Source organism: Colletotrichum jinshuiense, chromosome 8 (genome assembly GCF_051148585.1).
Source record: "Colletotrichum jinshuiense chromosome 8, complete sequence".
NCBI classification, from domain to species: domain Eukaryota; kingdom Fungi; phylum Ascomycota; class Sordariomycetes; order Glomerellales; family Glomerellaceae; genus Colletotrichum; species Colletotrichum jinshuiense.
The window spans coordinates 34,106-1,089,216 of NC_139315.1; the positions used below are offsets into that span (position 1 = coordinate 34,106).

Consider the following 1,055,111-nt stretch of genomic DNA (forward strand, 5'->3'; position numbering starts at 1 on the left):
TCAAGTTAACGTTGGTAACCCACTTCTGGGCCACCCCCACATCTGGGCCACCCAAAAAAGCAGGGATCCAACTACTAACTGTATCACAACAGCAGATCCAAGTGCTGAAGCAACAGGTTGAGGTTGGGCAGGCAAGGAAGAGGAAGAAGGTCCAGCAGAGCCCGAATTCGAAGTTCGCCAACATTAAAGCTGTATATAGGGCGCAAGTGGAAGCTGGCGAAATTGAGGCTATCACAGATGGATCAGACGCATCCGATATATCTAGTGATGATGGCAGCTGTATTGTGGTTGTAGCAGAAGCAATAGATCAATAGGTTGAAATAAATGGTGGTTGTTGGAATGCTGCATTTTTTGGGTGGCCTACACGTGGGGGTGGCCTGGAAGTGGGTGCCCGACGTTACCATCAATTTCAACCTATTGATCTATTTCTTCCTCTGCAACTACAATGCAGCTGCGACTGTCACTAGATAAATCAGACCTAGTTGATTCATCTGTTTAATCGTCAACTTCACCTGCTTCCACTTGCACCTTATATATAGCCTGGATGCTGGCAAACTTCAAATTAGGACTTTACTAGACCTTCCTCCTCTTCCTTGCCTGCCCAACTTCAACCTGTTGCTTCAGCACTTGGATCTGCTGTTGTGATACAGCCAGCTTATAGTCCTTTTCCTTAAAGGCCTGTTTAACCTTCTAGAAGAGCAGCTGTTGTATATTACTACCTTGTTGTAACTGGTTGAATTAGTCAAGTTGGCTCTATAAGTCAACTGTCTTCCTTAGTGTTGACTAAGCTAATGCAGATATATCTACAGCCCAGTTGGGAATAAGCTTGCTATTAGTGGCTATTAGTATGGTAGTATTGACTGTTCTAGTTGGTGTAGAGATATTCTTAAGTAGTAACAGGCTTAATAGAGGGTGGGCAATAGAGATAGGCTACAACCCTATTGCTTTCTAACCACAACAGTACAATACAAACAGCGGGTCGTTTCTACGACTATACTCAGATAAGGACACTCGAATTTGATATGAACTACTATCTAAAATTGCCAGGACAGACAATGGCTCATGATTGGCGGCGGTGGCTTGTTTGTAACCGGGCACCATTCTACATTGATCAACTGTGTATCTCTTCATCATACACTGTCTATCAAGATAAAGATTATAAACAGACTGAGAATCACCGGATCCCTAAGTTCATTGCATTTTTATATATTAGGGCCACTCACGGCGTTATTTGTTTACCACCAGAAGGTAGAGGGGAGTAAACTACAATCGAGCTGCGTATCCTTAGCAAACTTGCAGTCCAGCTACAAGATGACTTTGATGATGCAGCTGTTTTACTTTCACTAGGCCCGAGATGTGTGACTCTTACTCTATCACCTTGTACTAATTCCAACTTCCAACTCACTAAGATGCAGATTGTCCACGGTGACGCATATTGGGAGCCATCGCAGGTAAACAATTGGGACCCCGAGAAAGTTTTAAGGGTGACATTCCTCGTCACCACAGGAAGCTTGACAGGTTTCACTATCATTATGCGAGCTCTGATATATATTGCAGACCTTTTCAGGTCGTAGATGGTGAGCTCGAGATAAATAATTAGATTTTGGAACTCTAGATCATAGAGCATGAGTATCAACTCAGGCGATTGTGGAGGAAACTTGAGATCCAAAAAGGAAGACTAAAAGAGATCAATATCACCCTGAGCAATGAGAACAATATAGCAGAAAGCGTCTAACTCAAGCCTGAAGACATACGAGATCCTGAAGCAGGGGCTGATGATTATTAGAGCACTTACCGAATTAGACAACTGATTTGCCTTGTATAAAGTATCTTAATACATCTTACCCCCGCCTTGTACTCCTTTTATTTGCAGATTGTGGACCTGTAAATCCAGCGAAAAATGAAGCGTTGACGACATATCATCGAGGGGGAGTCACGACTTATCCTATTACAGCAGGAGTTAAAGTGTTGCTCTCTAATGCAGGGATAACATAGGATGCAAGCCAAGGTACAAGGCATATATAAATCAATCAGGCATTAACAGGCCGGAGGTACTTGAACGAATTACAGCAGGATCAATTGTCTACAATTCCGGGATTACTAAAAATAATACTTGTGGATGGGATCAAGGAGGCGTTGCCAGAGCGTATTGCTTGCAACATCAGCGTGTTACTATATCATGGTTGTACAGACTATGTCAACAATTGGACCACACCGAGGCTGTTGCCAACTGAGTAGGTTCAGAGCTATTTGGCCGTACAGAAGTTACTAGCCCCTCTGTGACCTCTATAAGTTTAGACAGATACAACAAGACGGCAAACTAATATATAACTATCAATTTGTTCCCTAAAGTCTAAGCACTTTAATTACGACATTCTTCGCCAAGGGAAAGTGAATTAAATAGACATACGCACCTCCGCCTATCTTTATCTGGCTCCTGTATCTTTTTTAGCCTCGTTTACACTATGTTTCGCTGCATCTTTATCGTTTGCTTCACCTCTTCTGTTGTTCTTTCGCGCTGCTTTATATTCCCTTTGTCTCACTACATTTACATACTATTCGACTGCCTTCTTACTGCAGTTCCTATCCCTTGCTAGAGCCGGAACCAGAAACCGGAGAGGATTATGTCATGTGTATATCCTTCCTGCCGAGAGTCTCCCTTTTGCCTATCCTTACCGACTTACAGGTATAGATTTAGTGGTGCCAGGTCTAGGAATCACAACTCTTCCTTCTGTTTGTAGCTTGCTTTATATCTAATCTGATATATAGAATCCTCAAAATGCATAGCTGCACCCCTTTCTCCTCCTCACGTTTGTATGTTGTTCTTCAATATTGACCACATCTAATCATTGCTTAATCGCTACCCAACTTGACGGTTCCATCCTAACACCAGCTACCCGCCAACAAAGTAGATAGAAGCTCTCAAGCGAGATGCGCTTTTAGAAAACTTAACATACCCGGCGCCAGGTCAACTAGTATTATGGTATTTTCGATATCTCATCGATTCTGATACATTCCACAGCTAAATACCTATTTTAACCCACGAAATTTCTGTTCATTTTTGTCTTACAAATGATACTCTTTTGGGTCTGCAACCTTAACTCCCCGACGTTCCCAGACACCGTTGATATTCATATCCTCTGTACCACTACACATTAAATCAGTAAGAAATCTCCAGTCATCCATTTATGACGACTTACTCGTTTCGCATAATGACAGTAGGCTCTGTCTCTCCAGCTGTGACGTTGGGGTTTCTAAAAACCATGTTTTTTGTCTGAACAATCAGAGTCAGCATCGCTCAATTGAAAGTCTGCATGAATCATACCAGTCCCAAGGAGAGATGAATTGCCGGAGGGCTGACTGAAAGTTTCTCAGCGGGTTCCCGGCCCTCAATCATGGCGATAATGTTCCGGGCCACCACCTGTGCCTGTGCCGCGCCGGGCCGTGCAGCCTTGTGTGCTCCGGTATCGGCAATGTCGCCAGCAGCAAACAATTTAGGGTACGCCAAATCCTTGAACTGAAGCGTAGGCCGTACTTTGATGAATCCGTTGGATGGGTTCAACATAGGAGCATCGTCACTCGGCTTAAGAGTTTGAATAAACGTATTGTTTGGTGTTTGTCCCGTTGCGGGAATAGCCAGGTTTGCCACGAGTTCACGGCCGTCTGTAAGCTTCAGACTGACAGGCTCATCACCTACGAGGCTGCCAGAAGGAAACACGGCGCGCGTTCCGGTGATAAGTCTGTAATCTCAGAGGTCAGCAATGCACCACAAACAACATGAAGTTCACTGACCTGACGCCCAACTCGCTGAATCGAGACTTGACAATTTCATCCAGCTTTGTGTGATACAGAGGCATCAGATGCTTGCGAGAATGCACAACGGTGATCTCCTTGTCGGGGTAAAACTCCTTTAGGTCAGTCGCCATCTGAACACCAACGGCTCCGCCTCCAACTATGACAATAGACGAGGCTTTGGTGACTGATTCCTGATACGAACGAAGATAGTTGACTGAAGAAGGTTTGTCGTCATGTTGCATAGTGCCGGGCGCCGGCAGTCGAGTACCCGTGGTCACAACAAGGTAATCAAATGTAATTTCAGCCGACCCTTGCCAGTCCCGATCAAGAACGACGCTATCCTGGCGAAGGGACTTGGCGCTGGCCTGTATAACTTGGTGCTGTGACGAGTTGGGCGACCCCGCGAACGCGGCAGTGTATGGGATAAAGGCCTTGTGCTCATGTTTTGGTACGACGGAGAAGCGAGGCTAATGAAGATTCAGTCGGCATTGAAATTTAGCGCAGGGATTTCTTACAACGACTTACAAATGCAAAAAGATGATGAAAATGACTGTGCGGTTCAACGAGTAAGATCTATGGTGTGGGCGGCGATGCGTTAACAACGTAATATCTATTTTATTTTCTTCACGGCATGCTTACCCGATGAGATGCTGGCAGTGTAGCTGCAAGCTCTTTGGCGGTAGCCTACAGCTAGATTAGCGACAGTGCTGATCGCAACAGTTGGTCGTAACACGTACAAGCCCGACGTAGGAGCCGCCAAGAATGACAACGTTTTTGAGTGGTTGAAGCATGATATCCAATGACCGAGCAGCTAAGTATGATGCAAGTGTCAACATTAAGATCGTTCTAAGACGAGGGCGATGGAACACGTGTAAGTAAACTGTCCGGTCGGAGGTATCGGACATACGGACACACCGAACGGAAAACGGAGTCTGTGCTCGGGACTAAAAAGTGGTGATAATCCACTGCGTCGGACATGTCTGAGGCACTACTTTCCTAACTGCATCCTGGCGCGGATCCGACAGTCACCGTTCTATCGCATCACATCGCTGCTAAACCCAAGTTTTTAGCAGTTTGCTTACTTCTAACATTCTTTTAGGCACACAGATTGCCTGAGATAAGGAAGGTTATAACTACAGCAGAAATATCTCAAGGCTAGGTATTGTAGCTAGTGGTGTAACTCTGATCGCCGACGTCGGCGTCAAACACCTTCGTATGTGGTTGATCCACCGAGCTCGGAGTTAACCCGTTTTAAATTACGCCGATTGGCTGGCAATGGTCTAGTCGTTGGATCAGATTCGCTCAACCATCAAAACTACCGACAAGCCACATTCTAGACATGAGCTGACAAACCTGGAAGAAAACACGAGACCCTACCTTTCCGCTGGAAATCAAAAGCCCACTTCTTAGCACGTATGAAGCAATCACTTCATAAACATGCCTGATTATGCCGGTATAGGACAAGCTCAGGAAGGCGTTAGACTGATTACTTCCATCTTATCGAGTGCTAAAAGACTACATTGACTGCAGCACAAAGAAAACCCGTTAACACTCGTCTTTTCCCTGAATTGCCAGACTATTAAAGTTTGAATCGGATCAAAAGCCGCACTGTCAACCGACTGGTGGCTACAGACCTTCATGTAGTGTATTGCAGTCTATTGGCGCTCAACGAGTTGGTTCTAACGCAATCAACTTGTGAATAACCCTTCGGTAATTTGCGTCCTTTGGAAGGTAGTATTGTTTTATCCAGTATGGGCCTGGTTGTCTTGTCCCTTGAAGCCTACGATTACGCCAGCCGGATACAAAGCCTTTGCAGGCCTGCTACTGATATTTATCTCTGCATTTCGTCAGCAAAAATCAACACTATTGAATATCTAACCGTGACAAATGGCCACTGTTACTGTAGTCAGCGGTAAAAGCGGCACTATTGCTGACGTGCTCTGGGCTGCTTATGTTGAACCCGCCGCAGATTAATACTTTTGCCAACAATCCAAAAGTGGTCGTGTGCACGTTGGCATCGAGAATATAGATATTGCCTTATGGGAAGTCTCACAATGCCTACAATAGTTTATTATTTTTTAAGAGAATGTCTAATTTTCAAGGCGCAAAGCTCCACGGAATCGCATGTTATAGATTCCCAGGCAAGTTTTCTTTGGAAATTTGAGTATAACTAGGTTAAAACACGAACTATTATGGCAAAGGTCACAGGATTTGTCAAGGTAGTAGATTTCACATGGAAAAGAGACTGAGTCAATTGCTGAAGGGCTATAAGAAATTTCACGTCGCAAATTCAAGCGTGGTTTATGCAAAGCACATTTTGGCTGGTTTCTTTAATATCTAGCCCGCCGTACTACGTCATAACAGTGTCTTGCGATTCTGAGCAAGTGATCAGTCCTGGGGGTTGAAAATCGCCGCGCATAACAGAAAGATCCAAGGCAGGTGGCGTCTAATTGAGTGTCTTAGATGTTGCACAGGAAGGAAGAAACATCGTCGTTCATAGTGCCGAACTGGAGGTTGCTCCGGATATCTGACACTTCTCCAGTAGTAGCAATTTGCCCCCCACCGTTGCGGCATCCTGTGTCGCTGTTTCCAACCGTGTAAGTATATAGATTTATGCGAGAAACATTCAGACCCCTTAACTCACTTATAGAATATACAGTTGTAACCGTTAGCGTTTAGAGAGCTGACTTTGTCATTCAGTCTTCCGATACCAGAGACTATAGCAGGATATTAGTTTCGAAGATAGGTTTTTGCTCAGGGAGAGTATGAACGAACCGCAGAAGCCAAAGTTGAAGTTTATTGAATCGCAGTCAGCCATGCCCTTGTCGCTACAGACGGTGACGCTCTAGCTGATCTGTCTGCTCTCGACCTCCTTAGTCGAAAGCTCGACGGAGACCGCAAAGTCTGCGGTAGAAACGAAGAGAACGGCGATGATAGTCTTGGAGAACATTCTAATAAGTCTTTCAGCTGAAATTCAGTGAAACGTGGTTAGGTGAATGAAGAGAAGTTGTCTGTAAAGAGTGGAAGTGCTGGTGTAAGCTGAAAGATTGTGGTAGTTCTAGAAGCTAAAATTTTGATAGAGAGATGAAATTTCGTGAAGAAGAACACCACCTTTAATAGATTTAAGAAGCACTGCAAAAATTACTTTAGAGTCTTAGACACAAATATAGGAGACTCATCCTCGGAAAATCCATATACATCCAGACTAATGCAGACACAAAACAACATTTATACTCATAACATGTATATTTCTTTCAAAAATTACAGGAGTCTAAAATAATTACAATAATTATAAAGAATACATTAAATCCCATGTAGAAATATCCTGAAAGAGCTCTAGGGCTAAGTTTACGTTCTTAGCGGTTATGCATTGGACCTAGATAGTATAGTGCTAAGAGAGCTAGGTATGTTGGCTGTAGGGCTAGATTGGATGAAAATGGTTTAATTTTAGACTTTGTACATGTAGTTGACGGTAAAGCTTAATGCAGAATTCAGATAAAACGTCTCAATTATGACTCTTATTTATACGCTAAACCATATTAACATTAGTTGTTACAGGTAGGACCCGACAGCTGAACCCGACAGACTGGACTCCAGGAGGTCGAGATTTCGGATCTCCCCGCATCAACAGTTTATCAGTTTCCATACAGGCCACAGGTTGGTTTCCGTCATTAACAGATGATGTGTAGTCTTTTCTCCGTGTCCGACATATTTCAAGAAGGTGTGCTGGTGTTCTACAAGCTACGTGCTAAGCCCTTTAGATGAGAAGGGCTTTAAGTTAACAGTCCTTTGCAAAAGATTCACCCGATCATAGCTCAACTCGCTTTCGCATAACACCCAGGTCTCAATCCGAACCGGTTCATGCTGTAACTGGAAATGATTCAGGCAATATCGATGTCATCATCTTAGAACTTGAGAGGTTGGGGGTTTTTGGCTGTAACCCTAGATCGCATTTCTCAACCATGATACAGATCGTTGTCGGAAATCATCCCACTGCTCAACTCCCTGGGCCCCTGGAGAAACTGGAATAGATTTAGTTAATCTAAATTTATCTATTATAGAAGATATCAGGAGTTCCTGCGACAGGATTTCACGAAATCTGTCACTTCTGCAAAGTTGTATAAGTATCAGGCTACTTCTTATAAGGCCGCAACAGGAATTGTAACTGGACCTACAGGCCCTGAACTAGCCCCAATTCTTGCCTAGTGTATCGTCCGCCGTCTTAGAATGTCAGGATAGTCAACAGCTGTGTGGAAAGTTTGGTAGTTTGCCCACATGACGACATCTCCTTTCTCGACTTTTGGCAACGTACTCCGGCTTAAGCACGCGGTCTTGCATTGGGCTTAGCCACTTCCAGATTTGAATAAAATTATCAGCAATTCCAGGTTTCTCGTCTTTGTTTGATCACAGGAACATCTTCCTGACGCAAATGCCATACACCATGAAGGCTTCCTCGTCGGTGACGGGATTAACCTATAGCATTGGATAAACTTCGATGGATGCCTGTTCATACGATCCCAATTTCCTAAGGCTCAAATCCTCAGTCTTGATTAACCAGGCCAAGACCATTCGCATTGCCTTTGCATTCACCCATCCACTTGTAGGCATAGGGCGCACACTCCACCCTATGAATGATCCACAATATTCTTTTAGTCATCAGTAATGAGGTCGTACATCTGAACGCAGCTCAAAAAAGCAGTCAGACTGGGCTCTGTGACATGGTATACACGCTGCCGTCGTCCAAATGGATTACAATCTTGGGTGGCGCAGGACGCTTCACACAACGCAACGTTGTGAACCAGACTGGATCCTGACCGTACAAAGAAAGGCACGCCAATATGCCAGTGCTGGAATCGGTTATGACCAGCTTCAAACTCACCATTCGAGATTATAGAATTGTGCCAGTCGTAAGAGAGCAGTTTCTTGATGGTTTTGTTGATTATTCCATAATGATCTTCTCACTGATCCACTTTGCTGATGACACGAGCGGTTTCAACTCCTCGACTGCGAGCACATCGCGACATTTCTTTGTGGGAACTGACCGCTGTTGGATTGCATCCAACCAATTGTAAGGGGCTTGCCGCCAAAGACCAGTTTTCGCGTTGAAAGTCGCTAGATCGCCATGCGAATGCACCAACAGCGCTCTTGGATCGAAACGGGTAACAAATTCCCAATGTTTCCTTGGGCGTATGTGCTTCTGGCCCTTGACGACGATAATCTTGTGTGTCCAAATAGCATCTGATAATGATGTGACGTTCGGATCTGTGGGTATCAATCAGCCTGTCTCTATTAATTTGCTCCTATAGGACACTTCCCGCTGATATTGTCTTAGTTTAAATTTTCCAACAACGGCACCAAAGTTGTGATTCTCCTCTCAAGCTTCGCCACCGGGATGACCTCAAAATTGGAATTGGTGTTGATTACTATCGGAGACATCGTGGAGAAAACTCTGAGGAGCTTGTTGACAGGCAGCCCGTACTAAACTAGTAATGCTTTTGCATTGAAGTGGATGCTATTTATTGAATGTCTGGTGAACAAGGTAGCTTTCGTATTGACAGTAACAATTCCTAACTCTGCTCTCCTCTGTTTCTGTTATCTACCTTATACACGATTTCGATATCTCAGCCAGAATTTGGCGCGTTGCCTTGAGCTAACTAAACAATTACTCACCTTCACTGGCAGCGTACCAGTCTCCCCGGTCGAGGTCCTCCATTTTCAGCAACTGTGGATAGATGTGCTCGGCAGACAACTGCAGTGAATATATGCACTTCGGTCGTTGCTTTACGATTAATTGATTATACTAAACCTTAAGAATTTGCCATATGGTCATCGAGTGAGAAAGGTAGCCGTTTCTAATACCGAAACACGATTAGTTGGGGAACAATCATTGTCCCGCTGCTATAATGTCACCGAATATTAACAATGAACGATACAGCCTTTTACGACTTCGCTTAAACAGTGTGCTATTAGATACCATTCAAAATCTTTCATGAAAAACACACTCGTAACCACCGGACCTATTTCTGGTACTAATTTTCGAAAGAACTTTTGTAAACTATTCTTATCCTTAAGACTTATTCGTTGACGGTCCCATATTCATTTGTTGGTCATCTATGTCTTCTTTGGCAGCCATCTTCGCTTGCAAAGCCGCATACATCCGGTTCATCGCATTTCGGTTGAACTCCTCCCCCGTAACCATGGGATACTTCTTCTTCGGGCCTTGTATAATGGCGTCCCTGCACGGTTGGTTGAAGAAGGCCATGCTGAATCGTTCCCCGTAGTAATCACCTTCTTCACATGGCGCTTTGACCCGGTGATAGGTGCTCTTGAACCGGTCGTCACTCCAGCTCATTAGCAAATCCCCGATATTGCACACGATAACACCCGGTCTGATCTCAACCTTGGTCCACTCATCACCGAGGGCATGCTCTGTGACGGTCTCTCGACCTGGGCAAATCTCCAAACCAGACTGCCCAGTTCGTTGAAAAAGCAGCGTCAGAAAGCCCCAGTCTGCATGAGCACCAGCTCGATGATATGTTTTCCCATCGTTGACTTGGGGTGTCTCGTAGTAGTGTAAAAGACGGAGAACAGACTGGGCATCGGGACGGCTGGCATCATGATACTTGATAAAGTAATCGTCCTGGAAGCCGAGACCGCGGGCCAGGCATAGCATCAACTTTTCAGAAATTTCCTGCACACGATGCATAAAATCCAGAGAGCGTCCCTTGAAGTCAGGCAGCAAGTTGTCGTCCATCCACTTCCCATCCATGTTTTCTCCAAATTGAAGCTGGTATGACTCCTTAGTATCCGGGGCGCCAGTAGACGGTCTGACTTGTGACATCTTCTCCCAGCCAACATTACGAGGACTCCATGGCACGGTCGCTTTAACTTTATCGGATAATCGGAAAAAGGACTCGGACACTGAAAACATCTCCTCAATTTCGGCCTCAGTGAGGCCATGTTCCCTTATGGCAAAAAACCCTACGTTTTCAGCAGCCATACAAAGCTGGAAGGTAATCTCCTCGACTCGACTTTCGAAATTGGAAAGAGAAATCTGGTTCACGACCACGTCAGGCTATCTCGATTACAGGAAAAATTAACGAATAGCCGCGGCATACCTCTGGAATATCCCGCTCAATGTATTTCGTCTTCCCCGCCATGATGACGAAATGATGGCGATAATATCAAGCACAGTTTTGTTTGCAGAATTGAACCAAGTATCCAGGAGGCTAATGTTGGGAGCACGTAGACAAATTGTGGGTGCCGTCACTGCAATGGTTTGAAGAACAAAATGTTTGATCAGGTAGTCGACGGGTATGGGTAAGGCTGCGGCCAACATTTCCCCAGTTCCGATATTTCAACCACGGAATTATCCTTATCAATCAACAACTAAGTTTCGGAGGCAATGATGACATCAATGCATTTGAATGTTACATGTAAACTCGGTGAGGGGCTAGGATTGGTGAGTCCCCGCAACTTCTGCCGAGCTTATCTTTTGGCATGGCTGGTCTCATGGAACACCTCTTGTTAGTCAGCATCGTTATTTGTCAAGAGTCATCGGTTATCTCTCTTATCTCTGCACAACTGTATATCTATCTTAGTGGGCTTCCTTGAGCCTTTTAGGCCGTCCGCATTGTAAGACCGAGTAGTATGTATTGAGAAACTAGTGTCTATATTGTAAAATAAAACATAGGCTCTTTTTACGCTATAGTTATACATCTATATCAGTTTTAATATATTTTTGCACTGCATTATTAAGAAGATATTAGCGGGCTGGTTTTGAGCTAATAGGTGTAAAAGGGTGGCCCAGAAGTGGGGGTGGCCCTATGTTCAACTTCTTGAGGAACGTGGGTTTCTTTACAGTACGCTTACAAGGGACGCTTGTAGAACTAGGGTGTCCAACTCACTGCTAAGTCTCAGACATCTGCTTTCGCAATTATTCCCTCCCAAGCAGACCAGCCCCCCCTAAATTCCTCAAGATTATTCACACATGATCTATTCAGTGACCAAACCTTGCTCCACGATACTATTCATGCCAGCGCCGTTTCACATAAACCCGGAACAATACATATAAGCTATCGTAGCAATGCCTCTTAGATTGACAGCTGTAATTATATAACAGTCAACCGTACCCCGTCACGGGTGACTATGGGGACACTGATCGTCTCAAAATGTTATTATTTCCTAAATTTAGCGTTTTCAATCATATATTTAGTGTGCATGCAAGATGTCATATACAAAAAGAATAAGACGACTTCAGCCCAATGCGACCTTACCGTCATAAAAATCCCAGATTCTTCGTTGGGTTGTTTTCACAGACTACCTTAGTATCGTTGATCAAAATATGGAGGTCAACTATTCTGGGTATCATATCCACCAACGCCCTGGTACGCGAGTGTGTTAAACATTCTCACAGGATATGATCCTTCGACGTCGGCGACATGAGCAACATTGGCATCGCTGCCAAGATAGCTGCTTTCTATTGCCCACTTCTGAACAAGAAAAAGTATGCAAAAGATGGACTGTCGCGGTTGCATGACCTTCATAACGCTTTTCTGTGGTCCTTCTCTTGTACCTGCCCCAGAACATGTCTAGAAGCTTTTCTCGTAAGAGTTCATGATACCAAAAACTGCCGATGTACCAAACTCCACTATATGCAGACCCTACAGGTGAACGCACCAAGAGGCAGGATAGCTTTTGATGCCATCGTTAGTTATACATGATCAGTTAGCTCAGTCCTGCTGCTAGACTTTCCAGTCGAAGGTTGAAATGACGATTGACCCCCATTAGAGCTGTAATCAAATGTAGTACCGCCCTTTGTGGATCGATAATCCTGAATTTTGGTCTGCCACCTCCGTAAATATGGCCGGAGGGAGGGTAGAATTCCAACGATCAATCCAATATGTCCGTCTGAAACTGCAAGTGCTTCTATAGAATATAACGAAATTAGTTTAAAAACAACAGTAAAAGAATAAAGTCTTCTTACCCCCTGTATTAAGAGCCGGCTCTGCCGTAAATACTGCCTGGACGACAAACCACCTTGCGAGGGTGATGGAGATGTTGATAAAGCCGATACAAAAAGTAATGCTGGCACTGATTTTCTGGGCCTTTGACATGTTCAATTTGCTGATACAGACAAGTGGAAGGACAAAAACTGTGTTTGTAAGTAAACGATACTTTTATTTCGGATGTTACTTACTAAAGATGTCAGAACTAAAATGGAAAGCCCAGCCAAGATTATCATTGACAACAGTGCAACGAGCGGGGCACGGTTCGGTGTATGACCTGCAATAAGATTTTAGCAATACAATAATAGGCAAGCAAGGGGAAGACAATACCAGTAGCAACCCCACTTGCAAGAGAAAAAAATCATACACATCGTCGTAATAAAACCAGCAACACAATAGAAGACAATGCAGGCTAATGCAATCCTAATCTTGCGTGATCCTTGGCCAAAGACTTCATAGTATAAAGCCAGAAGTGTGCCTTTGTTGAAATATTGTTGAAGGTAAAATGGAATGTATAGGAAATAGAGGGTCTGAAATTTTAACATGTTAGTTTGATGTAAATCGCCTCCAAAAGTCATAGGCACAATGACTGTGGGTGATTCAATTACCTTAAAGACATGGACTGACTCCTCTTCTGTAGCCACCCATTGCTTCATTTCGAAGTCAACATCTGATTCATAGACCCCACGTTGGTATAAAGTAATGTCTACAGCGTTTATCGCGAGACCAGAAGCGAAAGCCGCAAGAATGAATGCATCGCTAAGAACAAAGCCTGCTTTGAGGTGGTTAAGTCGCAAATTGAGCCGGGCGATCATGAGACAGAGAGCGATGCCAATCAGTAGCCACTCGATGGCCTAGAGATAAATTTCAGTTAGTCAAGCCGTTATTTCGAAGTTAAAAAGATGTATATACATACAATAAGTGCCTCTGACTGTATGCCTCTCATCCTCACTTGTAGCCAAAAAGACGGCCAGCCGAAATCGTGGTGACGTGATATCAACTTGGGTTGCCACCTGTGAAATGTGACGAAATGGACGGAAAATACTAGAGGGGGGTGCTTTGCGGAGTGGAATTTTACACTTTTAAACATTTCCATGATGCCAGGCTTAGTTCGCATTGTTCGGTACTTGCCATCCTGTGGCTTTCTTTCAGGCCCCGAGGCTTGAGTTTACGATAAGACTAATATGAATGCATAAAAATATGATTAATCACATTCAAGTTTGGGACGATCAAAAGCCCGTGAACGCATAGATAGACAAAGGAAAGTATTGGTAGGGCTGCTAAGGTGGCGCCTCCACAGCTAACGATAGGCTCAACGCTATTTTGAACCCTTCAATCTCTAAGCCAGTTTTGGAACTTGTTTCAAAACGCAGGTCGCCCAGACTGCAAATAGGGAGGTAGGCACCTCTCAGTCAGACAGGAGGCTATGAGCTATAGTGCCAAGCTAGCTGGCTTAGTATGAAGCGGCGCTCCAAAATTTCATTCAGATGGAATGTAAGCGTCCCCACAAGGCGTTAGTGCAATCGATCACGGCCTGCCCAAGTCGTCATCGTCAGGTTTCCGATGCTAAAAGCATCTGTGTTATCCATTTGCCAAGTTTTGTCTGGTTTGCGTCGCCTCTATATTGTGCCCCTCCTTGATGGCAGATTTTCTACTTCCTTCTAAAATCCACGTCGTTGCGAAACGTTTAAGACAGTGAACCATGGCTCCAAGCAGTACAATGTTTACTAAAGAGCATCCAAGTCGCCATTGCTTTGTTACTTGTTTCCGGTAAGGATCTTGGGGAATGCGGGGTCTTGGGTACGGCAACGATGCATGCATCCCGCGGGGTCTAGCCCTCCGGTCGGAATTAAAAGTGTTTACGCATTCGTCAATGTGCACTAGCCGGCCTTTTCCCAAAATCTGGGAAGATTGACAGGTGATTCATAAAACTCGGTGTTTATTTCGCAGTAACAATAGCGTTCCTGCTCCATTATTTTAGTTTCTGGCACCAACCTGTCGAGTTGGGAATTGCCTCAATGTTGCGTTTCTTAGGAATGCCGTTCTTGATATTAAGATTTACAATGAATGGTGTCTCCTAATTAAAAGCCTAGTTACACTTTTTAATTTACGACGAGAGCCACGGGTTAGGATAACCAGGGTCGGTAATGTTAACACTGATAATCGGGCTGAGCCAACTATCATAGTCATTTTGATCGTTCAGGTCTCCCCCCCATCGTAGTGCTCGAATCAGCACACGGTAATCAGCATTGGGAAGCTGGTAAATAGTACCGTTTGCTAGTTCCACAATACCCCAAGTCCACTCGGTACTGTAGACACTGTATCCACGAAAGTTGATTGATGTCAGCCCATGCGGCATGTCGCCACCATACATTGAGCCAACTAGACCATAACTTTTGACTCCAGCGATATTGTCGAGTGTGTCCAGATCCAATGGGGGTTGGATTGTAGTTTCGTTGGAGAATTTTGTAGTGTTAGAAAAGGCTCCCGGAATGTATCCAAATGATGAAGGAGTGAAATTGTAAGCAGCATTGGAAGCCAGATCAACGGGCACCACCTCAAGGCGAACAAGAGCTGACGGTTGATCGATAAAGACAGAAATAACAGGGTCGTTGTCGGGTGTTTGGGTTTCATTTTCTGCGACTTTCTTTGCGGGAAAAGTAAATACCATCCTGTCGTTGTTGCGTACGCCAGTGTCAGATGAACTTATGAGCGGAAGAACAGGTACGCCTGCCGGGGGCTTTGGATTGGCATCAAGGTTGTTGACATCGCCGGTATAAATATTAGGAAGGTCGCCGCGGGAGTAAGGAATACCAAGATATGGGATGACGAATTCGTCGTCGCCTTCGGTGATCGAGATGAAGCCACTGTAGGTGGGCAACAGCGCAGGGTCGACAAATGGAGGTGTGACAGTGAATTCTACTGTTGCTTGACCGCCAGCAGGTACGGTGACTGAATCAGTTGAGAATGAAACATCAGCATATATGGCGTTGTAGTTGGGAGTCCAATAGAACATCTCGTTGATGTCCCCGCTCTTCGCTTGGGGCAGTGCATTAACCTCTGCAGCTGCTCTATGGCTGAGTGAATAGGTCTTTGGCTCGGACGACTGGTTTTCAATGGTGAAATTTTTTTCAACTGGACCAGCTGTGTCGCGCAAGTTGAATTCTGTGGCTGAAAACACCGTCTCAGATGTCATTGCTCGCAAGATGTTGACCAAGCCAGAACCCTGTTGTGCAGTTGTTGTCAAAATATCATCGCCTTCGTATTGTTTCAGAGGGGTCGCTGACGACTGTAGACGCCTTGCGATTTCCTGGGGCTTGAGATTGGGAAACTTCTGTTTCAGCAGAGCATAGCATCCAGCGAGACTATGGCAGGTCAGTTAGTTCTCTGTCGATTTGGCGAATGTTAAAGAAGAGTTGATGGTGACACTTACTGGGGAGTTGCCATTGATGTGCCAGAGATGACTGCGTAACCCCAGCCATTGGAGGTGACCCAGGTACTGAGAATAGTTCCTCCTGGTGCAGACACTTGGGGTTTGAGAGACATCTCCATGGTCGGCCCAAACGTCGAAAACCACGAGGTGGTACCACCAGTTGGCTGGTCAATCTGGTGTACAGCCTGATCCTGAAAACCCAGGGTGAAGTTTTTCCCTTGCTTAGCAATGCCAGCCAAAATCTTGTCTGCGGCAGACTTCTTTAACACAACAGTGTCAATATCTCCGTTGGAGCCTGGCTGCTCGATAGACATATCGCTGCTGTCGGGGATCCATGACCAAACGTTCTTGAACCCAGAAGAGGTGCCTCGTTCGTCAAGGGCCTCATAAAAGCAGCTACTGCTTCCAGTAACCAAAACGATGACGTTTTCCTTGTCTGGGAAACTAGCAATTGCTTCAGTCCATGCCTGATCCACACATTCACCATTTTCGTCGTCTGCGACAAAAACAGTAAAATGTGCGGAAGCGTTCTGAGGAACCACACGACCATATTCGATGATCGACTCGTCCGAACCGGCAGCGTTGTACATCGTGGCAAAATGAATGTCGCTCACGGAACCAACGGAAATGGCACTGGTATCTTGTGCCGGCGCCGAAGAGACGTACATACCCGAATCACCTTCGTTGCCGGCAGCAATGATGATGCCAATCCCTTGTGATTGGATTTTGGCCAAGAGTGGGGTGTATGGCGAGCCCGTCTCCCAGATAGCTGTCTCACCAATAGACATGCTGATGAGATCCACACCATCACTCGCAGCCTTTTCAAAGCCTTGCATCAGAATGTCATCTGTCACTCCGCCGATGCAACCAAGTACGCGGTATGCATACAAAGTTGCGTCGGGGGCAACACCGACGATTCCAAATCCAACATCTTCAGGGTCCCTAGCCGCAATTATACCTGTAACAATCAGTCAGCTATTATCAATTATACATTTATGGGGTTCAACGCACCAGCAACATGAGTTCCATGACCCCCATCAAGACACGTGGTCAGTGGGTCATTATCGGGCACCGGGTCATTCCAGCCTTCGAAGGCGTCACCAACGAAATCGTGACCCCCTGCAACCTTGAACCCGTCACCGAAGCCACCTCCAAGCGCTGGGTGGCGCCAGTCAACTCCAGTGTCCAGAAATCCAATCTTGATGCCTTTTCCGGTGAAACCTTGAGCATGGACCTGATCAGCACCGGTCATCTTCAAGCTGGATAAGACGTCGCTAGTGCCGTTGATGGTGGCAACCTGCGCTGCATCTCTCAGTTGAATCGGATGAACCCCCACTGGATCAAAGGGATTGGGAGCTTTCGGGGCCCGTCCAGTAGAACCAACAGGAACAGGCCGGTCATAATATCTGTTGGGCCAAACTTTCTTTACCTGAGGCAGTGCCAACAGAGTATTGATATCAGTGTCGTTATTCGCGCTGATCGACAAGCCGTAGAAATACTCCGGATTCTTAAACTCGTGTCTGACAGAGTAATCCAATACATCTTGAGCTCGTCGGTGAAACGTAGAGTGCGCATCCTCGTTCACCCTTTCAGTCCCACGGCCGTTGATGGATGAAGCTGGTTCCAGTTCTATGATAAATCCGACGCTGGATGGCGGGCTGATTTTGATCGAGGTGCCTGTCTTGGCCACAGCAAGGCTGGGGGAGACAAGCGCTGCCGCAACCGCAAGTTCACGGAGGCCGAACTTCATGGTGGTTTAGTGAAATGAGCGTGAGTGTAAAGAATGTAAGGGGCGCAAGACAAAGTCCAAAGCGCATGAGGATTTGAAGGAATAGGCGTCAGACGGCTCATGATAAATACTTCAGGCAGATTCAACAATAATGCAGCTTCACACAATATCCCACTTTCGGCAGGGAGCCAAGAGCGCGTGAAAGACGTACTTCGCGATAAGAATTGCGACATAAATGAATCATTTACCAGCCTAATCTCAGAAGTCCCCATGTTGCAACCTCAATTTGAAGGTAGCCACCTATCTAGGTAGCATCGGGTAGGTGTTGTAGATATGCGATCGCCCGGCAATCTCTAAGGTTGAGGCTTGAAAGCTTGATCAAGCCCACCAGCCCATATGTGGTAGAAAAGTCGTGTCATTTTTAAGCCCTCCAATAGCCATTGTGCAAGAAATTTCTCGTATTCCTCAGGTTCGGTGAACATTGGGGGGGCAACCTTGCAATTATGTTCGAAAGAGGAAGGTCGTGTAGTGGAGACATGTGAAATGAATGCAGGCAGTTGTTCTGAAACGTTAATATTGGTATCACCAATTATCGATCTCGGTCACAGCGCCCCTCAACACCGAGCCGAACCGATTATATAAAAGGCATCAAACCTGGCCTCAAAACATTCCTTTTCTAGCAAAAAAGTATGGGATACAAAAACTGTTGGAAGCAATCCTGTTCACTACTACCCCAGCTCTTGCCTAAAGACTCATCCTGTCAATCAAAGGGCGACGGTAGATCGTACTGTAAGGTACCTGTTTCAAAACAGTGGAGGGCTCAGGTCTTTTGATAAGCGCGAGTTAAGCACGCAACTTGTCACAATGCTAACTTACGCGTCTTGTTAAAATGGATTGGTTTCGCCGCTGCGCATGTAGAATCCACGAATCATATCAGCGTTTTCAGTGTAATCCTTCAATTTGTTCGACATTGGATATCGATGGATTCATCCTTCAGCGCTCCCCGTGGCTCCATTTTCGGACGGTACTTGGCCAATCACGTAGACTCCGTTGCTCCGGAGGCGCTGATGATACGGCTGACTAACTAACTTGAAGCTTAGTGCTACTGCAAGTCAGCATCTAGCTACCCCCACAAGCCAACTGTTGAGCAACATTGATGATGCCGTGGCCCGAAAAAGGATTACTTCTACTAGGGCAACAGCCTTTTGTCATCATCGAGAACTCTTCATCCCGCAAGCCTTGATCAGATGCTTATTGTGCAGGCTTCAATAAGGACAATATCGCATCGTTTCCGCTACTAAGACCCTCGATCCCTCGGCTACTAAAATGGCTGATTCTGTTACGTCGTCTCCTCAATCGCCGGAGCCCCAGCCCCGACCTAGCCTCAGGCAGAAGCGGAAGCAAGTAGGCAGAGCTTGCGATGCATGCCGACTACGTCGCATCAAATGTGACGACGGCTCCCCCTGCCTCAGCTGCCGAAATCGGGGCCAGCGATGCAGCAATACCAATACAACCAGGGCTTCCACACTTACCCAGGCTCACGAGGAAATTGATCGACTGAGGCTGAGGGTCTCAGAGCTTGAACAACAGCTAAAGTGGGAGCGGGAAGACAAGTTCTCCGGTTCGATAAATAGTCATCAGGTTCCGCCGCCGCCAACACCGGATTCTATCTTAACGCCAACTCCGCACGTTGGGGGCGAGTGTGGGAACTCGAAGATCAAAGTTTGGGAGGGCACTCAACTTCGACCTGCGCGGTCTCCTCATGAGGCGTGGTTCGGACCTTCGTCGCTCTATTTTTTTATCCATCGCTTTGGCGTGTTCCTTGGCAATAGTAGTGCTGGGCTCTCCCAGCCTTGCCACATGCTTCTTCGTTCAGCAACCAGCGCCAAGCTTCTTGACCGGCCAACTACCAATTTCCAGGATGCGTCCCGCCTCCTTACACCCCTCGCAGTTGCGAGCAACCAAGGAATCTATCTGAGTCCCATTCAGGAAGAGTACTTCATCAACCTCTTCTGGCAGACCTACCACACCTCCTTATTTGCCATTATCGACGAGACCGAGTTCAAAAAGCAGTACCAAACATTGTACATTGATGTACCGCCAGGCCACCCCCGAAAGGCATCAGCACTTGTTGACATTATTGTTGCCATGTGTATGCAATATGGCGCATCAACTCTGCCATGTGGCCGCCAAGGAAATATCGTGGAAAACAACGATGCCACGATCGCGGGCCGGTGGCATTACCGACGTGCGCAAACATTGCTAGCCGGTGAAATGGAAAGCCCTACAATATCAACATTGCAGTGTCATTTGCTGTCGGCTATCTACGTTTGCGGTGCGTCGTTTCACAACATGGCGGATAGCATCTGCGGTCTTGCTGTACGCACAGCCTATATGCTTGGTCTTCACATAGACCCATCGCTGAGTTTGGCGGAGAGAGAACGTCAAATGAGAAAACGTCTATGGTGGGCTGTCTACGTCTTGGACAGCAAAGTTGGCATGAAACTGGGTCGCCCATTTCTGATACATGATTCCTTCGCCATGCCAGATCTACCAGACGACCAGCTCGGAGCTTCAGTGTTGTCAGGCTCTTCTTTCGCCCCAATCGCAGACAATGCCACCTGGCTGAGTTTTAATCTCCACCAGCTCAAGCTATTCAGAATAGTTCGAGCTGCCCATACATCATTTTACAATCAAGACTTTAGGATTCAAGATGAAAAGACAATATGGGATGATATTTCATCCTTGGAAGAAATGGCAAACAGCCAATCTCACTACACTCGAACTCTAGAGGGGTGGGTGCAAGGCGTGCCTGATGCGCTTAAGACCAGTCGGGGAACAAAAAACAGCGCTCTCTCTACTGATGGCTCTCCCTTGGTGATAGAGCAATTTGCACCGCTTTGGCTCCAGAGGCAACGGTTACTTTTGGAACTGGAGTACCATCATATGTGCATCAATCTCTATCGGCCCTTCATATCTTTTGTTTCGATTCCGTTAAGAGGCAGCCAGGCTGAGGCGATGGCAGCCAAAAGCGCCGATCACGCCATTGAGTTATCGAAAATTACTCATCAAACGCTTTCTTCGACTTCCATTTTGGATGGATGGCATGAGGCATTCCAATGGCAGTGGAATGCTGCAATAACCCTCGCGGGGTTCATTCTAGCTTCTCCGCATTCTCCCTCTGTGCCAGCAGCCAGAAATGCCATCGAGCTTGCTCTATCTGTATTTGATACCTTTGGGGCAAACTTCGAGACCGGGGTCAATGCTGCTGCTGTGGTTCGTATGTTATGCTCAAAGATTGACACTTCCACGACCTTTCCCGTATCGAAATCCGTTTCCGATCTAGCTTCTGGGTTGGGTGACTTGTATGCTACGAGTCAAGAAGCATCCTCAACAGAAGACCACTTTTCCATGAGTCTTATGAGTAGCGCGATACCTGAAAATCCCCTGGCTCAAGGAAATAATTTTGACTTCCTTGAAATGGCTGTTGGCGTAGACTTTTGGGCCGATATCGATATGCTTGGGCTAGGTGATTTGGGTGCATTGGGTGAGGTATATGTACAGTAGCGTAGAATCAATAATTGAAATTGATTTATGACTAGGTTCTGTCTCGGGGGCAAGAATATAGTCCCCGATGTTATGAGGTTTTCGCAAATGTTTGAGACTGTCTTCCAGAAAGTGTTACTTTGAATGCTCGAACTTACTTGGGTACATACCTACACTAATTAGTGTGGTGACAGGTTTCCGGAGATGCGCTGCTACTGCCAATACACATCCCACTCCACCCCACTTTGATTGCTTGGCCGTATATCAACCAATGGGAACGACTCCAAATAGCAGGCATGCTGGTCCAATAGGAACGACTCCTGACAAATGGCATATTGGCCCAATAGGAACGACTCCCAACAGCGTGGTGTATTGGCCCAATAGGACTAACTCCTTCCACCTGGCACGTCTTATCCAAACGGAAACCAATCTCGGGATGCACATTGAACAGGCTCCTTGGAGATTATAAGAAGAAGCTTAAGTCCCATGCTTTAGAAAATTCACAGACATCATTCCTCACTCTACAAGCTCAAAGCATCTTACCATCAACTATCTCGACTTTCGACGTTTTAGAACAACATTGAACGCCTCTCAGTACCCCTTTTGACCAATCATCAACTTCAACCTCAACCTCAAAAATGTCTTTGCCTCGTCGCGCTCTCATCAGCATTACTTCGGCTCATGCCAAGCTCTTCCAGGGCACCGAAACTACTGGACTCTTCATCAGCGAAGCTTTACACCCCTACAACGTCCTAAAGGCTGCCGGCTTTGAGGTTGATTTGACTTCTGAAACTGGCACATACACTGCGGATTGGCTTTCACAACAACCTGACTTCCTCAATGGTGAAGACCTTGCCGTCTGGGAAAATGTTGAGAGCGAGTTTCGGAAGAAGCTTGACAACATGCCCAAAGCTGCCGATCTCGATGGCTCCAACTACGGTATCTTTTATGCATCGGCCGGCCATGCTGCCCTTATCGATTATCCCACGGCCACTTCGCTTCAGAAAATTGCTGCTCAGGTCTGGGCCAATGGCGGGGTGGTCTCGTCCGTCTGCCATGGCCCTGCTATCTTCGCCAACCTAGTTGATCCAGCCACCAACGAGCCTCTCATCAAAGGCAAGAAGATCACTGGGTTCACAACTGAGGCTGAATACTCAATGAAGATTATGGATGATCTCAGAAGCTGGGGGGCTGAGATGGTCGAGGAAGTAGCCGCTCGCCTGGGTGCGACATGTGAGTGTTACCCCATATCCTATTTTGCAAGTCAATCAAGCTAACCTATCATGCAGACGAACGGGCTCCAGGGATCTGGGACGATTTCTACGTTGTTGATGGCCGCCTTGTTACGGGCCAGAATCCCGCCAGCGCTGCATCCACAGCAAAGGCAGCAGTTGCTGTTTTTGAGAAGTTGTAGTGGTTCAGAAGGGCATGGCTAGACCTACGGAATTTGGAGTCCTGATTTTTGTAGTGATCCTCTCCGATAGTACCAGGACATGGCGGTAGCAGGCAATGGAAGGCAGATTGCGGTGTATTCTTTAGACTATTTACGCCAGGACTTTTCGATTATCTTGAAGAGTCCTGTTCTTTAGAGGAAATTTTAAAAATATGCATCCAATGATTTATCAGCTAGTGCCGCATTAACCCGGCCATCTTAAATTTCCTAGGTAAAACCTTCAAAGACTAAGTGTTTCCGTGCTTGATGGCCACTGACGAAACACATCATACTAGCGTGAATATTGTTCAATTAACTAATCTACGATTTGTTCATCATGCTGATACCCCAAAATCTGCGGAAGGAGATAATCTGCAAATCGATAGGATACAACTCACTCGCTTCAATTGTTGTTTATTTTATCTAAAAGGTGGATCCCCTACTAAACCAGTCTTGGAGTGTTGTAAAAGGCACAAGACGATGTTCAGTTGTGAGGGATTATCAAATAATGCGTAAAATATAGAGGGAAGTGCTTCGAGCCGATGCGTTAGAGCCAAATCGAAAAGAAAAAATTTAGATTACAAAGCGGTGAGTCTGACTAATTCCGAGGCTTCAGTCAGAATTGATTATCTGCAGGGGTATGTACATTACATACATGCTACTTACCCAGAGCCGGTAGCGGAATCGCGGAATATGTCCTCGCCAAAATAAAACTGCCAAGCCGGAGTTGCGGGGTTGGCCCCAACGTGAATTAGTCAGTTTACTGACTCGGCGGCGGCGGGAAGCGCCTAAAACAAGGAATTGAACCAATACCAGCAGTACATAATGACGAAATATCCTCGTTTTCGGGTTTCTGAAATATAAAAACGGTTGTATGACACCCTCACCGCTATTGAAAACAATCCTAGAGACCCAAGAAAACTCTTGCTTGTATCATTACTGGTATATTCCTCTTTCTCGGAACAGATTTCAAACAACTCTTTGAGCCCGGCACAAGAATCCAGTCCACAACACTACCGACCCATCACCAATCGGGTTCTCACCATGACTTCAGCAAACATCTCGGAGAGCAAGCTTTTCAAGCCGCTTAGAGTTGGAAATGCCCAACTCAACCACCGCATAGTTATGGCGCCATTGACGCGATACCGCAATGACAAAAACCACGTTGCCATGCCTTTCGTACCAAGGTATTATGGTGAACGCGCCTCAGCCCCAGGCACACTGATCATTTCCGAAGCCACCGGTACTTCAATGCAGGAGACTGGCGTCCGTCAAGGCCCAGCTTTTGTAACCGACGAGCAAGTAGAGGCCTGGCGAAAGGTCATCGCCGCAGTCCATGCTCATAAATCTGTATGGTTTCAACAGATTTGGGCGCAGGGTCGAGCTGCCGACCCTGAATACCAAAAGGCGCGTGGGTTCAAGTTTCGATCTTCCAGCGCCGTCCCCATGGAGCCTGGTGCTGCTATACCGGAAGAGATGACGGAAGAAGAAATTTTGAATGTTATCCAGGACTTCTCGGACACTGCCAAGAGAGTTGTCGCAGCTGGTGGTGATGGTGTCGAGATTCACGGAGCCCATGGGTATCTCCTGGACCAGTTTCTCTCGGATTCTGTCAACAAACGCACAGACAAATGGGGAGGTTCGATTGAAAACAGATCTCGACTGCTTCTTGAGGTTGTAAAAGCAGTCGTTGCGGCTATTGGGGCTGAAAAAGTAGCACTGCGACTCTCCCCATACGCTTCTTTCCAGGGTGCAGAATCATCTGATATCCATGGACAATACACCTATATCATCAAGGAACTAAAGAAAATGGACGTTTCCTTCGCCTATCTATCCCTCGTCGAAGCCCGAGGCGACCCTGCGAAGCTTTTGAATACGACTCAAGACCCAGCGACTGCTCAACAAACCCTCGACTTCATCCTCGACATCTGGGACAATCTATCTCCTGTCATTGTGGCTGGCGGTTACAGTCCCGAGACCGCTGCTCAGGCATTGGAGGAGCACTACGCGAAGTGGGATGTTATTGTTGCTTTTGGAAGGAGCTTTCTTGCAAACCCTGACCTTGTCTGGCGCATCAAGAATGGTGTGCCTCTTTCCAAGTACCACCGAAATTCGTTTTACATCAAGGGTTCTGAGATTGGGTACAACGACTACAATTTTAGCCAGGAATACATCGATGCACAGAGGGAGTGGGCAGCATCACATTTGGAATCGGCCTCCAAGTAATTTGGTCGGAGTTTAAAGGTACAATCCACAGTTTGCAATTTGAGTAGAACACTAGAACACTCGGTCACAAACATAAATCTAGAGATACACTTTAATAGATCCGGAAGGTCTTAGATATGCTTTTGAGTTACCAATGAGTTGTATTTAAACTTATTTCACTAAATGTTTATTTCAGCTACGCCTTACTGACTTCTATAATGGTTTTCATAATGGCATGGTCATTGTCGAATAAAAATAGGGTTCCTGTGCCTACCTTTGTAGCGATGCATAGCGTCCGCAGACTCCACACTGCCTTCTCTTTTACATCTCAAGCAAATGTAATTGACAAAATTTGCAACTATCAGAAGCAACATGGCATCAGTAAAAAGGACGATCAGGCATTTATGTACAACGTTGTGGATTTTCCATGGCGTTTCAGTGCTGTTCGATAATAAACCCTCTTACCAAGTTGTTATAAATACGTACTAGCCATTACTTGCAAACCGAATGACCTCAAAATTTGGTTTACAACTCATTCTTTTTCGGGAATCAATGGAATGGACTGTATCTGAAAGGGAATCGGACTTTTCTCCAAGTGCAGTTCCAGTTCACTCTTGGGGCCAATTAGCTTTGTCCTAGTCACACCATTCCCTGGCAGATCCTACATTTAGCGCCTTCAAGCAATGAAATAGCATCAGGCACACTTCGCCCAATCAGAATCCACTAGGTGCTACAGAACCCACGTTGTAGGTAGTACATGTAGACGTGAATAAATCAGCATACACAACTGCAAAATATGGTGCTTGACCTAAGTACCCCAGCACCAAAGATAACAAAACGCCAAGAAGATTGTGTCTCAGTGATTTTAATGACATTCCATCGCCAAAAGTAAGACATAACGAGCAAGCTGTAATGGGATTTCGGACTTTTCGGTGTGTAAAATGTCCGCTAGGTCCCCTTCTAACGGGTGGGATAGGTCCGGCGGTCATAGATTGGGTCCATCGCCGATGGTAGACGCAGATCACGCTGCATGGCCAGTCAGCACCATCGCATGGCTTCTGTAGATCTATGACGAAAGCGTAACTTCAATTTTCCAGATGAGGCTCCTAGATCAAAATCGTATGCCCGTGTCCCCACTTGGCACCCAACGCCAACGTCGCGCTGACGCGATCGATGCGATTTGTTGGTAGGAAGCTACACGTCGTCATAGATATTGACTCGGCCACCGGTCGGTGGAATCAGAAGACTGGCGCCGATTGCTGTAATCCTGTTTTTTTTATTTGTGTCGCCTAAGAAGAAAGGACCCAGAGCTCTGTAGCTCTTTTAGTTTGTATTTCTGTGAACACAAACCTTATAGAACCACGTCGTCGTCACATGCATTTGTAAATTTGTTCCATCAATATTGCTACCAGTACCTCTCCCTGCATCAATCTCACCAATATTAACACCCCATGCTGCGCCCTGTTGTCATATCCAAGCTTCGTCTCTTGCAACAGTTCTCTTCAGCATCGAATCGTACAACGGCAAAGCAAAACCACAATGGACGAGAAGCCTACACCTCGGGATAGTGATATTCCTGGCGGCTTCCCTGAGACACCCAGTCTCGCTCCAACCAGTAGCCTCTCAACGCCTTTGGGAGTTCGAAGTCACTATCAGAGCACATCCAGCCTTCCAGATGGCGATTTGGGGTTGAGCCAGCGACCTCAAGACCATGCGACCTACTTCACCTCTACTTCATCTGTTCGCGACGACGTCTCGTCTTCTACTGTCACACTCTCCGGCAATGGCATTACAGCATCCAGCAATGTAGAAGCTCCCGATGGAGAAGATGGCCTGATTGAGGGGCAGAATCATGTGGATGAGGATCCGGCTGTTCCCCCGGCTGCTTCAAATGCATTCCCCCCAATCGAAAGCGCCCAGTTCGCACCCTTGAAGACCAATACTAGCAACGCCCAAAGACCTAAGGCTAGCAGACAAGGCAGCAACCTTACAGAAGAGGATATTTTTCGCGTTTTGTCACGGCGCCGCACCAGCGGGACACATCAATCCGGCCCAGAACAAGAAGAGGAACAGCAAGAGGTCGAGCGGCTCATGTCTCGAATTTTCGGTCGAGCGCGACAAGAGCAGAGTGAGGAAGAAAAGACAAGACATAGTGGTGTTGTGTTTCGCGATCTCACCGTCAAGGGTGTTGGTCTGGGCGCTAGCCTTCAGCCAACTGTTGGAGATATCTTTCTCGGCTTCCCTAGGAAGCTCAAAATGCTTTTCACCCGTGGGCCTAAGGCCGCACTTGCAAAACCCCCGGTTCGGGAACTTATCAGCCACTTCGACGGCTGTGTACGTCCTGGAGAGCTTCTCTTGGTACTTGGCCGCCCAGGTTCCGGATGCAGTACTTTCCTCAAAACGTTTTGTAATCAAAGGGCGGGATTTGAGGCTATCGAGGGAAAGGTCACGTACGGTGGCGCAACTGCTGAGGAGATGAGCAAGAAGTTTCGAGGAGAAATTATCTACAATCCAGAAGATGACCTCCACTATCCAACACTAACCGTGAAGAAAACCCTCAATTTCGCTCTTCAGACACGGACCCCAGGCAAGGAATCAAGGCTTGACGGAGAGAGTAGAAAAGATTACATCGGCGAATTTATGCGAGTGGCCACAAAGCTGTTTTGGATTGAGCATACTCTCGGTACAAAAGTTGGTAATGAGTTTGTCCGGGGTGTTTCTGGAGGCGAAAGAAAGCGCGTCAGCATTGCCGAGGCTATGATCACTCGCGCGTCCGTTCAAGGATGGGACAATTCCAGCAAGGGTCTTGATGCAAGCACCGCCGTGGAATACGTTCGATCTATTCGAGCTATGACAAACATGGCAGAGACATCAACAGCTGTGTCGCTGTACCAAGCCGGCGAATCACTCTACGATCTTGTTGACAAGGTGCTCCTGATTGACTCGGGAAAATGCCTCTACTACGGACCCGCCGATGCTGCGAAGCAGTATTTCATTGATCTTGGCTTTGAGTGTCCAGATCGGTGGACGACGGCCGACTTTTTGACGTCGGTGACAGACGAGCATGAGCGCCAGATTCGTGAGGGGTGGGATAACCGCATTCCTAGAACCCCTGAAGCGTTCGATTTCGCGTACAGGAACAGCGATGCTTTCAGACGAAATCTTCAGGACGTGGAAGATTATGAGTCGCAACATTCGCAACAAACAGAAGAGCGTCGCCAACATGAATCTAAAAAGACAGAGACAAAGAACTACGAAATTCCCTTCCACAAGCAAGTCGTGTATTGCACGAACCGCCAGTTTATGGTCATGGCAGGTGATAAGGCATCCCTCTTTGGCAAATGGGGTGGCTTGGTTTTCCAAGGTCTCATTGTCGGGAGTCTATTCTACAACCTCCCTAATACTGCGGCCGGAGCCTTCCCACGTGGAGGAACCCTGTTCTTTCTTCTCTTGTTTAATGCTTTACTTGCTCTTGCGGAGCAGACGTCAGCATTCGAGTCCAAGCCCATTCTTCTCAAGCACAAATCCTTCTCATTTTATCGCCCAGGCGCTTTTGCTATAGCTCAAACTGTGGTGGATGTACCACTGGTCTTCATCCAGGTCATGCTATTTAATGTCATCATCTACTGGATGGCTAATTTGGCAAGAACTGCATCCCAATTCTTCATCGCCACACTCATTCTCTGGTTGGTCACCATGGTCACTTACGCCTTCTTCCGCGCTATTTCAGCTTGGTGCAAAACCCTGGATGACGCTACGCGGTTCACTGGTGTGGCTATCCAGATTTTGATTGTCTACACTGGGTATTTGATTCCACCTGATTCGATGCACCCCTGGTTTGGATGGTTACGATGGATCAACTGGATTCAGTATGGCTTCGAGTGCCTGATGGCCAACGAGTTCTACGATCGCGAGCTACAATGCAGTCCGCCTTACTTGGTCCCGCAAGGGCCCAATGCCTCACCAGAATACCAAGGTTGTGCTCTTGCAGGTAGTCCACCAGGCCAGACAATTGTCCCGGGTTCAAATTACATCGAAGCTTCGTTTACGTATACACGTTCTCACCTTTGGCGGAATTTTGGCTTCCTATGGGCCTTTTTCTTTTTCTTTGTCATTCTCACTGCCTTAGGCATGGAGCACATGAAGCCTAACACGGGTGGCGGTGCCATCACAATCTTTAAACGCGGCCAAGTCCCCAAGAATGTTGAGAAAAGTATCGCTGCTGGCGGGCGAGAAAAGAAAAACGACGAGGAATCCGGCGCAACCAGTCATGGTGCTCACACTGTGACAGATAACACTACCATGGAGAAGAGCAACGACAATACTCTGAAGCAAGTCGCTCGAAATGAGACGGTTTTCACATTCCGCAACGTAAATTACGTCATTCCGTACGAGAAGGGTCAGCGCAAACTATTGAATGAAGTGCAAGGATATGTTCGACCAGGCAAGCTCACTGCACTTATGGGCGCTTCTGGTGAGCTTCTTTCTGATACTACCTACAATATACCATTAGTTAGCTAACAAAACCACAGGCGCAGGAAAGACGACACTACTGAATGCTTTGGCTCAACGTCTCAACTTTGGGACAATCACGGGCGAATTTCAGGTTGATGGACGCCCCCTACCAAAGTCCTTCCAGAGGGCGACGGGCTTTGCAGAACAGATGGATATTCACGAACCCACGGCAACTGTACGAGAGGCTCTCCAGTTTTCCGCTCTGCTCCGCCAGCCACGGGAAGTGTCAAAGAGTGAAAAGTTCGACTATTGCGAGACAATCATCGACCTTCTTGAAATGCGCGACATCGCCGGGGCCACGATCGGCAAGGTTGGCGAAGGCCTAAACGCTGAGCAACGCAAGAGACTTACTATCGGAGTGGAGTTGGCTTCGAAGCCTGAGCTTCTTATGTTCTTGGACGAGCCGACATCAGGCCTTGATTCTGGTGCTGCATTTAACATCGTTCGCTTCCTTCGCAAGCTAGCTGACGCGGGCCAAGCTGTGCTGTGCACCATCCACCAGCCATCTGCCGTCCTGTTCGAAAATTTTGACGAGCTACTGCTTCTCAAGGCGGGTGGTCGAGTCGCTTATCACGGCCCCTTGGGGCATGACAGCCAGGAACTTATCCAATACTTCGAATCGAATGGCGCCGACAAGTGCCCCCCAAATAGCAACCCCGCTGAGTATATGCTTGAGGCCATTGGTGCAGGTGATCCGAACTACAAAGGCAAGGATTGGGGCGATGTTTGGGCACAATCGAAGCATAAGGATGCACGGTCTCGGGAAATAGACGAGATGTTGTCGAAGAGAAGAAATGTCGAACCACCCAAGAGCCTCAAGGACGACCGCGAATACGCCATGCCATTGTCTACCCAAACCATGGCAGTAGTCAAGCGATCGTTTATTGCCTACTGGCGGACACCAAATTACATACTCGGCAAGTTTATGTTGCACATAATGACGGGTCTTTTCAACTGTTTCACGTTCTACAAGATCGGCTACGCATCTATCGATTACCAGAACCGACTATTCTCCATTTTCATGACACTTACCATCAGTCCTCCGCTCATCCAACAACTTCAGCCAGTATTCTTACAATCGCGACAGATTTTTCAGTGGCGTGAGAATAACGCCAAGATATACAGCTGGTTCGCCTGGACCACGGCTGCCGTGCTTGTTGAGATTCCTTACGCCATCGTCGCTGGTGCGGTTTACTTCAACTGTTGGTGGTGGGGTGTTTTCGGATGGCGTCTTCCCAGCTTCAACTCGGGTTTTGCCTTCCTCCTCGTTATTCTCTTCGAGCTATACTATGTCAGCTTTGGCCAGGGCATTGCAGCTTTCGCCCCTAACGAGCTTCTCGCCTCCCTGCTGGTCCCCATCTTCTTCCTCTTTGTTGTCAGTTTCTGCGGTGTGGTTGTTCCACCAATGCAGCTCCCGGCTTTCTGGCGAGATTGGATGTATTGGCTTACGCCCTTTCACTATCTGCTTGAAGCATTCCTCGGAGTCGCTATCCACGACCAGCCAGTTCGATGTGAGCCAGGAGAATTCGCTAGATACCAGCCACCCCCGAATCAGTCCTGTGAGGAATATACGCAGCCGTATATTCAACAAGCAGGTGGCTATGTCCAAACGGGAGAAGGTGGTATTTGCGAGTTTTGCCAGTACACAACAGGCGATGAGTTTGGCGCAGGATTTAGTGTGTATTACAGCAACATTTGGCGTGATTTTGGCATCTTCTGTGGTTTCATCGTCTTCAACTACTTCGTTGTTTATGTTGGAACATGGTTGAAGTTTAAAGGGAAGAACCCTTTCAAGAAATTAATGGCGAAGAGGAAGGGTAACAGTGGGGAATAGGGACAGCAGATTATGCTGCTCCAATGGAATGTCTTCATCCAACTGCTCACGCAGTTGTTATTACATAATCACTAGTTGAAAATGTTCGTTTTTGGTGTGTTTTTTGGTCCCAGGTTAATCTACGATTACAGCTAAATCCACCGAGTAATTTATGAAAGCCACTTTCAAGGCCGAGGGGGTATCCTTGTTCCTATGTTGAACATACACACTGCCACCTAGCTGTCTTACCCTACTAAATGCTTTTATTGTTATTTTTATATATCTAGTTTGCATATATATAAAAGCCTCATATATTATAAAGCTAGATTAATAGATCTACTTGTGAAGTAGTAGCTGAGATGCCATGAATTTTGGACCTAGCAAAACACATCTTAACAAGCCTTTTAATTACCATTTTTCCTCAGACTCTAGGACGTTCAAGCTCCTTTTGATCCTTCACCCACCCATTGTATTTAACGTCACTCCAGCTTCCAAGTGTTCCCAGCGAGCATTCTTTTGAACTCCAGTAGATCATGATCACGGTAGACATCGAGCTGGCTAGACCCTCCGCACTTCTGGCCTAAATTTTTCCACCGCAGATGTCAACATACAGAGCTTAGAAGAAAGTCAGTTACACTCCCAGATCAACTCGAGTTGCATAGGAAGCTACGCAAAATATTGGTGTGATAAAGAGCGCCTTTTTCAACAGTTGGCAGGAGTGAAGTATAACGCATTGGGTATTTGCCTCACCTCTAGGGAATATTAAATACGGCAGCAAAAGCCAGAGCAAGCACGAAACCCATACCAAATTCCATACTCCGCAACGATGCTGTGCTCTCCTCCTTCCTTGGACAGGGCGCCGTATTGTTCTGCCACGTGCCCTCGTCGCACCCCATGTTGCTCAGCATCAGGGCAGAAACATTTGCTGCAAGTTCTGCAGCAACTGGCTTATAGGCGCACTTGTTCAAAGTGATGTTATTCGTTTCAAACACTGGGCAGGGTCTACCCTCATCAATTGTCTTTCTCACTTCAGCGATGCGAACTGCCACTGTGTTCTCCTCGGGCTCTATACAGGAGTTGATGGTGGCCTCGACGTCAGGGAGCTGAGCCCCAGATGCTATGCTGAACTTATGAGTCTGTTTGTAGTATCGCGAGCGCCAAGCCCACCCCTTTTGATCAAGTAGCGGATCGGTATTGTTCGCGAAGCACCTATTCTTGACTTCGACCTCCCATTGGATTGTGTAACTGCCTGTTGGACGGTTGGTCATATTGATTGCGGGGATATAGAAGAGCTGGTTGCTTGGTGTCGGCCCGGCAAGGTCGGCGAATTTGTCGTAAGTAAGGGAAAAGATTTCGAGGAAGTCATCATGCTTCGGGTCTGTGCTACCGATCGCCCCATTAAGATGAATATCCAGTGGCCAAATAGCGTCAAGGTTCTGTACACCGAAGACGATGGGAAACCATTGTGTCGGTGCGTACGTCTCGCTATGCGGAAAGATGAGGTCGACTTGAAGGTTGGCGGGGAGCTTTCGTTCTGCATTCACGAACCATGTTAAAGGCTGAAGGAGCGTAAGATAGATTGAAAATCGCATTGCTGCAGTATGTTTGGGTGTTGTGACAGATCACCGGTGATGTGACGGCTGTTGGGGTTTAAAAAGTTGAGAACATGCCCCATCGAGCTGATGGGGACTGGCCAGATGCAGATAGCGCGCCAGGTACCACCTAGCCGAACCCCGGTTGCCAAGTGCTTGTGCCACAAGTGATGGAGTCGCGACCAGATATTTTCGAATCATGTGTCGCTAAAGCCTGCAAGACGGAGATTAGGTCTCAATTTAGAGAGCTGACGATGCGGCGTTCTATCTGTACTAGGCAGCATTTTGTATTTTCTACAATTGCGAGCTAGTTTCTTACTTTGGTGACACTTTAGTCCTCTCCGCCGAGTAATGCGACAAGCTGATACTACTCCCCCCATTTTAAACTGGAGTAGGATCAGCATGCGTGTATGCTTAAATCAAACAACTTACCAAACGTATTAAGATATTCGTCGAGCTCCTACCTACACAGGTATCACCCTGGAATACTAACAACCACTCTAGCAAATCACTGCTTACCTTGTTATGCAGCTACCCTAACCCCCGCAGCAGATATCCTGTCGAATATTAGAAGGGCATAAAGGGTATCAAGTGCCCGAAGTGCTTGCTAGGCGCACGAAGTGCGTGGCAGATACCTGCATCATATAGCAAGTAGAGCGCCTACGGAACACACCGGGGGCATACACGAAGAAGGGCCAAAAGGGCTGCACGCATGGCAGTGCAATTTATAAGAGCTGAAGAAACAACATACACATGCCTTACAGCAAGCTACAATCCCACAGTATGAATAATATTTACTACCTAGCCGCAATATCTTTCTTCGTAACACGCACCCCCTACCCTGCTCGCCCTACTCACCCTGCTCCACCCCGCTCACCTGGGTCGCGCGACCTTAGGGTGATGCAAAAGCTTATCAATGTATGAGAACACCAGGTAAGCGAAGGTGTTAGTCTTCTTACACTGTACATAATATTATAATCGCAACGTCAGGCTTCAAGCATGAATAGGCGATGCTAGTGCCTTGATGGTGCCCAGAATATGACAGTTCTGCGAAAGTGGTTTCGGCTTCACAAGCTTTACATTGGGCAGGCTAGCTGGAAAAATACAGAGGAGCCATGGACGATTTGCGATCGTTTGCCGTTGTGGATTTCTGCCTCCGATTTACCCCTCATTTTTCGGAGTTGGTGCGATGAACGGAGACCGCGCTTGTATTAAACTTGACCCAACGTAGTAGTTACGGGACCTAGGAGATGGCTGCAAAGGACAGGCTGTTGAGGTGAAGCAGAAAAGATATCATAAGCTCGACACATGCCGCGGAAATCTATCCACAAAGTAATGGCGGCGTCTAACCAATGCAGATTTAATATAACCAGATTCATCCAATTGTTTAGTTCTTGAAGTCGCCCTTGGTCAATTCATCCTCCAGATCGTAGTATACCTGGAACTCGCAGTAGCAAATCTCCGGGTCACTCTCGACGTCAAAGTTGAACTGCGCCTCCTCGTCCGTGATAGGTACCTTGGCCAACCCATTAGCCGCCGCCGCCTCAGCCAGTAGTTGTACGCGGCAACTGCGCTCCATGGAGGTATACAGGAAAGCAGCCTCATCAACAGTCTGTCCGACCGTCAACAGGCCGTGATTCCGCAGAATACAGCCCTTGCCATTGGGGCCCAAGGCCTGGGCAATAAGATCACCCTCTTCGGGTCCAAGAACGACACCACCGTAGCTGTTGTAAACGCTGTGGGCGTCGCCACGGAACTTGCAAGCGTCCTGGGTAAGCATCTCCAGCCTGCGTCCGAAGACAGACCAGGCCTTGCCGTAGAGGCTGTGGCTGTGGCACACGGCGTGCACGTCGGGGCGAGCCTTGTGTACGGCCGCATGAATCAAAAAGCCGGCTGTGTTGGGCGGCTTGGTGCGGTTACCGCCGATGACAGCGCCGTCAAGGTTGACAAGAATCATGTCGCTAGCCTTGAGCAGTCCAAAGTGTCGACCAAGGGGGTTCGTCCAAAAGGCATCGGGGTATTCTGGGTCCCTAACGGAAATGTGTCCGCTCATACCCTCGATGTAGTCCTCGCGGTACCAGTGGCGGAAGGCCGCGGCCATGTGCTCGAGTTGCCACTGGCGCTTGGAGGCGAAGTCTGGGAACTTGGGGATGCCGGCGAGCGCGACATCGCCGTGGGACATGGCCTGCAGGGGCGTCTTGTTCACGAGTTCGTGTCCGTGCTTATTGTGCGATGCCTCCTTGGCCGCGACGGAGGCGACGCGGGCCTCTGGGGCCGCGGTCTCGGTGTCGTTGAGGATAGCAGACGGAGCCATGGTGGGTCTTATGAGCGGTTGCGCCGATGTTCGGACTCTGGTAAAAATCGGGCACGGCAGGACGTCTGGTGGTTCCGAGGGTTTCGTTTTCGAGCACCGATGGATCGAATTGATGAATCTAGTAAAAATCGATGGGGTCGTTCAAACGTAAGACTAGACGAAGTTGAGTCTGGGGAATCGATGGAGATGGGATATTGATAACGCGCCACTTGCGAAAGGCGTAAATGTCATACAGATACTAGTATCAACCAGCGTCTGACTTGCCGGAGCGGGGTTGCGGGTCAAGATAAGGTGCGACCGGGATCGCTCTCCCAAAGGCGACCGGAAACCGGAAACCGGCCCGGTCCAAAGTTCGGACGGCCGGATAAGGACTTCCATGGGTACGAGCGGCCCCGGCCATGCTACGGTTCCCGGACTGCATTAAACGTCTTTTACCATTGATCCATGGAAAAGCAAGGTCGTCACGAATGGCCAGACGATAAAAGGACGACAAGCCGCCAATCTGGGAGGGAAAAAGGCAACGCAGTTCCAGTATACTAGTGACATTGTGGCAACCATGCTGTGATACACCGATTGGGATAGAGCAGGTTATGCGGCCCTTCCATATCGATATAGGCATCATGCAGCTGCTATGAACAAGATTTGACACCGACGAAATGAAGAGTGAGACGTAGTATGATGAAAGAATCCGTCGCGAGAGGGTATTTTACAATAGCGTGCCCATGCATATTCCATCCGCCCGTCGTAAACCAAGAAAATCACTTGTACAGCGACCGTCGTTGTCATTACGCAAATACTTTTGTTTAGCCATGCTGCGCAGCCCCCGACTGCCCGACATCAAAATCCCGTTCATTCGCTTTTCCTGAAGAATCGAGATTGGCGCCGCGTGTTTTGACTCGAGTCAGCACATGTACCGGACTTCGCATTAGTTTGTCATTAGATAGCAGTAACCTGCTTGTGCTCCACAGCTCCAAATCGCCCGTAGGATATCCTTCACCGCTTAGCCTGCAAAGCCTTGTCCAAGCATTGAATGATCTGGCAAAAGGTCAGCACACGTTACTCCGGCAGGATAGTTAAGAGTTCACAAACCTCGTCTCCCCAAACGCCTTGATTGCTGAGATAGCGGCCCATGCCTCTTACCAACTCCAGTTGCTCTTCAACTGTCAAGCCCGTAACGGCCAACTCCATGACGCTGCCAAGGCCGACCTTGTTGATGGCGATGAAGGAGTGGTAGTACATGTAGGTGAAGAATCCCATGATAAACTGACAATCCATGCGATCCGTCATGCCGCCGTGGCCCGGGATGGAGTCGCCAAAGTCCTTGATCTTGAACGTGCGCTTCAATCCGGAGGCAAAGAAACCACCGAAAGGAGCGATCAGAGAGGCGAAGGTCGCAAGAACCAAAGTGTGGAGCTGCATAGGGGCCACGGTGAAGGAGAGGCTCCTTTGCATGCTGGGAGGCAGGAAAAACAGGGGGGGCAGGCTGAAGGTCTTGGGGTTGAAGACGGGGTTGCGCGTGCACTCGAGGCCGGTAAAAATGTTTGCACCCAGATCCTGCAGAGGTCAGCGGGCGGGTACGTGTCTAGCAACATCCACGAGTACTTACAGTGACAGGGCAGAGGAAGAAGTCGGAGCGCATCAGCACGCTGTTGAGAAGTATGCCAAAGATGATGGTCATGGCCCAGGCGCCAACAAAACCCTCGACAGTCTTCTTGGGGGACAGCGCAATCAACTGTGTACGACCAAAGGTGATTCCGCACAAGTAGGCCCAAATATCATTGGTGATGACCATGGCAGCCGGAAGGAAGAACCAGATCATACCCTCAAAGACGTTGTTCATGATGAAGTGGGCTTGGACAACAATGAGGTACAATGCCATATGCGTCCAGGCGAACTGGGTGAACTGAAACTTGTAGTGTCCATTTTGGAGCGAGGTGACGAAGAAGACGAAACCTAGACGAAGTCAGTCAGCGCGTGCCCAAGAAATCGAGTTGGGCGAGGGGGTTGCAGCGCGCAGCAACGACGTACCGAAAATATACAAGATGAAGCTGATGAAGCGGTGGTGAGTTGCCAAGGGCAGCAAGACCTTGCCGACCAAGACGATGTGCTTGAAGTAGTAGATGACAGTTTCACCGTACAGGAAGTACATGGTGGTGGCCAGCCAGTACCAGTTGAGGCTCTTGGCGGATCGCAGTTGACGGGCGCGGCTGGGGACGCTGGCGATGGCAATGACCTCCTTGAAAGAAATGATCTGGATGGCGGTCATGATGCAGATGATGTAGATGTGACCCATGAAGAGGGCCGTGAGGAAGCCAGCAAACATGACAAAGGTCCAAAAGGTACGGGTCAGGAAGTTTGCCTTCTTCTTCTCGTAGGCGGCTCGTTTTTCCTCCTCGGGAGATTGAGGCTGCTGTTATGGGAGGCACGAGTCGTTAGCAATGGCGGGACTGTGGTTGATGGCATTGTGAGCGCGGGGGCGAGCGCAGCAAGGGCTTACCTCTGCGATATTGTCCAAGGCTGCCCCCGACTTGAGCTTCGTGGGCGAGCCGTCTTCGCTGACGTCGCTGAAGCTGGAGCGGCGAACCTCGCCATGGCCGTTGGCCTTGTGAGGGAACTTGACGCCCCTCCGTGTGCGTGCCATCATGTCTCTCTGTGCGGATTCGAGGGGTTTTGGGGGAAGCGAAGAGTGGTCGCCTGCGATTTTTCCCGTTTGAGAGGAGATTCGACCGACGCGACAAGAGCTTCTTCGAGGGCGACTCGTGGGGTTATGTCGCTTCTGGTCGCAGAACGGGTGGTTCGGATGCGGGAAAGATGAGAAGCGGAGGGTCGGCGCAAATTGGGCCGTTCGGTCGCTGGGGCGGTAGCAAGGAGTGACGGGTCGGTGGGAAAGATGCACCCGCAGCTGATGGGGGGGCAGGGCGTTTCCGGTGAATGAGCAAGCGGTCCTGATGTCAGTGATGTTCTGAACGAGGCGTAAGCGGGTGCGGATTCTGGATGGCGACGGGCCAAGAGGAGGTATGACGGGTTAACGATTTGTCGAAGCGTAGCGAAGCAGCAGAGGAGGCGGAAAGCGGGAAGCACAGGACGCGCAGCTGGCGCAGGATCCGAGTGGATACAAATATCACCTGGGAGGTACCTACCTAGTGTACCTTGTATGCCCGTCCAGTCCTTGGGTCGTGGGGGATTTGGCGCCAAAAGGATCAAGGGTGAATGGGAAACGGTTTTTTTTTTCTGGATCTACTTTTATTTTTATTTATTTTTCCCACTCCCAAGCCGCCATGCTGGCAGAAGAAAGGACAAATTAAAAACCCTTCTGCTCCCAAGTGCCTGCTTGGCCCACTTAGCTCTCAGCCATGTGTATCCTCTTCCTGTTCCTAGGGCCGTCCCCAGCTGCTCATCAAGCACCAGGGCAGCTGGTCTCGGCGGATGATGACGGTGCAATTAGCGCAGCAAAGCTACGTCAGGCCTTGGGGGCTTGGCGGGGAGTCCCCGGGCTGGAGCTGATGTCCGCTGCTGTGCTGCATGGAGTGTGCTGGCGGCGGAGATTAGGTAAGCCTGGAAGAAGAGGGAATGAGGGTGGAAGGGTAGTAATGCACATGTTCGATTGGCGCCTTTCGATCCGGGGCACTCTGAGGGTGCCCCTCAAATCCGCTCAGAGGACAATCACTCGACCGATGCGTACCTGGTTTTTTTCTCCTGCTCTCTACGAATGCAAGGAGTTGTCATACCAACAGGCCGGCTTCCTCAGTTTGGTGTCTCCCAAAAGCACAGAGGCACTCCAGGTACGTGGCCAGAGAACGAGCGGTGCACAGCTTGTTCCCGTACCCGAGAGCGCACGTTAAGTTACGCGTATCTTACAGGGCCCAACCCCCCCTGTCTCCCTCCGTTGTGGGAAAGCGTCCCTTGCCTACCCTGCCGAAATCTGTTGAGGTGGTCAACCTCGATAATCTCCAGGCTCGGAGGACCCCTAAATAAACAATGCCGTAAATTAAAATAAAACTGGTACCCAAAAATAAATAAAGACGCAGAAGAGAGAGAGAGAGAAAGACAAAAAGAGAGAGAACGCGAGAAAAACACAGGGCCCCCACCCCTCCCCGACCCAAACGGCACCGAGCCTCCTACTGACTGACTGTACATAATAGTAGATGCTCGTGGTCAACGGGCCGCCAGAGATTGGACACTGAAAAATCAATCAATCATTTGCAAGGCTCGTCGCCGAACAAGCCGAAAAAATGCTTCTAACGCAGGTTGACATCATCACAGGCCGCCATATGCCAACCCGCCTGACCAACCGCCACTGGTTTGACCAATCCTTTGTCTGGCGAGGCGCGAGCTCTCATTCGTCTCGTTTCTCGCTGAGCTGAGCTAAAGCCAGAGTGTGGCAGGAGACAAAACGAAGCGACCACTTTCACATGGCAGCAGCCAACCGCCACATCATATGAACCGTGCACATGACCAGCTGGTCCGGCCTTCTGTGGCTTGACAGGCGGCCGTGTGGCTGGTGACAATTCCGAACCCTCCTTCGAGCTGGAGTCGAGTCGCGTCGCCGCGTTTTGTCCCGCGGGCATCGTTGCCGATAAGATAAGGAACCCCCTGCCTGCCCGTACCTAGCGCTGCCTGGCCCGGTCTGCCGCTATTCAGACAAAAAGCATACCAACTTCCGAATCAAGAGCCAATGGATACATGCATTGCGCCAATTGACGCTCCGTGGCGATCATGGATGACTTCTCCGATGTTGACTTTGACGACTTAAATGACACCACTCTCCAAGAGCTCGAGAACAACGCCATTCAGTTCACACAGGCGCAGCAAAAGCCCGACTCTCAAGCTCTCGGCTATGAACAGCCTGACATCTACGATGGTCTCGAGTTCGAAGACGAAGACCTCGATGACACCGAGGTGACCAACGAACTCTTTCCTCCCGTCGCCCGCGCTGTCACCGAAAAAACATTCCCTCAGCACCAGCCTCGTGTCGCTAGACATCCTTCCCACCCACCCCAACAACAGCAGCGATGGAACCCGCCGCCGCCACCCTCGAATCCCCCCGCCCTGTCGTCTCGTCCGCGATACCCCCCGCCTGTCCCAGGACCGTCATATGTCCCTCCGATTGCCTCCCAACGCTTTCAAAGCTCCGTCGCCGCTCCGTACCGACCACAGGCCAGCCAGTACAACCGACCTCCTCCTCCCTCCATACGTTACAACCCTCCACAGTCCCAGCCTCATGCCCCCACTGGCGCTGGCAATGACATATTCGCCGCTCTGCAGCTTCGTGTCAAGGCCCTCGAGTCTGAGCTCAATTCTGCCCGCGGCGAGGTCTCCATCATACGCTCCAACTCGACAAAGGCTGAGGAAGAGCACGCTGCCGAGGTCGCTCGACTCCAGAAGCAGAATGCCGAGCAAGCTGCCAGGCAGGAAAGGGCCGTCGAGGCCGCCCTCGCTGCCGAGCGACAGGCCACCACAGAGTTGCAGTTTCTCCAAAGGGACATGAAAGAGGTCTCTGCACGTCCTCGCCGGAGGGAAACTGCACCACTAGCAGCTGCGCCAGGAACCACTACGCCCAAGAAGACAACCAAGTCCTGGGGTATGGCCGATGGGTTCGACGAGATGGATATTGCACCCAGTCCCAGCAAGACAAGGGGGAAACCCCGAGATGCCGGGTCAGTCGCTCTGCCATTGTCGGAGAGGACACCCACCAAGGGCAAACGGAAGCGCCCCACGGTTGACAGCCCCGTCATGGCTTTGGAGACCCATGCCGGGGATGTGGTAATGGTTGACAATGTGGCGACCCCGGCCTCTGCTGTCCGATATTCAGGTCCGGGGCCCAACGCGCTGCCTTTCGAAGTATGCCCAACAGCCCTATTGTGTCCTGGACCCTCTAGCTAATCCTCCCGCAGTTCCTCCAAGTGATACTGGACCATGGCTCCCTACATGGAGAGCCGCCAACATTTGACATCTTATCGCGTTATTATTACCCGTCCGATCCGACGACATCCTTCGCCTCTCTCGTCTTTCAGCAATTACCTCTAATGGGCAATCCCTTAAATCCAGTCCAGTTACTAGTGGACTTTGCGCGCCTCATCATCCGTATGTGGAGCCAGTGTTTAGATGAGGACTTCATGCGGCCCATCTGGGATCTGGCCTCGCTCCTCTCCTTCACTCTCCAGCTACAGACTATTTCCGTGGTACCGCAGATCATCAGTGAGCTAGTTCCTACCGTGCAGCAGTCCATCTACATGCTCGCCGAAGCACGGTTCAAAAGCATGGATGGTGACATCTCATCCGATCCTGCCTCGGAAGCACTGCAACAACAGGTCGATACAACATACATCCTGTCTCTGCTCTATACCTCCGCTGCAGCCTGCGCTACCACCCTAATCGATACAGACAATGGTTCCCAAACGAGACAGTCCGAATTTTGGCGACTGATAACACTCGATTTGGTTCTCATCTTACTCACGCCCAAACAACAGTTGGATGACATAATTGGCATGCTTGACATGCTTTGCACTTCGGCGCTTTCCAGCTCTATTGGTCCCATCATTCCAGGCAAAGATCCTGACTTGGTTGCCCGAATGGTCATTGACAAGGTATCTCTCAACCTCGTCGACCTGCCTCGGGCGGCCTTGTCCACAACCCAGAAGCATGCAGTTAGATGCGCGGTTTTGCGGACAATCATGTCATTTTCTCGGACTTCATACGGAGCACGACAGATCGCGGGCCACGTCAGTGTCATACCGCGCCTGGTCACAGCGCTGAGCGAGCTTGTTGATGTTCTGTACGACCTTTCGGACCCTGTGGCGGATACCAGCCGTGGTGGGTCTCCCTCCTCGCGCAAGGACGGGGCCGTGAGTACTACCCCAGACAACCGCTGCGATGGTGCCGATGGCTGGGATGATGGTCGTAGTGGCCCCTCTCTGCTGATATCGCAAATCATTCTGGTCCTCCACACCTTGGCGACAGACCCAGACACAGCCAACATCGCCAACATTCTTTCAAAACTCTCCGTATCGCATGGTGGCTCACAGCGGTACATTCTATCCCTTTCGCGAATCAACTTTGCCGAGGAGGACTTGGTTTATGAAGCGGCTATTGATGCAGACACAGTCGACAGGGCTCATGAGCTGTTGGAGCTTGCCGTGACTCCGGACGAAGGAGACAGTATAGCAGAGTCGTTTGGGATTTGATCGGCCAGCATCCACCCCACCCGAAAGCTTAACCGTGCCGACAGACGTAACGGGCAGTCCCCTGACTGGTTATTCGTCTGCTCCAAGTGGCTACAACACCAAAGAGTTTACCTAGCACCAGCTGTGATGCCATGGACTTGCCAAAACAACGGATGCGGATGTGCCAAGGGCGCCTCGGTATCCATGAGCTTCTTCGTGTGTGACGAGGGTTGTCAAAAGGATTTCTAGTTCTTGTCGTCACATCAAACCAATGCAAACATCAAGCAAATTGGAGAGTTTTGGACAAGGTCCGAAGCCACTGATTCGTACCGTGGCTTTCCCAGCAGGTATTCCTGGGTGGAACTATGGCCGTTCTCAACAGCCATTCCGCCAGCCTTCATATTCTTGTTTGCCTGTCTACACCATGGTGTCATAGTCGCCATCCGGATTGGAATTCCAGCAAGGCGATGTGGATGGTGGGGACTCGGCCGAAGGATTCCATGTTTTGCGCGGAATCCACGGGGACTTGTTGAACCCGCGTCTGCTCGCCGACCAGAGAGGTCTCATTTGCAATATCGCTCTGACCCCATGCACTAAAGATCGCTCCAGTTGACTCTGCTCATTCCCAAGCTCCACGACGCCTCAAGACACGCTGCCTAGCTTTGTTCGTATGGACAGTGCTGACTAGAGACGGTAATCGGACGCGCTAGTTAGGTGAACCTTTTGGTCTACGACTTAGCGCCCACGAGTGATCACCCCATCCAACACGCGCCCCTGAGTCAAGAGACTACCCCTTATCCGAAAGCACAGCCACTTCCGGCCGTTCGTCCCAACGATGCCAGTTGTGATAGGGCCTGCTAGGTCTGAGCCTAGTTCTCCGGCGTCGGTTGCAAGGGCGTGCGTCCGGGTCAAAGCTAGGACGACATAAACACCACGTTGACTTTGTTGGAGCCGAGCGGATTGAAGTCAAAAGCCGCCAGTCTGCAAGCGGGGTGCATTGAAGATGGCATGTTTTTTATGGCAAGCGCCAGAGTTGGCCGTTGACCATTCGGGTCGCACATGGTCGGTCAGGAACGAGGGGAAGCCACTTGATGCATCCTAAGAGCTGAGATGTCCGTCCGATGGACAAACACCCCCACCCCACCCCCCTGCCTTCCCCTTCATAAACCGCATATATGATTCGAGGCCATCGCCCATTCTCTTGAGAAAATATTGAAGGGAAACTCTCCCCATTCAGCGTATCCCCGAGTTCTAGTTTCATTGTTGACAACGTCGTCACCATGGACATCCTCTTCCTTTGCACTGCGCACAACTCCCTGTCACAGCGTCTGTACTTGGCGTTGTCCAAGTCGCATACTGTCACCGTCGAATATGCCCTCTCAGACGAAGTCATGATCGAGGCGGCCAGGCTGGCTAAGCCCAACCTCATCATCTGCCCGTTCCTCACAGCTCGGGTGCCCAGCGAAATCTACGAAAACTACCTAACACTCATCATTCATCCTGGTCCCCCAGGCGACGCCGGCCCAAGCGCTTTGGACTGGGTGATCATGGGTGACGACGGTACTGAAGCTGATGCTGAGGCTTTGGTCCGGAACAGCTCTTGGAGCGAGTTCGGTCGACCATACTGGGGCGTCACCGTTCTTCAAGCCGTCGAGGAGTTCGACGCCGGACCCGTGTGGGCTTTCGAACAGTTCCCTATACAGATTGATTCACCGCACATCACGAAGTCCAGCCTTTATCGTGGCCCCGTCACGCGGGCCGCGCTCACAGCCACTCTCGCAGCCATTGAAAGAATCAAAGTAGCCTCTGTCCAGGCTGCTTCACCATACACCCCTCCCCCCTCGCCAGGTTGCGATAAGTTCGCCCCGCACCAAGTCAATCCCCTCATCCAAACAAACCCCGCCTACCGCGACGCCTCCGTAACACTGCAGAAGGCCTTTCTTGGCGGTGTAACACGTCATCGGCCGCTTCTCAAGGCCGCCCAACGCGACTTCGACATTCAGTCACACACGGCTCGGGAAATATCCCGCAGAATTCGATCCTCAGATTCTCAGCCCGGTTGTCTGACGAAGTTGTTTGGCCCCAGCATGTATGTTTACGGGGGCACTGTCGAGGAGGGAGAAGAGCTCACTACTCAAACACGTCCCGGGCATATCGTCGCCTGCCGAGATGACGCCGTTTGTATCGCGACTTGCGACGAGAAAGCCATTTGGATCACACACGTCCGCCGAGTGAAGCGAAAGGTCGACTCGATGCTATGGCCAAAGGTCCCAGCCGTCTTCGGTCTAAGAGAGGTGGGCATTCTCAACGCCGAAGGCGTCGCAGCCAACCATATATCTCGAGCAACAATTGATTGGTCCCAAGCCCCCCACAACACCCAACAGGACATCTGGGTCGACTTTCAAACCTTTGCCGGCGCCAGGCGGGTTGCCTTTCTCTACTTCAACTTTTACAATGGCGCCATGAGCACGGAACAGTGCTCCCGCATGATTGACGCTATGGACTTCATCGCATCCACCCATGTTGTGGAACGACCCCTCGGCGCCGTTGTGTTAATGGGAGGCGACTCCTACTTCAGCAACGGTATTGCGTTAAACGTTATCGAGGCTGCTGCGGACCCGGCGCTCGAATCCTGGCTGAACATCAACCGCATTGATGACGTGGTGCACTATCTCCTGCACGAGCTTCCATCGCGCAACATCCTTACCGTCGCCGCTATCAGAGGCAACTGCGCAGCAGGCGGCGTTGCCATGGCCGCCGCATGCGACGTTGTCATTGCTGGTTCCGAGGTGGTGCTCAACCCAGCCTACCGCGCCATTGGTCTACATGGTTCCGAATTCCACTCATTGTCCTACCCCGGACGGTGTGGCTCAGTAGGTGCCACCAAGCTTCTGCGTGACATGGCGCCACTATCACCGGCTGAGGCGCTGACAATGGGCTTGGTCGACCACACAATCCCCGGCACCGGAGCTTTACTTGACATCCGCATTCGGAAATACGTAAAGTCGATCCTCTTTTCTGACAAGAAGCCAGCTCTGGGGGCTTGGAAGAGCAACGTTAATGTCACTCCTGCAGGCTTGGCCTGTGCCCGCGCTCAAGAGCTCGGCGAAATGTCCAAAGATTTTTGGAGTGCAAGATCGCAGCGATATCACCTTCGCCGTCGGGACTTTGTGCGCAAGGTGAAGGCTGTCCAAACGCCTCTGCGGTTTGCGGCACATCGCCGAGGCGCCGGTGAGCTAGACGAGGAGGAATCCGACGATTTCGATGATGTCGTATCTTTTGAGCGCAAGGCGAGGGCGGCTATTCTGGCTGACAAGTTGAAAGAGTACGTTGAGAGCATGACATCAACGCCTAGTCTCCGCCAGGAGCTGGGCCATGGCAATGCCTCGCATCATTCCAGGGCGTCAAGCGAAACCGTAAGCAAGCGGGACCTGAGACCAATCTTCTCATGTTACTACGACGTTGCGGCATCTTGAAGGGATTATGATGTATGACGGGTATGGTTTCTTTTCCTCTACGACTGGCTACATTCGTTCAAACCCTGTCTCCTTATTTCTTGAGGACACTGATTCACTTGGTAGCATATTATCTGGCGGGTCTCGGCGTTTCTACTAGTTTGAACAATACCAATGATTTACGTTGATGAGCATAAACAACATTACCTCAAAGTTTCCCTCTGTGCATCTGAAAGTCTTATTGATTGAATCCAGTGAAATGCGAAGTAGTGTCAAATGCAATCAAATGGCGCGGTGAGTGTCTGATCAGGCATGGTCAAGAAATTCCATCCACTCTCCTCTGTCCCTCCCTCATCCACCCTATAACCAGTAATAGAACAATAGCACACGCGCCCCCTTCATGTCAACCATCGTTTTCGGGTCTGCCCAGCCTTAGCCATGTGCCCAGCCTAAATTAGCGGCCATTTCCTGCCTGCCGGTTCACGCTCATGGCCAGCGGCTAGCTCAACAACTTCATTTGTCGAAATGCGTGCAACCCCAGGCCGCCAGCAGCCAGATGATACCGTGTGATTTTTCCTGTGGAACGGCCCAGACCTTAGCTCTGGTGCACCTCTTCGCTTTCAGCAAATGGCCCTAAAGCAAGCTTTGGACTAAGCACCGGTCAGCAAGGCAGGCCGACCGAGTGGGGCCTTTTTTTCCGGAAGCTGGAAACCCAAAATATCGGACCTGAGCGAGGTATGATGCCGAAAAGTAGCAGGAATGGACGCAATCCTACATCTAAGCGTCGCCGCCTGCTCGGATTCAGTTGTGACACGCCCGTCTCTTAGAATCCCGAGCTTGGGGAGAATGGATAGACCAAACACCCGGTATAATAACACATGCAGGAGATTAGAGGACCCGCCTGCAGCGTGGCCGCACTGACACACCGAAAGCGCCACTGAAGCCCCAAATGTGAGACGCCGAACGACTAAGCCGGGGACACTAACACAAAGCCGTTTATGTTTTTTGCTTAACGGAAAAGAAATAAAAATAAAAATACAGTGCCTGGTCGGGTAATGACATCACAAAGAGGGAGCTTCGACCCTGGATGAACCGCCTGCCGCCAGTCACGTCGCGGTCCGCTATCTTGGACTTGTAGATCATGACGCCAAGCTTTGCGGAGATCCCAACCCTGCCCGCGCAATAAGTGCGGCACCTGCTTCCGGGCTTGGGGGATGGGAGGGCGAGGCCAATTGAGGGCCAACGTCTTATCGTGATGGTTAACTCGGGTGTCTTTCAATAGGGTTGATCTCAGGCTTCACGGGGGCATAAGTATGGACCTGCTTCTCTTGGTTTTCGCGAATCGCATCCTTTAGAAGGAAATTATTCTCCACTCGTACGATTAATTCACTTATTCACCACGATGAATGCAATGATTATCAAAAGTGGCCGCGGCGTGTCGACTGGAAGAGGAGGGGCGGGTAACATCCGTAAGTCTTCGATTACTAGTGCCGAAAGTGCCAACGGTCCTAAAATTTGACGTCAACTAGGCCACTACGCAGACGCGAGAATCTTCGATGATGGCCCAGCCCCTGAAGGACGCCGACGAAGCAGTGTATGGAGTTCAGGCTCAGCCGAATCACCAAAGAGGAGATCGAGTCTTATCCACGGCATGCGAGACATATTCAGGAGCAAATCAATAGACAACACATCTGAGGAGCCTCTCCCAGCAGAAATAAAAGGAAAGGGTGTAGAGTGATGAGTTGTTTACGATCAAAGAATGCGGCAAATAGGATTGGAAGGGTTTTCAAAAAACGGAGAAACTACTGTTCAAGGCAGCAGAATGGATGGATGTGTTCTGGTAAGACTAATTCGTGGTATTCTACCAGGGGCGGATGCTAGAATGACTATCTTCATGATGACGATTAGGAAATAGGTTGGCGAGTATGAATCATTTGTAACAATAATGAACGTGAGTTGTGTACAACCACTATTGATAGCACATCTGTAGCAGTTAGGTAAAAAAAAAAAATGGACATGCGAGATAACCAAACGGGTAAGTAGTTAAGCGTATAACGCGGGAAATCCTTAATGATTAGTCTTCTGGGGCAAACATATTACCCTGCTTCGACGAATGCGATGTTTCCTTAATGATTCAGTCCCTACCAGCTACTCCTGGGGAAACTAAATCTATTCGAACATGGCCTGCTACCTTTCCCCCATTTCAGCTCAAGTATATTACCAGCCCTGCATCGAGTGGATGCAACCTCCATTCCCATCAAACTTGAACAACCATCAAATACCAGTAATCATGGAAAGTTTGATTTCACCTGAAATCTAATCTAATGATGTAAAGCAATAGTGAACCAAATTGTATACAAAGCTAGAACCAGTTGGCAACATTTCCCCAAGGCCCAAGAGAATGCTTCATCAATTCAGTGTGTTAAGTGACCAACGAATATAGTGTTTTCGGAACTGAACCTTAACTCTTACAACCTTTGTAAACACCATGCTCACCGCCTACTTGCACCGTGGACAGGTGGACAATTACATATGAATAGCCATGCCATTCTACAATAACCCCAAAAGACAGTGCCATTCATTAGTCTGTAGTATTAATAGTGCCTATTTGAAGCCTGAAGATCTGAAAGCATGTGAGTGCCACCGCAAGTTGTGTCATAACTGATAGGTTGACAAGTAGCCCAAGGCCCAAAGCGGCTCCTCATATTGGTATACTGGGATTGGCTGAAAAAACACCAAAATTCTGTAGTAACTATGTTGAAGATTCAGACCAGCATGCATTGCATATATCTGAGACCTTTCACCCAGTATCCAATAATCGTCCCATGGTGTTTTACTTAGCGGAAGCCGCGGGAGCCGCCTTTGAGACCCGCATGGTAGAACCACCGAAAGACGCAATCGACGGCCCGGGCATCAAGTGGGTACTCTTTGAAGACAACCAGTAGTAAATTTTATATATTCGATAGAGGATGCGAAACCGAGGTTACGATAATTGTTCTGGGCGGAAAAACTTCCATTTTGAATTTGGCCATAGCCCAATGAAAATGATTATAATAAAAAAGATTTCATGCCAAAAGTACATTACAAATCGTCCGAAATAAATTAATTTGTCTATAAAGAGCGATTTTTTCCCGGTTTAATAGCCAGTGCTATATGTTCAAAAAACACGTCAATTACATCTCGGCTTGTTTAATATATAAACTGATTCTTGTCTTTTATCACTATGCTACATCTAGTACCAGCGTCTCTGGAAAACGTCACATGTACCTACCTACAACTGCTCTCCCTTTTGTTCGTAGGCTACACTGCCTATTTCTTCCTCATGGCCAGACGATCTCCGTTCCCAGGGCCATTTTTGGCGAAGACCACAGATCTCTGGATGGCAAGATTTGACATTAAAGGTAATCTTACACTCCTTATTGGTCCCAGTGTCGACTATTGACATTGTACCATAGGACAACGTACCTCGACGATTCAGTCGCTCCACGCCAAGTATGGACCGGTGGTCCAAATTGGGCCATCTTCTCTCTCCTTCAGCTCCGCCAACTCCTTGCGCGACATTTTCAACCATAACCCCAAGTTATCTCGTCCTCGAGGAGATGCTGAGTTTCTGGAACACTACGGACAAGTCAACATGGCAAGTACCCGGTGCGGCCACCTCCACTTCCAGAGGCGAAAGGCTATCGCGGGAAGCTACGCAGCTCCAGTGATTATAAGCCAGCCTTATCAAGACATGATGAATGACTTGGTCGATAAATTCATGGAGAATTTGCAAGAAGCTGCTCAATCAGACGGATGGGTGGATGTTTGGCCTCAACTTAGATGGTTGGCTGCTGATACCATGGCAAGATTGGTTTATGGCAATAATAGTAGATTGGATCTCTTGGGGGACAAAGAGGGCCATCGAGAGATGATGGAAGACCTTTTAGGCTCGAAACTGACAGAAGCCGAAATATTTACCCCTGCGGTACTGCTGTCATCCTGGTTTCCTCGTGAGTAATCTTTCAATACACAAAGACTCCCCTAGCTGACATTCTCACGACAGGCACAAGAAAGATTCTAGAGAGACTGGCCCCTACGTGCTTTATCACTACTTCTACGATGCATTCGTGGGGTTTAGAAGCAACAAACAGTGCTATAGAAGCTAAAACTCAGCCGGATGGTGTTGTTCCGGTAGCCCAGAAACTCGCCGAGTACTTTAGATCAAACGGTAGCTCGGAGGTTGTTCCAGGCATCAAGTACATTCAAAGCGACAATCTTGACAACTTTCAAGCAGGTACTACCGCCCAAATTAGCCATTGTCACTAGACTGAAAACTATGACGCCTAAAACTGACCACTTACTGTGTAGGCTCACTCACTACACCGGATACACTTGCATGGCTTATTTATGAACTTTCTCTGCCCCACAACCATCACCGTCAATCACGTCTCCGCCGCGAACTTCAGCTAGCAGGTGTCAAGCCGACTACACGAACGGATCTTCATGACCTGATCAAGCTGCCGTACTTGGATTGTGTTCTCCGCGAGACACTCCGACGTTATCCCCCGATCCCAGGGTCGTTGACCCGAGTTGCGCCAGCGGGTGGAATTGAAATCGATAGTCATTTTGTTTCGGGTGGAGTAAGTTGACCAAGCCAAGGCTAAATATATTACATCGGGGACAGTAGATAGCCGAGCCTGACACTAACACATGCCAGATGCTAGTTTCTGCTCAACCAGCAAGTGTCCACATGGAGCCCTCAGTTTATGACGATCCACACGATTGGAATCCGGAGCGATGGGATATTCCAAAGAACAGCCCAGAGTACAGAAAAATGCAAAGGAGTTTTTGGCCTTTTGGCAGTGGGCCAAGAATGTGTGTTGGCATGAAGTAGGTTCTGCACATCGAAAACCGCATGGTGGCACAAATGACAAGAAAACGGATGCTAATTTGTTATGACTCTTGCAGCGTCGCCTGGGCAGAATTGCGAATTGTCACTGCAAGAATTTTCAGCACGTATGAGACGATGCTTGGACAAGATTATTTCGTCACAGACGAGGCAGGAAACGAGACACCGAAAGAAATTGACGAGGATCAAGAGGAAGATCTGTTCCCAGCGGGATGGTTCGAGCCAATTTGTCTCAAGAAGGTCCAGTTTGTACCACAGTAAATCGGTGAGGGTTTTACATATTGCCAGGTGATGGTTGCGTTGCGATGGTCTTTCGTAGTTTAAGGAGTAGTCAAGGCAAGTGTGTCGTTTTGCGGCTCGCCAATTTTAAAGAATATGTTCAACCACTAAAAATTCTTACAGCCTGAACTGCATAAAAGCTTCAGACTGTTTTCATCTATCAGTGAAAACAGTGGTCATCTCGCTATCCCGAAGATGCCCGTCTAGTGTGATGTGATGTTCCTTACCACACATTTGCCGCTCATTGCAACCAAGAATGACCCCCTTTTACTTCTTCCAATCTGCTGTGCGTTAACTACTGCGATATGATTGAAAATCAGAAGACAAAACAAGGCATAGCCAGGTGTTGGCTAATGTTTCGCCGTTGGCGGTGGCTTTCGTGATGGTCCTGGGAGGATATTCTGTATCTTTGTGTAGACTCTAAAGTATACAAACCCAGTAGGGATAATGCGAGCTGGTATATGTTATTGAATTGCTTGAAACCCCACACTTTGAATTGGCTGGGAGTTTCTGATCATTGCATTTGAATTACTCAGTACGCTCGGACCCTGCTATATTTCTTTGGGGCTGAATGATTTTATACTTTTAAGCTATTTGTTCCCAGCCAGAGCGTGCCATGTATCACGCGGGGTAACTAAGCTGACACAGCAAAGCCAAAGGTTTGATACCCTTTGAGTTTGACTTCAACAGAGGAGCTTACCCAAGATTGACTGTAAACCACGTATAGCAATTCTCCCTGTCAATTTCAAGTAAACTAACTATTGCAACCAGTCACTTTTACGAACGATGTCTAGCCTCAATGAGATTGATCCAGACGGAGATCTCATTCTTATACTCAGCCGCAATGGTCTGGACGATGCTGAGGTAGATCACAAGAACCCTCCGAACGACGAGTTGAGAGTATCATCAAAGGTTCTCATGTTAAACTCACCAGTATTCAAAGCAATGCTGAGCGGAAACTTCAAAGAGGGCATCGAACTTGCCGCAAATTCGGGGCACTCGGACCCATACAGTCTTGAATTCCCGGATGACGATGTCGAAGCCATGACTATTTTGTGTCAGATCCTTCACAACGTCTACGTCCCTGAACGGCCGAAACCTCTAGGGCTTTCAAAATTGGCTTTTGTCAGCGACAAATATGGATGTACCAAGGCCCTGAAATACTGCGGAACTGTATGGATCAGGGACTGGCTCCAGGAGTTCGACGAGAATGTTCCACCTATGAGTGACTTTTGTCATCTATTGGTGTTTTCATATGTGATACATCTTCCTCTCGAGTTTTCAGACGTGTCCTGGAGAATGTTTCTTTTCCACGAGGGCCCTTTTTCATCGGCATCAGATCAAGTTAAAATGTTGGCAGACCACCCTCTGCTGCGGCACGACCTTATCAGTAAGTCTACCTGTACATCTTCAAATTAGATCGCAGACTTATTTGGCAAGGCGTCCTTGAATCAAAACGCCATGAGTGCTGCAACCAGTTTTACAAGGGTCTTATATGCCCTATGACTTGGACATGGGATATCTCGGAAAATCCCTGCGTCAGGCCAGCGAAAGCTCTGGGTGCCTACGTTGAGGCCCTTCGCAAATCCAACACTCTACCAAATGATGTCGACTTTTCGGCACACAAATTCTGTGACCTTCTTGAAACGGCAGCCAAACTACCGGCGATCACTATGTCCAACTTTCCTTGTATAAGAGAAATAGGAGTCTGCGGTTGTCGGACCAACAAGTACATCCGACGCAATTTATCGAATGAGGTTGAAAATGCAGCAAATAAAATCGCTCAGCAAAGGCGGGTTTTCAATTGTCTCGATTGTTTGACAAGCGAGGGTGTGTCTGGGAACCAAAGGTCTTGCCGCTTACCGCACCTCTAATGGGGCGTACTTGATATTTGATAAAACGAAGCATTGAGTCAAATCGAGAATTTTGGGGCGCCGAATAAAAACTTTCAATGTTAAAGATTGCAGTTTACTGCTCGCAGTATGAGCTGCCTTGTCTACCATGAATACTTGTGTGTGACCGCGAGTTTCTCTACATTGAACCTTGGGGCCGCTATCTTAGCTGTGAATCAATCCCCAATTGACAAATATCATCTTTTCGCTGTTATAGCACTGAACGATCCCTTGCAAGCCCAACTTCCCATCTTTCCCCAGGACTTCATATCTTGTTATATAGAAGCGGATATCGTTCGTACCAATTCTCATTGGGCCGGCAGCACTAGTACTGCCCGTGTCGGCATACGTGACCGCAAAACTGCACGTTCCTGAGCTTACAACACGAGCCCAGCCGTCTGATGCGAAATCGCTGGGTTGCAATGTCCAGAAGCCGTTCTGGTTATCCAGGGAGTTGGCGAGCGTCCGGCAGTCAGCGGCTGATGGGGCTGAAGCCGAAAAGTCTGTCGCGGGGTCTTCAGCCATCTCACCGCACCACTCGTCTCTGCCGGCCGAGAAGGGGAAGCGTTTGGTCAGTCGGACTGGTCGTGTGCCCTCCGATCCCCTTGTGAAACGGAGCTTGCGATTTATTTGGGTTGTTGGGACAATGCCGTCAGCATTTGCAAGGGTTCGAGAAATCATATTTGCAAGACTGTCATCAGTTGCAAACACAAATACGGCGGATTGCAAGATGGTGATCCAAAGAAGGATTTTGGCGAAGCTATACATGTTGGTGGTGGCTAACTGAATTATGGTGCCGCGGCGTGTTATAAGCGTAGAGCTGTTGTGACCTTAAGCAAGAAGGACTGAAAAATTTCGGTGTCTCAGCAAATATTAGATCAGGGGGATACTGGAGCTTGACTGATGGCTGATTTAGTGATATTGTGATGGTGTTGGAGGCAGAGAGAGAGACACAGGCAACCCCTCTCCTATTTAACCACCAGAACAAGTGCCACCACACCGTGGGTATAAAAGAAGTAAAGGACAGGGTCACGAAGGTGCACGATTCAATGCGCGCGACATTCTGTCGCACCTTTACTGCATGGCCGCGCCGTATGCAATCCTTCACTTGGGCTGACGAAGTCCCAACTCCGTCACAAACACGCTATGCAAGGTGAACGAAGTGATTCGCCAGAAGCAGCCACGGCCCCCGATATTTGACGAATGGCCATGCATGCCAGGAACTTGATGAAGTTGACTGGGGTGCTTTCGCTGGGGCACTCTCGCGATGTTGTTGTGCCCCAAAGTTAAGTGACTGCCAGAATGTGATGTGACAGGAAACGGCCCCCGCAAGAGCGGGGATTGGCACCGGAAGCGCCCAGCTTGGGCGTGACATCAATGCAGCACCCGGTGCGCCGTGAGCAGTGTCCAATCAAAGTGTCATACCGACATGTTGGTTTGGTTTGGGATCTGCAAGTTTACACAGCTGGGGTGACCAATGCTTGTATTGTGCAGGAAATCTTCGTGGTCTCATTGGGCCTGTGGATCGAGGATGTGCTTTTGTGGTTGGAACGAATGTTTGATTGTGTTGAGATGCCTGGGATTGAAGGGGCCGAAAAAAATGAACTTCCAATATTACGGCCACAATAATCACCTGCAGCTGGGGGCGCTGCGGGATTATCCAGGGGTTAAAACGCATCCAACGATGTCTTATGGATTGGACGTTACCGATATTTTCCCCGGAATCTCCATTGACACCATCGATACAGTGCAATGAGCGCTTGGTGTCTATGAATGAGCAACAATAGGTCGCAATCACCGCCTAACTACACATTGTTGTCTGCCAGGCAATCCTAGATGAACATTTGTCTCATAGTACTTTATACGAAAACCAGTTCAAGAGCAAGGGTGCGGGAATAGTTTTTATGTACGAGAAGACAGCAATCAACAAAAGGTCATCAGATGTTGGTGTTAACGGCTATGCGCCTACCCGACCCTCCTTGTTGGAACCGCGCCTCGACAATGCATTATGGTTCGGGTCGGCTTCGCCCGAGCTAAATGACACAGTACAGGCCATTTACGCCATATGAGCAACATCACCTTCCAGATTGTCAACGGCTTGCCTGACCGCATCCATCCCAGCAACGTCGTCCTCAAGAAACCTTGTCGCTTCGTATCGATGCGGTTGGTTCTTCGCGAGAAAGAGTTTGACTTTTCTCTCTCCAAGACATTCAACCATGTGGGTGCTCACGGCGAGGTCGACGTGCTCATCTGCATCACCTTGTATGATGGTCGTTGGTGGCCAAGCTGCAGCCTTTGTTTGGCCTGACTCAAGCTTAGCCCACTCATAGCCTGGGTCGATATCGCCCACGAGATTGGGGAACTCGTTCTTGTGGAGATAATAGTTGTACAAGCATCCACGGGGGAACCTTTCACTATTATTATCTTCGGAGGTTTTCACTGGAAGGAAATCAGACGTAGTGTCCCTGGCGCCAGTGGGAAGGATCTTGTCAAGGCGGAAGACCTGTGGGTCGCTGGCAGATACAGTGCCCACTGACAGCGGCGCAGAGAGATGGTGTGCAATCTGCTCTTCTGTGAAGGGTTCCGGAGGTATTAGGATAGAGGAGTTGAAGAAACGATGCTGGAATGTCGTGATGCCAGTTACTGAAAGCAGTGCTACAGGAGGTGGTTTGAGATGGTGAGCGGTCAGAGATGCCATGAAAAACCCTGATAGGTGTTCAGTATTCCACATTCAATACCAACCACAGGATGTCGTGCTTACCTGCACTTCCGCCGCCAACAATAACCCTACGCTCCGGAACAGCTCTTTTAGATGTCTCCCATCCCCTCGCGAATTTGTAGGCCGCTCGCGCATCCTCAAGTAAGCCTGAGGCTTTAGCCTGCGGAAGCAGTCGATAGCTGGCACTGATGAGAGGCCATTGATTCTTGAAACAAACCTATGGTTCATCTGTCAGCTACTCCATCTCTTGTGTAGGCTAAGATAAGGCGATGGGCGTGATGAACTCACCTGCGCAAGCCATGGCGGTACACAGGCTCTGGAACCAGTAACAAGGCCACCTGAGTGGAAGTATAAGAAAACAGGAGAGGTGTCAGGATAGTCATCGGCTGCATAGACGTCACACTCAAGTGGAATTGAATGCCGAGCGAAGACATGTGTCGTCTTCGTTAGCCGATGTACGCTACGCAGTCCCAGTGATGACATTATATATACAAGTAATAGTTGTTGAAGGTCATCTAGTGCAGATGACGAGTTGTGGGCGAGACTAGGATTCTAGTCCAGTTTTTTTTGTTGCAAAATGCTCTCAAGAACAGAAGTGAGAAACGACCGGATATTAAATCTGCCGGGTTGGAAGGCGCAATATCGCGATCCTCATCATGAAATAAAATGGGTAGACTTGTGAAGGATAGAGCCATTCAAGTACCTTTTTTTCTGTACTTTTTATCCTTTTACATTGCATTCTTTCCTTCCGACCCTTTTGATACGCCCTATTGAAATGATAAGCACATTTCGGTACGCCCTTCCTGTGACATCTGCCAGAGAACTCGCACAATCAAGTGCTGTTGTATCAGAGAAAGCATATGTACGATTTTAGTCATCATCTTAATTTCGAGCATATGACTCAATCATATTCGTACATTTTCCTCCATGTTTGCATCTCTGTACCTATCCTGATTTAAGCACGAGCGGAGCACGACATCACGTGACTGGATTTTACCGATCGGCTGGACAGACAGACTGACTGGGAGCACTGATAGCCGGCTGCAGATGAGGGGCCGGAAGCGGGGTAAGAGTGGATCACGTGCATTCTCAAAGGCGGTGTATCAAGTCGAGACTAGCGGTCCAGTTCGCCGCGGAACGGTTTTGCCGGTATCCCCGTCGTATCTTTTACATTCCTAACCCGGAATGGGCATGGCAATCAGTACGTAACGCCAGACAAAGATCCTGGTTGCTCCCACCATCGTATCGTCGAATCGAGTTCCGCTGACACATAACTCAAAGCCCAACGCATTGATGTCACTCCGATCCCTGGGCGCCTGCGGAATGATAATCCTTGCAGAAAACAATCGCCGACCGCCTGGGCCTAGCAGCTCCCAGTCCCTCGCCTTCTCGGATGCCACAAGGGCTTCGATTTCTTGCGCAATTACCTATAGAACGAGTCAGCCGTGAGTTGTGACAAATTCTCTTACCATGGTCCTGCCTGGAGCTGCCGCAACAAACTGATACCGGTAGTCGTTGTCTCCACCGTCTTTTCCGTCCCGGTCCTCGCTCCGTCTCTACCCGTCAACGTTTGCGACTTTGTACTCAAGACGACTGCAACCCTCCAAGAACAACAACGTTCTTTGTCACAGAGTCCAAGATATCTCCGACTTGACCTGGGTCTTGAGATTCAGCCTCGCTTAACCCCGCCAACTCGACCCGGGCCTTTCTTTGGTGCCCCTCGCATGTCTCTATTGATTTGACAATCTTGACGCGTTTTGTTTGGGGCACGAAAATGACAGGAGGCCGACCTCAGCCGACCTTCAACCCTTCATCGCAATCACAACATATTCCAGCGAACCCCAGCGGATTGCGCCAGAGCTACACCATGGGCTCACCTCTTCAATCTCCTAGCTCTGTGGGCGGTGAATCGGAGTACCTGAGCACTCGCGAAGATGCTACTCCGTTAGCTACCCCACTGCCCACCGACTCCGACTCCCGAGATCCTCCTCGCTCTGGTCCTAGCCTCGCCCGACCGCATACCTTCCCGCCGACCGAGTCGACAAGCCTCCTACAGAACGTCATCATCGACAATCCGCCAGCTAACAACTATTCTAACGGCACCTTTTCGCCGCGACCTGTGAGCCCAGCAGCCAGCGAGAATGCGGAGTTTGATAGGGCATCGTCCTCCGCGTCCGAGATACCCATTCTCGACTCTGTGCTTACCACCATCACCGGCGACGATCACTGGAGGAAGCGATTCGTAAGGAGCATTAAAAGCAAGAAGATGCACAGCTCAAGGACCTTAGCAGAACAGGCTGGATTCAAGGACAACGTCTGGATGTTAGTTGCCCTCGTCATTTTGTTCTCGTCGCTCCAGCTTACTGACCAACTTTTGTTTTTGCAGGTACCTTTCCTACTACATTCCACTCTTGACCTGGTTGCCGCAATACAAGTGGTCGTATCTGAAGGGAGACCTGGTCGCAGCTTTGACGCTTGCGTCGCTCTACCTGCCAATGGCTCTTTCACTTGCAGACAACCTCGCACACGTACCTCCGATCAACGGACTGTACGCCTTCGTCTTCAACCCGTTCATCTACGCCATATTCGGTAGCGCACCACAGATGGTTGTCGGGCCGGAAGCTGCTGGCTCTCTGTTGGTCGGATCCGTGGTAAGAGGCAGCATTGACCACGACAGGGACGACGAGTACAACGCCGAGGTGCAGGCCAAGATCTGCGGTGTTGTAGCGGGCATGGCCGGTGCTACAGTCTTCCTTGCTGGTCTGGCTCGATTAGGATTTCTTGACAGCGTCCTCAGCAAGCCCTTCCTTCGCGGCTTTATCTCTGCCATCGGCTTCGTGATTGCTGTTGACCAATCGATTCCAGAGCTTGGTCTTGCCAAGTACGCCGCGGAAATGGGCGTTGGCCATGGTAGTAGCATGGACAAGCTAGAGTTCATCTTCAGCTCCTTCGACCATGTCCACAAGCTTACGTTCATCGTTGCTGGTGTTAGCTTCGTAATCATGATGACCATGAGAGAGCTCAAGAAACATCTCCAGCCAAAGTACCCTGGAGTTGCCTACATCCCCGACCGTTTCTTCGTTGTCGTCATCTCTGCTATTCTCTCCTGGCATTTCGATTGGGAGAGCAAGGGTGTTGAGATCCTAGGCCCGGTCAAAGCAGCGTCGGAAGGTCTCTTCACTTTCCGTTGGCCATTCCAGACCTCTCACATGGAACACATTCGCGAAGCCATGGGAACGTCGTTCTTGATCGCGCTGTTGGGCTTTTTCGAATCGTCCGTCGCGGCCAAGAGCCTGAGCAGCTCTGACAGCGTGCAAGGAATCCAGCTAAGTCCCAACAGAGAGCTTGTCGCGCTGGGCGCTGCCAACATAGTTGGCGCCTGTTTCATGAGCTTGCCTGCGTTCGGCGGCTACGGAAGAAGCAAGCTAAACAAGCAGACTGGCGGAAAGACACCTATGAGCTCCATCTTTCTCAGTCTGATTACGTTGCTTGCTGTGTTCTTCTTGTTGCCATACTTTTACTATCTTCCCGTAAGTCATTACTCCTGGAATCTTTGATCTAGCTAACATTGGCAGAAACCGGTACTTTCATCAATGATCACGGTTGTGGCCTGGTCGTTGCTCGAAGAGGCTCCTCACGACATTGCATTTTTCCTGCGCATCCGAGGCTGGACCGAGCTGGGTCTGATGGCCATCATCTTTGTTTCCACCATTTTCTACTCGCTCACCCTTGGCATGGCTATCGGAGTCGGCCTGTCTCTGCTTCAGGTCATCAAGCACTCGACTCGTCCTCGAATCCAGATCTTGGGCCGCATCCCCGGCACGCAACGCTTCGAGAACGCCGAGTTGAACCCCGATCGCCTGGAGTTTGTCGAGGGTTGCCTCATCGTCAAGATCCCCGAGCCCTTGACGTTTGCCAACACGGGCGAACTCAAGGCTCGTCTTCGAAGGCTGGAGCTGTACGGCACGAGCATGGCCCACCCCGCGCTGCCAAGACTGCGGGGCGAGCACCACAACAAGAATGTCATCTTTGACATCCACGGCGTTACTTCACTAGACGGATCCGGTACACAGGTGCTGGAGGAGATTGTGCGCAGCTACAGGGAGCGAGGCGTCAGAGTGTTCTTCAGTCGGGGTCCCACCAATCCGCGCCACCACATCTGGAGACTCATGCGACAAGCTGGCATCATCGACCTGGTCGGCGGAGCGTCCCACTTCGTCTCGGATGTCCAGGAGGCGTTGAAGCTTACTGAATATGAGCACAGCATTAACGAAACCACGAACCCCTGAACAAAGAATGGGTGCGTTTTGCTACTACCTACTGCATGTTAGATTGGATGCATTAAAGAGGAGGGGGCGTTTGGTTTCCAGCATTCGGAGCGAGTAAAGGCGTTCCAACTTTTCAGTTCTAACAGAATACTTTTTCGTCTCCACGAACGGTATGTCTAATGAGTTTGCGACGAGCGCCATGAATACGTACGTACATAGTCAGTAAATATAAAAGCGGTGCATTTGGTTTTGTAAAAAAACTTTCGGCCTTCCTTGCTTGGTCTGCATCGGCGGCCCTCCCTCATTGTGTGAAGCGTTCGTTGCACCTCTTTTGTTGGCTCACGTCTCCCCTTTACTCTTGTTGTATCGCCAGTCACCAACAAATCTCGGTAAACGTGACATCGATGTGAAATTGGATAAGACCTGTCGCCTGGCACAGTGATCATACATTCATTTTCATTCTCTGGTCCTTGATTCTGGTACATTATCAACCGCAAAACCAGTTTTGCTTACACAACCTCGTTGACAAACAAACCGGCCATGCCCTGTCCCGTGCCGATACACATGCTCGTCAACAGGATCTTCTTCTTCGTCCTGCGCAGCTCGCTCAGTCCTGTGACGATCTGTCTCGCGCCCGTGGCGCCCAGGGGGTGTCCCAGCGCAACGGCGCCACCGCGCGGGTTCATCTTGGCCCAGTCCAGGCCCAGCTTGTCGCGGCAGTAGACAGCCATGCTGGAGAAGGCCTCGTTGACCTCGACGACATCGATGTCGGCCAGCGAGATGTTGTATTGCGCCAGGAGCTTAGGGATGGCGATCGATGGGCCGATGCCCATGATGCGCGGGGCCAGGCCGGCGACGGTCGAGCCGACGTACTTGGCCAAGATGGGTTGGCCGAGCTTGACGGCGGTCGAACGCTTCATGAGAAGTACGGCGGCAGCTGTTCCCCACTCATGTCAGTACAAGTTGTGTATGATTGCAAAGGAAACACATCGAGGGACTCACCTCCGTCAGTGACCTGACTAGCGTTACCACCCGTGGTCGTGGGTCCCCACTGCGGGAACGCAGCCCGGATCTTGCCAAGGCTCTCCGCCGTCGTCCCCGGTCGGATGCCCTCGTCCTGGGTGAGCGTGACCTCCTTCACGTCGCCGTCGGGCCCGATAATCTTGGTCTTGATCGGCACGATCTCGTCGGCGAAGTACCCAGCCTTCTGCGCCCTCTCGGCCCTCTGGAAACTCTCGGCCGCGTACTTGTCCAGCTCCTCGCGGCTGAGGTTGAAGTCGCTCGACACGTTCTCCGAAGTCCAACCCATGGGCTGCATGCAGTCGGCGGCCTCCTGGCTCTGCGAGACGACAGCCTCGTCGAACGGCTTGTCGAGGGCGTCGCCGCCAATCGTCATCTGCTCGGCGCCCAGCGCAATGCCGACCTCAATGGAGCCGTTGGAGATGGAGTGTGCGATATCGGCCGTGGCTTTGAGGCCCGAGGAGCAGAAGCGGTTCACCGAGGAGGCGCCGGCGGTGTTGGGGAAGCCCGCGGCGAGGGCGGCGGCGCGGAGCTTGTAGGCGGCTTTGCTGTCGGAGACCTATTTCCACAAAGAAGAGTCAGCGAGGGGTGGAGAGTTTGTGGCGGGGTGGGAGGAAGTTCAAATGGGGGCCGGACGGGTGGGTTTGTTACGCACATTTCCCATGCAGATGTCCTCCACCACAGCAGGGTCGATCTTGGAGCGTTCGCGGACCTCCTTGAGGAGGGCGTAGACCATGTACTCGAGACTCGTGTCCTTGAAGCCGCCCTTCTTGGCCTTGGCCAGTGGGGTTCGGATGGCTAATGTGATGACGATGTCATCGGGGTTCTTGGACTGGCTGTGCGGAGCAGAACGTCAGTCTGGTGTCGGGAGAGAAGCCGACCAAATAAGAAGGGGGAAGAGAAACGGTGGCTCCTTGCTTGCTGTTGCTGCAGCAATCACATGCGCGGACGTACATTTGGTTGATGGCGCTACCTGGGGCCAGGTGCTTCACAATGGAACCGATTCTTTCGAGAGCCATGATTGCTGGGTGGCGGCGCGATGATGCAATGCGGCAATGGTGGGATGGAGTGAAGAGTGTTGGGAGAAAGAGGGAGGGAGGACTGAGGACAAAATGTGAGTTTGAGAGTTTCGTCGTCTATGGTCATGAGAGGAGGGCGGGGGAATGTAAAGTAGACATGGTTCATGACGGCTTAGCTGCCGGCAATCATTCGGGCTCGGGTCTTTCCCCAGGCGTGTGCTCCCCCAGCCCCAGAACCCAGACCTCCGTGGCCCGCGCAGTGGCTGTGGGGGAAGCAATTGGGCCGAGGCATCTCGGCCACAGAGCAACCAGTAGAAGCGCAGTGCGCCGAGAAATGGGGACGCTATGGAGTCTGGGGTGCAGTAGCGCGGCAGATTACCTGTGTTAGTCAATAGTATGAGGCTGGCTCCTGAACACTAACAGTTCATATCAACACTCAACAAGGCCATCCTCCCCTTAGGTGCCGTTCGCCGGTCCATCTGCCGCATCGACTTCCGGTCTTACCGGCTGTCCCTTATCATGAGAAGGATTGCTGACCAGCATGGATTTCATCGAGTAAGATTTGGGTTGGCTTTAACTTTGCGGCTAGCCTCATGATCAGAAATCAAGCTAACATGCCGACTTGGGCCCGAGGTGACATACTGTTGGTTCACGAGCAGCAGAGTCGATCAGTTATAGCTGTCGGCAGCACAGTGCCCTGCAGTAACCGTTGTTTTGATTCTATAGTTCATATTCATATTCTAGGCATGTATCAAAAATTCGTCGAGATACTATCCCAGACCGGGGCGTTTACTCTCCCAATCGCCTATTTTACATGTCATTGCCCCATTACACAAGACATTTTTGATGGAAGAAAAAGAAAACATTAAAAAAAAATTGAATCATGTCGCAGATGTAGTCCATCCACTCGTCTATATGATTAAACATTTCGCCAATGTCGGTACTGATCCCCGATGCATGTCGTGATGGTTAAAGTGTTGTTGTTCTTTGCGAATGCTTTTTAGAACTGTGTATATCGACTGTCATCATCAAAATGTTGAGGCGATGACGGCACCAAGAAGGGCCGTCGCCAGAACCGCTCGCACGGGTGCCGCTCCTCGCACGGCGGCGCTCTTGTCACCGGAAGTAGGATTCACTCCGGTGGCACTGAGACCCAAGTACCACGAACCAATGTCGGTCAATTTGCCGTCGTTATTGAGGAAAGAGGCGTTGACGCCTACATTGCTCGTCTTGGAACGGAATGCGCCGAAATACGTGTAGCGCTCGATGTAGTCGATGCGATCAAAGTACTCGGCGCTCATGTTGTAGAATTCCTGGGTGGTTGCGAGGTCCTGGTGGGCGTAGGCATACTCGGTGATCCAGATCTTGGTATCGGGGAAACTGGAGTCATGTCAGCAAGATGAATGGCATGGGTTCTCTGATTGCGGGTAAACATACTTGGCAACACGCTCGCCAATGTGGCTCGCCAGGCCTCCAAAGTTGTCGTACCAATGCACGGGAAGGAAGTCGTAGGTGCAGTTCTTCGTTTCCCCGTCGGTGCTGATGAGCTCGGAGCAGTTTCCCAAGAATTGCTTCAGCCACGGCAGTCCGCCGGTGCCACCAGTGCAGGCGGGCAGGCCGACCTTGACGCCCAGCTCCTGCAGAGGAATGAAGTTGGCGACCCAGGCCTTGGCGGCGATGGAGGGAGCGACATCGCTTCCACCGTACTCGGAAGGGCCATCGGGCTCGTTGAAGCCCAGGGCGTGGGTGATGTTGATGCCACTGTCCTTGATCAGGCTCGTCACCTTCTTCAAGAAGGTGGTGTCCTCGGGGTTTGACGAGACACCCCACATCATGGGGACGAACTCGAATTCGGCCTGTGTTTTGGAGGAGAAGGCCGGGCTAGGAACCTCCTGATAGTTGTAGTACCATGTCAGGTCGGAGCCCGACTGAACCCATATTTGGTTGTCCGCCGGCCATTTGGAATTGGGAGTGAAGACGAGACCACGTTTCGAGGACGACGTTGCTGCCACGAGGGGCAATAGTGCGAGCAGGAATGTGGAGAGCATGATGGGCGGGTGAAGTGGGTGAGACCCGGTTCGGCGACTGGGGGGGCAGATCGGATCGGATCGAGTGGATTGCGCGGTGACGCTCGAGTCAAAAGTGACGACGAGTCGCCGGTTAATGACGGATGGCGGATGGTCCGCAGGCAGGATCGCGACGTGCTGCTGTGCGAGACTCGAAGGGAGGTCGGCGCGGTTTCGCAAGGCTGGCAATGGAGGCGGCCGTGGTTACCTACCTAGGCAGGGTGCTGGGTCTCTGGTAGTCGAGATTGCAGGCTCGTCGAACGCAACGACCAACTGAACGAGTGTGTGGGGTGTAATCAAGGTAGGGATGTTTTGTTGCGGTCGTGGAAGCAGAACAGCAGCCAGTAGATGTATATATGTATGTACGACGGACGGTCAAAGAGAAAACAACGAGGGACAAAGGATGAGAATCCTCAAAGGACGACGCAAACACAGGATGCGAAAGGCAAGAAACTGCGGGAGCGGGATGGAAAGGGCTGGGGGTAGGGGAGAGGGGAGGGGAGGAGAAAACACAATCGATGTTTCTTGCTCCGGTGTCTTAATTACGGGCAGAGGCAAAAAAAGGTTGAGAGTAGAGAGGGTCCATACTGTCGGTGCTGGGCTGGCGTTGGCGTTGGCGTTGGTGTTGGCGTCTGGTGCAGGTAATGGCGCAGGCAGGCACTGGGTGTCTGCACCGAAGTAGCGTGCCTTGGGTGTCTTTGGTTTGCGATAAGGAGAGGAGAAGCCATGCCATGCCATGCCATGCCGGTTTGGGGCGGGCTGCATGTCAGCTCGCGTCTTCATTCGACGTGCTAATGGATAGGGGATTCGAAATGCCAATAATTCCAATAATACCACCCACCCGCCAAGCTGGGCTGTCGCTGCGCCTGGACCGAGCTCGTTCCGATGATGCCTTTGTCCACTGGTCTTGGCAGTGACACCGAGACGAGACGCGTCTTGTGTTCAGCCGGTGAGCGTGGTTCGGTTCGCCCCTGGGTTTGGATTTTCGTTTTGGGTTTCTACTTTGCATCTTGTCTTTTCTTTATTGTCTGGCCGACATGGCAATGCTGTGTCCGTATCAATGAATGAATGAATGAATTCCGGCGTGGCCAGCGAGCCTTCAACGGGCCCTGTACGGAGGCCCACATTCCAGCGCGCGCCCATTTGGGCACCACCTGGTACTACATACACTCACTACCTACACCACTACAGATGATGCTGATTACCTAGGTACCCTACCTAGGGAGTCGACAAAGGCATGAGCTTTTCCATGTGGCATGTGGTGAATGGAGGGAGCAAAAGCAAACAAAGAAGTAGCCACGATGCTATGCTATGCTATGCGATGCAGTAAGGAAGAAAAGTCCCAATGCTCCTGCCTCGCTACCCGGGCGTGCCTGGCCTTGTGGAATACGACGTGGGATCGCAGGAGCCACTGCGCGCCAAGCGCCACTCATTAAACCAGAATTGGAGCGTGTGGTGGGGCGCGTACCCATATATTTAACTCGATCAAGCATGGTCTTCCCTTGCCCTCCCGGATCCGGCCCTGTCGGCTGTAAACTTCCTTCCCTCTCATCCCTCCCCTCCTGCTCGTCCCTCTCCTACCTACCTACGCTACTCAACATGGCAGTGCACCAAATATTGACGGCTGCTTCAGGAACACCCGCATGCTAGTGTCTGTGCACCTACCTAGCTACATCGACTTTTGCCCTCTCACATACGGATGGACACACTACCCAGGCAATCATCACTTATCAACCTCCCGAACATCCCAAGATCCGTCCGAACAATCGGCAAACCGGCCGCTGCCTGCACCCCTGTTGCCCGTTATCGTCCCGCATAAACACCCGACGATACACCTTCACCTTACCTGCCAAGACCGAATCAGCCAGCACCACTTCCACGTCTTTCATATGACGACGTCTCAACTCTTGACCAACTCCGACCCTCTGCAAGCCTTAACATGACCCCGTCCGCCATTTTTTCTGTCTTTCCCTCTCCATCCTGCATCCTGATACGCCTCGCGTTCCTTGAATGCCCCCTAAGGCACACTCGTCCACTCACAGACCTTTTCCCGCCTCTTCAAATGGCTGACGCATCATCATCGTCATCATCCACCATGTCTTCCGCCTGCTCAAGTTGACAGGAATAGCTCCCTCAACCCCAGCCACTACCCTCTTTTTGATGGCTCGGTGGACATGCTTTGTTATTCCATGGCATTATTTGTCCCTGACAATGAGAACCGCCCATTAATTTCCTTGCTCAATGAGTTTTCGCTTGTGAATGCTTTCTTTAGCCCTTTACCCTCCCAACAATACTCGACACCTGTCACAAGAATGAGTCGAGTCGCCTTGCCCGTCAAATGCGTCTTCGGCGGCTCGTTGAAGTTCCTCCCGTCTGTTGATTCATGCCCGTTCAAACCCCAAGGCCCGTCGCCCATCGCCTCCGTGTCAAGGAAAAAAACTTTTGATACCCTCCTTGTTTTCTCATTGATGCCTTCAGTCTAAGGCTTCGAGTCTGCCCGTCCCGTTTGCTTTCCTTTACCCCGAAGCCTGATTTGACACACTTCTTGCTCCATTCTCGCCGAGCACCATGCAACATCAGTCTAATGATGCACTACATGCAACCCCTGGTTTGCCTCCCGAATGGATTACACATCTGCTGCCCGCATTCATGGACCGATCTTACAAGTCGCCGTCCTGGCTACCCGGAGCAGGACGCTTTTCCGCTGACCCAAACCATCCCTACAAACATAATAACGTAGAGGAGATGTTTCAAGCTCTTGGCTTTCCGCATGATGCGCCTAGGATACTTGACGAGGATGCGGCAGCCAACTTGACGAAAGAAGCCACCACAGAGTTGGAACTCGCCTGGAGAGATGTTGGAGGGCTAAAGAACACGGTCAACGTGGACTCCATCATCAGCCTCTTGAAGAAGCAGCCAGCCTTGGACAGCGTGGAGTTAGGGGCCATCGTCGACGAGGCGTGGTCCGAGGTCAGTCGTTTATCAATGTACCAACAACACTTTGGCAGGCATGACGATCTTCCTCCCTTCCGAAGCAACGACTTATGGGCGTACTTCATTTGGATGGAACGTAAGTTCATGGGGGAACAAGGCGACGACGAAAAAGAAAATACCGAGAATCTCCGCAGAATATATATGCTGCCCTTCCTCAACAAGCAAGACCTTAGCAACCCAAGGCTCTTGGGGTGCCTCATTTTGAACCGCACTACGAACCATCCTCGGGAATTCGCGCGGGCTGATTGGGAAGGCTGTCAGGTTGGCCGAGCCAGCCGTATTTGCTTTCCATGGTTCTGCGATGCCTGGTTCATGGGATTTCCGAGCGAAGATCAGAGCCTCCTCACAGCAAATAGTTCCGCAAGATGCCAGTCGCATCACAACTATGCCGTCGTCTTCCAAAATCCCAACGTCGAGGATACGCAAAGCCCTTTGTTTACAAACCTACAAATGACTGGACTCCTATTTGGCTGGGGAGAAGGCGTAATGGTACTCCTTGTCCAGACCGTCACTCTCCGCTTCGTCCATGCCGTGACCAACAAGATTGTGAAGAGAATGGGGCAAACCCTGGCACATGATATTTCCATCGGCCAACTGTGCCTTTCCGAAAAGGTCACCAGTAACCTTTCCGGCGCATGGGAAACGATTGGTCGCAACTTCTTGTCCTTTGACGTCGAAAACAGCGGCTTGGTTGAGTACGGCCAGTTCTTCCCGCCCTCTGCCAATCTATCAACTTGGGACGATCAGTTTACAAATATTTTTCAACGCCGTCTGGAGCTGGCAAAGACGCACTTGCGAAAACTCTGGCACGACCCCTTCTATTTTCAGGCTTGCATATTGGAACAATACCATCAACACTATGGCCATGTCTTGGAGCGGCACCAAGATCCGCGGGATCAAGCATCTACCATCAGCGCCGCCGTCGCCTCTTTCAGGGGTCGAAGTCACCGTCTTCCCCACATCGAAAGCCCCGACATAGACGCCAAGAAGAGCCTTGTGAATGATCTGATTAGGCGAGTCATTCGATGGGCTATCTATCTCGTTGAAATGTGGCAATGTCTCGTCACCAAGCTTGCGGCACTACGTGAAGTGGCCCAGACACACGGGGTTGTTCTGGATCCACGGGATGGGAGACCCTTACTTCCGGGGCAAGTGAGGGATGCCTGGGTAGATCTAGGGTTCCATGCACGTTGGTTTGCCTCACAGCATGCTAAAAATTTGAACTACCACTGTGGTGTTGTCGCCTCTGAGCGGACGCGGCGATATTTTATCCGCAGAAGCACTTGGCAAGACTTGATGACGCCTCATCAGCTGGGAGATGAGTGGGCACTCCCGAAGAGCTTCTACAGCTCCGTGGCTGGCGCAACTCAAAGCATCTTCATCGACCCGGTCAACTCTAAAACCCCGGAATTCGAAAAATCGTTGTGGATGTTGCTCCAGCCCATTCTGTTTATAACGTGCGAAAATGAGTTGGGCCACATTGGGTTGCCCAAGATGATCCAGTGGATGCGTACCGACCAACGAGAGCGGCATCTACCACTGAGAATCCAATCGATGACGGCTGATGACTACGAATCGATCTTCTTGAACGGGCTGCTCATCCAAAAAATGGAAGCCATCCAGCCTATCAGCGACGATATGACGGATACGGAAAAACGCGATATCTTCTACGAAGGAAGCCCTGTCGGGGCATTTTTCTACGAGTCGGAATGCTTTCCTTTCGAGGATCATGTCGGCGCAGAGACTCTGAGAAGAGTTCAGTGGCTGCTTGGGGTGAATTACAGCCCGCATTCTCAGTTGGCCCAGAGTCGGCCTGCCAAACTGGCCCAGCAATGGCTGAAGTCGTTTTGGACCGAAGTCTCACGCTGGCTCACGTTGTCGCCGATTGAAGACGAGCCAGATGCGGCCGATGTAGGCGGTTCCGACTGGTACAAAAAGGACATGGGAGGGGATATGGAGATGAACAAGGTGAACAAATACAATAAGAGTCGGAAAAGGGCCCGGCAGAAGTACAAGGTGAGCAAACCCAGCACTACGCAACAAGACCACCGGCCACCCGCCCTTTTGAGGCATCTCGACAGACTCAGAAATGACCACATCTTTATGCACGCCAATGAATTCGCCGTCGACAGGATATGCGGCGACATCACGACCTTGGCGCCCGAAGGCCACCAGGAACCCCCGACAGAGTACCAGCCGCCGTTCGGCTCGCGGAACCTGCCCGTTCTGCCGGAGAGGAATAAAGAGGCGACCATGGCCCTGTTCAAGAACCAGACGCAAGGGAACTACGACTCGTGGTACAAGAAGGCCGACAAGGAGGCCAACGGCGAGCGTCCGCCGGAAAAGCTGAAGAAGGACGATTGGCGCACCATGGAGATCATCTTTGGGAGCCGCCGGGGCGAGGTCACCTGGAAGGACGTCATATCGCTCGTCACCGGCCTCGGCTTCGCGTGGGACGGGAGCAAGAGCGGCTCGCGCGAGCTCATGGAGTGGACGCGGGCCTCTCTGTTCCCCAAACCGCCCAAGACCCAGATCACCGTCCACGCGCCGCATGCAATGAATGACAAGCTGTGGGATGACATTCGCGCCAGCTTGAGGGACTCGTTTGACGAGTCTTTTGGTGTCAACGAGGACACTATCCGGAAATACTACCATTGCCAGCGCGACGCTTGATGGAGATGCGGACACGATAACAGCAGCAGGGTGGGAGGAGGAGATGGGCCACTTAAGAAGGGCGATGTTGCAATACGCCTGCCAGGAAGGCGCATGAGACAGTTTATTTGTGAGATTTGTTTTCGTCTGAGGGAGTTTCAAGGGGAGCTTGTACGCCGCACTACATGTTTTGTTTCCGTCTTCTTCGACCGAGACACGATCCATCTCCTAGACTCTGGTGATATTCTCCCTCATTTCTATCTGTCTCGCGTCGTTCAGCCTCACACCCTTTTCTGTTGCCCTGTATTCGTTACCCAACTGTTTCGAGGCGCCCTTGCTGGAGGTTAGCCTAGTCGATGAATGTCGAGGTGACAGCGGCAGTTTGATAGACATTCAGCGTACAGCACTACGCCATCGGAATCCACCCCGTTCAACCGAGGAAGAGGACCTGCAATCGAAATAGAGCATCGTCACCGTTGCTTAAGCCATGTGTTAAATATGTCAAGACGATTATGATTATCAGGAGACTATCCCATATGTAACAAACCGAAACCCAGATCCCGAAGCCATGAAAAGCAAAGCGAAGGGTATAATGCTATGTGCAGCCCACCAAGATGTTGTTGTATTCCCCGTTGCCCTGATCCCCGGAACCGTCTGGTCCGTACCGTGCCCTTGACCCTGTAACCCCCTTCCCCGTAGCCAGTACCCCGATTCCCCGTCCCGCCTCGACTAGTTCCCGAGACCTTACATGGCCCTGTCCAAGCCGCCCAGCCCACCGCCTTTCTATCACCTAAAAATGCAGAATAGTATGAGATGTATCAGAGACAAGAGATAAAGAGAGAGATAGAGAGAGAGAGATGTATGAGAAAATTGCCCTGTAGGAGGAAGTGCTTAGTGTGTCCTGTGGGAGGAAGGAGGGAAGGCAGTGTATAGCCAGTGTAGTGATGTTGGGGTGATTATCGTGTGTTTGCGAGATTGCCGAGGTGTAGTGTCGATAAGCGATGTTAAACCGCGACGAAATGCCATGGGCAGTTCGATAGCGGCACGCCACGGTGTTGGCGAGACCGAAAGGCCGTAGCGACGGTGTCGAGCCGGCACTGAGGTGGTATCGAGCGTCGTGTAAGGGAAGATCCGCGAGAAATGCAGCCAAGTCTATCGTAAATAGTCTGAAGAGAAACGCTAATGTATCCCTCTATGTAGCGGTGAAAGCTCAAGCTGCAGAATCCTGAAACGAGGATCAATAGGCCTAGAGCGGAGGAGCGATGGTGTAGGAGATCAACGCCAAGAATAACGAGCAAGGCCCAATCCATGGCAGCACGCGTCACTGGCGGCGTGGTTGTCCGGGGCGCACGAGTCGGCGCGCTGGTTGGCCAAACTCGGGCGGTCGAGAGCGTCGCTGAAAATGGAGGGTCGGAACGGCTGTGTGAGAATAATGCCAAACGCGCCACCCGCATTCGTGAGGCAGCGTTGTGCCAAGGCAGACTCGGACACCTCGAGATGAGTGGGGGCCTTTTTTCCCTTGTCGTCTTGGCTCATGGATTCGGCCTTCTGGCCAGGCCAGGCCACCCCTCGATACTCTTCTCCGTGGCGGGAAATCTTGAATACGACTTGGGTGGCCAGATTAGGTCGGTCTGAAAAGGCGTTGAAGGAACGCGGGGCCATGTGAGTGGCCCGGGTGAGCCCTTCAATCCATGTAGGGAAACACGGGTACGCCAATGCACGGCCGAAGAAGCATGGCGGCAAGGCAAGCGAGTGGTCGGAAACAAGTCGACATGAAGACGCGTTAGAGTGGTCACTGCTGGTATTGGGCCAGGCGGATATGGCGCGGTGTCGTTCGGCAGCTCCTTGTCGCAGATGATGTACGTCATGCAGGCCGGACGGGTGCAGGCGGCCCCCTCCAAGATACGATCACCAGATACACCCCCAAACCATCATGCACCTAGGCTGCAGCCAATGACTGGCCGCGACGAGGCTCGGGGGTCGAATCCGTTATCGACGTGCGGGCGGAAGAGGTCATTCGTGATAAGCCTAGTCCAGTCGTCATGGACGGGATGGGCGGGAGTGCGAACTCCCACTCCCACGTTGTTTTTCTGTTGTTAAACGAGGCGGCAAATGTCCATGGGAGGGAGGGGTTTATCCATGCTGAGGGCAGCATCGAGTTCCCCCGCCTCGTGGATGCTGCGTCGGAGAAAGTGGCTCGTCCAAAGGTAAACTGTCGGAAAGGTGGAGACGGCGGTGCGGCCGGGCTAAAGCGGGGCTGATACGCCGTCTATATCGGGAAAGGTGGGTATCATTCGGAAGCGTCCATTGGTCTGCGCCACAACAGCTGACAGCCCCTCCGAGTCCACCCATCCACACCGAAGAGAAGTAGCGACCGGGGGGAACCCGTGGCCCCTACACCACCACCCCTCCCTCACGCTCTTGCATCCCGTCCCAAGGTGCAGTCTGCCCTCCCCAATCAAGTAAACGATGGACGACCTCGTTCGACAACGTCTGTTGATACCTCCTCATGGCTGTTCGCGTCCATTCCGCCCTCCTCTTGTCCGCCTGCTTCGTTCACGGGGTTTCCCTGTGTCTCCCCCCTACCCCTAGGCCCTGGCAGCATTAGTGACTCACTCCCGTCACTATGACCAGACTTTGGCATCAGGAATATCACGTTTGCGCCTCACCAGACGCGAAGCACGTCACCCCCCCTCGTCCCCAACTCGCGTTCGCCTGGCCCACAGCCATGCGCCCTCACTACCGCCTGGGGGCCTCACGGCTTCATGCCCGTTGCGCCCCGTCCCCGTATCCGCCACCGCCGTACACTTGATGGCTAGGGGCATGGTGCGCAGTCATGGACTGGTACTGCTCTGCATATGTCGTTGGCGCGTGCATGGCTGGTATCGTAGGGTCCCATCGCCCAGGTGCTGGTGGCGGTGAGTGCTGGTTTCCCAGCGGCGTGTGTAGCCCGCTTCCGTACGAATGTGTCGGCATTGAACGACTATCGTAGCCTGTAACCGCCGGTAAAGGTGCAGCCAGACGAAGTCCAGACTGCCTTGGGGATACCGATGTGAGCGCCGGCGAAAGGTGGCGTGGCGGTCCGGTCGAGTAGGCTGGCCAGCTGTGTGTGCTTCCCGAAATGGACCTTGGTGAGGTCAGCCCCTCTTGGTGCATTTGCGATGGAACACCATAGGCGCTGACATGGTCCGATGCCACAGTTGGGGCTGGTGGTGTTGGCAATGAAGGAGGGTAGGCTCCGACAGGTGTGGGCGTCAAAAGGTGCGAGGCCGGGAGGGTCGACGAGGGGCTGGCGCTGTATTTTCCAATGATCTTCTTCAGCGCCGACTCCAAGATCTTCCATGGGAACACCTTGACGTCCTTCTCAATGTTCCTGGGCTTGGGGTTCGGGAATGCCATGATGATCTTGAAGAATTCCTCCGAGTCCGCCTTGGCCTTGCTGACTGTCAACGGGCGGAAGCCTTCGAGGTTGCGTCGGATGCGGTTCTTCTCCTCAACCGTGAATCTGGCCGGCGCGACGACAAGTTGTTCAAGCAGGGAGATGGTGTCTACAGATGTGACGTAGCACTCGTTCTTCTCGGCCCACCAGATGCAACTGATGCAAATGCTGTTCGGAGGTCGCTCATTGACGTTGACCGGTCGGAATGTTGCAGTGAGGGTCGATCCCGTTTGCTTCTTGCTGAACATGACAATACGTCGGCGATTCGACCATTCTTCCGGTGACCAGTCCACCGCCATGGTATCGAGCTTACCCATGATCTTCAGGACGGCCTTGTTCGAGTAAGATCCCCAGTGGTTGTATCCTGGTTGTTGCCCGCCTCCTGGTGAGCTGGGAATGGAGCTCGTCCGCACAAGTTGAGGAGTAGTGGCGGACGGCATGGGCAATGGGGTAAGGCTTGGGCGGGATATCTGCGTATGCGTGATGGCAGGGCCGGGCGGCCGCCCGTATGCCTGCCAACTAGCCATCGGCGGCCGCAGCGGCGGCGGCACCACGCGCGAGTAATGCTGCTCCGGGAAGGAGTTGGTTCGGTAGGCACTGAGCATGTTGTTGTTATTGTTATCTTGAGTGAAGTTGCTTCCATAGGGAGACTGTGCTGGCTGCTGCGGAGCAGTCGCGAAGTCGTACGTATTTGTATTGGCTTCGTTACCGAGCTGGGTGCTTGCTGACCTGGGGGACTGATGTTGTTGCTCAGGTGACTTCGACACCTTCCTCGTGATGTCGTCTGAGCTAGCACCTGGGCCTCCCAAGGGTGCTTCGTGATATACAAATTGGCCCGCCGCCGTCCTCGAGACTTCGTCGCCGTTCTCAGTCTCAATCAGGAGCGATACTGGCACGTTCTCGTTGGGGCAGCTGGTGACCACAAATGGTGGTGCCTCAGCGGAGACGGTCAGCATGTAGCCGTTGCTGTCCTGAGGGTCCTTGATGGGCTGCGCGAGCACCTTGTTCGCGCCGAAAATGAGATAAAAGTAAGGTGCCATGGTGAGGAGATCATATGGTGACGAGACCTTGACCAGCACCTTTGTACCGGCCATGCCGGAGCTTGGCTGACATGATACCACCGACGGGCCTACAGGCATATACGATCCAACTGCACTGTTAGCCGCAAAGGCGTCCTGGTTCATCTGCGCCGCGGTAAGTTGAGCCGCACCGCCGTGCTGAGCAGGATATGTTTGCGCGCCATATTGCTGGTATGTGGCATCCTGATACCCACGGGTTGAATCATACCCTGGAGGAAGCATGCCCTGTCAGCAAATTCGGTCCGAAGGACACGCCAATTCCTTGGCCATTTCGAGCTAATACTCGGCATCGTTGCGCGAGGAGTTGAAAACTAGTATTTCCAACTCGCGGCAAGAGGAACAACATACCGTGGATTGGGCCTGGCTGCTGTTTCCCGTAATGGGACATGGGGAGGAGACCACCTGGCGGGGAATCACCCCGAAGGTCTCCGTTTGCCCTTGCAACTGCCTCTTCGTACTTGAGAGTCACCGTCTCGGGCGAGTCTAGGCCTTCTTCGCCGATGATGATTGGCCTCTGGGGATGGAAGTCGGGCTGTTTTCGGTGAGGCACAGCTCGTCAGCTTTCCAACGATTTTCAACCCAACACGGGACGAGCCATCAACAACGTCTCGGGAGTGGCTCAGCTCGGCGCTTCGAAGATGGATTGACTCACCTCGAAATGCTTGTAGGAAGCACACTCAAACTTCGCAGCAGACATTCAAGCTGTAGAAAAGGGTGGACTTGGGAAAGGATGTGTCTGGTCTGGTGCCGGGAAAATGCAAACCACTGTTTCGGGAGCGGTGTTGCAACGACAGGAAGAGACTATGGCCTTGTGGGACCGTCGAGGGACAAAGGGAGAAAGGGAGAGATATGTCTTGAGACTGAGGTGATTAGAGCCAGGTCCAGTGTTGTTGACGGGGCCAAAAGCAAATGTAGGGGAAGGGAGGGTCCCTAATAGAGGAGCGTCAGTCTCAGGAGATTCTCCCGGCAGGAACTGGTTTGAGACACCGTACTCAGATATGTGGATGGCGTCTCCGAGGTGGCTAGTGGCGCTGGAAATTTGAGAATACCGGTTTGGATGAGTTGCCGTGGGCTGAGGCGACTGAAAATCGGAGAGCTGGAAGGCCGGGGTGGCTGATATTTCCAGTTCAACCAGGATTTGACAAGTTTGAAGAAATGGATGGTTTGGGGAGGCTGAGGGAATACTCAGGGGAGGCGATCTTAAACCAAGACTCAACCCTTTGAGAGCGGACGTCGCGCGAGGATTCAGACTGATGCACCTGTCATTGGTCGCTGGGTTGCTGGCAAACCGAACCTTGAGATCAAGTTTCGGGAGGACCCAAGAATTCCAACGCGCTGGTTGCCAACTGAAAGACAACGTGCCTATCCTGTCCCTTGGAATGCAAGTCAGTCAGGATACTCCAGTGGTCGAGCGTCGACGATGGTTGGTAAGAACTGCTGGCTAGACGGCAAGTTGCAGCGAGAACACCATCGGCTTCTTGCTGGAGTTCGTGGCCATGCACCACTCGCAGGCAGAGGAAGGGGATCACGTACTCAACCGTTGGGACCGGGGTGTTCGTGAGAACCGTGCCCAATCACGCTTCGGGGTTTGGTCGACAAACGGACTGATGCGGTTCGCGATGCCGAACGTGTGGAGCCGAGCCGTGCTTCGTCCGTTCGTACTGCAGGCCGATGGCGAACCTGTTCGTGAGACCAACAAGCGAAAGTTAGAAACAGGCCTCAAAGGAAGCAAGTCCAAGGTTCCGTAGCAATTATGCGTTCCCTTTGGCACGAAAGGAAACAGATATGCGAGGCCTACCAGAGCCGCGAGACGTCAAGTGCGGAGAGGCTAAACGAGAATGAATAGGGTGGACGAGCTTAGAAATGGGGAAACCTGAAAGAGAGGAAGAGATGGAGAGCGAGAGGGAGAGACGAGACGTGGACTCAGAAAGTCAGACTCTGTCGCTGATTTTGTTGCGGGGGTGAAGGAGGTAGATGAGGAATGTTGACGAGGTACGGGGAAGTGGTGTTGCATTTCTCGCAAAGGTTCGATAGACAGATAGCAAGGCAGTCAGTCAGTCTCCCTGCAGGCCCGAGTACGTGTTATGAACGTAAAGGAACGACGAAGAGTCTGTCTGTGGCGACACCAAGGTCCGGCCGGGCAGATCCACACGGAAGGGAACAGGGCCCTTGGGAAGATGAATATTGCTTTTCCTCTGCTTGCCGCACTAACAGAGAGCTCACGCACCAATAGCTCCGTCCTGGGGATCCCGACAACCCTCCCTTACAGTAGCACCCCTCGTCGTTTCTTTTTGGAGAGGGCTCTGTTTTCTTCCCTGGCCAGTGCAGGTAGCCTGGGCTGCGGGTGACTTTTGGTGCAGGAAGAAGCGGCCAAGCAGAGACTCAAGGCCGGGTGACATTTGTGGGGATGAGGGGAGGGGGGTATGGGTATGGAACACTCTGAGGGTAGCGTGTAGGACTGGCAGGGCCGGGCAGGGATAGGGGCGCCGTTGGGATGCGAGATTCCAGTTGTCTTATGAGCTGCAAGGTTCCATTGATCTGAAGAGGAAGGGTGGGGGAGCGGGAGTCAGTCGTTCATTGGAGGTGTATTGCGCGTGTCTGAGTGGCTGTAGTTGTGGGCGATGATGAAAAAACGCTTCAGCTGGCAGAGGAGGTATGTGGTCGGGGGAAACTTGGGGGGGTGGCCGGGGGGGTGGCAAGGGAATAGGGCTGTCACCATGTTCATGTGTTCTTCTGGTATGCTACTCGGACACCGCGAAAGAGCTTGGCCATTCCGTATCCTTTGGTGGGCAAGACACGGAGTTGTGGTCCCAAAGGCAAGAGAAGCAAAGGAGGAGGCTCCCATGCAAGGAGACCGAAGGAGGAGAACAGGTCGTTTGTAACAAGAAAAGAAGGAAACGGCTGGCGCAGGAAAGAAGAAGAATAAGAAGGGAAATGACAAATGACGAGGAACATAAGGTGCCAGGAAGAGGGTTAGGGAGCCGTAGACGGATGAGAAAGAGGGCAGAAAAAAGAGAGAAAGGGTGAGATTGAGAGGAGGAAAAAGGAATAATGGAGGGGACTCACTCGTCAAGATCGGCCGTGATGAGCAGACGCGCAGGAGAAGCAGTGCCGGGGTACTACTGGGTACGTACAGATGTACAAAGGTACAGGCACGACCACAGGCACACTCACAGGGCGTTGCTGGTTGCAAGATTTCCCGTGTAAGTCGGTCTGCGTAGGAACGAAAGAGGGTGGGCGTGGTTCTTTGCTTGCCGTCCGTCGTCTTCGTTGCTTAGCACCACGACTCAAACCGAGCTAGACACAGCGGGAGAGCTTGAGCTTGAGTTGAGCTTGCCTGAACAGAGGGATAGAGATAGATAGTGGATGAGAGCGACTGAGGAAAAAAAGAGAGAGAGGGGAGGGGGGGTGTTGCAGAGCGAGTTCTGGGGCGTGTTATTAAATTATGCTGGAGTAGTTGATGTCGACGTCTGTAAAGCACGGATTAGCGGGATTGGCCATAGCTCTGTGAACAGGTGCAGCAAGCCCAATGAGCGGAAAGGATGAGATGAACGAGAGGAATGGCTGTAGACCGACTGTGGCATGTGGCCAGGATTAGGATGGACTGGGGCCCATCTAACGGCAGGGAGGGAGCGGCAGTAGCCTGTGCAATCGGGACACGAAGCGGCACGCTCCAGTGTCACTGGATCTGGCTTGGATACTACCGACCGGCTGAACCCTTGCATGCGTCCGTCCGCTTCCTAAAACCTTGCACAAGACCTGTCAAGCAATGTACAAGTGCAAATGTACAGGACCGATATCCTAGCTAAGGCGTCCTATCATCCAATGCCAACCCCCGTGTGCTCGTGCCATTTAAGATGGGGGGATGTGAGGGGAAAGGGCACAGAGGAGTAAGGTTAGTGGCCCCATGCCAAAGGTAGCTGAAGGAGGGTACCTTGACAACTTGGAAAGACAAGGGAACCAGTGGGAAACCAGGCGGGAAGAAAAAGGAGAGAGACCGGGAGACCCGCGCGAAGGGATGCAAAGGTCAAAAGGTAGAGTGGATAGGCGAGACTTACATCTGATCCAACCCATGAGATGCTGGGTATGGCGTGAACCTAAACTTCTCTCGCATTCGTCCTTGTATCTCCTGGATATCACGTCTTCTACTTTTGGTTGTGCTCCGAAGCCGAAAATTCAAGTGCACCTATCGGTCGTACAACGACCAACAACAGTGGCAGAGTCCGGAGGACGAGGGAGGAGAGCGTTGGGCTGGGCCGGCGTCGTCCGTGGCCGAGATGAACGCTGATGGAGATCTATGGAGATCTTTCTAGCCGGAATTCATCCAAGCAGAAGATCCTTTTGGGTCAAATTATTCGTCGGTGTCGCCTCGGTTCCTTGGACTTCCGGGGGCGCATCTGCCAAATGACGATCTCTGATGCCGGTGTGGAGTGGCCGCAAATTGTCCCGACGGGGAAGCCTGTCAAGGCGTGATGAAAGGTACTCGGTACTGTAGAGAGGTGGGCGACAACGCCTGTGCCGCTGTGAAGTACCACCCCGACTCTCTGCTTATTTCTTCCTCACCTCTGTTCCGGGGGGCAGACCAACAAGGTGCTATCCGCTCCGTCCCGCAGAAAGAAAGAAAGAGATTCGATAGAGAGAAGCACAAGCGATTTTGGCGCCGTTTCTGCCAGGGTTCTCCCGTCCCTCTCTCTCCCTCTCTCTTCTCTGTCTCTCTCCCTCCCTACTTCTCCCTGTCTGCACGCGTCCTGTCTGCTTCTGTGCCTCGCCGGGGTTGATCTCGGAGCTTTCCTGGCCTCCCCTGGCTTTGCTGCCCTACCCTGTTGCGATTGTGATGTTTCCTGTCACCAGTAATTGGTCAGCTCAAAATACTAATAGTGCAGGTGAGGCACTCGGCCCCGGGGGCGATCAGTGGATTCATCCTCCCGCTGGAGAATAGCGCGAGTGCAACCTCAGTGGTGGAAGAGAGTGTTGTCGGGTCAGATCGACGAGAGGGACACGAGCATGAAGACGAATAGAGATTGCAGACAACGACAGACGACACACAGACACACAGACAGCTCTTGAAGTGATGTCGCTACTGCCTCTGTCACTTGTTTCCATCCCCCTCCCGCAGCCCAGCGCAGCCTAGGCAAGCCAAGCATGCGCGTGGAGCCAAGCCGGTCTTTCGCTGCCTCCAGTGGTCTGTTGGCATTTTGGTGCGCTCCCCATTCTGACGACCACACACCCCCTTGCAGCCAGCAGCAGGAGGAAGCAAGTAGCTGCACCTAGAGACGGGATGATCGACGACGGGAAGCAAGCCAGACGGCGACGCCTGTTGGGCGGCCCAATAAAGCTTGGCGACCTTCCAGACCCGGGAAATTGAACGAGATCAAATCCCCGTCATTTCTGCCCGAACTGGCCCCGTCCCCCCTCCCCTCCCCCTTCCCCCCCCAGCGAAGCTGAACGCCCTGCCCTGGTCGGTCCTTATCCCGAGTTGTGCGGGGCGGCATGTTGGGGGTCGGACATGGCGTCGTCACCGAGGCAAGGCAAGCAATAAAAAATTACAAAAAAATTAAAAGCCCCCAATGCCGAGGCCACTTTGCCGCCGACGCCGATGATGCTCACGGCTCAAGGGTCAAGCTGAAGCTTAGTCTGCAGCTGCATCGTTGATCATATCCTTGGGTCGGCAAACTTGTCCCTCTCTAGCTGCCGCAACGTTGTTTGCCAGAAGATTTGGCCCTCTCTCTAATGGTGTCTTTCCACTTAGGGTGGATTACTACAGTAGTCGAAGCTGAACGGGTACAATCCACTGGTTCAACAGGGGAACGTGGAGTTTGTCCAGGAAAGAAACAAAAATTAAGATATAAAAAAGAGTTCAAGACTTACGGATTTGGCAAGGTCTGGTGCGCGGCCGTGAGCGGGCTTTGCCTTGCACGGGAATGGGCGGATCTGTGCTTGTCTACCTGTGCATGTCAACTTCACGTTTACACGTAGCGTCCGTGTCTCGCTGTCATGTCAGGCACGGACATACTGTTCGTGGTCCCCGTTGGGTGAGCCTTCTTCACGGCAAGTCTAGTGGACTGACGCGTTGGACTCGCCGGCGCCGGCCGGTTCCTAGTGGTGGGTGTCGGAGAGGCAACAAGCGTGAGACTCGTGTCTGAGACGGCTGCACCTAAATTTTGTTGACGGCGATGGCTTTGGATTGATTTGAGATAGCTGGCGGAAGGCTGCAAAGTAAGATGCGATGGGTCGATGGCGGCCACCAAGGGAAAGGGGGCGTTTCGAACGGCCAGTATCAGACAAGCATAGGAGAAGAAGGGCTCGGATTCCAGCAAGTCGATTTCGATCTGGCTGGCCACTAGTGCCGGAGGGTGATGGGCTTAGTGTGGACGGGCGGGCAATGGATGGCTCAACGTCGACGATAGCCAGGGAACGGTTGCGGTCTTATATTCAACGTGGGTGGTTTAGGAAAGGCCGGTGGCTTTATGTCGCGTCTTGGTCCATGTTGAACTTGGCTTAACATGGCAGTGATGCAAGCCCTCTGTTCGCGAAAACGTTGAGGTATCCCAGTGAAGGGAGTACAAGTGAGTACCACAAATCGCTTTGGAAGCGATGAGTAGAAATCCGGCGGTACTGCTGCGGCTTGTACCTGTCTTGGGTTCAAGGTGACAAGCCATGTGTGTTTTCGGTGAAAAGGGCCAAGTAATGGCGCAATGCGTTCAGTCGTTGCAGGTACTTTCACTCGCCGCGCTGTGTTCCCGGACAGAACAACGCCAGGAGATGGAGGGAAGGAATAGGCAGTCGGTATCCACGACGCCAAGGGGCACAGTTGATGGAAGGTTCGGTTTCCCGAGGACCAGAACGCGAGAGGCGGGTGTGGGTGGGACTATCTTGGACATGGAGAGCGGGAGGGCAGAGAAGCCCGGGTTGGAGTTTTTTTCATTTTCGGTTTGACAGCAGCGGTGGAGGCTATCGTCACACCCTTACGAGGAAGGCTTAGATTCCCTGCAATGGCCAGGATGACGGCTGGCTGGTGATTGGCTATTGTAAGGCGCGAGGAATGCGACTTGGAGGATGAAAGTGGGTGCGGGAATGCCAGTGCGGGCAAGGCTCAGGCTCCGGCTCGTGTTCAGGCTCGAGCTCGAAGCTGCGTGTTGTAAGCATAAGCTGTCGTCAAGTCGACGGTGGCGGCGTTCCTGGCCCATGATACCCGGGTTCTTGAGAGTGGACAAGCAAGTCGGGGCGAGACTCAAGATGGGGATTCAGCACCGGGCGGGTGGACAGTAGCGCGGCGGCAGGGAGTGAGAGCGAGGGCGGGCACTGGCGAGGGTGTGAGGACATGTGCATGGCCTTGTGTTCCCCACGCAAAGCCCAGCTCGCTTTTCGAAGCTCGAGTTTTTGACGAGTGCGGCACAGACCATCTGGGGGCGGAGAGGGGGGGAGGGGGGAAGGGGGGAAGGGGGGTTCTCGGTCCGAACTGTCACGGCCGCTTGATGCTATGTGGTTGACATCGCCAATGGACCGTCTGAAGAGAGCCCGTTCATGTGGGACCAGAGACTAGATGGCAGGGCATGCCCGGCGGGAGGTCTTGTGCGCCCTCTGTCGTGGATAGCTAGACACCAAGAATAGCAGCCAAATGGCACGGGCATCGAATGTCAATTCTCGAGTTGGCATACACGGGTGGTTGCCAGGTTCAGCCACCGTCTATCATTCTGATGACAAAAAAAACAAGGGAAGACTGGATCGACGGCTAGAGGAGGATTACAGGGGCGGCCCTTGCTGCAGATCGAGCAAGATGGCCAGGCATCCAATCTCAGGCCGGGTGGGGTCTCCGTCCCGTAACAGCGCGCCCAGACTGCTAGCGGGAGGCAGGGCAGCGGCAGCAGGAGCAGAGGCGGCAGCAGGTGGCAGAGCGATGATAATTGACCAAGATACGGCCGTTATGGCGGGTGCAATTGCAGTGCTATGCCGCTGGCTGGCTGTTGGAGGCCGTGTTTTTATGCATGGTGTGTGTACCAGGTGGCTGTGGCAGGATTGGGCATGGCCGTGTTGTTGTCTGTTATTGTTGTTGCTGCTGCTGCTGCGGCTTCTGTTCCTACTTCTTCTGCTACCACTGTTATTGTTATTGTTGTTGGTGGTGTGTTGTTGTTGTTGTTGTTGTCGTCGTCGTTGTCGAGGACGGTGCAGTATAAGGCGAGGTTCCGGTTGCGACTGGGGAGCAGGGACGATGTGATGTGCCATTGACCAAGAAAGAGCAAAAGAAGGCTGCATGACGAAATAAAGAGCCGGGCGAACAGATGCTGCCAATGCGATGGGGGTAAAGCGGTGCCTTGAGGCATGCGGTGTGAGGTGTGAGAGGAGGCTTGCTTGAGGAGGTGTATGTATGCGGTGTGCGGTGTGAGGTGTGCGGCTTGAGAGGTGCTGTGCTAGTGGGCGCGGGAGAGGGACGGCGGCGGACGGCAACGACCTCGATGCCTTGCCTGCCTCCAGCAATGGAGTGGAATGGGCGCGGGAAGGGAAGGCAGCAGGGGACCAACCGTCTCACACCAGAAGAGGTACTCCGTTTGGAGCAAGTACCTACGGGCAACTAAACTCGGGTATGCAGAGATACGTACCGGAGATACCTGTGGTACGGAGCATTACCTAAAGTGGGGTGAGGTGAGGTAAGGTGAGGTGAGGTGGATGGGGGAGGCTTGGGGGGCCATTGCGGCTGTTGCCTCACAGACTGCCTACCTACTACCGTATCTTATCATGAGGTACGTACCCTGCTCGGTGTAGTGGATGGACGGTATGGAAGGGGGAGAAGGGAAGAGGGAGGGGGAGAGGGAAGGGGAAGGGGAGGGGAAGGCCACTATCAACCCAGCAGATATCAGGCCAGTTTCAGTGGACGCTGTGGACTAAAGAGCCGCCATGGCGATTGTAGCGTTGGGCGAACCCCCTAGAAAGCAAGGAAGGAAGCGCACAAGGCAAGGAAGGCAGTGAAGTTGCTCTTTCCCCCACCCCAACCATCGGCCGCACCAAGCAGGCAGGGCAGCCACGCCATGCAACGCACAAAGGTAAGTAAGGAAGGCACGCCCCAAGTAGGGACAGCAGGAGGCAGTAGGCGGTGGGTGCCTTGGCTAGTGCTAGTACCTGCTCTGTTCTGTTCTTTCCCTTGCCTTCTTGTTCCCTTTCACTCCCACTCCGTATCTTACTTGCTCTGCACACTCAGCACCTTACTTACCCAGTCCTTACCTTACCACTCACCTCGCCTTGCCTTACCTCATCTCACGTCGCCTCATCTACCACACCACCACACCATATCACACCACGCCACGCCACGCCACACCACACCATCCACCTGCCTACAACCTCCCTGTAGGCTGTGCCTCCCTCGCAATGGCATCACCGCCACCACCCATCAGCAACTGATGATTCTCCCCACTCATGATTTCCTTTTCCCCCATCAAGTCCCTGTCCTGCAGGTCCCGGAGAGTAGGGTTCCCCTGGACATTTCCGCCTTGAATTCACTCTCTCCACTACCGGTACTCGTCCCGCGCCTCGTCCTCGCCCTCGCCCTCGCAAAGCTGCTCGCTCAGAAGTCGCTCGCTCTCCTCCCTCTCCTCTCGGCTGCTGGCAGGGAGACAGGCGCGTCTGCAGCCCACCGTTTCAACTTGGCTTCGACTCCCCATCCTCGTTGCCTTTTGTTTCTTGCTTTTCTACCTGTCCCCGGCGACACCTGCACATCGCACCGCGTCGCATCGCCGCCGACCAAGTACGGGCCTGCACACACACACACACACACACACACACAGAGAGAGAGAGGGAGAGAGAGAGAGAGAGAGACAGAGGTAGGTACTTGCGGTACTCCCGACATACAGTGTACTCGTACTCGCCGTTGCCAGTGGCCGTTGATTGTCATCGTCATGGACACCACCCTCTCGAGTCCAAGCGGCTACTCCCCCCGCTGCCATATTTCGCCTCGGCACATTGGAACCTGCCACTGCATGCGTACTCTGCGTGCGTGCGCACACACCTTGCCATCGATCGCTACGGCACTGCTTTGTCTGCGCTGCTAAAATCTTTCCCTTGCCCTGACCTGACTGCCCCCAGTCAGTCGGCCGACCGCCTCTCCAAAGACTCTAGCATCGGGTATCGCCCCCTTTTGCGTCCCTCTCGTACTCGTACGGCCGTATCGACCCTCACCCTCACCACTACCAAGAGCCAGCTCAAGCCCGCAAGGACGCCGTTCGATCCTTCACCCGCTCCCGTCCCCGGCCCTCCTCTCACGCCCTTGCGCAGTGGATGGTTGCGGGTGCCCATGCGGATGCGGGGTGTGGTGTACTTGGGTTGAGACGTCGGCTCCGACGTTGACTCTCTTTTCTTTCTGTTTCGCCATTTTACTTACCATGGTCCTGGAAAGCGTGGGCGTGCGCCCCGGCAATCTTGCGCGGCACACGCCCGTCCAGTGAGTACCATCTTTCACCGGCAATCTCTCGCTTCGTACCGTTTTACAACTACAACCTTTGGTGCAACACTTCCCAGCTCGCTCTGCCCTTGCACAATTCCACCGCGGGCCTAACCCGCTGCATTGAGTGACATTGTCGTTTGCAGACCTCTGACATCAAGAGATAAATGTACCTGCCACCTAACTGGCCCGGCTTTGTCTCCCATATGCAAGTCATCCCGGCAGCGGAACAAGAATTCGGCCCATTGCCTTGCCTCCGGGCCCGCATGTTGCAGATTCACTGCCGAATACCTACTAGGTATCCCGTATCGTCCATGTTTTGCATTCCCTACGAGACATATCTCCTTTTAGGCCCACCTCGTGGCGGGAAGCCCAGGACCACGGCTTCAGGTCCTCAACGCCAACCCTGTTCCGCTCGGCAATGACCATGTCTGATGTCTGCTGCAACGCTGAGAAATGGGCACGGCAACTCCCATATACGGGCACCATGGCCAGCTATGCGACTGCGTAGCAACCAGAGCCACATACCACCGGCGAACCTAACCTCAAGGACGTACTGCCAGTTTGGGCATCTGCAAGCTTGCTGTCTTCAAATCAACATCGTATTATCAACACTGCCCGCCACGCATTATGCCGCCTCCGCCTCGGGCCGCTCAGCAATCGGCGGTTCAGCCGTCCTCCTTTGATCCCATCCATGAGCAACCATTGACGAGAGAGGAATGCTGCAACCTCTCCATTTCCGATGCCAAAATGGACGGCTTGGCGTTGAACCGACGACAGGAGCAGGATATTGTCCTTTGCAGACCCCTCACTTTTCGCTAACGTTCATTCCTTGCCATGGCTTCGGCAAAGTGGCCTGACTTTTTGCCAGCCCAGATTCCGATGGCTTGGGTTAACTCTCTCAGCCCAACGCATCTACACCGAACCCCAGAGAGGGCTCGAGAGTATCCTTGCCGATTCGGCGTTTGTAGCCTCATCAAGCATTGACTCTCATGGTTGCGATTGCGGAGGCGGTCACCTGTAGTGGTGTGGGTTTACGCTTTCAAGGTGGCATGTTCCCCCGTACCACACATCGCCAACCACCTGTGATTTGCATAATGAAAGTTGTACCGGGCGTTAAGGATGCCTGGACGACGTACCGCCATATCCTTGGGGCAGGCTCTTGTGTGCATGCAACTGTTCAGCGTTAGGAACATGCGCGAGGACTGGCAGGAGGCACAGTGTTGGTCTCACTTACCGAGATCATGCACGTCGGCATTGCCCTAGAAGCAGATCTTGCGTGTTCCCTCCCGGCCCTGCCATATGACCCCTCGGTCGCTGCCTTCAAATTCTACTATTATTAATGGTCGTACAACATTGTAGTTATGTTGAGGACGTTTCATTGCAAAGTTCGTGCTCGAGACATCGTGGTTGGGTTGCGGTCCGGGGAAGCCGAGCACGCAACGCAGTCTTGGGTGTGACTTTCATGTCGTTTGGGCGACTCCTGCCCGGCTCCCGGCCCTCGTTCAGTTACACTAGCTCTCAGCTTGGCCGGTACCTACAGGCAAGCCTTCCTTTGCATGCGGATAGCCGCTGCTACGGTGCCTTCGCCTTCGCTAATCTGCTCCAGTTACGGGTCTTGTGGCCGGCCAGACAGCCACACTCACCACCCAGACCACGGCTTCGGGGCTCAAAGCGGGCCTTCAGCACCCTGGCAGTTAATGTTGTTTGCTGCCACTGTGCAATGAGTTATGCTTCATTGCATTTGCAGCGATTCGAACCCGAAGCTCGCACTCTTCACATCCGGAAAGCCCAAGTACCTGTCCGTTGTCGTCTCCTATCCGCTCCCGGGAACTCCTCACTAATACAGCGTTTATTATCTCTAGAAGACTTCATAACGGGCTATGATAGTATCCAATAAAGAGAGGGGAGGCAGAACAAGCCGAGTAAGACCCAAAAAGCGCATCTCGATGAAGGCACAGTATTCCAAATTATCAGGATTCCCAGTGCCAACCAGTGTCAATGACTTCATGCGACTCGGCAAGAGCGTTATACTGCGTATGCCCTTAGTGGCCAGTACGACGTTGGCACGCATATTCAGCCAGTCTCCTCCTTATCCACGACCCAGAGCTCCGGTTTTTGGCCCGTGGATCGAAGGACAGCAGGCTCAATTGGCCTGTTCCAACTCTTCGCGCCCGGCTGCTGGATCTTGAAGGATCCGGCTCGGAGGTCGTGCCACCGCCCGTCAGATGAGGCGGACACTGCAGCACCAGTCTCGAGAAAGCCAAGAAACAAGCGGCAATTGTTGTCAGCGACGCGAAATCCCAGATGTGAGGAGCTTGGGGCACCAGGCGTCTGTCTGCACGTTGCCGTCCGTTTGGGACCGTTGTTCTGGCTGGGCGTGCGACAACATTTCGGGTTCGACAGGAGGATGAAGATGCTTGTCCGCCATGCTGATCACCCAAAATTCTCCACAGTACGAGTGCTGCGTTATGTCCAGCTTCGTGTCGAAGCTGCCTGTTGGGTGTTCAAAGCGCTGGACAGCAAGTTTGAAGCCTTGCGACGTGTCTGCGCCATCGCCTTCAGCCGCACAGCTCAGTCGTTCATCATCTCCACGAAAGCGCTTCCACCGTTGGTGATTGTAAAATTCCAGTGAAGTTCTAGCGGGTGCCAGGGCTGTAACACGGCCGTGTGGCATACGAGTGACTTTCATTGCACAACTTGAGTATGAGAAAGCTCTGCAAGCAGCCGTCACCATGCCTCATCTCGGTTCTTTCCACGATCCTGCAGCAAGGCGTGTGCTACTGATCAGAAATAAGTAAATTGTACAGAAGCGGCACTCAGAGGATGTCTAGTGAGTCGCGTTGGGTGCGTGCCTCAGCCTCAGCCAAGGCTGGCCGGTCACACCGTCAATGTTTCTTTTACACGGGATAACCATGCCCAGCATGCTGGACTCGACCCCTTCGTACCATGCCAATCTGCCAAGAAAAACCTTCCAAATAGTTTTGGAAGGTGGGGAGTTGTTGGAATAAGAAAAGAGGGCGTTTCGTGGCGCTGGACGGTGTTGGCCTAGATGTCTTGCAAAAAGCCAATCCAGGCATGGAGAGGGCCGGGATTTGGGAGATATTACGAAACGTTGAAACTATTCCGTGGCCGCGTTATGGCCAAGGACGACCGACCTCTTCTCGAGCCGACAACTGTGTCGGCTCCCGGACGTCATACTTCGGGCCACTTGTTGAGCCTTCGGTATTAACAAGTGAATTGTGTACACGGGCGGTGACCCGGATAGCCGCAGCGCTATCCCGGAATAGCTTGTGGGTGGCACTGGACGCAGTGGGCCACGGTGCAACTCATTGCGATATCTTGGACGACATAGGACGAACCTGTTGTGGTCCCAGATCTTTCAGAATCCTGGTCGCTTCACTCCTCGTGTGTATGGGGCCTACGAACCCAATGGCTTGGCTTGGCCACGAAGCTGTTGCTGTCGGTCGCAATCTCGACTGGTGTTTTCCCATCCCAATTATTGGCCGTTTCCTTCGGTCGCTCTATCATTGGGCCCTGGTCAATAACAACTTGTCAAACTCACCGGTTTTCGTTTAATTTGCAACCACGTGGGAAGAGTAATGATCGCTCGGGCTAGCCCCTCGACGTAGTTTTTTTTGCGTTTCCGTTTCATTCGGTAGGCTTCAGTGTATGCCCTTGAATTTGCATCAAACTGGACTCGGGAGCCTCCTACATGGTTTGTTTTTCGCACACGCATTCCTGCAGCAGGTTCGGATGAACGACGACGCCCCTGCCCTGAGGGTACTGCGGTACTGTTCGTAGACGTGGCCAGCGATGAGGGATCGACTGCAAGCATAGGCTTGCCTTGCTGCTCCCATCCGATCGGCCTGGAGCCGCGAGCGCCAGGATTACGGGGAGAAAATCTCCCGCTGACCGTTGCACTTGAGGTGGGTGAACCACTCACAAGCCCGGGCGCAAGAAAATGGTTTCCACCGCGGCCACTCTCTAATGGCATATGCATGCTCCCGTCTATCAACAAGGATGGTAGAGAGAGAGCGGTGGGAATCTGCATCATCTTGAGCACGAATACTCGCCGGATGCAGAGAGCGCTTCAGCATGCGGTCATTCCTTGGTGCGCTTCCCTCCCGCTCGATCTCTGTCCCCTGCCGACCTGGCTTTCGGCCGTCTCCAGCTGCCCACTTCCAGTCCGGATGGCGAGAGAATCTGGTTGGCTCAATGGGCCCCAAATGATCCCCAACACCGCTTTGGAATAATCCCGCCAGAGCTGCTGGCGAGGCGTAATATGCAGATAGGCGTCAACCAACCAAGTGCTTCCCCTCGGCAGTGAGCTTGAGGCGACTCAAATGAGGCGCAAACCAAGCTAGGTAACTCCGTTTACCAGGGGTGGGGGAGCCGATGACACCAAACGCACAGCGGGATCTACGCGCTACTGCTTCCTACTTTGACGCGTCTTACGAACAGAGGCCGGGTAACCTTGCAAAGCCAATGCAGGACTCCGATGTTGTTGTTTTTGCTCTTTCCTTCTGCTGCTGCATGCGCTTGATGGGGACTCTGCACAGCGCACCCAGATGGGCGATATTCTCCAGAAAGATACGAGTCTGACGACATTGGTGCATGGCATACCACTTAATCCCAAACCGCACGACCTTTGCAACTCAACATCAACGCCCCCCTCTCACACTACTAGACATTGGGGAAGGGGGGTACCACCGTCCTCTGTAGCGCAATCGTTCCTTGGCGGGTCGAAGAACAAGCATGGGTTACCGTGGCTCTCCCTGGGCGCTCTGCCACCAATCTCTCGGCCAGACATGCCACCAACACCATGCAGGTCTCTCGATCAGGGTCAGTCTCGCTCGAAAGAATCCTCTATTGGCCCAGCCTCTTCTCGCTGTTCAAGCCCCGAGGGAGTGAGGCGTCTGCTGTGTAGTGGCAGCAGCGGTCTGACCCTGGTTTCTTCTCTCCTTCTCTCTCTTACGGATCCACCCGTCAGGTTGTCCCAGGGGGGGATCTTAGACAATCTCTAGGTGTGTGTTTTGTGAAGCTCAGGGGAGGGGGGGTGTATACGGCGAGTGTCTAGCTGCAACGCCTTCGGACCTTCTCCTTCGGCGCCTCTTGCCTTGCTTGGCTTGCCATCAGGTTAATCGCTTCCAACTTGGAAGCCATGGGAAGAAGCAATCTTTGGAGGCGAGGTTCAATATGCCACAAGAGGAAACTAACTTGCGACGGGGACGTAACCGGCACGGGACTTTCGCGGCGGGCCTTTAATCAAGTTTGGCGACCTCCGTGTCGGCCACAACGCGCCTCCCAACGAGGCGCTCTCGCGGCGTCAGGATTGCTTCGCACGTAGCTCATGGCAAAAGATACGTACGGGAATTTTGAACCCATAATCCTGGCCGCGGGGAGGGGGCGCGCCCTGAGCAGCACCAACCCCAGGGCTCCTCTTTGCCCCGTTTCATGACCATTGTGTTCTTGCCCTTGCGACGGCGTCGATCTGACTTCGCCGCCCCGCCTGCCGCGATCTCTGGTTGATCGTCTTTGGTCCACATCCGGCGGCCGAGAGACGCCCTCAGCTGCATGAAGGCGAGCGCTCATCTCGGCCTCCTCCCAGGCCCAGACAGCAGGGCTATCCGGTCCCGGAGTACGAGGTCCAACGGATGCCATGCATTCATTGGGAGAGAAGGGGAAAGGGGAGCTATTGGGACCGAGGCACGACATGCTCTGAATAGGCGAGTCCGGATGCTCGGGCTGGTCAGGAGCTCGGCTCCCGTCCCACGATGAACCTAGCCGCCGAACATGGTCAAGGATGAGGAGAGACAAATCCCACGGGGATCTGAGCAGAGTTTCGTGTCTCTCTTTGTGTCTGCCGTTCTACCACATGCCGCCTGTACTCTCCTCGAACACAGGATCGGGCCGCGAGGAGGTTGCAGGCGAAGTTTTGGCATCGTGATCTGGGTCAGCCGGGAGGGTTTGAGCCAGGCTTTTTGGGGGGGCGACGGGTGTCGTATCCTCTCCCGCGGTCTTGGTCTCTGACGGGAAGAGCTCCTCAGAGGCTTCCGGCTTGGGCTGTACCTGTGGGTAGGACATGCCGTGGTCTTTGTTGATTCGATTCGCGGCAGCGCAGCCGTGGTGTCTGGGTTGACGCAACGTGCGCCGACCCAAACGCGGCACCAATGTCTCCTGGCCAGGTCATTTTGAAAGTCATTGGGGGTTTAACGTCAGACCCTTTGTTCTCGACGCTAGTTGAACGATAACTCTAGAAATACCAGTAAGAGATATCTTTTGTTGTTAATAAGATGCCAATAATGCAATGTAGTTGAAGCAGTTGTTCTATTGTAATCCATCTCTCACAATATTGTCTAGTGATACTCGAGCTCGTGTACTTTTCATACTTGTAAATTTAACCTCAAATGTTGTCCACAATAGCATGCATGGTTACAGGAAATATACGTATGATGTTCTATCACAATATTATTTAGAACCTTAATGCATTGTATGTCCTTCCATGTTGACTAGAACCGGCACTTGCAAAAGCATCATTGCCGCAAAAGTCGCCGAGCAAATCGACACACGTCCCGGCTTTCATCCCACTCAGTCATAAGCCGTAATAAACAAATACATCGAGTTTTCGCGATATTCTATACCTTGCCATTTTGCCCCCCGTGCCCGATAGTTCTCAGTTATTCCAAGCCTGCCGAACCATCATTCTATATCAGTCATTGAAACAGTGATGCTTCATGCCCGATCACAACTCGTCCTTGACTGCCCTCTGCGTCCGGTCGTGGCTCTTAGCTTTGAACCCATCCCCGGGCTGCGCGATTCTCCTCAACCGGAACACCTTGGCCGCGTGGCTAGGCACCGTAGCCTTCAGAATACCCTTCGCCTCCACCTCTCCAATCTTCTTACCGAACAGCCTGGGGTCCTCATTCTCCAAGCCAACAGCATACGGAATCTCCGTAGAGTTGTACCAGTCGGCGCCCTTCAGGATCTTCGCTCTCACATCGTCATTCTTGGCTTCGAGCAGCGCCTCCGCCACCTCCGTCGGCATCCTATCGGCCCAAAGATCGTGAACAGCCCACTTGGACTTCACCTGCGGCGCCGAGCCACCCGGGCCGTCCGACACGAAGATCTCCGCCAGAGAGGACTCCATCTCGATCTCGGCGCCGGCAGCGTTGAGAAGGATGACGACCTGGTCCCCGTTCTCCAGACGACCGCTCCAGACCTGGGCCTCGGCGACGCCAAACTCGTCGGCGACCAAGTCACCGCCCACGTCCCTCCTCACCCTCAACGCGCTCCTCCCGTGCGGGTCCTGGCTGATGGCGATGATGGCGGGGTTGTTCACGATGCTCAGCGCCTCGGCGGGCATATCCCGCAGGTCGTTGCCCAGCATCAGCGGCGACTTCAACGCGGCCCAGAGGGCGAAGTGCGCCTTGTACTCCTCGTCCGTCATGCCGCCCTGGCCGACCTCGAGCATGTCCAGGTCGTTCCAGCCGCCGGGGATGCTCCGGTCCGCGAAGGTGGCGACGCGGTTGATGATGAAGAGGACGGAGCAGTGGGTTCCCGGGGCGATGCAAAAGGGGTCCGCGGCCGTGTTGCAGCTGCAGAGGTCGTCGGGGCGGGTGAAGGAGTCGTAGATGTCGCCCGACATGCGCCAGGCGTTGGAGATGGACATTCCCCACTTTGTCAAATTGTCAGTTATCGATGACCACACAAGCAAAGGCTAAGATGGAATGAGATTCCAGCGTACCGTGTGAACGTAGTCCTCGCCCCAGTTGCACAGACTCAGGGCGATGGGTCGGCCAGTCGCGTTGAGGGCATCGGACATGACCTTGAATCGGTTGAAGGAGATCTGGGGCGTTCCCATGCGGCCCATGTGGTAGCAGTTGTCGTACTTGAGGAAATCGACACCCCAAGACGCGAAGCTCTGCGCGTCATCCTTTTCGTGGTCAAGGGAACCGGCTTCGGGAGGCGTCAGTATCATAATCCCTACTCTATTCGCACGGGTCCTTGGGGGGAACTGAAGGCCACTCACCGAATCTTGCGCACGTCATCTCGCCGGCGCTGGAGTACATGCCGTACCGGAGTCCCAGATCGTGCAAGCGATCCGAAACGTGGTTCAGGCCGTTGGGGAACTTTTCGAGGTTCGGCTGGAGCTTGCCCTGCGCATCGCGGCCGTTCACGTCTTGCCAGCAGTCGTCCAGCACGACGTGGTTGTAGCCAAGGTCGCGCAGACCCAGGCTCACGACGCGTTCCGACGTGCTCAGGAGGAGATGCTCCGATACGTCGCACGCGAAGGCATTCCAATTGTTCTGGTTCTCGTCAGTCTGGTGTGCTCACGACTCAAGACTCAAGGTCCGTGGGATAGCTCAATGCGACTTACCCAGCCCATGGGGGGTGTATCGGCCAGTCCATTGCTGAGAGCCGCTACCCGTCCTGCGGATGCGATTGCAGCCACGAGGCCCAACGATCTGTAGACCATTTTGGAAGTTGTTCAATTTGAGCTGCGACAATGATTTCTGCCCTCGTTCTCTCGGTAGTTGTCGAAGTATGTTCAGACTTGATGGCGCTCGCTCTTATACCGACCAGAACGCCAGGAAAAGTGGCATCACGGATCCGTTCTGCCCCGCCATCGTGACTTCCAACATCATGCTTCCTCTTCTCAGACTTACATGCCGCCCACCGGCGCCAAGAGAGGGGCAGAGGGGTATTAGACCAGACGGTGAGGTCGTGCCAAACGGGGATGGACAGGGGGCGGAGAACTCGTCGAGTTTCCCGCCTCTTTCTCCGCACGCCAACCCCCGAGTCATGCATCGGGTCCGCAGTCGACCGGCATGAGCAGTGCGGCGAGAATCACCAACTACGGGAGAGGAAAGTCGCTGCATCGGCCGTGCCAAGAACACCCCGCCAGGTGCGAGACAGCCGTTGGTTCGCCGGTGTAATTCTCGGAGCAAGGACCTGACTTGGCCCCCATGTCACGAATATGAGCCGCGTCGCAGCGAGCATGTGAGAGGAGGGAGGGAAACAAAATAATTCCTATACTGGAACTGTCTCCATACGCTGGGCCGGGCCAAGAGTCCATAATAGGTTCCCCAGCTTTCACCACACAACCCACCCCCTCACCTAAGCCCCTCCATCGTCCAAAGCGACTCCATCTCATCCCCGCGCCGGCCTATTCCGGCCTCCTTCTCCTCCATGGGCTCCGCAAACTCCACCAAAAACCTGAGCATCCAGCGGTCCATAACGAAGCTCGTGTCAATACTCGTGCGCGCCGTCTCGTGGAAGACCCTCAGGCGGCCGATGGACCGGTCAACCGCCGGCCAGTAACACCGCAATTGTAGAAGCAACTCAAAGTTCCGCTCGAGACGCCTCCGAGCCACGCCGATGTCCGCCTCGTCGCCGCTGAACAAGAGCGTGTGGATCTGCACTGTCGAGGCAATCACCAACACGTGCGCCGCCATCGTGTACCGGACGTCGGCCCCGGCGGCCGTCTGGGCTCGGTACACCATGTCACACAGCCGGGCTGCGTGCTCTTTGCACCGCTTCGCATACAAGTCCCGGCGCGCCACGGACGCCGATGCCGTGGGGTTGATGGCCGTCGTGGCCGCCGCGCCGTACAGAAACTGGTAGTACAAAAGCTGCCCAAAGTGATAATAGCCCAGGTACACGGCCGCAAACGTCCGGCCGAGACCCCGGGACGCGAACCAGGCAAAGTTCTCGGGCGTGTCCCGCATGTTATCGGGCAGTGCGGCGAGCCAGTCCTCCATGCGCGCGCTCAGTGTCTCGACGCCCTGCTCCAGAGAGTCCCAGTCCGGGTTCTCGGCCACGCACCGCTGGTTGAAGTCGTTGACCTCGAGCAGGATCCTGTTCAGCCTCACCATCTGCGACAGGTGCTGCGAGCTCTGGCTGGACAACGTCGCATTGGCGACCCCCTGACCACTGCGGCTCAGCGAGAGGAAAGGCAGATCGTCCATCGGCAGGGGGATGTCGGATCTCGCCGGCAGCAACTTGGGCAGCTTCACTGCGGTGGATGACCAGACGTCGATCATGCAGAGTGACCACCAGACTGGGGACCTGTCAGTTTGGGTTTCGTGCCTTGCAGATAAACTTGGCGAACGACGGGGGCCATACCCCGTATGTTGACCTCCCGTTCCAGGAGACTGGTTACCGGCCGGTTTGGCAGGTCAAGCAGCTGCGCCATGCGGCATGCGACGCCGTAGTAGATGTTCTCGGCCTCTCCATCTCCATTGGCGGTAGAGGCTGCTCCTATTAGCACACACAGTTGTATCGTTGTCAATGAGACGTCGCGGAGGTTTAGTGACTCCTCGGCAGCTTGTAAGTATCCTTGCCCTCTGTCTCGGGGATCAATGTCTGCGAAAACCGGATCTGTCGAGAATCTGGAAGTATGTCAGAGACCGGTGATCTCTTCCTCAGCACGCCCGTGTTGGCTTGGCAATGGGGTGGGACGCACCTTGCAGACAGGGCGCAGATGCCGTAAAGGATCCCCTGAGGCACTCGGTCGCCGAGCGCATCCTCGATAAAGCTCGGCCGGTGGAAGAGGGAGTGGAACTGGTCATGGATGTAGTCAAAGTATAGTCTCACCAGATCCAGCCGGACCGGCAGGCTGGGCAGCGTGGCATGCGGAGTGGTCTCACATCGGGTACACCAGCCACTGGCGCGAGATCCAAGCGATGCACTTTCGCGTGCCTGGTTTCGCTGCGGCTGCCGTTCCTGCTCTCTCTGGCGCTGTTTACGTTGATTCTCTCTCTGTTCGTAGTAGCCTCCTTCGGGGGGTCTCTGGTCGCACACAATTCCCCTTTCGCTGCAATAGTTGCAGTCGACCAGGCCCTCACGGGTCTGGCATTTGCGCCGGCGGGCCCTGTGGGATCGTGTCAGGTCACGACCGACTCATAACGTCATTGAAAACCACAAGGGGACGAGGATGTACCGGCAGGCAGCACAAGCCGATGGTTTCCGCATGCCGCGGGACTGTTCTCGGACTGAAGGCCGCGGTGATTGTATGGATTCTGGATGAAAGTTGGGATAGATGGGGCATATGCAAGCAGCAGAGAGCTGCAAGAAGCAAACACCCCCGGCATTGTATTTCACCTCACCACGCGGTGCCCGGCCGAGTTGTCTTGACCAGGGTCATCGCCTACCCACCATCTACGACCGATCGGGAAAAAGCGGCGGGGAACAGGCGGAAAACGCCCTCAACCCCAGTCCTGGACCACTGTCCCTGTCACCCACAGTGGTTCGAGCGAATCACCGCATCTCGTTGCTCCCCCAAAAGTCTCGACCGACCATCGCCCCCAGCCGCGGAGAATTCCCCATGGGACCCTCGCAGCATAGACCTCATGAGCGGCATACGTCCTCAAAACGTGCGATGCCAATGTTGCCTCGATCATGGGTTCTCCGCACAGCCTCGGCAAGATCAGGAGATTGGATTGGTCTCTGCTTGCTCCCCGAGGGCGGCCATGCCAATGCATTGGTAGTCGCAAGGTGGGATGAACCCCCGCCCTCCCTTGCTATAAATGCAACGCTGTGTCCCACTGCCATTCAGGAAATATGGGAATAACCTCGTTCGCAGCTGGTTGATCGTTTTTGGCAAAATCTCTCTCGCATCTCCATCATGGCTCAGGACAAGGCTGTGGGCGCCGAAGCGGTGCCAACCGTGAGTCACCATCATGACAACCAAGGCGAGGCCATCACGGCCATGCAGATCGAGCGGCAGATGAGCGTACGAGACTCGCTTCGTTTCTGGCCAAAGGCTATCATGTTCTCTTTTGTCATCTCACTCGCCATCATTATGGAGGTAAGTCGGACAGATCTTTGTAGTTCCAAGCCGTTACTAATATCAGTCCAGGGCTATGATACCAACTTGATGAGCAACTTTTACGCCTTCCCGGCGTTCAAGAACCGCTACGGAGATCAGGTTGACTCCAAGGGAGTTGCCGTGGTCTCGTCCCGATGGCAGACCATCATCAACAACGGTGTGCAGGTGGGATCCATCATCGGCCTCATCATCAACGGCTTCATTACCGAGCGGATTGGCTACAAGAAGACAATGGTGGTCTCCATGGTTGCCATGATTGGAGCTGTCTTCATCCCGTTCTTCTCTAATGGTCTCCCCATGTTCTTGGCTGGTGCCCTGATTCAGGGCATCCCGTGGGGTATCTTCCAGACCCTTGCGGTTACCTATGCGGCTGATATCTGCCCCATGTCTCTGAGAGGTGAGTTTCCGTCCCAGAAACCTTTCCCAAACCCGAGGTACTAATAAGGTTCGTAGGTTACATGACATCCTGGGTGTAAGTTCGCCATAGCATGGATCAAGAGTTTCGAATGTCACGAGAAAAATGCTAACGGTCACAGAAACATGTGCTGGGTCATCGGAGGGTTGATCAGCAGTGGCATGCTCCGTGGTCTTCTTAAAATTGACAACCAGTGGGGATACCGTATCCGTGAGTAATATCGTGACCATCATGGCCGACAAATTAGTTGACATTAATTGAACCTAGCCTTCGCAATTCAATGGGTCTGGCCTATACCTATCATCATCGGCACGCTGTTCGCCCCCGAGAGTCCCTGGTGGCTAGTGCGCCAGAACCGCCTCGAAGAGGCCAAGGAAGCCGTGCGCCGTTTGACTTCCCCCCAGAGTGGCGTCCATTTTGATCTCGACGCTCATATCGAGATGATGCGACTTACCAACCAGTTCGAGATCGAAGTCAGCTCCGGCTCCCATTACTGGGACTGCTTCCGCGGCACTGACCTCCGACGCACCGAGATCGCGTGTATGGTCTGGCTGACCCAGTCATTCTGCGGAGTCCCCTTCATGGGTTACGGTGTGCAATTCATGATCAACGCAGGTCTGAACGACGAAAACGGGTTCACCATGGGTCTGGTGCAGAACTGCATTGGCCTCATCGGCTGCATCATCGCTTGGTACATCATGACCCACATCGGTCGTCGGACGCTGTACTTGGCTGGTCTGGGTGCCATGGTTGTGATTCTGATTATTATCGGCGGTATTGGTATTCCTCAGGGTGGTGATGGAGCGTCTGGTAGGTCGTGGGCTGTGGGAGCCCTCATCATCGTTATGCTCTTCCTGTTCCAGCTGAGTGTTGGCCCCGCCTGCTACACCCTCGTCGCGGAGATGCCATCCACCCGACTTCGCGTGAAGACGGTAGCCCTCGCCCGCGCATTTTACAACTCGGGAGGTTTCATTGTCAACGCACTTCAGCCTAAGATCGTCGGAGTCAACGACTGGAACTGGGGAGCTAGAGGTGGCTTCTTCTGGGCCGGTATCGCCATGTTGTTCCTTCTCTGGACCTTCTTCCGGCTGCCAGAACCCTTTGGTCTCACATACTCCGAGATCGATCTGCTATTTGAGCACCGCGTCGGTGCTCGACACTTCTCGCAAGAGGCTGCCGACTCTCTGCGACCGCAACTGGAGGAGGTTGCCAATCGTCAAGAAAAGGTGACTGCCGTTGTTAGCCACCAGGAGGCTTAATCGTTGGGGACATTGCATGAGAAGCCCCCCCACCACTCTGTGTCGGCAGATACTCATTTTGGTTGACGGAACAAGTCAGAGTCTAAATGAAAACGAGAAAAAAAATTAGTCGAACCAGCGAAGATAATCTTAATGATATGAATATCACACTAAAGTCAGTTCATGCTGTGACCGCTGCAATTCACTGAAAGAATGGCATCGTTTTCTTATCCACAACTGTCTGAAGTATTTGCTTTGGGGTGGAAGGGGGGGGACGTTGGCTCTTTTGGACTGAAGGAGCCAAGTCTCCGGTGCTGCCAAGAACGTTTGGTACCGGTGTATAGCCACAATCTGATGTGAGGTGAGGATACGCATGACTATGCCCCGTTCGTTGCTGGTAGTTTCATTCCGTCTACCGGCTGAATAGGGGAGCATATGTGTGCAATGCACGATGACATCTCGCTTCCAGAAACAAAAACTAGTTGTGTTATATGAGAAGCTTGTCGCTTTCGTGTCCTCTAGCCCGGATTCCGGTGGGAAAATTGATGTGTCTGCTGATACGATGGGTAGGCAGGACGACTATACATCTAGCATATCAGCTTTCGCTCAAACTCATTCTTTTCCATAGTAGATATCCCAGCCAACTCAGGTGAAATTCTTTTCTCATAGGCACTTTAGGAGCCACATGTTTCTGTCTCCGTTAATATATTCCTACTCTATTGCTTCTTTCAACGATTTATCCCCATAGGCGCCATGCAACTCAACTGTTTTACACTCTGGTTGTTTTTAGGCCTAGCGACCCTCTCGGTCCGAGCTGCTAGTGTCATCGTTGAGAAAGTAGAGACTCTCCCAGACGGTTGGATACTTCACAGGTTACCCAACGGCACAGAACAAATCTCCCTTTCAATCGCCCTCAAGCACCCGGAAATACAAGCTTTGAAGGCCCGCCTCGATACAATCAGCAATCCTCACCATCTCAACTATGGCAAACATATGTCCAAAGGAGAAGTACACGCTCATCGTGGACCAACTCAAAGATCTGTGGATTCTGCTCTTTCGTGGCTTGCGGCTCATGGAATTGTCGATACCGTTGTGGCTCACGATTGGATCATCTTCAATGCTACTGTCGCCGAAGCCCAGGCCCTCCTAGCTGCAGAATTGGCCTATTACAGTTTCGATGGGGCGGCACCAGTACTCAGGGCTCAGTCCTACGCTATCCCTGATGAGATGATGTCTGCCATCGACTTCGTTCATCCCGTCGCCAATTTCATGCCGCCTCACCGCTCGCGACTGCAGCCAGCTCCGATTTCCAAAAGGACTAGGCCAAGATGTGGCCAGCCGGAGCAACCCTGCAACAGCGGCACCGACCCATCCTGCATCAGGGCTTTGTACAACCTCAACCATACTGCACCAACAGGGAACTCGCCCGTGAGGTTTGGCATCGCTGGGTTTCTGGAACAATACATCAACTACCAGGACACATCGACATTCCTAGAGGAGCATGCATCGAACATACAAGATACAGACTACAACTTCACCGTAGAGCTGATCAATGGAGGCCGGAACCCCCAGATTCTCAGCAGCGCCGGCATGGAAGCTTCACTTGATGTCCAATACGCCATGGCCCTGGGCTACCCGACCAATGTGGTGTACTATTCCACCGGTGGCCGTGGCGTCAAGCTTGATATAAATGGGGAGCCAGTCCACATGTCTCTATCCGACAACGAGCCCTATATCGAGTTCTTGGAGCACCTCCTCAGCCAGCCCGACGGAAACCTGCCCCACGTCCTATCCATCTCGTACGCAGACGACGAAATGAGCGTGCCCAAACCCTACGCGATCCGCACTTGCAACCTCTTTGCCGCGCTGACTGCCCGCGGCGTCTCGATCCTCGCAGCCTCAGGAGACGGCGGCGCTCGCGGTACGGGCCAGAGACTATGTTACAGCAACGACGGCAAGGCGGCACCGATGACGATCCCCACCTTTCCGGCATCTTGCCCGTACGTGACCGCCGTCGGCGCAACGGCAAACTCCGGGCCCCCGGTCGCCGGAGCTAGCTTCAGCACCGGCGGTTTCAGTAATTACTTCCCGCAACCGGAATGGCAAGTCGATGCGGTCGCGGAGTACGCGGCGGCACTCAACGGCACTCTCGACGGCCTTTACAACGCCTCCGGTCGCGCTTTCCCCGACATCAGCGCAATTGGCTCCGGTTTCGCCATTCAGTGGGCGGGAGTTTCAAGCAGTGTGCTGGGGACCAGCGCCAGCTGTCCGGTCGTGGCTGCCATGGTTGCGCTGGTCAACGACGTGCGTCTGGGGGCGGGAAAGCCGCCGACTGGATGGCTGAATCCGCTTCTGTATTCGGAGAAGATGCGCGCGGTGCTTCAGGATGTTGTGGATGGGCAGAGTTACTCGTGTAGTTGGAACGGGGACGCGCCGGGCGGATGGCCTGCGAAGCCGGGCTTCGACACCATCACGGGACTGGGGGTGCCAAGCGATTTTGAGAAGTTTTTGCAGGTGTTCATGGACACTGCTTGAGGGGAGGGGGGGGGGGCGAAAATTTCTATTCTTATAGTCGAGTTGTCCACACAAGACCGGCTGACACTCATGATTTGAAAATGATTTATAATTGTCAGAATTAACTATGTCTCCCATGCCAATTTTGGCAAAGGGTAGAGGCCTTCGCCCCGCGAGGGTCTCAATCTATCATAGTACTACATTATGGTTGTACACGTCTCAGTTACGGAGACAAGCTGACGCAGCCGTTGGCGCTGTCCTCCTGGAAGATACCGCTGTAAATCACACCCTCACTGATGCCAGCTGGCTGAAATCCGTTCTTTGTGATGTCTCCCTGGCCCCCGACTGGCTTCTTCAACAGCCCGAAATGGTACTGGCCCTGGCCGCTGACGTCGTTGGGCTGGGCGTCACCCTGGGGCTTAAGGGCGTTCTTGTCGGTGGAGTAGAAGACCTGTGTGGTACTGCCATGTGTATTAGTGCCTTGCTAGTTAAGCCAGGCGCCATTGTGGAAACTTACTTGGCGTTGAAATCCAGTGTAACGGCGAAGTTGTGGACGACGCCTTCGGTGAAGGGAGTGCTGAAGAGAACCGGGGGCGCAGGCTTGGTGTTGACGTTCCCGAAGAGTTGGAGGGTGTCCGGGTCGGCAGTGGCGTTGCCGCCAAGGATGGTGCCGGTCTTGAGAACCACCTGGTTCGTGCTGAAGTCATTGCTTTCAAGGAAGGCCATTTGGTACTCGTGGGAAAGGTTGAGGGGCTTTTGGGCGTCCTTCTGGATACTGAAATGAAGTGTCTTGACGCCAACAGTGGAGTCGTCTGTGCCCGAGTTACTGGAGGGGAGAAGCTCGGCGCGGCGAAAGCCGGTCTGATTATTGAAGATGGACTTGTCACTAGAGAGAGTGTGTGTAAGTTGAACGAGCTGGGCAAGGAAAGGGCGGGACCCACACTCACCTGACCGTGACCTCGACAGGCACGTTTCCCTTGCCATCAAAGGGCGATCCGGCTTGCTTGGGCAACTGGAGGACTTTGCTGAGACTCAGGCCAGCGCCGAAGACGTTTTGAGGATTGAAAAAGTTGTTCTTTGCATCGAAAGCCTTCAGAGCGGTCCCGGACGGGATTCGGCCGTCGAACTGAAGGGTGCACTGTTGCGCCAGTGCCGCAGGGGCGAGCAATAGGAGAGCGAATGACACGGAGTGCTGCATGATGAAGTTGGACCTGCCTGGGTGTACGAAATGAATGAAATTCAGTAGGAATTATGAAAGAAAGACGCTAATACACAGAATCCAGCAAACAGTGATGATGTGGGACTTGCATATCGAGAGGGAAAGAGAAAAGGACCGTAATGGACCCTTATGTAGTCCGTCCTCTTGACGGCTCGGTAGACCACATATTCCCGCGCGCAGCGGGATCATGAGATGCATCGGCCAACATCGATTCATGCGCTCTTGGTAACAGCCTGGGGTGGATTCGTCTAACCTTCAGGTTCAAATTCGGAACCAAACTGTCGAGTACGGTAGCATCAGAGCCGGCGAAAAACGAGCAGGGCGACAAAAGACGGAGCTGGCAGCTGAGGAAGGTTTCCCTCAGGCTGGGGTGTTCGTGGGCCGGGGTACCAGCCTTAAGGTTGACATGGGATGCAACTGGCCAACCGGCGGCGGTAGATATGTCCGTCGCGGCTGTCACAAGGGTGTGGGGGCGATGGAGATCAAACGACATCGTCTCAGGGACGACACTGTGGCCTCGGCCGTAAGTCCCGCGAGGCACAAATAGGTAGGTCAGATGGACCAGGCCGACAGAAGGGACAGAGAGACAGTATCGACAAGCTGGGATGGACGGTGGGCGAATCCTTGCGTCATTGTCGCTGTTCTGTCAAGAATGCGTCCCAAGTTGCTGTCGGCATCGTCTCATCTGTTTTGGCGCTACTTCCACCTTGACAGATTTGCGCACCGGCGATGAGTTCTCGCCGCTGACTCGCATCTCGGTCGTTCAAGAGTCAGCTTCTAGAAGAAGACAGACTCGGAGCATTGCGGTGCCAAGCCATCGGATCTGTTACGATGAGCAATCCGGGGGGGGGTTCGAAGTGAAACCTTTTGACAGCCGGTGGTTACGGGCGACAATGGCCGTTTTATGTGGGTTGGCCGGAGAAGTAAGTTGCTTTGGTTCATCGGCGAGCTGAGATGCCAACCACTTGACGGCATCTGCTTCACGACGCCTCCAGCGCGAGTGAGCCTGTTGGTTACATCAATAATTATTCCTCAGGTCAGGGAATATATTAGAAGTTGTACAAACGCCCGTCAAACCCAAGAGATAGTCAGATCATCATTTCTCGAAGTGGTTATGTAACTATCTTCTTCCTAGTTGTGTAGTAAGCTGAGGTAAACTATATTTTCGGGCGGGCATCGTTGGAGAGCCACGGATGCCAAATCCGTTGGCTCTTCGTTTAGAGATGGGGCGCCAGACTCGACTCATCTCCCGCCTTGGACAACCAACGAGATGAGATGTTATGAGGGATTCAAGACAACGAGAGCACCTGCCATCGCTCAACATGTTTTTGAAGAGGTCATGAGTGAAGATTATGTAATATCTGTGGAGCGAGTAGCCAAAAGGCAGAGTGAATGACCACGGTGATGGGCACAAACAAGATGAGCAGGAAACGCGTTGAAGAAAGAATCGCGTTTGACCAAGGGGTCTAGCTGGAAATGTTCCGAGAGGCACAAAGTCACTAATTTAAGTCAGTAGTGCACCCGCACACCCGCACACTAGGAACAGGGTGGTACGTTTCTCTGACACTGTGTTTCCTAGGGCGCTTTCCTTGAATTCGAACATGCAAGTGGGATAAAAGCGGTGAGTGCAAGGGTCACGAAGGGTGTCGAGGGTGTCGAGGAGGTAGTGTAGCCATGTGCAAATACACACCGGTTCAAACGGTGCGACACGGCGCCCCCTGTCGGCCGGCTCCTTATCGGGGCGGGCTATCGTTATCGTTATCTTTATCGCGAATCAGTGGATCTCGACGATCTCGCCATGTAGGTGATTAATGTACCCTCTGTAGTGTAGCGAGCGATCTGGGCCGCTAACGCTAAGCTGTCAGCGCCTGCTCGTTCTGGGTCCTCGGGGCAGTCGCGGTTCACAACAACATCCGATTTGGCAGGAACCTCGAACAACCACCCGTCGACATTGTCAATTGCTCTATTTTGTCCTTGGCCGCTTTCCCTCACCTGGGCAGCTCGTCTGCCCTTTTGTTGCCCTCATCTTACCGCTAGCGCAGCCACGGATTTGCACCTTGGCCTAGAAGCCTCCGAGCTTTGGTCCTTCCGAGCACCGTCCGAGACGCGTTCTGCTTGTTCGAGGCCAGGGCCTTGACCTTCGTCTTGCTTCGACTTCAGAACCACAAAGTTCGACCTTCTCGAGAACGCATATTCTCCCGAGACGTTATTCAGGAGTGACCAGCAGCCCAGGGAGCTCCTCTCGTCATTTCCTACCGTCAATCGCGAAGCTCGACAAAAGAACCTGGCATCGCGAACCCCGGTCTGCCAGCTCCGGCCCACCGCGTCTGTACCTACCTTGCCGCATCCTGCCACCTCGCTCACCGTCGCGTCGCAAACCAACCACTACCTCGAAAACACACGCGACCTTTCTGTTTTCACTCTCTCCTCGAACCAGGGAATATTCTGCCATCACCCTTGAGCCAGCCTTCGACATTTTGGGAGAAGTTGGAGGACTCGCGCCTTAGCTGATCAAAAACCCCATCCGTTGCAGGCACAGTCCTTTCGAAGGAAGCACGAGTGCAGAAGAGAGGCTCGAAACGCCTCCAATCCAGATCGAACAAATCCTACTCGACGTTTCTTTCCCGGGTTGGGTTTCGAGAACCATCAAACGATTGGGCCATCTCGGATACGCGCCTTCAATACATATTCGAGGGACAAAGGATTAGCAGCTGGCAGTCAGAACTCCACTCCCAACAGTCCAATGGGCCGAACTTGAGGACGCCCTCAGCATGCCTACCACCCAGGTAACCCCCGCAGCAGATTTGCTTTTGCAGGGGATTGCCGATGCTCTCTTTAAAGCCCGGAAGGTCGTGGTCATAACGGGGGCCGGCATCAGCACCAATTCTGGCATTCCTGTAAGAGCGATTGCCATGGTTGCGTCTCGATTCTAGCTAATGAGACCTTAGGACTTTCGAAGTGAGAATGGCCTTTACTCCCTAATTCAAGCCCAATTCGATGCTGCCAACCGGGAGGACCCTGTTGAATTGAGATGCCCTGCGTCAACTGATACCAGTTGCGACGAGCAGGAACCACCTACCAAACGGCGAAGGCTTTCATTTGAGGATTCTGGCATTTGCCTATCTGGCGATGATTCACAACTCACTGAAGACACGGAGACATTTAGTATAACTGAAGACAAGACTCCCTCGTCTGAAGAAGACGCCCCACAGCCCTGCGGCTCTGATGCGACCAAATCCAACGGCCCAACCACAAGAGCGAGGTCGAGAGAATTGACGGCCGATGGAAAGGGGGTGCAACAGGATGCCAAGTCTGGGAAGGCTCTTGATCGTTCACGCAGAGGCATTATGACGAGGTCATCTCGAGAGACCCGAAGAGCTCAGTCACTGCCCCCCGCCGAGAGCCCGCGAAAAGGTTCAGGCAGTACTAGGCGGGAGGACTTGACGGAAGCCCTAAACAATTCGACAGAGGAGGAAACTTCTGCTCTCAGGCCCTTGCCCAGACGAGGACGGTCGACAAGTCCAGGCGTCCGGCGGAGAGCCAACGCTTATCAGGCGCGCTCCGCCGTGTTGCGACAGAGGTCTTTGGCGACATCTTCCTTGACTTCCACACAGGCAACGGGAACAAGCGAGAACCCCAACTCGACTTCGAGCCCCTTCAACTCAAGCCAGCCGCATTGCAATGCCGGGTCACAACATGAAGAGAAACCCGATGAGGCTCGCCAAGCACTTGACTCCGTTCCGAAAACTGCCATTCAAGCCGCGTGCCATGTAACACCCAAAACATCGAGGTTCTTTTTCAGCTCGTCGCCTCTTTCGTCGCCACCCAGTGTTTTCCCACAAACACCGACATTCCACAGAGAAAGCGATTGTTTTGCCCAGTCGAGCCTTGGACGACCTGCGCTGGCTTTCAGCTCATCACCTTTGTCGTCGCCTCCCCCTGTATTGTTTGACCCCTTCGAAGAGCGATCGTCGTCAACAAGCAGACAGGCATCCAGTGTGGCGAGCAGCGCAGCTGATTCAGACACTGATGAATCACCTCCATCTTCCCAACCCAACAAGTCAACTTTGCCCAACATCAAAGGCAGAGACCTATTTGACGCCTCTATCTGGTCCGACCCGCTGAGAACATCAGTCTTTTATACCTTTGCTACAACCCTCCGGCAGAAAGTGAAAGATGTTGAGCCCACAGAGTCGCACCACTTCATCGGCCATCTCCGCAACCGTGGGAAGCTGGTACGGTGTTATACGCAAAATATCGACCAGATTGAGGAAAAGGTCGGCCTCTCTACCTCACTTCAAGAAGGACCAGGGCATCGCGGTCGCTTCTCAAGGAAGTCTATTGGAGCAACGTTGGTACCGACACCCCCGGAAAATCCCTCATCTAGCGGCGAGTCGGCCTTGACAGGGCAAGAATCAGGAGAAGAGAAGAGGACGCTGAGCGATCCAGAAAGAGCATGTGGCGCCGAAGGAGTCGAATTGGCCACCCCTCCTTCCTCTGCCGAGGCGCTAACTCAACGAACTGAACGAAGGTCCAATGGTGTGGAGTGTGTTTTCTTGCATGGTTCTTTGGAATCTCTCCGGTGTTTCCTCTGCGGGAAGGTCTGTGCCTGGGAGGAGGATGGACGAGCATACGAAACCCTCTCTGGCCGACAGCCAGAATGTCCTTACTGCGCTGGAGCAACGGCGGCAAGACAGGAGAGGGGGAAACGGGCATTAGGCGTCGGGAAGCTGAGACCGGATATCGTCCTTTACGGCGAAGAGCATCCGAATGCCCATCTCATCTCCCCCATCGTCACCCACGACCTTGGACTTTCCCCAGACCTTCTCCTCATCCTCGGCACGTCACTGAAAGTCCATGGTCTCAAGGTCCTTGTCAGGGAGTTTGCCAAAACCATCCACAGTAGAGGCGGCAAGGTCGTTTTCGTCAACTTCACCAAGCCTCCAGAGAGTTCATGGGGAGACATTATCGACTATTGGGTGCAGTGGGACTGCGACGCATGGGTATCGAATTTGAAGACAAGAATACCCTTGCTTTGGCTACCCCCAGGCACCAAGTTACCCAAGAAGAAGAAAGAGACTGGCGAAAAGCTCAAGAAACGGCAGAACACAGCAGACGAAAAGCCAAAGCCGAAACCAGAGACAGCAAAACCATGCGACAGCCCTGAAGAGGTCTCGCCGCCGAATGCGACGGTGGGGCCTGACGAATATTCAAAGGCCACGGAGCCAGAAACTCTGGAGCGTACCGCGCCTCCTCAACTAGAGGTGACCCTGGCGACGACAGACAAAGCAGTCAAGATCGAGCCAGCATGCAAGGAAACAGCGAGGCCAAGACCCGCCGCTGCCAAGCCTACACCTCAACGGCCGATGGCCGTTCGTGATGATAAGACGAATGCTGCGTGGGCGACATGGAAGGTCGTGACCGAGCTTCGTCGCATCGTTAGCCACGACCAGGTTCCGCCTTCACCTTCTGCCGCGGCGTTCCGGGTCGAGAAGCTGAAGACCAAACGAGCCAGGAAATCTGCACCGGCCGCATTGCCACAACCATCGCACGACACCAGCCCTTTCCAGCTGAGGCCGGCCTCGCCGCACGTGAAGGAAGAGTTGCGAGAGCCAGAGCCGGCACAGGACGGGAAAGCTGGCACGGCGGATGTTGTCATGTCAGGAACCGAAGAAAACTCCATCCTCGCGGCTGTTAAGCTTAATCCTCGGAGACGGAAGCGGAAAACAATTGACGGCGTTGAGGTGTGTTTGCCCGGATTGCCTCGACTAAACGCCGCTGCCAATGCTCTCCCTCAGCCGACTCCGCAAAACGTTAAAACGCGGCAACCCAAGAACAGACCAGTTCTTGTCTCGCCCGTCTCGCCCAAGATTCTCTCCGACATCCGTCGAGCACCTATGGATTCGCTCAAACTGCCGCCTCTTCAAACGAACGAGGCCCCTATCGCAGTACCATCGAAACCAGAGCCATTGGAGCCAGTCCATTCTCCTACAGGGCCTCTTTCAACTATGTCGCCTAACGTGCAGACAGGCATCGACCTGAGGATAGCCAACCCGTTCTATCTCTCTGATCCACTCCTGTACCGTTTGGCAAACGCGCCCGACTGGACTCCTCTTCGGAACCTTGGGTTTATGCGGCCGAGGGGTAGGAAGCAGTTCGAGCAGGAGGCAGACGCTGTCATGGCATTGCAGGGGCTCAAGAAAGGATAAGCCGTTATACAACAGGGTACGACCGGCCAGTCCTTTTTTTTTCTTTTTTGGAAAGAAGGCATCCTTATTCGGGTAGATGAAGTGTTGAATTATACCCCGGTGGTGGAAATCTTACAGCTGCGCCTCGGAGACGCAAATTTATTATTACGAATGATGATTCTTCACAGACCCCACCTTTGTTTACCTTTCGTGATGCCTCAACATTCCTGGCTGACGCTTGATTTCCCGCAAGCCGTCGTAGGTGCCGCGGCCTGGCAGGGCTAAACAGACTAATCAATGCGGTCTCGAAACCCTGCATAACAGCTCCATTTCCCAAGGTAAACAGACTGTGCGTGCGTCGTGGGTGTGGTAGGTCCCAGCATCTCAGACGAGGAGGAGGAAGACGCACAAACCGGCTCTTGTAGTCGTGCAGACACGCATGGGAACACGGCCGACGAGTCAGCACCTGCTCGAGCCTTGGTTTTGCTCAGGTCAGGTGTGCATCGTTTTGCTGACCGTGGGAGAGGTCCAGCCCAGGGCTGCATGCATGTCAATGTCGCGCAACACGTGGAATAGCTGGCTGGCCAGACGCCAATTCACCTTGAGCCTTTGGGTTGTCACTTCTTTGTCACTTGATTCTCCCACCAAACAGAATTTTGGGTTTGCCTGCCGCCCCCCCATCCTCTTGAGAGAAATCACGCTAAATGGGCTTCAGCCTAGTTGTCAATAGTTTGTGAGGCGGCCGGGTGCCAGCCATTTTGCCACACAAACGCAGTTGGACGAAACCCAACCAGTCGGCGACCATTGGCGGGACCCTTGACTGACAATTCAAGTTCGGGTATTTTGGAGTTCAATGAAGTCCAGCCTGTTGTTGGACCTCTGGATCCACTGAACCCAGGGTGCGTGTTCGTAGGTGAGACGGCGGGCTAACATCGTTGGAATCAAATAGCTGTACACGGGGGTCATGGGCAGAACGGCAGCCCATGAGTTTGCAAGTCCCAAGACGCATTGGCGGCGACTATTTCGCCAACACACAACAACGTCTGTGTGATTGCGATGCGTCTGAAGGTTGTCATGGAAGCATGGGGTGTTCTGGAGTCGGAGAGACGAACCATGGACCGAGTGTGCAGTAGTCTTGACCGGCGCACGTACATACCGGTACTGACAGTTTTCAGCTCCGCTCACTACGGCCCGGGGGCAAGCCAGAATGGTGTGGGAATTTCGAAACGCAGACACAGCTCCAGTCACCGGGGAGGTACCCCGCGAGGGGTCTCGGCCAGACATTCTAGGCCTCGCAACTCATTGAGTAGTTGCAGCTCCTTCATCCTCTCTTAGGCTTTCAGCTCTGCCCGTGCGGATTGCCGAGTCTTGCAGGTGTTTTGGAAGGAGCAACGAGTCACTGGACCATCATCAATAGTTGAGATGGTCACCTCTAACCTTTTCGCAAAAAAATGATATGCATGGCTCTCAGAGGCTGACACATGACACCAACTCCGAATGCTGCGGGTGTCTCCTTGGCGGTGTTCTCGTCATCAACAGGTTGAAGCCAAGTTATACGCACGATTAGAATGCCAAGTTGGGCCAGAGACGTTTTGCTCACGGCACATGGGCACCCCTTTTGGACGGCAGGGTGAATGATAGACAGACCAAGAACGCATCAGCCACTGAACAGCATGATGGCTTTCTGCCGTCAGAAATGGCGACAGAATGGAGGATGGCGCATAATTCTCAAAATGTCCGGGTTGGATGCTGGCGTTTGTGGCCCGCTGTGTGGGTGGTCTTACACCCTCATCATCGCGAGCTGCAGGGTATGTGTGGTTCGTCCACCCGAGTAAGGCGCCGAGCAGCCTGCTTTCAGCTGCATGTTGATTGATAAGCCGTGCCTTGCAGCCAGAAATACTTTCCGTGTCCTTGTCCCTATGGTACCTTGCTCATGGTGGGCTGTATTCGACGCAGGTCGACCTTTTTTGATTCTTGTTTCCCTCAGGTGCATTGCTTGAAGTAACGAGGCTGCAGGGAGTGTAAACCATGGGCAATCGCCGATGCTCTGGTAGCAAAGATCTGGACAAGAAGTTAGAGACAGTGATGTTCCTTAGGCAGCTTGGCAGGGTTCAAGCGGCCATCTGATAGAACATCGAGGTTTGGGCGAGCAAGATGGATGTTGGGGCCGGCTGCCGCTTCTCCAAGTGCTGCCGCTTCGGGCGCGCGCAGCCAGGTAAAAAGCTGCTAGGTGCACGAGTGGTCTCTGTAGCCAAATTGAAGTCGGCTCGTAAGAGGGTGGTCCTGGCGATATCGCTTTTGTTGTTTTTTTGTTTTTGTTTTTTGATACCTAGATATTCTCGGTGATTCGTGTTGGTGCTCTGCTCTTTCGAGTGTGGAGTAGGTGGCAGTCTACCACAGCTATTACTAGACGTACTGCGAACTTGTTCCAACCCCCGGGGTGGCAGATGTGGGACCCCTAGGGAAATTGCCACCGCAAACCGCACCACCCCAGCGCAACTTCCGTCCGAGTCGTTTTGGTAAGTGCAACCCTCCACACCTCCTCACACGTCCCACCTCGCGGTCAGTGTTCCCCGTCAGGTCCTTCACCGATCTGTTGCCCGATCTCACCGTGGGTTGGCTCTTTCCACCCCGCTCCGTTCCATCTGAGCCGGGAAGGGACGACCTTTGATGAAATCACCATTCCTGCCTGCCGCTCGTTGTACTGCAGCCAGCTGCGAGATCTTCACGGCCACGGACCAAGTTGTCGCTTACCTTATTCAAACCTCGTCTTCTCCTCAGCTTCCAACTCTTCCCCCCAAATCAAACCATTTCTTGGATTCCCAACGCGTCTCATCCAACCTCCTACCTCCTCATCATCCGTTCCCCCGGTCCCCATCTACCGCGTCGCCCCTTGGTCACAGTCCTTTTATACTCTATTCCCCTTCGAGCGTCTCAGCTTGCTCTTTTGGGAAGCCCCAATCGAGACAGACATCCAGTTGGCCACACGCTTACCACCCTATGCCATGGCTGAATGCTGCAAAATTCGACATGTGTCCCCATTAGGCCTTTCAGCCACTCACTTGGGACCACGAGACCTGCAAGGATGCAGTCACGTACTTGCACAGGTTACAGAGGCTGAGATGCTCCCGGACCAACTCTGACCGCCACAGAGATCCAAGCCGCAACAATTGCAAGCATGTCATTAAAGAACCCTTGGTGCTAAATGATTCTGCATTTCTTCCAGGAACCACCAGGTACAAGCTTCATGAAACAATGACGGCGTCCTAATTACCGTCCCGTTGCCCCAACGGTCGGTGTCAGTGCCAGTCAGTGCTGGTTGCCTCGTCTTCCGGGCGATAATGGAATCGATGCACACCCCCAGTCGTCGGGTGCCGCCTGTCGAATCTCGCACGCGTGTCGCGTTGTCCGACCAAAAAAGTTAAAGCTGCATTTTCCAAGTTTGTCTTCTAAGCCATCGACAGGCTGATTGGGTTCTGCTTCAAAATTGTGTCTTGGAACGAAACAACAACGTCGCCGACACCGTGTTCCACAACCACCACCAATACCGGCCGGGGCTTGCTGGTAAACGCCACTGTTTAATAGCACGGGTGAAGAACACCACAACGCTTGCTATACTCCTTGATGAATTCACCGAATAAGCATTCTGGTGAGTCTCTTCATCTCACATGCAGAGCCCACATAGTCGTGTTTCTGCCCATCCGTGCGTGCTGCCGGTAAACATATAGGCACTCCTTTTTTTATAGGCATCCTCATGACGTACTGGCACATGTTCTCCTACACATTCCTTGCACTTATTGCGCTGGTAAAGTACTGCAAACATTCGCAGATGGGCCGCCCTCTCTAAGGCTCTCCTGAAGACGCTAAGTACCACTTTGACTCAGGGCTGTGACCGTTAGCTCTCTGTCTCTGCCCGCGCGGAGTGGCGCTTTGGCTGCTGGTAAGCATTGGTGGGAGTGCATCGCCTGCCTTAGCTCCATGGCCCCCAAGTTACCGAAACTCTCCGCCTGGACGATTCAGGAGAAACGTCTGGTCGATCGGGTATTTCTGTTGCGCTTCAGACATTATGTCAAAGCTTAAGCAACACGAGACCCGTGTCTCCATGCTCGTCGAGATGGTTGTTTTGCATCACCAAGTATCAGCAAAGTTACTGTGACGGCACCAGAAAGCACTGGTGCCCACCGGCGAACCATCAGGCTAGAGTAGTGTAAGTGATGGCAAGCGGCTTACATGGTGGATGCCGTATGTACTTCTCGAGTACTTGTTGACCACAGGAAATAACAACACCCATGGTCTCCGCGCCGCTTCAAGGCCTCAAGCGCGCCTGAAGAGCCTCTTTATTTTTGGATTGTGTAGGCTTAATTTCGTTCATATCATCCCTTCTGGCCCCCTCTGGACCACATGCATTCTCGTTCGGTCTCTCCTCTCAATCGATACATCCCGGCTTGCCAGGTTGCTGCTGACACGCCTCGTCCTCTCCCCGATTCGTTGCCCCCGGCCCTGGTCTCCGGACCCCAGCTGCTGATCGGCAAGCCGTGTCTTCGGATCTGCCGCTCCCCCAACCTGGGAAGGATTACCCTCTGCGCCGAGCTGACTATCTCTTGGTGGTGCACCTCCCTCAAGGATTGGATGCTGCGAACAGGCTTGAAGGATTGTCATATTCTAGGAATTCGAGCGAGGAGGAATTCCACGGCGTGAGAGCCGAGTTATAAAATGGTTAACCCCAATCGCTGGTCGTGGTCCGGAGGCCCACGGAAAACTCATACCCGTGAGGATGCGGTGACGAGCAATCAGCCTTTGGTCCCCCCCTCCAACAAACCCGATTCGTGCGAGGTCAGCAGCCCAAACGGTCAAAACCTGCAGCCTGGCGTTGCCAGAGTCTCATCGCGCCGGTTGTCTAACAATCGGTGGAGTTGGCGGCCAAATGCAGCCATATCGGTGACCCTGGAAGACCAGCGAGAAAATGAACAAGGCGAGAAGGAAGACATGGAACAAGACCAAAGTCAAGCAGAGAAACCGGCAAACAGCCCCCGCCAGATCAAAAAGCCCGACACTCCTCTTCCTCCCCCTCGACAAAAACCAAGACCATCATCGATGATAGCGCCCGTAAGCTCGTCCTTCGGAGCATCACCTTCCTATTCGCATCTCAAGTCGCATGAGCAACGGCAGCAGCAGCAGCAGCAGGAGGAGGAAGCCCAATCCTCCCAGCCAACCAATTCCCCAACTCAGCCTGCCGCAGGAGTCAAGAACGCGTTTAACCGGCTCCTTAATCGACGGGTTAGCATATCCGCACTGCAAAACAAAAAGTCCCAGCCGGAGCAACATATCGATCAGCAGGGACAAGCAGAACCAACCCCGCCGCCCTCTCGGCAGCAGCAAACTCCAAGACCCATGCAGCCCTCAATGCGACATCGTCCCCAACTCCACAATCCCCAGAACAACCTCCGAGGGTCGTCTGCCCCTGTCGCCCACAACCAGGACCAGGGTCACATTGACCGCGGTCGCATCACTGCGCCGCTGCCAGGGCTCGACGAAAACTCCCAGTTGCAGCTGCCACCAGCAACAAGCCGTCCCACGACTGCCACAGATGCAGCAGCGCGAAGTCTTGGGCCCGGTACGACGTCATTGCCTGCTGCACCTGCGGCAGAAGAGACAGGGTTGCTGGGCCGCTTAGTCCGACGGCGATTGGCTTCCAAAGAGAAGCACGGCGAGGATGTTAAGAAGCGGTGGATTTCCACCGCCGTCGACAATACGAGCCTACCTTCTGGGGCCGAGCAGCTCGAAAGCGCGCCTGAGCCGATTTCCGCGATTAGTGAGACCACGGGGCACGAGACGCAGACGCAGTTCCCACCGTTGAACCCGTCGTACACAACCTTTTATAAGTCAAACTATGCTCAGCCCAGTGAGACTGTCTCGGACACGCAAACCTCTTCAAAGTCGTCTGTCCCACGGTTTCTACGACAAATATCAAAGCCCCAGCAAACATCTACAAGTATGGCCCAGACTACGGACCCTGCCAACCGGCCCAAGTCCAAGTCCCAGCACAAGGCTCAGCAAACATTACCCTCGGCCGCGGCAGTGCAATCCAAGTTGCGCACAAAAGCCAGTTTTGGAAAGCGCTTTTGGTCGAGAACCGGCGCCAATGATTTCCGCACCGACGATGTGGCCAACACCGAGACACCGGCACCACCACCGGCGCCCCGAACGGTTTATGTACCTAAACACGCCGCATCGGACTTTTCACGCACAACTTACACCCCGCGCCACTATCGCCAGAGTGTTTTCCTTGGCAACAATCACAACAGCGGTGTGCGCCCCCTTACCGCAATAACAGCTGATGCTAGAGAAGACAAGCCGGAGCCTCTGCAAAGAAAGCGGACAACATCCGCCGAGAAAGCCGAGAAAGCCGAGAAGCGTAGATCACGGGACCTGTCATCTTCAAAGTACGAGGCGCCATCTCCACAGGAACTGTACCGGCGTCTTGAAATTGTCAAGAGCAGTGAGGTCGAAGTAGTGACCACCAAGGAGCTGGCGACCAGCGACGTGTGGCAGGAGCACCACGTCCCGTTGCACCATGACCCAAGTGCATCATCAAACGGCAAGGCACCCGCCTCAAGAAATCAGTCCCGCCCAAGGTCATCAAGACGGCACAGCTTCAACCTTGTAACCGACCCATACGAAAGAGAACTTACACCTGCCAAGTCAGCCTCGCCGGTGGAAATGGAAGCACCATTTGATGCCCCGAGCAAGCCGCCAAAGCAGACACCGCAAGTGGCACCGCCGCGTCCCAAGTCATCCAACGCCCAGTCTTACACTCAGCCTCGGACGCAACCTGAAGAACCAGACAGGCAAATGTCCGATTACGAGCGCTTTGTAGCAGATGCCGAAGTTGCCGAGCGTGAGTACAACGCGCAAATGTGGCGGAACCTCGCCCGGCGTTCCGGTCATTACGGCTATGGCGACAACTTTTACGGCTCGTCCAGGCCCGGGACTGCCGACGCGACCACGCATCGGGGCAACAAACGGGACAGCGCGTACTTCTCGGCCGGTAATCGTGCGAGTTACATGGCTACGACTACCGCCGATGACGCGCGAAACTTGATCTCGTCGGGCTTTTACGGCCAACCAGGCGCCGCATACACCACCAACACAGGCGCAGATGAACAAGGGGCGCTATCACGCCAGGGCAGCGTCTCAAAGCGCATTTCGCACTACATCAAGCCGCCGAAGCCGGCTCATGAGCCCATCTACGAGGATTGGCTGGCGCCGCCAGGACGGACTAACAGAGCAAGTATCATCTCGGGGATCGCGAGGTAGTGAGCAGAGACGCATGCATGCACGGACGGAGCCAAAACAGTCACTACGACCATTGACAAATGTTTGATGATTGACGATGGATGGAGATGACAAAAGGCGTACAGGACAGTACAAAACACTAAGGGGGGTTATTGATGATATCCATGCGGATGTATTGACTACATCAGAATGATGCACCCCTCTACCTCTCTCTACATAGACGGTTTTCCTTTATATACAGAGGCTACGCCTCACAAACAGACATAATCTACAGCCTTGTTGCAATTGAGATTGTTGCAGGACTAGCCCGGATTTTGGGAGGCCATTTTCGGTGACGAACGGCGGGGGGGGGCATATTTGGATTCATTACCTAAGCCATGGCCCGATCGACACTTTCGGCACGGAACAACCTCTGCAAATTCCCCGCTCCGCCCCTTGCTCACCGAACTCCGATTCCAGGCGTGGAAGGTGCCTCTTATCCAAGGTTTAAGGCCGCCGCGGCCCAGAAGGTAGCAAGGCCCACGTACCCCACGGGCCACTGAAAGTTGACGGTGACTGGCCACATCAGGCCAACAGGGCCCTGTCGCCAGCCGTGAGTGGCCTCCCAATTCGCCATCGCGAAAAAGTACAGATAACCACCTTTTGCCGTCTCGAAATCCTTCGGCCTGCTTCTGCCTCTCCTCTCCGCCAGCAACGGGACCCCACTGCAGCCCTCTTTCTTCCACGGACAGGGCACATCAACTTGCACTCCATCTCTTCTTGTTTTCATCTGCATCATCACAACACACCGTCGATGCAAAGAGAGACATAGACAACCCCCCTGTCTCCTTTCATTGTTCCCGCCGCACGTCGCCCGGTCCCGCGCTGCGCTCGCCCACCATGGCGCCCCTCGTGGACAACCCCCAGATCAAGGTGGCCGAGCTGTGGAAGCCTCTGTCGACGCATTTCCACGCATACATCTGGCCCTTTGCCATCGTCTGGCCCATCTTTCTGCGTTACTACTTGACCACGGAGCTGTACGAGAAGCACATCGCATCCGAGGAATGGACCTTTGTGTGGATCGGCTCCATCGTCACCGTCCAGTCTCTCGTGTGGTTGAGCACCCACTGGAGCGTCAACCTCCAAGCCCTCTTCACTGCTACTCGCGCCGCATCAATTGACGATGCCGAGCTGGTCAAGGTCATTCCTGTTGCCAACGCTGGCTCTGCCGAGATCTGCAAAATTGTTCGCGACAAGGTAAGTCCGCCGCTGCGCGAATACGCCGTTCAGCGCCGTCCGTCTCTAACATATATCCCTAGGTTGGCGGCAAGATCAACACCTCGTTCCTGTTCCAAAAGCGCCGTTTCATCTACTACCCCGAGGACAAGGCCTTCCGTACCCTCGTCTACGATATCGACACCGAGCCGAAGCCCAAGATCGGACGCTACCAACAGTCCAAGGGTATCGCGACTCAGGAGGAGCTGACGAGGATCGAAGAGCATTATGGCACCAACACCTTTGACATCCCCGTTCCCACCTTCACCGAGCTCTTCAAGGAGCACGCTGTCGCGCCCTTCTTCGTCTTCCAGATCTTCTGTGTCGGCCTGTGGATGCTCGACGAGTACTGGTACTATTCGCTCTTCACCCTCTTCATGCTCGTCGCCTTCGAGAGCACCGTCGTGTGGCAACGCCAGCGTACCCTTAACGAGTTCCGCGGCATGAGCATCAAGCCTTACGATGTCTATGTCTACCGTCTGGGCAAGTGGACCGAGGTCTTGAGCGACAAGCTCTTGCCCGGTGATCTTGTTTCTGTTGGGCGCACCAAGGAGGACAGCGGCGTCGCCTGCGATATGCTGCTCGTCGAGGGAACTGCCATTGTCAACGAGGCTATGCTTTCTGGTGAGAGTACCCCTCTTCTGAAGGACTCCGTCCAGCTTCGTCCCGCCGATGCCGCCATCGAGCCCGAGGGTCTTGACAAGAACGCTTTCCTCTGGGGTGGAACCAAGGTCCTGCAGATCACTCACGGAAACCCTGACGAGGAGAAGCCCAAGCTGGCCTCCGGTGTCCCGCCCCCTCCCGACAACGGCGCCATGGCTATCGTGCAAAAGACCGGTTTTGAGACTTCCCAGGGCAGCCTTGTCCGCACCATGATCTACTCCACCGAGCGCGTCTCCGCGAACAACGTCGAGGCTCTGCTCTTTATCTTGTTCCTCCTCATCTTCGCGATCGCTGCCTCGTGGTACGTCTGGGACGAGGGTGTCAAGAAGGACCGCAAGCGTTCCAAGCTTCTGCTGGACTGTGTCTTGATTGTCACCAGTGTCGTACCCCCCGAGCTACCCATGGAGCTCAGTCTCGCAGTCAACACGAGTCTGGCAGCTCTTGCCAAGTACGCCATTTTCTGCACTGAGCCCTTCCGCATTCCCTTTGCTGGTCGCATTGACATTGCCTGCTTCGACAAGACTGGTACTCTCACTGGAGAGGATTTGGTTGTTGAGGGTATTGCTGGTTTGGGACTTGGCCACGCCGGCACGGACACTCCTCGCGAGGAAGATGGCGCGCACTCGCACATGACCCCGGTCGACAAGATTGGCCTGGACACGACCTTGGTTCTTGCCACTGCCCACGCACTCGTCAAGCTCGACGAGGGCGAAGTCGTTGGTGACCCTATGGAGAAGGCTACTCTGACATCTCTCGGTTGGACTCTTGGTAGAAACGACACCCTCGTCAGCAAGCCCACCACGGCGGCCACCACTGGTATCAGCGGAACCGTTCAGATCAAGCGCCGCTTCCAGTTCTCCTCCGCCCTCAAGAGACAGAGCTCCGTGGCCACTGTCAACGGCGCAGACAAGCTTGGTAACAGGATTCGCGGCACCTTTGTCGGTGTCAAGGGTGCTCCCGAGACTATCATGAAGAGACTGGCCACCATTCCCGCCGACTACGAGGAGACCTACAAGTACTTCACCCGACGTGGATCTCGTGTCCTGGCACTCGCCTACAAGCAGCTCACCGTGGACAACGAACTCGGAGCCAGCAAGATCAACGACCTGAAGCGAGAGAACATCGAGGCTGGGCTCACCTTTGCTGGATTTCTGGTTCTGTCGTGTCCCCTGAAGGAGGATGCCAAGGAAGCCGTGCAGATGCTCAACGAGAGCAGCCACCGTGTTGTCATGATTACCGGAGACAACCCTCTTACTGCCGTATACGTCGCCAGAGACGTCGAGATCGTTGATCGTGATGTCTTGATTCTTGACGCGCCCGAGGACAACGAGAACGGCGACAAGCTCGTCTGGCGCAGTGTCGATGATAAGGTTAGCATCCCGGTCGACCCATCCAAGCCCATCGACCCCAAGATTCTTGAGTCCAAGGACCTCTGCGTTACCGGCTACGCTCTGGCCAAGTTCAAGGACCAGGCCGGCTGGCAATCAATTCTTCGCCACACCTGGGTTTACGCGCGTGTTTCCCCGAAGCAGAAGGAGGATATCCTTGTTGGTCTCCGCGACATGGGCTACTACACTCTGATGGCTGGTGACGGAACCAATGACGTTGGCGCTCTCAAGCAAGCTCACATCGGCATCGCTCTTCTCAACGGAACTCAGGACGACCTCACTCGTATCGCCGAGCACTCTCGCAACACCAAGATGAAGGAAATCTACCAGAAGCAGGTCGACCTGATGAAGCGGTTCAACCAGCCCGCACCTCCCGTCCCCGTCATGATCGCTCACCTGTACCCTCCCGGTCCTAGCAACCCCCACTTCACTAAGGCTGTCGAGCGAGAGGCTGAGAAGAAGAAGATCACTCCCGAGGAATGGATGAAGCTCAACGGTGTCAGTGCCATTGAGACCGTCACTTCCCCTCGTGCCCAGCAGCTCCTCAACCAAGACCCCAAGGCTGCTCGTCAGGCCCAGGCCGCCGCGAACGCGGCTAGCTTCGCCGATAAGATGACGAGCAGCATGATGGAGAATGAGATGGGCGACGACGAGCCTCCCACGCTGAAGCTTGGTGACGCCTCCGTCGCTGCTCCCTTCACCAGCAAGCTACGCAACGTCATCGCCGTTCCCAACATTATCCGCCAGGGCCGTTGCACTCTCGTCGCGACCATTCAGACGTACAAGATCCTCGCACTCAACTGCCTCATCAGCGCCTACAGTCTCAGTGTTTTGTACCTCGAGGGTATCAAGTTCGGCGATGGTCAGTACACTATCAGCGGTATCCTGATGAGCGTCTGCTTCCTGTCCATCTCGCGTGCCCGCGTCGTTGAGGGTCTGTCCAAGGAGCGACCCCAGCCCAACATCTTCAACTTTTACATCATTGGTTCGATCCTGGGCCAGTTTGCTGTTCACGTCGTCACTCTGATCTACATCGCCCGGTTCTGCGATAGACTCGAGCCGTAAGTTCTCTCCTCCCGCACTACTCTGAAACATCTGCTAACAAGCATGTAGTCGCTCCGGTGACGTCGACCTGGAGGCCGAGTTTGCCCCTAGTCTGTTGAACAGCGCCGTCTACCTGCTCCAGCTCATCCAGCAAATCAGCACTTTCGCCATCAACTACCAGGGACGGCCGTTCCGCGAGTCTCTCCGCGAGAACAAGGGCATGTTCTACGGCATCGTCGGTGTCTCCGCCCTGGCATTCTCCTGCTCGATGGAATTCATCCCCGAGATCAACGAGCAGATGAAGCTGGTGCCCTTTAGCGACGAGTTCAAGACGACGATGACAGGTGTCATGGTTCTGGACTATGCTGCCTGCTGGGTGATCGAGATTGTCCTCAAGCACCTCTTCTCGGACTACCGCCCCCGCGACATTGCCGCCCGGAGACCCGAGCAGCTGGAGCGGGAGAGAGTGCGCAAGGAGGCTGTGCAGAAGAAGAAGGAGGAGGAGGAGGACCAGAAGCGCCTGGAGAAGGTGGCCGAGTTTGAGCGCAAGGTCGAGGAGCGCCGTCAGCAGCTCGAGGCGTGGAGACAGGGCCGGCGACAGTAGATGCTGGTGATAGACTAATCATGAATGTTTCAAAAGAAGAAGCTTGAGAAGTTAGACAAGACGAAAGGGGAAGAAGCAATGTATGATACGAGGTTATAAACATGAACGGCATGTTGCACATAGCCCCGGTTTCGGACCAGAGTGGAAAAAATAACCACAGAAGAAAAAAAAAGACTCATGGTACAAGGCAAATAATTGCGCAGCGAAGCATCACGCAAAATTGTTCAAAGTCAGCATGACGGTGCGATCAATGGTGAAGTCAAGCATGTTTGAAATTTATGGTACAGTAGGCAGACCTAAAGTCGATGCCACGAGTAGGAAAGCACGACTATTGCGCCTCCGTGTGTCTACCCTGATTGCCCCCCCAGCCGTACACCCAACGCAATTGGAATTTCGTCAAGATGGCCGAGAGAGTGTTTCGTTAATTTGTTTTTTCAACCCTACTCAACCATGTCGGTCCATCTACTACAACACGTTCCCGCCCTTTTTTTGGTTTAAAATAATCTAGTCCTCATTGGAAGGGGCGCTAGACATTTATTTGGGGGGGTTCTGGGCGACGAAAGCGACACCCTTGGCGATGTTCTTCTTGAGGTCGGCGAAGCAGGCCTCGAGGAGCTTCTCCTCGGCGGCGTCGACCTTGCCGATGGGCAGGATCTTCTCAACACCGTTGGGGCCGAGCTCGACCTTGGAGGAGAAGAACTCGATGCCCTGGTCCTTGTAGAGAGGAGAGTCGACGAAGGTGGGCTCGACAATGCCCTTCTCGCCCTGGGCGGCGCGGAGGAGGGACTCGGCCATGCGGGCACCGGCGAAAGCCATGGACAGGGTGGCGGAGCCGGCACCGTCCTTGGCCTTGACGACCTCGTCACCGCCGAACTGGACGCGGTTGACGAGCTCGGCGTTGGAGCTCAGGTCGGGGTGGTTGCTCTGGGAGAAGAGGGGGACGATGGTGACGCCGGAGTGGCCGCCAACGACGGTGATGTTCTCGTCCTTGGGGTCGGTGCTCTTGATCTCGGAGACGAAGCGGGAAGCGCGGACGACGTCGAGGGTGGTGACACCGAAGAGGCGCTTGGGGTTGTAGACGCCCTGGGCCTTGAAGACCTCGGAGACGATGGGGACGGTGGAGTTGACGGGGTTGGAGATGACCAGGATGTTGGCATCGGGGCAGGACTCGGCGCAGGCCTTGGCGAGGTCGCGGACGATGGAGGCGTTGGTGTTGAAGAGATCGTCACGGGTCATGCCGGGCTTGCGGGGGACACCGGCGGGGATGAGGACGACCTCGGCGCCCTTGAGGGCGCTGGCCAGGCCAGTGGGGGTAGGGTCGAAGCCCTTGACGGTGGACTTGGTGTTGACGTGGGAGATGTCGGCGGCGACACCTGATGGGGGGAAGGCAGTCAGTCAATTGAATTCAAAACGGAGGGGAAGGCGCCTCTTCCTCCGAGATGGGAAGAGAGGGTGAGAGAGAAGATCAAAACGTACCAGGGCCTCCGCGGATGTCGTAGAGGGCGAGCTCAGTCACTCTGGGGTTGAGCTTCATGAGGAGGGAGAGGGGCTGGCCAATGCCACCGGCGGCACCGAGGACGGTAACCTTGGAGAGCTACAGGATGCATCATGTCAGTTGGGCGGTGCTCTCTGTCGGTGTTGACGTTGATTGTTGCCGAAGCTCGAGCTCGTCCATCCCCCAATCCCCGAGGTCGGCTTTTCGGAGCTTAGGGGAAGGAGAGCTGGCTTGAAGCTACAGGCAAAGCTATCAGAACAGCCATGTGGGAGTACGTACGCTTCTCGCCGAGGCGGAGAACATGCGGCGCTGGACGAAAGACATGATTGCGACAGGAGGGAGGTGTGTGTGGTAGATGGTACACAGTTGGAGGGTGGTGGAGTGGGAAGGAAGAGAAGGAGGTTTAAAAATTTAAAGCAGCGCGCGCGAAATAAGTTGGAAGGACAGCAGGCCGGCCCGGGAATGGAGTGGAAGATGCGGCCCTGTGAGGGTGAGGGAAAAGATGGGACGGGGCGGCTGGGCAGCCAGTTGCTGTGGAGGAATGGGGACGCCAGGGGTGGAGCGCTGGAACCTCGCTGGCCGCCCAACACAAGACACACACACACCCACATAGACACATACACGTCCATCGCACCCGGTGCGAGTGATCACGACTGAGAGTACCTCCCAGCACACCAAGTAAACAGATACTAGTCCCGATTGGGATCTAGCTCCACGGGGTGCCGGAAGACCACGGGGAAACGCCGGAGACGGTACGTACCGCAAGCAGCAGCTCCTGTCTGGTGGTGCATTCGTTCCGTTGCACCATTTTTTTTTCTCTTCTATCCCCGAACTTGGTCGCCGAGCTTGTTCCCAAGAAACGTCGACATAGCCCGCCGGGAAGCCTCGGATGGAGACATAATCTAATTGTAGCACGTGATTATCTGCTGCAGCTTGCACGACGCCAGCTATGCTCTAGCCAATGTTTTGTTCGACCCGAGGTTATGGTAGTGAACGTCACTTCGGCGATGCTGCTACTACTGTTGTTACTGCTACTCTGTCTGCAATGGGTGGACGGGATCTACGCAGCCTGACCTCACGCCTGGATTCCGTCTCCGGGATGCCCCAGCATTCGGCGGGGAACATGTTACATAGCACACCGCACCGTCGACGAGAATCGGCCTGCTTCATGTAACGCCGTCTCAGACGGGGGGCTCGCTTTCGAGTCGCGCGCCGTGCCCAATCACAATCATCAACCAACCCTGAGAGGCGAGTCGTATGCTGAAGAAAACCCAGCAGTCGTGTGTGTCTCACTCACACTCATGCATTCCGACCCGGTCTGTTTCTGGCCAGGTCGCGAGAACGACGATCTGAATCTCCGCTACCGGCGCCGTCTTGCATGGCCCCATGGCCGCCCGTCTGTCCGGCCCGCCCCTTGTAGCCGGTTTCCGTCCGCCTCCGACTGGCACCACCCGGTATGGCATGTAACATCTCCAGACTGGCAAGACACGGACATTTTGTCACGACCATCACCCCATCTCAGGACGACACTGCCGCAAGAGACTTCGCTGCGTTCAGGCTGTCTGTCCCCAGTTATCTGAAACCCGCCATCCTCTACTTGAGAGAAGTGATCGGTGACTTCATTGGCAAATAATTACTTGCCTCTTGTCAATGTCTCCCCGCTATGAGCTTCAACCATTACCAACATCATTTCAAAGCATATTAATGAATGGCAATGACATGGATCCATTTGCAACTGCCCTCTCCTTCATCCAACTACCGTAAACTTCATGACATTGGTATCAACCAATCATTGCCTGTGTTCTGTAAACTTTACTGATGACCTAAATTGAATGCGCACAATAATTGTCAATTATCGGACAGTTTGAGAGTTTCCACTGCTCAGAAGAAGATTCGATGAAATAAAGTAGCCACTATGACATCAAATCGCCCAGGAAAGAAAAGACTGAACCCCCAACAACGAATCTGAATTCATGGATGACAACTCACCTACTACGAATGTGAGATCCGGCACGCCGAGTGACTCTTCGGCGGGCGGGCGACAGCGGGGTTTCGCACAGACGCAGTTAGCCACAGCGGCAACCCCCCACTAGTACAACGCTGGTCCTCGCGGGGAGCTGTGGCGCTAGCTCTGGGAACCTCAGCTAAAAAGATCCCCGCCACAATATTCATTTCGATTTCATCATCATCACTCCGCCACGACAACGATTTCCTTCTCCCTCACCGAACCCGAACGGCCAGCTATCGCAACACGACGATATAGCAGCCGAGAATGTCGCTGGTACAACTATCCCGCCTTCTGCCTCTGCCCGAGGAGGAGCTGAAGCAGGTGCTCGATTACGCTACTACCCTGTCCAAGACCGAGGCCGCTGAGCACTTCAACAACCTGCTTGGTGACTCACCGCAGGCCGTCGAATTCATATCCTCGTTCAATTCGAGACGGAAAGACACAAAGGCCGCGGCACCGGCACCGGCGCCCACGTCGAGCAGCGCTGTTCCTGCGGAGCCGGTACCGAAGGCATCGCGCGGCCCGAAGAAGAAGAAGCAGTCGAACCTCCATACCCCAGTCGCAAGGAGGGTCGAAGCGTCAGCGCCTCCCCCGGGAGCAACCTACTCTAAGAAGGACCTACAAGATGACTACTACGCCGGCAAGAGGCCCGGTCAAGGCTCAGAGAGCAGCGGGAGCGCATCGGCAAGCGTCAAACAACCGCCCAAGACCGCAACTCCTCCCCCGCAACCACAGCAGAGGACGGCCGGGGGCTACCTGATATCCGATACGAAGGCCAAGCCCAAGTCAAACCCCGTATCACGATCATCTACACCGAAGCCGAGTACAAAACCCACGACTACAAAGGTCTCGATTGCCGGCGGCACGCCCATGGCCGGCGCTTCTACGGCCTTGGCGGACCTGAACGCGGCGATCCGGTCTCTGGAACTGACGACAAATCCATCCATGAGCAGCGACCCAAAGACTAGAAGATGCAACTGCGTGGCCACGCGACACCCGCTGCAGACGGCGGCGCCAAACTGCCAGTCCTGTGGCAAGATCATATGCGTCAAGGAGGGCCTCGGCCCCTGCACTTTTTGCGGCACCCCTCTCTTGACATCGGAAGATGTGCAGGGGATGATCAAGGAGTTGAAGGCAGAGAGAGGACTGGAGCTCATGGCTGCAGACCGGGAGGCTCACAAGCGCGCCGAGGTCAGCAAGAAGCCGGCGGCGTTCAGCCAGAACAAGATGTCCGAGGCGGAGACCAAGGCACGGGAGCACCGCGACAAGCTGCTCAACTTCCAAGCGCAAAACGCAAGGCGGACGACGGTCAGGGACGAAGCGGCGGACTTTGACGTGGGCGGTGCCATGGCCGGCAGCGCAGGCAACATCTGGTCGACGCCAGAGGAGAGGGCTCGAGAGCTCAAGCGGCAGCAAAAGATTCTCCGAGAGATTGAGTGGAACGCGCGGCCCGAGTACGAGAAGCGACGGCAAGTGGTCAGCATCGACGTGGTTGGCGGGCGCGTCGTCAGGAAGATGGCGGCTGTGGAGCGGCCCACGACACCGGAAGAAGAAGAAGAGGTGGTCGTGCATGAGGACGCTGACGAGAATGGACAGCAGCAGCGCAGCAGCGGTGGCGGCGGCGGTGGTGCGTTCAGCCACAACCCCTTACTGGGGGCGCTGATCAAGCCGGTATGGGATGCCAAGGGGAAGGGGAGCCAGCTCGAGGGAAGGAAGGACAGAAAGACGCAGTGGAGGAGAGTCCAGGACGACTTCAAGGACAACGAAGCGGTGATCCTGGACGGCGGGGCCCATGGGCATTCCATAACAGCCGACGAACCGGCGTGTGGCTGACGCCGAGAGGGGTCTCGAGTGGTTCGGCACGAGAGAGGAACGTCGGGCATGGATATGGGTTGATGAGATATGATATCCGGGCTGAACAGCCTGGTAGATGAGACATTGTCAAGCCGCTAATGAGGCAACATGCCAACGGCAAAACTAGCAAGACTCAAGAACAAGGCATTGTTGAGACCAAAGTGCCCCATCCATGTGTTGGCCGCATACGCAAAACGCACGGCTCGGGAAATCCTGCGCGGGGACAAGAAGCAGAGACGCAAGCACGGCACTGAAGCGAGACACGGGAGTTTTATGGCGGGGGTGCACGATGCTTCAGGTGTGTGCGATGTTGAAGGAGCGACTGGAGGAGAAGACGCGGCCAGTTCTGATGCCCGGCTCACCTCACAGGACTTGACTTGGGCAGCAACGAACGACACTTTTGCTCGGCGAGTCTCTGCCATCTAGGTATACTACAATATGCAAGGCACGCGGCCCGTATCAGGGGTCCTTGGAAGGCTGGTCCAATCATGGGTGAAGGTAGAACCAGGAAGAGCAATTTTGAGCAGCGGAAAAGCAAACATGGCCGTTGCGAGGTGTGACTTTGAACGAGTGTGTGTGTTGTTCTACCCCAATCCGATACAGAAGAGTCGCAGTGTACGGAGTAGTCAGCAAGGGTTCTCTTCCCAAGGACAAGGGCACCAGGGTACCTAGGAAAAGGAAGAAAAAAAAAGGTACAGAGGTACATTGGATACGGAGTAGGTACGTACTCGGGGACGAAGCACGCAATTGCAAGTCATGTGACTTCGTGTCTGTGACCTGCTGAGTCAGGCGGCGGTAGGAAGCAGAGGCGGGAAACAGGGCGTGTCGCACTCGGTCTGGCCTGGACTGGACACGGTCAGCTGTCCGTCTTTTTTCTTCTCAATTTTTCAATTGGCCTGGTGCAGAAACTGGATTTGATCATTTGGGGGGCTCTGACATCAGCGTCCGCGTCCCCCTCTCGAGACCTTCACCACCACGGCCAAGTGCACCTCCTCTCACGCTTGGTTGAACTGCTCACTTCACCTTGCAGTCTTGCTCCTCTTTTTCCGACCGAGAGTTCGCTGCGGATCCATCGGCGTGGCTGGGGCTCCTCCCGCCATTTCCCCTTAGCGAGCCCATCCCTAAAGGGCGTTAGTTACAGCGGGAAATACACGGCGAGTTTTTACATTGTAGGGGTCGCCCTCACTTATTCTGTACTGCGTGCAGGGGGGGGAGGGGACTCAGTCGCCATTGTTACAGTGGAGAACCCGCTGCAAGACACGGCAGCCGAGACATTAGATACCTACCTGCCCTCCAGCAAAGGCATAGCGAACGACGGGCAGAAAAAAAAACGCGACGCAAACCGCGTAAACCGCACATACCACCACCCCCTGCTAACGCTGTTGCTGCTGCTGCTACTGCTGCGCCCGAGGCCACCTAGAAACTCCCCCGCGTCCCCCCCCAGTCATTCACTGAGGTGACTGACTCCTCCACCCGCCCGCGATTAATTATCTAGAAGCCTGGACAGTCCTCACCGCGCCCAGTGTGTGCCTGTGTGACCTGCTAGTGTCGTCCGCGTATGCAACCACAACCCACCGCACCACACTTCCACACATCGCACGCCCTCACCTCGTCGCAACTCTCACCTCGCCTCAACCTTTCCCACCTTACACCTCGTCCTCCTCACCTCTCCTCCGGCCTCGTTGCCGTTCACCCCTTCTCATCGGCGTCCCAGCACGCCCCCCTCAGCACCTCCCTCGTCCTCCTTCGCCTCTGTTGTTGCACATCATTCCCGCCCATGTTCAATCTGTCCGCCATGGACTCTGCCTCGATCCCACCTCGGCTGGGCCACATGCACGATTCCGACCGAGAACATTTCAAAATGCACTCGCCTGCAACCCTCCAAGAGGCGAGACTACTGCCGGATAAGGTCGCTCGACGTGCCCTGTCAGACTCGACCACCCGCCCGCAGACCTTGGCCCCGACCTCGACAGACGCGCTCCCCAACGAAGCAGCCGCATCAACCTCGGGCGACGCGACGCCGAACAACCACCAAAGCCATCACCACCACCACCACCTCCACAACAACAACCACTCTCAACACAGTTATCACCAACATCTCCAACCCATCGCCCAAATTAACCCCAATCCCCGCACATTAGATGTCCAGCCCACGACAAGATCGCCAATTGCACCGCCCCCGTCCTCGCAAGACCGCTCCTCCGCCCTCCAGCGACCGATCCCCTCCATCGATTCGCAGGATTCGAGCCTGTCCGCCGAGTCCGCCAACGTCTTCACCCCGCCAGCCAGCCAGGCCGACATGCCAGGACCGAGCACCAACGGCTACGATTCCAGCCAAGAGTCGCAATTACTCCAGCTGTCACACATTGCCGCCGCCCAGGACAAGCTGGCCGAGGGCGACATCATGGCGACAGCACGCAAGCGCATGGCCGATGGTGCGCTCAAGGAAAACACCTCCCCGGTCCGCATAGGACACTCGAGGAACACGAGTACCGTGAGCATGGCATCCACGACCGCCAGCAGTATCGGCGATGTAAGTCACGCTTCGTATCCTGCACATCGCTCCTTCATTGGCTTACCCGGCATGTAGTGGTCGAGCGACCTTAAGACGCGCCTCTCGTATGCAATGCTCAAGGTGAACCACGGCTGGCAGTCACATTCAATAGACGAAGTCGAGTCCATGGCGTCCCGTGCCCCTTCTCCCACCTCAAGCCACTCCACATTACACGGCCGCCAAGACTTGTCAGCAAGTCCGCGGGCGAACATGGCTCGCTACGCCACTGCCAGTGCTGCCACGACGGCGAGCTCAAATCCCAGCCCTGCTACTTACGAGTCGTTCTGGAAGGAGGGCCAAAGATCCGTTCACACCTCGGCCTCCCCGCCGGCCCCTGTCCAGAATGTTCCCACTCTCGCACCTCCAGCTTCCATACAGCCGTCGAGGCCAATGGGCTCGCACAACTCTCGCCGGAACTCAAATCCCCGCTACACACCGACCCTACTTTCACATTCACACAGCGCGTCGCCGCAGACTCCCGGACAGTCCAATGCGAATGCGACACCAAATCAGAGGTTAGGCCGGACCCCGCTCATCGACCCTATCCTCTTCTCACCACATCAAAACGTCAGGGAGCAGGACGCCATCGAGTCGCTCATCTTCATGAGCAGCCCTGGAAACTCGGCCAACATGAAACACAACTACTCGTCTTCCATGGCCTCCAACCTTCCGGGCCGCCACGCTCTGCCAAACTCCCAGCCCCGTAAAAGCCTGCCCTCGCAGCGGCCCATGCCACAGAAACGCGTGGGCTTCGAGAAGAGTCCCGGAGGCATGACGGCCGTGAGCGACATGGACATCGACATGGACTCCCCCCAGTCGCGGGCCCCGGTGAGGAGACGCATCAACGGCAGCGCCAGCTTCTCGGCTGGGGGCGGTGGCAGCAGCTTGCGTCCACAGCTCTCCCTCCCAGCGGCACTTGGCAGTACCTCACGGCCGCGGCCACGCTTAGCCGACGCCGATATCGAGCGGATGATCGACCAGGCTGCTCAAGCAGGGGACAGCTCAGACGACGATGGCGAGATCCAAATCCCGGCAAGGAATAGGCCAGAAGGTGCCGTGGGCGTTTGATTGGCGTGTTTGATTCCCGTTTTTGTTTTTTTGGTCTGGGTTCTGGATACCTTTTGGCTTATTTGCATGGACTTGCGTACTGGCTCGCAAAGCCCGTTCTTGGGCGGCCACTCGATGGAATAAGCGATGATGATGACGACTTTTCTTTTGGACACGTATATAGCTGCGCAGATTGGGCCAAGTTCATCTAGGGGAGGCGGCTTGTTTGTCTTGCAAAGGCATTTTCATACTGTGTGTGTGCCCTGCCTCACATGGGAAACGGGCCCATTTCGGATGCATGAGAGGCCACACACGCCTCGGATGGTGTTGAACGTTTTTGGAGTTTTATCTAGGATTCAATTGCATTGCATGGCCGAGGCCACGAGTAGTAGCATCAGGTTATCGCACGTGTTGTGATGAAGACCCATTTCCATTGGAATGCGGAATATTGGTTTTTTTTAAAATACAAAGTTTGATTTACATGGCGTCTTGAAAAGACGCTCTCTCATAAAGTTGGTTCTCCAAAGTAGAGCCTCAAACTGGGGGGGGACCAGCCAATAATACAAAAAACCACCCAGATAGATATAGATATCAAAGCCCCCCAAATAAATACAATAACCTTGCAGGTATATAGTAACAAAAACAAAACAAAAGTGACATCTAAATCATTGCACGTGGCGTATCAAAACCAGCCCCGTCCCAAACGCCGGTACCATTATTTAGTATTGTTTCTTAGAAGCCAGAGAGTCTTCACCATCCGCCATGGTGGCCATGGTGGCCGTGATGACCGTGGTGGCCGTGGTGAGGGGGTTCATGGTGGTCATGCCCGCGGTGCTTGCCCATCAACGAGCCAACCAGACCCCCGAAGCCACCGGATCCGGATCCGTGGTGGCTTCCGTGGTGGCTTCCGTGGTGCGAAGGGCCGTGGTGAGGGGGCCCGTAGTGAGGCGGGGGCGGGCCGTAGTGGTGGTGGCCGCCGTAGTGGGGCGGCGGCGGCGGCGGCGGGGGAGCGTGGTGCCCGTGATGATGGTGGCCGCCGTGGTGGCCGTGGCCGCCGTGGCTGCTGAGCTTCCCGTGGCTGCCGCTCAGCCTGTGCTCCAGCTTGTTGGCGACGACGGCGCCGCCCAGGGCGCCCGCCACGGCGCCGAGCTTGCCGCCCAGGAACTTCTTGCCGGCGTACCCGCCCGCGGCGCCGCCGCCGATGGTGGAGATCAGCCCGCGCTCGCCGTCCTGGCCGAACTGGGCGTCGGAGCCGGGGGGACCCGAACTGCGGCTTCTGTAGTGGCTGCCGGAGGAGAAGGAGGAGCCGGAGCGGGGGCGTTCGGTGCTTGCGGAGCGCGGGCGGTAGCCGGCCTGGTCGATCAGGGGCGCGGAGAGGTACTTTGACGAGGAGGAGGGGCCGCCGACGTTTTTCGGGGTGTGGGTGTTTTGGCGGGTGCCGCCGTAGTAGTCTTGAGCTGACATTTGTCTGTCTGTGTTGCTGTTCTGTTCTGTTCTGTTGTGTTGTTTGTTTGTAGGTGGTTTGTTTGGTGTAAGTGTTTCTTTATGTACTTCTTCTGGTGAAGCTATTCGTAGTCTACTTGGATGCAAAATATGTCGAAGTCGATGGGAGAGCGAGATGATAAAACCACGAGAAAAGCAGAAGGAGAAAACACCGGGCACGAGACTAACTTTAAGTAATGGAGGGGGAGGGGTTGCGTTTGGCCTTCTCCTCGACGCAGGAGCCCAGGCATGGCATGATTAGAAAGAAAGCTTCGAACATGATGGACCCCGGGCGCGCGCTGGGGCGGAGCGCCGGGGCTTATTGCGTAGGGCCAAGGCAGCTTTCCACCTCGACCTCCCGCGTCCATCCCTCCACGCCTCCCCCACATTTGGTTTACACCCGCAACTGCACGCAAGCACGCGTACAGTCAGACAAGGCCGTCGCAGCTTTTGCTGTGCAGAGATTCGCCCACGGGAAACTGTCGACGCACACCTGTTCGTCCTGGCCGGGCCTAACCCGACGGCGCTAGCAACCCAGACAGACGGTCATGATCCCAAGTCTCCGGGTCGAGTCACGGGTCTCTTGGGGACATTTGTCTCGCTCTCGCTCCACGCGTATGGTCGGCATGTCTGATGTGCTCCGTCATTTCTTTTGCAACATGCACGTACAATACAGTAACCTTGTCACCTCTCCCACCCCCCTCCCCTCACTCCCCTCCCTCCCCAAATCAGGCGGTCCATCGTATGCAAACGTACCTTATTTCTTTTTTGCTTATTTTGCGTCGCAGACGGGAGTGCCGCTGCCTAGCGTAGCAGCAATCTCACAAAGTCGCCCCGGTGCCGATGTGACGAATCGCTTGGGCGAACTCGGCGGGGGTGATGCGAGATTGGCTAGCGACCGGGGGGGGCAAGCCAACAGGGCCCGGCAGCAGCAGAGTCCCCAGCACGGGAGTTGGGAGCCTGGTGGGGTCTTCGGGGGAGGCGGTGCGCTAAGCCCCGCCCACGTGACCCCACTCCATCAGCGAACCTTCGGCTCCTCGGCGTTACGGTGGGGACGGCGAGTCCGGCACGGGCCACGGCTTGCGTGTTCACACGTCTCTTTTGTGGCCTTGACTGCTCTAGTCCAACTAACACTACAGTACAGACGCGGCTGGCGAGAAGCCCACAATGGGAGTTGCCCTGGCGGTTGTCGTCACTGGTTGAGGCTCTGTTGCGAGTAGCCTGAGCCGCACTCTAAAAAGAAGAAGAGAAAAAGTATCCTCAATTGCAGTTCATCGCTGGGTTCGGCTAGCATCGCCGATCCTTCGTCCCAACTCGCCGTCGCTGACTCCTCCAGGCCGCGGCTCTGCCTCGCAACCACCGCAAAAGCCAACTGCCCGTTTTACTCTTCGGGTCACGTCATGTTTTAAACCAACAATGCTCTTCTGGTGCTTTTTTCCCTTCCTCGGCTCGCGCTTCGGTGTTTTGTCCAGGCGCGCTTCTCTGCGGCTTTGGGAGCCAAGACGGTTGACACGGCTTTACCATGACCAAGCTTATCGACGGCTGGCACTGGGAGAGAGTCATGGCAAGCATAGGCCGGCCTGTTCCCAAATGAGGGCCCCCACTTTCTTCTAGAAAACATCGAAACATTCCCGGGAATCTGGGATCTTTCGCCCTTGGGCCCAAGGCCCAAGGCCGATTACATGGTATTGCAAATGGAGCACAGGGATGATCAGCATCACGGGAGCTCGGTTGCGACGAAAGGTGTTTCCCCCCCAGCCACCACCACCCGGCGTCTCGGACGGTTCGCCCACATTCCCGAAAATCGGGCGAGTTGGCACCCGGGATCACGGCGTTTTTTTTTTCTCTTCTCTTTCGGCTGCCCGGGAATCCGGTCCAGTGCGCACCAGCTTCCGCCAAGCCACCCAGACCGTGGTCATTCGGACCGGGTGTGGGACCGCGACATGACGAACTCGCGAGTGGCAACGCCTGGAATGACAGTGTACAGCTCGCGCGGGCCTCATTTTCTGTAGATTCCGTGTATTCTGTATGCTCACGTGCTAGATTCCACTACATCCCCCCTCCGACATTCAATGTGCGTAGCGTGGCCGACTGGACGCAACACCGCCTACGACACAACCAAGCGCCCCTCCAACGGGAGGTTCCTGCTCGACGCCCCGACCCTCACGGTAAAGGTACCGCTGGGCACCACCCAGTTCTGACCGATGACGTCCCAGTAGCTGAGGTCCTTGCGCCGGAGGTTGAACGTCGCCGTCCGCGACTCCCCCGGCGCGAGCCGCAGCTTCTCGAACCCGCGCAGCTGCTTCGGCGGCGACTCCGGCGCGCCGGCCGGCAGGGTGACGTACAGCTGCGCAACCTCGGCGCCGGCGACGGCCCCGCTGTTCTTCACCGTCGCCGTCACCGTCGCCACCACCTCGAAGAGGTCCGCGCGGCCGCCGGGCACGACGGCGCCGACTGCCGGGCCTGACCTCGCCGTCGAGGTCACGCTGATGCCGGAGTAGGTGTAGTTGGTGTAGGCTGTGCATGCATGTCTCGTTAGAGCGACTTCAAGTGAAGAACCACGTTTTGGGGGCGGGAGGGGTCACTTACACAATCCAAAGCCGAACTCGTAGCGCGGCTCAATGTTGGCGCGGTCAAAGTGGCGGTAGTCGATGAAGATGCCCTCGGAGAAGCTGTCGGAGCTGCCCCTGGACACGGCGGTGCCGTAGTCCTCGGCGCGCTTGCCGATGGTGTAGGGCAGCTTTCCGTTGGGGTTCGTGGCGCCCCAGAGGACGTCGACGAGGGCGTTGCCCGTCTCCTGCGACCCCAGGCCGGCCCACACGACGGCCTTGACGCCGGGCTGCGCGAGGATCGTCTCGAGGACGATGGGCCCCGTGCTGTGCACGACGACGACGACGTTCTGGTTCACGGCCGCCACCGCGCGCACCAGCTCGTTGCCGCCGTGCCACGGGTCCAGGTTGTTGCGGTCGCCCACGTTGCCGTCCACCGTGATGTAGCCCTCGCCCGAGTCGGCCGTGATGAAGACGAAGGCCGCGTCGGCGCCGCCGGCCGCCGACGCGCCCTGCTGCGCGTTGTCGGTGCTGCTGGCCGTCACCTGCGTGCCGTCCTGCTGCGCCCGCGCCCTCATGGCGTCGAGCGGCGCCACCAGGTACGGGTAGTCGACCGTCCCCGAGCCCCACCCCATCCCCAGGGTGCCGACGTTGCAGCTGCGGTCGTAGCAGGCGTTGATGCCCTGCGGGTTGTTCGCGGACGACGAACCGATGACGGCGATCTTCTTGGGCTTCTTCAGGGGCAGGACCCCGCCGCTGTTCTTGAGCAGCACGATGCCGTCCCTGGCCGTGGCGCGCACGTTGTCCTTGTGGTTGCCCTGGACGTTGAGGCCGAGGTTGACGGGCGGGTACGACCCCTGGTCCTGGCCGAGGAGGTACCACGCGGCGAGGATCCGGCGGACCTTGTCGTCCAGCGTCGCCTGCGAGACCTGGCCGCCCTGCACGGCCGCCTTGAGCTGCGGGCCCCAGAGCACCGACGACGGGTCGTTGTTGTAGTTTGCGCCGGGCATCATCATGTCGAGCCCCGCGTTGGCGCCCGAGACGGTGCCCGTGGTCGCGGCCCAGTCCGTCATGACGTAGCCCGGGAACCCCAGCTCCTGCTTCAGCAGGCGGTCCATGACGCCGCCGTTCTCGCACGCCCACGTGCCGTTGACCTTGTTGTACGAGCACATGACGGAGGCGACGTTGGCCCGGACGGCGTCGGCGAACGGCCACAGGTACAGCTCGTGCATGGCCCGGTCGCCGACGTTGCTGCTGATGGTCTCGCGGTTGAGCTCCTGCTCGTTGGCGATGTAGTGCTTCGCCGTCGCCTGCACGCCGGCCGACTGCATCCCCTGCACCGTCTCCCGCGTCGCCACGCCCATGAGGTACGGGTCCGGGCCGAAGCCCTCCCAGTTGCGCCCGGCCGCCGGCGTCTTGCCCAGCGCGCCGCACGCCGGGCCGAGCATGACGTGCACGCCGACGCCCCTCGCCTCGGCCGCCTTGAGCGCCCCGCGCTGCCGGATCAGCTCGACGTCCCACGTCGCCGCCGCCTGGATCCCCGGCACGAAGGCCGTCACGCTGCTGGCGTAGCGCACGCCGAGGGGCCCGTCCTGCAGGCAGAGCGACGGGTAGTTGATGGAGGCCGCCGCGTGCGTGTTGCCGACGCAGAGGCCCTTGCCCCAGCCCACGCCCGAGACGATGCCGATCTTGTCGTCCAGCGAGAGGCGCGCGAGCGCCGCGTTGGACTTGACGTAGGCCGCGTCCCATTCCGGGGAGCGCCGGGGGGCCGTGCCGTTCTGCGCGCTGGCGAGCGTCGCCGCGGCTAGGAACGCGATCTTGGAGAGATGCATCTTTTCTGTTTCCTTCTCTTGGAGTCGGGCGTCGCGGTGCGTTGCGGTGCCGTCGTGAAGGATGCCGTGGGGGGGGGGGGGGGGGGGGAGCAAGTGGTGTGTTTCCACGGGGCTTTGGATGTTGCTGTGCCTTTTGTATTTATACGCCCGGCTCGAGGACTCAAGCTCCGAAGCCTCTCTTCCCTCCCTCCTTCCTCCCTCCCCTCCCTCCGCCCCGCTTGCGAGGGCGATGATCTGTACCGTTTAGTTTTCTTGAGCCCCGCTGAGTTGGTAGCCAAGGTGCCGAGGGGGAGGGAGGCCCTTCATCCGGCAGAGTCGAGCTGGGCCGGTTGGGCCCCGTCTTATGATCTCATGCCCCGTGGCAAGGGCATCTCTGGTTCCGCGGGCCACTGGCCGGCTCGAGATAAATTACCAATTGGCCCTACTCGTCTTGGCTCCGTCATCGAGGGGACGACGGTTAAGTAAAGTTGCCCGGTGCTGGAAAGCTCGGCAACATCATCCAGGCGTATTTGTAATGGCCGCCCTCCCTATTCATGATTAGTATTCGCCCGCTTGTAAGTTCACCACTGCAAGAAGCAACCCGGGAACCATCCCTCCCCCTCCTCGCGGCAGCAGCTCGCTCCGGCTCGGAAATGGGTATGCGATCGTCTCGCGCCACGTTGAATTGCGTTTGCGGGCGGTTTCTCGTGTGACATTGGCACTGCCGTTGGGTTACATTCGATCTCTTGGTAACCGGGGGGTCGAGGGCGATGGGCACATATAGTGTAAATGAGGGGGGAACACATTGCAGGAGCTAATTCCCGCGAATGGGTCTTCCGTTCGGGGACGACGGGAACTCGCTCGCCGTGTCCAATTGCAAATGGGCGGTTGTAGCAGTGCGAGTTTTGCAGAGCGAATCCCCCGGAGCTGTGCCGGTTGAATTGGGTGCCCCTGAAGGCAGCTTAGATGATGTTGCGAATCTTAACATATTAAGTACGGGCCCGCTGTAACCCCGCGTTTGGATGCCGTTCGGGTTCGCTCCGGGGACGGGGGTTGCCAGTGCGAAGCCACCCCCCTCCCCTCTTCTTCGCCTTGAACGGATGAACATCGAGAAAGAATAGTAATAAGGAATGCCTCGTTAGATTAAGGATATATGGAGGATGTCCTAAACTAAGCCGTCCGATGTGTGTGTTGCCCGTTGCTGGTACCATACTCTGGACCAGATAAAACAGCTTGTGATGCCTAAGCAGGGAGTCTTTATAACTGGACTGACTTCGTTTGTTCCATGCGGCCATGCCGTGGATTTAAAGATATATTTGTCGACAAATTCTGGCTGGGTCGGGTACGTTCTCTTAGGACGTGCAATCTGAACCATAACTTGGACTCAATATTTGCCCCCCTCGCGTAAAAGGCCGTTTATTAAAGAAAAGCAGGAAACGCACATATGCAATAATGAAAGAAATGTAAGAGCTTATCCCACAACACTCATGATGAACTCTTGCAGATGAACGGTTTGGTTTCGAGGTCCAAACGGCATCTTTCACTTGGGCTTCAACCTAAACCCAGACCCAACAGCACAGAGAATTTTCTTTTTCAGAAAACAGAAAAAAGAAGGAGAGCAAGACTAAGTGGGTGAAGCAATCGACTAACTGCTTGCTGTGCTGGACGAGAAAAAGTCAAAAAGTTATGAAGATGCGGCCAGTGTGGATTGAACACACGACCTTCAGATTAAGTGATTGAAGTTAACTTCAGTCTGACGCTCTCCCAACTGAGCTATGTCCGCCACGATCTTCGTTGCAGAATTGAACGAACCCACAATCTAAGTACCCCTTGCAAGCCCCGCATGTGGAATTACTCGATATCCCCATAACTGCAACAATTCTTGACTAGAAAAGCCTATATTTGTGAAGTAAACTTATACAGTAATATCAAGGTATAAACTTGGAACCACGCTGTTGTACTAGATCCCCGTTGCGGTGTAAGCTTGGCAGTTAAAATGGGCACACAGTACCTCGACCGATGTGTCACCCATTTGTCGAATCATCTTCTAACCACAACCACCTCGGGCTGCGCGAGTGTGACGAAATTAGTACCACTTGAATACTTCGTCGGCCTTTATAGTTGTATTCTACGGATACAAACGTACAAGCACGGTTTATTGTGCTGAGTGCACCGAGAACTCTGTACTAAAACATCATTGTCGTCTTATCACACTTCACAAGTAACTGGTTGAGGGTGCAGACGATTGGCACTTCCACTGCTCTGCGCGTCTCATGGACATGTCGTAAACCCAACAATCCCAACCGCATTAGCATATCGCAATGACTCAGCCGGGACTCGTCGGCTAGGCTCGGCGGCTCGACTACATACGGCCTTCACTAAGCTGGAATATCAATAGGCCCCGGCCCGCGCCCTATTCTGGACATGCAGAAGCTAGTCGCAGCGGGGTCTCAGCGGGCCCCCGAGCGAGGCTAATGGCCGGGGCGGAGGTCGACTCGGTTCCTACAAATCTCCCCGTCGACATATGACTGCGATACCAGTTGTGACTCAAAAAAACCGACAAGCTTAAAACGCACGGCGCTGTAAGTGTGGCATTATAAATACTTTTGGATAGTACACCTAGACAGCGAATTGAATCTGGAACATCTCCATCACAAATCGATTGGTTCCCAACAATCCTGGCCCGGCTTATAATTCAGATCCATCTCAAGTTCACCATCGCCAACTTCATCGTCGCTTTGCAATCGTTGACACCATGGGCGACATCATCAAAGACGCGGGCAAGCCTCAGCCCTCACCCACACCCTTTGGCAAACCCATGTTGGAGGAATTCCTCATTGACCCTGCTTATCACAACATGAACCATGGTATGATACCGAGCCGGGCTCACGCAACGCTCCTTTCACCGGGCTTATGCCAATGACCTTCTCTGACACCTCCAGGCTCCTTCGGCACCTTCCCTCGCCATGTCAAAAATGCCCTCCGTTCCTATCAGGACAAGCACGAGGCCCGCCCCGACACCTTCATCCGCTACGACACACCCGGCCTCCTCAAGGAGTCCCGCCAGGCCGCCGCGGACCTCATCAACGCCCCGCTCTCCACCGTCGTCTTCGTCCCCAACGCAACCGTGGGCGTCAACACCGTCTTCCGCAACCTCGCCTGGTCTCCCGACGGGGCCGACGAGATCCTCTGCTTCTCCACAATCTACGGCGGCTGCGGCAAGACCATCGACTACATCGTCGACACCCGCCTCGGCCTCGTCTCCTCCCGCGTCGTCCCCCTGACCTACCCCATGGAGGACGACGAGATCGTCTCCCGCTTCCGCGACACCGTATCCCAGAGCCGCGCCGAGGGCAAGCGCCCCAAGATCTGCATCTTCGACACCGTGTCCAGCCTCCCCGGCGTCCGCTTCCCCTTCGAGGCCGTGGCCGCCGCGTGCCGTGAGCTCGGCGTCATGAGCCTCATCGACGGCGCCCAGGGCATCGGCATGATCCCCCTGGACCTCAGCGCCGTCGACCCGGACTTCTTCGTCTCCAACTGCCACAAGTGGCTCCATGTCCCGCGCCCGTGCGCCGTCTTCTACGTCCCCGAGCGGAACCAGCACCTCATGGCCTCCACGGTGCCGACGTCCCACGGCTACGTGCCGCGCTCCGGCCGCACGTACCGCAACCCCCTCCCGCCAAGCGGCGAGTCGCACTTTGTCGAGAGCTTCGGCTTCGTGGGGTCGCTCGACAACAGCCCGAACATGACCGTCAAGGACGCCATCGAGTGGCGCCAGAGCATCGGCGGCGAAGACAAGATTGTCGACTACCTCTGGACGCTGGCCAGGGTCGGCGGCAAGAAGGCGGCCGACATCCTCGGCACCTACGTCCTGGACAACAAGGCCGGGACGCTGACAAAGTGCGCCATGGTCAACGTTGCGCTGCCGATGGTCATGGACGCCGACGCGGAGGCCCCCTCGACCGCGCCGGACGGCACGGTAACCGTGCCGGAAAAGGAGGCATATGAGATTGTGGCCTGGATGGACCGCATTCTGACCAAGGAATACCAGACCTTCCTCGCCTTGTTTTGGCACGCGGGCCGTTGGTACATGAGGGTGAGCGCCCAGGTCTACCTTGACGAGACGGACTTTGAGTGGGTTGGCGTCACGATGAAGGAGCTCTGCCAGCGGGTTGCGAAACAAGAGTACAAAGCTACGGTTGAGTAAGCGGGAATTTAGAGCACACTTAGAGATGCAAGTTTTTAGTGTTTTTTTTTTATAAATATCACAATGCCATTCATTTACTATGCCGGCTAGAGAGCTCAGATTTCCCCTGAGCTTGAATGAGGTTCACCATATGGGCCCATATGTCGTTTGAAATAAAAGAAAAAGATCTGAAAAGTCGTCTCAGACGCTCATGACCATAGCGATTAACACGGCTTGGAGGACGATCATTAACCCTCCCTGTGCCGCCCTCGACCTCTCACCCCCGGACGTGGGGTCGGTGTTGATGTTGTTGCCCCTGGACACCACGAGTGAATCCTAATGCCAAAAGAAATGAAGTAGTCCCACACTGTGTTAATGCTTACGCCGGTGCGCCGGGTGCGCCGGCGGGTTGGCTGTTGACGACGTGCTCCGCCATGCCAATGGACATGTTGCCGCCGTTGAAGGCAACAAACTGGGACTTGAACATGATGTCTCCGTAGATCTGGAGCTTGGAAGTGGTTGCCTGGAGACCACCGAAGCAAGCTGGGCAGTGTTAGCGTTTGTGTCGGAGAAAGAGAGGCATAGGGCAGACCGAGGACTTACTCTGAGCGTCAACCTGGGCAAAGTTGATATCGGCACCCTTAACACGGGCCATGTAGACACCACCGATGTCCATCATGAGGTCGGGAAGCTGGGCGTTGCAGGGGAAGGTAACACCGCCAACAGTCTGGTCGTTCTTGGCGCCCTGGACCTGCTGGTAGTAGGCCTGGACCATGGGGGGGTTGGCCAGGATGAGGGTGGTACCGGTGTCAGCGATGGCCTGAGCACCAGGGGTACCCATCTGGACCTGGCCGCCGGCGACAGCGAACTTCTCACTGGGGAACTGCCAGAAACCGGTGGTGGTGTTGACGGGAATCCAGGTCATCTGGCCAGTGAACTTGGTGTTGTCAATGCGGCCAAACTCGTAGGCACCAACGCTCTTCTTGCGGAGATCAGCAGTGAAGACGGGCTCGGCAAGGCTGGGCATGACGTTGTCGAAGAAGGTCTTCTGGGCCTGGGGCTTGACGGTGTTGAGCTTGGAGAAGGCAAGGCCGAGGAGACCGTTGTTGGAGGTGTCCTCAACGAACTGCTGGGAGACGGCGGTGGCCATCTCGATGGCCTGCTCCTGGACAACGGCGCCTCCAATGTCGACAACGTCGGTTCCGACAACGCCCTGGGCGCCGGAGCCGTCACCGTAACGGATGCTGAAGCTGTTGCCCTGGAGCATCTTGGCGCTGGTGCTCTTGGTGGGGTCGTACAGCTGGTGGCCCGTCTGCGACTGGGCGTCGAGCATGGAGGTGAAAACCCAGAGATCGGAAGAACCGCTGTCAAAGTCGACGTTGACCTCCTGGCCACCGATCTTGATGGGCGAAACGTACTCGACGTCGTTGCGGATCGGCGTCGCGGTGACGAGACCGGTTCCGGGTGCCCCAGCAGCGGCGCTCTGGTTGGTGACGCCGGCGGCGAGGGACTTGACGCCCTCGGCCTTGACAGGCTCGGGGTTCTTGGCAGCCTGGGCGGCCATGGCGTCCAGCAGGCCCTGGGGGATGGGCATGCTGAACTTGCGGTACGCCTTGATCAGTTGTCTCGGTCCATCGTGGCCCTTGAAGTTCTCGTTGGGCACTCTGGGAACGAGGAAGTGTCCACGCTTCTGGATGTTAGCGCGCTTCTCGACGGGAGAGGCGTTGGCGAAGGTCGCCAGCAGGGCGAAAAAGAGGACCAGCGTCCGCAATGTAGTCGACTCCATTGTGAATGTCCGTCACCAGATTGACAACTCTAGAAATAAAGGGATGAAACAGGCCACACCAGGCGGCTCGTGTTGTTAATGAAGGGCGGAAGGCTATCACCAGGGAGCCTTCAGGTATAAGAAATTAAGAAGAAAGAGTCGTGAATGAACGGAATTGGTGACGGAGAAAGGAATAGAGGATGGCCAAGAGGAAGAGAGTAACCCAGGACTGAAGTAGAAAGCAGAAAGAGAGGAGGAAAGCTCGACTTAATGTTCAATGTAGGAAACCCAATAGACAACAAGTGACCGGCATTGGAAGCAAGGGTCATACATGTTGCAAAAAATGGGACGACGACAGTGTGTACTCGTTGCTTGGAGGCTGCAAGCGGGCCAAGTCTCAAGTTGTGATGCCCTGGTCACAGATTGTCCTGCTCAGCAAGGAGCGTGCGTGTCCATGTCAAGCCGGGCAAACCCCAAGCTGTCGTTGGACGGGTCGAGCCACTGCAGGTCCTGGCTGGGGGCGAGTGCGAGAGGGCGAGGGGTGTGCGTGGGATCAGAGGTCCCTCCCGCCAGGCGGGATCCAAGACGTGAGTTGCGGCAACGAGGTGGATCGGGTAGCATGTTTGGCATGGTGCGAATACGTCGAGGAGCAGATCGGCCACAAGCAGGGGGGTCCCCTTACCCCACAGTCACCATGGCCGTGATCCAGAACAGGGATACCAGTCGATCGGTGCCGGGAGACTAGCGCAGGGGCTGTGAGTGAGTGGGTGTGTGGGTGGCCAGCTGCGAGGCGGTTCTGGCTCTCTTGCCTTGCCTCCTGTCTGTTGTACGCGGACCCATTGAGGTCTGAGGAGAGCCAAGGAATATTGTTCTTCGGATGCAAGGTCTCATGGACTATGGAAGAGGGCAAACAAGTCATTGTCCTGAGGTTTTGTTTTCCTTAATTTGAATTACTTAGCCATGGTTGATTTGGCAGGTCGATTCGTGACAAGATCCCGGGCCCTCGGAAGTGGACGATGCGGCGGTTTAGATTGGCGCCCGGTGAGAAGCAGTGGTCCGACCAGAGCGCTGTCAACCACCTTTAGTGTGTCAAGACCTTTCACGGCCACTAGGCTAAATTGCCGTGGGCTACTGCTTGGGTGACATGCGATCGCCGCAGCCAAGAAGAACCAGCATTCGGGAGTGGCTAGCCGGACCGTTACATTTTCTCTAGTTCTGCCGCAGATGGCCAGACATGTTGCTCATCACTTCCCCACCGAACGGCGTCGGTGAGCCGAAGGGGTTCCGTTGATCCAGAAGACTAGGCCAAGTAAGCGTGGCTAAGCATTTAGACGACGTAGCAGGTAGATATTGGCCCACGTATATCTCCACAAGTCTTATTCCAATTATCGAGCTGAATGCTGGATGTCGCTGAATTTGAGTTGGGGCAGCCTTCATCAGACAAAACACTGACAAAGGGGATGGCGATTATCCGACGACGAACAACAACAAATGGCCATGATGCTATTCTTGGCCGCAGGCATCGAACGCGACACCGACCCCCTTCCATTCATCGACAATGTCGGGGTGTCCCACCATCGCCAGCCCCCAGTCGGTTGGAAACAAGAGGCAAGAGGGAGTTTTTCCGTGTTGGAAAGGACGGCATTCTAGGTCTGTGGGACATGGGGGCTAGCAGGGAAGGGGGGATCGAGCGCGGGAGAGCGGCGAAGGATGAGCCTTCGATGGCGCGTTCGAGGGAGAATGGCATCCCGGATTAATACCGTCATTGGACCCCTTTGGTAGTCAGCGTTCGCAGTCGTTTCCACTTGGCGTTTCAGCGATCCCCATGGTTGTTCTCCCGTCGCTAGCTATGCTTCGCAGCTCCTTGGCTGGGCAGAGGAAGACTTTGCCAAGGGCGATCAGTCCGCGCCTCCATATGCTAGGCGTGCTAAGCTTTGGGTGTTGCGGAAGAGGATTACCGAACATAATTAGGTCGAGATATCGGACGAAGAGGAAACGAGTGCCACTGCTGAAGCCAAAACCGTCATTGTTTGCGGATCTCGGACTCACAAGCCTGGCGGGCATCGGTTTCGCGAGTGGCAGACAGCTGACGGGCGCCTCCCGCGGCGTAGCTTGGAAACGAGTTCCTTTGCGGACTCCCTCATCTCAACTGATTGGGTTCTCATCACTTTCCGGCCGCCGTCTCGTCAAGAAACCCCCTTGAGCCAGACCCGTTCGGGCGACTTGATAGGATTGGAAGGGCAACTCGGCAAACTTGCTGACGTATTTCCGGATAAACGGCGAGTCCACGTCGTTTGGAGCCAACGTATTGTCCAAGTCAGTGCTGGCAAGAGACGCAACGAGAACCAATCGGTCGATGGTGGCCAGAGGCGTCCAGGTAGGCCCAAGTCTGTTGGCGGCTGTTGAAGCTTGTAGCCCAAGATGATGGGGGAACCCACCTGCTCCTGTGTGTGGCCCAGGTGGACAGGCTGACAGGCCCTGAAACGGTCCACTGAACATTCTGAGACACAGCTGTGCGGCGGGATCCCAGCAGCAAACTCCGAGCCGGCGAAATGTTCCGAGCGGCACATGTGTCCCGGGCGCAATAAGCAGCGTAGCGTGGACGCGTCCCGTCCTAGTGCGGTGCATGTATGAACGTCCATTCAAATAACTAGGATGTGTCTTAACCTGGGCTCCTAGCAGAGGAGAGAGTACGGTGTCTTGTCTGGTCCGAGTTGAGGCGTCAGAGACGGTATGGCTTTGCAACACGATTTGCAATACTGTTTGCCCTGCGAATACACGTGGAATGTTGAGCATCGACAAGACTCGCCTCCATTTCATCTTTGTGACGACGCGTGCTGCACTCAGCCCCAAAACCCGGCCTTGTACCGAGCAGATCAGCGCCCCATCTCAAGGAGGCGACATATGCATTCCGAGACCAAAGCGAGGATGCTTCTTCCAGTCAAGGGTGGACTATGACATGTGCCGGACATCTGCTCAAACGGCAATGTTGAACCATAGGGCAAGACAGACAAGTAAGGCCGGACCGTCACGTTGCAAAGAAAACCGGACCATGCGGCAAGCAGAAGATGGGATTAACTGTAAACCAAGTGCTTCCCAGTTGAAAGTGGACTCGCCTGCCGCCATCATCTGAACCGACGCATGCGCCGGGGGTGGGTGGGAGGACAAAGAAGAAAGTTGTCATGTCAGAGAAAGCAACTCTAGAGGCCGACCGAAAACGTTGAAGAACAAAGGTAGGCCAAAATTGGATTTAGACTCGGTGCAAAGGTTGAGCAATGATGTCGTTGAGAGTGTTGCCGGTGGTGCGGACTTGTTTGCCAAGGACACCTCAAACGGCAGCTTCTGCATCATAGAGTAGGGATAGTAAACGTTGTTAGCTAGGCCTTGGTGCTCGCGACTCGGGCATTGTTCTTGGCTGCTTGGCGGCCAAGTCACTCGATGCAGCCCAAAGGACTGTGTCTGGAGGTGCCGATGGAAGAGGTGAAGAATCAGCAAATCGTAGCGTTGGTTGCCCGAGTCGCCACCACCTTTTGCCATCGTCTCTCGTTTTCGGGACCCAAGCCCAAGAATGGCAAATTTGAGTCAGAAGGAAGACGGCTATTGGAATTAACCCGAGTAAGCATCCTGTGAAGTCAGTGTCATTCCTTTTTTAAGGCTTTCTCGGTGTTTGTGTTCTGTTCCACTTGGCCTGGGCGTGCAAACGAAAAAAAAGCTTGATTGTCGTGCATGTTCGTCAAATAAAGTGGAAAAGAAGAGGAACCAGGTCGGCAAGACGCCCACGTTTAAAAACACACAAGAAGGAATGCACACCGTACTGTGCATGTAATATGAACAGGCACAGACGCCACAAGAGACGGGTGGGTGATGAACTGGCCGAGTCTTGGTGTTTCTGCCAAGCCGGATATTTTAGAAGGCGAGCAGCGATGAAAGTCTGGATCCGGGGGAAAAGAGACAATTCCTCGGTCCGAGCCCCCCTTCGCTTTCGCCCACCGGTACGTAGTCTTCTGTATCTTGGCCTGAGGCACACTGACACCCAAGACAGGTATGATGACAAAGCTTAGGTAGCCGGGGACCTCAAAAAGGAAGGAAGGGAAGCTCCCGTGACTCCACGTGATCTGGACCGTGCACCAGCTGAAGGCCGGTTTACTCGGGGAAAGATCGGCAGCCAATGAGAGCCGTCCCTCATCGAGCTAACGAGATAACTGACCACTCGCGGGCACCTGCCTAGACTCGGCTCTGACCGACCAATGGAACCCTCCGCGCCCCCCCCTCGCCCCAAACACAACAGAGTCCAGTCTAGAACCCAACACTCACTCGCTCTAGCGTACTTGGTCCTGGGATTGAGAGAGAACGTGACTGCGCCGAGTCGCTCCAGTCGTTGGTGCCCCGCCCTACGTCCAGACTCAGCTCCAGCCGCCAGCCTCGCTGATTTGCCGCAGTGAGCGCACCCGCTCTCCCGACTCGCAGCCAACACCTGGGAGAAAGCAAAAGCAGTCAGGCCCGTCGTTTGCTGCCTTCCCCACGCGCACCGCACCGCTTGCTCGCTAGGTACCCGCGCAAACTCGACGAACTTCGGTCGGGTCACACGCCCGCCACGCCCACACCCACGCCCCCCCAACCCATCAGGACCACGTCCTGAGGTGTCTTTGCCAGTGTCAAACATCACCGGCCCTTTCCCGTTCCATCTCCGAACCCGGCCATATCGCGAGCTCCGTAACGGCCCAGGACATTCCACATACATCCCATCAGTCCCGCCACCGAGCATCGATATCAGTCCCACTCTCCCGTAGACGCCTGGGGGATACCCTTATCCTCCTCCGTCCGGCCGGCCACCTGCTCTCTTCTCCCTCCCGTCGCCTTCCCGAAAGGACTCGATGTCAGACGATGAGTTCACCGGCCCCGACGGCCCACCCGGCAGCGCCGGCGGCGACCGCGACAAGCGCGCGCCGCGCTTCAGCTGGACGCCGGCCTACGAGGCCACCTTTTTCCGATCCCTCTGCGACTCTGTCCAGCTGGGCCTGCGCGAGAACCACTCCTTCAAGGCCGATGCCTGGGACCGCGCCGCCACCGCCTTGCGCGAGAAGCACGGCGCATATCCCACAAAGAGCCACCTCGTAAACAAGTCGGATAATGCGCGCAAAAAGTTTCGCCTCTGGCGTGGCCTGCGCGAGGACCCCGAGTTCCTCTACAACCCGTCCACCCGTTCCGTGACCGCCTCCGAGGAGGCTTGGAAGTCGCATATCGAGGTTCGTTGACGCGCGCGCGTCCGTCCCCCCTGCTTCTGTGGACTTATCGCTGATGCTTTTTGCAGAAAGAGCCGTTATCGCGCGCGTTACGTGGGCGGCCGTTCGACCATGAGCAGTACATGGAGATTCTCTATCCGGACGTCGTCGGTTCTGGCGGTGCTCCAAAGCGCATTATGAAGCCGAAGCGTAAAGGACCGGACGTGATCCAGGGATCTGAAGACCCGGATATGCCGGGCACCGCCGTGCTCGATCTTCAGGTCGAGCCGCCATATCGACCCCCATCGCAATCAGGTATTAACCAACAGTCGCAGCCTCGTGGCTCAGTCAGCCAATCTCCCGTAGCCGTCCAACAACCTATGATACCCCAACAACAGCAACAGCAACAACAGCAACAGCAACAGCAGCAGCCCCAACAACAAAGACCCACATCCACCGCGATCCCGCCGAGAACGCACATCGCCGGTACTAGTGCACTGACGCCGCCCGAAGAGACGGCTACAGGACGTAAGAGATTCCCGCAGCAAGCTCCGGCACCCGACGGAGGCAAGGCCCCGACGGCGCCGATGGGGCCGCCGACGCAACCCGCGGAGAAGCGGCGTCGGATATCGGGCTACGCGAACCCCGCGCAGGCGTCAGGATCCGGAGCGTCGTCCAACCACAACAACGACGCGACGACGGCCTCCATGGTGTCCGCCGGGAAGCAGCTCATGGAGGATGGCCTCATCAAGATCGCCGACGCCCTCCGCGGCCGCAGCCCACCACGATGGCCGGAGCAGGCAATCGACATCTTCTTCCGCGACTTTTCCGACGAGGACATGGACCTCCAGCTCAAGATTGCCGAGAAGGCCCTCGCCGACGACAACAAGGCCATGATCTTTTGCAAGATGTCCCCGGCGCTGCGCAAACACTGGGTCAAGCGGCTTAGAGAGTTGCACAACAACAGCCGCAATGCGTAGACTCGCCACGAAGGGCGGGGCGGACTCGGGAGAGACGATGTAGGATTTGCAGCAACGGCGTTTCGATGGAAGAGGGTTTATCGAGTGAGGGCAAGCGGGCAACGTCCCAAGGCAGACCGCCAGGCCTGCAAAAGAATTCGAGGGTGGCCTAAGGTTGTTGAATTGAAGGCTGGATAAGCGTAGTGCGTGGGCGTTTTAGGTGTCCGGTCTGGAGGGGTTCACATGGGGGCTAGGGGAGTTAGCAACCACAAGGCATAGCGACTGGGATGTTGAGCTTTGGCGAAAACCTACTTTTTTTTTTTTCAACCTGTACGATTCTACGATACTACTACTACTAACAGGAAGGTCAGCGTAGGCGATACTGGAAGCGGCCGGTTCTCCTTTTTAGTATATTCAATACTTATTGTCGATATCGCAGTGGTGGGGTGTCTTAGTCCAGGTCCTGTTGTGCTCTACGACTTGGTTGAGACGTGTTTGCGTGGTAAGCCTAGAAGCAGTCATTCAAGCACATGGTGTGGAGAGCAATTGTATGGAGGAGATTGATATCCGTATTCGCCCCGAACGCCAAGTACATACATACAGCGGAGAGCCGTTGCCCACGTCATGTTCGTCAAGACGCTATTCGCCCCATGCCAGTATCCGTGCAACACGCCAAAGAGAAAAGAGTTCTAAGCCACTAGCAAAATTCCAAGCCGTCATCGCCCGACGCGCTTGTCTCTTATTTCTTGCCCTTGGTCTTGTAGAGGTAGCTGCGAGAGGGTCAGTATCATATTCGCCGCATGCACAGGAGCTGGCCGGATAATGCCTACCTTCCAAAGATACCCTCGCCGAGACCAACAACGCCCAGGATGCCCAGTCCCAGGCCAACGTTCTGCCACGACAGGCGGCCGCGCTCGTACAGACCCCAGGCCTTGTAGCCCAGGAAGCCGCTGAGGCCGACGATGCCGACGAGGTTTGAGATAACGAGAGCGCTGGCGCTGCCGTCGCTGAGGGAGGAGAACTGGCGCTTCAACCAGCTGTCGGCCTTGCGGGCCTTTCCAGCAGCCTTCTTCTTCGCCAGGTCGGCCTCGGCCCGGGCCTTCTCTTCCCGCTCGATGCGGTCGGCCTGGGTGTCCGTCTGGATCTCCTGCTCGAGGAAGTCGTTGGGGACAGTGTGGACGCTCGGCATATCAACGTCGACGAGGGAGGAGGTAGAGGCGACGGACTCGACCGAGATTTCGGGGGGCTGGGGGGCGGCAGCCTGGGAAGGAAGACAAAGAACAGACGTCAGCAAGGATGTCATGCCATAGCCGAGCCAAGAAGGACTACATGAGGGTGTTGCGCGCAGCGGGAAAGAAGGATCACGCGATCTACAGACGTACCTCCTCGGGAGTTTGCTTGGGGCCCTTGGCCGCCATGTCTGCGTAGGAAGCCACTGTGCGGATGGTTAGCGACGCATGCACGCCGAATATGACGCGGTTGCTGGCTGGTGCTTACTTATGAGATGGGGTTGGAAGGCTTGGGGGAAGGGAGGTTCAAAAGCGACGATGCAAAGCAAGAGCTTCAAAGTGGTGTGTGTGTGAGAGAATGCGTGGAAGGTGTGGCAGATCGACAGATGACGCGGGTAGGATGACGGGAGCTTCCTTTTAAGAGGTGGTTGTCATGTGAAGGAGAAAACCGGGAGAAGGGGAAATTTTAGCAAGAGGGCGCACGAGGAACGTCGTCAGGTGGTTTGACCATCCTCCCCCCCTTCCCCCTCGAGCTTTCCTTGATCTTGGTTGGCGCGACTGGCCTAGAGACCAATGACGTATGACGTATGCGGCTCGGGAGCTTGGGACACTAGAGCTAATGGCCAATCAGCGGCGATGGTATCCACTGACTGTGGAGGTCCTCGGTCGCTAAGAACCGGGGGGAGAACCCGGGCATTGCCAGGCAGGATGGGGCCATATGCGTGTCACCGACCGAATTGATGATGATGTTCATGCCCAGGACCCATAGTCGGGTTTATCCTGGCGTCACTGGGTAATTTGAGGCTATTCCCACTATTTGCTAACCCCAGAAGGAAATGGAACTTTACCACGGGAAAATGTGCAGACCCCCTCAGAGAAGTGTATGTCTATTGTTTTGCTTGTTGGTACTGGTACACTTTGTACACGATTATGGTACATGGAATTCGCCCGAATTTTCCAGTCATGGTGTCATTAGCCCGCGCCTTCACAATGCGCTTCCCACCCTCCCTTCTCCTCCATACAAAGGAATTCTATACTGGTAGGAAGTGCATAGGCCTTTTCTTTTACTTTAGATGTTGTTCGCCGCAGTGGCATCAGTCGCCTTGGTGTTGGACTTGGTGAGGTCGACAACCTCGGGCTCGGGGGCCTTCTTAATCTCCTTCTCCTGCTTGTCCGCTTCGGGCTTCGCCGCGGGCTTTGCCAGTTCCGACTCGCTCTTGATTTCGGCTCTGGGTGCTTGATCGGGGGAGTCGGCCTTGGTCTCCTTCTTCTCCTCCGTCTTATCCTGGACGGCGGGCGTAGAAGGCGCAACGGAGGCATCGGCGTTGGCATCAAGGGTAGGTTGAGCGCCCTCGGGGGCCTCGTCGTCGTCGGCCAGCTCGGCGCCGTAGATCTCGGGGTATTTACGGAAGCACTCTTGCATTCCCCTGCAAACAATTAGCATGTAAAACAACCCATAGTGCCATACGAATCCACGTACTGGAACTTCTCGATGCAGTCCATGCCCTTGGGCTCCTCGGTGGAATAGACGAAGCAGCTGAACGCAGCCTTGAACTCCTCGCCGCAAGGGCCGTCCGCCATGCCGCCGAGGCACGGGCAGTCCCAGTTGATCTCGCCCGTCTCGGGGTTGAAAGCGCCCTGCTGGCCGGCCTCAGCCTCCAAAGCCTCGGGGGAGCCAGGGATCGGTGCATCCTCGGCCTCGACTGCTTCGGTCTTATCGCTCGACTCCTCCTGGACCGGGGCAGCAGACGGAGCAGCGGCGGGGGCGGGCTTGGGCGCCTCGGCCTTCACAATAGCTCGTTTGCGCTTCTCTTCGACAATGGCATCGACAGTGGTGAGGTCAGTGTCGGAAAACTGGGACGGGGCCGGGATTGTGCGGGCTGTCGCAAAGTAGAGTTAACAGGTGTTCTTTGCCATCTTCTCTCGGGGGTTACATACGGAGAGGCTCCTCGGCAAAAACAGGACTCGTGTTGTACCAGTAGATGGCGCCACCAGCGAGACCCCATCTCAATGCCGCGCCCTTCCATGTCCGGGGCTTGTCGGTGGGTGATGTCGAGGCGAACCGGCGAGGGGCTGCACGAATTGCCGACTGGCGGGCGGCGCTCAGGGCGCGGGGCGTCGACCGAACGGCGCTGCGATACATTGCGTGTGTGTGAAGCTGAACCAAAAGAAAGACAAGACGGTGAACGAAGACAAAGGGGAATCTGGACGTGGACTTTGGTCGCGGAGGGCGCGGGCTTTGGGGGAGACGGAGCTGGTTGGTAATCCCGGAGCGAAAAGAAAATTGAAGCTTCGATTGCGGGTTCTGCCGAGGTTTTAGCGGCGCATTGCTGCTGCAGGTCCGGCCGATCGGACGGTCAAAAAATTGGGCTGGCTCGGCGCTTCATTGGTCGCCAATCAAGTTGCACCACTTCTGCGAGATATTCCATTTTTGGCTGATGACAACTACACATCATGGGCAAGATAGCTGATAGAGGTTGATTATACCGCAGGAACAAGATTCTACTCAAACTCTGGCACATCCCTTTCCCGGAGTTGATTGGCTGTGTTTTATCCAAAGGGACCTGTTTTAGGCTAGATACTTGACTAGATCGGTATTTGACGTGGCTACGAGTTGAGTTGCTCAAGATGTCGTCAAGTTTTGAGTGGCGTCCTATAGCCCTCCTCCGAGAACAAAGCCCAGAAGCTGCGGGTCCTGCTGACTTTGCGCTCATTGTGCTCAACCAGCCTGTGAAGCAAACTCCAGTCTTCGACCTGCTGTGGACTAATGGTATGGCCTTGAACCTTCAACCTCACTCACCTACTAACACCCCAACGCAGCTCTTGCGCGAGTCGCGGCGGATGGCGGAGCGAACCGACTGCACGACCTAAGCAAGTCAGCCGAAGCGCAGTCCCATCCCCCTTATGTTTGTCCCAGCCGTCCACCATGACTGGTGACCTTATCTAACTGCCATAGACCAATCTTGATGTTATCATCGGCGACTTGGACTCGCTTCTCCCTTCCGTCAAGGACTACTACACGAGGTTGGACAAGCCCGCCCAGGTCATACACGATTCCGATCAGTACTCCACCGATTTTGGCAAGGCAGTCTCATGGATTCGCTCGAACCATGATTCAAAAGTTGACATCGTGGCTATTGGAGGACTCGGCGGTCGCGTCGACCAGGGGCTCAGCCAGGTGCACCACCTGTACCTCTTCCAGCCAGGGCCTGGCTACGCCGAAGGCAAACTGTACCTCGTCTCGGGCCAGAGCTTGACGTTCCTTCTCAAGCCCGGTCGCCACAGCATCTGGGTCCGAGAGGGTGGCGAAGACGTCTTCGGCAAGTATGTCGGTATCATCCCCATCGGAGGAACCAGCCACATCACCACCAAGGGCCTGGAATGGGATGTGGAAAACTGGAAGACCGAATTTGGAGGCCACATGAGCACCAGCAACCACGTGCTGCCTGAAACAAAGGTGGTCGAGATCGAGACGACGAATACCGTGCTTTTTACCATTGCCCTCGCGGGAATTGAATAGACCAAGTCGACTGTCGCTTGTTGTACATGGTACTCATGATGCTTGATAAATGCATGGTGCATACTGCAGCTGCCGACTCCAAACGCCATGCCCTGAAAGTTCCCAACTCGTATTTTCCTCAACCCGATTTCGACCGCACCAAAATCATCGCAGGTAGTGTATGCAAAGCCAGCAGAAGAGGAAGAAGACGATGGCCCCGGCGAAGAAAATCCACTTGTCCTCCTTCGCTCTCCGTTCGATCATGCGGATGGTGTCACCGGAGATTCCCAGCGTGTTGCCAACGGAGTATAATCTCTTCTGGGTGTTCTTGAGCATCTCGCGCTGCGTGCCCAAATCGCCGAGCACGGCCTGTCCCCGTGCAATGTACTCGTCCAGGGCCGAGTTCGTCTGGGAAAAGAAGTTCTGCTCTCGCAGCGCATGCTGCTCCCTCGTGACATCGTTCCCACCCATGCTCAGGCCACTTCCAGGCTGGCCTGTCGATGCTCCGCGACTATGGAACGACGACGACGAGTTGTTGACGTTGGCGTAAGGGTTCTCGGGCGTCGATGTAACGAAAGCTCGCCGACCCAGCAGCTCGCCTCGATTGTTGCTGTGGACGGCATCCTCGCGTGCTTTCTTGAGAGAGTCGACTTGCGATCGGAAATCGGACAGATCATCACGGAATCGTTTGACACGTTCAAAGGCCTCCTCTTGCTTCTTGGGAACAAGCTCTTGACGAGCTAGATGGTTGTATTCGTCGACGGTCTTCGAGAAGGATGCGAGGGAGGCGGACACGTTGCCAATCTCGGCGGGGGTCAAGGCAGCTGGTTGGGCGGCTGATGTCGACAGCTTCTCAAGATCGTTGCGAATGGCCTTGCTCTGGCGCAGGGCAGAGTTGTATTGGACATTCTGCGGCTGTTAGCACGGCGCAACTTGGCGAGGGAGCGTGGGCGGTCACTGACCATGCTGGCGGGGTATGGAGCGAGACTCTGGTGTGGAAGACAGTTGGGAACCAGAATACGTGGACTCTGAAGTCGTCAAGTGTAGGTAATGAAGAGGGCACTGGGCACTGCACCTCACACAAATGCAGGGTCCCAAGGTCTAGGGAGCTCAGGACATGCTGGAGCTCTACAGGTGGCTTCTCGAAGAAACCACGTCACCGCCTTCCCAATTGGCGGTGGGGAAGAGCACTGTGCCTGAGGACAGTCCGGAGTCCCTCCGGGGACTGTGTACGTACCTGGGTCCCTGACTGTCCATCTCAGCAGAACAGTCATTGTTGCGGGTGTTATTGATTCCTTCATTTTTCATCTGAACAGCGTCTGCAATGCATTGTCACGATAGCTTTTCATTTTGACTTACATTATTTTTTGCCGCAAATGCAAAACACCAGAGTGGACAAAGAAACAGCCGCCCGTTTTGAGAATACAACTTGCCGATAGCGGGCCGCCGGTAGGCAGCTTCGCAAGACTCGGTCGACGTCCGGTGTGAACTACGCCGGGACTGCTACGACTGATTTACGGACTCAACGCTGTTGTCGAGCGGGATAAAGCATCCCGGACCCGTGTGCATCAGTCCAGGCTTGTCGAACCCATTTTTTTCGGCCGACATGATAGCGTCATGGGGACCAGCACCACCAATATGCCTAAAGGCGGCTGCAGCTTTACGGAACTGCCGACTCGGCACCGACATGCGCTGTAGTAGTGACGCCGTATTTCCGACCAAATAGGCGATGATCAATTATCTCATCGTCCTCACTGGCTAGCGACATGGCTAGCCCTGAACGAGTGGTTCTTTAAAACGCTTATCCCCGGTTTCAAAATGACTATATCTGGACGCCGTCCCGTGGTTGGCGTGCGGCTATTGAATCCAGTTCACAGCGCTCCTGGGCGACGTTAAACAAGTTGCGATTCGAGAGGCATGCCCGCCATGTCTCGACCACGGAGTCCCGCACTTTCGGAAAACTCGAGTCCTCCAGTAGAATCCACCAAGTCGACGATAGTAGACGAAGAAGCAGCAGGATCGGTCGAACAACCAGAACAGCCGCCACGATACTCCACTTACACGACATGGGAGAAACGACTTATTGTCCTAGGTGCCTCCCTGGCTGCCTTCTTTTCGCCATTCACGGCCCAAATCTATCTGCCGGCCCTGACAGTTCTGGCCCAAGAGTTCAGGGTGTCCGACTCCGAGATGAACTTAACTCTGACAACCTACATGATCTTCCAAGGCATCATTCCCATGTTCATCGGTTCGCTAGCCGATAACAGTGGCAGACGCCCGTCCTACGTCATCTGCTTTGTCGTCTACATCGCAGCCAACATCGGCCTTGCACTCTCGCAGAACTTCGCCTCATTGCTTGTTGTCCGTTGTCTGCAGTCGGCAGGCTCCAGCAGCACCGTCGCTCTGGCCTCGGCGGTCGTGGCTGATGTTGTCACATCAGCAGAGCGAGGACAATACATTGGAATCACTGTTATACCTATTGTCTTGGCACCTGCTCTGGGCCCGGTGCTCGGCGGCGTTCTGGCCCAGTTTCTTGGCTGGAGATCCATCTTTTGGTTCCTCACAATCTTGTCCGGTGCATTCTTCATTTTACTGCTCCTTTTCTTCCCAGAAACTTGCCGGAAAATCGTTGACGATGGTTCTGTTCGACCTCCGAGGCTGTATCGAACCGGTTTCCAGCTGCTGAAGGACTATTGGAGATCTCGAAAGAGCAATGGGGCCACTATGACGAGGTCAACGACGAGCGCTTCGAGCGTTTCTAAGCCGACACTCAAGTTCAAGCTGAATCCGTTCGCATCACTTATTCTGCTATTCGAACGAGAACTTGGGTTACTTCTCGGCTTCAGCGCGATTGTCTTCGCCGGTTTCTATGCTATTGCAGCATCAATGCCGACGCAGTTCGAGGAGATATACGGATTTGACAGTTTGAAAGTCGGTCTCATGTACCTCCCACTGGCGGGTGGCTCTGTTGTTGCCGCCTTTTTTGTAGGACCCCTAATCAACTGGAACTATCGCCGTCACTGCAAGCGACTGGGCATTCCCTACGACAAGTCGCGCCAACAAGATCTATCTGGATTCCCTATCGAGAAGGCCCGTCTTGAGATCGGCCTACCACTTCTATATCTCAGTTCAATCCTGCTCTTGATTTGGGGATGGGTCCTCCACCTCCGTACTCACGTGGCTGTTCCATGCGTGCTGCTCTTTCTATTCGGAGTAGGCATGATCGGGTTCAACAACACAACCAACACTCTTATCATTGATATCCACCCTGGGCGAGCTGGAACTGCGACGGCGGCAAACAACTTGACTAGATGCTTACTTGGTGCCGGTGCAACGGCTGCAATCATTCCAATGATTGACGGGATGGGCGTGGGCTGGGCCTTTACTCTCCTGGCACTGTTGTATGTTGTGTTCAGTCCGGCTTTACTGGCTATCATGTATTGGGGTGTGGAGTGGCGCCAGGCCGCCAAGCAGAAAGAAAATGAAAAATGATTCAAAGAAATTCAATAGAGTAATACAGATTCACTAATGCCACCAAATCCTGAGGAGAGTGTCTGCGTCCTGAATATTGTGCTGTAAGGCCTGAAACCAATGCTCTGCTTGCTCTTCAACTACATACAGTTAGTATGAGTAAATCGATCAGACTGTAAGCAGAGACGAGAATATGTCAAGTCGCAAAAGTGAAAACCATTAAGCCATTGTTAAGCTCAACTTTAAGTAAAATGCATGTAATTCAAGATAATAAAAGTATTTTTAAGCTGTGGTCTACGTGCTGTCGCCAGGCTCTCCTCCCCATTACCTATGGTGTTGTTAGACAATTGGAAGCATGGGAGCGTAGGCCTACGCAAGCTGCCCATATGTTTCTTTGACCTTTTCCTTCTCCCGTTGCAGATATCCGTCAAGGGTACCCAAAGGAACCCCCCAGCTCCGAGTCTTCTCATGATTGGCGAACTGTTCCATATCACGCATTGCCAACTGGCCCGCAAGAAACGGGTTTCCGGCCTTCTGTGCCTCAACCTCCTCGTCCGACAGGTACACGGCCTTGAATTCCCTCCCAGTAACCTTGGCAAGCTTGGTCATAATTTCATCCGCAGTCAGGGACTCGGACGTAATCGCAATCTCCTGGCCGTTGAACTTGACGGGGTTCTGGTAGGACGCCAGTGCAAATCTTCCAATGTCATTGGGATCCACAGTCGGCAACCTGGTATCGGGCCTCAGTGCCGTGATGAAGCGCCCGTGCTTGGGGAGGTCGGGGAACACGGCCACGGGCGGGAGGATGTAGTTCGAAGCAAAGTTTCCAGGACGAAGGATGGTCCAGTTATCGAAGCCGGCATTTTGGACCTCCTTCTCAATGGACTGCTTTGACATGAGCACCATGGCTACGAAACCGTTTGGGTCCCAGTTCTTGAGTTTCTCGGGCGCGTCGACAGTCAGGCCACTGCTGTAGATGAAGTGCGTTGCCCCAGCCTCCTTGGCGGCGGCCATTATGCGTTTCGCGGTCTTGAGTTCCCAAGTGTGGTCGACAAAGTCCGGGTACAAGTTGAGAAAGGCTCCCGTAACTCCATCCATCGCCTTGTTAAGCGCAGCGTCGTTGTCGTAGTCTCCCGGGGTGAGCTTCGCACCGAGGGCTAAAAGAGCTTTGGCAGCCGGAGATTCGGGAGTCCGGACGAGGGCGTGGACGTCGATGCCGTTCTCGAGAAGGTTTTTGGCGACTGCGCCACCGACTGTGCCCGTGGCTCCACTGACAAAGATTGCTCGCTGCGACATGGCGATGGCGTTTTGAACTGGTGTGATGGCCTTGAGTGAGGTGTAAGTGAGATGAAGGTAGACGGTGAATCTCGCTTCAGACTTGAGAGAGTTAGATGTTGATGAGTTGGTTGTTAGATCTGCATGAAGTAGAGAGAACCAGCTTTTATATACCCATAATCTGTCAAGTAATGGCGACTTCATATATATACGTGATCCGCAACGTCCTGGTCAGCAAAGCCGCCGGAGCGGACTGCGCAGCATTGGGGGCTCATGTCGAGGTTGCGGAAGAGCAGGGTTGTTGCGCTCGACACTTTTGTCCTGAAGATGTTGTCACACCTACACGACGACAAGAACAAAACATTCAAAGCAACTGAATCGTCGAAACAATCAACCGGCGGCTCCTGGGTGCGCGTGCGGGTGCGGGCGCAGGCGCGGGTGCGGCATAGGAATGACAAAGGACAAGAGCGTGTCTGGGTTGTGGAAACTGGTGGCGGAATCCCGCCAGGTGCGGATTAAGTAAGCCTAGGCAGCGCTAACAGTGCCTGAATGAGAGCATCCCTCTCGCTGACCTTTGGCACTGTCGCTAATCCGCCAACCATCTCACCTTTCCGCAAGAGAGATATCATCAAGTTTGTTGCATCAGACCCGGCATCAAGGTCTGAAATCAGGAAACGTACTCCACCCGACAGAAATTCCAAATCAGGGTTGTCGATGTCCAATTCGTTCTTCGAGCGGGCCAACCCGCCCCCACGGCGGAAGACGTGCATAGCTTGCACCAAGGCCAAGCGTCGATGCGACCACAATCAGCCCGCATGCCTGCGGTGCTCGCGGCGGAAGATCGACTGCATCTACCCAGGACCGCCGACATACAGATCGAATAGCCGGGCCACCTGCAATTCACCACAGGGCTCACCGCAAAACGATCCTGCAAGCCCGACTGAGACCCCTGCTGCCATTCCTGTGGAGGGGCCATATTCCAATACGACTCTCGTGCTAGGGTCACAAGGCCCCGATCTTCTACCAATCGAACTAGGAGACCTGGAAGATATCAGTTTAGATATTGGATTTGACGAACTCCTAACCCCGGATGCCTTTCTAGATGCATCTTTGTCGTTTTCTCCAATCATCCCCAAACCAGATCAGATGCTGGTTCCATTACAGGATTGCCAACAGCCAGGCTCGTTGGATGATATGATAGCTAGTCGTATCCAGTACGCCCTCGACGTAATGAAGAAAGCCCCCGCTTCTATGGTGATGGAAAACCAGGTCCCATGGAGCCATGCCCATTTGTACCGAGCTTCCATGCCGCGTGAGATGCAAGGTGTGTCCTTCCTTCAGGCCATGCTATTACCCCCTTAACCATGATAAACCCTAGATGCACAAGCTTGTTGTGCCCTGTACGTGGCAAAGAACTCCAGCAACTCTCCCTTCGTCTTGCGGACTATCCAAGCTAGAGCCCATGAGCTGCTCTCCTCGCCCATGCCAAAGGGACGCCTCGAGGTGCTGGCCCGAATCCACGCCATCCTCCTCTACCAAATCATCCGCCTCTTCGACGGCGACATATCCATGCGGGCATATGCTCAGCAGACACTTTGTAACCTTGAGCCCGCCGTTCATTCCCTCCTGCCATTCGTGAAATGGGATACCAGGCATGTCGAAATCGGGCCGGCCGAGGATCATTCCCTCTGTCCTACCAAGGATTTCTGGCAAGAGTGGATCTTTCAAGAATCGGCCCGTCGCACCATTTTCTTCACTTACTTCTTCCTCATCACCTACCAGGTACTCATCGGTCAAGCCTCCTCACGGTGCGACGAAAAGTACTTATTTTGCGAATCCTGGACCCTGTCCGCGCACCTGTGGAATGCCCACAGCGTGGTCGACTTCGCCATCGCATGGAAAGAGAAGAAGCACTTTGTTGTCACGAAGCATGGCTTCAACGAAGTGTTGAGGGACGCTGCTGCTGATGACATTGACTTGTTTGGAAAGATGCTGGTGGTTGGTGCATTGGGTATTGATGAAGCGAGGTTATGGTTCTACAACAAGGGCGGTTCCTTGTGATGACCTTGCCTGGGGATGTCTTACTTGTAGCTTCCAGTCTCTACTTGTTATTTGTCCATGTTACATCACTACAATCATTCTATGTACTGAGAAATAGATCTTGGAACAAAAACACTGCGCTCAGTCCAAGCTTGTCTCCGTAGATCACATAAAGACGAAGAAAACAACACAGAAAAGGGCATTAATATATTTAATGATTGGCAAAATGACAGCAGCGAATGAGACCAGGGGCGGCAATCCTCAATGATTACAATTGTATGCATTTACGCATATTTTGTGGGAGAACATAAGCAACTTGGAAAGGAGTCAGAATGATGGGCAATGAGCAAGTTTCTTTTTTACCCTGACATGATACAAAGACGTGCCTCAAGCCGTCGATCTTCTCTGATAGCGTCTCTCCACTCCGAATTTTGAGTCTGTCTTCCGTCGATGGTATCTCGCACTTTCCTTTCTCAACCAAGAAACTTCCTTCCTCGGCAAGGTTTTTTCATTCCTTCTCTCTCATTTCAAATGCAAATGTGGTCATAGCCGAGCTCTCTTTCCCGTCCCGAACCCGGAGACAGCCGTCGCTCAACTCTCTCCAGTGACGGTTTGCCTCCTAGAACTCGTGGACAGAGACTTTTCTCGGCCAATCCACTTGCCAGTGTTCCTCACCCGTCCAGAAAAAGAAAAAGAAAAACAAAAGAAAAAAGGTCGATTCGTATCAAATCCCACTTGGTGCCTCATCCTCCAGTTGCAAAGCTGATGTCCCTCCTCGGCTCTTCTTTAGTACCGGTCCTTGATCTTGGCGAACATGCTCTTCTGTTCGGCCGTCGGAATTTCTCTCAATTCATTCAGAGATTTCTGACCGGGAATGCGCTCGAGCTTGAACTGCTCAAACGAGCCGCCTTTGCTGTTGGTGGGCAGAAGCTTGTCGGTGATCTTGTAGAGGCCATCGTAGCGGAGGCCGTGAGAGGGCGACCACTTGGATCGCTTGTTCGCCTTGCGGAGAACGCGGACGGGGGTATCGCTTATGTAGGCATCGGAAAGGGATTTCGTGGCGTCGGTGCTGGGCGCGATCTCGTCCGGGATGTCGTTGTTGTGCGCGTTCGATCCCGAATAGTAGACGATGTCGCCCTGATCGATATCGAGACCTTCGTAGGCTCTAGCAACGATGACCGAGTACGAGCCTTCCTCTTTACTATAGTAGATGCCCGCATTCGAGTGTCCGTGGGCGCCGTTGAACAAGGCTGACAGCTGGTTGGGGAACCAGCTGCCCACGGCGAGACCATTATCGCCGAGACGCGCAGCGGATCGCTTCTCGCCCAGGTAATCCGGGTTGATCACCACAGTGAAGCGAGAGCCACCCTTGAGGGCAAGACCGTGCATGATTCCATCAACGCCCCAGATGGGATGATTGCGAGGCGGCTTGAGAATGACGTCTCTGCCAGTCTGCTTAGCATCGACGACCGGAGCAGGGGTCGGGACAAGAGGTGGCTGGGCACGGCTGGGGTTTGGAGCGACGCTGGCCTTGTCGATCCACTCGTAAAGAGCCTGAGCTCTTTTCTTGTCTTTGGTCGAGAAGTAGCGCTGCTTGTTGAGATACTTTGTGTTGCAAATCAAGTTGAGGCAATCCTTAATAGGAAGCTTCAAGTTGAAGATTTCGCGAGACACGGTGGCCGGGTATACCTGGCTGTATTTTTCCAGGTAGTTCAAGAAGAAACCGAATTCCTCCATCTTTTCAACGACGCGGCTATCTCCCGGCGCCGCGGAGCCCATAGACAGCTGAGCAAGGCGAAGGATCACCTTACCCTTGACCAGGGAGATGTAAGCGCCTGGCGAGTTGCCCCAAGGCTGTCGAGGGACACCGGTCGCGCCACCGGCTGCCGCCGCCGACTGGCCTCCTCCCTGCTGCTTGGAAGCCATTATTCTTTGTTGTCGGTCGACTTTGTTTGTCAGGAGTGAGGGTAAATTTGAGTGAGACAAGGACATTCACTGTTATTTGGATGGAATTGTTAGTTGAAAGTGAATGAGAAACCACCTTGCTTTGTTGTGATGTGTGGTGGTTTGTTGGTTGTTAGGTGGGAAGAAAATGAGAAGAAAGGGAAAGAAACAGAAGGAGAAGGAGTCGGGTGCTTTCTGGGAAAGAAACAACCAGGCAGCGAGGCACCCGCTTAGTCGTTGTGAGGCCAAGATACTCAACTCAGTCCAGTCGGCACGGCGATGATCGGAACCGGAGCTGCGATGTTGTGAACCACAGGACTCGGGGCGGAGGTGTGGAGCACGGCCCCGCCGATGGACTCGGGTGGCTTCCCGAAACGAAACGCCCACAATGTCGACACCACCTACCTGCAGATTCTGGTGTAAACTGAGCAGTACAAATACAACACCAAGCTACTGTCGGGGACGTGGAAGAATTCCGGCTAGCGTTACGTCCTATAGGGTTTGGCCGGCAGTGCATGAGGTAATCCACCTGCTTATGGTGCTTTGCACGAGGATTTTAAGCAAGTCTTATCAAATGTCTTGTATCCGATCAAGTGATGTCAAGTGTTTGCTTTCTTCTAATTGGATATTATATCGACGTCGGATTATTGCTGCGTAGGGGGCTCTTTCAGCGTCAGGTTGGTAATGCCCCTTTCAGGAAGCAAGGTGCATTGAAGTAGCGGACATGACAAGCCTGAAATATAGTTCTAAGTGCTTTATGCAGAGAAACAACGATATGACACAAGAACATATGACTATGATAGCTCTGTGTAATTTTATGGCTTGTCTGAGGTATACGCAGTTTCTTCACATGCGTGAAGAGCATACAATGGAGTATCATTTTTCTATATATACATTCGGTAGATGTCAGAACAGGCGTCAGGGTGAATAGGTGTGCTGTTCAGCTGTATAACAGTACTGTTCAGTTGTATGGAACATAAGCAACCTGGAATTTATTTCAAGAATTCCGTGTGATTCTAGGCGTTGCTGCAACTTGACTGATCCAAAACAAGAAGAACCCATAGGTTTGAACTACTAAAAAGTGCTACCGGTAGCTGAAAACTCAAGATTTTAAATAGTTTTAGACAAAAACCCATTTGATCTTTCAACTCACAATGAATTTGACACCGTCACTTGGGACCTGACATAATAGTTTTAGTCCTTGTAGTTTCGAAGATGCCGCGACCTCCCTATTGGACATGAAGTTGAATGAAAACCACATAATTCTAGCTCTTGTCCTACCCTGTCAGGACATTATATAACCCCTTACTGGGAGTTGGTTGGAAAATGTTTCCAGCGGCTAATAAAATGAATTTTCACACAAGTGGTGGTTGACTGGGCTCAAGAACATGTTGGGTGTGCGCACCCACATTGGCACACCTGCATCCAACCAGAAAGGTCAAACGATCATCGCTGTAACCCCCTGGAAGGGTTCAGCCTTTTACATTCGCCTTCTATATAGAGCCGATCAGCACTCCTGTTACTACCTCAGTCGCCGGAATCTTTGAAGCATTTAATTGATTTCTTTAGTAGCAGGCTGCCCATGGCTACAGACTCAACCTCCTGGACAAGAGTTCAGGATTTTATTCGGAACAGTGATCACCAAGCTATCGCTCGTTTCAACCAGGTCAACTGGGATCATCTGTGCCGAATAGCCTCGGATGCCAACCGCAGCTTGGAGTGTATAGCGCTAGACCAGATAGCTAGCGGACTCAACAACGTCGTCCGTCAACTTAAGTTTTCCGACAAATCTCGTTGGGCAGCCCGAATTCCCATCATACAAAGCAAGTCGGCATGTTCCTACGGCAAAAATCTACAAAATGAAATTGCAACAATGCAGTTCATTCAAGAGAATTCTAGCTTACGGGTACCCCGAGTCTTTGTCTACAACACAGACATGAACAATGCTGTAGGGACTGCCTTCATGCTCATCGAAATGCTCCCCGGTATTGTTGCCATGGATGCTCTTGGCGGTCACAAAGTACACGGCGGTGTGATACCTGTAGAGTACCGAAAGACTTTCTATCGATCTGTCGCTAAATGTTATGTTCGTTCCTGGTAACCCACCATTTTAACCTGACTGTATAGCAACTTACTGTACTAGGTCCAGTTGACGTCACTACGACTCCCAAAAATTGGAGCTATCGTCCGTAGGGAGGACGGCGGATACCAGACGGGTCCTATTCCAGGGATCGGCGGTCCGTTCGATACAGCGGCTGCCTTTTTTGAGGCATGGGCCGACAAGATCAAGTTCAAGCTCGACAAGGAAACAATCACCCAAATGATGCAGAGAGGTCCGGTTTCAGCGGAAGAGGTGATCAAAATTACCGACGAATTCCCTTCGCAGATCAAAAGTATAGCCAAACTACTCCCCTTTCGCAACGAGGGACCATTTCCTCTATGCCACGATGATTTTCTTCACAGTAACATCATGGTCGACGAAGCCAGCTTTAACGTGACAGGAATCATTGATTGGGAGGGGGCATGCACGGTTCCTTGGGGGCTCGTTTCCTACCCCGAGTTCATTTAAGTCATGCCCCGGTCATTTGACTTGCCCCAACATTACGACCGAGATGGGCAACCCCTAAGGGAAAGCGTGAGAGAAAAATGGCGCGAGCAGCGAGACTATGTTGAGATGGTGAAGGCAGTGGAGGGCGAAGATAACTTGCTTTCAACCTCTCTCAGTAGCAACTTAAACCAGGCTTTGGCCTACTCATACGGAGCGTTTACTAATGGAAAATTAGGGTTCTATGATAGAGTCGTAACAGAGTTGAAAAAAGGCACTCGAGTGTAGTAACACCTGATCTCGCTTCAAATCAGTCAAGGTCGAGTTTTCTAAACATCAATCAAAGTAAACATGTTACTTGAAGCAGAGTTTGGCATCCATGATCATGCCTAGAATCTTTACGCGGTCCTCGGGGCGGCCGATGGCCCCCTTGATACTGACAGTGAATGAATCCTCCGGCTGTCCCCAATTCCGCGCGAAGAGCATGATAGCTCTCTTGTCTGCTTCAAAACTCGCCCTGTCTCTTCGTTCCCAGTCAAGTGCTTAGTCAATGATAGCCTGAAACCCCATTGTCGATCTGTGGAAGAAGTATACGTCCACTACTAGTAACATAAGTATAGGTATATCTTTAATTCTATAGCGATTAATGGTCCCACGTTAATTACCTTTTTTGTTCAATTCTACAGCACTTGACGGCCCTATGTCAACTGCCTATCATTCCCTTCTTGTACGGCATATTCTGGCAGCGCTGGCGCAAAGTAGAAGACTGCTAGTGTTGGATTACCCAGCTAAAATACAGGCAAGCAGCTAGCAGCAGCCAGCAGGCGGTCGCGGCAGCGGAACCCAGAGATCCAACCTCCAGGCTGCCAACAGCAATTTCTTCACTGCTGCTGCTGCTGCCAACCTACCTACTTTTTCTTGCGCAGACACGCCGGAATACAACACCAGTTTTGACCTTTTAATACGCTTGAATTACCACCCGTAGGGGTGTCCTCTGATACCAACAAAAAGCCATTTGATCGTTTAACTTGGAATGAATTTGACACCATTACTTGGGGCCTGACATGATAGTACTTAGTCTCCGTAGTTCCGAACATGCCACGACCTCCCTATTGAACACCTCATATCCATGATAGGATGCTCCTGCACACGCACGATGGTCACGATGGTCGTCTGATGACTACAACCAGGCAACCTTCTCGAATTCAAATGAGCCCATCGGGTCTCTGCAAGCCTTTATTGAACCCAAGCGAATCAAAACCATCGTGGTATCAATTGCGTGGCACCTGACCCTCGCTACAGGCAGGCTGCTGCGCCGCACCAGCCCCTCCAACGCAAGAGGCAATAAAGACGCCCGGCTACAAAGCTAGAAGGGAACCTGTGTAGGCTGCACGAATGAAGACTGCAGCTCTCATCCTTGTCCCGCGCCATGAAATATGGCGGCTGATCATGCCGCTTGCCGAGGCGAATTATAAGTGTGATTTGTTGGCCCTTGGCAACACATCAATCAGCCTTGAGTCGGGAAATTAAGACTGCGGGACAGCGCCACATGTAACAACCCAAACACAACCGCGACCCATTGCCTGCATTATAAAATGTCCGGCAATCCAGTCTTTCAAGAGCGATTTATCAAACATCGGGCACGATATTTGCTATATCTCTCTTGTTCGGCCATAAGAATTTCGCACAACTGACTAAACATTGCGTAGAAGAGCCACCTGATCGACAGTAGAGCCACCATGAGCAACAGCAACACAAGCCAACCGGAGGGCAGCGGAAAGGAGTACGACCCCTCCGTCTTCAGCCAAGACACCCTCGTCGGCTCCGACACAAACTCCCTCCACCCCCTCGTCCGCAACAACGATGGCGCCAGCACTTCGGCCGACGCCAGCCCTGGGGCGGCCGGCAACTTCTACTACGTCTCCACGAGGGTCGTCAAGGAGATACCCCGCTCCGCGACGCCGACGGACCCGAGCTCTACCCTAGGGAAGCTCAAGAAGATGCTCAAGCCCCCGGCCGTCAAGGCTGCCGAGGGCGTCCCCAGCCGGGTGGGCAAGACATACCACGTGGACGAGCAGGGGCAGATTATCGAGACCACGACCACAAAAGCAGGTTAGTTTACACCGGTCTTGACAGCCAAAAGTGATCGCGGCATTAATGTGTGACGATTGCAGGTGTGGGGATTCCCAGAGCAGCAGCATACGATGGAATGGTGCCGAGTGGAAAATAGGACCCTTCACGTTCACTGTAGAGCCAATAATTGTACGGTCATGTTTTCCAAGAAATTGGATTCGGGGTTTCAACTTTTAAACTGTATAATATAATATATCCAATCGCATGCTATCTCTCTCTCATCCGCTTCCAGAAGAAGCCTAAGCAAGCCAGAACCAGAACTTTTGCAACATGTTCTTCGGGATCGGCTCCTCGTCAAGCTCCGCCATGGCCTCCATCTCGCTGACGCCAGTCGTCACGTCCACGTCGGCAAGCTTGCGCGCCAGCGGTGTGCGGAACCAAATCTTGTGCCCGGCATAGAGCACGAAGAAGATGGGCAGCGTGATGTAGGCCGCCAGGAAATCCGAGACGCTCCATTCGCCGGGGAAGAAGACCTGGAAGCCGTTTGTGAGGGTCAGGATGATGAGCAGCCCGAGGACGAACCACGTGAAGTAGGGCTGCAGGGGCGTCTTGAAGGGCAGCCTGTGCATCATGTTGTGGTAGATCATGGCCTTGCGGAACTGCAGGTAGGTGATCATGACGACGATCCAGGCGATGAAGCCACTGATTGTGCTGATGTTCATGAACCAAGTGAAGACGGTCGAGGTTCCGCTGCTGACCGTCAGGTAGGAAAGCAGAGCGATGGACCAGGTGCCGAGAACCGCCGTGTAGGGCACGCCGCGCTTCGTCGTCTTGGTGAAGAACCGAGGGGCCTGCTTGTTCAGGGCCAGACTGTACAGGATACGGCTGCCGGAGTACAGGAAGGCGTTGCCAGCTGACCATGCTGAGGTGAGAATGGCGGCGTTGATGACGTGGTTCAAGCCACCGATGCCAGCGCGCTGGATGCCAATGACCCACGGGGAGGCGGCAGCATTGGAGCTGGGGCTGAGGAGTCTGTCGTCGTTGGAGGGAGTGATGGCGCCAATCATGAGGGATCCGAGGCCGTAGAAGATGGCCAGACGCCAAACGAAGCGGCGGGCAGCCTTGGGGATGTTTCGGCGGGGTGCAATGGTCTCACCGGCCGCGAGGGCGATGAGCTCGGGGGAGGTGATGAAGGCGAATCCGGCGCGGACAAAGGCGGTCCAGTAGGCCAAGAATTTGCCCGTGTGACCTTCGACAAGGTATGGTGTGATTGCGCCGGGGTCGTACCAGTAGAGAAAGCCGATGCGGCCCTCGTCGGGCGCACCGCCGAGGATGATGACGAAGCTCACGAGGATCAGGCCCAGAATGGTGATGAGCTTAATACTGGCGAACCAAAACTCGGCCTCACCAAAGATTTCGACAGCAAAAATATTGAGGGCCAGGGTGACAAGCAGAATGATGGTGATCCAGACGGCCGAGGGCACGGGGGTCTGCCAGTAGTCGAGGAGGATGGCGCCGGCCGAGGCCTCGGCGCCGACGAGCATGGCGTAGGCGTACCAGTAGTTCCAGCCGGCGGCGAAGGCCAGACTGGGCTCGACAAAGCGTTCGACGAAGTAGGGGATCGAGATACCCTTGAGCGGGAGGTAGGTGGCCATCTCGCCGAGGTTGTTCATGATGTTCCACACGACCATCATCATGGACAGGTATCCCATGAAGAGCGGCGCCGGACCGACTGTAGAGAGAATGCTGCCCGAACCGACGAAGAGACCAGTTCCAATGCTGCATTGAATGATTAGATTGAGCTCAAATCGCCTCAATTGGAAAAACAAATGATGCAGGGAGAAACTCACGCGCCACCCAATGCCAGGAACTGAATGTGTCGACTTTTGAGGCCGCGCTGCAGCTGGTCGTGCTGGTTGACCAGATCGGCCGGCTCGCCTAGCGCCGCAAAGTTGACATCGCGAGGGTACGACTCTCCGGCATGTTTCGACTCGACGTCGGCCAGCGGACCGCCGCCTCTGTAATCTTTCTCCATTGTCGTGCGGTTGCGATCGACTCGGGTCGACTCAGGCCAGTCTGAAGAGATGAACAGAGGTGAGGCCGGGTGTGGGCGGGCGGGAGCGACGAAGAAAAAAGTACTAGAAATTTTTCGTCGCAGAAAGGTTTGTCGGTGGGCGTCCCCGGCGCAACCACGGAATGATTCTAGAAGGCGAAGAACAAGGCGAACAAAAGGCCAAGCTCCGACCGAGGGGAATGGCTGCAGTATTATGGAGTCTGGGCAAGCATGGCAAAAGCTTCCCATCTGCTGCGAGAAGGAGCTTACACTTGTAGCTGGAGCCAAGCAACGGAACGAGCATCCGTACGTACCCCTTCTAATCCATTGTGTCTCAATTCCTCCCGCTCGTCAGAGACACCCTGTTGGTGTGTCGCCGGGCGCCGACGTGACGTATTGATGGAACACAAAAACCCTTGAAAGGCGTACACTAGAGTAGCAGTCTGTGATTCCTCGGCACTGACTGGTGCAGAAGGCAGGCAAGCTCTGCCATGGGGAAGGGCTAAGCCCAGAGCGGTAACCCAGCAGCCCATCAGTGTTTCTGTATCGTAACGTTTTCATGGCGAGCCCATGGGGTAAAGACTCGGACAGAAGGCTTATCTGCTTGGCGACCCAGCTTGAGTGGCGCCGAGATCCACGGCATCCACATTCGGCCACACATTCGGACAAACCGTGCGATAAGAAGGTGAAGAATGCGCGGGATGGAGCGGCAGACGGGCGGCGTTCTGGAGAGGAGGCTGGCAAGCCGCGCCGCGATGGATGAAGGGCTGTTGTTGCATTCTGACCGAGAACATGCATAGAGATAGGCGAAGGGGAAATGGGAGGAATCGGCGGGAATTGGAGGTCACCACAATAGGCTACCGGTAGTACATCACGCATGTTACTTACCTAGTGGACGGAGCTGTCCGTGTCCGTACCTGACTGACGCTAATTACGGCATCTGGAGGCTGCAACCAGTGAGTGCGCGTGCACTAGCTTAGCTAGCGGCTTACATAAGTTATTTAATATTTTATTTTCCGCGCTTCCACCCCGTCCATCAGCGTAAGGGCAAGTGGCTTTCCCACATCCATCACGTGGCTTTGTCAGCCCCGGTGAACGCGGGGTTCACTCAGGACGGAGAAAACACCGATGGTACCCGTTTCTGTGCCGAACTATCACGTAAAGTTTTCGACTTTTTCTCCAGAGTCCCTTGAACTTGGCAGCATGCGCACGCATCAAATCGCGCACTCTGCGACTCGTTAACCCTCGGCCTGGGCTCGCGGGCCTGGGGAAGCCTGTCAGGCATCTGATTGGTCGTAGCTGGCTTAGTCCGAACGACGCTTCCAAACACCGATGCTGCTGGCCGTCACACCATCTATCGCCGCATCCTCCTGTTTGTAGCAGCGCTGCCGAGCCGCGTTCTCGATAAGAATCGCATGATGAGCACGCAGTTTTTTCGCATCCACTTTTTATTTTAAATGAGAAAACTCCCGACATGTTGGTGGTTACGGCGACGCCGCCGCCGGTTTGATACGAGGCCTGGAAGGCATGGGGATAAACCTGCTGTCGCAATACCAACTCTGCAAATCATCTCCCAGAACAAGGGAACCACAAAGCTTATCAGATGAGACCGGGGAACCCGTAAGGATGTTGATACTGCCCGTCTTGATATCAGACCCCCCGTTGTTTGGCTGCCTGGCTGCGGGCCGGTAGAGCGCCAGAGTTCCCGTCCCCCGCATCAAGGGCGCCGGTCAGGGAGACGGAATCCCCCTCCGACGTGCGCCCCCAATTGATTAGTGTGTCGTCGGTGAACCCTTCCGATCCCGATCCCGATTTTATAGTACCCCTTGGCATCGACGCGGCTCAACTACGTCCCCTTGCTGCCCAGAGATACGAAAGTCTTTCGAGAGTCGCCTTGACTCGAGCGTTTTAGTCTTGTTCATATTCTTGTGTCACACGCAAGATAACAATGAGACGAACCTAGTCATGCTCCCACCATTACACATCGTTCGCGCCTAGCACCGCCGCACCTTTACGCCCTGCCCCACGACGAAGCACGAGAGCCTGGGGTTTAGGTCGGAAGCCCCGGATTCTGGAACTTAGCACGATACTGTGTTCTACCCAACGACTGTCTGGCGTATCCTCCTTCGGCACAGTTTACATTCAGACGTGTTTGTCCAAGCGCCCACACGTTTCGGAAGACAACGAACTGCACGGCAAAAGCAACAACATTATTTCGTTTTGATTACAGGCTACCTAAGCTGGCCATCGACCCGACGCCCAATATTTACCCGCACCAGAGCTACGGTTTCTCCAACAAACTGTCACGAACCGACGAAGACCCGCAGCATGTCACACAATCCGCCCTTTCCGTTACGCCTATATCAAATCACAAACAGAGCCATCGCGGCCGCGGCGATCCCCTGAAGCAATGAGGGCCTCTGAATCTTTGCGGCGTTGACCGTGGCTGGAGGCGTTCCAGTTGTGGTACTGCTCGGCGTAGTTGTCGGGGAGGCGACGATTGTCCTTCTGGTGGTGGTGGTAGACACAGATTTTGTGGTTGTCTCGGGTTCGAACAGAATTGTCGAGGTGCTCTCAATCTCGGTCTCAATCTCAGAGGTAAAGACGAATGTCGACGTGGATGTGGTTGTGGGTTCGAAGAAGAACGTGGACGTCTCCACATCGGGCACCGTCTCGGTAAAAGCGATGGTGGACGTCACCGTGACTCCCGGAAGAGTGTTGACGCCGCCGGGGCCGGTGCAGCGCCGACCAATGGGACAGCATCCGTACTGGCCATTGGTGCCGAGCCAGCAGGTTGAGGTCACGGGGCACCCGCCCTGCGCGTCCGGGCAGCATGTGTAGGTCAGAGGGATGCAGCCGTCGCCGCAATCCTTGCGGCCGGCCTGGCCGCACGTTGATTGCCGCTTGAAGAGAACGGGGAGGGCGTCGGCTGCAAGGGCGGAGGCCGAGAGGCCAAGAACGAGGAGTGTCTTGAGCATGTTGGCTAGGGAGCAAGCGAGCGTGCTGGAGCGAGAGTGAAGGTTTGTTGACTGTTGCTTGGCTTATTCAACAGTCGTTTCCCCCCTCTGCCGTGGAAACTCCCTTTCTTAAGTACATGGCGCCTGCGCGCAACGCACACCACAAGGCTGCATCGTCGGGCTTTTTTCCCCCCCTCTTGCCTCGTTATTGTTTTTTTAGGCAACTCAGCTCGCATATTGAGCGGAGATGAACTTACAGCACAGCTCCATGGTGGCGTCCAATCGAAGGTGTCACCAGTGTGCCCACGCAGCGACAGCGGTTTTTGTTCCTGCAGCGAAAACTTGGCCACGATACCTCGGGGCTTTGGCTAAGTGGCTGCTGAACATGTGTAGGGGTGGCAGTGGCGTCAGAAGCCGGGGTCCGGGGCTGGGCGATTGATTGTCTGGGGGCTCAGCCCCTCCCCCCGCAGGTAATCACGGAGTTGAATCTCGCCGTGTTACCACACTGTTTCCCAACGAGCCGCAGGGCTGATTCGAGGAACTGGGGAGCAAGGGGCGGAAGGATGTTTTGTTTAATCAAAATCTGCCCGTCTTACGGCTAGTTGGGTTTGCTTGATGCTGCAGCTAGAGTTAGCACATGTTGATCATGCAATATAGAGGTAGGCTGTGACCATGGTGTTGGATACCGGGTCACCATCTTTTTTTCGACTGCTGGCGACGGAATGCGTTTGCCTGCCGGGTGATTAATGGTAGCCGCAAGCCCTGCCTTCAATTAAGACTCCCCACGGTGAGTCTTTTACCACTCAATCTAGTATATAGAAGGAGTGAGGAACAGGCAAATGTACTAGTCTGGCTTGAGAATCTGCACCTAAACAGTATTTTTTATAGCCCCCGAACCACTCTGCATTGACAGTTCTGCCATTGAAGCCTGCGTTGTCACCTGTTGGATCCTTCAAGAGGTGTCGGCAGCTACCTGTTTGTCTACATGGCTGCAGACTGTCATCCCATTTTCAGACCACGACACCATGTCCATCAGCCTTTCCAGAATGTGGGTGGTGTGGTGGACATGCATCCCCGGCCAAAAACGCCCTTTAGTTTTCAGCCCATCTGCACCTTAACATCCCAGCGGCCAATAAGAAGGCAAGGCCGCCAGCAATGTGAACGAGACCCTCGCTGTACAGGTTCACCGCATTGTTGAATGCGCCAAGTGGCTTTCCGTTCACGATGCACCGCTGGAGGCAGGGTGCCCAAGCCTTACGTTGGTTGGCGTCGAAAAACAGTCTGCCTTGCTCCGCGGCGCAGTTAGAAGACGACCTTATTTGAAGGGGGTATTTGGATCGTTTACTCCAACGGCGGCAGGTTTTCATCGAACCTTGCCGCCGAGTGACATCACCCTTTATACTCGAGGAGACGTGTATTGCCGCAGCCTACAATGAACTTCACAATCGCGAAGTGTTTGAAAATTCCAATGTGGCAGTAGTGCACGTGGCTGAGACAAGCGCGCCGATGTCACCAAGCCTCAGCCCTCCGCTGTGTTGCGAATAGCCAACACCATTCTCCGCCTCAATGGGCTACATATTTTTCCTAGATATGGATAGCAGTCAAGGTTCCTCCGCAGCACTAGGTCGAACACGATCTCAGAGCCCAGTTTGAGGGTATTGGAGGAACAGCGGTGACAACAGGGACAATGCCAGGGTGCGAACACTTTTATCTCGCTGATCTGCGCAAAAATGCGTTGCGGGACGGCAAAGGCGAATGATAGCAGGAGCGAAGTTTAACGTATACCGCTTCAGCACCCAGTTCAGTCCCAGTGCAAGGCACCACGTTGAATCGCTGGCGATGTTAGACACACTGACATAGAGTTTTTGGCGTATATACTAGTCAAGAATTCCCCGAGACAGTTGGGCTTGAACATTGTCCGAGCTCTCAACCCCGCATTCCCTGTATAAGGTATAAAAATGCAACAAATGTAATACATTGAAAACGCCATTGTTTTCACTCTCAAGCCAATCGTTAGCGCCACCACCAAAGCAGGAGAAACAACTTTCAAGGCCAATAGCAAGCACGAAAAAGGTATTCTCTCAGACAAGGGGTAGTCAGACAGATCTCTCGCGTATACCATTACCGCAACATTAGCGCCTGTCTCGTAGAAAATTGGAGTTACTCATAAGTACGGAATTGACAGCAGCAGCTGTTGGACCGTAGCAGCTGTTTCTGCGTAGTAAATCTTATCCTGAATAAACCCGCAGCCCTAGTTTTCAACCATCTTTTCTCAATCACGGAGTTAACGACATACCCAATTCTCTGATCTTTTGAAGCATCGTTGCTAGGCCCGCCTAATTGAAGTAGTTCAAGACGTCAACAAGCTCCGATTCACAATGCATGTGGCCTGCTTCGAAAGTACAGACGCGAATACCAGCGGCTAGCCTCGGATGTGGGTCTCCGGCATGTTTGACGTCGGCGCCGGTTCTAGAAGCCGAAGGCCTCGGGAGTTCGGCACGGTCCGCCCTATTGTGTAGCCAAATGCAAAAAAGATGACGTCTTGATGTCTTTTCCAAACTTCCCCCCCCAAACTTCTCTCTCGAATACACCGGCAGGAACGCTAGTAAAGGAAACCCGCCAACAGGACACTGCAACTGCCAGCAAACTCTTCTTAACCAGCCACTCACTTGAAAGCGCCATTTTTTGCCCGCTGCAGAGTCGCACCTGCCACAATGTCGGGAGCCAGGGCCGTGGTCAAGACCTTGGACCACCTCGTTCTCACCTGCGCGAGCGTTCCCAAGACGGTCCAATGGTACACCAAGTACCTGGGCATGAAGGCGGAAACCTTCACGTCGCCCTTGGACCCGTCCATCCAGAGGCACGCTCTCAAGTTCGGCCCGCACAAGATCAATCTGCACCAACAAGGGAAGGAGTTCGAGCCTAAAGCAAAGACCGCGCTCCCGGGTACTGCAGACCTCTGTTTCCTGGTGCAGGATGGCACGAACCTCGAGGATCTCATCAAGGGGTTCCAAGGAGACGGCATCCAAGTCCTCGAGGGCGAAAAAGTGGTGGCGCGAACGGGTGCCCAAGGACCTATTCAGAGCGTTTATGTTAGGGATCCTGATGGAAATCTGATCGAGTGAGTCCTTCAAGCCGCCAGCCATAGTGTGCCGTTTCATGTGCGTATAGTTGTTACCCCACTGATGCTAATGTCCTGCGTGTACAGGCTCTCTCATTATTCTTCATGAACGGTGTCGTAGGGGAGCGTTTCGGCTGTTTAGGGGATTTGGAACAGTGTATTCAGCAATACATTGGATTTCCTTTCGAGTAATGGGTGTTGCAGCGTGATGTCTGTCATCAGTGTTAGTAATCACATTGGCCGGCTATCTGTGTGGTAAAGCCTTCAAGTTTTTTACCAGACGACAGTATACTGCATCCATTACGCATATAGTGAAATATTTCATTAGCAAAGGAAGAGTATACTTACCAAATTCAAGATTGACTATCGATACGAGCCAACGATTGATTGAGTTTGCAAACAGATATGAAAGCTACGACCCTGGAACCTCAGCGACTAAGACCTGATCAAGAGTTTGTAAATTCCAATAACAAATTTTCGTTCTTCTATATTATTATACAAAACATGGATCGCTCATGACTTGCAGATATGAGCGCACGTGTAGGGTTACAGCAATGAGACACCATAAACATTCATATACGACTGATAACAAACCGCAATATGTTCCATCGATAAGGGTAACCAGCAAACTTCAAGATATAGCTCGAACAAACGGCTACCGTGATCATTTCAACCAAGTTGATGCTGCAATGCGGATAGTTGAAACCAAGAAGGGCAATAGGGTGTCAGGGCTAACAGCTGGACTTGGCCAGATCTACCATCTTATCTCGAATACCTCCTTGTGAGCTACAGAAAACCCGCGACCAGCAACATTTCAGTAGTTTGGGACTGGCCAAAGGAGAACCAACTTGGCCATTGGGTGGCTAGTTGAGGCAGATGGATTGGTCTGATTATCAAATTGCTCAGCACAATGACTTTAAAAATAGTCATAGCAGTCTCGCCAAGGTGTAGATTAAGGTTTAAACGCTGAACTCATTCAATCTTCCTTTTTATCCCTTAGGTTCCGCGATTGTAATACACCATGTTGTCGAGGCCAAGACTCTGCCGACTCGTAAGTCACCAACCGGGAGATTCAGAAGAAAGAGAGGAGCGACGATATCCAGATGATAGTATTGAAAACAGGTGCACAGAAGACACAGGAACCAGTTGATAGGTAAACTCGAGTACACACCAAAACCCAGACCTTCCTGCCCATCTTCGCTGAAGTTTATCGCATCGCCAGATCTAGCAATAATGCAATATTCATGAACCTGAAACAAACAGGAAATCACCTATAGAGTGGTGAGTTGGAAAATGTTGGAGGATAAGTAGCCTCTTAATCCCAAAGTTCCGTTGAAAGGTAGAATTGCCACTGATACTCAAGCCAAGCAACGTCGTTTTCCGCTCCAGATAACTGCATAGCAGAGCTACAGACGGAAAACACCTGTCAAGTGTGACAATGTGGGCCTAAAGAAATAAAATGAGGCAGAAAAAGTAGTTCTGGCGTAGGATTAACCGGATTGGTTTTTTGAGGCCGGTCAAAGGATGGTGAGAGTTGGAAAAGATCTTTTGTTCACGAGAAAACCCATGCATCTGTGCAGGGCATGCTAAAAATCACCTCATGCCAAGATCCACTAGGATCAATTAAGAAGGTCGAGAGGGTTGCTACTGATATATGCGATCAAAGAAAAGAACTTCCGTTGAATACGCGTTGGTTCAGTTGCGTGGGACTTTCCAATGTACAGCACATTGTCCCTTGTGCACACAGCCACCCCAATAAGCAAATGCTGTGGACGGTGGGGCTCGATAAGCAAATCGTTCTTCAAGCTTTTTCGTCCCCATGATAGCCGAGGGATTCTACCCGTCCGTATTAAGCTTAATTACCTTGGGGTAAACTAATCGGTGTCGGGTCAATGCAGTTGCGAAACGAAGGCATGGATTGATTTCCGAGGTCGACGTCAGCGCAGCCTACAATATCCAGCCTATGGTTCCGGCGTGGGATATCGATATGCAGCTGGTCAGCCGCTGGGTCGAATCAAAGTGGCCGGGAAGCTTTGGCTTATATTCAGACCCGATTTCTGGTATTGCATCAGCACGACAATTATAGAGACCGTCAATGCCACGATTTCACTTCTTCAGGGTAACAAACATTGTAATTTTACCCCAACAGTAGAAGAGAGGACGCTGCATGTTGCTGCCCACCATGACATTCACCGTGAGCAGTTTAACATTCAATCTCGGTGGGTATTTCCCCGGAGCCGATCTTCCCCGGCAATTTCTTTGAACTACATGCATCACTGAAGTTCTGAACCACTAAGTCACGCAGAGCAGTGGATTCGGGGATCAAACTTCTTGCAGCTAGCGTAATCTGGTATAATTGATTGATTTGGGGTAATTTAGCTCTTGAAGGATTTCTTTGCATAAAACAAGTCCGAATATTCCACCATGGAGTGACGATGAAAGCAAGCTGACGAAAAAATAATATTGCTCTTTCTGACCGAGACTTCGAAAAGGGTTCTGAAAAGGGACTTTGGACCCTTGAAAGAATCGGCGCTAATTTTGCATCCTTCGGTCGAGAGCTATCGCTGTAGCTAAGACTGCAGAAGAGGCAAGACGGCAAGTCTCCAAACAACTCGAGCTCTCGTGAAGGACGGCCAAGATGTATAAAGTCTCATTAAACCTCCTTCATTTTTTGAATCCCGAATCTCTAGTTACTCATACAGTTTACTCCTAAACCTCCACAAAAAAATTCCCACTTCGATCGTTGCCGGAAGTACAATGAAAATGAAGGCCATTATCCCCACTATCTTCGCTGTCTGGGCGGGCATTACCTCGGTATGTGCCTTTTCGTTTTACTCGACTTTTCAAGCTCATGGCGCTTTTTTTGGGCCCTGCTTTTACAATCTCGTTCGAAGTGCTGACAATTTGCACAGGCAGCTGCCATCGATACCAAATCAGCCGAACTCGCCGCACCTCCTCACCCTGTAGGCCGTCTGGGATGGTACGGAGCTGTGGTTGAGGGCGGCCCTGCCGTCTACTATGAGGGAGATGATCTGAACGATATCGACTCCCAGATCAACACAGACCACCCTCATCTGTCGCTTTTCGATGGTACCATGAGTTTCTCCGACAACGGCACCGCTGTTGGAGTTCCCGATGGCGCCTCCTTCATCACGTCCGAAGTGGTTCGACTTGATGAGAGAGCTTTGGAAGCTCGCGATGACACTGTTAGTTTCAATTACTTTGCAGAGATTCTCCGTGAACGCATAGAAAGTCAAAACTGACCTAGATTCCACACCTTACAGTACAGGACTGAGTGCGAAAAGCCATGGGGAGGTATCGCGCTTTGGGATTTGAACACGGGAGTCAGCTACCTTAAGACGGTTAGCAGATGTGTGGTCCAGGCACGACAGTGTATCCGATTGACCTGCAATGGCAATTCGGCTGCAGTCTTCTGCAATGACAACACGTACGCCCTGGACATGGCTTGCAGCCACCTTGCGAACATGATCCAGGATGCCGTGGCCAACTGCTTCTTCACCATTATTGAAGCCATCTTCCAGCCCTCTGTTCAGCGCTTCAACGAAAACCAGAGGTATAACGTCATCACATCTATGTGCCCTCTCTTCAGCCCGAGCGGTCAGCCAGTTTAGGTACAAACGCGCGAGCCTCGAGGGTCCGTTGCATTGTTTTCTTCACAGATTTTTCGGACTGCATAGTATGGGAAATACTATGGAGTGTGAAATTGCAGACTTGGCGGCCGGAGGACACAGGGTTTCTGTGCAGTAGTATGGAAGGGTAGCTAGTTAGACCGGTCGCGAGATAGAGGGGTACCACGGGTTAGAGAAGGCAAACTTGATTGAGATTTAGAACTCAACTTCAAATGGGATTGTTAACCTCTTTACTCAGTACTGCACCACTTGGCAAAACTCATGTCTTACCTGTACTGGGTACTACCCCGCCTGTAGGATTAATACAGATCTAAAGAATAGAGGAACAATGGCCAGGTACTGGGTTGGCCAAAGTAAAACTCTGGCTCTGTCCCGACTTTTTTTCGGTGCTCTCAAAAATGAGATCATGAATACCCTATGGGCAAGTCTTTTACTTCCATTGTCGACGAATGGACCAAATTCGATGTCTCTTCTTAGTCTTCTACGGGATAAGTATCGTATTTGAACCGACTTCCCACGTGGTCATCGCGTAAACGCGTTTGACCAGGACCATAGATTCTCTCACGCGTCGTTCCGCTCTCGCCAGTAGGCGCATATATGCCCCTCCGACGGAGCTCAGGAACAAGAATATCCACCACATCTTCGAAGCTACCAGGGCTGGTGATATAACCAATATTGAAGCCATCAAGGTCTGCGGTTCTGACCCAACTCTCAAGGAAGTCAGCAACACGGGCTGCTGATCCGACAGGAACTGGACCATTTCCGCCTATTGCCATGGCTTTCCCGATGTTTCGTGGTGTCCACGCAGGGATGTCATCACCGCGGTATTTAAGGCTGTTAACTAATGAGTGCACTCTGCCATCAACCGTGGCATCGCCTGGCTTGATTTCCGCGTCAAGGTCGTACTTGGACAGGTCAATTCCTGCGTTACCAGAGAAGAAAATAAGGCCAGGCTCAAAACTTGCGTATTCCAATGCTTGTTGATACTTGTCATTGGCTTCTTCATCCGTTCGACCAATCACGGGCGTCACCACTGCAAAGACCTTCACGCTGCGAGGATCCCGCCCAAACTCCGCTGCTTTTGCACGAATCGCGGCAACGCGAGGTGCCAATATGTGAGGAGACAATCCCGAAATCATGATGGCTTCAGCATGCTTTGCCGCAAAATCTATCCCGGCTCTGTAACCGTATCAGCGAGCAGTCTTACGGATAAAACTATGTAATACTCACGGTGAGGTACCTGCTTGAAGTAGGAATGGTGTTCTTTGTGGCGAAGGATGTAGGATATGGGGGGCATCCACGTTGAACCTTGACGTATGGTGTTTAATCCAGCGAATTCGGCTTGGGTCCGCGTATATCTCATTCGTTGCATCCTTTTTCAAAGCGTCGTCCGCCCAAGAACCCTCCCATATTCTGGCTTGTTAGTTTCGGGGTTCTTTTCCAATTCTTTTTTTATGTTATCAAGGGGTGTGTGCTTACTTGTAGAGCAACTCAACGTATTCATCAGAAATAGCGTATCGCTCGTCATGTTCAACGTACGATACACCCACCTGATAACGATTAGTGAAACTTGGAATCAACATATTATTGGATCAAGCGCACCGCCTTGGCAGCAGACTCTTTGAAAGAAGTCACAATATTCCAGCCAAAGCGCCCCTTGGTGAGATGGTCAAGAGTCGAGAACCTTTTGGCAATGACAAAAGGGGCCTCGTAGCTTGTACTTGTAGTAACAATGAACCCGAGATTCTTTGTCACTGCTGCCATCGCTGTCACCGGCTGTGTCTACAGTCAATGCTGGACCCACGCTGAATGATTCTTGGCACTCACCACAGCCGGGTCACCCATCGGGTACTGACAGCAGGTTCGTATCGTTGGCTCTGCACTTCCTTTATAGACATCATGCTGGCCAAAGGTATCGGCAAGGATCAATGCGTTGATGTCACCGCGCTCGAGTATCTGCGCAAGATTGGTCCAGTACGTGAGATCTCGAAACTTGTCAGGAGCTTCGGCTTCATTCCTGCGCCACTGGCCAAAGCACAAATGGCTCGGTGTGAACATGTCAAACGCATTCAGGATAATTCGTCGATTGTCGGAGGTATCCATCTTTTCGGTGGAGCAAGTTGCGCGAGGTCGATGAGTTTAACCTGGATAAGAAAAACCCTCCGACATGGGCTACGAAATGGAGGTTGCCGAGGTAGCCTCTATTTCTAGACGAGATTTAAAGTGCTGCCTCATTTTTGGACAGTACGCAATCGCGATGTACCCGATTTCGGCGTCATAATTGGTGGACGTGCGTGTTGTGCGCTTTTCAGACCACCGGAAACGGGGGCTAGCAAATTCGCAAAGTGAGTTAAGTATGGCGTATCGGAAGTTGATCCATATCGGTTGCATGCTCGCTGATAACAGCCAACAAATTATATCAGGCCCGAGCCAGATTCCGAAGAACGCATCTCCATACTACTCCCATCCGCCAATTTGGATTCTGCTTCCCCCTCACTGCCGACGCAGTGAGGTGGGGAAGCCAATTGTTCACTGGTCCTGAACGCTTCACTTATAAACACAGCCGGTTGTGCCGTCGCTATCACGCCAACGCTTTTCGAATCAATGTGCCTGCAAATCCCATGCATGCGCAATCCCATCAACGACAGGGGTTATTTGCAAGAGGTGACAATGGTTGCGTGATTCGAAGATAAACAGCTCGAATGCCCATATCATTCAACACTCAGCGAGTTATGAAATAGTATTCAAATGATCAACTAGAACCGCATTTCTCATGAAGCGTAAACAGCTCCATTCCACCATCTCTCAGGTTTTTGAAAATGGCCCCAGGAGCGATAATAGATTCGAACCACAGCACTTCGGATTTGCAAGTCAAGTCAGAAGGAGTAAACCTCCGAACTGTTGATCCTCCATTCGAAATTGAAGAACATCCCATCGATGAATACCCCCCAGTCAGAGCGATTGTTGTTGGAGCCGGCATTGCAGGCATTACCGCTGCTGTATTGCTGCCCGCGAAAGTCCCAAACCTAGACCTTGTCATTTACGAGAGAAACAATGATATTGTACGTCTGGAAAATTCCATTCTAAATTTACTTGCTCGTTAACTAGCCTGTAGGGAGGAGTTTGGCACACCAACACATATCCTGGGGTTCGCTGTGATGTGCCAGCTCACGCTTATCAAGCCACGTTTGCCCCTTCAACAACTTGGACAGAAGCATACGCAACTGGACCAGAGATTTACGCCTATTGGCAACGTATAGCCGATAAATATGAAGTACGCAAGTACATTCGTACAAGTCACCGAGTGATATCGGCAGAGTGGTCCGAGGAGAAAGCCAAGTGGATCGTCAAAATCCAGTCAAAGGATGGAGAGTTTGTCGACGAGGCCAATTTCCTGATTACTGCCACTGGCCACTTTAGTGATCCGAAACTTCCGGACTATCCAGGCATCGATAGTTTCAAGGGGCATTTACGCCACACTTCCAACTGGGACCCCGAGTTTGATCCCAAAGGCAAGCGCATTGCCGTCATCGGCAACGGTGCTTCGGGGATACAGGTGCTTCCCCAGCTACAGAAACAAGCCTCAAAGATTGATCATTACGCTCGAAATAAAACTTGGGTTGCAGCACCAATAGGAGGAGAGGACCTTGCAGATTTTGTCTCAAAGAACATTGAGGATGCACGATCCGACCCTGAAAAATACTTGATATTTCGCAAGGCGCTTGAAACCAAGCTGTTCAGCCGATTCGGGAGCATTTTCAAGGACGGGCCACAAAATGCGGCTGCCGAGGAGTCGATCAGAAAGCTGATGAGGGCTCGGCTTGTTGGTAACCCTGAGCTGGCAGACGAGATCATACCGGAGTTCCCTGTGGGCTGCCGTCGGCTTACACCGGGCCCGGGCTACCTGGAGGCTTTGACAGCCGAGAACGTCACCTATGTGACCGACAGAATCTTGGAGTTCACAGAGACAGGCATTCGAACCGTTGATGGTGAGTCTTGGAGACTAGTGACCAATGGTATGTAACTGACGCATCAGTCAGGTACTCATCGTGAGGTCGACGCTATAATTTGCAGTACTGGGCATGACATCACGTTCAGTACACAATTCCCAGTTATATGCAACAAAATCGACATACAGAAGGCATGGAGACCAGGTGGCAACCCTGGATTTCCCGACACATATCTTGGAATGCTTGCACCTCAAGTCCCAAACTTCATTACAGTGCTTGGACCGAACGCCACAGGACTAGCAGGAACCTTGTGCCATGCGGTTGAGAATCAAATCACGTACGTCGCCAAGATACTCCGCAAGTCTGTCACCCAAGGAATACGAAGCATAGCTCCCACGACTGCTGCGACCCGAGACTTCCGGGCTTACCTCGAAGCATTTTTTCCTCGTACTGTCATGAGCGAGCATTGTAGTTCTTGGTATAACGGCGGGATAGTAGGGGGAAGAATCCACGGGCTGTGGCCTGGGAGTGCCGCCCATGTTGACCTGGTGCGGAAGGATCCAAGATGGGAGGACTTCGAGTACACCTATCAAAATCCACAAGGAAACAGATTCGGATGGCTAGGAAATGGCTGGACCAAGAAGGATGTGCTGGCGGCATATGGTGAGGCGGATGCGGATGTGGACCTTACCCCCTGGCTGGAGAAAGACGCCTTCAGTAATCAGGTGGATTTGCGAAGTTATCACGAGAGGTGGTGGATCAGTTAAAGTAGTCTATGGTTGGAACTCTGTTATATAATTTGACGGGACGTGACATAGTAAACTTTGCCTTGGCTGTTGTGCCAATGCCTTTTCGAGTAGGTTGACGCTAGGCAGCCAGCAAAGGAAACGTAGAAACACATTCCCAAGGATATACCAGAGTTTTCAAAATAAATGTCATTACTAGCACGGGAGTTTGCAATTAACTGCAAGTATTAGATGACAAGGAGGATGTTCTTTTGAACGCAACCTCAGCAGGGTTGTCTCCGCCCAACTTGATGTCAAAGCTCGTGCTCCAACTCGACTCTTCCAGGCTTCCACTGGCCTTATAGACGGACCACTGGCCGATTACCTCCCCCGTACTTTCAAAGTTGATTGTTTCAACCTCCAGCTTGGGAACAATGACTCCCTGTCTGTCGATCTCGTGGACGAGATCCAGCGTCAAGCCATCGGCTGCAGCGGGCACGCGGTCGTTCCGCACCAGAGCCTTAACGGTAAGCGGGAACTTCCCGTCGGCGAAATCACCGAGGCAAGATTGCGACTCCTGGTACAAGATCGCATCGGTCATGGGGTATCCGTTACCAGCATTGTCGTAGGTGATGGTCTCGTTGGTCGACGGCTTCGTTACGTGAATATAGAACTTGCTGATACCTGTTTCGGGGCTGATAGTAGTATCGAACTCCCACCAGTAGAATGACTCTCCCCAGAGACCACTGGCAGAACCGCCTTGGAAGGTTGCTCTTCGCGTGGTAATAACGGTCGAGCCATTGCCGTTGCGATCAGCGAAAGTCAACTGGACAGAGAGATCGTTCGGGTTGCGACCGGTTACAGCGGTAGTGCGAATTCGAATGCGGCCTCCGAATGATAGGTTGCCGTCAGCCTTGAGGAACAGCCCACTGATGTAGGGCTTGATGTCCGTTGCTTCAATTGGGTCAGTGAGCTTAACGTTGTCAGGCACAGTGTCGATCATGCGAGCGAAAATATCAGCGCAGGTAGCCTGGAAGACGTCGGGATCGGCCATGGCTTGCATCGTCTTGTTCCCGTCTGCGCCGAAAATGCGCTTGTCTGAGTTGAGCGTGTCGTTGGTGCCGGCCGCCAATGGGTTCTTTGTGGTGCCGTCCAGATATTCAGTCACGACGACATTGTCGAATTTGGTGGGCACGCTATCGAAGTGCGCCACCGTATCGTTGTTGGGGTCTGCCTCGACGCCGACGATCTCGGGGAAGTCGACACTGTGCACGCCGCCCAAGGTGTGACCGCATGCAACCATGGCAATCATGTCACTTGTGTTGAAGCCCGCCTTGGTGAAGGCGTCCTGTGTTGTCTTGAGGTCGGTTTGAGGCTCCGGAACACCTGCAGGCCCGGCCTCCTGGGCATCAATTCGGCCGGCGCGGAAAGGAATCTTGATGCCGCCGCAAGCAAAGCTGGAAATGACGACACTCATGGCCAGCAAGTCAGAGGCAGAGGCGCGGACTGAGTAGAAACCGCTAAAGAAGCCAAACGTGTTGTTGAAAGCGCTACCAAGGTTCTCCGGGCGATCCAACTCGAAGAAGATGGACGCGTCGAGACCGCCAGTGCCGGCAACGACATCCTTTGTTGCCATGTCGTGGAAGGCCGTCCGAATCCACTCGGCCGAGTTCTGGCGACCTTGGATGTTGGTGCCAAATCCACACGTGATTACACCTGTTCAGAATTAGTTTGGATTTGAGTCATCCCGGTATCAACACCACTGACCATCGATGAAACCTCTGCGTAGGTAGCCAGCCTGTAGGGAGAGATGATCTTCGATCTCATCGTAAGGCGAGGGCCAGACGTACTCTGTCGCGGCAAAGGACGCCAGAGCGAGAGTGGACAGGATGCTCTGCTTCATGATGGCGCAGGCTGCTGGTGAAAGACTTGACGAGTGACAGGTGCGTTGCCGAACTCGTCGTTCATCCCATAATGGTGCCGTCCTTCGCCCACTTTATGGTTTCCGAGCAGATCCCTTAGCACGACGGCAATGCAACGTTGGACGGGGCGACCCTTGGACCCTGCGGCAATGGGACGGAGACATCTACGTGCCCAGAGTTGAGCATCTCGTATTCCTTGCGACTATTCTATTCTAGTCGCCCGCAATTGCCGAAACGGAGGGCGGCCGTCCAGTCGGTTCCCACCGTCGTGGACCATGCCCTGTTATGCTTCTTAACAAGTGCCTATTTAGCTCATTTCCGAGACAAGGCCTCCCTGGCTCAACCCCAATGCACCGTGGAGAACTGCCTCCTGCCCAATAAGGCAGCTGTAATTACCCATCAAGTAGCCTAAAATACGGGCGATCAGCGAACATACAGGTGGGTGCTGTGTGTTGTTGATTGACGAGGCCTTAATGGACGGATGCGGCACTGGAGCGGGTGGGTATGCAGGACTTCTCCAGGAGGAATCCGAGGGAGTCCACCTAATACGGGAATCCAGGTGAAGTTTCTGACAATTGGCGATGCTAGCAGTATGTGCATTTCGGTGGCTTTCCTGCGGCAAAAAATGGAGCCATTGCTTAGGTAGTAGAGAACTGGGCCTGCATTATGCAAGTAACTGGGTCTCGTTCGTGCGGCAGTCGTGCCGTTTGCTTAAATGTCTTGACGGTAACACTGAAATATTGCCAGTCAATAGCCCTGTGGCCTGTTATACGAAGCATGCAGTTGCGGAGAAGTTGCCACGAGAAAATTGCAGACCCGCTTGCTGGTGTTGCAGTGTACGAGCTTAGATTGGACTGGTGACCTTGAGGAGCTTGAAAATCTTGATGGATATGAGAAGGGATTTCAGTGGGATCATCCCAAGATAAAGAATGGTGCAGCAAGGCAACGATTCGGGCACATATTGATGTGATTGATGGGACGCCAAGTTGCATGCATATGTGCCCTTGTAAACTTAGTAGGGAAGGTAACGCCCGCTAAGGAAATGGGGACTCCCCAACTCACAGAGCGCATTGATAGGGGACGGAAAAATGGCCACCCGAAGTTCTTGGCCGGACTCATGATTCTTCCGTTCCAGAGCTTGTTGGGATTATGCCGTCAACGAAGTCAATCAATCCATCAGGTCACTGGCGGCTGGCACCTTTCAGTGCATCGTCTGAGCTTGGGTTCCCACAGAATCAATCATAGTGTGATACCCAAGATAAGCCTATTGAATAGACAAGCAATCATGGGCGACGCATCCATCCTTCATATGCCAACCACCCTCATCTTTGGGGGCAATGGCAAAACCGCTCGTCAACTGACCAAGATCCTGCGGGACGCCGAAACCCCGCACACCATCTTCAGCGTCATCCGCAACCCGGAGCAGATCCCGGACTTGGTGGCCATCGGCGCAAAGCCAATTGTCCAGGACATCGCCACAAGCTCCGAGGCCGACTTTATCAAAATCATTGAGGGCACCCGGCCCGATGTAGTCGTTTGGGCGGCGGGCGGCAAGGACCCCAAGTCTGCAGAGGCCGTCGACCGGGATGGGGCCATCCGCGCCATGGATGCCCTGGCCAAGGCCAGTGTGGCCGCTAAGCGCTACATTGTCGTCAGTGCCCTAGACGTCCGCGACCGAGACAACAAACCCGTTCCGGACTGGTACACCGAGACCGATGAGAAGCTCAGCGACCGCATGTGGGGTATCATCGGTCCCATCCTGCGAGCTAAATTAGCGGCCGACACCGAGTTGAGAGTGGGGAATGCGACGCGCAAACTCGACTACACCATCGTGAGGCCCGGTGGCTTGAGCGAGGGACCTAGTACGGGAAAGCTGCGTGCAGGCAAGGTGGGCACTGTCGGTATGATTCCTCGGGAAGATGTTGCCAAGGTCATCTACGCGACAATTCAAAATGAGAAGACTTACGGGCTTGCGTTCGACATCCTGGGACCCGATGATGACAGCTCGACAATCAAGAAGGCTGTTTCACGGGTGGCACTAGACCATGAAGACACATTTGAAGGCTACTACTAGGTAAAACATTGGATTACTCCAACATGCAATAGGAAAATAATCGAGGCTTTTTCTCATCTTCAAATTCAAGGCGATGGGAAGTGCTTGCGCCCGTAACCTAGTCATCATCATCAGGAATCTAACCGAGTACCGGGGGAAAGGGTATATATAACCTGGGTCTGGCACCTATAATTTCTCAAATAACTGCAAAAGAAGAATCGCCACATAGGTGACGAATCAATATGGAAATCCGTATTCAGCAATCAACGATTATTGTTAGTATCACAGGATGCCCGTGCGGGTGGTAAATCGATCGAAGAACAAAACTGGTACTGTATTCTGTTGTCTGTAGATGGAAGAAATTAGAGTTAGGCAGCGGAAGCAGCAGTTGTGAAGATATCGCCGTTGGCAGCCCGGAGGTAGAATCTCCGGGCCCGACTGCTGCCGCTTCCCGGGACCTGGCCGCCTGCCCGAATTCTTGCTGGGTAATCCAACGATTACTCTGTATTACGCTCATACTAATGCGACTGCGACTATCCCCTGTGGTGTCAAAACCCTTATTCCAGAATTGTAGTGAGGTGTTTCCTCCCCATCAGCAACAACGACACAATTTCCTTCAGTTATCCGGCGTTGCTTCCTTCTCGGGTTTTCTTCCGTAGATGGACCACCTAAGCGAAGTTAGCTACAATCCGAATTTCAAGGGAATCGATACATTTAACTTACAGTGAGAAGTAGGCATGGATACTTCTGTCCCCAAGGTCCTTGCGTACTTCCATCACATGTAAAAGTACTTCTTCTCTTGTCCAATCAAAGGCTCTTGTCAAGGGGGCCATGGTAAAGCCTTCCCAGTTCGGTGCAAAATTTTCGTAATTCCATATGCCAATTTCCCTATATTCTGGTAGTTTTGGCCAAGGATTGGTAGGCCATTTGAAACGTTGGATGTGGACATCTTCGAAACCAGCTTCAATCATCTTTGTCTTGAGGCCTTGAATATCTTCGAAAGGGCGCCCGAAGATAATTGCAGCTCTCTCCATCAATCGGATACTTTTCATGAGTGTTGAGTCTTCCTTCAAAGTACCATCATCAGAGAGAGGGACTATGTCCATCTCGTTCAGCTCAAGGTACCCGCCGGGGGAAAGGTTACTAAGAATCACAATTTAGACAGGAATTCATAGTATTAGTGTCATGATAAAATACTAACTCGTAGGCTCTCCGAATGTATTCATCCCAGTTAGCGATGCTTGAAGTCATCATTCGGCTGTGAATATAGTCGAACGGGCGTGAGTACGTCCAAGGTTCTTCCACATCATCTACTTCGAATCGTACATTCGGTGGTGTACTAAAACGCATATTAGTGTCTGATTCCTAGACGCTAACAACTTCATCAATCAACTGAGACTCTTACAATTCTGGCTGAGAGGCGGATAGGTCGACGCCAAGCACCTGAGACGTGGTGAGCATGTAGAAATATGGGAAGACGAGCAAATTCGCCACTGACATCAGCTTCAGGATGTTCATCCCCAAAGTCAATAGCCCAGATACCAGATCCTGTACCAAGGTCCAGGACCCGTCCAACCTTGGAGCCTGGATCATTGGGTGGAGCCGTTCCCAACCTATCGCCAAATGACCTGAGGATCAAATTATGTTGCAAATCTGCCTTCATGGTTTAGCGACAGTGTTGAGTAGGTACAAAGACTACTACAATTTGGAAATCTTGAGGGAGCCGTACCAAGCCGATCATTTTCCCTGTCATCGTTGGGAAGTGAGTATTCTATTCTGATTAGGGCTTATTTTATGTCATCGAGATAATATCAATATCTTACTGCCATCTTTGTATCTATGGTACGTTCGTCCGTTTTCCAATCGGTAGTCGAGGATCGAGCTAGTAACACTCGTGCTAGACGAGGCAAGGCTTCGCTAGATATCATGCATGTGAGGACAAGGCGCAAATAATTAGCACAAAACGTGCAGAGATGGAATACTCACATTCGTCACTGAAGAGTTATCATCGGTGAACTTTGCGAAACACGTAGTTAGAGCTCTTGAACAATGGAAAACTTCTTAGAGAAACACAATACCTCTTCAGCATCAATGAAGTCATTGTCGGTTGCAGCGTTTGGTTGAACAGGAGTGTCAGCGGGGGTTGAGTTAACCGTTGCAGCAGCAGCCGGCACAACAACTGGTGCGTCGTTCGCTGGGTTGTTGCTTTCAGACATGATTCCAGACGATCAACTGTCCCTTATTTTTGTATCTCGCCACTGAAGTCGTAGGTGGACAAAGGAGTGTTTTTGGTCGCGAAGTCACCTCGAACTCATCCACCAAGAAGCCATGGGCGAAGTTTGGATGGCACACACACCAATTTAATAATTTGCTGGAAGTGCGTATTCATGTTACCCCTCTTCTTGGCTGGAGACAATTATGCAGGTCTGCAGCGAACATGCCATCGCCAACGTTCTCTGTTGGAGCGCTTTCCCAAACAAGAAGGCAACGCGCGTATCGTTGCAAGGCGGCTGGCCGGGAAGTGGCCCGTTTGTTGGATAACAACTCTTCCGCGATATGTAACTGGTAACCATTCCCTTGGGACTATTATGATTGGCTCCATATGATATCCACTGACAAGGTTCTGCGGCGTCACCAAGGGCAAATATGCTGCTTTCATAATCTGTATGCTGCTTGTGCTAATGAGCTGCCTTTCAATCACAATTCCATGCAAGACCAAGCAAGGATCAGTTCGCTAAAAAAAAAAATTGACATTTCCCTAGCTGTGCGTAAGGCAGCTCCTGTGACTACCAAGCTCCTGCCTTCCATGCACCAGCTGTCGCTTGCTACAAGTACGTCAAGAGTTTTGAGTGTTTGAATAATAGTCGAAGAGAGTTACGGCGCGTGGAAAACTAGCAAACAGTTTCAAACAAAACTTCATTGAAAATGATGATATTTGTGCCCAGTGAGATATGAAGGCCGCCTGCACTGCTGCTTGTGAAGGGTTGCCATTCTCTCAGTTGGCCTCCAATTCCGCCTCCGAGGGTTTCCTCGCATAAATTGACCAACTAAACAGCGTGAGCGACGGTAACATCAGGAGGTACAACGATAACTTACATATGAGAATAAGAATGGATGCTCGGGTCTTTCATCTCGTTCCGAACCTGCATGGCAAACACGGTAACCTCTTCCTTGGTCCACTCATGAACCCTAGTAAAAGGCGCCATCATAAAACCTTCAAGCCCGGCCACAGAATTGTCGTAATTCCAGAACCCAAGCTCCTTGTGCTTTCTATCTTTGGGCCATGGGTTCGAGGGCCACTTGAACGTCTGTGCGTGGATATCCACGAATCCGATTTCGGCCAGCATATCCAACAACGCCCTATTGTCCTGAAAAGGACGACCAAAGAATGCGGCAGCTTCACCCCACAATCGACTCATCTTCACAAGTGCATGGTCCTCTTTGAGTGTTCCGTCGTCACAACCGGGTTTGAGGTCGATTTCGTTCAGCTCGAGGTATCCATTGGGGGTCAAATTACTAACGCCAACGTGAGATAAATAAACAAAAATAAGACCAAATGGGACCCACTCGTAGCATTTTTGAAGGTATTCCCTCCAGTTGGCGATGCTTGACGTCATCATTCGACTATGAATGTAATCGAAAGGTTGTGAATACGTCCAATCCTCGTCAATATCATCGATTTCGAACTTGACGTTCGAATAAGTGCTGTGCATACATTAGCCACAAGTCCGGCTAAGAAATGAAATAGGCCGAAGTGATATTGCGTACAATTCTGGCTGCGTCGGTGAAAGATCGACACCGAGAACCTAAAATGAGCAGATTAGTTAGTAGGGGTACACATCTGAGTTGAGCAATAGCTGTTCCCACGTACCTCAGATTCCGGGTGTTCCTCCCCAAACTCCATAGCCCAAATGCCGGTTCCCGTACCGACATCAAGAACACGGCCAACCTTGACGTTGGAGTCTTTCATATTCGGTGGAGCAGTTCCTAACTTGTTGTCGAAAGTCAGGAGGAACATGTTGTGCTGGATGTCTGTGCGCATGGTTAATTTTCGTACATGTCAAAATCAGAAAAAGTAGTCAAGTATACGCACCAAGCCGCTCATTTTCCCTCTCGTCATTGGGATACGAATATTCTGCGGTTGTCAGAATTCGCTCTGCGTTAGTGTCAAACAACAAAAAACTCACTGCCATCCTTATATTTATGATAGGTTCGTCCATTCTCAATTCGAAATTGAAGCACAGAGCTGGACACGCTGGTACTTGAGGACGCGATGCTCTAGATCATTTCCCGGTTAGGATTTGTCATTTTGTCGATGAATTGTTATTTGAGCTGGCACTTACTTCACCCCTTGTAGAAGAATCATACTCAGACTGTGAAATAAGGATACTATGTGTTAGATAACTTAAACAAAACCAGTCATCTCGCTGACAATCGCACCTCTTCTGCATCCAGTGCGGGTGTGATAGTCGTCGTAAGATTGGACTGTCCGGCTTGGGCAGGTGCAGAGGATGGCGTAGTAGCCGAAGCTGTGTTGACACTTTCGGGCGTGGTGGTAGGCAGGATTGATGGAACTGCAGACGGCGAAGCCGTTGAACTGTTGTTCACCGTAGCGTCGGTGACGTCCCTGGTTTCAGACATGATGGAAATAGAATCGTGTGTTGTGTTTAAAAACTCCAGGCCACTGGCAGAGGCTGTTTGGGACAACTCACGTTTTTTGAATAGCGAGAAACATAGCAGTTTATTTATCCAGAAGAAATATCTACCTATGGAGCTAAAGATGTTACCCCTCTCCTTGGCCAAACAGAATTATGCACATTTGCTGCGACCACGCCGTGTAGAATGATTGCTTGTGGGGTTTGTTCCTAGGAAAGGGGGCAACCGCGGCTGTGCCTATCACATTGAAGCGGAAGACCGGCAAGTGGTTCTCTTACAGTAGTCGAATGCGAATCGTGGCATGCTTTCACTGGTAACCGCTCCCTCGGAATGAATAGCTATTTCGCCAACTATTTCCAGTTGGTCCAATCAAATTTCAGGTCTTCATAGGTCCAGGTTTTGTTGTAGCAGTGTTAAAAATGGAATGATCCGAGTATGAACGTTTTCACGCGCAGCATGTTAAACGAGCGCAGGGTTTGCAGCCATTTCGGGGAATAAAGACCGAAAGATATCCCAACGAAATTCTTTGATAGGTATGGTCTCAAAACAATGTTGCATTTCGGTGAAGAGATCCTGCATCCGTCCTGCATCTTTCGTATCCAATTATGATGTATCTTCAAAACAACCCTGCTCAACCCCGGTTCCAACAGATCATGAAGCGAAAACCCCAAAGCCCCAACCCCTCTAATTGTAGCTCACATGCACATGGTCCCTGAAGAACAGTCAGATTGATCACTTCTCTCAATCCATGAATGAAATAACTTACCAATGGTTTGCAGTGAAATCACCACGGTCATCCATAGTCCGCCAACTTGACCAGGACTTCACAGAATCCGAGGACGGATTCCAGATCTTCTGACCCCAAATAACATACTTCAAGTTCAGCGTTGCGCGGTTGTTCATAACCCACTCAGCAATCTCTTTGCCCGATACGGTGGGTACCTGTATCTCCAGTCAGCTCCACAATCCTGCAGGACAGAAAGCAAACAGCCAAGAAAGCAAACAGCCAAGAAAGCAAACAGCAAAGCTTGAAGCACTTACGCCACCTCCATCGGAGCACATCATATCCGTGGCTTTTCCGCAGCAATGGTCCGAGTCGCCGGGGCAGGCACAGGCACGCGTGCAGAACACCTGTCTGACCCTGCCAGGGAACGCAGCGACAATCTTTTTCGCGCCGTTGACTGCGACCTGCTTGCAAGCACCGACGGACGGGATCGAAGGGGCTCCATAGCCGCCAAAGCCAGTCGCGGTTGATGAACAGCATTTGAAGCCGCTGGGTCCGGGACACTGGTTTGAGGCGGACGAACCGGCGCAGTCGCTCGTCCAGCGACAGTTACCGCCGCTGCCACATGCCGCTTTGGTGCAGCATTTTATGTTGGATGCGTCGGCGGGGCAGGCGCCATCAATAGTGGTGCCGCCGCTAGATGAGCAGCTGCTCGTCGTAACACAAACGCCTATATGTAACCCGTTAGAAAGGAGTCACGAGAATGAGGAGTGAGACGACGAACCCGCTCTACCACCAGAGCCGTAACATGGCTCATTAAGAGCTGCAAGTACTGATGCAGCCGAGACGGCGACGGCGATAAGAAAAGATTGCATATGCATGTTGAAGCTTCTGATATGATTTGTCTGGCTGAGTGTCTGTCTGCGATGGGGTTGTGTCTTGTTGAATCCCTTTCCGACACGGTTCCATGACCGGTATTTATATTATTCAAAATACATCGAGTGTCAAGGGTGGTGATCTTTGCCTTATCACTAATTCATCCGATCTTACACGGCACGGAAGCGTCAGCTTCCTGGCCTCAGCTGAAGATGCTCCTTGGAGTAACATCGTAGGGGCATTTCAAGGCTTGGCTCGCGTCACAGGACCTCAGGTAAGGCTGCCTCTGGCGATTATCATGACGCCGAGCTATATTAGGAAGATGGTGTTGAGCCGGTCTTGTCAAAGCTAGGCATGGGGTTCACAGCAGCCACCGACATCGAAGTTTCGGATGATCAGCCACTACCGTTGCCTAACTGACAGGGGTGCATCGGGATGAACCTAACCCACGAGTTTAGCGGCCGAGACTAAGCCACCAGGAGGGTTACACTGGCCTATGAAGATCCAGCAAAGATGGAGATTGGACGAACTAAACGTCGATCAACCCCAGCCAGCTGAACCTGTTCCCCGCGGTGTCAGATTTGGAAGCTAAACTTACGAATTTTTCCAGTTCGGGTTGCAAGTCTCATCATAATGGTCGCGAAGGCTGCGCGACTGCTTGCTATAGAAGAAAGTAGAGGTCAGGTGGATAGACTCTTAACTGCTTCCATCGGTCATTTTGAGGTCAACAAGAAATTAACGACCAAAAAATGTTGACATGCTAGTCATCGTGAATCATAGTCGGGTGTCGCGACTGATCGCAGAGGAAACAAGCATGCAGTTCCCCTTGATGATCATGCAGATCGCAAGCCCTACAGAATGGCGTCATCTGTGAATCAGCCGCAAAATTAAACCTGAATTTCCAAGACACTCTTGAAGACACGTGCACTCAACGTTGTGTAATACCCCAGTCGAGAGACCAGCTAGGCGACAATCCATCTCGGCGGGTAAGACCGGTAGAACATCATCCCGTCACGGCGGCGTCTGCCTTAGGCCTTTTCCTCCCAGCTAAGAGCTGAAGGGGCAAGGTGTGACGTTAAGCACTAAAGTTTACTTATGCGTCAGTCGGACCGTGTGTGAGTCGCACGACGATCTAGGGAGACCAGGTCTATGAAAACGCCTAGTACCCCGCAGCTAAATTACACAGTCAGCGGCCATCCGATGATATAACGTTACGCCGTTCTGACCTCCTTGTATAGGCTAGCTCGAACAGGCCGGTCTGGGAACCCAAGGGTTGATAGAATTTGTGAATAATGGTACAACGGCGTGCAGGGGCTCGATCAATCGGAATATATCGATAATGTTTTCCTCACCAACAACGAATCATGTGGTTGACCATACGTGGAGAGGACTGAAGGCTTTTACAGGTCCCCGGTAGTGTAGTCCACCCACACCCGGTGGGATAACCCCTTACAAGGAGTGTTGACCGCAGCGTAAGCATGTTTGCCTGCACTTTTGATTGATTGCTATCCCATCGCGCCCGACTGCACTCATTTTGCCGAGACCATAATAACCCATTCTTACTCCAAAACGCCAATACATAAGCATTTGATTTGGCAAACCGTTGTAGACATTTTCAGGCAGTGAATCTAATCGGCTCTATTCCGCCCCTTGTAGTCACAAGAACCGAGTAAGGCGCGAAGCTACGAGATAATAAATTTACTCGAGATAAATGAGGATGAAATCAGATGGTTAGAGGTGCATCAAGTGTGTTTTGACCGCTTAAACACACACCCATGCCCGTGCTTGGCGATCACAACTCCAGAGTTTCACATGGTGTTTGATGATCTTAGGCAGTTACGGTGTTGTAACGACGTTCTTAAAGAGCGAGGATTTATGAGAACTGTTTTCCCTTAATTCTACTTGTCATGATTTAATTACTCCCTGGTCCTATTGACGTGGCTAACAAACCCCCTTTGAGACTGCATGATAGAGAAAAACGTACTGAGCGTTGCGTCATGAGTCAGATTGTTAGCCAACATAAAGGTTCCTAGCGGGGTTACAGCGGTAGGGAAACCAGCTGGGGTTTGAAGTGGAGCAGACATGTTATCAGGGGATGTACAAATAGGACAACTGTCTCCTTGGGGCAACCTAACTTTTGAGCACATGTATTCTTGACAGCATGTATATTAAGAGGACTTCGCCGCAGGTACAGTCTTTCATCATTTGATCGTGAACATTACCATACACATATTTTCACACACACGCTCAGAATCATGGACAGTGTGTCAGTTCCTCCATCATTCGAGTCACTTCCCACTGAGGTCGTTATCAATGTCCTTTCCTTGGTCCCAGACCTTCCAAGCCTTCACCATCTCCTTGTTTCATCGCCCAAAGCATTCCGTACCTTCCACGCATTTGGACCGGGTATTTTCGAAAATGTTGTTCAACAGTCCGTCATTGGCGATAGCCTATTTATCATGAGTCGTATCGCACTTGTCAGGCGGTCAACGGCTGCCAACTGTTCCGAGACCGATCTGCAGTCCTTTATAGAGTCCTATGTTCAGCACAGAGTAAATTCCCGAGATGAGGGAGTAAATTACGAAACTCAACAGTCCGACCCGATTTTGGCGACAAAACTCTCCTTCAACAATCTTCTTAAACCCGAATCTGAAGCCTCATCTGGGTTTTCAGCACGGGAGTTTCTAATTCTCGTCAGAAGAGTCGCGACTTTGGCACATGAATGCCTGAGTGACGCCTACGAACACTGCCTGGCTGCCAAACCATCACAGCCTGGGAAGGAAATCGAGGACTGCGGGATATATACCTGGTGCGACCGATTTGAGAGTGTTCCGTTCAGCCCCAAAGACCACGGGCCTCCTTCTTGGATCGAGATGCAGAGAATGATGCGGGGCTTTTGGCGGTTGCAGCTATTAAATGAGATAAAAAGCGCGTTATGTTCTGGTCGTCTCGGCTGGCCTAACGGCAACCCCGACGCAAATACCATCGAAGAGCGGTACATCGAACACCTGGGTGAGGTCTGGGGCGATGGAAAAGAAGAATTATTAATGGCGATGGATTTTGTCAAAGGCAGGACTGTTGAAGCTAAAGACATGGTTGACGGCAATGGTGAAAGGCTGTCGTCGGAGGTGAAGCGCCATTGCACGCGTCTGCCTACGCCTCGTGTTTCCACTGGCAAAGATTCAAGACTTTGGCCCAATGGCACAGAACAACCACCAACATCCGGCCTCTGGAAAGAGCATATGAACTACGATGCACCCGGCTACCGTGTCGCCAGGGAGATCACTTGGTCTCGCGAGGAACCATACCATGGCGTTCCAATGAGAGAGTATCGCAGACTGGGCTTCACAATTTGGGATTGGGAAAGGCTCCGTGCTCTAGGACTCGTGAAAGAGCCCGGAACCCCACAGCAAGGCCCGATCTTTGACGCCTTCGGCCTAGCTCTCTTGATCCATACTTGGAGAAGCTTTCTCGATGACGATGCATTGGAAAGAGCAAACGAAAATGCAAAGCGTGAATTCCGTAACTTCCAAACGGTATTCAACGAGAGAACTGATTCTAATGAACAGGCCAGACTGCCGGAGGAGGAAATATGGGGATGGTGGTTCACGCACTTAAGAATGGGATGACTTCTTTAGATTTCTTGGGGCCAATAAATCCGTTCTTCGCCACTGTTGGAGGGGGGTGGGAATGCAAAAGGGGGCCCTTTGGAGCAATTCTGGCTGCCAACCAATCTAGTGATATCCAACTTATTAAATAACCCCTTATTAATAGGCGCGCAGCTACCGGCTTCTCACTGCCAGCTCAGCTGCCTACTGCGAACCTATTTAACTGTCTGCTACCAACAACCACCAAGCTGATCCGAAGGAACCCATTAACGTCGTTCTCGGCAACATCTTGAGGGCTAGAGGTCCTTGCTATTCCTCGGGCCAACATGCACCGAGCTAATGCCTTTCTAAGGGCTACTGCTTAGATAACAAGTAGGCTTTCGTTCGTTAATTTATTTTTTGACGCTACTTTGTACCGGCCCAATGGCAACAGAGTACCGCACGCAATTCTCTAGAGACATGTTAAAAGGTGTTTTTAAAGGGAGTAAACTTACATCCAGGGCAATTGTATGCATACCTCTCGTTTTAGATCTAGCGTGAAACACTAATCATGAATTCAGACAAGTGGTTGTCATGGTGGGGATCAAACACAGCTGGAGCTGTTCTTACGTGCTATGCCGATTTCTCAGCGGTCAGAGCCTAGATCTCGTTATCACTAATAAACAAAGCATTGTGGCATTATTCCCAGGACACAGTTACGATTCACTTTAATACTCGAGAATTTTGACAACACTTTTCCTCACTTACCCGAAGGGACAGACGGGACAGAATCTCAACAATTTAGAGACGTTAAGACCATTTAAGTCGCAATTTAGGGTCGGGGGAGCTTCATCATTTCCTTCCGGAGGATCCGGCGGCAACGGTGCGCCACATCCCGGGGATTGCTTGAAAGTGTGAGCTTCAAAACGTAGAACACCCTTTGCCTCGGTGTGAATCGGCTATGGCGATGCCACGCACAAGAATTCATAACGTAACAAGGCAGTCAACTTACAAAATAAAAAATGAGATGACTGAGTGATGGCGGCATTGACTTATGGCATTGGTAAAACCGGCTTCGTATAACTCCAGCAGTAGCGTAGATTAACCCTTGATAGAAAGACTCCGCCGGGCCATTTGCAATGGGTCTCAGCAAATTTCGATTTCAACTGACTAGCCAGTCGTGATACGCTGCCATGAACGAGGTAATTTCCGGTCGATAACCGGTCGAAGCGCACTATGTAGAGTTTAAACATATATTATAACCCGGCAACCATCCCGTCGGCGCTCGTGTTGTAGCTTAATGATTAGGCACAATAAGGTTAAAGTTTTAGCGTGTGATTTGCTCGTGTGTTTGGGATGAGATGAAAATCGTCCAAAGTAGGCTTAGTTTGGCCGGGGACTGGAGACATACGACTCATGGTGCATTAGCCGTATAGTGGACGGACATGGAATTTTCGGGTTCGCTTGTCGCAACTGAAAGTCCGGCAGCGCCGACTGTAATTGAGAGAAGAAGTGATCATCAGGCAAATGAAGACTAGTAAAGGCTGGATAGGGACCTCTTTTATGGTTAAATAGCCGCCTCTGCCCTTGTCAATCACGATGGTTTGCTTTTAGAATTCAACCGCTCTCGTTTTCCAGTCACTCTTTATCTATCTACAGGACAACTCATCATCACTTTCGCTTAGAAAACTTAAATTTACTCAACAATAACAAAAATGCAGTTCTCCACCGTTGCCATCCTGCTTGCGAGCGTCCACTCTGCGACTGCCGTCTTCTACTGCAAGCGACCTGGCTTCTCCCACGGCTCCAAGGTACGCCGATATTGGCATGACGTTATTCGAAGGCGCTGAAGTCGACTAACACTGTATAGGGCTATGGTGGAAACTGCTTGTCCAGCGAGCTTGCTAGCTGCAGGAGCAAAACGGCTGCGGGAGTGTGGCCCGCGGTGAGCTTGATATGATACCTACTGCGAGGGTTGCAAACAGACACTAACAACGTCCTAGTGTGCCAACGGAATGCCCAACGTTCAGTGCTGGGTTGACATCTACACCTCTGAGTAAGCCGCTCTACTTTATTGAACCGAAAACTTTACTTACACATTATTAGAGGCGTCCAAAAGCGCGGCACCGACTGCTACTACTGGTCTGGCGCCTTTTAAGATGTGAATCGGGAATGCTCAGGACTGTGCATGCGGATGATTTGCAGATGCATAAAAGCATATCAGTAGACTTGTTGAGCGTCTTTACAACACGATTATTTTTCCAAAGAACTGTGCCCTTTGTCTGCCTGAGAGGAAGCATGGTTACTTTCTAGTCCATGGCCCTCTTGTTGTCTTTCAACTTGGGTATACGCCAAGTACAATGGTCTCGAACACATACATCTCGCACATCTCAGGTGCGGATGAAAATTCCGCAGCAGTGAGATGTCATGAAAGCCAATTTGCCCGGCCTGACTACATCCCCTGAGGACCCTGGCCACGCACTGTCGTGGCTATTTTGTCTTGGCTCTTTTGCCCTCTGGCGTGCTTTGTGTCACAGTGCTTTGCTCGAGTTCCCACCTCTCTTGCAACTCAGCATTGTATAGTGTCCTATATCGAACATGGCGTTTCAATTAGGTGTCATTGACTTACCTAATCTGCACGGGGGTAGAAACACTGTAGAACATCTATGTCATCCTCGGCAGTCAATCAGCTTGCAATCAATACTTGCAAGCCCCTGACTGGTATCTCAAATGAATACCACTCTAGTGGTTTTTATTTTTAAGTACCCTCTCTAACCAACTATTTTGATGCGCCCCTCGAGCACGGGCGCAATGACCCGTGTCCAGTCCACCGTGAACTCGCCCTCCCGCAGAGGGTCACACACCTCGGCCTTGACGCCCGCCTTTTTGGCCCATCTGGCGAAGAACTTACGCATAATGAGCATCTCCATATCAATCTGCGCCACACTGTCCACCTCGTCTTCGGGCTCGGATTCCTCGTCCGATTCGTCCGTGGGAGGCTTGTTATTCAGCGCGTGCCGCTTGATCATCCACTCGGCCCAAGATTTGGACTCGACGTCCGGTTTGGGATCCGAGGTGCCCGTCTCGGCGGGCGTATCCCACATCTTGCGCGGCTCGACTGGGCTGTGGCACTTCTCGGCGACCTTGAACCAGTGCTCGCTGAGGTTCTTCCACTGGCCGACGGTGCGGAGACTCATGAAGTATTGGCGCAGCATGGCGGAGATGAGGATACCGTTCTCTTCGCAGACGATCTCCTCGGCAGTACCACCCTCCGGCTCGACAAGCAGACTGGTGTAGCCATCTGAAGCTGTTAGCCATTTTCTGGATTCGTGAAGTGGGGTGAGTGCATACCCTTTCCTCTACCCATGTAGCCTCGAGTTGCAAGGGTGTACTTCTTTTCGCTCTGTATGGGCTCACCGCCGACACTGGCCGATACAATCCGGGAACTAGGCGGCTTGCTAGGGTCGAACGTGTACTCAATGTTGGACACTTGCGGGAAGCGGCCTGCTCCGTCAGTATGCACCACATCTACTTGGGTTTTGTTATAACACTCACCTTCCTGCGCGGGGTACTGAGAAACGCCGTTTTCCAGGGCGTCCCACAGCTGCTGACCGGTTACCCTGATGAAGATGACAGGGTCCTCAAACGGGAAGCAGTTGGTAATGTCCCTGACCCTGATGACACCAGGCGGGTAGATCTGGTCGCCTCGAATCGTGCCGGCAGCCATCAGGGCACAGTCGGCGTTGTGGTAGTGTCTCATGACATCGCAGACAAAGTTACCCATATTGCTCTCCTTCATTCTGACAGTGGTAAACCGTGCGTCCAGGGGGGAGGCCGTCCAGCCTACCGACTTGGCCAAGCTGTGTTTGAGCTTCGAGGTCAAGTCCCCGGTGAGCTTCAGGGTCTCCTGGTCCTCCGCAATAGAGGAAACAATGTCGCGCCGCAGGATGTCAAAGTCCCACTTGCCCGAGCCATCCTCCTTTTTCCGGACTTCAATGTAGCTTAGCTGCTTGAAGTCGGAGCCGGAACGGAGCACGTGGGTGCCGTTGATGAGGCTGTGTGCGTAGTAGTGGTCGTGGCCACCAAGAATGATGTCAATGAGACCGTCCGTCTTCTCGGCAAGTTTGTTGTCGTTTGGCTCGCGCTGGTGGCTGAGACAGATGATAATATCAGCGCCCTGGGCCCGAAGCTGCGGTACCAGCTCCTTGGCGGTCTCGCTGGCCGACTTGTAGATGATGTCGGGCGGCAAGCTGTTAATGGTCTCGAGCCACTCCCTCTCGCCCAGACCGATGAGGCCGATCTTGATGCCGTTGGACGATGTGATCATGTGCGTGTGCTTGGCATGTCCGAGAGGGACATTGTCACCCAGGGCTGGGTCTAGGACATTGGCGAGCAGCCAGGGGAAGTTGCACTTGGCGGTCAAGGTTTCGAATTGCTTCACTCCAAAATCGAAGTCATGGTTCTGGACGTGTTAGACCAAGGACCCGAACGGAGGGTGGCAGCGGGTGAGGGAGGGCCACTTACACCGGCGCATGTGCAGTCGACGCCGATCTTGTTGAGAACGGGCACCATGTGCTCACCTAATCCACTTTAGCATCATGACAAGTCACAAGTGGCCGAGGGGTGAGGTCGTACCCTTTGTGACGGAGCTTTCGAGGCTGGGGTTGAAGACATCGCCCGAAAATAGAGTCAGAAGCTCGGGCTGGCCCGAGAAGCGTTCATGGCTGCGATACTCGTTGACGGCGGTAACGAAGCGAGCGACACCGCCTACCGGCTCAGCACTGGAAGGCTCCAAGTGGTAGACGTCGTTGAGGTGGAGAATACGCAGGGCGACAGGGGCCGAGGAGCCCGAGGAGAAGGTGACGGCCGGCTCATCGGGAGCTGGGGTGTTCTTGGGCATGATGAGAGGAGGGAGGAGGAGGAGGAGGGTGGTCTAGGAATAGAAATGCAATCGGGACGGGTCGGGTGACGATGGATAAGGTGTGAGCGAGCGGAAGCGCCCCTGAGGTTAGGTTAGGTTAGGTTTGGTGCCGTACGGTGCGGTGCGGTGCGGTGCAGGGGCGGGGGCGGGGGCGGGGGCAGAGACGGACGGGACACACACACATCATCTCTCTTGGGACTGGACTGGACACTGGCACACTGGACATTGGACGAGGGGGTTCACTGACAGCAGTGGCAGTGCAGGCACCAACCAGATACGGCCGATTACCAAATACCGCAGTGAGGCACGTGACGATAAGCTTCGGTGTGTGGGGGGGCGATTGATGCTATTCTTGGCTCGTGCTTTCGTCTGATAACGCCGATACCACACCTCGGTGACCACCGGGCTATGCCGCCTGCCGGACAAGGGTACATGACTTCACACCGAGCCGCAATGTCTATCCATCTTCAAACCCGACAGACGGGCCACTAACACACCACTAGCCACCCAAACCACCCGCGACCAGCTATCTCGCTCTTGCACGAGCCTTCGCCCTGCATTCAATGGCAACATTGGACTGGGCAGCCAGCCCTGAACTCACGGTCTGCATCGCCACGCCAAGCGTCTTGGCTCGCGCCTTCTTCTGCCAGTCATGTTGTCATGTTTCCGTTTCACCAAACAAATTCCTGATTCATGCCAAGTTTATTTCTCTCATTCAAGGGCTGCTAGCGGTCATTCCTCTTGTTCTCATGTCGCTTACTCCACATCCTGTCCCTGTCCATCCACCTTGTTTCTGCTAGCCACGAACACATTTAGCTCCCAACTTTGGGGTCTTGGCTCATGGCGAGATTTACAGCAGCCAGCCCGAAACAACTCTAAACCAAAGTCGACGCTGGCGGCTGCGCCATTGGAAAGGACTTCTTGGACCCCAACATCCGTCCCACGACAACCATCCGCATGACGCTCTCGGCGCTCTCCCTCGTCAGCTTCTCCGCCTCCAGGATGGCCTCGGCCAGCGTCGACGGGCGTTGCAGGATACAAGTGTAGGCATCGATACCGGCATCGTAGTTGACTCGCGCCCCCGGTCCGATGGTCCCCGCGATGGCAATCACAGGTAGCCCGTGTTTCTTTGCTCGCATGCCGATCTCTGCTGGAATCTTGCCCCGCGGCGTCTGGTCGTCGATGCCCCCTTCCGCCGTGAGGACCAAGTCGCAGTCGGTGAACAGCCCGTCAAAGTCGACATACTCCGCCACCACCTCATATCTTGGCCGGAGCTTGGCACCGACCAACCGCAAGCCGGCTCCCAACCCCCCAGACGCCCCTCCCCCGGGCGAGAGGCCCACCCTATTGTCGCAGAGAAGGCGGCCGGCAACCACCGCGAAAACCTCCATGGCTGCAGACAGCCGCTCCGTCTGCATGGTCGACGCCCCCTTTTGCGCGCCAAAAACCCTGGCAACCCCTTCCGGCCCAGACAGCACGTTGTTCCAGTTGACTGCCACCTCGATAGCGACGTTCTTGATGCGCTTGTCTACGCCGCCGAGGTCAATGTTGGCCAGATGGAGGAGAGACTCGCCACCCGCCGCGATGGGCAGCAGATGCCCGTCTTGATCTATAAGCCGAGCGCCAAGAGCCTGCAGCATTCCAGCGCCGCCATCGCATGTGCCCGAGTCACCACACCCGACAACGATCCGCTGAGCGCCAGCTCCAACAGCGGCGGCGAGCAGCTCGCCGACGCCAAACGTTGTGGTAGCGCCAGGGTTGCGCATATGAACGGGCACGAGACTCAGGCCCGCCGCCGCTGCCATTTCGATGACGGCCGTCACCGGCGCATCGGGGTCGTTACTACCCAAAATGCCAAAAAAAGATGCAATCGGGGTGCCAACTGGGCCGGTTACTGTGACGGGGTGAAGTGTCCCTCCAGTCGCTGACACAAGGGCGCTAGTGAACCCCTCGCCTCCGTCAACAAGGGGGACCTTGCGGACAGAAGCCTCTGGCATCACAGACAGAATTCCGGCCTCGATGCAGTCAGCAGCAACGTCGGGCTGTAAGCTTCCCTTGAAGCCAGAAGGGCAAACGAGGACTTTCATGCCCTGAGGAGCCGGGAGGGGAAGGGAACCCATCATCTTGTGTCTGCTCTGTAGACTGTGCTGGGAGTAATGCAGGGCTGAAGATGTGATGGCTGGTCTTCTTGCGGTGGGCTTATGCGAATAGATTCAAGCGAATGTTGTCTTGAGCAACGAGTGCGGTTTGTATAAAGCGAATGTGAATGATGTAAGTAAGTGGTGGCAGAAAGCGAAGGTGAATGTGGGTTTGTTCGTCGGAAGATGGAACGCCGCGAACGGACCACTTTATACCGCTCAAGTTGAGGATTTACCCAAACCTTGGTAAAGTCATCTAGCTTGCAATGACTTTTCTCGTTTGCGGCTCGACATTACGTCTATGGCGGTGAGGCTTCACTTCACCAGTACGGGATGTGAGACTCAAGATACGGAGCCCAGCTGCCCAGGAGGGGCGATGAAATGCTCCGCCGGCCTCTATCTCACCAGTAGGAATTCGCTCGTCTGTTCGTTTGTTGCTAGAGTTCACGGGCCGTGACATCTCCCCATCCCTTCGGCATCTTCTGTCTCATTGGGCTGTCGACTGCAAGCAACTAACTGCAACTGACCCGGAGATGTCAACTGCCCACAATGTAACAACGGCAGATCCGCAAGCCCCAGTGCGTTGTCTAGCACAGCCCTCATATTCAGTAGATGAATAGTCTAAATTTATTAATCAGGATTTACTAGCACGGCTGGTTTCGTTGGCATCACGACTTCATTCCCCGGCCTCGGCGCCAGATAAAGTGAGCACACGACCAAGTTTGTTCGGATCTCGTATCTCGACAGGTCAGACACATCTACCAAGGTGCCGTCTCGAAGGCAGCCTTCCAATCACGTACGGCGGTACCTGAGCTATAAATAAGAATCGCTGCTCTGATACAGGGTTGACCCAGGATGTTCGCCTTTCACCCCCCATGGGCGGAGTCTAGAAAAATGTTACTCCAACACGCACCTCCAGCCACAGTTGACGTAGCGACCAAGGCCCCGCCGATCGACCCGCCAAGGAAAAGCTTCCGCTGCTTTCTCACCCCGGCTCACGAAAAAGCATCATATCCACAAGGCTAGCAACAATTTCCGTTTCTTGGCAGAGTCACTTTGCTGAATCTAGGGATGCGGTCACGCAACCACTCGGGCAGAGCAGGCAGGACCGGCTGCTGGCTCAGAGATGGCGTTCTCGTTCCCCCAACCCGGCCGCATTACACGAAGGGCGATGCCATGATGGACGCATGAGGCGGTGTTGCTCTGCCCGGTGCCCAGCCCGGCGCCCAGAGACGGAAGAAAGAGTTGCGGAATTCTCTCGTGTTATAAGAAACCGATGCGTTGTCTTGAACGCAGGATTGTGCCACCGCTCAAAGAGTGTTGGGATCGTCCACTTTCGTTCATCATTTACCCGTATCCACCCGCTCTGCAAGAGCCCGTCGTTCGTTTCTTTTCTCTCTCGTCATGTCTAAACCACATGCATACTGCCCCATTCCTCGCAAGCCGGTTCCTGACCCGGCGGAGGGTTTCTGTCTCCATCAGAGCCTGACTCGATCTCGGTCCAGCCTGTGGCGCGGATGGAGTCCCGGGCTCCCTTCATTTTCCGAATATGAACGGACGGCGTACAAATTCCCCTGGCTCCGGGACCCCGAGGACCTTGGTTCCAGACATTCCGGTATTATCTCTGACCATCCCGCCACCAGCGATCGTTCACACCTGCTTTCTCGCAACAGCACACAACCCGGGCCGCCGATGATTCCTCCGCCAGAAAAACCCGAACATGTCATCATGTCTGATGACCCCAAGGATCCGGACCTGGTATGCCCAATCTTGCACTATCCTGCTTTGGCCAGGCGCTAATCAGACGACAGGTAACATGGTCTGGGCCCGAGGACCCAACCAACCCCAAGAACTGGCCAAAGCACAAGAAATGGACGGCCACAGTCTTGGTCTCGTGCTTCACCTTCATATCGCCAGTTTCCTCGACCATGTTGGCGCCGGCATTGGACACCCTCGCCGACGAATTCAACGTCAAGTCCGACATCCAGACCTACCTCCTTATGTCCATCTTCCTGCTGGCGTATGCCGTGGGTCCCTTTGTCCTCGCGCCGTTGTCGGAGATGTATGGCCGCGTCGTGGTTCTCCAGTCTGCCAACATGGTCTACCTGTTGTTCAACACAGTCTGCGGCTTCTCTACGTCCAAGGAGCAGATGCTGGCGTTCCGGTTCCTGAGCGGTCTTGGCGGAAGTGCTCCTCAAGCCGTATGACCCTTCAACCATCTCTTTTACTCACATGTATGCTAACTTACACGTCAGCTTGGTGGAGGCGTGTTGAGCGACTGCTGGAGAGCTGAGGAGAGGGGCACAGCAACCGCCATCTACAGCCTGGCACCCTTCCTAGGTCCTGCGGTGGGGCCAATCGGTCAGTAACAGCCGCTCCCTACCACCAAGTCCACTTTGTAAACTGACCAGAGACAGCGGCCGGGTATCTGACGCAGTACTTGTCGTGGCGCTGGATATTCTGGACCGTCTCAATCGCCGACGCAGTCGTCCAGATCCTCGCCTTCCTTTTCCTCTCGGAGACGTACGCACCAAAGATCCTAGCCATCAAAGCGAAGAAGCTACGCAAGGCGACTGGCAATGAGAACCTCCACACGGAGCACGACCGGCCGGACCGGACGTTTGGGCAGACGCTGCGGAAGAATCTTGTCAGGCCCTTCAGGATGCTCTTCACCCAGCCGGCGTTGCAGATCACGGCCGTCTACAGGGCCTACCTGTACGGTCTGATGTATCTTGTGTAAGTGGTATTCCAGGGACTTCGGGCGGTGGGATGAGCTGATATTTCACTAGGTTTGCTTCATTCCCCTATGTGTGGAGCAAGCAGTACAACCAGGAACCTGGGCCCGCCAGTCTGAACTACATCTCACTCGGCGTCGGCTTCGTGATTGGCCTACAGATATCCGGTCCTCTGATTGACAAGGTAAGCGGCAGGTGCCCCTTCGATGGCCTACACGATGTACTAACTGCGTCGAGGTGTACTGCGCGCTCAAAGCGAGAAACAACAGCACCGGCCGCCCCGAGTTCAGAATCCCCCTCATGTTCCCCACCGCCGTCGTCACCCCCGCCGGCCTCCTCCTCTACGGCATCGCCGCGCACTTCAAGGTCCACTGGATCGTGCCGAACATTGGCGCGGCGATCCTGGCCGCGGGGCTCATCCTCTCCTTCCAGTGCGTACAGACGTACGTCATCGACTCGTACGAGCAGTACGCGGCCAGCGCGGCCGGCGCGGCGGCCTTTGTGCGGACGATGGCCGGGTTCAGCTTCCCGCTGTTCGCCCCCCAGCTGTACGATGCCCTGGGCATTGCCTGGGGCAACGTGCTGCTTTCTGGCATCGTCTTCGTCATGGGCGTGGTTGTGCCTTTTGTCATGTGGAGGTGGGGTGCTTGGCTCAGGAGCAAGAGCCAGTACTGCTCTGGCTAGCGACGAGGTTCCTCGGGGGCGATTCGTGGCGCTTTATTTGTCTTCTATCAAAGGATATGCGTTCTCATGTGTATATAATAATGAACGAGATCACGTTAGGTACAAACTCTGTTAACGCCCTGCCTCTATTAGGCATCGAGTTCTACCACTGTTGGCGGTCGCTGCTGTATTTCGTTGTAGAATTCCAAGTTGGAAGTAAGCTGTTGGAACGACCTATTCCCAGCGGCTACTCTGTTGATCTCCTTGCTGGTCTAACAGTAGAAGGTTACAAGTTGAAAGGCGTTATATACCTTCTTAGCGATCCAGCCACCATCCGTAGCGATGTAGACGCTATTAGTGAGGAGGTATTCTCATAGATATTTAACGATTTATAACGACGCTGCTGCCCAAGTGGATTCAGGCCACTCGTCTACATATTGGTGGATCTCTTCCTACAGCCTTCTACCTGTAAGGTTGTCGCTCTTACACCATTCCATTGTAAAGACAATTGCAGAGTTGACCTGCTGCTCTATATTATCCTCTACTGGGAGTTTAAACATTGCTATATTGCCCCAGGTCGACTGCTTAATATAGCTCTATAAGTTAGGTGGAATAGGTATAGTTGTGCTGCTGTTAGATGATGTGGAAGGGGCAGCAGAAGGCGCAGTAGACAGCGCAGTAGAAGGGGTAGGTGATGCTATCCTGGGTGAAGTGGTGGATCTTCCAGGCAGGTAGGCCGACAACACCTCGATCACGGGCGTTTCTCTTCGGCTGCAGCGTCAGAGGTGTATACGTTCGTTAGGCGGATTACTGCTGGTTGTCTGGAAGACCTTATCGCATAGGCTGGGCAGTAGGTTAAACAGCAGGTTGAACAGTAGGTTGAAGTGGAAGAAGTAGTAGGTTGAAGTTGAAGCCGTTATTATAGAAGTGGAAGTGGAAGGAGTGGAAGAGCTGCCGCCACCTGTCTTGTAGAGCTGGCTGGTGGTGGCGGCTGGGTGGAAGATCTACTGCTGCTTCCAACTGTATGGAAGAGCTGGCTGCTGCTGGCAGTAGTGTGCAGAAGAGCTGCTGCCAGCGGCTGTATGGAAGAGCCGCCGTTGCCGCTGTTGGCCCTGTTGAAGTCGCGTTTTCTCGGCGTAGCTGGCTGGGCCGCGTTATTGCCGAAGTCGCGCAATTACTGTAGGCTGTAATTATTGGTGGTAAAAGTGAGGTTGTTGATAACGATCCTTGTCGTTAAGGGTAGTGTGGATAATGGTGTAGGAAAAAGAAAGTATAGCTGACGTGGAAGAAGAAGTAGGTAGGTGGGTAAGTTGGAAGGTAGGTAGGCGAAGTAGGCAGTGAATAGGGGGACTGCATGATAGACGCTCTGCCAGCTAGTTGGAATTAAAGCCCGTTTCTTCTGGAGATTCAAAGGTATCGCAAGATCCCTAGGCAGGCTGGTTGGAACAGACTAAATAGGACTCGCAATAACTTCATTAGCATAGTACTGTTGGTTCTGCCTGGACCGGTCGGAACGGATAGGGGGATCCAACAGCGCTGTCTCTTCTGCTTAACCCTGCTGATCTGCAGTATTACGGTGGTAGCAGTGAAGCTATCCACAAATCGTAGTGGTTACTATAAGGTTAACCACTAATCAGTATTGGAATCACAGGGTATCTATTTTATACAACAGGACTGCCCGCATGGGCTGGAGCTCGCCGGATACCAATATGGTATATTCGGAAGCTGTAAATCGGTATGTAGAAGAGAAAGCAGAAGGTTGGCAGCGGCAGCGGCAGCAGCGGAAGTATAGATATAGCTGTTGGCAGCCCGGAGACGTAATCTCCGGGCTCCGCTGCTGCGGCCGCTGCCGCGGCCGGCGGCCGGCAGCTGCTGCTGACCGCCTGCCCGTATTCTGGTCACGTAATCCAACAGTACCCTAAGTTCCGTTTACTATAGAGTAACTTCCCGTTTGTAAAATACGGTGGGCGGGTGGGGTATACAAGATGCCCGAAACATCATCTCCTACTTAAGCGCCGAAAGCTGCCAATCAATCAACATCTCGGGGCTGTTGTGGCTTGTTCGGCAAAAGAGCTGCAGGCCTGGGCTGCAGTTATAGGAAAATCTTCGTGCTTCCTGATTCAACAGCCTCAGCACTCGACTTTTTCTCTTTGACCCTCCCCCCGCTTGGCCTTGTCTTGCAATATTCAACATAGCTCGTCGTAATGGATGTCGATGTTGAGAAGAGCGCCGGAACACATGATGGCTTCAAATCTGTTATTTCTATCCCCGCATATTTCTGGAGCGCAATTGACGAGGAAGACTACCATAATGGCGCAGAAGAGGGGAATACTCGTGGCCTAACGCAAACCGCATCCAGCATCTCAGAGGCGAGTGGTTCTGTCGAAAGGCCCGCCAATTCCAGTGATTCAGGTTCCTCCATCAGATCAACAATCACACAGACCAAAAAAACCAGAGAGTCAACGCCTTCCGGAGACTCGACACGCTCGACATCCAGGATTTCACAGATGACGAGTGGTTCCTACCACAGCTCCACCGAACCCAACGAGGGATCTAACCCTCCCGGATCGATACGCAGTGAAACCAGAAATTCCGAAGACTCAACAGTCAGAGACCCTACTCGTGACCCTACTCGTGAACGGCACCGCAGGGGGCCATTGCGTGGGATTGATGAGGGTAAGTAGACGCCAAAGCTACGTGGATTCCAGAAAGATCATCTACTCATAAGCAGGTGTAAGCGGTCAAATCAAGACAGTCTGAACAACAACATCCCCCCACATCGTCTGCACACCAGGAAGCGGAAGTACACCATACCACGCCATCTGTGACTCCAGATTCACCACATTCAGAGACTTACGAGGGAAGAGAGCCAGGTGTGCCTGCTACCCCAGGTTCCAGCGGTATGTTCAACTTCATTCAACGACTGCGGGAAAAGTACGGTAAGGGGGTGTTATTCATCTGGCCCAATGGCGGGCGTATTGACGTGAATCTGGCCACTTTTCAGCGCGTGCAGCTGGAGACTATCCAGCGACGACTGCTCGAAACCGTACTTGACTTTCAGTATCTTGACTGGAGCAGCACCGACTGGGATGGTGACAGCAGTATCGCCTCTCCAAATGGCTTGGCTATGCGACTCGATGAAAAGATTTACGCGTCGCAACAGCTGATGAATGACTACGGTAATGGACCGCCGCAGACATCGCTGCCTTACCACACTATCTCAGTTCATCTGTGTTAATTCTGTCTGTCCAAAATAGTTACAGCCTGCAAAAACCTGGATTTCATGACGGAGACTCGCAAAAACCATGGCTACGATCCCTTCGTTGTCCGGACCGACAGTTTCATGCGGCGAGAGAGTCTGCGCGACGCTTATCAGCACTGGCGTAGACCAGTAGATCGCGGCCTGAAAACAGTCGATGCGGCGCAGAACTTCACGCAGTTCGAGCAAGCCATGGAGCTGCTCCAATCAGACCAAGGACTAAAAGACAAGGATGACCCCGTGCACATGGGCGGGGGAACGAGGTCGATGAGGATCAAAGACGACGGATTCCAGGCGTACACCGAGAAGGTGGGCATGGCGCTCGTCGGTGGCGTGTTCCTCATTGCGCCGATGCTCATCATGGTGTTGCACCCGGGCCTGGTCACCTCGCTTGTCACGACTTCGGTCTGCGTCTTTGCTTTTAGTCTGGTTATGTCGTTGCCGGTGTTCTTGAAGGCGCCGTTTGACGTGCTTTCGGCGACGGCGGCGTATGCTGCTGTCCTGGTGGTGTTTATTGGCACTGGTGGTGGAGGAGAATGAACACTGAAAGTTCTGAATGAATTGGTCTCTCTGTAAATTGGGAACGACGGCAGTAACCTGTGGGACAGTGTCATTGTTGAGATCAGGAGTTTTCAAAACCCTTCAACTTTGGGTTCCGGTCGATAGAGAGAACAGGTGCCGACTGGGCAAATATAAGGGCAAGTGACGACATGTTAGTGTACATACTCCGGATGTTTTTCGGGTTTAAACCCTCGTGAGATGCTTGGCGCGGCGAGAAAAGGCGTTCATTGTTGAAGTGGGCAATCTGGGCGAATGTCGGATACCTTTGGGGCGGATTTCGCCACTAAAACAAAATATCGAATTCTCTGTAGTCCTTTTGTTAAGCTCATGGACTTATAAACGGACCGGCTATTACGCAGAAATAACAAACGTTAGCGAGTCTTGCTAGAAAGTTGCCGTCAGATACTTTGCTGCTCAGCTTAAATACGTTGTCGCGGTTGACAGAGACGGAGCGGGGCCCAGAGTCAACCCGGGGGAACACTCTCAGCACAGCTGGGATGAACCAAGAAACCCTCAGAGACATCTCTACTGCTGCCAAGGAGACGGAGGATTTGGTATTCCGCGGATTCACGTGGGCGGAAAAACAATCTCGAAACAGAAATGGGTGGTGGCTTGTCCGCGCAGGATGATTCTTGTAGGCTTGGCACCGATGGGACAAAACACCACCGTTGGCGGTTCTTCAACCAAATCTTCAACCCCAGGGTGAAAAGCTTGGCCTTGATTGTAACCAGACCTGTCAACTTGATCGTTCGCGACGTCCAGATGGAAGCCCAGCCGGCTGTTCTTTCAGGGTCAACGCTGGGCTGTCACCAAAAGACATGTTGCAATCCAATTCAAAATCACGCAGCGCAGATAAAACAGTTTAGACAGTGTCAATAGTATGTTATTAGGGTATAGGACCAATAATTACAACCTTTGTGTGCTCGCGCACACTTATGAGTAAACCAACGACTTAATTCGCAACCCCGGGATATCAAAGCTGAAGCAAGGCACGTCATCACAACCCCAACTCGTTCACGGTCGTACCGCCACGGAACGCGCGGCTCTTAGATGGACGCCCGCGCAATGTTCTTGCCGGCGACCAGGCCGGGGCCCTTCTCGGTGAAGAAGGTCTTGGCCTTGGCGGCGCTGACGATGAAGCCGGGCAGCTTCATGGTGTTGAACTGGCCGGTGCCCTTCTTCTTGCCGATGGTGACGAAGACCTGGGGCTTCAGGGTGAGCTTGAGGTCCTTGACCTTGGCCTCGTTGCCGGTGAGGATGGCGTCGAGGTTGTCGGCGAGGTGCAGGGCCTGGCCCTCGGCGCGCATGAGCTGCTTGGCCTCGAGGTTGCCGACGTCGCCGACGCCCCAGACGTTGACGAGGCCCTCGACGCGCAGGTCGTGCTTGAGCTTGATGTTGCCCTTTGCGTCGAGCAGGTGCTCGGGCACGAAGGAGGTGTTGGGGCGGACGCCGAAGAGGGGCAGGTACAGGTCGGCGGTGAGGGTCTCGCCGTTGGACAGCTTGACGGACTTGAGGGCGGCCGAGGTGTCGGCCTCGGTGACGCGGGCGTTGGTGACGAGCTTGACCTTGAGCTGCTGCAGGTTCTTGGCGGCGATCTTGCCGAGCTGGGGCAGGAGGCCGGGGAGGGGCGCGTCGCCCTCGACGACGAGGGTGATCTGCTTGGTGGAGCCGTAGGCGAAGCCGAGCTCGCCGGCCGTCTCGACGCCCGTGGTGCCGGCGCCGGAGACGATGATGGAGCTGGCGGCCTTGACCTCGGCCTGCAGGCCGTGCCAGGCGGTCAGGGTCTCCTCGTGGGAGCCGACCGTCTTGAACGGGAGGCCGCTGGCGAGCGAGGAGCCGGTGGCGACGATGAGGTGGGCGTACTCGATCGTCTTGAGGCCCTCGTTGGTCTCGACCTGGACCGTGTTGGTGGCCGTGTCGAAGCCGGTGGCCTTGCCGAGGACGAACTCGAAGGCGTCCTGGGGGTACTTCTCGAAGCCGGGCTTGATCTCGTTGAAGAGGGTGTCGTCGGAGAACTCGCCGGGGATGAGGCCGCGGACGGCGGCGCAGTTCCAGTACAGGTGCGTCGAGGGGGAGACGATGGTGACCTTGAGGTCCTTGACCTTGGGCTGCGTGTACTTGAGGAGCTTGTGGGCGATGCCGAGGCCGGCGTAGCCCGCGCCGAGAATCACGACCTGCTGGACCATTTTGGGGGCTGGATTATTACTGTGTAGGAGGTTTTTTTTTTGTTGGGCAATGATTTTGTTGGTGACGGCGGGCGGTGGTGGCCGGACGACTTTCTCCAATCAAGGGAGAGTATGTGAAGGACGTCGCGCTTTTGGGGGGAGGGGGATGCGGTGGTTGAAGGAGCGGGACGGGGATGCCGTGGGGGAGTGCGGGAGGGCGAGATGTGGCGAGGGAGAGGAAACACCAGGCGAGGCAGCAAGAATAAAAGAGATTATGGAGAGGACTGAAAGCCAAGAGCCTCAAGGGGGGAGGGGGAAGGTTATGAATGTTTTTTTGTATCTACACTAAAAGACAAAGGATTCGGGGACAGGACATAATTAGCTGACGCCGCGGACTTCGGCCGATGATCAATGACGGGCACCTCACTTGCACCTGGGCTGTCTGCTCTGCCCGTTCGGGCTTTTTTTTCTTGGCCTGGGGACCGGCTCCATTCGGCCGTTGGGAGCCAATCCAATGTTTCACAGGAGAGGAGCGCTCGGATTATTCAGCTTGACGGTGACAAGCGAGATTGGGCTAGGGACTCGATCTTCTTGCTTTTTTGGATTGGGATCAGACATTCGGGTAGGAATCCGTCGAGTGCCGTGCAAGGGGGGGGAGGATGATGTGCGCTGCGGTACTGCGACTGCAACGCGAAAAAAAGCATAGAGCAAACGAGCCCACATCGAACGAGTGTCCGAAGCGCGTACGACGAACATGGTAAGGTTGGATGTGGTACGGCAGGGGTCCGACTGGCCGAGTCAAGACAACGGCGCAGCGGGTGCCACGGCTTTAGCGTAGCGCACGTTGCCCGGTGAGTATTCGATGAGATGAAGGGTGCCGTCTCCCGGTCCTGTCTTGCCTCCCATTCTTGTCTTGCCTCACAGTCTTGTCTTGGCCTTTGGTGTGTGCCTGATCGTGACAAGTTGCGCAGTTCATAGCGAGAGAGAGAGAGAGAGAGAGAGAGAGAGAAGCTCTGCGAGAACTCGTCAACGCATAGAGAGTGAGTGTCCATGGGTGCAGAGTACCGTATACCGCATACCGCATCGGCCACCCATCGCATGTGATTTTCGCGACCCAATTAATAGCCTTCACAGTGTGTTGATCTTGAAAAGCCCAACGGGTCTAGGCCGTCCCCAGCGGTGCCCCTAGAAGGGAAGATCATAAACGGGGCTGGACGGCCCTGTCCCATGCGGTAGTGTGTTGTACTATGGGACGTGGTAGATTGCCTTAGTCAGGGGGAGGGCGCGCCGCATTGGTAATACTCGCGCGCGCGCCAGCTTAGAAAAGCAGAGAGTCGTACCGCGCAGTCGTGTTTGTGTGTCCAAGCCATCATCTTATTGAACAAAGCTGCGTCGGCCAACACTGAGCCCGTTCGCCGCGCATTTTTGGCCTGGGCGGGTGGGGCGTCGGTCCCGGCAGGTGAAGACCATCGGGGACCGAGTGGGACGCGCCATGCTCAATGCGGATACTGTGCGGCGCTAACCGCCACACGGACACTCGCTGCTCACACTCACACACTCACACACACTCTCTCTCCGTCTCACTCTCACTCACTCACTCATGCTCGCACACCCTTACACTCTCGGTCGCTCTTACGCTTGCATTCTTCTCGTTCCTGAATAAGCTCATTCGTCATCTCATCCATTACTGGTTGGTCACATAAAACGGCGACCCATTCCGCAAGCGTTCTGTAGAAAGATTCCGCCGCCGGACTTTGATTTATAACCAACAAAGTAGGGTGTGAAAATGGCTCTACTCTAGCCCGCTGGCTTGGCTTAATTAATCACAGTTCATTCATTACCAACTCTCCAACTTTGCGAAGCCAGAGCCCGACAGCATAGATCCGACATGTGCCGGGTTTCCCGCGCGTCTCCCGTGCAGACTGTCCCACCTCAAACGCTCGCATGCCAAAGTTCGGCCAAAGCTTGATTGGAAGCTCTGGCCAATAGGCTCCCCGTGTGTCGGCCGTCATACCACCTCGACCCGGATACCCTTGCTTCCACTCTTCGGCATGGGAACCGCAAGATCGTAGTCGTACTCTACGTCGACTTCCGTCGTCTCGTATAGTCGCAGCTGCGGCATCACGCGCAGCGCCATGGCAGCAAGCGCAACGTGAAGTTCGCAATACGCGAGTCTGCGAGCCAGAGGTCACATTTGTCAGCCCAAGTTCAGATGATTCATCCATCAGATGAGCGGATTAGAAAGTCAGGAGGGACAAAGGAGAAAAATAGGTTGGACCGGGACCAAGAAAACGTACTGCATGCCCAAGCACTGCCGGCTCCCTTTGGAGAATGTGAGCAGGTACTTCTCCAACCCCCGCGTTCTCTGCCCGTTCTCGTCGAGCCAGCGCTCGGGAAGAAACCTTATCGGGTCGGGGAAGATCCTCTCGTCGCTGTGCATGATGTACGCCGACATGCCGCTGGCGTAGCCCCGCGGGATTACACACGAGACGTCGACCGGCGCCGGCGCCCCCGGAGGAGTCCACGTCCCCTGGTACACCAAGTCCTCGTCGGTCGCGATCCGGGGAAGCCTTGACGGAGAACCGTAATTCAAACGCAGCGCCTCCATTATCGATGCGCTGAGGTAGGGGAGCTTCTCCAACGTCGCCCAGCTCGGGAGCTGTTTAGGATCGGTGGTGACCTCCGAGAGCTCGGCCCGGATCTTTTCCAATATGTGCGGGTGGCGCAGCAGGTAAAAGGTGCAAACGCTGAGTGCCAGGGAAGTCGTCTCGGTGCCGGCGGCAAGGAAAGTCACCGCCTCGCCGGCGAGCCGTTCGTTGGTCTTCTGTTCCGGCGGGAGGTCCGAATCCAGAATCGAGAGGATCACCGTCGTACGGTCTCGCTTGATCCCGGCCTCATGCGCCGCCTTGGCCCGCGTGACCATGTCCGGCAGTTTGACCTACAATCGTCAGGACTGAGGAGCCTCGGTGCCGTCCCTCGACACTCACCTTGGACTGCTCCACGAGCAGCCCTACGTTTGACGACAACCTCTTGACTACCCCCCTACTCATCGTCAGCATTCTACCGCGCCGACGTGAAGGACAGAGACGCTTACACAGGAACAGAATCCATCAACCACTGCGTCCAAGGGAAGTGTCTCATGATGTGGACGAGATGGGACATGGCATAGACTGCCGGCCTCAGGTTGGGCTCCCAATCAGGTTGTTCAATAAACCCAAGAGTTTCCCCAAAGCAGTAGTCGCTGACAATGTCGGATGTGAAGCAACTGTATGCCGAGCCTAAGCTGAACGGCCCTCGTCCCTGGTACCGAAGGAACTTGTCGCAAAGCCGTTGAGCTTCTTGCTGCAGCAGCCACTCGAGCTTGGCGATCTGGCTTCGGGAGAAGAACTTATTGGCTGCCGATCTGCGAACCCGGTGAAGGGCGTGGTCCTGGGTGCCGAAGCCCGCCTGCGTGACCGATTAGCCAACCCGAGAAATTTGCAGTGCCGGTCAACCTCTACGCACAACTCTCATGCTGCGACAACGAAAGTTAGCCCGGGCAACAACAGAAATCAAAGGGCCTTGCGATGTAGGGGAAACACGGCACGAGAGAGAGCTACTGACCCTGGAGGGAAGGCGTCGACGAACAATGCCGACTTGTTGCGCTTCCTCGCCCCGGTCGCGTAGATGACATCCACGAACTCGGGGTCGTTGCAATGCACTTCATCGGGGTTGATCCGGATGACGGGGCCTGAAGGACATGAATTTCAGCCAAACGCGACTTCGTCTCCGAGTTGAGCGACTCTAATACCGTAGACCTCGTGGAGGCGTTTAATCTCATGCGTGAACTTTCCCCAGCGCACCACGTCGAACCAGATTTCGTACCAATACGTCGCTCCGGCAAGCCTCGGCCCGGGAATCTTGGCCAATGGGTGAAGTGTTACTCGGTAGATGGCGAGCAAAGCTCCGTACAGTAGCCAAAGTGCGAGCCCGGCGGCAAGGAGCTGGGGCCATCGGATGCCCGCTAACGAGAAATCGTTCAAAAAGGAAAGGTCACGATCGTTTATTTTCATCGTGACGATGACTAAGTGTCAAAAGGCGACGATGCTTTATGTCAAGCAGACTAAGGATGACAGCAAGTGCTGAGGGTATCCTCTCGGGTAAGATGGGAGGTTTCGCAGGGTTGGATTTATTCCAACTGTCTAGGAAGGCCGCCTTTAAGAAGATGAGAGATTGGAAGTACTCGACCTTTTGAGGGGTGGCACATCCTAGGCATGTTCTTCACTTGTGACATCAGCAACCAACAGGAACTGACAACTCCTGAGATCTCCTGCCGCAAAACCTATTCCGAGACTCGACCCATTTCACACCTGATAGGGCATAGATTAAGACTCGCAGTATGCAACAGCAACTTCGATAGGCCTAGCTCAATATCTGTGTTTTAGCTTCATGCTGGTGATTAGTAGGGCCCGGCATTCTGATGTTTCGAGAAAGCTGGCACTTGCATGATTGGGGCGATTGTAAGCAGCCATGGATCGAAGGCGCGCGGGGATGCACATGCGCCGTCCCTCCCGCCCTGGTTTCCAGAATTGTTCGCATTGTTGCTTATATCGTTGCTTCTGTGATTGGAATGGCACGCATGCAGAAGACCCCGGGAGCAAATGTCTCGGCCCCCCGAGTCGATCTCGCAGCAGGTCAAAAGCGGGCTAGGTCCTGACTGGAGGAATGGCTGATTTTCAATATTTTTCTTTTTTTGCGGCCGCGTCTTATCATACCTGGCTTATTTGGGCCCTTTCATTATGTTATTGCGTGACATGCGCGGCATGCCTGCATTTGCACATGCACCTGGACTACTCGGGCAAGCACAATCAGGCTTTGCGCATTGATCCGGAGAGCAGACCAACTCGATACGAAAGAAAATTGCGCAGTTCAATGTAAAGCAATCATGATGGAGATGAAGTTCAAGATGGTGGATTATATATGCGTAAGCTACCTTGTCGTCGCCGTTACCCTATGTTTCACTAAATACATTAAACGCCTCATTTGACCCGCGCCAGGGCCGAAGCGGACACGGCTGCATGAATTTCGTCCTCGGCTCCGTCTTCCAATGGCAGCAAGGGTGACCGCACGGTTGCATGCTCGAGAATACCACGCGCAACCAACGCGTGCTTCAACGCCACGGTGCCCTCCATATGCGATCCCCGGTGATAGACGGCCTTGGTAACCGGTAGTAGCCGGTCGTGGATCTCCCTCGCCTTGGGGTAGTCCTTGGCCTTGCCCGCCTTGATCATCTCAATCAGCGCCTCGGGCGCGATATTGCCATAGCCCACCAGCATGCCGTCAACGTCGAAGACGGTGTGCAGGAGGTACTCGTCGTGGCAGGTGAGGACCTGCAAATCGGGCCTCTCCTTGCGGATGACGGGGATCTCGGTGTCCCACCGCCTCATGTTGCGGACGCCATTCTTCATGGCGAACACGCCCGGCTGCGCCGAGATGTCGAGCAGCGTCTGCAGGTTGTACGTCGCCTTGGTGACGTCCGGGTACTGGAACAGGATCAGGGGCAGGCCGCTGACCTCGTAGACGGTCTTGTACCGGTCCTGCGGGGCGCCGGGCTGGTAGCCGAAGCGGAGCCAGCCGTGTGAGGGGTACAGCAGGCCGGCCGAGGCGCCGGCCTCGCGGGCGCGCTTGGCCTCGAGCGCGGCGACTTCGGTGCCCTCGCTCGTGATGCCGGCGATGATGGGGATGCGGTTGTCCACCGACTTGACGAAGGCCTTGATGACGGCGATCTGCTCGTCTTGTGTGAGGAAGGTGCCCTCGCCGGCGTGGCCCAGAACGACGAGACCCTTGACGCCGGTGATGCTGCCGAGCCAGGAGCCGAGGCGGTGGATTGCGTCGTAGTCTACTTTGCCGTCCTTGGTGAAGGGGGTGACGGGGGCGGGGGTGAGACCGCGGAGGTCAAGGCCGACAACGTTGGAGCCCATGTTTAAGTGTGGAATATTGTAGGATAGTTACGAAAGTCTCTGGTGTCTTTGGGGTATCTGAGGTGTGCTGTGGTCGTTGTGATTGTGATTGTTGCTGTGAAGATGAGAGCCATTATCTCGTCTCATGATGGTGGTTTTATATTACAATGAACCTCACAAACTCCCCCGCATTGCGATGATCTCGCGCTTATTGAAAAGCCGAAGTCGCGTCTAGTGGAACTGAAGCGCCTGCTCGGTTTCCATCTTTTCCATCGTTTCCATTAGAGGCGGCATCATCTGTTGCGTGTGCTCGTGGCAAGTGTAATCCCCACTTCCTCGGCTGCCAAGGGTGCTTTCTCCTTTTCCGGTCAGAATCCGGATTCGCAAGTCCGAGGTATTCCGGAACAACGACGCATATCCAGAAAAGCCGACAATACCACTAATGCGCACCCCAAGATAAAGGAGCCAAAAAAAAAAGAGGAGAAATCTAGCAAAAGCAGGTCCATGATCGGGATTGGAGAATTGTCACCCCATCTACATGCAACGCTCTTGTCATAGTTGCCGCACCCCCGCAAGCATGATGCAGAGTTGTGCAACCACGACAGTGATGCGGCTCCTCGAGAGGATCAACAGCTGACTCACTCTGCGACTTGGTGCTGTGTTCTTTCGGACTTTATTCAAATTATCGTGTAGTTATCCATAGGTCAATGATTATCCGACTGTGCTCCGCTAACCCAGCAAAACGAATCCGAAAACACCACTGGTTAGCTTCGCGCTAAGTAACTAGACTAAAGGCCCTCTTGTAATCCGAGCCCTTTCCACGGGTACCCCAGCGCCAAGAGCGCTACCCCAGATTCATCGACGTTTGCCCCCCGCAACTCCAGACTCAGCTGGAACACTGGCTGGCGGATCATGTCACTTCCCCAGAAAACGTAGCATGATCATCTGCCGAGACGTCTCTCCCGCGTTCATCTATAAAGCCGAGCCGCGACAAGTCTTCAACTCTGGAGTTGTGTTCCTTTGCAACACATAGGACTTTGCTTTGTCTGCATAATTTATCCAAAGCCCCCTGGGAAAAGATACTTCAGAGTTATCCTTCACAACTTCACGACAACGTCGAGATGGCCGTCGCGCGGGCCTCGTCTGACCGCTCCGATGTCGAGCAAGTCTCCAACGAAAAGGACTCCGTCTCTCATGCCGAGTTCCAACGCAACGGCGGCATGAACCCTGACGATGTCGCCTTCCTCGCCAACTTCCCAGAAGACAGGAAGAAAAAGGCCGTCCGAAAAGTTGACGTATGTTCTCAACCTAACCAAACCACTTAACTCCCCGTCAACTTTGCATAACTAATGGCCGTGTTGTTTTCAGTTCCGTCTCATCCCGATGCTCGTACTGCTCTACCTGATGGCATACCTTGACAAAACCAACATCGGCAACGCCAAGATCGAAGGACTGCTAGTCAGCCTCGACATGACGGGCGTGGAATATAACGTTGCCGTCTCTGTCTTCTTCATCCCTTATGTCCTGGCTGAGGTTCCGAGCAACATGGTACTCCACCTGTTCAAAAGGCCCTCTCTATATATCGGCGGTATTGTCCTGTGCTGGGGCATCGTCATGACTTGCAATGGCGTCGTCCAGAGTTATGGTGGACTGATCGCAGTTCGGATCTTCCTTGGATTGTTCGAGTAAGTTGCAAGGCCTGAAATGGCGCGGTCTTTAGAAGGATGCTAACTTTTTACAGAGCAGGTTTCCTCCCCGGCGCAATTTTGATCATCTCCAAATGGTACCTTCCAAACGAGACGCAAACTAGGATTGCACTTCTATACACTTCCGCTGCGTCGGGAGGGGGTTTCTCCGGCCTGCTCGCCTTCGTCATTGCCAAGATGGACGGCGTGGGCGGCTACGAGGGTTGGAGATGGGTAAGTCCGCAATTTTCCAGTGGCCTGAGACAGTCTGCTAACTTTCCAAGATCTTCATCATTGAGGGCTTGGCAACAGTATGCATCGGCGTCATGTGCTTCTTCTTCCTCGTCGACTCTCCCGCTCTATCAAAGTGGCTCGACGCCGACGAGATCCGATTCCTCGAGCTTCGACAACAAGTCCGTCGCGTGGTACGGCCAGACGAGTTCCGAGACAGCCACTTCGACAAGCACGCATTCATCTCGGTCCTGACAGACTGGAAGATTTACCTCCTGATCTTTGCGAGCTGGTCCAACGCCGTGCCCAATTACGCCATGAAGTTCGCCATGCCCCAGATCATCAAGAACATGGGGTACACATCGGCCAATGCGCAGCTCTTGACAATTCCGCCGTACGCTGTCGGTGCAATCTCAGCATATGTCTTCTCTGTGTTTGCCGATCGGCACTCGTGGCGAATGCCGTTCATCGTCGGCCCGCAGCTATGCTTAGTGGTTGCCTTTAGCATCCTGTTTGCCAAGAGTGGCGATATCAAGGACAACATAGCATTGTGCTACTTTGCTGTGTGCTTGGCTTGCTTTGGGTGAGTTGCTTCATGTTCAAAACCCAATGCCTACCAGAGGAACACACAACTGACCCTTCGGCGACTAGCATGTATCCCATTCTCCCAGGAGTAAACGCCTGGAACCTTGCAAACACCCCAAGTCCTACGAAGCGAGCCATCAGCATCGGCTTCTTGGTTTGCGTCGGTAACATTGGCGGCCTCATCGGAAGCTACATTTACCTTGACAAAGAAGCGCCGAGATACCCCACGGGTTATGGTACATCGCTCGGGTTCGCATCGGCAGGCATAGTCGCAGCTATTACACTGGAGTTCATGTTGCAGAGGCTGAACAAGAAGAAGGCTCTGATGAGTGAGGATGAAGTAAGGCAGAGATACACTGATGAAGAGCTTGACCGTATGGGAGAGAAGAGCCCTCTGTTCAAGTATGCCCTCTAGAGGGGCCTACGTGATGGGCGAACATAGTAGAATAGCGTAGAGTCATTTCTTGTCTTTTGTTCTTGCAGTAACCAGAATTTGCAGTAGTATTACGCCATATTTACCTGTTCTGAAAGAGTGAGTTGCTGACATGCAGTGCTTGACTGCCGTGACAACGTTTACACTCAACCAACAGCTTGAATAACAGTGAGCCCATGCCAAATTGCACCTCACAACTCAATTCTCACAAAGTAGTCCTGGATTCTCAAGTCAGTTCTGGGAAGCGAACACCAGCATCCACCACAGTGGAGTACCAACTCAATTAACACGGCCGGTTGGCCCAATGGCAAGGCGTCTGACTACGACTTATCGTGCAATCAGGAGATTCTGGGTTCGACCCCCAGGCTGGTCAATTGAGTATTCTTTTTTGTGGTTCCCGCGGTCGGTTTGACCGTGCATGGTGTCTCAAAACAACATGCATTCATCGTTTTTATTTCCATGCTTCAAATGTGCAGCGAACCAGATGTCACCGGACTTTTAGGCAAACTTGTGGCCTGCATGCATGACTTGGCAGATTACACCTGCTTAGTCCCAGCCTTTTCTTCCCGTGAAAACTTGATCCTTGGAGAGCCGCCCAGTAAGTAGAATATCAACGCACAAAGAAAAGACTTGCAAGCAGGGGCAGCCAGCAAGCTAATCAATCGAGCGGCTCCTGTCAATATATACTTAATTCCTTCCGACCTGCAGCTGTGATCACCCCTGTATCTGTCTCGGTGCACGATCTGCTTAAACGCGGTGTAGTGAGCGACCCCAGTCAGCGCTTCGTGGCCGATTCCATCGTAACCTGACCACTCAACGGAATCATTGGTCCGAGAAGTGTTGCCAATGCATGCAGCTGTGCCCCTCACGCCAGCCACCATGTTTACTCAGGGCATCAGGCTGCGCCTAACTGGGGTCATCAAGTTCCATCATGCGTGGGCGACTAAGTTCGTCACCTTCATCCTTTCTTCGTGTTGCAACCTTGGCCAATTAACAGTTATAAGGCATTCATCACGGCTCGTGATATTGAAATTGGGTATTCAACCGCCAGCTAGTCTTTTTATTTTACTTCACTCGCCCGCAAGCTAGAACATGGCCAGGGAGAATCTCAGTCAAGTCGGCTTGCTGTCGATCCTCGTGATACTGAGTGTTGTAGTGTATCGCCGATTTCAGATCACCTTACGGGAAGCGTCAATCACTCCACCGCTAAGCGACCCAGAACTGCGAAATGGCAAAACCTATCGTATTCGGGGCGTGCCTATCGAGTGGCAGAAAGACCGGCTGCAGTCTTTCCTAGCAGGACACGACGGCTGTAACGATCCAGTCATCAAGTCGCTTGCCCTCGAAGTCCATGGTCGTTCAAAGACGGGGACAGCCACCTTTCGGGACGGGACAAACCCCCCAAAGAGACTACGAAGGAACTTACAGCCCGGCGACGGCGATCTAACGCTCGAAATTGATGACTGTTTTCCTGGGCTTACCACGCTGTTTGCTCCTTCGCCGGAGGACCATCAAGTAGAGTAAGTATTCTTAAGGTAGAGATTCCACACGACACTAACCAGGGCAGCATCGTGGCGATATCCGGTCTAGGCGGCCACGCATTTGGATCGTTCAAAGAAAGAGATGGCCAACACATGTGGCTACGGGATGCTCTGCCCTACCATCTGCTTTGGGAGCACACCGACCGTCCGATGGCCCGCATCATGACATATGGTTACGAGTCTAGAGTTGCCCAGAGCAGTAGTATGCAAAACCTAGAGGACCTCGCCACGTCGTTTCGAGAAGACATCAACGCGGTTACATCTTCTCGGAGAGCTAGACCGTTGATCTTGGTTGCTCATAGCCTTGGAGGGTTAATTGTAAAACAGGTTAGTAAACAGACACCGGATTACTAGTAGCGTACTAACTTGCAAGCAAGACCCTGATTACACTAGCGAATTCAAAAAAGGAAGATCACGAGAAAATCATTCGAGCTGTCTACGGAATCGTCTTCTTCGGCGTTCCTCATGATGGTATGGATATTAGTTCACTTATCCCGATGGTTGGGGACGGGCCAAACCGCGAGCTTATTGGGTCCATCGACCGGATCAACTCGCAGATCCTCAGCATACAACAGCGGGACTTCCATCGAGCGCTGGGACCTGAGGGTTGCACTGAGGTTTTTTGCTTCTACGAAACTGTTGCTTCACCAACAGCGCAGCAGGTATTCGAACCACAAATGCTTCAGGTTACGACTGCTAACTCGCGATAGGATGAGAGTGGCAGGTGGCGCATGAATGGACCAAATGCGGTACTCGTTGCAAAGTCCTCGGCTACTCATTGTCGACCTTGGGAGGACGGGCCAGAGCATATGTGTGCTATCAACCGGACACATTCGAACATGGTCAAGTTTGGGCAGGAGGACCATGAATATGAACGGACGCTTCAGAGACTTGGAGGCCTTGCAAAACGGGCTCTTGATGTGCGAAGTCGGCTCCAAGACCAAAACACAAAATGTATGTGACGTGTCGCATGCTACGGCTTTCTGATTTATGCTGACTAGTCTAGTTCTTGTACCGTACACCCAAAACCCTGGTTATGTTGGCCGATCTACTATATTAGCCACAATCAAAGAAAGATTTGGTTACAACAAGAGCCAGATTGCTCGGCAGCCGCGAGTCTCGCTTTTCGGCCTCGGTGGAGTCGGGTAAGCTACGTTCCTGGCCTGCAATGCATTACATGTTAACAATTAGCATAGGAAAACTCAGATCGCACTCGCATTTGCTTACTGGATTAAAGACAATACCTTGGATGTATCCGTTTTCTGGGTCCACGCCAGCAACGTAGATCGTTTTTATGAGGCATTCATTTCCATCGCGGAAGAGTACAGCATTCCCGGGCGTAACGACCCTCAACGCGACGTTCTGATGCTTACTCGGAAATGGTTGGAGAAAAAAGAGCGAGGGCGATGGGTCATGATCATTGACAACGCCGACGATGCAGAGCTCTTCTTCCCATCAAGCCGGGAACAGGAAAATGCACCTGCCGGCCACGACGCCAAAAGAGCAAACCGATTAGCGCGATATATCCCCGAGTGCAGCCATGGATCAATCGTCGTCACGACCAGAAGCATGCAGATAGGCGTGAAATTTGCGCCTGGAAAGCCACCCATTGAGGTCAGCAAGATGGACACCAACGAAGCATATGAATTGCTTCGTGCTACACTTGAGGTTGAAAGAATCACAACCAAGGAAACGTCTGAACTTTCGTCCCGGCTTGAATATTTACCACTGGCACTGGTACAAGCGGCTGCATTTATTCAAGAAAACTTCATCTCGATTGCAGAGTACATTCGGCTTCTAGACGAGAGCGACTCTACGTTGGTCAGCCAGCTGAGTGTACCGTTTGAAGCGGTTGGGAGAGACTCAGAGACACCGCACGCCGTTGCAGCGACATGGATCATTTCGTTTGAACAGATCAGTCGGCAACACAGGTTCTCTAGTGAAGTACTCTCACTTATCTGTCATTTTGATAGACAGGCAATTCCTGAAACCTTTGTGGCTGATTACTACCGTGCTAGCCAGCCGAAAGAATCAGGACTAAGTGAGGCAGCAGAGGTGATAAAGGCATTAGGTATACTGAAAGCATTTTCCTTTATCACAAGAGCAGGAGACCATACTATAGACATGCACCGTCTTGTGCAGCTTGTGACGCGTAAATGGCTGATTAGCAAGGACCAGCGCGCTAGTTTTGCATTGCAAGCACTAAAAATTGTGTCGTATAACTTTCCATATGGAAAATACGAGACACTAGATATATGTACAAAGTATCTTCCTCATGCAAAAGCTGTTTTAAAGGGCGGAGTAGTTTCCTTAGAAGACGAAATTATTGCAAGAGCGTCAATTTTGAGCCGTATGGGAGGCTATTTTAACTATCAAGGGCAGTGGAAAGATGCTGAGGAAACCTGTCTTCAAGCTGTAGACTTATACAAGAGGGTAGCTGGGGAGGAACATCACTCAACAGTCAACAGCATGGCCAACCTAGCGTCAATATACCGGAAACGAGGGCGGTGGAAGGAAGCAGAAGAACTAGGGGTACAGGTGATAGAGATAAGGAAAAGGGTGCTTGGGGAGGAGTATCCTAATACGCTCAACAGCATGGCCAACCTGGCATTGACATACTTATATCAAGGGCGGTGGAAGGAAGCAGAAGAGCTAGGGGTACAGTTGATAGAGATAAGGAAAAGGGTGCTTAGGGAGGAGCATCCCTCAACACTCAACAGCATGGCTAATCTAGCATTAACATACTCATATCAAGGGCGGTGGAAGGAAGCAGAGGAGCTAGGGGTACAGGTGATAGAGATAAGGAAAAGGGTGCTTGGGGAGGAGCATCCCTATACGCTTAATAGCATAGCCAACCTGGCATTGACATACTTATACCAGGGGCGGTGGAAGGAAGCGGAAGAGCTAGGGGTACAGGTGATAGAGATAAGGAAAAGGGTGCTTGGGGAGGAGCATCCTGATATGCTTAGCAGCATGGCGAACCTAGCAGCAACATACTGTAATCAAGGGCGGTTGAAGGAAGCGGAAGAGCTAGAGGTACAGGTGGTGAAGATGAAGAAAAGGGTGCTTGGGGAGGAGCATCCTAATACGCTCACCAGCATGGCGAACCTAGCATTAACATACTGTTATCAAGGGCGGTGGAATGAAGCGGAAGAGCTAGAGGTACAAGTGATGCAGATCAGAAAAAGGGTGCTTGGAGAGGAGCATCCTAATACTCTCACCAGCATGGCGAGCCTAGCGTCAATATACCGGAAACGAGGGCGGTGGAATGAAGCGGAAGAGCTAGGGGTACAGGTGATAGAGATAATGAAAAAGGTGCTTGGGGAGGAGCATCCCAACACGCTCATCAGCATGGCCAACCTAGCATTAACATACTTGGACCAAGGGCGGTGGAAGGAAGCGGAAGAGCTAGGGGTACAGGTGATAGACATAAGGAAAAAGTTGCTTGGGGAGGAGCATCCCGACACGCTCACCAGCATGAACAACCTAGCTTACACCTGGAAGCACCAAGGTCGACTGGGGGCTGCAATGGAATTAATGCGTGACTGTCTTAGGCTTCAGCAGCGCTGCCTCGGAGTCAATCATCACTACACCAGGTCCTCCCTTTCAGCGCTCAAGCAGTGGAGGAAGGAACTGACGCAAGATCGAGAGACGAAGAAGCGAGTTAGCTTCAAGGTTCCAGTGCAGAAGAAGCGAGTCAGATTTAGGCACGATTTTCGTAGACGACGAGCGCTTGGATAGAAATTCATGAATTCAAGGGATCACTGTATGCAGCTACAGCAACCGCATTTTTGGTCGAGGTAGCCCCCGTAACGGGATTACTAGTGAGGTGGACAACGGCCAGTTCTGGCCATGTTGGGGATTGCTCACTTATATATTTCCTTACTATAACGATGTGCTGATTGAAACGATTCAATTTTTTCTCCTTTAGAGATTTCAAACAGAGGCGCCGCCCGTATTTCCCACTCCTTTGGCAAGGGATAACCTGCCCATTGAAAGGGCCACTAAGGCCGCACCGCCCTAGATACGAAGCTATAACTTAGCATTATACACTGGGCGGGAGGGATACAACAATGTAACCAATGCATTTTTTTTCTTTACATTTTTATGCTTAAGTCGAGATTTGACTATGATACTCCCTCCTCACGTGTCACTTCCTTAGCACCCTAAGGCTTTCAATGTGGCGCCAAATGACTCAAACTGTGTGAACCCCCCAACCTTGGGCCCATTCATGGGCTCCATTCCTTTGTCCGCCTTCCTGAGCGCCTCGCGGTAAGCCGGGCGCTCCGCAACATCCTTTAGGTATCTGAGAATGTTGGTGTGCTGCGAGAGATCCAGGAAGGGGTAGAAGCCGCGCATGGTGGTGAGACTGAAGACGGTCATGATGTCCGCGGCGCTCAGATCGCGGCCGGCCAGCCACTTGTTGTCGGCCAGGCGGTCGTCAATCAGCTTGAGCAAGCTGTGGATCTTGTCGTGGGTCCGCTTCCCCACGCCGCCCTCGCCAACGCCGGCGAAGACGAGCGTCATGGCGCGGCCGATGGCGGGCTGGAGGGTGCCGTTGGCGAAGTGGAACCATTCGAGGTAGGCGGCGTAGTCGGCGTCGTCGGGGGTCCGGCGCAGCCTCGGGGCGCCGGAGCCGACCTTGGCTCCGTGGACGGTCAGGATGTACTCGACGGTGGCGCCGGATTCCGAAATCTCGACTGGTGGCGAGACGGTGCTGTCGCGGAAGTAGGGCGCGGTGCCGGCGGGGTTCTGGGTTTTGGTCAGTTGGCGTGGTGGCAGTTGTCTCGGGAAAACTCACAATGTCCTTCAGCCCCTGCGGCGCGAGGCCGGATTTGGGATCTCTCTCGAAAACATGCAGCTTGTACGGGACTTGCAGCTCCTGTCGGAACGTCAGCGGCTGCAGGTGGGAGGGCTAGAGCTCAATGACTTACCTCCAGGAGCCACACGATTCTCTCGGATTGAGAGAGATGCAAGTGGAAGACCTCGATGGACATGGTTGCTGGCGGTTGTGTTTGGGTAATGACTCGCGCGCGATGTGGCCGTGTTGTGATGTTGGTTGTGAGTTACGGGACGGGTTGTGCGCAGCGGAAGGGTTGACCCATCTGATATATATCCTCTGAACGGTTGCTCCAAAATCAACGAGCTAGACCCGTCTCGCGTGTCGCCATCTTGACGTCAGGGCCCCAGGAACAGAGTTCGCCAGGGCGGACAGTTGGGACGAAGCGAACGGGACTCTAGCGGGTCGAATTCTGGAGAGTCGGTGCAACTCTAGAAGCCGCCGTCCGCGCCTAGCGGCAGTGGACAGGGCCCGGCTCGGGCCACCCGGAGGAGAAGCGGGGAGTTGGTGGGGCAGACGGTCGGATTTAAGGATGAGAGGTGTGGGAGCGACCGTCTGACCGTCCGATGCGCCGATTCTGGAGCACACTACGTGCATGTCTTGGATTTTTATTCTGACGCATGCTGATTTGGCAATGGGCGGTGGGAGTTGACTCCGTGGTAGGGAGCTGTGTGGTCAAACTTTGATGGTTGCTTGTGCATGCATGTACTCGGTAGTGTACACTATGTAGGGTGGGTTCTTTGTCTTTGTCACGTTGTTCGGCTGCTAGTATACATCTTTGTGTCTTTAGCGCTGGTCTGTCCCAAGGGCGATGCGCAACAGGGATTAGAGCCCGGAAGTTGGGATATTTGTCATGGCAGCGAGGGGCCGAGGTCCAGTTCGGTCGCAAGTCCGAGGCTGGGCGGGTGTGGACGTTAAAGGGTTGAAGCCGCGACTGTTCTTCGTATACGCTATATCTATATGCAACACTATTTTGTATTTTATACAAAATGTGCAGCTTTCCATACTACAGGTTCTCGTTGGTTGCATTCAACTCCTCCGAGGACTAACTAGGTGTGCATCGCAGCAAAGCGGCTGCTGCAGGCTCCAGGACGGACCTGGGGAATCTGATGGCAAGCAACTCAACACGTGGCTCAGACATGCATATGCGTCCGGAACCGCTTCCAATTGGATCAACACTGTCAATGTGAACTGAGACTACATATTCTTCAATACGACATGTGAAGCGAGGGGTTCGAATTGGAATTCATTCGGCCAAAGAGACTAGTGAAGCTGGATTCGTTGAAAGAGCGGGAGAGTCTTAAGACTGCGCAAGTCTTCGCCATTGCCCCGCATTTGAGCAGCCGAGCTGAGTGTGCAGTGCGTGCAGGCAAGGGCAGTTAGTTGGGTTGGGGCAGTGTACAGTGCCGTAGTTCGCTTTACTCCTCCCTATTCCCCCCTCCCTTAATAATCAGGACCGTGCTGGCTTGCTTTTCCGAGCCATCTCTGTTCATTCAACAGTCTGCGTGCAATCCCACTTACACCCTCCTCCGGGCGTCTGCATTCTTCGGCATAAGCCACGTACGGATACGCCATCCCCGTTAAAGGACTGCTCCGAAAAGAACCTGCATTTTAATTGCATCGACTAGCACGGGGCGATAGCAGCCATTGGTCTTGTGCCGTGTTCTGTTGGCCGTGGATCGTCGCAGCGGCCCGGAGAAACGGATTTGACTCGGTGGGACCGCCTGGAAAACGACTTCGGAGGGTCGGATTTTGCCCGTTCAAGTCCATGGCATAATGGCAGACACGTCCGCGGCCACAACGGCGACTCCCGATGTTGGTCTCCGAGACGATGCCCCTGCTGCACACACCCCTGCATCAAACGTATCCCATCCTTCGCCGTCGAGCCTCACATCTGCCGCTTCGGATCGGAGGAAGCGCAGCTTGCCCGACGCTTCTCCCGACCCAGGCCGCTCGTCGTCCGCCGCCGCCGCCGCCAATCGACGAAGGAGCCACAAAGTCAGCCGCGCGTGCGACTTTTGCAAGGCCAAGAAGCTGAAATGCTCCGGCACCATTCCCTGCGATGGATGCACCAGGAAACGACTGGCCTGCATCTATGATGCCAGCTATCGCCGTGGCAGGCCGCCCACGCCACCCCCTGCAGCGGCATCGGGGCATACGATGGCTGAGGTCGGGATGGCCCCCTCAATCCCCTCCTCCGAACTGCAAAGGCATGTCACTACAGCACCGAGGCACCTTGGAGAGATATTGGAGTTAACCAGACACAGAAGACCGCTTCCCACTGAAACATCTTTCCAGTCACAGCCCGCTCCCCAGGCCGCTGATTCCGGCCAAACTGTCGGGAGCGTGTACCGGCCAATGTCCCTCGAGTCATCGCTCCCCGAACCAGATGTCAGAGCCAGCGCCCAACCAATATCACGAGCGTCACCCGAGGTCGAGATCGCCGAGATCGAAGGGCAGTACTTTGACACGACTTCGAGCCTGACCTTTCTTCACCGGGCACGGAAGCGCCTTTCTTCCCAGAGATCAAACGGCCGCGACGTTTCGGGACATGTGTCTAGCAGCGCAGAACAGCACCAGCACCTGACGAGGGCAGGAGATAAACCCTTTGAGTCGCAAGTCTTGGACGCCTCTACCATACCTGACCGATCCGTCGGCTTGGGCATGCTGCGCTTCTACTTCGACGTCTGCGTGGTGACCTACCGTTGCTTGCACCAGGGCTATGTCACTGAATGGTTCGAAGCACTGCTTGCAAATGTCCAAGGAAATCAGCCTCTGCATCACGGGATCGGCTATGCCAAGGCCTCCATCGTCATGACGATTCTTGCAATCGTGACTCTACGCCAGAGCAAGGTCCGAGACGCGGCGCCTGCTGGTTCGGAAGAGGGTTCCGATCTTCGACGCAGCGACGCCTACTTCTGTCAGGCCACGTCCTTGACCGACATGGAAATCGGGCTACCGAAGCTGGAGTCTGCACAGGCTCGCATCTTGCAAGTCCTATACCTCCTCCAAACGTCTCGAATGAACCAAGCGTGGTATGTTTTCGGAAGCATCCTCCCCATCGTCTCGGCCTTGGGTCTGCACCGGAAATCCGGGCGCAAGAGGGGCAGCAACGACAAAGGCCCCCAGTCCGACTACATCGTGTCGCAATGCAAAAAGAGGACCTTCTGGGTCGCCTACACGATCGACAAATACCTCGCCGTTGTCTTTGGCCGTCCAAGGATGTACCACGACGACAACATTGACCAGGACTTCCCGGATTGCGTCAACGACGAGGACATGACGCCCCAAGGAAGATCCGGCGGCGAGCCCGACATGGATTGCCACGTCGAGAGCCTCATCTTCCACGCGAAGCTCGCCCAAGTCATCGACGGCATCTCTCGGGACGTGTACTCGATCAAGCCCATTCCCAAGCACGACCGCCTCATGGCGGCCCATCGATACGGCGAGACCCTCCACCACTGGCGCGAGTCTCTGCCGCATCACCTGGGCACCGTCCGGCCCATGTCGCTGATCCCGTCCTTCAGACGGCAAAACACGGCTCTCAAGCTTGCGTATTGCCATGCCATCATGCACGCCAACCGGCCCTTCCTCCTCGGAACGGCGGCCGCGAGGGACGACCAGCGGTCGCCTCTGGGGGACAGCGTGGAAGAATGCATCAACGCCGCCAAAGTTGCGCTCGACACGGTCGACGGCATGGCCAGCGACGGGACGCTGTTCCACGCGTTCTGGTGGACGCCGTACGTCACGTTCTGTGCCTTGGCGGTCGTTTACGTGTGGGAGATCCAGAGAGGAAGAAAGGACGGAGAAAAGGGACTGTTTGAACTCGCAGATCGCTGTCAGAACCACCTGGCGAAAGCGACAACTGCCGAGAGTCCAAGCCGGAGGTACAGTGTCATACTGGAGGAGCTCCGGCAAGAAGCCAAATACCATTCCATTGGGCCTCCAGGCCGCGACCAGAGGCCGGCAGCTGAGCAAGCCGACCGCGGACGAGACACCGAGCCGATGCAGCTGGACGACAACTCAGGGGCCGCGGCACCCCCAGCCGACATGGGAGAGGCTTTCCCGCAGCAGGGCTTCGAGGGGATCACGAACCTATGGAGTAGCTGGGAAACTACGGACTGGCTGGACCTGGACTCTTCGGTATGTCGCTCTCTCCAAGAGTTCTGACTGCACAAACTGACCGACTCGCAGGCCTTTGCTACATTCCCAAACTTTGAAGGCTCCCCTGTGTACTGGATGCCAGACGTGCAATGATTTTCAGCTCGTCCCCATGGATATTAGGCAAGCTGTATAACGTAATGTGGAAGGTCCCTCGAGCTATGTTCCCGGGCGGCGATGTATAGTACATGAACGGATGAACCAAAACATGGATAGGGAGTGGTTGAAGGGATGGGCGGGCGCATTGATTGGCCTCGCAGCAGAGGAGCACGCCGGACCATCGGATCGCCAGACTCCGCAGAGCAACAACGCATGCCCTTCATCCAAATTGCCATGACATGTGCTTATAAAGCTGGGATCAGGTGGGTTGTCAATGCCAGCCCGCCCCTCCTTTCAAGCTTCATCTATCCGTAATAAATACTCCACACCATGCCCCCTACAAGCGCCCCGACCTGGGATCCCGGCCGAAACCCGCGCAGGGCCTGCCAAGATCGGGAGCATCTGCCGTTTGCGGCGTCGGCGGGAAATATACAGCCCCCAATTCTGCCTGCGAGATCTTCGGCGCCACCCTCGCATTTCGCACCACCTCCGTAATGCAAGGCATTTTCCGGGGGGGAGGGAGGGAGGGAGGGGGGAGATATCCTGCCCGGGACGCCGCACATGAGCCCATGCCAAGGAGCGGGTGTCGGCAACTAGCGTAGAGTTCCAACGAGTTTCTACACGTGTGGATTTGCGTCCAGAGGCTGCCGCAAGTGCCGAGGAAGATTGGACAAAGTCCAGACGAACCCGTTTCCGTGTTTCGTTCCACTTCGGACGAGGATCGACTCGACCTGCCTACCCGGCTAAAATCGACAATACGACCATGATTGAACCTAGTTCCATTGCCCCCCCTTTCCAAAACGACCCTGGATGTGGGGTAACGAGATGATCGGGTTTTACACATAGAGCTAGCAGCCCCTGACGTCGTTTATGGGCGGCGGAAGGGGTAACTGCAAAGGCTGCGGAGAAAAAGAAAAAGAAGGAAAAAAATCCTGTCAAACGGCCTGGCCGAGAACGACTGTTGATACTTAATAGTCAAGTCGACCCCCCCGACGACGAGTGGGAACGATCAGCAACTCAGCCCAGCACGCACCCGAACCTCCCCCCCGTCCGTCGCAGCCATGAAGTTCAGCACGATCCTCTCCGCCTTTGGCATGGCCGCCGCCGCCAGCGCCGCCTCGCTGCAGCAGGTCACCAGCTTCGGCTCCAACCCGAGCGGCGTCAAGATGTACATCTACGTCCCCGACAAGCTGGCCACCAACCCGCCCGTCGTCGTGGCGATCCACTACTGCACCGGCACCGCCCAGGCCTACTACAACAACAGCCCGTACAAGGGCCTCGCCGACCAGAAGGGCTTCATCGTCATCTACCCCGAGTCCCCCTACTCCGGCACCTGCTGGGACGTGTCGTCCAAGGCGACCCTCACCCACGACGGGGGCGCCAACAGCAACTCCATCGCCAACATGGTCAAGTACACCCTCGACAAGTACAAGGGCGACAAGACCAAGGTCTTCGTCACGGGCTCCTCCTCCGGCGCCATGATGACGGTAAGAGAAATCTCCCCAGGTCCCCCTCCGCCACCCGCAACAGGTGGGGGACCACCCCGGTTCCCGACTAACAAACCCCGCAGAACGTCCTCGCCGCGACCTACCCGGACGTCTTCGCCGCCGGCATCGTCTACAACGGCGTCCCGGCCGGCTGCTTCTACACCAACTCGGTCAACGGCTGGAACAGCACCTGCGCCCAGGGCCAGTCCAAGGCCACGCCCCAGCGCTGGGCCCAATGGGTCACCGACGCCTACCCGGGCTACACCGGGTCCCGCCCCCGCATGCAGATCTACCACGGCAGCGTCGACACCACGCTCAACGCCGCGAACTACCAGGAGACCATCAAGCAGTGGTCCGGCGTCTTCGGCTACAACCCGGACAAGCCCGTCACCTCGTCGCAGAACACCCCGCAGGCCAACTACCGCACCGACGTCTTCGGCCCCAGCCTCACCGGCGTCTGGGCCGTCGGCGTCGGCCACACCGTCCCCATCCGGGGCGCCGACGACATGAAGTTTTTTGGCTTGTAAGGGGCCGATCGGTCATAGGGGGCTGGCCGGTTGTAGGCGGCTCCGATTGCATTTCTGGATTTCTCTTGGACATATTCTTTTCGAGTGTAACTCGGTCAGTTCCTGACAGTAAATACAATCATCGAAACACTTTTTTGAACTCCCGAGTGCTTGATCAAGATGTTAGCCTATAACGTGTATCTTTCTCATGAATTGACAGTGATTTCAAGTCAATGGTTGGTTAGGCGGGTTCAAACCCAGAACCGGGTCGGCTGGGCGAGGACGTCGAGATGAGGACTAGGGACTTGACTGGGTAAGAAACTGCTCAGCCCCAACGCGGGCTACTTTTTGTCAAGGGTTATAATGGGTAATAATCAGCCAACTCAAAGCCGGTTCGGTTAGACTGGGTATTTCGTAGTACCCTACGATTCCTACAAAACCATTGCCTGTATTGCTTTCCCAATCAGTGGTTTTCAACCATGTGTCTCTGAAACTTGACGCAATATATTCAACTAAGCTTCCATCTAAAATTCGTAGTTGTGCATGTGGATGTGGATGAAATGCCAACTAACGGTAGTTACATAGCCATTATTGCGGTTCATATATGACTGCGTGCATGAACGGGCTTCTAGCAAATCCGGTCCTTTAGTACAACAACGGCACCGTGCCGACTTGATGACGCCGTTCGGCCGGTTTTTGTACAGCTCACACCTGACATCTCGATTATGCTTGGTGGAATCCGCCTTCCCTCAGCGAACCCCTAGCCGCATTACACTAAATCCAGGCCGGCTAATTAGAAAATATTACCCTGGACTATAGCTGCTATAATCGGCACGTCGTATTGTCCCTCCCGGACGATCAGACTACGACCCTGACGTGCATTTCCACGTCGACAGCCTCATATTCCATGCAGACGACCTTAATCTTGTAACTGGCTCGGGTGATTGGCCGGCTCAACGAATCGAACAACGACCTGGATGCCTGATTCGGACCCGAATTCTCTGAGAGAGTGCCGAAGGCCGAAGTCTGCGTCTTTACAGCGGACAACCTCGGCACCTCCTCTTCATGACCGCAGACGACCGGCCCAGGCTAAACCGCTGCTTCCCGCCTATTTCGAATGGCGCGGCAGAGGCATACGGCCGGCAGACCCGTAAGAACATCAGGCCATTTCTTCATGGCAGTAATTACTTACTAATATCTGCCCAGTTTAGCACCCCGCATGTTTATGTGAGATGGGTGAGAGGAGCCGAGCCGACCTGTAAGACCTACGAGTAACCAATGTTTGCCGACAGCACGGTAAAATCGAGTGGTATGGGCACCAGGTGGCAGTACGGATTGTGTTATTACTCGAAGAAGCGGTTATTCGAGACCCAAGGATTGTTGAGTATTATTCCGTACGGCAAGGCTTCTGGAACGGTAAGAGTGGTGTTTCGGTCTTGAGCGAGTCGGCTCTGAGGCGCAGAATTAGATTTATCCTTTTACAAGGCTGTGTAAACGGGCGACAAGCCGTTGGTGAATGACGGAGCGGTATCCGTTGTTACAGTCTTACCTAAGGTGGTTGCTCGTTGCTGTTATGGAGCAAAAGACGACGAGGTGCGGCGTGGGATGCTTGAAACAGACTTTTACAAGCGAAGGCTACAGCCCAGAAGTTCGAGGCGTAGCCGCATATTCTAGTTCACGCAAAAAGGAGGCCTCAATCAGATATTCAAAAACCCACAGTCCGTATTCGTAACGACCGTTGATCTGACGGAAATCTGGAGTCATCAAGCTGTGAACTTACACATGAGAACCACTAATACATTTGATGAACCACAGCATCGTGAAGACTTCACTTGTCAAGCACTGCTCTTCTTCAGTGCAGTAGCGACGGGGCAAACCAATGTGAGAAACAGGCATGGCGCCGTTTTTTATGTCCTATGTATGCAAGGGCCACGGGGACCCAACAACCTAATTTGTACACGAAAGAAACATGTTCGCACGAGAGAACCCCGCTCCCGAGACCGCACCAGCACCGAACCCCTACTGCAGAGCCTGCACGATGGCGGTGTACGCCGGCTTGGGGTTGAAGTTGGCGTCGAAGAGCAGCGGGTTGTTCTGGGCCCTCCAGCTGTCCGGGTCGCGGACGCCCCAGACGGTGATGCCGACGCACTGCGGGACCTGCAGGCAGGCGCGGGTGACGGCGGTGTAGTCGTTGGCGCTGGCGTTGACGATGTCGAGCTCGGTGATGGCGACCTCCTTGACGCCGCTGCCGGCGAGGGTCTGGAGGGCGCCGAGGGCGTTGCCGCCCTGGTTGGCCTGGAGGTGGGCCTGGGAGCCTGTGTTCTTGTTAGCGCCGCCGCTCTCCTTCTGCGGGAAAGGGGATGCTGGTTGGAACCACGACGTACCGATGCCGTCGATGGGGATGCCCTTGCCGATCCACTCCTTGACCTTGCGGGCCATGGCCTGCGTCTTGGCGTAGCTCGCCTGGTCCAGGTTGTAGTCGTTGATGTACAGCTTGGCGTTGGGGTCGGCGGCCCTGGCGGCGCGGAAGGCGATGCCGACAAAGTCCTCGCCCAGAACCTGCGAGAAGACGGACGAGCGGAGGGAGCCGTCCTCGTTGAAGATCTCGTTGACGACGTCCTGATGGAAACAACAAAAAATCAGCCAACACGCACCGAGGGAGAGGGGGACAAGCAGGACGACGAACCCAGTGGTAAATCTTGCCCTTGTAGCGGCCGACGACGGCGTTGATGTGGTCCTCAATGACCTTCGTCAGGCCGGCCTTGTCGCGGACGTTGTTCACCCAGCCCGCTAGCTGCGAGTGCCAGACCAGCGTGTGGCCGCGGACGAGCTTGCCGTTCTGCTGGGCAAAGTTGACGAGGTAGTCGGCGTTGGCCCAGTTGAACTGGCCGCGGTTGGGCTCGATCTGGTCCCATTTCATCGAGTTCTCGGGCGTCACCTGGCCAAAGTTGGCCTGGATGATGGCGGCGCTCTTGCCGGTGGTCAGGCGGTTCTGGTCGCTGCAGGTCCCAAAGTACTGCTTGCCCTTGGCCTTGATCAGGTTGTGGATGCTCTGCGCGGCCTGTCTCTCCTCGAGGGGAGCGGCGAGGGCGGAGATGGGCGCCAGGAGGCAGACAAGGCTGGAGGAGAACTTCATGATGCCGATGGAAAGAAAGGGCACGTTGGTAAGGACGGGTCAAGCAAGAAGAGACGGCGTTGCACTGCTGGAGTGGAATAGAACAAGTGTAAATTTCTGCTCCAAAGAGCGAGCCGACTTTATATAGTCGCCAAAGCCTTCGGTGATGAGACGAGGGCTCTCTCACCCATTCACGAACCTGGCACTGACATCATGGGACCATCCCTGTGTGGTTCGTCCGTACACTCTCAAGATTTCTTATTTCCGCATTGATGGCAAGGCCCACTGGAAAGGCTCTCTCGCTAGCAAAGATCTAGATCGCGGTCCCATTGCGGAAGGCCAAGTTCGGGTCTGACAGACCGTGATGGCAGGGCAGGCAGGTGACATCGATCGTCCCAGGGGCACGGGGATCAGAAATAGCCGGAACTCTCTTGGTGTGGGGAAGAGAGGCGGAAAGAGATGAAGTTGCGGCTAAATGAGCCTCCTTCTGGGGTGCGTCTGGCGGGGAAATTAACGGAGAAATACCCCCAAACATAATAGGCATAGACTCCATGGTTTATGACAACGTGCCGGTCAGATGGTAGTATCGTGGTTTCTCGGGTAGATTGCCAACCATTACCAAGGCTGCTGGTTAACGCTAGGATCTCGCGAACCCGAGCTTTTACGAGGTGCTCGGCGCTGATGTTCCACAGACCGCCCTTGTCTATCTGATACGACGCCAGAAAACGCCGGCGAACACCCTAACAGAATGTTTACAGCTGGAGCGCTTATTCTGAGGCCATTCATCCATATTTCTGACGACTAAGGATCGGAGGGAGGGGCAAGGGCGTTCGCCTTGTACATTGCTTTTTATTGCCCCGCTGTATTGGCGGCGTGTGCTTGATGAGAGTTGGCCATTGCTTCTTCGGGCACGGTTGCATCGTCATAGGCCGTGTATTAAGACGGCAAATAAGACGGCAGGCAAGTAATTGCCGGGATGGAAGTGTGCCTGAGCACCCGTGGAAGCGGCCCAATCGAAGTAAACATGTGGTTGCGGTGCCGAATAATAACTTCCATCGTCCACATCAAGCAATTTCCGGGAATAGGTTGGAAGTCTCATGAAGCTGTTGTTGGGGATGAAATGTTGTATTCCGCTCAGCCGAGATGTTATTCCTGAGGGCCTGACCTAGAGCAGCGAGATGGGCCACGGCAGCCTCATTTTTCATGATCGCTGTCCATGTTTTGTTCGGGTATAACGAGCTCCGCGTGGGCGACAATGAAAACGCCGTACTGTGTAATTCAGCCATACTGTCGTGGTGATCTGCCTTACTTCTGGGGTTCTTTCAAGAGGCAGCGCTTGTAACGAGGTCGCCGAGGAGATTCCTGACCGGCTCAGACACCTCATCATCCCCTGGCGGCACAAATATCTTGACTCGTCCTTCAGAGAGCACAAAGCCGCCGCAAGCAATCTTGGTAACCCTTACCCCAGGGTGGAAGAGGTTGAGCGCGAGGTGCTTGTCCAAGTAGGCACCCAGAGCGTTGAGGAAGGGCTGCTGCCCCTGGCCGTTGGCATCGTCGACCCATCCCCATCCTTCATCGGCCTTCCCGCCTGCCAATCTCTTCCTCTTTCTCTGATCGTCCTCGTAGCCTTGAGTCACTGCCTTCCGCTTACCAGCTCTCGTCTTGTCCTTGCTAGCGTTTGCGAGTGCCCTTCCTTCTTTCGTGAATCGCCGCAGCTCTTCCGCCGGAATGATGATGTCGATGGACTTGATTCCAAGCCCCTCGGAAGGCTGCTCGTCGTCCCCGTCGGCAACCTCGGGCGGCGGAACGTAGAAACCCAGAGTCAAGACCATGTCTTTGGCGAGAGGGCCTCGCGTCGGAAGGCCAGAGTCTCGAATCCATCTCTCCCATGCCGCAGTGAGACTCCTCGTGCCCAGGCGCATAGAGCTGATGCGGCAGTCGAACGTGCTGGATAAAAAGTCGGCGATGACGGACTTAAGAGGTGCCGGCATGCGCAATAGCAAGAGGGGTAGGTGTAGGAATTGTGCGTCCTCTTTGGAGCCGCCCTCAGCAAGCAGTCCAGGTATTTCAAACTTGTTGGCCGACTTGATCCCGGTCTCTGGCGCATCCGGGGCCTTTTCGGACAATGCTGGCATCAGCACTGCTGTGCACAGCGCGTTCTCGTACCTCATCTCAAACACCAACGCCTTCTTATTGCCTTCGCTCCCACCACCCGCCACATCGTTGGCTAGGTCCTGGCTGAGATCGGCATCTGCATCATCGGCGCCGCCAAGGAGCGCATCGACACCCACCCAGCGTATACCGACCTTCTCCAAGGGGCCGGCGCGTCCTAACGAGCTATCACTGCCCTCCAACCCAACTTGTACGCCTCTGACGACGTCTCCAACAAGGGTGTCGCGTAATCGTTGTGATAATGTTTGCAGTCGCGAAAAGTTGAGGGCATTCGCGCCAACGTATAGGGGCGAAGCGCGGTGGGTAGAGAAGGTGGTGTTGAAGAAGGGCGGCGGGGGCTCGCGGTCCTCGAGGGACGCGAGAGAGGTTCTGTCAGGCCGCGCTTGGGGTTCGGGTTCAGGAGCACGTTTGCGACCGCGTGGAGGCATGGCGAACTCCGGTACAATAAGGCGAGCAGTCAAAATACGGAGTTGGCGATGCTCGGTTTTCGGGCGCCGGCGGTTTGCTACGCGGGGTTCTTGATGTGGGAATTTCGACGCGTTGAGGGTTCGGTATTATCGGATATTTCCAGGATCAAATATGACTGTTTCGGGAAGAACGGGAAAAAAGACGCGTCAGGCAGCAGATTCCAACGCAAAATGTCGCGGCGGGTTGGAGAATAACGCTGCTTCTTCTAGGCAATTAGATGCGCGATGGAGGTGAAGGAGGGAGATGCGCTGCCCATAATTGGAGTGGCACCAGGTGGCGCCAGCCCGGTCGGCCTGTGGATATTGATGATTGAGAGCAACTTGGAGGTACAAACTTGGACGCCAATCAGTTGTGTATACTGTGCATCAAGTGTCATGAGAAGAGAGAATTCCTTGAATTATTTTCTCTTTATCCACAGAGTAGACTACTTCCTTTCTCAAATAGCATTAATTCAACCCGGGCATGTTGTTTCCCAACACTACAGCGCAGCGCAGCAAAGTACTCGCCGGACACGTCCCGGAGCGGCACCGAGAATGGATCCGGACCGCTTCCGCAATCGCAATCTGCTGCAACCTCGCCGTAAAGAGAACTAGAGGCCCTGTCAAAGTCCTTACCACAATGACGTCAAATTTCTGCCGACTGGCATGTCAAATACATGGGTTATAGCCAGGTAGTTTTACACCGCTGCCATCTAGCATGGTGCCACCTCCGAATGCGGACCCATTGCTGAACAGTCACATCACCGCCATGAACGAAGAATGGGAATAGGTCGATCCACGGCAGCGTTTAACATTCGCCAAACAATGTAAGAAGAGGTTCGATGGTATGCCGCTTATGCCGTGTTGCGCCAGACTTTTGTTACACAAAAACCATTTCCTTGTCGTGAGATGCCGCCAATGAAGCATTCTAGGTAAACCCAATGAAATGACGCCAAGAACCGCTTAAACACCCATATCCTTTTGAATATATACACACGCAGGATGCTCATCAAGCTCCTACACAGAAGCCAAAGGACCCGTCGAATACGTCCGACACGTTGAAGCCGGGGTTTTCTCTCATGGCCATGAGATCTTCGATGGCAGGCACGTTGTTGGTCGAGTAGTATTTGAGGAGGTTCTCCATGTCTTCGTCGGTGAGATCGCAGAATTCCTCCCAGTCGTATGCGTTGCTGACCTTGATCATCCTATAGCCAGTAAGCATTTTCCCGGAGCTTGGAAGCACCGCCCACGAGGACCACACGTACCAACCCATCCGCTTGGGGCTCTCCTCCGGGTTCGGAGCAATCTTGCGCAGCTTCGCTCTGAGGGTGCCGATGGCCTCAATGGCGTTGCCTGCGTTCTTGGGGAGCGTCTTGGCGATATGCCGGCGGATAATGGCAGCTAATCTCGGCCCCTTGCCGTTGGTGCTGACCATGATCTGCAGTGGGCCGTCGCGGTGGACGCTGCCAAAGTAAAAGTCGCATTCTGGAGGCACGTCGGCGATGTTGGCGGCTATCCTACGCTCCTTGCACAGCTTCCAGATTGTTGTAGAGGCGACCGGGTCGTCAATGGCAACCAGGACCATGTCTGCGCCGTCGAGGTCGGAGGGTTCGAAGAGACGATCGACGTGGGTGACTTGCGCCTGGGCAACTCGGTGTGCTACCTCAGGGTTGAGGCCCGACGCAGGGCAGACGACGGTGACGACGGCATCGGCATTGAGGCAGTTGAGGATGCGGCCAGCAGCGACCTGTCGAGGAGAGGCAAGCCAAAGTCAGCGTCGGTTAAGAAGGAGGGAGAGGGAGGGAGGGAGATGACATGGCGAGGGCCGTTTCTCGCGCACGTGTGTTGGGCCGCGCAGTTGGGGTAGAGCAAGCCACATACCTCGCCGCCTCCAACGACCAAAACCTTCTTGCCCTTAATCTGCCAGGCTAGAATGAGACTGCCGCCGCCCTCGACTTCTGGAAACTTTTTCGACGTCGACTTGGCGGTCATTGTGTGGTGGTGGAATGCGGAGCTTGTCGAATGCACGTTCGACTTGATGACGGAGTCAATTTTCGGGCAGCTTTTTTGGAGTTGCTTGCTTGCTGTACGGTGGCAGACCGAGAAAGATCGGAGCGATAAGGCTCAAAGGCCGCCGATAAGGCGGGACCCCACCATCAGGGACACACGGACGATTCAAAGGCGGTCTGCACGATAAAGAGGTACCTGGGACACCTGCAGAACTGAGTGAGGCACCACGTACTCACGTATCTGTCGGCACGTCGCAGCCCCGCATCTCCCCTGTCTATGGGCCTAGTCTGTTCGTCGCTCGCTAGCGCTCCTCTAGCGCACTTGATTAGCGTTCCCAGGCTGCAACTCCGGCCGAATGCGTTGCCTCCCAACCCCTGTTTGCTCATGATCCCACCGCCGCCCTGCTGGCTGCATAGTACACTTCACTACAATCCTGGCAGGGACTGGGCCTGACGAGCTGCGCTGCACGGGAACCTGGAACAGCTGGAACTGGAACCAACTCGTCGAGGACGAACCACTCACCACTCATCACTCGCTGCTCGCCGCCTGCACTGGCACCTGCACCTACCATCTGCAACTGTCTGCACACTACACTCACTCTCTTGTATGCATCTCGGGACCCCTCTCCGTCCCTCGTCCTCCCACCTCTCTTCTGCTGCTGCCGCCATATCTCCCCAACCTCGTCCCGCCGCCTTCGCCCGATTGCTGCCCTATTTGATGGTCTCGTAACTATCTCCCTCTTCCGCGATGTCCGGCCGCAAGCTGGGAGGCGGCCGCATCTTGGGCAACGGGAAAGGCCTTACGCCTCCCCGAGTCCACGGCCACCAACGCACACCGAGTCCCTTTGCTCCCTCGGAGAGCACCCTTTCGCTCAACTCGTCTTCGGCCGCCTCTCCGCCCGTCTCGAGTCCTCTACCCGGCTTTGGCCAGGACCTTACGTCGAGCATCAGCGTCGGCGGGCCCTCGAGGTCCGCCACCACGAGCTCCAAGCTCGTCTGCCCAATATGCGAGGAGGAAATGGTCAGCCACACCCCCGGCGATGCTCATGAACTACTGCTGACGCCTCTTCTTCAAGATGACGTTGCTTCAACTAAACAGGTGACCGATGCCGTTCGTGCGACACTGAACTGTAGTCTCTGACCCCTCTCAGACATATCGACGACATCCACCAAGAGCTGGCCGAGGTCGAACAAGACGAAGTCAGGACCTGGTTCGACAAGCAGGTCCTCAAAGCCAAGCGCTTCCAGCCGCTATCTATAATCAACCAAAAGCTTCGCGGCCTGGACGTGTTCGAGTCCAACGAGTCCTTGCCAATTGCCCCGCCGACTGCGGCGAAGCTCATCGAGGGCCCGATCGATCCAGACGAGCTGATCACCCGATCGCATTGGCAACGCCAGACGAGTAACGACCGATGCACCGACCCGACATGCGCCAAGGGGCTTGGGGCCGTCAATGGAAGCATCAACTGTCGCAATTGCGGCAGGCTGTTTTGCGAGGAGCACACCATGTACCAGATGAAGCTGACGAGGTCGGCACAGCATGACCCTGTGCGGGGATATTGGGTCAGAGTGTGCGAGACGTGCTACAAGTCGAGGGACGGCTACAACGACCACAACGGTGTGCTGATTGACCATACGTCGGCTTTTGCGGAGATGCGACGGAAGAGGGTGGAGAGGCAGAACCTGGAAGTGGCTAGGCTGGAAAAGCGCCTAACCAAGCTGACGCAACTGCTTGCGAATGCGCCAGAGGATGTCACGACCAACGGCGGGAATCTGCTGTCGCCGGTCGCAACATTGACGGGACAGAAGAGCCAACGGAAGCTGTTGGAGCAATCCATCGTAACTTGGGAGGATGACGCCTCTGTCGCACAATGTCCCTTTTGCCAGCAAGAGTTCGGCTCCTGGACGTTTAGACGACACCATTGCCGGATATGCGGCCGGGTGGTTTGCGCCGATCCACTAACAGGCTGCTCGAGTGAGGTGGGCTTGAGCATAGCCAGTCGTGAGTCCCAATCCTCTGCATCGTCACCGCGAGAACCGCGCCTAACAGTCTCAGCTACGAGCCCTGCGACGGAGAAGCCCCCGACGACGGCACAGCCTGGTCAGTTGAGCATCGATGTCCGCATGTGCCGCGAGTGCAACCACACGATATTCTCAAAGCGAGACTTTGCCGCCACCATTTCGCACAAGCCGCCAGACCAGCGGGCCTACGAGACACTCCGCCAATTCGAACGTGGCATTCGGCAGCTCATGCCCATTTTCCAACGGACCTTGCTTGCATTGCAGCCGGAGAGCGAGGATGGAGTCGAGAGCTCGAAACCGCCGCCGACCCATGCCCAGATTCAGGAGGCGTCCAAGATACGCAAACGTCTCACCGACGCATTCACAAAGTACGACACGGCCGCGCGCCGGCTGCGCGACATGAAGACAAAGTCCAAATCCCAACTTCGCCTCCAGCAAGCCGTCTATGCAGCCGCATCATCCTTCCTGCACACGCACATGTTGACCCTCAAATCGGTGCCGCAAATCCTGCGGTCTCGCTCTTCGCAATCGTCGCGCCTCCGCGCTCTTCAGTCGAGCAGCGTCAACGGCTCGTCGTCATCCTTGCACCTGTCGCCTCTGAGAAACGGGGAGCTCGCCGAATCCGAAACGGCAAGCCAGGCCAGCGAGGCCAGCACCGCCGTATCGGCGCTCGAGACAGAGGAGAAGGAGGCCCGCGAGCGTTTGGTCGTGCTCGAGGAGCAGCGGTTCATGGTACAGCAGATGGTGGACTCCGCGCGGGACGCTCGGCGGTTCGAGGAGGTCACCGCGTTGACGCGAAACGTGGAAGAGCTGGATAGGGAGATTGAAAAGGCAAAGATGATGGTGGGCGGGGTCGAGGAGCGGTGGGAGGGCCTGTACGCGTCCGGCCTGGCGCGATGAGGGAAGCCAATGTTGCGGCGGACGGACACGAGCGATCATTATCAGAATCTCAAAGCAGCATTGCAAGGCGTTGGGGCAAACTAAACGGCGCGGGGGGGGGGATGCGGGTGGACGACGGGGCAAAGGGGGGGGAGACAAAGAGAGAAAGAAGAATTCACATGGGCACGCGTTGTTGGAAACGCGCCAGCCAGCTGGCAGTTTGAAACCCGGAAGAATTTTTGATTCATATTTTTTATAATAAAGTCTTCTTTTTTTTGGTGAACCAAACAAATAATTGGGATGGATATCCTAACCCGCGCATCCCATATGCTGCTATAAAAGGCCGTTCCAAACGCCGACTGCGAAGAAAATTCAACACAGCGATCTGATAAAGTGCCTCCCTCCTCTCCTCTCCCTCTCTGAATATATAATAGTACTTGCTTGGCCTGACGGCGCGCCAAAAAAAGGTCATGTCATGAATGAGTCCGTACATCTCTTTCTTTGTCTCTCGCTCTCTCTCGCTCTCCCTCTCTCTGTCCAACAAAGGTGGCGGGGGTATGACAACACCGAATAAAATAAAAAGGGTTTCCTCCTGGACGACCAAACCTGGTTGGTGTCTTCCTTCTTCCATTGATTATCGAAACAGAGCGCGTATATGGGGTGGAGACCTCAGTGTACCACGCCCTCGACGCCGCCGAGGAACCGCCTCACGCGCTCGACCTCTAGCTCGCCCTTCTCGCTCTCCACCGCCCGCAGAAGCCCGTCGACGACGGCGTCGACCTGGTCCTCGGGCACGCCTGTGCACATGGCCACCACGCGCCGGTACTTGACCTCGACGTCCTTGCTCCGACCCTTCAGGGCGCCCGCCATCTTGCGGGTGACGTCCCTTCTCGCCGACACGGCGTTTAACCTCGCCTTGAGGACGGCCGCGGCGGGCAGCAGGCCGCCTTCGTCGTTGCTGCCGGCCGTTTCCAGCGCGGCGCTCAGCTCCGTCTCCCACGAGGATGAGAGGGCGTCTGTGCGCCCGGCGCGCTTTTGCTCCTGCATGAGCCGGATTTGCTCCTCTTCACGGGCGTGGCTGAGATTCGACACCTTTTGCCGGGCGAGTTGCTGTTTCCTCAGCGTCGCTTGCATGGCCTCGAGGTTCCTCTTCGCCTCGCCCAGCTGCGCCGAAGTTGTGCGTAGCGTGGAATGCAGGGATTCGATCACGGCCTGTTTTGTCTTGACCTCGCCCTGGAAGGTGGAGCTGGCCTCGTTGAGAAGATGTGTGATGGCTGAGAACTGTCAGGCAATGTTCCAGGAAAGGGATTGGGGGTTGGGGGTAAGACTCACAAGAGATAATGTCATCGCTGCTTTCCTTTGTGCGTTGACTGCTGACGACTCCATTCTTGTCCTTCTCACCATCTCCGTTCATATCGTTGGCGTTGACTCCGTTAGGGACACCGGCGGCCTTGGTCCCCTCGTCTGCCGCGTCGCCTCCGATACCAAAGTCCACAGGCCGAAGCCCGGCCCGGTTGGCAATGTTGGGATCGGCGCCAACCTCCAGCAACTGAGAGATGATGCTTCTGTTGCCTATCCTTGCCGCGATGTTTAGGGCCGTGTCACCGGCGTGGTCTTGTGCGTTGACGATTTCAGTCATGAAGCGCGCGATGCCCATCTTGGGTTGCGACTGCGGCTGAGACTGTGAGCTGTTCGGCACGCTGTTGCCGTTCCCGTTGGCCGCGGCCTGGCCATTGGGGTTGCTGCCTTGCCGTACCACCCACTCCAAGAGGCTCTCAAGGTAGTACCGACTGGCCGCGTTCCTACCCTTGACGGCGCTAGTCATGGCGATGTGGTGCAGCACGGTACGTCCCTTGCTGTCGCGGACCTCGATGGTGCCTCCAAGAACGTCGAGAAGATCGGGGAAGGATCCGAGGTCCATGGAGTTCGTCACGACACACGCCCTTACGAGCGCGGTCTCCCCCGAGGCGTTGACACGGAAAGGGCTGGCGCCCGCCGCAATCAGGGCGCGCAAAAGCGCCATACGCGATAACGTCGCGGCCCAATGCAGGGCGGTGTGGCTCTGTTGGTCGATGGGCATGTCCAGCTCTATGGGAACCAATGTCCGGAGCATCTCATGCTTGGACTGATCGGAAGTGGCCGAGTCCATGAAAAGGCTCATCAGCATGCTCCGCTTCGCTTCGGCGTCTGGTGACATTTCGAAGGGCAGGGGGCTCAGGGGGCTGTGGCCATCGTGGGCGGGTGCGTTGGCTTGGGAGTAGATAAAGGACTCGTTCGGTTCCGTAGGCGAGCCGGGGAAAGTGCCCTGGTACATCTCCATCGAGTTGTTGTATCCAAAGCTTTCCGCCGGCGTCATCGTCACCCGCTGGCGCTTGCGAGGTGGTTCTGGGCCGTCGGGGAACTGCTGGCTTGTTTGCTGCGTCGAGTACGCCGAATCGACCTGCTGGCCATAATCCGAGGCGAAGCTTTGTTGCGAGTTGCCGGGGAAGTCGTCGCCGTTCTGCATGGAGCTCTGGCGGCTGAAGCTGGGGGCCTTTGTCGGACCGTTGCGACTCCGCGGGCCGGGAGAGTCGAACCGTGCCTTGCTGATGGCAGCGACGGCGTGCGACGCAGTGGTCGAGATGTTTTTGAAAAAGGTGCCGTTTAGGCCGGCAAGGCCGTTCGTCCTCGCCTCGTTGCCGGCGTTGTACAGGCGTTTCCTCTGGGCGGCCATGGCCTGTTCCTTGGTCGGCGTGTTGAAATCTCCCCGGCCTGCGACTCCGCCGTCCTGGCCCATGTCGTACGTCAGCAGCGGACGCAGGACCTCCTCGACGCCGTATTGGCGGCAGACTTCGACGCCCCGCTCGAACTTAATCCAGGTGCCCTGGTATTTTCCGTAGCCTCCTTGGACCTTTTCGTGCTCGCCGGTCTGGATTTCCTTTTCGAGAATCTTGGTGCGCTTTCCCTTGTCGACGCCGGCCACCTTAAGAATCTGGGTGGCATTGAGCCAGCTGTCTTGCCGTCTGCGCATGACGGCAACGCCGTTCACCTCCATTTCGTAGACATCGACTCCGGAATAGACGGCCTATGGATGCACTGTCAATGCGACTGCCGGCGGGCGCGCGCGATGGCAGGAGGGGTCGGTACTTACGCTGTAGATCTGCGGCGCCTCATTGGCGAGCCTCGAGTCGGCGCCATAGGGGCGGTAGCCGCCCTGGGACTGCTGGCTCATTGTGAAGGATTGCTGCGAGGAAGGCTGAGATTGCGATGCGGAGGGCATCATATCGGTGGAGGGACGGTTTTCTTGCGGCGGTCGTGCGGTTGCGCGGCGGCAGACGAGGAGTTGCGGCGGGAATGGAGGGAGTGGGCGGGTTGGCTAGCCGTGACGATGGTCGAAGACATGTGCCAGCGCTAGAACATTGGAGGCGAGAACTCGAGGGCGGGCGATGCGAAAGAGGGGATGGTTGGGGGGGGAAGGTTCGTAAGGGAGACAGACTATCGAGTAGCGAGCGAGTGACGGCAGATGCTCAATCGGCGCTGGCGGGTTTCCCTGGGTGCGGAGGAGTCGACGGTGGGTTCGGCGGTTGAGTTGAGTGGGAATGCGTGCAGCCGCCGCCTTTTTTTCGGTGGCCGCTGGTTGGGGGCGGTTGCGTTTCGTTGCGTTGTGGTTGCGTTGCGCCACGCTGGTGCGATGGAACAGTTCTGGGTTGCTTTGTGCGTGCGGTGCGCCGGTGCAGCAGAGTGAGTCGAGCCCAGCAGCAGAGACGTCAGCAGATATCGGGGGTGGAAGGATGCGTAGGCGAGGTTTAGGTTAGGGGGGGAAGCGGCGGGCTGGCGAGTATATCCGGACAAGTCTCTTTCGGAGGTCTGGAGAGAGAGTTTGGCTTGGGAATGGCGGCAGCAGAGGTTTGCGGTCCTGGGCAATTGGACTTGGGAGTGGATATCGGACAGAAGTAGAAGTTCACAGTCTCGTCGCCTGGTTGCCGGGCCCGAAATTGAAAAGGTCCGCAACGCTGAGCCCGAACGGGAATTTCAATTAACGTTGTCGGAGACGTGTCTGTTTCGCGAGATCGTGTTCGGAGCGTGTCGCGTCTCAATTACCGGGGACGTGAAGCGTCAAGGTGAGAGGAGAGGGGCGTTGAGTGTGCGTGCAAGAAAAGGGACAGCAAAGGGGGCCGAGATTGGTGGCTTCCCATTTGCTAAGCGAGGCGCACGGGCCGCATTGTCCTCGGTAACGGTGGCTGACCTTGATTATTGGAGGTGGGTACGTACCTTTCTGGCCCCTCACCTTGACACGCTCGGTAGAGAGGAGCGTCGGCGACGCGTCGGAGCGTGTGTGTGCTCTGCTGGTGCTGCTTCCTGGCCGACCTTATCAGACCCAGACCTGGCTTATCAGCTTCCATCGTCCACACACCCCGAGCTCACAGCACGGCTTTTCAGCAATGATGCCTGCAGATGCATGATGTACATATGTTTATGATGATCACGTTTGATTGAATATCTGTTTCGATCTGGTTCCCCTCATGGCCCTGCTGTTCCTCGGTTCCAGACGTGTGTGTTTCCAACCTTGACCAACACTCTCTTATTCTCTTGCTCACTCACTCACTTTTCATATTGAGCATCTATCAACAGAGATGAGAGATGAGCACTCAATTACACCTCAGTATTATCGTGACATCATCACTCACCTGCTATTTCTTTTATATGAGGCCAAGGCCAAGAGCTCCCATGCTACTTTAACCTACCTAAGCCACCACTCACTCACTCACTCCATGGCGCGCCGCGTAAAGACGTCTCGTGAATCCTGGCCCAGTAGCCAGCTCCACTAAATCGACCGAAGCTTTGGCCAGTCAGCCCCCGTAACGCAGGACCCCGACTGCGCTAGACGCTGAGCTTGCAGCTCCCAGGGCACTCTCTGCAGCCGATTCCCCAATCCCCAATTCCCCAATCTCTGCATCGTACATACATCTATCCATCTGCATGCATGCATCCTGCTCGACATCGCACATGCGCCTCTGCCCAACCCCCGAGAAAACAACCATGATAAAGAAACGGCTGTCGCTTCTTCCCTTGTTCTGATCCTCGCTCTCGACCCTTCCCTCCCCTCCCGGCTGCCGTCTCGACAAACACCGCCCCCGGTTCCCGATCCGCCGCGATGCATACCCGAATCCCTCTTCCACGCCCCGTGCAGCCCTTGCATGTCTACCGCCATCTGCTTCGTGCAGCCTCCTACTTCCCGAGGACCATGCGACCATTCCTAGACGACCGCATCCAGTCCGGTTTTCGACAAGAGCGGGAAAGGGCAGCCAAAGGCGAGCGAAGCATTGCCGCATCCCCCCGACCGCTAGAGGCCCGCCAAGAGGAGGAATACAGACGGAAGAAGGCTCTTGCGGATGCCAGAGCCCGCCTGCCCTCTCTCCAAGCGGCGACTGCAGGCGACCAAAAGTCTATGCGTCGTACCATGTGGCATGTCTTTGGACGATCGGGCAAGAAACGGCGGGAGCTCATGGCATCATTCGTCGCAAAGGACCCCGACCCCCCGCTCGATTCCCAGGAGCTCGAGAAACGGATGAGGCAGTGGGAAACGAAAAGAGAGAAGAATGAGGAGCGCGCCCAAATACACCCCTGGAAACGTCCTTATGAACGAGACGACCCTACACCTTGGCTGAGGCAACATCTGAGCCCCATCGAAGCCAACTGGGATTTGCCCAAGCTACAGAACTACATCAAGGCGCAAAAGGATCACCAGCAAATTCTACCGGGCGCCTCCTTCCCGCGGTCCCCCATCGTGCGAAATCCCAACCCCTTGAACAAGGCCCCCAAGGTCGACATCTGGGGCCGGCCGGTAGCCCCGAGAAGGGTGACAAAATATGTCAGGAAATGGTGGAAGCGGACTGCAGAGAAAATCCTGCCCCCGGTCGACCAGGACGATTGGAAATTTCTGCATTCGCTGGCGTCGGGCGATGCGCCTGCCGACATGTACAGAACGCGGCGGCGGAGGACCATTGCCGGGCCCCTCGACAGGAATCACGAGGCCCAGGAGGGGTGGCAATGGGCTTCTCACGCCAGTGTTGCCGCCCGCAATGCCGAACGGCCCCGGGCCCGAGATCTCACGCTGCTGACGGGGCAGACGGACGAGGGCCCTTATTCGCGAACGGTAGACAAGACACGCAACGGCCGGCCGTTCCGCAGGCGAGAGCTCCGGCGCGAATATCTAAAGATGTGGGAGGCGAGCTCGTACATGGAACCGGGCCACGCGGCGAATGGTGAGCAAAAAGAGCGGCCAGCGACAGCCGTCTGGGGCAAAGTGGGATTGGCGCTGCCCGAGGCATCCCCCGCACAGCGACGAATCTTTGAGGGGGTCGGTCCCAAGGGTCAAAAGCTCGGGAAGTAATGTTTACAATTTTTTTTTTCTTGTTCTTCTTTTTTTTCCCCTGCTATAGCTGGTTTCCATCAGTCAAGCAGAGCTGCGAGCTTTGGCAGGGCGTCGCCGTCGACGCGCATGCCAACCCAGTCGTCCATGGCCTTGGCGCCGATGGACTCGTAGAACTTGATGCTCGGCTCGTTCCACTTGAGGACAACCCACTCCAGACGGGCGCCGCCCATGGCGACGACCTCCTTGGCCAGCTCGGCGAGGAGCAGCTTGCCGTAGCCCTTCTTCCTCTCGGACGGGCTCACGTAGAGATCCTCCAGGTAGATGCCGGGCTTGGAGCGCCAGGTGCTGTAGTTGTAGAAGTACAGGGCCATGCCGACGGCGTCGCCGGCGTCGTTGAAGACGAGCAGGCAGCGCGCGGGCCTGCCGGGGGCGGTAGGTTCCGTCTGGGGCTGGCCCGATGTGTAGGTGGTCTGGTCTGAGGGGGCGAATGCGATGGTGTTTCCGAGCGTCTCCTCGGTGGCCAGGACGCTGTCGAGCTCGCGCTCGTAATCCGCGAGCTCTCTGATCAGGGCCAGGATGGCGGGGACGTCTGGGAGTAGGGTGTTAGTTTCTGGACAGGCAACCCGTTTAACCCCCCCGTCCTGATGAACGCTCGAGAAGAGGGGGACGGGAAACGGGGGTGTGGTTGTGGGTGCTTCTGCTCACCTTCGCGACGCGCATGTCGGATAATTGGAGCTGAGGAGGCCATCTTGGAGCAGAGGACAGGGTTGGAATCGTGTCTAAGACGAGAGAGACGGGAAATATTTGTTCGAGCAGAGCCTCAATGACCGGGCCTGTAACCCATATATATACACATATATATATACCCATATACACCAAAGTTCTTTTCTCAATTACTCGAAGGGCGCGCCTCATGTCGCTAGGTGGAGAATGATCCCCGCCCGCGTCCTCGCTAACTCACAGTTTCGGCACGATGGCATGGCGGGCGCATCTCACCGCCTTCTCGAGACTGTTTCAGCTCTCGTTCTAGTCAGGAGTATGTGTGTAGGTGTCACGTTGTGTGTTTGTGTGTGAGTGTGTGTGTGTGTGGGCGCGGTTTAGAAATCCAATGCGGTTGCTGGCAACCTCGGCGATGGCATCAATGGACATGTCACGACGAGAACGAAGGCCAAGAGAATTCGGAGGTGGGGGAGGGGGAGGGGTCATGAACGAAGCAAGCATCAAAGGTGGGGATGCCGAATTGGCTAGGGAAGAAGCTGGCCATATCGGACCTTTTTTCGTTTCTTTTTTTCCTTTTTTATTTTTATTTTTTAAATCGTCGATTACGCAACGATAAGAGTCCCCCCTCCAGGAATGCCCCGGCCACATGGAATTGACAAGACAAGAAGAAGAGGTGGTGTGGCATCCCGTACGTACCAGAGCAGCTCAGTCTACTATGTAAGCTGGCTGAGCTAAGCATGATGAGAGAGTCCGGCGTTTTCGGCGGGCGACCTCACCGAGATACGGCGACCCTCACCCTGGGCGGCCGACACCGGGCCGGAACGACGTAGCCCTGGTCATCCCTGTCATGGACGCTTCGGTTGGCCCATGAGCTATCCATAGTGTACACTAATTGCAACAGCCAGCTACCTATTCGTATGCAGCTTAGCTGATCGCTGCCCATGGCGGCCGCGGCATAGACGAGTCGAGCGAGCCGGCACGCCATTGCACCCTCCATCTGAACCCCCCACACTTCGCATCGGCGGCTGTCCGACCTTCCTGTTGCGCAATCCGACCCTGCGATGCGCAAAGCGTCGCCCCCCCCCGCATCAGGGAAGGGATTCAATCCCATAGCTACCTATAGGGCGCCCAAGCTCGAGCTCGGCTTGGCTGCTGCTACTGCTTCGATTTGTGATCCGACCAGCTGAAACCCCATCCAATCCGTCCGCGCTCAAACTCTTGACTTACTTGCTCACTTGCTTGTCCGTCACTGTTTAGCATTTCATATTTATATATATAGACGTACTTCGTTTCATCCGCTTTTTATTCTAGTTTCCCGCTGAGAGTCTTCCTCTCGGCCTTCAACCTCCCGCACTCAATGATCATGCTGCTGCCGCCCCCGAACAAGACCCTCGAGGGCCACAAGCTCCTCGTGCTGTCGCAGTGGACGCCGTCCGACGAGCTGCTCGAGCGGCTGCGCTCCCGCTTCCCCGGCCTCAAGGTCGTGCACCACGAGCTGGGCTGGGCCGACAAGAAGCCCAAGGACGGCTTCAACCAGGACGAGTGGAAGGACGTCACCATCCTGCTGACCGGCAGCGCCCTGCCCGCCCCCGACGTCGCCCCGAACCTGCACTACGTCCAGCTCCAGAGCGCCGGCGCCAACCACATCCTCCAGGACCCCTTGTTCAAGGACACGGATGTGAACTTTTGCACGGCGAACGGCGTCCACGGGTGAGCTCTTCTTCTCCTCATCCGTCATTTGCGTATGTCGTCCGTCATCAATTGCTAACGGCTTGCGCAGACCCCAGATCTCTGAATGGATCATCACAACCTTCCTCTCATTCCAGCACCAACGTGAGAGACCATACGAATCCCCCCGTCATCAGACCTCAGCTCATTGCTAATGCTGGCCTCTAGTCCCCAAGTACATTGACAACTACCGCGCCGGCCGCTGGCAACGCGGAAACGACTTTGTTGAGGATGCCGTCGGCCGCACAATGTAAGTCCCGGCCCAATCTCTCTGCGCATCAAACACGAGAAAGAAGAAGATGATGAAGAAGAGTACATTTGCCCTCCGTCTCTAACCCGCCACAGAGGAATCCTCGGCTACGGCAGCATCGGCAGGCAGACCGCCCGCGTGGCCACCGCCCTGGGCTTCAAGGTGCACGCCTACACCCTGCACCCGCGCACCACCCCCGAGTCCAAGCGCGACTACTCGTACACGCCGCCGGGCCTCGGCGACCCGGAGGGCAAGTTCCCGTCAAAGTGGTTCTCGGGCGCCTCCAAGGCCGACCTGCACGCCTTCCTCGGCTCCGGCCTGGACCTGCTCGTCGTCGCCACCCCGCTCACCGACAAGACGAGCCACCTGCTCTCCGCCGAGGAGTTCCGCATCCTGTCCGAGAAGAAGACCTTCATCTCCAACATCGCCCGCGGGCCCATCATCAACACCGACGACCTCATCGAGGCCCTCGACAAGGGCCTCATCCGCGGCGCCGCCCTCGACGTCACCGACCCCGAGCCCCTGCCCGAGGGCCACCCGCTCTGGAAGGCCAATAACCTCCTCATCACGCCGCACATCAGCGGCCTGTCGACGAGCTACAGCGACCGCGTGTGGGGCATTCTCGAGCTCAACCTGCAGCGCCTCAGCGAGGGCAAGAAGCTCACGAACCTCGTCAACAAGAGGGAGGGCTACTAGATGGAGGTGACAGAGGGCCGTATCCGGTCCGCGGGGCTGGTTCAGGAGATGGAGGGAGGGAGACAGGAAAGGGAAAGGGGTGGTATCTTTTTTTGGGTAGAAACTAGCGAGTCTGGCAGCACTTGTTATTAATGGAGAGGACCTTCGTCTCATCCCAGAGTAATCTCCTCGTACGTCGGCTCCGCGTCCATAAACGCCGCCACATGAATCCTCCCGACGGCCACCCGGTACGCCACGCCGCCCACCCGCTCAATCATCATGACGTTGAACAGCCCCCACGGCGTGGCCCCGTCGTACAGCCGCGTGTCAAAGTGCGCCGCCTCGTCCACGTCGCCACCGCCGCCGCCGGCCTCGTCCCCCTCTCCGTCCGACGGCCGCAGCCTGCCCAAGGCCCCCATCATGTACGACATGGAGTACACGCTGTGCAGCTCCGCGATGGGCGTCTCGTGCAGCAGCTCCCGCCCCATGCTGGGGTCCGCGTTGCCGCTCGCCCGCGACAGCACGACGAACTCCCTGGGGCCGCCCCCCATGAACACGGACGTCTCCTCCGCCGACAGCGTCTCCGGGTCCGGGACGTAGATGTACCCGGCCGCGAACCCGCGCCCGTCCAGCACCCGCACCAGGTGCACCCTGTGCAGGTAGTCGTGGTTCTCCTTGCGCACGCGGACCCGCGCGTCGAGCCGCAGGCCGGCCGACAGCGTCCGGAAGCGCAGGGCGAGGGGCGGCGCGTTTCCGTCCCCGGCCCGGCCCCCGCCGAAGAAGCGGTACGGCCGCGCGCCCCCCTCCACCACCGGGTTCAGCCAGCGGTGCGACTCGGAGTGGGCGTCGACAAAGGTCCACGGGTCGTCCTCGTCCGCCGCCCACCGGTCCGGCTGGCCGCGCCGGCGCTCGAGGAAGTTGGGGGGCACGCCGCCCATGCGGTACTCGTCGCCCGTGAACCACTCGTCGTCCCCGCCGGCCGCGCCGGCCAGTGCGTTCCGCCACTCCAGCGGCGACCCGTGCTCGGCCATCGGCAGCGTCCGCTCGATCAGCCACGGGTACGCGACGTGGCCGACCCAGCCCAGCCAGCTCCAGCTCGGGAACAGCGCGGCGCCCGTGGCCGGGTCGGCGCGGCGGCGGTGGGCGCCGATCGGGCACCACAGCAGCGCGGCGGCGAGCTCCGTGTCGGGCAGGCCGGCGACGAAGGCGCCGCGGAACAGGCCGTCGATGGCCGAGAGCACGCCCGTGACGGCGCGCTCGGCGTCGGCCTGGTGCGTGAGGTTGCGCGCCGTGTAGTCGGACACGATGAAGGCGTAGATGTCCATGTTGGCGTTGCGCCGGATCTTGGACACGACGAGGTCGTGCTCCGTCTTGAAGAAGTACATGCCGCGGTGCCGCGTCCCGGGCTCCCAGCCCACGTGCCGGCAGTTCTCGTCCTCGGGCGTGATGGTGTGCCAACACCACCACCGCACACAGCTGTCGTACACCTGCAGCTTGCGCTGCGACAGCACCTTCTCCTGCAGCGTCCACCCGCGCGTGTCCCACGTGCCGCCGCCGCCGGCCTCCCCGGTGGCCGCGTCCGGCTCCGAGTCCGGGAGCGCGTTGCCGAGGACGAAGTCGCCCACGATCTCGGCCGCCTGCCGTGTCGTGCGCGTGCCGGGCTCGATGCCCGGCAGCCCGTAATCGACATCGTCGCCGCAGCACGCGCAGACGGTGAGGATGCTGTTGCGGTAGATCTCGCCCATCTCGGCGATCTGCGCGTCCATGTCGGCCCGGTCGTCCTGGAAGATGCACAGCGCGTCGACCCAGAGGAACCGCTCGCCGATCTCGCGCACGAGCTTGATGGCGTCGCGGATGGTCTTGGGGATGGCGGCCAGCCGCGTGTCGAGGTAGCCGTCGGCGCGGAAGCGGGCCTCGGCGTCGCGCGTGAGGAGCAGCTGCGCGACCTTGCCCCAGGTGTAGCTCAGCGTCACGTAGCGCACGCCGTGGTCCAGGTCGACGATGCACATGCGGCGCACGTCGATGGCGCGCACGGCGACGCCGTGGCGGTACGCGAGCTTGCCGACGTCGCGCTCGTCGCAGAGCCGCATGCGCTCGCGCACCCAGTCGAAGTCGATGCGGTCGGGCGCGAGGAGGATGCGGCCCGTGTTGGGCTCGGACCGGTGCAGCGGCCGGACGGCCATGCTGCGCCGCGGGCGCACCGCCGCGCTCTGCTTGGCGGCCTCGTTGACGTCCCTGCCGGAGCAGATGTACAGCGCCGGCACGTTGAAGGTCGTCTCGAACCGGACGGGGCAGAGGTGGTACACCTCGTCCGTCAGCGCGTTGACCCGCTCCGTCTGGATCGTCAGCCGCTCCGCGTGGGGCATGGCGCGCGGCAGGTCGGTGCCCGTGTCGAGCACGATGATGCGCGCCACGAGCCGGCAGAAGCCGCAGCCCTCGCGCTCGAGGATGCTGCCGAACGACCCGAGCGCGATGTAGTCCCGCGGCTTGGGCATGACGTCCGTCTCCGGCTGCCGGAAGAGGGCGATGATGTTGATGCGCCGGCACGTCGCGCAGAGGTGCTTCCTGTCGCCCTCGGGCACGTAGACGGGGTTCTTGATGTACCAGGCCGGCACCATGGACTCGGGGAGGTAGTCGTACCGGCGGTTGAGGTTCGGGTGGCGCGGGTCGTCCGGTGGCGGCGGTTCTGCGGCGGTCGTCGACGAGCTCGGGGACGCTGCCGCGTAGCGGCTTTCGTCCTCCACGAAGCCGGGCTGGGGGATGCCTCTCCTGATGCCCGGGCCCATCCGCGCCCGATTTGGAGGAGGCACGAAGAGGTCATCGTCAGAGTCGGAGTCCACGTACACTAGCTCTCTCCTCGACGGGCTCGGCGCCCTGCCATCTCGTCCGTCGTGGAGCACCTGTACTGGAAGGAACCGATCGGGCCCTTGACCTGACGTGACTGCATATAGCTGTGGCGGTTCGTCCGAATCCGGGTCTTGGACGAGGATGAAGCGAGGTTGCTGCTGGAAGCCCTCCGCGGGGGCGAAGCCTTGTGGCGGAAGTGTATGTGGCAGTCGGACAAGTGACCCGTTGCCGACGTGCTGATCGTTCCATCCCGATGTTGGAGGTGGACGGAATCTGCCAAAGTCTCCTGGGGGCTCGTACGTAAATTGCGGTTGCGCCAGATCCGTCTTCTTGGGCCTCGAAAAAATGCTCCTCAGCTTCTTGCCGAACGACGGGCTTGTACCCCCTCCATCGCGCTTGTCCTTCTTCGAGAGCGGCATTTCTTATGCCCAAGGGCCAACAACAGCAAAATTAGGGGGCCGTTGTTGAAGTTCGAACTTCGTTCAAAGAAAACGTAAAAGTTCAAAACCAATGTGAGATGAGATGATGTGTGCTGGAAACGGGAACGCCTTTTTGCCCCATTTTCCCAAGATTTATCACATTTAATCTACACTACACATACAGCGAACATCGGTGCCTACGCAAGGAACCCTTACACTCAGATTTCACGAGACAACTTTATGACTGCATGATGGGTAGTGTACAGTTGGCTCACGCCGTCCAATCAATTTGGCAGAAGTCGTGTACGCCGGCGCGTCTTGGCGCTGCAAGGTCTCGGCATTCCCCCCAACGAGGTTCAGCTCAAAGGGCTGAGTCTATCAGCTCATCCATTGGTATTTTCAATAGGCCCTCCCTTGTGACACACTCCCGGGGACTACAGGGGCCTAGACCCTTTATCTGGTATGTAGTGTACATGGATGAAGAAGAAGAAACCTGTCTACTCAGTCTCGGACACTTTTCTTAAGCTTTTGCCAAGAGGCACTTTATCGGTCTACACAATGCGGACCCCCCTGTCCTATGAGTATTTTCTTCTCCGTACTACTCTCGCAATTTTCTAGTCTCCAATCAAACAGCAGCAATACGCGAAGGAGGCCCCTTCTGATCAGTCGCTGCGTAGTTAGTGGGTGATTGGCTTTCGACTGAGTCGGCGGTGCCGTCGTTATCGTCGATTATAGGCGCGCTTTGAGGCTTACGCACACGCTTTTCCCTAGTCAAACGGTCAGCATTCATTGTTCAGTAGTACGCTCAATGTCAAAAAGCCATACCCGTGAGACCCCAACAATACCCTAACGATCTGTGTCGTGATGACCAGGAGCACAACCATGACGGCGGAGTAGACGTAGCCCTTTGGAAACCTCGGTGCCTCGACGGTCGGATACACGAACAGTGGAATCCACGCATTCGTCGAGGTGGCGATGGCCGTCATCAGGATCAGTGTCAGGGCCCGCTCCTCGATGTTGTGCTTCAAGATGATGTTGGCCCAGCCGTAAAGCACCGACGACACCGCCACGGCCGAGTACGTGGTGCTGAAGGCATACCACTTGGCCGCCTCGGGCACGTCCCACACCGCCAAGATGACGAGGCCCGAGAAATTGACCGCCGACGCCACGGTGATGGCGGTCGGGCGGCCGATCCAGAGATCCGCGCTGAAGTTGATGAACAGCACGAAGAATATCCCGAGCCCGGGGCTGATCGCGGCCAGGTTGTTCATCTCGGCGGTGGTGTACCTCCCCAGGCTCTTGATCCAGAGGAGGAAGGCGGCGCTGTTCGCGCTCGTGTTGAAGAAGAAGATGTCCCAGATGATCAGCAGGTAGAACCTCCAGTTGGTGAAGATGCGCTTGAGCAGGCCCAGCGAAAACGGCGTGCTCTTGACGGAGGCGCCCGCCTTCTCGAGGCGCGAGCGGGCGAGCTCCAGCTCCGACTCCTTCATCAGCAGCCTGTTCGGCTTTGCCGGGGTCCCGGGCCAGACGAAGTAGCCGATAAAGGCAAGCGGGAGCGTGATGATGGCGTTGATGATGAAGAGCCAGCGCCAGCCGGCCAGGCCGTGCGTCCCGTCAAGGTAGGTCACCGCCGCCGCCTGGAGAAGCGACGCCGTGAGGGTGCCGAGGGTGAGACCAATGTAGAAAATCCCGCCTCGACGGCCGATCTCGTCGCTTCGGTACCATGAGCCAAGCACGAAATGTACGCCGGGGAAGTAGGACGCCTTGGCGGCTGTTAGTATCACTTGCGACCGGAACTTAGGGGTAGACTCACCTCGAAAATAGCAACCATGAACCGGTAGGCCATGATTTCCGCATAGCTTTGCGCTCGGTACTGGAGAAGAGTGAAGATGCCCCAGCCAAGATCTAATGTCGGGACGAGAACGTGCATGGGGACTCTCGGAAACAGGTAGATGAAGGGAAGAAGGCCGACTACATTTCCGACAACGAAGATTGTCTGAAATTGAACCAACTCATTCCCATGAAAACCGAGCTCATCTGCCATTCCCGAAACGTAGGCATTGTCTTTAATGCGTTAGCACTGGCTAAGTCATAAATCCATTCCTCGACGACTTACTGATGTTGATTTGATCAATATACTTGACCCAGTAGATAATGCTATGTGGTTGTTAGCTCCGCTTGAAGAACCAAAAACCACATGTTAACAGTAACTGTTACTCACAAAGCGTAGGGTACGATGAGAAAATCGAGCTTCAGAATCAGCTTTCTTTCTTCTGGGCCATCGGTAGGCGCAAACCAATGGTACCACCGGCGAACTGTCTGGGTTGACATGACAGGCAAGCGTATCAGGTGGTCTACGGCTATTCAAACAAAGCTACCTGCTAGATGCAAATCTTTCTGGCAGCACTAGCAGATTCCTTTTAGAGGCGCCGCGAACGAAGTCGTCACCGCCGTATCGGAGCACATCACCGGCCAGCGGGGATCGGAACCCCCACAGCCACCTCCGGCAGTGGCCTAGGCCCCGGTCGAGATGTCGGCAACAGCAAAAACGTGGAAATATTGCCGATGTCTTATCTCGCATCTCATTCGAAACTTTCTGACTGGCCGGCACTTCTCCATCGTGACGTGCGTCGGCTATACCACCAGGGGTGTTCATGATGATGCCATTCCTCGCGTCATTGCGCCAGCGGGTGCCGGCAGCCGGCTTTAAGCCGCAGACAACAGCCCCAAGGACTTTCTTAAGTCCGCTCATGCAGATATAAAGAACGATTTGAACTCACCTGCGTAGTTCCATGACCTACTTGGTCAGACATGGCCAATTAAGTTTTAGTTGCAACTCGAGTTATACGAGCCAAAGTGCTCTTACCTTCGAAACATCTGCCCCTTCAAGCCTCTGGCTTTCCACACAAGAAACAAGGCATAGGTGCATTCCAGTTTAACAGTAATATACGACGATATGGTCCATAATTGGCCCCAGGCCTCTTAGTTATTATTTACACTGAATTTATATATATAGCAAAAGCTGTTTTTACATGAAAGTTGGCAGCCCATATTGTTGGACTTTGCGTGGATGAAGTATGTGGACACCTTTCCCCCGAGTTGCATCGGGTTCTAGCTGAACAAGTTCCTTGCGGCTCATCAACTTAGACGCACTGAGAGTACCAGTCGTTGACAAACTCGCACTTGCCCTCGGCACACGTGGTACCGCCGGTGTGGCCCTGGCCACCGCACTGGCCGTAGAGAGCGACCGAGCCGGAGCCGGAGGTGCTGGCAGCCTTGGTCGCTTGGGGGGCGGCAGACGCGGCGGCAGTAGTGGTGACGGGGGTATCGGCAACCTCGGCGGCCTTGTCAGTGGAGTCCGTGGTGGTGGTGCCAGAGGAAGAGGAAGTGGTGAGCTTGCCGGCGCCGGCATTGCTGGGAACGGTGGTCTGGATTTTGCTGGCGGCCTCGGCGCTGGCAATCGAAAGGCCTGCAAAGTCGTTGAAGAAGGACGTGTCGCTGTAATCGAAGTCGCCGGTCGCCTTCTCGAGGATGTTGACCTCGCAGGCTCTGCCGAGAGCGGTCTTGCACTTCGCATTGGTGGTGGCGTCGGGGGAGGTGAACAGCTTGCCCTTGTAGTCGGAGACCATCTGGTTGACGTTGCTGAAAACGTTGCCCTCGAAGATGCCACGGGCGGTTGCCTCGCCACCCTCAATGGCGTGTCCCTTGATGTCGCTCCACACGTTGTTGACTGCGTGCAGGAGAGTGGCGCCGCTGAGGGCAGGGCCGCGTCCGGAGGTCTTGTAGATGTAGTTGTTCTTCATGGTGATCTGGTCATCCTTGCCGACCATCTCAAACGTCCAGTAGTGGTATCCGTCGCAGCCGGTAGAGTAGGTCGAGTCGCCGTTGATGAAGTTGTTGGACAGAGTGATGCGTTTGCTGGGCGTGAAGCCAAAGACGTAATGCTGGCGGCCCGGGCGAGTGGTCTTGAGGTTGTTAGGTCAGCATTGGCACGGCAGTGTTTATGTGAAAATGGGCTTCTTACAGTGACATGATCAACCCAGACTTGGTCGGCACCAGCGAAACTGATGGCGTCACCTCCCCAAACATACTTGTGGTTCAGGTCCGTGACTTCAATGTTCTGGATTATGACATTGCTGCCCTGCATTCTCAAACCCTTGCCCTTGATGACACCCTTGCTACCGACACCGAGAATGGTCTTGTTGGAGCCGACGTCAATGGGCGTTCGGGCGGCCTTGTACCAGGTGCCCTTCTCCGCGGGGCTGCTACCGCAGTCGTCCTGGATAATTCTTTGGCAAGCATTGCCGGTGCCCCAGCTGGCGCAAGCAGTACCAGATTCCGTGCCCTCGGACTCGGTGAAGTCGTACTCCTGAGACAGGAGAATCACGCGGGGCTCGTCGTCGGTGAGGTAGGTGGTCAGCTCGTCGATGTCCTTGGGCGTGACAGCTGCTGCGCTACCGCCACCAGTGACCCCGGCAGCAAACCCCTCCGCCTTCCCCGTCACGGTCTGGGCCGCTGCCAGATTGGCGACCGATGCCAAGACTGCCAAGAGGGCTGTAGCCGACTTCATTGTGAATGGCTTTAGAAACGAATGGAAGGAATGTGTAAATTGAAGGAGCCTGTGGGAAACGAATATCTCCGTTGAGTCAGAAAAAAAAAACACAAAAAAGAATGAATGAGGGTCGAATCACAAAACTCAACAAACAAACCGGAAAAGATCCAAGTCAAATATGAACGAGCGACGATGGAAAAAGAGTGCAAGTGAGCAAATCCAACCTCGCTGCGGCTGTGGAAAAGTCTCCAACGGTAGCCGTTGTCCTAAATAGGTTCCGTACTCTATCTGGAACAGACTAAGGCTGTGACTTAATTTACAACTCACAGGGATTATAAAGATTAGTGCGGTTCGTCACAAACTCCACCACATCCAACTACGCTAGGCATTGCACAATACTTATCCTCCTACTCCTTTGGAGAGAGCTCGAAGTGCCTCATCATCTTAGTAAAGAGAAGTCGAAGTCTATATACTCAGGAGGTCGAGAGGCTTGCGATAGGGTGGGGGAGATACTGCTCCGTGGGGTTTCCAGCACGAACATGTAACCCTTGGTCATGTGGGAATGACAGACACAGCGGAAACGAACTGCACTTCGTTTTTGAACACATTTGATTGGTAAGAGCTCGCTGCCCGCGGAACCGGCGTGCACCTGCTCCCCGCCTCGGAAAGGCACCGAAAGCCTGCTTAAAGGGAAAATAGTGGCACCTCGGACTAATCCATGTGTCCATCAAACATGATCAACAATGCTGCTGAAATACAAACTCCCTTCTTGTTCAGGGGTAAAGGAGTTTGTTACTTATCGGGAATACATTTCGTGATGGTCAGCGCAATTCTTTCCTATTCAGTTTTCGATGACGAACAGATCTCCCTGCAATTCTGGTTATACTTACCCAAGCGAGAGATCTGTGCCTACAGGTGGGGAAACATGGGGCGGACTTAGGCGAATATTTCTAGTTTGTGATGCTCTGGTTTAAGATTTTATGCTGTCTTAATATGCTCTGAGTTTGACCCTTAGAAGAGACTTCCCGCTGTCTCTGATAGGGTTCTGAACTATGAGTAAACTTTCTCCATGATCATCCAGCCCCCTACATTCTACTGCCGGGTCGGAACGCCCTTTCGACCAAACTTTACCGATCACTGTTCTGCAAGTTTACTTTCGTAGAAATTATTGAGTGTAATTATTTAACTTTGCCGGGATATGTAAAGTGTTATGGCCAATATAATAAGTCTTGGTAGTCTTGTGATGCTGCCAGCTGCATTTGAAATTTCTGTCTGTGCCTGGTTTTCCTTATGACTTAGGCCACCAACTAACCGACTCCTGAGGACGTGCAGGGACTCCGAGTTATGCGAGCCTTACGGAAACTTCCTGGTCACAATTGACCCCACAGGTCAGACCACGTATTCGATATTTTATCGACTGTCTAGGAGAACATGCGAGCATGGGGATAGTAACTCGCACCATCTAGGGCGTCACATACGTGAGGTTCCAAGACTTGGGAAACCTCCGCGGCGACTCGGTCAGGTTGAATTTCCAGGGATCTTTGATCGTCAGCCCGCCTCTTCGCGCCGCATCATCCTCTGGAGGCGCAATGGCGCGCCACTCCCGTTCATTCGTGGCAAAAAGGTTGATGAGCACGCATCCTGTTCCCGAGTTCAACACCCAACCCCCGCCCAAGTAAACATTTTCGTCCGGTTCATAATCCAGCCCTTCGCAGTCCTGCATAACCAACCCCAGCGCCTGGATACAACCAATGTACCCTTCCTGGGTCTGAGGCCCCAGTTCCATGCTCTCCTTGTTGCCGCAGCCGGACTGGTCTTCTGCCCATCCCATGACTGACCACACCCAGTAGTCCCCGTTGAAAAAGTAGGAACGCTTCGGCTCGTTGTCATCGGGCTCAAGAATGTATCCCGCCGAGCAAAAGGTGTTTACCGAGTCGAAGCACGCATCCTCGCTGAACCGTGCCCGCCCGGGGATGTCGTATTCACTGAAGCACAGCGCTAGGACATCATTCAGATGTGTAGCCGTAGGGTAAGGAAAGTCGATCGTTGTTGTCGTAGTTGGTGGTGTCACTGACGTCGAGGTTGTAGTCGGCTCACTGTTATTTCCATCGAAGTTCCAATCCCCGCGCGAGCTGAGATATGAAATGGCTTCCTGGGCGGAGCTGATCTTTTGGGTTAGGGGCGGCACCGTGCTGGTCCGGTCATGAGGAATATTGTTGCCCACAGCCGGCGCCGGTGTCACGTTCTCCGGGAACGCGGTGGTGCTTATGCAACCTCTAACATCGCTACAGCTCGATGTGCACGTCCGCGTGGGAGACACGGTGCACAGCTCGCGACATGATTCGTACGTCGTCGTCGAACACTCAGGATCCGGCTCATTTCCAGGGTTCGGACCCGGAGTGGGCCAAGTTCCGGGGGGCGGGCTATTCGGGTCAATAGAGTCATGGAAGTCTGAAATATCAACTATTAGTACTAAGTCCCTGAGGGTGCTTAAGCTCGACTCACCAGGCGGATTGTCCCCCCATGGGCAAAAAAGTAAACAAGGACGGTCGCAGAAGAAACGACATTGGGTACCGCAGCCCGATCTGCAAGTTGGACGCGGGGGTCCACGTGTATGGACGATAGGGCCCAATCCGTCATCATCATCGTCATCATCATCATCATCGTCATCGTCGTCGTCGTCGTCGTCGTCGTCGTCGTCGTCGTCATCATCCTCTTCGTTTTCAGGCCATGGCCACGGGGGAGGTGTGATGGTACGGGTGTTAGGGGGAATGGTCACTCCGGTAGGATCGGTCGACTTGGGCTCGTTGGTGATGACAAATGTGGGGACTTCAACGCTGGAGGTGACCCAAAAGGTCGTTTCTGTTTCGTTTCCTTCGATGATTACGTTACGAACAGGGACCGTAGTCAGGGTGACGGGCGGCGGTTGCAGGGTGGTGGTTTGCGTTATGCTCACGTACACGGTAGTGGTGACAGTAGTGTAACCTTGCTCAAACTCGGTACTTTGAAACCAGCCGACCTCGAGCGATGTGACGTACTCCGGAAATGTGATTGTTGTGGGTTGATCCAATGTGATCGGTGGAAGGACATACGTGCATGGGGGGTAGCACTGGACCGTTGCAGTCTCACCCTCTTCAACATCCCAAATCTCGGGGTCTATGTAGACTACATCAGAGCCGGAGGAAGAAGGGTCATCATCGGAGCCAATATTTTCACCGCCGAGAGCCAGGGCCAGCCAAGCAGCGACAGAGCTCGTGTACCCGTTGCGCGTGGTGTCATTGAACCAAATTGGCGTGAGGGATCCTCTCGGCGACACAATTTCGTGGTTGCCTTTGGTGAAAATGTTGTACAGCCACGTGTTTCCGGCGTAATTGGTCTCGATCAAGGCCTTCTGGCAGTCCTCGTTGGGCGCGCAGCCGAGCTCGTACTTCTCAAAGAAGGAATAGAAACCAAGCGCGTAAAGGTAGACGTCGGTCGAGTTGATGATTCTCATAGCCCAAGCCTTGCGGCAAAGATCATCGGCGCACTCTTCGAAATTGGGATCTGCGGGCCATTCGCCAATCGTATATGGCTCCGTAGCATCCGGGTTAGACTGGTAATACGGAGTCTCGGTCTGCACGTGTCCCATGAAGATGTTGCGAGCGTTTAGCAGCTGCCACTGATAGAGCTGGGCATGCTCACTCCCGCAACCCCAGAACCACGTTGGACCCTGGGACTCGATGAGAACCCCGCGCCCCGCATATACAGAGATCTCCACGGCAGTATTGACAGGGATGCCGCCGGGCCCAACATAAGCATCAGCATTAGCCGGGTCATCTAGATCGTGGTCGGCAACCCATACCCAGACGTTATCGAAGAAGCCTGAGGACCCGTCGGTGAGGTGGAGCAGCATGCTCGCCGACATGCAATCTCTGACGATAGAACCAGCTTGTGAGGGACAGTCATCGAGCAGAAGGCCGCTGCCAGCATTACCACCGACGCGGAAATGGCTGTCCCACATTGCGGCTGACCCCTGACTGGACTCGTGGATATTCCATTCCATGAGGATGCAGCCAGCTGTGGCCCCCTTAACAGTGAAGAGCATGTCGGATATCTCGACGCTGCCAGAGTCGCCGGACTCGCCGACTCTGATCATCACCTGCGGGTCAGATTCATCTTCGAAATACGAGCCCTCGCCCATGATGGTACTCCAACCAGAACCGGTGATAATCGAACCCACCGGTATTTCAACGGTGCCTCGGACCATGTAAACACCAGCAGGGAAGAAGATGATTGATCCAACATTGGACCGAAGCAGGCTATTGATGGCAGACGTCTGATCGCCTGTGCCGTCATTGCGGACGCCGAGATTGGTGGCAACGAGGGGCGCAGTGCCTGGGTACTGAGGCTTCGACTTGTAGTAATACTTGCCAGAGCCGTCAATCAGGGAGGTCGGCTTGTTTGGAATCGCGGTCTGAAACCCGGACCGCATGCCCGAGACACCGTTAGGCAGAGTCTGGAATCCAGACACCCAAGAGGGGAAATAGAGAGGCCCCGAGGAACCAGCCAGCAGAGTCTCCCCGCCGGACACGAGCACGACCGACTCGGAGTTCTCAACGAGCAGGTTGTCGAGCACGATGGCGGGCTGTTGACCAGCCTCGCGCCCAACAGTGATAGCGTAGGGCACGCCATTGAAGTGGGAGTCGATAACACTGATAGACCCGGTACCCTGTGGTGGGCTTGTCGACTCGGAAAAAGCCGTGCAGTCGATGGCAATGTACGCGGCCTGGACATAGATATTTTTCCAAACGAAGCCCCAGTTCCACTCTTGCTTGATAGCCGTTAGGCACAACTCGAAGCGTAGGTTTGTCGCCGTGAACTGTTGGCTGCCTGCCAAGAATCCAATGTTGCCTCCAAAGAAGGTCAGGTCGTCGACAGAGCCACCACTACCGTTTTCCATAAAGATGCCAATGCCGGTGGCAGCTCCAGCGGCGTCAGATAGTGCCATTTCAAAATGGCAGTTGGATATACTTGTAGCCTGTCCAACCTGCCAATGGATGCCGGCTGGGACGTACTCCTGGTCGTTCTGGTAATTGGTGCGGTTCATACCCTTCATATCAAAGATGAAGTTGCGTATCTGGCGGAAGAAGTTGGACTGGTTGACATACCACTGGTCTCCATTACCGCCGGGAATATAGAAATTGGCATCAAAGAGCGCGATACCAGTGAAGTCGGGCGCGCCTCTTATGACAGGTCGCTCCCAGGGGTTGCCGACGAATTGGGTGTAGTAGTACTGGAGGATAGGGCTTGAAATAAGGTAGGTTCCGGCAGGGAAGTAGACCACAGCCATAAGGGTTGTTGTGGAGCCGCAGTCACCGTCGCAACGAACGTCGTCCTGGTTATCAAGGCTGAATGACGACACCGCACGGTTAATGGCTGCCGTGTCGTCCGTTTGACCATCGCCTACGGCGCCGAAGTCCTTGACGTTGCGGAAGAACTGGTAGCCATCTGGTGCAAAAGGAGACTGGCCCAGGGGCCCTAATTCTGAAAGCCAGTAACCGTCAGCAGCGGAGGCGGCGACACGAGAATCTCTCCTCGTTTCGCGATCGCCTCTGTACGGGCCCGTCATGTTGTGCTTGTCGGGCGCGACACCACGTTCGTTGTTTGCGTGTCCCTTGGCATAATCTGGAGGCGGCTACATCAAAACTCACTACGTGTTAGCCTTTCAATTGGATGCCAAAGGCAAAGAGTGGGCGTTGATTTCAACTGACTTGAGGGGAGCCCGGTGGTAATGGAGGCGAGGTACCAACTGGGCCATTTGGCATAGTCAGTGTCCTAAAGGAATCGATAGTCATGGACCGCGACTGTGCCGCGACGGCCGAAGCCATCACTACAAGTACTTTAACGGAGCGCATCAACATCATTGCCACGTTTGACGTGTTGAGTCTCTCTCATCAGCAAGGGAAGTCGAGCAACGACGATATAAAAGGAGAACACCCGCCGGTGCATTGGCCAGGCTCCTTGAGCTTTCCTAAAAGTGACATGGGCGAAGAACCTCCACCCTTTGATATCTCCTTGTATACCCGAGTTCGATAGGAAATTGGTAGAGGGAACCAGGAGAGGATGTGACGGATCCCATGCCCGGGTGAGTGGGTCACCGGCCTGTGCCGCATCGGCACATGGTTTAATAATTACCTACCGCCTGGGTCGATAATCCCGTGAGGCACAAAATGCTACCCTATGGCATGGGTTGAAGCCATTCGGTCCGTAGGATTTCTACCCATCTAGCAATAGTGGTAACGCCCAGCCTCGAAAATGCCTCCGGCACACGTTTTTGTCGATGTAGACTGCCTGCCATTGGTGAATTTCCAGGGGGTTGTTAGTAGTTCTTGGCTTGCCATCACGAAATTGCGCACGTAGAGGCTGTGCCTCCCGGATTCCAGTGAACCTAATGCAAAAACCCCTTGTCTATCCCCTTTCTATTGATTGTTGAATGAAACCTTTGTCCCATGGCGATAAGTCCACGATTTCAATGCTTCATCGGCGTGCCCACGGTCTCTACTCACCGGGCCCCTTCTCGTTTGCTCGACCCTCTTATACTCTCATTTCACTAAACAGGCTTTGCCATTGTGACCGAGCTACCTTGGCAGGGTGAATGGCAGCAATAAGTACACGAATACTAGAAAGTTTCAAGCCTTGAGACAGTTGTTCACCATGGCAATCATCTTCATATTTCTATTGTGTATCTGCATCGGTCTTAACGATAACATCGTGATTGCGCAAGCGCTGGCGCCCGAGACTCTCTTCCGAATCGACTTCTCCACCGACAATGGCGGCGGCTGCAGTACTGTAGGGCGGGCTCGAATCCAAACAATGCTGAATGAAGCCTTGGACCTGGCGAGGATCGGAGTGCAGCTGGTAGACCATTATGACAGCGAAGCGGAATCAAACCGGCTCCTCGACATCTTTGTGCGCGGCAACACACAGGCCCATCGAAGTTCATTCAAGGGTAGGTAGGAATCTCGGTCATTCTCGAATGAGTTTTCTAATACAAAGCTTCGAACGATGTAGGGAACTATGAGCTTGTTCGCGACTTCTTGGCCAGCAACCAGAACATACCCCCGGGTGGCCAGCCATATCTCTTCTGCAGCGACACCTGGTTGGAACGGAACACAATGAAATCCGAGGCCAAGGATACCGAGGGGAACTCCTTCCCCAAGGGAGATCTATCGGGCCTACCGGCATTGATCGAAGACGTGCCAGACTACCTCGAGGTGCGGAGGCAGAGCGCCGGTAAAACTCCGGTCAGCTACCCCCAGCCATATGCGATTCTCTCTTTGATATACAGATATTAAAATCCGCAATGGAGAGGACTTGCTGACAAGAATACTTGAAATAATGTAGTATTGGAGCCCAAAACATAACCAATATTTGTTCGACTACTCGTACGGCCCGGGAAGGGGATATTGTTATAACACGAACCACAAGGGAGTGACTTCTCATCTTATATTGCCGGCATCGATCACTCTATGTCCCGTGATATTTCAAACCTCTGTCGCCTTGGGCAGCATCGCCATGAATCCGCTGGCAAGCCAGCTGATCCCGGCTCAACCGCAGAACATCCCCAACAACGCCCAGCGACTCTCCCAGATCCTGCCCGACTCGACAACGCTTTTCCACGAGCTCTTCCATCTCATCATGGGAAACCAGAGAAGCTACCCGAACCGGCCGGGTGGGGAGCTGTATGAAGTCGTGGATATGGGCGGCCTGACGCCGGATCAGGCGTTGGCCAACCCGGAGACGTACGCTGCTGTGGCAGTGGCGTACTGGCACACGCGCAACGTCGCGCCCGTGGGAGGCAACCGAGTAGAGTTCTACGGGTTCTTCGCAACGCGTGACTGAGGTATGGTATTTTGTGAAGGAACGAAGTAAACGAAGTTAATCGTCAGCAGTGGTAGATGGAGAGGGTTGCGAAAATACTCGGACTAAGACACTGCTGTGGCTTTGAATGCAAGAAGTAACTGGGTATGAGCATGTACAACTTGAGATCTTACACCTCTGGTCCCACTTGGTTCATCTGTATTTAGGCTTCTTCTTTTTGCATTACTCTTATTTGTGCTTTCTTGCTCCATTATCCCCAATTTCAACATGACTACTCGCTGTCGACATATCCGTAGTAATCAGCACAAAACTCTCTCCACAGTTGCGCAGTATCTGGGTTATCCCGTTCCCTCTGAGGATCGCTTCGCTGCAGGATTTCCTCTAACCACACTGCGAGATTATCATGACCAAGTGCCCGTGCTTCAGCGGCGGCAGTCCGGCCGTGGGCGTTTTGCTTAAGCAGGAACATGAGATGGGGAATACGCATGCCATCGTCGTCCTCCTCGCTCCACGGCAGATCTTCCGCCGCTGGCGGTTGCGAGGATCTCTGCCAGGCGTCGTCTACAACAGTGAGATGGTCGCCGTGAAAAATCCGGAATGCGGCCGTGACGATATCCTGCTCGCCGGTCTGCACTGCAGAATGGAGTATCGTGTTGCCTGCGCGATTCTGATGACAATACAAAATGTCGAAGAGCTTCTTGAACTTCATCATGTTGTCGGCCCTGAAACATCTCCGAAGGGTGTCCATCGCATCAATTCGCCGCGCCGCGACGGCCGTGTGTATGAGTGAGTTGCCCGTGTCAGGTTCTATCGCCATGAAGAGCACAGCGAGCGCGTTCGATTCGCACGAGCGACCCACATTAATCAGGCCGATCTCGATTTCATTGCTTGACCCTGTCCTGACCACTTCATGGAGCGTAGCGATGCGCTTTGGATCCGGTGCCCGCTCGGCAGGGCGGTATCGGAAATCCAAAGGAATCCGAGGGAAGTCGTTGGGCGCGAGCGGCAGCCCCGGCAGGGTCATTGCCACTGATGAGAGGACGTAAGTTTCGGAAATAAGCCAACCAAAATGCACGCCAAGTCTAAAAGTTGGGAGTCTGACAGCCGCGCCGCTAGAGCTGGGATATAGCTCTGGGGTGATGAAGTAGGATGGTGCTCTGAATTAGGTATCTCGGTCGTCTTATCTGTGACAGGAATTGGAAGAAATGCTAGGCGCCGATATCGATCCAAGGGGCGGGGCCAATGTGCCTATACCTGCATTATATTGATTCTTGTGTTCAACTGCCAAGACAAGAGGGGTCATATGACATGTACATGATGGCAGGGAAGTTATCAGGCAGCAATCCTACAAAAATATAGATAATGGGATTTCAAGTATGAGCCCTGATTGTAGAAATCCCATTTCTTAGCCTTCCTGTTCGGTGCATAGCCTCTATTGTGCCTGTGCTGTGCCGCCTCGGCATTGATATTAGCTCCCCATTAGCGTTGTCTAGTGCCGGGCTGGTATTATGTAGCAACGACGGCGCATATCATCCGTGATGCTGGGATGGTGCTTGAGTTAGGCAGGCGTGTCTTGGGGTATCAAAAATAGGATGCGTGGTCACTCGAAACTGGCAACCTAAGCCCCAAGACTCGCATCCTCCGTGTGCTGTAATTTCCTGGTCCAAGTGCCACCATTTTCAAATCCAATGCGAGCAAAGTCGACTATTCAAAAGCAATCAAGCACGAATTCCTAGATATATTTGACTAACGCCTGGTTCTTCCTGTCTTTTTGTATTTTTCAACCAGGTCTTGCGCCAACTCCATTTCTCATTTCCTGAATACACGTCCCAGAGCCCTCTTAATTGGAATTTCGAACTCTTTCACTCCAGTCCCCTCTGGTTGGACTTTCCGTTTGATAGTCATGGTTGATATCCGGTAACAGGCATAGGGCCAAGCGCGTACTCTAAATGGGGTTTGAACTAATTGTCTATTTCTCCTAGTTCATCTTGGGATGCGACTGGTGATACCCGAATATCGTCCAAATCCGAAGCTAAAAATTTCCGTTCTAACGTAATCATTGTCATATCGGGCTCACATTTCCCTTGTTAGTTCTTACCCATCATTCTATAAGGTAGCCGTCGATGGTGACAGTTTCATCGAATTTAGGATAGAAACATTGTGTTTCCTGGCTTCAAGTGGCTTCATCTACTGGGCTTGACGAGTGTAGTTCGATCAAGTAGATAACGTGTACAATGTGCACACATGAGATAGAAATTGTAGTATAAGCGGCAGTAATAGGCCATGCAAACCTGCCGGCCGTGCATGAATAAATGATTTATCAGGGCCAAGTAACATTAGGTCTTCCGCCAGGTAGCATCATGTGGAATGCCCAGCCCTGCATTTCGTGGACCTCGCTAGCAACTTTTTGTAGCCACATAGTAGGTACAATCGGGAGCCAAAATTCGCATATCTCACTTCTCAAGATTTCTAGCCCAACAGCCCATGATTGCCGGCCGCCATCTCTGTCGCCTGTAGTGAGTTGGGCGTGAGCCAGGGACAGATGTATTATCGCCGCAGTGAACCCGTTTCCTGACCCGAGAGTGTACATGCGCTGAACCTCTCGTAGCGCAAATGCCCACCGTAGCACAGCCTCGCCATGATCCGGTCCAGAGTGAGCTATTCGAGCTGCAGCGAGAAGCGCACGCATTTGTAGTTGCTGATCATAGAGGTTGTCCAGTCTTAAGGGTACGACATCTTCCAGTTCTTTGAGCGCCGACTCCGCAACGCCTAACCTCCCAAGCCCGATATTTGCCTCTACCGAAGCTAGTAATAGCTTTCTGCACTCACGGCGTGAGCGTTCGGACTTTTCCATGCTGTTGAGCTCTGTTTGGAGCATTTCCATGGCCCTTGGATACTCTTTCATTTCGCAGTATATATCGGCAAGTCTGCTAACTAAGACGCGGCGTGTACTGCCTCGTAATGGTTGGGTTGTATCAAGGGATAGAATTTGTTCTAAGGAGGCCCTGGCTGCATCGAAGTCCCCGATAGATTGAAAGAATCGTGCTGCCGTACTCTGGAGCCTGAAGGTCACTTCAATGTCTAGAGCTGCCAGTGGCTGCTTGGCTTCCCACTTGTACATAAAGGATGGCACGTCGTTGTCGTAACACTTGATTTTGTTCTCAATCTGAGAAATGTGAAGGCGGCCCTGCAGTGCATGGTCTCTGCGAGTAACTGGAGGCGGGCCTCGCCACACGAATTCGCGTATATGCGCCTCCGATTTGGCAAACTCTCCATCAACGCGATATAGAGTGCTGCGAAAGAGCACAACAGTTGCGTGAAGATAGTACGGCATTGACTTCCGCAGGAGACTTCTGGCCAGGCTGACAGCAGCGTGACGCATGGCAACTGAATCCCTCTCCGCAAAAAAGAGGACGGTCTCCAAAACTTGGGTTCTGAATAAGCCTTGCATTTTACAAGTTTTGGTGAGCCTCTCTAGTATTGGCCAAATAAAATTCTTGAGTGACGGGGACCTATCAATTGCATGTAAGTAGTGATACACATATTCTGAAGAGTGAATTAAGCCATACCAGCCTATGTTGCCCTCGTAGCATGGCGGGCAACCAAAGCATATTAGCTTCAAAGCCGTGGCTGCAAGTTCATTTGTTGTTCGAGGTAGCAGTACGTTAGAAAGGAGTAACGTAAACTCGGGACTTAGAGACCAAGCAATGGTGTCGTCGTCTAGGACACGTGTGATGACATACGGGCTTGCTGCAGCCCGAGAAACTTCTGTATCATCAGATAAGAAGTTGACAAGTTCAATGGGGAGACAGAATTTGGCAGCACTGGTACTCTCGATTTCTCCTTCGGCGTTCCATCGCCGCTGCGGGGAGCGAACACATTTCAGAAGTATTTCAGGAATGTCAGAACCACCCAGTGCATGAAGCAGAAGCAACAGCTGGTCTGGGGCTGGAATCAAATCAGCGTAATCAACAAAAAGATTCAAATATGAGGATGATAATGAAGGATCTAGAAACATGCATTAGAACTCTACAGTGGCAACTTTTGCATCTGGGGCTACCAACCGCGTAGTTGTGTTAAAATCAAATGTTGCACAAAGCCTGTATAGTCTTCGAGTGATGGAGCGAGAGAAAGCAAATGGTTAAATACTTCCTCGTCATCTATGTTTAGATATCTCTCGTAACTGTGCGTCGTAAGCAAATTTTGCAAATTCTCAATTGTGTATTAGGCCATGTCTCCTTACGTTGATGGCGGGATGTCCAGTGGAAGCCAAAGGATCGATCCGAGTCCACCTAATTTTCTGGCGATCTGGATATACTTCCTCCCCGAATTTCGAACCTCCACAAAGTTTTGGTTTTTGTGAAAAATGTGAGCGATTTGGGGAGGTACTAAAACTTGTGCATCCAACTTCGACCTGAGGAATATTACCACGCAGGCAAGTCGTCGACGCAGCTCTGTATTGATACGGTTTTCGGAGACTGCCCAGAATCCCTCGACATTTTCCTTGAATTGTTCGTATATCTCATTGGTAATTCCAATATCAATAGAATCCACGAATATAGCTTTGTTTGTTCGCTGGTTACGTGGTGTGACTTGATACTTCACGTCACGAGAGAGTGACTTGGACTGGGCAAGGAGGCGGCGCAGATCCTCCAGGTGGTCGTTCAGAGCAGGGATCAAATCCCTGGCTCGGCCCTCATCATATTGATTGGCCAGGAGCTGAATAGAGCTGCAAAGGCATGTGGTATCCATTGCGCGAGAGCGTACGCAATGAGACATGTGCGAGAGAGGAATGGGTTCCTACCGGTAGTTAGCAGATTTTGAACTCCACTCTTCATTCTCGGCTGCACTCGGAGCTGCGAACACCCGACCCGTTCTGGCTCACCCATGGCATCGATCCACTTAGTTGCTCGTTAAATACCAGATCCCTGGGGGGGTTTCCATGATTCAGTAGTGACTACGGATAGTCTAACCCTTTATCAGATCTGATGGAACACTACGAGTAAAACCGGGGTCATTGCTCAGAACTGCTAGGTTGGAAACATAATTATAATAATGGGCCGGGTATGACGGGGATTCTGCTTTTTGGCTTTTAAGAAAGGTGTTGGCGAGTTTTGGTTTCATTTTATTTTCTCCGTATGTGAACCCTACAACACGTTCCCTCATTATAGCCACGGGGGCTCTTTAATACACAGCAGATTGTTTTGCCATCAGCCATGAGCTGCTCATTGTCCAACAACCCTGATAGGGTCAGCTCGACATCGGAGCCATCTGAGGAAACGCCTCTTCTGCGTGAGAATGAAGCTCTCCCAGATCCAACTGAGTCTCCAGTCATCTCTTGGGCGTCGATACCTAGGAAAGGGCAGCTGGCTGTCATTGTCCTTGCCCGCTTGGCGGAACCTTTGAGCGAACGTTCTTTAACGTCGTACCTCTTTTACCAATTACGGTGGTTCAATCCGGACCTCGATCCTTCCGAAATCCCCAAGCAGGCCGGTTACCTCACTGCCGTATTTGCAGCCGCACAATGCCTCACATCTATGTGGTGGGGTCATGCTGCGGACAACCCTCGCCTGGGCCGCAAGCGCGTCTTGGTGATCGGCCTTACCGGCACGGCCATGTCTGCACTGGGAATGGCATTCTCAACCTCCCTAACAGCTGCGTTCTTCTTCCGGTTCTGTGCTGGTGCTCTTAACGGCAATATCGGCGTGCTCAGGACTATGGTCTCTGAGATCATTGTCGATAAACGGTGAGTTAAATGATCAATCTAGAAGAAGACTCGCGGAGAAATACTCATATGATCAAAGTTACCAATCTCGAGCATTTCTTCTCCTACCTATGTGCTTCAACGTCGGCGTCATCATCGGACCCCTCCTGAGTGGTTTTCTTGCGGATCCTGTCCATACACTACCAAGTATATTCGGGCCAGGCACACTGCTAGGCGGCGCTGATGGCGTTCAATGGCTGAAGAATTTTCCATACGCCCTCCCAAACTTGCTTTGTTCTACTATGTTGATCACTGCAGCTTTTGGCATCATCTTAGGTCTCGACGAGACTCACCCGCAACTGCGGCATCAAAATGATCCTGGACGCAGGCTCGGCAAGAAGATGATGCGCACGATCCTGCGACGCCGTTCACACGACTACGGCGGCTACGATCCAGTATATAACGATGTTCCACAAACCTCGACTGATCAGCTTCAGTCCGAAGAGGTTGGTGCAAAACCGGCGGAACCTAAAGACAAGACGCGAGCCCCATTGCGTGCCATCTTGACTAGGGCCGTGTGCCTTAACATGCTGCAGCGCTTTTTGCAATCATTGCATGTTTCGGCGTTCAATTCCATCTTTTTTAGCCTTTTACCGACCCCTAGAGCGGAGAACAGCAACTTTCACCTTCCATTCCGCTTCACTGGCGGTCTTGGGCTCTCTAGCGACAAGATGGGACTAGCCAACACAACAATCGGGATGATTGGAATACCTCTACAGCTGCTGCTTTACCCAAGACTGATTGGTAGTCTCGGTGTCAGGAACTCGTATCGCGTCTTTTTGCCACTCAGCATCGTCGCATACTTTTCTCTGCCATATCTTGTTCTGCTTCCCAACGATGCTGTCCTGATCTGGACGTGCTTATCTGCTGTGTTGACAATGCATGTCTTGTCCCGGACGTTTGTTAACCCGGCGACCATGATGCTTGTCAATGACTGTGCACCGAGTCCGAATCTGCTTGGGACGGTGCATGGTTTAGCATCCAGCATTTCAAGCGCGGGTCGTATCATGGGACCGACAGTGGGAGGTGTAATGCTCGGCTGGGGCCTCACCCACGACTTTGTTGGGCTGCCGCTCTGGCTGTTGGGTATCTTGGCAGTGATTAACTGGGTTGTCCTCTGGTGGATTGACGATGTAAAAATGTCTTGATAGGGGTTTTGGCTTTACGGCAAATGGATAACTACGTGTTGAAAAGTTTGAAGAATCAAACCGTACCTATAGAGCCAAGGCTGTTTTAATATCGAGCAATATAGACAACACACCACGAATGCAGTTAGTTGTCTGATTTTGGACATTATCTAGCCATAGAGAGCTAGAATCCAGTTGTGTGATTTAAATGTTTGTTTGAATCCCGCTGCTAGCTGCCGAACAAACCGTGGCATACTGTTTGTGTAACCAGATTGATGCTGCAGTACCATTTGCAGGTGCAGGTTAGGCTCCGTAATCGGGAGTCTGATCTACGTTCGCCCTTTGATACTGGAAGCTGACGTTGACTTCTCTCTCACTGTGAGAAGTCTTTGGTGGCTCGTATCCTTGTCTTCTGGGGTCATTACAGGGATCTTTCTCTCACTGTGAAAGAAACAGAAATCCGTCAACCCTGTTGCAGTGGAGGTACCCAGTTATATCACGCTACCCTGGTAGTGTTGTCCAAGTTCGGACCCACACCTGTCTTGCGGAATCGGCTAAGGTAGTCTAGGGCTCCAAAGTCGAATTTTTTCTTTAGGTTGGGTAATCTTATCAATCAAACCACATGATCATCTTATCAATCTGACCAGGTCTCATGCTCATCTCCCGTTTTGCGTCGGCTGCATCACGTCGCTTTTGGAATGCACATGCACACCGCAACGACGATGCAGGCCATCAACCTTCCAAGCCCGAAGCAACGCAGCAACGAGAAGGCTTTGAAAATATACGCTGCTTTTGTTTTTATTCTTCTGATACTCATTTCTGCAGCTTATTGGCTTCGTAAAGTATGCAACCATGTCCCACGTTCAAAAACATCTCAAAAACCACGAGGTTCCAGTCGCTGGGCCCGTCTTCATGTCTTCCGGTACGTGCAAAGCCCCGGTAACTCTACAGGCTGAAAATATACTAATAGTTTACAGAAAGCTAGAAAGTCGTGCAGACTGGGAGTGGTTTGGGTATCCTTCCTTAGGGCTCATCATATTATTTGGTGTCTACATTCTCGGCAACATCATTCTCTCATCAAACATTCTTGCCAGCTATCAAATGAACCATTGGGCGTCTAGATTTGGATGGTAAGTGTTTATTGTACGTCATGATTTACATCCTGGCTTACATACCGTAGGATGAGTGCGGCGAATATGGCGCTTTGCGTCTTCTTTGGACTGAGGAATACGCCGCTTGCTACTTTGGCAACCGCTTCTCACATCCAGCTCAATATAATTCACCGTATGGTGGGATATACGGCTGTGTTCTTATTACTTCTCCATGCCATCTTCTATACGATCCATTTCGGTCGTCAGGGCCGTTGGTATATTTTCGTAGAAGAAGCTAACTTGGAGGGTATGGGCGCTGGCGTTGCTATGATTGTCTTGCTCATGGGCATTTCAAGACATCGCGGCTACGAGATGTTCTATATTAGCCATGTCGTTGGTTTTATAGCGGCTGTCATATTGACAGCGCTGCACAGGCCAAACTGGGCCAAGAAGCTTCCCCAGACGATGATATTCACTGCTGGGATGTGGATACTGGATCGTATTATTCGAGCAACGAGGACGACTCACAACTTCATCAACAACCACGCTACCTTCTACCCTCTTCCAGACGGAGGAACGCGGCTATTGTTAAAGAAGCCAAGCGCCAAGGTAGCTTTGCCAGGGTCTCATTGCTATGTATGGATTCCTCGGATTCATCTTTATGAGAGTCATCCATTCACAATCGTCAGCAATGGACCTTCTGGTTTGGAGCTCGTGATGAAGTCACGCCAGGGCTTCACCAAGTCTGTGGGCAGCTATGCAGCCCGCCATCCTGGCCGTACTGCTTGGGCATCGGTAGAAGGGCCATATGGATCGATTCCTGACACAGAAAACTATGACAAGCTGATTTTCATTGCTGGAGGAAGCGGAGCGGCATTCACATTTGGTCTCATGAACCGCATCCTGAACTACTCTGATATACCTGCACACCAGTCTATTGAGTTTGTCTGGGCTGTTAAACGTATAGGTGAGTCCCAGTACATTCCAAGCTGTTTGATTTGACTTTTTAACCATGTAGCAGAGCATTTAAGTTGGTTCTATGGACACCTGCACAACGTTTCGAAGGTTGGATCAGCCGTAAACGTTACGGTCTACGTCACCAGTGACGAAACAATGGCAACTCCTATTGAATCTGAGATTCAAAAAGGAATAGAAAGTGGACTGCTTTCGCAGAGAGGCGGCTTCAATTATGGGACCACATCAGAGACAGCTAGCACGGAGAGACTGCTGACTGGAACTGCCTCTGATGCCGTTGAGCGAACTTTCAACTTGAACTTCACGAGAATGGATGTAAATGTGGTAATAGGGGAGACCATGGGGGCAGTTGAAAGCTGCCAACGAGTTCTCATGGTGGCCTGCGGGCCAGAATCGCTCATGGATGCTGTGAAAGATTCAGCTGACATCTGGCGGCATAAGCGTAGCCTCGGAATAGACGTCCACTACGAGGACTTCTAAAGTTGATATTTTTTTAATTAAATAAAGCCTAGACAACAAGCTGCAAAGGCAACTACATATTCTTCTCAAAGTTGGACGTCTACAAAGCCCTTGAAAACTGTTTGGTGGGCTTTAAACCCGGAGCCATCATGGACCCAATGTCCATGTGGTGACATCCATTTTCGGATATCCACACTTGGACAAGGATCCCCTAGCTCACAGTATGTGGGCTATGGTCTGGTCCAGTATCCACTGCAGCTGGAGACGCCTGTGTGGATACCAGGATGCGTGTGTGCGGGGCACCACGCTGCCGACCATGGGCTTGGCGGATTTATCTGATCGATCAGCAAGATTGATATACCCCGTCGGTGCGACGTCTTCTCGGTTCAGTGTCCCCTTCTCCAAGTTTCTTCTCCTTTACACTTCCTGTATGATCGGCTGCGTTTATTACCTGTCGTCATGGCTTCCAGAAACTCTGTTGATCAGCCTTTGCCCGCTGCCGACGGCAGTGACATCGTCATACCGACACACAACGAGGTTGATGAGAAGCGGACTGCTGATGTTACCAGTCAACCTTCTGAAGATTCCGAAGAGCTTAAAGACTTTCCATTGAAGTGGAAACTCACAGCTCTCGTATGCGGTGTCGCTCTCTCTTGGGGCTCATCCTTCTCCGAAAACACCCTTGGTCCTCTCAAGAGTACCCTGATAAAGCAGCTCGATATCAACAATTCCCAGGTGAGCATCGTCAAATGCTTCATTTCATTTCCAAAATTGGAGACAAAGACTGATCGCTCATAGTACGGAGCCATCTCCTCGGCCACATCACTCGTGAATACAATCCTTCCAATCTTGGGTGGATATGGGCTGGACCATTATGGCGTCGAGTGGTAAGTTTCTTCCGACATATACCTCTGATCCTGTAATGCAGGGAGTTATAATGTTTTCATTTTATTACGGCTTGCTGATACATTTACCATGAATAGGGGCTCAATGGCTTGCTCAATTGCCATCTTCATCGGCGCAGTAGTATCAGCTGCAGGATCAAACAATGATTCTTTCACTCTCGTGGTGACTGGTCGAGTCATAATGGGCTTTGGCAGTACTGTCATCGAGACGTGTACATCAAAGGTTTGTCCTATTATTAAGAATGTCGTTATCGCGGTACATAACTGACAGCTATGGTGAAGATCTTAGCACATTGGTTCCAGCATAGGGGGCTTGGCCTGGTATACGGCCTGGACTTGTCGATTGGTACACCTCTGCCCATGACCCATCCTTGAATACTTAACATGAAAGTGCTGACGCCTTTCTCTGCGCTTTAGGAAAGCTCATTGTTCTCATCGCTAAGGCCACTGCTGTTCCGATGCGAGATGCTACGTCATTCTGGGGCTGGGCTCTATGGATTCCCGCCATTGTTTGCTTCGCAAACCTACTGCAGAACATCTTCTACGTCTGGTGGGCCAGGAGCCGGCCAACGTGGACACATATGCCCACAGGCCAGCAAGTAGCCAGGGGAGCAAAGCGACGCGAGCGGCTACAAGGTGGAAACAATGAAGTTGCCACTGTAAATACAAGCGCAAGTGTGCGTCGGTTCAGTGCCCTCCCCGACTGGAGCGCTCTTATGCGTGTGCCACGCTTCTTCTGGTTGGTTGCGTGTACCCAGATCCTGCAGGCTGGCGTGGTCGGCGGGTTCAATGGTCTCAACGCGGACATCATCACCCAGACACGGGGGTCGACCGATCAGCTCGCCGGCTACACATCAGCTGTGCAACAAGTCATTCCCGTCGTTTGTGCACCTTTGATTGGCACCTTTTTCGACTTCTACGGCCATCGAATGGTCTTTGTGAGCCTCACGTCGACCATTTGGATCCTGGTGTACTGCCTCATTGGATTTACCAAGACTAACGCCCTGGGGACGATGGTCATTGCTTCCGTAGCATCAACCATGAACGCCCTGCCTTTCTTGGCATCCATTCCCCTTATTGTACCGGACCAACTCGAACTTGGCCTTGTATTTGGAATCTGGAAGGTATTCAACAACAGTGGAAGCGTCATAGTCGACATGATTGCCGGCAGGCTGCAAGACATCACCCCCGGAGGCACATATGAGCGCGTCATTGCGTTCTTCGTGGCTGTGAAGGGCCTGGAGTTCTGCCTTGGCCTCTTTTATGGAATTCTCGACAGAAAGTAGGTCAATGTCCGCCACGTTGTGATTAGATGCTTGTTTTACTAACGGAAATTTTCCTAGATACCTCTCAGGCATTCTCAGCATCGGTAATAAGAAGCGTATGGAAATGGAGCAGGAAGGAAAGCTTGGAGAGCCTGTTGGGCGGCGACCTTCCAAGGTATTTACCACGGTAGGAATCGCCTTGGTTTGCTCCATGATTGTTATTGCTTGGGTTTTGTTCATCAAGTACTCGATTTGAGATGCATACCAAGCCGGGTGTATACCCATGGGCATTAAGCTCAAGTTATTAATCAAGTTTGTCTAACAAACACGTTTTGGTGATTTTATTCTGTGACAGACACGTCCGAATTTGTTGCTGTTTTCTACTTGTGAAAAGCCTTCCTATGATCCCAAGACTCCCGATATCTTTACTTCAGAGAACCTCTTCTATACTTCTGTGACAATTGTAATTTGTTTAGAAGTCATCGAAGGGCTGTAACATACTGATTTGCTTAAATTTCAGTGCCACGCAATATTTCTACAGTGCTCCGTACTGTGGTCATTAGTGAACTTCCAGAACCGAGAACCTAGTCCTGTTAGCAAGCCACTGTCTTTCTATGTCACAATTGTCACTGGGACTGTTTGATAACCAAATTAGTAATATTCAGAGCACTGTGACCTAATTGAAAAGACCTGCATGGCCTGAAACATTATACGCCCGGGAAATATTAACAGCATGATTCTGTTTCTAGCTTCCTCCATGGTATAAAGAGATGGGTTGGAATCCATGAGGTGGCAGACATGGACCTCGTCCGTTCCCAAGAAAGTCTAGGTTTCGTACGCTTTTCGTGATATTTAACTGCGTCCCTCGCCGAAGCAAATTTGTTAAAATACTAGACTCCAACACCTTTACATAATCCTCGACTATCTTCGTTACGCCAAGTATTTGAAGTATGACCTGGCTCATCAAGAAAACAGAGGCGCCGATTCAAAACATCACTTGTTGAGTAATAGCTGAACTAACAGAGATATGGCCTGGTCTATACCTCCTAGGGTTCGCCTAAACAAATTTGACACAGCAGGGATGGAGAGAACTCACAAAAGTGACAATGTCAATGTTTCCATAGACACTGATCTACCGCTAATGGCACTCGCCAACGAGAGAAACTGTCTCTTCAAAGACGAAAAGTGATGTATCTTATATTGTACTGGAGATTCTGGACTTAACTTGAATTACAGATTCCTTGACTTGTTTAGTGACCTCACGTGAAATGAGCATTGGTGTTGATGAAAAAATGATCAAGCTTAACAGCGCATATACGGCCATCTCTTATGCATCATCAAGAGGCAACCAACTCAACAGAGTCACGGTTGAAAACCGGCGGCAGTTTTGCGTGGGCGTTCGATGAGACGTCTAGGAGATCAAATCCAAGGGCTAAAATGCACTGGGTTAGTTTTAGCATTGGTGTTGACACTGCCTTGCTGAGAATTGATTAGTGCAATATTAGCCATTAACATTGTATAAGGCTCAAAGTTCGAAAAACATTGGGCTTGAATATCCACAAGATGAAACATTCCCATGAATACGAGAATGAAAAATTAAAACCCAAAACTTGCCCCTTTTAGCTACCTTCTACTTGACTGCACTGCGCTTATACACGAGCCATTACCACTTGCAATGCCCCCCCTGTTTCGTGTTAACGTTGTGGGGTCAATATTTCAACTTATTATACATCCGTGCACCAGACAAAGTTGCTGAAATGTTGAACCAGGTATTTTCATCAGTGCAAGACTGGGAGGAGCATTCAAGTTACTGATTTATAATCTTATTGCAGCTTCGTTAATGTTTTGTGCTGGCCTACTACCAGACATTCTAGTTTTGGCGGATATGTGCTGGAGAGCCTACCTGCGGCTTAGAGTAAGTGGATTTCATTTGCGACTGTGACAGGTAGACAAACCCCACAAGCAACACACCACGAGTCTTGCGCAGGTTGGAAATAATCCAAGCCCCAAAACTATGAGAGCTTAAAAGATCTAAACTTAGGTCTGTGTAGCCTGTCGACCACCGGCCAATCTGCAGTTGAGGGTCATTATTCGATCCATAAGCACAGTGGCGGTGTTCTGGAGAACCACTTAAGCCCCTATCGTTCGTCTAGAAGCTGAAACTTGCAACATGGGTGGTTCCTTGGTCCAGCTATGACAGTGAAACAACGGCGGCCAATCGGTTTTTGCCGATGGACGAATTGGTTCAGAGAACCTCCCGATGACCTTGTAATGTCCATGTGTGATTATCAATAAGCTCCATAGAATAAGTGTGCGTTTCCTAAAGTAGTCGTATGGATACTCATATTCTATGGTGATGGTCCTGTGGGCGGCATTACTCTGTACCTCGGATCTCCATCAAACATAGTGAAGGCACCGAAGACAGATTTCTCAGCCCAGCCAATTCCCCATTCCCCCAAATCTACGGGCGTTTCATTGAGTTACCTAATGCAAGCTTGGCTAGTGAAAATGGTCAAGTTCTTGGTCTCCACGCGAGTCAGAAGAGTTCGTCCCAACCGGCTTTCCAGGAGGTCTCGCGAAAGCACACTCCTTTATGCATTTACAAACGCTCAAAGTGCTGCAAAAACATATTAAATGTCATAGTACATCCGATAAGTTGGATGTGGATATAGAGCTATCCATGCCTAGGCACCAGGTAATGGTCTGGCCAGGCCGTGAGTGTGGATCCGCCACTGAACCTAAATTGCGCGATAGGGCTTAGCATCAGCCCAGATATTCTGGAGCAATGGAGACTTGAAGCTTCCGGTGGGATATGTGGATGGAGACCTAAATTTATTCTTGGTTACCCCGGCCACCCACTGGTTCAGAACCATGCTCGGGAGACCAATAATTATGAAGTGCCTAACTCCAATCAGTGCGCCGTCAGAGACATCAATGATATCAAGCGGTACAGTGCGTCCCTTTCTTCCGCATAGAAGTAAGACAGCTATGACCATGAATCATTCAAGAATGCTCCAACAATACGCAAGTTGTGTACTGTCTTTTAGAGGTCTTGTGAGCAGATGAAATTTGGCAGACGGCCGCAGAAACCTCTTTTGCATGGGTAGCAGTTGTCTAGCAATGCTGGTGTGGGCCTCCTCGCTTCGCCGTTTCAGGAGTACGAGAACCTCTGCGCTGTCGTCTTAAGATGCATGCTAAGGTCTCTGGCAATACACTTGTCTATTGCCTTTGCGACCCGCTGTCAGAAATCTTGGCAGCCGAGAATAGCAATGCTTTCGGTGCCCCGAAGATGCCGTATTGCATCGACTTTGGCAGGAGACAAGCTGTTGCATGTTGAGATGTAATTTGTGCAGTTGACCAGAATCAAGGCACAGCGGTGGCACAGACAATATTGTACAGTTTCTGAGGTAGCCGTGTCGATTTATTCTGATGGCCGCAAAAGACTATAAAGGTCGCGGTGGTATCACTCGAGAATCATTCCTTTCTCTCATTATCAATCCTCGATCACAACACGAGTCACACTATCTTTCATCTTTTGTGTTTTGCAGTCACTCGCTTGGGAATTATCCTACCACCTTCACTTAAAACAGTTCTTCCAAAACAAAATCAAAATGGCCGCTATTGGAGCAGTTGCAACCCTCGGCACCGTCATAGGCAATGTCGGTACCTTTCTGGGACTCGTCTCATCGGGTATCGGCATTATGCAGGCGATCACCCAGAAGCCTAAGGAGGTTGACTTTTACACCATCCGAATGGAGATTGGAGACAACCAGGATGCCGCTGGCAACCCCCCCTCCATTATCCTCTCCGACTTCTCCGACACTCAGATCTTCGGTGTCTTTGAAGGCAACAGCGAGAAGCCCGAAGACCAATGCCGCAACAACGGTGGTCTAGACCTATTCAAAGGACTCAAGAACGCCGAGGCGCCAATCCAGAGCTTTACGACCAATAACGGTTTCAACCTCAAGTCTCTCGACATTCAGCCCGGAGGCAACGCCATCTGCGTATCCAACATCATCATCAAGGGCAGTGATACCCAAGCCAGACGCGATGAGGTTTTCATCCCAGTGGGTGATTTGGGCTTCCAATGCGGGCATGAGTGGAACTGGGGCGCCGTTCTTAACGGTGTCCGCCAGCGCTGCATCTGGCTTGATGGCCAGCCCGACGGGACCAACAAGCCGATCCAGTCCCTTCACTTGGACATGGAAAACCTCGCGGGAATTTTCAACAAGGGCAAAAACGACACGCTTGCGAAGACCACGTTTGAGCAGGCCTGTGGGTTTATGACCGACAACGTCGGCCAGATTGCCAACCGTAACGACTGCAAGGAGTCCTACGGCAAGCGCTCTATGTCCAGCAAAAATGAGACCATTGATATTGTTCCCTTCCTGGAAGAGCTCTCTGACTTTTTCACCGGCGAAGGGGGTAACGCCTTGGAGAAGTTTGCCGGTGCTCCCTTCATCACCTCCGACAACAAGCTCTGGGACTCTGCAAAGAACGTCTTCACTGACGTGTCACCCACAACTGGAAATGATGACGCCAAGGCTGTCCCCAGCAAGCGCTCTAGGCATTTCGTTCGCATGGAGCAGCACGCCGCTCGCCAGAATCCTACCCGATCAGCCTCCGCCGCCAACAACAAGGTCGCTGAGAAGAGAGGTCTGGCCTCAACGCTGAAGGGCCAGCGCTGCGAGTACGCCAATGACGGGGCTCCCCAGTGCCAGGTTGTGAAGGAGTTCACAGTTGGCGCTGTTTGAGTCGGCGATTTTGTTGCTGCACCAGGTTGGAGTCTTTGTTTACCTAGCATTTGATAGATAGTTTGCTTTTTGATTTCAACCAAGTTTGTTCTTTGATAAAAATGCGATTAAAGGCTCTTATGCTAAATTTGAGTTCGCAGTCATCTTGATTTGATATCCTCGTGACTCGAAATGTTGTCAAATATTGTTGTCGAATAGTTCAGTCGCTATTATTGGCATGAAGTGAAATTAAGATGAAATTTATATATTTTATTTAACCGGTAAATCCACCGAAATAGGCGTTCCATGTTGGTTTGAAGATATTCGCATGATTGTGTAGTATTGTCAGCGATGTCTTGAACTGAAAGCTGACTTGAATGGGGTTTCGATCGGTATATGCAAAGCAATCTCTCAATAACTCCCGACCTACCCCATTTTTTCTTACGCTTATTGTAGCATTAACTAGTCCTGTTTAGCCAGAACCTGCAGGTCACCTGATGAGCATATTTTGGCAGCCAAGATGCATTGCAGCCTGATCCGTCACTTTGCCAGCAACACATCTCAATCTAGAACAACTTATCGATATCATGCATTTAATTCACATCCAAGAGCTTGCTTCGGGGGATCTCGATCTTCGTCTCGAAATGCATGCTGGTGAAATTCCGCCGTACGCCATCTTGTCCCACAGATGGGGAGCACCTTCCGATGAGGTTACATTCCGAGATCTCGTCGATATATCTTCGGTAAAGCAGAAGAAGGGATACCAAAAAGTCATGGCCTGCTGTGCGCAGGCCCTTGAGTATGGTCTCAGCTATGCTTGGATTGACACCTGCTGCATTGACAAGTCCAGCAGTGCTGAACTGTCCGAAGCAATTAACTCGATGTATTCGTGGTACAAAGGTTCCCGGGTTTGCTTCGCCTACCTGGAAGACGTCTTATCAGACGAAAACCCTCTGGAGATAGATTCTCCTTTTCAGCGCAGTGTCTGGTTCACCAGAGGCTGGACGTTACAGGAGCTTATAGCTCCTGTCGAAGTTATATTTTTCGACAGCCGCTGGAGCACCAAAATTATCGGCAGCAAGTCAAGCTTGGCTGATTTGATCTCGAAAATTACTGGAGTTCAGAAACATATACTTATGGATAGAGAGAAGATTCACACTGCCAGTGTGGCACAGAAGATGTCTTGGGCTTCTCGCAGACAAACAACCCGAGTTGAGGATGAGGCTTATTCGCTGCTCGGCATATTTGGAGTTTCCCTGGCGACTATTTACGGAGAGGGAAGAAGGGCGTTCCAAAGGCTTCAAGAGGAAATAATGAAAACATCGAGCGACCACACTATATTTGCATGGCAGGGGCAAGTTGAGCCAAATGGCATGCTTGCAACTTCCCCGAGGTCATTCGCAGATTCCGCCGGTTACAAGTCTTTGAACTATAACGACTTCATCGATCGGTTCGATATCAATAAAGAGAGCCTCAAGCCGTACTACACCTTGACAAACTTTGGGTTGCAGATTCAGCTCCCAATAGTTTCAATGTGGCCTCATTTTAAGGGGTATCATTTTGCCTTCTTGGCAGCATCACACGGCGCAGATGCGCAATCAGTCATTATCTTTCTCCGACAACGCCATGACCGTCCCCCTGGACACTTCTCTAGGGTGCAGGTCAACGGCCATACAGTAATACATCGGCGTATCCCGCATGGCGGCTACCTCCAGTGTGCTCCAGCTTCTCGAGTTATTATTTCTGGAAGCGAGCCACAGGGGCTAACAAATATTTCATCAAGCGTCTCAGAGAACCCACGCAATTCTTGCGCATACCTGCGAACCAGAATTAGTGTAACGGAGGGTTTATACTCAGCATCTGGACTTCTGCGGATGGATAGATTTGTTTCGAATAACTTTACGCTTGGCCTGCCCGGAGAATTTCGACAGTCAATATTCATCTACCCACCAGTCTACCTGCCAGAGCGAACCATGAAATTATGTGAAGGACAAAGTCTCATACTCGAGTTTTGCGTTGGTGACTTTCAGCTGGGATGCAAAACTCTGGGCACGGTTGCATTTGGTATGCATCTTGGAGAGCCTTGGACGTCGGCAAATCTCCACTGGGGTTATGACCAGAATGAAACCTCAAGTGACAAGACCAAACACAAGGACGTTGATGAAAAACTGACTTATGAGCCGTTTAATGGAGTGTCTATCTGGCAAAGGGATCCATCGCGCATTATTTTACCCCGTCAAGATGCTCTTAAGAAGCGCAAAGATGCATGGGTCTTAGGAACTTGGTTTGACCATTTGAAAGAGTTTCGGTTTGATGTCTCTTTGGAGCATGCTTCAGTGCCGGGACAGCCGTTTTCAAACTGGGTGCTTGATGTCAACATATCACGCCTTTATGGGCCATCACGGGAAAATCTCATCGAGCTGGCATGAAACTTTTTGTTGACTATAGAAATTTATGTACATACTGTGGTAAATTGAAAGATCTGGGTCATACTGTTCTCTAAACGGTCTTTCTAGGAGATACCTTTAGCCGGTCATTGGAACCTTATTCATTTTACTGTTCGCCAAGATCCTCTTTGAAGCTTGTTCTAGGCTAGGCAGCATGCAAATTACTACATGCTTATAATAACATATACTATATGGAATATTTTGTCTTTCTGTTGTTCACGTCGCAAGTGGTTTCGCCGGTGACCAAAACAAGCGGCAGCAAGCTGCGACATTTATTTATCAAACACCTCACCCTCACATAATACATCATTGAAAACTAGTGTTTATAGTTACTTACTTAAATTGGGAATCATCTTCTAGGCTATGTGAAGAAGTCGAGATCTCATCGTGTCTCTAATATTCAACACGCTCCAAATAGTCCACCATTGGTAAAATTTATGGCTCAGCCCGCAACCTTGGGTCCGTGTCTCAGATCGCCGATGCTAGAAGTGGTATGTGACCATATCGACCAAGTGATTATTCGAAATCATCGGTTGTCAGACTTAGTTCTAATGTGACTAACTAGAGTTTACCAAAGAACTGCCACCGGTAGTTTCCAGACTATTCTTGGTTGTGATGGAATTATGGCATGCTGCAAGACGTTTCAATTTTGTATCTCGATATCTCAATATCAATCAAAGCAGCCTACTTGGATCTATGACCAGCCGTGATGATCGGCATTGTAAGCACCTTGTGATAGCTTACAGAGCAAATGTAAACGCGTTCACCATTCAAGTTATTAATGGTAACTCAATTGCCCCGCGCTAAGGGTTAATTGACCACTAATTATTATGCCTTAGCCTCCGAAATGCGGAGTTCAGTGGGCCATTTTCGCTGAGCATTGCATGATTCGTGCATCCGTGTCTACTAGCTTCGGTCGTCCACCCTTTCGTAGCAGATATCTTGGCGCTCTGATTCTGCCAACTTGCCCAATATTAAATGACACATGTCCGTTACTGCTCTTGTGGCAAGTTCATGAACCTGTTGAGTTTCTGTCTTTCTGGTATATCAAAACCATCTTATCTCAAGCAAGGATCTCGCAACGCAACGCCTCGAAAAGCATCATCACCTTAGGCACTCCAGTAGAACTACAATTTCCCCGCAGCAAGAATGTCGATCACCACCAAGGAGGGGCAGGACTCCGACCTGCGTATCGAAATCATTTCTCAAGCCGAGGACTTCGCCCAAATTGCAGAGGTTGTCAGCAATGCATTCGGCCACCAAGTGCATGATGGCGTCTTCATTTCTATGAACCCGGGCTGGGACACTCCCGAGGGCCAAGCCCGCAACGCTGCGCGCATGGTTAACCGCTGGCGCTCGACGAAGAAGGATAACAAGGGCGAGCCCAACACAGTGTTCCTTAAGGCGACGCTTCCGGACTCCGAGCAGAGCGGACAGCGCAAGATTGCCGGCATGGCCATCTGGGCGCAGCTCTCAGCCGTCGACGGCCACGGCGACGCGCCCCCAACGGATCTCATCAAGGACCTCGACCTCGAATCCATCTTCCCCGGGAACGAGGCTGAGCAGCGTTATGCTGCGCAGTGCATGGGTTCCCTTCACAAGCGGCGTGAGGAGGTCATCAGGGAGAAGGCGACGACAGACCAGCCCTCGGTTTTTGTGCTGGACATGTGCGCCGTTGACCCCAAGTTTCAAGGAAAAGGCGCCGCCAAGAAGTTAGTGCAGTGGGGCCTTGACGAGGCCCAGCGACGTGGCGGACTAGAGTTGCTGCTCGAAGCGTCGAGTATGGGTAGACACGTATACTCCAAGCTGGGATTCAAGCAAGAAGGCCCTGAAATTGAGTATAGCGTCGACGAACAGTTTGCGCACCGCGATAGACCATCGAACATCTTTATGCGCACGGGCAGCAGCTCTTAGACAAGTTGCGAAATCGAAATGGATGGAAATTGTCAAAAGCATAAAGTGTTGCTGACGCTTCGGGGGCAAATATCAATAAATAGACACTCACGGGATTTCATCAGCATACTCGACTCTTATGGCCACAGTATTTTCATTGGCATCTTTGCGAATAAATGTACATTATCACAGCGCGAACACGACCTCAAAATCAACACCCAGAGTTTTTCCTTCCGTCTTTGGAACTGAGCGGTTGCTGCTTTAGCCTGAGCCGATCTGAGCTGAGAGTGAGATATTCCGAGTTTGCCTGAGCTGGGTGAGTCGGCCTGAGCAGGCCTGAGCAAGCCTAAATTCGGTCGCATGGCTGCGCGGACCAAACATAGGAACAAGCCTGTTCCGGCCGGCTTCACTACCCAACCCCAAGCAACCCACTGGCATTTGTCATCATTAATGATTTACACAATACTGTCCGATAGATAAATTTATACTGTTCTCTAATCGATTTCTTATCCAATTCATATGATTTCTGACGGTTAGTGTAACCTTGGCCTTCTCAACATCTTGATGCAATCTCTCAATGTTCTTCATGGTTGGCAAGCTGAGCATAAACGAGGGAGTGGGCAGATCAGTGACCTTGAAGCCTATGATGGAGCGGTGGTTCTGCAGCGAGTAGTCCATGGTACCTAGGGCAAATGTGCGATATGCTGCTAGAAAGGACTTCCTGCGACTGAGAGTAGAAGCACTTTACTTTCTCCAAGTCTCTTCTGCTAACCTTTTCACTTTCTCACGGATCAGTCGGGGTCGACTTGTTGACATGGGCACAAACATGATGGGGTTCAAGCGGTGGGTGCGACCGAGATAGCCGAAAGCGGCGCTGGGGCAGTTGTGGAGCTTCTATCCGCTCCGGCGCCGGCAGTCTTAAGCACGGAAAACGTCTTCATTGGCAGAGTTGCCCGCCCCCCGCAATGTCTTATCATCGGTTGCTCGATGCCGGAGATGTTGGCCGGCGTTCAAACGACTAGCTGAGATGCAACCCGGGGCCTGATCAGCACCGTAGTGTAGTAAGTCTGACCGTCGTAGAGGGACTCAGTCATTGCGAAGTTCTCCTTGTGCGTTTTTCTTGGGGATATAACGGCGAAATGAAAGAGATATATAATGGCCAACGTTTGCAGACCTTGATTGTCCAATGCCATGGTGTTGACATGTCTCAAAACCCGTTCGCATGCTTCCACATCACAAGCACACCTCATTGAGGGTCCGTCGCTTGGTTCTATATGCAGCAGGTGTGCAGTCCTACTATGACTGCTGTTTGCTACTCACTGTACATCATGCCCCTCATTTCTACGGCCTATCGGCAACCAGAGATCAGCCCTTGGATGCTGCTTTGAGTTGGACGGATGAGCATAGTGCTGATTTTAAAGGATGCTGCATACATGATGCAACCCTGCAGCGGCTCATGCTTCTATTGAACACTTTGGCATGCCGAGCCGAGCAAAGACCCATCCATTAAGGACGATTTGCCGGGTGCCATGTCAAGGCGCGAGAAAGTCCAAGATGCATTTGCATACATAGGCAGCTCGGATAGTGCCGTGATCGTGTGTACAGTGAAACGTGAGACCGCCGACCGAGATGCAGCGCGTAAACCGTTCCCTAGGTATTCCGCGGACAACCGCGGACAACCGCAGACAGATTGATTAGTCACGCCGTTTCCGACGCCGGAGATCCACCCCGAATCGTCTTATCTCGCTCTGGGGGTGCCGACCCCGCAGCCGATCGTGTGCGGGCTCTTGAAGTTCCGTGTTCACATCAACTTCGACATTTAGCAAATGCTCACTTTGACAATTCATTTCACGGTTACAGCCTAATATCACCGCCAAAATGTACACCGTCAACGTGGGCGACCGGCTGGATAGCCTGGACACGCCTTCAATGATCGTGGATCTCGATCTCATGGAGGCAAATATCAAGAAGCTTTTCGACAGCCTACTCCCTACGGGCGTGAACATCCGCCCCCACCTGAAAACAACAAAGAGCGCAATTCTTGCTGGCAAGCTCGCCGCCGCTGGTGCCAAGGGTTGCTGCGTGGCCAAAGTATCAGAAGCAGAAGCCATCACAGCGGCGGGCTTCGACGACATCCTCATCACTTGCGAAATCATCGGCGCACCCAAAGTGAAGCGTCTTGTTGAACTCTTTAAGAAGAACAAAAAGATTAGGATCGTTGTCGACAGCGAGTTCGGCGCGACGGCAATCAACAATGCGTTGGAAGAGGCCGGCGTCGAGGAGCCGATCCTCACGCTGATCGATCTGGATGTTGGATTGCATCGGACCGGCGTGGCCGCAGGCGAGCCTGCTCTGGCTCTGGCGAGGCACATCGGAAACCTCAAGCATCTCAACTTGATTGGCGTGCAAGGATACGAGGGTCATCTACAGCACCTTCACGACCGGGAAGATCGGAAGAAGCAGTGTCTCGAGTCCATGAAGACGCTCACGGAGACCGCAGAGGCGCTCCGCAAAGCCGGCTTCGGTATAGAAGTCGTCACCACGGGCGGCACGGGTACCGCCGAGTTCTGCGTCACTGTTCCGGGAGTCACGGAGCTGCAGCCGGGGTCGTTCATCTTCATGGACACGGACTACCGCAACGCGGTCGGTTCGTTCTACTCCAACAGCCTGACTTTGCTGGCGACCGTTGTTAGCAAGCAGGGCGAACGACAGGTGACGATTGACACGGGTCTCAAGTCTCTGACGACGGATAGCGGACTGGCTGAGTGTAAGGACCGGCGCTATGAGCACGCCAACCTGGGAGATGAGCATGGCTCACTCAGCTGGAATGAGGGGACTCCTGCGTTGGCTGTGGGAGATAGAGTCGAAATGGTTCCGAGTCACATTGACCCGACGATCAACTTGCACGACTGGTATTATGCCTATCGGAATGGCGTTATCGAAGAAATTTGGTCGGTCGACTCCAGAGGAAAAGTCCAATGATTAAAACCAACTTCATACCTCAAGAAGCGAACTGGAACATACGCATATTTAAGCCAAGAAGTATCAATAAAAAAACTTAGAGTACGGATAGTGCCTGTTTATCCGAACTTTCGAAAGAGAGATTTGGAAGTAGTCATCTCGTGATTAATATTGCGTCTACTCACTATAGGCTTAGTACTCACTTGCCACTATTCATTAACCCAGACGATAGGCAAGTAACAAGTATCAACCACAAAAAGATGCAAGAAACACTAGATCAGAGTTGCTTGGGAAGCTTATATTTCAGTTTAGTATGTTTACGTCTAGAACGTGCTCCTTAATCCTTGGTGTTGAATGACTCCCCTCTTTCAACTTTTCTCAGTGTTTAAAACCATGTTTACATGTGTACCCGAAGACATGTGTACCCGAAGCAAAGACGTCCCTAGTCTGGTCGAGAATTATAACCTTGAGATCCAGCCAGACGTTTCGAATAAGCTTCGTAATTGTGCGAGTAAAGAGCTATTTCGCTCCTTTCACAGGCAAAGCCTTCTTCGCGTCTAGTTTCAGTGCAGGTATTGGGGACTTAAACATCTTATTTGATTTGAAGGCCGTCTGCTCCTTATTGCGCTTTTGTCTCTAGGCTTGTATGACTGTTAAATACACGTCTTCGATGTAGCTAAGTAACGAGCTTTTGAATTTTTTCCCTGCCTTGAGGCGCAGCTAGAGATCTATGATGCCCTAGCGAGGGTCCTCACGCGGAACAGAGTACTTAAGATTATTGTTAGACGCAGACGTAGGATGTTGCGCGAGTATTAAGCCTTAGTTCATGCAATTGGTGAGGGTCCTTATGTAGGGCTGAGTAGGGTCATCTTGAGTGAGCTGAGCCTATGCTAAGCCTGAACAGCCCTGAATCTTCCCTGAGAAAAAGCGGCGATTTGTCACACAAGAAACAGGGCCATTGAGTTCGGATCAGAGTCCAGAAACAGTTGTAACAACACCATCTCGTGATAAAGCAGTATATTTGACAACTCCTATGCATACAATTTCTTTCCTGCAACGTCCGATATTATACATTAAACCGCATTAGACGTAGTCTCATTCTTGGTGTGATGGTGCTCTGAGTAGGGTCTCTCATCACTGGACTTCTCCCTGTTGTTCCCATCGCCAACGGCAGTGTTATCTGTCGTCATTGATGCGCGGTGGAAGGCGGACTCGTCCTTTTGCTTACGGGTAATGTAACCTGGCGGCACCCACTTGTTGGAAGACCAAGGCTTGACGGCTGGATCGCTGTACATTCTGTCGACGTTCTCGAGGGACAAAGTCTTAGTCTCGTAAAGGAAGAACCAAACCAGGAGTGCAGCAGCCAAGTTGCATCCCGCGAAAACGAATCCATATGCGTATGAGATGCCCTCGGTTGCGAATGGGGTGAGGAAAGAGATGAGGAAGTTGCCCAGCCAGTTGCCAGCGGTGGCGAGGGATGCCTGCTTTGCTCTGGTTCGGAGCGGGAACGTCTCGCCAATAACACACCATGCCATAGGTCCCCATGTCTGTTGTACAAGTCAGTAACTACTCAACTGGTGGAAGTATGCGGAAATGGAAGCGGGGAGGTAATAACTTACAACTGCGAATGAAGCAATGAACATGCACGCAGAGACGATCATGACAATGCCGGTAACGCGGTTGGTCTCGGGAGGAAGGGCAGTGCCGATAGAGGCAAAGACAGTGAGCCAAGCGAACTGCCAGAGTGCTCCGATAAACATTGGCCATCTTCGACCGTATTTCTCGACGACGTAGAGACCGTAGAAAGTGCATGCAACGTTGACTGCTCCCAGGATGAGTTGGGTCATAATCGGGTCATCAATACCAGCCGACTCAAAGATGGTGGCTCCGTAGTAGAAGAAGTAGTTGACACCAGTCCATTGCTGGAGGAAATGGATGCAAATGCCGAGTAGTGTGCGGTAAACGGTCTTGGGGATGCCAGACGATCCCGTGAAACATTCGGCCCAGGTTCCGTAGCCAGTCTTGGACTCCTCCTCGATGACCTTGAACATCTCTTGAAGGTCCTTTTCGACAAGCTCGTTATGCGGGTCATCCTTCAGGCCACGTAGGCGCGCCATGGACATGCGTGCGCCGTCCCAGTCTTGTCGACCGGCGAGCCAGCGAGGAGATTCTGGAACAACAAGAATGCCCAGGCCCAAAGGCAGGGAGAAACCAATGCCGAGGCCGATAACAATGCGCCATGAGGCATCAGTTTCCTGGATATTGCGAACGCCATAGTTGATCAAGTTAGAAATCAGAATACCAAAGGTGATCAAAAGCTGGTATGACGCAACCACGGCGCCTCGGATCTCACGCGGAGAACACTCCGACTGAAACATGGGTACACCAATCGAAAGGTTGCCAACTCCCAGACCGGCAACAAAGCGACCCATCATCATATGAATCCAAGAGTTCATTGCCGTGATTTGGATGATATTGCCGATGATGAAGACGCCAACACCGAAGCTCAAGCTTCTTCGCCGGCCCCACCAATCGGCCGTGTAAGCACCAGAGAGGGCACCGATCAGTGTACCAATGCTCATGAGCGAGACCATGAGGGACTGGGTGATGGGGACCCATGTAGGAATTCCATCTGCGTCAGGAGTACCGGTGGCGAATCGTCTCTTGAAGTCTTCGAAGAGGAGCATGGACGAAATCTGACCGGTGTCGTAGCCGAAGAGGAAGCCTCCGATGCTAGTGATGACACCAAGCACAAGCGACTCGATGCCGCAATCAGCGCCGTTGACACGGATTGACCTGCATGTTATGTTAGTTTTGGACGACCTGAAGGCATCGGTAGTGGGTGAAGCTTACTTTTTACCCAACCCCATGATTGCGAATACCCCCACGTGTCAATCTTGAAGATGTTGGTTTGGAATTCTAACGCAAGAGGGGACGGTTCACAGAGGAACAGAGACTCCGTGCTTATAGGATCATGCAGAGGTCACACTGATCCAACTAGTGAGAGGTTTGCCTCATAAAAGTTATGGGAATGAGAAGCTAGATATTTGAAGACCAATTGACGAGGAGTGGTCAAGTCCAAATGACGCGTCTGGCACTTCTCAGATGCACCATGATGGCTTTATACGCAGCGCTGCTGCGACTGTGGACGATCGTGGTCGCATGACCGAGGACTAATGACGGGGACGTTGCTATGACGTTGACCCAGAGGCCGACTCGGTCCTACCGTCTCTTGTCACTGGGGCACAAACCAGGAAGGGCGATTGGGGTCAAAAGGGGGTGAGAAAGAGTGGGAAGTACCGCGTGTATCCGTACATGGCCATGCCATCCCACAATGCCACCCCATGTCATGATCCGGGGTTGGTGAGGCGCCACACGCGATGCCTAGAGCCCCAAATCGACAATCCGGGGGTAAAAAACAGTCCACATTCCACAAGGGCGGTTGCGATCGAGTTTGGTTGACGGGAGTAGCCACTGGGCTGACTTGAGTGCCCGACTCAGCACACAGGCGGAACAGACGAAAAGCACCTGTTCATGGGGCTCGCTCTGCAGCCCAGTGGTTGGACAAATTTGGGGTGAGGCTTGGTGATCGGCTTCTTGGCCCCCGTCATAGGCCGCGGCAAGGCAGGGGTAAGCGAGCCATACCACACGGAATTGACTTGTGCAGCCAAGACACCAAACAAGCTGCCAAGGTGAGCCCACGGTGAGAAGCCGAATTCAATCCTGCACGATAGCTCCCCTAAGAAAAAACTCTGCAGACAAATCTCCTAATGTCTACACCACTTCTGGAACAAAAATGCAAGTATAATAGCGATGACGATCCTAAGACCCTCACGTGCGAGTCAGCCAACCGCGCATCCGACCTGTTTATCTCAATCGCAGAAAGTGCCCAGTTTCTAGTCACCTCTGGGCCAAACCTGGCTTACGCATGTCAAGCAGCAAGCTGACAAGCGAAATTCATGATCCATACCTTGAGGCCCACCGTGCCATATTGGGAAAGCCACGAAGCATGGCCATCAGTCTGTTTGTGAATGTAGGGCACACCGAGCCTCTGCCATCCCCTTGCGATACCCAGTAGCGCGGTTCGTGGCACCTCCGCACTCTCGGCGCCCGGCGCCCCGTGCAGCTCAATGTTTGTCATTGAGCCTATTGCAGTCGTGCGCCTGTTGTCAGAATAGGACGGTCACTGCATACTATGCATGTATGACGTTCAACCAGACTTGACGACGCGTCTGCTTCTGGCTCATCCCCAGATTCCAACACACTTCCCCAGATCGCTGCTGAGCTTCTAATTCCTGATGCGGAGCCCCGACTTAGCAAAAGCCTTGCTGGCGCTACTAAACCCAACTTTCGGCCTGTCTGAACCCCCGCTAAGCATGTACTATACATCGACGAAGTTCTTTTCGGAGAGCCGGGGCATTTGACCGCCAGACGCGGAGCGTCGGGGCCCCAAATTGGGTGCCCCGTTCTCCGCGGTTCGGGGTGCATTGTGGAGTTTTAAAGGTCCGATTCCAAGTGGGAATCCCCCACGGTGTGGCCGCATCGCTGAAATCAACGGACCGACTCGACAAACTTTTGATGGGGAAGGAGAAATGATAACTGGAGTTGATCGGCTTGGCTTTCTTGGTCTTACACGTGTACATCCGCATTCTCCAGCCTTCCAGCAGCCGCCCCAACTCTTGCTTCCCCAACAGTCACCCCCAGAATTGTTCCCCTTTCTCCATCTTTTGTGCTGTCAAAAGGCAAAGTCACTTTGGGTTGGCCGTTTCATCCTCTTCGATGCAGAACTTGATGCGCTAATTTTGATCGTCCGATTATTACAAAACCTAAACTCAGCCGTTGGTTCTCCGTCCAGAGTCCTAAATTTAGAGAGGACAACATAGCAATATTGCACAGTGCTATAGCCGTCGGGGTGTTTACTCCGTTGCGACCGCTTCTAGGCCCAATACCCTGTAGAACAGCTGACCACAGATAGCTTTCAATGATGTGTGAAATACGAAAATTTAACGGGGCTCTGGTCGGACACGAATTCCACAATTCCACGAAACACTAGCAGCAAAAGCTGACGAGAGGCCAGACCCCAGGGGCAAAGTTCGGAGCCTTGGCTTTTCACGGTAAGTGGCCGAGGCTAGAAAAAAGAAAAGAAAGGGGAAGCCCCTCCATCCAGGAGACTGCGCTTTGGAAGCTGACCGGGAAAAAAAACATTTATTATTTCCTCGGGTTTGTTCTCTGATGCACATTTCACAATGCATTGTGTAGCATTAAGTCCGGGCGATGAGTTGAGGGTATATCCCTTCGAGTCTGGAGCTTAGTCAATGGCGATAGTGTTTCCTTGCCAAAACTTTGCCAAAAGTTGGTTGCTGAACAGTCCTGGTACGGGTACGTTACCTGCTTCTCCAATATCTATAATTTCTGTGAGGAACCAACCATGGCTTTGCCAGTTTGAGTCTCGCATTAGCCCAGCCCATTTAATTATGTATAAAACCCGGATTCAAAAACGCGCCCAATATGCCATGGCTCCATGGGGAAAATGCCTTCCATCAGGCTGGAGTGTGTTACGGCGGACACAAGATTGCGCTGTGGATGACATTGATTCCATCACCTCTTCAAATGCAGTTTTAACTTGGCTGACTTGCTGTTGGTTACTAACTATCACCATATCATACTCCATATAATCACAGCATAGATTTTGGGGTCGTGGGGTCGTAGCAAACATGCTAATGGTATATGCTTGATCATAGTGTTTGCGTTACACTCAATATCTCTCTGCCGTTTCAAATCTTTATAGACCCATGTTCTAACGGTGTCTAGTCTAACCGGGAGTAATACTAGACCATCCTTTTTCTTGGTTCTAGTATGTCGTCCTAGTAGGAGGCAGTCATGGCGCTTAGTCGGCCACCATCTGTAACTAAGATTGAGCCGTTGGAGTAGCTTCCCGGTCGACCGGCAAGGTACAAAATTGACCCGGCCATTTCCTCGTCCCCGCCGAATCTCCTTGCTGGGATAAACCCAGGGTTGTCCGCCGTCTCTTCTTCCGGCTTACGGGTGCCTATCAAGTTCGACGCTATATCCGAGGGAAACACTTCAGGAGTGGCTAGTCAGTATTTGTCCTTTTGCTTCAACTGCCTCGTTAAGGCTCGGCTTCAGTGACTGGGATGACTTACATCCCGGCGCAATTCCGTTCACACGAATGCCATATCTAGCCAGCTGGCTACTAGCTTGCTTGGTAAGCTGCATGATTGCGGTCTTGCTTGCCAAGTATGGAGGCGTGGACGCATAGTGTCGACTAAAAGCAGAAATGCTGCTAGTGAAAATTACTTGGCTTTGAATAGCTATAACATCACTGCCTTCCTTGTCGGGCTTGCCAAAGCCGCCTTTCAGGGCATTCTTGTTGCCGGCATCCAAAAGCTCGAGGAACGCGGTCATGGTGAAAAAGGCAGCTGTGACATTGACATGGAGAGTCTCAGTCATGCCCTCCATGGAGAGGTCGGTGAAGAGATTCTTGCGCATCTCCGATACTGAGTGGGCTGGATTGAAGCGGACAGCCGGTCCAAGGATACCCGAGTTTGCGATGACGAGGTTGACGTAACCGACCTCCTTCGTGATGCGGTCAACCGCTGCTTGGAGGTCCTCTTTGGAGGTCACATCGCATTGGTGAGGCACCAGGTTCGGATGCTCTTTCGCAGCGGTTTCGAGCACATTCAGGCGGCGCCCAAGGATATAAACTTTCTCTGCACCATTGGATACGAGGGCCCGAGCCATGGTGAGACCAATGCCTACAAAACCGTCATCACTGCTGTCCAGAGAAACGGTTGGGTTGGGGCATACCAGAGCCTCCGCCAGTAATGACGGCCACGATGCCGTCGACCCTGAAAAGAGTATTCGAGTCCATTTTGGTGTCTTGTTGAGTTGGAACTTAAGTGTATACCGATGAGGAGACTTGGAGCAGTTCAGATGGATGAATGATGCAGTTAAGGAAATCGTAACTTTGTTCAGTCGTCGGACTTCTCCAATATATACTTGGGCCCTGACGCTTATGCCCCGAGTGGTTGAGGTGGCGTCCGTACAGCATTCACCATCATCCTGCAGCCACATTATTAAATTCCCGGAAATTCCTGAGGGTAATTGGCAGTTTCCGTACTCCAAACTGCTGTGTCTCACTATGCACCTCACGACCACCGACCAATAAACTCCACAAGTGTCTGCCATAACTAGCTTAGCGGCGGCTGCAAGTCCCGACGGCGGCCGATAGTGGAACGATGGCCATTGGCATCAAGTTGCTTTATAATTCAATTTTAAGCGGGGGCGTCACGGGATGTTCTCTTACAATGAGAGATGCGCATAGGCGGCACTCCATTTACGGCAAAGGATGTGCTCCGTTCTTATGACAAACATCTTTTCAAAGCTACCTTGTATGGATGCACTTACTTAACACAACCAAAAGTGCCATCATGAACCCCTTGATATCGTCGGCCGACGGCGGCCGCTGCAGAGCTTCTCACGCCGCCCAGGTCTGTGTAACCTGCAAAACTCGCAAGAAGAAATGTGACAAGCTGTTACCTCATTGCGGCTATTGTGTTAAGTAAGCACACCGCTCATTGCACAATTTATGTCAATTACTGAACGGAAACAATTAGGAAAGGGTTGAGCTGTCGATATGGGCACACCGACTCATTACGAAATCGGAGACTCGCAGTTGTGGGTTCACACCAAATAGGTTACACATTAGCTAGCGAAATCACCCTGCAAGCTGGCTTAGCAGAGTCGGAGGCCAGCCTATACATTCAAGTTCTTCATCTCATCCGCGAGACGGACCATTATGTGGATGAGGTCAGCGCTCGCTATTTCGCGAATTTTCATCGCTACATGCCTTTCATCTCCCGAGCACGCTTTCAAGATAGCGTCGTAGCGCTAGGTTCGAATCCTCCAGCAGGGGTTTCTGCGCTTCTTCTGGGCATGTGCCTGGTTACTTCATCTCCAGCCACAGCTTGGTGCAACGAGGACGGAGGCAAAAATCAGTCGACAAAACAGCGGTCGCTTTACCTCGCCACAAAATCACTACTCGCTCAAATACAAGTGTCATTCCCGCCCACACTTCATTTGATACAAGCATGCCTCTTACTGGCTATATATGAGTATACAGATGGTCGGCCTGATGACGCCTTAACATCCGTCGTTAGTTGTGCCCGCTTGGCATATCGTATCGGCATACATACCAATAACCGCCTGCTGCCACCAACGTCCAGACATCTCAGAAAATGCCACATTGTCGAGAACAACACCAATTTTGCGACTCATATACAGGCGGAAGAGTCAGCCAATACCTGGTGGGGGGTCGTTATTTGTGAGAGGTATTGCCTGGGTTTTCTTTTAATCTTTCCGCCCTTCATTCTGCATTACTTCTTAGTTGTATAGGGCTAATCCCACCTCAAAATAGGTTGTCCTTTTGTGAAGAGGCAACCTATGAGCAACCACTACTCACTGTTATTGCCGACGGGAATTTACAGCTGCCTGTGGAGTCCACCGATCTCGACCCAACGAGTTCTTCAGATCCCTCGTCAAAAGTTTCCACGACCGTGTCTCACCTGAGAAGTGATCAAGTGGGAGCTTTTGGAAGAACGGCTCAAGCAGTCTGGATCTTGGACAATGTCTTTGCAACCTTCAAGATAACAAGCATTGAAACTAGACTGGCACTGATGCAGGATTTGCATATAGTGCTCCAAGATTTTCTCAGGTTAACACTAGAACAATGCAGTAGTCAAGGTGTTATATATTACCAGCATAGAAGTTAAATCTTATTTTTACTGGCCGTTAATCTCGCCTTCCACTAACGACGTTAACGGCTGGACCGTGGACGGTTGTTGGTGTTCCTCAATCTTGTGATTGAGAGCCCCGGAGGCTATTACTCCAGCATCATCCACGACGGTCCCTATGGTTACGGTGTTTGGGAAATCTGGAAGTAGTGGGTCTTATCCATCCTACTGAGAAGCGGTTTTCTGTGGCAGTCTTATAGCTGATGAGTGACCGTGAGACCACCTTACACACAGAACCTTGGTAAGGCTAACCTTCGTAGAAAGTCTGATTAGCTTACAAGTCTAGCTCAAAATGACGGTCCAAATTAAAGGTTCAAGTTATTTTGAACGTGTCAGCAAGCATCTTGCCTACTAAGTATGCTATGTTGAGATTGCTGATAGTGATTTTTCTATCAGCGTGTAGCTAAGGGATGATATTACTAACCTGCTCGGCCGGTTTTGTTGTTACGGTCTGCAAGTAAGAACATATGAAAAAAGTTGTACATTAATAAAGGTGTGATGGTAGGATCACATAATGAATGATAACCAAAGCCACAAGCAGAGTATCACGGAGTTAATTACTAAAGAGATGAAGCAATCCCCTCTGCTCTTTCTACATAACTTTTCATAATTATTCCGGCCCCAGAGAGTCACAGTCTGACTCCTGTCGTTTTCCTATACAAATAGTTACCACCCGCGACCTGGTCAATGGGTGGAGTTGGTTATATCTGTATCTTGCGGGGTTGTAAAATACTAATTGCTTATGCGAACTGCCACCAGTCAAAGTTGAACAGAAAATAATCATCGGCGCCATAGAAGACAAAGAAGAGATCATGAACCTCGGCAGCACCAGTCACAGCACAGCTAATATTGTTCCAGGTCTGCCAACCACCGGTACCTGGGACGGTGCATGTACCAATAATAGGGCCGTCAACGGCGTCGATGCGCAGTTCGATAGTGCCTCCATCCCTGGCGGACGCAACGCTCGCAGTAAAGGACACAGCGCCGGTCCCAAAGTTGACGCCAATAACCTGGACGTAGTCTTTGTTGTTGATCCACGTAACATCCATGCCGCCTTGATACGAGGTTTCTGTTTCAATGCCTGATCCCCAGGCCATCGTCTCAGCTTCTTGGCGAACAAAAGGGTTTAAGGTACCGAGCTGCGCGGGGCCTTCTTTCGTCATGGGAATCCTAGGAATGGTGCCATCGGCGTTGTATACGAAACTCTCCAGGGACACGGACCGAGTAAACCCACTACCACCCGGCAGTGCGCCATCGTGATAAAAGTAATAGGAAATCCCTTTGTAATCGATGATGCCGACATGATTTGTAAAGCTGCGACCCTCGGCTGGCTGGATAATGCCCTGATATGTCCAGGGGCCGGTAGCACTAGGACCTGTCGAATACTGAATATTCTCGGGGCAACAGGCTGCAGCAAAGACCATATAGTAGATTCCTCCTCGTTTATAGAGCCAAGGACCTTCTTCGTATATGTAAGACCTGTCGGGGTTGCCCGTACGGCCACCAAAACTATCGACCGACATCTCGACTTTGGTGATCTCACCGCTGAGAGAGATCATGTCCTCGCTCAACTTGACGTACCATAGGTTCGGGTTACCCCAGTACAAGTACGCCTGGTCATCGTCATCAATGAAGACAGTAGGGTCGATTTCGTTGTTTGCGAGCAACGGTTCCCCAATGGCGTCAACGAATGGGCCGGTAGGGCTGTCACTAACGGCGACGCCGATAGCCATGCCTTTTCCGACCGATTCAACCGGAACGTACCAGTAGAACTTGCCATTTCGCTCAATGGCTTGACCGGCCCAAGCTCTCGCTATGGCCCAACTGAAGGTTGAAAGACTCATAGGAGAACCATGATGTTGCCAGTTGGCCATGTCAACAGATGAGAAAACGTGCCAGTCCTGCATGTTGAAATCCGTAGAATTATCCTCATCGTGGCCGGTGTATAAATAGACACGCCCATCGTGGACGAGGGGTGCTGGATCTGCTGTGTATATGTTCTGTACCAACGGATTGATGGCGTTGACAATACCAGGCAAGTTCAGAACTGTATCGAGTACCACAAGGTAGCAGGCGACGGCTCCAGTGTTGAGGATTCTCATTTTCAATGAAGCAACGATAATACCAGAAGTAGAGTGTATTATTTGTTTGACAATAGAAAGGAATGTTGAGCTACACTCCGCTTTTCTGAAGGATGTGAGTGCTTATAATGGTCCGAGATTGTTAAACTAGAAGTTGTACGGAATGGCCATGGCTGTTTATATAGCTACGTCACCGTTGGACAACTCCTGATAATACCCTACAGGAAGCTTACCTTGTAACGTCGTGGATTGCTCAGAGTGAACTCATGTACCTCACTGTTTTGGGAGGTTTATACTGGAAGAGTCCGCGGCTACCAGAGCTCCTAAGTTATGCGGGTATTCATATCAATACACTAACAGAAGAACACAGATCTGAATCTAAACAAGTTCATTTCCCCTGCATTCATTTTGGTTTGTCCGTAGTTTAATATCCGCGCCAATATGAATGTTCGACCGAAGTCAGGCGACCGTCACAAAAGTCGACAGAGGCAAAATCGTCGTAAGCACCTGCAGTACCCTTGACATGAACGCATTAGTTGCGATTCGCCCGGCTGTACCAAGCCGGTGCATTCTACTTGTGGCTGTTCTGGCCGCTTTGTAGAGGCTGCAGCTACTTCGGGATAATCTGGGTCTATTGACTATCCCACCGGCTCCTAACCCCTCCTCGTCGTATGAATAAAGAGGAGGTGATCATTTTTAAGTTACTTTATCTCCTTTGACGCAGTTCGCGGAGCATTTTTATCACATTTGGTGCAAAACATGTTGATGTCTCAATTTAACACAGGATGAAGTTAGATTGCCGTGGTCGTCGCCTTTAGCTACGCCTACAGACTCCTTTTAAGCATAAACAAAGACTTAGCTAACTAGAATACAATCCACATGAAGCAGATTGACCAATGAAAACTTACAAACATGGTAGCAGTTGTGATAGGAACGGCATTCAATTTGCCGGATAAATAGGTCTTCTTGCAAGTTTATTCGCGAGATCGATCTCGACATGATGTCAACGGTACCTATGCTAGCCACACATTTAACTGGAGCGAGTAGCGGCGGGTAAATTGATTGAAAAGTACGAGCCACGACACAGTAATTTACCCCGCAGATATGTGTGATGTGTGGTAGTAGTTGAGCATTGAGTGGTCATTTTAAAAGAAGAAAAACAGGAACCGCACCAATCGTTCTTCCCCTGCCGGTCATCCCCGCTTTCGTATGTGCCTTGCAACCATGTCACTATCAGCCTTACCAACATTGTCTTCGAGTCTAGTGCTCCTCATTTCCAAAGTACGTATGGCTGTTGATAATCAACAGGTACAGTGACAACCAGAAAGCCTGAGTTTACATCAGCTTTTCTCAGCTGTCTACATTTCTACCCTTGTCCTCTAAAGTGTGCGGCAAACCCATGCGCGAAGCGGCGGCGCAACATAGAGGTGATTGGGCAGCTGACCCCTCTAATGCCCTCCCCAGTTTCTTGGCAATGCGGCATTGAGGAGGGAAAAGCTTGGCAATCTATCTTAGTCCGTCGCATAATAACGAACGCAGACCATTTTACCGAATCGAGGTTTCCCCATGGGGTGCCCGCATGCCACTTCACGTCTAAGTAACCGCGCAAATGCCATTAATGAAGCCATTCACATGTTAGCCACTAACCACTTTGATGTTCTTTGAAAAGGGTAATAGGTCGGCGAGATCATGAGAGTTGCAACAATGAATAATTCCAATAACCCGGCTGTTTTGAAGCCCTGGCGCCTTTTATTGTGACTAGCCGCACCAATAATAGAAATTACAAGGTCATATGTCAGTATGAGTTTGTTGCTACAATAAAGAATGAGTCTTTGAGGACGGCTATAAAAGAGACACCGAAGCCAATGTGAATATTTATTGAATTGCAGTTTCATCACTCAGCATACCTTATTTATCACCCACCGATTCCATCACTTATCAAAACGTTCAATGGAGCTTTACTTTTACCTGTCTTTTGTAGCCGCCGTCGCAAGCTTCTGCAATGTTGCCATGGCTATGACCATTCGCCAAGCCGCGACTTATAACAACCCTGTTTTATGGTATGACCTGGCAGACCTAGAAGTTATAAGGGTGGATGATACATATTATTATTCTGCCTCCACGATGCACTATTCACCAGGCGCGCCAGTTCTAAAATCCTACGATCTTACTACCTGGGAGCTCATAGGCCATTCTGTACCAGAACTTCCTGGAGACGAATTTTTCCTCAATGGCAGCGATACTGGCGCATATGTTCAGGGCATTTATGCTTCTACGCTTGGATATCGCAAGTCTAACAATCTCTTCTATTGGTACGGCTGTATGCGGGGGAAGACGCATATTTATACAGCATCCAATCCAGAAGGCCCTTGGACACATCATACACCCATTGACAAGTGCTATTACGACCTGGGATTGCTGGTTGACGATGATGACACCATGTATATTGCCTATGGTGCAGTGGACATCCATGTTGTGGAGCTATCAACGGATGGGTTAAGCGAAGTCCGGAATGAGGTTTGCCTCTTGACCTCTACTAATATTCATCCTCATTCTAACGCGTATAGGTGGTGTATACGGAAGAAGCTAGACGATACCTTGAAGGTTCCCGATTCTACAAAATCAACGGCAACTACTACATCTGGGTAACACGACCAGCGATTGAGCAGCATGTGCTTATGTCAACATCCGGACCATGGGGCCCTTATAAAGCCAGGGATGTTGCAATGGATGTTCCAGCTCCACTCGACGGAGCTGGTGCTCCACACCAAGGTGCCCTGGTTTCAACTCCTAGTGGGGACTGGCATTACATGGCCTTCATTGATGCTTATCCTGGCGGACGTATACCTGTTCTCGCTCCTATTACGTGGGATAATGAAGGATGGCCTCATGTGGTTCTTGATGGAGATGGTGGTTGGGGAAAGAATTATCCGGCGCCTGTAACAACTACCAAAACCGTCAACCCTGTAGGGCCCTATTTTGAAGCATTTCCATGGCAGTCTAGGCTGAATCCTCGATGGGAATGGAACCACAACCCCGATAACGAAGCTTGGAGTCTGGGGCCCGACGGACTCACGTTACACACAGCTACTGTTTGTGAAGGGCTATACGGAGCTTCCAATACGCTGACGCAACGCATTATTGGTCCTAAAAGTCGCGGCACTTTCCGGCTTGACGTCTCTGGAATGATCCAAGGTGATCGAGCTGGTGTAAGTGCCATACGAGATGAAAGTGCCTACATCGGCATTCACAAGGATAATGGAGCTGCAAAGCTTGTCTATGTCGACGGCATCAGTATGGATCCTAAGCAAAATTTTGCAACAGTTTCGAATGGCGTTGTGAGAGCTGAAGGACCCGTTATCGCCGGCAACGATTTGTGGCTGCGAGAGCTGAAGCCGATATTACACCCGCGTTTACAGGTGAAACCCAAATCCGGTATGTAACCTTCTGGTACAGTACCGATGGGGAGTCATTTACACAGCTTGGACCAAATTTTCCTATGAATAACGAATGGCCTTTTTACATGGGATACCGGTTCGGTGTCTTCAACTGGGCTACAGAACAACTTGGTGGTAATTTGTTGGTGAAAGAATTCAGCTTGGAAATGGTAGGATAGCTAAAGCAGGGCAAGAAGTTGAGGCTATCCATTATCGAAAAGCTCTGATACAGTCTTTGCGCGATCATGGTTGCACGTTCACTTGTATGTGCTGAGTTTGATGGAGCTACGATTGTTGGGTTAAAGTGTGTTTGCGTGCGCTAAAGTTTTGGACACACCAACAAGTACTGCATTGCACATTGGAGTGATTTAAGGAAACTTACTAAATAAAACATTATTTGTTTTGGATATACTGAATAACTTTCTCAAACGGGAGGTAACTTGTGTACGCGGCAGAATAATGTGTAAATAGACAGGTTGTCTATGGACTGGGGTTAAGAGAATTGGTCGGCCCGGATGTGTGGGTCTATACGGCAAGCTGCGCGAGGCTGGCCGGATGGATTACGGCATCACCACACCTGCGCCGGTACGGTGACGCCCTGCAGTGACTGAACACATCAGCCCCTCAGTCATCATCTGAGTCGGAACCGTACGAAACAAGCCCCAACTTCCCTTTCGCCGGCGCCGGCGCAGGTGCTGGTGCAGGAGGGCTCCCCTTCTGCTTCTCCTTATCATCGTCTCCGACCCCCATATACTAAACAGACTACCTAGTCAACTGAGCAACGAGAGGCTCAGGAGTTTTTCGAAATAATTTGCTGGGGTTATCCCGGCTTTATAGACTGTGTATCATCTTCGAAACCCCCAAGATCAAAGGTGAGCACTGTGATGTGAGATGCATTGACTCAGTCATCTTCACGTCTACGGTTGGTTTACCATTACATCAGATTCCCCAGAAATGATACAGCCCTGTCAAGCAGTCATAAACAACAGGCAGAAACATCTATCCCTAAAAGCGTGCTAGAAGTGCGAAAACTGACTTTGTCACTATGTTACCGACATGCACATTGTAAGGGAGCCGACGCAATGTCAAGTATAGAAAGACGGTGAATATAACTATTCGTCACTTTTATATTCCATATAGTTGAAGAGAAATAGATACGCTTTATCTATAAAATGTAGGAAATAGCCAGGGATATCCACAAAATTATTAAAATCAGAACTTTTTAGTACAACAGACCAAGCACGCTTTGGATGCCCAAATAAATACTACAAGGATAATCAGCCATGAGCGTCGGCACTACTGATACGCCAGTAGGGTTGGTTGAACCCAGAAGGCCAAGCTCGAAGCCAAGAGCGCTTCCAATCCTGGGCCATCCCACACCACCGTCCGGCTTCTTCGCAAAGCTGGCCCACAAGCCCTGCATGTAAGAACTAAGCTTGATCTGCTGTTGGGTTATGGAACCAAACTTGCTGTATTCAGGGTAGGTACCGAATACTGAAGGGATCTCGACTGTGTGGTACGCCCCTGCGTTGGAGAAGATGTTGGTTGAGGGAAATGAAGCATCGAAGCGGTAGCGGTATGCAGTGTAGCCGTTTGCGGCGAGGTAGCTGGATAGCGCAGATGTTGTGCAAGTGAAGACCGCATCAGTGACGATTCTATCGGCCACAACATAGGGCTCGCTGATGCTTTTCGCGGCATACTGAGTAATGATTGAGTTCTTGGAGTCAGTTGAGTTGATTCCAATAATACCCAGCGCTGTGCTAATGGCATTAGAGCCATCGTTTACACCCTCCACGGCTAGGAAGACACGGGCTTCATTGAGGTTCGTCCCTATCAAGACGGGGATCTTGGGCCACTTTTTCGAAGAGATGCTATTCCGGACGTCGCTGATTGAAGTGCCGTCACCATCGACAGGAGGGAAAACAAGCGCAGCCGACTCGATGTATGCTTTGATATCTGTGGCGGATACCTGTCGCAGGCATGCAACTGGCGAGGCCTGGGTGTCGCAGTTGAACTGTTTCAGGACTTTTTGGTAGCTGTCCGACCCAGAACCAATCAGAAGGGATTGCTGCGACTCCATGATGGCGGCTGAGAATGGCAGCGGGCTGGGAGGGTTCGCAAGCAGCTGCTTCACTGATTCGCCGCCAGCCGACTCGCCGAAGATCGTCACACGTGTAGGGTCGCCGCCGAATTTAACGATGTTGTCTTGGACCCACTGAAGGGCGAAGCGCTGGTCCAAGAAACCCGAGTTCTGGGAACCGGTCGGGATCTCTGGGGAATTGGAAAATCCAAAGACTACCAATCGGTCAGCGCGCTTTTAACAGGGTACGAGGCAAGAGGGTCTTACTATTTGTGCGGTAGTTGATTGTCACTACAACAACGTCTTGAGCGACGGCAAATGAGCTTCCATCGTAAATTGGTAGACTGGCAGTTCCGAATTGCAGATTTCCCTGTAACTGTCAGCAAAGTTGTCAAGCCATCCGGATCCGGTATACTCACGGGGAATAACCAAAACATTACAGCCTTTTTACTTGTAGGCGACACATTGGGAGGTGTGAAGACATTCAAATACAAGCAGTCCTCGCTCTCATCTGTGAGAGGCCCGGTAGGATTGCCAAAGTATTGCTTCTGCAACACTTGAGAAGCCCCACTGTTTGTGAACTGCTGGATGCATGCAGGCCGGAATGCCTGAGCAGACAACGGAGACGACCATGAAGGCGCGGCCTCAGGCGGAGAGAACCTCACAGGCGGTGATTTGGCAAACGGTACCCCTAGGTATGCATTGGCGTATGCTGTCGATCCTGCTTGGTTTGCTGGTACGGCTGTAGTGCCTATAATTACGCCGGATGCAATGGTTACACTCGGGCCAGCAACGGCACCGGGCAAAGCAAAGGCCTGGAGGAAGAAAGTGGATGAGAGGAGGATTTGCGTCAGCGACAAATGGCTATTGACACCCATGATTAACTGAAGAAACGTCGGCAAACACTGAAGACCAAAGAAGGGTATGATGGAGTTGAAGCTCTTGGTGATGAGGATGGTTGTGAATGTCTTCTGGTCGCGCCTTTCTATTGTATTTAACCAAGTCGACATCATTGTCCAGTTCCTAGCAGCGGATTTACCGAGAGTCAATAATTCTAGCGCCACCGAGGGATTATTGAGGTGTTGTCCGGCGGGAGGCAACAACAACAAAGACATCTCGGATAGCCCATCGAGCTAAGACGGCAAAGTGCTTTGACCAACAAGCTAATCTAGTCGGTGCCACTGCTAGGGCGCGGCAAGCTCAAGAGCGACCCGGTAGGAGCTCATTTCCGGATGACAGGTCCGGCTCCATTGACGCATGCAGCCGAGGTTGTCTCGGTGGTGGCTGCTGTAGGAATATCAACCAGCGCCACCGGGAAACATGTAAAGGTCCGGCCAAGGGTTGACAATTTAAGTGGGTCTCGAGCAGCGCTTCTGTCAGTCTAGGGAGGATCTGTGATGGCCGAGGACACACTTGCGCGCTTGTTTCTCACTCCAGCGCAGCACCTGGGTAGGGGTCATTGATTAATGCTGGTGTCTCCACCGCAAGTTCTAGTCGACTGCCATGCTATGCCGCTTGCCAATTAGGCGAAAGTTTGTCAACTCCCATGGGAGTATCGTGACGATGCGTTTGGATTACCCACAAGTTAATGATCTAGCACAGATATATACAATCTTGCGAGGTAGCTCTATCTGAAGGAAATAGATATCACAAGACGTTCTGAAGTACGTATTTCGTTTTCTCGTCATTCATATCTCGGGACGCAAACCTGCTGTGTTCCTGTCTTCACTCGCTAGACCTAGACGCGTCACGATGAACTCGTGAACATGATTGGTGCAGGGTTGAATCAAATCTCCCAACGGCCATCCTCATACGAGTGAGGTTGGAATCTGGTCAGCTTTGCCTGGACTCATCGGAGTTAGGGTTACCAGAGCGGTACAGGCTGCACCATCTCCCGAATAAGACAACTTTTGCAGCCAAGGGGCTGCACGCCACGGGCGATGATCCTTGCGACCTCCACGTGGTTTTTCCTGCGCTTGGACGGGGGCGAGCCACCGGAAAGACGTACACTACCGGTAGTAAACACCATGTAGGATTGCCGGCCCGTCCACCTCCATAGACAAATGGGCCCAGGCACCGAAGGCCAGCGGCGGGGTCGTTTCTTTGAGCTCATCGTCCTGTTGAGCTAAATGATACCCGACAAGAAAAGAGGAAAGAAACAAAAAGGGCAAAGGCTTCCTTCCGCATTTGGATAGCTCTGCTCGCATTAGGCCATTTCTAGTATTTCCACCGGTTAGCACTGCCAAGACCGCGCCTCCTTCGATGCATCTGTTCTGAGTGTCGGCAAAGAAAAACAATAGGGCCCGATGCCATGGGACTAGCATTATCGACAATAGTGACAACATCCGATTTGTGGTCTGTTCAAGCTAGTGACACGGACCCGACCGATCTAGAGCTCACTGCTAGACACGTACTCCTCTACCGCGGCTTCAACGATGTTGAACAAGCCCCCTGAATTAGTAAATGACATCCCATGGGGTTTCCAATGTGATGTTCTACAACTTATGGCGGTTCTGAGTAGCAGCCAACAACAGCGTAGAGTTGCCTTCATTAATCCCTCTTTGCTATGATTCTTGATATCGTTGTTGCCACCGCCGCGTCTCTATTGTTGGATCCATTAGTTATGCTTTATTACATTGGTTGATGGTGGTCCGTCCCTGTCAGCTTGTATTGGTATTTTAATGCCATAGTGACCCACATCGTGGGTGGGATCCAACTAGGTTATAGGATTGAGGCTGGCGATGATGCACGATTTAGCATCAGATATCCTCGACTGGCTTTCAACTCTGATGATAGCTGCGATAAATTAGCATCCTAATTTTATTCCCATATGCGACGACATGTTCCAGAACGCAAAAGTTACAATATCGTAGTAAAAATTGGGTTTCTACTATACATATGGGAATTTCTGGTGTTGATCACCCCACGGCAGCACAGCGCCATGATTTATCCAGGCTGCCCTAATTAGGTAAGTAGATTGTGAGTTTATCTTGGATCAACCTCTTGTTTATTGACGTTCGCCAAACTATACTTCCTTTTCAAATAGCATCGATATCTATCTCCGGTGCCTCTCTTCGCCTCATTGACAGCTTCGCCGTCCCATCCGAGGACCATGCAAAACCCCATTCCTGCCACTGATGCTCATACCCAGGCAGGAGCTTCCAATCATACTTCATAATTAAATGCGCCAACGCAACCTTTAATTCGTTTGCAGCGAAGAAACGACCCGGGCAAGCGTGCTTGCCGTGTCCAAATCCGAGGTGGGCGGGGGAAGTGCTAACTATGTGGGCCTGGCTGTCCAAACTAGGGTCACCGCGCATGCGAAAGAAGCGGTAGCCATCGAAGGTTTCGGGGTTCGGGTAGATATCGGGGTCGTGCATTCTTCCGAGATCACCCACACAACGTTCGCCCTTTTGTAGTTGTAAGCCGTCAGGGAGGGTTACAGCGCGGGTTGCAACGCGGCTTATAATGGCTGGCGAGTTCGGTTAATACTTGGAGGGACCTTGCACAAATTCCAGAAGTAGGTATACTCACCAGAAGTTACAGGCTTCAGTCTTTGGGACTCTTTCAGAACACTATCCATGAGCTTCATGTTAAATAGAGCCGTCTTCTTCCAGCCCTCAGTGCTGAGGACGTCGACTATTTCCTTTCTCAGATCGTCGAATAGCTCTGGGTGCTCTGCAATCCTAAGCATGGTCTCGACGAGTAAATCGGTAGTCGTATGGATCGCAACAGTTGACAGCCCGAGCTGCGCGCCAACGGCATCATACTTGCGGCCTTTGCTCTCCTCCTCGAACCAATCAATTCCATCATTAAATCTTGGCAAAGGCTCGCCTCTCTCCAGAGCTCTCCGACGCAGATCTCGGCGTCTCTGGAGTACCGGTTCGATAATCCTACGCGAGTCGGATACTTGTTGTCGGAGAGTTTTGCACTCCGGAGTGAACCGATTTACGGTGGACCGAAGCCAAAGAGGGTAAGGTCGTAGGATTTCGGCGCTGAGAAATGCGTTGACGGTGTAAGATTTTGTAATGGCAAGCCAGTCGTCGTTGCGGCATACCTCGTCGCCGAGGAAGACGCGAGAGGAGAGACGGCAGATGAGGTCGAGTATATCGTCCTTGACATTAATCTCGCGCCATTCTTTGCGAGAAACGACGTGTTAGTAATATACCACACGATTGCAAGAAATAGGAGCCAGCCAAAAGTTCTCAGTTTGTTCGCTCTTCACATTACTCTTTTCCAACCGATTATGATGGCAAATACGCACTAAAGAAGTAGAAGAACCAATAGAGACTTAGGTAACTTACGGTTGGAAGTGCCGAAGAGTAGGTCGATGGCATACTTGGCTTCGGACGACAGAGGCTCCGTGATCTGATCTGAACCACAAGCAACAATCAGCGATAACTCATGGTGAGCCACAGATTCATAGTAAACTTGAAGTTTGAGGTTAAAACCCAACAACTTTGTCTTTACTTACTCAATAGTTTGGTGATGTGTTTCTTAATGACGAGGAAAAACATTTCACCAGGCATATTGGCTGCGGCAAACCCGTCGAACCCAGGCAGTTGGGGATGGAAATTCTCAGAAAAGGATTCCATGAAGCTAAGCCCGGGCTCATTGCGGATGTTGTGGACGAATTCTGGTGGAATGACAATCGTCTCGCCCACATCTGTCATGAGTCTGTAGGGTTGGCCGGGAAATCTTTTTCTGCCATTGTCCATCAACTGACGAGCACTGAAAAGAAAGTTCTTCTTCCGCTTTTGGTTGAAGAAGTCGAAGTGCTCTCGAGGGTTGATGTGGGGGAGCTTGCGGGAGGGTTTGCGCATGTGGGGTACCAAGGTAAATACGCCGATGAGGATGATGCCGAGACAGAGCGAGGTCCAAATGTTCATCTGACGAATCAAAGATGATTCAGACCAAGAAGTTAGTATATGTTTGGGTGCTATTATGTCATCCATTTTGAGGTCGCTAGGATCGAAAAAGTACTGTATAGAAAGAAGAGGCTCCCGAAGGGGTTCGTGGGATGGGTTAATAAGTCATGAATCTGCAGTAATCAGAAAGAGCATTTATACTTGGAAATGCAAGTGGAAATAAACACAAAATAACACCAATGATTCGTGCGCATATTATTAAGCCTCATGTTTGCTTCGGGTTTTTAAATTGTCCTCTAGAAGCTGAGGCTTTCTGAGGCAGTCTGTGGTATGTCGTCAATGGCATCCTGAATCGTTCACCAATATGCGTCGGTAGTTACATCTCTAACTGGTTGGCCCACCCAAATCCCGTCGGCACCCGCTCTGAGCGAATCAGCGGTGTCAACTCCAGGGGACTAACCAGTTGGGAACTACCGCGTGCAGATCACACGGCTAGTCTCCGGAGTACAAAAGCACTCAACGGCGGGACGGGTGGGTCTCCAGAATTTGGGATAGTTTTGATGCCCCCGGGAGAGCGGCCCTCAAAAACAACGACCATTCATCCTTTTCTCCCTTCCCTTTTTCTTTTCAGTTGACCTTGACCGGTACGTGGCTTCACTCAAGTAGGTTCAACGACTTCCCACACCGCCGCTTCATTTGGCACCAGGGTACAAGGATGGACCCGGCGCAGTGGCGCAGCAGAATGAGACAGTTCAGCCGCCACGGACAACGAGAGCACACCGTTTTGCCGAAGGTCCCCTGCCATTAGACACGAGACGAGGATTTGGTCCACAGGAGGCATTAGATGGGATGGTGACGTTCACTCTCGATGTTCTTGCCACTCAACAATCGCAAATTGCTGGGCGGGTCATAATTACTTGGAACAACGCAACTACACCACATTCACACGTCTATTTTGACTTGCTATACATGCCATCCTTACCATGACCGTTTTATTTCTAATGTGGAAGTTTTCAAATCTCGCAGTGTTTCTTAGCCACTGAGGGAAAGGCTAAACTTGCATCTGCCAAGGATTCTCGCCGGGTGTCAGTCATCGCCAAAGATTGTATGGGACGCCAGTAAGTCGTGTCAGAATTCGTGTCAGAATTCGTTCCCCCCAACAAAAGGAAACCTGGAAGGCCTTCAATAACAACGACCATGGCTATGCATCGCTAGAAGTAGTAAACATAGTAATTATACTCTATCTAGGCAACGCCGCCTTCAGACTAAACGGGCAAAAATCATACGCAGTAACTTAGTGTCTATATTTCTCTATTCCCGTGGTTTGTCTTGCCAACACTTCCTGCTCGCCGTGAGCACCTGAACCGTGCTAGTCAATATCCATCTGGTCACCCTCCTCGAGTGCCGTGGACGTGGGCGAATGCCGCTCGCGTGACACCCTAGTTGGCGACCAATCCATTGGACCACCCACCACTTTGCGGTTGATCGGAGTCCAGCCGGACACCGTTCCCGCATTCTTTGTCGAACCCGATGCGGAATGTCCCGGACGTGCAACATGACTCTGAGGGCCCATCCATGCAACCGGCGCCACGCCCCCTCCCGTCTCCTGCTGGGGTATGACGACCTGCGGCTGCGGGGTGGGTGGCTGCACCACAGACGCACCAGAGCTTGAGAGTGGGGGTGACAGCCCGTCAGATGTCGGCGAATGGTCATGCCTGTCCTTGACATTGTTCTTAAAACCACTCATATGCGACTCCGGTGAATCGGGTACCAGAGGAATCGGTTCGCGGTAACTGGCATTAAACCCCTGCCGTTTCGTGAAGGCAAGCGGCGGGACTGTCAAGGGCCTGCTCGACTGCTTCGTAATTACATCTCTCACCCTAGCCTCATGGAGCAGGTCCTCTGTAAAGGTTGCCGAGAACGCGTAGGGATGCGGAAAGAGCCCAACCGGCTCGGGTCCTATTTGGACGTGAGGAAACATGCTGGTTGCCACCGGTAATGCTGCAACGGGAGCAGCCGAGAAAGGACTTGGCTGGCCCGGTTGCCCTTTGGGGAAGGTCACAGAAGGCATTCCGGCAAAGACATTCGGGATCTGATTCTTGGGAAGAGATGAAGACGCCGACGGTTTTGGCTTGGACGAGCCAGGTCTGGAGACGGATCCATACTGGGGAGCGGCGTAGTTGAACAACTTGAGGGCGTGGGCGGGGGTATAACTAATCAGTGGTACGGAATGGCGCAACTGAGGATGTATCAGCCGCGGCGGAGTCGTGTACTTTGGTCGCTTAGCAACTCTGCCGCCCCCGCTGCCGCTATATCTCCTCCGCTTCCCTGCGATTATGATCTTCTTGAGTGGATCGTCATCCGGCGCATTGTCTTTGGGTATGTGCTGCGGTTTCGCGTCGAGCTTGTAAGCCTCCATCAACTTTGTCTCCAACTCCTCCACCGCCGCCTGCATGTCCCTCCGCGAGTCGACATTGACGAGTCCCGCAGCCGCAACCTTGTCCTCGACGAACATGAGTGTGTTGTGGACGCTCTCCAACGCTCCGACGGGCGCCAAGTCGATCTCCCTCTGCACCAACTTGACCAAGCGCAGCGAAGCCGGCCGCCTCGCATTCTTGATGTTTGGAATCAGCGGCAGAAGTTTGTCGAAGTTGCTCGGGTTGATGGTTGCAATGTCATGGCCCCAGGTATAGAACTCTTTGAGCATTTGGGTGAGTACGTTGAACTTCAACGAGAATTCGCCATGGATAGCCGCGATGGGCGCGTAGTCCTTCACCCCTTCAAGCAGGTTGTAGCTGCTGGAGGCCATCCGATGCAGCTCTTTTACGCGGTTCCCCAACGTGTCCACGACGTCCTCATCTTTGAATAGCTCTCGTTCCTTCGGTGTGAGTTTGTAAATGTTCGCGTACAGTTCCTGAAGGCAGCCGACCTCGAGCAGGAAGAGCTCGTGCGTCGTCCGCAGCAGGGCGCCGACTCTCGGCTGCGTGTTTGAAGCCACCCGGTGGATGCGGCTCCAGAACGTCGCGTCATCTTGCAGCACCTCCGAACCGACCGGGAGCTGGAACTCGATATTCCTCGCCTGGCCCCTGAACTTGGCGACGAGGTCTCGGTACGCACCCAGCATGGTCTTCTGCCACCGCTCATACGCCGCGGGCGTATCGGTCAGGGAGAACCGTGCGGCGAAATGCGAAAGGCGAGCTTCCTCGCTCACAATCATGAATTGTAGCAGATTTTTCTGGATGATGTCGAGCCGAGAGGGAAAGCTGCGGTGATCGCGGGCCCACCGGAAGCGCATCGAATACAGCTTGGTATACTCCTGATACACCCTATTAAGGAATCCCTCGACGACGTAGCCGAGGCTTTGCATCTCGTCGTCAAATGGCCAAGCATTCATCAACATCTCCCTGGTTTTCGGGAAAAGGTTCCCTGCGGCTTCCATGATGATCTCGTCCATGGGCATGCGGATTCTGGTCGGCGCGTCCGAGCCGAGCCTCAGCGCCGCGTTGCCAAAGCGGGCCGTCTCGACGTCCCAGAAGCTCTCCGAGTAGAAGCGTGCAATCTGAGAGATTTTGATGGGGATTCTGGAGGTGTCTGCCATCATCGGGGGCGTTTTCAGGACCAGGTCTGAAGGCTTTCTCTTGAGGTGCTCCAGTGACGGAGAGTGTTCTTTGACGTATCCATCGGGCCACCGTCGCAACATGCTTCCAGCGGGGAGGAATTCGAGGTTCTTCGAGTGAACTTGGGCCTGGTTGATGATTTGCCAGTTGTTACCCCCAAACAGCTGCGTTTACCGCGTCTCAGCGGAAGATGCCCAGAGAAGATGGAGAAGCACGGCGTGGGTAGCAGGGTACTCACGTGGTTCTCGAGGCAATACCCGAGTTCGCATCGCTGATCTGTCTCAAAAAACGGTTCCATGATTTCCGGCATGTCTTGGTTCGTCCCAAACAGAGCCTCCCCGACCCTAATGACCTCCTCTTGCAACAACGGTTCCGACGCAAGAACGCCCATCGCTTTCGGTCCCGGTTTGTGCAGCCACAAGACCTGTGCGTAGTTTACGGCATGCTAGGGTAGTTGTCAGTCTCATATCCCACGAGGCGACTGACGGGTACAGGATTAGCAGAGATCTGTCCAGGGATACGTACCGCAAACTCGTGTACAAGCGTGTTGGCCACCGTGAAGCAAGCCTGCATATGCTCGTCTTTGCTGTAGCCCTGAACCAGCAGTGGCCAGACGGCGTCAGCAGAAAGGCTCACTATGATGGAATCCGATTCAAGCATCGTGTATCCCGAAACTGGAAGACCCTTGTCGTTCATCCAGTCACTGTAAGCGCTGCCGATTTGGAGCGTGATTCTGCTTCGCATGATCTTTGCGGTTTCTTCGACCGGGTCGATTGCCACCCGGTTGAGGTCGGCGGCGAGTTTCTTTGAGGACCTGTGATTGTCGGGCTCCTGCATGCCGAAGCTATACGCAGGAAACTTTCTCCTCTCTTTTCTGGTCCGATAGTCGCGAGGGCCGTTGATGCGTACCCTGTTGAAAACATCCATCAGGCGGTCCCAGAAGGGGTCATGCTGCTCCAGAAAGTACAGAAACCGGGACGCCAGCTGCAGCGCCGGTTGAAGCCGTTCCCAAAGATATTCGTCTGTCTACTCGGACAAGTTAGTCTCAACCCAAGTGCTCCCCCAGCATCCCCGATCTCTTACGCTTGGATCCCATTCTCCTTTATGGCTGCCCGCGTGGTAGACGAGTCTCGGATAATCAGCATCGGCCCCACGCCATGTTGTCGGTCCCCACTTGTTCCGCTGTAGAAGCCTGTTGTCAGACGGATTAGTTCCGGTATCAACAGCGGCCCGGTTTTCAGGTGCCTACTCGTGTATCCCGTTCTGCAGGTCAGTTTGGTAATTATCACCAAAAGACATCACGCCCTCTTCCAGAAGCTACGAGCCTGTCAGTCCGGAAACCACGAGTCGATAAGCAACATGCCCAGTGGCACGTACCTCGTGCGTGGTCATCCCCGCAAAGTGAAGTGACTGCCAGTCCTCGTCGTCCTGCATTTCTTGCATCGCCTGAAGCACGTACATGTCGCGCACCGACACCGAACCGGGATCCTTCCGGTTCATCTGCGAATACTTGTCGAGCAGCTCGTCGATGCCATCCAGGCCGTACGACTTGGCCAGCGCCTCCGCCTCTTGCTCAATGTACTTTCCCGTAACGTCGTCCCTCACGACGCCGTCGACCTTGAACTTCCGGAACGTCGACCTCGTGGGCGTCAGCCGCGACCGGCCGTCCTTCCGGCCTGGGTAGATGCCGAACCTCACCGCCATGGCGGTCGGGTTCTGGCTGCGGTCCTGGGGCAGCTGCGCGGGCCGTATATGCTCGAAGACGTTCTTGGAACGTACGAGGTGGTCGTGCTTGCCCAGCGCCACCGTGTAGTCGCCATCCCACATCGGGTCGGTCCACGGGGGTATGTATTGGATGTAGTTCCACGCCCCCCGGTTCATCAGTTTCGGCGGCGGCGGTTTCGTCGTGATGAGCGGCGCGTGCGGGCCTCCGCGCCGCTGGCTCGCGATGTCCCGCGCTGTCTTGTCTTGGGACCGTTCCGCGTCGTCGGGTATGTTGCTCCCTTCGTCCTGGTGGCTGTCCGGCAGCACCTCGGGATCTTCACGGGAGTTATGTACGTACCAATTTTCATCGTATATTTTCACGGCCTCGATGGGCTGCTCCTCGGTGGAGGCCATTTTTGTCCTCGACCTGCGAGGTAGTAGTTGTTGCGACAAACTCGAATCACGATTGTCAAGTTTGGAAAGGCCCTTAGGAAAGTAGCCAGTCGCAATTCAGTGAAATGGATTTGTAGGAAGATGGCTATCTGCTCAGTAAAATGAGAGGGCAACTTTGTTATTGTGATTTACGATTACTGGTACTATGTAGGTTGCTTCGAGACTGGATTACGTTTCCATTGTCTTTGAAGTCCTTGAAATGATGCATTTTCAGTCACAAAGGCTATATCTACCCCTTTGAGATTGAGTTCTAAGGAGTGAATTCCCATTCTTAGCACATATAGAGGTGTTTCACGCAGAAACAAACGGTTCAACCCGCTGGGTATGTTGACATGGAAAGATATAACATAGAAAGCCACCATGGCAGATGGTTTCCATCAAGTAGAATCATGATTCTAACATGGCGTATGAGCATTCGAGCAACTCGTATCTAGGCAGTTTATTTCTGTTGGATCAAATCCGTACTTCTCTGAATTTCGTCTCATCCAAGTAGTGGGCGGCGTCCCCAAGGAAGTCATTATCCGCAGCAAACAAAGCAAGGGGTACGAAATCGCAAACAAAACCCCATGTCGAGAGAGATATACCCGGGAAAAAAACCCAGGCTGCGGTCATCTATTTAGACAAGGGCGACAAAGACAAAAATATGTCACACCCGCCGAGTCTTGTTCCGCTGCAAGGATGGCCAGGTGCACAGCCTTCCCCATGTTGGGAAAAGGAAGCGTTTGCTTTGGGTTATGCTGTTTACGGCCGCCCGAGGATCTCTTGGGCGACAAGAAGGCTTTCTGGATGGAAACCAACATGCATATGCGGGTTGGAACAGGCAAACAGCTGTGCCGCAAACCACAGGGTGGCTGGCCCTCGTGGTCCCATCACCATCAAAGCCCGCCGAGTCCAACGTAAACAAACCATTCACTCGCCCTGTTTTAAAAATAGTCGATGAACATAAATCAGCCAAGTCAAGTCACAAAGGCGGATTGGCTGCCCGGAACGAAACGAGTCCGTAGTCCCTCAAGGTTTCTCCTCTCTTTCACACCCTTTATCTCGCCTTTCTTCTGCCGATCATAGAAGGAACAAGTCTCCTCTCGTGCCATTCATTCCTTTCTGAACTGCGACTTGGGTTGTCACATCCTTCCCTAACCTCCTCTTCCCCCCATCCACACACCATGATCGTCTCCCTGGCGCTGCTAACCCTACAAGCAGTGGCGCGGTGCAGCCGGAAGCGTGCCCATAGTCGCATCTGCCGCGCCAACGACACCATGCCCGGAGACGACGCGGCTTGGAACACCCACCTTCACCACCGTGACAAAGGCCGCGTCGACCGGCGCCGGCTACGGTAGCGAGCTCCCCACAGAGGCAGCATGCGCCCTCGTCAGCAGCAGCTGGGCAGCGCAGGCGTCAGCGCGCGATACGTAGCAGCCTCCTCCAGGAGCTCGCACTGCTTGATCCTCGCTTTTGGCAATGGCTCGGATCGCCTCAGCGGCAGCCGACGACATTGACCCCGAGGCGCCACTGACCACCGAAGCTCGCCACATTTGGGATAGCACATGGAACTATCGATTTGATCGAAACACATCCCACCAGATTTTCCAATCGTTCACAGCCAAGTTTGCGCCTTGGATGTGGGCTGGCGACCCATATACGGCACTTATGAGCTGGGACCTGACCAACCCTCGCACGACTACAAACAAGACCACTGGGATGGGAATGGAAATAACGGGTCACGGGAACCGGGGCAATTTCACTCAGCCGTTTGAGCCTCAGAACATCATCATGCTGACGGACGGCTTCTATGCCTCGACCTGCTCCGTGTTTTCTTCGGGGATGCAAATCCAAGGGGGAGTAAAGACGGTTGTTATGGGCGGGCGGCCGAACAACGAGCCCATGCAAGGCGTCGGCGGCGTCAAGGGCGCCGAGGTCCTGGAATACAGAAGAATCTGGGAGGTGAGCAGAATTCTCATGTCGTCACGGTTTGCGAATGCGTCGGCCGAACAAAAGGAGTCGCTCCTGCAGCTTACATCTCTGCCCATGCAACGGAGCACGACCGCTCGCCTTAACGTCCGCGACCAGATCCTGCGAGATAACATTGGAAACGAAATGCCGGCCCAATTCGTTAACGAGCCTGCAGATTGCCGACTATATTGGACTTTTGGCATGGTGGGTGATGTGAGGGAGATTTGGAAACCTGCCGCGAACGCGGCGTGGAACGGCCACGAGTGTGTCGCAGGCACAGGTTTTGGGACGAAAACATTAGGCCACAGGGTACGGAGAAAGGGCATCGTGACTCCTCTGCCGGAAGCCATTGTCATTTCTGATGCCGACACCGGACAGGAGCAAGTGGCCTTGATGCAAGACCTTGAGAGGTACAACCAAAAGGTGTAGGTCTTTTGAGGGTATCGTATAACGTCGAGGATGATCAAGTTCGCTGTGTTGAGACTTGCCGGTGCATGTCATCATTGCTTGGATGTTGGTTCGGATGATTGTAGGACTATGTGTTGGTCGACCTGGCCTTTTTCTGTGCACTTTGATGCAGCGTTCGGTTTGGCAAGCTTGAGAGCTGCAATGGGCGCGCATACCCAGACAGCGGAGCCCAACGGCAGAGCAAGTCCAATTGTGTAATCGATCCGGTTGGAGACTATGTTCGTCGTATATTCCCGGGAGGGAGGCAGCTGGTCTGATCGTCTGTTCGTAGAGGGCTAAGGGGGCTTCGACTCGCGGTTTCGAGCACTGCGGGTTCAAACTATCAGTACAAGGGTTGGCATGTATCGGAGGAATGACTGGGTTACTGACTTACAGTGTGTTGCATGGAAGAGAAAACGAAGGTGCGCCATCCTCATGGGAACGAGCTTGGTGTTCTCTTGGGAGCGTTCCAAGCAAACAGGCACAGCGTGGGCGCTTGTTGCCAATATTGAAACAGAGGTCTACCGGAACAGACCCGTTTGAGGCAATGGGTTGTCACGCCGTTCAAACGGACGAGTTTCGCGGACCTGGTGGAAAAGGACGCTCGAGCTTCCGCAGTTGGTGATCAGAAGCTGTGCCTTTAACAGCCATTTATATATAGTCGTGGCTCGAGGTATCGATGCCGACAATATCCATGGTAGGTCGGATCATTCCCCCAATGCGTTGCTTGGTGTACGGATGCTTTTTCGGTTGACCACGGCGGGAAGGGACCGCGTCGTAAGAGAGGCCATGTCGCTGTTCAAGTTGAACCTTTGGCGATAATTCTCGGAAGCGTAGCACTATTGACAGACAAGGCGGCAGTCAAGAAGAACAGGAAAGCCAGTACAGTAGTAGCTCAGTAAGAAAGCAGCCGTGTCGTCTTGCCGTGATAGCTCGGATCGTGCAGCATGGAGGGGTCCACATCACCAACTGGCGATGGAAGGGCAGCGGCAACGTCACGATGGGGAGCTCTGGTCGCGCGGGAAGTGGGCCAATCGGAGCTCAGCCAAATGTGACTAATACCCGGACAAAAGCCGAGCCCAATGGAGGGGTCGACAAAAATCAGCAAGCTTTGCTCATTTACCCAATGAGCTCTCGGGGCCTGAGGCAGGGGTTTGAGACGACGGAAAAAAAGAAAAAAATAAGAAAGTTTTTTTTAAAAAAAAAAAAAAAAAGGGACTTGGGTAAAATAGTCGGCTGGATTTCGGCATGTGACACCCGGAAGGACTCGCTCATCATTTCATGCTCCTGCAGACTCAGCATCAGCCGCAAGGCAAATGTTCACGGTGACGGGGCGGGCGAGAGGGGCACACGGCAGTTTTTATCACAGAAAACCTGACCTGAGCGGAAGCCCAAGCTGTCAGAATGGGCGGTCAGCAAACGCGGGAGGGCGTGCGGCCCCCATGCTGGCTGGCCTGGCCTGGTTGCCCGGGCTAAGAAATGACAGGCTTCCAGCGAACAGGGCCACGGCGAAGAAGGAAAAAATAAAAATTCTACGGGGCCCCACGGTTTTGTGGAGTTTTGGGCGTTGTCGTGGAGGCGCTGACGAGCGCGCAATCGGCGGCTTATCAACCCCGCCATGGTCAGAGGGCGGCGAGGCGAGCTGGTGGCCTGAACGTATCGATAAGACGGGCGGGCGGGCGATATCGAAATGGGCATCTTAATATCGACGACGTCCTGTGAGATCCTGGGGAAGGAGGCGTGCGTCGACGTCCGGTGGATGTGCCGCCCATGCTCCCCCCTCCGACGCCCTGCAGGATCCCCTTACATGCCGTGTACATGTTACTTGTGTGTTCGTAGGCTGCTTGCGCATCGCCTGCCCACTAAAATAGAAAAGGGCGGTGGGAGGCGGGAGGTGGGCGGCCAGGTGCCTCCTGCTTCTGTATGCATCTCGGCATCTCAGATGGCGATGCCAGCCAGATAATGCGGACTTGACGCCGCAGGGGACGAGGCATACACTAGTGAAGAGGCCGGCCCCTTGGGCCGTAAACGGTCAGACGGTGAACAGCAGCACATCGGCGAGCGAACATGGGGCGAGACTGAGGAGGGTCGAGGCGGCCAGTGCTGTGAATCCAGCCCAGACGGTTCCATGAACAACTCGGCAAGATCGTCGATCCGTCTGGCGTCGGAGGGCCAGGCTCACCGTGTGCTCAGCTGCGGTGCGTGCCTGACATGCCTATACTGCACTGCACTGCACCGCATAATAGAACACTAGTTATGGCAATTCTAGGGGGGCCCATTTGCTTCAGCCTTGCTCTCTCTTCCACCAATCCACACGCCCCCCCCCCCCCCCCCCCGTCTTCCCATGGCCTGGCGCGACGGGGGCGGATGACGGTGGGGGAGGGAGAAACAGAGAAGGCGAACAAAGGCCCAGATGAACTCGGACCAGGGCGTTGAAAGGAATCCAGATCGAATCGGGCAGGCCGTGGCAAAAAAATAAGATTCAAGAAAGGGACGATCCGAGTGGCCCGGAACGCCAGAGAAGCCAGAATCGGCTTCCACGGGCGACGGGTGGGCGGGAGAGAGTTTGGAAGGTGAATAGTTTGAGACGAAGGCCTCTGCGACGCTGGTGTTTCCACATACACATGCAACATCGAGGGATTGCTTGGAGGCGGCAAAAAAAAAGAAGAGGAAGGGGTTCTTGGCCAGATTGAGTGTCCAGGGACGTTCCCCACGGCCAAAAAAAAAGTCAAATATTTTGTTGGAGGATTCTAGCGTCATTCCTCGCATGTGCCTTGTCTGCGTCTGTGCCTGGACCTACGCCTGTAGCGCCCGTGCCTGTTCGAATATTGTTCCTGGAAACCCGGTCGAGGTCGAGGGCGAAGGGAAATGGACAGAGTCAACCCCAGGGGTGGGTGGCGAAGCCGAGGCGCAAGACGTGAGTCGGGAGAGAGCGAGAGAGACAGAGAGAGGCAGAGACATCTGTCCCCTTCCAGACGCACCGGCCTATTTGGGGCGTTGAACGACGTCCGCATTGATTTAATTGATTCATTGACGACGAGAGAGCGTGAGAGTGTGAAAGTGTGGTGGCTTTTCCCATGTCCGCCCCCGGTCAAGATGACTTCTTGGGCCGACCTGGAAGCGGCAGGGGGCGGTTACACCTGGAAGATGCCCGTCTCACCCCCCTTTCTTCCGACTTCCTTCCCCATACTCTACTTACTATATACTACGATGTACCGTAGTGTGTGCAGTCCACAGTAGGGACGCTAGACGCACGGGATAAGGCAGGGCTTATCGCGAGCCACCACTACCGCTCACTCACTCACTCAGCCAGCATTCACTTCACGTCAGCCTGCCCCGTGAGTTTCGCGGAGAAGGGGGGTGAGACGGCTGATGAGGAATGCAATGGGCGAGACGGACTTGACGACATGACGGCCGCCTTGGTGTGGTGTGCGCCACGGAGGAGAGGGAAGATGGCTGTCTGTGGCTACCGACTGCTCGACTAGGTACTTTACTTGACTGCTTGACTGACTAACTCACTGATCGCAGGCAACGCAACATGGAGGTGACAAAGGGGAGAGCAGCCGAGACACGTGTTGGGGTGGGCTGCTGCAACTGGAATACCATTCAGTATACGGATAGTATAGTGTAGGTACCTCCACAGTCTGAGTCGGCAAAACACCGACACGGCCCGAGTCTTGGATCGAGCCAGGTTGCAACAACCAAGGCACACTCAGATGCAACGCAGCGACGTGGACGGGGGGATGGGAATATCTCGGAGGTTTGCCCCGTCTGGCCCAGCGCGGGCCTCCCAGGGGCCAGTGTCACCGGGAGAGTCGAGTCCAGGACCGAGCTACTATGTATGTACTTGTCTCCTGCCAGCAGCTTTTACCGCTGGCCTTGGAGCGACGGACGACCTGTCAAGTACATGCATAGTACGAGAGACTAAAACAAGCCAGGCACAACAACTTGGGCACCGGGGTACCTGGAGTAGGAAACGCCTCAACAACATGAGGGAAGGAAGGGTGCGGCGGGGAGGAGGGGAGGGGGGAACAAAAACAAATTAACAAAACCAAGCAAAAACCAAAACAGGACAAAAACATAGACCATAGAAAATAGAAAATAGAAAATGAAATAAAATAAAAATAAAAGATCGTCAAGACCAGGACAGGCACAGGCACAGGCAAGACAGGGAGGGAGTGGAGGTTACGGCGCCAACACCAACACCAACGCCAACATCAACTCCAACAGGTACAATGAATGGATGGCAAATGGCAAAGTGGCCGTGGGCCTGTGCAAATGGCTGGAAATGCATTGGTGCATGAAAGGGCATTTTCCACTCACCGCCTTCTCCCCAATGGCCCCTTTTGGACTAGCGCGGGGTCAGATAAGGATAATAACCCCTCCGATAAGACATTACTCGCCAGGGGGTATTTTTACTGGAGGGGGAGGGGAGAGGAGGGGGGAGGGGCCCAGAGTGAATGAGAGAGACAGAGAGAAAGAGATAGAGAGAGAGAGATTGAGGGAGAGTGAAAGAAACACACAGAGCGTGTGTACAGGGCAGGTCACAGTGACACCTGGCTCAAGCCCAGGCGAGCCAGTCAGTGGGAGGTTTCCGCAGTTTCTGATTTTTTTTTCGTGGTGGGGCTACCCTTGCCGCTAGCGTCGCCGTCGCCGGGCCACAGACGCAGAAGAGGGGGGGGTGGAGGGGAACACTGCCTTGTGTGAGAGGGCAAAAAAAAAAAAAAAAAGTTTTTGGTGGGAGGCGGCGGGACGGGTTAGAGGCCACTGAAGCAGGAGCGAGGAGGAGGGGGGCAAGGCCGATAACACACGCAGATTTACGCAGCAGATAAAAAAACTCCAGCCCGCCTCCCTCGTCCGCTCCCGACTCTCTCTCTTCTCTCTCCTCTTCCTCTCCTCTGAATCTCTCCCTCTCAACTCCATTCCCTTCTTCCTCCTCCTGGTTGTTCGTCTTTCCTCCAGACGTATCTCCACCCCCATCATTTGCATTCTCTTCCATCGTCTGTCTGCGACGGTTGTCTAGAGCGAATTTCCCGCCTTGATCAACCCCGCCTTCGCAAGAAGTCCAGAGACATCTCTCCGAAGCGCCATCCTAGAGCAGAAGAACACGATCCTCCAGTCGTCGTCTCTTCTCGCGGGCCTTCCCATCCATCAAATCGATTTCTCAGTCGTCCTTTCGGTCACGATAGAGTATAGACTTCGCATCTAGACGCTTTAGACGTTCAGACTTGCGAGTTTTTCCATCCCACACAATCGAATCCAGGCATCCCCCGATCGACCTAATACCAACCGTCATCATGCCTTCCGAGAACGCCCAGTCCGTCAAGGTTTTGGACGAGCTTATGCAGAAGCTCACCATCTCCAAGGAGGCTGCTGAGATCAAGGAGTCCTCCGGCTCCCTGGCCTCTTTCATCAACGGCCCCATCCAGGACCAAGATGTTCCCACCAAGTAAGTTGCTCTCGCACTGGAACCCCCCCTCCATCCACCCCGCAATCGTTCTGCCCAGAGCTGTGCGAGTTCCCGTACCGACCGTCGCCGCGGCCGTGGGAAAGATGCATCTCTGGCAAGAATTTCTTTTTATTGCGTTTCCATCGCATTTCGGGCACATGCATCTTTTCTTGAGCCACCTGCTGCGACCCAAGGCGGCGTGGCCTGCTCTGGCCACTCAGCGTCTCGCTATTTTCGGTTCACACAAAAAAAAAAACTTTTTTTTTCGGAGCAACATGGCTGACAAGGATTTCCCCGCAGGAGCATCGAGGCCCTGAGAAAGCTCTTCAACAACAAGAAGGATGCTGCTGCCCGTGAGAAGGCCGCTGTCGCCATCACCGCCATCGCTTCCCACTCCGAGGTCTCCGCCCACGTCGAGCCCTTCCTGGTTGCCCTTCTCCCCGATGTCCTTGCCGCCGTCGGCGACAAGATCACCGGTGTCAAGAATGCCGCCAGCGCTGCCGCCACCGCCATCGCTGAGGCCATCAACCCCAACGCTGTCAAGGGTGTCTTCGAGCCCGTCAAGAACTCCCTCCTCACCGCCCAGAAGTGGCAGGAGAAGATGGCTGCCCTCGACGTCCTCGAGACCGTCGTCCGCACCGCCCCCGCCCAGGTCGCTTTCCGCGTCCCCGACTTGATCCCCGTCGTCTCTGAGTCCATGTGGGACACCAAGAAGGAGGTCAAGGAGCGCGCCTACAAGACCATGGAGACCATCTGCCAGTTGATCGTCAACAGGGATATTGAGCGCTTCATTCCTGAGCTCATCAAGTGTATCGCCAAGCCCGAGAACGTCCCCGAGACCGTTCACTTGCTCGGTGCCACCACCTTCGTCACTGAGGTCCAGGAGCCCACTCTTGCCCTCATGGTTCCCCTCCTTGACCGTGGTCTCGCTGAGCGTGAGACTGCCATCAAGCGTAAGGCCGCCGTCATCGTCGACAACATGTGCAAGCTCGTCGACGACCCCAACATTGTCGCTCCTTTCTTGCCCAAGATGATGCCCGGTCTCCAGAAGAACTTCGACAACCTCGCTGATCCCGAGGCCCGTGAGAAGACCCGCCAGGCCCTCGACACCCTTACCCGTGTCGGTAACGTCGTCGATGGCAAGATCCCCGAGGTCCGCCACGACAGCGATTTGGCCGTTGTCCTCCCCAAGCTCAAGGAGTCCATCCCCGCCAAGCACAAGGCCAAGGCCGAGAAGCTCGAGATTGTCCTCCAGTACATTGCCAACATTGCTGGTCAGTTCATCGACGAGAAGGAGTCCGACGGTGCCGTCTGGACCGAGGCCATCAAGCCCTACGCCACCGTCGTTGTTGGCGAGGAGGACGCCCAGAAGGTCGTCGACGAGCTCCGCAAGCGCGCCTCCCCCGGTGCCGCTGACGAGGTCGAGGGTGACGCCGATGACGAGGAGGGTGAGGACCTTTGCAACTGCACCTTCTCCCTCGCCTACGGTGCCAAGATCCTGCTCAACCAGACCCACCTCCGTCTCAAGCGTGGCCAGCGCTACGGTCTTTGCGGTCCCAACGGTTCCGGCAAGTCTACTCTCATGCGCGCCATCAACAACGAGCAGGTCGAGGGTTTCCCGAAGCAGAGCGAGGTCAAGACTGTCTTCGTCGAGCACGACCTTGACTCCGCTGACACTGAGATGACCACCATCGAGTGGACCATCAAGAAGCTCCGCGATGTCGGTATCGAGACCAGCCAGGCTGACGTCGAGGCCAAGCTCAACGAGTTCGGCTTCACCGACGGCATGGTCAAGGGTGAGATCTCTGCCCTCTCTGGTGGTTGGAAGATGAAGCTGGCTCTGTGCCGTGCCGTCTTCGAGGCCCCCGATATCCTGCTTCTCGACGAGCCTACCAACCACTTGGACGTCAAGAACGTCAAGTGGCTCGAGGACTACCTGATGAACTCCCCCTGCACGTCCATCATCGTCTCCCACGACTCCAACTTCCTCGACAACGTCTGCCAGCACATCATCCACTACGAGCGCTTCAAGCTTAAGCGTTACCGTGGTAACCTGAAGGAGTTCGTCAAGAAGAACCCCTCCGCCAAGTCCTACTACGAGCTTGGCGACTCCGAGATGGAGTTCTCTTTCCCCGAGCCCGGTTTCCTCGAGGGTGTCAAGACCAAGGCCAAGGCCATCCTGCGTGCCACCAAGATGTCCTTCCAGTACCCCGGTACCAGCAAGCCCCAGATCACCGACATCTCCTTCCAGTGCTCTCTCGGCTCCCGTATTGCCGTCATTGGCCCCAACGGTGCCGGCAAGTCCACCCTCATCAACGTCCTCACCGGTGAGCTCGTCCCTACCCAGGGTGAGATCTACCAGCACGAGAACATCCGTATCGCCTACATCAAGCAGCACGCTTTCGCCCACATCGATAACCACCTCGACTCCACCCCCTCCGAGTACATCCAGTGGCGTTTCCAGACTGGTGAGGATCGCGAGACCATGGATCGTGCCAACAAGATCATCACCGAGGATGACGAGCAGGCCATGAACAAGATCTTCAAGATCGAGGGCACCCAGCGCCGCATCATCGGCATCAACTCCCGCAGAAAGTTCAAGAACTCTTACGAGTACGAGTGCTCTTTCGCCATCGGTGACAACGTCGGCCTCAAGAACGAGCGCTGGACCCCCATGATGTCCGCCGACAACGTCTGGCTTCCCCGTAACGAGCTTCTGGCTTCTCACCAGAAGATGGTTGCCGATGTCGATATGAAGGAGGCCCTCGCCTCCGGTCAGTTCCGTCCCCTTGTCCGCAAGGAGATTGAGTCTCACTGCGCCAACTTCGGTCTCGATGCCGAGCTTGTTTCCCACTCCCGCATGCGCGGTCTGTCCGGTGGCCAGCGTGTCAAGGTCGTCCTTGCCGCCTGCTCTTGGCAGCGCCCTCACTTGATCGTTCTTGACGAGCCTACCAACTACCTCGACCGTGACTCCCTCGGTGCCCTGTCCAAGGCCCTGAAGAAGTTCGAGGGTGGTGTCATCATCATCACTCACTCTGCCGAGTTCACCAAGAACATCACTGAGGAGGTCTGGGCCGTCATGGACGGCAAGATGACTCCTTCCGGCCACAACTGGGTCCAGGGCCAGGGTGCCGGTCCCCGTCTCAAGGCTGACGACGGTGATGAGGAGGAGAAGTTCGACGCCATGGGCAACAAGATTGTCAACACCAAGAAGAAGGTCAAGCTTTCTTCTTCCGAGCTTCGCAAGAAGAAGAAGGGTAAGTCCAGAATTCCATCCATCACTTGACGCACCACGCAGAATGCTAACTCATCCCCCCTAGACCGCATGGCCCGCCGCAAGCGTGGTGAGGAGGTCTTCTCCGATGAGGACGACTAAATAACTCGCCCCGGAGTCGCTTTCCTTCTATTTGTCACGAGCCTTCCAAAAGTCTTTTCGGTAACGCGGGTTGCATGGTTACGGGCCTGTTTATGATTTCTTTGACGAGCACCCATGAGATTCCCCTTTGACATGAATCGCCGGATGAGGAATGACCATCTCGCTGCGGGATTGGAGGATCCCGCAGGCGAGGAGAGAGGTTCCTGGCGACAGGGAATGAGGGGGTAAGAATAAGAGAGTAGAAAGAGTAAATAGACGGCAATACATGCCATAGACACTTCACGTTTGTTTCCTTGACCCAGTGATTCGTTTATGTGAAATTGTCATACTACCTATATCTTGACCTATCATTATGCATGCCTCTTTCTGTGAAACCTAAGCTCCCTGGCCAGTACAGTCTAGTACTATAATTGTCCTTGTTGGGCTGGCAATGCCGTGTCGTCGTCCTCATACTTGATGTCATATTCTTTGTCCATTGATGGTGACGCCTTCGTCTAAATCACCCACCACTGCCATATTAAACCTTGGTGCCAGAAGACTCCTTGCAGATGAACAGTGCATTGTCTAATGGCCCAACTCAACACTAGGATATTATGCGACTGTATCAAGGGAACAAATCCGACAATATCGCGACGCCCGCTCTTTGTTGCATTGCGGCGGTTGTTTGTCTCGTCCCTTTCCCAGCCGGTGCTGCGTGCCCCCTGCTATGCTTTTCAAGCGCGCGGACTTTCCTGCGGTAGGCACACGGCAGAGGACCGCGAGGTGACGCATTCAATGGTGGTATGGAAGCGTGATTTATGTGATACGCTCTTGCTAGATGCTTTTCAACGGTTTCCCGGTTCTCTTGCTGTTGGAAACTTCCCCCAGTTGGATTCCATGATCAGTTGGGAACCAAACAAACCATAACTCTCTGTTCCGGTCCCATGATCAGGTGATAGAATCGACAACATCAAACATCAGCTACAAACTGGAAGAAGAAGAATAAGAACATAGAAAGATACGAAAACCGGCCCATCATGACGCAGCCCATCGTGATGCAGGCCAAACCAGTGCCCACGGTCCTGATGCCCGCATTCCCGCCCTTGGGCATCATCACCGGCAGTGCATCCAACTACGACGAAACCGCACCCGTCCCGCAGCCGAGCCCCGGCGAACTCGACAAGCTCTTCTGGCAGGAGCACGCCCAGATGCTCATGCTGGGCGGGCTGCGGACGTCCGAGTCCTTCGTCCTGCAGGAGACCGACGCGTACACGCCGCCCTCGTGGGCCGGGGCGGCCGCGGGCTCCCCGCCGGCGTCCTGGGCGACGCGCGAGTTCGTCGAGGTCGACGAGGACAAGTGGTTCGACGTCTTCCGGCGGGAGCGGTGGATGGGCTACAACGCCGACGTCGGCGTCGGCAAGAACAGGTGGTGCGACGTCGACGACGACGAGGTCTGGGGCCGGCTGAAGAGGGTCCTGGAGATTGCGAACCGGATCCTCGAGGAGGCTGTTTCTCATGAGTGGTGAGTCCCCCCCCTTTTTCTTTTTACTCTTCTTCTTTCTTGAATCCTGTCTTTCCTACGCCTACGGAATAGCGGATGAAGTGAAACAGCGGGGTTTGGTTGGGAGAGAACAGGCAGGCTAACGATGCGGCCACAACCCCAGGCTGGCGAGCTTCCTCACGAAATCCGCCCGGGAGGCCCGGCGGCACGTCCCGGCGGCGGTGAATATGCGCAACTTCGACGACGCCACCATCTACCGCGTCGTGCCTGTGGCCCAGGACTCACGCCCCAGCAGCGCCGAGGCGCGGCGCGTGCTCGACGAGATGGCGCCGCACTTCTTCTGGGGCTTCCACGCCCCGGACGAGTACTCCGGCGCGAGCGGCAAGACATTGCAGATGAGTGCGGCCGACGGCAGCGACGGGAGGCGGGCGCAGTGGATGACGCTCGACGTGTCCAACATGCTGCCGCTGTTTCAGCGCCTAACGCCCGAGGACCCCGAGGGGAACCAGGTTGCGTTTCTGATGGCTATTGTTGTGGGTTCTCTTATTTTTTTCAATGTTCCTTGCCTGGTTCTTTTGCTTTTATTTTCCTCTCACTCCTTTTTGTGATTGAGGAGTTGGTCTGACTGTTGCTTGATGGAGGATGTTATTAGGTTCTTCATGAACTCATGGTATGTGAACTTGCAATATTCCCTGCTCCCCTTTTCGGAAAAGTTGTGAGTGAATATTTTGGAACTGACATTCTATTGACGACATAATAGCACGGAATCTCTAATTTTCTTCACAACGAAATCACCAAACTTGCAACCGATCGATGCCATACAAATGAGTTGGTATGTTGCGACCCAATCCCCTTCCCCGACGCCCCCCTGATTGCTCATCGTGTGCAGTTTTACGGGGAAGAGAGATGGGCAGAGGCAGGCTGCTCCTTTGAAATGTCCTTCTTCGGAACCTGCATCAGGAACCACTGGACTTCCCAAAGCCCCTTGTGCGCCTTCGTCGGCCACAAGTCCCCGAACCCCGATATATGCAAGGGCAACGGCATGATCCACTTCTACGACGGCTGGACCCTGGAGGACCCCTTCCGCTCCCAGCAGCTGGGCATCCCCGGCATCCTCCCCTGCGCCGTGGCGACCTCGGCATTCTGGGCCGCGCACGTCGCCAAGTACGGGCACGCGGGCCTGCGGCTATTCGGCGTCTGCGCCGCCGAGTACGAGCAGTCCGGGTCCCGGCGCGTGGGGAGGGCGCGGGTGCTCCCCGGGCCGTACTCGGAGCACGCGGACCTGGACGTGAGCGTCGGCATGGTCGCGCGGAAGCTGAGGGCGAGGCGCGCCAGGCTGGGCAGGCTGCGGCCCTGGTACGAGCGCGAGTACGCCAAGTGGTACGGGACGGTGCACGGCGAGTCGCAGCTGAGGAACTCGCTGGGGATGTTGCGGGGGTCGTTTTCCGCCCGCTCGCCGAGGCACGAGGCGTCGGCCATCTCGGGCGCCATGGTCCTCGTGCGCCCGTTCACCCCGACCACCGACCTCGCCAGCGCGGAGGGCGTCGGCCAGATGGCGGGCGACGGGGGCCAGAGGGCGTCGCAGTGGTACTACCAGGCGCTGGGGTTCCTCGCGCTGGCGGCGCTGCCCGTCGAGAAGTGGCGCCGGGTATGGATCGACCAGGGCGTGATGCCGTACCCGGACAGGCAGCGCCCCGGGTGGAAGCCCGGCGTCGCCGCCTCGAGCGAGATGCTCGGCCGGATCCGGTACCTCGAGCAGCTGGCGACGGAGGCGAGGCGGAGGAGGGTGCTCCACGAGTCGGGCCGGCCGAGCCACAGCAAGGAGCAGTGCATGAACAACGCCCGGCTCGCGTTCCTCCGCTGGAAGCTCGTCGGCGCCGTGTCCCGCCCCGTCGTGCACGAGTTCATCACCGAGTGGCGCGCCGTGCGGACCGCCATGGACCGCCAGCCCCTCAACGACAAGTGGATCGAGTTCGACATGTTCCAGCTGCCCACCTACGGGCTCGACCCGGCCAACTACCCCGTCGGCCACGTGCTGCAGCACCGCGGGCTGCCCGGCGAGGCCGACCAAGACTGCGAGTCGGACATGCCGGCGTGGGCCATTGCGAAGCCGGGCGTCGCGGCCGAGCCTGCGGCGAATCCGCCGCCGGCGCCCCGGCTGCGGTACTTTAGTCCCGGGGAGATCGGCGACCGCCAGTCGATCGCGAGCAACGACAGGTGGGTTCTCATCCCGCAAGATGGCGGCGGCGAGGTGGACATTTACGATGTCGGCGGGTTCCTGCCGCCCGGCCCCTGGACCGCTGCCGCCCGCGACCAGATCATGGAGCCGGATCGCACGCACCACGTGGTTGGCAGGGTCCTCCGGCCCGGGGAGATCCTCCCCCAACACCTTGAGCACCTGAAGAGAAATGGCCACATCGGGCGGGCGATGCTCTGGCGGCGTGCGGAGGACGTGGTGATCAATGATGGGAAGGACGGGAGGCCGCGGTGGGTTTGTGTCGGGGCCGACATATTTGACGTGACACGCAAGTTCCCTCCCTCCCCCTTCTCCTTCTCCGAGCGTCGGTTGTTGATACGGATCACTGACGATGATATTCACCAGACCTCCAACTGTCACCGGACATGCACAGCCTGGAATTCATATTCCGCGCCACGTACGGCGGGGACCCTGTCACCGAGGCCCTCCGCCAGGGCTACCACCCGGACCTGATCCTCGAGCAGCTCCGCCCGTGGAAGATCGGCTGGGTCCGGCCCGAGGGCTTCGGCGCGCGGCGGACCAATCGCGTATTCACCGAGGACGAGGTCAAGTGGCACACGAACCGCGAGACGGGCATCTACGTCATCATCAATAGCCACGTGTTCGATCTCACAGGTGAGATTTTCTCGCGTCTCTCCCGGCCGCGCTAGGGGTGCCGTGCCGCACGGGGCAATCGACCTGACTCTCTCGGCAGACTACTGCGACATGCATCCCGGCGGGAGGAGCATCCTGCAGCGGTATGCCGGAACCAACTGCACCGCCGAGTGGTTCGCAGCCCACGGGCAGAACCGTCCGTCGGGCTACGGCGTCGACGCCATAACTACGCTACAGGGGTTCTGCATCGGGCGCGTCGTGCCTCAGCGGGTCGAGAGCTTGACGGCCGGCGGGAGGATCCAGCAGGACGACGAGATTCGGATCCGGGAGTACATCTATAGCCGTAAGAGTAAGTCGCGGCGCGACCTGCCCGGAAAACGATGAGCGGAAGATAAGGAGGCAGGCAAGCAAACAAGTGTAATCGCTGACAGAAACCGGCCCCCGGGCACTAGTGATCGATCCCCGGAATACGCTCATGCAGGACCTGGCAACACACTGGGGCACGGATGCCACGAAGGCGATGGAGGAGCAGAGCCAGCCGATCGGAATCCAGATTCTTTGGGACCGTCCGCAGTTCATCTTCGCCAAGGTCGTCACCGCACACGACGACCTGCCCCGGATGACGCGGCAGGTCCTGAGGGGGATGGACGGCGCCGAGACCCCCGGGGGCTTCAAGGAGTCGTACATTTCCGACGGCAGATACGTCTATAACATGACATGTAAGTTCCCCCATTCACAAAAAACAGTGGAGATTCCCAGTGCTCTTTGCTGAGTCCGGCACGCAGCGCTGCTGAGATACAACCCACCAAGCGCCCTCATCGAGGCCCTGAAGAAGCACGCCGGCAAGGTCATGTCGGATTCATCCGAGAACGGCGCCCGCCTGAGACAACAGTTCTGGGACATGTACCAGCACCGAATCATTGCTCGCTTCGTTGGCCCGGATCTCGCCGGCACTGCTCCAACGACGCCCGTCGACTGGAAAGTAGAGCCGAGGCGCAAGCCGGGCAAGTCGGCGGGCCCCCCCGGCGTGGGAAGTTCCTCGGTCGTCGGCGCGACGAACCGGACCTGGGCCGAAGTCCTCCAGGGGCCAAGGGGTAGATCGCAGGCGCCGCCCGCGGTCCGGCCTCTCGGGCGGCCTGGAAGCTCCCAGCAGAGGCGGGGCAGGCCGCCGGTCCCGAGGGGGGGCAGGAACGCTGCCGGGTTCGGCAGCAGGCCCGGAGCGCAAGGCTCGGGATTGGAGGATACACAGAATAACTCGGCTCCTTCTGGATCATCGGGAGGGGATCTGCAGGATGTGATGGAGGGTATTGAGTTCCAGAGTGAAGCGGCGGGGTGGAACGTCGTCACTAGGAAGAAACAAGGCAGACGTGGGGGGCACTGAACTGTTTTCTGTGGAAGCAATCGCCGAAATACCGAGTGAATTATTTGATTGAGAATGTTTTTCTTCACGATGGGAATGCTCGGAGTCGTGCTCGAATGACATGCCCCACATATTTCTGGTGTTAGACCGATCGACGTCGTCGGCTCGGCCCCGCTTCTCCGGACACGTGGCCGGCATTTTAGCCGCACCGGACCCGACGACCCATCCTGGCATCGACCGATTTTTGATGCGCACAGCGGCACCGCCCCCTTGCAGCAGGTATAGATAGACCGGGTTTCTAAGGTCCAATGTTTTCACGTCGATGTGTTCTGAGAATGTATTGTCCCGGCATGCTGACGGCTCTTGGCTTTGTCAAATTCAACCAGGGGGCGTTTCCCTGCACTTATTACCGCTTGCGGCCATGCTGATTGCTCAGCGAAAGCCTGACACAAAGTAACATGTGTGGTTTCCTCTTTATGATCTGCGTTTGTTTACTTCCCCCTGCTTTGATGCTCTGCTTCTATTGTCTTGTTTGTTATTTGCAGACTTTGCCGAGCCTGGCTGCAGTACGCATCGTTGGCCATTGTTTAACAGACGGATACTTCGTGGCAGGGATTACGCTTCATTGTGTTGCTACCAGTTAAGCTCGAAATACATTTAGAATCATGTCACACGTGAAAGTAACGATACTAGCTTTTGATTAACAGTTGATAAATGAATTTGCCTCAGTACTATCGCGTTGGGTTTCGAGTTCTCGTCGCCATTCTCTTTTCCTTCACGGTTTTGTAGATTCCCATAATTGAAGTCTGCCCGATTTCAGGCGCACTGCGATTGACAATCACCTCATCTTTGCCTGCTGATTAGACTCGAGACACAAGTTACCTGCAACACCAAAAGTCATGGCCGACCCTGATTCCTCACCATGGTCCCTCCATTATTCCGTGGGCAAATCTCGGCCCCCGCGGATCAATGGACTCTCATGGATGGACCCCTCATTTCCTTCCATGGACCCCCGAACGTTCGATATCATTGAGCCTGATCCGGAAGAGATTCCGCAGCCAACCCCACCCGAGATCGACGACCTGTACCTGTCAGAGAGACAACAAACCTTCCGATTTTACGGGCTCCGGACTTGGGAAGCTGCTGTTCTTGCACATGTACACGAATACACTGCATATGCAGAGGCTGAGAGCATCACTGGAGAGGAGATTCAGGTGGACGAGTCAACTTGGTTGCCCGTCTGGACAAGAGACCGGTGGATGATTGATTTCACGGTGCCTCCCAGTTGGGCCAACCGTTATGGCCCATCTCATTGCTGGAGCGCGCAAGACCCCATTCTCTGGGCAGAACTTCGCAAAGCTATACAACTGGCGGAGAATATTCTAAGATGCACCGTAACTGAACCTTGGTACGTATACCGTTCAGCAAAATGCCACAATTCCCTTGAACTATTATTGGTCATTGTCTGACACTGAGTTAACCTCACCTCTGTCTAAAATAGGTTGCAATCGCTCTTGGTTAATGGTAATATTGAAAGCTTCATGACACAGATGCCTCTCGGCTCAGATAACTATGGCAGCATCTGGAGGATGAAGCCGGATCCGGTCTACCGTCTGCCTGCAGAAAAAACCCTTGAATATTTTAGGGACCCCTCTCTGTACGACAGACTATTCTGGTCTTTCATTGACAAGGCATCCTCGTCGGCCTACGAACGAGATGGGCTGATCCAAGGAATCACCCGGCCTGTTCCTCAGACATCTGATTTGATTATTGGAATTTTCATTGACATCATTGCCTTGAAAACAGTAATGGATCCTATGGCCACCCAGCCCGCAAAAAAAGCAGCGCTTTTGAATCTTGCAGATACTGTGATAATTAACCTTCTTTCCCCATTTTCCAGAGTTGTGCTGACCTTTGCTTGTCAAGATTGTGCACGAACTGATGGTTAGTCATCCTCATTGCTTCGGTTCGATAACGGCAACCCTCGCAGCTCCAATTGCCCGTTAAATTTGTGAGTATTGTGCTGACTTCAAATCTCAACTTATTATAGCATGCAATCGGATGCCATAAAAGAAAAGACGTCACTCTTCTGAAGGAATTGGGGCTACCGTACCAAATCAGGTCTGGAAGGGAGTTAGAAATTGTAAGTCTGTTCCCCAACACTGACGCAGATCGCATTTTATAACCTCTTCGGCCCAGTTTGGTCCCGACGAAGGTCTCTCCGAGCTCGGCCACTCGTTTGAAAATGCGACGTTTGGTGGCATGATAGTTATGCTGGAGACAGGAGAATTCAGCAAGTCCTTTCGCACAGCCAACGGAGCGCCATTGATTTTGGGCATCAAGAAGTTTCCTTTCATTTGGGGCGAGCAAAGGCGAGTTAGCGAAACCTATGGTATACCGCGGGCGACTTCGTATACCGATACGATGTGGGCTGTGCCAGGGTCATGGTCGTATTCACTCTCGACGAAGGCGTTTTGGGACAACTGCGTCGCCAAATATGGCGCACAGTGTCTCAAGGCGCCAAAGATGCTCACGTTAACGATGTTCTCTGGGGATCAAGATGATCCCTACCCTTATCCAAGAAGTGCTTCGGCGAGATGGGTGAACGACTTTGTCCCTCTGCCGGCCCACCCAGAGTCGTTGAGAAACGTGGCGAGGCAACTACAGGCACGGCGACTGAAGTACAAAAGGATGCGTCCGTGGTTCGCGGATACGTACGCGATGTGGCAGATGACACCCTGGAGCATCATGTCGTGCCGGACGGGTCTCTCCCGCCTCAAGGACAGTCTGCTGATTCGGAAGAACGATCGGCACGAGGCCGATGCACAGAGACTAGCCGAAGTATGGACATTTCCGTTGCAAATCATGTTTTCTCACGAGGGCATCCTGCTTCACCACACCCCAGGTAAATTCACAAACACCATAAATGAAGTCAGTGTCACGTTGTGGTTCTGGCGAGCCCTGGGCTTTCTCCTCATGGCGGCGCTACCGGCGCGCGGGGAGAGAACAACACCAATCAAACAGCCGGCCCGGTCGTCAGTGAACCCGTGGACTCTTCAAAACGCAATGGGTTTACGAAATTCTCAGAAGGAGATGGCTGAGACGATCATAAAACGGGCATATGACCAGAGGTGGAGGTACCCAGAGTTTAATGTGCCGTCGAGACATTGTCATGAAAATCCCGACCGCGTACGTATGCTTCGGAATGGCTTCATCAGTCTGGCAGAGATGACGTTCGATCAAGCCATGATCTTCTGCATAGAGCCCGCTGGACTGTCCCAGGCCTTTAGAGATGAGTGCGACAATTTGAGAGCACAACTTGAAGACGACCGAGATAACGACTATGCCTCGTGGCTGAACTTCGGTTTCGAGATGCCGCCCTACCCTGGACGGACACAGAATGACACCGTTCTCGGCCTGCTTGAGATACGCGCCGATGCCAGCAGGGGCTGGATTGAAAGGAACCCGGCACCCGAGGAGCAGGTTCGAGAGAGGTTTCATGGCGAGGACGTAAATGGATTCGTCGGAAACGAACCCCTGCCGACTTTTGCACTAAATAGTATCGCCGGGTCGACGAGGATACATGGTGAACGCCCCCATCGACATCAGATTCCCTACTTCACAATCGCTGAGCTTTACGACTACGCCGATAAGATTGGCGATGCTCTTGTTCTGGTTGAAGAGGGATTCGATCTGGATGTTTACAGGCGGTCGGCCGTATGTCGTGCACTTGGGATAGAGCAAGATCAACTTCTACCATTAACAATACGCAAATACTATGGGAGACAGTTGGCCAAAGATTCAGTGAAACGGCTTTACCAGTCCGAATTCCCTGCCTTGGCCATAGGAAGGGTGGTGCGGATAATGAGGGAAGAGGATGTTGCCCAAGGCTATGGCAGAGATAGCCACCCCCTGTGGATATGCATGCAACGAACGGTCTTCGATATTTCTTGTAAGGTTGGTCCCTGAGTCACTCGGCTTTCAACGAGAAGATATGCTAACAGCGAGGAGGTCTGGGTTGCGCGTCAGAGCCAAAGCTGGCTCAACTGCTGGCGAGTGTCCCGGGAGGAGACCCTTCCCGCAAGTTGTTACAAGAAGGTTATAATGTTGCCGAAATCAGGGAATCTCTCAAGCCATGGAGAGTTGGCATCATCGCTCGCAAGCCGGCTCAAATCGCAGACCCGCATTCGATCAGGACATTCACGACCAGGTCCCTCCGGCGGCATGAGTTCAAGGAGACGGGAATGTATGTTTCGATTGAGGGTAAGGTTTACAATATCACAGGTAAGTTAAGGTAGCAGGAGTGACAATTGCGAAAAAACGCTTACACTTTTCAAGACTATGCCGAGTTACATCCTGGTGGACTTCGGGTATTGGCTGAGAATGCTGGACGAGACGTCACCAGTCTTTTCAAAGATCATCACAAGGATAACTATAATCTCATTTTGGAGAGGTTGCAAGAGTTCTATATTGGAAATCTGGTCGGATTGCGATACGAATTGCAAGAAGATGGGCTAGGGGAATTAAACAACAAGGGGCTCGTGCTTCCACACGAGATCAGATACGGTCGTCACATCTACTCGGTCAAAGGTGGGTTTGGTTATCAGTACCAGGCACCATTTCAAGATCCATGGACTTGCGTGCTAACAAATATGTCATTCGCAGCTCTTCAAGAATCAGATGAATATGAAAAGTACTCGGAACTTGTAGAAATGTTGACTCCGTATTTGGGCACTGATGCTACTCAGCCTCTCAAAGCGGAAACAGACGATGACGGCCCTCTCATACAATTTGCTCGCCTCAGGGGCTACATTGTAGCAACTATTGAGAAGCCCGCAGGGAACTTTCCGGAGATTGAGCCGGGTGAACTGAGAAAGTTTGACGGAAAAGGAGACGAACTTGAAGGATGGCAGAATGATTCTTTCGTTGCATCGAATGGCATGGTGTATGATTTGACGGGTAAAGTTTCTCCTCGCATTTGGCTTTCGGTTGGTGGGAACGACGAAGCTTAGTCATTCGCTAACCAGGCAGTGAACAGCCGCTATGCGATACGGATCACTCAACCCCAACTACGCCAAATTCAAACCTTTCCTCGGGGGCATCGTTACCGATAAGCAATTAATATTTTATTTGCACACTCAGTGTGGAGATCGAATCTGTGCAAAATTGGTCGACAAACGACGGGCGGGAGGAATTGGGTCTTTGACAAATTGGGACCCAAAGAGAAGGATACCCAGTGAGTTTCGTATCATTTTGTTGCTTGGCGGAGTTATTATTAACCGAATCTTTTCCAGGCAGTTACAAGCTCCCCATTTGGATGAATAGCCCAAGAAAAGCCAAACTGCCCCCAGCCAGCGACGAGATTGCCCCTCATCTACGCACTATACAAGATACCAAGAAGCTTTTGAAAGATGAGGATTTTGAGAAGGAAGAAATTTTTAAGCCTGCACCTCCACTCAAAGAAACCAATAGGCTGATTTCCACTCTTACATACAAGAATGATTACGGATCCAACAAATCGTCCAAGGGTAACACAATCTCTCAACGAGAGCATATGCCCAGTCTGATTTCACCTTCTTTGATATTTCCAACGACAGAATCATCCCAGAGCATGGTTTCGGACTTTAGACGTCGAATAAACGAGACTAAGATATGGAAGAGGAGAATGAAACACCCGAGAACGGCTAGTTCAGATGGCACGAACCTAGCAGGAGGGATGGCGCCCCAACCTAAGTCAACGGGCTGTATGCTCAACTTGTGTCAGATCAACATGCCGGAAGACCAGGGAGATGCCAACCTAGAGGCAGATACTAGAGCAGAAGGGAATACTACGGCTCTAATACATCTCAAGAAGAGAAAGTTCCAATTCAGCGGCAAGGATGGAATCAGCAAGAAAAAACGGCATTGAGGCCATTTAGATACCGCAAAATCTCCTGTGTTGGTTTGATTTAAATTTCTATTTGCTTGAATTGGTTGCCATGAGAATCTCCGTCAAGAAGTATTTCTAGTTGACTTTTGGCACCACACCGATTCATTCCTGTTACCTACGCCTAATTTCTAAAAGGAGAAACATGATTCGTTTGTAACAGGGAGCAGGAAGGTCTACTCAATCTATTCAACCCTCTTATACCAAACGAGCGGTTCGTCTCCTCCTTCAAGCCTGACACCAATCCCGAGATGCGCAACTGTTCCATGGATGTCAACCTTAAACTCTACCGGTATGCAAAATGAAGGAATGCCACTTTGGTGGACGTCTTTACCCCCCAAGTAGCCACGAGCAACCCAGTAGTTGCCCGATATGTGCTCGAGGTAGACTATGGGTTTGAGATACGCGAAAGTTGAGCCACCGATGCCCAGAACCCTGAGCTGGCATTTCTTGTTGGCCCCTGTCTCGTTGGCCTCTGGGCAGTCGAGGACCACTTTCAGAGTTCCATAACCAGGGTCGTAGAACTGGCCGATATGATCTGAGATGGGGAGTGTAGGTAGCAGAGGTGGATCTGGCAAGGAAGGATAAATTTCTTTGACGCAATTCTTGAGATACTTGAATTGCTCTTCTGCGTCAGATTTGTATCTATTGAGTGTCAGCTCGATCCGGTCTGCAACCCCTATTTCACAACCACTCACTTTTTGTTAAGGTCATATCTCTTAGCCGCAGGAACACCTAAGTGCTCCCACAAAATGTGGTGGGCAATAACCATGGGCGCACGAGAGTCTGAGTTTGAGAAAACGGCCACAGCTAGCTGCTTGGACGGGATCATGATCATCATGGAGATGAACATGGTGACTTGGCCGGTGTGAAAGTAAATTTGCTCGCCCTCGAACACAGATCCTTGCCAACCAAGAGCGTAAGTGACGGGCCCAGTGTACGGAGGGTTTGACACAGCCACAAAATTGCGCGGTGTCTTGAGCTCTTGATGTGCTGTTTTGGAAATAGGCTCCGCTTCTGTCATCATAACACGAAGGTACTTGGCGTAATCAAGAACAGTCGAGATGATAGAACCTGCACCTTCTTCGCTAGATGACGGCTCATGGGGAAACTCAATGTACTCGTCCTGAACAGCGTCATAGAAATATTCGTTGGCAAGCTGTAACCCGCTACTCTCAGCGTCTTGAAGAGAGAAATAGGTCTCATTCATTCCCATCGGCGCCCAGAGGTGCTCACGGAAGAAATCGCCAAGCCATGACCCAGTGAGCACCTCAATGAGATAACCCAGGACGGCGAACATTTTATTGCAGTACAGAAACTTCGTCCGGGGCTCAGCGGCCAGAGGTAAATGTCTCAGTAGGCGGACTGTCTCGCGAATTGTATCTACTGACGCCAAGTCATGGCGTGGGTAGCCCGTCCTGTGACTGAGGGCATCCTCGAGGGTGATGTGCGCCGTTGCCCAGTCATCACTGAGGACAAAATCATCACGAAGGATGCTGGACACTGGGGTCTTCCATGTGATGCCGGAATACATAGATGAATTTGCGGTAGCATTATCCACGAGAAGGGAGAGACCGGCGGCCGTGAATGACTTGGTGGTGCTGCCGGTGTAGAAGAGGGTGTGTGGGGTCATTTGGGTAGAATTGAGGACTGCGTAGCCATAGCCCTAGAAACAAACGAATTAAATTTGAACTTCCAATACCAGAGGTAATTGATGTCAGGCTCGGGGATGATTCAGACCCATCGCTCCACGCGCCGCCCGCGGTGGAACGACGTTAATGTTTCCGATAGACGCCGATTGCCAATCAGTCCACTGTCGGGAGAATGAATGTGAGGAAGAAGTCATGAAGTGAAGACTAACCTTTGCCCAAGTCTTGTTCCCATCAACAATGGCAACAGCCAAACCAGGTGTGTGCCATTCCTTCAAAATCCTCTCGATGTACGTGTCTAGGTCCGGCGAGACGACGTTGGGGTCCCCATTTCGCAATTGACCATCATCGTGGAGTGGATGCTGTACCACACCTTCTGCGAAAGCAAGGCCAGTCAAGAACGTGGACAACGAATGTACTATTAGCTTCGTGGTCTTCATTGCGCCTTGATCGCGTTAGGATTTCATCAACATCCAGTTGATTTTTAGAAGCAGGTTCACTTTGATCAATTTATCGATGATGATGGATGACGTGAGTCCCTCCCCTGTCAATTTTTGCGTGCGAGCCTTCGTTTTGAGTCACCCCTTCGGCTTACTGTGCCGCAGACAACGGCGAAGATGAATCCCGTGCAATCAACTAGCGCTGTTTAGGAAGGTGATTGCAGCATCGAATAATCGGCGTAAACCACTGAACATGCACCGCGCAACCATCAGGTAGTACATTTACTCGTTTAGGCTTGAACCCAACCCCAAGTTTAACACCCGTATCATGCTATCGTAAGTTACTCAAAAACATTCCCTGGAAATCTCTCTGACTTCAATCCGCAATATACACGAGCCTAGCCAACTAAAACTGTGATTATAATATTGCTCCTAGGTCATCAAGAAGTCCATCAACATAATTTAAACGAAGGTAACCCAGTGTAGAGTTCATTTCTTTCAAAGCCGCCTTGCATATCTCCCGTTGGTGCTCATTAGACCTTTTGTGTTTTCTCACCAGGCTCAATGGCCATGTCAGAAGGTAATCAGAGGCGGCGTTGCCTCCATTATCAGATCCTTCTTGTCTCCTTCGATCATCAACTAAAAATTGTATGCTGTCGCATATCAATCTTAAAAGAGCATCAATCGCACCATTGGCCATGATTCGGGCGCTTTTGGCGGTATCCGTGTACAAATCGGGCGAAACCACCGTTAAGTACTGTTTGTCGTTTCCGAATTCAAGGATCAGAGAACAAAGAATGACGACATCGGAATAGAAAATAACGAGGGCTGCATAGTACATTGATCGAAAGCAGCCCATCCAGCGACTTGCGTATGTTACTGAAGCGGAAGAGTTTCGAGCTGCGAGGGTGCAGGGCTTCCAGTCCTGAGGCAAGGAAGCCTCCCACGCATTAATTTTTTCCTGAGACTGCAGAGCCTTAGAAAGAGTATATGATGCTCTTAGGAGCAATGAATTCGAGGAACAAGCTTCAGGCCGTGATTGCTTTGGTGTTGATAGTATGTCTCGTACGTCGCAATGAAGTCGAATAACCATATTAACAGTTTGTCGAGCCACGAAACTGTGTTGGTAATCTCCGGATTGATCCCAATTAAAGCGATGATTTAAACATCTGAAAGTCCGGCTGTGGGCAATTGCATGTATTTGCTAGCAGCCGAAGACAGTCAGCATGCCGCTTTCTTCCTAGCAGAGGACCCATAATCAAGAAATTGAACCAACTAATTGTGTAAGAACAAAAACGCGTAGTGAATGGCTCTGAGGCGACTCGAGAGACGCTCTACGTCTATATTGCAAGATCCTGTCGGCGGCAATGAGATGCATTCCTTGCGGACCATCAGCATTCCCGGTCAATTCCTGAGACAAAAGTAGATGGTTAGCTTTCGGGGGGGATCTCTCCAGGCACACCTGACGAGGTCTATCCTACATGAAAAATATTGAGAAGAAGTACGGCAGCTAATATGTTGTCGTGGAGTTTATTTCCCATGTCTGAATGTAATGCCCCCCGAATAGATCGCAAGGTGGACCCGTAAGCATGGAACGCTTGATAATAAAAACGCATCGACTTGGAGTGATAGTACATGGTCAGATATGCCACTGAATGTATTGCCAACTTCAGACATGAATCTTCCGGATCAGAGAGATAAAGAGCTGGTAAGAAGTCAAAGTGACCTGGGTGAAATCCTGGTTGAGCAGGGATCACCTGCTGCGTCATGAAGAATTGGACTGATTCGGCTTCCCAGTCAGGTTCAAGACATTGAGCTCTCAAACTGACTCTTTCAATGTTGTTGTTCTGCCTGAGGGACTGGTAGTCGAGGGGACTAAGAGACCGCAGCCTTTTGTCGTCTTTACCGAATAACACTTGGTGAATAAATGGCATCCCGGTGACATCCGAGGTTGAAGGCGCGGCAGACCTCTGCAGCACTTCTTCTCGGTGTTGATCCTCCCGAAACCTATTTTCTGGCAAGATGGTTGATGCATTATGTCCACTTTGGAATCGAAAAGCAAAAGGTCTACTGTAGCCAGGACACGGTACGCCATGCACATCACATCGCCGGCATCCAGGTCTTGCTTCGTCACACTAGTCTAATGTGAGCCAAGTTTTTACTGTGAACCTACTTCGCAATTCTTCATGGTCTCATACCTTGAGTTTCCGTCTCCTGCAAGTCAAACAACCAGTGGCGCGTTTTCCCGGGTGGACCATAATTCAGCCGGCGGTGTTGGAATGAATGAAAAGGCCACAGAAGGATTCCTTGAGACCTGTTAAATTTTAGACTAATCAAAGTAGTGACAATATCCGGATCGGGTTAACCTTTGCGAGGTCTTGCCGGTAGAGGAAAGGCGCAAGTGCGCGTCATCGATTAACTACACTAACCTGTCCATCTGTGTTCGCGACGCTACTGCCGGGCGGGTGCTTAGTCGCTCATGGTAGCACCAAAGACTTGCAGTAGCAATCCCCGCATGTTTGGGCCCCAAAGGGGGCAACTTGAATGCAACGGGCCTAATTATGATTCCGGTGCTCCGGTCACGAGATTGCCTCGGTCCCAGGTTCAGATTGGGTCCGTTGTGACGAGCATTTAAAATATAGTATTGCCTATACCTCTAGACTAAAGTTCCTTCAATTTCAGTGCGAGGATGTGGCCTCCTCTGGAGAAGCAGTCTGGTGCTTCACCCGATGTGTAAGCCAGTCAAGGGTAAATTGAAGCACTTCTTCATGGCAAGTGTCGTTGAGGAGTTCATGAAAGCCATGCTCGAATAAACGCAGTGACTTGTCAAATGCCGAGGTTTTTTGAAAAAGGGCTTCACTCTGGCGACAAGACGTATATTTGTCGTCCGATCCATGATAGACCAGCGTTTGAACAATCCAGTGGCTGAGTCTCCCCCACAATGTTTCCGCCACCATTAATGCTGTATCTATCTCCGGGCTGCCAACGGCGATATCTTCACAACTGCTGTTTCCGCTGCCTAGCTCTTGCTCTTGCTTCTACATAAATAACACTACTGTTATTAGTATCTACCGCAACACTCGCTCTGTTAGCACAGACCCTGCTGTCGGATATCTAACCATAACAACGAGCTACCTACGCCTTGAAGTGTACGACTGATCACCGGACGCCTACCAGACCTAAAAGATTGCCTATGAAACTAATAGTAACTGTTTTTGAATATCGACCTCAGCTACCTGTCAGCAGAAACATCGCTGTCGAATATCTGACAGTTACACAATTGTGCGTGCCAATAGCGGCAATATAACCTATTACCTTATCTAGTATTGAGAAACCTAGAAAACAAGAAATTGCAGGCTTAAAACACCATCCTCATCTTAAGTTTATCCTTCTTGATGATCTCGTCTTTTTTATTCATAAGTTCTTCCATGTCCCACGGGCAGCTGACATACCTTCCGCCTAGCCACTCCCTGCGCTCAGCCGCCAACCATGTAATTGTATCACCAGCTATATCCGGACGATGAGGCAATGCGTTCCTTATAATCTCAGGCGTATGCTCAGTGATCTTTGTCTTAATTGCACCCGGATTCACGCAAAATGTTAAAAGTCCTTGATCGCTGTATTCCAACTGCAAGGACTCAGTCCACCTTAGCATCGCAAGCTTTGAACTTCGATAACTCCCGCTCCCGGGACGAGCGCTTAATGCGCCTGACGAAGCTACATTAATCATTATGCCCAAACCGTCCATGGCAGCACGAGTTGAAAGTTGCATGGGAAGGAATGTGCGCGCCATGTTGAAGAGCCCGCGGATGTTGACTTCCCATGTTCGCCAATATAATTCTGGGTCTGAATCGAGAATCGGCCTATTTGTTTCCATGTAGGCCGCGTTGTTGACGAGAACATCCAGACGTCCACTAAAGCCCTGTGACACAGTATCATGCATTGCTTGAACGCTCTCCTGCTTCGCAATGTCAACTGTGCAGCTTAGCACTTTGGGCTCTGGGCGACCGGATTGCGCTGCGATCAACTTTAACTTATTAACAAGGTCGTCTGAAACGCCATGTAGATCGGCTAATGCGATTGCAGACGCTCCGGCACGAGCGAAAGCTGTAGCTGTGGCATAGCCGACTCCATTCTCCCAAGCAGCGCCTGTGATCAAAACATGCTTGCCAGATAGGTCCAGCTTCAACGGGGAAATGTAGTCGTAGGTCGTGGAGTGTGTTGTGTTTGTAAAGTAGCCGCCTGAAATGTCTGCTTTGGTAGACATTGTTGAATTGAATGGCTTGGGGGAAAAATGGCGAGAGAAAGATAGGAATGTGTTGGCTGTTGTGTTTGATTAAAGCTAAGCTTGGCTTGGTCTCCTGTGCTTTTTATTTCGAACATACTTTCCTAATTGTGTAAGGGCAGAAACCGATGTCGGGCATAATACCTAAAACGTTGCCAAGCTCATGACGCCAGTGACATCATCGTTAGGATAGGCCAAGAGTCAAAGCTCTGCTTGGATTACGGGAAGTTTTGCCTAACCTAGTACAACAAGGAAGTTACGTACGCGACACGGATTTCGCTAGCTAAATACGAAAAATCCGAGCATCTCAGACATGTACCCGATGTTCCTCCGAATTACCCTACCTGTGTTGAAGTTAGGCTGATATAGCATGGTCAAATTGAAGGGCAAATGGCACGATGCTCACAAATTCCTTAACTGTAAGCAGGGTGTGGGTACGGCCTTCCGTTAGCAAAGTCTAACCTCTCGTGGGGGCATGAGAACCTCTGCTCGCACACCTCTGATTGGTTAATCTCCTAACGAAGGGAGAGGCTGGGCCCCTCCTCGCACCAGCCACGCCCGCAGCCACAGCGTTCTTTCCTAACCATTCCCCATTTTCTGCCTTGTGATTGGTCGCTCGTTCCGCTCTTGCTATTGGTTAGAAAGAAAATCAATGGCCATGGGTTGGATGTCTCCGTTTGTAGGTGGGTCTCTCCTTCATATATTGCTTATTCTGTCCCCTAGGCTACATCCTGGCAGCCTTTCTCTCTAACCAATAGAGAGGCGGAATGGGCGACTAATCACAGAGCTGAGGAGGAAGTCTCGCGGGCGAAAACATATCCTTTCCTAACGGAAGGCATAGATACTAAAGCGTCTTTTTGGGCTGCGGAATGGCCGGAAGTGATCTCGAACTTAAACACAAGACTTACGAACTAAATCCTGGAATACTCCCTGCTTTGTATTCGCACTAACCTTTCACACCGTGCAATAGAACCATGCATAGGCCGTCATTCTACCAATTGGTTACCAAGATTCGGTGACAGAAGATAGACATTTTGCTTTCCATCACTCCCAAAAAGCGTGCAAGATTTGGCAATACAACGTCTCTTTCTTTAACACCACGAGTCGCAGCCCAATCACGGAGTAGGGGAAAAAACCAAAAGGGGGGTAAGAAGTTTCCTGTTTTCCCTTTTATTAGGCAACCCAACTCTTCAAAGAATTTTTCTTTGCCCAACTTTTTCTTTCCTCGTAGTGAGAATAGCCCTTCTGTTCAGTTCAAGGGGTTTCGTTCTTTCATATCTTTTAATGCTACTTTGCGTCTGTTCCCATCTCAAATTAACATATTTCCGGCCGTAGATTTTCAACATGGACGAAAAGCCAGATCCAACTGTCGACCACTTTGACGAAGAGGGATTGCCCGATGGAGATTCTATGACCCTCCTAAAGTCCCTCGCATAGTTTTGCAAAGTCACGATAACATGTTTGAGCCTTTGCCTCGCCATCTTGCTTTACGGCTACGATATTGTCATAGTTAGTTCCATATCGGCAGTACCAAGCTTGCAGTGAGTTCTCTCGGATGAAACAACACTCTTAAACTGCCGGTTTTCTAACGGGTTCATTTCTATAGGAGAGAGTTCGGGCAAGTCCTTGATGGAAAACCGATATTGCCTTCTTCACGGCTGGGCGCTTGGAAGGCTGCCACGCCAATTGGGATGGTTCTTGGAGCAATTGTGGCGGCCCAAATCCAAGACTGTTTGTCGCATGCCCGAGGCTACTCGTACTACGCGGCAGAATAGTGTGAAATAGACGGCTTGTCTTATTAACTATGGATCGGGGGCGAAGGTCTATTTGTACTTCGCCTGGGACCATCGTTGTGGGGCGAATTGGTCGGCCCGGATAAGTGGGTCTCTGCGGCAGGCTGCGCAAGGCTGCCCGGAAGGGTTGCGGCATCACGACACTGTTTCAAACGACAAACTTCGTTGTTATGTGGCAACATTGGTATTACTGCCGGCATCGCTGTTTGCTTTGTTTCCAGCCTCGCATCTGAGAAGAACACTCGACGTGGCGTATACCTGCTTGGCAAGATTTTGGAGGGTGTTGGGCTCGGCACACTTATCTGCACAACGCAGACCTTGATATCCGAAATCACTCCCCTCTGTCTCCGCAGTGCTGTAATCGCCCTCATTCCGATCTTCAATTTGCTCGGCCAACTCGTCGGCGCTGCAGCTGTGTTTGATTTGATCGGCACTGACGGGTCAAAGAGCTATACCATAGCTGTCGCCACGCAGTGGGCGTTCTCTGCGGCTCTCCTCCTTGTTATCTTCTTTGTCCCCGAAAGTCCGACCTTCCTGATCCGCCGTGGAAGGCTAAATGAGGCAAGAGAGGCACAACAACGCCTGTACCCGAGCGATCTTGTGCCGTCAGCTATGTCGCAACTAATCGATACTATCGCCCACGAAAACGAAGCAAACGGCGGAAGTCAAGCAACCTTTCGACAATGCTTTACGGGCACTAACTTTAGACGCACATGGATCATCATCTTTGCGTACAACATTCCTCAGTTTTTCGGCATCACTCTTTTGTCGAATGCTAGCTATTTCCTACAGACGGTCGGCATGGATGCTGGTAACTCACTGATGCTTCTCCTTGTCGGGATAGGACTTGGTATTCTGTCCAATATTTTCGGCGTGGGACTCATGGGTTATTTCCAAAGGAGATCTTTACTCCTCGTCTCGATGCCAACTTCTGCAGTCCTATGGGCTTCTCTAGGAATAGCCGGGTGCTTTGAAGGTTTAGTCACAATTTGGTAAGTCGCAACGTTGGATGATTGAAAAGATAGCATTTTCTCACTGGAGTACTAGGTATGTTGGCGGCTGCATGACGGCCATATTGTTTGTCTGTGGCTGCAGCGCGTGGCCAACATCGGTAGTCCTCGCTTCGGAAACATCGTCACTTCAGTTGCGTGGTGTGTCTCAGAGCATTGGTTGGCTATCGCAGGGTCTCGTTTCCGGCGTGATGAGCGTAGTTCTGCCTTATATATTCAATCCCGACGAGGGAAACCTCCGTGGGAAGACAGGTTTTTTGATTTCAGGATTGTGCTTGATCGCATTTGCAGGATGCTGGCTTTTTGTTCCGGAGATGAAAGGATTATCAGCAGCAGAGATCGATGAGCGATTCGACAGTCGGCGACCAACAAGGCAATTCCATATTTCAGAAAGACCAGATGGAAATCCAGATAGCATTTGAGTTGATAAAAAATGAAGAATGGGTGTTAAGATTTAAACTTTCAAGATATGACTTCACAAAGCCTCTCTAGGTTAATGTTATCTAAAACCATGACCATATTACAGGAGACTTGAAGGCACCTTCTTTACAGAAATATTATGTAGTGTGTTCACCGGGGGACAACGTAAACGCAAATTGCTCATGTGTTCTCCATTTCTATCAATGTTTGCGGTAATATGTAGATATCACCCAAACTGGTATCCTGAATTCCCTTAGTTTAAGCCACGCGGCCCATTTTTTGGCGGTCCCATGGAATTATATAGGACTGATCACGATCGTAGGTTAGCTGACTGGGGCGGTGTTCAACAGATGCAGCTTAGAGAATGTGAACAGTAGGTCCGCTTCTACCATCAAGCCTTCCTCATAGATACCGGCAATATCTTAGGCCTGGTCAGAGCATATTAAGCCTGGCCAAACATTAACAGCTATGCACACAGCACCAATACACCTTTTTTCTCCCCCCCCCCCCCCTCTTTTTTTTTTTTTTTTTTTTTACATTCTCAAGAAGTTCTTCAATCGTTAATTTCATGCGTGCGCTAGCAGTGGAGGTGGCCACTGAGCAACAACACTATATTACTCGGCTCTCCCCCTACTGCCGAGAAGTACTAGTATCTGGCTATATTAGGCCTCATCAGGCGTTTTTCAGATATATATCATGGCTTCCATTGCTCTGCGGACGAAAAGCCACTCCAGGGCTGACGGAATCTAGGGTGAGTGGCAGTTTTTGGATGTGTTGCGTTATTTGTATCCATCCATCCCTATTGTTCCATTCCATTAGCCATCATTTCACGGGTATTATTGTTATCCCAACCCTGAAAATCACAGTGTCTGCGTTGGATGGAACACGTACAAACAAGTAAGTTGCTCTTCCCGAAAGGATTTGAAGTGGTCATTAGTCATCGGCTAGTCAGCAGGAAGCTGACCACACCCCAGGACCTGAACCCCTCCCTGTCGACCAAAGATCCAATGCACCTTCGACCTTTCATCTCACATTTGAGCAATCGTAACTCAACACCGCCTAAGAAATCAATTAACCTCGTTACACCTTCAATATCGCCTCATCGTTCCCAGAAAGAAATCCTATCTCGAGATTTCTAACTTTTGGTCGCGGTTCGATAAATTCCCAGCGATGGCCTCCCTCAGTCCTTCTCCGACCTGGTGGAAGCCAGCCGCCCTCCCAATCTTCACCAGCCTTCTCGCCCTGCTCGGCGCAGCGGATGGTATCGTTAATCTCGCTAGACCGGAAGTCGGCGCTGAAGCATTCGGTCTTGTCCCACCTCCCAGGACCGCTGTGACGCCAGCGCAATTCGACGCGTTCCACCACGCGCTTATCAGAGTCAAGGGAGCGCGTAACCTACACATGTCCTCGTGCATCTTGGCTTTGGTACTCTATGGTCAATTCTCAGATCTCTGTCGCGTGTCTCCGGCGGCGGCAACGGCAGTTCGACAGTGTGTTGGGATTGTGCTAGCGTTGGGCGCGGTTGTGGGCTTCAGCGGTGCTGTTGTTGTCTCGGAGTATGCGAGCAACCCTGATGCCTCGGCCGACGTGATCAAGGTGGGAAGGGTGAAGGTAAAAGGGCATTTGATTACAAGTGTGCCCATTGCTGCTTTGGGATTGGTGTATATTTTGTACTGAATGCAGTTTTGGCGTTAACTAAGAATAAAATTTCATTGATAATTCCACACTTTTCAGATGACACTGTCTTTTTGAAGAAGAACTTTAGGGGGGTTTGTGCATTAACATGGCTTAACGTTTTGCTGGCTAATGATGCCGGTGACACCTCGGAAAGCATGTAGCAAATGACATAGCTCCAGACCGGGTTGGGTCAAGGAGACACAGTCAAACGGGATATCAGCCGGTGTTGTAAAGATGCTGGCGAAAATAGGTTGCCATCTGGCATCGGCGTGATCAATTTTAGTTCGTGGAGTTGCTTAACTTGAGATGCGTTGCACGTTGTCCTTATAGTTATCAATGCTTTTGTAGGTTTGTTGGATTTTGCGATGGTTGGCTGGACTGCACTGAAAATGAGAAGCTAGCTGCTATGCATGGGGGTTGCTAGCCACTTGAAGCGGATGTGGGTACCTGAATAAACGGATGGCACGTGAGGCTACAGGTGACTACCCGAGGACTATGACGACGGTGAGTTTTGCTGCTATTTCCGGCAGAGTGAGGGTCTCCGAAAACCCATCTCCGACAACTCCGACGGGAACGGAGACAACATCAGCAACATCACCCCCAAACACCAAGTCTCTCGGACATCTCAGCCCTCATTCCACTGAGCTTGTCAGACTCACCAGCCCATGGCCGAGAATAGCGGAACTTCACATACATCTGGGACGCCAAAACGCCGGCGATACCGCACACCCATAAGTTGTCAGCCATGTCGGCAGTCCAAACTGCGATGTGATCGCAAATCTCCATGCAACGCATGTCGTCGCAAGAACTGCCTCGACAGGTGTAAATATTTCAACACCGACGAAGAAAATTCCGCGACGACGCGTTCCCTGGGGAGTAACCCGACGGATGGCCCCGTCCCTTGGACATTATCTCCGCAGGTCGCACTGCATGTTGTGAATGGCGATTCTGATAGGCAGCCAGGCATCCCCCCATCTCAGTGGGATGGCGTGTTGCAGCGTCCAATCGACCAGATCGGAAATCCAATGTTTGACGCCCAGGATCCCTTCTGTCAACCAGGCAACGTCTGCTTTCCATTTTCGTTCGGTCCAAGAGTCCCCGTCGGCGAACTGCTGTCCACGCTGCCCCGCACGGAAGAAATTGAGTATCTCGTCACCCAGTACTTCGTCCGTATATCACCTTTCTTTCATATTCTTCACGGGCCGACCTTCCAGAAACAATTCCAGGATTTCGTCAAGGACCCTAACAACACCCAAGTATCATGGCTCTCGCTACTGTACTTGATCTGCTCGGCCACTGTGATGACGATGGAAGACAGCGACCCAGTGGTCAAGAGCATATCGAGCAGTCTCGCCAACGCATCTGACACCGCCGCAATATCATACCGGTACCGCGCGATGGCGATGATGTGTCTTTGTCAAGATAATTTTCTTATTCGTTTTCGGTTGAGTACTCTCGAAGCTCTTCTTCTTCTAATATACACAATCAGCCATAATGAAGGAGTTGAACGTAGCTGGGTTCTGCTTGGTAAGCACCTCTATCGACGTCAATACTGATATTGGGTTTGAACTCATATATACTCTTAGGAATGGCCCTCAACATCGGGATTGCCCTGAAGTGCAATGCAACTAAACCTTCCTCGGAACTAAATTGTGTCGAGATTGAGCGTCGGCGTCGTTGCTGGGCTGGCGTACTCATGCTGCATACGTACCAGGCTATTTTGTTTAAAGACGTGGATATGTCTCTGCTCTTAAACATTCAGGCAACAATGCCTGCAGATGTCAATGACAACGATATCCTAGAGGACAAAATCCTTCAGCCGTCGACTCAGCCAACACAAATGTCCGTAATGAAGTACAAGATTCAACTCTTCGAGGTATCTAGTCGCATTTGCAAGCACCTCGCAAATGGCAAGGAGCTGGACGAAGGCGATCTGGAGCGCTTTGATGAAGAAGTCGCCAAGGAGCAGCGGAAGTGGGCATCCACTCTGCTCATTGATGGATCGCCCAGTCTGTTGGATACCGCGAGCTACGCGCTGTGGTGCACTCTAGAACTGTACGCGCATCAGCTATATCTCCTCCTACATCGGCCGTTTTCGCGCTCATCCAATGCGGGCCGATATCGGTTGGCGTCTAGGATGAAGTGCGTCACATCAAGTGCAGCATTGCTTGATATTCATCGTAAACTGTTGGAGCTCCCTCGATTGCGCTACTATCGTTGGTATGCCCACGGAATGTCAGGTTCCTGCGCTGTCCATGGCGCAGTCACGTTGGCTTCATGTCTTCTTGAGGAAACCGACAAAGAATTTGATCCGTTACCTTACAAGGCTGCGTTTGATGCAGCAGTACATCGACTGAACCTGCTGCAGAACCGAAGCCCCATCTGTGTGAAGGCATACCCAGTTCTACGTCATTTAAAGTGTGTTCTCCAAGGTCTCCAGGCAGTCGTGGCCCACGGTTAATTTTGTGCTAGAAACATGCTCTCCCCGGAACAGTTTTCCTCGTCCACTTCTGTTGGCGAGCAATTTGGGAACAGTTTTGACGACTGGATTGATGCCACCCCGTGGCTGAATCCTGAATCGATAAATTGGGTCAGTAGATGATTGTGTCTGCGGACATTGCAACAGGCTGACATTCCCAGGAATTTTGGGATGACATACTGACCTCAGCTCCTGGTTAAGGTCCACCCCCTCTTATTACATAGATACAGATCTTGACCTGGTAAATCAAAGCTTCTTTCAAGTCTCTAGAATAAGCCTCACTATCTTCATGACCTCAGGCGGAGGCTCGGAGAACCAGAATGGTTGGCTGGGGCAGGGTAGCCATTTTCACGCAACCGCCCATACACGCGTCGAGGAACGTCTGCATCCAATAAAACAGACGTTTTTGACTGCCAAACATTAGTCATCGACTTTATAATAAGTATGTTTAAGAGGGCCGCAATTTTCGAATCACCCTTCCATTTGTATTATACAGGACCGTAGTGTTAGATACGATTTCCTAACCATGCCATCATGTCTTTCAAGGGCTGCTCCACTAGAGCTCACCGATCCCGTCTTGGAACATTTTCGTCTCCTTCTCTGAAAGAAGCCTCCCGCTGGTTGTTTTTCAATGACTCGGCCTCAAACTCAAACTTCTCCACACAACTCAAAAAAGCCCCCCTTATCCCGAAATCCGGCCTCAAACCCTTGGCGCCAAAAGAGGCAGATTTTCTTTCCGCAGCAGTAAGGAATATTGGCATGCATATTTTCAGTAGCTAAATTTCAAAAAGCTTCGAGTTAACCAGACCGGTGAGCTGGGCGCAGTCCTGATTTACGCCGCCCAAACGCCGATTGTAGTGGGCCAACATCCAGAGCTTAAGGGGCTCATGAAGCACATGTTTGATCAGGAAGCCGGACATCTCAACACTTTCAACCACCTCATTTCCAAACACCGCGTTAGGCCGACGGCAATGTATCCTCTTTGGTGTATCCTGGCTAGCGGTCTTGGCTGGACAACGGCAATGATGGGGAAGGCGGCGGCGATGGCGTGCACGGAAGCTGTCGAGACCGAGATTGGTGGCCACTATAACGAGCAGATCCGGAGGCTATTGGAGATGGTGCGTGAATGGGAGGCTGAGGGGTTCCAGGCAGGACCAGAGATCTCCGAGCTTGTTCACACTATTCGGAGAATTCGGGATGAGGAACTCGAACATTTGGATCACGCGGTGGAGAACGATTCTACGGCAGCACCCTTGCACTGGATTCTAATCAATGGTATCAAAGCTTCATGTAAAGCGGCGATTTGGGTAAGCGAGAGAATTTGAAACTCATATCGTCATTATTTCAGTCGCCACGTTAGTCATACTGTGTGACTTTGTACTGCTGCTAAATTATATTTTTATCATTCATTTTAGGCTGATGACTTCAAACTTGATACACATCTTGAGCCAAATGAGATACAAAAGAATGAGATTCTTTCTGGCAGAAGGAATGCCATGTTTCTGAATAAGCCCAATCACGTTGCTCTACCGTCAATACAACGTGCACTGCATTATTGTCACACAATCCAAATCAAACGGCACCCACTAAGCCAAGATGCAGCTACAGCAAATCCTGGCGCATGGTAAGGATTACGTAGTAATGTGAGTCAAAGGTGGAAATTTTTTTTTTTGAATTATGAACATGGAGTAAATCCAGCTCAATCATGACTCTCTCTGTAGCCAACACGGATATGTTACGTACGCATGGGCTCATAGCACCCCACGCTTAAGTCCGGTGAGTCGGAACAGATCGGGCAAGGTAAGTGTCTGGCCTGACTTGATGATAGGGACGCCCGAAGGTGCGTTTGATGCGTTTCTCGGCGAAATCTACTTAAATCTCACTGAACTATTCGCCGTTCCAAGGGTATTTGCATCGGAAACATCATTGAACTCCAGTTATTCCACCAGTTTTAATGAAGCATCATGGATATCGTCCTTGAGCTAGCAGACACGTTATTTGTAGACCACATCTACGCCTTGCTTCTTCCACTCCCTTCAGGTCAGGTCAATGGCTGGGAGTTCAAACCAGCTCATGGCCTATTCAATGTGCAGCCTTCGGCTGCTGCATATCTAAGCAAGTGGGCTAGAGACGAATTATTCCGGCAAGCAATAACTATCTTCTTCTTAACTTGGTAAGCAACATCTGCCTATTATTTCCATGTTCACGAATGCCAAGCGGATGGGCTAACTGAGATTTCAAGGATCTTCGGACTATTCAACTACCTACTTCTTTCTACGTTTTCGTTCTTCTTCCTCTTTGACAGGAGAACCTTGAATCATCCCAGGTTCCTTAAAAATCAGGTATGGCTTGAGATCAAGCATGCTCTTGGTGCAATGCCCACAATGGCGGCTTGCACCACACTGTTCTTTCTCCTGGATGTACGAGGTTACTGTAAAATGTACAACTCGACTGCCGAAGGCCCTGGGCTATGGTATGATACTGCACAGGTTCCATTGTTCATCTTGTTTACCGATTTCGGTATTTACTGGATCCATCGAGGACTTCACAGCCCCCTGATTTACAGGCGCCTCCATAAGCCGCATCACAAGTGGGTAATACCAACGCCATTTGCGAGCTACGCCTTCCACCCCCTTGACGGGTTCTCACAGTCGTTACCATATCACTTATATCCCATGTTCTTCCCTACCAACAAACTTATATTCCTTGGCATGTTTATGTTTGTCAACGTATGGACAGTTTCCATTCACGATGGCAATTTTCTGGCCAATAACCCCATTATCAACGGGTCTGCTTGTCATTCAGCACACCACCTGTACTTCAAGTAAGTCTTAGCGACCCCAAGTCACTATTTATTGAAATCAACATGATTGCCATGTTGGAATTTACAAGTGTTACAATTTCTGATTCTTGCAGTTACAACTATGGGCAATTCACAACCCTTTGGGATCGTCTTGGAGGAAGCTACCGTGAGCCGAATCCGAAGTGGTTCCAGGAGGAGAAACGGCTATAGAAGCGCATCAATGAATTTAGAAACGTCGGTAATTTGAGCCTAGTCTCCTTTCCATTGAAGAAAAACCTTCAAAGCCTCAGCCCTCCTCTCTTTAGTCGTCGCTGCTTCGTTAATAATATCCTCTGTGATTGTAATCTGGTCTCCCTTCCGGTCGAGAAGTAACTTTAACACCTCAGGCCCGCTTTCTCGGTTCCCAACTGCTACCTTAACAATATCATCTGTGATTTGGATCTGGTCTCCTTTACAGTCAAGAATAACCTTCATCACTTCAACCCCACCTCTTAAAGTCTTCACTGCTACATTGACGATATCCTCTGTGATTGTAATCTGATCTCGCTTCCAGCCGAGAATAAGTTTTAAAACCTCAGCTCCGCTTTTCCAGTTCCCTGCTGCTTGCTTAATGATACGCTCTGTGATTGTAATCTGGTCTCCCTTCCAGTCGAGAATAACTTTGAATACTTCAGCCCCGCTGTGCCAGTTCCCTGCTGCATGCCTCATGATATCCTCTGTGATTGTAATATACTCTCCCTTCCTGTGCAGAATAACCTTTACTATCTCAGCCCCACATCGTAAGTTCCTTGCTGCCGCCTTAATCATATCCTCTGTAATCTTAACCTGGTCTTCTTTTTGGTTGAGAAGGACCTCTAAAACTTCAGCGCCACATCCCATGTTCTTTACTGCTGCCTTGACAATACCCTGTGTAATCCTGATTTTGTCTCCCTTCCAGTCGAGAATATGCTTCAATACCTTGGGACCGTTGCACTAGTTTCTTGCTGCTTCTTTGACAATACCCTCTGTGATCGTGATCTTATCTCCCCTCAAGTCAAGGATTACCTTTACTACATTAGCACCGCTTTGCAGGTTCCTTGCTGCTTCCTCCAAGATATCCTCCGTGATCGTGACCTGATCTCCCCTCCAGTCAAGAATTCCCTTTACTACCTCAGCCCCAAATCCTTCGTTCCTTACTGCTGCCTTAACAATATCTTCTGTGATTATGACTTCATCTCCTTTCCAGTTCAGAAGGACCTTCAACACCTCAGCGCCGCTTTGTAAGTTCCCTACTGCTGTCTTAACTATATCCTTTGTAATCATGACTTGGTCTCCGTTCCAGTTTAGAAGGGCCTTTAACACCTCGCTTTTTACGTTCCCTGCTGCTACCTTCACAATGTTCTCCGTCACTGTGATCTGGTGTCCCTTGCAGTCGAGAACAATCTTCAATATCTCGGCCCCGCTCTCTTCGTTTCCAGTTGCTGCCTTAACGAATTGATGGACGTCTCGGCAGGCGGCTACCGCTTTTCAGTTGATAACCGGCCCCGGAGAGACCCTTCAGTGCTGCGAAAAACTTGTAAGGTAATCAGGTTAACACTCACTACGGGGATATTCTCTGATTTTATGTATTAATACGTCAGGTATCACTCCTCTAACGCTTTTACTCGTCCAAGTAACATTATAATGCTCTATAGTAATCCTTCCGTCCAACGCATAGAATGGTGCTCTCATCTCAACGTAGCTATGATTGATCGAAAATCTCTCTCATTCTGAATGATCCTTCAGATGTGAAATGTTCTGGCTTGAGGTATCCTTTGGCATTGATTATTCGAACGCAAGAGGAGCAAGCTTACGTTAATTTACTCCTCCTTGGAAGATTGAATCTTTGCAACCAATCTTTCCCGACGACGCCGGGATGCGTCAATTCCAGCCTCTGTATCAAGAAAATAGTCCCACCAGCGAAAGCTGGAGGAGTAATTCCCAATGAATTTCTCATGGTGTAAATCGTGGTGATCAGCGCCGGCCCAAAACGGTAAGAAGTGACGTAGACTCCAAGGAAAATCGTAACCGCTGTGTGCGTCAATAGCTTGGAAAAGGCGTAATATGATCCAGATGTACATAGTAGAGAGATGGAAGTCGCCCGTGATGATCAAAAGAACGACGGGCGTGCCCACGACCCCCAGACCCAGGATTGCGGTCTCGATTGGCGAAGCGTACTCTGCGGCGAGGCCGAATGGTGCTGAATATGTATGGTGCATCTTGTGGATCGATTTATAAAGCGGTCCATAGTGAAGTGCTCGATGGCTCCAGTAATGCCAAGTATCTTCCATGACGAAGCAAATCGCGACTTGTATCGCCATTTTCCACACCGGCGGAAATGGTACCCCATATTGCATACCAAAGCGAGTAGCAATGGGGTGAAAGAACCAAATTTGCGGCAACTCGGCAGTGAAGTGGCTGACAAGAACGACACTAGCGCAGTACCATTGCTCTCTGAGAGTGGGCATCTTTTGGACCTGGATCTTGTATTTATGAAAATACGGAATCTTGTCCATGATGATGAATGGCAGGGAGCGCCCAAAATAGATAACTTCGTGAAGAACGAAGCTCATAATCCCGGTCGCGTACGTATCGTTCTTCATGAACAGATACCAAGCCTATTGTCAGGAATATAATTAGTTTCCATCATGGATCTCGACCTAGCGTCGTCTTAGACCGAATGCTGGAAGGCGAACTTACCGCCCAAAGGCACTCGATGGCGTTGAGCTCTGGCTGGTTTTCGGAGACATAGTTCAAAGCACCCCAGTACCCCTCATGGGCGGACCAAGCTGTTTTGTTCATTCTTTTCTTGTCAATACAAGGTCTTGTAAATGAGAAAGTGGGCTTACGCGACGTTCATGTTGATTGCCGGGGCGAAATTGTCCAAAAAATTACGACCAGCCAACGTACTGGCTTGATATATGCATGAACACCCTAACCTACATTAATTCAAATATCCCTATTGAGTAGTTTTACGGGTTGAATGGGTGGATTATAATACAAAACTGCCTGAAATAGTCTCACCTTTTTGTTCTACTACTGTACTTTCTTAAAGGAAATTTAAATGAAAAAATGAAAAAAATCCGCGCCCAGCTTGATGTCTCTCACGACTAGCAACGCTCGCGTCGACTAAATATTCGCGTCGCTAACGAAATAGAGTGATCAAAAAACAGCTCAATTTCGGGGTACTTAGTTGTCATTTGCAATCACCCAACAATGCTAGTAGCTATTACTGTGGCTGTGTTGGAATTTGGATGTACACAAAAATCCCGTGGTCGTCTCCGATGGACGGTTCCGTAATCTCCGCTGCCCTCGTTCCATTTCTCCACCTTTTACTCCGTCCATCCACATAGTCGCCGATGTCTCCGTTGTCTCCGTTGTCTCCGTGCATTTCATCGCTGGTAATACATGGGCTTTCGGAGTTGACTACGTCATATTATATCATAGCGGCCACCGCCCACATAATTGCCTCTTTAATCTTCATAGAGCTACTCGAAATGCGTGTTGTCCCGCCCCGGCAAACCCACTAATTTGTTCTCATAGGGTGCAGTCGGTCCCCGAGGACAGCTGCGAAAGGCCCCAGCGACCGAGCTGCCCTTGGACGGCAAAGGCCAAGTTTTTCCTTTGTTAGCTGGCGGGGAAAAAAATGCTTGGAGCAATCGCACATGTATATGAGATGTAAGACTGTTTACTAAGGGCCCTGCGAGGTTGGGTTTTGCAACATTCTACTACCTACTGGGCTCATCCGATATTTGGTCCGGTGTTAAGGATAGAATATGTCATTTCTTCCTCATCCTCACTCAGTTCTTGAACGTTTATCCACATGTTAAGTCGTCAATTCTGGCGTGGTTGTCCCGCAATTGGGCACATCTCATTTGTTCCAACAAGTATCATATCATCAACTCGTTGTTTCATCTCGTCGCGCACCACCGTTCGTACATTTGTACCATCGCAAGCTTTTACTTCAGTGAGCTCACACAGTTTTGATGTCCATGGTCCAACATATTACTGAGAACCTCACGTTCGCCTCTAATAAATTCAATTCTCAGGTTCCTTCTAATACTTTCAAAAACACAAAATCCGATAACAAAATGCCTGCCAGCGCAAGGGTCAAAGTGTTAATCATCGGTGGATCCTATGCCGGCCTGTCTGCCGCCGTCAATTTGCTCGATCTTCACCAGGGCCTCCAACCCCGGCAGAGTCGAGAGCCCTACCTGCATCACCCGGACACGCCTCAATTCGACCTAGAAATCACCATTATCGATGAGCGTGACGGATACTGTATGTCATTAAGCCGTCCCCTTAGATCTTCACTCCAATCTAACGCTGTCGTCGATCATCTCATAGGATCCCCCCTAGCACTCGTTGATCCCATTTACGCCCAGAAGTCTTGGGTAAAGTTCCATGATATTCCCCAGCTTCAGCATCCGTCAATCAAAGTCATTCACGGTAGCATATCTAGTGTTGATTGCAGCCACAAGATAGCGACATTCCTAGACACGACTAAAAAGCAGTCTCGCTCTCAACACTATGATATTCTTCTCACGGCAACCGGATTGCGCCGCGTCTGGCCTGTTGTGCCCCAGTCCCTGTCGCAAACGGACTTTTTCCGCGAGGTTACATCTCACATCAATTCCACACATAACGCGCCGTACGGACTTGCTGTTGTTGGAGGAGGTGCCGTTGGGGTCGAAATGGCAGCAGAGCTGAAGACTTACCACCCGGAAGTTGACATCACTCTCATTCACTCGCGAGACAAGGTCCTGTCATCGGAGCCACTCCCGGATGGCACGAAAGATAAAGCCCTTCAACTATTGCAGGATTTAGGGGTCAAGGTTTTGATGGAACACCGCCTCACCAGAAGCAAGGTCCAGACAAGAGACGGCTGCACCTGGTATGATCTAGAGTTTACCAACGGACACAAAATGAGCACCAGCAAAGTCATCCATGCCATGTCACGGAGCAGTCCCTCGACATCGTTTCTTCCTCTTTCTGCCAAGGATACTAAGGGCTTTGTGAAAGTCCAAGCAAAGTAGGTCGCCTTGTGAGTTTCTGCAAGCCTGCGTCTGATAAAGAAGCAGTTTAAATTTTGAACCTGGGACGCCAAATCATCGAGACCACTTTTCTGCTGGCGATGTGGTCAGGTGGTCCGGAATCAAGCGCTGCGGAGCTGCCATGCATATGGGCCAACTAGCAGCTCAAAACATTTACGAACGTGTTGTGCAACGACTCACTGATCGAAGGCCCAGGTTCAAGGAGTTGGAGCGAATGCCACCGATGATGGCTGTGGCCATTGGTAAATCCGCCGTTGCATATGCACCGGGTATCGGAACAACATTCGGCGAAGAAGTCGCTCAAACCTACTTTGGTGATGACCTTGCTTTGTCTTGTAGGTTACGTGTTCTTTGGCAGCTTTGACCCAGATTTGCTGATACAAAGATAGTCTGTTGGCAAACAATGCAGTTGAACGGTCGAGAGGAAGCCGAGGTAACTAAGTAAAGATTAGACTAAAATTGGTCGTATTTATAATCCCGCTTTGGACGAGGATCATCATGAATTCAGAACTGTTATTAAAAGCACTTTGCGTGACATAAAATTAGTATGTGATGAGCTCCCAAGAATGCCCTGGTAAATTCCCTCGCATCTCCGTCTCGGACTTTCGGACTTTGGTTTCGGACATGGTCGCCACGCGGGCGTCATGATCCGTGGAAGGCCCAGTCACGCCCTTTTTGATTACCACTCTACTTTTACAGTAGCTCCTATGCCTGTCGCTGCATGGCTACCCAATATAAGTCACGCCAGCCCCCATCAGTCACTGCAACGAAGGTCCAGCCATGCCTTGGATGAACGCCTAGATGGATTCAACCGCTCAAACCAGACGCAGACGAATCATCCTTGGTCTTATGAGCTTTGGGCCACCGAAAGAGATTGCTGGGCGCGGGATCACAGATCTCGGCGAGTTTAATGAGGCCCTCGACCTTTTCGGAAGCTATGGCTATACTGAGATCGATACGGCTCGTGTGTATGCAGGAGGCAAGCAAGAAGCCTTCACCGGCAAATCGAATTGGAAGAGAAACGGCATGAAAATAGGCACCAAGGTACAATATCCTAGGAAAGAGGGTGCGAATAACGCTGAAGGGGTGATTGAATCCGTTGAGGCCAGCCTCAAGGACCTTCAAACCAATGTCATTGACGTAGGTTCTCCTTCGCCAGACCAGCCCGCCGTCGACGACTAACACTGACATTTGGACAGACTATATATCTCCATCGACCTGATCGCACCGTTCCATTTGCTGAAACTCTCCAAGCAATCAATTCTTTACACAGAGATGGAAAGATTTTACAGTTTGGCTTGAGCAACTTCACGGCCTTCGAGTTGGCTGAAGTGGTGATGATGTGTAAATATAATAACTGGCTTCGACCAACGGTCTACCAGGGTATTTATAACGTCCTTACACGCAACATTGAATCGGAACTCATCCCCGCCTGTCGGCGCTACGGATTGGATGTCGTCGTATACAATCCAATCGCCGGAGGACTGTTGTCTGGCAAGATCAAATCAAGCCACATAATTCCCGCAGCCGGAAGTTTCTCGGACCAGTGGCCCATCGGCATCCACTACCGTACGAGGTACTTTCGGCAGCACATGTTCCAGGCACTGGAAGTGATCGAGAAGACGACAGAAAAGCTTGGGCTTACGATGGTCGAAACTGCACTCAGATGGGCCCTGTACCACTCCAAACTGAAAGCAGCGAGTGGGAACGATGGTCTTGTGATTGGGGCTTCCAGTAAGGCACAGTTGGAGAGCAACTTAATTGCTGTAGAAAAGGGACCTTTACCTGATGAGATGCTTGAAGCACTTGACAGGGCTTGGGAGCTTTGCAAAGTGCACTGTGGAAACTACTGGCATGGCGATCCTGTGTATAGCTACAACACGTTGGAGGTATTGTTTGGAGAAAAAGCGAAGTAGCGAGTTTCAAATATTTTATGAGACAAGCTTCATCAACGTCCATTCTAACCAGCCATTATAGTTACCACTTTCTGTAGTAATGAGAATTCTATCACCCACACTTTAGGCAGTAATTGCACTGTGCCCATCCCTCATGTAGGCTTGGATCTTCCATCTACCGACTTCAGACAAGATTCAAACATGACACAGTAGCCTTCTAAATTCCGCACCACGGTGAATCGGTTACATTTTAAAGAAAGCAGATCTAATAGATTGACGTGAATTCCCAATACTTCTATATTTCCGCTGGGAGCCATGATCATGGTAAATATCGATGGAAATGTAGGACCAAAAGCCTATAGTCCAACTAGGTGCGAATTTTCCCCATATTCCAACCTCCAGCCCAGCCAAACCAGCCCGTTTCTCGTGGTCCTCTTATGAGGGCAAATGCAATGGAGACTCCGGCGAGAGCAACTTCAAGCAGTCAGCATTACGCATACTGTCACCTTCCATCGGGCACTTACTATTGAAGTAGCCGCTGACCCTCCAACCACCCACTGCATAAAGAGTGTTTCCGATTGCTGTCCCAGCCAATTGTCCAGCAAAGGCTGAAGCCATATACGCCGTGTTGAGTCTATTCCGTGCTTTATGGTTGATGCCAAATACCACTGCTCGATTAGCCACCTGTACGGTCTGGTATCCGATATCAATACCTATCCCTTGAACTATAGGCCCTGCAACTGTAAATGTGCCAGTAAACGTTCCGACTATGGTGGTAGTTATGGATATTGCTTGTGCTATTAGGACACACAGCAAAGGTTCTAGACGATCTATCAGGGATCCAATGAAGGGGATGACAACAACAATCACCACGCCAATCAAGGAGAATAACCCAATTTGGAGGGGGGAATACTCATAAGGTGGAGATGCAAGCAGGAAGGTTAAAGTCGTCCAAAAAGAAGTAAAGACGCCAGAAAGCGTAAAGACAACCAGGCAAGACTGTACCAGGATTGGCTCTGAAATCATCATGTATAGTATCGACCAAAGGGCAGCGAAGTAGTTAAGGCCATCGGGGTTCGTCGAAGGATAATCGGGCAAGAAACAGAACAAGAGAACTCCAAGTAGATACTGCATCCCACAAGCCATCCAGTAGACGTTTCGCCAGCTTGTGTAGTTGGTGACAACTCCGGATAGTAACCTGGCGATGAGAACGCCTAGAAGAAGTCCCGATACCACGACAGCCAATGCAGTGGCCTTTCGGCGAGGAGGGGCGAAGTCTCCTACGAGCGGCACCATGAGCTGGGGTGTTACAGTTGTCATGCCGCAAATGAAGGATAGGGCCCGGAAAACGGTGAAGTTGTCTGTGATGCAAAGACCAATCCACTACATTGTGACAATCAGATGCGTCAGTCGATACGTCTTAGCTTGAGGTTCATCGATTTGCAGATCTTACCAAGGTTGCCGTGAGCACGACGAGCCCGATGATGAAAAGTCGTCGTTCGAGCATGTCTCCGAGTGGGAGAACGAAAACAAGCCCTGCAGCGTATCCTGACTGCATCAATGTGGCAACTTGCGATGAGGTATCATAGCTCACGTCAAAAGTCTCGGCTATCTTGTGAAGGATAGGCTGGTTGTAATACAAGTTGGCGACGGTGAAAGTGGCGGACTTGATGTCGACGGACAGTCAGCAGAGCGTCTTCGTTAGGTGTGAGATATGACTTGTCCATACCACAGCATAGAGAAGACAGAGTCCGCTCGTCAAAGTTTGTGGCGCCTTAGGATCCCATCGGCAGTTAATGGGGGTTAAACCCCGACGAAAGCAGCTTGTCTCGTACTTGGATGGGGCCAAGGCCGGGCCATCTAATGTTTCTTCTTGTTTTGGAAGCTCTGTAGCGTCCATGGCGTTGTGAGTATCGCTATAGGTATCAACACGTAGCAAGACACGGATTGCGGCTAAGCGCGAGGACAGCGATGAGTAATTCGCCTCGAGAGCCAACAGCACATGTACACTGATGCTGAAATTTAATGCGCCGGCGGTGCACTTCAAAGAGAAAAAACAAGAGAGATGGTGTCGAAGAGGGGCCGCGCTAGCTGAGCTCGATCCTGCAATGGCCACGGCACCGGTTTTGCTACCTAGATGACCCCTCCTCCCCCGGATATAAGTGGGTACGTTGGGGACTCTTATGTCCGGTGACGAAACGACGATCTGCCGAGCAATCCTTGTTTCCGCTTGATCCTCTCCGTCATCTCCGTCATCTCCGCGCCACGTCTAGCCCAAGATACTGCTCCCAACTATCTTTGAAGAGACCGAGCGAACGGTATCCTAACTGATGATTATTGATACCGGGAAGCGGTGGCAAACTGCCTGTGGGACAACACCTTTTGTCAGGAAAAGGGTTAACTGTATGCAGTTAGGTTAGTTGTTTATACCTAACTAGGTAATATGCATTTAGATAGGATGACTGTTACACAATAAGCAAAGAGGCAGGTTGGCCGTATGATTGTTACAACCGACGGCAGCTATCATAATGTTGCCTGACAGAGCCCATAAACGATGCAAGCAAACAATATAAAAATATACGCCCCAAAGAGGGCCTGGTCGAATCAAAAAGAGCCGCTTATTTCGTGGCCATCAATACAACTATCAATACCGCTGTACAGGTTGTCAGACAAGTTGCAGCCACCTACAAGATTATGTACGCATGTATAGGAGTATCCCCAATCTATCACGTGGTTCGACTTTTAGTTTAGCCCCTTCAAGCCGGACCTTCAGGCCCTGCTTATGTGGCCGGTTGAGTTATAGCAATCCAGATATAAAACTGCCAAAACCCCATATGTCTAATCTCTGAAAGGGGTTCAGTACTGAGAAAGTATAGGATGCGCTGACTCGTGTTCAGTAAAAGCAAAAACCTTTATATGAGTTCTTTTCATACTATATACCTCTCTACCTAATTTGTTTCGGTACGGAATAGCATAAGCAGAACGAAGTGGGCCAACATCGTGGAATTGGTTGGCAGGGACGTCAGCAGGGCACGGCGCCGTGGGCGTGCATATGGCCCACATGCATTGTCACCAGTCGGCATATATCATCATATCAACCGGGCACAATCCGCGCCGTTGGTCCAGACTTAGGATGTAAGACTTTGTCCCAGAGTAGTTAATGAGGCCGATCTGACTGCAGGCATCTGCAAGCTACTACGGCTAAACCCGCACAACAGCGGCAGCAGAACAGAAACGATCTCATACACTCCGTCGCTTATGATTCTAAGCAGGTAATTGCTCCTGGATATTGCAGTTGCCAATTCTTGGTAATATGTAGCCCAAGCCGAGCTCTAGGGCAGATATGGAACAGTTGTATATATACCCCGAGTCTGCATGTCAGCATAATTCGGGAGAGGAAGCTGTATTCGGCATTAACAAGTACTTCTCTTCGGTCATCGAGAGTTGGTCAACGCAATCTAAGAAACAAAGCTACATTTGGTATTAGCAAGTACTACTGTATCTTTTTGATCGCTGAGGCATCTAGATGTTCTAGAAGCAGCTTTACAGATATCTATAAAAAGACGTTCGCTTCCATGATCAATCTCTTAATATACCTCCCTCATCTTTATCAAGCTATCATCAATCCAGTCCATTGAATTTATACAGTCGGCCCGTACTGCATTTTTCAACATGCGCCTCGCCCAGATACTCCTTGGCTTGGCTGCCACTGTTTTTGCCGTCGATATGCGATTCTTCCTTGATTATAACTGTGCTGGTAGCTTTTTGCTCTGCGCTAACCTCAACCCTAACGTTTGCTGTGCAACTTCACAATCCAGAATCTTTCACAGCGTGAGGTTCACTGCTATCCCAACCAATTCCAACATCGAGTGCAGAGCTTACGCGAGTGAGAATTGCTTCGGAAGAGGGGATCCAATTAAGTCCAATGGCCGCACCGATGTTTGCCTTCCCTCCGGTAACTACTCCTCCGGCAACTTTGGCATCGCCTTTGCGAAGCGCGAAGAAATCGCCACCGATGGTAGCGGTGAAGAATGCCAGAAGGCCAACCTCTTAGTTCTCGAGGACGGAACCAAGTATAACATTGCTACCCTGGACGAAGACCTTTTGACTGGAATGGTATGTTATTTGTTCAGACTTCTAATTATAAAATTTCACATGCAGAGACTACAAGCTAACAATTGTATTTCTTGTTAGTAAGCCAAATCTACACTCTTAAAGCAGATATTTGATTCTCTGGGACATTCTTTCCATTCATTTGACTTACAAATGAATAACTAATCCACTCTTAGCATCGATATCGCAGGAACGGGCGCAAACTCAACCGAAATTCCAGCAGTGTACACTGCTTACCGGATTCAGGAATAAAGACTCCGGTAGATGAGCTTACCCTTAAGGTGCATATGGTCTTGACTATGTGGTTTGCCATTGAGGTTGATCAAATCCACGACCTGCTCTGTATAAACTGAAGGGGAGCGAGAAAGCTCGTGACAGTATTTGAGTAGCCTCAATTGGGGAGTTTGAGTTGTACTGATATTAGCCGATAGGTGTGACGTAATATCACGGAAGGCTCATTTATTTGATCCTCAAGCTCTTGAAAATAGTCTGCTAAACATATCTAGTACGTGAACAACTAGCCAGTGCCGCGAGCTCTTTTGATCCTTCACGTTAGGAGAATGCAAGGCTCCTTTCTCCATTAACTCTTATGCTTACTTGTGAAAAACCATAAGTTCTTATTTATGTAGCGGGACAGAAGCCTGGAGAGTAGAATCACAAGCATCAAGTGACTCTATGTGGAACATTCATGTTCGTCTCAGCGCTAGAATATTACAGCATTGATAACTATCGTAAACAAGAGCGTATATTGATATATTCGGAAAACTAATCACACAATGCCATGATTTAGTTAACTAGAATGGAGGACAGCGCCGTTTTGATAATAAGCGATTCGGCTGCTACAGTAGAGGAATTCAGTTTGTCACCATTCAGATTTAGATTCTAATTTAAGATGCATCAGAAATCCCGGTAAAGGGCACCATACCGTCAACATTGAGAGTTCTATCTCTGGAAATATCAGTCACAGAACAATAAACTTGGGCTGTAAACCTGATACAAGCGCAGAGCTTAATGCAGATCGCCAAGGCAGGAGCACGTGTTGCGGACGTCACCTCAGTCAAATCACGCTCGACTTAGAGTGGTTCAACCGACTCGGTCTGGACCTATGGTAATATAGCGCACTGTTTAGATTCCAGAACGTAAACTGAATTCTAAACGTCAAGATGGTTTGTGTAGTCAGGGAAATTATATAGCGCTTCAGCAAGATAGTCAAGTTTCCAAAGCGATAACAAAGGCGTATAAAGCCTAACTGACTAGAGAATCTGCCCGTCATTTGTGGCAGAGTACATGCCTAACACTATGACCATCTCTGGTATGAGCTATTTATATTCGCACTGCTTGTTCAATAAAGGCGCATTGTGACTTATCCGTTTGTTGTTCAATACCGCATGAACGATTCAGGCCATTAATACAATGCTATTGTTGTCATAGTTACGTTAAACAAAATGTTTTCGATCGATGTTCTGAATTAAAAGGAAAAAAAGTCTTGAATGATCATCAAAGTCATCCAGTATCTTTTGCTTTGTTTCAATGGAGTACAGATACCCACGCTGATCTTCTGCCCTTCCTTCAGATTCTCAATTGTTTCATAGACAACACCAGCGGCATCAATATGGAAACCCCCCTACACAACTAAATGAACCAATTACTACAAAAGAATACATCGGGATATAGCATCAATAACAGGAGCACGCCTAACATGAACCCACGAAAGTCGTATTCAGTTTCAAGCCCAATGAACAAATCTAAACCATTCAAATGTGTCGAACCTACGGAAGAAGAAGTTGAAAATATTTTGCTTCTCGCTGCGGCCACAAACCTTGAGGGCCATGATCAAGTTTTTGGCACCTTTCAACTCCCAATTCCTGTTCGTATGAATCAGACGTTTCACCAAACAATATCCGATGGTGCTAAACCTGACTTTCTTTCAATTAGTTTTGCTGAAAACCAGGAAGTCACCGACAGCTCGTGCGACGAAATGACGCTTGAGCCAATGCCAATGGAACAAGACCATCCATTAGATGTCGCGTCAGAATTTGATGACTTGACAATATTTTTCCTGGATGATCATATCTACGTCGTAGCAGATGATGTAGAACCCAGGCAGTGCGGAATGTCGGATTTGGTGTTGGATTTTGAAAGCTTTGCTGAATAGCACTTAATATTATCCTCCAAATTTGTTGCAAACAAGTTCTTGCCCAACTGACAACGATTTCAGACTTAGTATTTCACTCAGAAAATCGAATACTTCACACGTCATACATCATCTTTTGTGATTGTTTCTTGATACTCGGAATTTGCAGCGCGATGCCTTTCTCGGTAGATTCAACTCCGGTATATGACTGTTCCCATTACAAGGCAGAAGTTCGGTTGGCTGGGCTGAAGCACTCACAAGCATAAATCACACTGTCTTTTGTCCTCGCCCAGGTGAAGCCTTTTGCAAGGTAGCCGTTGTCAAACTGCACCCTGTGAACGTAAACAGTAGCCAGCATATAGTGATGAAGTAGGAGACTCAATTACTGAGTTATTATAACGAGTAAACTTAGACTTCAATTAGATAGTAACCAACCATTCCCGTTGATGGGTTATTACTAAGCAACAATCGGAATATTTCTGTTGATGTATACAATAGATTTCTACATCACAGGCAATCTGACGGACAACAAAGCGACCAAAAATTTCATGTTCGGGCAGCGGCGAGGCATCTTGAGATAACATTACCTGCTCTATATTGTTGCCCACGTTTGGATTTGAAGGTTTGCGCTAGACTAGCCTGTATAAGATGAGGGTTGCTGGCTATCAAAACCCATTTATTCGGGGCTAGCATTTTAGCATCAAAGACCGGCCAAACTTTTGCCATGCCGATTTTTGGCCAATGGATTTTGATGTCTGATAAAAGACATCCTGCAAGGACGGGCAATCACTCTCACCTCACGGTTACGCAAAAAAGACGGAATTTGGGTGCGCTTCGGCAGTGGGGCAGATAGGTTAGGCACGGATCTACGGCATTCTTGCCGCTACTAAGCGGGCCAAGAAATTTGGTCGTCGAGCCCGGAACCTCAACGGGTCGGCGGTCAGTTCTCAATTTCGAAACGACATGCCAAGGCCGCCCATCAACAAAATGTCATCCATGAATGCTTCATTTGAAGGGGCGGATAAGCCCTCTTCAGCAAGTGAGCAGGAGCGAAAGTACGTGGCCATCCCCCACGCCTCTCAACTTATCCAATAGTTTGGCTTACGCAGCAGTAACGTAGGAGGCTGCGTAATCGCCTCTCCCAGCAAGCATTCCGCCGCAGACAAGCAGAACGTATCAGGGACCTGAGCAACCGCGTCAATGAAGACCAGAAGTCGGACGGCGAGCGCATGGAAGCGCTGCAGCGGGAGAACCGGCAACTCCGGGAGCAGCTGGTGGAGGTCCAGGCCAAAATGTCCAGGCTTCTGGCCACCTTGCAGGGGCTGAACGACTCTGTATCAAAGACTCTTGGTGATACTGCCAACAATGGGGATCGAGAGAGAAAGAACACGGGCGACAAAGACCATGCCTCTTTTGAGCCTTTCAGACATAATCACAAGCAGAATGAACAGCTCTTTGTGCCCCCTGCACCGTCTTTGGAGTTGGAACACTTCGACGCGTCGATTCTGGAATTTGATCATCCTTTCACACAGCAACCCGAAGTGTGTAAGTGGCAAAGTCACCCATGAGCTGAGCTACACGTTGTTGGCTGACGTTTTGCAAAGCACAAGTCGGAGGAGATGATTTCGCCTCGTCCGAACTGATCAATGTTGCTGGTATCAGCCCCATCTATCCTCAAATCCCAAACATCTGGAGCTTTGAATACCAAATGGGAATACAGCCATACTTGACTGCCATGGCTGCAAACGAAGAGTCCAGTATGATGCTGAGAAAAGATTGGACGTTGACGAACTCGCCCTTTTCGGACCATATTCAGCTCCTTCAACGGCTGTTGAAGAGCAAGCTGAACGCATCCGGGTTCGCTCCGGATGGCCAATCGTCAATGAATGGGTAAATACCAAATCCACCAGTGGCCCGAAGCAATCTGACACTAAAGGAACACAGTATTTACCAGCCTGTTCTCATGGTGCTGTCCATGTTCAACAGCATGACCCGACCCGACGTCATGGCATGGTACGCCAAAACACGCTTCTTCCACATCATAGAGCTCACAGCTTGGCAACTCTACCCTTCGTCTGCCACCTTTGAAAAGCTGCATCAGCGGTATCGGCCGACGGAGACGCAGTTGAAGCACCCGCACCCGCGCGTGATAGACTGGATACCGTTCCCCTCGATCCGCGATCGACTCATACAGCTCCACTCCGGCAACCCCCAGATCGACCAGATATTCTGCGACGCCGTGACGGGATATGTGGTGGAGACACTCATGTCTGACCTTATTATCGGAGCGCCTCAAATCACCGTATACGTCCGGGTTACCGATCTGATTACAGCCATGGCTGCCGCTCCAGCGAGCGGGGAGGAGGCGTCCATCGCGACACTTCCCGCCCCGAACATTGCGACTCTTTTTACATCTGCGGCGTACGCCCGCGCCGCGTTCAAGCACCTGAACATGGACAAAGGCGCGTCCTACTACAAAATTGACCCGGCATTCTATGCAAAATACCCGGAGCTCTACGACCAGTCAAGTGACCTCACGGCCGCCGGTATGCCTCTCAAGCCGAAGTCTCAAAAGGTCCTCACCTACCCCAAGCCCCTCGACTCGTCCACGGTCGAAACCTATCGGAGTTTCATCGACTTCTCCCTGGACGCTGCCAACACCATCTCCTCGTCGACAACTCCGTGAGTGTCTCAACCTGCATTCGGTCCCGCATGTGCAGCACGGCCGACAAAAAAAAGAATTGTCCTCAACAGCGGAAATCCGAACCGCGGCTGTCATGCCGCAAATATCCGCTGCTCTCCTCCCCCGCATGTAGCCGTTTTTTTCTGTTGTTGTTCAGCTCAAGACACCCGTAGTTTCGGAGGTGTTAACCTTTTGTTGAGCCCCGACCCGACCCACCGCATCGCACAGACTAACACCGCACTGACTAACGTTCCACTTACTAACAACGCTCGGGGTTTGTCACCGTCTGATAACATCGGTGGGCTTTTTGGTGGGGATGGGGGAACATCTATATAGAAAAGCCCACCATGAGAGCTCAGGAGCTCAGCTCCAATACGCATCTCTGTTTTAATTTTTGCCACCAATAAGCCATCATCATTTTAGCCGTCTAGTACTAGTACGATGCCGTCACAGTTTCCTGCCCCCGCCGCGGCTCCTCGTTATAGCTTTCTGGACGACTACAGCGAGGGTGCTCACCCGGCATTGCTCAAGGCCATACTTTCTGGCAACACATCTCAAGAGGCCGGGTACGGCGGCGACACATATTGTGACCTTGCACGGCAACGGATCCGCCGGCACCTCGGCCGCGAGGACGTGGGCATCTTCTTCGTGCCCAGTGGAACATCAGCCAATGCCATCTCCATCGCGGCCTGTCTTCGGCCGCACGAGGCCGTCATAGCCGCGAGCTCGGGGCACATTGTCACAAGAGAGACCGGCGCGGTGGAGGCCAGCGGGCACAAAATCATCAATGCCGCGCCGCTGAATGGTAAGCTGACGCCCCAGACGATCCAGCGGGCCGTGGACGACAACTGGCACTTCCCGCACATGGCGAAGCCCCGGCTGGTGTACATCTCCAACGCAACGGAGATCGGGACGATCTACACCCGCGCGGAGCTCGCCGCCATCAAGCAGGTCTGCGAGAAGAACCATCTCATCCTCTTCCTGGACGGGGCCCGCATCGGCACGGCGCTGGCGTCCAAGGCCAACGACATGACGCTGACGGACGTCCTGGAGCTGACGGACATCTTCTGGATCGGGGGCACCAAGAACGGCGCGCTGCTCGGGGAGGCCGTGGTGGTCAAGGACGCCCGCCTGGCGTCCGAGTTCGAGTTCTACGTCAAGCAGCACGGCTCGCTGCTGGCCAAGAGCCGGATCATGGGCGCGCAGTTCGCCGAGCTCTTCAGGGAGGACCTGTACTTTGACCTCGCGCGGCAGGCGAACCTGTGCGCCGAGACGCTGTCCCGCGGCGTCGCCGAGGCCGGCTTCTCGGTCTACGCCGTGACGGAGACGAACCAGGTGTTTGCGGTGCTGCCCTTGGGCTTGATCCAGGTCCTGCAGGAGCACTTTACGTTTTACGTCTGGGAGAAGCGCGGCGACGATGAGGCCGTCGTCAGGCTGCTCACAACTTGGGCGACGGAGACGACCGAGGTGGAGAAGTTTATCGGGCTGGTTTATAATTGGAACAAATAGTTAAAGAATGAATTAATAAGTATAATATATTGCACTGTGCATCTTAACGATCTTGAGAGGCTGTGGTTCTTGTATTTGTCCCCCGGATGATAAGAGGTTCAGAGTATGACAGCATGTACTGAGACGTTGTAATGTAGTAATACTCATTTGAACAATGGCGGATGGATATTTTCATCTCATATTATATCAAAATCCCAAAACATGCTCCCATTAAACGAGCGTCGCCACCGCTTCCTCGACATTGGGAATATCGGGAGCGCTCTCAGACGGGCCACCCCAAGTGACCTTTCCTTGCCCGTCCACAGCCCAGGCCCCCGAGGTTTGCCACCTGCTTCCGCTCTCCGTGGGCCTATTGGAGATGCCCTCTTCCCTCGCCAGCCTGAACACATTCGACAGCGCGCTGGGGCTGAGAACGTGCATGAAGCTCGACGTGCCGAGGCCCCACTGCCCGTACACCGTGCGGGCCTCGTTGGAGATGACCTCGACGGGGTTCTTGTCCCCGGGCCCGCCAACCTCGGACACCCATTTGGTCGTATGGGATTCTGAAGAGTGAGAGACGGCGACGAAGGCGATGTGCGGGTGCTTGGCAGCTGCTTCGCGGAGCACGATGAAGGATTTTTCTGCGACTTTTTCACAGGGTGGCACGCCAAGTGAGCCTTCCGGTTCCGTCTGATACCAAACGATCTTGATGTGTTTCCGCGTCTTGCTTAGGTAGAGTCGTACTTACATGGACAGCCGCAATGTCTCAGGAACGCAATAACTGCGGGTTTGCCGTCACTCCGGGGAAACTTCAGCTGGTCGGTGCTCGGGGCGGCATCGCCCGCTTTAGGTGGGCTGGCCAGGTCCACCTTTGCAGGGGACATCCACGATGCCAGTTCCTGTGTGAAGGACATGACGAAAACGGGCGGGTATGATGTCTGGTTGTGTGGGAATATTTTGACGTTGGGCGGGCCTACCGGTATCACCAGGTTAATAAGAATGCTGTTGAATAAGACCCAAAGTTAGGCTGGGCTTAACAAAAAAAACGTCATAGATTGTCACTGTTGGGCCACTATTCAAAGTAGGTAGGTAGGGAATGGTCTAGCCCCCTCGGTTGACTAATCTGCACGACGGCCCGAGTGCCCTCCGGGTCTCGGCCGAGTCCGGAGAGCCAACTCGCTTCCAAGCTGGCTCAGGAACGGTCCTGGCATTGTGTTTGTTCAGTCGAACGAATGGGCAAATCTGGTTTTATTTCACGGTAGGCAATTCGTTAACATTTTAACTCAAACCTCCGCAGTCATGGGGGCGACATACCGAGTTGCCACACATCGAAACGAGTCATCAGTCATCTGTCAAGTGGATAAATCGGGTGCGCATAGTTGGCCATCATCTACGACACCTCACGGCAGTAAGATGCATGCTTCGGTGGTCAAGTAGTTGCTACCGAAAGTAATCATTGTGTGGGTATCCGTATCTAAGAAGAAAACTCCCATGTTAAGTTACCATGTGTTTTCGTCTGGTCCGCACCAGAAGAAAAAGCCACTTTTCCGCCGACCCGATCAAACATCAGAAACAACGCCAAACCAAACTGCATACCGAGTTCGCTAGTGCTTTTGCTTCCAAGAGAATGTACCGTGAGCGCGCAAATGTCTACGCTCAACAGAATGGCTCAGTTTTAATCCCCGTGTGACCATCTGATTCCTCATTGAGATCAACACCAAGCTGGGCCGCCAGAAGATTGTCTACGTCAGTTTCAGCATTGTCCGCAAACGAATCATTCTCGACGACGGGCTTCTCCATGGTCTGACGATCTTGCGAACTAGGTTTAGCGAACCACTCAGTCGTCTTCTGCAGGATGGGGTACATCTCGGCCCGAAGAAGACGCTCCGAGCGGGGAAGGCTAGAAAGCTTGTTGGTGTTGTCAACGCCCACAAGAACAGCCAAGTAGTCGCGAGCAAGCAGGTTGTAGATATCTTGAACTTGCACGGCCATCTCTTCACCCACCCTCTTGCACAACTCCTTAAGCTGCTCCTTGACGCTGTCAGTGGAGTGACGGAACATGGTGTGGCGAGTGTTCTCAACGTGGTCGACCATGTGGTTCTTCATACGCGCGTAGGAGCCGGTGCCTGGAAGGAGGTTAGGACACCCCGGTGTCAATAAGTGAACAGTGCTGTAGCTTACCGCGCTCTGCAACGCAAATGTCATATGCCTGTTGCATATCTTCCTGAACTACCGGGTGAAAGCCGCGGCTGGCCTCGCGTTGCAATTCCTGGATAATCGTGCGAAGAATCGTCGGGATCTCTTTGAGACGCTTTGTATGTGTTCGGAGCTGCTGGCTCAGAATGTTGATGCCCGCAAAATTGATGCCGCGCTCCTGAGAACGAGCAACCGCGCTGCGGTGGAAGTTCTCCAATATCAATCGAGAGCTCATGGCGAAACCCTCGAGTGCCTTTGGAAGACGGCGTTGGAAGGCCCGCTCCCATCCAGAGGCAAGTTGTCGAGAGATTGGGTCAAGCAGCTGCGCGTTGAAGTCACGAGAACCAGAGGCGCCGGTATACACGCCAGACCGGCGACATGTTGCCTTGTAGGTCGCCCAAAATAGGCCGCCTTCGCTTCTAGGAGCACCCCAAGATGAAGCGGTAGGAACAGCAGCATTGGCTGCAGCTGGAATTGTTAGCTCAAAGTAGTCATAGACACTCTCAGAGAGTGCATCTTTGACAGAGTCGACACATTCATCAACTGCACTGGCAAAGTCCTGAGCAACGGTTAACAGACGTCGAGCGAAACAGGGTAAGTATAATAACCAGTTCGGGTGACAGATGTGCCGGGCAAGGGGGCATACCTTTTCAAGAGCAGATAGCTGAACTCGGAGACTGGTCTCCTCTGTCCTTTTATCACGGTCGCTAATATGAGACTGTGACCCATCGTTTGCAGCCCACATCTTCATGGAGTTGAGCAGTTGGCTGAGATCATTGAGGAAACGGCGGCAGTTGGCTGCACGGCCACCTTCGGTGAGCTTCTTCGCATGCTGCTGAAGTTGGGGAATTTCGGTTTCCTCGACGGCGCGAAATCCATCGTTGTTGAAATCGTCCTTCTGCAGCCTGCCTCGCAAGTTCTGATAAGCGCGGCTGCTCACGCAAAAGACTGGGAGGTTCCGAGCAACTTCGTCGTAATCTCTGATGTCGGCATCGGGATTGAAAGTCTCCTCGTCCTCCTCGATCGCAGCCTCTTGGTCAAGCCTGTAACAGTCAGCGTGTGTAATCAGTGTTTGCTCTTTGCCGCCTACTCTTTGATGCCCATGGCAAAGTCCCGCTGAATGGCACCTTTGGAGTACCCGTTTCTACCCTGGATACAGATGGACTTGACAACCCCAAGCAAGCGCTCCTGCTCTGACTGGATCGTCTTCATCTCCTTGCGAAGGCCGGATATCTTAGCGTCCACATCCTTTCGCTTCTGGCGGACCTCTTTCTTCTGTGTCTTGAGATCAACCAGCTTCCCCTGGATCTTATCCTCTGTCAAAGGCTGTCTGTTCTCGTTCCCCGGATTGTTTTCCTTATCACTATCCGAGTTGAAGTCAGAATCCTCCGAGTCACTGTCGTCAGAGTCAAAAGTCTTGCGGCTCTTGCGGCTCTTGGACGACGTGGCTCCGCGCTTGCGCTTCTTGGTGTCGTCTGAAGGGGCGTACACAGCCTTGCCGTCCGCATGCTTTACCGCGAGCTCGTCCCACTTGTCCCAGTCGCTATCGATCTGTTCAAGCTTATCAATGAGATCAGACTTCTCCTCCTTGGCCTCGCTGAGCCCTGTCTTAAGGTCTCGAAGCTGGCGTCGAAGGCCTTCGATCTTTGACCAGAAGCCAGAGATGTCGGATTCGATGTTGAGACTTTCCGCCGCCTCTGTCACTGAGATGTCATCCGTTTTGGAGCAAATGAAGGTCACGGCGGAGTAGATGCCGTCGTACTTGAGCTGGCGCTTGAAAGAGTCGCCCAGCAGGGACTTGGCGGTCTTGTCATCAACTGCACGGTTGATGGGTGCAACAATCCAGAGACCTGTGCAAGACTTCATGTAGTTCTGGGCAACGGCTGCTCGAGCAGCGTTGGAGTCTTGGACACCCGGCAAGTCGACGATGACGGCGCCAGTGGATAGGGCGTTTGCTTTGGTGTAGATGCGGACAACCTTGATCAAGGGCCAAAATTCCATGGAAACGTCTTTCTTGACGGAATGATCCTTCTCTTTACTGTCGACATAGCGCTGCATGCTTGCGTACAGGTCCTTGGCCGAGGTTGCCTTGAGCTTCTTGACACTGCCAAGTACACGGGCGACGGCGGGTTCGTTGGCGAGTCGCTCAGGGCTGCTCTCTGCGATCATCTCTCGCGTTTTGCTAGGATAGACGGACTTGATCTTGGCATAAGCAATGCCTGCTTCGCTGTCTTCGTTGGTGCACTCGCGTGAGACGTTGCCGCTGTCATCGAGTAGGTCAGTGAAGAGAGTCTGAAGCTCCCTCTTCCAGTCCTCGAGGGAGATGAACTCGATCTCGGAACGATAAAGCTCGTCGACGTCCTGGGAGTGGTTGTAGGAAATTTCAGTCGGAGAAGCTGTGCAGGCTCGCAAGCAGTTGGTCGGGAGCAGCCTCTCTTCGTCAAGCAATGCGTTGATGACGGAGCTCTTGCCGGCGCCAGTGTTACCAACCACACCAACAATGGTCTTGGACGGCTGAGCACGGGCTTGAAGGCTCTCGATTGCCTTCATCCATGTAGAGGCTTGCGTTTCTTGGAGGGAGACGGTCAGGCCGAGAGGGACTTTGAGGCTTTCCAAAAGATCCATGCCAATTTTGACGCCCTCCTCAAGGACCTCGGGTGACGTTTCGGAGGACCATTGCTCGAGGGGGTCGGGCACTTGGTCTTGGGGTTCGTCGTTCTGGGCAGGCGCTGGACCCGGAGCTGGAACCGAAGTATTGGTAGCGGGAACACCAAGGTCTACTGCGCCGCGAGCTGGTTCTTGCTTGATCCCAGCCTTAATTTCAGCATCGGGGTCCGTCTTGATCCGTCGAGGAGGTGTGTCTGGTCGAAGTGTCGATGCCGAAGATGGAGCAGTGACGTTGGGAGATATGATGGATCCCCGTATGGGCTGCGGTACACTACCTGGGGTCATGGGCGGGATATTGGCCAGGATGCGATCCGAGGTCTCAGGCTTGATGCCCTCCATCTTGATTGGGGCCATCTAAAGATTGCGGCTGAGGTGTAAGATGAGATGTGGCACAGCGAAGGAACACAGTGCGTGCGTCTTCTTAGTGTTGAAACAACAGAAGGTCAGATCCAACTGTGGCAGACGTAGGACCCATCACCAAGACTGGACCAGATCAGAGAGTATGGAGCTGTGTCCGTTTGCAAGAGTGGGTTGAGTGGTGCAAACGATTTGAGCAAGTTTCGGGGACGTGAAGGGATCAAAATGAACCGAGGACTCAAGAGAACGTGGAGGGATTTGAGGACAGTGATGGCCCAATGGTTTTCTCCCGGAAAAGAAAAAGGAAGAAAAACAACAAGGGGGCGATAGGGAAGAAATACAAATGACGTAAACCGAAGATCCTCGCTGACGAGATGCTGGAGTTGGCGGGCGTCGTTGGCGATATCCGTTTGAGACGCGACGGGACGTGAAGCAATTAGTTTTCGCGCCTTGGTGGACGTGGATAGCACGATCCCTGCACCCTTGCGATCCCTGCAGGAGCGCCCGTTTATGCCTTCCCCAGGAGCAGTCGGCAGCTGCCATCACGTGACCTGACGATACCGACCCGCCGAGCAATCACGGTGTGTTTTAGATTAATATTCATCCATAGGTACCTAGTTGGCACGATTGGGACACAGACGTGTAACGGATTGCTGGATGTCGTTTAAAATACTTGCATTTGATGTGTCGACGGGCAAAATGGGACTACATGTATGCACTACGTTTCGCGGAATATAGAACATTCAGTGGGTTGAGCGACGTTGGATACGAGAGATGGTCATTTATTTCATGGTCCCGTTATGGGTTCTAATAACTTCAATTTCCTTCCCCAATTCTCGGTGTGTTACTAGAATAAGACAAGAAAGATGAAAGGATGGTTAAAGAAACATTTATGTAGGGGAAACATCTAGAAGACCGAGGAATTGCTAGCCCAAGTCAATCCAACAATGCACACAACCCACCAAATCGTGCTGATACTTCAACACAGCGTCGGTGAGCTCGGTGAGTTCGGTGAGGGAAATGAGTGCTGACTCGCGACGAGCTTTGATGAACTGTCGTCAAGTCTTGCCTGTGGCGCAGCGGAATTCCTCACAATCACCATTGTTTTTCCGTTCCGCCGGCCACTTCTTCCAGGCTCTCTCTCTTGGTAAAAACTCAATTCTGGTCAGATCGCCCGATATCAAGTTGGACGGACAATCACCAGCAATCACCGAGACATAGCTCCCCCACCTCAGCCCATACCGCTCTACCCAAGGACCCCCCCAAAATTACATTCCCCCCTCCCCAACCACTCGCGACGCAAGGGACAGAAAAAAAAAAAGGCAAAACAATGGGCTTCATCGGCGCAACCGCTACGGGCCTCGTGGCCGGCCTCCACGGCTACATTCTCGTGCTCGAGATGTTCCTGTGGACCACACCCCGCGGCCGCAAGGCCTTCAAGCTGACGGCCGAGTTTGCCGAGAAGACCAAGACGATGGCCGCCAACCAGGGCTTGTACAACGGCTTCCTCGCCGCCGGCCTCGTCTGGGGTCTCGCCCACCCCGTCCCCGAGTTCGCCAACCAGCTCCGCCTCTTCTTCCTCGGCTGCGTCGCGGTTGCCGGCGCGTACGGCGGCGCCACCGCGAACCCGCGCATCTTCTTCATCCAGGCCGTCCCGGCTCTCGCTTCCATCGGCGCCGTGCTGTCGGGCTACTAGGTCTAAGCGATCAGAAGACCGAAGCGGAGCCCAATGGGACGGTCAGCATCTCCACGTCGGCAGGACGTCTGGGAACGCCCGGCAAGCTGTGGAGCTGCGGAGCATTCCGTCTCGGGTCTTTAGGGGGAAGGGGGTCAATGTCTCGGTGCGCCGCGTAGTAGACGGGGGCTGGTGACGGTTGATGGGCCCAATGGGACAGATGTTTGGATTCAAGATTCCTTGTAGTTGTGATTATCAGCGTCTAGCCTGTATAAAAAGCGAGTACTGTGTGGCTTTGTTCGAGACCACAGAGTCAAGTCCCTCAACATTACGCCCCCTGTGAGACTCGCCAACTCGTTCCTCTCCCATTCCCATTAGAGTTCCTCTTTGTCTCCCCGCTTACGCCTCTCCTCCGCCTTCAGCTCCTCTTGGTATGCCGCCTGCTTGTCCCTTCTCTCCTGCGTGATCCGCGTCTGTTCACTGAAGGCCTCCATCTCCTTCAGGTGGTCCTGCTCAGTGTACTCCTTGACGGGCTGCTCCGGATCCACCCACTCGTACGGGACGCGCTCGGTCAAGAGGTCGCGGTATACGGGCTTGAACATGGGATTGCTCGCCAGCTTCCCTCCCAAAACCTTTCGCCCCGCCTTCACGACGCCGTCGCTAAAGAGCGTCTCCCAGACGCCGCGACTCATCTCCGGGTCCCTCTGGATCGGCACCCAGGCCATGGGCTTGGGCGGGTTGTTCTTGAGATACGACACCATGCGGTCTCTGTGCGTCCGGTAATCTTTATACTTGGCCTCTGCGTTGGCCTTCTGGGCTGCTGTCATGTCCAGCGTGGCCGACGCCGCTTTCTGACCGGAGCCGAGAGCGTGGCCTGTCAAAAGCGGCGGGAGGTACGTGGTGTCGAACCGGGCCTCCCACCGGTCCGGCTTATCCTTGGCGGAGATGAGAGCCCACCAGTGGCTGTGGAGTTTCTTGGACCGCTCGTGCAAGTCGTGGGGCTCCTCCGGGATGGGGCTGTGGTGGCCGCCGCGATTGGCGATGGCCATGACTACCCGGTCGATGCCGGTCTCTTGGACGATAAGCCAGCTGAGATCGGTGCGGGTCTCGAGGCTGCGCAGCATCGCCGAGTACGCGTCGTAGTCATCATCCGGCAGCGAGGTTGGCAGCAGGCCGTCGCGGAGCGTGTCTCTGATGACGAGGACCTCGCGCAGAGTGTCGTGGACGGCCCGGTCCGCAGGGAGGTCTCGCCAAGGGTTCGTGGCGGCGTAGTCCGCCTGGTCCCCGCCAGAGGAGGCGTCGAGAATGAATACCCGGATGGCGACGAGGAGGATGCAGAAGAGACCGAACCGTTTCAGCTGCTCACTCGACGGCAGAATATGTAGCGTGAACTTCGGAGGGGCAGGGTCTGAGGAATCCTCTGGTAGCTGTGGCAAACCGGCCCGAGTCATCTTGTCGAGGGCAGGCAGGTCGCTGCTGCTGCTGCTGCTGCGCTTTCTTTCGTATGTGGAATTTTAATGATTATGTGTTGAGCAAAGCAAACCGATTCCCAGGGAGGGAGCTCGTGATAATAAGTCCGAAGTTAGCTTTCAGGGGCTGTCTGAGCTACGACGGTATGAGATGACGCACTAGCCATCTAGTGTCAGACCCTGCCTCGGCCGAAACAGTCAGGCAAGATGGGAGAATGCGGTTCGAGACTCGCATTTACACATGAAAGGAGTTTAGACGACATGGGAGTAACGGAACACGTGGAAAGGGCAGGATGATGCTGTTCAGCCTCGGTAGGCCGGCTCATGACGGCGGCTCATTCAACATGGTTGCATGTTGCATGTTGCATGAGGCACTTAGCAAAGACATCTCAATGCATACAAGAGAGCCACTGTCGGCCGCCCTCATATTCTCTGCCATCTCCTCTCCCAGCTCTGCCACCACGCTCGCAATTTTATTTTGTATCGGCCTTTTTTGCCATCTTCATCATCCTGCAGCAGATCCAAATACCCCAGAGTACGGGAAGTGAGACGGCGCAGACAGATGGAGGCTGGCGGTAGTGTCTGGGTGTTTCTGTCATCTCAGTAGACTGTTCATAGAACCCGGCCAGAAGGTTCTAGTGGTAACAGCCTCACTCAGTGAACGAGGCCGCCCCAGAATGGAACCATGGCGTTCATGTCGGTTGGGGAATGTGAGACGAGCATATTTACAGAGTGAGGGGACCAACGCCGTCTTGTTTCCGCGAGTGATGGCCTCTCTCCCTCTTGCGCTCCCTGGCTAGACACGCTGCCACTCGCAGGCCCGTTGAGGGCATGAAACAAGCCATAGTAGTTTAACTCTCTCCCTTGAGCTTGTTCCGAAACATGCGACCAATGAGGCCAGCGATGGGGGCGAGGGATGCGAGTCGTGCTGGAGTGGGAGTGGCGAGCGAGGAGGGGGCCACCCAGGCGTGGGCGTGCATGAGCAAACCGACGTTGGGCTAGCAGAGGTCAGTGAGCTCCAATTAGGGGATGACCCCTGGAAATTTTAGCCAGATTTTAGCACCCGATGCAAGTGCCCATCCATCCATCCCAGCCCAGCCCAAGCCCTGCTGCAGCACAGCCCGATGGGTGGTCTCTTCCAGGCTAGGTCTTAGTGCAGTACCGAGTAGTATTAGCTGCCATGGATGCACACTAGGTATGTACGGGTAGGTTGTACACTAATTAGGCACTGCGTACTGAAAACGTCACAGGGTGGGGTCACGTGTGACGCACGTGATACGACCCTGTCGTTGGTCAGCCCTGTTTACGAGGCGGGGGAAGGATGGGTTAGTTGCATTCATCCTCACGAATAAACAGGCCAAAAAAGGGGGGGGGGGGGGGGAAGAAATAGGCAAGGATGCAGAAGAGAGGGGAATTTTATAGAAGCTGTAGAAGAACACGATGCACTAGGCGGATGGAATGAGAGGCAGAGAATGGGGGAATTACAATAGCAAAATGCAAATATACCTAGTACAGAGCAGAGCATGCGCAGGTGTTTGGTCGGCGGCCAAGGCTCGAGAATCAACGTCATCCGCTCTTCCCTCGTTCTCCCCGGTACTTCCATTCCAGAAAACGTGTGGCCGGGACCGGAGAAACCCCGGGTCTTCCCCCGTTCGGCCTAGTGGCTTGATGGTTCCCACAGTTCCTCCCTGGTCCACACCATCGTGGGTCTTTCCGAGCTGGCAATTTTCCTTTCAAACCTTTGATTTTTTCGACGAGACAGCTCACCCTCACCCACCCTCGCACGACGACCGCATACGCTCGCGAACCGCCCCCTCGGTATCCGATCAATCCATCGTTTAGCAAGCCTGAACTAGCTATCTATCTGTACCACGCATCACTCAACTGCACCATCATCGACCCCGTCGCGCACGGCAAAACCTCAATCCACAGCAACCCATCCACCCCAATTCTCGAATCCCTTTCGTGCCTTGTCCACGAAAGATCGATCACCAACTACCGAATCTCCAACCCACCACACCTGCGCGTTGCTGCACCCCCGACCTCGCTCAACGCCAGATTCTTCCTTGTGCATCAGCCATGCCTTCGAATCTACCATCGAGCTTCGCCTCAGCCGCCGCCGGCCAAAATGCCAACCGTGACGCGAGAAGCGGTCGACATGACGGACGCGGAGTTGGCAGTGGGGAATGGTGAGTTCTCTCTAGCCTGCGTTTATGCCCACATCACACTATCAACCCCCGCGCCTTTCCGTCGCGTTTGGGATGGTTCTACCTTTTTTTCCCCTTCAACTTGTTTCGTCACAAAGGGGGGGTTGGCCCGAACTGGCAACATCGCCCCCTCCCCCCCCTCTACTATTCCCCGCCAGCCATGCTACTCTTATCATCACGACAGACTTCCGCATAGCAGCAGTAGACACGCAGCTGACACCTGACCCAGGGCTCGACGTGACGGCAGAGCTAATGGCACCCTCACCTTCCGACGATCCTCGACGACGCCTGGCCAACCGTCCCAACCCGCGGCCTCGTCCGAAAACGCATTCCCCGCGACACCCCTCGATTCAGGCGCCGCCCCCCCAACCCCAGGAGCTGCGACGTACGACTACTCTGCCCCTTCACAGTACATGAAGGAGTCAATTATTGGTTTGTTCAAGAATGGCGCGGCGGAAACGGACGCTTCCAATGTGTATGAATCGGGATGGATTCCGGGACAAACGAATGGAGGCGCTACGCGGGGCTGGGGCAAGAGCAACAATAACCACAATTCCCAAGATCCCGCAGCTTGCTGGAACCCTCGGGGTGACAGCCATCCCGTTGGCGTCAGCGGCTTGTCTGAAGAGGAGAAGGAGGTGCGTTGGCAGGACGGATCCAGCTACCAGCCCACCCAGACTGATATGAGACAGGCATACGCATCTGATGTCAACTCTCCTCTGAAACCGCCTCTCCAGAGCAAGGAAGGAGCCCAAGGGCCTGGGCCGAATGGACGCAAGGCTTCTCTGTCGCACGGCAGTGCTGCCCAATACGGTCTGGCATCGCCCTCGTCTGCCTCGAGACCTGGAACCCGACGCCGAGAGACGACGGATTCCAATCCCTTCTCCAGTGGTGCGCTTGCCTCCCCGAGTGCTGCACGGTTTGCTCGCGACGACCCCGCCTTTTTGTTCGGCCGCAAGAACAACGACGTGAAGGAGCAGGAACCTGGCGAGGAGGAGGGAGCTGGGCAGTCGCAGAACCAGGCGCAGAACAAGACACCCTTTGGCACCCTGACGCGTAGCAACACGACGGGAAATTCTTCAATGGGTGCAAACATCAGCTCACTCTGGGGAGCAGCTCCTCAACCTCCGCCTTCAGCTGGTGGCGGTGGAGGCGGTGGTATGGGCAGTTTCGGCCAGTTTGCTTTGCCAACCCCGACTTCGACGATTGGCGCAGGAAGTCGCGGTGGAAGTCGCTTTGCCAATCTTCTGCCGAAGGATGGTGCGGATAACGCGGCAGCCAAAACGAACGAGGCCTCGACTCCCGAAGCGAACCGATCTTGGCGCTCTCGCCCCCGAACCGACACCGACCCCTTTGGAGGAGACGACGGCTTGTCGGGCAGCGCGGCGCTGGGAGGTGCCCAGGACACGAGTCCTCCCGCAATCCCCAACCCCAGCAACATTGGCATGTTCGAAACCCCCGTCAAGGGCTCAACTGGGGATTTCGGCATGTCTGGGCTGAATTTGGGACGTCAACCCGAGCATGAACAAGGTCCTGCGAGCCCTTCCGAGACCAACCCGTACCGCAGCCCTCCGGCCGAGCGTGGCGAATCTCACGAGGACACCGGTGCCGAAAACCTTCACGGTGCGGCCATCGGCTCTGAGCAGAATCCTGGCTTCAACACGATGTCGTCGCGTGGTTTCCCTACCCATGCTTTCGATGGCAGCGATCGCAGCCAGACTAGCAGCGCGGGCCCCCGAGGTTACGCATCTGGTTGGCCCGTTCCTCTCTCCACGGGCACCCCAGACCGGGAGCGTTCCGGCTTTGGTGGTGTCTTTGGCAACTCGCTTTTTAGCCCAATGGGTACCGAGCTTCAGTCGCCCGGCTTGTCGAGCATTGGAGCTGGCGTCTTCGGTCCGGCCAGCGCCGGTGGACTTGGTGGAGCTGGTACCATTGGCCGCAGCAAGTTGGGTTCCCTCTTCCCGCCTGCTATGCAAGCTCAGATGCAGGGCCACGAGCAGGAGAACTTGAGCGATTCCTTGCCTGACCTGCGCCAAAGCAATCCCCTCGGCGCCATTGGTCGAAGCAACTTCAACGCCGCGCCGCGCGACACCGGCAGCCCTCTGCGCACTGGCAGAGGCGGGGTGTTTGAGGAGATGTTCCCTTCCGACCCTGCCCGCTCCCACAGCGTCTTTGGCGGTTCCGACCCTTCCCATGCTGGTGCTGCCGGCGTCGGCCACCCTCAGGCATTTACGCCTGGCGTATCCGCCGGGGCGGACTTTGGATCGGCCGCGGTTCGCCAGATGGTCATGCCGGACCGCATGCGCTGGGTCTACCTTGATCCTCAGGGCCAGGTCCAGGGGCCGTTCAGCGGCCTCGAGATGAACGACTGGTACAAGGCCAACTTCTTTACCCCCGATCTCCGTGTCAAGAAGGTTGAGGATCCCGACTTTGAGCCCCTTGGCCAACTCATCAGAAGGATTGGCAACTCCCGGGAACCCTTCCTCGTCCCCCAGATTGGCATCGCCCATGGCCCCCCGTCTCAGGCCGGGCCATTTTCCCCAAGCGGCAACACTGGCGTTATCCCCCCCCTCAGTGGAGTGTTCCCTAGCTTTGGCCGGACGCTAACCGCGGAGGAGCAGAACAACCTGGAGCGCAGGAAGCAGGAGGAGCAGCAGGCTATGGCTCAACAGCGTGACTTCATGATGAGGCAGCAAGCCATTACCCGCATACAAAATCAGGGCCCAGGTGGTGTTCCAGGTTCCCTGCACCACCAGCACAGCGCTCACAGCCTGCAGAGCCAACCTAGCTTCGGCAGCATTTCGTCGCCCATCGGCGCACACCCTCAGCAACCCCCCATCGGAGGGCCCGCTGGGCCTACGTCCGGCTTCTTCGACGCCGCCGTCCAGCAGGGCTCGGCTCAACCCCCCGTTGGCTCTGGACTCGAGCACTTTCGTGAGGAGGACCTCGCGACGCTGAATGCCAGCGAGCGCCAGATGCTTGCTAGCGTCCAGGCACCGGCTAGCCTTGCTGGAATCTTCAACCCGCCCGTTGGTGCTTCTGCGAACGACACCAGTCTCCGCACCAATCTTCCAGGCACTGAGCAGCTTGACGAGGACGACGAGGGATTTCGTGAGCGTCTGAAAGAATTCGAGGATATCCGTGCTGAGCGTGACCTTGAGCAGCCCCAAGAGCCGGCTACCAAGGCTACCGAGGAGGAGGTTGCTCAAGAGGCCCCCGCCGCAGTCGCTCCTCACGCGCCCGTCAAGGAGCAGCCCAGATCTCCCGCGCCCGGTATCAAGGAAATTATGGAGGAGGAGCAGCAGCTGTCTTTGACTCAACAGGTTCAAAAGGCCCAAGCTGCTGCCGCCGCCGCCAAGAACGCTGCAGCCGGCCTTCCTATGCCATTTCCGCCCCCGCTGCCCATGACCGGCACGCCCCTTCCCGCACCTACTGCCCAGCGTGCCCGATCCAACCTTCCCGAGCAATACAACCGCTCCCAAACCGGAACTCCTGACACGGCATCCGCCACCGAGCCCCCACCATTGGCTCCGTGGGCCAAGGAGGCCGCCAGCCGCAAGGGCCCCAGCCTGAAGGAGATCCAGGAAGCCGAGGCCCGCAAGGCAGCCAAGGCAGAGGAGCTTGCCACCGAGCGTCGCCGCCTGGCTTTGGAACAAGAGGCCGCCGCTCTCAGAGAGCGTGAGAAGGCTATCGCTTCTGCCACAGGTCTCCCGACCACTAGCACATGGGGAAATGGCTCGCCAGTCGCCCCTGCCAGCCCCTGGACGAAGCCTGTTGCGGCTAAGCCGGCCACTGGCGCCAGCACCCCTAGCAAGCAAAAGACCCTCGCCGATATCCAGCGCGAGGAGGAAGTTAGGAAGCTCAAGGCCAAGGAAGTCGCCGTCCAAACTGGACTTGCCACTGCCGCTGCTGGCAAGCGTTATGCTGACCTTGCTACCAAGCCCAACCAAGCTCCTGGCCTTGCGCAGGCCAACACGCCCGTCCCGCCTCCCGGTAGCGGCTGGGCTACTGTCGGAGCCGGTGGCAAGGTCAAGGTGCCTACCGGACCGGCCGCCCAGACCCGATCTCCCAGCACTACTGGCGTGAAGCCGGTCCCTGTTGTCGCGAAGCCGGCGGCCAAGCCTGTTGCTGCCGTTGCTGCTACTGCCGCCGCTGTTGTTTCGGCTCCTCCTGCCAAGAGCGATGTTGCTATGGATGAGTTCAACAAATGGCTCCACCGCGAGCTTTCCCGTGGGATCACCGGCGTTGACAGTAAGTTGAATCATTCACATGGGAAGAAGACTATGTTGCTAACCGGCCTTTCAGTCGACACTTTTGCCGCCACGCTTCTCATCCTTCCCCTTGATAACACCCTCATTGCTGATGCGGTGTACGCCAACTCCAAGACAATGAACGGAATGCACTTTGCCGAGGAATTCATCCGCCGTAAGAAGCTCGCCGACAAGGGCGTTGTTGAGAAGCAGGGCACTGTTGTGGAGAACAAGTCTGGCAGCTCGTCGAGCGGCTGGAACGAGGTTGCCAAGAAGGGCGGCCACAAGGAGCAGTCTCCCGCGGGAGATGCTGGAATCCAGGGCGCTGGCTTCAAGGTTGTTCCCACCCGCAAGAAGGCGGGCAAGAAGAGCAACTAGGTGAAGCTGTGGAACATGAGCAGGTGTGGGATCGACAACTGAGGCTACGTAATCTTGTAATTGCCAGCAGGGGACGATGTTTGAGGAAGCTCGGACAGCGTGATTTACTGTGGAATACTCTTTACTTGGCTTACAGCCTCTTGTAGCACTCAACTGTAAGCGATATGTAGCATGTCAAAAGGCAGTGTTTCCCCCGATATCAATGCGTTCTATTGTGAGGTCTCTTGCGCCACGTGTGTTGATGCGCAGAGGTGTGATGAGCATGGAGATTGATCGGTGTGTTCGGTGAGACCTCCGGTGAGCCGCTTATGTAAAGGTAGTGGGTGAAAATTTGCCCCGCCCCCACCATGGAAATTTCGATTTCACAGGGCACCCAAAAACACGTCGAGTGCGCCGATTGACTCACCTACTGGCCAAAGCAAGCCGGGAATAGCTCCTGCATGAACGTACTAAAGAATACTGAATCAAGGAGCTGCCGAAAATATTCATAGCGGTCCATTTTACCCCCAAACTCGACGACTGTCAAAGTTTTCCCATTGCAAACTACCCCGCGACGCGGGGCAGACACTTATCGCCGCTCAGACGGACCCCTCCATATCACAAGCGAAGTGCGCTCAACAACGGCCAGCCATGGCGGACACACAAGAAAAGAGTGGTCAGGCTGATGCCTCGCTGCTTTCAAAAGTCGCCGAAGGCGCGTATGTCGACATCTTGACGTCGTCGGTCGGCAAGAGCCTCATCACCAGATTCGTGAGCACCCTCACCGCTCAGGGAGACAGCGCAACCACCATCTCAGAGTCAAAGGAGTCCTTGTCAGAAGATGAGATTGCCGTCGGTCTCTCCGCTTTAAACGCCTTCTTGCAGTCAAACGTCACTGGGCCGGTTTTGGAGAATGTTGCGAAGGTGGAGGCACTCTTCCTCGACGCCATCAAGACGGAGGGGGACAACTCAACGGCGTCGGACAACCTAAAGACGCTGCGCAGGAACAGTTTCAGGGTCCTCGAGGTCGACGGAGTCTCGCCGTACCCGTACATCCCCCACATTGAGCTTTTCGCGCTCGCACGGCACATCTTTGCCGAATCCTCGTCGGCCAACGACGCCGTCATCAAACTCTCGTCGGGCTCCGCCGCCCGCCTGAGCCTGCCCTGGACCCGTCTGCGCATCAGTGAGTGGCACTTCAAGCTGCTGAGCCAGCCGTCGCTCGGCCCCGGCGCCAACTACGCCAAGGCGTCCCAGTGGATCGACGTGCCGACGCTGGCGGAGCAGATCAACGCCGGCCTGGAGACGGTCAGAAAGCAGGTTCTGGACGAGGATGTGTGGTCGACGAGCGAGGAGTCGTGGACGCGCGAGGAGAAGGTGCAGTTCCTGCTCGAGGCCGCGAACACGCACATCATGCTTGGCCGCGACGACAGGGCGCGCGAGGCGCTGAAGGAGGCGACGCAGCTGAGCAACTTTGCGTACGCCCTGTCCGGTGCGCTCGGAAAGAGGACAAAGTTCCAGGAGAAGAGCACCAGTCAGCTCGTCGTTCTCGCCAAGAGCGACGTGCCGACGAACGACGCGGAGGACGGCGATGCGGAGGCGAAGCCCGAGGCTTTGGCTCTGAACGACGACACGTTGCTTGAGGAGATCGAGTTCTCAAAGGAGACGAGCGGCAAGCACGGAGAATTGGCGGCTCAGCCGGTGGGACTCCCCGAGGCTTTGGCGAATCTGTCGCCGGATGACCAGCCGCAGCTGTCGCCGCTTGACCAGATCATCCTCCTCACAGAGGCGACTCTCAAGGACACCTTCTCCCCCGTTGACACGTTGACTTCGGAGGAGGTCCTGCCGTATGCTGTGCGTGTTGTCTCGGACAAGGCGACGAACTGGCAGATTTACACCCAGGCCTTGCTGGTCAGATCGCGTATCGAGGTGCACCGCAGCAGGACCGTCGAGAGAGGTGTCTTGCAAATGCAGGCCGTCGTCGACCAGGTTGTTGTCGACACCTCCGAAGCCCCCCGGCTAAAGGCTGAGGATGTCGTCGATGAGCCCGAAGTCCCGGCCATTGCGGTAAGTGCCCCGGATGAAGCTCCGGCCCAAGCTGTCCCCGATGTCGAGAAGCCCACATCCTTCTTCCCCGCCGCCAAGGAAACGGACACCGCCCCGGCCCACGTCCGTCTTCAATACATCCACGCGCTCTCGTCGCCCCCGAGATGGCACCTCGAGTCCGAGCTCGCCTACTCCTGGGCCGGCGTCGGCTCCCTCGTCTCCGCCCTCGAGATCTTCAAGCGCCTGCGCCTCTGGGCCGAGGTCGCCCTCTGCCTCGCCAGCAGCGCATCCGCAGACGACGAAGACGGCCGGGGAAGCGGCGGCGAAGCAAAGGCCAAGGCCATCGTCCGCTGGCGCCTGTTCCACCGCACCGGCCAGCCCGTCGTCGAGAACGCCGACGCCGACATCGAAGTCGCCGAGCGCGACGTCACCTACCTCAACCCGGCCGACTTTGCCGGCCCCGAACGCAGCCCGCCGCCGCCCAACGCGCCCCGGCTTCTCTGCATCCTCGGCGACCTCGAGAACGACCCGGCGCACTGGGAGCGCGCGTGGGATATCTCCAAGCACCGGTTCGCGCGCGCGCAGAAGTCGCTCGGCGAGTGGTACCTGCAGAAGAAGGAGTGGGTCAAGGCGCAGGACGCGTACAAGCTCGCGACAAAGTGCAACCGCCTCAGCCCGGACATGTGGAGCAGGCTCGGCGACATCAGCCTCCGTCTCGGAGAGTTCCCGGAGGCCGCGGAGGCGTACAGCCGCGCCATCGGCGCCGCGGGCGAGGTCGTCGGCGGTGAGGACGCGCGGACGTGGAGCAACCTCGGCAGCTCCCTCTGGAGCATGTACCTCGAGGCGGTGGAGGAGATGAAGAAGGAGATCATCGACGAGAAGGAGAAGGCCAAGGGCGAGGCGGAGGTCCAGGCCGAGGCCGACGAGGAAGACGACGAGGAGCCGAAGCAGCAGCAGACGAAGGCCCGCGACCCGGCCACGCTGCTGTCGCAGTCGCTGGCGGCGTACAAGCGCGGTGCCTCAATAGCACAGGATAACTGGCGCATCTGGGACAACGTCCTGACGCTGGCCGCGCGCATGCGGCCGCCGGCGGTGAACGACATGGTGCAGGCGCTCCGCGCCATCATCCGCCTCCGCAACACGGAGGACGCGCTCGACGACGACGTTCTCCGCGCGCTGCTGCAGGAGAGCGTCCTCAAGACGGAGAAGAAGAACGACGAGGCCAGGGCGGGCGTGTACCAGCCTCCCCGCGGCACCGTCCAGAAAGCCGTCATCGCCCTGTTCGAGGAGAGCGTCGTGCCGCTCATCACGACGCGGTCCGAGCTCTGGGAGCTGATCCTGCGCCTGCGGGTCTGGAGGCGCGACTACGCCGGCGCCGTGGACGCGGCGGAGAAGGCGTGGCGCGCGGCCATGGGCGCCGGCGCGGGAGGCGGCCTCACGGCCTCGGCCGCGGGCTCCGGCGGGGCGGACCAGAGCAAGAACTGGCTCGTCGACGCCGACGCGTGGAAGGTCGTCGTTGCGCGGACGGACGAGCTCGTCAGCGTGCTCGAGAACTTCGGCGGCGAGGTGGAGACCGTGGGGACCAAGTGGAGGGGCAAGGCGAGGAACGCCGTCAGGAGCGTCATGAGCCGCGGCAAGGAGTCGTGGGAGGGCACGGAGGAGTGGAGCCAGCTGGAAGGCATGATGGAGGGACTGAAGTTGTAGATGTGAGCAGGGCAAAGCGCAAACGCTTTTGGTAACGGGTTTCAGGGGGGGTTAGAAAAAGGAAAGATAAAAGGCTAGAGATATCTTGCATGTCAATATGGGTTGAACTGGTGTTCCCTTCGATTTCGATTTCGCTGTCTCATGTAGAGTGGGCTCTGAGTTGCTAGGCCACATCCGTCTCAACTCGTTCCAGTCATGATATTTTGAACCATCCCCCGACACAGGTAACAGTTCGGAGTGGACTGACACAGCTGAAAACCAAGTTTGGAGACGAAAAATGCCATAGGAAAACTTTAACGAGATCAGTCACGACGGAATTCGAGCTGAGGGTAGCACGGCCTTGTTCTTATATGTATGGCGCACTTATATCATTCATATGGACACTGGGTAAAGAGGATAATAAATATAACTATCTGGGCATGAAATTCAAGAGACCACCGAGTCCAGTTGCGAAGTTGCAGAACTGGCGCAGGCGAGGTCCAGGGTATACAATCGTAAATCGAATTGCATCGACGCTGACACAATCGTTCGCCGCCACACCACAGATTCCAAACTACTACAAGGCTTTGGATTCCCTGATCTGCTCACTATTATCGGAGACATCAATAGGTCCGGAAGGAGGGACGGTCATCAGCGTGGAGCCTGAGGCTTGTACGGGACCACCCGAGGTTGACATGCCATACCAGCTCACAGCGGCGATGCCCAGCAATCCCGCGATGCAGCTGAAGACAAAGGCAACGATGCCCCGGGCCGTAAATCTGGATTGCCGTCAGCAAGATTGCGGAAAGTTTCGGGGAGTGATACGTACCCAGCTGGGAGGGGATCAGGCGGTGCATTCTGTCCGCTGAGATCCAACCAGTCCTTCGTGTTACCAGCGGCATTGCCCGAAACGGGGACCCCTCCAGTGTTGCAGACATCAAGGTGGTTCTGGGGAAGCTCGAGCGTCTTTTGCAACTCCAGCGGCGCCTCGATAAAGGTCGCGAGCAAACCGGAGGTTACATGCCACTCGATGTGGCAGTGGAACAGCCAGACGCCTGATAGAGAAGGGATAGTCAGCCATCGGTTCTCGTGATTCCGGGGCAAATGCAAGACGCACCTGGGTTATCCGCCCTGAAGCGGAGAACAATGTTTCCGTCCGGCCATATGACGAGAGTATCTCGCCTCATCGGAACCGCGGGGAAGTCGCTTTCGGTGATGTTCGACTCCTCGAACGTGCCGCTCTCCTCGGCGCCGCGGTAGAGAGCCTGGAAATGGTGTCCGTGAAGATGGAAGGGGTGGCGGCCCGAGTCAAGGTTGTTGACCACGATCTGGACAATCTCGTCCTTCTTCAACACGAAGCTGTGAGTGTAGGTGCCGTACACCTCGGGGTTCTCTGCCATATCGCCGGCTGTGAGTGCGGTGTATAGCGTGGGGACCTTTGGGCTTTTGTAGCTGATGTTGTTGAAGAAGGCATAGTTGGCACCGTCGCCCAGGTTGTCCATGATGACATTGAGCTCCACAGTCTGATCAGGCTCGCGGAAACGCTCCAACTCATCGTGAGGAACCAAGGTCATGTCATCAAATGGATCGAGCTCATCAACCATCGTCGCTTCCGGCAACGGGGCTGATTGGTTATACACCAACCAACTGGTGACGTTCCAGTTGAGATCGTCAGGCAGGGTATCAAATAATGTCTAAACAATAGGTGGTCAGCGGCAGGTCGGGAGTAGATGTACTGTATTGTTTGGATTCAAGTCCCAACTTACTGTGTCCATGCTACCGACTATCGGGTAGTTCTGGTTCGTGTTGTTGTTTGTCGTCAACAGAAAGCTGTAGCGCTGTGCGGCGGACAAGTAGATCATGTTAGCCGTGGCGGGTTTGGTGTAGACCCCATCCACTTCCACAATAGAAATGTTATGGCCCTCAAACCACAGATAAAACCCAGCGAACGCTGCGATATTGATGACGCGAAACATGTAGGTCTTGCCCGGCTGGATAGAGATGGAGAGATCCTGGGTCTCGTTCATCAAGGCCGCCTTGGGCACGGGCTCCGCACCCGTGGGGTTGGTTTTGCTCATGAATGGCGGGATAAGGACCTGCATTTGCTCGTGGTACCAGTCCGACAGTGTCATGACAATTTCCTCGTCATAGTTGCCAATAGAGGGGTTGTCGGGATCGTGGATAATCAGCGGCCCGCGTAAACCATCGGGATATTGGCTTTTCGTGTGGGAATGATACCAGTATGTGCCGGGCTGGGCGATCTGCAAGAGTTTGTGGTCAGCAAAGCTTTCAGTTTGATTGTCGGTGGTCCCTATGGCTATCTTTCTTCTCCCAAACAAAACAAAACAAAAAGGTTGACTTACTGTGAAGTTGTAGGTGAACGAAGATCCGGGCGGGATCGGGCACTGGGTCACTTGCGACGGGCCGTCCATATGGGTGGTGCCGTTCATGAAGAGCCCGTGGAAATGTAGCGAGGTTGACTGGTTGCCCAAGTCGTTGTGGACATTGATAATGATATTTTCACCAACCGTGGCTTCGATGCGAGGGATCGGCCATTGTCCGTTGATGCCAATCACCGGCCGCTCAAAGGCGCCATCGGGGTTGGCAGTCACCCAGCCGACGGTGAAATCGTACGTGACGGCAGCAACAGGTCTGAGAGCCAGCCACGCAAGCGTCAGGGAAAGGAGTGCCGCCATGGCAGCAAGTCTTTCGAGCCAAAAGAGTGTGTCTCGTTGGAAATGGTTCCGAGACGAAGCGCTAAGAGTTGGAAGATGGCGACTGACCCTGATGTTGTGCTGGTTCCAGCAGGGAAACGGAGAGAACCTTTATCTGTGTGTCGAATCTGAAAAAGAACGGACATCAGGCGACATGTATCGCCTATGGCAGTAATTTGAACAGATGTACGCGAGGCCCCAGATGTCTGGAGAGTCCGCCATCGGCGTCGTCCAACCTGCCAAGTCGGAAGAGATGCCAATTATCCCATCCTCGCTACGCGCCCACGATTGGACGATAATAGATCCAGAATGGACCAGGCCGCATAACGTAGCACACATTCTGGATGCGCCACTTTCCGAGAGGAAGAAAACAAACCGCTCAATTATCTTATCCATCTGATCATCGGACACCGGGGGGGGTTGGCAGACTAAAAAAGCTTAGCATGGCGCCGCTTTCCTCCACCATGCCCCTCACCGCCCACAATCAGCCGCCGGCGTTGGGCCTCCATTGATTCCAGCTCGCTAATGGACCACACCATGTACATGTACAATGATGATACATCATGAAAGTCAATATAATGGCTGCTGAAAATTCTTCCAAAGCGACAGACGCGCGCCACCAGGTCCACCCTACGCTGTGAGTTGGGCAGGGTCAGGATGTGGTGGTTTCATGCACAGTCCAGGTGATCATGTTGCGGATCCAATGCCCCTAGTTACCCAGGAGGACCTTTAGATGACTGAGCTCTCCGAAATATTTCCACCCGTAATCTATTACCCCAACCCGATATTGCTTGCTTGGGGCTGGTGAGTCCAGGGGTGCCGGTAACCCCTGAGGGAGTGATGATACCAACACACCTTCCTGTTTTCACTTCAAGTTTGCAAGAAAACACACCATGATTTGATGGGTTTGCGGCGATCCTATTCCCACCATCTTTTGCCCGCATCGCTGTAACCTACATCTTCCAAGCCCGACCTCGGAAGGGAAACAATATACTTTGCCCAGGGGAGAGATTTGAAAGTTCTTCGGGGCTCCTCACCTGCCTCCACTACCACGTCGTTATATTCCTTCGCTGTCCCATCGAGGGCTTTCGGTTCTACGATCGATTAGACGTACCGTTCTCTTTATCAATCAGATCTCTGGATCCACCGTCCCGAATCATCAAGGCGCAATGACCGTCAACGTCTTTTCAGTGCCCGTCTTCCTCGTCGTTTTTCGCGAGTCTTTGGAGACGGGCATCATCGTTTCCGTTCTTCTCGCATTCCTAAAGCAGACCCTCGGCGGGCCTGAACGAGATGTCCATGTCTACAAGGCCCTCCGTAAACAGGTAACGTCATCTCTCCCTGTCCGTTATCAAAGTTAAAGCGGCTTCCTAACTTTTCACTCGGTACAGGTTTGGCTGGGAACGGGTTTAGGCCTCCTCCTCTGCATCATCATTGCTGGCATCATCATTGGGGTTTTCTACGGGGTTGGTCGCGACAGCTGGCAGGCCCACGAATACTACTACGAAGGTTCATTCGCCCTCTTTGCTTCCATCATCATCACCTTGATGGGAGTTGCGCTTCTGAGAGTCGGCAAGCTGCAAGACAAGTGGCGCGTCAAGTTGTCAAAGGCTATGGAGCCTCGTGCAAAGACTTCGTCGTCATCGAACGGGTCCCGATTTAAGAGAAACAAGGAGAAATACGCGATGTTTATCTTGCCCTTCATCACCGTTTTGCGCGAGGGCATAGAAGCCATCGTCTTCCTGGCTGGTGTCACCTTCGCCGTACCAGCCACCGCCGTTCCCATCCCCGTTATTACAGGTTTGATTGTAGGCATATTTGTCAGCTACCTTCTATACAAGTAAGCCTCCATGTCTAGAGTTCTAGTAAATGTTGCCGTCGCTAACATGCTGCCAACAGGAGCGGGTCAACTTCCAGAATTCAACTTTTCCTTGTCATTTCTACCTGCTTGCTCTACATCGTCGCTGCCGGTCTGTTTTCCCGCGCTGTATGGTTTTTCGAAGCCCAGAAATGGAACACAGCAGTAGGCGGCGATGCTGCCGAGGTGGGCACCGGCCCTGGGTCGTACGATATCGACAAGAGCGTCTGGCATGTCAACGTAAGTGTTTCTCAGTTCGTGTGGGACCGAAGCCGGGGGTGTGGTGATGTCTAAGGCCACGGTACCTCCACACCTTAGCTACGATCCAGCCCTACCTGCAGCCGCGGCCTTCCTCCACTTTTCGCGCTTCACCTTTCAGTCAATCCCGCCGAATTGCCCTTCTCTTCCCACTTCGATACGCAATCCTTTCACCCACTGTTCCGCACTCCTGAAGAAAGCGGAAAGGCTGATTTTTTTTGTAGTGCTGCAGTCCTCAACTAAACGGTGGTGGCGGTTGGGGTCTCCTGAACGCCATCTTTGGTTGGAACAACTCTGCCACCTACGGGTCCGTCATCTCGTACAATATGTACTGGATATTTGTCGTGAGCTGGCTTGCCACCCTTAAATTTCACGAGGTCAAAGGTCACTGGCCTCTGATGAAGCCAAAGACGGCTGGCAATGTAGAGCAGAGCAGCGACAGCGACAGCCACAACTCTCCCCACCCTTCCAATGGCCCGGCCGACAAATCCGAGAAGAACTCTTCAACGATTACGAGCACCCTTTAAGGGTAAAGTAATCAAGAGATCCAAGAGCTATATGTGGGCTACATGTCATGTTTTTAACATGCTTTGCTGAGGTCTAGATTGAGATTCGGTTTCTCAATTACCCATTGTGGCGGGGGCGGCGGCGGCGGCGGCGGCGTGTTAGAATCCGAGATTGGGCATCTAGGCGACGAAAGTTGAAAAGAGCCTTTATTGTAGAAAATCTCGATACAATATCACCAATTTTTTTGAATCTCAATTTCATGGAACCCCCCTGATTATGACATATTGCTTGCTAAACCGACCTTGCATAACCCGCACATCATAGCGTTTTTCATAAGGTATCTGTAGAACATAAGAAGTATTTCACAATGATACGCCCTGAAATGTGAGCTTGCTTCGCCCTGCTAATAGTCAGTTTTGCGGGGATTGCTTCAGGCTCACCCCTTGTAGACTTCTTCCCGGCCGCCCGTCACAGTCTTTCCAAACCCTTACACCATACCACAGAGCACACGTAATGCCGCCGTCTTTCGACCAAGCTTTAATATGGAGCCTTGTCTTTTTTAGATCAAATTGAGAACCAGAGTAGTTAAGATGACTTACAAAGTGGTCAAACATGCCACTCGTGGACCGTCCCTCTGCTAAAACCAAGGAGAGTGGGCCATGTCAGATGGCGGAAGATGTTTCCCGCTTCCAGATAGAAGAAATATCATAAACAGAAAACCTCAATATCTCCATATAAAACTTGGAAGCTCTAAAAGATTGATCACAAAGGATAAGACGGCACAGTAGTGTGACTTGACCCAGTAGAAGATGGGTTGGGTACCATTGGGTATCGGGGCCACCTCAGCGAAGATTGGTCCAAGCCGGAAAGAAAGCCGGCCTGGACTGACATTCCGCACTTTAGGCAGGTCCATAATGTAAAATGGCTTCCTCCCATGGGGCGAGTCTCATGTGAGTCCAGAAGAAAGCGCAACTCGTTGTAGGTGCGGGCCAGACTGCGGTGGCTGATGGACTGGGGCTCGCTCGTAAGACCGAGACTTCTAGGTTCGGCTGCAGCTTAAAACGCGGAAATGGAACCCAGTCCGGAGATAATCAACAATCTACCCCCTCGGGATGTATTTGCAGGATGACCTTGACGCGGCTTGCCATTCGCAGCGGTGGAACCGAACACGAAAAGGTGGTACCACGTCGATCTCGTCCATGCTTGGTTATCTGGCATGTCACCAACGGGCCCCCTGTGCCAAGTCGGATAGATGGCTGGGAAGCCAACCGGGTTTTCTCAGTTGTGTAGCGGCATAGAAGCTTTTCCAAGCTTTTGGTAGCCGGACCCCACCCCTAGCCCCTCTGTCTTAGTTCCGCTAGTCTGATGTACACTACCGGTCCGCTTGTGATGCCCAGCCCTCTGGACCCCGTCTCAAGTAAGGACCTTTCAACCTTCTATCCCTGGGGCGTTCACTAGACGACTCATTCGCCCTAATACTTTAGAGGTTTTAACCGTTGTTGGGGGCGCACCGTGAACTGTAGGCTGGCGCCAGACGAGTTCGGCGGGCTGTTCCAGCGGCATCAAATAAACAATTGTGCTCAACCTCTAACCATGAGATCGCCTTAGTATACTCAGTTTGTGACGTTAGTTTATCCAGCCATTGGGCATGGAATTTCTGGGTGCCTGCCTTGGGGAGCCTCGCCACAATTGTCCCGAAACGGATAGTTTAAAGGCCCGAATATCCGAGCGAGCGAAATTTCCTGTCCAGCTAGAGCGGCTTAATTGTTCAGCCGCAAGGACCTAGTCTGCCATAGTCGTATCAAGTTTTAGAAGGCAAACCTGTTGAGCCTGTACTGCCTTACTCAGTAAACATGCAGATCGCATCTCGGGGGGGTCCACGATGTCGTTTACATTAGCGACCCAGACGAACGTCTTTTTGGTGGGTATTTGCTCGATTCCTCGCCCACGTGTACTGTCTCTCAAATGTAATTCGTCGCTAAATACTCGTCTTTCAGTTTGGACTTTTATGGATGTGTCATAGTTGAAGCCTGGGGTTCTCTCGGGGTTTGTGACTGATTGACTACACCCCCTATGGTGTGAGCTTTCAACCGGGGATGCTGTTCGGTAACGGTTTCTGACGCTTGGACCAAGAGTAAGGTAGTTGAGAAATAGGCCGTGCAACACGATAATGGGCAACAGCCTCGGAGAGCCGAGCTGGTGGTGCCACCAGCTCGGAGATATGCAGTTGGACGGCCCCAGGCTTGTCAGTGGCGGCCGCAAGCCAAGTCGGCCAGGCCCGAAGCATGGTTAGGGGCTAAGGCTGATTAAGTTTCCTAATTCGCAGTGTGCTTGCATCTGCCTTGAAGACTTTTTCCCCGATGATGTCTGGTGAAGCATAAAGGCTTACGAAGTAGACCGCTTATACCTCATCCATGATTGGATGATGATTTTGGTCACGCCCCCACATTCCTTTCTGGGACACGGTCACGGAACGATTCGCATGGATTGAAGCACTGTACCCGCTTCCATGCGCATTTGCTTCAACCTCGTCGCAACACATTGTTAGCCGACAACGGTTACGCCCTTACATTCTCTGCACCTCCGCTCGCGGATTTGCTTCCTGTGCAGGTATAGCACGGCCACCAATGATGTTACCTCTGAGCTTTACATTCGTTACCATTAGCATCGCCTCTACATTCCAGAACAACACCACTTTGATTTGCAGCTTGACTATCTTCATGGAAGCTTAAGCTTTTTAAAAACAAGCTAATGTGTGCATTTAGTGCTGATTGATTGGGCGAACCCTCCTTAGCAGTTAAGTGTGCATTAGATTCGTTTACTAACTTTCAGTGAATGTCGTCTGATGTACAAGGAGTTAGTTTGCAGAATTTATCTGTGAGTCACGTCACCGCACTAAACCATGGCTTTACCACGAGTACACACTGTATCCAAGTGCTAGGCGTTTGAGGAACTAGAAGCATTCCGTGGTCATGTTGGGCAGAGACGGCACTACTCTACTAAGTTCACACCGTCCTGTTTATGAAGTGGGACTGAGATTTTAGTACATCGAAAGATTATCTTTGGGACTAGAGAATCACGGCCATGTTTTCGGAAACCTTCCGTCCTATATCGGCAGTAAGCGCGCACTCTTGGTCTTTTGGTTGGTTCAACAAAACTTCACCCAGTCGACAGCCATCCGACTACCCTGTCATGGTTAACACAAAGTCACTAATAAGTATAATGACTTTCTCGTGATTTAGTACAAGCTAAATTTTCGGCGGAGCCACTCTCCTGGGTGCCACGCAAAGATTATCGTGGGATCTGATTAGATCCAATCAGGGTGGCGTTGATTGCGTTGCAAATGTCACAGTCTGATGGTCAGGCGTTGTTTCCTGCAAACTCTTGAGGCATTTTTTTACTTGGAATTCCGTACAAGGAAGAAGAGGATCTTAGAGCAAGCATGTTTTCCTTGTGAGAATCCGCTGTGGCTGCTTCAGCGGGTGTGGCGGTTGGGTTCTCTTTTGAGTGCGATTTCCTCAAGTAGCGGATGTTTCTGCATCCAGATTAAAAACAGACACAAACTTCTCGTTGATCATTACAACCTCTTTTATCTACCTTCAAATATTCTGGTCTGGTTTCTTGTTGCGATCATAGCTCGTAATCCAGTGGCGGACGAGCCATTATCGTTCGAAATGATTGAACCACGCGCGGCAAAGCAACCAAAGCCGCCCAATGCGCGCCAGCTCTTGAATGAATGGAACGTCAAAGTATACGCAGGGGTGATCTCTGCTGTGATTTTTATCTTCATTTCCTACCACTTTGCGGGGATCTTGGCTCGCAAATTTTCAAGGTCCCCCAAATCTTCGCGGTCATCGGGGATCTCGGTCCTAGCCAGAACGTCTCGGTAAGACAACGCAACTTTTCGATTAGTTTACACCACAGCTCACAATTTTGCAGAACGATATATAGCTGTATGATGCGCAAAGTACCGGGTTTTCCGACAGCAGGCCACGCTTTGTTGACGATCTTGTTCATTGGTGTCAATGTCATAATGTGCTTCCACAACGTGGACAACGCGAAGCTAAGCAATTTTGCGGCTAGATTTGGATGGTATGATTGGGCCTTGTCTCCTTCTGCGTGTCTGAAGCTCACGTAATCATTGTAGGATGTCAGCTGCCAACATTGCCCTCTGTGTCTTCTTTGGGCTGAAAAATACGCCTCTCGGTGTTCTAACGGGACACTCTTACGAACGCTTGAACTTTTTCCACCGTCTTTCTGGATACGCGGCCGTGCTCCAGATGGTTCTACACGCCATCGTCTATATGGTATACTACGCAAACCAAAATCGCTGGTCGGTCTTGCTTGAAGATCAAAATTGGCAGGGCATTGTGGCAGGCATCGCTATGCTTGTTTTGCTACTGGGCCTGGCCAGAAATCTGGGATACGAATGGTTCTATGTGAGCCATCTTATTGGGTTTCTCATTGCTGTAATCTTTACCGGCCTTCACAGGCCCTACTGGGTGTGGAAGATCCCTGTGGCCATGGTCTTCGCCGCCGCAATTTGGGGCTGTGACCGTCTCATACGGGGGTCGAGGATGCTGTACAACCTTGTCAACAACAGCGCTACCCTCTACCAGTTGCCCGACGGCGGTGTCCGTATGACCATCAAGAAGCCCCTTCCAGGGGCTGTTCCTGGGTCTCACTGCTTTGTGTGGATTCCGGGCATTCGCCCTTTCCAAACTCACCCCTTTACCATTGTTTCCAACACTAAGGAAGCAGGCCTGGAACTGGTTTTCAGTTCCTACAGTGGGTTCACCAAAGCTGTCTATGACCATGCTGGTCAGAAACCTGGGACCTCAGTTCGGGTGTCCGTTGATGGGCCATATGGATCATTTCCGAATCCCAAGAATTACGACAAGGTGGTTTTGATCGGCGGCGGCAGCGGTGCTACATTCACGTTCGGCCTAGCTACTAGCCTGCTCCAACACCTGGAGTCAAATACTGACACGCGGGTGGACTTCATTTGGGCTGTCAGGAAAAAAGGTTCGTATGGTCCGCTGGTGTTCGCATGTAGGGCAAACGCTGACAAAATGCAACAGAAAACTTGGAATGGTTCGCAGATCACCTTCAATCTTTATCTCGGCATGGGTCTGGAATGAACATTGCGCTGCATGTTACCCGGGAGAACTCATTGGTATCACTCAGCGACTCACCAGAGCCGAAGCCTCCGGTGCCAAGTCCCCAAACTGCGCCGAAAGAAATTGCTGGAAGTGGCTCGCCGGGTCCCATCCTCGCTAGCAGGAATTGGGAGAAGGTGCCTGGCCCTGTAGTAGAGCCGGTATTTCAAGACAGCGGCCTTCAAGACTTGGAGAGCCTATGCGATATCAAGTACGACAAACTAAAGGCCGAGGAAGCTATCGTCCAGACGCTGCAATCAGTGGCATCAGGCCAACGGGTCTTGGTTGCTGCCTGTGGGCCACGGTCACTCACCAACGTTGTGCAGACTGCCGCTGCACGTTGTATTTCGTCAAGCGAGGGCAGCATAGAAGTACACTGTGAGACGTTCGGCTGGTGAGAAGAACCCTATGGATTTGGTTTTATGGAGATCAGCAAACACCTAGGTCTCAGGATATTCTCGCAGTGATCAATGCAAGGCAGCAAGGGCGATAGCGGCCAGATACGGTAGTCGGAGAAGAGATTGATTGCTATTAGCAAAATAGAGATTGCCACGAGAGATCAAGGCCAGTCATGCGGAATTCGAGTGCCTTTCCACCAGGATATATATCCTTGTTGTATCCATAGTTCCATGGCTCACGAAGAACGCTTCTGCGTCAGAATACGGACGTGTCTCAGACACAACGCCTCGTTTCCACGAAGAGATACTGCCGACAGCGTAGGGGATGTACATCTCGCAACAAAGTGTGGTCTCATACGTTGCCTCACGGCTCGGAGACAAGATATTCGACAATCAAGAGTCTAAATTTAGGCAAGGTTGGGACTAGGGGGGACTGTGGTCAATTGCCATGGTGGCTGACGATAAGGACGTGCGTGACCTCGGTCTCCGTGCCAGTGGGTAGTTAACTCCGAGCTCCTCAACAACACAAAACCGAAACCACTAGTTCCAATGACTCAAATTGGACTAAACGACTAGGTAAAACTGCTGATGGAGTCCAACATTTATTTCGGGGATAGAGGATCGCCCTCGGAAAGATGCTTTTTTGACTGGTTACACGTGTGTTGAAAAGCCCCTGACCATGGTTTTAGTTCGTTTGCCGCGTATAAAAAATCTTCCCAAGTGGCAAGATCCTTTCAAATGCCATGTTGATAATTGGTGGATTTGACAAGCATTCCGCGCCATGTAGCTTCAAGTGGGCTGTGCCGTTAACAGACGGAGTCGTGTTGGGCTTTGCTCGAAATACGCCCGTATCCTTGCCTCCCCACGCCCGACCAGAATGCTGCGTCCTCCCTGCGTGGTGCCCAAGCCCAGCCTGCACCCTGGCTGATGGGCATGTGGTAGAAGCGAAAAGCAACGTAAGAGGTAGTTGCACCGATTGCGAAAGCGAAAAGGATGTCGAAGCCGTGGTGTTGGAAATCGTACCATCTGGAAGCGCAGATAAAGATACATGCGCCGAAGGGAAGCAAGGCGATGAACAACAGGTAGATTGGTGGACCCGCGGCCTGTCGTCGAAGTGAAATTGGCAGTGGTTCCGCGCCCGCTTGACTTGCCATCTCTATGCGCGAGGGGAAGGCGGAGTGGTGAATGGCCCCTGGAACATTTGGATGAGGAGCCCACGGGGTAACAACTCCGAGTTTGCTCGCTAGGAAAAGCGTTAGGTAAACGAGACCCGAAGCAGCTACGGATGAATGCCCCGATGGAAAACTTCGAAAGCCCTCATCCACTACGCCTTTGTCCGGGTTGGTGCATATGTCTGCCGAAACAAGTTGCCCGACAGCAAGAGATGTTGAGTTCGAGATGCCGCCAACAATGTACTTCGCCAGGTTGTCCAGATCTGGTTGGCAGCGAGATAGTGCATTCGGTCGAGGCTTGCCAAGGAGGTTCTTCGTTGTGCTCACAACGAACCAGGTCGTCACCACGGACAGAATAAGCCCAAGCCAGCCGGCGTGCACTTCCCAAACCTTTCGAGTCCATACAAGGGACCGAGGAGTATCTCTCGGGACTGTCGGGCCAGGTACCAATAACAAGACTACGCCGAATATCACCACTATCGGCACGGCCACACTCACGATGAGCAGAACCGTGACGGATACAGTATCGTCGTGGAGTGGGAAGCTGATGTCGGGATTTTCCAAACTAAAAGGTCGCTTTTGTGGCGATAGGTTACCGAGAAGGAAGCCTGCCACCGCCAAGACAACGAGAGTGACCCAGTCGAGAGCGTACGAGAGAAGCAATACCAGTATTCCCATTTTCTTTCGGGTGCGAGGTATGCTGCTAGGATCGGAAATAGACGAATAAGGGCGACGTGACTCGAATGGTCGGGGGTTCTGAAGGTCGTCAAGGGGGATATCAAGCATTCTGATTTCGGTTGCCTCTTGCCAAGTCTAAGTGAATTTCCTTTGGATCTTGGCCATCGGAAGGAGCTGACATTCTTAAGTATACCATCCTTATCCAGGCAGTGCTGCACACCGACATGGTTTAGAGAGGTACTGAACTATCACCTATTCTTCTTCCGGGTGCTAACGTAGATCCACCTTCCGCCACGTGCTTAGCTTTGAAATGACTTACGCATTACCCCCCTTGCTTTTTGAGACTCTGACACGCCAATAACCAGGCAAAGAGGGGTAATGCTTATCCAAACCTTGCATTCTAAGCAAAACAAGTGAATGTGCTTCTAAGTATTCTTTAATTAGAAATGCCTTTAGCATCCGGCCCTAGGTTGTTGTCTTTTCAGCTTAGTGTCCCAATAACCTTGAAGAGCTGCGCCTCGCTTGATGTCGGATCTACTTCGGTGGCAATGGGTAATGTTCGACATACCCCTTTCTTGCGTCAAGCAGTCATCACCGGTACAATAGTATCAGTGCAAATTGGTGGTGGCTATGCACAAGTCGACTTGGGCGTAGAAACCATCGTGAACTGTAATACAAACAAACTCTTGGTAATACACAGTACTGGTACACGTAATAGCTCGACGAATATCTCAAGATATTCGGTAAAATATCCTTGTTTGAAGAATGGAATTATGGAAATGGCCAGTGGTGGGAGCAGCAGTGAAGATAACGCCGTCGTCAGCCTGGAGGTAAAATCCCTTACCTCCGATGCTGCCTCTTCCCGCCTGTCCATATTGCAGCCGGATAGGTCCAACACAACCATTAGGCTTGGATCCAATATTCAGATATTGGCGGAGGTAAAGGAAAATGATAACACAAAATTGAGATTTGATACAGCCACTAAGTGTGTTGGAACTTGGTAGATTTCCAGCTGCATCAGCTATGTGCAGTGAAACGGCTGGAACAGACGCGCATGAAGGTACAGTTGGATCATCAGGAGGCCTCCTTGGGGCCGAAAATAAGGCATAGGCTGAGGAGGTTGATGAGAATGGGAGCAGAAATGAATACCCTTAGTGACTCTATATTGGTTAATCGCAAGTGAGATTTCACTTGTGCCGTTGGCTGAAGCCTTGTATAGAACATCAAGACATCCTAAAAGTACCCTGGTCTTCTTCGCCGCGAAATCCATTTCGTACAGTTCTTTCATATACGAAAAAAATGAGCCAGTTAAGATTTAAGACAGTGCATGAGTACACAGTAATTAGTTGGAAAGGGCAGTAATGCAAGAAGCCTGTTCTAGATGACTGAGAAAGTTGATATGTTAACACAGAGATTCTAACAAATATGTACATCAATACTACTGCCTGATATTTGCATAAAATTCCAAGAGTTTTATTGGTGGACCTAGCGAGTGAACGTGCTTGATGGCCGGGCTCAATCAGCCAGTGCCATAACTTCATCCTCAACTCTTCTCAGGGGATCGAGTCCTTCCGCCTCCCTCCTCAACTCCTCTGCTCTTTCTTTATACCTATTATCAGTTGTAACTGCCACAACAGCTGCTCGAATAGCCTCCGATGATGCAGGCGAAGTGGCCAGAAACCTGCCAAGTCCAGACCATTCGACCCTCCTGCCTATGTCCGGCTTGTCAAACGTGTTGCCAGCCTGCACCATCGGTACACCGTTAGATACAGAATGTTGGAAGCCCCCATAGCCGCTGTTGGATACAAAAACATCGGAGTGCGCTAAGATCGCATCATACGGAAAATAGTCAACCACTCGAGCATTGGGGGGCAGCCGGCCGTCCACGAAGCTGCTTGTGTCGAGAGCAGCGCCAACCACGCACAGGCATGCAACGACCAGGACTTCGGCGTGTCCTTCCAGAGCATGCATCGTGGGGATGATAAGCTCCGTATGATCCAGAACTTCGGTACCTTGGGCCACAAAGACAATCTTCCTGCGGCCTGGTTTTGACTTGCAAAGAGAGGCACTGTTGCTGAGGACGTCACCGAACCAACTGGGATATGCCAAGTTTGATGGGACTGGTTTGATCGGCAGTGTCCCTGCGAATTTTATCTTTTCTGGCCAGTCTGACGACGTAAACTCGAGACTGGGGAGACACATTTGCAGCGTCGCGTCGTGGCAAATAGTAGGTGCGTCCCAGAATGGGTGTTTGGTAGTCGTCTTAAGGCCCTCGTACAGGAATTCGACCGGCTTGGAGCATCCCATCATCCCCAGGACCCATCTTCCGCGCTCCTCTACACTGTCGTCCCAACTTTGTTGTGAGATTTGTGCATTCCGCAGGCTTTCTTGCTGTCCGTTGTCAAAAGGCAAACCAGATCCCCAAGGAGGTCTTTCAGGACTGCTCCAAAATGTCGGAACGACGCCAATTCCAATAGTCCTGATCACCTCATTGTCCTCAAAGCCATCAGGAAGGTCAGTCCCGAGCTTTAGTGCCACCGTTCCCGAGAAACAGGTGTCGGACAACACGACGATCTGACAGGCTGGCTGTCTTCTGCGTATGCCTGCTAGAGCAAATCGTACTGACTCCAAGCCGCTGGGTAGAAGTGAGATGAAACCACCGTCAAGAGATGCAGCAAGACGTGTCGTCGAATCCGAGGCTTGCGCAATATCCGGCCAGCGAGATGGATCGTCAAGCGTACCCCAAAGGCCGATGATGGGGCTGAATTTTGCGCGAGCTGCTTCTATAGTTGCCTTCCACTTCTTGGTACCTAAGATCGTAACATCGAAGCCGTTGTCGATGAGGTGTTTGCAGATTTGGAGCGCTGGCCGCATGTGTCCCTCCCGTGGGGGCACGGCGTAGAGAATGGAGGGTTTCGGCTTCATTTTGTGTGCGGCAGTCATCGTGACAAAGCTATGTGCTGTTTTAACAAAATAATCTCATCAACAAGGGGGAGAGGTTTTCATCTACTCTCATAGGGTCAGAGAAGTGAAGATGATACGTTTTGGATAGTCTCCTAAATAAGCTTTCCTAGTGCTTGTTTTGACAAGTGCCAGCCGGGGACCCTGATGCAATCTAAGATTGCATATTGATAAGAAGCTGCTGTCGGTGTACGCCAATGAAGACTCTGAGGACGATCCAGCGCGAGTCAGGACGGGCAACTGTTGCAAAGCGTTCCGAACTTTTTCATCTCGTCAAGGACCATGAACTCATTTCAACTTGGCTTAGATATGTATCGGAATGCGTAGTTCAGTTGGCAATTTGGATTGCTGGAGCTGGTTCTCCCATTTAGCAGCGCCAGCAACGGCGAAAACAGCCTTCCTTTACTCTTCGCGGGCTCTCACCCCAGATTATCACCTTCTTCTCTGATCCAGCACCAGACAAGGATCCCCCTGGGTGTGTTAATTAGTGTCGCAACGCACGTGCTGTGGGGAAGATGATTCGTGATTCATTTCCGGGTCTTTGACTCATGAGTTGTGATAAGGAACTGGAAAGTGATGGTATGCTTTGCCAACCTTTACAACGCAAGACAACTTTAGTAGATAATTTGCAATAGAGTCGCAGCACTCTACGAACAACAAAGCTAGAGTTAGGTCTCTTTAAATGAATTGATTTTGGGAAATAGGTAAATTCATAGTTGCGGTAGGACCTTTAGGACTTAAAAAGATGAATATTTAACGTGATAATGTTCGTACCGGAGGTCTTGATGCCCTCTCACAGCATGCGCTATTTCCTGCATTTGTTGCCTCTCATGGGTAAAATAATTCGGAAGTCGAGGTATAAATCAAAATAAAGACACAGTCAATGAAGCCGTCTTTTCCCCATATGAAACAACCCAATAAAAGCTTCGCCTTCTTTGGACCGGTCATTGCGATGTTGGAGATGACCTGCTGATTGATTGCCTTCGTGCAGCCTTAAGAACCAAGAAGATATTTCCACCATGCGCTGGCCATCTTTCGTGTCATATCTTCTTGCTGAATGATGGTTTTGCAATTGCACCACTCCGTCTGGTAAAGCCCTGTAAGTGATGCAGGATCATTTTGCTCCAATTTCTGAAAATCATCAACGCCGACGACCTCGTCGACGCTATCAAGCCCTTACTAACTCAAATTCATTCAACCTCAATGATATATTGTTTCGCTTTCCTGTCTTTAATTGCTCTATATCTTCATGCGGATCAAACATTGCGTTCGGGCAACAATCCGGCCGAACTAAGGTTAGCTGGGCCATCAACCTTATCCTGCCGGAACCGCCCTCCCACCTTTCCCACCGACATCAGAGTGCTTTGAAGACACTTGACTACCTGTCGTTGAATCCAGACCAAGACTGTACCTGTTTTGTCAAGATAGAGCCCGCAGAAAGGTGGAATGAGCCCCTGGCCTGCAGTGGGTTCCAAGAAGCGTTTTGAGAGCGGCCTAAGTTTGAAGCATCATCGGTCACGTGGGAAAGCTAGAGTGATCAGAAGACTATCTCTCTAAACTAATGTCATCTACAGACAAGAAGAATCCCCCTTCGGCACCTCCGAAGCCCTAAGAGTGGCGGCGTCTTTTGGATAGATGCCCTTGTGTCGATCAAGTGAACGTCGACGAGCGCACAAAATAGGTTCGAAATTGGAGCACATCTACTTCAGAGCAGTAACAATTATGGTCTGCTTAGGCGCCAATTACACCAAATATCAACAGATCCTGACAAGTGAGCAAGCTCACGAAATCAGAAATCTCTGCATGCCGACAGGCGACCAGTCTGTTGCTAGAGAAATTGCCAACGAGGGCGCCCCGAATCTATGTCGAAATTTTCAGAGCGATCCATGGCCGAAGAGCTCGGCAGGGGAATTCTAAAACAGGCCGTAGATTATGTAAGAAGTAAACATGAGGCGAGTAAGTTTTGGCCATTCAGAGATGACTTGGGGGCGACTTCATCCACATCGTCACCATGTACAATGGCGACTAAGAACCTCTAAATACATAGACCGCAAATCTCTCGCGACGGAAGTGCATACTGTGTCTCTCACCAAGGAGTGATGCATGTCACGAAAGCTCACCATACGACAAGGATGGAAGAGGAGCTGGCAAAATTTGAGAACCAGTACAACAGTCGCTCCTAATTCTTTTGCTCGAACTAGCCATGTATCGAGGCAGTGGCAGGTGGCAGTAAGCCAAATTCACTTCTGCCTGAGTCACCGCAAGCTGCAGTTGCGCACCACTCTAGGTCGCATATGATGTGCACCTACCTAGAGTAGAGACGATCTCTGGTGCAGTTTCGTTCCGTCGTCCTCTTTTGCGGTTATAGGCTAAATTGTTTGGGTGCAGCTGCCGGGCGTTCGTGGCGGCGTCCCAGTATGACTTTCCAGTGGACGGCAACAAGCCATAATGCTCACCGATTTGGCGATGAATATCCCAACAGTGGCGGCTTTTCTGTTTTTGTCGATCGAGGCGTCTTATCAAACAGCCTCTCATCCCACCACGGGTCGTAGCTTCGTTCTCCCGGATACACATTGGCGCTGTTGACGAAAATTTGTCGGGGTCGACGAACAAGCCAGCCTCAGTGTTACCGGTGGACCCGTTAACAAAAGACAAGCTATATATTAGTCAAGACATTTGTACCAGTGGTCCAGGAATCTGCCGTGGTCTTGATTTTCTGTTGTCGAAATGAGCCGCAGCACCGCTTGGTCGTTTCATCTCTTGAGATCGTGATTTCGATTGGGGTTCCCATTGCCAAACGGATATTCTTCAACCTGGCACCCGCTGAGACCTCAACCAGTTCTTTTCTGGAGGAAGAAGCCAGGCTTCGGGTAAAGAATAGCCCCAGGCCAGAGTCGGCTCCGCCGGAGTACCACACATCAGGGATATTCTCCATTACGCCAACCCACCCATTCGGCGTATAAGTCAAGATGTCAGGCTTTCTCCGGTGCTCGATGGCAGACTGGGCGTTAGCGCAGACATTAGGCCGCTTGCTATAGTCGCATGTGAAGACCTCGTGGTACAACTTACACCTCTTATGGGCATATAACCTGCTTGTGGGTTATATCCTCGCTAGCACCACATGGAGCTAACGAATATCGATGCATGGGATGTTAGGCCCCTAGAAGCCATATCGCATATGGATACATCTCCTGAAAACTCACATGCTCTGCTTCAATGGGGGTTTATTATACCCACACAGGCACCTACGACAGCCTGCAAGAAGGAGTGTGTCAAAACTCCATTTTGCTTACTGCGCCTACACCCCTTGTGGGATTTGTGTTGTTGGCTAAGTGCGTAGCGGAAGGTTTGTTGTAGCTAGTTAGAGAATTTTGATTGGTTGGCTGAGGCTTATAAGCAATATTGACAGTGTAGTAGTGTATCCATAAGTGCTGCAGACGGTGGGTAGTTGCATGGGGTGCGCTGTATGACAAGTGCTGTGAGTGGTGTGTGCTGCAGGTGTTGGTGGTGTTGGTGGTGTAGATGCTGTAGGTGCTGTAAGTGCTGTAAGTGCTGTTGGTGCTGTAAGTGCTGTTGGTATTGGTAGTATTAGTGGTGTAGGTGCTGTAAGTGCTGTAAGGCATGTGTGTAACTAAAACCTGGAAATAAAGCGGACGTTAGATTTACCAGTCAAGGATCAAGGCTTCACATTTTGAGGAACATGCAAATCGTTTAAAGTACTATCACTACGCTAGTCAAATGTCGCTGACTGATTAGCCAATCAAAATAGAGATATAAATGGAGCAGGTCATGTTTTTCCCTGCTTTTAGCCACGCCTACCGTTTTCCAATTAAGAAAAATGGCAAAATGGAGTTTTGACACACTCCTTCTTGCAGGCTGCCGTAGCACCCCCTGCAAAATTACCACCAACTGACTGCAGGGCTTTATGAAAACATGCAGCTTTTGCGGGGACCAAGCGGCACAGTTCACGAGGCGCACTAGACACCTCCCCTTCTGTGCTTCCCAACACCGCACTCTTTTTCCTCTCTCTCTCTACATATGTTTCTCTTTCTTTCTCTCTCTCCCTCCCTCCCTCTCACTCTCAAAAACGCATTATTAGCGACCATGTACTCTCCTCCCAAGGAGATTGAGGATGCCGTCAAGGCGTACCGTTCCCACATCTCGGAGCACAACCGCCGTATTGTCGAAGTCTACGGTTTGTCCGTCTGTAAAAGTATCACGTGCTGGCCACCATCATCCTAACTTGTACCTCAGTGTCTTTAGTCGCCGACGCGGAGCCAGAGGAAGGCGACTTTGAGGACGACGAAGACATCAACGAGCTGCGGATCCAGGCCTTACATCATATTTTTGACATGAATCTTTCGACTTTAGTCTCCACACCGCGTGAGATTCTCACTCGCTGGGACAAGCTTTGTGATGTATATGACCTAGATGGTACAGGCACGGCCGGGAAGCCTTCTGAAGTAGAGGTGGCTCTCCGCGAGGAGTGGTTCTCGCTTGTGGAGAAAACTCTAAAGAAGTCGTGTCTCGAGGAGGTGCGGGAGAGCATTAGGTTCCCTGAGGAGTTCCGCACCTTGGCGAAATGTGTTAACTGTCTCACCGGACCGGGGCTGACGGAGCTCAAGTCCAGATACCAGGCCGTATTTTTGGTTGGAGGTTATACTTCTTCTTATGCTGAGGAGGGCGCTGCCAAGATGGTTAAGACTCCCGAGTGGCTTAGCAAGCATGTAAGCGGCGGGTGGGAGTGCGCCGCTGGATGGGATGCGGGGAGTGGTTTTCGCCACTCGTTCTACGTTGTCTACTGCCGGAGGGCTGACCAGCCGGACTCAGCCGGCTCCCCTGAACCCTGGTTGTGGAGGTATTTTTCGGAGGATTCGATGGATTTTGGCGTTTTCGACACTATCCCTGAGTTTTTGGCGTGGTACAGTGGGTATCGCGAGCCTATTGTGCCTGTCGCGTCTTCCATGACGGGATACGATGTCTTGATGGGTCGTGTATTTTAAACTAAACATCAAGTCGTCCCCCGGTTTATACAGACCCCAGGTTTAAGATGTTATAGTATTTAGAGATTATTTCGAACGAGAAAGGGAAAAGTAAGTATATTACTATTTACTACTACTCTTAAACCTAAGCTAAACACGAACAATCTGATTGAATTTCAGTGCAGAAATACTATTGTGAAGACTATCTCGATGCTCCTATAACCTCGCTGCACCTTGTTTCAAAGCTACAGTAGCTATGTAGTTACCTCATTCTAGCTAGCTGCAGAATGTAATTCTAGAGGTCATTTCAAGCTTAATAGTACATTAACGTACTCAGTCTATTTCCTATAAACCGTGTGGTATCTCTGGAACACACCCTCAGTAGTATACTTCTCGTACTCAAAGACGCTCAAGCTATCTCAGAATATGTGCGGTCTCTCCCCGTCCCCAAGGGACAGAATGCAGTTACTTCAGACCGTATTTTGTAGTAAAATGAGCCAAGAGAGCCGTTGTTGTGCGAATTAATGTTAGATATCGCAACACCTCTATGCAAGTTGTCAGCACAACGTTTATCTCTAAAGATTTTGCAGGGTCGGAAGCACACCACTTGAAGTTTGAGAGTATCCTGCATATATCTATAAGGAACAGAATTTAACTTAAGAATTAGATGCAAAAATCTATCTTAGAAGATAGCTAGATTCACCATTTGCTCCTTCCATTTTTACTATTGCAGCCTCGCGTGGCTTCTCACGATGTCAGTATCTATATGCTGTTGTCAAGTTGTTAAACGTTGTCATACCGACATTTCTACAAAGTCAGATATTTACATAACACAGCCATTCTAGCTTTCTTCATGTTCTTATGTGCCGTGATAAGGGACAGCAAACATGCGCAATATTTGTGGGCCGAGTCGCCTTGTATGTCAACAACGACCTGATGACGGTTGCCTGATTTAAGGCTATCCCATTAAGAGGTATATCTTGCAAGTCATTACAGGGCTTCAATAGCTTACTATGCTGGTCTCCAGGCTTTCACTGGCTCAAAGCGAAACGTCATTGACCTAGTCGGCAATGATTGGTCCGGCTAAAAAGATGAGATTGATAACATACGTGTTTCATGTTGGAACTGCAGTCATGGCCATAGAGAGTTGGTGGAAGGATTCAGACTATTGAATAAGGTGCAGGGATGGCGTTGGTTTAGGGATGACCTGCCTATTTTAAACGAACAAACAGCCAAACAGGAGCCTCGGAGCCGACAGGAAAGTATCGGATATCGGTCATAACGGTTAATAAAGGTACCATACGGCAAAAACCAACTTCAAAGATGCTAGAACTTGCTTTTTCTCTTCATATTCCGTAACCCAACCATTCTAGCTGAAAGGTAATGAATGGTATGAATGATACGAAGGGTAGCATCGCAGCGGAGGATGCGCTCGCAAATGCAGACAATACATCTACACGCAGTAATGAAGTCAGTCCCAAAAAAGTAGAAGACAGCAGGATTGTGCCAGATAGACTGCAAGTCTTGTTTGAAGAGCACGGCGTACGTATTTACTACCCTTCATATTCGCAAAATTAACACCGTTAACTGTCAGACTTTTGCAGGCAACATGGGATGGCCCCGATGATCCCGATGACCCTTACAACTGGTCAACAACCCGAAAGGTGTCGATCGCTGTGATAATCTCCACTGGACAGCTTATCACCCTCATGTCCACGAGCGTAATGGCGTCGGCATTGCCCCAAATATCGCGTGATCTGCATATAGATGCCTCTACCACCCAAATCACCTTCTCACTCTTCGTTCTTGGGCAAGCATTTGCACCTTTTCTGATCGCCGCCTTATCGGAGATGTACGGACGCAAGCATGTCTGGTTGATTTCTTGCTGCTTCTACCAACTATGGAATTCTTTGTGTCCCGTTGGGAAGAACAAAGGTTTGATGATTGCTGGGAGGTTCTTGTCAGGCTGCGGGGCTAGTGCTGGTGTAGTGGTACGTACAAATACTGTGATCCAAATGTTGTCGGGGTGTTTTGAATTTGCAGTGGCGCTGATATTGATATTGTTAGTTAACGGCTCCAATCATGGCTGACATGTACAGAGCCGAAGACCGCGGCAAATCTCTGGCCATTGCATCATTCATTCCATACTTTGGGCCGGCTCTTGGTCCCATTATTGGTGGTTTAATTTCGAATCGGATACCATGGCCGTGGCTATTCTGGGTCTTGAGCATTTTCTCCGCAGCGGTCACAGTGTTGGCATTCTTTCTTGTTTCGGAGACTTATACGCCAGTCTTACTGCAGCGCAAGTTTCGCAATGAGAATCACAACCATGGTGACGGGACTGGGAACCGTTTGGGCGGAGCTTTCTACAGGGATCTATATGCACGACTGTCGAAAAATCTGTTGAGACCGCTGAAGCTCTTCGTTCATCGTCCAGTCATCCTTTTCATCTCTTGGATTTGGGCTATAAGCTTTGGCTTCTACGTTCTCGTACTCTCTTCATTTGCCAACCTTTGGATGGAAAAGTACGGCCAGTCGGAGACACAAAGTACACTCAATTATATCGCCTTAGCTCTTGGCATCACGATATCTACGCAGGTTGGAGGGCCACTCATGGACCGAATATTCCGATATCTCCGCGGTTGTGCCGAGGGCGAGTCGAGCCCTGAGTTCAGAGCACCCTTTATAGCCATCGGAGTCATCCTACTGCCTGTTGGTCTTTTCTGGTACGGCTGGGCCGCCGAGAAGGGTATGCACTGGGCATTTGTGGATGTTGGCGCCGCCATTTTTACCTGCGGTACATTCATCACCGGCGCAGGCATGAATGCATATCTGCTTGACGAGTTCAAACATGCCGCATCGGCCAACGCGGCAGCACGAATGCTTTCGAACGTTCTGGGCTTCGTTTTCCCTATTTTTGCTCCACAGCTATTCAGCCAGCTAGGTTATGGCTGGGGTAACGGCCTGCTGGCTTTCGTCTTCATAGGGCTTGGCTTGCCGGCACCGTTAATTATCTGGCTGTGGGGGTCCAAGTTGCGCGCCATGGGACGAAAAGACGGCGAATGAATATGATCAGCTAAATATAACATGCAACCACGACCCTACGGCAGCAAGTGTGTGGTGCGCAGGGGGTTGGCAGAAAGTACAACGTCAAGAACATTCCAAGAAACCTGATAAACAATGCCCCGGACACCCCACAACGACTGCGACACCCCGTTTCAGACCCGGCGTGGTGGAAAAAATAAACGTCACTTCGCTTGGACGTGCTAGAATCTAAGCACTTCTGTTTCCTCGTCCGCAGCCATGTATTTGTCACAAATATCGAATTACTCGATTAGTCAGATAAGGAATTATTTCCATCGCGTTGATATGATATCTCCAAATTCGCAATTAAACCCGATCGTAAAATGTATCAGTTATCCGTCGCCTCCATTTAGCTGAACACCGAGTAACACCTGCGAGCGATCAGAAGCGCAACGAACTTTGGCACAGCCGCATGCCAGAACTACAAAAATACATGCTTTAAAAATGGGCAGCCATATAGGGGCTACAAAAAAAAAACCCTCCAACAGATAAAGCGTTCCGTCAACTAACTACCAAATGCTCCTGAAACAAAAAGAAAATACGCGCGATTGAAAAGCTAACCGAAAGCGAGAAGCTGTACGAATTGATTTGCTTGCAAGGGTCAGGATCAGCAGACGGGGACCGGGGCAGCCTAGTTGTGTACACTACAGGAGGGCCCTCCGTGCAGTGGGGCTCTGTGGTGGCTGTTGGAGGGTACTGGAGGCTGAGCCGGGTGAGTGGTGCCGGGCTTCTGACAAGGACAGAAAGGACCAGACTCGCATGCCTTGACGGCGTTGCGATTGCCGTCAACTAATTCATACTTTTCATTCATACGCCCTTTCGACATCCTCATAGGTGATTCCAGGCCGTCGGTCCCAGTTGCCATGATTCTAGATGTATCAGTCGTTAGTTGTAGCGTTGCAGCCATCTCCCTTGCATTTCTAGATATGGCAGACATTGTCAGCGCAGGTGATTTCCCCCTTGATGCATTCTCCTCCGTGATTAGTGTTGAAAATACTAATGCCCGCCCCATCCGCCCCTCCCAAAGACGCGAGATGACCGCTTGTGTTGTCGTACATGGGGTTCTGCTCCTACTCCAAAGCCCTGCTATCTCTTAGCTCTGAAATACAAATGCAACTTCTTCTGCTACGTCTGTATCGTTCCCCCATCCGCAGTCAAGAATAAAGGCCAGGCAAATAAAATGGACACAAACATGGCGTTGAGCATTTTTGGAGGCTCGTGCAACGGCGTGTGCCTTGTCAAGCGCGTTCGTATTGCATTAACGGGTCTTCCTGACGCGGAGAACAGAGTTCAGACTGATGAAGACATCCATTTTGACAGCCAATGATTACGTGCAAGTATTCTTTTGTAAAATAGTCTTAAGAACAAGGTTATGCTTAACACTGTTATGGGTATATGGTGTCGACTCCATTGCATATCGATAATTCCAAGCGAGTGATGAAAAACTGGCGGATTGGCGTTACGCTGTAATTGATGGTTTATGCGCCGTAGCGGCTGGCTAGAACGGCCGGGTAGATCCCGCCCTAGACAGGGTCTTGGGAATAGTCCGGCGCTAAGACTCTGGAGCTGGCCATCAGCCAATCCACATCGACTTACTATTCCATTATAGACATCGTGCGGCTGTCGCCAAGTCGAACCACTTTGTCCGTAACTGTTTGCCCCATGGGTGTAGCGAATAAACTTGACAGGTTGAAAATCCCTGCAGTATCGGGGCTACCACTCGAGGCTCGAAGACCGGTAGGGCAGCACCTGAATAGGCAGTACAGGCCGTTCATAGAGCTGCAAGGGGCAATATCGTCTGATGTGGTTGGATATTCAATCCATCAAGCTATGACTGCTTCCTTTTTAGGCTGCTACCCCTGTCAATAACACAACGGCGCGAAACACGATCGGAGATTTAGAAGGGGTTGGATTACGTTGGGTGTCACTTTTGATATCCCTTTTTGGATCGCGAGGCACAACACAACAACGAAAGGTCAGTCTGGGAATACTTAAAAGGTAAAGTCCTTTTAGCTCGTCGTAGCATTCCCTCTCTTATTCCCCAACGTTTTGTTCATTGTCGCAAACTAGTCTCTCATTCCTTTTTTTATTATCAATCATTCGTTCGTTTCAAAGACACAGGATGTCTCCTTCTATTCTTCTCGCTGCGGGCCTGTTGGCCGGTGTGGCCCAGGCCTACACCCAGGTCAACGTCGCCTCTCCTTTCATGACCAAGAACATCGACCCTATTGTTTTCCCCGGACAGTACGACAAGTCGCATCTGCACTCCTTCTTCGGCTCCGACGCTGTCACCATCAACACCAAGACCAGCGCCGAGCTCCAGAAGGGCTGCACGAACGCCGAGAACCCCAACGACTTGTCCGTGTACTGGATCCCCACCCCGCTGTACACCACCGACGGCGGAAAGACGTACAAGCCCATGCCCGTGTCGCGCTTCAGCGCTTACTACAACCTCGGCGAGACTGAGGCTGAGGTCGCCATCCCTCAGAACCTGCAGATGGTCGCTGGCAAAGCTACCGCCACCACCAAGGCCGACATGCCCACCGACGCCCAGTCTTCGTGGGGCTGCGAGAACGGAGGCGGCGAGTCCCTGGACGCCAACGGCTTCCCCAGCACGACCTGCGGCACCCACGTGCAGCAGCTCCTCTACTTCCCCCAGTGCGTCAACACCGAGACTCTCGAGACGGGCTACAAGGACCGCCGCGGTGGTAGCTGCCCTACCGGCATGAAGTCCATGCCCCAGCTGCGCTTCAGCATCCGCTACGATGTGCGCAAGGTTCTGCCCAACGGCTGGAGCGGCACCGCGCCTTTCAAGCTCGCCTGCGGCCCTGCCTGGTGCTCCCACGGCGACTTCATCAACGGCTGGACCGAGGAGGCGGCGACGAACATGCTTGCCACCACCAAGGAGAAGCAGAAGTTCTCCGCCGTCAGCGGCTCTCTCGGCGCCTACAACGCTGGAGTTTCCTGCAAGTCCGCCGATGCCGATCCCTCCCACGGTACCAGCGACTATGCCGAGAGTGTGGCCGCCATGAGCAAGCGCGACGTCGAGTCTTGGGGATGGCAGACCAAGTCGCGCTTCGTTCGCTCTCTTTAAATTGAATGACGGGACTTCGGTCAGGGGCGGTGTTGTACATAGGTCATCCGCGGATGACAACACTTCTTTGTATTATATGTTTGAGAACGAACATACTTGGCCGTTAGAGCTAGAGAGGGGATGCGAGGCTTTGCTGATAGCACCAGCTGCATCAGTGCATTGAAAACAGATTCTATTCAACCACTTGCTCTTTCACAATTGAGAAATGTCCAAGAACGTGTCATTCCACCTGCGTCATCTCCTCCATTCGGTTCGTAAATCGAATAGCGCTGCAGGTGTTAGAAACTAGATGGTCAACACTCTAACTGGGTTACTCACTAAAGCTGCGACCTTTCGGGTAGACAAGGTCCAAAAAAAAATATTGTGCCCCGGGGATTACCAACATTATAATATCAGTGTTATGATCAGCACGTCTGATAAGAACTTGCGTTGGTTACATCAGGCGGGGTACCGTCAATGCTGCAAATCCCTGATCTCTCGTCTGGTTTAGATGAATTTATGCAATGTACCTCAAGTTGAATGTCCCCACTTCGGAGACTGACGGTTCGGGAACTGCCAAGCTTTTTGGCAGCTGTCACAAGAATGAGTTTTAGAGCAATTAGCAGCGATGACCTGGTATCAACAATCACCTGGGTTAACGTGAGGATGGCCAGCAAAAGTTTAAGTAGTACGCGTTGCATCATATGCCATATGCTATTATTCGGGCTAAATTGGGCGTTTCAACAAGGAATGAGAATGCATTGACATTCAGTGACCTGCCGAATCCCAATATCCAAAGCCAATTGCCGGCACTGCGGGATTGCTACATGTTGCCCTCTTTATGCAACTGGAAAAAGAACCACCGAATTATATTGACTCGAAGGACACTGATAGCTGCCTCTCCTCTTGCTCCGGGCAGGCAGGACTGAAGTGATGCAGGGCCAACACCAACGGGCGGCGGATGATGTTTGGCATATAAGGAGTTCAGAAGAATCATACCCGGTTTTCACCATTAGGGCAGAATGTGGCTGTCTAGGACACAGCGAGGTAGGTATAACATGCTTTGAATAGTAGAATCCACGGTAGACTTCATAAATTTTGGAGTCATTATCTAAGCCCTTGGTAAAGACTGGGCTTGCTTCTAACGATCGGCTTTTTTTTATGGCCACTTCTACAACGTAAGTGCAGCCATTAAAATCAAGTTAGGTACTGTTGTCACCCACCGAGTCCTGACCTACCGTGGTGTAAGCAGAAATCTTTAAGTAGTTGGACTAAAAAAATATAGCCCATTAAGGTGTGATCCGCCCTTCGGAAAGTTAGGTCCACTACTTGCAGCCAAGACTACAAGGCACAAAGAAGTAGACGAAGTTGCGACAAGATTTCATCGCGATTAGCCAAGGAGATATACGTTAATTCAGTTGCCATTACTCATCATTTCATAACATCTAGCAACTTCGGCCGATTTCTATAGTCTATCAATACGGCCTTGACGTTGGAAACAAGTATACAAGGAATTGTAGCTTAGGTCGCACCACCTGCACGTACCACGTGAGTAATCTTGGTGATGATGGCAGACCAATTTCCCTGGTATCCAATTAGAGTCTCCGTCACGGTTGAAGTATTTATAGGCAAGATCAAAGAGATGTTGATGTTGCGACGATCGATGCAATCTTAGGTTGAATATTATGTGACACAGGAGGGAAATTAATGATGCTTGGACGTGCTGAAGAGAAAAAGAGGACCAGAAAATATGAGGTGTAGATTTCGGAGCTGTCATAGAGATAAAACATTGAATCAAGGTTGAGTAGATTGAATAACCTGTAAAATAATTTGCATCTAGCAGTTTTCAACCGCTATCATATTGTCTTCTTCGTGCAGGTAAAGCTTGCAATAACTAACCCGGCCGGAAGCTCGGGTTGAAATTGCGAGAACGAATATGGCACGTGAAACACGCCGACAGCACGTCAGAATGACAATGCTAATATGAAGGCCTGTGAAGTGAACCGTTGCAGCCCAGCTCCAGGAATCCCAGCCCCAATGCATCTAGTCGCGGCGCCATTTTGAATCTACACCACACTTTGCGGAACTTTTTCTCGGAACTTGAACTAGCCGAGATAGCACCATCTCCTTGGCGCAAATTATTTAAGCCCACTCGCCCTAAGTTAAGCATAGCTGGGGCATTAATTGATATTAGTACCAACGACGTGCAGCCCGGAAGTGAGAAACCCGAGCCACGTAAAATCGACTCCAGGACACGCTACTGAGATAATCGACGCCAGCGCCAACTCGTTAACAGCAGGAGAGCTGCTCGCGGGGTATACCAAAATGGACGCCGTATCATTGAAATTCCTTAGAAAAGACCGCGGGAGGTCCTGTCGCGTCATATGTCTGAATTCCACAATCCAAACTCACCCAAACTTCATCTCAGAAGATGAAGGCCTCATCTGTGATACAGGCCTTGGCCTTGGTGATGCAGCTAGGAACTGCCACCGCTTTAGAAGAGTATAGCTCTAAAGATGTGGTAAGGTATCTTACTCTATGCCCCGATGTTGCACCGACTTATCTATTCCAAGTGTGCCGTCCTGATATCCCAGTTTCCTGGGAAGGTTTCGTTCCCCAACTCGACCGAGTACAATATTTCAAACAACTACTGGTCTAGACTTCAAGCCGATACCCGCCCAGCCTGCTTCATGACACCGGAGAGCACCACTGATGTGTCTGCCTTCATTAAAGCCCTGACGTCTCTCTCGGCGGCTTTCACTGTCAAGAGCGGTGGCCACACCGCCTTCGCAGGAGGCTCCAATATTGAGAATGGGGTCACAGTTGATCTTGCACATCTCAACCAAGTTATCGTTTCCGCTGACCGACAAACCGTATCCATCGGCCCCGGAAATCGGTGGTACAATGTTTCCCAAGTCCTAGACCCGCTGGGGCTTGCCGTCGTTGGAGGTCGGGTCAGTGACGTTGGTGTAAGTGGTCTCATCCTTGGTGGAGGGATTTCGTACTTCTCAGGCAGGTATGGATGGGCATGTGACAACGTGCGCAATTTTGAAGTGGTACTGGCATCGGGTGAGATTGTCAACGCGTCTCCGGACGCAAACCCAGACCTTTACTGGGCGTTGCGAGGAGGGGGAGGGTCGAACTTTGGTATTGTGACTCGTTTCGATCTTGTTGCGTTCCAGCAGGGAGACGTATGGTCCTACAACTCGTTCCATCCACTTTCTTCCAGCGCGGAGCTAGTGCCGGCATTCGTGGACCTGGCGGTTGAAGGCCTACCTTCAGACTACGATGCGCACACGTTCATGGTGATGACATACTACCCTTCCCTTGGCGGCGAGTTGATCGCCATCTATCTGTACCACGCGACGCCTCCATTAACCTCCGACGACACACCTGCCGTATTCACCAAAATTAAAGCCACCCCTGGGGCATTTATCAATACGACTACAGTCACAAATGTCTCGGCCCAGTCCATTGCAATCTCGGAGCCATATGGCAAGCGGAAAACATGGTCTGGCACATCCGTCTATCTCAAGGATGGCTCCGCTCAGCTCCTCCAGGACATCATCCCTTTCTGGAGAAGGCATGTCGATGGTCTGCTAGCTGCCGGCAATAAGACGAATGATACTGTCACACCTTTCTTTGCATACCAGCCAATATCAACAAATGTCTTAGAAGCGATGCAAAAAAATGGCGGCAACGCGCTGGGTTTGACTGCTGAGGAGGCCCCATTGGTTCATATCCAGGTTTCCACGCAATGGGAAACCCCAAATCTGGATTGCATCGTTGAAAAAAGCACCGCAAAGCTCATCGCAAAGATTCATCAGCTTGCTGAGGAGAGGGGTCTGGCAGCAAGGTATACATACATGAATTATGCAGGCAGAAACCAGAATGTCTATGCCGGATATGGAGTGGAAAACCACGAGCGGCTGAGAAAAGTGGCAGAGACGTACGACCCTGAAAGAGTGCTGGAGAAACTTTGGAGGGGGTACTTCAAAGTCTAAGATGGTGGATTGATTTCGAGTTGTTGCGCCAGTTGAGTGACTTGTTCCATACGGGGCTATTTTTCGGGTGTAATTAAATTGGCTAGATTGCCAAACACCATGACTTGAATTTGTATTCCTTGGAGAAGTTTGTATGCCGAATATCGTTTCAGTGAAACCAAAAGATTTCAAAAGCGCTGGATATCTTGACCCATGTTTGTGGTTCAGTGCTAAATGAAGTCACGACTTTCCTGAAAGGATCATATAAGTAAACTATTCAAATAGGGGGCTGTTGCCTTCTCTCGACAGGGTAATCAATTTCGTGGACAGTCAAATTGTGCTCAGAAAAGACGACTTTCTGTCAACCACCCGATCCACGTCACTCATAAAAGTCGCCAAGATCATGGTATCGGTCGCAGCATTGACAGCGTGAAATCTGATGAAGCTTCCCCGAATCATCAGATGGCTCACTTTGTTGCCCTCCACACCTCTTCTTCCCAAAACCATACTAGAATCACTGTATAGACTCCTCAAAGTCATTTGCAAACCTCATCAACCTCGCATCCATGATCATATTATCAGTACCTTCAAATTAGCAACTTGGGATATGCCTTCACAGTATCCTCGGATCAGTCTCCTTCACCGCGAAGACATCGAAACAGCATTTCTATTCCTGGCCTCACTTATTATCCGACTAGACACCACTTCCACTGTCAAACAAACTCGTATTAATTCAGGAAATTAGCCAGAAAGAACCATATACCGTTATTCCCGTTGTAACGACAACATTGTTCCCAACTATCCCGCAAAACCTGCCAATGAGGACGTGCATAGTTTTTAAATGCAGCGAGTTTGCGATCTTGGCTTAAATTTCAAGTCTACAGAATAGGTTGTCAAGCTTTAGCTTAGAAAAAGGCACATCTTTTTGGTCGTAATCCAAAAACCCTAGATGGCTTCAATCAGGGCGGACATAACTATGCCTCTGTCGGCACCACTCTTCTACTGTTTTCCCACAAAATAATTGTTCATCTCAACGCCTGTTACTTGGAACAGAGCTCTCCGCTTCAAAACTGTCATCGCAGTTCCATCAAGGACTTCTTTCTGAGGATAACCGCTCATTTCGGACTTAGTAGGGCATCTAGATCGTGGGTCTCGACACCAACGTATGCAACGAAGTAGACTGCTACTGTTGGATGGAGTATCTCAACCGTATCCGCTACTTCCAACACCTCCCCCACGTTTAGAAGGTTTATCAAATAAGCTAGAGAAGGAGAAAAAACACGACATACACAAAAAATGGACAATATCTAGAGAAGAAAAACGGTGCGTGGTTCGTTTGGATGATGCCATCAGCACTGGACCATGACGATAGAAAATATGGGTGTATCATCCGGGATTTACACCAATCTACTACACTGACGCTTTTGAGCGTCAATATCAGGACCTTGAACGGTCTCACAAGCCTGATAGCCGGGAGTTTCCGCCGCCATTCAGACTCATCGAGGCGTTGCTGCCGAACTTGAAGTATCTATCTCTGTATGGTTACCAAGTATAAAAACCGAAATCAAAATCAAAATCAAAACGAAGGTATAGATGATCATGCAGGTAATTTGTTGAAGTAGAAAGGAAAGTTTCTGCTCTGTCTAGGCTCCCAAGGCAATTGATAGTGGGGAGAAAGCGATGGAGAGGGTTCCAAATTCGGCATCAGTCCGAGGCAAGGGGACCTGTGGGTCTGGTCTAAACCGAGGCTGGATTGACAGAAAGTTACGCAGTAGGCTCCGCTGCAAACCGACATGACTGATCGCTCGTTACTATTAGTATTGCCTTCCAGTACCTATCAGCTTACAATCTGCTTGGGCATCCCAACCCGCATGCCTGTTTGAGCAACACGCCAGATTAGGGAACAGGTTCGCACAAATACGGTAACTCAAGAAGAGGCGATGCAATGCTTAGTCAACTATGTGCTAATACATCCCAGTAATCATGTTATCAGTGGGGTCGGTCGGGATAGTTAATTTAATTTAACAAATGAGCCGACCTCGCTCCGGGCGTTATCTCATCAATCTATAGATCTGAACAGCTGTCCCGCGCGCTCGGGTCGTCCCAGCCCTTTCTAAACTTTAATCCCTCTTCAAGCTACGAGCATTACACCATACCAAACGACCCGCGACATTGCCTACCAGTCTTGTCAAACCCACAGTTCTCGGAGTGCCAGACAAACATCATGGACGAAGACACAATAACAGTGCTCCCTGCCACACCCGATGACGCCTCTGCCATCATAGACTTCGTCACGAAAGCTCGTGTGGACATGTTCCCGATGCTGCATGCCAATCCGGATCTGGACACCCAACAAGCAGAACGCGATAAAGAAGTAGAAAAATTGCTGCAGACCTACTTCAGCCATTCGGAAAGACACAGCGCCTTTTTGACTGCCCGGTCCAACGGTCAAATTATTGCCACCATCGGTTACCACCCCTACGACTACAGGTTTCCCCACATCGACATGAACCTAAGGACTGAAGGTGTTGTTGAAATTGTCAGGCTGTACGTGAATCCGGCATGGCGCCGCGCCGGGCTGGCTTCCAAACTAGTCGCCACTCTGGAACAGACAGCAAGACAAGCGGGTGTCAGAGAGCTATACCTGCATACTCATCCATTTTTACCGGGGGCGGTTAACTTTTGGGAGCGACAAGGATTTGTTCTCTTGCACGTTGACGATGATCCGGTGTGGCATACGACACATATGAACCGATGCCTCGATGGGTAGTGGCTAGCTCAGGCAATAAAAAGCTGGCTAAATGCCTCCACAAAGGATATTTCCCAGTACGGCATGGGTTTTGTGAACTAGAGCGCTCGAGAATAATGTCTTTGGCGCGTGAGAGTGGACAAGCTTCTCTAAACGAAATCCGAAAGCATGCGCAAAGTCCTCTGAGCATACCTGTATGCATAAATTGGCAAAAATAAGACCGGCCTATCGAGGACACGGCCTCAGGCGAGCTGCATCGTATTGAAGCTGCTAAGGTCGCAGAATTGCTCATGAAACTTCCAGATCGGAGTAACAACCGAGCAGCTCCGTCGAAAGTCAAGGACAGGCACATTCGAAATCTAAGAAACGGGTGGTAATTATGTTGGTATAGTACGGCAATAATGGTGAGCACTTCTCAGAAGCAATATATACCAGTCGTTTAATATATTTTGTGTGCGCACTCGGGGTCCGCTAGGACGCCATCATCTCCCTCCCAATGACGAATTGCTGCTTGCTAAATTTAACATTAGGAATACCTCGACGATCGTCTTCGTTCCTACTAAGATTTGTCACAAAATTGATGGCAGAAAAATTAGATGTCAAAATTGAAAAGCATAAATTATTCTTGAAGGAATGTATTAGCAGAGCCTAGCTAGCTATTCTTACACGCGCCCTCTCCACTTCCAATAATCTTATCGGCTGCCCACCAGGGGTCCTATGCCATGATAGCCATCTCCAATCAACTAGTTCAGTCTGTTAAGTACTCAAACGGCTGCGCTGCTTAAGCCTGGAAAGAGACGCTACGCTTTGCAGCCGCCGCCGGGGTAGTCGCCGGGGTAGCTGCACCGGCAGCTGCGCCAGCAGGGGCGATCTGGATGGGAACAACGCCTCCGAAGGGGCCTGCACCGTTGCTGTTGGCAATCTTGACCAAGCAGACGTTGCTCTGGCCACCCATGGTGCCAGTGCAAGTAGTTCCAGCAGGGACAGAAAAGGCCATGGGCTAAAAGGGAAGCATGTGGTGTCAGCCAAATTCCATCTTGGTTGGCAAGCGGGCCAAAGAATGCAGCAGGAAAGATAATGGAGAACTTACGAAATCCATGTTCACGTTGGAGGCGCGCTTGACAATGGTGCTGGCTCTCTCCCAAAGCGACCGCTTGCCTCCACGGACGCTGCCGTCGGGCCTGATGTTGCCTCCGTTGCCCGGGACCTGCTGGGTGACCTCAAGCTCGGTACCCTGAGAGAAGGCACCAGTACCAGTGGGGTCGAGGACGGCACGCAGAGGGCCGGCGCCGTCGGTGGTAACGACGTGGAAGGTACCCGAGATGCTACCGCCAGTGGAAGAGACCTGCGGCAGAGTGTCGCCAGAAAGTGCCATAGCCTGTTCGATGTCGGCGGCCTGGACCTTGCCTCCTCCCGTGGTCTTTCCAAGACCGTCGGTCATGATGTTCTTCTTGCCGAAGACGGTGGTATCCAACTCGGTCTGAGAGTATCGAGTGTCAGTGTACCAAGCCATATTGTCTTTCCATTTGGTCGATGCCTTTTCTTCTTCCATTCTTTCTTCACATGACCAGAGATTAACTCACCTTCCTGTTGGGACCAGGGCCAGGTACAACGCCGCCCTGAATGGCCAAAGCGGTGCCGTTGCCGCCGAGGTCGCCGGTAACCATTGCGACCTTTCCGTGGGCAGCAACGAGAGGGGAGGCTGCAAGAGCAAGAATCATGACCTTGGAAAACATTTTGATGGTTTTTTTGTTGTTGGTAGGCGAAGTAGAGGTTGATTTGATTATTGTGGATTGCGGGGAAAAGCGAAGATTATTCGAAGATAGCAAGAAAGTTAGGAGACTAGGAAATAATTTCGCACGAGTCAATCGGCGAGTAGAATAAGAGGATAAAAGGATGAGAGGATGATACTGCTGAAGAATAGAATGATTGTATTGCGATGGAGGGCGGGCGATCACAACATCTTATACCTGGTTGAAAAAGCATATAATCTTGAGAACTGTCACCAAACTGAGTGAAGTTGCAGAATTCTATGCTGCTGTGGGACTCGAACCGTCAATGACAGGAACGGGGACCCTCGAAAAACCTTTCAAACTTGTCCATTCCCGAAGAGTCAGAAACGAGGCGATGGCCCCATCACGTCTGAAGCGACTGAAACGTCGCGGTATCTTCAAAAAGGCAATGAGAGTGTGTGGTGGGGCCGAAGGCGATGTCGCGTAACCACTTCAATAATGGCCAAATATCGGGCTTTATCCGTAGCCCCTCACAATGCGACAAGGTCAACACACATAGTAAAGCCGACAGGCAAGCCGGGACGGGCTATGCTGTAGATGTTTGCGAAGCTACCGCAACAATTGGACCGTATCTATGCTCTACCGGAAAATCCAATCCTGACAATTGAACATCAGGATTGCCAGAGGAAACGGATTATTTGCATCGGATTGTAGTTGAAATCTCGTTCGAATTAACCTATACAGGTAGCCACGTTTGTAGTTAAGACTTAATCTAGTCTATGTCTTTTAAAGTTTATATTAACAAACAAACCGTTCCTGTCTCCGAGGTCGAGTCGCCCAAATGATCTACCCCCAAAATCCATCTGATTTGTTCTTGGCAGGTTCAACGTAGCCGAGCCGATAACCGCGGAGGGGTCATCCATGTATGAAGCTTTGATGTCATTATCGCCGCGGCTGCTTTCCTTGAAGGGAAAGACAAAGGGGTGAAGGCACACTTGAAACACGTCTTGGTGCACGCTAGAGCTTGGGATACCGCGGTATGCCCGCGCGGTGTTGGGCCACAACGCATGATGTTTCACATGCCAAGCACGCATCTTTGTGCGCCCCCGTCCCCCTTCCATGTACGCTTGCGGCTGAAGAATCCGTCAGGTGCTGACGCATATGGTGAGATGAGATGAAGCTGACGGCATTGGGAAAACAGTGATGCGACGCATATCGGAATGAGGGGGATTGGATGACACCCGCGTCTGGTGTGATCTTTCACCTGCCATCCGTAATGCCTCAACTGATATGCAAGCGGTCCCATGGTCAAGACGCAATACTTTCGTGGACATATGATATCGCTAATCACGTATTGCCTTCCCGACATATCGGGATAGTTGCTGGGCCAGCAAGCAGCGTGTACTATAGCATCCTGTCAAATAGTGTTAGAAAGCCAGCACCACTGACTCTGGCACCACACAAATTCGGGTGCCCACGAGTTGAGAACTTCTACGTAACGAGTCTTCCTTTAAGCCACTCTGTTTTTTTTGTAAAGTAATCGTGAATTCGACGAATGCTTGTGCGGCTTTGACTTTTGCACATCATCCCCGTGTTTTCTAGGTCCTGATCTTCGTAGATCTCCCTGGGAAACATCAACGTTTGTCGGCAAATGTTACCAAATCTCAATGATTACCCCACTTCGGTTCGGAAAAGTCGGCAACTTGACACACGTGGAGACGATTCTGGTGTAAAACACCAATTCGCGTGCCCGGTGGGAGAATGATTCGGCAGTTCCGACAGCTGGTGCAACTTCATATGCCGAGCTAAACTCTTTGTAATCGGCAATCAACAGATGAGCCAGGGTAGACAGAAAAAAAGGGGGAAGTCTAAACCAATTGATGCATCAGGAGTGGAAGGGTCTGTCACCCCTTTCTTCATTGCAAAATTATCTCAACTTGAACTGTTCACGACAGTATTCACCAAATGGTCATTACCCAACTGGCCCCGTACATGCGCAAAAACATGGATGCATCTTACTGAAACTTTATCTTCTGGCTCTCTATCATGAGCAAACATGCGATAAATCCCTATTGGCTAATGACGCCATCACCGCCTGGTACACATGCTTGGGGAGCCTTGACAATACCTGGGCACTGATTGTCAATGGCGATCATCGCGCTGGATGCCATGGACAGGTTATTTTGAAAGAGGACGAAAACGAAAGAAGCTTCTTTGCGCAGAGTCTTCCGTTAGCAAGAGATTGCTGAATACCGAGTTGAGACGACCTGGTATGAGCTGCGATGACATCAACCGCGCAGTTGAGATGATGATGCGACATCTTCTAACTGCCCGAATCCACAGAGGCCTCCGATCACTGTCGAATTTGACTATCACACCGCTTAAATATCATCACCATTGTGTGGTTTTGTCTCTTGACGTTGGGTGAATTCAATTTCGGCATTTGGTGGTCTTTCTAATGAAGATCTTCCAATGCCCCTGCCAAGAAACACTGGCCCGCAGATCATCGCGGGTCCGAACCTCTGGGGTCACTCAAACAATGTTTCCGGACCCAAAAACCCCAGTAAAACCTTTAGAATTCAGCTTGGTATCAAGAGAACGGTGTACACTCTCGGGGTCCTATCACAACACTGGTGTCCAATAGTGTAGCTTACCCAAACGGGGGTACGGTCCCTTAACATTTGACTGAAGCAGTTTATTTTTTTTTTGGCGCCGAGAGTGATGTAATGGCAGATGGGAATAATAATTGAAACATAGCTACAGAGCCAAGCTATCTGTTTAACAGGCGCCATGCGCAGTGCGAATACGGGGGTGCTCTGTTGCGTATGATCGTCAATTTCATTTGACAGACAAAACTAAAAATTTTAGCGTCGACTATTCACCAGGGAACGAAACCAATTGAGACAATTAAGCGAGAGCAGATTGGACAAACTGGGAAACCGTTCAGGGTTTCTTCATCAAGCGGATGCCAAGTACCTGCATTGGGACGTTAGTATGGAGTGCGATCGTCGACACCGGGGAATTGCTGAATACCAGGGTATGGCTCCTGAGTGACGTGACGGTGAACGATATTGTGTCTGCATCACCATCTTCGACTACCCCTTCCTCAAGTACTTAATGACTACTAGGCTCGTCATTGTCTGCCATCTTTGTTTTTCAGTAGCATCTTTACTCAGTCACTCTTTTTAGACCCTTTCAGCACGCTCTTGTCACTCATTATCTATAACCAACTAATACTAACATTCCTTAACATAATTCATACAAGTCATAGCAACAATGAAGTTCTTCAACGTCGGACTCGTGGCTCTCTCCTCCTTGTTGGCAACCTCTTCTGCTGCCCCCGCCATCCAAGGCTTGCCATCTGGTGTCGACATCCCCAAGATCCCTTCAGTTCCCGTCCAGGACTTGCCATCCGACGTCGAAATCCCGAAGGTCCCCTCAGTCAACACTCCCGTTAATGTTGATGCCGACGTCTTGAGCTCGCGTGCCGAGCAGGTGGTCTTTACCAAGGTCCAGACCACCGTCGTGGAGGTCAAGAAGCACTGCTCCACCATCAACTCTACTGTCGAGGGAGTCTCCGGCGGCCAGGTCTCTGAGAAGAAGGCCGACATCATCAAGCTCGTCAAGAGCGAGGTCACCGTCATCGTCACCCTCATCCAAACCCTTGTGGGCGACATTATCGAGCTTGTTTCCGAGACGACCGAGATCGTTGGAGAGGAGAAGGAGAAGATTGTTGGTCTTGTCCTTGAGCTCGTTTTCGAGATCCTGTTCACTCTCAAGAACGTCCTGAAGGTGCTTGGCATCAGTAAGTCTCGCATGAACCATTCCTTCTTTTCTTCTGCTAAAATTGATTCAGGCATTTTCGAGCTCCTCGGTCCTCTTGTTCTCGTCCTCCTCACCACCGTCGCTCAGCTTCTGACTGTACTCAACACTGTGGTCGAGGGACTTCTGCAGCTCGTCAGCGGTGTCCTTGGCGGTGTTGTCGGCTTGCTCCTGGAGGTTCTCAAGGGTCTCCTGCCCGTTGTTGTCGGGCTCATTGGCGGCGTCCTTAACAAGCTCGATCTCGGCGGTCTTCTCTGCAGCCTTCTTTAAACGTTTGCACTGCGGGAAATGTCAGGAACCGAAGAGGAGACAACTTTTGTGAAGGATTACAGGTCTGGTGAATTTCTTCAAATTCGCGCTACTTCACAAGGAGTGCTTCAGTGCTTCATTTCAGGCTCCACGAAAACAACATTGTATCACGGCCTATTGCATGCGCGATGCCAAATTTCCACACAGCGCACCTAGATGTCAAGTCTATATTAACAACTCTTACTCCATGCTCGTGTATTCTGTTCAATCCTGATTACAATTGATTCCCAAAATAGCTGTTGTGACTTGACAATGAAAACTCTCACCTTCACATTGTTCCATTATTTGATCCTACTGTTCGTGCTTATCCAAGCTGAATAAGAATTCGTGGTGTGTAAGTTAATCCATGGTTTGTGATTTAAAAAAATAGAGAGATTTGAAGTGGCTGGTTGCGTTCAAATAGTAATGATTCACGCTTTACAAGCGTGTGGCAGTAATCCCTTTACAAGCATAGCTCATGGAGTGACCGAAGTAGTAATTTACAAAGAAAAACAGGATAAATGCAGTCAGTCAAGATGCAATATACCTCGTTAATCTGGTGGCGTGCATTGATAATAGACCTATTTGAAGGGTTGAAAGGACATCACTGCTGCGCGTCGGGTCGTTGGTGTTCGGAAACATAGGGCCGATGCCCGATATCTGTATCTGTACAGAAGGAAGCATGAGACTGAGCGCAATCTGGGCTGCGACGAATGGCATCAGATTCTGATAGGCATTCACTGGACATCATCCTGGAATTCCACCAGCCACAGCCGAGAAATCCTGATCTCCAATCGCGGCTCAGAACGCCTCACTCTTCCGACGCTGGGCCACGCTGGCCAGTGGCCTTTGTCGCCTCACAGCAGTTCAGTGTGCATGCACATGCAAGACACGCAACGGCAGACTGGGGTGGTTACCCCAAAGGCGGAGTTGGATGTCGCCCATCAGGTTTCCATCGGCTGAAAATAAGAGCCAAGGGGTGAGCGCAACCCGGCGGATATGGCCGGTTCATCCACGGCCATAACGTAGAATGCCAATCATCATCAGTAACCGATCATGCGTTTGCTCAATGCACGGTACATTACGTTCTTCTTTGGGCAGATCCGGCATGATGAGGCTGATTTACAACCAGCCTGATGGTAGGCCTGCAAGATCCCACACGTTCATAGACGAGCATATGGCAGGCAGGAAGCAGGGGTGCTAGTTCATGGCTTGAGACACACCGGCCGCAAGGGTCTGAGTATCCTAGCAAGCCTGCAATGCAGGTATTGCACTCCCTTCATCTAAAGCGGTTTTGTTAGCCGCTGATTACTGCTGGAGTTCTCTCCGGATAATCCCGGCTATTATTTCCATATGCTGAATTGGTTGCAGTAAGGGTTATCCAATCACTGGCGATGATGGCCTCTGACACTGTAAATGACAACCGAGCACGCCAGTCTTGACCCGTCAGCGAGCTAGCTCACGTCCTACGTCTGCCAATTGATAGACGGCTGGGCGACAGTTTCTGCTGTGTTTTAGGACGAAGGGAAGAAGTCAATGACAACAACGCAGATGGGTGAAAATAAAATAAAAAGAATGATTCAAAGTCACGATAGCAAATGACAGTGTTAATAAATGATTCCAGAGGGCTGTGCTGGCTATAGCGGCCGCTGAGAATGTTGATGACATGCACCCGCAGATCACTGATTGCAGAGCTCTCTTTCCGATCATGCAGGCAGCAACGTCTACTTTGGCCATGGGACGCCTGCCTCCCATTAGACACGCTTGGCACAGACAATGAGGAGGTGACACAGGAAACGAGGCAGATACCTCTCTTACTCCACAAAATCAACGTCGCAGTTGTCGTGCGACATGATCGGTAAATCTTGTCCTTTCAGATTTGAAAGCCCAGCCTCAGCCACAACAGTCAGTGACCAATCTTCTGACCACTTCGGCGCAGAAACGTTGGCAGACCAGGCGAACCATTCAATTTCCAACCACTAATACGCCGCAAAGTTTGAGCTGTCAGATGTTGCCTAACAGCGCATTTGAACGCCGACCGAATTGTGTCATTCATGGGCTTCGGGATGTATATAAGGCCAGCCTTCCCCGGCTGGCCGGGACCATCAGCTATCTTCACCATCGAAACCGACGTATGCATGCACTCTTCTTGTCACCAGATTCTGCCTTGAAACCTGTTTTTTGCCGAGCTTCTGATGTTCTCTCTTGTTTGATTTTCTTACGATTTAAAACAAGGAGCCAGCCACTTTGACAGAGCCGCTGACTGGTGGTTCTATCACTCTCCTCTCCACATTTTTCTTCGTCGTGATCATCGGTTTTCCGTCAACATTCGCGGTTTCTAGCCATAGGCACTCAAGTATGGACACTTCCGACGCCGTTCCCGCAGACCGTCAGTCGACCAACGACCCCGCCCCTCCCGCCTCTTCAGCAGAACCCAGTAAGGATGCTGTAGCCGTTCCCTCCACTTCGTCCTTGGTCAATTCACCTGAACACGATAAGGGCACCAAAAAGAAAACTTCAGCGAAGACACCAAAGGAGAGTTCCAAAAAGCAGAAAAAGAAGAACAAGAAGTCTGTCCCAGCCGAAGAGGGATCCTCCGAGTCCGCCACCAATGATGACGTTTCCTCGTCCGGCTCCGATACCAGTTCTTCTGAGTCGTCAGACGAGGATGTGAGACGAAAGCAAAAATCCAAAAGGCACACAAACTCCAAGAAAAAGAAAACTCGCGTTGCTGCTCGCTCTCACGGCAAGAAGACCAAGTCGTCGAGCAAGCGGATTTCATCAAACACCGACTTATCATCCGACACCGAGTCTGATTCATCAAACGATAGCGACGATGAAGATGACATTAATGGTGGCAACAATGGGTTAACTCAAGTCTCAATGACGCCTCGGCAGATGCAGTTGTTCCACCAGTGGAAGCGCACCAACAGTTTGTCGGTCGGGAATAACGGATCGCCCTTCTACATACCGCCCCCAAGGCCGGGCGACTTGGGACTTGGTACTAGCGGCGACGGAAACCTCGATGGCAACCCGTTATTCGGCAGAAGAGCACGGCAACCTCCTCTTCCGTCCAAGAACGCGAAGAGATCGAAGCTGGACTACAGGCGAGTTGACCAAGTCTGGGACAGCAGCATTCACAACTACAAGCTCCAAGACACGACCGAGACCATTTCCGACACACAGTACGATGGGTATGTGCTTCAAGTGAGACGCACCTTCGACTGGGAGGGCAAGTACAAGGCCACCTTCGTTGACATCAAGAGCAAAATTTTGCGCGAATGCCTCCAGGATGTGATCGGCAGCATCAAGGGAGTTAGTCTGGTCGATGAGACGCCGAAGCTTGATCCCAACATGCTGTTCTTGTAAGTTTGGGCTATTCTTTTGAACTCATGGCTGGCAGACTGATTGGATTTTGTTAGATATCTCGAAGACTTGCGCAAGTATGGCAAGCAGTTGAAGAAGACGACGGCTGTTGGGTTGGACAAGAAGGAGCGTAAGAAACACAAGAAACAAATCAAAACTAAACGCCAGCACCTCAAGGTCCTCCTGAAGTACCTCGACAAGGACTATGCTCATATTAAAAAGAGGTACGTGCAAAACCCCATCATTTGTAATAACCACTGTTAATTCTAACACTTCTAGTCTGTATCCGATGCTCGAACATGGTCTCATCACCTTCGAACTCTTGTGGGCACTCTTCAAGCCCAATACACTTGTCTATACAACCACATACGGATCGCTGGATGAGCCCCGAATCTTCAAGGTAGAACAAGCAGAGAAGCACTGTAGCATGACCAAAGGCGAATTTTATTGGGTCGATGGAAAGGTAAGTTATTTTTGATGCTTTACCCTGGTCATACAGCAATGCTGAATGTTTCGATAGTACTTCGAGTTTGATGGAAAGCAGTTCGGCTATGGCACTTTGTATGATGAGATTCTCGAGTTCCGAGGAGCTCGGAAGATCACCAGCCTCAATGCATACCCTCTCGACTACCACAAGGACAAGGAGTCGGTCAAAACCGCGCTGATAGAGCGGGGTAAGAAATTTGTGCAACTCGGCGGTATGCACTACCGGAGCCACCAGGGATTGGCGTACTACAAGAAGAAAAAGGCTGTGATCAAGGTCAATATCAATGGTCGAATCATGGTTGACCCGTCGATCCACCGCAGGATCAATCCAAACTATCAGGTCTCCCCGGTCCGACCGAAGGACCACGACATCTTGTCCGATTCCGAGTCTGACGACCCTGACAGCGACAATGCTTGCGGTCAAGGTGGCTCAGATTATGAAAATGAATGTGGAAGCGATGATGATGCTTGCGAGAAGATGGTGACCAAAGTTGTGCGTGACACGAATGGGAATGTTCGTATGATACAGGTTGCGAAATGCGATCTTGAAGAGTCTGCTCCGACGGTGCAACTTGAACCGATCGAGGAAGCTGGCAGCAATGACGAGAAAAAGACCGATGACGGTACTAATGTCACTCTTGAGGACGCCGAAAGCCCGAAAGAGGTTCTGGAATTCTCGGACGAAGAATACCTCATTGCATCTCCCGTGGTCTTGGGCTTCTCCTTCTCCGAGAAGCTCTGGCTTGAGTTTACCGTTTCTGGAGTTAGTGAGATTCAGTGGAACGAAAACGCATATGAGTCTTTGGTGCTTGAGCCTAAGCAGAAGGACATTGTCAAGGTAAGTGTTCTTCGGTATTCCCTTGATTTATTTGATTTATTTCATGTGCTAGGAGGAAAAGCTGACAATGAACACAGGCTCTTGTCGAGTCACACAAATATCACGCTGCTGAGAGCATTGACGATGTGATCCAAGGTAAAGGAAAGGGTCTGGTAGGTAAGTTACTCTGAATAATCTTCCTGGAATTTACATCAAGCAGTCGCTAATATTTGTCTAGCTGTACTCCATGGACCGCCAGGAACAGGCAAGACGCTCACTGCTGAGGGTATCAGTGAGCTTCTCAAGTGCCCACTGTATATGGCATCTGCTGGAGAACTTGGGACTGACTCACGATACCTCGAGGCAGAACTGCAAAAGATTTTGGACATCTGCCATGCCTGGGGTGCTATCCTGCTCCTTGACGAGGCTGACGTGTTCCTTGAAAAGAGGAACCTTCACGAGATTAGCAGAAACGCGCTGGTCAGTATCTTCTTGCGGCAGCTAGAGTATTTCCAAGGTATTCTGTTCTTGACGACGAACCGAGTCGAGGTATGTCCATGCCAGTAAGCCCCATAAACAAGAATTCATCACTAACATGGATGCAGACATTTGACGATGCTTTCCAGTCAAGAATCCACATTGCATTGCGATATGAGAGTTTGAATGCGAAGGCCAAGAGAACCATTTTCAAAATATTTGTCGAGCGTGTTCGCGTCCTTGAGAAGGTCGACCTTAAGCCTTTCACTAATGAGGACTATAACGACCTTGCCAAATATGACCTCAATGGCCGACAGATTAAGAACACGGTTCGCACTGCCCAAGCTTTAGCCGTCAATAAGGGGGAGCCTCTCAGTATGGAGCACATCAGGCAGGTTTTGGATGTCCAGAAAAGTTTCGACATTCATCTGAAGGGGGGTACTGGATACCAAGATGCCCTGCGAAGCTACTATTGATAGTTTTAAGGCGATTGATCTTCCTGGCTGTTGTTATGGCACTTTCTTTTTCCCAGCCCTTAGTAATGACCGCATTTCCTCTATTTATGTATGTCAGGGTTTGCGTTAAAAAAAAATTCCAAAAAAAGAAAGAAAAAAAGGATCCTCGGAGTGTAACGCGACTCTGGTGTGACGACTACTTTGCAGAGTTCCAGAACTATGGACTGTGATCGTGGAGGAATTACAACCCCCACACCCCCACTCTAGTTAACTCTGAATTGATCCGTTGATTCTTTGTGTCCTATCGGATCATGAAAGCTTCTATTTTGGATTGTTGTTCATGAGTAGAGGCATCATCATAACTCTTGTCTTTGGTTTCGTCTTCATATCCGGGAAGGCCAGCGGGGCTGTCCTGGGAATCAAAATTGAGAGCTCCTTGGGATTGATTCAAGGGCTAGTCAAGATGTAATTAGCCTGAATACCTTTTCCGATTATGCCTGTTCGCTTGTCTGTGCCGATCTTGTCTTTCTCAGCATGGAATGATGCCGCTCTTCAAGTCGTCCACGTGAACGTAAGTCCTGGATGAACAAATGCAGCGTGACGGACTGTGAGAATACTCGCGGAAAGATCCGACAAAAAAGCCCAGAAGTTTTGGAACATACCGTTCTTAGCTCGGATTGACCGTTTTGGATCATCTTGACTGGGTGGGCCGATTTCTCACGCCTCGGGCCTGCAACTGGGGATCCTTCGGCGAGTTCTGGAGAGAAAAAGCCGCCGAGTCGGTCCGGGGAGGTGAGCACTTATTTCAACCGTCAGCAACTTCGCCACCAGTCGATCGTCCCAAGAACCGATCAAAATCATACCCGGCCTAAGACATCCGAGACCGCCGCCTTTCCGTCTCCGTTACCTCACACAAGATTTAAACGCCTATCCAAAGCCGCAATCATGGCATCTCGTCTCGTTTTCGACCCTCTCGTAGCGCTCCGGGCCGGGCCCCTGGTCTCCTCCACCTGCACCCTTCTCTATGCATGGGATCAGCACTTCTTTCTCAGCATCTTCAACAAGGACGAGGAGACGCGCAAAAAGAGTGCACCACTCCTCAAAAGCTACTATACCGCCTTTTTCCGGCGCGGCGTCGTCATTGTGTTGGGCTTTATCACCGTCTCAGCCTCGACGGCGGCCATGAACCTGTACAAGCAGTCGCCGTCCGACCGTGGACGTGGCACATTTTGGTGGTATACTGCCGGTGCGGCGTTTTCCACTGGGCATTTGCTTTTTGTACCAGTTATTGCGCCTCACGTTCAAAACTTGATTGAGGCGAAGGACGGCACGGACGTTAATGAGACGCTTGACAGATGGCTTCGGGTCAACTGGTGGCGGATGGTGACAGTTGACTTTGCTGCATGGGTTGCATTTTTTGCTGCTGCTGTCAGTACGCTGCGAGCGTGATCGAGTTGTCGACATCCCCACCGTGGAGGATTATGGGAAAGTTAGGGGGAGGGAATGTACTTTTCTTTAGAAAATTAGAAAATATTTACAGTGTATTCTTGAAACCTGCATATAAGCCGGCCATTTGAATTAAGACGTCGCTTTCGAACTGCCGATGTGGCTTGATTGACGAAATCATCATCGTACCTCGCTGCATTCCCTCCCGCTACTGTACTGTGTCACTGTTAATAGAATCGGGCTATGCAACATTGGAGGAGGATTTTTTGTAAGAAGAAGGTGGGGATTTGGTGCGTTTTCACCTCGAGATTAAATGCCTAGATTCGACTTTCAGGGTTTGAGAGTGGTTTTAGCTGCAGAATTCATGCTCCTGGCTAAGTGGAAATAGAAACGAACCGTAGGGCCTCAAGGACAATATATTTGCCTGCCGCAAGCTGACCAAGGTTGACGCTAAGCTCATAGGATGACTATCTGAAATCTGGTTAGTATTTTTAACCACCGCCAAGCCTTTCACCCACGTAGTCTGATACTTTTGGCAGATGACAATGCGCTGGCTCCCGAAACCGAGTTCACAAGAAACATAGATTGATTACCAGCAAACCGAATGCAATGAAACCATCACCAACGATCTTGAAGTAATGCCATTAAAAATATGGCAAGTTGTCTTCTAAAGTGCACACCGGGGAAATACAAAGACAGAAATCCGCCAAAGAGCCTAGGAGGGAACATCTCAAGCGTTTCACCATTTCTTCCTGCACCTGACTGCAGGTACGCAAGATGCAGCGCGGCGGAATTGCATGCTCAACAAGCTAGCCAAGGTCGCAGGGGAAAACACCAAAACTGCGCACCTGCCGGCTGTGTGGTCATCCGGGGACGCGTAATCCTTCTAGTCGCTGTTCCTTATCGTCCCTGCGTCTTTCAAAGGCCGCCATCCGCGGACCGGGCTGCGCTGCTGTGCAACCGGCATACCGGCAAACTGGCTCATCGCGCAACGACCGGGATCGTGGCGAGGGCCGACATGTGCATTAGTTTCGCCTCCCGCCTTTTCTTTTCCCTCTAGTTGCGCCAAGACCTGCTACATCTTCCTTTAGGTGCCAAATCCAGCTGTTGTGGTTGGATAGCCGGCACGGACTCATGAGCGCGGAGGTCCGAGAAACTGGAGCACGGCCAACATACTATACACCTTGGCCCCGCCGGCGAGCGACTGTGGAATGTCGAGAGAATCCATACTAGGCAGCCCGCACGTCTTGATTAGTTTAGAGACCTTCCCATTGGTGGAAGCGGGAGGCAATTTTTAGCCACAATTCAGGAACGGGAAGGCTTGGGTTTTGTCACCTGAACACCACACACGCATTGGACCGTTCAAGTCCCCAAAGAGGCTCAATTCACCAGGTCTACTACTGGCGTTTATGGTTGGTTACGGCCCGGATGGAGTGAATTAAAACAAATGATGTTATGTATGCTAGTCCATTTCCACCATCACGACAATTTGTACGAGGTGTACCAAGCTGAGGCTGTGCGAAGGATGGCAGGACAAGGATTGTTTTTCTTTTTCTTCGATATAATTGGCATCAATTCATACACCCTCGATCCTTCCACTGGTTTATCTCCTTCTCAGACGACGTAGCGGTTTGTGGTGAATATGGACGGGGGTTGAGATGAGGTTGAGGCCACAATCTGCGTCCGAACATCCAAATTGCTTTGCCGTTGCGCCCGAGATTTCGGCATTTTTCTGCCATTGGTCAGACCAAGCTTCCTCAAAAACGCTTGCTCGGGAACCCCACGAGGCAGATCATTTGGGGGCGACATTTCTCTCATGGTCTCGGGCCCTCGTGTGCACTGAGCCCGTGGTTGGATGGAATCAGGCCAACATTCGGAGACAGGACGCGACGACATCGCACAGGATGCAGCTTTGGACGAATGACAGGGTGGCTGTCCCAGATGGTACCTGACACATGGGCCAAGCTCCTTCGGTCTGTAGTGAGCTTTTACGAGTGAGTATACTCCGTGCAACATGCAGCTTTTGGCTGACGCGCCTATGGGCCGAAACATCATATCCGTGCTTCCATGTCTGAAGCAAACTAAAGGCTGCTCTCGTCCTCTCGAGGCCGAGCTCGCTGCAGAGAGTGGCTTCCGTGCATTTGAGAGAACATATTCGCCGCCACCAGTATTCAGGAAGGCATGTATAAATAAGGAATGATGATCCTGTCTTTGCCAATATCCTACCAAGCGCTCCAGCAACAATAATCAAGTCACTCGCTCCAAACCCCCCTTCACTTTCGTTTTTCTTTTTCAACCAACACCGTTGTTCTCTCGGTCATCTCCCCCAGGTCGGCAAGATGTCTGCTTCTCGAAAGGTTCTTGTTGCCCTCACGGCGCTCACGAGCATTGCCACTGCCTATCCCGGCATGGCTCCCGGCTCGGCCCCCGGTCAGGCTCACAGCGACTTCATTGCCAAGATCCGCGGCGGCCGCGGCGGCTTCAGCGCCTTCGCCAATGATAACGAGCCTATTGGCGACCTGATCAAGCTGTCTGATTCCTCCCTCTCCGACGTTGGCAAGGATATCAAGAGCATCCTGACCGCATCAGGTTCCCCGGTTTCGCAAGATGCCGCCGGCGGCAACGTCCCCGCGCTCGGCAGCGCAGAGTGCAGCGCTGACAAGTGCTGTGTGTGGAAGCACGTCGCCGATGACATCCTGCCCACGTTCCGCGATGATTCAGGCTGCACTGATTCCGCGCGGGCTTCTATTCGCCTTGGTTTCCACGACGCTGCCGGATGGAGCAAGCCCACGGGCGACCTTGGAGGTGCCGACGGGTCCATCATTCTGGCCGCCGAAGAGATTGGCCGACCGGCCAACAAGGGGCTCGAGGAGATTGCTGCGCAGATGAAAGTGTGGCATGACAAGTACAAGGACTTCGGTGCGGGAATGGCCGACCTGATCCAGTTTTTGGCCAACACGGCTACGGTGGCGTGCCCGGGTGGACCCAGAATCAAGACATTCGTCGGTCGCAAGGACTCATCTGTCGCAGCCCCCGATGGTCTGCTCCCGGATCCCAAGGACCCGGCTGACAAGTTGATCGAGTTGTTCGGCAACAAGACTATTACCGCCCCGGGACTCGCTGCTCTCGTTGGCGCGCACAGCACCAGTCGCCAGCGCTTCTTCGACGAATCAAAGGCGAATGCTCCCCAGGATACGAGCCCCGGTGTTTGGGATGTCCTCTTCTACAAGCAGGTTTTGGAGGGTGCTCCCGCTGAGGTTGTCACGTTCCCCAGTGACATTAACCTCTCGAAAGATGCCAGATCCGGTCCGGCTTTCCGCGCTTTCTCTGAGAATGCAGGCCTTTGGGGTGTTGTGAGTTATTATTCAATCCCCCCTTAATAGTTTCTGAGGCTAACCAGTATGCAGGCATATGCGAAGCAATACCTCCGTCTCAGTCTGCTTGGCGTCTTCAACATCAACGACCTGACTGACTGCACCAAGGTGCTGCCCGCCGGCACCCCAGTCAAGAAACTGTAAATAGAGTCTTTAAATAGTGGGACTCCATGGTCTATGGCGGAGTTTAGGTTTTCGGAGTTGCGTCGGACGGAATCGTAGATAGGACACTGCATCATCAAGCTATAATGTCAATGAGAAATCGCTTCAGTGAAATATTATAATTTTAAATCATGGAGAAACTCTGATCGGATATTATCTATTGTTAGCATCTAACAAAATCTCGAAGACCACCTTGAAATAATTCGCAGCAGTGTAACCGAGGTTTGCATCCCCTATTTTCTCCCCAGTTGTCAAGGAGCACCTTGTTTCTCATCTCCGCCCCGCATCCCCGTCCCCCGCGCTAGCAACCACATCATCCGACCGGAGTTTGTCCTCGGACCTAAGTAATATTGTCCCCTGCGGCCTTAGGCATCGCCGGAGACGGCGTTAGTCAAGCGATGTCCTCTTGTCCCGTGAAAGTGTGCGAAGCGACCAGAAACCCCAGAAAGGCGGCTCGGAAGCGGAAAAGTTTCTTACCCAAACCCGAGTTGCCAAGGATTTAATAGAATAGGGTTTTGTTGTAACCGCTCACGCGGTGCCCCTGACGGGGATTGCGGAATAGCAACTTGCTTCAAACAAGCTCATCGCGCGGTGCCAGCTCTCCGTGTTGCACCGGAGCCACCCGCGTGTTCGTCCCGGGCGGTCCGTGGCTACCTAAAGTGATTCTAAGCGCGTCACAACCTGGGGGATGTGCCTCCTTACCGGGTCATTAAGGCAAAGACATCATCTTTGGGTTGCATTCCAGTCCAAGCTAGGCCGGCGTTAGTGTAACTGCTACACGTCATTTCCCAACTTACTTTATGCAACAGACGATTAGAAATCCAACTTGAATCGGAACTACAATGTTAGCGGTCCAAAGGTCTTATCGTCTATATAATGACATTTAGCAATGTGAGTTATGTTGGGACGAAATTTTCATCTGATCTCATCCTCTCAAACCACTCTTTATTTACAGACGCTCTTTATTTAGAATAAAATGCTTGGGCGAAGTCTCAGCTGCTATGTTGTGGCCCTTGCCGGTTGTGTACAGGGCCACCGTTTGCACAGCAGACAGAATACAACAGTTCAAGATCCCACGATACTGCTCACAGGAGGTATTGCCGCCCTTGGTGGAAGCGAAAGTCTTTCATCCATCCGGAGCGTAACCTATATTGGCGACACGTGAGCCTATGTCTTCCTTCCACCCTTGAAAGGAGCCCGAAATACTTACATATCTCAGGATCTTTCGAACCAGGACATTGATGATGGGAATATCGGTTAATGGTGTGGACAATGCACCGGTACCTGCAGGCCGTCAGAACGTCACTTTTTCTTTTGATGAGCCACATGTCAAACAACGTATTGACAAGATTGCGGCCCTAGGGCGTACGTATTTCTGACGCATAACTGCACAAGGATACTGACTTTGATTTGGCAGCTGGTTGGACATTTGGTAGAGCCAACCTTGCCCCAATGGACTTCTCTCTTGTGGTTGAGGGAGGCAGCAACGGCTTCGCGTCCATAGTAAAAGGGAGCTATGACCTGTACAATGCAGCTGGAGGCCCTCAGGGCTATGTCGATGGTTTGTCTTCGCATCAAATGTTGTTATGGATCGAAAGTAACTTTATTTGGTTTTGACAGGCCTCCTCGCATCTTACATGATCAGCGAAGCGAACAAATGGCAACCTCTGCTGCTCACAACGGTATTTTGCCTGTCCAAATGTTTGAACAAAAGTTAATGAAGTTACAAAGATTCTTTCAAACAACAAGTTCACATACCGTGAAGGAACAACAGGGGCAGGCATTGAACTTCCGGGTGGTAAGCTACACCAAAAACTCATCCCAACTCAACGGAAAAGCTGACTAGTTGGTAATCTGCAGTTCACGATGAGACGCTTGGTATTACGGTCCTTTTCGACCCCGCTACTAAACTCCCGCATATTGTCCGTTCATATGAGGACCATCCCTTTTTCGGCGCCTCGACCCACGATCTTTTGGTCTACGGCTATGCCGAAGTCAACGGCGTCCAGCTGCCCAAGCGTTTCAAGACGATTTACAACGGCAAGCATCTCATTGGAGACTACCGTGCGGATCAAGTAGTCGTTAACTCAGAGCTTCCCGGAGACTTCTTTGCAGTTCCCGGCAATGGCACTGTTCCCGAAGCAAGCGTTCCAGTGCAAGACTCGCAGTACAGCTTCTCCGAGATAGGAGAAACATCCGCTAACTTCCTCTGGGGAGGGGCATACACAGGGACCCCGGAGGAACTCGCAGCAGCTACCACCAAGCCATATGCGGATCTGCCTGGACTCTGGACGATTAGTCCCGAGGGTCCTCTAGCAATGAGGCAGGCCCTGATAGAACTCGAAGATGGATCTGTCATTGTTCTCGATGCACCACCACACCAAAGCAAGCTCGTGATTGAATGGGCACGAGCAAATCTTGGGAAGAATATCACCCACATTTGGGTTCGTAGATTCCTGGTATCTCGGTTTTTTTTTTTCGCATAGTCTAACGATTCATAGCCAACGCATCACCACCATGACCACGCCTTCGGTGTGGTAGACTACGTCGCCAGCGGAGCAAAGCTCATTGTCCCAGAGCAAGCTGCCAAGTATTACACCACTGTGCCTCAAGAACAAGTGGTAACTTATCCGTATGGTTTATCTTGAGATTACACGTGAAACATCAAGAAGCTAACGTTCTTCAAGACGAGGTGGATCCTTGGTGCTCAAGGATAGCAAAACTCAGCTAGCCCTTGTTGATATGGATGCTACAGTTCACGCCGAAGATCACGGCTTCGCTCTTATTCTCCCTGCTTGCCCGACCCAGGACAGCTCCACGGCTGTCTTTGACGCGGACCATGGCAATCTGGCGTTCCTGGAGACGTTTGATCAAGCAGCTGTCCAAGAGCTGCTAAACTCCCTGGCTCAGGCCAAAGTGACCAGCAATGCGCAGTGAGTAGCTCGTCATTGGTTCCATGTGGAAAATTGTGCCTTGAAGTGCTTACATTTTCTTAGTTTCCTTGCTTCGCATGGTCCCGCTGGCAACGTCACAGACTTGATCAGTGTTGCTGGTTCCATTTACCCGTCTTTCTCCCCGTTGGACTTCGTGCATAGCCAGCCCACATGTTAGTCGGGTTATCTGGGCTATTTACTTGACATGTCTAAGTATAGGCTTGAGAGCGGCGAGACATCCGAGATGTAAACTGTACCGAGCGTGGCACCAATGGGGAGGAATTGCAATATCCGGGGCGTCTGCACCGTGGGCTGAAAAACGCTGCATCATGGACAACAGGAGTTAAATTTAGAAAATTGAAACACAGAAAGTTATATGTTACAAGAGCTTAGTAATACGCAGCTGCTTCGCTTGAAAAGTATCTTCGGAAAGTATTCAAATTATTCAACGCATTACTTGTGGGGAGATCTGATCATACTTCAAGCAAGTACGATATCAAGAGCACCAAGTCCTTAATGATCGCAAGTGCCAGGAAACCAAGCATTCCATTATTTTCTTGGCCAGAGGCAAAAGTTTATCAAATTGCTCCCCTGCTAAATGTCCGTTAGAAAACAAGGATTCCACGTCCGTGGATTTCACCCCCGTGTACAAAACAGATGATAAAAGTGACCGGCGGCCCCGCACTATAGCTGACGATTGGAAGTAAGCGACATTGCTAACTTTACGTAATTGTGATGGTGATTGGTCTTGAGTCAAAGAGGGTATGAGTTTGCCAGTTTCTCCTGTAGGTATTTACCTGCATCCATCCAGCAACTCCACAATATTTCGTATATATTTGCAGCAAATAACGCTCTCGGCCGCCAGGCGGAATGGCAGTCGCTCTCCAACAAGACAACAGCGCTGGCATGTGAATGGAGTTGGGTCAAAGCGACTGGGAACGTATGGGATCTACCAGTCACACAAGTAGTCTTCAAGGTAGGTAGACGAAGAATTTAAGCCAATGCGAAGACAAGTAATAATGCAGTTGGTGGATGGCGACCGCATCAAGATTAACCATTGGCCCAACCAACATGTACTCAACGCCTGACATGCAGCCTTCGTCACACGCTGTCATGCCAACGAAAGGTGGTCTTGTTGCGTTGGCTCGAACTTATTTGATCAATCATTCATCCTTGCCCAGCTGCACGAAGCCGCAAATTGTCTCTCAGTGGCGGCCTTGGATGCATCTCCGCAAAGGCGGTTGGTTCACTTCCAACTCAGGACAAACTGAGTGGGCAGTAGCTGCCTAAATTGCAAACCCGGCAGCGACGCAAAATGCACTTTCTACGATTTAAAGAAGGAATCAGGCTGAAGATAGTAATCCTAAAATTCATTGATTTTCTTCCTCCAACACACTCCCAAGACGACAATTGACACCATCACGACCACACAGCATCGCCCTGTCAGCCAGGAAAAGCGCGAACATTATGGGAGCTCTCGATGCGGTATCAAGGCCGGTAGAGGGGTCCTTCAGGAATCCTCATACCGAAGAGGAACTCGGAGGAATGGGTGCTCTGTCACTTGCGACCGATGGTCCCAGCTTTACCAACCAAGGCATCGAACATAAGCATGATGCTATTGTGAAGTACCTGAGGAAAAACTGCTCGGAGTTCCTGGAGCTAGACAACCTGCGGCGGAAAGTTCGGGCACTATTACCTCTGCTTCTTTGGGTATTGCTAACGGTGCCCTAGGGCTGGTCGAACCCGGATGGCGACAAATATTTCGACAATAAACGCAAGCGAGCCGACAATGCCAACGACAAAACTGCAAGAGGCTTTTTCAATCTGATGAAAAAGATCGGATTCGAAATGCAGAACCAAACTGCTGCATTCAAGATTGAGACCCCCTCCACCGGACGACCGCACATCCTCGACATGTGTATGGCCCCAGGGGGCTATCTGGAGGTGGCCTTGGCTATCAACCCGGGCATCGGCGCCCGTGGATTCTGCTTGCCTGAGTCCGATGGAGGGCACAAGGTTTTTCTTAGCCAGGCTTCAAGATCAAGGGCGGAGTTGAGATACATGGATATCACAATGTTGGCAGCAGACATGGGCGTCGAAAACATACCGGAACATCACCCGGATGCCGGAAGGTTCCTGTCGCGACAGTTTCAGCCGGGCGAGGAGTTCGGATTTGCTCTCTGTGACGGTCACGTCCTTCGAACACATGATCGAGCCGACTACCGAAAAGACTGCGAAGCCCAGCGATTGATCACCACGCAGTTGGCCCTAAGCCTCGAGCACCTTGCACCAGGCGGTACCATGATTGTCCTGCTTCACAAGGTCGATGCCTGGGACTCGGTGCTTGTGCTGAAGACCTTCAGCGGGTTCTCTCGGATCCGTCTGCATAAACCAATGGCTGGTCACAGGGTTCGTTCTTCGTTCTACATGATAGCCACCCATATCCAGAGCAAGCACCCTTTGGCAATCAAAGCCGTCGCAAGGTGGAAGCAGGTCTGGAAGGCTGCCACGTTTGGGCAAGACAATGGCTCCATGCTTGCCTTACACGAGGAGGAGCCCAGCGCGGAAGAGGTTATTCGGGACTTTGGCGACGAATTAGTGCGCATGGGACGAAACGTATGGAAGAATCAGGCCGAGGCTCTTGCATCGGCACCATTCATCACGGGCTAGTGAGCCATTGGGGATTTTTTTACTACTTCAGAGCCCAACTGGTTCTGGATTGATACTCTATTGTAATTTTTCTCGAGAGCGTTCCTAAGAAAATTCCAAGTTTGCGAGTCAAATTCTTGGTCCAAATCCCAACGCTGTTGTTGTTTTACCGGCATGAGAAGCCTTTGGACAGAGCTTGTTCAGCCTGTTTGCCGCTATATTCCCTCAATATCGCTTCATCGGTGATTCCGAGCCGTCCCCAAGTTCGCGCCCTGAGTTGCTCACCTGGAAGCGCAAAAGAGTCACAGTGCAAGTAACTCGCGCCGGACTGAAAACCGCCACATCTCATATCACCCGCAAGTTCATGTACGACATTCACTGCACCAAAGACATTTATTCTGTGCTGGTTAATCAAGCTACTACTACTGATTGCTAAGCCACCAAGGGGGTTTACCCGGTGTATGAATGAAGGGTTGAATCTGATAACGGTCACTGTTCGCAAAGATAGGGTAAGTGAGCCACTTTAAAGATATCAAAGTTTTTATTTGGACGAGTTTGAGCATAAAGTAGAGGAAGAACCAAAATTTTATATCGAAGGGGGAAAAAAGGGAATACGTCCACCCAACTAACAATACACACTGACGGGTGATTCTATTTCGAGACTTTTGCATGCTCACGTTTCGTAATGGTGCCAATACCGACCAGAAATGGCAGTAACATGTCTGAAGATTTGGTAGCTGAGGGGTTTTCAGATCCCATATGTTGATACTAGAGTAAGAGAATGTTTCTTTCGAGCTCTGATGATTGCTTGAGAGCTAAACCTGGAAATTGATTGTCTCCTTAGGGGTATTTGGGTTTATAAATAGCTGCCTTAAACGAACTTTGGTCATGGAACTTCTTTAATACTACATCGGTATATTGAGGGAGAGCCGTCAATAACGGAAAGTATAACAGTTGAGGGCATACAATTTGGTTGGATCGATTGACACCGAAAGACTAAATGGAAGTTTCTCAGAAGGAGTTCCGCAAATAACCACAAGTTCTCATCAGCCATTTGACTTCTTATAACTAGCCTGCCAGTCCATTACCGAATCTTTACAGATCTCCTCCCGCTGATGATTCATACAGTGTTGACTGTTGCCATGACTTGGGCCGTTTAGCACGACTCCTGGCACTCCTCTTGCGCCGAGATGGGGCAGCCAATCAAACACGAAAAGTTCCTGCGCAGGCCGCAGCCAAAGACGCAGATCTGACCTAGGATCGGGACGCAGGATCCAAAGTTGCCGCCGGGGCAGGCGCGCTTTCCGAGGGAAACGGCTCTGTCCTCGACGCTGAAGTCCAGGGGCAGGATGCCCTCGGGGAAATCAGCGTAAGAGGGCACATCGAGTTCTGAGAGCGGGGCGGCCGCGACGGAGGCCACAATGGTAGCAAAGAGTGCCTACGATACTTGGTTAGAAGAGCTGCCGTCATCTTGGGAAGGGCTGGGCTGTTCAGGCCGAGGGGGAGCTTACAAGGGACTTGAACTGCATTTTGAAAGGAGTCTGAGACTGAACAAGTTTAAGTTTGTTATGGTTTGAGTGGGAAGATGATTTTTGTAAGATGAGATTGCTGGATGTGTAGTGATGTCTGAGGATGGATGTTACAATAAAAGTTGCGTATGGCAACCTGTCCCTTTTATAGACGAAGAAACTGATCCGGCTGGTTTCTTACCATCGTCTGTTCCTCAACTATTTACGGAAATCTTTGTAGCAAGGAAGCCTCCAGGATTCACCTGCCTATCTTGGCTTTCTGGCGGGATGCCCATTGGCTTTGCCATCAACAACGTCCCCTTGATCGACACTTCAGACTTCTGCCGATGACAGCTGCCAATATCATCGCCACTTTGCAGGAACCGAAATCCCCTGTTGACTGACCAAAAGTATGCCGCCAAGACAGCCAAGACTCTTTTTCTCGGTGACAAGTTTCCATCAACTAGAAAGCGGTGGGGCGAGCGCCTACTTTCAGATGTACAATTGAGTCCCCAAGGTGGATCCTGGTGGCCAGGCTGTGTTATACCACACGCGGCACGATAATTACATGCACTCCTTCAGCAGCATGGGTGTTTGCCTTTGTCCTGCTGATATTGATGATGTCAATTTTAATCCAACAGCATACCTTTTCAGCTGGAGAAGCCTGGGAGCACGTAAATAGTCCATGTACAGCCTTGGGCTTCGCAACGATCCAACAACTAAACCTCAACGAAACCCTTGATCAAAATATCTCTAGATTTTTTTAAGTCTGCTCCAGTGTTAGTTAAACATGTTTTTATTATTTCGTTTATGCTGTGGAGTCTCGCGAGCGAGACATGTTCTCGAGACAAGGTAAGAGACTCGAGCTCTGTTTCTGTCCCCGCTTCCAATTGGAAAGTAAACACACGTCAGAATTTAGCCCACCAGATACCCTTGACGGAGTCTAGGTTCTCAGGGTTTTCTAAAGTTGCCTGTGTAGTTAGGGATTCCAGGACTGCTGGGAGTCAATCAGACTTAGCGTTGTGAGGTCAAGACTATAGCAGGCCGCAGCAGGCCCTTGTCCGTTGGATCCTTCCGCTCTGCCTCACAGCCGCAGCCCCACTCAACTACCTCCAATATCTGCTTTGGGAATTTCGTCCTGGGTGCGCCAGTCGTATGCCGTGGTCACGTGCGGATAATGCAAGGTTCTTGTGCTTCTGGTTGCTGGCTTTTTGTTGTGTCGAATGACCGGGCCTCGGAAGCGGTGAGTAATATTATCAAACTAAGCCCACCTCTTTGGAAAGAACCGAGGCTGTTTCAGTCAGCCCTTACGATTATAGCCAAGAGAACGTTGTGATAAAATGTTGTCATCCTGGTTGCAGACCACACACCCTGTTGCGACGAGGGCAACAATCCAGTTGGTGCTAGGCGGCAGGCTTCTTTGACACAGCACCACTACATGCACAATCCTAGGGGGCATTTTACGTAGAGAACCAAGGTTTCTCATCAGACACGTGACTTAACTCTGTGATAAATAGCCTATTTACAACCCCAAGTCCACCAATCCTCTCAGTCGATTCATACCACACCACTAATATAGGCCGTTGCGTTGCACTCAAGTGCACCAGCTCATGCAGTCCTCGTGAGCCTGGACAGGGCAACCCACTAGGCAGTCGAAGTTGTATCGCAGGCCGCAGGTGAAAATGCAGACATTGCCCATGATCGGAATGCAGACATTGTAGTTGCCGCCGGGGCAGTCTCGCTTCTGGAGAGATCCGCTCCGGGCTTCCACAGATACGGCCCTGGCCTCAACGCTGAAGTCGAGGGGAAGGATGCCCTCGGGGAAGTCTGCGTAAGAGAGGCTGGTCGGCCTGGCGGCGGCGGCGGCGGGGGCTGCGGCAACAGAGGTGGCCATGGCAGCAAAGATTGTCTTGTCATTCAGGGTTAGAAGAGCTGAACTCGTATTGGGGAAGGCCGTCGGGGTGCTAAAAAAAACTTACAAGAGACTTGAATTGCATTTTGAAGGTATTCTTGTTCTTTTTTTCTAGGGACTAAGTTGAGGTTTTTGGGATGGGGAAATTGAGACGGTATAGTGTTCAGATCGGGTTGATGGTTTTGAGATGCTGGTCGAGGATGGATTATCATAATACTTGACAAGCAGGACAATATCCTCCCTTTTATAGAAAACATGGCAAGCCTGACTGAAACTCTCATTTCATCGTCCATGGATTGTTTGCAAGTATTGCTAGGCATCAAGCAGGTTCACTGACCTCGCTTGCCTATCTCGGCTTTCTGCGAGGTGTCTATGTGATGTAACCCTCCCCAAAGGCTCTCTCCTCGTTCAAAATGCTGAATTATTGCCCAATATCGGCGGGCGATGCTATCACGAACTCGTGCCAAGAGGAATCCTCCTGTTTCGTAACCAATAAACACGTTACCCCGACGCCGAAGCCGCTTCTTCTCAGTGAGAAACCTCCTAATTTGCGCAAAAGTGAGCTGATAACTATCCTTCGGCCGTAAAGGTGCTTCTGCGAGGTGCACCTCCCTGGGCGGGTTGTATATGTAACTGAGTGGCACAGTATGTAGTTCGACAGGCTGAGTGCTGGAGTTTTGGTGATATGGGCGACCTTTTTGTCTCGGCCCGCAACGTCCCTTTCTGGCCGGGCTCACAGGAGGGCGCAAGTGCGGTGACCAAAATAAACCGTCGTTTCTCAGAACCGAGCCCAGGAATTGCGACTTCACTGGTAGTTGGAGAAATTGATTATCACCTATCGTCATATTGGTCTTGAATAACCATTTGGCCATATCTCGATTGAGACCTTAGGATATTGTTTTGAGTTCAAAGGGTTATAGAGTGGAAGTAGATTACGATGTGTATTAGTCGTCGTGTCGCCCTCCCCCAATGGCGTGGCAAATGCAAGTGAGAATTTAGCCTGCTTGCTGTACGTGACGGCATCCTAGTTGCTGGGGGCTTATTGTGTGTAGCCCGTCAGTTGTGGGCTCTGGGGTTGCGGGGGACCAAATCAGATCTAACCTTAGCTATCAGATCAAACCAGTCCCCTTGTCGACCGAACCATCCCTTTGCGCTCTTATCAGATCTGAACCCTTGTTCGCTCAATCCTTCCGCTGCGCCGCAGGGACAACTTATATTGCCCTTTTCCCTTCTTTGTCTCTACACGCGTGCAATGTGACTCTCCTACTTGACCGGTTAGGGCCCAGCCGCATGACCGGCAAAACGCGATTCATGAGCTACAGCTTCTTTGACTGCGACGGCTATCCGCTGCATCGAGTGATTGGGCGCGCGAGGCCAGGACTGATCCTGTAGGAGCCGCCTAGATTGGGCGCATGCGGCGCAGACGTGGAATGAACAGGAAATATTGTTCGGCGACAGTATTGATCTCCGTGTCCTCGGCCCGAAATCGGTCATGGGCCGATAGATATCATGACCACTGTGACCAAATGGACTGCGGAGATGGCGTTGACTAATTGCTGAGACATGAGGGTGGACTATAAAAGAGGTCTCATGCCGCACACATATACCAACCTTTGAACCTTAATTCTTGGAGACAGCACAGTTCGTCTTTTGGGTACGTAGGAAAGTTCCGTAGAGTGCTGAACATCAACCCTTCCTTGAGGAGAGTGTTGGAGGAGGAAGACAAAAGTGGAGCAACAGGAAAGAGACTTTAGCTAATCGAGGCCACGAGAATCATGTTCCATGCAGTAATGGCGTCCAGAACACAATTGGTCATGGGTTTCTCGGCTACACACAGATGCTGGGAAATAGAGTTGTTTCATTGGGCACTGCAGATCCAAAAGCCCAACCCACGTGGCCGCTGACAAGGCAAGCCACCTTTACTAGCAACTTTTCAATGAACGAAGCACTGGGCTACGAACTACACCCATTTACATTTACTGCGCACGGATTATTGCTGCATGTGCGGGTTCTAATACTCACGTCGTCGGGGGCTCAGCTCAGGTTTGCTTCAGTTCAAAAATGGCCGCCGCCTGCCTCGGTAATCGCGGTGTGGAACAGCTACTCATGTCAGTGAGATAAAACGTGGTTGGCGGAACCATTGTTGGTGAGTCGGCTTATGTAATGTGAGGGATCAGACAAGGACCGGGCGGCGTCAGAGGAGGGGCTCAAGACGACTGAGCTCGAAACGGCCGGGAGCATGATACGATCCACTTTGTCATCTCACCTCAGCGGTTGCGCAACTCATAAAGGACAACAAACGCTCCAAGGGGAAAAAAAGCCTCTAACGCGCATCTCACGAGCGACGTCGACCGGCCACCCATTCAAGGACCGAAGAAGAAAAAAAGACGAAGACGCCGCCGCCAATGTATCAGCCGTACGCCGTCAACGTGCAGCCGCCGGAGCGGCCGAGGCTCCTGTGCCTCCATGGTGGAGGCGCGTCGGCGGCCATCTTCGAGATGCAGCTCATCCGACTATCGCGGGTGCTCAACACGAGCTTCGAGTTCGTGTTCCTGGACGGGCCGATCGAGACGGAGCCGGGGCCCGGCATTCTCCCTGTGTTCGAGGGGTGCGGGCCGTACCGGCGATGGGTCAGCGATGACCCGAGGACCCCGGCGGACGAGTTTGCGCGACAAAAGGAGACGGCCATGGAGCTGCTCAAGATGTATGTGCAGCAGACGGGCCCGTATGCGGGCATTGTCGGGTTCTCGCAGGGCGCGCGCGCGGCGGCCAGCGTGCTCCTCGAGCAGCAGCGGCAGCCGTTCGTCAACTACAACATGTTTGGCGTCTTCCTGTGCGGCACCTACCCGCTGTTCGTGCCCGACGACGTCAAGATCACGGCGCCGACGGTGCACGTGATTGGGCTGTTCGACCCGTGGAAGCCAGCGAGCGAGGCGCTGGTGGAGCAGTGCTCGGAGCAGAGCACGCGCAAGGTCGTGAGGTTTCCGGGCGGGCATCACCTCCCGAACGTCCCCGACTCGATCCAGGAGGTTGCCGGCATCATTTTGCAACTGCACAAAGAGGCGACGGGTGCGGTTGTGCGGGTCTGAAGGGCGGGCGGGCGATGCGATTTGAAGCGTGGATTTGAAGCGTGGGTTTGAAATGAGCGTGGGATAGCAAGGGAGGGTGGATGATACGGCTGGTTTTATGTCGCCTACCAATGAATTTGGATTCGGTCAGTTCTCTTCGTCGTGGCTCAACCCAGGCGTCGGGGTGGTGGGAGCGGGCAATTTTGAGATTTATTATTCTGGGCGATAGACTAGAGGGATGTTATGTGATGAGAATGGGACATCCGGTTGGCAGCGTTATTATCGAAGTCGGGCCGGCCACATATTAGACAGGCCAAGCATATCGAGATGCCTTTAACTGAAACGGCCCGTAAACCCTTCAGGGCAGAGGTGAAGGAGATTGATTACGCTGACCGCTGGATGATGATAGCGGCAATGATGATGATGATGATGATGAGATGAGCCATTGTCTCGGACATGTGACGAGACAGAGAAATTCGACAGCGACATAACATGCAATGCAATGGCAAGAATGGAGAGAGGAAAAAGAAAACAAAAGGTTGGTGGTAGTGGTGGCTGTCTGTGTGTTTGTGTGGAACGGTCTCGGCCACCAAGCTAAACTAAACCAAACCAAACCAAACCAAACAAACATGACAAGCAGGGAAAACGCAATGAATGTCTCAGACCCGGCGTGGGTGACAGCCAGCCACCATTGATTGCCAGCGAAGACAGCAAACAAAACAGACGGCAGTGGGCAGAAAAGCGTGGCAGCCAAGTTTTTGGCACGCACCGGCGCTGTGGGAGCGTCCCGAAGCAGCCTGGCGCAAGATGGACGCCCACTACCGCTTGCTATCATGGCGACGCCAGATTTGCGTGGCTGGCTGTTAACGCCCCACCCACACCCTCACCTATGGTGTGGTATTCGTCGGTATCGCGGTGTGTGTGCCCCCCCCAATCTGCCTTCCCCCCCCGGTCGTGCATGGGGTGGCTGCCCCGCTGGCCATTTTCGGTCGACGTCACTAGCTGCACAGAGCAGTTTAGCTTCCGTCGATTCCTGGCTTCGAGTGGTCGCGCCCACGCCCGCGCCCGCCCAACACCAACACCAAAAAACAGGGAAAGGATTGCGACGGCCTCCGCTGCTGCACCTCGTCAGAAGCCAAGTTTTCTGGCTGCCGCTGCCGTTGCCGGTGCTCCTTCCTTCTTCCCTGCTATTTACGGCTTGGTTCTTCGTCTTCCTCCTGCTCGCGTCTCTTCATTGTCGCGATACCAAGCGAGACCAAGCGATACCAAGCTCGAACAAGGTGCCGTGCTGCCAAATCTCGTCAATTGGCATCCGTCGACCGCTTGCTCTTGCTTCCATCGGCTCACACATCTCCTCCGTGCACTTGCTCGCCGTTGTCGTCGCCGTTGCCGTGTCGCTGCCGCCCTCGAAGCCGACTCGACCACCCGTGGCAAGAGACACCACCACCAGCGACGCAGATAGGATATTGCGCCTAAACCCACACCTGCGCGCCCAAACAACCAAGTAGTTGCAGTCGCAATGGCAAACTTCAACTGGGTGTCCCGCATGCTTGGCTGGGACCGGCATCCCACTCACCACGACTTCCACTCTGACTGGATTCGCGACGACCGCAGACGACGTACGTACACCTCTTGATCCGTCCGTCCTCCCACCCCCCTGAATTGCACGCGGTGTGATCCGCGTCGCGTTGTCTTGTGTGTTGCGCAAATGGACGTCCTTCAGCCAGTTCCCAAAGCTTACAAGCGGGCCTACTGCCCCGATCCAGTCCTCCCGCAGTACAGGAGCGAGCATCTCCAGTCCGCCATCCCCGCCCCCGAGGTCACAAAGATTGCCCTGAAGCTCCGCCACCTGATCGAGTTGGCCGTGCCGTGCGAGCTGGACGAGACCGATATTACAAAGGCGCACAGCAAGATCATCACCAACAAGGTCGTCAAGGCCGCCAAGGAGGCTGGTGGCTCGCACTACGGGTCGTGCGTCGTCTTCTGCCTGATTGTGTGTAAGAGATGGTTCAAACACCAGGCACTAGTCGAGCTCTGGGATGCCGACCTGCACCGAGTGCGCGCCGTGGCTTGCGAGGTCATTGCGAAGCAGATGTAAGCCGTCCCCCCTGTCAGCCCCATGGGAAACTGTGCAGTATTCCGCTCTTGACAACTAACCACCCGCAACTGCCTGTAGCATCGAGACCGAGGAAGATCTCCAGTATCTTATGCACTCGGTCCTCCTCCGCCGATACTCCATCCTCGTCGACGGCGAGTCTACTCCGCCCGCCAACGTCATAGAAAAGGCAGTCGACCTCCACGCCGTCAGGGTAATTGGTTCGTCGGGCTACCAGAAATGCATATCGTACCTCTGGAAGGGCTGGCTTGTCCAGGATGAGAACGACCCCGCCGTCTTTGTCGACTACAAAGATAAATCCAACCCGTCCTTCTTCGTCCACATGGACCCCGACCGCATCCGCGCCCCCATGTACCAGAACGCCACACAGGTGCTAATCTCCTTCATCTACATCGGCCTCTACACCGCAGTCATCAACTCGGTGAACGCAAAGGGTGTCCTGGACTCGGCCGAGGTGCTGCTGTATATCTTCACGCTCGGCTTCATTTGCGAAGAGGTCACCAAGTTCTGGAAGGCCGGCTACCACATCCTTGGCTTCTGGAACGCCTTTAATGGCGTCCTGTATTCCTTCATCAGCTTGTCCCTGGTCCTGCGCATCATCGGCCTCACCCACAACGAGGGTGACAGCGCGCGCAAGTTCTACAGCGAGCTCAGCTACAACTTCCTGGCCTTCAGCGCGCCCATGATTTGGTCGCGGCTGCTGCTATACCTCGATAGCTTCCGGTTCTTTGGGGCCATGCTCGTGGTGCTCAAGGTTATGATGAAAGAGTCCCTCATCTTCTTTGCCCTGCTTGCCGTGTTGATCATCGGCTTTCTCCAAGCCTTCGTCGGCCTCGACCTCGCAGATGACCTGGTGGCGGACGACATCACCTTTATCCTGTCAGCTATGGCCAATGCCATCATGCAGAGCCCCGACTTTGACGGGTTCGACAAGTTTTCGCCGCCGTTCGGCATCATTCTCTACTACTGCTTCACGTTCATCGTCATGGTAAGTCTCTCCGTCGTGTGATGGCAGTCAAGTGCCAATCGCTAACACATCTGGCAGGTTGTCCTGCTCAACATCCTCATCGCCCTGTATAACTCGGCGTACGAGGACATCTACGACAACGCGAACGACGAGTACCTCGCCCTCTTTGCGCAGAAGACGATGCAGTTCGTCCGGGCTCCCGACGAGAACGTGTACATCCCGCCGTTCAACCTCATCGAGATGGTCGTCATCTCCCTCTTTTGGTGGATGGAAAAGTCCAAGTTTGAGCGCATGAGCGACGTCATTATGGGCATCATCTACTCACCGGTGCTCGTCGTCGCGGCATACTTTGAGACGCGTTCCGCGGCCGACATTAGGAGCAACAGGGCGCGGGGCGAGGAGGACGACGACACGACGGAGGAGTGGGAGCAGATGGAGGACCAGGTCGACTTTGAGTCGGACGGGTGGAACAAGCTGTGCCTCAGCGCCAAGACGGACCTGGAGAGCGACCCGACGATCTTCGAGGTGCAGAAGCTGCGCGGCGAGGTCGAGGAACTCAAGAAGATGCTGGTGGACATTTCCAAGGCCATCACGACAGCGGGGAGCGCTGGCAACGGCGCAGCGTCCGACTTGATCGACCTCGGAGGGCCGGCCGAGGAACAAAGCAAGAAGAAGAAGAAGAAGAGCAAGAAGAGCAAGAAGGGCAAGAAGGCGGGCGGCGAGGCCGAAGCTGAGGGCGAAGCGACATCCAGCGCGAGCGATGAAGAGTGAAGAGCCTTCATCTGATTGACGGGGTCCGCAGTGATGGTCCCTGCGTGCATTGTGTTTATATCTGTTCTCAGGATTTAGTGTACATGTCATAGCCGTCACGTCACGTCACGTCACGCTGTCACGAAGCGTCGTTTGTTTCGAGTTTGGGTTTTGGAGGGTGTCGGTTGGATGCGAGTCAGGAAGCATTAGCACGGGGGGGGAGGTGTCCAGTCATGGTTTGTAATAAGGCTAGAGATTGAGTATTAGTCCGTTGGATGTCAGGGTGTCCAACTGAAGCAATGACTAAGAAATGTTGATACTTTACGGCAAAGAAATGGCGAGATTAGTCAACTGACTCGGCCCACGTTACGAACATCTCGTAGTAAGCGTCCGCAGTCGGATCCGGGCCGATGGGTTCAGCCGACTGAGGGACCATTCGAGTGAGGGCGCGGGCGTGTCGAGGTCACTTGGGCAGCTTGAGCTGAACAGAGTTGTCCCGGATGCCGGCTTGGGGTTCTACGCGAGGGGGGCTGTGCGACTGTGGAGAGGTCAGAGACGATGCGGAGATGGGCGGTGATGGTGGTGTTGCTCTGTAGCCAATTTGACAGATTTGACCCGCTCCCAGAGGAACACTAGGGGAACCTTAAATCCTGTAGTTGTAATTCTTTCTTCTAGGAGGGAGCCGGGGCGATGTTTCTTTCGACCTACCCAGTTGGGATTAACGGCGTGGGGATGTGGTAGACAGTGAGTGGCGTGGAGAGATTGGGCATTTTTGGAGTTTTGGGGGCTGTTCCAAGGCAGAAGGGAACAAATTATGAAGGCCCCGTAACAGGTAACAGAGCGCTCGGCTTTGCAGGAGAAAGTGAGTGTGTGTATATTTGAGGAATGCCTATGAGAGTGCGAGTGAGAGTGCGTGTGAGAGACAGAGGAAGAGTGAGACTGGTATTGAGAGGGCGGGAGTGCGATTGATTAACAGAGCGATCAATAAGAGAGTGAATGAGAGGCTGCACTCCGCGAACCTGTGTCTGAGTTGAGGAAGCCAAACGAAAACGAGGTGTGTAGAGAGGGGCAGAGAGAGTGGAAGAGGGCGTAGGGGAGGCCACGCGCTTCCCCTGTTTCTCACCGAGACCCTGGAGGCCCCCCCTCCCCTCCCCTGGGGAGGCGCCTGGATCAAGCGGCAACTCAAAGCTCGAGACGTTTTAAAGTTTACGCCGTCCAACGCTGCACACCCCGGTCGTCCAACCCACACACCCCGGCCAGGCAACTCGGGATGTTTGCTGATTGGGCTGTCACTGTCACCCCAACTCCAGGAACGCTCGGCACCCGTAGCGAGAAACGCCAGTGGACCGGGGGTGACAGAAAGAGACAGAGAGAGAGTGTGTGAGTTTGTGCGAGAGAGTAGGTAGGAAGAGGTGACCGCTGGCTCCCCCCCTCCCTACGGCCCCCAGCCACTGTTTGGGATGAACGGGCTTGGTGGTTTTGCCATTGTTTCTGCCGAGGCTGCTTGCTGACCTATGGCTACTGGTATTTGATTGGAAAGGGGGGAGAGTTGGGGGCCGACCCAACCGCCAGCCTGTTTACTGGGCTGCTGAGTGTGTAGTGTGCAGTGTATTTCTGTTACAGCGGGCGGCCCCTGGCGACTGTACGAATACCGGTACATACTTGCGGCGAAGGTGAACACGGTTGGTTACATAATACGCTAGTGCTTATAACGTCCTCATTGCTATTCGTGACTGGAGGGCCCAGGAAACAACAACAACCATCCCCCGCCCTACTCTCCCCTGGCGCTTGCTCGCACGGGGGATCACTTTCGAAACGTGATCCGAACATTGGCGCGGGAGCACGGCGAAATGCACGACGGCAGTGTTGGGATGCACCACGGTAGACTCGAGACTCGAGACTCTCGTCGTCGTCCAGTCCAGTCCCCAGCCCAGCCCAGCCAGCCCAGGCCCCGCCGCGTCATCTCTGGCGGTGCACACTTGTCAAACGCTGAGGTGATGAGGGCCGTCCTTCTTTGCTGGCCGTCTGTGAGCTTGTCATTTTGTGACTATTTTGGTTCGCCTTGATGCGGCCCAAATCGTGGGCGAGGGAGCTTGGGACACCGGAATTAGAACTTCTGCTGCATGCACATTGCTGGCGCATGCATTGTGCACCACTACTCTAATTATCGGATAGGTGCCGTATCTCCTCGGCTGCCCCTGGCGCCATCCAGGATTAGCATGCGTAACGGAACATGGGAAGAATTGTGGGAAAAAAGAAAGAATCCTTGGTTCCCTCTCTCTCTTCACCTCGCTTGCTTCGGATGTCAGATGCCCCGGCCCGCCTTGGATCGACATGGGGGACTGCATGTGGAAGCAGACCCATCCGTGGGGCGAAGCTTAGCCCATTGACTACCCTCTTTTTTTTCCTTTTTATCCTTTTCGTAACATCTTCGTTTCCTTGCACGGGTAACGGCTCGACCGCATGGGTCAAATTGCTTCCGGAGGGCGCCGCTAAGAGACCGCCACATGCTGCCTCCCCTGTTTTGGGATGGTCGATCCTGGGGAGGAAGGGGGGGCCTTACGGCTTCAAACAACGTTGCCAGGGGAAGGGAAGGGGGGAGGCTTGTAGACGGGGCACTCGTCCAGCCTTGGGACTGTTCCAAGGGGATCAGCCGCTTGGAAGGGGGCCGTTTTGTTTCTTGGTATTCGCGAGGACGGCGGCTCTGCTCAATGTGTATAAGAGGAGGCATGCCCTTCGTCCTGTCAGAGTTGTGTTCTGTTCTTCATCAAACAAAACAAGCAGGTCTTCTAATCAACTCTTCTCACCACCGCCAACAATACCAATAAAACATCCGTTTTATCTCCTATACCCAATAACATCCTAATTCCCACCCCGTCAAACACGCAAACTCCCACCACAGCCACCAAGATGCACACCTCAACCATCCTCGCCACCATCCTCCCCGCCGCGGCCGCCATGGCCCAGTACGGCTACGGCGCCGAGGCCGCGTCCGCCTCGGCGACCGCCTCCGCCGCCGCCTCGTCCTCGTCGAGCATCGCCGGCGTCCACGTCGTCAAGGTCGGCGACGGCGGCCTGACCTTCGAGCCCAACGAAGTCACCGCCGCCGTCGGCGACGTCGTCGAGTTCCACTTCTACCCGCGCGCCCACTCCGTCGCCCAGTCCGCCTTCGACTCGCCCTGCCAGCCGCTGAGCAACGGCACCACCACCGGCTTCTTCAGCGGGCCCGTCGCCGTCACCTCGGGCGTCGGCTCCGAGGTCTTCACCGTCCAGGTCACCGACACGAACCCCAAGTGGTTCTACTGCGCCACCGGCCAGCACTGCCAGGGCGGCATGGTCGGCGTCATCAACGCTCCGTAAGTTTCCCCCCTTCTCTCCCCCCCCCAAACATGCCAAAAAGAGCCCAGATGCTAACAATGTCATGACAGTGCCAGCGGTCAACGCACAATCGCGCAGTACGCCGCGGCCGCGGCCAAGGCCGAGTCCAACGTCGCCCCCAGCGCCACCGGCGGCGGCACCCTCGGCTCCGCGGCGACCGGCAGCCCCAGCTCCGCCTCCGGCGCGCCGTCGGCCTCCTCCTCGTCGCAGCCCAGCGCCGGCATCGAGGCCCGCGGCGACGTCCGGTGGGGCCTCATCAGCTTCGGCATGGCCCTTGCCGGCGTCGTCGGCGGTCTCCTTGTCTAAAGCGTTCCTCCTTTTTTCCCCACGGGTCTCGTGGGGGTTTCGTGTCTGAGTAAACCGGGGCGGTGGTTCGGGTTTCATGTCTCTCTATTAAGGATACCAAGGAATGCATCAAACGGATTGGGTTTTTTTACCAAAAGGACGGAACGGGCGGGGATGTAAAAGGGGAGGGGTTCATGATGGGGCTCCGAGACGGCTCTTCTTCCATTGAGTGGAATAAGGATTCTCGGGCCTGTCTTTTTTCGATATACATAGTACCCTACTGTAACGCGCGCTTATTTTTATTGAATTTGCTCTATTCAACAATTGCCCTTGAGCTTTCGGCCCAGCCCCACCGCCAATATCAACTGTTTGTGAATCTCCCTCTCTGTTGACCACCAAACTGCAATTAGTACTACGTTTACCTTCCAGACATTCATTAACAGCTTCGCCTAATGCTCGCCCATTTGATATGAAAGAAGCAAGATCGCTCCTTCCTGACAAGGGAGACTTTCAGTCGGCTTCTTTGCCGCCTGCTCTCCCATTCCACACTGCTTCCAGGTCATCGATGATCCTCTGTATCTCTCCATATCCCATTCTTTCTCTCATTTTACCAAGCACCCGCCGAATCAAAGCAATGTCCTCCGCTAACGTAACAGAGTAACCCAAGATAAGCATCGGCCAAGCTCCAAGAAAGCAGCGGGTCCACGTCTCATACGAAGCGGGTCTCCGTAAGATGCAGAAAGCTCGTTTTACTTGCCAGCGAGGTGGCTTAGACGGCTCTGGAGTTGGGCAGCGAGTGTTGATGGACCCGGACTCGGCGGAGGACTGTGACGCAGACGTCTCGGTGATATGATCTAGCAGAAGCGACGCGCTTAGGACGAAAAGCGTAACGGCATCCTTGTGAAAGCTGGTTAGTGTCGAAAAAGCGCTCTCGGATTCGTTCTCGGCGAGGATGAGGCCTTCCCATGTCTCCATCTCCCCTTTCAATAGAGTAAGAATCTGGGAATTGAGGCGCTTCGGCGAGTTTAGGAAGTCAATCAGATCCGTGATGAGGCGGTACAGCGGCAGGGGCAAGCCCAGCACTGGGCTGGAGTCTTCGGGCAAAACGTCTACCAGTTTCCGTGCGTTGAGTACGTGCTCCGACCGGTCCAAAAACTGCGCATCGACGTGGAAGTTTGGCGCAAAGGGCTTCCGCATGGAGAGCAGGAATGCTTGGTAAAGCACGCTTTCCGTGTTAACACGGTGCAGTGGACGCGTCATTGATATGGGCGACCCTGTGTCCTCGTATCGCAGCTTGAGGAGACTCATGGCTCCGTCAACGTGCTTCCTTGCATCGAGGGTCTTGTCGGGAGGCCCCCACATCTGATTGATACGGAGATTAGGCTCTTCAACAACACAGGTACAAAGTTTCGGGAATGCTCTTACATCGTATAAGTATAGATATACCACACTTGTCACCAAGGGGTCATCTGGCCCCTTTCCCGATGACCCTAGCTCAGCAAGAGCATGGTTGACCAGCTCCACCGCTCGAAAGTAGTATCCCAAAGCAGCGTCGTGGTATCGTTGGTCTCGGAGAAGCATGTACTTATTTGAAGCACACGCTGCAAAAACCGCGCACTTGACGCTTTCTGAATGCATCATCATCCTCATGACTTGCGATCCGTACCCCCCCAGGTCGGTTTCCCTCACTGTTGGGAGTAGCAGTACAGAGATGAAGATGTTGAGATAGTGATGCGTGAGTTCCTGCTCAAGCTCGGATCGCGGCCTTGGCTCCATCAAAGACATCATGGCGGAGGTGTCGTTGCATGAAGAAGGCGACGGCGGGCTGCGTTCGTCCGAAAACGAACGGCGAGCCCGGTGCCGACGGTCATACATGTCATCTAGAGATGGCCACGAGCACTGACGACTTGAGCTGGCGCAATTGCGGCATGTTGGCTTCTCTTCTCCGCATTTCACTCTTCTCTTCCTGCCTACATTGCGGTTAGGTAAGACGATGTAAAGACTGAGTGAGCCCCGTAATTATGAGCAACAAACATACATGTAGAGCATCCCGTCTTAGTCCGCAATTTAGCCTTGGCCATAGTGGTGAAGCACGGGTTCCTCAGGTGACACAGCTGACGGACTGGATATTTGACCGTCAAGAGTCCCCAGCATCAGGTATCCACGAAAGACAACGTGCGGTATCCGCATGGCAAAAGGTCAGGAATGGGCTTTTGCGGAGGATCAACAGGCCTTATCAGAGGCATTTGCTGAGGAACCCCGCATTGGTCAATATACTCCGAACATATATCTCCAGTGGGTCGGCTTATCGTCATCCGGGACGACATGATGCGGGGTCTTGTTGTACAGGATTACAAGCCGGAACCTGGCAGGTTTGGGGTTACTTCCTAGCTAGCGCCTATGCTGATGGCACTCACTGGCCGAGTGAATGGAATAGCACGAGAAGATAAAAAGGCTGCCTAGTCAAGATGATTGTCGCTCTGGCAACTTTGACTTCTTCTCCATTGATTACCACAGACTACTGACAACAATCTCACTGCTGAATAACTTTTGAGATCAAATCTACAGCCGCCACAGTTTCTTCGTCTCGGAAATGCTTTCCAGCGAGTTGCAGTGCTATCGGTGCACCCACGAAATCCTCGGCGATGTCTAGTAATTTGGGAAGATATTTCAGTGATTGTTTCTGTACAGCGCTTGGAATTTGGCCAACTTACACTTCTTGTATTCTCTCTCGTCAGTAGCTGAGCGCGGTTTGTAATCCTTGTCAACAACATCAATGGAAGGATCAACGTGCAGTCCTGTCGGGAACGTGATGCTGGGTTGGTCGAGAATGTTCCAAATCGTGGTATAGTGCCAGTACTGCGCAGTGCCGCACTTGGCTGCAACTCCGACATAAGCAGGGCATAGAATGAAGTCTACCCCGCGTTCCTTCATGACACGGTGGTAACTGTGTAGTGCACTATGTTAGCACAGTGACAGCCACGGTGAAACTAAAGCGTCGGAACTCTTACTCTTCTCGGAAAACCTCTCGTCGAATATTCAGTTCCCAGTTTTCGCGGATCGAGAGCGGCTCTGGCTTGGAATACTGAAATGCCCATTCCGTCAGGGGCGCAACCGGCTCGCCGCCTTCAGCTAAAACCTCTTTCTGCGTGGCAGCAGCGTCGGGGAAGTATAAGAGCTCGATGATCTCAGCCCCCTCGTTGTGCTTGTATGGCTCAAAGTCGACGACATTCACGCCGGCTTCCTTTAGTTTCTTTGCTGCATGTTGGAGAGCGCGGGTGACTGGCGGGTGAGGATGGACCATCCTGCAGAGCAGACAAGAATGTCAGTGCTCAAGTACAACTGCACCGAGAATTGGTCACTTACCCATCATCCCAGATAATACCAACTGTAAACTGTCCTGGTTTGTAGGCGTCAACCTTCTTCCAAGGCAGAGGCACTAGCGATGTTTCCTCGTCCCATGGTTCTTGGTTCAAAACAACATCCTCGAACAGCTGCATGTCTGCGACGCTATTGGCCAGGGGTCCAAGAATGCAACGGATACTTTCTTGCCCAAGACCAGGCAGGCAAATTCCCTTGTACGGGTTGCGCAGAGCCGTGGTCCGAAGACCATAAGAGCCGCAAAAAGCGGCTGGTGCACGAACGGACCCTCCAATATCGGTGCCGAGACCCAAAACCGAGCATCGAAGTCCAACACATGCGCCCTCGCCACCGCTGGAGCCGCCTGCTGTGAGGTTTCGGTTGTAAGGGTTGACCGTCGTTCCGTAGATGGGATTGCTACAGTCAAGATGCTAGGCCACCATAAGTAAGACTGGGTTCTACGCTGTGTTGACAAGAAACGAGGTATAAACCACAACTTACCATGCAACTCTGTGGTATGTTCGTTCGGACGTGGAACACAGCCCCGGCTTTTGCGGCTAGGCGAAGCACCAAGGCATCCTCTTGAGCGACATTGTCCGCCCAAGCGACGTAAGCCGAGTGGCAAATGCGCCCCTTGAGTCCGATGTGCTCCTTGATGGAAATGGGCAAGCCGTGCAACGGACCCACGATTTTCCCAGTCTCCTTGAAATGTGCGTCCAGCTTTTCAGCAGCAGCTAGAGCGTCATCCGCCAGGAACTCGGTCGCAAAGTTCACAAGCTGATGGGCTACATGAGCGCGCTTGAGAAAGGCTGTCACAGTCTCCACGGCAGTGAGCTTGCCTTCTGCCATCTGGTTGACCAGGTCTATGCCATTGCATGCTGTGATCTCTTGCTCTCGCGGGGTGAGAAGTTTGCATGTGTCGATGAAGCTGGCGACGTTCAGCTGGCTTGGTGGCGGCAGCTCGTCTGGGGAGAGCAGCCATTTGGGGTTGAGTGAGTCTTTGAGAATCTTCCTGCACTTCTCAGCCTTGAGCTCCCACGGAGCTGGTGCAAGTGAGCCCATAATGAAGGATGAATGTTAGAATGGTTCAAGGGAATGGAATAGTACGAGAACTCAAATCTGGGGGTTTTGTCTTAATAGCAAACTTATCTATCAGCCAAATTTCGGACAAGAAACTGCTAGAGACAGAAGGGGTAGTCTATCAGTGCTGTTGGCTAAACATCAACGACTTGTGGTTGTCTGCCATGTTATCGCCGAGACATTCTGACGACAACGTGCATTATCTTTTGGGGCATTTCCCCTCATCAATCAAGCCATTTCGGCACGCAGCAGACTCGGTAAGGTCAACATTGCATCAAAGCTTGTTGGAGAGCTTCACGAAAGCCACACCGGCACTCTTTTTCCGATCCAATCAACGCCAGATAGCGCTTCCCATGTTGGTGTAGTGACCATCAAAGCCGAAGCTCTGGTGAGGCTTATCAAAGTTGTGATCCACATTGCTCCCTATCTTGCCGTCGCAAGTGTAAATGATTCGTCAATACTCCGGCATTTAACAGTGATTAGCCGGTGCGAACTCTCGCAAATACAATACATTGGACGATCATTGCTCCACACAGGCTTTGAGAGAATGGGCATGCGTTGGTACTGTGGATGGTGCGACGGACGGCTTTGAGTCCTTGTTGCGACGATTAAGAGCCGAGGCTTGGCATTTTGAACGCGGTGCGACCCTTCAACTACCCCATTATCATCAGGTCACTAACTTGGTGAGGTGGAGGTGATTACCCCAGATCGAAGGGCCGACCCATATCAAACAGATATGCTCGCAATTGGGTATCATTGGCTAGCAACGAGCAGCTCCTAAGTATCCACCTGTTTGCTTTATCGTCTTTTCCAGGTTTACCTACCGAACCTAATTGGGAGATACTGTGATGTCCATATCGCGGCTCCCTGCTTGCATACCGAGCATCATCACCTTCGTCATTCTTATCGGCCCAGAGACCATTGATAAATCAGCCGAAGACTTCATATTTTCTACAACACTTGTGTTGTTACTCGAGCATTTTCACTCATGCTGTGCTACAGCACATAAGATTTTCAACCTTCAGAGCTCTAGGTCTTTCATACAGCCACAGTCAACATGGTTTCAAAAACGTCGTCCTCGGCGCCGCCGCCCGGGTTCATTCCTGGAACCGTTCATCTGGTTGATCTTGAGGGAACAATGGCCTCACGGCATGCTGAGAGTGGAGGCCGCGACATTGTTCTTATTCCCACGCCGTCAAATGACCCCGACGATCCGTTGAATTGGAGCCCCCGAAGGAAATATTTACTACTAGCCTGCATTTGCGTGTAAGTCTTCACGCAGCTACTAGGGTAATTTTTTCCTCGCTGACAATATTCTTTGCACCAGCTATTGCCTCGCCATAGGCATTGCGTCGGCCGCCATATACTCTGTCCTTATTCCTATCTCTACCGCCACCGGACTGACCCTTGGTGACTTGAACTCGGGCACTGGATACATGTTTCTGGCGTTTGGCTGGGGTTGCCTAATATGGCAGCCTCTTGCGCAGAAATTCGGCAAGCGTCCGGTGTACTTATTTACGTTGCTGGGAAGCATGGTAGGATGCCTTTGAATTTTCTCGGGTCACCAAACTTCGTTTGAATCAACGCAGAAGCTGACTACTAGTGGTGCAGGCTATCATGCTCTGGGCCCCGCACGCGACCACCGGTAGTAACTGGATAGCAAACAAAGTCTTGCAAGGAGCCATCGGTGCTCCAATTGAGTCACTTTGCGAAATCTCTATCGCCGACGTGGTATGTCAAACGACTCGATCATATTGACAGGAACCTTAAGATGACCATCACTAACATGCTGAACAGTGGTTTACACACGAAAGAGGCACTTATATGGGTTTTTATGCCCTTTTCTTGGTCGGAAGTAATTTCTTGGCACCCGTGATCGCAGGTTTCATCAACGATGGTCAAGGATGGGAATGGGTTCTTGTACGTCTACCCACATCTGAGCACGGCTGAAAAACCCCGTTGTTGTGGAATCATGGGCAGTCACTGACAAGAATAATAGTACTGGTGCGCAATATTCTGCGGTGCTGGTTTCGTCATTTGTTTCTTCTTCATGGAAGAGACCAATTACCAGCGCTTGGACGTGTTGACTGCCGAACCCTATCAAGTTGACGATACACCATCGTCACTTGAAAAGGCCTCAAAGGACGCTTCCGACTCGGACAAAGTAGCTCCAGTTCAAAGCAACCCTGACCCTGCCGTTTTACCAGCATCCAGGAAAACATACCTGGACAAGATTAAGATGTTTCAACACAGCAATATCAACCACGAAGCTTCGCTCCTAGAGATGTTCATACGGCCCTTCCTCTACTTCTCCTTTCCATCGATCGTCTTCGCTGGATTCATGTATGGGGCTGTCGTTTGTTACTTCAATGTCTTGAACGGCACGGCGTCCCTCATCCTTTCCAGCTCGCCGTACAACTTCCGAGCAAGCATCGTCGGGCTTTCTTATATATCCTGCTTGATAGGCGTCGGCGTTGGGTAAGACCAACACCAAAACGATCACGAAACCGGGTGCTAACTACTCTTTCATAGTACGGCGTACTCCGGCCTCTTTGGTGACAGATTTGTCATCTGGAAGGCTCGTCGCAACAAAGGCATCATGGAGCCTGAATTCCGACTTTGGCTCTTTACCGCACTATTGATATGTATTCCAGGAGCACTTCTTCTGTGGGGCGTTGGAGCCGCCCACGAGGTTCACTGGTTTGGTCTTGTATTTGCCATGGGTGTCTTTGGTGCTGCCATCACTGCTGGAAGCCAGCTTTCCATCAGTTATTGTATCGACTGCTACAAAGAACTCGGCGAGGATGCCATTGTTACAGTGATCCTTGTGAGAAACACCATGAGCTTTGCTGTAAGCTACGGGTAAGTCTTCGTTCAAACGTTCCACGCTTGCAAATCCTCACTATATTATGCAGTATAACACCGTGGGTCGAGAATATGGGATATCAAAACGCCTTCCTAGTCGCTGCCTTCGCTGCGTTGGCTCAGATTTCGTCTTATTTCGCTATGATTAAATGGGGACGCCAGATCAGAGAGAAGAGTGTTGGCCGGTACTGGAAGTATTGCCAGTAGTGGGAAACGGTATTCTTTGGAATTCATCAGCGACTTCAAGATAAAGCCAGCGTTATTTAATCCATAGTTCAGGAAGAGCTGAAAACTCTGTATAGATAAAGCTTTCATTGGACTTGGACACTAAGGAATGGTACCAAATAGAGTACAGCTATGATCAACAAAAGCCATACTGTATCCTCCATCAAAATCTGAATCGCCGCTAAATTCAAGGACCCTTGGCCAGATATGGCCAATGGTAACTATCTTTGCAGTACCATATAGATAAATGTTTGGATAGAGATACCCCATTCTGAAAGCATTGTTTAATATTGAAGAGCTTATTAGCCTACTTATTGCATGCATCGCTCCATCGTAGATTATATAACTCTCCGATGGGCCCAGATACCATTCCCTGTTGCAAAAGTTTGTTCGTGAATGCTCTAGATTCCATGTTAAACTGATCTAGCGGCCTCGATTGCCTCCACAATCTTCTTCGCGGTCTCTTCAGGGTGTAGATCGGTGACGTCAATAACCAGACCGTCCAGTTTGACATCGTCATGGTGTGGCAAGTCGTCAAAGTCGAAGAGAGTGAGTCTTCTCAGACGTCGTAATGCATGTCCATCGGTGAGCTTGTTTACTCTTCGACCTGAGTCGGTCCAGCATCGGGCAGCATTCATTCCGCGTCGAATGTTCTCGTCTTCTTGGCAGGTGAGTGAAACGGGTAAGAACAACCGGCATGCTCGCCTGGCTGCCAGAAGGTATTCCATCGATGTTTCGGATCCGTTGTCAGAATCGGTCTGAAACTCAGTGAATATGATGACCTTGTTTCTCATGGCCTCAGGGAGCATATAGGTCTCGAACGCTCTCTGTCTCTGGAACCTTCTTGCCTCCCAGTATTTAGGGTGCCTGCGAGATAACTGGACCTTGTCGATGAGCTGATGATTATCGATTAGGACGGCATTAGCTTCGCCGAGAAAGCGCAGGAGTTGGGTTGCGACTGTCAACTTGCCGGTCCCGGGGTATCCGTTCATCCATATAACTGGACCATTTTTCGACATCAAAACTTCATCAATTGTCGCATTTAGGGTTTCGTGTGCGAAGATTGGTTCTAATTCGACTTCTTTTCCGCATGGGTTTGAAAAGGAGGCAGGAACGGCGACGGTACTCACGGCCGTAGTGCCTGCCTGGATACGCCCGGTATTCATGAGCTCCATGGTTTTTTTTTTCATGAACCAAGCTTGACACCGTATAATAAAGCGTGCAGAATGTAAGAATTTGGGTCAATCAAGCTATCCGAGATGATCTTGATCTTGATCAATGATGTGCGTAGATTCTGGACGGTTGTAATTAGTGAAGAGAATGCCTCTGAATTTATCGATGCTTCAGTTCCTCTTTTGAGTGAGAACTTAGCATTCGACCAGAGTTCCTTCGTCGTACCAGTTTTGAATGAATAGGTAGAATGGAACCGCGCAAGATAAAACTCTTTTTTTGTTGGAATTAGAAGAGGGAGGCTTATACTAGTTGGCCACCCAATTTTGGTGCATTAGGCGATCTTGCGGCTTCCGTACGAAATACTCAGGCATAGAAGCATAGATTTGTCTTACACAAGTTAAAAATGTATGCATGAGGAAGAGGAGATTTTCTTGTTTCTTGTAATAAACGACTAGCCACCCATCATTTTACTCATTCTTCTTCCACCATATTCTTCCGGTTCATGTGGAAGTTGTTAATGATGGTTTCCTGTGCATCCTTCATGTCAACTGCCTGCGCCTTATTGTTCAATCTCTTCCGGCTCTCCAGTAACTCGCTAGCCACATCCTTCCAGCTGAGAGGCTTCCCGTCTAGACCCAGATCGCTGGCGCCCTCAACAATACCCTTCACAGATACAGGAAGCAACTTCCCTTCCTTTTTTCTCACCACACCACCGACTATGACAGTCTCTACATCTCTCTCGCTTGAATGTAGAACTATTGCGGCAATGGGGTCCTCCTCTGCAGCGGGAAGCATCGAAGGGCTGCTAGTGTCGAATACCACCAGGTCTGCCTTGGCACCAACACGTATCTGCCCGACTTCCCCTGCCATACCAATTGCTCTAGCACCTCCAATAGTAGCAAGGTTGAACACCTGCTCTGCCGATGGTCCCGTATGACGACTCCACTTCCCCTGCCTGCGGAGGTTCTCCTGGCGTTCAGTGCGAGCATACTGTAGCCCCAGGCGCATCTGGCCTGGCATAAAGCTGCTACCCCAGGTATGGCAGTCAACACCAAGACTAGAATGCGACTCGAACTCTGGGAGTAGGGCAATAGGTGGATATCCCATTTGCAACTCGGTGTTGGGCGTTGAGGAAATATACACGTCATGTTCCGTGACTAGGTCGGCGTCACCCTCCCTGGGGAAGTTTCCATGCGATATGAGAACATCTGGCCCAAGAAGCCCGTGACTGTTGAGGATTTGCAAGCCGGAAGGTCCGTCGCCGAATGCCACACCAGATACGCTATGGGTCGTGATGATCTTTGCCTTTGCGGCTCGAAGCTCCGAGTAGAGCTTCTTCAAGTGATCGGGCGATTGGTACAGATTGTCCACTGAGAAGCCCATCTGGATCCTTCCATCTCCGTAGGGTCCGTTAGCTGCTAGAGACTTCCAGTTTTCGAGCACACCCGGGGAGGAGTAGTCATCCTCGGATTTCAATGGCTTCCAGCTTGAGATCACCCTAGGAACGCAGTAGCAGTACACGGCCCTAAGCCCGGACGCCACCAAGGCCTGAATCATCGTCGGAGCTTCCAAAGTTAATTACAGCTGCGGCTTGTGGGTTGACGCGTACTACTTACGGTACTCAGAACCCATGTTCAAATGCGAGTGGTCTACCACCGTCGTGGTGCCACCATCAATCGCCTCGAGAGCGCCGCCCAGCTCTCCCCAAAACGCGTCTTCGACTGAATAAAAAGCGGCTCCAAAATACCCGGTTGGGAGGTATTCAACGAGTGTGTGGTTGGCATGGCGGCCCTTGAGCGCAGTTTGCCAAACGTGGTGATGCGTGCTGATGAAACCGGGAGAAACAATCTTTCCCGCGCAGTCGAACACCTTGACATTGTCTCCGCTGATCTCAATGTTCTCACTGATTTCGGCAATTTTGTCTCCTTCAACCAATAAGTCCAATTTTTGGGGAGTCGCCTTGCCGTCATCTCCATGGATGAGAAGCACTCCATGCTTAAGCAGAATCTTGGAGGTTGGCGCAGTCATGATGTGGGATGATGTTTGTGGGGAAGGGAGGTGGGTTGCATTCTGACAGCAGTGCGAGGCGATCCTTTATAGCACATGCCATTTGCAGTATTGAATCGTCACAGGTAACTGAAAGGGTTGCTCAAGAGCTATCTTACGTCAGAATTACAGATCGGGGACCTTCGCAGTTAAGTAATATTTCGCCCGAGACAGTCGCGAGGCTCGCCTTTTGGTTTTCTTCCTGAGCCCGAGGCGCGAGCAAATGCCTGTGTTTAGGGGACTAGAGGGTTTGACCCCGGGCGTCTTCGGGATGATTGGGCTGGGGACGATGTGGAGTGTTGCTGGTCCGTGGAACGCGGGGTCACTGTGATTCTGCAGATGGACGTAGCAAGAGACCGAATAAGACGCATGGTTAAGTTCGGGCTGTGATTCATTGGCATGGAAGCGACCATTAAGAAACTGTACAGCCGGTGATCCATAACAGAATGAAGAATATTTTTGAGAAGTGGCAGACGTGATGCAACCACCGCTCGCTCCCTGCCAGTCCATGAGGCTTTCCCTCACGTCTTTAAGAGATGACCAAAGCGTACTGCACCTGAAAGCTTCAAGACAAAAAAGTAAAAGTAAAATAAAATAAAATAAATACCGGGAGCTGGAATAATACCGTTTGCTTTCGAGTTAGATCATAGAGACAGGATTGAGCGGGGCAGGTCTGTCATTTTCTTCGGCCCCTTGTAACCGACTACTTCCACTCTGAGTCATTGAGTACAAAGCCGACGACATTATCTCTAAAACTTTCAGGATAGGACACAACTAAATATTGCATTCGGGCTATCAAGTTTGTTGAGACAGGTACGAGACAGTCAACCTCGAAGACAATGACAGTCCAGTAACTCGGAGATAACAAATGGACTAAATCCTATCAGCGGCGCATGTCAGTCAGCCTGTCTCCACTCAATGCCCGCTAATATTTCGCTGGTAACTACTGATCCTCCCCTACTGAATGTGTCTAATAAACACGGTGTCGTAAGGGTATATCAGGCGTTAATTGCTGCCCGCAGCTAACGGCGTCGTTTTTTGTGACAGTTATGAGCCCAGCTCCACCCGCTACTGTGCCAGAATGGTATAAGTGCAGCATTAGCGACCTAACCGCCTTGGCACGTACAACGATCCACCATTTCGCACGTACAACCCCAAGACCCGAGGGTTCGATCCCCGCAGGAGACCGACTGTACCACCTAGATTTTGGAGATATGTACCCAATCAAAAGGTTTCAAGAGTAAGTGTATCAGATCCGTACTACCTGTGAGAGCGATACGAATCTGGGGGGTGTGTCGTAAGGGTATATCAGGCGTTAATTGCTGCCCGCAGCTAACGGCGTCGTTTTTTGTGACACACGGGAATCGCAGAAAATACGTAAGAGCTGCAAATTTGATCAACATTTCTCGGATGTAATGCCGTGCTGCAATTGTTAGCTTTCATTTAGTCTTCTGTGTCATCAACTAACTGCAGGCCGCGTTATCACGTCTTGGTCCCACAGGCCCTGTTACACTGAGCAAGCGGGGACTGAGTCTATTGCGTGATTATAAACACCACTCCCGCTCGGTACGCTGCACAGAATCTTCTTTGCCGAAACATTTCTTCGCAGCACAGATATTTCCAAACTCACCGACACTTGAACAGAACCATGGCAGAGTCAAAGATCATCCCACCTGCGGCTTCGGAAATCGCCAAGCCTACCAGCACCTTCACTGGCGAGGTCTATCTCGAAATGACCCATCGCGATGAGCATGCGGCCATTGCAAACGTCACCTTCACACCATGCGCCCGTACGCACTGGCATACTCACGTCGGTGGACAGATGATCCGAGTTCTTGCCGGCAGTGGGTGGGTTTGTGACAAAGGCGGAGAGGCCCGACGGATCAAGGCCGGCGACACTGTCTGGGCACCTCCGGGCACGACGCACTGGCACGGCGCTGATGACGGGAGCATAATGACGCACTTTGTTGTCGGCGTTGGGGAGACGAAATGGCACGAAGCTGTTACGGATGAGGAGTACCAAAAGCGAGCGGTAGAGTAAGGTTGGCTGGATGTAAGTCATTCGAAGAGATGATATTATTATCAGCTTTATCAAGCTGACAATCAAAGATGCATCATCCATAGTGGTTGTGGTTAATTGGATCACGCACGGTCGACCAAGGATGCGATATCATCACTCCCGAAACATCCGGAATGAATATGTAGACATTCATTCTAAGAGGAGAAGGATCTTGTCAAAAAAGTCAGACTCATAAATGCTGGGTCTCTGGAGATTCGTGTGATGAATGAAACGTATAAGCAGAATAAAATCCAGATCAAGACACTCATTCAATGCTCAATTCTCCACCAGTGCGGAGGGTCCTTAACCTCTTCGCTCATACTTGCCAGTGACCTGAATCTGGGGAGTCTGGAACACGTCCCAGTTATCAGCGGCTTTGGGGTTTCCAAAGGGCTTCAGGGTGGCAAAACGCATGCTAATAGGGCCATAGATATTAGAATCGCTGTTTCAAATAATGTTTCAAGCCCGGAGTTACTCACGTGTAGTTTCCAAGTTCAATTTGGCTGCCGTTGCCCAGCTTGCCAAACCACCAGAACTCGTGGTAGGCGTTTTGCGTCTGGGCGTTCCGGAACACATCGAGCTTGGGGTAAGTCCAGGTGTCATCCGGGTCGTAAACATTGGGGTCGAAGTAAGACACTGAGCCAGTAACGGCGTGGCTGGTCGCGGGGCCGATATATCCATTCTTTCCGGGGACGGGGGGGTATTCCCATTGTCTTTCGGTCCAACCGGCCTCGTAGATCTTCATTGGTTAGTTTTGGATTTGATCGGAATATCTGGGTACAACTCACATCCCATCGGACTTCCTTGCTTCCCCAGATCAGCTTTGAGTAGATGATCGGGAAGTCCGCAGCGAATCGGTCAAGGTTAAATGAGTAGACGCTGGCGGGGGTTAGCCTAGGGAGCAGCCAAACCACCTGTAAAAATTCGACTTACTAGTCTCTCTGAGTCGTAAATGGGTATGATGGCCGGTAGATAGGGCTTATCTCAGCCTTGAGATTTGCGCCAAGTCCTTCAAATACATTTAGTTCATGTTCCTCTCATGCTCATGGTTGATGCTTGAAATAATTAACTTACCAAGGTAGGGGACCGAGAGTTGCTCTCCGTTGTTACCCGAAACAAAAACCTTTCCGCTATAAAGAGGTAGGGCAGAGGAGTTCCAACCCAGACTATCGGGGTTAGGGAAGTTGACGCTGAAAAGGTCAGCCATCATATTCTTCTACAATTCGTTGTTCAGGTGTGACTTGCCTAACAGTCTTGCTTTCACCCGGTTTCAGAGTAAAGTCTCTAGGCAGAGACACTTGGACCGGCAAACTCTTTGGCGTCAATTCCCCAAGGCTCTTCAATCTTTTTTCCCCTTGCCAAGGTGCCACAAACGGGAACCATCCTAGGATTTCCACGCCTGCGGCAGCTTCGTAGGAGAACGTGTAGCTCACATCCTTGGAGCCCTTGTTAGAAACAGTAACGTCGTGATAACGGCTGAAGTAGTGGGTATCGTTTAGAGCAATCTTCTCAAATGCGAGCTCGGTGGTGTAGTTGACAACCTTGAAAGCGTTAATCAAACCATTGCCCACTTGAGCTACGGATGCGGAAAAGCCGTAGTCAGTAGCAGTCCCGTCTGACCAGGGGAGCGAGGTTCCGCTGGAAATAATAAGTTGGTTAAGCTTCTTTGCAAAACCCTTTCCTAGAATGGAAGTCAGTTTGATGAAACTCTTGCATAAAAGACACAAGCATGACAGATATTTACCGTGGACAGATCGGCCACCATGGGCACTAATGTAAAGTGCCGCAACACCTGCTACATACGGGGTAGCCATGGATGTGCCAGAAAGAATAGCATATGAGTTGTCAAGGTAGGTGCTAAAGATCTGCGAAAGAGTTAGACATTGGCGAATAATGCTATGGTAGAATTGCAACTCACCTGGCCTCCGGGAGCAGCAATATCGGGTTTGATATCAAGGTCATTGGATGCTCCCCAAGAGGTGAACGTGTTCGGGCGTCCACCAGCGGGGTACTCCAGACCAACGACCTGTTCAGGGTTGAGAGAAAAATCTGCTGTGACATTGCCGCCAGCCTTGACAACTTCTATAATTGCCTCTCCAGCGGCGGCGGTGATAAGTGCAATCAGACCATCGTATTCGTCCGTTGCCGGCGTGATGATAGGGCCCTCATTGTTGTAGATCAGGATATACTCAGCACCGAGAGCAACCAGATTCCGCTGCTTGGTAGAAAATGTGCAAGTTCCTCGTCGGACTAGGGGAATGACACCCTCTAGCCTAGGCGTGCCTTCTGGGTAGGGCTCGCATCCATCTGCAGGGTCAGTGGTGTCGAAGTTCAAAGGGACGACTGGCCAGGCGGTGATGTCGGAAGAGAAATAATATGTCGACGGCAAATATCCGGCCTAGGAGCTATCAATAATATGCCCAAAAGAATAAATAAAATAAAAAAGACAATCGAAACACGTACCTTGACAGTCTTGCTCTCACCGTCCAGAGTTGAAGTAAGCTCAAAGGGCGAGGCAGGAAATAACTCTGTTTCGACTGAAGCAACAGCAAGGACATTCTTTCCGGAAGAGCCACTGCTTCCGAAAAAGGCGCCAGCAGCCCCGGAGTTGCCATTGGCAATGGTGACAACGACGCCCTCATCAACAATACGAGAAGCAACTTCAGCCCAAGCGCCAGTAGACCAACCACTCGGACCCCCAATACTGGCTGTGATGATATCAACCTATTCCCCAGTCAGCATTGTCTCCATAGCGTATCGTATGGGATGACACTTACACCGTCTGTATAAGCCCTAATAAAAGATTCGACAAGAGTAGCATCATCTATGGTTCCCTATTGGGGAAAATTAGAATTGTGCATGTCAGAAAGAGTTTGGAGGCCAGACTCACCGCTTGAGAAAAGACCTTGTAGGAATAAAGGGTTGCTTCAGGAGCCACTCCAGTCCAGCTACCACGATTGCATATTAGCATTTTGCACACAGATATCAGACTTGCGGGGACGCTCACGAGTCGCTTTTGCCTGCAATAATTCCGGCAACATGGGTTCCTTCAACCATGTTAACGCCCGCCATGCACTACTGCTTGTCAATACTTACCATGACCCTGCTGATCCTCCGGATCATCATCGGGCGCCTTTTCACCACCAGCCGGCCAAACTGGAAATACATGTCAGTCGCACAGCTGATTTCTTATGTGTCGTTTCAACTCACTGCCGTTGCCGACAAAGTCATATCCACCGGCGACCTTGAAACCTTCGCCAAAGCCACCGCCAAGCTAACACGCTTCGATTTAGAACTTGAACTCCTTGAGATAGCAGACTTCACATACCGCAGGATGCTTGTACCACGTCCCAGTGTCTACAACACCAACCTTGACGCCCTGGCCGAATATTCCCTTGTCATGGAGTTTGCTGACACCCGTCGTATTATGGGACGTGTAGTTACCAGCAGCAGCCTCGTCAACAGATTGGATACCCTCAACTGGGGAGAGCGCGACGAGCGTATTCGCCCAGACACGGGCGACACCAGCAAGGTTCTGCAGGCTGTCGATGTTGTGGGTATCAGACTCAATGGTCGCACCAGAAAACACGTCACTGTCAAAGTCCTTCACAACTTTGATGTCGTCGGCAAAGGCAACATCGCGACGAGCTTTAGCCGATCCCTGAGTGGTAATATTAGCACAGTCAAATCATTGAATGAGTTCACGTGTGCCCACCGAAGTGTACTCAATGATGAAGCTTTTAGCGACAGGGACCGTGGCAGCATTGGCTTCATCGGGAGCCTCAGGTGCCTGGCGAGTTGCAAAAGACTGCGCGCTTCCCAGGGCGGGAAGCGCAAGGAGGCTGGCGATGCTGAGAAGTTGCATCTTGGGGGGGCGTCACCAGTCACCAGGGTCTTCCGTGACTACAACGTCTATTATTAAACTAGGATAGATGCACCGGTAGATGGCCTTTAAATACCAAATTACAACAAAGCTTAGGGGGGAGGCAATAGTACGATTATTCCCGTCTCAATTTTCCATTGCAGGGTGGCATCACCGATGCGTACATGGTTGTCAAGCTTCCTGGCGGTATCGCCATTTGTTGATATTATGAGCTTCCTTCTTTGGATAGTTAACCCACCTAGGTCTGCGCGTGATATTGGGTGATGGGAATACACTGACTACGAGCCCATCGCCTTCCCTTTTCGTGATATTAAAGTATTCAGCAGCGGTGTTTGTTTGACTGACGCAATTGTCACTTGAGGATTGTGACATGTCGTGCCCAAACCCGACAACCATCGACCTTTGTTCTTGTGCATTTACTCCTGAATTTGAACCAAGAGCGAATGCGACGAGCCATTTGTCAATGGTACAGTCGATACCAAAACTGAGGGGTAAGTCATGCTGGCTTTGCTCGATACTACTCAAGGAATGTAGCCAAGACTATACCCTGGATGATAGCGCGCTTGGTCCCAGGATCAAATCTCGTGTTGCGCCTAAGGCGATAAGCAGAAGGGTGCTAGACTCCTCGAATGAGCGAACTTCGGCGGTCTCGGAGCCGATGGCGCGAAATGGCACCATGTCTGGTCGCGCCAAACACTACCGGAATCGCCAGGGACGGAAAGTACCCGCAGGGCTTTTTATCACTCGATGTCAATAGAACAAAGTTTGGGAGGGGTTGGTTGGATTGGCCCCTGGCTGCTATCTGCTGCAAGCAGCTTGCAGACGCCAGGTGCCTGCATATCTTTTAATCAATCACCTCGTGTTCGTCGTACGCATGCGACCCAATCTCTTCGTGCGTCTTGACCGATGGGATGCATCGACTGTGTGATTGTCCGGCACCAAAAGAAACGCTGTCGGCTCAACGGCTACGAGTGTCTGTTCTTCCTCCATATCTTAAGGTAGGTAGGTAGTTGGGCAAATGCTTCAGTTGCGCAATCTAGGTTCCTTGACATTGCGGTGAAGCTGGTGAGATGTATGGCGAAACCCCGGTGAGAGATCCACTAAATCAGGGCGAGGACGGACATGGGGCAGCCAGATTGGACTGGGCAATCAATCCTACGTGCCCGCTAAAATCATTGATAATCCGTAGCCTTTGCGAATCCGAATAGTCGAATCAAGTAACGTTATTAAACTTGCGTGCTCACATCTTTGTCATGCATCTTTGCATATTATCGCAGTCGGTACAGATAGTGACCATATCTTCACGCATAATTACTTCGCCGTCCTTATTTTTGATATCAAAAGTAACATGCAATGAACCAGCGGAAGAAAGGAGCTTGGCATATTTATAAGTCTCCTCGGATTAAGTTATGCAACGTAAAATTAGCCAAAGCCTTCTTTTTTGGTTACTCGCGATGAGTAGCCGACTTTTCTTGGTGCCCAATCTCTTCGTCGCTGTGCATAGGACGCCCAGCTCTTGCTTCGCGATTATGAAGCTCATCTTCGATAGTGTCAACTCCAGCCACTTCCCGCATATCCGAGTCATTGGCAACATCAAAGCTGCGACGCAGGTGCTCCGGTCCGATCAGCGTCAGCAGGATAACGTATGCGAATACGCATCCCATAAAGATGCAGATAACCTTGCCATAGTCGTATCGCTTTGTCGCTCCCTTTGGCGGCAGTGGAAACTGCTCACCGAGGCGGGCCTCGATGGTAGAGCTGGCAGAGGAGACGAGGTTACCCAGCTGGTACGAGGTGCCAACTACGAAAGTGCGGAAAGCACCAGGACTGAGCTCCATCAGGTGGATCGGGATGACACCCCAAGCACCCTGCACGCAGAATTGCTCGAAGAAGGCTGCGGCCATAACGGCTTCAGTCGTGACGAACGTGTACGGGTACAGCAGCGCGCCGCCAACGATGCAGCAGATTACGATGCTGAATCGTCGACCGAAAATCTGACTGCAGTAGCCGACGGTGGTGCCGCCCAGCATGGCGCCGAGGTTGGCAACAACCTGCGTGACGGTAACCATGTCAGCGTTGAAGTTGAACTGGTTCGTCAACATGGTGGGGTACAAGTCCTGGCTGCCGTGAGACATGAAGTTAAAGCCGGCCATAAGCAGGACGAGGTACGTCAACAACAACCAGTGTCGGCGCAGAGCGACCTTGCCCTCCTTCAGGAAAGTGGCCGACACGCTGGACTTCCCGCTAGCCTCTGCATGCCGCCCCGCCGCCTCGCGAATGCGCTTGTGCTCGATGAAAGTGTCGGTCTCGGGCAGCATCAAACGGAAGACGATGAACAGGACTGGCGGACCGGCTCCAAACCAGAAGAGGGGACGCCAGCCATGAGGGGTGGTGTTTACTAGCCCTCGTGCGAAGGCTGCAGCCAATAGGTATCCGAAGGCGTACTGATCGACAAAAGGTTAGTCTCGTGGTGTGCGACCTGGAATGCTAGATGACCTGGGAGGGTTTGTTGGCCCCGTTTCATGACTTACACCTTGTTGCAATACGCCGGACATCATGCCGCGAGTCTCTTCAGGAAGGTCTTCGAGGGCTGTTGCGGCGGCGTTGCCATATAAACCGCCCATGGCGATGCCGAAGAGCGCGCGACATGCAAGAAACTGGTCATATGTCTGGCAGAATCCCGTTCCCTGTGATCGACGACGCCTGTTAGCCTTCCAAATCAACAAAGAGGTGCTGATGTCACTAATGCCACTGATGTCACTGGCAAAACTAGCCGAGGAAAAGGGATAGTGGGGGACTACAGGGGTTCCCCAACGGTGTAGCCAAGACGGGGAGACGGGAGAGGGGCAAGAGGGGAAAGCTTGTCTGGTGCAGTACTTCTCGGCACGTTTCGTGCCGCTCAAAGCCAATCACGTTCGAAAGAAGAAAAACATGAGTAATGTCTTACCAGCTCAAGGATGATGAACAGGATGTTGTTCACGATGAAGGGCCATTTCCTGCCGTATCTGTCTGCTGCAATACCGAACACGATGGAGCCGACGGATCGGAACATGAGAACCAGAGTGATGCCCCAGGTAATATCGGTCTTGGACTTATTGAAGGATTCGGATAGTTCAGTGATGGTTAGCGAGACGGTGAAGAAGTCGAAAGCGTCCCAGGTCTGCTCGGCCTCGTTAGCAAGATTCCCTGGAAGTATAGCACCTAGCATCCGAGATGGGGTCAAGCGGCATACCCAGGCTGCGAAAGCAACTGCGAAAAAGGCCCACTGGCGTCGGTTGATCATCACGACAAGCTTCAAGGGATTCGGCGCGCTCAGCATTGGGGGCTTCAGGGTAGTGACCCGCGTTCCGAGGTAACGGCCGACGGACATGCCGTGCCAGGGTGTTTGGTCCTCATGGTGCTCAGCATTGGGACTCTGTTCGGGGTCGACATGTGTCTTTTCGTGCGGACTGTCCATGATGGGCTCAAGGTATGGCTGTTGATGGCAGACAAGGAGCTTGCAAGACCGCTACAGTGACCGAAAGGCATGTTGGCATGGCACGGGCGCACTCTTATACCCCATCGCCCACGATGGTGTGCCATACTGGACCATTAGATCCGGAGCGGGGCTTCCATGAGTCAAAGGATAGGAACAGTAATGCAGGGCCAACGAAGGAGGAACATACATTCTAGGGACATGCCGCTATTCCGGCCGAGAGAATTTGCCGAGTTCATGGGTATAGCGCGGGATTGTGGCCCTGCGGATACAATCACTAAGCCGCATACACATACTCGTCTAACTCTAAGACACGAGCAGTAACTTTGTCATAGTCCCACACAGCAAAATATCCAACAAACATTGATGTGCCCTTGAATTACACCGAAGTCCCGCCGCAGATCTCCCCCGCGTTTTCTGTCATTTCATCCCCAAACCGACCGTCGTTCCCCGAGTACCCATCAGGTTCAGATGATGCGAAGGCCGGGCAACAATTGACTCAGTTCCATGGGTGGTCCACCGTTTGTGGCCGTGACATCACATGGGAAAAGCCAAGACGGCAATGGCAAGCGTGCGGGACGCTCACGGGGAACACCACTCTCCCCCAACAGCATCCCCGCATCCGCCCCCTCTCGCCACTAAAACCACAAATGTTTTTCTCCAATGCACGGCGCTAAGCCCGCCCCCGTGGGCGAAATCCACCGCTACTGGCTTGGTAAGAGAGCTTATCTTCGTTTAGCACTACAACCTCCACTGGCTCAGGACTGGATGGCTCACTAAGGGTTCGGCCACGACAACCAAGGTCGCATGTCAGTCGAGGCATTTATTAGGTAGTGCCCATCCTCGCCATGAAGGAAGTGCTATGAATACATCACTCCAGTAAATCTAGAATTGCGCATCACCATGCAGCCCTCACCGCGGGACTTTGCGACTCGGGCTCTGAAAACGAACCCATTCGAGAGGGTCCAGAGAGAGGTGGTCTGGCGCCGAAATCGACCTGGAAACCATTGCTGTAGGGTCAGCTACCAGCCAGGGGTGAATTTCAGTGTCCCTTTGCATGCCGACCAATCAAAGATCGGAGTACCCGCTAAGCCGCTTTGTGGACTTGTGTCTCTGTTGATTACGATGCAGTAAACTTTGCATGAAGTTGAAGTATGCTCTCACTCATCAAGCCTGGCAACCAAAGCGATCAATTAACCGATGAAGCTAGCGCTTGCAATCCATTTTTTGAATTGCGTAGTAATCAGTCTAAAGTTCCAATTACGCGATAGGCAGGCTAAGTCCTGTCTCTTTCTCGAGGAGCTTCAGCAACTGCTCTTGTCTTTTCTCATCCTTTGTAATGGGTACCACAGTGTCTTCCTTTCCTCCCGGTTTGAAATATTTGCCAGTAACATCACCAGCTCCGACTCCTTCTGCCAGCAAAACATAGCTTGCTACTCCATCTTCCGCGCTACCAGGGGCACTCTGTCCGCCCATCTTTGTTGCGACCCAGCCAGGGTCGACAGAGTTGGATCTGACGTCTGGCCACAGGCGAGCAACGGCATTGGCGAGAGTGATGATGTGCAGTTTCGAGTCACAGTAGGCCTGGTTCTCATTCCAGCCCTGCTCGCCGCGCTCGCGCCAAGTCGGGTCCGCGAAGCTGGTGTCGCCGGCTTTGTGCATGCTTGAAGAGATGTAGATAAGCCTCTTTGGCTTGTTGAGCAAGGATGTGAGGATATATGGCGCAAACACATTGACAGCAGTCAGGGACGAAAGTCCAAGATCCGTCTTGCGATAAGGTCCGCGGTAGAGGCCGGCGTTGTGGATAACGGCATCGAATGTACCCAGCTTGTTTGCGTCTTCCGCGAGCTTCTTCGTCTCATCGATCTTGGACAGGTCACCGATCAAGACGGTCTCAGCGCCCGGAACTGCCGATTTCGCATCTTCGGCTCGCTGGGCGTTACGAGCGTGGATAACAACCTGGTGGCCATTCTTGACGAGGGTCTGCGCAGCGAGAGCTCCAAGCCCATCAGAAGACCCAGTGATGAAAATGCGAGCCATATTTTTTGGTTTCAGCTTGGTTTAGAAATGAGGTTGCGAAAGACTTGGTGATGGTCAAAATGTGGTGAGTTTTGTGTAGCAGTTGATTAATAATGCAAAGAGCGGGGTCGGCGTTCGCCCAAACGCTAAATCCAATCCGCAACGGCATCGTATCTAAAGGGACAGAGCGCATTCATAATTCTGTGGAGTTGGCGATGAGTCAATAACGTCATCTCACTATCATTTTCGATTCCACTTTGAAACCCGCCTTGTTTATTACGGACCAATCAAGTGATCTTGTATCCAAGCCTTCAGTGAAAGCCACTTGGTTGATAAGATGCATATTTCAACATTCAGGATATACAGACAACGACATTCGAATCGACATGAATTAGAAAGGCATTAGGTTGTTGAAGCTTCAATACACTTTGTATGAAAGAGTCTCATACTTGAGCATGTTAGTGAAAGCGTTTTAAGACATATATGCTTTCCATATATTCGTCAGTTGCTTACTGAGCAACCATAATCAAGAGTAAGAAGCAAATTGAAATTTAGGAGAATATGCTTTTTATTATTAAGCATCCAGGCAGGGCTGATGATAGTGATTGAAAGGAATCACAGGCTCTGCTGCGCTGTGTAGAAAGCACAACTATAGGTGAGTGAACCATTTCTCGATGGTCTATCAATGGCCTCTAATCTAAATATGAGCATTTAATGAGGTGCGATAGACATCTTGGCTCCACCCAGTGTTTCTGTCGGACTGAGAGATAGTTTGTAATCTATGCACTACGACTTTAATCTTATGACTCAGTTGAGCATCGGATCCGTTTACAGCTATCAATAGTGCACCCAATCCACCTGTTCATCTCATCTTCGAAACCTGATGGCAACTATTTATCGGCCAGCCTGTGTATTTGAATCTCGGAAAATAGAGTCGTAACTTCTTGGTTGGAATAGAGCTTTCCACAGAAGCTCCTGAAGGGTTCACAGTGTATAGGTGTAGCATATTGGCCTCGATTGCATGATGCACTTGCTCGAAGAAACTAATTTCTTGGCACAGAAGAGCAGCATAATGGTACTATTCATAGAAACTTCAGTCTTCTTAAAGTGTGATATAGATCATTCAGTGCACCTGTAGCACCCCTGCTTCCATTCAATATCACGAGGCCTAGTGCCTTCAACACTCACACTTATACCAATTCGGCGTCAAATTTTAAAAATATAGCCATAGCCACGGCAATATCTACGTCATTCCCTATACCACAGCGAGGAAAGTTCAGCAAGACCTCAAGCAGTGCCTAAACTCTCTTGCAAAAGCATGAAAACATTATTTCGGAGTGTGATTATGCCCAGTAAGTACAATGATAAGAGCATCTTTCCCATGACAAAGGTATTTCTAACAAGATGATAAACAGACATGAAAAACCCTATGGATACAAATAACAGAACATGTATTTTGAACGGAATCTGAAATTAAGATCTTCTGTAGACTGTGGAAGACTAGGTATATAAAGATTCCGATCAGTGGGGTTAGTGACCACACAGGCCCGGCATATAATGAACAATGAATTATTGTTGAAGTGAACCTTTTACGTATTGGTATGGCTCCTGTCTAAGTACCTTGGATCCAATTCGTCTAGAACGATTGACAGGAGTACTAACTAATTCATTCGTCGGGACTACTCCGTGTCTTCGGACGACTCCTCAAGGCTAACATTGACGGATAGCTCCGCATCCGCGCCTCTCCGCTTCCCCCAGATTGGCTGAAATGTGCATCGATGGCGAATCATCTCCGCGTATCCACAAAGAATCCCAATAATACCCGTCCCCCCATGAAGCTCCTCATGATCTCCATCCTCAAACCCCACTCAGGCCTAGTTGGATCATTCTTTCCCGCCAGCGGTTCACTCAGTCAACATGGGAAAACGGAGTTGCTCCGCGCTGGGCCCCGAGAAAGTCGACAAATACAACGGAAGTTCAATTACTAGAGTCCGGAGCAGTCCGCTTAGATTGTCACCGAAAACAACAATATAAAAAGGCGCTTCAACGTCCATGGCTGAATGACTCGTATGAGTGCACCGAGTGGCCTTACCAACAGAAGCCAAGAAGCCAAGAATTACCATCATGAGGCCCACAATCATTCTTGGAATTTCTATGCCATCTTATTTGACCTTGGCATTCTTAACAAATCTACCTCCAGCTTTCAATGACACACCAGCCGTATGGGCATACATATCTTACAATGATCCTACCGTCGCTGTTCTTTCGGGGTCTTTCAACCGTTCAGCAATGGATGCTCCTTACAAAGGCGAAGCATCTGATCCGGGGCTGAAAGAGAAGTAAGCCGATCGCGTTCGAGTAATTGTACGCAAACTGACTTTGGTGGATGAAGTAACAAGTTCTTGAATACAACCAACTTTATCGCCTATGACGAAAAGTTCTTTGACATATTTGGGCCCAAAGCGACAGTTGAGCAAGTACAGAAGCTGGCTTTCCAGACCCACGAGGCCCCCTGCTTCAATCTGGATACCAAGGAGCTCTATTTTACCGAGTGGGGGCCTCCTGGGGGCGATAATGGCACCCACCCATGGCAGTATCTGCTCAATACGACGAACAACACCCTCCGAAAGATCACTACTAGTCCGCCTACGGTGAATGCCCACGGGTGTACTTACTACAATGGCGCTTATCACGTCGTAACAGATGGAAGTCACAATGAAACTAGCTCTCTTATTCGGATAGACCCGAAATCCCTGGAGAGGACCGTGCTGCTGAATAACTACTACCAGCAACCTTTTATGGGGTTTAATGACCTGGATATCGATTCGGATGGCAACTTCTGGATGACGGACTCGAAATCAGCATATGTAAGAGTCTGCTATATCCGATTTGAGAAAACCACTGACAGTATGTAGGGACGAGACTTGACAGAGTTCTTCCCCCAAACAAACCCAACCGTGTACATGGTGAACGGTACTACATTGCGGCCGAAGGTAGTGCACATCACTACGGGCAACGCAAATGGTATTGCAGTGTCACCACTCAAGGATGGACGTCACAGTTTGTATATCCCTGACACCGGTGTCTCTGAATTCAAACCCGTATCCCGCAAGAATCCTTATGGTAATCGGGCTCTTTTTGCGTATGATGTAACTAGGGGCGGAGTACTTACCAGTCCTCGATTTTTGAACAACCCTATCTCCTACTTCTACGATGGGATTAGAGTCTCGAGGAACGGTTGGATCTTTGTTGGTGCTGGTGATGGAGTTGATGTTATTGACCCTGTCACCGGTCTCACTCTCGGAACTATTCGTGTTGGCGGAGGTGATAATCTCGCCGTCAGTATGACCTTTGGTGAGAATGAGCTATGGATTGTTGGAAGGGGTGGTGTTTGGCATGTTAGTGGTGTTCAGGAGAGGTTGAATCGTGAATGGTGAAAACCAAGAGACTTATGTCTTGATAACCTCACGGTCAGATGAATACCAGCAAAGATATCTCGTAAAGTGACATTTCAGAGACATTTGCATAGTTCTTCTTGATAACATAATCCAATGTTTATTGTTGAGGAAATCTTGTTTTGGTCTTTTGCAATCTAGTGTCTACTTTTTTACTCAGTATACATAGACGAACTCATCGTTTTGCCTGTCAGTCATGTCTAGGAACGCATTCTCTCCCAAATGAGCGTCTGCATCTTCGTTCTGTCTGGAATCGACGTAATGATGCTCCATACTCAAATCCTTGATCTTCCTCGGCTTCCCGTTGGCCACTCTCTTGCGCTCCTGCATTTTGTTTGAAATGACAAGGTTGACCACCTGCAATCCTATGACAGCGAGAAGAGCACAGGTAACACCCATGACCTTGGTGAGTCCCGGCTTGTACTGGGGAGCGTCTCTCTGGTTGAAAAGCAAAGGACCAATGACGTTGCCGGCTGAGGATCCCGCATTGTACAGAGACATGATGACGGACTTCTTAGTTGTCCCGGCAATATTGGAAATCATCCAAGAGACGATAAGGGGGTTTCCACCAAACAGAAAAGCGAGCATATAATACGCTGCCAACAAAGGAGGGACACTGTCACGACCCAAAACGTACAGCATGACCGCGCCTGTCAAAACTGGGGCAAGAATTGCCGCCAGAAAAACCGACTTGATACGGAATCTATGCGCCAAGTAAGAGGCCGGGAAGATCACAATGAGCTGTACGAAGCCGAATGGGATGTTGAGCAAAGAGCTCCGTTTGCTGTCGAAACCAAATCCAGCGATGACGATAGGTCCAAAGGTGTTTGTGACAGCCGCAGTAACGTTGAGACAGATAGCCATGCCGATGAAGAGCCAGCTCTTAGGTTCCATGAGAGCTTCCCAGACTTGGCTCCACTTGAATTCGCGGCTACCAGTACCGGTCTGGTTGGCTCGCAAACGTTCAATAGCCTGCAGCTTCTCGTGCTCAGTGAGGAATCGGGCGGACGGGATGTCGTTATCGAGGAGGATGTAGGCCACGGGCGCCGACAGGACCGTAATCAGGCCGACGAAGATGAAGAGAATCTGCCATGAATGAATTGACCCATTGATTTGGCCCAAGCCATAGGATACGCCTGCAGCAAACATGGTCGCAAGCCCATTGGTGCCGTACCAGCATGCAACTCTCATAGGCTGCTCTGCACGGCGGTACCACTGTGATGTAATGACGGAGAAAAGCGGAAGGCAGCCGGCCTCAAACAGGCCTAGCAGGAATCGGGTTGCCAACAAGCCTGCGTAGTTGTGGCAGGCGGCCATGCAGACCTGAGCGATGCCCCAGCCGAGGACGAGGCAAGGCATAAGAATCCGGTGCGGCACCTTGACAATGAGCCACGAGGAGAAGGGTTGCCATGCTAGCTGTGCTATGGCAGCAATAGAACTGACCATAGAGTATTGGTCGCCGGTGAGGTTGCAGTCCTGCCTGAGCCCAAAGATGGCACCATATCCCAGGACGGACTTGTCGAGGATCTGAAGGAAGTAGACCCAGATGAGGATGGAGAGAATTCTTTTGTCGGTTTTTCGGCGAATGCGTTTGTTCTATTCACGAAACTTCTTAGCTTGCTTCTCAATTGAAACATTACTAATCGCGGTGGACGTACATCTTCTTCTGTGAGCTCAATCTGCTGATCTCCAATGAGGTTTGCTGCCCGGTCGGCACCCTTGGCATTATTTTGGCCTTGGTGCTTCAATTGTTCAACATCCTCGGTGCGATGCTGAGACGTATCGTCTCCCGCCTTGGACACTGTATCCATGACCGCGCGCGGAACGTCTTCTGAATTTACTTCGAAGAATGTATGGAAGTGAAAGTCTTGCCTCACCCTGGGTTATCAATGTATACGGAAGATATCCAGCGATCCCAGCCCTTCTTATACCTTGACCCTCTTTAACACGGCTCGATACCTGGCCGCTCTCATTTTCGGCAAAAAGCACAAGCCAAGTCGTCATAGGGGAGAGATACCGTACGACGCGCACCAACCCTTGCCAAGTTGTCCAATAGATCAATGGATGCTGTGGGGGATCCCCATGGGGTTCGCCTTTCCCCTCGTCTATCAGCTGCCCACGCTAAAAAGTTGGCAGCATGGGGAAAAAGAAAATGGAGCTGTTTTCCCCTCAAACTTGTTCGCGTCGGGATGTGGAGACGGGAAGGAGAGAAGTCCGCGTGCATTGAACATCTGAACAGCTGGCACATCCAAAAATTGATGGCTCGGTACCATGACTCAATCAACCTTGCCGGAACGACCTCGGCATGTCTTACATACATAGTATAAGCGTGAGCTTGCTCCCCCACGTAGAGGCTGAGGGTGTGGTCTGGATCACAGTTAGATCACATTGAAATCACAGAAAGATTGCCGATCCGGAACGGCGGCCTCGTTCAGCTTGCCATGTCAATTTCAATGGGACTAACTGTCTACTGGCCAGACTCCCGAAGCAGCCGAAGATTTGTACCTGTCAGAATTACGTAGATGGTATCCAATGTTGGTGTCGCGATGCCCAGCTCCTTGCCCTTCCTAAAGGGGTATCCGAGAATGATGTCTACCTCCATGGGCCGCCCAGCCTTAAAATCGTTCTGCATGCTGCTACCGATCGGGTGCATGGCCAGAATCTTGTTGATCAGCTGATCAATCAAATCATATTCGAGGGGCACATTGCAAGCTTTGGCAACATCGATGACTTCTCTCATCAAACGCTGGGTCAGTGGGGTAGCACCCGACGAAGAGCTCAACCACGAGTGGGTGTCAAGCAGAGTCAACGTTGTGAGGGAGTTCCATGCGGCGTTCCAGACTACCTTCTCCCATCGTTGAACCTGAATGTTGGGCACCACTTGGAAAACGGTCTTGCCCTCCGTTAGAATGGATGCAAACTCATCTAGCCGTTTCTTCTCCACGTCTTGGTCTGCATCATTGGTGTACAGCCCTATTTGCATGTCCTCGGATTTTGTATGCTTGATATGTCCGGGTTGCGTTTGAGCGGCTCCAGTCCAAGTCTATGTAGTCAGCATTTTGGAGAAAGGATTGCTCGCAGAGAATCGGGTCAACATACTACGCAGGAAATAATTGACGTGTGGGGAAATGCATTACGGAACGGCACCTCATTGCCAACACCATTCTGGATGATGACAATTGTTGACTTCTGCTCGTCCACAGCAGCAGCGATTTGTGCAGGAACGGCGTCTTGCGTGATGGCTTTGTGGGCGCAAACAATATAGTCATATTTCGCACCCGCCTCGGCGGCACTCCTCACGACTTTTCGGCGTTAGCACTCGTCGTTGTTGTCCCGCAGCTTGAGTTTCAGAAGTTTTCGACCCCATTCAATTTTTGAGATGCTATATGCTCACCTTTGTAAGGATGAACGGTGTGCTGTCCATGGTTTTCACTGTTGATGATGATTCCATTCTCATTCACGGCGTCGTAATTTGACCTCGCGACTACCGTCAACCTGACACGAGGTACTCTACTCAGAATGAATGCGTAGAATGAGCCGATGCTTAAACATCCAGGTTAGTTGCAGCCATGCGGGTTCCATTGAGAGAGAAACCTACGCTCCAAGTCCGTACAGGAGGATGTCAATCTGTTCGTTGGCGGCCATGGCAATGAAGGCGGTGTGGGCTAGTCCTTGTCTCTTGGATCCTTGACGATGGCAGGGTGGCTTGCTATCGTGATTGTACTGTGCTTGCAATTTTGACCTTGTCCCCTCATTCAGCCTCGTATTTGTACATTGCTCCGGTGGACAAACTAGTGAGTGCGACAGGAAGGAAGTAGACACATTCCCGGCTCTGCCAAGCTCTCCCCCTCCATCCCCGATACTCGGTGCAGCGGATAAGCCTCAGGGTTGGGAAACTTGGAGTTTCTGCGTATTTTCAGTGTGAGGGGGGGTTAGTGGGGGCATTGTCTACACATGTTGGGGGTCAATGGGGGTCGCACTCCAACATATGAAAAGGCCCCGGAGAGTTGTCCGATGTTAGCGCCCCAACTTCCCCTCAATCCTCGGTCATCGTCCTGGTCCAACGCGGGGAAGAAGCCGGCATTGAACCCTCTTCACTTGATTGGAAGCCAAGTACGTGAAAATCTCGGTCAACCTGTGGTTCGGGTCCGCAGGATTTACTGATGCTCGGGTTTAACTATGCACAAGTTGGTGTTCTGGCAACTGACATCATGGGTATGATCGACAGATTCGCTACATCGCACTGACTGCCTTGCATCCTCCTCATTATGTAAACAATGGATACCCGCGACGCGACCAAAAAGAATACAGGCATAATGATTTTGCCATGCTTTTGGGAATTTCGTTATTTGACATAACCCTCCAGTCAGAGATCCCTCCCCCGGATCAAAGCTCGCCCTTTTTAAAATTACCCGGGTTCCGATCCCATTCCGTCCAACCGCAACTCCTACTTCTACTTCCGAAGTTGTGAAGATGATCTTTTTCTTTCCAACTTTTCACCCCAATCCTTTGCGCACTCTGCGATTTGTAACGCCGTTTCTCGAATTCGGGTGGCTTGTCTGGCAAGCTTGCTCCTCTCGGATGGCGTTTTTGGTGTCTTTCCCGGATCTGGACCTTCCTCCTTGACGTTATGCCCCCATTCATCTGCTGACCGTGCGACCAAACGGGCAGCGTCCTCAATTCTTTTCCCAGAGGGTTCAGACCCGTCATCAAAGAAACACTCTTGTGGTTGCCTTGATATGACACCTGCAATCAGGTTCCAGACGGCTATGAGGTCTTCTTTCGGAATGGATGGGGACATCGTGGCCGAGATGGATCGCCGTTCGGCAGAATAGCTCCGGATCGCCCTTGCTGCCAATCCCGGGCGCGAAAACGCCAATGTCATGAGACAATTGCTGCATACTCCGTTGTGGATGCCCGAGATCTTGATGCACTCAGGTGAGATCCCTTCACCCCTGCGGCATTTGGAGCATTGCTGCTCAGGAGTCTGCACCTCACCTCGTTCGTGCAGCATTATCGCCTCTTGTACAAGCGTTTGCGAGACGCCTGATGATGCATGGTCGGCGCTGGCATTCCATGCCCTCCGAATGGGCAATGTGCTCAGTTTCTTCATGGTTTCTGTCGTAGCTACCGTCGGCGGAAGAGCTGATCGTTTTGGGGCACCCTCCATCAGCTGTCCGTGAGCTGCGGATGCTGCATCCGTAAAACTCTTGTGCCGGCCTCGGTGCTCGTATGATCCTTGGCATTGCGTTTCCCCGCCACCCAAGTCATTCTCTCGGTCGCTAGGTGTAATCTCTGAACCGATCTGGTGCGAATATTGATGCTGGGATGAAGTCTGAGTCGGTACCCCGCTGCTCCCTGGAGGTCCGTAACGAAATCGCGATGTCAGCGCCGCGGAAGGCATTCTGCCCTGCTCGTTCTGCGTGCTCTCTTCAGCGTTGGCCAACAACTGAAGCGTGATGTCTGCAATTTCTCTTTCATTGCTCATCACTCAAAATTCAAGGGGGCATGACCAAAGGTGTGAAGCCGCGATCCCGCAAGGCCACGACAGCACAGGCGAAGAAGAAGAAGAAAAAACCAGGAGCGTTAGACGAAACCTCGTGATGTGACCTGAAGGTCCACATCTTCAACGTACGGAAAGCCACTTATAACGTCCGGTCAAGTAAGCCACATCCTCGCCTCAGTTACGTAATTCTATTGGTCATCTTGCACAGGCTGCGGGCGAGCTAGGCCGTGGTGGTTGGCCACCGACATGTGCCGGGACGGTCAGATTTTTGAGACGGCTCTGGACTCTTGAGGTGTTGGGGAAATCATGCACTTTTGTTCTGTGCCACCGTCATCTGCGCCTTACTCTTGGGATGAGGTGGTTGAATCGGCTTTGCCTAGGCGCTGCAGGGTGTTCATCCAATCCGGCGAACGCCGCGAACGTCCGCTAGTGATCAAATATTCCCCGATTGGATACAGTCAAGCAGAATCGGGCTCTTTTTTCCGGGTGGGAGGCGCCCGAGAAACCGGGAATGCCAGTTCCCCGCGGCGAGCTCGTCAATGTCTCACCTGATCGCGTGTGGGAGGCAACCGGGGTCGGCGGCGGTCAGGATGGGATGCTGGGTTGCGTGGTTGCGTTGCCGAACACAGCCGGCCGATGTTGATCCATTGCAAATCTGAAATCTGGCCGAGCACCCACCAACCCACGATTGGTTAGCGGAAGCGAAAAGGAATGCTTTCTTTTCTTCTTTGAGCCTCGTACCTCGCATGACTGATGAGCAGGAACACAGCACCCCCACGGGGAAAACACATAGGGTCTGCGTCACACAGCAGAAACTCAATCAGCGACAAATTCAGCGAGTCGCGTGCGCAAGGGAAAACCACGCCGTTCCCACCACGGATGTCACCGTCTCGACTGATCAACACGCTGATTCCGGGCCGGAGCAGTCCAAATAGTTAGTAGATGATCTGTTGGGCTAAGTCTGTGGGGGAGAAACAGTGGAGTTGATGGGGTAATTAGGTGAGGGATTCTCTTAGCCTGGTGGCCGGGAAGCCCGTACCTATTGGTACCATGCCCCCGCGGGATAATCTGGATCTTTGGTTTCCACCGATCTGTGGGGGGTAGGCGGATTCTCAATGCCTCGGATCACGAACATATTGCCCTTTGGCGTGGGGGTTGGATACATGGTTGCATGGAGGTGCGACGACTTCCATAGACACGGGGAGGCGAAAGTTTACTTTAGGATTATCCATGCTCCGCTGGTGTGACACCCTTCCGTACCGGCATCATTTCTTTTTTACAAAAGCTTTGTTCACTTTGAACCTCAAACTCAGCTACTCTCCTCCACTCTAACCGTCTCTTCCTGTAGTCGTTTCTCGTACTCTGTCCGCCCGCCCGACAAACCAGTAGCACCATTCCAAACATGTCCCCGTCAGCAAACGGCAACTCAACCCATCAAAACGGGAATGGAACGAGCCATTCCTCGAGACCCGCTCTCGCACCTGGCCTCTATGTCCCAACAGTAGCATTTTTCCGCTCCGATGACTCAGTAGATGTCGAAACGACAACGGCTCATGCCATCCGCCTAGCCAAGGCAAACGTCGCCGGCCTCGTTACTCACGGCTCCAATGGCGAAGCCGTGCACCTTGACCATGCTGAGCGACAGCTCATCAACCGAACCACGAGAGCCGCTCTCGACTCGGTTGGAAGAAGCGATCTTCCTCTCATAGTCGGCTGCGGCGCACAATCGACAAGAGAAACCATCCAACTTTGCCAAGAAGCAGGAGAATCCGGAGGCGACTACGCATTGGTCCTCCCCCCCGCATACTACGGAGGCCTCCTCTCCACCGAACATATCCTGCAACACTTCCGTGAAGTAGCAGACGCCAGCCCCATTTCTATTCTCATCTACAACTACCCAGGGGCATGCAGTGGTTTGGATCTCAACTCAGATACTATCATCACCCTGTCGAAGCACCCCAACATCGTCGGCGTGAAGCTTACTTGCGGTAACACGGGCAAGCTGGCGCGGATTGCCGCTGCCACAGCTCCCAAGAAAGGCGATTCTGGCACCACCCCGTTCCGCACGTTCGGTGGCAGCGTTGACTTCACCCTGCAGACCCTGGTCGTCGGGGGTCATGGTATCATCGGCGGAACAGGCAATATTGCGCCTCTTGCTTGCGCAAAGCTGATGCAGTTGTGGGACGAAAACAAGTTGGCAGAGGCGAGAGAGCTGCAAGCTGTCGTTGCAAGAGGTGATTGGACGGCCATCCAAGGTGGCTTTGTCTCAGTCAAGGCAGCGTTGCAGGAGTACTACAACTATGGAGGGCTTCCGAGAAAGCCCTGCGCATTGCTGGAAGGTGAACGACTTACGAAGCAAATTGACGGGTTCTCCGAACTCGTTGCGGTTGAGAAGACGCTTCAACAGTGAAGAACATTGAATATAGATTCCGTATACTGTCTTTGTTAGAATGATAGCGAAATTGTTTCATCATCTTTTCAACATGACTTGCCCATTGCATGCTTGTTTCCACCACCCATACCTTGACAAGATTTCATCCAAGGTATTAGATATCTCACCACCTCATTGCTTGAATTCCACATGGCTGCGTGCCTGCCTTTTTCTTGTTGTCGAATCGGCGTTTTTGGTCCCAGTTTGCCCCTTAGCAGCTTAAATCGAAACATTAACGAGCTGGCGTCAATTTTTAGCAAGATACATGGATATAGCAATCCCAAAGCCGACATGGATCGTATAATGATTGCTGTTCTTGGGTACACTCTATGGAAGACGCCTCGTAGGCGCAGTCACGCCAGAAATGGCGGTAAACTTTGGGTTTGTGGCTACTCTTTTGAGTTTCGGGGGCTCCATCAAATGCGGCAGGTGGATTTACCGTGGGGAAGGGCTTCAATCCCCCAGTTCCCAGCCGCAATCAGACATCTGGACGTCTGTCATACATGTTGCAATTGAATAGGTGAAATTCCCAACATGTACAACCTTTTACTCCAAAATGAGCAAAAGCCATCTGCAACTTGCTCTTGTCCGCCAATCACAGCAATTTGAAGACGACATAATGGTTTTGTCATCGATTCCTTGAACAGAACTTTCAGATAAAATCGTGTCGAATATTATCGTGGTACCAAAATTCACCTCAAAGTTTTCTTCAACGGGGGTGGGATACCCCCATGACGTGTCCTGCCACACATGACAAACGCCTTGTGTTTCCTGTTGTTCTGCCTCTCACCAAACCCCGCTTCTTTTCGCATCCTGTTTGCTCCAAAGTAATACCTAGTCAACTTCCACGATGGTGTGTGCCAACAACTTGAGATCACACGACCCATTAGGAGGATTAAAAATACGCTGACCCCCACGCAAGCGTCTAGTCTGTCCCTAGTCCGCTGCCCAAGCGGCTCTGCGGGGCTGAACTAACGGGGCTGACCCCCATTCACCCCGTATTTGGTGCGGAGAGCGGGGCGAAGGCAAGGATACTAATCCGTGAGGAGGGGGTCCTGGATCGGAAATGGTCTGATGCATGCATTCTCGAGAAATGTTAGACTCTACCCCTCCCAAGCCAGGTTAAGTGCATCCGTATGTGCAGGTCCCCTTCAGGATGACGACTCACGTACCTAGTGTGTTTGGCAATACGCTCCTTACGCCTTCCAGACCCATCATTCCATACCACACACGACAGGACACGAATCAACTGGGGCCCGCTTAATACACAAACCCACCTCCAGCCGATGGTCGGAACTAGCTGACGGGGAACAATGCGGGGATAGGAGAGCATTATCGTGGGGGTGGGGGTCTTCCACGTGCTCTAGGATGGGGGTTTCGCGATCCAAGTATCAGAATGATGTCCGTCAAGGGAAGATGGATATGAAGCCTGCACTAATTCGTGATGAGATGGCCATGAATTGAATCTCTACGATAACACCACGCACAAACAACAATGGCGAGCATTCTGGAAAAGCTGTTCTCTCTGCAAGACCGGACGGCAGTAGTCACGGGAGGCACAAGGGGCATTGGCCAAGCCATGGCAGTGTCTCTTGCAGAAGCTGGCTCAGATATTATTCTGATTCAGGTAGGATTTGGTTGTATTCAAGCCCCATGCGAAGCTAACAGTGTTGCAGAGGGATGAGAGCAACACAGAAACAAAGACGCAAATTGAAGCCCTCGGCAGAAAAGCCGTCATTTATACGGCAGACTTATCAAATCAGCAACAGGTTGAAGGCTTGACGAAACGCATTCTAGCCGATGGCTATGATGTGAGCATCCTGATCACCTGCGCGGGCATCCAACGCAGACACCCCGCTCACCAGTTCCCCATGGGGGATTGGGACGAGGTCCTGCAGGTCAACCTCAAGACGGTCTGGACCCTGTGCCGCGACTTTGGCGCTTACATGCTCACGCGCACTCCCAATCCGGTCAACGGCCATCGTGGTAGCATCATCAACGTGGCATCACTCGTGAGCTTTCAGGGCGGCATCACGGTACCCGCGTACGCAGCAGCAAAGGGTGGCATTGCGCAGCTAACCAAGGCGCTGAGCAACGAGTGGGCGAGCCAGGGAGTCAATGTGAACGCCATTGCGCCTGGGTACGTGGCGACAGACATGAATGAGGCACTGATTAATAACCCCGAGAGGGCGACGAGTATCCTGGCTAGAATCCCCGCAGGAAGATGGGGCACACCAGATGACTTCAAGGGTGCCACGGTGTTTCTTGCGGGGGCGGGGAGTCTGTACGTTTCGGGAGAGTTGCTTACAGTTGATGGGGGCTGGATGGGCCGATGAGCTCTATGTTCATGTATGTACTTGGTTAGACGCCGCAACGGCAATGACATCTATACTGGGATGAACCCGAGAAAGAGATTGAACATGACCGTATCGGGAGTAACTTATGATCTGCCGAGAAGCGAACCCCGCCTTAGCCCCTATTCTGGCTGGCGGCACCACAGTTGTTGCACAGGTTCCTAAACCATGGTAGATCATAGAAGTGGAGTTCAGTAATAGGATATCGGAGAATTTCCTCAAAAGATTTATGTTCCGTGGGGGTGTTCGTTTGTATTTATCCCAATATTATATGTGTCGTCTTTTGGAGCTATTTTGTTTCTTTTCACTGTCATAGAGTGTTCCTTTGCTCGAGAAGACCCTTGCTGACGACACTTGATACTGGAAACGCTCAGGTAAGCTGGCTATTTTGTGGTATGCCAGCGTAATACATGTCCTGTATTGCTTGAGCCGGAGTGCCAAATCCATTTCTTAAACTTGTTTTCAACCTGATCATCCCATAGCATTGTATCCAATTATAATATACTTTGATTCATTGAACACTTGGCCATTGGGTCATTCAATTAGAAAACAAGTTTCACAGATATTGTCTTGTATGTAGTTGAATAAGAATTATTTGACATTCGTATGATTCAAATTCCATAACTGATACAATGCTGTTGCGCGTCATGACGTCCTCATATAAATCCACTACCACTCACGGATGCTGCCATCAGGGCCGTGGAAAACCTTGCATTGCCATGGCTCCGTCTCCTTGGAGATCCTAATCACCATTTCCTCGTCGATATCAATGCCCAGTCCATAGCCTGTGGGCGCTTTGACATAACCACCCTCAATGTCGAAAACCGAAGGGTTCTTCAGATACGTCAACAGATCAATGTCTCCTGCCTCAGTGTTGTAGTGCATGCCCAAACTCATCTCAAGAATGGCAAAGTTGGGCGCTGACAAAGCCACTTGTACACTCGCCGCAAACGCAACAGGGCCAAGCGGGCAGTGCGGTGCAATCGCCACATCGTAAGCCTCAGCCATCGTCGCAATCTTCTTAGTCTCAGAGATTCCACCAGCATGAGCAATATCGGGCTGAAGGATATCGACACTGGCGTCCTCAAGGAAGCGCTTGATATCCCATCGTGTGTAGAGACGCTCGCCAAAGGCGATAGGGATGGTAGTCTGGTTTGAAAGTTGCTTGATGGCTTCGGGGTGTTCACACAGCAAAGGCTCTTCAATAAAAAGGGGCTCGTAGGGCTCAAGGGCCTTAGCAAGCTGCTTTGCCATGGCCTTGTGCAGACGGCCGTGGAAATCGAGACCAGCGTCGAGTCCAAGAGCCTTGACCTGCTTGAGTCGCTCAACAGTGGCCTTCAGTACTTTAGGCGAGTCGACCCAGTTAAGGTCTTCTGTGGCGTTCATCTTGACGCAAGTCAACCCTTGTTCAATACGCTTTTTCCTATTGTGAAGGGTCAGTATGGCTGCTCTTGGTTCGCCCTGGATGTCACCTACGCTGCTGCCTCAACATCTGATGGTCTGTCGCCGCCAATCCAGCAGTAGACTTGAACCTTATTACGGACTTGGCCGCCCAACAACTCATAAATGGGGACCTTCAATGTCCGTCCTATACGTCGCACACCGTAAAGTCAGCTACTGATTCAATGTATCCAGGCCGTTGTCACCGTACCTTTCAAATCCCACAACGCGATGTCAATGCCAGACATTGCGGACATAAAGACAGGGCCGCCTCGGTAAAAGCCATGTCTCCAGAAAAGCTGCCAGATGTGCTCAATATTGCTACTCCACAATCAGTAACTGGGGGGGGGAACGAAAATTCCATCCAAATCATCATTTTGCCAAGGTTGGAGAGGGAGGTCATACTTTGCTTCAAGGCCAACTATTCTCGGGATCATCTCCTCAAGACTGCCCTCAACAGCCAGGTCGTGGCCCTCGAGTGTTGCCTCACCCCATCCATACTCATCATTCTCGTCGGTGATCTTCACCATGAGCCAGCGAGGCTTTACCCGGTAATACCGTACCGATTTGATCTTGGCCATGATGTCTAGGCAGCTGTGAGGTGTGTGTGAAGTGCTCAAGATTGACGTCGGTCGAAATTGAGCCCGTCTGAAGTGTGCACTGATCTGAACTGTTTGTAAAAGCACTTGGGATTGTACGTCTGATTTTTATCAGGTCTATGTCTGCCGCCAAACTCCGACATAAGGAGACACATTATGTTAGTCTGATCCACCTCCAGGTTTTGCGATCAATGGGGCCGTGCTCCATTTCCCCGTCCCCTCGATGACCTCCACAGATCCCCCACCCCCAAATGACCCCCACGAAAGCTGGTACAAGAGGTACATTAGGGGATGGGGGACTTCGATCCCATGATCCCCACTCATCGGGTCACGGCACAGTTGGCTCGGCGTTGTTTCCGTTCCTCCCTCATTCCTCGGTTTTCCCCCTCACACATGCGGCTTGTGTGGGGATTGCACTGCTTGGTGGATTCTGTTACGATCTTGTTTTCGAGGATTGGTTCAAGGCAGGTTTCCGTAACGGCTCGAGTGTCATTTTTACGGCAATGCCTTCGGAAGCCAAACCCATCAATTGATTGGTCCCCAACAGCACACCGAAAACCCGTGTTGGGGAAGAGCGGGTTCTGATTTCATCGTTGCTTACTAATGATCTGTGTTGCTCTCTTCTCATTAAATGGCGATGAAATGGCGATGTGGGACATGAGTCAAACACTGACTGAAGATCAGCAATGGTTACTAGTACATTTCCCGTTAACCTTTGGGCCATAAAACTGTGGTTCCAAAAAATACACCGGTTCCCATTAAAACAACGTAATATCTATTTTCGTGAATGTGCCTGCAATCAATGTGTTGGGGCCAAGGAATCCGTTTTCTGATTGCTCCAATCAGAATCACGGGGCTAGTCTGTATCTTAATGTCAAGTCACAAGAACCTATACTGTTTGTTTAAAGTCTGAACTGCTTATATACAATTTGCTTAACTCCGCCAACAGCTCTTCTATAATCAAAAAATTTCTTTTTTAACTGCTTTAAACTGTATTTCTTCATCTCCGAAGTTCGTTGAAATAGTGACTGAATATAACTGATTATGGCAATGAATAAAAAATCAATTAGTGTAGGTAAACATGCCTGCACTTCTGTTAACATTGCTTATGAGGACTGCAAGAGCGCCGCTCTGAAACTTGCGCCAATCATCGAGCTGTGCTGTGACGGAGATAAAATGCAGTTACAGACAATTCTGCCTGCATTTAGCACATTACTGAACGTTTCTTATTTCCAACTGTTAAGTTTCTATTCTTGGTATTTAGGTTGTATGTCTATTTAGTTGATAGGATCCCCTTACACCTGAACACCCAACTCAGCCAGCCCACCTCAAACATCACCTGAGAAGACAATAAAGTAACTAGAGCAAGGTAAGTTGATGATGAACCGCCTTGCTCTGGGCCCCTAGAGGAGCGAGATTGTCAAGTAATGCTCAGTTATCGCAGAGCATAGTAATTCCCTTCGAAAAGATGGATCCAACTCCCGGAACAAAGCTTGCCATACCACTGGCAATGACTCCAACTATTCCGCAGCCGCCCTTCTCTTCAACCGCTTGCGACGAAAATTGAATTGTGAGGCTATCAGCCAGAAGAACCCCGTCGCGGTACAAGTTGGCCTTAATGATAGAGGGAACCCTATGCCCCATAGAGTGGTACTGGCATTGAGCACCACCTATCGGGCACTGGCACTGTTGGCTAACAGTCGCTGCAACAGCTCCGCAGGCTGGTGTCTTCCAATAGGGAACGCCTTCCTGCCAGGTCAGGCCATAGCAGTTTGTAAAGACATCCCAGGCTGCCTTGTCGCTGCCACGCTTCAGAGATTCCCAGATTGATTGGACCAAGGCTTCACGTGAGTCGTGAGGGCCGAGGCCAGGGACCCGGCCCCATTGGCCGTTGATAATGACCCGGGCGTTGCCGTTATGGTCGGTATAGTGCGACGTGCACTTGTCGTCATTTGTTGGATAAGTGTTATCGGATACGACGCTTTGCTGATTGCCACTCGCTCCATAGATCTTCTGCCAAGTGGTTTGGAAAAGATCAAGATTGCCAACGTTGACCATCTGGTCGCTGAACCGGACTTCGACTTTGATAGCTGCCGAAGCAGCCCGACTGAGGGCTGTAATAGCCAGTACGATGGGTCCGAAAGACTTCATTGTCTATCTCAACATTAGAAACAATGAATATTTATAAGAAGTAAGTAATGGACTAACCGATGATTGGGGATAACGTTTATAAACGTAAGTTTAGAAGGTATTGCTAAGGTTGATAGAGAAGGGGCTTGGTGAAGGAGTCTAAGAAAACAATATTTCATACGACCCTTGAGTGCCTTATATACAATGGCTCCATGACTTCTTCGTATGGTATTCCGGCTGCTTCGGCGAAAAATAATATAATGTGGACTTTAGAACAGGAAGCTTTTCGTATTTTATTTTAGATACTATATGTCTAATTAAAATCAGCAAAGCTAGTACACAGTTGTCATACTAGCAATATGACTATACGCCACAAGGTATAGAGCCTAGTAATGTTGCTTAACCAGACTAGGCAGTGAGGATGGCTTATTGCTTGTCCAATCACACTCCGCCCGTATAGTCGGCATGCTGCTTCCGGATTACGATTCTCAGGACACTCACTCACTACCTACTACGCATTGGTTAAGCTTTTCGGCTCTGCGGGCTGCCGCGGACTCGCGCCGGTCCCCACTGGGCCCCGCAGGCACCCACCGGCTCCGTCACTTGCTTGATACTGAATGATTCAGAAACCATGACTGACCTACACCTCAAAAGGCTAGCAGGTAAAAAGTGCATTGCACTTAATTTCCCGACTTCCCGACTTGAAGCGGTTGATAACCTTGATGCCTTTGCATATGAGGGCACGTTCCGGGGCACGTGCTTGACCATCAGTCAGTTATTCGCCTACAACCCCACTGTCCAGAGTAATTACAATGAAAGGGTCATCGGCACGTATTAGTGCCACTCTAAGGAGATCTAAGGCTTGACCCGATGTGTCACCGATTATAATGGCGACAACTCCGCCATGACCAAGGCGGTCAGCACAAGCCCACTGGAACCGGCATGCCAACAGCGGTATAAAAGATTAATGTCTATTATTCATATTGTTGGCTTTCCCCTTAAACGCCCAAGTATGCGAACGTGTCAAAAGAAAATGTTCAAGCGGCATGGTGCCCTAATGCCTTGTGCTATCTGACAACATCTGGCCTTCGGTCGATGTATTAGTGTTATTGGTCGTTTTTTCGTGCGAAATTCCTTCTTCCTCATCTCGACTCTCACTAGTCGTGTCGCTTGGTTTCGGATCATCGATAGGATGCAACCCTCTATCTTTGATGAACAAGCAGCCAATTAAACACAAGCCAATTAATGGTATCTGAAGAATGAACACTGCTCGACTTGCTGCCATGTATGCATCCAAGACTATTGACATGTCTTGGTCACTTAACTCTGGTATAGAGTACGTATTGCTAGCCAGGTGGCTAAACTCTGGCGGAAGGTTTGCTTTGAGAGTCGCCTGCAGCACCGCCGCCGATACAGCCAGACCGCATGCACCACCGGCACACCTGAAGAAATTGCGGTTTGATGTGATGACTGCTCGACGAGACTTGATTGAGTGTGCTTGAAGAGCAACTAGAGTTGGCTGGAAAATAAAACCAACGCCAATTCCAATAATGAGCAAAGGGATGACAATGATTCCGGGTTTGGTGTTGCGATCATAGATCAACGTCAGACCCGCTCCCCTTTAAATCTTTCGTCAGCTCCTGAAAATATGAGGCTTCATATGATGTGTTACGTACAGTGTCCAAAGGCCGAAGCCCGCCCAAATGACCTCTCCATATCGTTTTACACGAGATATGTATTGGCCTGATAAAATTGAAAACACTGACTGGCATACTACCAGAGCAACATAGATTGCAGCCGATTGTATAACCGAAAACTGATGTGCGTTCTGAAGATAGAGTGGGATGTAATATAGGTAAGCTTGGTATGCGGCACCAAATAAAAAAGACTGAGTTAATAATATGACGACGACTTTGTTCTTGAATATTGGAACTATGACACAGTTAACAATGTTCTTCTCTCACTACGATTGACCTGGCGGCTGATTACCTGGCATCATGGGAAGCTTTGCAAACTTCCATTCCACAATTACAAAAGACACAAGGGCGAGGGCTCCAATTGTCAACATGCTGATTACCATCGCAGAGTTCCACGGGAAATAGGCTCCTCCTGTAATGTGTGAAAAACTAAACTTGATATCATATTCAGACTCAAGGAAAACGTACCTCCGGAAATAGGGATTAATAACAAAATCACACCGAGCGATGAGGTTAAAGAGCCTGCGTAATCGATTTTCTTGGCACTCTCCATAAAGTGCTCTTCCGCTGGTTTAGAAGGCAGGAAAAAATATGAGATGATTCCAACAATGACTCCCAAAGGTGAAAGCATCCAAAAGAATGCTCGCCAAGTTGCCCTCTCAACAAAGGCGGCTGCGAGGAAAGGTCCTAGAACGTTTCCCAAGCCAACCATGGAACCAAGAATGCCCTGATATTTGCCCCTTTGCTCAAGAGTAACAACATCAGAGACAATAATCATAGCGAGGTTGGTAATACCGCCTCCCCCAATCCCTGCAATCCCGCGGAACACGTAGAACATTGCTGCATTCTGCGAAAGCCCACAAAGCAAATCGGCAAATGCTAAGAGGCCGATGGCGCTCAGGAAAACAGCCTTCCGACCAAAGATATCGGAGAAGCGGCCATAGAGCATCTGGAAGGTTGTGTTCGCAATGAGGGATGATGTACCGGCCCAAGAGATTGTGGCTCCTGCATCGAGATCGGCGGCGATGGTAGGCAGGGTGATGCTGATGCCATTTTGATCAATGAATGAAACTAGTAAGGTGACTGCAAGAGTAGCAAAGACCACTAGGAGTTTCCTCAGCGGGAGGATGTTCGTTTGATCATGAAGGGCCTTCTCGGCGTTGGTCGTCTCTTGGTCGCCCCTCATGCTTCGATACTTTTGTGGCAACCCTTGCTATGAGATGGATAGCATCAGGTAGCAGTTTTGACGAAACCGATTTCATATAATTTGAAGGACGCAAAATGCCCAACAAGTTTAATTCAACGGCGAGCGAATACTAGTTTGCGAAAACTGTGGCCACCAATCCGGCGTGGAGTGCAGATGCCATTGCCCGGAGGGCCAAGACCGGATCACCGCCAGTCAAAGATTGGTCCATCGGCCTCATCTCGGCTCCGGGGTCGGCGAAGAATTTGCGAGCGGCGAATCGATGCGACTATGAAAATATGGATGCGTCATGCTTGACAGGGGCATCGGCAAATTTTGAAGCGATGGGCTCCACATTGGTCTCGTCGCCCATCGGAGCATCCGATGCCGACTGTCGTATACCCGCTTATCATACTATCGGATCCCCGACATTTTGTTTTCACGACTGTGAGGGTTTGGGCTCTCTTGGTTATCAAAGACGATATCTCCCGATTTACTAGCAATATTTCTGGCATCTTATCACATATTTTTGCTGGAAAGATAGAATCCCTAATGATAAGAACACATAATGATAAGGTAGTTTAAATACTCCCAAGGTTATGAGCAGCAACATTCGTGATCTGAAAATTGGTTGATTGCGAAGTGTTTTTGAAGTAGTCAGAGTTTCCTGTCAATACAAAAGCATAATGTTCAATACAGCTAGACTAAGAAGAGCGTTATCTTCTCCAAAGGAGTTCAAACTATCCATTCAAACCAAAGATCATCCAGAAGAAGGAGCGGCCTACTTCAATGAAGATTTACTACCGACGCCACCGGGTAGGTTTATTGCACAATTGGAGACAACTTTCTAACCAATCATATTTCAGAACACCGAACCTGGACAGCTCTGCATTTCTTCACTTATTACCTAACTCAGACCTTTTCTCCAAGTTCATACAACCTTGGGGCAACATTGATCTCCATTGGCCTAGTATGTGGATCTCAACCTTCTCTAAAGATCGTTTCTTAGTCTAACATCCGAAAGCAATGGTGGCATGGCATGCTGGCGGCCGCGATCGGCTCAGCCATTCTCAGTGTCGTTGTCATTCTCAACTCTCGCGGCGCAACCCAGTATCATGTGGGCTTTCCCGTCTATGTCCGAGCAGCCGCTGGTGTTAACGGAGCAAAATTGTTCATCGTCGTGCGTGCATCTGTTGCCGTCATCTATTTCGCAACCCAGTCTTTTTATGGGGGCATGCTCACTTCAGTGGCATTACGCGCAATATTTGGGTCAGGCTGGGATAACATTCCAAACCGTCTGCCTCCCAGCGCCGGCATCTCCTCCAAAAATCTTTTGGCATTCTTCATATTCTGGATTATTCAGTTTCCAGTCATGTTTATCCACCCAACCACCCTACGACACCTGTTCGTTGTGAAGTCTATAGCAACGACAGCTGGCCTGTTTGGAGTCCTTGGGTGGGCAGTCAAAATGAACGGAGGCAATTTAGGGAACTTTAACTTTGGCAAAGAACCTTTGAGCGGTGCTGCTCTTGTATGGCCTATGATTCAAGCCATAAACAGTGTCATGGCTGCGCTTTGCCCAATTCTCGTCAACCAGCCCGATGTTGCTCGGTATGCCACCAGGCCCGCACAAGCAACTTGGTCACAAGCCATCGGAATCTTGGTAAGCAAAGTGCTTGTTATGTTCCTGAGTTGTGCAACAACAAGCGCTGCATCAGGAGTGCTTGGCAAGAGTTACTGGAATGTATGGGATCTTTACAATGCAATTCTCACAGAGTATTGGGGTCCCGGAGCACGTGCTGGGATGTTCTTTGCGTCGACGGTAAGACAAACATTGTGTTACATCTACAGTTTGAAGGGATGTTTTGCTAAAGTTTATATCCAGGGTATGATTCTCGCCATTATTGCGACAAATGCGGGTTCCAACTCTCTTCCAGTTGGTGCCGATACCAGTGGACTTTGGCCTCGGTACATCAACATCGTTAGAGGTCAGGTTATATGCGCACTCCTTGCACCTCTGTGTGTGCCCTGGAAGATTATCGCTAGTGCCAGCTCATTCCTTACTTTCTTGGGATCCTACACCGTGTTCCTGATGCCAACTTGTGGAGTAAGTAGTATCTCGGATCAACAACCTAGTTTGCCGTTATGCCATATGCCCATTCTAACTTAATCACTAGATCATGATCGTAGACTACTGGATTTTACGCCGAGGCAATTTTCACGTTCCAAGCCTTTATACTAACGCCTGCGGTTTTCCTTACACTTACTATAAGGGATGGAATCTGCGAGCTGTCGCAGCATGGATAGCAGGGGTTGCATTCACAGTGCACGGCATAGCCGGAAACTTGGATCCAAACGCGGTAAACCAAGCGAGTAAGAATATGTACAAGCTTGGGTTCTTGTTATCGCTCAGCATGGGCGCATTGGTATACTACATGGCTTGTTTGATCTGGCCACCACCAGTTTATCCTAGCGGATTCGAGTCAGAGACGACATCAGGATTCGAGGATATGGCAGCATCAGAAGGATTCTTCCCTGGTGAGAGTGTTGACACTATTCGTGGAGTTCTCTCTGCTATTGATGGTACTGGTGTCAATCGAGTTTCAGTGAAGAAAATTGGTACAGAGTCCGTCAGCGAAAAGTCCCCCGTTTGAGGGATCCGGAAAGGGTTGACTTGGACCACTTGTTGAATCTGATGTCTAGAATAAATTTACTCGCTACACTTGCCCAATTTTATTTATAGATATCGTTCTTATGCTTTGAGCCACTGGGCTATATATCGCCAACCTTGACGCATCGAAGGGAACCTATTTATATTCAAAATCTGTGACTTATCATAAATCAGTTCATTTCTTTGGATGCCATATAGTATTCTATCCAGGCCTGTCGGGACGTCATTGAATACGTGACCTCTGCGTATATAGCGCAGTCCTACCCGTTTTAGCTGACCCGGAATGGCTGCCATAAAAACGGTGTGAGTTATGACGTCATGCTATTTACTTTTCCTTTCCATTGGATCATAAAATAGCTGATGGGCAGAGTAACCGATGTAAGACAATAAGAGCATTAAATATTGTTGGTAAAGAAATGTATTTACGGGGACTTCACAGATGAACCTTTATACAAGACTCATGTTTAGGCATTAAATCCACCAACATGTTTAAAGTAACAAGACGAACTAGAATGTATTACAATTTCCGGATAATGTAGCTAAACAGCTATCGTCTGTTCCTTCACTGACTCATAGCCACCCTAACCACTTTCATGAGTGGACAATCTTTCTTCATGCGTCAGGCGTAGATTTCAAATGCTTCCAGACGTTGTCTATTGCCGAAATTGCCGTCTTAACAACAGTCTCCCTCGTTGTTGCACCAATGTGAGGCGTGCTGATGACTCGTCCAGTTTGCCACAATGATCGATAATTCTGGGCCGTCGGTGGCTCTATTTCGTGACAATCCAGGCCCACCCCAAATAGATGACCCTCTTCAAGCACCTGGGTCAAGGCTGTCTCATCAACAATGCCGCCACGTGCAACGTTGATCAGAATCGCATTTGGCTTCATCGCGGTTAGCTGTTTTAAACCAATGAGCCCCCTAGTCTGCGAGTTGAGGGGAATATGCAACGTCAAAACATCCACATGTGGAAGCATGTCCTCGAAATTTTGCACTCTTGTATGGGCGATATTGCCCCAGGCATCAGCCGAAGCAAAAGGATCGTACGCCCACACACGGGCATCAAAAGCCTTACGATACATCTCCGCGACGGCTGTACCGATGGCGCCCATTCCCAAGATGCCAATAGACTTGCCGTTAAGCATGATGCCCATGCAATGCTCCTTTCTGACCTCTTTACCAGCTGCCTGCTTGATTGAAATGTCCGCAAGCTGTCGTGAGACAGCCATGGTGAGGGCAAGAACCAACTCCGCAACTGACTGTGCATTTATACCAGGCGTGTTGCAGATCGCTATATCCCTCGAGTCGGCGGCGTCTTTATCGATGATGTCAATGCCGGTGCCCTGCTTGCCGATTGCGCGGAGCTTACGCGCCGATGATATATCTTCGCCAGAGATGACTTTTTCGCGGACAAGAATTGCATCAGCATTATCACGCCAGTTGTGGACTTCTTCGTCGGTGGAAAGAATAGTGTGGAAGAGGGTTTGACAGTATTTGACAGAATCCTCTGGAAAGCTTTCTAGAAGATACATAGTAGCCTTTTTTGTAGTCGCAAAGTTTGAGTCGAGCGGAAGCTCAGTTCTTGAGGGAGCCATTTGAAAAGTAATGGGGCGTTAAAGGATGTCTGATCGGACCAGAAGGCTGCGTGAGGGACCCTTGACAGGGAAATGGAATTCAGAACGATAATGGTAGGTAGTGTTGACACTATGCTGGATAAGGCTATCCGAAAATGCTGCGAGATGTCGATATTGATATATAGAGAGTTAGTGAATGAAGATCATGTATTTCTAGAACCAGCATTCGGTGATAACCGAGGAACTTTTCAGTACTCACTCGCTCAGTGATGTCAATAGACTTGAGTCAACGCCATCCGCTACATCTATTAGCAAACTAAGAAGACGGAAGCACATCCCGAGTACGGGCTCTCGCGGCTTCTTTGAGACACCCGCCTGCCGATAGTGCCCCATACGATATGGTTGGAACTGATTCGACTGCCGACGAACCGAGGTCTTTGATCACGTCAGGAATAGCTCAGTGTGCGGTATTCCAAGCAGATCTAGATCTGTTAAGCCACCCACATGAAATCATGATTATTACAAATTAGTAGCTATTTCAAGCGGGGTCACATGTTGAGGTGCTCTGCGCTGGAGTGGCCAAGTTTTGACCCAGTGCGGCTTTGATTCCCGTGGCCCGGCCACAGTCACTTACACATTGCAAATTTGCGGAGACCTGGGGTCTTTGTGGGGAATCCTAGCAGTCATTATCTTTTCTCCATGGGGTAATTCCTTTAGGTTTTTCTTCGTTCGAGGTCGGGGCCAACGAGGGAAAACATTAAAAGACGTTAAGCACGCACCTTTTGAATGACAATTGCACTTATTTATCAAAAAGTTACATATTTCTTAACTTTTAATCTACTTACTCTGCAAGTCCATCGAAATCCAACACATCATGGCTGAAAAACCTGCCGGCGATGTCCAAGCAACCTCCGAGTGTCAGGAGAATGCCACTCACAAGCTCAAAGATACTGAACCTACGGACTTATTCATTGACCCGGCTGAGGAAAAAGCCGTAGTGAGAAAGCTCGATCGTGTTATTCTTCCCATCATGGCGGTTGTCTATTTCTTCCAATGTCAGTCTTGAATATAACTTTTCATATCTTCGAAATCAGCTAACCTTTCATGGCCATAGACCTTGACAAGCAGAGCATCAACTATGCTGCAGTGTTCGGACTCTCCGAGGACTTGAAGCTTACAGGCTCTCAATTCTCTTGGTGTGTTTCGCTTTTCTACTTTGGACAACTTTGTTCCGAGTATCCAGCTGCCTACCTGATGAGTCGATTGCCCATAATCAGGTTTGTCGGTGTTACAATGTGTGTATTCTCCTATAGCATCATTTTGTTAAACACTGGTCCATCTGACATATTCCTGACACAGCATACTCTGGGGTGTTGTAGAGATGTGTTTGGGTGTCTCCCAGAATTTCGCCAGCTTAGGTGCGATCCGTTTCTTGCTAGGTTTTACGGAGGGTGCCGTATCACCTTCGTTCATGATTATCACTAGCAACTGGTACAAGCGCAATGAGCATCCAGTCAGAATAGCGTGAGTCTCTCTTCTGTCCTACTTTTTATTAGCTTCTTTCTCACAATCAGTCTCACGGTGCATAGAACGTGGGTTTCAATGTTTGGTGTGTCTCAAATCATCGGTGCTCTGTTGATGTATGGCATCGGTAACGGAGTGCACACTATTGCAACCTGGAGAGTTCTGTTCCTTGTTTGTGGTGGATTCACCATTGCGGCCGGGGTCTTATTCGTCTTCGCTATGCCACTCGACACCAACACAGCTTGGTTCCTTAACGAGCGAGAACGCTACGTCGCTACCCAGCGCCTAGCTCTTGATCGTGCAACCCGCGATCGGGCTCACTTTGATTGGGCCCAAGCTAAGGAAGCTTTGACCGATCCACGAACCGCTCTTTACGCCGTGATGGCGTTGTTCATCACTCTTCCCACCCCCATAGTCAAGGTCAGATTGCGCTTTTTAAAAATGGCAGCACAGGCAAAACTTTATTGCAAATATCCTGACAGTATACTAGTTCTCGTCTCTGGTTATCAATGGCTTCGGCTACACCAAGTTTGAAACCATGCTAGTCGGTCTTCCTAGCGGCGCCATAGCCTTTATTCTGGTCTGGATTGGAGGCTTAGGACCGCGTTTCTTCCGTAACTCGAGATGCTTCTTCGGTGTATTTCTTGCCTCCGTGCCCATGCTGGGGAGCTTGCTTCTCGTGGTTCTGCCAGCTAACCTCAGCTGGGGCATCGTAGCAAGCACGTGGCTCGCGGGGAGTACAGCGCCCCCTCTTGGACAGGTTGTTGGCTTGATGGCTTCTAATATTAAAGGCAACACCAAGAAGTCTGTTGTTAGCGCTGTGTTTTTCATCTTCTACTGCATAGGTTGCATCGTCGGCCCGCAGCTTTGGCAGAAAGAGGACGCGCCACGTTACACGAAGGGCTGCATCACGAGTGTTGTGAGCTTTGGGTGTCTCATCCTCGCTCTGATGGTACACTATTTCACCTCCAAGGTCTCCAACAAGAAGCGCGACAAACTTGCGGCTCAATCTGGCGATGAATATCATGAAGGGATGGAGACCGATTCGGATTTGACAGAGCGACAAGACAAGGGCTTTAGATACACCCATTAAACTGGAGATAACCCCTGATTAAACTTTTTAACCTTCGGATTCTAGGCTTTTGCAGAAGTTTAATTTTCTTGGTTGGAATTTAAAGGAATTAATCTTGTACTATTGCACAGAGCAAGGAGCGTTCTCAAAATCATAAATCTGGGATTTGTGTCTTTAAAACCCCGAGTGCATTCTTCGGCATACCTGCTACGGTGTGATTCTGAGTTCTTCCAGTATAATCCTGTCTCTGCAAAATAAACCATCGATAGCAAGTACTTCGCGAAATTTTTCAAAGCTTTAGAGCTTCGCTGTGTTCTCAGCTTTGTAGGGAACTTAACTGTCCTGTCATGTTAACCTCGCTAAAGCGACTTCAGCTACCTAATGAGGGTGTTCCGATACTCCAGGCGTCGGATTTAACACCGGAAATGGTCAAAAATGCAGCGCGCGTCATTATTGTCCTTATTAAATCCCGCGGGTTACATCTTCCACTCAGTCGAGGACCAGCACTGCAGTGTGATTTAAAGGATAACGGCAACGACTTCCGCATGCCGAGGTTGGGTGGCTAGCTGGCCAGAGACATACTTGACCCCACTGCGGCTTCGATATCCGTGGTCCATTTTCATAGTGCCCACTCCTTGAAATCGGCCCCGCTCGGGCGCGATTTCCGGTCTTTCGGCTCTGGGCGTGCGAGGTATAACCGAGATTTTTAACAGCATGAAGCACGTTGTATTGATTGTCTTCGGGGCGGTATTTCATATATGAGCGCAGCAGGGAAAATCAATATTCTTGTGCATTCCTGCAATATTCCGCCTTGAATTGCTTGTTTCTTCCATCCAAAGGTCTGTGATAGAAGCTAAGCTCCTGACTGTCTTTTTCACTTTCCCCAACATGACCTCAAAATCCTCAACTATGCCCGTGGAATCGAAGACAGAGGCGGCTACGAAGCATATTGCCCCGAATAATTTGCTTTCACTGGCCTCAAAGGGTAAAATCTGCACGGCTTTTGGGATTAAGATCATTGCTGGTGGCGAGATTGTACACATTGCGAAATCCTCCGGCTATGACTCTTTGTTTATCGACCTCGAGCACACTACACTCACCATTCGCGATGCTGGGCAGCTCTGCATTACCGCCAACTCAGCTGGTATTACGCCATTCGTCAGGGTGCCCCACGAATGCGGTCTAGGATTCATGCAGAAAGTTCTCGATGCAGGAGCAATGGGCATAATCGTCCCTCATATCCATACTGTCGGTATGTATATATCAGCCCAAGGGCGTTCGCCAAATACTATGCCCAAATTTCGTCTCTGAGCTAAATAATTGTTCGTTCTGGCTAATTCCTTGTGGTAGATGATGCGCGCCGCGTCATCAACGTCTCCAAATACCCTCCCCTTGGCCATCGCTCTATTAGCGCCGGATTTGCGCACTTCGAATATGCTCCACTCCAGCCCAGTGTGGTCCAGGCCGAGCTCAACGCCGTGGGCTCGACCGTTTTCATCATGATCGAGACAGCAGATGCTCTTGCGTGTGTCGATGATATCGCGGCTTTACCAGGGTGCGATGTGCTATTGGTTGGATCCAACGACTTGGCCTGCGAGATTGGAACACTGCCGGACTGGGATCATCCCGACTTCATACAGGCTCTTAGCAAAGTTGGCGCAGCTGCCGCTAAACATGGGAAACAAATGGGAATTGCAGGCTTATATCACAGGCCAGACATTCTGTCCAGAGTTATTAATGAGTTCGGGGCCAGGTGGATTGTTGGTGCGCAGGATGTTGGACTATTGCTGGCCGGTGGCCGAGCAAATTCGGATCTGCTACGAAGTCTTCAACATTGACTAGCATGAAGGATGAACTTAAGACGAGTCAAAATGGGACTCCCATGACCAATATAGACTTTTTGACTAAGGATAAGATAAATAATTATTCCTTTTTAGGTTGTTTAAATTTGCTTGAGTTATGCTACCGGTATTGCTGTCACAGGGCCATTCTACGTTCTCGATACGCTTTGCACTAGTGAAACTGAAGTAACTTGTTGTAAGTAATTGAAGGGCAGTCTGGGGCCCCGCAAATCCACTAAAGGTTAGCCGCAGTGTGCTTATGTAAAGCCCGACTAATGGGGGCTGGGATCGGTTCACACTTTGGCGGTCCCCCGCGTTGTTGTGCTCAATTTACTGCCGCGAGATTTCTGACATCATCAGGATAGGCTAGAGAGTCTCTCATACAATCAATTCAACGACAAACACTGCACACCACTATTACGCGAGTATGAGCTCCGAGTCGGAGACCCGCCAGACGAAGCGACAGAGGGGGTCTGGACCAACGATCGAAGCTGCTCGAGCTTCCACTGCGTACGCCACCTTCTTCATCTTTCTTATTGTTTGGGTTCATTAATGGGGTTTTTCTTCTGTCTTACTGATATTGAACTGCTCAGTTGTCAGGCATGCCGTGACCGAAAAATAAAGTGCTCCGGGAATCAGCCTTGCCGTTATTGCACCAGGCGGAATATTCCCTGCCTGTTCCGAGAAACTGTTAAGAAGAAGCTTTATCCGACTACGTATGTCGAACAACTTGAAGAGCAAGTAGCCAATTTACGTAGAGCAGGCCTTCCCACACAGCCAAGCTTTGCGTCATTGACACACAGGAGTCCCGTTCAGACTGTTCTCGACTCGGCTGAAAGCCCAAAGTCGGATTCCCCTATGGCAAACAGCAGTCAACCCATTCAATCTGAAGCTATTCTAGTTCCGGAGCTTTTGCCATCTTCTGCAGAGTTCTTTGATTCTTTGAGCAATCGCGAAGAACAGAACACAGAATCTAGCGAGCCAGTTAAGAACAGTAAGGCCTATTTTCTTTTTTTCAGGTGATTGTAATGGACAAAAAGAACTGACTGTGACATTTACAGAACCCGAAGAGCCTGAAAGTATCACTTCATCAAGCCTGCATTTTAGTTACCAGGTTAAAGTACTCAAATCCGTTTCGCCTGCCGACTTCCAAAAAGAAGCGTTATCACCACAAGAATCCTTCAACTTGTCAGAAAACGCCTACGGAATTGCACCAAAAAGGCCTGATGGATGGGAGCAAGAAATAAGACTACCCTCTTTAAAGGAGGCACAGGACCTTTTAGATACCGTCTTAAACTCTCTGGGAAACCTACAACATCTTTTCGAACCACGGGCTTTCTGCGATCGGCTTTCCGAGTCTTATGCTGCTACAGTTGACAAGACAGATATCTGGTATGTCGAACTCCTGATCGTTCTGGCAGTTGGAGAGCTATTACAGGGGAATCCACGCAGTGATGGAACTTTGCCTGGGGCAGATCTCTATGTGGAAGCCGAGACGCGTCTACCGGGCATTATGACTCTCCGTAGGAAGGGAATGATGGCTATCGAGATCCTTGGCACAATGGCCTTCTTCCTCCAATGTGCTGATCTTCGTGATGATGCATATATTTACGTAAGATTTATCTCGCCTGCCAGCCTCATTCTGAACTCTTCAAGGTTCATTATAACTGACGATGGATGGAATAGGCAGGAATGGCTTTACGACTTGCTCTGGCAAACGGCATGGCGAACGAAAGCAGCTACCAGAATCTTATTAGATCTGAACAAGCTCATCGTCGCAGGCTATGGTGGACAATCTACATGCAAGAAAGGTATGATGAATTACGGAAATGAAAGTTGGAAATTGCACATGAAACTTATACTGCCCAGGAGACTCGCTGCTGCCACCGGGCAGCCCTTGACAATACAGGATTCTTGTATTACTACCAGATTACCCAAAGACTCCCCAGGGTTTGTTTCCATTGCTGCAATGAGAATCAATATCGAACTAGCAAAGATCACTGGACAGACGATGGATGGCGAGTCTTTTTCTTAGGCCCCAAAGGAGTATTTACTAACGTATTGAAGTCGTTTACGGTTCTCGAAGCAAAGTTGTGAGCTGCCATATCAAAAGTGTCAGGAACATTTTGAAGCAGCTCTTCGACGTGGCAAAATCAATACCACCCGAATATGCTTCCAGTCGTGTTAAGAAGCCTCAATTGTCCAGAACAGAGGGCACGCTTTACCTTATGCTATATCAGGTATGCCATATCTGAGATTCCTTCAACCAGGTAGAAGGTATTTGCACGATCACTTCTGATACGCACCTTTAACAGTGTGTTGTCCTTGCCACGCGCCCAACTTTGCTGCACCTAGCGAAAATAAGACTCAACGCAACAAATCCCGAGCAAGAAAACATTGTCAGAACAATGGAACTCGAGCAGCTTTCCAATGCCTGCATAGAAGCCGCAAGCCGTTGCCTCGATGTTCTGGACGCATTGAAAGAGCAGCGTCTCATAGGTTAGCGAGTGAATCAAAAAAGGAAAAAGAAAACAGTTCGAACTCAAAACTAACCGTATGATAGCCAACTTCGGCTTTTTCGATCTTGACGCTGCCTTTTCTGCCGCATTCGTTTTCGTGCTTGTTGACAGTATTTACTCACATACGGGTCGATCTTCTAGCGTCGAGAATATCCGGAAGGCCTCCGAAATCTTGAATTACCTCTCATCGCAGGGCAACAAAGCGGCCGAGAAACGTGGGGCAGATATTAACCAAATGTGTAACCATCTAGGTGTTTCGTTCCATGAATATCTACAAAGCACCAACGGGCTACTTCAGGATAATAACGAATCGCAGGGGCCTGAAACTGAACTGGATGGTACTGAGAGCGGGTCGCAACAGAACTGTGAACAAAGGCCCTTAACAGACAATCGAAGAAGAGAAGACGTACATATAACGGAATGCACACTGCCGCAGCAGGAGCTATCACCTTCTCAGTTTGACTGGGCCCAAGCGGCTGCTACATTCTTTGATCAAAACCTGTCCGATCCTCAAGACACGCAACAGTCGATGGCGGCTGCCTTATCATTTGGGGAGGGTGGTAATGAAATTTGCAGCAGCCTGTACCTAGATGACTTTTCTTTAACCGGCGTTGTTGAGACAGATTGGGCGGAATTAGGGAAACAGCTTGCATCTCAGAACGAGCTTCCCTAGAAAAAAAAAAGGAATACTTGAAACACAACCTGGGATAGGACATCACACTTGCTGGTACTACAATCATCGGGAAGCTTGGGGTTGTTAGTATCCACTCATGTCTAGATTTAACAGGCTTCGTAGACTTTATTCGTTCAGTAACTGCCATTAATCATTCCAAGTACCTGAAAGATTCTGTAGTAATTCAAAGTTTGGCATCCAGATTGGACTACCGCCATCTTGGTCGATCCAATTCGCAAGTTCAGCAACCATCGGCCAGGCACCCTCGAATTCTCCAACCGCAATACCTCCATCTCCGGGAATCCAAAACTGGTTGAAGCTATCGTCAACTGGCTGTTCTGAGTTACCCCCCCTACTATCCTCTCGTCCATGCCTTTCGTCGGCTACTCCTTGTGTTCTTCCAGCTCGCATCTGAGCCGATGCCATTTCTGCAAGGCCTGATTCTCCGTCTTGAAGCTTCTCCATGGCCGCGTTGACAAGGACCTCAAACGCGTCTCGATATTTACGAACCCAAGGGGCCCTCTCACCCATGACAAAAAGCACCAGTGAGCAGGCTCTAATATCATTTGACAGAGCCACAGACCAGAGTGCATTGCCCTGAGTCCAGAGGCCATACAAAAGAGTGACCCCAGCGACAAACACTGTCTGAACTGCGATGAAGCTATGGCCATAATCGAGACTTTGATGGAGTCTCTTATGCGCCTGGCATATGTCACCAGCAGCTCGCATGCATAGACCGTAGAAGGGATCAGAGGATGGCAGTATAGGGAGGAAAGGTTGGGTAAGAAGCCTTAACGCGCGGTTGTAGAGCAGTAAAGCATAGTTGAGATCGGGATGTGATGCTGGTATAAAATCCCCCAGAGATGCTCGCCACAGTTGAAGACGCTGGTAAAGCCGATCGAGCTTCGGTCGGAGAGCATCAAGAGTTTTATCCGTGCGGTAAATGGAGTGGTGGATTTTTGATTCTATGCGTCGCAGTTTGAACAATGTAACAGCAAGTGTAATGTCGTTTCCGGCGATGCTCGACGCAGAGGCACTGGCGTTGATCTTGGCATTGGGGAGCTCGACATCAATCTGATTGTCCGCAATGCTCAGAGGACGACCAAGCGACACTGCTATTGTTCTCTCAAGAGAATAAACAGACCAAAACAGGCGTCTTCTTCGCTGAACCACAGCTTCATTGTGGTTATGCTCATGTGCAGCGCGGTGTAGCCCCAGATCAATGGAAGTCCGCATTGCTAGCCCAACCATGTACCATAACCCGTGACTAGATGTTGACCGAAGGTGGAACATAACCAAGAGCGTCATGGCCTCAATGTTCTGGACTGTCCTTGACTCCCTGGCCGCGGATATGTGTTGCAGGGCGGTTATGTATAGAGCCTTGGCAAAGGATGTCAGTATCCTGGCTTGAGAGAGGTTCAATACTCATACCTCTGGAGAGAATCCTGGTCCCCGCTGCGTGAGCTGCACAAGGGTTGCGCCCATGGCATATACAAGATACAACTTGAAGATTCCAAATCGTTCAGCCTTTGTTAGACTCTGCGATGATGTCTCTGACAACATGACTCGCTCACTATGCAACTTCCATAATTCCTCAGGTTCGAGGAAGGGGTATTTGGAATGCAATTGAGATATGTATGCCCTCAGCATCTTGGAACCTTGTTCATCGCTTGGGGGTTCCTTAACGCTGTGAGCTAAAAGGTCTTCCACGGTGATGCATCTTGGACTCGGGTTGATGCAGTTGGATTGGTTGCCAACTGGGCCGTCTTGAATGTCGGGTAACATTTTATTCCAGACCGTTGCTTGTACCATTTCGCCAAGGTTCAGAGCCAAAGAGAGCCCCGATGATGGGCCGACGTAAGCGGGTGCCTCGAAGTTTCCTAGCGAGACGTGCGCAACTGCGTCGCTTAGAGCATTCTTGTCTCTGCCCGAGGGAGTTGAGAAATCACTCGCAGTTTCCCTTGGGGTTGAAGTCGCTTCGGGTGTAGGGATCTGAGCCAGTTTGGTCTCCAAGAAAGCCACCCGCTCCTCTAAAGCCCGGGTATATCTGCATCAGATCTTCAGCTCATAGTCATTTTGGTTTTAGTTAGAGAAATCCTACTCACGCAGTTGACGGAGCTTCATCAGTGACATCTACTTTATCACATTGAACTCCTGCGCGTCGGCAGTTGGAGCAAACAGGCGATTGATCGTCACACTTTAAGATGGTATCAGAAGACGGTTCAGGTTACAATGGCGGGCTTGATCGGATACCTTCTGCTTGCGGCTCTTACATCTTGTACATGCAGTCCTTCCCCTCTTCCTAGGATTCATAGGGGGGGTGGTGGAAACAGCCAGGGGAGACGAGACGAACCGCTGAGGTCCGGGCGACATCTCCACTATCTGATAACGATACGTGCTCTGAGGTCGGCTCAAAAACCAATCGAGCATGACGTGCGGACCCCCGATTTACATAGTTGCCAAATCCAATTAACGGTGCCGATGTCGCCTACAAGAGTCGGTGGCTGTCGGACCCATTCCGTGCAAAGCTAGTGCTTCCTCGGAACCTGTCCGACCATTGCCGAACGAAGTCCGATCGGATGCTCCGATGGCACTGGGCATTTCAATTCAATGAGGATTTCCGTCGCCGTTTTCGGCAAACGACATTCCCAACAGAGCAGAGCCTCGATTGGTATTTGGCTCTCAACATCTACGCAATAGGCCGGGTGGTCATCATCGAGCAAATCAGACGCGAACACTTGTTCCCTTACAAGACTGTAATGCGACTCAAATTCTGCCAATAATCGTACACCCAACAAACTGCAGATAGCACACACCAGTCGCTGTTTGATGCACACATATATGTATTGATTATATACTATTTTTGCTCTTCTGCGCCAGCCATCCATTCCCTGTTCGGTTTGTAAGGGAATTTAGACCTCATATGCTTCGCAATGTCTCGTCTCGTCGTTACCCAGACACCCTCCTTCTCCGCAATGTACTTCATGAATTTCCTCAGCGCCTCCGATCTACCCGGCTTGCCTATGATGCGCGTGTGAAGGGGAATGTTCATAAGCTTGCCCCCTTCCCTGTAAAGGCAGTCGAATGTGTTTTTCAAGTACTGCTCATAGGTCTCAGCCACGGAACTACCAAAGCCGGGCGACATGTGAAATTTGCCGTCATTGCAGTCGTAGTTGTACGGAATGAGAAGCATGCCCTCCCGCTGTTCCTCTGGCAGGTCTTTCTCCCAAGGCAAGTCGAGCCAGTACGGCACATCATCGTTGTAGCATTCTGAAGACCAGAGGAACTCGCCTCCTAAGCTCTTCCATACTTCCGGGAACAATGAGGGTGTGTTGGGGGTTCCGCGACCAAAGTAGGCGCCAACTGGCATCTCGCCTGACACTTCTTTCAGCATCAAGATGTTTTGCTTGATATACTCCTTGTCCTCCTCGAGTGAGTAATTCCAGATGTCCAGCCATCTGAGCCCATGGCAAGCGATCTCGTGCCCATCTCGGACTAGAGCCTTAGCAAAGGTTGGGTTACGCTTAAGGGCATATGCAACAGCGTATGTAGTGAAGCTCCACCCAAACTCTTTGAAGAGACGGATGAGGCGCCAAGAAGCTGAGCGACTTCCGTACTCGAAGTCTTGTTCAGCGTTCAAGTATCTGGCACCTTCTTTGTAACCCCCAGATGCGCCCTTCTCCCAGAGGTATGGCTCCGAAAAAGGATCACCGTCTAGGATACTACGCTCTCCTCCCTCTCTAATACATTATCAGTCTCAAGAATACTTTCCGTAAGCACTGGCGACTCACTCATAATTCAGAACGAATGAAACCGCAATTCGAGCACCGTTCGGCCATTTTGGATCAAAACCTTCTTCTCCAAATCCTGGGAAAAAAACCCTTAGTGCTTGTGGCCCAAAACCCAGATGAGGACGTACTCACCTTCAAAGTCACGAGGAACTTGGAGGCTTTCTTCAATGTGAACCATCTTGAATTTTACAAGCCGATAACAATGAACACTTGACGGGCAAAGATTGAAAGTAGCTGCTTACACCACAAATACCATGCTGTCATCACAGGAGATGCGAAAGGTTGCTAAATCAATCATTATATATCAGCGGAAGTTGCAGGATTCTTCCGGTTTCACCTGAACATACGATAACGAATTCGGAGCTCACGCTGGCTTCCCCGTGGACAACTGATCGTTATCGTGACACGATGACTTTCCTGCAGGGTATGTATGATGGCCGGGAGATCCCTCACGAGATAAGCCAAAGTGGGGTTGACCAAACTGCATTCTATCGTCGGTTCGTTCTCTCCGATGTATTCGGAGTGGCATCGGAGATCCGATGCCGCTAAGATGGGGTAATGATAAGGATATGTGAATTGCTGGATCTCGGTCGGCCTACGTATCTAAGTGTTCAGTATTGGAAACACAGCTTCGAAAGATTCAGCAATCATAATTAGACGAAATCGCAAGCAAAATTCGTGTCATATCATTAACTGTTTTTGTTGCTAACAATTGTGGCCTTCCAAGTGTCGTACACTATTAGATCGTCATCATGTCAGTCTTCTCTCTTGAGGTTGAGAAGGCAAACCCTGTAACCGCAGAAGTCCTCGATGACAGCCTTCGGACACTCGGTGTCATCATCAAAGACGACGAGAAAGATGAATATCAGAGATTGTTGGCCGTATTTCATGAATCGGTTGCAGGCTTGATGTCACTTCCTGGTATGTTAGTCGTCCGTATTCAAAGTTTCAATCTGACATCGCCATTCCAGATTACGTTCCGCCCGTAGACGAAGATAGGTTTCCAAGAGAAGAGGTCAGATATCCTGATGCCTCTGGAAATCCCCTAGGAGCTTGGGCCTGGCGATGTCGTGTGGAAGACAAAGCCAAAAAGGGTGGTCTCCTTGCCGGAAGAACCATCGCAGTAAAGGACAACATAGGAATAAAAGGTGTTCCTATGCTCCTTGGCACTAACTTTGTCAAAGACTACGTACCAGTTAGTCACATCTGCTAGATTATTCGTCTAAACAGAATGCTTACATACTATCGCAGAACACGGACGCGACATGTGTCACCAGGCTTCTTGAGTCAGGGGCGGTTATCATGGGAAAGTCTGTGTGCGAAAACATGTGCCACTCAGCAACGAGCAGTTCTTCCGCAACTGGCCACGTGCACAACCCGTACGCGAAAGGCTACAGCAGTGGCGGTAGCTCGAGTGGTTCCGGGGCGCTGGTTGCCAATGGAGATGTTGACATGGCTCTTGGTGCTGACCAAGGAGGTTCCATCCGTGTTCCGGCTGGATGGTGTGGTATTTATGGTCTGAAGCCGACATTCGGACTGGTCCCTTATACCGCATGTGGATCAAATGAGCCGACGAATGATCACATTGGGCCCATGACACGGACGGTTCTAGATAACGCCTTGATGCTCCAGACCATTGCCGGAAACGACAATATTGACGACAGGTCTTTTGCCGCTCCAACGCCGGACAAAATCCCAAAGTATTACGACGAACTGTCTAGCTTGACGAGTCCCACAGATCTGTCAGGGGTGAAAATTGGAATATTGGTCGAAGGCATGAATCAACCATCCGTCGAGCCTCGAGTAAAAGCGTGTGTCGAGGCCGCAATCCAGGGCTTCCGCGATCTTGGAGCGACCGTGGCTGAGGTTTCAATTCCATTCCACTCCAAGGGGGCGGCTGTTTGGACTGCTATCAGCAAGTCTGGAGGTTATCTTGCAAAAAGGAATCTGGCATTTGGCAGACGCGGCCACGTTATGACAGACCTAACCGAAAAGTTTCAGGATCTCACCCAGGAGCAATGGGACAACGCATATGTCTCTTCCAAGAACATCTACCTCAATGGCGTGTACGCGCAAGCCACATTTCCTGGGTTACTTGGCAAGGCGACAAATCTCAGTAGGAAGCTCCGGGACGACTATGATGCAGCCTTGAAGGAGTTTGACGTTCTGGTCTTACCCAACTTACCTTACATTGCCAACTCACACACTCCTTACGACGCAAGTCCCCTCGAGAAAATTGGCAAGCAAGTCGGACTCACAGCCAATACCGCGCCATTCAATCAGTCAGGACATCCGGTCCTGGCGATGCCAATTGGAATGCTCCCAATAGAAGAAGGACCTCTGAAGGGCTCGGGCACAAAGCTACCTGTGAGCATGCAAGTGGTAGGAAAATGGTGGCATGAGGAGGATGTCTATCGTGTTGCGTACGCTTGGAGCCTAGAGTATGACTGGAGGGCGAGATAAAGGCCATATTCTCTGGACAGCCACCACGGTGCACGAAGGATATCAACCAGAGGTAGGCCATGATAGTGAAATGACGACATATAGGTCCTCAGCATGGCCGTTGTCATTTCCCCAGTTTTGAACGCGATAAAATCCAATGATCCATGATTCCCTACGTTTTTGCGTGTTGGTTGTAACCAAAAAAGAATGTGCATATATTTGTGGACCTGACGTTTAACGTCGTTGGCCGTATTCAATGCGTTCCCATGAACTCCTACTGCTCCAAGACTTCTATCCCAAACCTGCGCTCAAAGTTTCTTCAACATAATATCGTCCCTCTGAGCCACTGTACCAACCACAAAGTCATGGTTACCAACCGGCTTGTATCCCCACTTCCCATACGCTTTCTTCGCCCGGAAATTTTCTTCCCAAACCCCGAGCCAGATGTGCTTGAATCCTTGCTCCCTTGCCATATCCTCTAACTTGTCCGCTAGTAGCTTGCCAGCGCCTGTACCGTGCGCCTTTGGGTACGTGTATATCCGCTGCAATTCGACGGTGCCTTCAAAGTCGGCGACGCATGGCTCAACTGAACCCCGGGTGAGCATGGCGAATCCAAGGATGTCACCAGCAGGGTCAGTAGCGAGGATGGTATCTTTGTTAGGGTCGTTAAGATCTTTGGTGACGGCTTCAACACTGTATGCCTCATCCAGGAATGCTTGAAGCTCGTGCGGCTCTACTGAGTGGCCGAATGTGACGGAGAACACGTGGACGCCAAGGTCCACAATTGATTTGGTGTCTGCAAGTGTGGCTGGTCTGATCAGCGTCGTTGGAGGGTTGCTCTCCTGGCTTTCCAATGTTTTCGCCATAGCTGTACCGATCGAGGATGAAAACAATCTAGAAGGAATGGGAATATGAGTCGCGGGGAAGAAGTCCGATTGGCGCACGAACGCAACAATAGCTCTGAACGAATGATTCGGGTGTGGTCCAGAGAAGACCAACGGTTTGGTTCTCAAGCCCTTTTGTACATATTTCATGCATCGCAAAATTGGCGCCATGATTGTAGGATCTAGCGGTAATTGTCTAGTCCAAAATGGACGGTTCTGGAAGACACGTTACTGCAACTCTAAAATCTCAACAAGCCTGTGTTAGTCACCTCTAGCTCTGAACGGCAGGTCTCGCCTTTGTTGATGCGCCTTGTTGTCAATGCCATCCCTGGCAAATCATGCCAATTGGTCCGTTCCAACAACAACCCACATTTCTCTGCGCCCTTGCCTTGACATCGCCTCTCCATAATTAAGACATTAGACAAAGCGCAATCTAATTTTCTTCATGGAGCGATCCCACGATGTAAGCCCCATGAATATCTTTTGAATATTGATAAATATCCCAGCAAACGACTTTGATGTCTGCTTTCTCTGGGATTTCTTGCTGTGGGGGGGGGTTTATTCCTTTTTTCTTTCTCAAGACTGGCAGAATCGGATTTGCAACCCACGCATTTGCTGCAAGCCTCCACGAAATGAGGTGAACGCCCACGATCCGTGGCATCTACCATCAACAGATATCACGAGAAAAGGGTTAACAATGATGATATTCAATTGGCTATGTGATATGGAAATTACTACCAATAAACGAACTGATAACGAACGAACCCGGAAACTTAGCTTTTTGACTGGTAGCCCAAGCACAACCTACTCCTGAGGGCTCAAACGCCTTCTGACTTTTGCTCCGTTTTCTTTCGTTCTGTGCCGAAAATCACAATACAGCAGACAGCAGCACTCGAAACCGCGACGAAAAGAGCACTCACTGTCGAGAACCAGCCCACGCCTATGCCTTGAATCCCCGGAAGAACCACTGCCGTACCGATGGCTGCGAAAGTGTATCTGATGAAGTAGTTTCCGGCTAGAAAACGTCACGTAAGCTTGCTTTGTCCTTTCGGTGAGGTTCGAGCATTCAACACAAAACAAAATTAAGACACTCACCCATTACTTCGGCTGCCCTGTCTCGGAAGACGTCTAGACAGTAGCTGTTGAGGCAGGGGAAACAAATCATCTGAGCAACACCTTGGACAAACATGCAGATGACAGGGAGGGGGATCCCGCCTTTGGCCTGGTCAATAGCCCATCCATAGATGATGGTGCTGCCGGGGATGACAACACCGAGTGCAATAAAGGCACTACGCAACCGATCTTCAGGCACACGCTTGCCACGTTTAAGAATCCATTTCTTGACAGTTCTATCGGCGTAGCGGCCGCCGAAGAAAGTTCCAACAAGATATCCTGCACCTGGTGCCAGGAAGAAAAATCCGGATTGTAACGGGGTCGTGAGATTAAACCTAGGGTTGATGACGTATCGAACTGGCGTCAATAAAACTTGCATGTTCCAGAGGACTGAAGATGCGGCAATGCCCTGGACACATAGTTAGCTGGGGATGCACAGCAACTTAGGACCTTACCGCAATGGCTAAACACCTAGTAGGACTGCTGCACACACAGACTAGTTCTGGTCCTATAATGCGGATATCCTGGAGGGCTTTTTTGGTGAAACATGGAGAGAGACTCACCACAATAAGGATCTTGGGGTATTTGAACAGAGCAATAACCCTGAACGGATTGGTCCATTCCCATATTTGTCCGCATTTCTCCCTGACTGACAGACCTTCCAACTCCTCGGACCATTTTCCATGGCTCGTCTCTGGTAGGAAGGCAGCAGAAAGAACCATGGAGACGCCCCCGAGAGCTCCTTGGAACCAGAATAGTGATTGCCATGTCGAGAACGTGACTATAACGCCACCTATGAAGGGACCCAGGGCAGGGCCGATGAGAGTTCCGCCTAGAAACCAGCCCAGAGCGGTACCGCGCTCAGTCGGACGGTACACATCGCTGAGGCAGGCTGACCCAACGACGAGGAAGCATGTCCCGGCGAATGCGCTGATGGACCGGAAGATGAAAAATGCTGGTAGGTTGGGAGATACTGCTGTCGCAAGGGAGAACACGCAGAACAACACGCTTGATATGACGAATATCTGAGACATTTAGTTCAACTGAGCAAAAGCAAGAACCGAGTGGGTTGAATAAAACTGATTGTGACTATAATACATGACGGCGGGAAATACAAAGGTGATTGTGCTTACCCATTTTCTGCCATAAACCTGACTTAATGGACCCCAGAAGAGAACACCGATGCCCATCATCAATAAGAAAAGAGCGTTGGTGAAGTTGATGATTGTTCCAGTAGTGTTAAACGCTGTTGCTACTTCAGGCAGAGCTGACAAGACCAACAATGATGCCAAGTTGATGCCGAGGCCAGCAAAAGACACAATGGCTGTGATAAGCCTCTTTCTGGCAGGCGTAAAGCGATCGTAGGCAGCCTCATCTTCACGGTAAGAGTATGGCCGGCTGGGAGTTTGCGCGAGGATATTTACACCCTTCTCCGCGTTTGACGTTCTTAAGGCCAGCAAGTCGGCAGGCAACTCGTCTCTCCTCGTGGGTACTTCTGACAAAGTGTTTTCAGACATGACGAAGGTATTCGAAATAGCGTTTCTCCTAACATGGAACAAAAACCATACGGGTGCATGAGTAGTATTGAGAACTTTGGTGCAACTAAATGGTAGGAGCGAACAGTTGACAATAGAAAACCGATAAGCCTGTGCGAATGAAAATTTGTGTCCACTAAACCAAGAAAGACTAGGCCTGAAATGCCCCATGCATGGGGGCATGCTCCAAATATAAGCTCGTGAGAAAGGGAAAACTCCACGGCTATACACCCGCTCGGGTTTATGTTTCCGAAGTCGGTCACTGGATCATCACCTCTGCAACGCCTTCAAAGACATCATCCATGGTTTAGGGAAGCTCAAAACCAGCAAAATGTTTCATTGGAACTCCGTGCTAGCGGAGCGTCTCCGCAGCGGGGAAAATCTGCAGCCTTTCGCGCTCTGCCACCTCCACTTGGGTTGAAATCAGGCACGATATTGGACAAGGGCGGCCTCTGATGCTCCACAGAGGCTGCAATTTTCTTATCTAACAACACAAATGCATGCAGGACAGGCCTGGAACAGCATACGAAAAATTCGATTGTTACCCAGGACCGGAAGTTGAGCGTGGGGGTAGCTAAAACCTGTTGGCTCCACTCGCGTCGGCGCCGGTTCAGCGGCGGACGGAGAGAAGGCCGAAATCGCGTGACCCGAGGTCGGCCCGGACTGAGGCCACCAAAGGCCGTTGAACTCCGGACTCGGATCCATCTATTGCCGGCTTATCGAGACCATGACGCCTCAGATGGTAATCCGGCGTGTCTGCATGGATTGAATGGCTTTGAAACCCTTGATTTGGTGCGATTGTGCCTATTGTACTGGGACGTCGCTTGCGTCATGTGTGCGCCCTCTGGAGCCAGATACGATACTAGCTCCGAGTTTCGGAGCAACCAGATTGAGTCAGTGGCTGGCCAGCCGCGAACCGGGGACGTAAGAATAGCACCATTACCAACTACTTCAGTATGCTAATGTACATAATTTCGAGCTATTGCTGTGGAGGAGAGCGCTACCATTACTAGCGTTCGGGGAGTCTTATACCTCGGCACCGCTGTACTTTTCTCAAGACGTCGATAATCGAAACCGGCCGGGAAAGCACACCAAGAAGTTTTGTCATCTTCCAAAATGGCATTACCTTGAGCTGGTCCTCTAAATAATCGACCAAATGGCTCAGCAAGGACACGTTCGACTGGGGATGGAATTCAGGAATGACGGCCCGATATTTATTGTTACTCCGGAACGCACTCAGCTGCATTTCATTTCCCGGCTGTTGCATCCTTGATCTGGGTACTGGATGCTATTAATCTATTCAGTAATTAAAGAAAACAGAAAGAGTACAAGCTACCAGGTACGGGTGAACTCGTCCATAATGATCGTCGTTTGAAATGCGATTAATTTACCTGTTCAAATCGTGTCATTGTCAAAACTCTCTCGAGGACCATACAATACCAGTACTATTAAGTTCAAATACCGAAATTGCCATTAAATCCACAGACGTCTACATGATCTGCACGCCATCGTTCTGGGGCAGCGAAAATTGGCCTCTCTTTACTGCCTATCTTTCCCCAGCATTACCCGCCACCAGAAGGACTCAAGAGCCTGGAGCTTTGTTCCAACTGATCAAGGACTTCTTCAGACTTGTAGAAAGTATCTGGTTCCTTATTTACGACTTTTTCTCAAACCCTGGGGGGTGATCTTCAAAACGTCTTTATTCAATCATGCACCTAGGATAAGTGGGAGATGACGAGTACATCACATTTGGCATAGGAGGCCATCAACATCGAGAAATATCGTAACAACTAACGATTGTAGGCACTATCACCCTTAGATACGAAGGCCCTATTGGGATATCCTACTTGAAACCACTGCCCAACCCTGATGAACTTGTTTCGTCATCGTCGAGAATAATAAGTTTTCGGACTCAAACATAACATTTGGCCATCTTCGTATATTCAATCAGAGCTTTTTCAGGGTGTTTGGGGACGACACTAGTATGATACTACCAATGCACGGGGTATAATATTAGTCGCCGGAATGCCGGGAACATCCTGACAACATGATGCCCACAGAGAGGCTCTACAGACAGGAGATTTGGTCCTGTTGTAAATTGAACTAGAGTTGATGCTCGGTACGTCACTGACATCAATACTCAACAGTCTAAGTGGTATATGAGCTAGATAAATTGCACTGCGGAGCGATAACCAGACCTGTTCTATTACTGTTTAATGAGCCACTAGCGCTTCAAAGGTTTCTTTCCACAATTTTAAAACAAGCGTGATATAGCTTTAAGATTATGATTTTCTCTTTGAAAATGACTAAAGTGGGAATTAAAAGAAAGGGGATGCAATGCAATGTGTCTTGGAAACCGTTTGAATCAGGGTGATAAAAAGTCTGCTAGGACTAACTCTTCTCTTGCTATCTAGAAGCTTTACTAAGTAGTCATAATAATTGTGCTCCCTTACTATTTACAGAATGATTTTCATTATAAGTTAGCCTTTGAATGGGTGTTGATCTATCCCGCACAATACCAGCTGAGTAGCTTAAGGTCTGGTCTGATGAACGTTTTTTTCCATAACCTACTTGGACGATACAAAAGTTCGGTACTGATTTTTTGTTTTCTTTCTTGGAGGCTATTTGGCTGCAGTGTGTAATTAGCGTGATACCGCGGCACGTGGGGGATGACAATAGTTGCCCGTAACGGCATAGCAGTACATGGTCTCTTCGGTGATAACACTACGATTATGGAAGCTCACTAAGTCTCACTGATTGGCGGGGGTTATTTCCAGATGCACACTTATCCCGGAATCCCGGAAAGAAGTCCCGGACGGTTGCCCCCTCGGGTATAAAACACCCGTTTTCCACTCATATGGACCAATCATTACATCTGCTCTGTGGTGAGGTCGTATATCCCGGCTTGGTCGGAAGCACAGCATTGGTCACATTCTCTGGTTCCCCTCTACATCTGTGGTTCCGCCACCGAAGGAATGGGTCAATAAATGGGGTCTTTTGTGCTGGGCCGCGGCCAACACCAGCAGCGGTTTCATCTTCGATTCTCGTTTGTCCCTTTGTCCTTTTCGTGCGTTCCAACGGCCTGCGAGGAATCTCTAGCTATCCTCATCCCCACCGGTCACTCGTTGAGATTTCTTTCTTCTTCAAATCAATTGCAGGATGCCGGGACAGCGGGGTACATCGACGACTCCTGAGGAGTCGTTGATAGCTAATGAACCTCTGGAGGGTGCGACGACGTCACCGGTGAATCAGGCCACTTCGGCTGTGACCACGGCAGCAGAGCGCGCTACGTCGACAATTCCTCAAGGACAAAATTCAGACAGAGAAGCCGCAGACTTGCCAGCTGTCCCCCAACAACCTACCACAGCTATCGAGGCCGACGATGGAGTAGCTTCGGACGACGGGTACGAGACAGGCAGCGAATCCAGCTCGAACGCTTCTACCTCCATTTCCAGCAGCATTCGAGACTACAATTTCGAGAACAGGCGTCGCTATCACAAGTTCAAGGAGGGCCGATATGTGTTTCCCAACGATGAGCCTGAACAGGAACGTGAGGATATGAAACACTGCATGGTAGTTGGCTTGTGCGATGGGGGTTTGCACAACGCACCACTTCGCGATCCGCAAAAGATCCTGGACATCGGGACCGGCACTGGCATATGGGCTATAGACAGTGCGTATGGCTTCACCGGTAAATCTAACAAATACTAATCATAGTGAACTACTATTAGTGGGCGATGAATATCCGGAAGCCGAAATTACCGGCATAGACCTTAGTCCTATCCAGCCCCCCTTCGTTCCGCCAAACGTTCGTTTCTTAGTTGATGATGTCGAAGCGGAGTGGCTCTATCCGGAAAATTCGCTCGACTATGTTCACCTACGCCATATGGCACCATCGATTAAAGACTGGCCCAAACTACTTAAGCAAGCATACAAGTGAGCCTCTCTGACAACATGGCAGCAGCACATACTGATTAAAGTAGGGCTCTTAAGCCAGGTGGTTGGGTTGAGATCCAAGAAATGCTATGGGTGTTTGATTGCGATGACGGCACAATGAAGTCTGATTATTCACCAATCAAGATGACTGATCTCATCAAAGAAGGACTTGCCAAGTTTGGTGTGGATGTAAGAGCAGGAGCGTCACACGGCCAACGCATCGAGGCGGCGGGCTTCGGGGACCTGATCCATGCTGCGAAGAAAGTGCCTGTAGGCACATGGCCGAAAAACCCTGATATGAAGTCTATCGGCGATTATTGCCGTGCAGTTCTGTACGATGGGTTGCACGCAGTTACCATTGGTCCTCTTACGAGAGGTTTGGGTTGGACAGCTGAGGAAGTTGAGGTTTTCTTGGTCCAAGTGCGTCGGGATTTGTTGGACAACTCAAACCACTCATACGTCTACTACCATTCCTATTCGGGCCAGAAACCATTGCAGGAGACAGAGTAGTTTCAAAAACATGAATTTCTAAAGGATCCTTGATCCAACTTTGGTAAATCAATCAATTAAAAGATAAACAGCCATGTAAGCTCATGCCTTCTAAGAATGACAGCTCTTATGAAGCTTCCTGATTTTCGAATGGTTAATCGTATTCTTATCGTATGCTACAAAGCGAGGGCTGTCATTTCTTTGCATAAATTAGTTATAACATGTTTCCTGTGTACCTCCGATATAACCCTTTTATATAGGACGCATTAATGCTTGGAAAATCCCTGTGCGACGATCTAATAGCTCAAGTGTGCATTGCCTGCATTTATATGTCCTGCCTTGTTTCTCATAGCCCAAAGGACAATTGGCTCCATTCACTGGGCAAAGCTTATACGCATCTATGGTCTGGGACAGGTGCATAGAAGATGAGTACAAATTCATATACGGTCTCATTTTACCCTCCAACTGTACTTCCCATTGAGTGGTTCGCGGCTTCAAAGGCAATGCTGATTTCTTAACGGCCGAAATAGACCACCGCGAAATACTACATCACTAATTTACTTAAGAGCAGATAATTCCCTTGGGTCTTATGAAAAATGCGTTTTCATTTGAACCTCTCTCAAAACTGTCAAGATTGCGCCAGGGCCATGAATAGCGAAGGTGGCCAAGAATTAAGATGCAACATACTTGAGGTGAAAAGTGCTGCAGCTCACGAAATTGAGAATATACACCGCAACGCAATCTCAAGCTCATGATCCTACCGATTTAATAAACACAAAAAAGGAATAAGTCAGTCCCACGCCAAGTGGCCTGGTATCGGTTGCCTCCAATAAGTGCGCCTCGCCCTAGTATTGCACCCGGTTATGGCGAAAGCCATTTTCTCTGCGTTGTTGGACAGGCTGCATATCCGATATCTGAGCGTGTTCCAACTCTCTGGCAGGAATTATGGTTGGCGCCCGCTTCATCTGCTGGAAGTGCAAGGCCGCACCAACACAAGGCAGAATTAGCAATCAGTATTTAACCAATCACTTGCCGTAGCCGGCTGGTCAAGATGCGGCCAGCCCCAAGTTTCTACAGATGGGGCAGTGCTGTTGGAGCAGTCCTGGCGTCAAAATGATGAATGGGTGGTGACTTCGCCCTCGCTTATTCGCTGAAATGCATGTGGTGTGACTCGAACGATGCGCCTCAGGTCATTCGAGGCTGCCTACAATCCATGCAAATATCCTGGGGTGTGCTACCCTCCCAAAATATGGGCTTACTGTCTCAAATCGCCATTTGTTCTTCTTCCACACACGAATTGCCTCTCTCCTCTCAACACATTCGAATTCGTTAGCGGATAGCGTGCTGCTCGTTCGCAAAATGACGGAAGCAACCAAGCTACAGAAGATGGAGGAGGAATGGGAAATCTGTCAAGCACAGGAAAACCGAAAGAGCTCACTCATCACCGTAGGTTGATTTATTGAAGAACCTATAACGGTATCTTACACTGCATTTTATTTAGGATTTGTTCAAACACATCAGCGACCTGTCTCACAGACTCGTCGAAGTTGAGCAAAAGCTTGAGGAGAAGAGGCTGATAATCAAGTCCATGTGGGAAAATACAGGAAAATACAAGGAACAAATCGACAAGCTTCAGATTGAGCGGGTATGCGAATCCTGTCGACCACCAGCTTTGAACAGGCTTACATGAGTAGGATAAACATTGCTTTGCTTTGGTTCTTATTGACGGTGATTGTATGCCGGTAAGTGCACAAATAAAACTATTCCAAAATCCGGTTAATACTTCATAGTTCTTGGATCACCTTGTACAGCAGGGTCTTGAGGGGGGCAAGAAATCGGCAAGCCTTCTCAAAGCAATTGTTCAAGAGGAGCTCAAGTCCTGGGATCCTGCTGTACCCCATCATCAGCAGATTATCATTCGTATTTACGCAAACCTAAAGGGTCTGGCCAAGACCTACACCGAGATGGGACTTCTGTCTGACCCTCGCGTGTTGGAGGAGTTCGTGCGAGGGTTCAACATGAGAGATGCCATGTGTGACTTTACCGATGCGGGAAATGGTAAGGAGTGCACAGACGAGAAGATGAAAGGTGTGCTCATCCAAGCATCAGCTACAGCCGTTTCACATACTAACAACCATAAGCAAACTTCAAGCTCGGTTTGGCCGACGTTCATTGTCGGCAGATATTGTTCGGCGCTTCCCCTGACAGCAGTTATGCACGTCTGTTGGAGTCTTATCTTGAGAACGAGAAGATCCGTGATAGGATTGCATTGATAGAGGGACCTCCCTTTGCCAAAGAGCTAGCTGATATTAGGGACAAATTCCGAACCGTCTCGTTCAACACCATACTCAGAAATCAGAAATTACTCAACATCAAACGCAAGGTGTCATTTCGATTCATCCCTCCTTCAACTCCATCCATGGATTACGCATCAGTAACTCAAAGAGCGCCGCAACTTCAAGGATCATTGCCTTTTGTAAAGCAGAATAACTCGGCTGTCAGCACAATACCGATCACGATGGGTGTTTTTCGAAATAAAGCGGGCCAGCGTGTGGATACACCGCTGAGTTACTCGCATCAAGATTTTATCAACTTGAAAAACCGTAAGATGTGCAACAGTTTCCATCTTCTTGGGAAATGCTCTTTTTTGGATTATTCAAGGGATTGTACGCATGAGCACGGGAGTACGCTGAGTCCGAGTGAATTACGAGCCCTTTGTGCTGTTGCTCGATATTCCCCGTGCCATTCGGGTCTGGGTTGCAGTGATCCGAGCTGTCTGTATGGCCACCAATGCCCTCGGGAAAGCTGCAATGGTGCCAGTTGTCGACTTAAGTTTCCCCTTGAGCTGCACAACATAGACAAGAAAATACTAGGTTGAGACCTTGGGTCACTTATCATTTCGGCTTGGGAGAATTACCGAAAGTAAGATGGTTCTCAAGTTATTTTAAACTTGACTTAGTATTAATGAAAAGGCTTCCACCAGTTTAAATCTCGCCGTAGTGACCAATTCCATAAACAAACACTGTTCGTGGCACGTTCCTGTAAAAACAACTTAGTCTTTCGAGGGGGCTCAGATCACCCGTCGTCTTGTGAGCCACCGGCACTGAGTGGTAGCATCATTTAGCCTGCTTGGGGGCAGCTTTCAAGTGAATAGTCGGACACAGTGGTTGTACTCGAGCATCATAGTTCTGTTATCAGACTTGCTTCCATCTGCACACCCTGAATACCGTCTTAATACGCCAAAATTCGCACAAAACCATCCCTAAATGCGAGTAAACATTCCAACGCCGGTCCCACCCAGTATACCATTAAAAATTTTATTTACTTATGCCTTCATGTTCCAATTATCGAGATTCAACGACCTGCGGGGTCCTGCCAAAACTGAACCGTCGCCAAGATCGCTCAGTCGACGGTTTAGCGGTGGTAGCCAAGCCAGCCAAGAAAGCAGGTGAAACCTCTCCGTTGGACAAAGTGGTTTCTGCAGTCTTTTTCTTTCTGTCTTGCCGCTTTGATTTGGTCTGCTTCTCAAGCTTGAGCAACTCCCTTTGCTTACTACCATCCTCTCTGAGGCAGGCATCAACAGCAGACCTGTTCGGCAGCACTTCAGCTCCGGCCATCTCCCGTGTCGGCCAGGGAAATGTAGCAGCCATTTCCTGCAAAGTGACTGGGCCCATCTTCTCCAAGATCGCGCGAATCTGTGGCTCAAGATTGGTGACCTGCTCAAAGGCCCAGTCGGCACGCTTCTGGATCCGGACTCCGTCGCGGCGCATTTGCCCGACGAGCCATTCCATCGCGACGTGCTGCGGGATCAGACGCGCGTTGCGCATAAGCCAAGCCATCATGTTAGGATCGCCAGTCTGCTTCACAATGGGCAGGCTGCGGCCAACATGTTCACGCTCCTGCAGCTTTTGCAGGAAGTCTTGGTACATCCCAAGAGATTCACTCTGCAAACCAATGAATTGACCACGCATGAGTGCCTGTGTGACTTCATCAGCCCAGGCAATGCCAGCTTTCATACCCGAGTTGGCGCCTCGGCCAGGCCAGAAGTGAACGGTCATTGCAGCGTCGCCTGCCAGTGCGACGAGACTATGAGGACGCCGGAGAGCAGCAGAGTCGCACTGAGTAAGTTGCTCCACTGCCTTGTTGATTCTGCGCACGACGATAGGAATGCGGACGATGTTGGTCACCTCGCACTCCTTGAAGCCAAAGAGTTCAAGTCCGTCGAGAATGGCCTTCCAAAGCGGGCTGCTAGGGTCTTGGGAAGGCGCGAAAATCTGGTTCTCGTGGAATCCCTCTGGGACTCGGTCGTTGACCTTGAGGCAGCTTGGTCGGCCAAATGTGCAAGGGTGACCGTCTACTGAGGCCATCTGGTGCCATTCGGCCTCAGTCAGCTGCATGTTAAGATACCCGGTTCCATCGAAGTCGCTCGCGTTGAGGAGATAGCGAGTCTGACCCATTGTCAGAAAAATGTTGATGGGCTGCGAAAACGGGAGTCCACGGGGTCTGTCAAAAGCGACACCAAGGGCGTAGCTCTTGCCCACCTCCTCTTCTTGCCCCGGGAAGTACGCGCTGCGTAGCCAGGAGCCTGCACCATCGGCGCCGAGGATCAAATGAAAATCACCGTATTGAGCCAGGTTCTCCCGCTGAACTTGACTCGCATGTAAGAAGATTAAATCCCGGAACTGACTATCCTGAGCACGTCTCAACAAGCCGTCTTCGAGTTTGCGGATCTGAAGGTTACTGGAACCCGGCCAAACACGCTCAGGGCAACCACCGAAGACGGCTTGCCGTGTTTCTTCGCTCATCAACTCGGTAACAGAGTCCTGTAGTGTCACGACCTGGTCGCGACGGCGAGCCCCTGGCGGGTAGTTCACGAAGGAACTGCTAGTTTCCTGGGCCCAGCGGCCCTCATAGACGTGAACCTCGACTTTCGTCCCAGCTTTCTCGGCCAATGCAATCGCGGATGCGAGACCTGTGGGGCCTCCGCCAACGATCATAACCTTGAGAGGAGCAGCAGGGTATTGGTATGTGACGGGATCCTCCGGCTTTGGAGACAGGTTGCGAGCGATAGAGGGGTCGAAGAAGAAGTCCCTGCTATCCTTGGTTTTGCTCGAAGTAGGGACCTGGCTCTTGATGAGCAGGAAGCGCATCCACTGAAGCAATGGGTTTGCTTCGAAGCTGGTGTGATGATTGTCAAAAACGTGCTTTTGGACTGCGGCGGCTAGAGAAGAAACGTCTTGGTGTTTAGGATTTGAGGCAATGGCGCGCAGCTCGGTGTTGATGGAGGCATCGTCGCCACGATAGAAGAACAGAAAGGCTTGCGCCCGTTCAAAATTGGATTTCCCCGCTCCGTCCCACGCTGCTTCCCATGAGCGAGGGAATTGGATATGGTCTATGTCTATTCCAGGAAATGGGAAAGTTGTTTGGCCAGAAATATCCGAGCGGGAGAGAGCAGGTGGAGAAACAGAGCGGCCTTGGACGGAGGTTCTCAAACCCATTTTCTTTGTTGAAAGCGAATTAAAAATTGACAAACTAGATTTGGAAAATGATTGGTGAGAAGGAAAGTATTGACAAAACAGTAGGAGGATGCTGACATATGTAGAAAATGCAAACAGAAAAAGGGAAATGTAATATGGGAGTTAAGTGAGAGCTAGGAAATGATGAAGATGTGTTACTTTGTTGCCTTGCATGAGAATTTTCATCACTTTTGGATACATGTGGTTAATATATATAGTTTAAAAGGCACGATGATGCCTCTTGGAGATATGAATAACCTCACAAAGACAACCACTACCGAGTGCCCAGTCATTCGTGCAGCGCCATGCCACTGGCACTGCCCCCGATCACCCATCGTCTGTCACGCACATCATCAGCCCTATGAGTGGCATTCAATATAAGACTCTACGAAAAGAGTAATCGCGGCATGGAGAGGGGTCACGGATGCATGTGGCTGCCAGGGGACCATGCGTGGAGTCACAGTTGTTGCAGTGGGGAAGTTCTTCCATCATACCGGTTCTTCGTCTTCAGATAAACTGATCATGTGGGAAGAGCCCAACGCAGCAACCATGAAAGCGCCCCGCATGTCCACGCTGTACAGGCTAGTAATGCACAGAAAAGCCTTCCCGACATCGCCAGAGTCGGTCACCATGCGGGGAGCTGGGCTGAAGACGGTCGGTTCAGCCAGAAATAGATACACAATCGTTTTTCCTAGACGGGACGAACTGCTGCAGGCCAATACTTGTTGTGACACCAGTCAACAGCTGAACGCCACGGCTAGAATATCTCGTTGGTTGGACACTCTTTTCACACAGACTGCATCTTGGTTCCGAATCTAGTCAACCGTAATGTGTGGCTGCTTTCCCGATTATGCAGTGGGGGTAGCATTGGGGCCCGGATTGGGATAGTTCTGGCAGGCGGTCAAGTAATAAATGACTTCTCATCCAAATCTAGTTAGTCGTAAGGTTGTCATTGTCACCGATTTTCTAGGCTGTCTGCATGTTACTCGCACATAAGAACTGGATGCTTGGCATCCCACCAATAGAGATAGCTGTGGCTCTGGGTCTCACTCAGCACCCATTGTTAAGGAAAATGCAGCTCCAATCGTATATGTTTAAGCGCCAGGCCAATAGGATAACATGGCGTCCGTCACCATTTGTCTATTTTTATGTACACGCCATGAATTCGAATGGCTTCCTCTAACGCAACCGCGTTAGTCAAGAGCTGTTCATGTGTGAATCTCCTATGCGGCTGCACTAGTTTCTGGAAAGCTGACCACCTTTTGGCAGTCCTTTTGATTTGATGATCTCAATCAGCGACAGACGATTAGAACAGTGAGAGAATACCAAACCTACAACAACCATATATCTAGACATGCAATGCTAATTAGGATACCTAGGCGCCCCCTTCTATACTTGGCCACATGGCCTCGGCGGCTAGAATAATATTCAACCTGAGGTTTGATTTGTAGTCTACTATTGACTACACAAATCACTTGGAAGGTTTTTTTTTCAGTAAGATTGCTGCATTACATATAATCCCATAAGGTTTCCTTGTGACTGTTCTAGTTTAGCTGCTGCGGTATCTAATCCTGTGACAATATCAATGGAATAGCTGCGATGCCCGCCCGAAGTTGTAACGGGCAATTGGCGTTAAATCTGTGTCTCGCACGTATGTGACATTGAAAAGGTTATAGTGCACCCCTAATCCATTCATCCTGAGCGATGACTTGTAAACAAAGCTCGAAATTCAATAGCATTGATATCTATGGCAAGAAGCTTATCGCCCCTGCAGTGTTTTTAAATATGTCTACGAGTTATTGAGCTACTGATGTAACAACAGAACTTGTCTGCTGATCGATCGCAGGATCGCTCTGTATAAAATGGGAGAGTGAAAAATCTTCAGGGCGCACAGCATACTGTTGCTGTGCTATGTCGCATTCATTTTCATCAGATACAGCCACATGGCCTGCTCGCATACAGCAGCCCTGTGGCTTGACTTGCTCTGCTCTCTCGTGCAACTAGGCGTGTGCCACGTGCCACATGTGATAGCTGGCAGCAGGTATGGGGGCGTTCGGGAACAGCACGCCATTCAAGTGTCGCTCCTCTGTATCGAGTACGTGCGTAAGAACTAAATTCGCATTGCCGCATACCCATCACCACCCTTCCCTTGACGCTTTTTTATAGACTTGAGCACTCTAGAGGCCCGTTTTCTTTATCACAAGCTACTTGTTGTTGGACGTCGAAACGCTCAGACCCATCGTTGAGCATGTAATTAGCAGTAAGCTTTACAAGGATTCGGGCCCTCCCGTGCGCTATTTAGGCTCAGCATCCAATCAGTAAGGGTGTAACTTGTCCGATCGGGGGGTGATGCAGAATGATTCATAACGGTCGAGGTCCTTTTTTGGGCCAAAAGTTGTCTGGCCCCGGTTTAGTCTGTGCGGGCTTGTAGCCGTATTAAAGCTAGGTCGAACCCGTTTTGCAGGTTGTTGGATGAAGAAAAGACTCTCAAACACCTTCGTTGTGCCAAAACCTGCCACAGTGGCCAGATTTCTTTATTGATTTTGCACAGCCTGAACACTTCTACCTACCACGGCCGCGCCAGGCAAAACCGATCTGATGGCGGCAAATCAAGTTAAAGATGCACCAAAACGTAATGAAATACGGGTAACCCGCAGGATATTCCCAGAAACAGCTTCATCCAAGCCCATCATCTCGAAGCTCTCTATAGTCGATGCGACAGTCTGCCGTTTCACACCCACGGCGGCAATATGGCTTTACGACAAGCCTGCGAAAGGGCAACTTTCGCATTCGGAACTATTCGAAACACTCAGCCATGCACTCAGCCAGACGTTGGATGACTACCCGCACTTCGCCGGTCAAATACAATGGGCGACTGAGGATATGGTCAAAGACGACGCTGTTCCACGCCATCTCGGTCGACCTATAGTGGTACACGGCACGCCGGAAGATCCCGGTGTTGAGCTCTCTATTGTCAGTTACGACTTAAACCTCGAAGAAGTCGTTCCTAGCCGCAATGATAGAGCAACTAAACTGAAAGAGTGGAATGCTTCCAATTTCCAACAAAGCGACTTTCTACCGAATGCGAAAATTGCGTTAATGTCTCTGAATGCTATCGAGGGGCTGCCTGGAATGGCAGTCCAACTAACGACTTTCAAATGCGGAGGCTTCGGTGTCAGCGCTAAAATCTCGCACCCCCTCGCCGACGCCGTCTGTTTAATGAACTTCATGCGTTCTTGGGCGACGCGATCAAGGCGTCTTTTCGGCAAGGGTCCCGTGGCCGATGACAGCGAGCTTGTCAAACCTGTGTTCGATCCGGCCCGGCTGGAATCCATCGCCGGGCTAAGCCCCGGAAGCTCCCTCGACCTCGGGAAGGTTCAAACAGCTCGCGCACTCCCCATGCACCGCTTCAGCTGGTGGGCAGAAGATGCGCCAGGGTACCTACCCGCCTTCAAGTCTGCTACGAAAGCGACCATGCCGCCGCCTGAAGAGTTGGAAACCATAGAGCTAAGCCCGTCTACGTTTCCGCCCTGGCCAACGTGGAACAAGGGAGCAGCGGTTGATCACTTCCAAATTCGCTTCTCGATAGACGAGCTAGCACGGATGAAGGAAGCCGCCCAAAACAGTCTGCCAGAAGCTCTCAAGTCGTACCGCATCTCCAGACTTGACGCAGCACTGGCGCACATCTGGACGCTCATGAACCGCGCACGCGGCCACCAAGGACTCCGGGACAGTGCGTATCTGGACATCACTCTCGGGCTTCGGGCTCGTGTGAACCCGCCTCTCCCCGACGCTTTCGTTGGCTCTCCGCTGCTCATAGCATACGTCGAGAAACCGGCGGATGAGGCGGCATCATCAGAACTGGGACCGGTCGCAGGTGCAATCAGGCAGACGATGTCCCGCTTCACGCCCGACGCTGTGGCATCTTACATCCACGATGCCGCGCACGAAGTCAGCCCGCAGCGGCTGTGGCAAGGATTCTTGGGAACACGCCATACGCTTGTGACGTCGTGGGTGAGGGCCGAGGCCTACGAGCTTGACTTTTGCGGAACCCAAGAGCTGGCGCGGTATGTCCAGGGCGTGATGCCAAAGATGGACGGCTTGGTTCAGATCATGGACGTTGCGGATACCGGCGACTTTGATATCAGCGTGTGTATGGAGAGGGAGGCCATGGGTCGCCTGCTTAAAGACCCTGCACTTCGCCGCTACGAATAAGGGCCGTTGTAGCTAATCTACACATGGGCCTTCAATGTAACAAACGATTAAGCTCTCATGTATTATATAAGAATCAAAAATAGTATACCATAACGTGATATATGAACAAGGAACGGGTAAAAACTATGCGATATAACTTTCCCTATGTTGGGCAAACCGACAGAAAAGTCAAAAATACATATATAACGAAAAAAAAGATTTGAGTCAATCGCTGACGGGAATTGAGCCCGACGTGGCTAATTACTGTTAGATACCATGTTTCTCACCATTCGGCATACGAATATTATACTTACGGGTCGAACCCACAACCTTGAGATTAAGAGTCTCACGCTCTACCGATTGAGCTAGCCGGGCAGGCATAGGTATTGTTGTGATAACAGTGGAATGAGTTGAGAGCGGTCAAGGTCGTAGAGCGGGAGTTGTGCGTGGATCCGGAGGGCTGAGTTGTCTCCACCTTTCTGTTGCAGACGAGAGTAGAAATATCACCAGCTACATCTCGCTTGGCCTCTAGATTCCTCCACCCAGTCCATCTCAACCTCTACAGCAAGCAATAGAAACCGACTTTTCATAACGAGAAATCCGCTCTAGCACTTTCTCATGGCGGGATGACTCAATAGAACGGCCTGTATACGGAAGCCCTCGTCATGCAAGGGATTACGGTGCTAGCCCAACACTGCACTCGGTTTCGTAAGATGTGAAAGAGTTGATTAGATGGTTCAAAACGCCACTCTTAGTGGTTTCACTATTGCGTCGATGCATTTGACGCTGTATATACACAAAGCCTAGTATGTACAATTGCCCCGGCCGGCGACGCTCGGAAGCTCAATATTGACTCTAGCTATTATGGGCGATATGCTTTGATCCTGCTTGTATTAGACACCGCCCCCTGGGCGGGTGGCTCTCTATTCCATCAAATGACATTTTTCTTTCCGCCGAATCACGCGGTTCTCAGATGTACACGTAGCACAGGGGGGAGCCGCCGATGGTGTTCAGAACCTCATCGATGGTGCGGTTCTCGGCGTTAACGCCGAGGTCGAGGATGTCAGTCTTGAGGGCGTCTCTGCTGGCGGGCCTGTTGTTGATGGTGATGGTACCGGCAATGTCGAAAGCGTTCCACAGGTGGAGAGCTTGCCACAGCCAGTACACGCGATCAACCATGGCATGGTGAAGGAAGAAGGTAGGGTCCACGGGGGATGAGTACAGATCGCTAGCCTCGCCGTTGACAGAGAAGTGGCCAGCGGCGTGCATACCGAGGAAGCCGTCGGCGAAGCGTCCTTGCAACTCGTTCTGGAAGAGCTCGACGTTCTGCGACGCCTTGCCGACGGTGATGTTGACCATGTTCTCGTTAGTGAACCACTTGGTGGCAGTATAGGCGTTCAGGTCACGGCTAAGGCAGCGAGGGTTGTAGCCAAGCTTGCCATTGGGGTTGGCCACCATGCCGTCCATGCCGGGGTTGACGGGTCCAAGGTTGACCGTCATGCTATCCAGATATTAGTCCACGTTTAAGAAATAAATAAAAAACAAGTAACCGAAGGTCTGAGCGTACTTAACGAAGGGGCCGCTAGTGACGCAGCCTCCGCCGTTCCCGGAGGGGAGAATGATGGCACCAGCACCGCTGACACTGCCATTGTGCTTGACGTAAGCGCCGTCGCCGCTCAGACTCGTCTCGCTGCCATCGAAGACAGGGGACTTTGTGAGATCGTCCTGGTTCTTCAACCAGTTCCAGTACTGTGGTTTAACAGTTAGGCCCATCCGAAAATCTCCCGTGGCTAGTAATGGAATCCACTCACCGGCTGGGAGCCCTTGTAGCCGCACTCATTCCGCAGAGCCTCCTCGTAGGCCCAGACGAAATAACGGTGCCACGTCAAAAAGTTGCCCTGGGATGTGATGTCAGAAGAGCCACATGATTTCCGGGTCGGCGCGAATCACTCACAGTTCCGTGGATCTTGGTGGTCTGGTTGATGTGCACAGCGACGAAATCGTCGTATCGGTTACGCGCGCCGGGAGCGAACTCGGGGTCCGACTTGGAGGGCAAGGTCAACATGCACTGGACGGCACTGATGTACTCCTTCCTCTCCTTGGAAGAGAAGGACGCCCTTCAATGCGTATTAGCTACCACCGTCTTACTTCACAAAAATCGAGCGATCGGCACGGCTAGGTGGGGGGTGACGAACCAGTCCCGACGGTAACGAGCGTTGAACAGGTTGCAGCCACTGCGCTTGGAGATGTCGCCTGACTCGGCTCCCTTAAGAGCGTCCATGGCGCGGTCCTGGAGATCGGCAAGAACATCGCGAGTCTCAACGGGCGAGGCGACGGCCGGCGCGCTCAGCAGACCGACGGTCGCGGCCACGATATTGATGAAATGCATCGCCGAAAGTTTGTTCTGGGTAGGTTAGGGAAGACGGGCGGGATGCAGGGTAGACGACGCGTGCGTGAGCCAGTTAATCAGAGAGAGGCGAGCCCAGAGTACGTCAACCTTCGAAGAGAGTTTGATCCCGTCCTGAGAACCGAGAGCGAGAGATCGAGTGGGAAGTGGGAGCGGATATGACGGTCCGCCACTGCCAAAGAGGGCAGCCGCCAGACAACCTCGCTAACTATATAGACGGATGCCTGTCAAACGTTGGGAGTATATTAAAAACCGTCGTCTAGCGCCTCCGGGGATTATCTGCAGGGCTTCGGATCCGCGGCGCGGACGGACATGGTAACCGCAGTAGGCGAGAAGGGCTCTAGAAGGGTGGCGTTCCTAGTGGAAAGCTCCGTTGGCAAGGGGCAAATAGCAAAAATATGAAAGGGTCGCGAATCGAATGGTTTCATGCGTCCGATAGGAGAGAAAAAAACCGATAGCCCAGATCCAGGGCCCACGATGCCGGGATATACAATGTGACCTTCTTCGGCCAAGCGTGGAGCTATCCATCCATCGGAATGCAGGGAACATGCGCCTCAGCCGTTGCCACAACTCGGGAGGCGGACATTGGACGGCAATTGGCAGCGGGAAGACGGCAAGTCGAGGACGAGCGAGGTGTGCTACGGCTACGATTGTGGCTAGAAGACGACGATCTGCGAAATAGTTCTCTAGCTAACCGCCATTACCCGATTTCATGGTCCATCCAGTCCGTGCCGCCGCCACATGCACTCCATAAGCTTAAAGCCAAAGGACGAACAGATGGCAAAACCTTCGTCCCAACTTGTGCGCGATGGCACCGACAGAGTGCAGGGTTTTCGGCCACACTCCGACTCCACAGAGTGCTCTGCTACCTCGGAGATAATCAGCCCATGCTGAAAACGTTGCCTTCTGGTTTGTTGGTTCCTTCGTGATATCCACCGTCCCACCGTAGCCCGACATGCATACCATGTCTTCCGAACGACAGGTCACCAAATCCATCACGCTCCAAGTTGCCTCCCTTTATCCAATCGCAAATTACGAACAAAGCGGCGCCGATGGTAATTGCCGCTATCCCAAGGCTGTCGGTATCTCCATCAGGGGATTTTCGTTTGGGCGTCCGTATTTGGTCTGAGTACCGAATCTCCATATCCACCAGCTTCCACCTTTTTTCTCCACTCCAGGATCCCCAAGACAATGCCCAGGTTGGCTTTGATGAATTTCGGCCAAATCGGTATCGTGGAGGATCTGAACCGCCAGTTTGCGCCGCACAAACCACGACACCAAGCCCGTATTGATCAATGCAAGGCTGGCTCGTTTTTCCCAGTCAAATTTCCCCCAGCGCCTCGCTTGTCAACCGCATACGTCTTGCGTGCATGGAGGAACAATTGCTGTGCCTTGCGGCACTTGTTGACTGTGCTGCAGCGCCGCGGCGCCGTAATGTGGGAGGGAACAAAAAACCATGTGGCACCCATGGAGCCACTCTCTTCCATCACTGATCCATTCAACTCAATACAATCATCAAACGCTCCACTCCGATACAAGGAAAGTTCCGTTAAATAACTGGAAATCAGTAGCACCTCGTTACCAAATTCCCAGAGGAATGGGCTGATTAGAGGGATGTCCCCTCCCTGCATGAGAACGTAGTCTAGAAACACGGCGTGGCCAGACACCTTCCCGAGGAAGACTGGGACGTCCAGAGAAGCTCCCTCTTCATGTCCGCTACGCTACCCAATGATGCCGTCGTAATGTTCCCCCGTTTCATGATCTCCTTTACCCCCATGGGCCTTGCACATGTACCACTGCTGTGGTGTGGTGTGGTTCCCGCGTCTCCGTCCTCTTTGCAACTCGACGAATCCCAGTACTCGGTGCCGAATGGCTCCAAGATGCTTAAAAGATTGCGCAGATCCCATCGCTTTTGGACGTGCCCACTCTCCTGATCTTTGTGTTTTCCTCCCTTCGTTCCCGCTTCCCCCGTACGTGCACTGTGGACGCAGCACCCGCAGTCATGTCTTCGACTTCCACCACCACGGCCGTCGACCCGGAGCGCGCCAAGGAGAGCAACACGGCCATGATCCTTGGCGTGACGGGCACGTTCCACGCCTTTGCTCTTCTCTTCGTGGCCATGCGGACGTACACCCGCGCCGTCATTGTCAAGACGATAGGAATAGATGACTACATGATGATAATGTCTGCGGTATGATATCTCGACGAGACTGGGCCGGGATAGAACGGGCTCGTGCTGACTATACCCAGCTCTGTGCACTAGGCGGAGGGATGGTCGTCTTCATCATCCAGGCGTTTTATGGGCTTGGCAAACACAAAGACACCATTTCCACGGCCGACAACGTCATGTTCCAGAAGGTTGGCTTTGCCCAGTCCATCACGTCCGCAATCGCCGCTTTGGCCTTCCTCAAGGTATCCATCGCCTTGTCGCTTCTTCGACTAAGCAAAAACCGATGGTATTCGAGGTCTCTTTGGGCATTGATCGGTAAGCGCTAGCCACTCGGACGAGCGGCCAGATGCCAACTTCGCCAGGCACAACGTTTACTAACATTGAAGCTTTCAGGGTTTGTCGCCGTGTACACTGTCTTGGCTTGGCTGAGCTTTTTCCTCTACTGCACCCCACTGGAGGGTTACTGGAATAAGAGCCTCAAGCCCAAATGCTACAACATCAAGTTGTTTATCAACTTTGCTCTTGTCAATACCTGTTCGTGTTCTGGCGCAACATTGCTTTCAAAAGATTCGGTTCTGACCTAGACTTAGCATTCAACATCTTTACTGATGTTTGCTTCGCTACACTGCCCATTCCGATCATCTGGGTTTTGCAGATGAAGCTGCGCACAAGAGTTTACCTGATCGTCGTTCTTAGCCTTGGATACCTGTAAGTCTTGCAACACTCCCCGTAGAATCGCCCGTGCTAATTGTCTGCAGAGCCGTGATCATGGGCATTATCAAGGCAGTCTACCAGATTGGCCAAACAAGCAACAAGGACGGAACCTTGTGAGTATCTCGGAGGCAAACTGCAGGTGACATCCCGCACTGACAAGTATAACCAGTTATCAAAGCATTCAGTTCTGGGGCTTGTAAGTGTTTTCCACGCGCAGCGTTCCCGTTAAGAAGGCCATCAACTAACACGACTACCCTGCAGCCTGCAACTAAACCTCGGCATCATCGCGGCTTGTGCGCCAGCCATCAAGCCGCTCGTTGGCCGCGCCCTCAAGATATCCTCGAGCCGACACTACAACAGCGACAACCTTTACGAAAACCGGTACCCGACCGGCAGGACCGGCAGGACGGGAAACGTCACATCGAACGCACGGAGGCAGGGATACAGGGAGCAAGGGAGCCAGTGCGCGCCAGATTTTGAGCTCGAAGACGGGCCCTTTTCACGCAGCGACGAGATGTGCAGGACGAGCATCAAGGGCGGAAACCACCCGGCTGCCGTTGCGGTGTACGAAAAGGACACAAGCTTCGGCGCCAGGTCAGGGAGCGAGGAGCTGATTCTGGATAACGATTTCAAATACGGTGACACCAAGGGCATCATGAGGACGACGGAGGTGCACATACAACGCTAGAGTAGGCGCTGTGAGGGCAATTCTATGTTCAAAAAGTTAAATTTTGATTGTTAAGAATAATGGATTATGAGCGTATGGGACTTCAATACTTTGCACTCGTGCCCTGTGTGTGATGGAAGAGCGCCAACAGTAATCCAGAAGGGCAAAGGTCGGGTTTCTCGGGCCCAGAGTGGTTCGGAATACTCCCGGTCACGCAGAGTTATTACACTAACATCCATTTATAGTTGGTAACCGCCCACCCAGACCTAGTGTCGCCTGACACTTTATCTTTTCACGTCCGGTGTGAAGTATACCGTCAGGACCAGCCTTGAGCTTAAGGAGGACATTTATCGGCCATTGCTCAACCCGAAATATCAATCAGCATTCCAATATCAGCCTGCGCAGTTTAAGGAGAGCCAACGCCACTAAATCCCCCTCCCTGTCGCCATAGGAGCAGTGCCAATCCAAGTCGTTAAACTAACCAAACATGGGATATACCATCCCCTCGGCAGCCGGCCCTGTTCCATAATTGCCAAGTGCCCGACGGGGCATGTCGGCTGAACATTAAAATTTGGCTCAAATCAAAACTTACTTCTACTTTGCTCTGCTTTGCGTCCCACGCGGCCGAATATGAACGATCCGGTCACTGCCATGACGGACGCCTGCATCCAGCGCGTACTTACCCCAGCCGAATCCTCAACGCGCAGGCATGGTTCACCATTACCTGAGAGCTCTACATAGTAATCGACAATGAGTACAAGTTCAGGCTTTGTTTATCTCCTGCGTTGTTTGCTCGTCGATGTTGGCCATGTCAGCCCTGGGTTTAGCTTCTTCGTGTGGTCAACCTTTGGTGGCCAGGCAATCAATGAACCACCAATAACACAATACCTTAGGGCAAGTTTACAGGATAGATATACAGCGCTGACCATGCCTCTGACCGGAAAGGGTTGCCCAGCCGTGTTAGTTCAGTGAATACGAGTTGTAGCCAAAATTGCACCTGTAGGATGTGAGACCGCGAGTGGTTGATATAGCACAACGCACCCTGGATCCGGGGGCTTCGCATCTTCATCTATCGGGGACTTTGATTCGCCTAACCTTATGATGCGTGCTATTATGCGCGATGTGCTTCTCTTTTGGGAACATTTGATTACACGCAGTGCATCGTCCATCCCATTCGGACTAGCGCCCAGAATGCGGATCGGCTGCAACGCGACAGTTGTCGGCCATGCGGGGACTTTTTAGCCGCCTGCCCTCGGAGCCCGTTTTATAGCAGCGTCCGGCGTCAACGGTCTGGGGCAGTTTTCTTATTTCCGGGTTGCAGTGCAAAAAATCCTTGTTGCCTGCGATGCGTCTGTGCAGCCATCCACTTGCAGTAGGCCCCCAAGCACAGCAGGAGGTAATTTATATCTTCCATGTACTTGTTAGAACTCTCGGTGCCGACAGGGCAAGACTCTGTAGAGCATTCGTATGCGTCCCATACGGCTTCCGGCCGGGTGGGGGCGACGAGCCATGCTCGAAGACTGCAAGTAATTGAGGCCGGCCTATGCGCTTATTGTCTAAGTAGGCGTCCAGATGGGGAATAAGTTGGCCGTACTGGAATTCAGAGAGAGAAAAACAAAATACAAGTTCCGACGGCTATCTGAGGTAAACCTGACGCCGGTGTTTTCAGTCCTACATTACTTTGGGGGCTAAACGCGGGACCGCCCCTCTGTTATGGATGAGGACCTCCCCGCAACCCCCACCGACTACCCGGCTCCATAGCGGCGCGGGTCCGGCCCAGTTCCCCGGTCTCCTACGGTGGGCACCGTTGGGCTCCGTTGGAGACGTCCGAGTCCAGACAGATTATTAGACGGCTGAAAACTAGCGGTCCTTTGCTGGTTAGCCTGCCGGACTGGAATTTCCAAACCGCCATCATGCCTAGCGCCCAGCTGCGGCTGATCAAACGCGACGGCATCTCGCCTCGAGGTCTCATTGGGTGTAACGGGCTGGTCATGGCGTTTCCTCGGGAGCCGATTGCGCTATCTAACGGTCTGATGTCGACATGAACCAAACCTTGCATGGAAGCGAGATTTCCATCCACCCTTCACCTGTCAGGGAAGGTCATAATGCCTGGCAAGTCTTGGTAAAACCTAGTTCCGGTATCTCGACGGCAATTTGTTCTGATGGCATCGCACCGGGATTCGCTCCGCGCTCGACAGCCTGAGCCGCGCCGCTGGCGCTCCCTGCGTCTGTTGCAGGCCAAGCCTCCCCGACTCGAATAAAAGCGCGGCGCCGCGCGCGGGATGAGTTTCCATCAGGTAAAAGCATGACGACCTCGCCGTCCTGTCCACTCTTCATGGCGCTGCGATTGAACTGGCTTGGCTGTTCAGCCAAGCCCATGCCATGCAATGATCTACCCTAGCACTGCTTCCTATCTGCCCGTTTTTGGGCCATGCTCCCGAGCGAAGTGGCGAGGCACTCTCGAACTCCTCGCCCTCTGCCGTCCAATCCAGTCCGTCCGATTTCTCCCTGTCTGATAACTTTAATGCACGACGGGTTGCGGCTTCGAGCTGCAGAACGTTCGATGACATAATGTCTCGGAACGTCAGCCTCATGACTTCATCCCACATTTTGGCTGTCGGACGCCATGCGACTGCCCTGTCTCGCGGCCGTCGAGCTCTGCAGGCCAGTACCAGCAGCTCGGAAACTCATTTGCGAACCTTTGGCGTTGTTGGTGCGCCCAAAATGTCTCGTCGCGCGGCCCAAATAACTGCTTGTAGCACATGTCGCCATTTGCACTCGGTGTCACTACATCGCAGCCTGCCAACAGGTCCCATTGAAATAGTGGGCTCGCCGCGCGGGGGTGGGTTGCGCGTGGGTTGACGCTGGACAAACCACGGTTCCCGGACGGGCCCAAATCCACAGACACAGACTCTCTCTCCAACAGACACTAGGGACAGGCCGCGGTGGGAACACCAGCTGCGGTCGGGGTAACGCGCTCGACCCCTTCGTCTCCCTGTCGTTGAGACGTTGCAGTCGCCCTGGGTTGCGCGCAGGATGGATGGATGGGGAGCAGAGCTGGTTGGGCCGGTCTCGCCGGCCAAAGTCCCAAAGATCGAGGGGACCCTCATTGCGTGCTCCTGCGCCCGAGAAACTTTTAATTGCCAAGAGGGCCGACATCAGCTTATCGAGCCAGATGAAGCCTGGATCAGAAAATTAGCCAAGGGAACAGCAATTGTGTGATTTCACCACGTAGTATCGACAGGAGACACGAGTCGGGGACGCTCCCGCTGGCAGGCATCCGCCTCTTGAGAGTATATATGCCACATCGTGCCGCCTCCGCAACCTGTTGCGTGTGTTCTCGAGGAAGACCATCGTCTCCTTGACCACTTCGCAGCTTTTAACAGGTGTCACCTGTTAGGTACAACTACCTGCGCCATCCCGGCCCCCCCTCCTTCTCCCAGCCAGCCGTCACAGTTTGCTTCGTTGCAGGCGTCATTGCTGGGTTGATCGACAATGGTGTTTTCAAGGCTATTCCCGAGCGAAAAGTCGGGCGGCGCCGAGTCCCCCGTCCAGCACGACACCGAAGCCAGCGACTCTGAGCCCTCCATCATCCACGATGGTGACCTCGCATACACCCGAGTGAAGGGAGGCAATGGCTCGAAGCCGTCCTACCAGGAGGCCGTCGGTGCCCCCGTCGAGTCCGATTCGCCGCTGGGCTACCACGTCAATTGGATTGCCATCATCTTCCTGAACGTCAACATGATGGTCGGAACTGGTGTCTTTTCAACCCGTACGTCATCCCGATGCCTTCGTCACCAAGCCCATTGAGGAGCATTGGCCGTCGAATCTCAGAGTAGCGGGTGTTTCACGCCCGTGAAAGATGATATGCAAGTTCTGACATTACTATTCTACAGCTGCGAGTATTCTCAACAGAACCGGCTCCATTGGTCTGGCTCTGATGTACTGGGTGATTGGCTTCCTCATGGCTTCCGCTGGATTCAGCGTGTATCTCGAGCTGGCCAGCTACTTCCCCAACCGTAGTGGCTCTGAGGTCGTCTACTTGGAACAGCAGTACCCCCGTCCGAAACACTTCTTCCCCGTCGCCTTCGCAGTCCAGTCCGTCATCCTGTCATTCAGCAGCAGTAACGCCGTTGGTAAGTCGACCCACCTCACGTCGTGGCCGAAGTAAGTCGCTGACGATATATCAGTCCTGTCCAGGTACCTGTGGAGAATGGCAGACACCACGCCGACGGAGTGGCAGATGCGAGGTGTCGCAATTGCGGCTTACACCCTCGCCGTCATCTGCGTTCTCGCGCACAACAGATACTCCCTCTGGCTCGTGAACGTCATCGGAGTCCTGAAACTCCTCACGCTAGTCTTGTAGGCGGCTCCTCCCGCACCCCGAATCATCGTCTCGCCCCGTGTAACGCTAACAATGTCGAACAGCATCAGCATCGCCGGGCTCGTCGTGCTGGGGGGCAACGTCAAGCACATCCCCGACCCCAAGGCCAACTTCCGCAACGCCTTCGAGGGCACGACCAGCAACGGAAACGATCTGTCGAGCGCCCTGGTCAGCATCATCTTCTCCTACGCCGGCTACTACAACGCCTTCAACATGACCAACGAGATCAAGAACCCGATCCCCACCCTCAAGAAGAACGGCATCATCTCGCTCCTGACGGTCGCCATCCTGTACATGCTCTGCAACATTGCCTACTTCGCCGCCGTCCCCAAGGCCGAGTTCGCCAAGGCCAGCGAGATCGCCGCCGCCGTCTTCTTCTCCAAGCTCTTTGGAGGCAGCAAGTCCGCCGCCAACGTCCTCAACTTCCTCGTGCTGCTGAGCGCCTTCGGCAACCTCTTGGCCGTCCTCATCGGATCCTCGCGCATGATTCGTGAGATTGGCCGGTACGTCGCCAACGTTGCCCAATCCGGGGAAAAGACATACATAGTGTGTGCTGACATTTCTTTTCGCTGCAGACAAGGTGTGCTCCCGTTCACCAACTTCTGGGTCTCGACCAAGCCCTTCGGAACCCCCCTGGGCCCGTACATGCTCAAGTGGACGATGACCTTCATCATGATCGTCGCGCCCCCTGCCGGCGACGCATTCTCCTTCGGTACGTCTCCGCACTTTTTGAATGGCGCCGGCCATGGCTCCGTGAAACGACTGCTGACTTGGAGACCACAGTTATCGACCTGGCTAGCTACCCCAGCGCCATGTTCAACTTCGCCATGACCTTTGGTGTCTTCGTCCTCAGACGCCGCCGCCAGCGCTCCGGCATCAGCCGCTCCGAGTTCCGCGCCTGGGACTTTGTGGTCGTCTTCTTCCTCGCCATCCAGGTCTTTGTCCTGGCGATGCCTTGGTGGCCGCCAAAGGGCGGCCCGTACGCCGGAAGCGTCAGCTTCTGGTACGCGACGTATTGCGTCGTCGGCATCGGAATGTGAGTTCCTTGCCCCCCTCCCTCCTCGGCTCGCCCGACGGGGTATTTCAAGGCCCCCAATACCACATTTGCTAATTCTCGTTGGTAGTATCCTGCTCTGCATCCTCTACTACATCTTCTGGATGCACCTCCTCCCCCGCTGGCTCGGATACGAGATCCGTACCGAGATTGTCGACGTTGACACCAACGGCGCCAACACGCACCGTCTCGTCAGGGTTCCCAAGGCCGAACTCGCCGAGTGGGACGACACGCACGACGAGGCCGGTAACCTGCGGCGGAGACATGTCACCACCGAGCTCGAGTCCAGCAACTCGAACGAGAAGGTGGCTTAAGCTTGAGGCACTGAGCCACTCGACGTGGCATGGTGGCATGATGGGAGGAAAGCTTGTTGGCCAAAAACCAGAAGATCTTTGGAACTGCGACGGACAGGCTCCTGTTCAGTCGCCTTGCTTAGGATCTAGCCAACTCCCAGACATGCCCGTGGGAATGCTAGTAGTAGTACCGGTAGACCCGGAATAATAAATCATTTGATATTCATGGATCAAGACCTGACACCAAATCATGACTGCTACGAGCTGAAGTGGTTTCATTGGAAGTACATGAAATGTTCTACTCGAGACTCTTAAGTGAGCACCTGTCAATTGATCGGTTGAAGAGCAATTATGATTTGTGCAATTGTAATATAGGCATGGGTTACATGAAATTGTTTTCCCATCGTGTGAGCCACACCAACCCATGCATGCCATGTTGTTTCCGCGGTCTAGGCCCTTGCCGAATTTTCCTCATCATCTTGCAACACATCCCCTCAACCCTTGTGTATCATTTTCCGTGAATTCTTTTCCTCGACCGTAGTATTGCAACGAGAAGTCTTGTTGATTCCCCCTAGTACCAGAACCCTCTGCCGGCTCGTGTTTTAGGCTCAACAACCCCACTCATCTATTTTCGCAAAGTGCGCGGCAGACCACACTATCTCGTCGACATCTTGGTATTGATCGATCACCGTCCCGTCAACATCATCATCTATAAATCTGTCAATTCTTTCGTCACGAATTTCGTCCCAAGTCTCTCCTGGAAAGTCGCGTCGGATATCTTCGTCGATGAACGGAGAATCTTCCTTTTCTTCGTAATCAACGCCCTTGCCCCTCTTGACGACAACCATAAGCTCCTTGTTTTCCTCGCCCTCGACCATTAGTTCCAACTCGTATGGGAAACCGAAGTATTCTTCCGCATCCCCATCTTCTGGCATCTGTTCGAATTCGACTCGCGTGTTTGCGTTCAGGACGGATCCGGGGGAGTCGGGAACTGTTGAGCGGTAAATGACAACGGATGGTCCTGATAGAGATCCATCTCTGTCTTCCATGACATGCTGCCAATATGTAGGTTGAGGCTCGCGCCAGTATTTATTGTCATCGGATGTAAAGTCGAAAGGCATCGCGTATCCCAGCATTCTGGAGGTGTGGCTAATGTAGCGGAGTTCTCTCCAGCCGTAGCTATCCCTGATGAGGCCATCCAAAACGACATAGCTAGTTTTGGGGATGGAAGTTCCGAGTACTGTGAGTGTATCGAGACGAAGGCCTGGAAGAAGTTTGAGTGCGGAATGCAGCTCGTAGTAGACAAATCCTTTGGCTTCTTCAGAGACGAGCGCCAGATTATTGCCCAAAACGCGCATATGTCGCAACTTCGAGATTGTTCCGGGGGCCAGGGTTGTCAGTTTGTCGAGCATCGACTTGCAGTTTTCGAAACTGAACAGAACTTTACCAATCCATGTGTCACCAATCTCTGTCTTGGCTCGACGACATGATCGTAGGATTGCGAGAGCATTCGGGGCGGGTTTAACTCTGGCGTGCCAAAAGATTTCGACTATTCTCTCGCCCCAGGCGAGTCTAGTGGAAGAGAAGAGGTGCGAGAAGATGTAGTTGCGGACTTCCTGAGGGACACGCCGAAAGAGGATGCTGTCTTCCTGTAGATAGGGTGCGACAGCCGTCTGTCCCTCCGTTTCCGGCTCGGGGCGCGTCGACTCCGACATTGTCTGCTCCTCGCCTTGACGACTCAAGATTCTCTTCTGTGTTACAAGACTGAAGGCGGAGGGTGGGATTGTTGATCTTGGGATGTTTTTCTTGTTCGATGCGGTCGTGAAAGAAAGAATGAAAGGGTGAAAGGATGAAAAGTCGAAAGGTGGAATTCTCGTGGGTGAAGGGAGGAAGAGAAGGGGAAAGAGAAGGTGAAAGAGAAGGTGAAGTGAGGAAGTGGAGGATAATATCGGCAGGCACGCCGTGGCCACACGCAGTGGGCAGGTAGACTTTGCTCAAGGAAGGAAGGAAGGATGCTCCCGGGTCGGTGTCGTGTATTGTACCGGTGAAGAACGAAGAAATTGTCGGAATATCCCAAGTTGGGGGAACGTGGATGAGATTTAATATCCCGTCTAGGCTGGATTCCCTTGCGGTCAGTATGCCTGTTTAGCGATGGCAATTATTGACAATCTTCCGAGAGTGTGTGGTGGACGGAACGCTCACACACCGTTGCTCATATCATGGACCATGATCAGGGCTTGGTCTTCAGAACAAATCTAACACTTATGTTGACCAGCCAGAACGAACTCGAATACATTTCAGACTCGTGTCAATATCGGTGACTGTGGCCTTGTACCGAGAGCTGGCTTCAGGATAGGGCCAAAGAAATGGCATTCGTTTGCATTAAGGTTGTATGTGAGATTCATGTCAACTGTCAGTCACCATGACTAGTTTTCAGTTCAGACGGTTCTGATGGTGGTCAACATGTATTCCCCCCTTCCAGCGTCCTTTAGCCTGCTTCCCGAAGCCCATTCAGCCCAGACCATAACTCCCCAGCAGGTTCACGTCTTCACCACAAACCCGCGTGCCCCAACTTAGTTGATGACAACACAGCCAGGGAAGCCACTGCCGGTGCCCTCTCCATTCCGGTCGCAGCAGCCAGTGTACAGCTGTGAGCCCGAGTTAGAAATGAGAACAGACCGTCTTCGTGATGCCGTCATGGCTTGCCAACGAAGTGTACCGAGGGACGGATGAGACTTACAGGAGGGTTGGGGCCGAAGTAGTTGCAGCATAGCGCATACCCGCCCCAGTTCGACTCATGGGGGAAAGGAGCCGAGGTGCCGTTGTTGTAGGGGGTGCACTCTCCCAGCTGACGCTCCTGGATGGCGGCCGCACTCGCACCGGCGACGAGGGGCAGGATGAAGGCGGCGGCGGAGAACTTCATTTTCGTTGGGAACTGGAGAGAGATGGGGCGGCGAAGGGCAAATGATTGTGGTTTTTTGGAACAGAAAAGATATCAAACGAGCGTTGGTGGTTGGTCTCGTCGACAGAGAGTCTGGACGGGCGACCTTGTTATATACTCGACGCAGACGAATTTCCCACGTCCTAGTTGACCCGGGTCTATGTTGCTCGCATGCACAATGAACCTGGATACGGGAACCTTGGCTCAGTCACCCCGCGCGCTTATTTACCATTAAACTCGTAGCCGATAGCGACGTGCACTCGGGATTGTCGCCCGAATGGGCATTTTGCGGAGGCGGTGCCTGTAAATTCCCTGGCAGAGAGGTTCGTTTCTGTCATATCAAGCATTCTGGGGGCACCGCCGCCCTGTCCCATTTAAATCAATTAGGCAGAGTTTCTCGACGGCCTAAGCGAGGTCTTGGTTACCACCTTGCGGCAGTGCGAAATCCGCGAGTCTAATTGAGAGAACCTGGGGCGGGCTTGGGGGAACCTTGCCCCGGACACACGGCATATTGGCCGTCCGCCCAAGCACACCCAAGCCCGTCGTATAGGATGTTGCGATTAGTTGGCGGGATGGCGTGTTGTACTGTCAACTTTTGGTTATAAGAACAAGGAAGCAATGTCTTCGTAATTTCAGACTAAGCAGTTGCGCGCAAACGACGTGGTTTCTGTCTATAACAAACTCTCCCCCCTTCCCCTCAACTCATGCTACAACAGCGCTTGACAAAGTTTGGATTTCGCTAAACCCGGGAGCATGGGCATTATGCTTATTGCCCACGGCACGACAACCTACCAAAACCCAGTCGGCGCATAGTCGCTCCGGCCAATACCACCACGCATGGCCGAGCCGGGACGATACAGGCGCCCGAGTGGAGCGGTGTGCAGGGGCAGACACCGGCCCAGCTCGGTCACGGGGGCCAGAGGACCGGCTCCATTGCGCGAGCGGGGGCAATCCCCGCCTCCGATTGACAGGATCAGCGCGAGATAAATGAGTTTCTGGCCGGCAGTCCACCGTCCCCGTAGGCGAAGACTGCCTTTTTGGAGAACGCCGAGTTTGGCATGTTGGCATTTGCAACGGGTTCTCAAGCGTTTGCCTGCCTCCTCATTTCCGCTCGTTCGCGCGACGCATTGCTGATGGTTTGAAGCACGCCCCTCAGCCCCCCCAATATATTTGAATCGTCCAACATGCCAACTTCTAATTCTCAGGCGCTATAAAGGAAGCCGTCGCTTCGGAGAACGCCGTATCGCGCGCTCCGACAGCCCTACTTTCTCTCACAAACGCTACGACCACAAGACTCACCCTCTGAGCTCGGCTCTGCGCCCCTTCCTTGGATGCTTGCAGCATGATAGCTTTGCGATCCTCATTTTATTGAAACCAGGCCTTCTCTGGAATTTCCAGGCAACGCACCGGCGCAGTCGGCGAACTCGGCTGGAAGTCTTGAACGCTCACCAAGATACAGCATCATTGCGATGGCGACGCAGCATTCGGCAACTTGGTAGCCAGGACAGGTTCGCTCTCATCGCATCAGCCTTCAATGTATTGTGCTTTTCCAGGAGGTAGAGCTAAGCGTCGGAAAACATACATGTGCAATGATATGACCGGAACGCAAAGTAGCCTCCTGGTCGGGCTCTGGAGGTGACAGTGCTCATAGTCTGCAAGCCCGCCGGGTGCGCTTCTCGGGACCGGGGCGATGTAAGCTATTCTGCCGTATGAGAGGATCTTCTCATTTTTGATTGCTCCAACCAGAAGCAGTCAGAGATCTCGTGCTTCCAAGGATCGCAGGTGTATTCGGGGCCATTTCGGTAGGCAATATCCCCTACACTGCGAGTTCTGAGATGTGAATACGAGAAAGACCAAGAGCCAGCAGCGGCTCACGTCTCTCCAACAGCATCCAGATGCATGGAATCCGAGCGCAGTTGCTAGCATCCTGTCACCAGCGACCTAACCTGTGTGCTTCCTCGACGTATGAGTGGGCTACCTCGAGCGTCATCGCTACGAACAGCGACAGGCTTAGCGGGTATACTTTGCCACTTTCTGCTTGCACTTGCACTTGCACGCGAGCCTGCGCAACGGAGAACTGCTTCAAAGTCTTGGCGAATAACCATCTAAGCCATCCACCTTTGGAACCAACTCCGAGGTCAATGAATCATACCCCCAAGATGTGCACCGCACGCTGCTGTCCTTTGCTCGATGGCCCCAAAGCACTCAGCCAATACCATCCTACTGTCGCTCGACTGCCAACAGGCGTGGGGGATGGGGAGAGCTCCTGGCCGTTAACGTTGAGTCGCTTCATGGCCCCATGTGCTCCCAAAACGAGTCTGAGAAGAAGCCGCGAGTCTTGGGCAAGCTCCCGCCGCCAGGATGACACGCTCCGGTTGCGGGCGCTCCCATTTTCGCGGAGCCGGTAACCGAGCAGCCGGTCGTTCACCCATACCGGATGCTTCTGAGAGAACGTCTGATCCGAGTCCAAGGTCCCGTTCGATCCTCCGGAGTGCAAAACAACAGTTTTGATCCCCCACGTATGCACTGGAACAACCAAGGCGTCAATGGCTCGGCTTTTCCGGCCACAACGGATGCCGGGTCAGTGTCGCGGCTTGACCTTCCCCGGTGCCGTTACCCCAGGTTTCAATGGCGCCCTCCCCTCCCCCCACCGGCAATGCCGCACGGCGTCCGGAAGAGCGGGTGGGGGGATGCGTCAGTTGTCGTTTTTTTTCGCCCAAGGGCTGTTGCTTGCAAAGGTCAGTACTGTAGATTGGGCAAAATTGAATGGCGCTGCCCTTTTTCACATCCACAGATTGGGGGGTTGGGGGTTGTTTCGTTTCAGTTGCGGTTCAATTGCTGTGCAGCATTGCCGCCCTGCGCTGGCCGCTGTATTCTCTGGTTGTTTCCGTGGGCGTTGCTAGCTGCCGATATTCCACAACGCAACTCCATGGCTGGAGTCATATGGGCTGGAAAATCACCTCAAAGCTCCCAATGATTTGTACTGGTTATCTATTCATTCGCCGCGTCCCTGTCGCGAATGGGTGGATGGGTCGTGGATCTTGTGGTTGAGGGCCGCATATGAAGGAGGGAACGGGGGAGGCTGTCCAAGATTGCAGATGGACCAAGAAAAACGCGACCGTCGAGATAAGCGAAACAATTAAATCGTGGCCCAGCTACAACATGTACTATAGGGCTAAATGATTGACCGCTTTGTTTCTTTGCCTCGACATGGTCGCTGAGCATGTCCAAACTACCTACCAAAGGGACCGTAACCCCACGTGGGCACAATCATCTAGCAAACCTCTCACGCAGGTTCGCTGCCCTTGGAGGGTTGCTGTCTCCGCCCAGGAACGGTTGGACCCGCTGGCAGCCACGGCCCCTGGGGCTCTTTCAATCTATTCCTAAAAGCTTGTTCGCGAAGTCTCGTCAATATCATCAATAAGCACAACGGTGTCCCGTTCAATAGTTCGCTCGGCATCTTCGGGGGTGATGGAGGAGAGCGTGTGCCTTCGCTGACATGATCGGGAGCGTGCCGGAAGGGCCGAAGTCCACTGATCCTACCTGCAAAGTTTCCCCACTCCGACGGACAAACCGACTGCGGACTTTTCCATCTTGCCGCCGACGGATTTGTCAGATACAACTGCTGGAGAGAAGAAGCTGGAGGTCGGTCCGTTCTGCAACTTGCACAAGCAGCTTGCCGATGGAAATATCTTCTTCGCCTTAATCTTGACCCGGTAGCCAGGTCGGTAGCCGGAATAGGCGGCGGCGCCGTGGCTTTCCCTGTAATCAAAACTGCGGGGGGGAAGAAGCCCTCTGTACGTCACAGATCCGCCGAGCACCACACCCGCAAGACAGGGCGGTTCGCAGGGGGGGTGGGAAAATTGAGATTACCGTCCAAACTCCGAGCTGCTCCTCACCTGGACGAATGGTGCCACCGGGCACGGGGGTTCCTTCGGCCGTACGTAGTGGAACCAATCCCGTCACTGACTGATGGGATTCTGCGTCGCCTTCGCCCCGAACTGGGGCCAATTTTTATTTTTATTTTTATTCTTCATCGACATTTGTCAGATGAGAATGTCGCGCCGTCTTGTCGCCGCGGATTGCGACTTTGATTACTTGTTGCGGGGGGGTCGGTGTGACCTTTGGAGCGTTTAACCCTCACCGAGTGGGTCCTGCCAGCGCCGGTCGTCCGGAAGCCGGCGGAAGTGTTTCCGGAAGGGTCCATCCCAAAAACGATCCCGCAAGGCCGCAAGGCCACAAAATCCCACCCCTGGTCGGTGCACTGATCGCCGGTTGTGTGAGAAATGCAATCGTTTCGGCTGGTTTGATTTACCAGTTTTGGCAATCATTTCAGCGTATCATAACGTTGCGGGGAGTGAGCGAGAGAAAGAGGGAGAGTTGGTTGGGCTTTGAAAGCATGCGCTTCCTCGGTCCCCGCCCGCAAGGGCCCGGCTGGCCTATTCGTTTCCGCTGACGTTAAATGGGCAAATTGTTTGAATTCCCATCAGTGAGTGAGTGAGCTTGGGCGACGCCGCCGGGCCACTCCCCGCGCGCACGTCGCTCGTGAGGGCCGAGAGGGAAGACTTGCCGCTGCTACTACTAATACTACGTGCACATCCTCGAAACAGTACGGGGCAGAGGAGCGACACCAAGGCGGAGGTGTGTTGAAAATGACATCAATTCCGGGGTGTAGTTCTGGGCAGAGGTCCCGGATGGAGGCACCAGGGGCAGGAAAGTGGACGCGACCTCCGGAAGACACGGAGAAATCAGCGTGGCGTCGTCAGCGACCATCAGCATGCCTGACCGCCCGGAGACGCACCATTGATGGAAATAGCGCACCGCAGCGTTGGTAGATCTTCAGTGGCATGACGGTGGGTGGCTCCGGTTCTTGGTGCCCCCCCGTCGGTGCACCCACGGCTTGGATCAGGCCAACAAATCACACGGTGCGCCGGTGGTCCGTTTGTTTCTGGGCAAACATTGGTGTCATTGCTGGTAGCAACAGTGGTGCCGGCCACACAAGTTGCGCGCACCGTGTCGGATGTTGGGTTTCAGATGACGCTCAATCGGTAGCAGGCAGGTCGAAAGGCGGGAAGGCAGTGTCTCATTCGTTTTGTTTGTGCAGCGGACCGGCGCGCAAAGAAGCTGAATGCCAACTGGACTGACTGGCACGCACCGGGTCGGTGTGGGCTACCTATGTACCTGAGAGAGGCAGCACCCGCACTGGCCAGATTGCCGGGCGCGTGGAAACGGTTCTTCGGCCGCGAGCTCCAAGGCAATGTCCGAAGTCGCACAAACGAAAGCGCCTTGCCAAGAAGCAGGAGCTCCAGATGCCCCAGATGCCCCAGAGAAAGAGGACCCGATAGCGAATGTCGCGACTCCAGTCAGCCGAGGGAGAAGCCGGAATAAAACGCGCGAAATGATGGGCAGCAATGGCCAGGGCCGTCTGGAGATCTGCCGAGCAAATCTGGAATAGGCTTTCTTCGGTCGCCGGGACGGTGTTCAGACGTTCCGCATCATAATTGCAACCCAAGACACCACCCGGCCGAGAGAGAGGAACGTCGCGAGAACCAGGCGGGCAGGAAGAGGCGGCAGCAGAGGTCGAAACGAAACGAATAGAAGAAGACGGCCCCGGCGTGCTCCTGGAGAATCGATGCCCTTTACAATTAGGAATGCAACTACCTACTACAACTGGTCTTGAAGGGTTGGCACCACCCCCTACCTGCCTGCCGCCGCCTACCGCGCAGATGAATCAGACATCGCGTGTTTGCATTGGGGGTTTCTTGGGGAGGGGGGGCGCGGTAGCCCCGGCTTGGTCCCCTATTCGACACGGCGACAGTGCGCAGGGGTGCTCTGGCCCGAAAGCCGCGAGCCGAGCGCTCCAGGCTTGATGGGTAAAATGTCAGCGGCTGTTCCCACTTTCCCACCGCTGCCCGTACGGTCGGCGGGCTGCCTCGCTAAGTAATCGCGACGCAGTTGCCTCCGCTGGGGGCGACAGAACGACAGGCGCGCACGTTCGTTCGTTATGGATTCAACTCCTGTCCTGAGACTCGATGTGAAGATGCCGTGGTAACAGATGTCGAATAGTCAGTCAGTCAGTCGGCAGTCTCAGTTGCATGTTTGTGGAGGACGGCCGAGGTGGGGTACCAAGGGCAATTCCGCTTCTGCACGGGGTGAGTGAAGGAAAGGTCCAGGCCCGGGGCAGGTCGAGTTTGATTAAACGGAAATTGGACGCGTCGCCGGAAAGAGATGGCGCTGAACGCTCTCGGGATTGTCACTCCATGGCGAAAATTGGGCGAGGGGGAAAAGGTGGGTGCCATCTCTCCCCTCCCCCCTCCCCGGAGCGAAGACGGAACAGGTTGCACAGCAGGCCCGGACAATACGGGCAGCTGTTGCCGTGTCTGATTTTGTGCATAACGGACGGCCGTGTTGTATTGGCCTTGCCTTCTGGCCAGCATGCCAGCCCGCCCCGACAGTCTGGATGTGCAGTCGATGGGAATCGGTTGGTCAACGCCCCAACATGGGTGGAATGAGATTAAGTGCCATAATACGCACCCGAGCGACAAACAGAGGGAGCAGTGACGGCTCAGACGGGCTGGGGACGGGGATGATGGAGGCCAAGGTCCGAACAGTGCCATCGCCGACGGAGGGAAGCCCAGCTGACAGCCACCGGCCCCGCCCAGGATGAAAGCATACATGATGTACTAAGCATGCATATTATATACAGCCACGAGATTGTCGCATTGGCGGACAGCGCGTCCGTTGAAGACAAGAGGGGGGGACGGGGGCTAGAGAAGCAGAAGCTGGACTTTGTTGCGTGAAATCCGGCCCCTCTCCCCCCTCTTGGTTATTCGATCGGCAGAGGCCGCGCCGTGAACGAAGGCTCAAAGGCACGGGCGAAGCGTGGAATAAGTGCGCCAGCCAGGCCGTGTGCCGTGTTTTTCAGTACCCCGTAGACAAGGGGTGGAGGGCGCACTTCCGGCAAAGGTTGGCGCCGTATTGGTCTTGATCAGGGAAGGGCAAGTACCAGCGTGTACGTACATAGTAGGGTACGGTACAAACCGTAGGTACTCGGTAGGAGGCCTTGCCGTTTTTTGGGCGCCGGTTGTTGGAGGAGATGGATGGATGGGTGTACCGTGTCGGGTGGAATTTGGGGCAGGCCTCCTCCTAACTCGGCTTGGAGGAGGACGAGGAGAGGGGGAGGAGGGTGCGGCACACCCGACCAGGCCAGGGGGGGCGCGGCGATTCTAGGCCCGCCCGGCGGCGTTTGTCGTCCACGCCCCCATGTCATGGCAGAGCGCCCAATGTCGGTCGAGTCGTTCCAAGCCAGGAAGAGTGGAATGACCCGATCGCTCTGTCCGCCTTTCTCATTGTCTTGGGTGGGCCAAAGCCCGGCGCGCCGCGGGCATGGCAGGGGTTGTGACTCTGTACTGCCGAGGTGAAAAGCGCTGTGGCAGGCGGCGGGGCCGGCGACGTCGCAGGGTGAATGGCAGGCAGGGCCCCGGTCGGGTCCGAAGGGCAAGCTCGGAGTAGCTGCAGCATCAGCGAGGGACAGAGAGAGAGGGAGGAAGTCGAGCAGTCAATCGAGCGTCTGGGTTGGGGGGTCGAAGAATGAATTCCGGAGAGCAGAGCAGAGCCTGTGACGGACACGGCTCGATGGCTTGACGACACGAGGACAACGACGACGGCGCGGGGGGGCGTCGGAGGGGATGGATGGGCTGATGGTGGTCCCTATCACTGGGCGGTGATTCTCGTTGGATTAAACGGGATGGGCACCGGTCGGCGGCGGTGGGCAGAGGACGGATGGATGCGAGACACGAGATGTGTCGGGGAAGTCTGCCGCCAGAGCACTGTGGTGGTACTGTGTCATTTTGGCTTTCGGGGGACAGCCGGTGGGACTGGGTGGTCCTGGGTCTCCCTTTTTTTGTGTTTTCCTTTTTTTGTCTTTTTTTTTCTCTCTTCCGTTCCCGTTGATGTTGGGTTGGGCAGAAATGCTCCGGGTGATGGATGGGTGGATGGATGGCGTTACTGTGAGGCGTGGAGAAGCGGCCGGCCGGGAATGTGCAACGGGAAAAAATCCAAAAGAAAAAAAGAAAAGAAAAAAAGGAAAAAGGAAGAAGCCGAGACGCGTGGAATTTACTGGAATGGTCGTCCCCGGACAGAGTTGGAAATGCAGGAGCAAGCAAGTGTAAGTGCGAATGCATGGAGGAACAGGAGCGGGAGCAGCAGGAGCAGCAGCATCTGGGTGAGTGAGGCCCGGATGTAGGTGCCAGGCGCCAGGTGCCAGGTAGGTGCGTGCCTGCCGCGGGTGCGATGCGGGTGCGGATGCAGATTCAGATTCAGATACAGACATGATGGGCAGCAGCAGCAGCAGAAGCAGCAGCAGGAGGAGGAGCTGGAGCCGGAGCTGGAGCTGCCCCAGCCCAGCGTGTCACATCAGGCAGCGCAAGCGCGCACGCGCCGAGGCAGGTACGGTGCGGTACGGTACTGTTCGGTACCCACGGAGGCACCCCAGGTAGCGAGTACTCGACGCGTCGCAGGCGCGCAGCTGCGTCATCGAGGTACCGGTTACGGAGGGAAGGAATCTGCCGTGGAAGGACAAGGGGAAGGCAAGGGAAGGAAGGGCAACAGGGCAGGGTACCTCGTAGGGACGCAGAGAAGCAGACAAGCAGCAGCGGCGCAAGGCAAGCAAGCAGGTGCAGAAAATGGGAGAGTGGGGCCACTCGTTCCTGCCTGTCCGCCGTGTCTCCTCATTCAGCTCCGGCACCACCTGCCGATCCGCCCGTAAACCCTCAGAGACGCCAGCCTCAGGCCCGCCGCGCGCGCGCGCGCCCTCGTCCCCGTCGTCGCCTCGTCGTCACACCCGCCTGCTCACACTGTCTCTGTCGCTCTTGCTCTTGCCTTGCCTTGCCTTGCTCTTGCTTCCGCTCTTGCTCCCGCTCTCTTTCAATTGCTGCTGCTGCTGCCCCAGGCACATCACACACATCACACATCATCGGCCTCCCTCTCCCTCTCCTTCTCCCTCTCCTCGCGGCGGGATCCTTCCTCCCCTCCCTCCCCCCCTCCTTCCTCTTCCCAGGCTCTCTCCCCCCCCCCATCCAATCCAATTACTAAACTGCCTTACCGTTTTTTTTGTTTTTTTTTTGCCAACCAACTGCTCCCTCCGTTGCGCGCGCCTGCCTGTCTCGCAACTCTCTTTCTCGTTTCTCGGTCGGCGTACACACACACCCCCCTCCCCCACTCTCCACACGCCCCCTTTAGTCCGCCGATTGCACCCGCATCCGCACCCGCACCGCGTGCCCAGCCCTGAGTGGAGTGGGCGCATCTGGCAGCACCCGCCCGACACAGACGGGGAGAGGGCACAGAACGAGCAGCCGCGTCCGCATCAGCAGCAGCGTCAGCCAGCGCCAGAGTGCGCAGCGTGCAAGGTCCGCCCGACCGTCTCCCCCGTGTCGTGTCCCCGTGTGCCGTCTGCCTCGCCCTCCCACGTCCCACGTCCACTTCCAACGTATTGCTCTCACTCTCTCACTTTCTCTCGCTCTCTCTCGCACACACACACATTCTCGCTTTGTGCCGCCCCTGGGAACTGACTGGCCGGCTTTCCCCCGCCTGCCCACTCCTGCCCTACCTGTGGCCATTTTTTATTTTTATTTTTTTCTCCTCCCCCCCCCTCTCTCCCAACCACCGAAAGCGAGAGCGCATCACCGCCCGGATTTTTCGCCCACCACCGAGAAATCGCGGCCGACCGTCTGCGCCGAACTCTCACCACAACAAAAACAATTCTTGCTGCTCTTTTCGCCCTTTGTCGACATCGTTCTGCTCCGGAACCGCCCCGGAGGTATTTCGTCTCGCTCCGACCAATTTCCTCGGTCGCGGTGGTGGCGTTTTTCGCGTCTCCCCTTCCTGCCCCTTCGCCGCCGCCGCCCGCTGCCTGGGGGTCTCGCTTCTGGAGCCACCCTTCTCCATAATCTCGGCGCGACGGGTCGTCTTTTCTCTGCGTCCCCCGGCCCCAAAACTCTCTTCTCTTCCGGAACCCCCTCAACAAAACACACCTACTCCCGCTCCCTTCCCCCCCCGGATCTCTTCCTCTTTTTCTTCCTTCATCCAACTTCACCTCCCACCTCGTCCGGCTCATTTGACGCCGACCACGCCGTGCCCTGACCGTCGTCGTCGTCACCACCATCATCGTCGTCGTCGCCGTCGCAGTCGCCAGCTATCATTTTCCCTTGATCGCGTCGCCGTCGCGCTTCACCATCCATCTCGGACGCGCATCCGGCCTCGCCGTCGCATCGTCGCCCATCCTCTCCATCGTCTAGTTGTTTGCGCGCGCGTTCATCGCCGCCCTCCTGCGACACAATAGGCAGCTCATCGCCCTCCTCGGCTCACACCATGTCGGCCAGCGTTGTGCGGTCCACCGCCCTGCGAGCCGGCGGCGCCTGCGTGCGCTGCCGCAAGGGCAAGACCAAGTGCGTCTACGAGAACGGCCGCGCTCCTTGCAAGAACTGCGCCAAGGGCATGCACGAATGTTACCTGCCCTCCGAGTCCATGGCCCATCACCACGGCCAGTCTCCCGCCCGCCATACCACCGCTCATCGTCCCTCGCGCGAGAGCCTGCCTGCCTCGGTCCCGGCCGGCGAGGTGCGCGCTTCTAACCCCGTCTCCACCGCCTCTCGTCACATTCAGCCTCCCGAGAAGTAAGTCGACGCGTTTTTTTTTCCTTCTAATCTTTTTTATTCCCCATCATCCACTACCTCTGCCCGTCCTCCTCTTCCATTCCTGATGCCTAGGAGAGCAAGCGAAGCTACCATTGTGGGTGTGCGTGCTTGCTTCGCAGCCTTGTTCCCCCCTCTCCCGTTCCGCCTTGCGCGCACACATGCCCACACACCTATTTTTTCGCGCGTCTGACGGCCACTTTGCCTCGCGCCGTGTGCCGGAATTCTATTTCTAGTCTTCGGGCTGTGTCGCCGCCCACCGCCGCCGACCAGGGGAGAGGGAGCTCGGCCCCTTCTGCATGCGGCCTGGGCGCGGTGGCTTGTCCCCTTTCTCATCATACACTCACGCTCATTGCCTTTGCTATCCCGTCCCCCCTTTGGCTCCGTCTCACACCCACCCCCTCCCCTCCCTGTCCCTAGACTCTTTGCCCCAGATCTCGCTGCCTTTGCCTCGATCTCCCGAAGACGGCATTTCGTCTCCATCCGACGGCACCTCCCACCGCCGCTAGCCCTGGCCTCCTCCGGGCCGCGCTGTCTGGTGCTGCTCCTGTTCCTTGGCCCCCCCATCCCCATCGCCCGATTTTTTTCTTCTTTTCTTTTCGTTTCGTGCGCCATCCCAATGGTCACTTCCCGAGTCACATTCCGTCCGTTTGCCTCCACCCTGTACCACTACCTGCGTGCACTCGACACATCGGGGGGGCCACTCGCCGGCTTCCTCCCCCACGCGCATGCGCATGTGCTGACCTGAACCCCCCCGCCAGACTTACTCCGGAGCTCATCCAAGAATGCGAACGCGTCATTTCCAAGACCTACCCGGCCTGTGTCGCCTTCCACAAGCCGTCCTTCATCCAGCAGCTCAAGAACGCCTCTCTTGACCCGGCCCTCATCTACGCGCTGCTGACCTGCGCTGCTCGGTACGTACTCATCGGCTCTTCCCCCTCCCCCCAGTTCTCGTGTGTTTCACCACAACCCCCGCAATGTCCGAAAGTTTTGTGGATGGCGCGGCCTTCCGGGCGGGTGCGTCGAGTCGGCTCGCTTAGCACCAAATGCCCGGACTTGGGCCGAAAGTCACCACTGTTTTTTATTTTATTTTATTTTTTATTCGTTTGACTTTCGGCCGACTCAGTCGCATGTGGCTGGCCTCGGTGGATTGATTCGGTCGATGAGCCCTCCGCTAACCTTGCCCCTGCAGGAGCTCCCCAACCCTCATCAGGCGCTATGGTGGCCAGTCCGGTGCGACCGGCGCCGCTGAGCACTTCGCCGCCAAGGCCATGGGCATCATCAACCAGAACCTCGACACCCCCAGCCTTGCCGAGATCCAGGCCATTTGCCTGATTATTATTCACGAGTGGGGTTCCCGCAATGCTGTCCGTGCCTACATCTACCTCGGCCAGGCAAGCCGCATGGTCCAGATGTACCGCATCCTCCACAGCCACCACGCTGCCGTGAGCGATGCCGACCGCTTCCTCCAGGACGAGTCGTTCCGCCGCGTCCTCTGGCTGCTGTACATTCTCGACTGCCTGCTGACCAGCACCCCCGGCCGGCAGCCCGCCCTGTCGGCCAATGACACCGCCGACGTGTCTCTGCCGTGCTCCGACATGAACTTTGCCTTTGGCAACGCCGTCTACGTGCAGACCATCAACCTGGCCGACCCCACTCGTATGCCCACCGGCTCCCGCACCGATGACGTCGGCGAGTTTGGCCAGATCGTCCTGGCCACCCGCATCTGGCGCGACGTTGTCCAGATGCTGATGACCACGACGACCGAGACGTTCAACGACAACGTCTGCTCCGGCCTCATGGCCGAGATTGAGCGCCTCCGCGCCTCCCTGTCGATGCAGTACGTCGACAAGCCCGGCCAGATCAACCTCCACATCACCATGGGGTCCGGCTTCACCTACGCCATGCTTCACTGCATGCTCCACTGCGCCTCCATCTTCATCAACCGTCGCCGTCTCCTGCAGTACGTCACGGCGCCCGGCTTCAACCTCGAGAGCTGGCGCCTGACGCCCCAGTGCCACGAGATCATTGACAGGCTCTTCACCTCGTGCCACAGCACCATCGCCATGCTGACGGCCCTCGAGGCGGGATTCGACAAGGAGGGCATCATCTGCTTCCCCATCTTCATGCTGTTCTCCTCCTTCACCGCCAGCGCCACTGTCGCCTACCTGTCTCTGAAGGGTCTCACCCCTCCCAACGCCGTCGAGACCGCCGGCCACATTGTGCGCGACGGGCTCCACTTCATGCAGGACGGCGTCGACACCTGGCCACTCATCAGCTCGTGGCTTCGCCATCTCGCCGTGATGCACCGGGTGCTGGGCAACGATGCCGGCGCCGGCAGCCCCAGCGTCGGTGGCACCTCGGTGCCCCCCACCAACCCGCCTGCTGACCAGGCTTCCGTCAAGGACGAGGCGGCCTCGAACCCGGACACCAACCCGGACGCCATGGACTACGACCAGGCATCCAACGCCACCGCGCCCCAGGGCCCCGCCAACAACCATGCAGCCTCCGTCAGCGAGAGCGGCCGCGACAGCGAGCCTCCCGTGCCCCTCCCTCGTCGCCCTGGCGTCACCACCATCAACGGTGGCTCTGCAGGCTCTGGCGGTGTCGGCACCCCGGCCTCTGCAAGCCCTCCTCCCCAGCAGGCCGAGGTCAAGCCGTCCACCGAGACGGTGCCGCAGCCTCCTCTCGGCAACGGCGTCCCCGCTGCCGAGCCCGCCGCGCCTGTGCCTCAGGACATGACGGCTAGCGAGCTGTGCTCCGCGTTCGAGCGCCAGCTGCTCGAGCTGGACGACCTCGCCGCCTTCATGGGCGGTGGCGTTTGACTCACCTCTTGATTAAGGAATATTTTTCCAAAAAATTAACCAACACTGGGGACGTCTCGGAACCATTTCGGACCGGCATCTTGTACAGTACGACTAAATACCCTGCGACTGACTTTGCGACCTTGCATCACGCGTTTCTTTCGACGCCGTGCCCAAAATGGGACCAATCTTGCTTTGTTTCACTGGGCCGGGAGGAGGCAGGCGGCACATGGATTAGGGGAGGGGGCGTTGACGAGAAGTCCTCACTTGTGCTCACACCACACTATCCCGCAAGGGAAGGCAAGTGAGGAGTCTCTCTCTTCTGTGCGGAAGAGAGAGTAATGAGTTTTTTCTTTCTCACTTGGGGGCGTTGGAGGTCTAGTCGACGGCTGGCTTCGGCAAGCTCTAAGGACACAGTCGGCAATCGTTTTTCTTGTGACGAAGGCGGACATATCCAGGGCGGGGCTGAGGATGGATGGCTTTCTTTCCGTGCGGGTTGTGCTGCGTTAGTTAAAGCAGCACTGATGGCGGCGTTACGGTCACATTGCTTGATAACTTCTAATCGTATACCCTTGGCACACGCTGCTTTTGTTTTCTCTTGACTCGCTCGCGTGATGTGAATCAACGAAGGCTTCGGGACGGGCCGATGCAGAGGGCTTGCTTGCCCGCCACTGGCTGAAGGATCGTCCAGCTAGGGTTGTCCCGGGGTTTGTTTGTTGCTAGCCAGGACGGGAGTTTGGCCAGGGATTATTTGACAGACAAGGCTTACCCAACATTGTCTTTATAGGAAAAACCAACAAATGAAGACCCACCCTCACCCCTGAGAGCATCGTCTCATTGTCGTCCTGCCATGGTCTCAGTTTTTTGTTTGAGAGTTGTAAGTCACATGAGACCAGAGTGAGATAACACGCCTCTGTTTTTTTGTTTGTGGTGTGGATGGCAGAGACGGACTTCGGATTCCGGGATCTAACAAATGCCGACATCTATCCGTGCGCGGTCTGAAAGCAACAGGACCATGCGCAAAACAACATGTCAGCAACGGTCGGGGTTCGACGCTTTTCCGCCGCCAACTCCGTCCAGCTACGTACTTATGCGTCAGGGTCCTCGAGACCGCCCACCTCCCAGGCCAAACCCGCCGGATTTCGTGCAACTCCTGCATTCACTGCTTGCCATTCTCACCTCTCCCATCATTCATTCATTCTCGCCCCCCCAGGCGGCATTTGCGTTACATGCCAAATCTGAAGCCCGGTTCTGATCGTCGGAGAGATCCAGCTGCTGCAGCCCAAACCGAGAAGGAAAAAAAGCTTGGCTCTGTTGCCGCCTCGCATACCACCACCCCTCCCCCCACCGGGAGGTATCCGGGCTATCAGTGGTGACCGAATTCGATCAAACACACACGCACACACACATAACGCGAGCGCCCACGCAAGAGTGAAATCCGTCGTTGCGGTCTAACTATCAGACACACACACACATACATACAGAAGAGTGAAATCCGTCGCGGCCTTCGGGGAGATCCCGCAGATTTTCGGCCCGCTTTCCTGAGCCAGCCGGCCGGCCTGCCTGCCTGCCAAGCCAAGCCCGCAGCGCCGCCCCCATTCACCTCTTTGACTTTATCCCCCTTGCCTTCCCCTCCCCTCCCCTCCCCGCCCTCCAGACAAAGTCCCCGGATGCCGACAGGGGACGTGGCGTACGACGCCGAGGCCCATTCGGTCGGCGGCGGCATCGCCGCCCCGTACGGCCGGGCGTGCACAAACTGCTCCCGGGCCAAGTGCAAATGCATCCTCCGCTCCGCCGGCGGCGCCTGCGAGCGCTGCCACCGCCTCAGCAAGACGTGCCAGCCGAGCAACCCCGTCCGGAAGCGGTCCAAGAAGGCGCCGTCCAGCCGGACGGCCCAGCTAGAAGAGAAGCTCGACGGCCTCGTGACGCTGCTGCGGCAGTCCGGGCGGCCGAGCCTCCCCGCCGACCTCGGCGTGAACATTCACGGCCTCGACCACGGCCACGGGTCCCTGCTCTCGTCGGCCGCCGCCTCCGTTGCTGCCGGCGGCGGCGCGAGGGAGCAGTCGTCGGAGATCGGGGACATGCGCGGCGGCGGCGGCGGCGGATACGGGCCGCCGGGGGCGTCGTCCCGCGCGGGCCGCGACGGCATGGCCCGGGAGACGTCGCTGCCGACGCCGACGCAGACGGCCAGCCCGCCCGACGGGGCCGCCGGCGCCGAGTACGGCGACGAGCTGCCGACGCCGGACGAGGCCGAGGTGCTGTTCGAGGCGTTCCGCGGGCAGAACCTCAAGTACCTGCCCTTCCTGAGCTTCAAGGCCACCATGACGGCGCAGGAGCTGCGCGCCGAGCGGCCGTTCCTGTGGATCTGCGTCATGACGGTCGCCTCGCGCGTGTCGAGCCAGCAGCTCGCGCTGGGGCAGCGCGTGAGGCAGATTGTGGCGCAGAAGGTCGTCGTCGAGAACGAGCGGAGCATCGATTACCTGCTCGGGCTGCTGGTGATATTGGGATGGTAGGATCCCCCCCCTTTTTTTTTTCCTTTTCTTTTCCTTTTCTCTCTTTTCCCCCGGTGCACCGATGACGGCGGGGCGGGGAACAGCTGTGCTGACTGCCGACATAGGGCGAACCACCAGCTCGGGAACAAGCCCTTCATGTGCCTGTTCTGCCAGATCGCCATCGGCCTGATCTTTGACCTGGGCCTGAACCGCGACCCCCTCGACAGCATGAACCCGTTCCTGTGCTGGAAGGCGGCCCAGGAGAAGGCCGAGAAGGAGAAGAACGGGACTGGCGCCCTGTGCCCGTCCTCGTTCCTCAAGACCCAGCTGCCGCGGACGATGGAGCAGCGGAGGGCGGTCATCGCCTGCTATCTCGTGTCACAAGCGTAAGCTCCTCCTTCCAAACGATGCGTGCGCGCACGCGTAAAAGACCCCGGACCGCCTCGCTGACAATCGCCTCTTTGGGCCCCTCCCGCAGCGTCGCAAGCTTCCTAGGCAAGATGGACCCGCTGCGCTGGACGCCGCACATGGACGAGTGCCTCCACATCCTCGACGACCAGCCCGAGACCCCCTCGGACCGGACGCTGGTCGCGCTCGTCAGGATGCGGCTGCTGAACGAGGAGGCCGGCAAGCTGTCCTGGCGGCCCGAGTCCTCGTTCGACACCATGGACGGCTCCAAGACGCCGCCCGCCATGTACGTGAAGCTGCTCAAGGGGCAGCTGCAGCGCATCATCCAGAACCTGCCCCCGGAACTGCAGAGCACAGGTTCGTGATCCCCTTCCGTGTCCCATGAGCCCCCTCCCCCATCATGCGGGTAACCCGCCTGGAGAAATGATATAATAAAAGGGAAACTATATATACATGAAAAACCCCCCATTTTTATGAAGAAGAAAACTGTAAATGAAGAAGAAAAATCTAACCCCGTCCCCCAGACACCATCATCGCCCAGCTCCACTGCACGGAGCTCGCGATCCAGGAAATCGCCCTGTCGGCAAAGACGGGCGCGTGCGTGCCGCCCAACCTCCCCGACGTCGCGCGGCTCGACATCCTGTACGCGTGCCTGCACGCCGTCAAGGCCTGGTTCGACCACTTCTTCACGCTGTCGCCGGCGGCGTACGTGACGATCCCGTTCCTCACGTTCGCGCAGCTGAGCCACTGCATCATCGCGCTGTACCGCCTCTCGGTGCTCGAGGACCCCGTGTGGGACCGCGCGAGCGTGCGGTCGACCATCGACCTCATCGCGACGCTCGACGAGATCGGCGACCGCTTCATGCGGGTGTGCGCCGAGGCCGGGCTCAACGTCGACGTCGAGGAGGGCAACGCCTTCTCCAAGGCCGTCAAGACCATCCGCGGCCTGCGCGGCAGCTGGGAGACCAGCCTGGCGCCGTTCGTCAAGGCCGACGCCGCGGGGCCCGCCGCCGGCGTGGGCGGGGCCGATGTCCTCGGCGCCGGCGTGCCGATGCCGCCCGGCGTCGCCGAGGTGGAGCTCAGCCAGTTCGGGCTGGATCTGATGGACAACCGGTGGTTCACCGACATCTTCACCCCGTTTGATTTTTGATAGTGTATACCATGTATGGAGTAAAAATATCGGGTCGGGGGGGAATTGGGTCTGGCGTCGACCCCGGCTGGGCAAGGGTTGGTTGGGTCTGGGTAAGGATGGGTGGGGGAGGACTTTTTTTCGCCGCTCAGCAGTCGGTCGGGATAACGGACTTCACGTACACACTTTCGGGATATTGTAAACTAAGAACTAAGGAATTCGTCCCAAAAAGCTTCTTTTTTTGCTTAAAAAAAAAAAAGGCGACACATACATATGCATGCACGCCAAGCTGTCACAAAACTGAATGCGAGTCCCCCTCCCCATCTCTCTCCCTCGCACTCGCATGCAAACAGACAAGTCGCAATTTCGTTGGCCATTACCAAGCGGCAGGGCGTCGTCGACCGGGCGGGGTTGAGCAGACACATTGGCCATCCAAACCCGTATTTACCATTCCTCTGCCTGCGGGTTACCGTACGCCCTTTGGCCAGCAAACAAAAAGGGGACGGCACAGCGCAGCAAGGGGGGGTCCTTTTGTTTGCCGGCTTACGCTACCCAGGTAGTGCGGAACCAATATGCCCGAACCGTACAACCCCGGCCAATGAGAGCCAGATCCTTCGGATCGGGATTTCGGCGTGATTCGACAGATACCAAAGTCCCCTCGGGTTAGTGCGAACCCCGGATGTGCATTCGTCGCACTCGCTCTGTTGGTCCTGCTGGTGTCAGCCAGCCCTACGGGATTCGAGCCGCCTGAGGGAGACCCTTAGCGGAAGGATTGCAAAGATGACTTCGCACTCGGAGCGGGTTAGCAGGAGTGTGGGCTTGGGAACGGCATAACAACAATAAATGATAATAATGATAACGATAATCGTAAACGTCGGAATTACGGGTTTTGGGAGCATATAACAATCTCGACGACGCCTCTTCCCCAAAACGAGTCTGGATCATCAAGCTCATCAAGGTTCATCCCTTCTACTTTCTTCTTACCTTACCCTCAAAGCAACCAACACGCATACCCCCAGTCGGCTTTGGACATGGAGAAGCCCACTTCGCAAAGCTCCTTGGAGCTAGGCAGACCCAGCATGACCGCCACGCTCCCAGTATTGGCGACGCCACAGGCACCAGCAGCCGAGTTCACCCACGATGCCTCAGAGAAGCCATTACCTTCCTCGAACAACTCAGTCTCTGGAAGAACCGAGCAACAAAAGGAAGACGAGAATGGGGCCGGGACGGGTCCCGACGAAGGGGAGGTGGAGGAGGAGTTCATCACCGGCGTCAGGCTGGTGCTTGTCCTCGCCGCGCTGACGTTTGTCATTTTCATGATGTTGCTCGACATGTCCATCATCACCACGGTAAGTGAGACCTAACGCGCCACGAGCTCGTGGTCGCTTGACAAGTTTTGGGACCCGGCTGATGTTCGCCCCCAGGCCGTCCCCGAGATAACCACGGCGTTTAATTCCCTGGCCGACGTGGGCTGGTACGCCGCAGCCTACAACCTATGCGGGTAAGATTTCCCTTTCCTCTTGTGGTTACCGAATCTGCTCCGTCTTTCTTTAAAACAGGCATAAAACTGACAAAACCTCGTTTCCCCACGTTCCAGTGCCGCGCTCCAACCCTTTGCAGGAAAGCTCTACACCCACCTCCGCTCCAAATGGACGTTCCTGGGCTTCTTCTTCCTCTTCGAGCTCGGCTCGCTCATCTGCGGCCTCGCCACCTCGTCCAACATGCTCATCGTCGGCCGCGCCGTGGCGGGCATGGGCTCCTCGGGCCTGTTCAACGGCTCCTTGACCATTGTCGGCGTGACGGTGCCTCTGCAGAGACGGCCGGTCATCATTGGCATCATGATCGGCTTCGCAAACATGGGCCTGGTCGCCGGGCCTCTTGTCGGAGGCGCGTTGACCGAGTTTACGACTTGGCGATGGTGTAAGCCCCCCTCTCCCCTCTTCCTTGACTGCCCTCTCCATTCTGTTCCGTTTCTTCCACAAGCCCCCCCCCCCATCTGCCCTGATGTCTGTCAGTTAGGCTATTGCTAACACTTCTCCACCACCAGGTTTTTACATCAACCTCCCCATCGGCGCCGTCGCCGCCGTCCTGCTGCTCGTGATCAACATCCCCGAAAAGGTCCCCAAGCCCCTCCCGCTGCTGCAGGTGCCCCGCCACCTCGACCTCCCCGGCTTCGTCCTCTTCGCCCCGGCGGCCATCATGTTCCTGCTCGCGCTCGAGTTCGGCGGCAACTCGCACCCGTGGAACTCGTCCGTCGTCATCGGCCTGCTCGTCGGCGCCGCCGTCACGGCGGTGCTGTTCATGCTCTGGGAGCGCCGCCAGGGCGACGACATGGCCATGATCCCCATGGGCCTGTTCGGCAACCGCATCTTCTGGACCAGCTGCCTGGTCGGCGGCCTGAACATGAGCATCACCCTGGTGTCGAGCTACTACGTGCCCATGTACTTCCAGAGCGTCAAGGGCGAGACGCCGTTCCGCGGCGGCGTCGACTTTCTGCCGACCATCCTGAGCCAGCTGGTTGTTGCTGTGTTTTCCGGAGCCATGGGTAAGTCGGATTCCCGGTGCGGCGCTCCACTTTGGAGGTCCCGCTGCTGTCTTTCGGTTGGGGGAAGAGTTGCTGACGCGTAAAAAATGCAGTCGGAAGATTGGGATATTACCTCCCCTGGGCCGTCTTCGGCTCCATCGCCACCACGATCGGTAGCGGTCTCATCTCCACCTGGACTCCGTCCACAAGCACGGCGCAGTGGATCGGGTACCAGATTCTGCTCGGCGCGGGCCGCGGCGCCAGCATGCAGATGGTAAGAGAGCACCGTCCTCCCCCCCCCTCCCCTCCCCCAAAACGCATCTTCCTTCAGCCCCTCTCGCGGTGAATGACGGGAGCTAACGCGCAATCTTCTCTAGCATCTCATCGCCGTCCAAGCGGTCCTCCCCGCAGCCCTGCTGTCCATCTCCATGGCCACCCTGATCTTCATGCAGACGTTCTCCGGCGCCGTGATCATCACCGCCGCCCAGACCATATTCAGCGAGGGCCTCGGCAACAATCTGGAAAAGTACGCCCCGTCCGTGGATGCCCAGACGGTGCTGGCGGCCGGCGGGACGGGCTTCCGGACCGTCGTCTCGGAGGAGGAGTTGCCCGGCGTGCTGATCGCGTACGCGAAGAGCTTGAGCGAGGTGTTTTACCTGTGTATTGCGATCGGCGGGCTGGTGTTTGTGTTCTCCTGGGGCATGGGGTGGGTCGATATCCGGAAGAAGAAGACGGAGAAGAAGGGCGAGGTCTGACCGAAGATTGACGAAACGACATAATGAACAACAAAACGTGTAAGATTTCGGGAACAGGGTGGCCTACGGATACAAGAGGCTTGTGTATGCGTTGGATTTAATGAAACATGTGCAAAGGTGCCGGCGGGGATAGACTAGCAAGGGTTTATTATAGATTTTACCACTCAATATTTAATCGCTTAGACACTCTAGCTCGTTGTAACCAGGCCAACCTGGATCGCACCTAGTGACCTCGAGCCCGTCGTCTTTGGTTTAGCCGGTGCACAGTCGCGAATATGAGTGCTCTTCTTATTGTTGGATATGTGCTTTTTATTCCTACTTCTTGTTTTGTTCTGCCTACCGACGCGACTCTTGACGCATTGGATGGGGTGCTGATTTCAAAAACAACCAACCATCGCATTGAGATAACGACCACAATATAGTTCACACTACACCTTTTGCTTGAAGAATGTAAGAGCAGCAATGGAGAGGGCATCGACGCCCGTCCGCATCGTGGGGTGTATGACCGGCGCAAACCTCGCGGTGTGGTTGGCGGGGATGTCGTCCAGCCTCCCCTCGCCCAGCTTCTGGTCCCACAGCCCCGCGTCCACGCCGCCCCAGTGCCAGAACACGGAGGGCTTGCCCTGCGACGAGGCGAGGACGGAGAAGTCCTCGGAGATGGTGGTGGCGCTGATGTTGGCGTCGAAGGCGTCGCCAAAGTGGGCTTCGAAGCTCGCCCCCAGCGTCCTCGTCATGGCGTCGTCGTTGACCGTCACCGGCAGGTGCCGCGTCATCCGGAAGACGGGCGCGGCCGTCGCGCCGCTGGCCTCGCACTCGGCCGTGACGACGCGCCGGATCGAGGCCAGCAGCCGCTCGCGCGTCTCGGGCCGCACGCTGCGGATGTCGACGCCGATCTCGGCCGAGTCCGCGATGACGTTCTCCGTCTGCCCGGCCTGCAGGCTGCCGACCGTCAGCACGGAGATGTCGCTCGGGTTGATCTCCCTGCTGACGATGGACTGGAGGCGCACCACGACGTGGGCCGCCATGACGACGGGGTCGATCGTCCGGTGCGGCTGCGGGGTGTGTCAGTACTCAAAGAAACTTAAAAAAAGGAAAAAAGGCCACTGGGGTGGAATTGGCATTTCCAACGCCCACTCACCTGCGATCCGTGTCCGCCGAGCCCGGACAGCGTGATCTTGAGGCTGTCCGCGCCCGCCATGATGGTCCCCGCCTTGGACCCTATGCTCCCCGCGCGCATCGCCATGACGTGCTGGCCGAGCAGGAAGTCCGGCACGGGGATCTTGTGCCGGCCGTACAGGCCGTCGTCCACCATTGCCTGCGCCCCGGTGCCGCGCTCCTCGGCGGGCTGGAAGAGCACGACCAGCGTGCCGCTCCACTCCTGCCGCAGCTTGACAAGCGTCTCGGCCGCGGCGAGGAGGCACGTCATGTGCATGTCGTGGCCGCAGGCGTGCATCACGGGCCGCACGACGCCCTCGACGTCGGCCATGGTGACGGTGCTGGCGTACGGGAGGCCGGTCGCCTCCAGGATGGGGAGCGCATCTATGTCGGCGCGGAGGAGGACGGTGTTGCCCGGGCCGTTCTCGAACACGCCCACGAGGCCGTGGCCGCCGATGTTGGTGGTCACGTTGAAGACCTGGAGCTGCGCCAATTGGTCTGCCAGCGTCTTGGCGGTCTGGGCCTCGAGGTTGGAGAGCTCGGGGTTTTGGTGGAAGTGCTTGTAGAGCGCCTCGTACCTGTCCACGTCTATGGGTGCGGCGGCGAGCAGGTCGCTTAGCGTGCCGGTTCCTCTCGAGGGCGCGTCCATAGCTACTGGTCTTGACGGCGTTGTCGCCGGATGGAGGTATCGAAAAACGGGCAATTATGTGGATTATAGGTACGTTAGGACAGGTTGCGTGAGAACTTGAGTGATATAGATGTTGGACGGGTGAGTCAAGATTCGGCTTTAACCCCGAATTTCTCCACTTAATCGCTGCATAAACGGGCTGACATATCACGTCTTCGGCCCAAGCCGAAGTTGATGGGGCCCGCAGGGAGCGGCCTTCCTTTGTAGCTTGTCTAGAAGACGTGAAGGATTCAAAAGGCGACAAAGACGAGAGAAGGGACCCCATGCATGCCGACCAGGTCTGCTTTACATGGCCGATTAAAGATGTCGGGTCGTGTTTTCAGGTCCATTCGGACGATGCAACTCTAATTTACTCTATTATATTACACTACGGGCCGTCCGTCCAGACAAGCCCCATAAAAACAAGGCTGCGCTCAGTGTTGCCCGGATTCAAAGAGCCTTCGGACTGAAATGTTGAACAGTCCAGGCTTGCCCGCCCCCGCTCCCGCTTCTGTCCCAATGCGGGGCTTGAAGGATCCGAGGTAAGCCGTGGTCGGCAACGGAAAGCGTCTCTGCTGGCGGCCATCAGATGTTCTTCTTCTGCGACTGTTTCTCCAGCTCGGCCACCTTTGCAAACGCCCGCTTCGTCGCCACGCAGCTCTTCACGAGGAGAACGGACGGGATGACGATCCAAAAGGCGTTCATGAGGACGTAGTAGCCATAAAAGTAGAACTGCTCGGGCCGGCAGTACACCATGTTGGCGACGAACTTGTCAAAGGTGCAGGTCGCGTAGTACAGGACGTCGCCGTAGAGCTGGCCGAGGCTGATGATGAGCTGCAGCGGGTAGCGGAGGGGGTGCGAGGTGACGATGCAGTAGGCGCAGGCGAACGACAGGGGGCCCCAGAATGCGGCCGTGATGGCCTCCATGCAGACGACAAAGGAGTCCTGGGTCTGGTAGCGGGAGTCGGAGAGGGAGTATTCCTTCCAGAGCTCGCCGAAGATGTCGGTGAGGGTAGGCATGCGGGCCTGGTTGTACGCGAAGTAGCCTGGTCCGGACGTCAGTCAAACAGCCTCCAACGGGCATCTGCTATTCCGGCCCCGCCTCCGGCCTGCTGCTCACCTTCGAAGAAGAAATGGATGAAGCCGCAGAGGACGAACCACAGCGCGGTGGCCACCTCGCCCTTGGAGAGCTTCGGGTTGGCCCGTCTGATGATCTGGTGTGTTGGTGCGAGGATAGCCGTTGCGCCTGCTGCGAAGGACGCCTGGAGGGCCAGCGAGCCCAGCTTGTTGGCGACGTAGCCCGGCAGCACGACATCCGCGGGATAATAAGGGTGAAGCGGGATGGAGGCGTTCATGACGACGTGGGCGGCCATGGCGGATAATTCTTGTGTACTGATGTGTTTGATTTGCAGTGTTTTCTTGTCTCCCTTTGGCACTGGACTCGAATTGAAATATGGGAAGCTGTTGAATTATCGTTGCTGATTCGACGCTGTTGATTTCACGCGGCTGATAGACGTCGATTGTGTGCACGGCGCACGGCAGAGACGGCGAACTTTATTGATGCGGGATGCTACGACCGTCGCTCCCTCCCGGGTTTTTGCTCCACCTTGGTGCATCCGGGAAGCTTACCATCCGCGTCGGCTCATTGGGGGCTCTATCAGACCAGTCCAACAAGTGCCGGGACGGACGCTGGTTCGATTGGCTGCGAGTCCGATAGGGTCGTCAAGCGAGATTACGTCTGGTTCGTATTCGTATGCGCGAGCTGACGAATTGGCCATGAAAGGGACTTTGGCAGTTTATTCCAGCCCCGAACGACCGGTGTAGGGCTGCGCATCCGCAGCCCGAGTGCGCCGGTTTCCGATGAATGCGGTTCCGCGGGATCCAGACGCGGAATCCTTCAAGCCAAACATTCCATCTGGAAGGAGGCACAGGAAAAAAAAAATTGTATTTGAATAACCGAAAGGATTATCTTAATCAAAAGGTGCTTACAGGTCAGGTTAGGTTCACGGCAATGGGAGCGCAGGGCTTATTCTTTCAAACATTAAAATTTTTGCTCTATTATGGATATATCATTATATCTTTTTCTATATGTACTCGTTTCATGATCTCGTAAATTCCACGGCACGTCGCGGCGCTTAGGGCGCGTACATGAACAGCGTCGTGAGCTGCTCGGACGAGTAGCCGGCGTTGAGGGCGAGCTGCAGCATGATGCGGGCCTTCTCGGGGTTCAGGTTCCAGCCGCCGTAGGTGTTGAGGGCATCACTGGCCTCGACGAAGCCGCCCATGGTCCTGCTCGAGACGACGATCTGGGTGTCGTGCTCCTCCGCGAGGGTCTTGAGGGCGGCGCGGCCGGGGGTGGTCCAGCCGCCGGCGCCCATGCCGGCGAGCACAAGGCCCTTAGCACCGCTCTCGACGGCGGCGGTGGCGATGGCGGGGTTGAGGGCCTGGTGGCCGAAGAGGATGTCGACCTCGGGGAGCTCGGTGGTGCCGGAGACGTTGAAGTAGACGCGGCCGAGGGGCATGACGGGGTGGTAGTAGAAGACGGGCTTGATGTCGAGGAAGAAGCCGAGGTAGCCCTGCTCGACGGCCTTGAAGGTGTCGAGCGAGTTGGAGTGGGTCTTTGTGGTGTAGAAGGCGCTGCCGATGCGGTCGTTGAGCACGATCATGGTGCCGCGGCCCTTGGCGTCGGGGCTGCCGGCCAGGGTGACGGCCTCGAGCAGGTTGATGGGGCCGTCGGCGCTGATGGCGGTCGCGGGGCGCATGGCGCCGACGACGACGACGGGCTTCTCCGACTTGACCGTCAGGTCGAGGAAGAAGGCCGACTCCTCCATGGTGTCGGTGCCGTGGGTGATGACGGCGCCCTGGCAGTACGGGTCGTCGAGGGCCTCCTGCACGAGGCGGGTGAGGTTGAGGAGGATGGCGGGCGTGATGCTGCCCGAGTCGACGTTGGCGACCTGCACGCCCTTGACGTTGGAGACGTTCCAGAGCTCCGGCACGGCGGCGATGAGGATGTCGACGCCGAGCGCGCCGGCCTGGTAGCCCGTCGTCTGCGCGTTGGACGCGGCGGAGCCGGCGATGGTGCCGCCCGTGGCGAAGATTGTGATGTTGGGCAGGCTGGCGTTGTAGTGCGTGTCCCGGGTCGAGAGCAGGTTGTAGGCCGGGAGCGGGTCCGCGGCGGGGATGGGGGCCGGGGCCGCGAGGCCGACGGCCAGCTGGGAGGCCGCGAGGAGGAGGCTGCGGGTCTGCATCTTGAGTGGTGTGTTTTTGAGAGTTTGGCGCGCTGGTGAGTTGCTCCGGGAAAGAATTTCCTTTTAATCCTTCTTGTTCTTCTTCTTCTGGAGGCAGCGGTGGCTTCGAGGAGAGAGAGAGAGAGAGGTGGAATGATCTGCAATGCTCTGCTGGCTGGGCTGGAATCAACAAACTTCTGGGCAGGATGTTTGCTGTGTCTTATACCGTTGCCATCGACGCGGCTTATCTCGAGGTGAAATGACCAGATTCATGGCGATAAGACTGGCACTCTCGCATCCGCGTACCTACATCGGAAGACATGGGAAAATACCTCGCTCTAGCCTGGTGCCCGCCGCGCTAGAACCCGTAGACGCCTGGAAGAGGCTGCAGTTCGTTGCTAGTGAGAACACCCGTCGGCTGCTCTTATCTCGGGACCCGGTCCTGGGGCCTCACTACACGTGCTGGGGCTCCGACTACGCCGGGGGCTACATAATACACTACAGCAGTTCAGGGCGAGGCGGGGTGCGTGTGTGTGTGTGTGTGTGTGTGTGTTCCGTGCCCTCGGGATTTCTCTTATCAGTCGGGAAAAAGCAGGCAAATGCCGTCTTCAAGCGTCTACCGACACCGAGGTCAAGGCCTTTTTGGTCTCTGGTTGTGGGGGTTGGTGGGTAATATTGGCAGAGTCGAAGCCTTATCTGCCACTTATCTCTGATGGCCGGGATGGTCGTGGTCGGACAAGATTGCACCATGTACCAGCCGATCAGCACCCGGGGAATTGGCTCGTTCATGCTTATTGCTGCGGCTTATTGAGGCCTTGCATGCCGGCCCCGGACCCTTCTGTGGGGTTGGCAGCTTTTGGCGGGGCGGGAGGGCCAAAAGGCGCGAGAATGACTCGTCGGCCGGCGGGGGATCCCTGGCCGCAGCATGATAACGAACGGGAAACAAGATCCCCAGCCCCCATGCGAAGGTTCCGGTCCCGGCGATCCGTCTGTGGTGTACGAATGCTGCTACTACCACTGCATCCTGATATGGGAACCAATTTACTCAAAGGCTTGACATCCGCGATGCCCTGTTGATAAACGTGGTGCCGCACCGGCCATGTGGAATTCCCGCCACGGCTGCACCGTCTATCCCTTGCGTATCATCCACGCGTGGCTCCAATCTTTGCATTGCTAGCCGCCGAAGCGTAATTTCAATGACATCGACACAATCTCGCCGCGTTCCTATACGGATACAGATGCGGCTGTGCTCGATCCGAGGAAGGTCCAAGACGGGCGGTAGCCAATGGAGCCGACGTATTTGGAGCCGACGGCTCTAGCATTGTCGGCAATGCATTTGGGGACAGTCGACCAACCGCAACGTTTGTCATGGCTACCGCCCATCTCTTGACCGAAATATTCTGCTCACTTCAATCAAACCCGAGATAGTCGTCTCTTATCTCTCCCAGAAGGAGAGAGCGAAGAATTTTACTCCAAGACTATTTCATTCTGAAATGGGCCTCGCTATCGGTTGGGCTGCAGAATTGTGGCGTGTTTTTTTTTGCATGTTGTCCGTCCATGGATACCGACACGAATTGTCTCTATGGGGTGGTGCCCAGTCTCGGCTGACGAACCAATAGGTTGAGAGACGGACCTTTTCGCAACTGAAAGCGCCTGACAACTATTGTGTTAAGAATGAACAACAACACGCTTTCTTTTAGTCTCTCTTTTCTACGGTACCCCCCACGTACTACCGCTACCTCAATGACCTCTACGTTTTTGGCAAAAGAAATAAGCAAGACATGACATCATAACTGGTAGAGGCGGGATTGAAATACCGATATGCCCAAAGCCGAGGTGCAGCGTATTTGCCACGTGCGTCTACTTTCTTTTTTGGGAATCGAGTGCCAACGTTCAATCGTTTACTATTATTGCATTGGTTACCACTTCTCATTATTCATAAACGATGGTTTTATCCCGAAGCCCCACATGTCTTTAACGCCCTTCGCGCTACGCTATCTAAAGATTCTACGCTAGTATTATCGGCATAGACTGGGGCCCGTGTGTGTACGAGCAAATTAGCTGCCAGTAAGATTGGTGGCTAGGATGACGATGATGCAGTGGCGAGTGAGAGGCCAAGTTTATCACTGCTGGTATTGCTTACCTTTGACGAACATTGCCAGTTCAACTTTTAAAAGTTGCTCTCATTCAGATCCGTTTCTCAGAATATCTCATCAGGCTCATATAAATCTCCATTTTGGCGCTTCTGCCGTCCCTTTGTGCCTCTTTTTTGGTAGCATAATGTATGAGAATACATTCCATAAATGTAATTAGTACGGTCAAAGAGCGTCAGAACTCTTTACTTTGGTATATGCTGGCATTTCATTGCCCTAGAGTGTTGGTCTTGATTCCTTCCATGACGGTAATTAGGGTTTTGCTGTTTGGCTCTGCTATTGCTTTGTCATTGCTGCATCATGCCAAATGACGATGGGAAGGCTGTGATGGGAAGACTGTGGTGGGTCAACCCGTGACAGACTCGAGTTGTCGACGTTACATGAAATAAAGTTGGAGTAGTTAACAGCCCGGTCCGATCAAAACAGAATAGACTGACTCTACCATCCAATTATTGTATATGTCAAGTCTTCCCTTTTCAATAATACAAATATAATGAATTATAGTCGCCGTCATGTCGGACTTCTTGGAAGTGGACCAAAGCTACGTTGATCTGCGTCTTTATCTCTTTGATTTGTGTGGCGGATGTGTGTGACCATGTGATTTTATCTTGCTGCCAAAAGGCCAAGCCAAGGACATGGTGTTCATCACCATTTCAGTGCCACTTAAAATTTGTCTATACAAACATGGCCAAGACTCGGACGCCTCGAAAGCAAACATTGCATGACAAGGTCATCCAGCAACAGTCCTCGGGAAGCCAACGACGTAACCTACCAGTGTTGGTGTTTGCTTGCCTTGCCTAGGAGTCGATCGCGTAACAAACGAGCTCTGAGCTCTTTGAGTAACAGCAACTCAGGCTCCCTTGCTCATGTTCACCCAGAATCCGTCTGAAGTGCACGCTTTATACGCAACCGCCCTGGAGACCGAGGAGCAACAAACACACTTCACTTTAGCACTGGTCGAGGAAAGCACCTTCCACTCCCTGATGAGCTCCTTCCCAGGACTACTTGAGAGTCCTTGCGTCACCTGGGGTTTCTCACCTTTTTCCAACATATAAATAAATAAATGGAAATAGAAGCAAGCGAGTCCCGTGACAACAAACAAGAAAATTCCCCTTGCTTCTCTCCCTCTCACCCTCTCACTCTCCTCCTCTCCCTCCAGAGCTTTTAAATCATCTGAAGACAAAAAGCCTTTCTATCCTCGTCTCCTCATCAAAGGAAGAAGATTTTCACCAACACGCAATATTCTTCTTCCTCCACCACCGCGCTTTTGCTCTCCCCCCTCTCTTCCTTTCCCTCTCCCTCCCCTTTCCGCCTCTCCTCTCGCCAACAACACCGTTGCCTTGTTGCCATAAACACACACACTTCCATCTGCCAATCTCACGATGCGCAGGCTTCTCGCTCTCATTCTTGCCTTGGTGGCGTACACCTTGGCGCGTGCTATCCCCGATGGCGCCGGCCCTATCTCGGCTTCGCGCGAGATCGCTTTCACGGCTTCCAACGGCTCCGACGTCGTCTTCAACATTGGCCAAGGTCTTGGTTTCGCCGAGGATGCCCGTCATATCCCTTCTCCTATTGCGAAGCACATCATAGTCAGACCCGCCGATGGTTACATGGCACTTTGCACTGTCCGGGCGAGCCAGCAAGACAGTGGCATCGAAAGCCCCCGTCGCGACGATTGCCAGGCTCTTTACGACTTCATCAAGAACCACAACATCTTCATCTACTTTGAGGACTTTGACGCCGATCTTGGACGCTGGGCCGAGATTGTCTGGGTTGGTAGCTGTGCCTTCCGTGCCCAGTCCTACACCCGCAACGTCGTCTTCGCCAACGGAGACATTGCCAACTTCCTCGACAGGTCGCTGAGCCGACCTTCCTGGACCATCGATGGCCGCATCTCAGCTGCCGGCGAGGCTGATTGCGCTGCTTGGAACAGTAACTCAGGCACTGCCCCTGTGTTCTGGAGACTTCAACAACGCGGTCCCCTACCTTCCGCATTCCATGACACCCTCGCTGTTGATAATAACGCTGCTATCGAAGCCCGCGAGACCAAGCCTAATCAGCCTCTTGTTGTCGAATCTTTCACCAAGATCCCCCAGAATACTTCCGCCTATGTCTTCGACGGCGCCGTCCACGAGGTCCCTGACATCGCATCTGCCCACGACATCACCATCACCAAGCGGTTCGAGATATTTACTGGTCGAGTCGCGGATGGCCCCTTCTGCGATCCTGTCTGGCTGTCCTCGGACTGGAACGAACCCAACATTCCGCTCAAGTCTGACTGCAACAGCTTGTGGGAATTCGTCAAGCACAACACCGCAACGGTCATCTTTAAGGAACGTGACCTCAACTTCTGGGCCAAATTCGCTGCCCACGGAACCTGCGGCATCAGCTTCATGACGACCAAGGAGAAGATTTGGATCACCAGCCGCGACATGGCAGGCTTCCTCGAGAGGGCTCTGAATTACGAGCCCGCCAACACCCGAGACCGGCTCCATGCCAAGATGGGTGTCCGCTGCGGCTTCGAATCAAGCGGCAAGTACGACGGCGAGTTTAGACTCTTTTACCGCGACCCAAACCTCCCTCTTGGTCAACTGGAGCGACGTGATTCGGCCAAGGCTGAGACCACCGAGGGTTTTTCTGCCGAGTCCAAGATGCCCACCCCGCTGATTGACGAGAATCCGCTCGTGAACTGGGTTGACTTCACCGCTGCCGACCAGGACGGAAACAATGTGACCGTCCAATTGAATTCTCGAGCCTTGGCCGCCTCTTCCCCCCAGGGACAACTCGACGCCAGACTCGAAAGATATGATACCCCCCTCGGCCCTTCGAAGCGATGCACCGGCAAGACCAAATACTTTGGCGGCGCTCATCCCGACTCGGCCCTCGTCAACGACTGCGTCAAACTCCGCAACTTCATGTCTATCCGTCGGTTCTACTGGAAGTTCAACCAGGAGGAGTACAGCAGCCCAAATGCCACGCCCCTGGCCAAGGTCGATACCTGCCACTTCGCTTTCCGCCCATACCAGAACAGCATTTTTGGCAACATGGATCTCGAAATCATTCTGACTGGCGCCATCGACCAGCTCGACAACACCAAAGGCCGGATGCGTGGCTGGGGAGACATGTGGTGCGACTTGGATGGCCAGTTTGGAGAGAAGCGCGTTGGAAGATGGGCCATCTACCCTTGAACGACGGTTCCACGAGTTTTCTTTCCTAGCTTTTCAGCGCCCAGGTCTTCGGGGGATGATGAATTGGTAATTGGGGCTCTACGCCATGGTATACGTGGGACTTGCTATAGATAGGGTAGTCTGATAATGCATAGTTCCCTGTTGCGGAAGTTCTCTGACAATGACCGTTTGCGAAATACCTGCGTAATTCTTTTGGGTAGGATGTGATGGGCTTCACCAGCCTTGCCGCTTCATCCAAGATATTTTCGACTGGCAAATACCAGCCTGGCCGTCCCATGCCCACTTTACCTCAGTCGATTATCTAGAGATGTCCTACTCAAATGTGGATCCCTCGAGTATTTACAACGGTGCAGGCAGATGTTCTTCTTATTGACCCGTCGTGACTCGCCAACCCACGTGATGCAACGGACGAATCCTACAGGATGCCGAAGCCCGTCCGATTTGCACCACACCGCCGGCCACCTGACTGCTGCCTCAAATTGTCACCGACTTCATTCTACTGCTAGCATCATATTCCACCCATACTGTTGCACCATCGGCGCACATAAAAGGACGCGGCACCACGGCGCAGCCCGGCGTCATCAACACCTCCCAACCTTCAAAGCCACCAATCAAGTGTACCGGGGGGAACCTTTGAGCAGCAATGGTACCAAACATCTTGCCAAACTGGGCCAGGCTGTGAGTAGCTCCAGGCTTCCAAGCAAAGAACTTTTTGCACTGCGACTCTGCCCAAGACGCTTACTTCCTCCCTACAGGGCGCTGACCATCGCGACCGCACTCTCGTATCTCCCTCAATACCACCGGGTACGGGAACAGGGTCACTGCGACGGGCTCTCGCTGTACTACGTCCTGTTCGGCCTCCTCAACGCCACGGAACAGTTCGCCATCGGCTTCTTCCTCAACGTGAATGACACCGGCTTCCCGCGGCCCGACGTCTTTGTCAATAACCCGGCGACGGCCGGCGACTGGTTCAACTTTGGCCAACTCGCCACCGTCTGGCTTTGTTCTTTACTCTTGTAAGGGGGGTCTCGTCTTGTGTCATGTGCCGTTGTTTCTGGACAAACTCACTCTCATGAAGGAGAATCCGTCATCGCGAACAAAAAGACTCGGATGCTGACGACTGTTTTTGTCAGGTTCATCATTTCTCTGCGCTACTCGGCAAGGAACAGCCAGAGGCGAGCCCCGCGAGGCGCCGTCTCGGCAATCTGCGTCTGCTTCTCGCTGCTCACCCTCTTCCCCGTCATATTGGATGCTCTCCAGCCCCCCACCCGGTCGGAACCGCGGCGATGGGCCCAGGAGATCGTCGGCTTAATACACTACCTCGGCATCCTACCGGCATCCACGATTCTCGCCGTCGCCGGTGTCGTGCCCCAAGTCCGGGAGATGCGTTCTCGAACCGATGCCCGCGCTTTGAGCCTCCCGGGCCTGGCCGTGCAGGCCGTCGTCTTCTCTCTCGTCGCCATCTCCTGGATGGTGCGAGTCAAGTATCCTCCGTACTTGCCGTCTTGGGTTGAGTGGTATTGGTTGATTGGCTGGCCCGTTGTGAACAACGGCCTCTTTGCCTTCGCCCAGGGCGTATTGCTCTGGATTGTTTTGCGACGCCCGGGAGATCACGAACTCCCGGACGACGACGAAAGAAGTCCTTTGCTGAGCAGCTAGAGGGGACTCGTCGTTATGAAGAGCGGCCTGCGACGCAGCAAGTGCCTCTGGCCACTCGCATTCCCCAAAGAATTCTTTTCAACAGACATGTATCGACTTCCCCCCGCCGATTACGCACGGAACTTTTGATTTCACGTCGGCCTCAGTGCAAGCAAGTATTGTGCTGGGCATGCTGGGATGTTCTGTTCGTCAGCATTACGAGGTTACTCGTTGTTTTTTAACTTTTCAGTCGCATTCCCCGCGCACACGTCTTGGCTAAGTGTCACCTTCCGAATACATGCACTTGGCACACGGCCGGCCAAGCGAATTGGCGACGAGATTGATGTAGGGCCAAGGTCGCATGTCCTGATATCACGTGCATGTGCTATCTCTGGCCCGCGAGGGCTCGGCCATCTTTGTGTGGCCCAACAAAGTCAAACCGGGCCCGGCGAAGACGGGCCACGCGAAAAGCCGCGACTTTGCAGACCTCTAATCTGCCGCTGCATGGTACCTTTTGCTAGCTTCCTCCTCGACAACGCGCTCTCGGATTCTCTTTTCTCTCGGGTCACCGCCTTCGCTTAACACTCTAGAGCCTCCCCCGCCTCCGTTACTGGCCTCGGCGTACATGGAGTTGAGTTGGCTTGTGCCCCGTCTATTACTCGGCATCAGACGCCCCTCTCCGTAGCATGGAACCTTTGTTCGAATGAAGGAAAAAGAGCACAACGAATGCTGCTATCCTTGCACCGCACCACGCCAAAACCGGGGCTGGTGATGTAGCCATGCCATGTGAGTGGCCCCGCCCTCGACTGAGCCGTCGATGGGGATTTATATAAAGAGGAGACCTCGCTTTGCCCAGTTCTTCGCAACGGATGCCACGGAAGAAGCAAGCCTGTCAAAGTCCGCCTGCCCCTCGAGTAGATTCTGGTTCTAGTCAATCACGGCCATCATGCGCTTCACCGCCCTCCTCACGGCTCTCGCCGTGTCCTCGGCCGCCGGCTCGTCAGTCGAGCCCCGCGATCCGACAAAGCTCTTCACTCTCGAGACCGCACCGGGCGAGACCGTTACAGTCACGGAAGAGGAGAAGTGGGAGATGATGGACGTATGCGCTTCCCTCCCAGCCTCTTTGGGCTCTTCTCTGTCAGTGCCGCTAACAAACCCCCCCAGAAACGCATCCACTTCTTCGACATCACCGAGTGGTCCGATGTCGCCGCCGTAGCCACCACGGCCGAGTTCAAGCTCGCCGCGGCCCTCCCCTTCCCGACGGAGATGAACCAGACATGCCACGTCAACGCCCTCATCCCCAAGCTGAACACGGACAACATGCGCACCCACCTGGAGCGCTTCTCGGCCTTCCACAACCGCTACTACCTCTCCAAGACGGGCGTCGAGTCCGCCGAGTGGCTGTACGGCCAGATCAGCGCCGTGCTCGACGCCGCGGGGCACCCCACCGCCAACGTCCGCTACGTGCGCCACGTCGCGTGGTCGCAGCCGAGCATCATCGTGACCATCCCCGGACAGGGCAGCAGGACCGTGGTCGTGGGCTCCCATCTCGACTCCGTCATTTCGGGAGACCGCGGCGCCGGCCGTGCGCCCGGAGCTGGTAGGTTCCCTTGTTATTTTCCCGCCTTTGCCGTGGATGGAACATGATCGCGATCCTGGGACGAACGCACTAACACCGAGCCACCAGACGACGACGGCTCCGGCTCCGTCATGATCCTCGAGGTCCTCCGCGTCTTCCTCACCGACAAGAGGATCGCCTCCGGCGAACTGCTTAACACGGTCGAGTTCCATTGGTACGGCGCAGAGGAGGCGGGCCTGCTCGGCAGCCAGGACATCTTCACGCAGTACCGCACGCTCGGCCGCCAGGTCGTCTCGATGCTGAACCAGGACATGGTCGGCTACGTCGGGCGCGACGGCGTCGAGAGGTTCGGCGTCGTCACGGACTGGACCGACCCCGACCAGGTCGCGTACATGAAGCGCGTCATTGATGCTGTGAGTCCCCCCGACACGTGTTGGGTCTTTTCCGGTGGCCGGATCGCTAAAACGGCCTGATGTGAATAGTACACCGACATCCCCTACGAGGAGACGGTGTGCGGGTACGCCTGCTCCGACCATGCCTCCGCCAACCGCAACGGCTTCCCCTCGTCCTTCATCTTCGAGACGCCGTTCGGGAACCACAACCCGTACATCCACACGCCCAACGACACGATAGAGCACGTCTCGTTCGACCACGTCCTGCAGCACGCTAAGATGACGATCGGTTACCTTTACGAGCTGGCTTACTGGCCGTTTGCGTAATCTCGCCATGGTAATGTGTCCATGATATGGAAGGGTACGAAATACGTTTTCTTCGTGCCACCTGTTGTTCTACATGGCAAAACTGCTCGGACTGCATAGCCATTGGTACCTTTCTCGATGATGATCTCACCGATTTAATACAAGATCGATTCTGGCGACGGGGCGTAATCGAGGGACGGTAACGACGAACATCACAATGGATGCCTATATATATGGCTTTCTATGTGTCTCGAAAAGGCCCATGCAGTAGAATATAGTACTTAGTGGTAATGAACAAAGAACACAAGCCCCTATGTGCGTACGCCTTGATTTTCATGATATATCACTGTACGCCTTGCTTTTGAAATTTCAGACACCCTTTGATCCAATAATCAATCACAATACCGTTGGTGTTTTACATTCTTCCCAGGCTCTGCGGACAAGTCAGAGCGCTAGAAACAGCAGTGTTGTACAACACCAGCTATATGCATAGCCCGGTCAAGTCGGACACATCAGAACAATTGCTAGGACGATGGCAACCACACCCGACAGGACCTGAATAGGGACAAACGCATTCTGCAGGTCAAGATGGTTCACCGAAGAAAGCCAGGCTATAACGAAGGCGACCCCGGGAGACAGGACCATGCCGACCCAAAGCAGAATCTTCATCAGGCAATATTCCTGGGTGGTGTAGAAGCCCCATCCGGAATTGAACTGTCTCTTGTGAATCCCTGGAGGCGCTTGCAGCTTTGGGATGCCGTCAAGAACAGCGCGGCTGTTTCGACCCTGCTCGGGCTCTTGGAGTCCCTGGAGTATGCTCTCAGCCATAAGCTGCATGTGCTCGTCGGGTTCCGTGTCCGGCAAGCAGTAATACTCATATCCTTTGCATATTTCTGGAGTCTTCCGGTTGGCTTCCTTTTCGAATGCCTTGACCAGGTCGCAATTGTCAAAGAGAAATGTAAACTAAACGATATGTTAGATCGGTTCATGGCTTGATTTGACTCAGTTAAGTGCATCCTGTTTACCTTCGATAGCTTCACCCCTGTGCAAGTTCTCAAGGAGCTCAACCGGTAAAGCCAAGACCCTCGAGCAGCCTTGAGACTATCCCGGAGGGTAACAAATAGCTGGTAGTCATTTTCCAGTAAATCAACAGACGGAACGGTATACATGCTCGTCTGTTTGACACTCGTCCGGTGTTTATCGATGCAGAAATAAGATTCTTTTCCAACGCTGGCTGTGATGTTTGATGAAGGGTTTGTTGCTACAGTATGACACTTGGCTGCGCCGTTTCTTTGCCAATACTGGAGTACCTTCAAGGCGTTGTGACGGAAGTATTGCCAGCGAGTTGTTAAGCCTGGTACGTTTGTCGATGCTGCTGGAGGAAAGCTTTGAGGAGCGTTCGTTGTTGGTAGAATCCCTGGGTTAGTCACACGAACGCGGTGTCTATAGTGCTCAAGCTGATCACCATTGAGAAATATCGGTATGTCGTGACCTCCATACTGTAAAAAAGAAAGAAGAAAACGTCAATACACCTCTCCTGGAAACCTGATGGATATGCTAAACTCACATTCCACACGAGACGTGCTGCAGCGGAAGCTGGACGTCGGTTCACTGGGGGGAGTGGGGACCAGTCAAAACGATGGCCGACTTTCCGTTCAAATTGCAGCCTCAGTTGATCAAATGCTGATGTTCTGTGCGATGTGGCATCGAGGAGCTCTAACCTCATGTTGCTGACGTGATTTCTCTGAGGAAGTTGATTCACCGGCCGACAGACAATCTGCTACTGTCAGTACCTGCAGCTGCAGATCGGTTGATAGGACACAAACGCACGCTTCTGGGCTCTTCTGAGCTTCCATATGCAGATTCACTTGTCAGCGTGCTTTGTCCAGCACTTCTTATCTCATCCGCGTCGTCGATGTCAATGTGGGATGCTGCTTTAGTAAGAGCAGAAACACACTCTGTAGCTTCAATGCGTTTTTCAACATCTACCACCAACATTCTGGTTTCTATTATATCGAGCATACGCCGCAAGTATGGCGTACATTTCGGTGATTTCCTTAAATCGTCTATCCACTGGACTAGAGTTCGTCATCGCAGAGTATATTTAAGGGGGGGACTGTTATATTTAACTTACTTGTGTGACGGAAGGCTTGACTTCAGCCTTCATAACGGAAGATACTTCATCTCGCTTAACAATAAAGTAGCTGTCATCTGACAAGTCCTTGGGTCCGTTCATTGTTCGGACTTCAGTGAACACGTCATCAACACCATGAATTCCATGCAGATACCACGTTATAAACTCAAGAAAAACACACCCCAAAGACCAGATGTCATATGCCTGAGTACTTATTCCTCTGTTAAGATCATACTCAGGGGCTCGGTACGTTGGCGTGTGCCGCTGCTCCCTATGCTGACCATCTGCAGATCGATGGAATCTTGTTAGACCGAAATCGGAAATTTTCAGGGTTCCGCGGTCATTGGACACGCCATCAGGCTTGAACCAGAGGATGTTTTCGGGCTTGAGATCTCCGTGCCGTCCAAACACAGTTTCCGACTTTGATGCTCTCCTTATTTCGGATTCTTCTCGCGTAACCTTGTGAATTTCCACCAAACCTTGGGCTAGGCCCAAGCATTGCTCTTGTATCCAATGGATGGCATCCGAGTCAAGTTGACGGGGAGGTTGGTTAGCTTTCCAGAATTGACGGAGATTCCCTCCGTTTGCCCATGGGAAGATGAAAGAATAGTTCTCCCCGTGCTTGAAGGTTGCCAAGGGAGTGATGAGATGAGGTTGGCTTCGCACCGTCAATGTTTGAAGAGCTTTCAGTTCCTCAGCAAAGTGACCTTCATTGCCATGTCTGAGTCGCTTTACTGCATATCTCCCTCTTGATGCCTGTGGTGTGTAAGCCTTGGTTTTATCCCAGCCTAAAGAGGTATCGTACAATTTCTTTGGAAAAGTCGTGATGCGCGGTATGTATTTGCACTTTATATACTTCGGAAAACCCCCCAGCCGCATTGGTGGAATCATTAGATTCATCAACGGTAAATGGAAGGATGGTATTCGGATCGAGCTCGTAAAAGCGAACTTTGGACGCGGTATTTGAATTCGAAAAGAACGGTACAAACAGTTCCCATTGTTGAGATACAAACCTTTCCTGTAGGTCCGGAGTCCAGTCACTAAGGGCAAGCGGCAACTTCTCAGACGAGGTATTATCATCACGGGCTTGTTGAAGCTGTTTTCCGGAGATGGGAAGGTCCCTATCTGAGATGCCGGAGCGAATGAAATCGCGTATGTTTGCCGGGCGGTCTACCAAAACCAATGTAGCGAACAATCGAAGACATCGTGTCGAGTTTGATGCTCCGCCTGAGCCTGGCTGGCTGCATATTTTCCGGGAGAGTTCATCCAACTCTTGGCTTGATGCTTCCGGCAGACTCTGTTCAAGTTCCTCCTTGACTCGTTCTTCAGTCAGTAGCCTTTCCACGGTGGCTGTTGGTATAAAGTGCCGTCCATCGGCCGATTTCACGCGAGCATTAAACAGAATTGATTTTAAGCCTTCCCGGTCGTTGTTCTTGGTCTCGGGTACGTCGCTGTCCCGCTGACGCCGAACCTCCCTGAAGCTGTCGCCCCTATCCTTGACAATCTCGATTTCCTCTCCGAGGTCGTGAATCAGCGTGTTCTTATGTCCATCCACCAGATCATTATTGATGTCGCCAATAGACTGTTCTTCCCTCTGAAAGACATTAAGGTGACTTATTGAAGTTCTGGGGCTGTTTCCAATGGAGGAGGCCAATCTGGTATTTCTTTCTGAGGTACGCCTTACAGAGAGCTTTAGGGAAATTAGTTCAATGACTTTTTCTAGAAAAGTGAAGGGCTAAACCTACGTAGGAGCCTGTGGTGCGAACAAATCCTGCCGTCCGCTAGCAGTGTAATCTCGTCAGCGGCAAGACCTTCACCAAAAATACTACTGTTCATCCAAATAATTGGCTGACCAACGAAGAGGTGACCCACACGTCTAATGTCTGCTCCCTGGCTAGAGATGGTCGCTGTAGGACTTGTCGGATTGCACGACCATGTTTTGCGTTGTGACCTGGTTGAAGGCATACTGTATGAAAATTTGAGGCGAAAATACCAGTCTAGACGAGAATTTCTAGGTACTCAAGGCTGGCAATTTCGGGGCGGGCCTCCTCATTTAACCACCAAGATGTTACCACAGCCACACTTCCCTTCTCCTACGTTATCACATACATGCATAACTCTGCCTACGAGGCACACAATGATTGTGACGTGGCTGTGATACAGCGTGGGGCGCAGCTGACAGCCATGAGCATAGGACATATGCAGTATTAACCAATCATCTCACTGACCACATCAGCCCGCCGCCCTTAGCTGCAGCCAGAGACATGAGGCCTATGGATGTCAGAAGAAATATGAATTTCAAGGGACCAAACGATACTGACATTGATGAAAGAGAGCCGCATATAACGTTCGAAATAGAATAATGAAGACAAGCTGCGCGCCTTGATGTTGGAAATACTCTTTTTTGGCGCTCTCTTTCTCACAGCCTGATCAGAAGACGAGCAAGATAATTACGGGGATGTGATCACAGCCTCATGCGTTAGTGAGACACAGCCACAGATCGAGGCGAGCTAAGCGTATCCAAAGTCATCATCGTATATCCATTGTCTGAACGAATATGAATCATCTGCTTTTGTATCCAAGAAATATTGCCAAGACTACGGAATCTGAAAACCACTTGATGACTATGTGTATTGGTCCGGTTTGGTCGAGCGATTATTCTGTTGAGCCGTATTTGCCAGTCCTACCTTACCAGTTATGGCATTTGGTAGTAAGGACTATGCACTGCTATGATCTGGTGCTCCTTTGAAGTAAGTTCTCTGCTAGCCGAACTGTGAAGAAGAAAGGTGCATTGAAGAAGCTATTTCAAAAAGAACATCTTGGGCATAAAACAGAGGAGAAATTGAACTATAGCGGATTAATGCAATGTCCTTTTGATCAATTGCAATCGCTTCGCCTCACTGCTCAAATTAACGCTACTTTATCTATCTTGGTTAAGTAGCGCTCAAGATCAGCAGATAAGCACGGTTGAACGGGCTAGTAGGAAGTCAGGAGGTGACTGTTTAGCCACTCCGACCTCACACCCACTGAGATACACGATGTCAAGACCAGCAGGAACATATGGCCTTGTCTGTTGGTATCACAGGGATACCTGTACGGGTGGTAGCTCGACAAATATCACAACAGTATTCGGTAAGCTGGTTCTGGTCTGGTCTGTAAAAGTGAACGAAGAGAAAAGGCCAGCGGTGGCAGCAGAATAAGTAACACTTAGGCTTTATGATTTCTGCACTCTGGATTGCTCTCACGTGTGACACGCTCGACGTCAGCGACTATACTAACCCGATGTCGGGAGCTGAAGGGGAATACAGCATAATGTCACGGCGGATCCGGAGACGGGCTGCTGCGGCAGCCGGGAGAGGTCTGCCCCGGACCAGTGAGTGAAAACTGTATTGCAAAAGGGAAAGAACTATTTATGGTCCATACTGTAATGCAAGGCCTTGAATAGGTTGTGGGCACATGTGGACCCGGCCGCGAACCTCGTGACAGTCATATTGTACGACTTTGACTTTGGAAGGGAGCACCACCCCCTCCCATCTTTTCCCCGGCCTGAGTTCTAAGTTATGTTATGAGAATGAAGATGTTTGTCGATAGTCTGCTTTTGTCAGGCTTGTCTTCTCTCGCTTCTTTCGGGTCGTTATTTATAGCCCGAAATGAATCTGCCAAAGAGGGTGTCCGCCTCAAAAGTTTGGAATGGGGTCCTAAGGTGCCAGGAGGTGCTGCTGGGCTTTTTTTAATTTGTTTTCACTTTTGTGGAGGGAGAAAGGATTGGGCTGTTGGTTGTCTGCGGGAAGAGTTGGTGTTGTATTAAGGAAATCCAGGCAAGTATAATCCTTTTCGGAATAGGACTATTTGGGTAGAGCAATTGGCGTCCAGAAGAAGATGCCAACCATTCTCAAAGACCAATTCATCGATAATCTATGTTAAATATGGTGCCAATATCGGACGAACCTATCTCAAAACTAGATATTCTTCAAGTCTCGTGATAATCTTGGAGGCTAATCAGGCGGGCTTTGGTCCTCCGGCACTAAATATATATCAATTACCCACCAGTAACTAGTACGAACATGGTTGAAATTGCTCATACCTTGTGCAATCCGTCGAGATGTTTACTTGGCTATTCAGCTGATTTGACTCATCATATTCAAGCTCATGCTCTACTCTTGAGAATGTTATGTAGATCAGGCCTTGGCTGGGCAATCGTCAGTGAACACGCAGAGCCTACTGGGGAGATTGGCTGGCTCACATCACTTCTCACTATTCATTAATGTAAACCTGGATAAATGTCTAATGGCTGGTTCTTCTTAACTAGGGAACCTTTCGTTCAGTGGCTGTGCACAATAAAGTGCTCATCAATGCCGGTTGCATTGCCAACATGGACTAAATCCTTTCCCCTCTCAGCGCGGCGTTTGTCTCACCACGTGGGGGGCTGTGATCGGGGGTTTATTCTGATGCAGACGCGCAATTTCCTGCCTGCGGTCTCGCGCGCATGCCGCTCTTGCGTGTACCCCGCAACACTGAAGTCAGATCCGAGGCAGGGGTCTTTTGAGTGGCGGCTGCTCCCGGGTGGGTGGTGGCGTCTTCAAGGGGCCTATGGCCTCTCTCATATTTGTTTCTCGTGCCGCCCCTCCCTTTGTATTTTTTTGTTATTTAGTGGTGGCCACAGGCTGGGAGAACAAGGCATTGTCTTGTGTGCCAAGGCTTTTCTGTGCTGGCCATGTAAGGACCACGTTGCACCAAAGCAATTAGGTAATGTGCGACAAGTGTCCCAAGACATCTTTCGATAGAGCGCCTTCTTTTGCTCCCTACGCATGTCCACAGTGAGCCAACGAACAGGAAATTACTTCCCAAGACAGGCATGTGCCGTGCTTGGCGGTCTAGAGTCGGTTAAACACCGAGAGGGTGTGATTGCAATCGCCCGCTTTGTACGCTTCCAAGCACATGGAAAATGCACCGATGGCGGGGTGTTTGTGTTGCCCAGGCCAACAGCCTGGGTCCACGTATCTGGCTAAACTTGGATATTGACAAGATTTTCTTCTTCGGTTGGATACAATCAGTTCTCCTTCTGGAAGTGATAAGATGGCCAAGAAATGGTGCAATCCTGCGCCCTGCATGAGACGGTCCGTATCCGATTGAGTGATGTGAGACAACGGAGACGACTGCCATCCTAAACAGCTCAGGTACGCTAGAGCAAGGTTCCACTTTTGATACGAATGGGAGCATCGAGCTCTCCAACTGTCGTGACGTCCTGGTGGGCGAAGTACAGATGTGATATTGGACCATGTGCCGATTGGCCCGAGACCCCGCCTATTCGCATGAAACTTTAGGTTTCACTCAATGGGACATTGTTAATCACTACAATCTGGAAGGAGGATAAGGATTTAGATTGCGGGGCGGGTAAGTTTACGCCGCCGAGAGTGAGGGGCAGGTCTTGTTGGTGCGCGCCAATGGACGAGTTTGAGGCACAGGTTCAGTAATTCAGTGATGCCGGCGAACCTTATAAATACGAGGGACCAGCAGCTTGAGGAGAGCGTGGGGACTGATCGCTCTCGAACTCAAATCTCCAACCATCTCCAGCATTCAATTCATCGGTCTCTCAATATTGCGTCAAGTTAACGCCATATTCCTCCACACAGCAAACAATATGGGCGTCTCCACTGAAGTCCCGCAGACCGTCGAGTGGGCGGGGAAGAGGGTCCCCGTCTACCCCATGGAGACTGTCGACTTCGGACGGGTGCTGTCACAGGAGCCGGCCGAACTCGAGAACATGCTTCGCTGCTGCCAGAAGCAGGGCTTCTTCTACCTGGACTTGAACGGCCTTGACGGCAGCAGGTTCCTCGACGACCAGCAGAAGACTCTCGACTTGATGCACCGATACTTCGAGAACCCCATTGAGGCCAAGAATGAGCTCGGTCTTGTCACCGCACATCTCGGGTAAGTTGCAGTAGCCTGGTTTATCTATGTTGAAGCAAATCCCTAACCCACCGCCACAGATACGAGCCCGTCGGTTCGCGCACGGGCGGTCTTCCCAACACCAGAGACGGATATGAGATGTTCAAGGTGAGGCTTGAATGAAGTCTGCCTTATGTGTCGACAACCGAGACTAAGTTTCTATAGGTTTCCAGAGATGAGATCCAGAGATCAGACCCGAAGTTCCCTAAGATCCTCCAGAACGACACGGACAAGGCGATTCTGAAGAACGCCATCTCCGGCTCCAACATCGTCACGAAGGCGGTTCTCTCTGGCCTCTCGTCCGCCATGGGCCTCGTCGGCGCGGCGCGCTTTGAGAACGCCCACCGCAACGACCGCCCTTCAACTTCGACCCTGGCCATGATGCACTACGTCCCTGCCGACCCAGTCAAGGACAAGGAGATCGGCCACCAGAAGCACACCGACATTAGCTCCCTCACTCTGCTTTTCGCCGAGGAGTGGGGCCTCCAGATCCGCCCTCCCGGAACCCGTGAGTTCGGCTTCGTCGCTCCCAAGAAGGGCTGCGCCATCATCAACGTCGGCGATTCGCTGCGATTCGCTAGTGGACACACCATGATGTCTTGCATTCACCGCGTCGTTCCCTTCAACCCCGAGGAGCATCGCTACTCTATCGCCTACTTCCTCCGCGCCGAGAACGAGACCATGTTCACCGACAGCGAGGGAAGATACGTTACTGCCGGCCAGTGGCACGACGAGAAGTTCTTCCTCTTCAAGGCCACGCCTGATATCCAGGCCCTTGCCCCTCCCTCAATGTTGTACGGTGGCATGACTGCCGATGAGGAGTGGACTCCTTACGCCCAGCCTACCCTTGCCAAGGCGCACGCACCGGAGTTGCCGACAGAGGAGCTCAAGCAGAAGCCCGTAGTCAAGGAGACACTAGTTGAGGCTCACTAAGAAGTGATTTTGCTGTGCTCCAAATAGAAACCGTCTGTTTCTCAAATAATAAGAGAAATTTCAATATCTTTTTGACTGTTAAACAATCTAGGAGATATAAACTTATTGTGCATGATGGAGATTTTCAACTGCCCCAAAACTGATTTATCTCGCCGATTGATTGGCCTTTAATGTGTTATGATTTCCGCGATGAATATAATGCAGTCATTCAACCTGGAGTCATACACTGGAGCTAGAGAACCAGCAAATCCCAGTTTCGTCAGCATCTATCATGGCGAAAAAAAGGCAGAGATTAGTAGAAATACCGCAAAGTAGCATGTCAAAGCATCCATTAGTTCTGGATGGCGTGATATAATAGCTATAGAAGAAAATCTGGCGATGCCAAAACTCGCAAAACCTGACAGCATGCTGTAAAAGAACCCGGATGGCTTCCCGAAAACACCAAGATGGACGGGGAATGTTTAGTTGGCTTCTTTGAGACTAAAATGATTTAGGCGAACTCAGCCCTGTTCTGAACCCCTGTCCTTTTCCACGTTCCCCTCCCTGAGTGACAGGGGGCGTCACTTCGACCGCATTAACCAACCTTTTTGCGATTTACCCTCATTGCAAATTGTCCCAAGTTCTTATCACTACTCGGGCCGAGTAAATGTGGCCGTTGCAGCCATGAAAGCAGACATCAATGTGGAAAAGGATCGCCTCCCGCCATACAGCGCGACCCCGACGGGGAATACCATTCCTCGTCGATGGGATTCCACCCTGCAACTTCCCCGCAGGTCGCGATCGCTGCGCGTTCTAGGGTTAGCATGTCTCGCGTTCATCGTCTATGCACAGTGGAAGCAAATCGCACCCGCGACAGGCCGGCTCGGCCCTGAAATCACAATTCACGGCCTTTCTGTCCAACAACTTCACAAAGACCTCGCCACATGCGCCGAACTGCACAGCAAACCAGTCGATCCCATTGGTCTCGGTCGAACGAGAAACGGTCGTTATGTGGACGGCCAGAAACCCACCATCATCAGAAACGCCACCGTGTGGGTTGGCGAGCCAAGCAAAGAGACCGGACACTACACATGGGTCTCGGCCGATGTATTCATCGAGCATGGTCTCATCCAATCAATCGCTAGGGAGATTCCATTGGATACCCTCCCAAACGACATCTTGGTTTACAATGCCGCAGGCCGGCCTCTTACTAGTGGCATCATAGATATGCATAGCCATGCTGCAGTGCGCTCGCTACCAACACTGCACGGGAACGAGGACGTCAGCGAGCTATCGGCGGACATCACCCCCTACGTGCGGTCCATTGACGGAATTAAACCTACGGATCACCAGCTTCAGGTCATCAAATCCGGTGGCGTGACCACGTCACTGATCTTGCCGGGTTCCAGCAACAACATTGGCGGCCAGGCGTTTGCAATCAAGCACGCTGTTGGCCGGGAGGACGGGCGCAATGAGACGAGCGTGGTTGACATGCTAGCCGACCCGGACCGCACATGGCGGTATATGAAGATGGCTTGCGGTGAGAACTCTAAGCAGGTCCATGGCAAAGCTGGAGAGCGTGGCCCATACAGTCGCCTGGGCGAGAGCTGGGAGTTTCGCCAAGCATTTGAGAAGGCCACCTCTCTGATGCGCCAGCAAGATGATTGGTGCAGCACCGCGGCCAGAGGGTTGAACAATGTCCAGAATTACTTACCCTTCGAGCTAAAGTGGGAGGCGTTGGTGGCCCTGCTCAGGGGCCAGGTGCATGTTCATGCTCACTGCTATACCATCACAGACCTTGAGGCATTTATCGATCACACCAACGAGTTCAAGTTTCCCATACGAGCCTTTCATCACGCACATCAAACGCACCTAGTACCAGAGGTGAGTATCGAACGAGGTTGAAAATAAATCAGCCTAGTATTCTTGCTAGTCGAGCCTTTGCTAAATCTGCTGTGCTCAGATCCTCAAACGAGCTTGGGGTAATGACCCGCCTGCATCAGCCCTCTTCGCAGATAACATGTGGTATAAAGCTGAAGCCGCCATGGGTTCAGAATATGCTGGTAAACGCCTCTACGACGCCGGCCTAGTCCCTATCTACGTCAGTGACAACCCGGTTCTCAACGCTCAACACGTAGTCTTCGAAGAAGCAAAAGCCTACAAGTACGGCCTGCCATACCACGCGGCCCTCGCATCGGTAACAAGCGCGCCGGCTGAGAGGTTGGGATTGGGGCAGAGATTGGGCAAAATCAAGCCGGGATTCGACGCGGATATTGTGGTCTGGGACAGCGACCCATTGAGTGTTGGTGCAACACCAGTCCAGGTCTGGATCGACGGGACGGCTCAGTACGAACAGCCTGTCGAGCTGAACAAGACTTTTGAAGGTACGATTGTGCCAGACGAGAGTTTGGCCAATGTTCCCGGCGAACCAAAGATTGTGAAGGGGGATATTGTCTTTACGGGTGTTTCGAAGATTCTCCACTCGGTCGAGGTAGAAGGCTTCGCTGCTGATGGGATAACTCACAACGTGGCCATCTCTAACGGCAAAATTGTTTGCGTCGGAACTTGTGCAAATGAACTAGCCAGAACATTATCGTCAAAAGATGCCGTGGTCCACCTCAAAGACGGCTATCTTACCCCGTCATTCACTGCATTTGGTTCTACCATTGGTCTCAACGCCGTTGATTCTGAGCGGGATACAGACAACGGCGCTGACGGTGCCAAGTTCAGCCGCGGCATTGACGGCCTTGCACTCGACACCGAAAAGCTCCGAGTTGCCCGTAAATACGGTGTTACAAGCGCCATATCAGCTCCCAAGTTTACTGCCCTTGGTACTCATCACGGTACCAGCACTGCATTCTTAACGGGCGCGAAGACTGTCCTCGATTCTGGGGCCATTCTGGTTCGTGACGCAGCCATTCACTACACGCTGGACCTTTCTGCCAAGCGCGGCATCGATGGAGTTTCTTCGATATCGGCGGCGGTTGGAGAATTGAGGCACAAGCTGCTCAAAGCCGTTTCATCTTCTGCCGCAAATGACACCATCGATATCGAGGACAGATACTCGGAGAGTGCTTTTCTTCGTGAGGTCGTGGATGGAAAGATTTCGCTTGCAATCACGGTACATAGTGCAGATGTGATTGCATCCTTGTTGGACGTGAAGGCCACAGTCGAGGAGGCCATCTCAAGTTATACCAATAACATCCCCAAGCTTCGACTAGTTATCATAGGTGGTGCAGAATCTCACCTGGTAGCGAATGCACTCGCAGCGGCCGGAGTAGGTGTCGTGTTAGCGCCAATGCAGTCTTTTGCGATCTCTTGGGATCAGCGGCGGGCACTTGCAGGAGCGCCTCTAACCAATGACACCGCCATCAATGTCCTACTTGACGCAGGAGTCGTCACTGCCATCGGCTTAGAGGAAGACTGGCTTGTGCGAGATCTGGGATTGCTAGCAGGCGTCGCGTACAGAAACAGCGAAGGGAGATTGGACGAGAAGAAAGCACTGGGCTTGGTTAGTAAAAACATCTATGCTATTCTTGGTCTAGAGAATGCCTCTGGGGCGGATCGCTTTGTTCTACACGAAGGTAGCCCATTGGATATTGGTTCAAGGACAAGAGCCATTGGCGACGAAACAGGGATACATCTAATTGATGAGGCTCGTATGTAATGATATAAAAGCCTATCTAGCTATAGGGAATAATGTTACCATGGCGAAGTGTGGTGTTGGTGTTGATGATTTGAGCATATAGAATGAATCATTTCTTGATGATAAAAAACATAAACTGGATTACATTACCACACCCTATTAGACCTATGATGAGCTAAATCTAAGAAAAGCTCTCTTTATGGAACCAAACTTCGCTCGCGCCAGCTTTACCTCCCAAAATGTGTTCCTGGGCCACGGCAGCAGCCTTGCCCAAGTCAAAGGTCATGGAGGATGGACCGCAAACAACCATTCCTGCACTTCCACTCCCCTCGGTTATCCTTTGCGCTATCGACACTATATCAGGCCGCCCGGAAAAGCACTGAAAGTCGATCAGTCCACCTGCAGAAACCGAATCAAGCCTCCCCGGCACTCCTTTTTCATCCTGATGACTCGAATATTCAGGGTCAAGTGATGTTGAAGTGTTTGTGGCAGAGGAAACAGTCTCGTAGAGATGTGCAGAAACTGTGGAGGTTTTTTCTTTGCCACTCTCGTGGTGTCGTTCGGTAATATCATCAAGAGCTCGAGAGTACCACTCCCGGAACCCGGGATCGCGTGTGGCAACGACAACTTGTAGTTCCGAGCCCGCTCTTTTTTCCATCTTGGATTCCAAAAAACTCTCAATCATCGGCAGTGAAAATCCAGCACCGGAACCACCAGCCAAAACTAGTGTTCTGTCAAAACCGCCAAACCATCGATTCGTCACTCCGCCGTAAGGTCCATCGAGCAGTACTGGGATCGCAATATCGGGCGATTTTTCCGCAATTTTTGCCAAGCGAGCGGTTACGCCACCCTTGGGCTGGATATAGAATATCATCTGGTTGCGTTTTCCATGTTGCGGTACTGAGCAGATGGTGAAGGGATGCGCGGTTAACGCATGAAGACCGCATGCCATAAATCGAAGGTAAACATGCTGACCAGGCGTCCAAGACGCGTTGGTCTCGATGATGACCTTCAAACAGTGCGGTGTTATGAGTGATAGCCGCGCATGGTTTACGCCGTGTTCCATATAGGTTTTGAACTGGGTGTAGAAGAAGCAGAGTGCGTACAAAACTGCCGTGGCAATGAAGTAGTCCCAAGAGGTAAGGCGAAAGTCGCAATGTATGAAAAAGAATATGAAAAATACGGCGGCGGCGAGAATGTGGGTTGCCTTGAAGAATTCGTAGTAACGTTCACTATTGGAGTAAGTCAATAGTTCAACAAGTATTGATACAAAGTGCTACTGTATGAGAAACATACCGGATCCAGCGGATGGACATAAATGTCAACCATGCTTGTGCAAGAAGTGCAATAACACCGGTAACCCACATTCCTCCGTCATTCCACTGTTCCACTATATCGCCTTTCCACATGTGGAAAATGATGAAGGGAAACGTATGCACCAGAGCCAAGGCGAACATGGCCCAGGCCACCCAGTTGTGCCAGACGTTGAGCTTTTCGTGAGAAATGCCAGTAACAGCCGAAATTGGATTGGCCTTCGCACCGAGAATGCTAGGTCATGTCAGAAATCCTCATCCTTTATCCTCAAAGCTCCAATTCTTTGAAGCAAAAAACCTACAAGAGAAACGGCATGCATGCTAAGGCCATGTAACCTGCCCTAGTGGCAAGCGGTGGAGAGTTTCCGAAGCTGATCTCCTTTGTGTTGGGCCAGTAGTATGGCCGAGGACCGAGAGTCATGGCTGCGGAATACAGTCAGAAGACGTCGCTGGCAATGTAGAGTTTAACTTTGACTTACCAAGAAAGAACATGGCTCCTACTGCGCCAAGTAAATACGTTCCCAGCGATTGAGTGTTCCATAAGCCGAAACGGTAACTTTTGTAGGAAAGGAAGCGGCTGAGAGACAGAAGACGCAACCACAGTGTATTAGATCCTGATGTGCGCGGGCCATGGACGGATGCGAAATTCCCAATAGTGAACAGCAAGATAACCGCAAGAAAGAAGGCCACTGTTGGAAGCCCATAGCGGTGATCAGCCTCGTACCAAAACACCCAATACCCGGTCTTGAGAGCGCATTGGTCGGGCGTCATGGAGCATTTTCCGGCGTCGCGGCTCGAGTGTAACAGGACAGGCTGGTCTAGCCATGGCAGAGACATTCTGTTGCTGAGCCTTTGTTAACGGAGGAGTACTGGTGGCTGGGCTAAGCGGACTGAGTAGTGGGAAGTAAGAAAATGAGAACGATCAGGGTTTGTTTTTGGGCGAGGAATTGCAAACATGGATTGTCAAATAGCAAAAGCCAATGCCTCCCGACGGAATACTGGTATCCATTCAGTTGCATTTGATACCAGTGAACTCCTACTGATTGTTAAGCATGACAGAAATTATCAGTCGTCATGGCCGTATCAAAGTGGTGACCCTCAAGGTATGAGGACTGCAACTGCTCACGTTTTGAGCAGATTTGAGCTCTTTACGACTGCCGCCCACATAAGCGCTACCCATGCCTCCAATGTTTTTCGAGCAGTTTATCGGTGCTTAAAAGCCGGAAACACTATGTAGTGTGAACAGATGTAACACTGATTGAAGCAGGCATTTTTTATTGGCCAAGCTTTTGTCTTTTGACGATCTACCGCGTGGGGAATGGAGAACTGGCGCGTTTCGGGACCCTCCGTTCCCACATTCTTCCCGAGCTTACGTTGTTCAGATGCCGTGATACCCGCCCCGAAGGAAGAAACTTGCTCATAGTATTTCGATTTCCCTGGGTTGCTCGGCAAGATGATTCATTTTTACCGCGGAGTTCTCATCTTTTTATATCAATCTTAGGGTACCCGACACTCGATGTGCCAATGCAAGCAGTTCTCGTTCAACCCATAGATGAGCTTGAATGTCACCCATTGCGCCATTGGCCGACACCAAAGTATTAAAGACAGCAACCGGAAGGCATACACACACTGAACCACCGTGTCCCACATTCTACGGAAACTTACTTCTCTGAAAATGGATATGGACACTGCAACAAGCACCGCCATGGCGATGGCCACCTCGACTAGTGCAAGCTCCAGCAGCATGTCCGGCGACAGCATGTCCATGTCAATGGCTGATATGGCCATGACATTCTTTGAAGCGTTTCAAACACCTCTATTCGCAGATGCATGGAAACCAACCAGCAAAGGCCAGTATGCGGGTACCTGTATATTCTTAATAGCTTTGGCTTGTACTTTACGCCTACTACTTGCCCTCAAGCCGATCCTGGAAGGTCGCTTCTGGAGAAACTATACCATGTACGACTCGAACAAAGATTTTACAACTTCAAATCACGGCGGGGAAATCGAACGTGGAAGCGCTGTGGTGGTGATGCGGAAAGACCTCGGTCGACGGTGGGCGGGATGGCGAGCGAGCGCTGCTGCAGCGAGGGCGACTTATGAAGTCATCGTTGGAGGCGTTGGATATCTCCTGTATGTGAACCCTCCACCTAGTGACTTGAGTTGCATGTTTTCTTACTGGATATTAGGATGCTTGCTGTAATGACGATGAATGTGGGATATTTCCTCTCTGTACTGGGCGGCATCTGGCTGGGGACATTTCTGCTTGGGGGCCTTGCTGGCAGCAGCCAGGCAGTACACTGCTAGGCAATACATAAGAGTTCATAGCTGGAGTTTGATGGCATCTTTGGTCAATACATATTTCTCGGACGAAAATATTCTAACTACATCAAATGTTCATTGTCTATGTTAAATCATTTCCAACTCTCTTTCATTTGCCTCTTGTGACCGTTGATGCTCCTGTTGATGCTCCTGTTCATGCGCCGGGCCATGCTCATTCTCATGTCGCTCTTGCGTCCGTGGTAAAAACCACTGATGCCCAGTGTAGGCCGTATCCTCAACACTCTCGACCGATTCGACGCCCATCCGTCTCCCATGCGTGCCGGTAACCGCACCATAAAAGTATCTCCGGCCAAGCTCCTTGACCCGCTTCTCCCTTTGCTCGGAATTCAACTTCGACAATCCTTCAAAGTCATCCAACATCCTGCTCTCGTTGACATAGTACATTGCGCCGGCAATACTTCGCGGGTCGACTGGCATCTCAGGCCACTTGATGAACAGACTCGCGGCGAGTGTCAGTATCATGAAAGCCATAATCGATACGCTCATGATTGTGCAAACGTTGTGCGAATTGAGTGTCTGCGTGAGGTTGTACGGGACGTTGGCGAGAAGAATTGGGAGGAACTCTGCCAGAATGGCCATGAAAGCGGCGAGCATGAGAACTACGTCTCCTTGAATGATCGCGGCATAGATACCGTAGAACCCGTTTGTGGGGCGGGTGAGTAAAATGGACTTTTCTGGTGGCTGAGAGCGCCGGCCCATGTGATAGTATGGACTGATGACTGCAATGCCTGGGGAGTTGTTGTCAGTAAAGAAGGCCAGTTGGAATCTTCTCCAGTCGTCGTGGATCAACTTACTAATAAAAATAGACTGCCAACAGAAAATGATTGTAACACCCAACGCTGCGAAAAAGAACCGGACTCCGAATGTCTGACTATCCATGAAATCCTTGAATGAAGTCCGAACGCCAAGAGTGATGTGATAGTACAGTATTATGATAAGCAATGCGATAAGGAAGAAGAGGAAAGCCAATCGCCACCAATATGTCAGGGCAATGAAGGGGACGGACTTGCGCCTCTTCTGGGCATCTCGTTGGTATGCGTCATTGAACTCGTCGTCAGATTGGAGCGCACCAGATGCAGTAGCATGTAAGCTCTGCGCCGAGTCGTCGTAGTAAATGATGCCGTATTCGTCACGCCCGTGGCTGTTTTCAAAATAACCAATCCAATACTTTTTCTCTCTCATTGCTTTTTTGCTGGCTTTGAAGTCAATCTGTCGCGATCGGATTTCGCCATTTCGTGTGAGCGACGATATCCCGGCAATGCTCCAGGGGTTTGCGTGGAGCCCAGTTTCCCAATTCCGGAGGAAGAAGAGCAAAACCAATAGAAGAACGATGATAAAAGCAAGCAGGGCAACGAGTGCGTGTGCAGACACTGTTGAGACGCCTAACTGTATGCCGCAGCCGTCGATAGCAGTGATTCTGCATTTTCCGTGGAGCTTCATGCCAATTGCCTCGGTGGCTAAAGGCGCTAGGAGGGACGACGACCATACCACCAACGTTGTAATAAAAGGTACTGGATGTCCCTGCATGAGTACTTCGAATGGTGCCAGGAACCCTTTCCAGCCGTCGAATTGGAGTGTCATGCTATTCTTTCCCAACGATCCTTCCTCCTGAGCGAGAGCAAAAAAAGGTTGGTACAGCTTGGCGTTAAGGTCGATGATGCGCAAAGGAATCGTGATTAAGACAGCTAGAATGACGGGAAAGAACTTGCCGAGGAAATAGTCCCCATTAGTGAATGCAAACTTCTCGATCTGGGTTATAATAATGGCAGGCGAGCCTGTAGCTGTCGATTCAGATACGGTCGTAATAGTCGCCGTTGACGGCTTGATTGTCGAAAGGCGGGTAGTAGGTTCAGGCGTCGAGGTGATTGTGCTTAGCTTGCCCGATATTGTGGTGACTATGGTTGTTGGACTGGGCGTAGAAACAATAGTGCTTAGAGATCCTCCAATGCTGGTGATCACCGTGAAAGAAAGTGGCATTGTGTCTGTCGGAGTTGTGACTATCTCGATCGTGGTTGGGGTGCCTCCCACAACAGATGTGAATACTCGTGGAGGTGGCGTCCGGACAATGGTTGTCTCCTGACCATTAATTATGGTCCTGATTGTTTCCGGTTCGTCCGTTGTTGTGAAGACCCCAGTGCTACCGCCAACTTGTGAGATTAGTGTCAATGAGACAGGTTTGAACCCTGCTGTCTCCTTGAAAATCCCCGTGGCGCCCGGTGTCGATTCAACGATGACGACTGTTGGTGTTCCAGCTATAGTTGTTTGAACCGCCATGTAAACAGCATTAGGAGATGGCGTCACCGTAATAACCATCTGTGTCTCCTCTCCACCGTTCCTTGTTACGAAAGTCTCGGGCCGAGGCGTGAATGCCACGGTGTAGACCCCCACTTCATTGGTCACAATCTTCTGAGGTACACCAGTATCAACAACTGTAACGACCTTTGCACCAAACACACTTGTGATGACTTGGGTGACTGGAGTTGGTGGATTATCGTCCTGGCCTTTGGACCCTGGAGCAATGGTGATCACTCTTGTGATTTCCGTTGTCCCGACTGACACATATACTTGCCCTGTTGCGGTGGAGGTGGCTACCGTAGTGATAGCAGAAGGCCCGGAAGTGATGACAACGGAAGTGACTGAACTAACAGTCGGCGGCCCGTACTCATGTGCCGTCGTAATTATTGTGGCCTCTGTCGTTTGAACTGTTGTCTTATATCCTGTTGATTCAGGGATCGCCACAGTAGATGTCGTCACACGGCCCACCGTCTTTGTCGCTGTTTCCAAGTAGGTGGTTTTTTCATCGCTAATGGTGTCCGTCCGAGTGTGTGTTTCAGGTACAATTATAGTGGTAAGAGAGTTGCTGCTCGCGTACGTTGTCTTAATTGTCTTGGTTACGCCAGTTGTGATGATTTTGGTGATTGTTGTTTCCCTAGTGGTACCGGGAAGCGTTGTTTCAAATATTGTTGTGAATGTGGAGGTAATGTTGGTCAAAATCACGGTGGAGTAAGTAAACGTAGAGGCAGGTTTGGTAATGGTTGTTGTGAACTCAGACTTGATGACTTCAATACTCTCGTCGCTGGCAAGGGGTCTCGAGGATGGGCTGCTGGATTTGGAGGAGGAAGAAGTAAGTCCTGCGGGAGGCGCCTTGCGTTGCCCTGACACATCTGGAGTGGACGATGCGTCACCATTTGGGTCGGAAGCTGTCGAGCCTGGATTTCCCTTCATTTGCTTCGTAACCTCCGATTTCGCGGCTGTCTGAGAGATGCTAGAGGAAGTTTTGGTGATGTCGGCATTTTCAGAAGACGTGGCCTTCATCGACCCCGATATTATCGAGCTTATGGTCGTTTGAATTGATTTACTTGACTCCCCGGTGGTGGCAATGCGAGTAGTTTCAGATGGCTTTTCGGTTTGCGTTGAGGAAGCCGACTGAAGTATTTTGTTCCTCGCTTCGGTGTTTTCTGCGATAGTGGGACTACCCGTGACAGAGGGGGCTTCTTTCTCCTTGTTCGACGATGGCAATGCTGAGGATAGAACCTGCAGGTCCGTCTTTGACGCGGGTGCAGCTGTTGACTGTACTGGTGCCGAGGCCGGACTGGAAGGCTGTTTAAGCTCAGATGTTGTCGGGAGCTTAACGTTGCTAGATGGGATGACAGCTGCCGGCGTTGGGGTGTTCGGTACTGAGGACAGAACCTGCGGTTCAGTGTTTGAAGCAGGTGCAACTGATGACTTTTCTGGCGGCGAAGCCGGTTCTGAGGGTTTTTTAGGCTCAGACGCTGTCGGCGTGTTCGGTATCGCAGCGGGGGTTGATGTCGCAGGAACTTGCGGTGAGCTGACTTTACTCGGAGATGGGTTCGGTTCGGCAGATGAAGGTGGTTTACCAGCAGAGCTGGAATTCTGTCGAGCTTTCAGGTAGTGACGAGGTTCGATTGTTGCCGTGCTGTCGGAATTAGGCATCGTCTCCCGGGCAAATATCACCAAGCCCATTAGCATCGAGAGCAGTAAAACCATGCAGACGATGAACGGCCATCGCAACGGTTTCGGCCGATAGTTTGGCTTCTTAGGAATCTTGGCATGGTGTTTCTTCTCTTCTACATCGGGATGGTCGTCGTAAACGTCTTCGGTCGCCTGCAAGTTGTACTGCGCGTGCGACTCGAAGGTCGACTGGTCAACAGGCGGAGGTTGATGCATCTTGGCTGCGAGCCGAAGTCAACGGCATAACCGGCCCGAGTCTCGGAATTTTCGTTCCCGCAGGTCGTTGGGTGATGTACCTTGGCTAAGAGAATTTAGTGGTTCAGTTTACAGAATTCCTTGCCGCGCTGTGATGGAAGGGAGTCGCTCATATTTCGAGCAACAAGCACCACGGTCTAATCCCCTCTCCGCGTCCCCCTTCCGTGTCCGCCATCGCACAATTAGGATTCTTCTTTTAGTCTCACAGTCTCATATCCACATGCCGCTAGTTTTTGGGCTGCTTTGGCTATGAGACAGGCAGACAGTGTGGCCAGGCACTTTCGGGGCTTTGCAACTTTGACGGACGCTCATTCGTCGTCTTCCGTCTGTCGATGGTTCCAGCCCCGGTGGCTGTCAGGGAGGCCGCTTGACCGCATCTAGGCCACGTCTATTGCATGTTGTCGCGTGGAGCTTTGGGCCAATCACCGTGTCTTATAATCGAGATGGCGTAGTCCGCCCTCAGCTGAAGCCCGCCCACCTCGACGGCGCCAGTCAAGATGCGGACTGGGAGCTAAGGGGGTTGAGCCATGGCATTTGTTGGTTGAAAAGGCTATTAGGCCCTTGCGCCGAAAGAAAACTTAGTGGCGGGGCATAGCTTTCGTGCTACACGCGTTGTCTCTCTATTCTTGCCGACTGGGGTGGTTTTCTTTCCTAGCACTAGAAACATCACCGCCAGCAGACGGGGAGGTGAGTGTTTGGTCAAGAAGTGACATGTTGTAAATAATTGGTCGGGGAGTGATGAAGGATGTCGAAAGATGCAACCACACTGGGGAAAGCTTGTATCCTCGGGAGTTGGGGTCAAATACCGGCCTAACCGCTGCTCCTTACCGCTGCTCAAGAGCTGCTGGCGCCAATGAGGGGACCAGAAACCACCTGCACCGCCCCAGGATAGGGCTGAGGTCGGAGAAACGCCTGGACGGGCTAGCGAGTCAAGCCGAAGTATGCGCTAATAACCAAGCTGCTGGGAAGCCCTGTGTTTCATGGCGCAGGACGGCCTCCAGCTGCAGCTTGTGACCAAGCTGTTGGCCAGTAGACAGCTTCTCGGTACTTCTGGTGCTCAGGCGTTCTGTCCAAGGTATCAAAATATCTACGAATGGGAATGGCCTTTTTTTTATTTTAAATTAAAAACCTGCTAACGCTGCATCTGGAACGGTATTAGCTATGGAGATTGAATTAAGAGTAGAATGAAATGAGCGTTTCCAAAGGACTAAATGAGAATGAGATAGCTTCTGCAAGCGCCCGCGGACACGTCATGCTGTTATTCACTCATATGCAGGTAGCTGCACGCAAGCAATAGTCGATGAGCCTGAAATGCTGGCAAGCACAGCATCGCGAGGGCTACGGTTATTTTCATTCAATCCTGGCCAGCTTGCAGGCTTCATCGCGATAGGCCATGTGGATGTCATCTCTCCTGCAAGGATCTATGTTTTGGAGCGTCCCAGCCTTTAAAACCTGCCTTCCAATTTTTCTTGGCTGGGATGCATGGTGGCTGCATCGTATGTATGGTGGCGCAAAGCATCGCGATCGTGGTTTAACCGTTGCCTAAATCCAGCGAGTCCCATCTATTATTGGCGGGGCGGTGCTGCAATGCGCTCCCCTTGTGTTACATATACTCACGAGAGTCCGCCTTGCCACCTAAGCTAGCAAAGCCAATAGCCTCCTCTGAATGAATTTAACTAGTACATATCACCCCTCAAGCGTCACCAACAGAATTCAGCACGGGTTTGGACACCACTGGTAAAAGACCTCAGTCTACTGAGCAGTGATAACTATTCCTACATTGATGCCCACTGTGCACGACGGTCTCCAAATTCCTTAGATTTTCATGAGTCGAGGAATGAGCCTTTAGTATTTGTATTTGGATGCACCAAAGCAAGAGAAAAAGAAGGCGTCTCATTCATAAAGGATTCCGCGTCGTCGCCACCAGCACGCTTGAAACCCAAGAACACCGATACCAACTTGACCGGCCACCAGGCTCCAAGAACTCCCCTGGAATTATATGATAGAATAGGCAGCATGGTGGTACAGTAACAACTGGTAGATAGACACCGCTGTAGGAGGGTACGTCAGAAGAAATTGAGAGACAACAAATCAGCTAAAGAAACTTGGTCCGACAGGGATCTGCTGCCTTTAGGAAGGGGGCAGGAAAGTGATCCCCATTGGGCATGTCTGTTAGAAAGTAGTGCTGTGGTGTGACATGAATTAGGCAGCATTCGCTGTTCTTGTGAGGAGTTAGAATCTACCTACAACTATTGGAAGCGGCGGGCCGGCAAACCTGGAGAACGGCAGACGAGCCCCAAGTCAAAGTTGGGCAACACCTTTTGTACGTGTCTTGGGGCCTCAAACCAATGTAATGTAGTTTATAATATTGTACCTACCAGGGAATATAAGTCTCCAAGCTACCGCACAATGCATGTCTTGAGGGGCGAGCGAAGCCGGTGGTTCATCGATTGTGCCGACGCACTTTGGCAATGTCACGAAATTGCCGATATTGTCTGGTCATCTTCAGGTTGAATAATGTGTCTCCTCGTTGCTATGCATTGAATGAATAAAATATGTGATGATCGAAATCTTTTGAATATTCTGATGCGTTTCACGATTAACTGGAAGGTGATAGATTGCACTAGCCTGATACTAACGCAGTCAATATCGAGGCCAGTATCTCTATTTATCAGACTTTTTGCTCATTTCTCTTTGATGTAAAAGCATCCTAAACTTTGATGGTTTGCTATCACAAAAGATGTATGGGTTTCTTTGGTTTACGTAGCATTACTTTCTTTTTCCTCACAAGTCTGAACCGAGCCAATCAACCTCCGACTTGCCGCCATTGTCAACATACTCAGACAGTCTTTCCTTCAGCTCCTCAACGTCAATTTCGCCGCCATCATAATCAGCCTTGTGCTTGTGAGGGGGAATGGGAACACGGCCGGGAACGTGAATGACACCGTTCTTGGCAACACCATCGGCAACAACGATGGGAATGTAGCCATTGAGCTTGATGCGAGTCCAGCCACCCCAGGTAGCGATATCGACAGCAATGTTCTTTCCGTCGAGCAAGGTCGGAAGGTCAAGATGGTAGTGCTCTGTGGCCTTCACAGCCTTCTTATCATCCGGGTGGTAGTAGGCATCGCTATAAAGTGTGGCATTGGCGACGATCTGGTACTTGAGCAAAGCTGTAAGGTACTTCAGACCGGTCTCGGTATTGAACAGGAAAGCGTTAGCCTTGGGCCCAAGACGAGCGAAGGCGCGGTTTGAGGGTGCAAAGACGGTAGTTCCGGTAGATTTTACGCCATGAATGTACTTGACGAAGTCGGTCTTCTCGTATGCTAGAAGAAGAGTCGAGAATTGGCTAGGAAGAAGGGTAAGTTCGCGGCCGACCAGGGGAGGAGGGATGATGAGGCTGTTGACAGCGTGGATGATTCCATTTTTAGCGTGCTGTGTAATCACTTGTTAGTCTCGATTGATGCACTATTTCTTGAAGGAGGAGAAGACAAGCGCCTACAATGTTCACGGCGACCACCTTGGCGTAAAAGTTGATCCGTACACCACCAAGGCCGACACTGGTGCGAAGTCGCTGGGGCTTGCCGCCGAGCCACGACTCATCAAGCAACGTTGGGAGAGTGTGGGTTCGCAAAACCCTCTTGGCATCGTAGTCACCGATACCAATATGGTACTTCAAGATTGCCTCAATCACCTCCTTGCCAGGCTTCTTGTGCTTGGGAATATGTTCGAAAGCACGATCAGTAGGCACGAATAGAGTATGGTTCGCTTCGGTACTCTTCAACACCTTGACAATATCCTCATACTCGTTGACCAGCTTGGCGAATTTCTTGGTATGTTCGCTCTCGGAAATGAGCTCGTAAATGGTCTTGTCGGAAACGTGGGGTTCGTTGAAAACCTCTTCGTCGAGAAGATGTTCGAATTTGTTCTCGATAGTTTCGTCGAGGGAGTGCAGGGCCCCCTCAATGTGTGCGGATAGTGAATCGATACCTTCGCCGACGGTATTCACGATGGAATCCTTGGACGGGACGCGGTCCCACCAGGATGCATGGTCAGGGTGGTCATCGTTCTTGATTGACGACTGCTCGAAAATCTTGGGGTCGGGAAGAATAAATGCGTTGGCGATGGCCACGCACGATAAGGCAGCAACAGCTTTCATGGTGATGGACTGAGTTTTCCAGATTGGAAAACAACGCTCTTTGGATCTTGAAGAAGGTCGGTGTGGAAAGCAAATATTACAGTGGAGGGAAGCGGACTGCAAATAAGGTCTTTGTTTCTTGCACGCCTCAGGATGAACAACACACAATGGGCCAAGGCGGAAGCTGGAGCTACGCAACCAGTCTGAAGTCTAATCGTCAGGTGACGTCAACGCGGACGGACGGCAGCGGCGGAGTGAAACTACCGGTATCCCCCACTCATCCCACCCAATGAACCTCGCATCCCCGGATAAGCTGGAGCCAATACCAGAAGTTAAAAGGGTGCGGAATGGGGACTGTTTGATGCGAGAGTGGTTTAGACCTATGCGGACATAAGTACCGGCACCATCCTCTCTTAGATTCAACTCATCATCCATGCTCATGATGAATGAGGTGACTTTGGGGCAAAATCACGCAAACTAGGCAGGTCCATTGGAGCTAGGGTAGCTACAGTAAGCAGTTCGAGCGCGTCATTCGACTGATGTTTGAAACCGCTTTCGTACGCGATCATCGGGTTCTCGGGGTTTCGGGTCCCCATTTATCGGCATGACTTCTCCCCGCCTCCGAGCTCGCACGGCCCCACTTCCCGTTCCGTTGGGATTGCTTAGATCTTCCGGATGTCTGCCGGCCAGAACACCAAGGTGAATTCCGCCGGATTTCGGTCGGATTTGGATTGATTTCTCAGCATGTTCTTATGATTAAAGAGGATTTAGTTTGATTATACTAGCATAGTGCCCGTCAAGCTCGTGTTACAGCTTGGACTGCGGAATAGAGGTGCATGTTCCAACCAGCCTCCGGCCTTAGCTTTCTATACGACGTAGGAGTATTTAAGTTCACGGGAAATAATTTCGACTGATTGGATAACTGCTTTGTTCTTCATACTGCGTAAGGATCAGTATATTGAACTTTGCGTAACCTTGTGTGATGTGGCGTCTTTCGTCAAGTAGTTTTTAGCAGCTGTTTCCAATTGTGTTAACCGAGATTAAAACACCTCTTAACCCTGGAACTACTGAGGAAAAAATTCTACTTAGATGCACTATGGCTGAAGTCTAATGGCACTGTTTTGCGGAGTTGGTTATCGGTTGCTCCCTTGAAAGTCTACCACCAAAATGAACATACCAATTTCGCCAACTTTCATAAGCCCATGTTACGCACGTTGAGCTGTGACCTTTTAAAATCCTTGCAAGAATAGCCTGCTGCCTTTTTCTTCACTGCAACATAGCTTGAGCAACGGACCTTCTTCGCTGTGATGATTTCAGCATTCAAAAACAGCATCCAGTATGGTGTGTACGGTTATACCATACAATACTGGCACCATGTCTCAACCCAGTGCCAGCACTCCAGTGTATATATTTCGTTCACGTCCAAGGAACCACAACTGACATTACAGCCTGAACTCTTAACCTAGCTCACCATATCATTACGAATGGGGCATTCTTCTGGAAGTTTTGGGCCTTTACTTCTCGGTATAAAGCTCGATATTGGTATTAGTGTGATATCTAACTAATGGGATTCAGCCTAATGCCAAATTAACCATGTTTAGGAAGGACCACAGAGTTCAAAAGACACAGCTTTTCGAGTTCAATAAACAAAGGAAATGCCGGAATAGTCAAATCCAGCTTGTTTGAGCCAAAGTTTTACACGACATTCTGTGAGAAACCTCGAGTTAAAAGGCATCCACCGTCTTACCCACAGACTTGCTCACAGCCTTATTGAGCTCGTCGAATTTGCCATTCTGAACTTTGTTAATATGGTGAAGAACGCGAGGGAACACATCCTTGTTCGCGCTGGGGCTCATCCATGCATCCAAGTGGCCACGGCCTTGGAAGACTTGTCTCTCGTAGCAGATGCCTCCGTTAGCCTCACTGAGGGTGGTGAAGGAGATGTCCGTGTTTTCCGGGGCATAGACGTCGTTCTCACTACCAGAAAAGAAGAAGATTGGCAGGCCCTTGAGGCGTGCTATGTTTTGAGGAGTAACGAGGTTCTCGTTCTGGGAGTCAGTTGCGTACTCGTGGGTGCCCTGGAACATAAGGTGACGCAGGCTTGCCATGGAGGTACCTCCAACGAAGTTCTCCAGTTGTGAATGAGTTGCTTCATTGAGGCCATGGTGCGACCAGAGACTGAAAGGGAATTACAGAGGTTAGCAGGGGAGATTCACTTAGAAAATAATGTAGCTACAAGAACTTACCGGCCGAATACAAGGGAGCTTCGATGGCAAACAACCGAGTTGCAAATCTCGTTGCGGTGACCGACGGGGTAGAATCGCAACAGTTGGTTGATGGCCTGTTGAACGTAGCCATCATGAGGTGTGCTGGTACAGTCGAACCATTTGCCTTGGAACAAATTGTAGATGTTGGCCATAGAAATAGGAAGGCTGGCCTTGATGTTGTTGACCTTGGCGAACTTGGGGTTCATGAAGACCTGCGATGCAGTTACACCACTGAGCCATTGGCGCGGGATGGTGCCGTCGAGCAGACCAGAGGCGAGAGCCACGGATCCGGCGCAGTGAGCTACCACGTAGGTGGTTTGCGAGGGCCCGGAACCATCCATTTTATCCACAATGCTGTGTCTCTTGCGAATCTTTTTCAATGCCGCATGAATGTCACGGCGCGCATCGTAGGTGGTCCAGTTCTGTTGAGCCACAATGGTCTTTCCTACGCGGTGGACCATCACATACACGCGGTATCCCTCTTTACGGAAAAAGTCGACCGCGTTCTCCTCAATCGTGGGCAGTGCGAAGATTTGCTGGTCAACAGCAGCGCCGGGGATAAATAGCAGGATCGGTGCATCCTTCGGATTCCCTTCAGTCTTAGGCTCCCACATGAACAGCTTCGTCTTGACGCGGTCATTGGCCTCAACTGTGAGCTCTTCGGATGAAGGTGTAATGTTTGGGTAGCTGTTAAACGGCAGGCTGGGCCATTGCATAGGAATGAAAGGGGTAAGGAAGGCACCAGCTGCCTTTGCCGTGAAGTATCCAAGGAAGCTGGCGGTGGATGAGACTTTGGCGTAGAGGCTGGATCCAGTGGTCTCCATGGTAGTGCATTCCTGAAGGAATGCAGCCGGTTGGATGTGAATGACACCCTTTCCACGAACCTTGCTAGGAATTGATTCATCTTGGTCGTTAACCTCGGTGATAGTGCAGTACAACGTCGTGGTAGCTTTCCAGAGGTTGATAGGGTTAAACACTACATCAGAGTTGACAACCTTATAACCGTTGAAATGAAGCTTGGAGCCATCCTTTAGCGAGATCAGGAAGTTGTAGGTGAGATTCATTGTGTCGGGAGATCTTGGGTCATCATTGAAAAGCTGGAATTTGCCGCCCTGGACCATGCACGTTCCTCCCAACGCAGGGCAAGTGAATGTGCCGGTCAAGGTAGCAGCGTGCTCCTTGTCATGTACCACTGCATTTGTCAGCTTTAGAAAGGTCACTGGGTGAAAGTTTACCTACAGTTGTGGGTGTTCCATGACCTGGCACTGAGGAAGAACCGGGCATATTCACCACGGCTCCGAGCAGTGGCAGTGGATCGCTCGAAATCGAGGTTCTTAGCATCATCGCCAAAGTGGATCCATCCGTCCATCTTCTCAGTGAAGGCGATACCGGCAGTCTGATCATCTCTGGCAGTCTTGATAATCTCTTGGACTCTTTCTACCTGTTGGTTGTCATCCTCATCGAGGAATTGGTTGTGTGCCGGCTCTCCAAAGAGATTAAGAGAACCTGTGATGTGTCAGCAAGTTATGTCCCGCACCTTTACAGTGGATTACCCACCATTCTTCGTCTTGTAGTCAATATCGATTTTGAAATCATCAGCAACCAACTTGACGGATCGCTCTGCCAACGCCGTGATGGTCGCGAACGGGTTAACGCCAAGAGCCGCAGGAACCACGGCACCGTCACAGACAACCAGACCCTCGTACACATCTGACTCATCATTGATAAAGAGCTGGCCCTTGTGGTTGACGCCTCCGCTGGCGCCGGTGCCGTCGTTGCTGATTCGTGCACCACCACTTGTTGTTACTCATTAGATGCTGTCTGCATGTTTTGAGTAGGGACAAGTACTCACATAGCATGGACAGTGATCTCCTTCTCGCCGAAAGCCGCGTAGAACGGGCTGTCAACGTAGATGCCGCCAATCAAGTTGGTGAGTTTGGCTAGGTAACCTGCCAGCTTCTTGGCTCTGTGCGACTTTCCAACACCAGAGTAGTTAATCATAGGCCTGTCCTTATCCAGCTGCATGGTAGCTTGGCTGCCTAGAGAAAGACGTTAGACACGGTCTCAATAATACTTTTGATGCATTCGGGCCTTACTGTCGTGAGACATGATGAGGTAGCACTGAGTCTTCTCGGTGCTGCCCTTGGGGTAGTAAGGTCCGAAAACCCGGCTACCTACAGCAGCCGCAACGTGCTCCACTGCCCGCATGACGGAGACATTGGTAGGAAACACTCTGCCGGGCATGTAGGTGAGCATTTGCTGGTAAAATGGAGCCAGTGCTGCAGGGATTGCTCCCTCTTCGATGACGAAGCCCTCCAGAGGATTATCCAAGTCATGACGACAGTCAATCACACCCGTGATGCAAGGTCCAACAGGACGGTTTGGCGGGGGATCCGGACGTCCCATCGAGTTAACGTACTCGGAGGTGTTGTAACTGAAGAATTGGTCAGTCATTGGCCGCAAATCATTGCATTACTCAATTCAACGCTTACCCAAATGCCAAAATGTCACCGTTGCCACTCATACCATGGCCAACGTCGTTGCTCATTGACAGACCGAAATTCTTGCTGCGAAGCAGAATCTCGGTGGTTCCGATGCTGCCCGCACCGAAGAAAACAAGCTCCTTCGCATGAACCCACATCAGGTCCTCGTGGAATATATCCTTGAAGTTGGCTCGCTTTCCTCCGTGCCAGGCAAAGTGGACGATGTAGCCCCCCCTGTCGCCCGTAGCCTTGGTGACGTAACGAACCTCGCATTGGCAGAACATCTCAGCACCCCAATTCCAGGCGTCGCTGAGATAGTTGACCAGCGTTGTAGATTTGCTGCCATCGTTGAGACCGGTAGTGTCTTGTCCACTCAGGGTCGATGCACGCATGTAGACTCCGGTGCTATTTTCTCCATCCTCGAAGCGGGTAGTCTGAGGCACACGGTCGAACTTCTCACCCCAGCCCATGAGCTTGGCCTGCTTCTCAAGTGTTTCGAGCTTGGGGAGCTTGGGGAAGTCTTTGGGGTACTTCTTGGGCTCCAGAACTTCGCTAGCTTGTTGATAGTCTGAAAGTTGTCAGTCATCAATATAGTCACAATGAAAAATAAACTTACAAGGATCCAACTTATCATGACCCTTGAGCTCTTCGGGCCATATCGGAAGATCAAGAACACCCTTGTCTGCCTTCAAGAAGACATTGGCATTCAACAAGCTAGTCCCGCCCAAGCCGTTGCCGACAAAAGCGTTCTGACCATCACCAACAATGAGGTGGTAAAGTCCGGTCGGATCGCCTCCGTCTCCGTACTTGCCCAATCTGCCAAGCACACCATCCGTGGCTGCATTGGTGGTGTGTAATTCTCTTATCGTGGGCAGAATTTCAGAAGGGAATTCTCCGGGCCACTTCTCCTTTCCACGCTCCAGAAGACAGACCTTTTTGTTGCCTCTGGCCATGCGACTGGCGGCAACGGCACCGCCATATCCAGAACCAATGACGACGACATCATAAGAGGGTCGGATGAGCTCAACGGGACGGGAAATGCGAGGATAGGCGCCAGTTACGGGATCAAAAGTCCCGCTCATCGTGTCGTACTCTTCACGGGGCTCGGTGGGCTTATAGGAGTCTTCGAAAGAGCCACCATTGTCAAAAGCCTCGGTGTACCCGTCAGACCCGCCGTTGTAGCCGGTGGTGGGCTCATTTTGCTCCGTGTTGTACCCCTCCATTGTTATTGGGCTCGTGGCAGCCTTCGGGATAAAAGAAAGAAGTAAAAGCCTTCCTAGAGTCCCAATTAATGGTAGCTACGGAACTGAAGAGGTTACACTAGCACAGCGGCTGAATCCATGTGGGTGAAATCAGCTTCTTATAACGGCAAACGCCATTTCCTCTCCAAACCCCAGAAGCGCCTCAAATGACCAGAAGAAACCAACATTCCGTTAGATGAAGATCCATGCTTTTGCTTTCTCCCTAATGGGGTCGCTTATATCAATTGTTCACATGCTTCTCGGAAGAATGAGATTATCACGAAGGTGCTGTTCCTCGGGCTCACCGAATGCGGCTGTTTTCGCTCAGCATTGAGGGGAGAATGTTCGCAGCCGTCTTCAAGACAATCTGCGCGTACATTCGACACAGAAAATAATCTTATGCCCACGAAAGGTAGGGGTCTTACCCCGGAATTTTCTCTAGTAATGTTTGTACTCAACAGTTTTATAAATGTGGCTTAGTGGAATATTTCCCCGCGAGACATTCATCGCATTGGTATGCGCATCGCTGCGACCGAGCCAGAAAAGAAACAAGACATCCCACTATTGAGGAAAGAAAAGCAAAATCTAAAAGGCCCCAACATTGATCCAATGGTGACCTTTTGGTGTGTAGAAATCTTGAGTTAGTTATCTGTCGCTGAAAACAAAGTGTGTATGTAGTGTAGTGCTTGTGATGAAGCTTCCTAGGACAGCTGTTCTGCAGGTTGAATTGACTGTCGCTGCCACAACAGTGAAACATTTTGCACGCTAGGCACATGCCAATTCAGGGAGGGCAATCTCCACAGCGCAATAATAACTCTAATTGGAATGAGCCAGTTGGATGTGTTAACCCTGGAGGATTTTACATGGGCAGATTCTCATCATTCCCAAGTTCCAACGTGTGATGGTGCTAATGAGGGCTGAAGCTAATTTAGGTGGAACTTCTCCAGGCGGACGTGGTACTAGCTGCCGAGCATGCTACAACGGGCACATCCAACGGGGTTAATCACTGAAACGAACATCATTAATCAAACTAAATAGTTCCCCGACATGGGGAGGAATCGATTGGTGGGACTACTGTAGTCACTCAGACATGGCCGCAACAAGGAAGCGGAAGCACGAAAGCGGGAAGACTAGCGGCCCGCAACCGGATCTAATAGGGGATTCGGGGACTACCTACCAGAGAATGTATGGGGGTGCCGGGGGTGGAGAGCTCCAGCATTCCACGCAAGACCGAGACATGGCTCCAAATACATGCATGCTGGATAAACAGAATAGTTTTCAGCTTGTCTCTGCTAGCTTGGCCGTTGTCTCGACATGGGAAAGACGAAGGATGCGGTGCATGCCATCAAATCTCTCACCCTTTTTGCGTCTGTGGCTGCGAAACACCAAGACAATTATTGCTCTCTTGGGCCAGCTGCGGGTAAAAACGAAAGCCGCAGGCAGCAAATAATGTAGCGGAAACCCTATTCCGCACGCTACTGCATAGATGAGCCAAAAACATCGCTCTTGGGTTTGTAAACACACGATTCCCCCATCAGCGTGAGCAATTCGACATGTGAAAGGTGGAAGCAGCCGGGCATGTGATAGCGAGACAAAGTCATCTCAAATTCCACACTTGGGAAGGATTCATTTTTCTGGCTTCATGTGGTTACCAGGTACGCAGTCTGTTCCCCAGTTCGGACAGGAGAATTGCCAATTAACCGCAGCTCAAGAGGATATAAGGTGCCAGACAAACCGATCTTCATCTTCGGGATCCCATGCATAGCTCCCAACATCGTCTCCATCTTGCATGTTGAACTCACTTGTTATTATCACTCTTTCAAGATGGCTATAATCAATGTGTATCATTCCCTCCCGAAGGACCTCATTAATCGAAAAGTCGTACTCGCACCTTCAAACCCTAGCGACAAGCCAACGTCAGCGCCTATAAACCCACCTCCGGAGAACAAGCTCCTTGACCGGGTTTTCACCGGAAGGCTTTCTGACGCTGTCAAGCCGAAGCCGTACTACTATACCGGCGCACCGTGGACGCTTCTATTGGACGATACCATCCTATTTTTAAAGAATATCTTCTTCCTGCCATGCATCGTCCTTCCCCTTTTTGCTTCTCCTCCAGAACGCTCTTTTCGCTTGGGGGATAACAGATTCAAAGAGGACTCACCTTCATTCTTTGGTCGACTCAAAAATCAATATCAAGCATGGCTTCAGCAATATTTCCATTCTGGTCCGCTGGACGAACTTTACCCATCCTTCAGCAACATTCACGACATCACTGTCCACCTATTTCTGATCATCACCCAGTCAGCTTTTCTGCTTTCGCTGCCCTTCATTTCCTTTTTCTCGTTCCAATTCTTCGTGGCTTATGTCGGCATCTTTGTGGCCACCAACTACGTCGCCTGTTGGAGGCTGAATGGCTGGATGCCGCAGGGATACATCTGGTCAAGGCCCAACCTCAGCGAACTCGGAGTTTCAATCCATGACCATGAAAAGGAAGAGTGGATTTTCTTGAATGGGGTTGCCGTCGGGTAAGTGTTCTGGTAACCTCTAGACTTTCTCGGTAACGCTAATGGTGCAACAGCAAACATTGGCTGCAAGGCAACATCGACAGAATTTCTCTTACCTTCCACCGAAAGGTTAAAGGAGTTCACAACCAGACGTATGTAGTTACATTTGCCCGATGTATCTTATTGGCAATTTTGGCTAACATCAGAGACAGCGCTGGGATTATTTTTGACGTGATTCAATGCCTTCTTGAGCGCTGCCTCTACTTCGGCACTTCGGATACCAGAACCTGCTTCTCCCTCATTTCCGACGCCCTTCTTAACTCTGAAAAAACCAAGGTTGTCTTGATTCTTCATTCACAGGGCGCTCTAGAGGGGAGTATCATTCTCGACTGGCTCATCAACCAACACCCTCGTGAAATTCTGCAGAAGCTGGAAATCTACACTTTTGGAAACGCAGCAAACCACTTCAACAACCCTCGTACCAAGAGGGATCATGGCGTGCCCAGACCCAAGGGTCGCGCCATCCGCCACATTGAGCACTACGCCAATTCCATGGACTTTGTCTCTAGATGGGGTGTTCTTCACTTCAAGAAGAGAACTGCTCAACAGGATGGCCAAACAATTGTCTACGGCGAACACTCCAACATTCTTTCAGAGCAACCAGTTCCCAAGAAGGGTCTCAACATACTCCAGGTCAAGAAGCACAACAAGCTCGACGAGGATTGGAACGCTTATGAGGGCGCCTGTTTTGAGCGCAATGGTTCGGGTCATCAGTTCAACCAACACTATCTCGATAACATGTTTCCCCTGGACGATAGCCGTACCAAAGTGTTGACCAATGGGAACGGCTCGCCTGTTGCTGGGACCTTTATGGCCTCAATGGTGAAAATCCATAATGATCCGAAGGAGGTGTATGCGCGGGTGAGAAGACAAAACGGAGAGGCAGAACAGGATGACCAAAACGGTGTCAATGGCGTTACTCCCGAGACGACGAGAGTATACCACGTTAGTCGTCTCTGGCAATACGTCAATGGTGGTAAACCCGAGGCCGACAGTCGGTGAGCTGACGCCGATGCAAAAACCCCTGTCACACAAAAAGCACAAGTGCATGTGTGTTTCTAGGTATACGAAATTAGCTTATTCGTTGTCTTGTTCTGGGGACGTGTCTCGATTGGATTTCAGCTTCGGCTGGCTAGCTAGGCTTCATGCATCACACGTACCTGGTGCTGACCTGCAACTCCTAATAAAATGCGCTTTTGACACCCGACTTGCCTAACCATATGATAAAAATCCACCAACTTCAATAAGTAGAAAGTGATACGGCGCCAACTAAAGATACTTCCATGGATTTGGGACTCTGGATGAAAATATTCGCGTACACGCCAAAACGTTCAACGAAACAAGAACTCAAATGAATTTCACAGAGCACGGCCATACCGACCTAATAATAATAAGCACCTCCAAGGGCTTAAAAGCTTCTCAGGGGAAACTAATGTTTCATGGTGCCCCAACCACTGGTTTGATTCAATACATTTCTAGAGTGATGGCAAACCACTGTTTCTTCAACCACTGTTTCTTCAAACGAGTATGAACTTATCTGTTGAGCTTGCCCAAAACCAAATGAAGCCCTTATAAAAACAGCCAGTATGTCTGTACGACTTTGATTCCCTTACATCCATCACAGTCTGAGAGATTTCTCCGGGCCAAGATAGTATAGGACACAGTAAAAGGTTTTTAATCTTCAAAGACTTCTAATAGCAGCACTGCATGCAGCCTGTTCGTGGCTCATTGTTGAATGTATTTCGAGCACCGAAAGGGATCCATGCTCTAACATGGCCGGTATCAATTATACAGCAGTGCAGCTAACGTCTCAAGTATTTCGATGCATCCGGACGAATACTTTCCAAAGCAAATTTAGAGTCATTCAGAGAACAACGTTGATTTATTGGGCTGCAAAAGTAACTTTTTGCCATATGACGTTAAGTGGCTTGGACACAGAGGTCCCTATTGAGGCTTGCAACTTACTTCGTCATACGTAAGTGAGCGAAGCTACACATGCCACATAAATAATGCAATGTAACATGATCATGTTGAATCATGCATAATCTGAAGAATGTCAATGGCCCACCGTGAACCCAAATTTTGGGCCATTGGTCTTCTCAAAGCTTTTGACTTTAGCTTACGGAAGAGGTCGAAGGTGGAAATGTCTGGGGGAGCTGCTTTGTATGGGTCTATAAGCACCACTAGAAAAAACCACCAGAATCTACAGCGGCTGGGTACCGAATAGTCCAAAGTTGGGTACCGAATATACCAACCCTAAACAATAGGTAAGCAGTTTCGTGGGCTAGCTACCTCCTAAATTTACGTGTTGCGAGTTGAATTGTAAGTTTCAGGAGAGCCGGGACTAAATATCCACATGTAAGAAGAGCAGCTCGTATTGGGATAGCAGTATGTGTAGCATATTTCAGCAGTCGACTGAACATCTGAATCCAATTATTGCATATAAATTGATGTTAAAATTGATGTCAAATCATATCAGCACTGAGTGTCAGACTGGACGGGCCCATCTCTTGGAGGAAACGTGGGGAAGCTTCACTGGCTCGTCTGTGGGGTTGAAGGACCAACAAAGCACCACTCACAATGCAGAATTGAATGTATAGCGGGGAAAAGACGTAGCTGATGAGGGGAACCCCATCCGTTCATCTTGTCTCTCCCTCATTGCACGTGGCGTCATCTGGTCAGATCAACGGCAAGTCGGCAAAGCTTCGTATACAGGACAAACAGTTTTGATCTGTTTGCCCTAGATATTGAGTATCTGAAACCATCGATTTCATTACCGGTGTTTCACCAACCACTCTGCAAGACGCACCGTGGGGCTTCGATCCTCACCAGCAGTCATGGCCACCAATCCGTGAGTATCGATATGTCGCGTAAAACCCGCCACGCTGCTCACGGTCTTGTAGAAAATATGTCTTAGTCACAGGTGCAACAGGCTTCATTGGCGCCCACGTTGTTGATGCTCTTCTCTCTCGGGGCATCAAAACTAGGGGTGCAACCCGTTCACTTGCTAAAGGCGACGAGATGAAGAAAGCTCGCCCGCAGTTTGACGGGCAGCTAGATTTTGTACAGATTGAAGACTTCGAGAAAGTCGGTGTCTTTGCTGAAGCCGTCAAAGATATTGATGCTATCATCCACGTGGCCAGTGTAAGTTACTTACTGATATTACTGATAAAGAGAGTGGCTATCGGCTAAACATTTTTCTCTGCAGCCCTTTTCATATGACACAAAAGACAATGAGAAAGAGCTGATAATACCCGCCATCAATGGGGTCCGCTCAATCATGCAAGCAGCAGTCACCAACCCTAACATCAAACGCATCGTCATCACTTCTTCGTTTGCTTCGGTTCTGGACGTCAACCGCAAGGCGCCCCCTTACTTCACATACACTGGGGAAGACTGGAACCCCCTGACATACGCGGAAGCTGCAAGCATCGAGACAAGTGCTGTCGTAGCTTATAGAGGCTCCAAAAAGTTTGCAGAACTCGCGGCTTGGGATTTTGTCAAGGAGGAAAAGCCGCATTTCGATATTGTTACTCTGTGCCCGCCTATGACTTTCGGGCCGGTGGTACATTCTGTCAGTGGTGCCGACAAATTGAACGAATCCAACGCTATGCTTTGGAAGGTTGCAAGTGGACAACACCCTCTGCCTGTAGCAAGAGTACCGTTCTGGATTGATGTTCGAGACCTCGCCGTTGCGCACGTTGAAGCACTCTTGAGATCCGAGGTTGGCGGGAAGAGATATGTGCCGACGGCGAATGATCGGTTTTCCTACAGTCTTGCGGCCAAGATCATAGAAAAGAACTTTGATTGGGCCGAAGGCAAGATTTCTCAGCAAGACCAAACGATCGACACATCACATGGCCTTGATGGAGAAACGGCGGCGAGGGAACTGGGCATCAATTACCGTACCTTTGACCAAACCGTAGTTGATCTCATCAAACAGGCGAAGGCAATGGAATAATATGCAGGCCAACTGGTCGCGGATAGGGGTGGATTTGACAAATAATACCAAAGGGGTATATTATGCCAAGACACTCAGGATGAAGGATCAGCTCAGTTTCCACTTCAACAAATACAAATAGAGAGAGCATACAGATTCTCATCACAAACAGTGTGCTGGTTCCAGATTACCGTAGCAATATAAGTGCCGAGTCTTTAATCATATACTCCCCATGCCCTCAGATACCAATGTGCGGCTCGTGACTGCATTGTCTTTTGCCTAAATACGCCTTTTAACCAACCATAGTGGCTAGCTCATGTATGGCGATATGAGTCCTCCGCTGGAGCCAATTGAAAATAGCGAGAACCGGAATATCCAATTTAGCTGAGCCGGATGGTAAGCAAAACTTCCCGTCTCCGGAATGTCTTCGGTCCTTTCAATATTTCACTTCCACCGTTTTCCACCATGGACCGCATGACCTTCCACTAAAAATGACGTTTAGCAATTGTCTATCGGAACTTTTACCGTTGATGGATCCTTCTCTGCGGTATTTCGCTAATTTCGCAATATTGTCAGCCGGAACATTTGGCTTAGCATCCGAACCCAATTACTAAAATACAATTCCGTAGTAAGATCAATTATATAAGAGAATGAAGACTCCTGCGATTCCTCTATTCTTCGACTGCCAGACCCATTGAGATCCTAAGTTTCATTTCAGACAAGCTATTCACTCTGTTCCCCCTACGACTGTTTATCATGAAGTTATCCCTAGTGTCTACCGGCGTATTCGCCGCTCTAGCCAACTGTCACTGCATTTTTCAGGTTTGAAACTCTCTCGAGACGGCGGAGGCATTCGAGCTGATTATTACGAAAGAAAGTATCGGTCAATGGGAGAGAATATGGCTCCCTTGCAGGCCTACGAGCCCCAAACCAAAACAACCCTACAGAGGACGTCAACTCACAGGACATCATATGCGGAAAAGTAGCAACATCTTCCCAGGAAGTCATTACGGTCGCGCCTGGGGACAAAATCGGCGCCTGGTGGCAGCATGTTATTGGTGGAGCCCAATATCCAGGAGACCTGGACAACCCAATCGCCAAATCCCACAAAGGTCCCATCACTGCTTGGCTTGCTAAGGTTCCCAGCGCTTCCAATACCGGTATCACGGGGCTCAACTGGTTTAAGGTCGCCGAGGACAACTTGGATACCAGCTCCGGACAATGGGCTGTTGATAGAATGATTAACAACGGGGGCTGGAGCTACTTCAACTTGCCCCAGTGCATTTCCCCAGGCGAATATCTGCTTCGCGTCGAGCTGCTGGCTCTTCATTCAGCTCACTCACAGAAGGGTGCCCAGTTTTACATCTCTTGCGCAAACATCAAGGTCACCGGGTCCGGGTCCTTCACTCCGAGTTCAACTGTGAAATTCCCAGGTGCCTATCAACAAAACGACCCGGCGATTCTGATCAGTATTTACGGTACCGGCGGCGTTCCTAACAATGGAGGCAAGCCATACTCTGCACCGGGCCCTAGGCCGATTACTTGCTAGAGATGATAGGACGTTCCATAATTTGAATCAAGTTGATGGTTACAAAAAACTCTTCTTAAATGGTTATCATTGGTAATCATGTCCTCAAAACTGGTGTCTTCTGTGATAAGACATCCATAGCTTTTGTTCATTGAGAACATAGTCTCTTCTCAAACACCTGTCACCTGCCACCGACTGGCCATCAGCAGCGAAGCCCATGTCACTGTTGACAATTGATCTTTGGACGCTACTACTATTCATTCAAGTGGGGAAGGGAGGCTTAGAGTTCCATCTCTTTGCAGCGGGTGCATCCAAAGTTGTAACTAGAGCCAAGGCATATGATAAGTTTTGTGGCCCTCAATTTCGGGCGTGCGACCCCTACTGAGACGGCTACCCCCGCTTCTTCGATGATTTGTTGCATGGACCTCCTCTTGATCGGCGGTGAAGACGCGTTTGAGGGGGTTGAGTAAGTTCACTTCTGTATAGCAGTGTACCTCCCCTTGACCATGGCTCTCCACTGGCAATACGACATCGCGAATGTCAGTATCGTACCCCACAGTGGACGTGCGTCAGGGTTCTAATGCAGAGCTAACAAGTGCGACTTAGACTGAGAGTTGTTCAGACAAGGCCTCTCCATTTCGGATTTGTGGTTGGGGTGGACTGGACAAACCCCTTAAATCAACAATGCTATAAAAGCCTACAAGATCCAGCATGCAGCTCGCGCAGACGCATCAAGTCCCTTCTTATGACTATCAAATTATTCTGCACATCCATTCAATATGCTTCGCTCTCGCTTCCCGACAGCTCATCACTTTACCGTGTCCCTCTTTGGGTGCCAATATCACGCAGACTCGCCTTCCACAGACAAGCTCGATCTCATCAACAAGTTCGACAGTCTTATCAAGCATTCCGCGATTCATGTCGAAGAGCTAGAGCAAAATGATCTGCCTTCTAAGATCTGGATGAGCTACTGGAAGTCGCCCCAGGCCTTCAAGACATGGTGGGAAAGCCCAGAGACTTCTGCCTTCTGGAGCTCTCTGCCGGATAATGCGGGGTTTTGGAGAGAGACTGTGAGCTTGCCCGCCACCCGGTCAATGTACGAGTCCAATAAAGAAAAACCATCCGGATTCGGTCACTGTGGAGAGCTCATTCCCCTTACCGAGAAAACGGGATACTGGGGTGCCTACCGGTCACGTATGACCCCCGCGACGCCGGAAGACAAGTTCCAGTCTCCTCTTAGCGAGGTTCCTGAGCCTCGTCCCATCACAGACAAGGTTCGGTCTGGTAGGGTCAGAGTGTCTAAGTTCCCTGACAACATTTCCTTCGTGGTGGAGGGTCAAGACTACAGCGCTATGTCAGAGTATGAACGCGATCACTGGAACGAAAACTTCGACGGCTTGACCAAGCAGTGGGTTACCAACGTTATGACCGCTGGCCCCGCCAAGGGAATGGTTTCGGCACGGGCCTGTCATGCTTTTGCTGGGGACAAGCAACCTGGCGCGACGAACGGCTCTTTGGCCAATGGATCAGAGGCCGGGGTATCGAATGGCACGAATGGTACTCAAACAAATGGCCACTCAATCTTCCCTGGTCTGGATTACATCCGCCAGGCTCAAATACTCTTCTGGCTGGATCTTTCGAAGATGGAGCATATAGGCAGGACGGATAAGGTACATGTGAAGCTCAGGCGGGATTTCTTCGCTGCATATGGGCCTGGTGGGGTTATGGAAGGAGGCGATTTGCTGCTCTGGGTTGATGTGGCAGTGTTGAAGGGCGAAGAGATTGATGCGGAGTACGTTGGGTGCTATGACGCAACGGGATTTTTGGCATACGACCACCATCCAGCATTCACAAGCGAAACGGTGAAAGCTGCCAAGCTCCCAGCTTTCTTTGACACACCCATTGAATCTAAGCCCATCGAGTGGTAGTTAGTCATCTGGCATGCAATGTATCTTTATTCACACTGACTCCGGTGCCACTGTATCCGCTTACACTTGTCGCATGAATAATGGGATCTTCACCAACCCCTTGTTGGAAATGGATGCTGCCGCCGGCAAGTCCCATGCACTAGTGTTCATAAGCTATTTTTTTGTCAGGGCCAAATCTCGCTCAATCATGGGGTTCACATTTACAATCAGGAAAGGTATGAATCGAGCTGACCAGGATTGAGTCAGTTCGTACAAATAGAGTTCACAAGGGGTGGGTCCACTTGTCGGTCCAGTTCCCCGGATACTACGGTGGTAAGTGTCGACAAACAGAAACACATCGAGTAATGGAGGAGCTAATCACTCTCATGACGGCCCAACATAGGAAGCCTGAGACTATATGTGTTCATCTATCTTATCATTGATACTGTGTTACATTAAATACGTGCAATCAAGGTCTCTTTCTATAGTAGGCTCGCATGCTGGCTTGAAGTTGGTTATGAGCTGACGGACGAATATTTCATTATCACAATCCAGCACCGATCGATGCATCTTGACACCTAACTGCCCCATGATTCTTCCGTAATTACGGATCCGGCACGTAGCGAAGCTCACGTCCCCCTCCTCACGGAACTACCCTGATACTTGGAAATCCATTTTTCTGCTGCCACAAATGATTGATCCTCTCAGCGACGAATACACCCCTGGTCGTTCAACAGACCAAGTCATGCTCACCGGGCAGTACATTCATTTCGGGCAAGTCCTTTGCAGATCCTAACGACTTAAAGACGCAAAACACTATCAGATTCTGTTTTATATGGATAAGAATGCCCGAAAAAAATGGCACAAGGGGTGACATTCTTGTCATTAATGACACAGCAAAGTGGATCTTTGTTGTCTCCTCCAACCCTGATAATGTCTACCTGGGACCCCAAATGAATACCTATGCGTACTGCTCCCATGCCGGTAAAAGTCTGTTGTCTCCCTGAACCACGGAACGGGGCAGAGGTCGATCCCAACTGCCGAGCGAAGGCTTGGGGAAAATACAACCGTGAACAATAGGTCCGTGGGTTTCTCGTGAGCCCATATTTTTAAACACGTGCATCCCTATTCTAGAAATTATGTCTATTAGCTGCTTTGGCTTGGAGTTTTGATTCTACATCTAAGGAGTATTTCGTTTTATGGAAGCGTGCTGTCTGATTTTTTGAGCTTCATATGACCATTTACGCAGGCAAACCCGACAACTCCGAAAATGGTGCCGTCAACTCTTTGGCCTGCGGTCATTGAGATGTGGGTTGAATATGCTATCGGCATCTCGGTACTCTTTCTCCGAATCTTTGCCAGATGCAAAATGGTGGTTGGTTGGAAATGGCAAGGCGACGACTACTTCGCCGTTCTTGCCATCATCTGTTTCACTGTAAGTTGGTTCTTCATATTCCTCCATGTATTCCTTGGCGTTTTTGCAACTTCAGCTGACAATTTGGTAAAGCTCGAAGTAATGATGTGTCAAATAATAGGTAGGTGTCATTAGCTCCTCTAATCGTAGACTTATCACGTCTTAACTTTACATTATGCAGTCGAAAAAGGAAGTATCACGGGCATGACCGATGAGGTAGCCTTGACTTTAACGCCAGAAGAGTACAAGAGTCACGAGACAGGGGCAAAGTGGCTATTCGCTGCTTGGTACGTCTACGTGACAATGATCTGGAGCTTAAAAGCTATTATGCTCATATTTTTCTCGAGAGTCACGTAAGCCATTCTTTACCGTATCCATCCATGGGCATTTTGGATCTACCAACCTGTGCTAATTGCAGCCTTTTCAGCAAGACTCTCCCCGAGCAACGCTTGGTCAAGTGGGTGTCCGTCGCAACTATTGCTGCATACCTTGCAACAATCGGGGTAGTCAGCGGCCACTGCCGACCTCTCCATCGCCTTTGGCAAGTCTATCCCTACCCGGGAGGTACGTACAAGTCTCAAATCTCAATTCTGTTTGATGGCCAGGGTGGCAAATTCCTGACGTTTCGAAGATGACTGCTCGCAAAACACGTCAAAATACTACGCGTTGGTTTCAACAAACGTTGCGTAGGTCTACACCCCCTCCCATTTTTATTCCAGCAGTTAAGCTCACGTCTCCCTCAAAGTACCGACGTAATGATTATGTATATCCCGATCCCATTACTATGGAGGTTACAGACGACGATCCAAAAGTTGGTACCCGTTCTACATCAAAACACTGTGCTCCCTATATTAATGCAACATGCTAGGAAACTAGCTTTTGGCCTTATGTTCTGTGCCGGCTTCTTCATCGTCATTTGTACTCTTCTTCGATGCGTCATTTGCTTGCAAACACCAGAGAGACTGGACCTGGGATTGAATTGGTCCATCCGCGAGACAGTAAGTTCACTGTCCGTTTACAGCCCCATGGGCCAGAGCTAAACAACTAATAATTTAGGTTGTCGCCATCATTTGCACGAACGCCCCGTCGATTAAACCTTTGTTCCCCAGCCGCCGTACCGGTTCCACGAATACCAGCACTCCCTCCGGTCTAGTCACATTCGGCGGCACAGGCAGTTCCCACAAGATGTCGCGATTGAACAGAGGCCATCGGAAGTTGGATGATACCTCGGTCGGCAGCCAAGAGCACATCGTTAACACGAAGACCGGGAAGAGCCAAACTATGGCTTTCGCTGATGACCGCAGCTCTGACGATGCTGTACATTACAACAGTGGGATCCAAGTTACGAACGAATACAAAGTTGAAGTAGGCCGGCAATAAGGGGGGCTAGGAGAGGAAAATACCATCTAGACTTCGATGGAACATCAGCAGAACAGTTGTCGTGGTGTTTTGGCCCGCATCGTACGGGTTGTGGGGTAAAACCTCAAAATATACCATTATGTACCATCATATTGCAAAACCATTGCCTACGACATAAAACTATTATGATCCCGGAAACGAAAGCCCGCGCAGCATTGTCCACGGAAGTAATCAACAAAATGCTGATACTGGAATCGTCTGGCTGCACTCTTCACCTTCTGGTATAAATCTCACCGGCACGCAAACAGCCCGTTCATCATGCGCTGGGACTGGGGCCCTTCTGCCCCAGCAGACTGAATTCCTTGATACTCTGGAGGTCCGCTAGGCCGGTTTCAAACTTTGCTTTGATCAGGTTCCAAGCTGGCGCACCCAGGGGAACCCGCAGGGGGATGCGTTCGCCACGACTGGCAATCTGATAGATGGCTTCTGCAATCGTGGAAGGCTCTGTGAGAGTGCCGGACTTGATGCCCATCTCAACATACTTCTCGAGCACACGGGCCGGCATGTCATTGCCGGCATATGCAGGGTGGGACTCCGTATGGGCTTTGCTGTGGCCCTCAAAGTCGGTCTTGACACCACTTGGCTCTGCAATGCAGAAATTGACTGTTCCAATGTCAGCATGAATAATTTGCTAATAGGGGGCAAACTGCCGGGGCTTACTGTTCCAATCGGGGTGCATCTCTCTCGCTACAGACTCAGACCATCCCTCGACGGCCCATTTGCCTGCATGGTAGTACGCGTGCCCTGGGAAAGCGCATTGCCCGGCAAGCGACGAGATGTTGAAAATGACACCCCCGCGGTGGTCCCGAGACTGTCGCATGTTCTCGATGGCGCGCGTAGCCACACGCGCTGTACCGAAAAACAGAGTCTCGATTTCCTGGTGGGTCTGGTCCTCAGTTGCGGATTCGGTGTCGCCCGAGAGCGAGTATCCGGCATTGTTGACAACGATGTCGAGGTGAAAATCTTTGCCAAAGTGCTCCGCAGCAGCGGCAAAGGCGCTGTTGACGGAACTAGGCAAAGTCACATCCAGAGGAAGCTTGAGAATTTTCTTGTTGTCGTCGGGGAGGTAGGCCAGATCAGACACCTTCCGGGCTGTCGCGATCAAGCGCTGGTCTGGCTTGTCCGCAACCAAGGTAGCAAGAGCCTTCCCGATGCCAGATGAACAGCCCGTTACTTTGGGTAAATTAGCGCTAGATCCCTTGGAGGACGTCTCCAGAAAGTTTCAACTCACTCAGCCAGGTTGCGTCCGAGGGAAGGTTGTAGGGTTTAGTGTTGACCGGATTCATTTGAAGGGAATGGTGTCAAGTACGGTGCAACTCGATAATTCTTTGCTGAGGCCTATGGAGTATTGATGTTCTCTCTTTGTTGTCCTTGTCTCATTTGTTTAGGATTCTGGGCGGTACAATATGACATTGATATAGTTCTCACAATGATAAGCTCCGAGCATGTCCTTCCAATTGCAACTGAGTGATCGGCCGGTTGATCGGCTCGGTGGTTCTGCGCTTGTGGTTCGAGTGGCTGACGCCCGAACCCCGATTTAGCTCGCCGTGCCGGGTGAGTCAGGCGGGATTTTGGTGCCAATGCAGTGTAACAATCCATGCCTTTGTACCTATTCTCTCTAAAAACCTACCCTGCACTCTTTTAGACATTCAAACATTGTCGTGATAGCTGCAATCCTTGCCAACCACATTGAAATAAGAGGTGTAATTCTTCAAATTATTTTTCCTACATGACCTAATATTTGGCATCCTATGGGGAAAATTAGAGATGGTTCCTCCGAGTCGGGCGGTCAAAGGCCCGTTGAAGCCTCTGATACTCTACCTGCCGGTTGGATTGTGGGATTGTGCCTGGACGTACCGATGATAGCTGCATATCTGCCGTGCCACTTCGGAAACCTCGTATCATTGGCTTCGCAAGATCAGTGCATGCGTTGTTCAGTGGGTGGGGTTGCGCAATTCAACAACAATCGGGTCAATAAGCGTCTACCACAACGCCGATATCTGTCTTGATTGTATACGCCCTTCAAAAAACAAGGGCATCTCATTGTTTGTCCAATTCAGCGGTCATGGATAAAATGTCGATATAAGCCGTAGCAATCAGACACCACACATTAACTCCGTCATCAACCCAGGCTCTTCCGATTTCAGCCAAAATGTCTGTCTGCCACAACAACTCAGTCGCCTTCGAGCCAGAGAAAGGGCATCCCCACACTTGCAGGAAAGGCGATTTTGATCACTGGAGCAAACGCAGACCCCGACGAACAATACGTCTCTGAGGTTTCCCGCCATGGCCCGGCGCAGATTTGGCTCGCTGCACGCAACCTCGACAAGGCTGCGACTGCGGCCGACGAGATCAAGCAGCAAGCTCCTCGAATTAGACCTCACCTGCTTCAATTCAGTGAAAAGACGCGCGGAATCACTTGTGGGTTTCTGTGTTGAAGGAAGTCAAGAGTGAGGAGTACTACGAGCCGGTTTGAGATGGCGGTTTGGACAGCGAGGACGGACAGACCAATATACTGGCAAAGGAGGTGTGGGATTGGAAATCAAAGTATTTGAAATGGCGGAATATCTCCTCATTTTCCCGAAGCACGGCTAGAGAATGTGTTACGCGTAAGTATGGGTGTTTTAATTCTCATACCTTTTTTGATCTGTTATTTTACAATCTCTTTTGCTTATGTCCTCCGCACTGCACCTGATGGCTCTTGCTCGAGGCTCCTGCGGTGAACCCATGCAAGCCTTGGACTTCCCATCGCAATGATACCTAATTCGAACTGGTGTTTTGGTTCCGAACCAAAGCCACTGGGTGTTCAGAAGGAATAATGAAATAAATGGTCAGTCACGCAGATCTTAGGGTGTATCTTCAGGAAACACCTTTGAGAAGGACTCGAATAACCAAAATCGACCAAGTTATGCCCACGCGCTGCACTTGGCTGCGCCATCTTGTGGTTGGTTGCAAAGCCAAGAACACGGCAACTCAGTTGCATTGCCCGCTATCGCATCACCATTTCCGGCAGCAACCAGAATTGGCAACCAGTCGGCACCAAACGACAGCAACGAAACCGACTCTCGACGGAGGGAATTATTTCCTTTGAGGGCTGACTCCGTTTTCACCGAAGATCCCTTTGCCGCTTTGTGTTGATTGAGCGCTTACGGACGTGAAGGCGGCTAGAGGCCCAGAAAGAGTTGTCAGTGGTCACCCAAGTCTTTGTGGGGAAGGCCGCGAGCGGGCGGGACCCCGGAAGCTCACCCGCCAAATTTGCCTCAACCCGCTGCTTGGACGCGCGACTGGGAGCCCGGGAAAAAAAAATCTCACCGCTGATCCAGCCGCAGAGCTTAACCCCTAACCCATGGCAAAGAGAGACGCTTCGCCCCCGCGGCGGCTGCCGGACGCCGAGCCCGAGGAAATCTACGGCCAGGACGTGCCTCTGGAGGAGGACGGTTTCGCCTGGTATGACCCGGATAAGTGGTACCCGGTGGAGATCGGCCAGGTTTTTCAGTCGCGCTATCAGGTGCTCCTGAAGTTGGGATTCGGTTCCTCGTCAACGGTGTGGCTTTGCCGTGACCTAGTGTAAGAGTCCCCGCCTCGAACCTAGCTATGGAGCTAACGAAAGTGTAGGGCGCATGCCTATGCAACATTAAAGGTCTACGAAACGGGACATCGCCAAGCCTTCAACGAGGAGGGGGTGCTTCGTCACTTGGGATCTCTCACTTCAGAGCACCCGGGGCAAAACCTCGTACGCTCGATTAGGGACAGCTTCGAGGTGGAAGGCAAGGCGGGTACTCATGTCTGCTTGGTTTTCGAGACGCTAGGTCTGTCCCTGGCAGATATCCGCGAGCTGGCCGGCGGCAAGTTGCCAGAGAACCTCCTCAAAGGCTTGGTGTATGGCCTGCTTCTAGGTCTCGACTACCTGCATACTGTTGCACATGTCGTTCACACGGGTATGTGTTGCGCACGAGCACACTTCAAAGCTCGGACCGGTCGACCCAGTATTGACATCGTGGAGACTGACCGTATTTGCTAGACATTCAAGACGGAAACATCATGCTCTCAATCGCAGACACGACCATTTTGGACGAGCTCGTGAGAGATGAATGGGCCCTTCCCAGCGCGAGAAAATTCCGGGGCGATCGGGTAACGTATGCGTCCACCGGGCTTGAGATACCGGACGACCCTGGTGACCCAGTCATATCAGACTTTGGCGACGCTCAGTTCGGAGAGGGACCCTTCGAGGGCGAGGTCATGCCAGATCTGTACCGGGCCCCCGAAATCATTTTTGGAATCCCGTGGGACGAGAAGATTGACATTTGGGCGCTCGGCCTCATGGTAAGCGGATATGGGAGACAAGGAGCCGAGCCGGGTGTGCTGACAGCTGCCAGATTTGGGACTTGTTTGAAGGCAAGCTCCTCTTCAACACTCGACTTCGCGACCGGAATGCGTCAAAAGCAGCACACTTTGCCAGAATGGTATCGTTAATGGGACCGCCGCCAGACGAGCTCCTGGAACGAGGCTCGTCGTGGAAGGATTTCTTTGACGAAGACGGTAAGTTGCGTCACTGCAGCCAGAATCCAAGTCTGAACATGTGCCCGAGCTAACTGCGCCGAAACAGGAAAGCTGATTGTCGACGGCGAAGTACCCGAGTCGTCTTTTGAGGAGGAAGAGACAAACCTCGAGGGGGTCGAGAAAGCCGAGTTCATGGTTTTTCTGAGAAAGATGCTTCAATGGAGGCCGGAAGATAGGCTTTCTGCAAGGGAATTGATGGAAGACCCTTGGCTCTGCCGGCAGAATTCTGATGACTGAATGGCAAGGGCAACACACAGCAAGAAGCCGGTCTCGACACATAAGATATCCCAAGAGACGTGAGCGTTGCCTTCATGTTTGTGGGGACAGGTGCAACAATGTGGACATAATCACAGCCGAGGAATGTCAAGCTGGTAGTTGCCGTTGAAATCTAGGCCGTAAGTCGACGAGACCCATGATAGACATCAAGATAATCGTACCGTCAAGGATCAACCCCCCCGAAAGGGGTTTAATCCTGCATCACTTCGTTTGATATTTTAATGATAACCACGTACATAAAGTATATATCTCCATAAAATTGATCCACCACCCCTATTTGAAGGATCCGGTGGACCTAAAGAGAAACCTACTGATTTGGGAGAATGTACCCTGCATTGCAACCAAACTTGTCGATCACGTTGTCTCACATCCACGCATTAGGATCCAGCCGTGAAATTGCAGTGGAAGCTCTTCTTGGAGAAATGACAAAAATGGACATTTGAGGGCTGTTGTTGAAGGTTAAGCCAACGCCCACCGTTGCGCAGACCAAGTCAATACAGCAAGGTGCTCATGGCCCAACGTCTAGGTGCTTGAGAACCACAGCAACAAAGCAACCACTTGTCACTATAATGAATGATGTCGAGTTCTTCCAAGCTTACAGATCCTACTTCGGCGGCGAATACGTAAGGTGCATTGCAGTCTCACCTATTACGCGTCTTTACCAAACGTTAACTAACCCAAGCATTACTAATAGCAGCTGTGCAACATCCGATCACAAAGGCTCGCCGGATATCAGATTGGCCGTGAAACCGTGCAAGATCACAGTACCAGTAGGACTGAGCGTAGCAGAAATAAATGATTATGATTACACTACTGCGAATATGCTAATCTATGCCCCGCAAAACCCCGGGTTTCTATCAGAATAAACCATTCAATGCTTTTTAAGTAAGGACGGTCATTATCCGGCGCCGCTCCTTCGGGCGCCGGAACCATGCAGATGCTTCATGTAAAGGAGTGGCTGGGCAAGCGAAATGGTGATCATCAAGTCGTGTAAAACGTTCAAAAATAGCCGAGGGCGCGGCGTGCGCTCAGATGCCGTCGCAGAAAACCAGGAAGAATCGTATCATCTGCCGCCTCAAGCGACGGCGGAAATCTCCTTGATCGGGGTGGGCAGCGTGATGATCCCGCACTTGACGTCGCGCTGGGAGTAAATCTCGCCCACGGTCCAGTTGGGGTTCTGCCAGTTCGTCTCCTCGCACTGGAGATCGGCGATGGCGCCGCCCTTTGCGGTGTAGCGGGCTCTGCATCGCATCTCAAAGTCAGCCAGGGTTTTCTCTTCTTACTGGGTCCGCCTTTAGGCAACGACGAAGAAAAGGGGCGGTAGCTTACGGGTACTTGGGGTCGTCGTAGCAGGTCCACGACTGGTTCAGGGCCAGGGCGCCTTCGGGGCGGCTCCAGGTGAAGGACGTCGCGGCGCTCTGGCCCTCGGGCGCGGCGCACTGGTAGACCTGGTCGCCGTAGAAGAAGTCGTTGAGGCGGTTGCTGGCGGCGCTGCAGGTGACGGTGTAGTCGAGCACGGGGTTGGAGACGTTGAAGCTGATGTAGCCCCACGAGTTCTGGTGCGCGGGCGTGCTGAAGATGTAGCTGGCGTGGTAGTCAAAGCCGGTGAGGGTCCACTCAGTGATCTTGGCCGACTTTTCTCCGCAGGTCTGCTCGGCGCGCTGGGCGATGGGGGAGGCGAGGGCCGGAGCGACCAAGAGGAGGGCGGAGAGGAACTGCATTGTGTTGGTCGGATGAGATGAGATGTGGTGTGAAGATGTCCAAGCGCGATATTATTAAGATGATCAAGGATCAGGTGAGATGGGATGAGATGAACCGGTTGATGGAGCTGGAAGAGGTGTGTAGCTGTGTGGTTGTGATTTCCAACTGGTTCATACGGGGAATCCCCCATGGTTAAATAAGTTGCCAACATCCCCGAACTTCCCTATCCCGCTGATGATCGTCAGTTGCTTCCATGCCATACTACATGCCTTCACCCATGGCTCCATCGCATGAAGGTCGGTAAGGCCGGAGGGGGTGCGCCGTTGAACATGACGTAGCACAAGGGCACGCTTTCTCGTATTCCCGCCCCCAAGCCAACCACCGTCGGTCGAGTCGACTCTTCGCCTCCCCCACAAACGCGCCGTAGATCGTGCCCGTTGGCAGTCAAGCGGGAGAAACAAAAAGAGGGGTGACCCAACCAGGGGCCAGCGATCACAATTGCCCGATTCCGGCTTGTCGCTGCAGGCACCATTCTGCATTGGGCGGAGGCGACATGCCATTATTAGAAGATTTGTCTCTCCCTCACGCGCAGCAACCGGGGCCGCCCCGGCCGGCAGCTAACAGCTAGCAGCTAAGACAGCGTGTGTCCTGGTGACTAGGGCGGACGCTGCTGATCCCTAAGCTCGTGTTGGCAGAGTCAAAGGCAAATAGCCGTAGCTGACGGGACGTGCATTAACGTGTTCTGCCGTTGCACCTTCGCTTGCAGCGAGGGCCCTGCGCCGTGGCCAGCCGGTGGTTGGCAGTTCTCAACCTCGGGAAGTGTGGTTGGTTCTCGGTTGGGACGAATTTCAGGGTCCTGGGGTGTTTGGTTTGGGACCGGATGGCAGCTCCTCGGCGATACTCTCCTTTACGAGGCGGACTAGGTGGACAGTGCTCCTCCGATGCGCTTTCAATGATGCAAACGCTGGAAAACCATGACTAGGAGGATGGCTGAGCTAGCGATGCATTGACGAACAAGACAAATATGCATATTACTGTGTTTATTTTTGTCGGTATTCATGATGAATTCTGTTCTTGCGTCTCCAACCTGCGCTCCACACAAGAACCGCCCTTGGATCGACGCTTGTCATGCTCGTCATGCCAATGGATCGGAGCCGACGGCGGGCTTTGTCTTGGGTCGCCGGACAAAGCCGACTGGCCCTGACCAGCCACTCCCGCAGGCGCGTTGACGGCTCAGTCGGGTTGGAATGATTTGGCATTTTTGCCTCTTTTGTCGCCAAGCTCGAGGAAACGTTACAATCGCTGCAGTTTGTGCTCATTCTTCACCGACTCAATGGCTCCGGCACATTCGGCCAGGCGAACCTTGTCTATTTCTGTTATGTAGCCTTGGGAGCGCTGGGTGGGCTGCCGGATGCAGGAACTCAGCACCAGACGTGATCGCTACGTATGTTTATCAGATTGTGCATCGAATGAAGGGAGAAAGCTGGCCAGCTGAACGAGGCGGTCTGTGACTAGCCGTAGATGATTCTCAAGGGAAGCGTTTGCAGATTGGGCTGTGCAACAACACGACAGTGGGCTCGATGAGGGGAACCAGCCACACCACACACAACACACACCTTGAGGTGTGGCGCATCGCTATTTGTGGCGTCAATGATCCCCCACCATTAACCGGTCGGGACATCGCGAAGACACGATGAGTCCAGGCGGCGGCAACTGAGGCAGCCTGTAAAGATGAGTTCTTCACACACGGTTGGCGGCCGAAACACGGGGCCCGTCACATGCCTGCAAGTTGAATCCTGACAGGTCGAAGGCCCTGGAGTCGTCTATCACAGCGATTAGGGACGATAAGAGATGGATCATCGTGAGGGGCAATTCCATTGCGGGATCTCGAAACTCCCGCATCAGAGTTCATGGAGGGGTAACGTGAACGTTCGCAGTTACAGTTCAAGGCCGACAGAGAACCAACCCGCGAATGAGAGCTGATATAGGCTCACGTTGTCACTTCCCCCGTGGCCGATGCGAGCTTGGTTGGCCGATCCGGCGAACGATAAGCCCCACGTGGTGACATGGTTTGCCGGCAGAAAAAGAATGCCATGGTGGGGCACGGTGGAGCGGTCACGGCGCGTATGGCTGACTCGACAGAGGCGTGGAAATTTCTAGACAACCGTCATGTTAGGTAAATAGTGCCAGGTCCGCGGCAACCACTACCATCTGATAAGTTCATGTTCGTGTGAAAGAGAGACAAGTGCCAGAAGCAGAGCAGAAAGCAGAAGCGCTATTGTCGCGAGACCAGAGTCCATAGAGTGGGATGTCGCATTCAACCGGCGCAGTGCAGATGCCCGGTAATATATATCGCGAGTTGCAACAAGCTGACCCCCTCTCTTGCGGCGCTGAACGCCATCGGAACCTCACAGGCACCGCTGTAGGTCGCGACCAAGTCCTTGCTGAGACCTCTTCTATCATCATGAACAAAGTCGCCCTCTTGACCTCGTCGACGCACGAGCCTGGCGTTGCCATCCGCCAACGCTCAGATATCATCGCTGTGTTTGGGCCAACCTTTAACCTCGCAATACGCTTTCAGAGACTTGTCGCCGTTGCATCATCGCTCCTCTTCGTCTACGGCCACCTCCTCGCTACCACGACACTCACCTCAACCGTCATCGCTACCAGACTTTTCGCTGCCCATTCGTTGTACGTCTCGAGGGAAACCCTTTCGGCGCTTCGGAGATGTTTTCATACGGTGTGGGAATCCAAGAAGGTCCGAACAGTACGGAAGAAGTTCTTCATGGAGTTCGCGACGACAATACTGGGCCCCGGAGGCAACCTTTTGATCGTCATGGTCTTCTGGCCAGGATGGTTGTTGATCTTAAGCCTTGTTGTCGCCATTCGGCTGGTGGCGGGCTGAGTGATGCAACACATTCGCCAGATGGCATGCTCATATCTCTCGGACAAACTCCAGCCCGCTGACTTACTTGACTTCTTCAATCGACGAGCCGACACTCATCTCGAGAAGAAGAAAGTATTCCCGCCGGCGTCCTTCCGTACTTCGGTGTCATAATCCTTCTCGGGGTCGAACTCCTGCCACATGCTCGCCGGGTAGATGTGCTTGTTGCGCTCATACCAGCGCCGGTCCACCACCTTTGTCAGGGTAGGATCGTCGGTCGCGCCCTCGAGGGTATTGATGTCGGGGAGAGCCTTGACAGCGGCGGCCTTGAGCGCTGCTGCGGTGGTCAAGCCGCCGCTGGGGGCCGCAGGGACGTCGTCTGCTTCGGGCTCTTCCTTTCTCGGCGGCGCTTCGGTGGTGTAGTTGAACAGCTGCTGGCCACCCGGACCCGCGCTCTTGTTGATAACGAAGAAGTAGAACTCATAGTGCTAGGAGCCGTTAGTCCATTAGTCGAGAAACAAATAAAGGCAATGATTCGACTCACGTGCGGAATGATGATGGAGCCCCTGACAAGCATCAAGTCGTCCACTCCCACCCTAGCCCACTCTCTCCGAGCATTTGCCTTCTCCCCCACGCCCAGCTCTGCGCCAACCTTGCGACTCTTGTCCAGAAAGACCCAGACATAGTCGCCTTTCTTGACACGAACAGTGCCGCCAGGAATGTTGGAGCCGTCGTAAAAGACAAAGGGTATAGCGATCTCGGTGGATTTGACCGCCTCCTGGATGGCCAGGAACTCGCGTCGCAAGGCCTCTCGCTCGGCAGCCTCACGGCGCAATGCGGCCTTGGACATGACCTTGGGCACAAAGGCCACCGAGGAATTGGCGACGACGTTTGACGTCTTCACGGGCTTGTCATCCTTGCCCTTTGGGGCCCCTTCCGCCTTGTTGGCCTTCTTTATGGGCACCGAGTCCTCCTCTTCCTCTTCCTCGTCGCCAAAAGACAGCTTGCTCCCGCCAATCTTCTTCTTCTTCTTCTTCGGTTTGGTCGCACCGCTGCCCGGTTCACTGCCGGGGTCCGGGGTCGCAGAGAGGGACCGGTCGGGTGTGGAGGTGCCGGACAGGGCCGCTTCCCGTTCGCGGTCTTGCTGGTCGAGGACCTCGGCGCGTCGCTTGCGGAAGTCGGAGAGGTGGACGAGGCCGACGGTGCTGTTGGAGATGCGCTCGGTGGTCGTTTTGTTTGACGCAGTGAACCGCGACGGCGCCTGGTCGGACATTGCGGATTGGTGGTGCGAGGTTGTTGGGCACAATGGTCAAAGAAGGCAGAATCAGAGGATGGAGGAGGAAGCTCTGAGCCAAGCTCGAGACCAGGAACGGCAGGCAAAATGCGTGCGAGACGGAATTTCTGTTGCCAATTGGCACCGTGTGACGGACCCACATCCCGCAGTGGATCCCGTTCGCTGGCGCTGCCCCACCCATCCCTCCCCATCCCGCCTTCAGCTTCCCGCCGCCTTCCAGTGAGTGAGCTGTTCCAGCTCTCCTCCAAATCCCCCGCCACCTTGTTAAATCACACGGCTCAGCTGTCTTCCCCGGTCGACGTAGTCGGCTTGCAGTATCTCGTCGTTTTTTTTGTTTTGTTTTGTTTTTACTTTGTCACCATTCCAGCTGGGTAGGCCCGTTACCGTTCGAATTACCCTGCGCCCACAGTTGCGCTACCATCTCGAACCTCCTTCACCGCCGCTAGTTTAGCTCGTCGCTTGTGTCCGGTACCATGGATAACCGTCCGATACCAGCATCTTCTGCGCCGTATAGTGGCCCCCAGTACTACCAGTCTCCGCCGTCGGGAGCACCACCAGCACCAGTACCACCGGGAGCTGACCAGTACGCTCGCCCATCTCTTCCGTCGGGTCCATTGCCGTCAGGAGCACCGCCTAGGGTCGACCAGTATGCTCGCCCGCCCCAGTCAACTACCCCTTCAGCTCCTTATCCCGGCCAGGCATATGGAGGACCGCCGCCTGGCCCGATCCCCGCCGTAGCAGCGCGGCCTCCGGCTGAGCACATGGCTGGGCCGGCCGCCTATCCGACTCCTCATTCGCAACAGGCGAGCATGACCGAGGTCCCGCGCCCAGCTGCTGCCCTCAACCCCCTCGTCACCTCTACGTCTAACCAGGATCTGAAGTCTGTCAAGACAAGCACTCAGTTTGCGCTCCGAGAGTACCTCTCCCTGCAGAAGAAGAGGGGTCGACTCGAGGGTGCCACGTCCTTTGAGTTGGAGGACCAGGTCAGAGCTCAGGGTCGTGTGCTTCTGGGTGATCTCAAGACCTTGCGAAAGGAAGTCGCCGTCATGATCAAGGATGGCGAGAACCATCGCTGGAGAAACTGGCTGATTGGTGGAGCTGTGTAGGTTTCCTGTTTTCTGACGGTCATTCAAGCAGTTCAAGGATTCGGTCTAACGATTCACCAGGGCGACCTTCATTCCGGCTGTGAAGCGCATCTTTCGCCGCCCCTCTTCCGAAAAGAACGAGGTCCAGGCGTCCAACAGCACCGAGTACGCCTTCTCCCGCAGCAAGGCGCTGGTGTCCCGCATCAAAGACAGCGTGCTCGGCCGGAACAGTTTCGCCAGCATCGCTTTCTTCGTTTTCGCCGTCCTGTATGTCTTCACCAATGAGGTCTCCTTGCAGGTCGCCAAGACGGTCTCGAAGCGCCTGAAGCGACTCAGTGCCAAGATTGAGCGGGGTGACTCCGAGGTCGTCGAGCAGGACATGAAGTTGCTGGAAGGTTGGAGGTGGAGGGTGCTCATGTGGGGCCAGTAGAGCAGACGATGAGGCTTCTGACGGGAATTTGAACGTGTATGACGGATATGAGCAGATGACAGCGTTGCATGACGAAAGCGTGTGGATTTCTACTCCCTCCCTTTGGACCTGGACATATTTCGGAGCGCATGCCTGCAGGGGCATGTGTGTACCTATCTTAACTTATGCATAAACAATTTCGAATAAATGGGAAAAGAATCAAGGGCAGCAGTGCTTGGAAATATCCTTTCCTGGCCTCTCCAAAATGATTGTGTCTGAGGTGACATTGAGAGCGTGAGCATTATCTGGGGGACGTTATCATTATGTCTGGGTCCGAGAGTTTCTGATGGATAGAGAGGCAACCCCACTTGGGCACTAATTATTCATCTAAGAGAGCTTAATGGCTGTACCCGCCCATCTCCACCAACCCGTGAACATCTCTATTCTTGTCACTAACAACACCCATCCCCTGCATCGTTCTTCGCTACGGCGAACCTACTGGCACAAGAAACCTCATACTTCGGACAACTTCGTCTTCAGGGCGTTGAAAGCCCTCGACCTTTTGGATAATGAAAGTATTTTACTTTGCAAGTCAAAGTATCACCTTCATCATAAACGACAGTCACGAATCGAGCAACAATTCTCGGGGGAGACTACCAACCGAATCGATTCTGCCCAGTCCGGTTTAACATCGCTGAGACGCAAAAAAATAGCATTCATCATGACGAGCAAGAAGAGGCGTCATTCAGACACCATCCCTTCCCAGTTAGATGATGCGTCTGTGCCAAATGCAATCCGTCGCGCTGACCGCAGGTCCTCGTCTGTTCGGCCCCAAGACCCCGGTGTCCACGCCGACGCCTACTACCGCAACCTCTACTCGGTAGAGCCAGATTTCGGCAAGCTAGGCCATGAAGACCCCGACTTTGCAGATATGTATCGTCTCCTCCCCACTCTCCGCCAATGCTGTGTTGAACAAATCTGATCCTGCCCTAGGCTAAAACGAGGGAGCCTCGACTTCAACGATCCTTCTGCAGTAATGCAGCTTACTAAGACGCTGCTAAAGACTGACTTTGGACTGGAGATTGAGCTTCCCGAGGATCGTCTATGCCCACCGGTACGAGTCTTGATGCAGATATACCTGCGACCTGGATGAGTCGATGCTGACGAGCGCAGGTGCCGAACCGCCACAATTACATCCTTTGGCTGAAAGGCCTTCTGGATAGCACCACTTACGATGATCTGGACCAAAAGGTCCTAGGCCTCGATATTGGCACGGGGGCAAGTTGTATTTATCCCCTCCTCGGATGTACTCAACGCCGATGGTCGTTCTTCGCAACAGGTGCGTTGTTCCAAGCTATCCCCCGGCTCAAAACTGACCTGGTCTAGATATCGACGCAAAGAGTTTAACCTACGCAAAAATAAACGTGGAGCTGAACAACCTTCAAAACCGCATTTCAGTCATCGCGCGTGCGCCCCAGGACTCCATGATTCCCTTGGAGGATCTCGGCGTGGAGTCGCTCAGCTTCGTCATGACAAACCCCCCGTTCTACACATCAGCGGATGATTTGCTGGAATCGGCAAACCAGAAGTCACGCCCTCCGTTGACGGCGTGCACCGGCGCGCCAGTAGAGATGGTCACCGATGGAGGAGAAGTAAGCTTCGTGGGTAGGATCCTCGCGGAATCGCTGAAATTGCGTGAGGGGGTTCAATGGTACACCTCCATGTTTGGGAAACAGTCCAGCCTCGAGATTTTTGTCAACATGCTCAGGGAAAAAGATATTGGCAACTACGCCGTCACAGAGTTCATCCAGGGCAATAAAACCAGAAGGTGGGCTATCGCATGGAGCTTTGGGGCGATGCGGCCGTCGGAAGAAATATCTAGGGGGCTGAAGGCTTCGGTATGGAAGAAGCTACTTCCTATGGCTGTCGAGGCAGAGGTGGTTAGCTTCCCATTGGAATCGGGAGTAGGAAAACACGGAGACAAAGTACAGGAGCTCATGTCCTCGCTGGAGCTAATCTCTTGGGAGTGGGATCGTGAAAAGCTCGCGGGGATCGGCAGGGCGCGAGAAAACGTTTGGAGTCGGGCGTGGAGGCGGAAGAAGATGCGGGAGGAGCGGGAGGGCAAACCTGTGGAAAACCTTTCACCCAGTGAGGTTTGTGGATTTGGATTCGAGGTTTCATTGAGAGTCGGAAGGGAGAACGTCGTCGTCATCTGTCGTTGGAGAGAAGGACATGACCAAGCCATCTTCGAGAGTTTTGGTGGATTTCTCAAGACACGGTTGACAGCTAACTAAATTGAGAAAATCAGCAGTCCCAACTCTATATAGAGGCTTCACTCCGATACCAAACCGTACATATTGATTCATGGTGTGATTGAAATGTCGAGAAACAGAGAGATAAGGTAGCCAAACCGGTGATTCACCCGAAAAGCCTTTTGGAGGAATTGAGTGTGATTCACTGAAGAGCACCATCATTTCGAAAAGAAATAAAGTCAAGTATTATTTACTAGTGACAATAGTATCTAACATCGAATCTCCATACAAGTCACAGAAAACCATACCAGTGCAATCATTCCACCCCCTCAACTGCCAGAAATGGGTCCTCCCGAAATGCCTACTGACAACTGCATCCCCTTCAGCCGCAAGTGCTCTCACGGGGTGAGCAAAAACAGCTGTGTATACTGCTCTCCTACGCTGCGACTTTGAGGACTGATGCCCATTTCAATCATTATCACTATGGTTGAATAGGCATAATGATGGACAAGGCACGCGAGTACAGGTGTTTCACCCGAGAGACCCAAGACTAATTGAGTCGAAACAAGTACTAAGGCCGTATTCATTTGTCCTTGAATAAAAAAATAAGTATTACTTCAATCTTCTACGGGGACAGGATTGCCTGGCCTGCTTGCTCACTCGCACGTGGCCTGCTTTGCGTGAACCCTTTGGCAATGTTTCGGGTGAACGCGGTGAGATGCGGTGAGATAAGAGACACGGCTCACCCGGCCGCCAATCACCTCCACCAACACCAACAAACGGAATTCAGGGCGGGATTCAGGAATGGGCGGGATCCTGCTGAGTGCAAGAGCGGGGTAGTGTGTACCTTGCGGTGTCAGACCACGACCGACGATCAACGATCAGCGACCAACATTAAAAAGCCGGCGCCACTCGGAGTGAATGAACATCAAGAAACCGCCATAAGAGCGGCGAGCCCACCTTGCATTCGCAAAATGTCTGACTACCCAATCCGTCCACCGACGCCCCAGGCCCTGCTTCACCGCCTGCCCGACAAGCCGGACACGGAGCTCTCATCGCAGGGGAGCACAAAACCATCAAAGTACATCATTCTCATCATAGCATCGACCTCGGTGGCAGGAAAGGTCCAGATCGCGAAATCGGTCGCTGCCGCGCTGTCCTGTCCGCTCTTCCAGGGCGACAGCTTGCACGAGACCTCCGCCAGAGCTGCCAACGTCGGAGCGCCGAGGGGCCCTGCTGGGAGCGATGGCCGCGACGAAGCCGCTGCTGCTGCCTTGTCCGGGCCAAACGAGGCGCGGTACCAGCGCATGTGGCTCTCGAAGATGACGAGGACTGGCCTCCTGTTCCCCGAAGAGTCTCGGCCAGCCAACGAGGGCTTCTCCGGCTTCGGCGGAGCATCGTCAACCTCGACGAGCCGCCGAGGCTCCGCTAGTTCCATCGCTTCGGCATCGTCGGCGTCCGATGCCGTGACCTCGACGTCGAGCATCGCCAGCGGCTTCGCTCCCTCTGGCGCGCCCACGAGAATGTACATCAACAAGCCCCTGGCGCCCGCCCTGTCCGACGACGAGAGGCTGCGCAGGGCGAATCCCGCGCTGATGGTCGTCACCCACCCCGAGCTGGAGCAGTGGCACAAGGATTCCATCAGGAAAACCGTCGGCGAATACGGCATCGGCCTCATCTTCGTCCCGCTCTACGAGGACGAGGACGAGGAGCCGCCCGTGCTGAAACCCTTGGACCCGAGAACCATGACGAGCTTTGCTTCGCTGGGTTCTTTCGGCGCAGCAAAGGCCGCCGGTGCGACCTTGGAGGAGGAATTCGTGCTGAGAGTCAATGTCGAGGCCAAGGTCGAGCACATCATTGAGGAGATTGTCGAGGGCGTGCGAGAGGCCATGAGTGCCTAGGGAGATGCAGCCCATCTAGGGACCCGGAATATGTACATACAGGTCAATGGTGCAATCAACACGGCTTTGTTCTAATTTTATCCGGCACGGAGCTTCGCAACATTAATCAAGTCTCTAATCTATGGCAGGCTACTCTTTTTGGCTCCCGTCTTTCTTCTCTGCCTCTGCCTCTGGCTCCGCCTCTTTCTCCTTTTGTTTTGCCCTTTTCACCTTGGCATCCTTTTTCTGTCTCCATTCCGCGCCATATATCAGAACCAGCCACAGGAATGGACTGAAGCACAGCCAAACCCCGGCGATGAAGACAGACGTCCAACCAATCCCGATCTTCTCGATGAGCGGCACCGCCACAGCGGTTGCACCGGCGCTCACGAGATACCGGAACATGTTGTTTGCCGCTGTCGCGGTCGCAGGTTTGTCCTGGTGCGTGTCCATGACCAGCGTGCCCAATCCCACCAGCCCGCCCGAATTGAACAGGCCGAGGAAGAACAGGGCCACTTCGATCCCCGCCAGAGAGGCGCGAGCTTGCACGGTCCAGCCGTAGACGATGACGAAGACGGCCGTCAGATAGATCATCGGGATGCAGATCTGCAGGCGGGCGGCCTCTATGGGTAGAATTCCGAGGTCCTGCTCCCTGTCCCTGGAGATCTCGATGCCGAGCAGCGCGGCATGCCGGCGGTAGTTCCAGTCGAGCAGCCGCCCGGCCGTCCAGCGGCTGCAGATGGTGCCGACGAATATAGGCAGGTAGCAAAGCCCCGTCTGGGCAGCGTTCAGGTCGAACCGCTCCGTGAGTTGGAGCGGGAGCGTTGTCAACACCATAAAGTACCCTCCGTACATGAGCGCTCCGAAGCCAACCGTCACCGCGCCCTCTCTCTCGCCGAGGATCTTGAGTGCCGCAAAGGGATGGACTGGTCTGCGCTTGGGCTTGATCGTCGCTCGGTCGGCCGCCGATTCTGGGACGCGATTGCGCTTGCGCCTGAGCTCGATGTACTGGGACGGAGTCATAAAGACGCATTTCGGAGGCACGCTGCCGTTTCCGACAACACTGCGGGCCGTCTCCGGTACGAAGATGAAGTAGATGGAGAACATGGCCGCGGCATAGATAGCCAAAAACCAGAAGATGGACCGCCACCCAAGGTACTGAACCAGTAGCCCGCCAATTACCGGTGCCAATGCAGGGCCCAGGGTCACGCCTAGGGCTGCGTATGAGATGAACCTGCCCCTCTCGGCTCGTGTTACCATGTCAGCAACTGCGCCGGCGCCAAGAGCGACGGTGGCTGATGATCCAGTAGACTGCAGACATCGCAGCACCATGAGAGCCGGGTAGCTGGTCTGCAGAGCCAAGCCAATGTTGGCGGCCAAGAAAACGACGAGGCAGAAGACGTAGGCAGGTCTTCGGCCGTAAGTGTCCGAGTAATTCGCGATGACTGTCGGGGCGACACCTTGGAATATCTACACATCGTGCTGTGAGGGAACTGGCTTAGATAGGATGAGGTGGTGCCCAGAGATGTTGGTGGCTTACCTGGTAGGTAGTTATCGATAGTTGTATCATTGTCGTGGTGACGTCGAACTCGGTCGCCAATGTCGAGATTGCTGGATAGTAAATATTGCCGGCAAGCGGTGAGATCATGGCTACAAATGAGACTACCATGACCGCCACTGTCTTTTGTCGGGGGGTCAATACCGAATAAAGCGGCTGGGCTGGCGCAGAATCCTCCACCGCGGGCTGGCTCATCGCTTCCCCCGAGTTGCCATTGTCAGAATTCTTTGTGTCGATCCGGCCAGGGACCTGAGGGCCCTCGGCCTCATATGCGATATCTTGTATAACTCCCGCATCGGTGGTGGCCATGATATGACTTTGTCGGCCGCAGCAATGATGGAAGGACGTGCGAAGACAAGTGAAGGTGGCCAAAGAAGATGTCTGGAAAGGAAAGCCAAACTGTTGGGGGGGTTGTTGGGTACTCTCTGCGAGGAGATTGCGAGGATAGAAGATATCTCAATCATGCGACGAAAGAAAGAAAGGGAAATAATACCACGCAGAAGAAGAAGGACCGGCTTCCCTGCAGCTGCAAACCACGTGACGTTGTCCCAATGATGGGTTTGCATCACACAAGGGGAAGTCTTGGCTGTATTTGGCGGATTGAATTCCACGAAATCGATCTCACGGCGCCACTGGGGCATCGACCTGGACCATCCCATCAACGTAGGAAATGAAGCGTATGCTTCCACCGAACGTGCGAAAAAGAGATGGAAATAATTCGGAATCAAATGTGTGAGAAGTATATATGCGCGCGAACTCCCGCCGTCGTCCCCTTCTCATTCCCGGCAATGGTCTTTCGAGACCCCATTAAGACGACGCGGAAACCATGCCATACTTGACGAAAACACTCCTCGAGGGGATCCCGTGGGCCACTGCGAACCCCGTTGCAGCGTTTGGGGTTCTGGCATTATTGCTCATATGCATTGGTATGTTAGCACAGCTACGCCGTAGTTCTGCCAATAGCGACATCCAACGCTATCAATGGGACAGCGGCGTGGCTGGTACCGCCAAGAAGCGTTGGATGTGGGATTCACTGAGGCTGCTGCGAGAGGGATACTTCAAGTTTTACGATAAGCCTTGGCAGGTCTGGACCTCAGAAGGCTACCAGGTCGTTTTACCACCAAAATACATTGACGAGTTGAAGATGCTTCCTGACCATACCTTCCCTTCGTTCTTGCGCGAAGTGAGTCCACTGTTCTCCCTTCACGACCAATGCTGATACTCCAAGGCAGTTCATGTTACCCAAGTATACCTTCAGGCCTTTTCCCTCATGGAAACTAGATTACGTCAATCATGTTATTCTCCATGACATGAATAAGAACATGGGTATTGTCTCCCGCAGTATGCACCACAAAACACTTATAGTCCCTTGCTAAGCCTCTGCATCAGCAAAAATATTCCCGGCTATGAGAAATGGGGTCGAAACTGCGCTTTCAATCGAGTTCACTACTTCTACAGGTAAGTGGACTGCTTCTTCCTCCAGGTTTAGGCCAGGCTGACAATGAAAAGATTGGTCCGAGGCCGACATCCTCACGCAGCTGGCTCGACTTACTTGCCGTGCAAGCGGGATAGCCTTTGTTGGCACAGAACTGGAAGGCAACGAGGAATGGATCAGTATTGGTTGTAATGTAGGTGCCCACACATGCTTGCTTGTAAACGTGCTTACTGAATTTCAAAGTATACCCGAGATGGCTTCCTAGCCGCTCTCAAACTACGCGCCCTGCCATCGTTTCTTCGTCCGCTTATCGCCCCTTTTATACCTGACCTTCGTCGGGTTTACCAACACAACGATCGTGCCCGGGATCTTATACAACAGGTCCTGCAACAGCGAGAGCAGGATGCAAAGATTGTGCCGGGATACACCAAGCCCAACGACACGATACAGTGGATACATGATCTAATCCCCGAGGAGGACAAGAAAAACTATGCTCTCCAGGGCGCCCTCCAGCTAGCCATCACGGCGGTGTCAGTACAGTCTACAAGCAAACTGATCGCCAACATCATTCTTAACTTGATGAAGTATACAAAGTATGCGCCAATTCTTTTAGAAGAGATTGAGACGACTCTGACGGAATGCGGTGGTGAATGGACATTGGAGAGCATGGGCCGGCTAGAGAAGCTTGACAGCTTCATGAGAGAGTCGCTGAGATTCGAGCCTCCGTTGACTGGTAAGTCGCATCTTTCCTGTCCAAGAATGCCTCTGGTGCCATCGAGAAGATTAAAGGAGTGTTTGAGTACAGCAACCTTCCAACGTCAAGTTAAGAAGCCCGTCAAACTGTCCGATGGCACCATACTACCACCGGGAACGTTGGTTTTCACGCCTTCAGATGCCATAGCGTTTGACCCTAACTTCTACCCTGACCCCGAAACTTTCGACGGACTGCGGTTTTATAACCTGCGACAGCAGGTGGAAGAGACTGGACAAGGAGGGAGTAAAGTTCGGCATCAGTTTGTCGCAACAAGCAAAACAGCAGTACAGTTCGGACTTGGGAGGCATGCCTGCCCTGGAAGGTGGTTTGCGGGTCATGTAATCAAGATGGTTGTGGCGTCTGTCTTGCTTAACTATGATTTAAAGTTCAGAGACGATGAGGAGAAACTCAATACGTTTCTCTTCCAGACTACCAATATGCCTAATCCGAAGACGAGAATATTGGTAAGGAGAAAGAAAGAGACGGCACACTATTAAAATGGCATCAATTATGAAAACTGACCTGTGTCTACATATATTAGAATAGCAGAACATTCTAATAATGCATTAGCTGCCACAGAAACCGTAAGGTATGCAAGTGAGATTGACTTCATGTGTTTTTCCCTTCTATTCTATTTCATAAAGAAACCTACACCCTGCCAAAGAATAAGAAAAGAAAAGCCACCAGAATTTGTAGCTCATTCCACGCATCTCTAACCTTCATCAAACATAGCAACCTAAAGAATAGGATTACATTAAAATAACACCCACATCCATATGGCTAATTATACCAATAATCCCGGAGGAAGCGCACACCTTTCTCCACACAATCATCATCTCTCTTTAACTTCAGGTAGAAGAGATGCTCGCCTGCGCAAATACTCAAGTGCACCGGTACTTCTGGTTGAACTGCTTGAAGACAGCTGACAAAGTTAGAGGAACAAGCAGGTGGTACCTAGGCGTATCAGCAACTTCAGTCCCTTCAAAGGGCAACGTGGAAGCTTTGTCATACCATGGTATCATCGCTTCCGTGCAGAACCCAGACAGGGACCATAGGCATATCGCTTCTACCCAGCGTTTCCATGATGCCTTCCAGAGCCGGTTTACCTTCTGCGGCACGCAGGCCTAACAACCGAGGCAGAAAGTTTTGCTGGGCCATGCACAAGAAAAGCTCCCACATGTCGGCCGTGGGCTCGCAACCCGTTCGAATGCTTCCGTGTGGGATACGCTTGATGTATTCTCGGATCTTTGCCAAAGCCTGCCGCGGAGGTGGAGGTCTCCTACCCATGAAGACGCGGGGCCGTGGCACCTTGTACTCTGGCTCTGTATCATCCAACGGGGCAGAAATCGATATGACGGCTCTGATTTTCACTCTTTCTCCAGCCTTTTCATCACCGCTCGAGTCTTGAAGCATGGAGTCCAAATGGAGCCCGGAATACACAGAGATGTAACCACCGGAACTCTCGCCGCAGCACAAGACGTTGCAAATATCGGGCTGCGGTAAGTTCTTCTGTTCCATGTACCGCGGCAGATCTTTCTGGACCCATTTCCAGAAGTGCGCAACATCGCTGAATACATCAGTTCCGTTTGATTCGGGTAGAAGTCTATAATCTGCAGTGATGACGATGGCTTCATGATCGAGTGCCAAGTCTAGCAGCCATTGTGTGAACCACGGCTCGTACATTCTGTGGCCGACAACAAAGCCACCCCCATGCCAGTAAACCATGACTGGGCATTTCTTATCAGGGACCTTAGTCGAAGTGGAAATGCTCACGGGGGTAAGAATCGTAGCCTCAAGGGGAACCTCGTTGATGGTGCGGTATGGCAGGTCGATGCGCGTGAAGGATGAAAACCGAGACATTGTTGCTGCTACACTGGATGAGTAGAGAATTAAGTTGCACAGAACAGGAAACTCATTCTCGCCAACTTTGGAGATTTCAGGCCCTCTTATAGCTTTTTGAAGCTGCTTGTTGACAAGCTCAAGCAATCCAGAACCCTGTCAACGTTAATATTAGTGTCCATCTCACATCACTCAACTGACAAGCTACACGCAATATTATGCACGTATTTTAATTATCTGACTGGTAACTCCCAAAACGAATGAAATTGTGACCGCCTCTACGGGACTACCTTATCCAGTATCTTTCTAACCCTGCTTATCAGATATCGCCCTAAGCCGCTTGGCCGCCATCTCTCCTAGTCGCTGTATACTCCCCCCGTTCATAAGTTCCAAAACAGAAACATCAACCCCCAGGTTTTGTTTCCACCAGTTTCGCAGCTCAATAGCAACCAACGAGTCAACTCCCGCGGCAGTCAGCGTAAGGCCCAGATCTAGTGGCGTCTCATCGTCACGCCGCATCAGGAATGTTGCCATGCGATCACGGATCTGACAAGCAATGAACTCGGCCGCATCGGGTTGGTCCAGCTGGCTTGGATCCTCGGCCATTGCTACCAGGAATGTCTTGATGCCGCTTGTCGTCGTGGAACCTTCGGTTGCCACCGTTTCAATGTTACGGTATATGGCCATGCGCGGGTCACGTTTCCAGATAATGTTGTTCTGCGGATCCATGATGGGTAATCGGCACTCCAAGGACTGGGTGATTTGGCTCGGGTTGTGGAAGTTGATGCCCTTTGCACCGACTAGTTTCTTCTCCACGATGGGTGGTGCCGTCGACCGAGCGATAGCAAGGTGCAACGCTTCGAGGAAATCCTGTTCCGAAATGAGGCGGCCAGACATGGCCAGCATCGTCTTTTTGGTGCCCGGTGTGCGGTTGATGTATCCCACGTCGTCTACGGCACCTATATCAATGACAGATGCTGCGAGGCCTCGGTTATGACGGTACTGCACAAAGGCGTCCATAAATGTGTTGGATGCGGCATAGTTGGCCTGGCCGTAATATCCGACCATGCCGCAGACTGACGAGAACAGCACAAAGAAGTCCAGGCTCTGATCTGCCAATGCATTGTGCAGATTCCAGGTGCCTTGTACCCTCGGTCGAATGACTGCTTGGTAAGTTTCGAGATCCATGTCGAGAACGCCAATATCGCGGAGAATCATGGCCATCTGCATAACACCGGCAATTGGCATAGCTGCCGTTGCGACGATTCGATTGACCATGCTTTCGTCCGACACGTCCCCGGAGAACGTTTGCACTTTGCAGCCCATGTACTCCAACTCCTCGATGAAGGTCGCATCTTCGTCTCCTTTTCCAGCAGATCGGGATAGGAAGATGAGATTCCTGGCCCCGTGGGTAACCATCCAAATGGCAATAGCCCGCCCAAGGCCACCCATGCCACCGACGAGCAGGTAAGATCTGTTTCCCCTGAAGCTTAGCTTGGGAATGGCAGGCTCCCATGGTAGGGTTTCTTCATCCTCTGGGAACCTGACCACAATCTTTCCGACGTGGGTGCCCTGTTGCATATACCTGAAGGCATCTTCCACCTCTGTGGCATCGAAGATAGTCACCGGGTGCACAGGCTTGATATAACCCTGGACATACAAATCCAGCATGAGTTTCATGAGCCGGCTGACCGTGGCAGTCTTGAGTGCGACGTGTCGTGAGACGTCTATTCCAAAAAAGGACCTGTTGTCCTCGAATTTGTCAAGGGCAAGCCGGGCACGACCGATCATGTCGCGCTTGCCGATTTCAACCATGCATCCGTTCGAGGCGACGCACTCCCAGCTGGCATGTAGCAGTTCACCCGATACAGAGTTCAGAACGCAGTCGACGCCATGCCCGTCAGTTGAATCCATGAGATCGTTGTAGAAGCTAGTGTCGCGTGAGTAAAAGATGCGGTCACGCGGAATTCCAAGTTCTTCGACGAGGAACTTGGCCTTCTGCTCGGACCCCACGGTACAGTATATCTCGGCTCCGATCCAACGTGCCACGTGGATAGCCGCGATGCCTATCCCGCCCGCTGCAGCGTGAATCAATAGCGACTGGCCCTTCTCAAGGTGCGCCTTATCCAACAGGCCCAGCAGAACTGTGACGTAGACCGAAGGCATCGTGGCGGCGTCCTCAAAGCTAAGATCATCCGGAATCCGGAGTGTGTGTCGACCAGAGCGCAGGACCTGCGTGGCCAGCCCCGTAGAACTGGTTCCGAGGGTCATAACACGATCGCCAACTCTGAGATGACTGATTTCGGCTCCTACTTTGCTGACGTATCCGGCGCCCTCCAGGCCGAAGATGTCAAAACCGTTGCCAAAGGCATCGACACTATGTACAATGCCCATGGCGATGAGCACGTCGGTGAAATTGAGCCCAACAGCTTTCACATCAATCTGTACGTCATCGTCCGCGAGTGCCGGAAGAGGTTGACCTGACCAATGCATGGTTTGTAGCAGTCCACGTTTGCGAACCATGACTGCCTTGGTGTCTGGTGGTGATGGTGCCGTCTCCCGTAACGCGTTCGGCACCGTGTACCAGTGAAAGCGGCCGACGTGTACCGCCCCATCCACCCAAGCGTACTCGAGGTCCGGATCCAACGTAGACGATACATCATCTTTGTCATGCTGTACCTTCTTGATCACGTCCACGACGGACTTGGCGGCCCCTGGTAAGTTCCAGTCCTCCAGCTCCATTGTTGCTAGGAGCATTGCAAGCTCTGATCGAATTGTTCTCGCCATTCCCAGTATCAATGCCGATTGGGGATCTTTTGCATTCACTTGAGCTGGGTTTATGAGCCACAGTACTGCGGCCTGTTGCAGTGAGTCAATGGTTTTGATGAAGCGGCCCCAGTCCTCGTGTCCGGGATTGTTGAGAAGTGGTTGATCAAGATCGACAAAAGAAATAAGATCTTGATCATTTGGAGGTCCTTCCTCATCGCCCCATTGGCAGTGCTGAATGCGATATCCTTGTGCTTGCAGTAGTATTTCCGTCTGCTTGGCCAGAGGGTGAATTCCGGATTGCCCCGAGAGCAGGGTGATGTCTCTCTGGTGCTCTTGCTCTACCGAAGGTCTCGCGATGATATTCGCATTGATGTTGTACGGCCTCTCGTTGTCGAAAGTCACCGCCTCACAGCCGTTGAAACCTGCCGTGCGTAGTTTCTTGTCCCACTCTTCCACAGGCAGATATGGAGCTTCAGCGCGGCCGTCCGCTTCTCCCAACCACCAGCCAGCGAACAGGCCCATTATATAGACCATGCTGCTTGTTACTGTAGATTTCTCAGTAGCTGTCACGTATAACAAACATTGGGAAAACTTACTCGGGGAGAGTTCTTGTAGAAATAGTCTACCTTGATCATGTAAGAGCGTCCGGACGTTACACAACGTCTTGTGTAGTATGGGTGTCGCGTGGAGAACCTGATAATGTGAGTGGTTCGCTCCAGATAACACACATACATTCAGCTATACTTACATTGGAAGCAATGATAAGATCGTACTCTCCTGGGTTGAAACCTTGAGAGATTGGGTCCTTCGAGATGTCTAGCACCTTGTATTCGATTCCATCATAGTCTTTAAACCGCTCTTGAGCAGCAACAAAGAACCCCGATGAAACATCGGTGAATGTGTATTGGAAGTAGAGTCGCTCGCCGAACTCGGATTGAAGCTGTGTAAGAATCTTCGCCGTGAGACCCCCTGTACCCGCGCCGATCTCCAGAATTCGCATCTGGGGCTGCGTATGGCCGAGCAGCTGGAAAAACTCGCCGACGTCCCAGATATTGTTCATCCAATCATATATACCAGCCAATGTACCATCATGGATCAGAAGGTCCAGAAAATCAGTTTTACCTTGGAATACGTTGACCACCTGATCGTATGTTCGCCACACGGATTCCGCTATGGCGCCGATGCCAGCCGCTTTGCATTCCTCGAGAACTTCTGGGATGAGTTTATGGCGTTCCTCGGCTGTCATGCGTAAAATCTCTTTTGTGTCGACAAGAGGGTACCCAGGTTGGTCGAAACGGGGGATTTGGGACTTCATCCATTTTCGGTAATTTTCAAAATGAGGCTGACTTGACTCCACCCCCTGTAGATTCTGGTTCGAATCCAAAGCGCACATAACATAGAGCTTCTCTGCCAGGGAAATTTGTTCCCGAAAGTCGTACGTGGGCCGAGTGAGCTTGGCTGCATCGAGCAAAGAAATATCCGGCTTCCACTGCAGCTGGAGAGCAGTGAGGTCAGGTTCATCGTCTTCGGATTGGAGTGGAGTTCCCCGTAAGCCCTTCAGGACGAAAATGTTCTCCCCATTTTCTCCGATCCCGTATGAATGGCCCTCGGCATGATCCCGGGCTGCGGCGGCCTTATGCAAAGCAGTTGTTGTCTTGACGCGAATGTTCAATCCTGAACCGACGCCAACGTACAACTCTTTGATGAAAGTTGGCAGAAACATTTTGTTGAAGGCAGTATAGATGCCTTGGAAGGCTGCCACTGTCCAAGATTGAAGCATAATGTCCAGTGTAGTTGGGTGGAGAGGGTAGAATGACTCTGCCTTGTCGCCTTGATAATCTGTGATGTCCAGCACTGCGCTTCTTTCCGTTACCCCAGCAGTAATGTTTCTTAAGCCCGTAAAACGCGGGCCATAGTTCAATCCAACGCGATTAAACGTTTTGTACCACCTGCTGCTCGAAACCATTCTTGGTAAAGGCTGCGGAATTTCCTTCGCGTCTTGTGGTAGCTTTGATGCACGCCCATGGCGTACTAGGCCTGAGCAGTGTGTGTTCCATGCCGAACCGTCATACGAGACTATATCAAACTCGTACCAGTCGCTGTTGAGGGTTGAAGCTAGCCTCTGTGGGCGAAGTGTCGTGACCATCTCCTTAGAACCATCGGTCTGAAGAACCAAGGCTTGACGAAGCTCCACCTCCTTGACCGTATAGTCATGAGAGTTGGAGCCATCACCAACTTGGCAAGCTGCCTCGCCGGCCATGGCGATGTAGCCGGCGGCGGGAAAGATTATATCGTTACCCACGCAGTGGTCCTTTAGCCAAGGGATGTCACCAACGCGAATCTCGCTCCGCCAGGTTGGAGCGAGTTCGGTTGAGTCGAGAGTCCTAAAGCCTAAAAGGTCGTGCGGTGCATGCTTGCGGAATCTCCAATTTTTCATCACACGCGTCTCTGCCCAGTATGACCCCTCATAGTGCCATGGGTATGAAGGAAGGTTCATCAAAACCCGGGGAGGTGGGCCAGGTTCACGTGGAAGTGAGATTGCCACTCCTGCCGTGTAAAGTTGGCCAATCGTTGACAAGAGCTCCAACGTGTCATTCTTGCCTCTTGATAGAGTCGGTATGTGCTGCACGGAAACGTCCATTTCCTGATAGATTTGGCGTAAAGGCCCGCGGAGTGCATGATGCGGGCCAACTTCAACATGAGCCATACGAGGTGACTCATTCAATAGCGCTTTGACAGCAGTATGGAACAAAACCGGGTTCTCGAGATTCGCTTGCCAGTAAAGGGGCCCAAAATCAGATGCCTCGGACAAGACTCTCCCGCCGTAGACACTGGAATAGAACGGAATCTTAGGGGTTCGTGGGACAACATGCTGAGAGATGAGCCCGCAGTAGTTGCCGCTCACAATTTTCATGTGATCTAAGACACCGGTTAGCAAACTGACGTAAGGATAGATGAAAACTTACCCGAATGATATGCCATCTCAACCTGAAGCTTCCGCATAAACGCTTGGTTGTACTGGCTCTTGATCGTTTCCATGACCTGCTCCAAGACTTCTGAGTCGCCGGACAAAGTTACACTGGAGCCACTGTTTTCGCAAGCAATTCCCACCCCAGGAATCAAGAATGGGAAGATATCAGCTTTGCCGAGCCCAATTGCTGCCATTCCTCCTGCCTTCATGGGGACTTTGCAGACAAATCCACGGTAATAAGCAGTAATCAAAGCGTCCTCTTTTGACAAAGACCCAGCAGCATATGCTGCGGCTATCTCGCCACTCGAATGTCCAACTACAGCACAGGGAGTCACACCCCAAGTAGCCAGGAGGTCAACTATTGCAATCTGAAGAGCCGTACATAGCGGTTGTGAAAGCTCCGCCCGAGATAGCTCGGAGTCAACATTGGATGCGCAAAGTTTTTCTATTTAGTTAATTTCAGTCTCATCACATCATTCAACTATAGTTCTTTTGACTCACCTTCAATTGACCAGGATGGCGAATCACCCTTAAGCTCTTGAAGGACTCTGTCCATAGACTGAATATTTTTCAAGAAAGAGGGATAGTCGGCAATAAGTTGCCGTCCCATTTGTACCCTTGCTCTATTAGTTTCAATGTACTCTGATGCCATTGAGGGCAGTATTTACCATTGGGCGCCCTGTCCTGTAAACACAAAAGCTGTTTGCTCGATTTCTTGGCAGGTAACAGCGACAGGAACTGTCAACGGTGCTGTGCCGTTCGTAACGGAGAACGACCTGTATTTGAGACGCTCCCGCCTCTCTGCCAAAGTGTAGGCAACATCACTTAACCTCTCTGGATATTTCGAGAGATACTTGTCGTATCTTTGAACCATTTCCTTGAGAGCTTCTGGTCGTCCCACTGAGAAAAACAAGACTGTCGGCTTTTCTTTCGGTTCTTGTATAGCCGGAGGAATAGCTTTCGAAATTCCCAAGTTAAACGATGCGGCAGAGTCGATGATAATCTAAATGAAGTTAAAGTTTGAGAGTATTTGATGGAATTTGGAGACTCACATGGACGTTGGAACCCCCTATTCCATATGCTCCAATACTTATCCGTTCAGCTCGGCCCTTCGGCCAAGGACTTGCTTCAACTGGAACCACCAATTTGGATCTCTTCCATGGAACTAGAAGGGTCAGTCAGTCCACTGACGTAATACACAACACAACTTACTTGCTGGATTCGGGGTTTTGAACTTGATGTTGGGGATGATGGTTCGGTGTTCGAGAGAAAGCACCGCTTTCATGACACTCGTGATAGCCGCCGCTCCTTCGCCGTGTCCTAGATTTGGTTTGACCTGAAAGTCATTAGCAACCATTCACTGGTCAGGTCTGATTCGACTTACCGCCCCCAGATATACTCCATCTCTACCGAAGCAACGTGCAATGGCTTCCACCTCGATCGGATCTCCGACTGGTGTGCCGGTGCCATGCGCTTCGACCATGGCAGTCTGCGACATGTCCAGGCCAGCAGAAGCGTAAGCCTCCCTGATCGCAGCCTCGTGAGCATCCGGGTTTGGGTTGGCCATTCCACCCCGGGACCTTCCATCGGCATTAGCAGCAGAGGAACGGATGACAGCCCTGATGGGATTGCCGTCGCGGATAGCTTCATCCAACCGCTTGATGTACAAAGCAGTAACAGCCTCGCCTCGGGCGTATCCATCTGCAGACGCATCAAAAGATTTGGATGATCCTTCGGGAGAAAGAGCCATGAGTAAACTCATCGACACCGTTAGTCCAGGCGCCAATATCAGGTTGGTAGCGGCCACAATAGCCGACGGGATGGTTCCTTGGCGTATAGCCTCTAGGGCCTCATGAAGGGCTGTTCCGGCCGATGAGCAAGCCGTCTTGTACATGACACTATGACCTTGCGGGTTAATATACCGTATTATTTGCGTGTTAAAGGGTTGGAAAGCTTACCTAGGACCTCGGAGGTCATACTCATATGAGATCCGATTCACTAGCGAGAAGTCCAACGTTCCCATCATGAGATACGGGTGAGAAAAGTGGCTGTCTTTTTGGTGCATCTCTTGCCAATCTTCCGAGAACATGCCCACATAAGTCCCGATTGGCTTACCGCGCCAGTTCTCGCCGGCCCCTTCCAATGCCTCACGGACGACCTCGAGGATGAGTCTCTGATTCGGATCCATAAGCTCTGCCTCGGCACCCGCAATGGTGAACATTGAGTGATCGAACTGCGAAAAGTCGACATCATTGATGAAATACCCATGTTTGGTTATGACAGTGCCGTGCTTGCCATCTGGATTGTAGTAGGCTTCTGCGTTGTAGCGATCTGAAGGCGTGGTAGAGCGAGCATCTCCTTTGTTCACCAAAAAGTCGTAGAGAGCTTCATCATCACGTATGCCTCCTGGTAACCGCATAGCCATGCCACAGATTGCCACAGGAACTGAGGCATCGCTATGGATGTGACTCCCCCCATTTGTATTGCCGTTGACGTGACCGTTCATCCTAAAAGAATCTAAAAGAAGCAGTTGAATGATTCTGAATACTCAAACGACTAACAAAAACTGGCGAATATATAAGACTAGGTTCTGGGGTTATATTATATAGGAGCTCTATTCTATGCCTTAAAGAATTGTCCATACAGCAAGGTGTGATAAAGGAAAATGCAAATAATAAATGCAGGACTAAAACAACACACCTTTGTTCCAGTACGACTTGTTGATAACAGTCGGGATTCAATCCTTGCACACTGGCCCAATTTGTAAACCGCTACCATGGATGATGGTTCAACGATTACCAGGCTCTATGGAATACTGGAATCTTCTCCCTTGGGTGTCCAGGGTAGTCGCGATAATGGTCTGGATCGGATCTGCTCCTCATCAACAGAGTTGGCCTAGTTTGGGTGAAACTTTTTTCGTTTTTATTGGCTGTTCGTTGCATTTATCGCATCCACCAAAATCTCAAATGGCCTACTCCAGAGTTTAAAATGAAACCTCAAGATAAATTCAAGTTTTTACACACAAGAACCCTCACGGTCCCACCACACGTATCTCTCTACGGCATACACAATCATATTTAATTAGTTTTAGCACACTCTTTTCTCTGAGCATTTTTGCTGATCGCTTTCTTAATGTCTCGCCTAGACGGGTTGGAATATCTGTATAAAGTAGAAAAGATGGTTCTCAACGATGCGGGCGCCTCTTCCTTACCTCTCGTACGTACCAGCATTAAGCAACAACTTCATAATTCCATTTCTGGGTTTTATTGAGAAATATCAACCAAATGCCCGTGCGTCTGTAGACCCACAATTCCTGATTACCCAAGACTTTCTTTCCGTATGCAGACTTCAGTGCTGACAACCACCTACTACAGCCTTTCTAGCAATTACCACTAGGCTCCATTCTCCACGAAGCGCTCCTCGATGATGTCCCTGAGCTTCCCACTCTTTTCCGCATACACAAGATCTGCCATTTTGATCCATTCCGCCTTCAGAGGTCTAATATACCCAACTTGGAGATACTCTCCCCACTTCGGGAACTCGGCGATAAGGCTCTTCTCCAAGGCCCTGGTGGCTCCTTCGGCGTCTTCTGGCGACGCTGCAATCCTGAAAGTTACCTGATTGATGCCCGTCGCCCGCCGCAAAATCACCTGAAAGCTGTCTTGGAATCCTTCGCCAAGCGTGCTTGCAACCAATGACCGAAGCTTGGGTACGCTCAGGAACAGGGATCCGACTTTTAAGGCGACAGTTTCGCGGCCTAAAAGCTCGAATGTTGCTTGGTCGTAGTCGACCCAGTGCGCTATGTCGCCCATCGGGTATCTGACTGCAGGATGAAGCCTTCGCTTGACGTCTGTCAGAACGACCCTCCCCTTTACTCCAGGTTCTCTAATGACGTTACCGTCCTCGTCGAGGATCTCGAGTAACATCGTCGGATGGCTGACCTGGTATGTGGGCTTGATGTCTTCGTCCTGAGCACCCGGGCGACGCAATGGTACACCAATAAGACCACCATCTGCAGCCCCATACATCAGGGGCCTCGCCCGCATATTCGGGAAAGCCTTTTGCCACGAAGTTCGCAAATCCTTATAAAAACTCTCGCCCGCAAATAAAATCAAGTGAACGCTGTCGATGGTCTCTCCCTTTTGGACGAGATGGTCCACAACACGACAGACAGTGAACACGTTGCTGAAGATGACCGTGGCTTTGAACAGTTGCATAAAGTTCGCAATGTCCGGGATGGCCTCGTTGCCCGTGATGGGCAAATGAACGTGTGGGATATGGACGTGCTGCAGTGTCATGGTCATCTTGGCGAAGCCCGCATACAAGCCCCCGACGTGGAAGAGATTGGCAATGCGGTCGCCAGGCACAATTCCCGAGTTCGCAAACGCAGACCCAGAGTAAGGCAGGCTTTGATTGATCTCGTCACGAGCGACGTAAACAACGTTGGGTTCCGATGTCGTTCCCCCGGTTCTGAAGATTGAGCCATCGAAGAGGCCTCTTGTCAACAACTTGTTCTTTTTTGCCGCGTCCCAGTAACCGTCCAGGTCAGTCAGAGGGAGATCCTCGACGGAACAGACCCCATCGGGGGCGTCCTTCCACAGGCCACGATAGTAGTGAGAGTTGTCTCGTACATATTGCAAGAAATCCTGCAAGTACTCCGGTGATAGTTTGTTGTTCATGTTGAAATGGCGATTGAAGTCTTATTTATGAATCAAGTGACCTGACAGATAGAGTGTGTGAATTGATCAATCTCTCTTATTGTTTCGACGGAGAGTTTCCCTCATATTTATATCCAAAGCCTTGGAAATTTTGGTCCTCTTTTAGTGAATCGAAACTTCGCTGAGCTTCAAAAATATTATTCTCGGCCGCGCATGTCGAAAAGCCCTCGTGCTTGACTACCTGACAGTGATCAAACGGTCTTGGCATCCGCGATAGAGGTTGGCCTGAGCTGATTCCAACAATGTGGCTACTCTAGCCCTGACTGAATTCCGAGAAATTGAAGCTTGGGTATCTAGTGGTCCATCACACCTACTGCTTCCGGACTTATGATATCTAATCGCGCCATCTTTGTTCGACTCCATTGGACTTCAATTCTTACATCTGCCGGGTACAAGTTCTAATCAGCCCGCTGCCGAACTCTGTTACATTCATACACCCATCTGATGGCGATATACAAATTTGGAACAATAGCAACCAAGCAATCTCCTCAATTGGACGGGAAAATGATGCTGTTTTTCGTGTGATGTGACTACCGGTAGTTGGCCAAAAATGTGTATCCCATCGACTGCCCCCAATTTTGCCAAGACCGGAAATACCCAGGTTTACTCCAAAAAGGCCGATACATTATAAGCATTTGATTGGGCAAATGCTTCCTGGTACTCGCAGACAATACGTGTAATTGGCTCTACCCCTCCCTTGGCGAAAATATGGCATTTCCGCAGTCGATAAAGCGGCCGTCATTTTGCTTTCCCCCTTGACCTTGCTCCCCCTCTCCAGCTTACTCAATGAAAGGGGTTTAGATAATGCATGGAATCTGCATGTCATCAGTGGGCCGGTCCGAAGGATTCTTGCAACGCTTTAGCCTAGGCGGGACAGTAAAGCCGGCAGCCGTGCCGTGCCTTGAGGAGGAAACGATAGGCCATCAATTGCCACACCCTGCCTACATGTATATCCGTCCCATATGTCAACCCCTTTATCACCTTCAGATGCATCGACCTTGAATTATGAATCGCTTCAAGTGTACCTTGGATTGGCTAAAACCCCGCATGCCCTTGTGCCTGGCCCCTGCAGGCCGATGGGATAACTGTCAACTGCTACCGGGCACAGTATAGCCGCAGTCATACTTTACTTGGCGTCAGCCCATAGCGGGATGCTCAATGTCGTAGTCCTTGCTTCATATGGATTTAATGATGATTGGGTCCAACCATGGCTTATCTGGCGCCGTAGCGATCTATGAGAGACACTAAACTCACTCAACACCACCATACACTGAGTGTGACACGCAATAAAACCTGTGCCCTTCCGTGGTATCACCAGACTGAAGGCTTGTCTTGGAAGTTCCCCCACTACAGCCTGTTCTCTCGATTGGAATCATGGACTTGATTGACACCTTGCTCAACCAGCGCTCTGACGACTCTCCTCCTACAAGAACAAGCTCGTCTGATTTCCTGCGGTCACTTCAGGCCTTTCTGGATCGATATCAGATCGACACCATAGGGCCCTTTCAAATGCGAGTTGAGCCGACAAGCGATAATAATTCGACGCTACTGATCATGGGAGAAATCAATAGCCAAACGGGGTCAGAATTGGCATGGCCAATTTCAAGTCCACTAAATAATACCCACGTGCAAGGGAGGACAGGAGCTAGAGCCAGTAGAGGTTCCGGCTCGTCTAGCGTAAGTGTCCAATATGTGCGGGTTTTGACTTCGACTTCTTACCAGGAACAGAGTTCTTATCCTGAAAGGAATATGCAAGTCGATGGAAACGACATATCGCAAATATCTAGGTTCCGACCAAGTGGTACGCTTAAGGATCTCAATACTAATCACGTAGCAAGCTGAAAATATTGCTGTAGGGAACTTGTCCGGCTCATTTACTGCTTCAACCCCAATCTTCACATTTCCATCCGGCTTTTCTTCATCAAATCTCGGCATTCCGTCCGATTCTTTCATCCCCGGGACAGATGAAACACCCGGCCTAGCATCTCCCTTGTTTGACTCCATGAATCCAAGTGTGGCGGGCTCTCAGAACCAGCTAACGGATATATTCGCTGCTGATTATGATCCCTGCGGGCATCCTGTATTTGACTCCGATGGTGAGATTGATACCTCCTCTGCAGCGACTCGCCATGTTTCTGCTCCCCGCAAAGAAGGTTGCAAGGCATCCAAGAGGGACAGCCGGCCTCACAAGAGGAGGAAAAGCTTGAATACTTGGGACGATGCAACCGAGTTGATGGTGAGAGGGCTATCACAAAGCGTTCTATGCGAGAATTTCTACAGTCTTTTAGAATCTGAGCTACCCCGTTGGACGCGCGAGGGGCTATGGTCAGAGACACCACATGACCTTGCAACGCCAAGAACCACATCACCATCACCATCATCGTACTCAAAGCTGGAAAGGGCATATCTAGCCGTGTGCCAGCTAGACTCTCGCATGAGCAATGATCTGGTCCGCAACCGCATGGCACTCATCCAGCTGCACCTTGAGTATACTGAAACGCACCAAGTGCGCCGGCAAACATCAGCCAGTAATCGCACTACATCAACTCGAGGACGTGGAGAAGCGTCACATGTTATCGACCACATCCTGGAGAACACTCATGAGGGGTGGAAAATGCTGGACCTACGGCGGCAGGCCGAGCTGCGCGTCAAATTCCACGATAGAAAGAAGTACGGCAAACGCTGGTCTCAGCTTGCCAGCGCCTTCGGCCCAGGAATTCTATTAATCAGCTCCACAAAGCTAGCCAATGCGATGTAAGCATTCCCGACTCGCAATTTCTAGTCATGGAGTAGCAACTCCGTCTTTGCTCATTCGTCATTGGACTCATTGCTAATCTAATTTGGGATGGTTACAGAAAAAGCACTATTGTTACAGCCAAGATGTTGGAGGGTATAATAGAGCGCGTCAAGACTCTAGAACCAGACACTGTGAAGATTATAGGCATAGTTAGTCCGCTGGCTGAGTGTCTTTTAAAAAATGAGCGTTTTGACAAGTTCAGCGTGGACGAGATTTTGCGCCAAATTCGATGTGCTTCCGGGCGGTCACACGGGGAATGGCGATTCGATACATGACGCAAAGGAGAATCAGTTGATGTTAGTACATTATCACACATAGCCTCGCAGTCATAGAACAAGCAACAAATAAGTCGCGTAGATCAAACTTCTACTTTGATTAACAACGGAGTATAGAGTATGTAACTGGGTTGGATCTATTAGCAAGGACCTATTGTGCTGCTTTTCCAATTTTCGAAGCCGAACCTCGAACCACTTACCATGGACTTCTCAAATACGGATGAGTGCATTGTATGCGTTAGTAATGACCGTGCTGACGTTGCCGTGCACAAGTTCGATCAGCAGCTATCTCCAAGGCCGACGTTGCCTGCACCTCACCTATGAGCCACCCGTATAACACTGTATGTTGTACAGCACAATTAGCACACAGAAGCTTTTACAGTCTCTAAGGATTGATAACAGTGTCGATATTGCTTAAAGAGTTAAAAATTGTCGCAACGCGGCGTGAGGCTGCTGCTCACTATTCTGCCCCAGCAGACCGCCTTCGTCCGGCCGACTGGCCCACTATCAAAGATATTCCGCTGTACCATGTACACACAAAAGTGAAGATCTGCACACTTGTATGTGTGGTACTTTGGGTTATACCTGATGTCTGACACCCACGCGAAGCCGGCGATTACAAGCCGACTTTGCGTAGCCCCCCTAGTCTAGATAAATCAAGCCACTTTCAACCCTGAATGGTTTCCGATGGGAAATCCTAATTCGTGCTAAGAAGTGTGTTGTAATTTGATCTAAGAAATCACATGGGGTTGAATATATCGCCGCAGAGACAAACAGGGGAGTCTATGCTAAATAAATACGATGTACTTTCAGGCCAAACCCAAAGCCTCCCGCCTAGATTTACTTCTGGGATCGAGATACGGTCGCTCGCCCACACTGACCGCTCTATGTCCAGTTCTATGTCCCCGGGTAGAATGATCAGGCGTAGCTGCATGGAACGTGCTCCTGTTATCCCAAATCGCGACATCATTGATGTTTTCCCACCGGTGCCTTACGATCAAGTCGTGGTTCTCAACGAGCAATTTGATAAACCAATCCTCCAAATTTTTGCCCTCTTCCTGAGATACCCCATTTATCTCCTTCATATGATGACCAATGGCATAGAGAGACTTCCATCCCGTAACGGGATTGGTCCTTACGACAGGATGAACAGCTTCCAGATCAACCCCAACCTGCCATTTTCCAGTCAACCTCAACTTCATATACTAAGGTAAACCTCTTCATGGAAACTTACATTCTCAGGTGACCCACGTGGTCCTGGGTGAATCTTGAAGCCGTAGCGTTCGCCTACAGCTTTGAATACTGCAAGCCCTGCGTAGTGATAAGACGCTGTCAATGTCTCCAAGAATTTTTGGTATGGTGGGGATATTCGTTCATAGAGTTCGTAGCCGGAGGCCCACAGGGTATCTATCAGTATACAACATCAGTCCCTGTGTATGCAAAGAAACAAAGGGATCATATACCTCCACCAGTCTGTGGTATTTCAGTCAGACGAAGCATGGTATAATCAGCCGGCAGGGATTCAAAGGCGATGTCCGAGTGCCACTCTGCCTTCATGCTTTGCTTTTTTTGCGGTCGCTTTTCGTCATACACTTTGTCGGCTCTTTTGTCTCCACCAATAGTAGTCTGTGATTCTCGTGTATCCTTGTATACCTTGCTGGTTTTCTCCTTGAACCTCGAGCTGATGATCATGATCTCATCGTCGTTACCTTTATGAGCTCGAGCTTCTTCACTAACTGCAGAAATTGGGTGAATATGCAGTCCTGAAGTGTTGGGGCTTCCAGAAACCTGGCTTAGTCGCCGCATGAGCTCCTTTTGAGTCTCATCGTCGAGGCTATCTTGTTTGCGAAAGAAGACAACTCCACGTTGCGAAACTACACTAGCCGTCAATGCTGGTACACTTTTCTTCCAAGGCAGCTTACTTGTAATCGCGAGGTCTCTCAGGAGGTCGTCTGAGTTTTCTGCTCTGAGCCATTCAACTAGATCGACGCCCTTGTATTCTCTGCCAATGCATGGCGTCACGTCAAAATGGTCGACTCCGTCAAGTGCACCATTCAACTGTAGAGGCTCCCGGTATTGAGAAGGGAGAGGAGAGATATTATCCGCTGAAGGGGCCATGATAAAAGTTAGGAAGTTATGAAGTTGGCGAAGACAACTGGGGCTGGGTTGAGAAGAATTTCGTAGCGAGAAACTTCTTAAGAGGAGATGGAACCGTGTCTTAATATATATCCATCGGGCGCGAAAATGAACTAATTTCGACCTGAAAATAATCAACGCCTTCTCAGAAGCTATAGTACCAGCCTGTCCGAAAATTCAATCAGCATCAGTTAATTGCGTGTTGTGGTGTGATGAATGTTACACCCCTGCATTGCATATGTCGCCCTGCAAGCTCCCCATTCGAGTAGAGATTTCGTGGAGAAATATCAACAAAACTAGAATTGCTCCACGCTGCTTATGAATTAAAATGGCCTTTTCATAATTCCAGCCTTGTATCGTCTACTCACAACAAATGCATGGTCTCCACCGAGGTTTTGCATTGTTTATCAACAAGTATGAGAATCTTTTACCAGCTACACTGCAGCTACAACGGTGATGTTCTCAGCAAACGATGACTCAATCGGTTCGCGCCGAAGCTTCCTAGATAAAAGCTCAAACAAACAAGTTTCTACATCTTTTTTAACCATTTGCATTCAGCAAATCACCTTCTAGCATGCGAAGCCTCCGCTTGCAGCTGAGACATTCCCGTGGCAAATGCTCATGTCCTGTTCAAACTCCCAATCTCTTCGGGTGTGGTCTTCATACGGTTCTCATGATGGACTTCTGCTTCGTGAGAAATACACTGCTTCAATTTTGACGACAATACCAGGCGTCCTGATTTGAAATCAACCTTTTTCACTTCAAGTATTCATGCCTCGCATGCCTGTTCTTTTGAGTATGGCTGCAACTGGAGTAAGGCGGTTGATTTTCGGGTGCAGGCCAATGGTGACGAGAGTGAGCCTTAAAGTTATTTACAGGAATGCATCAAAGGAATGAAATCACGTAAACAAGTTGTTGGGCGCCATTAAGAAACGTATTGTGAAAACAGAAGGCATAGTGGAAGAAACAAACAAGGACAAAGCTGAGTACTTCAATGTCGCTGGTTTGCCAGTGCACGAAATGGGTCGCTCTAAGGCCATTCCTTTAGTAGACTTAATCATATTCATGAAAAACATGGTCGTCGTTCTGATATCCTGTACTGACGGTCAGTCTGGGGAAGGGAAATGGTTGATTGCATATTCCAGGTGTAGAATCCAGCAGGTGATTTGCGATTTTGCGGAGGATGTGGCAAGCCTGGCCATAAAATGAACTTCTGAAGGAAGAAATTAGTTGAACTTTGTGATGAGACGGAAACGTAGGAACGAGGTTCTTATAGGCAAAAGCGGTCGGTTGCTCTATAAAGAGATTGCGCAGCGCGCAAAGAGACATGGCCAAACTTACACTTTGGCCCATGGGGACGCACTCGGGAGCGCCCAGACGTTGAATGGACCCGGACACCAGCCGGGGCAGTAGGCTGTTCCGAGCGGATTCAAGGGAAGCCTCATTACATAGGGTCTTGGTATAACTTTGGAGCAGCTTTATGTGCCTCATTCTATTTCTTTTCCACCTCGGGACTTGAACTGTAAAGCACTGCATCGTAATAATCACTTTTCAACACAAAATCCACTCAAAGTTCTTTGATTAAATCGGTTCATTAAACAATTTCCAACTTTCTGGGCAGACATTCTCATCTCGATACCGAATCGTGTACTGAAATGCGTAGGCAATTATGCTCTCTTTGAAGTTGGAACATCACGATCTGCCAAGCATGTCGTATTAACCCCTTGGTGAAGTTGATTTCTATTAATAAAACTGTAGTAGCTTGGCTGTCTCAACTTCCTTTATTCTTCTTAGTCTAAAAGAGTGCCTCTCGACTGAAGGGAAATCTATTCCTGTCCGCTTGGTTTGATTCCTTATCATCCCACTTCGAAAACACTAGGGTAAATGGGATGTTGTTAGTTGAACTATCATACCATTCCATATTGATACAACTCAAACTTATAATTTCAGAGATTTAAAATTCTGCTGTCGCCCAGTCCATCTATCTCTGCACCCTTCAGTTCTGTGGGCTAAATAAGACTATTTTGACATTTGTACATCCTTTGAATTTCACATATAGCATACCAACAAACCATTCAGTCATCAGATCCAGCCCCAGCCATGAAGTTCACAAATGGAGCCGCCATCGTCATCTCGCTGTTGGCCACTTTAGCTGCTACCAGAGATTGCCCACTTGAATCCGACTGCATTCAGAAGTTATGCAAGGATCTCAGGTACACCAAAGGCCCGCCAGGCGGTATTTCCGATGAAAGGCCAATTGTCTTGATGGCTCGATGCAAGAACGACGCAGGTGTGGAGATCCGCACCTCGCTTGATCTCAGGAATTGTATCGCAAACTTTGATGGTTTTCTTGCTTGGTCGAATGGGTTGAGTTCCACCTTTACTGATATTTTTATTTTTCTCCCAAATTCCACTCCCAATATTCTCTTTATTTTATATGTAGTTACTCCGGTTCTCGCCTCATATTCTCTCATGTTGCCCTTATTTGGCTAACCAAGTCCATATTATCATGTAGAGGCAACCAAAATTGTCACGGTTGCAGGATCACGCAAGAGTCGGAAGAAAGTACTCTCGCCTTGAGGTGCGACTATTGCCCTAGAAAGCGTACCTTTTTGAATGGGTACAACTGGTCGTGGCTGGACCTTTGTAAGTAACTTTCATAAACGAATTCTCGTGCATGCTTATCCTGGTCTGGCTTACTTATGCTTGTTATCGCAGCGTACGGAATCTGGGTAAAGAATGGCGTCATTGGTTGCTATGAGCATGAAGGCAACGAGATTAAATAGAGCTGTCCACGAGCTCGAAGTCGAAATAGGGCAGAATTTCCTGATATGATCACTTTTACAATATCCGAAAGCAACTTTCGAAAATATAACATTGATTTTCAAATTAATTCTTGGACTTGGTACTCTTAGTGACACGTAATCTGCAAGTGAACTATTACTCAGCCTAGTTCGTCCACGCTCATAGATTCACCACGGTTGTTCAGAAGGTTTATATTATGTGTGACTTCGTATTTAGCACATATTATTGCGTTGTGTGTTTCCTGATGGAAGAGTTCACTAATCAAGGTAAACACTCTTGGCGCCGGCGTCGATAGCGCCCCAAGCCTTGGTAAGGAACTCCTCTGGCTTGGTAAACTTATAATCAGGCAGAAGCTGGTTCCACTCATCGGTAATTTTGAAGTTGCCAGCCGAGATTCCAAGCAATATACCAGAGACCAAGCTGGCAGAGAAAGCGTTCCGCATTTCAGGCGGAATCGCTGGATGATTGGCGATGGGCATCCAAGGTGCCTTGACTTCTCCAGCTTCAAGATCTTCAGCTTTTAGCTTCTCGACAGCAAAACTTCCACCTGATTCAAAGAGTTAGTCACTTCACAGTAAACGCGGGATGAACACGTACCACGAATCTTCTCGCCGAGTGCAATAAGCTGTCCCACAGTAATCTCTCCACCCCTGATTCCGCTAACAAGGGGCCACTCTCCTTCATGCTCAATAGCCAAGGCAACGACTTTCGCCACGTCCTGAGACGTTGTGAGAGTAAGTATGTCGTCTTCACCGCCATCGATCATGAGGGCTCGGCGTTGATAAAAGTCGAAGGGAGTTTCCAAAACATCAACATGTTTGGACGAGCTGAAAGGGAAGGTGAAGTAGTTCGTGAATAGGCCTGGTTGAAAGAGCGTGTACTCAAGAACCTAACACTTTTGTCTCAGCAAAATCCGTGTAAGTTTGTAGTAGAGAGACTCGGCTTACCTTCTTTTCTTTGTTCACCTCTGCAAGGTACTTTCGGGCGTCCTCCTTGAACGCATACCAAAACATGTGGTCGAACTTGGAACTAGATAAGAGATTATTAGTTTTTGATGAAGAACAGTTAGATTTTGGTTACTTACGTGACCCATTCACTGGGAGCAAAGCGTTTGACCCCAGCTCGAATTGAGGCATCGATCAAATCCCTTTGCGTATTCCCCTGTGTCTTGCTTCCCGGGTCCACTGTACCGGTGAGAAAAGAGAGCACGGTATGTACTCCTTCCAGAGCTTTGGCAAGGTGCTCTGCATCGCTGTAGTCTACCTTGACCCATTTGACCCCAAACGCAAGCTCTGTTGCGGGAGCGTCCTAGCAAGATCTGTAAGCTGACTGAAAATATTTCATGATATCACAACTAGATTAATTCAAACCTTTCTTGAAAGGATTAGGATTTCATGTTTTTCTCTGGCAACAAGAGCTTCGATTATCTCCTGGCCGACGTCTATAAAAGGGTCAGTAAAATCATATATCAAATAGAAAATAAAACCTACTTCCAGATCCTCCAGCAATCGCAATTCTGACCATGTTGGATTTTGTGTGCAGGTTTTACAGTTAGTTCTCTAGATGGGGAATGATGGGCGGAGATGGGATTTGAAGGGAAGTTGGCGCGTGTATCTGAGTTCAAGGTTGATACTGAGAGTGAATGCAACATTGAAAGGCGTAGGATGAACGTGCTACTTATAGATGAATTACATGCGGAATAGTACTACACGACAGTAAGAGTAGCATCTATTAGGCCTCCGCCGTTTCCACGGATGCATTGTTTTGTGCCATACAACCTTTGAGAGCCTGCCACAATATCCGTGTCTTAATTCCACCGCCGATACACCGGAAATTTTGGATTATTAATAAACAACAGTACTTACTCTTTTTGGAATCGCGCGACTTTCACTGCACGGGCTAGTTTATTACATGACGGGCTATGCAAAGTGGTGCAATGCCAAGAGGGAAGCGGGGACAGTATTATCCGAGTCAGTCCGCTCCCCTTCCCTCCCATCCGAATCTCCGGGAAAGCGGCGGAAGACAAAGGGGCGCTTACAAGCTTTCCGGGTATCAACGTTTACAAGCTGCACCAGCTTCAGGTTTACTAGGACAATGGAGCCCGCCGATGCTTTGACTCCGAGCCTTTCGTTGGTCAATTCTCCCCCGGCCCAGAAACGCCGGAAACTCCGCAAGGGCACGCAAAGTTGCTGGGAGTGTAAACGACGCAAAGCCCGTTGTACCTTTTCCGTCGCCACTCAGGACATATGCGAGGGCTGTAAGCGTCGTGGGACCGATTGTGTCAGTCAAGAAATTACAGACCAGCCGCCTCCTCCTGGTAGCAACAGACATATCGTGGATAGGCTAGGCCAGGTAGAGGCGCTCGTTGGACGGTTGCTCAAAGCCACCCACTCCAATCGTCATATTGAAGAGCGCCTGCTGTCACGGGCAAGGGTGGAAACACAAAGTTGGAGCCACAGAGATGAGCTAAGCCGCTCCGGATCCCCAGTCGTTCTATCTGGCACTATCACTTACACTCCTGCCTCTTCAAATGCCGACCTCCATTCACAAAATGCCTACTCAGGGCTCGAAACAGAAGTGTGTTCGATTTATTGCCTCCAAACATGGAAACTAAGCTGACTACGTGGTAGATCTATACTCAAAAGTCCATCTCAGGAATAAACGTGCCACAAACCAACGTGCCTTTTGGGGAAGATACATCGCCGCCAGGGACCCACGATGCCTTATCGCAAGGCCTCATTGCCGCTTGGCCAAGCCAAAAAGATCTTGATGTCATTTTGGATATCCCGATAGGGCCTTCACAACAAATCATCAAGGCAGTGCTTTGCGACCGAACAGATTTGATTGGCACAACACTGCTCTCATCCAGGGATTTGCTGCAATCACCGTCGTTGGGATCCCATCCAGTTTTGATTGCGCGACAGCTCCTGGTGTTGGCAACATACCTCCAGGGCATGCCATCCTCATCTGCTCACCATCTCGAGAAGCTCGGCACTAGTTCACAGGAGATCATGTCTCGGGCTGTGAAGACGGCGCACAACTTGGTGACGTGCAACGACGAATTGGTTGCCTCAATTGAAGGCATTGAGTGCATTATGCTCGAAGGTCTGTACGAAAATTATGCTGGAGACCTTCGTCGATCGTGGCTTGCCGCGCGCCGAGCGGTCATGATTGCACAGATGCTAGGTCTGAATAGGGGCGTCAAGCCGACCTCCTTGGTCAGTTCTGACATTGAACCCGATGATGTATGGTATCGACTTGTTCAACTCGACCGCTACCTATCACTTATGCTGGGGCTGCCGCAAAGCTCTGTCCAAGACTTCTTCGCCCATCCGGAGACACTTGAGTCCTGCACGCCTTCAGACCGTATGCGCCGCCTCTGCACCGTCGCCTGCGGGCATTTGATCCAAAGGGGGCCCACCGAAATGTATGACCCCAATACAACCAAGGAAATCGACAAGCTGCTGCAAGGTGCCTCTGAGTCAATGCCAGCTCAGTGGTGGCTGATCCCGGTGTTATCCTCTAACGCTACCCAACTGGAAAGGATCCAAGATTCTATTCGCTTCAACGACCACTTGATGTACTATCATCTTCTTCTGCAGCTGTATTTTCCATACATATTGCACTCAGAAACTGGGCGTGAATATGATCATCACAAAATGACGGTCGTCACAGCGAGTCGTGATATTCTCTCCAGATTCATGTTCTTCCGCACATTCCAACCTGCGCGTTACTATTGCCGAGGAGTGGACCTGATGACCTTTTTATCCAGCACGGCCTTATGCTTGGCTCACATCAGTTGCGACCAACGCCCTAGCACGGCCGACGACACTGGCTTTCATTTCCTTGCACATCAGCGGCTGAGTGACCGGGGAATGTTGGAACAAACGCTTACCGTCATGCAGGGGCTTATTCGTGTCAATAACGACGCAATCGGCACACTTGTGGCTACACTTCTCAAACATATCCTGATCATTGAGGAGAACATAGCATCAGGAGCCAAGTACACTGTTACCTCTACACCGCAGTCTCGGAAAGACGAGGGTCTCGGCTACCAGGTGACATCCACAAACAATGATACCGTCCTGAATATATTTATTCCTCATTTTTCGGTCATAAAAATCGAGCTCCAAGGATCTGGACAAGAAAAACTACAGACAAACGTCCCGAAACTTCCCCGCGAAGGAAGTCTTCCACCCATGGAATCAGAGGGGAACGAGCTGGGTAGCATTTCCTCGAGTAGCTCGCCGCGGCCGATACTTCGAGCTACAAATAGTGATCTTGAGGAACCTCAAGAGCAGAGAAACGAATGTGACGATCCGCCTATAATTGACCAGAACGCAATTGGTGATGATTGGGAGTTGGAGGGTCTGGACTTTAACTTTTTGGATGGTTTTGTTCCGGGAAATTTCGATTAGACACCCGAGGTAGCTAGATCGCATTCACGAAGCACACGTCATAAGTCTATACATAAGCAAGATGAACTCGAATATATTTTGCATAAACGTCATAAGTGTTCTGGCTAATCATGGGGAAAACGGTTGGATATATAGCCGTGAGTGACATCGCTTAATTACTTGACTCACTGGGTTCAAGAGTCACAATCATTGTACTTCCAAGTATTGTTGGACCAAAGAATTTATGCACTGCAGCAGCCAAGAGCGAGTAAATGTGTATGTAGAGATCCCCACATACTTTGCATTTAAGAAGTCAACATAATATTTAACCAACATGTTACTAGGGCCTTTGATCACAGTTATACCAAACCTAAGTGTCTCAGAGCAGTCCATACACGATGGACATTGCTTCCCATTCCATTCGCTGGCAACTGCGAGCCCATCAAGTTTCTGATGACAATCTGATCCATGTTATCCATCAGCTCCCACAGCTCCCTGAGAACTTCCAACTCGAATCTAGATTCGCGGAAGATGCGGGCGTAGCCCAAAAACATCATCTGCACCGCCAAGGGTGGCAGGAATGCCTCCACGCTCGGCATGAACTCGAGGAGAAACTCAGCAATGGGCCGCGCCAGCATCTCAGAGCAGCCCAATGCGCGGTCCTGGTCGAGGACGCAGCAGAGTATAAACACGTGCCAGAATATCTCGTGAACCGTCGCAGCTCGATTGCGGGCGTTGGCGAGGAGGAATCGTGGACGGGAAAACATGTCAAAGCTGCCGCCTCCCGCTCCATAAGGCGAAGCGTATGAATGGCAGAGGCCCTCGAGGTGTCGGAAGATGAACGTCGCGGCGTGCGAAAAGGCGTCGTTGAAGCCCTGTGGGTCTATGAGTCCGCCCGTGAAGCCGTGATCGTAACCGCGCAAAAAGTCGGGAACTGGGAAAAGGCTGCGGTTCATATAGCTTCGGGTCCGTGGCAGGTGTTCGTGCAAGACGTCTCGGTCAACCAGAACGCGGGAGCCGTCGGCGAGGACTACGGTGACGCGGTTGCGTAGACGGCCAGGCCCGTCGTGACGGAGGGGCGTTGAGCCAAAGTTGTTGGTTATGTTAAAGAGCTGGGCAAAGTCAAAAAGTCGTGGGCCCGGGTTGACAAATGGTGGCCCGTTAGGACCCCGAGGATAGGTATTGTAGTTGTTGATGTTTACTCTACTACCAGCAACGTTGCTGAAGGTGGACCAGGAGTAGTCTGGTTGAGGCTGGTAGTGCCACGAGCGGAACATCTTGATGATGCGTTGGCAATAATCTTCATGGGAGAAGAGTTGGACAGTATGGCGCTTGCTCAAGACAAGAGGTACATGCAGAGAAAATGGCTTCATCTTGTAGGTTTTATCTTAACAGTGTAAAGTTGCACCTGTGCTACAGCCGGCTATGGGTACATATGAAGGCCGATGTTTGCTTGTCTGGACTATGTTTGTTGCCGCTCACCGCATCGGTACGCCGTGAGAACATTCTTGCGGTGAAAATACTTGATCGGCAAGTAGCCGAAAACAATCGGACGACTCGTCCCAAGGCAGACTTGCCAATGATGTAGTAGTGAATTACTTGGACCAAGTGATGGAAAATTCCTCCCGTCGCGGCGAGAGAAGACCCCGCGCAAAGCATGTAGCAACAAGAAAAATATTAGACTGTAGATCTTCTATTTGAACGTACACCGATGCGGCCATTACGAAGTTCACTGGTGTGCGACGAGATTGATGGCGAATGCCTCGGAAAGACCGTACGTCACGATCCACTATTTCGTCTCGGCACTGCACATTTGGCTGATGACCCATTGGGATGAAATCTTGTAAGCCCTGAGCGGCATGGTGGACGCGCCCGTCGGTACCGATAGAAAGATGGTGGTGATGTCAATCACGCCGGAATAGATTATAATCAAGGAAGATGAGAAGTGGCCTTTGGAAAGGAGACGAGAGCGTGACGCAACCCACCCTTATCAGGATCACATGGACCAATATGGACTGGTAAAGGGCCCAATGCTGGCTCGGCCAATTTGGAGGATGAAGATCCAGGAGACACCAATATGAGGCCTCCGTAGAGAACATTTATTAATTTCTCTCCAAGTAAGACTTTATTGATAATCTTATAGTATATATGTGCTTTTCAGCATGCTCACCTGTTGAGAAAGTGCGGAGTTGGATCGTCACGAAGCTACTAAACTTCACAGGAAGAACCAAGAACACAACCAATCTACTTGAAGCCAGTATGGATCACCTGAAATGTAATGAAGTGAAATAATATGCATGTATGGATCTCTCGATAGGCGTCCAAAAAAGAAAAGGGGCCAGTTTTGTTTGATTGCAGCGGTGGCTGGGAAACAAACAATTTCGGGGACACACTCAAGCAATGATATGGTCGAATTAAGTCTATATTGCATGATCGTCAACAATGGTCCCCTCAACGATCTCCCCAATCCAGTCATTTACATTAACCTTTTTGAGGATGCCAAAATACTCGAGGGATCATGCCTTACATTTCGCTCTTACTGTGGCATCATCAGCTGGGATTCCATCCATTTGGACTCTATTATGGCAGTGAGCGGTGGATTTGTCGCAAATTTTAGAGGGGTAAAAATATGGATTGATATGCGATTATTGAATTCAGGAAGTTGGGCTGTCTACCACCCTTGTTTTTGACTGGGAAGAAAGATAGCGTCATGTTATGGGGGGTCCTACAGATGAATCCCAACGCGTTTTCTATCTGCTATACCGCATCCAACGACGGATCAACGTAGCCATTGTTCTTCCGATCACTGTAGTTGTTACAGTTGTAGTAGTATTTGCCGTCGCACTTAAAGGCAGCGGCTCTGTGGGTACCACCGCTATCGCATTGGTTAATGTCGCACAAGTTCGCATGGTGGTAATGTAAGTTGAGAAAACGGCAAGCTCATTCACCCACAATACGCTGCAAAAAACTATATCCTGACTTTCTTAGCGACAGAAAAAAAATTCAGTCAACTTGCAGAGTGCCCCCAGGCGAAAAGATAGGTTAATATAGATACAGTAGAAGATTGATGTTTAGCCTTTATAACCGTTAGGCTTATAACCTTATACAATTTTCCCTTTCTTACCTAAACACATCCCATTAAATTAGATATCAAAACCTAACCCTTTTTAAATATCTTATGCAACATATAGCTTGCAGGGCAGTGAGGTACGTGTCGTAATACTGTGTAAATATTAGCTTTTGTGTCCCAGTGTTAAAGAAATTATGTGATGAAACAAAATTCGACTAACTTTACGGTATTGATGTGTGTCATTTTGATTTGGTGGATCTGAAGCATCGCTGAAAGGGTCGATTGCAAACTTTCAAGTTCGTTTCTAACATCTCTGATTTCGTTCTTCCGCAACACCCACATTGTTGCATTCTTCACAGCATGGGTTAACCTGTCGGGGGTTCGGAATTGACAAAGGATATACCCTAGCTCCCTTAGTATTCTTTCACTATCCTCAATAATCTGCCAGCCAAGGTTCTGTAACTTGCCGGCAGGCATAGTGTTGAGAATGACCTCATATGCTGCATGGAGAATAGTGGAATATTGCTTCAAAACTCGAGAAACCTTCATTAACTCTTTGGACCTTTTTGTGTCGCGATAGATCTGTGAAGCCTTAAAGGAGAGCCCGACTGCCATAGTGACAAATTCCAAGATGTTCGCTGCAAGACTCAAGGTCGACAAAGGATCGAGCAAGGATGGCGAATTCTTGACATTGTTGTTTGCTCGGTCATGAGACCACGATCTGGACGAGCCACCGTCCTCATTGTTTTGAAGCCCATCTGGTGCATTGCTGCAAGTTGTCTCGTTGTTATGTATAAAAAGCCGCGTTGTAAGACCCTGTCTTTCTACATAGCGTCGTTCTTCTCCAGACAACTCTGAGAGATTAAGCGAGCGGAGGTACTCGTTAATTTCTTCTGCTATGGTCGTATCATCGCTATCATAACGCTTTGCTGTGCGTTCTTCTTCCATTACATGGATGTCTTCAACCAAGGTATGATTGTGTACTGCTGTAGTTGGAAGAAGCTGGGGCTGTGAATTTATTGGCAGGTGTGCCTGGACTGGGTGGTCATCTGTTGGCTGATCCGGCAAAGTACGAACTCGTCCCTGCATTTCTACTGGCATCCCGCCTCTGGTAAGAAGGCGCTCGTAGACAAGGTCGGTAATTACGTCCACCTTTTGATGTATGAGCCTTTCACTGAGATCACTGAGCTTCCAGTTGACGGAGTGGTTCACGTGGTACGTTGACTGAGGCGGCACTCTCACCGACGATAACGTCCCCGGGCCCATGCCAAGCATCCCCTGAGGCTGGGTAATGCTTATCAAAGCTGACCTGAATGTAAAAAGTTAGTGGAAACCTCGCAACATCAAGTATTAGAGATTACATCGGGTAAATAACACAACCTACAGGACGCTGGTACTGATCATAAGCTTCAGATGGTCTAGTTGGGCCGAAAGGCCTTGCCTGAACTTTCCAAGGTCATCAGTAGCCATCAAGGCCCACTGTATCTTTCTTGGGCTGCTTGAAATCACCCCGCGCTGCGACTGCTCGGCCAGAGATTTTTCATAGTTCGAAATGCTTTTCCGAAAGTCATTGATAAAGGACTCGAGAGCTGAGGAGCTGTGTGTGATCTGGGAATGGAATGATTCGGGGAGGCTTGAGAGATCCAAGCTTCGAAGTTCTTGCATAGCAGAAAGAAATGCCTCACACTGCCGCACAGCAAGCTGGAATTCGGATCTAGAGCCGCCCTCATCCTGAAGAGCCTGTATAACCTTAGCGGTAAACTTAGTGAAAAGTACAATATCCCCAGGACTAAATCTGAACATTGAAAAGGGTTTTCAGTACTGAAAGACTCTTGGTTTTGGGTCGGTCATGTCAAGCTGCGAAGATTTGGTCACAATGTGAAGGGATAAACTCACAGATTACCCCGCAATGACGAACCGACCTTCATGTAGGCTTTGCTGCTGACCAACAGGCAAGGCATACCGCTTCTGCCTCTCGGCCAACAGGTGCGCGTGACATGTGGTTTCGCTTATCATCGACTTATTGCAGTATATCTACCTTGGAAAATTCTACCGAGTACTAAAAAATTCTGGTTTGCGGGGTTGCCGAACTGCACAACTATCGGAATGGGCGGCAATGTAGCCTGACTGCATCATCCATCCTGTTGCATTCTCAGTCATCAACGTGCATTTAAGTCTTATCAGAGCAAATTGAGCCTAATCAGACATCGTCAGACAGCTTTACCACTAATATTCCATTCTTAGCGTAATACTAAGGCCTTCTACTAAGTCACTTGTTCGTACATACGTCTGCAGCGGAGGTGACCACTGAGCAACACGGCAAACACTCAACCATCCCCCTCCCCCCCCCCCCCCCCCCCCCAAAAAAAAAAGGACGATTGTTTTGTTGTGGTAAGCGGAACCTAGGGTACGTGGCAGTCGCTGGTTGTGTTATAGTGTTTTGTATCCATCCCACTACCTTGCCCCTACAGTGAAGGTCATCCGACCTAAGATGGACAAATCCTTGCATTCTTTGGGTGATTAACGCGGCACATGCTCTCTTTTATATCGCTCTGAGATCGCAGGCCAGGGGTCAAAAGGTTCTTGACTCAGAAGCTAGCCGTAAGGAACCGATTCTAAGCGCCCGTTTAGGCTCCATGGTCATAAGCTCAGTTCCAATTTCTATCAAGTCAAGCCAGCCAGCAACCCCTCAGCTCAAACCAGCTGAAGCTAAAGCTTTAACTGTTCAGTTTTAAATATGGAAGCGTAAAACCTTCGCGGCTAATTTGGTTTCAAATTCAAGCCGTACTTTTGTTTTCTGCCCGGGGGTTGATCGGTAACCTTTACTGGTAAATTTTTTTTATTTTTTTTTAAGTTTAGATGGCTATGTCAGTCAGTTTGCTGGGCTGAGGTATCTCCAGGCACATATGCCTACATGCCTTCAGTTGCTAGTGCCATGCAGGCCAGTCAGTCTAAACAGCCATCTTAACAAATTTGACTACTTCTTTTCGCTTGTGGGCGCTACTGTAACAATGATTGACTCCTGATACAGTAGGTCCTCCGGGCTGAAGCTTGTGGGCTGGGTTGGCTCTAGGCCTGACTTCCGCAGCCCAGGGAATTGCGAAGATCAATAGAGAAAGAGATCTAGTGACATCCTGTGTTTATAGAGTGCTAGGCAATAGAGGGATATGTTTGGTCCTAATTGTGAATATTGATAAGATTTACTAAAAGAGGGTGTTATTGATCTATCGATTTATTTAAACGAATGTTCCTTAAAACAAATGAGATGAAGCTATAAAATTGAAATGGCCTTTGTGATCTCGTCTACTCCGTCTTCTTGTCAAGCACATGGCAACTTAGCTGGAAGTTCACTGCCCGAAGCGACGCTTTAATGCCCTTGATGGATCTCACAGCTTCGATGTAAGCTTCTGTCCCGCAAGCCTTTTTGTATGCCTCAATATTGGACCATCCGACAAATGCCATAATGAAGCAATCGGCCTCCGGTCCCTTCTGCTCCGTCATGGCAGGATTGTTTCCCACCTCCCAACCGTAGCTGGTTGCCTTAACCTCGGGGTTGTTACCAAAGCTATGCTCTAAAATGTGCTGTAGCTGTTTGGCTGTTGCGTCTTTCTCGGCGGCCGAGATGTCCGAAGGGAAGTAAAGAGTGAAGACATCCGTTGGGTGAGACCGTAGAGCCTCCGGCAGAGAGGGCGTAGCGGCGATATGCTTTGAGAATTCGCCGTGTGTCAAGACCTTTGGCAGGTCTTTGACCGCCTCTCCGCCAAACCTAGTAGATTTCAGTCTCCAGCTCGTTCACAGCGCCAGAATCGGGCAGTACCGGGGGCTCTCACGTTTTGGCAAAGTTGACATGGTCCTCGATCGAGTCCCAGTCAAAGAAACCCCAGACCCTGGACGGATCGTCGGACTGCAAGCCTAGATAGATCCGATGAGGAGCTCCCGGCGCTGCATTGATTTTCTTGTAGACCCCCATGAAGATCTCGCCTTCTGGCGTGGATTCGTCCATGATGTTAAGGCCAGGCTTGACGCCCATGCAGCCCAGTTCGGTGACGGTCATGGTTGAAGCTACAGTGACTTGCAGCGCAAAGCTCTAGTTTTATAGGGAAATAAAAAATGGTCTTTTTTTTCGAAACCCAGGTATGACAAAAAGGTTAATGAGTTAGGATGTTGGTGTCGCTGAAAATAAGGACAAACGGTAGCATCGCATGGTTATTTAATGCTGCCTTGGTTGATTGATGCCTGTTTCAACTCGTAATTGCGTACGTCATAATAGTTGAGGCAGCAATCGTCGTGTGCCGCCCCGATTTTGCTATACTTCCAGCAACGTTGTGGTTTCATGGATGCCTGGTGTGTCAACGTCAGCCACTCGCTTTCGCATACCATCATGAAGGCCGATCGCGACACAGCCAGCAAGTTCAACTGGCCATTTAGTCTATCCGCCTATAACTGCAATAAAATATTCGCTTCACTGAGACAATCATACTCTGTTCATTCGCCTGTGTTACTTTTAACTTTGCTGGCGTCAATCTGGTCTGGCAGTTATCCTCGATCTTGGCGAACTTTGTGTAAGAGCCCTTCTTGACTATCCTGCGCTTTTTCTAACCTTTATTGTCAAAGTGTGTTTTAATTGGCTTGATCAACTATTATGCAGCTACCACCTAATAGCCCTGTGTTTTGAAGCCCTCATAGTTATTTCTAAGCAGCAGCCGCTATTATAAATATTTGTAGCCATGGCCACTGGTAATATTTCGAGATTGAGTGGGGACATTGATAGTCTTCCTAGGCGTAATATAATGGTAGTTGACATTAACCAACAATGACAATAGATCAAAGAGCCTTCAGTGCAGGCAAACGTGGCTGCGCTGTTTCCAACACTGCATAGAATGGACTACAAAGCTGCACCCCACGCCTTGTCGGTTAAATCCGAGTCCACATCAAAAGGTTAGTGATGCAATGAGAACAAAATAAAGCCCAATTCAGTAGTCACTACGATCGTGACAAGGGCTAAGCGAAGCGCAACCACCACTTGTGAAATTGTTCGACACGAAGGCTCGCTAGACGTCGAATTAGGAACAATGGCCAGCCCATTTTCGCCAAGCCCGAAGCCTGCATATTTTAGCCTCTGCCATGTGTCAGCCAGAAGCAATTATTGGTACCGCAGTACGGAACCACATGCAGACTTGGGGAAAGGGATAGATAATATGCAACAGCGGGAAGTGGCCAAATGGGATGTGGGAGGTATTTCCTTTTGCAGCCCGTTAATACCATCAAGGGAGGATGTAACCTGGTCTGCTGACGCTATCAACCATGCAGATTTATCTGCGAGACAAAACACATTCGTCGCTAGCGCCGGGAAGATTGTTTATAATACATATAGGACATGTATACCGTACCTGTTGGGTCAACATCGAGCCCGAACCCGTAAATTGCAGCCTGATCCCGTCGTCAACCACCATCTTGCGAAACAACCCCCCGGTTGATCTGATTGGAAATGAAGGGTCATCTTTCACTCTTTGTCTTCGCGCTTCTCATAACCTTGACGGTTTGCGATGGCATTCCAGACCACTTCCAGAGCTTCCTTGCCACCCGCCGCCGGTTAACCCCGGAAAAAGTGCGACGGGAGCTTGGCTGCCGAATCTCCAAGGACTCGTCCATCTTCGGACCGGACGATGGCCGCTATGCAGATGCCACCTCGAGATGGAACACCTTTTCCATGCCTCAGATCCAAGTCGTCGTCGTGCCTGGCAAGGAGTCTGATGTATCGAATGTTGTAAGTCCCAGAGAGCGAGCACGTACCCAAACTCGCATTTTCTTACCATGCCCCCAGATCAAATACTGCAACGAAAACAGCATAGAATTCCTGGCTGTCAACCGCGCCCACGGCTGGCCCGATAGCCTGGGATCTTTCAACGGCATTCAGATCAACTTGGCAAACCTCCGCAGCATCGCCATCCAACCGGACGGCAAATCGGCATGGTTCGGGGGCGGCGCTTACGGCGGCCCAGTCACGACGTATCTCTACGACCGAGGCTACGTCACGACCACCGGTGCGTGCGATTGCGTCGGTCTGATGGGCCCCGGGCTCGGGGGTGGCCATGGCCGGCATGAAGGCCTCTACGGCATGATCAGCGACAACATCCGACAGCTCAACGTCGTGCTGGCCAATGGAAAATCCATCCGGGTCAGCAAGACGAGTCACAGCGATCTGCTGTGGGCAATGAAAGGCGCGGGCCACAATTTTGGCATCGTCACCAGCTTCGAGATGAACATCTTCCCGCGGGGCCCCGATACCTGGCATTACCGCAACTACGTCTGGCGAGGAGACAAACTCGAAGCCGTCTTCACGGCCCTCAATGCCTTTCACAACAACGGCACGACCCCGGTCAATATGACGATGAACCAAGGCATCTACCTCGTGAACGCTACCGTCACTACCGAGGAGCCGGTCATCTCCTGGACCTTCGCCTACCGCGGGACCGCGGAAGAAGCCGAGGGACACCTAGCACCGCTAAATGCCATCGAATCCGTCTACCGGGACTCTGGCGATGTGCCGTATTCCGCGCTCGCGGCGGCACAGGCGACGGACGAGGACTCCTTTGTCTGCCAACACGAGTATTTCCGGATTTCGGCCACTGCGGGCCTCCAAGTGTACAACGTGACCGCCGAGCGCCAGATATACGAGAGTTACAAGCGACGCCTCGCCGACTATCCCGGAATATTCATCGGGAGTGCGTTCCTTCACGAAGGCTACTCTACCGCGGCCGTGAAGGCCCAGAGACCGGAGGACTCGGCATATCCTTTCCGCGACGACAACCATCTTATGCTCGCTCTGGTCATGGTGCCTCCGGACAACCCTAGCGCAAAGCAGGCCGGACGAGAGTGGGCGAACGAGGTGAAGGATCTGTGGAATGGCGGGCAGCCGGGCCGACTGGCGCATGTTTATGTCAACTATGCACGTGGGGATGAGCCTATTGAAGAGGTGTTCGGCCACGAAGCCTGGCGCTTGAAGAGGCTCCGTCAGCTGAAGGCGAAGTACGACCCTCAAAATCGCTTCCGTTTTTATAACCCCATCGACGTGTAGAAGTTTGCGGGGTTTCGGCGGTGCACAGTGGCGGCACAACCATAAAAGGAAGAACAGAGTTGCATCCTGGTTCTGAAACGGGCACCAACGCGCCGGTATCTGGATTCAAGAGTGGGTTGATATTGATAACGTAGTGAGTTTATAAGGAGCTTTAGATCCGCTATTACCTGCCGAGTATGTTCTGAAGTGGTATGGCGGCTTCTGAGTCTCCATGTGCCTAAATAGCGGCTAGTGAAGGCACGATTTATACGACTCGAGCAAATCATAATTCTTCTTCCCACCTAGTCTAGCCATGAACTGATCATATTGAGGGGTAGTCGGTGCAATGAGTATTGAACACACATGCAGACATAAAAAATATTTACACAATCATCAGATTAGTCCACGGGAGCGCAACCCTTTCAATTCTTCAAGTCGTCCCTGAGGATGGAGTACACCATCTCATCCATGAGCACCCCGTCCTTGAGCACAGCCCTGCGCAGCCGTCCCTCCAGCACGAACCCGCTCTTCTCCAGCAGCTTCTGGCTCGCTAGGTTCTCGGAAAACACGCCGGCCCACAGCCTCTCAACTTGGACCTTCTCGTCGCCCATGCCGTCAAACACCCACCTCGCCAGCGCGGGGACAACCTCGCTCATGATCTTCTGGCCCCAAGACTGCTCCCCGAGCCAGTACCCCAGCTCGTAGGTCTGCGAGTAGACGTCCTTGCCCGGGACGAGGCCGATGCTGCCGACGGGTGTGCCGGAGGGGCTGACGATGGCCCAGTTGCGGATCGGGGCGGTCTGGTTCATTTTGATCCAGCTTTCCGAGTCGGCAAGGGTGTAGGGGTGTGGGAAGCTGTTGCGCAGGAAGGCGGCCACGGCTTTGGAGTTTGCGGCCTCTGCGAGGGATGCGGCATCAGAGGGGTGGTACGGCCGGACGATGCTGTTCTGAAGAGTGAGGATCGGCGTGGGTAAATCCGATGAGGACGCCATATTGTAACTATCGTAGGGTTTCCCTAGCTCGAAATCCGGACAAGGCAGTGAGTGACCGAGTTATTTTGATGTCGAAGCTGGTGTTTACGTCGAAACATGGCATATTTTATCGGGTTGTCAAAGTATGACTAATACTTGTTTGAATCATTCCCCCGTTGCGGAGAGGCTATGAAATAGTCATACGGGAAGCTGCCCTTTGTGGAATAGCTCCCGATGGCGTGTGGTCCAATGTACAAAAGGGCCGCTGCAAGGATAAGGTGGGTGGGTAGGCAGCTGGATTCTTATCAACGGCCGGCACACTTCCGCAATAATGGACATCAGCTATACACGACAGAGACTGCAGATGTATGCAACTATTCGCAGGCAACTAGACTCACGCTTAAGACAACACGATCGGCCTGCTGCCACAGAAAAATAAGCATAAAATAAGAACGCATGCATGCGGGATCCAACGCCGCAGAGTGAGAATAACTAGGTGATTCCGGGCAAGACCGAATATCAAGACCGCTTCGGACTCTGAAGACCCGGCCCAGCCCGCCTTGGCACTCCCGAGGCGGGACGGACCTGATTTGGGGGTTTATGAAGCTTGGCATCCCCGTGGACCCTGGAATGTAAGCTTAGGCAACGGGATGAAGCCACGCCAATCCGCCACACCCCCGATGGACCAAGTCATCGTCAAATGGGCGCCCACGTGGGCGGTACCCCGGGACCTCGCTCCCGACAAAAACGCGCTACACCGACATCAGCCTCTTCTCAGCTACCCCTCACGCCCCCGACTACACCGTCCTTCCACCTTGGAGATATTTGGAACAGCGACGCAAAATCACACCCTCGCCGAAAGACGCAGCACTCCTACCCCTCCGAGGATAAAATCTTTCAATTGGGGGGACACAGTCAAAGCCATGGCCGCGCAGCAACCCGAGCAGGCCCGCGGCGACGGCCGGCCCCCGTACCCCGCCGGCGTCCCCAGCAAATTCGCCCCCTCCGGCGCCGTGCAGCCCTTCCCCGGAAACACCATCCTCATCCACCTCGCCGCCTCGGACCCCGTCTTCGCGTCCCTCGAGTCCCTCGGCGCCGCGCTCGCGTCCAGCAGGTTCTCGTCGTCCGTCGCCCTCCTCCCGCCCTCCAGCTACCACATGACCGTCTTCGAGGGCGTCTGCGACCAGGTCCGCCAGCCGGGCTACTGGCCCGCCGACCTCCCGCTGGACACGCCCCTGCAAGAGTGCACGTCCCATTTAGAAGAGAAGCTGTCCGGGCTCCGGCTGCGGGACGGGGACGCTCCGCGGCCGCCGCCGTACGACATGGCGATCGCGGGCTTCGACCCCCTCGACGTCGGCATCAGCCTGCGCCTCGAGGGCCGCGCGCCGTCCGTGACAGAGCGGCTGCGCGGCCTGAGGGGCCGGCTCGCAGCCGCGCTCCAGATCCGCCACCCGATCCACGACGAGTACGGGTTCCACATCAGCGTCGCCTACCTCCTCCGGCACCTGGACGACGCGGAGAAGCGGGAGCTCGAGGCGCTGCTGAGCGCGTTCTTCACGGGCATGCCCAAGACTCTCGCGCTGGGCGCGCCCGAGTTCTGCGTGTTTGGCGACATGTTTGCGTTCGAGCGGCGCTTTCACCTTGGAAGCATTGAGGAGGCATCCGCATCACAAACATGAACGAACCCCCCCCACCTGCCTCCAACCCACGCAAAGCGGAGCCGGGGATGGTTCCAAAAAGGAAACAGGGAGAGGGAATCACCAATACACTGGACTGGACTGGATGGACAGACACTACTGGAAAGGGCAAAAAAAGATACGCTTTCAATCGCTGCGAGGATTTGAGCCTCACGCGGGGGTCGAACCCGCAACCTTGAGATTAAGAGTCTCACGCTCTACCGATTGAGCTAGCAAGGCAGCTAAGCCGGATGTGGTTGTTGGCAAGTGGCGCCGGGTTCGCGCTTTGAGAATCCCACAGCCTCAACCCCGGTCTCCGCCGGCTTTCCGGCGCTTTCGGCGGGTCTCAACTTCCTAGAGGAGCGGGCCAGTCCATCCAAAGACTCGTATTGGCGGGTGAGGAAAGAAAATAAGAAGAATTGGGTATACGCTACACTCCAATGCACACATCCACACCCATGTACATCCATCTACGCTCGGTCATCTATAACCCCCTATTTACAAAATCCAGGCCGACTCGGTGTAGTCCTTGGCGCCCGTCTGCTGCGTGTTCTTGGAATACTTCATCCAGCACCAGTTGCCGTCCTCTCCCTGCTCGCCCGCGAAGATGTAGACCACGCCCTTGCAGGGGCCCTTCTTGGACTGCGGCTGGAGGCTGAAGGCCGCGCAGTACCGCAGGCACTCCTCAAAGTTCTTGGCGGGGAGCTGGGCGATGTCGTTGTAGAGGTAGTCCATGCCGCAGTCCTTGCTGAATGTGATGTTGGTGCCCGGGACCTCGTAAGTCAGTTCGGAGCTGGCCCCGGGGCACTTGTTCAAGGCGACGGCAGTGTCGGTCGCGGCGGGCTTGCTGAAGTCCAACGATGTTGTTGCTGAGGCAGTGGGTGTTGCCGTTGCCGAGGATGCGGGTTCCGAGAGGCTGCCCATAGTGTCAGTTGGTCAATGTTCCATATATAGTAAAAGGTTGCAACGGGGGGCAACTCACGCTGCTATTTCCGAGTTCTTGGACGCAATGGTTGCGCCCAGTGCTCCGGCGACGGCGATGAGCGTGGAGAGCAGGGCGACGCAAAAGACCATTAGCCAGAAAGTCCCCTTGTGCAAGCCACATATCCTGCCATCCTGGCTGCCACTGCCACCCTTCTCCGGCATGGGCGGAAGCGGGGCGTTGTTATTGTTGTTGTTGTACGTGGTTTCCGAGTAGTTGGTTTGGGGCGTGTGAGCGACATGGCTCTGGTCATAGTACGGCTGGGCATGTGCCGGCTGGTACGGCTGCGGCGCCGTGCTGTAGTTCGCTCCCGTGTTGACCTCCAGACCATCAGGGATGGCCTCGGCTTCAGGGCCGGGGCTGCCGTTGGGGTTCTTGAGCATCTTTTCGGCCTCGGGTGATATGGAGTGACTACTGTAGCCGCTGCTTCGGTTTGAATAGAATTGGTCGTGTGGACGCAGAGAAGCCATCGCACACACAAAATCGCAGGAAGGAGCGTCGAGATGAAGGAGGAGAGGGGGGAAGAAGAAACTTAAAGTCTCAGGCTGGCAGACGACGCAGAGGGAAGAATTGGTAGAAAAGCGAGAGTGAGATCACCAGCACAGGTCCATGGGGGAGAACAGGGAATCGGGATACCAGGACAACAAACGTCTTGCAGGATTGGCGGGCGTATACTATCCTGCGCACATCAGGGGCGGGGCGCCATCAGCACTTGTACTGAATGGCCATGAGCCCACAGGCCTAGGACAAACTAGGATGCCATCGGTCCATCACCATCGCAGCAGCTATAAGGCTGGCGTGAAGAGCGGTAGGGGAGTGTTGGCGACACAGCAATGGTAGCATCTGCAGTTGGAGAGGCAGCAAAGCAACAAAATAGCAGGGGAGCACCGCCCCTGGGTGCGCTTGGCGGCGGACTAGAATGCTCGTCAGCGCGAGGTGCTTTGGTATTGGTACCGGGCCGCTAGGCTGTAATTAGCTGTGGTTGTCCAATCGAGAGACAAACATGCGTGTGATCGGCGCTACGTGTGCTTGGTTTTTGAGACTTTTGTGCGTGAAGGATTCGACCCCTGGCCCAAGTCTGATGCGCCGTTGGGGTAATGGACCTTCAATGGTGTCAAGGCAACAGTCTAAAATGCCACCTTTGAGGGCTGAGAGGAACAAGTAGGATCCATGAATCAGCCTCGACAGCGCCATCAACCGCCTCCAATCTCCCAACGGCCGCCGAAGGATTGGCAACACCTTCTCCTTGCACGCGTCGGCTCGCCTCTCTTCCTGTGCCACTGTCGTCAAACCCTGCAAGCCGTCTCATCGTCCAGCCTTCCTTGATCCTCTGTTGCTTTGAAATCATTTATTTCCGGCCCCCACGCCGCGGGCCGGGCTGGGAAAAGGCACACATTGCCCGATGTGACGTAGAAACCTAGATTACTGGGCCATGGGAAAACGTGCGATGATGGGCTGAACACCTCCGCGATCCGGCCCCACGTGCCCGGGGGTGTGAGGTGTGCCGATGAGGTGCTGGCTGCACTTGCGCGCCAGACTGGAATCCCTGATCGGATTTGTCTTTGACGAAATGTCGAATTCTCCGTTGGGGGGCAGGGCAGGCAGGGCAGGCAGGGCAGATAAACCTCCGCTCCCGGTGTCCAGGGCCCTTGACGCCGTTCTTGTTCCATCATTGCTGCCTCCCAGCGACCCCACCAGACGTGTTTACAGTTTATGGCTGTGCAACCCTGACGACCGCGAACGCTTATTTTTGAGAAACTGTTTGGAGGAGGCATGCCAATTGTCTAGTAGGGCTGTGCACCACCTGAACAGCGCGATTGAATCAAGCTTCCGCCCAAATCATAGCGTGTGGCTTTGCTAGCGGACCTTCTAGACGGCCAGCCTCTTTCAAAGGGTCATGAAGGACCCGCGACGGAGCCGGGCGCGTTTAGTTGGTGAGTTTCGCCAACCATGCCGTTTGCCTACTCGAACCCACCTCCATATCGGCAATTCTGACCGCCACGCTAGAAGAGACTCAGTTCAGACTTGGGACTATCTTCGCCATCCGCGAGGGCGAACGGGATTCTTCGTCATGTCGGCGTCGAGGACGGGACGAGGAACATCTCCAAGTTCGGCCAAACGCTATTGGTCGTGACGTCAGCTTCACTTTCTAGCATGGCCAGCGGCTGCTGCCCCAGCATAGACGCCGACGGGACCGAGCGTGTGAAGGCTTGCAGTAAACTTGACTACCATCCCCGCCCGCCCATTGCTGTCGCGGTTTTGACGCGCAACCCAAACAACCTCAGTCATTCATCTTGCAAGAGTCCAGAGTAGCAGTACAATGTGTCGTTGGTTGGCGTATCTGGGGGATGAGCCCCAGCTTCTCGAGGACCTGGTCCTCCGGCCGCGACACGCGATAGTGAAGCAGGGTGAGTGCCTCCTACCCGCGGACGATGGCGAATGCTAAAGCGGGCAGGGCAGTTGACGAACACTTCCTCCCGGTTGGTCATATCAGATCAACATCCTCGGGGGTGCAACCAATCGCCCCTTCTTCTGCCAATGATGTAGGGTCTCCAAATCCGTTTAGCAATATGGACGGTTTTGGGATCGGGTGGTATACCTCCAACCAGTGCGACTTCGATCCGTACACCAACTACACGGGACCTGAATCCCTTCGGCCCGTCGTGTACAAGAACATCCGGCCACCTCTGAACGACCTCGTCTTCAAGAGCATAGCCGGGGGGACCAGCACCAACGCTGTTCTCGCTCATATTCGCGCAGCGCCGGGTCTGACGCCCGTCGTGGAGACCAACTGCCACCCCTTTGCCTTTGGGCGGCACTTGTTCGCGCACAACGGCGTCCTCGGGTCCTTTGCGTCCATCCGGACGGCACTGCTGCAGTATCTGCCGCTGAGGTACCAGAAGGCCATCATCGGGACGACGGACGCGGAGCACATTGCGGCCCTCTACTTCTTCATCCTGTGCGGCAAGGAGGGGGACTGGGAGTCGCCCTATGGCGTCGGCGAGATGGCGGCGGCCATGAGGGAGACGATCAGCCTGCTCAGGGAAATGCAAGTCGAGTTTGCGGAGCCGCGGGAGAGCAGCACTCTCAACCTCGTTGTCTTGTCTGGCAGCTCGTTGGTTGCGGTGAGATACGCCAGCCCCGAAGGCCTCGAACCGCCCAGCTTGTACTACTCGACCACGGCCGGGCCGACGCTGAATCGAAAATACAAGGGAAGCTCGGACATGACCACGGACCCGTCCAGCAACGTCGCCGACGACGATCCACGGCCGTCAAAGAAGGACCATGCGAGCCATGTGGTGGTGGCCAGCGAGCCGACCACGCTCAATCCGGACGAGTGGGTGTTGGTGGAGCCGTCGCAGATGGTCGTGGCCAGCCTGGAGCTCGGGGTGCATTGCGAGAAGTTGTCGACATAGGGCGGCGGTGGATGAGAGGGAGCAGAGCAGCTTCGATTGGTGCGCATGCGAGAGGCGAGGCGCTGGTGCTATTCGAATAATGGCAATCTCGGAAATGGACATTCTTGGCCCGCGTGGCCGACGCCGTCCCCGTCCCCGTCCCCGTTGCCGTCCCATGAAAAGTAAATAAAATCTGTGGCCCGTGAGCCCGGCAGTCCAGAAGCATCCATAACGATGTGCTGCACCACGCACCCTGGAACCATCCGACGCCCATGATGCCGGATTTCTTAGTGTCGGGGATCGCACAGGGATGTCGAGCAGAATGATGGGGGCCCTCTAAGCGAATTCAAAATGAAGCCATGGAGAAATGGAGAAGCCATCCAGGGCTGGATCCACCGCTTCGCCAGATGTGCACGCTAAAGCCTGTCGCTGACTGGGCGACACAAATCTCCCTGGAGGGAGGATTCGCTCGCTCGTTCTTTGGCTCTTGGCTGCTGTGTTTGTTGGTGTTGTCGCTGGTGTCGTGTCGCCTTGGTCCTACCTCGGAAGCAGAACTGCGAGCAAACATTGTGCTTTCAGCTTGCTGCCGTGCGACAACGAGAGACAAGAAATTCCCGGTCTGGAGAGATGCCGCCAAAGACGTGATGAGAGAAAAAGTGCCGAAAATTGCGCTGAGCCCTGGTCATCGGCAGGCCCAAGGTAGTAACCGTCGTGGCTTCCCTTCCTGGCCCCTTCCCTTCATCGCTGTCACCTGCCGCGATTGCCTTTCACCACCGACTGCCGACTCGTCCCGCCTTGTCTCGCCATCTTTTTCTTCTTCTTCGCCTTCGTCTTTTTTTTCCCTCCCTTCGCCGCCCAACTCGCCTTTGGGGAGTCGGCGTCGCCCTTCTCCCGCCTTCGGCTGACTCCATCGAGTCAGCCAACGTCCAATTGACCAGGAACCTTGAGGCTGCTACATCCATCGACCTCGTCACCATCCCCGCCGACCCGAATCCCCTCGGTACCGGTCTACAGAATGCTCTCCTTCTTCCTGCTCGCCCTGGCCTCGCTAGCTTTGGCCGCCGGTAGTTACGACCAATGTTACTTCGAAGCCGGCTATGTAGGGCCTCAATCCCTTCTTCCCTGTCTGTCAGCAAACGAGACGCAGAACGGCGTTAGTTGGTGTTGTCTGGCCGGCCACTACTGCGTCAACCAGGCCTGCTACGATGCCAGCTCCGGCGTCACCTACCAGTACGGCTGCAACGACCCGACCTACAAGGACAAGAACTGCCCGGTCAAAGGCGGTCTCGATCCTGGTGAGCAATCCCGTCACTTCCTTTTTTTTTCTATCTTTTTTTATTGTTATTCTTTTTACCTCGCAATTGACGACGTGGCAGCTAACAGCCCGCCGTAGCCAAGTCCGCGTGGGTCGGTCTCGTCCAGTGCGCGTCCGCAAACGAGGGTGAGCTCAAGTATTGGGCTTGCAATCACCCCGATACCTGCGGCGACAACTGTCCGACCGAGCCCGACAACCCGCAAGAGACGCAGTCCGTCTGGCCGTGGGAGCTTCAGCCATTGCCGCCCCTGGGCTACTGCGATGAGCTGGGGAAGAGAGTACTGGCCATGTACGCCCGGTCAAGCCTTGGCTCGACAGGGGGCGTCCCCAAGACGTATGTCGTGCCGACAGGCAAGCCAAGCCCCACGAGGCCGCCACTACGGAGCACCATCTCGACGGCCACGACTGGTGGTTTTTCTTCAACAGCGCAGCCGGCAAGCTCCCCCGCTCTGGGCGGAGGCGCCATTGCCGGTATAGCAGGCGCCTCGACCGTCGTCCTCGTGTCACTGATCTGCGCCCTGATCTTCCTCGTCTGCCGACGCCGCGCTCGTCGGCGAGACGCCAACAATCCGCCGACTGCAAATCAAGACCATAAAGAGGTCGAGATCGCGGAGCTGCCCGACGAGAAGCTCAACCTCATGGTCCCGAATACGCCATCGGCCATGTCAGAAGCAGGTCTCAAACGGCCGGTTTCCGACATGACTCTCACCATCGCATCTCAGAGCCCTTTGGGCACGCCGAGATGTCCAGGATCTCCGTTTCACAACCACAACGAGTGCGCGAACCATGTCGAGCTGGCCGATGAGCCGAAAGTAATACACGAGATGCCGGCAATTAACGAACGAGCGGAAATGCCGTGACGGCTGTGGGTACTGCGGGTATATTTAGCGGGTGTTATTAGCGGGCTTGTTTTTATTTCGGCATGTCTTCCTGGCCATACTCGGAATCTGGGAGGCTACGAGTTGCTTTGTCGAACAATACCACATTCTTTCTTCCTTCCCAACCCATATTTCCAGCTAACCCTGTTCTCAGTCTTACTCGTTGTCCCTTGTGCTTGCCGTCTAACTCATCACCAGTTTCTTTCTTATCCTCGAGTTGCACTAGGCGAGCAGGCATCGCACCGCTAGAGGCAACTGCCATCATCAAGTGGTATTGTAAGATCATGTAAAGTCATGCATGGCCCTTTTTTCTTTCCCGGTTTTTTTTTTTTTTTTTTTTGTAACCTCCACCAGCACACGCTGCCGCTCCCGCTTCCAATGCTTGACTAACTGCTCGGCCAGCAGCACACCCAAAGGCTGCAAAATCTAGGCCAACCCCCGCGCTCAAGACTCTTGTTAGCATAGCCTCATAGGTTGAAACTCGCGACGGCAGTTAATTTACTGTTAATTTTTACTTACCTCGGGTAAATGTGACATTGGAATGGTTCCCTACGTTGCTGTGCAGTGTTTCTGTAAAATTCGAATGCACGAGGCTCTTTGTCTAGATTTAACTGCCAAGGTTGCCCCTCGTGTTTCGCCGCACTCTTGAAATGATAAAGGGATTCATAGAAGCGTGTGCAATTATATTATCATTGCAAAAGTCAAACGGGGTATCAACGAAGTACAAATAGACCCCATTACCGCCCAGAGCCAAAGAGAATGTCATCAAGTAACCATAGACCTACCTTGCCGTGCCAAGAGCCCACCAGGGGCCTTGGATAGGGAGGGTGTGAATGTCCTAATTCTAAGCACCCTGGGCCTCGGGACGAATCGCCAGCTGCCGACGAGTCTTGTCCCCGAGCTGCGCGCCCCTGATGACGAGCTCCCCGTCCCTTGTGCGGATCTTGAAGTCTTCCGAGGTCATCCAGTCCTGGCTGCTGGTCTTCTCCTTGATGACTTCGCGGCCGACCTGGTTTTGGACGTCTCGTCGCCCGTTGAGCAGGTCGTTGCTCAGCTTTGCCTATTGATATTGCATGTCAGCCAGATTCTTGTGCACTATGCTGTTGAAGAGGCCATTTTCGGCTCCAGCACGTGGTGGCCGGGAGAACTTACACCGCGCTCCTTGACTGGCGCGCCCGCGAACTTGGCAATCCAGTCCGCCCGAGTTAGAGAGTGGATCAAGATCTTGCAATCCTAATAGCACGCAGGTTAGTCGCATCGAGCCGGCCGACAAGTAACATGCTTCTTACGAGAATTTCGGCGCATATGGCCGCCCACCTCTCCCCAAAAGTGTCATAGTGGTTCCACGTCGACACGGTCCGGGTGCCAGACCAAAGCGGCCTCATCGTAATCCCGCGTTGGGCGTTTTTGGCCGACACCTGGAGGAGTGTGTTAGCCTGAACGGGACTTTAAGACCTTGCGGGAAATCATGCAGCAACATACCAGCAGTTTCCAACACAGGATCTCTATCTCGATGTCCGAGATCCTATGGTGAATCACGGCCTCGAGCTGGTCCAGCGGCGTGCTTCCCACATCCACGAGAGTCCAGTCCGCCTTGCTGATTCCTTTGGGGCGCGGTCGGTGCTCATCGTTGTCACCGGCACGCTTGCGCTTGCGTCCCGCCAGTCCTGGTCCATTGTTATCTAGGTATTCGCCATTGAGGTCGTTGGCCTCCGGGCCATTGATGCCATTCTTTGTCCTTTCTTTGACCGTCGCCCTTGCCTTCCGGAGCTCGTAGAAGTCTTGCATGTTTGTGATACTGTTGTACAAAGCGCCGACGTATTCACGCTGCTTTTCGGCAGTGTGCGGCCAGGTTGGGTCGTCCTCGGGGGCCATTCCGGGCTGCCGCTTGACGTGCGTACTGTATGCGGCGTCAAGCTCCGTAAAGTGGTCGGTGTTGAGGATGATCCCCTGGTATGTGAAAGTAGGAGGCTTCTGCAGCTCTGCCGACAGGAAGGGGTGCTGGTCCGCAGTCAGGGGCGCATTCCGGGCGCGGGTCTTTCTCTTGGGCGTCTGGAGCTGGCACGCTTGATCAAGCGCAGCGCTCAATTCCATGGAGGTCTGTCCAGGTCCTTGTGTGCTTCTAGGCGCCGCATTCTGTTGGCCCGAGAGGCTGCAGCTGTCCCTCAAAAGGCGGAGGTTTTCGATGACACTATCAGTATCTTCTGGAGAGGAGAGGGCCACATAGTAGATCCAGCTGTGGAATCGTTCGACAAAACACCATATATCGATAAAGTCATCCCGGTTTCCCAGGAGCGTCGTGTAGAATTCAAGCTCCGGGAACAGGCGCGGGCCATAGCTGAACCGGTATGGCACGATATCGTCTGCCGAGTCCGTCAGTAGTGAGCTCCTTGCTAGTTGCAGCGCAAAGAAAGGCGCGGAAGCTCATACCCAATATGATGTTTAGCATCCATTGTTTCTGCTGAGCCGGAACTGCTGGGTCCTGGAGGATATTAAGGTCGGCCTGGAACGGGTCTTCCATCCTCACAATATCGTCTAGTACCTAGTTACGGTGGTTGCTAAAGGGGTCAAGGGGCTGGAATTGAATCGTCAAGAAAATCAAAGTATTGGTAGAGGTCTTGATACCAACAAGTAAAACCGAGGCAAAAGAGAGAGGCACGGTGAAGGCAGTGTGGGCTTTAAATTGAGATAATGGAATCTCCCAGTTTGGGTTGTTGTAGTGATTGAGAGAAACCCCAGATGGGACGGATCTGAACGCAACTCACTCACAGAAGCTCTATAAGAGTAACTGGCATTTACTAACATGACATTGTGCGGGCTTCGGGGAGCCGGTTGGCGAAAGGTGAAGTGAAGCTGAGTTGATCCGAAGAATGCCAACCGCACAAGTCAGAGGGTGATAGAGTATGTGTTTTCATCTGACCGGGCACCCCGTGGTTTTGTGTCAAGTACATCGCATACCATGGAAGCCAGCCAGAACTCGACCTGGTCTTGGATTTCCCAAGGCGAAGAGGAATCTATAGACTTTGATTGTAGTTCTCCAAGACTCCTAGGGACCTCAGTTCCGGTATAGTGCTTTATTAGATTGGAGGTTACTACTGTGGCTACTTGACTACTTAGTGTACAGGCAAAGTAAAGTGAGCTAGTAATAACTTAAGTTGGTGAATAGAGAGAAAGAGAGAGAGGTTTGATAACTCCAGTATGACTTCAGGAGAAGGCCAAAGAATCCTCCATCGTGGTTTCAAATACGAGCTTTGAAATTGAACCAACCCATCCAGCGAAGAGGATACCCATAGCTTGTTTCCATAGCTTGTTTTCTTTTTGTTTTTTTTGTTTTTTTTTTTGAAGGAATAGGGGTAAAATATACTTGCCTCTGGTAAGTCGTGCATGGTAGATATAATCACAGAGCAAGGAAACGCACCCGATCCGCCGAGCACCTACATACTTCCACATCGGCCCATCGTAGTATGTATCAGTGCGTATTGTCAGGCGGTGGGTGATAGTGTGCAGTCAGTCACGGAGATTTCCCAGCCGTCAACCTCGACATACGTTAAATGCCATCTTGATGCACTGGGTTGTCTTGGGGTTCAGAAAACACTATCTACAGCTTTTTTACACAACAAACGCGCCTTGTTATTTCTTCTGCTTCCCTCTCGCTCTTTTCTCAGGGCCACATAATCACGGCAATACAATTTGCAATTTTGCCAAGGTTTGAGAGAAATGCCAGATCAATTGTCAGGGTATCTCTATGCCTGCTTGTGCCAGTTCCATGGCCCAATTCCGGAAACCCCAAAGCAAACCATTTGTGACCTCACCACCAAAATCCCGAACGCCAGCCAGGCTGGAATATGCCAGCGCAACATCGTAGATAGACATGGACGCAGATGCAGAATTACCACTGGCGGCGTCCGCCGCGACCTCTGCCGCCGAACCCGCCGCGGTTGCCACCGCCCATGCCCTGCTGGTCGTAGCCGCCGTACTGGCCCTGGTTTCCGCCAAAGCCCTGTCCAAAGTTCTGGCCCTGGCCGCCCTGGCCGCCGGCGTTGGCTCCCTGGCCTTGCATCCCGCTGAACATGGCCGACATGGTGGAGGGGTCCATTTGGCTGGGGTCCATGCCCTGTCCCATCATCTGCTGCATCATGGCCTGCATCTCGGGTGGCATGCCGTCCATGCCAGACATGCCAGGCATGCCTCCCGCCTGAGCGGCACCGGCGGCAGCGCCTCCGCCGGGCATGTTCATACCGCCCATCATCATCATGCCAAAGTCCTCCATCATCTTCTTATTACCGGCGGCGATGGCATCGGCGTTGTATTCTCCGCGGACGGCCTCCTGTTTGGCGGCGTAGAGGGCCCAGGTGAACTCGTCAAAACCGTAGTTGAAGTAGTCACTGATGTCGGTACCGGGCTTTCGCCAGGGCTTCTCATTCTCGGAAAGGTCTGAGAAAGATTAGCGACGCGGCGCCTCGCGTTTGGGGCGGGGGTTCTTACCTTCATCTATGTTGACGGCAGTAATGGGCTTGCCGGCTGGGGGGTAGTCGGGGTTGGCGTGAACGTCGATGGTCGACTTGGAGGCGGCAGCAGCAGCCTTGTCGGCGCTGGGGATTCCCAGAGGGAGGTCGGATGGCGAGGCTCTGGAGTCGTCCTCCTTCTTGGCTGGGGCAGGCTTGACTGCCATGTCGTTGGAAGCAGACCTTTGTGGAATGTTCCTGATGTCGCTGTAGCGTGATTGTCTGTACTGGCTGTCAGCGACCAGGAGCTCCAGGCTCAGAATGGTGGAAGGAGTTTGGAACATACGTGGGGGGTTCCGCCTTTGTGCCGTCTTTGCGCTCGGTGATGATATCAATGTCCTGCAGAACGCGCCAAACGTCAGCCACTGTGGTTCAAAGCAGAAATAAAAAGAGAGAAAGGTCCATGTGAGTCTCTCCAAAGAGTGCCTACCGAGTCATCTTCATCCTCGTCCATGGCGCCGCCCTCGTCTTCCTCCTCGCCCTCCTCCAGCTCGTCCGACTTCGCGTCTACCTGGGGTGACGGGATCGTTGCAGCGGCATCTTCTGTTGGATTTGTTGTTGTCGCTGGTGTTGTTGTCGCCTCCACCGCGGGCTCCTCGGGAGCGTAGAAATCATCGTCCTCGTCGATATCCATAGTGACTTTGTTGTGTTGCGATGGCGTCGTTCACGTTTCGGGCGGGTGGTGGTGGTGATGCAACTTTTGGCAGTGTCGCATTTCCAGCGACTCCAGCAGTAGCTCGAAGCTCCGCTGGTGCACCAAACTGGCAGCCGGACGTTGAAATGGGCGGCACGGGCCATCCGCCGGCGAGAGCATTGCCCAATGGCGGCCGGGCTCTGAGAGCTCCCAAGCGGAGCGCGGAGGTCGGCAGAATAGTCGGCCGATCCGCCAATCAGCACCAGTCGCATTCATGGGCAGGAACAATGGCAGTGGGAGGAGCTCTGCAAGCTGCAGCGGGCCCGTGCACCGCTGCAGTGGTGGCCGCCAATTCTTTCGCGTTGACCGCGCAGCCAGCAACAAATCATCCAGCCCAAGGCCATCAACCGCTTCCAGCTGCCCACGCAAACCAGGCCTCGAGGACTCATTCGCCTGCACCCGTCGAAACAACACCCGGATCAAACGTACTCGAAGGCTCCGAGTCCCTCGTCGAAATGTTTGGACGATCCGCAAGCGCCTCCGCCGGCGGCTTGAGCATCAACACTGGTGCTGCCAATGCCGGGTGAGTCCCAAGTTTCCAACGAAACACGCCCTTGGCCTTGCACGCCATGTCTCCTCCGTCTTTACCGCCGTTACTCGTTATAATGGGCTTATACTGAACTTTCCCTCTTAGTGCCGGCCCCTCGTCGACTCCCGCAGCCGGTGGAGGACTTTTTGGAGGCTCGACGGCCCCGACGCAGCCCGCTACGAGCGGCGGTCTTTTCGGCGGAACCCAGACGGGCGGAGGACTCTTTGGAAACAAGCCCTCAACTCCTGCGCCTGCGACTGGTGGCCTTTTCGGCCAGTCCACGGCCGCCCCTCAAACACAGCAATCTGGTGGTGGTCTCTTCGGTGCAGCGACAGCAACCCCTCAAACCCAGCAGTCTACAGGACTGTTCGGACAGTCCAACGCAACTGCTCAGGCAAACAACGGCGGTGGAGGCCTGTTTGGATCTGCCCAACCCCAGCAGCAACAGGGACAGCAGCAGCAGCAGCAGCAGCAGCAGCAGGGCGGAGGATTGTTCGGCGCGTCTCAGCAGAAACCGGCGACGGGTGGTCTTTTTGGTCAGAGCACAGCGCAGCCACAACAGCAGTCTACCGGAGGATTGTTTGGCGGCGGAAACACACAACCCCAGCAAAATCAGGGCACGACAGGCGGTCTCTTTGGCCAGAGCCAGGCACAGAACCAACCTAAGCCAGGCGGCGGCCTCTTGTAAGTTTGGCCATTTCCCCCTTCTCTGTTCATGCTGGGCGCCAGGCTAACACACTTTGCAGTGGCCAATCCCAGCAAACGAACAACTCGGCCCCCGGCCTGACGATGGGCCAATCGACGAACCAGCAAACCGTCCCTGGCGTACGAGTGGATATGTCAAACATCAAGGGCACGACTCGATTCAACGACCTCGAGCAGTCCATCCAGACCGAGATGGAGAACTGCGACCTGATGATCCAGCGCTTCATGGCGCACGCTTCCGAGATTGGAGGTTTCATGGCTGCACATGGAGGCGATCTCGAGCGGCTCACCAACGACGTCCACTGGCTCCAGCGCAAGTACGAGGGCGTCAAGACGACTCTAGACGAGGACATTGTCACCCTGGCACATCTCAAGGACTTGGTCAAGTCTGATGCCGACATTGCCAAGATGGCTTTTGCGGGCGCCGACCAGCTCAAGCTTCCCGCTCACTACCACCAGACATGGCTCACCCGGGGCGGTTCAGGAGGCAACACGACGAACGGAAACCAGGACCGCAATCTGGAGGACGTGCTCACCCTGTTTTCCAACGAGGCTGACCGTCTGAAGGAGCTGCACCAGTTCCAGGTCCAGAAGATTAAGGAGATGGAGCAGCACATGCCCGGTGTCGAGCACGGCCTTTACGAGCGTGTGCGATCGCTGAGGGACCAGACCCAGGTCCCGGCCTTCAACATGGTTCTGGACCTGCTGGAGACGATCAAGATGATGGGCGACAAGATATACGAGGCTGCGGGTAGCATTGTCGATGTTCGCGAAAAGCTTACCCACCTCCAACGCCAGTACCCCACCAAATGAGCCTAGCAACCGGTTAATTGGATAGAATTAATGTCGATACCTGGGCGAGTGGCTTTATCTAGGGAGCTTGGGGGGATGGCGGTCCATGGAAAGCAAACGGCGTTCAGGATGGGTAAAATAAAGTATATACCGGCAGTCATGACACAATGATGCATCACCAGCTCCCGAAATTGACGGCAAGGGGGCGGGGGCAGGCCGGCAGCTCAGGTCGGGTCTAAAAGCCTGTCCTCGGCGGGGGCTCGGGGCGGTCCTTGGTCAAGGCCAAGCTTTGATGGCCGCCGCGCGGACGAGAGACATGGGCAAAGCCCGCTGCGGTTTGGACGTGGTCAACATTGAGGTCCGTCAATCGCGCATGCATCATTCCAGACAGTACTCTAGACCGCCGTCTCATGCTTGGAAATTGGCGAAAGATCTGCTCTGACGGAAACAAGCTGGCGTCATGATTGTACAATAAATATCTAAAGCGAGGCGGCACAGGTCGTTGATATACCCCAGCGTCAGAAGATTTCTGACTCACAGCATGCCCGGCGGGAACGGAACTTTGTAGTGTTTTGAAATGCGTGTGAAATGCGCTTGTGTGTCTGTATTGTGTTGATGGGTATCTATCCGGGAGCTCATAATCCGCCCCAGCAAAGCCGTTCATCCGCCCAACGCCCCTGATATGCGATCCCTCGTGACTCGTCAGTCGTAACTGAGGGGTCCCCCCGAGGTTGCCAAAGGGCCTTTCTATATGCGAATCCTTCCGCCTTCGCCAGGTGTTCCCCTCGCTCTTTTTTTGTTCGGTTTGGTTCATGAATCTCGGTTCTCTTCCGCCGCTCACGCCGACGCCCTCTCCGGGTCAAAAATCCAGGAGGATCATCAGTACGACCCTTCGCGGCCGCCGTGGTCGTCGTCGCCGCCGTCGTCCTCCCCCACGTCCCCGTCGTCAAAGTAGTTCTCGGCATCGTAGTCGCCGGCGTCCGAGTCGTCGTACTCGACGTCCTGCTCCTCCTCCTCGGCGCCCTCCTCCCACTCCTCCTCGGCGCCCTCGGCCTCGCCCTCGCCCATCCTCTCGAGCGCCTCGAGCGTCTTCTTGGCGCCGTCGGGGCCGACCTCGCCCTCGGCCTCGCCGTTCATGTGGAAGACGTCCTCGGCCGTCGGTAGGGCCGTGATCTTGGACAGCCGCAGCCGCTTGGCCTCGCCGCCGCGGCGCTTCTCGCCGGGCGCGACGTCGTCGCCGTCCAGCGTCTCGTGCAGCTCCTGCGGGAAGAACTCCTTGCAGAAGGGCCGGCCGCCGAAGTCGGGCAGTGCCCGCTCGGCGCGGGAGAACTTCTGCGAGTACGTCGGCACGGCGGTGAAAGGGTCCGCCGTCGCGCGCGTGCGCACGCCGTACTTTGCGTTGACCTGCTCCTGGCCGTAGAGCTTCCTCGTGTTCATGGGGTCCATGCCCCAGGTGCGCTTGCGGGTATAGAGGGGGCCGTCCTGGAACTGCCGGCGGAAGAGGAGCAGGGCGTTGACGTTTGCTTGTTCGAGGTCGGAGAGGGGTTTGGCTGTCGGGATCGCGTAGGCCTGCGGGGACTCGTCAGCACAATGGAAGACCCTAAATATCAACGCAGGGAGGGGATGTGGGAAGAATGAAGAGAAAGGGACTGGCGGGAAGAGCGTACAGGGAAGAGCTCAGAGGGCCGAGTATCGGGTGCGTGTTCGCCGTTGTCCCATGACAGTTGAGGTCCAGCTCGTCCCCCGCGACCACCGCGGCCACCGCCTCGTCCGCCCCGCGACATTATGCCTTTCTCTTCGTAGTAGAGACAGCGATTGATATGTTGTTGAAGCTGTAACGAAAGGTGGTGCCGGCACGGAGGGGGGGGGTGTGTGGAGGGGATTTGTGTAAGAGCGAGAGTAGATGTGAGTCGGAGTCAGCCGGACTCTGCCAAACGAAAAATAATGCATAACCCCCCCCCCCCCCCCCCCCCCCCAAAGGTACAACAGTTGGGTCGGTACCGCCAGGCGCGGGAGCCTCGATTTTTTTTTAGCGGGGTCAATTCCGCACCCTCTCTCCAGGTCTGGCCCTTCCCTTGGGGAGGGTGACGCGCTGCCCCGCCTGCGGCTACAGGGCCTGCCAGGCACCCAGGCTCTGCGTACCCCAGCAGCAGCCTAGCTCAGCGGGCTATCTTATCTTAGCGTCCAGGGGGGACCCTTAAACCGAAGCTTCCCACCCGCCGCCCCCCGCCATTTGCAACGCCGCTGGCCGATCTCCAAACGGCTTTCACAAGCTCTCCCTCCTCACCTCTCTCCCGCGGAACATTGTAGCTTCAGCCAAACTTCCACCACGGTTACCGCTTCGCCTTACAGACCACACCCCGAGAGAGAATTCTGATGACGGACAACGTCGTGCCGAAAATGTCCTCCGACTCCATCCCCATCTCCGGGCTCGACGAGCTCGTCCAGCACCTCGACGACCTGGTCTCGGAGCCAGACACGCCCCTCGTACCGAAGCTCCTCGACGATGTAGAGCTCCAACTCACAGGTTCCGCCTCCCCGAGACTCCTCTCCTTTGTGCCCTTCCCCAAGGAAACCGTCGCTGACCTCCAGCAGAAGCAAATACCCCCCCGTTACTACCGACCCTCCTTCCCAAGCTCACAGCGATCCTCAAAACGACGCCCCACGACCCCAACCCCGTCGTCTCCCTCACGATCAAGCTCCTCTCCCCCGTCCCCTTCACACAGACCCTCCAGCTCGCCGACGAGTCCTCCCTCATAACCGCCCTGCGCTCCCCGGCGCCCTCGGCGAACCTCCTCGCCCTCGCCATCCTCGCAAAGGCCGCCTCCTCCCCCTCCGACGCCGCCATCCTCTCCCTCATGCCCCGCGTCATCGAGGAGCTTCTCCGGAGGTGGCTCTCGGCGCCCCAGGTCGAGGTCGGCGAGAAGGCCTCCCGCGTGCTGGGCGATCTGCTCGACGTCGACTGCGAGCTGCCCCCGCCGCCCCCGCCGCCGGGCCTGGGAATCGAGGTCGCCAAGCGGAGGGCCCCGGGCCAGGGCCGCATGTGGCGGCGCATCTTCCACGACCGCGAGCTCTTCGGCCTCGTCCTCTCCCTGGCCAAGGGCCAGGACCCTTCCCAGGAGGTGCAGCAGCTCTCGGAGCGGCAGCTCTCCCTCGCCCAGGGCCGCATCCTCCGCATCCTCCCCCGCCTCGCCTCCCTCAACATCGTCGAGGTCGGCACCTCCCCGTTCCCCGACCTCACGGGCTCCCCCGACATCGGCCTGCTGCAGCTCGCCGCGTTGCACATGGTGGACAAGACGGACACCCTCATGCACCTGAGCGTCGTCGACTTCTTCGAGACGCTGGTCAGCGTCATGCGCGTGGTGGAGCCCTCGCATCGGACCATGGGGATCCTGAAGGACCTGGTGAGGCAGGGGGTCAAGGACGACAGCATCCTCAAGGCGGAACTCTTGAGCTTGCCGGATCGGACGGTGCCCGAGGAGTCGGACTCGCTGAGGACATTTATCAGGGATGTCATGGCATAAGATAGGGGATAGGGACACGCGGGCATTCTAGCAAGGCGTTGGGAAAAAAGTAATACGTAAGAGGCCATGGGATTTGTGAATACTCTGGGGATCACCCACCACAGCAAATGGGGAAATGGTGAATAGAAATACTTGAATATGGACACGAACTGCGAAAAGGCCTCAGCTGTTCCGAGCCGGGTTCAATAATTTTACATGAAATAACAGCCCCCTACAATCTATCCTTGACGCCATCCCCGTGTGCGCTGCCTCCACCTCCTGATTCTTTTTTTCTTGTGCTCAAAGGCTCATCGCCTCATTCTGCTGGAGGCATCGCCCTCGGGCCCGTCTACTGTGTTTTCTGTCGCGCTGCTGATAATGCTATCCCTTCGGTCCATGCCCACCCTGGTCATTCCCTCGATGCCGAGTCCGACTTCACCGACGCGCCTCAACACCAGCAGTAGCGCCGCCCTGAGCTCCGAAGTGAGGTCCTTTCCAAGAAGCTCCACCGCCATGAGGTAAAACTCCTTGATATTCTTCGAGAAGGCCTCGACAGGGAATGCGGCATACCCCTCGAGGACATCGACAACCACGGGTCGCCAGGCCACGATGTTGCGGTGTTGGCTGTCCTCCTCGAGAGCCACAAAGTCCTTGATAATGCTCTTGCAAAGAGGCACGAGGGCCTGCTCGATGGCGTCTCGCGCCGCTGTGCGGTCGTGGCTGTCGTCTGCGTACATGCGGAACAGGATGGCGACGTAAGTAGCGGCCGCCCCGCTTTCCTGCTTGAGCAGATTGGGGGCTTGCTTCATGAAGCCCTCGCGCCAGAGACGCATGCGAAGCTCCTTGTCGGCATTGAACTTGCGAGCGAAAAGGTATGACCTCTTGAGCAAAGCCATGAGTCGGAGGAGCTCCGATGTCGGGATCTGGGTGTAGACGGTGTCGTTGCTGAACAGCTCGTTCACCGTCTCGATCATGAGCAGCTGCAGGACACATCTTGAGATGATCCTGTTGAAATAACGGCGGCGGGCGGCCGTGACGACGACTGGCTGCTGTTGCAGGTTCGATGTCGGCTTGAACTCTTCCAACGGAGCTTGGGACTGGGCCGGGCCCGTGCCTGTCGGGGTCTTCAAGTCTTCCTCGTTGATAACCCCCACGTTGGCAGCGGTCGAGCTTGCATCGGTGTGGTCGCCGTTCTTTTCTGAGCCGTTGAGCTTCAACGAGTCTTCGTCTACTGCGCTCTCGGTAGGGCTCAGAGGACCAGAGAAGTCCAGGCCGCTCGGCGGCATGTCGATGGAGGCTGTCGAGTTGATTGTGGTGGCGGAAAATAGTTGGTGTGCAGTCGTGCGTGCGAACAGCTCGCAGAAGGCACCCACAACCTTAGACCAGTGATCCGGTGTAAACTTGGCAACGTTCTTCAAGATGAGCTGCTGCAGGCAGTTGCTGCCGATCCTGGAGATGGTGTCGTTTTCTTGGCAGATGCAGAGGGCCAACAGCTCCAAGAAACGGTCCAGCATGTACTCCAATGCGTCAAAGTAGTGCGTGAACAATGTGATCATGTTTCGCAATGCTTGGATCATTGTGGTCGACAACCAGACAGACAGCTCCTCGTGGTTGAGCGCATTGTTCAAATCCGGCCGGGACCGCAGGACCATGAAGATGGGGTACAGTTGCTGGCGCCAAAGAATGTCCCAGAAGTCTGACGGGAATTCGCCGCCGTATTTCAGCAGAGCTTCGAAGAAATACTCCAGCGCGTTTGAGCGCACCTCGAGATCCTCCCCAGTCATCAAAACATCGTGGAAAGCAAATAGAACCGGGAACCAGTAGCCTTCTTCTACTGAAGTCCGGTTCTGCGATCTTTGGAGTGTGTCTGCCGCGGAGGCGCTGTGTTCTCCGGTCGAACTTTGACCCTTCTGGGACAGAGGACATTCCGGGGTTCTGAGCATGCGGGGGATGATCGACTTCAAGCTCTCGAGCGCCTGTAGACTCTTCTTTTGGAACTTCATGTTCTTGGAAAACTCGGTGAGGCACACGATAAGGTCGGTGAATGCACCTTGGGAGATCACCACCCCGAATTTGGTCTTGTAGACCTGGGTCACGTTTTCATAGGCCAGGTTGACGATGCTTTCATTACTCTCGCGAGCAGCAACGGTGAAGACGCCGAACATGGTCCTCCAGCCTGAGCGAATGTTGTCGCCTCTTGCTTGGATCATCTGGATCAAACATCGCAGGACCATGTCTTTGACGGCGATGTTCTGAGAATTTGCAAGGACATGCTCGAAAGGCTTCAAAAAATCCTTTTGGAACTTGAAACCAGCCAGCTCCTCGAGCTCCATAAAACGCATCGACAACTGTCGAAGCGAATCGAGGGCGAAGAAAACAATGGTAATGTTGTTGTGGCAGCCAACCCGGTTGAAGTGGTCTCCGAAAACCTCCCAGATGTTGCTCCACTCGAAACGCACACGCGTCATGTTGTAGTAGGCAATCTCGACAATCTTCTGCAGACTGTACGTTCGCGGGGAGTCATTCGACCCAGAAACCTTGATCTCATCCCAACTAACTTCCGTCAGAGCTCGTGCGAAGTGCACAATGGCCTCTCCGTTGAGATTGCCCGTGTTGGTGAATATTCTATCAACAGCTTTGATCACCTCATCCGAACGACTCTCCAAGGCAATCTCATTCGAGAAGCCCTGCGGTCCAGTACCGGACCTGGGACGGCCGCCCCGCCGTTTAGAATTAGTTGATGATCTGGAGTCGCTGGTGTTTTCCCGCTGGGGAGGCATGAAGCGCGCCTTGGAGACATCGGGAACAACACTCTCGTCCACGCCCCCCGTGATCAACTGCAGACGGTCAAGCTGACTGATACACATGAGCACATCCTTCCACGACGACCTCAAAACATTGCCCTCGGTTTGACCAAGCTCGAGAATGACCTTGAGCGCCTCAACGTTCTTTGCCAACATCTCTTGCGGGTTGTTCAAGTTGGTGGTATTCTTCAACGCGGAAACGAAAGCTTCTCGAGCAGTCGACAGGTCAAAGAGGCACGCAATCTTGGTTGCCAACTTCATACCCTCCAGGCACAGTTTGTTGATCTCGAGGTTTTGGGTCTTCTGCATCTGACTAGACAAGGCGGAGAAGTAGGACATCCACGTCACGTCGAACATGGGACCAATGTGCTGGACCGATGTGGCTGGGATGAATCTGACACCAGACCGCTGTGCGTTCCTGCGTTGATTCTTGTACAGGGTCTTGAACAGCTGCTCTGAGCGCAATGCAATTTCCTCTGATTGCTGCAGATATGCCTCTCGCTGGAGATCTCGGCCCATGTTGGACAGGGCCTGTCCCAAACCAGCGGCGATTCCGGTTGACGGCGGCGGAACAGCTCCCGCAGCTGCCGCAGCCTCTCGTTCACTCTTGAGGACGATCTCGTTGCTAGAGATTTCGTCGTAAATAGCCAGCAGGTACTCGTCCGGCAGATCGGCGTTGTCGTTGATTCCGCGGTTGTTCTTGATGAACTCCTCCTTGCTCATGCGCTTCGCAATCTTGCTGCTGTGCAAATCGGTGTTGAGCATAATGACAGAGTAGGCCAGAACGTAGGCGGTATCGGCGTTGGCAAAGGCGTTGGGGTTCCCCATGACGTATCGTTCGGCAAACTTCAACATGTAGCGATCAATCTTCTGCGCCTCTCCGGGAAGTCTGAAAGACTGGAGAAACGTGCGCAACGCGTCGACAAAGCGCTTTTTTGTGAACTCCATGGCATCGACGAAAGCGTGCATGATCTCAATGTTCTTGGGGTCGCCCTCTCCCAAGTATTCGCCGATCTGCGACTTGTCTAGGCGATCTTCTGTGAGTAGGAACTTGGCGATATCTTGAGGACTATCGCTGGGAATGAAGCCTTCTTGAATCAGGAGCTTGACACCTCTCTTGGGCTTGAAGTTGAATTGCTTGATGGCATTGTTCATTGCCGTCTTCTTCGCCTTGGCCTTCTCCAGGGAGGCAGGGTCATCCTCCATGACAGGCGTTGACGGCGCGGGGGTCTCAAAGCGAGACGGGTTATCGCTCATGCTTGGGTCAATGGATGGCCGGACGTCTTCAGAGTTTCTAGTCTCGCCATCGGGTCTGACCCCGTTTGCGTCTGCCCGCACCGCGGCAGACCAGTCAACCATTGACCTCAGTGAGTCCACCAAGGCGTTCAAAGCAATACGCTTCATCACGTACTCCTTGGGTATCTCAGAGTCGGGCTCGGTGTTGGGCGTAATCTGAGCAACAGATAGGGGTGGGGGTAAAATGGCCCTCAGCTGCCAGTCACCTCCAGAAGTGCTCTTGGCACTCTTTTCCTCATACTGCTGCTCCTGCACAGGCGTCACTAGCACGGGTGCCGTAGAGAATTTGGACAAGTCTTCGATAATGGTCTGGAAGATGTTGTCTACGCTGCGCTCGCAGTCATAGTTGAGGTAGGTCTCCACCAACGCCTTGGAGTCGGCGCAGAACCGGTTGAGAATGTTGACCACGTACACCTTTTGGGATATGGGAGCTGTCCGCCTCGCCAGCAGAGCAAGGTAGATCTCGTTCAAGAATACTGCGATTTCCAGCTTCACCGATTGTTAGTATAGAGCCAAGGAAGCAGCGAAGGGTTCGGGCACCAACCTTGAAAGATTCTCTCATATACTTGAGCATCAGCCAGAAGATTTCACAGCAGACGTCAAATACGCGGTCGACGGAGCTAGCTCCGTTACGTGTTATACTAAGGCACAAATAGAACTTGATGGCTTGAAGGAAAGTCGTGGGCTCGTTGCTCTTGGAGTTTGTAATGGTACACAGTGGAGAAGTGAAGACGGCAATGTTGTTGTTGAGGAGTGTGTGGATGAGGTGTAGGGAGATGAGCTTGGAGCGCATGGGCTGGCCGCGGAAATCGTAGAGCTGGTCGGGCGGCAGCACTTTGGTGGACAGGTTGCAGAAGGATCGGAAGACCAGGTAGGCGTCCTTGATGTATACCTCATCCTCGGCATCCAGTGCTTCCGGGCTGTCCTCCAGGGATGATTCGGGGGTGGACTGTTCGGACACGGATCGTGCAGCCTTCCTTCCTGGCTTGATCTCCGTCACCATGGTCGGTCCGTCGCCCAGGTGCGAATCGTCGAAGCTCTTGCGATGCTCCAAGTCCTTCAGTGTGAGCTTTCCGTTCACATTCCCGTCGCCCTCGGCCGGGGCCTTTTCGGAAGCGCCGGGTGCAGCGGATTCGTTCTCCTCTTCCTCCTCGTCCTCTTCTCTGTCCTCAATGTTGGAGGTGCCATTGACGGAGTCGGGCTGCTCGAAGGTGACGTTGCTCGAGCTGTGCTTCAGCTTGTCCAGGCTGACGCGAGCCTCCTTCATGTGTAACCGTGTCTTTACTCGCTCGAAGACGGTGCCGACCATCTGGGTAAGGGTTCCCTGCGCCATTTGCTGGTTCGCGGTGCTCCTCGAGAGGAGGAAGACATTGTAAACCTGGCGGACGGCCTTGAGGAGGCCAGCGCCGTGGACGACGATCTTGTCGTTCAGCACAGCTGCCAAGAGCGACTTGACAATCTGAAGCTGGACCTCAACGGCCGTCGTCTCGCCCTGGAAGCAGTCGCAGATGGTGTCGATGGCTCGCTCGATGAGGGGGGCCCTGTCGGCAGGAGCATCTTGCTGGCCGTCGGATGCGCTGGGCAATGTAAAGTAGGAGTAGGATATAAGCTTGCCGATGCAATCGAGTGCGCCGGTGATGAGCTGGACGTTGCCTGTCCGTGTGGCCAGCTGCAGAGGGGCGAAGACGATTTCGGGATCCGGGAAGTCTGGGTGGCTCTCCTTGATGGCAGTGAGCGTCTTTTGGAGAGATTCGGTCAGCTGCTTGTTCCTCTGGGCCTCCTTGGAAGCCGCAATGGCCTCCAAAGAGGAGACGAGGAATTTGAGAGAGCTCATGGGGGAGCACTAGAGGAACCAAGTGCCATTCGCGAGTCTAGGGAAGGTCCGTGATCAGGAGAGGATGAGTTGAGGGCGATCTACTCCAGCAGAGGAATCGGTAGGTAAGCTGGGCCGGGCATCGAGGGGCGCATGCGCATATGCAGGGCGACGTGGAGGACAGCTAGGCCAGGGGGGGGCGGCGGGTATTAGTTCGATCGTCTATCCGCAGGCAATATTCGAAGAAGGCAGCAGCATATGCGGTACCGGCGTCGCAAGAATAGGGTATTATTGTATGCGTTGCTTGCAAAGGGCCGTTGATCTCCAAGAAGAATGGAAGATGCTACCGTTCTGGCTGAGGTGGTTGAAGAGGTCCTTACGAATTGGACAGACAACAGAGACAATTAATTGGCAGTGACGGTCCAAATTTCTTTGAATGGAGGGACCCCTGGTCCACGTATCCGTACTGACTGGGCTGCAAAAAAAAGATACGTGGGTAGGTAGGTAGGTAGTGCAGGTAGCTAGTTAGCTGAGCATGTTCTGGGGGCACGTCCTTGGAGCTGTGCACTGTGGGACGTCTGGTGCCGGGAGCTTGGGAGGCAGCCTGGTCCGAACACTGTACCGCTGTGCAGGAGACACTGTAGCCAGTCCCCTGTCGTGGTTAATGTACATACAGCATCTAGTGTATGTATGTGCTACGCATGTATACCTGTATGGCATCCGGACGGGTACATATTCGTAGGTGTGGGCTAATTACGGCTGCTGCAAGCTGGAGCCGGGCACCGGGCTGTCAAGCCTTGCCTGCCCTTGCGCCAACAGCATGAATAGGAATGGACATGTGGTTTACGTGGCGGACTTGGGCCAGGGAGTAGGTATCTGTCTGTCTTATGTCATCAATGGAGATGGGGTCTGCATTATGTCAGCAAGGCAGATACCTAGAGGCTGTCTTGGGTTATCAGTGAGGATAGGGTGCTGTCTTATGTCAGCAACTTTGAATGGAGTGCCGGTATCCTCACCCAATCTTATGTCATCAACGTGGGTGGGAGGATCGGAGCCGAGCGAGTACAGACATCAGGGAAAAAAAAGACAACCAACACAACACAACACAACACAACAACACAAGACCGGCATGAACCACTTTCTCTGCAGCTGTATAGTTACGTAAGCCAATGCTGAGGTGACAGCGCGTCGTCGCCATTAGTGTAGACTGTATCCGTAGTGTACGGGTATCTCTCTACGCGTGTGTGCGCTTAGTTGCGGCCATTGGGCCAATTGATGGGGAACATTTTCATGGGGCCACTGTATCCAGCAGGGCCGCCTCCCATTGGCCTAGCCCCGGCCCAGAAGGTCCCTTGTTTTCCCGGCCTATTTCCACTGTCATGTCCGAAAAGTTCCTGAGGCAGCTCGGTCTTAATCAAGTCCACCAGCGATTGCGGACCCGGTATTGGCTGCTGGCGTTGGCGTTAAGACATGCTGGCGCACCGGCCACCGGCCAGATTTATCGGCGAAACCTGGGCTCCAACTTCCAGGCCCACGCCGGCCACTCACTGTCAGTCTACAGCGCCAAAGCACCCAGCGTGGCCCACTCTCCCAGCGGACACGGGTGCACTCTCGCACTCTCGCTCGCTGTGGTGTGCAACGCCCAGCTAACGGCTCTCTCCCTGAGTCCCCTGGGTCCTATTTTGTAGGGACGCGCTAGCCCCCGATCCGGACTAGCGCCCCAAGCTCCATCCAGCGACGGAGCTCAACGCAAAAAACTCCAGCCCCAAGGAAAGATTCCCGTCCGGACAATCTCGAGCATCAAACCTCGTCGTCCCAAAATAATCCCGCGTCGTCGCCTCTCTTCCCTTCCTTCTCCCTCCCCCCCCCTTTTCCTCGTCCCCGTTCAATTCGTCCTCTAGTAGCCAACGGCTTCAATTGTTCGACGCAGACGGTCCATTCTCCTTGAGATCGTCCCCAATCCGACCCCCGTTCCATCGCCAGTTTCTCCCTGCTTTCGCGCCGCCCGCGAGAGCTATTTATTCATCATGATCTCCACGGTCCTCAGACGGACTGTTCGTCCGAACGCCCTCCTTCGCAGCAACCTCTCCTCCCAGATCCTGAGATGTTACGCCTCGTACCCCCCGCACACCGTCATCAAGATGCCCGCTCTGTCGCCCACCATGACGGCGGGAAATATCGGAACTTGGCAGAAGAAGGCCGGTGACAACATCGCCCCCGGTGATGTCCTGGTCGAGATCGAGACGGACAAGGCCCAGATGGACTTCGAGTTCCAGGAGGAGGGTGTTATCGCCAAGCTGCTCAAGGAGTCTGGCGAGAAGGACATCCCCGTCGGTAACGTATGTGCAAAACCCCCCCGTCGGGTCCGGCCTCGTCCTGCCCATGCCCATCACCACCAACCCCATCATCATGTCCGCGCAAACTAACAACGTATCCGCAGCCCATTGCCGTCCTTGTCGAGGAGGGCACTGATGTCAGCGCCTTCGAGGGCTTCACCGCTGCCGACGCCGGTGGTGAGGCTGCCAAGCCTGCGGCCAAGGAGCAGCCCAAGGAGGAGTCCAAGTCCGCCTCTGCCCCTACCCCCGAACCCGAGAACTCCTCCGAGGACTTCAACAAGCCCGCCGGCAAGCTCGAGTCCGCCCTCGACCGTGAGCCCAACGCCACCACCGGTGCCGTGCGCCTCGCCAAGGAGAGCGGCCTCAACATCCGCGATATCAAGGGATCCGGCAAGGGCGGCAAGATCACCGAGGAGGACGTCAAGAAGGCCGTCTCCTCCCCTGCCGTCGCCGCCCCCGGCGCTTCCTACGAGGACTTCCCCATCAGCGGCATGCGCAAGACCATTGCCTCCCGCCTCCAGGAGTCCACCCAGAACAACCCCCACTTCTACGTCTCCTCCAGCATCTCCGTCAGCAAGCTCCTCAAGCTTCGCCAGGCCCTGAACGCCTCCTCCGACGGCAAGTACAAGCTCTCCGTCAACGACTTCCTCATCAAGGCCATCGGCGTCGCCTCCAAGAAGGTGCCCCAGGCCAACTCCAGCTGGCGCGGCGATGTCATCCGCCAGCACAACACCGTCGACGTCTCCGTCGCCGTCTCCACCCCCACCGGCCTCATCACCCCCATTGTCACCGGCGTCGAGGCCCGTGGCCTGGAGTCCATCTCCACCGAGGTCAAGAAGCTCGCCAAGCTGGCCCGCGACAGCAAGCTCAAGCCCGAGCAGTACCAGGGCGGCTCCATCTCCATCTCCAACATGGGCATGAACGACGCCGTCGACAACTTCACCGCTGTCATCAACCCTCCTCAGTCCACCATCCTCGCCATTGGCACCACCAAGAAGGTCGCTGTCCCCGCCCTGTCTGAGGACGGCACCACCGGTGTCGAGTGGGATGACCAGATCACCATCACCGGCAGCTTCGACCACAAGGTCGTCGACGGTGCCATCGGTGCCGAGTTCCTCAAGGAGCTGAAGAAGGTCCTCGAGAACCCCCTGGAGCTCCTTCTGTAAATGGAAGTTGCTGTTGTGTGTGTGCGGAGGAGGCATGATGAGTTTCGAGGCGAACCCGGCGTAGGAATTATAGACGTTCAGGCCGAGGATATGACCTGTGATTGCGAAGGGAGGAAGCGGAGGGCAACGAGAGACGGTCGGGCATACATCATCTGCTCGACGGCGGATGACGACCTACCACAACCTACTTCCCGTGTACAATGATCTCCTGACTAATGCTGCATCTCGAGTGCGGAAGAGGTTTCTGTCTTGTACATTTGGTCTCCTTTTTTCCCACTTTACCTAGAAATCAAGCAGTTACCTTTGATACATTTGAGCTGAAACTGTCGGTACACCCCGTCTCCTGTGAAGTTGTGTGGGTGCGTTTCTGTCTGGCTGGCTGGCTGGCTGTCTGTCTTTTGTCCGAACTTGGGATGACGAATCAGGCGTCGCTAGGAATGTGGTCCTCACCGCGCTAACTGCCACCGTCTCGCGAGATCGGATGAACTTTTTCCATTTCTTCGGGTTTTTAACATGTGAGAGCCGCTGAGACCAGCCACTCCGACGCCCAGCACGACACAAAGGCGAGCTGTTCTGGGCACGCAGTCGACTGAAGGGCATGAAAAGTTGGAATATGGGACAGTCACCACCTATTGGCCGCCCTCCTTTGTTTTTATTGTCTCTGGTTTCTACCTCTTTTCATGAAATCTGCACTCTTGGGCATCTTTAGAATTTTTTCTCTCTCGCCCTTTTCTGTACTCTATAAAAAATAACTTGAGAGCGAGAATAGGGGAAGTCAACGAGGGCTACCCAGTGTCCGGGTGATGTGACAAACCACGAGTAGATGCTCGCCGCAGGCCGAGTCTTTGGAGTCTATTTTCCTATTTAGTCTTTGGTACCAGTCATTGTATTTCTATTCCTACATCTTACATTTTTGATCATAACTAGGCATCACATGATACGACGTATCTGATATCCGCCAGATCATTGGTCCCGGCGAAAGCCGAACTTTGCCCAGAATCCGTTTGGGGTAGTTTGTAGTTTGTAAATGTCTTTGTAGGACCAAGAATGCCGTCCCTGTCGTACACATAGCATCGTTACTCGAATTCCTTTACAAATCGACTAACGCTTATTTGCCTGCGACCTCACTTGTGCTCAGCCGGAAGCAATAAGAAACTGACAAGGCAATAGCACCGCTTGGGTGCCGGGCTCGAGTGAGAAGGATATCATGATATTTAACGAGCGGAGAAGTGGAACAAGGGGCAATAATAAGGGGTCAGCATGGTAAGGAATGGAAGACACCGACGATAAGACAGCTTAGTTCCCATTGTAAATGATACGAATACCCAGGCCAGTACTATTCCAGTACTCTTGTGTGTACAATAGAGCCGGAACGGATTGGTTTGGGTGTTAGTGTCTAAGCATTATTGACGTGAATCTCGATTTATTCATAATCCACGATGGCCGCTTGGAGAATTTCCAAAGCTAGCTGCGAGCGAGCAAGCACAGAATATATGAAATAGTACAGATCCATGGGGAGCCTTCTCAAGATTTTCTAGAGAATTAATAGAACGTGTAAAGACCTGAACTATACCAATGGCATTTTAGTATCCTGGAGTTCCATGAGCCTCCCATTACTTACCAACCAGGCTCGGAAACCACCTCTATAAATGATATGCCATTGTATGGGATGGATGGATACATCTTTTCCCACTACAGCTGGCTTGGTTTTTAATTTCTAGGTTGTCTTTGGACGTGTTCCACGTTAGTTGTCTTAGTGGCATTTTCCGTGTCGTGTTTGAGCTTTAACCATGGAATCCGGTTGTAAGGAAGTGAAACGGTCTACCTCGCATTTGTAGCCCAGGTTTGAATGCCCATAAATTTCGTATGTATCCTATAGATTGCTAGAAGCCGCCGAAGTAATAGTGGAATGGGGCGGGGTTCAACCCACGCGGCCCATGCAGACATGTAGACAGCAGGGCCACTTTACCCCTGACTGCATCACCATCCTGTCTTTTCCTTAGTCATCAGCAGGTATTTAGACCTGATCAGAGCAGATTAAGCCTGATCAGACATCGGCGGACATCATCACATTAATACTCCTTTCTTTGCGTAATCTGGAGCTCTTCTACGAATTCACTTGTGCGCGCGTGCGACTGTAGCGGAGGTGACCACTGAGCAACAAGGCAAACTCTCGACCCTCCCCGTGCAGCCCAGAAAGTGCGATTGTCTGTTCAGAATAGGCCTGATCAGGCCTATCTCTGACAGACAATTGACACTTCTGTTGCTCTGCGGACGGGAAGTCACTCTATGGTAGGCGGAACCTAGGGTGCGTGGTAGTCGCTGGGTGTGTTGTGGTGTTTTGCATCCATCCATCCCTACTATTCCACTTCAATAGGGACAGATCGCGGCTGCCCGCGAGTATTGCGTCGTCGTTGATAAACTATTGCTGATTTGGGGTTGTAAATACCTTAGACAGGCTACTATAAATCACCTTTGAACATTACTGTGTAACCGTCAACAAAAACGATCAGTCATTCCCTCGATAATTTACAGATGTGGTAAGTGTTATCATATGTAAATACAGATAGAATTGCGCGAGGAACTCGCTTTCTGAATTCAATCAATTTCCTCGATCTCATACACGGACCAGTGGTTCATTCTCGCCCCGCTACGTCACCGATGAGAATCATTTCGAGGACTGTGAAAGGTGAAACTGAGCCTCAAGAGCCGGTTGGAAGTCAAAGTGCCACGCGCGGGGCTTTAAAGAATCCTTCTCGCATTATCCGTGTCGTGTAAGTCGGTCGGCATATTTGGCTGCAGCTCGGTGTTTTCGAACCCATATTTTTGAGCCAATAAGATCTTTACAATTCTCGGTGTATTACCGATTTGCACGGTCCACGCGTGCAAATGCCGACCACATCTCGGGGATAAGCTCCGTCTTACTCCCCTTTGCCAGTCAGTCCGTCGATTTCCTTCTCGTAAACTACAACTTTTTATCTGATCATCTGATAAGATCTTTCATTCTGCTTTGCTGTTGCCCCGAAATTCGCCAGCTATCGGAGTAGGCACCAGCATTTGATAAGCTGTGACTCCCAGCCGGGGTGAAATCCGGGTCCAAGACAAAAAGCCGAGCTGCCCGCTCACAACCGGTCGCTCACACCATCACTCCCACGGCGACCCTCTCATTGTCCCTAAACAGTTGTCTACTCTTGGCAATAGCCCGAAATGGAAACTTCAACGGTCTCAATGCCGCCATCGGTCCAGAAGAAACGGCGCAGACCTGCCTTGGCGTGCGAGCAATGCCGCCGCCGCAAAGTTCGCTGCGATAGGAACCTCCCCTGCAACACCTGCGTCCGCTCCAAGAACGCCCTCTGCACTTACACCTCTCAGGCCAAGGCACATTCTAAAAGGAGCCCGAAGCATGGAGATGCCCCTCCTACTGGATCCGTGATCACGGCCCTTTCCTTGCCCGAGCCCATTCTCCCAGCTTTCCAGCCCCTGCCTACCCCAAGACACTCCAATCCGTCCACCGTAAGGACTGATGGCGATCTCCCTTACAGGAAGAGACTCGCAGACCTTGGAGACAACCCGGTCCATGGGTCCGCTGCTTCAAACGAAGCGGGCCTATCATTTCCCGAGCCAATACTTCCGATTGTCCAATCCTTGCCAACCCCGAAGCATCCAGCCGCACCCGCCGCCAGACCCAATGCCGACAGTCTAGAGGGGAACCCGCTGTTTCTCCCGACTCCTAGCTCTGGTCAGCACTCTGGTCCAGCGGAATTTGGGACGTGGCAGCCCCTCAACCCTACCCGGTCGTCTGCGGCCGCTAGCATCCGCGCGGACTCAGAGTCAACGCCCGGAAGCTGCCATGGCTCTTCTTCGACAGTTAACTCGCTCACCGAAAGGGTTAGACAGCTCGAGCAGCAGCTTTCTGATATCGCTGTGAGAAGTGAGGGCCGAGAAGAGGAGGCGTTGCGGAATGGCCCGACACTGCAACATGGGTTGAGATATAGTCGGGGGTGTGTCAGCAAGACTCGCTATTTCGGCCAAAGCCACTGGATGAACGCCGCCGATATGGTATGGTTATTAACCTTTATTTCTTTCCTCTTCTCTATTTCTTCCATCTTCCTTATCCACTTCTGGAACCATATTCTCCTGTTCTATAGTTTTCACACTCTCACCTTACTCTTGTGCCCACTGTTTATCAAACATCTCGTTAATCATCAATGTTATCTCTCTTATTATCTCTTTACTACCCCTTCTTTCCACACACCAATATGTACAACTCTACTTATTTGGTTGCCACAATCCTCGAGTGTCCTTACATGGCCCTGCTAACACACATATCAGTTGTACCGCCTTGTTAGCTTCGCAAGAAAATTTGAGAGCGAGAGATCATCCAAGCTTTACCAAGAGCTGGAAAAATGCAAAAAGCTCGGACGTCTCATCAAAGCACGCCGAACACCATCTTTCAGCTCCATTTCCACTGGAAAAAGTATGCCATCGCGAGAAGTAGCCGATGCTCTCATCGAGTGCTACCTACGCACCTTTGAGTCCGTCCAACGCATCGTCCACATTCCGACCTTCAGAGATGACTACGAGCGGTACTGGCAGGACCCGGCTAAAGCTAATGACTCCTTCATCATTCTCATGCAATTATGCATGGGCATAGGGGCAACGTTCTACGACGAACGGTGCACCCTCCGGACCCTAGCCATTCAGTGGTTCTGGGAGGGCATGTTCTGGCTCATCACACCATGTGAAAAGTCCAAGATGACCATCACGGGCCTGCAGATCCGTTGCCTGATGCACCACCTGCGACACACGGCAAACATTGGTTGCGACCTTTCCTGGATAGGTGCCGGGTCGCTAATCAGAACGGCGATGTACATGGGGCTGCACCGCGATCCCAAATCAATCCTCAAAATGACACCTTACCGCGCCGAGATGCGCCGCAGATTATGGGCTACAATACTGGAGATTTCGCTGCAGACGAGTATCGATTCGGGCGGACCGCCGCTCATCTCGACCCAAGACTATGACACCGAACCCCCTGCCAACGTGGACGACGAGCAATTGGTAGAAGACGGGGACTCTGCTTTCCCAGTGCCCAAAGACGCGAGAAAATACACACAGATGACAGTGCCGCTCGCTATGTTTGGGACATTTGCAACACGCCTTGCAGTAATAAAGCGCGTCAACGAGTTCCGCTCTGATACTGTGTATGAGGAGACTCTCAGATACAGCAACAACCTCAGTACATCGTTGCAAGGCATGATGCAGCAATTGAAACTCCACTTAGCCGTCACCCCTTTCCAGTCACGCTACGCGCAATTCATGACCTACCGCCTCTTCTTCGCCCTCCATCAACAGGTCATTCCGCTAGCCCTGCGTAATCCGGTGTACTATTTCTCTCGGAAGATGAGTATCGACACGGCCTTGCGTTTATGCGACGTTGCCTTCCTTACGCAGGACAAGTCAGGGACGGGTTCCAACGCCAAGCCCACCAACACCTCAGAGGTGGACTTCTTTCGCTTAACGATCAATGGGGCAGGAACGTATCGCTCTGTTCCATTCCAAGGGGTTATGACTGTAGGTCTCGAGCTTGTAAACCTGAAAGAAGACGAGATCAAAAACGGCCCGTCAATGTCCCTCAACAGCTTCGAGGGCCAGCTGAGAGGCATACTGGATGCAGTCCAGGAGTGGTCGCGCGGCCGGATCCAATCTGGCGAGACAAACATCAAGGGCCACGCTCTCAGTGTGTTACTTAGTGCCCACGTTCATGGTCTCGAGGCTGGCATCGCCGAGGAGGCGATCGAGGCATATTTCATGGCGGCATGCGAGGAGCGGGTCAAGGAATGCTACGAAATGCTTCGTCAGATGGCCGGGGATGATGTTACAGAGGAAGGAATCGACATGCCGGATATCCACGATTTGGATATGGATTTCGAGGCTGGGGCTGACATGTTGGCGGACTGGGATTGGGATTCATTGGTAAGCACCCACCCTCCAAGCGTATATGTGCAACGCGAAACGTTTATGCTAACAATTGCAGGATAACAACGGCTTTATCTCTAGTTCCAACTTTGGTTATATGGATTCGATGTTCGCATAGATTATCAACATGAGGCCCTGGGCTCTCTGTGCTTTTGCTGACTTCAGCTCGTGGAATTTGGGGGCTTCGGTTGTCACCACTTCAGGCGGACACATCACTTCTCACATGTACAATATTCTTTGTCGCCATTCATAGGCTTTAATACCCCCTTAAGCGTTCTGTGTTGCAAATATGAAGTGCCGGCAACTGGCTAGCTATAAGACAGGAGATTCTCCGTGAAGCTGCCAGCGACTAAAGTCCGACCACAGCGCTTCATGCCGGGCACGGCCATCAGAGACCGCCAACCTGGTTTTGACGCAGCTATTTCTTAACCGACGCTAGTTCTTGGGAATTACCCTAGGCCACTCGTTGTATCGGATAGTGCATCACCTGGTTCGTCATCGAAATTGCGTAGTCTCTGGTTCTCATGCCACCTCACCGATACAGGAAAGCGCCGGCCAATTCTCGCGAACCCGAAATTCGGTAAAGTAATCATTGGAGATTATTAGCATAAGAGTGTATTTCTATCCATGATGCTCCCGCTTTCCCTCAGTTATGACCATGCGCCGACCGTCGCCAACTCTGCTCCCCTTTCTCCTTTTTGCCGCCATGGACCTCAGGTGAACGACAAGGCAAAGGAAAAAACCAAACATAAAATTCTTTGGGGGAAGCTCCAAAACAAAAAAGGTCAACCGGACTGCTCATGAACGCATCAGAGCCTGCGCAGGCCAGAGTCGGTCTTGGGGAAAGGGGCTCCCTTGGAGTACGTGTTCCAGTCCTGGCACATGCCGTCGATGTCTGCAATCTTGACCGTGTTGGGGATGTCCTTGGCGCGCTCGAGGAACTGCACGCTCAGGCCCTGGCTGAGATGCCACGCAATGTGGCAGTGGAAGAGCCACGCGCCCGGGTTGTCCGTCTTGAAGGCGACGACGAGCCAGCCTCTGCCCGGCAGGGTCGTGACGTCGCGCCTCGTCGGGTTCTTGAAGTTGAGCTTGGAAGTGTCGGTCTGGGCGTTGAACCGGACACCGTCGCCGCGTCCGCTGGAGGCGGGCTCTGAATGGCCGAGGACGTAGAAGTCGTGGCCGTGGAGATGCATGGGGTGCTGTTTAATGCGTCAGTTCCCTGCAGGCTAGAAGTGTTCAATGTCAGAGGCAACTTACCGGAGCTGGGAACAAATTCTCAACAACCCAAAACGCCCACTATGATACAGTTAGCCACTCATCTGGAGTTTTCGAAACTGGGGAAGATCGTACATCGTTGTTATCCGGGACCTCAAAGACGTTGTACTGTTTGGGGTAGTCAGACTCGTTCTTGGCGAGGTATGACAATGTCGGCTCGTCCCAGTCAATGTTCATGTCCTGGCCGTTAACCTTCCAGTACACTCGCTGTTGACCGGTGGTCCTGCTGGTGTCCACAGTCACGTCGAGGGAGTTGTCCTGAGTCTTTTGGAACGACGTGGAGTTGACGTCGACGCTGTAAATGGGCTCGTAGTCCGTCTTATCCTGGCATTGAGCATCCGTAGGTGCAGTGCCAGGGTTGGTGGGCAAACTTTTGGATGCGCCATCGTACTGGAAGATGGCGGCGGGCTTGTTCATATTCGACGTGCCGCAGAGCCTGTTGGACGGGAAAGTGACGTTGAACCAATAGTTGCCGGCAGCCTGGTTGGCGTCAATCAGGACATCGTACCGCTGGCCGACGGTCATGTAGACGGAGTCCGTCTCGAATGGCTTGACGGCCACGAAGTCTGTTCCGGTCACCGTCATCTTATGGCCGACGAGGGAGACCGAGAAGGTGTTGTCGACGGACATGTTGATGAGGCGGATCTTGTGAACCTTTCCGGGCTTCAGCGTCACGCGGGAATAGCTCCCGCCGCCGTTCTTGTTGATGTTGGTTCCGTTGAACAGAATGTTGTCACTGGCCGGGACGGCAGCAGGCGCGGAGAAAGTAGAGCGGATCTCGTCGGCGGACTTGTAGTACCAATCCGAAATGGGCAAGACACCGAGATCCTCATCGTAGTTCTTGGAGGTTGGGCCGTCAATTTGGATGCTGCCCGCGATGCCGTTTGCGTACTGGTCGGAGAAGTGAGAATGGTACCTGATGCTTTGTGAGCTTGCGTTCGCGATTGGCCAGCGTGCGAGGGGAGTGTTACCATGAAGAGCCATATTGCTCCGCGCGGAACTCGTACGTCTTGCTGGAGCCCGGAGGGATCGGGCACTCGGTGATTCCGTTGACACCGTCGTTGATGTTGTTGTTCAACATTCTGATGCCGTGCCAGTGGATTGACGTACTGCTTCGCGTTAGCTTACCCGTCTTACAGCCAGCGGCATCCGTTACTAACCCGTTCGTCTTGAGATTGTTCACAACTCTTACGCGGACTTTGTCGCCCCAGTTTGCTTTGATGTTCGGGCCTACAACCGAGTTGATGAGATTATATCGTCCAAAGTATGGGACCTCAAAATTATTTACCTGGAAATGCGCCTGTACAGAATAGCCTGTTAGTGTGTGGGGTTCAAGTTCCAGCGACAATCCCAACTTACCATTGATAACCATTGCGCTGTTCTTGGTCATGCCATCTCCTCCTGTGAAAGACGACTGCTCAGTAAGGATGAGGTCGTACTGTCACAGTCTGTTAGCATAGAACTTTTGTTACTGATAGCAGCCAGCGCACCTCTCTCGTCACGCCCGTGTCCGGGATCTTGGACTCGTAGTCAGTATGGAGGTCGAACCCGTCGACCCAGCAAGCTCTATTGCCGGCATCATTGCAGGATTTCAGGCCCCCATTGTCAGGGTTGGAGTCTTGCCTCTTCGACAAGTCTGAAACGGACGACGGCGATGGCGCCGCTGTCGCGAGGCCGTAGAGGAGGAACAGAACGCTCTGTGAGAGCGTTGACTTCATGTTGAGTTGGGTTTCCGGATTCAAGCCGTGTGGTCCGGTATGATAGTCTTGCAGCTGGAAGCGATCTCAAATTAAATCCTAGTGTTCTTATGGATGTCAGTTAGAATCCGAATGAGAAACGCCGAGGGCGACAAGGTGAAGACCACGATGTGTACCCTTCAGTGGGCATAGATGTCTGTATCAGGAAAGCTTACCTCAAAACACCGAATGATATCTCTCCTATCACAACCACGAACGATCGTCAACGTAACGAACGAGGACAGACAGAAAATAAGGCAAGCCACTACCAGAGCTTCAGGAATCCCAAACTTCAGCGGGTGATCCAACCTTTAGATAGGGTAGGACACCGGCGTTGGGGACGACCACACAATTAAGCTCTGAGAGCACGGTGTCGTAGTTCGGGGATGAACCGTGGTCTAACTTCCTCGGTCAACGTTTGCGAAGAATTGATGGAATTTGCGCCGCGCAAAAGAATCCCTTTCCACCCCAACACGTACATCGGGAGAGCTTTATACCAGGAAGGGTGAGTGGTTTCGATATTTCGGGCTGGGGAGATGGGATGATGTTACAAACAGTCTGAGAGGGAATGAGCGGCGCGGTCTTGTCAGTCGGCCCCGGGCCAAGCGTTTGTCGCCGCCTTACTGGGAGGAGGAGGGGGCTGATAATCGACAATCAGACGAACCCGAGGGAGTAACCCTGCGAGCCTTGCACCTCACGGGTCTGGACGTTGACCCGGTGAAGTGAACCCGCAAGGCAGTTCAGATCAGCCTGCAAGGCGCAAGGTAATTCTGATGTGAAGCAGTATGTGACAGAACCGCCGCCGCGGCCGCCCATGCAGCCCTCGGGCGGCATTCGGATTCGCCTGAGTTCCCGGTGGGAATCATAAAAAACGCATGGCACCAAAAGGAGCGCATCTGCCACTAGGAAACATGTTTTGCATGATGATTCATCATAGAGGCCGCTTGCTCGGCAAGCTGGCGCTTTAGACGCCGCTGGCCGTTACGCGACCTGCAAAGTTGAACTCGTTGCATCCCGGTTCTCCATGTTTATGCTAGCGTTCAAATCCTCCCCGGGGGGGTTTCTCCTCGGTTAAGAACGACGATCCCTTCGTGTGGCAATATTTGCTTGCCAAACGACCTCAAGTCCTCCTCCAGCCTGTAGCAGCTATTCGCCACGGCGGCGGTCTTGTTCGGCCGCGTCTTGGCTCTGCACAAGCAAAGCGTATCTTGCGTTTGCCGGCGCAGGTCTGAGCAGTGTGGCTATACATGTGTCGAAAACCCAGCACCAAGGAAGCGCTCGGCCACGGCAAGCGGCAACTTGCAGCTGTCGCCGCTATGTCCTTCCCGGTCCCCCACGCCGGGGCACACACAAACCAGGCACAACGCCTCCTCGGTCGGCACATGTGGCGGGCTTACTGAGGAACAACAACCGTGCGGCTGTGTGAGGATGGCGGGCTGAGGTGCGAAGAAAAACTCTGGTGGATTTCATGTTCTGCCCGAGGATCGAACCAAAACGGCCTTGGTCGGTTTCCGCGTAAGCGCTGTCCCCTCCCCTTCTCTTGCCGCCTTCCGAGTTTTCGGCCAGCCAGGAGGGCGTGCAGGGCGTCAAACTCGCCTTGGGCCTTGCTTCTGGCACATGTTAGATGCGCGTTGCAAGAAATTCCGAAATCCCCCGTGGCTCCTTTTCTGGAGCCGGAATGGTTGGGGGTTGCGGTGTCGGGTTTCCAAGATACGCGCGGCTAGAGTGACAAGGAGCCAAGTGGGCGATGGCGCAAACAATACCTCGACTGAGCTGGTAAGTTTGTGAATACCGGGTGGGGGGGGGCTTGTGCCCGTCGATTCTCACCCTTTGATAAATGAAGTCGGCGAGCGATTGTTTTCGGGACCGATGGGCGCGTGCACGGGAGACACCTATCGCTGGGTTGATTTGCTGGTCAATGCGAACGCATCAGATGAGCAGACAGGGAAGGATCCTGAAAGATTGGCTGGAACGATGTTTCTACTCAGATTTTCTGGGATTGGAGAGCTAGTCGACCCGAACTGTTTGTAAACATCTCCTCGGGGGTTTTTCCAAAGTCACGGAAAAGAAACTCCATCCAAGAACGGGCTAGTTTCAATCGTACGTGATGACTACAAGAGCCTGAGCCAACAGTTGATCCCAACCATGAGCTGCTGTTTATGACTTGGGAAGAAATGTACTTGATCAATCCAGTACTATTACTGGTTCAAGGGGGAGAAACACACAATTCTGGTGATGCCATGTTCTAAATCCAAATATGTTGTGCACCGCGTATGATTCACCACTCAACCCAACGTTATTGGACCTCTGTACATAACAGACAAACCGAAGCCAAATACAATTGGCTCTAATCATGACAAACAAATATGGAGCACATAAAACAACTATTTTCAACAATTTCTCGTAATTCTGTTGATCATGGGGCTCAAAAATGATGTGACTGCGCCAAGGGCTGGAATATTCGTTCACCAAAAAAAACCCTTTTGAAAGCGCGGCCGGGATGAATGAAGGCAAGCAACAAGAGGAACAAGATGGAAAAAAATCAAAAAAGAATTGATAGCACAACCTGGTTTCGATCCAGGGACCTCTGGGTTATGAGCCCAGCGCTCTACCCCTGAGCTATTGTGCTCAGATGGGTTCTGTTTGTTGAAGAGTGTGTCCTCACGGCCGTATATTAGGGCTTCCATTGGGTGGAGCCTTTCTCAGAGACCTGCTGTCAGCGCGGACCGCGGCGAGTGGGTCTGTGTTGGTGCAGAATTTTCGTCCGCTAGAGCCACTCGAAATGGCCTCAGCTGACAAATATTTTTTGGGCTCTGCAATTCGGAATGGTGCCTGAGCCAGTCCCTAATTGGAAGAGTCGCCCGTCTTTGCCACTTGAGAGGCCCGAGATAAGCACGTTGTCCCTTCGCCTGTTGCCATCCGCAGGTTTCCCGAAATGGATGTAAAATTCCGCCGACCGAGTGGGGCCACGTCTATAAGAAGTGGGCCCTCCCGATCCGTCCGACGGCCGGCGGGCCGGATCTCAGATTTCTCCAACATGGTCGAAATAAGTCGTAGTTAACGCTAACCATATGCTGATAACATATTCTAGCTGGTTACAGGTTTGAACAAGAGGCGTAAAATATCAAAGGGGATGGTGGCGTCTTTATCTCTCTGATTGGGATATTGTTAGTGGCGTGTTGAGGCAAACGTTTACAGTAGTTGGTTGAGCACATGGACTTCTAAACACACGAAAAACCGCGCGAGATTCCGACACAGTCAGCTTCAGACCTAAGAAAGCCCCTAAAGATGCCAAAACCGTCTCTTTTGTATGAGGGACAGAAACAACTTTGAAACCCCAGACAAACTCAGAGACAAGCATCAGGTGGGTGTGTTGGCGCGCGGGAGCGGGAAATACAAACTCTCTGGTAGAATAGACAGGCGAATGACGACTTCTACTCTAGGGTTTCATCCCAGAATCGGTGTTATCTGATTGGACTGCAATTTTGTCACAGGCCACAGCCAAGCGAAGCATATCATGTCACGCTGGCAGCACGGGCACGACGTATGCCAAGTTTTCACGCCTCAACAATTTCTTCGGAGCGCTAGTCTATCAATGCATTTCTAGACTTCCCGGACCCGGGGTACTTTCGTTTGATCCGTTAAGGCACATATGGCCAACAAATTTTGCTCATTCACACAAAGGACCGCTCAATCAGGTGTACCCATCAAAAAAACACTTCCAAAAACGCCATGCCTTTATAGTGACAGTAAGTGTGTCACTGGGCGGTATGCCAACCCCCGTCTCAATTCATACCCGTCGTAATTTGACAATTCGAGATTATCCGTTTACCACTTGATGACCTTGCTGGGGAAGTACTCGTCAATGAGCTCCATATAGTAAGGCTATCAGTCAAGTTAGTTTCTGATCAGGCTTCGGTGAGAGTTGAGATGGGTCTTACCTTGAGCTCCTCAACGGTGGGAGCATCATCGGACTTGCTGTACAAGTCGTAGGGGTTGAAGGCGAGAACGGCCTTGAGGAGCTCCTCATCGCCCTCCTTCATGAACTCGCGGTAGGCGCCCTCGCGGTGCCAGGGGTAGAAGGAGTGGTAACGGATCATGGCAAGAGCCTCGCGGGGCAGCTTGGACTGCTCCTTGCAGACGGTGTACATGTACTCGTCGTGGCCCCAAGAGATCATGAGGTTCTCGATGCCGCAGCCGGGCTCGTAGATGCCGTTCTTGGTGCTGTAGACGGGGTGCGTGTTGTCGGGGTTGCCCTCGAAGGTGGTGGGGAGGACGATGCGGTTGTCAAAGGCGCAGCCGACGGGGAAGGTGTCGCCGACAACGTCCCACTGGCCCTCGGCGCCGTAGAAGAAGAGGAGCTTGCCGAGGTCGTGGATGAGGCCGGTAAGCTGCATCCAGCGGGGCTTGCCGTCGCGGCGCATGGCCTCGGCGGTCTGGAGCAGGTGCTGGATCTGGGACAGCTCGGTGTCGGGGTCCGAGTTGTCAATGAGGGTGTTGAGCTTCTCCATGGCCTCCCAGATGGTCATCTCGTCGCGGCAGGGCTTCTTGCCGGTGAGGTCGATGGCGAACTTCTCGCGGGCGGCGAGGTTGTACTCGACCGTCTGCTTCTCATGCTGCTCCTTGTAGAAGATCTTGACGCGGTCGCAGGCGTCCTCGTACTGGCGGAAAGCGGTCTTGTCCTTCTCCTGGTCGAACTTGGACTCCTCGTAGAGGGTGTCCTGCTCCTTGTTGAGCTTATCCTTGAGGATGTTGACCTCCTCAACGTAGTCGGTGGTCTGCTCCAGGTCGTACCCGTTGGAGGGCTGGACAAAAGGGGTGGCGACAACAGCGGCCATTGTGACGGTTTGATGAGACAAAGTATCAGGAGAACTGCTGGAAAGATGAATTACACGTTGATGCGAATGATGGTGCTGGTTTTGCTGTTGGTTTCACTCAAGATGCTGAAGACTGAGTCGATGATGAGCGAAAGGAGCAAGACCCTTATCCAGGAGACAGTGTTTAAATATGTTGTTGAGGGCAAGACTTGACAAGACGATGGCTACGGAACTACTAGATGATGGAGGGGCAAGTTGGGAAAACTCGGACATGACGAGTGACATCTGGCACGTACCGCGAGAGGCGGGGGAGACGAGGTACCTCGTCGTGTTGGCCAGACGGCGTGTGTACCCAGGCCAGCAAAGGCCAACTTGGCTAAGCAGCCCGAATTGACGTTTGCTGCCACGGCCGCAATCCCGCTTGGCCGTAGCTCGTGGAGCATCGTTGTGACCCCGATGGAGAAGGAAAGACGGGGCGAGATTTCAGATCTGTGGGGAGAGTTGCGACAAAGACGAGAGGGCGAGGGGATTCCAGGTTTGGGGGTTTGGAAAACAGGACAAAATCGCCGATTTCCTGCCATGGCGCGGCGCTGCTCTCGGTGGAACAGACCCACCCTTGCCAGAATTTCCCCGAGAGGGCAAACCACCCGAGCCACGTGACCGCACCTGACCAGTCACCTATCAAGCTATTCCCTATTGGGAGAATGGCTGCTGGACCAAAATTCCGAGATGCTCAACTCTGGCCAAGATCTCCGACCACATCCCTGCCGCTCCAACGCTTCCTCCACACCATCTTCCCGCCGCAACTCCACGCCAACCCCTACCCGGGATGGGCGACGACGGCGGATGCAAGGTGACGGCGCCCTGCGTTCTTCCTGCGGCAAAGCTTATTTCGGTCCCCCGCCGCATCATCATGGGATTTGCAGACTATTTTTGATTATTCCCTCTTTTGTCGCTGTACGCTGCTCCGCTGCCAGCTTCGTGCCAATGCAGAACCCGTCCCCTCGCCCATCCCCGCGGGTTCCCCTCCTCCTTTCAGTAATAGCCTCCCACTGATTGGGCGTAGTTCACTTGCCGAAGGGTCCCTTGTACGAATGCCCCTCATCGTCCCGGTCTTCTCCCGAGTCCAAACACGCCTTTGACGCTCTTCTGGACCCCTCCAAGACTTCCAAGACACCAACCGGAAGGGGTCTGACATCAACCATGGGTCATCGCTTCGGCGCCTCTTTCCCAATATCCCTCCCCGTGGAAATCTAGCGCGAGCCGCTTTTCGACCCCACGCTAAGCAAAGCAGACCTCTCTCTCCCTCCCCCGCGGGCCCGTGATGGATAGCTCCGGCCAACGTGGCATAGCTGCTGTCAGTTTCACGCTCAGACCAGGTAGTATACAGGACGCCGTGCGTGTGGAACGCTGCGTGCGGGGAGAATGCGGGCGCACTTCATCGTCTCATCTCGGGAGTCGGGCAAGCACAGCACTCAAGGGACAGATAGTGAATCGCGAAATTTGTCCGATTCTTCTGCATCGCATGCTGTCGTACCAGCCAAGCCGGCCAGGTAACTGCCGTCACAAACACGAATCTACACCACCATGCCGGGTATCCACAGATCCTAAACCAAGGGAATCTAAGTCCGGGGACGTTCCAGTCCCATCCAACAAGTCTATCATGATCCAGGCCCCTCCATCGGAGCGGGAGGCGACCCTCGCTCACCGACAGTTATTATCGTGATCCAATCACAGAGGTCATCATCAAACGTCCCTACGACAACTGGCCCGCCAGTCCAGCCTCCCTCCGCGCCGGTCCCCGGCTGAGATGATGCTCAGCCCTCGCTCATCGCCTCCCCGTCCATCCACCCCCATGCGTGCATCAGCTGATCCCGCACCGCCGTCGTGGGTCGTGCGTGGGCCTTTTCGGTGATGCTGAGCATCTCTAACAGAGCTTCCTGGTCGTGCCTAGTGTCGAAGCGGTCACCAGCTGGGGAGGGACAGGTCAGTACACGAGATAGGGTCTAGCGTTGCAGAAACATGAAGGGAGAAAAGCAACGAAGGGGGGAAAGGGGGGAAAAGAAACAGGACTTACCAATAGCTATCCCCATACACGCCGTGAACATGGCCGGCGGGGACCACTGATTGCACATGCCAATTCCACATAGACTCCGCAGCAGCTCCTGGATCTGCTCTGTTAATCGCTTCTCGGCTACTTTGCGGCCACCGCCGACTCGTGGTATGCTCGGGTTGAACAGCACGAGGTACATTTCGGCGAGAATGTGATGTTGGACGGCGATGACTGGCGGGTTGTGTTAGTAATCATGAGAACTGCTATGACGGCCATCACCGAACCGCCCCCCCCCCCCAAATCGGCCCATGGGGAGTTTCTGGAAAACCCAGAGCTCCGGACCTGGGAGGGTCCAGCATGCCAGGGGGGCAGTGGTAGTAGTAGACTGTAAAACTCACTGTGACAAGCCTTCTGGTACCATACTTCGGGGAAAGCCTCCTCTTCTGTCCTGTCCCGGAAGAAGATGGGCGTGTACGAGTGCGGTAGCGCGTTCTTCCACTCTCTGTTTGCCATTTCCAGCTGGCCCCATTGCAGGACCGACCCCGCCTCGGAGCCGAAGCAGAAATTGAGGACGTCAGCGCAGTGGACAATGGCCCGATTTGCCCAGACGAAGTCGTCGGCCGGGGTGGTCGATCGGTCGACAATGGCGTGTCCGAGGTTCATTCTGACCACCTGCTGGTTGATGACGGCGCTGTAAATTTCCTGGCGCAGGCCCGCCCAGAAGCAAGCGGCGGTCAGCGTGCCCGGCATAAGGAAGCGGTCGCCCGCGTTGACGAAGGCGTGGATTCCGAGCAGGTGGCCGTGCGTGTCCTGGCCGAGCGTGTTGACGTCGATCTCCTCGAGGACACGGAGGATGATTGTGGCGGCGAAGAGGTTCTCGTCCGACACGGTGCCCGCGTGGTCCAGCAGCGGGATCAGGTAGTTGAGGCACTGCTCGTGGTAGCGGTTCGAGGCCAGCGAGTCGTAGGCGCTCGTCAGGCTGAGATGCCGCGCAGCCAGCGCGAAGATGGCGTTGAGCAGAATCGGACACGAGCCGGACCGCTGCGGCACCTCGGTCTCGAAATGCCTGATGGGGTCGCATAGGTCGAGCTGTCTCGGCGGTCAGCATATCTCTTTCGTTCTCTCTCTCTCTCTCTCTCTCTCTCTCCGCACCCCCTTTCCCACCACCTCCCCTTCCAAAAGCGAGGTAAGTAAAACAACCGTTGTCGAGAATCGACTTACCCAAAACCCGAGTTTATCCACATAGTGACGGAACAGAGTGGCCTCCTTCCGGCCCTGGATCGGCCAGACAGGGCGGTCGGTGTAGATGCCCTCGAGCGGCGACAGGGCGTGCTGCATGGGCGGCAGGCTCACGACCGAGTTGGAATGCTCGCGTTGGCTGTCGTGCTGGCTGTGGTGGTCAGCGCCCGGTGTGCTTAGCGAGGCGCGCTGCGGCGGCTGCTGCGACGACTGCGGCTGGCCGGGCTCGTCGATGGTATCGCCATTGAGGCTCCCGTGATGGCTCCCGTGATGGCTCCCGCGGCGGCTCTCGTCGGGGAGCGGCCAGCTCGCGGCCTTTGCGGCATGGATGGACGGGCGCGGCTCCTCGGAGATTGTCGACTCCCCCACGGTGGCGGTCCCCGGCGAGGTCGAGACCTCGTCGACGTCGACGGAGCCGTGCACCGAGTCATCGGCGTCGAGGTCCTCGCCGAGCTCGACGCCGCGCGTCTCGTCGATGAACTTGAGCTTCTTGGGCGGCGAGGGCCACTTATGACTCTCCTTGAAGACGGCGTGCTTGGGCGCGCGGAACTTGTATCCCTTCTTGCACTCCCGGCCCGTCATCAGACACCGCCCGCACACGGGCAGGACGCGGTCACATCGCAGGTGCTGTTCACGACACTGCTCGCTGTACACGGAGTTGAATGGTCAGCGACTGTTGTCTCAAACTCTGTTTCCTCACACCGACGACGGCAACGGGGTGGCGGCGGGAGGGCGTGTCTGTGTCTCTGTGTGTGTCTCTCCTTCGTTCCCTCTCTTCTCTTTCTCGTTTTTTCTCATGGTCGCGAAACACATGGCCTCTCTCTTTCTCTTTCTCTTTCTCTTTCGCTCATCTCATCGTCGCCTTCAATGAGCATCCCGCATGCCATCTCATACTCATACACACATACACACACATACACCCCCTTCGGTGAGACGGGCTCACGTCGCCGTCGGCGCGAATGGCCTCGTCCCGGGCAAAAAGACGCAGACTCCAAAACAGGCGTTTTTCTCCGCGGCCCCCGGCCCCCTCATCGGTGGATCAGCGCACTCAACTCACCAGGTCGTGGCGCTCAACGAATCAGACGCTTCGGGAGTTGGCATGACACTTGTGCCACTTGCAATTCTTTCCGAGCCCCCAGTGAGGCTACAACGAGATGATTGAAACCCGGGGAAGATGGAGAAGATCTGGGGGAGCCCCTCGATTTTGAGCAGATCTGAAATTGCAATTGAGGCTTTGAGTCCGGGGCTGCAACGACATGCGACGAATGACGTGTGTGGGGATTGGGGCGTTGGTCAGCAGCCCGGCGACGACACCCCGTCCACATCTGGCGCACCAGGCGACAGAGCACCCCTAAGCCGCTGCAATTTTTATCTTTTTAGCAGACCTCCCACCCCCCGAAGGAGAACCGCCCAGCAAACGCCGATGGCCGAAGGCAGCCCGACCGACTTCCAGCTGCTCCTTCCCCCAAGAACTGACTACTTTTTTACTTAGGTACTGCCTGCCGCCTGCGATTGCGATCCCTAATAGCCACCATCGCCGCCTTCCTTTGCCTCTCTCTCTCTCTCTCTCTCTCTCTCTCTCTCTCTCTCTGCCTCTTCATCTTGGCCATTGTTGGCACACACACACATACACATACATATACTTAATACATACATCCATACATACACACATACCCGTCGTCTCACCCTCTCCCCCGCCCTTCCAATGCTGGCCTAGTCTAGCTGATCCGATAGTCTGGACGACGCAAGACGATGCAACCCGTCACGCGCGCACACCTTCGCTCTCGGAAACGCAACAACGCACATACACAATACACACCCTTCGCAGTCTCCCCCGCACACTAGACTTGCTTTCTAGAAACTCAATGGCAACAAAGGGTTCACATCTCCGACTCGACGCGCGCCGCCAGACGTCCGGGACCCTGTCACGACACACCCCCATCTCGCGCCCAATGTCACCTTGTCACATCGCCTTATCCCTATCCTGACGAGACTAGACGAGTCATCCAGGGCCCCCGACAATGGACAATGGATGATGGACAATGAATGGACCGTCTGGTCCCCTTCGCAGGGGCAGAGCCAATAGATAGTCCTCCAACGCTTTCGACAGCGCCCACGGCTATGGCCCTTGACACCGCTGCCAATCCCGATCCCCTGGTTCCTCGCCAATGGCACGCTCGATGCTAATTAGCTGACGACGGTCGGAAGATTGCGACTCATCCAGCGAAAAAGAAGAAGGCGATAGCATATACCGACGGACGGACGGAATAGTTACCACAATCTCCCCCGGCCCCAGTCTTTCCTTCACCTCCTCCTTCGTCAAAATTCGAGCCCTTTCTTTTGTGGGTTTCCTTGAGGCCGTTTCTGTCGTCCCACAAACAGACCGTCGCGCAGATATTTTATACCTCGCGATTCCCTCCTCCTAACTTATCCTCCTCCTCCTCCCCCCCACACTTCGATTTTTGCGCCCAATTCTTTGCCATCACCAACCACTGCAGCTACTGCAGCACCCACGCGCCTCGCAAACCCCGCACTGCGCGACCACGGCGCCGCATCGCAACGCAGCGCAGTCTTTCTCGACGGCGCTCACTCTTTTCTTCTTCAGACTCCCCTCGCACCTGCGCCCTCGCCATGGCGGAGAAAACGGCGCCCCAGGATGATGTGGTGGCCGCCAACGCCGCCGACCGCATCTCGGCCGAGGTTGGCGATCACCAATCGGCCAAGCTTGCCAGCACCTTCGTCCAGAACGCCAAATCCGCCTCGGACAAGGAGCACAAGATGACGCTGATGCAGGGCATCAAGCTGTACCCCAAGGCCATCGCCTGGAGCATCCTCATCTCCACCTGCATCGCCATGGAGGGCTACGACATCAGTCTCGTCAGCAACTTCTACGCCTTCCCTCAATTCAACCAAAAGTACGGAGTCCTGACCGCCGCCGGCACCTACGAGGTCCCCGCGTCGTGGCAGGCCGGCCTGAGCAACGGCGCCACGGTCGGCGAGATCATCGGCCTCTTTATCAACGGATGGGTCTCGGAACGATTCGGCTACAGGTGGACCGTCATTACTTGCCTCATGCTCGTCGCCGCCTTCACCACAATCTTCTTCACCGCCCAGAACGTCCAGACCCTGCTCGCCGCTGAGATCCTCTGTGGTATCCCCTGGGGCGTGTTCCAGACGCTGTGCATCACCTACGCCTCCGAGGTCTGCCCCGTCGCCCTGCGCGGCTACCTGACCACCTATGTCAACTTCTGCTGGGGCCTCGGCCAGGAGATTGGCATCGGCGTCATCATGTCCATGCTCGACCGCAACGACGAGTGGTCGTACCGCATTCCCTACGCCCTGCAGTGGATGTGGCCGGTACCCCTTGCCATCGGCATCTACTTCGCGCCTGAGTCGCCCTGGTGGCTGGTGCGCAAGGGCAAGATCGAGGAGGCCAAGAAGTCGCTGCTGCGCCTGACGAGCAAGGACAAGGAGACCGACTTCGACGCCGACGAGACGGTGGCCATGATGGTGCACACCACCGCCCTCGAGGAGAAGATGACGGCCGGCGCCACCTACATGGACTGCTTCAAGGGCGTCGATCTGCGCCGCACCGAGGTCGTGTGCATGGTCTGGGCCATTCAGAACCTTAGCGGCAACTCCTTCTCCAATTACTCGACGTAAGTTTTTTCTTCTTTTTTCCCCCATCTTTTTATTGTACAAAGAAACCGAAAAAATGAAGGGAAAGAAAAAACCACATGATTGTTCCGTACTGACACGATGCACGCAGGTACTTCCTCAAGCAGGCCGGCCTCTCCACCTCGGACTCGTACTCGTTCGCCCTCGGCCAGTACGCCATCAACATGGTCGGCGTGTTCGGCGCCTGGTTCCTGATGTCGCGGGGCATCGGCCGCCGCACCCTCTACCTCTACGGCCTCGTCGGGCTCTGCAGCATGCTCATGATCCTCGGGTTCCTGGGCCTCGTGCCATCCGAACACAGGGACCAGGGCGCGCTGGCGACGGGCAGCATCATGATCGTGTGGGCCCTCTTCTACCAGCTCACCGTCGGCACCGTCTGCTACTCGCTGGTCAGCGAGCTGCCCTCGCGCCGCCTGCAGATCAAGACGGTCGTGCTGGGACGCAACCTATAGTAAGTGTGGCCCCTCCTAATCGCAGTCGTGCACAGGTGCTAACGCGTCGCAGCAACATTGTCGGCATCGTCAACAACGTCCTCACGCCCTACATGCTGAACCCCAGCGCCTGGAACTGGCAGAACTACACGGGCTTCTTCTGGGGCGGCATCTGCTTCATGTGCTGCGTGTACACGTACTTCCGCGTGCCCGAGCCCCGCGGCCGCACCTACGCCGAGCTCGACATGCTCTTCGAGAAGAAGGTCAGCGCGCGCAAGTTCGAGTCGACGACGGTCGACGTCTTTGAAGAGGACATTGGAGAGAAGGCCATGAACAACTACCACCAGCAGATCCGCGTCTCCCACTCGGAAAAGGATGTGCACGTGTAGCGGACGGCCGATAGGCCGAGAGGGCCTCAGAGAGAGTGGGGTCGGGGTCGAGGAAGTGAGAGTGAGGAGTAATGAGGGGAAATTTGTTTAATGTTACGCTGGGGCTACATGCCCGGCTTGAAGAGGGGGGAACGCTGCCGCCCGCCATGACTGATGGATCAAGCTCATGATGCTGTAATGCATGTATCTAATTCCGACGACGCATATGAAATCTACGAAACTGTTAATCCGCTCTGCATGCTGCTTCTCGCCTGATGACGCACTGGAGGATGTTTGTATCGGGATACAGGCAGCGCGTGATGAAGCCCGGAGGAGATTGGCATGCATCGTTCCAAGTAGGTCCTCCCCCGCACTCTCCCCCGCACGACGTGCTGGCCGCGGTTCGTGTCATGGCATGTCATGGAGGGGGGGTCAATGATGACTACAGGTGGGAGGATTTCACCTTGATACGTGCCGCGGCACATGAGTCGCAGTACCGTTGCATCGAGAGTCGAGTTTGGGGGGTGGTGTCTGCATTCCGTGTGGTTGCAATTCTCCGCACGCACACCCCCCCTCCCCTCCCCTCCAACTACCGACTTTTGCTTGTTTCTTGTCTAGCGCCGCCTACCGGTACTCTAACGCGCGTTGTGGCCGCCGCATCTAATTTACCTTTGTCTCCGCCCTGGGCGAGGCTTGGTTCAAAGAACCACTCTTGGCCGAGCTAAGCCGGCAAGTGGGATTTTTTCTCTTCTTGTCCCGTTAATTGGCGGTAGGTCCTGGTTCGTCGGAATTCGTCCAAGTGAGAGGGGCTAGATAGATAGTTCGGCCAGATCTTTTGCCCGGGACAGACGGGGGGCAGCTGACTTGATTGGCTGTGGCTCTCTGGCTTCCGCTGAATTACCTAGATCAATTCTCCCCTTCTTTTTCATTCGGCCGTGTGTTGTTCCCGGCGCTCTGCAGCAAGACAAGACATGAGACGCTAACGGCCGAGCCGTGGCTGTCAAGCCACGGACGCCCTCCCCGTCCATGTCATCGGAACCCCAACCATTGGACGACGGCGGCGGCGAGCAACGGCGGGTGGTGGTGGATACAAATCCGCACCCTCCATTGCAAATGGGCCGTGGATTCGGTGGCTAGCAACGCACTCGACGAAAAGTGGATAGCTTTCCATAATGGTTCTTGGAAATCCGTCAACGACGGATAACGGTCATCCACCCAGCCAGCCATCCATCCATCCATGGATGCCACCCGATCTGGTCCGTCCAGTGGCCTTGCCCCCCCTCAATCTGTGTAGCAGTGGCATCCACAACGGCAGCGTCTCCGCGATTGCGGGGACCCCGCACATTCTTGGTCCAGCACCAGGGAGCGAGGAGCACAGATAGAGGACGAACGGGAAGAGACGCGGCGCGAGGCTTGACGTGGAGAACCGAACGAATCCTGGGGAGAAGCGAGCCACGGATGCCAAGTCCATGGTACCTCCAACCGTGAACCTCTTTGACGGCGGCTCTCATCAACACGTACATATGAACAGCAGCACGGCCGCGATCTCTCTCACATGGGTTCTTCTCAGTTTGCTGCTTTAAACCACCCCCTCTCCATCTCTCTGTCTCTTTCCCCCTAGGCCAGAAAGCAGCCCCTCACCCCCTTCCGCCTTTCTCCCTCTTTTCCCGAAACTGTGAGAGTGAAGTCGACGTCCGACGGCACGGGGCAGTTTAGGACTACCGCCCTCCTCTCCGACATCGAGAGGTTTACCGATCAAGACGTTTAGCAACAGACACGGACGACGCGCAGCCAAAAATGTCGGCCGCCGACAAGCCCGAGATCTCCTTTGTCGACGACAGGGAGGCGGACAACCGCTCCGACTCGGAAAAGGGACCCGTGGTGCGCATGATTGACAACATCCGCGTGCTGGGCCTGAGCGAGGACGACGCCGAGTTCTACGCCAACTTCACGCCCGAGCAGCGGAAGCGGACCATTCGAAAGGTGAGTGAGCGTGAGCCGTCAAGATGGGGAGAAAAGGCAATTGAAAATTTGGAGGGCAAAAAAGAAAAAGAAAAAAAATTGGGAGAAATGATTTGAAAGAACTCAAGTTATTTGCGTTTCTATGCCTGTTCGATCGCTGACGGTGAAAACGCAACGAAAAGGTCGATATCCGTCTGGTGCCCATGCTGGCGATCCTCTACCTCATCTCGCATCTCGACCGCGCCAACATCGGCAACGCCAAGATCGAGGGCCTGGCCGAGGACCTGAACCTCGACGGCGTGCAATGGAACATTGCCCTCAGTCTCTTCTTCGTCCCCTACGTCCTTCTCGGTATGCTCCCCCAACCCTTTCCTCTGCCGCTGTGCATGCGAGGGGAATCCCGTAACAGTAACACCGACTGACCCTCCCCCCCAAAAGAGGTCCCCAGCAACATCCTCCTCAAGAAGTTCTCCCGCCCGTCCGTCTACCTCGGCATCCTCGTCACGACGTGGGGCGTCATCATGACCTGCCACGGCCTCGTCCACAACTTCGCCGGCCTCCTCTCGGTCCGCCTCCTCCTCGGCGTCTTCGAGGCCGGCTTCTACCCGGGCGCCGTCTACCTGTGCACCTTCTGGTACATGCCGCGCGACCTGGCCGCCCGCATCGCCTGGTTCTACTGCACGAGCGCCCTGTCCGGCGCCTTCTCCGGCCTCCTGGCCGCCGCCATCGCCAAGATGGACGGCGTCGGCGGCTACGAGGGCTGGCGCTGGATCTTCCTGCTCGAGGGCATCTTCACCGTCTTCCTGGGCGTCTCCACCTTCTTCCTCCTCATCGACAGCCCCGCCCTCAGCACCAAGTGGCTCGACCCGGACGAGATCCGCTTCCTCGAGCTGCAGCGCTTCATCAAGCAGGGCGGCCGCTACAAGGACGAGGTCGAGGAGGACCGCTTCAAGTGGCACGACCTCAAGGCCGTCGTCACCAACTGGCGGCTGTACATGCAGGCGTGGGCCCTCCTGGCCACCTCGGCTTGCAGTTATGGTGAGTCGTTGATGTTTTTTGTCTTTTTTTCTTTCACTTTCTTTTTTTTCTTTTTTCTTCTTTCTCTACCCCTTTTGCTCCCTCTTCCTCACCTTTAATGTTTTCATTACAAAATGTTTTTTTATCACCATCCCGAGACTACGCACTGCATCGGACCCAACTGACGCGCAACAGGCACAAAGTTCACGCTGCCCACAATCACAAAGGCCATGGGCTTCAGCAACACGGCGGCGCAGCTCATGACGGTGCCGCCGTACTTCTGCGGCGCGGCGTCGGCCATCTTCTTCGCGCGGCTCTCGGACCGCTTCTACTGGCGGATGCCGTTCGTTGCGATCCCCATGGGCCTCATCTCGGTCGGCTACGCCGTCATCATCTCGCTCAAGGGCCGGCTGGCCGAGAACGTCGCGGCCGCCATGGTCGGCGTCATCATCACCTGCATCGGCATCTACCCGATCCAGCCGGCGGGCTCGTCGTGGGCCGCCAACAACCTCGCGCCGGCGTCGCGCCGCGCCATCGGCGTCGCCTTCAACATCTGCGTCGGCAACATCGGCGGCATCATCGGCAGCTACATGTACCTCGACGCCGAGAAGCCAAAGTACTACACGGGCTTCGGCCTGTCGCTGGCCTTTGGCGGCAGCGGGCTCGTCGTCGCGCTGCTGCTGGAGCTCAGCTACAAGTGGGGCAACGCCAAGAAGGCCCGCATGAGCGAGGAGGAGATCCGGGCAAAGTACACGGAGCAGCAGCTGATGGACATGGGCGACAGGAGCCCGCACTTCAAGTACACTCTGTGAGGGGGAGGCGGTTCTGCGGGTGATATAATCAAGTGGAGGAGGGAACGGCGGGCATGGCCTCGTTGGCAAAGGCAACGGTTCATTACAGCCTTGGTTAAAGGGCTATGGAAGAGTAGACGCTGCGAGCAAGAACGTAATGAAATGGTTCATTTATTCGAGCGATCTGCAATTGCTAGTGCTTATAGTGAACAGTGATCCTTCGGGCCTGATCCAGGTTGTAGTTGTTTTTGTGGTACCTTACTGTGGTATCATGGTGAAAACTTCAACACTCGTAAATCCCCGCGGACTATCCATGATCGATATGTTTCCACGAAAGAGGATAATCTTACAAAACTGGGCTGGAAGCACATGGGCCGTGGCAAAAGACTAGATTTGCCCATTTCACTGCCCATGCTTTAAGAGTATATAACCAAGGTTTTGAGCAGTTCTCGCCAATCACAGTTTTCCTTGCAACATGCTCATCGTATAAAACTTCATTGTTTCTTGTCTTTTCTATATCATCGCGATGCCTTCTTGATAGTTCTAAAATTAATGGGTTTGCGGCTCAAGGCTCTCCCGAAAAACAATTCAGCCGCTAATAACTCCAACAGAGACAAGTTGTGGTTCAACTATACCCGGGCCCATCGCATCCCTCCGGTCTTTTGTACACTGCGGTAGAGTGCATGATATAGGTTCTAAGTAATACTACTAGTAGCTGTGGATTTGTTGTGACCCATCTCTACCAATGTAGAATCTAGAACCCATACATTACATAGCAGTTGCCAATAGTCACGAGTGTAGACTACACACCGTTCCCTCCCCAATTCCCAACAAGCATAGGCCTGCCAGGCTACATGCGTAGTCAAGAACTCGCTTGTCTCCTCAACGTTTCAATGCTGTCTGTAGGAATTCCCAACTGACTCGCTTCTGCACGTGCCAATGGACTGCATCCCTGCTCACATTGGATGGTGTCTTCTAACCTGCTTTTGACCGATGATTGAGACCGTCCCAGCATCAATGATGGACATTGTCTGCTGCCTACTAGGGCATCGGTCCAAGAGCCGGAATAGATGCCGAGAAACCTGTGGCCGGATAGCGGAAAAGCGCCTTGGCCTATTTGGATGCACGTATGAGCCCACTATCCCTATGAATATATTTTGGCGACGGGCAAAACCGGGCAAGCTCCCCCCTCTTCAGAGAATCCGCCCCCTCGACGGATCTCCCCCGGATCTGTTGCAGGTTACAAGCGAGCAGCAACAGCACATGGACCCGAGCTGATACAGCGACGCCAGCCACTATTGGCTCCCCCGCTTCCATCCCGCAGCGGGGGGGCGGCCCCTGTAGAACTAGCGCATGTCCCTCTCTTTCAAAGCGCCCCCGGCCTTGGCTTTCCCCAGACAAATCCCCCCCGTTTTCCGTCGTTTCCTGTCCCATCCAACTCTTTCTTTTTCCGACTTTCCAACCTCGTCCCATCCCTCACCCCAGGCACGCAGCGCTCCGAGTGTGAGTACGTGCGTTGTGATTGTCTCTGGCCTGGTAATCAGCCAGTCACTGGGCGGGGGCAAACAAGTCCGTCCCGCCCGCGGCGGCCATGGACGTGCCAGAGTTCCGTCGACCTCTCCCCGGCCCGGCCAGCCCGGCCCGCGATGTCGGCAACTCCTCCGCCGCCTCGGCCTCGGCCTCGAGCCCCCTAGGCGACTCGCGGAAAAGAAGCTTCAGCTCCGCCGACCACCAGTCGCCCCTGTCCGACGAGCTCGCCGCCGGCCGTCGCAAGTCGCAGAAGGTCAGCCGCGCTTGCGACTTTTGCAAGCAGCGCAAGGCCAAGTGCAGCGGCACTATCCCCTGCGACAAGTGTACCCGGAAGGGTCTCACATGCGTCTATGATGCCAAGTACTCCCGTGGGAGACCTCCGACGCCGCCCCCTTCGGCCGCCTGGCCACCGGGCTCAACCTCTCATCCCGGCCGCGCCCCCAGGTCGGAGGACCCTCCCGTGATGTATCAGTCGACCGAACCAGCCGGACAAACCGCTGCCCCGGCGCCTACACGGTCACTGCGCGGACAGGTCCGAGACAGCCAAGGCCCGGCATCGCGCGCTTCTCCCGAACTCGGCATGGCCGAGATCCAGGGCCAGGTCTTTGACCCGACCTCGGGTGTCACCTTTCTCCACCGTGCGTGGAAGCGGCTGTCGAAGCATGATAGCAACATCGTCCCGGACGACCTCAACGCCCCAACGGAGAACCAGCCGCTCATGCTGGCCGGCGACAAGCCGCTGCCTCCCGTCACGGACGAGGACGTCGCCAACCTGCTGCTGCCGGATTCCAGAGAGATCCAGGACTTGCTGGGGCTGTACTTTGACGTCTGCATCGCCACGTACCGCGTGCTGCATCGCCCGTCGGTCGAGGGCTGGCTCGGGACCATGGTGGGCAACCTCCGCCAGGGGAGGCCGGTGTGGCAGGACATCGGGCGCGGTAAGGCGTCCATCGTCCTCACGGCCCTCGCGGTCGCCACGGCCCACCATGAGAAGTCCAAGGGCTTCCACTCGCCCGAGGACGAGGCCCTGTCGCTGGCCCGGGGCGACCGGCTCTTTTGCGTCGCGCTCCAGCTGACGGAGCGGGAGACCGGCCTCCCTCGGCTCGAGTCCGCCCAGTCTCGCCTGATCCAGGTGCTGTACCTCCTCACCACATCCCGGATGAACCGCGCCTGGTACACCTTTGGGAACGCCCTGCAGGTCATATCCGCCCTCGGCCTGCACCGGAAGGCAGCTAAAAAGCGCCACCTGGCGTCAGGGAGCTCCGATTACATCCAAGCGCAGTGCCGTATGCGGACGTTTTGGACGGCCTACGTGCTGGACAAGTACCTGGGAGTGATATTCGGGCGTCCCAGGCACTACCACGACGACGATATCGACCAGGACTACCCCGACAGGATCGACGATGAGGATATGACTGCCCAAGGGCCGCTCGAGCGGTCAGATGAGCACTCCGACTGTCACATCGACGCCCTGATATTCCATGCCAAGTGAGTTTCTTTATGGACCTGCTTGCTGTTGACTCGTTACTGACATGTAGCTCAGAATTGCACAAATCATTGGAAACACGTCAAGAGAAGTCTACTCAATAAAGGCCATCTCGGAACAGGAACGCGTGGCCGCTGCCCACCGCCTCAGTGAGAAGATCCACGAGTGGCGCGCCAGCCTGCCGCCGCACCTGGGCTCAATCCGGCCCTCGATGCTCATCCCGAGCTTCCGGCGCCAGGCGACGGTGCTGAAGCTGGCCTACTCGCATGCAATCATGCACGCGAACCGCCTGTTCCTCCTCGGCAACCAGAGCGCCGGGAGCGAGACGCAGATCCTGGAGTGCATCGGGGCGGCGAGGACGGTGCTGGAGACGGTCGACGGCATGGCCGCCGAAGGGCCCATCTTCCACGCCTTCTGGTGGACGCAGTACGTCACCTTCTGTGCCCTGCTAGTCACGTACGTCTGGGACATCCAGCAGAAGCGTCGGGGCATCTCGCTCGAGGGCGAGGGGAGGTCGAAGCACACGAAGCTCATGGACCTGGCCGAGCGCTGCCAGACGCACCTCGCAAACGCGACGGCGTCGAACTCGCCGAGTCGCCGCTATGCCATCATCCTCGAAGAGTTCAGGACCGAGGGTCTCGGCCAGATGTCGCGCAAAACGCTCGGGGCGCCGTCGCAGGCCCCTCGGGCGTCGGCAGGCCGACCAACGAGCCTCTCCGCGGACACCCAGGTGCCACCGCCGCAGAACCATGGGGGCGGCGCAGGCCCGATTACCGCCGGCGACTTCGAGTTCAACCCCGCATACGGTTCCGGACCCGGCGCCGTCGACCTCATCGGCCAGGTGGATACGGGGTTCCTTGGCTCAAACCTGCTGGACGAGTGGCAGACGACAGACTGGCTCGACCTCGACTCCTCGGCGTTCGGCCCTTATTTGGACGTTGATGCGGATCCGTTGGTCTGGATGCCGGATATTGGAGGATGAAGCAAAAATCACATGAAATCATTTGAAGAAAAAAAAAAGTCTATAATTCTGCAATTTAAACATCTAAATGGTGAACTTTGTCAGGTTCTCGGGCCCCGTTTCCCTCGCGACCCGCTTGACCTCCTCCTCCCCCAGCTCCTGGAAAATATCAAAGCCCCATCTCGTCTGCCAGTTGAACCTCTTGTTCCTCTCCAGCCTGCCCAGCTGCTCAAATGCGTCCGCCGGCAGCTCCTGGACCTTGAAGTTGGACTCTATCCGGCTGGGCGTCACGCTCTTGGGCAGGACGACGGTGCCGCGCTGCACGCCCCACGACGCGAGGAGCTGGCCGCCGTCGACGCCCAGCTTCCTCCCCAGCTCGCCGACCAGAGGGTCGTCCACAGTCCTCGGCTCGCCCGTCTGGTTGTTGCCCAGCGGGGAGTAGGCCGCCAGCTGGATGCCCCTGGACTTGCAAAAGTCCAAGAGGTCGGGCTGCTGGAGGTACGGGTGCGCCTCAACCTGGTTGACGGCGGGCACCGTCTTGGTCTTGGCCAGGAGGTCCTCGATGCGCTGCCTGGTGAAGTTGGAGACGCCGATGGCGCGGACCTTGCCCTTTTGCACCAGCTTCTCCATGGCGGCCCAGGTCTCCGCCGGGTCGATGTCGGCCAGTTCGAAGACGCCGTCGTTGTCTATGGGGAACCACTTGTCCGACGACTTGAATGCTCTGTGTCCCCTGTTAGCGCCGACTTTCCTCTAATATGCGGTTTGCAGGCGGCACTTACACGGGCCAGTGCATCAGGAACAGGTCCAGGTAGTCCGTCCCCAGGTCCTTCAGCGTCTTGTCGACGCCCGACTCGACGTCCTCGGGCCTGTGCTTCGTGTTCCACAGCTTCCCGGTGATAAAGATGTCGGAGCGCGGCACGCCGCTCTTGCGGATCCCGTCGCCGACCTCCGCCTCGTTGCGGTAGATGGCGGCGCAGTCGATGTGCCGGTAGCCCGCGCGCAGGGCGATCTCGACGGCGCGCTCGACCTCGTGCGGGCCGGCCTGCCACGTGCCGAATCCCACGGCGGGGATCTTTGCGCCCGTGTTCAGGGTGAAGTGTGTGGGGAGAGGCATCTTGGGCGTTGTGTGCAGGGGTGTTGTTTTCCGCGGTTTGGGGGGGATGGTGAGCGGCGGGAGGATGCACAGTCACGGGCTGCAAGTATGATGTGCTAGAATAGGTGGCTTGAAGAACAGGACGAGAAGATAATAAATCGGTTTCGGCCGCTTGGCCGTTTGTACGGCGAGCAGAGCCTGTGGTGCCCCCGAGGCTTCAATCATCGTAGACTTCCTATCATGGACGACGGATTCTTATCCTACCGTCTGTCTCACATCCCGGTCGATGTCTTACAATTCCGTTAGCGTCGCGTTCGAAATCCGTCATCTTCACCCCCCCGGTCCGAGCGGGGAAGCGGATTCTCACACCCACTGACGGAGAACCCTCGTCCAGGACTTGTCTCCATCGCCCCAGTGTCCGCGCCGGAGCGTCAAGCAGGGTATCAGCATGACGGGAGGCGCATCACCGGGGCCGGAATAATGGTCGTCGCGCCTCGAGCCGGAAGCCGTCTTCGGTCTCTCAAAAGGTGGTGGCGTGCCTCTACTTGAAGGCACCAACCATCCACAAAAGCACGGTGGCTGCTGCTGATGCTGAGAAGGTGTATATCCGCCTACTTTGGATGAACCACGCACAACACCGACCGCCATGAGTCCTCCATCAGTATACGGCCCAACGAGCGCGGAGCTCCCGGGCTCCAGCTTGGATGTGAATGCCCTCGCCGACTCTGCCGCCACAACCGGGCCAGACTTGGACAACGATGACAGCACACTCAAGACGGTGGACGAGCTGGTGCGCCGGCGCGCCCGGGCCAATCCTGATCGGGTCATCGTCTCCTACCCCTCCACGGGCATCACATATGTCGACTACACAATGAGGCAACTGGACGTCTTCGCATATCGTGTTGCCAAGTTCTACGAGCAGCGCATCCCGAGTCGTCTCACTTCGGATGTGAAGCCCACGACAGTGGCCGTCCTCGGCCCCTCCAATTTTGATTACCTCGTCACCATGCTTGCTTTGACCAAGCTAGGCCACACTACGCTGTTCTTGTCAACGAGAATCTCCCAGGAGGCCATCGAGTCCCTCATCAGTGTTACTGGCGCCCAGTACCTGCTGGCCGACAGGAGGTATCTCGAGACGGCCGCGGGAGCCAAGCAGACTCTGCCACATCTCGACGTCTTTGAGATCGCGGGCAAGTCGACGTACGAATTCCCCATTGAGGTGCATGCCGATACCTGCATGGACTATGGGCGTGATCCTTCGATCGAGACAAACAACCTAATCTACATCATCCACTCTAGTGGTAAGTTCGGTGCAATGTTCCGCAGTATGCGCGGGCCCAGCTGACAGCTCCAGGCTCGACCGGCTTGCCCAAGCCAATTTACCAGACGCAGAAGTCGGCCATCTCCAACTACTCGAGCAGCATGGACATGAAGGCCTTCATCACGCTGCCTCTGTATCACAACCACGGAATCTGCAATCTGTACCGGGCCGTTTACTGCGGAAAGCCCATCCACCTGTACAACGCGGACCTTCCTCTGACCCGGGAGCATCTCACCAGCATCATGCGGAAGCACAACTTTGAGATCTTTTACGGTGTGCCTTATGCCCTGAAGCTTCTCGCCGAGGCCGACGAGGGCATGGATCTGCTGCGCCAGCTCAAGATCGTCATGTACGGCGGCTCGGCTTGCCCCGACGATCTCGGTGACACTCTGGTAAACAACGGAGTCAACTTGGTTGGCCACTATGGAGCGTAAGTTGCCCGTGACATCTCGACTAGACGCAATGATTTTAACGCGTTTGCAGAACCGAAGTGGGACAGCTCATGACATCGTTCCGTCCGCCCAACGACAAGGCATGGAACTACGTCCGCGTGCACGACAAGCTATCGCCGTACCTGAAGTGGATTCCCCGCGGTCCGAACCTGTTTGAGTGCTGCGTTCTCCCGGGTTGGCCGGCCAAGGTCGCCACTAACCAGGAGGATGGGTCTTACTGCACCAAGGACCTGTTTGAGCCTCACCCGACGATCCCCAAGGCGTGGAAGTACATCGCCAGACTCGACGACACCATCGCCCTGGTCAACGGCGAGAAGTTCAACCCCGTTCACATGGAGGGCACGATCCGGTCCAACAAGAGCATCACCGAGTGCGTCATCTTCGGTGTCGGGCGCCCCTCTCTCGGCGCTCTCGTCGTGCCGGCCGCGTCCCTGGCTGGCAAGACCGAAGAGGAGATCCTCGAGGTCGTGTGGCCCGTCGTCGAGAGCGCGAGCAAGACTGTCGAGGCGTATGCCCGTGTTTCCAGAAACATGATCAAGCTTCTCCCTCACGACTGCGCCTACCCGAGAACCGACAAGGGCAGCGTCATCCGCCAGGCCTTTTACAAGCGATACGCCAAGGAGATTGACGAGGTCTACGACGAGGCGGACGCCAGCAGCGGCGACCTGAAGAAGTTGAGCATTCCGGAGCTGAAGGAGTTTATCCGACAGGGCCTCCTCCAAACGCTGTCAAGGAAGGTTGAGCTTGACGACGACACCGACTTCTTCTCCCTCGGTCTCGACTCCCTGCAGGCCATCCAGATGCGATCCGATATTCTGAGGACTGTAGACGTCGGCGGCAACAAGCTTGGTCAGACGGTCGTCTTCGATCACCCCTCGATAAACAAGCTCAGCTCTTACCTCTACGGCCTTGGAACCGGCGAAGGCGTTCAGGCTGATGTTCCCGTCGAGAACGAGATGCGAGAGCTTATCGAGAAGTACGGAAATTTTGCAACCGTTGAGGCGGCCCCCAGATCATCCATCGTAAGTTCCTGTAGCTTCCCGTTACTCGCTTGTGATCACTGACATTTATGAAGGCCGTCACCGGTGCAACCGGTTCCCTAGGTGCTCACATCGTCGCCAAGCTCGCCGCAGATCCTACAATAAAGACAATCTACTGCTTCACCCGCGCGAGCTCTAATGCCGACGCGGCCCTGCGAGTCAAGAGCTCCCTCATCCAACGCCGCATCTACCACGCTCTTCCCGCCTCCTCTCGCAGAAAGCTCGTCGCCCTGGCCACTGATCTGGCCGATCCCAAGCTTGGGCTCTCTGAGGACGCCTATCGCCAGGTCAAGCAAGACCTGCGCCTCGTCATCCACGCCGCGTGGTCCGTGAACTTCAACATGCGCCTCTCGAGTTTCGAGAAGGGCAACATCGCAGGCGTCACCCATCTCATCGACCTCTGCAGGGCGGCCGGCGACGCTGAGAAAGACGGATCCTCGCCCGCGTCTTTCAACTTCTGTTCCTCTGTGAGCACCGTCGTGCGCGCCACGACGCTCCCCGTTCCCGAGGCCGTCCCCGAACTCGAGTGGGCCCAAGGTATGGGCTATGCGCAGTCAAAGGTCGTTGCCGAACACATCTGCGCCCGCGCGTCGCAGTCGGGCGTCAACTCCCGCGTCCTGCGCATCGGGCAGATCGTCGCCGATACCCAGCACGGTGTCTGGAACGCAACGGAAGCTATCCCGCTGATGCTGCAGACGGCCATCACCGTCGGCGCCCTCCCCAAGCTCCAGGAGACCCCCTCGTGGCTGCCCGTCGACACGGTCGCCCAGGGCGTCGTGGACATCTCCCTCTCGGATGCCGGCGGCGTCTTCGCCAACGTCGCGAACCCCAAGATGTTCAGCTGGACCGACGACCTGCTCCCCGCCCTCAAGGCCGCCGGTCTAGAGTTCGACGAGGTTGAGCCCAAGGAGTGGATCCGCCGCCTGCGTGCCTCGAACCCGGACCCGGCCGCCAACCCGCCCATCAAGCTCGTCGACTTTTTCGCGTCGAAATACGACAGGGACGACTTCGCGCCGTCAAAGACGTATGTCACCGAGAACGCCTGCTCGCTCTCGCCCGCGCTCGCCGCGGCGCCCGTGCTCGACCAACAACTGGTCAACAACTTTGTCGAATACTTCAAGGCCAACCACTGGGTCGAACAGAACCGGGGCCTCTCCAAGACGGTCGTGATGGTTGCCGGCCCTTGCGGCAGTGGCAAGTCCACGCTCGCCAAGTCTCTGGCGTCGTGGCTTCGGGCCCCCTTCATCGAGGGGGACTCGCTGCATTCTAAAGCCGCCGTTGAGAAGATGGGCGGCAACGTTGCCTTGACGGACGATGATCGCTCACTGTGGCTGAACCGTGTCGGCAAGAGAGCGATTGAGTCCTTGGAGGACTTGGGCTACGACTCGGTCGTCGTCAGCTGCTCGGCGCTAAGGAAGGTCTACCGCGACGCGCTTAGAAGTGCCGTTGCCAAGCAAGAAGGCGTGAGTATCGTGTTCCTCGACCTCCAGTGCGATCCGGAAACTCTTGTAGAGAGGCTCCGCGAAAGGAAGGGCCATTACATGCCGCCGAGCATGGTCGAGGGACAGATTGAGGTGTACGAGGCAGCCGGCCCTGGCGAGTTGGATGTCTTCCCTGTCGAGGCTGAAGTTAAGCCAGAGGAGGTCTTTGAAGAAGCCAAGTGGTTGCTAGGACGGATTGGGTTGAACTGATCTCTTTAGAAATAGAGCATCATGGGGCACTGTCTCTCGGCGTTTAGGATATTTGAATTAGGGTACTCATTATGATATGTTTCCGTCCTCGGAAAGAATAAAGCCAATACATAAAAATGAAATAAAACTCCACCGACCGTCTCGTGTAATCTTGTTCTCGGCCATACGTCAACCCTGCTATAGAGGTGCGTAGGTCGACTTTTGGCAGCATCTTTGGAAGCCGGTTCGATTTAGATGCAGCACCCTCCTCTCAAAATCTCCGCCGGCATCCATCCCGGGAATGCTGAAGGAGATGTATGCCCCCCGTGCCCGAAGGCACGCGTGCTGTTGTTGGTTGAACAGCCAATGCTCGGGCTCGTCGAAGCTCATCCTTGGGCAAGTTGCACACATCGCCTCCTTGTGTGGACATCTCCAGGGGAACATTTTAGAGCAGTTGTGACAGTAGTACTTGTTCCGCATCTCTTTCAGCAAGGTGAAAAGAAAACGGTCCTTCTCTCCGGTATTTAGTCGTCTGAGTGCGCGGTGAAATAAGAGAAAGTAGAGAGGCTTGCAGGTGAGAGCAAGGCACAAGGCGGACTCCCTGGGGAGATGTGATGATATCTCGAGAAGGACATCGGGTATTTGTTGCAGAATTAAAGGCAAGTGGGCAAGAGAGACGTCCGGTGTGACGCATGCATTCGACATGTTGGGTGCTTGTGATGGAGGCTGAAGCCCCCGAAAAGGCACTGGAGCCGATGGATTGAGGGTTGACGGTGATCCGGGACAGGACGCGGTCTTTGGGGCCCTGTTTTGTTTGTTTGTGCACGGTCAACGGTCGGTAGTGTCGTTTTCAATCGATGAGGTCCGTGTTCTTCGCGATGGTGCGCGTCGGAGTTGTGGCTTTGACTCGCGCGGTATAAAAAGGGTCAGAACGTGCGCCGTAAAGGGCTCAAGTTCTGAGTTCACCGTGCCCGCGGAACCGTTCTGGAAGAAACGTTGGAACCAAACACCCGGGTAGCACACGCACGCAATGGGCATTTCCGGCCATCCCAAAGACGAGCAACATTACGCCCCGAACAGTTATCTCCAAAAGGAATACATCCATCTCGACGTTTTCGTTAACAAAATCTGATCTTAACGAAGTCTCGCCTGATTGTTTGTTCCCGCAACTTCTTTATTTTCACCCTCCAGGTTCAAAGTAGCCTCACCCAATAACAGTTATCCATCTGCCGTCTGGTTATATTTCTGAAAGTTCAGATATCTACGACGCTGAGCATCATCAATCAAGTTTTGGATGGGTCTTTTACTTCTTTTCTTTTCCGAAAGGAGGGGAAGGGTTCATCTCATCTCCCCCGCGTCCCCCCCCCCCCCCTATTCGCTCTTGATTTCGGAGATTGAGCGATACTAAAATCTACGCTACAACCATTGCTTGACTGGCTACCTTGGTTTTAAACCCCCGACTATGAAAGGGACTAGGTAAAATCACAGTACCGGTTTTCCAAAAAATTTGGTGGCAAGCTGTGTCGGCAGACAGACTGTTAATTGAGAAGCAATATTTAACATCAAAAATGACGGGCTGCATTTAAGGTTTGAGGCATTCTCCAACTTGTCTCCTACATTGCACTTTATCTCATGTGCCGGGCTGGCTTTGGTTCAACCCAAATTGAGGCTTCACACGAACTGCATGATCACCCCCGGCTTCGATGGGAATTGCATTTCTACGAAGCTACAGGATTTCATTTGCCGTAAATCTTGGATGAAATGGCAATTTCAGTTGTAGTGTTTCTCCCTTAAGCCTGGCCAATCCGAGGTGAGTATCAAGGAATGTGTGCTCAATCGCGAGGGAGCGGCTGAGTCTCGAAAGTGACTTTCAGCCGCTCCCTCGCGAAGCCATATCTCACGGCTGAAATGGCTTCTGATTCTTGCCAAGTATGTTATGTGAATCAAGCCGTCATGGGTTTTGGAGTAACACCACGTGTCTTAGGCGATGACACAAGACAGCCAGATCGGGGCTCAGCCGTACTCTAAACTTGGGACATTGAGAATATGCTGCCCGAATACTGAGTCGATATCGGACCGGTTCCGGGGCAACATCTTTACCAGCTCCGGGCCAATGTTCAGCTTTAAACCAAAGACTCATTCTTCGCTGGTGATTGTGCTGAATTATAATGTCTCGAATTCTACGTGTCTTGAAGTTTACTGGGACACTTCGCGCCTGGCGCCAACTTCGATGCGTTGTCCGGGATTCATCCGGGGTAGAGTAGCTGAACATGATGCCGCTACAGATATACGAAGAATTAATGGAAATGAAAAGGTACTTGAACAGTATTAAAACACGGGGTTGTCCTCCAATACCCTCTTCATTCGCTGCAAGACTTCACGACAAAGTCAAACATCATCAAACCTATTCTCTACGAAGCCACGTCTTTCTTTTTCACTCGCAATACACAATATGAGAACCTCTTCTGTTCTCAGTGCCGTCCTTGGACTTCCATGGCTCGCCTCCGCTGCCATCTGCAACAATAACTGCGGGCGTGCAGTCGCCGGCACAGCCAGGCAAAACCCTTCCTTCGATTCTAGGCTGTCCAGATGCGCTGCCTTCGTCTCAACCACTGTCACGGTGACTCCCGAGTAAGTCTAATCTAGTCCGCTGCGCAATTGAACCCCATGGGAACCCCATTTCAAACCAGAGTTACTTACATGACGCCAAGTGATCCAACACCCTCCCTGAACATTAGAAACGTTCACGGCCCCCGTCAGGCTACCCCTGCACCCACAATCACCGGGGCCGTCCCCGCCTACGCAAGCTCCTGCCCCGATGTCACGGCGTACTGGTCCGCGTGTCAGTGCTTCTCGGGCATTGTGGCTACCACCGTAACCGTTACGGCGTCGACGCCACCTGCGACCAGCTCGACGACAACACCTGAGATCAGCACAACAACACCTGAGAGCAGCACGACAACAACACCTGAGAGCAGCACGACAACAACACCTGAGAGCAGCACGACAACAACATTTGAGAGTAGCACGACGACAACATTTCAGAGCAGCACGACGACAACGTCTAAGAGCAGCTCGTCGACCACACCCACTAGCACCGGCACCGCCTGTGTTCCAACCGTAATCTTACCTGAACCCACCACCATATTCACAGCCGGCGACGACTTATGGACCCCAGTTACCCTGCCCTTCCCCATTGGCGTCTTCGGCGCCTACGACACGGTTGTGTACGTCAGCATCAATGGTCGGCTGTCGCTCTACGAGGGGACAGGAAACTACCTCAACGGTCCGCTCCCCGACAACCAAATCCCTGCGCTATCCATGCTCGCCTTCTACGACGACCTCATCGTCGTCATAGATACGACCCAGGCCGTCGCCTATCAGGTCTTCGGCTCCGACCCCGGCAACCGCACCGTTACCTTTGAATGGGTCACCATAGACTACGATACCACCAGCGAGTTCTACCATTTCACGGCGTCCTTCCAGGAGGCCTTGCCAGGCATTGTTGAGTTCCGGTACTACACAACGGTGAATGAGGGCAGCAGCGCGACCGTCGGTGCTCAGAACTTGCTTGGCACGAACAACTTGTTCGTACAGTACTCTTTCAACACAGCGGGCAATGTCCAGGACAAAACTTTTGTGCGGCTGGATACGACTGGGGCGGGCACATTTACCGTCGGCACATTTGAAACGGAAAATTGTTAGGGTTGCGTCGTGTTTGTCTCTGATATCCCGCCATAGCTTCAATGCTTGCCTTTCCGATTTGATATTGTGCTCGAGGTTCAATAGCGCTCAATTGATAATCAGTCATTATTGCCAAGATTGCATACCTAAGTGACCCAGAATGAGCAAGTTTAGATGATTGATTGTTTAATTTTACTGTAATATAAAGGCCTTTCTCAAATGGGACCAGCATACGAGATCCAGCAATAGGCAGTTTCCCTTGTCGTCTATCGCCAAAAGTCCTCTGGGACTAGGAGCTATCGCTAGGCTGTAAGGGCCAATATCCCAATGTTTAAAATCTCCAAGCCTAGGGAAGTTTTTTTTAGACATGTACCTCTTGAAAATAAAATCCCTTCTTTTTTTGGGTTTGCTAGTTATCATTGGTAAAATTTCAATGTATAACTTCTGGTTGGTGTATGTATGCACTTACATGTATGGATCATAAATAATTAAATTATTCAATTCAAATAGAAACAGTCTTTGTTATATAGTGGTTTCTATCAAATAATACTACCTACAACCCTGAGAGGGTAGCTGTATTTCCTGCTTGCAACCAGACGAAGATACCCTTAACTGGACAAACTAATCTGAATGATTAGTTTCTTGTTGAAGGGTCGGTACCTTTGGGCATTACAACATACGACTGTACCTTGGAGCACTCTGGGAACTAACCTCAGGGTCTGAAAGAGCCTCGAACCATCACAAAAGGATTTCCCAAGAGATAACTTATCATCATTGGCGGTGATATCATTGCGATCATCTGTGGGGCCCGTTTGCAGGACAGTATATTCAGAATACGAGCAATACCACCTTCTCACTTTGCGAGAGTCCTACAAGATACCTGTCACTCGATACTAGCGTTTGGGAGCGGTGATTGAAGGTTCCATCAAATCGCTCAACTGAATCGGGCCTCTTAATGTCAGCTGTAAAGGAACTTTGATATGGGAGGTGGGTAGGTTACGATTATCGATTGAAAAACCGAGAAACCTATTCCCGATCCATCTCACGTGTAAAAATAATTCATGACATCCAGGTGAGATGAATTCGAGATGGCGGCTGTGAAATCCGCGTGGATGTCGAGATCATGCAGGCCGGGGCCGGATAGCTAGCTGATTTGGCGGCTCCTTTTAGATGCAGTGGCGGTCGGGTGTAAATTGCTTCCGAGAGATCACACAATCAACCAAGGTCGGAACTATTTTGACGACACTTACGGAGAGCAATTCTTTTCTTTGAAATACCATTTTTTTCAGACGAACTAGCATATAATCTCCAGTCAACAGCCACTTGCGTCGTTGTGAAAATTAAACCTCCTCAAGCCAAACCAACACAATCTCGACTGACTCGTCAAAGTGGGAATTGACCATATTAAATTTGTTATTGGCAGAAGCTTCCTAAAAATGTCCCAAATAAAGGATATTCTTGTCCATTTGCTTGATGAAGCAGAGCTGGGCCCCAAAGAACTCCACGGCGGCTGCCACCATCATCATCATCGACACAATGACATTAAAGACCAGCTAGACGACTTGGAGCCATCTAGCCATCTACGGTTATTACAGCAGCTTCTCTGCGTCCGCCAACCAGACCCGCAACTTCCGAATGAAGTTTTAAGCGGAATAGACGCTGTTTTGCAGCAACAGGCAGCACATCGAGTTCTTACGCTTGCTGGATCAATCCAACCGACAGCAACAATCAAACGGGAGAATTCCAGAGATGTTAGAATCATCCTCTGGCAAGGAGACATCACTACTTTGACCGGCATCACGGCCGTCACCAATGCCGCCAACGGCCAGGGCCTCGGGTGCTTCCAGCCGGCACACCGCTGCATAGACAATGTGATTCACTCCTGGGCCGGTCCCCGGCTGCGGGATGAGTGCCATCGGGTCATGGCCTCGAGGGGCCGTGAGATCGAGCCAGGCAATGCGATAGTCACAGACGGATACTGCCTGCCAGCAAGTCATGTCGTGCATACGGTTGGGCCGCAGCTGCGACGCGGTTCAAAACCAACAGTCAAACAGGTCGAGGAACTCGCCCAATGCTATCGCTCCGTTCTTGACGCAGTTGAGTCTCTACCAGCAACACCGGATGGTAGGAAGATTGTGGCGTTATGCGGCATCTCGACCGGCTTGTTCGCGTTTCCGGCGCGAGACGCCGCCGCCGTCGCGGTCAGCGCCGTCGCGGATTGGCTCAAGCACCACGGGGATACGTCCATCACCGACATAATCTTCAACGCCTTCACTGACGCAGACCATGCCATATACAAGGAGGTCCTGGCATCACCTCCGCAGACAGGGGTGGGCTGGACGCCAACTCCGCCAACAATTGCAAATCGTCCCCCGCTGATCCAGTGCGACTCGGTGGACCGTGCCCGGCAATGGCTCAAGTCAGCGGATGCCGTCATTGTGAGCGCCGGTGCCGGGCTATCAGCTTCCGATGGGCTGGATTATACTTCGCAGGCGCTGTTCGCCAAGAATTTTCCCGGGTTCCTGAAATACGGCCTGCAAACTTTGTACAGTGTTTTCGGCTTCACCGACTGGCCAACAGAACAAGTACGCTGGGGCTATTACTTCACCCACTTGGCGATGGTTAGATCATGGCCCAAGTCTCCCATGTACCGCAGCCTCATCAAGTGGCTCAACGAGTTTGGAGAAAATGCTCACGTCAGGACGTCCAACGCCGACGGTCTGTTCGTCGCTAATGGGCTGTCCCCCGAGCTACTATCAACTCCCCAGGGCTCCTACTCTATCTTTCAATGTTTGTCCAACTGCCGGCCTGAAGCAACGGTGCTCTCTGCCCCTCTGGTTGATAACGCGCAGTCGTCTTTGGACCCGACATCTCAAATTCTGACGGAGCCAGATAAAGTGCCCCTTTGCAGGTTTTGCGGTAGCAAAATGAATATCTGCGTGAGAGCTGGGAACTGGTTCAACGAAGCTCCTTTCCAGGACGGAGAGAAGAGATGGAGGGACTTCCGCCAAAATGTGGTGCGCCGGGAGGACCGGACGACGGTGATCCTCGAGCTTGGAGTGGGTATGTCTACCCCGGGAGTCTTGAGATGGCCAAACGAGGATCTCGTCATGAGGGGTGGGGGGAGAGTGAAGCTTGTTAGGGTGGGCATGGGACCTGAGACGGCTGTACCATGGGATTTGGAGGAAGATGGCTTGGCAACAAGCATAGACGGTGACATCTCCAAGGTTGTGAGAGATCTATTCGACTAGAGGCGAAGGTTGAAATAGACGAAGCCAAAAGAAATGCAGTTTGCTCCTGAAAAAGATCAGTCGATGGAGGAAGGTGTCTCACCACCGCCATCAGATGATTGGATGGAGGCATTTGATGAGAGTCTATTCTATAAAAGGTTTAAACTCGTTCCTTGCTCGAAGACTACAGGTCGAGGCATCTCAAATTGAACGTCAGAAACGTGCCTCACAAGACAACGACTGTGGGCCCTGCAACCGCCACAATACGAAAACGGTATACAGTTTAGGCGAGGAGAAGCTGATTCGCTCCTTGCAGGCTAGCTGCATGAACCTCGCCATGTTGGGCCAGGGACAAGCTTCCGTGCCAAGCACACTCCAAGACACCACCCGGAGAGAGTTGCCCATATGATGTGTCGACATGATGTGCCTTGCTTGTCCCGCGCTGCCCTACGTCTTGGCGTGTAATGCAATTGTTCGTGGCCTTGCCCCTTCTCCTTGTCCAGTGTCACCCGAGTAATTGAGGCAAGGGTGGATCTGTACATCAATGGCACCTTGACAGACTAGATCAAACTCGCTTGCGGCGTCAGGGGGGCGTCAAGCCTGGTTCGTGCGCCTGGCCTGGCGACTCGGGTATCCGCGTATGGCCTACCACCCCTGATAGGATCGAGGCTGAGGTGCGCGCTTGCTTGCGATTGGCCTCCCATATCGTGATTGATCTGCGCAGGCAACGTGGGCGCGGGAATGCAAATCATTGTTAAACACTGCGGAGAGAGCACCATTATGGCGATGGCTTAGCCAGCGGGACCTCACGGAGACCCACTGTCAGAAGCGGCCGAGGCATACGGACCCGGCTGTTGGCCCTGATATGGAAGTGCGTAAAGGAGGTGTTACCGAAGCTACCCAAGCCGGCGCAAAGGATCTGTTCTCGAAGAGACTTGAGAGGCAAATGGTCTGTGGGGCGGCGGCAAAAGTGCGCTGAATGTCGTCGTCCGCTCCATCTCTGACTTTTCCGGTTCCTGTGTTAGCCGGACCGGACGTCCCGGCTGATGGTCGGAGGGCAACGTGAGGTTGAGCAATGTGTATGTGTCTCATGGCATAATAGGAAGGCTTCCACACGCACCAGGATGGCCAACGGGCGTTTTCAGTGCGTCCTATGAGGCCGGTGGGCCACCCCCCCAACTCAGTCATGAGTAAAGCCTGATTTCGCCATCGTGTTTCCGACACAACTCTCTTTCACCCAAGCTTATTTTCTCTCCGCACGGGGGCGCGCAGTTCCTGTTCCAAATGTGCCAGGGTGGGGAGAGCACGGACAACTCGTACCGCTGTCTACGACTCAGCCAGCGTCCCCCTCCCCTCTTCATGGAACCCCCCAACTGTAGCGTTGGGCATCTTTTCTTGATCCAAGCGGTTTCCCCTGTAACCATTCGCCCTCTGCTCCCTGTTAGGCCGTCAAGAACTACCGTGCCTGCATCGGAGCGACTGTTAACCGACACACCTTGTCCTGGTCCCCCAGAACGGAGCTCCTTCAATCCCCCAGATGTCTGCGCAGCATGACAACATGGCCGGGGCCAGCTGCTTGGGATCCCTCCCCCCGGAGCCATTGGGCGGTCCGCAATAACGAGAAACATGTATCGAGGCTCCTGGCGGCTCCTGGCGGCTCATGCATCTTCCTGGCGATCGTGCACACAAATGATTTACGGGATCAACGAAACGAAGCACCGCCAGGCCACCCCCTTTACGATGCCTGGCGACGATCAAATCACCCAGCCTCCCGGCTTGAGGCTCCGCCCACTTGCATGGTTGTCGAGGGGTGCCAACGCTAATTCAGGAGTGTGCTCTTTTGTGGAGAGCCTGAGGGGCAGAGTCAAGTTAATTTCACCAAAGCCAAGGCAGCGAGAAAGCGCGGCAGCGGCCGGAAAAACAAGCAACAGGAATGGCGAAGCTTGCCCTGGCGTGCCTGGCACTAAGCGCTAGTTCCCGCCACTTGGTATGCGGCGCTTCGCTGCGTCCTGCAGGGACTTTGCTTCGTTTTCCTTCATGATTCTTAGCCGCATGTCCAACTTTGGTATTGCTTCCGCAACATGAAATGCAGAGGCATCGGGGTTCGGGAGTCAGGACGATGACGGGCATTGTTCCGAACTTGACATCTCAACTTTCGTCGTGTGTACCCACTCTCATCCGCTGTCGAGTTCACCATACTGTAACGGGTCTCAAAGCCCCTGAGGGCCAGTTGTTCCAGAAGATTGAGATGATAGCCGTCAAAGAGTTCTGCACCTCTCTCCATTCTTTGGTTCCCAGTCAACCGGCTTCCACTCGCCCCTAAGGATGAACGTTGCCAGAGACCGAGCGCGAGTTCGAGCAACGCCGCAAAGCAGGCATCAAGTCTGTCGGGTCGTCCATCCCACAGACTGCCGCACGGCCTCTCGTCTCGCCAGCATGCGGCGCAACGAAGAAAATGGGCGTTTGATCCCGGAGGCCATCACCGTGCCCTGGATACGGGCGTGGCGCAAATCTTGGAACATCGTCTCCCCCAGAAATGTGCAACAAACATTTTCTGATCTGCGACAGTGTTTCTGACCCTCCTTGTCCCTCGAGAAGGAGGTCCGCGGTCGCAATGCGATTGGCTCTTCGACAATGCCCGCACCCTTGTCGTCTTCCACACAGAGCCTCTTCGATAATCCTAATCGGTAGAAGCACAGTTTCGACCCGCCTTCGTGACGAGATGTAGTCGTTGTTGCCGGTGTTTGGCCTCATCTTTCCTGGCCGTAGTCCAAACAATATGCTTGATGTTGGCGTTGCTGCCAACCTTGAGGGCTGAGGGTACCAGACGGCGCAACGTGCTTGCAGCCGGGGGGGAAGGGAAGAGGGGGGGGGGCGATTTTCTGCTGTGTCCCTCCATACATGCAGCTTGTCATAGACTCGATATCGTGAGTTTGTCGAGTACAAAAGCAGCTGATGTTCCCAACCTTTTCTCATCTCTTCTCATCATCAGCATCAACATCTTCACAGTCTCTCAACAGCTTCTTTCTTTCTTTAGGTTCTATACCTCCTCCGGCAGGATACTATTCGTTTTACTTCTCCTCTGGTAAGGAGCTCATTCTCAATTTTAAATACTAGTCAAAATGTCTCTCAAGACCGTCGCCGCCGCTTCTCTCCTTGCCGCCGCCCAGCTTGTGGCTGGCCACGCTGCCATCATCGGCGCTACCGGTGAGCTCGGTGGCTCTGCCATGGCTCTGGGCGTCGACCCCAACACTCCCCGTGACGGCACTGCCCGTGACCCCTTCCAGGCGGATGCCACCCGCTTCAAGGGTGAGAACGCCGACACCTTCGGCCAGACCGTCGGTGGCGGCGAGAACGACTTGGAGACTGGCACCAAGGCCATCATGGCCATGACCGGCGACCAGCTTCCCCAGGTCCGTGCCGGCGGCACTATCGACATGACTCTCCACCAGGTCAACGGTGACGGTGGCGGACCTTACGACTGCATGATCAACGGCGACGCCACCGGTGCCTCATGGACCAACATCAACGTCATCACCACTCCCCCCGGCCAGAACTCCCGCAACCGTGTAAGTAAAACCTGAGCTTCGGCATCGTCACTTGTCACAGATGCTAATCAACCTCGCAGGCCGGTGCCATGACCGACTTCCCCCTCAAGGCCGAGATCCCCGCCGGCCAGACTTGCACTGGTACCGTCGCCGGACAGAACAACGTCTGCTTGGTCCGTTGCCAGAACGCTGCTCGCGCTGGTCCCTTCGGTGGTGTCGTCCCCGTCCAGATGGCCGCCGCTGGCAACACCCCCGCCGCCGCCCGCCGCAACCTTGCCCTCGCCGTTGCTGAGTCTGAGCGCCAGTTCAAGCGCATGATGAAGCGCGCCGTGGAGGAGGACATCGAGGATGAGGAGTAAATGGTCACTCATTTAAAACATATTCCAAGATTGAAAGGGTGGACTGTGGTATTCGAAGGATTGCTTGTAGCAGTACTGGATTACTCCTAATTAAACACAACTGCCTGCTCTGATTGGAGTATGGTCCTTTCCACTTTTCTTTTCCTCCAACCCACTCTCTGCTCCGTGATAGTATCTGGCAGTGAATTTCGTACCCGCCGCTCAAGGTAAAGTGCCTGGCAATTTGTTTAAGCCATCGGACGCCGAACCATGGTTTGCCGGTAGCCTTATGGGGTTCCATCTGGTGCTTTTGGGACAAGAAACCCCTCCGGTCTGGTTTCTGCTTCCCACAGAATAAGAACAGACCTAGAAACCGACCTGTCTGCCAATGTCAAAAAGTGCGGGCGAGACTCCAAACCCTGACATTTGTTCTAGTGTTCACATGGAACCCGTGCCGCGACAAAAGACTGGCAGCACTTGACCTTTCCTGGAACACGAAACGAAACATTGGAAATACCGGTACCATCACGGACCCCGCTCACTAATTTAGAAAAAAAAAGAAGGCGTCAAAGCGCGTGGTTGCTGATTGGGTTGGTGCAGTGAAACGGTGTTGACTCTTCAGACGAAAGGGGGCCCAAAGTTTGTTTTTCGGTTCCTGGAGAAAGGGATCTACAACCTGGATTCCATCTCGTCATTTGAATAAACTTTGGGCTAAATGTTGGATGCTGATCTGATGCGGGCTTGCGGACTCTCCTCCACGGATACTTCGCAACCGGACATGCACACCATGGCCGAAGAGAGCACCTGCCGCTTATGGGTGGGCTGAAAACTTCCAAAAAGAGTTGCACTATGGTCTCAAAATTGCCTTAAGCATGCAGGTTAATCAAGGTATCAACGATTGGGTGTGGGGGAAGAGGCCAGGCATATCGGCCATGTTCCCAGGCCACCATCACAATGACTGATCAAGACAACCATCGTCGTGAACATACTGTAACAGAAAGGCTACGTCGCCGGAGGTAAATTTGAGTCAGCTTACCAGAGCAAACGTAAGGGTGCACAACGTCATATACCGTAGACACTCGACAAACTCGTAAGCCTGTAGAAGGCGGTCAGTATAGTGGCCAGTCCTCTGCTCCTATGCATCTCAACCACAGCTTTCCTGGATGTACCATCCTTGGTTCTGTGGGCAGATTGTTCTTTTTTCAGCGGACGCTTTGCCTCATGCCGTTAAGCTCGCCCTTAGGGGTTTACTGTGGTACGAGTTTGTCGAGTGTCTACGGTAGTCGACGACAATTGATGAGAGGGGGGGCATACCCCAGGGGTATAGAATATTCTTGTTTTTTGTAAAAGGAAAATAAAGTTGACAGCATGGGATATATCAAACGCCTAAATCATGATAAAAGCAGTACCGCCCACAACGCCGGCCGTGAAAATAATGGTTATCACGGCCGCCCCGAACTTGTCCGCCGTAGTAATCGCTTTGTACGTGGTCGTCGATCCCGACCCATCGTCACTCTTGCCTCCGTTGACGTCACCCGTAGAGTTGCCTCCGGTGGTGGCAGTGACAGGCCCGTCGGCCGACCGGACGAGGTTGTACATCATCATCTGCAAAGAGGTCATTTGCGGCCCCACGCCAACCAGACCGTCAAAGGTCCCGTTGAGCCAGGAGAAGCCGCAGGCCGTGCCCGCGTGGCCCTTGAAGCCCGTGGCGGGAGATCCCGAGCAGCTTATGGCCGCCTTCGTGCCGCTCGACAGCAGGAGCTTGGCAATGGACTCGGACGTGTGCGGGGCGACCTGCGAGGTGGCGGCCAGCCACCGGGCGAGGTACCCCTTGAAGCTTTGCGCGTCTTGGCTGCACTGCGCTGTCGGCTCGCAGTAGGCTTCGTAAATGATGTCGTCCTGGACGAATGCCGTGTTGACGTCCTCGAGCATGCCGTCGACGCGCGTCTTCCACGTGTCGCTCTCGGTGATGTTGTACATGATGGCGGCCCCGTACAGGAAGATGCCGGCGTTGTAAGACCACTTGGTGCTGTCGGTAGAGCTGGGGCACGTGCCCTCGAAATGGACGCCGTCCAGGACCTGGTGATCGCTCGTGAGCAGGCCGACGTTGGTCTGCCAGTCCCAGACCTTCTCGGCCCAGTCGGAGTAGGTGGTGTTGCCGGTATAGCGGGCCAGGCGCGCCGCGACGTTGAAGAAGCACCCGTTCGAGATGGAGTTCTTGTAGTCGAAGCCGGCGTTCCAGGTAAAGATTTGCCATCGCACGCCGCCGCCGCAGTACTCCGTGTCCCAGCGGCTGACGTACTCGTTGAAGACGGCCTGGACCAGAGCGAGCCACTGCGGTTGGCCTTCCGGGGGGTTAGGGTAGTTGTGTTCGGCCGCTGACATGGCGGCCATCGCCCAGAAGCCCTGGTCGTCGTTTCCTTCCGTCAAAGTTTGGTTCTGGGGCATATAGTCATTATCGTCGCCGACTTGGTGAAGCATGGCTTGTGTAGTGATGGTGTTGTAGGAGTCATCCCCCGTGAGCCACCAATAATCTATAAGCGTGCCGAACATAGCACCAGCCTCCCACCCTGGGACCCCATTAGCGTAAGGTCAAAGACTGTATCGACGGCAGCCATGAGAACCTACAATAATAAGGATCTGGTAAGTTTCCCGGTGTATCACCGGTATTGTTTCCGGTATAGTATTTCACTAATCCGTAGGCGGCTGTGCTTGCGGCGCTCTTGATGGACTCTAACGGAGGTCAGTCAGACTGAGGGCGGTTCGGTAGTCGCAAAGAACTGACCGTCATCATCCCATGTAACGTCAATGGCATTGGCAGTAGCCGCCAGGCCCAAACCCACGGTCAACGCCTGGAGTGTTGACCTCATCTTTGATTGTTTAGCGAGTGGAGTGCACCGAATGCCAAGGTAGAGGCTCAAGTGAGTCGGGGCGACGGGAGGTCTAAATCAATGTCGACTTATTGGGTATCTTGGCATCTACGACGACAACAACAACAACTACGACGACGCACGAGAAGCATCCAGGGCCGCCAAGCTGGGCGGGAAGAGTGAGTGAGTTAAAAGGCACCGTCAAGGGGCTGTGCAGGCGTAGGTCCAATTTCAATTTTCCGCCTCTCCACAGCTGACGTCTACAACCCACTGCATGATCTCGGGTCCAACTTTTTGCTAGACGGTAGACCACAAATTCCCTACCACGTACCTGAAAGAGATCCATCTTCCATTCTGAGGTAAAATCTCAAGTTTCAGAATAGTCCCACCCAAGCCTTACCTGCCTGCGACGCGCCCCATCGGTTCATCACACAAGATATAAGTGTGCTCGCCCCCGTCGTGTCGTGTATTCTCCCCGTCTCGATTCGACTTCGCTGCCGGTTGGGACGGGGTTCGTCTCGAGACTTAATTCGCCTCGCACCAAGCCACAGTTGCTACGGGATGTATCGTCTTTCTGCCGGATCGGATTGCTGACTGCCGGTAGACAATAGACCAAGCCACGAACTCGTCGACAAGCAATTGCAGACCACGCGTGCTTTGGAGGCCACAAGGTACCAAGACAGAAAACTTCCGGGCGACTGGCCTTAGCGTTCTACGGGTGGTGGGGTGATCTCCGTTACGACGACGATCCGCCCCTATCCCATCGGCGTAGGGAGGACCAATAGGAGCCGGAGCCTCTAGGAGCCCCTGTAGATGCATCTCCCTAAAGGTGGATATCGTCCCCCAGATTGCATAACGATCAGCTGCCCGAGTTGATCTGTATAAGCAAACCCATAAAACCCGCATATCCGCCTGGTGCATACGACTTTTTAAATATCTTGGAGGGGGCGGCAGCAGGTATTTCAAGCCTTGAAGTGGGGCGGCGTAGGGGGGATTTCATGGAGCGTACAGGGTCCTACAGTGGGACGCGCACCAGTCTGCTTGCGTCAGCCCACAATGAGGTCTACTTTTAGATATAAAAAAGCACGCAGCACGTACCACCAACACCGAAACTGCCGGCACCACATACCGCATACTATCTCCGGAATACATATAGTCCGGATGTCCGGGGCTGATGCGTCTAAAGGGGCGTCCGCAGTGCGTGCTCCAATTGGATCGGGTTGGACCCTTAGGGGGAGAAGTTGTGGAATACTTGCGTGGATCCGGATGACTGACGCGTCTCAGCACGATGAGATGGGAAAAGACGGCCATCATCCGGACCAAGTCTTAGCCCCGCTGAGCTCCCATTCGTGGCCAATGTCAATACACGTACCCGTTTCACTGAAGCACCCCTTGGAAAGGCGCCTGGTTCGCCAGACTCACCTGAGGGTTGCGCGGCCTTAGGGCGGTGGTGATCCGGCCGCCGCTGAATAATAGGCATAGAGGCGAGAGTCCCAGCTGACATAAGGTAAGGTGAACGGAGCTCAACATGACAAACAAGCCAAAAGCAACGCCAAAGCAGCATCAGCTATTATTTACTCATGCTAGAGTCCCATCGGACCCTTTGGATCCATGAGTCTAGCTCAACCCCCGAAAATACGGGCGATCCCATTAGATTACACCACAAATGCTTCTCCATCAGTTCCAGTACCCCCATTAAAAGATAGATCGATCTCGCGGCTTTAGTTTCGGTCTGCTTCACCCCTGTAGTGAGCCAGATGTGGATAAGCGTGGTGGTGTCCGCCCCCGGGTTCCATTAAACTCACGACTCTAGCAGTTACATTTCTCTACTGCAGGTGAGTTACACAGGTTGGTAGGATGCCAAGATGAAACGTGCGTTTGTATCTGAGGTGGATCTTTTGACAACACGTCTACGTCTACACTGGTGAATGATCAAAGGGCAGCGATGGTCATCGACGCAACCATTACATTTACATGACGGCCCATCCCTCGTAGCTTAAGTCGCAAGTGAAAAAGAAAGCGAGAACTGGTGTTGGATTTCTCAAGACAACACGACGCCCCCTCGCGTCTTGAATAGAGTCCTTGACATATTTTATTGCTCGTCCTAATAACTTAGTGACTGCTGAAAAGACGCTTTGGAAATAGTGTACTATAGGTTAAATTGATGTCTCCGTAAAGCAGAGTGAGGGAAGAAGCGCTACAGAATTGTTTTCAGCTTAGCTCCCTTTCTCTCGTCAGGATAATGCGGCCGAATACCTACCACTCAGTCTCTTAAATTTGTTTCTCTTTTTGAAGTTTAACGACTTTTGACTGGTCAGTACAGACCCGAAGACTATTATAGTTCAAAGACAGTTTTTAGATTTGCCTTTGTACACTAATGGGCTTTGGTTCAGTCTTAATCTGTGAACAATGCATCTGGAGATGATGATGTCCATTATGTCAGGCTATGAGTCAAAGGGTGTATCTTTTAGTTCAAGTTGACTCGTTGTTATTGCCATTCAACTTGCCGTATTTTTCACAGGTGAGCGGGTAGGGAACGCTGCTGCTGAATCATCATATTCCGGCCTATCTGTCGCTGCATGGCAAGTGACTACCCATGTTTACGGATGCGAGCCGGTATCATAATCAATGCCAAGTATGCAAACCTCGTCAGCAAAAGATCTATCCGTTGGTAATGTATTTCTAAATTGATTGCCGACCGGCAATTGCTGCGATAAGTTATCTCTAGCCAAGAGATCTCGGCCTGTCGACCCCGATTTTCGTTTCTTGGCGACCGTGAGTTGACATGACACTTTATAGCTCCCGGTCCACACTTCACCGCTCTTATTCTTGGTTGCGCGGGGGAAAAAAATTCAGATAACCTAGTGGTAGAGGGCAACCGGGACTTTGTTGAATTGCAAACCCATCAGGCAGAATTGCAGGCCAAGGCCTAGCAGGGAATACTAACTTTTGACTTTCCTGAAGTGGCATCGGCCCTCCGGATATCCACCTCGCTACCCCGTTTCCTGGAGTTGCCGTCGCCACTTATTACCTAATGAACATGAAGCGAGTGGCTTCTGGACCTAGCCGGGACGACTGTTTTCTGTTGTCCCTCGTTGTCGCCATCGCTCGCCATAACTATCTAACGCCATTCCAATGCAAGTCAAGAGGCCGGACTGCAACCCAAAGCGGACCACGATAGGAAAAGTGAAGGACTGCAGGCCGAGGAACGGTTCGTTGCCGCCTGTGTTCCCCGCGGTTCCGGTGCCGGGGTCATGAGCCGGGCCGGGTCCATGTAACGTCCCTCTTGCCAAGACACCAGCGATATGAGATCTCACGAAGCGAGAACTCTGACTTGGGCAATGACATATGCGCGATTAGATTTTTCCACACTCTAGGTGGCCGGCTGCGCCGTCTTCGGGCATACACCCCACGTTGTAGCAGTGACTGCGGAGCCGATTCCTGATAGTCGGTAACCGACTCTCCGCAACATGACACGAGAACTCGGCTGACCCCGGCGTCCGCCTCGTGAAAACCTCGATGATGGGACCGGGTTTTAATCTAAAATAGTGCTGCCCGTCATTTAAGAGTCTACCAAGCCTCTGAGATATCCATCAGGGTGCTTGTTAAAACCTCACTCGGTTGAGCCTCAAGAGCACCCCGAAGAGCAGTGGGGAACACTCAGCGGTCAACATATAAAGGGGACAGTACTCAACATTCGTGCCCTTGAATCGCTCTCCCAACCATCCTCCTTATCAATCTTGCCTTTTTTTATAAAAAAAAAAGGCAGAAAGGCAGAATGGCTGCCCGTTGGTCCACCCTCCTTGCTGCCGCGGCAACTCTGTGCCAGACAGCCACCGCCGAGCCCGTCTTCCGCGAGACGGTCTCTTTCCGAGGCCCCTTTGAAGTCGAGAAGAATGGAGTCCAGAACATCAACATCGAGTACACTGGCGCCGTGGACGGCGAGCTCGCCATTGTCTACGGTGATTGCGGCCTGAGGTCCCCGTTCGAGGCGCACCACAAGATCGGCCGGACGCACGTCGGATCCCACCCCGCTGCGAAGCGTCATCTGGAGTGGTTTGACCAGCGGCCTACCAAGTTCGTCTGGGTGGTGCCGGAGGATGTCTCCGCCGGCTGCCTGCACGCGTTCGTCGACAACAAGCTCGTCGGCCGCTCTTCGGAGCACGCCGTCAAGAGCCGGAAGATGAAGAAACGCGCCACCTTTGCCGAGGCGACCGACCCCATGGGCCCTTGGTTTGATGGCGTCGAGTACCTCAAGCAGAAGCAGCCCGACGAGGTCTTTGTTGCATCCGTCAAGAACAAGACCTTTGGCATCTTGGGCGCCGGCATTTCCGGTCTGCACACCGGGGTATGTTTCCCGCATTGATCGAAGTCCTCAACGCATCGCTAACAAATACCTTTAGTTGCTGCTTGACTCGGTTGGCATTCACAACTGGAAGATTTTGGAGTCGTCGGACAAGGTCGGTGGACGTATTCGCACCACTTACCTGAACGGCTCGACCCCCGACGAGCACCAGCACCATGAGCTGGGACCCATGCGATTCCCGCACACCATCCACGACGCCGAGACCAACGAGACGTATCCCATCAACGACCAGAAGATGATTTACCAGTTGGCCGACGTCCTCAACGAGATCAACGCTGACGCGGATCCCTCCCTCCAAGTCAAGTTCATCCCGTGGATCCAGGTCTCCGACAATGCTCCCGTCGCAACCAAGGAGCGCCGCCCGGACGGCACCGTTCCGGGCCGCAAGGAGATCGCTGCCGATCCCTCGCTTCAGACCAACACCACGTACTCCAACGCGACGGCCGCGAAGGAGGCGATCCAGGCTCTTGACGATTTCAAGGCCCTGACCCCCGAGAGGGCCAAGTTCTACGCGACCAACGTCTTCAAGGCCCACAAGGAAGCCGTCGAGAACGAAATGTTCGACTTCTCCGAGGTTGAGTATCTGCGCCATGTCATGAAGACGGACCTCAACGTGACTGACGAGGTCACCCCCTCGAACATTGTCTGGCCCATGTGGGAGTTCGAGACCGTCTACTTCCTCGCCAACGAGTGGCGCACCATTGACGGCGGCATCAGCCGTCTCCCCGCTGCCTTTGAGAACATCATCAAGGACCGCATCTCGTACAACACCAAGGTCTTCAGCGTCAAGTACAACGAGGAGCTGAAGAACCTCGACGTGACGTGGCGCCAGACCGGAGGCAACCCCTGGTCCAAGGAGACCACGACCGAGACGTTCGACTACGTCTTCAACAGCGTCCCCTTCAACCTGCTCAAGTACTGGAAGCTGCCCCCCCACTCCAGCCTGATGCGCCGCGCCATCGAGCGCACCGTGTTCCTCGGCGCCGTCAAGGTCGCCATGCAGTACAAGACCCGTTTCTGGGAGCACCTGGACCACCCCATCATCGGCGGCTGCGGACGCACCGACATCTACGGCATCGGCCAGATCTGCTACCCGTCCTACAACATCAACGGGACCGGCCCCGGCGTCATGCTCACCTCGTACGCCCCCGACGCCGACGCCGTCGTCGCCTGCTCCATGCCGGTCGAGGAGCACATCGCCTACATCCAGCGGGCCATGGTCGAGATCCACGGCCCCATCGCCGACGAGATGTGGACCGGCAACTACGAGCGCCACTGCTGGGAGCAGGACGAGCACCACGCCGGCGCCTTCGCCGTCCCCATCGTCCCCCAGCAGCAGCTCTACCTGCCGGCTTTCTGGCAGACCGAGTTCAACACCGTCTTCATCGGCGAGCACACCAGCTTCACCCACTCTTGGGTTTTCAGTGCGCTCGAGAGCTCTACTCGCGGCACCGTTCAAATGCTGCTTGACCTTGGCCTGGTTGACGAGGCCAAGCAAATAACTCGCACTTGGATGGCAAGATGGATCAGCGTCTAATGGACGGGAGAGGATTGTAATGACTAGGCATCTAATGACTGCAATAATGGTTGAGCTAGATATGCTGTAAAATGAAAACTGAACTTTTTGGCAACTCACGCCTTGTAGCGCTTAATAGGAGTGTGACTGCAGCTTGGTAAGTGACCTGACGCATAACAGACCGGTGCGCAAGAGGGGAGGTATCGCTGACGCTGCTCGCAAGGGTTAAGGTGGGGATAGCAGAGTGATTGGCGCCCAGCGGGCGGGATGGCGTTAAAAATAGATTGCATGGTGAAGCGCGAGATGACTGCATGTCGTGCTGTGCCGCACTGCTTCCGACCTTTGCATCTGCCCATCACTTTTCTTCGTTCAATCATGAGAAAAGGCCTGTTACGACTACAAACAAGCCAATCAGAAGTGGTTTCTGCAAGGGGGGAAGCGCGGGGCAACGTCGTCCAACCCAGCCTGATTTGAGGCGGCTTTGTTCCATCGTCAACGTTAGGCTTCATACCATATATTGCTTTCTCTGGGCACTTATCCTTAACTCAACAACGGCATCGCTGTCGTTACAGTCGTGCAGTTTCCTCTTTCATTGCCTCTGATTCGGCTCTCCTCTGCCAGAACAAGGCGTCACAATTACAACCCCCGATCTTCTAGGACGCTGCGAAACTAGTGCACGAGTTCTTGAGGTTATCATCTCCGCTGATTGATGCGGTGACAAAAAGACGGCAGCCATGATCAAGCGGGAGCAGACTGGCGGCCTCCCAAATTCTGAGGAGGAATGGCGCCTGACTTTGTTGAAAAGACCCCGGGAGGACACACCTGTCGACGAAGATACTAGGGACGACAGCGACGACAGCGACGATAGTGACGATAGTGATGACATCGATGATTGCTCGCCGACCGATGCGAAACGACTGAATATACATCGTAATCTTCAGTGCGAGGACTACACAGTCGGTTGGGTCTGTGCGCTGCCGAAAGAGATGGCTGCTGCAAGGGCCATTCTGGACGACGTCCACGAGACTCTACCAACAGTACCAAACGACCACAACGCATACACATTCGGTAGCATTGGTGACCACAATATCGTGATTGCCTGTTTACCTGCGGGTCAATATGGTATCACTCCGGCAGCGATCGTGGCAAACAACATGCAGAGGAGCTTCCCATATCTACAAACCAGGCTCATGGTTGGCATAGGTGGTGGTGTCCCCAGTAAGGGAGACATACGTCTTGGCGATGTTGTGGTCAGCAACCGAGTGATACCGTATCAATTTGGCAAAACCGTGCAATCCGGGCGGTTTGAACACACTGGGTTCTCAAACAGACCCCCCACCGAGCTCCTCACAGTGGTAGCTAATTTGGAAGCCGACTCCGCAGCACTCCTCAATCGGATATCCGCAACCCTTGTCCGAGTTGTAGATCGACATCCATTCACGCAACGCCCAACTGAACCTGATCGATTGTTCGATGCTGAATACGATCACCCTGAAGGAGAGAAGAGTTGTGCGGGATGTGATCCATCCATGTTGATAAACAGACCCGCTCGATCTGACAACCATCCACGTATTCATCGCGGGTCTATTGCCTCCGCAGATCAAGTCATGAAACATGGCCAGACCAGAGATCTTATTGCAAGATGGCATGACGTTGTTTGTTTCGAAATGGAAGCAGCTGGCCTCATGGACAGCTTCCCGTGCCTGGTGATACGGGGTATTTGTGACTATTCAGATTCTCACAAGACCAAGCAATGGCAAGAGTACGCCGCTGTAACCGCAGCGGCATACGCAAGAGAAATTCTCTGTGCTATACGAACGCGAAGAATTTTGAAACCATCAACATGTGTCAATTCATTGGCGCACATAAACTTGTCTCATATGGGTAAATAAATTGATTCTGGCCTATGCTGGCTTTCGCTTACACTCTTGCAGACAAAGCAGCACGCCGAAACTCCCTTTGGCAGTCTCTGAAATTTAATCAGATTGGTAACCGGCAATCAAACATCAAGGGATCTCTTGGAAAAACATGTCACTGGCTGATCAACCACAAGAGCTACAACCACTGGTTGGATCCTACAAGGCTATCTGAGCACCACGGTTTTCTATGGATTAGTGGGAAGCCTGGGGCAGGAAAATCAACAATCATGAAATTCGCCATAGGGCGGACGAAAAAAGGAAAAGTAAAAAATGCTGCATTGAATGCAGCTGTTATTCACTTCTTTTTCAATGCAAGAGGCGAAGAAATCGAAAAGACAACTACAGGGATGTATCGGTCTCTCCTGCACCAACTTTTACACAGCTTACCGGACCTCAATGAAGTGCTTGATACAGTAGACTCAAGGCTTTTAACTGAAAAATTTTCCTTTCCATGGGAACCACAACTCCTTCAAAAGCTTTTTAAAAAGGCAATTAAAAGACTTGGACGACGCCAGGTTAGTTGCTTCATTGACGCACTCGACGAGTGCGCAGAGGATGAAGTCAGAAAGATGGTAAAATTCTTTGAAGAACTCGGCCGATTTGCTTCCAAAAGAGGGATCAAGCTCTACACTTGCTTTTCTAGTCGGCATTATCCATATATCTCTATTCGAAATGGTATACGGCTTACGCTAGAGGATCAGAATGGACACGAAAAAGACCTAGAAGAGTACGTCCGAAACAAACTGGAAACCGAGACCAAAAAGCAAACTGAGGACCTTACTGCTCAAATACTTCTTAAAGCCTCTGGGGTCTTTATGTGGGTGGTCTTAGTTGTCGACATTTTAAACAAGGAGATTCAACGAGGCCGCATGTTTGCAGTTAAAGACAGGCTTAGTACATTGCCGACAGGACTAAGTGAGCTTTTCGAAGACATCCTAAGGAGAGACAATGAGAATATGGACGAACTCCTTCTCTCCATTCAATGGGTTCTCTTCAGCAAACGACCATTAAACCGAGAGGAATACTACTTTGCACTACTATCTGGTTTGAAACATAACGAAGGCCTAGGGGAATGGAATTCTGAAGAGACCTCCGTAGAATCTATGGAGCGTTTCGTTGTTAGCTCGTCGAAAGGACTTGCAGAAACAACAAAAGCGGAGAAACGGACGGTTCAATTCATTCATGAATCTGTGAAAGATTTTCTCCTGAAAGACAACGGTCTACGAAAGATTTGGCCAGATTTCGGCGTTGAATTCGAATATAGTAGCCACGATCGGCTAAAGGACTGCTGTCACGTATACCTTACCAAAGTTGACCTATCCGCCCAAATACCAGACGGACTCCTGTGGATGACATCGAAAAAAGACGCCAAGTTTAGCAAGGAAAATGTTACCAACAGTTTCCCATTCCTGGAATACGCGACTAGCCATATCCTTTACCATTCTGAGGTTGCAGCACAGGCATTTCCACAAGATACGTTCATTTCGGGCTTCCAGGTAGACAAATGGATCAAATTGAATAATTTGCATGAGCCATACCCAGCTCGGCGGTACAAGTCTGCATCTACCGGTCTATTATACATTGTTGCGGAAGAAGGTTTTGCCATGCTAGTTAAGACAGCCCTACGTCAAAAGTTCGATGCTGAGATTCAAGGTGGACGCTATGGATATCCACTCCTTGCAGCTATGAAGGAGGGTCATGGGAGGACAGCCAAAACGTTGCTGGAACATATCGCAAGCACATCAAAGGGGACCGGACTTGGTTCAGCCCATATTTCTGAATTGGAATACGGCGCTCGCGTTGCTCCAAGCATCACTAGCCTGGATAAGGAAGGCCGGACGCCACTTTACTATGCAGCAAAACGAGGGCAGCTCAGCCTTGTTAGGAGATTGCTCAGCTTAGGCGCGAATGATTCCCGGCCAAAGGGAATCTACTATAGCCCCCTAGTCGGTGCTGTTGCAGGAAAACAAGAAGCCGTTGTAAAGTTTCTTCTCGGTGAGTCTCCCAGCAACAACTGTTTTGGAACATTATCAACATCAGAAGATGGCGGTAAACAAATACTGGCTGCAATGCCGCTGACAGACTCTACTAAAGAGCTTAGCTTCCGCTCTCCAGCAGCTTATGCCAGTTTAACAGCTCGAAGATATGTCACTGAAGCCCTGGCTCTGGCGACAAAAACCGATCAAGTGGAGATCGCACGGTTTCTTTTGGAGTATGGCGCAGACATTCACGGGACTGACAGGTTCGGTCGAACTGCTTTCGAATACGCCGCATTAGGCGGAAAAGCAGCTTTCATAGAGCTGCTGCTTGATTCAGGAGCAGATTTCTTTCAGAGTGGTGATAGCAGAATTACACCGCTACATTGGGTCTGTCACGCTGAAAACCCAACATACCTAGTAGAATTGTTGATCAGGAGAGGAGCTAATGTTCAAGCAATTGATGAAATGGGAGAAACACCGCTGCATATTGCCTGCGAGTTATCCAATCCAGCAGTTGTGGAAGCATTGATTCATGCAGGCGCTGACCCTGTAATACCCAACTCTTCTGGTCAGACTCCACTGGCCAAGGCTGTTCGGAGTTTCTATAGAGATGGAAGCTGGATCGAATGTGTGGATATGTTGCTCAGCCGCGGCGCCAATATAAATCAAAGGGACAGAAACGGGAGGACGCCTCTTTTCGACATCGCAGATCGTGCCGGAGTAAAGGATCTTTCTGCATTGTTAGAGAGGCATGCTGATTTTAATGCCATTGATGATTTTGGCCAAACCGCGATATTCTTGTCGGGGACCTTGGATCATTCGGCGAAAGAGAGAACAATATTCCTAGTCCAGGCGGGCGTGGATCTTTCACACAAAGACAATTCGGGTCAAATCTTTCTTCATCTAGCGTGTGAGAGTTCCTACTCTTCACATGATTACCTGGAGTTCATACAAGAAGAGATCCAGAATGGCCTTCAAGTTGACGTACGAGACAATATGGGCCGGACACCACTGCTAAACGCAGTTAAGGCACACAACCTTGAATTTATCGATTTCCTTCTTCAAAATAAGGCCGATCCCAACACGACAGACTCAAACGGTCGTACGCCGCTTTACGAGGCCCTATCAAAGACAGGAGAACGTTCATTCTTTAGTAGACCGAAAGCACCCTATGAAGTGGTTCAACGTTTGCTTAACGGCGGAGCTGATGCCACTAAAGTGGGTCCAGGAGGCAAAAGTCTGGTAGATTTTGCTGTTCAGCAAGGAATAGATGAGGTGCTGAAGTTGCTCAAATTCTGAAATGAATGGGCCATGATCCAATGTGAGATCTCAGTTGGGGTTTCTTCTGCAAGACTAGGCGCTACGTAGTAGTTTGGGTTTGGCATGTGAAGATCATTGGATACCTTTTTGTCGTTTTGGTGCAGGCTTTTCCTTCTGGAGTCTGCAGGCTGCACATATTGCTTATTAGATTTCTCAGGTAGTTAATTTATTTGTACATTGGCTTGAGGACTTGTAGAAGAAGTACTTCTACTTTTCTAGGGGATAGTGATAGTAGAACAGGCTAAATGGGGTTTACAAGGTGTCACCGCACTGGCTGGAGTATACAGTGATACATAAGAAGACGACGTCGACAAGAGAGGTTAATTCATAAACACAGAGTGTGCAACCGAAAGATTTAAAGTTTTGGGATGGGATGTTCGGCGCCCAGTTTTCAACTATTCGGTACCTAGCCATAACTACGTACACTAACTTCCCAATCCTGATCAATATTTCATATTCCACAAGCTAACCCTGATCCTAACTAAACTTAGGCCCCAGCCATAAAGCCTAATCACTAGAAATGACCGTGAGATTTAATATAATCTCTCTATGAATTGGAGAGTTCGGGAATGCCGATTCAGGCTTGGGTTTGTCACCGAAGTAAGGGATATTCGGGTCCTGCGGATCCGTCTCGCCCACAAGCTGTGTGAGAGAACCTCCAAAAAATCTGTTTAAACCAAAACCTCTCAAGCCCTTTGATCCCAAAAACACGGGTGCGGAATGCCTGCTCAGGACCACCTGCCGCCTCAACGGCTTTGACCCAGTAAGGCGATTCGTATACCGGTCCATCCAAGGGGGTGGGGGAATACTCCATCGGGACGGCGGCAAGCTGCTCCAGATCCTCGTCGTCGAGGATGATACACGTGGTAAAGCGCGCGTCCCTAGAATCTGTCGATCCTCCTGTTCTTTCTACCAATCCGGTAACATAGACCCGTACGGCAGTGATGTCGGCGCCGTCGAGTTGCGTGCGGTCTTCGAGAACGTCGAGGACCTTGAGGGTTGAGTTCCTGCGTTTTGACAGAAGGTGTGCTGTCCAGAATTTCCCAAACACCTCGAAGCTATACCGATGCAGGCTCTATTTTCAGCGGCAGTGATGGTGAGATTGTTTACAGCCAAGACACAACCTTCACTCAAGACCAGTGCCGGACAGCATGACTCAGTAAAGCGATTTGACGTCAGATTTTCCTCCCTCCTCCAAACTCACCTCGAATGATTGTTAGCCTTGATTCCGTTCACTATCCGAGCAGGCTGCGCCCCGTACTTCCCTGTGCATATGCTTGACACAGCGTTGCAGTGGCACAGCTGATGAAAGCCAAGGCACTTCCCATAAGTGCACTAAAATGAAAATGATGCGGGTCCGCGGCCATTCGGTAGCGGTAACGAACCCGCAACGAGAAACCGAGAGCGAAGAGGAAGTTCGCACCAAAATGACGACCATTGCAAGCCCACAGTCATTTGAGAGCGAGATCATAGAGATGGACGGATGGCACGTAAGATATTTGGGGGATTCAGGGAATTGCGGCTGCGCCTTGGTCCTTTTGGCTGTTGGCGATTCGAGAATCGCACGTCAACGCTCTCAACTGATGAAAAGTATAAGAGAAGTGAACTACTCGTTCTCTGTTTCAGCTAACGTTAGTTCGCTATACTTACAAAGTCACCAACTTTATTCTCTCTTTATCGTCTCACCAAGGTCCCAGTCACTCTATGCACATATTACCATTCGTCTCGTCCATGTTGCTGATAAGCTTAACCATTGCCAGCAGTATGGATCCAAGACAAACGGCAAATGTAACCGCCAGTACGGAGCGCACTTGCGCTTCGGTTCGAACAGTTTACTCAATTACGGGTTCGTCTGTGGACCCTATCTACAACAGCGCATTTGTTGAAGTAGATGAGTGGCGAGATGAGCCGTCCCCTCACCGTTATGTTCATGGTGGTTTCAATGGGACTGAAGCGCGCTTTTCCTTTTATTTCCCGCCAAAGGAGCAGTATCAAGGCCGCTTCTTCCACATCACTTATCCCTTGGCTTTAGAGTCAGACGTCGGCCCCTTTCCCATTCCTTTTGATGTGGCAACGGGCAACCTGGAATTCACATTGCACAGCGGCGCCTATTACGTCCAGACAAACAATGGAGGGTCTGACAGCTCAACCTTCAACGACACAACCCTCATAGCTTTCCGCGCCAACGCGGCAGCAGCAAAACAGTCTCGAGTTATCGCAGCACAAATTTATGGCGAGCATCGCCCATATGGTTACCTCTCAGGCGGAAGCGGTGGCGCTTTACAGACCTTGGGCGCGGCTGAAGCAACCTCCGGCGTCTGGGACGGGTTCCTCCCCTTCGTCATGGGATCACCTTATGCTACCCCGACAAATTTTGCCTCGAGGATGCATGCACTTCGCATTCTTAGACGCAGGAATAAATTTCCTGAAATCATGGATGCCGTCAATCCTGGCGGAAGTGGCGATCCCTTCGCCAACCTGAATCAGGAGGAGGCCGCAGCGCTCAGGGAGGTAACTGATCTTGGGTTTCCGCCCCATGGGTGGTGGAATCATGCGAACCTTACGAGCGGCTACTTCGCCTTCACCATGCCCGGTATCAAAGCTATGGATCCAACCTATGTGGAGGATTTCTGGAGTAAGCCTGGCTACCTCGGCGGCGATTCTAAAGATCCAATTCACGAAGAGAGAGTACAGCTCGAGACTTCCATCACGAACATAATCCCCGGAAGCCCCCTTCCCGTAATTGAGTTAGCCGACGGCTTAGACAGAGTCCTCGAGGACGCTGATCTATTCGTGCTGAGCGGTGCCGCGCAGGGCTCGCGAGTTGCAGCCGCACGCATTAGCGACAAGGTCGCCACCTTTGCAACATCCCTCTCTCTCGAATTCCCAGACTTGATACGGCTGCAGGTCGGCGACAAAGTTCGAATTGACAACAGCTGGGCACTGGCTCTGCAGACGTATTACCGCCACGACATCCCGGCATCGAGCGAGTTTTACGGTTGGGCCCATCTCCGTGACTCTGATGGCAAGCCCCTCTATCCTCAGAGGGACATTCCTGTCGCGGAGCTGAGCACCGTGAATGCAGCAGGCTGCGTTCCCAGCGGCCACACGACCGCCAAGACCCTGGTATTGGAAGGACTCGCAGATATTGATGCATTCGCTTGGCAGGCAGATTGGTACCGATCGGCGGTAAACAGGGCTCTTGGACCCGAGGGTCCTGACAGGCTAGCGGTCTGGTTCATCGAGAACGCGCAACATGATAATCCCAGCTCGGCCTTGGCACACTCGAACGCCATCAACTGGAGCGGAATTTTGCAGCAGGGACTGCGGGACCTGGCAGCTTGGGTAGAGCAAGGCCGTAAGCCAAGCGAAACAAACTACCGTGTGGTCAGATCGCAGGTACAGGTGCCGCAATCCGCGAAGGAGCGTGGGGGTATCCAGCCTGTAATTCACCTGCGCGCAAACGGCAACGCGAGCATTCAAGTAGCTGTGGGGCAGGTTGTCAACTTTACTGCAACTGTTGAAACTCCAACGGGAGCTGGGAACGTGGTGAGAGCGGAGTGGGACTTTGATGGCGTTGGCAGCTTTTCCAACCACCCAACGCCCTTCTCACCTCAACCGGCGGTCGAGCTCGCGGCTTCTAAGGCGTACACGCAGCCTGGGACGTACTTTGCTGTCTTGAGAGGCACGTGCCAGCGCCAGGGAAACCCCGACACGCCTTTTGGGCAAGTCGTAAACATTAGGCGGGTGAGAATTACGGTTAGCTAAACAAGGAAGCATTGGCTGTTCTGGCAGACAAGTCTCTTGGGGTTGGGGTATGTTTTCTTCTGGGACACTAGTTATGACTACAATTTCATATTTATCAGGAACTCACTAAAGAATATTAAAACGGTCGGCCCTAGTGCTCTCTTTACTCATATTACGTTTAAAATAGTTAAGACTACCCTCCAAGGAAGGTATCGCAGCAGTCGGCGCGGTAAAAACTATACTTCAATCATCGTCCCGCAGAGTAACCCAGCTAGATTGGAGTCGATGCTGAGCAAAGATATCTCGATACAGCACAAATTCACTTTTCTGCATTCATACTAATTGTACCTAAATCAATGTTTGCTTTATTCTACCACACGAAGCATTCAGACTAAAAGGCTCACCCAATCAACAAACCGGGTTCTTTTCACAATCGACCTGGGCGAGCTGAAGGGGTCTCAAACTTCCACTGTTGACACCAATGGACCATCAAATCAGGAGTCACAGGTCCAACTGAGCGCAGAGCAGGACTACACAAGACCGTCTTCTCCGTTGCATGGGTCTTTGTTTTAGATTGATTTTCACCCACCGCAGCAACGCCCCGGTAAAAGTCGAGCAGCTTGAGGCCTGGATTGCGATCAGCTCCTAGTGCATCGTTGGTGGACCGGCTCGCTTCCAGCCTATCAACCCAATCTTTAAAGCTTATAAGCTCTGGGATGCGACTCTTGCCGTAGTATTGTTGAATAGTAGGCGCCAAAATGTCAAAAGAGGTAATCGAAGGGTTGCACCCGTGGAAATACCCTTCGTGGTAGCCTTTTGACTGCTCTGTGACACCGCCAATGTCCAGAATCATTCTTGACATAGTCTCCACTGGAACCCAGGCGATCTGATTCATGTTGGCCAAGTGCCTAGGCAAGGCCTTGAGCACAAGGCTGCTCGCAATGATTGAAGGAAGCCATTCCTGGCGGCTCCAAGCACCCTTGTCGGCAAGCGGACCAGCAATCTGGCCAACGCGAACGATGGCGAGAGGAAAATCTCCGACTTTAGCAGCATCCTCCAGAATCATGCTAGAGACTAGCTTGCTCTGACCGTATCCTAGACCGGAGACTGTGGGATCTCTCAAGGATATCTCGGGAACAGGGCCACGACTTGGGTTCCATTTGCTCGTAGTGCCAATGGTAGAGACGAAAACCATTACGACTCGTTTTCCCGCCATGGCAGCGAAGTCTGCTAGGTTGCGTACTCCTTTGACATGAGGCTCGAAAGCCTCAAAGGGCATATTGAAGTTAACAGCCCAAGCATTATGAACAACCCGATCAACCTCCTTGAGTAGGCGAGAGTATACCTCATTGGAAAGTCCCATATTGGACTGCGCCAAGTTTGTGTGGAAGAATTCGACTTTGCCGCTCTCTGCTGGTTGTTGCAAACCGCGTTCCTCCATAGCCTTCGCCTGCTTCCCGGCGCCACCATCGTTTGATCTGTTGAAGCAAACAACCTTCTTGATGCAAGGGTTTCGGATCATCTCATCGAGAAGGTAGCAGCCCATGTTGCCCGTCGAGCCAGTAAGAATCACGGTTTGCTGGTCATTCGATGGTTCAGGTCGGCCATGCCCAGCTCGAATAAGATTCCTGGTCATGCGTTCGTACAGCTTCTCCATTGCCTCGATGTTTCGGCTGTCACCATTTGCTTCTTCGTTGGTCTTACCGTTGACAACAGCTTTGAGGATGTGGCTGGCAAGTTGATTGGGACTAGCATGGCTGTACATGTCGCGGGCCTCGATGGTCTTGCTACTGTATTGCTTGTCTGTGACGCGAAGACTCGCCGTGATAAAACGCGCTGCCGCAATTATCTGCAGAGAGTCCATCCCGGCAGAAAAGAAATCTGTGTCAGGTTCTAAATGGGGTACACCAAGATGGTCTCGAAGGAGTTTCTCGATTGACTGAGTAAGCGCCGCTTGAGAACTGATATCAAGACGCGGAACTTTGTTTAAAGGGATATCTCTGGGATTTTCATAAATCTGCTGAATTTCGTCGGCGTAAAGCTTGATGGTGGCAGATCTCTTAAGAGTGCCCTTGTCTGCCATGAGAAACGGCTTATCTTGTTTGGACACAGTAATCAGGTGCCTCACGATCCGGCCGTGTGTCGCTGTAATCCCGTTGTCAGCATTGATTATCAGGAGGCAAAGGTCGTCATAGGCAAGCAGGTTCAAAGCTGCAAGTAGCAGTGGTCACTTCTCTGGGTTCTTACCGATCGTCTCGTTTGCCTCGGCAACGTATGGCATAACACTTTCGATTAGGTCTTCAACCTCCGCCTCGGTTTTTGGTTGTACAAATGGCTCGATGATCAAAGCTGGCTGAAACCTTTGAGCGCCTACAATCAGTGCAGCGCGTACCAAAGGGCTACTGGAAATAATTTCCTCCATCTTTACAGGGTTAAGCTTTTCTCCATTTGACAAGTTGATGATGTTGTCAGCTCGACCATAAAACTTCCAGTGATGAGGCAGTGTCGGGTGCGGCTTGTACAGGTCACTAGTTCTGTACTCATGTTTTTCTGGGAAAGTGTAGAAGATTCCTTGAGTTGGGATCAGCTTTGAGTTTCTTGTCATGACCATTTCATAAACACCGTCGTCCGATGTTGCTCTGCGGAATTCAATCCCAGAGAGCTCCTCGTTGTAGATGAAGTATTGCCAAAGTTCCGAATTCTTTTGGTGGTATATGCAGAACGGCAAAGTCCTGAGGCAGTCAGTCATGTGACGTGTAAACCTATGGCAGGGTGAAGACAGACTCTGTAGCGCCGATTATGTTAATCAGCGTAATGCCATGCCTGACCAAAGTATCGCCGGCTTCCTTGTTGAGAGGGCCTCAAGGATTATTAGCATCATTAGTGGTTTTAAAGGTTCGGCAGCCTGGAGTCAACCTACCGCCTCCAAATCCAAGGAAGCGGAGCTGCTTCAATACAGCAATCTGCTCAGGATTATGACACATTTCCTCAAGGAGAGACGGAGGAAGCCCAGCACTTTGCGAGCCTGTAGCTTTCAAACATTCGATAGCGAGCTCGGGTGTGAGTGGCCGGTCAGGAAATGAGAAAACAACTGCTTTCCCTCCGAGGATTGCTGTACCGAGAAACCCGTAAACACCGCCAGCGTGAAACAGAGGCACTGTAATTGTCAGTTAAGCCCACGAGAGGTAGGCCGTTCTACTCACTAGGGCTGAAATGCCTGTCGGTTAGTGATTTCATCGCCCGAGATAAAGGAATGGCCCCATTCCACTCCGGAAGAAGCTGCTGGGTATCAGAAAGGGTAATGGAACCGTGTTTGGTGACAATGGGTTTTGGAAGCCCCGTGCTACCGCTGGTATGAAGGACAAGGAATGGATCCCACTCGGCCTCAGCGGCGGTCTTTGTATAAGGGATATTGGGGACCTGTGGTTTGGACAAAATGTCGTGCAGTGGTTCGATCTCAAGTTGCTTCATGTCCCAGTGCCCTAGCCAAAACTCAACAATGGATTTGTGAGATTGAGGACGTGCAACAACTCGACAGTCAGACATTTTAAACAAGTTCAGTTGTGCCTCGAGTGGATTTCTTGGCGACACGAATAGAGCCTGCAAACATATCAGTTTCACATAAGCTATTATAACTAGAGAGAATTTGCCGACTTTGTATCCGGCCTTGATGGCTGCAACAATCATGATCTGTTGAGATATCAGTACATGTGACAATGAAGCTGAATGGCTGGTGTTCAGTGACGTACTGTATATCTCGCATCATTCGGGCCGATGTAAGCAATAGTGGGAAACGAGTTTTGGGGAGGGGAGCCATAAGTCTCCAATATGACATGGGCAACATAATTGATGGCATTGGCAAATTCTCGGTACGTAACAGTTCTCCAACCATCGCGAGGGTCCGAAGTGTAGGGCGTGGAAAAGCATTCTCGGCGAGGCTCATAAGCAGCCCTCTCATCAATGATGGAGGGTAGAGTGCGTTGCCCGCAGACAGAAAGAGAGCGGGGCTCTGTGACTTGAACAGTAGTTGTAGCCATGACTATCTTAAATGATGAAAACTTAGTCTCAGCTTGGCGTTTATGGTATTCAGTCCCCAAGCAGTTGAGGGATTAAAAGGAGGAGAACAGCATGCCTTCATATATTTCGTTTATTTCCTGGGATTTGAGACCAATAGTTGAGATGACACGTGATGCCTCGCGGCATTTCTAAGCATTATGGGGGGCGACAATGTAGACACCTCATGACTGGAAGAGCTTACGATGCCGGGATGATGGCTTTAGTGGCATACAGATTACGCACTTTGGATGTTACAGAGTTTCACCACAGGATACCTCGGTCGGAGTGGAGATCTAAGTTCCGGTCTCCGCCTCTTGCAATCGCCCGTCCAGCACTAATCAACCGAACGAAATCCTAGCTTTAGTGCCTTGAATGAACCCAAAGCTTCACGCACTGCTGTGCTCATTGCCGAGATACCGTCAAACTTTTCTTCTTTTCTAAGGCATCCATCCATGTCACAGGGTTGTATGCAGCGTACGCTAGAAGATAATATTCTTCTCGAAGTACATTCTTGTCGTCCTACGACATAAAAGTCAGCATTGATTCATGATCATACACCGCACTAGAGTCAGTGAAAGTTTAAAAGCCGTTGGTTGCTGAGTTTCACAGCGAGCTTTACCGAAAATGTTCGGTAATGTTTGCACATGGCGGGAATAAGTACTTTGATAGCAAGGTTAATAATAAAATCCGAAGACCTAGCGCAAGGTTGAAGCAACTTGTGGAACTGTACTGCCTGAACTGTCTTATTGGTGCGAGAAACTTGTTCTGCTACTACTCACAGGTATCTGATACCAAACTGATCTACCCAGCAGCTATAGTGCACCTGCTAAGCTGAGAACAATTGGGGTTTTTGGTCCAGCCGGGGCTACGAGGACCGATTTCCGTCTCTTTGCAGCACTGACTCGTTCAGAATCATTTTATGCCTTATGTCCATGCCTCGGCTGTCTACGGTGCGGGGAATCTGAGAAACGCTGGCCATAGCTTCATGTCCCAACACGACGGATCTACCCAAAGTTTCACGCCATATTTGGCGGAAGGGGTTGAGAGCAATGGCTGTAGCTTCTAGTTGATTTCCCATCAAGCTATCTCAGCACACCGACCCAAGTTGGCCCGAACCGTCGACTGAACTGTTCTACAATACAGCCCGTATCGGTATAGTCAAAAACCCACAGTAATGTCAAAAATCAGATTCACATTTAATACCTCCCCGAGGATTTCAACATAGCCCATGGTTTAATCATCCAATACCTCATGGGCAACGTCAAGCACCGTAGAGACCTCCATGTCGGGTTGGTTTGGCGTAAGGCGTCGGTAGTTGCAGGTATCCCTGCATATGCAACGTTCCCCTCATTGGCTTAACTACATCATCGAACTCTTTCTGTGGCATCCGGGCTTCCCGGGGCTAGGTTGAGTTCCATGAGCGAAGTCAAACGGCTCGGCACTACGGCCTGACGGAGAAAGTGGAGCGCGAACTCCGTCTAGTAGTTGAACGTGCAGATGCCGATACCGAACACATCGTATCTTTCCCGATGCTTTCTTGTTTTAAGCGCGCGTGTGGACACTTTGAAAATTACAAGTACTGATAAGAGAAACAGTAGGATTTTTAACGATAGAATTTGCATGGAAGAACCTATCACCACTACATGCTCGGCCATTCAACATGCATTTTTACCTCCCAAGATTCGTTCTGCGCTCCGATTGAGACGATGTGCACGGCAGTCGCTTGACCGAAACTCTTTTGAGTAGAGAAATTGTTATTCTACCTGGACTAATATATCATATATCAATACGCTTGAACTCCAACCCCAGTTGACGACAATGAATTAGATCCCAAGGCCTGTCGGCCCGCCCATAGGCGTTTAGTCAAACACATCCGTGACGTAGCGAATGTTTCTCTGCGACTCGAACCATTCCTTGACGGTCTCTGTATCCGTCTCCTCCCCCTTGGCCTTCTCCATCTCGACCTTGATCTTGATAATCGTGTCTTTGGCCGACTCGGCCACACCACGAGATCCGCAAACGTAGGCCTTGGCACCCTGCTTCCACAGGTCAACGAGCTCCTCGCGATCGTGCCACATGCGGTCCTGCACGTGCTTGCAGCCCTCGCTCTTGTCCGAGTCGCGACTGTAGGCGCGGCGCACCGTGACGGCACCCAGAGCCTCCCACTTGTCCAACTCTTCACGATACAGATCGTCGTGCTCGGGCGAGCGGCAGCCGAAGAAGAGGAGCGCAGGGGCAAGGGTACGACCTGCAGCGAGCATGGTGGCGCGCTCCTGGACAAAGCCGCGGAATGGGGCGAGACCCGTGCCGGCGGCGACGCAGATCAAAGGTGTCCTTTCGGCATCGGAGGGCAGGCTGAAGGCAGCGTGCGACGGGCGGATTGCAACGTGGAGAGTGTCGCCCTCGGCAAGGGAGTCGAGGTAAGAAGAAGCGACGCCGATGTAGGGCCCCTGACCAGAAAGAGAGGGCTCGTTGAGAACGGAGAAGGTAAGGGTGACGTTGTTGGGGTGGGCCATCGGCGATGAGGAGATTGAGCTTAGTTGTGTTAGCGAGACCGAGTGTGGGACAGAGAAAGAAGAGAGACTTACTATTGTCTGACGCGCATTGGCGGCATCATCGACAGAAAGACGCCGATGGGCAGGTCAATGGAGGGGTGGCGCTCAAGCAGGTCAAGGACGGAGACGCGCTTGTTGCTGATCTCTTCCGCATAAGCCTCACCCGCAAGACGGTTCAAATCGGTCTTTGTGGCTTCGTCCTTGGCATACTCTGCAAGAGCAAGAATATTCTGGATCCCGCGTTAGTATTGACGGACTGCCAAGGTATCAAACATCTACTTACTCTCTTGGTGGCAGGCTGGGAAAGCTCAACATACGAGCTCAAGACGTCGTTGGCAGGGACTGATGTATCAACAGGGAGGGACGTAGGGCCGTCGGTTTTGATGCTGAGGTGTGCATCGCGGGCGAGGTGGAAGCGACGCATGGCGCGGTACACGCTCTCCTTGGGGTTGATCGGCAGAACTGCGAGGTAGTCTCCCGCGGTGTAAGTCATATCCTCTGGGATCTTGATCTCGACGTGCTTCTTGATGCTCTTTGGGTCGCCACCCTCCTTGGTGAGGGTCTTGGTCGCAATGACAGTGGCCTCCTTGACATCCTGGCGAAGAGTCGAGGTTCTGGGGTTGCTGATAACCACGTCCACGCCCTTCGTCTTGCTGTTGTCAGCAGTGGTAGTCTTATACTTGCTCGTCAACGCAGGCCAGAGAACGTCATCCTCCCATGACTCGAAGTCCGTGAAGACCGCACCCGCCGAGGCATCCGTCAGGCCGATCTCAGCGAGACGCGTCGCGCCAAGCTGCTCAAGGGTGGTGTCGACCAACTTGGGGATGCGGTGGAAAGTCTGCACCCAGTCCTTGTGACCACAGCCAAAAACAGCATAGGAAACATCCTTGAGTGCTGCCTTGGCCTTTTCTTGCCCCTCAATCCACGCCACAAAGTGTCCAGCGTTGTCTGGTGGCTGTCCCTCATAAGATGCCGTGATGATCACGACGGGTTGGTCGGTAGGCAGACTGCCATTGGCACTGTCCAAGCAGTCAACCTTGGTGGCGTGGAAGCCATGAGACGAGGCATCTGAGGCAATGCGCTGTGCTAGGGACTCGCAAGTTCCGCTGTTGGACCCGTAGAGGATCGTCAGGGGCATGCCGCCCTCACTCTCTCCCGCAGCTCCCTTGGTGGTCGCTTGCGAAGCGGGCTTCTCGGGCTGGGCCAGACCAGCCAGTCGGCGCTCGAGTGTGGTCGGTGTGAGGCCGTCGCGCAGAATGGCGCGCATGTGCATGTCCTTGGGCTTGATCGTAAGGGTCTGCTTGATGCCAAAGGAGTAGTTGGGATCCAACACGAAGTTGAAGTTCTGGAGGAGCATGACCATCACCAGAAGAGCCTCTTGCCACGCGAATGGCCGGCCGATACAGCCTCTCATACCGTTGCCAAACGGCTTCCAGCAGTTGGGGAACTCCTTGGTAATGCGGTTGAAGTTGTCGTCCATCATGCGTTCGGGCTTGAACTCGTTGGCGTCCTCGCCCCAAACAGTCGGGTCGAGCTGGGACTTGGCGAGCAAGTTGATAATCGTCTCGCCCGCCTTCACTGGGTACTTCCCTGCGAGTACGGTATCCTCAAAGGCCTCGACGGTGAAAAGCGGGATTGTTGCGTTAACGCGTAGGGTCTCGCGGAGAACACCATTGATGTAGGGCAGCTTGGAGAGGTGGTCAACCTTGATTTGTCCCTTGCCGACAACATCATCGACCTCCTGCTGTGCCTTTTGGTACGCCTCTGGGTGTTTCAGAAGCTGGTAGAATGCGAAGGATAGGAGACCCGATGTTGTCTCGTGCCCAGCAATCAAGAACGTGATCAGGTTGTCCATGATGCTCTCGTCCGTCATCTTCTTTCCAGTCTTCGAGTCGACTCCCTCCAACATGGCCGTGAGAAGATCGCGTCGGTCGCTCTTGCCCTCCTTGCGCGACTCCAGAACTTCCCTCGCCGTGGTTCTGAGGATCTGAATGTCGTCGTTGAACTTCTGGTCCTTCGCGCGGTAGAATGCCGACGGTAGCGGCAGACGGCGCGACATGTTGCCGGCCTCAACCAGGAAGTCGCCCATGGCCTCGATAAAGGGATGAAGCACAGGGGAGTAGTAGCTGTTGAATCTGTAGCCCATGGAACACAATGCCAGCGTGTCGAGAGTTAACCGTGTGAAATCATCGGTCACCATAATCTGTGATTCGGGGCCGTAGCGCGCCCACTTCAGAGCCAGCTGCGACGCGATGTCGTGCATCTCATCGTACATGCCCCGAATCGAAAGGGGACCGAAGGCGGGCATGAGCACGCGGTGAGCAATGCCCCAGTTCTCCTCGCCCATCCTTGCCTGTTCTCGTGGTTAAGATTGAGTCCAAGTCACGGCATATCTTTTGTCGCGTCTCGCTAGAACTTACTGTGAACAATCCATCGTGCACGCCATCTCTAATTTTCTTTTGGATGTCAGAATACGGACAAGATTGACCAGGTACGGCTCAATGAGAGAACGCTTACACTCAAGGCCTGATTCACAGACTTTTTGAAGCGCTTCTCATCGCAAGTCTCGTTGACCAGAGCGCGTGTCGAGACGAAGACAATTGACCGGCCAGGAAAACGCAGTCGGTAGATCTCACCTTGGCGCAGATGTCAGCTGCATGTCATCGACAAGATACGGGGGGTCCAGCCAGGGGTAGTCTCACCATACTGGTCGGCAAGCGACACCATGGACCCTAGGGGGAATTCAGGGTCGATCTGGCTAATGTTGCCGAGAAACGGCAGGCCGGAGGGCTCCGGGATCGGTACGGTTTCTGACATGTTGTGCGGATAGGTGTCTGTGTGTGTTGTGTGTGTCGGATCTCCAACCTCTGATCTGTCGACTAGAGAATCCTATGGTGCATTTTCGTGAGCCGCGAGAGAGCAACAGAAGGGGGAATTGGGCCTGGTAATATTCAGAATCGCGAATCGCCTGAGCTCCATACGTGGCTAGTCCCTCCGTGCTGACAGCGTTATGCCTCGGTCCCATCATCATGCGTGGAGCCCCAGGATGAGCGCTGATATCATGCCCGAAAAAAGATTTCCGTTTCCCACTTTTCCATGGCGACAGGTGGGCCAATCCTGGGGACGTCAATGGTCCAGATGAACGAGATGGTGCCAGCTTGTCTTGCAGGTCGGCCATCCCGCCGGTCCCCGTCTGAAGTGAAACAAGGCATTCGGCGCCAGTCCAATTCCGCCCCGACATGCTCCAGAGAATGCGCCCGCCCCCTTGTCGTGTTACCGCACCCAGGACCGCCCTATGGAAAGGGTGCAAAATAAGCTGTGAGACGTGATACGCCTTCAAGGTTACCCTTCGCCTGTGGGTAGTGAGTCAGGGGTCGTACCGGGGGCCGTGCCGCCCGGAGTTGGAGTCCCTTTCCCGCAGTTCTGTGTGATTAGAAGAGTGAAGGTTCTTGCCGAGGTCGTCAATTCATAAGACCATTCACGTTATAAATCTGCCCAGAAATGAAGATCTGACCCCCAAATGCCCCCCCCCAACAGAATCGGGCCCAACGTCACAGCCATCAGGGGGTGTGATCCCGAGATGCATGATGTATGCACGTCTATGGCGCAGCGACGAGAGGAAGCCGGCTTGGCCGGTGGCCAAGTAGGTAAGATACCGGTGCTAACCTTACCCCATCCCGCTCCGTCGGGCGAACCTAGGACTCCTCCCGCTCCGGACCGTTCAACGCAATGTTGTCGGACTGCGGCGGGCTCTCGGTAGAATCTCGAAGACCGCGCTGAAACTTGTACAGCCTGGCGTCGAGCAGCGTTGTAAACAACTTTTCCCTTCTAGAGCAGAGATTAGTGAACTCGCCGCGCCCTCTCAAGCCCGAGTGTCTCATTCTCGTTTTTAATTTGCGGGGGAGGATGGGCAAAATGACGCAGCACACCGCCGTCAGCTTGGCGCCTTGGTGTCATGATTAGGTATTGAAAGTTCAGGACTGCACGCACCAGCGCGGATCGGGAATGGATCCAACACTGACTGATGCGCGCAGCCCTAGACAATGCAGGATATGCCATAACTATTAGGGTATATCCGTATGCGTAGTCTGTTGGGTTTTCACCGCCTGCAGCCTCCTGCGCTCATTAATCATCCTTGCAAACCTTACGCGACGAATCGTCGACTCCACGATTGGCCAGTGACAAGATGAGCCAACTGTATTTTTTGTACCTTGAGCTGTGACAATGCGCCATCGTAGTCAGCGTGCCGGCATGTAGATGCATTGCCATTGGGCCATTTACTTCTTTTCATGCCAGGAAGCACCGCATTGAAGGTGTTGATCTCATTGTACGATATGATTACTCATTTCAACGCTCGACCATTAATTCGACACAGAGCAAACTATGCTCTTGACAGGGAACCCTTGAGTTTCATTTCCTCAAAAAGTTTGATTGACGATGTTTCCAATCTCTTTCTGCCCGGCATAGCCCGGGTCCTGGGAACTGTCAAAGATATTCCGCTGTGCCATGTACACACAAAAGTGAAGATCTCCACACTTGCATGTGTGGTACTTTGGCTTATGTTTGAGTCTGACAGGAACCTCATGTGGGTTTACCGCCACCAAAGGTCAGTGTATCGACCAAGAGCAAGCTCGCCCGGCTCAAATAGACCGTGCACGGAATCCCATCCCGACTTCATCTGTGCGATGGGCAGCCATTTCTGCCTCGACTTCTCTACCTCCGCCAACGCAGCCTCGTCTTCGGGTAATAGACCGCACTCCGTCAGCGCCTGTTCGGGCGGCACCGTCTTCCTCCCATTCTTGAAGACGAATCTTGCAATTGACGAAGCAAAGACGGCCTTTTGCGGATCCTTCTCCTCCCTGGCCTCCTTTTTGCTCTTCTTCGGTTTGGACTCGGGCTGCATCGCGTACTCGCTCGGCACGAACTTGCCAGCCTTCACAAAGTGTGATACCAGATATATCCACTTCTCGTCCCACGACAACACCCGCGTCCACAGCTCGTACTGCTCGTAAGGGCCGATCTCTTTGCGCCAGGTGCACTGCGCGCCTCCCATGACCATGACGAAATGTTTCGGTCCGGGAAACGGGTTGAACGGTTTGCGGAAGAGTACAAGGCTAATGTTGCCGCGGGACATGTCGAGGTCGGTGAAGTAGGTTGAGTTAGACTTGTGCATGTTGTAATCGCACTCGAGCATTGGCGAGCGGGTCGCGGAGATGGCCGGGAGGAACAAGCATGCCGGGCTAAGATGTTTCGGGGGCGCGGTGTCCGTTAAGCGTCGAATGAAGGTGCGTAGGAATCGAATCTGAGCAAAGGAACGATGAGTTGTTGAAGACTAGAAGATGCATGATTGGTAGGTTAGTGACTTACCGTCCACATAAAGTGCCAGTTCTTGATGTTCGCCAAGGCGAGTCCAATCAAGAGCGTTCTGACATTCAGAAGCGAAAGAAGAAACTCTCCATAAGGAGCTAAGGAGCTCCAAACAGCTGCCATTATGTTTGTTGCATGCACTATCCCTGCTTCAATTCCTTGTGCTTCTCGGTTTTTCGACTTGCGTGTTTCGGTGTTCCAGAGATGTTCTCGACACACAAGAGCCGCTGTCAACGATAGTTAGGGCAACAACAACCGTAAAGATCCCCAGCCCTTATAATTAGACTCATATTGAGGCCCAAATATTTTCTCGGCGATTGCGGAGACCCATGTTTGTTGAGCTATCGTGACCGTAGTTGTTGGGGAATGCAAACCCATAGTACACGGCTGGAAGCCTCGGAAGGCGAACGGCTCCCACACGGGAAACGGGATTGACATTTCTTAGATACATGTTCCCGGTTTGGACACGATGATTTAGATAACTTGTTTCTTGGCATGCAGATATTGGACACTAAATAAGGGAGCAGAGCTCGTTGGGTGTCCGAACGGACACCGAACCTCGGTAGTTTGTGGACCTCCGGGAGCAAACAGGCTGGCACGGAGTAGTCCGTCGGCGCAAGCTGAGCCTCTGGATGTCTTCTGTGTTCCTGACAACGGCTCATGCCTTCTGAGTTAGGAGGAACGATGCGCATACTGTCACAAACTTTGGACTGTTACATTGTTACCATAGCACAACATCAAGCCCATGTGTAACCGAGGTTTTGCAACATTGGCAGCAATATCATTGTGTAATCAATATACTGAGATATATCAGAGAGGGAGATCTCCTGTAGTTCAGGCCTTTGGAGGACCAAATAGCAAGCCGCCTCTTGAATATCAATTATTAGTGACGGATATTAGGAACAACCACGATCTTCCTCGCTGAACATGTCTCTTTCAACCCTGCCTCCCATCCCCGACTCATACGAGTTGGCAGGTTATAAGGATCTCTTGATCAGTCATGTTCCACCCAACACCCCGACGGCCACAAAGGTGGTCATTGTGACCCTCAACCGACCCAAGAGACACAACGCCGTCAATGAGAACATTCTTGAAGAACTTGAATTGACGTTTAAGCTCTTGGATAGAGATGATCGCGTCAGGGCCATTGTGCTCACTGGTGCTGGCAAGTCATTCTGTGCCGGAATGGACTTGTCGAGCGGGCCGGAAGGCCTGATGAAGATCAGAGCGAGCGAGGAACTGATGAACCAATGGAAAGATCCGTAAGCCCGAATGCCCATCTCCAATCTGACCTTTGGCGACGAAAAGAACCAACAAACAATAACCGCTAACCTTACGCTAACAGAGGTGGACGCGTCGCCTTGGCTATCTCCCACTGCGCAAAACCGACCATCGTCGCTGTCAACGGGGCAGCTGCAGGCTTTGGGCTTACTGCGATTCTCCCAGCTGCGATCCGAGTGGCGTGGAAAGACGCCAAGCTCAACCTGCCCTTTGCTCGCCGCGGGCTGACGATGGAGTCGTGCAGCGCTTTCTATCTCCCGAAACTCATCGGCCTCTCGAAGGCAAGCCATATGGTCACGACTGGTGGCACCTACACGGCATCTGACCCCATCGTTACTGATCTCTTTTCCAAGCTGCTCCCAACACCGGAGGAGACTCTCAGATACGCCGTTGAGACGGCCATCGATGTCGCAGAGAACACTTCGATTATGAGCACCAAGTTGATGAGAGATATGATGCTCTACTGTCCCGAAACGCCAGAGGAGACCCACCTCCTGGATTCAAGGGTTTTTATTACTTCAGTTGGAACCGAAGACAATGTGGAAGGCCTCACAAGTTTCATGAAGAAGAGGAAGCCGAACTTTTCTGGCGGATTCGACAAGAGCGTCTTTCCATTCTGGCCGTGGTGGGGTCCAAAGGCACAACTCAAGGCCAAGATTTGACGCCAGGTTGTAAAAGTCGAAGGTCAAAATCGTGTCAAAGCCTTACAGCCCCGCTTGTTGTTCATATAAATTGGTTCAAGGACCTAATATGTCATGTGTTCAATAATCATCGATTATCCAAGTTGGTGTCGAGCCCCGTGCAATTTTGTACTATAGATAAATCTTGAGGTAGCAATGAACTCGCCCAAGGTAGCCATTACACTTTATCCTAACATTCTTTGAATCTGTTTGGGTTTTGACATGTCTTCCGGAGCACTTGTGACACGTCCAATATTGCAGGCGGTTGCAATACACAGAGATAGCCGATGGATTCTTACATAAACGTTATTGGTCATACCCGGACACTATCGCCAACGTGTCTCGTGCAAGGGAGACATCTTGATAGAGTATCAATATTCGTTCGCCGCTTGCTTTCCCAAGACATAACGGTTGGTGAGTCGGTCATACTGAGAACCTGAACGCCTCTTGCACGTGCTTCCGCGAAAGGTCGCACTAGTGCCGAGGCAACTCGGTTTGCCGACCTCGGCACTATGTGGGGCAACGTTGCTCAGGGGCCCAACAGGGCATTAACTGATATGCCAAACCAGCCGATTCCCTTTAACAGCCCTGGTACCGACCTCTGATTGATTTAAATGTGCGGAGATATAGCGTCGTATCTGACCGAAGACCGGGTCGCCTCCATCTTTCTCCTTGCCTTGATACTGAATCCCGTCCGAGAAGCAGGTGAACATCTTCCGTGGCGACCATGGACTGTTTCGATATCTTGGGAATTGTCAGGATGAATCGCGCCATCCTGCGCGCGGACAAGGTCCGACACCATGGACGACAATCCATGCGCGGGAAATGTTCCGTATTTTGTGCTGCTTTTTCTTTGGATTGGGTGTCATTGCGGCCCCTGCCACAGAGAAGATGCCCGACAGTACGGCTGTTCATGGCAGGGTAAAATCGTCAAGCGTCCACAGTCTATCCATGGTCTGAATATCCAACCATGAGTCGATACTAGAAAGATCAGCTTTTGCCAGACTAAGGGGAACTCAGGAAACGCACTGGTCTCCAGAGATGGACGTATTGTCTGGACATGCGTTCGGCAGCGTACTCCACATGTCAGAGATGATGCCCGCGGTCCCGAGCCCATAGCCATCAGGCCAGCTGGAGAATGGATTGTTCATCGCTCCCTCCGGTGTCGTGGCGGACTGAATGGCGGCAGGAGACGGCTGATGCTCTTCATATTGCGGTGCGTTCTCTACCTTGCTGATGGCAGTCTCGAAAAGTTTGTAGGATGCTTCCGCCGAGATGTAGGGCTTGCGTAGTTCGTCCATTGCAACCATACAGAGGGCGAGATTGTGCCTCCCCATCTGACGTGACATTGGTTTCGATGACGTCGATTCAAACAGGTGGATTTGCATCGGAGGGCCGAGTGCAATTACCCTGCGGGAAATGTCAGCCAACATTGATACGTGACGGTTCACGTAGCGCGAAGAGGAGGGCTTTCGTACGTGATTGTGTGGCAGAGGCGGATAAGATCCTCCGCCATCATGGAATTCACCGCCGCACTCGCATTTGATGCGGCGGTCCTAGCTTTCTGGCACGCAAAGGTTCTCCAACTACCTTGATCGGCGGTTGGGACCTCTCTTGGGGTATCAAGGATAAACGGCCGGTAGAGAATAATTATAGATGCCCTTGGAACAAGGTCAGCTTGTTTGCGTGGCTGGCCAGCATTTGAGGACCAACGTACTCAAAGTAGAGTTTAAACTGATAAATGTGAGATGCAATGACCCGGCTTTGGTTCGTGCCGTCCGGAACCCTGGACTGGTAGGCTCGGATCTCGCTTTCACTGCGCTCGATATCAACTCGAGAGGGCTTGACCCCCTTAGCCCGGTAATTGGTTGCGAGTACATTGCTGAGTGCTACAGTCAGCCCGACAAACGGAAGCCAGATTTCGAAGAGAAAGTCGAGCTGTTCGGGTAAATACTTGCGGCCGAGGTCGCCCGCAATCTCGGGTGAGAGAACGTCCGCGTCGCAGGCAGCCGGCATGGGTGTATCGAAGTCGTCAAGGGCGATTCGCATTGGTCTTCCCAGTCCAACGGATAGCCAAACCTCCCGGCAGTAGAGCGACCACCATAATCGTCGCCAGAAGGGTCTGGTGCCCTGTGAAACCTGTTGGTTTGCGGAAATGTGCAGCCGATGAAGGCCAATTGTGTGTGAGAGGCTGACAGCTATCCCATGCCAGTGCCATGGACCGGCTCTGTCGTCTGTACTGGTATACCAGTGGCCCATCAGAAAGACGGACTGGATGAGCGTCATTTTGTCTTTTTCGTAGTCTGCGTCGTAGAGGGCCTGTGACTTTGTCAGCCACTGTGAAATCATGCTAGGCGTGTGAGATGATTAAGCACCTTTGCTCTTTGATACATGGCCCTTTTCAGGGATCTTCGTGAAGTGTAGAAATCGCTAGTCAACAGGCTGTCGTCGACAAACTGCGCCACAAAGTTAGCGACACGAGCCATGTGGTGCTGGATGTACAACTCACGCTTGCCGCTGCGATGAACATGCTCCAAAGCAGTAAAAGGCTTTTTCGTCCTTTCTCATACTCAGTGATGAACTCGCTAGCATCCAAGATGGGCGAAAATGGGTGGACATAGTGGAAATAGCACCGAATCATCTCCTCGCGGATATGAGCCGGAGGCAGCGTGAAAGCGCCTTTCATCCTGAGATAGTTTACATCTTCCGGCGAGAGTGCCTTGATCGAAGGCATAGGCACCATGAAATGATTGTCGGTGGAGGACCTGTTGGGCTCACATATATCGATTAAGAAAGCAGGTCCGCGTTGGTCTCCTGTGGTACATGTATGTAAGCAGTGTCTCCCGACCTGCGGTAGTTGGTGATCGCTTCATGAGTGGGCAAGGTACATCGTGACACCTTTCAGCACAAGAAGTCAAGGATGCTTACCTGGGTAGAAGGGAACGCAGCCATCTTCGCGGTTCTTGCCGCCCTCCAGCGTTTCTGCATATGCGGAGCTATCCTCAGTGGCGTCGGACGGATCCGGTGCCCGCTGGTTGCCGATCGAGAGCAGGGCCCTTACGGCATCGTAAGACTGGGAGGTCGGTGCAGACGGATCATCGGCCAACTTTGACAGGCCCGGACCCGTATGGATTGATGGCCTAGGGTCATTGTTGTTTTGGGTGTCCCGATGATCGTCGGGCGGCGCGGACGCGAGGCGATTGCTCCTTGCATCAGCAGCTTCACTATGATTGACTGGGGAGGGCCCCGGGGGTTGCGGGTCTAAAAGACGCCTTCTGGGCTGTGCTCTCTGCGGGACGACGATTATTGTATTCTCACCACTGGCTTGGTCGCCGGCTGAGTTGATGGGAAGTTGGTCAGAGTTGCTACTCCAGTCAGGACATGAGGACGAAGGTACAGGGGTGTACACGGCGGCAGAGATAAAGGGAGCTTACCGACGTCTCTTGCGACTCAGGACCTCACACGCAATGCCGTCCACTGAGCAATTGGCGCAAGGAGGGCCGGATAACGTGACGGTGCATCTCACCTTGCGCAGATTACAAGACTTGCATGCTACGGCGGCACGCTTGAAGGCTCGGGCCGTGGGAGGAGGCGAGGAGGTTCCAGAGGACACCGGCGGAGTGTCATGGTAGTGCCGAGACATGTCCTGCGATTCGCCAATCCAGGCTAAAGATTAAAATGCAAAATAAACCGTTTAAGATAGGGGATGATAGCGCTTGCAAGGAGAGTGCCCTCGGTCCATTCTAATGCCAGGGACTCCTTCACTGGGGCCTCCTATTCTTCTTTCTTTCTGTTTCAGCCTTTGCAATGTCTCGCAGCCAGCACAGGTGTTATCGTCGATGGGGGAAAGCTTAACAACTGTAAACACCTGTGCTCGTGGCAGCTGTTCGGCCGAGGATGTGGCTTAGGTAATGGTAATAGCATGTGAGAAAAGTTTGGGGGGCTTTTTACGGCCCCTCGTCACTTAACTTTCGTACAGTCACCGTCGGCTTGCGGGGATACAAACGGTCCGAGTTAGAACTGCCGATTGCAACCATGAGTCCGGATGGGGGGATATCGCTCGGACGGTTCAACGGTTTGACAACTCCTGTCCCGGATGCGTTCTTCAACTTTACTCTAGACGCGTCCACAATGCGCAACAGTTCACGGTAATGTGCAATAGATTCTCCGTGTCAAGCGCCAAACATCAAATCATTATTTCATTATCCTCTATGCGTGTCCATGCTCCGTACCCGTAACCCATTATTCGTAAATATCATGTACTTTTCGTATCAAACGCCCAATGCACCGATTTCCTATGCTTCTTCGTTTTCTTGCTCATCTCAGGCACGCGCATGCGGGCGTCCGAAATCACCAGCCCAAAGTTGATGCTCGACGCGCGACTATGCGTGCACACGGTAGCCGTACCGTCCAGCTCCCAATCCCACCGGCTCTTCTCCACCACGTCCCCGGCCTTCCGGAGTTTGTGTCGCCATCCCTCAACGAATAGCCACGCCAGACGAAACACGCTCTCGCCAGAGGGCTCACCGGGCTCGCTTTTCTCCGCCCAGACGACCGGCACCCGTAGGCCGCTTGAATCCTTTTGGTACTTCCGCATGGGCCGCTCGTCCAGTTCGTTGTACTCGGCGTCCCGCTTCACCCTCACGACTTTGAGCCCCGCTCCGCCCGAGCGTGGTCAATTTGCCTCCAGCCCTCCAGTAGAGCTTGGTAGGAGTGCGCTCTGCTCGTCAACTTCATCTTCGGCTTCGTTGAGAAACCCTGCTCTGCGCCCGGATCCCGGGTCGCCGTCTTCGCCTCCGGGCTTGCTGCGCCGGACGGGGTGAAAAACACCCGACACGGGACGTGAGCGCACCGGGCTGACCGGCTCCTGCTTGGCTACGTTGCTCTCAAAAATTCCACGCATCCGGCTGATCAGGCTGCCGGGGGAATTGTTTGAGCCTGCGTTGCGGGGAGGGCTGTCTGAGCTGGAGCCCACCGAACCTGACGCTCCCCGCACAGTCTTTGTTGTCCCGTCGAACTTGAATGGGTCGTACTCGTCGCGGTCCGTAAGCGTCGAGTCGTTCCGTGGCCGCACCATGTTGTGAACAGAGGCTGGCCACGAGTCTCGAATGACGGGCTCGTTCTTGTCAACATGCAGCGCCGAGTGCACTGGCGATGATGCCATGGAGTCGATTGTGCTCTGACTCCGCATTGAGTACGGAACCGAGTCGTTTCGGGCATGCCAAGGGACGTTGGTCACGTCGCGTGGGATGATCTGCTCCGGGTCAATCTCCTCCTCCATGGCCGACTGAGACGGCGGCGTTTGCGGCCGCTCAGGGTTGTGCCTGCTGAAGGCAAGACCACGAGACGGCGTCCCACCCGGCGACGGCGTCGTGGATGGCTCCTCGCGCAAAGCGAAGGGGCTGATGTCCAGTCCTTGCATACTCTTTTGTGGTGCCAACTGCGGAGTTGTCTGTTCGTTGTCACTCACTGATTGCACTTCGGACACCTGCACCTCGGGTTGCCAGGACGCTACCTGTCCATGTTGCGCCTGGGGTTGTTCTTGGACGTATTGTGCTTGCGCATAGGGATCCGCCCCATACTGCTCGTGACCATACTGAACTTGGCCGTACTGCTCTTGCAGGTGCATCTCAGGCAGGTGTTGCTCGGCATGGAGCTGAGAAGGTTGCCCGACCTCGGGCTCTTGGTGAAGGGCCCTTTGTATTTCCTCTCTCATGGATCCCGAGCGGCTTTGCCTTGTGGCTCCGAACAATGTGGGCGACCGGAGCTCGTCGCGCCAAGTTGTCGCCCCAAAGCGGGAAGATGCGTATTGCGCCGGCGGCTCGTCCGCAGATATGACTGCTGTCTTTGGCCCGTCATCCGAATCGCTTTGGAACGAATCAATGACCTGTTCCAAAACTGGTTCATCGGATTGCTGCTGTTGCTGTTGCTGAGCAGTGCCGATCTGGGTCAGGAAAGCAGGTGCTTGTGAGTAGTCGTACTCGCTGTCGTTGTCCGAGTCATCGTCCTCGGCAAGCTCTTGAGCAAGTGATGTTTCCTGGCCCCTCGGGGAGATGGCTGCCCCTCGGTTGTAAGTTTGATCGTAGAATCCGCCTGCAGCGACAGACTCCAGGTGCCGAGGCGACTCAATGTGCCCTTGCGCGTACTGTGGAGATGTTCTGAGCTCGGCGGACGCCAGTGGGGTTGCGTACTCTGGCGAGTCGGCATCCGTGAAGTCCCCTAGTCCGGTTGGTTGCAGATATGTCGATGCTGTGGAAATCTGGTCATTGCTTGCGTTTTGCCACTGTTGATCGTAGCTGTCGACTTGCAATTGCGGCGCAGGCGCGGTGAATCTTGTGTCTGCCGGAACGGCTGCCTCGCCGCCCCTGTTGATGTTCTCCCATGAATCATCGCTTTCTACCCCTTCTTCTTCTCTTTGATGACTTTGAAGGTCCAGACTGCTTGTTGCCGGTACCGACTCCCTGAAGGCTGACTCCATCAGACTGTCGCGGGCCATTGGGTTTGTCGGGGCCAGTGGACTGGCCGCCCTCATCGGACTCGTTGCCAGCGGGCTTGCTGACCTCATCGGGTCCGCTCCCGCCGGGCTTGTTACCATCAGGTTGCTTGCTCCCATCAAGTTCGTTGTCTGGCCAAATTTATTAGCATCCCGTGCCTCCTCATTCTCTTCACTGTCGGAGTCTTCGAGTTCTTGACGGTAGCGATCCTGTGCACTGGGTGCGCGCGGAGGCGGAGGCGGCGGCGGGGTCGCCCTGAACTGCGACGTCGACAGACTTTGCATCTGGCCGGGCCGAGTGCCGTTCGAATCCCATGTACCCTCTTCGTCATCGGAATCCTCGAGCTCTTGGCGGTATTGCCCTTGGGAGCTTGGTACCCGCAGGGGCGGGGGTGGGGGCGGAGGTGCCCTGTACTGAGATGATGATGAAATGGGGAACTGACCAGGTCGAGCGGTGTTTTGGTTGTAGGGGATTTCGTCCTCACTTGAGTCCGCTTGCTCTTGATGATAGAGACCCTGAGAACTGGGCGCACGCGGCGCCGCAGTCTCCGTGTAGCCAGATGTTGACAACATGCTAGGCAGGTTTGACTGGGGAACAGTGGAGGGTAAGACACCTTGATCTTCCTCATCTGAATCCTCAAGCTGGTATCGGCTTTGTGACAGGGAGCTAGGGGCGCGGGGAGGCTGCGGGCTCGGGGAAGTCGCACTGAGTTGTGAGGTTGGGAAAGTCCTTGGCTGTTCGAGCGTGAACGCATCGTCCCAATCGGCCTGTTCCTCTTCCGAAGAGTCTTCCAGTTGTTGGCCATAGTGGCCTTGTGAGCTAGGTGCACGGGGAGGGGGAGGTGGGCTTTCTCTGTACTGCGACGACGTCAACAAAGGGTTGATCTGACTGGCCTGGGGTGCATTAGAGTCCCAGTCTTCCTCCTCCTTGTCCGAGTCTTCAAGTTCCTGGCGGTAACCCTCGGCAATGCTTGGCATAGGGGCAGGAGCACGGTTCTGCGGGCCCGGAAGCTGCTGCGAGGTCGTGAGGCTTTCTGGCCCTTCCGAGTCCGAATCCATATCCTCGAATTCGCTGTTGTACCGTTCTTGAATGCTTTCCAATGTCGTTGGAGCAAGGCTTCTAGCAGAAAACGGGTTGATGCTTTGAGCGAAGTCATGAACACTCAATGCGTCATCAACTTCATTGTCCGATTCTCCAACTCCGGCAGTGAAAAGCTCATCACTGACTGGCGATGCAGTGCTCTGATCAAACCTTGCCTCGTCAACATCGCCACCCAAAGTGCCCCTTCTTCCCGTTGCGAACGGGTTGTTGTATGCGGCATCTGGCTGGCTGTTTCCGAGCATGCTAGCTGTTGGGAGGAAGCTTTGGTTAGATGCAGTGCTTCGCGCGAAGGGGTTGTAGGAAGCCTCGTCCGTCTCGTCAATCGTTCTTCTGGCAAACGGATTGTAGGATTGCTGGGGCAGTTCTTCCTCGACAACAGTTCGCTGCGCGAAAGGATTGTACGGTGCTTCCTGCGCCTGGTACGCCGGCTCTTCGTAGTTTGTGGCACTGGGCCTGGCAAAGGGGTTGTTGTAAGTATCCAAGGGTTCGTCGATGTCGCTGTCATCCCTAACGCTGAGAACAGGTGAGGAATGGTTGTCATCGTCCTCATCGAAGTGAGTTTGTCTTTCCTCGGCATAAATGTTGCTATCATGACCCATAGCACTAGCTCTCGGCGCGAAGTCTTCATGCTGCTCTTCGTTGTAGCTTTGATCTGCTAGGTTTGTATGTTCGGTCATGTAAGAGCTCTCGAGCACGGCATCCGGGGCTTCGGAGACATTTCGGCTCAGGGCTTCAGGATGGAAGTATTCGTCAGCCTTCGCAAGTAAACCAGACTCGTCGTCGACAGCAGAGGCGGCAGGCTCGGTGTGTTCAGTGATGACTGAAAGTTCAGGCCCACGCGACTGCTCAGCATCGTTGAAGCTAGCGTCTTGGTATGATGAATCGACGGTCTCGACTTCTCCATGCTCGAAGTGATGCTGCGCAGATTCGACTTCAATGTTGACATCATGGCTTGGCGAGTCCTTCATCGCGGCACCGTCATCGTTGTGCTCATCAAGATCCCGGACGCCGGTAAAAGACTCATCAACGCTCTCATCCGCCACTTGTTCCGCATCCGATGAGGGCGCTTCGTCAGCCGCCTTTTCTTCACCTTCTTGCTCGGCGCTTTCGGGAGTAGCTGCGTCAGAATGCATCTGATCTACGAGTTCAGGCGAGTCTTGAGCCAACTGGGCTTCCTCTTGTTCTTCTGGGCCAGAAGGCTGAATCTTTTCTTCGTCACCAGATCTCTCAGCGGTGATGGAGTCATCTACATCGACGGCTTCTTCAGCAGCTGTGGGGGCATCATCGCCGGTGTCATTGTCAGCGTCATTCGACGCGGCTTCGGCGTGTTCGACCTCGGTCTGATGAACCTGGCCGTCAGCTTCGATGTCTTCCGTCATATCGGCAGAGGTGTCGGCGGGGGTGTCAGAAGGTTCAAGAGCGGAATCGTCCTGAGCTGCGTCAGGGACACCACTAGAGAGTTGTTCTTCTGGCGGATGTGAAGCGTCCCCGCGTTTGGAATCTCCATCTTCAAGATCTGTGCTGGCAGTGGTTGGGAGATGTTCCTCCTGGGCTGTCGGGGGTGGTTCACTGACTTCCACTTGGTCCTCCTGCGAGTCGTGCTGAATTTGCACCTCGTCGTCCGCGCTGGGGATTACTTTCTCGGCGTCAACCATTGACTCTGCTGAGGCGATTGTTTGGTCGAACTGCACATCGTCTTGTTCGTCCATATCCTTGGGCTGAGCGTCTTCTGTGACCGGTGCGTCGCTGTTGGATTCTCCCGTGGGTGTCTCTTCTTCTGTCATGGCGATTTCCGGTGAGGGTTCATCTGCAGCAGCCTGCGCGGCCTCCTCGGCCGGTCCTTCGTCAGATGCTGGAACATCTCTGGAGTTTGCTTCTGCGTCTTGAGTGGAAGGCTCTTCAGATGATGGTTCAGCTGCCATTGCATCAGCATCGTCCTCGGCGGGAGTATCCTCTTGCAAATGAGTCTCATCCTCTGCTGGGGCCGTATCCACGGCTTCAGCTTCTGCTCCATCAAGTACCTCCTCGGCAGCGTTTGCCTCTTCTGTTGCAGGGGAATTAGCTTCTTCGGAGCCTTCCGCTTCCTTGAAGGTCTCGTCTGTGAGGGCCGGAGGCTCATCCTGAACTGGGACCTCATCGGTATCTTGAGCATCTTCAGCTGCCTCATCTTGAGAAGTCTTTTCTTCCTTCATAGGTGCTGTCTCTTCGACGGAAGCATCAGGTTCTACGGCATTACCCTCCTCAAAGGCTTCTTCTTGGGTAGAGGGTTCTGCAGAATCTGCAGAAACTTCTTCTGGAGGGGCCGTGTCCTCTTCAGCATTGGCGTCCTCTTGAGGAGCTGCCTCTTCGGAAGCAACGGTCTCTTCTGCCGGCTTTGCATCCTCTTGGCTTGGCTCTTCGACAACAGACTTGGAGCTAAATTCAAGATTATCCTGGTCATCGGCAGAATCGTCCACGGGATTCTCGTCAGCCTCTGCTTCCGCTTGGTCAGCTCCGTCTGCACCGGGAGTCTCTTCCGAAACTGATTTGTCCGCCACCTCTACATCGAGTTGGTCTGACGACAACTCCTCTGCAGGGTTCTCTTGCTCTTCGGCGGCTATCTCAGCGGACTCGGGAGCAACGTCATCTTGGCTAGGAACATCCGCCTCGACCGAAGCTTCCCGGTCATCAACAGGCGCACTCTCTTCAGACTCCCCAGCCTCTTCAGCTGCAGGGGCATCCTCAGCAGGAGCATTCTCTGATGAAGGTTCCTTGTCTGCGGGCTCTTCGGCTGGCACTTCTTCCGCGGGTGCTTCCTCGACTGTTGGCTCTTCGGTTGGTGTGTCCTCCGCTGCGGACTCTTCGGTTGCTGGCTCGGCAGCTTCGGGCTCTTCAGTTGGTGCTTCTTTGGCTGATGCATCTTCAACTGTCGCTTCTTCAACAACGGCTGGCTCTTCGCTCGGTGCTTCTTCAACTGCAGGCTCATCGGCTGGGGGCTCTTCCGCGGGTGCTTCTTCAACTGATGCTTCCTCGGCCGCTGGCTCTTCAGCTGGGGTTTCTTCCGCTGCAGGCTCCTCTGTGGACACCTCTTCAGCGTCAGCTGAAGCTTCCTTAGCTGCGGGCTCCTCGGCCGGTGCCTCCTCAGTTGGTGGTTCAGAAGCAGCGGGTTCTTCTTCAGCTTTGGGTTCTTCGGCTGCAGATTCTTCAACTGCTGGCTCTTCAACAGCTGCTGGCTCCGTGATCGGTGCCTCCTCAGTCGATTCTTCAATGATTGCAGGCTCCTCAACCGCCGCTGCCTCGGTGGATCCTTCATCAGCGGGTACTCTATCGGCTACAGGTTCTTCGGCTGATGTTTCTTCAATTGGTTCTTCCTCAACCGGTGCCTCCTTGACAGTGGGTTCTTCCTCGACCACAGGCTCCTCAGCTGGTGCCTCCTCAGTCGGTGCCTCAGTGACTGCAGACTCCTCAGCTGCGGGCTCATCAGACGTTGGCTCATCGGCCGGCACTTCTTCAGCCGCTGTTTGTTCGGCTGCTGGCTCTTCAGTTGGTGTTTCTTCAGCTGGTGCTTCCTCGACTGGTGCCTCCTCGGTCGGTGCCTCAACAGCTGCGGGATCCTCTGGGCTTTCTTCAGCTACTGGCTCCTCGGCTGGCGTTTGTTCGGCTGATGCCTCATCGGCTGGCGCTTCTTCAACCGCTGCTTCTTCAGCTGGTGCTTCGGCAACTGCGTTCTCTTCCTCAGTCGCAGGCTCTTCAGCAGAGGGCTCCTCGCCCGACGCTCCTTCAACTGGTGCGTCATCAGCTGGTACTTCCTTGGCAACAGGTTCTTCCTCGGCCGTAGGCTCCTCAGTTGGTTCTTCAGCAAGTGCAGGCTCCTCTTCGGCTGCGGGCTCATCAGATGTTGGCTCCTCGGGCGGCACTGCTTCAGCGGATACTTCTTCGGCTGGTGCCTCCTCGGCCGCTTCTTCGGCTACAGGCTCTTCAGCTGTTGGTTCCTTGGCCGGCGCTTCCTCAGCCGGTGTCTCGTCGGCTGCTGCTTCCTCAGTTGGAGCGCTTTCTGGAGCCTCCTCTGTTATTTCCTTAGACTCGACGGCGTCATCTGCCTTCTCCTCTTCGGCAGCGTCCTGTGCCTCGGCAACAGCCTCTTGGCTGTCATCAGCCGTAGCCGCGCCGTCGGCGGGGTCCTCGACGACCGCCTCCTCCTCGGCAGCTTCTGTCGGTGCAGGATCTGAGGCCTCTGCCGTTGCAGCGGCCTCTTCGATCGGTTGCTCGGGATTTGGCTCGTCCTTGGCAGCCTCTTCGGCGTCGGCAGTCGCCGTCTCGGCCGCGGGCATCTCCCGACTGGAGGATGCATCCTCTGTGCTAGCGCCCTCCTCAACGCTCTGTTCAGCCACAGGTTCTTCACTTTGTGGCTGGGAGTCGTCACCTTCTGGGCCCTTCTGTTCCTCAGCTGGCTCCTCGGCCGGCTTCTCCTCGGCCGCCGGCTCTTCGCTTGGTTTTGGAGCCTCCTCTTCGGCGATTTTCTCTTCCGCTGCGGGTTTGGCGGGTGCAGGGTCTGGCAGCCTGGGAGATGGCTCTGCCGATGAGAAGGCCCCGGACATACGTATTGTTCTCGCACGTGTTCGTGTCGGAATGGGAGGCACTGCCGCCTTCATCTGCTCCTCGATCAAGCGGTTGATTTCCTGCAGTGAATGTTAAACAATGTCGCACCGTCGGGACCAGCGTCCCACTCACTCTTCTCCTCTCCTCGAGTTCCGCCAGCTTTGCTTCTCCCTCTGCGATCGTCTTGGCTGTTTCCTCTTCGACGTTGTCCATGAGGTCATCCATCTCGTCTTCGACATTACGGGTAGTGGTAGCAAATGTGCCTTGTTTCTCCTCATCCTCCTTGGCCTTGCGAGCCGCGAGTTCCTCGTCCTCTCTCTTGCGACGAGCTTCTCGCTCCTCATCTTCCTTTCGCCTCTGTTCGGCAATCTCTTCCGACTCTTTCTGCCGTGCGGCTGCGAGCTCCTCCTTCTCTTTTTGATACGCAGCTTGTAGCTCCGCTAATGTCATGTCACGCTTCTTCTCGAGCTCATCGAGTTTTGTGTCGCTCTCCGCGGCAGATAACGATAGGTCCTCGATCGTCGCATGGATCGAAGCGAGGGCCTCGTTCATCTGCGCCACCAGTGTGGCAACGTCCATTTTGGCTGTCATCGGATGGGGATTCAGAGAGACGAAGCTCTCTGTGACAGTGTGTTTAGTAGGGTGTTTGTGGTTACGGGCGCGAGATTGGGACAGGCCCAAAGTTTGTGTGAGAGGCAGGTATCGTGAGTTTTGTGATTGACTTTACCAGATGGTTCGAAACATTCGCGGAACTGCGGGGTGGCAGTGAGTTTACGATATATATTGTCCTCGCCCCGGAATGACGAGAAAATACACGTTCCACCCGAGCAACGGGCGGGAAAACCTGGTCCTGCGTGATGTTCCTACCAACCATCATGCAAGTCCACGCCCAGGACCAGGCCTATCCCTCGTCAGCCGAACCCCGACGTCGATGCCTTAGCTCTGTGATTGGCGAACAGCGCGGTGGATTCCCATCCGATGTTCGTGAGCTTGCCGTGGTGGACCCCGTCCGCCTCATAACGCATAACAATCATAGACAAACGATGGTGTTAACTAGGAGACGCGAGGGGCCATGATCGAGTCAAGGTAACCAAATGGGCCCGACTACGGCCATCGCGAGATCGCATCGCCATCGAGGGAATTCGGTATCATGTCCGTCCTAGTCAAATCGCACCGTCTCCGGGCAACATGATGACAGCTGTCAAATATCTACAGCACTCTCCCTGTCTCGGGCAAAAGTTTTCAGGGCCTCAACCAAGGGTCCCCGTGTTCCCGCGTCCGATGTTGTGCCACGACAGCTTTGCCGATGGGGGCCCAGTCTTGGGCTTCGGGTATCGATGTGTGCGTTGGCGACAAAAGCTGGACAGGCGTTCCCTGTTAGAAACGAGAATCATTCATGCGCCGCGGCATTGAGGGTTCAGAGCGTTCAGGAGATTACTACTGGCGTGGAGCCGGTGTCTAGCAACCGGTTGGCCGCATGAACTCGCTGGATATGGCCGTAATTGTGATGCATGTGGGCAGTTTCAGGACTCTCCCGGGTACGGAAGAGAGAAGCTGGGTGAGTTGAAGGGCCAGGCCGGCCGGCACCAGTCAGCCACATTTTGCACCTCAAACCATGTGCTTGGGCCGAGGGTCGAAATAACACACAAGCCACAACGGGGGGCTGCAAATAGTTCGGGCCGCAAAGGCGACCTCCAAGAACCATGACGTCAGGCGCTGGTGGTCCAAGAGTCTAAAAGGTGGGCTTATTTCCAATGTTTTTCTCCATGTTTTTATTGCGCTTGGGCAGATAACAATGAAAATACAATTTTCGCACCGCCGATTCAAAACATTGCACCTGAAAAGTCTGCCAATGGCCCCCGTTACTATGCAAATTCCTCAATCGAGATGGGCCGATGTTGCGTTGTCACATCCCATCGGACCGTAAATCCTTTGTGTCTAGGATGGGCATTGTATATGAAGATAGGGAAGTCATATGTGTTGACGTTGGCTCTCGGTTATGGTGGTTCATGATAAGAGCGAAGCCTCCGGGGGACACGTGACAAACATATGCATTGCCAATATGCCATGTTGAGTCTAGTCGATTCATCAACTGCTGAAGCGCCGTCCACATGACATCAAGGCATGGCTCATCGCGCCCATGGCCAATATATCGGTATATCTGATGAGATGAAAGCTCAAAAATGTGCAAGGTAGCTGCCAGTGGACAAGATGCGGGGGCGAATTAGTTGGGACAAGCTCTACCTATTCCATCCCATTGGCTCTTCGGAGGTAGATGGGAAGATTTTAGCATTGATTGGCCAAGTCATATGACGATCTAGGCATTGCAGCTTGCCGTGACTTCATATGCTGAATATCGCAACCAAGATATCTTAATAATAGTATTTCTGTGGCCTTGTTTCATTATCTATCTTCCCCCTCTCAAATCACGATTCGTAGACATGCTCGTAGATGGAGTCAGTGGGAAATCACAACGTATCAAACCGATATAACTGAAAGAATTACATAAAAGGCCATAAGAAATAATGAAGATATATTTCCTCACCAATTGACAACATGTAATTGAAAACTATAATGGTGTTTTGGATGGCAATTTAACCATCTGTCTTGGTCATCATTCATAAATAGAACACTGCCAGCTTTGAGTGGTCATTATGGTTCCGATGACAAGCCTATCATTATGATTCATTCCCAAATGTACGAGTAGAAGAATATTCAGATTATTTATGAGCTTAAAAGGCCTTTTGAAATGCCTTTCTCTGTCTTGAAAGCCTTCGTAAAGAATTCGGAAATGCCCATCACAGGCAGATGTGTAATCAGCTCCTTCATTAAACTGACTCCGAACATCTCCAGTGGACTTAATTCTCATGTTGCAAATATGAGGCTGAGTCGTGAGCGCTCTTAGTACCCAATTGGGACTTAACATTGAGTTGTGACAAGATATATTGCTTATTCCTGACTGTAACGTATTTCACACCAGCATTTCATATTTGTTGGCCACTCAACGTACTGACAGGTTGACGGCCAGGCATCTAAACAGACTCAACCAGCAGCATGGCCCTGTCGAATGAGTCTCTTCCAGACTTCATCAGAGCTTTCTGTGCCTGGCTGAGACTATCATTAGCCATAAAAAAAAAGATATCCCGAACGCATGCGAAAGCTTGAGGCCTAGACCCTTAAGTGGTCAGACCTTTGTGGTAGGATTGGACAATTGCTCCTTGAAATTCCGCTGGATTTGTTCAATAATGTTAGCTTGTAAGAGCAATTGGCTACCTCGGGAATGCCCTTTTCACCTTACACGTCGCATACTTGTTATCCCCATTCTTTTCTGTACAGGCCTTCCAGAGGCAGGAGATCAAATACTACCCCGATATTAGGCAAGCATACGGCAGGAACATTTTACAGACATAGTGAAACTCCACTGAGGTCTCTCACTTTGAGTTGCGTGAAGAGATGACATAATCTCAACCACCAACAGTTTTGTTTGTCGTGACATGGTGGTAATGGCCAAATTCAAAAGAGAAAAGTTACTGTCAAAGCTGTTTGGCTGAACGTCAGGGTATGATGGACAAAATTCCACCCACGAATCCAGGTAATTGTCCCTTTCATCCAGCTGTCTCATGCCCAAGGCGTTCTCAAGTGGTCTTGGGGGTCTCTGAAAGCCGTTTGAGGCAGCCGGCTTGATCAAGGCAGTACGATATATGTAGATCCGTAGTGAAGAACTTGTTGGCTGAATGCTTCTCGTATGAAAAGCGGCTAGCTCTTTTCAACAATAGCATAAAGCATGCCGTTATTTTACTCGTATACAATGTCGAACAGTCGAGATGCTTCCAAGTCATCGTCGATAAGCTACCAGAGTTCGGGAAGTAAATAAGAGAGTATCAACGCCGAGGGCGGTCAATAGAACGGCTCTCAGGAATGACGGTGTGCCGCAATGCCATCATCAAAAGCCTTGCATTCATATATTCATATCCATTCCTCTCCAACGACAATCCATCCCCGGGTTATACCGACATATCTGAATGTGCTTGGAAGACTGGAATGACCCCAACATTGTCTTGCATTACCTATCAACTTGGCGCAAAACTATAACATATGTAATCATCAAAACCTATACTTGAAGCCAACTCAGAACGGACGTTGCTACTGATAACCCAGCCAGCCAACCTTTACTGATAGTAGATACAACATCACCTGAATTACTACGCAAGATGGCTCACTTGGCCTCGCCGCAAGACCTTCCACCCAGGCCACCGCCGTCAACCACCTCGGTATCCGCGTGTGCTCCAGTGTACCGCGGCTACGGCCCCGCTATTACCACACGCACCCTTTCAGGATTCAAAGTTCCCGAGGTTCTCGAGGATGATGAATTGGACGTCTGGAACGAGTCACGTGCGTCGGGAGTCCACAAAGCTGCAAGCCTGGGGCTGGGCGACCTCGCTCTGCACGGACAGAGTTCCTTCCCCCCCGTCTTGACGCCGGCAATGGCCTGACAGACCCCGGCTCGGAGCATTTTCCTGATTACAGGTTCTCTCACAGTACCCGCACCCGGCCAGGGAGAGGCAGGAGGGAATGACGAGCAGTTCGCCTCGGCTTCGCCTCGCAGGGGAGCGGGGTGGAGGGGTGGGTGGTGTAACGGGAGTCCAGAGCGCCCGAGTTGCGTAACGGAGCGGGCGGACACGTTTTTGGTTTGCTCCAGCGGGTGGTGGACTGTCATCCCGGTCTTGGAAACGGGACTTTTACGAGTTTGGCGCGCTTGTTAGAAGTTGGCTGGCGATAAACATTTCCTCCCCCCTCCCCTCCAAAAGCTCAATAGGGAAAAAACAGGAACAAACTTTACACGTTCTGCCTCCCCCCCCCCCCTAAAAATAGCAAACACCGGCGTGGAGGGTAATTCCATCATCTCATGTGAGCGAGCACCTTAAATGTTCGTCACGTTTCTCTATGCAGCGAATTATAAGCAAGTGTGCTAGCCAGACTGAACAAAAAACCCTCGTTCCCAGCACACTGGGAGATGAAGCCGCGGCCCAAAGCCAAAAGCCAAAAGCCAAAACCTCAATCCCAATTTGTTTCCCATTTGGTGCCGTTGCATGCAAGACGAGCAAAGATTCTTGATTAGAAGAGCCAGCATGTCCGTACCAGTCTCTTTCCGCACCCATCAGACAAGGTTGTACGCCGCGTCCCAAAATGTTCCCAGTTCACGCCTTGGTCCCTGAGAAGAAAAGGCGGGTGTCCCAGAACTCGGTCTCGGTGCACTAAAAGCACCTTTCCGGCCGTCCCGTTTTTTCGATATACATGGTCCCCTTCCGCGAGACAGGGCGATCGAAACTCCGTTCTCGAGGCTTTCGTGTCAGATTCCAGCGGTGATCCCCCATTGCACGTTTTCTTAATGGACAAGATAAGTCCTCACGCCTGGCGTGGCGGAATTGGCGGAATTGGCGGAAGGATATAATGGACATGGCCATCAACAACAGAAACACCTGAGATAAAACGGTCACATAAAATGTCCCGGGCCTTTATAAGTCTACATACATACCAAAAAAGCAAAAAAAGAGAGAACAAGAGGATACCAGCACCAGCAGACACAGGCACATGGCATCATAAGAGACCACTCAATAAAGACTGTCCCTATGCTCCGTATTAACTGTATTAATTCGACTGGCCAATCAACTGGCAAAAGCGAACCGCCGGCCAGCCACACGTGGCTGAGTTTGTCCGTCTGGTCAATCCACCCACCCACATCGCCCGTTTCGCGTGACGTCGTATCCCCCGACATCCAAGCTGAAACTGCCCCCAAACTCTGACTTGTCGCACAACAGCCGCAGAACCGACCACATCCCTCCAGGCCCTAGCATACCACCACATACCGTACCTGGCAATGGCCAGGGCCCGTCACGTCGCTAAATGGTGTCGAATCGAAGAGATGGGGCGGCAGACACAGGGCAAACAAAGCAGCCGTCACTAGGTTGTGGATATTGGTTCTATAGAGAGAGCAAAATGACATCCAACTATTTACGGTAGATAGGGGACTCCCCAGGGGGGAGGAGTATGAAGTGAAGATGGCCAGAAAAAAATAAAAAAAATATATGTCACGCTGCTGCTTGATGCTGATGCTTCCGCCGCCGCAGGCGGAATAAGTGACCCCAATCCTACACTTCCCGGTGCTCCTCCCGACTGCTTCCCGTTTGTTTCTTTTTGTCATCCCCTAACACGCTACACGTCGTGGTTGTTCAATAATGTCGTTGATTTATATGCGCTTGGCATTGTCGCCTGCGACAGCACGTCTCCTCCTGTAGCTCTCCGCGTAGCCGATTCGCTCGTAGGTGCCGAAGCCGTAGAAGGCCAGCCCAATGAGAAGCCAGGTGCTGGTGATGACAAGACCGACGGGGAAGATCATCAGTTGCACGCCGGGGAGAACAAACGCGACCGTGCCGTTCTGGAGCTGGGCGACGACATCGTCGACGGCGGCCTGGGCGACGGCGAGATCGGACCGGATGATTTCCTTGGAGAAGACGCCAGTGAGGAAGGAGGCCTCGTTGGATGAGACGTTGGTGCTAACGGTTTGGCCGGCGGCATTGGCGCCAGTAAGCGTCAGAGTCGGCATGACGAGTGCTTCCAATTGTGACCTTGAATTTTCCATTAGCATTGACAGTTACTTACACCTTGGAGTAAAGGGGGGTGGGGGTTCCTACATGGACATTGGCGGCACCATTCTGGTCTGATCGATTTGTCCCACGAACAGGTAGGTCTGCAATATCTGCGGCTTGACGGCTCGCTTTTGCAGCCCAGCCCAGGGCATCTCGAGAGACAGGTCCCGACGGGCGGTAGTACCGGCGATCTTGTCGGCGCTGACCGGGGAGACGGAGGCTCCGTTGAATGACAATCCGATCTGGATGTTTTGGGGCGGGATGCCAGAGAAGGCTCCGTTGGCTTCGGACACCTTGAACAGGCGCAAGTCGGCCTCGAAGACGCCCGTCTGGGCGTCCAGACTCGGCAGATTATAGCAGATGCAGGTTCCCGAGGGGTTCGATGCCTGGTCGAGATGCGAGAGGGCGTCGGTGCAGGCCTGCAGGGTTTCCTGCTCCCAGGCCGTCATGTTGATGGAGCCGTTGGGGTTGAGCGTGACTTCGGACTTTGCAGTCCATTCGCCGTCGACCTGCGCGTTCTGGCGCTTCTCCATGTACCGGTTCGCAACGTCTTCGTAGTTCCGTTCCAGCACGTCCACGGCCCTGACCTCAAATCTCGAGTCTACGGCGAGCGGGCGGATCTCGGCGCAAGCGCGCGCGGCCAGCGCCGCCGTAGTCACGGCCACCTTCCAGAACATTTTCGTCGATTGGGGTGGGATGAGAGCAAGCTTAAACAGCGTCGTAGCCGGGCGATCGGGAGGCGGTGGTATTAATTGATTCGGGATGGAGCAAAGGTGGAGCGGGTGCTGATGTTGGTATGGCGTCGCCAAGGTCTAATTACAAAGTCGGGTCCCGGCCGGCGGCGAAGCGAAGCGAATTGAATTGAAATCAGACAAAAAAAGGCGAAGAGGAAGCGCGAAAACCGGTATCCACTTGCTCGAATGCCCGGGAACAGTGAAGTCGGTCTGTCGGTCGGCCGGTGTTGGTGGCGAGATCGTTAACGACGGGATCGAACGCGGATCGGAATCGGGGGGAGCGGTTCGATAGCGAGTAAGGGAAAGAAGAGAAGAGTGAATAATAAGAAAAAAAAAAGGGACCTGCCCGTGGGAGGGGAGGATGTGGTAATGCTGGCTAGCTGTACTCGGGTCGGGTTGGTCGCGAGAGGTCAGGTCGACTCGACTCGGAAAGGCGCAGAACGAGAGGAGGAAGCCAGGAAGACGAAGTGGGATGGGGTGGCGAGGATTCAATAAGGGCGGAGATTAAACGTCGATAAACGGGCAGGGCACTGCAGGCAGGGCTGTGCCTTTGAGTCTTGACAAACGGGAGACGTGTGGAGGAGCTGTGTCATGCAGCGATCATTATGGTGCCTGGCGAGACGAGCAATGGCCTGACACGTTGTGATCCACAACAGGGCTGAGGGAGGGGTTTGGGCCTTTTTCTTTGCTTTGGGAGGGACGGGATTGACGATTATGGGGTGAGGTTGGTGAGAGAGGGAAGTTGTTGCGGCAGGGAACGCGTGTGAGCGAGTGTGAGTGTGAGTGAGGTGAGTGAGGTGAGTATGTGCGTGTGTGTATAGGCGTGTGTGTGTGTGTGTGGGTATATCGAGGGGGACGAGGTGTGGCGGGGTGGTAGCCAGACAGAGACAGGGAATGGCCGAAGACAGACCAGGGGGGTGTGGAGGGATGGATCTGAGGCGTGCGGTGCGAGGAGTAGTGGGTTGGCTTGAGGTGGTGGTTTGGCTTGCGAATGTGTAATAGTGAGGGTGAACTGTGCGTGATCTGTGATTTTGTGAGACGGCAAATGCAACGAGAGGCGCGCAGGGACTGGAAGCCTGGAAACGAGGTGGATAGCCAAGGAGGGAAGACGGCAAGGGCTATGAATGATATGATGGGACGGTATGGGACGGGGGGAGGGATGGGATGGGAATGTGGGCGAACGGGTGCAGACGATGCAGAGGAGGGAGAGAGAGGGAGGGAGACAGAGCTTGAGAGAGGAGGCCGACGAGGGCGAGGCCGTAGGGGACGATGCCAAGTTTGCGTCTGGCGGCGGCCATTGGTGGACGAGGGCGGTGGGTAGGGACGGGAAGCGATGGAGGCGCCTGCGAGGCTACCTTAAGTTGAGGTAAGGTTAGCCGGGGTACGTACCCTGAGCCTTGCTCGCACTAGCTTAGCGTACCGTCCCCAAGGAAAGATTAAGCAGATCGCCCCACGTGACGTCCACAAAGGGTGATTTTCTGCATGTATCTTTCTTATTTTTCGATTGATTTTTTTCTTTTCTTCTTTTCTTGTCTTTTTCCACCCAGCCCCGGGAATACGGGCACTCGGCGGGACTCGGCAAACAGGGCCAGCTCCAGCTCCAGCTCCAGATGTGGGAACCGCCCAGACGAAAACAAATCAAAGACACGGGGACGACGTGCGGATACAGAGCCACGATGGGCTAAGCCGGCCTGGAAGAGAGGAGAAACACTCGCCCGGCGGGATGGCATCGACGGTGTGATTGGCCTGACGGTTGCTCGATCGAGAATGCAGAGGAGTAAGGGCCACGGACTGGCCGCCTGACGATGGAGACGCCCTGCTGCGTATTCTCCTCTGTGTCCCCAGTGACAGAACGGCGACCTCCACCCCTTTACGGCAGACTTAGCCAGGCAAGCCATGCTATGCCACGCCAGGCCCGGGCCCCCAGACCGCCAGCTTGTGCCTAGCCTGTGCCTGTGCCTGGCATTGTCGGATCGACTGGAAGATGGAACAAGCCTCGTTCGAGGGACTGGTTTTGGGCCGAAAACCACGTGTGATTGGGCCACGGTGAGCGACGGCGGAGACAGCCAGGGTCTCGGGGTGCGCAGTGTCAGAGGGGTCAGGGGCAAAGATACATGTGTTTCTGTGCAAACGCCCGCGTAAATACATGTACCCCGCTGCTGATGGCGACATGCAACAGTCAGCGGCATGGCTCCCTGTGGCACAAGGGAGGGGCTTGGAGCTGGCCGGCGCCAGCAGCCACCCGGTTTTAGACTTACTGCACAAATCCCCTATACTGCGTTGCGCGCAAACCGACACTACCTATCGTGGGCCATCTACGGATACGGATGCTGAATGGTCGTCGACGCCGTCTCAGCGTCGTCTGGTCGGTCGGGTATCGTGGGCGAACCAGCCAGCCAGCCTGTGGTACGGTGCGGATACAGAGTACATACATCGTTCAGAGGGACGGAAAGTAATCGTTCTGAAGGGGGCTCACGAGGTGCATCCGGGGCCCTCCCTCCCCCTCAATGAGCGGGCGGAATTGGCAGCTCGATGCCCATCCTCGCAAAGAGCCCGGGTCTATGCCCAGCCACGGACCACAGAGTCATTCAATCGACTCATTAATCTCGCGAATGGCCACATCATCACGCCTCTCACCGCACACCAAGGCCTGCCATGGCAAGTTGATGACCGACAAATCTCATCACCACATGCCACCCTCACCGACACCGACCTCGACCGGCCGAGCCCTGCTCTGCCGCGCGCGCCGCGCCTGCAAGGCAGCGGCCCTTGTCTCAGGTGAAACGCGAGGACTGGGGCGAGCACGAGCGGCGATGGCCACCGTCAACGGGGAACCCATGCACCGCTTCGCCCAATTCGCTGGTCGCCGCCGCGCAGGGAAATGGACAAGACCGGGGGGTCGCAGCTTGGAATGGACCAGAACGGCTAGGCGTCCATCTGCCGGGGGGCAAGGGGGAGGGGGGTGCCATGTCGCAGATTGTCTCTAGCATCAGCTTTGACATGGACCGTGGCATCGATTCGGGACCTCGAATCGGACTCTTCCGAGGGAGTCTGCAAGCAAGACGCTTGGATGGACCTCTGACTGGTCAGCCACATACGCCGTGCGCCACAGTCGATTAGCCACATACTCACTAAGGTATCTGCCCGCTTAGTCAACATCCATCCTGTCCTGCGCCACACCCTTCTGTCCCCTCCTCTCCCTCACTCCTCTCCCATCTCCATCTCCCCCCCCACCCGACTGACCGACGATACACGAAATCAATCATCGTCACCACCCTTCGACCCTCATCGCGTTTCATCAGCTTGTTCCTATCCCTGCGTGGCTTTAACCTCCTGTCATCAAAAGCTTGGCTTTCCCCTCGTCTGAACCCTAACCTACCATTGTTTGTCGATCCTGAATGCGCCGTCGGCCTATTTTATTGGCTCGATACTACTCAACCCAGCGAAGGCAGCCCTGCTCCCAATTTGGGGCTCCGGATATTTGGTACGATGAGCCTGGGGCGGGCTGGCCTGTCAACGAAATTGAACACCACCACAGTTAATTACGAACTCGCTCCCCACAATCCGCCATAACCCGCCGCCATCTGCCGAATGGCCTAGGTCTTGCAGCCTTGACAAGTTTCTTTTTGCGCTTTCGCTACCGCTCGAGGAAAACCCAGAGAAGTGTGTCTGCCGCTCGCGACCGCCAACACCGACCAAAACGTGGCCGAACGCCCGAAACACTCCTACCTTCTCCTGGGCCCTCTTGGTGCGACCTGTTTCGGGATCCTGGTTGGTTCGCAACCCCAACATCACGCTTTCCCAGCCCCTCAACTGGTGGATGGCATCTTATAGTCGTTGTATTAAGGTCGCGGCGCCGGCATCAAGGACTACGGAGCCGAAGATCTACTTGCCCTGCTTCGAAATCGGTAGGCTTGCTGTCTCAAAGGTCTACAGTGACGCGGCCGCTCCAGGAGGCTGCGGCTGCCCCTGCAACTGCCATTGATCTGCGTGATATCGAGACCCATCGAGACCTATCGAGACCTTGGCCAATTGGGCCCTGCACGATGGGATTCATCATTCAAACATTGCTGGTGACAAAAGATATCTTCGCTAAACCATTCCCCATCGCAAATGCTACCCAGACTATCGCCAAACGCCAACACCAAGCCACGTGCCTCACATGAACCTTGCTCTCTCTCCCTTGCCTGGGCATTGTCCCAACGCCGCGTAATGTCATTTTGAACCTGTCCCGTCGTGTCGTTACCCCTGGGCGCCGCTCTCAGCCAACCGTCCTCTGGCCCCAGAGCCGTGTCAGCTTGCCCTTGAACCAGAGGGCCGCTTCTGTAAACGCCAGATACACGCCCGTGAAGAACCAAAACGTCATGACAATGCCGAAGCCGCCGACCAGCTTGGCGTCCACGACCCTGCCCACGACAGTGTCGCGGACGGCGCCGTTCATGAGCAGCCAGCTGTACACGGGGACGAGCCGGCTGGCCTGCATGGCGATGGACGCCCGCTGGTGCACGATCTGGGCCTGCTCCCGCTCGCGCTCCTGGATCGTGTCGGCCATCCTCCACGCGACTTGGTTGTTGATCTTCTCCCAGGTCGCCTCGCACGCCATTGCCCGCGCCTGGACGCCCATCGCCTCCCGGCAGTCTCGGTCCTTGGAAAGGTACATGACCTTGTCGACAAACGAGTCCAGGTCGTCGGGCGGCACCAGGTACCCGCACCGGCCGTTGTCGATGATGTCGCTCGGCCCGCCCTCGTCGCGGGCCACGACCGGCACGCCGCTGGCCATGGACTCGAGGACCACCAGCCCGAACGTCTCGGTCACGGAGCAGTGGAGGAAGATGTCGCCCGACGCATACGCCGTCGCCAGGTCCTCGCCCGTCTTGAAACCGGCAAAGATGACCTTGCCCTGCTCTCTCAGGGGGTCGAACATCTCGTGCACCTCCCTCTCAACCTCCTGGTTCCGGTTCCCGCCCACGACGTACAGCTTGAAGCGAAGGCCCCTCGCGTCCAGCTCCTTGACGGCCCTGGCCAGGAACTCGAAGCCTTTCTCGCCCGCCACCCGGGACACGCATATCAGGATGATCTCCCCGTCGGGGGCGATCTGGCTCCTCAGCTCCTGGCTGCGCATGTCTGGCCGGAACACATCCGTTTTGACGCCGCGCCGCAGGACCTCCATCTTGGAGCCCTGGACGCCCTGCGCCTCGAGATACTTGCGCACGAAGCGCGAGGGGTAGAAGACCGTCTTGACGGACTCGTGCCGGAACAGAAAGCTCTGGACCATGGCGAAGGCGAAGACGGCCATTGTGCTGAACGGGTGCGGGAAGAGGATGGCGCAGTAGCCGGCCAGGTCGGTCTGGAAGTTGCAGATGACCGGCACGCGCCGCTCCCTGGGCTGCTGCTGGAGCTGCAGCATGACCTGGAAGCCCAGCGATGCCGGCGAGGCGAGGTATATCAGGTCGGGCGGGGCGTCGAGGCCAAAGGTTCTCGCGAAGAGCGCCGACACCCGCACGGGGTAGACGACCGATAACTCGGGGTTGAATGGCAGCGGGTAGCCCGCGAGGCGCACCTCGACCTGGCCATCGCCTCCCGTCGAGGCGGCGGAGAAGGTGTTATGCTGAGTGTGGTTGTGGGGGGCGACGACGGCGACGAGTGCGCCGTGGGCCCGCAGGTGTTCGACGAGCATCAGGGTCGTCCGGCTTACACCGTTGACGGGGCCAAAGGACTCCGTGCAGAGCAGGATACGCTTGCCGCGCAGCGAGGATGGAAACACGGAGTTGTCGTGAGTGGGATATCTCGGCAGGGTGCCGTAGCTCTGGGGTAGGAGAGGGCGTGCCATGGCGGATGCGGTTTCTTGGGATTCCCGTCCCCCTCACGAATATTCAGGTCTAGGAAAGCAGGAAGCAGGTGAGTTTGCGAGCGCGAGTTGCCGTTGCCGTGGGCGTTGGGTTCGTTACCTGAAATTGTCTCAAGATTCTTCAACGGGTACGAAGTCGGGACGAACCGGTCGACAGCCGCTTTGCAAGTGCGATATCTAGTCAAGTCTTGGATGCGGCGTCGAGAAGATGGCGTTCGCTGGGCGCCAGATATGCGGCGTTGGGGGGGTGCTTGGCCCTCCCTCATATCTACGTTACACATGGCGAGGAAATATACCAGATCACGCACGGCGCATGCACGCAGATTCGCGCGATCACATTAGCGCCAGTGTCACGCAGAGTCATGGCTGGCGATGGAGGGGCAGCAGTCCACGGCTGCATCACAAAGGAAGGGGGCGGGACCTGTCGATGCATCGCGCTGGACCACATGGGAAGCTTCGGTGGCCAGCCACAGCTGTGGTGGGGGCGGGGCAGTCGATCGACAAGGTTGTCCGATGCATCATTTGAAGGGTCTAAAGGCTTATTCTGTCCCGGTTGGGCGCGTGTCAAGCATTGGAATTCCCCGCCGTCGACCAACCAGTCCTCTTACACGGTTCACGCGCATCGTAGACGAGCATCTCGACATGGCGATAACCTCACATCGGCGATGGTCGATGGATGGCCCCGTTGGCTGTGGCTACTCTGGTTGCCACTTGAGCATCACCGCTGGGATACTGCGTCGGCCTTCAAGGTAAGCCATTCGTCGCGACTGGAGCTTCGGATCTGCGTTTGCTACACCCACTGTATCGATGGGAGGGATGGCCCAGGATGCCTTCTTCTATCACGAGGGGGTGGGCATCGATAGTCATGACCACCCCACGTTCACCTGGACGCCGGACACGATAATTCCCGCACCACGTTTCTGTGGTCTCCCGTCCTCTGCTGAAATTTTTCTTTCCTTTTTTCTTCCGGGTAGAATGGTGCATGCGGAATAATCACGATGGCACAGGTCAGCAGCCAATCAGAGGCGCGGACGGCGGCACATTCCCGCTTCGGTGGACGAGAGCCAATCGCCACGACGACGGCTGGTACTTGGAGGTGCGCAAAAGATACGACGGGGACTTGTAACCTCACTGGCGCTGGTCCAGAACGCATGACCGTCCACTGATTCTAGCCCTCCGGATACCTCGAGACGAATTACAGGCGGCGTCGAGATACCCGTGGCCTCTGCGGTTGGGTGCCGTTTATCTGCTTAGTCTTCTGGGCTCGCCCCAACCAGCCACTCCCAGCCTGGCGAATTGGACTTATTTGCCGTGCTATTGGATATCTGAGGGTGCGATTAGATGCTCTCTCTGGAATTTCGGTGACAGGCGGTACAGGTGATGAGGGGCTACGTGATGTGATGGGTTTGGTGTGTCCGGCTGGCATTCACTCAACCACAAGTAGAAAGAATACTGACTTGATCATGTCGGACAACTTCTCACAGTCTGCCATTAAGCAATTGGTTGTCGATAGTTCTTGATCGGTGCCCTACCCCCTCTGCTTCTTTGTGTGCCATCTTCGTACTGGCCAAAGCTGAAGTATCGCACTTCAACTCGCCAGCCGACAATCTCCAAGACTGAAGCATCGACACATGTCTATTCATGTCCCCCCACCCCCGGCTCGGGCTTGTACCATCTTGCAGGCCGCAGAGGCTTGCCCGTTCTGTCAGAACCCATACCCGATCTGTTCCCACCAGGCGCCTCGAATGTCACTTCTTGGCCGGGTACACATCTTTTTCTGCGTTTCTGTCCCGCGGCAAATTCGCCTTCACGAAACTGGAAGTGTGCTTATCCCTGCCATGGACAATTTGGGCCACCCTCTTGAGTAGACTCTCGAACCTACCCGTCTCCTATGTCGCATGACTCGGTTATCGACGCTCTTTCGTTGATATAGACCTCACTCATTGCCACCATAGTCGCAATTCACGTTTGATATATTCCTGTTCTCGTGCTTGATTGTTCGGAAAGCACGGTATTTCGACTGTCCTACCGTCTTTCAACACCAATCCCGATTGACGCGCGTCAGGAAGCTGAAGGTTGTACTGATCTCCAGTCACCGAAATAGCCATTCATCGGACGAAGCCTCGTAATCCAGCGAGTGTGCACCTCCCCCAAGCCACGTCAGATCTGCTGAACCGTTCGTATCGCACGGCCGTCGTCAACGCGGACCACACCTAATCGAACACTGTAAAGCGAACACCATTTCATCGGACGCAGCCACCACTGGGTATCTCGTCACCGTCGCATCGCTTTTTGCCTGTTTGGGCCCAAATACATTTACAGTTCTCAAGTCCCAAAAGAGGACGTCTAGATATTTATCTCACCGACGGGGTCTAGATCTATGACGACAATGGCGGGTGTCTACGGGGCCACTGCCTCATTCTCGGGCGACGAGTCCGAGAAGAACGCCTTCCGTGCGCCCTCTACAGTCCCTACGACGCCCGAGGGAAGTTGTACGTTCAGCCCTGTTCTCAAGGCGGCAAAAAACCTCGCTAGTGACGGAGAGGGCGCATGTGATGATATCTTTGGCGACCTTGACTCAAGGTCCGAGGCATATGACTGCCCGGTCACCAACATCGGGCCAAGTCCGATTCGCAACATCTGCTGCGTGGGCGCAGGCTACGTCGGTAAGATACAGAGGCAAAGATTCCCGGCGGATGGAGTGCTGACGATGGACCTCCAGGGGGCCCGACTGCGGCCGTCATCGCCTTCCAGAACCCGCACATTCGCGTCACCGTCGTCGACAGGGACGAGCGGCGCATCCGGCGGTGGAACTCCAAGCACCCTCCCATCTACGAGCCCGGGCTCCGCGACATTGTGCGCGTCGCGAGGGACGGCGCCAAAGAGTGCTCGTTTGCGAACGAGCCCGGCAAGTCGGGACACGCCAGCACCTCGCCGGCCGCATCCGAGTACGAGAGTCGGTGCGGCGAGGGCATCATCGCGGTCCCCGCGCGGCAGCCGAACCTGTTCTTCGCGACCGACGTCTCCAAATGCATCTCGGAAGCGGACGTGGTCCTGGTCGCCGTCAACACGCCGACCAAGACGCGAGGGCACGGCGCGGGCAGCGCCACGGACATGACGGCCTTCGAGGCCGTCACCGCCGAGGTCGCCAGGCACGCGAAGCCAGGGGCCATCATCGTGGAGAAGTCCACGGTGCCGTGTCGAACGGCCGAGCTCGTGCGAGAGACGGTGAGTTTAGGGCGGGGGATACCCCCAGCGTGCTTTCTTGCTTTGTGGCTCCCTCGCTGACTTGAGAGGGGAATCTGCAGCTCGCCGTGCACCGGCCTGGGGTTCACTTTGAGATTATCTCCAACCCGGAGTTCCTGGCGGCCGGCACCGCCGTCGACGACTTGCTGTACCCGGACCGCGTCCTCATCGGGTCGGACACGACCCGCTCCGGGAGGCGCGCGGCCGAGGCCCTCGCGGGGGTCTACGCCGCGTGGGTCCCCCGCTCGCGCATCCTGACCACCAACGTGTGGTCGTCGGAGCTCGCGAAGCTGGTGGCCAACTCGATGCTGGCGCAGCGCATCAGCAGCATCAACTCCATCAGCGCGATATGCGAGCGGACGGGTGCCGACGTGGACGAGGTCGCCGCGTCCGTGGGCAGCGACCCCCGGATCGGCGACCGGTTCCTCAAGGCGGGCATCGGGTTCGGCGGCAGCTGCTTCAAGAAGGACATCCTCAGCCTCGTGTACCTGGCCGAGTCGCTGGGCCTCGACGAGGTCGGCGAGTACTGGCGCCAGGTGGTCAAGATGAACGAGTACCAGCGGGACCGGTTCACGAAGCGCGTCGTCCGGTGCCTGAACAACACGCTGGCGGGCAAGAAGATCGCCGTGCTCGGCTACGCGTTCAAGAAGAACACGTCCGACACCAGGGAGGCGCCGGCGCTGGAGATCATCCGCAGCCTGCTGGAGGAGGGGCCGCGGGAGATTGCCGTCTTCGACCCCTGCTGCAGCCCGGCCGTGGTCCAGGAGGAGATCCGGCAGCTGTGCGGCCCGGCGAAGCCGCTAAAGGAGGACGGCGGCCCTCTGGCGGTGTACGGGAACGCGTACGATGCCTGCCACGGCAGCATTGCGGTGCTCATCACGACCGAGTTCGACGAGTTTCGCAACGCCCAAGACCAGGGCCCGGCAAGTCAGGCGCCCTCTTCCCACGGCAGGAGCGCAGCGCCATCGCGGGTGGCCGCCGCCGCCGCCGACCCTCGCCCGTTCCAGGACCTGGAGGTACGGCAGGCTGATGTGCTGGCGCTGCACAAGCACCTGACGCACGGCCGGCCGATAGGGGCCTCTTCGGACGACCCGCTGGAGCGTTACATAGTAGAGCCCGAGTGTGCGGGCGACTGCCCCGACTGCTTCTGCAAGGCAGAGCTGGGCGGCCAGCAGGTCTCAGGGTTTGCCACTGGCCTAGGGGCCGAAGAGTACAAGCCAAAGGAGAGGGTCGACTGGGCCAGGGTGGCGAGCCACATGCAGACCCCGCGATGGGTGTTTGACGGCAGGGGGGTGATTGATGCCCACGAGATAGCCAAGCTGGGCGTTCGAGTCGAGAGTGTCGGCAAACGAGGGCGGTGCTGAAGACCCCGCCGGCTGCAGCCAGCACTGGAGGCTCAGTCGCGGCCTCCCTTCCCTCCCTCCCCCTTTTTGGTATATTATAGTTTTCTCCAATATCAAACATTGACGTCAGTTCGAGACTCGACCTAGAGTTCATGGTCACGGTCGAACGCGGTCGGAAGGCAGGGCAGAACCGGAATCCCACATCATGGGATGGACGGGCGGAGCACACTCATCAGGGCCCAAAAGTGGTTGCGCCAACCAGACCAAGAGGACACCGAAGGTCGAATCGGGTAGAATGAAGCATAAAATCAGAAGAACCCAAGGGGCCACTAAACCAAAATCGACTGTGCGCCGGCATCCCATTTGCCGCTGGCCACGATCCGCATCCGATGCGTGCGCTCGTCTTTCATCCGTTCCCGGGTCGCGTTTCACAACACTCGAGATGCTCTGCCCTCGCCCATCCGAGGGAAGCAGCGGTATCCGGCCTCCAGGTTCGTCTGAGAGTTGGGCGAGTGAGCTTCGAGACTTCGACATACCACTCTGTGAAGACCTGGGTCATTATCTACACCACGCCATGTTTTTCGATGTCGACTTGTCGACTCTTTTGTTTTTAACTTGCAGCGAAGCGGCGGGTCCCAACTGTAAATGTTTAAAAGGGTTGTTTTGAAACCTCAGACTCGCCCTCTACGCAGGAGGGCCGACCGAGTAAACATTCGTCGTTTGGGCAGGGCTTCCCAACGCCATGCAGGCCTAGTCGCCTGGACCAGCCAGGGCACATGAGCAGCAGCAACATGATCGACCGTTTCTGATGGGGGATAATTTTTTCTTTCTGCCCACCTCTTCCCGGGGACCACTGGCGACGGGCACAACTCAGGTCGCCGTGATGCATTGCGATTGGTGGCATGGCGCCGTCTGTTCGCGTTTCACGTCGCAGTCGCCGCCGGCGCGCAGAGTCTCAAGTTCGAATGCAAGGGTGTCTGGCAGAGACCCGAGACGAGATCCCCCTCCCAAATGCCATGGTTTGTTTCCGAGACGAGTAAGACGAGTCGTTCGACCCGATGTGGCAAGTAGCTGCTGTTCCCTCCCCTAGCGCTTTAACTCTCTTTTTAGAGTATGGGTGCGTGTAAGTGATGGTGCAGGCACGCTGACACGCTGGGTGGCGTTCCAACCGCAACGGGTTGCCATTTCTTCCTGGTTGGATGAGGGGAGGAGATGGACGTTTGGCTTTCCGTCCAACCTTTTCTGGGGGGGGGATGGTTTCATCTGTTACTGCGAGGTAGGCGGTTAGCGGGCTGTAGCTGGTCTGAGATTTCTGTGCGGGAGAGGATGAGGTGTCTGATATAGGTGCCGCCCTGGGTAGGATCGTCTTTTATTTCTTCTGTGGAAAACCCTTTGGATGGTGTGCGGATGATTTACTTTGAAGCCTGGTCTGTTGCACTCTTCGAAGTTGGCTGGTATCTCAGCCACAAGCCACAAGCGATCCCACAAACTTGCCCTCGTCGTATACTTTGAGAGGCTCGGGGGGTTAAATCTTGTCGACACCACTGGGTTGTATAAGCCGACAACAAGCTCTACGGAAAGGATGAGAGGGACAGATGCATCGGCGCTGGTTTTGTCGGCGTTCGCGGCGCTGGCGAGGGCGAGGGAGCTGCAGATCGACGACGTGCCGGTCGAGTGCGCGACAATATGCGGGCCCATTGTCGAGCTGACGTTCAAGTGCGACGTGGACAACACCTTTGACGAGCTGAAGAGGCTGAAGCGACGAAGGATCGACGCCTCGCCGCCGGTGGAGAGGAGGCAGGCCATGAGGGCGCCGGCGGCACAGCACCACAGGGTCAGACGAGAGCACCATCACCACACCAAAAACAGGGAGGCCGACATCGAAGCACCCGCCTCGACGCCGGCGCTGGATGGGCAAGCGGCGCCCACCGACAATGCCGATGCCCAACCCGCGCAGGATGCCCAGCCCCCGCAGGATGCCCAGCCTGCGCAGGATGCCTCGCCCATCTTCATAGCCACGCTCCCCTCCGCGGCTCCCGCACTGGACACCCAGCTTTCCACAACAACGACTACCCAGACTACTACATCGTCGGCCGCACCGCCGCCGCCTCCTCCGCCGCCGCCGCCGCAGGCTACCCCTTCCGTGGAGACAACGCCGCAGGCAAAGCCTACGCCACCCGTCAACGTCCAGCCCACGTCGACCTCAACCTTGACGGTGCCGGCTCCCACGATGCCTAGCCCGCAAGCGCCGCCGCCGCCCTCTTCGGTCCCGGCACCACCTCCGGTCATGGCACCGCCGCCGGTGCCAGCTCCTCCGGCAATATCAGCTCCTCCGTCTGTACCAGCTCCTCCGGCCGTACCAGCTCCTTCGGTCGTATCAGCGCCACCTGTGCTAGCACCGCTGTCGCCGCCCCCATCGCAAGCAACCACGAGCATGCCCGCCGCAATGCCAATCGGGGGCGATGCGAAGCGGCCGGAGCAGCAGCTGCAGGAGAACCGCGAGAACGCCGAGAGGGACTGCACATGCCTGAACAAGAGCTTCGACGTGCAGCTGGTGGCTGGGCTGTGTCAGAGTTGCATACGGCAGTCTGGGAACCAGGCGAATGGTGAGTCCAACCCCTTTTTGTCAATATCTTCCAGAGAGATAGAGAGCACGGTGCTAACAGCGAGGCAGACATGGACTTCATCATGGGCCAGTGCAACTTTGTCCCGGCGAGCTACACGCGCGACAAGGACAGGCTCATCGACAACATCCGCGTCGTCGCGGAGAAGCCCTTTTTGAACCAGAGCGGAAACGTCATGGCCGACGCGGGGAGGGTCGGAGCAGGGTGTGGTGCCGCGGCCGCCGTGGTCGTCAGTCTCGTCGCGGGCATGGCGTTGCTCTTGTAAGATGTTGGAGAGCGAGAGAGCGAGACAAGAAAATTATACCCCGTCACACAGGGTGTGGCACATGATATTCCCAACGTCGCAACGACGGACGCTATAATTACTGATGAACGAGCGCGGGCGCTGAATGATACCGAAGCATATGAGTGTAAGGATACACAGGGGAGTTGCAAACACACCACAGCTGGGACGGACGGCGTATCGGAGCGTAAAAATTGGCCGGATTACGGTCTTCTATTGTTTAGTGTGTTGGGATATAATATCTCGCCGAGGCGTTTCGGTCCTGGAGCCACGGCCTTGTCGATTGCAACCGCTGCTATTGGGTGTTGCGTGCGTATATAAATCATAACCGATAAAATATAACCGATAAAACAACGTCAGCCATAAGTACCTTTGGTATTCCACTCTTTGTGCCTGGACACGCTCAACCGCGGCGTCAACCTTTCTCTCCCCAGGCCCGTCAACAGCAACGATGCAACCGTTAGCGTCGACCTGGCCAATGGGGTCGCTGTGCGTCCCTGACACGCATGATGTTGCGGCCGTGACGGAACTGATGCATCGTGGCACAGCTCGAGGTGTAGAGGAAAAGCACGCTGTGTGAGATTCAGGTAGCCACGACGGCAATAGGTGGCAAGCCTGTTTACGCGAGGATGTCATATCGTAAAATTTCTACGGGGCTTCGCGTGACACTGGTTAACAACGGCGGATGGCGTGTGGTCAGTGGCGTGTCGGTCTGGCCAACAACTATCGATGCACGCGCCGTCTTTCTGACATTCTGCGCACCACACCAAATTGCCGGCATCGTTGTCATCTCCTTGCTCTCCGCAGTAGGCTTCCACAGGACGCGTCGTTGATTCATGTCTTCTGGGTGGTGTTACTACCCAGTGCTGAGCATGTCTCACCAGCGGAGGAACTCAGAAGCCGACAATGTGTAACGTGGAGGAACCTGCCATACGCTTGTTTGGCTGACGGTCATGAAATGCCGCAACGGCGGAGCGCAGCAATTTCGGTGGTTGCCGGGCGTGATGGTGCAATTTTCGTCCAGGGGCCCAGTGCATTGCGACACCACCCAGCAGCCTAGAACGGGAGCCTGCCAGCCAGCGGACAAGAGTGGATTATGGTGCTGACAGCCTGGAGCATACAGGCATACAGGCGGACAAGAGGGGACTTTGGTACTGAGTGTTGAGTGACCGGGATCGGATGAACACGTTTTCTAAAGCCGATAGTCTGGGTAAACCCGACGTTTGGGAAAACCCGATGTTTGGGAAAACCCAATGTTTGGGATACGCCGTGTTCATATTTTCACGTCGTCTGCGGGAACGGATTGAATAGAATCGCAGGTCCGGAACTGAATCGAAGCTCCGATGCCATCCAGCGCGGCCGCACCCGCCGCTGACACTCGCAAACTGCGCGTGCAATCTGCTTTTTTCGTGGCGATAGTGCTAACTCCGGCACGGTACTCCGACGACGCATTTATCGACCAGTGCCGCTTACCCCCGGCGGGAAGAGTGGAGATACAAGCCCGCTGGCGGCGGCCGCACCGCCCGCATCTGCGCCGCTCCCTAGATGCGTCGTGAACAAAAGCCGGCCATGTCGCCGTCTTTGTTTGCTTGCTCTTTACTCTCATCTTCTGCTGTCAAGAAAACCGGTGCTACATATTCTGCGATACCCAACAGACTCTTACCTCGAACAACGCCAGAAATTCTGATTTGACACCTCCACCTCCTTCGCCATGCATCTTATCCTTACTGGGGCCACTGGCCTGGTCGGCTCGTCCGTCCTCGATGCCATGATCAAGATGAAGGACGTCACAAAGATTTCCATCCTTAGCAGACGACCGATTCCCATGGTCGAGAACGCCAAAGACCCCCGCATCAATGTCATCATCCATAATGACTTCGAAAAGTACGACTCGGAAGTGTTGGACAAGCTCAAGGGCGCGAATGGCGCCGTGTGGGCTCTGGGCATCAGCCAGACCAAGGTCGGAAAGGAGTAAGCCCCCCCTATCTCACCTGGCCAATCGAGCTCCCCCGGTGCTGACACACAACCCCCCTCAGGGAATACGTCAAAATCACCAAGGACTACGCCCTGGCAGCGGCCAAGGCCTTCGAGACGCTGCCGCCGGGCGAGGAGCCCTTCCGCTTCGTCTACGTCTCGGGCGAGGGCGCGACGCAGAAGCCCGGCCGGTTCAGCGCAATCTTCGCCCGCGTCAAGGGCGAGACCGAGACCCTGCTCTCCGAGCTGCGCGCCGCGAACCCGCGCCTGCAGACCGAGTCCGTCCGCCCGGCCTTTGTTGACCTGGCCAACCACGACGCCATCAAGCCCTACGCCCCGAATCCGGGCGCGCTGCTCAACCTGACCAACGTCTTCCTGGGCCCCCCCGTCAGGTTTCTCGCGCCGTCGTTTGTCAGCCCGACCGAGGTCTTGGGCAAGTTCATGACGGAGATGGCCATGGGCAAGTTCGATCCCGAGCTTGCGACCGGCGGCAGGGGCATCATCACGCTGAACGGCGGGCTGAGGGTCGTGGAGAATGTTGGCTTCAGGAGGTTGGCGGGCTTGCCGTAGGTGGCGAGTGTGATACCCGGAGAGCGATGATTTCGTGGCGTCGCCGACGCTTGTATTAGTATTTGCATCTTATATCAGCGAAATGTTAAGCCCTATTTACATTATATCCAACCCACCCTTGCCGTGCAATTCAGTTGAATCCAGTTTCGGGAGAGTGAGTGAGAGGAGGTAGCGGGATGGAACTAGCCAGGGCGCTTAGTCAGACAACGATCACCATTCATAATGCCCGAATCCGGCGAAAAACGCCACCGAAACCCACCGCATTCGGTTCCTTAGGAACTGCAAGCCAACCGGCCCAATGGTCTAGTGGTATGATTCGCCCTTCGGGTGTTGTGCTTGTCACGACCCAATGCGCTCAGCGCAGAGAATGGGCGAGGTCTCGGGTTCGAATCCCGATTGAGCCCCTTGCATTTTTGCTTTTGACGGCATCAATCAGTCTATTGTGTCTTGAAGTCGGCCTGCGTATATAGCGGACAGGCGGGCCCATTGAAGATAGGAGCAGGCCGGTTCAAATAGCTTGGTTACCTGCTTTGGGTGTAATATCTGCTGATCTTCTTGCGTTCTAACTCATTCACTCGCGTACGCAGATGGATACCCAAAAGAAGCCTCTGTTCTTCAGTCTGCACTTTTTCTATTAGTATCTTACGTTCACTATCGCAATTGTACACCAAGTTACTTACCTACCTTCGTATGGATAGGAACCGGGTTTTTTTTTCATTGCTGACGGACAAACCTTCTATTTCAAATGTGTCGCCAAGCAGTGGAGTAGTCACGATCCAGTGTGCGCAACTTTACCCAGACACGAATAATTACCTAAGATTCAAGATGCCTATCAATGGGAATATGCCTTGTTTCGAAATCCGGTCGCCTGTAACGGCTTCTTAGTTTGGTCACTCAAGGACTATGATGAAGCGAACTTGCCATCATGTCCCTAACCCGATCTCCCTCACACCATATATAATCCTTCATCTATTCCTTGCAGGTATTGTTGTGGGTAGAGAAAAGCGCTGTGTGACGTGTTGATAGACAACTCTCGAGCATACCTCTCTTAATGACCAAACTCTCAACCTGTCTCCACCTCAGCCTCCCAATCCTTTACACCATTTGCCAATCATCATCTTCTCCGCCTGTGCCAGGGTTGGAAATTACTCCCCGTGACTCTTCGTCATAGTGTGGCACGGTGATGATGATCGTATCATACGCCGGAGGCGGAACAGAGTCGTAGCCGCTCATGATCCCGGGCATCAGTGGGTCTTCTGGGGTGTACAACGGCAAAGGCTCCTCCAAGAGCAACCTACGAATTCGACGGTTACGCAAGCGCCGCCTTTGGGCATCTTGTTCCCGGTCAAGCTTGCGATTCTCGTACAAGAACCAGAAGAGGAGAAGGACACAGATGCCTGCGTAGCCACCGAATGTTACAAACATGGCAAATGTGTCCTTTGGGTTGGTCTCGTCGGTGCTCGTGGCATCGGTATTATCCATGTAGCTGGCGCCGTAGTGGGTTTGGTTGTTTCAGCCCATCGTATAACAAATCTTTGGAATTGAGTTCGGTGGACGCCTGGGTAGGTGATGATGAGTTGATGTTGGGCTTTGTTCAAGGCTCCATTTAGTGCTCGAAGAAGTCGATCTCACTAGCTCGCGCAGAGAGCGGCGTGACGATGTGGTTCTTGATTTTTGAGAATACCCCAAAAGAATGATGCCCATATTTCTGAGGGAGGGTGGTGGCTATCTTATGATCATTCGTAAGCCATCTCCGAAACGCCTTCTGGGGGTTTCGTGGGTGTGACCAAAAGGTTTTGGTTGAACCAGGAATTCCGCAGTCTTTTCCATAATTGTTAGGGTTCTTTTGAGACCAATAAGAATATGGCAATACAGAAGAAGTGATAATTTGTATTTCATTTCATTGATGAGCAGAGTCCACCTACTGATTTCCATTATTGTTTACGATTTTGCGTATTTGCCCTGCCATGGGATACGCAACAAGATGCTTAACTTAACATTGCATCATTTGGACGCAATGACTTTAATGCCCATTCTAGCTTCGCGCCATGGTTTCAATTTCTCCTGTCCACATTCAGGTATGGTAAAAGGCTATGGTTCATGATGCGTGCGTGGGCCCACGAAGCTAGACGGCAGGTAAGCGCCCAACCTTCGCTTTCAACTCAACTAGAGGAACCACTCTATTTGCAATTCAATACAGGGATCCCGAAACTTGACATTTTTCTGTACTTTTCATCCGCTTTTCGTATATTACAGCTTCCTCACGCCTCAACCAGTCATTTCTCCCTATCCTGTTCACAGCTTCACCTTCAGGGTATGTTTGTCAACCAGCAGTGGCTCCGCCTCGGTGGCGGTGGCGCGCCATCTTTTGACTTCTGCCGGACGGCAATCATGAGAATATCAAGATTTACGCGGCCATAGGAAAATGTTATACATTCAACAAGAGTAACGATAGCCACGTTATTCAGAGGCAATGCGTCAAGCCGTTTCAATGTACACCCGCGCTTAATGCTACTGTTTTACCAAATGACTTTTCAGTTGACCACATCTATTCATCCAGTATTTCGTTGTCACTCGAGTGCTAAGAAATATGTCATGCGAAGAAACCTATATTGTTGCTGGGATATGATGTGATTCGATGAACAACCTATGCAATAACTTTGTACAAAATGATGCAAACACGGCAGTGAGGTCTACTTCAGTTTCCTGTGACTCAAAGCCACTCCTTATTTCCGTGATGAGAAACGAAAGACCCACCATCACCAGCTTCAACACTGGCTTTCTGAATCACCGACAACATGTTCTTCACAGATGACTCTGCAGTCGACGGGCCGGTGAAATGCGGCGCATACTTTGCCATTTTGGTAAGCATCCCCATTCCTTTCTGCCTTTGCTCCTCCGTTGCTGTCTTAATGTCAGATGCATGTTCCAGTCTCCGAGCTTTCTTTCTTACCGTCATCGTAGAGTCCCGTATCAATCACGCCGGGCGATATGCTAAAGAAAAGGACACCGTCCGCGGAATGCTGGGCACTATACTTAGCCACGGCAGTGTTCATAGCCGCCTTGCTGATAGAGTAAGGCGCCGCGACCTCGATTCCAGACTTGGAGATAAACTCCAAATCAGACATTCCTGACGATACCGTAATGACCTTCTTAGCATGACCGTTAAGAATCAGTGGCAGGGCCAAATTGAAAAGATGGACGTTGCCGATAACGTTGGTTTTGAACGAGTCAAGCAGGTCCTGTTCCAGCCGCTTCGGATCATCCCCACTGTTGACTCAACCATTAGAATCAGATGATTTATAACAGTTCAATCGATATGATCAAGGGGCTTACAGAACGCTGATGCCGTCATATGCTGACCACGTCGAAATAAAGGCCGCATTGGCAATAACATAGTCAAGGCTTCCGCCAGTTATTTCCGAAATATCGGCAATGGCTTTCTGGAGATCTTATTTAGCATCGTACAGATTGAGATTGTCATCTACTTACCTTCATTGCGTCATAGTCGGTTACATCTGCTTGTAGAATATGAACGTTGTCCCGCTTCAACTCGGTGGTAACCTTTTTTTTGGTATTTTCCTTGTCGCGAACCAGTCCGATGACGATATTGGCTGGGTCATTCGAAAGTTGACGGAGAAACTCAAACTTTTCAGAATAATGGTCAGTACTACTTCGACCAACAGTACTGAGGTAATCTTACGCCAAGGCCACGCGACGCTCCAGTCACTAGATAAGAGGCCATAATGATGTTGCAAGTCTTATTTCGAATTGAACTAATTGATCAGAATAAACAGACTTGATAGAAATGATGGAAGAAAGGAACTCAGATGTGATGAAAGTGTTAAACCTATGCTCGGCAGAGCAGTGTGTGAATCAAATATACACCCAACATTCTCAGTATACCGGTTCCTCAAAGGCCAACATTTCCAATGTTAAAACAAAGTCATCGCATGTAGGTGGTATGCTGGCACAGACAGCGGCGTGATTGATTACACCGCGGCCTGCTGATTACTCAACATAGTCTCGAATTTCCGATGGTTCGACCGACCACCGTTAGCATGCTTAACAAGCGACATACCCATTGGTATTTGTGAGGGCCCCTTGAATAATCAAATAATGGCAAGAAGCGGAGACGCCCAAACTCAAATGGACCGGCAAACTTCTAGAGGGGATTTCGGACAAAAACCAAGCAAACTTACCGACTCCAAGGAATGAAGTCTTTTAAGCCGATGGAACGACTCATCACTCCTTTTTGAAATGCAAATCACAACAATATCATGGGTCCCGTTTAACTTACCTAGGTAACATCGTTGTTGGAGGATTACCATCCGTTGCTGCCTCTTAGTTACCCGGAATCTGGTGTTTGCCGGAGAAGCTTAAGAGATTGACATCTTCGTGACACTGGTTGAAGTCCAGCCTTTTAAGGGCTCCACAATACGGATACATCCTGGCGCAGTCTTCTCTGCTGGTTTCCATATCTGCATTCCCCGCGATAAAGTTGAAGGATTCTGCGGGTGTTCAAAAGGGGAAAGACTTGGGTGACCGGGGCGGTCTCGACATTAAGGTTTACCGATGGCTGGCGGATCCACCAGAGGTGCATCCCGCTAATGGGAGTTGAAGAGGGACTGCCAAAGACTTTGCGCTTCGTGTTGTTGAAAACATGCACATGCTGACGAGCTGTCATTGGAAAACATGGCCAACAGATAAGCTGGGGTAAGAATGGAGGAGTGGTAAACATGTTTTGGTTTCAAATCCTATGAATCATCGACGTGATGCACACTTTGGCGGATAGAACTGTCACTCAGCGCAACTTGAGTTTTTATCACTACTCGGATTCTCGATACTGGAAATGCTTAGTGGCTGAAGTAAATGTCCATAAAACAACACGGATGAGTAGCATTCCAGTAAGTTCGCGTCATACGCCCAAGCGAGACAAAAGATCCTGATCACCACCTGACATAATTACGTTCATGGACCTGAAAAAAATTTGCCGACCTGAAAAACAGTTTTTTTTCTGCCAAAAGTTTCATCTATAACAAAAGTCATTCATTTCCTTGTAACTTCTTGTCAAAATATTCTTATTGTTGTCCAAAGTCAATGATATGAGTGTCCGTAAAATCAGTTGTCTGTTTGCTTGCTTTCTTCCTCTGTGGGCTTCCTTCCATATAGAGAGTAACTAGAGGTGATACGTTAGTATTTGTATTAGACTGAAAATAAAAGAACTTACACAGGCCAGTACGCATGTATGGATCGGTCTTTGATGTCATTTCGTACTCCCATCAGCAACATCAGCACTTCCTCTCGCGTCCAGTTGTGAGCCCTCGTGCAAGGGGCCATGAGAAATCCTTCCATTCCTGCAGTAATATTCTCTTGAACCCATATTCCTAGCTCCTTATACTTGGGATCCTTTGGCCAAGAATTCGATGGCCATTTGTAGGTCTGGATAGTGACATCGACAAAGCCTACCTCCTTCAAAACATCTACAAGGTCAGGGATCTTCTGGTATGGACGCCCAAAAATGACGGATGCCTCATAAATAAGATCAATAGCCTTTGAGAGTGAAGAGTCTGGCTTTAAGGTGCCGTCATCACAGCAAGTAAAAAGGTCGATTTCCTGTAACTCGACATATCCGCCGGGTGTAAGGTTACTAAAACAACATGTTAGACAACACTCGTCAGACTATAAGATTTTACCTCTACCAGGTTCTCGGACATACTCAAAGCACTTCTTGAGGTAAACATGCCAATCACCGACAGAAGATGTCATCATCCGACTATGAATATAGTCGAAGGGTTGCGAGTATGTCCAATCTTCTTCCAGGTCATCAATCTCGAACTTGACGTTGGGAGGTACACTAAACACGATAAGCAATGAAAGTGATGATAGGGGTGGGCAGCCCTAATGACAGGTTATTGCTTACAATTCTGGCATCGACATCGAAAGATCGATACCAAGAACCTAATATCGAGGTGAGATTGGGATTCATTGACAATGAGAATATTTACCTCTGCATCTGGGTGGTCTTCACCAAAGTCAACTGCCCAGATTCCGGTCCCAGTGCCAATATCAAGAGCTCGCTTGACTTTTGAATCAGGATCATTTGGTGGAGAAAGTCCTAGTTTGTCTCCAAAGGTCAGGAGGAAAAGGTTGTGTTGCAGGTCTGACCTTGTGAGCTTCATTTAGGCGAATTAGATACGGTAAATATGATACCTACCTAATCTGTCGTTTTCCACCTCGTCGTTGGGAATGTTGTATTCTGCGTGCGTGAGAACGAAATAGGCAACAAAGATAAAGGGCCTTGGGAACATACTGCCATCTTTATACCTGTGGTATGTTCGACCATTCTCGATCCGGTAATCGAGAATAGAACTGGAGATGCTCGTGCTGGACGAAGCAATGCTCTGAACAACTCATCAATCTAGATTCCAGCATAATCTCAAGAGTTATTACTAACTTCTCCGAGCTCCGATGCGCTGTCGTCTGTGGCCTTTTCTTAATCAGCAATCTGGCGTCCCTCAACTTGATGCAGAAGGCGGGGAGGTACCTCATCGACCTCAAGATTAACATGGCTGTTGGCTTGGACAAATGTTTGAGTGTTTGGCGCGTCATTGGCCATGGTGTTTGTTCCGACCATGATGGCAGCAGGTCCAGCACGGAATTTCGTAAGTAAGAATAGATTCGTAGGCCTTCGCCTTGACGCAAAAGTGGTTCGGGGACTGAAGAAATCATCTAGGCCGGTTCCAACACTGCACACAACGATCATTTATACCCTTGATACACGACCCGTATTTTTGTTACCCCTCTTCTTGGCTGTTGGTAATTATGCAACATCGCGGCGGAGAAACTGTTTGCGACGTTGACATAGCCCAGAAAAGAAGGTAGCGCGCGTCCAGAACCAATCGGTGAACCAGAACGACACTCGTACGTTGTTTGTATGCAGTTTGCAGTTGTGAAGGCACACCGTGGCGATTTGCTATTCGCAACCATGTCCTCGGGTCTCGTTTCGTGGAGCATTTCCGATAATTTCCAGAGGCCCTTGTCTTCTTGCCCAGTAGGTCCAACATGTCTGTGGTGGGGTCCAAGATTCCAACGGCTTCGGGGCAGCATACCATAAGAGAGCATTCATCTGCATAGAATGTACATGGTCGACGGTTTTGAGTTTCATAGTCGATGGGTTGTAATTATGTAGCATGAAGGACGGTATCCTACTCAACAAAACTTGCAGCGGATAAAACTCATCACCAGAGTGATGATGGTGCTGGGGTAGTATATAAAAACCCTGCAACCCCAGAAACTTGTTCTGCAGGGATCTCCAGAAACGATCCTAAGTGAAATAAACAGCTGACTATCTAAAAAAAACCATACAACGCAGGCTATTTGAAGCCGGGCCGCCAATGTCATGGCTATCTAGGAGCCATCAAAACTCTACAGCTTGACCAGGGATGCAGAAATGCATGTATGCTTCATCAATTCGTTCTCTGCTGCTTTCATGAAGAATAGCGCCGTAATTGAAAAGACAAATAAAATAACATCTAAATAAAAGGTTTAGGTCCCGGATCGGAAAGCACATCAAAACAAGACTCGATTTGAGCAGATTATTCATCTCAGGGGCTCAAGTGGCAACTCTAGTCCAACCAGGATAGCATCAACAAAGAGAAGCAACATATTCACACAATAAAATTGGAATTTGGTGACGATCAAATTGTACACTAAGGATATACATATATATAACTTATACACCATTCTGATAGATGGAAGGTGTATAAACCTGGACAGCGATATTCAATAGCACCCAGATACGTAGGTTGTACTCCAATCTACTTCACCAGTGACAAAATTCGTCTAAAGCCTTGCTGAGCCGCTGTTCGGTATTTTGAAGCATAGTATCTGTCTCAAACTCCCTTTTGCTGCGAACGTATTGAATAGTAGCTCGAACCAAATAACGATAGCTGAGTGCTGTGTATGCTAAATTGTGGGTCTGCATGTGCTCACGGGCATCAGCAATGTCAATCACTATTTTCGTAGCAGTATCTAGTGTGGTTCGAGAGCACTCGCGCCATTCCGTCAATGCAATTTTGCTGGAAAGGACTGTTGGCAGAGGTTGGTCAAGTATGTACGAGTACAACACGAATGATGCCCTGCTACTTGTTAGACCGACATCAGGGTTAGGTCTCGGGGTTTACTGGCCTAAGGGTAATGGCTATGGCCTGGCAGAGAATTTCACCTCCACGGCTTTGATTCGGAATCATGGTTTGGAGGTGGTCCTGGCTTGTCATGTAGTGCTATGGCTTATCACTGGTGGAACCTATGGCCAAACGGCAACGACACCAGCTGAAATGATACAAATGGGAATCTTTTGATCAATTCGTAGTGTACGAAAGACCGGTTGTTTCTGCCGTGGACTCGAATACCTACTAGGCGAAACTCGATTAGTCCTTGAATTCGAGCTTCACATGCCTACATGGGCTGTTGGCTTACTTCTTGAATCTTTTCCCCTTGTTGTAATATTTCCCGGTCAGCAAGTACAAAATACTTCCATTGTGATTGCATTGGAAAGTAGAGCTTACGCAATGCCAATCCAGTAACACACTAAAGGGAAATACCCAGAGTCATGACTCAAAGCCAGAAGGGGTGTTCACAAGTCCCCTTTCAGGACTGGTGTTCTCAATACTGTAATAACAATTTATGTTCTCTGTAAAGTTTCGGGGCATTTCGCAGTGTACTATAACAACACGGAAAGCCATATTTCCTTCGTTGTGGTAGTTCTGTGTGAACTATAGTTGTGAACTGAACCAACGATGCCGGGCAGATCGGAGCATCTAATGCCGACTGCTCCACTCGATCGGTCCCATCGGCGTCCGCTGCCAGCATTTAAACTGGATCGTCGTTACATCACTAAAGTTCAATCATCTTTTTAGCATAGGCGGTAACGGAAATAAAGCAGGGTTGAGGTGGCAGACCAGGTCGGTCCTTTGTTGCGCTTTCTCTGTCCTGCCCTAGGTGGTTATTCATGCTCGATCTTAAAATGTAGCAACAAGACCAAAAATTCTTCAAGTTGACGAAAAGACTTGAAGGGAAGAAGGGCAAAAAGATATTATGATCCTCTTCTTTCCGCATTTATCGCCTAACCCGGGAAGGTAACTCGCAACATCAGGCGTTTCTCGATCACGTAAGAGATTAATTTTTTGCAGCCTAGTTTTCAGGACCGTCGTCAGCACTATGAGGCCCCACTTTCTCTAAGAGGCAATTTCATGTACAATGGTTTGGACCGGGGCAACTACACCGACCGCCCCGACAGGTGGAAAGAAACTGGCCAATTCCTTGCCTATACGACTTGCTTGTCGTATTCAGCTTCCCTCGAAGGATGATAATTGATCCTTTGAACGGTGGAACCGCCAGGATATCTATCAATCTCCACCTCGAAACCCTACCGCGACCAAGATTCCTAAGTATTTATATGCGATGCTTACCGTATGACAGCAGGTTGAATCCAAACAAGTCGATTCACCAAGCTGTGAACCTCACCAAACTAAGTTCTTTAAGGTTCCAGCGTCTTCTAGAATACAGTTGTTGGTCAAAGCCAAATCATGTCATCCACTACGACAATGAAAAGCGAAACAAAGCATCCGAGATTACCGGACCTCTCAACGTATTCCAAGCTGTCACGAGAACAAGTGGGACATCTTCGTCATTTTCATAACTTGGTGTCCCAGCCCGACAATGAATGGCGCTTGATGGGATCGCAGGAACCGTTGCAAGAGTTTCTCGATGCCTATCGTTACCAGTTGGCGACGATTGCTTATTCTGCAGGGGCTGCCCATTACCACCGCCAGCCGGCACTACGCAGTGTCTACAAGACCCTTATACGCCAAACAATCCACAAGATGCTTCTACGCGCCGTTTGGGCGTACTGGTTCAATACCAGTATGGCTGGTGTTGCTACTGATCCCGATCTGAAGGAATTGCGAAAACCTTGGGCTGATCCTATTGTCAAAGAAAACATCATGTACAGCGGCCACTTGCTAATGATGGTTTCACTTTACGCAATGCTGTTCGACGACGACGAGTTTGAGAAGACAGATTCGTTGAAATTCGTATGGGACCCTATGTTTTTTGGCTTGGGACCCGAGACGTTTTCGTACAATGCACAGACGTTGCAAGATGCAATTTTGAAAGAAATGGAGAAAAATGGCTGGGTCGGAGTCTGCTGCGAACCAAACTGTGTCTTTGTTGTCTGCAACCAGTTTCCAGTACGTTGTCAACGAAACAAACTGAGTGATACGACAAGCTAACACGGATTCCAGCTAATCGGAGTGCGACTCAGAGATGCTCGTCAGGGTACGAACGTCATTGAGGGAGTCTTGGCCAAGTACAAGGCAGCCTGGGATAAGAAGGGTCTGGTCGGGCCTGATGGCCTATTTCCAGACTTTTGGTTGGTCAAGCAGGATTTCACTCTACCTGCCAAAGACCCCGCCTGGACTGCTTGGGGGTGCGCTTTCATGAACGCTTGGAACAGCACTTTCGTGCGGTCTCATTTCGATGAGCAATCTCTGGGATTCGTCACCAACACTGAAGGAGAAGTGCGACTGAATCAGCCTTCGGTCGGTGCTGAGTTCAGGAAACTCGTCAAAGATCATGGCGCATCTTCGACCTCTCGCAAAACACTTGAAACAGCACGCCAGAATGCAAAAGACGCCATGCAATCCGAATCCGCCAATAATAAGAACTTTCCTTACACAAAGCCAACGTTTGGGTATATTGTTCAGTGGCTCTCTGAGTTGGGCAAAGACGTCGAGTTGAAGGGCTTGCTCGAGTACGCCGACAGGCATCTCAAGCCCGAATGGGATCGTGGTGGCCTGTACTATCCCCGCAACGACAAACGATTCGATGATAACCTCGACTGGACTCATATGGACCCCTTCTCAGGTAACGCAGCAATTGGGTATGCACGGCTGAACGTGGAAGATGGGCAAAAGATCATGTGGGAACGGCCATGGACAGCGGATGATGTCTCGTCCCGACCATTTGTTGATGGTGTCACATTAGACGACGGCGTCGACTTCATTCGCGGAGATTGGGACCACCGAGAAAAATTGCTTGTGCTTACCGTTCGGGCATGGGACAAGGACCTAAAAACCATAAACCCCGTTGTCAGGAACTTGGAGCCGGGTTCATGGAATGTGTTCATTGGGGGGGAACTCAAAATGTCACAGATGTTGTCAGCTGAGGAGAATATTGCCCTCGAGGTCCAAGTGGGCGACTCAGATCTAGACATCGTAGTTGTAAAGCAAGTTTAAGATGAAGCTCTAAAGAAGAGGTTGTTTTGAACGGAAAGGAAACTACGACATTGTACTGGTATCAATATTATTAAAGAGCGTCTTTAGTCATACTTAGGTTGTTCCGTTAATGCAGCACATACGTACTGGTCTTGGCAGAAAATAAAAAACCAGAGGTTTACTTGAGAGCATCGTAGACATTTCCCCTTCCGTACAAGGTCAGTTTCCTAACATCTCCGTAATTTTCAGGCAGTTTGCATGATGGCTCTGTTCACACCAGCTTATACCTAAGAACAAAAGTAGGCGAAGCACTTTCTGTATCTTTATAAAGTTGACACGATGCGCTGGTACAAAATAGAGAAGTGAGAGGTGATATGCCTAGTTCTTGTGACATTTTCTTTAGCACAAGGCTAAATTTAATGTTTTCATGCTCTGAACCCCTTCAAAGTTGCACACCTCCAAAGGTTATGTCTTGGTTAAGTGGCTTGGAGCGGACCACTCGGCTGTCTTTAAGTGAATCAAGAAAAGGGATGAAAGTCTTATATAAAACTTGAATCTTGATGTGACAACACAACAGGTTGGAAACATACCAGGCACTTCTAAATTGCAAAGCATGGCAAGTAACCCGCTGCCTGAAAGCTCAGGAACGTTGTAACGATATCTGTTGCGGCGTGCATCCTTTCACTCGTTACCATACTCTGAAGCTGGGACCGCGCATATTGAGCCATTGATTTCTAAGTGCCTAATTCCGCTGCTGGGGGCATGCATGCAGCATGTAGGCAGGTCATAGGAGCACCCAATAAGCACCGATAAACGAGTTGATAACACACTCCCACGTAACGGACCACCCGCTGATAACCGATCCCAAGGTCTTTATCTGCACCGGCGCACGGGCTCCACAATGAAATGATCCGCATCGGACCGTCCGACACACGCGCCACCCCCGAGGGGACTGGGGCGGGGGCCGACGATTGGCCCCACGCCATTTGCATTGCTTTGCAACAACGGCAGCATCGCCAAGTTGTTAAAAGAGCATCGGTTTGAGATTCTCACTTTCCACGGTGCCGCGTCGAAGCGATCACCAGCAAATAGAAAGTTCACATTGTGAGATACGTAAACAATGTCGGCCAATCTCGAGGACTTCGTCAACCCGGTGTGGTTCAGCAAGCTCCAAGAGTCACAGGAGCTTGTACTTGTGTTCACAGCTTTAGCAGTCGCGGGACTGACTTATCTCATCTACAATGTCAGTTTCGCTCTGCTCGCATGAGTGGCTGAACAGTGATTCTAACAATAGCAATAGGTCGCGTTTAAGACAGACATCTCCTACATCAAGGGCCTGCCAGAGATACCCGGCGCGCTGCCCGTCTTTGGCCACCTGCTCCAGCTGGGCCAGGACCACGCCACTGTGTGCGAGAAATGGTGGCGCCAGTACAACCAGTCCGTCTACCAGATCAAGCTGGGCAACACGCGCGCCGTCGTGGTAAACTCTTTCGAGGACTGCAAGAAAATGCTTCTCGGCAACCAAAACGCCGTGATTGACAGGCCCACACTCTACACCTTCCACGGTGTAATCAGCAGCACACAGGGCTTTACCATCGGTTCGTCCCCATGGGACGAATCTTGCAAGAAGAAGCGCAAGGCCGCAGGGACTGCGCTGGGAAGGCCAGCCCTCCGCAACTACTACCCCATGTTCGACCTGGAGACCTACTGCATCCTCCGGGACCTAAAGAAAGACAGCCATAACGGCGCTCTTGAGATCAGTGTGCGGCCTTACATTCAGCGGTATGCGCTCAACACGACCCTCACCCTATGCTACGGCATCCGTATGGACGCTGTGTACGACGAACTCCTCCGGGAGATTCTGCATGTCGGATCGGCCATTTCCCTGCTTCGCAGTGCGTCAGAGAACATGCAGGATTACGTACCTATCATGCGTTATTTCCCCAACAACGAGAAGAACAAGCGGTCAAAAGAGCTCCGAGATCGCCGCGACGCGTACCTCAACTTGTTGCTGGACAAGGTCCGCGAAATGATCAAGCAGGGCACCGACAAACCCTGCATCTCAGCCGCTATCCTCAAGGATGAGGAGAGTAAACTTACAGGTGTCGAGGTCTCATCCATCTGTCTCTCGCTTGTGTCGGGCGGCTTCGAGACGATCCCGGGAACGTTGACGTCGGCTATCGGATCTCTCAGCACGCCCGAGGGCCAGATCTGGCAAGATCGCGCGTACGAGGACATCAAGCGGTATTACCCGGACATGCGTGATGCCTGGTCTTCGAGCATCTCCGAGGAAAAGGTTCCTTACATCAATGCCATTATCAAGGAGGCCGGTCGCTACTACACCGTCAGTGCCATGAGCTTGCCTCGCAAGACAGTCACCGAGGTTAACTGGAACGGGGCCAAAATCCCGGCCAAGACAATGATTCTCATTAACGCCCAAGCCGGAAACCACGGTAAGCCCTGTATTTCTCCTATGCTCTCGATTCAAACTAACGCGTGTCCAGATATCGACCACTTTGGCTCAGAAGCGGGCAAATTTGACCCGGAGCGCTGGCTCTCCTCTCTTGACCCCCCAACTGAGCGCGAGTCCGTCGGGCTTAACCACCTCAGCTTCGGCACCGGCTCGCGCGCTTGCTCTGGTCAGTATATCGCGCATCGGTTGCTGTACACGGCGCTGCTACGGCTGCTGGCATCGTACAAGATTGTGGCAAGTGAGACGGAGCCGCCCAACACGGACTACGTCGACTACAACCAGTTCAAGTCCGCGCTGGTGGCGATTCCGCGCGACTTTAAGGTGAAGCTCGTACCGAGGGATGTCAACACAACGGAGGAGTGTTTGAGGTTGGCAGAGGAGAGGACCAGAGATCACTATAAGGAGTAAAGAACTAAACTTAGTGCGGTCAAGAGTTATAGTAGTGGATAGGTGGCGGTGGTCTCATGCATCAAACTCAAATCTGGGGGAGAGGGTGGCGTGTTTTGTGTCAACATCTTGCAAAGACGAACCAAAACTGATCATGAAGTTACGAGACAATATAACGTTGAGTTGAAGTTCAGTGAGCCAATCATTAAATGAGAGCATGCTTAAAGTCAGGTGATGATCTGGTCGAGAACAAAGTCTAAGAAACCCCGGCGATGCCTGAGTGTGGAGCTTAAGCGCTGTGATTGACATGTCGGCAGCTCCGACACCAGCCAATAAACCATAACAATAAAAGCCCACGAACAATCGGCGAGCGCTATGCATCGCTGAAGTCAAAGAACCCACGAGCAAAAACCTCATCAACACAACATAGTCCATTGAATCATGGCTTCACTCGATATCTCTAAATTATTTAGCGTCAAAGGGTATGTCGCCGTTGTGACGGGTGGAAGCAGTGGGCTTGGATTTATGATTTGCAAGGTAAAACGCCCCGGATATACGGTCCGTCTCCTCATTACATTGTTGGAGTCGCTGACCATCTTAGGGACTGGTAGTCAACGGCGCCAAGGTGTACCTCGTAGCACTGCCCTCTGAGCCCATTGACGACAAAGTCGCAGAGCTCAATGCACTTGGCAATGCCTCTGGCGGCAGCGCAGTCGGGTAATCACACCAACCATCCCCATCTCACAACAGTCGCTAAAGATGGAATCCAGGTGCGCCTGCGACGTCTCTTCCAAGGAGGCCATCGCCAGCCTCGCGTCGTTTATCTCGCAGCACGAATCTCACCTTGACATCCTCGTCTCCAACGCCGGCATCCGCCGCGACCCCGTCACCCCCTGCGATGTTACGTCTGCCTCCCTCGCCGAGCTGCAAGCTTCAATGTGGTCGCACCGGCACTCTGATTGGGCCGACACGTTTAGCGTCAACACCGCGGCGCACTACTTCCTCTCTGTGGCCTTCATGCCCCTCCTGGCAGCAGCATCGCAGCGGGACGTAGGTGCAGGGATCAAGGGGAGCAGCGAGGGCAGGGGTGTGGTAGTTGTGACGAGTTCGTGCGCGAGTATGCACAATGCGACAAATGTCGACATGTCAAGCTACGCAACGAGCAAGGCGGCAACGGACCACCTGGTGAGGCTGTTGGCAGCCAAATTTGGGCGATGGTACATTCGCGTCAACGGTATCAACCCCGGCTGTAAGTCACATTCCTTTCCTGAGCAAAACGCGGTCAGAGACTGACAACCTGTAGTCGTGCCAAGCAAGATGAACCCCGTTGGAGAAGAGGGCAACATGTTTGCCAATCTCTTCGACCAAGTCCCTGCCAAAAGAGCGGGCAGCGAGGAAGACATTGCGGGTGCAGTCCTCTATCTGGCGAGTCGCGCCGGGGTAAGTTTGAGAACTCCTATGATGATGTGAGAAAAATCTGACAAGACATGCAGGCATATATCGATGGCATCAATCTTTGTGTGGACGGGGGGCGTATCTTGGTAGCGAACGGACAGACGTAGTAGCATAACTAGGATTCATATTAAGGAGTCTGTTCAAACTTCTCGATCACGTAAACACCATTCAAACTCTGGCTTCTAGCTGTGTGTATCCCGAACACCCTGACAACCATCTACGTAATGTGGAGTGGCCCTGACGATGAAGCCAGCCGTGCTCAAGGCCAGTCACATCCAGTATAGCGGACATCGGCATTGCCGCCAGCCAGAGCGTCTAGCTGGGGCATCCCGGCGGCATACCCGATAGCGCTCGGCATAAGTACAGTAGTTAACGGAAACACATGAATAATGGACAAGTACGAAGCCTTCGAGACAAAGACTCCCAATCATTCTTCACTTTAATCCCGAACAGATCAAACATGTCCATCGTCTCATTAGCAAGCGATGACGCACCGTATGTACAGCACTAATCTGAATCCAATCCCTCTCTGACAATACCCAGGTCTGTTCTCAACGAGGAGGAGCTGCATCGACTCGCTGCCGAACTCAGTTTCACCATCCCCGACCCCCATGATGCGCAGTCGTACCTTCTATTGCTCAAGTCTTTCGAGGCCGTCATGCATCAAGTAGACACTGGTGAAGACTTCGTCCACCCAGATCTGTTCCCGGTGCCCACTACCAAACCTCGCTCATTCTGGAAGCCGGATGCCAAGGACAATCCTTTGAACGCCTGGAGTCACCGTTGTGATATCACGGCCGCTGAACTGACCAGCAATCTGCTCAGGGGCCGAAGCGTCGCCGTCAAGGACAATGTGTGCGTCGGCGGCCTACCAACCACGCTGGGTACACATCCCGAGATTCTGTCCAAGGACGGTCCTCTTCCTCTCTCGCCCATAGATGCAACCGTCGTGTCGCGTTTGCTATCCGCGGGTGCCGTAATAAAGGGTTCCTCGACGTGCGAAAACTTCTGCGCCTCACCCTTGGCGTGTACGTCGGTCACCGGACCGGTGCATCACCCGCTGCTGCACGGGTACACGACTGGCGGCAGCAGCAGCGGGTCATGCGCCCTCGTCTCTTCAGACGCTCTACTCAGGTCAAGAAAGGGTATCTTTGTGGAGACGGCAGAGCTGGCGATTGGTGGCGACCAGGCAGGTTCTATCCGCATCCCGGCGTGCTACACGGGTATCTACGGGCTGAAGCCAACGTTTGGGCTGGTTCCGTACACAGGTGCCGCTTCCATGACGCCCATGATTGACCATCTGGGTCCAATTGCATCAAGTATAGAAGATATCGCGGCACTACTAAGGGTAATGGCGGGGTGGGATGGCATCGATCCCCGGATGACGCCCGAGACGCCTCTCGTGGCTAACGTCAAAGACTATCCCGCCCTAGTCGCCGAGTATCGTCATGCAGCCCCCGAGCCTGGACGACCTGTCATGAGGGTAGGACTGCTGACCGAATCGTTTGGCGTGCCGGGTCTGTCGCCGCAAGTACGCGATCTGGTGTGCAACGCAGCGAGAGAAGGGTTTGAAGCCGCCGGCGCAGAGGTCGTCGACATCTCGGTCCCCATGCACTCCGAAGGTCCCATCATCTGGACGGCGTCCACACGTCCGTCCATGTCGTTGGGTCTCATTCAAGGGAAACCATCAGGCCATCTATCGTACTTGTCGCCTCACATAAAGACGCAGTGGCCCCCGAGCCAGGAGACTTACCAGCTTCTAACTCAGTCCAACCCCGCCGTCGTCAACATTCTCCTCAGCCAAGTTTTTGACAAATCCCACCTGCACCCCTCCGTTGAAGCCAAAGCCCACCGCAAAGTCTTCCAGCTGCGCGCCGCCTACGACGCTGCCCTTGCGCAGGTTGACGTGTTGGTCACGCCCTGCGCGCCGACCGTCTCCATGCCACATCCCGACCCGGGTGCTTCGATATTGGAAAGGCTGAAGCCCGCCATCGGGCTGACGAGCAATACTTGCCCTTTTAATGTTACGGGACATCCTGCAATGAGCGTTCCGTGTGGTGAGTTACCGCTGACTGAGAGGCCGGATTTGAAGATGCCAGTGGGAATGCAGGTTGTTTGTAGGAGGTGGGAAGATGAGATGGTGATGAAGGCGGCAATAGTATTTGAATCAGGACAGAAGAAGAAAGCGTCTGCATAAATTGATGCTACTGTCTAGAGTAGAAAAGAATACGTCATTTCAGACTATGCTTTTGCCTCTGCATCTTGCAAGAAGGCAGTGATCTTCTGATCCATCCACTCTGTATCCGCCGGGTTTGACCCTGCACCCGCTAAATGCCCCCAAATTGACGGAATCACCTTCAAGATGCCTCTCTTCAGCATCTTGGCCTCACGTTCGCTCGCATCGGGGCGAAAGTACTGGTCCGTTCGACAGGGCATTAGCAACACCCGCGCTTCAATGCGCCCCAAGGCTTCATCCAAGCTGCCACTGTCCGTCAAAACGCCGACATCGCCATTTTGCCACATGCGCAGCTTCACGAGCAAGTCATTCGGGTACCACCCATCATACCGCGATCCCGTGACGTCCGTATCCCACGCGTGCGGGCTGTCATATCCCAGGTTCTTGTAGAGGTGCTGGTCGAACCACTCCGCACTCGTGAGCCACGCCGAATACGCCTTGCCGAATGCGCGGACACCGCGCGGCGCATAATCCTGAGGCTTTCCCGTGTAATCAGCGGCGTTTTCCAGGGCGGCAGACGGGCCTTCGAGGAACTGCTTGTTATGACCGCTCGTGCGCGCGGACGAGCAAATGATGACCGCATTGCGTACCATGGCAGGGTACATGACGGCCCAGTGGTAGGTAGTCTGTCCGCCCATAGAGAAACCCAAAATGACGTCTACGACTTCAACACCCAGGTGGGCAAGCAGCGCATGCTGGGCGCGTACGCAGTCGCGGTAGTCGAGAGTGGCGGGGAAAGAGGGTGCGTTGGAGGGGCTGGAAGACTCCCCATTGCCGAAAAGGGCGACAACGATGATTCTGTGGGTCTGCAAAGCGCCGGAGGAAAAGTTGAGGGTTGAATGAAGGGAGCCCTTGAAGCAGGTTGGGATGAGGGCGACCTTAGAGGCGGTGCTGTTTATGTCGAGATAGGCGAGGCGGACGAGGGCCGTTGCTGTCCCGTCGGTGAAGGTGAAATTGTGGAGATCAAAGTAATGGACTGGGGGTTGATTTTGGGCCATCGTGAAGATATCACCATCGAGGTTTGATGATGAAAGGTGACGATTGTTGCTGTTCGCGGGTTGAGGATGATTTAGGGCACTGATCAGGCGTGGGACCAGTACATATATAGCGATCGGAGGGGCCGACCTGCAAAACTACAAAAGGGGAAATTGAAGAATCCTTCACTACTAATGCTGAATGGAAGAACAGACATACATCTATCTGTATTCCAAAGTAGACTGCTATTTATATGACTGACCGAACTACCAATTTACATCTTTTTATCGAGTCGAATCAGGCGCATGCAAGTCTTGGACGATATACATGTCAGGATACATGGAGGCTTAAAATATGGCCCATAGCCCACGCCTCCCACAGCACAACAGTTTGGCAACTACAAGACAGATAAAGCTCGCTGCGTAACTGACGATAGTAAAGATGATCAAGTTTCGGAAGCTTCCCTGTGACCGGTCGAAGATCACTCCCGCAATCGGAATGCCCGTCAATGTACTTCACAACCCGTTAGCCAAACCTGTCTACATGGGACTTCGTAACAAGTAGACAAACTCACCTTATGCTCACCAGCACATTCGCCGTTGCATAGTACCGCCCATATGATTCAATCGTGCACAGCTGTCCGATGCACACCGGCGCCAGGCTAACATTGCCGCCACTGAAGAAGCCAAAGATCACCGCGAAGGCGGCAAGCTGGGCAGCGTTGGATCCCGACGTGAGCCATAGACAGGCAAGGGACAAGCCACACCCGAGGATTGTGGCGATTAGCATATTGAACCGCCCTAGTCGGTCGGACAAGTACCCCGGCACCCAACGGCCCGGCACGGCGCCCGCATTGATTAGCGCAAGGAGCATGTATGAGAAGGACTGTGATTGCCCATGGTCGAGCGCGTAAGAAGCCAGGTAAGATAGAGGCACGAAGAGGCCCCATTCCATGAAAAAGGCCCCCATTGCCGTCCAGCACAGCGCCGGGTTCCGCAGGATCGTCAGGTCTGGAAGTGCCCGCGCCGCGGACAGCGGCTTCGGCGGAAAACGCTTGCGAATGAGCAGCATGGCCGCGGCAAACGCGCATGCGCAGACCAGTGCCACAATTCTCGTCGCCCACGCGAAGCCGACCAGCGGATACAGCCTTTGCAGCGCCAGCGGAAATACCACGCCCCCGGCCGACGCGCCTGACGACGCAACGCCCGTTGCCAGCCCCCTCCTGCTGGAAAAGTAGTGCGCAACCACACCTACGGCCGGCCCAAACACTAGCGACAGGCTCACCCCGCCCAGCACGCCAAACACTAGCATAAAGTGCCAGTAACGCGTGCAAACGCCCAGCAGCAGAAGGAAGGAAACTGTTCCCATGCCGCCCGCCATGATGAGGGCGCGCGGGCCGCGGGCGTCGAACACGGGCCCGGCCAGGATCCCGCAGAAGAAGGCGAGGCCACAGTAGACGCCGATAATCCAAGATACAGAGGACGGGCTGTGGTCGGAGAGCTGGTTGCGCTGGATGTGCGCGTGGAAGGCGCCGATGCTGTTCATGAGGCCCATGGAGGAGAAGAGGGCGAGCCAGCTGCCGAGGACGACGAGCCAGGCAGAGGTACCGCCTTCGGGATAGGATATAGGCGGTTCATCGGTGCTGGTGAAGGTGATTGCGGCTTGTTTGATGCGTTCCCCGTCGGTGACAATATCGATGGGTGTCACTGTTGTTGAGGGGGAGGACGAACAAGTCTTTGGGACCCTTTCAAGCTCGGAAACACCCATCTGGATAAACTATGTGATGTAACGCCTTGTCAACATGCAGGCAACTTTCTTTGCCATTTGATAGCATTCAAAGAAGAGATCAAACATGGCTTGTTCGTTTGACAACTTCCAAGCCAGAGTTCCTGGCAGAGGCTAGTCACAGTCCGGGGACAACATGAACAAGGTATCGAATCGACTTTCCAGAGTTTCATTGGCATATACCTATGGGGCTTGTCACGCAGCAGCTGAATCGTAGCGGCCGACCAAGACCGAGGCGGAGATCCCGAAGGCCGACGCAGCAGTCCGGTCGGGTCGTCCGCCATCGCGTCGTCCGCATCGTCACCGGCTGTTGCTCCATGACGCCGATCACACCTTTATGAAGACCTTGAAATAACGAAGAGCATCCAAAGGATAATCATTGGCTACTAAGCAAGCATCTAGTACGAGTTTCACAAGTCCTGCCATCTCCTCATACAACTACAACTCTCATCACTGTCGCTGCAAAAAGACACAACGGCACCGAGACGGCATTATGGCTCCTAACGGCGACGCATTTGTAATGAACCCCTCCGCCCCGGAGCCACCCACGCGTTTCGCCCATGCCCGCCTCGCCCCAATCGCCTCCCATCGCACCATCTACATCTCGGGCATCGCCTGCGTGCACCCTGCCACGGGTGAGTGGCCGGGCGTGAAGGAAAACGGCGACGGCTCATATGAGCTTGACGTGCGGGAGCAGACAGCAGCTGTGCTGTCCAACATTGATCTCATCATTCGCGAGGCGACTGGAGGCAAGGGCAGCGTCAAGAACCTGATTGACAGCGTTGTATACGTGGTGGACATGAAGAGGGACTACCAAGGCATGAATGAGGAGTGGAACAAGGTGTTCGCGACGAGGGCCGACGCACCGGCGAGGGCAACAGTTGGGGTCAAGGAGCTGCCGGACCCGAGGATGTTGGTGGAGATTAAGGGTGTTGCTGTTGTTGAGATGTAAAGTATACAGCTATCAATCAATACCTTGGATAGAATTATTTGTCAGGTTCTGAGACCATGCCTAGCATGCTGGTGGCGAAGGATAGGCTGGGGAATTTGAGGAATGATTGAGATCATGAAGTGGTTCAATAGCCATGTGAAGCGGCACAAGAACGAGCTGGAGGTGACCAAACGACGACGGTATATGCCGAAAATATACACATTAAAAGTCGTTATAATATCGTGCGTTAAATGGTCGGTTATAAGACGCACAGTAGGGTCACGCATAGCCACTGCACATTCCGTAAAACTCGGTTCTTTGCTGCTGTGACTATGCTTGCGAGTCAATTTCCGTGTATCGAGCCACAATCTCCTCAATCATCCTCCTGATATTCTTGGCCGCTGAGAACTTCACGCTCAGCGTATCAAACAGCTCGATCGCCAGCTGCAGCGTCTCAATCGCTTTGCTCTCCCTTAACACCACCGCCAGATTCTCCGGCCTTGCCGTCGTCGCATACGTCAGTGACAGCGTCAACGTGAAAAGCGCCAGCAAATTCAGCCAGTTGTACGCAAACCGCTGCTGTCGGTGCATCGTAATGGCTTCTCTAATCGCCTTGCCCGCGGCATCGCCCAGCGTCTCCACGCGGGCCTGGTCGAGCGTCGGGAAGAGCGGCGACGGGCGGTACAGCATGGCGACCTGCATGTAGTAGTTGAAGTCATACCAGTTGCTACTAAGATGGGGCACCTGCTGGTGTGTGTCGGGCAAGGGGAAGGGCATACCGCGGCGCCAGTCGAGGAGTTCGCGGTGGAGGGAGTAGATGATGGCTTCGCGCTCGGAGATGGACATGTGGGCGTTGCGTTTGTTGGAGTAGACGGATTTGACGATCTTGCTGGACAGTTGGCGCAAACGGAGGAGGTGGAGGGGCACTGCCATGGTGGAGGGCTGAAGGGGGTTACCCTGGCGAATGCCTGTCGCATCGATGTCTTCGTCATCAGCGTCGGCAAATGGCTGTTCATGTTAGCCGTGTTTCGGGTGGTGTATTCTGCTCAACGAACCTCAACGTCTATGTCATCGTCGTGCAATGCAAAAGGTCGTCCGAGTGCTGTTGATACGACCCTTAAGATGCTTTAGCCCAAGAACAAGCTGAAAGTAGGGCTTGCCGTAGCTTACCGATCCATCATGTACACTGAATAAAAGACACGCTTCCGATGCTCGGCAACATCAACAGGAAGCGCATCGTACGAAGACGATGTGTGCAAACCCATGCCGACTGATAACCTCGCGGCAAGGCCTACTAGAAACCAAGTATCTAGAATCATGGGTTAATACTGTGAACTGAACCTCAGAAAAGATGAGCGTACTTGGTCCGAGTTGGTTGAAGAACGAGTATGATACCTGAAGCATGATGACCTCCAGCGCGACCTATTTCCAGTCAAGCTCTGCATCATATCCCATCACGCAGTGCAACATACCATGTCACCGTACCCGAGAGCATCCTCCATGTAACCCAGAGCCTTGTTGTAGTACAGCATCGATTCAGACTCCTCACACAGGGCAACCGAGGAGTACGTGGTCGACCCAATCGCCAATATCATCCACAGCCTGAACAGCCACAGCGGCGACTGCGCTGCCGGATCTTGGGGGTTACTCAGTATCGTGCCCAGCGTCTCTTCAAACTCGCGCCGCCGCACAATCGGGTACAGCGTGTGAGAGTGTGCAAAGTAAAAGTCCACCAGGTGCTGCAGGTGACTCTGCGGTGGTAGCTGAACATCCACCAGGGACGGTTGCGGATCCGTGATGTCAGATAGTGTGATGCCGCGGAAGAAGGGGTGATGAAAGGCAGTCGAGCTGTCGAAGCCATGGTACAAGGAGGACCCGAGCAGGTCGACCGGAGACCCCCCGAGGATTTGCTGCGTGGCCTCGACCTCAAGCTCCTTGTGGAAGACGAAATCAGCGCGGTCCGGCGTGAGTCTCCTCAGCACCGCCTGCGTCAACTTGGCAAACGATATCCCCGAAGAAGAGCCCAAATGCCGTTCTGCCGCAGCTTCGAGCGACAGCAGCCGTAACTCATCGCCGAGCGTTGTTGTGGCCGTGATGGGCCGGGCCTGCGAAGGGGATTGATCTACGGCAGCCTGCAGCACCGGAAACTCCAATCCCGACGGCTCAATCATCTGATCCTCGACCATCGTGTCCGGAGGAGCCACGGCCTGCGCATCGCTCAACACGGCGGCCAGCTCATCCTCCAACTTCCTTACCTTGTCCTCCAGCGAACGCACAAACCTAGTAGGTTCCCATCAACACTAGTCTAATTGCCGATATTTGATTGGGCAGGGAAGGGGGAGGGGAACTCACGCGATCGGATACGCCGCCGTCTGCTGGTCGTCCTTGAGAAAACTACACGGAAACCGGGCCATGCGACAGTTGCCGCACTGGGGCAAGGCGCGATCGCATTTCTTCTTGCGCCGGTGGCAGCGCTGGCACGACGTCCGGGCCTGGGCCTCGCAGGGTGTTGCTACGGCGGCGGCGGCGGCGGAGCCGTCAACTGCCGTCGGCGTCTGAGGAAGTGACATGACTGTTTGTGCACTTCTGCATGCACAGAATGGTTACGGGTCTCCGACGGGGTTGCTATCGTGTGATCTGCAAGCAATCGCAATCGAGGGGAACCGACCCCGGCATTGTCAAGGCGTGGAAAGGCCGAAGGTCGGGGACCTAGATAAGACGAGCATGGTACTAAAAGCGGCCTGGAAAGTGTGGGGAAAGGCTGGTTATCGACTACCGAACCGATCCTAGGACGGGGATGACGAAGCTTCTGGTCCGTGGAATAGTAAAAACTGTGTTATGATTCGACAACGTCAAATAACTAATAATTACCAGGTAGGTTCTTGTCCCCCTTGTGGTGTAGGTGATGTCAAAATTTTGCATTGATTTTGTATTTCGGTCAAGGGAGCCTTATCATGAATTACTATACACATTTGAGACCTTGCTTTTCAACCAAATACAGTCTGTCATGCCAAACAGACACCTACAGGGTATAGCCCCCATCAATCACAACATTGATACCCGTTATGCTTCTGCTCTTCGCAAGTGTATATACTTGTTCAGCCACGTCCTGAATTTCGTCGTCATCAGTTTTGTCATTCGCTTTGCCCAACAGAATTATCAGCCACATACCTGAACCGTGACGGCTCTTTTAATCTTGGTCTTCTGGATATGCGCAGCTTTGCCCTCGTCTGAGAACTTCTCAGCCCAATCCTATCATTAATTTCAGTCATCAGTAATTTCCCGCATACTTTGAACTAGACGTACTGTTAGAAGTAGACCTGGCGATATGCTATTGACTCGAATCCTTGGAGCCGCAACAACCGCGAGGGCCTTGACTAAATGGATCTGAGCGGCCTTGGTTACAGAGTATGCCTAGGTTCTGTAAGTCGTGGAAAATGTTGACGGCAACAGATGAGAAGACTCTACCAGAGAACTCCCGCTCACACCAACTCCAGCTATGGATGCGGTGGTGATAAATGCACCCTCCGTCTCGTCTAGGTGCTTCTTGGCAGCATGCATGAGCCAAAGATGTGACTTGACGTTTATGTTGAAGCACCTGTCCCAGTCGTCCTCTACAACGTTGACTAAACCAATGGATCAGTTTCTGCACAAAATACTTCTGGCAGCACTCAGTGCTCACCGTCCAAGTTGGTGATGTCTCGAAAGTGTGTCCATCCGCCATTCGAAAAAACGACGTTTAATTGACCCATCGCTTGGACAGTTTCATCGACAAGTTTTGATACATCATCGCGGTTCCCCAAATCCGCCTTGATGGCAAGCACATCCGAGTCTGTCAACCCTTTTAGTTCTTGGACCAGCTTCTCCGCCCTCTCCACATTGTTACTATAGTTGATGACCACCTTGAATCCGTGGTTGACGAAAACGCGGGCTGCGGCAGCGCCCAGACCAGCACTTCCGGCCGTGATGAGAGCAACAGGTACTGAATCCATGTTGCTTGTTGTGATCGTCTTGTAAGTTCCGGATTCATATGACATCGGCAGAGCATGCGGCGCTCTGTCAAGGGAAGAAAACAATGGCTTTTGATGGTCACGGCACAGTGCCAGAGACTTGTATTCCACCACTGCTGTGACGTCGCGTCTTCCGACATCTGCTATCTCCACCCACACTAGGTGAATCGGATATTCCGACATCACTGACCGCACAAGGAGACTTGACGCTTGAGGAACAATTTGGGATAGCGGTGACCGGTTTCAAATGAAATGAAAATTCGTGAAGAAACTCAGGTAGGCGTGTGATATATCACTTTAAGCCGATGATGATGTTGAAGGTAGCGAATTGGTTCGTTGAAACTCATGAGATGTTGAACAGAGCATTTTGCTCTTCCAAACTATAAATCGTTCGCCTCTCGTTTATGACGGGATCACCAAATCGGTTCTGCAATTTGATTAAAATAAGAAAGTTTTAATTCAGGGTATTTAAGGCATCTTCAAAATACCATTTTCAAATCATATGGCCAACCAATTGTTCTTCTTCTGATCCGAAAAGCAGTACATCTTAAACAAATATATCATGTAGTTGTCAAAAAAATTAGTTGAGCAATTTGTAATGGCAATGCAGTTCGAAGTGGCTTCATAAACGAGGGTATGTCGTAAACTTTCAAATTTTAGGCGATTCTCTTATAACAGGTTGAACCCAAGCACCACCTTTCCTTCCTCAGATACATTATCAAACCCCTCGTAACCCTTCAAAGCTGGCTCATTCAGCTGCAGCCCGACTCTATCAGGTGGTCCTTCTCCAGCCAGCGCAGCCTGTAGCTGCTTCTTAACATAATCTTTATTGGTGTTTGTAGTGGGGCATGCGGCAATGTACACCACGCTCGCATCGCCCTCACCCTTGTGTTCTGGATCGACCGCATGACACATCTATCATTTCCTCAGTCACTTTCGTTCACAACTTCACAGAAATACCGGAAGCAGCTGAGAAGAGGGGCTTTCACTTACATCGGTATGCCACCAGACAGTATCACCAGGTCCCATGGGTGGGATATGCATGAGACAGTCCTTCAGCCGCAGATGCGGATGTGACAAGGTGCTCAGCCTCTGGCTTTCTGTCACCGTTGTTCCTGGAAACCACGACGACTTCTCGTCAAACGTCCACTTGATCGCATCCATCACATCGTTGTCATCCTTCGGCGGCGAGAAAAACGGCCGCAGCATCACGTACGCAATCACCGTCTTAACGTTGGGATACAGCATCAGCGTGCCACATGAAGGGCTCGCCGATGTCAACGCCGTCCATCCCTGAAACGCGCGGAACACGGCCGAGTGTGCGCCCGCAGGAAACATGTACTGGTCCGCATCTTTTCGCACATCGAGGTCGTATGCGTCGTGACTCTCTGGCTCTCCCGAGAAGATGCGGTCGTACACCTTTCGGTACTGAGGATGCGCCCAGCGGCATAAGCTGCCTGCGTCAATGTGCGGGCCGAGGCCGAGAAATGTTTGTCCGGGAGGCCGGATCCGCGTTGCGTCGGTGTAACTCAGCGGCTCGGGACTCGTCTCCCCCGAGGCGTCATGGAAGAGGGCGTTGAGCTGACGCTGCAGGGCAATATGGCGCGGGTCGGTGCGGATTTTGATCTGTGTCGGCGAGTTGAACAGACGAAGAATAGCCGGTGACTCGGCGGGCCATCCATTAATGGCCCCTTTGTTTTCCGTCACAAATTTCTTGAGATCCTGGAAGAGTGATTTGGCCGTGTCTTCGGGTATGGTGTTCCGCACAATGCAGCAACCCTTTGCCTTGATCTGCTCCCTTTGTTCTTCGCTGAATCCCTTGGAGGCAATTTCGCTGTACTCATACACGGGAATGGCGGTGCTGCCTTGGTTGGCTAGGTGGTTTGTGACGGTATCGAGCTCTTTGCAGACCTTGAGCCAGCTCTTGGTGAGCCCTTCTTCGCCATACTCGGCGATGACGGCGGCTTTGGCCTTGGAAAATTCCTCCTCGAAAGCGATCTCTTGAGGCACGGCCTCGTACTCTCGCCACGCGGGCCAGTTCAGGAGTCTTCCAGGCATTGTCAATGATGCGTATTGATGACACTTTTGCCCGATAGGCTTTCCCTACAGAAATATTCTAACAACCGCTTCAGCATATATCACTCAGACAATCTTATCGGATCTTTACCTACACTTAACTATACTGCAGCCAAAATGAGATAGCGTCGGCTTACGCCAAGTTCAATATTCGAGCAGTAAATCGATCTTTAAATGATGTGATTATCTAATCAATAAGCCTCAGTTTCGACAATGTCCCCGAGCCGATGGTGGGCGGGCCAGCCGTCATCTTGACAACGGTACCTATTCCTGCGAGATAACGTTTATCCATTCATTGATACGCAAAAGATAGCGTCATGGGCATGAAAAGAGCCCGTCGGACTTTCCGACGCGGAGTTGTGTTCAATGTGGGGTTCCATCCTAATTGGCATCTTGTGACACCCGAGAGGATAAGCCATGACCCACAGGTGCGCCTCACTTGCACCGTCTAATTCCAGGATCATGGTGTCACAGGCGTGGATCCGGCCTTTCGAAGCTCCCCTTCCTAGGCTCGGCAAACGCTGATGGCTGTGAGGTGTAAACTCTGGAAGTTTTCCCACGTCAATCTAGACTTCTTATCGGGTCTCTTGTAACCTTGATACCGGATACAAAGGATGAGCTTATCTCATCCTCCTTTAACATTGAAACAAGTGTGACTTTCCCTACTCCCGGCAATAATAGATCACATTTGATTCCGGGTTGTAGGTAGTAGAAGGCACAAATATTATAAGAGTTGGAGGTCCGGGACATATGGATCTGCAGACACCTCGGAACGACAACTCCTCTTTTAATTCAACAACGTCAAGAGGTCATATTCAAAATGACTGAAGTGATTGAGGTGTCTCAGAAGGCGCAAGGCATTGGCCTCAGCAGGCCTATGGCCATGGTCTGCCTCACGGCTGCGATCAACTGTGCCTCCGTTGGCTACGATTCCAGCATGATGTCCTCCATCAACATCTTGGTATGTGATCATGACCACGCCGCGAAAAGAAAAGCGATAAACTTGCTCTATTGCCTTGGTGCTGAACTCTCACTAACGGTTACGGTGTAGAGTTCCTTTCAGAAAGAGTTCAACGTCGACACCAACCTCCGCGGCCTCATGACCGCCGTAGCCAACCTGGGTGGCATCGTCGGCGGGCTCTTTGCGGGCCATATTGTCGACCGCTGGGGCCGCAAGGGCGGTATCTTCATCTCCTCGGCTGTTGTCATCGTCGCTTGCATCCTACTATCCACCTCCACCACGCGCGCCCAGTTCTTCGTCGGCCGTGTCCTTGTCGGAATTGCCAAGGCCATTGATATCGCCGCTGTGCCCACCTATCTCGTCGAGCTCGCACCGCCCTCGCGCCGCGGCTTCGTCGGTGGCCTATACTGGGCGTGTTGGCTTCTAGGTGCCATTATCTCCTCGGCCGTTGGGTACGGCGCGCGTAGCATAGCCGGGCAATGGTCCTGGCGACTGATTTGCATATGCATGGCCGGCCCTGCTCTAGGTTGCATTATACTGTTACCATTTATCCCCGAGTCGCCTCGCTGGCTCATCTCCAAGGGGGAGGTGTCCAAGGGTCTCGAAGTCCTGGCTGAGTACCACGGCAACGGCGACGCCACGCATCCCATGGTCACTGCCCAGTTCCGCGAAATCAACGAGACCATTGCCTTCGAGCAGGAAAACCAGTTCAACTCGTTTGCCGCGTGGTGGAAAGCTTTTGCGCAGTCCAAATCCAACCGCTACCGTGGCTTTATTCTTTTGACCCTTGGTATCTTTGAGCAGACTGTTGGTTCCAGCATCATCACCTACTACCTAAGTCAAGTGTTGGATCTCGCTGGTGTCACATCAGAGCGCGAGCAGTTTGCCATTAACCTAGGACAGAACTGCGTCGCCTTTGCCTCTGCTCTTGTGGGTATCTGCCTGATTGACAAGCTGGGCCGAGTGCCGATGCTGACGGCTGGTACGGCCTTTTGTGCGGCCGTCCTGGCATGCATGGCTGGACTTACGGCAGATCAGACAGGCAACGCAGCGGGTAGAAACGGAATTATTGCCATGGTCTTCTTATTCCAGATGGGCTACTCTTCTACCTGGACGCCATTGTCCTTCTCCTACTGCGCTGAGGTTCTGAACTTTACTATCCGCGCCAAGGGCATGGCGTAAGTTGATGCTCCCACAAAGCCCAAGTACTATTGCTAACAGGAACCAGATTCTACTGCATCTTTACATCTTCGGCTGGTTTCTTTAATCAATACGTCATTCCCATTGGTCTCGCTGGTATTGGTTGGCGGTAAGCACCCTTTCTTATTGAAGCTTGATTCCCTGGCTGACTCAGTAATGCAGGTTTTATATTGTTGGTGTCGTGTGGAACACATTTATAGCTACTGTGATTTACTTCACTTACATGGAGACGAAAGGTCTTACCCTGGAGCAGATTGACAAACGTTTCAACGGTGTGCCGCGCGATCAACTCGACGATGTGATTGAGGCGTACGACGGCGGCAAACCTATCTCGGAAGGGGAACTTGACCTCAAATCCAAGCCCAAGGTGGACCCCTAGGTTTTCAAGAGTTAGGCATTCACTAGGGTGGTTTGGCGTCCAGCGGAGAGTTTTATAGGGTGTTACTCAACCATTAGATGTGGTAGCTTCAAGGAGGGCCTTGTTGCAATGTCCCTCGCCATAATTTAGCAGCTACGAGAGCATTGATAAATGCAATTCAATACTCAAATCTCATGGCTTATCGAGTTCTTAGTTACAAACATTTAACACTTATAAACTTAACATGTGGTACGGGGACTTTTGATACCTTTCCTAAAAAGAAAACCAAGTAAATCTCTTAACGAGATATGATCTGTCTCTTAGTTGAAATAAATTTGGTTTAAATAACTACTGACTTTTTTCAGTTCATTCGAACACCTTGTTAATCAGCCTCCCCACCCTTCCGGGCTTCCGAGCTACGTACAAAGCCTCGTATTGATCAATCTCCTCTTTCAAGCCACCCAGGCTTATGTCTGCAGTACCGGGTCTGACATAACGCGTTCTAAAGAACAACTTCCAGCCAATAAATGCGAGGATGAAAAAGCCAATCATGCCATAGTCCAAGAAGAACCACATCACATCCCACCCACCAGTCAGAAACAGTTCGTATCCGGCGGCGAGAAGCATGAACAAGGTACCACCCATGGCAATGTATGAAGTATATGGCTGGAACCTCCCTTTGTAAGGCAGAGTGTCCCGTGATATCCCTCGCTTCTTTAGCGCCGCGTAGAAGTGCCGATATGTTAATGCAGTGAAACCATAATTAAGAAGCTGACAGCAGGTGATCAGGTACACCAAATAGACCAGAACTTCTGCAGACGAGCTACTGAGCTGCAGGAAGGCAAGCAAGCTGAAGGATAGAGCGAAAAGCAATGAATACAATGGCACACCACCTTTAGTGCACCAGGAGAAAATCTTTGGCGCGTAGCCCGTGAGGGACATGCCATGAAGGACTCGCGTGGCAGAAAAGAGTAAGCCGTTTCCAGCACTGAAGATGGATGTCATTATGAGAGCGTTGACAATGTGCGGAAGGACATGTATCTGCAAGCGATTCATCGCAATAATGTAAGGCCTGCACCAGAACGTTTAGTTTCTTGAGCCAAATCTTTTGTTGATATCAATATTTTTCACTTACGATGCCGCGCCAGTGCCGCTTCCAGCGCTCTCGCCTCCCAGGATGGCTGCCAAGGTCGGATCGTTGTAGGGGATTACTATTCCCATGCATAGCGCGGAGCCAACGAAGAAGAATAAGATTCTCCATACGAAGGACCTGTAAGCCGGCGGCAGAATCTTGCGAGGATTCTCCGTCTCAGCAGCGACCATGGAAATGTACTCGGGTCCGCAAATGCTAGATAGTATGTCAGTAACCATTTGGCCTGGGGATAGTTCGAGCAAAGCATCGTTGCGAAGCACCTACGAGAAACTGGCCTGGTAGATGCAGGACAATATGCCAAGAAATCTGCCCGTGTTCCCGGAAGCATTATGCTCCACGAACGCCCCAGGACTTTGCCAATATCTGAATCCATATGCATCATGGAGCGGATTGCCACCGACCATAGTGACGAAGGTAAAGAAGAACAATCCAATCATCAATATGACCTTGAATATGGACAGGTAGAATTCCGAAATCCCGAAATATCGGACGGTAATAATGTTGAGGAAGGCATACAATGCAATCATGGGTATGATGATTGCGACGATGGGGACAGTGTCGGTCCAAAAGGTGATCATGATGCTCATGGCCACAATCTCAAAGGGAACGAGAATTGCCATGTTGAGGAAGAAGTTCCAGGCCATAGCGAACCCCAACGCCTCGTCAACCCATTCGCCTGCAAAGCGGACGAAAGGTGACGGCACGGGCACATAGGTCACCATTTCAGCGAAGCACTCGTTCACTGCCCACATGACGCAGCCCCATATAATGAAGGCAATGAAGAGGCCCGCAGGGCCACCCTTGGGTAAAGCAGAGCCCATCTGCACATACAGAGCTAAAAGCTGCGGTTAGCGCGAGGCTGTCCAACGAGTCGTCGGGATTCTGTGCGGCTGAACGTACATGTGCCAATGGCTCCGCCAATGGCAAAGAGCTGAACTTCCTTTCCTCGAAGCTTGCGATGCAGCGCCTCGGAACCGGCTGGTGCGTCCAGCATACTGCCAACACCAATATCTACATTGGAGCTATATGCAGGATCGTTGTCCAGAGAAGTGATAGGAGGGCCCTTCTCGGTGTACTTGGAGGCAGACATGGTGGCCTAAGTCGAGAGCAGTGTCTCCCTCTCTTGCTTAGATCAGAACTATTTAGAGTGTGGGGTTGAAAGACGTTTCGGAGGGTGCGTTCGGCCAGCCATAAATGTCAACTTGGTTTTCCCTGTCATCTCCCTTGAAGTCTTTCGGCTACCAAGTCTAGATACCAGATAGCGCCTCGGAGCTTATCACGATAACACCGGCTGCGACCTCTTCGGGATTGGACGCCTGGGCAGAGATAATGGATTGATATCGCCCGCCCGCATTATCGGACTAGGATCCGAAGTGGAGAAGCGTCCGATCTTGTCGGCTTGACCGAAGAAGCCCTGCAAACGAAGATGATGCAAGCGGAAATCGAATTTGAGATTGATCTAAGCAGGCAGACGCTTAGTATCATCTTTCGGGCGACTACCACTGGGAAACCTTCGTTTGTCTTGCCCAAAATGCTTGACACTAATAGCGAGACCAACTAGCTGCAGATGCAACAGGGTTATGCCGTGAAGCTGGGTAGCAAAACTTGTTACAAAAAGGATTCTCCCAATGATTTCGGTCAAAATTAAACTGCACAGCTTATGGAGAGTTTCACATTGAACGATAGGTGGTCGGGGTCAGTAATAACCTTAAATCACTAGCAAATTTCAAGGTCGTTCCCGTACTGGAACAGTGGATTGGTGTGGTGGTAGATGGTAACTCAACATGGCTGGGCGCCTAGAATGCACATGCTCTTTCGGACCTCCCGACACCATCGTGCTACCCGCCGAATAGGAAAATAATTCGCAACTGCCGACGACCCATAAAAGCCGCAATCAATGCGGGGGAGGAAGCCATTGACTTGATTTACACCATATCGCATGCCTTTAGCAGGTGCTTCACCCTAGATAGCACTACCAACTACCCGAGAACAAATTTGTGTCAATTTGATATCTTCAACCGCCATACGTCGTCTGTGGACTCAACACAGTGATAGCGAAGAGACAAGTAACAAGGCCGTCAAAATGGCAGGTAGCATTCTCCTTGACAGTAGGTGACAAGACATTCATGTGAGAAGGGTTTACGCAGCTGTCCTGACCGTAATCATCTAGCTGCGCAAGCTGTTGCTACCCATCCGGTGCCTGTTCTCATAGCGGTAGCCATTGCAAGCGTTGTATACCATTACATCTACAACCCGCTGGCAGTATCTCCACTGCGACTCATACCTGGCTCCAAGTTTTACGCAGTGACAAAATGGAGTCTTGCGCTAGATGATTACTACGGCACAAGAACTCGAAAAATACACGAATTGCACCAGAAGTACGGAACTGCCGTCCGCATTAGTCCCAACGAGGTCTCTTTCTCATCCCTCTCAGCCTTGCGTACCATCTACGGCGCCGGCTCCGGGTTCGAACGGACGAGTTTCTATCGCATGTTCGACGTTTATGGGCGACAAAACTTATTCACCTTTGCCGAAGGTCAAAAGCACGGCGAGAGGAAGAAGCTACTTGCGCATGCTTACTCAAAGAGTGTGGTTTTGTCATCGACTGGCATCGCCAGACCTCTTGTGGAGAAGAATGTACAGAATTTCCTCGACCTTCTCGAACAGGAGAAGAGTGTAGCAGAGGAGATCTTCCACAGTTTGCATTGGTTTAGCCTTGACAGCATCACCGGATTTTTGTACGGAGACCAGCACGGGGGAACTCATGCACTGAGAGGAAACGAGGCGGATAGGATGATGCTTAACGATATCATCGACCCTAGCCGGAGAAAACTCAGCTGGTTCGTTGTTCACCTTAAGGCATATACTAACTGGCTCTACACGAGAACCGGCGTTATGGAGAAGATTGTCGCAGCTCTGAATCTGCTTCCCATGAAGAAGCCAGCGACATACACGGGTATTCGGGCTCATGCCTTGCGGTCATGGGAAGAATTCGAATCCAGTACCCTCAGAGATGACGGGGCAAAGGATGATAAATCAATTATTTCAAAATTATGGCGGCATAGCAAGGGCGAGAAAGAACCTCGGCTCGATGGCCTTGACATTGCGTCGGAGGTTGCAGACCACTTCTTGGCCGGGATCGACACCACCAGCGACACCTTGATGTTTGTGATCTGGGCACTCTCAAGGCCTGAGAATAAAAAATATCAGGAAAGATTAATAGCAGAGCTGGACTGCATACCTCCTATCTCATGCAACCAAGATGGAAATCCAACAGCGGAAGTCGCAGACAAGTTAACTTATCTCGATGCAGTTATCAAAGAAGGACTTCGGCTGTACGCCCCTTTGCCGGCGTCGGAACCACGATCTCTGCCTGTTGACACCACCATAGATGGATATCATATTCCTGCTGGTACAGTTGTCAGCATGTCACCGTACACGTTGCACCGCAATGCTGCTATATTCCCGGAACCTCTCAAGTTTAAGCCTGAAAGATGGTTGGGAGAGTGCGGGAAGGTGGCAGATATGAAGAAATGGTTTTGGGCATTCTCAAGTGGTGGAAGAATGTGCATTGGCATCCAGTATGTCTTCTCTATCTGACAGTATTCGTGCGTGGAGGACGCTAACCAGGGACTAATAGTCTTGCCATGGCTGAAATGACGACCCTCCTAGCAGCCCTCTACCTGAAATACACAACTAGCGAGCAAGACAGGCAAAAGAATGTAAGCCCTGGTATCACAAGCCGATTTGAAGTATTCTTCGATGAAACATGTCCTACAGTTAGGGTAAGCTACGAGATGGTTTCATATCAGCCACAGAACTATTACTAATTTCTATGATAGGAGCATGAGTGCTGGATTAACTTTGTAAAACGACAAAAGGAATGATTAAATTCGAAGGACTGTAAGACCCACAACCAACCAAGGTGTGGTGGACGTGCAATCTGACTGTGGCTTTAATCGTGGGTTCATAACTTAGCTTCAACTTAACAATCCAGAAGCTGGTCATCTGAGGATTGGATTGATTTATTATAGTGTTAAGTCATTGCAACAGCCATTTTCATTTGGGAATGTTCTCTTCTTAGAACCACTGGCATAGGGTGATCCACGTTCTGAGGATATCCAGTCATATCCACCATCCAAAGCCAGAACACTGCGGTCCATGTCCTGAGTGTGGTTTTAAAGGTCGTCCCAATCAATCAACATGTTCTGAGGCCTATAAAATACGTGGCTCTTAGATTTGGCTCTTAGATGCTCGCTGAGATGGTCTTGAGGGATGCTCTATCGTGCCACAAGGTTAGTAAGTGGACTGCCTTGGCAAAGAGCCTCAAGTTGAACTCTCTCAACAGATACTCAATAACTCATTCCACCATGTTTACATATGACTAACGTAAACCCTGCTAAACCATAATTCGGTCTTCTTCTCAATCAGGCTACAAAGAACCCGAGAACAATGAAAAGTTCACCGTGCAGACTAACGGGACTCTCCAGGTATAGGATGACCTGCACAATAACCAGACGGCCTAGATATCAAATCTCCATTGCTGGTGCGAAAGCCCAAGCCTGAAACGCCCTCAATTTTCATCGATTGAACATATGATTGCATCACACAAGAACAGGGCTATATGGCGTTTATTAATTCTTCTAATTCATATAATCTCACATAATCCTTTACAAAATGTTGACGGATATTCTCTAATACTGTCATTTGGCGATGCATCACCAAAAGCCTGTCAAATGCGCTTAATCTGCTGATGCAGAGGAACTAGACATGACGATTCCACAAGTGTATTCAATTTACTTGATAAGCTTGACCTGATTATCCCCAAAGTAATTTTCCACATTATATTAGAGGATATCCTACCCAGGAGCAAAAGTTGTCCCAACAGTCCAAATGTCCCTTCATCTAAACAACAGGGAGAAGCCAGCTCGAATGTAAAGCATCAACAGCATAGCGCGATTGTGCATCCGACCAAAAAAAACACCCACCGAGATATTATGGTTGTCGACATGGCAGCACTCTGGTACTCGGGTAATTGACTTCCAGGGGCCGCTTGCTGTGCCTTGGCGCAAACGAACTGGACCTGAGGGGCCTGAGGCACCTTTTCCTTGGAATAATTGAGATCTTTAGCCATCCAAGTCTCGTTGTAACCAAATGCCACAAATGTTGGCCAGTACAACCCTAGTGTCTGATTATAAGCCGTCATATTGCCTTTTTCTCCCCAGTGGGATCCCCATTGTATTATCGCTGATCCGTTGCGGTATGGTATATGATCTGATAGTTCGTCTCTGAGGGCTTTGATCTTGAGTTCCTCGTCTGAGAGGGTCATATTCCACGGCGCATACATAGTTTGGTTATCTTTATTGAGAGCGAAGAGATTCCCGCCGACCTGTGGAGCACCTTCATATGAGCAAGGGCCATCCATCGTAATGTAAGGGCAGCGCTCATCACCGGTAAAAAGGGGCTCAGTAAATCTCTCGGTGAAGCTTTCGACAATCTTAGACTCCAACCAGGTCCTGCATTCATTGCTGAAGGCTGCGTCGCAAGATCCTTCTTCTAGCATCTGCTTCTGATGTCTGGAATACCATTCAATGTGGGGGCTCGGGGTATAAACACATATCTTCCAGGTGCGGTCGTATCGATATGGTTTGTCGGCTTCCAGACTCTTGTTGACCAGGTCATTAGGTGGGGTCAAAGATAAGACGCCGCCAGCGACATAGGCGGATGAGTTGAAGGATTGTGGGCGGTTTGTTTGAATCAGAAGAATATCGGCTTTGAGGTCGAGGGAGATAGCCCACGGGAGACTCGAAGCTAGACCATCGTTGGAGTTCCCAGGATAAGGTGCAGTAATGTTGGGACCATTAAATTGAAAGTGGCCGGTTGCATTAGGATTGTCCATAAGTCGGCCCCAAGCCGCTGCTGGGATGTCATAGGGCCCGTCAGCGGCATTGCCGACGGTGAACCGTTCCATAATTGTCCCTTGACGGAAGTCCATGGCATGAATGGGCCATGCTTTGAGAATGACCAACAGGTGGGAGATGTCCCTCAGACGCATTTTGTCTGTTTGGAGTAGAAATAAGAAAGAGCTCGGACAGCTCTGAAAGTTGGTTTCGGTGTGAAATGGTAATAGCTACTCTGTGGAGTTTCATGGTTCTAACAACAGGCGCCAAATAGGTTGTGCGGGTCTTATAAAGATTAAGTCTTCTCCTTTACTAGGTTGATAGGTTGAACACTGCTAAAGGGGTAGAATATGTGAAAAAGCTTCAGTGTTCCCATGGGTGACGTCAGAATTCAAGCGCCACCTTGTACGCTTCAGTGGTTAGGCAGAATGGGAAATTCACCACATCACCTGTCCTTCGGTTGCTCTTTTGAGAAATAATTTTCCTGAAATGGACAAGGACAGAACCGAGTTGACTAGCGATTGGGTGCGGGCACTGGATTTGGACGCTGTGCCGCGAAATAGCAGAACGGCCCTGGTTCAATACAAACCAGTGTGCAATTTTGGGACTTTGGGCAACGTTGGACTTGGCGCTCGTCATGGCGCTCCTTCTCTTCCATTTACGGCATGCTAATTTCCCTTGAGTTCATTGCAAGAGTGCGTACAATGACAGTTCAGCACTGATATCTGCGCCCCGAATGACAAAACTCATCTTCGGCTAAACAGGAATCAAGAAGTGCTGACGCCCTCAGGCCTCTCAAATAGGTTTAACACAAAGACGCGCTGTGAGCCAGGACAGCAGCACGCACACTAACATGGCACGTCTATCCATATTCAGAAGTCAATTTCGTGTGTAAACTAAATCAAGACTGCTCAAATGCTTCATTGGCCAACTTATCAGCCCCTGTATTCTCTTCTCTTGGAATCGGCCAAAACATTATCTCCAAACCACCATCATCCCCGTATGTCATATCTTCCAACCGCTCGTGAAGCGCCTTGAGTGTTTCAAAGTGCGCAACTTGACGACCCTTGGCATTGATCCCATCGTTTTCAATCCAGTCTTCTATCCATAGCGACATTGCATTGGCGAGGTACTCCGAGTCTGTCGCAATCTTGATCATTGTCAACGAATAATCGGCCTTAGTGATCTCGTGGATGATCTCAAGGGCTTGAACGAGAGCCTCGATCTCAGCTCGTGAGTTGGTTTGTGGCAGGTTCGGTGAGAGAAGACCACAGCGGTTGTAACGGGAGCCCGGCCCGAAATAGACACCCCATGATCCTTGGGCGGAAGGTGTTCCATTGTTGCGGCAAGCTCCATCAATATAGACAACAAAGCTGCCGGGGTCGCTAACTATTCCTTTTTTGGCATAGGAATACATCTGCAGTCCAAAAACCTGTTTCTTGGCATCGTACACAACGAGCTTTGACTTTGGAACCAATCGATGTTGGTCGCTAGTGTCGGGCCCAAATAATCGACTCTCCTCCACATCTTCTGCAACAAATCCCATCATCTTGATTTGGGGGAATGACAAATTTGACGTTGGTAGAGTGTGTGACGCCGCTGACAAACCGCGCAAGCAACTTGGAAGAAGTCTGTGAATAATGTGACAGATAAAATATGGCGGTGTTGAATTAATATGACTCAAGGTAATTCGCGTTTCTAAAGCATCACGTCTGGAACGTTCACGTGAATATACGTCGAATAAGCAAAATGGTGCCACCTTCCCCTCTTTTTAAAATGTGAACTTGTGGACGGGGCCTGGAGCTAAAAGACGGGGCCAACGAAATCACATTCGTTGAGTGACGTCACAGAGCGGGGACATTGTTACCTTTGGTTGCTTTGCACACGTTGAAAACTGATTTGTTTTATAATTCCAACCTAGAAACTAAATATGCCTCTGGACTGCATGATATGTTAATTATCTCCCCTAGTAAAGTCTATGCTGTATCGTTGACTGCTTTATGATATCTGCATTAGTTTTGACAAGCTCTCTGATTGTAGCCATATTAAAGACCTGCCGAAATAAGCCCGTCACATTTGAGAGATGGAGTGGTCTGCCTGGTATTGTAGCGCATTCAGGAACAGATAGATCACGAAAGAGGCTATCAGTTGGAATTGCATTATGACTGATGTCTCTGACTACTTTGTGGCTAAGCGAACTATGAGTCTACGATGAGGAAAGAAAGGAATAGAGTCAATATGGCAGGGCTGCTAATTAGCTCCTATCAGTTTATGTGGTTGCTCAGTCACCGTGCTCTGAAAATAAACAGACCTTACAATCAATCTGTTGGATAACACAGCCAGATTATGGGCAGGCGGTCAAGCAGACAGTGGGAAGCGGCAGCAGTCGGGCCCAGAGATTCTACCTTCGGGCTGTCAATGGCGGTGTCTTCAACTGCCGCTGCCGCCGCCTACCTTTCCTTTCTTCTTTCTACACACCAGAATATAGTACCAGTTTTCCTCTGTTTGATCGATTGATTTACCACCCGTACGGGTATCCTTTGATACCATCACAATCCATACAAATGTAGCGGGGTGGGTAAAACAGCAAGTGCAGCAGCCTGCCGCTCTCAAAGGCGTGAAATCTCGTTGTAAGTGATAGGAGATTCCGGTATATGATCCCAAAGCTCAAGACGTATAATGTATCTTTAGCGATTAAGATTGAACTTGAATCGCATAAATCCAGACCTCTGGCATGCAGCTAGAGTTCGCGCCTCCACGCTTAGGGTACTTATAGCGCAGATGCACTCGACCCAACAACAAAAAGTTGCGAATGTGGCACGATACTGACCCAATGATCGGCGAATGGGTTGATCCGAAAATGGTTTGCCCGTAAATAACAACCAGGAGAATAACTGAGTGATGGAACAGTGATTCGGTAGAATAGGCTAACAAACAGCTTCAGGGTACATTAGAAGATTTGAGGCTGGCCTCTCAGTCCTCACAGTTCATAGAGTTGTTGGATAATCTGTATGCCGCGTCTGTATCTGACGCTCGCAACTGCGAGGACGTTTGAAATGGACTCCAACTACAATGGACAAGCAATAACTTGTGCTTTTCATCCCAACCTTACGATACGAGTGGCAACGTCGTCATCGAAGAGCACAAATCAGTCTTCGGGCCTCTGTAGCATATGAGTGAGATGGGCATTTATAAGCCGGCTCTGGTGGGCAAGCAACACGAGCATATGAGGAGAATGATGGGCGGCCAATGTATGACTTCCGAGACGTGTTCTCTTCGTGTGGTCATTTGCAGTATAACAAATAATAACCAGCAAAGGCATTGTGCTCTGTTATTTATGGAGTACATTGAGCAAATTACCTTGGGCCTTCATTCGGCCCTTTTATCCAGCCATTGTGGGCGGAAGTTTAGGCAAGCAAATCTAATTGATCTCAGCTATTAGTAGCATGATTACTAGACAAATTCTATCGCTACTTCATCGTATGATTATTCAGCCCTGGCTGCTGCCATCCAGTCCACAGACCGCCGAGTAATTGTTCCATGACCTTCGGAGTTACGCGATCAAGTGTGAGGTTGGCTTCGGACTTTGAGCTCTTTCGTGCTGCAAAGCTGTTTAAATTACCGGCGATATGCAGGAACGAGTCAAGTCGGGAACCTACCGGCTACCACGATCCGCTTATCCGGGTCTGACGGGGCACGCCATCCCGAGCTTTGTTGGCGAATGGATCCCAGACCAGGGCATTGAGCCGCAACGCAACCAGAAGCATAGTAACTGCAGCCAGGCCACGTGTTTTTGAGTTTGAGGCAGGTCATCGACTACACAAAAGTACGTGGTTATTACGTTTTTGCTAGATTCGTCTTTCAAGACCATTGAAAGTAATTCCAGTTAGGCTTACCTCAAGTTCTACTTTATTGGTCCTAGAATTGAGTCAGAGTGCAGTTACTGATCCAATTGTTATGGCCGCCGTAGGGAAGAACCAGTTGTGACCAGGCTCTGCCCAATCTAGAATCTTCGTGCAATAGTGTGTCCCTGCTTTTGGTTTGTCGGACTATCCCCGACATTCTGAAAGTTGTTGACACGCTTGCGGGTAAGTAGCGATGCTTCCAAGAGACAGAATTCCCCTATCCGGAACTTGGACCCGTACTTCTCGCCCTTCCCTGTATAGATCGGTCCAGTTAACCGGCATCCACCGGGCAGATTGGCTGTGAATTCAAGATATTCTGCGAGTTGGTTGGTCTGCAGGTTTTACGGCTCAATTGACACGCAATTGGGACCCTGTTGTATCAGTTGCGTGCTTGGCGGGGCCAAGATCGTCATAGCCGAAGGCCCGAAGATAACGCAGCAACACATCTGCAGTTTCTGTGATGCTGCGACATCGGCAACCATATCCCTTTCCCCTCCATTTCAGCAAACTTGTAGGGATGGAATCCCAGTAGTGTAGGCTTGGCATCTTTATAAGTTGGCCCAGTTGCACATTGCCAAGCATTGGGACGTCCAGAGTTTCTTCGTCAGACCTACGATATCCTGTCTTCTAGGCAAGTCACGACGATGGGTGTCGAAGAAACGAGAACACAACCCCAGGTATCGGATCTGGAGTCAATAAATTCCGGAAAGGTTATTTCGGAACGAGCTGCCGATGAAACATTGCGACTTGTTGAGGAATACGGAGACCGCATTGCTCCACTGACTGAGGATGGCGAAAAGAAGCTGCGCTGGAAGATCCAGATTCATGTTCTGGCCTTGGTCTTTATAATTGACCTCTTGTTATTTGTGAGTCCTCACACCTCATCCGACTGAGAAACGTTTGGCTCATTATTTGCTTTACTAGATCGACAAAGCGACATTAGCTTATTCCTCCTACCTTGGTATCTTTGATGAGACTAATATCGGTGGTACGGAGTACAACAATCTTAATACCATCTTTTATGCAGGTAAGCAATTCTATCTACAAGTCCACCTCATCCTACGTGCCATGATCATGACCATTGCAGGCTATATTGTTGCCCAGGCACCTGGGCATTATCTCATGCAGCGACTGCCGTTGGGAAAGTTTGTTGCTGGGTCCGTCTTCCTCTGGTCCATCGTCATATTCCTCCACTGTACCGCCAAAAGCTACGGCGCCCTAATCCCGCTCCGGTTCCTGCTGGGCTTCTTCGAGTCCGTGCTGGTACCATGCATGGAGGTGACAATGGGGATGTTCCTAACGCCAAGGGAGTTGCTTCGTGTGCAGCCTTTCTTCTGGATCTCTTGCATGGCGGCACCAGTACCCGCGGGTTTCATCGCCTACGGCCTGCTCCATGTCCATCACCCGACAATCCTCCCTTGGAAATTCTTCATGATTATTACGGGCAGCCTCACCTTCCTCACTGCGATCTACAGCTGGTTCTGGTACCCCAACAACCCAGCCCACGCAAAGTTTCTCACCTTGGAGGAAAAGGTCAATGCTATCCGTCGGATCCATAAAGCCACGAAGAGCTCGATCGAGCAAAAGACATTCAAGAAGTACCAGCTGAAAGAAGCTCTGCGCGACCCCGTTTCGTGGCTGTTCTTCATGGCGTCCCTCTGCCTCATGATAGCGAACAACCTTGCATACCAACAGAATCTTATCTTTGTCAAGATTGGCGTTAGTAGACTCGGATCAACGCTCGTGTCGGCCGCCGGAGGCGGATTCTCCGTGATTTGCTGCCTTCTCGCCACGGTCCTGCTGCACTTTTTCCCCAACCGAAGCGCCTTTTGGGGCGCATTCTGGTGCCTCCCGGCCGTTGCGGGAGGCATTGGAATGGTCGCGCTACCATGGGAGTCCCGCATTCCGCTCCTGGCCTGCATGCTGCTGGCCGCGAACACCTTTGGCATCACCTACATTATCGCCCTGGGCTGGACCTCGGCTACGGCGGGCGGTTACACCAAGAAGCTTGCTCGGAACGTTCTGTGGATGGCGGGATACAGCATCGCCAACCTCGTGTCGCCGCAGATATGGGTTGCCAAGGATGCGCCCAGGTACTACGGGGCCTGGATCGCGCAGATCCTCGTGAGCTGGATCGGAACACCCGCCTGTCTTCTCGCCGTCCATTGGATACTGTCACGGAGAAATAAGGAGCGAAGGAAGTGGATCGCCGCCCAAGAGGCTCAGGGCCACAGGCCTGTTGGTGTGGTGGAACAAATTGATGCCAACGGCGATGTCGTGCAGGTGGAGGTGGACATATCGCTTTTGGATCTCACGGACATGGAGAACAAGTGGTTCATTTACCAACTCTGATTTCTAACGAGTTGTTACGGACTCCTGAGAAACTCATCGTAGACTGTCGTTGACTAGAGGTTCACGAGGTTGGATTAGACGTTTGCCTAATTCTCATCCCTTCATCTAGCTAACCATCTTAATGCGGCTTGTTTGATAGGCTGTATTGATGACTGGGTGATGCACCATTGGATTTACTACCACGTCAAGACACAGCTTTTAGTACCCTGTACATGTCTCATGGTATTAGACTCTCTTTTATATAACTTGAACTTTCTAACACACATGGGGAATACTGTTCCTATTTGATGATCTATTCAGATAGCTTAATATCGATCTTCAAGATTTAAATAATGTTGAGAAATAATTATGATTGACGGAGGAACTCTTTGTGGACCCAGGAAACCAATTCCAGCAGATAAGATATACATATCAGGAGAAATAGCAAGAGGTAGGTGATCTTTTGGAGGTGGGGCCATGTCATAGTTCGGGTATCTATAGTCATAGGCCAGCAGGAAGCGCGGAGGCAAAGGAGGCCGTCCGTGCATTGCTGTGGCTACATACGACTCATACGTGGCGGGCATAATTAGAGACCATCCATTGTACCCTCATAGTCTGCCAATCTCTCAACCATCGTCGTGGAAAAAGAAAAAATGGAACCGTTCTCCTATGCACGTTTCGTCCAGCCTCTCTGTTGTCAGAGCTTGCAGCAGTTTTCCCAATATTGTTGGCGGGCAGAGGGCAGCCGGGCCCGGATGACCATTGCTCTTCTTACCACATTGCTAGCGCCGTTTCTTCCCCTAGTCGTTGCAGCGGATCATCACAAAGATGTCAAGGCATATTATTGGCAACCTGGCTCGGCCAAGTAAAACATTATTCACCAGAAAGGTTAGTCGGAAACTCGCTAGTGATATGGCATTACATTTCAGCCTGCCCAGGGGGAGGATGTGGCGGGGGAGAAGACACTGTAGGTAAACTTTTCCTGTACTATTTATTTTATGAGCTGCTTGCTGAAATACTCACAGGGGCGTTTGGGTGTTTACAGAACAGCAATCTCAGCATTTCAGTGGCTAGATGATACCTCAGCTGGTTGCCTAAGCCGGGATTCCGCAGGTGGGTCGGTCTTGTGCCACAGCCATGTCAGATGCTCGTCTCTCTATCCACATTGAAAGAAGAGATTCATCACCGAAATAATAAATTTGTAAAGATTAGGTGTCGTCAGTTGCAAACGGCCTGGAGGTTTCCCTCTTGGCATTCCCCTTCAAGTGTATTGTCAGCGATCTTAGCACCGAGTCAGGAGGTCAACAATTAGCACGTAGGTATCGGGTGTGATTCTCATTCGAATCTGCCTTCAGCCATCTCCGCGGTGCCCATGCTGGCTCCTTCATCTACGTACCGGACCAACTATTCCCCGTGCCGGCACCTGGCGGGTCACCGGTGCCCCCTCGGTGTCCCCTCCGGCCTAGGGTTGGCTGACCGAACGGAAGGGGCAACGTTTCCGACATGACCGATGGGGCTTGTAAGAGGAGTGAGCCTTTAGTTGTATTCTAAACATCGAGAAATGGAGAGGAGGTTGGAAAACGGATTATAGATTTGCTTTTACTGGTGCATGTTATCGCAAATGAATATTTATCACTGTGCAGTCGCTTGGGGAACAGTGCCGCTTCGAGGAGAAGTGGGTAATTGAAGAAAAGAGGATGACCCTATACCTATTTTTTGCCAGCCTTGTCGTGCTTTCTATATCCATGTCCATGGCAGCGCGTCTACAGCTTTACAGCTGCTAGCCAAGCTCCAGAGGCGATGTCACCAGTGTTCGAAGAGGAGCATAATTAAGGAGAGCGATTGACTAAACCCGAGCATTATTTCATGTCGCCAAACATCAAACTCTTACTTGTCTTGCGGGGAGGAAATATTTACTTTCCGGAACGGAGCTTGGACTTGAGAGCGCCAACATATTGGGAATGGCTGTATCCATCAGGGATGAAGAGGGGTATGCCTTCCTGGGCTAGACAAGAAAACCAGGTGGCGATCTTCACGATAGGTTGTGAGGAAACAATCTTGCCGTCTCTTCTGCCGCCTCTCCTGCCGCCTCTCCTGCCGCCTCTCCTGCCGCCTTTCCTCCTCCTGTTTCTCCTCCCCCTCTCCATGGCTGTCACCTCATAGTGACTACTTGATGTGGAATACAAATAGCTATGGCTCCTGGGACAGATTCTCTCCCGGAGAAATCATCGAGACCAATGTCTATTGTTATTCAGCATTACTCGACGCCCCTTTTGATACTGAGCGGTATTCTTCTTTAAACAAAATTCGCTGCCGTCGCAAATCGAAGATGGCCGCTAATTATTCCTCGATTGGCAGCTTTACTTGCACAGAGCCTGGTTGCAACACAACAGTACTGTGCAAAGGCAGCCTCAAGAGGCACATCGATAGCGTGCATCAGCGTGCTGTCTACATTCAGATGACTTGCGGGCAACTTATTAAGCAGAGAAAAAACGACAAATTCAACGAAAAACGACACTGTAGGGAATGCGGCATCTGCTGTGGGTAGGGAAGAGCTACATGCATGGGACGTTTCGTCAATTATTGCATCGCCACTGTAGATGATGCTGTAGGTGGTAAAATCTCACTGAAGCACCCCCAAAATCTTTCGACGGGTAAGAGAACACGAAGTCCTGTCTGCGAAAACATAGTCTCATAACTTTCTCTATTAAACTGTAGGATTTCATTCCGTTGAGAGAACCCACTGTTACGCATTTGGGCGAGGATCATGCTTGGTCACAGGATTGGAATTTGAGAAACGGGAATAGGGACTACGGATTGGGTGTTTTCAGTGGATGAACTGGGGTGGATGGGTACTTGAACTGTTCAGTAGGCATCTCAAAAGAATCTTGCAATGGGCTTGGGTAGCATGCTGGGTAGACACCATCAAAGCTTAAGGGTTTCAGAGCATGTTAATCGGCCGATGTATTTCCATCACAAACCTGAGAGATGCAATGTACAGGCAAGAGCAAAGGAAGTATGCAAATGAAGGGAATTGAAGGACACGTTTATCAGATGTCACACACCCGCTTGCTGCGGATTCAATACACAGCTTTTAGTCATGGGAGATACGCATCGGACAAAACAGAACAATCAATACATCAAAATCGCGCGTAGTAAAGCATTGATTAAGCTTCCATTATTTATAACTTGGGTTTTGAGAAAGAAGGCAGCGCAGCTGGGTTCCGATGCGGACGATCCATCTGCTTCGTACAGCTGGCCATCCTAAGCCAAATCAGAGACAAGACTCTTTTCCCACAAGCAATTCTGCGTGATTGTGCGGCGAGCAGGAACTAACCGAAATTCTTGGCCCTGTGCGGTACTTTCCCCCCCTATTCCACCAGGGCGTAATCTTGGTTTCCTCCACGATATTTTTGTCATCTCCCCTGAAGTGATCTCACCGCCGCAGCGCCCTCACGAGACTTAATGCGTGACTTTGGGCTTCTGTTGTGTTTCGCTTTTTACATTAAAACAAGGCAACCCCCCAGAAAAACAGGGCTGATGCGTCAACCTTCCTTTACTACGTGGGGAATCGATCGGTGTGGGAGCAACGTTGGGGCCGACACCGAAGGGTGAAAGCAAGAATGTTACCACTAACCTTGTCACCATGCAGGTCTCTTCGAAAGATTAGGATATTTTTGATTTGGCAGAATCGACTCCCCGAACATCAGATAACCAATGGGTCAAGAGATTGACCATACAGAATCCATTGTCCTTTCCTCTTCCTCTCTGAGGAGGTCTTTTTCCCAGGCCAAAGCACTAGTAACTGGTACTAGTGGTTCTGAATCATTCTGGAACATTAAGACTGTGCAGCAATATACATCAAGTCTTTGCGAGGTACCTGTTCGCCTTACATCTATGAGATTATTAACATGCCCCCAGTTTTGTGGTGTGAGCCATCAACCGCTGCGCCGCAACTAGGTCAACTACCCAATGAAGGAACGCCGATAAACCACCTGGGGGCGCCATTGCCTGGGACGCATGAGCTCATTTCGCGTAAACAGTTTTAATTCGACAATCATGTAATGTCGCTCTTCTTCCCCTGCCAGCCTCCTTTCCTACCCAGGGCGGCACAGCATTGGTGTGTTTTGACCTGTAAAATAACCGGTTGTGCTTCGTTGCCCTTCCTCTTCCATTCTGACCGGGAGATGCACGAGCTCCAATACATCTACTTAGCATTTCAACTTATGTTCATCTGACTATCTTTGAATGTGAACGTCACCCACATCGGACCTTCATGCCACGGTCGATACTGGCAGCAGGGCATGCTCGAGAAAACGGGAAAATTGATTAAAGTGATGTGAAATTATATGATTGTTTAGCTCTAGGTTAAACCTTCCGTCCTTGACTTGATTACGTTTCGTTCTGTTTTCACGCTTTTATCTCCGTGCGATGTCACATGAATGCTACTGACAACCCGAGCAACGATTCACAACAACTAGTGCTATCACAACGTCAATCAGCTCAGCTGCTTGCACCAAGGTTGGATCTGTTAGAACGCCTTCATTCCAATTGCATCATGAAACACATTGACCCTATGCTATCTATCATTGGGTAGCGCAGTTCTTACACGGCGATAGCGTCTGGGAGTGTGACCCTGACCCAAAACCGAATCCTTGTACGGGGTTTCCTATTGGTACATTATCTTTTTCCTTACTCTTCACTTATCGGTAATAGTTTAGTCTTGAATCAGTGTCTGCTACTTTTCAAATTATAGGAGCAGAATTTGTCTAAAATAATAGATCACCTATGGCATCCTTTGCAATTGTAAGATTAAATGATCTCTATATATTTCATTGCTGTTAACATGCTGAGTAGTATATGCTTTCTCTTCAAGTAGCATTTTTAGGGGTTTAAGTGTTAAATTTAAATAGAAAATAGTAATATTTAGAAAATCTGGAATAGTAATGATCCTTGATTTCTTTATTAAACTACGAAAACCTAAAATCAAAGCATTGGTATTTCATTAGAAAAGAATTAGGCGCAGCTTAGGGCTCTTTATAAATACCCTAGTGTGTTACAGCACGGCTAGCCAACTGAGTTAAGACGCAGAGCTCAGCTTGTGTGGTTCATTACAGGCAGTGTTGGCAGCAGCACGGAGGTGTCAGTCTCACTAACGGATCTTTTTGTATGTTTGCGCAGCCGTCCGTTAGGGAAGGGCTTCTAAAAGAGGCCATTTTCCAGCCTATAGCTACTAATATAACTCATTGAAGTAGATTGCTAAGTAGCTACAATCGACTACTGTGCTAAAGGTACCAAAGATCCACTAGGCCTTACGCAATAGTACTGGCCGTCCATACGTTCACCAGCACCACCTCTCCAAGTATCATTGTCCCGGCAAGGGTACCAAGGATTGATTTAACTTCTCACTTGTTTTATCGGTTCTTTGGACAGTTTGAAAGCAATTCGAATCGATGAACACCATGGTGCGGTACTCAATTTTTTTAATCAGGCTTTATGGATAATCGTCTACCGTCAGCCAAGAATGGCTAAATTTACATTGCAAACAAGCCCGATACCAGACCCACCATAATTAAAAATATTTGATAATGTTAGTTAGACACGGAAGTGTGTTCCCCTGTCTCATCTGTTGGTGGAGGGTACATGCAGAGTTATGCGGCATGCCACCCACAAAGACTCCCGTTTCACAGTACCCATACATACGTACATCTACCTAATGTTAAGGGGTGTATGTCCAGGTATGCTATTCACAGGCTTGATCCCAGTCCATGCTACAAATGCAATTTGATAAGGGTGCCAACAAACTGGCCGTTTAGGCAGCAGCTACTAGGTCTGTATTGTTTTGTATGATGAGGCCATGTGTGGTCGTCCAACGATACGCTGGCGATGCTCGAGGCTGGGCCTGCCGGAAGGCATACCCGGGCAAGGATGTTGACGCAGGCGGAGGCGGGTCGAATCGTGGCCAATAAAAGGACTAGATTCAGCAAACGAGACTGAAAGACTCGCACTCATTTTCAGGGGGTAAGGGGCTTTAATTTGTGAAAGGAACCTCGACCCCAGTCCACCCTTGTTAGTTTTTTTCACGCCGCAATATCGAGTGTACGAAGCCTCGTTCTTCGTTCAGTTTGAGTTCTGAAAGTTACAGTTCACGGGAACTGCCGCGTATCCGGACACATGTCATTGTGAACCTACAAGGACACGGCTAGCACTGCGAGCTATCATGATGAAACAAGTCATCGTATGAGTCATGACATTATCTCAGGAGCTGATGTCGTGCGGAGCCCACAGGGTGTGCGGCTGTTTGTTTGGCGGGGGCCCATTCAGCTGTTTCTTGGCTTTCTAGGTCGTCTGTTCGTCGTCTGTTGGTCGGTCATTGTTGGTTGGGCCACATCATTTGGCCGCCCCTTGCTGCAGGGGGTCCTAGTTGCCAATGCGGCGCAGAAGTCACAAAAATACATTACATTTTCTTGCTAGCACTGTACTCTGAGTCCCGGGTACTGTGTACTTAACTGCTGCGATAAAACCAACAGGCCGGGGGAGACGGCAGTGACTTCTTGACCGGGGAGCCCTTCCGGCACCTGCAACTCGCTGTATTGGGTTGTTTAGGCACTTTGAGAGTGTAATGATGGTCAAAGGTCGGGCGTGTTTTCGCCAATTGAAATATGCATGGCACGAGGTTTGAACTCATGCAGAAGCGTCTGGATTTTGAAGAGGAAAAAGGAACATCTGAAGGCAACCTTGCGTTACATGCCTACGCGAATACTGCTTGCCAAATCGTCCTCCCAGCCTCTTTTTCCTTATGTCTAACGTACTTCTATTCTTGGTGCATGTTTCCTTGAAAAACCTTGCTCATAATGGGTCCTTCCGCTTATTGGCATTCCGAGCTGCGAAGTTGGCTGTCAACAGTTTGCTCTGCTGCATTGGCAAGTGTATTTGGCCAACGTATGGGTCGAACTCAGGAGCTTCCCCTCTTCTCCATTTCGGTTTAGATCGACGACAGTGCATTTCTGAGAACACCCCTTCCGATTCTTTCGAGATCTTCATCTTAATATGACTGGGTGTAGGTGGTAATTGGATGTCTTCAATAGGAACGAAACGAGAAGAGCTGGTTGGCAAGTTTGATTGATCAACGGCAGCATGAGTGGTGATCTTCGGAGTCGGAACATTGACTGATGGGGTGGACGCCTTGCCCATTTCATCGGAGGCCGATTGTGCCAAATCAATGTCGGTTTCAGTATTGGTGGATGTTGATCCGAAGCCGAGGGTCGTAATGTCGAAACCTTTCAGATCAAGATGTGCACAATTGGTGCCCCCATCGAAGTAAAGAGGCAAAGGTGGTGACTCTCTTTGCTCGTTCTCTTCCTGCGAGTGCTGTTTTATGCAGCGTTTCTTTCTCCCTCTCTTGGCGCCTGCGAACCACACTCTAGTAGTCTTGATGACGAGGCACGCCAACCCGTTGTGGTCAACCAAAGACAGTGTGAGCGTCCGAACACCTCCCTTAGCTTTCCCAAGGTATAGAATATCGTAGCATCGATCGTAATGAAGGTTAGTTCTTCCGGGTTGCGTTTCGAAAAATGGGTCGCAGATGATTTTGAACTCGTCGTTGCCCTGGGCATTGAATTTAATCGTTTCCTGGCGGCTCTATAGACATTGTTAGTCTTACTGGATTAATTGACGTAGAACTTGGGTGTCTCAATAGAATGTCTGCGCACCTGGCTGAGAAGAAAAGGAGCAAAGTTGTCCCACTGGTCATCGGGATTGGTGTTGCCACGATTTGCGCTTTGTTTCATTTGTTGACCGAATGCTGCGCCACGGGCCATGAATTGTTCTACGGTTAAACAATTGCTTGCGGCCAATGCAACGCCTTTGGCAATCCTCCCTGAACTAATTAGATCCACCGTTAGTGCATGGAACAAATAGAAAATGTCACTGAAAAAGACGTAGGACTCACCTGTACATCATTGACGATCCTGTGACGAAGTGCGGTGCCGGAACTCCGGCCTTCTCACAAATCCTCTCCAACCGCGCCTTCACTGCAGCATGCTTTGCTGTCCCACCGGAGACCACTACCTGCGGAGTCGCCTTGAACTTGGAAGCGGCCTGGATATGGAGCTCTGCGGATTCAAATACCCGACGAAGAGCCACCTCGAAGCAGCCAGCAACCTCGTCTGGCGGCAATTTGACATTCCAGCCCCCCAATCCTGCGAATCGGAAGGGTTTGGAACCCCGCAGTGGTCCCAGGTTGTTTTTCTGTCTGTTGAAGCTCTCCAGCATTTCATGCTTTTCTTCTGGCGTCAATGTGACATGGTTGCCTTCGGTTTCAATGACGTATTCCAAACACTTTTCTCCAATGTTGAAAGTCCAGTGCTCGCTACCGCCACCTACGCCTATACGGTGTGTCAGAACTTGGCATTCGTCAGAGACAGAGAGGTGCATACCGAATGGCTCCCCTATTCTGTAAAAACTTGCACTGTTGTCGCTGCCGTACACGAGATTGAAAGTGCATCCATTCTAATTGATTCAAATCAGCAATATTTCAGGCAAAATGTTGTGATTAAATGCTTTGACACTGAAGGGGTTGTGATGAATGGATCTATGTAGCTTGCTCACCATGTTATGTCCGCCGAGATCAAGGAATAGGAAGACGCTGTATTCATCTTGTTTCTCAGGTTGCAGGTAGTCCAACCCTTCCTCAAGAAGGAAGTGGGCGAGAGCCTCAGTCTCGGTGTGGAAGAAAATGCTGTCCGGCGGATGTTTAAACACTCTGGAGACAATGTCTCGATAGACATCCTCAAATTCCAATGTCCACTGAGATGGGATGGACAAGCCAATCCTGGTGACCTGAACCCGCCTTCTCACCTGAATGTTCTTCACATTTCGTTCTATAGTTGACAGCAATCCTTCCAGACCCTCACGCAGTCGTTTGAGAAAGTTGGCATCGCTTTTTCTTTCCATCAATGGACGGACCAGGAGGTATTGCTCGAGCAGTTCGTCTGAGGCGCCGGCAAGTGGGTAAAATGCATACTTGAGAGACACCTCTTGGGAGGTAGGGTCTGCTTGTTCTCCGATGTATACAGGTCCGCGAGATTTGAATGGGTACCCAACCGATGAAAAGTCTCCATTCATAACGAAGAGCTCATCGGCTGTGTTTTCGACGTGCCATCCATCGTTTGTTGCTGGGCATCGGAGATAAGCCCTTGTGCTGGTGCTTCCGATATCGATACCTAAAGTCCTAGCAGAACAAGGATGGTTAGTTTGGCTGGCGATTCAAGCTTAGAATAGACAAAAGATGTAAAAAACCTACACATCTCTGACTTCTACAAATTTCCTGGACATGATCAGAATATCCTGCACGTAAATTTAGAAACACGGCGAAGAATAGAAAGATTGAGATTGATGTTTCGGGGATCATGCCAGAGCGGTTTTTGTATGTATGTGCAGGAGAGATATGCCAAGCAACTGGTTAAGGTGGTGTGCGGGTTTGGAAACCTGAAATCCAACGTGTTCTGGGCGCCACTGGGAGCCGACCAGCTCTCACCTTGGCCAATGCGTTTGTTTCCGGGGAGGCATCAATATTTCGGTCGACCGAGCGCAGGCGCATGTTGGCAGAAGTGGTTGGGATCACGACGTTTGTGCAATAGGAGTTGTTGTAGAAGTTCCGGAGTGGTTCCACGTCCTTGTCGGTGTGGCATTCAGATTGGCTGTGGCAGGCATCCGTCCGTTATGTTTCTGGCTGCAGATGCGCGTCAGCCACTTTTGCAGGGTTCTGCAACCCCTGCAAGGTCAAAAGTACACTAAAGGACTACCAACACAGTGTGGGTTCCCAGGGCAATCTTTCCGAATCCAATATATCGATCAGGGCATGGGTTTGCGTTTGTACCCTACCAAGTGCGGCCTTGTTGGAGGAAAGCAATTCTGCTTGAAAGGGAGGGGGCGTGTGGTATCATGCAGGTCTGCCATCCAAACGGAATACGGAGTTTGAAGGCCAAGGGAAAGAATCAAAATGCAATCTCCCCTATAAGTCTCTTTACGGCCTGGCCTGCATTACATGTCGGGCGACGCTTCGTTTCTATCACATCCCCGGCCAGGGCAGCCCTGGAAATATTGCACCATAATCTCAACCTTTCGTTCAAGAAGGCTGAGGAAACCACTGCGGCACCGAAGGCCGGCCCACCCAACCCTGCCGGCAATAGAAGAACCCACTGGGTATTCCACAAACATCATCGCCAACGGCCGATCAAGAGGGACTATCAAATCCACACGTTGCTCTTGTAAGATCCTATTCACTTGTTGGTCTCTCATTCCCCTGCCGAAGGAGTGCTGACTGTCACAGCCTGTTCTACCAGACGTGTTTATTTCATACTTTTTTCCAGTTCCCGTTCCCTGCCACCACCTGGCTGGTCGGTAAAAGCTTAGCCACAACACAGCACGTCACTGTGTCCCCGCGTTATTTCGGTTTCGTACCATCGTACGTGGAAGGATGGCCGAGGAACAATCTCCCGAGCCGCTTCTGCCTGCTCTCCGTCTTGTTGATCCGGTTCTGGAACAGCTCAGGATGATGCTCACCGCGAACATGGAAGCCTGGGACGCAGCATCCTCAGATCTCGAGACGCAACTCTCTTATCACATCGATCAGTACAGAGATCGGAGTCGAAAGTTGAGACAACAGCAGTTGGATATCCTTGTAGACGCCTATTCCAGACCGTCTGCTCAACAGGTTCTCGGAAGCCGTGAGGAGTACATGATCCCACCAACCGATCAATCCATTTTCGTGTGTCGGGACAAGATCATATCATACAGACCGAAAGCAAAAGCATCCAGCGAGGCTAAAGATGATTCGACGTTCGATGGACAGCTCAGCATGCCTGTCGAAAGCAGTCAACCCGAGAACCAACATCCACAGAATGAATCAGACAGGGTGGTGTCTGAACAAGTAAGTACAATCAGATTCGCACATTTCATTATCGACACCGCTTACCTGGTTCTCCCAGGAAACATTGAGTCCTCCAACATACAGCGGCAACCAAGAGGTCGGCAACCGGCCACTTCGATGCACGAAAACATACTCTAAACGGCGCAATCGAGCACTTCACAACAACCTGCAACCTACGCCATCGAGCACTAGCATTCCCGCTAATCCCGCTCTCGTCTCCATCACATCAACCGATTCCATACCCACCATCCGCGGTTATGAAGTGTCACCATTGACCGAAGCACACTGGTCTATCGACCTAAAGCTGACGAAGTCGATCCCGATCAAAAAGGATAAGGTCAGGAAGCAGAACCTCTGGGTGTTCCCGTACGAAATCGACCATCAGCTCGCTCTTTTCGTCCTGCGGTGTCCTGAAAACTGCGGAAGTTCGACGTTTTCGAGACACCCGCTGAAACAGACGAGGGCTGTGAAACATTTTAAACGCTGCCAAGTCAACTTCAAAGATGAGCAAGACATGGTTAAACGGTACGCGCAACAAGGTATTTCCACCCTCTGCTTCGATGACCCTAAATCGGCTTTTGACTAATCCCATGCCATGTTTGACAGTCGTCAAAGATCGTCCAAAGAGGCCGGTGACTCTGAGGTGGGCCATATGGCACAACAACACCCTATTCGCCGAGAGGGAAAAACATTTGCGGATAACAAGTCTGGAATAGGACTGGGGATATGCCGTCGATATGACACAAGTCTGGTTGGTTGACAAAGCATCCCAGACCAGAACCTCCACTGCCAGAAGAGCAGATCGAGCGGATTTTTGAATACAATGCAAAAGCGTGGCACAAGGCGGACCTTGTAACAAATGAATCAGGGAGATGGATAGCGCAAGACGATCCTACGCCAAGGGCCATCAACACAAGCTCCGGCCCAAGACTAACACTCGGGTATAAGAACGGAGGTCCGGAATAGTTAGAATAATTTCCATGACTCCCTGTAGGAGTCAATTTCCCGATTCCGCAACTCTTATCCTTCGTCTGACTTGCCGCCACCTATCTCCTTGTTAAGCACACGATTAATTACCGTATCCTATGAGTTCCTTCGGTGTACCGGCACAGTCGCAAGGTCAACATCAATTTTGGCTAGCAGGAACCATCTTTGTCAGATCAGATCGAAATACTCTGCAGTTGCTTACTTGATGTCGGAAATACACCATTGAGTCATTTGCGCAAAAGAGAGGTGCCTCCCAATGTTTCATGATGACTATAGTGGTTATATCCCTTCGCTGACACTTGTCATATTGTCCCTTGCTCACGTTATATTCCGGTGGTTCTTCCGTTCTTTCTTGCTGCACCGTACTATGTTTGCCTCCGGGGGGGGGGGGGGGGGGGGGGGGGATTCCGGGTCATTTTCGTTCCATTCTGGATTCCCCGCAGCGGTTTCCCCCAGACCGCTAAAAGGCGGGAGAAAGATGGATAGGCAACAGACAAGATTCTTAATTGACCAATAGGTCGAGTCAGACAGTTTGCAAAATGGGGTCTTGCACATGATTCAATCTCTATTTACTATGCCTGCTCTATATACACACCGTACTACAACACCCTTGCTCTATACCCTCAACACCGTGCACTGAGGTGATGACATCCTCCGTCGGCCGCTTACAAGATCATCTGCGCGAGAGCAAGTAAGATGAGAACAAGGCCGGGCAGCAGCACCGGCACGAGCAGCTCGGCCATGGCCAGCTCGGTGCTGGGCGAAACGAGACTCAGCGGGAAGCTCGGCGGGAACGCCCGGCGTCGCCGTTCTACTCGTTCCATGAGGTGCCGTGGCAGGTGGGGGATCTCGATGGTCAAGCGGTGCTTCGAGGCGCTCGTGTCGTGGTGGACGTAAAGGGTCTGCAGGTCGGGGTCGTACGACCACTCCCCGTCGCTGACCTTGACGTCGATGCTGCCCTCGGCGTAGTGGTACTTGGGTATAAACACCTCCGTCGTTCGCGACCTTTCGGACTGTTTCTTGTCGCTGTTGCTCTTGGCGCTGGTTTCCGACGTCCACTCGAACACGTATTGGAGGGTGCGAGGGTCCCAGTCCGATCGCAGAGCGCGACCTGCGATCTTGACGGCGTAAGGACGGATGATGACGTCGAGCACACGCCCACCACGGTATAGCTCGTCATCTTCGTGCGCCTCGTTGGCGTAATCAGGCAGGATATGGCCAGGCTTGGCTTCGGTGTCGCCGTTGATGACGGAGAAGTCTTCCGTGTTCCAGCCGTCGCCATACTCGACACGGTTGTCGGGGTTATAGTTCCACAGCGTGAAGGCGACGTTGTTGTCCTCCATGGCGGAGATTAGAGCGTGCATCAGCTCCCTCTGCTTGTCGTATTGCCCCGTGGCGAAGGCCTCCCTGCCATTAATGTCATAAGGGACGCCGACCTCGCCGATGAGGGCAGGCACATGACCGCCCAGCGACGCCCGCCCGTGCTTCAGGATGTTGGCAAGCTGCGTGCGGTAGTTCTTCCGCAACGCGCGTGCGCCGAAGTAAAGCGCCTTGAGGATGAACATGCCTCTGGAGAGGCCCTGCACGTTGACACTCATCCACGAATGGTGCTTGCTGAACAAGACGTTGAGGTCGTAGAAATGAGGCGCGAAGACGAGGTTGTTCGGCCTCGGGGTGTCGATGACGGTTTTCGTCGCATAGGTTTGCTTACGCGCCGCTTCGTCCACGGTGCCTCCCTCTCCGACCCAGGGCGGCATGAACTCGTTGGGTATGGGTTCGAAAAAGCAGAACTGGCGAGGGGACTTGCGCGAGACCCGGTCTGAGAAGCGCTTGAGAAAAGGGCCGTAGAAGTCCCGGTACCACTCGAGCGGCGTGCCCTCGCGGTCAGGTCGGTGGTCCACCTCGAAGTAGTCCTTCTGCAGCACCCTTGGCTGCTTTTTGGACTCGTCCCATTCCCAAACCCCATGAGCCCGCCACACGCACTCGCCCAGACCATGATTTGGAGCCAGTGACCCTTCTGACTTTGCGGTAGCAGGCGCCAGCCAAGCGGAGCGGCCCTTTGGATCGATCACAGATCGATGAGAAATGCGAGTCGGGAACGGCCAAGACTTGATGTAGTAGTGCACCTCCTGAGCGTAGCCACTGGCGAGCGCCAGCGCCTGTGTTAAAGACGGGTAGTGTCCGATATGAAGGTCGGTGTCATAGTTCCACCCGTCAAACCCATGGAGGTTGATGAGGCCGCGATGCGGCTCATTCAATGGCTCAAAGCCGATGCATGCCTCGAGCCCACCGACCTCATCTGCCAGCCGTCCAAACGCCTCAATGAAGGCGGACTGAAGGAATTCCTGCACCGACACGGTTTCGTTCTCCGCAGCAGCTTTGCCATCCCGGCCAGACGGTCGCTGGCACTGCAGCTTGGGTGCGAGCGCGTCGCCCGCCCAGAACAGCGTTGCCATTGTCGACGCCGCCAGCTTCTGGTACCCCGAGGGCCAGACAAAGGGGCCGCTCGGCTCCTTCTCGTTTACGGGCGCACTCGCCCGCCGCAGCTCGTCCTGGCCGTGGACGTAGGCGGCGCCGGTTTCCGTGAAGGCCTCGACGTCGAGCCCCGCAACTTCAAAGGTCCATCCCGGGGCGCCGCTCCCGCCGGAAAACCGACTCCACACGTCCTGGTGGGCGCACACGAAGCACTTGATGCCGTACTTGGGCATCAGCTCAATGAGCTTGCGTAAATAGTCAATGTACTCGAGGTCAATGTCCGTCCGGGGATCCGGCCCCGAGTGGCCAATCGACTCCCATGTGACGAGCAGCCTGACGAGCGGGAGTCCCCATGCCTGCAGACGGCGGAAGTGCAGCGGTGCGTCCTCGAGCGGGAATGGCCTCCCGATGAAGGTCACCGTTCGGTGCTCGAAAAAGCCGTCCGTGAGGTGAGACAGGCCGTTCGGGGTCGTGGGCAGCTTGCTGGCCCCGGAGATGTTGAGCCCGTGGAGCGACAGCGTGCGGCCGTAACCATCGACAAAGTAGCCGTCCTTGAGACCTATCGGTCCACCCAAGGCGGCATCCGAGAGGTCTTGCGCGGCGTATTTGTCCGCCATTTGTGAGTAGCGGTGAAATGGTTCGGTCAGTTGCGAGGTGAACCGGCCTTCTGCTTGATTGGCCGCGCCGTTTCAGTACGCGTACTGATGCACCTGCACAGACAGGACAGATGTCTGCTTAGTCAGCAAGCGCCCCATAGCGGGTGGTGTCTGCCAGCCGGCGACGAAAATAGTCTCCTTTGGCTTGGCATGCTTTATACTCACATGTTCGATTTTAAGTATGATGAGATGTAAAACTTTGAAGTGAAAATTGATGCGGAGACAAATTACCGCGAAATCGCCGTTGAGGTAAATAGTATCGTCATTCTTGTAGATAGCTGCAGACGGAGTGTCGGGCATTTCGGGTTCCGAGCCAAGGAAACTGAGGCTTCGGCAAGCCTGTAGACTAGATTAACTGGTTATGCCAAGAGCCTGGGGGATATTGTACAGATTTTAGACTTGAGGGGCTGTATCATTGGATTACCAAATTAAAGAGCCTCACAATAGACTCTCTGCTGTCGGCTAATCCCATGATGGCAAGTTCTAGAATAATCACATACTGGTGGCTGAGTGTCTGTCTATAGCACATGGGTTAGTTGTGGTCTTATTCACCAATTGCATCCGCCAAGAGAGTTGGTGAACAGCAATGATGAAATCTCCCCGCCCCCGGATCTACACAGGGGGATATGCAAATAAATGTAGCATATCAAGCAACGAGTATCTGCTTCGCACAGGCACCAGCAGGATTTAATACGTTTAAGAGTGTGTTCTAGGTAAAATGTAGACCCTTCAAGGCAGCAAAACCTCGGATGCTACCCTGCACTGGTTTATATCTCAAATTGATGACATGCCTAAATATTTCATATCAAGATAAAGTTAGGAATTCAGATTCAAACAGCTTTCACAAGAAAAGACATATACAGATTCGTCAAGAGCACATTCTCCGCGAGCCATCTCGGCAGTTACGATTAGACCCGTGAATCCCAGCAACATAATTGGCACGGCTATTTAGCTGCAGCAGTACTGCATGCGGGTAACACAATGAGGCTCACCAAGCTCAAGTACACCGGTGGATTCCTGCGGACAAGCAATGAAGAAAGTGCCCTTGGCCCTCATTTGAGACCTCTGGCCCGATGCCAGGATCTTGCCAGCCCCCGCGGTGCACGTTGGAGCACACGCACGCCCATGCAAGGGACAGGAGAGATACGATGGTGATATTCGGACTATCGCGTTTCGTAGTCATGAGTAATGGCATCCCCCTTCAGAAAGGGTTGGCTCATCGCGGCTTCAAATTCTGCTAGGGTTTCAACGTTGGGGCTGAATTTTTCACAGTCTCCCCTTGCGTAGCCCAGCACAACGCACGAACAAGAAGACTACTGGCTTCGACCGGGACCATGCTACAATTCATCCTGTAGAGTTTTCTTTTGGGGACATCTAGGGTATTTAATTTAACCCAAAATCACCGCGTCACGTTTCACAGGGGACGCGGTAGTGTCTATTACTCATTCATTATTCATAGAGTCGTCCATCTATGGCCGTCTACAGCCGCTCTAGTGGCCGCATGGTATCACATATGGAAATACATTTAAAGCTTGCGGACGACCTTGTTGGAGGCGGCCTGCTCCTCCTTCTCGTCCCAGATGTTGATGTTCCAGCGGGGCTTGTAGGTGAAGGGGATGTTGTAGCGGCGGGGCTCCTTGCCGATCTCGTTGATGGCGGCGACGTCCTCGTCGGAGATCTTGACCTCCTGGAAGTTGGACTGGATGCGGCTGGGGGTGACGGACTTGGGGATGACGGAGTGGCCGCCGACCTGGGACCAGGCGAGGACGACCTGGGCGGGGGTGGCGTTGAGTCTCTCGGCGATCTTCTTGACGGTGTCGTTCTCGATCAGGAGGGGGAGGCCGAAGCCGTTGTTGCCAAAGGCCTGGGGACGTGTTAGCCGGCCGCGGATTGGACGTCTTGACGACCTGGGGTCAGGGCTGGGGTGTGGACTTACAGAGTAGGCGGTGATGTGGATGTTCTTCTCCTTGGCGAACTTGATCAGGGTGTCGTTCTGCTGGAGGAGGGGGTGGCGCTCGATCTGGTTGACGGCGGGGGTGACGCCGGTGGCGTCGATGACGGTCTGGAGGTCCTCAATGGTGAAGTTGGAGACACCAATGTTCTTCACCTTGGACTTGGGGAGGTTAATCAGAGCTGGTGGGCACAACAGTTAGCGCTGGTGTCAATCAGGGACGCGTGGGAAATGATGCTGCCTACCCTTCCAGGTGTCGACCAGGGAGACGCCCTGGTCGAGCTCGACGTCGTTGTCGGCGGCGAGGGGGAAGAGCTTGTCGCCATCCTTCTTGAAGGCAACGGGCCAGTGGATGAGGTAGAGCTGCGAGGCAGGTCAGCAAGGGGAGCCAATCCGAGGAGGAGGCTTGCGCGCGGGGGGAACTGACGTCAAGGTAGTCGAGCTCGAGCTCCTTGAGGGTCTCGTCGAGGGCAGCCTCGACGTTCTCGGGGCGGTGGTTGTTGTTCCACAGCTTGGAGGTGATCCAGATGTCCTCGCGCTTGAGGCCGGGGATCTCGGCGAGAGCCTTCTTCAGGCCCTGGGCGACCTCGGGCTGGTTCTGGTAGATCTTGGCCAAGTCCTGGGGCGGGGCGGGTCAGTTCCGTTCAAGGGCGGGCAGCTGCGCACTGGCGATGCTCACAAGGTGGCGGTAGCCGGCCTTCAGGGCCTCGTAGACACCGACGGAGACTTCGCCGGGGGCGGACTGCCAGGTGCCGTATCCCAAAGTGCTGGAGTGAGGGGTTCAAGAGTCAGCGACGGCGCGGGGTACCGGGATCGGCAGGGGGGGGGATCAAGGAGGGGTCAGACGACGTACGGGATCTCGGCGCCGGTGTTGAGCTTGGCCTTGTTACCGAAAGACATTTTGGCTGGTATTCTTTTTTAATTTTTTAAAAAAGGTTTGAGTTTGTGGAAGAATTGGGTGAAGAGAATGAAGAGAGGGAAAGGATTGCGGGAGGTTTTGTTGCAGAGGAGAGGAGAGGAGCTATCGTGAGAACACACACAACAGGAAGGGGAGGGGAGAAGCTTCCAGACGGCCTCTTTTTAAAACAAGTGAGGGGTTCCGGGGCCAATTGCATCATCGTTTGTCAGAATGAGCTGCGAACCCTGATGGTAGCTTCGTAACGCCCACCGTCGGACCCGCTAATGGAGCATTCGAGTCGCTGTAGCGGGGACGTCCCCCAGGGCTCGCGGCCATGACGGTGCCACCGTTGGCTGCTGGGCCTTGGGGTCCCCACACTTCGGCGCGGGAGCCGAAGTCGGCCCTGCGGAGGCCCGCGATATGCCCTCGCCTCACCTCGCCTCGCCTAGCCACACCTGCGTCCGTCTGCGCCCCGGCACCGCGAGCCGATGTGCTGCGCTGCAGGTGCCCGGCCGTCCGCAAGAGCACCGCACCGCATACGGCACATGGCAGCTGCCGTTCAGAAAGCAACCTCGTCTTGTCGGGAGCCCTGGCCGGCGAGTTCCTGGATGCGGTCGGCTGGTTCTTCTCGTTAGGCTGCCATGCCATGCCATACCATGCCATGCCTGACTGGACTAGATTGAACTGATGCGCAGACGTGGCGGCCAGAGACGACGTGCAATCACGTCTTACGGTCCAAGCATGTCGTCTTCGTCATGTCAGTCTCTGGCGCCGTGTCGTGCCGTGTCGTGCAGCCTCTGGGGCGTATGGCGGCAATGACGATCACTATTGCGCGTGGAAATGCCGCACGCTGCTTGGCCTGAGTCTCGGTCCATCTTTGCGCCAAATGCCGACCGAGTCGAATCCGCAACCACCTCGAGACGCGATCGAATTAGAGCGCGTACTGGTCCACATGAAATCGGGTCTCCCACTAAATCTCACACACCTCGTTGGTAGCACCACACCGTCGGCATCGTTATCGATATCGAAGGCGACTGAATTGATTGTCGCACCATCTCCTGCTCGTTGTCATCATATCGAGCCCTCCCAATTGTTCAAAGAGGAGGTCGCCGTAACCAACAACACGCAAATAGGAACCAACACCCTCATTTCCCTCTCAAACACAAAACGGCAGCAAACGCAGTCTTGGTGGCGGCTGGAATGCGTCCACGCCCTTGTCCCAGTCTATTTGCGTACAAGTCTCCCAGATATGCCTTGAACTCCCCGACACTTGCACCCTGTCGATGACAGCCCCCGACACGTCAAAAGAAGCATCACACGTAAGAAGCCAAATCTCGAATCAGGCGAGATGCACGCCGTTCCTGCATACTCGCCCAATCACCCCCAATCATCCCCAATCATCCCCAACCGCCTCGGCTAACCATCCGACCCCGATCATCAGGGGCTGCGGGCCGTCCAGATCCACTGTGGGGTAGTGCTGAAATTAGAACGCCTGGAGACACGAAGCGAAGCGGCCGACGGCTCACTTTGCGATGGGAATGTGTTCTTTTCAGTCCGCATCGTTCCTGGCTTGTTGCAGAAGGCCTGCATGAGCTGTAGTCGGCTTTTACAATGAGGACTGGCAAACCCCGCTCATGTTTTCGTCCAACCAAGTGTTGGAACATGAATATTAAGCGCTGATGCCTCCATCTTTCCCCCTCTTTAAGCGCCCTGCACAGCAAACATGCTCACAAAATGAGCGCGCACATATCAAACAGCACCTACGGATAAAATCAATCACAATCAGTCATCCACCCAACAACCCCTGCCACCAACCGCAGATGGAAACTTTGGTCCGTCCAATAATCCATTCCTCCATGAGAACGAAGACGAAGGCCGGGACAGGGTGCGCAGCAATGTCCGGACTCCCGGGACGCCGCCGCCGTCCAGAGTTGGCGCACGTGTACTTTGACTTTCAGCTTCCTGTCTCAACCGTCTCGAAACGTGTCGATCCCAGCGCCACCAACCAGAAACCCCGATGCTACGCTACCTCTCGGCGTCCAAGTGTGAACACCTAACCGCCCTCTAATCCTCAGTCTTCAAACACACTCCTCATTCAACACATTGATCAACGGTCCAGAGCAACACGGCCGACGACATCGCGCATCGCTGATACTAAAATTCCCCGTCGCCTCATGGCGCTTCTCACACCAGTTATCCTCGACGAACAGAACGCACCCTCATTCGGTCGCCCTTGAGCCGCAAACAGCCTCATGACCCGGGACTAGCCGTGAGCGTGTCTCCCCTGGATCGTCTCCCTTGGATCGTCCATCGCTGGATTTCACCGCGCCGAGCGGATCGCGACACCCCGTCTCACATCTCGCATCACCCGCTCATCACTCATCAGCCACTCGTCAGGTCACAGTCAGCCACTCACCGGTCGCTCCGTCGGCGAGCTCGTACTCATCATGCCATCAATGCACCGCTGGCTGCGGGTGAGGACGCTGGTCCTCGCCCTCGGCACCGCCGCGTGCCTCATCTACGCCCTCCACGCCTGGTTCCACCCGCGCTCGGAATCGGCCATGCTGGAGCGCTACATGAACCTCGAGAGCGCCGCGCCGCCCCCGGTCTCGTCGACGCCCAGCTTCGACTGGTCCGCCGTGGAGCCCAAGTACCCGCCGCAGACGCCGCTGACCCCGGTCCCGGCCGGCCGCCGCGGCGCCCTCCCGCGCGTCCAGCACCGCTTCCCCGCCGAGCCCGCGGCCGCCGCCCGGCTCCGCGAGGCCCGCCGCGGCGAGGTCCGCCGCCTGTTCCAGATGAACTGGCGCAGCTACAAAAAGTTCGCCTGGCTCAAGGACGCGCTCAACCCCGTCTCCGCCACCGCCAAGGACCAGTTCTCCGGGTGGGCCGCCACCCTCGTCGACTCGCTCGACACGCTCTGGATCATGGGGCTCAGGGACGAGTTCGACGAGGCCGTCGCCGCCGTCGCCGCCATCGACTTCGGCTCGTCCACGTCGGACCGCGTCAACACCTTCGAGACCAACATCCGCTACCTCGGCGGGCTCATGGCCGCCTACGACCTCAGCGGCCGCCGCGTGCTCCTCGACAAGGCCGTCGAGCTCGGCAACCTGCTCTACGCCGCCTTCGACACGGAGCACCGCATGCCCGTCGACTTCATCAGCTTCGGCGACGCCAAGGCCGGCAAGGGCCTCGTCGTCGAGGGCTCCGTCGTCTCCGCCTCCCCGGGCACGCTGTCGCTCGAGATGACGCGCCTGTCGCAGCTCACCGGCGACTCCAAGTACTACGACGCCGCCGCGCGGGTCATGGACCTCTTCCACGATGGCCAGCACAAGACCCGACTGCCCGGCATGTGGCCCATGTTCGTGTCCATGAGCAGCCGCGACGTCGTCTCGGGCGCGAGCTTCACCGTCGCCGGCTGCGCCGACTCGCTGTACGAGTACCTCCCCAAGATGGTGGCGCTGCTCGGCGGCGCGGAGCCAAAGTACCGCGCCATGACGGACGCGTTCCTGCGCGCGGCCAACGAGTCGCTCTTCTTCCGGCCGATGCTGCCGGGCGACGAGGACGTGCTCATCGCGGGCAACGCCAACGTCGACGACGAGGGGCGGCGCAAGCTCGACCCGGAGAGCGAGCACCTGGCGTGCTTCATCGGCGGCGTCTACGCGCTCGCGGGCCGGCTGCTGGGCAAGGAGGAGTGGGTGGCCGTCGGCGCGCGGCTGACGCTGGGGTGCTACTACGCGTACCAGGCGATGCCGACGGGCATGATGCCCGAGCGCTACAACATGATGGCGTGCGACCGGCGCGACCGGTGCGCGTGGGACGAGGACCGGTGGGAGGCCGAGAAGCGGCTGCGGCCCGAGTTCAAGGAGCACCTGCCCAAGGGCTTCACGACGGCCAAGGATGCGCGCTACATCCTGCGGCCCGAGGCCATCGAGAGCGTCTTCGTGCTGTACCGCGTCACGGGCGAGCGCGGCTTCCAGGAGGCGGCGTGGGAGATGTGGAAGGCCGTCAGCAACGGCACGCTGGTCGAGCACGGCAACGCCGCCGTGCTGGACGTCACCAAGAAGGAGGACCCCCTGCCGAAGGAGGACTACATGGAGGTGAGCGCGCTCTCGGCGTCTTTTGTTTTCCCGTGTTTTTATTCATTTCATTTTTTCACTCTCTCATTTTTTCATGCTCCCCTCCCCCCCCCCCCCCCCCATGTTTTTGAGCTTCCTATTTCTGTTGTTGTTGCTGCTGCTCAATGTGACGCTGTTTCTATTAAAAGCAGAGATTGGATCGACGGCTACTGACATGGCGGGAAAACAATTAGAGTTTCTGGCTGGCGGAGACGCTCAAGTACTTTTACCTCGTCTTCTCACCGCCCGACCTCATCAGCCTCGACGACTACGTGCTCAACACCGAGGCGCACCCCTTCAGGAGGCACGCTTGAAAATCATGATGGGAAAAAGGCAAGTCTATGCCCGGACTGCCGATGGGGGTATCAGTATCAAAGGGGGGGAGGGGGGATCAGCCCGCGGGGTGGCTCGAGTGCCGCTCACGATGAGTTGCTGTCCAAAAGCGAGACGGGTTTGCGGTAATTGCCGGGGGGCAGGGTCGGAGGGAGAGATGAACACGTCGGCGAGTAATGGGATTTAGGTTTCTGGGTGGCCTGCGCGGGCAAATTACCCCCGAGCTTCTTATTTTTTATTTTTTTTTATTTGCCTGTGACGCCGCCAGGCCATTGCCCATCGCGCACGGAGCGTTGATGGTGGTGAGCCCGCCAATTTGGAATTTGGAGGGAGGGGGAGGGGGGAGCGGACACGCAGGGAGATATTGCCATGGTACGGATAGTAGCAGAAAAGCAGTTCAAGCGCCCCATGGGTGCCCGACGAAATGTCGCCGCCGCGGGCATTGGGAAAAATGGCCAGCAGGAATGATCGACGGGTTCTTCTTGATGAGCGGACGGCGCTGGATGCGCGTGCTTTGCTTGTACGTCACAGCCAGGCGGGCCAACTTGAACCTAAAGTGACCCTCTCGCGTGGTTACTGCCTCATTCGGACAAGACTGCTTCCATGACCGCCTATGATTTGCCAAGACCTCTGACAGACTCTCGAGAGGCGGCGCTGCCGGGGACCCCCATGGACCCCCTCCCCAACCTGCCGTCCCCCGAACGGGTGCAAGATCGCAGGAAAACCGGGCAATATGAGTGAGACGGCGGCGCCGGTGGGGCTGGGCCGAGCGGCGGAGTGAGTTGACACCGGGTGCTGGCAAATCTCTTGGAACAGGGCCCTGCGGGCGATCGATAGAAGCTTGTTTTAGAGTAATTCCATACGCGGTTCGAAAAGGAGGGAGGCATAGGCATGGCTATAATGCTGCAATCGGTTAAGGGCAATTTTTTTTGTAATCTTTTTTTAATTATGTGGAATCCCGTAGAGACGGATATATGATTCATTCATGGCTGCGGCCAACCAGCAGCTCGTGCGGCCTGGATGTCTCCGGCCGGGCCTATGCGCCTTGGAGGAATGAAGGATGGAAGGATAGGGGACTCAATATCAAATGAACACCTGATTTCGCCAGAAAGTCTAAACATCACCTCCACGGCCGAGTCGCCGTCATGCGGCGTCCAGGAATAGTCGCGTTGCCGTACGTCCAAGTCTAGCTCTCGCCTAGGCACATCCCGTCCGCCCATCACACGTCCTGCGGCACCGTCGAACCGTTGTCACATTTCCGCATGCCGCATGCCGCACGTGATGAGACGGCTCGCCTTTCTGCATATACTACCCGTATAGTATAGCGTGCCGTAAAGGCTTTGTCAGCCCTCTCTTATACCAAAGTCTTCTCCACCGTTCAACCACAACGAACAAGCAAGTTCCCGGCGTCGAGGCCCATCGAGCCTCGTCCGCCTGCCAGCGTCGTTACCCCGGCGGGTGCATGAATCGCGCCTCGCAACCAAGAACCGGGGAGAGCTCCGCCAAGCCCCCCAAAAGGCCCCCCCTAATTGTTCTCCATCTTCATTCCCTCCGTGACTTAATTAGCACCTCCCTCGTCCCGGGTGCCAGCAGCGAGTGAACGTGCGGGCGTGGGCGTAGGTAGACAGATGATGCCTCGTTCTATACCAACAGCCTAGACTATAAAATCCAAAAGCGGTAAACTCTCACGCGACCACCCAGCGACGACGGCCGGGGCTGCGATGGTGACCCCCGCGGGGCCTACACCCGCCAAGCGGTGGATTGAAACACCTCATCGCCAAGAGCACTGATCAAGCTCATATACTCGATGGCCTTTTAATAGCCCCAAACGCTATTGTCGTACGCGCCAAGCCGAGCCGTCGCCGCTGCGGCCCAGAAGCTGCTGCACCCAGCTGGGCGTCCGGATTGCTCCGGCCCACCCGCGGTGCCGTAGCGCAACGCTGCGGCCGTGAGGCATATCGCCAGGCGCACACTCTCCTCGCCGCCGGCCGTTCTCTGTAGAACACGTCCGCCAAGCTCAAAAATAGCATCCTCCTTGTAACCGCCTCGACCAAGTCCGCAAGACTCTAGGGGGCGGCGGGATACGGGGGGTTTTTCTTGCCAACTAGTGACTGAATGACTGACCGACTGACCGACTGACACCTCCAACCCCGGCACGCCAATGTTTCCAAAGTTTATTCCACGCTTCCTCGCAGCAAACCTCCCATCGACATACGGGTTCCCTACTTTGTATAAGAAGGAGGTGATCATCCCGCCTTTTCCGTTCTGAATGTCATCCCATTACTCATCCCGCACATCCACATCCACAGCCCATCAACCATCAACCACCCGCCGCCAAACTTCCAATCATCCAATCTTCCCACACACACACACCAAACCCCAAACCCCCAAAACCCGTCAAAATGCGTGCCTCCGTCGTCTTCGTCACCTTCCTCGCCGCCGCCGTCTCGGCCTTCTACGACGGCCCCTGCACCGATACCGACTGCGGCGAGGCCCGCGTCAACTGCGACACCGAGGGCAAGGTCTGCGTGCCCTTCCCCTTTGTCGACGTCGAGAGGCGCAAGGGATGCACCTGCAGCATTGCATAAATCGAGAGCATCATCTCTCTTTTTTTCCTTCGTGTTTCCTCGCTTCTTTTCTGGTATGTCTAGATAACCCCCCGAACCCCTCGTATCACCAAGAGAACAACCCCCCGTGGCTGACTCGATATGACTGCAGATTGGGGAAATGTTTCTATCTTTGGGACACGGGCAGTTTTTTGATCTTTTTTGTGGAGGGGTGTTTCTTTTTTGGTCCGCTTCAGATGTGTAACGCTGGGGAGTCAAAACGGGTGCATTGGCGCGAAGGGGAGGTCAAGTGGAAGAGAAAGAGAAACGACCCCAGGGGGCGAAGCACGGGGAGGGAACTGCTTCGAAGACGTGCAATGAACATCATGACAAGGAGCATTTGGCAAGGGAAAGAATGGGAGAGAATCATAGCCAGCTTGAACTCTCTCGTTCCCCCTTCTCTCGCCAACCCCAACCAAATATGATATCCAGACCCGAACAAGGGATAGACAATACACGTACATACATACATACTCAGCCATACACATAAAAGCCCGTGTTGCAAACCTCTAACCTCTTTCCCCAGAAAAAAAACGTCTGTACGTTCCCCTACCGTCCAATCCGAGGCTTCGCTACTCCCTTCGGTGCATAAGCCAAGACGAAAACCTGACTCTTTGAGACGCGCAGCCGTCGACGCACCCACCACCCCCCCTCCTCAACGCACGCCCCCACGACCCGGATTCGAGGCCCTTCGCTTCCCGCGGCCAAGCCTTTCTCTGTCTCTCCTCTCTCCCCTCTTCCCCCCGTACCAAGACACCAAGACCCGGGTCCGCAAATCCTATCTGCGCAACTCATAAATCTCCCGACGATGGCGGGGGGAAGATGCGGTCTCGGCGCCTTGGCTGGTCTCCCTCGATGCGGCCGCTTTCCGACGGGATGACGCAGATCGAGGATCGTGCCGGTACGCCAAGTCTGGGCACGTCGTCGCGCCTTGGTTCTGTTTTGGTGTGTATTTGTGTGTGTGTGTGTGTGTGTGTGTGTGGCTATTTCTTGGTATGTGTGACTACATTTTGCAAACTCCGCCACCGCCCATGCTCATCGCATGACGCTGACACGGCTCTTGTGTGCTTGGCTACGAGGATACATGCGTACACAGATGCCTCCCTTCTTATCATACTCTCCTTACTAAAAGCAGTCTTGAAAGTTGATGCTACCTCACGCATACACAACCACTTGAATCGCGCTCTCGAGATATCTGATTCCAAGGCAAATAGTTTGCCGTGACACTCCCCCGTCCGGGTGGTTTATCATTTCACTAGACTAAAAAATAGAATATAAAAAAAAAGACAACATCATAAGATCGATGTCAAAAAGCAGGGACCCAACCCCCCGGGTTCCCCGCTGTTTGTTTTCTTTTTCCCAGAATTCTCCCTCCCGACCGCTCACGTGGTATCATGCCGTCCCAAGTCCCGCCTCAGAAACTCCGAGATGTACTGTACAAAATCCAAGAGAAAGAAAAAGAAAAGTAGATGAAATATATGGAAACGTGAGTCCCCCGGGCTTGCCGGGGAATCTTCCATTAGAAAATAAGTCGCCGCGTCCGTGAAGAGGACAGAGAGACAGTGAGAGAGAGAGAGAGAGTGTGTGTGTGTGAGAGCAGGCGCCCTCACGACCTCCCCCAGCCCCTGACAAACGCCCTCTGCGCCCCGTTGACCCTCGCCAGGATGCCCAGGCCGACGTCCTCGCCGCCCCCCCACCCGCCGCCGCGCTTGACGTTGATGCCGTACGTCATGTCGTCGTCCCTGGCCGGGCCCGCGAGGTCCTCGACGCCGCGCCGCCGCCGCACGCGCTCCCAGCCCATCTTGAAGCCCATGGCGCGGCTGCCGTCGAGGAAGCTGCGCTTCATCTCGTCCGTCGCCTGCCACTCGGCCCCGCGGCCCAGGAACCCGAAGACGTTGCCGTCGGCGAGCAGCGCCGCCGCCGACGCGATGCTGCACGGGCTGCGCGGCACGATGGCGTCCGTACCCGGCGTCAGCAGCCAGGCCACGAGCGTCAGCGCCGCGAGCAGCGCCAGCACCGACTGGATGATGCGCGTCGACGCGCGGTCCTGCACGAGGCGCCGCAGCGACGTGACCGACGTCGACTCGAGCATGGCGGGGATGTCGGCGGCGTCGTCGCCGTCGACGTCGGGCACGCGCCGGCGCGAGTTGATGTTGAGGTTCTGCGCGCGCAGGATGCCGTGCTGGCGGACGATGGCGTCGGCCACGAGGCCGCTCTTGCCGAGGCCCGGGTCGCCCAGGTTGCCGGCGGGCACGGCGAAGCGCGAGGTGACGAGCGAGCTGAAGAAGGGGTCGAGCTGGTTGCCCGTCGGGAGGTTGGCGAGCAGGCCGTACTGCAGCGGCAGCAGGTTGAGGGTGACGCGGCGGGCGGTGGCCTCGTGCACGACGGGCGGGTACGTGGGGTCGAGGTGCAGCGACTCGCCGGTGAGGCGGACGCGGGCCTGGACCATCTGCAGCGTCTCGTTGCAGCCCATGGCCGAGATGTAGCCGACCTGCGCGGGGGTGGCGTCCGAGAGCTGGCCCCAGACGTAGGTGAAGTCGGAGCACTGGCCGGCCGAGGCGGAGCGCGACGTGGCGACGCCGAAGACGGACGACGCGGCCACGCCCGGCGGCAGCACGGCGCTCGACGTGATGGACGTGTCGACGCACGGCTCGCCGGCGACGTCGACCTTCATGGAGCGCGAGAGCTGCTGGTTCGGCAGTTCCGGGATGGTGAAGTTGGCGTTGATCTCGGACTGCGGGTACAGCCGGCAGTCGAGAGTCGACCGGAGCGCGGGGAGCGTGACGAGGATGGTGCCGGCGCCGTCCTTGGCCGACAGGGGCTCCGTGAGCCGCAGCGTGTTGAAGTTGAGGTCCTCAAAGGTAAAGGACGGGAAGGTGAGGTTCGCGTCGAGGATGAGCGACGCGAGGAGCGTGTCGGTGGTGCAGGTCGCGCACGCCGCCGAGGCGTTGACGAAGGTGTCGAGCGCCCGCAGGCTGACGGGCCGCCGCGACGGGATGGGCGTCGTGCTGTACAGGGCGCCCGAGAAGGTCGCCAGGAGCGACGCCACGACCAGCGCCGTCGTCGTGAAGGCGACGGCGATGTTGTTCGACTTGACGGCGTCGTAGAGGATCCTGGGCTTCGACTTGTCCATGAAGTCCATGTCGACCGTCGTCTCGAAGGAGCCGCCCTCCTTGAGCCGCGCGTAGGGCGCCAGGAAGCGCGTGGCGCAGTCGGCCGACGCGAGGTACAAGACCACGAGGCCGAAGATGACCCCCGTGCCCGTCGTCCACAGGAAGTGCCGGTCCGTGTTGGCCTTGATGGTCGCGACGCCGCTGTGGGCCTCGGAGATGCGGAGGACGACCTCGAGGCAGGCGATCATGGCGATCATGGTCACCACGGCGGCCAGCCGCGCCCACGGGTTCAGTGGCAGCGGGTGGCTCCACCCGTCCGTCTGCACGAACTCGGGCGGCGTGCTCTGCGGCGGCGGGGCGCCGCCGAAGATCTTGAAGTAGCCCCTGGCCGTCTTCTCGGCCTTCTCGTACGGCTCGACGCCGGTGTAGTAGTTGGTGCCCAGCAGCCTCTCCTGCACGGTCGTCGCGTCGCCGGCGCCCGAGCCGCGCAGGCACTGGAGGAGCTGGCGGCTGTGGGCGAGCAGGGTGGCCATGTTGATGATGGTGTTGGGGTCGCGGGGCAGGAAGCCGGTCGCCGGGGCGAGGGCGGTCGCGGCGAGCACGAGAGCCAGGACGAAGCCGAGCAGCCCGGACAGGAGGTGCGCCGGTATGGGGCGCACGTTGAGGCGCTCGCCGATCAGGATGGCCGTGCCGGTGGACTTCTCCTGCGCCTCCACCATCAGCGAGCTGCGCGCGACCAGCGCCGTGTACTGGCGCCAGTAAGCCGTCGAGATCTGGGTGAGGTTCTCGGGCCTCAGGAAGGTGTCGATCGGCGGCACGCCGTGGTCCTTGACCTCCATGGCGACGGCCGAGTTCATGACGGGGTCGGAGGCGACGGCGGCGACGCCGGGGTAGCGGCTGCCGACGCTCGGCATGGCCCCCAGGATCTGCGAGTCGGTGGGGTACGAGTTGAAGTGGCCCTGCACCACGTCCCACGGGTGCACGGCGCTGAGGGTCCTGTTGGCGGCCTTGCGGCGTCGCTCGATCTTGATGAGCTGGGTGCTGTTCTTGATGACGTGGACCCGCGTCAGCGAGTACGTGGGGCGGCAGATGAGGGCGGCGGACTTGGTCACGGAGCCGGAGATGGGGACGTCGAAGACGCTGTTGTCGGTGGGGACGGTGGACTGGTCGATGGTGATGGCGCCCGCCATGACGACCACGCGTCCGTCGTCGGGGGCCGGCGAGTTCCCGCAGTAGCCGGCCTGGAAAGCCACGAAGAATGTGGGCAGCGTCATCGCACTGACGAGCTGGTAGTTCGGTATCGTCTGGGCCAGGAGGCACGACGCCGTCGAGACGGTGACGTTGAGCTGCGCATCCCCGGCCTGGATGTACTGGACCCCCGTCAGGTTGAGCTGTGCAGGCTCGCACTCGATGTCGGACTCGAAGCCGTCAACGTTGGTGCGCAGCTCGGCGGTGGTGGCGGTGGCCAGGTCCGCCGAGAAGGACTGGAAGGCGAACTCCTTGGAGGTGCCGTCCGGGAAGCTGAGGCCCTTTGTCTGCAGGGCCGTCATGGTGAAGAAGGGCAGAGCGCCGGCGTTCAGCAGGCCGTTGGGATCGTTGGCGAAGGCGTTGTTCAGGTTCAGGCTCGTCCCTCGGGCCTTGACGATCTGGAAGGTCGGGCTGACGAGGGCCACGGCGATGACGACGATGATCTTCAGGGTCAGGCCGACGGAGGCGGTTGTCGCGACGAGCCAGTCGCGGTTCTTGGTCGCCTTGGCGATGGTCCAGGGTTCGGACAGGGAGACGTAGTCGAGCATCAGGGTGCGGTCAACGCTGGCGGGCCCCTTGGCCATGCGCAGCCACGGCGCGCTCGCTCTCGCCTGGTGCTCCGGCCTCGCCCAGAGCGCGGCGATGCAGGTGAAGATGAAGGCCGAGCCGTACTGCCACAGATACCTGAAGCCGTGGTCGGGCGAGCCGAGGCCGCCCCTCTTGTTGGACAGGTCCAGCACGGCCTCCACGGTGACGAGGAGGCCGGCGAAGAGGACCGCGAACGAGCTGAGGACCCTCCTCTGCAGGTAGAAGGGCCGCCATGGCAGCGCAACGTCGAGCAGTCCATCGCGCTTGCGCAAGTCGTCAGAGTCGGCCGTCGACGGCGGCAAAGGTGCCGGTGGTTGTGTCAGTTGGAAAGGCCGGGTCGTCGGCAGTGGTGCCTGCTGCGCCGGCGGAGGCTGTCTCGGTAACGGCACCGCCAGCCTCTGAGCCGCTGGGAAATTCGACTGTCGGGGGGTCAAGGAGTACCGCGGACGGGCAGATGGCGACGGTACAGGGCTGATGATCTTGATCTCGGGGATCTTTTGCTCCACGAGTGTATCGCCATCGCCATCGCCGCTGGAGGACGGGGAAGAGGCGGTGAGGATCGAGGGATGGGGAGTGCTAAAGGATTGGAAATGGCCGGTGTACGGGCGCTCGGCGGCGTCGTTTGGTGAGTCTTCGGGCAGCGGTGTGTTCGACTTTGCGACATATCGGTGGTAGGAGTCCATTCCATTTGTGGTCTGCTTCACTGCTCTGCGGGGCACGTTTGCCCTGGCCCTCGCATCAGATGCCATCGATCAGAGGGCGGGCAGAGTAGGTTCGTTCGTCGTCTCGAGCGACGGACGAGTCCTGTCGGGGGAGAGGAGGAAGGGGACCGGTATCACAAGAGGTTCATCGTCGCCCCTGGCCGGTCGGGTGTCTGTCTTGTTGTGCGCGCGCGTATAGTAGTTCCTGATTATTTGTTTATCTGGGAACCTTATTGAAGAAACAAATGATCGATGTCGGGGTGTGGTGTTTTGTCGATCCTCTCGGGGTGGGAATTGGGCAACGAGCAGCACGCGCTTGTTGCGAGTATATTGAGGCAAAGAAGTGTAAAAAAGAGCGGAGAACAGGCAGAAGAGGGTAGCGACCAGGTGGTGGGAGCGGTGCCTCGGGATATGGACAGGGAAATGCTAGCCTGTGCTTCCTGTTCTAGGCGCGCACTTGCGCATGAATGATGTTTGGGAAACTTGGATGGGGATCTTCGGTTGGACCTCGGACTGGAGCCGGCCCAGGATGAGAGGCGTTCGACACACGGCGGAGGGGGATATGCTATGTATAAGACTGGGTAAGGGTAGGGGGGAGGCCCAATCCCAGGAGGCTCAAGGGAATGGATGGGGAAGGGAAAGGCCTTGTTTCCAGACCCCGCGGGCGATCAGAGGATTAAGGTATGATATAAGGGACTGAGAGACCGAGAGCGAAGGGGAGAGAGAGAGATACTAGAAGAGAGAGGGGCCAATAGAGACCGAGAAATAGAGGGAGAGTCTAAGAGAGAGAGAGAAAGAGAGAAGACGGGACTGGAACACGAACGAGCGCGGTGGGGGGGGGGGCAGAAAACGTCGCCGTTGGTGCTGCCAGAGAATCCTGCCGAGCTGTCTTCTTGTCAAATGTCTACTCTGTCACCTCAGCGTTCCTCATGCCCTTTCGTCCCAATACGAGGGCGGCGCTCCACTTGGCGCAGCACGACGAGAGAAGCTTCGTCTCGGCCAACTGGCGACAAGAAAAGGTGCAGCGCAGCGATGCAGCGATGCAGCGGGCCAGTTTCAGAAGCAGGTTGACCGGGCGCCGTGGGGACGAGGGGGAGAAGAAGAACGGGCGAAGGTGATGTTCCATCGATCCAGCACGTTGGAAAAGGGTTTGGCCTTCCCGCCGCTTTGTGGATGTGGATGTGGATGGGGGGGGAGGGCACGGTGAAACTGCCGCGTGTGGCGGCTGTGTGAGAGAGTGTCACAGGCCCCGGTTTCGGGGATGGGATGGTCTGGTGTCCTCGCCCTCACGGCTGGGCGCCCCTCTCTCTCCGGTTGGCCCTGGCATGGGCAGCAGTGGGAACAAACGCCGGATTATGCGGGGCCGAGAAAACGGAGCCGGGGGGAGAAGGGGAGAAGGGGAGAAGTGATAAGGGAGACGGGGAAAGGGGGGGAGGGTGGAGGGGGATTTGCGGCTAGCAGGGAGATGCAGATGAGTGTAAAGCGACCACTTGGTTCCTGAGAAGCTCGGGGGCTGACTGGCTAGCTTAGCTAAGCTAAGCTGGGCTCGCGACAATGGAGCCTAATTGGCGGAGCAGAGAGACCGATTACGAGAGTGGGTGAAAAACAGGGGGGGGATGCCGGGAATTTGGACTGAATTGAATAAGAGAGGCAGTTTTCTGTCGAATGTGAGAGGTGTCGCGGGCCAGGAAAAGACTAGATGAAACGGGAGAAGAGACTCGGCAAGATGGGGTTGCATCGCGTTGAGGCGAGGCGAGGTGAAAGGGGGCGCATCTTTGAACGATTTCCACGGTTAATCCGACGTCTGCACACACTCTAATTAGGTACAATGGAGACTGGACGGTCTGTGCGTGCTTTGCGTGCAGATAAGATGTTGCGTGATGAGAAGAGTCGAGACTGTGCAGAGAACCTAGCTCCAAGAGCAGACAGGCTTTGGCAAAGAAGGACGAGAGGGCAGAAACAAGAAACAAAACGCCGGGGAGGGCAGGGATTGGCGCGGAGGGGGAGCTCTCTGTTCCGGTGTAGTTGTTATAGAGTTGTTGTAGTAGTAGTAGTTGTTAGAGTAGTTGCTAAATAGGAGTCGGGTTAGGGTTGCACATGTCTGCCTGTAATTGGCTACTGTTGTATTGCGCTGCCCGGCCGCCACGTCTCGCCTAAACCGAACCCCTGGAACGAATGCATACGGTGCACACTATGTAGTATGAGTGAGTGTGTGAGTATGTCAGTGTGAGTGAGTGAGTATGTCAACGTGAGTGAGTGAGTATGTCAGTGTGAGTAAGTGGGTAAGTGGGTGAGTGAGTGAGTGAGTGAGCGAGTGTCTGTATCTGGCATGGTTTCTTCTTCGCTTCTCTGCATATGCATCCCGAAAAAGGCGTACACTAAACACAACAGAAAACACACCAAAAGTAAGTATACCCGCACACGCACATGAACGCCTGCAGCTGCGCTAAAGGAAACACCATCGTACATGGCTAGGCCGAGCTCTACCTAATCCAAGCCTTGATATCCTGCACCACCCACTCCGATGCCCCCGCGTTCCTCCTCTTCCTTCTCCTCGTCCGCCGCCGTCACCCGCATGACGATGCATCCGATTGAGTTTATCGGCCGGCATATATCCGCCACGATCTCTCACAACGTGCACAGCTCTTGCACCCTCCCCCCAGTGAGCTCATATACACCGCTCCGGCAACCGTGGAGGGGGGCGCGCATTCGAGCCTACAGGGCTGAACTGGCGCGTCACAGGTTCTTGTAAAGTCGCCACCCGTCATCGTCATGCCATACCTACATCATCCCCCGTGCTGCCCGTCCCCCCTTTTGTCCCCGCGTGGAGCCGCAGGACGCCCCTCCCGCGAACCGAGACCGAACGCCCGAGTCGCCGCACCAGAGTTCGGTCGAGAGAGGGGGGGGAAGAGGGGAGGGGAGTGAGAGGCGCGGCGTGAACACCCCGCCGGCGACAGCAAGCCGAGACGGGCCAGGCCCGCAAGCCTCGACTTATTCGTGCGGCTGAAATTAGATCGGGAGAGATGTGGTAAGGAGGAAGGAGGGAGGGAGAGGGCGCTTTGCAGACAGAGAGACCCCGTCGCGTGTCGTTGTCACGATTCCTGGCCCTCTCCCTCGAAGCACTGGTAAAAAGGCCATGACCAGATTATCGGCCGAGTCAAAGAAGAGGAATCAAGGAATGAAAGAAAGAAATTAGGGGTGATCCAAACAATACGATTGGATTTCGGTTGCCGACAGATGGCGGGCCTCGTGTTCTGATGTTCTGATGTTCTGATGTTCTGATGAGAATCGCCGAGGAAGCACACTTTTCCGAACGGCGGAGATCGGATTGACACACACACACACACACACGCACACACGCACGAGGACGCAGAAAGAGAGACGGCCAAGAACCATGCCACGTTCCTAATAATACAACACACTCGCAGCCGAGGCAAACACCCCTTAACCCCCTCATCCCACCTCACACACATGGCACATGGCACATGATCCTCGTGGCCCACGGCAGACGCCGATTCGGTCATCTGTTTTGTTTCCCTTTTGCATCCATTTATTTTCGGGGCCCTCCTTCAATCCTCCGCTCCCTCCCCCTCGTGTATGCAATTACCAGGCTGCTTGTTGATTATAGTACAAGTTGACATGCCGTTCGGAAAGAAGAATCGGAAAACGAATTCGCCCTGGGTATAAACTGCGAAAGAAGCGGAGGAAAGAAAAAAAAGAAGAAGAAAAAAAAAAGGGACGAAAACCCCCAGCTCTGTTTCGGACAAGGGTGTCGGTGCCCGTAGCAATCGTGTCATCGTAACGCGCTCGTCGCCCGTCAAAAGAGAAAAAAACGCCAAAGTGCTGTGTTTCGCCAGTCGTGCAACATGGCCGTGGTGTTTTAGACGGTCGTCGAGAGCGGCCCCCTTCTCCTCACCAGTCGAGACATTTTGGTTTGTTTCCCGCTTCTGCCAATGTCGTTGGGTTCGGTGGAGATGGCCTGACTCGCCAGGGAGGGGAGGGGAAGGGGTTTGTCTCGTCTCCCTACGGCGCCTGGGTCTCTTCGTCCCCTCGACGGAGGACGGAGATCCTGGGACCCTGGAGGGGCCGCCGCGTGGGGACGTTTGTGGTGGTATTGGTGCCCATAATTATTTCTGGGTGCTTCGTGTAAGCCGTAGCCGCGCGCGCCCACGAAGCTATCACGAAGCTATCGCCAAGCTGGGAAAGAAAAGCTCTCGAGTGTTGTTGTTCACGTGTAAAGATTTTCCCTTCATCCGGTATCTTCCTCTCCCTCCACATAATATTTGTAATGTGCAGGCGGACGGGCGCTCTCATGTGCCGTAGTTCTCGGGCTTCCAGCTGCGGGCGTCGATGATGTTCTGGGACTCGGCCTTGACGAGGAAGCCGGCGTCGCAAAACGACATGTCTGGCCGGGCAATTTCGGGCGGGTAGTGCTAGACGGACGCGGGGCGTGGTCAGTTTCAATTGCGCCCCAAGGAATGTTGGGAAATGTCGGTCTGGTTCGACTCACCATTCGCATGCAGCAGGCGTCCGTCCAGCCCGTCGCACAGGTGCCCAGGTCCTGGCCGAACTTGGTCTTGAACCTGCCGCCGTTGGCGGGCTCGCACTTTGTGCCGATGCGCAGCTTGTTGTCGATGGGGCCCTTGCAGCAGTGCGGCTGCAGGGTGATGAAGGGACTCGCGAGCTGGTCGGCGGGCGGGTACGGGTAGCAGTAGAAGGGCTCGCTCTGGGCGAGGATGACGGGCAGGCCGATGACGAGGAAGAGCGCGACGATGGCGGCGGAGAAGCCCAGCGGGCGGTGCATCTTTGCGGGAATGGACGAGTGGACGCGGACGACGACGGCGGAGGAGGCGACGGCGGAGAGGGAGCGCGAGGCGTGGAGTTGGGCCTTTTTGGCAATTTCGCGGACGGGCCGGGGCAGGTGTTGGGCCAGCAGCTGGAGGTATGTCGCCGTGATGGCGAGGATTGGGGGCGGCGAGGCGGCCGACGAGGGCGGCATTGCTGCTAGCTAAATAAAATCAAACAAAGTCCCTTTCTCACCCTGCTAGATCAAGGGGGGCCCTCTTTTCCTTCTCCCCCGGTTGGCCTGGTTTTGGTTCGACGCAACTGGACTGGCTGACCGACTGCTACGCTAGACAGGCACGTAAGCTCGCCGACTGCAACCAGCGGCAGGCCCGGGGCGGGTCAGAAGAAGGCTTGTTTGTGTGGAACGGCGAGTGCAAGACACAGATGGACCCCAGGGCGAGACAAAGGGAGGCGCAGGCCTGCCCCGACTGGACTGGACTGGGACAAAAAGGTTGGGTATATCGCGGGCGGGCGGGCGATAGCGATAACGACACCTTCCCAAGACGGCGACTGAGGACTGGCTGGGCTGGCTGAAGCCGGGACTGGTACGTGGTCTTTGCGGGGGGAGGGGAGCGTCGCAGCGTGCTGAGCTTAAAGTGTGGCGCTGCCGGGAATGTGGCCGTTGCGAAAGCGGTGCGGCAACGGGGGGTGTGTAGCGCAGCGCAGCGAAAGACGGTGGACGCGTGGAGGGGGGCGGCCTCAGCTGGGATGATGCCGTTGACGTCGACGGAGCTTCTGAGTTGAGTTGACGGAATGAATGCTCTAGGTTCGGGGCTGGGCGAATTGGAGCGGGACGGTTTGGTCGGTCTGGCGGACGAGAAGAATGAAGGGAGGATCGATTCGCTGGGAAGGGGGCGAGGTGGACGAGGAGCGAGGACGAGGGATCGGATGCCGGAGGGGTTTCGCGTTGGAGGCGCCGTGGCCACGGAGATGGGTTGGAGGTTTTGGGTTGAACAGGTGCGCACCGATATCGAGTCGAGAGGAACGCTTGGGGAATGCGGGCCTTGGAGGGGGGTTGGTCGAGAGGCCGGTTGTCGTTCGTGTCAAGACGGGCGATGGAGGATGGAAGATTTTTTTCTTTCTTTGTTTCTCTTCCCTCGACAGAATGGATCACGGGGCGGCAGAAGGGAGGGAGCAGGAGCACAGGAAGGAGCACAGGATGGATCACAGAAGGAAAGAGCCATGTTTGTATTCGTACGTGGCCGCAAGCCAAGCCCAAGCCCGCAGCGAGAGGCAAGGCAAGCGAGAACAGGCTAAACTAAGCTGAGCCAACGCCAAGGTACGGTACGATACGATACGATACGGTACGGATACAAAAGGCCGATAAGAGACGCACGATGGACAGAGATTCGGCTTGGTCTGGCGCAGAAGAAAAAGGAACAGACAGGGAAGGGGAGTGGAGGGGAGGGGAGAAGCGCAGAAGGAAGACGAGAAGCAAGGGGGGGAGGGGGATCGAAGAGAGAAATAGAGTGAAATAAAATAAAATAAAATAAATAAAAAAGGGACCGTCCAGCCAAGCCCAGACAAACGAGTGAAAATATGGCTGCCTGCTCGCTCAATTGGGCCGCCAGTACTCCGTATGGATGGATACCTGGTATGGTATCCGTATGGTACCTATGTAAGCACCCGTCACGTTGCGTTGCGTTGCGACGGGGAAAATGCGAGATAAACCCTGCTCGTCCCTGGTGGTTTGTATCCGTACACTACGGAAATCCGCACCTCGAGGGGGAGACGGACCAAAAAAGATTGCATCGGCCAAACCAAACCAACAACAGCCAGTGCCCACCGTTTGCCCACTAATTGCCGGTACGGGAACTAGGGATATGTCAGATTGTCAGCCCGCGTAGCCGGGCGTTGCCTCCCCTCCCCTCCCCTTCTCCCCCCGGCCAAGCGCCATGCGCCACAAAGCAAGCCGCCCGGCATCCACACAATTCCAGAGCTTCGCGGCCGGCTGCAGGGCTCCCGCGGCACCAAAATGCCATCTTGGCCCTATTTGCTGCCGACCCGGGCGATGGATGGGTGGGTAACCATGTATGGCGACAGCAGAATGATGGGGACGCGGCCACAGGCGGAGGAGGGGCGCACACTCGCTGTAGATGGTCGAAATGACGCCGAGACATGGGCAAATGGATGGCGGTATCCCCAAGTCGCACACGGCAAACAACCTCGGATGGCACAGTTTGCGCCCTGCGAGCAAAGGGAAAGGGGCCGACCAACAGAGAGGAACAATGCAGTCAGCAGAACCGTCGAAGAGCGCATAACAAATTTCCCTTTTTTTTTTCTCTCCTTCCTCTTTCTTTTTTCGTCCCCAGCGGCCGCCCCCTGCGTCATCCATGCAAGGGCTGCATAACTGACTCCCACCAATCCTCGCACAGCGCCGCCCCGAGCCTCACCCTATCGCTAATTGGGTGCGCCACAAGCCCCACCCCTGGCCGGCATTGCTCCATCGCCCGCGCCCTATCAGGCGTGCCGCGGTGCAAATGCGCCCGCCAGCCTCTCCGGGATCTCCGGGCACGGGCCCCGCCGCAGTCCCCGCCCCCGATTAAGGTTATCCGGCCGGGCCTCTCCCAGGAGTCGCCCGGCCGCCCGCCGGCCACGCGCCGCAAGCAAAACCCGTCTTTCTCCCAGGCCTTGAGCCCGAATGTGTATGCCTGGCATCAGCTATTGGAGCGAGGGAAGGGTGGGATGAAGGGGGATGCGAGCCTTTTCCTCTAAACGCCCTTGTTCAGGGCAGTGGCAGCCAACAGCATCTCTTTCCTCCCCCCCCTTCCCCCCCGCATTCTGCATCGTCCAAAATTGCCAGCCTGGAAATTTTAAATGCAGACAAAACTTAAATGGACGCCACTGTCTGCGCAGATCAGTAAATGAAATGAAAAAAAAGGAAATGAAATAAAATAGGATAGGTTGCCTCTACCCGCGCAAAAGTCTGTCGCGCCATGCCCTCCCCCCCATGGTTCGTTCCATCCCGACAACGACGAACCGACGTCGGCAAGCCCGGCACGAACCTATGCCGTCGCTGGCTCTGCATCCCTCGATCTCGCGCTGGCAGGCGCCGCCTGGGGGCCCGCAATCCCATTAGACTTTTGGGACGGGGGGAGGGACACCTTGTCATGGCTTTTTTTTCTTGTCATGACCTCGACCTAATTCGGGTGCGATAAGCATTGACATATGCTGCCTAGAAAAGGAGGTGGGTTTCTCTCTCATCACATAAATAAAATATAATAAAAACCATACCGCGGCTGGAACCAGCTGTGCTGGGTCAGGCACACCGGCATCGGAAGCCGTCGCAACACCGACCGGAGCCCCCCCCAAAGAAAAAGGCTCAATTTCCCTTTCCTTTTTTTTCTTCTTTTTCCATCACAGTAGTTGAGCGCCGCGTCCTCGGCGCCAAATCAATTAGATGAGCCAATCTGCGAAGCTTTCCGCGCAACCAAACCTACCGTACTAGTGCGCTTGGGAAACGCCTTGGCATGTCGAGCTGTGCATCTTCCAGGGATGTTCCCGCCGGCCAGTACATCCGATGCAGATACCGGTGTCCCGCAACAGGACGTATATTTAGGGAGTAGGTACTGGGGGATGAATGCTTCTTCCACCGACAGCGTCTGCTGTGTCCATGATGATGTATTCACGGCAATCAAAATTCTGACAAGAGTACAATATGTCCTCGCCCCAGTAGACTTACTGCTCTTACCACGACCGGTTTTGTTTCCCTTTTAGACTTATTGAATTATATTTGCATAATGGTATAAAGATATCGGCCAAGAAGCGAAGCCAAGCATTTGCCGATCCGGGCCGAGTTCAACAGAGTGACAGGCACCAACGTGAAATAAGCAAAGCAGTTCCTTGCCATGCAAAGAAAGAGCCATGCAAAAATGACTCTCTAAACCGTTGAACCCGTCTCCGCATAAACTCCATCGACAACCGGCCACTCAACGGCCACCACTACCCCAGCCCAGGAAGAGGTCCGTCCTAGCCCACCAGACGAACCAAAAGACGAACCCCCAGCACCGCACCCGCAGCAACCCAACCCGGGCGCTCCCCCAACAGCCCGTCCGCCGCCGCCCCCGTCCCGACGTGGACGCACCGCTCCCCCCAGTCGCACACCTGGCCCTCCGCACAACACCCGCCCCCGCAGCACCTCTCCCCCCGCCCGCAGCCCCCCGCCGCGCCGCAGCACTCCCCGTCCACGCACATGCCCCCGCAGAGCCGCTTGCCCGCCGAGCAGCACATCCCCACCGCCGCGTCGACGCACTCGAACCCCCGCGCGCAGCAGCCCGGCCCGCAGCAGGGCTGCGACGATGGGCAGCAGTTCCAGTTGCGCGGGAGGTGGCAGGCGACTGTGCGGAAATTTTGTCAGCAGGGAGGTTCCAAGGTGAGTGTTTAGAGGGGCCGGAGGGACACGGACCTGTGTCTCCGGGGCAGGTCTCCCCGATGGTGCGCGGCGGCAACGCCGGTCTGGCGGGTTCCGCGCCCAGGACGCGGACGGCCGAGGCCCCCCCTGGTGATTGCCGTGGCTCGGGAGACTGTGGCGTTTGTGGGGGCACCGCGACCCATGGCAAGCTTGCTGTCCAAGGGCCTGCAAAGAGCAGGGAAAGCCGAAGTGGTCTCATTTTGTTTTGTTTGTGGTTTTCGGTTGCGTATGTTTGTGTTTGTTCGAAATCATGCAAGGGTTCGGGGCAACAAATTTCACGACACCACGCAAGCCTCCTCAAATACGTCTCTCGCCGATGGCCCACGGTGAATCACTCGTTGGCCCAAAACGACCGCTAATAGCATAACAAACATAATCCATTCACCACTGTTTGTGGATTTTTTTTACTTGGTATTTACCCTCCGTCTATGCAACTCCAGATGCTCCCCAATCACCAAACTTCCGTGCCTCACACGGCCCGTACCAAACAGGTACGCAGTCACACCAAACCTCAGACCTTTCCGGCATCCTCCTTCAGCGACACAATGCGGTTGAGGATAATCTTGTCGTCGGTGCTGTCACAGTCGACGGCCTAGACGGATTAGCATTAGCACTTGTTCGGAAACACTTGATTGCGCGTGGGGAGACTCACAAAGTAGGCGACGCGAGTGGCCTGGAAGCGCACGCTCTCCGGCCCACCCTTGCCCAGCTCGCTCTCGCCGGCCGCCTCGGGCCAAGGCGCGCGGCGCTTGACCTCGTCGAAGCCGCTCTCGATGATGGCATCGGGGTAGATGACCTCGCTTTCCGGGTTGATGTCGTTGAGGAAACCGCCCTCGGCGTCGTCGGGCTTCTCGCTCTTGAACAGCGAGTTGTGGATGCGGACCTCGACCTTCTTGGAGCCCTCGGTGCCCACCCAGTTGATGAACGCCTTGGGCTTCTTCGTCTCCTTGTCGAACACGGCACGGATCTCGGTGACCTTGCCAGTGGCCTCGTCCTTGGTGTACGAGGTGGCCTTGATGGGGAAGGGCGCGTTGAGCAGGCCCACCGTCTTGTTGGGCGCGAGACGGAAGTAGTCCTTGCTGTCGACCTCTCTGAAGTCCGCACGGTCGATGTAGACAGTGGGCGTGAACTTGATGATGTGCGATCCCATCTTGGGGTCCTTGGGAGAGAAGGGCATCTCGACGTCCGTGGTCTCGGCGTCCTCGATGACGACCGGGATGGGGTCAAGAACCATCATGAGTCTGGGGACCGTGCGCTCGAGGTACTTGCGCACCGTCTGCTCGAAGCGCTTGATCTGGATGACGGACACCGAGGTGGTGACACCCAGCTCGTTGACGAAGTCCAGGATTGCGCCAGGCGGTACACCACGACGCTTGATGCCGATCAGCGTGTACAGGCGGGGATCGTCCCAGCCGCGGACAATCTTTTCCTCGACCAGCTTCAGGATCTTTCTCTTGGACAACACCGTGCCCGTGATGCCCAGACGGCCGTACTCGCGCTGCATCGGCTCGTAGACGCCGAGAGTCTTGTTCAGCCACTCGTATGACACACGGCTCTGGACGAACTCGGTCGTGCACAGCGAGTGGGTGATGCCCTCAAAGCTATCGCACAAGCAGTGCGTGAAGTCGTAGGTCGGGTAGATCTTCCAGTCCCAGCCGGTGCGGTGGTGCGGCGTGTCCGTCTTGATGCGGTAGGCCGCCAAGTCCCACATCTGGGGGTTGCCGTCGGTGATGTCCTGCTTCATGCGCAGGAACGCCTCCCTGGGCTTGTACTTTCCGTCTCTCATATCTCTGAACTTCTGGAGGTTCTCCTCGACGGTCTGGTTCGCGTGCTCGCATCGGAATCGGGGGGAGGAGCCCTTCTCTCCGCCGCGTTGAAGCTTGATCTCGGTATCTGAACATCCCGGGGGTTAGCGGATTAGCTGGTACACGACATGCAAGCTGGCTTACCTCCGCAGTAGCAGACGTAGGCCTTCTCCAGAGTGATCATCTTCTCGGCCAGGTCGTACAGCTTCTGGAAGTTGTCGCTCGAGTACGTGATCTTGTAGGGAGTGAAGCCGAGCCACCTGACCATCTCCTGGATGGCGGTAAAATACCTCTCCTCCTCCTTCTCGGGGTTCGTGTCGTCGTAACGCAGGTAGCAAACACCTCCGTGGTGCTTTGCAAAGCCGAAGTTGACGGCAATGGCCTTGGCGTGACCAATGTGCAAACGAGGGGGACGTTAGTGGCGTGACGAAGAACGGGGGCGATTGATACATACTAGCCATTGGGCTCAGGAGGAAATCGCGTAACGACAGACTCGGAAGGCCTCTCCTTGTACACCTCCTGGAGGAAGCCCTGCTTGAACATGGCCTCGGGGTCGAGGACGACCTCCTCGGGCTTTGCCTTGGGCTTCGGCGCGGGCTTGCTGTCGCCGGGGCCGGCAGCCTCCTTGGCGGCCTTCGCCTTCTCGGTGGCAGCTTTCTTAGCACGCTTCGCCAATCGCTTCTTGAGCTCGCCCTTGCTGACCATCTCGCCCGTCTCCTCGTCGAGCTGGAGCTTGGCCGTGGTCTCGGCCAGCTTGGCGGTGGGGTCCGCTGCAGCGTCCGCCATGGTATCTGTGTTCAATCGGGTGGAGCGAGTGTGGGAATCGAGTTCGTGGAAGGTTCGAGGGTATCGTGTCGTCGCTTGATGCTTGGGAAACGTTCAATTGGGCACCGCAAAAAGCTTCCGGGCGTTGAAAATGTGTGGTTGTGGTGGCGGGGCAACACTTCTTTTACGGCGGGGATGAGTCAAACGGATCCGGATAAGGAGGGGTCACGGTGACCTCCCTCCCCTCCCCTCAGGCTTGCGCCTGCAACACGCGACAGTGAGGTTGGATTAGATAAGGCCTAGGATGATAAGATAAGGATTCTTCCGAGATCAGTCAGCACCTCACCTTGGGCTTACTAGCAACACTGCGCCATATCACAAAACTTGGGGTATCTGCTGCGGTTGATAAATAATAAATCAAAATCAAAATCAAAATGAAGGCAATTTTGAATTACTGGATTTTGTTGGATTTTTTTTGGTATATCAATACAGAAAGTGAGGCAACTCTATTATGCTAAACATAGCCGACAAATGCCCGTTCTCTGAGCCGTCTGAACTAGGTAGAGCGCTGAAAGCGATAAGACCAAGTACGATAAGCTTCGATAAGCTTCGATAAGCCAAGCTTAAGCTCAAGCTCAGCAGCGTGGGGTTCTTTCGTCATGGCTCCCACCTCAGCTGTTTCCAGCTGACTTCTTTGTCACCAACACAAACACAACCACCTCACCCTGCGCCAAAGGACGCCAAACCACATAGAATCAACGCCAGTCCCGAACCGAACAAGCAACCCGCAAGCTCGCCTATGCCAATTCGACCAGCCGTCAAAATGGCCACCACTGCCGTCGCCAACATCCCAACCGTCGAGCTCCTGTACAAGCTTGGCCAGCTCTCCGCGCCCTCGAAGCCCCTCTACCCTCCCAACGAGTCGCACAACCAAAAGGTCGCCGTCATCCGAGGCGACATCACCAAACTCGAAGTAGACGCCATTGTCAATGCCGCAAACAGAAGCCTTCTCGGCGGCGGCGGCGTCGACGGAGCCATCCACCGCGCTGCCGGTCGCGGCTTGCTACAGGAGTGCAGGACCCTCAACGGCTGCGCCACCGGCTCTTCCAAGATCACCGGCGCCTACAACCTCCCTTGCAAAAGGGTCATCCACACCGTTGGCCCCGTCTACGATAACCTCAACCCCGAGCCCTCGGAGAAGAACTTGAGGAGTTGCTACAAAACCAGCCTGGATCTCGCCGTCCAGAACGGCTGCCGCAGCATTGCCTTCAGCGCCATCAGCACCGGCGTCTACGGCTACCCCAGTCGCGAGGCCGCCCCAGTCGCTGTGGGTGTTGTCCGGGATTTCTTGGACAGCGATGAGGGCAAGAAATTGGACACGGTCGTCTTCTGCACCTTCGAGATGAAGGATGTCAACGCCTACAATGCGACTCTCCCGTATGTGCAACATACACAATCTCTGTCGCGGTTCGTTTGCTAATCTTGGTGAATAGAAAATTTTTCCCTCCCAATGACAACTCCGCATCCCACAAGGAAGACTCGGTCGGTCCGTCGAAGGAGGAGACTGAGGAAGCCAGGGCCGTTGCTGCTGAGCTTCCCAGTGTCCCGAAGGCCGACCCCTCCCAGTAGACGATGATTCTTTCGACAGGTTCTGCTAATAAGGGAGTGGCTGCTCAAGGATGACCAGCATGAATTCGGGAGTTTGCGGCGTTATGCCAGGGAAAAGCGAGCCTTCACTATACCACTTTCTATATTTCAAAATACAAGTTCATTAGCATTGGTGGGCATTTAACCAACATTAAAAAGATATGAATGCACAGTCTCAAGTTTTCTATTTCTTCAGCTGTCATGCTACCGCTTGTGACAACATACTTGCTGTATGAGACAAGGTCCAAGCCAAGAGCCTGTGACGTATCAGGTGAATTCAAGTGGAAAGTGAATTGAAATTTGTGGATTTGGGTAATCTCGGAGGATCATCTGATATTATTCCTGGGGCGGATGACTCCACCGGTCTGATCTGTTTTCATTCTTTCTCAACAGCTTGCTTAAATAATACAGACTCATAAAATGAGCGTCCCCTTAAGAATAACTCTGGCGGTCAAGCCACTAGTCACTTAGTTAGGTAAGATTATTTATCTGGTGAACTCAGCTTACTTAGATCCTCTTCTTCGCGAGGCGCAAGAAAGCTGGCATTATATGGAAAAGATACTTTCAGCCGCAATCTCTACAAATAAGATTCTGCCACGAACACACTGAGGACCTTCACATATCTCTATGGGCCAACCCCTTTACAGAACAACCAACCACTTTTGCCTGTAAGAACCTCGCTTCTACGCTCCCGACTCGTCACAGTTTCAGAAATACATAGATAGTGCAGTACCTGTTTCCCAGTTTGTATATGACATCCTCAATTGTTTCCCTCTGCTATACACCGCAACCTAACACACGAGGCAGCCCTTCCAGCTTACCGCCGCACAAGCTACAAATCCCTTTTCCATGTTCGTCCTGTACTCTGTTGGGTATGGATCCGAGCGGCACATAGCAAAGACCTGCCGGACATCTCCCGCGACAGGTTCGCAATTCACGACCCCTCCGTTCCAGAACCCCTTGTTTCCCAAACGCAAGTCACCTCTCCTGTTGCTTGCGGCCCACTGAGCATCCCATGCTGTTGCCCCGTTGAAGCCCTGGCAGACGACATTCGTATTGGCGAATGCTCCGAGGGCTTGAGCCATCAAGGTAAGTGTAATGTAGGCCTTCATGTTTTCGGAAATATCTCGATCAAGAACAGTTGGCAATATGAGCGTGCTTCAAATAGTTAGTAATTGAGTGTGTATATCTGATGTAATATTTACTTTGAAGGTAGCCGGTTTAGGTGAAGTAAAGATGCAAAGAGAGATTGTTGTAGCTTGAAGAATTAAGTCAATTGAAAGGAAATCGGATCACTATATACTTCAAGAGTTGGTGAGAACATGCATCTGTGGCTAATACCTCTACTTATGTAATTTGTGACAATGAAGTTGTTTATACAAGGTTCGCGACTATTAGGATACATTAACCGCTAAGAATGTATTATTAGGTTGCCAGAGTCTAAGATGGTGGGGCTGTTAAATGCGTTATTTACAAGTCAAGCTGACTTAAGTTGTAGTCAGCCTACTAAAGAAGTGCCGTTAGATACGTTAAGATTATGCCAACGTACCAAGAGGGTGCAGTTGGATATTGAGGGGTTCTGTGAAAACCTTAATTATATCTATAATTTATATTTGTTTGGCAGGCGAACCTATGGCCGCGCGACCGGTACAGAAAATCCCTTGTCGGTATAGCCGAATAAGACCTTCCCCTTTAGGACAAGAAGCAAGGCCTTAGTCTGCTTGTATTATGGCTTTTCTGGTCCATCTTTTGTGGTCTTACTCGCATCCTTTCTGTTCTTCCTATTCTTCCGGTATTTTATGGGCTTCTTGGGTTTCTTGGGCTTGAAAGGCTCCTTTTGCGCCCTGGGTTCTGGTATACTAGGCAATGAAAGGCAAAAGAGACAAAAATGTTGTCTGACCGTGAATCCAGCCTGGTTTCCAGCCTATTTAGGTTGGACATTCCTAAACTGGTTACCAGTGCAGGAGAAAGCGCGTCCTAGTTACCTGCCGGACTCATTGTAGTTAATTGTGGTGGAGTAGATGGGTTAGCGTTCGGGTGACAGGCACCAGGTAGGTAACACAAGACAGACAATGTGATTTTATAGATTAAGGAGCAACTTAAAGGTGACAGTCAACTAAACGTTTCGATCTACTATAATAATTCACCTTACGAAACTGGACGGCTCTCAGTAAGCTTGTCCGCTATCATTCTAACTAACGAGCTATAGACAGCAGAAAAACAGTGCATTTTCCGGCCTGTAATGTCCCTGTGAATAGTTTATTTTGTAACAAATGGGATGAACCCATATTAAAGCTCAATTTGGTAGCAAAGTATCGCGGAGATGACATATCCTTTGAGCGAAGGTAGATTATTAGGGACCAATGCCTACCCAAGGGGGCCACCAAAAGCAAATAGAGTTTGAAGGACGATGTGGGACAGCTCGGTTTCGGTTTGCGCCCTTATTTAAACTGGACGCTAATTCTAACAGCGGGGCAAGGGATTCAGCAACGCCCAGTGCGGTAGGGCGCGGACAACTTGGTCTCGCACTGCTCCGTTGTCCAGGCAGGCATAACGCCAAGTTTGACAACGGTATCAACCGAGTAACAAGGAGTTCTTCAACGACTATCTGGTAGCTAGCAAAGGCATGGGAATAGATGATTGCATAGAAGAGGTTATTCGTACTGCCGAAGGGACAAAAGCAAATAAAGCGATCGACCCTGTACGAGTCAATAGTGTGTCGCTTACACCATACAGGTTTGGTTTGCACACAGCCGTAATGCAGGCAATGTCGACAGTTAGGTATCGCAACATATAAGATCTTGACTCTTGGAGATATTTATGGAACAATATGGCATACTAAAGAACAATTCGTCGTTAGCAGCGCCGCAGGCTAGGAAAACACCTACAGATTCATCGATACAACTTAAAAAGCGGTTTTATTGGCGATTGCGTTATGTGAGCTAGGAGTAGAACTGTTGGTATCACAGCATACCCCTACGGGAGGCAATTGAAGCGTATATGAAAGGTCAAAACTGGTACTGTATTCTGGTGTGTGCAGAAGAGAGAGTAAGTAGGTTGGCAGCAGCAGGTTTCCTTGTCCTACCTCCCCTTGCCCGCCCCACGCCAGTTGACGTAGCAAGGGCAGTAAAGCAGGCGGTAGACAGGTATCTAAGTGGTGTTGGGTATGATTGAAGTAACTAATCTGTACTGGGAAGCTGCCCATTCTCATCTACAGGCTGTGGTAACTCACGCTGCGTTGCGACTGTAGGTTTTGAGACCCGGACCTGTATTGTCTGTAGTTGCAGATGACACAAGTCGACTGCTAGTTTGCTGACACTACCGTCAAAGTAATTGATTTCGATGAATACGGCGTCTCTTATGGTTACAACCTTTTGTTGAATAAGGTTCCAGATTCTGAAGAAATTGCTTGAGCCGTGTCCAACTAGGTAACTAATTCATGCGATTAGTGACAACTGGGCCAGTCTGTTCCCTCGCAACTGGGCGTCTCTTGTAACCGCAAATGCTTTACAACTGTAGGAAAATAAGTGGGATATATCTGGCTTAGCGTGTTTCCTTGCTGTGGAACCTATAGTGGAAGGATTACTCTTTCAGCAACCCCGTTCTGGGCCTGCATATTAGGCGCACTGAAACCTTTTTGTCAATAGTAGGGCAGATCCGTATCTCCTGTATCCCTGGCTGAGCCTCTAGAAGTCCAACGCAATACAGTCGCTTGGGCCAGCCTCTATAATAGATTCCCTTGGTGCCCGTCTGAACAGCCTATGGCCCTTTGTTGTTCCACAGGCGTCACAGTCAACAATATATATCCTGCTGTCCGTTTTGAACCTGGCCCCACGGGACACGTTAGCTGTATGCCGGATTGCTTCTGGGCCTGAATAGCCTAGACGGTTGTGAAGTATTGTAGCAGTTCCCATTATGAGTATCCTACGGGTGGATGTGCAATAGTCGCATCAATTTGATAATCATGGTAGTTGGGCTGCTGTTGGCGACATTGATTACTGGCATCTTAGATATTGCTATTACCGCATTGACTGAAGGATTTCTGTATTACATCACCTACTGCCCGTCTAGCAGCTATAACCTGGGCTTCCCATCCCACCAGAAACTTCGCCAGTGTATTTGTCTGAAGGAGGCAAGGTTGGTTGTAAGCCTCGCCGTATAGTCATAGCCTTTTATGTGTCTCATCTGGACCACTCGCCCCGATGTTGATAGTACCGCAACCTTCATAGATATAAGTTGGGTTCCTGCTCATAGATAATTGCCTCGCGGCGCCCCCTGTAGTTTGTGGTATCTATACTGTTGATTGGAGATATGAATAGTGGCATTACGATGATGGGATACCCAGTTTATCAGAAGCTGCGGTAAGAAAGCCTAAGTTGCCTTTGAGGACATGTCAACGAAGACACGTGAAAATATGGTAAAACAAATCTTTAAGTGGGCCTGGTCTGTAACCTAAAGTGCTCAACTCCTAACAAGTACATGGGTCTCATTCCTGTATAGTCGGTGCTGGATGTCTTTGCCATAAATCCAGAACTAATTCATCATTATCAGAGATGACAATTCCTGTCCTATAGAAACAAAGCCATAGCGACTTACGCCACAATAGTCTGCCGACGTGAGGCTATTACCAAGTGCAAGTTCCTGCCATTGCCCTGATATTACCAAGATCGTGAGATTCGACAGCAAAATGTCACATATTTGCCGCGGGACATGAAGCTCCTATCTTCAAATCTAACCTGAGTTGACCAAGCGTTATTTCCGCAGCTTCCGCCAACACTTGTTAGAGGAAGGGGCAATGGCAGCTGGTAGCCACGACTCGGCACACACGGAGTATACTGCGGACTCACCCGACGGAGCAACCCGACTTCTCCAAGAATGTGTCTAATTAGCTTCGCCAACGCGCAAAACAAATATGATGTTGCTCGTATGAACATAGCCCAAGGACCATGGCCCTGGAGTCGCCCCGGTCTTGGCGTAACCTTGCATCGCGACCTGCCAGCTTCAGCTAGCGGCCCAAGAGGTGAAGCCAAGACGACTGTTCATCCAATTATTCAACAAGCGACAGTGACATCGCCGGCCCCAGAAATCAACCACGGCTCAGTTAATGGAAATTGGATGATGGTCACTACGGTTTTCGTATAAAAGGCGTCGCCGCGTTCCCGGGCGCCGTTTTGAAAACGATTGTGATTTTCTTAGCAGCCAAACCGACTCGCAGACAAGTTGCTCAGAAGCCAAACCACAATATGCCGAGTTCTTTTATTGCCGTATCGGCTTTGCTGGTTAGCGCTTCTAATTTTGCTGCTGCAGCCTTGTCGAACACGGCCAACTTAGAACCTTGCGCTGTTGTAGCCGCTGCTTGGGCCGAACAATTCGCGGCTTCGCCGACAAGTACTTCTCCCGACTAGACATGCACCTCGAGCGATGGACTGACTATGATTCCTGTAGTCACGCCAACCGTACCCGCGCAGCTTGGGTATGACTGCCTCAACTCTGTTCCTCTCGGAAAGGAGGCGGCCATTGAGCTAGTTGATTCTCTCGTTCCTTACCTTGAGTGGCAAAGCGGTAAGTGCGCCGCTTTGAGCTGGCATTTTAACTGTTCCAGTGCACTGATTCGATTGTAAGACGCCTCGTACAAGGCAAACCCGCCGCCAGAGTACGATTATCCTGGCTACGATCTTTTTGCCGCGCTCGCCAATGTGAGGCAAAACCTCGTGGACGACGTCTACGCGAATGAGTTCGGTTTTCAATCTGCTCTCTACGAGGAGGTCTTTAGCCCCGGCCACGATGGTCACTTCGTCTACTACCCTGACCTTCTCACCGTTGTGATCGATTGGACCCGGCAACGCAGTTTGGTTTCCATTAGCGAGGACGGCTCGTCTCTGCCGGTAGTCAAGATATACGGTAAAGCCCCTGAAGACTGAAACGTTAATTGGCCATGTCTAACCTTGTTCCAGAGGATGTCATTTCGTCCCCCGAGACTGCATCTGCGATAAAGCTTATCAATGGTGTCGAAGCTACCAAGTACTTGGCGGACACCATCGACAAGGCGAACTGGAGCCGAGATGTAAACTCCGCATACAACTCCCTTTTTTTCCAGCAGGCTGGACAGGCAAGTGGATTGGGCACTGGTTACTTTAGCTCCGGAGGTCGCACCCGGTAAGCATTGTCGAAGTCGAGGAAACGTCAACTGAACTAAACCTACTGTCAGTTTCGTGTATCCTGGGGCCAACACGACCTTCACCTTCAAGAATGGAACGGAAGCCTCATTCGAGAATCGTGCCCGCATCAGGAGAAACCTTACAGGCGTGGTAGATGGCCCGTCCTTCTACGCAAAATTCTGCAACCCTCTCAGCCCCGCATCCGCGACTCCTTTAGGCTTCCTCTCTTCAAACGAAACTGCTCCCATTCTTCCAGGCTACCCAGAGCCTGTCATCATGACAAGTGATGGCGTGGTGTCGGGACACTTCCTCGAAGGAGAAGAATTCAAAGATGTTGCTGTCATTGCACTCAACGGGTTCGCAAGCGGTAGCATTCCAGAGTTTCAGAAAGTGACTCAGGACTTTTACACCATCGCGCTTGCAGCCGGCAAGACGAAGCTGGTCATTGATTTTCAGCAGAATGGCGGCGGCTACATTCTTCATGGGTACGACTTCTTCCGCCAGCTGTTCCCCGACAAGGTTCAAGAAGGGTTTTCCCGCTGGAAGGAAAATGACGCGTTCATTGCTGCTGCCGAGATTGTCTCGGATATGGTGGCCTCCCTGGACATCCACACCAGCGACGACGAAGAGTTGATCAGTTTTGCCCAGAGCCAGTTCAACTGGCGCTTCGACTACAACCTCACGGAACAGCCCTTTACCTCCTTTGACGACAAGTTCGCTCCCCAGGTGTTTCAAAACACGTCCTACACCGACCTGTTGCGTTGGAACCTCGACAACTCTTTGACTACGTGGAACAGCAGCTGGGGTATGGGGATCGAGATTAACGGCTACGGAAATCTCACCGGTCTTCCGCAGCCTTTCGAAGCCGAGAACATCATCGTTTTGTACGATGGCGCGTGTGCCTCGACCTGCACCCTTGCGGCCGAGTTTCTCCGCTTACATGCCGGCGTCAAGTCGGTAGCCTTTGGGGGCCTCCCCGTCGAGGGCCCGATCGAGGGCGTTGGCGGAATCAAGGGATCCCAAGTTCTAAACTGGGCAGACATTCACTTCTACACCACCACCCTTCTTCCTCGCGCCACAACCGACGAGCAAAAGGCGGCCTTTGCCCGCTATAGCGACTTGCCCCTTAACCGCAGTCTGGCATCTGTAGTCAACGTGCGTGACCAGATCTTGCGAGACAATGTGGAAGATGGTATTCCTGCGCAATACGTCCGCGAGGATGTCGACTGCCGTCTCTACTGGACTTTGCCTATGATCAATGACGTTAGAGAAGTGTGGAAAGCGACCGCAAATGCCGCATTTAACGGAGGAAAGTGTGTCCATGGTGGCATTCCCCGGAAGGATGTGTCAGAGGTGGCAGAAGTCAGGCGCGACAACTACTTGTCTGCGTCGAGCCTCCACGAGCAAACCAAGGTAGTCCGCCGTGACAACCCACCAACCCACGACAGGCTCTGGAAAGACAAATATTTGGTGCAGGCTGTCGAATAAGCAGACTGTTTCCAGCAATTAATGCAGTTCAGCGGCTTCATTCACCGCGAGAAACCTCAAGCAAAGGGTGTACGTGTCAACCGTATTGCGACAAGGAGAAATTTGTAACAATATTTGGACATCCTGTGGGGAATGCCGGCTTTCTTTGACGCATCAATAACGGATGTGAACCCAATTTTAGAGGAAAGGTAATTTGACACAAGGCACTATCCCAATGCTGGACCAATCCAATTGAAATTTTAAATGGTGTTCAAGAAGTCTCCGTCGTACAACCGGAGTGAGTTAATCTCGAACTTGAGGTTATTATTCCATCAATTTTCTAATGTACGAGTACAATGAGAACTGCAAAAGGATGACGGCTAAGTGACAGTTCTCTTATTTCGAGCTCAATCCGCAATAGATTTAGAAACAGCATTCTGTATCTGCAGGTTCCATCACGTGCGCCACGACTGCGTTTCACTCAGTATCAAATGTAGCCATGATTCACCTTCTGTGACTTTTCAAATAATGGACAACGCATTGGTTGACCCAATACTGCAGAAGCCTGACCTTTTTGAATAGGATCACAATCGCGTTAACATCTGGCTTGTTGGTTCAACATTCACTGACGATAATGATGCTGTCATATTAGAACTCCGAGCATACAGAAGTGAACATGACGACCGAGTGGCAAGAAATAACCCGTCCATGCCAGCCCTAACTACTTTTGCGCTCAATTACAACGTCTTGGGTTAGATAAAAAAAACACCTCACCAAAGTTTCACTCTCACGGTATTTCATTTGTCGTATAATCTATATTTGACGGTAGGTAATGTGCAATTTACTCTAAAATTGCTGTCAGAGCGCCTTCAGAAACATGAATGTAAAATTGCTAGAATTAAGACCTAAGGGCTAAGAAGGTCATCAAAATATATCCATTTGTTTGGATCAGCTATTGCTTGATTTGCGGTAAGAGTTTCCACTTGCGTCACATACATATCGCGCACCGCCTGAGAACCAAGGGTTGTATCAGCCTTTAGCTGCTTTATGGTCGACTTGATCATCGCGTCCATTTCGAGTTCAACCAGCGAGCCTTGCGTGAACAGAAAATCATCTTCCCACGCGCTGTACACGGCTTCGAATTGGAATCCTGGGCCAGTCATTGTGCTCGCCGCAATTTCCTGATCGAGCAATCGAAGGGTGTCTCGCATTCGCTGGCTTGTCGCCTTGAAGATGGCCGTGACCTCTGGCTCTGCCATGTAAGCCAAGAGCATGGCGAAACGGGTCACTTTTGCAAGTTTGCCCTTCACCACGCTAGATGAAGAGAATTCTCCGGTTGCCCCGTTGAACACGGCACTCTTCAAGGAGTTGAGGTTACTGTCGAGCGCCACAAGCGAGCCAGCCTTACTGTTATCGGGGAGGTTGAGCATCATCTGTCCCAGGGCTGAGAGACCTCTACTCTTGAAGGGATTCGTTCCACGACCAGGGAAGTTTGTCTCTCGGGCCAGAATGTTTTTGATCAGCCCGGCTGTCTGACATGTCTTAGCATCCTTTTTGTCAATAAACTCGGCAAACTGTCGAACAAGCTGTGCTTCATATACATGCTCGGCTGCCAAATGTTAGCTACTAAAGGCCAAAAGCTCATTTGATAATAGGCTTACTTTCGTAGGAACCACCTTGAGTCCTAGCCGGGGAGCCGCCGTTTGCGGGTTTCCAGACAAGTTGGCTGAACCTCCAGACACACGTGGTCGTTGGATTGGAGTACTGATACCCGTACGCGGGGAAGACGTTGCCTGCATTGGCTGGCGTATAGCGGCCGCTGAGATAAGATTTCGAACACACTGAAATCTCCTTTACCGCCGTCCGCACACGCTTTTCCAACCAAGATCGCTTTTCTGTAGAGTTATTATCGTGGATAGCTAGTCTCGCTTCAAGCTCCGGGTCATCGTATTCAATGGTGCCACTATCATCTGGGCCAGTTTCGGGTGATTCATTATCTCCACAAGAAACGCACATAGGGCAAACGGAAGAGGTAGACGATGATGAAGCGGTGGTGGTAGTACTCGAGGGGCGTGTCGGTGCTGTCGTAATCGTAGACACAGGCTGTGAGACAGTCGCCGTCGGCTTTTGATTTTTGGCATTTTGAACTGCCTGCTCAGACGCTATTGTTTTAATGTCAGTAAGCAAGCTTCCACAGAGCCTCCAAGAGAATCAAGACACCCCCAAAGACATACCGACGGCTTGAGCTATCTGGTCAGCTAGGACTGCTGCTATTGCCACCGTAGCAGCTGTCACCGCGGTGGCTGCTGAGGAGGAGGCGGCGGTTAGATCCTGAATAAGCTGCTGCTGAGCACTTTTGACGAATGAATCTACGATCTGGTTGAAGAAGTCCCATGCGCCTAGAGTTACAACCCATTGTCAGAAATTTCATTCAAACCTGTACTGTAAACATGATTGAACTCACGATCCAGGGCGTTATCAATGGAATCTTTGGCAGCCTGCGCGAGGTTTGAGTTCGTGGGGTCCTTGTTGTAGTTGTCGACGCTGATCTTTGCTTGAGCAACATCCTGGAGATTCGAGTTCTCATAGACTAGAATGCGATTGCCTCCACCGCAGACTTGCCCCGGGTTCCCAGCACACAGAGTGTTGCAGTCTGCCTGATTGGATTTCTCTGGATTGGCCTGAGAGTCTCCCCAGAAACATTCCCTGAACAATCATCAGTCAAAGTTGGTTGTCAGTTTGGGGTGTCTTACCCTCCAAACTCCACACCAGCATATCGCCATCCGTTAGCAGCAGCACGGGCGATGCACTTCTCAACCGTCATTCCAGTGACGCTAGCATCCTCGGTACTACCACCGGTCAAGACGCGGGAACCGGGAGCGTCAAAGAGACAAACGGGATTCCTGTAGGCACCGACGGAGGGCACAATCTGCGGTGCCGAACCGCTTGGCACAACGTTGGCCGCCTTTGAGAAGCAATCGACTCCAACAGCATTGTCAGCTATAAGCACACCAAAGCCGCAGTTCGCATTGACTGAAGAAGCGACCCCTCCGCATCTGTTGGGACAAGATAGTATTTTCTGAAAGCTGCAAAATCTCATGAGCGTTGTGTATCTTTCAAAAAGTTTCTAAACTTAACAGTCTTACCTTGAACGAATGACAGATCCTTCCAGCCTGGGTGGTGCAGACCCATCGTTGCAGAGATAGGTTATCATGGCAAGAGAATCGCCATTCGAGGCGGACGACATGACAATGGGGTCACTTCCGCCATATATCATGCCGTCTTGGAACCTTGCAATGGCACTTTCGACGCCAGGCTGACTGTTTGAGCCCCTCTCACAGCCGCCTGAGACAGTAACGCATTGAACCTCCTGTGCATTATAGCCCGGAAGATATGCAAGGGCAAGAATTTTGAAAAAGACTGCTCGGTTTCGCATTTTGACACGCCTAACTGGCAAGGAATTGCAGACAACACTGGGCAAAGCTGGCGGTCTAGAACTTCACTTAAATGGGAGAGAGCTGTGAATGGGAATATTCTTATATATTTAGTTGGCTTGAGAGCCGTGATGCACTGCTGGATGAGTATCGGCGGGCCTAGTGAATCTCAGGCAGACAGGCTAAAGGATATCACGGTCTTGGCGGTGTTCTTCCCTACCGTTCGTTGACCAATAATAATGTATGGATCGTATACCGTTGTCAGGGCTAGACCTCAAGGGACATGCTGACTTGGACAAAAATAGTTCAATATAATTCCTTATCAGGAAGGTGGGTTGCATAGGGCAAGAAAACTCTTCAGTTTATCAACTCCAATAAACCGCGCTTAGTGTGGCATGTCCATTATCAACATCACGATCATAAGCCGTAGTCTGTAACACACCTCGGTAGCATGCTTATTTCAGGCGACAATGGTCAGCTGTTTTTCCCTATTGGGTGAAGGGTATTTTTGCAGCGCACTTGATTACTCAAGTGATTGACCACTCCGCTAAGCTAATTCTACTTTAGCTTTCTTTTCCCATGTTTCGCAGAAGATTTAGACCCAAACTCACAATTTCCCTCATGATTTAACCGATCAGCGACCAATAAGCGTCGATCCACCCCGGCCCCAATATCCAGAAAAAGATATCTGAGTTGCTTCTCTTCAGAGAGACAGGGTCACGAGGCCATCTCTATGAATAGAGTCCTGCAGACCCCATTATGCAGTCAGCCAATATTCAGCCCTTGGAACACCCACAACGCATGCTTGTCCTAGATGATTTGCACTCAAGATACTATCCGTTTCACAAGCAATCAACATGAGGATTAGTATTTATAATCGTAGACTGGCAAGTCGTAGATGAGAAGCGCACGCGCTCATCAACGCATTCCTACCTTTGTTGTCTTCCCTGGTGCAATGCTAGCAATTCATTTCTTCTGGCTGGCCGGAGCGCTTGCCTCCCCGTTCAGTGTCTTACAACAACGAGACCAGGTTGATTCTCTGGGACATGTAACCTTTGTTAATGTTCTAGTCAAGAGAGGGCAAGAGTTGTGTCCAGCACTCTATGCAGTACCTGGGCCTATACCTTTTTTTGCCTTCCCTTCTTCCGTTTTGGTCCCCGTTCAATCCTCCGCCACCAGCTCGAGAACAACAATTCCACCCACACCGTCCTCTACAACCAGCAGCAAAGCTGTAACTAGCACAAGCGCTTCTGTGATCGTCTGCCCGAGCTCACCACAGTCATGCCAGGCTAATGGCTGCTCTGGCTCAGTAACAGGCGGGCAGGCTACATGCAAGTCCGCGAGCCAAGCGGGATGCTCTTGCGTCCCATCCATCGACACACCCGGCTTTTCGTGCGGCAGCCAGCAGAGCTGTACCGCGAACAATTGCGAAGGCAGCTTCAACAGCGATGGCTCCGCAACCTGCAAGAACTACGCGGGAGGCTGTAACTGCACACCCACCTCCTCCATGTGCGGGACGCGCCAAAGTTGTGATCTCAACAATTGTGCGGGGACCTTTGATTCGGACGGCAAAGCTACCTGCAAAGGAGCATACGCAACTTGCCCGTGTAACCCGACTTCCTCAACTTGTGGTGCTTCTCAGAGTTGCGATGCAAACGGTTGCGGGGGTACATTCGACTCTGACGGCTTCGCAACGTGCAAGGCTAATTTCGCCTCATGCCGGTGTACGCCGACTTCGGGAACATGTGGCACTCCCCAGAGCTGCGATCTCAACGGATGTGCCGGAAATTTCGACGCCAATGGTTTCGCGACTTGCAAAGGCAACTACGCTGGTTGCCGCTGCAACCCAACCTCCAACACTTGTGGCAACAGTCAAAGTTGTGACCTCAACGGCTGCGCTGGGACATTTGATTCTACTGGCTTCGCAACTTGCAAAGGGAATTACGCTACTTGCCGCTGCAATCCAACGTCCGGCACATGTGGTAGTCCCCAAAGTTGTGATCTTAACAGTTGCGCCGGGACGTTTGATGCCAATGGTTTCGCAACCTGTAAAGGGAACTATGCCACTTGCCGCTGCAATCCAACGGCCGGTACCTGTGGTAATTCTCAAAGTTGTGATCTCAATGGCTGTGCCGGCACTTTTAACTCTGACGGCATCGCCACATGCAAGGGTAACTACGCAACATGCCGGTGCTCCCCTACCACAAATACTTGTGGCAATCAGCAGTCTTGCGATCTCAACGACTGTAACGGAAGCTTCGATTCCGATGGAAAAGCGCGGTGCAAGGGTAAGTGGGCAGGTTGTCAATGCTTGCCCCAGAGCACACAATGCGGCTCGCCACAATCATGCGATCTCAATGGCTGTGCCGGCTCGTTCGACTCCAACGGAAAGGCCACCTGCAAGGGCAACTTTGCCGGCTGCCAATGCACGCCAACACAGGGCAGCGGCGGCACGTGTGGAAACCGTCAAAGTTGCGATCTTAACAACTGCGCCGGTGCGTTCACAGGCAACAACCCCTATCCCCAGTGTACCAACTTTTACGCGCCATGCCAATGCAATCCGACGGACAATACTTGCGGTAGCCCCCAGAGCTGTGACCTGAATGGCTGCAATGGAAGCTGGGATGGGAATTCAAACATTGCACGATGCAGAGGAAACTTTGTGGGCTGTAGATGCAACCCGACGGCGGTAGGAAATCATACTTGTCATGCCTAAAGCTGGTAATTATCTGACAGCGATAACTTCACAGGCTACCTGCGGAGCTAAGCAGAACTGCGACCTAAACGGCTGTGCGGGCACGTATGATGCCAACTCCAACCGCGCGTACTGCCGCGGTAACTTTGCTGGATGTGAATGCAATCCAACCCAGGTGAGTGCATGCTCTACATTCACAGCACTATGGGGATGTTGGCTAACGTTGCGTCTCAGAGCCTATGCGGTCAGAGAGCGAGCTGCGTCGACGGCGGTTGCGCTGGCCAAAGAGACGGCGATGGTGTTTGGCGGTGCAAGGGTAACTACGCCGGGTGCCCGTGCTATTACTCTTCTTCGTGGGGAGTAGTCGACATTGATGCCGGCTACACGGGCGGCAGATTGACCCTCACCTCAAACGATAACGAGTGCCGTAAGCGATTCTTTTCTCTTCCGCGCTTAACGTAAATTAATTCGATTTCCCAAATAGAAAACCTGCCAGCAGCTTTTAACGACAAGATCAGCTCCATCGCAATTTATGCTTGGACCATCCGCTGCCAATTCCACATGTAAGTTGATCTTTTAGTTCGTAAAGAATTCTGGATATGTTTGATCGTAGCATTTGCTGACAACAGTGTAAACCATTAGAGATGCAAACTGCCAAGGGGATTATCTCTATGGCAACTCAGAAACATATGGAAAATGGGGTTTGCAGGGGGAAAACGCTAGGTTTAATGACCAGATCAGCTCCTTCAAGTGCTGGCTGGATCCATTAGAGTATTGTAACGGCAGACCTTGTTGGTAAATTTGTGATTGAATTATATATAACTTTCGTACTATAATTAAATGCCATCAGTCGAGTAGTCGAGTACTTTGACTTTGAATTATTGTCCTTCATGGTATTCAATTAGCCAGGTGACATCTTCAGCGCGTAAGGCGTTGAACAACACAGACAACACAAACTTATACAGCGCGGCCACGCAATCAAACTGCGAAAATAGTCACAATCAGAAGGAGGCTTTAGAGAAAACTGATAAGATTTTTTTCCTATTCGATTTTTTATCTTTTCGACAAAGTCGATCGAGACAGCTTCCAAGTTGGCATTAATCGGGATAAGCATCGCCTCCATGTTCACTATTATGACCATTCTGTCTGACGATGTGGCTAAAGCTGCCATGGAAAACTCTAGACATCATTAGTTCATCAAAAATCATGTCTCTAGGCTCATTGATACTATATAGAATCTTTTACAAACGAAAATAGCCATAGGTAGAGCCGGAATTATTTTAGTCAACAGCTCAAAGCAAAGGGTAAGTATTCTTTCACGCAGGAACTGCCAAAAGCTTAGCCAAGGAAACCTTGCCACAAATACCAAAAATTGGCTTTCACACTATTTTGATTCGTTCAAGTTCGCATTAGGGTAGGAACTGGTTTCGTAAATTCACACCTTGAAACATAGGTCTCGAATGCCTCTTGACGAGTTTTTCGATGTGATGTTCATGACCCATCACATATTCTACCTTATATATCAGCCGCAAACCGGAGTTCACAACAAGATTGTTCGAAAGCCAGGGTGGGAGAGGGGCCCAATGGGACGTCTGACATATTGACTGGCTGTTAGTTTCGATTTATATAGGGTGATGAAGTAGTCATAGCTGTCCCAAATAATTGTCCCTGAAGTTGGTAGTTACATCACTTAAATGTTATTGTTCTATGTGGAATGCACTGGGTGACTCGCATCGCATCCATCCATCCCTCCTATGTTACAAGATATTCTCATCGTCCGCTTCAATAATGCTTACACTTCTCAATACACCACCATGGAGCTTCCCTAGTGATGACCTTTATCTCGCGGCCAACCATAAGCTACCCATGTTTTTATGTGCTAGACCACCGTATTTTAATCAAGTCTTCTCCACCAAAGCTCTCCACGGTTAGAGCCATCTCTTTGTGACGTGATGCGCAGAAGCTTTCCATCCTCGAAGATAGTGTAATTGCGCTTGTGGTTGGCACCAACCATGGAAGGGACATTTGCTACTGTCAATGGGCCGTGGAAAACTTGGCCAAACGTGGCAGTCGCTGGGATTTCGTCGCTAATCCGGAACGGTCCGGCATATCCGATGCTGTGCTTGCCAACGAGCGCCCAATCGGCATCTGATTGACCCTCTTCAAAAGGGAATGTGAGGTTCGCAGGGCGGTCTTCGACATCAGTTGATGTGATCGTGGCCGACATGTAGCCAGTCTTGCTATATGTAAGGATGCCGACAGGGGCGGAGCCGTACGTCGGGTCATCTATGGGAACTCCATCGCGCGTCCTGTGGGTTATAGATGTGAGCGAATGTCGTGATTGAAGGAAGTTGATGAACAGTGACAGTGACTTACGCAGATGTGTTGAGGAGGGTATAAGTTCCTGCCAAAATGGCGAAGATTTCTGAAGGCTGCATTTTGGCTTAAAGACGGAAGTTCGTTTGGCTCCTACGGTGAATGGGTTTGGCCAGTGTACTTTTGCTGATCTTCCATACCACCCCGAAGGAGGGCGGGCATATAAGACATATTTTGTTATGGGAACGAAAACCGTCTGCCCAGAGCTGTGAGCAGTCAAGCAAATCCAAAGAGGTCTTTCGTCCGCACGACCATCCGGCCGGGTTCACCCTGAATGGGTGGGTGTGATACAAGGATACCCAGGAACTTAGATTAACGCACCCAAGCACGCAACAATTATGACATGGATTTGAAGTGGATCGCACATGTCAACCAGTTAAACTCAAGGGAATTCGTTCGGACCTCGCTCGTCTAGAACGCTCTACACGGTCCGCCCTGCTAGTCATACGCTATCGCGACACCCGGTTACCGAGCAAGGCTACTGACTCGCTTGTGTTTGCAATCAGTATATTTCGCCGAGATAAGTGGCAGGGAATTGATCCTCTGCAATTGAATAACTGATCCAAGATTTCTGGATGAAAAAAGGCACAAGAAACGGTTCGTTTCGTCCCAAGTCCATTTTGTCTTGGCTCAAGAAGGCTGTGCCAACCTTCATGAATGGGGTAACAGCACAAAACGGGGTATAACTGGAGGGTTTTCTTGGCAAAATGGACAGTCGGCAGGCGATTGTGGGGGAAATGGGTATGGGGTACCGCGTGGTCGAGAACCTGTGTCCTTATTTCGAAGACAGAATGTGGATTCCAGGGTCGGCGTCACATTTAGAACCCGCGCGGTAAGCCCGGACGGGGGGTCATGGGGGTTTCCTTAGAAGGTGAAGAACCCCGAATGCTACCTTGGCTCCGGAGAAAGGGATGAACCGGGAGTAAGGTGCCAAGCATAAACAATCCCAGTCTCATGCCGGCAAGACGTCAGCACTTCATTTGTTCGTACTGAATGGGGCAGTTACAGGCAGACGGGCCTGACATATCGGGGAGGTCGGAGTGTGACGGAACGTTCCAAAATAACTTGACAGGTCTCTCGTACCATTTTTTCCGAATTAGCTTCGACCAAGACATCTTTGAGTTACTCTTCATTTCGGTGTGTCCTAACCACTCCATAACCCTTACTTCAGGGTGCCACGGCGTTGGCCACGTGAAATTCAGCATACTTTCCCCCGGGTATATACACTGAACAATCCTGTATGCAGACGATGAACGGGTGCACCTGGTCACACTTAAGCTTGGAAAGGTTGCTGCTTCCTTCCACCACATAGATCTGATTTATAGTTCGCCGCATAGGCCGCGTGGTTCGTCTTGAGGCGTGCGCTACTGAGCTGCGGCTGAGTATTTCCACAATATACAGATCGTGCGTGGCAGCCGGGCTTTATCTTGTCTCCAAGGTTCACGACAAACAATTAGGCTTGCTACAACAACGAAAGTCAGAAATAATAAATGGCCATCTTATTCCCTTATATACAGACCATGTATGAGAATATTTGCTGGTCTTTTCTACTGGCATATCATCTCCTAGAAATGCCTTCGTCGTAGAGGCCGCCTTTCAAGTCACATAGATCTGCCATTGTTTATTTACATGGCTAATCGCATAGTCAGAAACAGCTTAAGAGTGGTGCATAAGTATATTATTTCACGCCATGTTTCTCATTTCAATACAATGAGGCCATTCGTTGCGGGAATTTCCTCCCGGGGCAACCGAGACCTCATCGCAGTGTCACCTGATCCCATAAGGCTGACTAACACCTTCGTTATCGTACTACCAAAGGCCTGGAACATCCGACATTAGTTATATTATCATGGCACAAGCTCTATGCAGAGACACTCACGGCATACTATCTGCCGAGAACATTGCATTTTCTCTTCATTATACATTAATTCCCGTCTCACGCTACCGTCACTTCTTTGGGTACATACTAGCTATTGAGGGTTTATTTTTGGCACATGTTCAATCTCCGATGTGAAGCGCTTGAAGTCACACTAAGTTGTGTTCTTATTGGTGGTTTCTTATAAATATTACCATACCAGGAAATCGTTAAGTAGATACCTGTCTGAGGTCAGAGGAAATGGAGGCCTTTATGTTCTGAGGTTGCATTTGTACAATCAAAAAAGCCACAGAATAGTTTAAAAAAACTCTTCGGCAAATTTAGCGCTTCATATATGGGCAGCATTCTCACAACCCTGCCTGGGCTCAATATTCACCAACCGTGCACAACAGCAACGCGTGTGATAAAGTCAGGAAAGACCTCGAGTCGGTCTCAGTAACCCAATTTTACACGCTCCTCTGAGTATTTTCAATACGAAACCGAGTCTGTTTGTCCGCTGGTCCCCTTACTATAGAAGTGGAGTGCAATCTATAGTTAATAAAGAGTTCGTGGGAAGGGGGGGGGGGCTGGGTATGGATGGCTATGGAGCGAGGCTGACGCTTCTTTCCTGCAGGGAGGTACTCTGGAACGGAACTGCATGCAGTACAATAAGGATAGCCCCGTCCTCGGGAGGAAGCGGCCTTCTAGTTCTTATTTCATTCCAAGTGAGCAATTTAACAGTAGGACTAGAACTAATTTAGGCATGAAATGGATAAGAACGAAAACGCGCTAGCTCAAAAACACAATTTTTTTTTACAAATTTGCCGATTATGGGGACCCATGTACCTAGAGCAACGACCTGACCAAAACTCCGTTGTGGACGTAAGTTGTTGCCACCAGTGGATTCCAGGCTGGCAAATCGGTATTCGACCATTAACATAAGGAGGCGCCAAATGCCGAGTACTGCCAGAAAAGAACAACCCAAAATGGTATATGCATGCCTTTACCCATGGTGATAGAGCACTGATTCTTCGGTGGTTTTAGGCTTACTGTTGAGGGAAATTTCTGGTCTCTGGCCGACAAAGATGACGGCATGGTACTAACCACTGTTTCCTAATCTTTGATGCAGGGCCCTTTCTATATTTGATTGGTTTTCTTTTCTTTGTACTCAAATCTCGGCCTCGGAACTAGTTAGTACTTGATGCCCAATGTTGAGGATGCCGGAGTAGCAAAGTACTAGCGCTTACTTAGCTACCCGACTACGTTGATAGCCTGGGATAGTAACGAGTGGCCAACGTTATTCCAACAATTATGCAGTTACCCCAGCATATTAGCATGCTATGATTGAGGTAATAGATGTCAGGTCTGAATGTCATGGCTTGGTGCATGATTTCTGCTAGACCGAGACACTTATGGAGCTGCTATTAGGCAGCTGTGTAGTTGAGTTCAACTTTTTAGGTCGCGGCAGTTGTAGATCAATCACAACTGAGCACGCTATGATAATAGATAGATTTAGAAACACTCTATTGTACAAAATTTCTCCGTCAATGGCGCATTACCTTTCACTAGAAGAACAATGCGCCAATTCCACTAATTCGGGTTTATACTTGATCACTGATGCTTAAGAGATACACAGTCATGGTGAACATTCGGCAGTGTTTATAATCTGACTACATATAGAACTTGCTAGTTGCCCTGGAAGAGCCAACACATGTTCCTTCGGGGACTGGGATATGCGTGACACCGAATCCCCTCTTAAATGAAAGGAACCTTCAATATAGCTGAAAAAGCCGACAATTTAAGCTTTACAAAAAGGTTCGTATCAATGAATATGACATACAAACACAACATGCATGCAGCCCGTGCTTTGACTTTGGTGGGATTAGGGAAGCTGCCAAGACAGATTAGGTTTAGTTCGCATGGTGTGCATGTGGCATGCCGATAAATTGTCGGTAAGTTGTTACCCAAAGTTACCCAGACATCAGATGTTTCATAACCTGAGCAACCGTCGGACCCTAAGTAGTGGTCGGACATGCGGGGGAAACTCTTGCGAACTACATAAAAGCCGCTGGCCCCGGAAGCCGAAAATACTTTTCTGACAGCTGATCAAGTCTAGAAACAGGAACTATTTCCCAAAACATAACGAGAAATCTTCCAAACCAGCGACTACCATTACAATGACGACAGTCTTCCAGGTTACCGTCCACGTTGCCCCCAAGAATGTGTCCCGGTTCTTGGAAGCCTCCCAACCAACCATCGAAAAGATGAAGAACGAGACGGAGTTGGTATATTTTGAAATGTACCAGGTCCATGACGCCCCTGGCACGATTACGTGGATTGAGAAGTGGTGTGTTGAATCTTTATTCGTCGGTGTTCGTCGAAACGGGCACCTCATGAAACGTGTGAGCAGTGGCTGATAATGACGTCAGGTCTGAGCCCGTAGACTGGATAATGAAGGTGGGATGGCATTGCATCCAAAGTCCGGTTATTGCCCCCTACTAACCTTCCAACTGTGATACAGCACCAGATGACCAAAGCTTACTACAATGCCTACTTTGATGCGACGGAACCTCTGTATATCAAGCCGCGTGAACTCAAGATTCTTAGCCCCTTAGGACCTCAATTCTTCTACCAAAAGTCATAGATAGTTCAAGGATACAGTGAGAGGGAGGAAGCCCAATGCCAGAATAAAAACGACATCTTTGGTTTCTTGATAATGAATAGGGATGGATAAGAATGTATTTCCTTAAAACGAGGGCGACGAAAAGTCTTTACAAAGTAGTAGTAGTCGCATCAAAAACTCCGAGGCTTGTTTCAAATTATGGATGCACTGGCAACGGCGCTTCTCAGTATACCGCCACGTATGCTTGGACCACGAGTCAATCGATTATGGCTGCCGCTATATAAGGGAAACATGGAACAGTTGAGACTCTTGCTGAGCTTCTGAAGTTTCGGTAGTTAAATGCCGTGGAGCTGAAGCCAAATATGACTGTAGTGTGTTGTTGGAGCACGGGCAGACTTTCAAGAGACCCTATCCAGTGGTGACATGTGTGCAGCTGGCAATTTGTAACCGGAGGGAGGCAAAAATAATTGAACAGATACAGTGATCGCGTGTAGTTCATGAGCCCACAAAAGCTATGCAAGGGGTCGTTTGTTTAAGGAAGACTAGAAGTTGGCCATGGGTCATATACCGCTGCAGTAAACAAACCGATCGGACCAGGTTTCTATCTTCGCCACGTGGGCTTGCTGAAAACCCAAGGTAATCCCTGCATATCATTAGAGATCTGTCGTTGAATTGGCAGATACAACTGGTAATTGAAATTAGTAGTATTTGCTCCGCTGCCCGGCGGCCTGGGAGAGCTTTTCTCTTGGCGAGATAACACGTCTTGGCGTGCGATGTCGCTGGAAGACTCGGGGATTTTTGGAGGCCATCCAAAGACTTTCTAACCCCACACTTTGAAAGGGCCTCTCCACACTGCAGATAAACACATTCCTATTCCCGCATAGCTCCAGCAGAAGTGCCGCGACCATCATGCTACAATAGAGGCGCGATGACGTTGCGAGCATTGGGGCAGGATAAATGAGGCCTTGGCAATATGATTGTGCTGAGTGGGATACCGGAAGATAGCGACGAGTTTAAATACAATGGAGGCCCGACGTACGACTCGTACTTTGAGCTCAGCAGCCTCGATCACCTTCGCTCTTACCTTTATTAGACGCCCATTTGGAAGCTAGGACGAGGCCCGGGACATTTGCGACGACAATGCGTTTCCAGGAACTCGCAGCTTTGGGCCTGCTTCGTGCGGGCCTGGCCACCGCACAGCTTACCTACGCCAGCAACCAAGTTGATGTGATCCCAGACAGTGAGCAGGTTGCCGCAAACTTCCCCGAAGTCGAGGACGTCGAGCTGTACTCGCCCGCATTCGCGAACCCGAACAGTGTTCCCGGCAGCTTCGCCAATGGCACCAGCGGCCCGACAGACGAAGCCACACTTGGTGAGTAGAATTGAGTGGGAATACTGGCAACAATTGTCAGGTGGCATGGTTACTGCACGATTCTCTAACGGCGAAAAGACTACTTCCTCCGCACTCTGGCGGCGCGCAACGAATGGATGACCTACCACAGCCCTCAATTCCAGTCTGAGGAGGGCCGGTCGATCCCTTACGTCTATCTCTCGAACTCGAAGCGTATCCCCACCGACAGCAACCTGAACACATACGCTAACGCCACCGCCCACGGCAAGGTGCGCATTTGGATGCAGGGCGGCGTCCACGGCAACGAACCGGCCGGCGATCAAGCCCTGCTGGCCCTACTGGGAAAGTTGGATGCCAATGCCACATGGGCAGCCTCCGTGCTCGAGAAGGTCGACATCATGATGTTGCCCCGGTACAACCCCGATGGTGTAGCGTACTTCCAGCGCTACTTCGCGACCAACTTCGACCCGAACCGAGACCACACCAAGCTCGCGCGGCAGCAGACCCGCGACATTAAGAAGCTCGTCATGGACTTCGCACCGCACGTGGGCGTCGATTGCCATGAGTACAGCCCGACCCAGCCCTTTGGCGCCAACGAGCAGTGGGTTGACGCGCAGGATGGACAGTTCTCAGCCATGAAGAACGCCAATATCCATCCCGACATCCGCAACATCTCGGAAGCCGTTTTTGCCAACAATATTGCTGCGGCCATGGAACGCCGAGGACTGCGATGGGGCGCGTACATTGTTGGTCCTTCGGGTACTGACGACATTGTGCTCGAAGAGACCACCGGTGATGCCAAGATTGGCGACAGCGCTGTAGCGTTGACCCAGGCAATCATGTTTCTCACCGAGACGCGCGGCATTGGGTTGGCGGACCAGCATTGGCAGCGCCGTGTGGCGACGGGCCTGACCATGGTCGAGACGATTGTCCAGACTGCCGTAGACAGGGCCGACGAAGTGTACGAGACGGTTGAGAATGCGCGAGCCAAGTTTATCGCCAGCAACGACGACATTATCATCACCGAGTCTGCGCGCCCGACCAACATCACCTGGCAGTTCATCGAGGCAACCACCGGCGACCTGATCGATGTTCCGGTCCAGTTCCTCAACACCACACCGGTCGTGGCGAACCTCACACGATCCCGGCCGGAGGCGTACGTTTTCTCCCGGGCTTGGGCCGATGTCGCCGAGCGGCTGCGCGTTACCGGCTTGGACGTTCAGACGCTGCAGTTTGACTTCCACGGCGAGGTCGAGGCGCTCAACATTACCAGCGCCGCACTTGGTGCTACTAAGTACGAGGGTCTGGTGCGGACGACAGTGACGACCTCGACGGTTAAGAAGGAGGTCCGCATTCCGGCCGGAGGCTTCTGGGTCAGTACCAGGCAGAAGAATGCTGCGCATGCATTTGTGACGCTCGAGCCAGAGGGCATCGACTCTTATGCTACGTTTAACGTTCTCCCCGTCAGCGTTGGCTCCGAATACCCTGTATACCGTGTAATGGCATAGTAGGTCAGAGACAATTCGAAACTTCTAGCGTATATAACAGCTCATAAATACTTCTTAATACATTCATCTTTGAGGATAGAAATGGACTTCTCGTCATTGTATTGTGGTCTTGGCAATTTCCAAGCCTACTGTCCAGAATGTAATCAGTGGACGTGCATCCACTAAATAAGTCGAGAGGCCACTGGTAAATGATGTCAAAGACGAAATTAGCCCAGTTGAACTCTTTAAAACGCGGGGAAAAGGCAATGCTTTCTCGTTATTAGGAAGTAATGAACTACCTTTAACTACAAATGCAATCTAGGGTGGAGACGGTACGATCGGCTGAACTGACATGTACTGTTCCTCCGTGGAGAATTGCCGTCAGTTGATCCGATAGAGAGGGGCCCCGGATTCCAGCGCGCGGGGTGCCATACCCAGCCCTCTGGGAGGCCATTGAAATGACCGTTGTGCCATCACAACCGGCCATGAGAATCATTTTCTAGCATAGTCGTACAGAGCGTATTACTAGAGTCGAAGATGTCAGCTATAACAAAGTTCCGCAACCCCATTGTGGCGGGCTTCGCCCCCGACCCTTCGGTGGTACTTGTTAACGGCACCTATTTCCTCGTCACGTCGTCCTTCCACATCTTCCCTGGCTTGCCCATATATGCATCCCGGGACTTACAAAGTTGGGTCCACATCAGTAAGAGATACGACTTGCTTCTCATGCCTCTTCCTTAGTTCACCTTCCGCTGACTTTGGATGCATAGGTAATGCAATTGACCGTCCGGGACAGCTTAGCCTGGCCAACGCAAGTTCTAGGACATTTACCCTAGACGCCGGCCACGCGTTGATTGCCACCGGTGGGCTCTTTGCAGCCACTATTCGGCACCACCACGGAACCTTCTACATCGTGTGCACCAACCTCAGCTCATGTAATGGATCGACAGAGATGCAAAACTTCATCATCAAAACTTCCGATATCTGGGGCGCATCCTGGAGCGATCCAATCCCCGTAGAGTTTAACGGCATCGATCCCAGTCTTTTCTTTGACGACGACGACAGGGCCTATTTCCAAGGCTCTTTTGTGATTGACCGCTCGACGCAGCCGAGTTGCACAATCAAGCAGGTCGAGATTGATGTTGGGACGGGCAATCAGCTTTCGGAGCAACGTGAGATTTGGTGTGGTTATGCGAAACACGACACCGAGGGACCGCATGTGTACAAGGTCGACGGGTGGTATTATCTTCTCGTCGCCGAGGGCGGGACTTTTGAACACCACTTACTGTCCATCGCGAGATCCAAGAACATCTGGGGCCCATACGAGTCCTTCGAGGGGAACCCGATTATGACGGCCGACGGAAAGAATGAGTATGTTCAGAACGTCGGACATGGCGAATTATTCCAAGATCAACAAGGCCGCTGGTGGGCTGCAGTTCTGGGCGTGCGGGATGACCAGGGCTGTGCAGCGCTGGGAAGGGAGAGCTTTCTTACCCCAGTCGAGTGGCCTGAAGGAGGGTGGCCGCAGATAGCCCAGCCAAGAATGGACTTTGAACGGGAGTCGGCTGAGAGCTCGGCGCATCTCGCCGCGGATGCGGAGACCGACGAAAACCCCTTGAGATCACCACCCGACGTTGGCAACGTTTACATCAGGGACCCTGACCTTTCCAAGTATCGACTTCCGGCCAGTGAAGAGGGAAACATCACTCTTCTGCCAAGTCTTTCCAGTCTTTCTACTCCAACGGGGACTTCAACTTTTCTAGGCCGGAGGCAAAGATCTTTGACGGGCAACGCTACGACACGCCTAGTTTTGAGCGGTGTCCTGAGTTCCAGGACGGGTATACGCGCCGGCTTGGCGACGTACAGGGACAGCATCCGTCACGTCTCTCTAGTATACAACAGCGATACACATACAGTCAATTGCCATGCTGTCAACTCATTGACTGGCCTCGACAGGATATCATCGACGCAGCTCCCTCTCGGCTCAGGGACGCAAGCGGTCTGGTTCAAGATTCAGGCGTCGCCTACGGCCTGGAGCTTCCATGCCAAACTTGACTTTGCTGAAGGCCTTGGGTCTGAAGGTGTAGGTGAATTCAGTGTTAGTCGTCTTGATTGGGTGCGCCTTGAGACCATCATGGTTCGAGAGCTGGATGCAAGGGACTTCACTGGACCCATCTTCGGCTTGTTTGCTCAGACGTCCACGTCAGGGGGCGAGGAGGTCGAGGTCACATTTTCTGATTTCTCACTTGGTGGCGAGTAGATCCTCCCGCGACCGCTTGAAACCGTAGATAATCATCGATTTCAAATTCAACCATTAGCTTTATTACTCGTGAAAGTTTTGAGCAACGGAAAAAAAAAACCCCAAGTATTCGACAACAGGACCTCGCATTGGACATGGAAAGTGAAAACCTTGCGCACACTTGCACAATTAACCCCCGAATCGATGCGGCGACTCGGCGATTAAACGCCATCCTCTTGAGTCATAACAAAAGTCTTTTTATTATTATGCTCGGTGGCCTGAGCGATTACCCCCCTGAAGAACACCACCTCATATGTACAGGTATATTTTTCCATATCCATTGCTTCGTCAAATTATTATATACACTCATACATCTAGCACTACTTAGAAAGCAGCAAGAGCACCAAGGGCAAGCATGCCAATGGCACCCATGGGGCCCATGGCGGCGGCAGCGCCAGGCTGGGCGGTGGTGGCGACGGTAGCAGCGGTGCCGCTGGCACCAACAGTGGGAGTGACGCTGATGGAGATGGACGCGGTAGCGTTGGTAGCGACACCGGAGGTGGTGGCGGCGGCGACCGAAGAGAGAGAAGCGGCGGCGGAGGAGAGAGAGGCGACGGCGGAGGAGACGACGGCGGAGGCAGACTCGACGGGGGGAACGGAGGCGCCGCCGGTGACCTCGCGGCAGAACTTGGCGGCGGCGGGGAGGAGCTGGCCTGTTATAACGATTTGTGTAAGTAAACATGTCAAGGAACAGCACATCATACAGGTAGGTAGGGAGAATGTTGGAGAAGGGGAGTCGACGTACCAATGGCAACGTCACTGCCACAAGCCTGGAGGACGCAAGCAACACCAACGGTGTAAATGTTGCGGTAGTTGGTGGCCTCGCAGACGCACTGGGAGTCGTCGATGCTGCTGCACTTAGTGCCGTCCTTGACGGCCTGGGTGAGGCACTTGATAGAGCAAGCCGGGACAACGTCGGTGAACTTCTGCTGAGCAGCGGCGAGGCCGGCGGTAGCGAGGAGGACGTAGGAGTACTTCATTGTGGGCGTTTGAGAACGAGTTGGGTTCTTATGACAGAGTCAGGGGTATGTACTCTGGACAGCTGACAGATGACAACGGCGGGAGAGCGGAAGGAATGCAGAACGAGAAACAAACGAGCTAGTCCACGCAGCATGCACCGGCTTGGGCGCACATTATATGTCCCTGTGGTAGATTAGGGATGTGGCCTCGAGCTCCGACATAGTGGAGAGGGCCAGCCGACGGTCTGGAGAGTCAAGCTCTTGCAGGTGGCGCTCACTTTGGACGCGACGAGACCCTCCCGCTCCATTCACGACTGATATCAGGAAGGGCAACATGCTCGTGTTGGGTGGCTCGGTGGTGCATCTGTCACCCAGGACGGTTAGATGGTCCGGCGAGTCGAGCAGGGGGGGCAGCAACCTGCAGCATGGCCTTGCCGGATCTGGCTGCTCGGCTAGAGCACCATCGCCTCCATTCGGTCCCTCGTCCACGGTCTTTTTGACAGCAGTGTGGGGGAGTGAATCTCGTCTAGGCCGCTGGTGAGGGTGGTGATTGGCCAGCGGGCGTGATAAGATTCATCGTGGCTCGAGAGGGCCTAGTTCGGGCGGCCGAGTTTATCTGATCCATCAGATAAGATTGGTTGGCGCTGGGTGCTGGTGGAATCATCGCAAATTTTCAGCTGGCCGCCTTGTGTTGCCGGTAGCACTTGGGCATTCTTGGGTTCCCTGTTCGGCAACTCATCCGAGTTAATGAGCTTTACATGGTAGTTAATGTTGCATGTGTTGGTCAATCGATGCCAAGGAACTTTTGCCCAGCATCCGAGGATGTTATCAGGAGGGGCTGGCCACGTGAAAGGGGTCGGCTGGCGTCATTGTTAAGCTGCACAACTTTTCCGGTCGGGCATTTACATATTGCGCGTTGAAGTGGCTGCATTATGGGATGAAGTCAAAATTCTCACGAGAGCATTCATTGATTTGAATGTGACGGCACAGAACGCTCTGGCGAGAGAGCGAGCGAGAGTGGAAGCCGACCGACTTAATTAGGTGGTCACCAGCCCACGCGCGGAGCCTTCGGCCTTCGGCAGGCCAATAAAGCGGAGATTCAACATGGGTCAGAATGCCTGCTAGAAGCTTTAAGCTTGAGTTGGTGTGCGCTATGTATGGAGTAAAATGCCCCAGTGTGCCCAACTAATTGCTGAGTGACGTTGAGACACATTCTGGATGATATGGACAGAACAAGAGAGAGGCTCTTGGGAGCCTCCTCAGACCTAAAAGTAGATAACAGCAGCAAGTGAGCGTAAGTGAATGTAAGGGGAGGAGTACTTGTTGCCATTTGGGCAGCCGACTGCGGAGCTGTCACCAAGTGGTTCAGCCGTCGCTAACAAAAGAGGCGTTATTGAGTGGTCATTACTCGCTCCCCAAAACCAATAGCCCCCCTGTCGATGGCTGTTGTCATGCTGAAATATTGTTGGTGGTCTGATAATGTGATTGACGATTCCTGCAGAGAAAATGATTGAATGTGGGGGAAAATGCAGCGAGAGTTTGGTGTGTGGCTGGAATGTGGCTAGGTGGGCATGGTGTCCAGCCAGCCAGCTGTGGCGGTGGCTTGTCTTCCCCATAGCTGACATGAGTGTGGCTGGAGCGAGCCATGGCTCTCTCTGGCTTGGGCTGACATCATCATACACGTGACAGCATCCCATCCGGCGTCGCTTCGCTGACTGCTTCTTCCGCTCCGGGCGGTTCCGTCCCCGTCGAGCCGGCCATTGGTACGTAATTGCCGCGGTACGTACCCTTACGCATCCGATCACGCAACTCGCCTCGAAGAATGAGAGAGTCAAAGAATGCACTGCGCAGGCGCAGAGTCACAGCGGAGCCACGGCAGTGGAGCCCAGCCGCTTTTGCCCGCAAACGCTGGCGCAGAATTGGGACCCCGCCAAAGCAAAACCTGCCCCTCCATGGGAATTTTTAAACCCCGCGTCTTTCCCTTCTGACTGTTTTTGTGAGATTATCGCAGACCGACGTTGCGATCGCAACAACCCATACTTTGACAATCGCCATATTTGTTGCTACGTGGAGACACGATAACAGATCACTACCCGCCATCATGTCTACGATTGACATTGTTCTCGGCGCCCAGTGGGGGTAAGCTGTCAATCTTTCCCGCGATTCTTTTTGCCTTGTTTCCCCGAACCCCAGCCAGCAGGGCGGACACACCGAGAACTCTGGGGTATACATGTTCGATTCTCTGTTTGTGTATGCCCGCAGAGAGAGCTCGTTGCTGCGCGATTTGCTTTGCTGCCGCTGCTGTGCCGCGCCAATTGCGACCAGGTCTTGGACTAACACATCGCCTGACAATAGTGACGAGGGCAAGGGAAAGCTGGTTGACGTGTAAGCTCTCCCTCGTGCCCTCAGTCCGTCGCCGTAGCCTTCTAATCCTCCAGACAGCCTCGGACAAGACGCGCAGATTTGCGCCAGAGCTCAGGTTGGGACTTCGGTACCTTCTGGTTAATCAATGGCATGCTGATGGCCCTAGGGCGGACACAATGGTACGAGTTAGCTCCAACTCTACCGATCGCGACGCATTCTAACAACACCTCTCCCAGCCGGCCACACTGTCATCGCCAATGGTGTCAGTTACGACTTCCGTAAGCCTTCCCTCCTGCGGTCTCGTGATGCCGCCGTCGCCGTGCTGACCTTTGCTTGCCTCCAGACCTCCTCCCCTCCGGCCTCCTGCACCCCAACTGCATCAGCCTCATCGGATCCGGCGCCGTCGTCCATGTTCCCACCTTCTTCAAGGAGATGGCCGACCTTGAGGCCAAGGGCCTGAAGAACATCCGTGACCGCCTTCTGGTGTCCGACCGATGCCACATCATCACCGACTGCCACATCCAGGTCGACGGTTTGGAAGAGCAGGAGCTTGGCGGCAACAGCATTGGCACCACCAAGCGCGGCATTGGCCCAACTTACAGCACCATGGCTTCCCGCAACGGTATCACCGTGAGCGAGATGTTCGACGAGGAAGTCTTCGAGACCAAGCTTCGCCTGCTGGCCCAAGGCTTCAAGAAGCGCTTCGGCGACCTCCTCGTCTACGACGTCGAGGACGAGATCAAGCGCTTCAAGCAGTACAGAGAGGACCTCCGCGTATGGCGCACCCCTAGTAACATGTCGGTGCTCTCAAGCTAATGTGTGTGTAGACCTTTGTCGTCGATGCCGTCCCCATCATCGCCGATGCCCAGAAGAACGGCAACAAGATCCTCGTTGAGGGTGCTCAGGCTGTCATGCTTGATCTGAGTATGTGGAGCCTCCTACAGTGGAGGCGAGAAGCCTTGCGTTGCTAACTCTCTGACAGACTTCGGAACTTACCCCTACGTCACATCATCCAACACTGGCCTTGGCGGTGTTTTCACTGGTGTAAGTGTATATGGCCCCATTTCATTGACCTTGTTTCTGACACGCAAATAGCTTGGCCTCAACCCCAGAAAGATCAACCACGTCGTTGGCGTTGTCAAGAGTTACACGACCCGTGTTGGCGGCGGTGGATTCCCCACCGAGCAGCTCAACGAGGTTGGCGAGAAGCTCCAGACCATTGGCCACGAGATCGGTGTCTCCACCGGTCGCTCCCGCAGATGCGGCTGGCTCGATCTGGTTGTCGTCAAGTACTCGACCGACTTGAACCACTACACCGCGCTGAACCTCACCAAGCTCGACATCCTCGACACCTTCCCCACCATCAAGGTCGCTGTTGCCTACAAGGACAAGCGCACCGGCGAGGTCTTCCCCTCCTTCCCTGCCAACATCAGAGCGCTCGACCATGCCGAGGTTGTCTACGAGGAGCTCGAGGGCTGGAACACGCCCACCACCGGTGCGAAGACGTACTTCGACCTGCCCAAGCAGGCTCGTGCGTACATTGAGTTTATCGAGAAGTTCGTCGGTGTCAAGATTGTATGGATCGGCACTGGTCCCAAGAGAGAGGACCTCATCTTCCGCGGATACTAGGTCGAGCCAATGGCGACATTGACCTGTGCAAAGCTAGAATATTGCGAAATGCCGGAATGGCGGAACTGATGGGATGAGAGGCCTTTGTGAAATAGTCCATAAGGCGTTCAATGGAACCTGAAAAACAATAGACTGCATACATGACATGGGGTGCTTATAAGATATGCCTCGTGAATTTGAGTGCAACCAGACGCTCGCTCTTGCACCGTCACTGCCATCTACATTGTAAGGAGGGTATAGCTTGCCACATTAAATTCAACATCAAGGCTTTCCACAGCTGACAGTCCCATACCATGACCCCATTGTTTATTATGACCAACTGTGACTGACTACACAGAAGGGGAGCCCGAAGCCCAGCAGCCATTAGAGTCACACAGGACAGGTCGGGGCACCAACAGCCGCGGGGGAAGCCGTGGAGATCGGGGGTTCCCCAAAAGATTTCCCCGACATCGGGAGGGGCTGAGGCATTTCCAGGATAGCGCCCTCGGAAAGACGCCGTCAAGCAAATTTTTTTCTCCCTCCGCCCTCTTTGATGCCCAAATTAGTCTTCCGCCATTGGTCGGCCGCGAAAACTCAACCCCTCCTCCCCCAGACGCAATGGACGGGCAAGGTTTCTGCGTCTAGAGAGGGCCTATTGATCCCCATGACTAACCGCTCTGATTGCAAAAAATATGAATGCCGCACCACCACAATCCGTCACAGACGAGCACCTAAGGTGTTCTGAATTGTCTGGCCGGTTGGCCCAATGGCAAGGCGTCTGACTACGATACACCGTGGAATCAGGAGATTGTGGGTTCGACCCCCATGCTGGTCAAAATCTTTTGGTGTTTGCGGTCAATTGAACTTGACTTGCAACTTCAAAGTTTTCTTTTTTTGTCATTTTCTTCTTCCTTTATCATTTTAAATCTTCAACGGTCCGACTGTTGTGTCTTTTCTATACTGCATCTGCCGTCAACAAAGTTTAATGGTGTGGATTTGGACTCTGTCAATGAATGTTACTTTTCTTACATGTGTTTTTTCTTATCTCTTCAAACCTTTGATGTTCAGTTTGGTTTCCCGTCCCAGCCTATTTCCGACCTCCAACAACGATATCGCCGGTGATGCTTCTTATTCCTTGCACCCTATCTTGCGGTGTAACTCATCACCAGTGACCTATTTGGGAAATCTTGCCGATATTTCTTGGTCATGCTCACAAGGCACTCTTTCATATTACTAAAGGCTCGCCCTGTAATTGTAACCGGGCTTCATAAACGCTCTTTGAGAATGCCTTAAGCCGAGATTTTAGCCCTGTATTGAGGCTAACTAAATGAATCCCAGTCATCATACTCCGTGGCCACCAGTTATTTGCCAAGGGCCGAATAGCCAAAGTGATGCACATTTGCATAAAGGTTTATTGACGGTTGTGTAACTATGTACAAGAATATCCTAGGTTGCACCTATGTTGGGCTTTAACCCCGACAGTTGATATCAAACTAGATTGAAAGTGGAGTGAATGCTGATACGGGGTGCGCTCATAAAGATTGTTCGGAACCCTCCAACCCCCTTTCTCTATTGGAAAGTTATATGCCACGAGACACTTAGCACTGGAAGAGCTCGGGGCCAGGAATAGTGTAGCTAGTCACGACGGGCCAGTAGATGTTGATAGCGACACCGGGGTCGGTTCCCTGCAACCGCTTGATTAGCATTGCTAGACACAAACAACCCTTGAGAAGTAGGTCGACTTACCTTGTAGGCGCCGGGGAGGCTGACGGTCGAGGGCGTCTTGGTGCCGGTTCCGCCGATGACATTGATCTGCGCGCACTCCATGTAGAACTGGGCACCGGGGTAGCTGCTGGCGCCGTGCAGGGCAATCATCTCGGCGCGGAGGAGGTACTGGCCGGGGGCGATGCACTCGGGGATCTTGATGGTGTGGCGGCCCTGGCCATTGATGACCTTCTCGGTGCCCCACACGCCGCCGCTGAAGCCGTCCTGCTGGATCTTGAACCAGCCGTTGCCGATACCCGTGTCGGTCGCCGCGTTGGTGACCTTCTTGAGGTACGCAATCGTGGGGCCCTTGTGGCTGCTGTCCATGACGTCCGCGGGGCCGGAGCCGGTGGTGCTGAGCATGTAGCGCCAGATGGCGGTGACGTTCTGGCCGGCCTGGACGTTGATGATCGTGGAGGTGGGCGTCGTGGGGTTGGGGGCCCCGTTGCAGGCGAGGGAGTTGGAGGTCACGTCCTCGATGGGGCCGTTGTAGGAGGGCACGCGGACGCCGTTGCCGAGGCCCTGGTTTGTGCCGCCCACCTCGAGAGAGGAGAAGATGGTGTGGGCGCTGGCCAGGCTGGCCGTGAGAAGAGAAATGAGAACCTTCATTGCGGGCGGTGGTCAGTTGTCTGGGCTGAAGAGAAGGACAGAACGCAGGGTTCCGAGAGGCTGAAGGAATGAAAATGTGCTCAAATGCGCTCGGCTTGTTCGAGTGTGGAATGATCAACTGGCAATCGATTCGGAGGGTATATATAGGGGGCCAGTATCCCCCCATCAGCGGGATATCACGACTTGCTCTCTCTGCCCCGGAGCTCTTCCCGCGGGTGGCGACGTGGTGGTTTCTGACCAGGTGACAAGAAGCCAAGACCGCCATGGCGGCGACACGCCGGCCGTGCTTTTTCTTTCGTTGCAACCTCTGAGCGAATAGACCGCCGACGATGGACGAGGAGGATCGTCCGCCAGGGCTCCGGGTGGATCGACGGAGGATGATGGTCCGGTTAATATAGCAATATTACTCGGACCCGTTACCGACATTCCCGCCCACGGCGACCCAAGCCTCTGGGCTTTCATTTAACTGAGGTACTTTAATTCGTGCCATTGGACTTGTCAATTTTTCCGCGCAACTACTGGCTTACCTGGTTTCAGGGATTCCTTAATATCTGGGCCACGACGCTGGTTCCCGGCGTGTGGTCAGGGCCCGCGGGGAATGCGGAACCAGTCACGGGCGCTTACTTATTTCAAGTTATTTGCAGCCTCGCTACCAGAGATCAGAGTCACGAACACGATCGGCAGAGAGGTTTCAAGGATCCGTTGAGGAGGGGTACTATGGAGATGCACTCGGCTGAGCCCATGTGCCTGCCATTCGAGCGGTCATCCCAATCCGCGAATCGAGTGCTTTCTGTTTCTGGAAGCAACTGCCCCAAAGGCTGCAAAAGCTCCCAAAACAATTAAATCTCGCCCGTTTGTTGGGACCAGTCCATCGATGCGTGTCTAAAACACACTTTTTAGTGTTCTTGTGACCTCGAAGAGGCCGAACCGGAGCACATTACCCCTCCGAGCCAGGGGTTACAGATGAAACGCATCGCAACCGTAATGGACACCCTTTTGCCAGGGGCATCGTCAAGTATGAAGGGGGTCTATGAGAACCCCAGACGGCTGCGCAGTGATCATGTCGGCGGTTCTTTTTCAAACTCAACGTATTAGCTATTAGAGCTATGTACTAACGGAAGGGTTCGAGCAGAATGATTGGTTTTATTGGGTCAAATGATGACTGACTTTAGACTACTAGCAGCAGATTTTCCGACGTGGGGTACGTTGACGTGATCAAGGTTAAATGAGCCTAAGGCAAGTCAACTTTTCTCTTTCCCCTGTCTGGTTGGTCATTCCGAGAACCAATGAATGCAAACTCTTAATGTATTGACTCTGTGTGGTTTACCTCTATCTGGTTCCACAGGAAATGCTTTGTAAAGGTCTGCTATGTTTACCAGCGATTATGTTTTGTTTTGTAAATCAGCATATGAAGTTATTGTTGTTGTGCATTTCTTTCGCTTGCAAGTTGAAATTGGCCAACATGCACGTTTTCATTGCTCCTAAGCCAAAAGTCAAACTACTTGCGTGGAAAACTTGTGTGTATTAATGGATGGACCAGCTAACTCAACCCTTGATGGCCCAGCCGCTCTATTACCCAATAATGTGAATTTCCCCAGGCAAAATTGACAGTACCCTTTTGCCTATGCCTAGATACAGGTTGCGGTTGCCAAGACTTGGCAAACGGAATCCATTGCCCCGAGACATCGTTTTCTTCAAGCCTTGAAAATGCCGACCTTGGCTCTGCAGTTTGAATCGCCAGGTGCGCCATTTTTGTTGCACGCCTTTCTAAAGTCGCAGTTGTTGATTGCCTTGACAACGTAGACATAGTTGTCGTAGTGTTTGCACTCTGCATACCCCCTATCGTAGATGATCTCGTCATTCCCACACGTGGTGTAAGTCACATCGTCATTAGCCGACCCATCAGCATTGGTGCAGTGGCAGTATTTGTATGTGTCGCAGGCTTGGGCGGTCAAAGCCAGCGCGAGGGCAGTGAAAAGTGCTGAAGCTCTCATGTTGCAAATCAAGGGGCTAATGACGTTAACCTATGTGCGCTGGGATGAATATGGAAAAACTTACGGGAAATGGTATAATGTATTTTTGGTGAAGTTGTTTGTTGTGATGGGGTGATAATGAGCCGTGAATTGATAGCGGCGCTTGATCCTTCTTATATACTATTCGATCACACATAGTCTCAAGCATATACGTTGTTAGGGATCGCAAAGTTGCCTAGCGGAACCATCCGCTGCCAGACGGCAGCATAATGAAGAGAAAGTCGACTGCAATATAAATTAACTTTACAAGTCTCTATGTTAGTCCAAAGATCAACACATGATAGTGCAGTCATAAAAATAACCTGTGCTAGTCGACAGATCAACACAGCTTATTAAACTTTAAAGTCTGATATGACACGAGAGTAAACTGCGTGGACGCAGATATCTAGACATCGTACTATCTCATCAGGTCTATTACACTTGCATGGGACGTGATGGTGATACTTTAATGTCTCATGCAGTCTCATTGGCACGCAAATCCGACTGCTCAAAGCAGTTCCAGCTTAACGTCCATTGGCGAACGTTAATGATACCGCACTAGACGAATCGACAGAGCCGTTTTAACCGAAGTCTCCATAGTTGCTCCTCACACGAATTCGGAGTCTTCGGTGGCATGCTTTGCCATGGCCTTGAATTGGACACTTGATACTATGCCCTGCGTTCACCCTGGCGTGGCCATATTCATGTGTCGTATGAAAGGTGTACAAAACCTCGCCAGCAATACCATGCTGGTTTGCGCATACTAGCAATTCGATTGCTTCTTCTCTCTTAACATTTTTTGTGGTTCGTTATTGCGGATCAGGCGGAGGGAGCGAAATCAAAGTTTTGTCATGAATACGCTCCCTCATCTGCTGACTCGGGCTCGGTTATCGGCATCAATGATACCCACATCTCCAAATAGGGAGGCTTTCACCTTTCATGAAATCATTCAAAGACTGTTAATTGTGTTGGTAGCTCCTTAACACCAGCAAAAGCGATACCGAGATTGTGTCGGGACTGTGACTGAACACTTGTAAATCTGATGCCATTATATAACAACGCAGTATTGTGTATGAATCGAAGCGTTTCTGCGTGATGAAAATCTAAAGTACTAGGCCAACCTTGATCAGTCTTTTGCATACCATCTTTGACATTGTTAGCAGAAGCTAAATTGAAACTTGAAATTGTCTTCGTTTTTCCCTCATAAATCCATTCTTGATTTTAAACTTGAAGACCCACAACCCAAGTTTTATGACCCCTAAAGAATTGAGATCCACCAACTCGACATTCTGATTATTTTCGCCACATAATAGGTCAAAAGACATGTCCCGTCCTTTCAAAAGTTGTTCCTAAGGCCATCGTTTGGGGGATTTTCTATGATACTCCTTATAACATTTGTCCTAATATCCTTTTGCCCCTTCTTGACGTGCTCCACCAAATAACATATCTATAGTATCACTTCTGACTGGTTTTCCATATGCTACAAGGCAAATTCTTGAAATGATTTGGAAACTGATTTATTCAGAAACCAATCTACTTCAGCGGCGTCTTTGTGTGCTTGGACACGCGAAAGCTCGATTTCCTTCGCAATTTACTTCTTGCCAATAACCTCCTTTTTTTGGCATTCATGAGATCCATCATCCAGAAAGTCCTAGGGATGCTTCGATCTGTTTTGATATGGTTTGTTCTTAGAAAGTTGTACTGATGGTGGAGGAAGTTCTTTCCAACAAATCAATACTAGCTATTGCAATCCTTGGTTAATCTCTGAAAGCCAAATCAGGTGGTGTCAAGTGACCTGTATGAATAGAATCACAAATCGGAGTAATGTTTTCTAGCTACAGTATTGTGAAACATGAGTTTCAGTTTCATCCTCCGTTTTGCCTGCTTTAGCATGTAATTCCGTTACTTTTCAATCCACAAGGCCCAGAATCTGAAGCTATAGATTATTCACTTCCTACTTAGACTGATGTCATATAGTGTGCTCATGATTACAATCAACATAGAACTAAAAGAATCGAATTATCCATTTGGAATCTTCGCACCGCGCGAAAAGAACCTGCAATGCTACCCAATTTGGTACAAGTAAGTTTGTCAGAGACGCGAAAGCTGGGAGCCGAGGGATCTCTATGTCTAAAGTCTCTTCTCGTACAATATCTGGTGACCAGAGCGTCACCGGTTAAACATTCTTAGTACACGAACATTGCAAACATGAAAGCTCCAAGGCGGTCTCGCACATTGTATCCACCTAGAATTCTCCTTCTCCATGGTCTCGGTCAATAGTGGGGGCCGACGGAGCATTCCGTTTTTTCCGACGGAGTATTCCCTCTTTCCCGACGTGAACGACAAAGCATCGTCACCAACTGTTCGAACGATCCCAAGAGTTTGGGATCCACTGATCGAATATAAGAAAGCAGATAGTGGCCATTCCCGAGAGTGCCGTGGTTAGAATGGACCTTTAGTGGAGAGAAAATGACTAGAAACTAAGTGAGGCATGCCGTCATATTCCCGCATATTAGCTTGGCAGTGCCTGTAACAAACTTTAAATGATGGCATTGTGCTTAGGCAATGAGTCAAGTACGGATTAGAGTGTAAGACCTTAATCTATCCTTTACTTCAATTTGCGACAATGACGCCCGTTTATCCATAATTCTGAATGTCTGCTTCATTGGAAGTCCATCGGCTCACCTTTTATAATGTGGTCATAAGCCGTTCCAGAGTGTCAACCCGTGCCGTACTCCCATACCAAATCTTAAAGTTGATATTTCTTTTTTCATCCCATCTTTCGTTCAAGATGCAATTCTCCACTCTCCTTTCATTCATTCTTCCAATGGCCCTGGTTTCTCAGGTTGCCGCCCAGAAGTCCTACTGCAGAGCATTTGGCAACAGCAACGTGCGTTTCATTTGATCATTGCTAGTTTCTCGCTAAGAATCTGTAGCTTTCGAACGCAGAATGCCGCAATATTGAGGGAGTCTGCAGTACGGCGTGCCCTCGCGAGGTACCTTGCCTGAATGCGCCTTGTGGAAACTCTGCTAATGTGAAAACAGTGCGGAAGCGGGTTCAAATTGGAGAGCGTCAACATTGCCGAAGGAGCTTGCGGCTGCTTCTGCAATCAGTAGAGGATTGCCGAAATGCAACAAATGAAAACCTCTGGTTAGCACTAAATATTGTGCTTTTTCTTTTAAAGCATAGCAAGAATTCTGATAGCGTTTATTCATTATGGCTTGATGTTCTTAGCATTCAACCTTTGTCTCCACAGCATACTCATTACAGTGAAGCCTTTCCTGAGAAGGATGCATTCACATCGACCAAGATTTTGACCTGATTATCCTTGTCGGTAATAAGTGCCTTGATACCATGTTCAAGCAAGTCGTCTAACAAAATCTTTCGAGTGATCATAGACGCTGGCTTCAAGGCTCCTATGAATCACATTAGTTGAGAATTCTTGAGAAGTGGGAATCTTTATCCATACCTGTCCTCAGATTTTCAATCACGGCCTGATAGTCAGCTTTCTGATAGCCAAGTACCGACTTGTAAGAGCTTTCTCTCCATGTGATCCAGTTTGGGTTGAAGGGTATTTCCTTCTCCCAAATCGCAACGTTGACCACCGTCCCGCGAGTTTTGACCGCCTCACAGGCCGCCTTAACGCTATTTAAATGTCAGCCCGCGTTCGGAAGTATTGAATTTGGAGACGCGCATACCTCGCGGGGACTCCTGCACAATCAAGAACAACATCCGCTCCGATGCCGCCGGTGATGGCCATTGTCTCTTTCATAATATCTTGCTCCTTGGGATTAATGATGTGCGTCGCTCCGAATTCTTTGGCAAATCGCTGCCGAGCAGTGGCAATTTCTGCAACAATAATTTTCTTCACTCCTTTGGCAATGAGACACAAAACGGCAGCCAGGCCGATAGGACCGCCGCCTATCACCAAAACAGTCGACTCGGGCGTTACGGATCCGGCGGAGACGGCATGCCAAGAAACAGAAAGCGGTTCGACCAGAGCGCCCAACTCGAGGGGGATCCCCTCGGGCAAAGGGAAGACCTGGTCGGCAGGCACGGAAACTGCCTCACTTAACCCGCCGCCCCCGCCGCTGAGCCCGATGAAGCCGCCCGTGTGGCATGCATTCTCGGCCCCGGCTTTGCAAGCTGCACACTTGCCGCAGTAGACAGTCGGCTGCACCGCGCACGGCAGACCGACTTTGAGATGGTCCCCTTTGACGTTTGAGCCTATCTCCTTAATGACGCCCGAGAACTCGTGGCCCAGAGTGACGGGGATTGTGTCGCCCGTGACGGGGTGTCTGGATGCGGGGCAGAAATTGGGGCCCCCGAGGTATTCGTGGAGATCAGTCCCGCAGATTCCGACAAAAGCTGGGGCGATCTGGGGTAATAGCGTGGTCAGTGATGCATTCAAACTCCAACAAGAGTGGCACTGAAAGTCCAGTCCTCCCCGCGCGCGGGGTCGAAATTGACATGCGTGAGGACGTGCACCGCCTCAGGTTTGACTTACCTTGATTTGATTTGGACCGCAAGGGAGCTCCGGTACCTGTTCGATACGGATATCTTCTTTCCCGTAGTATCTCGCAGCTCTCATCATGCTCATTGTTAGTTCTTTTCTAGGGTCGGTATCGTTGCGGATGATTGCGAGGTGGAATGTTAAGTTTAGGGTTGGAGACTGCACGAACAGAAGCACGGTGACTGACTACTTATGCTCCTCCCCTCGTGGCGTTACTTTATCGTTCCAAGTTCCAGGGCCCAGAGTTTCCCGGTATCACTGCGGAAATAGGTGTCAGGCGTGTCATCGTATGATCACCAACCACAGCAAGCCCGTTTCGTTGCCCCGCACTGTCAGGCCACGTGCTTGGCAGATGGCTTCAGGGATGTTTATCCTGTTCGAACACTCGGCGCTGCGGAAAGACTTCTGGTAATGGATGGATGAAGCAGGCCCAAATTTTCAGTTGAACGCATTTCTTGGCAACCAGAGTAGACTATGAATTCGCAACTTCAGTATGGATAGTTCGTTTGGTCCCAGCCACAGGGTTCCATAACTACGAAATCTATGAACATCAGTATCTGAAACTCCCCTGATGAGCTCATAAAAAGGACGACTTAAGCCCAATGTGAACCAAAATTATGGGAACAATGGCCTGCCGTTGTCGCATTCGTTGGGGGCAGATGAGTTGTCCAAAGCTGATAAAAAAAAGTCTGGCCATCAGGTTTTGTTAGGCCCAAGCTGTATTGCTGTTATCTTTTCAATTTTGAACTGGCTCGCCCATAATACATGCAGTATACTCATTGAGGATAACAAGTGGTTCTAATAGGGTTGCTTTGGCGGAATAAATCCACACTATGGGTATCTATAATCATACTATCGATGAGAAGACCATCGTTACAGACGCTCCGATCTATTTAACTTCGAAATCCGGTAAATTGCTTGAAAGTGAAGAGCAAATGGGTATCCACGTGAGCCGCTACCTTTCAGGGCCAACAACCTCACTTCGCCCGGCAGAATTTTCCCAACGCCGTCGATCTTATGTCGTTAGACTCCTGCCAACTTCCAAGTGTTTCCCCATTTGTTGTTGTTCAACGCCATCTTGGAGATTCCCTTGACTGCATGTATGGATCGTTAGCGCACTGCATTTGATGATGCGACATTTGAAAAACTTGGAGAACGTCAACTCACACTCTGCCCAAGTCATAGGCTCCTTGGTTTCATCGACTGATTGCCGCCACACCCTAGCAAGCCAACTTGTCACCAGAAGATCCAGTTCCTTGTCCTCCATCGGTGCCTTGATATCCAACTTGGGAAAGCCGAGCAAGTTCTTCTGTTTGTCGCGCTTGGCCACGGTCTCGACGGCGATAACTTCGCCATTTGTGTTCTTCCAGTGAATCTCGTTTTGATGTTTCAGTTGGTGTGCCGCGCTGTCGCCAGCCTTGAAATGGTCCTTGACCTTCCATCCCACCGCACCAGGCATCAGATGCACCTCTTTGAACGTCTTCTTGGAACTCATTTTACCCTGAATGACCACTACGTCATTCAGCTGAAGTTTAAGGCTTTCCAGCGCCTTCAGAGGGTCTTGAGTAATGTCGTAGATGTGATCTAATCTTGTTCTAACTTTGTCGCTGCCAGCTGTTGATGAGACTCTGTAGGCAACCTTTTGGACTCCATAGACGAGCGACTTTGCATCGCAGACTGGGTTGCTCAGCTCGTACAGTGCTCGTGGTGGGTCCGTATTGGCGAAGACAGTTGTCCTGTCTAGAAATAACGATGGCATCTCTCCGCAACTGAGTTGCACCCGAGACAAGTTGACGGTATCGTCATAGGTCGGAGGTTTTACGTCGATATCTAGCATAGACGACATGGTTGGCAAAAAATTGTTGTGGTTGTTGCGCGAGTTTGTTGTGATGCTTCAGTGTATCTGGAATTTGACAGATCCAAAGAGTTTTAGTCCAAAATCTTGTTTCGACATTTTGAACCTGAACTGAGGGGTTGATCATTCTGATATATCCATGACAAGGCCGGTCATTAATAAGCTTGTGATCATTTCGGAATACCAAATGTCTCAGTAGCTCCTCGGCGCGGAGCGTGGCTGAGGCGCAGATTGAGGCCATGCCACTATTCAGATGCTCCACCGCCTCCGGCCAAGTACGCCCGACAAGGCGATTTTAAAGGTTAGGCAGCCGAATAGGGTGTAACAATTCGGGGCATGATTTACGGATCTGTACATGTCATTGGTATGGTTTTCGTATAAGGATTCAAACCCCTGCTTCTTCATTCCGTTGTCAGCGCAACTCCACCGTCGTATATGCTAGTGAAGTATAGCCCCACTGTTACTTACACCATGCAGCCGTGACAATGCTTCATAACAGTGGAACCCTTTCTCGCTAACTTCGAGGTGCTGGTTGAGGTGGAATTTTGCAAGGCACAGTGACTCAGCCACTGACGCTGCCATGCCGGCTGATCCGATTGATGTCTTGGATAATCCGCCCTGGACCAACACACCGCTCGAAATCACGTCATGAGGGTTTGACTGAATATCAACCTCGCTAGATACCCGTCGGGTTCACGGATTGATAAGGCTGGCTTTAGAAACTGGTTGCATGACGATTAAGTTTATTTGCTTCACCGTCCGCAAGCTTGAAGTGTATTCACTGGTGGTATTAGTGATGTGCGGAGACTAATTCTCAGGTACCGAGCTGATGACTGGCGCCGGTGACCTGTACCTGTCATTGACTAACCATCTACGTGTTTGAGTGGTTGCGTTATAGAGATATTATGAAGAGGCTACTACTGGTAGAGAAATGGCTTCTTAGCAGTACATATCAATTTATCTTTTTGTTCCAGACATTTTTGACCTTGTAAGGTGGCTCGGTGGTTCGTGCTTCGAAATGCGCGGAAGCTTGGGCCACCAGGTGGGGGAGGAGGTTGTCATGACGAATCATGACGCAGAGAAGCAAAACCACAAACCCATCTCTTCAATTCTCACGTATCGAGCTGCATCAGTTATCCCAAGCACCCTCAAGGCTAAGTTCTCGCACAAATAATTCCTCCACAAAGAATTGGGAAATGATACGGCCATTCAGTCAATTGCCTGCTGGGCGCCTTATACCGAGATGGCGTAGCGTGGTCATCGCGTCGGTGAAGCCAGCCGCCGGGCCCGCCTCATCAGCTCGCCTGTCCACCAAGACGGCACCATCGAAGCACGAGAGCACCTCAAAAACTACCCGCGATCAAGTACAGGCCATTTCAGATGAAAAGTTAAGAATGCCGATGACGACGAAGAAGAAGTCAATGGCGGAGCTGGATGAGGAGCTGCGACTTAAGCTTGAGGGCATGTCGGGGGAAGGGGGCGCAGCTGGTATTGAATACGAGAATGGGAAGGCTGAAGGACTGAAGAGGGGTGTCAAGTCAAACATGTTTCGGGTAATATGAGCACCTCATTCAACGACATTTTCAATTCAACCATTTTCACTGATGTATAGTTGGGTTGCTCGGACGATGGGCATAAGGACAACGCAGCGCTTCAGGGGCAGCAACTGCGGAAGCAGGCTTCAGCAGTTTGGAGAAACAGCAAAAATTTGAGAAGGTATCTGAAAATGAAAGTACCACAGTATTCTTCAAAGAAACTCCAGGTCTTTCTTCGATATACTCCAGCACCCACAAATGAGTTGTTTGCTCAATACTCGGCGATCCCCTAGGGTCGACCAGTGGGGGGGATTCATGCATTATGTGAGGAATACTTTCCTGCCTTCTATTTCAAACCCCATTTATCCAAATCAAACATCGGCACGGTAGTTCTGCCAAATCATATACATGCGTTCCCTAGCCAGCGCATTAGCAGATGAAGACGAGCACGGTGTGATTGCTGGAACTCGAGATACATACACTTGACCGGCCGAGAATTCATTCAAACAGGAATCGTCAGAATAGTCCATGAAGTTGTGGATAGCATCCAGACCAGGTAGGCTGGGGCATGTGTCTTTGCCCTCAGGGCACCCAAATGTTTCCTTTTGTTGCGCCGGCGTATCATCGACCTCATCACCTATGCCGATGCAACCGGTTGGAGGGTTCGGTGGAATACGGCCATGACTCTCAAAAGTATGCCATAGGCCGAACCAATGGCCAATCTCATGTGTAGCAGTCTTTCCCTCGTTAATGTTGACCTGCGAGCCTCCGGGGACAGTCTCGGGGCGGATAATGCAGCCGTCAAGCAAGATTCTTTCAGGCAAGTCGACACTGGCCTGTTGCATAGGTATGTTGCACTGGCCATATGCGTAGAAGTTCTTCATGATGTAGAGGTTGAGTGTACGATAGTCTCCAACGTGCAGCGTTCTCTTCATTTCTTGCGCTGTGACGGATGTATGGCCGGAAGTGGCTACCCAGGTCATATTGACGACATATTGGGAGCCAATAAAGTTAAACGAAATGCCAGCTGGGGCGAAGGTGGTTTGAATCACCGTTATCTGATCTTCAAGCTCTCGTTGCTGTTGGTATGGGTTAGGGTGATGCTATAACAAAAGCGTCCGGGGTTTACACACGGTGATCCATCCGTCCTCGTAGTTCTCTGAGCCAGCCACAACGTGAACATATAGGTCCACTGTGATTCCCTCTGCCAGAATTTTGGATGAGTTCCCAGCCGCCTTGAAGGCAGTCTTTTGAGCCTTTAGGTCTTCGACTGTTGGGAGGTATGCCCCATCGACACCTTCACTACCACATCGCGGGATGTCTGCACGTGAAATGACGTGTGCCATAGCTGGCAATGAAGTCACTAGGCATACTAAATAAGTTTTCAGTAGCATTGTAAAAATTTGCAGACTTGGACGTTTCTTGAAAATGCAGAGGGCCAGATAAAAAGTCAAGTCCCACCTCTACGGCATGGTCTCAACATCCTTAGTTACGGCGGGATGGACCCCATTTATTGATTCTGAACTGGACTATAACGCCATTCAATCCGGAAAATGACATCTGTCTATTGGCTGACGAATGAGGGAAGAGTGTAGTCCGTCTGACTACCCCGAATCCTGAAGAACATGGTATTTGCAGGTGTGATATGGTCGGTGAGGACTCAATGATGATTCAGGTGAGGCTGCTTCCCAAAAGAGCGAAATGTTTAAAATTATGGTACGATTCTTGCAGCAGGTCTTTATCAAATGCCAAGCATTGGGAAGCTGACGCAGAATCCTAAATGGGCGAACATGAACATTGCTAGCGCCAGGACCTTTGAACAAAAGAACATTTTACAATTAGATTCGGCAAGGAATATAATCCCTCAAACGCATTGTGCAAATTAGTTGGACCCAAGACGTTCTAGACGCCTCATAAAAGAAGTATGTATATAATCATTCAGGGGGTGACTCTCAGTGTGTCCCCCTGCTAGCAAAACCTCGGCTCCTTCAGACATGGATTGCTGTACCCTGCCATAAGCTCCTACCGGATTGCTTCCGGGCGACTCTGAAGATCCACAAGATGAGAACTTTCGCTTCACCGGGCCGCCTGCAACGGGAGCCATGGCATGAACCATCACGTAGCAAAGAGATATGGCTTTGGGAGACAGAAAATTTTTTATACGTTAGTTCAAAAGAGTGCTCGTACCATTCTGCAAGGGTTTTGAGCCACTTCAACAAATAGGATAACGTGGGAGTCGCGGTGGGTGTCAAGGAGCACATAGGTAGGCACGCCTCCCAACAAGTCGACAACATTGTTGGAAACCATGCTTGGCGTGCTTACCGCAATCGATTAACAGCGCTTGTTCTAGCAATTCCGTTGTAGTCCAAGGGACTATCTGGAAATTGTGGAACAAATGATTCTCATCATAAAACCAACAGCTGAACCGTTGTGGATAGCCCGTAGTCGCAGAGATGGTGGGTTGGTAACAAAGTCAACAAATTCATGCCGATGTCACTCCCCGATATTCAAAAACCGCGAGATCATCTTGAAAGAATTCAGAGAGTCATCGGCATTTTAATATTAACCTTTCATTGTTTCATGACACTCTGTAGATCTATGAGAGAGCAACTGACAACAAAGTGAGCTACACTTCTACGCGGGGTATGAAGGCTATTAACAAACATCAACCATTTATCCCGATAACAGACGAGATCATTCTGATCTGTTTCTGAAAAGTCTGGTTTCGCAACATGTCTTCTGTTGAAACCGCAAACCCGTTTTTCTGGTACTCGTGAGCAAGAGCCGCAGCAGCCACAGGATTACCCCAGAGATCAAGATATGACACCTTCTCCTCTTTGAGTTGGTCAACCCCGTCCGCGTCCACGTCCAAAACATTAATCCACGCTTCCCTCACAATCGTCTCGGCTTTCGCGTCTACCCCACTGTTCACATCGGGTTCCTCTAACTCTTCTACGCTCACATCCTTACGGATGACCGGAAGAAGCGGGGGCAAGAAGTGATCGCCAAGCTCTATGGGCTGATCGGGAGACTGCGAAATCACCTCCAAGTATCGCTCAAATGTCCGTAAAACTGTGCCTGCCACATCTTCGGGCACATTCTTCTTCGAAAACGCCATCATCAACCGTGTCTTCTCACCAAACGGTTCCACATGGACAATCAAATCCGCACGGTCGCCTGGGTCCATGATCTCTGTCAACCTGACCGTAGCAACAACCTTCTCTTGATTATTATTACTTTCGTGGCCACCTCGTTGCGGCGTCTCAATATCCAACCCCTGAAACACCAGCAGTGATGAGAAGCGTGTCCATCGTCTCCACGGCGTACATTTATCCACTATCACGTTGGCACCGACATTCTCGAACCGCATGGAAGCGATGTGTTGTGCTTGCAGCTGACAAACCAGCTCTCCGTACGTCAAGGGCGGACTGCTGCCACCAGCATGGTTGTTGAGCTGTGCGCGCGTAGGGATGTGTGAAGTACAAGAACCCATCACGTCCTGGGCGAACTCCACGGGACTATTGCGTCCCCAGCCTGTAGAACCGAAAACGACGTCGTTCTTTCCTGTCAGCCTGGCCAGAGTAAGCGCCCACGCCGTCTTGACGATCGTGGCTCTAGTGCCGCAGCCCGAGGACTTGTTAATGACGGTGTTCATGTTTTTAGTGACTAGATCTAGGAGTCGAGTCTCGACCATTTTGACAAGCACGCCGTCGACAAAATCCAAATTCGACGGGGTGTCGCCGGAGCAGGCCTTGCGTTTCGTTATCTCGGGCATTTTGGCGCCTTTGAGAAGGGATCGCCAGTATTCGATTCCTTTCTCGAGTTCTGCGGCTCGTGCACGGTGGAGGTAGGCTGGATAACTGCCCTGAAGCTCGCGCAGCTGGGGTGGGTGGTGATTATTTTTGAGAATTGAGGTCATTTCACGGCCTAAGATGGCGACGGAGTGACCGTCGTATTGCCCGGCGGAGACGCGGATAACGACGCGCTCTATACTGGTGGCATCACTGTGGGAGAGCAGGTCGAATGCTGTCTGGGGCTGGGTCATGTCGACAGTTCTGGTTTGCATGTCATATTCCATGAGACAATTTGTGGTCTCATGAATGTCTTTGAGGTGCAGGTGGGTTCGAATCGGGGGTTGGAAGGACTTGGATACAACTTGGTATAAGGTTCGTCGGTGTGCCACGAAAAATGTCCGCAGAGTGGTATCTGAGATGGATCAGCATACACGCGCAAGGGAAGCGGTTACTTTTCTTGAGAGAATACTTACGTCGCGCCGACAAATACTCGCACATCTGGATGACCGTTTCTTTATCATAGGGTGTCACGAAATCGCAGAGCAGCCAGTTGATTCCGCGGCGTTCCTCGTTATAAGTTGAAAAGCCTACGCAGGAAGCTTGTAGATCTGTGGCTGGGATCACGTCCTCAACGTCCTCAACCATAGAAACATACTGTGCTGCTTTTGTTCTGATTTCATCGCCGGCTGTCTTTTTGATAATGGCATCGAATGGCTGGTACTCACACGCCACCTCGTGCATCGAATTGGATTTCCGAAGTAACTCTGCAAGGCATGAAAGTTGCGGGGTTTGAAGAATGTCCTGTGTGCGCCATGTTGTTTGATCAGTGCCCGCCCTCTGCTTTAGTATACACAGGGTAAGACAACCCACTCACCGGAACTGAAAGGTTGACGCCAAGCTTTCTGGCCAGAGACACCAACTTGATCCCTTTTACAGAATCTCCGCCCAAGGCAAAGAAGTCCGAGTCTCGAAAAATTAACTCTTTGCTCAAGTTAAGAGACCGTGCGAAGAGCTCCTGGACCATCTTCTCATAATCGGTTCTGACGGGGTCACCATCAGCAGATGCCGTGACACCAGAGAACTTGGCCAATGTGGATTTGTCAAGGTGACCGCCAAGAGCCTGCAAAAACTTTCGATCAAGTTTCCCCTGGATGGTGATGGGCATGAAACAAAGGGGGACGAATATCTGGGGAATGGCGATGGCCTTTAAGTCATCTACAAGCCTCGTCTTGATGTCTTGAACATCAATGACCGCAGATTCATCCCTGTCGATGATATGTAGCGTCGCATCGTCTTTCTGGCGACTATCTACACTCGACGCATAAAAAGCAACCAAAACTTTGGAATTGCCTTGCTCTTGAAAGCATAAATTCAGAGCTTCTACTGCGATTATGTATTCGCCTCTAAGAACTCGACTGAAAAAAGAAAGTAATTAGGCTTGCTCTTTCTTCTCCTGGGTATTCAACAAACAAGGTGAAGAACGAAACTGACCTGATCTTATGCTCAATCTCACCAAGCTCGATGCGCTGCCCATTCAACTTGACCTGCGTATCAATCCGTCCAAAGACCTCGTAAGACTGATCTGGAAGCTGCCGGACAAGATCGCCCGTCTTGTAAAGCCTGCTCAATCCAGGCGCCGTTTCTGCCATTAACCAGTCTGGACTCTCAATAAAAGCCCTGGCCGTCTTCTCTGGCTCCTTCAAATACCCTCTGCTGAGCGTGGGCCCTTGGATAAGGAGCTCACCCCTCGCACCAATAGGGAGCAGTTGGCCATGGTTATTTGGGTTGACAACCCACCCCCAGCATGCCCCCTCCAGGGCTCGTCCAATATTATTAGTCGCCGGCGACTGACGCGTGTAAACATTGTACGAGAACGCGCACGACGCTTCAGATGGCCCATAGCCGTTGATTACATCTCTACCGCCCGCCACGGGCTTGGTCCACTTGTCGACGAGCTCGGTAGTGTTGGCCTCGCCGCACAGAATTACAACTCTGAGCAGCGGCACATCTTCTGGATCGAGGGTCTGCGCGATGGTGGCGGTAACGCCTATGAAGTTAGCGCCGAGGTCATTGATGGCCCCCGCGAGGCGATTTATGCGGTCGAATTCGGTTGGGACACAGATGGTGCCGCCTGCGATGAGGGTGCTGAGCACATCGAAGTTGGTAGCGTCGAAGTTGTACGAGGCGAAGTGGAAAACTCGGGAGGTGTCGTCTAAAAGGGCAGATTTTTGTTGCGCCAGAGCATCTGTCACGTAGGCTCTGTGTTCTGTCATGACAGCCTTGCTGGAAGCGTTAGTGGTGTTTCTGAGAGCTTAGATGCCATCATCAGCATACCTTTGGAGTGCCAGTGGAGCCTGAAGTGAAGACTAGGTAGGCGAGGTCGGATGGATGGGCGGGAGACGAGAAACCTTCGACATTAACGGATCTCTCCAGACTCAAGAGAAAGTCTTGGTCCAAAACCAGCGCCCGGCGGCCAATTTTCTTGACAAGATGCTCATGCTGTCGGCTCGTGATGATTAGCGAGGCATCTGCGATGGACGAACACTCCCGCAGAAAGTTGACTGGCGTCTCAGCGCTGAACCCAACATAGGCACATCCCGCCTTCAGAATCGAAATGATGGCGAGAACCGCAACAGAGGACTTGTCAAACAAGATAGGCACAACTTCGCCGCCTTTGATGCCAAATCTGAGCAGGTATATTGCCAATTTGCTGGAAAGTACTGAGAGAACATCGTATGTAAAGTTAGGGCCTTCGGTAGCAACTACAGCCTCCCTCTGAGGATTGATTTGTGCGTGTTCATCGACATAATCGTGGATGCAGCGTTCCATAGTGGAGAGAGAAGAGGGGCTCCAGGTCTCCAAAGTGGTGCGGTTTAGCGGCCCAAGAATGTCAAGTTTGCTGAGAAGGGTGTCGTGAGGGCTAGTCGAGAATCGTTCAACGATTGTCGTAAAGGTTTCTAAAAATGCTTCTGCTGAAAGGGCGGGGATCGCGTTGGGGAGGACTGTTATGTGTTGGAAGTGAGTTGTAAATCCTAATGTAAGATCTCAAATAAACAGAGGAAAAAGGCCACTGCCTAAAACATACATCGCAGATTGACGCTGCCTCGACTGTCTACCATAAGAGTGGCTCGTATAGGTCCCTTAATGTCGCAATCAAGGCCAGCTGCCTCATCTCGCGCAAACTTCACCACAGTGCCGCCATTGTGAAGTTCGATGTTGCACGTAGGCTTGCCGAAAAAAATCTCTGAGTCAATGCTTGAACATGTCTCGGTGATCTGGAGAGCTGAACACGCATCCGACACTGTCATGTGCTCTTCAAGGGTTGCTGAGGCTGGAAAGGCTAGTGTGTGAACGCGATCTTGGCTGCTCCGTACCACGTGTGTCGTGACACTTGAAGCAGCACTGTACACGCTTAGTGTATATAACCATGCGGCGACGTAAAAGGTTTCCCGGCTCAGGTTTTGTGCGTTGCAAAAGGATACAACGGCACGTACTCCACTGTCGGAAAGGGATGTCTTGGCAATCCCCAAAGTCATCTTGTCAGTGAGAGAAGGTTGACTGCCCAGAGTAGAGAGCCTTGGGGAATTGAAAATTGAAACAATGTCGATTTAGTAAGGTTCAGACGAGGATGGAAGATCAGAACATTTTTAATGCGAGCACACTCGTCAGAATAAAAAGTTATTACTGAAAACCAAAACCTGCCAGGCCTTGGACGATCAACCCTATGTTTACCGCCCTCATTCACCAGGAAATACAATATCACCATGCGGAATTACCCGAATACGTTATTGAGTCAGGGTTTTATGAGAAGCAAAAGTACATGCCCTTAACCAGAGCACATGCTTTAGCTTACGCCCCATCCCCGCGCAAGCCCCTATCTCCGCGCGGGAATGGGAGGGGAGGGTCACACTCATGACGTTTCCTACTGCCAAAAACTGACTCGTTCGGTAAATTGCGGCATGTATCGAGGTGGCCACGAACGGGCAAGCGCCAAAGGTGCAATGGAAAATGGGGTTGTAGAAAGGGCGTATATGACAGGAAATGTAATCAAGCTTTGCCAAGAGATCTGTCAGGCAGGGGTACCCATTCATGACCGATTACTATGTAACAGTAGAACTGTAAAAACGGTGGGCACATTGGAAGGGCACATCCTCCTTACACATGAGGGGTTTTCAAAATGTATGGGCACAATATAGTATGCAAGGGAATGATCCTTGCTATGACCATACCAATAGAATGGCACTGTGTCATGAGCCTATTAGTGGACACACGATTCATTATTGTATAGCCAATAGGATTCTAAGATCATGTAATGTTCTCCAGTAGCTGCCTATCTAAATAGAGCGGTGAGGGACCCTCGGGGGATACAAAAACATACAAATGGACGATACACACACAATTACTCTTTTTAGACTTGGGATTCGACAGAGCTTATCTATTGTAATGGAACAGCGTGAATGGATGATACACGCGCTACTACCCGTACGCCCTGGGGCGACCAACTGCATATCGAAGACAACGAGATGATATAAGCTGTTCCTGGCAGGGGCAAAGTGCTAGGCTGTTTTGATCGTCCGACAATTCCTGTAAGTATTTTAGCTGGTTGTTACCCCCTATGCCCATTATAATCATCACGTGAGTCGTGACCAAAGTGGCTGTACCACATACGTACGAAATAAGGCATACACCAAAAGCTTTCCTCAGACTACTATATAATAAATTCAAGAGAAGAATACGCGCCTCAGAGATTAACTTTTGAAGACAATGTAGACGGAGGAATAAGAGTGCTGCTGCATCGTCTGGTGCCGAATGTTACTCTTACGCATTTGCAGCTAGCTACGTAGTTTAAAGTTTTAGGCTCCAAATCTTGGCAAAGCATTGAACAGAGTTCTAGTTCAGAGCTTAAAACAACCTTTTCAAAAGCGATAATACGTCGAGCCAAGGAAACTAAATACTGGGAAATATTAGGCCCAGACGGAGCGCCTTATCAATGTTCACGCAGTTATAGCTAAAACAGTTTATCAAAACTATATTTTCTCCAGATGTTACTGACATTCAATTTCTTTTTTCCTTTTTAATTGCGGTTTCCGTCTAACATTGGACCTGAGATGTTTAGTCTACTTGGTGATGCCACAAGAGACTGATATCAAAAATAAAAATTCAAAATTACGCTTCGCCTGGAATTTACCAAGGCCATATCGTTCGTTGAAGCTTTTACAAGGGAATACCCGCGAAGCTGCGAATTTTCCATGTTAACTGAATTTCATCATTCATCTTGGGTGCAGCTCTGCAATTTCAAACGTATTTTTTTGACTATTTTCTTTTCCCACCTGACTTGGCTTAATACAAATATGAACTTCCTTACCAAGCATAATGGGTTTTCTCGAATTAGGCCACTTCCTATTCAAGGGTCCGGAGGCCAATTCGTACCCGTACCCGCCGTCCCCATTCAATTGCCAGGCCCCAATCCTTTCCGATTCATACACGAGAAGGAGATCAATGATAACGACTTGAATAAGGTATTCTACACATTCAAGTATGGAATATGCCCGACTGAACGCCAGAGATTATGCATAGAGGAGGGTTATCATTTCGCCGGGTCGGGTTGTAGAAAAGACTACTACTACTTTTACCTCGCGGGTGGGCACGAAATGGCCCTGCTCTTGGGTCCGCTACTGTCATCGCGAACCTCGATATACCTATGTAACTTGCCATGCCTGAAATTCCAGGAACTGGCTTGTAGCTGGCAGTATCGCGATAAAGAAATATTCAACCTCTGTAGTGTCTGTGCCTAGGTACCCTAGCTACTGTGGCAACGTCTTTGAGTACGGAACATGAATAGCATACCTACAATCTCCAGCTTGCTTGAGGCGTCAAGTACTGCCCTCAACAATAAGGTAACGCAAAGGCCGCTTAGGCTAAGCCCCTATTTTCTCGAGTCGTGACGAGTTACAGAAGACTAAATAAATATTATTATTGCTTTCCGAAGGTTTTTGGGTCTAATATGAGCGAATCTTAGCAAACCCTTTTGTCTCTAAATTTGTAATGTGCTAAGGTCGGGTATCTTGTTGTCGATCAAGACTAGTGGCCTCTCCAACTTTGACTGCTTTGTCAACTCGAATGAGAATCTGTGTCAGAGTACCCCGGAAGCCCTCTTGTAGTCAGGAAATTAAGTCCGTATCAAGGGATCTATGTCACTCAGTGTCAACGTCTTTTCGTCTAAGTCAACCAGACTTGGCATAGGACACGTGATGGAACACGTGACCGCGGTGTATATAGACAGATACACGCCAGAACCCCTAGGGGGGGTTCAACCTTGAAGATATCACTTTGCTCATACCTAGCTTTCACTTTGCTGTTTGTGTTGTTTGGTCCTTTCTGCTCTGTTTGCCTGATTTACGTTGACCCTCTATTCGCGACATCTCACGACCCCTCCGGGATCGATCCCGTTCCCGCGGCAGTCTTACCCCTTCTGACAGATCCGGAACGGCTGCCAGAAAGACTGTGACACTCAGGGGACACCAGGAGGAGACCAGAAGAGAATATTATTACTAAACCGTACCTCATTTCCAGGCAGCAATACGCATCTGACAAACGGTTCCCGTATTGCGCCTTTAATATCCTGAATAACTGTCAGCAAACGGCTTACCCCTTTTCACTCTCCTAAGGGTCTGAGCATGTTGGGTTCATAAGAGATATAGTAACATTATCACATTTTCTTGCGCTTTCCTGGTAACTGACTGCCAGTTATATTGAATACAATGAAAGGTAAATAAGCGATTCATCAGGTACAAAGTCACTGTCTTTGGTTGGTGAGCAAGTGTCGTGCAAGAAGAGAGATACCAGGTACCAACACACGCTAAACTTTTAAACTTAGGAGAGAATACATACTGCGTAAAAACGTGAATTTACCGGCTCATTGCGCCAAGGGAAAAGTGTTGGAGTATGTAAAATCATCATTCAGGGCTGAAAATGAAGCCTTTCGAACGTTTGTTTCTCTGAAGGTAGGGGTATTGATCTGCAAGTTGCTGAAAATAGATAGATTAAGGCTACGCAACCGACTCATACAATGCCCCTAAAGAAAGAGGATTTATGGGATTGTCCAATCAAAAAGCTTTAAAAATTATATTCGTACTTTGAATAACATGGATTGCCAGATTTGAACCCATCAATAGAGAAGTTTTCTGGAGCTGCTGTGGAGCTGCGGGTGTTGGACCTGGGGGATTAAGAGAATTCGGGCTGGAGATGCCGAGGACCCCCCCCCCCCCCCCCCCCCATCTTTTATTTGAGGATGTTGCCCAAAATGGAATACGAGAATAACAATAGCAAGAATGCTGTAGTCTCGGGTCAATGACACAGCGCCCAGTCCGTTCATCCCATCGCGGGCTTTGTTATAATGTTGAGAGCTTTCGGTGCTCTCTATACCAGTCGAGCAGTCGGAGCTCGGCTCCTCCTATGAGTCTAGCAGTGGGATGCCTTTTGTTTGTTTCACTCAGCAAGTGTTGCATTGGGACCCAAACCAATGTCGTTTAACCCACTATTGGATACTGATGGGGAAGCTGGATATAATACGAGCTCCAAAGTGCTGGGCCCACTGATCGCCGTTGATGATCTTCATTGTCCCCGGTGGATGACTCTTAGCTCTTCGTATTCTCCAAGATCCAGTGACCAAAAAGTCATATATAATAAGCCCAACAACATAGTCGACTAGAACCATCTACTTTTTTAACATCACACCTAAGTTTATTTTACCTTACCAAACCAACAAAAAACACATTTATTTACTAATAACCTTAAAAAATCGCCAACATGAAGTTCGCCGCTATTATCTCTTCCGCCACTATCGCTGCCGCCGTCGCCATTGGCAAGCGGGATGTTACCTTCAGCGTTTCCAACTTCAGCGCTAGTTGCATCCCTCACAGCACCCAGTGCTCGTAAGTTTCTTTTGTCTTCAGATACTTGCAATGAAGTAACTAACTTATCCTTCAGCATCGGCTTTACCGTCATCCAGCCCGGTACCATGGAGACCACCGGTGTCGAGTGCAAGACTCTCGTCACTGCCAACAACGACGGCACCCTTCCCGACGTCAAGGAGGCCGCCTGCTCTGAGTCTTCCCGCACATTTGACCTCGTCCGCAATCCCGAGGGTATCACCATTACCGTCTCCCAGCCTGTCACCCCCAGCAGCAACCAGACTGGTTCTCACCTCCTCCCCAGCTCTGACTTTGAGATTTCCAACGAGCCTAACGCCGTTGTTGAGCGTTACACCGGCCCCGCCGCCTTTGACCTTGAATAGGTTCATTTTTGATTGCTGATAGGGTCAAAATGGGAACTTTTACTTCATTGGAAATGAAAGTGCTGAGACTTACATGTAGAAGATAAAGGAGAGAACAAAAGATTGTAGAACAATTTGTATTCTGAACTGTATTTATAAGGAAAGATACTGCCAGATTGAATTCAAGGAGGGTGCAGGGAATCAAAATCATCCATGTTAACTTTGATTGAATGTCTTCATGGTTGCAACGTTGCATTAGATAACAAAGGGCCACGTCCTACGGTTTCTAGCTTGGAAGCAATGCAAAGTGTAGCTGAAATTTTATGTAAATAGCGGAATGTATCGTCGTCACTCAATAAATTGCTAGTTTTGATCAGCAGAATTCAGCGAAATTGGGACATCCATGAAGCAAATTGGACTGAGAATTGAAAGTATCGAAGTGTTGCAGAAAAACAAGATCGACTGATGCTATATAAGCTTAAACTTTGTTGCGTGTACTATTCCAGAAAAGAAGAGATGATTGAAGGAAATAAGGGAAACAAATCCAAGCAATCATGGGAAATGAAAAATGAACAAGATCCTAAGTGGTGTCATGCCACTTTAGTCGTAAGAAAGTAAATTTGAATCTCGCGACACAAACCATTTTCATGATGCCTCATTTAGTGACGCGGGAGGCCCAGTACTGGTCGAGGTTCTTGTACACATCATCAACTTTGCTGTAGGGGTCAGTACTGGCCATGAACTTCACAGCCTCTTCGATAGCAGCGTCGGAGAATGGTCCAACTCGTGTGCGCAAGTCTGCCATGACATATGGCTTCGCCCTCCAACGCTCTTCCATGGGGTCGATGAACTTGGTCTCGTTGTAGCCAAAATCCGGAAGAACAGTGACGTTGAAAGCGGCCATCATATCGCTGTCCTCGTGAATCAGGTTGTGGCAGTGGAACATGTATACACCGTCCCAAGGTGCGTAATGGGCCTCCACAAGAACGGATTCGCCTCTCCCCAACCAGACAACGTCTTTCAACCCCTCTGCTTCGTAAGGCATCACACCGCGGTCCCCATCACGGGCAATGACCTTGAAGTCAACAAGATGGACGTGAATGGGGTGCGACCAGCCGTCGGAGCTGTTTTCAAGTTCCCATATCTCGACTTTGCCTCTTGGTACGTTGGCCAGAATACGGTTTTCAGCATCAGCGAAACCTACGCCGTTGATGCGCCACTCTCCGTTGGTGCGATGGAATCTGAAGTGGTGGTCGATAACATTTCCCCCGGATTCAGGGAATGGGACTGTACGGAGGACTCCAGGAACCGTGGATGTGTCGGGACTGGTCAGGGTCGTGCCAACGACAAATTGCATCACCTTATCAGTGTGCAAGTAGTCATCCTCGACGCCGATACCGCCTGCCCTAGGAAAGTTCCGGATCTCGAGCCTCTGACCTGCATACTGAGCAAAGTCAATGACGATCTCATACCGCTCAGCCGGCGAAACATACTGGTTGTTGTTAGCTTGATCTCATTCCCAGTTGAAATATTGACTTACAAGGTCTGAGACCTGCACAGGCTTCCCGAGAAGTCCATTATCAGAACTGATGACTTGGAACGGAAGCTTTCCGTTTACAGCGTTGGAGTTGACAAGATATAGAGCAAATGCGCGAGATACGGCTGCGTTTAGGAATCGAAACCTGTACTTTCGGGGCTCGACATTGAGGAAGGGCCATGGCTGACCATTGACATGAATAAGATCACCCCAAAGACTGTCGGTTTCTCCCTTTGTCGAAAACAAGGTACCGTCATTGTTGTACTGTTTTGCAGAAAGAACGAGAGGTATGTCGTAGATACCATATCCCGAAGGTAAGTTGAGAGCGTTCTCTGCCTCATCGGTAATCATATAGGCCCCAGCTTGACCCATATAGGCATTCTCAGCGGTCTGGAGCCTGGCTATTAGGGCATAGTTTGATGGATTATTGAGATTGCAGGTTGACTTACAATATGCATGGCATGGTCATGGTACCAAAGCAGTCTGGCCGACTGCTGATTAGGGTAATAGTAGTCCTTGTACTCTCCCGGGTTGGTGATGTCCTCGGCCCATCCATCGAAGGGAGCGCGAGAGTAAGACCCATGAAGATGAACAGAGTTCTCAGCAGCAGCGTTGTTGATGAATCTTACGATGGACTCCGTTCCGCGAGGGATGATCAGTGTTGGGCCCGGAGAGATTCCATCATATCCCACCAACGTAGCAGGGCGCAAGTTGGGATACACAGCCTGGCTGAATGGCTTGATTTCTAGTTCGTAGTACCATATTTCCTTGTTAGTTACTGGGTTAATTATCTTCCTAAGGCAGTCATTGTGTTAGATATATCCTCGCTCGAAGTTTTCTTGGAGTTCATACTTCGTGGGCTCCTTCACTGGCGGAATGGGCAGAGGGACCCTGTAAATCAAGGCGTACTCAGGGCTTTCCCAGTCTTTCATGAGCGTGAAAATATCCTCAGGATCATCTTCTACAACCTGAGCTAGGGCTACGACCTCTTCCTCTGGGATATGTGAAACGTGAGTATCACTGAAGGAAGAGTTCTGAGCCTGGACTAGACTTGCGGAAAGTGCGGCTTGGAAAAGCGCTAAGGTGAGTTGCAACCGCATTGTTTTTGTGAGATATTTGAATAAATGGGTGTGAGGAGTTCGAGTAATGCTGCGCCAGATAATCGTTGGTCGGCTTGTTGATCGATATATTTCTTTAACTTTTAAGGTGAGAAGACGATCGTTCTTATAGCAGAAAGTCAGCAGGAACAAGAGGGTTAACGAGAATGGAAGATAGTTTCTGAACCCACACTTATCCAGCCTCGACGCCTACATCTGCTCGATACTGATCAATGAACTTTGGAAAATCTCGTTCCGGTATTCTGATCGTGAAATTGGCGTCCATGCCCTACTTTGCAACTGCAACTCTGCAGGTATCCAACGAAGACGTCGTCTTTCATCCCATGATAGGAAATCACTAGCCGATGCGAGCGAGCTCAACAACTGCGAAAATCGCGCATTCCTCCATGCAGTGCCAGTCACATTTCCACTGAGCACTTCGTCTTGTGATGCCATATTCATCATTGCGTGCTGCGGGTCCGGCGTCAATTCGCCAGAACAGTGAGTCAATGAGATCCACAGAGATAATGACAGTCCAGTCTTGCATGCAATTATTTGTGTAGCAATGACTAGGTAATTTTCCCAGCCCATCGTAATAGTCCTTTCATCTTAGTTGTGTTATAGATTGCCGTGCTGGGATGGCAGACGAGGGTATACCTTGGCAAATGCAAGCCTCTTCGGCAATGATACGTTCAGCTACCCAATGGCTAGTAGAGAACAGTCTTGGAATATCTATGCATTTCTAATCAATTTTCTGAATCGAATAGCATCCGAACCAATGTGAGCACACGGCTTGGACCAGGAGCCCAGCGTTAGGCCTAACGGACATCAAATCGGAGTGTTAGTAAACCCGAATGAGCCGAATGACCTCATTCAAGGGTACATATGTAATAATTGGCCAAAAACATTACTGTAGTCACTTTGGCTTGGGTAAAATATTTAATTTGGAGGGTTGTATTGATGTGTATCAAGTAACCATTTGTACCTCAACGGTAAATCATCTTGGTCTACTTAGTCAAGTAAAATACCCTTCATGTTGTGCTCGATAGCAGGTGAGACCGTTAGTATCGCATCGTCTAAACGGACTTAGTTTTACTCAATAATCTCTTTCATGGCATAGGCTCGCACTCGCATTCCCTTTGTAGCGTCGACTTCGAACCCCCAAGCCAGCCCAGTCTGGCCAACACTCAAGGTACCCACAATACCTTGGAAACCCGCCGGACTCCTCAACAAACATGGTCAGTTCACTTGCTTCCTCGTCTCCTCCAAAGAAACCTTAGTGAGAAGCACTTTAAAAATGAACCATCGATCTAGAACCGAGTTCGTCTTGCATGCGGGATGGAGACGACCCGGCTACTACTCTGCCGTTTCGGGCGAGCTTGCTCCATCCTCCATGGCATGGAGAGAATCGTAAGCGGATAGTCGGTGACGCTTTGATATCGACAAACGGTTTCCCCGCGCGGTTAGCTAAAGATACTGATAAATCCCGCGTTTTTCACTCTTGGGTTGGAGTCTCGACACTACCAGAAATGACAACGGACCCACATATTGTCCATGTGTTTGATCAAGGGGTTGAATGGCTTGAAAGCCGTCCCGCCATCGCCAAGAGTGTCCAACATGCTGGAGATTGCGTCGCGTCATGCGTCTTCGTTGCAACCACAGTCCGTGCCCTCGGCCGCCAACTTAGAAGGGGAAAAGAGAAACTTCAAAATGGTATAAACAGCCGGACATATACATTATGGGGGTGGTAACGGCTTCTCTTGAAAGGAAGGTGGTAATGCTAACCGTCCTCCAGGCCCATTACTGCGGTAGTCTTGGCGGGAGTGGCCGTCGGGACCTATGACTCTCGCAGGCAATACAAACGTGGAGATGCTGCATGTTCAAGGTAAATATGTGGATTTTCTGTGATTCAAGCTTGAGTCATGGGTCCGTGCGCGACTCAAAATGTCCGCAATCACTTGTCCAAAGCTCCAGGTGGAGGAATTGTTACTTAGCGATGGCTGTAGTTGTTGCCAAGAGGTAGCATCACCGTTCTGAACGGCAGGTTTTAGCTAGCTCAGTATGACCCGTCGGTAATAGTTGCAGGATTATAGCATGCGATGCTGGACATGGAGAACCTATACCGCAGAGAACTCTGAGCGATGCGTTTCTTAAGGCGCTACAGAGTTTTACTTAAGAGTTGTGGTTGATCTTTTCCCTATGTTAGAGCCCGAATTAAGTAGGCAAATCGGTATTGATTAGTTAGATCGCGCTGTTTCCGTTATCTGGTTTTCTTAGCCGACTAACAGGTGCGGTTACAATGAGACGACACTTAAAAAGAAGAAGAAACCCCGAGACATGTGGCTGCGCTTGGCTTGAAGGTTTAGGCGATTATTTGCGCTCAACGCATCACACCCTGGTTAGAACCAATGAGGGGTTCGTCAATTCGTTTCCCATATCATCCCCTGAGCAAGGATCCTCCCAAAGACCTCTTCACCATTGCCCGAAATGATCAAGAGTCCGGGCCGTCCCAGTACCTTGGCAGCCTAGGTTGCATTCCCCCATCCATTGCCACTCCCCGTTTTTGGGGTCCTTGAATCAGTATCCTGGATTGGCAGGTTTTGACGACTCAGTTTGCCTGCAGTCCGAAATCACCCGGCATAGGTCACCAATTATAGACCTGCAGCGGACTTCGCGGAAGCAGCCCCGGGAACAAACCATGCGAGAGAGTTGTAGGCAGTGGAGCCGCAGGCAGTGGAGCCGCATCCTGAGTTACAATGCTACACTCATTGCTACCTCCATCATGTAAGGATATGACACCGCGTTTGCAACACTGGTCTAGTCACGCGCATGGTTGAGGCGAAATGGCTCAATTGCCTCTTCCGGAAATGGCATTAGAGAGGAATCGGCGGGCGAATCGACAGGCAAGTCATGGACAGCGTGATGGGGCACGTCAACTCTTCCCTGCGATGCACGGACTCGCGTACCATTTGCCCTCGATAACCCTCGCGACTTACAGAGGAACAATTCATTTGAGTCTTATGACCGGTAGCCAGAGGAACCCAGAGGTCTCGAATTGCACAGCGGTCCACGTCGGTTAACCCAAACCGAGAATACCGACTTTGCAGAGTCACCCTGCAGGGTATCATTCAGCGCTTATAGTTGTCATGATGAGAAACACTTGCGTTTGATGGAAAGTTGTATCGAGGAACACAACGGAAGATGATGACAGTCCGGTCTTGGCAATGGTCGTCGAGACGGGTGACGAGATTGGCTCTACAACCTCAGTCCTTTGTGGATGCAACTCGCAGGATATTTCTTGTGTCCCGGTGATTAATCTTGCGAAAACCGAGACAAAAGGGGAACTAGAATCGAGCGGAGATACTGTAATACAAACTTCGTACGTATGCTGTCGATGATAAAACGAGAAATATTCCCACGGGAATACGGAATCTGGTCCTCATCGACACTCTCTTCACTCGGTTGAATATCACATTCCTATCAGAATCTCATCATGCATCGTTTCCGGCTTTTTATTGCTCTTTGGGCTCTTCTGTTAGCCTTTGTGGCGTCTCAAGAGGCCCCTATTTGGGTCCAAGGTGCGCTCGAAGATGCCACAGCTACGGATGACACGTTCAACACTGGCGGTACAATCGTCGTAAACGGCTTCACTGTGAACGTCCCGAAAAATCTTCTAGTCCAATTTCCGGCTGCCTGGGTTCCATGGCGGGAGTTTGTTGCTAACAAGGCGGACTTCACTGGTTATGAAACTTTGGTATAGTTCTGAGAACTTGGGTACCTATGGTACAGTTGCACAGACCACAGCTAATTTTCTTACTTCCAGGTCATTGGCAACAGCATCAATGGAGAGCCCCGTGTCGCTCAGGTCCAACTCTATGAGTTTTTTGAGGGCCTCAGCAGTGGCTTTGTCGAGGCTGTGGACTTTGCAGATGGAAGTCTCAAGATTCAGAACGGCCCTACGGTACGGATTTCCGATCCGAATGCCGTTTTCTCAAAGGGTTACACGGGCGCGCCGTTGATGACTGCAGATGACCAAAGCCCCAGTATCACTTCGTTCTCCGGCTTTCCCATGTGCATTCCTAGGAATGATACAGACCCTCTCTGCCCTCTGACCAATCGCCCTTTTGCTGGCCCTGGTACTTTGTAAGTCGAGTCGTGCAGCAAGAAACACCTGTAATACTAGTCCTGCTGACTTTCATTTGTGTAGCACTGCTCCAGACCCGGTAGTCATGGCCCCATTCCAAGCTGGAGACTTCATCACTTTCTCTGGGTTTCGCCGAGGCGCTGAAGTCATTGCGTTCAGCATTGTTGCCCAGAATGTTCAGATTAATACTCTTGGTGACATTGTTTATGTGAGGATGGAGCTGGGATTGCTGGGAATCGACAACCCCAACCCCAATGCTGAGATCGCAGAATCTCGGGTACGCATCAACCCCCTCCCCCTTATATTTTAACCTTCAGGTTTCACGATGAACTTTGTGCTAACTACCCTGGTACAGTTTATAGGATTTGTTTCCAATAACCGTGCGACAGTCTCATTGTATGCCATGGACGTCAATCCTTGCACGGGCGCAACCACTGACCGTATCATCGCTTCAATGGGTCTTCGTGGTGGCCGAAACGCTCAGAACAAGTTCGAGTACCGCAACGAAATTCTCTTCCGTTACACTCAAGAGTACCGCGTCACGGCCGAGATTGACGGCGTAACCAAGACCCGGGTCACAAAGAATGGAATCACTGCCGGAACATACGTGCAGCCCGTCAATGTCTGGGTGCCAGGAGAGCAGGATGTTCCTGGAGTCCCGCCAGTTTCATATGACTTCTCTCAGATGGAGTTCCTGACGAAAGGTGTTGGTGTTGACGACGACGGCAACGTTTGGGGCCCCCTCGAACCATTCCCCCAAACTGGTGTGTTCATCGAACCCCCTGTCTGCGCAGCAGCTCGTGGCATCATGATGGAGAAGCGTGGCCAGATTGGCCGATGGTACGGCCGGGCTCGCGCTGACGCTATCTCGCAAGCCCAGAACGTCGATACCACTGAGGCCTTTGTCAATGTTGCGCCCGGAGAAGCTGCTGCGATTGCAGAAAAGAAGGCGGAGGAAGAAGCCGCCATTAATGGATCATTTTAAGTCCTCAAAGGTCGTCTAATTCGGGAAATCGACCATCAGCGATTTACATCTGACTCATGAGCCATATTTGGTCTATCCATTGCCCTCTAAAACTTCACTCTATTTTACTTCTTTCATTGATTCTTTCTTTCACGACAGCTTCATTCAATTTGTGCATAAGCTCCTGGAAGCCGGCTTAGCGTGTGTTAAAACACATTACTAGCCAGCCAGATGCCTACTTATACTAGATTGTCGGCCCCCTTTGATTTAAGGAGAATATATGACTCTTTTACCTGCAATCATTTATGCCCACTGTGGGCTCTTGCGAACCACGCTACATGCCTTGGAGTAGCTTTTGGTATTTAATGTGTACTACAGTGACCTGTGAAAAAGTTACTAGTAATTTTAGATTTAGTACCATTCGTCTGTGTCCGTCAATGCTCCTTGAAAGTAGCGGGAGTTAATTAGTCAGCAACATTCACTCTTTGTTCTATCTTAGATCAAGATGGTTTACGGAATGGACTCAGATATCGCAATTGACTTTTTCATTTGGAAAATCTCCTACTATGTGTTCATAACCTGTCACAACAAAGTTGAAACACTGTTGTTTATGTGCAGAAACTGTGCTTATATGACCTCGTAACATAAACCAATTCGACGTAATAGAAAGAAAATGTGGGAAGACAGGCACATGAAGTGTGTCTGAAGTATCTCAGCCTGTTGTCCTGAAGATGATTGAGTGCTTCAAGCATGCAATCAAGCAGGAGTGTTGACGGTAATGCTGGACGAGCCACTGCTGAAATATCCTTCAGTGGCTACAATCATGTAGTTGTGAGTTCCAAGGTTGAGTCCAACTGACGCCCAAGCAGCGAAGTGATTACCGGTCGTCACAGTGCCACCGGTACGTTTCGAGGTTCGCTAGTATGTCGAGTTAGTATAGTTTCTTTTACGAGACATCGTCGAAATATGAAACTTACAATTGACCAATACTGTTGGAAGGTGCGAGTGCCCTCGATACTCGGCTGGTTGACACGGGTGCTGACGTAGATATCATATGTCCCACCGTCACTGGTGACTGAACCCTTCTTCGTAGCAGCAGAAGCCGGGTTGTAGGTACCGTAGTTCTCCACAATGTAATACTCGATCAAAGGGTTCTGCGTCCAGCCATAGACAGCAAGGTACTATTACTAAAATCAGTCTCATATGCCTATTTGCCGGACACCGCTGATGAATTCACAGAGGGGGTCCCATTAGTTGTATGTTTATAAACTTACGCTGTTGCCGTTAGGGCTGTAGGTGCCAGAGTAGTTAATGGTTCTGTGAATAACCGTAAGCATGCTCTTCATGTTAAAGTGAATTTAGTTTGTCTTACTTAGAACCTCCGGGGTTCCACCCCTTGCCTCCAACAAAGTTTCCACCTCCACCTCCCCAATTCACACTGTACGAGCCACCAGCACCGTTGGTGTATGTGACCTGAGATCCTCCATCGGTCCACCAAGAGTAGTAGTATCCGTTGTGGTACCCAGTCGAACTCGGAGTCGATTGACGCTTTTCAATGAGATCTCCGGTGGGGCTGGCAACGATTCCGACGACAGTCGCGAGGGCGACGAAGAATCTCGAGAAAGAAACCATAGCTATTATTGTGGTGTATGAAAAAAGACTCTTTTAATTGTGTCGTTGACAATGAGATGACCGACGAAGCTGGCGATGTACTATGATAGTTATATATCTTTTGAGGTTACGCGTAACGGATCAATCTCCTGAATGAGTCGCAACCGGCTAAAAGCACACGGATACCCCTCAACTTCAACATGTAACCATCGCAATTCCTGATGACATTGTCGACATTGCTGGCTAATTGCAGGTCAATCATCGCGATACATTGGCTGCCGCGCGTCGGCATTTGTTACTATAAGTCTGGTACACTAAATGCGTGGGACCTTGGCACCAGGAGATGAAACTCAGGCTAAATTCAAATCCGTTGTATTTCCACCGATGGAATCCGGGGTACAGCGGCACTTAAACGCCTTCACAGTCTGACTTGGCTATGATCTGCAAGTTGTCCCGCCCTTGCAGCGGCTAAAATATGAAGACAGTATTTACCCGCTGCCTAAGCCAAAAAGGCTCGACGCCGCGTCAGAAGGTAGCCTTGACTACCAACTCCCAGATATGGCTTCGGAGGAACGGAAGGCTTTGGTATTAATTACGAATATGTGCATTGACTGACCGTTTTGTAATTATGGCTGACAAAACCTGTGGCGATGGGACGGGAATGAAGTAATTAGTAACTTGAACGGGCGAGGGCGGCTGGCCCACCGAGGCCGTTTGAGACTTCTGCTCCTGTGTCGCTGAGGCAATCAGGGCATCAAGACCTGACCTTGATAACATATTGATTAGGTTTTATAATAAACGGTAGATGTAGCCCTGATCAAAGGCTTCTCATCCAACTAAGAAGACTAGAGACGAAGAGGATGCTGCGCGCTAGTTTGCTTGCATGTTTGGAATTTGTAAGCGAGCAGCTGTTATAAAATATCTATTACATATCGATTACATGATATGTTGATGGCTTCAATGCCACTTGCTACATCGCCACTGGCGCGGATATCGAGATCAATACCCAGGCATCGGCACTCCTGACCCTTATCGGCAATCTGGGTGATCTTAGGTGCTTGACAAAATGCAACGTGCTGTTACGTAAGAATGGTTCCGTTGAGATATATATCAACGCCAGCTCATGCGTTTTCCTCTAGTTCCTTACCGACTAGATTGGATTGTTTGTTCTCCATAATTCGGGCGGACGTTCAACGTGCCTGGAAATTGTTACCACATTGGAGGCTACATGTGATACTTAAACTTCAACCTCGTAAATTCGCCACACACGATCTTACCGCAAATGGAGAGCATTTTAAGTTAGGGGTTAAAGATGCATGAGAATAGTTTTCCTAATCTAGGTAAGAATATATGGATAGTGAATTCTATTACCACTTTCGTTGGCCATATGAATATAGTGCTTGTTTGATGTATGACAAAGGGTTTACCAAGTACACACTTTAAACGGTAAACTCGTCATGTTCAACTTCCGATGGCGTACCGGATGCTTTCTCTTTGGTCCCCTCGTGTGAGCTGTATTCTTGGTCAAGTTGATTTGCGGGAAACACATGGGTCCTCCATGCCCTCACTGGTACCCTTTCAGAGAAGAAAAGCAGAATTTCCTGGGTGGTCCTGCCCGAAGTTTCGCCCACGCAATACCATGTCCAAATCAATGCAAGGCATGTGGTGCCAGCGTAGACAAAACCGACCATAGGACCAAGACCAGCATCATAGTAGAGGTACGGTGCGGTGAAGGATACCAGCCAGGTCGTGAAATAGAAAATAACAATGCTTGCTGACATAATTTTATTTTGATTGGGACCGACCGCCATCTCTCGAGCAATGGTGTAGGCTAGCGGGCCGAGACCGAAGTTGAAACCGACGACAACGACGAAGGAGAAAACCACAATGACATACTGCGTGGCGGTTGTCAATGGCTTCACTCCCACTCCGCCGATGATGAGGAACGCCACCAACATCATGCAGTTGGTGATCATGAGGTTTATGCGACGACGGACCTTGTTCCCAGTCACGACAGCGGCGCCGACGGCAATGATTTGAACGATGTTGACGATGAGCTGAACAAGAAAGGGGTCACTGACGCCGATGGCCTGGACAAAAACTACGCCGTAGACGTAGAAAAACAGGATGCCGCAGATCTGTTGGCTGAACATGGCTCCGGCAGAATATGTAAACTTTCGCCTTTCGATTGGATCCGTAAATAAAGCCCCCCATGACGAAGCTTCGGCGTGCTCTACCTCGGCATTCCTGGCGTTCTGGGCCACGGTCATATCGTGAGTTGGGTCGTAATCGGGCTGGCTTCTGTTGATTTTGCGAAAACTCTGCTCAGCCTCGGCCGGGCGGCCTTTGAACATGTACCACAGAGGACTCTCTGGGATGAATGGGAGGAAGGCGAACATCATCAGGGGAAGTACCACGAGGCCTCCCATGGGAATACGGTATGCCAAAGAACTCTTGATCTTCTCAGTGCCTTGATTGATTCCCGATGCAATCAACTGTGACCAAGACTGAAGGAACTGGAAGCACATGAGGGCCGGTCCACGGATTCCAGAGGGTGCAACCTCGCCGATGTACAGCAAGGATGTGACCGTGAACTGGCCGACACCGACGCCGATGAGGATGCGTCCAACAATGATAATGGCTTCGTGATTGATGGTGTCTGCAACTTGGCAAATGCCACCGATGAGGATACAGAAAGAGGCCAGCCAGAACGTAGCTTTCCTGCCCCAACCATCGTTGACCGGAGCAGCAATAATCGCGCCCAATAAGTCGCCAATATAGATGGCTGAGGCCGTAAGAGACTGGAAGGATGAAGGCAAGGTCAACAGGCCGTTTTCATCACGGTGCGTCCCATAATCATTTTTGAACTCCTGCATGGCTAAGACTCCGTTGTAGTACGTATTGTCATAGCCATAACAGAGTGCGCCGATGGCCGATACGGAACAATAAAAGATTGCCCATCGGTGCTGCGACCATGTTTCCCGCATTGTCATTTGCATTTTGTAAACAAATATGGTCGTGAGAGATGAATTTGGGGCTGTCTTTTTAAAAAGAAGGAACAAAAGGGGCAGAGCAACACTAGGGATTGAGCCTAGTTGCAACGTTGACGAAGGTGAGATCGAAAGTCTGGCCGTCTGTAGACTTCTTTGACAGTGTTGGGTGGTCCGATGTTGGCTGTGAATGGTCCTATGAACGGTCTGATATTTGAAATCCCGGGAGTCGGATCTGGGGTACGGGGTAGTAAATCTGGGGAAGAGAATTGAAGAATCCGGGGCAAGTCATGGTGTTTTAAACCTTCGGGATATCTAGTTTTGACGGAGGGTTTCCTAAAACGGACAGCCCGACCACTCCTACTGTCAAAGATTATCCCTGAAAACCACACTACCCGTAATGAGATCAATAAGCGTCCTGTTTTGCCACGTCCATAGATGCTGCTTGAAATGAGTAATTACATTGCTAGAAAAGCCATATAATTAGTGGTAAAGAATCTAACATGTCTGCCCCCCATTTCAGAAACATATACATGCTTTACCGCGGCCTTCTGGTTATTTTTTCGTAATTGGCCCACATGAATCCTGAGTGGCTGTGTTACTTTAGAATATTTATGGGTGCTTCTAGCATTAAAAATTATCTTGATGGTCTTTTTCTCATAATTTCAGTGGATTCACCTGTCGCGAGGTCCCATGCAAAAGCGGTTACAAAACGTCTGTTGATAAGTCATGGAGGGATTATAGCGGGTACACAGCATATCGATCGGGTCATGTCACAGTTATTTTCCATTACATATCATCTCAGTGTATTCAAACCCCACGAAGAGTTAAGTATTTGATCCCTCATCGAAGCAGCTTCTGAAATTTGCAAGCTGCACGACCCGTCTCAGTTGATGCTTTAATTTACGCGATTTGATGCCTGCATGTCAAGAGTACTCCCCCTTGCTGCCCGCTCTTCAAGAAGAGCTCGACCTGAATATGATGTTAGCGAGGAACGGGCGGCGCAACTATTGGAGTTTGCGCTTACCAGTTCAAGGTCGGCCAGCGCAGCCTCGGGCTCCTGTTCTGGTCGAAGCTTTCCAGCAGAGAGGCTTGCCCTCCAAGCACGCATCTCTGGAGGAACACCTGTTCTTTCATTAGGTAGTATCTTGACCTCGACCTGGCCATTGCGAGAGATTGTCACTTTTTCATTCTCAATCTTGACCCAGCCCTCTTCACAAGCCACAGTCCATTCATCCGCGCGCAACGTAGTGCCTCTTGATATTTGAAAGACCCCCGTGACACCAGATCTTGTCTTGAGGATGACATCGGCCGTATCGACAGGAGGAAGATAATCTTGGATCTGGTTGGTGAAAGCGACGAGTGTGTCAATTTCGTTTCCAGGCTGCGCGTCAAGCAAGTACCGCAGGCCAGCCATGTAGTGGACTCCGCCATCGAGAAGATATCCACCCTGGTGCGTAGGGTTTCTCCGCCATTCAGTAACTGATTTCAATGTTAGGAACATTCCGGCGAAGTAGTGTTATATTAACTCACGGTTGAATTTCCAATTGAGCGGAACAATGTCGTGTTGGCGCCCCTGAAACCCTATTATCCTACCGAGTCCCTTAATCTGCTCCGCGCCGAACTCGTAGCTCTTCAAGAACCGCCAATTCTCTGCAACTGCCCATGTAGGGCCTTGAATCTCGGTTCGGTACCAGTGAATGAGTGATCGGGCCTCCTCGAGGTTCTCAGCTACGGGCTTCTCAGAGAGTACGTGCTTGCCGGCCAGTAAAGCGGCCTTGATGTACGGTGGCTGGTTTGCAATAGGAAGCCTGTCTGCGAATTAGCACCCTTTCCACAAGCAACGCCAACGTCTACTACATACGATATGACGACGGCTGATATATCTGAACGCTTCAAAAGATCCTCAAATCCTTTTTCTGTGTCATCTGAGTACAGTTCGACCGCATTCGAGACAGTGTCGGCGATGGATTGTGCAGACGTGATTGACCGCGAGAACACTGCCTTGAGAACAAGTCCCTCGGCAGCCTCGATGGCGGGCTATAGAGTATGTCAGAGAACATCCCTTGAACGAAAACCACGACGCGTTGGCTCACCGCGTGCTCCTCTCTGGCCCAGATTCCTAGGATAGGGTTGTCAGTATAAATGTAAATTAGCAAGGCAGGATAGAAATACCACCTTACCTCCCCCGACGAGCGCAATAGATATAGACATGATAGGGCTTTTGTTATGGTAAATCACTGTATGATGCTAGTATTGATAGAAGCCATGAACAAATTCCATCACCGCTGTGTCTCAGCAGTGTTTCCATATAAGCATTGCTGGACTAGGACGGACGACTGAAGGCCGGTCTGTCTCACACCAGCCTTGCCGAAAGGGGTAATCCGCCTGGCCAGAACTCACAACAGCCCACATGCGGCCGTCGATCAAGAAGTGCCAAAATACCTATATCTAGATGCCTGCGGGGAAACCCAATGGGGAAACGCCGACATGTGGAGGCGGACTAGTGTAGATGAGCGTGGCCCTCACCCTGCCTTGGCCAAGACTCCCCATCCCGGCTAGTAACATGACAGTCTTGGCGATACTTTTGTATACTATGGACAAGATTAAGTGACCAGGCATAAAAAGGCAAGATACCAGGCTTTGAGGGGCGACCGAAGTTAGTTTCAGTTGGCATAATCGCATTCTCGTCTCGTCTACTACTAAGCGAATCTATTAGCCATGTCTCTCAAGGTGCTGCAAGTCGGTGTCATTGGCGGTGGCGATGTTGCCCAGATAGTCCACCTTCCAACATTCATGTTCTTATCAGGCCTTTACAAGGTGACTACCATCTGCGACGTGTCGCAAAAGACAGCAAATCACTGTGCGGCAAAGTTCGGAATCCCTCGCGCCACGACCGACCCGGGGGATATCTTCAACGACGCAACCATTGACGTGGTCGTCGTGTTGACGTCCGACGAATACCACGCCCCGTACGCCATTGCCAGTCTCAAAGCCGGGAAGAGCGTCTTGGTTGAGAAGCCAATTACGCTTAGCCTACAAGCGGCGCAACAAATAATAGAAGCTGAAGCAGTGGCTCCGGACGGGGCTCGTGTCTTTGTTGGTTACATGCGGCGCTACGCACCTAGTCTGCAAGCCTTCAGGCGCGAGGTAGTATCCATCGATAGCATTAAATACGCCCGTGTTCGCGACATCATAGGCCCCAACGCCTACTTTATAGGACAGTCCGGGGCAGAGCCGACGAAGTACTTTGACGATATACCAGTCGAAGCCTCACAGGACAGAAAGACACGATTGGCAACATTGCTAAGCCAGGCGTGGGGGGCACCACCAGAGACACTTACCCCGGCGCAGATGGACTACTGCTGCCTCCTTGCCAATCTCGGGAGTCACGGCCTCAGTCTGATGAGAGAGGTCTTGGGTGGGCTGCCAGAGACGATCTTGGCTTCAACGGACAACGCACGATGGTACACGACCATGATGGAGTACAGGAAAGGGCCCGGCCCCAACGACCGCTTCACGTGTCTTTATGAGACGGGCATCGACTCGGTGCCGCGATTTGACTCTCAAGTTGCCGTCTTTGGGGAGAACAAATCTGTTTCGATCTGCTACGATACCCCATTCGTCAAAGGCCTCGGGATCACGGTCGAGATTGACGAGTTTAACGAACACGGGGAAAAGACACATAGATCCCTCCAAACGTCGTACGAAGATGCATACACGGCTGAGTTGAGAGAATGGTATGAGACCGTGGTCAATGGAAAGGAAATCAAAACATCTGCCAAGGATTCCCTGGAGGACCTGAAACTATTCAAAATGATGATGGACAAATACCCGGAGCACAAAAAGGCACAGAGGCTGTCTTCTAGCAGTATGGGCTTCTTGCCAAGTGGCCCTTGATGGAACAGGCATCTGGTATGTGGGGCTGGATCTGGCACAAGCTAGTTTATTATTCTACTATCGTAGGATTGCAGATGGTTCGTCGGTTCAGAAGAAGAGCTCCAGAGTAGTCAAGTCATGCTTTTATGTGGCAGTTACCAATCAGCCAATACTGTCAGGTTAGTGACGTGGTTATTAAGTAGCCCATGTAGCCCCAAATCGAATGCCTGCTGAGGGTCTGTCGTAAGGATTTGAATATTACACCTGCCCTCCATGAGTTACTGAACAGTGAGACCCCCTAAAGCCCCGGTAGGTGGGAGACTAAACTTGTGTTATCCATGTGACGGGTCAAGGATGATTCTTTGACAACCAGCAGGAACGGCTAATTTTATGGGCCTTTATCACGTAGACATAAATCAATCATTTTCTCTGTTTCTTCTGTTTGCTAATTGAAATAAGCCAAAGGAAGCAAGGTTTGATTGATGCTACTAGAAGACTAATCCCCAAACTACGGCCTGCCAAATCTGACCAGACGCTTGAAAGATAAAATAAAGGTTTATTTATAGGAAACGCCGTCTCCACCGTCATCCGTCGTACATTATGTATTTCCAGTTTCAAAAACTATGAAGTGCGGACAGCGCAAGTCATGGGCAAGTCGCCGGGGTTAGAGTTGAACCGCTCCATTGTCCTCAGCTCAAAGCCCTTTGATGCTAGGTCAAAGTCAAAGTTCCGCACCAACGTTGAGACGAGCAATAGCTGCTCGTAATAGGCAATGTTTCTCCCGATGCATGCGCGGGGCCCCGTGCTGAACGGTAAGTGAACCTTAAGCATCTTGTTCTTGTCTCCCTCGAGCCAACGTTGGGGGCGGAACTTCTCGGCATCCTCGAACGACTCGGCGTCGCGCAGCAGCGTGTAAGTCGGCACGGATACAGTGACCCCCCCGCTGACGAACTGCCCTGCAATCATGCGCCCACCCTCTGGTACAACACGTGGCAAGCCCATAGAACTTGCAGGGCGCACACGGAGAGATTCCTCAACACAAGCCCTGAGGAATGGAAGCTGGCCAACAACGTCATATGCCGGGACAGTGTCTACCGGTAGAACAGGGTCCAATTCTTCGCGGAGTTTACAGAGCACGTCTGGGTGCGTGTAAAGCAAGTAAATAACGTTGGTCAGGGCGGCCGTGGTGGTCTCGGTGCCGGCGTTCATCATGACGGAACACTCAGCAAGGAGCTCGCCGAAGGGCAGGTTGACAGGCTCCCCGTTGCTCTTCATCATCAGCTTTTCAAATATGTCACCCGACTTCTCAGTCGAGGAAATGCGCTCTCTGGTACTGTGATAGATGATGTTGTCAAAGTCTGCACCTGACTTCTTGTACGGGTGCCAGGACAGGAGCTTCCGAGTTAAGGACAGCAGACCGGGCTCCATGCCCAAAATTGTGTTGATATGTGTGGAATCAAGAAGCGATTGGATGAAAGGAGCCTGGTATACCTTGCCGTCGGTGGTCTCGGCGTACACAATATCGCTGCCGCGCTCCAGGCATCTCATGGACTTTCCGTAGAGCATGCTCGAGAAAGCGTCAATGGTGAAGTAGTTGAAAAATCGTCGCATGTTGATCACCCTTCCATCTCGTTCGTGTGCTTTAATCTGCATCAAGAGGGTACGGATTGTATCGGCAATGATGGGCTCCAGTTCGGCCAGAGACTTTTGCGCAAAGACATGAGCTAGCAGCTTACGCTTCCTTTGGTGCTCCACCTTAATTCTCTCGTCCGACATATGGCGGAACTCGCCAGCTCCGCCGTCGTACCACGCGTCCTTGAGGAAGTTGGCGCCATGGCCGTATATGTCGTTGACAGCGCGGGGGTCTGATATGGAGACGTGGGTTGGGGCGATACGGATGTGGGTGCCGAGCTCCTTGTGAGCGTCATGTACTGCCGAGTAATGCTGGTATTTCAAGCAATGGAAGATGCGCCAGAGAGACGACACACCAGCTAGCTTAGGGCTAGGAAATTTTCGCAGACGCTTGCTGTCGATGAGGTAGCTTGCTAACGGTGCAGCAAAAGCAAACCACAGGATCGCAGCTGGGAGAACTGCGTCTTGGGCATCAGCGTCAAGGGGCCATCTGAGGGGACAAATCTTTGGTGGGAGTTACCGAACAAGACGAGCATGTTTGCTTAGTTTGAGACTTCGTACAATGTTTTCAATGCTTTGAGGATGTTGTTTACTTTTATACTAGTAGGTAATGAGACCAGACGAGTCGGAAGATACGAGCGCCTTACCCTTCTTTATATATCTAAATAACTGCCCCGAACATCAATGCTTTTCTAGCCCTTGGGCTGAGTGACAACCATCTTTTCGTGATCTGTATGATTTAGCCCGTAACGTGGCGTCATTTACAGATTAAGGAATCCCGTGAGTGCTCGAGTTTGCAAGAGCATCAAGTGGCTTATTCGCTAGGCCATTGTTGTTAGAGAACCGTGATGCAGCTCAGTAGGCCAAGGAGGCCTTGCCTAGATTGGTAATTCCGCTACCCATTTCTCAGTCCGACAGTTGCGTCTACCTTTCGCTTCGGGCTTGCAGTTGGGGTGGCCCAGGCTTAGCTTCATGTGCGCTGGGAGAAACAAGCTCGCTGTAGCCCGCCATGTGATATCAGGGAAGCGGGCTTGCATTCTAACGAACGTCATTTCAGTACATGAAGTGGCACATTATCACAAGGCACCATGTTCCTGACGGGCTGACGGGGACCGACGGGGTACCCAATCGAGCAGGGCCGCCTGCAAACTGACACAGCGCCCGGGTTGGAGCCACTTGGCCTTGCGGGGAAGATGCTACTTTCGGTACGTGGAGAGAGCGGAGGGACTGTGGAGAGGTGACGGAGAGACGGCGGGGAGGCGGGCACGGATCGGGGGAGGGGGCTGTGGTGGGCTGTGGCACAAAACTCCGCACTCCAGCAGGCTTGGCTTTGTGTCCGAAACCCCGTCGCCCATCGAACTGCCGCTGTGGGATTAGGTGTGCCATTCTCGATTGGGAAGCCCGACTTTGGGATATTTACTGTCAGCTACGGGCGGAAGGCTGGATTCATGCCTGTCCGCGATCAACACAGGGGCAAAAAGGAGCTTCTCTGGATGCCAGTTAGCATAGCACCCTATGTGGGGGCGCATAATTACCCAAGGGCACGGGTGTTCAAGCCAGCAGAGGAAGTACTGCAGTCCTGAAGCTCGGCCCTGGTTTGACTGCCATCAATCTCTGCTCGGCATTCCATTTGCAATTCGCATTCACACCCCCCTATCTAAGCAAATGCGTCCATCATATGTTGCACGGCTGAGGGCTCTACTTCAAATGGCTGGATCAAGTCCGTCCACTCATAGAGACATTTCAATACGGGAGAAACAACATTTTACTGCTCCCTCAAGACCATGTTGTACTTGGGAGAAATGTCTGCAGTCGTTACATTCCTCTACTTATAACTTGGTCAGCATTCCACATGGGTGTTGTATGTATTTCTGCCCATATCGATTCTGCTTGCCTTTTGCCCCTTCCTCATGCTCCCATAAAATTTCCTACACACCAATCCAGTGTATTTTACCCCCGTAGTGGTTTTGTTCGTGATAGCGATGCTAGTAATAGGTGCTCTTGAAAACATCTTTCTTCCAAATTTACTCTCAACGAAGGACATCTCAGTGCATGTGTATCTGCAAGGAAATGTTACCATCATATAGATAATTTCGGGTCTTGGTTTCACTGATGCGAATGATTAGCCTTTATCGCCTCGCGATGATAATTGTCGTCTTATTGCCCTAGAAAGTAATACCTCATGTTGCGACGTAGACAATCACCTTACAGACCACACAGAAGGTGGTTCCACAAAACGACAAGTCCGTTCAAAATGGCCAAAACGAAACATTGCAGTTGGAAACATCCTTATAAATATTGCTGCATAATTATCAGATCTATGTCAATTCATGATACATATCAGGCAGCACTGTATACTCTTGGGCAAATCATCAATATCGAGGCATGTCTCCGGACATCAAAAAGGAATATTCCATAGTTCTCTTTTTCAAATTCCTACCAGGCGACATGTCGATTGATGCATGTATGATTTTGATGTCGTTGATGCCCATGCTGTAAATTCTGACGACTCTGCTTCCACATCACACGGTTTCAACTTCAATAAAGGTGGAAATGGTTCATCAATTTTGATATTATATGATATTGTTACTCTTCACACCAATGCGAGAGAAAATCTTGCGTGCTTTCTGTAGGATTTGCACTTAAATCAGCTACAATGCTAAAATACAAGAGAATCCACCGCGACTACCTGTTTACTCATTTTACTTTTACTTGTACGCGAGAAGAGAAAATACTCTATCAATTTATCTCATCAATTTGGACCACATGCACCACAGACATGGCCACAGACGTTCTATAGGTGCTCATGTGACGTTTTATCTGTACTTGCAGGACTCGCTGACAAGCGAGAAGCAACTGACTCCCCAAAGAATCATGAATCATTTTGATTCTGCATGATTTCAAAATCAGAAATCAGCTTTGCAGAAGGCTGAGAAACGTTGCCGCTAGCCAATATGTCCGAGGGTGTCATTCCGATAGGGTTATTGGGTTTCACCAACATGTGAACCGAGGTCAAAGAGCAAGTCACATTGAGGTCAAAACAGGGGGTTCTCCGCACAGACACCCAGCCAGTTACTGGTAACAGCGCAGTATAAAGTCATTCAGCACTACGCGGAGACAATCTGCAAAAACAAACCTTTCATTGGCAAAAGCTTGACATAAGCGAACTGAAAATGGATTCTAATCAGCTCCGTCAAAGGGTGGCATCACGATTATCTGCGATCCAAGGCCAGCTAGCATCACCAGCACAGCCGGCACCATCAGCGTCACCGACCAAGACTCAGACTTCGAACCAGTTGAGAAATCCTGACGAAGATGGCTACCCAGCAAAGGTCCCAATCACGTATTATCCTGTCGGCACCCAGAAGATGTTTGCATACAATGAAAGCAGAATGAAGAGCAAGCCGTATGCGAAATACTGCCACCGAGACCTCTACATCTACGCTGACATCCCGCAACACATCCGCGGACCAATCCCAGCAGAAGGCGTCTTGCCGATCACAGACTGTCGCCGGCTTCTAGAAACAGGCTACCACGAGCATGAGAACGGTTGGCGAGCACTTCCTGATGGAACTGCATATGTCACATCACGAACTCGTTTTCCAGGGTCGACAGGCGACATGGTCCGCTGGTGGTTCTGGTGGCACAGCTTCGAGCCTGAGCGCTATGCACTTTGGTTTCCGTACGATCATCTGAGCGTGCGGTCGACTTACGCCGACCGTCTGCATCGCACTGACCTCTCCCATACTCAAAAGTGGCTCGGCTCCACACACCGTGTAACGGAGTTTGTCGGTGCAAACAAGATGACTATACACATCCATTTTGTGGACCCTGCTCAGTACGGCCTTCCATGGGAGGATCTGAAGGCGGCAGGTTATGAAGCCGCTGTTTGTGCGGAACTACGCGATGGCCTGCTTCCCAACCTTAAGATTGGCGACTTCCTCCACCTCTGGCGGAAAACTGAGGATGGACTCGAATTGCGAAGCCGGTATTGGCTTGGTGGAGGAGTTCATTATAAAGTCTTCGGCATGAAGGTTGGCATCGACTATCTTGCGGGAACATTAGGGTTCAAGCATCGAATGGCTGGAGAGAATATTGCATACGAGCATTTCATCCATGACCAGACCGAGTTCACTAATTTGGCTTCCTTTTTACCAGAGCTCTATGCAGACCATTTGGCTGGTAAACTCTAAAATTAGTTGATAAGCAGACTTGTTGTCAAGAAGTATTTCTGCTCGAGGGCTATGGAGTACCCAGTTTCCTGTATTTATCGGGCATTTGTTAGTTCTAAGAAAGCCATAAAAACCGATGTAAGCTGTTCCATGATTGTATCACTCTCTTCTGATTCGGAATCATCATCATAAATCTTGTATCTTCTTCTGTCAACTCTCGTTCCCTCGTTGAATTGTGATACCATTCCACAATTGATGACAAAATTGAATGTTGACAGAAGAGTAATAGATTAACTATACAAATTCCATCATGAAAAATCTGGACTGAAGATTGTACTCATTGACACACCATGTTTCTTCGAAAGAGACTTTGTAAGCAAGAAACGCCACTTTCGAATCTGTGTGTACCATCCAACTCGAAGGATATCAAATCTCTTTCCCTTTCGAGACTCTAGGCAGATGTCGGGTCCACGTTGCCGCCCTGCGCCAGATTATTCACCTCTATTCCCTTTCCGTGCTATTTTCAGCAAATGAATGGTATCTGATATCTGCAATGAGGCAAATAAAAAGGATGCGATACCCAGCAGCACCTACAACCAAAAACGAGGTTCCTTCTCATCCTTCTCATCTGTTATCCAAGTTGTCTCAAAAGATATTGAAAGGGATGACTTCATGTGCTATCTACCAATCTCCTAGCCACTCTCGCCACCCCAAACGAAACCTGAAGTGTATGGAAATTGTTATGGTGGTTTGTTTAACATTAGTAACATTAGTTGAGAAGTATCAAACCATGCTAACTTATAAGCTGAGACTCTCAGGTCATCAACAACACGCTAGCTCATGAATGTATACTAATGAGGCATTCGGGTTCGCATTCCGGAGTAATCGATCGTTCTCCAATCGATAGCTCTGATGTTGGGTTATACATTGCTTAAAATGCCAAAAATTTCTTTCGGTTGCACCCGACCTTTCAACTTTAATCGGAAAACTGCGTTGTTGCAGTGTACTCTGATATGGGGACATCATCCAGCCTGTAGTGGTTAGCCGGGTCCCCCACATCCCGACCGGTTAACCTCTCGGTTTCGTGATGCTTCCCTGCAATTTCCGGGGTTGGGCCAATGGGAACAGAATGAAGTTCGCTAGAGTCATAAATCCATCCCAGAAGATCGTCAGAACCTCCCCACTGGCAGCGGAATAACCGCGTATGCGCGCAAGACGTGCTCAGGAGGCGATACCCCCTATATGCCCCAACCCATATAATTAAGTTTTCATGGAAGACAACAGCTGCACTACGGGTCTTTATATAACTGACCTTCGGCTCATGATTGTCAAGAATACTTCATCTGAGATTGTCTGACCCTGAATCGGTCAGAAATCGCTTCAGTCTGTCATTATCATGTTTTCCCGGTTACCAATTTTACTGCCTGCATTGCTGGTTTTGAGCTTGGTGCCTAGCATTAAGGCCCTCAACCACCAACTAATCGTCGGGACATTCGGAACACCCTACTTGTACACCCTTGACTTCGAAGATGCCACGCGTACCCTCACCTTGGCTTCAAACACGTCGGTCAATGTCAGCAGCTCATGGATTTCTTTGAGTGTGAGTCGACAGATCTTTTTATTCCCAGGCAGGATCTGATATAGGAATCCAGCATGACAAGAAGAATCTTTATGGCAACGCCTTCGAGAACCTCGGCAGCAGCGTATACGTAAGCTACTTAATCGGCGATGATCTTCAGATTACAACCGGAAACACGATTTTGTCCCAAGGGGCATGCACCAAGCTCTCCATATTTGTCACCCCTGCGCCTGTGGCGCCGTTCGCGGTCTACGGACAGCCATTTGGTGCATGTGGGACAGTCATGTCGGTGGACGCGGAAGGCGTACTTGCCGAATCAGTCCAGGAGTACAACTACTCATCATCATCTGGGGTCCATGGTGTTACGTTTGATCCAACCGGTGCATTCATGTATTCCCTTGATGACACAGGCAATTCCATCTGGGTACACTCGGTGGACAGCACAACTGGCGAGCTCACTTACGTTGCAAACATAAGTGCACCGAAGGGGGGCGCTGACCCAAGGCATGGCGCGGTGCATCCAACGGGGAACTACTTATACGCTGTGCACGAGGGGACAAATGAGGTTGGTGTTTATAAGATCGACCTCAAGACGGGAATCCCATCTTATGCCAATGCGTCGTACCCACTGATTCCTTCTGGTAGGCTTCTCTCTTAACTAACCTTACTTTCCTAATGAGCATATTATTGAGAACAAAATTTCCTTAGGTTACAACGATACCGACTATTGGTCCGATGAAGTTGCCATATCGCACAGCGGAAAATATCTCTGGGCTACCTCCAGAGCGCGAAATGTTAACAGCACCGGCTATATTTCTATTCTTTCCCTCAACGATGATGGATCCATTGCCAAGCAAAACTTCCTGAGGCCAACCACATCCAGCGGAGGCTATGCGAATGCTGTCACTCCAAGCGACTTTGGTGACCAATTTGTTGCACTCACAGACCAATCTGCTGGCTTTGTTGAGATATGGGAAATGGGAGAAAACGGCGCTTCCGCTGACGTCGTTGCTCACTTGGACCTGATTGACGGAGGATGCTGTGGCAATGCTGTTTGGCTCAATTGAAATAGATATGGCTACCGTTCCATGAAACGATAGTTTCTTCTGCAATCAACCTATGTCATGATACAAGTTTATCAGGTTTTATCTAAATTTATCATTCCAACTATGCGTATATTGGACTTTGCAGATTTTCAATTTAGTTGTCTAATTCGATTCCTCGTGCATCGTGATATACAGTTGCTTGTAAAAATTACTCACCCTTCACCCATCCTTCCTTCTCATTCTGCGCCTTGCTTCTTTGGCTCCACTCCGGTGCCTCATCAATTCCATCCTCTTCCTCTTTATCACCCTCTTCTTTGGTTTTATGAACAGTAGTCGGTTTGTGCTCGGCGGGGGAATACACCGTGTACAAGATCAAAGGTGTCGGACCCTTATTCAAAAACTGGTGTTTGGTTCCGGCGGGGACAATAACCATGTCGCCAGCCTTAACCTCTTGCTCTTTCCCAGCTACTTGCGCCAGACCCTTGCCTGAGGTGAAGGTGAGGATTTGGTCAACGGTGTGAATCTATCAACTTTGTCAGAATTTCCAGTGATTTGATGAGATAGATAGGTTTTACCTCTTCGCCGATGTCACCGTCAACTGGGATTGTCATCAGAACAACTTGTGAGTAAAGACCTGTCCAGAGCACGCGACGGAACTCTCCAGACTCCGATGGGAGTGCCGTAGTCATGTCTGGGAAGTACTGCATCTCATGTTTGGGCCGGTCGCTCGAAGGGGCAGAGAACTTGGACATTGTGGTGGCTGCGAAGAAACGCCTCGTTGGGAGAGATATTAAGGTGATACGCAGGTTTAGTGATGCTCGGGTAACACTATGTGTCGCTCGAAAAATCTTGGGAGATAGCATGAGTATTGTTTCTGACTGCGTAAGTCGATGTACCAATTTTCAATTACTCGCATGGACCCTCCACGTCTATATATAATTGATTCTCAGTCCCTGAGTGATGTTACAATTACCGGTGAATGCCTACGTCATCGATTCATCAGATCCCGTCGCCTTCCAAATCCCGTCAGCCCACTGAGCACTTCCCCCATATTTGTTGGTGGTGATGAGTAACACAAGAGGGGTATTCAGCCACGTGCACATTAAATCTTGCTTGTTTTCGTAGCCTGAAACCTACACTCTATACCATTTGATTGGACTCATTGCTTGAACTTGCCTCACTTTCCTTAGAGTTTGGACCTGGATGCTGAGTGCCCGGTAGGGGAAGGCCCACCTCTCCGGTCAATCCGTCGGATGCCGGAGCCGGCGATGATGAAGCCGGCATTGCTCCAGAGTTCTGTTACCACAACGTCAACACCATGTTTTCGTCAACCGCTATATCCGAGATGATTTGCTAGATCAATGCGCTACAGATTTGGATCCATGCTTGTTGACGACTCGACGTAGAGAATACTAAATCGCCGCCACAGTGCAAAATAATGAACGGATGCTGCGGGGTTTACAGAGGGGGGACCTTCAATCCATGGGGGTCTAGGCCTTGCTTGGTCCGAGGTGCTTTTGCTACCCCTTCGCTCCAGAGCATTCTATCGCTGCTTACCCGCGTAACCGCAAATAGCACACTGACTTAGCTGCAATAGAATGGATAATATCTATGGTTGAGAAGAACCCCAAAAATCATTTCTTATGGCTACTCGAAATCCTCTTGAAATAGCACATCTACTGTTACTGTACCCAGTGGCTTATCAGCAAAGGCCCATGCGCCACTTTCATGCATATCGTCCTGCGGAGCAAGCGATAGATTGGGATGCTGACTTCCATGTAGGTGGTGCCGAGATCCGCATGCTGGTAAGAATGGGACTTTTGTTATTGCAGCCTAGCCAGGAATATTTTCGGTCCTTTACTCTCTCATCTTCGCAATCATCACAGACTTTGCTTCGCAAATTGCTACCTAGAACCTAGCTACCGCTCATCACCACAATCCCCTAGAAATGTCGAAATTACTCACACACCAAGGCAATTGCCACTGTGGTGCCAATCGTTACGAGGTGCAGTTGTCCGATCTGCCCGCACTTGTGATCTGCGACTGCATGCTTTGCACGAAGAAAGGATACGTCTGGATCTATGATGCCGAAGACAGCCTGAAGATCACGAAAGGGTGCACCGCCGAGACACTCACCACTTACGTAGGTTCCGATACGGAGGCCTTGTTGCATGAAGTAAGTTTGGCAACAGCGGCATTCCGAGCATTGAAATCTCCTGGTTGCGGTTGCTAATACAGTAACATTGCCAGTTTTGTTCCAATTGCGGTACTGGACTGTTTGGAACGCACAAATATGGCGCCCAAGCTGGGAAGAGAGGCATTAGCCTTCGCGCACTTGTCTCTGAGATGAATGGAATCTTTATTAAGGGGAAGGATGTCATTACACTGAATCCTTCGGGGCAACCTGAGACTTATCCAGGATCCTTGAGGTGAGGTGGAATGGCCCCGTTCGATTGTACTGAGTCATCTAACAGGTCATTCATCATGTGTAGTTTCATCGAAAAGTCGGCTTCAACTAAGCCTGCCAAGTTTCGCGGCACACCACCAGAGAAGACCAAGGACAATGACAAGTTATATATCGGGGGCTGCGACTGTGGCGCAGTTCAAATTGCTTTACAGACTCAACCTCTCTCTGATGTTGAGATAAAGGAAGATAACTGCAGCATCTGCATCCGGGTATGATCACCAAATATTTTGGCGCCTTTCGGCATAAACAATACTAATCTTCACACTTGGAACAGAACGGTAGCATTGGAGTTTATCCTCACCAGTCACAGGTCATTCTCGTCGGCAAGGATCATACCCATGATTATCAGTTTGGCCGAAAGTTTAATGGCTCACCATTTTGCCGGACTTGTGGTGTACACTGCTTTGGCAATCTGTATGGCCCGCCAAAAGAGATAATCGCTAGACTTCCCGAGGCGAAGCAGGATTTTGTGCGTAAACAGTTAGAGATTCAACCCCTTAACATTCGTGTGCTTGACGGCGTGGATTGGGATAGGATTGACATTAAATGGAGCAATGAAGGCACCGAGGGATACAAGTTGGGAGAATAAGGCTTTTCACGTCTATGCTAGACTCCTAATGAACACAACGTAATTGCCCTGCATAGATTAATTGAATTGTGTTGCTGCTTTGCAAAATTAGGTGTGAGTATTGCCCCAACCGAGATTTCACATCTCATCCAACCGATATTTCCAAACTCTTGGCAAATCTAAACTTTCCGGGGCATCTAGATCTGGACCGATCTCGGTGTAGTCCACAATCTTCCCATTTTCGACGTGAGCACGATCATTCGTCAACTCCATCCTTCTCTCCATAGCCCACTCCTTAATCTTAGTGAAGTTGCGACAAGTATGAACTGGTTCAAGGTTGACACGAAGCATCTTCACCGGTAACCACTCCCAAGACAGGGCAGCGACGTCAGAATTGCACGTCAAAGACTGACGAATGGATTCGATACAATGATCTAGGGAAGTGTAAACAAGGATTCCTTGTGGCAATGTAAAACTCGTTTTGAACATACCCATATGCATCCACTTCTCATAGTCCAATGTCACTCCATCTGGCATTGCCATGGAGGTGTTGTACCGGCGCGGATAAAATTGCTTGCGAATTGCATCCTGGAACATAGTTCAGTGACTTGGAACACTTGGAAAGTGGATGGGAAACAATCACACTACTCACCAAACAGTGCAATTGATGGAATACATCTATACTAGCGATGTACTGATGCTCGCGACCGGGGATAGGGATTTTCTCCGTCTTTTCCGGCAATTGCTCATTATCAGACGCGTTGATATGAACAACGAGGACGTCCTCGTACAACTCCTTCCATAGCCGGTCTTTTTCATCGTCGGGCCAACCCTGATAGGGAGTGAGATGTCGCTGCAAAGTGCCGAAGCCGCGTTTGAACTTTTGAGGTATGTATTCTATTGCCTCCTGTGCAGGACCTGGGATCTTGTGTTAACCAAGCGAGATGCAGGTGGAGTTTTCAGTGTTGGGATCTGACTATATACAACCCGCGATGGGTCCCGAAATACGTTTTCACATTGCCGATTGAAATTCAATACATATTCCACCAGAAGAGTAGCATTGAGGATGATAGAAAAAGTCAACGCCAAGGCTGTTTTGTATGATGATGAGATGTTGGTGCATCTTTTTTGTGGATGAGTTACTGATGCCGACCCGTTCGACGTAACTGGCAGGCGCTGATAGCCGCTGGAAGCCATGGTCCAGAAGAGACAAAGCGGTCAATTTGCTTAAAGAAGGGCAAAGAAAGAGAAAAGATTCATGAGTGTTGGGGATTGAGAATTGCTGTGTCACTTGGTTAGTATGGGGGGAGGCAGCAGTCTCCTTGACTCACCTCCGATAAGACCCAACGCTCCAATATGCTCTTGCAGCCCTCATGAATCCTTCGATATCGTCACGATATCCGCTAAAGCCAATGAGAAAGTTGATTTCTGCCTCAAAATAAACTTTTTTATATCTCCTTCCCAATCCGTTCCGCAACCATTCGATCTCTTGTTTGTTGAAATGCCGCCAGGGTCTGCGTGCCAAGGGGACTTTGGTATTCCTTGCGCTTGGCATGGACGACGTAAGAGTCCGCATTTCGTCATTCCAACCAGTTGTGGGCAATATCGAGTCTAGTTCTGAAGGTTGGGTAAGCAAAAGGCATCAGGGGTGCTAACGATGAAGATACCCGGTAGCGGGGAAGCTTATGCGTCCATCCCCATATTGATGCCTCATCACGCGCGATTAGAATTCTCCCTAACCAATATAAGCAGCTCGGAATTCAGTGGCTCACGCTAATGCCGGAGTTCCCATCACCAATATTCTGTATGAAACACTATTTGCCGAATCGTGTCACGACTCACCATACATTCACCATTCTGTTGGATAATGATATGATGAGAAAGATGTGATATTGTACCCGCTAGCCTTAGGGCCACATGTATATACTGGCCACTGCAGGAGAAAATGGAAGGTGCCACAGTACTGAAGGATTTGTTTGTGATGAAATCGGCGATATGTCTGAAATCCATGACATTAGCCTATCCAACGCTAGAAATGTTGTCCAGTCTGAGAAGAGCAGCAAGGTTATCGGTCCTTGGCGTGATATATCAATTCTTGGCCGAGGGAGAAGTGGATTGCGTCAGTCAAGGAAGCCCAGTGTCTGCCGTCATGGCTGGATGTCTATAAAAGCTGCATTTTACCACTTCTCCTTGCTCAAGCTGAAACGTTGTAACAAGAAATTTGCCCATCCTTGTTTAATCTTGAGAATCAAACGCCAATTTCATCCAGAATTCTTCTCTTTTCCAAAAAAAAAAAAACCACTCCCGAAGATAACAATGAAAGTCTCCCTCCTGTTGGCTACGGTCAGCCCTTTAGCACAGCTTGTTGCTGGCGCTCCCATCAACCCGACCTCGGTTGAGGAGAAGCGTCAGAGCACCACCGAGCCGTTCAAATATGTAACCTGGGCCAAGGCTGATGGCGAAGTCGAGAAGCGCCAGAGCACCACCGAACCTTTCAAATATGTCACCTGGGCCAAGGCTGATGGTGAAGTCGAGAAGCGCCAAAGCCCCACCGAGCCTTTCAGATACGTAACCTGGGCCAAGACGGATGGTGAAGCTGAGAATCGCCAGAGCAGCACCGAGCCGTTCAAATATGTTACCTGGGCCAAGACGGATGGCGAAGCTGAGAAGCGCCAGAGCAGCACCGAGCCGTTCAAATACGTAACCTGGGCCAAGACTGACGGTGAAGTCGAGAAGCGTTGAACCACCAACCTCGCCAAGATCTTGACCACCAAATTTGGATACCGCTCGGCGGGAATGAAGTTTGAACCGTTCATATACCATTTACCAGCTACACGGATGTCCAATATGGCAATGTAACGTCTCCCATGAGTTCGATAGGTGGAATTTTAGAAAAACATTGTTCGGTGAAACCTTTGGCATCGCGTCCGCGCTTGAGGGAGTGACCAAAAGTAGATTGCAAACCGTGAATTACTACAACAAGTGCTATTGAATTCCGTGGTGGTATAGAACTTCGCAGGTGGCTGATATTGACTGCAAGCGGGGACCGGGCTGGAAGATTAACCAGGATCGATTCCGTGTAGCATGTTAGCCGGAACGGTGATCGATAGGGTCTGATCGGACCATTTTGGTGAATGCATCGGCACGGGTGTGTCCAATAGAGGCCCTAACTGAAACAGCCATTGCTGTTTTACAATGCTGAAGAACATTGGGGTCGGTCTGCTGTCACGTTAGTACTGGTAAGAGAGGACAACTCCAGAAAATTTTCATACTCAGTTACTAAAGTTTTTCTCAATGCAAATTGTTATGGCCTGGCATGATGATATGGTCTAACAGTCAGAATGGTCCTGATAGCAAAGCCTGGGTGACTGACTCCCATCAACTGGACTTGTCAGACTATACTGAAGTGACAAATAATATACTTGGCTACTGGAGGGTGTCTCTTCCGGAGTAACAGTAATTTGATGTTTCCTTGATAAATTACCAGTTAGCATTGGAGTGAAGAGATGGGAAAGGCTGGAAATCACGGAGGTCTGGCAACGAGATTGTGATCGTGAACACAATAAAATTTGCACAGAACGATGGCATCGAACCAATATAATATTATTAATACGTGACTGTAGTGGTATCTTGCAAACTAATCTTCCCAGACTTCCCATCAACATCATTCATTACAACTTCCACGCTTAGCAAGAGTCCATGGGGCAAGCCAGGCCCTTGGTCCCGTATCTATCGCCCGAAACGTTGCCGAGCTGGAGCGCGGCGCCAATGACACCACCCATACCCTCACCAGCAATCATACCAGCGGCAATGGCATAGCCATAGACCTCGAAGCTGGCAGGCTTGTACCGACGCCAGATGAAGGCAATAATGGCACCAACGAAGGCAGCGTTGACGAAGACGGGTCCGGGAATGACAAAGGACAGAGCAATAGCACCCCAGTTGGGAAGCCACTGTTGGTACTTCTCGCGAGGTCCGACCAGGTAGTAGTGGCGAACGATAACCTGGAGGATAGAGACGAGTCCAAGCACAATGGAAAAGATACCGGAGGACAACGGGATGGGTACATTGGGTGAAGTGACAACCTGGGCAACCGCAGCCCAAGCGCTGACGGACGGAACCAGGAAGGGGCAGTGCTCGATATCTGCGTCGATGATACAAGGATAGGCAGTTGTAAACAGGACGAACAGGCCGGGTGCAAGCCAGACACTGACAAACGTTCCGATGGCCTGGGCAATGAACTGCTTGTTGGGCGGTGTGCCGAGCAAGAAACCAGTGCGGAAGTCGGAAGTCAGAGCCGTGGCGACGTCAGCAGCACCGGCAGCCAGACCGGCAGAGATAAGGTTGATACGCTGAGCATGCTGGATGCTGTATCCAGCACCGGTAGTAGTACCACCGATAACGAGCTGAGCCGCCTTTGCAGCGGCAGTAAGAGGGGTCTGATCGGTAACGGCTCCGATCTGAATAGCGAGAAAAGAGAACAAGAAGGCGAGGATAAGGGCCAAGATTGTGACACCAACATTGACTTGCCACTGAAGGGCCATGACAATAATGGCCAAGATAACCGAAGCGAACAGACCGACAACCCAGATCCATGTCTTGACCTGTTGGTCGGGCGTGGCAGGGTCTTGGATGGCGTCCTCGTCAAACTTCTCCTCGGCTTCGGCACGCTTGGCGAAAAACTCGATCCGCTTGTTGTGCTTCAGGGCGGTCTCGTGGATTGACAAGCAAATCGACTTCCAGCCGGCCTTGAATCCGAAGTAAATAATCTTCCAGTGCACGAGGAGCTCGCCCATGGATGAGCAGACCATGACCATGACACCGGGCCACAGGAGCCAGTATCGAGGAGACGGCGGGCCGACGCCGACATTTTTCAGCGATGTGAAGCTGTAGTAGCCATCCCAGTTAGGGTCTCCGTCGGATGCGTCCTTGCCGATGCACTCGCCATAGTGAACGAGGACCGGTCCGATCAGGCCCCAAGCGATGACGGCTCCAGCCATCATACTGCACGCCGAATTCATACCGATGAGCATGCCAGAACCGATGAAGGCCGTAGTCCATTCGAAATACCAACCCCAGCTCTCAATGTTCATGGCCCACGAGGTGTGGCCGCTCCAGATGTGAATCCAGGTCATGATGTGCCAGTCATAGAGGATGCCGATGGCGTAGTACGAAGCCACACGGTGGACAATGCAGGCACCAAAGGCGTAACCCAGGGCCTTCAGCTTGCTGACGGCCTCCCTAGCGCCGGCAAGACCGGCGTGCATTGATCGAATGGTCAAGGCAGTAGCAGTGGAAGTCGGGAACATGAGCTTCAGCTCGCGGGAGGTGCGGATGATGAAGAACTTGCGAAGCGGGGTGACGAAAAAGAGTCCGAAGAAGGAACAGCAGATGGTCAGGGTGAAAATCTTGCCAATGTCGCCAGAGGGAGTGCTGTCCATGACGCCGAGGCGGTACATGGCAGGAATACCAGCGACGAAGATACCGGCAATACCTCCGGCACCGGTGGCAGCAGCCTGAACAATACTGTTTTCTTGAGGACCGAAGCTGCCGCCGATGATGGGAACTCCCGTCGTGGAGAGCATCTTGAGCAGGCCATAACCGAAGATGGCACCGAACATGGAGGCGATGAAAGTGAAGCCAGTCTTGAGACCTAAACAACAGTTAGCATGCCGCAAGTGGGATGTCGTCGGATGGACACATACCAAGGTACAAGTTGGAAGCGTTAACAAGAGAACCGAGAATGCAACCGACAACAATGGCTCGGATGGTCAAGATGTTCTCTTCGGGCTGGATGCTAGGATCCATTTTCAGCGGGAGGTAAAGGTCCTCCTCCTTGTGCTCCTCGGTCTCGGGGACCTTGGTGTCGACGATGGGCTCGGTCCATTCGCCTCCCATGGCGCCCTTCTCATCGGGATGGACGGGGATGCTGCCGGTGTAGGACGGGCGCGGCTCGGCGCTGTCGACCCGGGCGACGGGCGTCGACGTGACCTTTTCTTCAGCCATGATGCCGGTTGGGTTGGCTGTAGTACTCCTCTGGTGTTGGAATACCTCGCTCTATGGGGGAATAGAGCTGGAGAAAGAATCTGCGTGGACTCGGGAGTGTGGAACACAGACAGCGGACGCGAAGTGGAGGGGAAGCAACACCATATATATATATCCTCGACATTGGCTTCCTGGCTGCCTGCCTGCCTCCCCTTATTTTAGAGTCGCGTTCGCTCTAAACGCCACGCATGTGCAATAGCCCCTGTCTAGCACGCTGAAAATCCAGAGATATGGGAGGATCAACCCACAGAAGCGGAGGGTATCTTTGAGTTCAACACCGCATGGCACAAGCTTCCAGCAAAAGCACCCCTGGACGAGGCATAGTCTAGTGTGATTACCCCTGCTCTTCCAAATGGTGTGTGGCTTCCGGGGCGCCTTGCAGGGTGCAGGGGAGATAAGAAAACAGAACGCTTGTTAAGTGGAGGTGGTGGCACGGCCAGCCTGGTCCAAAGGCCGAAAGCCCACTCAACCTGGGCGCACAACCCGAGTGAGATGCAAGACCGCGGCGCATGCTGCTAAGCTGACGCAGGTGGGTACGGGGACAAACAGCCGCTTGTGTATCGTTGGATGATACTCATGTGGCCGATCATGTTGAGGATGTAGGACATTCTCGCCTCAGCTCTTGGTCCCCCCCCTTGCCCCTGGCCACCCTTGGAAGCTCACGCGAGTGAATATCATCTTCAAGTTTAGGCCGCAATAGTTCATCGATGCTGCAATAGGAAGGTCTTTATTTCCCAGGGGCTCCCCAGTACCAGGACATCCCGAAGTCACACGAAACTTGTACGACTGGGCTGCATGCTGACCATGGGATTGCTGTTCCGTTGGTTCACAGGCCTTTGGCCCTTTCTAGTAGCGTTCTAGAAGCCAAATGCCATCACGATTGCGGTTCACATCTGCACTCCAACTGGGCAGAAGAGCAGGTCGATCGCCGAGGTTGGAGGGAGGCCAGGTGGCGGGACAGTTAAGCTTCTTCCACAAGGAAGCCACCCGAGGCCACCAGAGTGTCGGCGAAGGATCGGAGTTTGTGTGACCAAATGTGACAAATGCGATGAACGCCAACCGTCAACGATACTTAGTGGACGCCACCAACGGCGACTAAAGGCCAGGAGGAGGCGGGACAGTGCCACTAGTGCGCCGTCAATGATCAAAAGGACCACGCCCGGTTCAGACAATATTCACCGCGGTTGGCACATTGTGGAGGTAACCAGAAGAATGCCGTCGAGGCCAGAGAGGTAAGCACGTCTTCTCAAACCAGACTAAGCTACCTCGGGCAAATGTTAGGTCTTGCTTACAGGAAGCTGAATGTCCTGGATACCCAGCTGGTAGATGCCGACGATGTCGTGTTTGCTTCAGCAAGGAGGTGAGACAGGTGGCCGAACTAGGGTGGCCAATCTAGGTATCAAGACCTGCTTGCTGTTGTCTTTGAGCTAGGATCCAGGCGCCCTTGCTGTGCTTTCAGTGCTCTGTCGCTCTGCATGCGCCTGTTGTAGGCCAACATAATGATAGCAGCAATAAGCATGCAGATGTACATAGAAATCATCACCTTTCAATGGCATGACCATGCCCAAAAGAGCAAACCTACATTATCGGGGCACTGCCAAAGTGCGTCGCGATAAGAGCTCGCAGTTTAACTCGTGGACTCTTTGACTCAGATGAAGGTCAGACGCATATTGCTCAGTAGTTTGCCTCAGAGTAAGTCTGGCTGATAGATGGTACTGATTGTCATGTCATTCGTCGCGGGAAACGAGACACGCTACAAAAGGTCCCCCGATATTGGGCGGCAGGGGTTCCTGATTGGAACACTGGGATAGGTATTTGGGCCACGGACGCTCGTTTACGCAGTGTGTGGTGAGAGAGCGCGAGATTGGGGTAAATGCGGGCGCCTCACCTAACCTTTTTTTTAAACTCAGAACTCGCCCTCAACCCAATCATCTTCCTTATGTTACTGATGGGCGGCATGTGGCGCAGAAAGCCGCCTGAAGCCGCTGAGCCGTCCTGCTCATCAGTATCTGAGCCGACTGGCTGTAACGGTCTGCCAAACTGCTACAAATGTCTTTCCCATCAGGGCTCTATGTTGCACTGGGCCGCAGACGAGGACATCCCAGCATTTTTGTGTGTAGAGTATGTGTGTCAACTGGAGCGGATACTACTCGGTTAGCCTAGTGCACATAGCACCCTCATCTAGCCCCCCCACAGGAAAGCCTTTTCGCTGGACCCTGCCTCGGGTGGTGTCACCACTGAGTAGGCCTGGCCACCGCGCTGGGGAGTCCATCACTTCTTGGATAATGTCTCCGTCTTTGGTGCGGAGCCGCCAAGGCTACTATCACCGAGTTGACGTGAAAATTCTTTGTGTTTAGTTTTCCCTGACTTGTTAACTGTTCCTGGTCAAGGCGTCTGGAACTACAGAAGATCGTCCGGAGCCGTCAAATGGATCATGTCTGTCATTTTCATTGCTCACGAAACTAGCCAACAAATCATTGACCGCCGCTCATCTTCCTGACAAATGGAGTCAAGATAAGCCTGAGAGCTCCAGCTAGCTTCAATCGCCTCTGCGGACTTCTATAACTCAAACTGGGAATAGCTGTTTCAGGCGACCGGAATCCCGACAAAGTACGAAGGAAGCGAGGCAAAGGGACCATGAACTGAGAGCTAACTGCGTTCCTCTCTCAAAACAGCCTTCATTCTGACTGCCTATCCAATAACTCCCGCGGACAGCGATCAATGCCCCTCTCAAGTCATATCCTGAAGCCAATCAACGCCCCCGACTCCCTCAGGAGCACAGTCGGCACTTTTGCATTCCTGACCCTCCAGTAGTGTCTGCATCTGGAAATGGCCCGCCGCCTATGCCCACTCACCCTCGATCTGCCCGCCAATGTTATCCATGCGGCGTCCGGGGTGGTCCTGGCACGTCGCAACGGGTAGTAATCAGCCAGCCGCTAATAGGCAGCCACAAGCAGCTGCAGGATTCCGCCGCCCGCCGCCCGCCGCTCATCTCCAGGGCCCTCGAGGAGCCAAGCTCCCTTGGGGTTTGTACCGACACGCTGGAAAGACCTAGAGGCATCTCAATCCCCAGAGTACCAAGACAATGGCCAAGCCAGGCACATCTTTCTGGATGATGCTTCCAAGACGGGCCCAAGAGCTGTCGCAAAAGCTTGACTCCCTCGGCCCCAAGTCCCCCCCAGATCCAGGATCGCACTGCCGATGATTGCATCCACCAAATGTCAATCGTCGCGCGGCGCGCCCTTGACACATCGACACAACCCGTCTCGAAAGCCAAGTCCGCCGGGCGCGACATCCAAGGACTTCTGTTTCTCAACCATTACCAAACAAGAAGCTGCCAAACACGACCTGGTGTTTTTTTTACACACGAAATGACCGTCTGACATGACAAAGGGGCGAGCCTCTTCCAGCCTAGCTCGCTTTGAGACGACCCGACCTACCTTGCGGTGCTAGAGCCCGTTGAATCGACTCGCGCGAGTGATGGTTCATGCGCGTTCTGAGCTGGCGGGTCGGACTTCTCGCACCGCAGCGCCCCTCGCAATACTCTCGGTTCATATGACCACGATGCAACACGTACGGATTGGCCTCCCGTATCTTAGGTTCTGACAGACATTCGGCCCGCAACGGCCAAATGGCCGACAAGCGCCTGTTCCAGCCCCGGACATTGATACCCAATGCGGCTTCGCGTGGTCCCTTTGGACGCTACCGTAGCGTGGTATTCGTTACCTCTGACCCCGGACCAAGGCCGCCTTACGCCCTCCTTCATTACTACTGGGACCTTTGAATCGGCCTGGGGATCTTTGCAGCGCGCCAAGACTTATTTAAGAAGCGCCTGCCTCCTACGCGCCTTCACGTGCCCCGTTTGGGAGAGCTTTTTTGGTCGTCGCTGTCGGATCTCGGTTGTCATTGACTTTCTCTAGCCCGCTAGTGCCCGTTTGTCGGTCGGTTGCTCTATCTAACTGATATGGCCCCCAACTTCACCTCGGTCTCAAGGTGACTATTCTCCGGGAACTCGGGAGACCATGCACCACTATAGGCACGACGTTGCTCCTGGGCTACCGCCAATTTTTCTCTACTATTTCAAGGAAGGTCTGTCTATCTACAAAATTCGAAGGCTCACGACCAGAAGTCAGTCCACTGCGGCTGTATTGAGACTGCCCTACAGTTGTAAATGAGTCCCAATGCATCGAGGCGCCCGTGCCCATCTTATTTAATGCCTCTACTCTCGAATCTAACCCAAGGTGTTTTGGGAGATCAATGGTAACGAGAAAAGATGATGCGATAGCAAGGTACAACAGTCTCTTTTGAAAGCTTTAACCAATTCGACGGCCACGATGTAGCAAATGAAAAAGGAGCTTAAATGTCTCTCTATGCTGTCATCCTCAAATGACACGCAATTCCACTTCATCTTGTTCGTGGGAAGACCATTCTCCGTCCATTACCCCGTGCACATAAGCGTCTCCGACCAAAGTGTACGTGTCATCAGCTTCGCTCCGCCTCATGACATAGGGGGTCGTGCCGCCAGCAACTATCCAGACCTCATCGCCTTCGCGACATGAAAGCTTCCCCAGGCCTACCAGACCTTCATCGGTGACGAAGAGTCTTCGATTGGTTATTATTGGGGTCATCATGGTGTAGTAGCTTCTCCCGAGTTCCCCTTGAAATCGCAGCAAGTTTCCCCCTTGTTGCTGTTGGCTCATCATGACGTGTACCATGTGGTGAATCTCGTCCAAAGACGGAATGAGGTCGTTGTGCGCTTTTTGATGGTCTGAGGAGAGAATAGATCCAAACATTTTGCTTTCTTTCGCGTCCAAGCCATGGTTAACGCCGTTGAGACGAACTGTCAAGTCCACCGTAAGCCACTGCTTGAACCCTTGTCCAAGCCTCGGGTCTGCTCCCTCGCCTGTGGGGAAGGGGACAGATGTGAAGTCGAATATAAGAGTGCGCCAAAGTGCCTCAGCACCACTCTCGGCTGCGGCAGGGTACTTTTCTGGTAGATGAGGAATGACGAGAGCCACCTGGAGAGAAAAGGGAGTGAACTTCCCGTCATTGGGAGGAACGAACACAATTTTACCAACTCTCTTGCCTCTGAATACAATGGTGTTGCCGTCACATCGAGGCAGAGGCTGTGCGGGCATGTGCTTGGACGCTCTAAACCTGGGTACAGACGACAACAGGTGGCCCTGGTCTCCCTTTATCGAGAAGTCGGGGGTCCAAGAGGGCAATCCTGGAGTTGTCTTGAACATATTGTCCTCGACCAACGAAAGAAGACTCAAGCCGCCCTTGTTGCATAGCAGGAAACGAGCAACACCGGCAAAAACCTCTGCAGGAGTGCGAGAAAAGTCGACGTCTGGGAAGTCGCGCAAGTCAGACGGACAGATCATTTTTGCCATGCCGAAGGTTGAGTACACCCTGTCCTGCGTTACGGTGCAGTCCTTTGACCGGGCAATGAACAACAGGATCGTCCATGTCTGAGCCCACTCTTTGCGCTCGCTGTCCCGCAGGCAGGTGAAGTATGTGTGTCGCAGCGGAAACAGCTCGGTCCAGCCACGAATAAGGCGTATGCCTTGCAACTCCTTGTCTAGCTTCTGGTTGTACATGGTGAGTTCCGAGAGACGGTTTCCCCAGGCCTCGACGACGCGTCGAAGGTCCCATGCAGCGGCCCATTTCAATGTGTGGAAGTCCATCCCGACAACGAATACGGGATTGCTCGCGACTATGGCCTCCTGTAGCGTCCAAGCTCTAAAGAACCAACTTCTCGTTGCATAGAACATCAAGTAGGTGATCCAATGATCAGCCCATGAGCCATTCTTTAACTTGATGTCGAGTTCTTGCAGAATGCTGTCGTCACTTGGGCCGTACGATCGGAGCCAGTCAAAAAACGCTGGGTATGACGAAAGATCCTTTTGACGCTGCTGTAGTGCCGGCATCAGCTCCTCGTAGAGCCACAACAGCCGCTTAAGGTCGTCATCATGCTTTCCCAACCATATATAGACTGCTGAAGAACGCGAGTAAATCTCCCCCATTAGCGGTATCTGAACGGCCTTCTCCTTGGGGTTCGTTTGGTCTATGCAAATAGCATCGATCCAAATAGGAGGGATCATTTCGTTGCAATGTTCTGAGCGGCGGATCAGGCTAACAAGAAAATCAGAGAGGTTCTCGGTCAGATCGAACTCGGAAATATGGGATCCCTCGACGAAACTGCAGTCACCAAGGACGTTGTCGTCGCTGACCATGCATTGGTAGCCTCCGTCACGTATCACGATGAGTTTGGCTTTAGCAAAGGTGGACACAGGCTCAACGCTATAGGGACCCCATTTCTCCGTCGAAAAGACTGGCGGGCCCCATGTGTACGAAAGGGCGGCGAATTTGCCCTCCGCGGCATTGGTGTCGTCGAGACTGATATCGCGTAGCCTAGCGAATATCTCGAGGCAATCTTTGCTGTACCTGACTATCTCAACAAGTCTGATCGACCGCGGTGTTTTCAGAGGCTCGTAATTGTGCGCCGTGGATGTCGTTGGCCGATGCCTAAATCGACGGGGGGACTGGGACCTGCATTGTCTACGACGGCCGGCTTTGAGCTCCGGTTGCAGCTGTCTTGTTCGGAAGAAATGCCGATCCATGAGAAATAGGCTTTGCGGGATTTTGTTCTCTGAATTTTGGGGAACTGACTGGCGATCATGCTGTGATAGCTTTCTGGTGCGAAGGGGAGAAAAGGCTGACACCGTATGCTGTGCGGGCTACCTATAGTAACCCCAGTGGCTCGAACCAGTAAAGACCCTTGTTAGGATCCATTACGTTGCCTGCTTATTTAATGCCCAAAGATGCCCGTCAGCCTGGTCGTCGCAGCGGGACAGGAGAGGGTGGTGGAAACATCCTACCTTTCTAGACGAGTAAATCCCATTCTACGAATAAAGCTCATCTGAATACGAATATACGGTTGACTGCTTCACTTGACCCAGAAAACATCAGATGCTGGCGGGAATTTACTCAGTGGGGAGAAATATCAGTTCAAGATTCATCAACCTTTGTCACAATCCTCATACGCCCAAGCGAGACTCAGCGTTAGCTTGAAGGGATTGGCATTTTGATGAATTTCCAGTATTGATTAACTTATAAAAACACATCCGATGGCGCGTGCGGCCATCTATTCGCAAAGACCTTGTATTGTTAATTCTAGATGCGATATCATGCCTCGACCTCCAGAGCTGCTGGTGTCTTGGAAAACCAATAATACATCATGGAAACTCTGTTTGGCACTGGGTTTTAGCTCTACATCTCACTATATGCCACATGTGAAGAAATATTCAAGTTGATCAAAGAGGCTAAACTTGGAAATAAATCATTGGCGAACGGAAGCTGTTGAAAGCCTCCTAAATCGATACTTATGGATGTATCGTCTCATAGTACTTTTCAACTACATACATCTTAATTTACTCTTCACAGTGAATATTATACTCCTCATATTATACTTCTGATGCATCTGTAATACATAACACAGGAGTTTAAAATAACTGCATATAGGGATGTTACCTAAATACGGAATTCAAAAGATGGCCTGGCATGTTGTCCTAGGAGCGGGCCCCCATCTTTCTTCCACAATCGTTTCTTCTACCACAGTCCTGTGCTATGATTTTCTTGCGTCTTCCCATTCAACGTGGAATCACACGTTATTCATGCTGCTTGCCTTCGTCTTCCCCTTTCCCTGCCGAGGGACACTGGCCCTTGAAGGCTTAGCAGTCCCAACGCATCCCCGACTGATTCCACGGAGCCTGAAGTCGTGCTTGATCCATCCAGATTGACTCCATGAGATCCTCCTCGTCCAAGTCGTTTTCTGTGGGCATGGTGATGTCCGCCCTTGCGCCGGCTCCTCGACTTCTCAGTTGTGTCGGTCACATCCATCAAATCGCCCATGGGTGAAGGTAGAAGGCTATTGGTACCGTCTAGCTGGTTTGGTGACGTCGCCAGTATTTTCGATGGGGAACTGGATCCCAATGGATCTAACGGGGAAGTCTTCCCATGTCTTCTTCTCCGTTGAAACTTCTCGGCTGCCACCTCGGGCGTAATATTTCTTGGCAGACGCTTGTCCAGCTTCTTCCGAGCAGAAAGTCCAGGGCGCTTTTTCGCCTTCAGTAATTCAATGACCTCCGCGACTCCTGAAGCAGGCTTAAGCTCAGACTCTTCAACCTTCAGACTGCCAACTGGGGCGAGATGCAGTTTATTCACTTGATCCTTAGGCGGTGTAGCTGGCGGAAAGTCAAGGCTGGCATCCTCCAAGTCGGGCCGGAGCGTGGTTGCTCGGCTTAACGATGTATGAAACTTCGTATTCTCTGATGGCAGCTCGATAAGATCCTCAGCATCTTCGGTGCCCTCTTCCGATACCGCCTCCAAAGAAGCAGGGGTATCTTCGCCGTCCGAATCACTGAATGGATTCTCTGTCTTGCTGGCACCTGCGTACCTCGCCAGTGCACGTCGGTATGTCTTTGTATTGATCAAATCGTAGTCAAAGTCGAATTCAGTGATGCTCAGTACCGAGTCCCTATTGATAGGCACTTTGAGGAAGCTGTCTCCATTCAAGCAGTCGGGGCTCGTAGTTTGAAGTCCAGGATAGGATGTTGTAGACTCCCCGATGTCCTGCTTCGCGGCAATCAATGTCGACTGGTTTTGAGTCAGTAGCTGTTTGATGTCTTGTGTCGATCGTCTGAATCATGTCAGTAACTCTTCGATTTTGAAGCCCCGAATTCCTTGAAGTCAAACTCACAGGTTTAGCGTTTGCGTGAGGAGTGCTAATGTCGCCTTCTTCCGATCTAATCGGCCAAGGAGCCGCGTCATTTCGCCGTCCTTCCACAAAACTCTCAACTTGGTCTTCCAATCACTGCGGAGGAACAGCTCTTCGTATTGTTTACTGATGGACAAGAGTGTCGCATGGCACCCGTTAACCGCCATAGCGAATACATCCTCCAGGCCCAGCCGGTCAATGACCTCGGGGTCTTGGAGGACAACGCTCTCGACTTGACGAAGCGCTATCTGGACCGCGTGGATTTCTTCCGCAACGTCGGAAACATTCTGCGGCGCATCATCGTAGGCATCGATCGTCTCTATGACCTTGAACGAGGCTTTGAGAACGGCACCTGCCAGAGATGCCGCTGCTGTGACGATCGTGACTGGATCCATGTTGATAGATCGAAAAGATGAGAAGCTCGAGAGCAATATTCTGGGTATGGCATCGGTTTTGTTTTCTCAAATTGCCCGACCTCAGCTTCAGCGGGCCGTGCACGTTGCGGTAGTCGCGTTTTCGAAACATGAAGCTACGGAGCCGAGGTTGTCACCGCCAGCTGCATCACACATGCATGGACACAGCTCAGCTCAGATCCGTTAAGATTCTCTGCGTAGGCAGTAGCCCTGTATTCGCATTGGCAACTTCATGCAAGCCTCCAACAGTTGTACGAGGGTGAACCATCTCCGCCTCTCAACATCTACGCCACTGCAGGCAATGTGAAGTGCCAATCTGAAGACACACATAGGCCGCAACAGAAAAGATGCAAATCTTGACCTCACTATCCTAAGTGATTCCATATGGGAATGAAAGCAGAGTGGGCTGTGAATCAGCTGGATCGGCCTTGAGGACGCTGGGATAACCATCGGATCAAGCCCCGCAACGGACTTGAATCGCAAGATGTTGGCGCTCATCGCTACCCCGCAATTAACGGCGTCATTTTTGCGACGGTTTGCGAGTGACACGAAAAGGGTGAGTAGAATTCGATACGGATTGCGGTAGGGTTGATACAAAATCCCAAGTGACAGTTCAGGGGGCAATCAGAAATTTGGTCCCAAGGCCAGTCTTTGAAATTGCAATCCGTGGTTCCCCGCCGATTGCATGTGATCCGGAATGCTTGAGACATTGTGCAGCGTAGTGGCGCGGCGATTCAAACAGCGTCCAGGAAACCAAACAACACAAATGACAACAATACAACCTTTCGGCCAAAATTCGAGCGGCAGCCATAAATCGCAAGGATCGCCTGGTCGACTCTACGTACCACCTATGGTACGGGTGTGTAAAACTAGTGTGGCAAAGGTTTCGCGATGAGGCCCCTCCAACAGCATTTCTTACCATTGGATAACAGCTAGATTTCACCGAAAACAGTCGCACATATTTTGTGCGCGTCGTTGAAATGTTGCTCATCGCGAGTAATGCTCTTTAATGAGCGCCAAGAAGATAACATTTCCATGTTGACGTCCAAAGAATGGGAAACCGAAGCTACTGTATCAGTATGTCTCTCTCTCTGCTGTCAAGGTGTCAGCTTCATTGCCCTTTATTCGAGCAAGGGGAACTAGCGCTAAACCTAACCAAGAGCTCGGAGATGGGGCTGTGGCTCGGATTCGCAGACCGATCTCATCGATCCATGATCCCCGCAGTTGGGAGGGGAAGCGAGCTGTGGCCCCGTGGCCCTTCAGAATCTATGTGGCTGGCCTTCCAACGCCGTCTGATAGTTAATGTCGACCTCATTCAAGCTGGCGGCACTGTTCTCAGCAATGTGCCGTGCCACTTGAATCACTTTAACCTCGCGACAAGAGCATGGCGTGTTTCCCCTGTGTGGGCTGACTGAGCCCCGAGACCCCTGGCCCGAGTGTCTGGCGGATGATCTCACAAATACGGCACGCCCAGGCTCGCCAAAATTCAATAGATGTCAGCCTAGACGGCAACCCTGGGCGCATTCCCGCCGTGTCCTTCGTATTTGTCTTGGCGACGCACTAACCATGCGCAAAAGGATGAGTCGAGATTGGATGGCAGGCCTGGCACCGCCCCAATGCCCAGGCGAGCTGTCCCTGCTGGTGTTGTTTTTTCAGTCTTCACACCGCGTCATCGTCAGTCTTGGAACATGCCCTTCTCCTGTTCTGGTCTCGTTCGTCAACGTTGTCTTGACGATGCAGTCCATTTGCAGCTCCCGTCGGGCCCTGGAGATCCTTCTCACCTCTCAGAGACTAAACTACCTATGCATGTCCATCCCATCGGTGCCAAGTGCTGCGAGTCGTCATGCCTTCCCCAGATTCCACCCCCGGGAAACCTGCATCAGCTGTTTCCGCATCTTCCGGCCGTTCCAACGAACGTCTCCCTTAAGAGTTTGAGCGGCCCAGTCTCCCTCCTGTTGTGACCAACGTTATTCTCGAGGAGAGCCTCCTGCCCTTCGCCCAAAAAAGACAACCCGAATCCTCTCGTACCACCCCTGGCTGGGCGGCAAGACATCAGCTGGCCCCCATTTGATCGATCCTGCAAGTGCGGCCTTTTATCCCCAACCAACCGACAAATACAAGACCAGCCTGCTGCGCACCCATTCGTGTTGGACGTACCCCGGTCATTCTAGAACCCTTACGACCTGACCTGGGCTGTCACTAGCCTTACCTTGCCAGCGCAGCGGGGCTTCTCGTCATGCACTGATCGTACATATTTCGATCAAGTCGTCGCTCGTTTTTCTTTTTTATATCCTCTTTCTTTTTTTCGCGTGGGATTCTGGCCCGAAAGACGGCCTGTGCCCGTCGACTCATTCGCTCAACATGCTGTCACCCATTACTTCGGGCGCTGTGCCTTTGGTGTTGCTGCTCCTCTCGAGGACTGCGGAGGCGGTGTATTATTCTATTGACACGAGAGGTATGAAGCCAACCACGATGCATCCCCATCGCGACCATCCCGGGCAGACGGCCTGACTAAACCATCCAACAACAGAAGATATCCTCACCTCCGCCAGCACACTTGCGTACGACATGATGAAGTTTTATGATGGAAACCAGACTGGCAAGATCCCCGGCGTTCTGCCAGGTCCTCCGGATTCGGGCACTGGCGACTATTACTGGTGGCAGGGCGGCGCCATGATGGGAACGTATATCGACTATTGGTACTACACGGGCGACGACAGCTACAACCATGTCGTCACGGAGGGAATGCTTCACCAGGTTGGAGAGGGCCGCGATTACATGCCTCGGAATCACACTGCCTCCCTCGGCAACGACGACCAGGGCTTCTGGGGCATGTCGGCGATGCTGGCGGCCGAAACCAAATTCCCCGACCCCCCCGCAGACCAGCCGCAATGGCTCGCACTCGCACAGGCCGTATGGACAACCCAAGCGAGTCCGGAGCGACACGACAAGGAGTGCGGCGGTGGCATGCGCTGGCAGATCCCGAAAATCAACACCGGCTACGACTACAAGAACACCATCTCCAACGGCTGCTTTTTCAATCTCGGGGCCCGTCTAGCCCGATACACCGGCAACGATACGTACGTTCGCTACGCGGAGGACACGTGGAATTGGCTATGGGCTGTGAACTATATTGATCACGACAACTGGATGGTGTACGACGGCGGCCACGTCCCGCAAAACTGCACGAACATTTTCAAGGCCACCTTTTCCTACAACATTGCCGTCCTGATGCAGGGCTGTGCCTACATGGCCAACTATGTAAGCAGCTTCCTACTCCCACCCTCTTTCTGCACTCCGCCACATGTCTATAATTAAATGATAATGGGGGCTAACCTTCCATGCAGACGGGAGAGCAGAAGTGGCTTGACCGTACTTACGCTCTAATAAATCGTACAATCGAAGACTTCTTCCCGGGGGGCATTGCCTACGAAGTCCCCTGCGAATTCGAAACTGGCCGTTGCTCGCAGGACATGCTGAGTTTCAAGGGATACGTCCACCGCTGGATGACTGTCGTGACACAACTCGTCCCGTCGACCCGCGATATTATTCTCCCTGTTCTCCGCACATCCACGGCAGCTGCCATCAAACAGTGCACGGGGGGTGCGTCGGGGCGTGTGTGCGGCTTCTACTGGACCAATGGGACTTTCATTGACCCGGCCGTGGATAAAACCAGTGGCGCCGGCGAAGCCATGAACGTGCTGGCCGCGGTGCAGAGCCTACTGGTAGTTGAGCCCCCGACCACGAACGCCACCGGAGGTACTTCACAGGGAGATCCAAACGCGGGCATGAACCCGAGCCCTTTCAAGGAGCCTACAATCATCACTACCGGCGACCGCGCTGGTGCCGGCATCCTGACGATCGTTGTTCTTGTAAGTGCCGTTGCCATCTGGGCATGGATGTCTGTCGGCTACTCAGAGATCGAGTGGGTCGAGGAAAAGGGCAAGGAGAAGGAAGAAGTCCCCCCAAAAGACACGGAATTGGTCACATCGAAGGAGAGTGTCGTCCCGTCCCAGGTACTGGCTTAGTACGGCCGCGGAAAATCTCAACTTGAGCTCCAGGTCGGAGACATTATGTTATGCAGGACCATACGGGCTGCAACAGCACAACAACGGAGTAAATATTGGACGGGTGATTTATCCACTGGGGGTTTTATGACGGCAGCATCAGGAAAACACTCATTCATTGCATATGGGCGGCGTTATTTGTTAGTTACAATAGCATGATTTCAACATTGTATTGGCACGCCAAGGATTTATCTTGCGTATATTATGACCCCGAGAGCGAAGTGATAATGTTACGTGATGGTTTGTGTTGAAGAATTCCGACTCCCATCTGTGCATGTCCGTTTTCAGGAGTTTTACAATGACCCGTATGATAAAGAATGGTACGACGCATACATGTCAAAGTCTGTGGTTACAACCATTTATGAGAAACAAATAATCATTGATAACGAAATCAATTAAACCTTAACCTGATATTTGATGACTATAATACAATATTTATTCATGCCGCACTTATTTGCCATGTGCATTTATACAAGCGCCTAGTCGCAACCTCTCCCATAATTATCACAATAATCAAACAACTCTACACTTGACATATGCCAACTGGCTTATTTGGTCACATGGTTCGCTGTGTGTGCGGGCGCCATCGGAGGCACGCCGCCAGTCTGTTGCGCGCCGTAGCCGGCTTGTCCTGGCTGGGCAGTGTGTGCGTAGCCGTATCCCTGGCCCTGATTATAGTTGTAGCCTTGGTTGTGGTTTCCATAGCCCTGAGGTGCAGTGTTATTGGTACCGATGCTGGAGCGATTGTCGCCGTAATGCTTCTGCATCTCCTGCTGGCGCATTGCAGTTCGTCTCTTGCGGCGTCTCAGAAGGCAGAAGGCGAGCACAACAATGGCGATGAAGACGATTGCGCCGATGACGATGGCGGCGATAATACCGCCGCCAACCGCTCTCACTCTGGTTCTGCTGCGTCCCCGACTCGTAGTAACTCGGGAGACGAGAGTGTGAGCGATGTCTCGGGCCATATTGGCGGCTTCCAATTGTAGAGCAGGCATGATGGGTGATGCGACTGATATGTTTTCCAGGCTTTGGTTGGTGATCTAATATTTGATGGCTGGTTGAATGCGATGGGTTGGATTTTTGAATACGTTGTAGATTGCAAAACACTTAATCATCAGTAAATTGGATCGAGGAACACCCTAAGTATTATATTCTACCAAAAGGAGGCAATGCACTCTCACAACGTCATTCCTGCTACGTCGAGCACTGAATGGGAGATGACCAGGAAGGCCGTCACTGCTCCAAACTACACCGAATCAACGCCAAATGACATCGACTGTGGCACAGCAAAAGATCTTGTCTTGATTAGGAAATGCCAGTGGCTGTCCATTATTGAACTGCCTGTTGCCTGCTGGTGGTTGCTGCTACTGTGGTAGTAGCCTGCGCCAAAACAAACCCAGGGATCAGCGTTGATGTCATCGGCTTTAATGCCAAGGTGAAGTGGTGAGATCACCAACGCTGCACTAGCTCCTACCGCAACCCTCACATAGTCATCCGCGGGGTAAGACACACTACGGTAGGTGCTGGTGAAGCCACCTGAAGACTACCGGTAGAATTCATCGCGCAAACAGGATAAAGTGCCCCTTGTGCTTTAGCCCGCGGATCGGACCCGAATTCGGGGAATGGTTAGGTCTAAGCCATCCCCGATCTGTTTGCCCTCCCCCCATCACCGCCCGGCCCTGCGCGAGACCCTGAAAATCGGTAATCGGAGGCAATCGTTTTTACAGATGAGATTGAAATACCGGTATTGTTCCATGTCGCACACTTCGCCAAAAAATATTTCCGTCCGTTGCGGAAGATGCCTTCGGGTCTAACATGAGGTACATCGCAATAGCTAACTGCGACCAGGCAGGGTTCCATTCGTCGTTTAGAGCGTTGCTGCCCTCAAACGATGACATTCTCGTCGACAGTCATCCGTCACATGCAGACTTGTTTGATCGTTAAAATAAAAGGACCACCCTTGTGTTCGATTTAAATGTGCCGAGGAACTTGTTTCTATGTACGTCAATGATTCGGGTCGACCGTTTTTTCGGGAGGTCGTCGTGCGTACGTAAGGGATTCTAGGGTATTGCGACGGTCAAAAATGGGACTGGGTTTTTTTCTTGAGTGGAACAGCAATTGAACAGCGTAAACGACATCGGGATGTGTTGTTGTCAAAATGGACCAACGCTTCACCAACCAGCTGGATGGTCCAGATTTAGTCTCTCTGGAGATGCCGTCGCAAGGGTAGTTTCAATATTAAGATCATCTTGTTTTCCAACTACCGTACCGTGATGGATCCCATTGTGGATGAATACTAACGAAAACCAGATGAACTGGACCGACCAAGGTTGTTCGTGGCTCCGATGTGTCGCCGTAAGTGGCCCTCTCCCCTCATTAATATTTCAAGATCCCTGCAGGTCGCCGATTTCTCTGGACAGCGATGATCAGATAAGATAAAAACTATTGCCCAACGCGCGGCATCCTGCCGCTGTCCATACAATTACACCCTTGTCTTGAGTCTACTAGGGCCCTATTATTAAAATTGCTGCAGATATACCGCTCTTTGAGGGGGAAAATTGTTAACGACCTTGTCTCCCGCCACAACTCATTCCCCCCAGCATCAGCACGCCAGTCGGGACCCTCTCGCCCAGTATTTGCCCCTTGCCTCGACCAAACGATCAAATGCCGCCTTTAATCCCGCCCACGCGACGCTCACGCAACGGCTGCATCGACTGTCGACGCGCAAAAGTCAAATGCGACGAGATACGCCCCTCGTGCGGAACTTGCGCGCGACGTCGACTCGTCTGCCAGGGGTACAAACAGCATCCTAGCCACCACGCCCGACACTCGCCAGCGTCATTATTTCCCGCTTCCGGTACGGAAGGCAGAAAAAATGGCACGCCAGGGGCGGCAACGGCCTCGGAATCTACGTCAAGGACGTCGGGTGAAACGTCGGCGACCGAGGTGACCGTCGGGGCTGAGGATGCATCGCCAACGACAACACCGGCGCAGTTTGAAAGTCGGCTGGTGCCCGCTTTGGACACTCGGACTTTGTCGCTCCTCCCGCCGGGCACTGTTTCCCTCGCGGATGAGCCGCATATCGAAGTCTACTTCAACAGACACCCGTTCGAGCTGCTGATTGGCCACGAATTTGTAAACGAGATGAATGCCAATGTCATGATGATGTTGCAGCAAGATCCGGTTGTTATCGCCGATACCATCTCGGCCATAGGCTACTCGTATGAAATTGGCAACGCGGCAGGCTCACTTTTGCCGGTGCTCAACCGCAGAGCAAAGATACTTGCCAACTTGAGAACCATGAAGCCCTCGAGTTACTACTTCGAAGAAGCACTCTTCTTGCTCCTTGGATTGTGCGCAATGGAGGTGAGTCAATCTTTGTGGGCCATTCGTCATCATCTCTATTCGGACCGTAAGGTCCCTGGGTGATGGGCATGGATCGCATGCTCACAGGGCCCAGCTCGTTACTCTAGCACAACCGGGATATCATGCGACTATACCCACAGTCCTGGCCAACGTGGCATCCCTCATCAGCCATCACATCTCCACGGGCGGAGACGTCTCCTCTGTAGCAAGGTACTACCTCAGAGCACTCGCGAGACAAGACCTTGTCGTCTCCTTGGTCCAGCTTCGGCGGCCAAAAGTCCCTTGCTATGTCTGGTTAGAGAATGAGTCCCATAAACCCGACCGGCTGCTTGGATATACCGTGACCCTCATGCCGTTGCTTGAAGAGCTCTGCACGTTGGCTGAAGAGGTTCGCGATCAAATTCTTCAACCTGCGCTCTCCAGCCCTCTTGTGGAGGCTACCGTACAGACACCGAGCACTAATGATTCCCCAACTTCGTCCCTCTGTGTTGAGAGGTGGCTTGATGTTGGGTACTCGGACGTATCTCTTCGAGCCGACTCTCTGCGCATGCGTCTAGAATCATGGCGACCCACGATTTCTGACAGTCTCTCATTCCGATCAGCGCGGAAGTTCCGCGCCCAAGCTGCTTGTTACCGCGCGGGCGCGCTCCTGTATCTGTACCGGTTATTCAATCCTCCAAGTTCGTCAGCCGAGGTGAACAGCGATGCTCTGAGCAAGGCACACGATGTAATGCTTTATACAAGTGGGCCGCCAGCGGAGTCCAAAATGCTACTTTGGCCAGTTTTCTTGGCCGCATGCGAGATGTCTGATGCAGACGATAGGGCTGCAGTTCTTGATGTCCTCGACTCAATAGGGACTCATCGCAAGACCGTGACGGTCGATCGGACCCGGAGATTTGTTGAAGAGAGGGTCTGGAAGGCCAGAGACGAGGGCAGAGACTGGAATTGGATGATCCTAGCGCAAAATCATCCGGGAGAATGTCTACCGATATGATGTGGATGAAGGTTGACATGGGGGGGGCGTAGTCAGGGATTCAGGGAGGTTGTGGCCTAGCTGCATCAGAGCCAACTCTGCTGGGAAGCTTGAATTCGAGATGGACACTAAAGTCTGAGCTACCTCACGGACATCTTTGACGTTAAAATAGGCTTCTGTGTGACTACGCGCTGTCGTGGATCGGCCCCGCGGCCCAGCTGTCACGTATCCGGTGTCTCGGATTTCATCAAATGAACCTAGACACCACGTTGCGGCACAGTTGTTGGCTATCTAAGCTATCATCGCAAGCTATCTTGATAAAGCACGACAAGGCCTCAATCAGAAGGATTCACAATCTCGCAGAATATCTTGGCCAATCATAGAAGTACCCAGTCGCATGCTCGCTTTCTCGCATATCCTCCCTACAACGTTGTCGTTCTGCGTTAAGTGCGTGCGGAGAATTGCCTGTTTTCATCGTCGGTCATGTTTCCTGGTCAGGCGGGCTCTCCTTTCCAAGCTAGATTTTCTCGCACAAGGTGGCTGGATTTAGTGCGGGGTTCGATGCGACGTCGGCCTGAATCGGCGTCGTGCTCGGTGGAAAACATTCATGTTGATCCCTGGGGATCCAAGGATCTGATAAGGTCGACGTGCAGATGCAGTCGCACCACAATCTGATAAGCCCTGGAGGGTGGCCTGTCCCGTGTGGGGGTTTGCGGTTTTTTACTGCCGACATAAGAGCCACATCTTCCCGTATGTCTAATCCATTTCATTTATTTCGGTTTTTGTAATAGGTAGCCCCGTGTGTGTCTTGAATCTAGAGTTCCTCAACGAACTGTAGAGCTACCCACGGCTGTTGGCAGTAGGGACGCAGACACCCATACAAAATCCAGTGGGGATTGCCATTCAACACACGCTATCTTGACGACAACCATAGGGAAAATTGCCCTTGTCAAGATGGGGAATTCACTACTCGACAGATTGAGGGTCCGCGACGACACGGAGCACGGGTATGAGACGACGAAATGGATCAATCCTGACATCGCTCCCCTCCCACCCAACAGAAGAACCTGGGGTGTATTGGCGTTCCTTGGTTTTGGGTCTATCTCCAAGTACGTTTAAGAAAGCTGGGCAGTTGCGTAAATATCTCTTGCACGAAAACTGACCATCTGCCACAAGCCTCTGCATCTCCGCCTGGACCGGAGCAGCGTCTTTGCTTTCGCTGGGTCTTACTATCCCTCAGACCATTGGTTTGATGATTCTTGCGCGAGTGCTTATCTGTCTTCTTGTCATTGGCAACGGATGGATGGGCGCCGAATGGCATATTGGCTTTACTGTTTCACAAAGGTCCGTACCTGGATGTCGTTGGTCGGCGGTCTCCTAGACTTTGGAGATTGAGTTAGTCTTATCAGTGCTGACAAATTCTAGAATAATTCTTGGGATGAATGGTGCTTATGTTGGCCAGCTGATCCGAATCCTGCTGTCGATCGTCTGGTACGGTTCTCAAGCATGGCTTGGTGGGCTTTGCGTTTCGGCTATGCTCAGCAGCTGGAGCTACAATTTCCTGATGATGGAGAACACGCTTCCCGAGAGCGCTCACATGGTCACTAGGGATCTTGTTGGGTTTGTCATCTTCCACTTGATTTCTGTCCCGTTCTTGGTAAGTCGATTCTGTTACTCGATACATGCATTACTTGGCAGCTACTAACACTACCACTTATGTAGCTCATCCGCGTTGAGAAGGCCAAGGTGCCTGTCATCATTGCCAACATGATTGTTCTCATTACCATGATGGGCATCACTATCTGGGCATGCACCACCGGCGGAACTGGCCCTCTGTTTGTGACTGGTGCGAAGCAGACTTCCCTTCTTTCCAAGGAATGGGCTTGGGTTTACGGAATCATTGCCTCTGTGGGAAACATCTCTGCTGGTGTTCTCAACCAGAGCGACTTCACCCGTTTTGCGCGCAAACAAGGAGCCCAAGTCCCTGGAATCATATTCTCTCTGTTCATCCCTGGCATGATCGTCCCAATCTTTGCCATCCTCACCGCCTCTGCCTCGATGGCAATCTGGGACCTGGAGGAGCCGATGTGGAACCCTCTCACAGTCATTACTCAGTGGATGATGGACGACTATAATGCAAAGTCTCGTGCTGGTGCATTCTTCTGCAGTTTAGGCTTCGTTTTGGGCCAGATCGCTGAGAACATCCTTGGTAACGGATACGCCGCTGGTATGGACCTTGCAGGTCTTCTTCCGACATGGATCACCATTAAACGTGGTGCCCTTCTGGCTGCTGCTCTTTCCTGGGCGGTTCAGCCTTGGGAGTTCTACAACACAGCTAGCGTTTTCGTAGCTGTTGCGGCCAGCTTCTCCGTCTTCATGGGTCCTTTGACGGGCATTATGATGACCGACTACTTCGTCATTCGGCGCCAAAAGATTGAAATCAGCCAGCTTTATACTGGATCGAAGGAAGGCGCTTACTGGTACACGTACGGTTTCAACTGGCGAGCCTTCGTAGCTTGGATTGTGTGCTTTGTCCCGGCCATGCCTGGAATGATTGCGGCTGTCAACCCCAACATAAAGATCAACGATGGTCTGTATAAGTACTACCTCGGCAACTACATCTTTGGTTTCCTAGAGGCTGGAACGCTCTACGCGATCCTGACATTTGTGTTCAAGCCAAAGAGACTTGGATACCAGGACGATTTCGACGTTTATGGCACATTTGAGGAGGATGTAGCCATCAAGAAGGGCATCGCACCATTCGAGAGACCGAAGAGGGTTGACGGCCCGATAGAGGGAATGCCTGTACAGATTGATGTTGACGCGGGTAAGAAAGTGGCCACTCCGTAATTAGACAACGGGTGGCTTGCTTGTTTAAACTTTACCCACTTGTTTATTTTGACTTCTTTAATGTAGGAGTGCAACCTAGCAGGAACTGGGTTTAACAGGCGACACTATCAACGCAGACAGAGCATAAACAAAGGTGGTGTGGCTCAACTCAGAGCTCACACGTCTCAAGCCACACCGGACTTCTCAACTCCTTCTATCTATATCAGCAGTCATTTACTGATGTCTACACGCTTAAGTTCTTCTCGTTCTTCTTTGGGGTATAGCTGAGCATGTAATCTTCGCGATTGAAGTCCGTTTGCCAACGAGCAAAAGTCCATGACAAGCCGAGCATGAGCCGCGCAAATTCCAAGGCCCCATAGGTTTGCAAAACCTCAGCCTGGGTTGTTGATTTTATCGTGAACCCTGCAGTAGTTCTTAGGTGCATCACTTCCAATACTGCGTTACGACCTTCGACAGACGTTCCACTCCAGAGTTGATCTGCTCTTTCTGCATTGCCTCATAGTCAGAATTCGCCGTTTTACGATGATTCATGGGAGTAAAGCTTCTGGAACTTACCGTGGGAGTTGCGAATGAGAACCGGAAATGCGCTGTGCGCGGGTCTGCTCCCCGGGCTTTGGTCGTCATTTTGTTCGCTCCCTGCCAGGCATGGTAGTACGACCCAGGAGTGAGAAGCACCAGCTCTGTCGCCCATCCCTTCCAAAGCTCATCTGCGAATTCTTGCTCCGGGTCTCTACTGACACCCGCGCGTTCGATTTCCATAAACCGCTCAACGCCGTCAAAGTAGAATTTGCACCATGCAAACATGCCCGCTCCAGGATCCACGAAGCTGAACACCGGCTTGAGTTTATCATCGCTTTGACTCTTGATACACGCAACAAGTCCCTGCTCCTGAGGAACCGGAGACTTCTCTGCTGGAAGAAGTGTAAAATGATCGCTGAAAGCATCCAAAAGCCAATCCCTTCTTGTGCGATACTGGAACTGCAAATTCTGCAGCCAGGTGAGGTATCCATCGACTCCCCATTTGCGAAAAAGGCTCAACGCAAACGCTTGACTGAGGCCGGCCGGGTCTTGTGTCTCGACTTCCGTCGCCCTGAGGAGACGTTCCGTGAATATAGAGTTCGCAATGAAGTATCCCAAACGCAATCCGGGGAAAAGTGTCTTCGAGAAGGACTCGAGGCGGATGACTCGACCTTGCGTGTCCATTGAGAGAAACGTGGGGACAAGAGTCTCAAGAAATTCTGCTATGGGCTTGGGTTTGAAAGTAGTTTCAGCAGAGCTTTTATAACCTGGGTATTGTAGAAAGTAGTAGGGGTCATCTTCAACAATGATAATGTCTAAGGCTTGTTAGAAAGGTTATCCGCAACACAAGGATAATATAGCTAGAAATTACCAAACTCAACGCAAATGTCGTAAATTTCTCTCCGTCTTTGTTTCGATATGGTAATCCCCGTTGGGTTTGATCCGACGGAAACAAGGTAGAGCCTAGTCGCCGTCAGTCTTTGAGGCCAGTACTTCAAAAAGTGTAGGATGCTCACACTCTTGGCCTCCTAGACCCTCTTTCCTGCTCATCCCAATTGAGGAGCAAGGTTCTCAGGTTCTTCGCCAATATACCCTGTGAATCCGCCGGCACTGGAACAGCCTTGATGCCCATAGGGATCCAGAGTGCCTGTGCTGAAGGATAAGTGAACTCTTCGACAATGACGAAGTCATTGTCTTCGCAAAGCAACCCAACGACCTTGGCCCATGCGTTGGTGTTACCTGGGTGCAACAAACACTCATAATCGCATGGAGGCGCATGCACCTTCTCAGTCAGCTCCTTTGCAAGCTCTATGAGTTGATTGTTGCCAGCGCCGGAACCTGTCATTGTCAACAAATATCTTAGACCACAAACACGCTCACTCATGAAACATACCATACTGCAGAAATTGTGTCAAGTCCAAGTCGCCTGCGGAGGCCCCGCGTCCAATTGTAAGACTAAGGTTATCTTGGCCGTTCAAGTCACGGTCTGCAGACAAAACAGCCGTTGGAGAAAGACAGTCGAACCTCGCTTGTTCAAGAGGAAATAGAGATGGGTGAGGAAGGCCTGAAATATATCATTAATCGAGTTCTAACGATGTTTCCAAAGACCAAGTAGTCCTTACCTCCCGCGAAACTTATCATGCCATCATAACTCATAAACTTGATGATATCTTTCAGAGGCGAGGGGTGCCGAGCCTTGCTTTTGGCATTGATATGGTGAGAGAGATCAACCATTGCAGTGCGATCAAGGCTTCCCATTTTGTCAAAGTTTGCTGGAAGATAAAATAATTGACGGCGTAAAGATCACTAAATGGACCACCTCTTCGAATGTTCACAGTAAAATAGGAAGCAGTGGGTTGTTTGAATCAGTATCATACTTAGTGCCAAGGCGTATCTTATCTAAACCAACTAAATTCCTCGACAAAGCGCATTGATTGCTATTTGCCGGTATAGCTAGGACGATGAGACAGCTTCATCGGCCGGAGATCCGATCATGGGTTGCTTATCACGAAGGAGTCCGCTGATAAATTGCACCGTTATCGGCCTCCACTGCGGAACGGATCTCGGACCCTTTCGGAGGCTAGTTTTAAGCCCGAGATCGAACCCTGGGCATTGCATCATGGCATCTCGTTCAAACAATTGAGACTGCAACCCCTCACCAATAATCATCTTCACACGCAGAAGAGTTTTGATTTTCCATTGAATCCAAGATGGGAAACAACATTTCATACCAAGAAACGCCCATCGAGCTGAGCCTAGGCGATAGAGGCACGATCCGTGGCCTCCAGTTCGACAACAAGTCTCGCCGCTATGCCGGTGTTCCGTACGCGCTACCGCCAATCGGCGAGAACCGATGGCGCAAGCCGCAACCTTTACCTGCTTCATACTCCTATACTGATAGTAGCGGAGGAGCATACGATGCGACAAAATTCAAAGGAGTTTGCCCCCAAAAGGCTTTCCACGTTGTCAAGCCCGATGGTGGAGGAAATACTTATAGCGAAGACTGTTTATTTGTCAACATTTGGACCCCGGTACAAAAAGAAGGGGAGGCGAAGAAAAAATGGCCGGTGAAGCTCTGGATACATGGAGGGTGGTTCCAAATGGGCGATCCCTCCCAAGAGCCTAGCATGGACGCGACGGAATTGATTACAACGGGCGGGCTCAACGCCATCGTCGTGGCGATTGGATACAGGCTGAATGTTTTCGGATTCCTCGCTGGCGATGATCTCCTGCGTGACAACGGCGGCGAGGCGGGAGGCAACTTTGGTCTGTGGGATCAGCGTGTGGCTGCGGAGTGGGTGAAGGACAATATTTCCTACTTCGGAGGCGACCCGGACAACATCACACTGGCCGGCCGAAGTGCAGGGGCGTACAGCGCCGAAGCTCAGATGCTGTACGACTTCCGCAAGGCCGGTGTTAGTTCGTCGCTGTACCGGCGAATTTTTATGGACTCCAACGCCATCCCCGCCCAGCCAAAGTCCCTGGCCGACGTCCAGGACCAGTTTGACGAGCTATGCGATTACTTCAAGATTGACGCAGGCGCTTCGGGCGATGAGAAGCTGGCGATACTCCGGTCGAAGAGCGCAGAAGAGCTTGTACAGGCAATCCCCCACTTGAAGCATCATACTTTCCGGCCTGTGACGGACGACATTTTTGTCCATTCAGGCATGATTGAATACCTCCAAAGTAAAGAGTTTGCGGACGAGTTCAAGAGACGGAAATATCGGATACTCATCGGCGAAGTCCGTAACGAGGAGACCTTGTACTCGTCGTATAATGCTCCCACAGAGCCCACTCTTGATGCTCTTCGGCTGCAAATATCGAATTACTACGCCCCAGACGTCACTGATCGAGCAATTCAACAATATAAACTACCAGTCTCGGATAAGTTAATAGACTGGCAGACTACATTTGGTACACCTTATTCCTAGATGATGCATCCCATTTGAAGTTTCTTTGCTAATAATTCGGATGTAGGATCAATTGTTTCGGACGGTCAGGTGCGCGCGCCTTCCAGAGCACTCGTGAAGGCATTGGTTGATAACGGTGTCGACATTCGAGACGTGTGGCGATACCAAATTGCCTACCGGCTTTCCTTCATTGATGAAAAAGTAGCACCGGCATCCTTTGGTGTTGCGCATGCAATGGACAGACCCATATGGAAGTGAGTAATATTCTTCGCTGAGAATCATCATTCGATCAAATGTGGTGTTTGCTAATGGCCCGTCACTCTCAGCTTTGCGATCACCCACGGGCCAACCCCGTCAGAGAGACAGTTGATGGAGGATTGGATCCAAATCTTGGTTGCTTTTGTCAATGACGACAGCAACTACAACTTCGGGACGAAATTGATTGAGGAAATGAAGGTTATGACCCCCGAAGGGGCGATTGAAGTACGCCCAGATGAGCGGTGGAGTGAGCTTGTGAACCTTGGGATCATCTTTGCCGGCAGGTAGGATTGTCTCCGGATCTTGGCCTCGGCTGGCAGCCCTATAATATTCTTTGCATTCGCTTGCGTTTGACAGGGATAATTTAAATTTCCGTCCATTGAGTCTGAGACGATGAACCAAATGACAAGGTGGCTGGTTTCCGACCCATGTGCGATCCCCTTTGCTTGCTACAACAATGCATGCACGTAAGCCCACACGGGCGGCGTGCTAGGCGATCCCGCCGTATCAAGGCAAGTTTCCAAGGAACGGCTAGGGTTCGAATCCTTCGTGGCTTACATTCATCCACAACACAGCCCAAAGGAACGCAAGTCTTACTTATTTAGGGGGCTTCGCCAAGGCATTATGGCGGACTCGGCTGCCTGGGCTGGACAACGCCAACGCACCAAGATCTCAACCATTGATAATAAGACTGTCTCCAAGTAGCGATTGAGTCCCCACGCCCAGGACCTCCAGATTTATCCTGTGGATCAAGAAGAACTCTTGCACATCATGTTCTATTCACTGCGATGGTCGGTCTGGGGTCCGGAGTACTGGGCCCTTGTAGCCGCAATCGCCGCTTTTATCGCCATGGTGGTATTACTTGCTCACTTTGACGACCAGCCCGTTTTCACCTGGCAAGGAGTAACGTTGAACACAATCGTTTCTATCCTCTCCGTGGCGATGAAAGCAGCCATTGCGTTTGTCATTTCCGAGTGCCTGGCCCAGTGGAAATGGATCCTTTTCATCCGCAAAGAACGACCACTAATCGACTTCGATCGGATCGATGCGGCCACACGTGGCCCTCTCGGAAGCCTGCGGATTTTGTTGAAAACAAGGGGCGCGTAAGTTGCGATGAGAAAAAAATTGTTTTCTCTTTATACACTTCCGATACTGACGTACTGGCTTCCGTCAATAGTATGGCTGTCCAGTTTGGAGCTATACTAACACTCCTCGCTGTCGGCCTCGATCCTCTAGCGCAGCAGATAATTCAACTTCGAGAAGAGGTCGTATTCAGGCGCAGCAGCCAAATGGACAACGGCACTCTGGCTCTCAACTCCGGTACCAAAACCTACTCCATGGGTACGGCAATGGTCACAGAGCGACCGATTCTTAATTCGACTGAGTCGGAGTATTGGGTGACCACCGACGTACCCCTGTCCATGCAAGGAGCAATCCTGAGCGGGCTTTCTAAATCGCCATGGGAGGTTGAACAAGAAGCACTAGTCCAGTGTCCCACCAGTAACTGCACTTGGGATCAGTTCAGCACACTTGGTGTCTGTCACAAATGCAATGACATTACTTCGCAGTTAAAACGCGTCGAAGACTTTGGAAAAGCGTTGGTTGCTATGGCAAACACCACCTTCGATAGTTACCACGTCCCGAGCACCGCTTTTACCCTGCCCAATGGTCACTTTATTGCCAACATTGATGGCTGCCCTCCGTACAATGGCAAAAATGTCGATTGCGAAAACGAACAGTCTTTGATAATCTACAGCGATGATAGATACACCACCACTTCATTCGGCACTGGAATCCCCAGCAAGACAAACTCTATGAAGGATATCAATACTCTGATTTGGTCGATGGGCATCATCCATCCGGATCTGGAAGCGCTGAACAAGTCCTCCGATTTCACCCCAGGTGAATCCAACAGGACCTCGAGGGCCGGCCTCAAGTTATGGCCAGATGTACCATTACGGGCCACCGAATGCGCTCTCTACTACTGTGTCAAACACATCAATTCCGCTGTTCGGGGAAATCAACTAATAGAAGATATTGCGGAAGCCACCGATGCGAAACGGGACCCTGAATCTTGGCAGCGGTTTCAAGAGTATGCTGATGGTCAACCGGAGAACGTAATATCCAAGGAGGCAAATGGTACCCTCGAGTTCGACAAGTATTGGTCCGCGGTACACAATTCAGACCTCGTACTTTTATTTCCCGATAACAAGACCGAAAGCTATTACAGAATTTCTGAGGATTCTGTCAAGTCAATAAGTGCGTATATGCAAGGGCTATTCCGGACCAACTTGACGGGTAGTCTGGACCAACGCAGAGAGATAGAGAAGAAGCTGGGGCAAGACGCCGCCGTGTTCAACGGTGCCTCCTTTGGGCCCTTCGACGACATGATAATGACGGCAGATCCACCAGCGCTGAATGGCCTCTGGACTTGGACCAGGCACAACATCACCAGCACCTTCTTCACACTTGCGACCAGCATGACCAATGAAATGCGGAGAAACTTTCAACCTGGAATGAGCCAACAGGATGGTCAAGATAGGGATCGCTTTCAAGACGGCACGTTGAGCTTCTATGGCAAAGTTGGAAGGTCAACTGTGCTGTATCACACCGTGTGGCCCTGGATTACCTTTCATGGCGTCATGGTAGTTTCAGCCATTGTGTTCTTGTTCATTACGCTCAGCAACTCCAACGGCAGGGATGATGTGCCGTTGTGGAAGAGCAGTTCGTTGGCAGCCATAAGACATGGCCATGACGTGGGCAGGGTGCTGAGTCGCAGTACCACAATTGGTGATATGGAAAACACCGCAAGAAATGTGCGTGTGAATTTGCGTGGAGACGACTGCGAGGAGGCTAAATCATGCATTGATCAAACAACAACAGAGAGGCGGACAGGAACATGATTACTCTCAATGAATAAATAGACAGGCTATCCTATTATATATCATCTAATGTTGAATAACTGCCGTTAGCTCACGCTCTCAGGCTTAGTACTTATATCTGAAATGAATGTTTTCCCTGTCGGTCATATCGGCTTCGGCGTTCAACTTCCCGAGACGTTCGCTCTCCTCATCTGAAATGCCTTGTTCTTGGACCAGCTTGGCACGCCTCTTATTTTCCCAAATATCTGTATTTCATGGTCAGTAACTACTCAGAGAGCGCCTGGGGTAGAACCTTCTCACAGTAAAAGCGCCAAGTAGCCATACAGCAAAACTCTACACAGTAGAGAACAGCGCATGCGGTAAGGCCGCGGATGTATTTCGGAGCATCGGATGCAACAAACATCTGTGCGCCCACAGCGTTCCCGACACAGTAAGCGACGAAGAGCACAGTGGAAGTCACCGTCTTCTTCGTTCTGCCGGCTACGTTGGAAGGCAAGAAGGTCCAGATCACTGTGTCGATGTTAGTTGATGTGGGGATAAACGACGTAATCAGCTTTGTACTCACTAAGTCCGGGCAAGGAGCCAAACACCTGCAGAATGTACATGCCCCATCTAGTCCACTTCATACCATCTGTTGGAAGGAGGGCGAGGGCCATCATTCCACTGAAGGCAGGCACAAGAGAAAACATCATCATCAGGACTACGTAGGCAATAAGTCAGCTCTCAAACAATATGCTATTGCTTCTTTCATTATGGACTTACATCTCAAATTTGGCTTCTTCAATGTGACATAGCCAACGGTCAAGAACCAAACAATGCTGACGCAGTAGTAAGGGGTTGATCCCTTCAATAGCGTCTCTAGGGGCGTAAATCCGAATGACTTCCAGATCAATTTGGAAAATGTGGTATTGGCACCGTTGGGCAAGGCGTTGATAATGGTGACAAAGAAGAAGAAATAAGTCTGCGGATCTGCAACCCAGGCTGTTAGTATTCTTGTTACGATCGCTTGTGGCCAATGGAGGACAATCTCACCTTTGAAAGTGTCCCAAACCTGCTCCCACTTGAACTCCGATCTTTTTTCCCGATCAGATCCGGTTTGGTTTACGATTACGCGAGCGATGGCTGCCTTCTTCTCGCTCTCGCTGAGCCAGCGGACCTCTCGTGGTGTGCCGAGTATGAACCAGACCAAGATGCCGCAAGTAATCGTCAGGCCTCCGAGGAAGAAAGAGATCCCTTTCCACTAAAATTCTTGGTTAGAAACAATTATTTCGGGTTGTAAGCAAATTTCAGCTTTCAACTTACTGCTGCTAAGCCGTTAGGGTCCTTTTGTGCGTGCAAGCCAATCCCATACATGCAAAGTCCGGTAATGATGTTCATTCCAGCGTTGGAAGTTCCCCAGATCAGAGACCGCAGTGTATGCTCTTGAGATGTATACCATGCTCCAGTAATGAGCATGAAAGTAGGCGATATCGTGCACTCTAGAGCACCCTGCAGTGTACGGAGTATCATGAGGTGCGCAAAGTTTTTGGCAAAGGCGATGCAAAGGACAACCACGCCCCAGAGCACCATAACCACAGATAAAAACTTGCCCGTATGGCTCTTTTGTATCAACCAGTTCCCTGGAAACTCGCAAATGAGGTAGGAGAGGTAAAAGATGGTGCTCAGCCAGTTGAACTGTTCGCCAACAAGGCCAGTGTCTTCACGGAGGCCGAATACCGCCTGGACACTGAGGGAGGTCTTGTCGGCTTGCTGCGTACCGTAACATACCCACATGAGCGGTAAAAGCCATAGGTCGATCTTGAAACGCAGACTTCGAAAGTACGAGTCTGAGTATTCTGTCGCATCTTCGATCGAGCCTTCGAGGACATCGTCCGGCTTGCCAGTGTCAGCAACTTCGTTGGTCTTCTTGTCATCCGCAGTTGATGCCATGATGGTGTTCGCTGTTGCCACCCAATGGAATCATGCAAAGTTCTCAAAGAATTCTTGTAGAAACAACGTTGATCATTTGATTTGTGATTCGACTATGTAAACTTCCGGCATCACCCCACAGTATTAAAGGGCCACATTCTTTATATCCATCATCTTCCTTGTAAGAACCTCAAAAGTACTGCCCTTGGCTACCTTATCGTTGAGGATCTGGGTCTAGCTAATCCTGCGGCCGTGGACAAGCTGTGAATGACCTTCGGCCGGGTCTCATCCGATCAATAGCTACATGGGTTATTGGCCGCGATACCGGAGATAACCAGCGCCGGCTCAGGCAAGATCGCATGTGGGTGGCCACCGCTATTCGTCGATATCATTTGATGCATGCGATAAGACCGCTATCATAGGCTGATATCATAGCTCCGACTTTAGAGGCGTATTACGGGCCGGGACCCGATCCGCTTACCTAAGACCCCATTACCTTTGACCTATCACCATCAACGCCCATGCTCTTGAAGGTAACGTGATTCCCAAAACGATGCGCTGTTCTTATCTTTAACTGTGAACGCTTATGATCTGTCTTTCGATATACAGTGTTACTGTTGAACAGGACTGCGCGACTAAACTTGGTATAGTTGGATCAAGCTGTGCATTCATCTAGAACCGTGGCAGCATCTCGGCACTTACCCAAAACACACCATGGCGAATCAGATCAGGTCCCCGGTGGTAGACGCTACAGGCAAGACAAGACTACGTGAGTCTCTGGAGCGGGCAAAGAGAGGTGAGGGGCCTAGTGTTGGCCAATGGCTTGAGTTCCCTGGCTATAGTCTGGCCAGGACGGTAGCACCGCTGGGAGAAGATGTAAGTGACAGGTCCTCTCAGTGTAGACTAATGTGAAGCTGATGAATATTTCCATAGTGGGTACTTGTAGACACTGAACATGGGAACATTGATGATAGTCAAATGTATCTTCAAGTTGGAGCAATCTCAACCTCTGGAGTCTCCCCAATAGTAAGGATACCTGCGTCGGAGCATTGGATGATGAAGCGTGCTCTCGATTGCGGAGCACACGCAATTATGGTACCAATGTGTGATACCAAGGTAGGTCCAAATAATCACTTTGACGTTTGGCTTTGCAATACAGTTTTCCTATCTAACAATCGACTCGCAGGAACAAGCCGAAGCCATTGTCCGCGCGTGCAAATACCCCTCATCGCGCTGGCCACATGGTCTTCGAGGAGCAGGGGCTATGTATGCCCCTGCTGCGTTCAACCAAACCGGCCGCGAATATCTTCTCAGTGCCAACGACAACGTTATGGTATGCGTTCAAATTGAAAGTCGAAAGGCCGTGGAGAATGTGGAGGAAATTGCAGCCGTGGATGGTATTGACATGCTCTTCATCGGGCCTAATGATTTGGCCTCCTCCATGGGATATGTGGCTTTCGATCACAGTTCAATACCTGAAGTTCAGGAGGCATCGGCTCGTGTGCTTAAGGCCGGACTTGATGCTGGGAAATACGTTGGCCACTTTGCGCTCAGTGCCGACGCAGCAGCAGCGAAGTACAAGCAAGGGTTTCACTTCGTCAACTGCGGAGCTGATATTGTTGCCATTACGGCGTGGATGTCTTCTGAGATGGAGAAGTTGAAGAGTCTGGTCGCAGCCACAAACACTACGAATGGGGTCAAGTCTCACACCAACGGAACGGGGAAGAATAGCGAATCTGAGATTAAATCTTCTACAGGAGAGGGTCACGTAGGGTACAACTAGCTGATTATGTAACAAATTTGCTGTGTTCGCCAATAAATGATGTTCAATGGTTGCAAATAACTCCATGCAATAATATACCCGCCGAGACCAAGCAAATCAACAGAGTAGCACGCAAGTGTAATCTGTTAATACCCACGAGTTCTCCCATCTTCTGTGGTCATGGCCAATAAACTACTATATTAGGTGCTAACAGCCTCTTCACATTACAATCACTATAGTCATACGAGGTTAGTTCTGATGTTCCAGGTCTGTTGTTTCTCGGCACGACCTAGCAAAGTCTGACGAGAATTGGGTGGCAATTTCTGAACGTTGACATTTACTGAACAGAAACTCTTACTCCTCGAAAACGATTTTATCCAGAAATCTCGTATCTTATACAAAATTAACTAGTCAGCTTAGCATTATTCATTGGAAGCGCCAGACGCTTCACCGATCAAACGAGTCTAATCTACGCGGCCCACATGAGTAGATCCTGACCGCATGGGATGGGCCGAGCTCCGAGCCGGCACCAACATGCCAAGGGCGCGATCCCTGTTATAGATAAGGTCGAAGTCCAGCTAATAGGTCATAACAGATATATGATCTCCAAAGGCCTGGATGCTTTGAATTACCGGTACTGTGTTTTGAGCGATAAGCACCCCCTTTGCTACTTGGCGCCAGATAACACTCACCGCAACCAATTGTCATCATGTACACTAGTCTTCCCACCTCCAATCGCTCTGTTGTGTGGGCCGGTCCTCGTAAACTCGAAATCCGTCAGAAAGACGTTAAGCCTCCTGATGTCGATGAAGTTTTAGTGGAGGTCATTGCCACTGGAATATGCGGCTCTGACAGTCACAATTGGGAAAGCGATAAGGTATCACGTCAACTAGTGCTGGGCCATGAGTCAGCCGGTATTATTATCCAACTTGGCCAAAATGTAAGGGATCGAACAATTGGCCAGAGGGTTGCCATTGAGCCTGGATTTTCCTGCATGGAGTATGTGAGATTTCATCGCAAGTCAAAACTTGATAGAGAATGCTGATGACAAGGACATTAGATGCGAGTTCTGTGATCGAGGGCAGCAAAACATTTGCGCCAACTTAGAGTATTGTGGAATGGATCCAACAGACGGTACTCTCTGCCAATACTTTACTTGCAAAGTATCTAATACGGTACCGATCCCTGAAGGGGTCTCATGGGAGGAGGCCGGAGCGATCCAGCCTTTGGCAATAGCTGTGCAAGTCGCGAGAAGAGCAACCCTCAATCCTCATCAAACAGTAGCAATATTGTGAGTTTTGTAACTAAACTGTTCTAGTGTGCCCGGTATAAGAAATTGTGCAGCTAATAATTTTTGTTTCTGAGTTAGTGGGTGTGGACCACTTGGTCTTCTTATTCTTGCAGTCGCAAGGGCTTACGGGGTCAAAAAGATTGTGATGTTCGACATTGAACAGTCACGCACGCAGTTCGCGAAGTCATACGGCGCCGATGTTGCCATTGTGACGGCTAGGAACAACGATCCATCCAAGGATATCTTGGCTTTTGCGAAGGAGTATGCGAAGGAAATCGCTACCGAACATAATTTGGGGTATGGGTTTGACGTCGCCATTGAGGCGAGCGGTGCCGATGTTTGCGCCACGATGGCAATTTGCATGCTGAAGGCTGGCGGCACTTGTGAGTTCAGTTGCTTGAATTGCTCGGACTCCGTTTCGAAAAACCTACTCACATCATGGCCGCAAGGTATACAAGCCGGGCTTGGCAAGCCTATGGCACCGTTGCCCTTGTTTCTAATAACTGCAAATGAACTGAACGTCAAAGGAAAGTATTCAGAATAGCTCTTAACCTGGACATAATAACTAATAAATACAATAGGCACAGTAAGATACAACCACGGATGCTTTGCCGATGCCATCGCTCTCTTATCAGAAAAGAAAGTTGATGTCAAGCCCTTAATTACAGCCACGTATCCCCTAACAGAGGCCGATGTGGCCTTTGAGGCACAGCATGCGCGACAGCATGTCAAGATCGTCATATTCAACCAGAAATAGAGGTCAAACATCTTCTTTCCAAGCCGCATGTTTTAATGCATTGTGCCTTCTTTCATCCGTTCCAGGAAGTGAACAAGAACGGGTCCAAGGGATCAAAGTGGAATATCTCTGAACCAGGGACATCGCCCCATACAAGATTGTCATTCTCAGGTGCTGAAGAAACTGTGTCCTCGAAGTCGTCGAACGGCCGTTTACTTCCTCGCAAAACCTTTGGCGGTGGTATGGCGTCATTGGAGCCATGGTTAACAGAAGTAACATGAGCAGCTGTGTTCCTGTGGTGAAGCAGCAGCTGCTCGATGATCGCTCTACTTCTCTTAGCACCAGACCATCGAAACTCGAGATCTTTTAGAATTTCAGCGCATTTTTTAACATCCTCAAGAACCCCATCATTAGAGAGTTCTGGCGGCATGCGCAGACTATTAATTTCATATAAGCTTACGTGCCAATGAATCAAACAGGAACGAAACTTGATACTTACAGTACAATTCCCGATAGCGTAAGATAGTGGACACAAATTGCTAGATATTGTGAAGATGGAACCAAGTCCCGGACCATTTCAGCCGCGTTGATGCAACTCTGCGCTGCGTTCACACATTGTGCGATGGCACCTGAAATATCGACCTCTTTTTTCAGAGCAGCTTGTTTCGGGCAATTCAAGAAACATCTATAAATGATCAGTTATTTCCACCTTCCTTGAGCATTATTCTGTGATGGGTCCTACCGGTACAGATTGATGAGAGAGCCTGCATGCAATATGAAGGTGATGACGCACATGACCAAGGCTGGATCGCCCCCATTGCCTCGCTCCATGTTATTTGCGGAGAATTGGATATTACCTGGTAAACTCTCTAACCACCTTCTCAAAGACTGGTCGTGGGAATCAACACGGGCTAGGAATTTCTGGGTCTTGCTAGAATTTGCCGTTGCAAGTTTACGCAGGTGCGAAGGGGAAATAAAATGTTGAATCTTGCCAGAGAGCTGGCAAAGTCGGGCGAAAGCCAGAAAGCCGCTCATAGGGCTTGATGATTCCTTATCGATTGCAGATTCTCCCTTGTGGTTGTAGTGGTGAGATACTAGGTCTTCGTCTCGCATATCCAGCGGCAGTTCACAGTCGCAGTCATCGTCTTGAACAGCCATTGGACGGCCAAGACAGATTGATGTCACTCTATTAAACCCCCCTTCAGTAAAAGATCACTACACCGGTTTTATTTAATATCCTGACTTACCTGTCAAGAGTGTAGACACACCACCATATACGACGCGAAACTTGCAGCCTCAAAGCCGAATCGGGGTGCCTTCCAGGTATCGTTGGCTCCATAAAGAACACCTACAACAATATTAGCTTGAACTTTTTGAAAGCTAGCAGGGTTAAACTCGTACAGATCGACTACTCAGATGCAGACCTATGTCTAGAGCAGCTCTTACTGCCTGTCCTGCCAAATTCCAGCTCTGGGACAAAGTATTCCAGCCAGCTGAGCACATGGCTAGTAATGCTAGACACTGCACTCTCTCTAAAGATGCCTCTCCGGTCGACGCATAATACATAAGAAGAGCCTTTTGGTAGTATTCGATGCCGGGCAGTTCGCCTTCAGGACTTGTTGGCATAAGGCCGGCAGAACACGCACATACGGCGAAGAAGACCATCAAAAACTTTCGATGTTTTGGCGAAGAGCAGTCTGCGCTAGCTCTAAGCATTTTCTGATACCTGCGCATAAAATGAGGTTTGAGGAGAACTGGGAACGTGTAATGCAGCTTGTCAAAATACAGACTGATCAACAAATCCGAGACGTATTGTGGTGGTCGAGGAAGGCTCTCGGGTTTCGGAATGAATGGGAGCTCAGGCCAGACTCTGCCTCGGACGAAAAATGGGATTTCGAGGTCTTCCGGGCTTTGGGTGCTGTGACTTGCTCCAGTTGAGGACGGCGTAGTCATTGAGGCAGTAGGTAAGAGACTTTTAGCAGCTTCAATAAGGACATTATTTGTAGCACCCCCAACGAACCTGTTGTTGTAAGCAAATGCGAGTGGGTAAGAGCTGTGCAAGTTTTGGTATCGGGCCAATACTTACCGTAAACGACCGTATGAATCTCTCACCAGTGCACCTGCCGTACCAATTGCTTCGTCTTGAGCTTGGGTTACATCACAGGCCTCCATATTTTCGTCAGTTCCAGAATCTTCGCTGTCAGATAATGGGTTTTCCATGTCATCTTTTGCGTGGCCTGATGTCTCCTGAAGCTCAGTACCGCTCGCACGACTGGCGGGCTGAAGGGCGGGCTGAAGAGTGGCATGGGAGGTGAACTCAGCGGGCTGCCCATGATGTTCGGACAAAGAGTTTCTGAGTTCGGGCAAAGATCTCAAAGTATGAGCTGCCTGAACAAGGTCTCCATGTGGGCTCTCATTTGAGGTCGGAAGAGAAAGGCGGCTGAGAACGTCGATGGACTGTACCAACTGGCCGGTAAGACCCTCCAAGCGCCGACACAGCGAGTCCATCTGCTGACACCGTGCTTCAAAAGAAGCAGTGTAACTGATACGTAGTTAGAACTTGACATGTAGCACATCATCCAAGAGTGGGATATTTACTATCGGCTTGTTGATGCATTGTCCTTGGTCCCAGGAAACTCACACATGAGATCACGTGAGTTGCAATTATGGCAAGGTTGCTTGCCATCACATTTTATCTGAGCAGCACCTGTCAGCTGTCATAGATTCAAGTAAATCATCAAGCTCATTGTTATACCTTCTTCCGCCGGCAAGCAAGGCACGCTTGCCACACCCGACTCCCGCCCGCCTCCAACGCGGGTGGGGCATTCGCAACGCTCTCTTCGGCCGGGGGTGGGGCTGACATGGTATGGAGATGGTCTGAATTCGGTTCAAGTCTCGAGGTTTCAGTCAGATGCAGTCATACTTTTCTTCAGCCTCCTGAAGTTTGATGATGAGCTGAGAAATCAGTGTGTCAATTCATGGTAGCAGGATCTCGGTAATCACTCCGAGATGATACCATTTGCCGAAGTAGGCTATCATGTGGAGGTGCGTTACGCTGCGATCCACTCATCCTTATCTACTCCTCGCAAGGATGAAAACTAGCCAATCAGCTGTATCCCTGCCAGTCCTTTGAATATCTACCCGTTACTTTCGCTGAACATAAGCCAATCTCACTCAAGGGACCAATTGTTATCAATCCATCCTATAGATGGCCCCCATTGCCTGGTTAAAATTCCAACGCTGCTGGCGTGGAACAAAGCTCTGATCGGCCCTCTGATAGTCGCGAGCATTATCTACGGCTGTGTTGCCAGGCAAAAACTCGTGGGGTGACCACATATTGGCCGCGGGGTGCTTCCAATCTTCTGTCGCGCTGAACCTAGCAGCTTGTCCTTTTCCGAATATCAATCATCCGTTGCATCCAAATATGAGGGTGGTCAAGAAGGCTTGATGAACCTAGTTTGCCTCAGCCTTACTTCGCTAAGTCTACAGGCTGGGCAGCAGACGAACAGGATTGCTTGCATGCCCTTAATCCGACCAACTGTAGCTAGTTATCAACGCCACATGTTCATATCTGCTTCGTGTCCCACAGCCTTACAATCCAAAAGAAACCCTTCGACATCCTTCCAAAGTGGGTTCCGTGATGAACTGTGAAGCCAATCTCTGCAATGAGATTCAAGTCGTTGATAATGGCTCTCAGATTGCTCTGTAGGAGTGCTGCGAGCCAGGGGGCCGAGGATATCAAAGGCTCGCCCGAAAATCACACTGAATTCCGTCGAAGAATCACGTCCGGTCCAACCGTCTTGGATGATGTCAGCTAATACTTCAGCGCCTTGTTCAATGATTCCATGGCCGCCTGTCAGCGTTGCCCGAACTTTCTCGACTTCAGCGTAGGAGTTTGCCTCAGTGAATGAATCGATCCCTGAAAGAATAAAATGTAGACAAGTCGCTAGGTCAAAATGATCTCTTCTTATATCGTTTTCGTAATCCAGGTGTAAGCGCTCAACGGCAGAACCAAAGTCGAACACTTTCAGGCGATTCATGCTGTCGACACCAAGGTTCCGCACAGCAAGGTCGCCATTTGCCCAACCATGATTCTCCAACCAGCTTACTGCGTCGAGTAGTTCCAAGGCCCAGAGTCGTCGGTCTGATTCACTTGAGTTACGCCATGCTGCTTCCAATGGTGTAAGCCGTTCCAAAAATAAGCAGTTATCCTGACCGGTTTCCAGTCTTCGAGTAATATTGAGATGAGGGTGATTTTTTATGGTTTGGTAAACCGCCAATTCCTTTTCCAGAGAAACGAAACTTCTGAGAGCGAGATCCAGCAAGTGATGCGTGTTGACATCCTTCAGGACGGGATACTGGAATGGCACTTTGACAACGATCTCTTGATTAATGGCGTAGACAAGACCTTGGGATGGACCAACGCTGAGGCATTCTCCAGGACGATCTGTAAATGGCGTGATGATCTGCATGTCGTCTAGTGTTAAACGAAAGTCATAAAGTGAGGAACGTGTAGTGGTGAAGAAGGGTTGGTATAACCGTGGAGATATTTTGTACTTAATTGGCTGTCGGTCTCGGATATTCATAATCCCGGAGCCACCGGTACGTTCATCACAAACTTGAATTGGATTCATTGTAATGTCACTGTTGGATTACGTGACTAGAATACGGGCAGGCGGTCAGCGGCAGGCGGTCAGCGGTAGCGGCCGCAGCAGCAGAGTCCGGATATTACGTCTCCGGGCTGACAACAGCTATATATCTACGATTCTGCTGCTGTTGCTGCCACCCTCCTACTTTCTCCTCTACATACCGATTTACAGCTTCCGAATATACCATATTGATATTCGGCGAGCTCCAACCCGTGCGGGGATCCCTGTGATATCAACAGTCACTCCTTGAGTCAAGCATGCTAGCACAAGATCGACCCCAGGTCAATGGTATAATGCAGATGCAGATGCATTTTACGATATATTGCAACCTATTAAACTGGCTCAACGCTTTTAGCCGCTCTGCAAGATTATGACTATTTTGTCTCACAACTTTGATAATGCCGACTAGCTCACATCTCCCCAAGGATTGAGAGCTCAAGACTGGGTTCTTCGGGAACCCCATAGCGATTTAATGCATACAGAGGCGTGATCGTTTTGGCTCTTCTAAGGCGGCCCTGTGCATTTGAATGACGAGCAGGTGGCTGTCGAAATCCTGCATAAAGTCTAGCATGGTGTTATCATGTACAAGCCTAAGTGGTGTGGTGTGCTCATTTGACAATTTACAATACTATGTCGCACACGACCGATCAGACAATATTAGAAACCAGCCACAAGATGGTTGCAGAATAGCGAAACTGATTCAAATGACACTGCCCCAAGATCTATGATATAATAATTCGTAGTCACTTCCGGAGAAGAGATTGACGACGAATATGGATAACTGGGAATCCAAGAGGAGCCAGTTTTCTGTTCTGCACCCAGTCCCTACTCAGTTTTCTCGGTACTGTATACTTCAAAGAATCTATTCCACCTATAAGGCTTGATCTAATTCCAGAATTAAGGGGCAAGCATGTGTTTCTTGGCCTATCTTGACTCGGACTGTCTGGTAGTGTCGACTTCGGCCAGAACTCGTGTTGTCCACTTTTGTCAGCTAAGCCTGACCATCATTACTCTCGACAGCAGTACAACCTTATACCAGTAAGGTAGTAGCATATTTAGCAGCTTATTGATATAGTTAAGATGTGAATCTTGGTTATACAAATGAATGCGAAGTCTAATAATCAAATAGTCAGTAGCTACCGTACCTCCTTTGTTCCTTGAAAGACCTGGCATCAATAGATGCTCCCCAATAGCAATGTCCCTAAAATTATATTTCTGAAGTTGCTATAGAGTCGCTACGTGTTAATCTACCTCTACTCTCTACTGTGATGGTGATTTGGCAATTGGCCCCTAGCTCTGTGGACCGCTGCGCCAATCCAAATGATGCGACAGCGCGCTGCTACCAACAATGCTTGAAACGAGATTGCGGCTGCGTTATGCACTTTAACCCCATTATGCGTACTTGGTCCTACGGTAATAATCAAATCGTCAAGATATCAGTCGTTCGTTATGGAGGTTAGACTTATTATAGCAAGGCAAGAAGGGTGACCTTAATTAGACCTATCTCTACTATGAAATATAGGACTTCGGCCCTTATGGCCAACGCTATTGCTAGTGTCTAATGTAATCTCATCCATCCTCTACATCATCTAAAATTCTAAGCTGCAACGCCAGTTCCTGTTATACAGTGTGCGTAAACAACATCCCTGCATCGGCTGGTTACATGGACTAGTGCATTTTCCCAGTACTCTATTACTACCGTGCACACAGCACCAAGTTGCTCCTTCGAAATATGTGATCCATTGGATTATTTTTGCCCGAGAAAGGAAGCTTTCTCACCAAATAGGACTCTCGGCGCTTAAAATGATATACCCATTATGCCGTCAGACTTCGCTTTTGAGGAATTTTTGTATGTTAGGGTGAGGCGGCATTCGAATCCCCAATGGCACCGTCTAATAAACAGCAGAGGTTGTCCAATGAAGCAACAAAACGGATAGCTCACGTGTGCACTTTTGTAGTTTCGCAGGTGCACTTTTGTAGTCTTATCGTGTAGAGGTTGCAACCCCGGAAGTACGGCATTTTATCGCAGCTTTCCGAAGCCACATCCGCTGTGTCGGACCCGACGCTACGCGAACATCCCTGATCGCCTTCCCGAACAGAGATAAAGCCATGATAAATCCCAGACACTTGATTGGCCAATGCTGCAGAGCGACGGTCGATGAGGGTGAATTGAGAGAGTCACCACAATTTGTGATTGCAGATAATTATCCGTATCTTTGGAAAGTTGGGGAATGACCACGTTACATCCCTTCCAGAGCCCAATAAACGGCTGTGTCCATGCGGGGGGCAAATGATAAGACAAGCAAGCTGTCAGGGTTCAGCAATGTGCATGCGTATTCAGTATGCATCTGCTGCGACGACCCATGGCGGACTACCTTCATAATAACAGCGATGCCGCGCCGGGAGCTATTTTCTTGGCTGCTCTAGTCCGGTGCTTGTTTCTGCGCCATCGTCGCATTCTATCAAAATGGCAGTCGATATGAGCCACACGCCGCCTGAGTCTGTCGGCACCGAAAAGTCTACTGCCCATGACAACATCGGGATCAAGACGGCGCATAACCTGCACAACCAAGATGTCGAGCTCGAGAATGGGCATCTTGCGGAGCTGGAGGTTGACATGGAACGAATCCTCTTCGAGACCGAGCAAGAGGGTGATTACGATGCCGATACCTCTCCCTTCCCCCAAGTGAGAGCCGTTGTCCCCGAGACGGACGATACTGCTATTCCCATCAACACATTCCGGGCTTGGTTTCTTGGTATTGTATGTGTATTCAATGATGTCTTGAGGGTAGCAGACACAGACTGCTGACTTCAATTTAAGGTCTTCGTCTTCCTCGGTGCAGGTGTTAACCAATTCTTCTCGCTACGCTACCCCGGTGTCCATATCGTCTCCCTCGTTGCGGAGCTGCTTGCATTTCCGATTGGTGTAATGCTTGCTAAGATTCTGCCCATCAGTCGATTCAACCCCGATCGCCATTTCAACATCAAAGAACACGCTCTTGTGACAATTATGTCAAATGTGTCCTTCGGGTTTGGCTCGGCGGATGCGACGAACCTGATTCAAGCGGCCAGGCTATATGGCTTCAATATCCCAGCAGGCTTCTCTGTTCTGGTAGTACTGTGCTGCCAGCTCAGTGGATATGCGGTTGCTGGTCTTGCCATTCCGTGGCTTGTCAAGCCTGCGAGTATGATTTGGCCAGGCGTACTCAGCAACGTCGCCCTTCTGAGCTCGCTGCATTCAAGATCTAATGTGATTGCTAATGGATGGAGAATCACCCGTATCAAGTTTTTCATGGTTGTGGGTGGATGCGCATTTGTTTGGTACTGGTTTCCCGGCCTCATTTGGACCGGTCTCAGCTACTTCACCTGGATCTGCTGGATTGCGCCCAACAACTTGGCAGTCAACCAGGTCTTTGGTATGGTCACAGGCATGGGCCTCTTCCCTTTGACGTTCGATTGGTCAATGATCGCGTACAACACGAACCCACTCTTGAGTCCTCACTGGGCCGCTTTGAACGTGTTTGTCGGCTTCGCTGTTTTCTTCTGGATGATCACCCCCGCAATTTACTACACGAACACCTGGTTTACCTCGTACATGCCGTTTTGTACGGCCGACGTCTACGATCGATTTGGTACCCTATACGACGTGTCGCAGGTTCTGACGAACAATGAATTTGATCAACAAAAGTACGCCGCGTACTCGCCTCCTTACCTGCCAGCTACTTTCGCGTTCGTTTATGGTCTTTCGTTTGCTTCGATCACAAGGTATGAATCAGCTGCTCCGGAATGAGGACATGTTGCTTACTCAAAGTAGTGTTTTGTCCCACGTTTACTTCTTCCATTGGGACGAAATCAAGCATGCCATGAAAGGCACACTCAAGCTCGATATCCATGCGCGCCTGATGAAATCATACACGACCGTCGAGTGGTGGTGGTGGGCTGCGATATTGCTCGTCGTTTTCGGTATGAGTGTCGGTACCGCCGTGGGCTATGATACTGGGCTACCTTGGTGGGGAATCATCCTCGCTTTTATCATTCCGGCCGTTTACATGGTTCCCTGCGGAATGATCCAGGGTGTCACGAACGTCGACGCGAATCAGCTGAACGTGCTGTCTGAGTTCATTGGGGGTTACTTGTTCCAGGGGAAGCCGATCGCCAACATCCTCTTCAAGATCCTGAGCACAGATGTCGTAGGCCAAGGTCTGTATTTTGCTGCCGACATGAAGCTTGGTCACTACCTAAAAATCCCGCCAAAAACCCTTTTCTTCGCGCAGGGTCTGGCTACCATACTTGGTGCCTTGACGCAGACTGGAGTCACACTTTGGATGCTGGGCAACGTCGACGACATCTGCAGCGAAGACCAGCCCAACGGCTTCTCCTGCCCCAACGGTCGCACCGTCTTCTCGTCCTCAGTCATCTGGGGTCTCGTGGGTCCCGCGCGTCTTTACTCCGTTGGAGCGATATACTCGGGTCTTTTGCACTTCTTCTGGATCGGGCTTATCTTGCCGCCCATTACGTACTTGATCTGGAAAAAGACGAAATCTGACTTTGTCCGCAAGATCAACTGGCCACTCATTTTCGTCGGAACGTACAACGTGCCGCCGGCGACTGGTATTAACTACTCTTCGTGGTATATTGTGAACCTGATTTTCAACAAGATCATTTACCGCAAGTTTTATGCTTGGTGGAGTAAATACAACTACGTCCTTGCTGCGGCATTGGATACCGGATTGGCGATCAGCGGCATCGTCATTTTCTTTGCGGTTACATATGGTAAGTAAACGCCCGTCTGTCGCCCAACAGAACCTGAAGACTAACATGTTTCGTGATTAGGCCCGAATGCGCAGTTCCCTGACTGGTGGGGGAATACTGTTTGGCAAAATACGGCAGACGGTCTAGGGCTGCCCTGGTTGGAAATGCCAGAAGTGGGATATTTTGGTCCTGCAAATGGAACTTGGTCATGATGATAATTGGTGCACTGTACTATTAACATGAACACGGTAGTTTATTAATTGCTTGGACCGCAAGCCAACACAAATGACATAGGACAAAAAACAGACCATCTGCAGATACTAGCCGGATATCATTCACTCTCACTGAATTGTAGTAATATATTCTTTACGTGTGTTGCTGAATTTCTGCATTTTTGTGAAAGAAAAACATGATCGCAGCTCTAGGTATTAAGGGTGAACCAGGGGAATATATTTTGAATTGCATTGGCACGACCTCGAGGCATTGTAATAACTGGCCAGCAACCTGGTTAGAGTAAAAAGAGGATGTTTTCTTCAATATAAACATGCGTAAATATGACTTGCAAATACTCTTTAACATGTCAACAATGTTAATCTGCTGCGGTTTAAAGACTGTATACTGCTGTGCAACCCACCTAGTTGTAAGTAAGCCTGGTTTTATTGATTCCTGAGAACGGAAAGAAGCACTACTTTTCTCAATTAGGGATAGCGCTGAAATTCAGTTATTGACATATTGGGTCTTATACTATAAGCCTCCTGCACTACATGCATGACTAACCATTCATGTATGTGGATGGAAAGGGTATTCCGGTTCAGACTTATCTACCTACCAGGTGACAAGGGGATTTAAAAAGAGAAGTCGAAGCATTTTGGCTAGAATGGGGACCTCTCTGGTAGAAGAAAGCTTTCAATGTCTTATATAATGAGCGTAACGAATAGAATACAGCTTCTCAGTCTTGGTTCAGTGGCCAACAAATGTCTCCTCAATGTCCCCGCTCCATCAAAAACAACAGATGTGAGATAAGGCGGCCACGAACCCACTACAAGACAGATTTCTCTCGGAACGAGCCTCTGAAACCTTGAGCTCGGTCTTTCAGGTGATAGTGACAGAGAGTCCGCCGCAGGTAACAGCAGACCACAGCCACCAATCGCTAGACCAGCTCTCCCACTCCTGAGCCGAGGTGATGGCGCAGCTGCACTTCGACATGTCTCCCGAGACACACATCCTTCCCCTCTCTCCGTCCCAGCAACCACCGCCTTGGTTGCAGAGATCCTGGAGACGACCACTGGGGCTCAAACCGTCTCTCCAGCGCCCAGCATCTCCATTGTGGACACAATCGCAAGCTCGGACCTTTAATTCAGAGTCGGCAGCGGTGTTTTGCCCTTCGATAGTAGGAGCAGCGTAGGAAATCGCGGCAAAAAGGCCAGTGGCGAGAATAACTGGGGCGGATCTCATATTGGGTGTTGGTTTGGGGTTTGTTTATCTGTCGAGATATTTCGTTCTGACTTCTTGTTAGTGTCCTTGCCTACAAAGCCAGGTTGATGAGTATAAGAAGAGGGATATGTTCTCACTGGTCTTTGACTCGAGGGTCTTGGAATTGGATGCTTGAAGTTCTTAGTGGGTGTTGTGTG

At 52.4% G+C, this 1,055,111-nt stretch overlaps 304 protein-coding genes across 304 annotated transcripts; 155 read left to right on the forward strand and 149 right to left on the reverse strand.

The window, feature by feature from the left end:
- Positions 1 to 3,066: 3,066 nt before the first annotated feature.
- Positions 3,067 to 4,586, reverse strand: EsH8_VIII_000008 (uncharacterized protein; the record flags this gene model as incomplete). Its single annotated transcript, XM_083269050.1, has 7 exons — positions 3,067 to 3,148; positions 3,201 to 3,274; positions 3,326 to 3,740; positions 3,793 to 4,262; positions 4,321 to 4,368; positions 4,435 to 4,479; positions 4,533 to 4,586. The coding sequence occupies 7 exons, from the start codon at positions 4,584 to 4,586 to the stop codon at positions 3,067 to 3,069; spliced, it is 1,188 nt and encodes a 395-aa protein (XP_083128818.1).
- Positions 4,587 to 9,862: 5,276 nt separating this feature from the next.
- Positions 9,863 to 10,955, reverse strand: EsH8_VIII_000009 (uncharacterized protein; the record flags this gene model as incomplete). The annotated part of the gene is made up of 2 exons (XM_083269051.1): positions 9,863 to 10,849; positions 10,914 to 10,955. 2 exons carry the CDS (start codon positions 10,953 to 10,955, stop codon positions 9,863 to 9,865), a joined length of 1,029 nt encoding a protein of 342 aa, XP_083128819.1.
- Positions 10,956 to 14,910: 3,955 nt separating this feature from the next.
- EsH8_VIII_000010 (S8 family peptidase) lies at positions 14,911 to 17,986 on the reverse strand (the record flags this gene model as incomplete). The annotated part of the gene is made up of 3 exons (XM_083269052.1): positions 14,911 to 16,168; positions 16,237 to 17,194; positions 17,248 to 17,986. 3 exons carry the CDS (start codon positions 17,984 to 17,986, stop codon positions 14,911 to 14,913), a joined length of 2,955 nt encoding a protein of 984 aa, XP_083128820.1.
- Positions 17,987 to 19,291: 1,305 nt separating this feature from the next.
- EsH8_VIII_000011 (transcription factor domain-containing protein) lies at positions 19,292 to 21,532 on the forward strand (the record flags this gene model as incomplete). The annotated part of the gene is made up of 1 exon (XM_083269053.1): positions 19,292 to 21,532. One exon carries the CDS (start codon positions 19,292 to 19,294, stop codon positions 21,530 to 21,532), a length of 2,241 nt encoding a protein of 746 aa, XP_083128821.1.
- A 617-nt stretch (positions 21,533 to 22,149) lies between these two features.
- On the forward strand, positions 22,150 to 22,925 carry EsH8_VIII_000012 (class I glutamine amidotransferase-like protein; the record flags this gene model as incomplete). Its single annotated transcript, XM_083269054.1, has 2 exons — positions 22,150 to 22,744; positions 22,801 to 22,925. The coding sequence occupies 2 exons, from the start codon at positions 22,150 to 22,152 to the stop codon at positions 22,923 to 22,925; spliced, it is 720 nt and encodes a 239-aa protein (XP_083128822.1).
- Positions 22,926 to 23,987: 1,062 nt separating this feature from the next.
- On the forward strand, positions 23,988 to 25,169 carry EsH8_VIII_000013 (alkene reductase; the record flags this gene model as incomplete). Its single annotated transcript, XM_083269055.1, has 1 exon — positions 23,988 to 25,169. The coding sequence occupies one exon, from the start codon at positions 23,988 to 23,990 to the stop codon at positions 25,167 to 25,169; it is 1,182 nt and encodes a 393-aa protein (XP_083128823.1).
- A 1,518-nt stretch (positions 25,170 to 26,687) lies between these two features.
- Positions 26,688 to 31,497, forward strand: EsH8_VIII_000014 (ABC-2 type transporter-domain-containing protein; the record flags this gene model as incomplete). Its single annotated transcript, XM_083269056.1, has 2 exons — positions 26,688 to 29,622; positions 29,681 to 31,497. 2 exons carry the CDS (start codon positions 26,688 to 26,690, stop codon positions 31,495 to 31,497), a joined length of 4,752 nt encoding a protein of 1,583 aa, XP_083128824.1.
- Positions 31,498 to 32,228: 731 nt separating this feature from the next.
- EsH8_VIII_000015 (uncharacterized protein) lies at positions 32,229 to 33,068 on the reverse strand (the record flags this gene model as incomplete). Its single annotated transcript, XM_083269057.1, has 1 exon — positions 32,229 to 33,068. One exon carries the CDS (start codon positions 33,066 to 33,068, stop codon positions 32,229 to 32,231), a length of 840 nt encoding a protein of 279 aa, XP_083128825.1.
- A 1,387-nt stretch (positions 33,069 to 34,455) lies between these two features.
- EsH8_VIII_000016 (class II aldolase/adducin N-terminal) lies at positions 34,456 to 35,382 on the reverse strand (the record flags this gene model as incomplete). The annotated part of the gene is made up of 1 exon (XM_083269058.1): positions 34,456 to 35,382. One exon carries the CDS (start codon positions 35,380 to 35,382, stop codon positions 34,456 to 34,458), a length of 927 nt encoding a protein of 308 aa, XP_083128826.1.
- Positions 35,383 to 36,375: 993 nt separating this feature from the next.
- EsH8_VIII_000017 (phosphatidate cytidylyltransferase) lies at positions 36,376 to 38,026 on the reverse strand (the record flags this gene model as incomplete). The annotated part of the gene is made up of 5 exons (XM_083269059.1): positions 36,376 to 36,417; positions 36,472 to 36,936; positions 36,989 to 37,335; positions 37,411 to 37,792; positions 37,880 to 38,026. The coding sequence occupies 5 exons, from the start codon at positions 38,024 to 38,026 to the stop codon at positions 36,376 to 36,378; spliced, it is 1,383 nt and encodes a 460-aa protein (XP_083128827.1).
- A 2,072-nt stretch (positions 38,027 to 40,098) lies between these two features.
- Positions 40,099 to 42,566, forward strand: EsH8_VIII_000018 (Rad26 family protein; the record flags this gene model as incomplete). The annotated part of the gene is made up of 2 exons (XM_083269060.1): positions 40,099 to 41,223; positions 41,277 to 42,566. 2 exons carry the CDS (start codon positions 40,099 to 40,101, stop codon positions 42,564 to 42,566), a joined length of 2,415 nt encoding a protein of 804 aa, XP_083128828.1.
- A 1,259-nt stretch (positions 42,567 to 43,825) lies between these two features.
- EsH8_VIII_000019 (uncharacterized protein) lies at positions 43,826 to 46,021 on the forward strand (the record flags this gene model as incomplete). The annotated part of the gene is made up of 1 exon (XM_083269061.1): positions 43,826 to 46,021. One exon carries the CDS (start codon positions 43,826 to 43,828, stop codon positions 46,019 to 46,021), a length of 2,196 nt encoding a protein of 731 aa, XP_083128829.1.
- A 9,097-nt stretch (positions 46,022 to 55,118) lies between these two features.
- On the reverse strand, positions 55,119 to 56,264 carry EsH8_VIII_000020 (alpha/beta hydrolase; the record flags this gene model as incomplete). The annotated part of the gene is made up of 3 exons (XM_083269062.1): positions 55,119 to 55,768; positions 55,824 to 55,998; positions 56,070 to 56,264. The coding sequence occupies 3 exons, from the start codon at positions 56,262 to 56,264 to the stop codon at positions 55,119 to 55,121; spliced, it is 1,020 nt and encodes a 339-aa protein (XP_083128830.1).
- Positions 56,265 to 57,555: 1,291 nt separating this feature from the next.
- Positions 57,556 to 60,070, forward strand: EsH8_VIII_000021 (sulfate transporter family-domain-containing protein; the record flags this gene model as incomplete). The annotated part of the gene is made up of 3 exons (XM_083269063.1): positions 57,556 to 58,103; positions 58,168 to 59,311; positions 59,357 to 60,070. The coding sequence occupies 3 exons, from the start codon at positions 57,556 to 57,558 to the stop codon at positions 60,068 to 60,070; spliced, it is 2,406 nt and encodes an 801-aa protein (XP_083128831.1).
- A 488-nt stretch (positions 60,071 to 60,558) lies between these two features.
- Positions 60,559 to 62,088, reverse strand: EsH8_VIII_000022 (Thiolase, N-terminal domain-containing protein; the record flags this gene model as incomplete). The annotated part of the gene is made up of 4 exons (XM_083269064.1): positions 60,559 to 60,986; positions 61,052 to 61,628; positions 61,725 to 61,905; positions 62,024 to 62,088. 4 exons carry the CDS (start codon positions 62,086 to 62,088, stop codon positions 60,559 to 60,561), a joined length of 1,251 nt encoding a protein of 416 aa, XP_083128832.1.
- Positions 62,089 to 63,116: 1,028 nt separating this feature from the next.
- On the reverse strand, positions 63,117 to 64,136 carry EsH8_VIII_000023 (glycoside hydrolase family protein; the record flags this gene model as incomplete). The annotated part of the gene is made up of 2 exons (XM_083269065.1): positions 63,117 to 63,468; positions 63,526 to 64,136. The coding sequence occupies 2 exons, from the start codon at positions 64,134 to 64,136 to the stop codon at positions 63,117 to 63,119; spliced, it is 963 nt and encodes a 320-aa protein (XP_083128833.1).
- Positions 64,137 to 66,803: 2,667 nt separating this feature from the next.
- EsH8_VIII_000024 (uncharacterized protein) lies at positions 66,804 to 69,821 on the forward strand (the record flags this gene model as incomplete). Its single annotated transcript, XM_083269066.1, has 1 exon — positions 66,804 to 69,821. The coding sequence occupies one exon, from the start codon at positions 66,804 to 66,806 to the stop codon at positions 69,819 to 69,821; it is 3,018 nt and encodes a 1,005-aa protein (XP_083128834.1).
- Positions 69,822 to 71,075: 1,254 nt separating this feature from the next.
- On the reverse strand, positions 71,076 to 71,462 carry EsH8_VIII_000025 (uncharacterized protein; the record flags this gene model as incomplete). Its single annotated transcript, XM_083269067.1, has 1 exon — positions 71,076 to 71,462. One exon carries the CDS (start codon positions 71,460 to 71,462, stop codon positions 71,076 to 71,078), a length of 387 nt encoding a protein of 128 aa, XP_083128835.1.
- A 1,101-nt stretch (positions 71,463 to 72,563) lies between these two features.
- Positions 72,564 to 75,015, reverse strand: EsH8_VIII_000026 (uncharacterized protein; the record flags this gene model as incomplete). The annotated part of the gene is made up of 3 exons (XM_083269068.1): positions 72,564 to 74,527; positions 74,667 to 74,850; positions 74,971 to 75,015. 3 exons carry the CDS (start codon positions 75,013 to 75,015, stop codon positions 72,564 to 72,566), a joined length of 2,193 nt encoding a protein of 730 aa, XP_083128836.1.
- A 16,477-nt stretch (positions 75,016 to 91,492) lies between these two features.
- EsH8_VIII_000027 (glycoside hydrolase family 27 protein) lies at positions 91,493 to 93,226 on the reverse strand (the record flags this gene model as incomplete). Its single annotated transcript, XM_083269069.1, has 4 exons — positions 91,493 to 92,425; positions 92,495 to 92,706; positions 92,780 to 93,056; positions 93,128 to 93,226. 4 exons carry the CDS (start codon positions 93,224 to 93,226, stop codon positions 91,493 to 91,495), a joined length of 1,521 nt encoding a protein of 506 aa, XP_083128837.1.
- A 637-nt stretch (positions 93,227 to 93,863) lies between these two features.
- Positions 93,864 to 95,896, reverse strand: EsH8_VIII_000028 (fungal specific transcription factor domain-containing protein; the record flags this gene model as incomplete). Its single annotated transcript, XM_083269070.1, has 4 exons — positions 93,864 to 94,810; positions 94,876 to 95,141; positions 95,216 to 95,623; positions 95,859 to 95,896. 4 exons carry the CDS (start codon positions 95,894 to 95,896, stop codon positions 93,864 to 93,866), a joined length of 1,659 nt encoding a protein of 552 aa, XP_083128838.1.
- Positions 95,897 to 96,376: 480 nt separating this feature from the next.
- EsH8_VIII_000029 (uncharacterized protein) lies at positions 96,377 to 98,254 on the forward strand (the record flags this gene model as incomplete). Its single annotated transcript, XM_083269071.1, has 5 exons — positions 96,377 to 96,559; positions 96,611 to 96,977; positions 97,034 to 97,052; positions 97,117 to 97,205; positions 97,263 to 98,254. 5 exons carry the CDS (start codon positions 96,377 to 96,379, stop codon positions 98,252 to 98,254), a joined length of 1,650 nt encoding a protein of 549 aa, XP_083128839.1.
- A 732-nt stretch (positions 98,255 to 98,986) lies between these two features.
- Positions 98,987 to 100,768, forward strand: EsH8_VIII_000030 (peptidase S8/S53 domain-containing protein; the record flags this gene model as incomplete). The annotated part of the gene is made up of 1 exon (XM_083269072.1): positions 98,987 to 100,768. One exon carries the CDS (start codon positions 98,987 to 98,989, stop codon positions 100,766 to 100,768), a length of 1,782 nt encoding a protein of 593 aa, XP_083128840.1.
- Positions 100,769 to 100,970: 202 nt separating this feature from the next.
- Positions 100,971 to 101,945, reverse strand: EsH8_VIII_000031 (uncharacterized protein; the record flags this gene model as incomplete). Its single annotated transcript, XM_083269073.1, has 3 exons — positions 100,971 to 101,208; positions 101,265 to 101,633; positions 101,695 to 101,945. 3 exons carry the CDS (start codon positions 101,943 to 101,945, stop codon positions 100,971 to 100,973), a joined length of 858 nt encoding a protein of 285 aa, XP_083128841.1.
- A 2,792-nt stretch (positions 101,946 to 104,737) lies between these two features.
- EsH8_VIII_000032 (DHS-like NAD/FAD-binding domain-containing protein) lies at positions 104,738 to 108,175 on the forward strand (the record flags this gene model as incomplete). Its single annotated transcript, XM_083269074.1, has 2 exons — positions 104,738 to 104,863; positions 104,915 to 108,175. The coding sequence occupies 2 exons, from the start codon at positions 104,738 to 104,740 to the stop codon at positions 108,173 to 108,175; spliced, it is 3,387 nt and encodes a 1,128-aa protein (XP_083128842.1).
- Positions 108,176 to 112,867: 4,692 nt separating this feature from the next.
- On the forward strand, positions 112,868 to 115,471 carry EsH8_VIII_000033 (uncharacterized protein; the record flags this gene model as incomplete). The annotated part of the gene is made up of 1 exon (XM_083269075.1): positions 112,868 to 115,471. One exon carries the CDS (start codon positions 112,868 to 112,870, stop codon positions 115,469 to 115,471), a length of 2,604 nt encoding a protein of 867 aa, XP_083128843.1.
- An 858-nt stretch (positions 115,472 to 116,329) lies between these two features.
- EsH8_VIII_000034 (ion-transporting P-type ATPase SPF1) lies at positions 116,330 to 120,403 on the forward strand (the record flags this gene model as incomplete). The annotated part of the gene is made up of 3 exons (XM_083269076.1): positions 116,330 to 116,686; positions 116,749 to 119,816; positions 119,869 to 120,403. The coding sequence occupies 3 exons, from the start codon at positions 116,330 to 116,332 to the stop codon at positions 120,401 to 120,403; spliced, it is 3,960 nt and encodes a 1,319-aa protein (XP_083128844.1).
- A 534-nt stretch (positions 120,404 to 120,937) lies between these two features.
- EsH8_VIII_000035 (malate dehydrogenase MDH1) lies at positions 120,938 to 122,222 on the reverse strand (the record flags this gene model as incomplete). The annotated part of the gene is made up of 3 exons (XM_083269077.1): positions 120,938 to 121,776; positions 121,880 to 121,997; positions 122,178 to 122,222. The coding sequence occupies 3 exons, from the start codon at positions 122,220 to 122,222 to the stop codon at positions 120,938 to 120,940; spliced, it is 1,002 nt and encodes a 333-aa protein (XP_083128845.1).
- A 1,948-nt stretch (positions 122,223 to 124,170) lies between these two features.
- On the forward strand, positions 124,171 to 125,739 carry EsH8_VIII_000036 (putative zinc finger motif, C2HC5-type-domain-containing protein; the record flags this gene model as incomplete). Its single annotated transcript, XM_083269078.1, has 1 exon — positions 124,171 to 125,739. The coding sequence occupies one exon, from the start codon at positions 124,171 to 124,173 to the stop codon at positions 125,737 to 125,739; it is 1,569 nt and encodes a 522-aa protein (XP_083128846.1).
- A 1,816-nt stretch (positions 125,740 to 127,555) lies between these two features.
- Positions 127,556 to 129,382, forward strand: EsH8_VIII_000037 (Whi5 domain-containing protein; the record flags this gene model as incomplete). Its single annotated transcript, XM_083269079.1, has 3 exons — positions 127,556 to 128,293; positions 128,351 to 128,829; positions 128,887 to 129,382. 3 exons carry the CDS (start codon positions 127,556 to 127,558, stop codon positions 129,380 to 129,382), a joined length of 1,713 nt encoding a protein of 570 aa, XP_083128847.1.
- A 729-nt stretch (positions 129,383 to 130,111) lies between these two features.
- Positions 130,112 to 130,825, reverse strand: EsH8_VIII_000038 (uncharacterized protein; the record flags this gene model as incomplete). Its single annotated transcript, XM_083269080.1, has 1 exon — positions 130,112 to 130,825. One exon carries the CDS (start codon positions 130,823 to 130,825, stop codon positions 130,112 to 130,114), a length of 714 nt encoding a protein of 237 aa, XP_083128848.1.
- A 2,125-nt stretch (positions 130,826 to 132,950) lies between these two features.
- Positions 132,951 to 135,224, reverse strand: EsH8_VIII_000039 (beta-glucosidase; the record flags this gene model as incomplete). The annotated part of the gene is made up of 2 exons (XM_083269081.1): positions 132,951 to 133,360; positions 133,433 to 135,224. 2 exons carry the CDS (start codon positions 135,222 to 135,224, stop codon positions 132,951 to 132,953), a joined length of 2,202 nt encoding a protein of 733 aa, XP_083128849.1.
- A 2,734-nt stretch (positions 135,225 to 137,958) lies between these two features.
- EsH8_VIII_000040 (pyridoxal phosphate-dependent transferase) lies at positions 137,959 to 139,410 on the forward strand (the record flags this gene model as incomplete). The annotated part of the gene is made up of 2 exons (XM_083269082.1): positions 137,959 to 138,070; positions 138,146 to 139,410. The coding sequence occupies 2 exons, from the start codon at positions 137,959 to 137,961 to the stop codon at positions 139,408 to 139,410; spliced, it is 1,377 nt and encodes a 458-aa protein (XP_083128850.1).
- A 180-nt stretch (positions 139,411 to 139,590) lies between these two features.
- EsH8_VIII_000041 (pepsin-like aspartic protease) lies at positions 139,591 to 141,175 on the reverse strand (the record flags this gene model as incomplete). The annotated part of the gene is made up of 3 exons (XM_083269083.1): positions 139,591 to 139,705; positions 139,773 to 139,932; positions 139,993 to 141,175. The coding sequence occupies 3 exons, from the start codon at positions 141,173 to 141,175 to the stop codon at positions 139,591 to 139,593; spliced, it is 1,458 nt and encodes a 485-aa protein (XP_083128851.1).
- Positions 141,176 to 146,028: 4,853 nt separating this feature from the next.
- Positions 146,029 to 147,356, forward strand: EsH8_VIII_000042 (Myb/SANT-like DNA-binding domain-containing protein; the record flags this gene model as incomplete). The annotated part of the gene is made up of 3 exons (XM_083269084.1): positions 146,029 to 146,400; positions 146,466 to 146,657; positions 146,775 to 147,356. The coding sequence occupies 3 exons, from the start codon at positions 146,029 to 146,031 to the stop codon at positions 147,354 to 147,356; spliced, it is 1,146 nt and encodes a 381-aa protein (XP_083128852.1).
- A 718-nt stretch (positions 147,357 to 148,074) lies between these two features.
- EsH8_VIII_000043 (putative serine dehydratase domain-containing protein) lies at positions 148,075 to 149,261 on the reverse strand (the record flags this gene model as incomplete). Its single annotated transcript, XM_083269085.1, has 4 exons — positions 148,075 to 148,105; positions 148,166 to 148,596; positions 148,718 to 148,770; positions 149,216 to 149,261. 4 exons carry the CDS (start codon positions 149,259 to 149,261, stop codon positions 148,075 to 148,077), a joined length of 561 nt encoding a protein of 186 aa, XP_083128853.1.
- A 372-nt stretch (positions 149,262 to 149,633) lies between these two features.
- EsH8_VIII_000044 (coiled-coil-helix-coiled-coil-helix domain-containing protein) lies at positions 149,634 to 150,707 on the reverse strand (the record flags this gene model as incomplete). Its single annotated transcript, XM_083269086.1, has 3 exons — positions 149,634 to 149,991; positions 150,045 to 150,444; positions 150,503 to 150,707. The coding sequence occupies 3 exons, from the start codon at positions 150,705 to 150,707 to the stop codon at positions 149,634 to 149,636; spliced, it is 963 nt and encodes a 320-aa protein (XP_083128854.1).
- Positions 150,708 to 151,192: 485 nt separating this feature from the next.
- EsH8_VIII_000045 (thiamine diphosphokinase) lies at positions 151,193 to 152,084 on the forward strand (the record flags this gene model as incomplete). The annotated part of the gene is made up of 3 exons (XM_083269087.1): positions 151,193 to 151,334; positions 151,385 to 151,470; positions 151,521 to 152,084. 3 exons carry the CDS (start codon positions 151,193 to 151,195, stop codon positions 152,082 to 152,084), a joined length of 792 nt encoding a protein of 263 aa, XP_083128855.1.
- A 144-nt stretch (positions 152,085 to 152,228) lies between these two features.
- On the reverse strand, positions 152,229 to 153,028 carry EsH8_VIII_000046 (acyl-coenzyme A:6-aminopenicillanic acid acyl-transferase-domain-containing protein; the record flags this gene model as incomplete). Its single annotated transcript, XM_083269088.1, has 2 exons — positions 152,229 to 152,972; positions 153,026 to 153,028. 2 exons carry the CDS (start codon positions 153,026 to 153,028, stop codon positions 152,229 to 152,231), a joined length of 747 nt encoding a protein of 248 aa, XP_083128856.1.
- Positions 153,029 to 153,989: 961 nt separating this feature from the next.
- On the forward strand, positions 153,990 to 155,555 carry EsH8_VIII_000047 (major facilitator superfamily domain-containing protein; the record flags this gene model as incomplete). The annotated part of the gene is made up of 1 exon (XM_083269089.1): positions 153,990 to 155,555. The coding sequence occupies one exon, from the start codon at positions 153,990 to 153,992 to the stop codon at positions 155,553 to 155,555; it is 1,566 nt and encodes a 521-aa protein (XP_083128857.1).
- A 348-nt stretch (positions 155,556 to 155,903) lies between these two features.
- EsH8_VIII_000048 (uncharacterized protein) lies at positions 155,904 to 156,830 on the reverse strand (the record flags this gene model as incomplete). The annotated part of the gene is made up of 1 exon (XM_083269090.1): positions 155,904 to 156,830. One exon carries the CDS (start codon positions 156,828 to 156,830, stop codon positions 155,904 to 155,906), a length of 927 nt encoding a protein of 308 aa, XP_083128858.1.
- A 1,125-nt stretch (positions 156,831 to 157,955) lies between these two features.
- Positions 157,956 to 158,870, forward strand: EsH8_VIII_000049 (uncharacterized protein; the record flags this gene model as incomplete). Its single annotated transcript, XM_083269091.1, has 2 exons — positions 157,956 to 158,121; positions 158,188 to 158,870. The coding sequence occupies 2 exons, from the start codon at positions 157,956 to 157,958 to the stop codon at positions 158,868 to 158,870; spliced, it is 849 nt and encodes a 282-aa protein (XP_083128859.1).
- Positions 158,871 to 159,635: 765 nt separating this feature from the next.
- EsH8_VIII_000050 (YDG/SRA domain-containing protein) lies at positions 159,636 to 160,775 on the reverse strand (the record flags this gene model as incomplete). Its single annotated transcript, XM_083269092.1, has 1 exon — positions 159,636 to 160,775. One exon carries the CDS (start codon positions 160,773 to 160,775, stop codon positions 159,636 to 159,638), a length of 1,140 nt encoding a protein of 379 aa, XP_083128860.1.
- A 1,954-nt stretch (positions 160,776 to 162,729) lies between these two features.
- On the forward strand, positions 162,730 to 165,455 carry EsH8_VIII_000051 (uncharacterized protein; the record flags this gene model as incomplete). Its single annotated transcript, XM_083269093.1, has 3 exons — positions 162,730 to 162,890; positions 162,987 to 163,146; positions 165,048 to 165,455. The coding sequence occupies 3 exons, from the start codon at positions 162,730 to 162,732 to the stop codon at positions 165,453 to 165,455; spliced, it is 729 nt and encodes a 242-aa protein (XP_083128861.1).
- A 255-nt stretch (positions 165,456 to 165,710) lies between these two features.
- Positions 165,711 to 167,446, reverse strand: EsH8_VIII_000052 (uncharacterized protein; the record flags this gene model as incomplete). The annotated part of the gene is made up of 2 exons (XM_083269094.1): positions 165,711 to 167,190; positions 167,262 to 167,446. 2 exons carry the CDS (start codon positions 167,444 to 167,446, stop codon positions 165,711 to 165,713), a joined length of 1,665 nt encoding a protein of 554 aa, XP_083128862.1.
- A 2,381-nt stretch (positions 167,447 to 169,827) lies between these two features.
- Positions 169,828 to 170,442, reverse strand: EsH8_VIII_000053 (uncharacterized protein; the record flags this gene model as incomplete). The annotated part of the gene is made up of 1 exon (XM_083269095.1): positions 169,828 to 170,442. One exon carries the CDS (start codon positions 170,440 to 170,442, stop codon positions 169,828 to 169,830), a length of 615 nt encoding a protein of 204 aa, XP_083128863.1.
- A 2,693-nt stretch (positions 170,443 to 173,135) lies between these two features.
- Positions 173,136 to 173,651, forward strand: EsH8_VIII_000054 (VOC family protein; the record flags this gene model as incomplete). Its single annotated transcript, XM_083269096.1, has 2 exons — positions 173,136 to 173,542; positions 173,630 to 173,651. The coding sequence occupies 2 exons, from the start codon at positions 173,136 to 173,138 to the stop codon at positions 173,649 to 173,651; spliced, it is 429 nt and encodes a 142-aa protein (XP_083128864.1).
- Positions 173,652 to 176,299: 2,648 nt separating this feature from the next.
- Positions 176,300 to 177,174, forward strand: EsH8_VIII_000055 (uncharacterized protein; the record flags this gene model as incomplete). Its single annotated transcript, XM_083269097.1, has 3 exons — positions 176,300 to 176,356; positions 176,455 to 176,748; positions 176,935 to 177,174. The coding sequence occupies 3 exons, from the start codon at positions 176,300 to 176,302 to the stop codon at positions 177,172 to 177,174; spliced, it is 591 nt and encodes a 196-aa protein (XP_083128865.1).
- Positions 177,175 to 177,665: 491 nt separating this feature from the next.
- Positions 177,666 to 179,295, reverse strand: EsH8_VIII_000056 (uncharacterized protein; the record flags this gene model as incomplete). Its single annotated transcript, XM_083269098.1, has 3 exons — positions 177,666 to 178,371; positions 178,672 to 178,742; positions 179,020 to 179,295. The coding sequence occupies 3 exons, from the start codon at positions 179,293 to 179,295 to the stop codon at positions 177,666 to 177,668; spliced, it is 1,053 nt and encodes a 350-aa protein (XP_083128866.1).
- Positions 179,296 to 180,011: 716 nt separating this feature from the next.
- On the forward strand, positions 180,012 to 181,216 carry EsH8_VIII_000057 (flavin-containing monooxygenase; the record flags this gene model as incomplete). The annotated part of the gene is made up of 2 exons (XM_083269099.1): positions 180,012 to 180,254; positions 180,308 to 181,216. 2 exons carry the CDS (start codon positions 180,012 to 180,014, stop codon positions 181,214 to 181,216), a joined length of 1,152 nt encoding a protein of 383 aa, XP_083128867.1.
- An 886-nt stretch (positions 181,217 to 182,102) lies between these two features.
- Positions 182,103 to 183,770, reverse strand: EsH8_VIII_000058 (heme peroxidase; the record flags this gene model as incomplete). The annotated part of the gene is made up of 2 exons (XM_083269100.1): positions 182,103 to 183,583; positions 183,635 to 183,770. The coding sequence occupies 2 exons, from the start codon at positions 183,768 to 183,770 to the stop codon at positions 182,103 to 182,105; spliced, it is 1,617 nt and encodes a 538-aa protein (XP_083128868.1).
- A 1,304-nt stretch (positions 183,771 to 185,074) lies between these two features.
- Positions 185,075 to 185,863, forward strand: EsH8_VIII_000059 (SDR family oxidoreductase; the record flags this gene model as incomplete). The annotated part of the gene is made up of 1 exon (XM_083269101.1): positions 185,075 to 185,863. One exon carries the CDS (start codon positions 185,075 to 185,077, stop codon positions 185,861 to 185,863), a length of 789 nt encoding a protein of 262 aa, XP_083128869.1.
- Positions 185,864 to 186,458: 595 nt separating this feature from the next.
- EsH8_VIII_000060 (class I SAM-dependent methyltransferase) lies at positions 186,459 to 188,058 on the reverse strand (the record flags this gene model as incomplete). Its single annotated transcript, XM_083269102.1, has 9 exons — positions 186,459 to 186,510; positions 186,566 to 186,985; positions 187,044 to 187,181; positions 187,248 to 187,285; positions 187,341 to 187,495; positions 187,572 to 187,613; positions 187,666 to 187,759; positions 187,829 to 187,858; positions 187,921 to 188,058. The coding sequence occupies 9 exons, from the start codon at positions 188,056 to 188,058 to the stop codon at positions 186,459 to 186,461; spliced, it is 1,107 nt and encodes a 368-aa protein (XP_083128870.1).
- Positions 188,059 to 188,837: 779 nt separating this feature from the next.
- On the reverse strand, positions 188,838 to 190,483 carry EsH8_VIII_000061 (class I SAM-dependent methyltransferase; the record flags this gene model as incomplete). The annotated part of the gene is made up of 9 exons (XM_083269103.1): positions 188,838 to 188,889; positions 188,939 to 189,358; positions 189,410 to 189,547; positions 189,611 to 189,648; positions 189,714 to 189,874; positions 189,936 to 189,977; positions 190,030 to 190,120; positions 190,186 to 190,215; positions 190,283 to 190,483. 9 exons carry the CDS (start codon positions 190,481 to 190,483, stop codon positions 188,838 to 188,840), a joined length of 1,173 nt encoding a protein of 390 aa, XP_083128871.1.
- Positions 190,484 to 191,182: 699 nt separating this feature from the next.
- On the reverse strand, positions 191,183 to 192,103 carry EsH8_VIII_000062 (uncharacterized protein; the record flags this gene model as incomplete). Its single annotated transcript, XM_083269104.1, has 4 exons — positions 191,183 to 191,210; positions 191,265 to 191,440; positions 191,540 to 191,952; positions 192,007 to 192,103. 4 exons carry the CDS (start codon positions 192,101 to 192,103, stop codon positions 191,183 to 191,185), a joined length of 714 nt encoding a protein of 237 aa, XP_083128872.1.
- Positions 192,104 to 197,400: 5,297 nt separating this feature from the next.
- Positions 197,401 to 197,843, forward strand: EsH8_VIII_000063 (uncharacterized protein; the record flags this gene model as incomplete). The annotated part of the gene is made up of 4 exons (XM_083269105.1): positions 197,401 to 197,496; positions 197,556 to 197,630; positions 197,689 to 197,741; positions 197,792 to 197,843. 4 exons carry the CDS (start codon positions 197,401 to 197,403, stop codon positions 197,841 to 197,843), a joined length of 276 nt encoding a protein of 91 aa, XP_083128873.1.
- Positions 197,844 to 198,456: 613 nt separating this feature from the next.
- EsH8_VIII_000064 (Metallo-dependent phosphatase-like protein) lies at positions 198,457 to 200,585 on the reverse strand (the record flags this gene model as incomplete). Its single annotated transcript, XM_083269106.1, has 5 exons — positions 198,457 to 198,986; positions 199,037 to 199,189; positions 199,241 to 200,147; positions 200,210 to 200,265; positions 200,321 to 200,585. 5 exons carry the CDS (start codon positions 200,583 to 200,585, stop codon positions 198,457 to 198,459), a joined length of 1,911 nt encoding a protein of 636 aa, XP_083128874.1.
- Positions 200,586 to 201,481: 896 nt separating this feature from the next.
- Positions 201,482 to 202,729, reverse strand: EsH8_VIII_000065 (glycerate kinase; the record flags this gene model as incomplete). The annotated part of the gene is made up of 1 exon (XM_083269107.1): positions 201,482 to 202,729. The coding sequence occupies one exon, from the start codon at positions 202,727 to 202,729 to the stop codon at positions 201,482 to 201,484; it is 1,248 nt and encodes a 415-aa protein (XP_083128875.1).
- A 1,707-nt stretch (positions 202,730 to 204,436) lies between these two features.
- On the forward strand, positions 204,437 to 206,163 carry EsH8_VIII_000066 (major facilitator superfamily domain-containing protein; the record flags this gene model as incomplete). Its single annotated transcript, XM_083269108.1, has 6 exons — positions 204,437 to 204,502; positions 204,556 to 204,945; positions 205,000 to 205,105; positions 205,162 to 205,480; positions 205,534 to 205,663; positions 205,717 to 206,163. 6 exons carry the CDS (start codon positions 204,437 to 204,439, stop codon positions 206,161 to 206,163), a joined length of 1,458 nt encoding a protein of 485 aa, XP_083128876.1.
- A 2,183-nt stretch (positions 206,164 to 208,346) lies between these two features.
- On the forward strand, positions 208,347 to 209,941 carry EsH8_VIII_000067 (uncharacterized protein; the record flags this gene model as incomplete). The annotated part of the gene is made up of 3 exons (XM_083269109.1): positions 208,347 to 208,818; positions 208,881 to 209,321; positions 209,400 to 209,941. The coding sequence occupies 3 exons, from the start codon at positions 208,347 to 208,349 to the stop codon at positions 209,939 to 209,941; spliced, it is 1,455 nt and encodes a 484-aa protein (XP_083128877.1).
- Positions 209,942 to 211,008: 1,067 nt separating this feature from the next.
- On the reverse strand, positions 211,009 to 212,148 carry EsH8_VIII_000068 (NAD(P)/FAD-dependent oxidoreductase; the record flags this gene model as incomplete). The annotated part of the gene is made up of 1 exon (XM_083269110.1): positions 211,009 to 212,148. The coding sequence occupies one exon, from the start codon at positions 212,146 to 212,148 to the stop codon at positions 211,009 to 211,011; it is 1,140 nt and encodes a 379-aa protein (XP_083128878.1).
- A 1,987-nt stretch (positions 212,149 to 214,135) lies between these two features.
- On the reverse strand, positions 214,136 to 216,179 carry EsH8_VIII_000069 (cytochrome P450; the record flags this gene model as incomplete). The annotated part of the gene is made up of 7 exons (XM_083269111.1): positions 214,136 to 214,301; positions 214,425 to 215,065; positions 215,115 to 215,169; positions 215,222 to 215,574; positions 215,632 to 215,641; positions 215,731 to 215,857; positions 215,918 to 216,179. 7 exons carry the CDS (start codon positions 216,177 to 216,179, stop codon positions 214,136 to 214,138), a joined length of 1,614 nt encoding a protein of 537 aa, XP_083128879.1.
- A 966-nt stretch (positions 216,180 to 217,145) lies between these two features.
- Positions 217,146 to 218,087, reverse strand: EsH8_VIII_000070 (dihydrodipicolinate synthase family protein; the record flags this gene model as incomplete). The annotated part of the gene is made up of 1 exon (XM_083269112.1): positions 217,146 to 218,087. The coding sequence occupies one exon, from the start codon at positions 218,085 to 218,087 to the stop codon at positions 217,146 to 217,148; it is 942 nt and encodes a 313-aa protein (XP_083128880.1).
- A 1,100-nt stretch (positions 218,088 to 219,187) lies between these two features.
- EsH8_VIII_000071 (major facilitator superfamily domain-containing protein) lies at positions 219,188 to 220,982 on the forward strand (the record flags this gene model as incomplete). Its single annotated transcript, XM_083269113.1, has 5 exons — positions 219,188 to 219,361; positions 219,435 to 219,751; positions 219,808 to 219,985; positions 220,036 to 220,565; positions 220,634 to 220,982. 5 exons carry the CDS (start codon positions 219,188 to 219,190, stop codon positions 220,980 to 220,982), a joined length of 1,548 nt encoding a protein of 515 aa, XP_083128881.1.
- A 1,110-nt stretch (positions 220,983 to 222,092) lies between these two features.
- EsH8_VIII_000072 (uncharacterized protein) lies at positions 222,093 to 226,282 on the forward strand (the record flags this gene model as incomplete). The annotated part of the gene is made up of 6 exons (XM_083269114.1): positions 222,093 to 222,520; positions 222,568 to 222,868; positions 222,919 to 223,203; positions 223,252 to 223,495; positions 223,548 to 223,686; positions 223,738 to 226,282. The coding sequence occupies 6 exons, from the start codon at positions 222,093 to 222,095 to the stop codon at positions 226,280 to 226,282; spliced, it is 3,942 nt and encodes a 1,313-aa protein (XP_083128882.1).
- A 417-nt stretch (positions 226,283 to 226,699) lies between these two features.
- EsH8_VIII_000073 (glutathione S-transferase family protein) lies at positions 226,700 to 227,538 on the reverse strand (the record flags this gene model as incomplete). Its single annotated transcript, XM_083269115.1, has 3 exons — positions 226,700 to 227,293; positions 227,343 to 227,423; positions 227,476 to 227,538. 3 exons carry the CDS (start codon positions 227,536 to 227,538, stop codon positions 226,700 to 226,702), a joined length of 738 nt encoding a protein of 245 aa, XP_083128883.1.
- A 1,619-nt stretch (positions 227,539 to 229,157) lies between these two features.
- On the forward strand, positions 229,158 to 231,638 carry EsH8_VIII_000074 (transcription factor domain-containing protein; the record flags this gene model as incomplete). The annotated part of the gene is made up of 3 exons (XM_083269116.1): positions 229,158 to 229,591; positions 229,649 to 231,524; positions 231,576 to 231,638. 3 exons carry the CDS (start codon positions 229,158 to 229,160, stop codon positions 231,636 to 231,638), a joined length of 2,373 nt encoding a protein of 790 aa, XP_083128884.1.
- Positions 231,639 to 232,702: 1,064 nt separating this feature from the next.
- Positions 232,703 to 233,655, forward strand: EsH8_VIII_000075 (CE1 family esterase; the record flags this gene model as incomplete). The annotated part of the gene is made up of 2 exons (XM_083269117.1): positions 232,703 to 233,128; positions 233,212 to 233,655. The coding sequence occupies 2 exons, from the start codon at positions 232,703 to 232,705 to the stop codon at positions 233,653 to 233,655; spliced, it is 870 nt and encodes a 289-aa protein (XP_083128885.1).
- A 1,998-nt stretch (positions 233,656 to 235,653) lies between these two features.
- EsH8_VIII_000076 (glycoside hydrolase family 10 protein) lies at positions 235,654 to 236,770 on the reverse strand (the record flags this gene model as incomplete). Its single annotated transcript, XM_083269118.1, has 2 exons — positions 235,654 to 236,253; positions 236,321 to 236,770. The coding sequence occupies 2 exons, from the start codon at positions 236,768 to 236,770 to the stop codon at positions 235,654 to 235,656; spliced, it is 1,050 nt and encodes a 349-aa protein (XP_083128886.1).
- Positions 236,771 to 238,071: 1,301 nt separating this feature from the next.
- EsH8_VIII_000077 (kinetochore complex Sim4 subunit Fta1-domain-containing protein) lies at positions 238,072 to 239,349 on the reverse strand (the record flags this gene model as incomplete). The annotated part of the gene is made up of 1 exon (XM_083269119.1): positions 238,072 to 239,349. One exon carries the CDS (start codon positions 239,347 to 239,349, stop codon positions 238,072 to 238,074), a length of 1,278 nt encoding a protein of 425 aa, XP_083128887.1.
- A 1,027-nt stretch (positions 239,350 to 240,376) lies between these two features.
- On the reverse strand, positions 240,377 to 241,359 carry EsH8_VIII_000078 (bifunctional precorrin-2 dehydrogenase/sirohydrochlorin ferrochelatase MET8; the record flags this gene model as incomplete). The annotated part of the gene is made up of 3 exons (XM_083269120.1): positions 240,377 to 240,572; positions 240,633 to 241,114; positions 241,249 to 241,359. 3 exons carry the CDS (start codon positions 241,357 to 241,359, stop codon positions 240,377 to 240,379), a joined length of 789 nt encoding a protein of 262 aa, XP_083128888.1.
- Positions 241,360 to 242,124: 765 nt separating this feature from the next.
- On the forward strand, positions 242,125 to 244,298 carry EsH8_VIII_000079 (FYVE zinc finger-domain-containing protein; the record flags this gene model as incomplete). The annotated part of the gene is made up of 4 exons (XM_083269121.1): positions 242,125 to 242,397; positions 242,453 to 242,475; positions 242,528 to 243,378; positions 243,433 to 244,298. 4 exons carry the CDS (start codon positions 242,125 to 242,127, stop codon positions 244,296 to 244,298), a joined length of 2,013 nt encoding a protein of 670 aa, XP_083128889.1.
- A 648-nt stretch (positions 244,299 to 244,946) lies between these two features.
- Positions 244,947 to 247,536, reverse strand: EsH8_VIII_000080 (MBP1 family protein; the record flags this gene model as incomplete). The annotated part of the gene is made up of 3 exons (XM_083269122.1): positions 244,947 to 245,551; positions 245,610 to 247,341; positions 247,408 to 247,536. 3 exons carry the CDS (start codon positions 247,534 to 247,536, stop codon positions 244,947 to 244,949), a joined length of 2,466 nt encoding a protein of 821 aa, XP_083128890.1.
- A 1,875-nt stretch (positions 247,537 to 249,411) lies between these two features.
- EsH8_VIII_000081 (uncharacterized protein) lies at positions 249,412 to 250,650 on the forward strand (the record flags this gene model as incomplete). The annotated part of the gene is made up of 1 exon (XM_083269123.1): positions 249,412 to 250,650. The coding sequence occupies one exon, from the start codon at positions 249,412 to 249,414 to the stop codon at positions 250,648 to 250,650; it is 1,239 nt and encodes a 412-aa protein (XP_083128891.1).
- A 59-nt stretch (positions 250,651 to 250,709) lies between these two features.
- Positions 250,710 to 251,380, reverse strand: EsH8_VIII_000082 (acyl-CoA N-acyltransferase; the record flags this gene model as incomplete). The annotated part of the gene is made up of 2 exons (XM_083269124.1): positions 250,710 to 251,221; positions 251,338 to 251,380. The coding sequence occupies 2 exons, from the start codon at positions 251,378 to 251,380 to the stop codon at positions 250,710 to 250,712; spliced, it is 555 nt and encodes a 184-aa protein (XP_083128892.1).
- A 1,329-nt stretch (positions 251,381 to 252,709) lies between these two features.
- On the forward strand, positions 252,710 to 254,026 carry EsH8_VIII_000083 (D-isomer specific 2-hydroxyacid dehydrogenase family protein; the record flags this gene model as incomplete). The annotated part of the gene is made up of 4 exons (XM_083269125.1): positions 252,710 to 253,062; positions 253,133 to 253,185; positions 253,249 to 253,330; positions 253,426 to 254,026. 4 exons carry the CDS (start codon positions 252,710 to 252,712, stop codon positions 254,024 to 254,026), a joined length of 1,089 nt encoding a protein of 362 aa, XP_083128893.1.
- Positions 254,027 to 254,175: 149 nt separating this feature from the next.
- Positions 254,176 to 257,271, reverse strand: EsH8_VIII_000084 (HET domain-containing protein; the record flags this gene model as incomplete). The annotated part of the gene is made up of 1 exon (XM_083269126.1): positions 254,176 to 257,271. One exon carries the CDS (start codon positions 257,269 to 257,271, stop codon positions 254,176 to 254,178), a length of 3,096 nt encoding a protein of 1,031 aa, XP_083128894.1.
- Positions 257,272 to 257,896: 625 nt separating this feature from the next.
- On the reverse strand, positions 257,897 to 259,602 carry EsH8_VIII_000085 (major facilitator superfamily domain-containing protein; the record flags this gene model as incomplete). The annotated part of the gene is made up of 5 exons (XM_083269127.1): positions 257,897 to 258,038; positions 258,097 to 259,034; positions 259,085 to 259,335; positions 259,388 to 259,428; positions 259,493 to 259,602. 5 exons carry the CDS (start codon positions 259,600 to 259,602, stop codon positions 257,897 to 257,899), a joined length of 1,482 nt encoding a protein of 493 aa, XP_083128895.1.
- Positions 259,603 to 260,414: 812 nt separating this feature from the next.
- On the reverse strand, positions 260,415 to 261,841 carry EsH8_VIII_000086 (polysaccharide lyase family 1 protein; the record flags this gene model as incomplete). The annotated part of the gene is made up of 2 exons (XM_083269128.1): positions 260,415 to 261,236; positions 261,296 to 261,841. 2 exons carry the CDS (start codon positions 261,839 to 261,841, stop codon positions 260,415 to 260,417), a joined length of 1,368 nt encoding a protein of 455 aa, XP_083128896.1.
- Positions 261,842 to 263,285: 1,444 nt separating this feature from the next.
- EsH8_VIII_000087 (glycoside hydrolase family 55 protein) lies at positions 263,286 to 267,431 on the reverse strand (the record flags this gene model as incomplete). The annotated part of the gene is made up of 2 exons (XM_083269129.1): positions 263,286 to 264,274; positions 264,434 to 267,431. 2 exons carry the CDS (start codon positions 267,429 to 267,431, stop codon positions 263,286 to 263,288), a joined length of 3,987 nt encoding a protein of 1,328 aa, XP_083128897.1.
- Positions 267,432 to 268,516: 1,085 nt separating this feature from the next.
- On the forward strand, positions 268,517 to 269,704 carry EsH8_VIII_000088 (uncharacterized protein; the record flags this gene model as incomplete). Its single annotated transcript, XM_083269130.1, has 3 exons — positions 268,517 to 268,811; positions 268,874 to 269,106; positions 269,207 to 269,704. 3 exons carry the CDS (start codon positions 268,517 to 268,519, stop codon positions 269,702 to 269,704), a joined length of 1,026 nt encoding a protein of 341 aa, XP_083128898.1.
- Positions 269,705 to 269,954: 250 nt separating this feature from the next.
- Positions 269,955 to 270,707, reverse strand: EsH8_VIII_000089 (uncharacterized protein; the record flags this gene model as incomplete). The annotated part of the gene is made up of 1 exon (XM_083269131.1): positions 269,955 to 270,707. One exon carries the CDS (start codon positions 270,705 to 270,707, stop codon positions 269,955 to 269,957), a length of 753 nt encoding a protein of 250 aa, XP_083128899.1.
- Positions 270,708 to 274,899: 4,192 nt separating this feature from the next.
- Positions 274,900 to 275,433, forward strand: EsH8_VIII_000090 (uncharacterized protein; the record flags this gene model as incomplete). The annotated part of the gene is made up of 1 exon (XM_083269132.1): positions 274,900 to 275,433. One exon carries the CDS (start codon positions 274,900 to 274,902, stop codon positions 275,431 to 275,433), a length of 534 nt encoding a protein of 177 aa, XP_083128900.1.
- Positions 275,434 to 277,426: 1,993 nt separating this feature from the next.
- EsH8_VIII_000091 (ferric reductase family protein) lies at positions 277,427 to 279,120 on the forward strand (the record flags this gene model as incomplete). Its single annotated transcript, XM_083269133.1, has 4 exons — positions 277,427 to 277,496; positions 277,572 to 277,704; positions 277,755 to 278,632; positions 278,687 to 279,120. 4 exons carry the CDS (start codon positions 277,427 to 277,429, stop codon positions 279,118 to 279,120), a joined length of 1,515 nt encoding a protein of 504 aa, XP_083128901.1.
- A 438-nt stretch (positions 279,121 to 279,558) lies between these two features.
- Positions 279,559 to 281,290, forward strand: EsH8_VIII_000092 (uncharacterized protein; the record flags this gene model as incomplete). The annotated part of the gene is made up of 4 exons (XM_083269134.1): positions 279,559 to 279,834; positions 279,898 to 279,986; positions 280,313 to 280,350; positions 280,422 to 281,290. The coding sequence occupies 4 exons, from the start codon at positions 279,559 to 279,561 to the stop codon at positions 281,288 to 281,290; spliced, it is 1,272 nt and encodes a 423-aa protein (XP_083128902.1).
- Positions 281,291 to 284,880: 3,590 nt separating this feature from the next.
- On the forward strand, positions 284,881 to 286,023 carry EsH8_VIII_000093 (uncharacterized protein; the record flags this gene model as incomplete). Its single annotated transcript, XM_083269135.1, has 1 exon — positions 284,881 to 286,023. The coding sequence occupies one exon, from the start codon at positions 284,881 to 284,883 to the stop codon at positions 286,021 to 286,023; it is 1,143 nt and encodes a 380-aa protein (XP_083128903.1).
- Positions 286,024 to 289,598: 3,575 nt separating this feature from the next.
- EsH8_VIII_000094 (GNAT family N-acetyltransferase) lies at positions 289,599 to 290,363 on the forward strand (the record flags this gene model as incomplete). The annotated part of the gene is made up of 1 exon (XM_083269136.1): positions 289,599 to 290,363. The coding sequence occupies one exon, from the start codon at positions 289,599 to 289,601 to the stop codon at positions 290,361 to 290,363; it is 765 nt and encodes a 254-aa protein (XP_083128904.1).
- Positions 290,364 to 292,220: 1,857 nt separating this feature from the next.
- On the forward strand, positions 292,221 to 293,324 carry EsH8_VIII_000095 (DSD1 family PLP-dependent enzyme; the record flags this gene model as incomplete). The annotated part of the gene is made up of 1 exon (XM_083269137.1): positions 292,221 to 293,324. The coding sequence occupies one exon, from the start codon at positions 292,221 to 292,223 to the stop codon at positions 293,322 to 293,324; it is 1,104 nt and encodes a 367-aa protein (XP_083128905.1).
- A 1,052-nt stretch (positions 293,325 to 294,376) lies between these two features.
- Positions 294,377 to 296,173, reverse strand: EsH8_VIII_000096 (general substrate transporter; the record flags this gene model as incomplete). The annotated part of the gene is made up of 3 exons (XM_083269138.1): positions 294,377 to 294,850; positions 294,923 to 296,099; positions 296,157 to 296,173. The coding sequence occupies 3 exons, from the start codon at positions 296,171 to 296,173 to the stop codon at positions 294,377 to 294,379; spliced, it is 1,668 nt and encodes a 555-aa protein (XP_083128906.1).
- A 2,994-nt stretch (positions 296,174 to 299,167) lies between these two features.
- Positions 299,168 to 300,195, reverse strand: EsH8_VIII_000097 (SDR family NAD(P)-dependent oxidoreductase; the record flags this gene model as incomplete). The annotated part of the gene is made up of 3 exons (XM_083269139.1): positions 299,168 to 299,385; positions 299,468 to 300,079; positions 300,132 to 300,195. 3 exons carry the CDS (start codon positions 300,193 to 300,195, stop codon positions 299,168 to 299,170), a joined length of 894 nt encoding a protein of 297 aa, XP_083128907.1.
- A 2,661-nt stretch (positions 300,196 to 302,856) lies between these two features.
- Positions 302,857 to 304,218, reverse strand: EsH8_VIII_000098 (glycosyl hydrolase; the record flags this gene model as incomplete). The annotated part of the gene is made up of 1 exon (XM_083269140.1): positions 302,857 to 304,218. One exon carries the CDS (start codon positions 304,216 to 304,218, stop codon positions 302,857 to 302,859), a length of 1,362 nt encoding a protein of 453 aa, XP_083128908.1.
- A 4,638-nt stretch (positions 304,219 to 308,856) lies between these two features.
- Positions 308,857 to 310,592, reverse strand: EsH8_VIII_000099 (Alpha/Beta hydrolase protein; the record flags this gene model as incomplete). The annotated part of the gene is made up of 3 exons (XM_083269141.1): positions 308,857 to 309,929; positions 309,982 to 310,084; positions 310,134 to 310,592. 3 exons carry the CDS (start codon positions 310,590 to 310,592, stop codon positions 308,857 to 308,859), a joined length of 1,635 nt encoding a protein of 544 aa, XP_083128909.1.
- Positions 310,593 to 312,430: 1,838 nt separating this feature from the next.
- EsH8_VIII_000100 (cytochrome P450) lies at positions 312,431 to 314,603 on the reverse strand (the record flags this gene model as incomplete). Its single annotated transcript, XM_083269142.1, has 5 exons — positions 312,431 to 312,500; positions 312,862 to 313,186; positions 313,249 to 313,851; positions 314,019 to 314,087; positions 314,189 to 314,603. The coding sequence occupies 5 exons, from the start codon at positions 314,601 to 314,603 to the stop codon at positions 312,431 to 312,433; spliced, it is 1,482 nt and encodes a 493-aa protein (XP_083128910.1).
- Positions 314,604 to 315,951: 1,348 nt separating this feature from the next.
- On the reverse strand, positions 315,952 to 320,317 carry EsH8_VIII_000101 (uncharacterized protein; the record flags this gene model as incomplete). The annotated part of the gene is made up of 4 exons (XM_083269143.1): positions 315,952 to 318,363; positions 318,438 to 318,644; positions 318,725 to 319,225; positions 319,577 to 320,317. 4 exons carry the CDS (start codon positions 320,315 to 320,317, stop codon positions 315,952 to 315,954), a joined length of 3,861 nt encoding a protein of 1,286 aa, XP_083128911.1.
- Positions 320,318 to 321,814: 1,497 nt separating this feature from the next.
- Positions 321,815 to 322,523, forward strand: EsH8_VIII_000102 (uncharacterized protein; the record flags this gene model as incomplete). The annotated part of the gene is made up of 2 exons (XM_083269144.1): positions 321,815 to 322,297; positions 322,482 to 322,523. The coding sequence occupies 2 exons, from the start codon at positions 321,815 to 321,817 to the stop codon at positions 322,521 to 322,523; spliced, it is 525 nt and encodes a 174-aa protein (XP_083128912.1).
- A 5,527-nt stretch (positions 322,524 to 328,050) lies between these two features.
- On the forward strand, positions 328,051 to 331,578 carry EsH8_VIII_000103 (armadillo-type protein; the record flags this gene model as incomplete). The annotated part of the gene is made up of 3 exons (XM_083269145.1): positions 328,051 to 328,202; positions 328,503 to 331,459; positions 331,523 to 331,578. 3 exons carry the CDS (start codon positions 328,051 to 328,053, stop codon positions 331,576 to 331,578), a joined length of 3,165 nt encoding a protein of 1,054 aa, XP_083128913.1.
- A 1,016-nt stretch (positions 331,579 to 332,594) lies between these two features.
- Positions 332,595 to 337,290, forward strand: EsH8_VIII_000104 (cytochrome b5-like heme/steroid binding domain-containing protein; the record flags this gene model as incomplete). The annotated part of the gene is made up of 8 exons (XM_083269146.1): positions 332,595 to 333,079; positions 333,222 to 333,591; positions 333,819 to 333,890; positions 333,948 to 335,545; positions 335,689 to 335,930; positions 336,010 to 336,258; positions 336,362 to 336,628; positions 336,695 to 337,290. 8 exons carry the CDS (start codon positions 332,595 to 332,597, stop codon positions 337,288 to 337,290), a joined length of 3,879 nt encoding a protein of 1,292 aa, XP_083128914.1.
- Positions 337,291 to 339,693: 2,403 nt separating this feature from the next.
- Positions 339,694 to 342,281, forward strand: EsH8_VIII_000105 (cytochrome b5-like heme/steroid binding domain-containing protein; the record flags this gene model as incomplete). The annotated part of the gene is made up of 4 exons (XM_083269147.1): positions 339,694 to 340,986; positions 341,274 to 341,553; positions 341,608 to 341,859; positions 341,935 to 342,281. 4 exons carry the CDS (start codon positions 339,694 to 339,696, stop codon positions 342,279 to 342,281), a joined length of 2,172 nt encoding a protein of 723 aa, XP_083128915.1.
- A 1,099-nt stretch (positions 342,282 to 343,380) lies between these two features.
- On the reverse strand, positions 343,381 to 344,828 carry EsH8_VIII_000106 (serine hydrolase domain-containing protein; the record flags this gene model as incomplete). The annotated part of the gene is made up of 2 exons (XM_083269148.1): positions 343,381 to 343,840; positions 343,894 to 344,828. 2 exons carry the CDS (start codon positions 344,826 to 344,828, stop codon positions 343,381 to 343,383), a joined length of 1,395 nt encoding a protein of 464 aa, XP_083128916.1.
- A 3,814-nt stretch (positions 344,829 to 348,642) lies between these two features.
- EsH8_VIII_000107 (SDR family NAD(P)-dependent oxidoreductase) lies at positions 348,643 to 349,551 on the reverse strand (the record flags this gene model as incomplete). Its single annotated transcript, XM_083269149.1, has 1 exon — positions 348,643 to 349,551. One exon carries the CDS (start codon positions 349,549 to 349,551, stop codon positions 348,643 to 348,645), a length of 909 nt encoding a protein of 302 aa, XP_083128917.1.
- Positions 349,552 to 353,962: 4,411 nt separating this feature from the next.
- On the forward strand, positions 353,963 to 354,469 carry EsH8_VIII_000108 (DUF4267 domain-containing protein; the record flags this gene model as incomplete). The annotated part of the gene is made up of 1 exon (XM_083269150.1): positions 353,963 to 354,469. The coding sequence occupies one exon, from the start codon at positions 353,963 to 353,965 to the stop codon at positions 354,467 to 354,469; it is 507 nt and encodes a 168-aa protein (XP_083128918.1).
- Positions 354,470 to 356,237: 1,768 nt separating this feature from the next.
- On the forward strand, positions 356,238 to 358,273 carry EsH8_VIII_000109 (demethoxyubiquinone hydroxylase family protein; the record flags this gene model as incomplete). Its single annotated transcript, XM_083269151.1, has 3 exons — positions 356,238 to 356,524; positions 356,942 to 357,059; positions 357,755 to 358,273. The coding sequence occupies 3 exons, from the start codon at positions 356,238 to 356,240 to the stop codon at positions 358,271 to 358,273; spliced, it is 924 nt and encodes a 307-aa protein (XP_083128919.1).
- A 3,316-nt stretch (positions 358,274 to 361,589) lies between these two features.
- Positions 361,590 to 362,571, reverse strand: EsH8_VIII_000110 (C-4 sterol methyl oxidase; the record flags this gene model as incomplete). The annotated part of the gene is made up of 2 exons (XM_083269152.1): positions 361,590 to 362,387; positions 362,470 to 362,571. 2 exons carry the CDS (start codon positions 362,569 to 362,571, stop codon positions 361,590 to 361,592), a joined length of 900 nt encoding a protein of 299 aa, XP_083128920.1.
- Positions 362,572 to 363,860: 1,289 nt separating this feature from the next.
- Positions 363,861 to 365,268, forward strand: EsH8_VIII_000111 (uncharacterized protein; the record flags this gene model as incomplete). The annotated part of the gene is made up of 4 exons (XM_083269153.1): positions 363,861 to 364,050; positions 364,129 to 364,801; positions 365,019 to 365,158; positions 365,213 to 365,268. The coding sequence occupies 4 exons, from the start codon at positions 363,861 to 363,863 to the stop codon at positions 365,266 to 365,268; spliced, it is 1,059 nt and encodes a 352-aa protein (XP_083128921.1).
- Positions 365,269 to 365,624: 356 nt separating this feature from the next.
- EsH8_VIII_000112 (uncharacterized protein) lies at positions 365,625 to 366,005 on the forward strand (the record flags this gene model as incomplete). Its single annotated transcript, XM_083269154.1, has 1 exon — positions 365,625 to 366,005. One exon carries the CDS (start codon positions 365,625 to 365,627, stop codon positions 366,003 to 366,005), a length of 381 nt encoding a protein of 126 aa, XP_083128922.1.
- A 1,080-nt stretch (positions 366,006 to 367,085) lies between these two features.
- Positions 367,086 to 368,618, reverse strand: EsH8_VIII_000113 (major facilitator superfamily domain-containing protein; the record flags this gene model as incomplete). The annotated part of the gene is made up of 4 exons (XM_083269155.1): positions 367,086 to 367,192; positions 367,243 to 368,101; positions 368,172 to 368,384; positions 368,448 to 368,618. The coding sequence occupies 4 exons, from the start codon at positions 368,616 to 368,618 to the stop codon at positions 367,086 to 367,088; spliced, it is 1,350 nt and encodes a 449-aa protein (XP_083128923.1).
- A 1,772-nt stretch (positions 368,619 to 370,390) lies between these two features.
- On the forward strand, positions 370,391 to 370,915 carry EsH8_VIII_000114 (uncharacterized protein; the record flags this gene model as incomplete). Its single annotated transcript, XM_083269156.1, has 2 exons — positions 370,391 to 370,834; positions 370,913 to 370,915. 2 exons carry the CDS (start codon positions 370,391 to 370,393, stop codon positions 370,913 to 370,915), a joined length of 447 nt encoding a protein of 148 aa, XP_083128924.1.
- Positions 370,916 to 373,952: 3,037 nt separating this feature from the next.
- On the forward strand, positions 373,953 to 377,157 carry EsH8_VIII_000115 (uncharacterized protein; the record flags this gene model as incomplete). Its single annotated transcript, XM_083269157.1, has 6 exons — positions 373,953 to 374,020; positions 374,086 to 374,510; positions 374,576 to 374,722; positions 374,782 to 374,855; positions 374,920 to 375,647; positions 376,086 to 377,157. 6 exons carry the CDS (start codon positions 373,953 to 373,955, stop codon positions 377,155 to 377,157), a joined length of 2,514 nt encoding a protein of 837 aa, XP_083128925.1.
- Positions 377,158 to 377,367: 210 nt separating this feature from the next.
- On the reverse strand, positions 377,368 to 378,050 carry EsH8_VIII_000116 (uncharacterized protein; the record flags this gene model as incomplete). Its single annotated transcript, XM_083269158.1, has 2 exons — positions 377,368 to 377,783; positions 377,885 to 378,050. The coding sequence occupies 2 exons, from the start codon at positions 378,048 to 378,050 to the stop codon at positions 377,368 to 377,370; spliced, it is 582 nt and encodes a 193-aa protein (XP_083128926.1).
- A 742-nt stretch (positions 378,051 to 378,792) lies between these two features.
- On the reverse strand, positions 378,793 to 382,353 carry EsH8_VIII_000117 (uncharacterized protein; the record flags this gene model as incomplete). The annotated part of the gene is made up of 4 exons (XM_083269159.1): positions 378,793 to 379,262; positions 379,318 to 379,891; positions 379,979 to 380,375; positions 380,423 to 382,353. The coding sequence occupies 4 exons, from the start codon at positions 382,351 to 382,353 to the stop codon at positions 378,793 to 378,795; spliced, it is 3,372 nt and encodes a 1,123-aa protein (XP_083128927.1).
- A 1,333-nt stretch (positions 382,354 to 383,686) lies between these two features.
- EsH8_VIII_000118 (DUF1304 domain-containing protein) lies at positions 383,687 to 384,052 on the forward strand (the record flags this gene model as incomplete). Its single annotated transcript, XM_083269160.1, has 1 exon — positions 383,687 to 384,052. One exon carries the CDS (start codon positions 383,687 to 383,689, stop codon positions 384,050 to 384,052), a length of 366 nt encoding a protein of 121 aa, XP_083128928.1.
- A 353-nt stretch (positions 384,053 to 384,405) lies between these two features.
- EsH8_VIII_000119 (uncharacterized protein) lies at positions 384,406 to 385,482 on the reverse strand (the record flags this gene model as incomplete). The annotated part of the gene is made up of 1 exon (XM_083269161.1): positions 384,406 to 385,482. One exon carries the CDS (start codon positions 385,480 to 385,482, stop codon positions 384,406 to 384,408), a length of 1,077 nt encoding a protein of 358 aa, XP_083128929.1.
- A 2,097-nt stretch (positions 385,483 to 387,579) lies between these two features.
- EsH8_VIII_000120 (GYF domain-containing protein) lies at positions 387,580 to 392,335 on the forward strand (the record flags this gene model as incomplete). The annotated part of the gene is made up of 4 exons (XM_083269162.1): positions 387,580 to 387,689; positions 387,937 to 388,345; positions 388,400 to 391,958; positions 392,013 to 392,335. 4 exons carry the CDS (start codon positions 387,580 to 387,582, stop codon positions 392,333 to 392,335), a joined length of 4,401 nt encoding a protein of 1,466 aa, XP_083128930.1.
- A 630-nt stretch (positions 392,336 to 392,965) lies between these two features.
- On the forward strand, positions 392,966 to 396,064 carry EsH8_VIII_000121 (tetratricopeptide repeat-containing protein EMW1; the record flags this gene model as incomplete). The annotated part of the gene is made up of 1 exon (XM_083269163.1): positions 392,966 to 396,064. The coding sequence occupies one exon, from the start codon at positions 392,966 to 392,968 to the stop codon at positions 396,062 to 396,064; it is 3,099 nt and encodes a 1,032-aa protein (XP_083128931.1).
- Positions 396,065 to 396,620: 556 nt separating this feature from the next.
- EsH8_VIII_000122 (multicopper oxidase) lies at positions 396,621 to 398,739 on the reverse strand (the record flags this gene model as incomplete). Its single annotated transcript, XM_083269164.1, has 5 exons — positions 396,621 to 396,822; positions 396,873 to 397,098; positions 397,161 to 397,737; positions 397,810 to 398,304; positions 398,407 to 398,739. The coding sequence occupies 5 exons, from the start codon at positions 398,737 to 398,739 to the stop codon at positions 396,621 to 396,623; spliced, it is 1,833 nt and encodes a 610-aa protein (XP_083128932.1).
- A 1,187-nt stretch (positions 398,740 to 399,926) lies between these two features.
- EsH8_VIII_000123 (FTR1 family protein) lies at positions 399,927 to 401,400 on the forward strand (the record flags this gene model as incomplete). The annotated part of the gene is made up of 4 exons (XM_083269165.1): positions 399,927 to 400,082; positions 400,149 to 400,597; positions 400,657 to 400,855; positions 401,098 to 401,400. 4 exons carry the CDS (start codon positions 399,927 to 399,929, stop codon positions 401,398 to 401,400), a joined length of 1,107 nt encoding a protein of 368 aa, XP_083128933.1.
- A 3,935-nt stretch (positions 401,401 to 405,335) lies between these two features.
- On the forward strand, positions 405,336 to 406,937 carry EsH8_VIII_000124 (ferric reductase family protein; the record flags this gene model as incomplete). The annotated part of the gene is made up of 3 exons (XM_083269166.1): positions 405,336 to 405,472; positions 405,528 to 406,405; positions 406,462 to 406,937. 3 exons carry the CDS (start codon positions 405,336 to 405,338, stop codon positions 406,935 to 406,937), a joined length of 1,491 nt encoding a protein of 496 aa, XP_083128934.1.
- A 3,365-nt stretch (positions 406,938 to 410,302) lies between these two features.
- On the reverse strand, positions 410,303 to 411,730 carry EsH8_VIII_000125 (uncharacterized protein; the record flags this gene model as incomplete). The annotated part of the gene is made up of 1 exon (XM_083269167.1): positions 410,303 to 411,730. One exon carries the CDS (start codon positions 411,728 to 411,730, stop codon positions 410,303 to 410,305), a length of 1,428 nt encoding a protein of 475 aa, XP_083128935.1.
- Positions 411,731 to 415,852: 4,122 nt separating this feature from the next.
- Positions 415,853 to 416,751, forward strand: EsH8_VIII_000126 (uncharacterized protein; the record flags this gene model as incomplete). Its single annotated transcript, XM_083269168.1, has 2 exons — positions 415,853 to 415,943; positions 416,003 to 416,751. The coding sequence occupies 2 exons, from the start codon at positions 415,853 to 415,855 to the stop codon at positions 416,749 to 416,751; spliced, it is 840 nt and encodes a 279-aa protein (XP_083128936.1).
- Positions 416,752 to 419,343: 2,592 nt separating this feature from the next.
- On the forward strand, positions 419,344 to 419,796 carry EsH8_VIII_000127 (uncharacterized protein; the record flags this gene model as incomplete). The annotated part of the gene is made up of 1 exon (XM_083269169.1): positions 419,344 to 419,796. One exon carries the CDS (start codon positions 419,344 to 419,346, stop codon positions 419,794 to 419,796), a length of 453 nt encoding a protein of 150 aa, XP_083128937.1.
- Positions 419,797 to 421,936: 2,140 nt separating this feature from the next.
- EsH8_VIII_000128 (DUF1996 domain-containing protein) lies at positions 421,937 to 422,908 on the forward strand (the record flags this gene model as incomplete). Its single annotated transcript, XM_083269170.1, has 1 exon — positions 421,937 to 422,908. The coding sequence occupies one exon, from the start codon at positions 421,937 to 421,939 to the stop codon at positions 422,906 to 422,908; it is 972 nt and encodes a 323-aa protein (XP_083128938.1).
- A 2,525-nt stretch (positions 422,909 to 425,433) lies between these two features.
- EsH8_VIII_000129 (FAD-binding oxidoreductase) lies at positions 425,434 to 426,891 on the forward strand (the record flags this gene model as incomplete). Its single annotated transcript, XM_083269171.1, has 1 exon — positions 425,434 to 426,891. The coding sequence occupies one exon, from the start codon at positions 425,434 to 425,436 to the stop codon at positions 426,889 to 426,891; it is 1,458 nt and encodes a 485-aa protein (XP_083128939.1).
- Positions 426,892 to 429,094: 2,203 nt separating this feature from the next.
- On the forward strand, positions 429,095 to 429,932 carry EsH8_VIII_000130 (acyl-CoA N-acyltransferase; the record flags this gene model as incomplete). The annotated part of the gene is made up of 2 exons (XM_083269172.1): positions 429,095 to 429,417; positions 429,923 to 429,932. The coding sequence occupies 2 exons, from the start codon at positions 429,095 to 429,097 to the stop codon at positions 429,930 to 429,932; spliced, it is 333 nt and encodes a 110-aa protein (XP_083128940.1).
- Positions 429,933 to 430,400: 468 nt separating this feature from the next.
- EsH8_VIII_000131 (DUF3129 domain-containing protein) lies at positions 430,401 to 431,355 on the reverse strand (the record flags this gene model as incomplete). The annotated part of the gene is made up of 3 exons (XM_083269173.1): positions 430,401 to 430,619; positions 430,710 to 431,099; positions 431,203 to 431,355. 3 exons carry the CDS (start codon positions 431,353 to 431,355, stop codon positions 430,401 to 430,403), a joined length of 762 nt encoding a protein of 253 aa, XP_083128941.1.
- Positions 431,356 to 434,628: 3,273 nt separating this feature from the next.
- Positions 434,629 to 435,444, forward strand: EsH8_VIII_000132 (uncharacterized protein; the record flags this gene model as incomplete). The annotated part of the gene is made up of 1 exon (XM_083269174.1): positions 434,629 to 435,444. The coding sequence occupies one exon, from the start codon at positions 434,629 to 434,631 to the stop codon at positions 435,442 to 435,444; it is 816 nt and encodes a 271-aa protein (XP_083128942.1).
- A 2,376-nt stretch (positions 435,445 to 437,820) lies between these two features.
- Positions 437,821 to 441,084, forward strand: EsH8_VIII_000133 (ATP-binding protein; the record flags this gene model as incomplete). The annotated part of the gene is made up of 7 exons (XM_083269175.1): positions 437,821 to 438,827; positions 438,885 to 439,052; positions 439,108 to 439,291; positions 439,349 to 440,152; positions 440,230 to 440,308; positions 440,370 to 440,680; positions 440,737 to 441,084. The coding sequence occupies 7 exons, from the start codon at positions 437,821 to 437,823 to the stop codon at positions 441,082 to 441,084; spliced, it is 2,901 nt and encodes a 966-aa protein (XP_083128943.1).
- Positions 441,085 to 442,008: 924 nt separating this feature from the next.
- EsH8_VIII_000134 (uncharacterized protein) lies at positions 442,009 to 442,512 on the forward strand (the record flags this gene model as incomplete). Its single annotated transcript, XM_083269176.1, has 1 exon — positions 442,009 to 442,512. The coding sequence occupies one exon, from the start codon at positions 442,009 to 442,011 to the stop codon at positions 442,510 to 442,512; it is 504 nt and encodes a 167-aa protein (XP_083128944.1).
- Positions 442,513 to 444,848: 2,336 nt separating this feature from the next.
- On the forward strand, positions 444,849 to 446,027 carry EsH8_VIII_000135 (uncharacterized protein; the record flags this gene model as incomplete). The annotated part of the gene is made up of 2 exons (XM_083269177.1): positions 444,849 to 445,862; positions 445,917 to 446,027. 2 exons carry the CDS (start codon positions 444,849 to 444,851, stop codon positions 446,025 to 446,027), a joined length of 1,125 nt encoding a protein of 374 aa, XP_083128945.1.
- Positions 446,028 to 447,497: 1,470 nt separating this feature from the next.
- Positions 447,498 to 451,648, forward strand: EsH8_VIII_000136 (MBL fold metallo-hydrolase; the record flags this gene model as incomplete). The annotated part of the gene is made up of 6 exons (XM_083269178.1): positions 447,498 to 447,606; positions 447,906 to 448,489; positions 448,547 to 448,677; positions 448,733 to 448,978; positions 450,412 to 450,658; positions 450,710 to 451,648. 6 exons carry the CDS (start codon positions 447,498 to 447,500, stop codon positions 451,646 to 451,648), a joined length of 2,256 nt encoding a protein of 751 aa, XP_083128946.1.
- A 1,135-nt stretch (positions 451,649 to 452,783) lies between these two features.
- Positions 452,784 to 453,156, reverse strand: EsH8_VIII_000137 (uncharacterized protein; the record flags this gene model as incomplete). The annotated part of the gene is made up of 2 exons (XM_083269179.1): positions 452,784 to 453,065; positions 453,139 to 453,156. 2 exons carry the CDS (start codon positions 453,154 to 453,156, stop codon positions 452,784 to 452,786), a joined length of 300 nt encoding a protein of 99 aa, XP_083128947.1.
- Positions 453,157 to 454,729: 1,573 nt separating this feature from the next.
- EsH8_VIII_000138 (uncharacterized protein) lies at positions 454,730 to 455,132 on the reverse strand (the record flags this gene model as incomplete). The annotated part of the gene is made up of 2 exons (XM_083269180.1): positions 454,730 to 455,044; positions 455,115 to 455,132. 2 exons carry the CDS (start codon positions 455,130 to 455,132, stop codon positions 454,730 to 454,732), a joined length of 333 nt encoding a protein of 110 aa, XP_083128948.1.
- Positions 455,133 to 457,452: 2,320 nt separating this feature from the next.
- On the forward strand, positions 457,453 to 458,136 carry EsH8_VIII_000139 (uncharacterized protein; the record flags this gene model as incomplete). Its single annotated transcript, XM_083269181.1, has 1 exon — positions 457,453 to 458,136. One exon carries the CDS (start codon positions 457,453 to 457,455, stop codon positions 458,134 to 458,136), a length of 684 nt encoding a protein of 227 aa, XP_083128949.1.
- A 1,498-nt stretch (positions 458,137 to 459,634) lies between these two features.
- Positions 459,635 to 461,969, forward strand: EsH8_VIII_000140 (uncharacterized protein; the record flags this gene model as incomplete). The annotated part of the gene is made up of 4 exons (XM_083269182.1): positions 459,635 to 459,734; positions 459,882 to 460,209; positions 460,292 to 461,219; positions 461,277 to 461,969. 4 exons carry the CDS (start codon positions 459,635 to 459,637, stop codon positions 461,967 to 461,969), a joined length of 2,049 nt encoding a protein of 682 aa, XP_083128950.1.
- Positions 461,970 to 464,858: 2,889 nt separating this feature from the next.
- Positions 464,859 to 465,632, forward strand: EsH8_VIII_000141 (cupredoxin domain-containing protein; the record flags this gene model as incomplete). Its single annotated transcript, XM_083269183.1, has 2 exons — positions 464,859 to 465,304; positions 465,377 to 465,632. The coding sequence occupies 2 exons, from the start codon at positions 464,859 to 464,861 to the stop codon at positions 465,630 to 465,632; spliced, it is 702 nt and encodes a 233-aa protein (XP_083128951.1).
- Positions 465,633 to 466,121: 489 nt separating this feature from the next.
- Positions 466,122 to 467,396, reverse strand: EsH8_VIII_000142 (uncharacterized protein; the record flags this gene model as incomplete). Its single annotated transcript, XM_083269184.1, has 2 exons — positions 466,122 to 466,996; positions 467,063 to 467,396. 2 exons carry the CDS (start codon positions 467,394 to 467,396, stop codon positions 466,122 to 466,124), a joined length of 1,209 nt encoding a protein of 402 aa, XP_083128952.1.
- A 748-nt stretch (positions 467,397 to 468,144) lies between these two features.
- EsH8_VIII_000143 (amidase signature domain-containing protein) lies at positions 468,145 to 470,033 on the reverse strand (the record flags this gene model as incomplete). Its single annotated transcript, XM_083269185.1, has 5 exons — positions 468,145 to 468,260; positions 468,326 to 468,558; positions 468,623 to 468,916; positions 468,978 to 469,402; positions 469,473 to 470,033. 5 exons carry the CDS (start codon positions 470,031 to 470,033, stop codon positions 468,145 to 468,147), a joined length of 1,629 nt encoding a protein of 542 aa, XP_083128953.1.
- Positions 470,034 to 471,108: 1,075 nt separating this feature from the next.
- Positions 471,109 to 472,917, forward strand: EsH8_VIII_000144 (major facilitator superfamily domain-containing protein; the record flags this gene model as incomplete). Its single annotated transcript, XM_083269186.1, has 6 exons — positions 471,109 to 471,317; positions 471,379 to 471,586; positions 471,663 to 471,782; positions 471,849 to 471,971; positions 472,051 to 472,529; positions 472,584 to 472,917. 6 exons carry the CDS (start codon positions 471,109 to 471,111, stop codon positions 472,915 to 472,917), a joined length of 1,473 nt encoding a protein of 490 aa, XP_083128954.1.
- Positions 472,918 to 474,785: 1,868 nt separating this feature from the next.
- EsH8_VIII_000145 (uncharacterized protein) lies at positions 474,786 to 476,342 on the reverse strand (the record flags this gene model as incomplete). Its single annotated transcript, XM_083269187.1, has 2 exons — positions 474,786 to 475,879; positions 475,931 to 476,342. 2 exons carry the CDS (start codon positions 476,340 to 476,342, stop codon positions 474,786 to 474,788), a joined length of 1,506 nt encoding a protein of 501 aa, XP_083128955.1.
- A 1,666-nt stretch (positions 476,343 to 478,008) lies between these two features.
- On the forward strand, positions 478,009 to 478,401 carry EsH8_VIII_000146 (cupin domain-containing protein; the record flags this gene model as incomplete). Its single annotated transcript, XM_083269188.1, has 1 exon — positions 478,009 to 478,401. One exon carries the CDS (start codon positions 478,009 to 478,011, stop codon positions 478,399 to 478,401), a length of 393 nt encoding a protein of 130 aa, XP_083128956.1.
- A 321-nt stretch (positions 478,402 to 478,722) lies between these two features.
- On the reverse strand, positions 478,723 to 482,284 carry EsH8_VIII_000147 (uncharacterized protein; the record flags this gene model as incomplete). Its single annotated transcript, XM_083269189.1, has 14 exons — positions 478,723 to 478,834; positions 478,899 to 479,158; positions 479,208 to 479,298; positions 479,353 to 479,428; positions 479,494 to 479,635; positions 479,853 to 480,100; positions 480,164 to 480,284; positions 480,338 to 480,817; positions 480,883 to 481,143; positions 481,197 to 481,243; positions 481,516 to 481,575; positions 481,630 to 481,693; positions 481,748 to 482,080; positions 482,135 to 482,284. The coding sequence occupies 14 exons, from the start codon at positions 482,282 to 482,284 to the stop codon at positions 478,723 to 478,725; spliced, it is 2,445 nt and encodes an 814-aa protein (XP_083128957.1).
- A 1,463-nt stretch (positions 482,285 to 483,747) lies between these two features.
- Positions 483,748 to 485,759, reverse strand: EsH8_VIII_000148 (major facilitator superfamily domain-containing protein; the record flags this gene model as incomplete). The annotated part of the gene is made up of 4 exons (XM_083269190.1): positions 483,748 to 484,746; positions 484,834 to 484,989; positions 485,250 to 485,462; positions 485,535 to 485,759. The coding sequence occupies 4 exons, from the start codon at positions 485,757 to 485,759 to the stop codon at positions 483,748 to 483,750; spliced, it is 1,593 nt and encodes a 530-aa protein (XP_083128958.1).
- A 1,278-nt stretch (positions 485,760 to 487,037) lies between these two features.
- EsH8_VIII_000149 (uncharacterized protein) lies at positions 487,038 to 487,817 on the reverse strand (the record flags this gene model as incomplete). Its single annotated transcript, XM_083269191.1, has 1 exon — positions 487,038 to 487,817. The coding sequence occupies one exon, from the start codon at positions 487,815 to 487,817 to the stop codon at positions 487,038 to 487,040; it is 780 nt and encodes a 259-aa protein (XP_083128959.1).
- A 2,268-nt stretch (positions 487,818 to 490,085) lies between these two features.
- On the forward strand, positions 490,086 to 491,233 carry EsH8_VIII_000150 (SMP-30/gluconolactonase/LRE family protein; the record flags this gene model as incomplete). The annotated part of the gene is made up of 3 exons (XM_083269192.1): positions 490,086 to 490,135; positions 490,189 to 490,663; positions 490,712 to 491,233. The coding sequence occupies 3 exons, from the start codon at positions 490,086 to 490,088 to the stop codon at positions 491,231 to 491,233; spliced, it is 1,047 nt and encodes a 348-aa protein (XP_083128960.1).
- A 174-nt stretch (positions 491,234 to 491,407) lies between these two features.
- EsH8_VIII_000151 (major facilitator superfamily domain-containing protein) lies at positions 491,408 to 494,896 on the reverse strand (the record flags this gene model as incomplete). The annotated part of the gene is made up of 7 exons (XM_083269193.1): positions 491,408 to 492,847; positions 492,910 to 493,129; positions 493,570 to 493,618; positions 493,757 to 494,294; positions 494,351 to 494,553; positions 494,646 to 494,746; positions 494,850 to 494,896. 7 exons carry the CDS (start codon positions 494,894 to 494,896, stop codon positions 491,408 to 491,410), a joined length of 2,598 nt encoding a protein of 865 aa, XP_083128961.1.
- A 3,263-nt stretch (positions 494,897 to 498,159) lies between these two features.
- EsH8_VIII_000152 (dihydrodipicolinate synthase family protein) lies at positions 498,160 to 499,167 on the forward strand (the record flags this gene model as incomplete). Its single annotated transcript, XM_083269194.1, has 1 exon — positions 498,160 to 499,167. One exon carries the CDS (start codon positions 498,160 to 498,162, stop codon positions 499,165 to 499,167), a length of 1,008 nt encoding a protein of 335 aa, XP_083128962.1.
- A 1,516-nt stretch (positions 499,168 to 500,683) lies between these two features.
- On the forward strand, positions 500,684 to 501,524 carry EsH8_VIII_000153 (uncharacterized protein; the record flags this gene model as incomplete). Its single annotated transcript, XM_083269195.1, has 2 exons — positions 500,684 to 500,815; positions 500,865 to 501,524. The coding sequence occupies 2 exons, from the start codon at positions 500,684 to 500,686 to the stop codon at positions 501,522 to 501,524; spliced, it is 792 nt and encodes a 263-aa protein (XP_083128963.1).
- A 687-nt stretch (positions 501,525 to 502,211) lies between these two features.
- On the reverse strand, positions 502,212 to 503,563 carry EsH8_VIII_000154 (uncharacterized protein; the record flags this gene model as incomplete). The annotated part of the gene is made up of 4 exons (XM_083269196.1): positions 502,212 to 502,965; positions 503,019 to 503,130; positions 503,194 to 503,303; positions 503,388 to 503,563. 4 exons carry the CDS (start codon positions 503,561 to 503,563, stop codon positions 502,212 to 502,214), a joined length of 1,152 nt encoding a protein of 383 aa, XP_083128964.1.
- Positions 503,564 to 505,012: 1,449 nt separating this feature from the next.
- On the reverse strand, positions 505,013 to 505,732 carry EsH8_VIII_000155 (uncharacterized protein; the record flags this gene model as incomplete). The annotated part of the gene is made up of 1 exon (XM_083269197.1): positions 505,013 to 505,732. The coding sequence occupies one exon, from the start codon at positions 505,730 to 505,732 to the stop codon at positions 505,013 to 505,015; it is 720 nt and encodes a 239-aa protein (XP_083128965.1).
- A 6,142-nt stretch (positions 505,733 to 511,874) lies between these two features.
- EsH8_VIII_000156 (D-isomer specific 2-hydroxyacid dehydrogenase) lies at positions 511,875 to 512,858 on the reverse strand (the record flags this gene model as incomplete). Its single annotated transcript, XM_083269198.1, has 1 exon — positions 511,875 to 512,858. One exon carries the CDS (start codon positions 512,856 to 512,858, stop codon positions 511,875 to 511,877), a length of 984 nt encoding a protein of 327 aa, XP_083128966.1.
- Positions 512,859 to 513,711: 853 nt separating this feature from the next.
- EsH8_VIII_000157 (uncharacterized protein) lies at positions 513,712 to 515,454 on the forward strand (the record flags this gene model as incomplete). The annotated part of the gene is made up of 5 exons (XM_083269199.1): positions 513,712 to 513,892; positions 513,952 to 514,033; positions 514,323 to 514,361; positions 514,412 to 514,781; positions 514,852 to 515,454. The coding sequence occupies 5 exons, from the start codon at positions 513,712 to 513,714 to the stop codon at positions 515,452 to 515,454; spliced, it is 1,275 nt and encodes a 424-aa protein (XP_083128967.1).
- An 888-nt stretch (positions 515,455 to 516,342) lies between these two features.
- EsH8_VIII_000158 (HpcH/HpaI aldolase family protein) lies at positions 516,343 to 517,271 on the forward strand (the record flags this gene model as incomplete). The annotated part of the gene is made up of 2 exons (XM_083269200.1): positions 516,343 to 516,685; positions 516,784 to 517,271. The coding sequence occupies 2 exons, from the start codon at positions 516,343 to 516,345 to the stop codon at positions 517,269 to 517,271; spliced, it is 831 nt and encodes a 276-aa protein (XP_083128968.1).
- A 6,052-nt stretch (positions 517,272 to 523,323) lies between these two features.
- Positions 523,324 to 524,435, reverse strand: EsH8_VIII_000159 (uncharacterized protein; the record flags this gene model as incomplete). The annotated part of the gene is made up of 2 exons (XM_083269201.1): positions 523,324 to 524,180; positions 524,390 to 524,435. The coding sequence occupies 2 exons, from the start codon at positions 524,433 to 524,435 to the stop codon at positions 523,324 to 523,326; spliced, it is 903 nt and encodes a 300-aa protein (XP_083128969.1).
- Positions 524,436 to 525,009: 574 nt separating this feature from the next.
- On the forward strand, positions 525,010 to 526,720 carry EsH8_VIII_000160 (uncharacterized protein; the record flags this gene model as incomplete). Its single annotated transcript, XM_083269202.1, has 3 exons — positions 525,010 to 525,178; positions 525,229 to 525,452; positions 525,509 to 526,720. 3 exons carry the CDS (start codon positions 525,010 to 525,012, stop codon positions 526,718 to 526,720), a joined length of 1,605 nt encoding a protein of 534 aa, XP_083128970.1.
- Positions 526,721 to 527,007: 287 nt separating this feature from the next.
- On the reverse strand, positions 527,008 to 530,213 carry EsH8_VIII_000161 (uncharacterized protein; the record flags this gene model as incomplete). Its single annotated transcript, XM_083269203.1, has 5 exons — positions 527,008 to 527,541; positions 528,504 to 528,598; positions 528,679 to 529,105; positions 529,260 to 529,721; positions 529,830 to 530,213. The coding sequence occupies 5 exons, from the start codon at positions 530,211 to 530,213 to the stop codon at positions 527,008 to 527,010; spliced, it is 1,902 nt and encodes a 633-aa protein (XP_083128971.1).
- Positions 530,214 to 533,390: 3,177 nt separating this feature from the next.
- EsH8_VIII_000162 (class I SAM-dependent methyltransferase) lies at positions 533,391 to 534,677 on the forward strand (the record flags this gene model as incomplete). The annotated part of the gene is made up of 3 exons (XM_083269204.1): positions 533,391 to 533,904; positions 533,963 to 534,167; positions 534,215 to 534,677. The coding sequence occupies 3 exons, from the start codon at positions 533,391 to 533,393 to the stop codon at positions 534,675 to 534,677; spliced, it is 1,182 nt and encodes a 393-aa protein (XP_083128972.1).
- Positions 534,678 to 536,015: 1,338 nt separating this feature from the next.
- On the forward strand, positions 536,016 to 537,534 carry EsH8_VIII_000163 (uncharacterized protein; the record flags this gene model as incomplete). The annotated part of the gene is made up of 5 exons (XM_083269205.1): positions 536,016 to 536,102; positions 536,158 to 536,301; positions 536,351 to 536,398; positions 536,447 to 536,744; positions 536,798 to 537,534. 5 exons carry the CDS (start codon positions 536,016 to 536,018, stop codon positions 537,532 to 537,534), a joined length of 1,314 nt encoding a protein of 437 aa, XP_083128973.1.
- Positions 537,535 to 538,000: 466 nt separating this feature from the next.
- EsH8_VIII_000164 (FAD-dependent oxidoreductase) lies at positions 538,001 to 539,806 on the reverse strand (the record flags this gene model as incomplete). Its single annotated transcript, XM_083269206.1, has 1 exon — positions 538,001 to 539,806. One exon carries the CDS (start codon positions 539,804 to 539,806, stop codon positions 538,001 to 538,003), a length of 1,806 nt encoding a protein of 601 aa, XP_083128974.1.
- A 3,181-nt stretch (positions 539,807 to 542,987) lies between these two features.
- EsH8_VIII_000165 (uncharacterized protein) lies at positions 542,988 to 544,387 on the forward strand (the record flags this gene model as incomplete). Its single annotated transcript, XM_083269207.1, has 2 exons — positions 542,988 to 543,100; positions 543,151 to 544,387. The coding sequence occupies 2 exons, from the start codon at positions 542,988 to 542,990 to the stop codon at positions 544,385 to 544,387; spliced, it is 1,350 nt and encodes a 449-aa protein (XP_083128975.1).
- A 948-nt stretch (positions 544,388 to 545,335) lies between these two features.
- EsH8_VIII_000166 (tyrosinase family protein) lies at positions 545,336 to 546,755 on the reverse strand (the record flags this gene model as incomplete). Its single annotated transcript, XM_083269208.1, has 5 exons — positions 545,336 to 545,867; positions 545,934 to 546,115; positions 546,178 to 546,264; positions 546,321 to 546,483; positions 546,562 to 546,755. 5 exons carry the CDS (start codon positions 546,753 to 546,755, stop codon positions 545,336 to 545,338), a joined length of 1,158 nt encoding a protein of 385 aa, XP_083128976.1.
- Positions 546,756 to 548,775: 2,020 nt separating this feature from the next.
- Positions 548,776 to 550,345, forward strand: EsH8_VIII_000167 (uncharacterized protein; the record flags this gene model as incomplete). The annotated part of the gene is made up of 7 exons (XM_083269209.1): positions 548,776 to 548,964; positions 549,024 to 549,258; positions 549,337 to 549,477; positions 549,534 to 549,651; positions 549,702 to 549,770; positions 549,827 to 549,853; positions 549,919 to 550,345. The coding sequence occupies 7 exons, from the start codon at positions 548,776 to 548,778 to the stop codon at positions 550,343 to 550,345; spliced, it is 1,206 nt and encodes a 401-aa protein (XP_083128977.1).
- A 3,474-nt stretch (positions 550,346 to 553,819) lies between these two features.
- On the forward strand, positions 553,820 to 556,076 carry EsH8_VIII_000168 (amino acid permease-domain-containing protein; the record flags this gene model as incomplete). Its single annotated transcript, XM_083269210.1, has 7 exons — positions 553,820 to 554,096; positions 554,221 to 554,460; positions 554,515 to 554,686; positions 554,753 to 555,211; positions 555,284 to 555,420; positions 555,492 to 555,744; positions 555,833 to 556,076. 7 exons carry the CDS (start codon positions 553,820 to 553,822, stop codon positions 556,074 to 556,076), a joined length of 1,782 nt encoding a protein of 593 aa, XP_083128978.1.
- Positions 556,077 to 556,663: 587 nt separating this feature from the next.
- Positions 556,664 to 557,770, reverse strand: EsH8_VIII_000169 (uncharacterized protein; the record flags this gene model as incomplete). Its single annotated transcript, XM_083269211.1, has 1 exon — positions 556,664 to 557,770. The coding sequence occupies one exon, from the start codon at positions 557,768 to 557,770 to the stop codon at positions 556,664 to 556,666; it is 1,107 nt and encodes a 368-aa protein (XP_083128979.1).
- An 858-nt stretch (positions 557,771 to 558,628) lies between these two features.
- EsH8_VIII_000170 (uncharacterized protein) lies at positions 558,629 to 558,978 on the reverse strand (the record flags this gene model as incomplete). The annotated part of the gene is made up of 2 exons (XM_083269212.1): positions 558,629 to 558,703; positions 558,796 to 558,978. The coding sequence occupies 2 exons, from the start codon at positions 558,976 to 558,978 to the stop codon at positions 558,629 to 558,631; spliced, it is 258 nt and encodes an 85-aa protein (XP_083128980.1).
- Positions 558,979 to 569,364: 10,386 nt separating this feature from the next.
- On the forward strand, positions 569,365 to 572,512 carry EsH8_VIII_000171 (uncharacterized protein; the record flags this gene model as incomplete). Its single annotated transcript, XM_083269213.1, has 3 exons — positions 569,365 to 569,669; positions 570,449 to 570,601; positions 570,880 to 572,512. The coding sequence occupies 3 exons, from the start codon at positions 569,365 to 569,367 to the stop codon at positions 572,510 to 572,512; spliced, it is 2,091 nt and encodes a 696-aa protein (XP_083128981.1).
- A 1,649-nt stretch (positions 572,513 to 574,161) lies between these two features.
- EsH8_VIII_000172 (fungal specific transcription factor domain-containing protein) lies at positions 574,162 to 576,541 on the forward strand (the record flags this gene model as incomplete). The annotated part of the gene is made up of 4 exons (XM_083269214.1): positions 574,162 to 575,000; positions 575,109 to 575,369; positions 575,462 to 575,748; positions 575,916 to 576,541. The coding sequence occupies 4 exons, from the start codon at positions 574,162 to 574,164 to the stop codon at positions 576,539 to 576,541; spliced, it is 2,013 nt and encodes a 670-aa protein (XP_083128982.1).
- Positions 576,542 to 577,551: 1,010 nt separating this feature from the next.
- Positions 577,552 to 579,799, forward strand: EsH8_VIII_000173 (major facilitator superfamily domain-containing protein; the record flags this gene model as incomplete). Its single annotated transcript, XM_083269215.1, has 6 exons — positions 577,552 to 577,869; positions 577,945 to 578,021; positions 578,118 to 578,440; positions 578,568 to 579,065; positions 579,158 to 579,318; positions 579,422 to 579,799. The coding sequence occupies 6 exons, from the start codon at positions 577,552 to 577,554 to the stop codon at positions 579,797 to 579,799; spliced, it is 1,755 nt and encodes a 584-aa protein (XP_083128983.1).
- A 428-nt stretch (positions 579,800 to 580,227) lies between these two features.
- EsH8_VIII_000174 (uncharacterized protein) lies at positions 580,228 to 581,603 on the reverse strand (the record flags this gene model as incomplete). The annotated part of the gene is made up of 2 exons (XM_083269216.1): positions 580,228 to 580,851; positions 580,938 to 581,603. The coding sequence occupies 2 exons, from the start codon at positions 581,601 to 581,603 to the stop codon at positions 580,228 to 580,230; spliced, it is 1,290 nt and encodes a 429-aa protein (XP_083128984.1).
- A 603-nt stretch (positions 581,604 to 582,206) lies between these two features.
- On the reverse strand, positions 582,207 to 582,994 carry EsH8_VIII_000175 (EXPERA domain-containing protein; the record flags this gene model as incomplete). The annotated part of the gene is made up of 2 exons (XM_083269217.1): positions 582,207 to 582,667; positions 582,742 to 582,994. The coding sequence occupies 2 exons, from the start codon at positions 582,992 to 582,994 to the stop codon at positions 582,207 to 582,209; spliced, it is 714 nt and encodes a 237-aa protein (XP_083128985.1).
- Positions 582,995 to 583,756: 762 nt separating this feature from the next.
- On the reverse strand, positions 583,757 to 584,869 carry EsH8_VIII_000176 (asparaginase ahrA; the record flags this gene model as incomplete). The annotated part of the gene is made up of 1 exon (XM_083269218.1): positions 583,757 to 584,869. The coding sequence occupies one exon, from the start codon at positions 584,867 to 584,869 to the stop codon at positions 583,757 to 583,759; it is 1,113 nt and encodes a 370-aa protein (XP_083128986.1).
- Positions 584,870 to 588,383: 3,514 nt separating this feature from the next.
- On the forward strand, positions 588,384 to 590,189 carry EsH8_VIII_000177 (uncharacterized protein; the record flags this gene model as incomplete). The annotated part of the gene is made up of 1 exon (XM_083269219.1): positions 588,384 to 590,189. One exon carries the CDS (start codon positions 588,384 to 588,386, stop codon positions 590,187 to 590,189), a length of 1,806 nt encoding a protein of 601 aa, XP_083128987.1.
- A 643-nt stretch (positions 590,190 to 590,832) lies between these two features.
- On the forward strand, positions 590,833 to 591,848 carry EsH8_VIII_000178 (uncharacterized protein; the record flags this gene model as incomplete). The annotated part of the gene is made up of 3 exons (XM_083269220.1): positions 590,833 to 590,867; positions 590,945 to 591,205; positions 591,323 to 591,848. The coding sequence occupies 3 exons, from the start codon at positions 590,833 to 590,835 to the stop codon at positions 591,846 to 591,848; spliced, it is 822 nt and encodes a 273-aa protein (XP_083128988.1).
- Positions 591,849 to 592,773: 925 nt separating this feature from the next.
- EsH8_VIII_000179 (M28 family metallopeptidase) lies at positions 592,774 to 594,125 on the forward strand (the record flags this gene model as incomplete). Its single annotated transcript, XM_083269221.1, has 4 exons — positions 592,774 to 592,926; positions 592,992 to 593,427; positions 593,515 to 593,819; positions 593,889 to 594,125. The coding sequence occupies 4 exons, from the start codon at positions 592,774 to 592,776 to the stop codon at positions 594,123 to 594,125; spliced, it is 1,131 nt and encodes a 376-aa protein (XP_083128989.1).
- A 477-nt stretch (positions 594,126 to 594,602) lies between these two features.
- EsH8_VIII_000180 (protein kinase family protein) lies at positions 594,603 to 598,203 on the reverse strand (the record flags this gene model as incomplete). The annotated part of the gene is made up of 8 exons (XM_083269222.1): positions 594,603 to 595,067; positions 595,130 to 595,603; positions 595,672 to 595,881; positions 595,935 to 596,177; positions 596,239 to 596,994; positions 597,044 to 597,928; positions 597,984 to 598,019; positions 598,111 to 598,203. The coding sequence occupies 8 exons, from the start codon at positions 598,201 to 598,203 to the stop codon at positions 594,603 to 594,605; spliced, it is 3,162 nt and encodes a 1,053-aa protein (XP_083128990.1).
- Positions 598,204 to 601,879: 3,676 nt separating this feature from the next.
- On the forward strand, positions 601,880 to 603,120 carry EsH8_VIII_000181 (uncharacterized protein; the record flags this gene model as incomplete). Its single annotated transcript, XM_083269223.1, has 3 exons — positions 601,880 to 602,169; positions 602,229 to 602,295; positions 602,353 to 603,120. 3 exons carry the CDS (start codon positions 601,880 to 601,882, stop codon positions 603,118 to 603,120), a joined length of 1,125 nt encoding a protein of 374 aa, XP_083128991.1.
- A 663-nt stretch (positions 603,121 to 603,783) lies between these two features.
- On the forward strand, positions 603,784 to 606,766 carry EsH8_VIII_000182 (uncharacterized protein; the record flags this gene model as incomplete). The annotated part of the gene is made up of 2 exons (XM_083269224.1): positions 603,784 to 604,983; positions 605,063 to 606,766. 2 exons carry the CDS (start codon positions 603,784 to 603,786, stop codon positions 606,764 to 606,766), a joined length of 2,904 nt encoding a protein of 967 aa, XP_083128992.1.
- A 160-nt stretch (positions 606,767 to 606,926) lies between these two features.
- On the reverse strand, positions 606,927 to 608,550 carry EsH8_VIII_000183 (ferric reductase like transmembrane component-domain-containing protein; the record flags this gene model as incomplete). Its single annotated transcript, XM_083269225.1, has 4 exons — positions 606,927 to 607,977; positions 608,042 to 608,293; positions 608,361 to 608,481; positions 608,538 to 608,550. The coding sequence occupies 4 exons, from the start codon at positions 608,548 to 608,550 to the stop codon at positions 606,927 to 606,929; spliced, it is 1,437 nt and encodes a 478-aa protein (XP_083128993.1).
- Positions 608,551 to 609,733: 1,183 nt separating this feature from the next.
- EsH8_VIII_000184 (copper transporter family protein) lies at positions 609,734 to 610,365 on the forward strand (the record flags this gene model as incomplete). The annotated part of the gene is made up of 2 exons (XM_083269226.1): positions 609,734 to 610,191; positions 610,248 to 610,365. 2 exons carry the CDS (start codon positions 609,734 to 609,736, stop codon positions 610,363 to 610,365), a joined length of 576 nt encoding a protein of 191 aa, XP_083128994.1.
- Positions 610,366 to 610,467: 102 nt separating this feature from the next.
- On the reverse strand, positions 610,468 to 614,589 carry EsH8_VIII_000185 (DUF3433 domain-containing protein; the record flags this gene model as incomplete). Its single annotated transcript, XM_083269227.1, has 2 exons — positions 610,468 to 611,129; positions 611,196 to 614,589. The coding sequence occupies 2 exons, from the start codon at positions 614,587 to 614,589 to the stop codon at positions 610,468 to 610,470; spliced, it is 4,056 nt and encodes a 1,351-aa protein (XP_083128995.1).
- Positions 614,590 to 617,412: 2,823 nt separating this feature from the next.
- On the reverse strand, positions 617,413 to 618,787 carry EsH8_VIII_000186 (FAS1 domain-containing protein; the record flags this gene model as incomplete). The annotated part of the gene is made up of 2 exons (XM_083269228.1): positions 617,413 to 618,063; positions 618,131 to 618,787. The coding sequence occupies 2 exons, from the start codon at positions 618,785 to 618,787 to the stop codon at positions 617,413 to 617,415; spliced, it is 1,308 nt and encodes a 435-aa protein (XP_083128996.1).
- A 1,703-nt stretch (positions 618,788 to 620,490) lies between these two features.
- Positions 620,491 to 624,739, reverse strand: EsH8_VIII_000187 (uncharacterized protein; the record flags this gene model as incomplete). Its single annotated transcript, XM_083269229.1, has 8 exons — positions 620,491 to 620,944; positions 621,013 to 622,225; positions 622,273 to 622,539; positions 622,591 to 622,829; positions 622,886 to 623,072; positions 623,130 to 623,467; positions 623,526 to 624,084; positions 624,133 to 624,739. The coding sequence occupies 8 exons, from the start codon at positions 624,737 to 624,739 to the stop codon at positions 620,491 to 620,493; spliced, it is 3,864 nt and encodes a 1,287-aa protein (XP_083128997.1).
- Positions 624,740 to 626,243: 1,504 nt separating this feature from the next.
- On the forward strand, positions 626,244 to 628,323 carry EsH8_VIII_000188 (uncharacterized protein; the record flags this gene model as incomplete). Its single annotated transcript, XM_083269230.1, has 4 exons — positions 626,244 to 626,267; positions 627,059 to 627,282; positions 627,336 to 627,413; positions 627,474 to 628,323. 4 exons carry the CDS (start codon positions 626,244 to 626,246, stop codon positions 628,321 to 628,323), a joined length of 1,176 nt encoding a protein of 391 aa, XP_083128998.1.
- Positions 628,324 to 630,158: 1,835 nt separating this feature from the next.
- Positions 630,159 to 631,282, forward strand: EsH8_VIII_000189 (NAD dependent epimerase/dehydratase; the record flags this gene model as incomplete). The annotated part of the gene is made up of 3 exons (XM_083269231.1): positions 630,159 to 630,172; positions 630,225 to 630,465; positions 630,530 to 631,282. The coding sequence occupies 3 exons, from the start codon at positions 630,159 to 630,161 to the stop codon at positions 631,280 to 631,282; spliced, it is 1,008 nt and encodes a 335-aa protein (XP_083128999.1).
- Positions 631,283 to 632,017: 735 nt separating this feature from the next.
- EsH8_VIII_000190 (lytic polysaccharide monooxygenase auxiliary activity family 9 protein) lies at positions 632,018 to 632,810 on the forward strand (the record flags this gene model as incomplete). The annotated part of the gene is made up of 2 exons (XM_083269232.1): positions 632,018 to 632,083; positions 632,136 to 632,810. 2 exons carry the CDS (start codon positions 632,018 to 632,020, stop codon positions 632,808 to 632,810), a joined length of 741 nt encoding a protein of 246 aa, XP_083129000.1.
- Positions 632,811 to 633,568: 758 nt separating this feature from the next.
- EsH8_VIII_000191 (heme-containing dehydratase protein) lies at positions 633,569 to 634,717 on the forward strand (the record flags this gene model as incomplete). Its single annotated transcript, XM_083269233.1, has 1 exon — positions 633,569 to 634,717. The coding sequence occupies one exon, from the start codon at positions 633,569 to 633,571 to the stop codon at positions 634,715 to 634,717; it is 1,149 nt and encodes a 382-aa protein (XP_083129001.1).
- A 3,068-nt stretch (positions 634,718 to 637,785) lies between these two features.
- Positions 637,786 to 638,815, reverse strand: EsH8_VIII_000192 (uncharacterized protein; the record flags this gene model as incomplete). The annotated part of the gene is made up of 3 exons (XM_083269234.1): positions 637,786 to 638,132; positions 638,190 to 638,702; positions 638,761 to 638,815. 3 exons carry the CDS (start codon positions 638,813 to 638,815, stop codon positions 637,786 to 637,788), a joined length of 915 nt encoding a protein of 304 aa, XP_083129002.1.
- Positions 638,816 to 640,875: 2,060 nt separating this feature from the next.
- Positions 640,876 to 642,326, forward strand: EsH8_VIII_000193 (uncharacterized protein; the record flags this gene model as incomplete). The annotated part of the gene is made up of 5 exons (XM_083269235.1): positions 640,876 to 641,096; positions 641,145 to 641,467; positions 641,551 to 641,852; positions 641,906 to 642,068; positions 642,136 to 642,326. The coding sequence occupies 5 exons, from the start codon at positions 640,876 to 640,878 to the stop codon at positions 642,324 to 642,326; spliced, it is 1,200 nt and encodes a 399-aa protein (XP_083129003.1).
- A 1,114-nt stretch (positions 642,327 to 643,440) lies between these two features.
- Positions 643,441 to 644,086, reverse strand: EsH8_VIII_000194 (uncharacterized protein; the record flags this gene model as incomplete). Its single annotated transcript, XM_083269236.1, has 2 exons — positions 643,441 to 643,606; positions 643,695 to 644,086. The coding sequence occupies 2 exons, from the start codon at positions 644,084 to 644,086 to the stop codon at positions 643,441 to 643,443; spliced, it is 558 nt and encodes a 185-aa protein (XP_083129004.1).
- Positions 644,087 to 646,374: 2,288 nt separating this feature from the next.
- On the forward strand, positions 646,375 to 646,971 carry EsH8_VIII_000195 (uncharacterized protein; the record flags this gene model as incomplete). Its single annotated transcript, XM_083269237.1, has 1 exon — positions 646,375 to 646,971. The coding sequence occupies one exon, from the start codon at positions 646,375 to 646,377 to the stop codon at positions 646,969 to 646,971; it is 597 nt and encodes a 198-aa protein (XP_083129005.1).
- A 95-nt stretch (positions 646,972 to 647,066) lies between these two features.
- On the reverse strand, positions 647,067 to 648,223 carry EsH8_VIII_000196 (XAP5, circadian clock regulator-domain-containing protein; the record flags this gene model as incomplete). Its single annotated transcript, XM_083269238.1, has 2 exons — positions 647,067 to 647,438; positions 647,495 to 648,223. The coding sequence occupies 2 exons, from the start codon at positions 648,221 to 648,223 to the stop codon at positions 647,067 to 647,069; spliced, it is 1,101 nt and encodes a 366-aa protein (XP_083129006.1).
- Positions 648,224 to 648,717: 494 nt separating this feature from the next.
- EsH8_VIII_000197 (uncharacterized protein) lies at positions 648,718 to 649,759 on the forward strand (the record flags this gene model as incomplete). The annotated part of the gene is made up of 2 exons (XM_083269239.1): positions 648,718 to 649,346; positions 649,411 to 649,759. 2 exons carry the CDS (start codon positions 648,718 to 648,720, stop codon positions 649,757 to 649,759), a joined length of 978 nt encoding a protein of 325 aa, XP_083129007.1.
- A 700-nt stretch (positions 649,760 to 650,459) lies between these two features.
- Positions 650,460 to 652,032, forward strand: EsH8_VIII_000198 (uncharacterized protein; the record flags this gene model as incomplete). Its single annotated transcript, XM_083269240.1, has 4 exons — positions 650,460 to 650,671; positions 650,732 to 650,852; positions 650,912 to 651,077; positions 651,125 to 652,032. 4 exons carry the CDS (start codon positions 650,460 to 650,462, stop codon positions 652,030 to 652,032), a joined length of 1,407 nt encoding a protein of 468 aa, XP_083129008.1.
- A 932-nt stretch (positions 652,033 to 652,964) lies between these two features.
- On the forward strand, positions 652,965 to 653,891 carry EsH8_VIII_000199 (uncharacterized protein; the record flags this gene model as incomplete). Its single annotated transcript, XM_083269241.1, has 1 exon — positions 652,965 to 653,891. The coding sequence occupies one exon, from the start codon at positions 652,965 to 652,967 to the stop codon at positions 653,889 to 653,891; it is 927 nt and encodes a 308-aa protein (XP_083129009.1).
- A 129-nt stretch (positions 653,892 to 654,020) lies between these two features.
- EsH8_VIII_000200 (uncharacterized protein) lies at positions 654,021 to 655,737 on the reverse strand (the record flags this gene model as incomplete). The annotated part of the gene is made up of 2 exons (XM_083269242.1): positions 654,021 to 655,340; positions 655,411 to 655,737. 2 exons carry the CDS (start codon positions 655,735 to 655,737, stop codon positions 654,021 to 654,023), a joined length of 1,647 nt encoding a protein of 548 aa, XP_083129010.1.
- Positions 655,738 to 656,254: 517 nt separating this feature from the next.
- Positions 656,255 to 658,205, forward strand: EsH8_VIII_000201 (cytochrome P450; the record flags this gene model as incomplete). Its single annotated transcript, XM_083269243.1, has 7 exons — positions 656,255 to 656,611; positions 656,661 to 656,769; positions 656,818 to 656,886; positions 656,938 to 657,056; positions 657,245 to 657,596; positions 657,669 to 657,865; positions 658,188 to 658,205. The coding sequence occupies 7 exons, from the start codon at positions 656,255 to 656,257 to the stop codon at positions 658,203 to 658,205; spliced, it is 1,221 nt and encodes a 406-aa protein (XP_083129011.1).
- Positions 658,206 to 658,622: 417 nt separating this feature from the next.
- Positions 658,623 to 659,477, reverse strand: EsH8_VIII_000202 (alpha/beta hydrolase; the record flags this gene model as incomplete). Its single annotated transcript, XM_083269244.1, has 1 exon — positions 658,623 to 659,477. The coding sequence occupies one exon, from the start codon at positions 659,475 to 659,477 to the stop codon at positions 658,623 to 658,625; it is 855 nt and encodes a 284-aa protein (XP_083129012.1).
- Positions 659,478 to 659,762: 285 nt separating this feature from the next.
- On the reverse strand, positions 659,763 to 667,621 carry EsH8_VIII_000203 (uncharacterized protein; the record flags this gene model as incomplete). The annotated part of the gene is made up of 9 exons (XM_083269245.1): positions 659,763 to 662,770; positions 662,822 to 662,918; positions 662,974 to 665,144; positions 665,192 to 665,313; positions 665,865 to 666,199; positions 666,249 to 666,361; positions 666,409 to 666,532; positions 666,581 to 667,094; positions 667,155 to 667,621. The coding sequence occupies 9 exons, from the start codon at positions 667,619 to 667,621 to the stop codon at positions 659,763 to 659,765; spliced, it is 6,951 nt and encodes a 2,316-aa protein (XP_083129013.1).
- A 967-nt stretch (positions 667,622 to 668,588) lies between these two features.
- EsH8_VIII_000204 (uncharacterized protein) lies at positions 668,589 to 669,875 on the reverse strand (the record flags this gene model as incomplete). The annotated part of the gene is made up of 1 exon (XM_083269246.1): positions 668,589 to 669,875. One exon carries the CDS (start codon positions 669,873 to 669,875, stop codon positions 668,589 to 668,591), a length of 1,287 nt encoding a protein of 428 aa, XP_083129014.1.
- Positions 669,876 to 678,184: 8,309 nt separating this feature from the next.
- On the reverse strand, positions 678,185 to 679,451 carry EsH8_VIII_000205 (uncharacterized protein; the record flags this gene model as incomplete). Its single annotated transcript, XM_083269247.1, has 6 exons — positions 678,185 to 678,474; positions 678,525 to 678,816; positions 678,875 to 678,956; positions 679,012 to 679,235; positions 679,298 to 679,368; positions 679,418 to 679,451. The coding sequence occupies 6 exons, from the start codon at positions 679,449 to 679,451 to the stop codon at positions 678,185 to 678,187; spliced, it is 993 nt and encodes a 330-aa protein (XP_083129015.1).
- Positions 679,452 to 680,478: 1,027 nt separating this feature from the next.
- Positions 680,479 to 682,345, forward strand: EsH8_VIII_000206 (uncharacterized protein; the record flags this gene model as incomplete). Its single annotated transcript, XM_083269248.1, has 2 exons — positions 680,479 to 680,508; positions 680,558 to 682,345. 2 exons carry the CDS (start codon positions 680,479 to 680,481, stop codon positions 682,343 to 682,345), a joined length of 1,818 nt encoding a protein of 605 aa, XP_083129016.1.
- A 338-nt stretch (positions 682,346 to 682,683) lies between these two features.
- On the reverse strand, positions 682,684 to 683,601 carry EsH8_VIII_000207 (uncharacterized protein; the record flags this gene model as incomplete). The annotated part of the gene is made up of 1 exon (XM_083269249.1): positions 682,684 to 683,601. The coding sequence occupies one exon, from the start codon at positions 683,599 to 683,601 to the stop codon at positions 682,684 to 682,686; it is 918 nt and encodes a 305-aa protein (XP_083129017.1).
- A 5,096-nt stretch (positions 683,602 to 688,697) lies between these two features.
- Positions 688,698 to 689,448, reverse strand: EsH8_VIII_000208 (uncharacterized protein; the record flags this gene model as incomplete). Its single annotated transcript, XM_083269250.1, has 2 exons — positions 688,698 to 689,160; positions 689,225 to 689,448. The coding sequence occupies 2 exons, from the start codon at positions 689,446 to 689,448 to the stop codon at positions 688,698 to 688,700; spliced, it is 687 nt and encodes a 228-aa protein (XP_083129018.1).
- A 1,434-nt stretch (positions 689,449 to 690,882) lies between these two features.
- Positions 690,883 to 692,472, forward strand: EsH8_VIII_000209 (FAD-binding oxidoreductase; the record flags this gene model as incomplete). The annotated part of the gene is made up of 2 exons (XM_083269251.1): positions 690,883 to 691,161; positions 691,219 to 692,472. The coding sequence occupies 2 exons, from the start codon at positions 690,883 to 690,885 to the stop codon at positions 692,470 to 692,472; spliced, it is 1,533 nt and encodes a 510-aa protein (XP_083129019.1).
- Positions 692,473 to 692,873: 401 nt separating this feature from the next.
- EsH8_VIII_000210 (GNAT family N-acetyltransferase) lies at positions 692,874 to 693,443 on the reverse strand (the record flags this gene model as incomplete). Its single annotated transcript, XM_083269252.1, has 1 exon — positions 692,874 to 693,443. One exon carries the CDS (start codon positions 693,441 to 693,443, stop codon positions 692,874 to 692,876), a length of 570 nt encoding a protein of 189 aa, XP_083129020.1.
- Positions 693,444 to 694,345: 902 nt separating this feature from the next.
- On the forward strand, positions 694,346 to 695,101 carry EsH8_VIII_000211 (uncharacterized protein; the record flags this gene model as incomplete). Its single annotated transcript, XM_083269253.1, has 1 exon — positions 694,346 to 695,101. The coding sequence occupies one exon, from the start codon at positions 694,346 to 694,348 to the stop codon at positions 695,099 to 695,101; it is 756 nt and encodes a 251-aa protein (XP_083129021.1).
- Positions 695,102 to 695,596: 495 nt separating this feature from the next.
- EsH8_VIII_000212 (uncharacterized protein) lies at positions 695,597 to 696,550 on the reverse strand (the record flags this gene model as incomplete). Its single annotated transcript, XM_083269254.1, has 2 exons — positions 695,597 to 696,014; positions 696,081 to 696,550. 2 exons carry the CDS (start codon positions 696,548 to 696,550, stop codon positions 695,597 to 695,599), a joined length of 888 nt encoding a protein of 295 aa, XP_083129022.1.
- Positions 696,551 to 698,400: 1,850 nt separating this feature from the next.
- EsH8_VIII_000213 (class II glutamine amidotransferase) lies at positions 698,401 to 699,496 on the forward strand (the record flags this gene model as incomplete). The annotated part of the gene is made up of 2 exons (XM_083269255.1): positions 698,401 to 698,488; positions 698,541 to 699,496. The coding sequence occupies 2 exons, from the start codon at positions 698,401 to 698,403 to the stop codon at positions 699,494 to 699,496; spliced, it is 1,044 nt and encodes a 347-aa protein (XP_083129023.1).
- Positions 699,497 to 700,490: 994 nt separating this feature from the next.
- EsH8_VIII_000214 (uncharacterized protein) lies at positions 700,491 to 701,650 on the forward strand (the record flags this gene model as incomplete). Its single annotated transcript, XM_083269256.1, has 2 exons — positions 700,491 to 700,770; positions 700,869 to 701,650. 2 exons carry the CDS (start codon positions 700,491 to 700,493, stop codon positions 701,648 to 701,650), a joined length of 1,062 nt encoding a protein of 353 aa, XP_083129024.1.
- Positions 701,651 to 702,512: 862 nt separating this feature from the next.
- On the reverse strand, positions 702,513 to 704,478 carry EsH8_VIII_000215 (uncharacterized protein; the record flags this gene model as incomplete). The annotated part of the gene is made up of 6 exons (XM_083269257.1): positions 702,513 to 702,728; positions 702,821 to 702,901; positions 702,958 to 703,086; positions 703,151 to 704,031; positions 704,099 to 704,203; positions 704,472 to 704,478. 6 exons carry the CDS (start codon positions 704,476 to 704,478, stop codon positions 702,513 to 702,515), a joined length of 1,419 nt encoding a protein of 472 aa, XP_083129025.1.
- Positions 704,479 to 705,557: 1,079 nt separating this feature from the next.
- Positions 705,558 to 706,807, reverse strand: EsH8_VIII_000216 (cleavage polyadenylation factor subunit FIP1; the record flags this gene model as incomplete). The annotated part of the gene is made up of 4 exons (XM_083269258.1): positions 705,558 to 706,102; positions 706,154 to 706,395; positions 706,460 to 706,512; positions 706,604 to 706,807. The coding sequence occupies 4 exons, from the start codon at positions 706,805 to 706,807 to the stop codon at positions 705,558 to 705,560; spliced, it is 1,044 nt and encodes a 347-aa protein (XP_083129026.1).
- A 146-nt stretch (positions 706,808 to 706,953) lies between these two features.
- On the forward strand, positions 706,954 to 708,914 carry EsH8_VIII_000217 (uncharacterized protein; the record flags this gene model as incomplete). Its single annotated transcript, XM_083269259.1, has 3 exons — positions 706,954 to 707,390; positions 707,502 to 708,080; positions 708,143 to 708,914. 3 exons carry the CDS (start codon positions 706,954 to 706,956, stop codon positions 708,912 to 708,914), a joined length of 1,788 nt encoding a protein of 595 aa, XP_083129027.1.
- Positions 708,915 to 709,772: 858 nt separating this feature from the next.
- On the reverse strand, positions 709,773 to 710,677 carry EsH8_VIII_000218 (DNA-directed RNA polymerase III subunit C31; the record flags this gene model as incomplete). The annotated part of the gene is made up of 2 exons (XM_083269260.1): positions 709,773 to 710,462; positions 710,561 to 710,677. The coding sequence occupies 2 exons, from the start codon at positions 710,675 to 710,677 to the stop codon at positions 709,773 to 709,775; spliced, it is 807 nt and encodes a 268-aa protein (XP_083129028.1).
- A 592-nt stretch (positions 710,678 to 711,269) lies between these two features.
- On the forward strand, positions 711,270 to 712,417 carry EsH8_VIII_000219 (uncharacterized protein; the record flags this gene model as incomplete). Its single annotated transcript, XM_083269261.1, has 2 exons — positions 711,270 to 711,420; positions 711,489 to 712,417. 2 exons carry the CDS (start codon positions 711,270 to 711,272, stop codon positions 712,415 to 712,417), a joined length of 1,080 nt encoding a protein of 359 aa, XP_083129029.1.
- A 287-nt stretch (positions 712,418 to 712,704) lies between these two features.
- On the reverse strand, positions 712,705 to 718,330 carry EsH8_VIII_000220 (Arf family guanine nucleotide exchange factor SEC7; the record flags this gene model as incomplete). Its single annotated transcript, XM_083269262.1, has 2 exons — positions 712,705 to 716,985; positions 717,041 to 718,330. The coding sequence occupies 2 exons, from the start codon at positions 718,328 to 718,330 to the stop codon at positions 712,705 to 712,707; spliced, it is 5,571 nt and encodes a 1,856-aa protein (XP_083129030.1).
- Positions 718,331 to 720,336: 2,006 nt separating this feature from the next.
- On the forward strand, positions 720,337 to 721,811 carry EsH8_VIII_000221 (dihydrolipoyllysine-residue acetyltransferase; the record flags this gene model as incomplete). The annotated part of the gene is made up of 2 exons (XM_083269263.1): positions 720,337 to 720,648; positions 720,750 to 721,811. The coding sequence occupies 2 exons, from the start codon at positions 720,337 to 720,339 to the stop codon at positions 721,809 to 721,811; spliced, it is 1,374 nt and encodes a 457-aa protein (XP_083129031.1).
- A 3,207-nt stretch (positions 721,812 to 725,018) lies between these two features.
- Positions 725,019 to 727,908, forward strand: EsH8_VIII_000222 (uncharacterized protein; the record flags this gene model as incomplete). Its single annotated transcript, XM_083269264.1, has 3 exons — positions 725,019 to 725,870; positions 726,144 to 727,787; positions 727,849 to 727,908. 3 exons carry the CDS (start codon positions 725,019 to 725,021, stop codon positions 727,906 to 727,908), a joined length of 2,556 nt encoding a protein of 851 aa, XP_083129032.1.
- A 691-nt stretch (positions 727,909 to 728,599) lies between these two features.
- EsH8_VIII_000223 (uncharacterized protein) lies at positions 728,600 to 730,783 on the reverse strand (the record flags this gene model as incomplete). The annotated part of the gene is made up of 5 exons (XM_083269265.1): positions 728,600 to 728,989; positions 729,048 to 729,086; positions 729,141 to 729,981; positions 730,037 to 730,503; positions 730,556 to 730,783. 5 exons carry the CDS (start codon positions 730,781 to 730,783, stop codon positions 728,600 to 728,602), a joined length of 1,965 nt encoding a protein of 654 aa, XP_083129033.1.
- A 3,846-nt stretch (positions 730,784 to 734,629) lies between these two features.
- EsH8_VIII_000224 (inositol oxygenase) lies at positions 734,630 to 735,639 on the reverse strand (the record flags this gene model as incomplete). Its single annotated transcript, XM_083269266.1, has 2 exons — positions 734,630 to 734,686; positions 734,743 to 735,639. 2 exons carry the CDS (start codon positions 735,637 to 735,639, stop codon positions 734,630 to 734,632), a joined length of 954 nt encoding a protein of 317 aa, XP_083129034.1.
- Positions 735,640 to 737,435: 1,796 nt separating this feature from the next.
- Positions 737,436 to 739,492, reverse strand: EsH8_VIII_000225 (uncharacterized protein; the record flags this gene model as incomplete). The annotated part of the gene is made up of 4 exons (XM_083269267.1): positions 737,436 to 737,590; positions 737,696 to 737,902; positions 738,070 to 738,760; positions 738,893 to 739,492. The coding sequence occupies 4 exons, from the start codon at positions 739,490 to 739,492 to the stop codon at positions 737,436 to 737,438; spliced, it is 1,653 nt and encodes a 550-aa protein (XP_083129035.1).
- Positions 739,493 to 741,541: 2,049 nt separating this feature from the next.
- On the forward strand, positions 741,542 to 743,408 carry EsH8_VIII_000226 (uncharacterized protein; the record flags this gene model as incomplete). The annotated part of the gene is made up of 3 exons (XM_083269268.1): positions 741,542 to 742,569; positions 742,680 to 743,039; positions 743,093 to 743,408. The coding sequence occupies 3 exons, from the start codon at positions 741,542 to 741,544 to the stop codon at positions 743,406 to 743,408; spliced, it is 1,704 nt and encodes a 567-aa protein (XP_083129036.1).
- A 1,776-nt stretch (positions 743,409 to 745,184) lies between these two features.
- EsH8_VIII_000227 (major facilitator superfamily domain-containing protein) lies at positions 745,185 to 747,178 on the forward strand (the record flags this gene model as incomplete). Its single annotated transcript, XM_083269269.1, has 4 exons — positions 745,185 to 745,370; positions 745,532 to 745,700; positions 745,788 to 746,387; positions 746,562 to 747,178. The coding sequence occupies 4 exons, from the start codon at positions 745,185 to 745,187 to the stop codon at positions 747,176 to 747,178; spliced, it is 1,572 nt and encodes a 523-aa protein (XP_083129037.1).
- A 1,570-nt stretch (positions 747,179 to 748,748) lies between these two features.
- Positions 748,749 to 751,155, forward strand: EsH8_VIII_000228 (transcription factor domain-containing protein; the record flags this gene model as incomplete). Its single annotated transcript, XM_083269270.1, has 2 exons — positions 748,749 to 750,175; positions 750,231 to 751,155. 2 exons carry the CDS (start codon positions 748,749 to 748,751, stop codon positions 751,153 to 751,155), a joined length of 2,352 nt encoding a protein of 783 aa, XP_083129038.1.
- Positions 751,156 to 751,218: 63 nt separating this feature from the next.
- EsH8_VIII_000229 (NADP-dependent oxidoreductase domain-containing protein) lies at positions 751,219 to 752,248 on the reverse strand (the record flags this gene model as incomplete). Its single annotated transcript, XM_083269271.1, has 2 exons — positions 751,219 to 751,855; positions 751,914 to 752,248. 2 exons carry the CDS (start codon positions 752,246 to 752,248, stop codon positions 751,219 to 751,221), a joined length of 972 nt encoding a protein of 323 aa, XP_083129039.1.
- Positions 752,249 to 752,873: 625 nt separating this feature from the next.
- EsH8_VIII_000230 (uncharacterized protein) lies at positions 752,874 to 756,731 on the forward strand (the record flags this gene model as incomplete). The annotated part of the gene is made up of 4 exons (XM_083269272.1): positions 752,874 to 753,528; positions 753,582 to 753,978; positions 754,032 to 755,022; positions 755,076 to 756,731. 4 exons carry the CDS (start codon positions 752,874 to 752,876, stop codon positions 756,729 to 756,731), a joined length of 3,699 nt encoding a protein of 1,232 aa, XP_083129040.1.
- A 2,679-nt stretch (positions 756,732 to 759,410) lies between these two features.
- Positions 759,411 to 760,415, forward strand: EsH8_VIII_000231 (uncharacterized protein; the record flags this gene model as incomplete). Its single annotated transcript, XM_083269273.1, has 1 exon — positions 759,411 to 760,415. The coding sequence occupies one exon, from the start codon at positions 759,411 to 759,413 to the stop codon at positions 760,413 to 760,415; it is 1,005 nt and encodes a 334-aa protein (XP_083129041.1).
- A 1,415-nt stretch (positions 760,416 to 761,830) lies between these two features.
- Positions 761,831 to 763,645, forward strand: EsH8_VIII_000232 (DHS-like NAD/FAD-binding domain-containing protein; the record flags this gene model as incomplete). Its single annotated transcript, XM_083269274.1, has 1 exon — positions 761,831 to 763,645. The coding sequence occupies one exon, from the start codon at positions 761,831 to 761,833 to the stop codon at positions 763,643 to 763,645; it is 1,815 nt and encodes a 604-aa protein (XP_083129042.1).
- Positions 763,646 to 766,746: 3,101 nt separating this feature from the next.
- Positions 766,747 to 767,531, forward strand: EsH8_VIII_000233 (DUF3129 domain-containing protein; the record flags this gene model as incomplete). The annotated part of the gene is made up of 2 exons (XM_083269275.1): positions 766,747 to 767,193; positions 767,253 to 767,531. The coding sequence occupies 2 exons, from the start codon at positions 766,747 to 766,749 to the stop codon at positions 767,529 to 767,531; spliced, it is 726 nt and encodes a 241-aa protein (XP_083129043.1).
- A 1,365-nt stretch (positions 767,532 to 768,896) lies between these two features.
- On the reverse strand, positions 768,897 to 770,380 carry EsH8_VIII_000234 (glycoside hydrolase family 76 protein; the record flags this gene model as incomplete). The annotated part of the gene is made up of 3 exons (XM_083269276.1): positions 768,897 to 770,080; positions 770,139 to 770,243; positions 770,296 to 770,380. The coding sequence occupies 3 exons, from the start codon at positions 770,378 to 770,380 to the stop codon at positions 768,897 to 768,899; spliced, it is 1,374 nt and encodes a 457-aa protein (XP_083129044.1).
- Positions 770,381 to 774,158: 3,778 nt separating this feature from the next.
- On the forward strand, positions 774,159 to 776,283 carry EsH8_VIII_000235 (flavin monoamine oxidase family protein; the record flags this gene model as incomplete). Its single annotated transcript, XM_083269277.1, has 2 exons — positions 774,159 to 774,728; positions 774,784 to 776,283. The coding sequence occupies 2 exons, from the start codon at positions 774,159 to 774,161 to the stop codon at positions 776,281 to 776,283; spliced, it is 2,070 nt and encodes a 689-aa protein (XP_083129045.1).
- A 713-nt stretch (positions 776,284 to 776,996) lies between these two features.
- On the forward strand, positions 776,997 to 781,459 carry EsH8_VIII_000236 (uncharacterized protein; the record flags this gene model as incomplete). Its single annotated transcript, XM_083269278.1, has 3 exons — positions 776,997 to 778,146; positions 778,197 to 780,176; positions 780,276 to 781,459. The coding sequence occupies 3 exons, from the start codon at positions 776,997 to 776,999 to the stop codon at positions 781,457 to 781,459; spliced, it is 4,314 nt and encodes a 1,437-aa protein (XP_083129046.1).
- Positions 781,460 to 783,244: 1,785 nt separating this feature from the next.
- Positions 783,245 to 785,248, forward strand: EsH8_VIII_000237 (PKD domain-containing protein; the record flags this gene model as incomplete). Its single annotated transcript, XM_083269279.1, has 1 exon — positions 783,245 to 785,248. The coding sequence occupies one exon, from the start codon at positions 783,245 to 783,247 to the stop codon at positions 785,246 to 785,248; it is 2,004 nt and encodes a 667-aa protein (XP_083129047.1).
- A 406-nt stretch (positions 785,249 to 785,654) lies between these two features.
- EsH8_VIII_000238 (uncharacterized protein) lies at positions 785,655 to 787,976 on the reverse strand (the record flags this gene model as incomplete). The annotated part of the gene is made up of 2 exons (XM_083269280.1): positions 785,655 to 787,372; positions 787,475 to 787,976. 2 exons carry the CDS (start codon positions 787,974 to 787,976, stop codon positions 785,655 to 785,657), a joined length of 2,220 nt encoding a protein of 739 aa, XP_083129048.1.
- A 3,166-nt stretch (positions 787,977 to 791,142) lies between these two features.
- Positions 791,143 to 794,655, reverse strand: EsH8_VIII_000239 (bifunctional cytochrome P450/NADPH--P450 reductase; the record flags this gene model as incomplete). Its single annotated transcript, XM_083269281.1, has 6 exons — positions 791,143 to 791,818; positions 791,872 to 792,068; positions 792,122 to 794,191; positions 794,259 to 794,294; positions 794,356 to 794,474; positions 794,541 to 794,655. 6 exons carry the CDS (start codon positions 794,653 to 794,655, stop codon positions 791,143 to 791,145), a joined length of 3,213 nt encoding a protein of 1,070 aa, XP_083129049.1.
- An 878-nt stretch (positions 794,656 to 795,533) lies between these two features.
- EsH8_VIII_000240 (acyl-CoA thioesterase) lies at positions 795,534 to 797,328 on the reverse strand (the record flags this gene model as incomplete). Its single annotated transcript, XM_083269282.1, has 3 exons — positions 795,534 to 795,666; positions 796,434 to 797,140; positions 797,206 to 797,328. 3 exons carry the CDS (start codon positions 797,326 to 797,328, stop codon positions 795,534 to 795,536), a joined length of 963 nt encoding a protein of 320 aa, XP_083129050.1.
- An 804-nt stretch (positions 797,329 to 798,132) lies between these two features.
- EsH8_VIII_000241 (enoyl-CoA hydratase/isomerase family protein) lies at positions 798,133 to 799,148 on the forward strand (the record flags this gene model as incomplete). Its single annotated transcript, XM_083269283.1, has 2 exons — positions 798,133 to 798,467; positions 798,551 to 799,148. 2 exons carry the CDS (start codon positions 798,133 to 798,135, stop codon positions 799,146 to 799,148), a joined length of 933 nt encoding a protein of 310 aa, XP_083129051.1.
- A 929-nt stretch (positions 799,149 to 800,077) lies between these two features.
- Positions 800,078 to 802,809, reverse strand: EsH8_VIII_000242 (transcription factor domain-containing protein; the record flags this gene model as incomplete). The annotated part of the gene is made up of 8 exons (XM_083269284.1): positions 800,078 to 800,147; positions 800,196 to 800,576; positions 800,645 to 800,827; positions 800,884 to 801,485; positions 801,542 to 801,622; positions 801,676 to 801,980; positions 802,095 to 802,531; positions 802,601 to 802,809. 8 exons carry the CDS (start codon positions 802,807 to 802,809, stop codon positions 800,078 to 800,080), a joined length of 2,268 nt encoding a protein of 755 aa, XP_083129052.1.
- A 1,032-nt stretch (positions 802,810 to 803,841) lies between these two features.
- EsH8_VIII_000243 (uncharacterized protein) lies at positions 803,842 to 811,918 on the reverse strand (the record flags this gene model as incomplete). Its single annotated transcript, XM_083269285.1, has 2 exons — positions 803,842 to 811,419; positions 811,472 to 811,918. 2 exons carry the CDS (start codon positions 811,916 to 811,918, stop codon positions 803,842 to 803,844), a joined length of 8,025 nt encoding a protein of 2,674 aa, XP_083129053.1.
- Positions 811,919 to 817,586: 5,668 nt separating this feature from the next.
- On the reverse strand, positions 817,587 to 818,663 carry EsH8_VIII_000244 (uncharacterized protein; the record flags this gene model as incomplete). The annotated part of the gene is made up of 2 exons (XM_083269286.1): positions 817,587 to 817,965; positions 818,032 to 818,663. 2 exons carry the CDS (start codon positions 818,661 to 818,663, stop codon positions 817,587 to 817,589), a joined length of 1,011 nt encoding a protein of 336 aa, XP_083129054.1.
- Positions 818,664 to 822,981: 4,318 nt separating this feature from the next.
- EsH8_VIII_000245 (glycosyltransferase family 4 protein) lies at positions 822,982 to 824,550 on the reverse strand (the record flags this gene model as incomplete). The annotated part of the gene is made up of 1 exon (XM_083269287.1): positions 822,982 to 824,550. One exon carries the CDS (start codon positions 824,548 to 824,550, stop codon positions 822,982 to 822,984), a length of 1,569 nt encoding a protein of 522 aa, XP_083129055.1.
- A 2,398-nt stretch (positions 824,551 to 826,948) lies between these two features.
- EsH8_VIII_000246 (uncharacterized protein) lies at positions 826,949 to 829,178 on the forward strand (the record flags this gene model as incomplete). The annotated part of the gene is made up of 3 exons (XM_083269288.1): positions 826,949 to 827,234; positions 827,291 to 827,796; positions 827,877 to 829,178. 3 exons carry the CDS (start codon positions 826,949 to 826,951, stop codon positions 829,176 to 829,178), a joined length of 2,094 nt encoding a protein of 697 aa, XP_083129056.1.
- A 1,561-nt stretch (positions 829,179 to 830,739) lies between these two features.
- EsH8_VIII_000247 (uncharacterized protein) lies at positions 830,740 to 832,046 on the forward strand (the record flags this gene model as incomplete). Its single annotated transcript, XM_083269289.1, has 2 exons — positions 830,740 to 831,763; positions 831,832 to 832,046. 2 exons carry the CDS (start codon positions 830,740 to 830,742, stop codon positions 832,044 to 832,046), a joined length of 1,239 nt encoding a protein of 412 aa, XP_083129057.1.
- A 1,729-nt stretch (positions 832,047 to 833,775) lies between these two features.
- EsH8_VIII_000248 (uncharacterized protein) lies at positions 833,776 to 834,608 on the forward strand (the record flags this gene model as incomplete). Its single annotated transcript, XM_083269290.1, has 2 exons — positions 833,776 to 834,035; positions 834,101 to 834,608. The coding sequence occupies 2 exons, from the start codon at positions 833,776 to 833,778 to the stop codon at positions 834,606 to 834,608; spliced, it is 768 nt and encodes a 255-aa protein (XP_083129058.1).
- Positions 834,609 to 835,703: 1,095 nt separating this feature from the next.
- EsH8_VIII_000249 (uncharacterized protein) lies at positions 835,704 to 836,090 on the reverse strand (the record flags this gene model as incomplete). The annotated part of the gene is made up of 1 exon (XM_083269291.1): positions 835,704 to 836,090. The coding sequence occupies one exon, from the start codon at positions 836,088 to 836,090 to the stop codon at positions 835,704 to 835,706; it is 387 nt and encodes a 128-aa protein (XP_083129059.1).
- Positions 836,091 to 837,321: 1,231 nt separating this feature from the next.
- EsH8_VIII_000250 (uncharacterized protein) lies at positions 837,322 to 838,353 on the reverse strand (the record flags this gene model as incomplete). The annotated part of the gene is made up of 5 exons (XM_083269292.1): positions 837,322 to 837,512; positions 837,562 to 837,878; positions 837,945 to 838,051; positions 838,101 to 838,256; positions 838,312 to 838,353. The coding sequence occupies 5 exons, from the start codon at positions 838,351 to 838,353 to the stop codon at positions 837,322 to 837,324; spliced, it is 813 nt and encodes a 270-aa protein (XP_083129060.1).
- A 1,376-nt stretch (positions 838,354 to 839,729) lies between these two features.
- Positions 839,730 to 841,227, reverse strand: EsH8_VIII_000251 (class I SAM-dependent methyltransferase; the record flags this gene model as incomplete). The annotated part of the gene is made up of 9 exons (XM_083269293.1): positions 839,730 to 839,787; positions 839,839 to 840,258; positions 840,328 to 840,465; positions 840,532 to 840,569; positions 840,617 to 840,771; positions 840,826 to 840,867; positions 840,922 to 841,012; positions 841,066 to 841,098; positions 841,156 to 841,227. 9 exons carry the CDS (start codon positions 841,225 to 841,227, stop codon positions 839,730 to 839,732), a joined length of 1,047 nt encoding a protein of 348 aa, XP_083129061.1.
- A 3,268-nt stretch (positions 841,228 to 844,495) lies between these two features.
- EsH8_VIII_000252 (uncharacterized protein) lies at positions 844,496 to 845,908 on the forward strand (the record flags this gene model as incomplete). The annotated part of the gene is made up of 2 exons (XM_083269294.1): positions 844,496 to 844,705; positions 844,916 to 845,908. 2 exons carry the CDS (start codon positions 844,496 to 844,498, stop codon positions 845,906 to 845,908), a joined length of 1,203 nt encoding a protein of 400 aa, XP_083129062.1.
- Positions 845,909 to 847,007: 1,099 nt separating this feature from the next.
- On the forward strand, positions 847,008 to 848,768 carry EsH8_VIII_000253 (cytochrome P450; the record flags this gene model as incomplete). The annotated part of the gene is made up of 3 exons (XM_083269295.1): positions 847,008 to 847,130; positions 847,188 to 848,340; positions 848,392 to 848,768. 3 exons carry the CDS (start codon positions 847,008 to 847,010, stop codon positions 848,766 to 848,768), a joined length of 1,653 nt encoding a protein of 550 aa, XP_083129063.1.
- A 420-nt stretch (positions 848,769 to 849,188) lies between these two features.
- On the forward strand, positions 849,189 to 850,309 carry EsH8_VIII_000254 (SDR family NAD(P)-dependent oxidoreductase; the record flags this gene model as incomplete). The annotated part of the gene is made up of 5 exons (XM_083269296.1): positions 849,189 to 849,284; positions 849,349 to 849,464; positions 849,518 to 849,996; positions 850,051 to 850,187; positions 850,241 to 850,309. The coding sequence occupies 5 exons, from the start codon at positions 849,189 to 849,191 to the stop codon at positions 850,307 to 850,309; spliced, it is 897 nt and encodes a 298-aa protein (XP_083129064.1).
- Positions 850,310 to 850,662: 353 nt separating this feature from the next.
- Positions 850,663 to 852,399, forward strand: EsH8_VIII_000255 (uncharacterized protein; the record flags this gene model as incomplete). The annotated part of the gene is made up of 2 exons (XM_083269297.1): positions 850,663 to 850,697; positions 850,746 to 852,399. 2 exons carry the CDS (start codon positions 850,663 to 850,665, stop codon positions 852,397 to 852,399), a joined length of 1,689 nt encoding a protein of 562 aa, XP_083129065.1.
- Positions 852,400 to 852,443: 44 nt separating this feature from the next.
- On the reverse strand, positions 852,444 to 855,180 carry EsH8_VIII_000256 (uncharacterized protein; the record flags this gene model as incomplete). The annotated part of the gene is made up of 2 exons (XM_083269298.1): positions 852,444 to 853,485; positions 853,988 to 855,180. The coding sequence occupies 2 exons, from the start codon at positions 855,178 to 855,180 to the stop codon at positions 852,444 to 852,446; spliced, it is 2,235 nt and encodes a 744-aa protein (XP_083129066.1).
- A 511-nt stretch (positions 855,181 to 855,691) lies between these two features.
- On the forward strand, positions 855,692 to 856,150 carry EsH8_VIII_000257 (RidA family protein; the record flags this gene model as incomplete). The annotated part of the gene is made up of 1 exon (XM_083269299.1): positions 855,692 to 856,150. One exon carries the CDS (start codon positions 855,692 to 855,694, stop codon positions 856,148 to 856,150), a length of 459 nt encoding a protein of 152 aa, XP_083129067.1.
- A 309-nt stretch (positions 856,151 to 856,459) lies between these two features.
- Positions 856,460 to 860,121, reverse strand: EsH8_VIII_000258 (uncharacterized protein; the record flags this gene model as incomplete). Its single annotated transcript, XM_083269300.1, has 10 exons — positions 856,460 to 857,137; positions 857,185 to 857,245; positions 857,300 to 857,438; positions 857,491 to 857,551; positions 857,602 to 858,409; positions 858,482 to 858,684; positions 859,301 to 859,381; positions 859,436 to 859,543; positions 859,616 to 859,755; positions 859,812 to 860,121. The coding sequence occupies 10 exons, from the start codon at positions 860,119 to 860,121 to the stop codon at positions 856,460 to 856,462; spliced, it is 2,589 nt and encodes an 862-aa protein (XP_083129068.1).
- A 687-nt stretch (positions 860,122 to 860,808) lies between these two features.
- On the reverse strand, positions 860,809 to 862,197 carry EsH8_VIII_000259 (uncharacterized protein; the record flags this gene model as incomplete). The annotated part of the gene is made up of 2 exons (XM_083269301.1): positions 860,809 to 861,054; positions 861,133 to 862,197. The coding sequence occupies 2 exons, from the start codon at positions 862,195 to 862,197 to the stop codon at positions 860,809 to 860,811; spliced, it is 1,311 nt and encodes a 436-aa protein (XP_083129069.1).
- Positions 862,198 to 863,035: 838 nt separating this feature from the next.
- On the forward strand, positions 863,036 to 864,755 carry EsH8_VIII_000260 (general substrate transporter; the record flags this gene model as incomplete). Its single annotated transcript, XM_083269302.1, has 4 exons — positions 863,036 to 863,176; positions 863,267 to 864,354; positions 864,405 to 864,485; positions 864,539 to 864,755. The coding sequence occupies 4 exons, from the start codon at positions 863,036 to 863,038 to the stop codon at positions 864,753 to 864,755; spliced, it is 1,527 nt and encodes a 508-aa protein (XP_083129070.1).
- A 345-nt stretch (positions 864,756 to 865,100) lies between these two features.
- Positions 865,101 to 866,977, reverse strand: EsH8_VIII_000261 (uncharacterized protein; the record flags this gene model as incomplete). Its single annotated transcript, XM_083269303.1, has 4 exons — positions 865,101 to 865,806; positions 865,870 to 866,082; positions 866,152 to 866,722; positions 866,788 to 866,977. The coding sequence occupies 4 exons, from the start codon at positions 866,975 to 866,977 to the stop codon at positions 865,101 to 865,103; spliced, it is 1,680 nt and encodes a 559-aa protein (XP_083129071.1).
- Positions 866,978 to 867,970: 993 nt separating this feature from the next.
- Positions 867,971 to 869,774, forward strand: EsH8_VIII_000262 (cytochrome P450; the record flags this gene model as incomplete). The annotated part of the gene is made up of 4 exons (XM_083269304.1): positions 867,971 to 867,995; positions 868,058 to 869,468; positions 869,528 to 869,672; positions 869,730 to 869,774. 4 exons carry the CDS (start codon positions 867,971 to 867,973, stop codon positions 869,772 to 869,774), a joined length of 1,626 nt encoding a protein of 541 aa, XP_083129072.1.
- A 6,562-nt stretch (positions 869,775 to 876,336) lies between these two features.
- On the forward strand, positions 876,337 to 878,044 carry EsH8_VIII_000263 (major facilitator superfamily domain-containing protein; the record flags this gene model as incomplete). Its single annotated transcript, XM_083269305.1, has 2 exons — positions 876,337 to 876,558; positions 876,617 to 878,044. The coding sequence occupies 2 exons, from the start codon at positions 876,337 to 876,339 to the stop codon at positions 878,042 to 878,044; spliced, it is 1,650 nt and encodes a 549-aa protein (XP_083129073.1).
- Positions 878,045 to 884,872: 6,828 nt separating this feature from the next.
- On the reverse strand, positions 884,873 to 887,359 carry EsH8_VIII_000264 (uncharacterized protein; the record flags this gene model as incomplete). The annotated part of the gene is made up of 6 exons (XM_083269306.1): positions 884,873 to 885,664; positions 885,736 to 885,907; positions 885,975 to 886,410; positions 886,462 to 886,534; positions 886,634 to 887,255; positions 887,328 to 887,359. 6 exons carry the CDS (start codon positions 887,357 to 887,359, stop codon positions 884,873 to 884,875), a joined length of 2,127 nt encoding a protein of 708 aa, XP_083129074.1.
- Positions 887,360 to 888,503: 1,144 nt separating this feature from the next.
- Positions 888,504 to 889,672, forward strand: EsH8_VIII_000265 (uncharacterized protein; the record flags this gene model as incomplete). Its single annotated transcript, XM_083269307.1, has 3 exons — positions 888,504 to 888,956; positions 889,015 to 889,495; positions 889,563 to 889,672. 3 exons carry the CDS (start codon positions 888,504 to 888,506, stop codon positions 889,670 to 889,672), a joined length of 1,044 nt encoding a protein of 347 aa, XP_083129075.1.
- Positions 889,673 to 890,608: 936 nt separating this feature from the next.
- Positions 890,609 to 893,035, reverse strand: EsH8_VIII_000266 (glycoside hydrolase superfamily; the record flags this gene model as incomplete). Its single annotated transcript, XM_083269308.1, has 1 exon — positions 890,609 to 893,035. The coding sequence occupies one exon, from the start codon at positions 893,033 to 893,035 to the stop codon at positions 890,609 to 890,611; it is 2,427 nt and encodes an 808-aa protein (XP_083129076.1).
- A 1,564-nt stretch (positions 893,036 to 894,599) lies between these two features.
- On the reverse strand, positions 894,600 to 895,925 carry EsH8_VIII_000267 (uncharacterized protein; the record flags this gene model as incomplete). Its single annotated transcript, XM_083269309.1, has 6 exons — positions 894,600 to 894,938; positions 895,011 to 895,207; positions 895,271 to 895,388; positions 895,453 to 895,644; positions 895,705 to 895,792; positions 895,879 to 895,925. The coding sequence occupies 6 exons, from the start codon at positions 895,923 to 895,925 to the stop codon at positions 894,600 to 894,602; spliced, it is 981 nt and encodes a 326-aa protein (XP_083129077.1).
- A 214-nt stretch (positions 895,926 to 896,139) lies between these two features.
- Positions 896,140 to 896,586, reverse strand: EsH8_VIII_000268 (uncharacterized protein; the record flags this gene model as incomplete). Its single annotated transcript, XM_083269310.1, has 1 exon — positions 896,140 to 896,586. One exon carries the CDS (start codon positions 896,584 to 896,586, stop codon positions 896,140 to 896,142), a length of 447 nt encoding a protein of 148 aa, XP_083129078.1.
- Positions 896,587 to 898,370: 1,784 nt separating this feature from the next.
- On the forward strand, positions 898,371 to 900,352 carry EsH8_VIII_000269 (glycoside hydrolase family 47 protein; the record flags this gene model as incomplete). The annotated part of the gene is made up of 2 exons (XM_083269311.1): positions 898,371 to 900,020; positions 900,233 to 900,352. The coding sequence occupies 2 exons, from the start codon at positions 898,371 to 898,373 to the stop codon at positions 900,350 to 900,352; spliced, it is 1,770 nt and encodes a 589-aa protein (XP_083129079.1).
- Positions 900,353 to 902,532: 2,180 nt separating this feature from the next.
- EsH8_VIII_000270 (uncharacterized protein) lies at positions 902,533 to 902,959 on the forward strand (the record flags this gene model as incomplete). Its single annotated transcript, XM_083269312.1, has 2 exons — positions 902,533 to 902,613; positions 902,681 to 902,959. 2 exons carry the CDS (start codon positions 902,533 to 902,535, stop codon positions 902,957 to 902,959), a joined length of 360 nt encoding a protein of 119 aa, XP_083129080.1.
- Positions 902,960 to 904,583: 1,624 nt separating this feature from the next.
- On the reverse strand, positions 904,584 to 908,675 carry EsH8_VIII_000271 (DUF3433 domain-containing protein; the record flags this gene model as incomplete). The annotated part of the gene is made up of 1 exon (XM_083269313.1): positions 904,584 to 908,675. The coding sequence occupies one exon, from the start codon at positions 908,673 to 908,675 to the stop codon at positions 904,584 to 904,586; it is 4,092 nt and encodes a 1,363-aa protein (XP_083129081.1).
- A 4,262-nt stretch (positions 908,676 to 912,937) lies between these two features.
- Positions 912,938 to 913,626, reverse strand: EsH8_VIII_000272 (uncharacterized protein; the record flags this gene model as incomplete). The annotated part of the gene is made up of 2 exons (XM_083269314.1): positions 912,938 to 913,060; positions 913,138 to 913,626. 2 exons carry the CDS (start codon positions 913,624 to 913,626, stop codon positions 912,938 to 912,940), a joined length of 612 nt encoding a protein of 203 aa, XP_083129082.1.
- Positions 913,627 to 918,394: 4,768 nt separating this feature from the next.
- Positions 918,395 to 920,474, reverse strand: EsH8_VIII_000273 (glutamine--tRNA ligase domain-containing protein; the record flags this gene model as incomplete). Its single annotated transcript, XM_083269315.1, has 4 exons — positions 918,395 to 918,475; positions 918,536 to 919,776; positions 919,833 to 920,070; positions 920,175 to 920,474. 4 exons carry the CDS (start codon positions 920,472 to 920,474, stop codon positions 918,395 to 918,397), a joined length of 1,860 nt encoding a protein of 619 aa, XP_083129083.1.
- An 802-nt stretch (positions 920,475 to 921,276) lies between these two features.
- EsH8_VIII_000274 (macro domain-containing protein) lies at positions 921,277 to 922,082 on the forward strand (the record flags this gene model as incomplete). Its single annotated transcript, XM_083269316.1, has 2 exons — positions 921,277 to 921,890; positions 921,947 to 922,082. 2 exons carry the CDS (start codon positions 921,277 to 921,279, stop codon positions 922,080 to 922,082), a joined length of 750 nt encoding a protein of 249 aa, XP_083129084.1.
- A 5,450-nt stretch (positions 922,083 to 927,532) lies between these two features.
- EsH8_VIII_000275 (uncharacterized protein) lies at positions 927,533 to 929,746 on the forward strand (the record flags this gene model as incomplete). The annotated part of the gene is made up of 4 exons (XM_083269317.1): positions 927,533 to 927,662; positions 927,723 to 928,001; positions 928,055 to 928,256; positions 928,309 to 929,746. The coding sequence occupies 4 exons, from the start codon at positions 927,533 to 927,535 to the stop codon at positions 929,744 to 929,746; spliced, it is 2,049 nt and encodes a 682-aa protein (XP_083129085.1).
- Positions 929,747 to 930,630: 884 nt separating this feature from the next.
- On the reverse strand, positions 930,631 to 932,917 carry EsH8_VIII_000276 (WSC domain-containing protein; the record flags this gene model as incomplete). Its single annotated transcript, XM_083269318.1, has 7 exons — positions 930,631 to 931,334; positions 931,387 to 931,597; positions 931,740 to 931,876; positions 931,960 to 932,124; positions 932,190 to 932,431; positions 932,479 to 932,725; positions 932,872 to 932,917. The coding sequence occupies 7 exons, from the start codon at positions 932,915 to 932,917 to the stop codon at positions 930,631 to 930,633; spliced, it is 1,752 nt and encodes a 583-aa protein (XP_083129086.1).
- Positions 932,918 to 937,748: 4,831 nt separating this feature from the next.
- On the reverse strand, positions 937,749 to 938,292 carry EsH8_VIII_000277 (uncharacterized protein; the record flags this gene model as incomplete). The annotated part of the gene is made up of 2 exons (XM_083269319.1): positions 937,749 to 938,163; positions 938,231 to 938,292. The coding sequence occupies 2 exons, from the start codon at positions 938,290 to 938,292 to the stop codon at positions 937,749 to 937,751; spliced, it is 477 nt and encodes a 158-aa protein (XP_083129087.1).
- A 5,556-nt stretch (positions 938,293 to 943,848) lies between these two features.
- Positions 943,849 to 945,567, forward strand: EsH8_VIII_000278 (uncharacterized protein; the record flags this gene model as incomplete). Its single annotated transcript, XM_083269320.1, has 2 exons — positions 943,849 to 944,080; positions 944,159 to 945,567. The coding sequence occupies 2 exons, from the start codon at positions 943,849 to 943,851 to the stop codon at positions 945,565 to 945,567; spliced, it is 1,641 nt and encodes a 546-aa protein (XP_083129088.1).
- Positions 945,568 to 946,083: 516 nt separating this feature from the next.
- Positions 946,084 to 947,806, forward strand: EsH8_VIII_000279 (xylosidase/arabinosidase; the record flags this gene model as incomplete). The annotated part of the gene is made up of 2 exons (XM_083269321.1): positions 946,084 to 946,249; positions 946,317 to 947,806. 2 exons carry the CDS (start codon positions 946,084 to 946,086, stop codon positions 947,804 to 947,806), a joined length of 1,656 nt encoding a protein of 551 aa, XP_083129089.1.
- Positions 947,807 to 948,169: 363 nt separating this feature from the next.
- On the reverse strand, positions 948,170 to 948,825 carry EsH8_VIII_000280 (CFEM domain-containing protein; the record flags this gene model as incomplete). The annotated part of the gene is made up of 2 exons (XM_083269322.1): positions 948,170 to 948,498; positions 948,591 to 948,825. 2 exons carry the CDS (start codon positions 948,823 to 948,825, stop codon positions 948,170 to 948,172), a joined length of 564 nt encoding a protein of 187 aa, XP_083129090.1.
- Positions 948,826 to 950,905: 2,080 nt separating this feature from the next.
- Positions 950,906 to 952,797, forward strand: EsH8_VIII_000281 (adenylosuccinate synthetase; the record flags this gene model as incomplete). Its single annotated transcript, XM_083269323.1, has 7 exons — positions 950,906 to 950,943; positions 951,160 to 951,187; positions 951,359 to 951,446; positions 951,512 to 951,942; positions 951,996 to 952,092; positions 952,151 to 952,212; positions 952,264 to 952,797. The coding sequence occupies 7 exons, from the start codon at positions 950,906 to 950,908 to the stop codon at positions 952,795 to 952,797; spliced, it is 1,278 nt and encodes a 425-aa protein (XP_083129091.1).
- A 1,577-nt stretch (positions 952,798 to 954,374) lies between these two features.
- Positions 954,375 to 955,149, reverse strand: EsH8_VIII_000282 (lytic polysaccharide monooxygenase auxiliary activity family 9 protein; the record flags this gene model as incomplete). The annotated part of the gene is made up of 2 exons (XM_083269324.1): positions 954,375 to 954,461; positions 954,523 to 955,149. 2 exons carry the CDS (start codon positions 955,147 to 955,149, stop codon positions 954,375 to 954,377), a joined length of 714 nt encoding a protein of 237 aa, XP_083129092.1.
- A 5,277-nt stretch (positions 955,150 to 960,426) lies between these two features.
- EsH8_VIII_000283 (chaperonin 10-like protein) lies at positions 960,427 to 961,762 on the reverse strand (the record flags this gene model as incomplete). The annotated part of the gene is made up of 4 exons (XM_083269325.1): positions 960,427 to 960,578; positions 960,632 to 960,807; positions 960,861 to 961,540; positions 961,670 to 961,762. 4 exons carry the CDS (start codon positions 961,760 to 961,762, stop codon positions 960,427 to 960,429), a joined length of 1,101 nt encoding a protein of 366 aa, XP_083129093.1.
- A 936-nt stretch (positions 961,763 to 962,698) lies between these two features.
- Positions 962,699 to 963,521, reverse strand: EsH8_VIII_000284 (uncharacterized protein; the record flags this gene model as incomplete). The annotated part of the gene is made up of 2 exons (XM_083269326.1): positions 962,699 to 962,769; positions 962,843 to 963,521. The coding sequence occupies 2 exons, from the start codon at positions 963,519 to 963,521 to the stop codon at positions 962,699 to 962,701; spliced, it is 750 nt and encodes a 249-aa protein (XP_083129094.1).
- A 1,915-nt stretch (positions 963,522 to 965,436) lies between these two features.
- EsH8_VIII_000285 (zinc metalloprotease) lies at positions 965,437 to 966,411 on the reverse strand (the record flags this gene model as incomplete). The annotated part of the gene is made up of 3 exons (XM_083269327.1): positions 965,437 to 965,482; positions 965,546 to 966,144; positions 966,199 to 966,411. 3 exons carry the CDS (start codon positions 966,409 to 966,411, stop codon positions 965,437 to 965,439), a joined length of 858 nt encoding a protein of 285 aa, XP_083129095.1.
- A 1,319-nt stretch (positions 966,412 to 967,730) lies between these two features.
- Positions 967,731 to 972,167, reverse strand: EsH8_VIII_000286 (non-ribosomal peptide synthetase; the record flags this gene model as incomplete). The annotated part of the gene is made up of 6 exons (XM_083269328.1): positions 967,731 to 969,271; positions 969,333 to 969,660; positions 969,734 to 970,124; positions 970,351 to 971,138; positions 971,194 to 971,861; positions 971,945 to 972,167. The coding sequence occupies 6 exons, from the start codon at positions 972,165 to 972,167 to the stop codon at positions 967,731 to 967,733; spliced, it is 3,939 nt and encodes a 1,312-aa protein (XP_083129096.1).
- Positions 972,168 to 976,668: 4,501 nt separating this feature from the next.
- On the forward strand, positions 976,669 to 977,155 carry EsH8_VIII_000287 (uncharacterized protein; the record flags this gene model as incomplete). Its single annotated transcript, XM_083269329.1, has 2 exons — positions 976,669 to 976,793; positions 976,849 to 977,155. 2 exons carry the CDS (start codon positions 976,669 to 976,671, stop codon positions 977,153 to 977,155), a joined length of 432 nt encoding a protein of 143 aa, XP_083129097.1.
- A 634-nt stretch (positions 977,156 to 977,789) lies between these two features.
- Positions 977,790 to 979,771, reverse strand: EsH8_VIII_000288 (multicopper oxidase family protein; the record flags this gene model as incomplete). The annotated part of the gene is made up of 4 exons (XM_083269330.1): positions 977,790 to 978,626; positions 978,675 to 979,061; positions 979,121 to 979,466; positions 979,524 to 979,771. 4 exons carry the CDS (start codon positions 979,769 to 979,771, stop codon positions 977,790 to 977,792), a joined length of 1,818 nt encoding a protein of 605 aa, XP_083129098.1.
- A 3,490-nt stretch (positions 979,772 to 983,261) lies between these two features.
- On the forward strand, positions 983,262 to 984,897 carry EsH8_VIII_000289 (uncharacterized protein; the record flags this gene model as incomplete). Its single annotated transcript, XM_083269331.1, has 4 exons — positions 983,262 to 983,522; positions 983,592 to 983,911; positions 983,976 to 984,189; positions 984,268 to 984,897. The coding sequence occupies 4 exons, from the start codon at positions 983,262 to 983,264 to the stop codon at positions 984,895 to 984,897; spliced, it is 1,425 nt and encodes a 474-aa protein (XP_083129099.1).
- Positions 984,898 to 985,632: 735 nt separating this feature from the next.
- EsH8_VIII_000290 (glycoside hydrolase family 11 protein) lies at positions 985,633 to 986,508 on the reverse strand (the record flags this gene model as incomplete). The annotated part of the gene is made up of 4 exons (XM_083269332.1): positions 985,633 to 985,794; positions 985,854 to 986,057; positions 986,151 to 986,193; positions 986,249 to 986,508. The coding sequence occupies 4 exons, from the start codon at positions 986,506 to 986,508 to the stop codon at positions 985,633 to 985,635; spliced, it is 669 nt and encodes a 222-aa protein (XP_083129100.1).
- A 1,418-nt stretch (positions 986,509 to 987,926) lies between these two features.
- On the reverse strand, positions 987,927 to 989,363 carry EsH8_VIII_000291 (uncharacterized protein; the record flags this gene model as incomplete). Its single annotated transcript, XM_083269333.1, has 1 exon — positions 987,927 to 989,363. The coding sequence occupies one exon, from the start codon at positions 989,361 to 989,363 to the stop codon at positions 987,927 to 987,929; it is 1,437 nt and encodes a 478-aa protein (XP_083129101.1).
- A 1,017-nt stretch (positions 989,364 to 990,380) lies between these two features.
- On the reverse strand, positions 990,381 to 991,691 carry EsH8_VIII_000292 (Gfo/Idh/MocA family protein; the record flags this gene model as incomplete). The annotated part of the gene is made up of 6 exons (XM_083269334.1): positions 990,381 to 990,449; positions 990,505 to 990,959; positions 991,074 to 991,288; positions 991,342 to 991,517; positions 991,574 to 991,599; positions 991,661 to 991,691. The coding sequence occupies 6 exons, from the start codon at positions 991,689 to 991,691 to the stop codon at positions 990,381 to 990,383; spliced, it is 972 nt and encodes a 323-aa protein (XP_083129102.1).
- Positions 991,692 to 992,198: 507 nt separating this feature from the next.
- EsH8_VIII_000293 (Gfo/Idh/MocA family protein) lies at positions 992,199 to 993,377 on the forward strand (the record flags this gene model as incomplete). The annotated part of the gene is made up of 1 exon (XM_083269335.1): positions 992,199 to 993,377. One exon carries the CDS (start codon positions 992,199 to 992,201, stop codon positions 993,375 to 993,377), a length of 1,179 nt encoding a protein of 392 aa, XP_083129103.1.
- A 600-nt stretch (positions 993,378 to 993,977) lies between these two features.
- On the reverse strand, positions 993,978 to 995,524 carry EsH8_VIII_000294 (cytochrome P450; the record flags this gene model as incomplete). Its single annotated transcript, XM_083269336.1, has 2 exons — positions 993,978 to 995,437; positions 995,509 to 995,524. 2 exons carry the CDS (start codon positions 995,522 to 995,524, stop codon positions 993,978 to 993,980), a joined length of 1,476 nt encoding a protein of 491 aa, XP_083129104.1.
- Positions 995,525 to 998,161: 2,637 nt separating this feature from the next.
- On the forward strand, positions 998,162 to 999,181 carry EsH8_VIII_000295 (uncharacterized protein; the record flags this gene model as incomplete). Its single annotated transcript, XM_083269337.1, has 1 exon — positions 998,162 to 999,181. One exon carries the CDS (start codon positions 998,162 to 998,164, stop codon positions 999,179 to 999,181), a length of 1,020 nt encoding a protein of 339 aa, XP_083129105.1.
- Positions 999,182 to 1,000,556: 1,375 nt separating this feature from the next.
- Positions 1,000,557 to 1,001,806, forward strand: EsH8_VIII_000296 (lactonase family protein; the record flags this gene model as incomplete). Its single annotated transcript, XM_083269338.1, has 3 exons — positions 1,000,557 to 1,000,760; positions 1,000,813 to 1,001,380; positions 1,001,448 to 1,001,806. 3 exons carry the CDS (start codon positions 1,000,557 to 1,000,559, stop codon positions 1,001,804 to 1,001,806), a joined length of 1,131 nt encoding a protein of 376 aa, XP_083129106.1.
- A 187-nt stretch (positions 1,001,807 to 1,001,993) lies between these two features.
- Positions 1,001,994 to 1,002,537, reverse strand: EsH8_VIII_000297 (cupin domain-containing protein; the record flags this gene model as incomplete). Its single annotated transcript, XM_083269339.1, has 2 exons — positions 1,001,994 to 1,002,308; positions 1,002,361 to 1,002,537. 2 exons carry the CDS (start codon positions 1,002,535 to 1,002,537, stop codon positions 1,001,994 to 1,001,996), a joined length of 492 nt encoding a protein of 163 aa, XP_083129107.1.
- A 1,196-nt stretch (positions 1,002,538 to 1,003,733) lies between these two features.
- Positions 1,003,734 to 1,004,841, forward strand: EsH8_VIII_000298 (GFA family protein; the record flags this gene model as incomplete). The annotated part of the gene is made up of 4 exons (XM_083269340.1): positions 1,003,734 to 1,003,961; positions 1,004,036 to 1,004,214; positions 1,004,278 to 1,004,461; positions 1,004,527 to 1,004,841. 4 exons carry the CDS (start codon positions 1,003,734 to 1,003,736, stop codon positions 1,004,839 to 1,004,841), a joined length of 906 nt encoding a protein of 301 aa, XP_083129108.1.
- A 2,295-nt stretch (positions 1,004,842 to 1,007,136) lies between these two features.
- Positions 1,007,137 to 1,007,562, forward strand: EsH8_VIII_000299 (uncharacterized protein; the record flags this gene model as incomplete). Its single annotated transcript, XM_083269341.1, has 1 exon — positions 1,007,137 to 1,007,562. One exon carries the CDS (start codon positions 1,007,137 to 1,007,139, stop codon positions 1,007,560 to 1,007,562), a length of 426 nt encoding a protein of 141 aa, XP_083129109.1.
- Positions 1,007,563 to 1,008,506: 944 nt separating this feature from the next.
- EsH8_VIII_000300 (uncharacterized protein) lies at positions 1,008,507 to 1,010,826 on the reverse strand (the record flags this gene model as incomplete). Its single annotated transcript, XM_083269342.1, has 2 exons — positions 1,008,507 to 1,010,473; positions 1,010,526 to 1,010,826. The coding sequence occupies 2 exons, from the start codon at positions 1,010,824 to 1,010,826 to the stop codon at positions 1,008,507 to 1,008,509; spliced, it is 2,268 nt and encodes a 755-aa protein (XP_083129110.1).
- Positions 1,010,827 to 1,015,247: 4,421 nt separating this feature from the next.
- EsH8_VIII_000301 (uncharacterized protein) lies at positions 1,015,248 to 1,020,039 on the reverse strand (the record flags this gene model as incomplete). The annotated part of the gene is made up of 3 exons (XM_083269343.1): positions 1,015,248 to 1,017,330; positions 1,018,907 to 1,019,566; positions 1,019,627 to 1,020,039. 3 exons carry the CDS (start codon positions 1,020,037 to 1,020,039, stop codon positions 1,015,248 to 1,015,250), a joined length of 3,156 nt encoding a protein of 1,051 aa, XP_083129111.1.
- Positions 1,020,040 to 1,022,418: 2,379 nt separating this feature from the next.
- EsH8_VIII_000302 (glycoside hydrolase family 76 protein) lies at positions 1,022,419 to 1,024,085 on the forward strand (the record flags this gene model as incomplete). Its single annotated transcript, XM_083269344.1, has 3 exons — positions 1,022,419 to 1,022,512; positions 1,022,588 to 1,023,318; positions 1,023,405 to 1,024,085. The coding sequence occupies 3 exons, from the start codon at positions 1,022,419 to 1,022,421 to the stop codon at positions 1,024,083 to 1,024,085; spliced, it is 1,506 nt and encodes a 501-aa protein (XP_083129112.1).
- Positions 1,024,086 to 1,024,672: 587 nt separating this feature from the next.
- EsH8_VIII_000303 (uncharacterized protein) lies at positions 1,024,673 to 1,025,119 on the reverse strand (the record flags this gene model as incomplete). Its single annotated transcript, XM_083269345.1, has 1 exon — positions 1,024,673 to 1,025,119. The coding sequence occupies one exon, from the start codon at positions 1,025,117 to 1,025,119 to the stop codon at positions 1,024,673 to 1,024,675; it is 447 nt and encodes a 148-aa protein (XP_083129113.1).
- Positions 1,025,120 to 1,026,788: 1,669 nt separating this feature from the next.
- On the forward strand, positions 1,026,789 to 1,028,484 carry EsH8_VIII_000304 (Zn(II)2Cys6 transcription factor; the record flags this gene model as incomplete). The annotated part of the gene is made up of 2 exons (XM_083269346.1): positions 1,026,789 to 1,027,490; positions 1,027,585 to 1,028,484. The coding sequence occupies 2 exons, from the start codon at positions 1,026,789 to 1,026,791 to the stop codon at positions 1,028,482 to 1,028,484; spliced, it is 1,602 nt and encodes a 533-aa protein (XP_083129114.1).
- A 933-nt stretch (positions 1,028,485 to 1,029,417) lies between these two features.
- On the forward strand, positions 1,029,418 to 1,031,313 carry EsH8_VIII_000305 (nucleobase cation symporter-1 family protein; the record flags this gene model as incomplete). The annotated part of the gene is made up of 4 exons (XM_083269347.1): positions 1,029,418 to 1,029,572; positions 1,029,640 to 1,029,807; positions 1,029,889 to 1,030,120; positions 1,030,186 to 1,031,313. The coding sequence occupies 4 exons, from the start codon at positions 1,029,418 to 1,029,420 to the stop codon at positions 1,031,311 to 1,031,313; spliced, it is 1,683 nt and encodes a 560-aa protein (XP_083129115.1).
- Positions 1,031,314 to 1,031,736: 423 nt separating this feature from the next.
- Positions 1,031,737 to 1,033,590, reverse strand: EsH8_VIII_000306 (pyridoxal phosphate-dependent transferase; the record flags this gene model as incomplete). Its single annotated transcript, XM_083269348.1, has 6 exons — positions 1,031,737 to 1,031,799; positions 1,031,869 to 1,032,647; positions 1,032,704 to 1,032,795; positions 1,032,849 to 1,033,170; positions 1,033,226 to 1,033,396; positions 1,033,455 to 1,033,590. The coding sequence occupies 6 exons, from the start codon at positions 1,033,588 to 1,033,590 to the stop codon at positions 1,031,737 to 1,031,739; spliced, it is 1,563 nt and encodes a 520-aa protein (XP_083129116.1).
- Positions 1,033,591 to 1,034,042: 452 nt separating this feature from the next.
- EsH8_VIII_000307 (Alpha/Beta hydrolase protein) lies at positions 1,034,043 to 1,038,403 on the forward strand (the record flags this gene model as incomplete). Its single annotated transcript, XM_083269349.1, has 5 exons — positions 1,034,043 to 1,035,246; positions 1,035,310 to 1,035,496; positions 1,035,569 to 1,035,725; positions 1,036,206 to 1,036,603; positions 1,036,678 to 1,038,403. The coding sequence occupies 5 exons, from the start codon at positions 1,034,043 to 1,034,045 to the stop codon at positions 1,038,401 to 1,038,403; spliced, it is 3,672 nt and encodes a 1,223-aa protein (XP_083129117.1).
- An 84-nt stretch (positions 1,038,404 to 1,038,487) lies between these two features.
- On the reverse strand, positions 1,038,488 to 1,040,311 carry EsH8_VIII_000308 (major facilitator superfamily domain-containing protein; the record flags this gene model as incomplete). Its single annotated transcript, XM_083269350.1, has 6 exons — positions 1,038,488 to 1,038,627; positions 1,038,707 to 1,038,892; positions 1,038,948 to 1,039,082; positions 1,039,145 to 1,039,351; positions 1,039,415 to 1,039,622; positions 1,039,685 to 1,040,311. The coding sequence occupies 6 exons, from the start codon at positions 1,040,309 to 1,040,311 to the stop codon at positions 1,038,488 to 1,038,490; spliced, it is 1,503 nt and encodes a 500-aa protein (XP_083129118.1).
- Positions 1,040,312 to 1,041,004: 693 nt separating this feature from the next.
- Positions 1,041,005 to 1,042,073, forward strand: EsH8_VIII_000309 (Pyruvate/Phosphoenolpyruvate kinase-like domain-containing protein; the record flags this gene model as incomplete). Its single annotated transcript, XM_083269351.1, has 3 exons — positions 1,041,005 to 1,041,166; positions 1,041,224 to 1,041,406; positions 1,041,477 to 1,042,073. The coding sequence occupies 3 exons, from the start codon at positions 1,041,005 to 1,041,007 to the stop codon at positions 1,042,071 to 1,042,073; spliced, it is 942 nt and encodes a 313-aa protein (XP_083129119.1).
- A 688-nt stretch (positions 1,042,074 to 1,042,761) lies between these two features.
- On the forward strand, positions 1,042,762 to 1,044,100 carry EsH8_VIII_000310 (uncharacterized protein; the record flags this gene model as incomplete). The annotated part of the gene is made up of 4 exons (XM_083269352.1): positions 1,042,762 to 1,043,051; positions 1,043,113 to 1,043,343; positions 1,043,422 to 1,043,726; positions 1,043,925 to 1,044,100. 4 exons carry the CDS (start codon positions 1,042,762 to 1,042,764, stop codon positions 1,044,098 to 1,044,100), a joined length of 1,002 nt encoding a protein of 333 aa, XP_083129120.1.
- Positions 1,044,101 to 1,051,195: 7,095 nt separating this feature from the next.
- EsH8_VIII_000311 (uncharacterized protein) lies at positions 1,051,196 to 1,053,692 on the forward strand (the record flags this gene model as incomplete). The annotated part of the gene is made up of 4 exons (XM_083269353.1): positions 1,051,196 to 1,051,489; positions 1,051,550 to 1,052,493; positions 1,052,543 to 1,053,501; positions 1,053,562 to 1,053,692. 4 exons carry the CDS (start codon positions 1,051,196 to 1,051,198, stop codon positions 1,053,690 to 1,053,692), a joined length of 2,328 nt encoding a protein of 775 aa, XP_083129121.1.
- Positions 1,053,693 to 1,055,111: the final 1,419 nt, after the last annotated feature.